Source organism: Onychomys torridus, chromosome 18 (assembly GCF_903995425.1).
Source record: "Onychomys torridus chromosome 18, mOncTor1.1, whole genome shotgun sequence".
Taxonomy (NCBI): Eukaryota; Metazoa; Chordata; class Mammalia; order Rodentia; family Cricetidae; genus Onychomys; species Onychomys torridus.
The window spans coordinates 19,083,328-20,236,760 of NC_050460.1; the positions used below are offsets into that span (position 1 = coordinate 19,083,328).

The 1,153,433-nt window shown below is 39.8% G+C and overlaps 8 protein-coding genes, 1 non-coding gene and 2 pseudogenes across 19 annotated transcripts; 6 read left to right on the forward strand and 5 right to left on the reverse strand.

Annotated features, from left to right (window-relative positions):
- Nucleotides 1-3,349: 3,349 nt before the first annotated feature.
- B3gat2 (beta-1,3-glucuronyltransferase 2) lies at nt 3,350-88,422 on the forward strand. Its single transcript, XM_036168423.1, has 4 exons — nt 3,350-4,749; nt 55,201-55,345; nt 84,034-84,182; nt 84,262-88,422. The coding sequence occupies exons 1-4, from the start codon at nt 4,156-4,158 to the stop codon at nt 84,346-84,348; spliced, it is 975 nt and encodes a 324-aa protein (XP_036024316.1). The 5' UTR covers nt 3,350-4,155; the 3' UTR covers nt 84,349-88,422.
- Smap1 (small ArfGAP 1) lies at nt 83,998-183,574 on the reverse strand. The gene is made up of 11 exons (XM_036168424.1): nt 183,230-183,574; nt 149,582-149,715; nt 135,001-135,086; nt 129,002-129,077; nt 124,186-124,266; nt 118,659-118,739; nt 100,788-100,878; nt 92,314-92,441; nt 88,576-88,741; nt 87,482-87,789; nt 83,998-85,711 (listed from the first exon to the last, which is right to left on the reverse strand). Exons 1-11 carry the CDS (start codon nt 183,345-183,347, stop codon nt 85,577-85,579), a joined length of 1,404 nt encoding a protein of 467 aa, XP_036024317.1. The 5' UTR covers nt 183,348-183,574; the 3' UTR covers nt 83,998-85,576.
- A 39,094-nt stretch (nt 183,575-222,668) lies between these two features.
- On the forward strand, nt 222,669-229,400 carry LOC118569861 (guanine nucleotide-binding protein G(I)/G(S)/G(O) subunit gamma-10-like). The gene is made up of 2 exons (XM_036168115.1): nt 222,669-222,770; nt 229,188-229,400. The coding sequence occupies exons 1-2, from the start codon at nt 222,669-222,671 to the stop codon at nt 229,398-229,400; spliced, it is 315 nt and encodes a 104-aa protein (XP_036024008.1).
- Nucleotides 229,401-255,842: 26,442 nt separating this feature from the next.
- Sdhaf4 (succinate dehydrogenase complex assembly factor 4) lies at nt 255,843-266,526 on the reverse strand. Its single transcript, XM_036167095.1, has 3 exons — nt 266,437-266,526; nt 263,598-263,747; nt 255,843-256,224 (listed from the first exon to the last, which is right to left on the reverse strand). Exons 1-3 carry the CDS (start codon nt 266,489-266,491, stop codon nt 256,115-256,117), a joined length of 315 nt encoding a protein of 104 aa, XP_036022988.1. The 5' UTR covers nt 266,492-266,526; the 3' UTR covers nt 255,843-256,114.
- A 7,099-nt stretch (nt 266,527-273,625) lies between these two features.
- On the reverse strand, nt 273,626-352,155 carry Fam135a (family with sequence similarity 135 member A). Of its 10 annotated transcripts, XM_036167102.1 has the most exons (23): nt 351,873-352,155; nt 350,455-350,543; nt 337,197-337,288; nt 335,922-336,037; nt 326,146-326,225; nt 316,153-316,292; nt 315,991-316,061; nt 314,538-314,711; nt 313,026-313,152; nt 312,160-312,313; nt 307,824-307,901; nt 304,805-304,854; nt 302,556-302,711; nt 296,639-296,712; nt 294,851-295,005; nt 292,291-294,634; nt 290,740-290,900; nt 288,701-288,792; nt 288,166-288,263; nt 285,877-286,028; nt 282,335-282,445; nt 277,197-277,310; nt 273,626-274,448 (listed from the first exon to the last, which is right to left on the reverse strand). In XM_036167102.1, the coding sequence occupies exons 4-23, from the start codon at nt 335,996-335,998 to the stop codon at nt 274,243-274,245; spliced, it is 4,614 nt and encodes a 1,537-aa protein (XP_036022995.1). In that variant the 5' UTR covers nt 335,999-336,037; nt 337,197-337,288; nt 350,455-350,543; nt 351,873-352,155; the 3' UTR covers nt 273,626-274,242. The 10 variants fall into 10 exon arrangements, with proteins under 10 accessions (XP_036022995.1, XP_036022996.1, XP_036022997.1 ...); XM_036167103.1 differs by lacking the exon at nt 350,455-350,543 and having other exon boundaries at nt 351,987-352,155; XM_036167104.1 differs by lacking the exon at nt 350,455-350,543 and having other exon boundaries at nt 302,556-302,708.
- Nucleotides 352,156-358,212: 6,057 nt separating this feature from the next.
- Nucleotides 358,213-518,664, forward strand: Col9a1 (collagen type IX alpha 1 chain). 2 transcript variants are annotated; one of them, XM_036168501.1, is made up of 38 exons: nt 358,213-358,769; nt 433,735-433,808; nt 434,789-434,860; nt 434,972-435,104; nt 442,001-442,397; nt 452,018-452,101; nt 452,913-452,933; nt 454,428-454,502; nt 454,825-454,860; nt 454,989-455,051; nt 461,339-461,392; nt 461,597-461,632; nt 463,535-463,558; nt 463,928-463,981; nt 465,150-465,203; nt 465,972-466,004; nt 466,956-467,012; nt 468,383-468,436; nt 473,333-473,386; nt 475,903-475,956; nt 478,851-478,904; nt 480,706-480,759; nt 480,892-480,945; nt 481,069-481,122; nt 481,538-481,591; nt 482,565-482,609; nt 483,471-483,524; nt 483,617-483,670; nt 492,551-492,604; nt 493,210-493,281; nt 493,752-493,787; nt 494,499-494,543; nt 495,084-495,116; nt 498,630-498,776; nt 498,957-499,011; nt 500,743-500,931; nt 507,649-507,726; nt 517,608-518,664. In XM_036168501.1, exons 1-38 carry the CDS (start codon nt 358,738-358,740, stop codon nt 517,790-517,792), a joined length of 2,778 nt encoding a protein of 925 aa, XP_036024394.1. In that variant the 5' UTR covers nt 358,213-358,737; the 3' UTR covers nt 517,793-518,664. The 2 variants fall into 2 exon arrangements, with proteins under 2 accessions (XP_036024394.1, XP_036024395.1); XM_036168502.1 differs by lacking the exons at nt 358,213-358,769; nt 433,735-433,808; nt 434,789-434,860; ... (2 more) ...; nt 452,018-452,101; nt 452,913-452,933 and adding an exon at nt 452,609-452,850.
- Nucleotides 518,665-527,931: 9,267 nt separating this feature from the next.
- Col19a1 (collagen type XIX alpha 1 chain) lies at nt 527,932-859,883 on the reverse strand. Its single transcript, XM_036167742.1, has 50 exons — nt 859,846-859,883; nt 850,418-850,544; nt 837,038-837,103; nt 835,138-835,237; nt 808,965-809,088; nt 806,192-806,467; nt 801,476-801,556; nt 797,004-797,129; nt 795,504-795,566; nt 782,696-782,740; nt 779,885-779,929; nt 729,465-729,518; nt 727,649-727,684; nt 683,214-683,267; nt 647,686-647,739; nt 615,796-615,849; nt 606,396-606,437; nt 600,911-600,973; nt 596,691-596,726; nt 595,183-595,218; nt 595,028-595,081; nt 594,282-594,335; nt 592,836-592,889; nt 592,087-592,176; nt 590,599-590,643; nt 590,412-590,489; nt 586,041-586,076; nt 585,880-585,933; nt 585,730-585,792; nt 584,336-584,377; nt 580,842-580,946; nt 580,681-580,734; nt 580,373-580,426; nt 575,299-575,352; nt 573,025-573,078; nt 569,819-569,863; nt 567,764-567,814; nt 567,634-567,678; nt 566,963-566,989; nt 562,796-562,849; nt 558,732-558,776; nt 554,587-554,631; nt 554,421-554,483; nt 551,344-551,379; nt 550,973-551,017; nt 549,045-549,215; nt 546,451-546,517; nt 536,702-536,830; nt 531,016-531,093; nt 527,932-530,852 (listed from the first exon to the last, which is right to left on the reverse strand). Exons 2-50 carry the CDS (start codon nt 850,506-850,508, stop codon nt 530,725-530,727), a joined length of 3,366 nt encoding a protein of 1,121 aa, XP_036023635.1. The 5' UTR covers nt 850,509-850,544; nt 859,846-859,883; the 3' UTR covers nt 527,932-530,724.
- On the forward strand, nt 620,497-621,071 carry LOC118569773 (annotated as a pseudogene).
- On the reverse strand, nt 822,940-823,074 carry LOC118570153. Its single transcript, XR_004943146.1, has one exon. It is a non-coding gene; the product is annotated as a small nucleolar RNA SNORA64/SNORA10 family (small nucleolar RNA).
- A 64,667-nt stretch (nt 859,884-924,550) lies between the features above and the next one.
- On the forward strand, nt 924,551-1,014,177 carry Lmbrd1 (LMBR1 domain containing 1). The gene is made up of 16 exons (XM_036167717.1): nt 924,551-924,815; nt 929,922-930,098; nt 938,403-938,463; nt 954,928-955,022; nt 956,230-956,297; nt 962,912-963,000; nt 968,664-968,737; nt 975,916-976,041; nt 978,892-979,044; nt 994,706-994,770; nt 995,091-995,193; nt 995,689-995,793; nt 997,679-997,828; nt 999,659-999,737; nt 1,012,754-1,012,845; nt 1,013,199-1,014,177. The coding sequence occupies exons 1-16, from the start codon at nt 924,756-924,758 to the stop codon at nt 1,013,310-1,013,312; spliced, it is 1,611 nt and encodes a 536-aa protein (XP_036023610.1). The 5' UTR covers nt 924,551-924,755; the 3' UTR covers nt 1,013,313-1,014,177.
- A 69,128-nt stretch (nt 1,014,178-1,083,305) lies between these two features.
- LOC118569862 overlaps nt 1,083,306-1,153,433 on the forward strand; it is a 169,109-nt pseudogene continuing 98,981 nt past the window's right edge.

Below are 1,153,433 nucleotides of genomic sequence, written 5' to 3' on the forward strand. Positions count from 1 at the left end.
TCAAAAGCATGACATTGTCTTTAAGCTCCTATCTATAGTGGTTTCTATTTCAGCACCTGGTAAACTCAACATATTTTAAGTGTGATACATTTTTGCACTGGAGAGTGTTCAAGTCTGGGGTTTTCGGTTCTTCTGATGGACATTCTTAGTAATGTTGTATCTTTTCTTAGATTTAATCATGGATGATTTGGGGTGACATTTTTTGCCACCAAATGTAAAGCAGTATGGCATATTCTGCCATTTGAAATAAATATCACTTGGAATCATATTATCTTTATTGCATATGCTTTATTTGGGGGTAAACTAATTTCACCTTTCCACTTCTCCCTGTACCCATTTATGAAGAGACCACACCACACCACCTGGAATCCCCTCCCCTATGTGTGGGGCCGTGATTGCCATTCTTGCTCAGAAAATACCTTTCATTTTATCCTCATGACAATTATGATTCACAGAGATCTCCAGGGTAGTGCCAATTCTTCTGGAAAATATCTAACTTACCCCCTTTTAATCTTTTCAAGACCCTATGGAGTATATTATACATTACTACCCCATTTTCGAGATAAGGAAACTGAGCCTGAATAGGGTTAACAAGGAGTGGGGAAGGGGTATCATGAGGGAGGGAAATGAATGAGAACAAAGCCTAATAATGTGCATGAAGAAGGCCTGAGAAAACCCATGACTTTGTGTATGTATTGCTGACTCATCTGTTGCTATGATAAAACATGACCAAAGTGGCTTACAGAGCAGTTTATTGGGGCTTATGTTTTCAGAGGTTGTGGATGGGGAGCAAAGGGAGTTTTCAGGAACAGGAAGCTACGACCTCACATCTCAACAAACAAGTAGCCAAGCAGAGAAAGCACACTGGACCCAGGCCAGTCATTTGCCTCTCAGAGCCCACCGCCCAGAACATACCTGCTCCAGCAAGGCCACACCTCCCAAGCCTTCCCAAACAGCACCACCAGCTGAGGACCAAGCAGAGGGTTTAAATCCATGAACCTAGAAGAGGCTTTCTCATTCCAAACACCGAAGTGTGCTAATGCAAGAAATAAAAAATAATTAAAATTAAGCAGACTTTCAGAGGCTCATTGACTCTCTCAATTTATACAAGGAGAAAGTAATGGACAACCAAACCCAGGAACCGAGACGATCCTCAAGAGAGGAGAGAAAACTGAGCCCAGGGTGAGGACTGTGCTGGATAGTTTTATGCCAACTTGACAAGCTAAAGTTATTTGAGAGGAAGGGATCTCAATTAAGAAAATGCCTCCATAAGATCGGACCACAGGCAAACCTGGAGGGCATTTTCTTAATCAGTGATTGGTAGGGGAGGGCACAGTCCATTGTGGATAGTGCTATCTGTGGGGCCTAGAAAGCAAGCTGAACAAGCCATGATGAGCAAGCCAGTAAGCAGCACCTCTCCGTGGCCTCTGTATCAATCAGTTCCTGCCTCCCGGTTCCTGCCCTGTTTCAGTTCTGTCCTGGCTTCCTTTAATGATGGACTATGATGTAGAAGTGTAAGCCACTTTTCTCCAGCTTGCCTTTTGATCACAGCGGTCCATCACAGCAATAGAGAGTAACCCTAAGACAAGGACAGTGGGAAGGGATAGAGCAACAGTCCTTGAATGTGTCTTAGGAACTGCTTGAGATCAGTGAATTCTATGTGCTACCTGCCATCTCAAGTTAAATTTCATGTTTGATTAGTTACCAATGTGCCTTGTCTTTGAGTAGCCCTGTTCTGGAGAAAACACACACACACACACACACACACACACACACACACACACACACACACACTCACACTTCTGAACAGGTTTTATGGTGTAACAGGACTAACAAAGATATCCCTGCTAACAAAGGTTAGGGTTGCTCAGTGTGACTCACTAACCACTGAGTTTCACTCCCAGTATCACAAGGCATCTACCTCTCTTTGACCAAATTTAAAATGCTCAAAAGAATAAAAGAGTAACAACCTTGGTAAAGGGAGAGGAGGGGACAGATTTGTGTGTGACTTTCACGAATTTAAGAAAAGCTTGTATCAACTTCCTCCCTTCTCTCTCCCTCAGGATGCTGGCGTGCACGTCATGTCCTGAGGTAGAATACAGGTAGGGAATATAATGGAATCATTGTTTTCAAATTTTGGACTCACCACTCTGCACAGCTTTGGGCTCTGGGTGACCCAGGGAAGGTGGGACCGAAGGGTCGGGCTTACACAGATTGTGATGAAAGGGGAAATATTTGAAAATTCACTCTTAGTTTTCAGCATCAACCACGCAATGCCAGACCCTGGGCCCAAAGGGAAGGGTAGAGCTATGTGAAGAGGAGAGACTGGGCTGCGGGATCTACTCTAGCGCTCTGCTTGCTCCCCACGAATGTAGTCAGAAGGATTTTCCAAGGATTAAGATTGGGAAGGTAAGATTGTGGAGGAAGGTAGGCCCAGAAATGGGATAGAGTAGGGGGAGCTTCCCTGAGGCCCCCCGGGGGTGTGGCTAGCAGCATGCCCCCCTCCTAAGAACAGCCTGGGGTTCAGCTAATAGATCCTCAACAACTGAGAGTGTCCTTTAGGTTCTGCTATGGCTCTGTCATCCTCTGACCGGCTTGATTTGATGGTACCATCTTACATCGAGGAAGACCAGTCACTTGCAGCCAGGCTGTGCTGATAGGGTGTGCAGTGAGGAAACGGTAGGTTGTACCCAGGACACCCACGTTCTATTTCCACTCTGCCAGTTACCCCTGACCTCGGAAACCCTTTTTAAGTCTCCATCTTCCACTCCCTCATGCAGAAAATAAAGGTGACTCCACTCCCAAGGCCTCTTTGAAAGGATCCCAGGGAGGGTCACGAGGAATAATTCCTAAGACTGCAAACCCAGAGAGCTCCAACATAAAGAAAAATAAGTTAAACCTACTCAGCTGGAGTTTTCAGAAATTTCTCCCTCAGAGATCCAACTGTGGCCGGGCAGCGCCAGTTTGAAATGATTCTTTGGAAAAGGCTGCCACACATGCCAAACACCTATGTGCGGCATCCCCTCCATCTCCGTGGGCTTCTATTGATTTCTCCCTTTCATGAGGAAGCGGTTTTGGTTGTGGAGATTCTGTACACCGACCCCACAAGCCTGGAGCCAGGGAAGGGACCATTTTGCCCCCTCCGCCTCTCTTCTCCCTCTCCCCTCTCCCCTCTCTAGGTCTCTGGAGTTGTCCGCACGTGAATGGCTTTCTTTGGCTGATCTCCAAAGACCCTGCAGCATTTCAGAAAGCTGAGCCCTCTTGGCGTTCTGAGAACAGCATCCCCCACAGGCAGAGGTCGTGCATCCCCACAGGGACCATCCTCCCTCCTGCCGCCTCTGGCCGCGGGGAACACGGGGCTCAGACCCCGCAGGGAGCCGGGGCCCTTCCCGCCTCCGCCCCGCAACCCCTCTCCGCCAGTAGCAGCGCAGCTATCTTCCCACAGGAGCATTGGGAGGACGCTGGAGTCTGCAGCGCCCCCGCCCCCTCGCTTTTTCTTTCTTTCCCTGCTTTGGGATCTTGCTGTCTGGAGCCGGGAGAGGTTCCGAGAAGGAGAGCGAGGGGTGCGAGCGCAGGTTTCTGCCGCGGCGCGCGAACGGAGCTGGGGGCGCAGCATCCTCAGCGTCCACCCGGGATCACAGCTGCACTGGCGGACATGTGACGGAGGAAAGCCCCTCGCATCCTCTGCCGCCGCCTTCAAAGGGTCCCAGAGCGCTCGCCGAGGCCGGCAGCCGGAGCCTCTTTCCTAGCAGCGGTGCGGGACGGGAGCGGCGAGGCACACCGGCTCGCGGGTTCCAGGCTCGCACTCTGGAAAGAGCGCAGCGGGGACCACCGCCTGGCTCGCAGTCGGCACAACTCCGAGGCCAGCAGAGCGCGGCTGGACTGCGTCCAGATTCCCGCCGACTTCAACCAGAGTGATCCGCCGCTCCAGCCAGTCCCTCTGCACCGCCTGGAGTTCCAGATTGCCCGGAATCTGCGCCAACCCACACGCCCAGGTCCCCGCAACGCCCTGGGCCGGATGGAGAGCGCGCCTGCAGCTGATCCCTGACAGCTGACGCCGCCCCCGCCGTCCGAGCTGCACACCGAGGTCTCCCACCCCGCGGCTAGTCCTTGCTGGAGGGTGCGGGGTGCCCGAGACGCTGGGGAGCGCGCACCATGAAGTCGGCGCTGTGCAGCCGCTTCTTCATCCTCCTGCCCTGGATCCTGATCGTCATCATCATGCTGGACGTGGATCCCCGCAGGCCCGCGCCCCAACTCACTTCGCGCCCCTACTTCTCTCCCCACACAGTGGGCTGCGGGGGCTCCCGAGTCCCGCTCCGACGGGGCAGCCTAGGGCGTGACGCTGCCGAGAAGCGCAACGAGTCCCGGCCTCCGTTGCAGCCGGAGCCGCGGTTGCCCACCATCTATGCCATCACGCCCACCTACAGCCGCCCGGTGCAGAAAGCCGAGCTGACCCGCCTGGCTAACACGTTCCGCCAGGTGGCGCAGCTGCACTGGATCCTGGTGGAGGATCGAGCCACACGCAGCGAGCTGGTGAGCAGCTTCCTGGCGCGGGCCGGGCTGCCCAACACGCACCTGCACGTGCCCACACCGCGGCGCTACAAGCGGCCGTGGCTGCCGCGCGCCACCGAGCAGCGCAACGCGGGCCTCGCCTGGCTGCGCCAGAGGCACCAGCACCAGAGCGCGCAACCCGGGGTGCTCTTCTTCGCCGACGATGACAACACCTACAGTCTGGAGCTCTTCCAGGAGGTAGTGGCCCGGCCTCCTCTAGGGGACAGGGGCGGTGGGACTCCAGAGGGCCGCATCCCCTTTGTGCTTCTTGGGCACTTTTGAGTTCTCAGTCCCGGACTCAGTGTGGAGCAGCCACGGATGGACAGTCCCCAGCCTCCTTGGTTGGCTGTCGTGGGTGGAGAAGGGGCGTTGAGGGGACTTGTGTGGTCAAGGTTAGGAAGAGTCGGCCTTGGGATTTCTTGCCCTGTCCGAGATTGGGCTCAGTAAATAGCACAGATGATTTGCTCCAACTGGATGGGGCCCAAACTTGGAGCTGGGCTTGATTTACTAGGAGGCTTTGTCAGTGCCTACAGGTGATTATGATTGGAGAAGCGTGTAGAAAGGGGGATACTAACAACCCAACTTAGGGACCAATCTCTTCTGGTACAGACAGCCCATGATGCTAAATTAGTCCTCGGTCTGACATATATGGGGGCGGGGTGGGCTCCTTTCATCTTTTCCTAACGCTTTGGCAAATGAGTTAGAATTATTCTGCCCCATCCTTAAGGCTTCTACTGCCCCAGGCATCACCCGGATGGACTGCCTGGCCCCTTTTCTAGACCATCCTCTGAGACTTCTCTGGACTGGAGCTTGTCAGGCCGCTCTTGCTTGGAGCGACTGCTGCCTAGTGTTCTCTGAGATAGATCCTGAGCACCACCCTGCCGCCTGCTGCTGAAGTGGCCAGTGTTCCCTGGAAGGCCACCTGCCTGTGCACAGCAGCAGCAGGGGTAGAGCAGGTGGTCTTTCTTGACCTGATCTTCTATGATGATGTTATGGGTCTATAAAGGAGATTGGGTTAGTGGCTTTATCTGTTTCTTTTTCTTCCCAGCACCTAGTTACAGCTAAAGGAAATCTTGATTTCTTTGCCCCGTGGGACTGTAATTCTTCACCTGAAATTCCTCTGCCTCCAGCCTCTGAAAGGCTCCCCCAGCTGCCCTCATTCCCCTAGGAAATTGGACGTTTGGAAAATACTGTCTGCACAGGATACTGAGTTCATAAAACAATCTGTGGGTCCCCAACCTCCATGCTGTCACCCACTGTCAGGTTGCTTTCTTGGCCTCAGGACAGTGGCTGTACCCTTCCTGTTTAATGTTTGTCTAAGCGGTTTTCAAACATCTGTTTTTTTAAAAGTTGGTTGCCACCTTCGTGTCTACCCTCTCCGTGACTAAAAGAAGCAGTAATTGCTCTCTATCCTCTCATTCCATGGGACTTGCTTTTCATGTGTCCCCGGAGAAATAAGCTGGGTGTAGTGTATAGCATGGCTTTTTAGACCCAGATTAGAGTTTACCAAATGAGCGTTTTAAAGTCGGGCTTTTATTTTCAAGTTGTTTGTTCTTTCCTCTCAAGGAGGGCTTGTGTTTTGAAGTATAGAGCGTTAACTCTGAATGCTTGTTTATTTTTTGAGCCAAGTCTTCTTTGTCGCCCGACCTATGATGAGTGGTCTTGTTTAAGGAAAATAGTGCACATTGCTGTGAATTGCCATGTGGGGGGCTAACCGGAAAGGCGAAGGATTGCCTTCATCCCAGTGTTCAGCCTGTGGCCGAGGTGCTGGAGGAGAAGAAAACTTGGCACACACAAGCAGGGAACCAGTTGGGATACAGTCTTCCTTCGAGACTCTCCCGCGGAAAGAGGGCTTGTGTGGAGGGTACGAAAGAGCAGAAGAAAAATCGGTGGGTTTTGTTCCCATCGGTCTGTGGAGGGGAATTGGGGAATGATAAGAGGAAGAGGACCCAGGAGGAAGAAAAAAGTGTATTGGCAAAGAGAAAGTCATTTATTTTTAAGTAAAACTTTTAAGGCAGTAACATTTCATACAATTAGAAATAGTGAAATGCTCAGAATAAATATTTTCAGACCACGTATAACTTTTTATGGATAGGTGTATCTCCTGAACCTGTCTCTCGGAGGGCAGTTTACAGCAAGCACCATTCTCCAGCACCACCCAGTTCTTTTTCTTCACAGACTAGGCTTTTCTTTGTTATGAATGTGAGTTACATATTTCATTTTCCTTCTTACAATCCTTTTTCCTCGCCTGACAGTCCACTTGATTATGCATCCTCTTGTATACTTTCTAGACTTTGATGTTGATGTTCCTTAAGCTCTTGGTTCTGTTGATGGGGTGACTCACTCCGCACCCCCTCTGGAATTAATGATTCTGTGTGGACTACAGTCTAGACAGTTTCCTTGGAGAAAATGGAAAAGTCTATGAACTACTCAACACTGTAGCTCCTCGGGGGAAGAGCAAGAGAAGCTCGGAGTGGAGGCCTGTATCTCAACCCTTTATATTGAGCATGTACAAACTGAAGTAAATCCTAGCGGGTAAGGAAAAAATGTCCCAAGTCAGGCTTCATCTTTTCTGTTCATAGAGCCTCTAATCTCCACGGTTGGTGCTTAAAAAAGATAAGATAAAAGGAGAAAAATGAACCAGGTACAAATTAGCTCACTAAGTATTGGCTGCAAATGAAGGAAACTAAAGGATGAAAGGCCTTCAAATTAAATTAAGGACGCAACAGGCAATCTGCATTCAATTATTCCTCCCTGGTAACTGGAATACCATGTGGGTTTTTTTTTTCCTCCTGTGTGGCTAATTTTCAGCTTTCCTTTTCAACTGATCCATGATGCCAAGGAAGGAATATTTGCTCTGAACGATCTTGTATGAACAGCCAAATCCATCTGCAAATGAAGCTGAGTGTGAGCCATGGCCTCCTCGGAAGCTGTCTAACCAAGGAGGAAGTAGTGGGGTCTTTGCCTGTTTCAAGCACCTCAACTACAACAATTCTTCCCATGGACATGAGTGGGGTTTGTTTTGCATGATGGGTCACTGGTAATCCTGCCTGCCTGTCTACATTGATCAAGCTTTCTGGAAAAGCTTATTTGCAAAGGATTCAGGCTGCTTTAATAAAAGCCCCAAGTACAGATAAATGGGACTTTATATCTGGTCATATTTTCAATAGCACTATCGATCAGATGTCTGTTCTTCAAGGCTTTCCCAAGCTTAAAGGGATGCTTTTCAGCTGATGGCAGTTTCACCTTTGGAGATCAATTGAATTGAAAGGTTTAAAAAAAAAAATAGCACTTTAAAAAAAAAAAAAAACATAGCAAAAAAACCCAAAAACTTTAAAAATTTAACTTCAATGAGCTGAGACAGAAAGACAAAACCCACTAAGAGATTCAAGCGGTACATGGGTCGGTTAATGAGACGGTGTGGAAGGTTTTTGGAAAGGCTGGACAAAGTGGGGAAGAGGGCCCTGGTTGGGATTTCTTTCTGGGAGCTGTTAACTTTTCGTGTGCTAGGCAGACAAAGCAACAGCATTTAATTCCATGGTCTTGCTGCTTTCCTAAAGCATTCCCATGTTCCCCTTCTGCAAGCTGCCCGCTGGAACCAGAACCCGAAAGACATTTGGGTTTACAGTGCTTGACAGCCCCTCCCAATAGGCACTAAGTGCATCCTGGGAGGAAGCCTGATTTTCTCTTTCTTTCTTTTATCCTGACCTATTTGCCTAGCTTGTGGGAACTCTTTGTAAAGAGGCCTAGAAGCTTCTCACAGGTGTAACCTAGAAAGACTACCAGAGCATACACCCCTTGAATGTTATGTCTTCCCCTCTGAGAGTGTAGTAATAGGCCACAGGACTGACAGCACATGATTCTTTTATTGTTTTATTTTCTTTAGCGGCTCTAAAACTGCAGCCAGTTTTCTGAATGTTAGATCTGTAGGTTTTCTTTATGCTCTGTGGATGTATATTACTTGAATTATGGTTCTGCTTTGATAGTTTTCCTCAGAGACCAGCGGCTTCCATTTGGATTTTGAGGTTTTAATGGGCCAGAAATAACAATTTGGGCTTAAAAGACATCGCCGACCTGCCTCTTCCCATTGTGTTTTTCTATCCTTCTTCCTCTCTCAGCCTGCTTTTCACTGATGAGTCCCTCATGAATAGGCATGAAGACATGCCCAGAGTATCATTTGGTGTGACGGATGTGTGTCTTCGAAACATTTAGGTGGAAACCGGAGTAGGTGGCTGCATTTTCCTCTGGCTGTTCCGCTTGCCTCTAAATTACAAGCCGGTACATTTTCTCTTGTGTGAACAGTAATAGAATAGTAATTGCTTTTAAGACATGCTGAAAAAGCAAAAGTCGACTTTCTCATTTAACCACCGCAGGTGGCGTTCGAGGTGTGTGAGCGTGTGTCACAGGATTCAGTACTGCCGAGCTACAGCTATTGAAGCCTTCTGGACTCTAGGATATTTTGCAGGCTGATAAGGAAGCACATTATTGTATGTTTGATTCACAAGGCTATTGAAGCATGAAATTTAGGTTTCGTATGGTTCTCAGATTTTTCTCCTAAAACATAAGTAAAAATGTTACAACAGCCCATAGAATGCTTTTCCAATTTGCAGAAGCAAAACCGTAATTGTTCTTTCAGTCATGCTTGCTATTTTTGATACAGCTTTAAATAAATGTCAAAAATATTCTCTAGACATTATGGAAAACCACAACCAACAAAACGCAGAGCTGTAGAGCCCGGTCTCAATCGATACATCTACAATACAACTCCTGCACCTAAGGCTCAGGGATCGTTGCTGAAGATGGAAGAAGAAAAATTGTGAGAGCCTGAGGAAGTGGAATTAGCTGTGAGATTCTGTCTCCTAGAAATGTCAGCAGCTACACCTGTGATCAGAGTCTGTTCTCGTCTCCCACCAGGGACCAAAGTCAGGTTACCAGCTTTGACCATAGCGCCTTGACTCCCTGAGCCATCTCACTGACCCCATCCTTGGAGTTTTACTTACAGTAACTCAGGCTCACCATGCCCGCTGAGCCAGCACCTCCCCCCCCAACTCCCGCCTCTGTGATTAAATAGCAAAGCAGTCTTTTGATGAGTAAAGGGAATTTAAACTAATGCGATTCACTATGGTTCAATGTTTTCTACCTGTTGTTAGAAACAGTGTTTTCTTTTTTAAAGAAAGCGCCCAAAGTACCCTGAAAGCATCATCTAACTAGTAGATGCAGAGACAAGAATATGAATCCAAGTACCCTGGCATAGCCTGAACCACTGGCTACTCAGAAGCTCCCATTTCATATGCACAGTTGTGTGACGAATGTCAGGGAAGGAAGGAGACCTTTGGATCACCAGAGTCTCCTGAGATGCTGGCTGTCTCCCTACATCAACTCTTTAGTTGTGTCTTTTGACCTGTATGGTGCAGCACTGGGGACTAAATTCAGTTCCTCATTCGTCCCAGGCAGGTATTTTACCCTAAGCCTTAACTCCAGCCCCGATTTGGCCCTCTCTTTCACTCTTTATTTTAAATTGTCAAGAATTATAGACATGTGTACAGCATGGTGTCTTGATATAGCATATACTTTAGAAAGACTGTATGAGGTTAACTAGCAGTCACCTCACATATTTATAGTGACAATGTTTAATATACTCTACAATTTAAAAATATATAACGTCATTATCTGTACTTACCACGTTATTGGTGAAATTATTAAGGCGACTCCACGTAGTTAAAAGGGATGTTTATTTTGTTTATTTTATTACAAATGAAGGGATAGGTTGTAGGGTCTGGCAAAAGTATGGCGCAGTCCAACGGTGTTCTCTGGAGAACTCTGCTCGGTCTACCTCCAGCGTTCAGGATCCCTCTCGATCCTGGGTCTACAGCTTCCTCCCTCAGCCCCGCCTTGTGGGCATGGCCATTACCAAAGCCTCAATGGGGGTTGGAACTACACCATGTTATACTATATATGCTCTAAATTTTCTCAACTAACTGAAATGTTACCTATTTCAGCCAATAAATCCCTAGCTCCCACTACCCTCCCATCTGATCTTAGAATGATTTTAAGTTCGTTCTCACTGTCTCTAATTTGTGGACCATTTGATTTTGGAGATTATTTTTTTCAAGTCAGTTGAAATTTGCTAGGTTAGTATATAAACCATAGTCATAATTTCTAAAATCATGTGTTCTTGTGAATAATTCAAACTCTCCAGAATTGGGGAGATAGTCCAGTCAATAAACTGCTTGTCTTAGAAGCACACAGACCTGAGTGTGGTCCCCACAATCCATGTTTTAAAAAATACTGGGGGTGGTGGGTTTATAATCCCACATCCCCAGCTTCACTGTCCAGGCGGCCTAGCCTTCTTATGAGTTTCAGGTCAATGTGAGATTTATCTCCAAAAACAACAAACAAAAACAAGATAGATGACACCTGAGGTTATCCTATGGCCTAAATATACACACACATGCATGTGCATGCACACACACATACATACATACATACACACACACACACACACACACACACACACACACACACACACCCCTGAAGATAAATAGTAAGGTGTATACACACCAAGAACTTGATCTCCTGGGCTTCTGTCTTTATCAGTATAGACAACATTGGATGCAAGGACCTCTCAGGACACAGGGCTGAATGACAATTGAATTGTTTCAAGTTAGAGATATTGGTTTCCTGGTGGCACAGGAGAGGAAGTGGGACCTTAGCTGGATATGTAGGTGGCAGATACCTGTTCCTGTCCCCTCATTGGGGGCACACAGATGTACTTGTAGAGACTTTCAATGCACAGCAGTATGTGCCTAGGCTGATGGCCAGCTTGGTCAGACTCACCTACTTGCTCACTTGCTGGTAGGTTTATTCATGTTTTTCTGGAATTAGGACTATTCCTGGATTAAAGGCAAAATTAATGAATCACTAGTTGAGTCTTCTTGTATGCTTACAAGAAAAGAAAAGAAAAGCCAGAACCTCCAAGATGGCTCTTCTGAGAGGAGAAATCATTCTCCACCAATGTCAAACTGTTTGGTCCTTCGTCACAAATAACAAACTCAGTAGTTTTCCTCCTTTCTTTTTAAATACCAATCTCCTCCATTAGTGGAAAAAAAGAACTTTAAATATTATGTATAGTCCCTTTGAACTGAAGACTATCATTGTCCTGTCAGCCCTAATTGTAGGGACACATCCAGATAACTGAGTTGGTGTGCAGCTCTGTCATTGTGCAAATATCATGGAACTAACAGGGGCCTATATTTCACAGACCTATGTGACCTCTTGATATAAATCAAGGACACAGTGAGCATGAGCTCATCTAGCACAAGGCAGTATGTTTTCCTGCCTTCTTTTGAGTACACTTCATTCTGGCATAACAATAAAAAATACAGTAAATACAAAAACCAATAATGAAGTCATTTACTACCATTGAGAAGGGTGCAGAATTGCACATGCTGTATAATACCAGCTGCATGGTGGGGTGTTGGTGAGGTGAGGTTAGCTTGTGGCTTTTCCTATCTCCCTAATCTCTCAGGTTTTCACTCCTATATCTGGCTGCATGTTTTTTTTTTATTTAATAAGACCATTTTGCAATTTGTCTAAAATTGGTGCCCAACATGGGGCACGAACCCACAACCCTAAGATTAAGCGTTTCATGCTCTACCGACTTAGCTATTAAGAACATGACACCCACATTCCCAAGAGGTGGGGTGGGTGGTTTTTGGTCTTTCAGTGGGTTTTGGATAATTGTCGTTGTTTAAGATCGTTTGTTACAAGTTGTTTTGTTAACGGTCAGGAGAAAAACTAAACAAAGGAGATTAGATTTAAGGTTCTTGTTTAAAAGAAAAGAAAAAGAAAAAAAGAGAAAGTGATGAAGCTGGTCTGAGAAAGCCAATGAGAGAACAGAACAGAAAGGCATATAGGTGTGGGTAAACAGGAAATAGGTCTCTTTGGGGACTGAGGTGTTGGTGAGGTGAGGTTAGGTTAGTTTGTGGCTTTTCTTATTTCCCTGATCTCTTAGGTTTTCACCCCTATTTCTGGCTCTGGGTTTTTATTTAATAAGACTGTTTAGCAATTCATCCACAGTGGGGTCATTTATGTCTGCAGTACCACAAACACATGAGGAATGGGCTATGGGCCACACTTGGTAGATGTTGATGGGCAACAGGGATTTTCAGCCCTGTTATAATCTCATGGGACCTCCTCACAAATGGTGTCTGTGGTCAACTGAATTGTAGCTCCATCTCTCTAATGAAAACAAAGTGTTAAATGCTGGCCATTCCCCATGTACTAAGACTTGTTACCTAAGCAAATTATGTCTTAGCAGTAACCGCATAGCACTCTACAGATCCTCCTATGTTCCTGACCTTACACATCATCACAGTCAGATGGCATTTGAATATGAGAAGTCAACTTGCCTTCTCTGCAACATGACACACTCGAATACAGTGTGTGCCATCACACTAGCTAGGCACTATCCCCAGAGAAGACTCTCCCTGAGTACGTGTCTAGACGAAACGTGCCACACTCTGCATGTGTGTGTTGGGAGAAATGCAAGTGTCCTTGGTGGAGTTGTTAATAATGAGCAGTCGGGGAGTGGGACTGAAGATGAAGGACCTTGTGGACAATGGCACAGGGAGAAAGAGCTGTCTGGAGATGGAGCCACATTTGGGAACCTGAGGAAATAGATGTGGGATAGTCAGAGAACCTAAAGGTGCTCTGGGGCTGTCCAGGGCTGGCATGATGAGGGGTCAAGTACAAGATTAGGAGCCATGTTTTCATTTCCTGCATGTCCAGGTGTGGTCCTTCTCTTTGGGATGAGATTCAGCATCTATGCCCAAACCTTTCCTGCAAAGAAGTCTTCAGTGAGTCAGTGTTTGCAAGTGGTATTTAGATCATGCCAATTATATTCTTTTTCCTGGGCACTGCCATGGTTTTGTGTAAACCTGGAACTTGAAAATATGCACAGAGGGCAGAGGGCATGCTTGGCTTTCTGTTCAGCTTTTGTTTTGCATCTTGTTTCAGAATGCCCACTAGGAAAATGAACTTTTCCAACAGAGCTTGTTTAAGATAGAGAGTAAATTGATAAATAAATATATATCAGCAGATTTATAAGTATATATTTCTATGTATGACAAATTGTTGTTACTTTTTATATTGGATCTTGATATGTAGCCCAGGCTGGCTCTGAATTCTATCTCCCTACCTGGTATCCCAGTGCTGGTGTTACTGGTGTAAGCCTCTACTCCCAGTTGATAGGCTAGTATTTGTATATCTAATAATATCAAGAAAGCATAATCCACTATTAACACTACCTGAAATAATAAGATAAATGTATTATGGCTGCTTCTTCAGCTAAAATACAAAGGTAAGGGGTTTCTTTTATTTACTTATGTAACTCCCGTGTTCAGAGCAGTGATAGCATATAGCAAATGCTCATTAAATATTTACTGAATGGATTATAGGAGACTTAGAAGCTGAAAGAATTTATTTCTACAGAAATAATTTGATACCAGAAAAAAAAATCCTGCACCTAAAATGGCATTCAGATAATAGTTTGGAAGTCTGTGTTAAGACTGAATCGAATCCCTTAAGTAGTAACTTAACTTTCATGCTACAGAAGGTCTATGAATATTCATGTGTTAGGAAGGCATCCATTATTAATAGTCATGAAAGTGGAAGGTTTATCAATGTAGCTAAGAGCCAGTTGAGTGTTGGGCTTCCACACCTGTGAGGCTGGTGTAAATAAGAGACACAGTTAGGCTTTGGGGAACCCACAGGCCCTGGTTCAAGTCCAGGTTCACCACTTAGTGGTTGCATTATGTCAGTGATGGCTCACTCAAGGTAACCACAGTGAATGATGAACACACTAGGTGTAAAAATCAATCCTTCCCCATCTTTCCCCTGTGGGGGAATCATTGAAGAGGATGCCAGAAGACTCACTGTGTCCATGGGTTAGATGTTTCCAAGCACCAGCTCCTGATGCCTGAACTGTGCTTCTAAATGCCTCGTGAAAGGAGAAGATAGGTTCGTCTAGACCCAGGTGAAACCACATTAGCCAGCCTCCTAATTGCATCCTTTGTGGTACCAAAATAAAGAGAGGGACAAGAGGCTTCTCTACAAAGATCCTGGGAGAAAATGAGATGTGGGATAGCTTCTTACTTGCTATGATAACACAGCATGACCAAAATGAACTGGTGGAGGAAAGGATTTATTCCATCTTACATCCTGTAGTCCATCATCCAAGGAAGTCAGGGCAGGAGCTTGAGGCAGGAACCTGGAGATAAGAATTGATACAGAGACCACGGAGGAACACTGCCTTTTGGCTGGCTCCCCACAGCTTCGTCAGCCTGCTTTGTTATACTCCCCAGAACTCTGAACTGGAGTTGGTACCACCCACAATGGGCAGAACCTCTGGTCTCCCACAGAGCTTACTGAGTAGCAGAGTTGGGTAGTTAGCTTGCTTCCCTTTTCCAACTATTACATTTAACAGCTTCTCTCCTGCAGGAATAAAGACGGTGGCGACAGCAGCTGGTAAAGGGGGCTTGTCCACGGTTCTCCTGGTGGCCTCCAGGCCTGTGAATGCAAAGGACTGCTCCGCTCTTTCAGCCATCCCTGTGTCCCTAAAGTCTCTGTGGCAAGAATATGGCTTCTGATGTAGTCCTCAATGTTTTCTGCTAGCAAGAACTTCCAAAAGGATTCTGTAAAATTATATAACTCCCAACACCTAAGTCTTAGAAACTATTTAAAATAGTTATAAAATATGTGATCTCCAGTGTAATATGCTGACATTCGTGCATGAAACTTGTATTTATAAAATAGTCTTCAACACTGTAACAGTGTGATAATCCAAACATTCATTTCGTAAACATAGCTTTAGTACAATTTGGAGATGTTTTTTTTGTTTGTTGGTTTGTTTGTTTGGGGTTGTTTTTGTTTTTGTTTTTTGGATTTTTTTTTGTTTGGTCAGTTGGGTTTTTTTTTTTTTTTTTTGGTTTTGTTTTTTGTTTTGTTTGTTTGTTTGTTGTTTGGTGCTAAGGCTTGAATCCCGTATAAATTATGTTTCTTTTAGTCGGCCTCCCTGACACAAAGTTACATGGGAGTATTCCTAGAGGTTTTGAATTCTTCAGCTTTACACCAAAAATCGCACATGATGACCCTTGTGCAGTGATGTATTGATGGCTAGATCCCCTTCAATTGAGTTGAATGAATAATTAGAAACTTCTTGTCTCCCTAAAGGATTTATTAGCCATTCATTAGAGACATCGACTTTCTTAATAAAGACAGCAATATTTCTAATTACCTCTGTCTGGTGCCCCAGAGGTTGCTATTACAAGAGACAGTGCGTTTAGTAGAATTCAGGGTAGCTGAGAACAGCTCCCCACAGTGAGGTGAAGGCTGGGAGGAGGGGGCACAACCTGCCCAAATCCAGTGGGTCTGCCTGAGGGAGCACTGAGACTTGCTGAAGGCTGGGAGTTTGTTCACTCCCTTCCTGGAGCCTGTATCATCTGTGGATCATGTCTTTGCACATAGTCAAGGACCACGTCCCAGTCCTTAAAGCCTGAAGGGCTAGTGGAAGGACACTGGGTGAGGAAGCAGATGTGACTTCCAGGTTTGGCTGACGCAGGTACTCCATTCCCACAACCTCAGAGGAATGTACTTGGAGGCATGCTTGTGTGTATGTAAATGGGCATGTTTGCAGCCATGTGCTAGGTTCCACCCTCGACGGTCAGTGTGGGCTGCTATTTAATTTTCATGGTGTCCCTGAGGTTGTGTGGAGGCTGCAAAAACCCTAACATTAGGCTTCCTCACAGGGCTGATAGAGATGTGCAGGGCGCTGTGAGAATTAGTGACGTGAGGCATGCTGGGTAAATGAATTAGTGACGTGAAGCATGCTGGGTAAACAGGATAACTTCCCTACCTCATTGGGCACCTCATCCCCAGAAATCAGGGACTCCAAGAGCTGTGGAGAGGCTCCTGTAGAGAAGCCATCACAGATCCACCTCAGCGCAACAGCTGAAGCAATCTGACTTTCTCAATGACCCTGGGGTGCTGCCCTGTGGGTGCTGGAAATGAGCAGCTCAGTCCACTCCATCTGTAGACCTGTTGTTCTAAATAAACTTGGCGTTGAGAGATGAAAATGCCAGTGTCATTTTTTAAAGGTCAGATGACAGTTTGGGGACATTTCGGTTACTCTACAGAGTTCCCCAGCTGCATCTGCTTACACTGCAGGAGTGTTCAGGATGTTTCTGCTTCCCGGGAGTTACAGTCCTGCCTTACAGGGAGCCCAGTGATACGAGCCCTCAGAGCTAGAGACCTGGTCCAAGCTGCTCATTATTTTCGACTTTCTTTAATGAAAATCTTTTTGTTTCATCAGGGCACTTAACTCTTTTCCCACCGCTGTTTTCTGCTGCTGCACAGAGCTCAGTGCAGGTTTTGTGGTTTTCATCTTTGTGGGTCTCCCCTCTCCTGGTTTTAGGGTTTAAGAAGTAGCAAAACTGTTAAGATGCTGTAGTGATTGTGCTTGTTTCTAACGTGCATGTTCTCTCTTGTGTGGATCCCAGCTTCTAACTTTATACACAGCATTTCCATGAGAGTGTGTATAGACCCCAGAAATGTAGAAAGGGACCCATGAGAGAGGGGAAGATTTTTTAAGAGAGGGGTTGTAGAATACACATGAAAGTAGAAAAGGAGGTGGAAAGCTTAAGTGGGAGGGCACAAGGAGGGGGAGATCAACCAAAACTAATGGCGTGTGGAAGATGCTTGAGGAAATCTGACACTTGATAAGCTGATCAAGATATCTTATTAAACAAAATGTTTGGACAGAGGTACCATGTGGATGGAAAAAGCTTTTCCTAGTCATAGGTTATTAAAAAAAAAAAAAAAAAAAAAAAGTCCTAGGAATAGGATACCACCACCAAATAAGTTGTTGTTGAGGGAGGCCACAGATGTTGCCAAAACAGTGTAGGCAATTGCCACTGCTGTTAGATGGGGGGGGGGGGGGATGAGGTGATAGCCTCTTGTTGAAAACATAACATGGTGAGGCCTTCAGACACAGAGAAATCAAACTGTATCAGGGATAGACACATCCTCCCTGGTGGCTAGCTCACACAGTACCAGAAGGTGCTGTGCAGCCTTTGTGGGGAGGATTATCATCAACAGTCCTATACAGCTATGGACGCTGTGTGCAATAATCCCATCCAGCCAGGCAAGTTGAGACTCCTGGTACAAAAGTAGCATGGCTTTTATAGGGTAAGCACCATTTTCTGATTGGATTTGATGCTCACTCCTGATACTGTAAGTCTGGTCAAAGCTCGTGGTTGGGGAGGCCAAGGGCCCTAGAAGAGAAGTCGTTGCTGCCATTTTGGTAAATGAGCATGATGGACCTGACTACCTGCCTTCTAAATAGCTGTGCTCCTGCCATAGATAGTGACCTTGTCAGCTTTGGTCCAAGAGGCTTTTCTCTTTTTGCAGCGGTCAGCAGTGAGTCCAGAGACTGATAACTGGTCTCAGTACTGAGATAAGTGATTTTTAAATGCCCAGCCATACATAGGACATCTGTATCATCCTACCCCACAAGACTCAGGGAACATTGTGGAAGAAAGAGTGAATGGAAAAGCCAGAAGACGGAAGGAGTGAGGTGTGGAATGCTGTCTTCTGGGTGTGACGCAGATAATGCACTCACACTCACAGCAGTTGTGAGTTCCTGCACAAGATCTGCAAAGGATTGTTGACACCCTGTCATGGAAGGATGGTCTGTCTTGTTTTCTCTCTAAACATGAAGGGTGGCAGGGAGAGAGAAAATTGAGTTTTTCTGTTATTATGGATTTTGCAAATATGTTTTACCTTGGTAACATTCTGGTATGTTAAGATGTGTGTTTATCATTACTTATTTCACCTGGTGTATTTATAACCTGGTATATAACCTCTAATATACTGTCTCTTTGAATTGGACTTCTCTGAGTACTTTCTACAAGTAGAGTCATACAATATTTAGACTTTTGGGTTGGGGATTTAGCTCAGTGGTAAAGCGCTTTCCTAGCAAGCACAAGGCCCTGGGTTCGATCCTCAGCTCAAAAACAAAACAAAAAGAGAGAGAGAGAGAGAGAGAGAGAGAGAGAGAGAGAGAGAGAGAACGTACAATATTTAGACTTTTGTTTCTGCTTAATTTCAATTAGCACATGTCTTCCTAGGGCATCTATTATTTGTCATGATTTCACTCCTTTCCAAAGCAGCATACATTTCCATCTTGTGCCTCTATTACACATTGTGTACCAACTCATTCACTCTTAGACACTGGAGAGCTTTTCACAGTTTTGCTCTTGTGAAATGTGATTTCTGGATTTTGCTATTACTATAGATTATCGGTCTGATTATTGGTGTGCCAATACCTGCTAGAATCCTGTTCTAAATTGTTTGGGGAACAAACACAGAATTAGAAATGTTAACTAAAGTTTGCGATAGATCTATGTATAATTTTTATCTGAAACAAAAACTATTTTACTTTTTGTTTATTTTTGAGATTATAATTTAATTACTATATTTCTTCCTTCCCTTTCTTCCCTCCAGACCTTCTGGTATACCCCTCTCTACTTTCCTTCAAATTCATGGCCTCTTCTTTCACTAATTGTTACTGTATTTGTATATACATATGTATTCCTAAATGTAACCTATGCAGTCCATTTGATGTTGCCTGTGTGCATGTTCTCTGGGGCTGACCATCTGACACTGGACAACCAATGGTGTGCTTTTCCCTGGAGAGGACCACCTCTTCCACTCCCAGCCTTCCTCAGTTGCCTGTACTTCTTTGTGTAGGGTTGAGACCTCGAGAGCTTTGCCCCACCCACTTTGGCATGTCTGTTGGTGTCCTCCTTGTTCGGCTCATGTGTGTGCAGTCACGTTGATGAGACTATAGGTGTAGCTTCTGACCTTACTAGAAGACAGACACAATCTCACAGCAAACTCCCTGGTCCTGTGGCTCTTACCATCTTCCCACCTCCTCCCCCCACCTCAACATTTCCTGAGTCTTAGGCTCTGGAGTGTTTTGTACATGAAGCCACAGGGACTGGGCTCTACAACTCTGCATTTTGATTTGCTAAGGTTTTCTATAGTGGTCTCCAACTGTTGCAAAGAGAAGTTTCCTTGATAAAGGGTGAAGACTCCACTTATCTTTGGGTATACGGAGAAATGTTTATAGACTGTTGTTTGTTTTTTGAGACAGGGTCTCCCTGTGTAGTCCTGGCTGTCCTGGATCTAACTATGTAGACCAGGCTGGCCTTGAATTCACAGAGATCCTCCTGCCTCTGTCTCCCAAATTCTAGAATTAAGTCCCAATGTGTATCATTTCTAACACTGGGGTGCTGTATTCTAGCAACTTCCATTCCCACAGACAAGGAACAAGGTAATGTCTCCACACCCCAGACAACACTGGCTTTTGGAAAAATGTCAGTCAAAAAAATATATATGTAGGCCCAGCGATGGTGGCGCACACCTTTAATCCCAGCACTCAGGAGGCAGAGGCAGGCGGATCTCAGTAAGTTAGAGGCCAGCCTGGTCTACAAAGCAAGTTCCAGGAAAGGCGCAAAGCTATACAGAGAAACCCTGTCTTGAAAAACCAAACACATACATACATACATACATACATACATATATATATATATATATATATATATATATATATATATATATATATATAAATGATAAAATCTCTTTCACCTGAGATGAGATGTATGTAATGCGGTTTCAAAGTGGCTTTGCATTTCCCTGGTGTTTAATGAGTTGGACATCTCTTCATGCATGATTTGGCCATTTGGAAAAATATCTATTCCAGTCTTTTTACCTGGTTTTGAATTGGATTGTTTTTACTGTTAAGGTTTAGGAATTATTCCCACATTCCAGATATCAACCCTATGTCAGAGAGATGTTTGCAAATATTTTCTCCTATAAATGGTTGCCTTTTTATCACGTTAGTGATGCCCTTAGTGGATAGGAGCTTTTAATTTTGAAATTCATTTTTTCTTTTTTATACTTCTATATCATATGTGATGAGTCAGGGCAAGTGTGGTGATATTGTGTCCCCAGTATATTGTGCACCCTAATAAACTTATTAGGGACCAGAGAACAGAACAGCCACTAGATTAGACACAGAAGCTAGAAAATGATGGCACACACAACTTTAATCCTGTCACTTGGGAGGTAGAGATCCATCCAGATCTCTGTGAGTCCAAGGCCACACTGGAAACACCCAGGCATGGTGGCACACTCCTTTAATCCAGGAAATGATGGCAGGAAGAAGAAGGGTATATTAGGTGTAAGGACCAGGAACTGGAGGATTTTAAGCTTCTAGGCTCTTTAGCAGCACTTCAGCTGAGATCCCATCTGGGTGAGGACTCAGAGGCTTTCAATCTGAGGATTCGTTGAAACAGGGTCAGCTGAAAAGTTGTCAAGGTGAGGTTGGCTGTGGCTTGTTCTGCTTCTCTGATCTTTCAGCATTCACCCCAATATCTGGCTTCTGGATTTTTTATTTATTTAATAAGACCTTTTAAGGTTCGTGTTATAGGCAAATCTGTCATGCATCTTCCTTCCTAGAGTTGTGTATTTTTAGGTTGTAGGTATAGGGTAGGATATAAGGGTCCAGCTCTGTCTTTTTGTGGATGAATATCTTTCTTCACAGTACCATCGACCAAAAAAAAAATATTCTTTACTCTTTGCCTTATCGACTGGAAATAATTGAAGGTTTACTTTTGTGCTATTTCTGATTAATGTAGCTTTGTAGTACGTTTGAGTCAGAAAGTGTGGGCCCTACAATTTTGTTTTTTTTTCAACATTGTCCTGCCTGCTCAAGGGGGCTTGCAATTCTTTATAAATTTTTAGTCTATTTCTTAAGGACACATTGGGGGTTTTTTGGTCAAGGATTCCAGTGGATCCACAGGAAATTTTGGGTAGAATTACATTTGTACAATATTAAGTCTTCTTAGCTATGAATGCTGTTCCATTTTCAATGTCTTTCAGCGGTGTTTGGTTTTTCCTCTTTTCATTCCCCCCCCCCCTTCACTTCATTTGGAAATATTTTATTCCAAACATTTATAATCCCCAATGATTTATAATTTGGTTTGGCTCTCAGTCCAGTAGCTGAAAAATATAATCATATTTTGCTAATAGTGCTCCACAGGCTGGAGAGATGAGTCAGTGCTTAGGAGTGATCACTGCTCTTCCAGAGGATGTAAGTTCAATTATCAGCACCCATGATGGGCAGCTTGCATGCCTTTGTAACTACAGCTCCAAGAGAGCCAATGCTCATTTCTGGCCTCTGCAGGTATCTGCTCTGTGGTGCACATAAATAAAAATATACATAAATAAGTGTCTCAAGTTTGTTTTTTAAGAACTAAAATCTCCATGACTGAAGCATGTACAACATAAGCCAATTAAAATGTGGTACAGCCCAGACAAATGGAAAAATGCCTTGCACACTGCCATTTTGTACTAAGACAAGACATAGAGGGTCACACATTTCACAGGGTCACTCATAGTGATTCAGGGCTTCCGAATTCTGTTCTGGAGAACAGTGGCCTCTGGTAAGATGTTTACAAGCATGGTTGTAAATCACTAGATTCGAAGTGATGCTCTCTCCAGGGTTGACCTCACACAGAAATCAAAGATTAACTTCTAAATTCAGAAACAGAGGGAAGTACTCCTTCCTGGATCTAAGTCTATAAAATTTACTTGATGCAACTTTTTTTCTAGAAATGTGAATATTTTTATTGAACATTTTTAAAGGGTTTGGGGCTGGAGAATGGCTCATCAGGTAAAAGCATTTGCTAATCTAAGCCTGATACCTAGAGTTTGATACCTGGAGCTCACAGTGGAAGGGAAAACCCAGCTCCTAATGTATGCCTTTACACATACACACACACACACACACACACACACACACACACACACACACACACTAAAAATAATTATATAATAAAATTATAATATTACTTCTTATACTATACAAAAGTACAATTATATACAATACATTATATATAATATTAATATTATAATCATAGTTATTATTATATAAAAGCTAGGTTTGCATCTGTAATCCCAGAGCTGGGGAGGGACAGAGACAGGGGATCTCTGGCGTTCATTGACCAGCCATCTTAGCCAAAGCAATGAGCTCCAAGTTCAATGAGAGACTTCATGTCAAGCTATAAGGTAGAGAACTTTGGAGGGAGACATCTGTCATCTGCCATTGGCCTTAAGCCTCCACAGGTGAGTGCTCCCTCACTTGCTCCCTCACTCCCTCTACCAGAAAAGGGCTTCATGGTTACCCGGGTTAACAGGTCCCAAGGTCTACATGGGGTGCTCTTGGTGGTGGTGAAAGGTACTAATTACAGGGGCCGCAGCAGACATCCCACAACACTGGTTGGTATAGTGTACCTCCTTTAATCCCAGAGGTGCTGCTGGGATGTAGCACCCAATGGTGCATCGAAGCAGGCTCCAGGGGGCAGAGGGCTTCACTGGCTTGCCTCAGGTCACACTGCTGATGAGTACCCTGAGCTGAGAGGTGATTGCTGGTAGTCACATTGGGTGGGGGTGACTTCTCAATAAGCTTTCTTTAAAAATCCAATTTGTTGGTTTTTTTCTTTGTTTTTAGTTTAATTTGCTTTTCATTTTTTAATGTCTTGAAATGAAAAACCTAGATCTTTAGTTTTAGTATCCTTTTTCTCTTGTTTTTTAAGATTTATTTTTATTATGTATGTGTAGGGGGGTCTATGCACATATGGGTGGGTACCTGAGGAGGCAGGAAGTGTGTATCAGATACCCTGAAGCTAGAGCTGCTGGGAGCCCCTGACTTGGGTTCTGGGAACCAAATTTGGTCCTGCACAAGGGTGGTATCCGCTCCTAACCGCTGGGCCATCTGTCCATCACCCTTTCTAACTTCCCTAATCCTCCTTCCAGCAATGCCTTTTCAGCACCCTCACACACTCTCTAAGTTTTAAAGCTAGTTTTATAACTTAGAGTAGGCTATAATGAGTGTCAATACCATGTCTTCACAGCATGTACATGCTAATATTCTCCCCCACCCTTACCCTGCCTTGCTCTCTCTCTTATTAGTCCTGTACCACCCTAATTTAGTTCCTTCTAATTTCATGTCTTATGTGTACATATTTTAACGTCTCCATTCTACAAATGAGAGAAAACTCACATAGGTATCATTTGGTTTTTTTTTTTTTTTTACTCTGGCTTGTGTCACAAAATATTTCCACCCCCATTCCTTCAGGTGACATAATTTTGACCTGCTTTATGATTGAATAAAATCTATGGCATATATATATATATATATATATATATATATATATATATATATATATATATATATACATATATATGTATGTGTGAGAGAGAGAGAGATGTGTGTAGGCATATGTATATATTATTTATGTATTATATGTTTATTATTATTATATATTTCCTAAAAGAAGTTAGAAGCAGAAAGACTGTACCTTAATATAATAAGGCTTCATTTAACAGACTTCTAACCAACATTATAATGAGTGCAGAAATACATATGTGTCTATACACACTCACACACACGTATGTATGTATGTATGTATGTATGTATGTATATCCATATTCAAATACACTTTCCTTATCCAGTCATCTTTTGGTGGACATCTCGACTGATCACATACCTTGTGAATACTGCTGTAACAAACACGGACCTACAGGTACTGTGGGGTGTTGATTTAGATTCTTCTGGATATATACTTGAGTGATACAACTGGATCATGACCTTCTATTTGTGGAAGGCCAGTTCCCACCTTTTCAAGGGTCCTTATGAGGAGGAGACAGGGATAAGAAAAATCAGATGGAAAGACAGTGAACAGGAGGAAGACAGAAACACAGGATAGCTTCAGAAGGACCTGGGTCAATACCCAATGGTCTTTCCATTTATTCAAAGGGGCTTTTTATAACAATGCCTAGGGGTGGGGCAAAAGACCTCCCCTTGCTAGATCAAAGCACACCACACCACCAAGGGTAGATCCTTTCAAACACCTGGTAAATATGCCCATGGTCAAATCATCCTCTATACAGCCCTGCTGAGTGAAGCAAGCTCAGATTCTCAGACCCTGAGTAAGTTCTCACTAGGAAACTTCTGTGAGTCTCCACATCTATTATTGGGTTTTTTTTTTTTTTTTTTTTTTTTTTTCCGTGTGTGTGTTTACCTTCAATTATGTATATGCACTACATGTATGCAGTGCCTATGGAGGCCAGAAGGGGCATCAGATCCCCTGGAACTGGGGTTGCAGGTGGTTATAAGACTTCATGTGGGTGCTAGGAACTAATCCCAGGTCTTTTGTGAAAAGATCCAGTGCTCTTAAACACTGAGCCATGTCTCGAGCTTTGTTTTTTAAATTTTTGTTGTTGTTGGAGGTTTTGTTTGTTTTTGAGGAAACTTCATTGTGATTGCCATAGTAAACACATAGGTTTCCATTCCTACCAGTATAAGGATTCCTTTTTAAAACTTCTTTGCTGGTCGAGCAGGGGGGCGGCACTGCCTGTGGAGATCTGCAGGGTTCAGCAGGATTAGGATGCATTGGCTGCCATCCCCGCTGCTGTGCACTGGGTGGGGGGAAGGGCAATTCACTGTAATGGTTAAAGCCTGTGCATATTGGTCCTTGAGAACTCAAACTGAGATTAAAAACAACAATGAACACCAGCCATGAAAGATCCAAGTCACAGCAGTACTAGCCCAAGCATCATCAATGAAGATGTGATTATTAATGGTCATTCTCATGAAGATGATAATTCATTTGCAGAGTACATGTGGATGGTAAATGAAGAGGAATTCAACAGACAAATAGAAGAGGAGTTGTGGGAAGAAGAATTTATTGAGCGTTGTTTCCAAGAAATGCTGGAAGAGGAAGAACAACATGAATGGTTTATTCCAGCTCGAGATCTCCCACAAAGTATGGACCAAATCCAAGACCAGTTTAATGACCTTGTTATCAGTGATAGCTCTTCTCTGGAAGATCTTGTGGTAAAAAGTCACTTCTCATCTTTTTAGACCCTACCTCATCTTTACCATAAGTGGAAAATCCAACTACACTCTATTTAAGAAGATTTCCACATCTCTTCCCCTTTGAAAAATTTTCCACTTTTTGTAAGAGTGGAAGTAGAGGCCCCCTTATATAGGATAACTCATTGTTGCTTCCAACATTGATGTTGCATTAAACTTCATGTTGCCTTTGGAATATTTAAATGTCTTGGAGTAGTCCAGAAACTTACAGTATGACTTGATTATATCTTGATAGAAAGTTTTGCTCTTTGTTACCTAAATATTTGGTAAAATTTGGAAATTTTTATCTGATAAAATTTCTAAGATCTCTTGATTGGGTTTCTTTGAGATATTTTTACAAGCTCTTGGCAGATAAAGAATGCAAAGCTAGATTCCTATTCTTACTTATCCTCAGTGTTGTCACTGGTGATGTGCTTGCAATAAAGTTCTCATCGTCACCAAAGTAGAACCTGATAAGTCTTTTACTAAAATTAAGATAAAAGATTTTCTTGCTTTGTGAGGTGGGTGGGTGGTTGAAACAGGGTTTCACTCTAGCACAATCCAACCTGAAACTCAATGCTTAGCCCTGACTAGCCTCAAACTTAAAGCAGTCCTCATGTCCCAGTCTACCAAGACCTGGAATTATGAACATGAGCCACCATGTGCCACAAGATTTGTAAATTACATTTTTTTTTCCTGGTTTTTCTGGCCACGAGAATTGTCTGGAATTCCTGGGCTCTGGAATTCCCCATTGTTGTCTGTTCACTGTGTATTCATTTACTAAACTGTTCATCATAATCACCCAAACTTGAAGAATCAGTTTTTAAGCATTCCAAAGGAGATATTTTAGAGTCATCCTCCCCATCAGGCTTTTGGAAACCATTCTGCAGCTAAAGAACAATACAGAAAGCCTTGAAATTTACACTGTAGTATAATCTTGGTTGCAGTCAATAACAGTAACCCAGCTGAACAGTTGTATAATCTCAATCTGATCTCAGCATATTTACTTATGGCTACATTAGTTATGTCAAATAATACTGATGCTATGATGAATAAAGGCTTTGCTAGGCTTAATGTATTAAAAAAAAAAAAAAAAAAAAAAACACTTCTTTGCCATCACCTGTCACTCACCTTCTTCATGGCAGCCACTCTGGTGGAAGCTCAATATAGTTTTAATATGCATTTCCCCTGTTTGCTAAGGACACTGATCATTGTTTTTTATATATTTTTGCCCACTTGTTTGCTATCTTCTAAGAACTGCTTCTTCAGTTCATTTGTCTATTAGATGATTGAATGTTCTTTTTTCTTTTTTTTTTTTTTTTAAGAAAGCACTGTATAGTGTAAGACTGCATAGGGTAGACTTTTTTGTCTTATTCCTGATTTGGCAGTAAATACTTTCAGTTTTCTACGCTCACTATAATGTTGGCTATAAGTCTACTACATGAAGCCTCTATTATGTTGAGATATAGTCTTTCTGCTTCTAAGTTCCTTTAGGAATTTTATAATGAAGGGATATAAAACTTTGTTCAAGGCGCATCTATTAAGATATGTGTGGTGATATACTGTGTACCCTAATAAAATTTGGCTGAAGATCAGAGAACAGAACAAGCCACTAGATTAAACATAGAGGCAAGACAGTAGTGGCACATGCCTTTAATCCTAGTGCTCAAGAGGCAGAGATCTGTCTGAATTTCTGTGAGTTCAGATCCATCCTGGACTACATGAGATTGACTCACTCTAGGAGCGAAACAACCAGATGGTGGTGGCACACACCTTTAACCCCAGTACTTGGGAATCACATGGCTTTAATCCTAAGCACGTGAGGTCTCATGCCTTTGCTTGGGAAGCACACCCACCACTAATCCCAGGAAGTGATGGCTGGGCAGATGTGAGGAAACAGGAACTAGAGTCTTTTTCAGGCAGAGGAGTCCTAGAGGAAAGTTGTGGCATTGGCTTGTTCCTTTGTCTCTCTGATCTTTCAACATTTACCCCTATATATGGTACTGGGTTTTTTATTAAAAGACCGATTTAACATTCATGTTACAGATATGATTTCTGTCTTGGCCATTGATGTATTCATATTAAATTGACTTGTGCATGTGAACCATCCTTTCATCTCTAGAATGAAATCAACTTGATTGTAGTCTTCTTGTATCTTTATCTGGCTATGGTATCAGGATAAAGTTGGCTTATTCAACAATTTTTTAGCACCCTTTCTCTTTTTGTTTAATTAAACAGTTTGAGGATCATTGTAGCAGACTTACAAATCATGACATGGAGTTTTATTATTAGTTATGAATGTTGGCCCTTAGCTTAGGCTTCTTGCTAGTTCTTATAACTTAATTTAACCCGTTTCTCTTTGTCTATGTTTTGCCTTAGGACTTTATACCTTTCTTTCATCCTGTATGTCCTACTCGGTGTCTAGCTGGCTGGCAGCTCCCTGGCTCTGACTCCCTCTGTTTCTTCCTCATTCTCTTCTCTCATTTTCTCAAGCCTAGATTCCTCCTACTACTTATTCTCTCTGCCCACCAGCCCTGGATATTTTTCAACTGCCTAGCTATTTGGCCATTCAGCTTTTTATTAGACCAATCAGGTGCTTTAGGCAGGCAAGGTAAAACAGAAGTACATCTTTACATAGTTAAACAAATGCAGCATAAACAAATGTAACACATCTTTACATTGTTAAACAAATGCAGCATAGACAAATGTAACACATCTTTACATTGTTAAACAAATGCAGAATAAACAAATGTAACATATCTTCACATTGTTAAACAAATGTAGCATAAACAAATTAGCACATCTTTACATGGTTAAAGTAATATTCTGCAACATAAACAAAGGTAACACATCTTTACATAGCTAAAGTAATATTCCACAACACAGCATTGATGGTATTTCTTCTTTAAAGGCCTGACAGAATTAAGGGAATTGCTCTGGTCCTTTGCTTTTCTTTGCTGAAAGACTCTACTCAATCTAGTGGCTCATTATATACTTAAAAATTGATGGTTCTTAATTTAACTGTGATAGGCTGCATGTGTCTTGGAACTTGGAGGTTTTGTTGTTGTTATATTAGATTGTCCAGTGTCTTCAGTAGGGTTTCGACATATTCTCTGGTGCCTCTCTGTGTCTCACTGTAGCTGTTGTACTTTCATCTGCTTGCTTTTGTCCTCTCTGAAATCATTGATCATTTTCACTCCTCAGGTTTTGCATTCTATTTCTGGCATTTCAAATGTTAATTATCTTTGGTTGTTATTTTTTGGAGGAATCATGTTACATTGCCTTTTCATGTTTCTATATTTCTGTATTGCATTTGGTTCATGCATTGGATTGGATATTTCTCCTAGTTTTATGTGCAGATCTTCTACTAGTGAGCCTCCTTTCCTGAGAGCTCAAACTTTATTAATACTCAATGAGGGGGCAATCATAAAAGCAATACCATCAACCAGATATAGAAATACATAAGAAGCTATTAAAATCATCTTCTCTGCTTTCAATGACCTTAAAAATAGAACAGAAATAATAATGATAATACTATCTATGAAGCTACAAGTTAGTGTAAAAGGGAAATAATTAGTGACTGCAATGAATGGGACAGGGAAAGAAGGAAAATGAAACAAGACAGATACAAAGTTAAATAAAAGAAATCAAGAAAAGTTTGACATTGAGAGAGCAAACAGTGAAAGATAACATAAATCTAATTGCACAATAAATGAAAAACAAAATACATAAAACAAAATGGAGAGAGATTAATAATAAAAGAGAAAGCCGGGCAGTGGTGGTGCACACCTTTAATCCCAGCACTCGGGAGGCAGAGCCAGGCAGATCTCTGTGAGTTCAAGGCCAGCCTGGTCTCCAAAGCGAGTTCCAGGACAGGCACAAAGCTACACAGAGAAACCCTGTCTCAAAAAAAAAAAAAAAAAAAAAAAAGCCTTAAAAACTAAAACAAATGTAAAATAATACTAAACATACAATAAAACAGACAAACCCAAAGAGCAAGAAAGAAAAAAAAAATTAACGGCAAAATAAGGATCAATTCTTTTTTTCTGGGTCATCTACTATTGAAGTTCCCAGGTGGAGGGTGATGGAGTTGGAGTTTCTTGTTTTTCCTACTGTTGAGGCTGGTGCTGCACTTGGACCTATCGGGGACCAGTTGTCTCCTGAGGCTGCATTCTCCATAAGAGCCTCCTTTCTTGTCCACCAGGAGCCTCTGCTGGCTTATGTAAGTCCTCACTTGCTCTGGAGACTTCCCAGTTTGTGAATTTAGCATCCAACTTCATCATCAACATGGTTGGTTTTTGTTGTGATATTTTATTTGTGCTGAAATGTGATGATATTTTACTTGTGCTGAAATGTGGTGATATTTTATTTGTGCTTTAATAAATAAAGCTTGCCTGGAGATCAGAGGAAAAAGGCCAGCCATTATAAGTAAACAAAGAAGTCAGATAGTGGTAGCACATGCTCTTAATCCTATCACTTAGCAGGCAGGATCTCTGTGTGTTCAAGGCCACACTAGGGAACAGAGCCAAGTATGGTGACACACGTCTTTAATCCCAGTACCAGCCATAGAGGTCTTGAGGTCTGTACAGACAGACAGAAAGTGACAGAGCTGTGTAGGAAGAGGAGGTGATGTAGCTGGGCTAAGAGAGCCAATGAGAGGGCAGAACAGAAAAGGCATATAAACGTGAGTAGACAGGAAGAAGCTCTCTTTGGGAGCTGCTGAGTTGGTGAGGTGGGATTGGCTCGTGGTTTGTCCTATTCCTCTGATCTTTCTCTCTCAAATTTCTGGCTCCATGTTTTTATTCATCAAGACCATTTAGAAATTCAGCTACAAGTTTTGGAGTTGCCTAGGAGACACACCTCTGGGCATGTCTTTGAGGGTTCTTCTAGTTATGCTTAACTGAGGGGAGAAGATCTTGAACGTGGGTGGTACCCGACTGTGGCTGCATTGTGACCAGTCTTGAGTTCATACCTCCAATGAACTGCGCTCTCCAACCATGAGTCACAATCAACCCTCCCTTCCTTTAGTTGCTTTTAGTCAGATACTTGGTCAAGGTGATGAGAACCATACTAATAGAACTAACTGGTTGAGGTCTTAGCCAGGGGTGTTTCTCAACAGACGGGGAGAAACCAGGCCCCATCACCATGCTTTCACTTTCTGCCCAACATTGAGCACTCTGTGGTATGGAGAAGACCATGGAGGTGAAGTACTCTGTTTTAACTGAGCTTCAGAATTTTCGGTCCTGCTGAAAACCATGTGTTAGACAGACAGCTCCAGATACTGTAGCCAATTGGAGCAGGCCTCCAGGCCCTCAGGCTCCCCAGGTGATGTAGTTTGTTCCTTGCCACAGAAAGAAGTGCCACTAGTCACCTTGCTGTTCACAGCCAGAGTCTCCTTCAGCATCTCAATGTGTCCATGTACCACCCTTTCCTTCTCCACAGCCAACTTGTGGGGCCATCTCCCACCCAAAGACTATAGCAGAGTACCCCAGGTCCTCTGACATGTGACTTGTCCTTGTTTTGATAGGATTCCAGAGCAACTGAGTTCAGATTAGAGGCTCCCTGTCAAGACAGCCCTTGGATAGAGCAGTCTGAGATGTGAAACATGACAAAAAAGATTCCTTCTCTGATATTGACTTGAATGTAGGTGTCATGGTCACACTATATCCCTCAACTGGGCTCAGGGTTTGTGGAATCTGAGGCCTTTTCATGTGGCCTTGCCTCCCAGTTCTCTTTGTGCTGGGTGCTCCTGGCTTGCTGTAGCATTGGCTTCCTCTCCTCCACCAGGGAGCTGGCAGTTTGAGTGGACTGTAGCCAGTTTTTGCTTTTCAGGGCTCTTCAGATTGTCCAGTCACATCTTTTGTGATTTTGATGCTTTTCCTTCTTCTCTTTGGGGAATAGTCTATCTTAGTTACCCTCACTCTTCTCATTCAAGGTACCACTCAAAGGAAGCTTCTGATGTGCCCTTACCCTGTATCCATACACTAGAGTGCTGTGTCTCCATATTTCTCTCATCAAATAGTTTCTCATTTCTCCTAAGCTACTCATCCAGTTCTTCTTAATTTTACTATGTAATGCAAGGTTTGTTAACTTCCAAACACTGGGGTGTCTTTTGATTTGCAGTTGATCTGTGGCATGTGAGCAGCACCAACTTCTGCTCAGTTGAAGTGTATTTGAATTATATTCCAGCATGCTGGCAATAATGCTATATGTTTTGTGTGCACTCAAAAGAACATACAGTGTGTGTCTTTAGATACAGTGTTCTGTATGTGTCAGGGAGGCTGAATGATGTTCAGATATTGTTATCCCTGCTGTTACGTGGTTTGTTTGCTCTACCAAGACAAAATGAATAGTCAAGTTCTGACTATGGGTATTAATTCTTTCTCCTTTAAGACTCCCGTTTGTGCGTCCATGTTCTTTGAATCTATGTTCTTGGTGCATATACATTCAGACTCAGTACTTTCTGCCTGATGAATTGAGCTTCTTTTTCATTATAAAGTATCCCTGATTTTCTTGTAGTCTTCTGTTTTGGAAGCCCCTTCGTTGATGTATTGTATTAATATAGCCATAATAGTTTTCACAGGCTTGCTTGTCTGTTATTTCATTTCTCATCCTTTGCTAACTCCCCCTCTGTTCTTATACATGGACGTGTCAGCTGTAAGTAGTACATAGTTAGCTCTTGTTTCTTTATCCATTCTGCTTTTCTAACACTCTTCTCCCAATTAAGAAGGTAATCATCTGTAAACAAACACTTATTTCAATAAACCCTGCTGTGAAGCTCAAACCGAGTAAACAGCCCCGTCACTCTCTGGTTGATAATTGCACTTTCTGCCTTACATTTTCTTTCAACATTCATTTATGTTTTTATTTATTTTTGCCTGAGTATAGATGGGTCATTCTAGCACTGCAAAGTAACTTTGGAAAAAAAGATTTTTTTAAAAAAATTTTTTGGTTTTCCGAGACAGGGTTTCTCTGTGTAGTTTTGGTGTCTGTCCTGGATCTCACCCTATAGACCAGGCTGGCCTTGAACTCAGAGATCTGCCTGGCTCTGCCTCCCAAGTGCTGGGATTAAAGGTGTGTGCCACCGCCGTCTGGCCAGATTTGTTTTTTATGTATGTGTGTGTGTGTATTGGGCATGTGTGCATGAGTACAGGTAGCCACAGAGACCAGAAGAGGGTGTCAGATCCTCTGGAGTAGGAGCTGTAGGTGACTGTGAGCCTCCTAGTGCTGAGACCCAAACTCAGACCTTCTGGAAGAGCAGTACACACTCTTAAGCACTGAGCCATCATCTTTCTAGCCCTGGAAATAACTTTTTACTAAAACCTTATGTTTATGAATCTCTCTAGAGAACACCCTACCAACCTAACCTGTGTCTATCACCTTAGCAACTCTACCCATGTTTATTCTGTAATTCACTAGTCACATGATCTGAATACATTTTTTTCTACCAGAAAAACCTGAGAGCATGTTTTTCTTTCCTTTTGATTTCAATTCTAGAGACAGAACATACCACTCTTCCTAGTTCCACCTGCTGCTATTTTATCCTAGGCAAGCATCCTCCCTTGTTCTGTTGACTTCCTTCTGTCCTTATCTTTGGGTATCTGTCCTGCTTTGTACACAGCCTCCTGAAGCATACTGTGCTTTATGCACAGTGTTTTCAAGGCGCATAATGCCATAATGGGCTTTTCCTATGTTTGCACGCCATGCTTTGTCTTAAAAGTCTATTTATGTGGCCCTCTACTGTACTGCTTCTAACAGTGAAACTTTTTTTGTTTTTTCAAATTGGATCTCTCATGGATGCTCTATTTATTTGGGAAATTAGAATTTGCCACAAGGTGCCTCTCTGTATTCAATGCCACAGTACTCTTGTGGTTTATTAATCGGTAAGAAAAAAAAATGAAACTCCAGGCCTGCTGTTCAAAGAGACTGCTTAGTCAATGGCCACTGCAATGGAAAACTGCCTCTTCCTTGTGAATCCAGAAAGCATAAATGACCTTCAGCTTCCAGAATGACCTCCCAGGGGACTGCCTGCCACCCCTGCCCCTTTTCCATGTAGCTAGTCATCTTTTTTTAGATGAGTTAGGCTGATCTTTATAAATTCACACCACATATTCCCTAGTGCAACCATCTAAAGCGTTTATGACCTAGTCTGTAACTAACAGTCCAGAGTAGCTCTGTTCAGGAAGCTATTGACAACAACCCTCCTTTGGGGCTTACTATGAAAGCTACTATATATTGTTGAGACTTCTGATCCTCCAGACCAATAACAGAAATGACAAATAGGAAGTCTTGGGTTTCAAATTATAAAACCCCCAACTTGAATCCCCCTCGAATGATAAGCATGTGCTGCCACTGCATCTGCAGAGTAACTAGTATCTAGTGGCTGCTGTAGACAAACCCAGGAGCTTGGTGCAGTAAAAGCTTGTCACTTGTTCCCACAGCATTTGTTTGGTAGAGCAAAAAGAGGCAGATTCTGCTTCCACTCATCACTACATCATTTGTGACGTGTATTTCATAAAGTTGCCTTAGCCTAGGAAGAGGGCAAATGGATCATACAGGCTGTTGCTAAGGACCAGACTTGGAACTGCCTCATGGGTTCTTGCACCCATGTTCAATTCTTCCAACTTTCCTATTGGATACTAAGACCTGGAGTAGTACTGGGGGGAAGGAAGAGGAGATGGGGTGAGGAGGAAGCCATGTGGCAGGAAGTCTGTCGCGAAGGCTGGCTGGCCTACGACGAGTTCTTGCATCTGGGTCCTGGTTTCCTCCGATCTCTCTTCACTCTCCCATCTTCACGGTGCCAGCTGTATCCTCAGGCTGGTTCACTCTTTGGTTAAGAGATGACTACAGTGGTCCCAACCATCACAGCCAGATGTGGCAATGTGCCGACAGAAAAAGGCCATCCTAAGGCATGAAGGAACCTTTCCCAAAGCCCTTTTCACATGCAATGACCAGAATTGTTAAAACCCAAACTAACCACTGACCAATCCCTAGTGATCTCTAGCTCTGGCATTTGGAGAGAGGCATCCTTTTCTCAGTCATTTGGAGGATGGTCCACTCTGCATATGAATCAAGCTGATAAGGGCATAGGGAAGGAGGAGAGATGTTGAGCAAGCCATCCTGCAGTCTCTACCACAGCTAGAGACTATTTGGGGCCATTTGGTTTCCATAATCCAGCTTGTGATTTTTCTCCATGTGCTTCTCGTGCTGTTCTCGGTGAGTTTGTGTCTAGCACTGCACATTTGCTCTTGCTGTTAAAGCCACTTTCCATTGCTTTTGTGTGCCTATGGGAAAGCTATTGATTTTTCCAGTCACCTCTGTTCAATTTTCTTTTATCTGTGTGTCTGAGTAAACTGCATTAAATCCTTCTTTGAGTGATATTAGATGTTAATTAAATACTGGAAAAGAAACCCAGAGGTGGAATGATCTTAAATGGGAAGAGGTGGGCCTAGAAAATAAGAGGGCTGAAGAATATTGTTTCATTTCTGTGAAGGAAGCAGATCAGCTCATTGCCTGAGGACGAAGTGGGATTCTGTGTCTTCTCAAAATTTGTTTCGAGAGAGTACTTCACATGGGATGGAGATGAGATACATGATTAATACACAAAATTTAAGGATATCTGAGTACCACAGAGAGCTCTTTCCTTCCTTCTCTCTGAGAAGAATAAGAGATGTGTAGTGGACTTCATTTGAAGAAGTTAAATAGAAACACAGTGAGAGTCTCCTCACACAGTTACACTCTATGCAGATGCACAACAGTCCTTGGATCAGTGTTAACTCAAGAGAATAGATGGAGGATGGCTGGGGTATCTGATCTTGTGGTGAACTGTGCCATTTCTTGTTGTTGCTTGTTTGTTTGTTTTGTTTTTGAGACAGGGTTTCTCTTTGTAGCTTTGCACCTTTCCTGGAACTCACTCTGTAGCCCAGTCTGGCCTCGAACTCACAGAGATCTGCCTGCCTCTGCCTCCCAAGTGCTGGGATTAATGGCACACACCACTACCGCCCAGCTGAATTGTGCCATTTCTTATGTAGTGATGAAAGGAACATCCACATCAATGCCTCTGCCCTCTCCATCCTCCTCATGCAGCAAGACAGGGATTATTTTAAAAAGGAAAGGCATTATTATGCTTTCAGATTAGTGCTATTATAATTTTTGAAGTATCAATTGGCTGTTTTGTACATGAGAGCCTAGAGCATGAAATTGCCTGTGAATTAATGAGGGCAGCCATCTGATATTGCAATGAATGACTTTCCCAGGGAGGGAAATGAACACATATCCATTCCCTCTAAATAACCAGTAACAGACCAAAGAAACAATTATAGCAAAATCCAACTTGGAAAACCAGTGTGTTCATTGGGGTTACTTATAGGAACATGGAAGACTCAAAGACAGCTGCATTGCTAAAAAGCAAATCCTAAAGTGGGTGACAACTCACAGAACCTGCAGCCCTGGAGCTCTTTGCATAGCTTGAGGCAGCATGGCAGGTTAGAGAACTTCTTTTCTTCCCAGCAGTCTTTACTGCTTGTATAATTTGGAAGCAGAAGGGCTTTGTGAGTCTTGTAAATTTCAGGGCCTTCCTGAGACTTGTGAGCTATTTACTCCTTGAGTAGTAATGGGCCTGGTCTAAGTTATAATATTTCAAGTTGGACTTTCTCAAGAACTCTGGGGTAGAAATGCTTCAATTTGGAGGATATTGCTTTACCAAAAACAAAAAAAAACCTTATGGCAGTGGAGCACCAGATGCATTTGGACAAACACTGCTGTTGCATGCAGAACACACTGCCAACACCAACAAGCTCTCTGTCATGAGAGAACCCAGAGCGTGTAGCAAAGAATCATAGTTAAATAGAACATCAGTTTGGCATGTTAGAATATGCAACACTTGCTAGTTTATAGACGTTTTATGAAACACTAAATATAATTTAACTATATTTTTCTTTATTGATATCCATTTGAAGAATATAAAAGTAATTATTAATAGTTGTATTAATATTTTCAATAAACACCAAACTTTACTGCAGCATAGAGGCCTTTGCACGGATTCATGGATTAGATACAGTACACTTAACTTGATTTATTTTTTAAAGAAGGAATTATGTTGCCAGCTGTTAGGGCACATGTTAGGAGGCAGGAGGATTGCTTTATACATAGTAAATTCTAGGCCAGCCAGGGCTACAAATTATAGTAAGACCCTATCTCCAAGGAAGGAGGAGGGCTGGGGGAGGAGGAAGGGAGGGGATGACATGGAGGGAGAGAAACAGAAAGGGAGGGGGAGGGAGGGAGGGAGGATCAGAGGGAGAGGGGGGATGGGAATTTTCACACCAGGCAGGAGGGCTCATGTGGTTGGATTCTCCCTCAATACCATCACAATAACTGTTCTACAACACATTAATAAGTAGATACTTGATTCTCTATAGCAGTTGCTACTTTCTTAGAAACTCTGAGGAAAGTAGAAATGCAAATCCTTCACAATGTGGGGCTTGGTAAATGTGAATGTGGTACATGTGTACCCCTGCGCACACACACACACATCCATACACACAAAATAATTAAAAATGTAAAAAAGAAGCCACCTATTTATTTTGCTTTTGTTTTAAATTATATTGAAGTACAATGTACCTAAAATAAAGTATATTCATTTAAAATGTATTGCTTGCTGTATTTTAGCAAATCCATGAACCTCTGAAAGCCATTGTTTGACCTTTTGCAGTCTCCCCATTTAGAACTTTTCATGTGCCTTTTTCTCGAGGCATTTAAGTTTATTTTAGCAGGGCAGTGGTGGTGCATGCCTGTAATCCCAGCACTCGGGAGGCAGAGGCAGGTGGATCTCGAGAACTGCCTGGTCTACAAAGCGAGTTCCAGGAAAGGCTCAAAGCTACAGAGAAACCCTGTCTCAAAAAACAAAACAAAACAAAACAAAAAGTTATTTTAGAGCATCATGTGAGTATGTAAACAGCATCATTTGTCTCACTTTCTTCATACATTATATGTCTGAGACTCATCCATCTGTTGCTGGGGTAGGAGTGTGTGTGTGTGTGTGTGTGTGTGTGTATCACAGTTGGTTTTACCTCTTTGCTAATTGATATGCATTTGGGCTGTTTCCCGGTTGGGGCTGTCAGGAAAAGAGCTGCCGTGACCACTTGGGTACAAGGTTTGTACAGACACATGCTTTCCATGATTTTCTTTCCTGGAGATGTATCAGAGGACGAGTGTTCTTTTTAAGTCTTCTCACTTTGGTCCTCCTGGTGGGTCAATAATGGTTTTACTATGGTTTCAATTTGCACTTCCATAATAACTGATGGCGAGCAGCACGGGATTGGATGGCAGTTGGTCCTTCATACTCCTGTTCAAATTTGTCTCCTGTTTTGAGTTTGTTTCCTTTAAGATGTTGGAACTTGTTCTGGAGTGCAGCTCCCTTTCTCCTTTCTATATTTTCCTGCCTGAGACACATGAGTATCATCATTATAGGTGTGTGCCACTAGGCTTGGCTACTTGCCTTTTAAAAAGAAAAAAAAAAGTTCCAGGGCTGGTGTCAGGGCTCAGTAGTGCCATGCTTGCTCTGTATGATCTGAGTGCTATCCTCAGATCCCACCAAAGGTAGCAGGAGAGGAATGATGCCACAAATTTGCCCTCTGACCCCCACAAACCCATCGTGTTACATGCATACAATTGTGTGTGCATGAACACATTAATGATGGTGATTAAGAAACACATTTTTAAAACCTTGAACTATAGGGTTTTATATGTTCCAAACACTAGGGTTTTGTCAGATATATATGTTGAGATGTGATCTTTGATCTTTGAATTGCTTTTCAGGTTTTGGGTTCTTTTTAACAAAATCTTTTGGAAAATAACAAAATTTTTTTGTTTTGGTGAAATCCAGTTTGTGGAAGTTTTAGGGTTCATATTGTTTTGTACGACCTAAAGAATTTTTGCAAATCCTAAGATCTCATGAATAGTCTCCTATATTGTCTTTCATTAGTTTATAAACTGTGTGAACATTAGCCTTTGTCTTTTTGTCCATGTTCCCCCTTGGAGGTAATTATATGAAGGTGGAAATAAAAGGGCGAAGGTTCTTTTTCTTCCACCTGTTTTAACTGACAGAAAAAAACTTTGCAGGGCTGGAGGGATGGCTCAGCAGTTAGCACTAGCTGTGCTTCTAGAGGACCTAGGTTCAGTGCCCATGCACACATGCAGCCTAAACACTCACAGACATAAAAATAAATCTAAAGCAAGATTTTTAATAGAAAACTTCGGTGTCTTCATGGCATGTAACACATTCTGATATATGTACATGTGTTTTGGGATGGCTAGGACAAGTGAATCCACTCATAGATTAACACATATTTGTTCCTGTGGTGGGAGCACTTCCAGTCTGTGCTCTTAGCAATTTTAAACGTGTGGTTTTTATCAACCGTAGTCACTAGAATGAACAGTAGGTCCCTTGGCCTTGCTCCTGCTATCTAACTAAATTACTTATTCTTTACCCGAAAGCTCCACCATCCCTTTCTGCCCCAGGCACTGGTTACTACCCCTTCACACCCTGCTTCTGTGTGGTTTATCTTTTTAATTCCACGTATCAGTGAGATTGTGTGGTATTTTTCTTTCTGTGTCCACGTTCCTGCACCTAACATGGCTTTCCAGTATCAGCAATGTCACAAACGACTGGGCATGTTTTACTTATTCATCTCTGTGTTTATCGTCTATGGAGTCTTCTTTGCCAGTTACCTATTGCTGGACATTGAGGTTGGTTTCAAGTCTTTACTAATACTACGATAAACATGACAACTTTTTGTATTTTGAAAATATTACGTGTCTGCCATGTGGAGGCTCCAGCCCCGAGCCTTGCCTGTACTAAGCAAGCATTCTCCCCTGGGCTGATCTCCAATCCTGTGAATTTCCCTAAACACACCAATTTCTCATCCTGTGGATGTACACATAGTGGTGTGATTGCTGGGTAATGGTGTTTCTGATTTTACTTTTTTGAGGCGTCTCCACACTGTTTTCCATAATGGCTGCACTGATCTGCATTCCCCTCGACCAGCAGCGAGTCTTCTCGTTTCCTCTGTATCAGTCTTTTTCTAGCACAGATGTCCGTTTGTTCTAGTCTTGGATACTGAAAACACTCTCCTATTCCTTGCTTACCCTGCACACATTTCAAAAGTCAACTGACCACAAGTGGGCAGAACTGTTTCTAGATTCTTCAGTTTCCTCTGTTTATTTGTATATTTCTCTTTACACTGATTCCACACTGTCTTGATTACTGAAGCTTTATAATAAACAGAGCCCCAGCCAGCCCCTCCCAAGTCGTCCATACCAGGGCTCACAGATTCATGCATCTTAAGTAATTAATATAATTAAGAGAAACTGTTCATGTATAAGAAGTTCCCTTCATTTTAAAACTCAAAACTAAAATTGCAACATATATTTTCCTTTATTAAAGTTGTTAATCATGTCCCCTCCCCCACATGTTTCTTGTGGTTCATATTCTGGTTAATGTCTAATTCTATATTTTCTACATATACTCTACATTATTAAATGCATATGAACATCCCTCATTTTCATATCTCCAACAATGTTACCTTCCTGCTTTCTTCAAACATAGCTCATTCAGTCTGTCTTCCCGTTTCCCACTTTAAAGAGGGGTGCGTCCCTTTCAATAGCATAGGTGGATAGTGCATGTGGACTGGCACAAACACTCAGCATCGGGGCTGTGATAGACAATGGTGACAGGGGCTCAGGCCATCAAGAAAGGGACCTCAAACACTCCATGCCACTATTGCCACACGAAAGGCTAGCCCAGTTTGCCAAATTTTCAGAAGCGCAGTATTTTAAATTCTAATACATCTCAAATCTCTTTTTTTTTTTCCATTCCCCTGCACTTGGTCTAGGGTTCTGCTATATAAACCAGGCTGGCATTCAATCCATAGTCCTCCTGCCTCAGTCTCCAGCGTGCTAGGATATAGGCATAGACTATGACTTCAGGCAACAAATCTCAGCTTAAAACAAAACCAATAGGCCAAATCAAACTTCCCTGTAGGGTCCTACTTGGCCATGTGATCCAGCTGGCAACGCCAGGCTGCACAAGCATCAGGAGTGAGTGAAAAATTGACTCTGGAAAACATATTAACTCATAATTGATGAGTAAGCACAATGAGTCCTTACAAAGTGGGTGTCTAAAAACTATTTAGACTTTTAAAGCATATATATATGTATGTATATATATGTATTATATATATATTCTTTAATAGTTTCATACATGTGCATAGTATATTTTGATCATGTTCACCCCATTACCCTTTTTAATTCCTTTCCCACTCATACTGAATTCCTTCTCAAAACATCTTCCTACCTTCATGTCCATTGTGTGTGTGTGTGAGAGACAGAGAATGTGTGTGTGTGTGTGTGTGTGTGTGTGTGTGTGTGTGTGTGTGAGAGAGAGAGAGAGAGAGAGAGAGAGAGTGTGTGTGTGTGTGTGTGCATGCGTGTTTTTATGTGTGTCCCCTCACTGAGTTTAACTGGGGCTTCTTGCATGTGCCCAGGTTGAGGTTAGTTACTAGAGTATGGGCAACTGACCAGTCGCTACAGCCCAAGAAAATGGTTCCCAGGCGGTGGTGGCGCACACCTTTAATCCCAGCACTCGGGAGGCACAGCCAGGCAGATCTCTGTGAGTTCGAGGCCAGCCTGGTCTACAGAGTGAGTTCCAGGACAGGCACCAAAACTACACAGAGAAACCCTGTCTCAAAAAGGGGGGGTGGGGTGTTGAAGAAGTGGCTCAGCAGTTAAGAGCACTGGCTGTGCTTCCAGAGGACCCAGGTTCAATTCCCAGCACCCACATGGCAGCTCACAAATTTCTGTAACTCAAGTTCCACACAAATGCACATAAAATAAAGTTAAATAAATTATTTTTTTAAAAAAAGAAAGAAAAAGAAAATGGCTCCCTTCCCTCCAGCAATCATCAGCTGTTGATAACTCCTCAGGGAGATGGGACCTCATGAGCCCCTCCCCAGTTAATGGTGACATTGGTGGGCCCAATCTTGTGAAGATCTTGGGCAGGCAGTTACAGCTGCTGTGAGTTTATGAGCAAAACAGCCATGTCATGTCACAACACTATTCCATATCCTCTGGCTCTTAGGGTCTTTATAGCCCCTTTCCCAAGATGTTCTCAGAGCCTCAGAGAAGATGATAGGGATACCCCACTTAGGACTGAGCATTCAACAGTCACTTATTCTTCTGCCTCAGCCAGTTATGAGTCTCTGCACTGCCCACTACAAAAAGAAGCTTCTCTGGCCAAGATTGGAAGCAGCAGAAATCAATGGGGATAAACACAGACATTTCAGCCATTTGGCAAATACAGCAGTAATTAGGTTGCCCATGAGGGCCTATGACCTCAACAGCCATGGGCTTTTGACCAGGTTTACAAAGTTCCAGGCATGAATTCCCTCCTGTGGAGCAGACCTGAAATTCAATCAGAAAGTGGCTGGTTACCCCATGTCAGGCTGCCCTCACACCAGTAGGGATGCTTGCCTGGCAGATTAGTACAACAGCTCCAGGAGCTCACAGCTAAGTAAGACTGTAGAGGGCTTTTCTCTCCCAGTGTCTCCCAGGGCACCTTCCAGCACTGAGAAAGCTTCCAGCGGGGGGCGGGGAGGCTTCCAGTCCAGGTGCAGCTTGGTATCTCCATGTCCCTCAGCAAGTGTGTGGTGTCTTTAGCAATAGTCTTACTACCATCTAGCTCTGACTGGTGATGCTAATCACTTACATTGTTTGGGGAACTTGGGAGGCCTCCCTGGCCAACAACCCGTAGGGAGGTATCCCGTACTCAGTGGGCACTGGGTTTTTGTTTAATTGACCCATGACTTTAAGAGAGCCCATTCACCACTCTGAGGCTTTTTGCTCAAACTCTATTTTAATTACATATTTTTAATTAGCTTACAAGGTAGTAGGTTTCCACATGGCTTTTCAAACATCCTTCCTTTTGGCTGACACTCCCCCACCCCCTACTCTTCCCTGTATCCCCATTTACATCCCCATCCCCCATCTTCAGTCTCTTTCCCTTCCGTTTCATCTCTCCTTTCCAGCATTCTGGCCTCTACAGACACGCCAAGTTAAACACACAAATCTTAAAATTCACAGCTAGGATCCACAGATGAATGAAAACATGTGGTGTTACCTTTAAAGCAAGTTTTGAAGTTTTTAAAAATTATATACTATAGAGTTTCCATGTGCTCCAGACTCAGTTTGCTCATTACTCACACACTAGTGGTGTACTGTGGGACATTTAAGAAGCCAGTATTAACTATAGTCTGCTCTCCATTCTGATGCCCCGGGGTACTTTTCTATTCCAAGGTCCTGTCCACGATGCCTCCTTGTGTTTATTACTCTGTCCCCTTTGGCTCCCCTTGGCCACGACGTTAAAGATTTTCTATGTTTTTGGCGATTTTCACAGTTTTGAGCATTGGTCGGCCCTTCTGTTGGAACAATTAGATTGAAATTGAGGTTTCTGGAGAAGCAAATCACGGGGCAGAGTACCACTGCCATGATGTGTAAAGAGCGGGACCCTGGACATTGTGTTGTTCTGTTGTGGCGCCATCAACTGTTAGGTTTCAGTTAACATGGGTTCACTTAAGGTTTTTATTTGGTTGATCACGGAATGTTCGCCTTACCTTCTGGCACTGCAGGCTGCACCAGGTTCATCTAGTGTAGTTTCCACCGCAAGCCTAGAGTCTGCTGAATTCTGGGGATTTGAGGTTCCTTCTACAACAGAAACTACCCACCCGTAAGGGCCAGCCTCGCCATATCCTATAAAGGGCCCAGAAGATCAGTGTGCTTCATCAACGATGATGCTGACCTAGACCATCTAGCCAAGACAGGACTTAGCAGGCTCCCTCACTGTGGAAATACTCCCCTCTCCCCTCTTCCATACTGGACTCTTTGGAAAGACATCCTGAGGCAGTTTCTCTAGTCACATTATTCTGGATTTGCCAGGTGAGATTTTCAGTTGACTCCTGTATGCCTTTTATATGGCTCCACTCACAGCTCGGAGATTTAGGATTTTGTTTTATTTCTGAGCACTTCCCTGCTTTCCGGCCTTACAGGATACCTCAGAAAAATCTTGCATATCTCTTACCTAGGCATAAAACCAGCTATTTATTTAAGTCAGCCTGGTGCCTTTTATTTGAAGATGATAGAAGAACAAGATCTGTGTTCAAGTTGTACCCATGGCCACCAGGATATCATTGCTTCTAAGCCCTCAGCTTATATATACCACAAGGAAGTATGTGTATACTGACTGCCGTGGATACATTTGTCAATCACCATCTTCATAAAACTACATGAAGTTCAAAATGATGACTGCTGCACTCCTCCATTACCATATGGAACATTCGAGCCTCCAACTTGCCAGTCTTTGAATTTTCACTCCAGCTGTGAGAATTGGAGTCCCTAAAGACATCATCTGCAGCCATTCTTTCATGAAAGCATATGGTGAGAACACGGTGAATGTCTCTTGCAGAACTGCTAGAACATTCTTGGTGATTTGTGCTGTTCTCGCTTTGGATTCAGCTCTTGCTGATGTCTTTAAGGAAAGCACAACAGTCCATGGACCAGGTCAGCTTTCTACAGTACTCCCTCATAACAGCATTCCCCTTCTAACCTTACCCAGGAAAAACACACATGACTAATTTTGCAATGAGTTATATCATTGCTTTTTCTCTCTTGGAATTTTGGCTTTGTGAGGTGAAGATCTTGTGTGGTAAATGTTAAGGAGTTATCGACAACGTAGACGTGGTCTTCTACCCAGTGAGACAGGAGGAAGGCTGAGAATGTAGTCTTAAGGACATTTCTACTTTCTGGCATTTTTAGATTCTCAGAATAATTTGCTTATGCACCTCCAAAGTTCACAATGTGGAAATGGCACAGTATTGAAATTAAAAATAGGCAAAAATATCCAAGATTCATAAAGTCTTGCAGAGGACACCATGTGGAATGACTGCACTGAGGTGAACAGCAGCTAGTTGGAGTGTGCCTGTCCTTGAGGGTTCCTGTTCACCATCGCCCCGGAAGGAACCAAAAAAATCAGTCTAAAGCTGCAGAAAGACAGATGACTCTGATATAGGAGGTGGATATTGGTAAGAGCTAACTATCATGCAGCTAGAGGGGATGTTGACACAATAAAAAGTACCACTGGCTAGTTTTGATTTGCATGCCATTTGCCTGGAATTTCTTTTATATTATTATTTTGTTATTATCCCTTAGATGCCTGTTTGTTTTCTAATGAGAAAGAGAAAGGGGATGGATCTGGATGGGAGGGGAGCTGGAGAGGAACTGGGAGAAGAAGAGGGAGGGGGAAATGTAATCAGGATATAGTGTATGAAAAAAAAATCCTTTTCAATGAAAGAAAAAAACAAAAATGTAATGAGTAAAAATATTTTAAGATGCTACCATATCCATGTAACTTTTCTTATAGTAAATTGTTATAATTGCTTGGGGGAAAAACGTGAGGAAATGCTAACTGAATCTTGTGTGTCCTTTGTTACATTGAAGGTGTGGTAATGTGAATCTAGCTGTTTAACATTGCTGTTCAAGCACTGCCCACCCTGTCCATTTACTTGAAGGCTGTGGCAGGAGGATTAGCTGACAGAATATTGCACTGGTGTTGAGTAAATAGGAGGACGGTGCCTTTCGGGTCAGACCTGTTCATGATAGTGAAACTCCTTCTCCTTCATGCTCCTCGCTTTATTCCTGTTTTTAGATTGGGACTCACATCAGTACCTCAAGTTGTGACTGTTATGTAAATGCTATTTTACATTTTTCATAATGTATTTTGCATTAGGAAAGTATCAAAGCTTAAAAACATGGAGAATGTTTCAGTTGTTAGAGAGAGCTCGTACTTACAGTCATAATCAGCGGTAACCTTTTTCTCCTTCTGAGCCCAGCTGCAGCCAAGGACTCCTTAAGGCACGTAGGTTGAGTGAAAGGACACAGAACAAAGGTTAGATCCCAGGGGGAATGAAGAAGCCCTGTAAATAGCTGTGCTATTTTCCTTTGAAATGTCCCTGCTCTTTAGAAGACAGTGGTCCTGTATGGAAGGAATGAGTATCCGATTCTGTGTCAATGCCTTCCCCCATTGAATCCCAATGCTCTGCCAGAATGCAAGGGCTACTGGACCTAGTCAACGTTTTAGCTATTTAAATGGCAATCTTGTAAAAGGAACAAAAATTATCATACTTGCAAACCTCATCCTGTAGCATCGCCTGGCATCCTATGGTCCTGCATCATCTCAGCATCCTGCCCTCTGCAAAAATGAAATACCAGCTGATGTTAGCCTGATCTGCTCACAGGTCCATCTTTATTCTGTGGGCAGAATCCTGTGCAGACGGCCTAGTTTAAATGAAAAGCCTACACAAATCCAGCTTAAATTCTATGGCCATGCTTAATCACCCCATTCTTAGCTGACCTATGCTTGTAGGCTGCTCTCCACCCCCGTGTGTGTGTGTGTGTGTGTGTGTGTGTGTGTGTGTGTGTGTGTGTGTGTATCAGAGGACAACCATGGATGCTAGCCCTTGCCTTCCATATTATTTGACACAGAGTCTTTTATTTGTTAAGAGCCTAACAATCTTCTGAGGAGTCTGTCTCCCTCTTGCATCTTGCAATAAATGCACTGTGTTTACAGACATGAGTCAGCTTTGCATGGATTCTGGGATCCAAACTCAGGTCGGTCGTTACATTTATTCAGCAACTGTGTCATCTCCCTAGCCCTAGCTTATTTTGTTAATGATAGTTTCTCTTTTTATGTTTTAGAAACATTTTTGCTTATCAGTCATATTTATTGTGTGTCTTTGTAGCTATTACAACTGCCTCTGTGTGTGTGTGTGTGTGAGTGTGTGTGTGTGTATGTGTGTGTGTGCACGCGCATGTGCGTGTGTGTGTGTGAGTGTGTGTGTGTGTGTGTGTGTGTGTGTGTGTGTGTGTGTGGTGTAGTGTAGTGTATCTATATGGAAGTCAGAAGACAGCTCTTGGGAGTCTGCCCTCTCCTGCCACCTTGTGGGATCTGAGTATCAAATTCAGGTGGTCAGGCCTGTGCACAGGTACCTCAGACCCACTGAGCCTTCTCACTGGCACCTCAAAATATTTTTGCCTTCTGTTCTGAGCCTTCCTCTTTGATTGTGACTACACCTCCTCTGCATCCCCCGCACAACTTGTGGGGCCCACATTTAAGTGAGGACATGGCATGTACAAGCTTGAAAAGCATCATTTGGGATATTGAATGCAGAGCACAACTTTATGTACTACCAAGAGGACACAGAGGAGCTAAAGAGACGGCGCAGAGATTAAGAGCACATATAGCTCTTGATCCCAAGGACCCAAGTTCAGTCCCCAGCACCCATATTGGCATGCTGTCGGTGGCCTTAAAGTTTAGTTCCAAAGAACCTAACTCCTTCTTTTGGCCTCCACAGACACCTGCACTCATATGCTGCATGTACTGTGTATAACACACACACACACACACACACACACACACACACACACACACACACACACAGAGACAGAGACACAGAGAGAGACAGAGACAGAGAGGGAGACAGAGAGAGAAAGGGAGACAGAGAGAAGAATAAAATTTTAAAAGAAAAAATTGAAAGACAGAAAACTGTGGTTGGTCTGATCACTAATCTGTCACAGATTTAAAACTTTAGCACTCTGGAGGTGGAAGAGAAGGATAAGAGATTAAATATTACACCCTCCCCCACCAAAAAAAAAACCCACAAGGTACTATTTTTAGTGTCTTAAAGATATAGGCCATTCTGTTAATGAAAATAATACATGTATGCCAAATTGAACTGGGTTCTCTGTGTGTTTGAAAGACAAGGACACATTTTTAACTGTCTGAAGTATGTGTAGAAGAACTTGAATGTGTAGTAAATTGGGTTACGATGTGAAAACTTTGGCAAATGGTCTCCATTTTTTCACCAAATTACAGAGAAGACCAGGCATGCACATATATTAAACAGATTGCCTGGGACTTGTTATTACTGATCCAGGACTTAGATCCCTGAAACATTCCTGGGGTCCAATCAAGAGCTGAGTCCAGAAAGAGCCCAATGAAGGGAGAGAGAGTAGCCATGTACCTGGGGAAGGTCATTATGGTGAAGGCACTGTTCTTACCAAATCAATGTGTCAGCTCCATGCTGGAGCAGTCTGTGCTGAAACTGGCAAAGTGTGAACTTCACATGGAAATGCAAAGGACACAGGACTGTGGAAATAACTTCAGAAGTGAAGGAAACTGTCAGTGGACCACACAACCTGGTGATCGATCAGAACCACATGACTTTGCCCCCCCCCCACGTTAATGCATGGACAAACAGTGCATCAGAGCTTCTAGAAGCAAACCCATACAGATGTGCACAACCAACTTTTTTTCTGGCAACAGTTCAAAGATGATTTCACCTGTACCACAGCAATTAGGTACTTCTACAGCAAATAGATGTCCATAGACAACAGGAGAAAGGGGAGAACTTGATAAGTCATATTAAAGCAGCCAATACAGATGCTCAGCCCGACATCCAAGGAAGCTGAGAATGAATGCTAACTGTGCAATGATTCCCAAAAGGATGACCTATACACTTTGCTGCACTTATAGTTAAAACTCAGTGGAACTTTTTTAAAAAATTACCATAAAAGTTGATATGAGCTAGCACAAGGTAATTGTAAATGATTTAGTATAAAAGTAACAGAAACTATAAAAATAGTCATTTCACATTTGAGGGAGAACAATGCAATAAGACTTTCCTTGCCTGGGATGCTTCACACCCTTAAATCTTTTTAGAACAAGGTGGGTTGTTAATAATAAGTAGAATTGGAATGCTGGGCTAATGGGAGATCTAATTACTGCACTCTCATGCCATGACTTGCATTCCAATTGCATTGGAAAAACTCCCCTAGTAAATCATTCTCCTTCTTTTCATAAAAATATTTCTCAACTTATAATCATTTTATCGTCACTTTCTATAATTTTTTTAAATTAGCATACATAATAATGAGTTTCATAATGACATTGTCAATCATGTGTATCTTTGTACTTCCAATTTATTCGTATCTCATTACCCTCCCTTGTTTGTTATACCCTCCCACTGGTGCCCTTATGCCCCGCAAATAGTCCCTGTTCTTTTATGTCCTGTCATGTGTGTGTGTATGTGTGTGTGTGTGTGTGTGATCTGTGTGTATGTTTGTGTGTGTGTGTTTGTATGTGTGTGTGTGTGTGTGTGTGTGTGTGTGTGTGTGTGTCTGTATGTCTGTTTGAGGGGCATTTAGTTATGTATCTATATTAAGTTAGTTTCCTCATTACTTACATAAAGTACATGACAAGATGTCCTTGAGAGAGGAAGCCATGGCTGTGGTCCCTAGTTGCAGGGTACAGTCAGGAAGTCATGGCAGCAGGATCTTGAGGCAGCTGATCACGTGTCATCTGCTGTCTGGGAAGAGAGGGAGATGAACACTTTGGCTCTGCTAATTTTCTCTTTTTTATGTGGTCCTGCCCTACAGCCCAAGGAATGGTACTGTGTACATACATTCAAGTGGGTCTTCCCACTTCAGTAATTCTTGCCAAAGTCATCCTGCAGACATATTTTAAGGACAACATAACCAAGAAAATACCTCCTAGGCTTGTCTCCTTGCTGTTTCTATGTAAGTGGTTCTCAACCTTCTCAAGGCTATGACCCTTTAATGCATGTGGTGGTGACCCCCAACTGTAACATTATTTTGTTGCTATTTCAAAACTGTAATTTTGCTACTGTTATAAATTATAATGTCTGATATGCAGGGTATATGATATCTGACCCCTTGGGGGTGGGGGTTGTGACCCACCAGTTGACAACCCTTGTATAGCCTGTCAAATGGACAATCAGGCCATGTTATTGCAAATATTGTCATTGTAGAGTATCAGAGTTTGTTATGTCTTCTGGTTCTGTATAACATCCCTAGACATACTATGGATCCCTGCTACACCAGCCTCTTCTAACTCCAGCTTTCTCATACTCTATACAGGGACCTTTAGGGTCTTTACAATTGTTCTCCATACATGAATTTTTAATACATTTTTAAATCTAGAGCTCACCTATGAGAAAAACACATGCTATTTGGAGTTTTGAGTCTGGCTTATTGAACTTGACAGGATGATCTCTAGCTTCACCTCTTTTCCTGGGAATGACATAAAAATTATATTTTTGATGGATGACTAGAACTACACTGTGTGTCTATCTCAAAGTTCTTTATCCATTTATCTGTTGATACACATCTGGACTGACTGTATTTCTTGGTACTGTGAGCAGTGCTATAGTCGATGTGGTTGGACAAGTATATGTGTGGTGTGTTGACCCCAATTCCTTCAGGTATATGCCCAGGGGCCGTATAGCTGGACCACAGCGTAGATACATTTTTAATATTTTGAGGAATCTTCATACTGCTTTCTCCAGTTGCTGGATTAATTTAAATCCTCACTAACAGTAAATGAGGCTCTTGTTTCCCCACATACACATTCTTGCTAGCATTTCCCCCCCTTTGTAGTCATCATAACTATTGTGAAATATAATCTCAGTGTAGTTTTAAAAATTTATTCATTTATTTATTTTAAGACATGATCTCACTATTTAGCCTTAGCAACTCTGGAACTCATTCTTTAAACCATGCTGTCCTCAAACTTATCTGCTTCTGCCTCCCAATTACTGGGATTAAAGGCCTATGCCACCATGCCTGGCTCTCAGTTTAGTTCTGATTTTTCATTTCCCTCCTGGTTAAGGATGTTAAACATTTATCTCATGTATTAATTGTTTCTGCTTTTGAGAATTGCCAGTTCCATTTTCCCGTTTATTGATTGGATGATTTGTTTTGATGTTTATTTTTTTTTAGTTCTTTACAGATATTAATCCCTTGCCAGATGTACAGTTGACAAGGATTTCTCTCCTATTCTGGAGGCTGTCTTTTTGTCCTGCAGCATGCATCTTTCACTATGCAGAAGCTTTTTAATTTCATGTGATCCCATTTGTCAATTCTTGCTATTATTTCCTTCCCAGAAATTCTTTGCCTGTGCATGCATTGTGAAGTGTTTTCCAATGTTTTAATCTAACAGTTCCAGCCTGTCTTTCTTTCTTTCTTTCTTTCTTTCTTTCTTTCTTTCTTTCTTTCTTTCTCTCTTCTCTCTCTCTCTCTCTCTCTCTCTCTCTCTCTCTCTCTCTCTCTCTCTCTCTTGTGTTAAGGTCTTTGATCCATTTTGAATTTTGGTGCAGCGTGAACTATATGGAACTAGTGTTATTCTTCTGCATGTGGATATCCAGCATTAATTCTTTCTTTAATTGATTTTTCTTATTTTTTTAGTTATGTGTATGTATGGGGAGGTGGGAATAGTGTGTGCATGTGAGTGCAGTTGCCTGTGGAGGCAGTGTAATCTTCCTGGAGGTGGAATTACAGGCAGATGTGGTTGCACCCTTAACCACTGAGACATCTATCTCTCTAAGCCCATTTCAATGTACTTTACATCTTTGTCAAATATTCATAACTGAGGCTTGGTGAATTTACTTCTGGGTTCTCTTTTCCACTGGTCTACATGTCTTGTTTTGGTGCTCATACTATGCTGTCCCTGTCTCTCTGTAGTATAATTTGAGGTCCAGTATTATGGTACCAGCCACATTTTTCCTTTTGAATTGTATTGCTTTTATTATTCAGAATCTTCTGTGCCTCCATATGAATTTAAGAATTTCCATTCTCTATTTCTAGGGATAATTTCATCATTCTGATAAGAAATGTATTGAGTCTATAAATTGCTTTCCAGTAATATAACTATATAATACAAATTCTCTCAGTCCTTAAGCATTAAAAGTCTTTACCTCCTCTAGAGTTTTCTCCAATTTCTTCCTTCAGTGTCCTAAAGCTTTCCTTACAGAGATTTAACCTCCTAGATTTATTTTTATTCTGGGGGGGGTCTATTGTGAATGTAATTATGTCCTGGTTTCTTTCTTAGCAAGTTCATTGTTATTGTTATATAGAAAAGCTACTAGTTTTTATATGTTGTCTTTGTGCTGGACAGTTTTCTGTCAACTTGACACAAGTTAAAGTCATCTGAGAAAAGGGAATCTCAATTAAGAAAATACCTACATAAGATTGGACTGTAGGCAAGCCTATAGGGCATTTTCTTAATTAGTTGGAGAGGGCCCAGACTATTGTGGATGGTTCTTGGTTCTATAAGAAAGCAGGCTGAGCAAGCCATGAGGAGCAAGCCAGTAAGCAGCACTCTTCCATGGCCTCCGTGTCAGTTCCTGCCTCCAGGTTCCTGCCCTGTTCAAGTGTCTGCCCTGACTTCCTTCAGTGATGAACATCGATGTGGAAGCATAAGCATAAGCATAAGCCTTTCATAAATGCTTTTCTCCCCAACTTGCTTTGGTCATGGTGTTTCATCACAGCAATAGTAAATCTAACCAAGAATTTTGTATCTTGGTACTTAAGTAAAAGTATTAAAACTCTTAAAGAGTTTTCTGGAGAGGCCTTTAGTATCTTTTAAGTATAAGATCATGCCTTCTCCAAATAGGAATAGTGAGTCCTTCCTTTCCTATTTCCCTATTTCACCTTACTGTCCTAAAAGTTAGAGCAATAATCAACATATTGATCAAAGGGGGAGAAGGTAGATACTTTTGTCTCAGTCCTGATTTTAGGGGAAATAATTGAAGGTTTTCCTCACTCATTGTAATGTTGCTGTAAGGTTTTAATTTATTATATTAAAATATTCTCCTCCTATTACTTTTTCTTCTGGAATTTTATCATGAAGAGATGTTGGAATTTGTCAAAGGTCTGGTAGGATGAGTAATGAATTGGCCTGACCATGGCTTTACCTTCTTGAGAAGCTTATGGTTTCAATCTCATTGCTCATTACATAGCTGTGTAAATTGTTAGCATCCTCTTGATTTAGTTTCAATAGATCATATATATCATATATATAGAGAGAGATAATAGGATTAGGAATTCATCTGTTCCTTTTAGTTTTTCCATGTTTTTGAAACATGTTTTTTGAAGTGTTCCCTAATGATCCTCTGGGTTTCATTGCTGTCTATTCTAATGTTCCCTTTCAATATCTGTAATCATTTGGGTCTTCCCTTGGCTGATGTTTGACAATTTCATTCATGTTTTCAGAGAACCAACTCTTTGCTTCATTGATTCCTTATGTTGTCCTTTTAGTCTCCATTTCATTCATTTCTACACTGATGTTTATTATTTCTTTCCATTTACTCACTTGGTGTTTGGTCTATTCTTGTCTTGCTGCAGTGTTAGGTGAATCATCAAGTTATCTGTCTGTATGGTTGCTGATTGTTGTGTAATCATTCGTAGTTACAAAGTTTCTTCTTAGAAATCTCTTTACAGAAAAAAAAAATCTCTTTGCTTGTCCCAAAGGTGGGAATTGTTTTCATTTTAATTTCAGTCTTAAGAAGCTGTAATTGCCTCCCTGATTTCCCAATGATTCACTCACTGATCATACAAGAGCATATTGTTCAATCTCCACATTTTGTTATAGTTTCTCTTGCTATTTATTATTAGTTTTAGTCTAATATTATCTGATAATACAAAAGAAATGAGTTTTATAGTTGACATGTAAAATGTCCCGCATAGGCTCATATATGTGAACACTTGGTCCCTAGATGGTGGCACTGTTTGGGAAGATCTTAAAATCTTTAAGAAGTGGAGCCTTGCCGTGACTTACTGAGAACTACCTTGAGGTCTTATGACCCAGCCTTACTTCCCGATTGCCTCTGCTTCCCAAGCGTGGATGTACTTCCTGCTCCTACCACCCTGCCTTTCCTGTTTGATGCCAGTTATTCTTAGTGCCATGATGGACTATAACTCCCTGGAACTGTAATCCAAAATAAAAGTAAAGCCTTTCTCACTTAAGTCACTTTTGTCGGCTTATTGGATCACAGAAATGATAAAGTAACTAAGACTGTGTTATGGCCTAAACTGTCTTCTGTTTAGAGAAAGTTCCGTGTGATGCTGGGAAAGAACGTACAGTTGGCACTCTGAAGAATGTTCAGTAGATGTCTCTGAAGTCCATTTCATCTATGGTGCAATAACCCCAAAGTTGCTTGTTTTCTGAATGACCTATTTGGAGACAGTTATTGAGTCACTGATTGTTATGAACACCTGGACCCATCTGGCCCTTATGTGCAATGTCCATGTATTGCAAAATGTAATATGTCAATGTTTGGCATGTATATTTGTAATTGTTATATCTTTTATGGATTATTGCTTCCTGTTTGACAAATTTTCCCTTCAAGCTTACTCTGTTAGACGTGAGTATGGTTTGTTGTCAGGTGACACCTTCTGGCTTGCATTCAGTTTCCCTTTGTTTGGAACATAATTTTCCAATCCTTTGCTCTCAGCTCATCATTACCTGTGAGTCAGCTCTTGGCTTTTGTTTGTTTGTTTTTTTAATCAACTAGTTAATCTTCATCTTTTAAGGGGAAAAGTTAAATGTATTTACATTAGGCTGTTATTGAGCAGAACTTGCTGATTCTTGTATTAATATCCTTTTTAATTGGTTCAAATATAATTTGTCCATCTTCTATTATCCATCATAAAGCTTTTCTGGTCTGCCAAAATGATGATTAATCTGCTCCAGGTTTTTATTTGTTTACCTTTTCCTCATGGAATTTATTCTGCTCTTGTTAGTATCTTATTTCCCTTTGTACACAATTCTTCTAAGTTTATGCTGCAGTGTGCTGCCACCTTAGTTTATTTTTTAGTTTGTGCTTGTCTTCAAAGTTCTTTATTTCCTCATCACTTTTAAATGATAATTTTGTCAGGTATAATCTTAGTTGTCAAGGATGTCTACTTTCAAGGCTTGACCCATATCATGGCATGCTTCTGGAGCGGTTAGGTGTTCTGCCAAGAGGTCTAATGTTATCAAGATAAATTTGCCTCTGCAGGTGAGTTGGCATTTTTCTCTCTTTGCTCTGTAATCTTTTTTTTTTTTTTTTTTTTTTTTTTGACATGGTCTCACTATGTTGCCCTGGAACTCTTTACTTAGACCAGGTTTACCTTGAACTTACAGAGATCTGCCTGACTGACTCTACCTTCCAGGCAATGTATGTGTCTATAGAAATAAAAACTTTGGGGAAAGTCTTCTGAGTGACATCACTTACTGAATCATAAAGTTTTCTGGGAATAAAGTGACTCACTTTAGAAGACAGGAAGTTTAATGATTCAATGTTGAGACAAGTTGAAAACACTTAATTATCACAGGTTGACTTCAAATATGTGATATTTGGGCATTGGTACCTCGTTTATAGTTTCTTTCTTTTTTTTTTCTTTTGGGACAGGGTCTATATAGCTCTGGCTGGTCTCAAACTCACAGAGGTCCACCAGTCTCTGCCTCCCAAGTACTGGGATAAAAGGCATGTGCCACCACACCCAGCAAGTTCATTTCTCTGAAGCCTTGGGCCAAATGACAATGAACTGGGGTAGGAGATTCTGTTTAGAAGCCTTAAAGTTTTGAAACCATAGTAGCTTCATTCCTTAAATGGAGGTCATGACACTTTAACAAAGCTTACACAGGTCTCTTTCCCCTTTTGCAGATGAGGACCACCCGCAAGGTCTCCGTCTGGCCTGTGGGCCTAGTTGGTGGGCGACGCTATGAACGTCCATTGGTGAAAAATGGCAAAGTTGTCGGCTGGTACACCGGGTGGAGAGAAGACAGGCCTTTTGCCATCGACATGGCGGGTGAGCAGTATGCATGGGGCATTTGTGCCTGTTGGGTGGGGCTTAGGATGCTCCTAGAAGGAAGCTTTACAAGGACCAAGTTGCATAAAGCCCTGGAATGTACCTCATTCATCATAGGATATATTTGAATATCCAAACCTGGTTCTTTGACAGTTCAAGTTGAAATAGACTTTGGACGTGGTTAGAAAATAGTCGTCCCTTTCTATCATTTTATCTGACGAACGTTCCTGTATTGGGTTGGGCATGAAGCATTTAGAATAATGGAGTCCAGTCTCTCAGCTAAAACCTTTCGGTGCCTCTATCTAGAAGGCTGGTTGATGTGTTAAAATATATCATGTTTATTGATAAATTTAGTAATGAATTAAAGTTGACAGTCATTTTAAAATTTATTGGTAAATTTAGTGGTTTATTAATAAATAGCTAAAACCTAAAATTGGATTCTGGTTTTCTACATGGCATTACTTTTTGAACAGAGCTGTATTTAAAAGTTTTTATATGCTGGCCAACCAACTGAGTCGAATTAGAGCTGTGTAAACCATGCGTTTTCAAATATTGCTTTATCACGAAGGGACTCATACTCTGTGGGTTATAGAAGGTGAAGCTCTTGGTCGCCAGGCTGGGATAGGTTTGGAACATGAGGGTTAGATGGAAGGCAGTCACTGCCATCTACAAGTGACCAGATGAAAGTCAGAAAGATTTCAGAACTGATCGCATGCATTCCCAGCACTGTTGGTCAGCCGGGGCTCTCCCAGTTCATTCGTGTGTATTTCCCACCCACAGTCAGAACCTCTGGGCTCAAAATTCTGTTGGCACAAATACTGCATTCTAAACTGGACTTACCGCCTTTATTCTGCTACTAAAATTTTTTTGAGGAAATAAGATTGTAAAGAATATTAGAAATTGAGGATGATCTCACAGATGGCTGCATGGTATATCTGTCTCAAAGCATCATGGGAAAAGAAAAATGACTTTTGGTCCTTATTTTACATGCTACAAAAGAGCACACATTTGAGGATATTTTCTGTGGTCTCTGATGCCTCACACTAGTCTAGATCCCTTGTTCCTGCCCCGTGGCTCAGATCTACTCTCCATGCCTTGATCTCTCCATAACCTTGGGTTTAGTTCTTAAAGCCCCAGAGCTATGCTCGAACTTCAGCTAAAGCAGTTAAGAAGCAGGAGAGCCATGCTTGGGCAAGCCTGAGGATTCTCCCTTCCTTCCTTCCTTCCTTCCTTCCTTCCTTCCTTCCTTCCTTCCTTCCTTCCTCCCTCCCTCCCTCCCTCCCCCCCTCTCTTTCTCTCTCTCTCTCTCTGTGACATAACATTTTTGAGAACTTCATCTCTGTCATTCCCTCCTTTTCCTTTGCCCCCTCCAGCTCTTCTAGTGGCCCCCAATTTATGACCACTTCTTTAATTTTTGTTACATATATATATATATATACATGACTATACAACCTACCGAGTCCATTTAGCATTGCCTATATGTACATATGCCCTGGATTGAGCACCAGGGTATGGACAATCAATGAGGAGACTTTTCCCTATAGGAAACTAATTCTTTCTCCCTCAGCAGCCATTAACTCCCTGGATCTCTTCCACTTGGGCTGGGGCCACAAGGAATTCTTCCATCCACATTGGCATGTCAGCTGGTGTTATCATTATTGTTGGTCTTGTTCAGGCAACTATACTGTTGAGTGTTCATGGGTACGTTTTCCCCGCCATGTCCAGGGAAAGCTCTCACAGCAGGCAATCTGGGCCTTTGGCTCTGACCATCTTTTCTTTGCCCCTTCTTCTGCAATTTTCTCTTATGTGTCAGGTTGCACTGCAGATATATCATTTGGGGATGGGCATCCCACAGTCAGTTACTTGATCCCGAGGATTCATAGAAGAATCCTCTCCCATCCGGTCCCATCCATGGCTCTGAAACTACAAGGCTAAACATCATGCATGTAGGGAAATTGAGCATCTTTTTTGACTATGATATAAGCTAGAGCAGAACATCTGTCCTTCTGCTTGTCTGGGATGCAGTGTCCTCCTGTGGTGAGAAAGGCCACTGCCTGCCTTCCCCCAGCATAACAGCTTGGTAAACAAAAGGAGAGGAGGAGGCACTGGACACCCAAGTGAGGACCCAGGGCTGCAACAGAAGCCAGCTAACAGACCTTTGGTCCTGAACTTCCCCGGAACCTGTTTCAGGGCCATTACCCCAGAAAGCTTTCAGGACAGGCATCAACTTGCAGGATCAGTGTCAAGGCAAGAGCAGCTTGGATAATTCCTGACATTTGTTTCCAAATTGATATTTCTGAAATTCAAGGAAGGCATATGGGTTTGTGCATGGTGGGCTCCTATTGCAAGACATGAGAGACGTTTTCACTGCTCAATTCTATGGGGATTTTTTTCTCTATCACATGGTCATTATTTGGACTTTTCTGCACATCTCAATTCATTTTCAAGTCACAATGAAACATGCATATCATAACAAAGCATGATCTAGTTGTTTTCTTGGTCGTTTTACTATAAAAATAGGAATGCAGTGTCACTGCTGTAGAATGTTAATTTAAGGTGTGTTACTTTTGTTTATGTTGTATTTATTTAACTCTGTGAAGCTGTGTTACTGTGCCTGTCTAAAACACCTGATTGGTCTAATAAAGAGCTGAACGGCCAACAGCAAGGCAAGAGAAAGGATAGGCAGGGCTGGCAAGCACAGAGGATATATGGAAGGAGAATCTGGGAGTAGAGGAGGAGAAAGAATAAGGAGAGAAAGAAGAAAGGGGCCAGCCACCCAGCTACACAGCCAGCCACAGAGTAAACGAGAAAGTAAGATAACAGAAGAAAAGGCAAAAGCCCAGAGGCAAAAGGTGGATGGGATAAGGGAAGAAAAGACTGGCTAGAAACAAGCCAAGCTAAGGCTGGGCGTTCATAAGTAAGAATAAGCCTCTGTGTGTGATTTATTTGGGAGCTAGGTGGTGGGACCCCAAAAAGAGTAAAAAATAAACAACATGTCACCTTCAAGAAAGCTTCACTCCCCACATGCATTTGCCTTGCATCTTAGTTTTCAGTACATTATTGATATTTTTGGAAACCCAGAACTGTAGGTGATCTGGTTGGTAAGATAATGAGTCTGGATCTGAAGAAGTCCGTCCTCATTCTAAAACTTCAAAATGCTCATCTTGGATTAGAGTTTGCTTCTGTAGTCTCCATGGGAACAGGGAGCAGAGTTCTCAGGCTCTTGGATCCATGTGGTGCGTCCGTCCTTCCTCATTTTTACATTAGCGTGGAGAGAGAGGGTGAAGAGGGGAGAGAAGGGGGGCAGGGGAGGGAGAGACAGAAATGAAGGGAGAGAGAGGAGAGAATGGACACGAGAATGAGTGAATAAATATGTGTGAATGAGAATATCTGGAGTGAGAGAAGGAAGCCAAAGGCCACATCCTGCAGGGCATTGTGTTCAAATGGCTCTGTGATGGTTGAATGTGAGAGTTTGGGTCTCTCTAATACTTATGAAGCCAATTAAGGAAACGTGGAACGTGGAACAGTTGTATATAGCCTTGCTGTGGGGGTTAGAGCATGTTAAACAGCAGTCCTCAGAACACAACCTGCTGGTGTTTCTATGAAGCCAATCACTGAAGTTCATGTGAGTACCAGACACGAAACAGTGGTGCTTCTACCTAACATCATTCATACAGCATTTGGACTTGCTTTTTATTGCTCTATTGGACTTTCCCAATGCTAAAAAGCCGTAGTCAGATAACACGAGACACTGCTTTGAAGTCATCCTGAGTGCACAATGTTAATGAGAGATGTAAAGATTGGACTTGGTCCTCGAGGGCACTTCCTAAATCTTCCTAATCATTACTCCTTAAGTTAACATCCCGAGGAGATGGAGGGAAGGCATTCCAGGAAGCTCTGCCATGGCTTGCTGTTGGTTTCAAGTGTCCACTGCTCTGCCAAGCCCACAGGAAACCCTGGAGTATTTCTACTGGGCTGTGCCTCTGGCTACAATTCCCAGAATAACTCTGGCATCTGACAGCTGACTCAGAGAGAGGCAGTCCAGGCCACGTTTCTAGCCTTGTGGGCGGGGCATCACTTTCAAGTGACAGCCTCATTTTGGCCACGGCAATGTCAGTGACAAACATTGCCTGAAAGAGCTGAGCTGAAGGTAATTTGAAGCCTAGCCAGGGCTCCAGATTTGCTTAAAGTCAGAACTTTATGCTAAGAGCCTTACTTACACTGAATTTTTTTTTACATACACTTGTTTACATGTCTTTTTTATATTAATTTTTTTCATAAATATATTTTTATCATATTTATGCTAAATTCTCAGTGTTTGCATGTACCTTAGCAATAACTATAAGAGGCTGCAAGCAGGGCATTGTGCTCAGTTAATAACAACATGCATAGTTCCTAGGTGAGAGACTGGTATGCAGTGGACATTATTCTGGTAAAAACCCACCAGAGTGTGCTACAATTCTGGCACTAATCAGCTGGAGTTGGTGCATATTTCACAAGTTTGAGGGTTTGAGACAGACACAAGCCACACTTTGGGGTTTCCCAAGCCAAGTATGGCTCCTGAGTCTACTGCATGAACGTGTTCGTACACAAAAGCGGAGGTCCATGAAGTGATATCCTAAGTTCACCACTGATGTTTTAGATGGTTTGTGACCATGGAGTATTTCCTCACACATGACTTACCAGGAATGTCTGCAAGTTCTCTGAATTCCCTGGAGTCCAATGACCATGGGTATGTGGAAACACTTAGAAAGGAGGTGTTCATTAAGGGGGAGTGATGTGATGCAGCCTGGGATCGCATCCTGGGAGATGAAGGGCCTGGGGTGCACCCGTGAATGTGGTGGCTGAGAGAAAGAATGGGGAAATAACTGGTGCATCTGGTAGTTAAACACTTCATGTTGTAGTTGATGATGAGTGTTGAGCTTAAGAGCCAGGAACACAAACAGTATCAAAGACAGAATGAAGGGGCTAAACTTGGTAAGAATAAACTGTCAGCAAAGTAGAGGGAAGCTGGCTTCCAGCAGAGCAGATGGCAATGTTTGGTCTGTGAAAGGAGTGGAGAGGTTTGGGCCGGACAGGGGTATGAGGGGTTGTGGGTGTGTGAAGCCAAGAAGGTCTATATGAGATGTCACTGGGAGACATAAGAATAGGATGACCCTGAGGTCCCTTCAACTCCAGTTGTGTTTCTTAGGGCAAGTTCTGGTTTTAGGAATTGAGGTTGTTCCGCACTGTAGTTTCCATTGACACTTAGCTTTTTCTGGCCATTGGGCTTATCTTCCCAGGTATCAGAGTTCCTAGACTCTGAGGCCCATTCTAGACGTTTGGTGGAAGTGGGTGGGTAATGAGTGTAGGGCTGGAACGGTGGTGGCAGTTTTGAGAGCAGGAAAATATCATCTCCCTCTCTCTTCCTCCCCTACTGCGTGTGCGTGTGTGTGTGTGTGTGTGTGTGTGTGTGTGTGTGTGTGTGTGCGCTCTCTCTCTCTCTCTCTCTCTCTCTCTCTCTCTCTCTCTCTCTCTCCCTCTCTCTCCCTCTCTCTCCCTCTCTCTCTCTCTCTCTCTCCCTCTCTCTCTCTCCCTCTCTCTCTCTCCCTCTCTCTCTCTCTCTCTGTTAGGCATGGTTGAATATGCATGTAATCAATCCCATTACTTGGAAGATGGAGTCAGGAGGCTCAGGAGTTCAAGGCCAACTTTAACTATGTAGCAAGTTTGAGGCTAGCCTGAACTGTAGGAGACACTGTCTCAAACAGTGGGGGGGGGGGGGGGATGAGGGTAGAGGAGAGAGGGAGAGAAGGAGGGAAGGTAAGGTTTTGAAAGTCTAAAGGAAAGGGAATTGGGGTGGAGGTACGAGGATAGTAGATGGACCAGTTCTCCTGGCAGGATCACCTCTTACTTCTGGGTGGGAAATGACATTAATTAAAATAGTAAGTAAATAAGTAAGTAAGTGAATGAATGAATGAATGAAGAATGAATGAATGGACGAATTAATTAATTAATTACAAGGACTGGGAAAAAAGAAAAGAAACAAAGTATGTTTGGAGCTAAGTTTAGACAGAATGACTGTTGGGCCAGACTCAGGACAGGTGTAGAGGAGGAAGAGGGGACACTTGATAGTCACCTTCTTCTGCTAGCCCAGCGCAAGCAGGGACCAATCTCAATGGGGCACATTTTGGGAAAAACAGATGGCACATAAGTCATCCTTAGGGGAAAGGCCGGGGTCAAATTGTGAGAATGGAGTGGTGATGGGTCCCATTCTCTGTGGTTAGTGGAGAGTCTGAAACATTTCAAATAGGTGACTAGTGTGATTAGAAGTCTGTCTGCAGCCACATCAGCAGGTACAACATGAATGGTAGCTCAGACTGGGCCTCTGCAGCCATCTTGAGGAGATAAAGCAGGGTGGGAAGTTGGGAGGTGAGAGGTGGCTTTAAATACCACAGTCGTCAGAGACATAACATTTGAAGGAGCCATTTTATTTTATGGTCATAAGTCAGTAGACATTTCGATTGTAACGCCTTTTCTGTTGTGTGGTATGCTAACCGACGTGTTAAATTTAAGCTTGGTTTAGCTTTAACTGATGTAGTTTGTATTACCCTTCGAGTTGTAATTTTCATTTAGAAAATAGGTTCCCTGTGGGTAGTCAGAGCTGCTTGTTAGCCAGAAGACCAGCTGTGCAAGCTTAGGAGTGTGCACAGTAGAGGGGAGAATGCCATGACCTGACTGACGGGTCTGAGTGGATGCATTGTGTGCACACTGTCCTGGTGGAGGGTGGTGGAGTCTGGAGTAACTGGCAGTGAAGAAGGCAGCCACAGTGCCTGCTCAGGTTTCTTGTAGCATCTCACAACCATTTTGCCCTCAGTGGTCCATGCTCTACCCCAGAGCGGAAGCAGAAGCAATCCTTAGGAATGCAAACTGGGTTCTTGGTGACCCTTTGGTATTCAGAAGCCACTCTTGTCTCCACTGGCAGGGTTCCACCTGCCTTCTACTTCCTGTTTTATCAGCCTTACCCTCTTGCTAGATTTTGGGGTCCTATTTCCTTCAGTCCCACAACCACAGCCTGGCTTCACCTCACAGCCCTACCAGTGCTGCTATCAGGAAGGTTTTCCTGAGATCCCCCTGTTCATCCATCTGATCTCTGCCCGCAGGCCATCTTCACAGAGACACCTTCATTAACCCCCTAGCTTAAGCTAGCCTGGTCTCCAGCACAACCTGATATACTGTTAAGTACCTGCTCTGCACGTCACAGCCACGGGACACATCTCGCTGTGACTGAAACACCCTCCATTGCCTTCCCATGACAGGAATGCAGCCTCTATGTGGACAGAAGCTGTGACACCTGGTCCCTGACACAAGAGTGGCTGAGGGCTATTCTGTCTTAGAGGCCCCTGCCTGCCCGCTGCTGGGTGAGCCTTTCAGGAAGCGATTGCACATGATGGCCATGAACATGGTGAGAGCTGAGACCAAGGGGAGGCCCTGGCCAGTTCACTGGAGCTCTCCTCCTGTGGGTAGGCTCTCTACTTTGTCCTGCTATTTGTCAGTAAGGAATTCCTCTTGGGCTAATTGGTTTGATAAACCCTTTGTTGGTAGGCAGCACTCTAAAAAAAACTGGGAGACATCTTGGATCAAATGGTCACCAAAGCCAATTCATCAGGCAACACCAAGACATTCACTTGCTTCCCAGGTGGAAATGTTACAAGAAAGTGGAATGGCCTCCTTGCTCTTTTGGAGCCATTTGTCATCCATGTGTGCTGTTTTCTGTGCATGCAAGTTCTGCATGATGTAGAAAGTCCTGGAATGCTCTCGGAGTGGATTCATGTGTCTTATGGTGTCTACTAGCCCCAGGTCTAGAAACCAACTTAGAGCTTCAGTCTGGGGTTGACTGAAGTAATCTGACTGTCACTGGAGTTACTCATGTGTCTCCAGGAGAGAACTTCAGCTGCTGTGAGCAGGGTGTTGGCCAAGTGTTCTGTCAAATGGCGGCCTGCTGCTCACTTGTTACCCATTTGCAGAGCGAGGTGCTTTACAGAGATGCACACAGGGCACCTCAGCTCACAAATTACCCCAGCTGTGGCTGTGTGAAGTGGAAATGGGCGAGCAGCTATGTGCTCACAATCAGGGAACGCTCTCTGGTGCAGCTGGTGAGGGGGCCGAGCAAGATGGTGGTAAAATGGGAGGCTCCATGGGACTGGAGGTGGGGGGCAGGTCCTAGGGCACATATCACTTTAATTCCAGTTGCTCTGTTTATATAATAGAATATTCCTTGAGGTATCAATCCAATAAGTCATTTATTCAGAACTAAGAATATGGGAAACCTATATTTTCCTTATGTCTTTGAAATCCAGCCAACTCAATAATTACATGTTATTTGCTGAGCATTTAGCAGGCATTCTCAGGCTCTCTGTGTGCTTTCCCATTTAATTCACTCAACATTTTGCGGGTTTCATCTTCCTCATTTCAACATATAAACCTAATACTAGACTCGATCGGTAACTTGTATGGGGATTAAGTGATTAAGAGCAGGGAATCGGTTATGTCCTTGTGGGTATAAAGGCAGGCTTCCCACTTTGCCTCAAATCCCACATCTCCACCTCTAGCCAATGGACCCTAGTCTTTGATCTCTGAGCCTCTATTTTTTTTTCTTCTGCAGAGAAAATGAAATTCTTCTCAAGATGTAGCAGAAAAGCACCTAGCAGAACACCATAAATACCCAGTCACCGTTATGTGTCTTCACTGAGAAACACAATGAAGGTGACGCAGAGGTCAACTGATTTGTTTAGATGAATTGAGTTAGCACTTTGATTATTTCAGCAGGCAGATCCATGCATGGAGCTGTGGGTAGGCAGGTCACTGACCCCCAGGACCTACTTGGGCATCAGCAGGCTGCACATGGTAGAGATCTAACTCAGAACATGACCTGTCTCCTGATCTATCAATGAGGGTCGCACCTCCTGCTCTCTGGCTAGTGGTGAATCCAGAAGGGAACATACACACAGATGTGCCTGCTGTTGTTGGATTCTATGCCTGCATTTGCCTACTTCAGTTCAGTCCAAAGCTGGTAACTTCAGAGCTCACCAGCTCCACTTTGGACCCATGGACTTCATTTCTCAGCGAGCTCTGTGCTCATTATCATTCTGTGAGATGCTCCAGCATGCAGGCTGGCATGTTGAGATAAATGTTGGCTCTGGCTTTAGATTAAATACCCCCTAGAAGAGAGTGATCAATAGGAGAACAGAACCATAAAAAAGATCATTAAAGAGTTGTTCAGAAGCAGGTATGTGTTCATTTTTATAATCTCCCAGCTGAGAAACCAAACAAACAAAAGGCACGCAAGCTTGCAAAAGCAAAGGCCATTTATAACATTTAAATTTGTTTGTCTGATGCCGGTTGCCCCTGTGAATGCAGGGGTCTGTGAAATGCAGGCATGCATTTGGCTGTTGGTTGTACTCAGGAGGAGTTCAAAGAATTCCCCCTTTTTTCTCCTTGAGTCACAGGAAGACATGTCATTCTTTTTCAGCACCCTCATTATCCAGAGGACATCAGCAGATACAACTTATGTCTCAGATCCGTTAAAGGGGTACAGCATTTATCCATGTAAATGGTTAGAATTGAGATCTTTGTTCTGGCCAGGTGGTGGTGGCACAGACCTTTAATCCCAGCACCCAGGAGGCAGAGGCAGGTGGATCTCTGTGAGTTCAAGGCCAGCCTGGTCTACAGAGTGACTGCCAGGACAGCCAGTGTGGATACACAGAGAAACCCTGTCTCAAAAAAAAAAAAAAAAAAAAAAAAAAATTGCTCTGTCTGGTTAAACCATTGGGCTAGCTGGCTGGCACGGATGTCCGTTTTTCTTTGGCATGTGGATTGGTTGCTGTGGCTACCACACCTCTCTGTCCTGGCTTCAGAAGTTAAACTTAGGTAGTGCTCTCTCTAGGTTCCCTAGCAGCCAGAACCACTCAATCCCAGACACTCTAGTTATTCACTCTGAATGCTGTAACCACCACCAACCACTAGTCAACCATCACTGCCCTCTGGTGCCGGATAGGCGACTCATCCAGAGTGGCATGTGCTACCTTCAGCCTGAGTGTATAGTGTCTCCCTGCCTTCCTGTGTTTGGCAGCCAGTTTCTAGTCCCTGTGCAAGTAATGGCTTTCTCTGGGAGATCTTTCCGGATCCTCCACCCAGGGAAGAAGACCTCCTCTTTACCTGTTCCCTCTGGAATCCTTCACTTATTCATGTGTCCACAAGGTGGCGCCCGTGCCGCTGTTGGCCCGCCCTCAGCCAGTGAATGCCTTTAGGAGAGGGCTCTAGTCCCCACTCCCTCAAAGTGTTTGCTGAATTCGTTCATTTTAACTCGTCTCCCTCTCTTCCACTCTGAGGACTTCATCCAAATGAAAAGCTAACGCCCTGTTATTGGTTCTGAGACGACACTGTCGTTATTTCCTAACAAGGAAATTTGAACAGGACCGATGCTGAGCGGGGACTGCAGAGCGCACAGAAGAAAGTCTGATACACCGGTCCGCGCTGGGCTACACATCAAATTCCAAGATACCCGCACATGACTAGTTAGACCAAATGTCTAGAGGACAGGCCTGTTGCTGGCACAGGGACTGGTGTTTGTATTTTATTGTCTTGTGTAGTTATAGGATGCCACCAGGGATAAGAATGGGCTGTGTAGGTGGCCAGAAGCTATAGCTGTATCTCTCCTCAGTTCACAAATTGTCCAGCTCACAGCCCCACGAGGACCCTGCCCAGGCCCTGCCCTGAGTCAGTTCTGGAGGTCTCATTACCAAGCCTGGGATGCATAATGGGGTTATTTATATAAAATTCTCTTTGTTGGAAAAGAAAAAGAAGAGCAGAGACGTAAGAGAGGAGGGTAATTTTTACCCTAATTACTGAAAAGCGCAGCCAACCACCTCAGTGGAGATTGCCTGCCTCCACTGACGATACAAGTGGGTCTATTTGAAATATATATATATGATTTTTCATTGACACAGAGCTGTGCATATTTGTGGGGGTAAAATGGGATGATTGGTACATGTGTCAAATTTGTCACAGCCTTAGCATGTTCCTTGGATGATGACCTTGTGGTAGGGTTATGATGGTCTGAAGGAGATGACACCCATGGTCTCAGGCATTTGAATGATTGGTTTCCAGCTGGCGGCTCTACTTGGGGAGGAATATGCGTTGCAGCTTTAGTTACAGGAAGTGAGCCACTGGCAGTACACTTGGAGGTTTCAAAGCTGTGTACCATTCCCAGTGTGCCTCTGTGCTTCCTACTTGTAGTTGGAGATATGAGGGCTCTGGTTCTGTTGCCATGCCTACCACCTGCTGCTGTAACTCCCTGCCAGGATGGATACTCACCCTCTGGAACCATGAGCCTATATAAACTCTTTCTTCTGTAGATTGCCTTGGTCACTATGTTTTATCACAGTAATTTTGCCTTGGTCACTATGTTTTATCACAGTAATAAAATAAATAAATAAATAAATAATAAATAAATAAATAAAAACCACCTACTGTGGAGGGATAGTCAGAATTTCCCTGGAAGCTGTTGTAAATGTACATGATAGTATTGTAAGCCAGAGCCACTTCCGGTGCTATACAACAGCAGGACTTACTCATCCTGACAGTAACCTTGTGACCGTTAACCAACCTCTCCCTGTCTCCTCCTCTCCTCCACTTCCAAAAGTCACACTCTGCTCTCCGCTCATGTCTCTTCACTGGGATTCTTGAGACTGTGGAATCAAACAAGAGCTGGCAGCTATGAGGAAATAGTACTGGAGACTAAGCAAGGATGCTCTGCCCCTGGGTGCTGAGTGCCCAACCCAAGACCTCTCCATGTCAGCCAAAGGCAAGGGACCTTGTAAGTCAACAGCACTAAGTCTGAAGGCAGCCATAGCACAGTGGCTCCAGGCCTGGGGCTGCTGGGCAGGAGGGGTGCCACGTAAAGAGGGCATGGAATGGTCCTGCTGGAAATTCTACAGAATGGCGGCCAAAGGACAGAGAAGGCTGTGGGAAGCAGAGAAACCCATTAGAACCAATCCAGTAGGTTCCATAAGAGTTCATGGTCAGAAAATAAAATAGATGTGAGTGAGTGGGAACAAAAATCGAGAGAAATAGAACACCTTTTCCTTTAACACTTGTGCCCCACAAGTGGCTCACCACCAGCTTGAATTTGAGCCCTGCCACCTCGAAGAGAGAAGACATTGGTAAGTGGGCTTGCCTTGCCAGGCCCCCCGAGGAGAGCACCTCCACCGCACATCCACTGCCATGATGTTCAGCCTCCGGCTCAAAGCAGCAGGGCTGAGCAGCCATGGGCAGAGCCCTCTGCCGCCACGAGCCCAGGAAAATCCCTCTTGGAGTAGTTTTTTCTCCGGCATTTCTGTCTGAGCTGCAAAAAGCTAACAGTTAGAATCCAGAGAGAGAGATGGTGTGAAAAAGAAGTTTTAGATAAAATGTGAGCCTGTTTTAGTGAGAGCGCCTGTTGTCCGGGAGCAGAAGGCAGGAAACACGTGTGCATTCCTTCAGAGGGGAGTGAAGACTTGATTATAGATTAGATGATTAAATTTGGGATGAGAAAGAAATGTCAACTCTTTGTGCCTTAAACATTTAAAGATACAGTAAGGATTTTATAATGTAACACAGTCGATGAAAAGACATCTATGTTTTTGTATTCGAGGAAGGAGCAAAGGAAAAGGGAGTCCAAGTCATAAGAAGGGGAAGTTTTATAATGAGATTTGCTTTAAGATAAATCAAAACATACGCAGAGTAAGTGTGAAGAGGCTGAATTGCTCCAAGCTCAAGCACAGCAACAAAATTGTTTTTTCCAAAGATTATTTTAAATTATGAGTATGTCTGCGTGTCCGTGTGTGGGTATGTACATACAAGTGCAGCTGCCTTGAGGAGGCCAGAGGCACTGGATCCCCCAGGAGCTGGATTTACTGGTGATTGTGAGCTGCCTGATGTGGGGGTTAGAAACCAAGTGTGTCCCCTGCACAAGTAGTACCTGCTCTTAAGTACTGAGCCATCTCTTGGGTCCAGAACTGTTGTTCTTCTAAAAGGACACATTTAGAAAAGGGTCCCTGAGGATTGAAGGTCACCAGTCTAGCCCGGGAATAGTGAGAGACCCTGTCTCAAAGGAAGGCAGAGAGCAATGGAGTGGGGTACCCAACAGTCTCCTCTGGCATCCATATGTGCAGAGGTGCATGTACCTCACCTCCATGTGTACGTACCACATAGATACACTTAGAGAAAGCTGGTACAAGTTCAAAATGCATATTAGGAATTAGTAAATAACAAGGTGGGCATTCATCTTGGTGAAGAGGGAGTGAGGAGCCAGTGGTGACAGAGCTGGAGGAACTTCAAGCTGTCATCCTGAACTCTAGCTCAGCTATTCCAGAGAAGACTGTGGGGTACAGAGACCTCAGGTGCTTGTAGAAGTGCAGGATGGAGAATGTTTGCCCACGCTACATCGCAGGTATCCCCTGTGGTTCTGGGAGGGAGTCTCACTACTCAGTTCACATTAATCAGAATATCTCAGTGTATGGGGTTGTCTGAGGCTGAGGCAGAAATAGAGAAATGGAGATATTCTTAGGGAACAAATGCCTTGAGGAGGCTCCTGGCATCCTTGCCAAACCTCCTTTGGCTACAAGTCTTCAGGCTCTTCCAGGTTATGGTAAAGAAGGATTTGAGCTGTGGGGTTTTGCACACAGTAACCCTGAGGCTGTTAGAGACCTTAAATAGAAAGATGAGAAAAGCATTTTCACAGAGCAAAATGCAAGCTGACTTAGATGCCCAAGACTGGGGACAAGTAACAAGAAGGCCTATGGGAAATGTCCAAGGGGAGCCCTAGACCTGGCTATGTAGGGGTCAGTTCTGTCCATCCTGCTTTTTTCTAGTGAGTCTAAAAGGCCTTCCAGGTCTATGGTTTCAGGTGCTCATTGCCTGCAGTGCACAAGCCCCGCAGCATGCACAGTGAACAATCCTCACAGTCATATGTTTATTCTGTCTGTGCCATGCCTATGCTAAGCACCCCAACCAGTGCGCTCCCATCTGCCTCTTTCCTCAGACCACCTGGTGTAGCTGCTGCACACCGAACTCTCCACTGCCCACTGTCTCTATGTTGTGGCCATAGGAATTTCCCTAAAGCTGAGTGATTATCAGCCACCAAGTCACTTGCACCTGCTGTAGAGTGAGGAAGGTCCTAGGAATGGCCGTCTGCCGTAGGTGGACAACCCCTTGTCTTCTATCACAATTGCTAACCTAGTGCATGGCCTCAAGCCTACCTGCTTCTTCTGTGTGAGTGGTGAAGACTGCTCCAATATCCACCTCAGATTTCCCTCTCTGAGACCTCCATCACTGCAGCCAGACCCTTGCATCTCCCTGTTCTGTGCCCACAGGATTTGCAGTGACCTCTTCTGCTGCAGTGAAGACGTGGCCCTATTCATCTCAGTTTTCCTAAGGGGACTAAGAGTTACCAGAGAGCTAAGACTGTGTCTTACTTACACAGTGTCAGCCACCATCAGTCCTGAGACAAGCAAGCAATGTATTCATAAAGGCTCCTTGTTTAGAACACGCTGTGTAGCCAAGGGTAACCTTGAACTCCTGGTCCATCTGTCTCCACCACAAGTGCTGAGATTAGAGGTATGTGCCACCATACCTGGAAAGGTTTTCTGGAATGAATGAATTGACCCAAAGAAATTAAAAATTGAAAGATGTTGTTATTTGATATAATCATGGCAATGAGTAATTCAGAACTGAACTAGGGGATAAAGAAAGGCCTTTTATTCTGGCCATTCCTTGGCTTCAGCAATATATGTGCTACTACTCACTGAAGAGCAAAAATACCATCTCCATTTTACATTGAGAGAGAGTGAAGCACAGCACACTGATAGTACTTCCACAAGTCACTTTAAGCAAGTGGTAGAGGTGATATTTGAACCCAGGAGCATTGCATTAAAAGTCCTCCCACTGGAGAGATGGCTCAGAGGTTAAGAGCACTGACTGTTCTTCCAGAGGTCCTGAGTTCAAGTCCCAGCACCCATATGGTTGCTCACAACCATCTGTAATGAGATCTGGCACCCTCTTCTGGCCTGCAGGGATACATGCAAGCAGAACACTGTATACATAATAAGTAAATAAATTTAAAAAAAATTCCTCCTGCAATGATTATCATTAAAGTAGGTCATTAGGAAATTCCTTACAGTCTAAAATCCAGAGCCATCGAGGCTCCCACTGAGCACTAGAAAACAACACGTGATACTTTGCCACTGAACCCCTCAAGAAACTAGGAATGATTTCACTGCCGTTACCTGGGGTTGGAACTAGACATAAGTTCCTTTGTCTTTTTTCTGCTCTATTTTTCTGCGTTGGCTTAGAGTGGTTTAGTATGAGCCATTTTAATAATGCGATGGAGAATGTAAATCTCTAATTTCTCCCAACTGAAGTGTACAGTTTGTTTTTAACTGCCAGTTAGAAATACCTAACAAAAGTGCCTGAAAGCATGAGATGGTGTCATCAGCATGCACACCTGATGTTTCTGTCCTTCACAGGATGGTGCAAGTTCCATGCCCGCCAATCTCTGACCCAGGGGAGTCCCTTCCTCTCTAAACTTCAAAAGCATTCCTGCTCAGAAAACGTGGATGGACATTTGCAGAATTCAGTTAGTTAAGGCTCTGTAATTCACAGTGGGCACTCAGGACCAAGTTTTCCATCCATGTTCATCCTGACAGTTGCTTTAGAAGATTGCATCTTTTGTTGTCTTCAGACTAGAGTTTAAAATGAACTGTCTACAAAAAATACTTCTTGGAAGTACTTTAGATTTCCCCCACAGAGAACAATGACCGTTAAGTGGTTTTTGAGAAGTTTAAAGAAAGTAGACAGTAATTAAAGACGGGGTCGGGGATGTCCTGAAGCAAGCATAAGGTCCCAGTCGGATTAATGGACCTCCACAACCACACTGTGGTTCATTGTGCCTCTTCATTCCTCTTCAGGAGAAGAAAAGGGTTCTAAAGTGGATGAGAAGTAAATATGGCAGCAGTTCTGTTTGATGCCGGGCAGATCACAGGGGAACCTGTGTCATGGTGTGTCTTTGTCATGCAGTGGTGTGTGGATGGGTAGGTTTAGAACTACGGAAACATAGAAAACATATACAAGTTCTAGCTCTCTCAAAACTGGATTAGCTGCTACCAGAGTGGGTTGTCACAAAGCAAGGCCATCCCTTGTTTGTATCTTCCACATGCCCTGCTTTCTGTTTGCCCTTGCCACCACTGTGCCCTTGGACCCTCCATCCTAAATAAACTTTACTTGTTTATAACTCATTCAGTCCCAGTTATTTTGTTATAGCAACAGAAAGGGAACCAAGCAGGAAGTGAAGTTAAATATCAGCACACATACCACAAGGAGTTTGTGAAATTCATGCCTATAAGAAATTAAACAACTGGTTCCTAAGTAACCAGTTAGTGAAAGATGAATTAATTTGGAAAGCATTTTGAAATGAATGAAAATGGAACTGTAGCATACTAAGACCTATGGGTGCAGCTAATGGAATGATTAAAGGTCTTTAAATGCCTGGGGGGGGGGGACTCAAGTTAATACTATAACCTTATACCATAAGACACTAGGAAAAGGTAAACTAAACACAAGGTGATTTGGAAATGATTGGATACCAAATAAATCAATAGAATAAACCATATGCAGACTAGGAAAGTGAAAACAAAACCTCAAACCATTCTTTTGAAACTTAAACAAAGGGAGTTTGCTTGGTGTGGGAGCCCACAAAAGTTTCCTAGTAAGATTTGAACTTGCTTTACACAACAGGACTGCATAAGGGGATGAATGAACCATATGGGTGGTTACTAGGTGATTAGAAAGGTCTGCACTTGGCTGTGCTAGGGGAGGTCTTTTGCTCCACCCCTTGGCATTTCTATAAATAGCCCTTTAGAAGCGAGAGAAGGGGCCTGTGGATAATGATCCAGGCCCTCCCGAGGCTATCTTGTGTTTCTATCTCTTTCCCCTCTATATTTCTATCTAAGTACTTCTCACTTCTCGTTACTCAAGGGTAGACTGGGTGAAAAAGTGGGGGCGGGTCCCCTGACAGCTTGGGAGGTAAGAGAACTTGCTATGCAGCATGAGGACCTGAGTTCAAATGCCCAGAACTCATGTAAAAGTTGAGCATGTTTGTGAATTCCTGTAACCAGTGTGGGGGTTGGGGACAGACAGATCCCAGGAGCTTGCTGGCCAACCTGGTTAAAATGTCCAGATTCACGTTTAGTGAGAGACCCTGCCTCGAGCGAACTAGGTGGAAAGCAGTAGGAGAAGACACCAACATCTTCTGACATCTGTATGTGTGTGCTCAACACACACATGCACACACATACATGCATATACATGCACATACATACACATACACACACAGACACACACAACTTTTTGATGGACTTTCCAGCAGAAAAAGGAGAAGCCTTATTTCTAAACTCAGGAATGAAATGAGTTACTACCAATCTTAGAGAAACTTTGAAAAAATTCAGAGAATTATGAAAAATTGTATCACAAATTAAGGAAGCTAGGTGAAAATGAATTCATGGTTAAACTATTAAAACTGACTCAAGAAGAAACAAAATCAGAGCCAACCTATAAATACACAGTGAATAAATCAGTAGTCAGCCAAAGTCCAGTGCAGTGCCTTTACTTGTGAATTCAGTTAAATATTTAAAGAAAAATTAATAATCCTTCACAAATACTTCCAAATTATAGAGAGGAAATATTTTTGAGTCATCTTGCAGACCAGTATCACTCTGATACCAAAAAATGTAACTAAGGAAATAATTATAAGCTCATCTCCCTTTTATAAATAGATGCAAAATTCATAGGTAGGTAGGTAGATAGATAGATAGATAGATAGATAGATAGATAGATACTAATATCATCTAAAAACTTTTTGTCATGGCCATTCAAACATGACCATATAGGATTATTCCTGGAATGCAAGCTCAGATACAAAAGTCAATGTTGATATGTCATGTGAATATAAGGGGGGAAAGCCAAATGATTATGTTAATAGATGCAAAATTTAAATAGCAGTTGACAAAATTCAAACATTTTTCATGATAAAAAACACTAGCCAGGGGGCTGGAGAGATAGCTCATCAGCAAAGAACAGCACTTGCTGCTCATTCAGAGGATCCAAATTTGGCTCCCAACACCCATGTTGGGTGACTCACAACCATCTGTAACTCCAGCCTCTGTGGGCACCTGCATACATGCTCATATATCTACACAGAGACACAGACACATAAATTAAAATAAATCTAAAAAAACAGACTAGGAGTGGAAGGAAACTGCCTCTATTTGATGATGTTCATCTATGAAGAACTCAGAGCAAACATTCTTAAGCCGCTGAGGCCACCGAGCTTTTTCCTCAGGGATCAAGAATAAGTCTTACTCGTCTGTTTTCACCATTGCTACAAAGGTTGTTGCCAGATGAGCTCACCAATGCTGTGGGACACAAGAGTACAAACATCAGCTGGGCATTTAGAGCCACCTTTAATCCCAACATTTGGGAGCCAGAGGCAGGCAAATCTCTGAATTTCAGGCTAGCCTGGTCTATGTAGCAAGCTATCAAGGGCCCTATCTCAAAAATTAAAACAAAAAAGCAATCCGTTATATTTAGAAACACTGACAGTGAACAGTCAGAAGATAAAAATCAGAGATTTTCATTGTTATTTTTCATTCACAGTTATGTTAAGGATAATAATAGAGTAAAATGAATTATGAGACCTTGTACGATGGAAACTAAAATCAATGAGACGAAAGAGTTGAATGGAATGACTTTATGTTAATGGATTAGAAGACCTAATACAGGGTGGCGCCTTTAATCCCAGCACTCAGGAGGCAGAGCCAGGCAGACCTCTGTGAGTTTGAGGCCAGCCTGGTCTACAGAGTGAGATCCAGGACAGGCACCAGAACTACACAGGGAAATCCTGTCTCGAAACAAAATAAAACAAAACAAAAAGACCTAATACAGAGAAATTTGTGGTAGTCTTCACACTAATCCATAGCTGCAGAATTGGTCAAAATTGTGGTGTACATTTTGTAGAAATTGAGAGAGCCATCCAGTTCATAAAGAAAAGCAAGAAGTTCAGAATGGCTAAAACAATCTTGGTTGAGGGCAGGGGAGGTTGCAAAGCTAGAGGAGTTACATATCCCAACTTGAAAATGTAATTTATGTCTTTAGTAATAAAGACACACACTGTAGGACAGTGGTTCCCAACCTTCCTAATGCTGTGACCCTTTAATACATACAGTTCCTCATGTTGTGCTAACCCCCAACCACAAAATTATTTTATTGCTATTTCATGGCTGTAATTTTGCTAACGTTATGAATTACAATGTAAATATCTGATATATAGGATATCTGATATATGATGCCTGGGAAAGGGTCATTCAAACTTACCTACAGGTTAAGCTCCACCATTCTAGGGCCTGGAGAGGTGGCTCAGTCCATAACGTACTTGCTTCACAAACATAGGATTGACCCTCAGGATCATGTCACCTGTGTAAGCATGGTGGCATTCATTCAAAACCTCAGGGCTGGGAAAGATGGAGACAGATGGATCTCTGGTACTTGCTGATGACCCAGTCTGGTGTAACCAGCAAGCTCTAGGTTCCCCTAAACCATGAGACCTTCCCTTAGAAAACAAGATGGCAGCTCTGAGGCGCAACACCAGAGACTGACATCTGACTTCCACTGGCACATGCACACATATGCACCCACATAAATACATGTGCACCTAAACACACACACACACACACACACACACACACACACACACACACACACACATTAGCATATGGTAAGTATATAGATTAATCAAATATAATTGGCAACCAAGAAATAAATTCTTATGTTTATAGGTCAAATGATTATGCTACAGAGTCTAGAAGAAGCTAATGGCAAAGAATAGTTCTTTTAAAGTTTGGTGCCCAAAGCCGGGAATGGCTCAGTATACCATTTATGGTGGTTTCAATGATCATGGCCCCCATAGGCTGATATGTTTGAATTCTACTTTTTTAAGATTTATATTATTTATTATGTATACAGAAGAGGGTGCCAGATCTCATTGCAGATTGTTGTGAGCCACCATGTGGGTGCTGGGAATTGAACTCAGGACCTCTGGAAGAGCATTCAGTGCTCTTAACTTCTGAGCCATCTCTCCAGCCCCGATATGTTGGAATTCTTATTCGAGTGGTGTAGCTAGAGTTTTCCTGACTGGCCCAGTCAGGACAAATCTCTCTCACCGGACAGGCCCATAGATGCTCAGAACCAACCAAGTAAACACACAGAAACTTACATTGTTTACAAACTGTATGGCCGTGGCAGGCTTCTTGTTATCTACTTCTTCTATCTTAAATTAACCCATTTCTATTCATCTATACTTTGCCACATGGCTTGTGGCTTACCAGTACCTTACATCCTCCTTGTCATGGTGGTGGCTGGCAGCATCTCTCTCCTCAGCCTTCCACCTCCCAGAATTCTCTTCTCTTTTATCCCGCCTATACTTCCTGCCTGGCCACTGGCCAAGCAGAATTTTATTTACACAGACTGATATCCACAGCAGAGTGGCACTATTTGAAAGGTCTAGAAGGATTAGGAGTCATGGCCTTATTGGAATAAGTATGTCACTGGGAATGAGCTATGAGGTTTCAAAAGGCCAGACCAGGCTCAGGCCCAGGCTCAGACTCTGTCTCTCTGTCTCTCCCCATATGGATCAGGGTGTAGAACTCTGAGCTACTTCTTCAGTGCCATGTCTGCCTTCATGCCACCATGCTTCCTGCCATGATGAAACTGTAAGCAAGCCCAGAGTTATGGTTTCTTTTATAAAAATTGCCTTGGTCATGGTGTGTTTTCACAGCAAGAACAATGACTAAGACACGATTTTAATGGCCATGTATGTGTGTAGGTGTTGGTATATGATTCATACACACATATGTATACATATAGTGTATATATGTATAATATGCATATAATACGTATATTTTTAACCAGGAGCAGTATTGAAATTTACATATGCAATATTTCAAGAGGCAGTGTATGCTTTGATAGGAAAAGCTATGAGAGGCAGAGGTACCACATGTATCTTCCTTTTCCCAACAAGTTCTGTATGTGTGTTACTTTGGACTTGAGAGAGAGAGATTTTTGAAATTAATTACTATCCATAGCATTGAAAGAGCATGTCTAGGGGCTAGAGAGATTGCTTTGTGGTTAAAAGAAGTTAAGTTCTTCGAAAAGACCCAGGTTCGATTACCAATTCCCACAGGATTCAGAATCATCTATAACTACAGTTCCAGGAGATCCAATGTCATCTTCTGGCCTCTGCAAGCACCAGGCATGCATGGGGTGCACAGATATACATGCAGGCAAAAACCTATGCACATAAAATAAATTTTAAAAAGCATGTATGTCAAGAGTCCAGTACCACTGGCCAGCGATTAATATGTTGTGATCAGATTATAAAGGCCTTGCTGTCAGAAACCATGCTGCAGGAAGCAGGAGTGGACTTGATTTGCAGACCTGTTTACACAGAGTGAGAGAAGAAAGTATGCTAGCAGGTAAGGTACATGAAAGTGAGACCAAGTTGGTGGCTGTCCAGCAGGAGACACTGGCAACTGCTGTTGATGCTTCTTGCTGGGTGAGAAAGCAAAGCTTTGCTTCTTTTTATTCTATGTACTTTGTACCCATCTGTGTGAATTTTATGTTAAAAAACAATGGGGGGGGTGCTTATTTCAATGGCGAGGATCTCCACTGCACTGCTGAATAAAAGGGGTACTGTGTCTCGTTCCACCCTGTGAGAATTCGAGTCAGTCTTTGCATCCCGAAGTAAAATGTCTTCCAATTTTCTTCCTTCCTTCCTTCTTTCTTTCTTCTTCCTTTCTTTTTCTTTCTTTCTTCTCTTTCTTTCTTCCTTCCTTCCTTCCTTCCTCCCTCCCTCCCTCCCTCCCTCCCTCTCTCTCTTTCTTTCTTTCCTTCCTTTGGATGCCCTTCATCAAGTTGAGAAAGTTCACCTTCATTATTGGTCAGTGAGAGCCACCACCCTCCCTTTAGTTATGAAGATATTGGATTTTGTCAAATGAGTATTGACCATCTATCAAGACAGCTTTTCCTTTTGTATTTTCTAATAATGAATTATACAGCTCAGAACATGACCTTGTGATCTTGAGATTAACATATGTGGTCATGGCTTATTACCCTTTTAAAGGCTGGAGTGGACATAAAGAAGCTTGAGGAGGTTTTCTGACTTTATTCATGAGCTTTGCGGTTTTCTGCATTCAATGGTTTGCATAGTATTAGGTATCAGGGTAAGGCTGGCCTTCAGGATAATTTGAGAAGCAGTCCTTCTTTCTTATTAATAATAGAAATTAGTATGGAACCTTTATTATTTGTTCTTTAAATGACTGCTGGGATTCACCAGGGAGGCTGTCTGACCCTCTAGAGTAGTATGGCAAGGTGGCTTAACTGTGAACTTTCTTCCTTTCATTCTTAGGCTATTTTAGGTTCGCTGTGGCTTTGGTAGTTTGTCTCTCAATTTGTCTGTTCTAATCTGAGGTGTCCAAATCCCAGTCAGAAAGTTAATGTTTTTGTTATTCGTGTTACTAGAGCTTATTCTCTCAGTATCGGTGGTTTGCGCATTCTACTTCTCAAGAAGCTATGGGAAGATGTCTATCAGTGTATTAGGTACTTTTCTGTTGCTGTGACAAAGAAAAAGCATCATGGCCAGAAGAAACTTAGAAGAGTGTATTCGGTCTTACAGTTCCAGAGGAGCAAGAGTCCACTGTGGTGGGGAGGTGCAGCGGCAAGCAGCAGGCTTGGCGGCAGCAGATACAGGAAGCTGAGAGCTTGAATCTTCAAAGCCAGGAAAACTACATGAGGGTGAGGCTGTGTACTCTAAAAAGCCTGCCCTAGTGACATACTTCCTCCAGCAAGGCCTCGCCTCCCAATCCTTCCCAAGCAGTGCCACTGGGGTCTGAGTTCAAATATCTGAGTCAATGGGACATTTCCCGTTCACACTACCTCAGTCAGTTTTCTTCTTCTTCCAAAGAAGCAGACTTTATTGTATATTCTCTATTCCTTTCCTGTTTCTACTCAGTGATCTCTGCTCTTATGTTTAATAGTACTTTAGTACTTGGGTTTGGTTTTCTAGTTTATAAAAGTGAGACCTCATCTTTCTAGTTTAGCGTTTAAAGATATTTTTGAAAACTGTGTTTTTGCCACATTTGGTGTACTGCTATATATAGTTTCAGCTACTTAGAAGGCTAAGGCAGGAGGTCTCAAATCTGTCTATTGGAGCGTCTGGACAACATAGAGAGGCCTTTCATTTAAAAAGTGATTTTTGGAATTGGGGAGATGGCTCAGTGTGCTTGCTACAAAGGTAGGAGAGCTCAAGTTTGGATCCTTAGCACCCATGCAAACAGGTGGGCATGGTGGTACACACCTGTAACTCAAGCATGGGTGGGGGTTGAAGACAGGAGGAACTGATAGGTTGCAGCCGGCCAGTTTAGCTAGTTGATTGGCTCCAGATTCAGTGAATGACCATCCCCCAAATAGGGTGGAGAGTAAGAGAACACCCAACATTTATCTCTGGACTCTACCTCCATACACAGTTCTAATGCCCACACATATATGCACACACACATGTATACCACCACAATAATTTTCCAAGTACATTAGACTTTTGTCTTATTTTCACTTGTATTCAGCTAACCACTTTCTCACTTCCCTTGATTTGACCTGTAACTTACTGTTCCCAAATATTTGAAACTTACTTAATCTGTTATTGAATCTTTTAAATTCTACCACATTAGAGGCAGCATAGTTTGTAGAATTTGAATTATTTTAACTTTCGGGAGGAATTGGTTTATGACTTCTACTATGGTTTGTCTGATAACATTCCAATCATGTGTGAGGCTTGGATAAGGTGCTATTATGGTTAGAGTGATCTTCATTTAGGTTATGCTGGCTGAATATATGCTCAGGCTTTATATATCGCCACTGAATGAAGGCTGGAAACTGTCATGACTTCTTATTTTTGTCTTCCTCTCATCTTTCATTCCAGTTCTCTAACACTAGTCTTACTTTTATTTCACGTTAGTGGTTTCACTTGTTCATCTTTACTGATCTTTTATTCTTTAATGTCTTGTGTTAATTCTACCCAGGACAATTTACATCTCCTTGTATTTCTATCATTGAGATGACTTTGTCCCTTATCTCATAGCATGCTCACATCTCTTCAGTCTTCTTGAATATGAAACATTTACACTCTAATGTGTATATTCATTCTACTCTATAATTCTGCCATCTACATCATTTCTGGATTTGTTTCTCTTCGTTATGCCATTTTATTTTCCTGTTTCTTTGTATACCAGACAGTTTTGGTTCTGAGACATTTTGAATTTTAAATTGTTGAGTACTGATTAGATATGCATGTATATGTAATATGAACACACAAACATAATATATGTTGCATTATAAATGTATAAATGTTTTTGAGCTTTGTACTGGGACACAACCAAATTATTGGAGGCACTTTTGTCTTTTCAAGGCTTGTTTTTAAATTTAGGCAGGAGCATCTAAGCTTTCAGAGCTGATCTGACCCCATACTAGCCAGCCATATTCCATGTTCCGTGCAGGAGCTGCAGCTACTATTAGGTTGCTGTGTTCCTGCTGATGAGAATGTGAATGCCCCCCAGCTGAGTCATGTAACTAATTCATTCACTTGCTCCTTTTTAGTTCTCTCCTTGGCCCGGGGACTTCTGCAGACATCTGCTGATCACACTGAAGGCTTGCCACCTACCCACCAGCAGAGCTTTTTGCTCTGCAGATTCTTGCTATGGCTTCCTGGGGGGGAGGGAGGGTGTTGCCTGTGGAGTGGCCTGTTCAGAGCAGCTCTGACAGCTTTAGGGCTGACATTTATCTATTCTCAGAGAGCTCTATTGTATGTTTCACTCCCAATGTCTGAACACTTTGTTTTTTTAATTTGTTTTGCTTTTTGTTTTTCAAGACAGGGTTTCTCTGTGTAGTTTTGGTGCCTGTCCTGGATCTTGCTCTGTAGACCAGGCTGGCCTCGAACTCATAGAAATCTGCCTGGCTCTGCCTCCTGAGTTCATGGGCCACCACTGCCTGGCCACTTTTCTTGTTTATATAATCATTTGGCTTGAAAGAAATTTTTTTTCTGCATGTACACACATGCATGCCTAGTGCTCACAGAAATCAGAGGGTGATGGAAGCCTTGGAATAGACTTACAGATGATAGTGATACCACATGAGTGCTAGTAACTGAACTTGGGCCCTCTAAAAGAGCAAACTTAGCCAAAGAACCATTTCTTTTCCAATTCCCCTGGGGTTTTATCTTGTCCAGAAGTTAAATGGATTGTTGGATACTTACGTTCCACCTTGTTTCCAGCCGGCACTCAGTAAGGATGTAGTATACTGAGGCAAGCCCTTCCCTCTGCCTATTAAGCAATATGTTCTCCCTCCCCATTGTTAGATGTTAAGGAAGTCCAGCCTTCACATCAAACAGTCACTTTTCACTGGCATAGCACATTTTCCCTCTAACTTACCCAGACAGAAAACCCTACTCCTCTGTTTTTTGTCAGGATCCTAATACTTCAAAAAACACAGCAGTACCTTTAAAGCTAAATCAGTCACTGAAGATATAATGCTTGAGGCACAAATACTTGCAAAACTGAAGAAACCCCAAGACACCCATAGCAGATAGGAAATCAATGGTCAGGAGCTAAAAATTCTGCCTGTTTCCAAGGGAGACTGTTTTAGCTCTCCCTGGCATCTCATGAGGACAGAAGATTTCCCCCAAAGCAACCAAGTTTGACCTACTTCCTGAGCAGAGAATGGGCAGAGCTAGCTAAGGTAAATGGGGAACATCTGTATTATGTCCTCCCTCCTCCTGGTCCCTTTGTTAGAAAGTAGGTTGGTTGCTTTGCTCCTAGAATAAGCCACTCCCTGAGGTCTTTGAGGGCACTGCTGTTCAGGTGCACATCCTTCTTCAGTAAGAACAAGAGGGGAGAGCACCCAAAAAAAAAAAAAAAGCTTCAGGACTGGCTGTGGCCTGGCCTTCATTTAACCAAGTAGCTCCACATTACTATGAGATATTCCTGAACCAGGGAGATGGAGAAAATATTCATCTAATTTGAATCCTTCAGTGGCTGCAGATGATGAGTTTAACATCTTAGGGGACAATGAAGGAAAATCAGGTCTAAATGGTTTCATATTTTCAGAATTACTTATGCATAATTTGGATCATTGTGTGTGCATATGAAAACAGGGATATAAAAACCAGTGCCTTGAAACCAGTAAAGAATATGCCAGAAGCACCAGTATGACTGAAGACAGACTTCCACTTAAAAAAAGGATGAAGCACATGAAAGCAAGCAAGAAATCATTAACATTAATCTGATTTGCTCTCATGAGAAAAGGTACTTTATTAATATCAAGCTTTGGTTATGCTGCTGAATGAAGTCTTGTGCTGACCTGGATGTGTCTGATTAAGACTTCAGATCTTATCAGTCATGTGACATGCATGTGGCCTGGCTCTGCTCCCAAGAACTTTCACAAGTCCTTTACCTGTCTGCTAGAATTTTTGCAGCTGGGAATGGTGGCTGGTACCACTCAACCCTTGACACTGTTTACACAGTGGCATTTTTTATTTGCATATTGCAGTCTTCTGCACAGTGCTCTGCTTCACAAGAATCTTTCTTTAGATCAGACTACATTAAATACCAGGGTTGAGTTTTCATACATACTTCCATTGCAGATTAAGAAATGGGGACATTATAGAGTTAACAAAGGTGAAATGACTTGGCCAGTGTCCCAAATGCAAGGCCCTAGTCAAAACCAAAAGGCTGGTCATCCATATGTAGTGTTGCTTACTAGAATGCACAGTGGGCTTCCATAAAGCATTGGTGGAGGACACTGGAGTCTGAAGGCCGTTTTATGGGTTCTGTTTTTTAATTTTGCTTCACTCAGCACTTCTAGACCACATCCTGTTTGAACATAGCTAATTGTTAACTTTTTCCAAGAGGCAGCAAGGTTCAGGGCACATGACTGACCAGTCTGGCATCTGGAGGTGATGGGAGTGGTGATGTGGTCTTCTCACAGCTCATCTGTTACTATCTGGTGATGTGGTCTTCTCACAGCTCATCTATTACTGTCTGATGATGTGGTCTTCTCACAGCTCATCTATTACTGTCTGATGATGTGGTCTTCTCACAGATCTTCTATTACTGTCTGATGATGTGGTCTTCTAACAGATCTTCTATTACTGTCTGACGATGTGGTCTTCTCACAGATCTTCTATTACTGTCTGATGATGTGGTCTTCTCACAGATCTTCTATTACTGTCTGATGATGTGGTCTTCTCACAGATCTTCTATTACTGTCTGACGATGTGGTCTTCTCACAGATCTTCTATTACTGTCTGATGATGTGGTCTTCTCACAGATCTTCTATTACTATCTGATGATGTGGTCTTCTCACAGCTCATCTATTACTGTCTGACGATGTGGTCTTCTCACAGATCTTCTATTACTATCTGATGATGTGGTCTTCTCACAGATCTTCTATTACTGTCTGACGATGTGGTCTTCTCACAGATCTTCTATTACTGTCTGACGATGTGGTCTTCTCACAGATCTTCTATTACTGTCTGATGATGTGGTCTTCTCACAGATCTTCTATTACTGTCTGATGTTACATTTTTCCAGAAAGCGGTAGAAATCCACTGCCAATAAGAGGACACAAAGTACCTACAGAGAAGTTCCTGGGGCTTGGCTCTCAATCCATCAGCCCCTGGAGGACCAGAATTTAGTATCATATTATCAGGACCAAAGGCTCAGGCTTCAGACTTCTAAAACAGTAACTTGTGGAGTTGGCTGTAGAATGCATTAGGAATGTATTTCAGCAGGTTAAACAGTGACAGTTCTGTGAAATAAATCACTGGAGGGAGCTCATTCTTCTTTGTCTTTGCAGTGCTGAAGGTTGAACTCGGGGTCTCAACACATGCAAGGCCAGTGCTCTACCACTAAGCAATATCCTTTGTATTTTAAACACTCAAGACAAAAACCAAATTTATCAAATGACTTAATATTGCCTGCACTGACTTCTAAGTTCCCTTCCTTCATGCTTAAAGAGTGAAATTAATGATTATAAATTAGGTAATATTTATTTTTCATATGGTCATAGTACCTCTACTACAATCTTCTCAGTGTCAAGTCATTTGGAACAGTGCTGACCTTGATGATAAAGCACACATTAATGATGCCAAAAGCAGTCAGGAAGGCTAGGTTAGCACTGCAATACCACAAAGATAGTTAAGGCGTCCTGTCTGACGGTCCTCAGCTGCAATAATGCAGAGTATCAAATGTGGTGCTGTGGTGACCTCTCTGAGTTAGTAGCTTTTAAAACTCACCTTCTATTATCAACAGACTTGACTTCATATTGTGTTAGATATCCTCAGAGAGTACAAAATCACAGTGACTAATTTTTCTTTGAGACTGTATGCAGGCAATGCTCCTATTCATGTTTGAACGCCAAAATATAACCACAAAGTAGTTATTTGTACTTTATGTGGCCACAATTACAAAAGGAAAAAGTACACCAATAATTCTTTTTCTTTATTTCATACAAAGGCTTTGCTGTGAGTCTACAAGTCATCTTGTCCAATCCTAAAGCTGTATTTAAGCGCCGTGGATCCCAGCCAGGGATGCAAGAATCTGACTTTCTGAAGCAGATAACAACAGTTGAAGAACTGGAACCAAAAGCTAGTAACTGCACCAAGGTATTTATTCATCTCCCTCACGCTGTTGAACCTTGAGTGTTGACAGTGCAGCTGCTGAAACTATCGCCCTCCTCCATAGGTTCTCGTGTGGCACACTCGAACAGAGAAGGTCAATCTAGCCAATGAGCCCAAGTCCCACCTGGACACAGTGAACATTGAGGTGTAGCCGCCAAGACCAGCAGGTGTAGAAGGGGAAGTCTGGAGTTTAGGCTGCAGCTCATTCAGGTATTGTTCCTTTTTCTTCAGTCTTTCCTGGCAGCCGATGGACATCTGGTTAAACAGCTAACTGGATGCTACAAAATGTGTTGTCTCCATTTGTTCTGCATGTGTTCTCAAAAACTTAACTGGGAAGATTTTTGTACAATGAACTACATGACACTGAAAAAAAAAACTGAGTATCTCATGTATTGCTGCTCCCTCCCTCCAGCCATCTCATAAATGATGGAACAGGCTTTAGAACCTGATGATTTTGTCAACTAGACCATTTTGTCAACTAAACAGTCCCATTTCTAGGCTCCACAACATGAAATATTTGGAAAGGTGGTGGCAGTGTACACTGTAGAAAATAAAACCCACAAATAAAAAAGGTGTGTGGATTCATCTGTTTAATATAGGGAAATAACATTTTGTCAATACTAGGCACCATAAAATGTAAACACAATTACTGTCATAAGCCTGGATATACGTTCAAGGATTAAAAGTGGCTTTGTTTTAGTTACCCTGTGTGCATATAGTGCAGAAAAAAGGTCTTCATGATAGCACTATGTACATGAGAGGAGGTCCAAATTACAAGAGGCAGCAAAAATCTGAATTCTTGAAACCTTCATCAGTTTGACAGTAACATCCAGGTTTATCTTCCTTTCACTAACCACATTCCCTGTTAAGCACATCGTAACAACAGCACAGTGAAGTGAGTGATGGAGAAAAGAATTTGATACACTAGAAAACAGTGCTCAGTGATACATTTACATTCTATTTATATGATTAGACATTTGATCATACAGTACCTTCCTACAGGATTACTGGCTAATTTGGGGTTGGGGTTTATACTGTTAGAAGTATTACTAACATGATAACTACTTCCCTTATATGCAAACATCAGAGCTATAATTTTGAGAATAAAACCGATTATGCAAGTTAACTGAGCAGCTTCTCAATGTGGCTTATGACATCATGGGAAATATGAGCAAAGCTGCCCTCCACAGAAGATGGTTTCTCAACCTGCTTTCACATCTAATTTAATCAGCACAGACCAACACGGTCAATCAGGTAATTCTTAATGTGAACAAATGGGGTTAAAGAAAATACATATGTACATGAATAAACGGGAACTAGATGCCTTTGTAGTGAGGAATGTCGGGTGTTGGTTTTGGATGGAACTCTGTTGCAGCTTTTCACTTCCACAGTTGTGTGCTCAGAGTCTGCCCAGATGAGCTTCCAGACCACCCTGCTGTTGTGCTGGGGGGCTGGCCAAAACCTGTGGGAGGGTTTGCACTACTGAGACTCATGCCAGCCATCTGCTGATTCATCTGTGAAACACATAAAAGGCTTAGTTTACGAGGATTGTTCACTTTTCACTCTTGATTCTTAGCTTCAGACAGACATTTCATCATTAATATGAAAAGGAGTTAAGGAAGAGATGGAAGTAGACCACACCTAAGAATCTCTATTGAATCAAATAGCTTTGTTCCTTGTTTTTCCCTGTGTTTAGCACTACTTAGGAAGTAACCCATACTTAATTCACTTTCTATATTCAAATTTGTATCCCAAAAATTAACCACAATTGAAAAAATACCAAAGTAATCTTTGAATTTGAATGTGAGCATATGAGCCCATCACTTCAATTACATGAGGGTATTTCTTGGACTGAGAAATGTTAAAAATTTAAAACATCTTAAAATTACCCTAACATTTCACAAAATACCTGTAATTCTCTACTAACATCCTAAATGGCTGTAGTATACTTTACAACATTAAAAAGGTCATATAGCATATGTTTTAACAGCTAAAATTAAATTTCATTATGCACTATAAAATAAAAGATTACATGTATTTTTCTTTCAGGCTGCAGTCCAGTATATTTATCAGCCTCTTAGCTAACCCAGTGGTTCTCTTACTACCAAGGCTGATGATGGAACAGGAAAGGCAGGATTTACCATAACATAGTTCCAAGCCTACAATCAGTGTTAAGGGTGTTCTTTTTACAGGGTTTTTATATGATACAATAACCACGTCAGCACTCCAATGTGTCTAAAGGCAGGCAGATCACATCTTCCCTTCTGCTCACAGATACTCTCAAGGCCTTGCTGACAGCACTGTGGTTCTTCACTGGCTCATCTGTAATTTAACCTGAGCTGAGTGAACCTCAGCATCTTTGCCACAGAAAAGCTGTTAATAACATCTGGCTCTTATAATTTCTGAGGTTTCCAGTGCATACACATGTAGTTCATGTATTCCAATAAACCACAATGGTAAGATATTTGGTGACTTTGCTAATGTTAGAAATCACTCTGAAGGTGAAACTTCTGGTCTTACAGAAACCAAGACCATGATGATGCAGGAAAGGGAATGCTAACATGAACATTAATTCAAAAGCCTCTGTCTGTAGAGCTACAGAAGTCAGAACAACATTCAATACAGAAATGTTACTCTTTGGCTTAAAACTAACCCAGAGAGACATGAATTTATCAGTGACTACCTGAGGTAAGCAGTCCCTATGATGACATAGGGACTCTTGAGCTAATGGATTGTTCCTCATAAAATCACAGGCAGTAACCATATGACAGAGACAGCCTTGATCCCTCATTAAACTGTGCTTTGAGAATATGAAGCTGGATTTCTTTCTCATTGGTAAGAGTTAAGCAAAAAGGATCCAAGCTTACTTACTGGTAGAGACAGACTGGTCTAAGTGGACTTTTAAAAGAACCCACCCAGGAGCAGAATAAGCTGGTACTAAGCCTTACAGGTAGCAGAAGAGGATGTGGTGTCTCTCATATGCTGTGAAAGATAACTTCTAGGTAGTACAGGTAGATTAGGCACGTACACCATTACAACATTATTACAGGCTGAAATGGGAAAAGGAAAATCCTAACATTTATTTACAGAATACTCTTAAAGTAAGGACAGTAACAAGTCATTTATCTAGCTGATAAAACCTCATGACATCTATAAACACTTGGATCTAATCAAACTTATCTCTAGTCAATCCTTTTGCTACATATTAGATTTAAAAACAAACTACTCATAATATACATATAGTCTCTTGGATTTTGAGATGATAGACAGTTTATGAGCCCTACCTGTGAGAGGTTCCACTGAGGCTGCTGAGCTTGTGGCATGCCAAACTTACTCTGCGGTGCACCCATTTGTCCTACCATTCCTCCTTGAGGGCCAACAACATTCTGAGGAAGTGGCATCACTCCAGTCTGTGCATTTCCCATAAACCCATTGGGCATGGGCATGCCCACCATCATGCTTGTATTCTGTCCCATCATATTTCCTATGAGACCGGGAGCCGCAGGCACTGGTACGCCCATGGAAGGAAAACCTTGAAATGCAGTTGCTGCTTGTGAGGTAAATGGTATATTTGTGGATCCCATAAACACACCTGTATTGTAAGAACCATGAATTAAAACAAACCAACAAACCAAAATACAAAACAAAACAGATCAAGGAGAGGCTCTTGTATATGCCTGCACTCATCTCCAGATACAGAAATGGGTCATAAAACAACCCACACCTCAACCTTGAGAGCCTGTTAGTTCCATAATGCAGACAGATGTACATCTATTGTGAAAGCCAAATCACAACCTGAGATGCTGCTCCTGCTGACTGGCACCACTGCTCTCTCACAAAACAACCAGGCAGGAAGAGAGGTGGTTATTTGCTTTTAAGAGGAAGTAGGTAAGTGGCTACGCAGTTTCAGTGTATATATGAGATGAGCTTATTTTGGAGAAAAGGGTCTGATGGATTAAAACTGAATGAATTGTATGCTTATATTTCACTATAATGATAAGGCATTTCCAAGTTTTGCATCATTTTATATATATAATTTCTGACTGCTTGTTTTATTTGTTTGCCTGAAGAGGAAATAGAGTGTACACAAAGTCAAACTTCATGTAAATCAAATTCCAATAATTCTTCAAAGATAATTCATGTCCTATAAACTTGTAGAACAATATTAAGTGATTTGTGAGCAACCTGTCAAGTCTCAAATGAATAAAGTTTTGTGACTCCTATACTGTTTAATTCCAATGCTTCATTCATTTCAGTTATATAGACTGCAGAGAAGTATCCACTACTACCATAGGAAAATGCAATTGATATTGCAGTTTCAAAGGCTGTCTTCTATAATCCCACTGTCTTCACTGGAAGCGGGTTCAACATTAATTACCAGGAGTGCTCTGCTGTGTTCCGGTACCATATAGAGATAAGATGGAGTCTTTGGACAGTTGTTTCTTTGCTACTTCTTCTGACTTTGTAGTTTGCTCGGTGAACAGATCCAGATCCCCAGATGTTACGGTAGACAGGCTAGCAGCTGTTGGTACAGAGGCTGTCCCCTAGGTAAAAAGTCAAAACAAACTGTTAATTTCTATACAGCACAGCTTATTTATTACTTAAAAATTCATATAAAACTGGGAGTAAATTATAAGAGGTAAAATAGTAACATCTATAAAGATCATTTTGAGCCCATCCAAGAGCATCCAGGATGAAGGTGCAGTGTTTCACAATGTGACCTGTTAGCATAAACCAAGGAGACTGAAGCTCTTCCCAAGCCATATTCAGCAGCTACAGCAAAGCAGGTTTTGCTCACCACTTCTTGAACACAATGGGTCTGATAATATGCAGGTACAGTCTGAAGACTGCCACTACTTCTCTCAAGAACTAGTGTCACTTGTAATAAAGAATGGTATAACTTGCAGATGCAAAGGGTTCTATAATGGTAGATTAAATGCTTTTAACTTTTCAAATGCTACACAATAAAACATTTATGCACCTATTCTAGGTCTACTTTAACAATACTAGAATGCTTCAAATCCAGAAGTGAAAATATTCAGCCTGCATGCTATTTTGAAGCAAATCAACACAAGTAATTTAGATATTTAATACAAGTTTCCCCTTAATCTACTAACACAAAGATATGATTGCATAATTACAACTGACAGTCTTCCTTACTGATTTGTTATGTATGAAAAAAATTAAAGATTCCCTGAAGACTTGTAAATGCTGGCTCACATTCTTCTGAAACTACAGATTGAGCTGAGTATCAGTAGAAGTTAAATTCATACATTTACTGTCCTGGATAGAACATTATGCAGTAAATTACTGTCAAAGCATTTTATTCAAACTTATTTAAGTAGAACCATATTTTGAATCTATTATGACTAATTTAGCAAGACTTATGAGAGACATTGAAAAGGCTGTCTTATTTTGCAAAAGCTCTAAAATGTGAAAGAATTTAGGCACAATAGAATACCAAACTATAGTGTCTTTTAATCTGACTGTATCTTAGTTACCAACGAAGAAGCATAGGACCACAGAGGCCAGCACAATGGTTCCTAAAGAAGCACAGGACCATAGAGGCTGGCACAGTGGTTCCTGAAGAAGCATAGGACCACAGAGGCTGGCACAGTGGTTCCTGAAGAAGCATAGGACCAGAGGCCAGCACAATGGTTCCCAGCTGTACTGGATCCCTACCCCTAGTCTTGGGATAGGGTGCCCTTACATCTGTATGTCACCTGACTTCTTTCCTATGAAATGAGGACAGGCTTTGTACCCACAAGGCTTTGCACAAGAAAGGGTTAACTGCTCAACATTTATTATTAACACTGATAACAAAATGACATCACTACATGATCCTTTCATCATGTTTCACCTCTATGCAACACAGGAATCTAATCAACCCCTTGGCTTCCATTCTTGATGAATGAGATATCATGAAAAAAAATCCTAAACGGTTGGGGAAACACTAATTCTGGCCTCATAGTAGAGCAGTCTGGTGAACAATCTCATGACTAAATACCAGGTAAGTAAATATGAACATCTGCCACAACACAGACACTGGCTAAGACTGGCATTCTAAGCAGCAGCACTGGTGAGCACCTGAAGGTGCTGATCTCCTGGGGCTGCGCTTGCCATCATTTCATGTTTGCTGTTGTTTGTAATTCAGGCTTTCTGCCTTTTGGAAATCCAGAGCAGGACTGTGCATCCAGTACTTGTGCATGTCTACATAGTCAATCTCTCATATGCATGGTATGTCTTTCCTGTCCCGTCTGTGTGTGTAGACAGCAAAGGGCTGTTGTGTCCATCTCCTCCCACCCTCTATACATGTACACAATTGTCAGCTATTTCCAGGCTGATGGCAAATCCAGGCTATTCCATATTTATGTATAGGCCAATTTTTGATTAGAATTTACACATGCTTAGAAAACACCAAGTCAAGTAGGGTTCAGAGTAACTCATGATCTTGGTACTTAAGCCCACTTACAGCTCAATTTCATATACTAAAAGTCCACCAGAATTAGCAACCTTCATAGTTTCAGCATTCATATGAACACATACATATAAAATACACTTTACTAGCAAAGGCAATATTTTGAAAATGTACTTGGATTTAATCTTATCATGTAGTTTGGATAAAAGGCAATTCTTTTCATCAAATATTTTACAGGGCTCAAAACAACTAGCATAATTTTGGTTCATAAACAGTGTTCAAGAAAAGAATTAAGATGTGATTTTAAAAATGAACTATACAGGGCTGGAGAGGCAAGTCAACAGTTAAGAGCATTTACTGCTCTTATGGAAAAACATGGTGGCTCACAATCCTATCACTCCAGTTCTGGGAGAATCTAATATTCTCTATCAGCCTGCTTCAGTTCGTGGGCGCACACACACACTCTCACACTCACACTCAGAACAGATAATACATCCTAAAAAGAGAAAACCTCTACCATCCATGATGTACTAATCAGAATGCACACAGCATAAAGGTTAGAACTTAGAGCTGACCAGTCAACCAGGTTTCAGGAATCACCCGTCTCCCTAACACCCCTAGTGCTGAGGTTACAGGCACATGCTGCTGTGCCCAACTTCTTATGTGGGTGCTGGGGATCTCAAGTATTGACCTCATGCTTGCATGGCAAGCATTTTACTGAATGAACCATCTTCCCAGTCCCTCAGACTCTGTTTGACATGGGTTGCAGGAGGGACTGAAAGGGCCAAAGCCACCAATAAGCTAGCTACCTTTCCTGAAATATGCACTATTGCTATACTCAAATTTGATAATGACTCATTTTAGCCTAATTAATTTCCAAGAAATTTACTTGTTATATTCAAGGCAAGTACACAATAACTTTCATAACAAAAATATGTATAATAAATCATTATTAGTCTCCATGAGATATAGACTTGTTATTAAAACCTTTACATATTCCTACAGAAAAGGAGTATTGCATCTCAAGTACTTTTCAGAAAACATACTGGCTGTTTATTTGTAGTGTTCCAATGTAGGAGGGAATGATAATGTTGTATGCAGGCTTGCAAGTGGCTTTAGTGTTTCACCTGAAGGAAATTCTATATAATATCACACACACACACACCCCAAAAATTCAGAGTTTCTTCATTAGTACTTTAAAAATCTTATTATAGTTTTTATTTAATCATTCAAAAATAGTAAGATTCATTTTAAGACTAACTTTAAACTAATTTACCTTCAGAGAAATACAAACATTTAATTTGCTAGAACTTAAGCCAAAACGTAAAAATAAAGACAATGTTAGTAACACCCGCTTGTGATTTAGGGTCAGGTTGAGGTTGTCTCAGCCCACCCCACATATGCATTTTAAATACTGTTATAAGGATGGTGAAATCTGCCTGTCTGGGGTATGACAGTCTCTATCTTTACTACTCAGCACCAAAGTAGCTGAAAACCATAAATCAATGGGAGTGACTGTGTTTGAATAAAACTTTATCTGTTTAAACAAAACAAAACTGCAAGATTAGTTTGCTAAGCCCTAGCCTAAAGAATAGGTTTTCAATCAGTGACTGCTCAGGGATAATGATTTCAAAGCTAAGTTTCTGCAGCTTTTTTAAATGAAGTGGTGGTCACATAGAACCACATTTCACTGCCTACCTGAGCTGGAGGCATGACAGTTGCAGGTAAAGGATTAGAGATCATTGGTCCAAAAATGTCCAGATCGTCATTCAGGGGTGGCACTGTGGTTGTGTTCCCATTGGTCACTGGTGCCTCAGCAGGACCATCTGAAAGAAATAGGGTTTGTTTGTTTGTTTGTTTTTTGGTCAATATAGAATCTCTTAAATTACATGAAACAGGGTGCTATTTTTTTAAAAAAAATGTTTTATTAATAAAAACAATTTAAAAGAAAACTCTGTGTTCCTTTCTACCCTAGGATCTACCTTCCACCCCAAAAACTGTGTGTGTTCCTTTCTACTCTAGGATCTACCCTCCACCCCAAACACTGTGTGTTCTTTCTACCCTAGGATCTACCCTCCACCCCAAACACTGTGTGTTCCTTTCTACCCTAGGATCTACCCTCTATCCCAAACACTGTGTGTTCTTTCTACCCTAGGATCTACCCTCCACCCCAAACACTGTGTGTTCTTTCTACCCTAGGATCTACCCTCCACCCCAAACACTGTGTGTTCTTTCTACCCTAGGATCTACCCTCCACCCCAAACACTGTGTGTTCCTTTCTACCCTAAGATCTACCCTCTATCCCAAAGAGAACACTTCAGTTTTGTTTGCTCTCCCAGAAACAGCTTTCCACTGGTTTCCATGCATAACTGCAACCTCTTCTGAACAAATGGTCTCATACTACTCACAATATTCTGGAGACTATGGTGATATTTTATTTGTGCTGAAATGTGATTTTATTTGTATGTTAATAAAGTTGCCTGGGGGTAAGAGCTAAGAGCAAGCCACTAAGCAGAAGTCTGATAGTGGTAGTACATGCCCTTAATCCGATCACATGCAGGCAGAATCTGTGTGTGTGCAAGGACACTGACAGCATGAGACACATGCCTTTAATCTCAGTACCAACCATAAAGACCTGGAGGTCTGTATAGACAGGCAGTGACGAAGAAGTCATGTGGTTGAGTTCACAGCCAATGACAAGGCAAAACAGAAAGGCAATAAAAAGATAGGATACAAAGAAGGTCTCTCTCTCAAGGGAAGCGACAACAGCAAGTGGTAAGATAAGGTGGTCTTAGCTCTTGGCTACTGCTCTGATCTCTGAACTTTTAACTATTTGGCTCTGTGTTTCTTATTTACTAAGACCGTTTAGAATTACATCTACAGGAGATTTTTTTTTTTTTGAAATCACTAATAATTTTCACTTACCTCCAACACACAAACATAAACATACCAGATCCACTTTCTATCCCATACTTCTTATTATATGATATTTAAATGGTAAGCTTTGGATGTTATCCCCATAAATATTCCTTATTACTATAAAAGCTACATATACAATAAACACAAATTCCCAATGGGTTTAAAAATATGCTTTGTTTACTACCTTCAGCATGGTTCGTTGAAACTATTGTTTCAATTCATTTTTAATGGTCTGTACTCACTCACAGGAGGACACTAGATGTAAAACAAAGATGACTGGACTGCTACACAACTCCAGGGAGGCTACCTAGAAAACAGGACCCTAGGAAAGACACAGGGATCACCCAATGACAGAGAAATGGATGAGATCTACATGAACAACCTGGACGACAGTGGGAGTAATGAAGGGCAAGATTTGAGGGAAAGAGAGCTTAGAGGAGCAGGAGATCCCAGCTGGATCAAGAACAGAAAGGGAGAACAAGGAATAACAGACCATGATAAATGAAGACCACATGAGAATAGGAAGAAGCAAAGTGCTAGAGAGGTTCCCAGGAATCCACAGAGATACCTCCACTGTAGACTACTGGCAATGGTCGAGAGAAAGCCCAAACTGACCTAGTCTGGTGATCGGATGGCTGAACACCCTAACTGTCGTGCTAGAACTCTCATTCAATAACTGATGAAAGTGGATGCAGAGATCCATGGCCAGGCCCCAGATGGAGCACCAGGAGTCCAACTGGTGAGAAAGAGGAGGGACTGCATGAGCGAGAACTGTTGAGACCAAGATTGGAAAAAGCACAGGGACAAATAGCCAAACTGATGGAAACACATGAACTATGAAACAAAAGCTGAGGAGCCCCCAACTGGATCAGGCCCTCTGGATAAGTGAGACAGTTGATTAGCTTGAGCTGTTTGGGAGGCACCCAGGCAGTGGGACCCGGACCTGTCCTTAGTGCATGAGCTGGCTGTTTGGAGTCCCCTGGGGCTTATGCAGGGACATTTTGCTCAGCCTGGAAGGAGAGGACTGGACCTGCCTGTACTGAATCCACCAGACTGAGCTGAATCCCCAGGGGAGTCTTTAACCTGGAGGAGATGGGAATGGGGGGTGGGAGGGGGAAGGACAGGGCAATCCATGGCTGATATGTAAAATTAAATTAAACTATTTTGCCAAGACAGGGTAAGATGGTCTTTTAGAATTCCTGCTTCTGAAAATGGTCTGTCAGATACTCTAGGCCTGTAGCCTATTTGAATGCGCCAACGATGCTGAGAAACATTAGGTGACTGTCCAGGCTGCTAGCTGTCTCTGTCTACTCTTGCAAGACTCCCAAAAGTTGCTTGCATCCTTCTCCCATTTCTCAGGTATTATTATATTCCTACTCAGGTCTTTGATGAAATTGAAGACTAGCAGTTATAGTTATAACTTTATATATTTATATATATATATATATATATATATATATATATATATATATATTCTATCTAAGAATATATATCTTAGATAGAATATATTAAGTATTAGACTCAGGTTCTTTAGGATAGGACACCTTTTGGAATGATCTTTGTAACATGCCACCTACCCACGATCTAGACTTCCCTGGATTTTAGTATGTGTTTTTTGCTTGATATTGTTTGCATTGATTGTAGTTACAACTTATCTAGGTCATTACCCCTCATTACTCCTGGACAATACTTGATAACCATTTCTTTGTATATACTCTTGTATTAGGTTAGAACCTTCTTATTTAGACAAAAGGGGGAGATGTAGTAGGTAGCCATTCCAGCCTTAGCCTGGAAGTTCCAACCCCCACTGAGGCTTTGGTAATGGTCACACCTACAAGGCGGGGCTGAGAGAGGAGGCTGAAGACCATGATCAAGAGGAGAGGCGCTCTTTGGTTCCAGGACCCTGGACGATGGAGGTAGACGGAGCAGAGTTCTCCAGAGAACACTGCCAGACTGTGCCATACCTTTCCCAGACCCTGCAACCTATCCCTTCATTTGTAAGCTACCCCACAAAATAAACCTCCCTTTTAACTACATGAGTGGCCATAATAATTTCACCAATACAATGTCTTAGTAGAACTGATTGCTAGTGTCTACATATACTGTACCATTTTAAATACAGCCTCAAAAAACAAGATATCCCTTCAACATGAAGTCAAATCATACAAAACAAATTTATTTCCAAAAGTTCTCCACAGGCCAAAGATAAATAGTTCAATACTAAAGTACTGCATTCATGAAACGGTTTAGTAGAAATTTACCAGATTATGTTAAGATTAAGGCAAAAAAAAAAAAAACCAAACTTTATTAAAGACAGAAATTGTCTACTCTCCTAAGCTAAATAATAATTGATTTCTCATGAAATACTTTCAGGGTACAAAAAGCAAGCAGGACTGCTGGTCAATGTCCCAGTGAAGGGGCCAGGCTGCTCTGCAGCATGCATGCAGTATACACATGGCCATAAAACAAAAACACTGAAGGAACTGTTTATAAAAGGCTGAACTGAAACCAGGAAGGTAATGTTTCACACCAATTAGTTATGCTTCTTCTCAAGCCTTTCACCTAAAGCACATGCTCACCTGGAAGGACACCTTCTAACTTCCCTCCTCATAAAAAGTAGGGGAGCAATCTTACTGGAGAGGAGGACATGCTCCTATGCAGAATATTTGTCTGTTGCTCAAGGCAAACACCACTATGATCCAGACTTAGGATCACTGTTCTCTCTGAGCTAAGTGGGGTCTTTTTAAATTAAAGAATTAAGGATTTATTTTTAACTGTGTGCATGTTTGTGTGTTGTGGCAGGGGAGTAATGTGCCTGAGGCCTGGGGGTTATGGGTGCTTGGGAGCCTCCTGCTATGACTGCTGGGCACCAAACATGGAGCCTAAGCAAGAGCAGTGAGTAGTAGCACATTAACTGCTGAGCCTCATCTCTTCAGCCTATAAAAGACTTCTTGGATTCTGTGTGGTCTATGAGTGTTCATGAACTCATTAAATCCTACACCTCACGGTTTTTTGGGTTTTGTTTTTTTTTTTTGGTTATTTTAGTATTTTTAAATGAATCTAGGAATACCAATAACCCAAAGGTGTGAATGTGATCAGAGTAAGAATCTAATACGTAAGTGGGACTCCCCACTCTAAAGCTCTATCAGCAAGAAACTCTGTTTCTGCCCTTCTCTTTTCCTTCCCATCCTTTGGAACTCTAGAGCATGGTCTAAACCTGCTGCCCAATGTCATCACCATTAAAATCCACTACATATTCCTTTACTCTTCAAACATTTCCTTACCCTTATTACAAACCCCCCCAAAACCTTGGTTCTCCCCTGAAAAGTTTCCTAAAGTCCTAAAGTGTGCCGTTGTAGCCTACATAGTCTCAAGTGTGTAAGAAAGGTTAGCTAGTAGAAGCTATTTGATATCCTATAGTTGTTTGTATGGATGGCAGTAGTTAACTATCGTACAAACTGATACCAGCAGAGCTATCAACCAAATTCTCACCTCCTGCAATAATGCTGCATAGTAACTAACCCCATGACTGCACCAGCTAACAACCACTTACTTCTTTTGTGTTCAGGTCTGTGGATCAACTGTGATAGCTCAGCTACAACCTCATTTGCTCTGTTTTCAGCCTTGTAGTTTCCTGAATGTCTCAGAGGTCAGTTATTTCAGTTTTCTACTAGGTCTCATCTTCCCAGATTATTAGAAGAAACTGTTACAGCAGTTTTTCCTTGTCCTAGAATCAGATCTGGCTACTCTGTATGTCTACTTCTAACAGTAAACATCTTGTAATGTCACTATGAAAGAACCGTTTCCTTCCTGTCCATATCCTCCTATAATTACTGCTCCATTCCCCTGCCCCCAGACCTTTATGGACAATGCCTCTAAAGGACCATATATATGTATTTCTTTTTTGCCTTCCGGTCTCTCAGATTCCACTGATCGTCTTCACATTCCCATCACCTTGAAGTTGCACTTATTACCTGTGTTGGATGTACTGCTTTCTCAGCCTTCATTCTGCTTTATCCGCCAGAAACCCGTGACAACTGTTTACTCTTTCCTCTCTTCCTTACTTTACCTACATATTTGATGGCACTTGAATGGCCATGTTGCCACTGAAATTCAAGTAATAACCCAAAAACATAACCTTCAGGAGACTGCATGTGACCTGCTATGCATTCCTATCTCTTTGCCATAATTCACAGCAATGAATGGGACCCATGGTTTGTAGGCTACATTTGGTCCTCTGCCTTTTCTACAAATAAAGTTTTAGTAGAACATAATCTATTCATTCAGGCATTATTTATGGCTAAGTAGTTATTACAAGAGATTTTTATAGCTAACAAAGTTAAAATATTACATTTTGTTTGTATAGACATTTGGTCAATTCCTGTTTGAGACAGAAGGAGGGAGGCTGCTGTCAACCTGGGTGCCGAAGAGAAAAGAAGACAGAGTAGAGTATCAGCTAGCTTCTGATGGACATAACATGCGTGAGAAATAAACCTTTTTGTTCCTATATACCACCAATACTCTGAGGAAATTTGTCACCAGGGCATAACTCATCACATTCTTGCTTCACTACTTTATAAACAATGTCCTACTTCATGTTCATTACTCCATGGTCACCTTTCTAGGTCTTTGGTTTTACTTCCTGGCTCTAAATAACTGAGTACCACAGGGCACAGAACTTAAACCTCTTTTCTTATTAATCCTCTCTATTCTCACTTTGTTAATGATCTGGTCTAATTTTCTAATTATGAATAACACCTACAAGCAGGGAACATCCAATTTTGTATTCCTCATCTAGACCTCTCTTCAAACTCCTAAGTCATCTAACTACCTAATTAAGAGTTCCTTCTATTAAAATTTGTTTTTTAGTGCAATAAATATTTCCAATTAACTATAGTCAAACAAAACTCCTAATCTTCCATCCAGACTCCTGCAGACTTTGCCACCTCTACGGAAAACTCAATTCTTCTGACTGTCCAGTCCAAAACATAGTTAGGGCCATCTTTAATTCTCCCTTTTCTCATAAACTCACATTTAATTAATTAGTCAACACATTCCACCAAACCTATCTCAAATCTAACTAGCAGCCAGAAAACCAAAGGTCCCATGAGAGAAAGGCTTTAGGTTAGGGTGGGGAGTAGAGCACATATAATATGAAAGTGGAAGAGGAGACAGTGGCAGCAAAAAGGGTTAAGTAGTATGGGGCAAGAGGCCAACCAAAACTAAGTGTGTATGGAAAAAGCCATGAGGAAACTTGGTAACTAAAAACTAAACAACAACAACAAAGAGTAAGACAGACTCTGAACAGAGGAGCCCTGCATAGGGGGATAAAGCTGTTCTCAGAAGCCACACAGTTATTCAATGAAAGATGCCAAGGGTGTTCTAATTCTATATGAGGTGTTGGCCAGGAAGGCCCCAAGCCCCCAAACAATGCATGCCATTTCCTACCAGGACTATAAGACAAGATTGCATTGCTGAACACACTATATACTTTGATTATAAAACATACAGGAAATCAAGCAAGTTTCTTCTCTGCTGGTTAGGAAAGAATTGTGACTCATCGAATCTACCCACTATACTACCAATTAACAGACATGATAGTGATACAAAAGTAACGTGACTATAGGGAGTGACCATGCAGGGTAGAAAGGCCAAGGAAAGAACAGTCTGCCCCTGCCTTACCTGAGACCTGGGCCAAGGAAAAGCACCCTAGCCCTGACTTGACCCCAGCCCCTAAACCCTGTATTAGCTCTGTACTCAGTTCAGTTTGCTGCTGCTTCTCATCCTAAAGGAAGCTACCCTCCTGGATTCTTCCCTCCCAATAAATCTCTTGAATGAGGTTTGTTGTGTGGGAGCAAAGTTGTTACACTTGCATTGGGGAAACATTTCTTGGAGCAGGGCTGTAAGCTGCTAGTCTTACAGTGACTATGTAGTGTTCCTTGGCTCCAACTGTCAGGATACCTTTCCATCTGAACTCCAATGCTCTTACAACAGTTCACAGAAGAGAATTCATATGTGATACTGCAAACTTGTTCAAAAGCTCATGGCTAGGAAAGTCAGAAGCCCTAGTAAGGAAGGTACTGTTGGGATGTTTGTTTATAAAATCAATGTGATGCACCTAAGAAATTGTCTTCTAAATATTTCTGTTTATGCCCATACATTTGTGCTGCTGGTCAGGGAAGCTTCAGTTTGCAGTGAGTAGTGATGAATGTAGAAACTCAATAGGTCAAAGTCTGAGGATAAGTGACTACTGAATGCTCAGTTACAAATGAGGTATCGATATCACCCACTCCAAGGCTCATGGAATATCACAGAAGAGGGGGTGAAAGTATGTAAGAGGCAAAGGAAAGGGATGGGATGTTGCGGAATGCTGTCTTACAGGAATGATACATCCAATGTGCTCTTGAACACTCAGAAGCTGTAATTTAGCTAGACAAAACTGGGCCTCTCAATATTTCACGGTGGAAAATGAGGGGTTCATGAGGCCTTGCCCCCTCTCAAGAGTCATGGGCATTTAATCATTGCTACAGGGGAGAGAGACATTTTCTTCAGTGGTAAAGCCACTGGCGAGTTGCTCACATCTTATAAAGAATCCCTCACCCATACTCCTTTTACTAACTAACCCTAATTAAACTCACTGGGTCATCTAGAACACCCCATGTGATAAGACATGGAAGTAGAAGGGGGACTCACTGAGAAAAAGAAGGGACTGAGAAGCAGTGAGAGAGGAATAAAAGAGGGTAAAGGAGAGGTGAATATGGTAAAAAATACATTGTGTATATGAAAATGCCATAATGAAACCCGTTATTATGCACAATATATGCAAAACAGATTTTTAAATGCATTGCTTAAACTATAATTAAATTTAAATTTGAATTTATATATTTGCTAATAAGGTTTATCCAGAATTATTTTACTAAGGGGGTTAGAATTCCCCTCTCCATTTTTTAATTGAGTGGGGCTAGGAGGACAAGGGACATGACTCATTGTTTACTTAAATGTTGAAATGCCACATCTACCAAGCTTTTGAAGGTTACTTTGGTATCTTTTCCCCTAAGGAATTCATTACTTTTATTTCAGTAAAGAAGAGAGCTGACAGACACTGGCTTTTCTTACTAAAATGTGCCTTTTCTGTGAGAGCTCAGCACACTTATCAGACCATTTCAAACCACATCTTTGAAATACTACTGAAGAACTGGATGGGATGTTCATTTTGAGTAGGTTTTCAGTTGTTTTGCATCTCCATTACTTACCAAGTCCTAACAGATCAACAGTGGGCTCTGCAGCATTTTTTGGGCTGGTGCTTTTCTTAGGCTCGAGCTGTTGATCTTCTTTCTTCTGCACCTTTGGAATAAATCATTAGATTAAGTGGTTATTTTATTAATCAAACAAATCTTCAGTTTTACTTATGCATAATTTTCATGAAGCTAGTATAAGGAATCTGAGAACATTTATTATTTTTTTAAAACAGGTAAACATGGTCTTTGAACTTACGGTGGTAATTCTTACACAGTGAACCCACTGAATAGTGAACACAGATATTTAACTCTAAATGAAATTACACCTTTTCCCCTTAGGACTGGGAATTGAATCTGTCACCTAATCCAGGATAGACAAATGGTATCGCTAACTCCTCCTTCTTTACTCTTTATTTTGAGTCAAAGTCTCACTAAGTTGCCCAGGTAAGCCTCCAACTTGTAGTCCTCAACCTCCAAGTAGCAGAGACCACAGGCACACCAGGCATCACCAGGCAGATTTTTTTTTTTGTATTTTTATTGATTTGTTCATTTTGTGTGGTTGTGTATGGGTGTGTGCATACCATGACACGTGTGGAGTTCAGAGGGAAACTTCTTTGAAGAGTCAGTTCTCTCCTTCTACCCTGAGAATCCAGGGATAACATCCAGTTCAGGCTTGGCAGGAAGTGTCTTCACTGCCTGAGTCATCCCGCCAGCAAGTTACACTTTTGAAGAACTGGGTCACATATTATTTCCTAGCTACTATCAACTCTTGCTAGCTGAGGTTGGAGGAGGAAAAGAAACTGAGCACAGGTAAATATCAAAATATTTTGACAACCTCATCTCCCTTCATTTCACTATTACCCTTCTGGCAGTTTACATTCAGCTCAGAAGTGGAAAGCAGTACTTGTAGAGTCACTATAATTTAACTTACTCAGCTTCTACAGGCATCACACAGAGAATCTGCCTTGTAATAAGGCAGTGGTCTCAATCGGGGGGTCAAACAAGCCTTGCACAGGGGTTGTCCTAAGACCATCGGAAAGCACAGATTTTTCATCACTGTTCTTGATAGTAGTAAAATTACAGTTATGAAGTAGCAACAAAAATAATGTTATAGTTGGGGGTCACCACAACATGAGGAACTGTGTTAAAGGGTCACAGCATTAGGAAGGTTGAGAACCACTTACTAGAAAAACTGAGTCAACTATGTGAGGATAATGTTTGGTAGAACTATAATTTACTAAGCAAAATTTTTCAACAAGCACGTACATTAAGTCTATTTGATTTTATGAACTCTATGGAGATTCCTAATCAGTAGAAGTCCCATTTAAATTATTAGAGTTTTATTACTGGACACTTCACTGCCCAGTCTTTGGGTAATTTACAATGCTCTCCACAGACTAAAACTGAATAAAAACTTACTTTTCAGCTGTTATATTTTCGAAATTTCCTGTTCCTTTAAGTAACAGGTGTAATAGCTGATCCTCAAGAATGAGATAACACTGTTCCTTAGCTGGCTAGTTAATACAGATAGCAGCACATAAGGAATCTGTAAGCTGCTGAATTTAACAAGTAGAAAGGGTAGGGATGAAAACTAGACATCTTTTGGATTCATTAGAGAAATGAGATCATATGGTAAGCTATATAGCTCCCAAAACAGAAGATAGGCAGACACAGAGAAGTACAATGTATGGGAACAAAAACCCACTCAGGGAGGGAATTTTAAACTGTAATTGACACATTGCTGCAAGCCAGAGTGGACATGTATGTGAGATTAAAAACTGAGGACTTCAAGATGGGTGTGTCAGGGCAGGGACTGTTCACTGCTATGTTCCAAGAACCTGTTACAGTCTGTCACACACTGTGTGTATATGTTACATATTAGCTGTCTTCAGTTTTAGGCATAAGGCAGACTACTATAAGAATACTTACAAACTTTACAGGTTTATTTTGTTTGTTTTGTTATAAATTATTTTTGACAGTGTCTCACTATGTAGCCCAAGCTGGCCTCAAATTCCTACTTCCCCATTCTGGGTGCTGGCACTACAGATGTACATTATCACACTCAGTTAAAATTAAGCTTTAATCATAATCAGAGTTCTTCCTGACTCCAAAGTCCATATTCCTTTTATTATATCATGTTGCCAAAATAGGCCCTTCTTAAGTAGCTTTTTTTGTTCACAGCAACAAGAACAGTAACTAAAATATAGTAAGGCAATAATAAGCCCCTTCCCAGCAACCACACTCTAGAAAGATGAGTTCCACCAATTATTATATGTGACCTTGAGCCAACTTTTCCTTATGAATTTTCTTTCTCCTTTGCATTCATTCATATTAAATTTGCATAATAACTGTACTGAAACTTCCCAGGATTACTGCCATCCCTAAGTAGCACACACAAAATGCTTATTAGCACAGTAACAACACTTAGTAGAAACAAGAGCTGATTCCTGGCCTCCTGTTCCCTCTCCTTTCTTTAAAGCTTTTATTTTTGTGTCTTTCACATCATACATTCTGATCCCATCCATCTCCCATCCCCTTGCATCTGCTCTCTGCTCCTGCAACACCTCCCCTCCAATAAAATAAAATTTTATATTAAAAAGAAGGGGGAAATGGAGAGAAAGGGACTATCTCATCATGGAAGCTGCAGTGAGTCATGCAGTAAACCCCTTTATCCATACATCTTTACAAGCAGGTGTTCATTGTGAAGAATCATTGGTTTGGGTTGAGGCCCCTGGTCTCTACCGCACTGGGTCCTCACTGGGACTCTTCCTGGACATCCCATTGCTGGCCTGTTTCGTGGAGATCCTGTAGCCATGGATCTGCAGAACCACCACCACTCCCACCTCCCACCTCCACTCTCCCACACCCCCATCCCTGAGCTCACAGATCACTGATGGGGTGGATTTTGGGGTGGGCCAACACTTAACCCTGGTTCTGACCTGGGTAGTTGCAGGGTTGGTCAGCCTGACAGCTATCCCCCGTCACCAGGGTGAGCTCTCCAGCACTGCCCTTTCTAGTCCACCCCTTGCCAAAATGAGCAAGGGGTGGAGTCAGTTCTCCAGCTTTCACATCCTCAGGGTCGGTTCTCCCACACCTACACCTTCAGGGCCGGCTCTACTGTGTTGTTGCACAGGGGCCACTCTGCTGAGTGCTGCAGCTGATGAGGGGAAGAGCCAGCTCTCCTGCTCTTAGGACCTCAGGGCCAGCTCTCCCACCTGAGGGGTGTAGGGGTAAGAGGATCTCTCCCCTGCCCATGCCGCCACATGCCAGAGGAGTAATGGGGACAGCTCTCCCATCTGCCTCAGGTGTTGATGGGTGGGGATGCAGGGAGGTCTTTTCCCATCCCTTGCCACTACATGCCACATGACAGATGAGTAATGTCCCCCTCCTTTCTTAATCCCCTTTGGATGGTAGAGAATACACTGACAGTGCATACAGTATATTATTGTTCACAATACATGCTGGGAAGATGGGATGCTTAGTGGATGCTCAGCTTAGTCACTCACTACTTAACAGCTGTGTGACCAGGAATAAACTGCCAAGCCTCTATCTTTCAGGTTCATGCAATGAATGAAAAGAACAATCATACCAAACTCAAGGCACCATGACGACTATGAAATAATATATTGAGAGGCTTCAAAATGATGTTTGCACTACATTGGGCATTCAGTAAAGTTCTAGATGGTTTCATTCTTTTCAACAACACATCTAATTTCATTGTTGAGCCTTATACCTTGATGCACTTAACTGGAGGCTTTAACTCAGTAAAACTACTTTCTCTCAAAGCATTTACTGAGAAGGTATTTCCTTATTTTCTATTTAAGAAAATTTCTAATTTACAAAAAAGGATTGTGAGCTTGCATGCTTATTGAGCAAAAGTCTTTCTTTCATTAAGTAGAAAATGAAAGCTTTGCACATAAAGTAATTGGATTTCTTCTTTACTTTATTGCTTCACTTGCAATAAAACTTTAAAAGACTTTAAAAACATTTCAGAAATTCCATGGGAAAAATGTTTCAAATTTACTACAAAGCCTGTAACATACCTAAAATATGACTTTCTACCATGATGTGTGTGTGTGTGTGTGTGTGTGTGTGTGTGTGTGTGTATTCTTTATCGTTTCAGTTATTTTAATAGTAACTAAGTATTAAAAAGCTATAACAACTTCAGCAGGTTCCTCACGCTAGACTTCAGGGTATTTTAATATACAGTTATTTAACTATTACTGTATCTTGTATTGCTTTCTATAAGACTAATTTACTTTAGCTACTCAATGATTCTGGTTTAAACTATGTAAAATAATAAGAACACAGCAGACCATCTTAGCTGTACTTATTAGTACCAGCCAAATGTGTTGATTTCTATACATAGCATGGTTGCTCAGGGTTTGTTTGTTTGTTTTTAATGTATGTATGTGTGTGACAATACTGTTTGATGACCATTCAAAGCAGTTGTTACTGTCTTACAGTATTCAAGAGAATATAAAGTGGTACAATCATTCTGGAAAATTCTAGCAGAAAGGCTCAAGTTGGAGATATGTATATCCTATGGTCCAAAAGACATATAACTAGAAGATATACCTCTCTCTCTCTCTCTCTCTCTCTCTCTCTCTCTCTCTCTCTCTCTCTCTCTCTCTGTGTGTGTGTGTGTGTGTGTTTTCAATAAATACTACAGGAATGTTCATACCAGCTTTTATTCACCAGTGCCCTAAGTCAGACACTACTTAAAGTAGAAGGGAAAAATAAAGTCTGGCGGCTTATATGGGCTCCAGAGTAACACTCAGCAGTGAGGAGTGATGATGGAGCAATAGGAATGAGCCTCCAAGACAATGAATAATAAGCAAAGGAATCATACACAGTAAGAGCAGCATGTCTGATTCCACTTCACATACAATTAGAAAGACAAACCTCACCTGCATTGATAGGATCTGAACAGTGACTAATGACAGAGAGAAGAAGTACTAGCTAGAGTGGAGTGCTGACCCGTACACTACTTGCACAAGTGTGTAAACTGTCAACATTTATTTCACTGGGCTCACACAAGAGCCACATGCCATAAGCCAGTGAAAATGCATTTTTAATTCTATTTTTACTTATAAAATAAAATCTCTAGTTATAAAATGTCACTTTTAGACAGATAAATGTTTTTATCAATTACAAAATTTTTTGCGTGTAGTGTGCATGTATGTTCACATATTTGTGTGTACACGTGGATACCTAAGGTTGGCACTGGGTATGTTCCCTGGCCATTCTCTCCCTTATATACTGAGGCAGAGTCTCTCACTGAGTCCAGAGCTTGCCCATTTTAGTTAGTCTGGCTAGCCTGCTTGGTCCTAGAAATCTGCCTCCTGTGCCCCAGACCTACAGGCAGGCTGCCACACTGACCTGGCTCTGACATGGTCTTCATGCTTGTTCAGCAAGTGCTTTACTGACCACCTTCCCAGTCATACACACATTTACAAAAGGTCTGAAGCTTCTTCCCAGCCATGGAGGAGACACCTGCAATCCAAGCACTTAGGAGGCTACAGGAAGAGGACTGCCAGAGTCCAAGGCCAGCATGGGCTACAGGGTGAAATTAGATGTGTGCACTCTCTCTCTATCTCTGTCTCTGTCTTGGTCTCTGTTTCTGTGTGCGTGTGTGCGTGCGTGTGCGTGTTAGGTAAAGTAGAATACAAAATAGTGAGCATAGATAAATTATAACTGCAAATGACTGACTCTTACAGACAAGCAAAATATACAAGAATATTCACAATGACATTTCATTCATAACAGAAATCATTAAGCCATAATATTCACAGATTCATGAAGACATGGTAAAGGTATTTTTAAGATGCAATGAAGGCTGGGAATGTAACTCAGTGATACAGCCTATGTTTAGCACTTACATGTCCCTAGGTTCAATAACTACCATCACAAGAAAAACAAAAAGATACAACAAAATGGTCACCTTTTGGAGGAGTAGACATTTTTCTCTGGAAAGGGTAGTGGATATATATAGTTCTTGAGTTACTGGCCTTGTTCTATTTCCTACCTTCAGTGATGGTATACAGTTGGTAATTTTGCATATAAATTGAAATTTTCATGCGTACATACATTGTATGTAAAAACCCAGGCATAGTTCTAAGCATAGAGAAGTTTGTCAATAAAATCAACAAATAGTGATGGTGTTATTTTGACTACTCCTGTTACTATTTTTACTACAATTACACTTATTTCTCCTCTGTGGATCTTAACTGTCATATAGAAAACACCAGTTCAGGGAGAATATGATGAAAAAAATGCCTACTTGTGAGGCAAAGCTTCTTCTATTGTGCTAAGTTCTTCCATGCTCCCTCCGGGGTGGGGGTGAGAAGGCACAGCCTCAACAGCACAGACACTGGAGTCCATTGAAAGCAAATAACGAACTCATTTATTTAAAACAGGGAAGGCCTTATACACCCTCCTCCCAGTGCCCAGAAGTGTGGTCTTCCCTCATTGGCTGGGCAAGATCAGGAATTCTGACAGCGATTGTTGCTAGGTCCTCAGGCAGATTTTGCATGATCAGGAACTTTGACAGCAACTGTTGCTAGGCCTACAGGAAGACTGCACGATCAGGAACTCTGACATCAACTAGGAACTCTGATAGCTTCTGTTGCTAGGCCCTCAAGTGGACTCCAGGTTGGCTCTTAAGGAGTACTAATGTGCATGCCTTGGCTACTGGTCTGAGCCAATTTCCTTGACCCTATGGGCCTATCCTACTACACTTCTGGTTTCTCTACTGAGGCTTTTCAATGTATCGCCTTTTCAATTATATCATAGAACTCATAGCTTTGCCTTCTGTGCAGTTTTTCTCTCAGCAATGCCCTCACTATCAGCCTCAGGGGTCCTGAACCTCTGCAGGTTGCATAACAATAATGAGATCTGAAGTGAGTTTAATAAAACATATAGGTTGAAAGGGAGCAATAAATAGAAGCAGTAGATGTTGTGGAATAGAGTATTTGTTTAATAAGTAAAGATGTGTTACATTTGTTTGTGTTTCAGAGTAATTGTTGAACTATAAAGATGTGTTGTGATGGTTTTACCTTGCCTGCCTAAGGTACCTGATTGGTCTAATAAAAAGCTGAATGACCAATAGCTAGGCAGTAGAGGAATAGGCGGGGCTGATGGACAAAGAGAGTAAGGAGGAGGAGGAATCTAAGCTAGGGAGAGAACAAGGGAGAATGGAAGGGGTCAGCTAGCCAGGCAGCTGCCAGACAGACAGACATGGAGGATGCAGGAAAGTAGGAAATGAGGAATGAAAGAAAGGTAAGAAGACCCAAGGCAAAACGTAGATGAAGAGAAATAGGTAAAAAATAAACTATAAGAGATAATAGGACAAGTCTAAACTAAGGCCAAACATTGATAACTAGTAATAATTCTCTGTGTCATGATTTGGGGGCTAGAGGTCCCAGAAAGCCTGCTACAGGTAGATTACTCACTATTCACACTCTCTAATAATAATCAGGGATGTTGAGCAATTCCTTAAATGTCTTTCAGCCATTTGAACTTCCTCTGCTGAGAATTCTGTTTAGTTCTACAGCCCATTTCTTAATTGGACTGTTAGCCATTTTGATGTCTAATTTCTTGAGTTCTTTATATATTCTGGATATCAGCCCTCTGTCAGATGTGGGGTTGGTGAAGACCTTTTCCCATTCTGTAGGCTGTCGCTTTGTCTTGTTGACCGTGTCCTTTGCTCTACAAAAGCTTCTCAGTTTCAACAGGTCCCATTGATTGATTGTTTCTCTCAGTGTCTGTGCTACTGGAGAACAAGAAATAACAGACCATGGTAAATGAAGACCACATGAGAACAGGAAGAAGCAAAGTGCTAGAGAGGCCCCCAGAAATCCACAAGGATACATCTACTGTAGACTACTAGCAATGGTCAAGAGAAAGCCTGATCTGACCTAGTCTGGTGATCAGATGGCTAAACACCCTAACGATCGTGCTGGAACTCTCATCCAATAGCTGATGGAAGTAGATGCAGAAATCCTCGGCCAGGCCCCAGGTGGAGCTCCAGGAGTCCAATTGTTGAGAAAGAGGAGGGACTGTAAGAGTGTGAACTGTTGAGACCAAGATTGGAAAAGCACAGGGACAAATAGCCAAACTAATGGAAACACATGAATTATGAGCCAAAAGCTGTGGAGCCCCCAACTGGATCAGGCTCTGGATAAGTGAGACAGCTGAATAGCTTGAACTGATTGGGAGGCACCCAGGCAGTGGGACCGGGACCTGTCCTTAGTGCATGAGCTGGCTTTTGGAACCTTGGGCTTATGCAGGAACACTTTGCTCAGCCTGGAAAGAGGGGACTGGACCTGCCTGTACTGAATCCACCAGGTTTAAATGAATCCCCAGGGGAGTCTTGGCCCTGGAGGAGATGGGAATGGAGGGGAGGGGCTAAGGGGAATGCAGGGGCAGGGGCGGGAGGGAGGAGGTCAGAGGAACCCTTAGCTGATATGTAAAATTAAAACACAAATATAATTTAAAAAAAAAATGTCTGCCAGATACTCTAGGCCTGTAGGCTGAAGATGGAGGCCTCAATGTTGCAGAGGAACTTTGGGTGACTGTCCAGGCAGCCAAATATCTTGTTTTTAGATAATATTACATCCTTTGATGGGTCTTTGATGGCATTGAAGACTAAATAGTTACAGCTTCAGTTTTCCTTAGTTATGATAGATAGTAAATTAGGTGTAAAATTTTGGATTCACTAAGATAGGACAGATAATGCATTATTTTCTTTAAATATGCTAACTACAAATGGACTGAATATTGTAAATTAATTCTTACTAGGTAACTGTTTGGGTTGTATGTAGTTATATTATGTTAAAGTTAAAACCTTTATTTTTTTATTTAGACAAAAAAAGGAAATGTAGTAGAATATTTTAAGGTGTGTTACTTTTGTTTATGTTACATTTGTTTAACTCTGTGAAGCGGTGTTATTGTGCCTGTATATAACACCTATTGGTCTAATAAAGAACTAGCCAATAGCAAGGCAGGAGAAAGATAGGTGGGGGTGGCAGGCAGAAAGTATAAATACAAGGAGAAATCTGGGATTTCTGGGAAAAGAGAGCTAAGATCTAGGAGCCAGAGAAGAAGGAGGACTCCAGGGGCCAGTCACCCAGCTACACAGCAAGCCATGGAGTAAGAGTAAAATTTACAGAAGTTAGAGAACAGGGAAAACCCAGAGGCAAAAGGTGGGATAATTTAAGATAAGGAAAGTTGGCTAGCAATAAGCCAAGCTAAGGCCAGACATTCATAAGTAATAATAAGCCTCCGTGTATGATTTATTTGGAAGCTGGCTGGCATGTCCCCAAAAAAAGAGTAAAAAACAAACAACACCTAGAGGAATGAGCACCACCTACACCAACGACAAGAAGTGAGTGACTGGTCTCCCAACTAAACTGCCCCAATCTCTAGGTCCTAAGCCCCAGGGTACATCCTATGCAGCTTCCCCTCCCATCTCAGTCCCAGCAGCCTGCCAGGAGGTAAGAGTCCTGCCCCACCACCAATGCCACTCATTGGACAATATAACCTACAAGACCCACTCTGCCACCCAAACCCACCAAACCCTTCATCCTTCCCCTGACCAACCATCCCTCTTAACATCAACCGCCTCTAAAGGCACAAGCTCCACCTACAGCAGTTGGAAGAATAGCAGCCCCTATAGATTCAAGCTCCACCTACAGCAGTTGGAAGAACAGACTCATTCTGATGCCCAATCCCATCTACTCCAGCATCCTCCCCATGAACAGCCCTCTCCAGTAACACCTACAGGCACAAGCACTACCCACACCAATTGGAAGAACAAACACAGACACAACCCACACTGGCTGGAAGAACAGACCCCATAGGCACAAGTAAAGCCCACACCAGCCAGAAGAACTGAACAATATGCTGGATGTAGACACCTAGACCCCCACAAACCTCAGCTGAGACAACCATACTTGACCTGACAACCAGACAGTCACTAAAACCCTTGGCCATTCAGGCCAAAAGACAATAAAGGAAACACACAATAAAGGAATAAAAGACCCACCCAACAAAGCCATCACAAGAATCAACACCTGTACCTATAATTATCCCAAACCTAGATGGGTAAATGGCAGTGTAAGAATACATTCAACAACACAAAGAACAATATAGCACTACCAGAACCTACTGGTTCTACAACAGCAAGACCTGAACATCCCAACACAGACCAAGTGAGAAAAAAATGACCTTAAAAAATAGGGTTGAAGATTTAGCTCAGTGGTAGAGCGCTTGTCTAGCAAGCTCAAGGCCCTGGGTTCAATCCTCAGCTCAATAAATGAATGAATGAATGAATGAATGAATGAATGAATGAATAGATAAATAAGTAAATAAGTAAGGAAGTAAGGAAGTAAGTAAGTAAATAACTTTATGAAGATAATAGAGGCCTTTAAAGAAGAAATGAAAAATTCCCTTAAAGACATCGAGGAAAAGACAAAAATTGAAGAAATCAGTAAATCCCTTAAAGCCAAGAAAGCCAAGCAACAAACAAACAAACAAACAAACAAATAACATGGAATAAAACAGGTGAAGGAAACAGTTAAAGACGTGAAAATTGAAATAGAGGCAATAAAGAAAACACAAGCCAATGGAATTCAGGAAATAGAAAATCTGGATAAATGAACAGGAACTACAGATGCAAGCATAACCAACAGAATACAAGAGATGAAAGTGAGACTCGGGTGTTGAAGATACAATAGAGGAATAGATTCACTGATCAAAGAAAATGTTAAATCCAACAAATTCTTAACACAAAACATCTAGGAAGTCTGGAACACCATGAAAAGATCAGATAGGAGGAGATGAATTCCAGCTCAAAGAAGGAAATGCCTATGAAGATATAAGAAGCTTACAGTACACCAAAGAGATTGGACCAAAGAAAAAGTTCCCTCGCACATAATAATCAAAACACTAAACATACAGAAATAAAGAAAAAATATTAAGGGTTGCAAAGGTAAAAGGCCAAGTAACATATAAAGGCAGACCTTATCAGAATTACATTCGACTCTGAAAGCCAGAAGGTCCTGGACAGATGTTTTGCAGACACTAAGAAACCATGGATGTCAGCCTAGACTACTATACCCAGCAAAACTTTCAATCACCATAGGACAGAGACAACAAGATATTCCAGAACAAAACCAGATTTAATAATACCTATCCATAAATCTATCCCTACGGAAAGTACTAAAAGGAAAACTCCAACCCAAGGAAGCTAGCTAGCTGCAAGCATGAAAACATAGGCAATAGATAATCTCACACCTGCAAATCACAAAGAAGAGAAACACACACACACTACCAACAACAATGAAACCAAAAAATAATAGAAATCAAGAGTCATTGGTCATTAATATCTCTTAATATCAATGGGTTCAATTCACCTATAAAAAGACACAGGCTAACAGAATTGATAGGAAAACAGGATCCATCCTTCTGCTGTATACAAGAAACACAGCTCAACTTCAAAGACAGACATTACCTCAGAGTAAAGGGTTGGGAAAAGATTTTCCAATCAAATGGATCTAAGAAGCAAGCTGGTGTAGCTATCCTCATATCTAGCAAAATAGACTCCAAACTAAAATTAGTTAAAAGAGACAGAGAAGGACATTTAATATTCATCACAGGAAAAATCTAACAAGATGAAGTCTCAATTCTGAACATTTATGCCCCACATTCATAAAAAACATTACTAAAGCTTAATTCACACATCAAACCCCAGACATTAATTGTGGGAGACTTTAATACCCCAATCTCACCACTAGACAGATCTGCAAAATTGAAACTTAACAGAGAAATAAGGGGCTTAACTGATATTATGACTCAAATGGACTTAACAGATCTCTATAGAACATTTCATCCAAACACAAAATAATATACCATCTTCTCAACACCTCAGGAAACCTCTAAAACTGACCACATACTCAGTCACAAAGCACATCTCAACAGATACAAAAAAGTTGGAATAACCGCCTGTATCTTAGCGGATCACCATGGTTTAAGTTAGAATTCAACAACAACACAAATTACAGAAAGCCTACAAACTCATGGAAACTGAACAATGCTCAACTGAATCACCACTGCATCAAGGAAGAAATAAAGAAATTAAAGACTGCCTAGAATTCAATGATAATGAATGCATAGCACAACCAAACTTATGGGACTCTATGAAAGCAGTGCTAAGAGGAAAATTCATAGCACTAAATGCCCACATAGAGAAGTTGAGGAAATCTCACACTAGTGACTTAACAGCACACCTGAAAGCTCTAGAACAAGAAGGAAAGTCTCCCAGGAAGAATAGATGCCAAGAAATTATCAAATTGAGAGCTGAAATCAATAAAATAGAAACAGAGAGAACAATACAAAAAAATCAGTGAAACAAAGAGTTGGTTCTTTGAGAAAAATCAACAAGATAGACAAGCCCTTATCCACACTAACCAAAAAGCAGAGAGAGAGAGAGAGAGAGAGAGAGAATATGCATCCAAATTAGCAAAATCAGAAATAAAAAGGGAGACATAACAACTGACAATGAGGAAATCCAAAGAATCATCAGGTCATACTTCAAAAACCTGTATTCCACAAAATTGGAAAAATCTAAAAGAAATAGACAATTTTCTGGATAGGTACCATATACCAAAGTTAAATCAAGATCAGATAAACAATTTAAATAGACCAATAACCCCTAAAGAAACAGAAACAGTCATCAAAAGTCTCCCAACCAAAAATCCCAGGACCAGATGGTTTCACCACAGAATTCTACTTGAATTTCATAGAACTATTACCAATAGGCCTCAAATTGTTCCACACAATAGAAACAGAAAGAACATTGCCAAATTCTTTTTATGAGGCTACAGTCACCCTGATACCCAAACCACACAAAAATGCAACAACGAAAGAGAATTACAGACCAATCTCCCTCATGAACATTGATACAAAAATAATAAAATACTGGCAAACTAAATCTAAGAATACATTAAAAAAAAAATCATCCACCATGATCAAGCAGGCTTCATCCCAGAAATGCAAGGATGGTTCAACATATGAAAAATACCTAAACATAATAAAAGCAATATACACCAAGCCAACAGCCAACATCACATTAAATAGAGAAACTGAAAGCAATTCCATTAAAATCAGGAACAAGACAAGGCTGTCCACTCTCTCCATATTTATTCAAAATAGTTACCTGAAGTTCTAACTAGAGCAGTAAGACAACAAAAGGAGATCAAGGGGATATAAACTGGAAAAGAAGAAGTCAAACTTTCACTATTTGCAGATGATATGATAGTAGACACAAGTGACCCCAAAAATTCTACCAGGGAACTCCTACAGCTGATAAACTCCTTCAGTAATGTGGCAGAATACAAAATTAACTCAAAAGAATCAGTAGCCCTCCAATATACAAATGATAAATGGGCTGAGAAAGAAATCAGAGAAACAACACCCTTTACAATAGCCATAAATAACATAAAATATCTTGGGGTAAATCTAATCAAACAAGTGAAAGTCCTATATAACAAGAACTTTAACTCACTGAAGAAAGAAAGTAAAAAAGATAGCAGAAAATGGAAAGATCTCTCATGCTTTTGGATAGGTAGAATTAACATAGTAAAAAATGTCCATCTTACCAAAAGCAATGTACAGATTCAGTGCAATCTCCCTATCAAAAGCCCAACACAATTCTTCACAGACCTTGAAAGAATAATACTCAACTTCATATGGGGGGTAAAAAAAAAAGCCCAGGATAGCCAATACAATACTGTACAATAAAGCAACCTCTGGAGACATCACCATCCCTGACTTCAAGCTCTACTAAAGAGCTGTAGTAATAAAAAAAAATAAAAAAAAGCTTGATATTGGCATAAAAACCAACACATGGATCAATGGAATTGAATCAAAGACCCTGACATTAAACCACACACCTGACTTTTGATAAAGAAGCCAAAAATATACAATGGAAAAAGGAAAGCATCTTCAACAAATGGCATTGTCATACTGGATGTCAACATGCAGAAGAATGCAAATAGATCCACATCTATTGCCATGCACAAAACTCAAGTGCAAGTGTATCAAAGACCTCAATATAAATCCAGTTACACTGAACCTGATAGAAGAAAAAGTGGGAAGTAGGCTATAATGCATTGGCACAAGAGACTACTTCCTGTATATGACACCAGTAGCACAGACACTGAGAGCAATTAATAAATGTAACCTCTTGAAACTAAGAAGCTACTGTAAGACAAAGGACACAGTCAATAAGACAAAACAGCAGCCTATAGAATGGGAAAAGATCTTCACCAACCCCACATCTGACAAAGGACTGATCTCCAAAATACATAAAGAACTTAAGAAGCTAGACATTAAAATACCAAATAATCCAATTTAAAAAATGGGGCTCAGATTTAAACAGAATTCTCAACACAAGAATCTCAAACAGCCAAGATACACTTAAAGAAGTGTACTTTACTTCTTTACTGTTCAACATCCTAACTATCAGGAAAATGCAAGTCAAAACAACTATGAGATACCATCACTTTATACCGATCAGAATGGCTAAGATCAAAAATGCTAATGACAGCCTCTGTTGGTGAGGATGTGGAGTAAGGGGAACACTCCTCCACTTGTACAGCCTCTTTAGGAATTGGTATAGCGGTTTCTCAGAAAATTGCGAATCAACCTACTTCAAGACCCAGCAATACCTCTCTTGGGCATATACCCAAAGGATGCTGAATCAGACCAAAAGGACACTTCCTCAGTTATGTTCATAAACAGAACATGGAAACAACCTAGATGCCCCTCAACCAAAGAATGGATAAAGAAAATGTACATATACACAATGGAGTATTACTCAGCAGTAGAAAAACAATGACATCATGAAATTTGCAGGCAAATGGATGGAACTAGAAAAAAACATCCTGAGTAAGGTAACCCAGACCCAGAAAGACAACCACAGTATATGCTCACTCAGAAGTGGATAGCAGATATAAAGCAAAGGATAACCAGGTTACAGTCCACAGCCCCAGAGAAACTAGGTGACAAGGCAGACCCTAAGAGGGATGTATGGATCACCCTGGGGAAATAGATTAGATCTCCTGGGTAAACTGGGGGTGGGGAGGGCATCTAGAAGGGAGAGGATGGAGGATGGGAATATGAGGAATGGGAATGGTTGAGCTGGGAAAGAGATGGAAAGGCAGAGTGTAGTTAGAGTTTTCCTGCCTGGCCCACAGTCACGACAAATCTCTCTCACCCACCAGGCCCATAGACACTCAGAACCAACCAAGTAAACACACAGAAACTTATATTGCTTACAAACTGTATGGCAGTGGCAGGCTTCTTGTTATCTATTTCTTCTATCTTAAATTAACCCATTTCTGTTAGTCTATACTTTGCCACATGGCTTGTAGATTACCGGTGTCTTTACATGTTGCTTCTCCTGGCAGCGGCTGGCAGTGTCTCCCCCCCAGCCTTCCACTTCCCAGAATTCTCTTCTCTCTTGTCCCGCCTATACTTCCTGCCTGGCCACTGGCCAAACAGCATTTTATTTATACAGAGCGATATTCACAGCAGCAGAGCAATGAAAGATAATCTTGATAGAGGTGGCCATTATGGGGTTAGAGAGAAACATGGTGCCAGGGAAAATCCCAGGAATCCACAAGGATGACTCCAGCTAAGACTCCTAAGCAATAGTGGGGAGGGAGTCTGAACTAACCTTCTCCTGTGATCAGACTAATGACTATCCTAATTGTCATCATAGAACCTTCATCCAGTAACTGATGGAAGCAGACGGAGAGATCCACAGCCAAGCACTGGGCCAAGCTCCAGGAGTACAGTTGAAGAGAGGGAGGATAGATTATATGAGCATGGGGAGGTCAAGATCATGATGGGAAACCCACATAGACAGCTGACCTGAGCTCATGGGAGCTCATGGACTCTAGACCAGCAGCTAGGGATCCTACATGGGACCGACCTAGACCCTCTGCAGGTGGGTGACAGTTGTGTAACTTGGTCTATTTGTGGGGCCCCTAGCAGTGGCTCCAGTACCTTTATCTGGCTCATGAGCTGGCCTTTTGGAACCTATCCCCTATGGTGGGATACCCTGCCCAGTCTTGATGCAGGGAGAGGGGCTTAGTCCTGCCTCAACTGGATATGCCATACTCTGTTGACTCCCCAAGGGAGACCTCCTCATTCTTTCTGAATGGAGATGTAAGAGAAGTGGGGTGAGGAGAGAAGGGAGGTGAGGGGGAGCGAATGGGAGGAGTGGGGAGGGGAAACTGTAGTTGGTCTGTAAAATTAAAAGAATTTAATAAAAAAAGAAAATGCTATCTTATTGGAACATGAAGAGGAGCTATAGGGGAAGGGTGAAGGGAAGCTATCTAAGGCAAAAGGTAGCCAAGAGGAAAGACAACCTTGGCAAATAACTCAATGGATACAGAAAGTAGAGGTATGTGGCCATGGACAAAACTAAATGGTGTCAAGAATTAAAGGAGAAAGCTAGGAAGCAGAGGTCAGACGGTAGACAATCTTGATTGCTACTCTGAGAAGCAGGAATATATATATTGGATATAAAGATCAAGACTAGTCTATAACTATTTGAGAGCTCATTCCAATTCATGACAACACAAAGCACCAGTATATACTTCTATTCTGCCCTATAAATAAATAAACACTGACACATGTCATTTATGCCTCAATAATGTTGATTTTTAAATTTTCAAAAGGTAAAATCAAGGATATTGCCTTATTAATCATTGTCTTTCCATGTTTCCACACATATGATAAAACATATTCAAAATCAAGGCACCATAATTTACACCCAAATCCTTTACAAACATGATATTCTCCTTAACTCTAGCTTATCTAACACACCTTTCTTACATACTACTGCCAAAACAATCTTGCAAAAGAATATCTCTAAATTAGGACACCACGTCCTTTAGAAACTCCAGTATTAGCCAGGTGAGGGGCCACCTATGGATCAGCCCAGCACTCAGAGGCTGAGGAGGGAGGAGTTAAGCATGTAGCCTGGGAGCCAATGAGATGGCACAGCAGATGTCTGCTGAAGACATCTGTTTCCAAGTCTGGTTGACCTGAGTTCAATGCCCAGAACCCACAGGGTGGAATCAGGGAACCAACCGCAGCAGTTGTCCGTTGACCTCCACACACCCCGGTGCAAATGCATACACTTGCTAGAGCACACACACACACACAGCACAACAAATGTAATTCAAAACTAAAGAAAGGACCTTGAGTTGACCTGAGCTATAGAAGGGAGGGATAAGGAAAGAGAGAAATCAAGAACAAAGTGTATTCCAGAGCCACTCCTCAACCAGAAGAATATGTAAATACCTACTATGTGAATTCAATCGACCGTTCTGGCCTTACTTCTCACTACTCCTCATATACAGACACAAATGTGTCCAAACTCACAGTTTATTTATGGTTTCCAAGACCATCTTGAGGCTGCCTTTTAGTCTAACATCTTTCCTGCTTCATGCTTCAAGATCTAGCTCATATGTTATAAAGCATGGAATCCTCTCTCAACTGTCACGTGTGATCTCTTCATTTTGTAAACTTAACCCCAGTCTCACTCACACGGCAGCTAAAGTCACCATTCTCGGGGCCATGCAGAGAATACCTGTTTCACGAGGATCTCAAATGATGTAAACCCACATTTATAACTGACTAGAAATCTAGTAGGAGAGTTCAGAAGGTTATACTCAGTAGGGAGGATTAACTGCATAAATTACTTGCTGAAAAGCTAATAATTGGCATTTCATAAATAACCAGAAAGTCTTTAATATAACCATATAATAAGATCGTAATCTTAGATTATTTTTTAAAAAGAAATTTTACCTTTTCAGTTGTTAGTGGTTTGGCAGGCTTTTCTGGCTCCTTTTCTCTCTTTTTCTCTTCCTTTTTTTTTTCCTTTTCTTTCTAAAACATAGCCCAAAGTTTTCATAAGTTTACTTTTTACAACAGAAACTTTTGGTTCATTTTTACTAGTTTAAATCATCATTTGAGAATGACAGAAATATCAAGTGCTTGCATTACCACATGCTACTAAAATCTGAAAGTCAAAAGCAATTTCATTTTTTTCATTGAGGTTACATTACATGCTAATGACAATACAGAGGATTATTCAAAACTTCAAAAGTGGATTTCTTTTTTCTTTTTGAGACAATGTCTTACTATGTAGCCCTGGATATACTAGATCTCAACCTATAGACCAGGCTGCCTTGTTAATCAAGAGATTTGCCTGCCTCTGCCTCTCAAGTGCTCGCCCAACACAACTGACTTTCTTTGTGATTTGGATAAAGTAACACCCTATCAGAAAAACACAAGAGTTAAAATCATCCTAATTTCAAAAGTAACCACAAAATATTTTCAGGCCACTATCATAGTTTAATGTTTTTAAAAACAAATATAAAGATTTTTTTTCATTAAAAATACTAAGGACAGGGTCTGGAGATTTAGCTCAGTGGTAGCAAGTGCAAGACCCTAGGTTCGGTCCTCAGCTCAGAGAAGAAAAAACAACAACAACAACAACAACTAAGGACAGTACATGGGTCGTGAGCCAAATGACTGGTGTAAGTAGTTGGGGTAAATTATAATTCTCCAAGGAGAATTAAAAACAGTAACTACAAATCTTAAAGGTCACAAAAGGGGGGGGGGGGGGGGGGGGAAGGGAGAGAGGAGAGAGACGAGGGGAGGGAAAAGGGGAGGGGGAAGAGAAAGAGAGAGATATAAGACAGATAAAGAGAGAAAGATAAAAGGATGAATACATTAAACTTAGTCAAAATACCTAAAGACCAAATCTGTACCTGCCACAGATAAATCAGTAAAAAGAACAGTGGTAATTCCTAGGCTACAGTGTGAACTAAGAACTACAATGGACTTAACCATTCATATAAAGTTCAAAAGACAAAAAATATAGTTGAAGGTATGAATACAAGTATAAAATTATAAAAATAATAATTTAGAGCACATACATGCACAAAAACACAAAATTGATGATGATAAGTAGAAAATCGGGATGCTAATTACCTTTAAACAGAAAGAATGAAGTGATTAAAAGAGTAAGTTATGAGCTTTGGAAGTGACAATTAACACTCAGTTTGACAGATATATACATAATACATACACAGTGATTGCTTATAAGTATTCACAGTCAACATAAATTTAATGTACATTTATTTTTAAAAAGTATTAAAAACCTCAGAATACTGTAAAGTATAAAGCAGGACACCAATATGAGAAATTTATTTTCAATTTCAGCACTTGCAGCAAAATATAAAAGAAGAAAAAGAAACACTCAGCATTGGCCCCAAATTAAAAAAAAAATCATAGCAAATATCTTTATGGCATAAACAGCAGTGCCTTCAATTATAAGCTTAAGAATAGCAGCAAAATTCTAAAGCACTTCTGTTAACATTTCCTTTTACTGGCAAACAGTGAGAGTAATAGTAAGTTGGTGAGTACATTTGTATACAGACACCAACAAATAGTGTATGTGTAGCAAAATGAGAACAGGCGGCTAAATTTCTAGAATCTGCATATTAGTATTTATTGTCAACTAGAAACAACCTACAGTTAGTTGCAAAGAGGGAACTTCAACTGTCTATGAGAAATAGTCTTGACTGATGTGGGAGGGCTTAGCCCACTGTGGGGTACCATCCCTACAGGTAGGCCAGGTTACAAGAGAAAGCAGAGACAATGAGCAACCTAGAAAGCAAGTAGCATCCTCCAGGGGTTCTGCTTGGAGTTTCTACTTCAGTCCCTGCTCCAATTTCCCTCAATAGTGAACTGTGACCTAGAGGTGCAAACTAAAATCAACCCTTTCCTCCCTAGGTTGTTGCTCTTGGTCATGGTATTTATCATAGCAATGGAAAAGGAAATTACAACAATCTAGATAAAAAACTTATATTTAAGGCTTCTTAGGACAACAATTCTCTCAAACCATTTGTTTCCATCATGCTTTTCAAGAACAAAGTAAATGTAACATAAAGCTGTACTTCTGAATACCTATAATGCAAAAGTACAAAGAGCAGTTGATTTTAATTACCAAATGAGTATATCAAAATGGTCTAGAACAAACAGAAGAGCATCTAGGAAGTAGGTTATTTCTCAGAATACGTTTATATCTGCCCAACTTCTTGGAACTTAAGATTAGAAGTAAAATTTAAGCTCTTTGGGGTCAACTAGAAGCATCATCTATATCTGACTCAACCATAACCCAAACCAAACCTTCACTTCTAAAATACATACTTCTTCCTTAGTGTCTAATTTAATCTTTGCAAAAACTGTCCAAAGCAACTACAATCATGACTATTTTCTTGCAAATGAAGAAACGAAAAACCTAGGAAAGTAATACTCAAAATCCAACAACTACTCGGTATGTATCCCTTTGTGCTGATGGACTGAAGATGCCAAGCATTCAAGTCTCACTGCTCACTGCAGCACAGCAGAGCTTTACCGTCACCTGTTATTTATTAGTCCTTACGTTACAGCTGATATTTACTGAACCTTTACTGCTACGTAGACACTATTCCAAACTCATTTCATCCTCACAACAACTTCATGAAGTGAGTAATTATCCCTACTTTATAAGAAAAATAAAATGAGCAAAAATCCTTTATAAATTATAAAATGTCTCCTAGATATAATTAGTAAGGTTTAGTGAGAAAGGCTGACCCATGTTAATAAGCTAAGTAAGCTGCTCCTTAACTTCTTAGAGCTGTTAGTTATTGCTACAGTTGGAATGTCTGTGGCCACTTCCAAATGCATGTGTTGAAACTAAAACCCCAACACTGAGAGCCAGTATGAAGAGTTGAGGGCCTTTGGGAGGTGATGAGGTCACAAGAGTAGAACCCCTATGACTGGGATTAGTGTTCCTATAAAACAGGACCCAGAGTGAGTCTTACCCATTTCCACCAAGTGAGATAACAGCAAGGTGTCATTCTATGAATAAGCAAGTAGGCCCACACAAGGCACAGGGCCTTGGTCTTGAACTTTACAGCCTCCAGTACTGTGAGAAACAGATTGCTGTTGTTCATAAGCCACATAACACATGGTGTTTTGATACAGCCGCCTACAGAAACAAAGTTACTTTTCAAGGAAAACATCACTAATGAAAAAGGCTCATAATTTAATCACTATGATTGGTGAGCACATATGAAATCACCCAAAATAAATGTATTTAGTTACATTTAATAGGGGGAAAGCAGCATGACTTGACTCCCTTTAATATTAGAATTTCAGCCAATGAAATACAGCTTATTGCAGTCACGGCATAATGACTCAGGATTGGAAGCAACATTAACAGTGTGGGCTCTAAACCAGGGTCAGAGTCTGACCCAGAGATGACTCTTCTTACCCAGAGAATCAAAAGCTGTTAGAAAGGAAGGAAGGAAGGAAGGAAGGAAGGAAGGAAGGAAGGAAGGAAGGAAGGAAGGAAGGAAGGAAGGAAAAGAGTCAAGCATGGGGTCACACACCTGTAATCCCAAAACTCCAGAGGAGGATCAGGAGTTCAAGGTCACTGTGACCTACACTGAAACCCTGTGTCAAAAAAGGGAAAGGAAGGTGGAAAAGGGGAGGGAAAACAGAGAGAAGCGCAGAGGCCCTCCAGAACTTAAGCTGAACACTGAATTACCAGAGCCTGTTCACTTTTAACCCTGCACTGTGTGCTCCACAATTTCAGTCTCAGGAACTCCGCTGGTGCTGAAAACTCTCAGCTGTTCTCATGGAAATGGCTTTCTTGGGTGGTTCAGCACACTATTCAGATCTGAGAGTCCACCTCTCGTACCTCTGTATCTCTGAGCTGTAAATCTCCATGTCCAAATATCTACTAGGCATCGTAGCCTCATACTTAACATGCCCAGCTTTGAACTCATCTCCTTTTCCATGTTTCTCTTCAAATCAGATCCTTATCTACATGGAAATGATGAAGTCGGAAATGGAAGGAGAAGGCTTCCAAAGCACCCCCACAGCTCACCAGTTATTAAACACCAGAGGGTCTACCTTACAATCTCTCAAAACTACACTCTTCTTTTCTCTGTCCAACTTTAGCAGATGTCTCTGTCATTTTATTCCTAGATTAAGCCTGGTTCTTATGCCTTTTTCTCCACTCATTACCACAAAATTCACTTCCCCAGGGAGGAGCCAGGAGAACAGTGTTAAAAAATGATCCTTTGCTCCCTTTCCCTTCAAACTCAAGGCTAAAGTATCAGAGCCTTCAGAAGATCAGTCTCCTTCAGTGGTTCTTCAGACCTCCCCCACACTTCTCTCCCTCTCCTTCCTATTTCCTCCCACCATTTAACCTGTCAGTCCTTAAACACAGTACTCCAGCCATACTTTTGTCACAAACTGCTTTCTCTACCTGGAATACCTCCTGATCCTTAGAGCTAATGCCTAATCAAGAGTATAAAACCATCTATATTAGTAGTACAAAGCTATCTCAGTCACAGCATAAACAGACTGCATTATAAACAGCTGTATAGCTAGCTACCTATTCCCCCACTTTAGACCATAAAGTCCGCAAGGGCACAGATACATTATTTGTCTTTGTGTCCCACAAGTCTAGCATGCCAGTTATCAAGAAGTAGACACAAGAAAAGGTAGAATCAAAGGAAATTAAAACTCTGAAATATGTGCACACAAGACTTGAAGAATACATAATACAAGACATAAGAATACTTATCTTGCCAGGCGGTGGTGGCGCACGCCTTTAATCTCAGCACTGGGGAGGCAGAGGCAGATGGATCTCTGTGAGTTCGAGGCCAGCCTGATCTATAGAGTGAGTTCTAGGACAGGCTCCAAAGCTACAGAGAAACCTTATCTCGGAAAAAAAAAAAAAAAAAAAAACTTATATCTTACTACCTCCACGCAGATTCTACTCTAAAAATCTTCAGACAGTTCTAAATTCGCAATCCCATAAAATACATAATTTTTCTATGACAGTTGATATTACTTCAAAAAGAAATTTGACATCAGTTTTCAAGTGCTTATAATAACAGCATCATAGTCAGAAAAGATTTTTGACCAAAGACCTAGAGTCAGAGAATTCAATAACAATGTATCCTTAAATTTCATCTAGCTTAAAGCTAGTTCCTACGAGGTAGTAATAAATATGACAACAAAAAATTGCTTAATGGCTACATATAATAGCCCCAAAATCAGTCACTCTGAAATTTTGTCAATATGTAACAAAACTCTTTACTCATGCCAATAGCATATGACAAGATTCAGTAAGTTAAAATATTTGACATTTTTCATTCTGCATATCATTCAAAACATGATTTCTACCAGTGTTTCTAAATCCTATCAATGAGAACCCACCTATCAATGAACACTACAAATGCACATGTGGAAAACATTACTATACCTCTAATTTGTTTTTATCGACAGCAGCTTGCAGAGAAGGAGAAGCTACCAAAGGCTGAAGAGGGGCATCAGAGGAGGAAATCTAGATGTGCAGATGCAAAGTTAGGAGGGAAAAACAAGAGAAGGTGGTAATCAAAACCGACAAACACCAGAAAGAAACAAACATTCACATACTTCTGATAAAAGTAGTTTAAAGACTTTTTAACAAAGTAAAATAGTGCCATCAAGAATAAGTATGTTTTAAAAACAATGTCCACGTGAAATATTTTAAAAACACAGTAAAGAGTAATATATATGTATATATAAAAATAGATTTTAATACTGTACAAAATTTAAACTAGATTTAGATAAGATCATAGCAAAACTATCTGAAGTATAATTTTCTCTGATAATTCATTTTCAGTCAAGGTTACTACTGAAACTCAAGTACACTGGAGCAAGAAAAAGTTTCATGTAAAGTAGAAGAGTGAAAAATTTGTTTTTACTGATAATAACTTTAAGATGGAAAATAAAACAGAGGAAACAGTAAAAGTTAAATTTTTAACTTGCTGTTTAAGAAAACAGAAACAAAGACTGAGAAAAAGACTGGGTTAATGGAATAGCTGGGTAGCCGCAGAGTTATTACAAAGTAGTTTATTCATGTCCTCCATGAGGATGGGCATGCAAACACAAGCCCCAGGGCAGCACTCGCTGGGCTACCCCAAAGCACTGACACTGTCACACACACACACACACACACACACACACACACACACACACACGGCGGCCATTTACACACAAAAATGAAATTCACCTGAAGCTTTACACACATCTTCCTATCCAATTCCTACATGCATGGATGATCACTTCAACAGAAGCATTGTCTTACTGCTCTCTTTACCACAAACAACGTAAACTGAATGTTTATAATATACATGCCAGCTCTTTGGAGCCACAAAGCTGGCATCTCTCTGTTTCCCTGTCTTACTGGTGGGGCCTATGGGGATTTAGAGCTGCTATTCTAGATGGGCTGCTGCAGTGTCAAAAGAACTCCTTCAACCTTCTGGTTAACCATGACTGTGCTCTTGTATCTCTTGGGACACTTGTTTCCCCTTGCATGGTGTTTCTGCTGTAACTATGTAAACTAAACATTTAATTAACATTAAAGCAAGCCTCCCATACAAGAAAATGCACAGCACATGGAAAGGTAAATTTTCCATTAAGAAAACGTCAAGCTAGGGGTTGGGGATTTAGCTCAGTGGTAGAGCACTTGCCTAGCAAGTGCAAGGCTCTGGGTTCCATCCTCAGCTCCCCCCCCCCCAAAAAAAAAGAAAGAAAGAAAACTAGCCAGGAGTGGTGGCATACCCAGCACTCAGGACCCAAGGCAGCTGGATTTTTGTGAATTCCAGTCCAGACAGAGCTACCTAAGGAGACGTTGTTTAAAAGAGAGAGAGAGAATCTGGTCAAACTGTACCTTAGAGCCCAACTTAAAGCTGGCTGTTCCTGGAGATATAGAAATTTTCATGAAAAAGGGGATTAAAACACAAAATCAATTAATAAAGTACCTTGTATCATAAAACTTCCTTGTACAAACTTGTAAAAAAGCAGAACACAGAAATACAAAAGGTGAGAGTGGTATTAAGAACATCAAGAAACAAAAAGACAACTTATAAAAGTTCTTCAGGAGGGTAAGAGAGGCCAAAAGAAACAAAGTGGGTACTCTTTAAAGTTCTACATCTCTCAAACCATCTCTTTCTCATAGCTCACTAACTACCCTACAGTAAGAGAGTGCTACCGTCTCCTGGAACAGTCCCGACTCCCCCACCCCAAATCCTTTCTCTACACTGAGTTACTCTCCCATGCAAATCTGGTCTTGGCTAATTTACACAGGGACAAAGTCCAAATTCCCTAACTGGATCCCACCTCTCCTACGGCTTTCCTTCCCTGCTCTGCCTACACTCTGCTGTTTAGTCACCTCAACTCCTGGTCTCAGGTCTCTAGTTTGCCTCTACTGACTTAAAGGCCTTTGTTCTTCTTAGTCACACTAGGTGAAAGGCCCACACTTTTATTAGTTCTTTCCTTTTGATTTGACATGGCTTTTTCTAGGAATCCAAGTATTCATTGATTCCTATTGACTGGGTTTTATACATAGCCCAGGTTGGCCTTGAACTCACTCTGTAACCCAGGCAGGCCTTGACCTTGGGATCCTTCTGCCTCAGCCTCTAGACCAGCTGTTCTCAACATGTGGGTTGCGACCCCTTGGGGGTTGAACAGCCCTTTCACAGAGGTCGTGAGGAACTGTTAAAGGGTCACAGATTTAGGAAGGTTGAGAACCACTGCTTTACACTAAGATTACAGGTCAGTAAGCACCACCATGGCAGCCTATTGAAGGCATTCCTTACAACAGAATATAAAGTATCCCTGCAATGAAGCTGACTCCACACTGGCTTCTCTCAGTCTCTTATGATGATGCGCACAGGTACACTGAGCTGTGGTCTATCCACTGCTTTAGAAAACAACAAAGCTCACTGCTACTGTTTCACTGCACTTCACTGCTTTGTCTGTTGTCACATTTGGAAATATGTTCCAGAAAGTCAAGACTTAGATGGGGAAATAGGATCTCTTAAAATAAGAAACAAATCAAAAGCAGTAGCACACCCTGACAACATTTGAAATAACATCTGAAACAGGAGACAGATAAAATTATAAAAATAAGACATTAAGACAAATTAGAGCTATTTAACACAGGAGTTACTGCCACATAAAACTCAACAGTCATCAAGATAGCTCTTGATCAGAGCACAACTAATGTAACTAGTGTCCAAATTGCCCACTTCCTTCAGGAAATAACTTAGATAGAAGGCACTCATATTTTGTCTCAGATTTTTAAAATCTGGTATAACCTTTACTGAGTATTCTAGCTGACTTTGAGCATGGGTTACATGTAAATAACTTTCATAAATGTTTCTGGATTTTCATTACTAATACAAACTTGGGAGTATATAATCTTTTACTTCAAAATATTTTACTTCCAAATCTACAAAAAAAAAAAAGAAAAAGAAAAATAGAGTGCCTATAATGTTTATATTATACAAACATTAATATTCATCACATGTTAACAACACACCATATTTATTCTTTAGACACACTCATGCACATACACATGCAAACTTCCAGATTTCACTGAACTATTTAAAAATGAGTTACAAATACCATAACATTTAATCCTAAACACTCTATTTTTACTACATTTCCTATGAATGAAAAATTATCACAACAGCCCACATCTATACATAAAAAGGAAAAAAAAAGTTTTCATCCAAAGATAAAGGTCTTACAAAATAACTGGGCAGTGGTAGCACACGTCTTTAATCCCAGCACTCGGGAGGCAGAGGCAGGAGGATCTCTGTGAGTTCGAGGCCAGCCTGGTCTACAGAGCAAGTTCCAGGACAGGCTCCAAAACTACACAGAGAAACCCTGTTTTGAAAAACAACAACAACAACAACAAAAAAAAAAAAAAAAAAAAAAAAAAAAAAACCTCTTACAAATTAACACATAATCCTAATTTCCAACTTGCTGAGAATAAAAAATACAAATTCAAGTAAAAAGTTTAGAATTTCACATGCACAGTTTAATATAAAGCAGTATGTTTTATAAAATATTCTAAATAATTTAATATTTTATATGAAATCCATTATGTATATAGTTAGTTCACTTACAGATTAATGGAGTCTTCATTCAAGCACATTGTAAGTACCATTCCCAACACTAATTTGTATTTAGCCTTCAACAGCTTCTGTCTATTCCACCCACTGACGGTGTAGTTCGAAGGACTACAAGGACTCTCTCAGTTCCCTAACTCCAGGCATTTTGACACCTGGTTCCCTGCTGGTAGCTGCTTGGGGAGGCTTAGGCGGTATGGTCATGAGATCTTAAAGACTGTGTCATTTCCAGTTTGCTCTCTTTGCTTCCTTTTGGAGTGTGAGATGTAAGCCTCAGCTCTCAGCCTCCACTCCAGTTACCCTGCCTGCCTGCTGCCACACTTCTTAGTGTGGTGATGGACTTCAATGCCGCTGGAACTGAGTAGTAAATTAAACCCCAAATAAACTGTTCCTTCTGTAAGTTGCCTCGTCAGGGTGCTTCCCCACAGCAAAAGAAAAGTAACTGAACAGAACCGAAGCAAAAGGCTGGTTTACATGCAAAATGAGATGGAAACTACTATCTCAGAACTGCCTGACAAATGACTTCACAAGATGAACCACTTGAATGCTTGCTTATTCAAATAAGAAATCAAAGGCCAAACATTGATTTCAACTATAAAGGCAACTAGCCTTACATAATTAACTGAGAAGGAAAATTTTAATCTGAAATAAAAACTACATAGAGGCAGGTGATTAATATATTTTATTCCAACAGCGAAGTAACAACTAAATATGCTTGTTAATAATCAAAGGGAGTGCCCAGCATTAATATACTCCTGGGATTCATGTTTCAATAGACCCAACAAAATTCTAGCAGAAAACCAGACTACAAGTTTTCTTTAGCATTCATTTCTAGAATTGCAAAGTAATTTTTATGTCTTCCTCTTTTATTCTTGAACTGGTGGCTTTATCTTCTTTTTAATTATAGAATTAATTGCTTCAATGAAAGGTCAAATAAGCTGAACCCACTCTACTTTACAAGTTTTCATCATTATGTAACTAAAAAAAAAGCCCAATATTTAAATAGCCACGCATATGCAACTAATATGTTTTACAATAAACGAAATGAGCTGTATGTTGAACATTTGAAATCTACCTAACAAATATTAATTGGTAAAAGATGAAGGTTTTACTTACATTTGTAATAGCTATAGCATTTTTATCATAGTATTTCTTCTTTTCATATTTATCTCTGATGAAAAATTCTACTGCTCTGAAAACAGATAACTTAAGGAAAAAAGTGAATTCCATCAAGTGTATATTTCCCTTTATTCATTCCTCTCCAATAGTCCCACACTAATTTTTCTATTCCCCAACCTTCATTTTCTCATCCTACTATGTACATGGTCTATATCATACTTTTCTTTCTTTCTCACTGAAAGTGCATTTATTTCAGGAAAATTCATTCAAAAACAACAAACAAACAAATCATCCCAACTTGGAAAGAAAAACAACAGTATAATTCTTAATTCCAACTCTACCACCACTTCTATCACCCAGCTCTCAATTTAGCTTAGGTTCATCTTGCAATAAACTTGCATCCATGCAGTACTGAGAATATCCCAAACAGTGCATGCTGCATGCTGTACACTGATTCTTTCAATTCCTCCCAAAACCCAGCTAATTGACTTATGTATTTTCACAACATAAATGAACAATCAGCAACCCAGGAAGATTAAGTAGATTAAGTAGCTGATTCCAACATGACTATTTTTCCTACCTTACCAGCTATATCATAAATGGGGGAAACTCAGAATTTCCTATTTATTAAAATAGTGCCCAATTTTTTTCCTTTCAAAGGTGAGGAATGCAGAAGTTTAGTAGCTAAAACTAAGGTTTCCACTTATAACAAGAAAGCTTCTCAGGAATTATTTAAGTAGTAAGGAATATAAAAAAAAAATTACACACAGTCACCAAGTTCATCTGTTTTATACTATTTTATAAAAATAAAGGATTAAGACTGGTGAAATCATTAAGCCTTCTTATTTATCAACAGAAAACTATTTAGAAAAAAATATTTTTCAATTCCAAGGAAATCACTTAAAGAAGGGCTATGCCAGCTTTGGTTGCTCTCAGTGCCTATGAACCCCTTAAAGCAAAAACACTCAGAAAGAGAGAAAAAGTCGGGTGGTGGTGGCACTCGCCTTTGTCCCAGCACTGGGGAGGCAAAGCCAGGAGGATCTCTGAGTTCAAGGCCAGCATGGGCTACAGTGCGAGATCCAGGATAGGCATTAAAACTACACAGAGAAACCCTGTCTCAAAAAAAAGAAAGAAGAAAGGAAGAAAGGAAGGAAGGAAGGAAGGAAGGAGGGGAGGAGGGGAGGAGGGGAGGAGGGGAGGAGGGAAGGAGGGAAGGAAGGAGGGAAGGGGAGGGAAAAGGGGAGGGAAAAGGGAAAGGAAGGGAAAAGGGGAGGAGAGGGGAGGAGAGGGGATGGGGGAGGGGATGGGAGGGAGGGAGGGAGGGAGGGAGGGAGGGAGGGAGGGAGAGAAGGAAGGAAGGAAGGAAGGAAGGAAGGAAGGAAGGAAGGAAGGAAGGAAGGAAAAGAAAGAAAAGAAAGTAAAGAAAATATATGTATGCAAGCCAATTTTTCATGATTAATTCTACCTAAAGTAAATAATGACTAAACTCGAGAGATCTGTACATTTTAAGGAGCAGATAAGTATTTTAGGATTTTCCCAAGAGTAGATCTGTTTTAACTACTCAACTCTACATCTAAAAGCTTCCATGTAGTCACAGAAAATTGTAACTAGTAGGTATGGCTGGATTCTAACTGAAGTTCATATGTAGAAACAGATCTTTGGTTCAAAGTCATTCATGAATTCTATTCTAATGCTCTGAACAAAGTACAACCCAGATGGATATAAAGGGCCAGCAACATGAGTTGGCAGGTAAGAATGCTTGCCACCAACCCAACAACCTGAGTTCAATGCCAGGAACCCAGGTTGTAGAAAGAAAGAACAATCCCAGCAGGCTGTCCTCTGACCTTCACCCGCACCCACTGCACACATGGACACAGATACTCAATAAATAAAGCATTGGAACATATTTAAAGAAGGAACTGTCGAGAAACTGCCATTCTCAGCATTTTCAAAAGAAACTTTCATTAAACGTCTACTGATTGCCAATGGCTAACTCCCAAAAATAGTTTCCAATATAATGCCACATTTGTAGTACTTAACTTTCCTTAACTTTCGAGCTAACTAATTATCAAGTGAAAACTTAAAAAACAAAACAAAACAAAACACATGAGAATGCTGGCATCACAGGTTGTTCAGAGTTTTGAGAATACATATAAATATTTAAACAATCAATAAATGAAGTTAGTTTTTATTTTTATGTAATTCCGTGCCTCAGTTTCATCAGCTTTAAAATGTAAACAACATTTATTGAATTATTTTAAGAATTAAATGTCAGTCTCTGTGAAGTACAAAGTAAGAACAGTGCCATTTTAAATTTTAGTTCAAAACTAATAGAAAAATATTGTGAATGGGAACGCTTTTAAAAGATACAATCTACAGTAGAGGAGGAAATAGCAACTACTGTAAAAGTGTTGGCTAATAATTAAGTTTAAACACATGCGAAATGGCTACAAAGCCAATAAATTTGGAGATCAGGAGACTGTTGATGAGTTCTAGTGTACAACAGAGCTCATGGAACCAAAGTAATTAAAATATTTAAATAAGACAAAATATCCTAATAATGTAAAGCGTTATCTTTTGCCGTACACTAGTACATGCAGCCTATAATTAACCACATCTCACATGAGAAATGACAGTTACGGCATCATTTGTACAACCTTTGTAAATTGTAAAACTTTGAAAAAGCAATAAATCTTGTTAAGAATGTAATGAGGCTCCTATTATATGAATTTAACTCAGTTTGGTTCCATTTGCCTAGGGTTATATATTTATATCTACAAAAGTGCAGAGATATTAGACTTTGTTCAAAGAGCCATGAGCTTTACAAAGATAGATGGAAGGATGGATGGATGGATGGATGGATGGACGGACGAACAGCTGGGAAGAAAGAAAGACTTTTTTTTCTTTTTCTTTTTTGAAGACTGATTTTTTTCTTATTTAATTCTCTTATAAAATTGTATTTAAATCTATAAAGGTAAAGAAATGTAAGGCTTTTTAATAACCAAAGTCAGCCTTGGGTGTTTCAAGCATTATAAGAGCCTTGACACAGTGAGTTGCTGCTGGTCTGGTCTTCTGAGGCTACTTTTCTTAGCTTTCTCTGTTTTAATGTAGGGGTATTCTGCCTGCCTGCATGTCTGTGCACCACTTGCCTACCTTGTATCCATGGAGTCCAGGAGACGGTATCAGATCCCCTGGAGTTAGAGACAGTTATAAACTGCCAGTGGGTGCTGGGAACTGAACCAGGTCCTCTGGGAGAGTAGCCAGTGCTCTTAACTGCTGAGTCATCTCTCTAGCCTGGCTTGCTTTCTTCCTTTTCTTTGCTTTTTTTTTTTTCTTTTTCTTTTTGATTCCCCTGGGACTCCAATCCAGGGCCTTAGGCATGCTACCGGATAAACATTCTCTGAGCTGTAATTCCCGTCCTGATGTTATGTTTTTCAAAGAGATTTAAGCTTTAGACGGAAGGAAGGCAAAACTGATTTTCTTATTAATCTCTCTAAATCAGTGGTTCTCAACCTGAAGGTCGCCACCTCTTTCAGGGGGTGAATGACCCTTTCACCTTAGACCATCAGAAAACACAGATACTGACATTACAATTCTTAACAGTAGCAAAATTACAGTTATACAGTAGCAAAGAAAATGATTTTATGGTTGGGGGTCACCACGACATGAGGAACTGTATTAAAGAGTCGCAGCGTTAGGACGGCTGGGAACCACTGCTCTAAATCAGTGTTTCAGAGCAAAAACCATGATGACAAATGTTTCTGAGATAGACCTCCTTATGGAGTTCAAGCTCAAGTAATCCCACATTACAGCCTCCTGAGTTGCTGCAACTACAGTCCCTGACCTTTCTCTTCAGGCTATAAAGCCAGATGCTGGCTAAGCTCATGGACTGTCATCTTATATCCAAAACCTCAGTAATCGTCTCTCACATATGTTTAGACAATGTCCCTCTCTAAACACTTTTCAACAACTATGAAACTATATTTTTGTAAACAGTAAAAGATCAATACCTCATATTAATATGATCCAGTTTAGTAAATGCTTTGGGAAAAGTGGTATTGACTCGAAATATCACTAATTATCTCTGGCTACAGCTATGTCAGATTCTCATGTGTTTACTTGTCTACATTTCTTCTACTAATATGTGCTATTCTTCAGGGTCTGCATAGGCCTTCCCTTTCCGAGAAGGAAAGAACACTCCAGAGTCTCAACACAAATGATAAGAACAACGAAGAGTATGTACCACTGTCTCTCCATCTACATCTCTTTGTCTTCTTGAGTCCAGACTAGAATTTCCACGTATAAAATGATAATGCCATGTACATGTCTAACAGGCATCTGATTCTGCCCAAATAATGGACTACAGTTCATTTTCTTTCATTTTCAACCTTAAACCTCCATCTGTAAATAAATTTCTTCTTTCCCAAAAAAATTTTAAACTCATCCAAGATAGAAATTTAGGAGTCCTTTCAGTGCCTTCTCCAGACTCAAAGCCAGTCTCCATCAGTCCAACTGTTCAGGCACTCTCAAGTTCCCTCCTGTCCATTCTCAATGCTATTGTACTGGTGTTTTCCATGGCCTCTGTCTCCAGGATCTCCTCCTTTCTTTCTGCTTGTAGTATAAGCTACTGTAGCTCTACTATTTCTCCTGCTTCACAATCCTCCATGGGTTTTTCAAAGCTTCAATCTCTTAGGACAACCAAAGGATGTCAAACATGATACTAATTCCTTTAATATGAATCCATGCCTTTGCAAAGCCTCTGCTGCCATATGCCCCACAAACTGAAATTTTGTCATATTATATATAAGCTTAATGGAGCATGCATTCCTCACACTGGCCACTTTGCTCTCATAGCCTTTACAGGAAAAAGGTGTCACCCAGTTTACCGAGGACCCTTCTGTGACAGAAGTGGCATTGCCTCTCAGACTGCTAGATTTATCAGAAGAGCTTGGGAGAACAGAGACATTAAAGGCTAAATGCCAATTGATGGGTGATGTACTCTGTATGCTGTAAATGTGTTGCTCTGATTGGTTGATAAATAAAATGCTGATTGGCCAATAGCCAGGCAGGATAAGCAGAAAGGAGAATTCTGGGAGAGGAAGGCTGAGTCAGGAGATGCCAGCCTGCCATCCATGGAGCAGCACACAGGTAAAGCCACAGAACACGTGGCAACAAATAGATTAATAGAAATGGGCTGAGTTTAAATGTAAGAGTTAGTCAGTGGTAGGCCTGAGCTAATGGCCAAGCAGTTATAAATAATATTAAGCCTCTGTGTGATTATTTTATAAAAGGCTGCAGGACTGTTGGTAAGAGATTTGTCTTGACTGCAGGCCAGGTGGGACACAGAAAACCTTCAACTACGGGCAATTACTAACTTTTCAACTGTAACTTAAAAGGCTTAGGTCTAAATATGAAAATAAACATATAACTTGTATTCTTGTGTGAACAAAGATAATTTTTCCACAATTAGTCACACAAACTATTTTACCATACAAATTGGTAAAAAACTACATTTTATTTTCAAACCATAAATATTATCTTTGTATATCAAATCACTATGTCCTATACCATACACACACACACACACACACACACACACACACACACTATAATCACTACTAAAAACCAAAGCAGTTAGGGCAAGTCAATTTCATCTTTTTTTTTTCCTTTTAGGAGTTGGAGATCAAACCCAGGACCTTATACATACTAAGCAAACCAATCTACATGGGCTACTTTCCCCACTTCTGGTTTTCATGAATCAGGTTCTCACTATGTAGCAAAACTATAAGTTGGCATATAACTCTTAGGACCTTATAGCTCTACCTCCCAAGCATTGGTGGGATTATAAGTATACACTACCACACACAAGTAACTTCCATCTTTAATTAATGCTACTATGATATACTTCACATCTTCCTAAATACCAATGTAAAACGTTAACAGTAAAAGTGTGCTAACTCTTTTTAAACATACAATATACAAAATTTAAAGGATACTGATCTGTCTGTGGTCTTCGAAAGTTCTCTGGAAGATTGGCTTCATAAAGTAGTCTTGCTTTAGTATTTCCCATATCTTGCATGCACTGTAATAAAAAAAAAAAAAAAAGGTGGCATCATATTCAATCCTTTACCTTATACACATGTGACTCCACAATTTCTCAAATGTCTTTTTCTCTGAAAGCAACCCTACCTTTCTTTGTACTCCCTACTTCCTAAAACTGAAATTCCTGGCATTTTGTGGGTGGTTCTAATATTTACAAAAATGAAACATTTGAACAGTGCTGCCAGTTCCAGGACTAACAACTTAAGATCAAATTTACTACAGAGTTTACCCTAGGATTTTCATAATTTACAGCCAAGAAGACTACGATGGAAGCCTGGTAAAGAGGGAGTGATGACCTAAAATCCCACACAGTGGATTAGCTGCTTTGGAATTAACCCACTGAGAGTCTACTGAAAGCTTTCCTCAAACACAGCAAAACCACCTTTGTGCCTTAATGGCTCCATTTTTCACTCAAGTTCAGCAGTGCACAGATGCTGCTGCAGTTTAAAGGAGCTCTCCCCAAAGTGTTCACGGCCCACTCCCCAAAGTGTTCACGGCCCACTCCCCAAAGTGGCACACTGGGAGACAGTGGGACCTATCAGAGGATCCCAGTGGAAAGTCATGAGGGCCTTTCCCGGCTCATAATATGACAGCTGACTTCACCATGCACACCCACCAGTGGCTTCAATCTTGGACTGGAACCTTCAGAACTTAAAGCTAAATAACGCTTTTCTGCTTACAAGTCCATCAATTCAGGAACAATATACACAAAACTAGTAACAACCCTCTTCCCTAAAATCTAAGAATTCAGAAAATGTAAAATAACTGTATAATCTTAAGATTTTTATAAGTTACAAGTGGTAACTAGCCAAATAGCTATTTCCTTGATATTTTACCACATTACAGACTAAATATAAAATTTACTGACCAAACATCTTAATATTATATAATTTACAGACAACCTGCATTCCTCAACTATTTTAATTAGCAGAAAGATTCAGTTCTTATGATGTAGTTTCTTTGTCCTGATTTCCCACACATAGACCCTACACTCCTGAGGAAAACAATCTAGGTTTAAGAAATATCTTGATATTGATCTTGAAGCCCTAAAGAAAACAGAAGTATTTTCCTTTAAGTAAAAATAGCCATAAAGTCTCCCAACTGAAGGCTTGCCAGTGTCAAAGGTTCAAGCAGACACTCAAGTCTGGATACCTACCCCACCTGGCTCTCAGGTAAACAAGGTTGCTATTTCTCTTGAGATGATGACAAGTGATGGGAAGCAGGTGGGGACAGTGTAAAGAGAATGATAAACGGGTGAAGAAGTGACGATTTTTATCATTTGGTCCTTCAATATAAAGGAAACTAAGTCTAAGTAACTTGAGATACATTCCCAAACTCCCATGGTGAAAGAAGAAAACCAACTCCTGCAAACTGGCCCCCCACCCCCACATACACAGTGTAGGACCTTGTGCCCATTCTACCCCCACATACACATTGTAGGACCTTGTGCCCATTCTACCCCCAACAAACAAATAGAAAATAATCTTTAAAAGAGAAAGTAAGCATTATACTTTTAATTATTTTTAACCAGTAAGAAATGTAAGCTGGAGTTATAAATGAGCTTTCTTCACTTTTACCATCTAGTTTCTGGGAATCAAGCCAGACCGTAAGTACTGGACATCATTCTGAAAAACACATTTTCCCCATGCTCTTGAAAAACACATTTTTAAAACCTATTTTTTCACTTCTTCTAGAGAAATGCTTATACTCAAGCCATCAAAAATTCAAATGTATTAAGAATTTTGAATATTAACTTATTTTAGTGAGGTTATATCATTACCTGTCAATACCTTTTTCTATTTCACCCAGACTTCAAATGTGAAGAACAGAGACGTATAGACTATAAGTCAATATTTCTATTAAGACTCTTAAAAATACTTTTTAAGACATTAACTTAAGAAACAAGTTCATTTCAAAATTAAGACTTTAAAAACACACAAAAATCAAGCATCTGGTAAATAGAATATGTACTCTGATTCTAGAGAATTAACAGAAGACTACAAGATCACAGAGGATACAAAGCATTTATACTTACAATAACATAACAGTATATTGAGGTTCATAAAGGACTATGTATTTCATCATTATGACATGCCAGCTAGAGAGAACACACTTTAAAGTTTACACTATTTACTTTTGCCATTAGATTCAATCTGTTCTTAGGGATATAAACTCAACGAGAAGCACTAGCCAAGCTTGTTGGGCTCTAGGTTCAAATCCCACTACCATCTTAAATTCACACTGTACCCATTTATAGTATAATAAACAACACTTAAGAATCCCATAACCCACTACTAAAAGGATTTTATCCTTTTTAGTCTATAATTTAGTTTTACTTTTGCAACATAACCCATAACTTAGTACATGCAATAATACCAGCAGAAAGCCAGATATTACTTCAGATTCAATTTCAAAAAAATACAACCATAAACTGAATATCAACTTCAAAATATACTGTCTTAGCTAAATAGCCAAAAAGCATCTGTGCTCACATACTGTTGTTACAATGTAATGTAGATGAAGCTCTTCTACTTCTGAAGCTCCCTAAGTACAAAACACTTAATCTTCGTTTAGCATGAAAAACAAAATATTCAATAATTCTGTTTTAGTGTCTGAAAAGAATGGAGGTTGCCAATTTAAAGTCTGGATCTGCATTTGTTATCAAATTTGTTTATCTAATTAGCTAAAACAAAAATAAGCAAAATTAGCAAACTAAGAAAAATAGCGGGCTCAACAAGGACCACATCAATGGCCATGCTAAGGGGAAAGCTCAAGAGGCTTCAACCTTACACACAGACTATGGGCAACTATGGAAAGCTGAGAGTGGAGAAACGTCTTCCCCAGGAAAGTGCACACTTATCCAATCCCAAATAATCAACCCTGAAAACATACAATACTACAAGGAGCATGCAGACCGAGCAGGTAATGCCTATATATTTAACATGTATGCACACACGCACACACATTACAACCAAACCAAAAACAGTCCACAAATTTAAGAGAGAAAGGGGGGATTACATGGGAGGATTTGAAGGGCAGGAAGGGAATGATGAGATGATGAAGTTATAATTTTAAAAAATTTAAGAGTAGGAACAGATAGAAGAAAATAAGCAGGATAAATGGGCAAAGTAAAAGGGAATTTTATTTAACTTACATAGGAGTGCTGTATTTGGTTTTAAAAATCAATTTCAGGTCAATGGAACATTTTTAATGATCTAATAATAATGAAGCAGCACATAAAACATTTCACCTAAAACAAAACTAAATGTGTAAAGATAAAAGCCAACGTGGATGGGAAGATAGCTCAACTATAAGAAGTGCTTTGCTATGTAAGCATGAGGATCCAAGTGCTGTACCCTAGAACCTGTGTACAAAAGCCATGGCTCCATGGTAAGAATACTTACTATCCTTCCAGAGGACGGAGTTCCCATCACCCACAACGGGTGCTCACATCCTCCTAGCACTCCAGCTCCAGGGGAGCCAATTCCCTCTCCTGGCATGCATACACACACACACACACACACACACACACACACACACACACACACATACACACATACACACACACACACACACACACACACACACACACACACAGTAATAAAAATAAAAATAAAAATAAAAGTAATAGAAATAAATAAGCCTAGCATGGTGGCATGTACTTGAGGTGGAAAACTGAAGATTCCTGAGCCTCACTGGCCAACCAGTCTAGCTAATTCCAGGCCACTAAGCCAGTAAGAGACTATCTTGTAAAACAGCACTTGAGAAGCACTATCCAAGTTTGCTCTATAGTCTCTACAAACAAATGCACTTGTATAGATGGGGGGGGGGGGGGGGGTGCCTAAAGCCAGACAGAAACACAGGTGTCCAAATTAAGTCACTGTCAGTCTCAGGAAACAAGCTTAATAAAAAGGCAAGACCGATCAAAACCACAACTGAAACCCCAAGTTAATGATCCTTTTTCCTGAGAATGAAACCTGCTGACTTTTTTCTTTGTGTTAACATTCCAAAATCCTGAACAGCAGAGTTAAGAGCTAAATTTCTATTTGTCCTACCCTAAAAAAGAACCTGCAAATACAGTTCTTCCAGGCTCAGCAGCTCTGTGTAACATGGCTCTGGGAATCCTTGTCCCATCTTCCCTTTTCCTGAGTATGCTCCTCCTGTCTATCCTTAGGATGTTCCTGGCACTTCATCACTGAGATGCTAAGATGAACCTGCTCAACAGACATTAAGAGTAAAACTAGGGGCTGGAGAGATGGCTTAGAGGTTAAGAGCACTGACTACTCTTCTAGAGGTCCTGAGTTCAATTCCCAGCACCTACATGGTGGCTCACAACCATCTGTAATGAGATCTGGCGCCCTCTTCTGTACACATATTAAATAAATAAATCTTTTTAAAAAAGGAAGAAAGAGAGAGCAGAGTTAAGAAAGAGTAAAACTAAGTTCTGTATTAATGTGTTGTAACAGGAAGTTACTTGCCCAGTATTCACTAATTTCTTCTATTTGTCTTCTGAGGTTCACCAGTTGTTTTTATTCAGGGAGGGTATATGGGGAGAGAGGTTTATGTGTGTGTGCAGAGGTACACTCATTTGTACATGCATATGGGAAGGCACAGAGGTCAATACTGGGTGTCCTTCCTCGTTCTGCACCCTCTGAGACAGTCTCTCACTGAACGGGAGCTTGCTGCTTTGGCTGTACTGCTCTACTGGCTGATGAGCACTCAGATCTGCCCACCTCCTCCACTCTGCAATGCCAGGACACCTAAACCCAGCGCACACATGCTGCAACCACTCCTCTGCTGGCCTTTTAAAATAAGACACAAGGGCTGGGGATTTAGCTCAGTGGGAGAGCGCTTGCTAGGCAAGCCCTGGGTTTGATCCTCAGCTCAAAACAACAACAACAACAACAAACAAACAAACAAATGAGATACAATGAGTTGAAAAATAACAGAAATCAGCTGTTGTGAATGATTGGAGTATAATAATGCCCTCTAAGTCCCCAATGGTACAAATGTGAGATAGTAAAATAATCAATAAAATCTTAAGTAGACATTAGGGTTTACAGAAGGATGTTTATAGAAGGATGCTGCATATCTCTGATAAATCTAGAAGAAAAGCAGAACTATTTAAAGTAGGGCTAAAGAAATGTCTCAGTCTGTAAACACTTGCTGAAGGACGACTTGAGCTGGGATCCCCAGTATTCACGTAAAGAGCTAGGTAGGCACCATACAACACATACATACAGATTCCTGAAGCTCACTGACCAACCAGCCAAACCAGTCAGTAAACATAAGGGTCAGTGAAAAAGCATGTCTCAAAAAAAAAAAAAAAAAAAAATCAGAACATGTCACACATTCCTTTAGTCCCAGTATTTGTGAGGCAGAGGCAGATGAGCAGCACATAGCAAGAAGTTCCAGATTGTCTATACAGTGAGACTGCACCTCTCAAAAAAAAAGGGGGGTGGGGTGGGGGAGTGACTAAGGAAAACACCCAGCATCAACCTCTAGCCTCCAAAGAAGCACATACACGAGCATACACACAACTATTTAAAACTTCTACCTAATTTCCTGAGGAACAGACTGCAAGAAAGAAGAATCTGATGGTCAAGTCAAAACATGCTTGTATAATGATATAAAAATATATACCATCTAAATGTTTGTATATTTACGGGTAAAGCACTTCAGGAATGACACACAAGAAGCTCTGAACATGCGGTTTCCATGAAAACTGAATGGCTGATGGGAGAATTAAGAGTATTCATTTCACAATGCTGTAATCTTAGAGGTTTGCTCAATGCCCATATATTTTCTATTTCCCCAAACTGAATAAAATTGAGAAGGGATATTAATGCTACTTTTCCTAAAATACGACTGCTGCTACTACTGCTCTACTGCTCTACTGCTATTACTACTGCTCTACTGCTATTACTACTGCTCTACTGCTATTACTACTGCTCTACTGCTATTACTACTGCTCTACTGCTATTACTACTGCTCTACTGCTATTACTACTGCTCTACTGCTATTACTACTGCTCTACTGCTATTACTACTGCTGTTGCTGCTACTGCTGCTACTACTGCTCTACTGCTCTACTGCTATTACTACTGCTGCTGCTGCTGCTACTAGCAAGGAACTGAATGGGGAGAGGCATAAAAAATGTGGCACGAATAAAAGGTTTCTCAACATGTAAAGATTGAAAATGTATTCAAAGTCAAATGTATAGTAGTCCAATCTGCTTCTGGGATTCTCAGGACTTCACTGCAGCCTAGACTTCGAACACATAACATGTACTTTGAACTGCACATGCTGCTACACCATTTAGTTGTCAATGAATACTGCCTGGAACACCTAGGCTAGGACTCAAGATGACTACAGTATGTCATAAATCAGTGTTTTTACTGCACATACAAAGTGTCCTTTCCTTGGTGGACATAATGGTATAATCACAAAAAACAAAGACTTCTAATATGTTCCTACCATCATTCCTTTACTGTGTTACAGTGTTTGGTTTGAAGAACTGTTATTTAAATTGCTGATATGAGTTCCATATAAAGCATAAAATAAATTCTGGCTTAGGATTAGAACAGATTTTCCAAAAATTTCTGCAATGACCCTAATCATACTTCTGCCATTTTGTGCTATTTATTTATACAAAGTGGCATTCTTAGCATTGATGTTTATAAAATCAAAATATCGAACAACTCTGTTGAAGATACTCTCTAACCTGTAATATCAAATATTCAGCTAAGATTAAACTCTTTATGTCAACAAGCACATCACCTCATTAGTATGCAAATTTCCTTTCATCTTTAACATCATAAACAGTAAGCTCAAATATATGCTAAAGAATTCCTTTAAAATAAATTCTTATTTATTATCAATAAATGGTTTATACGCCATTTTCTTACCTATAAATCCAATTTATGTAAATATTTCACATGCAAACAGGTCACAAGTGGAAAAAAGCTTTAGAAAGGGGCTAGAGAGAGGACTCAGCAGTAAAGAACACTTTCTATTCTTGCAGAGGACCCAAGTTCAGTTCCTAGCACATACATCCAGAGGCTCACAACTACCTGTAACTCCAGCTACAAAGGATCTGATGCCCTTTTCTGACCACCTGAGAATGTGCACACATGGGTGAATGTGTACAGAAACACACATAAAAATAAATCTTAAAAAAAAAAAAAAAAAAAAAGCTTACAGAAAAGCTTAAGAAGCCAGGATCTCGAGGGAACTTAGCTAATGTACAAAAGGCCCTGAACCATAGTGGGGGACTTGATCTTTCAACTAAGAATAAAGTCTTTTAATGGATCAAAAGGTTATGAACTAACTAATGGTATAAATTTCAAAAAAATCTCATCCAAGTAGATCTTACACTCAAAAATGGGTTTAAAGAATATTCATGGCACTTATTTACTACATCTTTCCTCAATAAGATCATCTTAAAAGAAACACTATGGCTGCTGAGGATCTTAAAAGTTTAATGTATTTTACAGGAAAAGGAAGCGACTTGCTCTATTATTCTCTATCATCAAAGATCCTTAAAGATACAGAGGAAGATTTTCAAAGACCTAAACTAATGTATATGATTGTTTTAAGAAGAAATTATTATTGAAAGAGAAATGAATTCTTGTAGTTCCTAGAGAAAGTCTTCATGTCAAGAGACTCATCTCCACTACTACTTGAGATTTTCCACAACAGCTGGTCATTTCTTCTCAATAGCATCAGGACTCCTTACATATGAGCAAGCCTTTCTGGGCTGCTTTCAAGAGCTTTTGCAATCCAGCAACTGGAAAGAAAGGCCCACCATTTTTTGTCTTGGGAACTCTTTGAAATGTTTCATACAGAATCCATTCCTTCAGCTTTATGAAACTGTTTGGGGGAAAGAGGCTGATGTCTTTTAATTAGTGTTAAAAAAATAAAATACACCATCTTTTTTTTAATAGCATATTTTTATTTTATGTGCATTGGTATTTTTCCTGCATGTACGTCTGTCTGTGTGAAGATGCCAGATTCCCTAGAACCAGAAAGCTGCCATAAGGGTGCTAGGAACTGAACCCTGGACCTCTGGAAAAACAGCCAGTGCTCTTAACCACTGAGCCATCTCTCCAGGCCCTAAAATACACAATCTTTTACTGATGGTATAGGATTAGAAGAGACCATTTTACAATTTCACAATATTCTGAAACCCTGATTTATCTGCTGTAGCATATTAATTAATATACACTGATAGTATGCATTCTTTTTTAAAAGAAAGGCAACTAAATTAAATACTGTTATAACAAAACTCTTGTGTCATCTCTACTATGAAATTTACATCATTTCAAATTCAAAAGTAGGCAATTACTTTCATCCTACATGCTTAAGGCCATACTCAGGAGTTATCCTAGACTCTTTCTTCTCTATATTTCTTGAAGGCTTCTCCCATGTATCACACCCATTGCCATTACCATAGCTCAACATCTAGCCACTAAGTTCCTGGGCTTTCACAGGAACATGTCCATCAGACTAATTTTCTTAAACACAACATGTTACTTTTTGACTCGGACTATTTTAAGAGCTCCTTACTGTGTTCCTGTCTCCAACCCCTAACAGTCACGGGATCTACATCAAACCAATCCCAGCTGTAACATTCATCTTCATCACCTGCAGCACATATAAAACACACATTACTTTTTCAAACACAATGTATTTTCCATTGTTCTGCCTCAATCTTCTCTGCCCGTTCCCTGCTTTAAGCATTTCATAAGCAAAGCTTACTATGAAAAGAATAATGAGATTTAATGCTAAAACTTAACAATGACTAATATATGGAGGGGGGGGAAAAGAACCATTGCTCAGCTGGTGGTATGCTGAAGACCACTCATCATGTAGTTAACAGAGCTAGACCAAGACTCCAGGTCTACAGTTCTCCTAGCCTCTGTCATATTATATCCACACATACAGCAGAGACAGAGTGTAAGGCAAATGTGATTGCAATGAAACTAGTAACAACTACTGCAGACTGTCAGCTTACACAGGCGTACATTCGATGAGTCCAACAATCTACTAGCAAATACAGTACTCTCTGTGGGAACATAAGCCCTTATCTTCAGAAAACTTAGTGTGGCTTTGGTTAAGCTATCTCAAGTCTACCTAGGGTTAGGCACTGTGAGTTTAACAGAACTAAGAATTTCCTTTAAGAACCATCTTGCAATTTTTTTCACTACTCTGAGCCAAGAACCACAGCCATCATTAGGCATAGAGAATTCTAAAATATGTACATTAAAAAAACTACTGTTCCAATTAAAATTTTAATTTACAAATATAATTGTATATCTATATATGCAATATATGTTTTATATATATATATATATATATATATATATATATATATATATAAAAATCAAGAGAAAAAAAAATACATGTGTGTTTGTGTGTGTGTGTGTGTGTGTGTGTGTGTGTGTGTGTACAACCAAAAGGAAAATGAAAGTTGAGGGCACGATCCTGCAAATTCAAAATTTATGTGACTTTTCCCCAAATGGATTTGCTTTAAAAGGTCTCTTATAGCTTCATTATAAACAGTATTTTATTTAATGTCTTATGTCTCTTCACATGTACATAATAAACTCAATGCTGTATGCTGTTCCCATTCTCTGCTCATCTTTGGAAACCCACTTAAAGAGCCTGGTAAGAATTCACCATGAATAGACTACCAATCAACTTAAAAAGCATTCACATGAGGCCATGATTCAGACTTTTTTTTTCAGCTTGATGGGGTTATAATGAGCAATGTTTCCATAAAAAACAACTTGTTTTTATCTCAAATTTTCTTGAATAAATGTATAGAATTGTGTGCTGACAGTTTATTATGTTCCTGGTTCTATAAGACACTGTGACTGTTTATCCAAGGAGCAAAAGCTTAAGAAATTAATGTTCTGTAGCAAGAATTGTTACAAGGTCTTATTAATCAAAAGAAACCCAGAGCTAGGTATTGGGTTAAATGATGGAAGATCAGAGAAGCAGAACAAGCCACAGCTCTCTCACCTCACCAGTTCCTCAGCTGATCCTATTTCCTCAGACTAGAAGCTTCAGAGTCCTTATCCAAATGAATCTCAACTGAACTGCTTCTAGAAAGCCTGAATGCTTAACCAAGCCAAAAGCTTCTAGTTTCTGGTCTTCATGCCTTTCTGCTTTCTGCCATCACTCCCTGCCATCCTTTAATCAGGCTCACTTTCTGGGATTAAAGGCATGAGTCACCACGCTTGGCTGTATCCTTGAACACACAGAGATCTAGGTAGATCTCTGCCTCTGGAATGCTAGGATTAAAGGCATATGCTACCACTGCCTATCCTCTATGTTTCATATTGTGGCTGTTCTGTTCTCTGACCCCAGATAAGTTTATTAGCATGTTCAATATTTTGGGGAACATAATATCACCACAATGTTCTAACACACATAGGTAAAATATTGCTTAACTATGGAGCTCTCTAAATTAACTTCAAAAAGCCTATAATTTTGCTCTATTAACTGTCACCGGAATTATGTAACAGCAGAAACGGTTTTTGACGTTTCTAGGATCTTCTCAGGAGAAGTGTGAAGGTGTGAAGAGGAGGTAGAGAGCTGGACTGGGGAGATGGCGATGCATGCATGAGAGCCTGAGAGTTCAATCGCCCAGCAATCATGTAAAACGCCAGGTTTGATGCTGCAAGCTTCTTCCCCTAGCATTGGAGAGGTAGAGACAGATCCCTGAGACTCCCTGGCCAGCCAGCCTAGCCTACTTGACAAACCATATGTTGCAGTGAGAGACTCTGACTCAAGAAACAAGATTAACAGCTTCCTGAAGAACAGTATCTAAGGGTTTGACTATTAGTAATCTTTGAGAATTTTGTACAATGTATTTGATTATATTCAACTCCCTCCCCTAACTCCTGTCAAATCCATACTTCCTACATCCTACATACCCAAACTTCGTGTCTTTTTTTTTTTTTTTTAACCCAACAATTCCAATTTGTGTTGCTCATACACTCTTGTCTGTATGGCCTCTACTAGAGTGTGGCTGCCACACCCTTCAAGAAAGCTGACTTTCCCTTCCCATCAACTATCAATTGCTAATAATTCTTCAGCTAGAGGTGGAACTTCATGTCTATAGCCTACCTACCACCGCACACCCTTCTTTCTGGGACTTGGTATGGCTTGAGCTCATGCAGGTCTCACACAATCTGTCAAAACCACTGTTCACATATACAACTGCCCTGCTGTATCCCAAAAGCAGTTTCACTGTAATCACCCATTACCCCTGGCTCTTACATCCTTTCTTCCCTCTCTTCCACAACCCAAGTCTTTAAAGGCAAGTGTGTGATAGAGTGGTCCCATTTAGGGCAAAGCATTCAGACCAGACATCTCTTATTCTCTGCACACCGACCACTTATTGATCTCTTTACTAATCACTGTCCACTGCAAAAAGAAGCATCTCTGATGAGAGCTAAGAGGTACACTAATCTATGTGTATAACAATGTCATTAAGACTTGTTTTAATACTATATCCATTTAGCAGAATAATAGTAGTAGGTTGTGGAGGCCCACAAAGGTTCGTAGTAAGATCTGAGCTTGCTTCACCCAGCAGGGCTGCATTAGAGGATTGCTTGACCATGTGCATGGTTACTAGTTGATTAGAAGGGTTTGTACTTGGCTGTGCTAGGGGAAGTCTTTTGCTCCACTCCTTGGCATTCCTATAAATAGCCCTTTAGAAGAGACAGTAAGGGACGGTGGATAAGGATCCAGGCCCTCCTGAGGCTATCCTGTGTTTCTATCTGTTTTCCCCCCCTCTCTACACTTCTATCTAAATCTCTTATCCCTCTCTCCTCAAGAGTCCCTGGGGTAAATAAATGTGGGAGCTGGTCTCCCACAGTAGGTTTTCCCTTAAGGCCTAGCTACAGGTTCTTTAACTCATAATGATGGCAGATTTCAGTTTTACTTTGTGAAGGAGGCTTTAAATCCAACCAGAAAGTTGAATTTCTCCCATGGTGGGCATGTCTTGACAGGCTGGTTGTTACTGTAGCTCCCAGGATTCACGGCTGGGTAAAGCTGATGACTATTTTTCTCCTCTAGTAGGATGCACACTACCTTTCAGCACTATGAAAGCTAGACAGTAGGATGAAGTTCCAGGTAAGTACCAGCTTGACTTCTCCAGGTTCTATGTGTTATCTTCAGCATCGAGTTCTAGAGAACATCAACAACAACCTATACTGTTTGGAAGTCTACAGGGTGACCTTTAGTCACTGCTGGTAGGAGTACAAACTGTGTAGCCAGCATGAAAAGCAGCGTTGCTGTTCCTCAAAAAACTAGATACAGATCCAGGACATGTACCACTATATCACACCTGCACGTATACTCAAAGGATTCTATATCCTACCACAGATAACCTCCCCATCCATTTGCATTGCTGCTCTAGTCACAATAGCCAGGAAACAGGAATGGCCTAGATGTCTATCACCTGATAAATGGATAACAAATATATGGTACACACAATGGAATATTATTCAGCTGTTAAGAAAAATGAAATACACAGGTAAATGGATAAAGCTACAAACTTTTCTTAAAGTCAGTACCTTGCCGCATACCTATTATCTATTTCACAAAAACCAGTTAACGACAGTTCTGATGGGAAAATTATACTTTAAACTGTACAGCTACCTGCCTCAAATAATCTGTTATTCAAATTCTCTCAATGGTCTTTTTAAAGTATTTCCAAAGACCTAGAATGTCTAATAAGTCTATGTCTTGTCCTTGGTTTAGAATGAGTCATTAAAAAGTACACATCCTTTTGTCTTCAATATTTTATCCTCTATAAGACTTTACAAATACAACTTAAATATTTTAATCTACTCATCATCCTTTCCTGAGAAAGATGTCATTTAGTTACCACATCTGTTACAGAGATGATAATAGGAACACTATCTCATACGAAGTGTTCAAAAGTTCTCCTTTGCTGATCTAATTAAGCTATATGGTTTCTCCTCCGGAATTTTGAAAACATTCAAAGGATAATATTTCCTTGTATGGCCTTTACCAGCAATAATCTCAGAAGCTAATTTTAAGACAGAACTAAATCAACTACACTTGACTTTATAGTCTGAAGATCTTTACAAATTCTGTTATCTTAGTCTATAACCATGTAGGTGTATTTTTTCTGATTCTGAGGTATGTCTGTGTATCACTGAAGTGCAACCACATACTATTGTCCTATGTATCTCTGAGCTCTGCATCTGTAGCCTCTTACCAACTCCAGACTGAAACAGGATGGAAAACCCACATCTGTACTGAATAAATACATATATATATATATATATATATATATATATATATATATATTATTGTGTGTATGCATGTGTGCTCGTGTGCGTATGTGTATGTACATGCGTGTGTGTGTGTGTGTGTGTGTGTGTGTGTGTGTGTGTAACAGGAGGGAAAACCCACATCTGTACTGAATATATCATTGTGTGCATGCACACGTGCGCATGTGTGTGTGTGTGTGTGTGTGTGTAGAAAGACACACACTCTTTTCTTGTCATTATTCCTTAAACAAAATAGTCTAACAGTTACTTTGCATGGGCATGTAAATGGTATCTAGTACTGTAAGTAACTAGGAATGATATAAAGCATGTGCAAAAATGAGTATGAATAGATACGTGCAAATGTTATTCCATCTGTTAGAAGCACCTGAGCATCAATGGGTTTGGGTATCTAGCAGTCATCCTGGAAGTAATCTTTTGTAACATCAAAGATAGCTGTGTGTTAATATATTTAGAATTTTTAATGGCAATTTCAAAAGGCATAATAAAATCAGTGTGATTTTACTGTGAATTACACAGTAAGACCAATAAACGTAATTGTTTTTACATAGACAGCTAGCCTGAAGGATTAAAAATAAAAAGTAAGATTTTAAAGACTTAAAACTGTCACCCTGGAAAAACAGCAAACTCTTACAATTATAAAGTTATCTGTGACAAAGCTAACTACTCTACACAAACTCAAACTAGACAAAACAACATTTTCTCACTGGACTGTCCTCCACTGCTAGCCGCTCTCCGAACGCCAAGAACACTTCTATATAGAAGAGAAAGACTTCAAGTCAGTTTTCAGGCAAGAGATGATTTTTTTTTTCTTCCTTTATCCTTACCCAGACTCCCTCTACTGGTAGGAATATTAAACTAAGGAACTAATAGTGGCAAATTTCACCAACCAAATAAAACATTTTTAAATACTGTGAAATCAACATTTTTAACGAAAGAAAAATAGATTTAAAACTGACTATCACAGACTCAACAAGAATTTAATATCAGTGATTTAATAAATGAAATAACATTCCAATTTCTGATATGGCATATGCCATTTCAGCATGTATTTTAATATTAATCTTTAGACACAGACAGATTAAGTATTTTAAGGTTATTGAAAATACATTTTTAATAATTTCTTGTTAAGTAATGTTTACCTGTATCTGTTCTGGCGTCCATTGGTCTAGATTGACTGACTTGACCCTGGATATATGAACCCCAAGATTTCTATGAATTCCAGCACATCTGATGCAAATAAACACACCAATATTCCAGGAAGCCCACCGGGGACCTAATGAAGTAAAGAAACAAGGGAAGGCAAGTGTTAGAAACTAGAGCATCCTGACTGTGCATACTAGTTGTATTCTAACTCTTAAACAATTGCTGATAGAAACTTACAGAAATCACACGATCAGGGTTTTCAAGTGGTACTGGCAACATTTTCAGAGAATGCCATGCCATACCTGCACTAAAAGGTTACAAATTAATCTTTAAGAACCTTAGTCAGGACTGGGAAGATAGATCAGTGAGTAAGAGCACTTGCTATCATTCATGAGAATCTGAGTTCAAATCCCCAGCATCCAAGCACACCAGGGCACGCCTATAACCCCAGCACTGGAGGGCAGAGCTGGAAGATCCCTGGACAGCCAGCACCCTAGCCAGAACTGAGAGCTTCAGGTTCAGTGAGAAATCCTGTCAAGACAACCATGACAGCAGGGATCCATAGGGAAAATACCAGATAACATCCTGCTCTGACCTCCACATAAGCACACAAGAGCATATACACCCATGTTTATTGCATACATCACACAGAGAGGGGAAAGAACCTTAGTCATTCTACTGCCCTTGCTTTCCTGGCAATGGTTCCCTAACTTCAAGACTTTAAAACTAATTAATTCCAACAGTTTTCATTATGCATATTTGAACAGCAGCAATATATACCTCAACAAAAAGTTCTTTATTAAGTAAATAAGATAATAATTAAAACGTTAACAATAAACCAAATAAAGATTTTGTTTTATTTTGTTTTGTCTTGTGTTTTTGAGACAGGGTTTCTCTCTGTAGTTTTGGTGCCTGTCCTGGAACTCACTCTGTAGCCCAGGCTGGCCTTGAACTCACAGAGATCTGCCTGGCTCTGCCTCCTGAGTTGCAGGATGAGCCATTGCAGCCCAGCTAAGACTTTTATTTGTGAGACAGGGTCTCATTAAACAGTCCTGGCTGGCCTCAAACTTGTGACTGCCCTGCAGCATCTTGAATAGCTACGATTCCAAGTGCAGAAGGCTCACTAAAAAAAAAAAAATGTGTGAATGGTATGCAGGCCTATAATCGCAAAAATTCGGAGGCTCAGGCAGGAGAGTTACGAGTTCAGGGTCAGTCTATGGTAAATAGCAAGAGTATATCTTTAAAAAAAGGGGGGGGGGGAATATGAATAAGAAAGGGCAAACCAAAAAAATGAGCAGATAAAAACGAGTGGGTACCTGAAAGAAAAAAATGTTTGTCCAAGAAACATGAAAACATGTATACTCTCAAAATGTTCTTTAAACTACAAAGGCCTCAACTGTGCTCTAATACAGGAAAAAGGATATCTACAGTAAGGAAAACAAGACTACCTCAAAAAGCCAATAATACATCTCAAAAGTATCAGATTTTAACAATGTTTTAAAAGGAATAGACCACGCATGAAGTTGAAAACATGAATATAATTACACATATCCACTGAAAGCTTCTACATCTGCCATGGAGCTGAGGCAGGATCTGGTACTGAGAAATGAGAATGTGATCAGAGAAAAATGTCTGGGAATGGCATGCTGGCAGCAGGCCACCCTGCAGGGCACTGGGTACTCTGCTTCTGAAGGCAGGTGGTAAGAAGACAAGTGTTTGTCTTACTAACTTAATACGCATATAAAAACTGACGTGCTCTAAATGGCATGTGTTTCGGTCATGGTCAAGAAATTCCAGAGAACACTGTGGAGACACTAGCATGAATATAAAACCACAAGCCCTGACTCTGTTATTCTTCATACTTTAAATATCTTCTTTCCATTCACTAAGTTTTCTCAGGTTTAGTTTCACATATTGCTTGTAGAATTTTTAAGTGGAAAAACTAAGTTTCTAGAAAGCTGGAAAACGTTTCTGGATTTCTAAAAATTATCTGTCATGAAAAATTAGCTACATAAGAGCCATAAATAGGTATTAAGCTTTTTAAAAACTGCAAGCTCTTTTAAGTGTATACTTTCATCTCTAGGTGAAGGTTATTCTACAAAACCACATTGAAGCCAGCTGTTACAAAATAGTAAAACTTAAACACACACCTACAGATCCCTCCTCCCCAGAGAGAGAACACACACACACACACACACACACACACACACACACACACACTCACACACGCACACGTCCCTCTACGTCTGAATATTCCACTTTAGGTTTGGGAACTAGCATCTATAAACTGAGACACATTTTGGACTTCCACGACTAATCTAGACACAGTTGCTTCCTTCAGCTATCCCTAACCATTTCTCACAGTTTATTACATAACAATACATTATACTTTGAAACTTACACAGAATTCTAAAATAGGTTAAAGTAGATAAATAGTTTAATAAATTTACCAGTTAAGTCTCAAACCATGAAAGGCGAAAAAAATACTGGTATCTCAGTTTACTGTCCATCTCACCTGGGAGACTGTGACAACACCAGGCTAATTCTGCAGTTCCTGGACCGACACCAAGAATTCTGTCTTTCCAGTGAGTTCCTAAAATGCCCATTCTGCCATCCACTGACCACATTTTTGAAAAGCAAAACTCTAGGTTATTCTTGAGTCTCCAATTCATTCATTATACAATAATTGCATACAAAACCTACCAAGCCACAAGAAATGTGTTCTAAGACACAGACACAAAGCCTTATACTGACTACTACATACATATTTCTTACACATATTTACTTATTTAGGTAGATCTGGAGGACCCAACCTTCTAATTGGGTATTGGCAAAGGGTTCAGCATTGTTAGATAAAGCTCACTGAAGAATGTTGAGTTCATGTTAAATCTGTATGGTTAGCAGCTCTTAGTGGTTTTCCTATTGAAATGACTGAAGTTACTAAGGCATGAATTGTTGGGCTGGTTGACTCAAGCCTGCCAAATCCTTTCCCTGTCCCTTCGGAAGCTGTGGGGAACAAAACCAAGTAACTATACCAGACAGGGCAGAGATGGGAACCAGAAATGAGCCACCTCTGTTGTCTCTGTGGATCCTAAGTACAGTGGGACTCTGCATGATACTGCTACCATGCTTGAAGGTGTACCTCGTTGGCAGCAACAACAACTTCAGTCATGTCATTCTGCAAAACTGGGGGAGCTTCCAATCAACCAGCCATGTTCTTGGAGATTTCCAGGGCTGTACAGAGAAATGCTATGGCTGCAAGAATCCTGTCCTCAATCTAGCTACCAACACATGGAAGGCTTCCCACAAGCAGAGCCCCCCAAGAGACTTCCTTCCAAGTACTGACTACACAACTGTGAGGGACATCATTCAAGCCACAACAGAGTCTCTTTTAGTCACAGCCACCACATACCAGTCAAGACATGGAACCAACTTAAGTGTCAGTCCATCAGCAGGAAGAAAAGAGTAATAAACTGATCTGATTTAAGGCCCACTCCATGAGATGGAACCCATACCCAATACTGCTTAGGTTGTCAAAAACCTGAGACCAGTGACCCTTAAGGGAAAACCAAAAATTACTGTTCTCCAAAGGAACACAGCAGTAAAGTGACCCCTACTGACATTCTGCTATACACTTAGGTCAAGGACTTGCTCAGCCATCATCAGAGAAGCTTCCTCATCCAGCAGATGACTCACAGCCAGACAACGTGCAGAGAGACTTCAAAACACTAAAAAGGGGCATCTCCATCAAATCCTTCCCCCTCGGGGTTCAGGGGAATCCTATGGAAGAGCCGTCAGAAAGAGTCTAAGAGCCAGAGGGGATAGAGGATAGCAAAGAAACAAGGCCTCCGAAACAGCATGACCAATACAGTACGAACCCACAGAGACTGAGGCAGCATGCACAGGGCCGGCCGGCCTGCATGGCTCCGCACCAGATGGGGGCCTGGAGCCAAAAGCAGAAGTGGACACTATTGACCTCTATAGCATCCCACTGTATCACTGTTTCTTTTTTCCTTCTCTGAATATTTATTCTCTCACAGGAACATGTAAGGACTAGTCCTGCCACAGACTGGGATGGGATTTGGGGTGGGAGGAAGAAGTGACTGTCAAAGAAGAAAGAACACTTCAGCCAAGAAAAATGGATTTCTGAAAACTTACTGTCATTTTAAGCTATTAGTTTTTGCTTGTCATAAAAATAAAAATACCCATGCTCAAGTTCCACTTAACTTCAACACTAGCAATATGGTGACTGAAACTTTTTTTTCCCCCGAGACAGGGTTTCTCTGTAGCTTTGTGCCTTTCCTGGACTAGCTCTGTAGACCAGGCTGGCCTCGAACATACAGAGATCTGCCTGCCTCTGCCTCCCGAGTGCTGGGATTAAAGGTGTGCGCCACCAACTCCTAGATGAAACTTTTAAAAGAGAGGAGAGTGGACACGGGGGAAGGCCAGAATGTTTACCATTTTCTTGTAACAAGAAAAAGGGGGTGTGTGCCTCTGAGACGGTTATTAGGCGCCTGTTTGTCCAAACTTCAGCGAACTCGACAGCCTTCATTTCTTAGGTACAGCTGCTGTGGGGCAGTCTCTTCTCCATTTTGTTACTACCCACCACTGCTCATCTTCTCACAGCAGGATGAACTCTCAGCCAAATCCACTCTTCTTCCATTTGCCTTAGTAAAGACAGATTCTTTTCTCATATACTATATCCAGATTAGTCTCCCCTCCCTCTACTCCTCCCAATTCCTCTTCACCTCCCCTCTCATCGGATCCACTCCCTTTCAGTCTTTCATTAGAAAAGAACAGGCTTCTAAGAGATAACAACAAAACATAACAAAGTAAAATATAATAAGCTAAAACAAAAACCATCACATCAAAGTTGGACATGGCAAACCAACAGAAGGAAAAGAGCCCCAAGAAAAGTCACAAGAATCAGAGACCTACTCATTCACACACTCAGGAGTTCCATAAGAATACTAAACCGAAAGCTATAACATATACACAGAGGATCTGGTGCAGACCCGTAAAGGCCCTGTCATGAAGAAAATAATTTCGATAATTAATATCTCTCTATAAGTATAAAAACTGATGCTTAAAAGAAGCTTCATATAAGGAAAAGCAGAAACTATTGGATAAAACAACACTCTGAACTAACTGTAGAGTCTACTCTTTTACCAAGTTCACAAATAATAGATGGTTGACTAATACCATTTAATGGCTTTGATATAACATATAATAACACTGGTGAATCAAAACTTTAACAAACACAGCTACAGAGTAAATTGGCTTTGCTTTTATTTTTAGCACAAGAAATACAAAAATGAAGACCAATTTTTACATTAAGAATAGCAAACTATAATTATGTAAACAGATGTTTTCAAAAGTATAAAAGTGAATGAGATGATACACAAAGCAGTTTTAATAACATGGTACAGAATAAAACCAAGTGTTTCCATTTGGCTTGAATAATACGTGCTATCAGTGTTTAGCAAAGTAAAATAAAACTTATAAATGAAGATCATGTCTTAAGAAATTTCCTCTACATGGTGATTTAGTCTTCAGGGAGTAGATTAATGCAAATAACTTGCACCATTTGGTCAGCAATGACAGTCTTTCACTGGAACACAGGAGTAGTAGCAACATCAATAATTCTGTCATTTTCTCCGAGTTTTTAAGAACTGCATGAGGACATATGCTATAAATAAACCTGAATATGACTATTATCTTCAACAAACTTGGGAGACATGCAAATTTCAATTAAAAAAACATTTAAAAGTAATTTTCTTTCCATGTCTGTTACTACTAAAACAACACACTGAACTCCATTTCTAGCCCAATATGTAAATACAATGACTAAAACAACTTAAAAGGCAAACAAAATACATAAATCTGCATTCCTAAAGAAATTAGTTATCAAGAAATGGCAAAATAAAACCAGGTAAGTGCCCTACAATAAACTCAGGTTACTTCTAGGAAAACTATCTAGGCTATGGCACAAAGATAAAGCCAAGCTGCGCTACATAACAAGATCTTGTCTCAAACGCACAAAATAAGAAAGAAAGAAAAAAAAGAAAGAAAGAGAGAGGGGGAGGGAGGGAGGGAGGGAGGGAGGGGAGAGAGAGAGAGAGAGAGAGAGAGAGTGTAGTAGTAGTAGTAGCAGTAGCAGTAGTAGTTGAAAAATGACCCATAATTTATGCTGGTAACAGAAGCAAGCAGGGAGGGTGACATTATCATCATTGAGTTCTATACAGTCAAGAAGTTACTGAGCTGGAGGAAAGACTAAAACACATTAAACAAAAGCATATCTCTGTGTGAGTACATAAAAGGACAAATCAGACTCTAAAAAGACTCAAGTTATATTGTCTAACACAGCAAATACTGGGCAGAATGACACGGGTAGAGATACCCTGGATAGGTGATCACATAATGCAGAAATGAGCACATGAAAAAACATCTGACAATATTAGACTGGAGGAAAATGCAAATCAAAATGAGTCTCACAAGCTAGATGTAGCAGGCACACCTGTAATCTCAGTACTCAAGAGGCTGAGGACATCTTGGTCTACATAACGAGTTTAGGGCCAGCAAAGGCTAGCAAGAAAGACTTCTCAAAAAAAATCAAAAAACATCAAATTAGCACTACACATTTAACAGAACAGCTAAACACAGGAAAATCACATTAGTTACTTTTACATCTGATAACAAAACACCTGCCATAGACAACCTAAGAGCTAAAGGGTTATCTCAGCTCATGCATCCAGAGGGCTCAGTCCTTAGTTGCACGTGATGAGATGGAGCAGGACATCACGGTCAAAAGGGCATGTGCTAGAAGAAACCCTCACATCACAGGAGACCAGAGGAATACTATAACCCCAAGTTCCTACCCGCTGATGCCTACTTCTTCCAGCTAGACCCCACTTCCAGCTTTCCAGAACCTCTCAAAATAGTGCCAGCTGAGAATCAGTCATTCAAATCATGAGCCTGTGGAAGGGCATTTCAGGTTCAAACCATACCAAGTAGACTATAAAATGGTCAAAAAGGAAAAAAAAAAGAAAAAGGAAAGGAAAAAGAAAAGAACTGAAAAGTTAGAACAGCTGGATTTGCTTCGTTTTGTTTTTTATGAATCTAAACACTGAATTACCACACAAGTGCAAAGTGCACTTCAGTTTGCTTTCTTCAGCTGTGATAAACACCATGGCCAAAAGCAACTTGGAGAAGGAAGGATTCCAGCTTACAAGTTGTAGTCCATAGCCAAGAAAAGCCGGGCAAGACCCTAAGGCAGAAGCTTGAAGCAGAAACCATGAATTACATAATTCACTGATTACTGAATTATTATTACTAGTCCGGGGAGGACACCTCCCACAGTGGGCAGGGTTCTCCTAACACTCAAGAAAAGGACCCACAGATACGCCCAGTCTATCTAACGGAAGCAGTTCCTCAACTACGATTCCGTCTTCCTATGTCTGTCTAGGCTTGTGTCAAGTTGACAAAAACTAAGCAGCACAGTGTGTCTGAGTTTGTGTGTGGATATGTACACATGTATAAGTGAACTCAGAGGCCAGATGTATGGAGACTCTGAACCTGGAGTCACAGGTAGTTGTGAACCATCTAACCTGAGTGCTGGGAACTGAAGTCGGGTCCTGTACAAGAGCAGTGCATGCTCTTACCAAGTGAGCAATCTCTCTAGCCCCATACAACACTTTCAAATAAAGAAAGAAAGAGGGGGGAGGGGAAGGAGGGAGTGGGGAGAAGGAAGGAAGGGAGGGAGGGAGGGAGAGAAGAAGGGAGGGAAGTGTAAACAAAACCCAAGGCTCCCAAAATTAGGCGTGTAAAAGCAAAAAAATGGGAGACAGGTGTTTATATTTATGAGAGGGCAACTAAGAGGTCTTTACGGTGATGTAACTCTTCCATATCTTGATTTGAGATGCACATTTTTGAATCTACACATGTGGAAAGATGCACAGCTAAATAAATATATCTATTTATTTACACACACACACACACACACACACACACACACACACACACACAAGTGTAGTAAGTAAAACCAGCCATTGGTGAATTATATCAATGTTCATATCCTGGTTGTGATGGTCCACAGTTTTATAGAATGTTACCATTACCAGAAACTGGATCACCTGTCTGAATCTCGTAACCAACTACACGGACGACACGAATCACTCACACTGTCAAAAAGGCTTAGATTCTCTCTGTACTGACTCACGTTTCTTTCCACTCCAAATCCACCAACAAGGAGAAGTAGCTTTTACCTCAACTGTGATCATTAGTTACTTTCTAACTCAAATACTCATAACAAAGAATGAAAATGCTAGACATACTCAATGCCCTACACTAAGAAAACTAAGCATTTGGCAGTAAATATATGGGAGCTGAAGCAAATTACATAGTACAATAAAATCCTAACCATCTCTATCCTACCAAAAATATCCTTCTGTTAATTATTTATGGAGAAAGTGTTCTATGTAAAAAGGATACATGGCAAAGAAACAAATGTATTACAAATTTATGAACAGTGGTTATTTCATGAAAATTATTTCAACCCTTATTTCAACTGTGAAAGCTGGAAAACACTGGAGGCATAATAAAAGCAGTAAGGAGGTAGAAAAGTGAAGCAGAAGTTCAAGGCCAGACTCAGCGACATGAGTTCATTATGGCCAGCCAGGGCTCCATGAGACCTTGCCTTAGTAAATTATAAACTTTTAAATGTTAACATATTTATTAATTGAGATTTCTGTGATATTAAAAACAGGTTATGCAGTCTGCATTGTCCAATACCACAGCTCTTGGCTAAACATGACAATTAAACCTTGTAATGAAGCTAATGAAACAAACAGAATGTTTAACTTCAGTTAAATAGACACATATAGCTAGGAACTTCCACAGTGAATACAGATCTAGAATTCACAGAAAAATTCAAACACTACAACTACACACACACACACACACACACAAAATGCAGTATCAATCATTAGTGTAATAGGTATTTCTCAACCAGGCCACTACTGACATTTTAAACAGAACAATTTACTATATAGGACTATAGTAATAAGAATATATTCCTAGCCAGGCAGTGGTAGCGCACGCCTGTAATCCCAGCACTCGGGAGGCAGAGGCAGGCGGATCTCTGTGAGTTTGAGGCCAGCCTGGTCTACAGAGCTAGTCCAGAACAGGCATCAAAACTACAAAGAAACCCCATCTCAAAAAAACAAAAATAAATAAATAAATAAATAAATAAATAAATAAATAAATAGTGTGTAAGTGTGTGTGTGTGTGTGTGTGTGTGTGTGTATTCCTTTTAAATAAGGACATTTTTCCAAAACTCTATTTTATAGCACTCTTTTTGTTGTTGTTTTTTGTTTTTTGTTTTTGTGAGACAGGGTTTCTCTGTAGCTTTGGAGGCTGTTCTGGAACTCACTTTGTAGACCAGGCTGGCCGCGAACTCACAGAGATCCACCTGCCTCTGCCTCCGGAGTGCTGGGATTACAGGCGTGCGCCACCACCACCCAGCTTTATAGCACTCTTAAGTTACAAAGTATCATTTCATTCAAAGAAATTACTGAAGTGATTTTAATAGCAATAATATATTTTAACCAGCAGAGGGCAGATATAACACCACAACATACTGAATTTAAATGTTTAAGTTCTAGTGTAGAAAATCAAAGACATCAATATAATCCCTTACACAAAAGGGATTGTACTTTGTGCTGAAAAGGAATGTGTATTTTTTTTAAATGTATTGACAATTGTCAGATCTCCCCAGAAACCTGGTTTTGTTCATTTTATGCATTTATTCTAGTTAACTATCATCCCTTAAACAAAACAACTAACAAATGTCAATTCATATTTTAAGGGCTACTTACATATATATTAACAATATTTCCTCAGCTTAAAAATAAATTACAAATCATTTTCCACATAGAGCATACATTATCTGAATTCCAATTGCAAAATAAACATTTGTTTCAAAAGTAAATTAAACACAGAAAAATAAATGAAATTTTCAAAAGGTGCTAAAAAAAATGGAAAAGTGTATTTAACAATTTGAGAAACAGTGCTAGCATACCATCGGCTTCTGGCTTGGACAAGCACCACCATGCCCAGCTTAGAAAATAATTTTATATCAACTAAAAGCTTCAAAAATAAACCTCATATTATATTTAGTTTTCCTGACAAGATCGCTGTTTTAGATTCCCTTTTTCTTGAGCCTTCTGTTTTAGATTCCTCTCTTCCTGATGCTTCCCTAAGGTCCTTCCATGATTCTATTTCCTCCTTGCTAAATCCTGGTCATTCAGCCTCTAAGTTAGACAAGCATTTATTTAGTTAGATGCTTAATCGAGTCATTATGGCTATGGCAAATTCATCTATGCTAATAATTCTCCAGAAGCAACAAGTCTCTGTCGATCCTCTCCCATGAATTTCTACCAGGGACCCAGGCCTGCCTCTGGAAGAACATGCATCTTTTCCAGAGCTTTCCCTTCCTGGAGTAATTCTGCCCCATTCTCATTCAAGTTTGATTCTTATCTCTTCAAAAGATAAAGTAAAAAGCACCTTTTCAATTAAAAGCCCTCTCCCAACATCTAATCTTGGTGATTTTTACTTTCTCTGTACTTGTGTAACATTTCATGCTTGTACAACACTTTCCACACATGTAGCCAGACTACACTCTATTTATGCCCTGCCTGCCTGATTCTTTAATAAGGTGCTGGAGCAGTAGTTGAAAGCATACATCTTGAGGCAACAACCAGGCAGAGAGATAAAGTGCTAACTGCGAAAGGTGTAGGCTTTTGAAACCTCACAGCTCACCCCGACATCCCTCCTAGTCTTTCCCAAACATTTCCACCAACTGGAGACCAAGTATTCAAACCTATGAGCCTATGGGAGTGGGGTAGGGGAAGATTCTCATTCACATCACCACAAGGCTTCTGCTGTATAATCTCTTACCAACAATACCTACTCTCAAGAACAGAAAGATACTTTTTACTTTGTAAAATGATTACCCTTTTTTGAGACTTCCATAAAGTATTCTTGCACTGGCCTAACCCTGGAATCTGTACCATTGTATTGTTCACCAAACCAAACATAATTCATAAATGCTTCCTATAAAGTAATAAAATGACTCTGTGTGTATGTGTGTGTGTCCATTTTATTACTTTTATATTTGCCAACACTTACTCTTCCATCAAAACTCTTTCCAGACATTACTTCAGAAGCTTCTCCAAACCCTGTAATACAGGACTCATCACAGATAAAATGACACTAAAGCTCATGCCAAAGAAGGGAGGAAAAGGAAAATGAAGGGAGAACAGAAAAGAAAGAGAAGATGAAGACAGAAAAAAAACAATGAGAGCCAAAAGCAGAAGAGCCAAGAATTTGAACCTAGAGTTTCCACCATTAAATAAGCCTGCCTCTCAATGGCAACAGAGCCTGGACCATCAATCCATAGTCAACTGAAGGAAGAATACTGTAGTTAGAAAGATGACTTCAAAACTATTATTTTTATAGCTATTCCTTAAATTTTTGAATAAATGCATAAAAGTTCAAAATATTTTTAAAAATTGGAAAAATTAAGTGAAAGGTACTTTGTGAACTAATGGAATCTACAAATATCAAATCCTCCTACAGCTAATTAAAGGAAAGCTGATAGCTCTGACAGCTTACATTAAAAAAAAAAAAAAGAAGACGACTCAAATAACCAGCCTAATGATGCTCTTCAAGGTCTTAGAAAACTGAGAAAATGCCAGTCAAAAATTGTAGATAACAAGAAATAATATTGATCAAGACAGAAAATAATTTAATGGGGAACTAAAAGATTACACACCAATCAAAATTTGAAAAAAATTAATAAAGTTAACAAGTCCCTTGCCAAAATAACCAAAAGATGCAAACTAATAAAATTAGAATAAAAAAAAGAGATATCAAAAAGATTCCAATTAAATCCATACGACCATCCTGAAATACTTTGAAACTTACATTCTGGTTAGTCCCAGTACTTAGGAAGCTGAGGAAGAACTCAATGAGTTCAAAGCCAGTCTGATCTATATACAAAGTTCCAAGAGAGCCAGGATTCTACTATGAGACCCTGTCTCATAAAAATAAAGAAAAAAGAAGAAAACCTAAATTCCAAAACCCAAAAATACAGAATATACATTTCTAGACATAAGACCTATCAAAATTAAATCAAGGACTGGCAGGATGACTTGGCAGGTAAAGGTGTTTGCTCATGGCTACCTAAGTACAGTTCCTAAATCCATATGGTAGAAGGAGAAGAGACCTGGTCCCTACAGTTATCCTCTGACTTAAACACATAATACATTCATACATGTGAAATAACACACACATATTAGTAAACAAACAGAAATTTTTATTAAATAACAAGCAATACGTTTGAAGGAGTAATTTTTTAAGTATCTCCCTACAAAGACCCCCAAGCTAGATGGATTCACTGCCTAATTCTATAAAACCATTAAGGAAGAGCTAATACCAATATTCCTCAAAGTGTTCTAGAACATAGAGAAAACATCAACTCGCACAGCCACTATTGAAGTCAAAGCTGAAGTACCATCTGACTCAGCTACAGTCCTGTGTATATACTCAAAGACTCTAGGTCAGTATACCTCAGAAATGTGCGTACAATCCACACTTAATGATGCACTATTCACATAGATAAGAACTGCAAAAAGTCTAGATGCTCACCAGCAATGAATGGATAAAGAAAATGTTTTTACAGAGACACAATGTAAAGTTTTTTGCCATAATAAAAATGAAATCATGACTTGTAGGAAAATGGATAGAACCAGAGATCATGTTAAGCAAAGTAATTCAGGCTCAGAAACACAAATACATGTTTTCTACCATATGCCGACTATGTGAGTGTGTGTCTACAAGTGTATGTATGTATATGTGTCTGTCTGTCTACCTGTAGGTCTTGAAAGTCAAAAGGATACCCTCAGTGAGTGAAGGAAGGTTTGGAGGATAATAGAATTCATGTGATCCAGGAAGAGAAAGGGACCTATTAAGAAGAGGGCCGGTGTCATGAAGATATTAGGAAAGAAATTAATGAGGTGGGGAAAAGGTGTAATGACATAAGTGTGTGGAAATATCATAATGAAATCTATTACTTCATATGTTAACTTTAAAAAAATTGAAAAACTTCAAGTGTGTAAGCAAGTACATTGCAGTCTTTTTTTGTTTTTCCTTTACCCCTTCACAGTATTCTACCACTTTTTGTAAAATTTCTCTCTTGACCATACAGGGATTATGAGTATGTTTCCTTTTTTGTTGTTTTGGGGGTTTTGTTTATTTCTGAGGATTGAGCCCAGGCCTTTGTGCATGCTAGGCAAATAGTGCTCTATCACTGAGCTAAATGCCCACTTCTAAATACTTTTATGTTCTACACTATGTACAAGTTTATTTCATGAGCTAACTCACTGCTCTGTTGACAGTGCAGCCATCAGCAAACAGGAATCAAATTTTGAAAGATTTTCCGTTATTGTCAGATTCATATTTTAACAAAATGACTGCCATTTTCAAATGCTGCCATTATTTAAATGTAGTTTGATTGAGATATCAACTTAAAATTTACCCCCTTTCTCACTGTGTACAATAAATACTGAAGAACCTAAATAGAACTAAGGAAAATGAAAAACCTCTTCAAGCTGAGTTAACTTTTCTACAAGGGCTACATGGAGCATATTAATCTGTGACCTAACAAAGGCTCCCCTGATGTTTGAGTTAGCTCCCATGTAGCCTCACTACTCCACAGTTTGGAGCAAGCCAGCAAAAGTAAACCTCTTCATCTATCTAAGATGAAGACACCGGACTAGATACCACCACAGGTTCCTCTAACTCTAAACGTCATATAATTTCATAACTATAATAGAGATGAGTCACCAAACACTTTTCCAATACACCTCTGCTTCCTACTCATAGCCTAAAACAGGTAGAATGCAGGGCTGGATGGTTAGAATCTACCATGCCCAGAGAAACAAATGATGTCTAGTTTTATATTTTCTTGGTTTGACTAAATAACCAAGACAAAATTATGAACAGTTATAAAGCCCTCTCCCTACCAAACTGAAGGACAGATCATAACACAACAGAAATGACCAGTAAGCATACTAAAAGTTTTAATCATAAAACTATGATGACAATATTAGAAAAATAATCATTTCCACAATCAAATCAAAGAATCCTATTAAAAGTATGAGAACCTTGTAACAGACTGAGTGCAGGCCAGCTGACATACTAGTGATGGGAATATTAGCTGGTCCCATCACTCCAGTCAATACAGATCAAACAGTTTTAAAAATGTGTTATACATTAACATACACTTTAATTTTATTCTCTAGAAATACTTAGGTATACACATAAAGCTTTTGATGTCATGGGTGTTTATATGCATAAAAGTTAAAAAGCAAACACCCAGCAGTCAGAGACAGATTACCTAAAAAACCTTTAGAGTATTTGAAAATACTTACCAATAGCAAATATTCAGTTCAGAGAATAACCTTAAACTTCCTACAGTATGCCTTTTTCTCAGCTAATGACATCATCTCCTAATTGTTCCCTCATATTTCAGAACACTCAGATTCCTCACAAACTGATTCATCTTTTTCATCTGATGATGGGGGAGGGTTTCATTTTTAAACAGCTGTCTAAGGAATGTTCTTTCCAGGCCAAGCTGTGAGTATCCCACTCACAACTAGTAAGGTGAATGTCATGAACAATACTGCTGGTTTGCTTGAGTCTCTACTGCATTCTACTTCTGGTGTGCTGTTCTGTATCTGGAAGACAGAAAGAAACCTAAAAACTCTATTTGGTTTCTCCGCAGTTAACAACTCTGTGCTGGTTAGTTTTATGTCAACTTGACAAAAGCTAGAGTCATCTAAGAAGAGGGAACCTCAACTGAGAAAATGCCCCCAAAAGGTCAGGCTGCAGACAAGCTTGTAAGACATTTCCTTAATTAGTGATTGATGTAGGAGTGCTCAGCCCATTGTGGGTGTTGTCACCCCTGGGTGGTGGTGATCCTAGATGCTACAAGAAAGCAGGCTGAGAAAGTCATGGGGAGGAAACCAGTAGGCAGCAACTCAGAGTTTCTGGAGGGGTCTTGTTGCCTACAGATGCATTCCTGGGAGTCACAGGCTAAAGGCAAGCATGACAGCCAAAACCAAGACACTAGATGAGATTGAGATGGGAGTGAATGCATACAGAAAAAAGATGTTCAAATACTGAAATCAAGTGGGCCAAGACTCTCGCCTTCTAATTAAAAAAAGAGAAAAAAGGCATGGTGACACACATGTAATACCACCACTCAAGAGACAGAAGCAGGGATAGTATAAGTGTCAAGCCCCAGCCTGGTCCATGTAAAGAGATTGTCCAAAAAAGAGGAGGAGAGTGAGAGAAGAGGGGGGGAGAGAGAGAGCGGGAGGAGAGAGGAGAGGAGAGAGGAGAGAGGAGAGAGGAGAGAGGAGAGAGGAGAGGGAGAGAGGAGAGAGGAGAGAGGAGAGGGAGAGAGGAGAGAGGAGAGAGGAGGAGAGAGGAGAGAGGAGAGAGGAGAGAGGAGAGAGGAGAGAGGAGGGAGAGAGGAGTTTTCTTTCTGGTGCTATGATAAAACATGCTGACTAAAAACATCTTAGGGAAGATTTATTTAGCTTAACATTTCCAGATCACAGTACACCACTGAGGGAAATCAAGTCAAGAACTCAAGCAGTAACCATGGAGAAATGCTGCATGCTGGCTCAATCACAGCCTCATGTTTAGCTAGATTTCTTAAAAGCCCAGGACCACCTGGTACCACCCATGGTGGGCTGAACCCTTTTATATTAAGGCAATCACGATTATCCCACACAGACACGTCCCCAGACCAATCTGATAAAGATAATTGCTCAATTGAAGATTTATTTCAATTAACTGTAAGCTGTGTCAATGTCTGCGTTAGGGTTTCTATTGCTATGCTAAAACACCATGATCAAGAGCAGCTTGAGGGAAAACAGCATCTATTACATCTTACACTTGCACATCACAGTCTGTCACTGAAAGAAGTCAGAATAGGCATCAAAGCACCAAGTAAGCAGAAGCTTTGGAGGAACCCTTCTTACTGGCTTGTTCCCCGTTCAGCTTTCTTATACAACCTAGGACCATCTGCCCAGGGGTGGCACCACCCCCAGTGAGCTGGACCTTCCCACATCAAACATTAATCAGGAAAATACTCTACAGACTAGCCTACAGGCAATCTGATGGAGGTGTTTTCTCAGTTAAAATACCCTCTTCCTAGATATGTCTAGATTTGTGCCAAGTTGACAAAGACCAACCAACACAGTCAAGTCAACAGTTAAGGCAAACCAAGAGAACACACATAACAAAACTTTCCAGTATAATCTAACACTCAGCACATATTCTATTTCCCATAACTGTGCTTCGTAAAAAAAAAAAAAAAAAAAGAAAAAAAAAAAAAAAAAAAAGAAAAAGAAAGAAAGAAAGAAGAAAAAGAAAACACCTATTCTAAAAAGTGTATCTCATGTACCTGGTGTCTCTCTACATCTTTCTGAATGTTGACAAGTACAACCTCCCAATTTTTTTCATATCATTTGACTTGATAAAGCAATCCTAACCCTAGCCTTAAAAAAGAGTAATTAAAACCTCCCTTAAATATTTTCAGAGGGCATGTACATTTATGTCACTAATCTGCTGAAATAGTCACTCTAAAAGCAGCCTACTGGGCATGATGACATAGGCCTTTGATCCCAGGGTCCGGGAGTAAGGGTAGGTGATGTCTAAGACTTCAAGAACAGCCTGCTCTATGTTCTAGACGAGCTAAGACTGCATAGTGATATATATATATAGATATATAGATATATAGATATATGTATGTTTATGTGTGTGTATATAATTAAATTAGAAAACTATCCTGAATATCAACACTCAAGGGCCACAAAAAATTAATCTTCAATTAAATGGGAGTGACCTTAAAAATTCAGTTCCTGAGCTCGGAGTATAGCTTAGTGCCCCTACTTATCATGAACAAAAATCCTAGGTTCATTCTCCAGCATGTCAAGAATAAAACCAAGACACACTTGGTTATGGTATTAACTGGAACTGATATCCTCTTCTGTAAGACTTTTTTAAATTAAAAGAATTTAGTACATATTGGATAAGTTTATTCAACTTGACCACTATAATTTAGTCCTTTGTGTGTTAAGCTATACATGTTTTCAGCATATTCGCTTGAAATACTGTATAAATATTATATTCACAAACACCTGTAATATTACACTTTCCAAGTACCTCAACTTCTTTTCTCATTTCACTTTTTTTAATGACTGGTAAAGGAATTGCTGAGAATGGGTCTTTGGTAATGTGGTGTGGGAGAAGAGGGGACACACTCCAGTCTTCGGACTGTCTCAGTCCTTCAAGTTGTCTGTCTCTTGACTGTGTACTTCACAAGTACTCTGCGGGGTCTCCACGTCCCATCGGGGTGAGACCCGAATGGCTACAAGGGTAGAGCTGGAATTTTTTTTTTTTTTCCCTCAGTACAACTAATTTAGATTCGGTTAAAAGTTTCTCCTAAAAACAAACATCAAGAACTGAGTGTTCTGGCGTACAGAACTTCAGAATGGTTCCTTTTCCCCTTCTTCTGCTGTAGGCATGAGAAGTTTCTCCTGTATTTCTTTAAGAATCTGGCTGAGCCACACCAGCAGTCTGGGTCTATGTCAATAACCAAGGAATGCTGATGCCTGGGGTCCCACCCTGACCCACACAAGAAAGATGGCCCTGCCCCTAATAAGAGAACTGGCGCCCCCAACACTTAAGAAAGTTCGCCCCACTCCTCATCATGAGCCTGGGAGAGCTGACTCCGTCCCTCACTTGAGAGGCGTGGTCCCAGGCCCAGACCAATTAGCTGCCACTCAGGAACACATCCAGGTCTTGGATATGGCACTCCTCCAACATCTACCCAAACTATGACCTGCTGGAGTGTGTGAAGGGACTGATCCTAAGGAACCATAGGATCTCCATGGCAACAGGGCAATAGCAGGATATCCGAGAGGAATATCAGTGGGGGTCCAGTATTGATGGCATACCAACGCTGGAAGCCTTGAACCTGATCAACAATTAATAACACAATGAACATTTCCAAGGAAAGCTGTATGGACAAAGGGGTCTCCTGCAGGACACACAGCAGCTCCCATGACACTCAGATGAAGAGGCAATGGAGAGGCGGGAAAGACGGGAGAGCAAAGGGTTTTTTTTTTCCTTTTTATTTTTATTTTATTTTATTTTATGTTTATTCTTTTTTAGCTTTAAGAGGGTGACACTAAAAGGGTGAGGGGTGGATACGGAGGGAGAGGTAAACCTCACAAAATTTGAAAGCCACCTTCTATGAACGGGTCCCTTAAGAAGTTTTAATTCTGATTATCTGGGTTTATATAAAGAATAATTACAATCTGCCTTTAAAATACTGTCAGGGGGCACATATTAAAATGCCACTGATCTGCTGTGCATCTCATGATCCTTATTTGTTATGAATTATAAATATAGTCTGAATGTGAATATTCATGACTTACAAAAAAAAAAAAAAACCCGAAAGCTCAGCTAGGTGAGAAGGACACAAAAAAGAAATACACACACACACACACACACACACACACACACACACACACACACACACTTAGTTATTTACTATTTAGTTCTTTTACAGCTAGTTGCTGCTCTGAGATATCTACCCCAGTGAACTATGAGTCTCTGTATCCTCCTCCTCTATCCAAGTCAGGAACAAAACATTTTGCCCCAAGGCCTCATTCTCTGAGGGGTTTAAGAACAGCTGGTTTTTCAAAAACAGCCTTATTACTCAGCCACATTAGAGTTAAGACAGTCACAAATCAAAGGGAAAGCCTTTGATCCAATGCCCAGTTGCCTACTAACAGAGCAATAATTCACTTTGGCAAAATAGCCATGAAAATAAAGGAATCTTTACAAATCTACAACAGAAGGATTCTTTGAATATACAACACATTACAAATTAATTTTGTTTTTCAAACTCCCTAAGACATTGGTATATTAAACAGGCTATAGCAAGTACATGGTTATAAAACACAGGATCTGCTTTCTAGAACAGTGAAGGATAAAAATAAGAATAGTCCTGTCTTCAAGCAGCATACTAATCCAGAAAAGAAGCTCAAAGATGCAGGACTCTACACTAAAGTACCAGGTTGACTTCTCATGTTTCGAATTTCTGGAAAATAGTGATTTCTAAATCCTGGGAAGCCAGCCTTCAACTCACACCAAAAATTCTAGTAACATAGAATCAAAAAGTTGTACAGATCCATGGCTCCTTGGAGTTGACAGTATGTAAATAGTATCTTTTCGTTAATAATGACAATCTTACCTATAGGCTATATTTTTTTGCAGTCATATATGTCATACTGCCTGACAAAACACAACTAGAGCACACAAAAAAAATCATATTACAAAGATGTTATAATCAAATTTAGAGCTGTATGTGGTGAATAACACAACCCTCCAGGAAAAACAAGCCAGACACAGTAATATACACACACCTTGAATCCCAGGACACTTGAGAAGTTGAAGCAGGAGAATAAAGAGCTCAAAGGCATCAACTCTGTGGAGAGCTCAAGGTCAACCTGGGCTATAAGAGACCCTACCTAAAAGCAAAAAAAAAGTTAAACCACTGATTTCCATGGGTTTTTGGTTTGCTTGTTTAATACTCATTAATATTTTAATTGATGTGGGGGGAGTACCACCCAAGGACTTTTCCAGGTTAGGTGCTGAAGAGATGGCTCAGCAGTTAAGAACAATGGTTAGATTCTCAGCACCCATAGGGTGGCTCACAACCACCTGTAACCCCAGTTTCAGGGGATCCAATGCCCTCCTCTGGCTTTTGCAGGTACTGCACACATGTGGTGCACAAACATACATACAGGCAAAACACCCATACACGCAAAATTTTTACAGTAAGAAAGAAGAGGAACAAGAACAATTTGCACAATCTTTAAATTTATTTTCATGGACAAACAAAACCATTTTAGGAGTATAATATAGATTACAAATTCACAAAGTACTTAAGAAATTGCTGTAAAATCTTTAATAATTACTAACATCACCAAATGGAAAAAAATTATATATACATGTATTTTAGTTTTTAAAATGCCTGACTACCACTGATCTACTTTGTATGTGTTTTTAAAATTTTAGAGTGCTAGAGAATTGAAACCATACATTATTTTGAAGTTTTTTGTTTAAGGATTCCTTCACTAAGCATAATGTTTTTAGGACTGGCTGGATAACTGGTCATTCCTTTGTAGTACAAAGTACTATTCCATTTTATGATAGCATTTTCTTTTTTGTTTGTGTTTTTCTCAGGTTTCCTGGTGGTGCTGGTGCTGGTGCTAGTGTTAGTTAATGGTGGCGTGGTGGTAGCTGTGGGTTTTTGTTTTGTTTTGAGACTGAATCTCACTATATTACTAAGCTGACCTCCAACTCACAGAGATCCACCTGTCTCTGCCTCTTGATACTAGAACCAAAGCCATGCCGATGCCTGGCCCCATGGTGTTTTCTTTATTCATTCAACAAATAATGTACATGTGAATTACTTCTAGTGGTTGGCTATTATGATAAAACTTCTATAAGTATCCAAATTCAAATTTTTATTTCATCTTAATAAGTTGCAGTATTTCTTTACAATATTCAGAGTGCAAAAATTCTTATCAGATACTATGTTTTCTCCAGGTCTGACTTGCCTTTTTTCTCTTTTGAAAAAGTTTTTAATTTTTGTTGGTGGTGGTGGTTTGTTGTGGTTTGTTTTGTTTTGTTTTGTTTTGTTTTGTTTTGTTTTTGAGACAGGGTTTCTCTGTAGCTTTATGCCTTTCCTGGAACTCACTCTGTAGACCAGGCTGGCCTTGAACTCACAGAGATCCGCCAGGCTCTGCCTCCCTAGTGCTGGGATTACAGGCGTGCGCCACAACCGCCTGGCAAGTTTTTAATTTTAATGAAATCCATTTTCACACTTTTATCTTTATAAAACATATGTTTGTATCCTATTCAAAATATCTTTGCTTGTCTCAAAGTCCCAAAGATTTTCTCTCATATTCACTTCTAAAGGTTTTATAATTGTGGGTCTCAAATTTTGTTTTATGATCCATTTTAAATTTTATTCTGTTATAAAGGTTAAAGTACATTCTGTTGCTAGTATGTGAAAAGATTATCTTTTTCCCCACTGAGTTACCCTGTCACTTCTGTTAACAGAACACAGTAAGTATACTTCCAGATTATCATTTACCTATGTCTATCCTGACACCAATAGCTCATCTTGATAACACCTAGGAGGTCGGACCTCCAAGAGTTTTTTATTTCCAAAATAGTTTTTGGTATTTGTGAGGTGGGTTATTTGTATTTCATTATTTATTTTTTTTTTTTTAGAATCAATTTATTAAATCCTAAAACAAAGGGGAAAAAGACTATGATTTTTTGAGTAGGATGATCATGTTGGCTCTAGAGATTAGAACTGTCATTCTTAAAACACAAGTTATCTAATCCATGAACATGATATCTGTTTAATCTTCCTCAACAATCCCTAACATTTTCAGAGTACAAGCCTTGAACATACTGTATTAAATTCATCCTGAGATTTTTAGCCTTTATGTCACCATCAACAGAAAATTTTCAACTTCAAAATATGTGTTGCAAGCATATACAGTTAATTTTTTCTCTATTCATTTTTATTCTTACAACTTGAATAAACTCAATTCTTGGTTCTAATGATTCTTTTTTTAATAAATTCTTTGGAGTTTCTACATAAATATGCACACTGCAAAGATAATGTGAAATAACTTTTTCAATGCATATACTTTTTAAGTGATTGTGGCAAGAATGACTGGTTTTAACTTTACTGATCACTGTCCTGTGCCATTTTACATACATTTATAGGAGAAAGAACACTATAAAAATCTAAGTCCAAAAGCCAAGTGCCACAGTATATGCCTGTAATACAATTCTTGGAAGACCTGAAGGAAGAATGACCACAAATTCAAATCCAACCTTGGCAACATAACAAAATCCCCAGATCAAAAACTAAATTTAAAAAATTAAGTTCAGTATACATTTTTTTATCATAAATCCATTTGTTTTGGCCAAAATAATGACCTTCAAAGATGCCCATGTACTAATCTTTATCATCCCTGTTAATGAATTAAGAACACTGTGATGACAGTATTATCCTGGATTATCTACATAAATCCAATATAATCATAAAGGTTCTAAAAGTGTAATGATGTAAGAAAATGAAGGAGGGGGTTGAAGATGGCTTGCTGATGTCTTTGAAGGTGGAAGAGACCATGTGCCAAAAAGCAAGAAAAAGGAAATCAATTTTCATAATTTCTCCTAAATCTTCCAGATAGAACAAAGGCCCACCAACACTTGCTTTTAATTTTGGACTTGACCTTCAGAACTATAACAGCATACACTATACTGTTTTAAGCCCCATAATTTGTAGAAATATTTTCTATGACTGATAGGAAGTGGGTGTATCAGTGATCACTTTATATCAATAAATGTGCTCTGCTTGTCTTCTGATACAACCACAAGTAATTTTCAGGACCACAAATATATGAACTAAACACATCAAAACTAAACTCTAATTCCTATGGATTTTCCTGTATCAGAAGGTAAAATTATCCTGAGTATGATTTCTCACAGAATCCTTCTTGTTTCTTTTTAATCTAGGGTCTGAGCTCATCACTGGTCTTTGAAATATTCACTTTACAGAAGATCAAGATCAGATCTCTGAAGTTCTATCATTAATCACCCCTAAAGCAACCACCTGGATCTCTTGTAAAATGTAGACTAAAAACTGGATGAGTGGGTAGAAAGAAGAGACTATGGAAGTTTGCTAGAAAGTTTGTAATTCAAATAGCTTTTTTAAAGTTTTAATGAAATAATATTTTAAAATGTAAATTAAATTCTAAATAAATTCTCCAATATTGTAGCTAGATGCTATGATAGTTAAACAGAGCTCGAATACTTCAAGTAGAAAATATTGGTATTGATAAATAAATACACATGGGCTGGGCATTAACCTATAGATGCTTTCTTTAAACTGAAGAGTAAAAAGAGGTCTTGCAAGCCAGAAAGATGACTCAGAGAATAAAGGCACTTGCCACCAAAGCCTGACCTGAGTTCAATTCCAAGACACCGACAGTGGAAGGAGAGAACCAACTTGTGCAAGTTGTCCTCTGACCTCCACATTGTATCATAACACACACACACACACACACACACACACACACACACACACACACGAAAAAAATTTTAAGGGAGATGGGGATAGAAAGATGGTTTACTACCACAAACCCCACAAACTTCTGTAAAGGTGGAAAAAGATAACCAACAAGTAAAATATCCTCTGACCTCCACAAAACACACCACCACAGCACATGCGTACACAGGTACATACACACAACACAGTAATCATTTTAAAGGGGGTGTTTTTCAGGAACCTAGGGAGATGGCTCCGTAAGGATTCTTGCTTGGCAAACAAGGGGATCCGAGCTCAAAATCCCAGCACCCACATAAAAAGCTGGGCATAGCTGTATGCTTGAACCTTCAGCACAAACAGGCAGATCCCAGGACCCTGCTGGCCAACTAGCCCAGCCTAAACAGCAAGCCTCCAGTTCAGTGAGAAACCCTGTCTCAAGTGGCTTCTGTATCCACACAGATGCAGATACCTGCACATTTAACATACATACACCACACATACCTACATAAACAAAAATAGTTACCTTTTCATCTAAATGTATACCTTCAGACTAAGTTTGTGCAATAATTAAGAAACTAGAGATGGCTCAAATACACTTGGTACTCCTGCAGAAGACTGGGTTCAGTTCCTAGCACCCATATAGCTCACAATTGTCTATAACTCCAAGTCTAGCAGATCTGACCCCCTCTTCTGACCTCCATAAACACTGTGTGTATGTGGTACACTTACAGGTAGGCAAAGAATTCATATACAAAAAATAAAAATAATCATTTAAAACATTTTTGTTTAGCCAGCCATGGTGGCACATGCCTTTAGTCCTAGCACTTGGGAAGCAGAGGCAGGCAGATCTCTGTGAGTTCAAGGTCAGCCTGGTCTACAACGTGAGTTCCGGGACAGTCAGAGCTGTTTCACAAGAGAATCCCTGTTTCGAAAAACCAAGAAAAAAAATTTCTTTTAATTAAAAATTTTAAAGGAAAGGGGGTTCGATTTATTAGTCAACTGAAAGAAGTGGAGATTTGTTGAACCCTAACCACCCCAAGGAAGCATTATATTGCAAAATGGTTTCAAAAAGGGGGCGGGGGAGAAACTCTTCAATTTACAATTCCTGCAAGTTTTATGATACAGCTTGAAATGATTTAATACAAGGTAAGTATAAGTTTTACATATAGAGCTAGAGAGGTGGCTCAGTCAGAGAAAGTGCTTGTCATGCTCGAGTGATGAGTTCAGATCCCCAACAGTCACATGAAAAGCCAGGGCAGAGCTGCCTGAGATTCCAGTGCTGGGGAGGTAGACTAGTCTCTGTGGCTTCAGCCAGCCAGCTAGTCTAACCAACTGGCAAGCTCCAGATTCAGGGAGATACCCTGCCCCAAAAACTAGATGAAAAGCTATTAAAGAAGACAGAAGACGTCCACTTCTGTCTGGCCTCATCACTCTCCACCCCCCATCCTCCCTGTCTCTCACAAGTGCATGTGCGCGCGCGCGCACACACACACACACTCACACAGTATAAAGACACAGAAGACAGTATACATCTAATCTGGGCTACATGAGATCTTGTCTTTTTTCTAAGTACAAAAGTTTAATTAATGTAAGCCTTCAAGGATGTTTTAATTACACAAGGTGTAGTTTTCAGGGAAGAACAGAGACCACAGAGGAGCAGATTTTCCATGAGGATAAGAGGACAACAGGACAAGTGGTCGTCACTACAAAGTCAAAGGCAAAGTCTGAGCTCAAATCTAGCTTTGCCAACGTAACTTAGACAGGTGCTCTTTCAGCTCTAACGCACTGTAAGGATACAAAGTCCAGGGACATGACAAGTACTTAAGTGAAAAACATAACTGCAAAAACAAGTCACAAGGACAAGAAAAAAGGAGACAGGCATTTGTCTACCAGTTAAAACAATTTATAAAGTAAAGGTAGTGATCAAACAAAAGGCCCAGTTGGCTAAATTTTTATTTTAAAGTTATGGCAGTTCTATTACTAAGTACAAAGATAAACACGAAAATGAAGACATTTTCTACTTTGGCAATAATCGGAGAAATAATTTCTGATGATGACAGTCATTTCAATAATCTCTTACATCTCTTACAAATTTTCAACAACAAAAATGTGGTTTATCCATCATTCCATCACTGACAAAGTTAAGAGCACAGACATTAGGGCTCCTGGGTCCTGACTGTTGTTCACATTTCTACTATCCTGAGCCTTTGGACTGTACTCTTCCTAACAAACCAGTCAGTCTCTAGAGCCAGACACAATACGCCAAGATTTTAAGACGTCTTGTATGATATATACTGGAATACATACATTACCAATTATGTTGAGAGGCCTCTAAGATCACCCTCAGATTCAGCAATTTGCTAGAGTTCAGCACTAAGTTCTATTTGACGCTGCTATGATTTAGTACAGAAAAAAGATGGCTAGCACAATCAGCAAAGGGCAAAGGTTTAAGGAACAACTACACAGGCAATCAGAAACAAGGCGTTTTCTTCCACTGGGATTACCTGGATACAATTATTATTTGTAACTGTGGGTTCTAAAAACATGTGAGAACTACTGCCTATCAGACATACTCACTAGACATCACCAGATCTAGCCAAGGAGACACTGTCTTTACATATGCAAATAAAAAATAGGGGGGGGGGCACTCAGCAAAAGCCATGTTTTTATACAAACATTTTGGGAGCAATGCAAAACTCTACTTCACATAGTCAGACCATCCCCAAATTCAGGTTTTGCAATCAGGCAACTTTTCTGCATACCAGCAGATCAGTAGATCCTTTAGAGCTCCATGCACCTGCTCCCTACTTTGATTCCCAGATCCTAAAAAGGATATGAAATATAGTAGTCACCTAAACCTTTTTTAATAACAACAACAAAAAGTCCCTTCCCTGGCTCTACCACTTCTTGGCTATATAATATTGGTAAAGCTATTTAGAATCTAGACTATTTCCTCATCAGTAAATAGGATGAATGGAGCACCTCAAAAAGCTGATTTGAGAATTAAGTAATATAACTAAAGTATATACAGTATCTCCAGAAGAAACATTATACAATTAATACAATATATATGTAATTTTTTTAAACTTTACCCAAGTTACACTGGTGCTAACTCACCTCTAAACATCTCATGAATCTGCCTGTCTATCATAGTTGACATTAACTGATAAGTTTCATGACTACTAACATCTTTAACTAGCTTATGGACCACAGTTAAAAAAATTTTTGCAGGAACAACAGTATTTAGCATGGTGCTTAATCTTCATAATGGTGTGCTACAGTTTGGATGTAGTAGAGCCATCAAGGATTCATTCTGAAAGCTTAGTCCTCAGTGTGATGATGTGAGAGATGGTTGACCCTTTAAGACATGAACCCTGTGATCTGTGGAGGTAGACATCACCCACACAAACACAATAACCTGAATTTAATCTCTAGCACACATGTAAAAGCTAGTATAGTGGTGTGTTCTTATTTGGCACCAAGGAGGTGCAGACAGGTGAATCCCTACAGCTCACTTTGCCTCTCCAAATCTGCAAGCCCCAAATCTCAGTCTCAAAAAAACAAAGCAGACAGCTCCTGAAGAATGACACCCAAGGTTGACCTCTGGCTGCCACATACTCATGCACACATACGAGAAACGAACCCTTACAGGAGGTGATTAGTTCATTAGAGTGCTCCACTTCAAAGGCAGTTCTCACCAGCTCTTACTAGTTCCTGTAAGCCTGAGTTGTTATAATAAGAGCAAATCTAAATCCTCCCACTCTCTGACTTCCTGTCTAGGTGATCTCGCCCTACATATCTCATACACATTGGATACAGATAAGGGGGCCCTCCTCACAGCCTCTCAAGCTATGTACTCTTTAAAGTATCAAACCTCAAATATTTGGTGACTGCAGCAAAGTAATATAGCTCAGAAAACACTTACCTGACCTATCAGCAAACTTGTATCTGTTAAATAAACTCTCTACAGTGATTACTTTTACTGCTCTGTAGTCAACTTTTCTGATAATTACAACTTAAATAAAACATCCTCTAAATTACTTTGGTCATCACTGGGAAAACTGAGAACTAAGAAAAAAATGGCTGGATTCTATTCAGCAAAAGATCACTAGTAGAGGTAACATTAGCAGTAAGGGAAGCAAGCTTGAGTTTATGACTTACATAATTAGAATGTTTTACAGCCTAGTGACAACTAGGGTTCCAATTATTTGAATTGGATTGAATTATACTGGTGTTTGTGAAGGGCTCAAATCCTTCAGGGGGAGACAGAGAGAATGTGTGTATGTAAGACTGTATGTAAATGAGAGAATTCATGTGAGTGTGTATGTGAGAGAAAGTACTGTTTAAGAATGAGAGAGTGTGTGAGTGTGAGTGTGTGAGAAAATGTGTATGTAAGAATGTTAGAGTGTCTTTGTGAGAGAATGTGTATGTGAGTGAATACTTATGATAGTATGTATGTGTGCATTTTACAGAACTACCAGAATGTAATTCTCCATTGATGAAGTCAAACAATAAAAATTATAAATATTTTTTGCATTTAAATATATTTATTTAATGATTTTTTTTTCATTTTACATATCAACCCCAGTTCCCCCTCCCTCCCCCTCTACCCCCATCCACTCCTCAGAGTGGGTAAGGCCTCCCTTGGCAGTCAACAAAGTCTGGCATACCAAGTTGAAGGAGAGCCTAGCCCCTCATATAAATAATTTTTAAGGGACAAAAAGTTAGAAAAAATACAGTTCAAATTTTAAAATATGTCAGAGAGAGAACAGTGGTTTCCACTCCAGCTCAGGGATGAGGGAGGGGTCTGCACATGCTCATTGGAGAGAGCCTCAGGATCAGCAGAACACTAAGGACAACAGATCCACTAAGACTAAAGCTCAGCATTTGAGGACACTTTCAGGTTGACAACTTTTTTAAGTGAATTATAATCACACACCTCTGTGTATATAAACTAATTCTGTAAGCATAAATATCAGCTCCTCAGGGTAAACTTTACTTTTCAGTCAGATTCCTCTAGAAGAGTTTTCTCCAACAAGTGTAAAATAACAAACACACTAAAACATGTTCTCTAACTGCACCCCCCTCCATTAACTCTTGGGACTGGCTCTTAGAAGCAAACAAGCTCAGCTGTTTCTACTTTCTGAAGAGATTAGAAAGAGAAAAGACTCCCCAAAAGGCAAGGTGTCCGTACAGATTAGATTCTGCCAAGTCCAAGCACATGAAAAGCACAAGTGTAGCACAGCCATACCCTACATCAGAGACAACTGACAAAAAATGTCTAATAGACAGTGTCTCAGTCCTCCGCCCTATCACCAACTGTGAGAACCAGGCAACACTGGCAGATGTGTGGTTTTGCAAGTGACTCCCGAGTTTGACTTCCTGCAGCTTTCCTAATGATTTCTTAAGACCCTGACAAAAAATAGATACAGTGGCTGTTTCCTGCTCTACACCCTGGCTCTTCCACTGGCATTACATGAACTGCCCTTACCCTTGTCCTTTGCCGACCAGGAAACATCACCACTCAGTGACTCCCCGACCGTTTCTACCATCCTGATTCTTCCTGATTTGCCACTATCAAATATGGGTCATATTTAAAGACAGCTCACCAAAATAAAATGGCATACAGGAACACTTCAGTCTTTCATATACGGTAGGTACCCTGTGTATACATATAGATGTGTCCTAATTCCTGCTCTACCTAGTGAAAGCACACTTACGTACCTTACTTAACTCACAAGGTTCCTGTGATTACCAGGGTTACTACAAATGCCAGTCCCTTTTACAGATGTACTCTCATTCAGACTCCCAGCTTCCTGCCACTGACTCCATGTTCATTCTTCCATTCATTCATACAACCAAACGGTACTTGCCGAGTTCCATTTACCTACCAAATGTCATTCACTGTGCTTAGGGCTGAAGAAACTACTCTGCGCAAGACAAACAAGATCTCTTCTCCTTCAAAGTTATAATTCAACAGAAATATGGAGTGCCCAATCACTACTTCAGAAATGTTCTAATTATAATTGTGGTAAGGAAGATTCAGAGCAATGTCTCAAATGTACAAATGAAAGCACAACTCAGTCTGGGAGGATGAAGGGAAACTGTTTCCCTGGAAAGGACATTTAAGCAAAATGTAAAGATGAGTATAAGCTGAGCAAGGAAAAGGAAAAAAAGGCAGAAGGCTCAGAGGTGGACCAGGACCAGGACCAGGACTACTAGTATGTGCAAAGGCATGAAGGCAACACTCTAGGAGTCATGAAGAGCCAATGGGCAAACATCAAGGCCCAGGGAAAGAGCTAGAAAAGAAAACAGGGTTACTTCTTGTAGCTGCTAGTCTTACACTTAGCACACTTTCAGAATTACTCATTTCTGAATATGCAGTCTCCATTAAACACACTCTTTTCGGTCTTACAAATGTTTCTGCTCCCAAAGCTCCAGTGATGAACTGTCCTTAAGACATGTGAAATAAAGAAGTGCTTGATCAAGCAGTTTACCCTCTGGATACTACAAAGTCTGAACAAAACTACAGGATTCAAACGCCTGAGCCTCTTGACTACCCTATAACTTTCTACTGAGCAAGAGATTAACTTTCATTCTAATTTTAATGTATTTTAAAATATCAAAACCAGTATTACTTATGGATGACGTTTTAAATTCTGAAACTAAATTTAAGGTGACAAAGGGAACTTCATATCCTCACTGCCCCATACTGCTGTGGTGATATTTTATTTGTACTGAAATGTGATTTTTTTTGTATATTAGTAAAGCTGCCTTGGGGTCAGAGCAAGCCATAGCAGAAGCTGGGCGGTGGTGGTGCACGCCTTTAATCCCAGCACTTGGGAGGCAGAGCTAGGCAGGATCTCTGTGTGTTTAAGGATACAGTCAGCATGGCGACACACGCCTTTAATCTCAATACCAACCATAGGAGACCTGGAGGTCTGTACAGACAGGCAGTGATGAGAAGGCAGAACAGAAAGTCTATATAAAAGACAGGACACAGGAAGTAGGTCTCTTGAAGAGAGGAAAGACAGAGCAGCAGTGAAGGGTAAGGTTTTCAGCTCTCAGCTATTGCTCTGACCTCTTGGCTATTAACTGTATTTGGCTCTGTGTTTCTTATTTAACAAGACGGTTACATCTACATACTGCCATCAATTACTAACCAGGAGATCAGCTTTTAAACTCCTACAGAGTCACAAAGACAGGCAGAAATGTGCAGCTCCACCTGGCAGTTCTTACTCGCCAATTGCACAATTCATTGAAGGACAGAGTCAAGAGTAGGAACTAGCCAGCACCTGTGCCATCACGTTCTCCTTCCTTACTAATACTGTCAGTACAGGAAATACAAGCTAGTGACTAAGAAAATGTCAAAATCCAACTGGCATTCCTCTACTAATTATCAGGAGACAACAGAACAGGGCAACCATTAACCCTAAGCTTTAGTTTAAGTACATGTTCTCAAAGAATAATGGGGAAAAGTCTTTAAAAGTAAGAAACAGAATTAACTAGGAAATAGTTTTAAGACAGAGTAAAAGTTCAGTGCAATTACTATTCAGTGAAGGGAGCATTGATACAAAATACAGCTATACAGAATGGAATCTAACTGATCTATAAGATCCTCATGTCTTTCACGAGTACATTTAATCAGAACTTAACAACCTACATTTATTCTAGTTATTGGCATATATAACAACAGATTCAAAAATCATACAAAAGCCAAGAACTCTACTATAAGAATATGCCACAATTAGCTCACCCATAACAAAGGCACAAAAACTTTACAAAAATATATTTAAAGTTATACAGTGTGTAGCAATGCATTCTCAGGAGGCAGACAAGAAAATCATGAGACTCAGGTCAACCAGGACTACATATAACCCATTACAAAAAAAGGAAAAAAAAAAAAAAAGCCAGAGATGTAGCAGTGGTAAAATACTTCTCTACCATGTAGAAATCACTGGTGTCTGATCCCACACTGCACCCATCAGCATGTGCCTGCACGTGCACACAAGTGTGCGTGCGCAGACACACAGACACACACAGACACACAGACAGACACACACACACACACACACACACACACACACACACACCTATAATATCGAGCCTAGAAATGGTTGTACCTATGAATATTTCCTGAAGTACCCAGATAAAACAATGAAATAATTTACAAAAAATGTTTTGGCATTATTCTAGATTTAATAGAAAAAATAATAAACTTTCTGAATCATGACAACAGATTTCATGACCTTCAAGTTGCACCCTTGAGCTCTTGATACAAGTCTATCCCACTTTCTCCACTTCTCAAGAAAAAAAGAAATGTGTGTGTGTGTGATAAAATAAGACCAAAATATAAAGCTGTTCATTCAACACATATGGATTGACTTCAGTAGTTACACAACAATGATCAAAACAAATGTTGCCTACTCTTCCGAAGTAAAACTTCTTAACCTAATTAAAGAATATGACTGTTTTCATTCCACCTCTCAAAAACAATAAATGAAAAACTATTAATACATTTAATGAAAATCTGATTTTCTGCAATACTGTTTTGGAGAAAGAAATGAGAAAATTTAAAATTACTCCTATACACAAAAGGAAATTACTGACTTGGTTAATTTTTTAAAATGAGTATGGGTCTTCATGTGTCTGTGTACCTACCACCTGCATGCCTGCTGGCTACAGGGACCAGAAGAGGGCACAGGATCCCTGGTAACTGGAGTTACAGAGTGAGCTGTCGTGTGGGCAATGGGATTCAAACCCAGGTCCTCTGGAACAGCGGCCAGTGCTCTTAACCAACGGCCCTCTCTCCAGCCCTGAATCACTTACTTTTTAAGAACAGCTTTCACATTTACCAGCATCTTAACTATGTTCTGACTCAAGATGATATAAAATGTACACTAACTCTAGCCCCCCCTTTTTTTAAGTTTCTGAAAACCCATTTTTGAGTGTGTTAGGAGTAAAAAGACAAGCAAGTAACTGAGCTTCAATACAGAAGTGTTTCCAAATAACCATATTCAGAACCAAGTATCAAGCAAACAATGTTACCACAAAAATCAGGCATGCCTTTTCTTTTAAATGTCTTGCCTAACGATTACATAGGATAACTATACAGATGACTCAGTCAAGTTACTATAATATTGAAAAGTGCTTCATAAAATTTCTAATTAAAGTATGTATAAGTGATTCTCTTCCAGTAAGCCAGTAGCTTTTATGACAAGAGAAATAATGTTGACACTATGAGACTCAATTTACTCAACCACCACCCAGCCTACAATGGACTCTTTTGCAGTGTTGAGAGAAAACAGTAAAACCTCAAGAAAAGTATGTTAAATAATGCAGAAATCTTAAGCAGCATTCCCAGAGACAATCTCTGCTTCGAGCAAATACCTATTTCACAGAGAAAAATCAAATAAATGTACTTATAATAAATAGTTTCCTAACTACATGTGAGGCTTGGCTTTTTTAATCTGCAACATGCCTCTCCATGATATTACTTACAAGACATTAAAAATAAATCACATCTCCAAACAAAACCTATCAGCTAAAAATAGTGTATCTATTTCAAAGGCTCGAGCAGAAGCCCTCCAACTGAACTAAAATTAGTGGTGGTGGTGGTTTTTGCTTTGTTTTGTTTTTTTTCCTCATTTCTGTATCTTTAAAATGCACCTTCCACGTTTATCAAGCGGACAGACCAGTGTCCACTTATTCTCCAATGGGTCGTCTGGGAGGATCTAACGACTAAACTCTTTATGAACATAGCCCACTTTCCACGCGACACAGGCCATCAAACTCCCCTTCACTGTAACATCCGGAGTAAACAGATGTGTCTATGTTATACATAGTATATACAAATAATAGAGAGCCTTTCCCGATTAGGTTGGGCAGTGAAATCTCCAGACACCGTCCCGTCCCGTCCCCCCCCCACCCCCCGAAACAGAAGCAAACGCCCTGTGCAAAAGCTGTCAGGTGGGCAGGCAGGTAGGGCTCCACCTGGGACGCGGCCCTGGGGAGAGGGAGGCCGTAGTCACGCGGGAGGGTCGCGAAGGGGACAGGGACCTAAGGGCGGCTCCACCCCACGGAGCAGCTGAGGCTGAGGCAGGAGGAGTCCCCGAACCCTCATCAGCACCACCCAGCCGGCGCCCTGAGGCGGTGGCAGCATCGCGACGCCGCCGCCGGCTCGCGGAAGCCGGAGGCTGGCTGAGGCCGCCGCCGCCGCCGCCGGCGCGACCTCCGTCCGAGCCGGAGGCTTGAGGCCGCCCGCCCTCCGCTCAGGGCCGGCGCGGAGGAGGCGCCGCCGCGGAGGGTGGGAAGGTCACGGCCGCGGGAGGCCCCGGGCCGAGCGGCCACCCAGCCGCGCTACCTTTGGCCTCGCAGTCGGCGCAGTACTTGTTGTCCTCCTCCCTCAGCAGTTTGGACAGGATGAGCTGGTGCTGCTCGTTCAGCTTCTGAGCCTTCTCCCGGCAGGAGCGTGTCGCCATGTCGGCGGCGGCGGCGGGGCCGGGACGCGGGCGGAGACGGTGCTGGCGGAGCCCAGGCGGGCGAAGGCACCTGGCGCCGCTGGGGCCGCGGGACGGGCTCGGCCCAGGAAGCGGCAGCGGCGGCGGCGGCGGCGGCGGCTGGAACCGGAGGAGGGGCGGCGGCGGCCGTGGCAGCGCCGACGTGTCCCGCCTCCTCGCCCGGCCCGCCGCACGCTCCGCCCCAGCCGGCAAGGGGCGGGGCGGAAAGAGCCGCGACTTCCGGGAGGACGGAGCGGCGGGCGCTGCGCATGCGCCGAGCTCCTTGCGTGCTGGGCGGGGGTCTGTTCCAAGGTGATTTCCCGAAACCTTCTGGCTTTGGCCAGGTCGAGGTTCCTTCCCACTCTTGAGGCGTGATTGTCGCTTGAGGTCTCTGGAAACCTGGAAATGGAAGCCTTTCTGCCAGGAGGCGACTTTCATTTGTTTCCTGGCCTTTGCTTTTCCCTACACAACACTGGCAATGCTCAAATTATAGTACTCTTGGGTGTATGTATAGATGGATCCCATGTTTGTGCATTGGCAGTTTGGAAACAGTATTCTAGAACCCAGAGATACGCATGGAAGGAAATGGGGGCTAAATGTGTCTTACATTTTAGGGAAAAGTAACCTAGTAGTGACATGCTGGGGCTGGGTGGTTACTCTGGCATTAACTATTCGCTCATTTAACCCGAACACATTCAGTGGTATTGATAGCGTCATATACACATAAATGAGACAAAAGAGTCAAGTCACGTGGCCATGCTACCAGGAGAAGAGTGAAAACCAGGCAATAACCCCTATCTAGGAAGAGGAAAAGTGATCAAGGGGCAAAATATCGAAGGGTTGTCACTTCGGCAAGAAACTGTGCTGCTAGGGTCCTTCCCTGGGAGAAACTTACGTAAAGTCTATTTCTTCTCCTAAGGTCCCAAAGACAAACTTAGGTACAATCCCACCAAAGTTCATCCAGGGGAACCAATGAGCTTGTTAGACTTACAGAGTAATGTAAGGGGTGTGGGCAGGAGCACAGTTGACCTTAGAGTAGCCACACTGGAAGATCTTCACCCAGCAAGGATGATGGATTCTCCACGGCAGCCTAGCATGCAACTGCCTCCTTTCATTTCCCCACACCTATATCCTCTAGGCCCTCCCCAAGACCAGCTGCAAGTAGGGCAGAATTGCATACAAATGATTGAGGGGTGGTTGGATATTCTGATACGGGTCCCTTCTACTATGATAAAGAGTCAACCAGCCTAGCTGTGATGATCCTTTACAAGCAGGCCAAGCAGAACTCCTGAAGACTGTGGCAGCTTGGTTCAGAGGGTCTTCCTACACAATACGATGTAAACAAGAAAACTGCAGCCGGGCGGTGGTGGTGTACACCAGAGGCAGAGATCTCTATGAGTTTGAGGCCAGCCTGATCTACAGAGTGAGTTCCAGGACAGGGTGCAAAGTGACACAGAGAAACCCTGTCACAGAAAAACCAAAAAAAAAAAAAAAAAAAAAAAAAAAAAAGGAAGGAAGGAAGAAAAAGAAAAGACCAGCTGAAAGAGAAGATATTCCAATTACAACCCATCGGGTTCACTGGGTTTGAACTCAGTGAAACAGTTGGAATGATTTGGCTTGCTGTGGATTAATATTAGCAATACTATATTGGGCTTATGTAAGCAGATAAAACATAGCCTGGGCCTGTGGTAGGAGAGATGCTAAAACTGGCAATAAGCAGGATTCTCAGTGTTACACTCTCCCTAACCCTCTTGGTTTTAAGATTCCAAAGGGATAGGAGTCAATTGTGGCAGCAAGCAGCAGACTTGGCATGTGGAGCAGAAGCTGAGGGCTCACATCTTGGGAGTGCAACCAGGAAGCAGAAGAGCACACTGGGAACTTATAGACGCTTTTAAAACTCAAAACCTAGTCCAAGGGACATACTTCCTCGAGCAAGGCCACACCTCCTAATTTACCCAAACAGTGTCACTAACTGGGGACCAATTATTTAAACATCTGAGCCTATGGGAGATATTCACATTCAAGCCGCCACAATATGGCAACAAGATAAGTTAGACAACACAGGGAATGTAGTTTAGCAATCTGGGACTCCACTTGACTCAGGCTATATGTATATCCCTATTCTTTTTTTAAAAAAATTATTAATTTTTTAAGAATTTCATATAGACAATGTATTTGTATCATACTCGCCCTCTACTTCTCTTCTAACTCCTCTCAGATCAACCTCTAACTTACTGTCCTCTGGTTTTGGAGTTTTTTGTCTTTTATTGTTTTGTGTGTGTGTGTGTGTGTGTGTGTGTTTTGTTTTGTTTGTTTTTGTAAAACTCACCAAATCTTTTTTTTTTTCATACTGCCCATATACTCATGGGTGTGGAGCTATCCACTAGAGCATGGTGGACCTACCAGGGACCACATCCTTAATGAAAATAAATTCTCCATCCTTCAGCAGCTATCAACTGCCAATAGCTAATCATATAGTGGTGGGGTCCACAAGCCCTTCCCACCCACCATGCTGGCCACACTGGCTTTTTACAGGCAACCACAGCTGCTCTGAGTTTGCGCCTGTACTGGCCCCATCATGCCCAGTGTTTTGCTCTGGTCCTCTCCTATGTCTGCCTCTTACAGTCCTTTCACAACCTTTCATAATGGTTCTTGAGCCTTTCAGAGAGAGAATGTGATGTGAATGTCCCTCTTCTAAAAGGCAGCCTAGGAGTCTTACCTGAACATAATATGCACTCATCCCTCTCTGAACAGTGAACCCAGTAACCTGTGAGCAACCTAGGGACCCTGCCCCCCTGCATCAAGCTGAGAGCATACCCCACACTGATCAAAGCAGAAGTTGCTCCTCCCCAGACAACCATCAGATTTGGACAGTTTCTGTTCGAGTATATTCCCAGTTATGTCTGGGTATGGGCAGGGGACCAATCAGGCTGAACAAGTTTTGTGTACATGTTCAATAAAGCAAAATGTGTCCCCAAGTGAACTTTTAGGAAGACCCTCTTATTTATCATCTGATGCCTGTGCATAATTGGGCATACATATTATTAAAATTAGATGCATTATGGGAAGGGACACATGCAGTTAGTAAATGGCTACATAAACTACATTCCTACACTCCTCATCTTTTCAAACCCCATAAAAGAAAGTCCCAAATACTAATTAGAGTATCCTCACTCACTCACACAGCCTGCTGCTCCCTTGTTCTGTATTTGGTCTTTTCTGTTGTTTGGCTTTTAAATTTCCTTGCTACTTTTACAACTTTTCTGTAAGCTTTTACTTCATTCTTGAATAAGAGGCCAAGAACCTGGAAAGATCCATCCCAGATCCTAATGACTTGTAACAAAGATGCTTAGTATTTAAGCAAATCAAAGCTTAAGCCACACAGTTCTGAACAAATAACAAGGAGGACCTCAGAGTGTTCCAATAAACAGAATGAAAAGTGACTCCAGTTCCTAGGGTGAGAAGCATTGAAGAAGAGATGCACACACAAAAACTCCAGTAGCTTGGAAAACACAGAGGAGCCAGGGGTACCATGAAGGGTGGAGGAGGAGACAAGGTTGGATAAGTCAAATTCTGTAAGGTTATGGAAGACTTTTGGGTAGCCAGGCAAAACAATGCTATCTTAACTCAGTTGGCAATTGAATCTATAGTTTAGAGAGCAGCAGCATCAAAAAGGCCTTTTGGGAAAGTTAGTCCAGCAATAACCAGTTATGAAACACTGTTTTTGATGTCCCCATCTGCCCTCTAAAAACTCACCTAGCACTGTAAGTATTCAGACAGCAGAAAGCAGACTCACCACCAGTGAACGACCCATAGGATAGACTGAAGGGGCCAATGGATATAAAATTCATACTGCATACACAGTGTTAAATGTTTCTGCAGCTACATCTAAAAACAGAAGGAAAAAAATAACCCTGATATTCAGGTATTCATTTTAACAGCACATTCTAACATCAATGTATCCAAAATATCATTTCAACATGTAAGAACTATAGAAAATTATAGAGATGTTTTAATGTTTGTTTTCATATTGTCATCAATATACAACATGTTTTATATACTTTTTATACTGACAGCTCATTCCTATCTGGTATAACCAAACTTCAAATGTTGAATAGTTATAGGTGAATAATGGCTACCTTATTGAAAAGTATTGCTCTGGCTAATCAATCTAGAAGCCATGGAGGTTAGAGTGGATTGTATTTTAAGGTTGTAGTAGGAAGAAAGGAAGAGAGTGGAAACAAAGCATTTGGGGAGATAAACAACATTGTACTCATTTACCAATATTTCTTGGTTTCTCCCAACAGTAACCAAAAGCTTACTGTCTACTATTCAATACAAACATATCAATAAAACGTAAGTATACTGTAAAAGCTGTAGCAGCTATAAAACATGGAACAAAAGGAATTGAATGCCACATAGCCTGGGAAAGAATACAGCAAGACTTAAGGAGGAGATGGTGCTTAAACTTGGTTTGAGTACATGTGGGAATTCAAGAAAATGAAGATGGAAAAAAGAGAATGGAATGGCTTTTTAAAAATGGATACAGACTCACGAAAGTACAAGATTACATGAAAGACGTATGACCATAGGAGGCTACAGGAATCTGGAATGGATATGGAGAACGTGAAAGTGGAACAGGATCCATGGCACAAAAGGTAGATTAAAGCCAAGGAGTGTAAGCTTTGAAACAAGCTATAGGGTTTGAATGCTGGGGCAAGAGGTCAATAGGTGCTTTTACAGGGGGCAAGGCGGGGGATGACTTCAACGGCTTTGTTCTCGGTGATACGTGACAACGCCGAGAGCCTGGATGGGGGAATCTGTTATCAGAGGAACAGATGATAGGACTGCTATGGTAACAGTCCAAAGAAGATATGATGAAGGCCTATTTTAAGGAAATAGCATAGGATCTGAGAGAGACAGAATCAAGTGACATTTTAAAATTAGAAGCAGCCAGATTTGGAGGCTGACTGTATGTGGGGAGTGAGGGAAAGGAGGTGAGAATAACACCAAGACTTCTAAGTCAGGAGACAGGTAAAGTTGAGATGCCATTAACCCAGAGCAAGCGGAGAAGGGCAGGCCCTCTGGTCTGGCAACACTGGAGCTGAGTGGTGGCACCAGCCCTTCTGGCACGCTGCCCATTCATAGTCCTACTGCCTGTCGCCCTCATTTAGCAATATATCCCCTTCACCAAGGACTTCCTACTCAGCAGCATTGCCACCATTATATCCAGGCCTGACAACAGTAAGCAGAGTGATAAGGGGCAGCACTGTCTGCCTCCTCCAGGTTTAGTGTTCTGTTTTATGCAGGGGATACCTGGACAAAATGTTGTCACTTCTCTACACAGCCTTCAAGTTTGCCTTTGAGGATAAGTACATATGTTGTTGTTTGGGTTTTGTTTTTTTACTTAAAAGATTCATCACCAGGCTGTTGAGAGGTGAGAGGACTTAGCAGGAAAAAGCGTTTGCCATCAAACCTAACAACTTGAGTTTGGTCCCCAAAACCCACATGATGGAAGGAGAGAACCAACTCCCACAAGTTGTCCTCTGACCTCCACATCCATGTTATAACACCATCCATGTGGTAGAATGTGCTCCTACACACACACACACACACACACACACACACACACACACACACAAACCATCCATGTGGTAGAATGTGCTCCTACACATACACACACACACACACACACACACACACACACACACACACACACAAACCATCCATGTGGTAGAATGTGCTCCTACACACACACACACACACACACACACACACACCATCCATATGGTGGAATGTGCTCCTACACACACACACACACACACACACACACACACACACACACACACACCAGTTTTAAAGTCACACAAAGAGGTCTTCTCTCCTTCCCTCTGCTACTATGCCTCTTACTCCTGACTCCATCTCTCATCATGCCATCCCACAAAACTTTCAAAATCAAATAATTTCCATACAAGAAATAAAAACAAAATCACAGCTGGGTGGTGGTGGTGCACACCTTTAGCCCCAGCACTCGGGAGGCAGAGGCAGGCAGATCTCTGTGAGTTCAAGGCCAGCCTGGTCTACAGAGTGAGATCCAGGACAGGCACCAAAACTACACAGAGAAAACCTGTCTTGAAAAACCAAAAAACAAAATCACCCCATTTCCCACACAGATTGAAATCTTCACAAAATCAGTTACAGCTCCAGGACACTGAAGGAGAATCACGCTCAGTCTGGAGGGATTCACACATAATGGAACTGACTGTGTATGCTCACCAATGAGTCATGGTCATCCATCAGTCTCACCAGATGGAGCTGAAAGTCTTTACCCTGGAGAATTGGTCATGTTTAAATTGGGAATCCAACTTGTTTTTCACCTCCTCTAAATTGAGTGAATTGGCTGTTTGGGTAATAGATACATAAAAATTTTTGAAAAAGAAAAAAATTACATCAGAGAAGGCTATTTGTGGTTCCTAAAACTGTATAGAACACTTTTATGATCTATGATCAAGTACCGGTATACTCTTCTTCATAGAAAGAGTGAAATAGTGAAATATTTATATGCATATATGTTACATATGCATACATATAAGTAATTATGTGTGTTTATTTGTGTGTTATGTGTGTTTGTGTGAGTGTACTTGCCATGGTGTACCTGTAGAGGTCAAAGGATGCCCTTTGAGAGTTGGCTCTCTCCTTCTATCATGTGGGTTCCAAGAATCAAGTTCAGGTCATCAGGTTTGGTGACATGACTTTTACCCACTCAGTGATCCAAGAGTAAAGTTTCTGTTGAAGATAACTCACACACCTCTTCCCCACCTTTCTTCAGAAATGAGTTCTTTCCCAATGCTCATTATGAAGCAAGTGCCTATTTGTCCAAGGATTCACAACATTCCACTGCTCACCATAGGAAACAGAATTTCTCAAATTCCTACTTCCTCATCCATTTAGCACAACAGAGACACTGAAATGTATTTTGTGGTCATCCTTACTACAAGTAGCCAGCAGAGCACAGACAATCCTTTAGTGAATGCAATGAAGCTGTGGAGACCAGAAAAGCAATCCTCATCTGTATCTAAAATCAAAGGATTGATCCAACCATGGATGGGGTAGCTTGTCTTCATGTCTGACTGTGGAAACCCTTGACTTCTAGAATTTATTCTCCTAAGCACTTGGCTAAAGCACAATTAAATAACTGTGGGCAGCTTGTCTGAAATTGCCCCTTCCCATCCTGTACATTCACCAACCCACTGTCTTTGGACAGGAGGATTGACCACTCCTCACATTCATTTAGCCAGCCAGCCGGCAATAGATTTGTAAGTTCCTTCTATGTTCCAAGTACTGTGGGGTAAGAAATGGTGAATAAGAGGGGGGTGGTAGTGCACAGCTGCAGTTATATCATTCAAGGAGTAGTGGCTGATGAATGAGGAGTTTGAATATAGCCCAACCAGGGCTACATGTAGGGAGACCTTGTCTCTCTCTTGTAGCATGAACCTTAAAAGATCTTATTAATAAAAACAAACCCAGAGCCAGATATTGGGGTAAATTCTGAAAGATCAGAGAGACAGAACAGGCCACAGCTACCTCACCTCCCCAACTTCTCAGCTGATCCTGTTTCCTCAAACTGGAAGCCTCTGTGGCTTCATCCAAATGGATCTCAACTGAACTGCTGCTAAAAGCCTAAAAGTTTAACAGATTCTAGTTCCTGGTTTTCACGCCTTATATACCTTTCTGCTTCCTGCCATTACTTCCTGGGATTAAAGGCATGTATCACCTTGCCTGGCTGTTTCCAGTGTGGCTTTGAACTCACAGAGATCCAGATGGATCTCTGCCTCCTGAATGCTAGAATTAAAAGCATGGGCTACCACTGCCTAAATCTATGTTTAATATAGTGGCTGTTCTGTTCTCTGACTCCCAGATAAGTTTATTGGGGTGCACAATATATCAACCTCTCTCTCTCTCTCTCTCTCTCTCTCTCTCTCTCTCTCTCTCTCTCTCTCTCACACACACACACACACACACACACACACACACACACACACCCCCAAACAAGCAAACAAACAATCCACAAGAACAGGAAACGAAACAGTCACAACCTCATCACTTCTCTAACAGCTGCCAGACTATTTTGCACAAAGACCAGCTTGCCCAGTACTTTCAATGCAGGGCGAATACCCACAAATGCCCTCATGCGCTCAACAAATATCTGCTGAAAGACTGAAGGAGTAAATGAGATTGAATGTTGTTACCTGTATATGACAATATTCAGCTTCTGGAAGTGAAATGAAGAAACACAACTTATATAGATGTTGCAGGAAGTTTTCCAGAACAAGCCCTACGTCACCAAGGAGAGTGGAAGAGAGGAGACGTCTCGGGTAGACCAAAGCTAGGACAGCTCCTGAAAGTCCAGTTTATATTATCGTTTTATAATCTAAAGATCACAAGGTGGGACAGGCAAGCAAGCAGGATTTGACAGAAGCATACTTGGCAGTCAGCAGGTTGTTAAGGGCCATGACCTATTGTTTCCACTATTCCTCCAGGTCCTTCTGTTCCAGGTAGGAAGTGAAGTCATGCTTGGCAAGTAAGCAGTGCAATTGTTCTTTTAAGTAAATCACTAAATAAATCAGTTTTTAATAATTGGTCTTTCCTACCTTATTCCACTTCACATTTATATTTGAGATACATACAAATATATATATTTATATTTGAGACAGCTCTTACTATGTAGCCTTAGAACTCCCTATATGGACCAGACTGGCCGCAAACACACAGAGATCCTCCTGCCTGAGGCCTCTTGAAGATTGAAGGCATGCTCCATCATGCCCAGCTGAAACATAACTTTTAAAGTAACTTTTTAAAACATGCAATCTAACATACGCAATTTTGTTTTATAAATCCTGCTTGTAGTACTTCTTTTAAATTCTTTGTATGTACGTATGTATGCATGCATGTATGTATGTATGTATTTATATGTGTGTGTAGACACACTTGAGCATTGTGGTGTGGGTGTGGAAGTCAGAGAACAGCTCATGAGAATTTATCCTCTCCTTCCACCCTATGGCTTCTGGGGATTGAACTCAGATCGTCAGGCTTGGCAGGATGCACCTTTACCAGCTGAGCCATCTTGCCGGTCCTATTTATATCACTTCTAATTCACTTCCAATCTTGATCAAACACCATATGTTAGTCGGTACATCTGTCTTTTCCCCCACTTAATAATACATTTCACAGAATCCACACTTCAGTTTAGAAAGGTAAATTCTAAGCAATTGTAAAGGTGCTGTCAACATCAAAATTGAAAATGACACCACCAACAAAACCTAAAGAGGCCTGATTGGGTGCACTCTGCTCTCCCAGATCTGACCTGAGCAGGGATCTAACTTCTACAGGCTCACTGGGGGAAAGACTCCAAGGTAAGTGGACACGTTATTTAATTTTATATAAACAGAGACATAAATCGAAGATACATGGACAATAGATGGGGGGAGGGGGGCCCTCTGCCTTGAATCCGGCCCTGGTTATTATGGTAGTAGCAATGCCTCTGTTCTACTTTGAAGAATGAATGACTCCTCTTCCCTATTGAGTGCATTTTCGAGAAATGACTGACATCCGCAGCCCTTGTCCTATACATGTGACAGCTCCGATACTTTTCTTTTGAGAGCCAAGCTTCAGAGGACCATCAGCAAGCAGAAGCAATGGGGCTGTGGCGAAGGGTGTCACTCATCTGCACGGAAACCTAGTCCTGGCATCCTGCTCTCTCAGCCCCTCAGCCACTCCAGCTTTGGTCCTTTCTACAGATAGACTAGTCAGCTTTCCCTCAGATTCTCTGATGGCTATGTATCTGTCTTCCGATGCTTTCTTCTTCATTATCAGAAAAAAAAAAAAAAATCAAAAAGAGACGGATTTAGGGAGTGAACTGCCATTGCTGATAATGAGCACCAATCTGAGTATGTGTGACCTTACAACATTAATACATGGAAAGCTAAATTCTAGGTTGATTATGTTAAGTGGGGAGGCTATGGGAGATTAGATCATTAGGGCAGAATAATCATGGATGGGATTAGTGCCTAACACTAGCGGTTCAAGCTCCTACCAATGAGAAGGCAGGGAGAGGAGGACATCTGTGAGCTACATACTGTCTAGATGGTCCATCCTTGGACTTCTCATCCTCTAAACAGTGAGCAACAAAATCATTTTGTTTATAGGCAATTTAGCCCAAGGCATTTTGTGATAGTGCACTGACTAAGCTCATGAAAGAACACGGCCTCTTTTTCCTAGTCTTTAAAAGAATTCATTCCTTTAAAGCAGGCCTTTGGCATTTAGCAACCTCATGGTGATGAGTCATTTTTACACACATGTGAAATTTTCTCCTAGGATCAGGAGAATTTACCTTCTTACCAAAATTATCATCTCTGTAACTTTAAACTAAAAGTAACAATGTATTATCAGGAGGGAAGAAACTGGTATAGCTTTCTTAAAATTAAAATTGTTTGTTTAATCCCTTGTCACCTTAGAATAGACAAAGATTTCTTGGGGCAGAAGATGTACTGGCCACAGAAGAAAAAAATTGAAAATAAAACATCTCTAAATTTTAAATTTCCTGCTTTTCAAAACAACATAAAATGCAACACAACTGTGGTGACTCAGACCTTTAACCCCAGCACTTGGAGGCAGAGACAGGAATATCAGAGTTTAAGGCCATTGTCTGCTGCACAGTGAGTTTGAGGTCAGCCTAGCATACATGAGGCCCTTCTAAAAGGAAAAAAAAAAGGCAGACTAGATATAGAGGGTGTGGTAGTTTAAATGAGAATGGCCCCCACAGGCTCATATGTTTGAATATTTGGCTCCCAGTTGGTGGGCTGTTTGGGAAGGATTAGGAGGGTGGCCCTGTTGGAGGAGGTGTGTCAGAGGGTTGGACCTTGAAGTTTTAAATGCCTCCTGGCATTCTCAGTGCTCTCTCAGCTTCCTGCTTCAGATCCAGCTGTGAGTTCTCAGCTGTTCCTGTCGCCATGACTTTGCTCTGCCATCATGGACTCCACCTCTTTGAAGCCATGAACCTAATTAAACCCTTTCTTTAATAAGTTGCCTTGGTCATGGTATTTTGTCACAGTGATACAAAAGTAACCAAGACATATTTGAAAAACATGAAGAAGACAAAAGATGGCTGAGAAAAATGTATAAGTAATTCAAAAGACAATAAGAAAAAGACAAAGGACTCATAAAATACTAAAAAATTCAGAAGAAATACAAAAAGAGATGTGTGAGTGACCAATAAGGCCATCATTAGTCATTAGGAACATAGAAATAAAACTCACAGTGTGGTGCCACTTTCAACTTGCTAGAACGACTGAATATTTTACAAGATTGACAATATTAATATTAAGTAGGTAAACAACTAAAACTCTCATTGCCAACAGGAATATAGAATTGTGTAACCATGTTGGAAAACAAGTTAGATATACCTACTTCTATATTCCAACTATTTTACTCCAAGAGAAATAAAAATAATATGCACAAAAAGATTTATATAAGGCCATTCATAACAGTTTTATTATACTAGCTGTATTAGTCAGGGTTCTCTAGAGGAATAGAACTCATAGAATAGATAGATGATTGATAGATAGATAGATAGATAGATAGATAGATAGATAGATAGATATAGATAGATAGATTAGTCAGGGTTCTCTAGAGGAATAGAACCCATAGAATAGATAGATGATAGATAGATAGATAGATAGATAGATAGATAGATAGATAGGTAGATAGATAGATAGATAGATAGATAGATAGATAGATAGATTAGTCAGGGTTCTCTAGAGGAATAGAACCCATAGAATAGATAGATGATTGATTGATAGATAGATAGATAGATAGATAGATAGATAGATAGATAGACAGACAGATAGATAGATAGATAGATAGATAGATAGATAGATAGATAGATGTTACTTACTAGAATGGCTTATAGGCTGTGGTCCAGCTAGTCCAGCAATGGCTGTCTACCAATAGAAGGTCCAAGAATCTAGTAGCTGTTCAGTCCACGAGGCTGGGTATCTCAGTTGGTCTTTGGTATATGCTAGAATCTGAAAGAAGTAGGCTTTTACGCTAGTGAAGGAATAGATTTGTTAGCAAGAGTGAGAGCAAGAAGGCCAGGAACACACTTCCTTCTTCCATGTCCTTTAATATAGGCTGCCAGCAGAAGTGAGGCTCAGATTGAAGATGGATATTTCTACCTCAAAGATCCAAAGTAGAAGTGGGTCTTCCCACTTCAGGTGACTTAATTAGGAAAAAAAAAATCCTCCACAAGTATCCCCAGCCATTTGGTTTTAGTTTATTCCTGATATAGTCAAGTTGACAATGAAAATAACCATCATGCTAGCCAAAGCCTAGAAATAATCTAAGCATTCATACACAAGAGAACTAGTGAAGAATTAGTGACGTTACACTCTGGAACACTACTTAGCAATTAAAAGGAACAAACTATTGATGCCCAAAACAACACACATGGGTCTCAAAATTATTACATGCAATTAAAATCTAAGCAATGCCACGAGGTGGTGGCACACACCTGTAATCCCAGCACTTGGGAGGCAGAAGCAGGTGGATCTCTGTGAGTTCAAGGCCAGCCTGTCTACAAAGTGAGTTCCAGGACAGGCTCCAAAGCTACAGAGAAACCCTGTCTCAAAAAACCAAAAGAAAAAAAAAAATCTAAGCAAAAGAATATATATTATATATTGGTGAAATTATTAAGGCCACTCCACGTAGTTAAAAGGGAGGTTTATTTTGTGGGGTAACTTACAAATGAAGGGGTAGGTTGCAGGGTCTGGCAAAGGTATAGCGCAGTCCGGCGGTGTTCTCTGGAGAACTCTGCTTGGTCTACCTCCTGCGTCCAGGGTCCCTGAACCAAGAGAGCGACCTCCTCTTGATCCTCGGTCTTCCGCTCCCTCCTCTGCCCCGCCTTGTGGGCGTGATCATTACTGAAGCCTCAATGGGGGTTGGAACTTCCAGGCCAATGCTGGGATGGCTATCCACTACAATTATATAATTCCAGTTACCAGAACTAATACATGGCTATAGAAATCAACCCTATAATTGGCTATGATGACCAGGATGGAGAATGACTAGACACTCTGTTTGTGAAGCTTTCTGAAGTTATGGAAATGCTATGTGTGTGTATTTGTGTGTGTATCTGTGTGTGTGTGTGTGTGTGTGTGTGTGTGTGTGTGTGTGTGTGTGTGTGTGTGTGTGTTTTGCTAAGGATCAAACCCAAGGCTCTGGACAAGATAGATAAGTACTCTACCACTGACCTAGATACTTGGCCCTCGACTATGGAGGAACTTTCTACTGTGTAGCTCGAGCTGACCTTAAACTTGCTATGTAGCCCAGAGTGACCTCAAACACATGACCTCCTGGCTGGAAGTGCAGGCATGTGCCACAGGCCTCGTCTCATTAGGAATCTTACTTGTGTTTTCTTTGGAGTGGTGATTTACCTGGATTTATATTATTACATAACTCCTTTACCTGAATCCACAAGATAAGTACATTTTGTTGTGATAAATTATGCTTCCATAGAAAGAATATTGAAAAAGGTAGTGAAGAAGGTTACTTTACATGGAAGCACCAGGAAACGAATCATAACTTACCTTCATTCTTATACATTATTGTCTTGTTCTATTTTGCTTTTAGATTGATTCTCATTATGTAGCTGTGGCTGACCTGAAACTAACTATGTAGACCAGGCTATCCTCAAACTCAAGTGATCTCTTTGCTTCTAAAAGCATCTCAGTGCTCTATCTATCTATCTATTTATCTATCTATCTATTTGTCTGTCTTTGCCTAGAAACTTCTCTTCTAAATGGAATAAATATCTATGGTGGAATACTATCTAGTCATACAAATGAGTGGGGTCCTATCACTTGTGGGAGCATGAATTAAACCAGAAAACACTATGTCAAATGAAATGAGTGATGCACAAATGCCACATACTCTCATATGTGTGAGCTTTAAAAAAGTGGATCTTATAGAAGCAGAGAGTGGAACTGTAGTCAGGAGAGGCTAGGAAGAGTACACAGAAGGACAGGAGTAGAAAGGTCAGATAAAGCTAACCAAAATAAGCTAGGAAGAGAAAGTCCAAGTTTTCTGCATAGCAGTGACAACAGTTTACAATAATTTATACCACGTTCTGTAAGGAACTAGAAGAAAGACATTTAAAGCTTCCTCAACCAATGAAATGGCTAAATTTAATGAGGTGGTTATAATAATTTCCCCCCATTTGATCATTACAGATGGTAGTATATATGTATTGAAGTACCACACTGTATTCTAGAAATGTGTGTGATTATTATGTGTCCATGAAAACCAGAGATATAACAATAAACATAATCTTCATGTAAAAAATAGCAAAACTTCTCTTTTTATCTGGTTATTTCTCTAACTGGTGCTGAGCCCTCAGCCCAAGGCTTTGTGTCTCCCTCGGTGCGTGTACTTATCCAGGCTCTACTGGCCCAGGTTCCTCTTTTAATTTTTCTCTGAGGCACTAACATAATAATCTTCGCACATGCCCAAAGCCATAGGTCCTGGCAACTTTGATGGGCACTCTCCCCAGGCTCCAAGAACCCTTGCCAGAGGTTTCCCTACCACCACCACCCTGCGAAAGCTTCCCATCACTTCTGGTGCCATATTTTTCCATCTGTCATCTCCCACTCCATCTCTACATTTTTACCTTGGTACTTTACCCTGGCAACTCTGACCATCTGCTCTGCTTAGTAGGTGCCAAATCAGCATCTTCCTTGTCTCCGTGACTGTCTTGCTTTGGTCCCTCTAGAGCAGAGAGGGTGAGTAGTTCTACCTCCTTACTCATCAACTCCTTAAGACATTGCTGCCACCACAGGGCCCTCACAGAAGATGTTCATTGGACTTCAGACCTGTCATGCAAGACACATTCTTATAATTACTAGGAGACCATGGCATTACGTAAGTCAATCTTGGCTAGGCACATGTTTACGAGCCCAGCATTGCAGAAGCTGAGGCAGGAGGATGGCTGCAATCTGGAGGTCGGTCTGATCTACATAGTCAGTTCCAAGTCAGTCAGGGCTACATAGTGAGACCCTGTCTCAACAAACAAATGCAGGGGGGAGGGAAGAGGGGGAGGGGGCAGAGTGGAAGGGAAGCAAGCAGAGAAGCAAACCCAAACTCAACTTCCTCCTAGTTCAGGATCCACTCTCTAATTTGCCTTCTTCTAACAGAAGCAAATTCAAAATCTCAACCTTGGGCTGGAGAGATGGCTCAGCCATTAAAGGCTAGGCTCACAACCAAAATCTCAACCTCTCAATCATCTGCTCTAGAATCTTCTTTCCTTCATTCCAAGTAAACAGAATGCCCATAATGGTCCAACCAGTTTGTGTCTTTCTTTAAACTATCTTATATGATAGATATCTGAGAAGCTACCATTTAAAACAGTTTTAGCTCATCAGCTCCTTCCGGCTAAGTGGGTCATTATTTTCAACAACCCTTGACCCTAACTAGACAAATGACATTTTCTCAGTCTCCACAGATGTCACTTCAAAGGGCAGGGTCATCAACTATGAGCCAGGAAGATAAAGCAGCTAAAAAGGCCAAAAGTACCCAAGGTGCCAGCAGATAAAGGGCTTGAGTCTGCTTTCTTATAGTCATTCATTCAAGAAACTTATTTTGATCATAAACTATTGGCTAGTCAGGGGGATGTATTTGTTATATTGTTTTTCCTGGGCAGAAATGAATCCAGATAGGGCACCAGTAACCAACTAAAGAAACAACTCTATCCAATTCCAACTTGGTTGCCTAGTGGACTTTAAGATACTTCATGGAGAATGGGTAAAGGGATCCTTATAAGATCAGGGAAATTCAAAGGCATCTGCATCATCAAAATGAGCATTAGTGACCCCAAAACAACTCCACTGAAGAAACGTCCCACACCAGCATAGGTGATGTCATTCAACAGCCACTCGGATGGAGCTCTATATGCTCTAGTTTAGCAGCTAAGATGAGACGGGTGGGGAGGGAAGAGCGGCTGTAATATCAGACAAGAGTGAAGATCTTCCCCTCACCCCTGCCAGGAGGGAACGTTAATAGATGCCATATTGTGCTGGTGTCTTAGGTTTCTATTACTGCAACCATGACCAAAAACGCAAGTTGAGAGCAAAGAGTTTGTTAGACTCACACTTCAGCATTGCTGCTCATCACTGAAGGAAGTCAGGACAGGAACTCAAACAGGGCAGGATCCCAGAGGCAGGAGCTGATGCAGAGTCCACGGAGGGGTGCTGCTTACTGGCTTGCTCCCCATGGCTTGCTCAGCCCACCTTCTTATAGAACCCAGGACCAAAAGCCCAGAAATGGCACTACCCACCGTGGGCTGGGCCCTCCCTCATTGATCACTAAATGAGAAAATACCTTACAGCTGGATCTTGAGGAAGCATTTCCTCAGATGAGGCTACTTCCTCTGATGACTCTAGCCAGTACACTGGTCTTGCATAGGTGAATCAATCAAATCTGCTCTGATAGCAAGAGGAAAATGGTCCTGTCATGCACAGAGGACCGTCCACACTGCACAATAGTCGAAAGTGGGAAAGACCCACTTTCTGTTCTAAAGTCCATTACAGTCTTAGTTAGGGTTTTATTGCTATGAAGAGATATCATGGCCATGGCAATTCTTACAAAGGAAAATATTTAACTGGAACTGACTTTCAGAAATTTAGTCCATTATCATGGAAAGAAGCATGGTGGCATGCAGGCAGACATGGTGCTGGAGAAGGAGCTGAGAGTTCTACATCTTGATCTGCAGGCAGCAGAAGTAGAGATCTTGTGCCACAGTGGGTGTAGCTTGAGCATATAAAACCTCAAAACCCACCTCCATAGTGACACACTTCCTCCAACAAGGTCATACCCTCTAATAGTGCCACTCTCTATGGGCCAAGCATTCAAACAGAGTCTATGGGGACCATTCCTATTCAAACCACCACATAGTCTAAAAAGGACAGAGATCAAATGATCGTGGAAGCAATGCTCTAAAGTAAAGGTGCTAATGCTGTGAGGACATCTGAGGAGAAACGTGGCCCTATCCTGGAAACTCTTCTATAGGAAAAGATTCAAGTGGTCTGGCCAAGAAAATGAACTGGTGTTTGTGTTCAGGAGTGGGCTGGAAACGTTTAATGTTCACACTCGAAGAAGTAACTTGTCTAGCTAGAATGAGAAGATCAAAGGCTTCACGGTACACAATGAGGCTAGGGGGAAGTGGACAGGGACCAACCACACAGCCCTTTGTGGTCCTAAAAGCTAACCACTCAGTTCTCCTACCAGGCAAAGCACATGTGACTAGCAGTCTGAGCTGCTGCCCTTCTGGATCTTCTACAGTGCTCACATGGGGGCACACTTCCCCTGGGTCAATAATTCACAATAATTCACTGAAAACTGAATGTTCCCGGGTATTTGGTATGGAGGTGGGTAACTAGTGTCAGACAAAAGGATCCTTTAATAGCAACATTGGCTCAGAGCCACATTGACCTGGCCAGGGTGTTCTCAGAACTTTTGTGGCAATCTGAGCCTCTTCCTCTCTAGCCTGCCTTCCTCTTCTAGAGAGCTGCAAGACAATCTGACATTTCCCTCCCTACATTCTCCAACTCCCACTCAATAGGTGCACCTCCCAAGAAATACCTTTCACAGCTAATCCCATTTTAGCATTTGTTTCTTGAGGAACTCAGTTTGTTCCCCACGATTGGAATTTTTGCCCTCTGTTGTATTGATATCTTGTTTGTGTTCTGACAAATAAAGCTTGCCTGGAGATCAGAGTGCGGAGCTAGCCACTAGTTAACCAAAGAGGCCAGGCAGTGGTGGCACACACCTTTAATCCCAGCAACTGGGAGGAGGGAGCGGGAAGATCAGGAGTTCAGGGCCACCCTCGATATCTGACTCTGGATTTTTATTGTTAGACTAATTAGGATCATGCTTCAGCCTTGGTTTTGTGTGTTTTATTCTTCTCTTATACATTACCCCCTCCCCACCATAGTTTCCCCTCATTTCACTCTTTTCCACCCTCCTCCACACCTCCCCTCTCCCTTTTTTGCCTTTAACTTGAGAGCAACCGGTTGTGTATTTAAAACTCTGGACTGACATCATCAGATTTATGGTCTGAGGAAAAAGAAAACAAGTTACTGGCACCAATGTGGGGAACAGATTGAATGTAGGCAAGAATGGATGCAGGGGGACTGGCTAACTCTCTCTGGCAGAGCCTGGATGAGATGATGGTTAGATTAGGGTAGTGGCGATGGAGACGGTAAGAAGTGGGTGATCTTGAGAAGTAGCCCAGAAGTAAAGTCAACAAGACACAGTAGTAGACTATAGCCACAGGAAAAGAGAAGCTCGTCACCATGAAGACCAGCCCAGATTTGCTCACACAAGAAAGGCAGCAACCCCAAAGGACAAGTTCCAGTGCTTTAAAGTGGTGTGGCCAAGCTCCAAGCCAATACAGTGGTCAATTATACAAAAGCAGTGCCTGGGAGAAATGATGTCTTGAAGTTATAGGGAACAGTTCACACAAAGGCTGGGAATACAGCTCAGTAGTAGAGTGTTTGCCCAGCAAGCATGAGTGAAGTTATAGGTTTAATTCCCAATAGTAATAAATTAATAAGTAAACAAAGAAACAAACAAACAAATGAATGAATAAATAAAGCAAAGTGTATGCTGATACATGCCTGTAATTTCAGCATACAGAATGCAAAAAGAGGAGCATCACCCAAATTCAAGGCCAACCTTGTTTACTTTGTGAGTTCTAGTCAATCCAGGGCTGGGACATTCTATCTGGAATAGATAACATTCTGTCTCAAAAAACAAAACAACAAAAACCCCATACAGTAATTGCTTAGAACCCTATAGTGGTTCCTCATTTCTGTCAGACCAAGATAACATCTGACCACACATGGTGTACTACATAACATTCTCTCTCTGAGCTACATTCTTGTGGTGATCTCTATCTCAGATTCCTCCTCCATGCCCCATTCCTATGTCTGGTCATTGTTATACATTTCAAGGCTCATTGCAGATTCCATAATTTTTCTTAAAGATTTTTACTTATTTATTTGCATGCGCGCACGTGCTGCATGAATGTAAGTGCCTGAGGAGGCCAGGAGAGCATTGGATCCCTCAGAGCTGGAGTTATATGCAGTTGTAAGCTACCTTACATGGTTACTGGAATCCAGACTTGTGTCTGATGCAAGAGTAGCAATTAACTGCGGAGCCATTGCTTCAGGTCACTCACTCCTGTTTCCATATTTTTATTCATTCTCCTTTCCTAGAATATTGCCCTTTGTCCCTTTCCACAACCTATGACAATATCAATATTGGAACAATTAAATCTCAACTTCCCCATGAAGACTCTGTAGATGGTCTCTGCCTTCCTTGGTCACTCTTATCTGTAAATCTTTATCAATCAAACAGTTTTTAACTGCATTATGTGTATTTTGCTTTTTACTTTGGCTTTCCACATACCTTGTTTTCCACAACTAGATGGGAAATTCCTAGAAGAAAGAAATTTTGTCTTGTGTCTATTGCCTTATGGGATATAAATTTGAACAGTGTTTTAAGAGTTATTACCCTCTACAGAGGAGCCCTATCACCCCCCACACACATACAGTTTACAAGTGACTGAATTGAATGTAGGCATTATTTCCAGCTTCATGGTCCTGTGAAACAACAGTGAATAGGCTCCCAATTCATAGATAGTATCTTTTGGGGTTGTTGGTTTGCATTTGTTTTTCAGTGGGTAGGACCTCGAGACTAAAAGTCCAAAGATGGGTAAACTTAGCCAAAGGAGAGGAGAGCGGGGAAGAAAGAGTCTGAGCTGATATTTTACAAAGAATGTGGAGAAAGAGGAAGTAAATATCCTGATTCTTTGGGAAGAGCAAGTATCAAGCTAAATCATGGGCTCACTAGCTAGAGATAGTGAGAGAAGAGCAGTAGTGAGGCTGGAAGCTAGGGTCTTCAATCCTGCAGGGTCTGTGTTGTCCATGAAAATGTCATGATTAATTCAGCAAATCATTCTAGCACCAGTGGATCTCAACCTTCCTCATGCTGTGACCCTTTAATACAGTTCCTCACATTGTGGTGACCCCCAACCACAAAATTATTTCATTGCTACGTCATAACTGTACTTTCGCTACTGTTATGAATTGTGGTGTAAATATTTGATATGCAGGACATCTGATATGTGACACTCAAAGGGGTGGAAACACACAGGTTGAGAACCACTGTTCTAGAAATCTTGGGCTCAGACAATGGCATAGCCAATGAAGCCCTTGCCTTGCAAGCATGAGAACCTGGCTTTGATCTCCAGAACCCATGTGAAAATGCAATCCTGGAGCTGGGGAGGCAAAGATAGGCAGATCCCCAGGGAATTACTAGTTAGTTTTAAGCCAATGAGAGACTCTGTCTCAAAAACAAAAACAAAAACAAAAACAAAAACAAAAACCAACTTTAGATGACTCCTAAGGAATGGCACCCAAGATTGTTCTCTGACCTATATACACGCATCTAAACACACATACTCACACTCACACTCACACTCACACATACATGCATCTAGACACACACATAACCTACACATATATACACACACACATAAGAAATGGAGCCTGTGTATAAGTGGTCAAGACATGAAAGCTGGGCACTTATAGAAGGTTAAGGAACAGAAAGCCCTTCTGCCTGCTGAAGACACATAGAAGCCACCATATGAGGGGATCAGAACAGAGCCTATCTAGACGCCAAATCTGTTGACACTTTCATTTTGAATTTTCTAACTGGTGAGCTATTAGCATTTATCTTGATTATAAATTACCCAGTCTAGAGTGTTTGCATTTTATCAGTCTCTATGACAATTTCCTTTTGTCCTACACATGGTCCTTTTGTTGGAGATGAAGATTAGGCCCAATGTCAGTAGAGACCAATTGCAAGTCAGGAGGGGGGCAGAGAGGTTGGGAGATGTCCGTATCATCAAGGGAAAGGCCTGTGAAGGGACATTAGCCTTAGACTCCACTTAGAAAATTTAGTAGGGACACCTGTAGAAACAAGTCAAGGTTGCCACTGTCTCTTGCCTCTCTACTTGAAAAAAAAAATCACAAAAATCATGTAATTTCATGACCATGATTAGTATGGGCTCATCCTGTTGATAGATAGACAGATAGACGATAGATAATAGAAGACAAGCTGCACCTTTTCCTATTCAATAGCCATGCTCTAAAACTATAGCTAGTGAAAGCAACTTTACAAGCAAGTCACCAAACACATGCTTCTTTTATTGTGACTTTTAAAAATAAAAATAGTCGGACAGTGGTGGCACACGCCTGTAATCCCAGCACTCAGGAGGCAGAGGCAGGTGGATCTCTGTGAGTTCGAGGCCAGCCAGGTCTCCAAAGCTACAGAGAAACTCTGTCTTGAAAAACCAAAAAAAAAAAAAAAAAAAAAAAGAAAGAAAAGAAAAAAGAAAACAACTAAAAATAAAAATAGCAATGCACTCCACAATACTAATTAGTCCTTTCTTAAGTCTCATTAAATGGTTAGTCGACTTCATTTTAGAAAAGGCCAGCTGTTTTGTGGAAAGCTTGTAGGAAGAAAAAAGCAAGGAATAAGTTTAGTCTACCAAGCTGTTTTCTCACAGGCTCCCAGCAAGACAGCGTGCATCCCAGTGATGCAGCAGCTAACGTAGAATTTTCTTTAGACATAGCTGAAGCTCTAATCATCCAGATCCCGCTGTGGGAGCAAATTAGTTCCAAATATAAGGTTGGCATTTTGCAAAGTGCATTAACTCCTTCAAGTAAGCAGACCACAAAATAAATATCCTGGAACAGCCCCGGATGTTGTACCGATTCAATAGAGGGCAGGAGAAAGAGAGTGAGTTGCAGCGGTCACTTGGGAATGACTAAATGGGCTCCCAAATGGCCTGTTTATTTAAAGAGTTTCCGGGTGACTGAAAACAGCTCATTATGTTTCCACCTGGAGTTCCTCCTTTGATGGGCAATGGAGCAGATTGTTCAATGTCCGAGCTTTGGTTTGGCTTTCCTTACTAAGAAAATGCTCAGGCATTTTCCATTGTAAGACTGGATAATAAAATGAAGTTCATAAAGGCAATTTTCCGGGAAGTGAAGTCAGCTTCACTGGGTTCTTTTCACCTCTCTGACCATGAATAATAGTATTTATGTACACTGATCCCAGGAATTGGGATAGGAATAGATCAGTAACACACACCTTTGAGTATTTATTTAAAAAAAGATGAATATAAGCAGACAAACTGAAAATGATGCATTTAGTTTAATTTTGGAAATATTTCCACTGGAAAAGAGTTCAAGTAAGACTATGCAATTTATAGAAAACTGCGAGAGACTTAGAAACAGCCTAAATGTCCAATGATGAGTCAATGGATGAGTCATCTCTGGCAGAGCCACATAATGACCTATCATCTTATTACCGGTATAATATTTATGAAGAATTTTTATAGCATGGAATTATGTGATCACAATTATATTCTGATTAATTTACAGAGAAAAATCTGTATCAAAACACAATGATAAAAGAATTTATTTTGAGAGAAAGATCTGTGACCAGATTTTTTAAATACTTTTTTACTTATTTATGTTATTTTATCCATATGTACATGTGAATGTATGATATTATGTAAGTGCCTATGGAGGCCAGAAGTGGATATTGGATCCCCTATAACTGGAACTACAGATGGTTGTGAGCTGCCATGTGGGTGCTGGAAACTGAGCCCAGGTACTCTGGAAGAACAGTCCACCAGTGCTCTAAATTGCTGAGCCATCTTCCAGCCTCACATGCCACTTCAGATTTGTTCTCTTGTCTATAGTGATTAAGACTTTCACATATTATAAATTCAAGCTAATTGTATTTCACTTTTCACAATACAATACTAAACCTGGAAAATGCTTTGGTGGAAATAGAACAGTCCCCAAATGCAATGTTCTTTGTTTGATATTCTCAGACAGTATCTCATGGAGCCCAGGCTGGTCTCAAACTCACTGTGCAGGAAGGATGAGCTTCAGTTCCTACTGCTTCTGCATTGCTTATAGTTACTCATCATGGTAGAATGAATACAAATGGTCCCATACACTCATATATTTGAATGCTTGGTCATTACAGAGGGGCACTAAATGACAGGGAGTAGGAGGTATGGCCTTGTTTGGAGAGGTGTGGCCTTGTTGGAAGAAGTGTGTTACTGGGTGTAGGCTTTGGAGTTTCAAATGCTCAAGCCAGGCCCAGTGTCTCTCTCTTTCTGCTATCTGCCGATCAGGATGTAGAACTCTCAGCTACCTCTCCAGCACCATGTCTGCCTGCATGCCACCATGCTTCCTACCATGACAATCATGTGGCAAACCTCTGAATCTGTAAGCCATCCCCAACTAAACGTTTTCCTTTATAAGAGTTGCCATGGTCATGGTGTCTCTTCACGGCAATAGAACATTCAGTAAGACTCTCATAAAATGCACATTACAACATATACTAATAAAAAGGTTTATGTAGTTATCATATTGAAAGTACCTTAAACCCCTCAAGCCCTGCACTATTTCTGTGATTCTCCACATAACATTTAACACTTTAAAATGTTCTGTCAAGCCAACACTAAGAATTTCTTCACTGTTTCAGGCTCTTCTCCTTCAGCTCTCACTCACAAACCAGATTTGACAACATAATTTGTACAGCTCAGTGCAAATGGACAACACATGACTATTGTTTTTAAAAGCAAACCAAAATGGTGGTTTTATGATAATACATAAAATGTATATTTTTCTTTTAAAAAACCTCATTACTTATGGTAGGAATATGGTATAGTAGGAATAATAGTGATAGGTGAAATAAAAATATTATTGTGTGATAGACTCTTCCTGGGGAGACACAACACATTCATCTATTCACCCCAAACAAGAGGACTATGACAGGCCAAAGTCTGATACTTAAGTCTAAATACCAGTTTTATTGGGGTCACTTACAGAAATATGGGTGAGGAGTCACTTACAAGAGCAGAAATTACTCAAAAGTAGCTGTATCACCAAAGCCCACACCAGCATGAGGAACAGCTCACCAAATCTGGAAATCTGGAGCACACTACACAGTCTGCAGGCAGCTCAGAAAGTTGAACATGTGTTTCCTAGGTGACTCAGTTGGTCTTCATTGTTTCTGAGCAGTTTAGCTGCTCTAAGCTTCTTCCAGGTGACTGGGCTTGTCTGAGAGTGACGCTCAGCAGTCTTTACTGTTGACTGTTGGGGAGAGAGGGGACCTAGTGAATCTAGACAGTTTCAGGAACTTCCTGAAGTGATTTTGATTTTATTTAATAACAACATTTTAATTTATTTATTAATTGAATCTATCATAATTTTACTTAATAAAATCAGTGAGGACTCCTAGTAATGGAGAAGATGGAGCCAGAACCAGCCATCTTCTGTAACCAGGCTAGGTCCCAAGGATGAGACTGGGACACCAATCCAGTCACAAAGTCCATGACCCTGCCTGCAAGATGTGCTGGGGCAATGGTGACTCAGAGCTTGTGGGAGTACCCAACAATGACTGGTCTAACCTGAGGCCCACATCATGAGAGGGAGTCCATACCCCACACTGCCCAGATGGCTAGGATCTGGAAGCTGGATGGCTCATAGATCTAGGGGAGAACCAAAGACAACTGACCAAAAAAAAAAAAAAAAAAAAAATAGAGGCTTTCTCAGGCAACTGATCAAAGCAGATACAGAGACCCACAACCAAACATTACATAGAGCCAGAGGAACTTCACAGAAGAAGGGGAAGGGTTGTAGACACCAGAGGGGTCAAGGATACCAGGAGAACAAGGCCAACAGCATCAATTAAGCACAGCTCATAGGGGCTCACAAAGACTGAAGCAACAATCACGGAGTCTCTGTGGGTCTGAACTAGATCCTCTGCATATGTGCTGTGACTGTGTAGTTTGGTGTTCTTGTGGGTCTCCTACCAGTGGGAGTAGGGGCTGTCTCTGACTCTTTTGCCTGCTTTTGGGACCTATTTCCTCCTACTGGGTTGCCTCAGTCAGCCTTGGTATGAGAGTTTGTGCCTAGTCTTATTGTGTATTCTTATGCCTAGTTCAGTTGATATCCCTGAGAGGCCTGTTCTTTTCTGAAGGGAAATGGGGGAGCAGTAGATCTAGGGGAGAGAGAAGGAGGTGAGGATTGGGAGGAGGGAAGGGAAGGAGGGGAAGCTGTGGTTGGGATGTATTGTAAGAGAGAAGAATGAATAAATAAATAAATGCTTTTAGTTAAAAAATTAAATAAGTAACTTTTTGTTACTATACTGCATTGATTATATGGCTTTTATAAGCCAGAAGGGGTGGCTCACATCTATAATCCTAGCACTCAGCCAGCCTGAGCTACAGAATGAGACTGTAACTCAAACAAAAACTTCTGATTCACTTTCCTACAAATTCACTTATTACGTTACTGAAATGTTTTACTTTTAGAAGCTTCATTTTTTTCTCTCTCTCTTTTTTTTTTTTTTTTTTTTAAGTTTTTCGAGACAGGGTTTGTCTGTGTAGCTTTGGAGCCTTTCCTGGATCTCACTTGGTAGCCCAGGCTGGCCTCGAACTCACAGAGATCCGCCTGGCTCTGCCTCCAGAGTGCTGGGATTAAAGGCGTGCGCCACCACCGCCCGGCCAGAGGCTTCATTTTATAATGATGACTAGAATAATATCATTTGTTTAAAAATTGCAAACTATTTTTAAACGACTCGGTTCTGAAATGAATCTGCTGATTGAACTTTTATTGAAACTGTCCACTGTTATTGAAAGTATTTCTTTTCCTTTGGCTGTAACAACACTGAAATAAATTACTGATAAATCTGGCTGGTGAGATGGTTCAACAGGTGAAGGCACTTACTGCCATGCTTGATCCTCAGAACCTACAGGGTGAGAGGAGACAACTTTTTCCTGTAAGCTATCTTCAGACCTCCACAACACACACACACACACACACACACACACACACACACACACACACTTCTGTATATCTTACTTTCACTCTTACTCCGTGGCTGACTGGGTGCCTCGTTGGCTAGCCCCTAGCGTCCTCTTCTCCTTCTTCTCTTACTCTTTCTTCTTTTCCTCCCAGGCTTCTCCTTCTGTTTATTCTTTCTGCCTACCAGCCCCACGTATCCTTTCTCTGGCCTCACTATTAGCCATTCAGCTCTTTATTAGACCATCAGGTGTTTTAGACAGGCACAGTAACACGGCTTCACAGAGTTAAACAAATGCAACATAAAAGAATGCAGCACACCTTTGAATCATTAAACAAAAGTTCCACAGCATAAACAAATGTAACACATCTTAAAACAATATTCTACAACAAGGTATTAACTCTAACACAGTAAAACTATATATAATAAGAACAATTATCAGGTAAAAATTACATTCACAATGTCCAGTTCATTAGTATTTATCAAATTCTGGGAAAGTACTCTATTTTCTATTCTATCTTGGTGAGTCCAAAGTTTTATACCTAAACCATTTTCTATCATAACTTATACTACCAACGTAAAAATATCCTTTTAGACCTTAAAACTTTTTTTTAGGTAAACAACTTAAGGTTTTACATCTCTCAATCTTAAAAACTTTACATCTCTTTTGTAAGTTTCTTTTCTGAATTTAGTAACAAAGAAGACAGTATAACTATTTAGTCTTCAATCCCATTTCAGACCCAAGAAGGATAAAATACTTCCTGAGTAAACAGGGAGTGTAGAGCAAACAAAGTCTAAAACTATAGAAATGACAGAGACAGCTGGCTGCCTGGACAGTCACCTAAGTTTCCTCTGCAACATTGGAACATCCATCTTCTGCCTGCAGGCCTAGAATATCTGGCAGAATTTTCTGTGAAGCAGGTATTTTGAAAGACTGTCATACCTCATCTTGGCAATGTTCAGCAATTGCCTTCTTTTGTGTCCTGCTGGTCCAATTTGAACAGCATACTGTCAGTAGTCAAGGCAAGGGCAGTTTCTTGCCCAGTGACTAATTTTGCCACAGTGAAACCAAACTCCATATGGAGGTTCTTTGATGCCCATCATCTTCTCTGAATTGATTGCAGCTGTCAAGAACAGACATCTATTGCTGTCATGAACAGCCTTTTGTTAGTAAAACATCTTAAATGTCATATTCTGTAGAGATCTGAAGTGCTTGAAGACCACCTATCTATTTAAAATATATCTCTGCTTGACCTTGAAAACATACTTAATATGATTACAAGTTTGATTGTTATAGATGACTATTAGCCTGCATTCCTTAATTTTTCTAAACAGTTTGTAATAATAGCTTTCAACAACAAGAACTTTACATTTTTTTAATGATCTGTGTAAGTACAATTCCTTAAACAGGAGGAGAAACATATATACAGTATGTTATAACAAAAATAACCTAAATTTGAATCAATATAAAAAATCCATACCAATGTAAAATATTTGAGACTAGTAGTTGCTTTCTAGCTTAAAATTTAATAATCTACTCTTTTATCCTATCATTCCTGTACCCCCTTTTTTCTTTTCAGAAAGAGAACCATGAATCTAACCTCCTTTTCTTAGTTTCTTCCTTGACCATGACCAATAGCAATTTACAACAATCTCTCTAAACAATGACAAACATCTATAGCCCATCAAACTACCAAAAACCACAAACCCCACCTCTCTGGAATGTAGGTATCATGCTCTTAAAATTACTCCCTGTTTTCTGGGAGTGATGGAATGTTTAGGGGACCCTGAGAAAATTGGGGTAATGGTAAAGTCTTGGGAGAAGTAGCTGTACCGTTTGTTGTTCAGTTTCTGTGTGATGGGAAAGTGCAGGGCTTATCTGAAGTCCTGGCTGGAGTAGTTTATGAGGCTGGACCATCCTAGCTAGCCAGTTTGAAGTTTTTCTGTGCTGTGGAATAATCCTTTTCTACACTATGAATATGTATTACTCTCATTGGATAATTAAAAACTGACGCTGGGCATTGGTGTCACACGCCTTTAATTGTAGCACTTGGGAGGCAGAGCCAGGTAGATCTTTGTGAGTTCGAGGCCAGCCTGGTCTACAGAGCGAGATCTGGGAAAGGCGCAAAGCTACACAGAGAAACCCTGTCTCGAAAAACCAATAAATAAATAAATAAATAAATGAATAAATACTGACAGGCAGGTAGCTGGGCAGGAAGTTAGGCAGGAAAGCCAAACTGAGAATCATGGGAAGAAGAAGAGTCACCAGCCAGATGCAGAGGAAGCAAGATGAGAATGCCAAACTGAGAAAAGGCGCCAAGCCATGCGGCTAAACAGAGATAAGAATTATGGGTTAATTATATAAGAGCTAATTAGTAATAAGCCTGAGATACTGGCCATGCATATATAATTAATATAAGCCTCTGTGTGGTAATTTTGGAAGTGGCTGCTGAGTATTTGGGAGTGGCTTGTGGGACAGAAACTTATGCCTACAGTTCTGGATGCAGATTTTTGAGGAAACTGTAATACAGGCATTCTGAAAGGCTGTATCATCTAAGCTACTTGTCTTATCTGTATTGATGTCTGGCTCTTTTTTTTTTCTGAAAACACAAACTTTTAAAGGTAACATACATATCTGTGTTAACACAAGTATGGAATGTGTAGTGTGCACAAATCAGCTAAAGATGATTCTCTGCTCTATGTTTGAGCAGTTAAAAGGCATCTATTAACTTTATAAGTCCACATAGCCAAACTCTCATGAGGACTCTGTAGCCAACAAGATTTATCATGTCTCATCTAGTCTCAGAACTGTTCCCATAGTAGAGGGATCAGCACATATGTCACCTGTCCTGTAGTTTTTCTTGCTTTCTTCCTTCATATCTGTAGCCAAGATTTTCAGGAGGTCTCCCCTGACCAAATCTGAATTTTGAAGGAATTCATAGCTTTTCATTTTCTGTGGAAACAAAAAGCATAACCTCTCTTCCAATGCAACACATTTTCTGACTTCCATTCTCAAGTTAAGACATTCTTAAAATATATATGTTTATTTAATTTAGCAATATTTTCCATAATCTAATGTCTCTCAGCAGCTGTTTTTTTGTTTGTTTTTTTTTTCTCATTAACTTTTAAAAACTTTAAAGTTTCAAACTGGGGTTGTTCGGGATGTCAGTCGGTACCCGTAACCACTGAGCCAACTCTCTCCTGTAACTAGACTGCTACACAACTCCAGGGAGGCTACCTAGAAAACGGGACCCTAGGAAAGACACAGGGATCGCCCAATGACAGAGAAATGGATGAGATCTACATGAACAACCTGGACAACAGTGGGAGTAATGAAGGGCAAGTTTTGAGGGAAAGAGAGCTTAGGGGAGTGGGAGATCCCAGCTGGATCAAGAACAGAAAGGGAGAACAAGGAATAAGAGACTGTGATAAATGAAGACCACATGAGAACATGAAGAAGCAAAGTGCTAGAGAGGTCCCCAGAAATCCACAAAGATACATCCACTGTAGACTACTTACTGGCAATGGTCGAGAGAAAGCCCGAACTGACCTAGTCTGGTGATCGGATGGCCAAACACCCTAACAGTTGTGCTGGAACTCTCATCCAATAGTTGATGGAAGTGGATGCAGAGATCCTCGGCCAGGCCCCAGGTGGAGCTCCAGGAGTCCAATTGTCAAGAAAGAGGAGGGACTGTAAGAGTGTGAATTGTTGAGACCAAGATTGGAAAAGCACAGGGACAAATAGTCAAACTAATGGAAACACATGAATTATGAGCCAAAAGCTGTGGAGCCCCCAACTGGAGCAGGCCCTCTGGATAAGTGAGACCATTGAATAGCTTGATCTGTTTGGGAGGCATCCAGGCAGTGGGACCCGGACCTGTCCTTAGTGCATGAGTTAGCTGTTTGGAATCTTGGGCTTACACAGGGACACTTTGCTCAGCCTGGAAGGAGGGGACTGGACCTGCCTGTACTGAATCCACCAGGTTGAGCTGAATCCCCAGGGGAGTCTTGTCCCTGGAGGAGATGGGAATGGAGGGGAGGGGCTGGAGGGAAGGTGGGGGTAGGGGCTGGAGTGGGGAGGACAGGGGAACCCATGGCTGATGTGTAAAATTAAAACACAAATATAATAAATAAAAAAGAAAAAAATTAAAAAAAAAAGAAATACTCATACAAAACATGAACCACAGATTGTTAAGACATGCATCTCACTGAGGTGCATTGCTGATATTGGGAATCGTGAGGCATGCTTTCCATCAAATGCTAATGATTTCATCACAGGGAGAAATTATTGCTAGTTACAGGAAGCTTCTTGAAAGCAGTGGCTGGAATAGAGTCTGAAAGTATGTAGAGATGGCAGAGCAAGGGACTGTGGGTTGAAAGCTGTGTTTTCCTCCTGATTTTTTTTTTTTTTTTTTTTTTTTTTTTGAGCTGAGGATTGAACCCAGGGCCTTGTGCTTGCTAGGCAAGTGCTCTACGACTGAGCTAAATCCCCAACATGATTTTTTTTAAATTAATTGATGTTCAATGAACTTGGCTTAGTCAAAATCTCAGCATTCTCATGTATAAATGGATGATTTTCCTGAGATAATCTAATGAATGTGTTTCCAGTCTTTGGCAGTCTTTGACTATGGAGTATAACTTTGTAACATAACATCGTAAAAAATAAAACTTGTAAATCTGAATCCCTCATCTATATTGTATACATTGTGAAGTTAAATTATTATGAGTAGCTAAATAAACAAGTTTAAAGACACCAGGGGAAAAACTTTAAAATTAATAAAGCACTATATAGGATCCAGATGCTCTGTGTATTTCCCATCCTTATGTGGCTTGTTCTTTTTATATCATTTTACTCTTTCTTTAAAGATTTTATTATTAAACTATTTTTTCTATAACTGTCTGTGTCCAATTCTTTTCTTTCTTTAGCATCTAAGCACATTTTCAAGCATATTGTACCTGTTCAGAGGGATTTTTGTTCTGGACCTGTCTTTCTGTGCATCTGCAGCCTTTCCTGACCCTGTAAGCCAAACTTTAAATGGGCAGGCCATCCCATTGTGTGGCTCCACTGAGCATTCGGCACAGATAGCTGGCTCCACCCACCTTGGGTAGGTCCAGCAGGCTACCCTACTGGTTCTGGTCTGCAGCTGCTGTCTGCCTTTCTGTGAGAGCCTACCTAGCCTTATGCTCTGGGAAGTTGGTGGGCCCACTGCAGCAGGCACTTCTTCCTACTACCAAGTAGCAGCTGCTCAAGTGCTCTGCTGCATAGCAGGTCCTGCTAAAGGGGCCATGCCTCTCCACTCCCTGAGCACTGGGACTTCCTGAGAGACTGCGGTTACTAGGAAGCCATGCCCGGCTCCGTGGTCAGAACTGTTTTTTGTTCAGCTCTTCAGGCCCTATGTGGATATACACGCCCCACATTAGATGCCAGTTGTTGTGTTTATCTAAGTTCTTCTATCAGTGAAGACTCAGGAGTCAAATATCAGGGTGAAAATCTATTGCCAATAAAGATTTGGGAGTCCAATATCGGGGTGAAAATCTGATAGGTCAAAAAAGCGGCGGAAGACCAGCCAGATCGAAGGGGTCATGAAGTCTCCAAGTCCATCCTTACTCCTTTCTGTGTCTTCTCTGTCTGGATTCCTGGTTCTCTATGGTTAATTCCCACCAGCTAATCACTGGCTCCACCCCCTGATTCAAGGTTAACTTTATTAACACAGTCTCGGGGTGTCACAGTACGATCAAATATCCCATAACAAAAGACAGAGCAGAGAGAGATACATATTCAAGCAACTCCTGAACTCATCTTCATTCCAGACTCTACAGAGCCAAAGACTGACATCCTTGGATGTCTTCTCTGCTTGTTCCTGTATACCCTGACCTCAGTGTGTCCAACTGAATACATCATCTCTTCTGTATACCCTGACCTCAGTGTGTCCAACTGAATACATCATCTCTTCTCTGCATTTGTTACTCCTATCTGTCTCTTGGAACCACCACCCACATGTAATCAAGTCAGAAGATTTCCACCACAAGTGAATTCCAAGGACCAAACTCAGGTCATAGGGCTTGAAAACTGGAAGAGTAAAGTTGGCTTCAGTCTTGGGTTGAGGAATGTTGACTGCTGTGGGTTTGGAGGGCCAGGTAGGGTTTCAGTTTGGAACACAGAAGATTTGAGGTGACAGTTGAACAAGGCTATTGAGTAGAAAGCTACATATGAGTTCCAGGGACAGATCTGGGGCCATAAACACACACATGACCCTTAACGCCACAAAGCTGAATCAGATCACAAAGGAGTGAAGAAGAACGAGGGAAGTACCCGGCCTGGGCATCCGATGCTCAGAAGAGCAGCCGGAGGGAAGAAGGAAAATAAGAGGACAGCTGCAATGGCAGCCAGGGAACATTAGGGTTAAAAATGAAACCCTAACAGACAGCTTAAATCGGGATGGAAAACAAGCAGATTTTGCAATATAAAATTTCAGTGGGATGGTATCAGAGTAAGTCTGGTAAGAAAGACAGTGTGTAAGGAAAATGGAAAAAGGGAAAGCAATAACAAATATATTAGCAACACATCACTAATCCAGCACTCGGGAAGCAGAGACAAATGGAGCTCTGTGAGTTCAAGGCCAGTCTGGTCTACATAGCAAGTTCCGGGACCACCAGTGCTGCATAGTGAGGCTCTTGTTTATGGAAGATAACAAGCCACATGTTTTCACTTCCCTAAACAAGTTTGATTGACCCATCCACAATGGGATGTGCTTGGTCACATGCGGGTGGGAGGTTCACAGGCAGCAAATACGTGAGGATGTGTGCTTGCCCCTGACTGGACCTGATGGGAAATGTGAATTGTGCTTTGCCCTCTCAAGCCCCTGCAAACTGTGATCATTTCCTGGGAACCCAGGTATGGACCTGGCCAGACCCCATCCATCTGGCCAGTATTTACTTAAAGCTTACTTCAAATCTGAAGGCTTGTGGGAGCTCTCTTCCGATGCTTCCATTCTGCCACCAAATGTACATCATAATAATTAGCCAGGAGCAAACATCAAGAAGTTGAAGATTTTGAGGATATGAAAATATAGTCCCTAGGACAGGTGAGAAAATGACCAGATGAGAAAAAAAAAAAAAAATGTGACTATTACGGGGAACTAGGGCATCCTTGAACTCAGTGAATGTAAACTTAAAACAAAACGAGTTAGATTTTTTTTCCTCTCCAGCTATATTTGAGGAGAAAATGTGTAGAGAATTTTATCTAAATCATGTGGAGCTCTGCCTAGTTAGCATGAAAAAGAGATAAGAGGCTGGAGGTGTATTCCAAAGAGGTGCTTGAGATAGATCAGCTGTTTGAGCCAGATAGGTAAGGATCCACACCGAGGTGAAGTGAGATGAACGGGTTGCAGGGGTAGAGTCAAGGACTGTTGGCACTGGAGGCTAGAACGAGTAAGCTGCAAATGAAATTATGAGGTGGTGTGTGTGTGTGTGTGTGTGTGTGTGTGTGTGTCATGAGCCTTAAGGTCTCATTGGGAGTTAGCAGTGGCAAAGATTGTTGAGCAAGAAGGACTCAAGAACAGCAGCCTAGAACTTGGCATGCATTGGAATCGCCACACTTTATGCAAAGGACAGATTTTGGAAAGATACTGATCCAGATCTAAGGGTGCCGTGATATCATTCTCCCACTTTTCACGGTGACAGTTTCACACATTCCCTCCTCTCTTCTCGCCATCTCCCTTTGCTCTCGGCAGATGTCTTGCTTCTTTAGGAAAACTAGAATTCCCCTAAGAAAATGAAATTGGTCTAAGGAGGACCCCAAATACACTCACAAGCTCAGGCTCACCACTTTCTGGCATTCACCCCACGTTCTCTACCTTCCCATCTGCTTGGAAGACAGACCTTTGCCCTGCCCTGTGCTCCTGGACACACGTCTTCAGATCACTTCTTCCCTCCATGAGCCTTACTCCTGTTGTGAAGAGCTGGAGGCTGCCACACTAACTGCACTCTCTCACCTGGACTACTGAAGATAATAGTTCATGTACATTGAGAAAACGCCTGGGACCTGGTGCACACTAAGCATCTTCTGCCACTGAGCTACACCCTCATCCTCAGTTACATTTTAACTAGTCTCCCAGCTTCTATCATGCCTCTTCCTTACTGCTTTCCCGCAGATAAGCCCTCCTTATCATCCAGAATGATTATTCAAAATACTACAGTAAATCTATATGTCACATGCATAAGATTATTCTCATTTCCTGCTCTAAACTTTCTGATCCATACATTCCATCATCTTTTACAAGGCCTACATAATCTGGCTTTGATTCCCCAACTCCTCCCCTGGACTTTACTTCCTTGTGAAGACCCCCTTAACACAACATTGCCTCACATCAGCTGGCTCGCTGCTCCCCTCACCCCGGGAACTTTTGTCGTCTTTCCCTCAGAACTTCTAAGCTCTGCGTTCTCACTTCATTCTCTTTCAGTCACTCCAGAAGTGACCTTTCCTAAAACCAAAGCCCACACCACTGCAAATGCCCTCTCCTCCCTACTGTTCATCACAGCATTTGGTCTTACCATGTTTCATTTTGTTTTCTGTGCATACTTGCTGGTTTGCTGTGATCTTATAATATGTTGACATATGTATTTTGCTGATATTGTTTTCTTCGATGGTTCCTGGGTCAAAACCTTGATTCCCCACCACACAAGGAACTATCGACCTTCTGTTGCCCAAGATGGGTCATAGAGGGGCGCCAGAGATGGCTCAGTGGTTAAGAGCACTTGTTCTTCAAGAAGACCTGGGTTCAGGTGCCAGCATCTACATGGAGGCTCACAATCATCTAGTCTTCAGTTCCAGGAATCTAATGTCTTCTTCTGACCTCCACAGGCACATGATGCACACATACACATGCAGGCAGAACACCCATACAAACCAAATGAATTAAAATAAAAAAGATGGGTCATAGACAGGAAGCTACTACCTTTCTGTCTTGAAGATGATTATAAAATAATTCCCTGCCAGGCGGTGGTGGCACACACCTTTATTCCCAGCACTCGGAAGGCAGAGCCAGGTAGATCTCTATGAGTTGGAGGCCAGCCTGGGCTACCAAGTGAGTTCCAGGACAGGCACAAAGCTACACAGAGAAACCCTGTCTCAACAACCCCCCCCCCAAAAAAAATTCCCTGAAACTTTGCCAAAATAATTTGGCTATTAGGCTGAAATCTAAACGTTTCTGATTCAGTCATAGAGTTTCACAGAACAGAAATAGGAAGAAAGAAAGAAAGAAAGAAAGAAAGAAAGAAAGAAAGGAGGAGGGAGGGAGGGAGGGAGGGAGGGAGGGAGGGAGGGAGGGAGGGAGGAAGGTCATTGCTGATCTGCCCTTGCCATCCAGATGATGCTGACCAGATCCTGAAGGAAGGAATGTTGCAGAGAGGCCAAGAAGAATGGAGAAGCAGACCTCACTGAGGTTCCCTAGCAGTTAGCAATGCTATCCACCAGTGCTAGCTCACGTCCTCCTTTTCCAATCACATCTCTGTTGTCCATGTATCTTGCCCGTGTACTGAGTCCTCACAAAAGACAGCTGAGCACAGAGGAGTGCCATGTACCTTCCTATGCATGTCACTCTGGGCCCATCATCATACATAGGCATTATAATGAACCAGGACACGTGGGCGTTTCTGTGAGTTTTATGAGAGACTCAGATAATTAATTGTCCTAGTTAGGTTTTCTGTTACTGTGATAAAATACAATGATGGGTGCCCATGGCACATGCCTTTAATCCCAGCACTTGGGAGGCAGAGGCAGGAGGATTTCTGTGAGTTCCAGGCCAGCCTGGTCTACAGAGCGAGTTCCAGGACAGTCAGGACTGTTGCACAGAGAAACTCTGTCTCAAAAAACCAAAAAACCTCTGGGTGGTAGTGGTGCACGCCTTTAATCCCAGCATTTGGGAGGCAGAGGCAGGAGGATCTCTGTGAGTTCGAGGCCAGCCTGGTCTACAGAGTGAGTTCCAGGAAAGGCGCAAAGCTACACAAAGAAACCTGTCTTGAAAAACCAAAACCAAAAACAAACAAAACAAAACAAAACAAAAACAAAAACAAACAAAAAAAAACCCACTATGATCAAAAGCAAGTTGGGGAAGAAGAAAGGGTTTTGTTTTTTTATTTTTGTTTGTTTGTTTACTTTTGTTTTGTTGTTGTTGTTCATTTGGGACTTAAAAGTTGCAGTCCATCATTAAGGGCAACCAAAACAGGAACTCAAGGCTGGAGGCAGGAACTGAAGGGCAGACCATGGAGGAACGATGCATGCTGGCTTTCTCCCTTCCTTTCCTCTACCTTGCACATACAGCTCAGCTACAGCTAAGGGATGGTACTTCCCACAGTGGTCTGAGCCCTTTTCTATCCATTAAGACAAATTCCACAAGGGAGGCTCTCCACCCCAGGTGATTCTAATTTGCGGCAAGTTGGAATTAAAATCAACCATCACATTAATCAGACCAAAAGAGAGGGTGATGGGAATTCCGACTTAAAGGTTGGTAGATCAGAAACACAAGCAAACCAACCTATGGCTTGCAGCTAGCATTTGAGGTATATGTGAAGCAGTCTTGGGACCTGACACTATTTCCAACTACATAGTATCAGAACTGAGTAGCATTAGGGGACTCACAGCCGGTGTCCATGGCAGAATTGCTTGCTTCCTGGTGAAGAAACCCTTTGCTTTTAAGGTCACGGATGTCTTCCTTGTTGGCTGTTGTAAGAACAGAGGAAAAGCATGCATTTGGTTTTCCCCAACATGCTTATTTATCCCACAATAGAATATACTTCCCAGCCAAACACGGAGTATGCTTTCTCTACTCCATTCTGACCCATTTCTCAGTTATAAATAGTTGCTAAATAACCAGTTATTAAAAACTGGGTACAGTGGCACCCTGTAATCCCAGCATGCTGTGGGTGGAGACAGGAGGATCAGAAGCTTAAGGTTTGATTTTTGGGTCTCCAGAACCCACATAAATGCTAGGTAGGTATGTCAACTAGCCTGTAATTCCAGCCTCAGAAGGCAGAGACAGGGGATCCCCAGAGTAAGTTAGTTACAGCAAGATTAACCATAACTCTGATATGATTTAATTGAAAGACCTTTCCTCTAAGAATAAGATAGGAGAGCCATAGAGGATGAATTTTCTGTCAGCCTCAGACTCCACACATGTGCACATACACAAGTACACCCAGGCACATGCAGAACACGCATGCATACCACACACATAAGATGGACAAAGAAAAGGCAGTTATTGAAAAAGTAGATGATTATTGAATATTTATTGAAAGAATACTTAAATGAGGAAGAAACACAAAAAGGCAAGCATACACCCTGGCCTTCAGAGCTGGCATGACACCCAATGCCTGAGCCTCAGACTAGGTTACTCTGAGATAAGGCTAAAATGAAATGCAAAGGATGCTTTCTTCCTTCCTTCCTTCCTTCCTTCCTTTCTTCCTTTCTTTGTTTATTTATATATTTATCTATTTTGGTTTTTTGAGACAGGTTTTCTCTGTAGCTTTGGAGCCTGTCTTGGACTAGCTCTGTAGACCAGGCTGGCCTTGAACTCACAGAGATCTGCCTGCTTCTGCTGAGATTACAGGAGTGCACCACCACCGCCTGCCTTTTTTGTTTTGTTTTTAAGATTTATTAATTTATTATGTATACAGTATTCTGTCTGCATGTGTCCCTGCAGGCCGGAAGAGGACACCAGATCTCATTACAGATGGTTGTGAGCCTCCATGTGGTTACTGGGAATTGAACTCAGGACCTTTGGAAAAGCAGTCAGTACTCTTAGCCTCTGAGCCATCTCTCCAGCCCCCGCAAAGGACACTTTATAATCTTGTCTAAGAACAGACAGGGATAGGCTGTGGTGTGGCTGTCTGGTCGAGGGCTTGGTCAGCTTGCACTGAGTCCCTGGGTTTTATCACTGCCAACACAAAGAAAGAGGGAAGAGGAAGAAGAGAGGAGGAGAACCGAAGACAGGGAGGAGAGGAGGAGGAAGAGCAGGAGGAGGAAGAGCAGGAGGAAGATGAGAAGGATGTGCAGAGAACAGAAGCAGAGTTAATGTACTATGCCAAACACTTCTCTTGAACATGATGACTGATGACGTAATGTTTTTCTTTTCAAGTATTACTTCATCCTTACTCCAGCCTGGCCTTCCTTTGAATAAGATTGACATAGATACCCAATTACAACTGCCCTGCTTTTGGACAGCAGCCAACATGGACCAAAACCCCTTCCATTCATCCTTCATAACTTTGTTTTATGTGTAAGGTGTCAGATCCCCTGGAAATGAAGTTGGAGACATTTGTGAGCTGCCATGTAGGTGCTGGGAATTGAACCAGGATCTTCTGGAAGAGCAGCCAGTGTTCTTAACCACTGAGTTATCTCTCCAGTCCCCATCTACTACACATTCTTACTTAGTCCCTCTTACCTAGAGACCCCATGATTCTCCATGGTACATGATTTCCCTCATATCAATGAGTAACACACCCACCTTGGTCATGGATCTTGGTGGTCCTGTGTAGTTAGAATTTTCCTGTCTGGCTCATAGTCAGGACAAATCTCTCTCACCCGCCAGGCCCATAGATGCTCAGAACCAACCAAGTAAACATACAGAAACTTACATTGTTTAGAAACTGTATGGCCGTGGCAGGCTTTTTTTTATCTACTTCTTTTATCTTAAATTAACCCATTTCTATTAATCTATACTTTGCCTCGTGGCTCGTGGCTTACCAGTACCTTACACCCTTTTAGTCATGGTGGCAGCTGGCAGTATCTTCCCGCCCCAGCCTTTACTTCCTAGAATTCTCTTCTCTCTTGTTCCGCCAATACTTCCTGACTGGCCACTGGCTAAACAGTATTTTATTTATACAGAGCAATATCCACAGCAGTCCTGGGTACAAAGCATCATTAGCATAGTGATGCACCAACTGATCTTTAAATTGGAAATATCGATGATCCTTTCTGTATATGCTCCTGCACTTCTGTCTTTTCCAAGGTTTCTATAAAAAGCAAGAATTAAATTGGAATCTGAATATTAACATATATTTAAGCCAGCTATGGCAGGGCCTACTCATAGTTAAAGCCCTGAGGAGGTAGAGGCAGGGGCATTAGGAGTTCAAGGCCTAACCTTGACTACCTAGTAAATTCTAGACCAGCTTAGGCCACACCAGACCCTGTCTCAAAACAAACAAAAAGAATATTAACATTTATTTAGTTTTAGGTATGGAATGTTATAACTTAAAATGTTGTGTTCAGGTGTCAAGTTGACAAACTATAGAGTTACAATGGTTATCTTAATTGTCAATTTGACTGGGTTTACCATCGCTATGGAAACATACCTCTGGGTGTATCTACAAGGGCAGTTCCAAAAAGGTTTAACCGAGGAGGTAAACCCCGCTCTAATTGTGGGCAGCAATATTTCACAAGCTGGGGTCCTAAAGGAGAAAGCAAGTCTAACATCATCATTCGTCGCTCTATGATTCTTGACTAAGGGCACAATGTGAGAGGCTCCATTATAATCTCTGCCATTATGCCTTCTCTGCCATAAGGGGCTGTACTCTTAAATGGTGAGACAGAACAAACTGTTCTGTCCTTTAAGAAAAAGAAACTAAAATGTAAGCAATTAATATTACTGGAGTGAGTTATGGGAGGGTAAGGAAGCAGGATGAGAGGTGTCACCTGGAGGGAAGGTAAGAAAAACTCTTAGGGGCTGGAGAGGTGGCTCCGTTGTAAAGAGCACTGGCTGCTCTTGTAAAGGACCCAGGTTCAATTCCCAGTAATAGGTATTCTATGCCACGCCCACCCCACCCCCACACCCCATAATAAGTTTCTCTGCCCCTGTAGCAAGCCAGACCATGCTGAATTGAAAAAGTATAACAACAGGTATGCAGAGCAAAGCAACTTCTGGGCAGGCTCTCTAGTCCCAGAGAACTTACACAACCAAGCCAGGGCAGGAAGACTTTTTTGTTTTGTTTTGTTTTCCTTTTTTTCCTTTCCGGAGCTGAGGATCAAACACAGGGCTTTGCGCTTGTGAGGCAAGTGCTCTACCACTGAGCTAAATCTCCAACCCCGGTAGCGGGGGTTTTATAGGCTGTAGGAGAGGGGTGATGAGGAGTCCACCACAAGCTGGGTTTATGCTCAAGTATAGTCAAAAACTGAGCACTTAGGTGGGACTTGGGTGGCTGTTAACTTCAGAGGAGGAGCTGCAGCAGCCGCCAAGAATGTGGAACTGGGCTTTTGGCCTTTCCTTTGTTTGCAGGAGATTCTCTGAGCAGGCAGGGTTTGGAGAGGGGTGGGGGATGGGCATTCTAGACCTGCGGGGGCAAGCTGGAGGCTCCAACCAAATACCCAGAACCTACATGGTGGCTCACAATCATTTGTACCTCCAGTTCCAGGAGCTCCAATGCCTCTTCTGACCTCTGCAGGAACCAGACATGAATTTAATGCACATGCATGCATACAGGAAAAACAGACACACATAAGATAAATAATTTTTAACTTAAAGGAAAACTCTTAGAATAATATATTACAAGTTCTAGATAAATACACAGATTGTGTGTGTGTGTGTGTGTGTGGTTTTACAGTTGAATTTTTGTCTCTATAGTACCCACTGCCTCTAGACTTTTAAATCGACATTATTTAAGGTAACTTAGTTTCACGATCACACTGCTCATATTTCAAACGCTTTTTTCCTATGTGGTTAGTGGCTCCTGTATTAACAGGACAAATCTAGCACATACTCTTCTCCACATAGGGTTCCAGGTATTCTCTGGAGGATCCCTACTAGGTGCCTACAATAGTAGGGAAATTATTTTTCAAGAAACTATATCCTATGATTAGATTATCTTTTATTTTTATTTCTCATTATTTGTATGTGTGGTACATGTGTGTGCACACACTCAAGTGAATACATATGCATATGTGTTTGCATATGTTCGGAGGCCAGAGGTTGAAGTTGGGTGTATTTCTCTCTCTCCGTCTTATTTTCTGAGGCATGGCCTCTGAATCCTCCTTATGTCGCAAGCACCTTACTGACTGAACCACTTGCTCTGCCCATAGCCCATTCTTATTTAGGCCTATTTGCCAGAACATACTTTTAGTTAATTTAATCCACAATGCAACTTTCTCAGACTTCTTTCGTTTTGCTTTGTTCTTGGAGCCTGTCTCTCGGTATAGCCCTGGTTTGCCTAGAACTTGCTTTGTAGAGCAGATTGACCTGGAACTCACAGAGATTCACCTGCCTCTGCCTCTGGGAAGCTGGAATTAAAGACATGAGCCACCACCATGTACTGCTTCCTTCTTTCCTTCTTTTCTATTTCTTTTTTCTTTCTTTTGGTGCTGGGGGTTGAACGGAAGGCCTTCTGCAGTCAAGACAGGTGCTCTACCACCAAGTCACACTATTAGCCCCATCCTGTGATGTGCATACAAGATTCCCAGCTCCACTGATCAACATGAGCCAAGGTCACATGCTCTTTCACTTAAGTGGCTCTTTGGCTATTTTCTGTCTATAGTCCTTTTCCATCTCCTCCTGTATTACGTTTTCCTCAACAGAATCCTTTATCTCAACTGTTCCAATCAGCAGAAAGCAGAACTGCCTGCCCCTTTCCTGTGCTCTGAGCACAGTTTCCTTCCATGGAAACCTGCTTTCTTTGTTTGTTCTCTTAAGTGTTGGTCAGGTTGTGCACATTAAGCTCACTGTCCACCAGTCCACCAATGTCTCACTTTCTTAACACAGGTTGTGTCCTAGTAAAGTCTCCCTGAGCTTGTCTTAGCCAAACAACATTTTTTTTTTAAAGACAGGGTCTCACCATGTGGCCCTGGCTGGCCTGGAACCTACTATGTAGACCAACTTAGCCTCAAAGCCAGATATCTACCTGTCTCTGCCTCTGCCTCTGGAGTGCTGGGATTAAAGATGTGTGCTGTCACATCCAGGCAAGGAACATTTTTTTAGAATCACTGAGTAATGCCTTTATTATTGCTAAAATTCTGTTTTATACTTCAGGAAAAATTAGTGAGGAACAGCTGAAAAGAAAAAAAAAATATATCTCAGCAGAGAGGTAAAAGAAGTAATAAAGAAATAATATTTTGTAATTTATTATTAAATCTGTTTCATGAATATTAAATTGGCTATAAAATATAAAAGAGTGAAATGATAACCTTTGGCATAAAATGGCAGTGAAATTGCTAACTGAAAATAGCCTGAGAATAAAGTGCTCTTTTCAATAAATGACTTTTACAGAGACTAACCTTCCCCGGTTGGTGTCTGGGCTGAATTATTAAGCAGCACCTCCTTATCATATTTGTGTCTTTAATGATACATATTTTCACTCATCTTTGGGGAGCTTTATACTGGATGTACTGTTCGTAAGCTGCACAGCAACACACAGGTAATGTTCTGTTCCTGCACCTGAGCGAGGCTTTACCTTATGGGGGGTAGACATCACCTACCCTCCGGGGCCCCATGTGGAGAGGGTGTTCCCAATCAATAACATGAAGTGTGTTTACCAAGCTTACATTTGAATATATCTATATCATTACTACGTTCAAAGTAAAGGTGTTTTAAATGCTCAAAAATGATACTAAAGATGGAAGAGAGTGAGGCTAGAGGGGGAACACAAATTAACCCATGTGATGGTTAATACTGTCGACTTGAAAGAATCCAGAATCAGCTAGGAGACACAGGAATGCCTGAGCAGTATCTAGATTTGCTCAGCTTGACCCCAAAGCTATGCCTGTGAGGATTATCTATGTTGGATTATTTGAGATAGAAAACCCACTATTCCAGAACAAACTACAAAGAAAAGGTGACCTAATTTAAGCAGGCTTTGAACACCGCACTTTATATCCTTCAATGGAACAGAAAAAATATTAAAAACTATCAATGAATCTTAATTCTATAATCAGTTTGTTTCTTTATTTTTCTTCTTTTCCTGCAGAAGTCTCTAGCCAAGGGAGATAAGAAGGTAGTTGGGTTAAACACAACTCAGTAGCTGGTGTTGGTTCAGACTTGGAGAACCTGATCTTGAGTAGTTTATTTTAGACACATTTAAGCACAGTATCTTTTGTGGAAAGGTTTCCTGGTATAACACAATTCCATATACACAAGGAGGCATAATTACATTAAAACTGAAAAGTACATGTTACTTCTTCTATGAATATGGGTTCTTAATGGCCTTAACGGGTTCTTAAGGGCCTAGGGGTAGAGATCTGATGTGGTCTGGGTCACCAAGACCATTAGCCACCTCTAGACCTGCTTGTGAAAGCTTGGAGAAGGTAGGTATGGCCTGGCCTTACAGATAGCATAGGGGTCACCTAGGCTATTAGGCACCTCCATTCCCAGCCTTCTGGGTGGAAGACAGGTTCTATCTCTTCCACTGAAAAGACAACGCTGCGTGTTTAACATCCCTGGTTTCCCTGGTGCTTATCTATGAGTACAAGGACATTTGTGCCCCCAGTATCCCCTCTCCTCTAATTTTTTAATGAAAAGATAGTGGTTGTAATAGGGGCCAAGGTTGAATGCATTGCCTCTATGGCTAGTCTAATTAATATAGGCCAGCACAAGAGAAATAGCTAACAGAGGGCCAAGGAAAGAAAGCCATCTTAACCACGATGGCCATTCACAGGTCACTTGAGAGATATCTATATCTTATACAAATTAATTTGACTACCAATAGTGTGAGAAAAAGCTGATACATTAAAGCAACACATGCCGGGAAATTGTTGACAACCAAGATTACGTTTGGGTGAAAAATAATCTATAGTAGCTTTATTTTGTAAAACTATGTTCCTCAATCCACTCATCTCTTGACTAGTGGTTTTACTACTCATACAGGTCATCTTAGTACTTCTCTTTGTATTCCAGTAACCGTTCCTGGGGCAGGCATTAAAAAGGCCTAAAAACAATCCTTAGCATGGCAAAACATCACACTGTCTTCTATTACAGGTGTGTCATTTACCGCCCCCCCCCCACCTCCTGACAAAGAAGCATTTAGATTCTGCATTGACAAGCTGAGAATTAACGTGTAATACCGTCAGTGAACATAACAGCATCATTTTTAGGGTCAGTAATATAGTGCCCTTGTTGTTTCCCCAACGTCTCAGCTTGATGAGTTGAAAGTGTTGATGTCTCTCTCCCCAAGTTATCAGCTGACTCTTCCTCTTGGGACGTCTTCTCTTAATGGATTGTTGTCTACCTTCAGATGCTTCATTTGTCTGGTGGTCTCTGGGATACTGTCCTGGTTGGATGCACCTGAGCAGAAGCCATCTGGTATTTTGTTCATTTACTGGAAAGACATAAGCATAACCTCGCCTTGATGTTAGACCACTGGGCTCTTTCCACTGATCAGTTTCTAGATCTTTCCTTTTTAACATACTCTTTAGGTCATGTCTCCTTTAGGGCAAAATGAATTTGGGCAGCAGAAAAATCATTATCCTTTAAAGTGAAAAGAATTTAAAAATTTAAAGTTAGCATAGGTAAATGCAGCAGAGAATATGGGGATTTAGGTGGGTACATATAACCCCCTTTTTAATTTTTAAAATTGGTCATTTAAGTATCTGTGTTGTTTCACAGCAGTTTGATCCTATGGATAGTATTTCGTAAATTTATATAAATCATTTGTTAGTCTACGCAGGATCACTATTGGCTTTTAGTTGTAATAGGAGTCCTTAAAAGGACATGCATCAAGAGCTATTTGACAAAGTTGAGTTCTGATATGACACCTGGTATTTTTCTGGAGTCTCCTGGGCCCCACGCCACGCCTGGGGCTGGGCTCTGACAAGTTAAGGAGAGGCACTCTGCATACCTGCAGTGCATTCCAGCACGGATTTCTACATACCTGACGGTAGAGAAGGCCCCAGACACAGACAGCCCTACTTCCAGATGTCAAGCTGATGTGAGAATCACTCACTAGTAATTTCACACTAGGAGCTTGGAATAAAAATCATCTTTTTACTAGCGGGTAGACACCTCATGAACTTCCTCTAGCTTCCTCCCTTGTCAGAGTCTGATCGTTTATCAGACCAGGGTGAGGACAAAACTAAGACACAAACAGCATCCACCTAATTAACAATGGCCATAAACTTTTATAGATTTAAACTTAAGGCTATAGAATTTGAGATCTTTAAAATTCAGGGCAGTTTTAATTCTGTGCTCAAGAAGACACAATCTTTTTTTGTGAAGCATGTGGAATTTTATATAAAACATATGCTCCTTGTCCCTTTGAAGAGCCATCTGAAAAAGCATTAAAAGCAATCTCTATAGGATTTTTAGATGTAATTTTAGGCACTACTCATGGGGTATCTTCAAAAAAAAAAAAAAAATCTTAAAAGGGGATCTTTAGGATGGTGGCTATTATCCCCAGTAACATGCTAATGCAACCTGCCAATTACTATCAGTGTGGAAGAAATAATCAACCTGCATTTTATTTTGTGGCACAATTATTTCTACAGGCTCTTTACCAGTAAGTGGTTTAAGATGTGCCCTTCCTATCATTATTAGGTCTACAATTTCCTGTAAGTAAGGGGCTGCAGATTATTGTGGAGAATTATGACCTGCATAAATGTCTGTAATATCATTATTTTTGTTGATCTATAATTCCAGTGGGTGATGAGGAGGAAGGAAAAATAATTGATGCCGAAGTGAGGCATTAATTCTATGAGCTACAGATTTAGCAGCGGCATGATTTAATATGCTAATAGCCCACTCTGCTTCAGATGTTATATTTCTTATAGAATTTAACAGAGAGTCTCCAGAGGGCGGAACCAAATCCTTAGCGATAGGCTGATAAAAGTATACCCATGCTTAGCCTCCATGTCTTCCCGGGGCCAGCGTGAACGCCATGCAGCGCCTGGTGGAGCAGCTCAAGCTGGCGGCCGCCATGGAGAGGATCAAGGTCTCTCAGGCGGCCGCAGAGCTTCAGCAGTACTGCATGCAGAACGCCTGCAAGGATGCGCTGCTGCTTTGTGTCCTAGCTGGAAGCAACCCCTTCCGGGAGCCCCAATCCTGCGCTTTACTGTGAAGACTGTTCAGAAGGTCGCTGGGAAAGCACATGGTGATGGATGACCCGCCACCACATCCCAAGAACACAGTTTCAACAGCCAAATCACCTTCTCTGTTGCCTGCTCCTAGAGCCAAATTCTACAGAATCAGGTTTTTGTTTGTTTGTTTGTTTGTTTGTTTTTTTGTTTTTTTAACCTCACCACCAAACTTACTAAGATGCACCCCCTTCCCTCACAGAACCTGTGTTGCTCTGCCTGAGATATAGGATGTTTTACTTACTGGGTGTTTGCATTTTAGGAGGGAAACGTTTTATTTTCAAAAACATTTTGCATTTTGTAATTTTCCTAACATTTTTATACTCTAATAAAATTTGTTCATAAGAATTTACAATTACTAAATGAAGAGAAAATATAAAATTGGGGGACTAATTGATATCCTGATTTTTTTTAAAGGAGAGCGTTTTCATTTTTTTAATGAGATATGGTCTTAGTTTGACAGTAGACTTGGGAGATGCTCCTTAGCCAACTGAAAGGTTGATGTAGCGTTAGGATGCCCATCCTGGGTGAGGTTGGTGAGCTCTTTCTTTAGTTCCTTTAGTTTACAATTTATAATTGTGTTTATAGCTCTTAAAAATGTGCTTATGCCTTTAAAAATGTTTAAAATGTGACCTACATTCAGAACATTGCAATTGGTTAAAAACAAAATGTGGAACTATTACAACCTAAAAGAATTAATGTCACAAGTATTTTATTGGGGTGATGTGCCTTTGATTTAATTGGGGATACTTTTAGAAGGAAAATTTGTGTTTATAATAAACCTTTGAAGAACTTGGAAATAAAATTTTTGCCTAATACATCATTTTCCATGAATAAAAAAAAAGTACACCCAACTGACATGCCCCAAAATTTTTAATTTTGCTCTTTTAGTTCATTTATCATCAAGCAATCATCTAAGTATTGATTAGGTGAACAGGAGAATGTCATCCATATAATGAATAACCAATACCTCAGGATGTTTAAATGACACCGGCTCAGGTGCTTTATGTTCTTATGGTGATATTTTATTTGTACTGAAATGTGATTTTATTTGTTTGTTAATAAATAAAGTTGCCTGGAGGTCAGAGCTAATAGCAAGCCATAGCAGAAGCTGGGCGGTGGTAGTGCACACCTTTAATCCAGATCACATGACAGGGAGATCTCTGTGTGTTCAAGGATACAGCCAGCATGGAGACACATGCCTTTAATCTCAATACCAACCATAGAAGACCTAGAGGTCTGTATAGACAGGCAGTGATGAGGAGGTCATGTGGTTGGGTTTACAACCAATGAGGAGGCAGAACAGAAAGTCAATAAAAAGACAGATACACAGGAAGTAGGTCTCTTTCTGATGGGAAGGATAACAGCGTCAGCGAAGGGTAAGAAAGGTTTTTTAGTATCAGCTCTTAGCTACTGCTCTGACCTCTTGGACTTTTAACTCCGCATTTGGCTCTGAGTTTCTTATTTAATAAGACTGTTATATCTACACATTCTAGTTAGAATTGTTCCTGTATTAGAAGTTGGGCCTGTTTTAATTTTTCCCCAGGAAGGGACCCTTTATCAATCTATGTTGAGTCATTCCTGCTGTGAAAGAAAACCAAACCAAAACAAAAATACAAACAAACAAAAACTCAGCTCTGGGCAGAGTCGTACCTTTTGTCCCGTTTTACTACTCCAAGCCTGGTTTGGGCAGAAAGCCAGAGTATCCACAAAGCCCACTCAGCCTGCCTTGACAAGTCCAGTAGAAAATTCTGTCTGTCTGTCTGTCTCCTTTCTGAGAGGGTCCAAATAATATATTACTGTACTCCAGCTTGTAAAATAATTGACAGGGATTTTATCCCCCTTTCCATGGGCTCTATTTCCATTAGTTCCTATGCATTTCCAACGATTAACATGTATGGTTCCTTGTTCAGGAAAGCAAGAATTACATTTTATAGTCACTTGTATAAAGCCGCAGAGCTGTTGCTCTGAATATCCTGCTCCTTCAGATCTTAACAAATATCTCAATAGTTGTATAAAATTCGTAGTCTCAGAAGACTGATTAGAATCCGTGATTATTTCTACTCTCTCACTTGTGATCACAAACCCTTGAGTAAGGGAACTGAATTCTGGGTCTCTGCAAATGCCCTGACCAGCAGGGTAATGATCCACATGAGGAAGAGGAAGTTTGGTTTAACACGACTCAGTAGCAAGCAGTGTTGGTTCAAATTTCTAGAGTCTGACCCTGGGCAGTTTATGTGAGGCATGTTTAAGTATGGTACAATTTGGAAAAAGGTTTCTTGGTGTAGCACAATCCCATATGTACAAGGGGGCATCATTACATCGAAACTTCTTAAAGTACATGTCACTTCTTACATGAAGATGGGTTCTTTTTTTTTTTTTTTACCTTTTAGACCTTTATTGGGAGAGAAAGGGAAAGAGAGAGACAGAGACAGAGACAGAGAGAGAACAGAGAGACAGAGAGACAGAGAGACCGTGCAGAGGGAAGAGAGAAGGGGGCGAAGATGGGTTCTTAACATAGGCTACATGTGTTATTTTGAGGGCCTGGGAACGGATCTGGTGTGGTTTCCATCATACAGACAGCACAGGGGTCACCTGGGCTATTAGCCACCTCCATTCCCAGCCTTCTGGGTAGAAAATGGATTATACACATCTATCTCTTCCACTCAAGAAAACCCTGCATGTTTAACATCCCTAGTTTTCCTCGTGCTTGTCTGTGGGCATAAAGACCTCTATGCTTCCAACAAGAAGGACAGGTAGAAACAACAACAAAAAATGTGCTCACACCTGAAACCCCACCTAAGTAAGATTTCTTCAGCATCAGCAAATGGATACATCCCTGAAAAACAGCATGTGGCATTCATGGAAATTACTACTTTTCACACTAATAAAAGGAAAATGACCCCCAAGTCAAATGAAACCTGACACATTTGACCAAACACACGCCAATTCTAGTTTCTACATTATTTCATAAAATATCTACCTTTATTTTATAAATATCTTATAAATTATCCACCTACCTAATAGCTCCTAGGAACTATTTCAGGCAAACGTTCTTTCCATTCACCCTGGCAGGATGCGCATGCATCCATTACACTGTTTAAAGAGTTGTTGCTAATAAGCTTTCTTGTTCTTCAATAGAAAACAAAAAAGCTTAGCTTCAGGTCTAACTGAGAACAAGTACTCATCCTCAAGTAACCTGCATGGGTGTGTTGGAGCTGCAGAGAGTGCAAACTTCATACAGAATGATGCTCTCCAAGCATTACAGTCAGGTGCTTATCATCACTTCACAAGTATTGTATTTATTTCTATTCCTAAAGATTTCATTTGTTTTTAATTGTATGTGTGTGGGGGGTGGGGTGTTAAGTTGCCTGAAGCTTGTACTACAGGCAGTTGTGAGTCATCCATCATCGGTGCTGGGAACTGAACTCAGTGTTGCCGAATATTCCTTTACACTTTACACTGTGTGAAGATGTGTCACTGTGATTGGTGTAATAAAGAGCTGAATGGCCAATCGCTAGGCAGGACGAGGTTAGGCGGGACTTTGGGGGGAAAGAGAGGTCTTAGGGAAGAAGAAAGGCGGAGTCACCAGCCAGACAAGCAGGAGAGGTAAAAGCCATAAGCTGTGTGACAGCACATAGATTAATAGAGATGGGTTGACATAAATGATAAGAGCGAGTCAGAAACAAGTCTAAGCTAAGGCCAAGCTTTCATAATTAATAACAAGTCTCTATGTTGTTTTTTGTGAGCTGGTGACCCAAAGAAAAATCCATCTACAACTCCAATTCTCTTCCAGAGACGTATGTGCTCTTAACTCTGAGCCATCCCTCCAGCCCCTGAAAATATTTGTACTTAGACTCTTGAACTCTTATTCATAACAAGTCTGGTTCCACCTCAGTGTAGAAAAGAGCAACCTAGCCCCTCTGGACAGTGCTGGATGCCACTGACCTGGTGTGGCTGCCATTGAGAAAGATATGCACCTCAGTGAGCAGCACTCAGGGGGTCTGACTGGACTCAGTAGAGCACAAAGTGCTGCCAGGTGTGGTTCTCAAGATTCTCAAGATTCTCCAAAGCCAGGGACTGGAGGGATGGCTCTGTGGTTAAGAGCACTGGCTGCTCTTCCAGAGGACCTGGGTTCATTTCCCAGAGCCTGCATGGCAGCTCATGGCTGCCTGTTCCAGAGGATCTGACACCTTCACACCAATGTACATAAAATAATTTAAAAAAAAAAAAAGGTTCTGACATTCCAGCACCTGCAACAGAGCCCAAGCATCTTCCTACATCTTTACAGCATGTTCAAAGCAACATCAGTAAGGACTGCAGGGGCAAAGACTTCACAGACGATCAGCAACCCTCCTCTGTGACTCTGGAGAACACTACTGCTGGAGAGCTGCCCTTCTGGAATGAGGGAAATCTGTCCTCCAGACCAAAGAGTGCTGAAGTGCCTTGACTGCAGCTCATGGATAAGCCTTTGGGGCATCATCAAAGGGTCTGCAGGGTCTCTCTGAAGAGAGGCTATCATGGTGATGTGCCTGCCAAGTGGTATAAAGTGGACAAGAACTGGAAACCCATAAAGCCTATGCAGTTCCTGGGAGATGAAGAGGCTGTACACTATGCCATTGAAGCTGTGGCTTTCCGGGCAAGGCTAAGAATTGAAGAGAGGCAGGAAGGTCGCCACCCCAAGGAACACTTTAGGTGTTTTATCAACTTGATATAAGTTAGGGTCATCCGGAACCAGGGACTCTCACCCGAGGAAATGCCTCCATAACACTGGCTTGTACAGAAGCCTGTGGAGGCATTTTCTTGATTAATGGTTGATGTGGGAGGACCCAGCCCATTATGGACAGTTCCACTCCTGAGTTCCATAAGACAGCAGGCTGAGTGAGCCATGGTGAGCAGGCCAGTAAGCAATATTCCTTGATGTACGCTGCTTCAGTTCCTGCCTATACTTTCCTGCTTTGGCTCCCCTCAATGGGGTGTCCAGTGGTAGTTGTAGTATCTCATATATGTCATCAGAGTAAGCCACTAATCTTACCTGCCCAGGTTAGGCTCCCTGGCTTCCTAGGACCAGATGCGTCTCCTGGTAGGCATCTTTGAGGCAATCCTCTGCCTTGCTTGTGAAAATGAACTATCCTTTGATCATGCACAAGCGTCTTTCACTGTATCTTATTCATGAATCAGGGTCTAGTTGCTTGATGCTGCTCAGTACTGATTTTGAGCAAAACTGTACTGCTGTGGGATGTCTTTCTGTATGCTGTGAATATATGTTGCTCTGATTGGTTGATACATAAAGCTGCACTGGTCTACGGCAAGGCAGCTTAGAAGCAGGTAGGAAATCTAAGTAGAGATACAGAGAGAAGGACAGAGGGAGAGAGACACCAGCCCACAGCCCAAGAAGCAACAAGATGCCAGCCGGCTGGTAATGCCACAGCCACGTGGCAACTTATAGATTAATAGAAATGGGTTAAGTTATAAGAGCTAGCTAGCAAAAAGCCTGCCATAGGGCATACAATTGATAATGAATATAAGCCTCTGAATGTTTATTTTATAAGCAGCTGCTGGACTGCAGGACTGGGCAGGACTGGAGAAAACTTAAGGCTATACAGTATTAAGTCATTTTCCAGCTCAATATAATAAAGGAGTGGTGTACAATTTAAAAAAAAAAAAAAGAAAGTTTCTCTTTGTAAAATACTTGTGTAAACATAAATGTATTTATCCGCCCAAGATGGTTTGAGTATGTGTATTATATATTATAATTATATTACCAGTAGTGCAAAGTTACTAAAATGTTGTGATTCTAAGAACAAAACTTGGTGGTATAAACTGTGTGAAAGCAGTAGTCAGTTTTGTTTTGGTTTTTGTTTTTTGGGTTTTGTTTTGTTTTCTTTCATATTTATTTGAGCACCCTCACAAAATAAGGCTAGAATCTGCCTGGAGCAGATGAAGCCATGAATGTGGGTGTTGACAGATGACTTGTTCATTTTGAGATGGTCGTTAAAACACCAGGGACAGTAGTTTGAAAGTTCTGTGCTAGTCTACACAGCAGCTCACCAAATACATATAGCAAGGCCCAAAAGGTGGCTCAGCAGGTAAAGGCCTTTGCCACCAAGTCTGACAACCTGAATTCAATGCCCCGACACATGTGGTGGAAGGAGAAAACTGATTTCCCAGAGTTCTGCTCTGACCTCCACATGTGCACCATAGCATGAACCTTTCCCCTGTCCCCTACACAAACACAGACACACACACACACACACACACACACACACAGACACACAGACACACACACACACACACACACACACACACACACACACACACATTAATTAAACCATTTACTTAGAAGGGGTTATTTGATGATTATTTATGTAAAGCCAACAGCACCATAGCCATCTAGAATCCAGTCCAGTTTGTGGAAAGTCCCTGGAATACGGACCTTGTATCCTTTGGTGGGTGATCAGCCCCTGTCTCCCAACTTCCTCACTGCTGTGATGAATGCTCCAAAGGTGGAAAGCAAAACCAGCCTTTGGATGGGGTCACACTTGTCCCTCCCTGGATGCTGGGAGGGTTGGGCAGTCTTGTGCTCCCTCACTTTCCTCCCATCTGTGAGGCAGGACTGTGAGGGGACTAGACATGATCATCCTCAGGTTTCCTATACAAGCAGAGCTCTATGATTCTTCTACCACAGGATCATTTATTGTCTCAGGTAAGCTCTTGCACCTCAATCAGAAGGCTTCCTTGCTGAAATGAGTTGATTAACCTGAGTCCCTGATTTGTAAGCACTGACCAGAGAAGTCATGAGTAGCCCATTACTTAGTTACAGTTGATTCTCAAAAACCTGTAAAGCAGTTCATTCCCAAACAGACTTAAAACACTAATTATTTTCCTCTGCTCTGGATATACCTAGACTTTAAACAGCATGAGCAGAGCCCCGTTCTGACTTCAGAACCCATTTTAGGGAGGGTGGGACCTTTCCCTCCTATCTCTTTTCCTCCTTTCCCAGGGAAGCCTTGTGCCTGCTGAGTGAGAATCTGGAGCTGATGGTGATGTCACCATCTGCCAGGAGTTGGTGCCCCTGAGGTCCCAGTGGCTCCAGGGGCTCTGGTTACTGCCCGTGCCCCCGTCAACATGCAAAGCTCCCAAGGCTCCCCAAATATAGCCACTCCTTCTGCTAGCATCTTCACTCCCTACTTCCACCAACCAGAAGTCCCCAAAGTTGTCTTCAACATTGAAACAGATAAACTTCAGTTGCTGTATTTTTTTATATACTGCATTCTTCTTGCTTTGCATATTTACTGTGGCAATCTATATTTTTCATATCCTTTGTAGATACAGTCAATTTTTAAACTATTTAACATGTTAATCATGGTTGTTTATAATCTATCCCTGATTGCTGGACAGTTGAAGAAAGTGTGAGTCAGTTCTGGTTGTTATTTTTACCAGGGCTTATGACCTCGGGTCATGGTCAGCTTTTCTAGTCATTGCTTAAGGAATATTATTTGTGGGAGACCTGGGGATAAGCTTGTCACTTTAGTGGATATTTTTCTTTGATTCTATAAGTATAAGAAGGAATCAGCCATTGGGAAGCCACATCATACAAATTCATGGCCTAAAGTTCATAGCCCATGAGGTATTCCTAATCTCTAATATTTGACCTATGGTCCCTTCCAACTGACATAAAAGAAAAACTCTTTAAATCCTGAAAGGACCTGGTTTGCACAGAAAATTATTTCATTCTCCTTAAAGGTCTTTCACCTGGACGTAGATATCAGGTACTATTTTAGTTAGATACGATTTCTACTGCTGTGAAGAGACACTAGGACCACAGCAACTCTTAGCAAGGAAAACATTTCATCGGGGCTGGCTTACAGGTTCAGAGGTTTAGTCCATATTGTCTTGGTGGGAAGTATGGTGGCACACAGGCAGACATGGTGCTGGAGAGGTAGCTGAGAGTTCTATATCCAGATCACAGGCAGCAGGAAGAGAGAGCGAGCAATTGGGCCTGGCTTAAGCACTGGACACCTCAAAGCCCACCCCCAGTGACACACTTTCTCTAACAAGGCCACACCTTCTAATAGTGCCACTCCCTATGACCACCCCAGGCACTGACAACAGCTTCAGGGGACAGTGGACTCACTGCCCTTTATTCCATTTCTCAGTCCAGTCATTCTCCAGGACACTCAGCACTTTGAAGTTTTGGGGGCGGCGACCTACGGGATTATGTGTGTTACATTTTTACCTGCTTTGAGTGGATAAGTTAGGAGAAAAAAATCAAAACCCCAAAACAAACTTGAGCTGGTTAATACCACTATAGACATGTCTATATAACTCTGAGCTGGAACTGGGAAACAATCTTCTCATAGGAAAAACAATGCTACAAATAGATCCTCAGGCTCTGTCTATAAGTAAAATTCCCTTACATATTAAAAAGTTTAGGTTTTTTTTTCTGGCCACTTACTCTTCATGCTGTCTCAGTGGCAAAATGAGAAATCAACTTAATTATTATTAATTAAATTATCAACTAAAAAAATGATTCTCATCAGAGATAACCTCCATATACAGTTCCATCTTTTAGGCTTGTTCTATCTCATGTTTTCTTAAGGAATTGCCTTTTACAGTTAGTTGATACTTATTTGTTTGTTTATTTTGACCAATTGTGTTTGGTTTTACCCTAGGTCTTGGGCTATCTAGTCTCTGGCTCTTGGTTACCCAAACAGTGTTGGATCTGGATTCCTTCTCATGGAGTGAGCCTTAAGTAAAACCAGACATTGGTTGGCTACTCCCACAAGTTCTGAGCCACCATTGCCCTGGCATATTTTGCAGTCAGGACAGATTGTCAAAGGTTTTGGGCTGGGCTTGTTCCGTGTTTCTCATTTGGGAGCCTGTAGAGGACCTTTCTTCAGCAAGGAGACTAGAATGTAGGGGTGAAGGCTCCATGTAGGCACCAGCTCCACTTCTCCATGTTCAATGAGCTGTGTAGATGTTGTCTTTGGCAATGTCAGTTTGTGATGAGTAACCTTTTGTCTCAGCCTTAGCCTGGGTCGTTAGGGGAGTTCCATGGGACTTCCTTAGCCAACAACTCAATTGAATGCAATACAGACTGGAAGCCTTGCCTAGCTACAAGAGATGGCCAGTTGAGACTCTGTATCCCCCATTACTAGGAGTCCTCACTAAGCTCACCTTCATAGATTCCAGAAAGTTTCCATGGCACTAGGTTTCTACACGACCACCCCTGAAATGCACCCTAATTCCAGCCATCTCTCCTCACACTCTCTTCCTCTATTCCATCTCCCCAACACCTAATCACTCCCACACCACCCCACCACTCCCAGTCCACTAGTAAAATTTCTTCTATTTCCCCTTCCAGGGAAATCCATGGATCCTCTGCTAGACCCCTCTTTACCTATCCTCTCTGCATCTACAGATTGTAGCTTGGTTATCATTTACTTAATGGCTAATATCCACGTATAAATGAATACTATATTTTTCTTTTTGTCTGGTTTACCTCACTGAGGATGATTTTTTTTCTAGTTCCATCCATTTGCCTGCCAATTTCATCATGTCATTTTTTAACAGTTGAGTAATGTAACACATCTTCCTTATCCAGTCTTCTGTTGAGAGACATCTAGGTTTTTTGCAGTCTCCAACTATATGAATAAAGCCATTATGAACATAGTTGAGCAAGAACCTTTATGGTAGGATGGAGCATCCTTTGGGTATATGCCCAAGAGTGGGGTATAACTGGGTCTTGAGGTAGATTGATTCCTAATTTTCTGAGGAACCACTGTGTTGATTTCCACAGTGGCTGTCTTAGTTATTGCTATGAAGAGGTGCAATGATCATAACAACACTTACAAAGGAAAATATTTAATTGGGGTGCAGTTTGAGAGGTTTAGTCCATTATTATCATGGTGGAACATGGTGGTATGTAGACAGACATGGTGCTGGAGAAGGAGCTAAGAGTCCTACATCTTGATCTGCAGGCAACAGGAAGTGAACTGTGTCACTGGGCATAGGGGACCTCAAAGCCCATCCCCATAGTAATATACTTCCTCTAATAAGGCCACACCCACCCCAACATCATCACACCTCCTAATAGTGCCACTCCCTTTGGGGGCCATTTTCTTTCAAACCACCATATTTAAATCCCTGGTCCCCATAGGCTTGCAGCCATATCATAATGCAAAAATGCATTCAGTCCAACTTAAAAGTCCCCATAGTCTGTAACAGTCTCAAACTTATTTAAAAGTCTCTTCTGAGATTCATGCAATTTCTTAGCTGTAATCTCTTGTAAAATCAAAATAAAAAAGCAGGTCACATATTTCCAACATACAATGACACAAGATATACATTACCATTCCAAAATGTAGGGAAGGGAGCATAGTGAAGAAATACTGGACCAAACAAGACTGAAAACCAGCTTGGCAAACTCCAAACTCTGCATCTCCATGTCTGATCTCTTCAGATCTTCCAACTCCTTTCAGCTTTGTTAATGCAACACACTTCTTTCTCTTGCTCCCTGCTAGCAGCTCTCCTAGGCAGGTATCCCCCGATTCTGGCATCTCTAACATCTCGGGTCTCTAAGGCTTCTCCTTCTCAGCTTTACACAATGGCCTCTTTAAGTCTCCATTCAGGAACACCCCTAACACATGCCTGGCCTCAGCAGCTTCCCTTAGTTGTGGAGGAACATCCATACCCTTTCTTCTGCCTTTGACTCTAAAGCCAGAACCGCATAGCCAGAGCTGCCAATTACATCCTCACCAGCTTTCTGTTTTCAATGGTCTCCTTCACTTCCTAGGCTTTTCTTTAATTCCTTCTTACAAGTTGGAAATTTAGCTGGGTGGGATCTTATCCTGAGGTTACTACTCCCTTTATTCTATTTCTTAATCCACTTTTCTCCTTGAACACAGGATTTAGCTCCAATACATTTCATTGAATCAATTATGCAGGAGTCTGGAGGCAGAAGCTGATGCAGAGGCCACAGAGGGATGCTGCTGACTGGCTTGCTCCTCATGGCTTGCTCAGTCTGCTTTCTTGTAGAACCCAGGACCACCAGCCCAGGGACAGAACCACCCAAAATGGGCCAAGCCTTCTTCCATCAATCACTAATTAAGAAAATGCCCTACAGGCCTGCCTGCAGACTGATATTATGAAGGCATTCTCTCAATGGAGGTTCCCTCCTCTCAGATGATTTCAGCTTGTGTCAAGTTGACATAAAACTAGTCAGCACAACTGCTACAACAGTATAATGGATTTCTATTTGATGTGGCTACAAAGATCATTTTCCTACAGCCTTATTTCTTTGTTTTAAAGGGGATTTCTTTGGAAAAAAAATTAAAGTGGTTTGGCAATAATTTGGTAATTAGTTATATTGTGAAATGTGTAACATGTATAGATATATTTGTCTATTCTGTCTTCTTTCTTGGGCTTTTTTATCTGTGCAAGATGGCTTGACGACAGAGCAGTGTACACAGCTTTCCTTTGGGGATCTAGGTGGGAGGATGCTATTTAGGGAACTTAAAAATTATAGACAGATTTTAGCTTCAAGTCTAAGGAAAACCATACTGGTGACAGCAAATGAATTTGAGCAGAAATGGAGCATTTAAAAATGACTTTTGCATAACTGGGAAGAGAAAACATCCATCCTTGCCTAGCCTTAGTCCCTTAGGGAGTTACTCACGAGAGTGTTTTCTAGCCTTACTGCCTGTGGAGACCAGAAAGGAGGTGATTTCTTCCCAAAAATTGTAAATAGGGGGACTGAGAAGATGGATCAGTGGTTAAAGAAAGCATTTGTGGTGCACAGAAAATAAAAGGATGTGACTGTAAGACATTAGCAACTTGGAAAAGTAAGAGTGATGTACTGCAGGGAGAAAGTGCCCCGTGAGTAGTGGCTGGTATATGAAGGAAAATGCCAAGTGTAACTGACTGAAAACACCCTCACGCACTCAGGTATCCACCAATCCCCGCTCACGTTACTGGGGTAGTGGCAGTGGCGTGGGAAGGCCTATTCCCCTCTTTGAGTGAGTTAAGACTCTACAAAATTTTTGGAAAGGACTTCTGCTCTTTAGTTGGTTGCTACTAAGAATAGAAAATAACCAAGCCTACCTACCCAACCTGATCAAAAGACCAATCTAGAGTGATTTTGTGCTTTATCGTGGGTTGAAATAATCACCTCCAATTCTGGAACCTTAGAATGTGACTGTGAAGGTTAGTCTTGGTGGCCAAGTTAATGGAAACAAACCTCTAGGCTTGTCTGTGAGGAATTATCTGGATTAGATTAACCGAGGGGGAATGACCCTGAGTACTCTTCCATGGCCTGTATATCTGGAATGAATATAGAGGAAAAAGTGAGCTGAATACAAGAATTACGTAGGTCCCTGCTTTCTGGCTCTGGGTCTGATGTGACCAGCAGTTTCCTGCTTTGCTGCCATCCTGTGCTGGTTAGGTTTTGTCAATTTGACACAAGTTAGGGTCATCTGGGAAGAGAAAACCACAACTGAGAAAAACTTCCCTCACACTGGCCTGTAGGCAAACCTGTATCGGCACTGTCTTGATTAATGAGACATGTTGAAGGGCCAAGCCCACTGTGGGTGGTATCACCCCAGGCAGGTGATCCTGGGTTGTATGAAATAGTAGTATGGACCAAGCTAGAAGAAGCAAGCCAGCAAGCAGCATTTCATCACAGTGTCTGCTTGAGTTCCTGCCTGGGCTGGCCTCAGTGATGGACTATGACTGAGACTTTATAAGCCACATAGTCCTCTCCTCCCCAAGTTGCTTTTGGTCATGGTGTTTGTCACAGCGACAGAAAAACAAGCTAACACCCATACTTTCCCCACCACAATGGCCTTTGACACTGTGAAGCCAAATGAACCCTCCCTTCCTTATAGTACCAAAAAGATTTATTTTTGTGTATATGTGTGTCTGTGTGGGGGTGCCTGTCAGGCTAGAAGGGAGGTGTCAGATCACCTGAGGCTGTAGTTGTGATCTACTTAATGTGGGTGCTGGGAACTAAACCCAGGTCCTCTGGAAGAGCAGCTCACGCTGACTGCAGCCCCTCCTTAAATGACTTTTGTCAGCCGGGCGGTGGTGGCACACGCCTGTAATCCAGCTCTCAGGAGGCAGAGCCAGGTGGATCTCTGTGAGTTTGAGGCCAGCCTGGGCTACAGAGTGACTTCCAGGTTCCAGGAAAGGCGCAAAGCTACACAGAGAAACCCTGTCTCGAAAATAAATAAATAAATAAATAAATAAAACTTTTGTCAGGTATTTTGACAATACAAGGAGACAAGTAACCAATGCAGTAACTTATATAGAAATAGGGTGGATGCACACAGTCCTAGAGTGTGTTCCTACATTAGTCAGCCTTTTATCACTGTAATAAAATACCCAGAAGCAGTGAGATTACAGCAGGAGGGGGGGTGGGGTAGTGCTTATTTTATCCCTTGCCATCACAGGGCTTGTTTCAAATTTGGCTGGCTCCATTTCTTTGGGCCTGACAGTCCACGGACTATCATGGTGGTAGGAACGTGTAGTGAGGGAAGATGTTTCATGGAAGCGAGGAGGCAGTCAGGAGCCAAGGACAAGATCTACCCCACAAGCCATGGCTCCTCGCTCCAAACCTTCGGATGTACAGAAACAACCTGGGAGTAATCACATAAGTGAGGAAGGTAAAAAGGGGCCATTGAGGCAGGGAGAAGGAGCAGTAGAGAAGGGAACGGCAGGATATAGGAGGAGGAAGAAGTGGGAAAATGAGAGAGGCACTTTAACTGGGAAGGAGGAGGGAAGTCAACAGAAAAGAAGAGGAAGCCAGGGGATGAATACTAAGGGTGCTTGCAAAAAATCATAAGGAATATATATTACATATACATAATATACATATGTGTGTGTGTGTGGAGAGAGAGAAGGAGGAAGAGAGAGAGAAGGGGTGTCTCTGGGTCTCTCTTTGTATCCCTGGCTGTCCTGGAACTCACTATGTAGATAAAAACTGGCCTCCTGAGTGCTGGAATTAAAGACATGCACCACTACACCCAGCTTCATATTATTTTATATTTACCAAAATAATACATATAAATTTATGAATATACACACATATGTACCTTACAATATATACCCTATAAACATATATGTATATACATATATACACCCATATATATATGGGGTATGTATATGTATGGGGTGTGTGTGTGTGTGTGTATACACACACATACATATATATGGTTTAAATGAAATTATGAATTATGCCACTTAGGGTAATCATATTGCCCCCAAGAGCTATAGATTATCTAACAAAATCTATATAGTACCAGGCATGAGAAACAGGATTCTAAGAGATTCCAAAAACAATACAGGCTCTCAGTTGTCACCGAGAAGTTGAAGGTAAGTCCCCGTTGCTGAAGACACCATGCACTTCAGACCCAGGATGCAGAGGAACAGAGCTGGATCTTACCCAAAAGCCTCCCCCCTCGTAACACCGGAAGGGTCCATGCAAGCTGCCTAGGGAGGCAAGCATTCCATAGCCCTACCCACATGTAGTGCCTCTGAAGCGCAACTATGATCTGCAGGGGAGATGTTCCTGAAGGTTCACAGCTGGCTAACATTTAGAGAACTGACTGCGGGCTGCCCAGCCTCGGTTGTTACGTCAGTACACAACTCGTACTGGTCCTTGGGTCATCAGGGTCGATGAGACTGGTAAGAGCCAGAGGAACAGAAGTCTGCTGAAAGACTGAGGAGTCTTCTGGATATGGCAGGGGAGCTATACCCCATTTCTACCTGCCCAAGGGAACTAAACTGATAATAATCTTTCTGATGCAAAAGATGACAAAAATTTGAGTGTATTTCTTTCTTTCTTCCTTTTTATTTTTGGTTTTTGGAGACAGGATTTTTCTGTGTAGTCCTGGCTGTCCTGGAACTCACTCTGTATAGCAGGCTGGTTTTGAACTCACATAGATCTGCCTGTCTCTGCCTCCTGAGTGCTGGGTTGAGTGTATTTCTTAAACTTCATGAAACCCCTTACCGTGGTCTTAGGCACAATGCTCTTCACTTAAGATGACTCAAAACTAGAAGGCAGTAAGAACATTTAGGAAGCTTGCTATCACATTTAATAATGTTTGTAGTAGCATATATTAATTATACATAACAGGTTTCATTATTATGTTTTTACAATGTATTTAGATGATATTCACCAGAGACCCCTTTCTACTTCTGTGTTGCATGTTATATGCACGTGTGTGTGTGTGTGTGTGTGTGTGTGTGTGTGTGTGTGTGTGTGTGTGTGTGTGTGTGTGTGTGTTGTATGCATGTATGTGTGATCTAATGAGTTTCATTAGGGTTTTCTTACAGAAGCACAGACACCTTACCAGTGGTTATACCACAGAAGGAAGTATCAACTAGTGACTGTGTAGTAATACTAAGGGCAGGACCCTGTGAGTCTCTTCCCCTTCAATCAGTTTTTTTTTTAATTGAAATCTAGTTCATTTATTATTTTTTTGTGTACGTACTTACATGTGCACATGCCACAACACGTTGTTTGAAGATCAGAGTTAGTTCTGTCTTTCACCATGTGATCCTGGGGATTGAACTCATGATGTCAGGCTTGGCTGCAGATGTCTTTACCTGCTGAGCTATCTCACTGGCCCCAGTTTGCTTCCTTAGAAAATAATACACTTCCACAATGCAACCCATTACTTTGTATGCTAACTTAAAAAGCTAATAAATAAAATATCACAGGTTGGGGATTTAGCTCATTGGTAGAGCACTTGCCTAGCAAGCGCAAGGCCCTGGGTTTGATCCTCAGCTCGGGGGGAAAAAAAAAAATACATAAAATGTAATTCCTCCATAATAACAATCGCCTCTTTTCACCTTCTACCCCAGACAGCCTGCCCAGCCAGGAACTCATCTTTAGACATGTGTTAACTCTTCTGTATCAAAACATAGAGAAAAAGTATAAGAACATGAATGAACCAAGATTAACAGCTTGATGAATACCCATATCTCTTACACTTGGGTAAATACATACGGGGTGGGGGGGCACATATTATGTTCTTTCCTATTTTGTGTATTTCTAATTTCCATAGTAAAAACTTAATTAACAACACAAAGATGATATTCAGGAACTTGCAGAATGCCAAGTGGTAATGAATCTATTGATGTAATTAACAGTCTATTGAATTACTACACATTGACACGCACCTTGATGTCGCGATGACTCTCGGGTCGGTGTGCAGGAACTCTGGTATGATGGATATTTTGCAGTTAGAGGGGGAAAGAAGGTTTCATGAAAGAGTTGGGATCACGATTTGAACCTTGAACTGGTTCTCAGCACGTCCTAAAAATGTACCTTCACACATTTTGAAGGGAGAGAAAGCCTTGGCTCTTGGTTACTAAAATATTCAATACATTTCACACATCAGCATCTCTGCTGGGGCCTGTCCTTGACGTGGTTCCTCAGCTCCTGCAGTGGGGACAAGTGGAGTGGTGTGGGAGGCCTGGCAGGAACCTGGAGCAGCTCTTTGAGCCATGGTGATTCTCTCAGGCAGGTGAGCCACGCCTGACATCAGAAAAAGCCAATCTATCTTCTAACTATTTTAGCTTTTTACATTTTTGTTATTCTAAACTTTGGGAACTATCTGAACATGGGAAAGAGTTCAGAATCTTTTTTCTTCATTCTGTTACTTTGGCACTTAATGTACTTACAGATCCCTTCCTATTTTTAGTAAATTTGTTTCAGATTTCTCAGCAAAAATGACACAGAAATAATAATTTAGGGTATTCTAAGTAAACTGAATGGTTCTCAGAAGTAAGTTCAGGGGCAGAAAGTTGGCTCAGCAGTTAAGAGTACTTGCTGCTTTTCCAGAGTTTAGTTCCCAGCACCCAACTTACCCAGCTCACAGCTGTCTGTGACTTCAGTCTCAGGAGCTCTGAAGCCTCTTCTGGCTTCTCTAAGTACCAGGTACAAGTATGTCATACATACATATGTGTGGCAAACACTCATACACATAAAATAATTTTTTTAAGTAAGTGGACTCAGCTTCAGAAAGTGTGAAATACTTGATTCACTCAAAGAAAACATGGGTAAAGGTTTTGTGACAATTTACATACTTAGAACAATGCAGAGTCCAGTTAGTCTCAGGCATCCTCACATGTCACCTCCTTGTCCCCTGAAGAGCATTCTACTTCCCTCACACAGGACATTAGCCTGACCTGGCCCAGCCTTATCTTCCTCAACTATCTCCTACACTTATGTATTTGTTGGTTCATTTGAGACAGGGCCTTATGATACCATCTCATTCTCAAACCTCCGTCTCCCAAGCACTGGGGACCACAGGTGCACATCTTGTGACTTGACTGACCATTAGTCATTTACCACCTGTGACCCCAGGTAGAACTTGCTTTTTCATTCTTAGAAGATCCCAAGGCCAATGAGATGGCTCAGCAGTTAAGGGTATTGCAAGTAAGCCAGACGACCTCATTGGTGGAAGGAGAGAAACTGTCTCTGAAAGTTGTCCTCTGACCTCCACATACATCTCATGGTGTGCATGCCTTTCCAACCCCGCCCCACCAAATTAAAGTAATAAAATTTTGAATTTTTGAAAAGCATTTATTGTACCAAAAATAATTTCATTAGTAAATTTGTAAAAGAATTAAGACAACACATATGTAGGGCAATTTTAAAATGGTAAACTACTAATATTTCTAATCAAAGCAAAGAGCAATATGCATGTTGTCAAAATGTTCTGTGAGTGACAGGATTATTTGATATTACTGACAGGTCCAATGGCTCAGCTCTAAGGAACCAAGCTCAGGTCAAGCTGTGGGGAGATAAGGAAGTTCAGCCCAGTAGACTTAATCACTTTGTACAAAACCATAATAGTAAATAAATAGGCATTAGCTCACAGGCATGGGAGGAATCTTCTCTAAAGCAAAGGTAGTGGGACTCTTTTATTATAAATCAAGATAGTAGGAGTCTGGCCATATTTCAGAGGGAATTTTGTATGAGTGCACCCACACACACACACACACACACACACACACTCAGTTTACAAGGAAAATGTGGTGGGTGCTGGGTAGAACACAAGCATTTAAGGCTAGCCCAGACATTGATCTGGAGACTTGAGGTCAAGGTGCCAGTGGTAACAGCTTGGATTCTCTACTAGGTTTCATTGTTACATAAGAACTTAGTAGCGTGCAGTAATAGAAATTATTACTTCCATTTTTCCTTGAGTCAGGAGATGAGACACTAGTCAACTGAGCTGCTTCCCCTGGCCTCAGCAGGCTGAACACAAAGTATTGCATGGGCTGTGACCCCGTCTGAGGCCTAAAGGCCTTCACAACATTATACAGGCTAACAGAGATGATGGGGATGGAGGTCCATCTCCAACCTGTTGCCTGCGCCATCCTGAGGAGGTCCTGTCATCTCTTAGGAGCCTGGACTCAGGTAAAGCCAGATTTCAAGACCAACCAGTATGAAGGAGAATTAAAGTTTATTAAAGACATTTTTAAGCACCAGGGCTAAAATAAAGAAAGGCACTTGGGAAGAAGAGCATGGGTGTGGCTTCTCAGAGAACAGTCACAATGATGGTTGCCATTGTTGAGGTTTTGGTGGCTTCTGAACTTACATCTTGAATGGGGTTTGAAGGAACCTGAATAAGATAACAGGAGGTTCCTATGCACTGGATAGAACCACAGACTCCAGGTAAACACATCCTAGGATACAGGGGATGCTGGGGAAAGTTAAGATTTTTTTTCTATAAACAGAATTTTAGTCCCAGAAAATATCTGTGAAAGAAGAAAGGTCATAATGTGGAGGGACAGAAAGGCAGGGGCCTGCATGAAAACTGGGAGGAAGAGCATGAGAAGGAAGCCCTGAAGACACATGCCAGTCCTGCTGCTGAAGGCACCATTGTCCCTGTGGAGACATCTGGTCAAAGACAATAAGCAAACTGCTCCCTCTGGGGGCCAAATGTGTATAACCTTGAGTTTCCAGCATGCCTCTCCCTCATAACTCCATCTGGAGACAGAAAAGGATTCTTCAACAACTCTTTTTTTTTTTTTTTTTTTGGAAACACAATCTCACTATGTAGCCCTGTCTGTCTTGGAACTCACTCTGTAGACCAGGCTGGCCTCAAACTCAGGGATCCACCTGCCTCTGTCTTCTGAGTGTAGGATTCTTTAATTTTTATTTTTTGTTTTTTTGTTTTTTGAGGCAGGGTTTCTCCACGTAGCTTTGGTGCCTGTCCTGGATCTCACAGAGATCCTCCTGCCTCTGCCTCCCGAGTGCTGGGATTAAAGGCGTGTGCCGCCGCCGCCGCCACCGCCGCCACCACCACCACCACCACCACCACCACCACCACCCAGCAGGAGTCTTTAATCTTTAAGCTGTTTGTAACATGCATTCTGTAAGCTGTGTAAAGGGGGAGAAAATTCTTAGAAACCTGTAGTTTACTTTTCTTCTATTTGATCAGTGAGAATGGTTGAGCTAATAGCTTGTGCCGTTCTTGTCCTGCACTTGGGAAATTCCAGTCTTACTAGAAAACTACCAACCGATGCTAATAAATGGTTAGTAATTGCTACCACAATCTTTTCCTTCCCTGCCAACTAATAATTTAAAAAACTCTTTAGGTATAGTGTTGTATAGTATAGTCTATTATTTAGTTGTGGTATGTGTGAGTGCAGACACATGTATGCTACGATGTGCGCAGAGGTCAGAGGACAACCTTTTTGGAGTCAGTTCTCTCTTTTTACTTTTACGTGAATTCTGAGGTTTGAACTCAAGACATCAGATTTACATGGCATGTGCTTTTACTCCCGAAGCCATCCTACCGGCCCAAAACCAATCTTTTTATCCAATGAACATTTGTTTTTTTACTAAGAGCATGATTTGAGGCTTACTGTCACAAGTTCAATAATAGGTACTATTATATTTGGACCCATGCTAAGTCCAGCAACAGATATCAAAGTAAATAAAAATGCTGGTCATAATTCAGTTCAACCAAAGCAGTAAGTCTGAAAACATGCCCTGGTTTAAGCCTTAACCTAAAACCTCAGCTTATAACTTTCCAGAGATCCTGCAAGTCATCTAGATTTATTTAAATTATGATTATGCTACAAATAGCCACACATTTTGTGCCACATTTTGTGGTGGTATTGTGTTCCCCACAATATTGTGCACCCTAATAAATTTATCTGGGGTCAGAGAACAGACAGCCACTAGAACAGAGCCAGAAATGGTGGCTAGAAAATGGGTCAGAGCAAGTCATAGTTGGGCGGTGGTGGTGCATGCCTAATTTAATCCCAGCACTTGGGAGGCAGAGGCAGGTGGATCTCTGTGAGTTCAAGGCCACATTGGAACCAGCCAGGCATGGTGACACATACCTTTAATCCCAGGGAGTGACGCAGAAAGTAGAAAGATATATAAGGCGTGAAGACCAGGCACCAGAGTTAGTTAAGCATTTGGCTGGTTAAGCATTCAGGCTTTTGGGTAGCAGTTCAGTTGAGAGCCATTTGGATGAGGACTCAGAAGCTTGCAGTCTGAGGAAGCAAGACCAGCTGAGGAACTGGTGAGGTGAGGAAACTGTGGCTTGTTCTGTTTCTCTGACTTTCCAACATTCACCCCAATAACTGGCCTCAGGTTTGATTTTATTAATAAGAACTTCTAACAATCCTGCTACATTCTGGCATCCAACGTTCGAGGTATAAATTCACGACCCAGGGTAAGGTTTTCAGCTCTCAGCTACTGCTCTAACCTCATGGCTTTTAATTCTCTGTGTTTCTTATTTAATGAGACGGTTACATCTACAACATTTTTTGACTATCTATTATCATATTATCAGTTTTGTTTTTTTTTTTTAACCTTACTCATGTTCATTTGGATTTTCTAAGAAACAGATGGCAAGACAGGATCTAATCCGAAAGAGTTTCATTGGGGGAGACATCTGTGAGCTGTCACAGAAGCCAAGTTGTAGGGGTCTGTGCAATCTCCACAGCAGCAGAGTGATGGCCGATCCACCAAAGAGAAGAAGACTGTGTCTGTTCACCATACTCAGTAGTTGGTGTTGATTCAGACTTCCAGAGTCTGACCCAGAATGCCTTGTTTTAGGTGTATTTAAGCATAGCAAAATTTGGTGAAAACTTCTGGTGATAACTAACTTAATCTCATGTGCACAATAAAGCATACATAAGCCGAGAGGTGGCGCACACCTTTAATCCTAGCACTTTGGAGGCAGAGGCAGATGAATCTCTGTGAGTTCAAGGCCAGGACAGGCTCCAAAGCTACAGAGAAACCCTGTCTCAAAAAAAAAAAAAAAAAAAAAAAAGATGGGTTCTCTAGACTGACTGAGAAAAACTAGCTCATGATAAGGGTCTGGGGACGGGTCTGCTGTGGTCTCCCACTACACAGCACAAAGGTCACCAGGCTAGAATATACATTCATCCCCAGCCCTCTGGGCAGATAACAAGCATAGCATTTCTTCCCTTGAAGAAACAAGCCTGAGCACTAACAATTCAGGGTCCCCTAATGCAGTGGTTCTCAACCTGTGGGTTGTAACCCTTTGGGGCCCAACAACCCTTTCACAGGGGTTACCTAAAACCATCAGAAAACATAGATATTTACACTACAATTCATAACAGTAGCAAAATTACAGGTATGAAGTAGCAATGGAAGTAATTTTATGGTTGGGGTCACCACGATATGAGGAACTATATTAAAGGGTCACAGCATCAGGAAGGTTGAGAACCTCTGCCCCAGTGCTTATCCACAAACACCTCCATACCTCCTACAGCAGGCATGGCCTGACACCAGTGAACAGGCCAGTAAGGGCATAGAGGATTGGGTACAAAGGATCTCAGGGAGGAGCACAGTATCAAGAAATCTGGGCAGTCAATGGGGTAGCCTAATAGAGATCTGTAGAAGAGAGAGCTGTATTAACCACCCTATGCATTTGTTACTTTTCCTGTTGAGGTGTTAAAATATCCTCATAAAAGTAACTTCTGGGAGAAAGGGTTTATTTAGACTCATGTTCCTAGTCCACCATGGTGGAAATAATAGTGGCAGCAACAGCTTGGGGCAGCTGGTCAGGAGGCAGGAGAACAAAAAGGATGAATGCCCATTCTCCTAGTTTTATGTCAACTTGACACAAGCCAGCATCATCGGAAAGGAGGGAGCCTCCGTTGAAAAAATGCCTCAGTAATATTGGGCTGTAGGCAAGCCTGTAGGGCATTTTCTTAACTAGGCTAGTGGTCCTGGGTTCTATATGAAAGCAGGCTGAGCAAGCCATGAAGAGTAAGCCAGTAAGCAGCACTCCTCCATGGCCTCTGCATCAGGTCCTGCCTCCAGGTCCCTGCCCTATTTGAGTTCCTGTCCTGACTTCCTCTGATGATGCACCATTACGTGGAAGCATAAGCTGAATAAACCATTTCTTCCTCAAGTTTGATCATGGTGTTTTATCACACAGCAAGACACCCACGCAGTCAGGACCCAAGCCCACGTGATGGAGATGCCCTCTTTCAAAGTGAGTCTTCTACCTCAATCTAAGTGGTCCCTCACAGGTGTGCCTGAGAGTGCGTCTCCTAGGTGATCCAGATCCTGTCAAGTTGACATCACCCTGCATGCTCATTCACTGGCTGGAAAGCAGGATCACAATGGCGGACCCCATGGAGTGAGTGGCAGAGGGGTCTGCATCAACTCTGCTTCTTGTTTGATATTGAGAGCTGTTATTTTCATGGCTGCCGCATCATCTTCAGCAAACATCAACCTGATATGTCTTTAAGTTTTCTCATTAATGTTTGATGGATGTAAATGCAAATATTTTCATGCCATCACAATTACCTGATAGCTAACATAAGCTGTTACTTAAAACAAAAACTTGTATACCCCTTTATTTTGTGTGTGCATGTGGAGGTCAGAGGACAGCTTGAGGTGGGTGGTCCTTTCCTTTTACCATGTGGGTCCAGGGTATTGAACTAAGGTCATTAACTTTGGCAAGTGCCTCTAGCTGCTGAGCCATCTCACTGGCCTGAAATATGCTATCATTAGCAAAGGGGTTTTTTTTTTATTAATATCTTAAGATTTTGTTTACTGTGTGTGTGTGTGTGTGTGTGTGTGTGTGTGTGTGTGTATTTACCCTGAGACAAGGTCTCTCTACATACCCCTGGCTGTCCTGGAACTCACTATATAGACAAGGCCCACCTTGAACTCACAGAGAACCATATGCCTCTGACTCCCCAAATCCTGGGATAAAAGGAATAAGCCTTACTTACTGTATATTTTATACTTATTTTGGAAGTGTATAAACTCTTTATCGTTTACTGTGATAATTAGTATAAAGCAGCATAATTTTCATTTCTTATGGTCTTTTACTAAAAATTCAAAGTAACCTAACATACTTTTTAGAAGGTTAGTTTAGTAAATGTTCACTAATTTAGGAGGCTGACTAAATTATACAGTATTGAAAAACATTTTGACTTAGCAGAAACCGCAAGGCAAAGAACAAATGTTGGTGGTGGTTCACGACCATCTGTAACTCCAGTTCCTGGGGATGGGACACCTGATTCTGACCTCCGAGGGCACTGGGTGCACACGGTGCACAGACCAACACAGGGAAGAGCACATAAAACAAAGTATCTCTTTTCAAAACAAGGAATTCGTGTTGACTCCTAGGCGATACCTGATACAAAAGCAAATCTACTTTAATTAACATGCACATTAGTTTCTTGACATAAGTTAAAAATGTGTACCCACTGGCTGGAGAGGTGGCTCAGCAGTTAAGAGCACTTGTTGACCTAGCAGAGGACCCGGGTTCAATTCTCAGGACCCACACGGCAGCTCACAAGCATCTCTCACTCCAGTTTCAGGGAATCCAATGTCCTCTTCTGACCTCCTCAGACATCAGTCATGCATATAGTGCACATACATACATGCAGCCAAAACATTCATACACACAAAAAAATGCATCTAAAATATTAGAGTTTATCCTCTTCAATGGTTTCCCTACACACCTATCATCTTGCACATACAATTCCCATCACTCAATGGTCCCACTGCACTCTGTTGTCTGTTGGCTCTGCAAACCCTCTCTTCCAAAGCATTTGCACAGCCAGGAGGGCTGAAGGCCCAACCTCTGCAACAGAGGACACAGAGCAAAGCTGCTCCTGCTGAGCCCAGAGGATCAGACCCAGTTATCAGAGAGCTCTGGGGCAGAAGCTTTGAGTTATCAGCTCACCTGAAGAGAATCTTCTATCCCCTGCTTTTCTACATCTTAATTTTATGTCTCACTGACTAATATGCATTTAATTCCACCTACCCATATTATCACTATTTTTAACTAATGCTTCTTTAGTGCATTCACATAAAAGTATTTTAATTCAAATGTTTCAAATTTTGCTTTTCTTAATCATTCCCATGGGAAGCCTAGTGATTTGGAAAAATACATTCATGGTTAAGAATAGTGAACTCGGGCTGAAGAGATGGCTCAGAGGTTAGGAGCACTGACTGCTCTTCCAGAGGTCCTGAGTTCAATTCCCAACAACCACATAGTGGCTCACAACCATCTGTAACGAGATCTGGTGCCCTCTTCTGGCCTGCAGTCATACATGCTGTATACATAATAAATAAATCTTTTTTTTAAAAAAGCGGGGAGAGGGTTGGGGATTTAGCTCAGTGGTAGAGTGCTTGCCTAGCAAGTGTAAGGCCCTGGGTTCGATCCTCAGCTCCAAAAAAAAAATAATAGTGAACACAATGAATGGCGTGTGTTATATTCTGCAGAAAATGGCATACATGCTGAGATAATTGCCCTTGGACAGACATCTGTTAGGTTGCTTGTGAAAGAAATGATCTTTTCTTGCTGTTTTTTTTTTTTCTTCAGTTGTTTTTATTTTTTTCTTTATGGGGGTAGGTAGGTTCTTATTGTACCTCCCAGGCTGTTTTCAAACTCAGTCTTAGGGCTGCCAAGATGGCTGAGTGGCTAAAGGCACTTGTTGCCAAGTGTGACAACCTGAGTTCAATCCCAGGAATCTACATAGTGGAGAGAGGACCTATTCCTGTACTAATTCCTCATAATCTCTTTATGTGCACATGCACACACACGCACACACCTCTCCCCACAGTGGATCTATTTCTTTCAGAAACCCTAATGCACATCTATTTATTTAATCTGTCCTGTCAACTACTATTATCTCCAATCTACACAAAAGGATACAGAAGTACAAGGACATTTTAAATAACAGGTTCAGGGTTATATAGACAGCAAGAAGTGTGCCCAGGACTGAACTCTTACTTCATTTGACTCCAAATGAAATATTCTGTATCATTACTGCGGCCTTCGTTATTATTAGTTAACCTGCATTTTAAAAGCAACCACTGGGCCGGTGAGGTGGCTTTCTGGGGTCAAGGTTTACTGCACAAGTTCCATGGCCTGAGTTTTTGATTCCTGGAACCATGACTAACTCCCAAAGTTGTCTGACCTTCACACATATGCCCACATACACTACACACTCTCTCTTGTATGTGCGCGTGTGCGCACACACACACACACACACACACTTTTTAAAAGCTAGTATTCTAGTGTCTTAATTTGGTTTCTGTTGCTTTAATAAACCACTGACTACACGCAACCTGGAGAGGAAAGAGTTTATTTCAATCTTACAGTTTATAGTCCACCATGAAGGGAAAGCAGGGTAAGCAGATCAGGAACTGAAGCAGAGAAAAGCAGTTTGGCAACTTGCTCTCCATGGCTAGCTCAACTTGCTTTCTCCTACAATCCAGGACCACCTGACCAACGGTAGCACTGTCCAAAGTAGGCTGGCCCCACATCAGTCATTAAACAAAAAACAAAAAACAAACAAAAAAAATGTTTCACAGACTTGCCCACTGGTTAGTCTGATAGAAACATTTTCTTAACTGAGGTTCCCTCTTCCAAAATGACTCCAGCTTATGTAAAATTGACAAAAACTAATCAGTACACACAGTCATAGCAAGAGTCATGGAAAAGTTGTTTTCTTGGGGATGGGAAGATGACTCTGTGGTTAAGAGAAAGTACAGCTTTTGCAGAGAACATGAGTTTGGTTTCCAGCTCCCAGGTCAGGAGGCTCACAACAGCCTGTAACTATAGCTCCAGAAAAATCTGACGCCCTCTTCTGGCTTCTTAGGGCAACTGCACTCACATGCACATATACATAGACATACATATATAAACATAGTTTAAAATAATATACATTAAATGTCAGGGGCTGGAAAGATGGATGGCTCAGAGGTTTAGAGCACTTGCTCTTGCACAGGACATGGGTTCAGTTTCCATCACCCAAAGGGTGACTCACAACAACCCATAACTCCAGTTCCAGGGGATCTGATGCCTTCTTCTGGCCTTCATGGGCACAAAGCACATACTTACATGCATGAAAAACACTCACACATACAAAATAAAATACCAATCTAAAGAAAATCTTTAAAAATTATTTATTTACATATGCATTTTATAAACAACTGATTGAATCGATAAAGATCGTGGCAAAGGCTTGCAGCTCTCTCTACCCCAACACACTTAAAGTTAACATGTGCAAATGGACAAGTGTTTCCACTTCCTAGCTATAGCTTCACAGCTGTCATGTATTTTAAAATACACGATGAACATCACATGGCTTAAAGGATACAGAGAAAGAATAACGTGAAGTAAACCACTCAGAAAATGATTCTGTAGTTAAAGAATGTGACTTAAAAGTCGATACAGCGTCCTTTCCGCTCCCAGTCCCCATAGCGTGTGGGCTCCGGGCCCCTGGGTCCACCTTTTTCTTTAGTAACTGGATTAACATCATCTGGAAACTCTACAGAAGAGGAGATAGGAACAAGTCAGTCAGCAGAGATGGAAGAAAACCATACGGTCAGTTTTGGGGACAGGATTGCACAAGCTGGTTATGAGTGCCTGGCTTATCATACAATCTTTGAAAGAGTCATGCATGTGGTTCTTCCCCTTTCATCCCAGAACTTGAGATATGCATTTTTCATAGTCAATTAGCTTTACCACTGACACTGATGACTTCCAACTTTTGGAGTGCTTTCAGGTCTAGAAACTACTAGAAGGTAGTTTCATATGTGGTGCTGAACCCAACAGGAGGCAAGGAGTGAGAACAGAGTACAGCTTCACTGAACTTGAAGGGTTCAGAGACAAGTTCAGTGTCTCCGTTTTCTTTCCAGTGAGACGTGTGTGGTGTGTGCATACAGGGGGGTGGTGGTGATGGTGGTCATACTTGCCTTTTAGCATTGAACTGAACAAGGCAATGTATGTGAAAGGTCTAGCACAGTGACAGGTATGTACAGGTGCTGACTGGTTTTACTTGTGAGCACTATTCTCCTTAACACAGACTTTGGCTTCAGCAGATGGGTTTCATGAGCATAAGTGCAATCACTGGTCTTAACACTGTGTTCATCGGTCGGGGATACAACTCAGTAATAGAATGCTTGTTTTAGCACGAGTGAAGTTCAGTCTCCAGTGATAAACACATGCACACGCAATGCATGCACGCACACACACACAAACGTGCCATGGAACAATCCTTTTCTACACTATTAATAGGCATTACTCTCATTGGTTAATAAAAAGTTGACAGGTAGCTGGGCAGGAAGTCAGGTAGGAAAGCAGAACTGAGGATGATGGGAAGGAGGGTGGAGTCAGGAGAGACACCAGCAGTTATCTAGGAAGCAAGACATGCTAGAGGACAAGTAAAGCCTTGAGCGGAGTGGCAATACAAAGATTAATAGAAACGGGTTAATTTAAATGTAAGAGTTAGCTAGTAACAAGCCTGAGTTATCAGCCGAGCATTTATAATTCATATATAAGCCTCTGTGTGTTTATTTGGGACTGGGTGACAGGGACAGGAAATGTCTGATTACAAAAATTCGCTACATTTTCCTAATAGGAGTCCTCACTGTGAACCAAGCCACATTCTGAGGATTTTAATTTTTAATCAATCAATTTGACTGATTATTGTTTGATGGTAGGTGTCACTAATACTGCCCAATTGGTGTTAAATGTTGAGGGTCAAATGATCCTTCTATTATAACCTGATACTGGCTTTCAATTCTCAGCACTTTACACATATTAACTCACTCAATCCACATAATAACTCTATGAGTCAGGAAACAATACTGCCCCCATGTTACAGGTGTACAAAGTCGTTCAGTGTCACACAGCGAGTGAATAGTGAGACTGAGCCTGAACTGAAACCCACATGCTGTACAGCTTTGTGTATAGAGAGAACAGATGAGGAACCAGCTGTTAGAAAGAACTGCCGATCTTAAGTGGTGTATTTTTGGAAAATTAAAAGATCACTACCCCAAATTATGCAGCCCCTCTGCAGAATAACCAAAGAAGATACAGAACTTCATCTTGAAACTTTGCAAGTATTTCTTCAATCTTTATCTCTGGTGCCCTGTGCCTAACTCTGCCCACCCTTGTCATCATTCTGTTTTCAGGGAACTTCTGTGATCCCCCTGAAAGCTGGTAATGGACACTCTTACTTGCTCCCCCGTTCCTGGGACTCTGGGTGTGGTAGTTAGCTAGGAATGCTGAGTCAAAACAGACTGTGTGGCTTATGCAATGGAAGTCTCCATGGGGCGTGGTAGTGGGGGGGGCTTGGCTGGTTGGAGTGAGGGCCCTCTCCCTGACAGTGACCTGTCCCTTCTTTCTGAATTGTCACATGGAAAAGAGTGAGGCAGCGAGGTTTCCAGTGTCTCTCTTATAAGGGGACTAGTCCCACCATGAAGTCTTCACCCATATGATCCGAACCTAACTATCTCCAAATACCCTTCATCTGGGGTCAGGAAGTAAACAGACATTTTGGTGAGGTTTTTGTTTGTCTTTCTTGTTTTTTTTTGGGGGGGGGGGGGTGAGGGTGGGGGTGGGGATGAGATCTCACTATGTAGCCCTAGCTAGCTGGCCTGAAATTCCCTATGTAGACCAGACTGGCTCCAATTCACAGAGATCCTGTGACTCTGCCTCCCAAGTGTTTGGATTAAAGGTGTGCGCCACCACGTATGGTCAAATTTTTAAAAATATATTGGGCTGGAGATTGTCTAGCCAGCTCCATTAAAGTGTGATTTAAATATACAGTTCTGTGAGTTTTCACAAATGTTTGCAGCCATGTAAACAACATTAAGTGTAAGTTTTCTTATTCCCTACAGAGTTATCTTTTGCTTATTTTTAATCAACCCTATCCCCACCTCTCCCCACAACCATTGATCCATTCTCAATCCCTGTAGTTTCACTTTTTATAGGATTTTATGTAAATGAGAGACTATATAGTCTTTTGTGGCTGGCATCCTTCACTCAGTCTACTATGGAAGAGGTCGGTTAGAAAGATGCTTCGCTTTTCATGCACATGTGGCTGGAGATGTATGAGGCAGAACACAGAAGGTACAGCAAGTCACCGCAGTGTTAAGAGTGAGCTGCTAAGAGTGTCAGGCTGGTGGTAACAGAAAGGAAGAGTCAGGAGACTTCCGGGGTATAATAAATGCAAAGGAGAGGAGAAAAGGGAAGACAGGATGTGTGGTCAGAGAGGAGAGCTCAAGAGTGAGATTTGAAGAAGAAACATCCCAGGGATAAGAAAGTCCAGTGGGAGTCCACATGAGATGAGCCTCCTTGTAAGAGCCTCTGTGCTCCCTGATATGGATATTGAGATGGTGGAGAATGGGGTGGCGAGGGATGACACTATAATCCGATATTCATCTTTCTGGAGCAAGACAGAAAAGTCTATGAGTTATTACAGACTAGAGGCAAGAATTGGACAGGGGAGTGGGTGGGAGTCAGCAGAGGAAAGTGTATCAAGGTTTGGTCAGCAATGAGAAGGGGCATCTCAGTGTGTGCATACAGTCATGTGTGTATGTGTGCACATGTGCATGTTGTATTCATGTTCGCGCGCGCGCGCGTGTGTGTGTGTGTGTGTGTGTGTGTGTGTGTGTGTGTGTGTGTGTGTGTATAGTAAGGGTCTTGTTTGTGCATGTGTTAAGGGTCTCACTGTAGCCCAGGCTGCCTGCCTTCAACTTCTGACCCTCCAGTCTCACTGGTGCTGGAATTACAGGCATGTACCGCCATGTTGGATTTATGGACTTAGAATGAGGCCAGGGCTCCATGCCTGTTAAGCCAGCGCTCTCCCAATGAGCTACCTTCAGTTCCCTTACTGACCACTCCCAGATTTTTTTTTCCTTCTCTGAGCTGAGGACTGAACCCAGGGCCTTGCACTTGCTAGGAAAGTGCTCTACCACTGAGCTAAATCTCCAACCCCACTCCCAGATTTTTTGTTTGTTTGTTTGTTTGTTTGTTTTTGAGACAGGTTTTCTCTGTGTAGTTTTGGTGCCTGTCCTGGATCTCGCTCTGTAGATCAGGCTGGCCTTGAACTCACAGAGATCCGCCTGGCTCTGCCTCCAGAGTGGCCCACTCCCAGATTTAAAAATTGTTCTAATTACGTTTATTGCTTGTGTTTAAATGTATATGTGTGCTGTTTTGTGTAGGTGCTACGATGTGAGTGTTAAGGTCAGATGAAAATATTCAGGAACTGGTTCTCTCCTACAGTGGAGTCCCTGGGACTGAAGTCAGGCTGTTGGGCTCAGCATAAGCATCTTTATCTGCTGAGCTAGCTTGCTGGCCTTTACGCGAAGATCTGACATGAACAAGCTTGACATTCTATTAATCTACTATTTATACTTTATGCTGAGGCCACTCAGATGTGCCTGACATGTGCCGTGTTCTGTAATCTCTTCTTCTATGGCCGTACCTTGCTCTCTCTTAAACATCTCCCTAGCATAGTTACTTGTTACGGTTATTTTTCCTTTGAGTTTCATTTGTTCCACCTTTTATGCTAATTCCCATCAGATGCTCATAGACAGCTATGTATCTCATCTTCCATTTACCCTGTCTGTCTGTCTATCTACCTATCATCCACCATCCATCCAACCATCCATCATCTATCCATCCATCTACTCATCTATCAATTATCTATCTATCTATCCATCATCCATCCATCAATAATCCATCTATCATCCATCATCTATCTACCTTCCATTATCTATCTATCTATCTACCTATCTATCTATCTACCTATCATCCACCATCCATCCATGCAACCATCCATCATCTATCCATCCATCCACTCATCTATCAATTATCTATCTATCTATCCATCATCCATCCATCAATCATCCATCTATCATCCATCATCTATCTACCTTCCATTATCTATCTATCTATCTATCTATCTATCATCCACCTATCCATCATCTATCCATCCATCCATCCATCTATCTATCTATCCATCTATCCATTTATCTATCGTGGGACAGAGTTTGGTAATGTATCCTATGTTGACCTAGCCATCACTATCCTACTATGGCAGCCTCCTGGAATCCAGGAAGAAATGGCAGAAACAATGGATGAGAAGAAAGCAAAACAGAAGCTGAACTAGAAACTTCCAGAAGCAGTAGCTAACACTGCCTAAGGTTGTTGATTGTTCAGGTAAGGTTGAACGGTGTCTACTGGCACCGGGTGTTTAGCATTTTCTAAGGAACAGTGGGTTTTTGTTGTTTTTTGTTTGTTTGTTTGGTTTGGTTTGGTTTTTCAAGACAGGGTTTCTCTGTTGCTTTGGAGCCTGTCCTGGAACTAGCTTTGGAGACCAGACTGGCCTCGAACTCACAGAGATCCACCTGCCTCTGCCTCCCTAGTGCTGGGATTACAGGCATGCGCCACAGTCGCCGCCGCCGCCGCCGCCACCACCACCACCACCACCACCACCGCCCGGCTATGTTTTTAATGTGATCATAAGGCATTAAAAAATGAAGATGTGTATTTACTGACACACACTGTCCAGGAAGTTCTGTCTTCTGACCTCTATCTAACTGGGAAGATTTGGACACCTTTCTGAACTTTTAGCATTTTGGCCTCTAGAATCGTAGGCCAGAATGAACTCCTTTCCTGCTTTTGATTGGCATGTATTCCTGTAAATAGCCTTGTGTGATTGATCGTTCATCTCAACCATCAACTGGACAAGATGGAAAGTGACTCTGGTTGTTTCTGTGTGAGAGCTTCCAGAGAGAAGGAGAGATCCACCCTGAACATTAACCCCATCCTATGCCTGGGATCCTGAAAACCAGAAAGCAAGCTGAGCACTAACATTTGCCTCTCTCTGCTTCCTGACAACAGACACGATGTGACTGTTGCCTCATACTCCTGCCACCATGCCTTCCTGTCATGATGGGCTGCACCCCTCTTAAACTGTGAGCCAAAACAGACCCCCTCTTCCCTTAGTCGCTTTTGTCAAGAATTTTGTCACTGCAGTAAAATAAGGTAACCAGTACATCCCCTTCCCCATTCTCCTGTTGGGAACCCCATTGATTTACCAATTAGACAGAATCACTCTTTTGGCCTACTGGTGCCCCATCTGGGATGAACTGATTTCTTAAATGTCTCCCCATGAAAAGTCACCCAATACAATGAAAATAAGAACTAGGCTGGAGCCAAGGCTTAGAGAACTACAATTTGGTTCCTAGTGTCAATGCAGGTGACTCCCAAATGTCGTAACTCCGGCTCCAGGAAATCCAATCTGTGCACGCACAGACCCACACACAACGAGACATACACAAACACATATGCATAAAGCCATAAAATAAAAAAAGAAAACAACAATGATAAATTATATTTTGTCTATTACCACCCTTCAAGAAAGGAAAAGTACCAGCTCAGGACCTCCAAGACCAAGTTCTCAGCACAAAGGAGATTTATTTGCCCCAGAGGGACAGAGGTTAGGGAATAAGAGACAAAGTTGGGAGACAGAGGACCAGGGAGAAGGGGAAGGAACCAGGGAAAGAGGGCAGGTTATTTGTCCTAGAGGACCAAGGGCTGCCTCTGGATAGAGGGGAGACAGATATGGCACATAGGAAAATGGCAGTGTATGCAGGTACAAGGGAAACCCATGTTAGGATGAGGTGTTTAATTTTAATTGGGCATGTTAATTAGGGTAGCCAAAGGGGGCTTTTGATGGTTGGACTTCAATACTTTGATAATTGGACTTCAGTAGTCAGCCTCAGGAGGAGGAAGTGGTGAATAAGGGAACGGACCTTGGGGGCTAGCTTCAGGAATGCAATCGAAGGGTTTTTATCAAGGCAGAGGGAATGGGAGAGAAGGGCGAGGCCAGCCTGAGGCACATGCTCCAGTGGGCTAGTGTCCTTTAGATACCACTTTCTGTCCAGTGGACAGATGATAGGGAGCTATGAAGGAAGGTTATTAGTGTTGAGAAAATGAGAGATGTCTTCTCTTCACTATGCAGTGCCATGTTCCACTGTTTTCTAAGAGCCAGCATCTTCACTGTGCCCTGCCTCCTCGGCTCTACCCTGTACATTGAGGACGATCTACTGCATGCTGCAGCTGATCTTTTCACAGCAGACAGTTTCATCAACAAACAAGGGCTTGTTATTTGTATCACAGAGGATACCAACTTCTATGTTTTACCTTTTGAATAATGAAAGTATAGTAAAAACAAACAAAACCCCCCAAATAAATATATAAGTACTAAAACTCAGAAACCCTTCCTTTGAGACAGTCTATGTTGCTCAGGCTGGCCTTACATTCCTGATTCTCTGGCATCAGTTTCTAGAGTGCTGGTATTCCAGACATGGGCCACCATTTCTAGCTTTAGAAACACCTTTTTGTGTGGGGGTTGCATGTGTATGTGTGTACGCTTATGTGAATGCACGTGTGATGGACGTGTTCTTTGGTGTGTGTGCGTCCACGCACTTGTGTGCACGTGCATGCAGAGGTCAGAGAATGACTTCAGGTGTCTCCCTTGATTGCTCTCCATCTTATATATTGAAGCAAGGTCTTTCATTTGAGCCCAGAGACTGTCAATTCAGATAGTCTATGTAGCCAACAGGCCCCTGTATCTTCTGTGGGCTGCCATGGCTGTTAGCACAAGAGTACTACATGTACGGCCGGCAAGTACTTTATGTCCTGAGGCATCTCACCAAGCTGAAACCTTTTTAAAGAAGTTAACAACCACAGATACAGATAGTCCATGCTGTATTTTTACTCACTGAAATATCCTTTATAACTGGTAATAACAATGAAGAGCACATCTCACTTCTTGCATCCATTTTCTAGTAACAAACATTTTATTTGCTATGTTAGGCCCTGACAGCGGTTGAGTCTACTCACTCGTGAGTGGCTCCCTCTCTAAGTGCGAGTCCTCGGGCGCATCAAAACGTCCAACTGGCAACTTAGACTTCTTAAGAGGTTGCTTCCTAAGTTCAGATTTTTCTTCTCTATAACTCACCTTCCTCAAAGAATGATTCAGAAGAGAGGATCCTAATGGAGAAAAAAAAAATTTTGTAAATTTGACTCATTGCCGGGCAGTGGTGGCACACGCCTTTAATTCCAGCACTTGGGAGGCAGAGGTAGGCAGATCTCAGTGAGTTCGAGACCAGCCTGGTCTACAAAGTGAGTTCCAGGACAGCCAGGATTGTTACATAGAGAAACCCTGTCTCGAAAAACAAACAAACAAACAAACAAACAAACAAATTACTCATTTTGTCCACTTGCGTTTTGACCATTACCAAAATTCAAAGGGGGCAAATGGCATCCAGTGAAAATCTTTTCCTGAATGCCTACATTCTGCACAGCTATTTCCCTTCCTTAGAGATTAAACCAGTGCTACAAGTTTGCAAAGAGCTATAAAGTAAAGAGGCAGCAAGTGTAGGGACTAGCTTAGGAACCGAGGACTCCATCTGTTTGGAATATGCACACAGTCCTCTTCTATGACGCACTTGGCAGCCTAATGTCCTCACCTGTACACACTATGCACACACACACCTTTCTCCAAGAGATGCACCTAGCAACATAACCTCCCCCCTCCTCCAGCACCAACAACACCAGGATGCATGCACGTACATCCTTCTCTGAAGCATGGGATTTTCCTCCTTTCTCAACAGGAAACTTATACAGATTCTATTTAGTTGTACTCTCCTCATGTTCTAATACAGGACCAGAAAGGCCCATCGGTCCTACACTGGGTTTGGGTGCTTACCCAGTAATGTAAAACTGTGCCCTAAAAGTGATTTAAAAAAAAAACAAAACCAAAAACGAAAATCTTCTATTTACCATCTTATGTCTAGTTTGGCAAGCATGATTGAAGTAAGATGCATTATAAGAAGGAACATATACAGAAAATGATTGTGCTACCTATCAATATAAATGAGAACCACCCCAAATCCTTAGTAACCAGCCCCCTCTTCCCTGTACACCCCATTAAAGAGACCCTAAACAACATACTCTGGCCCTTCTTCATTGCGCCTGGTGTTGTTGGAGGTTTTTGTTCTTTTTGCTCTTTTGGGGGGCCTGCCACTCAGCTCCCAAATAAATTTACACACAAAGGCTTATTATTAATTATGAAAGCCCGGCCTTAGCTTGGCTTAGTTTCTAGCCACCTTTTCTTAACTTATCCCGACTACCTTTTGCCTCTGGGCTTTTCCTTTCTATTCCTGTATATCTTTTTTTATTTCTTAATCCATGGCTGGCTGTGTAGCTGGGTGGCTGGCCCCTGGAGTCCCCTTCCTTCTCTGGCTGCTAGACCTAGCCCTTCTCCCAGATTTCTCCCTCTATAAATTCTCTCTGCCTGCCAGCTCTGCCTATCCTTTATCCTGACTTGCTATTGGCCAGTTCTTTATTAGACCACCAGGTGTTTTAGACAGCCACAGCAACACATCTTCACAGAGTTAAACAAATGCAATATAAACAAAAGTAACAGACCTTAAAATAATATTCTACTACAGGCCTGCTGCTCTCTTGCAGTGTAAGAATTCAAACAAAGTTTTGTTGCTACTTTGCAATCTGTGTGGGCTTTAATTTCAATTCCTTGGATAAGGAAGCAGTTGGCTTGCCCCAACCCTGACAGGAAAATCAATAAAACAGCATCCTTTAGGAACTTACATCTTGTGCTAGGGCATGGAGAAAACAAACCAGAAGGTGCAGCACTCTATGCTAGTGTTTCTAGTACTGCTCTAGTATCCATAAGGAGATGGAAAATGTATCATACACAGGTAAAAGATACCACCTCACATTTCTGTATGGAATGATCTTGAAATATGAGTAGTTGGGGGAAGAAAAGCAATGATTGTAAACTGCATCCAACCATTTCCCTGGGAAAATGGGTTCATTGATGTTCCTTTGCTCTATACTTTATACATGGGTCATGTGTGTCTATACATAATTTCTGGTATAAACATAACTGTTTGAAAACAGCAGAATGCTGGATAAACACTAAAGTTATCACCTAAGTGTTTGGAGGAAGCCTTTCATCTTCTATACTATTTATTGTATAGATCATTTAAGATTGGAACAACCAACAAATATCAAGTATTTGAAGGGAAAAACTAGAAAGTTTAATAAAAAAACGGGGCCATTTGTTAAGAAAGCAGTAATTCTGTCTTCAGTTTACGTAATATCTCAGGGATGTCGTCAATTAAACTTACATTCTACATCCTCTTTGGGATGCAGATTGAGGAATATATTAAGAAATAATGCAACAGTTTTGAAAAACGTTAGTTTCTACAAAAGCACGCAGGCATCTCTTCTAACAGTTTTTTGCTTCGTGTACTTTTCGTTATGTGTACTCGTCTGACTTTCGCTTGGGGAACATTTAGATCAGGCTGACCTTGAACTCAAAGATCCTCCTGCCTCTGCATGCCTAGTGCTGGACTTTAAGGGCATGCACCCTCTGCTGGGTACAAATTATTCTTGATGTAAGCAAACAAGTAAATTAATGACACTCATCCCCGAAGTGTCTTTCTCCTCCATACGTTCCCAGCGGCATCTAAGTGCGAGCAGCTCCTGGCGAACCTCCCGCAAAGTCCGCGCCCCTCCTCCAAGCACACCAAAGGCTCGGAACCCCGCGGTCCTAGTGCACCGCGCCGGGTCTCCGCACCGGCGTCTTCCCCTGTCAGAAGCCGGCTTTCCCCGCGGGTTTCCGAGTGACTGGACCCCGGGCGGATCGCCTTACTTGTTGCTCTCCAGAGGCAGGCCACCAAAGACGCCGAAAGGATCGTGGAGCTCATACTGCCGCCTCCCGCAGCGTCTGCGCACGCGCAGCCAAGTGGGCGGAGCTACCGCCGACCCCACCGGGAGCCCGCGCCGTCTGCGCAGGCGTCAGCGAAAGCAGAGTTGGGCGGAGCTTTGCTGCGTCCGCCAGGTTGACTGACCCGGTCTGGGTGCCTCCTGCAATTTGGACAGGCATAGTTGCTCCCCCAACTTTATCCCGCGGAGTCCCTGGCGATCGCTCCTAGCTATTCCGATGGACCTAGAGACAAAACTGAAAGCCTGCACGGAAGTAACAAGTTCTAGAAGAGGGAAGTTCCAAGTCCAACAAGGAGATGGAAACATGAATCACCCTATTCTGATCATCACGTTTTTAGACATGTATTAATATTGAATCACTAGATACTAGGTTTTTGTTGTTGGTGGTGGTGGTGGTTGGTTGGTTGGTTAGTTAGTTGATTTTTTGGTTTTTCGAGACAGGGTTTCTCTGTGTAGTTTTGGTGCCTGTCCTGGATCTTGCTCTGTAAACCAGGCTGGCCTCGAACTCATAGAGATCCCCCTGGCTCTGCCTCCCGAGTGCCACCACCGCCCGCCTAATACGAGTGATTTTTAAAAGTTTCATCATTACATGTCACATAGGTGCGCCAAAATATTACTCCATAAATCTGTAGTTAAAAATACCAAACACAAACATTTAATTACATTGAATGTTCCCATATTTTGAAAATAAAATTTTAGTAATTTCAGAATATCCAGTCATGCAAATTGATTATTGAGACTGTTCCATGTTAGGGATCTTTAAAAAAAATAAAATAAAATAAAAATACTGAAGGATTAGAGAGATGGCTTCTTTTTCAGAGGACCTGGGTTCTAGTCCCAGCACCCACACGGCAAGACACAAGTTTGTAACTCCAGTTCCAGAGTGTCTGACATCCTCTTCTGGACTTCGTTGGCAGTAGGCATGCACATGACATGCATAAGTACATACATACATGCCAGCAAATCATTCACATAAAAAAATCTTTTAAAAAATATTGAGGTAAAAACCTTTACACATGACAAATAATGCAAAGTGTCCCCTTCCCCACCCCATTATTAGAAAAACCAAATCCATGGCTGGTTAGATGAGTCACTGCATTAAATCCCTGTCTTGGAGTCAAAAGCATTGCCACCAAGAAGAGCTACCACAGCAACTTTCTCTTCTCCCAGCTGTGTTTGCTCTGTGGATCCACTAATACAGTAGCCATGGTAATAAGAACAAAGACACACATGTACATCAATTTAACTGTCTTGCCCTTCCCAGGACTGATTGGTTAGCACCACTACTTAGTAATTCTAATGACTGATTTGACCTGTGCTATGGTACTAAGCAGCCCAAAAGACAGGTCTGATTACCAAGGAATCAATCCAACTACCATGAAGAAGGCAGTAATTTGCTCTTAATAATTAATGTGTTTGGACTGCTTTCCTGAATTATCTGTCATACACTTCATCTGTGGCCTTACTGAATGCTTTGTATATATACTTAAGCTGTGTCCCACACAACATTGCTTATCAAAAGAACCCTTTCTCTCTGAATGTAAATCTGATAGCTGGAGGATCCACCAATCCTATCAAGTATTCCATCTTCCAGACTCTGGCCTTGTAGGCCTTACAGGTTTGGTTTTGGAACCAGGTAATGAAATAAATACTTTGCTATGCTGTCCCTAAAAATGTCATATGCTCCAAATAAATTAAGAGTCTTGAGATCACTTGTATTGACAGGTGTCCAGAGAGCAGAAGAGGACGGTACCCGTTTACTTCTACACACTGCCTATGTTTTGCTTCCCACTTGAGGAGACATTCTACTATAACCCGTCACTGCCTATTATTTCCTAGTGTACCTGTGTTGCAGAATGTTGTCCACTTACCTTAAGTACAAGACACCCCCACTGTACACAGCTGGGGCTGTTAGCTTTCCCTTTTGAGACTCTCCTAAGATTCTAGTCACTCCCTCCAGTGCCTCTCCCAGATGCCCATAATTCTGCCCCAGCTACACAAGGTCTTAGAAAATGTTAAGAGAATACAGAAATAGAATGCCAACTAGACAGGGAGTCCATTAATGTAGCTATGGGAACATTGTCATCCATGCTAGTGTGGGGCTTTTCAGAGATGTAGCTGTTTGGGGGTTACCCATGCTTCGTTGGGTGCCTATGTTATAGTGTATGCTAGGTGGCAGGTAGAGCCAAGGTGCCCCGAAGCAGGTGAGAGACAGAGATGCCAGGCAGACAGCGCTTAGTGAAGAGTTTTATTTGGTTGAGTGGGGAGGGGAGAGAGGAAGAGGGAAGAGGGCAGGGGGAAGGAGAGAGAGAGAGAGAAGGGGAGAGGGGGGAGAGAGAAGGGCAAGGGTGCACACCTCGTGGGAGGAAGGCAGAAGATAAGGGGTGCAGTTTTTCCTTTCACACACAGGGCAGTGCCAAGGGGCAGGATTTCAAGGGGCAGATCAGAATATTAACACCTGGTTTACCAATCTTGACAAGAATGGAATCATTCCTTCCGTCTCTCATTGATGTGTAAAATGCCTGGCCAGAATTTGTATTTTTAATAGTTTCTCATCAAGGAAGATGGCAAAACACTGTATTTCCTTTTCCACCGGTTCATGCACGTTTACAGATGTTGTTTTTTGCTTTTCCTACCACAGTCATTTGCGGCGTTTGAAAGAGAATGCCCCCATAGGCTCCTCTATGTGAACGTCTAGTGCCAAGTTGGTGGATTGTTTTGGGAAGGGTTAGGAGGTGTGGCCTTGTTGGAGGAGGTTGTCACTGGGGAGTGGGCTTTGAGGTTTCATAAACCCATGCCAGGTTCAGTGCCATTCTCTGCTTGTGGATCAGGATGTGAAGAGAAGCACAAAATGTACAGTTGAGGAGAAAAAGAGAACCAGGAAATGCCAAGTTGCAGCCTAGCCCTGTGCTCAAGGGAATACAAAGTTTAAAGGCCTGGTTCAAAATGGAATGGCGGGAATGCCTTATTGCCTCAGGGCAAGACTCCATCCAGCTAAGCTTCCAACTTATGAAAAGTAACTAAATCCAAGTTTAAGGAACAAAGAAAAGCATCAATAATGGAAAGTTTATGCAAATATAATTCAAGGAGGGGTCAGGTTCCAGCCCCAGAACACAAAATTTGGCAGCTTGGGTCATGTGTATCTGGCACTGGTGTCCACAATACAGAAAAGAGATTATGGAATCTTCCTCCACAGCTGAGAAAAGCCACTGAGGCCACGCTTGTGGCAGGGGAGTCCCTGCCAGGAGGCCTAGAGAGACCAGTCATTTCGTGAAGCTGTGAAGGTGAAGCCTAGATTGCCTTGGAGACCCCAAGATGTGTATCCCAAGGCCTGAGCTGTGGGATACCGGTCAAGGAAAACTGTAGAATCAGCCCGAGAGAGAATATAATGTAGTCAGCAAAGATGGGAGGGAAGAAGAGTCACCTAAGTCCTTTGCCATAGGACACATAGGATTTGGAGTTTGCTCTGCTGATTCATTATGTTCCCATGCCTCCCTTGAAGAATAGTTAATGTATATTCTGGTCCATTGTATATTGGAGTATGTGATTTGCTTATTGCTTTTACGTGGGGTTACAGTTGAGAGACTTCCTTAAGGCTCAAGAACATGGACTTGGCATAGTCTCGATACTATGCCGTTTTCAGTTTAAGATTAAGCCCAGATTGGGCTGAACCCTGATGGAGCACTCTTTTTTGGGCTTGCTCATGCTCGTCTCATACTGGTTGACACAGCTCTGCTTCTTGGTAGAGCTTCTTGTCTACTGAGACACTGTGGCTCTCTTCTCATGGTACCCACCTCATCCTCTTGCATGCTAACATGGGACAGTCCCAGACAATGGCTGAGAAGGTGGGCTGGGGTGCAGGTATACAAGATCTTTGAAGATCAGGTCCACAGAGAGAGATGGCTTAGCAATTAAGGGCACTACTGGCTGCTGTCCCAGAGAACCCAGGTTTGATTCTCAGTACCCCAAAAGCCATTCACTACCATCTGTAACTCCAGTTCCTCTGACTGTACACCCTCTTCTGGCCTCTGCAGGCACCAGGCACACAAGTAGTGCACAGATATACATGCAGGCAAAACACTAATACACATAAAATAATTAAAACAAAAAACTAGGTCCATAACTGGTACAGTGTCATACTCACTGATTTTTCTTTCTTTCTTTCTTTTTCTTTTCTTTCTTTCTTTCTTCTTTCTTTCTCTCTCTCTCTCTCCTCCTTCCTCCCTTCCTCCCTCCCTCCCTCCCTCTCTTCCTCCCTCCCTCCCTTCCTTCCTTTTTAAGTCTAGGTCTCATATATCCCAGGCTGGTTTCAAACTGAATATCTAGAGATGACCATGAACTTCTGTCTCTGGCTTCTGAGAGCTGACATCAAACTGGCATGTGTCACCATGCCTGTTAGGCAAGCACACTCCCAGCTGAGCTACATCCCCAGCCCCCTACTCACTTTTTCTATTCATACTAGACCATAAGGACAACCTAGTCACAGGATTTAGGAAACTGATTCTGTCTCACCCTGAGAGCAGTTTGTGGTGTTATTTTGTTTGAGCTCTAACAAATAAAGCTTGCCTGGAGATCAGAGTGTGGAGCTAGCCACTAGAGGCCAGGCAGTGGTGGCATACTTTTAATCCCATCACTTGGGATCTCATGCCTTTGATCCCAGTACTTAGGAGGCACACGTCTTTAATCCCAGTAGGAAGTAATTAAGGTGAGGTGGAGACAGGAGCATCATCCCTTCCAATCTGAGGATTCCTAGAGGTAAGAAGTCTTTCTAGTGGCTGGCTGCTGTTTCTCTGATCTTTCAGCTTTCATCCTGATATCTGACTCTGGGTTTTTATTAAGACTAATTCAATTAGAATTCACACTACAACAGTTGGCAAGGCTCATTGGCAAGGTCACATTTACAAGGGAAAGATCAAAATTTGGGTTTTAGCCTGGTGGCAGTTGTGCATGGCTTCAATCCCCACACTTGGGAGGCAAAGGTAGGTGAGTTTGAGGCCAGCCTAGTTACAAAGTGAGTTCTAGAACAGCCAAAATATTACACAGAGAAACCCTGTTTCAAACCCCACCCCCCCCACCCCCCACCACAAAATAAATAAATAATAAAAATTGTGTTTTGTGTGCAATTAGTATCATTCTATCTTTTCTTAGAGATGAGGTTTAAATGACTGTTTTAAATCAAAGAATTTGTCCAAGGTCCTCCAGATACAGAGATATTGGTTTATGCTAGGGCTCAGGACCAACTTTTGTTTCAAAAGCTCAAATACCATCAATGGGCCACAATATTCACGCAGTCCCTAATAGGTCTTTACAGAGCTAAAAAGTGACACTTTGCAAGAAAAGCAGGATTCTCTTTAGAATTGCCCATTTCCTACTTTGGAAACTCAGAGGGTCAGGTACACTTGCTGTCTTTCATGACCCTAGCACTGGCACAGAACATAACCCTTGTCAGCGGGACACTCTTTGAACCTGGAGGGAGTATCTGAGAGGCCTTCACAGGCCTCTGGCAGCAAGCACACACCCTCCCTCACTCTTCTCAAGGCCACTCAGACGGGGTTGAACCACCTTTGCCTTGGCTCGTCTTCCAATCCCGTTCTCGAGTCTTTCCACCAATTCTTTGAGGGATCTGCTATTCTTTCAATAAATTATTTTATTCTGTGTTAAGTTAATCATAGCCATTTCCTGTTTGCAGTAAGAACTATTACTGGTATACAATGATAAGATTCACTATAAGAGCCAACTGTACCATGTCAGATAATCACGTCCCTTCCTTTTCATAATGCCACCCGAGGTAAATGACATGACAGTTTTCCTGATAAATCAGAAATTAAACATTAGAGTTTAAACTACAATCACTAAAACCTTTAAAACAGTATTGAAATGGCCAAAACCTAGTGAACTACAATGCTGAGAGCAATTTTCCTTTTAAATATGACTTATATGATTATGAATGAGGCCTTTGGCAAGTCAGAAGGCATTTAAACTTAGAAGATCCATATTTCAAACTGAGAACCAACCTATAAAACATGAAAAATATGTGGCAAAAATATGTGGGTGATAATGGATATATTTATATTTTCAGCTATGATACCTTTGATATATTTTTGTTTAGTTCAACTCATAAAAAACTTGAATAATTTTTAAAAAGTAAATAATTATAAAAAACCTTAAGTGAAATTCTTTTCAGTACTTGATATATATGAAAGATTAGAATTTCTACTAATGGATGAAAGCATGGGCAGCCACTTATCACTTAATGATGGGGACACATTCTAGGAAGATATCTGGGTGCTGCGCAGTTTCAGAGCATTCTTTTTTTTTTTGAGCTGAGGATCGAACCCAGGGCCTTAGCAAGCGCTCTGCCACTGAGCTAAATCCCCAACCCAGGGCATTCTTATATAAACCGAGATGGTATTAGCCCATGACACGCCAAGGCTGAATGGATCTCATCCATTGTTGACAGAATATTATACAGAGCACTGCTGCATAGCCAAACATCCTAAGAGTAAGCAAAGCATTACAAATGTTACTGCTATTCCTCCAGAAAGGCATTTGCTCATTTATTAACATCAGAGGCAATTAAAAATAAACTAAAAATAAACATGCACCAAGTATACATAACACCGACTTAACAAAAACCTTTGTCCACTACAACTGGTGAATGTAAACAGACCTTCTATCCACCCATAGAACATTATTTTCACAAGTAAAACAGGAGAGGAAAATAGTGAATTGAATGCTGTTCAGCACCGTTTGTAAAGTCAAAAGACACAACATCTCCATATATCAAAAAACATCTGCATCGGTATCACCAAACATGTAAAGTTAGTCATCTCTCAATTTTAAGTCTATTTACATGACTCTGTAGCGCGATAAACTTTAATAATATGTAAAAATTATCTAAATTCATAAAAGTATTTCATAAATTTCAACATTTAATTATTACATACAAGGAACTCTATGAAAAGGGTTAAAGACCTGCTGTGATAAAATTCAAGCAACATTACTAAATTTAACAAAATTCCACACAAATCAAGGCAGAGGGCATTAAAAAATCTTTATAAGCTCCCAATGAACAAGAAAAGTTCCAGTAATAAAAGTCAGTATGAGAAATAATGTTGAAATCACCAGTAAAAATATTTTAATAAGCATGACACATGTTAAATAGCAACAATAATGACTTTATAGAAAACTTTTAAAACATTGGCATGGATGAACCACCCGGTTTGAGCAAATGTAAAGTTAGTATTTTAGGATTCAAGAAGTTGATTTCAAAAATACATTTTAGCAGCCATTATTTTACTTCCAGTTAAAACAGAATAAAGTGTTAAAAAGAAAATTTATTGTCCACTAAAAGCCCCAAACTAGAAAATTTTAAGTACTATTCTATTCTAGCAATAACGGCCTTTGATGTGATATAGTCTGAATAAGGATTGTGGAAGCCAATAATAAATGATCAGACACATATATGGGCTCAAGGTTTCACTGAAATACTTAGGTAGCAAAATATATGAAAAATAGAAAAGTAAAAAGATAAATTAAAAAAATATTGCACAGCCACATTACCTAGAAAGTAAAGTTGATGTTTAAAAGGCTCTATACATGGATGATATAAATTATCTTCCATATAAAAAGGTATAAATATGTCTTGGAACTTAACATCTACACACTATAATACATTATTTCAATTGCTGCTGAATGAGGTAATTGGTAAGTCTCTAATGATGCCTCTGCCCTACTGGAAATATTTGAGGGCAGCAACCAGGAAAAACTTCTCTAAAAATATTTCCGAATCCAGAACAGCTATGTGTGCAGCCCTTCCGATGAGTGAATCAGCCGTGTTGGGCAAAGCATTAATGACATTGTATCGAACCAAATTACAGCCTTTGCTTTGCAGAACTGGGCGAAGCAAGTTGTGGATCATTTCTGAATAGATCTGTCCTATAAAGCAGACAAAAAGGAAAATTATTTGCATAACTGAAAAAGCCTGTCAACTTTCCTCTAGTTTATAAAATTTATATTATTTCCACATACGGCAAAAAAAAAATGTCATTAGATTTTCTTTTCTTCGGCTATTATTTTGAGATTGTTTTATAGGAAATATTAGTAATCATAATACCTTACCTGGCCAGTTCAAATTTATTATGTACTATTTTTGTCAATTTTTAACTCAGAACAATGCATATAATGCAGTTTTCTTTAAATGTGGTCACTTATAACTTGCTAAGCAAAGAAAATAAGCTGGTAAAATATTTTGATAAGGTAAAATAAAATATGTTATACTGTAGCAAATACTTTAAAAATAATTTTATGGCAGATAATATTTCTACAATATTTTTTTTTTCAGAGCTGAGGACTGAACCCAGGGCCTTACGCTTGCTAGGCAAGCGCTCTACCACTGAGCTAAATCCCCAACCCCATTTCTACAATATTTTGACAAAGAACAGCAACTTCCTCTTGTCAGAACAATATAAGCTGGCTTGAAGAGTGCTTTTGTGGTCTGAGTGGTTATTTAGCGTTTTTTTTTTTTTTTTCTTTTCCATGCTCTTCACCATATATTTAAATTTAAATTTGTATTCCTCCGCTTTTTTTGCTCTCTATCTTATATTTAAATGGAAGTTTGACCCCTCAAATGAGAGGAAAACATGGTGCTTTTCTTTTTGAACCCAACTTATTTCACTTACATGGATGTCAGTCTTTTTTTTTTTCCCCCCTGGAGCTGAGGATCAAACCCAGGGCCTTGTGCTTGCTAGGCAAGTGCTCTACCACTGAGCTAAATCCCCAGCCCTGTCATTCTTTTTTATAGTTGACTATGCACCACATTTCCTTACTCTCCTTTTCAGAAATGGGACTATGAGAGGTGAGAAGGGGTCAGAAGGAAAGGGAGAGAATGAGAGTAATGGAGAATGTCCTTCACAGAAAGAGAAGAGGGTCCTGTTTGGAGGAGAGGAAGGGGACCATAAAGGGTGGAGAGGGTGTATGGGAGATAGATAAGAACAAAGCATAATGTATATGTAAGAAAATGTCACAACAAAATCCACTTCTTTGTATGCAAAACAGACAAACCCCGAATTTGCTTTGATACAAAGCATTATTCCCATTCTCCCTTCCTTGTTTAGTTAATTCTTACAATGGATTTAGAAGGTCATGTTAAGCAAAAAAGACAAAGATTAGATATAACATGTTTGTACATATATAAGTATACTAGTATAAGGTGCAAAGTATTGCTTATAATGCTTATGTACTCCTTATCGTTAATGGACAGGTAGCTTATGTGTCCGGGAAGCAGTAGACTTCGTGTTTCAGTAGGATGCAGTCCTGAGGACTGACAAGAAGGAAACAGTATACAGAAGAATAAAGACAGAGAGACAGGCACCTGAGGGGACTAATAATACAACCAAAGAAAAAGCACAAACAACAACCAAAACTACAGCCAAACCTTTTCACTTCCTTCTGTCCTCTGAGTTCACTGGGAGCCAAACTGGCTTTCTGAGTCCATGCTATTTCTCAAAGTATGTTTAAAAAGGAAGACTTTTAGCACAGAATCTCAGTTAAAAGACATTTATATCATTTGACTACCCATATGAACATCTTTTGTACATTTCCCTTATGTAGGCTCAAGTTATTCTGATGTCACAGTAAGTGTGAAATGGAGTACCTTTGCTAGACTCCGCCAATACGAAAGCCCCTACCTTCAGGAGCTGTTTGCTGGCACAGTGTGCAACAAGAAAAGGACCAAGTGTTTAAAAAAGGGGCCAAACAATCCTGGGAGGTAGAAGACCCAGATTCTTGCTTTAAGCCTGTATTTGTCAACAGTGACTTTGTAAAAACCACGAAATGTCTTTGAGCTTTAGTAACTACCTGAGCAAACAAGACTGAGGTTGCCTAGCAGCTTCAAGTAGCTTTGGCTTAAATATTAACAAGTGGCAAAGGAACCAAGAGCGCTCGCTGGCATTACAAAGGGGCAGTCCTTGCTGGCATTACAAAGGGGCAGTCCTCGCTGGCATTACAAAGGGGCAGTCCTTGCTGGCATTACAAAGGGGCAGTCCTTGCTGGCATTACAAAGGGGCAGTCCTTGCTGGCATTACAAAGGGGCAGTCCTTGCTGGCATTACAAAGGGGCAGTCCTCGCTGGCATTACAAAGGGGTCCTTGCTGGCATTAAAGGGCAGTCCTTGCTGGCATTACAAAGGGGCAGTCCTTGCTGGCATTACAAAGGGGCAGTCCTCGCTGGCATTACAAAGGGGCAGTCCTCGCTGGCATTACAAAGGGGCAGTCCTCGCTGGCATTACAAAGGGGCAGTCCTTGCTGGCATTACAAAGGGGCAGTCCTCGCTGGCATTACAAAGGGTCAGTCCTTGCTGGCATTACAAAGGGGCAGTCCTCGCTGGCATTACAAAGGGGCAGTCCTTGCTGCCATCTTCACCTACGTGATACACAGACAAGCATGAGGCTCAGGCCCCACCCTAACAACCCAGCAATGCAGAGGGAACCAAAGCTCAGGGTCCATTCCAGAGAGCGGAATGCAGAAGCATTCATCACACAAAAGACAGCTCACACAGCAGGAGAGGGAGAAGACCAGCCTTAGATAACAGGAGGAAAAGGAAGGAAAGGGAAAGACAGGACTGCGTGACATATTTTGGAAATAGTTCACTCAGACACCATTCGCTGAAATATCTGTTTCCTCATTACCTGATTGCTTGTCCTTTAAAGCTGTTTTACACATTTCGATGCGGGCAGAGTGATAAGGAACATAGCGATCCTGCAGAGATCCTACCAGCACGACGTTCTTGAAATAATGCAGCCCTAAAGGTGGAAAATAACAAATTATAATGCAAAACTTAACCAGCTTTAAATTTACTAGTATCATAATAGAAAATAAATTTCCTCCGCAGTAGTAATTTCATGACTTTTAAAATACACCATGAATCTATCCTTCAGATTTCTAGGTACAGTGTATAAAAGCCAGCTTCAGCGTATGCAACCGCTGTGTTATAGGAGAAGTATCTGTTTGCACTTCATGACAGCCAAAGGACTCTGGCATGGTGGCATGAGGAGACTGAGAAATCAGATGTGGGCATTTACGTTCTTTGGGTAGATGTTGGCATTACCTTCCAGAAGGTAATAGTCATGGATAATCCAAAGAAACAAAATAACATTTGTCCACAAAAAACAGCCCGCTCCATTTAAAATCACTTCAAGACTTTTCTTAAGTTTTTCCTTGTAACACTTGTCCATCATCACTCATATATTCTGCTTATCGACTTTGTGAAAGGGACATATGCTTTGGTTTTCTTACTTTAAAACTTTTTTAGACAAGGTTTTTTTGGCCTTGGCTGTCCCTGAACTCAGAGATCTGCCTGCTTCTGCCTCCCAAATGCTGGGATTAAAGATGAGCACCACTGCCAGCTGCTTTGATTTTTAGTGACCATAATAACGGAGACTGTAATCCACTCACAATTTGTCACTCCCATACACTTTTTCTTTATAGAGAAGGTGAGTTCAGGCTAAGTCCATGCGTTACTTCTGTAATTGAACTCTGTAATACTTAACATCATTAATATTCAAATTTGCTATTTGGCTTGATTAATGCATATAAATGTATGTGCTTATTAAGTAAAATAATGGCAATATATTACAACTGGGGTATACAGACATGGTGCTTCCTTCTAGACTACTTCACAGTAAAATTGTTGGTATTCTATGCTGAGTTGGAGTCTTAGGACAAGCTAATTGTGAAGATGACTGTTGACTCTGAATGTAGTTCTTTGGAGACAACTCTTTCTTTTCGAACTCTAAGACCAGGGTTCTGAAGAGGCTGGACTATATAAAGGCCAGCAACACTTAATGGCAGATGTCATGTTTACCAAAAACACAGCCATTCTTCCCCTTTCCTCCTGAAATGCTATCACCTGTTTTGAAGGACAAGTTGAAAAAGAACAGAATACTCAAGCAATAATGTAAACAATCAAATATCTATAAAGGAGTTAATCAACCACACACACACACATATATTTCATAAAAATATTGAGACAAAAATGATTCCCTTCTTCATTGTCACATACGATGAATCAAATTTGTTCCACCTTTGGCATCATATGATGAGAAAATATACCAATGCCCAGGTCTGCAGACCAACTACAGTCACTCCTTGGATAAACCCCAGTTTCTCCATGGGCATGGAGAGCATTACACTCATTTCCAGATCTCAACCTTTTCTAAGGATAATCTGTTCTTTTCTCACTTAAAAAAAAAAAAAAAAAAAAAGAATTTGTTTTTATTTGCTGTGTATAACTATCCTGCCACATGTATATATCTACAACACATTTATGTCTGGTGCCCCTAGAGGTCATAAGGGAGTATCCAATTCCCTGGAACTGGACTTAGAAATGTTTGTAAGCTGCCACGGTGGTGCTAGGAACTGAACCAGGATCTACAAGTACCCTTACCTGGTGAGGCATCTCTCTCTCCAGCCCTGTCATGTTCTTTGCCTACTCTGTAAGGGCAAGATATTTTATCAGTTTTAGATTTTTTCTTTTTCTTTTTCTTTTTCTTTCTTTTTTTTTTTTTTTGGTTTGAGACAAGGTTTTGCTATGTAGCCCTGGTAGTCCAGGAACTATCTCTGTAGGGCAGGCTGGCCTTGAATTCACAGAGATCCACCTGCTTCTGCTTCTCAAGTGTGAGGATTAAAGGTGTGCTCCACCACCGTCTTGCTCAGTTTTAGATCTTAGATATTGTAGACAACTCTAGGGTATAGGTCTCTGGAGATTCCAGTACAATGTTAAATTTTCTTTCAAAATTAAGTTTGACTTGACTTTGACAATGAGAAGGCTTCGCCAATTAATATTTTGGAGGCACATTGTCTATAAACTAAATGAGTACTAAACTTGTTAACTCCAATAGAATAAATGGAAACATTGTATTTTTATTAATACATAGGTAAGGTAACACATACCATCTTAAAGCCAGAAAATATATCATGTACTTTTATTTCTGGAAAAAAAGGTTAGGTGTTTTTCTACAATTATAAATGAGCATATTCACTTTCCAATTCTTTTTAAAAAGAGGCAAACAAAAATATAAAAATTATTATCTTAAATGTCTCACTCATGTGTGCAAGTACTTGTAGAGACCATTCATTGGAATATAAAGATAACATTACTGAGAAGTTATTCCAAGCTACAAAGACACTGTCATGTACCATCAGAACAATTTACTTTGTTAACTTATCTAAAAGTTTTCCACACAGGCTCACAAAACAAGGTACAAGTACTTTTATGTGTAATCCACAGGGACGTAATTCTCAGAGCTGCGCATTACACAGCTTCTGCAGGCTCAGTCAGCAACGTTCACTTTTGTGCTTGTCTCAATGGCTATTACATTAGGAATTACAAACAGGAAAGGAAGAAGTCAAAGTATCTTTCTCTGCAGATGACATGATTATATATATATATATATAAGCCTCTAAAAACACCACCAGAAATTTCTATAGTTGACAAACACTTTCATCAAAGTAGCAGAATATAAAATTAACACACACACACAAAACAAACACACAAACATACCAGTAGCCTTCCAATATACAAAGGACAGACTGAGTAAGAAATCGAGGAAACAGTACCTTCCATAATAGCATAAAAAATAAATTCTTGGGATTATTAACTAAATAAATCAAAAAATTTTATAATAAAAACTTTAAGACACTGAAGACACCAAAAGTAAGAAAGCTCCCTCAAGTTCATGAATCAACAGGATTTATAATAGTAAAGATGGCCAGCCATCTACCAAAGCAATCTACAGATCCAATGCAATCCCCATCAAAGTTCTAACACAATTCTTTAGAGAATTGAAAAGAAAAATTTCAACTTCATATAGAAACACAAAAAACCTAAGATAGCTAAAACAATCCTGAAAAAAGTAAAAGAATTGCTGGAGGTACCATGATTGCTGACTTTAAGTTGTAGTACAGAGCTATAGTAGTAGCAGTAGTAATAATAATAACAAACATGGTATTAGCATAAAAATAGACACATTGATCAACGGGATTAAACTGAGGACCCAGAAGTAAGTCCACACACCTATGGAAGCTTGATTTGTGAGATCAGAAATAAACACTGGGAGCCCAGTGTCTTTATCAAACGGTTCTGACCAAACTGAACAGCTGCATCTAGAAGAAACCAAACAGATCCCTAATTTTCACCTGCACAAAACTCAACTCTGAAAGGATCAAGAGGGCCTCAGCATAAGAGCAGATACCCAGAATCTACTGGAATAGGAAGTGGGGAATAGGCTTGAATTCACTGGCACAGGGGAGGACATTTTGAACAGAACACTGGCAGCACAGGCACTAAGACCAACAGTTAATAAATGGGAGCTCATGAAACTGAAAATCTGCTATGTCGCAAAGAACACCATCATTTGGACAAAGCAACAAGCTATGGAATGGGAAAAGAATTTTACCAATACGCATCCGTAGAGGGCTAATATCTAAAATGTATAAAGAACTAAAAGTGACCATCCAGAAGACAAGTAACCCAATTAAAAATGGGGTTCAAAATTAAATATAGAGTTCTCAAAAGATGAAACACAAATGCTGAGAAAAACACTTAAAGAAATGTTCAGCATCCTTAGTCAACAGGGAAATGTCAAGTCAAAACTACTTTGAGATTTCATCTTACCCCAGTTAGAATGGCCAAGATCAATCAAATACATGACAGCACAGGCTTGGGGGATGTGGACAAAGCAGAACACTCATCCATTGCTGTCGGGACTGCAAACTTGTGCAGCAGTTCCTCTGGAAGCTAGGAACAGATCTCCATCAAGATCTAGCTACACCACTCCTGGGAATACACCCAAAGGGTGCTTTATCCCACTTCACAGACATGTGCTTAACCATGTTCATTGCTGCTCTATTCATAACAGCCAGAAATTTAAACAGTCTAAATGTCCATCAACAGATGAATGGATAAATAAAATGTGGTCCATTTACACGAAGGAGTAGTATTCAGTTCTTAAGAAAAATTAGCAGGTAAATGGATGGAGCTATTAAAAAAAACTCCTAAGTGAAGTAACCGAGTCCCCCAAAGACAAACATTGTATGTTTCTCTTATGTGTGAATGCTAGTGTTTAAGCTTTCAATGTGTGCTGCAATCTACATAAACACATAGAGGTTAGGTGCTTAGTAAGGAAGATCTTGAAAGAAGGAGAAATAGAATAAATATATTGTCATGGAGGGATAAAGGAGAAACTAGAATGGAGAATTAAATAGGAAGGGATTGGAAGAGAAGAGCAAAGAATGGAATATGGGGAAGAATAACTGACCATTAAAAAACCCTATATAGAAGCTTTGTAAAATATATACATATATAAAAAAGAACCCTAATAGAGTGACCAAAGAACACCTGAGGAGAAATCTTTTGCTACCAGGTAAAACCTCCAGTGCCGAGACCAAAGGAGACCCATGGAAGCCCTACACATCATAGACTATTGCCAAGGGTACTGGATGCCCTCCATAATCCAATGGTAAGGCCCTACTGTTGCAGACAACACTCACATATGTCATCAAACCCAGAGAAGTCGAGCTGGCGCCTTCCTAGAGCCTTCACCTCCACTGACCAGTGTTCATCGTACTTTAAGGTACTCTGAACACTACCAGAGGAGACAGGTGATCATCTATAGCTCCTGTTAAGAAACTAAAAACTAACAGCTTAGCATTCGATTCTGCTATTTCTTTCCAAAGTTATAGCTGAATGATATATTTTCATCAACAGAAAGACCTGATAATCTGTTAGTTTACAAGCCTGTCTTCTAAACTGTTGCTACATACTTACCCGCTTTATTACTAAGTTTATATAAAAATGTTTGGCGAGGGTCTGAATGATCTCGGCATGTCAGTTGTAAAAGAGAGCCTGATTTTTTCCATTTCTGCATGAACCAGAGACCTAGAAAGTTGAATATGATACATTAGCATATATAGAAAGATAGTAATACAGGCTAACATTATTAATGCTCATCTATATTCATTTAAAAACAACACTTCATACATTAACCTTTTGTTGGCTAACAAAAATTTACTTGCAAAATACTTTCACTCTCTGATAAACATATTTACAAGTAAGTTTAACCACAGTTTAATGGTGGTTCACAGAGGCGTGGTATTTAAATTCTGTCAGTAACAAAATACAGCATACTATACAAAGAACAAACTTGGGGACACTGTATCATTAGATATCTACTTAAAATGATAATAAAGCAGAGGGAGCAAACCCTCACCCACAGCAGATCCAAGGCCTATGAACTGAGTTTTCAGCCTGTCGGTCATTATAGGGAAGGTACGGGAGACTAATTTAAACAGCACTTGGAATGAACAACTGTCAATATTTTGAATAACAATTCAATTTTATTTAAATCCCATATTTAATTGTACTTTCTATTACAAATGAGACTTTTTTACATATTTTGAAAGATTTATCTTTATTTAATGAGTACGAGTATTTGACTACATATATGTATGTGCATTACATGTGTGCTTGGTACATAAGCCAGAAGGGGCGTTAGACCCTGACACTGGGAGTCAGACCATTGTGAACCACCATGCTGGTGCTGGGAACAGAACCTAGGAGAAGCGCTTGCTCTTTAACTGGTAAGATATCCCTTATGTCCCAATAACCCATATTTAATAAATCTTCACCACAATGCAAATTAAATAAAATCACAATCATTTTAAGATTGTGCTATTCACTTTCAAATTCTTTGTTTCCTGTTTTATACAAAAAAATAGTGAAAAAAATGAAGGAAAAACATTCTTTGATTAAATCTTACAGACATAGGAAGCTGAGAGAAAGTACAGAGAAGAAAGAAATCTAACATATCATATCCTATTCATGTGGAGTTGTCTCTCATGTTATTTAAGAATTTCTTTATCTCCTTTTCTCTTTCCATTACAGGGTCTTACTATGAAGGCCAGACTATCCTCAAACTCTCAAATTCATCATCGTCCTGCTTCAGCTTCCTTTATTTTATTTTTTTTAGTTTTTTGAGACAGAGCTTCTGTGTGTATCCCTGGCTGTCCTGGAACTCACTCTGTAGACCAGGTTGGCCCCAAACTCACGGAGATCCACCTTGCCTCTGCCTCCCGAGTGCTGGGATTAAAGGTGTGCACCACCACTGCCCAGCTCTGCTTCAGCTTCTTAAATGCTGGGATCATAGGCACATAATACCTTGCTTGGCTTCAAAAGTATTTATTTATTTAAAACGTGTGTGTGTGTGTGTGTGTGTGTGTGTGTGTGTGTGTGTGTGTGTCTGTCAGTCTGTGTGTATGTGTGTATACACACAAGTATGTGTATACATGTCAGTACAAGAGCCCATGGAGTTCAGGAAAGGACATTAGATCCCCAGGAGCGAAGTTACAGGTGGTAGTGAGCTGCCAGACACAGGTGCTGGGAACGACCTATGGGTCTTAACCACTGAGCCATCTGCAGCCTACCTCTTTTTGTTTCTGAAACTATAAATAAAGAATTGACTGTGCTTTGAAATCACTGGTTGGAAATGGGACATAAAAGAAACTGGAATAATTAATCAATAAAAGGAGGTAGAGATTAGATTTTTTTTTAAGTTTTAAATTTATTTTTGCAGTGGGGAATCTAACTAAACTATCACTATAAAAAAACAAAACAAACAAAAATAAATAAGGGAAGAATACAACCAACCAGTAGGAAAACGAAGGTCCTGTCATATCTCAATAAAACGTTTATATAGGTTGGGCACTGTGGCACATAGCCTTTAATTCTAATACTAAGAACACACAGGCAGTCAAGGCCAGCCTAGTCTACATAGCAAGTTCTAGGCTAGATACACAATGGCACCATGTTTCAAAGAAAACAAAGAATTAAAAATTAGTGTCTTTATCATTCATTTTAACATCTATAGAAAATTTCTTACAAATAGCTTTCTTTTGTAATTTCTTACAAATAATTTTCTCTTAATCATTACCAAACCAAAAACAAAGAGTTAACAGTCTACAGAAAGTTATTTAATAACTTTATATTAAACATATTTATCTTTTCAACTAAAAGAATGACTAGAAGAGCTATTTATATGATAAAAATGTAAAGAAAACAGAGTTTAATGAAGGAAACTTCCGGGGCCTCTGACAAACATGACCTCAACTATTTTCTGAAATAATTTTTTTTGTTTGAAGCTTGAAGACCGTTTTATTAGAATCTGAGAAAAAAAAAATAACAGGGTAGGTAAGCTATAAATCACAGCAACTTCTGGAAAGAGAAGGGAGAAAGTCATGTCTTTTGAGTTAGGATCTGTGACAGTTTTGATGACAACTTGACATGATATAGAACTGCAGGGAAAAGAATATAAACGAGGGACTGTCTAGAATAGGCTGAACCGGGGTGCTGTCTATTTAATTCTTTATTGCATTTGTTTACTTGCTTGCTTGTTTGTATGTCTGTGCATGCCATGCTGTAGTGTGGGGGTGGAGGGTTTGGGGGGGGGGGTGTCAAAACATAGCCTGAAGGAGTAAGCCTTCTCCTTCCACCATGGAGGTCCCTGCTGAGCCCTCTCCTTGGACTAAGTGGGTCAGCTGAGGTGGAAAGACCCACCCTGAATGTGGGCAGTGCCATCTGATGAGCCAGGCCTGGGACTGAGCGAAAGGGAGGGAGATGAGCAGAGGCATGCTGTGCGAACTGACTGTGGACAGCACCTGCCCACTGGTTTCCAGTTCCTGCTGCCCTGATGGACTGCCAGTACTGGACTGTAACCTGGAACCTGAGCCAAGTGGATCCCTTCTCCCTTAAGCTGCTTTTGTCAGGATATTTTATTGCAGCAATAGGAAAAGACGGAGCCCAAGACAGCAGGCACACTCAGCAATGGAGGGCTGCATGCAGCCGTACAGAGTCAGCGTGGACAATGGGGGAGGCAGGAACACCAGGCGAAACATTTGGGTTTCTGACTGGAATACAAAGATCAAGAATGGGAAAGAGGTGAAGTTATGCTTCTTGAAATTTTTTAAAAATTTAATTTTATGAGCATGAATGTTTGCCTGCATGTAGGTATGTGCAAGGGCAGAGTACCCTTTTTAAATGTTGAACCGTTTCTCCAGTCCCCAAGTTATGCTTCTTGAATTAGAACTCAGAAAAGTGGCCAGGCTAGCTAGCAGGGAAGAGCTGTAAGCAACTGTTGAAATGATTTTTTATAACTTATTTCATATACACCACGAAATAGACTAGCTGTATCTTCTACTTTATGAGACTTCAAGGGTGGGGAAAATTGGCTCAAAAATAAAAACCAGAAAATTCTAAAACTGTATTTAAAGTATCTACCCAGGTCCTATTTTTTGATGCAGAAAAAACCTGTTTACCTGTATTGACAAGAGCACTGCTGTTGTAGAGTGTGCCAAGGTGAGGTCCAGAGAGAGAGAGAAAAGTATGAAGTTTGCTGAGGTAATATTTAAACCTTGGCCTTGTGAGCACTGAACGAATTATTAAATTGCCCAATGAATGTCCAATAAAGCTGCAAGAAAGAAACAGAAACATTTATTTCTCCCACAATATGTTTTAAAAGAAACAAACCAACAACAACAAAAAACTCACAAAACCCTCCAAACCTGACACACCAGAGATTATTCTGAAATACTAAGAATTTGAAATGTTCTGCTTTTTAAATGATAATTTAATACCTGAAATACTAACTTATAAAGAAAAAAAGGAAGAATATGGATCTCAATGATTGTTATTTAAATAGCTTTAAAAACAACTTTTAATAACACCTATCGTAATTAGTAATTGTATAGAAATAAATATATTTAAAAATATTTGTATCGGCTGAATAGATGATATATGGCTGAGCAGTTAAGAGTAATTGCTGCTCTTACAGAGGACCTGGTTCAGATCCCAGCAACTTCACAGCTGCTCACAACTGACTTTAACTCCAGTTCTTAGGGATCTGGTAACCTCTTCCAGCCTCCATGGACATAGGCATATACATGACTCACATATATTCATGAAGAAAAAACATGTGTATACATGATATAAAGTCAAATAATGACTAGGTCATAATTTTGCTTCCTGAAGTACACATCCAAATTATTTACTTGTTAAAGCTCAAATATAACAATGAACTTGTACAAATAAAAGATAAGACAACATTTGAGAAATTATCTATTTGCTGGTCTTATGCTGTTGAGAGTCTAAAAGTAAGGGGGTGGGGGAATAGTGCAGGTGATAAAGTACTTGCCTAGGACTCATGAGGACTTGAGTTAAATTATCAAAGCCCACAGGTTTGTTTGTTTTTTTTTTTTTTTTAAAGCTGGGACCCACCGGGCAATTAACTTTTAAAGGCAAGTTAGTTGATCTGAGTTTAATCCCTAGACCCCAAATGATAGAAGGGGAGAAGTGATTCCAGCTAATTGTCTTCCTACCACATTGGAAGACACACACATATACATTTTTTAAAAAAAAAAAAGGTGGGCATGTGGGTACATGCTTGTAATCTCAGTGCTGGACAGGTAAACAGGTGGATTTCTGGGTGTTTGCCAGCTAACCAGTCTGGTCTACTTGGTAAGGTCACGAGAGCCCATCTCAAAAACAGGGTAGACAGAGCCTGAGGAGGAGGGACACCTGCAGTTCTCCTCTGCTCTCCTGTGTGTGTGATTACACATGCATGTACATCTGCATGCACATATACAGACCAAAAAATTTAAGAAAAATAATTTATACGTGTTAACTGACATTTTATATTTATATGTAGCTGTGGGTTGAAATGTGGTGGTTCAATACATATGTATTATCATCAAATCAGGGTAATTAGCATTTGCATCTTTTCAAACACTTATTTCAATCTTTTGGAAACTTTTGACTCTTCTAGTTATTATATATGAAACTGGACTGTTTCAGAAAGGCACAGGTATAATATCTGCCTTTAATAATATAATTAATCTAGTTTCTGTTTCTAAAGCTTATTCTGAACACTTTACACAATAAGACAATACAATCTTATACGCATGTATAAGTGTTTGTATGCATGCACACAGAGGTAATATGTGTGCATATATGTGTAAAGGTCAGAGACTGACATCACTATCTTCTTTTATTGTCCTCTACTTTACTTCTTGAGACAGGATTTCTCAATGAACCAAGAGCTCACAAACTGGCTAGACAGACTGACCAGCAAGTTCCAGCATCTACACACTTATCTCTGGTCCCCCAGCACTAGATTGTGTAACACCCCTGGCTTTTATATGGTGTTGGGAATCTGGCCTTAGATCCTCATTCTTGCATAGCAAGCACTTGACCTGGAGCCAATCTCCCTAGCTCTAAAATATTCCCTCCTCCCTTTCTTTAGAGTTATAGCTCCCTAGATTTCATTATGTGAAAATGAACTCCTTTGTGTGGATATGTATGTGTGTATATGTGTTTGCACAGTGTGCATGTGGACGTCAGAGACGACACGTGGATGTCAGTTCTCGCCCTCAATCGTGTGGGTCCTACAGAGTGAACACACGGTGTCCCACTTGGTTGAAGGCACTGTTATCAGCTGAGTTGTCTCTCCAGCCCCAGTTCCTATACCTCAGATTAGGTTAACAGTACCACAGACAGGTTAATTCTAGTAAGTCAAAGAAATATAAAAATAGACTGTAATAACATGTTACCTTATTTTTGAGACTGTTAAACTATATATCTGAATATACTGTATGATCTCATCCAAAAGGCGATCAGTCATAGAGTCAAAATCAGCAAAAGTATCATTCTAAACAAAAGGAAAACAGATTATATACGAAAATGCGTACCATAACATGAAAACCCGAATAAAATCATATTATTCTTTACTTAGGTGTAATCAATATAGTTAAGTTCATTTTTTAGGCAAGTTAGTGACTATAGGATTCACTGTATTAAAATGTATAAAAAAGATCCTAGGGAAAGAAGTCTCAGTATCTGTAATAGCACTTCCTTCATTTAGTTATGTTTTAGGACAGCAGTATATAATGGCTTAGTTAATATAATTTTTGTACAGAAATGTGAAATCTGAATGTCTTATATGCAAAAGAGAACTCCTAAGTCAAATCTGTCATTTGTACGTCCTCAGCATATAACCTGGTGGTAAACTTTACAAAAGTCACAACAAGCCAACGTAGGAACTGGCACAAGAGCATTTGCTACCACTGAAAACATTGTCTTATTTACCTGGTTTCTCTCGGACATGAGAAAATCAACTCTTCCCCCAGGCAGTCCAAGTTCAATGTATGTTTTCACTAGTCTGAGATCTGCACTGTTTCCTAGAAAATGAAAAATGATGTTTAAAAACTGAGCTGAAGAAAAAGGTGCCACGTACACTATCATGCACTTTTACAGTTTTTGGAGACAGGAAGCTCATGTCTTAATCCATTTGCTGATAGTAAGCTTTGTAAATGAGTTCCCAGCCAATGACTTGGCAAGTTCACTGAGGTTTCTTTCTTCACAAGTTTTGGTTCACTTATCTACCTGATAGCACACTACTGCAGAGACCAAGTGGACACAGCAGCCATCAATGACTGACTTGCTCTCTGTCACTGCCTGAGGGGACCACCTAACAAATCTTGAATGTAGTTTAGATTTAGATTGAGTCTGGTGACTTTTGTCTGGTGGTTACAATAGTTTAATAACTGTTAACTAACAATACACTGTAAGCATATTTATAAGACAGATATAAAACAACAAATAGATATAAAATATACAATATCTTAAAAACTAGTGTATTTTCTGATTCCTTTGGTTTACTAGCAATATATACACACTATTATCAGGTGTTCAGTTTTATTTTATCCTTTTCTTTTCTTTTCTTTTTTCTTTTTTTTTTTTTTTGCCAGAGCTGAGGACTGAACCCAGGGCCTCAAGCGCTCTACCACTGAGCTAAATCCCCAACCCCTTACTTTACCCTTTTAATATTTATCATTTAGATATTATATAATTGAGATATTGTATTTTTTTATTCCTAATTAAGATGAACACCTCTTAGGTTCACTATTAAGTCTAAGTTTTATATGGCTTAGAAATATATCTGATTAGTCTCATTTATGGGATAGAGTAGATCTACTTACTAGCTAATGTTTGGTGCATACTTATTGACTGGGAATAACTATTTCATCTCATCAATTCTTCTTTTTTGAGACAGGTTTTCTCTGTGTAGTTTTGGTACCTCTCCTGGATCTTGCTCTGTAGACCAGGCTGGCCTTGAACTCACAGAGATCCACCTGGCTCTGCCTCCCGAGAGCTGGGATTAAAGGCATGCACCACCACCGTCCGGCTCATCAATTATTCTTATTAATGTACTTAATGTAGTACACTTTAAAGAAATTTCTTTATATTTACTTTTGTATTCTGGAAATTAAAATTTTGTTATAGTAATTTAGTATATTGATACTACTACTAGCTAGAGTTTTATTCACTATGCCAAACAGTCTGTGTAGGGAAGTGCTGGTATGTTGTTGTCACCAGATTTGGTACCACAGTTGGGGTACCTAAAGAATGGGCCTCATTCTATCTTTTCCTTATTGTTCTGAACCAAGGCATGTAACAGAAGGACAATCTGTATTTTGGAAATTTCAATGAAGGAAGAAAATCTGCCAGGAAATTCTACTGTTAATAAGTCTTATGTAGGAGATAATTCTTTGATATCAGATTATTTGAGGATAGGGCTAAAAGGTTGGTATTGAAGGCATTTTCCTTCTTGAAGGGCCTTTAAAGAATATCTTTGTTTAATTTCTTTTATATCTCATACAACAGTTATTGTGGAATTACAGTAATCTATCATGCGATTTAGAAACTGTTGGCTTTTTCTAATCAACCCAGAAAGACAAATCTGCTGAGGAGCCGTGGCTGTTGTCATGAAGCTAGAGCATGAAGTTAGCAATGCCTTCAATTAGTAAGGGTATCCATCCTTTTTAGTCTGCAAGGTCTTATTAAGAAGCAAGGTAAAAAGAGTCAGTCCTGAGGTTATGGTTGATATAATCAATGAGAATACAGAAAAATTAAAAATTAGAACCTTTACATATGAGTGTCAGATCCATGGCAAATTTACTTAAAAACCAAGAACAAAAAAAGAAAATCTAATATTACATTTGGTAAAGTTAAGCATATTTCTGTTTCAAAATGTAATATACAACTAATTTTAGCAACTCAACATTTTTCAAGTTCAACAGCAAACTCAATGTTCTGTTAGGAAAAGCTACTGAGCTGCCACATACCATCTAAGCCATGGACACAGACTATGAGATGCACGCCGTCCTCAGAGCCATCCTCCTCTTCCATGCTGAAGTAAGGTGCTGAGGGTGCCAGCAGAGGAACGTCACTGTACATGAACCCAGGCAGCTTAAGCTGCTTCAGTTCTTCTTTGGCCTGAAGGAAGCTGAAGTGGAATGTTGGAGAAAATGTTCATTACTAGAGATAGTAGAAAGCAAGAGAGAACATGGCGACTTGAGACAAGATGAACAATATCTGTAAAGTCCATGGAACCACCTGGTCATCTAGATGATTCTATCCAAGGACAACTCTCTGCTGCTCTTAGAACATGTTCTCATTACACACAGGGAACACTTTAAGCCTCAGGCCGCTTATATGTCAGAAGTGATTACACTTTATGTATAATTTAATATTGCATGCATAGAAAACTAAAACCAACACTGCAAAGTGGCAATCTGGCATTTATCATGTCATCACAGTCTTTCTTCTTTGCTCTTCTACAATTTGAAAAAAGCTCTTATAGAAAGCACAGCAGTAAGCATGGTATTCAAGCAGGGTAGGTTACTTGGAATTTTCTCTAAAGTACCAAAAGGAGCAGCACCAAGAGAGGCATATGACTGTAACTGGCAGCAGACAGTACTGGGCATGCTAACAACTCCAACTTGAAGACTGTAAACATCCAAACTGCTATGTAACATGACACCCATTTGGCTTAGAAAGCTGTACATGAAGGAGATGGTGAATAGTGGTCTGTGTAGTATACACTGGGTGAAGACACACGAGACTTTGCTTTCTGGTGCCTCAGAAAAACCTAAAAGGTAGTAGCAGTTTTTGTTGATTTGTTTATGTGTGGTTGTAATACTCCCTAGTCGGGCAAGCTGGCCTTGAACTCACAAAGTTCTGCCTGCCTCTGACTCCTGAGTGTTGTGATTAAAGGCATAGACTACCATTATAGGCTAGTATATAAGTTTTCAAATCAGTAACTGTTACCACATTCTAGCTTTAGGTTTTATAGATAAACTATATATAAACCAGAGTAAACTGTGAACTTTAGAAATCTACTGTACACAATACTCAGACTTCTCACCTCACAGACCATGATTTGGTCTAGGTTGAAGAGGATTTTAAGAATCAGTGCACACAGATCAATCTGCTACTGCAAACAGCTGACTCCAGCAAGGCGATTAGGGTTTGGTAGGTTTAGGGGTTTCTATAAATGTGTCATTCATTTACTTAATATTACCCTCATTTCCCTTATGTACTCATAAAGCCCTGCTCTTTCCCGAAGTTATAGGGAGAAATGATGTCCTAATGAATACAGGGTTCTACCCTTAGCTATTGCATACTTCTAAGATAAACTGCTGAAAGAAAAAGTCTAACCTACACAACAGACCAGTGGAAGCAGTCTGCCCATACGTACCCATTTCACTATTTTAACAATTCATCAAAGGAGCATGTTTTGTTGGAGGAAACAACGAAAAAAGTTCCACATTTTGGCTCTGTATTTGCTGTTCTAGATACCCACTTAGCACACAATATTGAGTTCCATTACTTACGCATGTATTTGAGGTTTTGGTGAATTTTCATACCAGGAAGTTGAAGAGGTGAAGTTGTAAGAAATGCTGCTTGGTTGCTTTGTAATGGCATCAAATTTACTTCTGGAATATTTACCACCACAAGGAGACTCTCGTGGAGCAGATGGGAAAGACAAACAACCAGAAGTACAAACAGCAGGAACGGTTACTCCAGCCCTCAGATAGTCACTGCTTACTTTTGCCAACTGTGTATGTCTCTCTTCTCCTAGAACATCTCCACTTATATAGTGAACACTTACTGCTCCATCTGTTTCTTCATAATACCCATTTTGAATCATTTGTTGATCCTGCTCCTCTTCCTCCTCTTTGCCTTGCTCCTGCTGAAGATCACTCATTCCTTTTTCACAGATTTCCTTCTGAGAGCTAACTGAGCTGTGGTAGCTAATAGCACATCTGTCAGAAATATCTGTATTGTTCTGAGACCCAAAATAATCTTCAACAAGCCCTTGTTTTACCACATCAGTACTACTGGAAATGGAGTCACTTGTACTCAGATCTATCTGAGGGTCATTTTCAGTAACAGGGGCTTCTGAATACCTTGATTTGTGATTTAATGGCTCACTATTTTTTCTTTCCACAGTTCTATCTTCACTAAGCTCTGCATTAGTAGAAACGGAACCTGAAACAACACAAGGAGTACCTAAGCAAATCAGTTTCGAATTTAGTGTTGTTGCTGTTTCTGCAGAGTAGTTATTAGATGCATCACAGCTTGGGGAGCCTTTAAGCACAGTAGCCAAATTAGGTTTGGAGTCACAACTACTTTTCACATCACTGGAAGCATCTTCACCTGTGAAAACAAGTTGTAAAAGGTCTTTACCACTTGGGTTTAAGGAATGCACTGCTAGAGTTTCACTGTCCAGATGCCCTGAAAACACAGCACACTGCTGCTGCAAAGTAAGACTTGACTTTGTGGAATCCCCACACTTCGGCAGGCCCGTCGTCCCCAGACTGAACGGAGCTTTACTGTCACTGAGATGGCCCCCAGGTACCAGAGACTCCCTACAGCTGTCATCAGGCGACAGCTCGTCGTCGGAAGGCAGGGAGTTGATGGACGTCAACGAGGACTGGATCTCACTCACAGCACTTGTGCTCTCGGTACAATGACTTCCTAGTGAGAGCCTGACACTGGGCTCAGGCTTCGCCAAAAGCTGAGGAAACCATCTTTCGTTAGTGTGAGGACTTGGTCCTTGCAGAGTTTCAAAGGATATTTCCGGATTGGGATGTGTTGCAAAAGAACTTGGTTCACTTTCCACACCTGAATCTGAAAATCTAGAGGAGGCATATGTGGCATTAGTGTCTGGTAACTTAATCGTGTCACCACTTACGACAACATGATATTCTTTTGCAGAGGGAGCAGGTAGATTACTTCTTAATTTAGTTGATGATTCTTCAGTGGAATGACACTGTGCTTCCTGTAAAGCATCCTTTCCTGTTGTTTCTACAGACTTGGATTTACCATTAGATTCTGAGGACTCAAAACTGGGTAGTAAATTACCCACAAATAGTTCAGTTTCTCGGAGCTCTGCCCAAGGTCCTATTTTAACAGTTATTTTCTCTCCACTGAAAGGCTCGTTACTGCTGGACTTTACTTCAAGTGTTCTAACTCCCGAAGATGGAGTTCTCTGATAGTCACCGCAATCACCTGATGAGCTTCTAGATGCCAGACTGTGCTCCATATGTGAGATATCACTATCGTCTTGGGAGATAGCAAGTTTACCTGAAATGGACAAATTTGCACAAAGATTTAGGCTGCCAGAGTTCAAGAGATCGAACTGGTCTGGTTGTGTATGTTCAGTGTCTGGAGCCTTGTGTCCAGGTCTGTCTGTATTTGCTGGCAAAGAGCTAGCTTCCTTTTCATTTGTCTGTCTGATGTAGGTCTTTGGGTCAAAATTACATCCACACATTGTGGGGTCCAGACCTTCTTCCTGACTATGTGAAGGATTGCCTTCAGAGCATTTAGTGAGATCACTGGATGCTGTATTTTTCAAACATCTGTAGCTCACTAAAACCACAGAATCTTTAGAGTTCTGTTTTATTAACTTTTTTGTGTTTTCTGGTTTCATTGTTTTCATGAGCTTAGTGACCTTAACCTTGGATTTATTTGCTTCTTCGTTCTTTGCTTTGAGAGATTTTGTTAGCTGCTTTTCACCTTCTGTATGGCAAATACTGGAGGCAACAGCAGGTCTGACCTTCAGCTCTGGGCTAGAAAGTCCTGCTAGAGAGCTTTCTTCAATCTCATGTTTATCCACTCTACTGGCCTCTGATAGCTGAAGACTCTGAAGTCCCATCCAGGGCGCATCTAAGTCTTTTAGCCAAAGAAAGAAAGATTCAAGTTTATCACAAGTGTGAGAACTCAAAGGATGGAGACTACTTTTTCTAACTACAATTTTCTAATTTCCTCAAAGTAAATGGAACTAGAGGGGGCAATGATTTAATACTAAGGAATGGCTTTATGTATAGTTGGAAGACTATGCTGAAATTGACATACATAGCTTATGTATTTTAGTTAGATTATACTTACCTTCAATAACTGAATCTAAATACCTATCTTCAAAGATTATAGGTAATGAATTGAGATCTCCATCTAATTCACTACATTCAATAGGTAGGGGTGGAAGAGAACTGCAGAAGGAAGTATTTTTGATAGCGGTGCACATCTGTAGATGACTCTGAGCACTGAAAAATATTCTTAAGTCAGATTGTAGTGAAAAAATAATTACACCCACCTCCACTTTAAAACCTACCCTGTTCTCTTCCCCACCAGTCCTAGCCCCTTTCCACAAGAACCAACGCCCTTGGGAAAAACTTCTTGGTCAGAGATCACAACTGGCACAAAAAAATTATGGCTTACTGATAATAAATTATTGACATGAAATTATATTTTGTTGACAAGCTAATTCCTATTCTATGGTATGAATGTCAATGCACACTGTTTGAAGTTCCAAATGTGCTATAAATAGCACACAGAAGTAGTATCAAAAGTTCAACGCTTACTAATTATTTAATGAGAACACAAGGAAAGTGTGTTTCACATGGCTGCTTTACTAATACATATTGATGAATACATTGAACAGCTATTTAAAACAAGACATACAAATTTCCAATATAAAATAGTGATCAGAAAGATTTTCTAGGGCCTGGATAGAAGACTTTATGGTTAAGACTCTGGTTAGTGCTCCGGCAAAAGGACCAGTTTGATTTCCAGCACCTCCACGGTGGCTCACAACCATGTAACTAATCTATAACTAATCTACCATAGTTCCAGGAGACTCCTTTCTCTGATCTTCAATAGCGCCAGGCCCACACACGGCAAACATACATGCATTCAGACACACACACACACACACACACACACACACACACACACACACACACAAATCCAAACATTTTTTGAGGAAAAAATTTTCTAATAAGAATTTCAAAAGAATCAAACTAGTATAGTTAACTGCATTTACTTATTACCCAGTCTGAACAGCTAACATCTGGCCCTTTTTCATACTTCAATACTGACTACCCCTTATGCCCACAGTTACTGTTTATAGGTGTTTTTGAGGCAAAATATACGAGCTGAAATATATCTTGTATGATTTGGCAAACGAACACATGACACAAATAAATATTTCCATCTACTCACATTTCCCTAATTTCCCAGCCCTGTCAACCAAGAGGACCACTGTTCAGACTTCCTTCACCTTAGTTTTGCTTCTTCAAAACTTCACATATATAAACTCATACAACATTCATTTCTTTGTGTCTGCTTTATTTTTCTCAGTGAAATGACTTCAAGCAACTATTTAAAGCCAAAGAAAACGAGACCTAACCACATTCAGTAGGAAGGATGGAAGGCAATTGTTCTGGATTTTTTGTTTTAAGAATTGTTCTGAAATTCTCTCTGTAGACCAGCTGGCCTCAAACAGAGAGATTTATCTGCCTCTGCTTCTCGGGTGCTAGAGTTAAAGGTGCACCACCACTGCCCAGCTATTTTGGACATTTTAACTGTGTATCACTCTGTCATGGAAGGCAGTGCTAATCACATCTAGACTGTGAAAATATGCTATGAAAATGATGACTGTGAGCTATTCTGACCCGAGGAAGCAAAGACAGAAGAAGATGATATGTGACGAACAGAGCTGCTCAGTGTTACTAAAGTGGAACAAAGCTTACATCGGGGGACACAAAAGATAGTTCCTAAAATTAAACCCCTTCTTCTGCTTTAAATACTAAGGAGTCTGTCATTAATAACTCCTATGATAGACACCTTATGTCATAGGAAATAGAATTATCTGCATTTTGGATTTGTGCTACTTACTGAAGTTCTTGGTATGCAATGGCAGCTTCTCTTGGATGTTCAAAACAAAAGAATGCCTCCGAAAATCTGCGAACCTAAATAATTTCAAAAAGGAACATTGGCAACATGGTGTGTTTTATTAGTCAATCTGGCACACTAGCAAGCAGAGATGCTATTCCACTAGGCATTCAAAACCCATTCCTGTGAGAAATTAAACTACTTTCCTAAATCACTGTATTTTTATATGGTGTGGAATTAAAAAAAAACAAACAAACAAAAAACTAAGTGAAAAACTCAAGTTTACATTTTGGATCTCATTTTTTTCCCTCCTTAAAGGTAGAGTTGGTACTTGTTCCACTTGCTTCGTCTGCAGTATCCAGAATAGTGCCCAACACATGGAAAATGATGGAGGGCAATCCCAGGTTGCTAACTTCATCTGCGTTATTGGTCAGATATTCAAACATATGACCATGAACGGAGTGATTTATTAGCATTGTGACTTTGGGCATTTGACTATGAGCATCAGGTGATGTACTTTCAAACTGCACCCCACACCTGTGCATATGGAATTGTGAAGAACACAGCAAACATGCAACAGGAGTTTCTAGTCAACACATGCTTTTCTAACTGCTGTCCTAGCAGTCACTGCATTCTGCCTCAGCAGAACCATGCACACGCCTTCCTAGTATATGGTGTTCTTTAGAACAGGAACTAGGTTTTATTTTCCTTCTTGAGACAGGGTCTCACTATTTAGCTCTGGTTGGCCTGGAACTTGCTATATAGACCAGGCTGACCTTTAACTCACCAAGATCCACCTGCCTCTGCCTCCCAAGTGCTAGGATAAAAGGTTATGTGCTATGATGCCAGAGGAGGTATGTTCTGATTGACTTTTATGCTGTCTAATATATTTTGGCAAGTTATAAAAGAATGTACTTGACAAATACATATTGAGTTTGTTGACTACTTCTTCCACTGTGTTTGTATTTTGACAATACTTTTAATTATGAAAAGAAAGGTTTGTTAGGTAATGGAACACCAGTAAACCAATTAAAAGAAGGAAAAGAGATCTTGTTTGGGTATACAGAGGGAAGAGAAATATGTCACATGTTCGAGTCATATTATGGTGAGGATACTTTGTGAGTGTGTGTGTGTGTGTGTGCGCGCACGCGCTTGTGTATGCCACAGCACGTGTGTGGCAGTCAGAGGACAATTCTGTGCTGTCAGTTTCCACTGTCCCTCTTTACATGGATTCCAGGAACTGGACTAACAGTGCCAGGCATGATAGGCAAGCTCTTTTACCCACTGAGCCATTTCTCTGGACTGAGGATACTTATTTATTTATTTTTTAGTTTTTTAGTTTTCTAAGACAGGGTTTCTCTGTGTAGTTTTGTACCTTTCCTGGAACTCACTTGGTAGCCCAGGCTGGCCTCAAACTCACAGAGATCCGCCTGCCTCTGCCTCCCGAGTGCTGGGATTACAGGTGTGTGACACCGCCGCCCGGCCAGGGATACTTTTTTAAGGGAAAATATGATTTAAGATTCTTTGGTTTTTAAATACAGAATTTTAGTGAACCAGACAGAATTTATTGGTGAGTAGAACAGATATCTGATCCAGACCTAAGAGACAGGTGTGAGGTACTGATAAGGATGTACTGTGTTCTTTATTTTCAAATGTGGTTGAATTACCCAATTACCTCCTGTTTCTGTCAGCACTAAAGGAAGGATGAAGAAAAATATCTGCCTGTCTAGAGTTTGTTTTCCCTGGTGACTATAAAGTATAAACATGCATTTTTATTGTAGCAAGTGCATAAATAAAGAGGTTTCATATCATTTCCATACTGCATTTTCATAACATCCACCCTTTTGCTGAACCTCGTTCTCCCTTCTCTGCCTGTTCCCCAAAGATCCCTTTTCATGTCCTGCAACCTTCCTTTCTTTGGCTTCCATTGGATTTCTAGAGTCAGCAAGCTGCTTCCCTTCTCTCCTTAACTGTTCTGATTCCTATAGTGACTGGCATTTCTTGCCAGTCTCCTACCTAGGAAGCTCTGTGCCAAGACTAGGGTTGACTTCAACCTTAAAAGCACTATGGAGGAGATATCTTCAGTAGTCAGTGAGGAACTGGCAAAAGGAGTCAGGGAGACACAGTCAGTAAGTGAAGAACCCAGGGATTCAAGGGCAGATTTGGGAAGCGAAAGCTTATTGCGTTAAAGTTCTTCTCTCGGTCTTTCTACACCAAGACTCTGTAATTAGAAATTTCCTAAGCCTCTAGGTACTTATATGAGGTTCTTTTTTATAATTCTCTTTCAATTATTAGCACACTCAAATGATATGCTAGGAATGAGATTATTCACTGTATTGTGCCACCATAACTAATGTATGACTGCCACCTGACGGCAACACATAATATTAAGATTTGTTAGGTTTACAAATTTAAATTTAGGGGATACAAGAAATATATATTATTACTTTGTTACAGTTGCTTATAAAAGTGATTCACATTTAATATTAGATACAAGGCTAGTTCATTTAAATGAATTGATTTCTTGATATACATCTCTTGTAAAAGAGCAAATTAACAAAGGAAAATTTTTTGCATGTGTGACAGGACATTTTCTTTTTTTTTTTTTTTTTTTGAGACAAGGTTTCTCTGTGTAGCTTTGCGCCTTTCCTGGATCTTGCTTGGTAGACCAGGCTGGCCTCGAACTCACAAAGATCCACCTGCCTCTGCCTCCCGAGTGCTGGGATTACGGGCATGCGCCACCACTGCCCGGCCCCGTTTTCTTTTATTATCTTACTTTATTAAGGTTTTCTAGGCCGCCCTGCTCTTCCTGGTACCTGGAACTGAACCCAGCACACATGTGAGGCAGTGCTTTCCCATTGAGCTATATCCCTAGCTCAGCATTTGTCTAGTTCTCTGGAGGAGTATCTGAGTTACGACATTACACATTTAAAGTGCAATCAGATGAATTTTGACATGAGAGCATCACCATGCTGATGACATGAAGATTTGCAGAGACAATTGCACATAAATAGTCAGAAGACACTGTAAGAACCAGAGCTTGTGTTCTTTGCTTTTACTTTGGAGGCAGGGTCTTACTCTGTAGTGCTGGTACTCACTATGTAGTTCACGTTGATCACAAACTCACAGCAATGCTGACTCTGTCATCCAAGTGCTGGGGTTATAAATATGAACTACCATGCCCAGCTATAACAATTTGATATTGAAAAAATCCACCTCAGGCATGGTGACACACATCTTTAATCTCAGCACTTGGGAGGCAGAAGCAGGTGGATCTCTGTGAGTTCAAGGTCAGCCTAGTCTACATAGTGAGTTTCAGGACAGTAGAGCTATGTAGTAAGACACTGCCTCAAAAATAAATAATTAATTAATTAATTAAAAAAAAAAAAACACACACTGTAAAAAAACAATACCCTTCTAAAAATCCCTGTAAGTAAAGGATGAAAAAGAAATTAAAAATACAACTTGGGTCCTTTCAATATTGAATCTAATATTCCAATAATTTTCACATATTCAAGTTGAGTATATTATCTGCACTTTGTAATAATGAACTATTTGAAAAGGAAGCTCTCAAAAGAAATGTATGCAGTCAATAAGCACTTGAAGCAAATGGTCAACATCCTTAGCCACCAGGAGATACAAATTAAAACTGCTCTGTGATGTCATCACACTCCAGCCAGACTGGCTAAAGACCACAGACTCACTGACCTCCTGAGGAGGCACTCAAGTCCTCCAGGAAGTCCTAATGTCCAAAGAGCACCGAGGAAAGGCTGTAGTTCCACAGTGAGAGCACAGCACCAGAGCTGGCCACACGTGTACTAAAATTCACCCTGTTAAATGTTGAAGAAAACTGTCTGAAAGACACACACCGCACTTACTGACTATTCATTTAAATCACTGTAGGAAGCTAAAGGTCGTTCGTAAGGTGGGCACTGTGACTGTGCTGTTTTATCCACTGCAGAATCTCAGAGAAGCAGCTAATCCTTTATTAAAGGACCTCTGAGGAAGAACCCTAAAAACTTAGTTTTCGGTACGATAACCCTACTTACTGAAATATAATAATAATAAAACAGAAAACACATCAAAGAGAGAAGTAACATGAAAAATAGTCCATTAAAAATACTAATAAAATGAGAGACTTTCTTTAAGATCACTCCAGAAAAAGATAAGGGCACAAAAATATTAGTAATAAATGGTGGAAAACACAACAGATCTGGCAGATATTTTTAAAAATGAAATATTCTGTTATTTGATAATAGTAAATTTAAAAATTCAGACAGAGGGACAACAGGGGAACCCATGGCTGATATGTAAAATTAAAACACAAATATCCATATAAAAAATAAAATAAATACATTTTAAAAAATGCAGACAGAATAGAAAAACTTAGAAAAATGTAATTTAACTGTTGGAAGGAGAAATAAATACAACATCCCTACTTACACTGTGTCATTTTACTCTATGTACTAGGAAGAACAGACCAAACTGAGAGGATTCTATGCAACCACTGGGCAATACTCTGCAAAACACAATCAGCCACAAAAAATAAGGAGACACAAGATTACACCTTTGGTGAATTTAAAGGGCCATTAAAACTGCATGTGATGTGTGAATCTGAGTTTGCTTCTGCGAATGTGGGCTAGGGTGAGTAGGTCTCTTGCGGAGAGGAAAGACAGAGCAGCAGTGAAGGGTAAGGTTTTCAGCTCTCAGCTATTGCTCTGACCTCTGCAATTGGCTCTGTTTCTTATTTAACAAGACGGTTACATCGACAGTGGGGTTGTCAAATAGGACATGATAACTCTTAAAATTTAAATACAGGCACATTGTGGTTTTAATGTCTCCTGTAGCTCATGTGTTTCAACACATGGTCACTAGATGGTTGACACTACTACTGAAGGTTATAGACCTTCTGGGAAGTGAAGCCTTGCTGGAGGAAATATGTCACTGGGGGCAAGCCTTGCAGGCTTATAGTCTGACGCCACTTCCTGGTCTCCCTCTCACTGCTTTCAGACTGCTAATGCAGTGTGACTGGCAGGTCTCATGTTCCCGATGCCAGGCTTTTCCAGTCATGTGGATTGTATCCTCTCTGGAACCCTTAAGCCAAAATAAACCCCTTCTTTCATATGTGCCTCTATCAGAGTGTTTTATCACACAAACAAAACTTTAATTAAGATAGGCCAGATACTACACATCATCATTATATCAGTAAAACGTTTCTCAATTTGGCTCCTACAATGGATTATTATTCCTGACCTTGGGAAATACAAACTGACTGAAACATTAGAGATAAATGGTCCTCTTCAGAGAAACTGTTCTTGGTTTGCAAAATTCACAAACGCAGAAAGAATCCAAATGTTTATCAACAGAATAAATTGTGTATATACTCAAGTGGTGCATAACACAAGAGCAAGTCAACAACTGGCAGGTACTAAAAATGAGCATCTAAGAGGAGATGCACACAGTACACGATCTGATTTACACAGAATTCAGTAACGAGTACATGCTATATAATACAACAGTCTAACTTTCTGAATAAGGGCCTCTGTAGGTCTATATTCACCTTGTAAAATTCCTAATATATACTCTCATGAGAGGTTAGGGAAGGAATGGAAAACCAAAACAAAGACAAATCGGAGATGCTTGTGTGCTCACTGATCCCTAACTCCTGCTCTTGGGCTCCAGGAATGAACTCATGGCACACGTACTCACGGTCTAGTCACCTTCAGGTGGCTGTCCTACTAGAGGTTGTTGCTGAGATGTACTGTTTGCTGGACTGTCTCACTTTACTATTCGCTTTAGAATCTAACACATGCTGTCTTCATCTACGTTTATCTACATTATCCATAAGAACACTTTCAGTTATAACAAATTCCTAAAGATGCATACTACCCAGTAAAAGTACCACCTTTCTTTAACTTACCCTCAAGGTGTGGTGTTCCTGTGCTAACAGCACTCGTAATTCTTCACGCAGCGTCATGGCTTCCAGAAACTGTCCCCATAAAGCCATGAGAAGGGAGCAAAGCTGCGCCAGGTTCATGTTGATCAGTTCTGCCAGTTCGTCAGGGTTCTCTACCTTCTGAAACAAGGACAGAGAGCGTCACTGCTTCCTGAGAGTGACCGCATCATACTCCACTACAACACCACAGAGCATGTCAGCAGGAAGGCACATGTGCACATGTCTGCTGAGGGAGAGAAGAGCAGAATAAGGTTGTTTTTTATTTTACTGATGGATTTTGAGGCCATTTCAGGAAGCTAGCTAGTATTTTAATATCATACACATAAAGAATGTGCACCACGGAAGTGGAGGTTGACTAGCTGGAACAGATAGATGGTGAGTGGGGAGTGAAGGAGACCTACCAGGAGCTGACTCGGATATGGACCACAAACAGTCTATGCTGGAACATGAAATCAAGACTAACCATCCGGAGCCGGCAAGAGAGCCAACTCTACTGACTGAAGAAGAGAAAGGTGTGACAGCACATTAAAAATCTCACATGCCAGAGTCACAAAGAAGTGGGATTTAAAAAGAGGTATGGCAACAAGTCTGATGTTGGGAGGGCGGGGGTGGTAAAGGCAGATGGAAGCTTCCTTGAGTGAAAAGATCATGATACCTTTTATATGGGAGAAAAATGTAAGAGCAGATATCATATGAATAAAAGTCAGTTGAAAGAATGGAATGGGAATAAAGAGATTTAAATACTAAAAGACCAAAACCAAACCAAACAACAACAGAAATCTAAAGAACAAAAAACACTCCTCCTTCAACTTCTAAATGAAAGACTAGATTTTTTTTTCACACTGACTGCACATTTCTTATAATTATTTTTAAAATGAATATTACCCCTTGGGTAACATTTAAGAACTAACTGAATGCAAAACCCTCTATTTATTTATTTATCTATTTTATGTAGACTAGTGTTTTGCTTGCATATACATGTGTTCAGTGCCCGTGGAGGTCAGAAGAGGGTACTGCATCCCATGGAACTGGAATTACAGACCAATGGACACTGCCATGTGAGTGCTGGGAATGGAACTTTCAGTCGTCTGGAAGAGCAGCTAGAGTTCTTACCTGCTCAGCCATCTCTTCAGCTCTACACTGGTGACTTTTTAAAGAAAACGGTCATTTGAATTATAAAGAAACCCTGTGACAGTAGCAAAAATTACATCCTTGCATAGCCTGCATATTTATAATTATTAAAGAGGCCCTCATAAAAAGAATCCAGTTTTCACCAAAACTTACATACAGAAATACACTCCCAACCAAATGTACACTTTCATTTGATTCATGCCTCTGATTTCTCTCATTAACACAGCTGGTGAACAGGGAATAGACAGTGAACTTAAGAGAGTCAGGACACTTAGTTTCCTGACCAAAAAAGAAAAATGTACCTAATTTAACTGTAAGAATGAACTGGGCCAGGCGGTGGTGGTGCATGCCTTTAATCCCAGCACTCGGGAGGCAGAGCCAAGTGGATCTCTGTGAATTCCAGGACAGGCACCAAAACTACATGGAGAAACCATGTCTTGAAAAACAAAAACAAACAAACAAAAACTGGCTTAAGATACAAGTTGGTCTGTTGTAGTAAAAGAGTTACTTTTTTTTTTTTTTTTTTTTGAGCTGAGGATCGAATCCAAGGCCTTGCAAGCAAGTGCTCTACCACTGAGCTAAATCCCCAATCCAAGAGTTATCATTTTAAAGGACTGCTGTGCAGGAGAGCTAGCAAGAGTACAGAGATGAAGAGGGAGAGAGAGGGCAGTGTGGAGGAAGCAGTAAATGAGAACAAGATGTAGTGATACTTGTAAAGGACTGTTACAATGAAACCTATTTCTTTGCATATTGACCAAAAAAGTTATCAGATGAAAAATATTAATACAAGTGTTTTAAAAACCTGCCCAGAAATTCTTTAAATAAAATCACAGAAGAAAGTGTATGTACTTGCTCAATTATTTACTCTTTATGTACAAAATAATGAATTTTTCAAAGGATAAGTTAGCTGTATATTGAGATTAGATGTCTTTGACCATCTAATCTGTGGTTCAGCCATGATTACCCAATTTACCTTTGCAGTTAAAAAAAAAGTTAAGTAATTAAATTTTCTTGGACAAAATATTTAGAATAGAAAATAGAAATCACTTAAACAGTAAGAATTAAAAAAAAATTTCAAGTACCTTAACTTCTTCACATAGTTCAGTAAGACGAACTTCTACATCCATTTCCTCTGAAAGGGGTAAAAACTAGTTAGAGGAAAGATTTCAGTGTTAGATCTGAAAACTATCTTTGATATTCTATGAAGGACAAAATCTTTTGAAATAAAAAGTTAATTCTTGGTTTAACAAGATATTAGGTATTGTTAAAAGTAATGTAATCTTTGGTCATATAATTCTGATTTACTTAGGTATACTCTAAGTATCTAGTAAGAAATTTATAATTAAAATAGCAATAACAGGGAAAGACAGAAACTAACAACATAAAGAGTAGTTATTTGTAAAGGAAGAGAATTACATTAAGGTCTCAAATATAAACTTTAAATATTCTTAACGCTTATTTAGGAAAATATAACTAAAATGAGCTCATTAAAAAAATTCTCACACAAAAGCAAAGATACATCCTGACATGCTGCAACCGACTCTTTAGCTCACTGATTTCACAAATAATTTCACTGTCAGAAACATCAGTGGCTTCTGATGTTAAGTCAAAAACAACCCACAGCAAACCCTGCATAAATTCCTATACCAACCCCTACTTTCACATCAATTATCACCTTCTCCTTTGATGCAAGAAAATCATTCAAATTAGACTGAGGTTATACATCTCATTCAGAAAATAAACTTAAACATTTCTGATATCTTTTTCTAATGTCTATATCTAGGAGTCCAAATGCCTATTACAGTTAGTGAGCTATTTCAATGAAACATTCTTTGTGTGTGTAAGCCAGAGGCCAGAGCTGGATGTACTCCTGATTTGCTTGCCACATTATTCTTTGAGACAGAGGGGTTCAGTGAGGGGTCCTACCTAACTCAAGTTCTCATGCTTGTGCAGCAAGCACTTTAACCACTGACTGGTGTCCTCAGCCAAAACACCTTCAACATGGAGTAAAAGCTAAATTTAATGCTAAACTTAATTACAACAGTTTCAAAACCATGTACAGAATTTTATCTCACTTTAAAAATTTGGCTAGAGAGATGGCTCAGAGGTTAAGAGCAGTGGCTGATCTTCCTGATCTTCCAGAGGATGCAGGTTCAATTCCCAACACCCACATGACAGCTCACAACTGTCTGTTACTCTAGTTCCAGAGGATCTGACACCCTCACACAGACATGCATGTGGGCAAAAACATCAATGTACACAAACTAAATAGTTTTTTAAAATTTTGTTTTAATTATAGTTTTCTTTTCAAATAATACATTATGCTATAACAATTAATAGAGATGGAAAATTATACCCATTACTTTATTCAAATTATCTTGAGGACATTTGTTCCTGCTATTGTCCAAGGTTACAATCTAGAATATAACCTTCTAGGTTTGAAATAGCCGTATGAATATGGTCCACCAGTAGAACTCTATTGTCCAAGGTTACAGTCTAGACTATAACCTTCTAGGTTAGAAATAGCCGTATGAATATGGTCTACCAGTAGAACTCTATTCCACACATTTTCTGACTTTGCACTGCTTTCTCAGCACTTCTCTGCTGAAATCTGCCACCCATCTTAAGCACTTTCAATAAAAGCTACTTTTCATTCTTTGATGTGAGTACACCAAAATTTCTCTTTATTCTACTCTTTGCCTAAATACTGGTCATTATCTTTTCAGTGTTTCACTAACTGAAAGAAATAATGTAATAAGCTTACTTGTCCATGTCTCTTTAAAAACATTATTTTTGAATGCAGTAATCAGAGTGGGCTACAAGGTGAAGAGATATACTCAGGCAACAAGTATTTTCTAGATCTGTCCATCTACACACTCAAATGGTATTTACAACTAACTTTTGTAGGCTTTAGGATTTGTTTCTGCTGTTTTGAGACAGGGTTTCTCTGTGTAGCTCTGGCTGTCCTGGAACCTGCACTGTAGACCAAGCTAGCCTCAAACTCAAGCGATCTGCCTCCATCTGGCTTATGCTTTAGTTTTAAATCAAGTCTTTTCTCCAACAAATCAAAATCTACTCCCCTTTTAAGACAAGCCTTAAATTATTTAAGCAGCATTTTATGAAACTGGAATGCTCACAAGCTAAGCAGACAGGCTGGCAGTACACTAATTAAACTAGAAGTAGATTTTAATCACTATAAAAAATAATGCTAAAGCATGCCACAAATGGCCAAATTTCATACTATGAATTCTTTAATTTTACAGTAACTTCATATGAGAATAAAACACTATGAATAAAATTTCAACCTTAATTTTTCCATAGTGATAAGCAAATGAATTTTAAAAATAGTTTTAATAAAAATTAAGCAACTCAAATCTTTCTCAGCCAGTATTCATCTGAAAAATACTATGAAAGATTATCTTCTTTATTTCATTTTTTATCTGACAAATGAGAATACAATTTATTTCATTTGAAAATTTCTACAGCTATCTATAACTTAAAAAAATTATTCAATACCAAAGTTTTATATATATATGTGTGTATATATATATATATATATATATATACATATATATATATAAAATATGGAAGTGTACAAACAAAACCAGACAATTAGACCTCTTCCTTTAATGTAAGATAGTAGATATTTAGTATCATTTTTAAAAGTCTAGAATGATGAAAAACATGTAAATTGACTAAAACCATGAACCAAGAGGTGTCCCTCTTATTTATCCCTCCAATGCACAAAACAAGCTTCAGTTTTTAAACCACATTTCATTAAGGGCTAGGCCTATCCAAAGATGAAATTACTTAAAGGACATTAATGGTAATTATTATTCAATTGTAAATTTTGGTAATAAAGATGATTTTGAAAAAGTGGTCATTATAAAAACTAGAATGTGTGAAAAGTAAAAGAGATCTTCAACCTATCACTTTCACTTCTAAAAAACTTCAACATTAAAATCAATTAAATTACCCCAATTTATCTGCAAACCAAATTGATTATATACACAAGCTCTTAAACAAATGCGCTGGGAATATACTACATTGTTTACAAGGATTAATTAACGGAATATTTAATGAACCTATTTGTAAACATACCTACATGCGTGTCGTGCTGGGCTCTTGGCTGTGCTCTTCTGAGGAGGCGCTCATAGAGGACCTGCATGCTGGCCTTGGCTAGTCATAAGGGTTGCACACAGCACTAGTTACTACACTCCTTTACAACAAAACTTACTTGAATTTTCCAACTTGTTAATAAGAAGCTTAGTGTTGATAGGGCAATTGGTTAATTAGCTTATTAGAATTACAAATGATGTACATTCAAGTTTACATTATTTTCTTTTTAGTATTTAAAGTATGCTGCTTGGTATTTCTTATTCCATTATTATTTTGAGGTTTTAGTTTCATAGAGAATTTTAGTGTTGGCAGGAGTCTCAGAGACCAGCTAGCCCGGCTCCCTGCTTTCCCGAGGGGAGGTGTCAGGTTTAGATAGGCTGTGCCACTTCCAGAACCTAGACGCCAGAGGTCCTGCCTCTGTTTTATGAGCTTCTTTACAGTGGAGCTCTCTGAATCCCACCAATATTTAATGATACGTCCTCAAAACACAATGTACATCATTTATCTAGGAAAGAAGAAGAGAGCAGAAAGGAATTCAAAGTATTATTTTAAAGAGGGAAGAGTTTACATTAGTTTTCAAAGCATGGTGACTTAAAGAATTTTAACTCTATGCTTATTTGAAATGTTATGAAAATATTAAATGATAGAAAAAATATAATATATTCTCTAATCAGGAGCTACTTTATATCCCCTTATTAAAACTAGTGATCATAATGATGTCTAATAAATAGTACCATGGAAATATATTAGTGTCCTCAATTCAATTTTACTAGAACAAAAATATTGATAATCTCAGAATGTGAAACATTTTTATTTTAAACCATTAATAGTATTTTTAGATATTCCTCCAGAGGATGTACTCAAGAGTAAACTACAATCTACAATAAAAAGAAAGTATAAATAGTACAGTGTAAGGACACACAGTATTACTAATAAATATTTATTGAAAATGAGTCCTAATTTTAAAAACTCCCTAGGAAACCATCATAAGCTGCACTGACTGGCTATACTTTTCAAGTAACACAATACAAAACATATTGTGCTATTTTACCAATTAATTCATTCAATAAATATATTTTTAATTAGAATATGTAATATACTAATAAGTTTTTCCTTTCTTTAATTTTTTTAAATTTTTCAAGGCAGGGCTTCTCTGTGTAGTCCTGGTTGTTCTAAAACTTGCTCTACAGACCAGGCTGGCCTCAAATTCACAGAGATCCACCTGCCTCTGGCTCCCAAGTTCTGGGATTAAAGATGTGTGCCACCACAGCCCAGCAATATCCTAATAATCCTATTCTCTAGTATTTTTATTTCTAAAATTGAAGTGTGGGATTACTTTGAAATTTTGTTTTCTAATATTTTAAAGCAAGGGATTTGGAATAATGCTCAGGCTCATTTAATAACTAACTTAAATTTAAAAATAAGGGCTTTTTTAAATGTGCAATTTTATAAAATTTACCTATTAGCCCAGAGTTATACAACATAAGAAATTTGAGGATATTGTAACTAAATGAACTATTAAGTATTAAGCTAAAGTTAGATTAATAAAATAAAACAGTGCTGGCACTGTCTAAGCTATTTGACAAGAAAACTGTTTCTTTGGTTACCAGTTAGACATTTTGCCAACAAACATGTTTCTTGGTTTTTGAGAAATTCTTTTTCCTTACTTAAAATGTGGCTCATGTGCATTTTCATTTGTAAATATCCTATGTTAAATCTCCTTGAACACTGTATGCTGATGAACATCTTCACACTGATCCTGTAAGGGCCCATGCCATCTATCAAAATCAAAAGACACTGAGTGTTGCTGTGTGAATTTCTCCTGCTCACCCTAGCAACAAGTTGGTTTGTTACCACTGCTGCTGGGAGGAGAGAGAGGAAACAGGAGTGGTGGCACACACCTTTAATCCCAGCACTCGAGATGCAGATCTCAGGCAAATCTCTGTGAGTTCGAGGCCAGCCTGGGCTACAGAGCAGGATCCAGGGCAGGCTCCAAAACTACACAGAGAAACCTTATCTTGAAAAACCAAAAAAAAAAAAAAAAAAAGATGCAGCTCTGCCCTTTGAACCGCACCTAGCACTGTGCCTGGCACTGTGGCTACTTTAGAGTCCAATGAAATCCTTAAGAAGTGCCATGGCTAGCGCTACTGCACGCCTCTGGCTTTCCAGTGGTCTCACCCTCGTTTCTGACCTGCCGTACACAACACTGATTTCCTTCCATCTCCTGACATGGAGAATCTAAACAGCTGGTGTTTAATAGACCCAAAGACATACCTTCAGATGCACACTCTTATAAAATGCCGACTTCACATGGACCCTACAAATCTGTCATGTGAAAATGGCATCATCACACACAGTTTTTAAGTTTTAATTGTATGGTGGTACAGAGGATAAGCCAAGTGCCTCACACATACCAGGCAAGCATTTTAGTGCTCAGCTAGCCTACCGTTTCATTGTAGGTCACTGCTTCCACAAATGCTCCCTTCTGGCATGTAGTGCCCTTCACCAATACTATGGTTTCAGAATTTTGTGGTCTGGTCATTAATCCTACCCAAATTTATAATTTCCTTTCAAAAATACTTTGAGTCCCAAGTTATCATATTTAGTATATAACTTTGCTTTTGTTGGAGGTAAAAGATTGGCTAAATTAGCTCTACTTTAATAAAAGATGCTTTCATTCTCAACAGAGAATATCATTTCTGTCTGTGGCAGCAGCTTCATACAGAATTTTCCTAAGGGAAACAAGTACAATCTAAATACTTGAAATAGCAAGAACAGAAGGGCATTTCAGAGAATAATGATCCAAAGGCTTCCCTTCCTATACTATTTCTATTTGAGGAATAATATATGTTCAGTGTACCGTCCTACCTAACCTAGCAAGGAAGCAAGCATATTTTCCTCCTGTGTGTGGTGTCCCTTGAAGTTACAGAATCAAATCAACAGTTCCCTTAGTGATAGCTGTCTTTTGTCAAGTGAAAAAAGAGTGAACTGAACTGATTGACAGAGTGACACCCTGCACCAAATCCACTGGACGACAGCCTGCTAAGAAGTGGTACCCTGCCTAGCAGCTTCTCATAACTGAACTGAAGTGAGCTTACAATGCCTTACAATTTCTTATAATGTTCTTGAAATTTTCCCTTATTTTCATTGTTTGTGCATGGATATTTTGCCTGCATGCATGTATTCACAGCACATGTGTGCAGTGCCTTAGGAGGCCAGAAGAGGTCAATGCATCCTCTGGGACTAGAATTATAGAAAGTTGTGAACAACATGGTGAGTGCCAGAAATTGAACCTGGATCCTTAGGAGGAATAGCCAGTGTTCTTAATCACTGAACCTTCTCTCCAGTCCCTCTTGCAATGTTTTATAACACACAATTTAAAAACAACACAAAACAAAAACCTTCATCTAGTCTCAAATCCAAAAACATTTAAGATAATAGTTATCATTTTAGAGAACATATTGGTATTGTTAAAATAATTAAACCCCTGAGGTACAAAGAAATATAACAGGAATAATGTCTAAGTAAAATTTCAAAAATTCCTAACTTATTGAAATAATAATAAAAACAACTCATTCTGTCAAAATAGTTAAATGAGCTTTTTAAAAGCTAATAGTTGACAATTGAAGTTTATAAACTGGCCATAAAGCCAGGCAGTGCTAGAGCACACCTTTAATCCCAGTATTTGGGAGACAGAGGCAGGGGAATCTTGGTGGGTTCGTGGCCAGCCTGGTCTACAGAATGAGTTTTGGGACAACCAGGCTACATAGTAGAAGCTCTGTCTTGGAAAACTAATAAACAAACAAACGAATAAATAAATGATAAACTATCCATGGAACATCTGAGAAAAACTGAAGCTTGATTTAAGTAATTTTGAAATGTTAAAATACTGAATAATGTTATTGGTTCTTACAATACTTTGAAAGAAAAAGAGCCCTGGTAGAACTTACAGCCTAATCCGTACAAAAACAGTCCAAGTGTCTGGACCTGCTAAGTTATTGAAGTGTGGGCCTCACTTACCTTCCCTTAGACTCTGCTTTCTAGTATACTCTTAAACTAAACTTTAAGAGAAACAGAATACTGACGTATGACTTATTTTTAAAAAATCTACTTAAATATTCACTTCAATCTTAGCACAATGAAGTTAATTCTCCACATTCTAAGAAGCTTAAAATTTCAAAGTGATTATCAAGGGTAGAGAAAGACAGAATTGAGAGAGAAATGTGAAGCACACAATACAGAAAGCTGTGGCAAAGCTGGTCACTAGCGAAGAGCGGTGAAGAGAGTGACTAGGAGAGTCTGGCCACTTTTAACATACCCAGGTCTAGTTTCTGACAAGAGGGAATCTCTTCTGTTACCGTAAGGAAGTAGCTGTGCAATCCCTTGAAGGCTAGCAGCAAAGCGGTACAGAGTGTGTAATGAAAATGGTAGGCATGGTGGAGGAAGGAGTCTGCAATGAGGAAGCTACAACCCTAAAGAGAACACATTTGGAACACAGTGTTGGTAAGCAAAGTCTAAATGGACCACAATGTATTACACTCGAAACCTTAAAAGGAAAACACACACACACACACACACACACACACACACACACACACACACACCACCAACCAACCAACCTATTGCCATAAAACATCTAAGAAATTCATCAGTATCTTGCTCATCTAAGTGACTTAACTCTAAAATGCGACCATAGCAATCTCAGTCATTAGGGACTGGCACAAGCACACTGGTGAAGCTGTGGCTTTCTGTTGCGATGAGGTCTTACTACAAATGTTTGGACACACTGCTTTCGCAATCGTTAGAAGCAGCACTTCTCTCCTGAGAATGGCCACCACAACCCCGCTGCTCTGCGCCTACTCTCAAGTCTGCCCCTTGCCAGAGGAATGTTCCTAGGAGTTCTGCCAAAGGACAAATGGCTGACAGGAACAGGCTTACAAAGGGTGCTGGCTATCAAAGTCTCTAGGCACTAAACCTGGTCACATTCTCCAGTAAGGGCTGATATTCACAGTACATAACTAACTAACCATGTGGTTATGATTCTACTGAACCAGATCTTTAAGTAACTGAACTCACTTCATCAAGGAAATTACATTCACTGACAGATAAAATACTCAAAACATTTCTTTTAAAATAGGGGAAAAATAAAATATGAAAAATGTTACACATATATTCAATGCTTACATCTGGTGATAACTGTTTTGTGTAGTTAATACCAAAGACTACACTTTCCAAAGTAGGAATCGCTGAATCTTTGCTTTGTGCTGGTGCATTTCTATTTAACCAAGTAGTCTTCACAGGGCGAGGAAAGCTGGAGGAACAGGTGGCACATTGTTACTGCCTTAACAGTCTACTTTCATGTAGGATACTTACAAATAAATACTACAAAAATGAAAAGCAAGGGTTGTACAGCATTCTAAATTCTATAGTATTCTTAAATTTTTTAATAATTAGAATTTATGAAAAATACAATGAATATTAAGGACTCTAAGGCTAGCTACTTGAAATTGCCTCTCTCTCTTTTTGAGAAACAAGGGACTGAACCAAGGACCTTACAAATGGCAGGCAAGCGTTTAGTATGCCAGGCATCAGCAAATTCTGAGGGCAATTCTATAACCCACCTACTTAGCTGGTGAGATTGTGTGTGTGTGTGTGTGTGTGTGTGTGTGTGTGTGTGTATGACATAATACATATGCTTAAGTATCAGCCATAACAGTTGTTACAATCATATTTGTGTCAGAAATTGGAGACAGTTCAGAATTCAATTCTATGGGGTTATTTTTAGGTAAAGTTATTGATTTGAGAGTTCTATCTCCTGCCTACATTATCAAAGATTTTTATTTTATGAACCATAAAGCATGATTCTATCTTACACTGATGAAAACAAATTTTTCTCCCCATGGAAGTAGTTAGAAAAAATAATTACATAGTGAATCTGTCACCTAAAATATTACATAGTATTTAAAGGTTTATTTTCATTATTTTGAAGATTTACTTTAATTATATGTATGTGTAGGAGCAGGTATGTGCACATGAATGCAGGTATTCCCAGAGTATCAGATCCCCATAGAGCTGGAGTTTACAAGTGGCTAAGAGTCATTTGATAAAAGTTGGGTATAAAACTTGAGTTCTCTGGAAGGGTTTATGTGCTCTTGACTCGAGCTATCTCTAAATCCCAATATTACACAATTTCAAATTGAAATATTGTTATGTTATAATATAAAAATGTTAGTACAAATTCATAAAATTCTTTAAAAGCTTAAAAAGCAATGACTTTTGTATGACAGAAAAGTAGAAACAGAGGATTCTAGGAAAGAGATAAAGAACACTAAGAATACATCCATATTTTCTCACACCATACAAGTTAACAGGACAACATAGCCACAAACTAAAATAAATTAAAAATTAAACCAGCTAGAGACTAAACAATATTACATGATTATTTCTGTATTGTATTTTACTTAGTTAATTAGCTGAATTATAGAAATCACTCCATACTTCTGTAATAAAAATGTCATTGATACTAATGGCCCCGTGCTTTTGAGTTATTTTATTATATTAGTTTATAATGAAAATGTATCAATAATTACATGCTTAAAAATCCTTACTACTTCAGTTACCTTTGTCAGAGTATGTTTTAAGTATAAAATAGAAAGGTATTACACTAGGAAGTAGTAAAATCTTAGTCAGATGTACCTTATTAGTGGCTGGTGTAGTGCAACCAAAGATGCATGGACTGTAACGGACACAACAGAGAGGTGGAAATAATCAAACATAACATTCACATGGTGGTGAAGTCCTCTAGAGAGGGTATAGTGCAGCTTCAGCGTCCGACTGCTTATTAGTTGTAAGGCGTTCAGATCGTCTGCCCTATAAGAAAGCAATACACTTACAAGTAATTAGGGAATATTTAGTAAAAGCTAGTATTTTCTGAATCATTTAAAACTATTTTTTAAAGTCTTGATTATTTAAGCTTACAATGAGAGTAATTTGCAAGCATCAAATTGATGAGGCAGCCATATAAAAAAGATTCACAGCTTTTTAATAGTATAATCTGATTGGGCTATTTTCACTAACATACCTGTAAAAACAAGTTCTTTTTGAAAGTCCAATAATTAATAGTCATCTTAACTTTTACTTCGGGGAGAATTCTATTTCTTACAAGGTCAAATCCTACTATAATAAGTCTCCCAGAGTATGTCAAATTATTTTTACTGCACAAAATTTTAAGTGTTGCTTAGTGACCCTTAACATTTATTAAGTGTTTAGGGAGACTCTGTCTCAAAAACATACCACTTCTTAGTCCGTGAAGATACTTTTATTATATAGTCTGTCACATTTACACACACAAAAACCCTAAAAAAAGTCATGAAAATTATATCCAGATAACTTTTAAAAATCCATACATACATTATTAACTACCTATAGCTACTGAATTAACTACTAACTTCAGTTTATTCTACTTAAGGAATTACTATGACTTGGTTTAAAAAGTATAAAGAGGAGCAGTAGTTACTATATAAAAGTATTATCCTGCCATGATAATAAAGAGGACCTTTCAGTAATATGACTGCTTGGTATTACACAGTCAAGAAGTATTTTGAATACTTGCTTAAAATGAAAAAAAAAAGCTCTCAAAAATACCATCCTTGTCTTAAACAAATAAAAGCACAATGTGTGACTATGTCTAGATGTGTGGGCAGGTTCTGGGTAACTGGTATCTCAGAAACTTTGAGGGTTAGAATTGAACTAGAAAGGCCCATTATATGTGTCACCAGTCTTGACTATTCTGAGTATCAATGCAGTCCCACCTAGAGAAACTGCAACTCATGCCAAGAAAACTTCACTAAAGACCAATGGAAGAGAACTCAGTTTAAGTGCCTAGTGGTAGTGTTACTATAGCAACTGTACAATTATTAGAGTCTAGGGAAGAAGTTCATAATTTTTCACCTTGTCTGAATTCACTTCCTGGAGCATGGGTATGGAAGAGTAGCCCCAGATTTTTCAACAGACTTTCTCAGAAAAAATACAATCACTTTAAAATAGGCAAGAATGGAGTAGAGGTTCCAAAAAAGAAAATGGGAGGACATAACACATAAAGCCATAAGATCTAAAGATGTTTAACTCTCCGAACAGCCAGCCTACTTACGAATAGTCTCCATCTGTGAAATGTAGATCCAAGGATAACAGAAAATTTATTTCTTCAAGAGTTTCCTCAATCTAAAGAGAAATTTATAAGATGCCTAGTATTTATAAATGTTACAAATATGCACTGAAGTCTCATAGTAAGTAGAAATGAAGAGACGTTTACCTTTCTTTCATCCAACAACATCTTAACTTTGAAGATCATGACATCATTTAAAACAACTTCTTCATTTTTATATAGGATCTGAAATGTTTTGCTGCAAACCAGAGCATCATGAACTGAAGCTGGAAAGGCTAATGTCATTCCTAAAAGAGATGAGATATACAAGTGAGGTAAAAGACAAAGAGAACAAGTAATTAATACTATGTTAAAATACTATAATTGGATGTCACCCCACTGTCATTACCATTTCATATAGAAGTGTTAACACATTTCTTAACACTTAACTAATTGCTGATAAAAACTGAATAAAAACTACACCATAATCATCATGAAAATTCTTGTACAGACTTTTCTCTACTTGAAAGGCAAATGAGAAAAATCTTAAGATATTTTAGAGTGAACACTGATCTGTTAAACACAGAAAAGGGGCAACTAAGATTTTCACAACTGAAGTAAAAAGTATTTTTGCTTTTGTTACTGGGACAGAAGACTCCAGACCTTCTGTGATCTCAGATTTCTTTTGCTAAGGTGACTCATGATGGGTCTACCACACCACCATGAAGACAGACCATGTGATCAGAGAACTGGCTTTCAGCCACAGGAAGGAAGGTTACTATCTAGGCAGGGAAAAGGCTGGAGATTTGAAATTATGCTGGGGGATAATTCAATCAATTGTGCACACCTAATAACACATGGATAGAAACTCTGGACAGAGAACTTTGGGTGCACTTCCCTGGCTTGTAATATTGCAAATTCTTATCTACACAGGTTGGGCATGTGAGTGGTGGTAATGTATCTTGGTTTTACAGGAAGAAAACAATGGAGGCTTACATATGGGACTTTACATATTCAGTCCTACACATTACTCTAAACATTTTTTAAGTTATTTATTTATTTGTTTACTTACTTACTTAGTGTGTCTGTATGTTACCTTTGTGTGTGTGCACGTGCCACAGTGCACATATGGTTGTCAGAGGACAACTTGAGGGAGTTGTTTCTCTCTTCCCATGATGTGGGTCCAGGGATTCAACCAAGTGACTAAATTTGGTGGCAAGATCCTTTAACCACTGAGCCATCTTGTTGGCCCATATTTCTTTTTTTTACTGGCTGTGATGGGACACTTTTCTTAGAATAATAAAGCTATACTAAGTATGCACTTGCTTGAAATGAGTGAATTCTTCTAGTGAATTATCAAAATTAACAAACAGCTGGAGCTCCAAATTTGAACCCAACTGGTTGGAAGTGAAGGCTGCTGCTGGCCACTGAACTTGTGACTGGTATCTGAAGGAGGGCTGTCTTCTTAACCTATGCAATCTGGTTTGCCTCCAGAAATAGTAATAGATGAGAAATTGTGTCCAGATGGCTCAAGAAAGACTTCCATATGTGTAAGGTGATGGAGAGAACGCAGGTGGCAGCAGCTTAGCACTCAACTCTGATTAAAGGAGGGTGAGGACATTCTGAAATGATCTCCTGGCATAAATTCTTCAAGGTGAGAAGGACTGAAATGTTCACATTAGGGGAGTGAGTGACATAAAGGGAAACCCAGCAGCACAAAGAATGCATTCAGGGGGAAGAAGGAGAGTGGCAGACTGGGACACGTGAAGGGGTGACCAAAGAGAAAAGAAGCAATGGATCACTAGAACAAGATTTCTGTAAGGGAAGTTATACGCATACTCTGACAAGTTCCTCACACTCATAGGTTGGCAAAGCACTAATGCTTCGTAAGAAATGATCTTAGGCTGCTCAACTGAGTCACTTGGAAAGGACACTCTCCAACTTGTTGAGCTGCCTGCAGGCTGTGCAGTGTGCTCCAGGTTCCCAGCTTTTGTGACCTGTCCCTGGTGCTGGGGTGCGCTTTGGTGATGCAGCTCTCTGTAAGTCATTTTCGTTCCTGTAAGTAACCCCAATTAAACTCCTTGGTTCAGCAAAATAAATAAATAGATAGACAGACAGACAGGTAGGTGGTGGATGGATGGATGGATGGATGGATGGATGGATGGATGGATGGATTGATGAAAGATAGATAGATAGATAGATAGATAGAGGCGTGCACCACACCAAAAAAAAAAAGAAGAAAAGAAAAGAAAAGAAATGGTTTTAGGCTGGCAAGATGGCTCACTGGGTCAAAGCTCTTCTCTGGAACCCAATGTGGAAGGAGACAATCGACTCCTGCAAGTTGTCCTTCTGACCACCACACATGGGCTATGGTATGTAAGTGATTACATGTGCACACATACTTGCAAATAAAGTATTTTTAAAGTAGGTTTTACAATGTATTTACAACTTTTCTGTAAGTTTGAGATATTTCAGAATATACATTTAAAGGAAAACAAATAGCTCAAAAACTCCACTCTGAATGTTTTAGAGAAGAACTGAGAAGAGGGAAGAATTTTCAATACAATGTAGATTGTATGTAAAGCCCTCAGATAATGCTAAATAGAATTTGTTGCCTCCAGAAGCAAAGGCTTTTCCTATTGTTCTTCCTGTGAATTCTGTTTTCAAATGGGCTATTTCCTCTACTATATGTTCTTCTGTATGTGTGTATTTGTTGTGAACATGGGGGGGGGTAAGGATTAGGAGTATGTATGAAGGCTAGAAGTTGCTCTTAGGTGTCTTTCTCAATCACTTTTCACCATATTTTTTGGGATGGGGTCTCTCACTGAACTTAGGGCTCACCAATTCAGCTAGACTGGCTTGCCAGTGAGCTCCTAAATTCTTTCTCCCTTGTGCTAGGATTACAGGCAAGTGCTGCCATGCCCACCTTTGGATGGGGATGCTGAAATTCAAACTCAAGTCTTCATGCTCACATGGCATGTACTTTGCAAACTGAGCCATCATCTCTCCAGGCCCTTTCTACACTCTGCCTCCAGGACTGGGGCGTCCCTGTTCCTTACCAATGCTTTCAGATACTGTCTCCCTTTAAGAATCACCACTATTAACAACGTTGAGTTTCCTGTCATTAGACCACTATATGCCACTGACCACCCCACTCATTCTTGTAGTCACCAAGAACCTAATTTCTTAAAGATTTTATTTAAGTCAGAATTATTCCCTCCAAAACTACCTTATTATATTACCCTTATGAATAGCAATACAAGTAATCCTGCACCACCAACTTCCTAGGTGCTTTTCCTCTTTGTGTGTTCCTGCCCCACAGCCTTCTGCTATGGGATAATGCTTTTGTATACTGGTTTAATAAAACGCTGACTGGTCAGTAGCCAGGCAGGAAGTATAGGCGGGATAAGCAGACAAGGAGAATTCTGGGAAGAGGAAGGCTGAATCAGGAGATGCCAGCCCACCATCTAGGGAGCAGCATGTTAATGACACACAGGTACGGCCACAGAATACATGGGGACATATAGACTAACAGAAATGGGCTGAGTTTAAATGTAAAAGCTAGTCAGTAGTTAGCCTGAGCTAATGGCCTAGCAGTTTTAATTAATATAGGCCTCTGTGTGTTTACTTGGGTCTGAGTGGCTGAGGACCATGCGGGACACAGGAAAACTTCAGCTACAGCCTTCCTTAGCTCCTCTTTCCTATGGTCATTTTTCCATTACTTCTGACTGCAATTCCTCTGCAATGCAGACTTGAATCAACTTCTTGTTATAACTACACCTATCCTCCCAGTGTACTTCCTTAGATAACAAGGTCTAACAATCCTTGGGGTCATTTAGGAGTAATTCTATGACTTCTGGGCCTCTTCCGGTCTCTCCATTTTCCTCCAAGTGCCCACTTTCCTTCTTACCACATTTTAATTTCTGATTCATCATTATCATACCCTTTATATACGTACAGCCTATTAAGAGAGTCCAGGAACAGCAACATGTGCCACGAACCCCATGACTCTCAAAGCTGAAGTAAAAGGACTGACAATTCTAGTCTAGCCTGGGCAACTCAATGCGACTGCTTCAAAACACAAAAACCAACCAACCAACTAACTAACCAACCATCAAACATCCTAATGTGTGTGTATGTATGAATATATGAACACATATATATGAATGATATGTATGTAGGGGAGCTATATACTACCTTGCTTTAATGTACTGGCTTATATATCTCAATTTTGCTAAATCCTGTTCTTTTCCCAATCCATACTTATATCTACAAGCCACATGTGCCTGGGAACAGAATACAATTATCTGGACTGGCTATGCTTTACATTCATGACTACTTATCTCAAGTGGAACCTGTAGTGTTACCTAGCACGCATGTGACTTCTGAACCTGTTTGTTACTCACTTTGCTAGGTGACCACTTTACTATTTTCTCTCCCTAATTCTAGCCTTCAATTTCTGATAATTTTTGGTTCTTATTCCATGAAATAACAATAACTACAACAACAATAATAATAATCTACCAGAGAATTTCTATAAGCTCCACTACCATATCTACCTGTACATGATCCTAAACAAACTTATTATTTCTCTGTTTCCTTTTTTGGCAAACAGCTCAAGTTCTTGGCATTTAGTATACTTATTTAATTCATACCCCCCCTTCTTCCCTATTCAGCCTGTTATAGCCAGAATTTTAGATGGCCCATTGATTCTCACTTCCTGGTGTCCATACTCTTATATAAACTCTTCCCTCAAAGTTATCAGGATTAATGTTTGTGAATAGAGCAAAAGTAATGGTATAATTTGTGTAAACACAGCACAAGTAATTGACTTTAACTCATGGGAGACTCTGAACCAGAGGTACGGGGCTAAATTCCTAAAACACAGAAACTGTGATAATGTGGTATTTAAAACTAAGTTGGGTGGCAAATTTTTACACAGCAAGAATTGATTCACATTCCAGCCAGTCTTTGACCCATGCAACTGTGCATCAAGACTAATGCATTCTGCACCATTAAATCCAATGGAAATATTCTCAATCTCATTTACTTGTCAACATCTGCCACAGTTATAATTTGTCTCAGTCCTGAACACTTCTTAATTTGCCTTTCTGGATAACAGACTCTTGTGGTGTTCTGAGAAATCATTCCACTCCTAAGCTACCAGCTAATCTGCTACCGTTTCACAGACACTGGAAGAAGACGCAAGACAAAAGATTTTGTAATTCCCAGCACAGACAGTAGCTGTGTATCTGCTACCTTACTTCCTCAAGTCCCATGAAGGGGATGAGGAGACTAGCTGAGTGCCATCACAGGTGCCATGAGTTTTTGGTTGCTTCAGTCTTTACCAGAAGAGATATGTACACCTGTCAAACCTTTGCATCAGCAGGAGGCATTCTCATTATCAGACTAGACAGTAAAAAAGTTTACCCCATGCTGCAAACTAAGACTTTATAGCTTCCAAAGCTGTCCAAGATAATTTTTTTAAGTCTGTAATAGGCTTTCTAGCTATCTCTGCTCACAAGATGTACAGAAACAAGCAGCAGCACAAAAAACACAAACAAAAACAAATTTTAATGCACGGGTCAAATATTAAGATTCTTCACAATTCTTGACATTAGGACTCTAATTAAGCCAATAAAACAGATCTCCAGGAAACTGGGAAGCCAGCTCATGGGCAAAATACATGCTATGCAAGCACGAGGACTTGATTTTGGATTTCCTACCACCTACATAAAAACCAGGCAGGGTGGTAGTCACCTATAAGCACAGCTCTGGTGGGGGACAGATACAGGAGGATACCCAGAACTTGCTGGTTAGTGAGCTTTTGATTCAGTGATGTTTCAAAAAAAAAAAAAAAATGGTGAGGGACAGAATGAGGAAGACCTGATGTCAACCTCTCCACCACAACATGCACACTACAGCTACAAATACTATCAAGAGTTTCTTAGCAATCTAAAATGAATCTCAAAGAGATATGTTCCAAGCTCTTACAATATCAAATTACTTCCTTCCTTCTTTCAGTCATGGTTAAATCTAAATGAAACTTAGAAAGAGCAGCATAAGCAAGCACCATGTCTGTCCTCCGAGTTTACAGCACAGTTTGGACACAAATATTCAGGCAAGTAATTTCAATCTTTCCTTGACAGAATGAAGCTGCTCAAATGGGAGCAAGCAGAACAGAAGCTTGAACTGCCAAATGAACTTAAAAGTTTCACAATCCACAATATCTGATGAATTTTCTACTCATGGCTATTGAGATTAATCAGTTATCAGTTACAGTAAATAATTAGAGACACAATATGAATTGCCTCCAGTTACTTATTTCCTTAAATTATTTTTAAAGTGCTGTTCTTTAATGTGTTTGATATTGGGTTGTTAGAATTTTATTTCTGAGAAAAAAATGAGTTTTCCCAGGGTGCATAAAAGGAAGCTAGTCTCTGCTTTGGTCTACCTACATTGTTTACTATTTGAGAGTGGCATGTCTAAATCAACAGTTAAACCATAGCTATGTGTACCTGTCTATCTATCTACCTACTTGACTAGGTCAATTCTCAAATAACTAGACCTCCCTGAATTGTCTTCCAGAAACTCAGGCTGTTTTTTCACGCCTGACACTCATTTCATTTGAATAAATCCCTGTCCTCTTATACTGTTAACAAAGCCCACAAACGCTGCGGACAAGTTTTCAGCCTATAAATCCAACCAGAAGTACATTTATTACCGTCATATGAACCAGGAAAAAGTAGCAGAAAGAGAAAAGTTGAAAAAGAGGTAGGAATGTAAGTATTTTCAAACTAACTGACCTTTTAGCTAGTTGCCTGTAATGTGGACAAAAACGTCTATCAGTGGGTCTGGAGAAACTGCTCAGCACTTAAGAGCTCACTTTCTTTCTTTCTGTTTTTTTTTTTTTTTAATATATTTATTTTTATTTTATGAGCATTGGTGTCTTGTTTTTGTTTTTAAGAATTATTTATTATGTATACAGTGTTCTGTCCCACCAGAAGAGGGGACCAGATCTCAATTTAGATGGTTGAGAGCCACCATGTGGTTGCCGGGAACTGAACTCAGGACCTCTGGAAGAACAGCCAGTAAGAGCTCACTTTCTTACTGACACGACAAGTAGCTTTTCCTCCAATGTTCAGGACATAGATCACTCTTAAAGGTCCAGAAGGGTTGACTGGCACCCCAGTTCTGTCACTCCAACTACTGGATGGGAAGACCCCTAACAAGACTTATAATTTTGATTTTCTGTCAGTCAAGATGATGGATGCCATTACTATTTTTGATTAGGGACAGAAAAGGGCACTCTTGGCAGGAATATATATAATGGAATATAATATAAATAGTAGTCAGCGAGGCATTTAAGGCCTAATAGAATAGGAAAAGTAATAATGAGCTATTGCTAAATTTTTTGGCAATTTATGTCTCATGCTTTTCTTAGTCCTTAACTTACCAGTCAGGAAGCAGAAGCAGAGAAATGTTCTAAAAGTTTACGTCAAGATGACATATAGGAAAAGAAGTTATAGCAATCATAATGCAATTTTCAACACATCAGCCAGATGTAATACTTTGACATCTAATTCTATCATCTAGATCAATCTAAATACATAAAGTTTTGCTTCAAATACTAGATGTCCCTATAACATTGACTCTACTGCCTACTGATTCTGGCATCCATAATCTTTCTTATCTTAGAATTACACTAACCATAACTAGAATTTCTAGTCCCCCCAGGGAGTTGTTTATAACTCAAGAAAAATTAAGTAGAAGTAGTTCCTTGAATTACTAAACAGGTTTTAATTGTAACAAATTTTAATCTCTTAAATACGAAATCCGCTTCTTCCCCCAAACAAATTATACCTAACATGAACAAAGAGCCATTTTCGCTTGATACAGTAACACTATATAATAAACATACTGGGTTTGCTCTTTTTACTACATTCCATTCTGGCCTTTCACACAGTAATTTGCTAGGAATCTACAACTTACCTAGTTTTGTATATGTTCTACCATTTCCTCATCTTTTGAGAATTCTTATCTTTCCCTTACCCCCAATTAGAATTTTTTTTATTAACTAAATGATCTTATACCCAAACATTTGAAAGAGCAATGTTTTTTAATTAATTCCAAATTAGAATGACTAAAATACAAAAATGTTAGCTCAGCATAAAATAATTCAATCTCAAAGGAAAAAAAAAATCTCATGTCCTTGTGAGGAAAATATCAACTGTAAAGAATATTTACAACTGTCACATTTATTATATGTAAACAGTACTATATTATACTAATATATAATATATACTGATAAAATACACATAATACAATATAATAAATGTTATAGTTTTTACATATACTTATAATATATTATATATCAATATTTACATATATTTATATATCATACTATATATCTACAAATTATTATTTGTATATTACATATTAATATATAGTACATTACTATTTACATCTATTAACATTACATTTATATTTTTACATTATATTAGTTTTTGAGATTATGAGTACTGCATTTATTATTTCTATCCTCAATTCATCCTGTGTGCCCCAATTCCCTCTCAATTTCATAATCTCTTCAATTATTATTTCATACACCATCCCCCACACATAAATAAAAATACAAAATTTTGCCTTAGTTCTGTGCAAATTTCATTCTAATACAGTAACTGATTCTATTTAAGAAATTCAATCTTTAAAAGCAGTTAACTTTAGTTCACCTTCTTGAATTTACATAAACATTATTGCCAGCTGGAAAAGTATTTCACAAACTCAAGTCTAAGGTTTTTGCAATGCAACCTCAAGAGATAAGAGAGCAAGACATACCACCTGTTAGACTTATAGAAGCTCACAGAGGCGCACCAAGTGTGTTTGGAAATCCTTGTTTCTTTACTACCTGTTTCATGACATTTGGTTGTGAACCAAGTCTTTAATGGCCAAACCATCTCTCCAGCCCCGTTTCTTTTTTTTCCTTTCTTTCTTTCTTTCTTTCTTCTTTTTTTTTTTTTAGATTTATTTATTATTATGTATATAGTATTCTGTCTGCATGTATGCCTGCTGGCCAGTAGAGGGTGCCAGATCTCATTACAGATGGCTGTGAGCTACCATGTGGTTGCTAGGAATTGAACTCAGGACCTTTGTATATATATAAAATACATGCTAAAATCAAGAGGAAAACAGTCTTTTTCTTTTTTTAGAAAACAAAGCTATTTTTCTTTTGTGATCATAATAGGCTCCCTGACTATCTCGATAGTGCTTTGAAAGACAAACTCCTATTAAATACAATAACACAATTCATTAAATTTAACACAAACTAACATGTTAATATCTACAGTATGATAAAAAAAGATGACTCTAACAATTCTAATTTCCAGTAAATTGCTTTAAATGTCAAAAGGACTGTATTATGATCAGCATAACTATAGGTTTGGTGTGTTAATATTTTTATAATGCTTTGAAAATTACAATATCAAGTTTACATGACAACTCTTTAGAATTTTTTTACTAACTGTTTCACTTCCTAACTACATGGAATAAAAACACATACAAGTTGAGTATTTCTTATCCAGAATGCTTGGAATTAGATGTGCTTAAGGTTTTGAATTTTTTTCAGGTTGTGGAATATATGGATATAAATAATGTGCTGGGGATGAGACTCAAGCCTAAAGGCAAAATTCATATGTAGCTTACATATGAAGGATGGAGATAATTTCATACAGCATTTTTAGTGTCCCCCTATAGCTGGGCATGGTGATATGCAGCTGAAATACTAGTATTCAAGAAGCTGAGTCATAAGCATGTAGAATTCAAAAGCATACTACAAAATTTCATTATATATAATAGTCCAGGAGTTTCAAATCAAGTTTATATATATTTTTATTGTGTACCCTTTTAAACCTCAACTTTCACAACTAATACTACACATATCTATGTTTATTTTCATGGAATTTTATAAACATCTTATGAATCCATCTGTAAGAAACCAAGTAAAGCCTGTTTTACTGATTTCTTGAGAGGGAAATCATAATAATCCTATTTGGTAACTCATGTTTACAAATGGAAAAAGTAAATGTATTTATAAAATAGTATCACTGACCAATATGTTACTTCAAATTCTTATTTTTAACTTGAAAATATTCCTTTACTTACCTGTTGCATGTAACAAACTGGCTTCTACTCTGTGGGGAATTCTCGGGGGAATTTTCATTGATGCACGTATTTGGTAAAAACTAAAAGCGAAATAAATAAGGAAGTCATTTTAAAATATGTGTCCCTGTCTCTACAGTTTGTTTGTATTAAAATAAAAATTTGGCCTAATTCTACTAGCTTCCCTATAACATTTCATACATCTAATTATGAAATATTAGCATAGCACAAAACCAAGAGAAACTTAGTGTATATAAAGATGAACAATAGAAACGGAAGCAAATATACACGGTAGCTTTTACTTTACAGCAGTGAATGTGACAGGAACCTACAGGACTAGACAGAATGTCATCATTTATTTATTTTTCTTTAAGAAGATAATAAAACTGGGCTGGCAAGAAGCCCAGTGTCTAAAGAAACTCGCTGCCACCCCTGGTCTGATGACTTAGTTCAACCCTTACAACCTTCATGCAGGAAGGAGAGAACTGACTCCCAAAGGTTGTCCTTTGACTTCCTTATGCAAATGTGCACTTATGCATAGTAAATGTTAAAAAATAAAGAAAATAAAATGTTCTTAATTGTGAGTTTAAGAGAGACATTAGCTTAATTTTAAATAGCTTTACAAAACTGTCTTGACACATGCCTGCAATGCCAATGTGTAGAAATCAGGGAGCTGGGGCAGCAAGATTGTATGTAAGTTTGAAGCCAGCCTGGGCTTTGGAAGGCCCTTTTCTCAGAAAAACAAACAACAGGAATCCTTATATTATAAACTAGAAGGTATTATGCATACTACCACGGGAGAAAAGAAATGAACAGTCTGACCCAGCTGTGAGTCCTGTAAGCTCCAGTGATGACTTGCACAGGATCAGCTAGCTAGAACCCAGCATCAATAGGGAGGCACTCTTCAAGTCAGTCCCACCTACAGCCAGAGTTACTGACAACTGATGCTTGTCGGGAGAGGGACAGCATCAGTGTTCACTAGGGATGAAACCTTCGAAAACAGTGTCTGTTTTCTAATGAAACAGAAGCAAAATACAGTATGGCCTTAGGAACACACTGGCTGTACTGATCTGACTTGGTGTGCTAAAAAAAAAAAAGCACATGATGTTGGGAGAAAAAGCGGCAGTGGGGGGAGTAGAAGAGGAGATGGATCCAAGGCACACTGTATACATGCATGAAATAAATTTATTATATAAAGAAATAAAACTTTCTATTCATACAGTATTTCCCAAAGTGAAGCAAACATTAAAACTCAAGGATGAGCTGGGTAGCTGGGTAGCTGGGTATGGTAGCACACACCTCTAATCCCAGCACTCAGGAGGCAGAAGCAAGCAGATTTCTATGAGTTCAGAGCCAGGCTAGACTATATAGCGTATTTCATGACAGCCAAGGATACACAGCGGTACCCTATCTTGGGGGTGGAGGTAGGGGGAGTCAGTGGCACTGAAGGTGATAACACCGTGGACGTGCTCTCTGTAACCACAGAAAACACAATCTCCCTAAGCAGTAGAAGTGATTAGTTTTTAAATAGTTATTTAGATGTATTTATTTTATGTGTATGAGTGTTTTGCCTGCATACGTGTATGGGCACCACTGTGTGCAGTGAAGAAGCCAGCCTAGAACTGGAGTTATAGAGAGTTATGAATTGTCGTCATTAGTGCTAGGAATTGAACTGTGATCCCCTGCAAGGGCAGTAAGTGTTCTTAACCCCTAGCCCAATGGTTCTCAACTTTCCTAATGCTTCCACCCTTTAATACAGTCCCTCATGTTCTGGTGACGCCCCCCCCCCCCCAGTCGTAAGATTATTTTTGTTGCTACTTTATAACTGTAATTTTGCTACTGTTATGAATCATAATGTAAACATCTGCTTTCCAATGGTCTTAGATGACTCCTGTGAAAAGGTTGTTTGACCCCAAAAGGGTCACAACCTACAGGTTAAGAACCACTGCCCTAACATATCTCTTCAGCCCCTATTTTATTTTATTTTTTTGAGATAAGGTGTCACTATTTAGTTCTGGATGGCCTGAGTTCCATCTATAAGCCAGGCTGGCCTTGAAGTCACAGAAACCCACCTGCTTTTGCCTTGCTAGTACTAGGATTAAAAGTGTGTTCCACAACACTCAGCTTTATTTTATTCTCAATCATGTGTTTATGTGTTTGTGCACATGAGTGTAGGTGTCCATGGAGGCCTAACGGGGAGTGGATCCCCTAGAGCTGAAGTCACAGGCAACTGTGAGCAGCCCAACATGGGTGCTCTGAAGAGCAGTGTGTGCTCTTGACCACTGGGCCCCAGCAACAGACATTAGTAATTAACTTTCAGCCTATGACTACATTTAATGTTTAGTGATAAGGCAGTTCACATAATGTATTCCTGCTGCTCAGTCAAGTGTGATGTGACTCCTATAAAAAGCACTGCACAACTGTCTGAGTGGGGAGCTGAATTGGCCCTTTCCCATGGACAATCATTCCTACTTGAAAGAAAGATGGACAGACAGGCTGTGCAGTACTTGGCAGACATTCCTGCCACCGCAAGAACAAATGGCAGTGCTGGCTGCCAAAGACACAGGTGAGCCTTCCAATGAGGACTGTCGATAAACAGGTTCTAGACTGTCAGGGTGATGTAGTGAGGTCCCTTCCTGGTTGGGGTGGGGGACAAGACAAATTGAGATGGACATCGGGAGCTGACTATTTGATGTTTGTTTTTCTTTAATAATTTATTAGAGTAGTTTAATTTATTAAACTTGTAAAGAACATGAAGATGGGAGAGGACATGTGGTCAAGTCACAGAGGCAGAATTAATCATCGTGAACAAAAGTGTAAAGTGCCTTAAATGCACACAGCAAACTCCATGGAGATAGAGGAGTAGACTAGTACGAGGAAGATAAGGTCTGCTTGCACACAAGATAGTTCAGAAGTCAAACCAGATCAGAAGAAACTTCAAGTCAGACTGCAGGTTTCTAGGAGCTCTTCAGCCTCCCACGTGAAGAGCTTGGTTCGATATGAAGTGCAACATTGTAACTTTAAATATAAGCATGTGACACAGCTTATTAAGACTAAACAAACACTAGGTGCTGTTTCATTTTAAGCTTCTGAAGCAGTACTATTTGTTAAGCATCTAACCATAATCCTATATTTAACAATTTACACAAAGCTAAGCATCCAATATATGCTAGCTGGAAAAAAAAAACCAAAACAACCCCAAAAGTCTAAATAAAATTCATAATTATTTGCCACTGAATGACAAATATCTAAAGGAACAAGGATTGGTAAGGCTATGGAGCAAAAGGAAGCTCTCCATACATTGCTGGTGGGAATACAAATCATCATAGTATCAAGGAGAACAATACAGCAGTTATCCAAAAAGCTAAAAATAGCATGATCATTTATATGATCCAGCAAGTGAAATTCCTATGTACACTCCGATACTGTAGCATTACTCACAACAGTCATGTAAACAACCCGTCTATCCATGGATATTGAATATAAGGAAAATGGAATGCATACCATGAAGTGAGCTTTTAAAAAGGAAATTGTCATTTGAAGTAACATGAATGAATCTGGAAGGCATTTGCTATGTTAAATAATCCAGGCACCACAATATCTACAGCAGCTTAGTTATGTGTGAAATCTAAGAGAGCTGAACCTATGGAAGAGGCATGGAGGGTGCTAGTTGCAGGCGGAGAGGCAGGAGGATGGGGGTAGGAGGGCTGGGGGAGAGTGCCTTGATCAAAGGATACAAAGTTTCAGTTGCAAAGGAAAATTAAGTCTCTGGTGAGATTGCATAGTATGGTGACCACACTTAATAACAATGTATTGCATACTTCAAAATTTCAAAAGAATTTTAAATATTCTTACCACACTAAAAGATAAGTAGGTGAGGCAATGGCCAAGCTCACTAACTTAGCTCCAAAATCTTCTATATCAAAACATTACATTGTATTTTATATATAATGACTATAATTTTTGTCTAAGTATGAAAATGTCCCAGTTAGAATACATTAGGGAAAACCTACTGGATAGTTGTAAAGGATGGGACACTATCTAAATATTCTGCATCAAAGACCAATGAACTTAGGGCTCGTTAATACACATCCTCTTTAATTGTGGGCCATACAACCTGTTGTGACTACTTTTCCCTGTGCTGGGTAAAAGCAGCCAAGGATGCAGTGAACAAACAGATAGGTCTGGATTTGGCCCAGGACTAGTTTCCCACCCTATTAATGTATTCCCACAATTAACACTATCATATACTATCATACTATTTTACCTAGTATTATATAAAATTAGCAAATATAGATATTCATTTGTTTCATACTTATATATTTTTTGGTAACAACTATAATTATCACCAGAAAAGTAGAGATTAATATGGAAGAAAAACACCAAAAGTAAGTAAATAAATAAAATACTGTTAGAAAAGCCAATTCCAAGTGTATCCTATGATCACTGGTTCAAAACAATGATTAGATATCATGTGAAGCAAATATGAAATAAGAGGTGTCCTATGAACAAAAACGGAGAGAAATGAGACGATATTATTAAACATGCTAAGAAATCAACCTATGAGTTAATTCTGCCACTGAATAAAAACTGTAGCTGAAAGAGACTAGGGCACAAGATAAAATCCTGAAAATAACTAAACAAGAGAACAAAACCTTATGTCCTTTCTATAAGGCAATACTTCACAGTAACCAAATAGTTAATAAAGTACCATTTCTCTTCCTAAAATCCCAGTTAATAATGCCAAAAGGAGGAAGAGGATTAAAATGGCACTGTTTTGAAACTCCTAGTAAAATAATCACTCTGGGCAAACACCTTCAAAGGACACTATTAATTAGATTACATAAAACTTTATAAGGGTCCACCAGGTTGATAACACTTGAATCAATCTTGTTACAAAAAGCAACAGTCACAGACACTGTGTGTTCTGTAATATCCAAAGGACAAAGCATCATTTGGGTTTTCTTCTTAAAAACTACTGGAATTTTAGCCTTTAGATTAGGCCAATATTTACAGCCTTAAAAAAAATCTAAGATATATAATCAAATGCAACCTGTGAATGCAATTTTTTAATAGACTAAGAATGTATTTTTACGGTACATTTTTCCTGGAACTCTTATAAACAGAATTATATGAGGGGAGAGGTTAAAACAGGGCAGTAGGTGGTAATGATGGCTCAGTGTGTTAAGGTTGCTTGCCACTGAGCCAGATGGCTAGAGATTGGTATCTGGAGACCACAGGAAGAAAGAACTGACTCCTGCAGGCTGTCCTCTATTTCCACGTGTGCTGTGCCACGAGTCCCCACATGCAGGCAGACGTGAACACGTACACGTATATACAGAATTAAAATTTTTATTTTGTGTACTCATCTATTTGTATGTATGTATGTATGCGTCTCCATGCTACAGTGTGCCTCTGGCCAATTCTAAGTGTTAAGAAGTCTCTTTGAATGGTTTCTTTTTCTCTTTGGATCCTTGCCCACCCCATGACAAGATCTAAGATGAAAATCTAAAAGAAAACTGTGTCTGCCAAGCTGAGGCCATTCTGTGTCAGCTAGTAGTCACCCAACCTGTCAGCTGACTGGATTGATGAGTGAATCCAGCAAAGATTAGCCGAGCCAAAACAGCTTAGCAGAACTATTGAGCTAATACAGCTTTAGGAGCAGAACCATGTTTGATGCAATGCTACTGTAAGCTCTGTGCTTGTTATTAGCTGTTTAGCGCTGCAGTGCCACAGCAATAAAAAAAAAAAAAAAACCCACAGAAACCAATAACTAGGATTGGTACTTACTATAACACAAATTTAAAACATAATGACTCTATGGACAATCTAACTTAATTATAGGAGGCAGAAAAAATAAAGTAACTACAGATTAGAAAAATGCTAAGTAACTCTTATTATGGAATTACAAAATATGCTATTTATAATAACTTGGGATGAAATTAGACAATGTCCTAAGAAACTTTTGGATATGAGAAAGCAATCCTACATGGTTGCTACCAGCTAAGCAGTGTAAGATGGACCAGGAGAGAAAAAGTCCAAGAAAGGACCAGTCACTTTACAGCTGGCTTCAGGACTGGAGAGGGACTAGGCCTTGGGAGCTGGAAAATGAAAAATGTCCCTATTTGTGGTCTCCTAAAAGATATGCAATATAAGATGAATCAAAGATTATACCAAGAGTGTAGATGTACATTTTTCTTCAAAATTCACTAAAAGAATTAAGGTAGGTTGTAGGCAGGCGTTCTTAGATTGACAAAATGCTTTTTAAGAAGTTTATGGGCACAATCCCACAGAACTCTCATCCCCAAGTGGTAGTAGTGATTCTATCTAGTGAACAAACATATTTCAGAAACATTTATAGATATGGACTTTTAAGGTATGGACTAGGCCATGGCCTTATCAGGCATACAGAATGAATGCCCACAAAATATAAATGAGCTGGGTCCCAAAAGCCAGTATACTGGACTCCTGGCTATGTCCTGTGACTTCCTAAACTAACTGACTACAGTGGCAGAAACAATGTGACAATTCATGGGACCCTGTATCTTCTGTATTTTTTGTTTTTTACTTCTGTTGTGAGAAGTAGCTAACAATTTTTCAGGCTAGCCTATGGATGAATGAGAGGCTACAGGAAACAGATTGGAGCAGAGAAAAGCATAGCAGCTTATTTCCTGTTTTTGTTTTTTTTAATAAGACGGTAAAATCAAGCTAAATCCTCTCAAAAACCAACTCTTTAAAGCTAGGAAATTTCTTCCTGTACTTATGAAGTTATCAACCACCTACCACCGTGAGGACAGGCTAGCCCAAGACCTGGTGGCAGAGGAGACGATCTAAATTCTACAAAAAGACACTTAGTCATGACAGGTTCACCACAACTCCACCACCTGATTCTACCCCTCCCTTTGCCTTTGCCCAAGGTGTGATCAGGAAGCAGGCTGAACTCAGCAAGCAGGCTGAACTTGAAGCAAATCTCTGAGGAAAAGATACAAAAGACTCCCTCCCTGCCCTATCTGTCAAAGGAAGGGACATAAGGACAAAGAACTCTATGTCCCTGAAAAGGTGGGGATCTTAAACCTATATTCCATAAAACCCAAAAGCTTTTCTTCAAAAAATGGACTTTTAATATTTAACTCCTTTTCCCTAGGCCTGGACTCCTAATAGAAAGAGAAGAAACCAGAAGCCTGTGGCCCACTGGCCTTCTCCCTAGGAAAGGGTCTGTTAGTCAACTGTCTTACAACTAATCTACATAACTTCTGGACTGTTGCGTGCTTTTCTATAAATTGTCAGACTGCTATAGGAACAGAAGAGAGGAATAAATTTTTTCTCTTCTTGTTCGGATAGACTAGAATTAGATGTAGTTCCTTTTACCAGGTTTTGTTTCCTCATTTCTTCTGGGATACAGGGAACTGAGTCAGCAGGCTATGGACCCAAGCACTGGACAGACCAGCATGCTGAACAGCCCTTCAGAGTTACAGATAGAGTTACTGCAGATGCCTCGCTGTGCTAATTTCTTTCTGTCTGTGAAGGTGTTTCTTGTGTGCTGCAGCTAGCCTGAAACATTTATATAACCCAGGCTAGCCTTACACAAATGATCCTTTGTGCCTCTTTCCCAAGTGCTGGGAATTATACAGATGAACCACCACTCTAGACTGTGGAGTGGGGTTTCAATGAGGATGGCCTTCATAGGCTTCTTCGCCTGAAATCTTAGTCCCAGTTGGTGGAACTGTTTAGAAAGGGTTAGACATGGCCTTGTTGGAGGAGGCATGTCACTGGAGAGGGCTTGGAGGTTTCAAAAGATTGAGACCAATTCAGAGTGTATTTCTCACTCACTTTACCTCCAACCTGTGGCTCAAGATATGAAATGTTCAGCTGCTGCCATGCCTTTACTCCATCACCATAGACCCCAATTCTCTGAAACTGTAAGGCCCAAATTAAATGCTTGCTTTTTTTTTTTTTTTTTTTTTTTTTTAGCTGAGGATCGAACCCAGGGCCTTGTGCTTGCTAGGCAAGTGCTCTACCACCGAGCTAAATCCCCAACCCTAAAAGCTTTCTTTTATAGGTAGCCTTATCAATGGTGCTTTATCACAGCAATAGAAAAATAACTAAGATACCATGTTAACAAGTACTTGTAGTAGTAGTAATAATTCTATTCTCACTTGGAAATGACTGTAACCTAAATCTGTAGTTTTCCTGCCTGGCCCAGTCAGGACAAATCTCTCTTACCTGCCAGTCCCACAGTCACTCAGACCCAACCAAGAAAGCACACAGAAACTTACATTGTTTAGAAACTGTATGGCCGTGGCAGGCTTCTTGTTATCTACTTCTTCTAGCTTAAATTAACCCATTTCTGTTAATCTATACTTTGCCACATGGCATGTGGCTTACCAGTGTCTTTACATGTTTCTTCTCATGGCAGCGGCCGGCGGTGTCTCCCTCCACCCAGCCTTCCACCTCCCAGAATTTTCTTCTCTCTTGTCCCGCCTATACTTCCTGCCTGGCCACTGCCCAATCAGAACTTTATTTACACAGAGCGATATCCACAGCATAAATCCATACTATCAACTCATCTCCAGACACTAAAGGCTACCAGGAACATAGCTTTGCCTTTCTTATGACCGTTTTTTCACTGGAATTCTAGAAAATATCCAATTTCCTAAATACCCTTGAAAAAAATAACATATTCCTTGGTGGTATATACCTATAATAATCCCAGCACTTGGGAAACTGGGGAACAAGAACTGTCATGAGTTTAAGGTCCTTATCTAAAATAAATAAACAAATAAACTAAATAAATAATATGTTCATATTTCCAAGACTTGGCTCAAGCTGCTTTCCTATTAAAAGAATCTTCCACTTCATCCTTTGCCTGTTTAAGTCTTACCTGGATTTTAGTCCTATCTCTCTGAGGTAGGTTAAACAGACATAAAAAAAGGAAAACAGGGAGGAAGAAGGCCCTCACCCTAGGATCTAGTTTGCTTTTCCTGCTGAAAGCCAAAAAACTTCAATATAAAGCCAAAGTGGCCTATAGAGATAACGCCTGTTTTCCTAAAGACCTTTCAAACAAGGATCCTAAAAACAAACAGGCTGGAGACATGGTTCAGTGGTTAAGAGTGGCTAGTGCTCCTGCAGAAGACCCAAGTGTTCAGTTCCCAGCTCTCTTATCAGATGACCCACAACCACTTGTAACTTAAGCTACAGGGGATCTGATGCCCTCTTCTGGTCTCTGTAGGTGCGCGCGCGCGCGCGCACGCGCGCGCGCGCACACACACACACACACACACACACACACAGGCACCTGAATGCATGCACAGACACGCAAATGAGAATAAATCTTAATAAACTAGGATTATTTAGGGTCAGGGTGTTTATAATCTTGAAGTTCACTATATTACTACTTCTTTCACACTACTGAACCAAAACAACCTCAAAAACCACCTTAAATTTTGATTTACAAAAGGAAATTCTTTAAGATAACAAAAAGGAAACAAGCTCATATAATTTTCCTTCATTTTTAACTTAAATTTTTCTCTATTACAACAATCTGCTTTTAAACAGTAAAAATAAAATAGTACATTTTCATTAAAGTACCCTCTCAATGATCAATATAAATTCACAAATATATACTCAATCGATTCAGCATTTATCACTAAATCCATGTGCACAATCCCAAATATCTAGTTAAATGAAACTACTTAGACTATAAGCACTTGAATACAACTCATTTTTTTATATATGCTGAAACAAAATCTGTAATTACATTCTTACTATACAATACATACCCTCTTTGGAATAAATCCACGTTGTAGAACTTGTTTAGCTCCACGGAGAATTCTACCATTGCTTGAACTTCAGTCATTTTTAATTTATACCCAGAGGACAAATCTGGTAACAGCACCTTAGTTAAAAGGGGGAAGGGGTTATGAGAAAGACAACAGAAATGCCAATTTATATGCCTAACTTAGCTTACTCCAGCTAAACAGTAGCAGAATCCAAAGACTGCCTACCAAACAGCAGTACTATTTCCACCACTGAAGATTGGTTGGTTACTACGCTTTTCTAACATTTGTTCCCCCAGATGACATCCATGTGATAATCCGTGAATAGATTTTTAAAGAAAATACTGCTTAAAGAACAAAGCACTTTTGAATAAAAAAAAATTCCCCTTCATTATAAAAGCCTTAAGGCATTCATTTTCCCAGAAGTTAAAACAAGAGGTGCACAGGCAAGTGAAAATTAAAATATTCACATATTCATTGACATTTATAGATTCATATGAGTGCATTAGTACAATTTCTATAAAACTGGTATCAATGGCAAGCACAGTTCCTAATCTGCTCATTTTAAATAATTCTCTGAAGAACATTTAAACCAATAAATGTACAAATAACATGATTTTAAGTGTAACTACTATTCTGTGAGCATGTTACATTTTAAACAGTCACCTAATACTGGTGTTTCGGTGGTTTCTATCTTTACTGCTTCAGAAAAATAACAAACATCTTTACCAAGAGCACATATTTTAAAAAGCAATTTAGAGAAAAGAAATGTTATGAGACAGTCCCCACTGACTCCTGGTGTCTCTGCACCTCTTCCAACCAGAGAAACCGATGATAGCCTTTATTCCAGGCTCTCTCTCCAGGGACATTTGCTACAGTTTTAAACTTCCGACACAGTGTCTCACTTTAGAACAAAGAGCAGATCTGCAGACTATTCTACCCAGTAAAGCCATCCAAAGCAGAAAACAGATGGTCCACTGTCCATTATCAAAGTTTCAGGATCCTTTAGCTCAGGACTGCTCTTCTATAATACAATTTACTCCTATGTAGATGTCACCTGGCACTCAAGTTCAAATGCTGGGTGTACAAACAATTTTTATCTTTGACTGGAGAGTCCAGTGTCTTCTGCCAACCTTATGGCACCATGGTAAGCAACTCATTAGCATGCAAGCACAGTAAAATTCCTAGTTTCATAGCTCTTGAAAAGTATTTCCTTGAAATTCAGCAAATATTCTAACCTATGACAAATTATGTGCAAAAGAAATGCCATATGCTTACCTCTGCTGATCAAATCTTCATTTTACATTATTAAATAACCAATCTTGTATTTCCAGTTACTGATTCCTGTTGTTAAAAATATATTGTTCTCCCTAGGAGAAAGGAACAGTAAAATCTCAAATAAAATTAAGACATACAAAATCTACCTTAAAGATACCTACATTTCATTACTTTAACAATCACAATTAAAACATAGGACCTACATCCTCCTCAAGACTTGGAAATGCATTATAACTTCATCACTATTATGCATTTCTATTAAGGATGCACTCATGTAGACTGCACAGTACAATATAGGGTACTTTCTTAGTTCAATGGTTCAGAAATGCTTCTCAATCAACACCTAAAACACTGGAAGCTTATCGTTAATTTTTAAGTGTAGAATTCCTCACAATAATGAAGTAGTGATTTTTCAAATGTCTTGAATATGCACACATGTATTTCATGAACACATGTGCATAAAACATAGTATTTAAAATAATGACAAAAGGCTGACTACACTGTAGTTGTCCTTACATTTCAAATATTCACACAAAAAACTTCTGCCTTTAACATAACTGTATTCCTAAAACAGTAAAATGAGGAACATGTTCATTTTTCACTTTTTTCTTCTGTCATGATGATGTAGATTCTGCCAAGTCCTTTAGTAATCTCATCAACAAATAATAAAGATTAATATAGATCAAATCAATGTATCTTTAGATAAAAGACTCCCCACTTCACAGAAATGAGTGTATGTCAGTTCTGGATCGCAATGGGCTCAGTAATTCCAAGAAAAGCAGGAAGCACATACAGTACAGTAGAAAGGTAACAATAAGGCTTTAAGATTTCAGTCCCCAGATGTTGCGTCCCTTACATATTCATTCCCTTTAAATTATACAGCACCCATCTCCCATAAACCAGTAGGAGCCTATTACATGGGCGAGAGATAAACTTAGTTCTCTCTTAAACTCCTTTCATTTTGGGATGTTACACTAATTGGCTTTTCTGATGCACAAAATTTTAATAAGTAGGGTACAGCTAGAATAGAATCCTAAAACATATGAATCAATAATTACCAGAAGTAGGGTACAGTTGCAACAAAATCCTAAGATACATGGCATTAGCTCAGTAATTACATACCAGGCAACAAGGAAACATACTAAAAATACTGATAAACTCTTTTTTTATTTATTTATTTTTTTTTGTGGAGCTGAGGATCGAACCCAGGGCCTTGCGTTTGCTAGGCAAACGCTCTACTACTGAGCTATCCCCAAACCCTAATAAACTCTCTTACATAGAGCATAACAACTGATAAAACTATCTGCAATACCCTGCAGAACTAGGTGTCTATATGGCTATGGCCAGAGCCCCAGAAAAGTAGTTGAAAAGAATCACAGCACCAGTTGTGTGGGTGGTTCTTTGCTGTGTTTACTTTGGTTGGTTTGTTTTTGTTTTTGTTTTTTTGTTTTTGGTGGTGGGGGAGTTGAGACAGGGTTTCTCTGTGTAGCTTTGCGCCTTTCCTGGAACTCACTTGGTAGCCCAGGCTGGCCTGGAACTCACAGAGATCTGCCTGGCTCTGCCTCCAGAGTGCTGGGATTAAAGGTGTGTGCCACCACCGCCCGGCCTACTACGTTGCTTGGTTTGTAAGTAAAGATGAAAGGAAGTAAAGGGGCAGACACTGGGGTCTTGCAGCCAAGTACTCCAATATCCCAAAGCAGGATAAGTTCCTTTCTCAAAAGAATTCTAAAAATTGTTGACAAAAATCTTGCATGCTGCAAGAATATTTCATAAAGATTCAGCTGTGTATCAAAGCTGAACTTTGACAGGTGAGCCATTTATTATGACTATTTGGTGTTACCTAGCCTTTAATATTCCAGCTGTCTTCTGCTATGAAATCCTTGCGTGCCCAGACCTATTGGTAAACAGTTCAGCTCCCCAGACCTGCTGAACAGTAGCTACTACTGTCCTGCTGAGCTTAGGAGACAAGCTGGCAGAGACTCCCAGCTTTGTTTCCTGTGCTAAAGAAGCTCAGACCATCCCCTGGCCTTGAGGAAGCCTAGTGGTTCTCCAGAGCATTTTGACTGAGAACAAAAGAGGTTTTTAACATATCAAGGTGAGAGATAAAACAACATTCCCGAGGAGGCAGGGAACCAAGTGCCCAGGGAAAGAAAAGGCAGGCATTTTCTGTAAACAGAGAGAGAACAGCAGGAAGAAAGGAAAAGAGAATGGAAGAACTAGATGGGTAAGAACTTGACAGGAACAAACTGAAATGGGGAAGAACTAGATTGGAGGGCGAGAAGAGAGTACTAGAGGAACAAGATGGAAGATGAGGAAGAGCCAGATGGGGAAGAACAAGATGAAGAAGAACAAGATGACAGAGAAGGATATGGGAGAGGAGCTAAGATGGGAAAGAACTAGATGGATGAGAACCTAGAAAAGGCAGAACTAGACAAAGGAATTAAGATAGAACCTGGAAAGGACAACACATAAATGTAAGGAGAAATCGGGCAAGAAAGGAGCTAGACATGAGAGCGGAATAGAAGCTGTGTAGAGAGAACACTATCACAGAATAATAAAGTGTATGGACTAAGGAATTTCATGTACATAGATTCATTTCCTTTCTTCCCAGACCCTGGGAGGGAACTATAGAGGGGCTGGACCCCCCTAGTCCCCAATAACTAAACAAGATTAGGTCAAAGGTGCTGCTGACAAGTGCCTGTTATTCCACATAGTTTAAAGACAATGGCCACTATACAAGATAAAAATGAATCTCACTAAAATAAGGCCATTAAAATGAAGCAAGAGAGGAAGGGCAATCATATGAACCACGTCCACAAAAGAAGTTTAGTGAGTCACTGTCGCAGAAAATAGAATGGAGAAAAAAGTCATAAAAATCCTATTTTTTTTAACAGAACATTATTTATCAAAGAAATAACCTACAAAAGCCTGTGACTATGTTAACTTGCAAGTTATAGAATCTGCAATAGCAGGAAGGTGTGGAAGGCTATGAAAACTGAAAGTAGACAGACTTTCAACATGAACTTTAATGTGGCTATATGGAGGTTAACAAAGGGAAGAAATATCTAGATAGCAATCAGAGGGCTCCCAATGCAATCAACACAGGTATTCCTCCACTGCCAGGACACAGTATCTTCATCACTCCAGTCCAACATTGCTCTCAGCTAGAAAGTGTTTCCCACTGTTTTCCCAAATGATTTTACCATATAATACTGGCACATGTAGGAGGGGTGGGGTAACGGGACTTGCAGATCTCTCTGTGACCTAGGGTGAATGGAACACACAGAAGGCTCCGGTTTGGTTTGGATTTAGGAAGGGAGGTAACATGTTCCGACAGGTTCCACATGGGCTATCTGGATGGCCAGAGCAGCAGACTGGTTGGTACACTGCATGTCATTTCTTTTCTCCTTTCCAAGTGAATGGTCACCCAGCCCAAGACTGAAACAATCTCCTGATGCCAAGTTATCCTATCCATGGAATGTGGCCAACTGACCGTACTCATGGGATAGAAGAGGAAGTGGTGCATGTAGCATCTGCCTTACTTGTTTAAAAGGAAATTCTTTGCCCTGAACGTCATCTTCCTTTGATGGGGGGGGGAATGTCTTTCTGTATGCTGTGAAAATATGTTGCTCTGACTGGTTGATAAATAAAGATGTTTTGTCAATGGTGAGGCAGAATAAGGTTAGGCGGGACATTCTAACTGGAGACATGGGAAGAAGAAAAGAGAGCTGAGGAGACCTGCCAGCTGCCACCATGAGAAGCAAGATGTAAAGTACCAGTAAGCCACAAGTCATGTGGCAAAGTATAGATTTACAGAAATGGGTTAATTTAAGATATAAGAACTAGATAACAAGAAGCCTGCCATGGCCATAGTTTAAAAATAATATAAGCCTGTGTGTGTATATCTGGGTCCGAGCAGCTGCGGGACTGGCAGGTGAGAGATTTGTCCTGACTTTGCCAGGCGGGACACGGGAAAACTTTCAGCTACATCCCTTCATTTTTTTTCTAGGCTGGAACACTTTCTTGACAGTGATCTAGTTTTGATCCCACAGATTAGGACCAAACTCTTAGACTGGCAAAGAAGGGAAGGGTTGTAGATTCCAGAGTGTCTTAGCTGTTTAGACACTGCTCAGTTCTTCAGTCTTATGATTCTTTGATACAGAAAATGCACTTCATCTATACCCTAGTGTATGTGGATCTCTCATAACTTCTCTGACCTCATCTCCTAGCAGTCTGCCCTCTCCAGTCATGCTTTACTCCTTTCTATTCCTCAAGCACGCTCAATGGCCCCAAAGTCTTTGCATTCATTTCTCTCTGGGGTGCTCGTCCCTCCAGGGGCGCATGACTCACTCCTTCACCTTCTCTTGGGCTAGACTCAAATACCAGCTTCTCAATTAGGCCTGCCCTGGCCACATTTTCCTGCTACAGCCTATCTGTTTCCTCTGCACTTATATCTCTTTAAAATATTAAAGACTCTACTGTAATAAGCTTTTTCATCGGCCATCAGCTCACAAATAATGACAGAGACTTATTATTAATTATGAAAGTTTGACGTTTAGCTTAGTCCTGTTCCACTAGCTCTTATAACTTAAATTAACCCATTTATATTAGTCTATGTTTTGCCTAATGGTTTTTTACCTTTCTTTCATTCTGTATGTCTGATTCCCTCCATGTCTCATTGGCATCTCTTGGAGTAATTCACGCATCTAGATTCCTTCTTTTCCTCCTTCTCCCTGGAAATCCTGCCTATGTCTGTCTCCTGTCCAGCTACTGGCCATTCAGCTCTTTATTCAACCAATTACAGCAACATATCTTAGTATACAAATAACTCACAACACTTTACCTACTACCTTTTAAAAACAGGTATTGCTATCAGGCTGGTTCTGAATTCCCAATCTTTCTACTTCTTCCTCTAAATAATTCAACTGTAAGCAAGTACTACAAATCCAGCTTTTTACTCTTTTACATCTAAAATATAAACTTTTGTAACGTGGGAAATTCTGGTTACTGTTTACTGAGTCATATCTATGGCCAGACACATGGAAGGTACACAAATTTAATTATTAGTAAAATAAATTTAACTAATATTAAAGATTCCATAAATAGAACTGATCATTTTTCTTCTCTCTGAAATAAACCAACTTGGAAAAAGGAATTATGGTACAGATATGTTAAAACAGATGAATAAGCTCCTTTATTAGTATATATTCAGAAGTTCCCTTTACTCCAATTTCTATATCCTGCTGTGCTTTTTGTTATATTATTACTATCTCCTTTATTTAAATCCTTCCCTTTTTACTAAGTAACTTTAAAAAGAAATATGTATGTATACAAATACGTAAACGATGCTTATATATCACTGTGACTTTCACTGTGACCCTCTAAAGCACAGGCAGTTTTATTTTTATGAATTGCTTAGAGGGGAAAAAATAACAAAAGAACTTAGGGAAAAGGTAAAGGGATGAAAGAGGAAAGAAAACTTTAGGACTCTCAGGGTCATTGAACATGTTTGTGACTCCCCTGTCACAAACTAGTCTTTCTCCATCTATGAAATGCTAAGCAAATGCTGCTTTGGCTCCGTCAATCTTGCTACCTCTCTGCAAGAGGAACCAAACATTTTCTGTGATCTCCAGTCCAGCCTTGGTGGTCCAAAATTCTCAAGAGCAAGCTGGAAGCCATTTTGTTCCCCAAAGGTGAATTTTTTTTTTCCTCCTGCATCTGCTGCCTCCTACTGATGTGTGCCATCACAACCAGCAAAATCTTACTTTTAAAAGTTGTCAACTAATTAAAAAACAAGGACAAAAACTGTGCACTGCAAACCAAATTCAAAAAGTGCAAATTCATTCTACAGATTAACAAATTGATTTCTAATTTACATAGATTTTTTTTTATGCCACTCACAAGAGAAGTCCTGATCCGTCCTTTCTCAAGAACTGAATAAATAGCTAGGAAGGATTTCTTTCCTTTTACCTCCATTATGCATAGGGCATTCTTCAGTGCCTTACCTTTCTGCCATCTCTACAGCCATGAACTTCCCAGCCTTTTGGACAGCCTACGGCTGGCTCAGAGCCTGTCAATTTAACCCTGGCCTCTGATGCTACCAGAATCAGCTGACTTACATGAGACTAAATGGTTTATTCTTCTAGCCCTGGCAAAGCAGAATATAGAACTCAATAATCTGGAGGCCAATCAAACAGGAATCCATTCTGCACAATTTCCTAAGTCACCAACAGATAGTTCAGTTGAGCAATCTACAAACCCCAATCCAGACAATTTCAGTGAGAAATTTGTTCTGAAAAGCCCTTATGGAGATAAGAAAGGATTTCCCCACCTCTGCCAAGCAAATCTGATATGCAGGGAGGAAAAAACCTTGTAATACTTCAGGAAGTTAGTTTTCTCTCCAAGAAAAAAAATTCAGTGATAATCTGAAAGTCATTCTTATTCTTTCTGAAATACTCTGTCCAACATGGAGACCACAACGAAGAGGTGTCTAGTGTGACTGAACAACTGATTTCTTAATTTAATTTCAATTAAACATAAAAGCCATGTTAGATTTCCCTATTGAGGTGGTTTGAACAGGTATGGCCCCCACAGACTCATATTTGAATGCTTGGCCTCTAGAGAGTGGCACTGTTAGGAGGTGTGGCTTTGTTGGAGGAGGTGTGTATTGTGTGTGTGGGAAGGGGAGTTGACGTCTTATATGCTCAAACTACACCCAGTGTGAGTCATGGTTCACTTCCTGTTGCCTGCAGATTAAGATGCATTCTCAGCTCCTTCTCCAGCACCACGTCTACCTGCCTAGATGCATGCTGCCATGCTTCTCACTGTGATGATAATGGACCAGATGTCTGAAACTGTAAGCCAGTCCCAATTAAATATTTTCTTTTAAAAGAGTTGCCATGGTCATGGTGTCTCTTCACTGCAATAGAAATCTTAAGTAAGAGCCCTATTAAGCATAGCTTTACTGTGCTGATACTACATTAAGTATTATACATAGAGTGTTAAAAATATTAGGGCCAGACATGGCATTATACACTTTTAATCCCAGCACTCAGGAGGCAGAGGCAGGTGGATCTCTGTGAGTTCAAGGACGGTCTGGTGTACAGAGTGAGTTCCAGGTCTCAAAAAACCAAAAAACCAAGATAAATACATAAAAAAACCAAAAACTATGCAGCACAACTTGTCTTTTAAAAATATTTAAAACTTCTGATTTATGTGTATAAATGGGTGCCCACAGGGGCCAGACTCCCTAGTGGCTGTGAGCTGCCTGATGTAGACCCTGGCAACCAAACTCTGGTCCTCTGCAAGAGTAGCAAGTATTCTTAACCACCAAGCCGACTCTTCAGAACTTATACTGACATATCTCAAGGTAGTATTTTAGCTATAATACCCAAAATTATTATTAAAATTAATTTTACCTGTTTTCCCCATTTTTTTTTTTTGTATTTAACATGCAGGGGCACACAATAATGGCATGCATGAGGAAGTAAGAGTACAATTTGCAGGAGTAAACTCTTTCCTTCTACTGTGTGAGTCATTACACTAGGAGCTCATCTGCTGAGACATCTCACCAGCCCCTCAAAACTAATTTTACTTGTGTCTAAAATATGTGGTTACTAGAAAATTTTAAATTGCAAGCACTCACAAATTTCTACTGTCTATCAGTCTATTCATACTAAGCTGTCTCATTAACTGGCTAATGTATACACTAACTGCTCCAGAAGTAGTACTAAATACGTAGTACTGCCATGCATAGCTTTTAAGAATACCAAGATACCAACCTCCCATCAGAGCCGTTGAGACATCAGTACCAAATAATTGCCAAGGGATGAACTTTAAGAAAGTGCAAAAGATGCTTCTACATCTTCCACACCGATCCTAAAACACTTCCTCAACGCACAAGTCATTAGTGTTTTAGAACACTGTGGATGTGGAAGCACCTGAAAGTGAGGCAAAGTTCAGAAGTCCCCTCAGACAGACTGGAGACCACAAAAACTAACTGCTCTCACAGAAATCAAGGAGCAGCCCTAACTCTTCAACTTTGGGATCACAGACACCCTTGGGACATTCCGTTTACTAAGGCAGATGGAAAAGGAGCTGAACAAATTGGAGATGCCATACTTTTTGTCAGCCCAAGGAATACAGGGGCCACCTTTCAGCAATGCTGGAGGCAACAGCTAGTTTCTGAATTCTACTTGTAATTTAGGGACTGTAAGATAAATGGAATCAGAACCTGTAATAGTGACAGTACAAACAATGACACACCTACAGAAGAGGAGAAAAAAAAAGCTCCTCGAAAGGCTCCTTGTTAGCATTTAATATAGCATTGTCTCATAAAACATGAAATACTTTTTCCTTCAGTACTGTGAAAAAGTTCATTTTTTCCCCAGCTAAATATTATCTAACATAGTTAGATTTAAGGAGCCATACTGTTATTAATGTTCATAATCACTATAGTGAGAGGCTCACATTATGACAGACATGAAAACTGATCTCAAATGAAAGAACAGCAGATTCCTTCACATTCTGATAAGTGAGAACTGAGACTGATATTTGGGATTTGCAACCAACAATAGGAAGAATATCTAAAATGCATAGTTAAAAGTATGTTAATTAGAAATATGGTACAGAAATTTTCTAATGAGGTTAGAATGGAATTACCTCAAGGCATCTACTAGCAATGAATATAAAGTTGGTGTCAATTTCCTGGGTTTCTCTAAAGAAAGTAAGAGACGTAAATAGGAGGAACCCTAGAAGTCTTCAGAATGCTGTTTTCTTGTGAGTAACACAAAGTTCTTTCAATAATCCCGGTTTGTAGTCCACCAAGCAGTAAGAAGACGGGCCTCCTGATGGAAGGAATGCTTAGCTTTCCTGAGTTTCAGTCTGAAGTTAGAACTCTAAATCACATAACTACTTTGAGCTAATCTTGACCAAGTCATAAACCACAGCATATATACTGAAAACAATCAGCCAGTGACATCTGGATTTGCAGTCTTTGTATCAAGCCTGCTGCTATCCTGTGTATTTTCTGGTCATGTGATTAAGTATGCACTGGCTGGCTGATTCTGAATATCTGAGCAAATCTTATTTCTTAGGTTTATATTCCTTTTTTGGTTGGCTGAGGCCATGACATCCTATCCATCTTTTTTGCTTCTTACAGGAGCTAACCATGCTCAGTACTGGATCATACCCTGCTCTAAATGGCTCAGCCAACCTGGCATGCACCAACCTGCAAATATCACCACCACATAGATAGCTTTTAACCTTTTCTTATTTTACTCAGAATCATTTGCATGTACATAACCTCAGCAGGAAAGTCACTCAGTTAAAAGGGTGAATCAGCAAATCTGAGCTCATGAGAGTTGTTACAATAAAGAGGACACATTAAGTAAAGAAAATCATATATCTAGAAAGTTTTGCTGGCATTCACTTATCAAAAGTAAACTCTCAAATTAGCATTTTACCAGCCATTTGCACATTGTGTGAATTACACAATATTTAAAACTAATGGAATTTGATTCTCTTCTTTGGGGAGGGGAGAGAGGACAGACCTTCCAAAGGAAAGGGAAGAGGAGCTTGACAGACATGTTTTGGAAAGCTTTGTTCTCCGCCGGTGATATCAAATATAGACCAAACAACAAAGTAAAATAAAAACAAATAGACTCACTTAAAACTTGGCACAGCAACTCCCACTCTGGTAGCTTTAATTATGCTATTTGACTTATTTCTCCTATAAGTCTAGAAATTCAGGGTCAAAATGTTTGTTTCAATGTCACATAGAAAGGAGACTATTTAAAAGTCACATAGAAAGGAAATAATGAAAGAAGACAAAGAATTAAAATGTGTTCAACCCCATTACCTTTACAATACTCTAAAATTCATACCAGCACTGCTGTAAAAACAATTAATCATTATGAAGCCATAGATGAATGTGCCCACTAGAGGAAAAATCAGAACACAACACTAATGGTAAAAAAATTACACTTACTAAATTAATTATATTCAGTTTCCCATGCACTCAACAGTATTTCCAATGAAACCCTAAAGTTCCCACACCCACAGTTGCACAAACGAAAGTATACATTGAAGAGACTCTCTTTTCTGGTTTCTTTAAAGCTTGTGTTTAAACAGCTGAATATTAGAAAGGAAATGCATTATTACTAATATTAGAACTGACATATTATGTAGGCTCTCTTAAAAACAACAAAAGAACACTGTTGATACTAGAAAACTGTGTCAATGGCATAAAAAAGGCAGCAAATTTTAAGAAATACAATACAATAGGAAGCATTAGTTATCCTGAGAGTTACTCTGTGTTTCCTTCTGTACATGAGAATAGAGTGAACAAAGAACTTTTCATGTGACAATGGACAAACCCTACCTCCACTATTATTTGTACAATAGGAATATTCTATTTATTTATTTGTTTGTTTGTTTGTTTGTTTGTTTGTTTGTTTTTGGAGAATATTCAATTTATTAAAAGCAGTTCATACAAACTTTTTAAGGATACATTAATGTAAAAACAATTCTGCCAACACCATAGGCTAGAATGCCTTTGAATAAGACACGCTATCATAAACCTTTAAGATTTCAGAAGAGCCACAGTTACAAAAGTGATCATCTAATGTCTAGTTCAAGGGTGTGTTCAACAGTGCTTGAAATATTTGTTTAGTTATCTTAAGAGAAATCAAGACTCAGAGTAAAACGAATCACGACTTTCTAAAAATATTGTAAGAAACAATGTTTTCTTGACATCCTATGCCTCCTTGTAGTTATTATTCTACTAGCAACTTTGATTCCAGATCTGGACTCTAATTCAGATGTAAACCTATTTTCACAAATGGAAATAATTTTATAATCCCTAGCTAGAAAAGTAATGCTTAAAAGATAATATACACAAAGCACTACACTGGTTTTGGTCCATGATGATCAATGAACAGCTGACCTTTGATTTTTATCACAATTTTAAATATCATTCTATTCAAGGAAATATCTATTCAAAATAATACATATCAAGTAAAACTAGTAACAACTATATTTCAAGTATATGGCTTGAAAATAGCTTCCTTTATAGGACAGGGGACTTTAAATAGAGAATTATTAGCTCCAATTAAAATCCAATGAAGATCTTTGTAAAATCTGGGGAAATCTACTGAAGATTTCAATTAGACATTCAAAGAATCTTTTTTCCTGATTTCACACCTAACATTTCCCTGGCTCACCTGGATGAGGATTATTTCAAAACTACTCTACAAGCATTCCATTACTTTCTAACCTTGTCTACCCGAATAGGGAGCTACTTTTAAGTCTTAAAGCTGAGTAAGGATGAGAGCAGTCTGGAGCTCTCAATTCCCAAAGACAACAGTGATAGCTGGGGGTACTCAGGCTTCCACGGAAGTGTTAGTTGGGAGTACACAGGCTTCTATGGTCCTACAAGTAAGATGATAATCCCTGATGGTACTACTTACACACGAGGGGAGAGCAGCATTTCCAAGTCTAACTTACTGGCAACTGGAACATATCAATGACCATGTGTGACAGTCACCACTGTTCTAAAAACAATTAAGAATGCTGCACTTGCATTCTATAGGGCAACCTCACGGGATTCAATAAAGGAATACCAATTCTAAGTCAGACTAAATTGTTGCTAAAGGCAGCAACAGAATGTTCTAGATGTCTATAGAGAACACACTGTGTTTGGTCAAACCCAGATTTCTATATTCACAGGATACTTTAGAAATAATTTCTGTATTATTTCTTGGTCTGACACAACTCCAAAATAAAATACACACTATAATGTTCTCAGAATGGTTTCTTAGTTGAGAGATAATTCACAAAGTTGGTTTCATAAAAACAAGAACTACGTAAGAGGTTATCTAAGTAGGAGATATCCTTTAATGACACAGTACACCTGGCATCTTTATATATCTACTAAAGAGGTCAATTTTTATATTTAGCATGCCCTTGATAACTAAACATGTGGTACATGTTAAAAACTCCCAGTCTCTAAAATCCGCAGCCACTGTGGAGATGCCTCACTGACTCCTGAAAACATGCATGCCAAACAACATGTGCATTTGAACTTTTTTGAAAGCCTCTGGATCCAGTAAGAACGCCCTCTATATCACCACTCTGCATCTGCTTCCTATTCATTCCTCACCCTTCTTCCTGACACTCAACACAAGCTGACCCTTCTCACTTTAAAAATCTATTCCCTATCTCCATTCACTTACTTAAATAAACACATGAGCAGATCACAAGTTCACTGAGTAGTTTTTTCCTCAATATCTCAATTCAAAGCAAAGGAAATCCTTGCCCTTTATATCTCCTAAACAATCTTTCCTGACCCGGAAGTCTCCAGGGACTATAGTTTACAGAAATTAAAGTGACCATACAAGACAAAAAAACTAGAGAGGATCTAAAGATGAAGTCCTTAGTTCCTTTGAGTGTCGGCTCTTGGCAAATAAAGTATTTATCTGTATTATATACTCAGTGATCTAAGGTCTGCTCATTGTGTCTGAACATGAATCTACGCTGGTCCATAGTTCACTAGTATTCTACTAGATATTACAGAGAAATCTGGGGGGAAAATCAAACTGTTTAGCTTGATCTTAAGGGATTTAAGTAGTCAACTTTATTGTTACTAGTACAAAATTAAACAAACAAAAAAGTTATGTATTTACCTGGTAATTTCTGTCTGTGTGGCCCTGAGCATGTTTAAATGACAAGGGCTGACTATAGATAGATTACTGGGTTGCTAGCATTACTACACTCTACAGGTAGAGACACTGAGATAGAGGTTAAGTGGCTTCTACAAATTACCACTGAGTTATACTATGGGTTCAACTCTGTTGACATTTAGTCCCTTACATGCTGTATTAATATAGATCCCTTATTTAATTTCAAAAAAAATAAAAGTAGCTCACTATAATACTAAGAATGCGTAGATGGTGACTTTTTAATGGATAATTCCCTACAAATGAAAAGACCTGCTTTTAGGGGAGAGCAAGCATCTTTGAGAAACAGCAATGATTTATTTGCATTTGAAAAAGCATTTTAAATGTTAGAGGCAGGAAGGATTCTTCACTTCACCACACATGGGAATGCTAGCTCTTCTAAGAGAGACGTGGTTTACTAACAACAGGTCCTTCTGCAGTCTACCTGTGAGCTACCCTGAATAAGGGGCTAAACTTTTTTTTTTTTTTTTTGCCTTGGTATTTCCCTTCTTAAAATAGAAATAGAAAAATTTAATTCCTACCTGGCATAGATAACACAAGGAAGAATTTATTGTTTGTGGGCTGCTTTGAGATTCCAGAATGAAATACATAATCTGGTTGGTCTTCAACCCTAGAATAAAGGCACACTTTACTGAAAACAATTGCCTCAGCAGATGCCTCCAGAATATGATACTACACCATTATCAACAGAAACAAGTTTTAACTAAATTAGATCTGGCTCGAAATGAAGGGAAGAAAGGCTCCCAATTTTTTTATTAAGTTCTTTTGCCTAATTCAAAAGATTAATCTTTCTATTCTCCATTGTTCCTCCTCAGTGAGCAGTTATCTTATTCTTGTTAGCAGAAACAAACATTTATTAAGAGAACTCAAAATGATGTAACCAACAGTAACAGTGAGTATAAAGACCAAATCAATACATTTTATATAGTAATTTTTGTCAAACTTCATTTCAGATTTGTTCCTGGACAACTGTATTTACTGGAGCATTAACCTTTGCCAAATCTTAACTCTTTATAAACTCATAAAATGAACTGGTATACGTTGCTTAAAGATTCCATAAAGTGTACTGCCATTCTGATGAAACTGATTTCTCTGGAAGCTGCACTCGGGATACTGAGAGTATACAGAAAGCAGAAGAGTCAACAGCGTGTTACAACTCTTTAGGGATGTAATAAAAAGTAAAACAAATGGACTGAATGAAAAGACTCCATCCATACAAATAAGAAAAAGGGATTTTAATGGATGAAAAAAAAAAAAAAACCCACCCAGGATTAGAGAATAGAAATCGGTTCAGCATGGAGGTTTAGGGGCCACTGGACAGAGAGCAATGAATCAGGGTACCAAACAGGTAAGAGAGTGGGGGACTCTGAAAGCAAGGTGGAATACAGAATACTAGGGCAAAGGGATGCTTAAGCACAGCAACCAAACAAGCAAAAAGCCCAAAAAAAGAAAGAAATCCACCCTCCCACAAGTCAATAACTAACAAAAGAGCTAGGATGAAATACCAAAGGAAGAAAACAGTGTTAACTGAGAGGAAAACTGGTCAGCGATGGCCAAGAGGTCTCGACCGGGGGTGGGGTGGGGTGAGGGAACAGGCGAGGGAAGCAAATCGCGCAGAGCACGACCGACAACGAGGGACCACCGGGACCAAAGGGTCCACAGGCCAGGCGGCGAAGGGCGGGCTGGACCCCGGCCGCGACGTACGGGAAGGGCCGGCAGGGAGCACCGGGCTGCGCGCCGCGCCCCTCGCGTCCCCGCCGACCTTCAGCGGGCCCAGGACCCGGCTCCGACCGCCGGCAACCGGCTGAGGCCAGGGCGTGAGAGCCGGACCAGACGACGAGGCCGCTTCCCGTCCGGCCCCCGGGGGGTAAGAGGGACCCGGACCGGGTGGTCACCGGGTGGCGGGTCCGGCGTCGCGCGGGCGGTGAGGGGCTCTCACCTCTCAACCCGCGCGGCCTCGGCTGGCGCCTGGGCGATGGAGGCGTTCTGCGTCCAGCTGGAAGGCGGCCTTACCCAGGCCAGCACCATCCCGTCCCGGGTCCCCTCCACTCACATCGCCATCGCAGCCGCCGCGACCACCGACCGCACCAGCCAGGAGTCGGCTCGTCACCGGCGCCCGGCTCCCGGCCCAGCGCCGCCGGCGAGCATGCGCAGTGGCCTGGGTCCCGAAGGAGCGCAGCCAGCCAGCGATACCTGCGTTCAACAGGTCCCGGCCCGCGGCCCCGCCCCTGCCTGGCGCTCTCCCCTCCCCCTCCGGCTACGCCCCGCCCTCTCCGGCGCGAGGCCCCGCCCTCTTCGGGCTCCGTGCCCCGCCCCCCTCGGAGCCACCGCTGCCGGTGCCCGCGCCGGCGCCAACCGAGATTTCAAGATTTGGTCTCCTTTCCCGGCTCGCGCTCCCGAGTTCCCGCGAGAACGGGAGGCTTGCGTCAATTAGAAGCGCGAGCCGGGTCGGGGTGGGAGTTTGAGGGAGAGTGTGGAGCGCTGGTCAAGAGTTAAAGGGAGACGAGGCCGGAAAGGAGAGTTTGAGACTGTAGAGATTGCTCTTGGAGTCATTCTTTCCTTCACTTCTCCTGTCCTTGCAGCCCTCGCTGGAGCCGGCCCCTGCGCCTCTGTTAGGGCAATAGGCACGGAAGCTGCTGAGGGTCCCTGCTGCCCTTTCCGGCCTCATTTGTGGTTGTGGCGATGCTGACCCATTAGCTTCTTGACTGATGACATCTAAATAGAAGCCTCCGGATATGAAAACAGCCCTTCATTGATTAACTTCATCCCCTGTGTCCCACTGTCCCAGCAGAACATTTTATAGCCCGCTAAGGCTTCTGTGTGACGAAAGCAGGGTTGCAGAAAATTTCCTAAATGGATTGGAGGGACGGATAGTGGCGATGATTATATATAAAGTGAGTGGACGTGATGCCTCTGATCTAAAAATAGTTTAAAATGGCAAGTTTTGTGTACATTTTGCTACAGTAAAGATGAACGAAGCCTTTCTGCTCACTTGGCAGTACTGATGTTGCTCTACACATTAGGCCCTTTTTGAAATCGAGTGTTAAAATATGATTTACCCATTGGCTTTCCTTCATTTTTGAACAAATTTTAAACAGGATTGGAATGCCACAGTTGCCCTATGATAACCAGTCTGTTGACATTTGCATAAATGACTCTTGTCTTATAGAGACAAGAGTCATAGATATTAAATGGGTGCCCACAGTACACAGTATGAGTTTTGGAAGTTATATTTCTTTAACAACAAATATGAAACTGAAACGGAGGAAAGCAAAGTTTGAGTATAACACTTCCTTTCCAGGTACAACAGCTATAAGTCCAAAGGGGAAATAATATGCTTCCTAACCATGCTGTTATCTCATGACTTGGTGGCTGGCCATGGTCTTTTTGGAAAAAGCATGAAACAAGAGTAACCATGCTAATTCTCCATTTAGAAAGAAAGTGTCCGACTGTGTTTCGTGGTTCTCACCTGTAATCATTGCACGTGACAGGTGGAGGCCAGCCTAAGCTAGAGAGAGATATCCTGTCTCAATAAGTGAATGAACGAATTCCCTTCTTTTTTTTTTTTTTTTTTTAAGCTGATAATGTTATTTGCATCTGGTTGTTGTTTGGAGATAGAAGTGATAAGACTTTACTGCTTGATCTAAGTGGATGTATTAAAGGAGAAGATTGGAATCCCTGGAAAAGAAATGCAGGTTTACCGGGCAGTGGTTTCGCACACCTTTAATCCCAGCACTTGGGAGGCAGAGGCAGGCAGATCTCTGTGAATTCGAGGCCAGCCTGGTCTACAGCACAAGATCCAGAACAGGCACCAAAACAACGCAGAGAAACTCTGTCTCAAGGAAAAAAAGAAAAGAAAGAAAAAAAGAAATGCAGGTTTATAATGCATGTGCCATAGTCTCTTTAACAATACATTACCAAGGAAACCATGATACTGCATAACTGATTAAACTGCAAAGTAGTTTTTACTATACAGTGTGAAAAGGAGCAAACATTTACTTCTGGATTGCAACTCAGATTATTTGGGTTTTTCAAGTGACAAAGAATTTGCTTGGATCTGATCTGTCAGACAGGAGACATTCCTCCCACCACCCTACCTCTGAATCACTCCTGTAAAGTATAATTATCTAGTATCAAGTGACAGCCATGACGTGACTTCATGAATTATGCTCTTCTTTATATGCCCAAAGCTTACCATGGTTTCTTGTAATGCAATATTTATGCTAATTAACACTAGCTGTGTGATAGCAAACACTTCTGGGCAACTAGCTCATTCTTCTAATGACTCATGCCTTATCTCAAGGCCTCATCTTTTAGCCAATTCCAGCCACAAATGAATCTTCGGTTCCCATCAGACTGCTTTTCTTAGGTAGCCTGATGAATCTTCGTAGCTCAAACAGAATTCTGACCACTTCCCTTTCCCTTTGTGCAGAGACCTGTCTCTCACAATCTTGTAGGTTCTAGCAGTTTGCAGACTCACCAAGCCTAAAACCTCCCAGTCCTATTGGATACTGTCCTGGGTCTCCCATCTATTTCGTGTCCATATCCTGTTTCAGTTTCCAAGTACTTCTCTATTTCAAAACGGTTTTTAACTCCAAGGAAAAGTCTGACTTGGAAAAAAAGGAAGTCACTTCTAGTGAGACCAGAGAAAGTGATTTAAAGCAGAGTGTTAATGGAAATGAAGAAAATTTGTCAACTTTAAATTATTTGTTGCATGACAAGATTATTTGATAATATTGTCTAAAATAATCAGTCGTGCAACAAATAATTTAAGGTTATTATTTAAACATTCATTTACTATTAATTAAAATCTGCATAAAAGAAAAATATTACCTTTATCAAATAAAGCCATTGTTTTTATGTGTATCACTTTTCATATTTGCTTAACATCAAAATTGATGTTCTTGCCTTTTTCAATTATAGAATCTCTTAAAGTTGTTTTTACTCTTTTTCAGTTCATTAATTCATTACTTAATTTAAAATTTTAAATGTCTTCTGAACATCTGTGGCTTTGTAAATTTTTTAGAACTTACTGATTTGTAAGCTGAACGCAATAATTGGCTACTTCATGGTTATGTTGTAAAACTTATTCTTTTTCTTTTTTTATTTAATCTTATTTTTATGTGCATTTGTGTGAATGTGTCAGATCTCCTGGAACAGGAGTTACAGACAGTTGTGAGCTGCCATGTGGGTGCTGGGAATTGAACCTGGGTCCTCTGGAACAGCAGCCAGTGTTCTTGACCCCTGAGCCATCTCTCCAGCCCCAAGGAAAACTTACTCTTACAAAGACCTTTATACAAAAGAAAAGTTCCAAGCATCTAAATATTTCTGTCCCAAAATAGATTAATGGACTTCCTAGGCAATATCTATAATTAATGCTGGACATCCCTTAAAAATGTATACAGCTCTAAACAATGTCAATACAAAATACAAAATTAAACATTTAAAGATTCTTTTCAATAGGAAGGTTCTTTACAGTTCTAGTTTGTTTGTTTGTTTGTTTGTTTGTTTGTTTGTTGTGAAGCTGAGGATCGAACCCAGGGCCTTACGCTTGTTAGGCAAGCACTCTACCACAGAACTAAATCCCCAACCCCTTAATTTTTTTAAAGATTTATTTATTTATTATGTATACAGAAGAGGGTACCAGATCCCATTGCAGATGGTTGTGAGCCACCATGTGGGTGCTGGGAATTGAACTCAGGACCTCTGGAAGAGCATTCAGTGCTCTTAACCTCTGAGCCATCTCTCCAGTCCACAGTTCTAGATTTTTACATTGGAACCATCATTATAAACACAGTAGCCAGACAAGCCATAACAATAAAACTACATTTTTATACTCCAGCTATCATTGGGCTTGATTTCCTTTATTGTTAATTACAAATTTGCTTATGTTTCCTGTTTTTTGAAATGTCTTATGAGTTGCTGGATTTACCTTGGGTGCAGAGAAAGAAAACCATACAGTATCATGAAAAATGGGAATCTAATTTTTAATTTTTTTCCAGGCAGATACTAAGGAAACCCTGACCCTGCTTAGCTTCCAAGATCAAAGGAGGTTGATCAAGTTCAGTATGGCATGGCTGTTGACTAAAAATTCAGTTATATCTTGAAAGGCTGTTTAAATCACTTTTCTAATTAAAAGAAAAGCAATTTAAACTAATCTAGGTCAGCAGAAATTGTCAGCTTTTGGGTGACTGTATTTGTTGAAACATCTTGAACAAGAAGTTTGCCATATACTTGCTTCTGCAAACTTCTTGTTCAAGATGTTTCAACAAATACAGTCACCCAAAAGCCAACAATTTCTACTGACCTAGATTAGTTTAAATTGCTTTTTTTAAACATTATTTTTCCTCTTTATGGTTTTCAGCAACATCACCCACTACTTTGCCACTGAATCTTAATATTGCTTAGATTATGAGTTTTAGCTATGCTTTGATGGAATTCTTTATTTCTCATTGTTTTGAAACATTTGCTTTGAAAATTTTGTATCATTTTGTTTCAAAATTTGTAAATAACCAGTTTTGACATTTGTATGTTGTTTTATGTATGTACAAACCACACCAGTCATAAGTTTCCTGTGCAGGGTATTTGCTAGCAGTACTAATTTTCTTTTAAAAACAATACCATAGTGGGCTGGAGAGATGACTTGAGGTTTAAGAGCATTTGTTGCTCTTGGAGAGGACTGGGGTTCAGTTCCCGGCACCCACATGGGATCCCAGCAACACAACCATCCATCATTCCAGTTGCAGGGGATCCTGATACCCTCTTCTGACCTCTAAAGGAACCAGGCGTGTACTTGATTCCCATACACACATGTAGGCAAATACCCATACCCACAAAGTTAATAAATCTTAAAAGAATTACTGTATATGCAATATACTTGTCAGTAGTTTTGTCTCTTCCAGACAAACACAACGTAATTTAATAGTTCTTCAGAACAAATGACTCCATCTAAGTTTGCTTCAGCTGTGCAGCTCTGGAAGAATCACAACCTAAAAGCACAGCTGTAAAATGATAAAATATTGGCAACATATTGTGCTGTTGTGAGCATCATCATGCACCACAAAAAGCACACAAGTTGTCTTTGGCTTAGCACTTATCACATGGAAAGAATTCAATAGAAAATTAACTATCATGGGAGAGCAATTGAAGAAATACCATGATAGAGGGAGACATCATGGGGTAGGGAGAAATCAGGTGCTAGGGAAGTTCTCAGGAATCTGCAAGGATGACCCCAGCTTTGACTACTAGCAATAGTGGAGACAGTGCCTGAACTGGCCTACCCCAGTAATCAGATCAGTGAATACCCTAAATGTCATCATAGTGCCTTTAACCAGTAACTGATGGAAACAGATGCAGAGATCCATAGCCAAACACCAGGCCGAGCTCCAGGAGTCCAGTTAAAGAGAGAGAAGAGGGATTCGATGACCAAGGGCATCAAGATCATGATGGGGAAACCTACAGAGACAACCAAACCAAGCTAGTGGGAACTCATGAAATTTAGATCAACAGCTGTGGAGCCTGCAGGGGACTAGTCTAGGCCCTCTGCATAGTGAGATAGTTGTGTAGCTTGATCTGCTTAAGGGGCCCCTGGCAATAGGATCAGAATCCATCCCTGGTGCATGAGCGGGCTTTTTGGAGCCCACTACCTATGATGGGACATATTGCACAGCCTTGAGGCAGGGGAGGGGCTTGGACCTGCCTCAACTGAAAGTACCAGGTTCTGCTGACTCCTCATGGGAGGCCTTACCTTCTTGTAGGAGGGAATGGGGGGTGGGTTAGGAGGGGGAGGCTGGAGGGGCAGGAGGAGGGAAGAGGGAGATCTTTGAATGGTATGTAAAATGAATAAAATATTTTCTTAATTAGAAAAAAAGAAAATTAACTATCATTTGATTTCAGGAGGACTTTTTCCCTAAAATAAATTTCCTTATGTCTTACCTTTAGGATATTTATCTGTGTTTGTGTTTTTATAAGGTTAGCAGAGTTCTTACCTCTAAAGACTCTTATGGTTACTCCTGTGAAAAGTCGGAGCAGTGTGGGGTTGGAGGGAGGGGCTACGTAAGCTGCTGTCTCTCTCTCCCCAGCCCTTGATTCTTCTCTATATGCATGTTTGTTGGGAGAAGGGTGATGGAAATTCTGTCACTTGGCATGCTTGCAACACCAGCTGCTAGAAAGAAAACAAGCTGGTGAATCACGCGGTGTAGACAGGCGGCACATGGTCACGACTCCAATACCAGGAGAGGCGGAGCAGCTCACTTTGCAGTCCTGTTTCATTACAAACTGTCACTGTGGCTTTCTCTCTTCATACTCTCCAAGTCAGAAGGCGGCTTTGTGAATGATGGCCAGCCTTCCCAAGCTTCATCAAGATCGAGGCAGGCGAAGGTGACCTTTTGTAACAAGCAGGGCAGTGCCATACAAACGAGAAACACAAAAACAATTGTGTTGAAACAAACAATGCATCTTTCTGCGGGTTGGACCCTCGGAGGCCTTTGAAGTATGGAAACCTGAAGACAGATTTTTTTTTTTTTTTCCAGGATGTTCAGCCTTCAGTTGCAGCACCCAGGGCAGATTACTGGTTGCTAAAATATGAATATAAAAACACCTGACTCACCAAATTATTTCCTAGAATAGTGAGCTGGGTGGAGGTTCAGCAAGTTAATAACTAAACCCAACCCTCAAGTCTGTTGGCAAAGGGCATATTTAAGCTTAATGATGCTGTATCCACCCAGAAAGATAAACGAGGCTTTGATATCCTGTTCTGTCGACTGGGGAGAGGAAAATGACTCATTAGCCACCTGGGACACAGAATGAGTGGCCTGCCTTGGAGATACTTTGAAAGGTGAGTAGATGTGCTAAACCAATCTTCCAGAGATGGCTCTAAGTAAAGCCTGAGGCACATGATGATTCAGGAGATGAGACTGTCAAAAATTGTGCAAGAGAATCATAAAGTTGAGCAAGTTAACCTTTCCATTATGAATATGCAAACTAAGTGTTATGCTGGCTTGGAAAAAGAAAAACTAGTTGAGCAAGTCCACAGCCCTCGAAGGTTTTCTATTTGAATGTTATTATGCTAAGTCACCTCGGTATGTGAAGAGTCTGCCTCAATGTCTGGCCGGCACGTACCGGACACGTTTCTCCCTTTATCGCTTAACTTTGCCTGTTGTCTTACTCAGTTTTGAGTACTCTAAGGTGGCATTTGGATAGAATTTCATGCAAGCGCATAGTTCTGAGGGGTCACTGTGTCACATCTAACTCTCTGTGTTGGTTTTTACTATTAATAATTAACAAGTATGACAGCAAGTTTAGCCATCTGTATCAAATTTCTGCCATATGGTTCAGAATTATTTGGGGCATGGAGCTCTTTAGAGTAAATAGTCTTAGCTCACCTGGATATACATAGTCAGTGTAATTTTGCTAAGCAAAAGGCTATTTGTATGTAGACAGAATTCAAGTTTTTAAGATATTACTGGTAATCATATGTAGCTATAATACATACTTTTTAATATTAAACTGGCAGTGAGTCAAGTATCAAAAGCATCAAAACTGACATTTTTAAATGTGGAGCAGAAGTGGGATGTGCTGGCAGATGCCTGTCATCTCATCTAGCACTTTCAGCAAGAGGGTCAAGAAATCAAAGTCATCCTTGGTTAGATCGCTAGTTTGAGGCTAGTTTGGGATACATGACATCTATCTCAAAAGAAAATAAAGTGGACCGAATCTTTCTAGTCCTACTATTGAGAAAAATGATACGCTGATATTAATAAACTGGAATAAGCTCCCACCCCTTTTATAATAAATTTTCCCCAGTACAGAAGAAATAAGCCCATAAGTACTCTGAAAAGTAATTCTTTCTGAATCAGGGTAGCACCTACTCATACATAACATATGGATAACAAATGAACCATCTAGTATATGTAGGTGTCTCTTTTCCTGCTCCATCTACTCACATATTTCATGTTTACTCAAGCTAGGCATGAAATCCTTCAGAACTTCATTGAACTTAAGTGCATGAGATAACCGAATGCATTTGCTCCTGAATCCCCTCACTTCATGTTCTACTGAAGTAAGGGTCTTCATTTCTAGAATAGGCTAGAATCTTATAAAACTATGGTTGAGGCCTCTGAGGTTTTATTCAACTGAGTGTGCATGCCATTTTGATAGGTTCCATACTTAAACTTTTGAGCATCTAGTTTTCTATTTCACACACCACTGTGCGTCCCTCTCATCTAACAAACACCCTTTGGGGAAAGTTTAATCACAACAGATGTAACCCAGTAGTTGGGCCAGTCTAGTTACAGACAAGATGTAACTCGTACAGAGAAGTTCTGTTGTGCTGGACAGACTGTTTGCCAGCTGGGGGGAGGGGGTGGTGGGCACGTCTGTCTCTTTCTTCGGTTCCCCTACAGTAGGTTTCCTATGCATGCCTGTAGTCGGCCCCATAATGCAGGACCTCCAGAAGCTGTGGTTGGCACCAGGTTCTTTGTAAGAAAGAGATGCAGGGCATCTGGCAAGGTACAGGGTATAGGATAACTTACGGTGAAGGGATGCTTCCTACAGAGAGGAAAAGGATAATCTGAAAATTCAAGGGCGTAGGAACCTTATTTTCTTATGCAGTGGCCGTGTGCTTGTGTGTGGGTGCGTGTGTGAATGTCTACACAGGAAGGAACTGCATTGTGAAATAACCCCACGTGCTGCCTGTCATTCTGTGAAAGACAACAATGACAAAAAAGACTATGTTAAATAATGTCATAACAGGAAACAACACAATGGAAGCTAGAGAATTATGATGTGGAAAAAACATCTAAGAACTTAGAACAAAAGAGGCTAAAATGGACTAAAATCATATGTAATTGAAACTGGGAATATGAAGAGAGTTTTAGGCATTAAGGTAATAAAAGATTCAAGCACTTGCCAGATTTTCAAAAACATCTATAGATTTTTAGTATTTTCATCTATATATTATAGTTATATTGCAACTCTTTTTTGTTTTCTTTTGTTTGTTTGTTTTGAGACATGGTCTTTCTGTGTAACCTTGGCTGCTTGGAATTCACTATGTAGACCAGGCATGCCTCAAATTCTGAGAAACTCATCTGCCTCTGCCTCTTGAGTGCTGGGATTAAAAGCATGTACCACCCCATGCTCAGCTGTATTGAAACTTTCTTCAAGTCAAATAATAGCAGCAAGGAACTGAAAAATTTGGTGGCACAGGTTTCAGAGATTTCAGAGTGTTACTAGCTTAAAACAGTTGAAAGAGTGCAGAGGAATGGTACCACAGGGTGAAGGGTATGTGTGTCATGTTTTACTTTAGTCACATCAGGAAAGGACTTTACTGCTATTAAGACCTAGAGATGCCATACACATGGTGAGGTATCAGAGAGGTGTTGATTTATTTTGGAATAATATTTAGTAGGAACACTTCAGAAAATCATCTGTACCTACATCTAACCTAGGTGTATACAGGAAGAGGCTACTGGAGCCACGACTTGTCACACAAGGTGAGCCATGGCAGAAAGTGTAAAGGAAGAAGGTTCTTTGCCACAGTATCTAATTTCTTATAACCGTTTCCCATGACCTGCATGGGCTATATTTCCCTTTTTTGCTTTAGGCACAAAACACCTCTGTTGTCTTATCATGAGCTTCTTCCTTCTTTCCTTTTTTCCTTCTTTCCTTCTTTCCTTCTTTCCTTCCTTCCTTCCTTCCTTCCTTCCTTCCTTCCTTCTGTTTTTCTTTTTAGTAGTTGCAGAAAGGTTCTTACTGGGATGGGGAAACACATGCTGCAGACACACAGAGAAAAAGGTGCTCTGCAAAGCAGAGGGGGGGCTCTGGAAGCTGAGAACTCCAGTCTCCTCTTGAAAACGGTGGGGAGGGGGGTGTTAGGCCTCTGAGGAGCTTCCCTTCCCTACTGTTAGAAGACAGATAGGATGGTTGACTAGCCCACAGCTGTTGAGTGACACATCCTGATCAGGCCTTCAATTTGTTGAGTCAGTCCATTAGCAGGGTGTCATCCAGTGGGTGACAATATCCCATAAGGCCTTTGGTTTCAAGCTGCCATGCTTTGTCTCAAATCAGGAGGTTGAGGAAGTAGCCAACCATCTTGGAAATTTGTCATCTTTATTACCTGGCCATGGCCCCTCCCCCTATCTTTCTGCCTACCAGGGAGTGTTAGATTAATAAAGAGGCAAGTATAGAGAGACAGAAAGCAGGCTGAAAGAGAGGCTTCCTCTGACCTTAGTAGGGACAATGTCTCTTTGTGATGATAGGCATCTTGTCACCTACCTGTGTTGAAGGCCAAAATGCCTACAGGGGAAGATGGAACACTGCCTCTTGTGGGGATGGAAATGGGTGAGAAATGACTTCATCCACAAGGGAAGCTGGGGAGTGCAGTCCTTCAGCAGGAAATCATTAGGGAGTCTAACTCCTGGTCTCTCTCAGAGGTCACCCTAACTGCTGGAAGGGGACTTGGGGGTGACAACAGCTCTTAGCTGCTTTGAGCTGACAGAAGGTGGATGATAAAGGTGCAGCAGCCTCAAATGATCGTCTACCTAGGGGCCAAGATAAAACTCAACCAATGGTGATCCAGAGCATAAGACAGCCATCTGGGGATGGTGTGCATCTTTGGAGCTTGTCATACTAGTGGAGTGGCTTCACATAAAAAGTGAGATGGTTAGTAGTCCTATAACTGAGAGCATAGTTAGAAAAATAGTTGGGAAAGTTTTGTACTTACTAGAGGAAGAGAATGGGCAAGAAAACCAAAGAATCCTTTGCAGGTTTTGTCATAGACATCAACGAGATTAATGATTTTACCATTGACAACCATAAGATGTACACCACGGAGTGTGCGCTTGTTTGGTTCAAGAGTGTTCATTCAAAAAGCCTTTCATCCATCAGTTTAAGTTGAGAAGTTGGACATTGAGTTTGTTTTTTGTTTTTTGTTTTTTTAACTGTAACCTCATGGGAACATTACAAGACAAGATTAATGAGGAAAATTCCTCACCATCATGGTTAAGATTTGTTTAATAAAGTGAGGCATAATTTTATACCTGGCTGGACCATGTACCAGAAACTTTCTTATCAGAATCCTGTTGAAGGCCTATTGGCAGGGCCTTACCAGCAAGAGATGCCTCTGTCTATGCGCCAGCTGTAATGTCCAGTAGAGGACAATATCCAAACCTGAATGAAACCCAGGTTCCATTTGTTGATGTCACTACTAGACATCAGCATCTGTAAGTCTGACAACTTGGTTTCTTGCAGCCTCATTTAAGCAGGAAACATGATGGTTAGGACAGAGACTAGAGAATCATTAGTGGGAAACAGTTGTCCAAATAGTATCTCATATGGTGATATGTATAACATGTGAGGATTTTAAAGAGACACACATATTGGTTATTTTAACCCTGGTTATACTTTCCTTCTGGGTGTTTAAGACCATGAAGGTGGCTAAAATAAATTACTTTTCTTTTTTTGTCAAGGCCAGTTGACGATCTGGTCCTTAGGGCTTATTTGGGTTTAGGAAGAACTCCTGACTCTGCTAGTTTCTCTTTGTCAGTTAATCCGACTGTGTGAGGCTAAGTCAAAGGCCGTGTTTGACCATTGCTTGATTTGGAAGTGTGGAGGTATTTTCTTCTTGCTGACCCTCTTCTTTGCAGGCTGGAAACTAATTAGAGTCACAGCTCCATGGTGTCCCTGAATAAGAGAACAAGTGACTTTCCATAGTTACAGGACATTTAGAGATACCCCACGATTCCCTGGGACTTACTTGACCTTGGATGAGAAAGAAGAAAGCATTTTCCCTATTAATTCCTCTGTCTATATCAGTTTAGTCCTCCAAATATAGTTACTGAATACTCAGAGGGTCAATTGCACCAGTTTGTTATTTTTAATTAATCTGTAATGTTTAGGTGAAGCTTGAGCAAAAATTAAGCACTTTTAAAATATAAATCTTGATTAGACACACAAAGCCTGCTAGAATCCATTAGCTAGAGTCTGTTGGTTCATCCTGTAGTATGGATTTTAGGGGACTGTCTGTCTCATTTACAGAACACCTCTTAAGTGTAGGATGGCATTATAGTTAAAGGGTTCTCCCTGGGGGCCATTTTTAATTATTTCTTAGAGGATATTTAGACAATGCATGAATTGTTAGATAGGCTAAGACTGAGGGTCTAATTTGTTCCAATTGTCCAGGAGGCAAGCTGGTAAGGAACTTGAAGGAATGTTGGAGGGGTTTTCCCCATCTGTAAAGTGAAAACAAGATTAGGAGAGACCAATAGAGGTTCTGTTAATCCCAAAGATGGGAGGAGAAAGACCACCGACCCAAATCATTGTGGCCAAATTAATTAAAGCAAGCATTTTTATTCATGTACATGGGTTGCCTTCTTCTGTGGGATGGTCTGTATGTCAAATGTGTTGCTCTGATTGGTTAATAAATAAAACACTGATTGGCCAGTAGCCAGGCAAGAAGTATAGGCAGGACAAGCAGAGAAGAGAATTGGGGGAAGTGGAAGGCTGAGGCAAGGAGACACTGCCAGCCATCGCCATGACAAGGAAGATGTAAGGTACCAGTAAGCAATGAGCCATGTGGCAACTTATAGATTAATAGAAATGCGTTAATTTTTTTTTTTTTTTTTTGAGCTGAGGATCAAACCCAGGGCCTTGCGCTTGCTAGGCAAGTGCTTTATCACTGAGCTAAATCCCCAACCCCCAGAAATGGGTTAATTTAAGATATAAGAACACTTAGCAAGAAGCCTGCCATGGCCTTACAGTTTATAAGTAATATATCTCTGTGTGATTATTTTATAAGTGGGCTGTCAGACTGCCGGGGCTTGGCGGGAGCAGGAGAGAAAACTCTAGCTACAGCCTTCCCCTAAGGCAGGGTTCCAGAGGTCATCACTGAATGTGAGGAAGACAAAGCTTTTGTAGCTCAGGGATTGGAAGTCTCCAAAGGGGGATTTGGCAGGCAAAATAGTCGGGGTTACAGGAGCATAACAAATCAATCCTGTGTGGGCTCCTGAAATATAGACATGGTTGCCAGGTGGGCATAACAAGGTAGTCATCGGTGCTCGTATAACCTTTTGAAATAAAGGGAGGGTTTCAGATGGTTATAAACAACTTTTTGAAACAAAAACCATGACTGCCATTCCTGGAGTGGACAGTACAGAACCATCTATAGTTAAGGTGGGGCACAGCCCAATCCTTGAGAAACAGAATTTTAATTATAACAGGAATGAGCCTGATTTGTCTTTACTGTAAGGTAGCTTTCACTCCTGAGATGGAGACAGGCCGGTTCTTCAGTTCTTCTAACCCTTTTTGAGTCTCTGACTCCAACATCAGGAGAGGGTGACTCCTAGCCAATCAAAAGGGTGGTTCAAGTAACTAGCCTGGTTTCCAGGGTGGGACTGATTCTAGCTTACCACACCTGCAGCCTTTGTCCCCAGCAGTTTTCACTTCTACCCCATGCATCATTATTACAAGAGAGAGGCGAGCTCCTTCCAAACCTTCGCCACAGGAGGCACTGAGGAGGAGAGCATGCTAGTTGAATCCTAACCTTCCCCTTTAGGACTGATCAAAGTCAGGGATGACATGGACTCTGAGAGAGAAAGCCTTTTTTCCATTTCCAGAATCTACACAATGGCCCAGTTCTTTGTAATACAGACTTAAGCAACCTCTAGCTTCTGCCCAACGGACTTGGAACCTTTTTGCACCTCAAATAGCAGCCTAAACAAAAGGATCAGTTTTGGCCTTAGAGTCCCCCTGATCTCATGTCTGTCCTTTGTCTTAATTGGTTTTTTTTTTGAATACTACTTAAATTAGGAGAGTACATATGTAAATTGGGTTTAAATCTCTGTAATCTAGGATAGTAACCAGAAAGCAAAGCAGAACAAAACATTTAAAAGAACTTACGTGGCAAGCAAATTAGGTTTGGCTGTTGTTGATTAAATCCTTGTTACTGTAACCTAAAGTCTCAAAACGAAAGCTTGAATGAGAAAAATAAATAAAAAGGAAACTGCTCCTAGGTATGGTAGAGGAGAAAGTTTATTATAAATAAGTGGGAGAATATAGCCAGAGCCAGAGACATCTGGGAAAGGCCAGAGTGGACATGTGTTTGTAGAATATTATTTTAAGATGTGTTACATTTATTGATACTGTAGAACATTTGTTTAATGATGCAAAGATGTGTTGCATTCTTTTATGTTACATTTGTGTAACTCTGTGAAGCTGTGTTACTGTGCCTGTCTAAAACACTTGATGGTCTAATAAAGAGCTGAACAGCCAATAATGAGGCAGGAGAATGGATTGGAGGGGCTTGCTGGCAGAGAGAATAAGTAGAAGAAGCAAGAGGGATCAAGGAGCAAAAAAAGAAGGGGCCAGCCACCTAGCTACACTGCAAATATTTAAAGTAAGAAAAGCTGGCTAGAAACAAGCCAAGCTAAGGCCAGGCATTCATTAAATTGCAATAAGCCTCTGTGTATGATTTATTTGGGAGCTGGGTAGTAGGCCCCGCAAAGAGTGAAGAGTAAAAAACATCCAACAACAGCCATGGACATGACCCTGACTGAGCTGGGCTGTGTGGGGAGAGGTGGAGAGGGAAGGAGAGGGGAGAGAATGGGACCAGGGGCAGCAGCCAAGAGAACAACGGAACAAAAAAGGGCGGGTAACAGGAATATCTGGATTATATAGGGAGAAGCCTCTTGGGGAAGGGCAGCCCAGCCCCTGGGCTGGAGAGGTCAGGGTAGAGGGAAGGGTATGCCATTCATTTCCTGTGTCAGGTAAGGATGCTAGGAGAACCTTGAGACCAGGTCTGCTTTGATATGTTAAATAGGCCCCTCAGCTGCCATGTGTCCTGGGTTTGAAACTTAACAAAAAAAAAAAAAAAAGCAGAACATTAAGCGAAATAAAACAAACCATCTGGGAGGCATAGTGGCTGTCTTGTTAGTCTAATAAAGAGATGCAGTGTTAACCAGAAGGCTCAGGAGGACCAGGAAGTCCTATGGGTGTTGCCATACTTGGTTTATGTTATATGGTTACATTAACCAAAATGGTGGTGAAGTCACATGGCTGCTTCCACGTTGATGAGGTCACCAGCCAAGATGACCACCAGCCACAGGAACCTAGCGTCCTGCTAAGGGGAGCCCATCTTCCATCAGGTTTAAGCCACTGTGGTAGCCACATATCTCACAGATTAAACGTGTACCTTTACAAAAAAACAGATCCTTTAGCTGTTAAGAAGAAAGAGGAAGCCGTTTTCTACAGCCCCAGCAGGTAGGCCTCAATTAGCAAAATAAACAGAGGAAGGAATTTCACAGTCTCAGCTCAGAGTAGCTATCATCAGTTTGAGGTCTCTCTCAGATAGCTTCTAGAGAGGGAGAGAGAAGAAATTTAACCATTGTCTAATTTTCATTTAAAACAGTCGTTGGCCCTCTAAGTGTTGCTGAAGGGACAGGCTATGAGATCCAGGAACTTTGAAAAGTCCCACAGTCGTTGGCCTGTAGCACTGTGGCTGAAGAGACAGAATAGGAGATCCAGGAACTTTGAAAAGTCCCAAAGATACAGGCACCATTTACCACGAGGTTGAGGCTAATGTTCTAAATTTCCCTAAAAATGTTGCCCTTTTAGGTACCCTCACCAGGGTTCACCCTAACCACTGAGCTAGCATCATCAGGCCTTAGGTTAACGGTACAGTTTGAGTACCTGTTTACAGAGCTCTAGTCACCAAGCATTTTCACTGGCCTTTTAGGGGGTACAGATATTAGAATTAGGAAGTCTGAGTGGTTCTTTGTTTGATAGAAGAAAATAAAATATTCAGCCCCATGCCAGGATGAGGGAAAGGTGCCAGCAGTTTAGAGGACACACTTTCTGGCCTGATTTCTTACTTTGAGGAGTTGGTGGTCCTCAAAAAGAAATCCCAAGATGAGGTCCGAAAAAATTACCATCTTCTGCAGAAATCTGGAGACAAACCTCTAAAATGATATACTCTAGGTGTCTGGAGTGGGTTCATTCTCTCTGCCAGTTAACGGATTAAAAGACAGGAAAACTCTGAAGCCCAACAGGTAGCAGCAGAGAAATCTCAAACACTACAGACAGAATCAGCAACGAAGAAGGTATTTGGTGCAGGGTGAGGAAACACATTCATGTGCAGACGCAGAGAGAAAGACTCAGAAGGGAAAAATCCCCATGAACTCTTTCTTAAGTGGCCTTTGACTTTTTAAAAATTGACTTTTTTTTTTTTTTTAAAGAAGATTATCAAAGGAAGAGGCAGGTAGAAAAGATTTTAAGAATGCACTGCTCAAAACAAACTTTTCCTATTTTGTAGCTTTTGTGGGCGGTCCCCAAAACAGCTTGACCACACAGCTGCCATGACAGGCTTAGAGGCCCAGACACAGCTTCTGACAGGCAACACCAGGACTTGGGGCCTGCATCTAAGAGGAAATACCTGATATTTCAAACATCCCCTATACCCCTAGACAAATGTCAACCAATCAGGGTCCTGAACTCTGGAAATCCCTTCACCCCAACTTCTGTTAGGATACAAACAAACAAACAAACAAAAACCATACGCTACTCTGCTGCATCAGACAGAATCTCCAAGCTCTTGAACTTGAAAAGAAAAACTCTTTCTTTTACATAGAGATTCAGTCTCTATGGTGGTCTTTTGGGGGTCCCCACAATTTGGGCATTACACTTTGTCTGGCAGCAGACCTGGTGATCACTGCTTGTTCCTATTACCCTTCCATGATCAATGAGAGAGAGAGAGCCCCATGGCAGCATTTTGTAGACTTCTTATTTAGGATTTGTTTATTGTGAAGAATTTGTCCTCACAATTTCATTTATAAATTTCACTATTTTAACGTTAATTCTTGTCGTTTTCTTTTTCTCCATCCCCCCTTGCTTTGTTACTCCAGTTTCATGGTCTTGTGCCCCCACTCCCCACCCCACCCCCCATTCATTAAGCAATTCTTGAAAATTTATAAAACTATCATTGTGCTGGACATTGAACCCAGGGCCTTATGATGCTAGGCAAGCCCTCCACAACTGAGCAACAAACCCCTCCATGTTCAAGGAAGTTTTACTCTTAAACCTGCAGTGTTTTATGAATAACCATCCAAATATCTAATAAACTGTGTTTTCTAAATGATCCCTGAAGAGATTACTTATCTATATTATACAGCCAAGTGTTTATTGTCAAGGTTGAAAAAAAACTGTATTTCTTTGTATAAAGTACTCCAGGAAGCCTGAGAATGTCCTTTATGTTAGTAGTGACGCATACAATCGCTTTAGGCCACAGTCCTGAGCATGATAAAGTCTTGCAGGCTTTTGTACTATGCGTGAAAGCTCAGGTGTTAGACAGATGTTTCTTGGATTCAGCCTGGTACTTTATATAGCCTGTTATGTAATTGGTTATCTAATCTTTTAGAGTAGCCAAAAGAAAGGTTGTTAAAACAATGATCTTTTGACCTTGCTTTCTTTTTCCAATAACAAACTTACAGGTTAATCGGCATATCCAAGGCTTCCTTCTCATTAACTGTTTTTAAATTCTAGGAAATGTCACTCAGTGGGTGCTGGGTGAGACTTTATTTCAGGATTAAACTCCTTCTTTTCCTCCTTCTGAGACTCTTCTTTTTAAGGATATTTTCTGAGAGTGTCTCACATGAGAGCTGTATTCACATCTTTTCACACTTTGCTCTCCTCTCTCCAATTCGCCCCTCCCCAACTCTCAAATTCATGCCCTCTTCTTTAACCATCATTACATACACACACACACACACACACACACACACACACACACACACACGTATGCAACTAACTAACTACCTACCTACCTACCTAACTGACTAACTGCAGTGTCCAGTTGGTTGCCACTATGTGTGTGTTTAGAGTTGTTTGGGATTGGATAATTTGTAGGGAGCTCATCCCTATAGGAGACTGTCCTTCTCTCAGCACCTATTAATTGCCTGGAGCTCTTTATCTATGGGTGGGCCTTGTAAGGTTTCTGTCTTCAACAGTGGCATGTCTACTGGCGCTGTGATTGTGTAGGCCTCACTTAAGCAACTATATTATTGAGATTTCATGGGTTCAGCTTCCATGTCATAGAAGACACTATCTTGCTGGAGATGTCCTGGTCTTCTGGCTCTTGCAATATTTCTGCTCTCTTTTGCTCAATAGGCTTTGAGCTGTAGAGGTAGGAGCTGTGCTGTAAAGGTATCAGAGTTGTACAGACCATAGTTAGCTGTTCCCTGCAATTGGACCAGTTGTGGATTTCGTCATGGTCTCTGTTACAAAAAAGGTTTTTTTTTTTTTTTTTTTTTTTTTTTTTTTTTTTTTAGTGAGGATTGAAAGGCACACTTACCTGTGGATATAGGGATTAGTTATTTAGAAGGCGAAGGCAGCTAGAAATTATACTGGTTTAGGAAAACAGGAACCGTATGTAGGTTATCATGTAGGTCTATAATATTACCAGCCAAAGGGAGTTAGCTAGGTTTACTCAATTCCCTTCTATTGAGTGCCCTTAAGTCCAATTGGACAGCTAATGGTTACTTCTAAGATATGAATGCCACTGTTGTATCCTTGGGGATATTTTGCCATGCTAGTCTTTGTTGTGGTCGGTAAGCTTTACAGCTGGGTAGGACTGTTGATTGCTCTTCTTCCTTGGCATCTGGTATAGCATCTTTGGATATTATGAGAACTATTCTTCAGGGAGAATGAGGTAAGATTCAGCTCTATTCCTCCAAGTCCTGTGTTTGAAGAGTGGTGTCTTTAGCAATAGGTCCATACCTTCAAATTCTGGGAAGCAACCAAGGGAAATGGAAATAGTATGTATTATTGGGTTGGAGGGGGGGTTTTCCTTCTTTATTCTCTTAAACCAATAACTTGAAAGGAGATTTCCTATGTCTGGCATTGGGGTTTTGTTAGCTAATCTATGGCTCTTGTGGGGATCGTTATCACCTCAAATGACATAATTTTATTCTCTCCCTCTCTCTATATATATCTAGCTATATAACTTTATTCTTTCTCTATATATATAAAATAGTGGTAGTTTGAATGTAATTGGCCCCCATAATCTTATAGGGAGTGGCACTATTAGGAGTTCTGGCTTTGTTGAAGTAGATATGGCCTTGTTGGAGGAAGTGTGTCACTGTGGGGGTGGGCTTTGAGGTTTCCTATGCTCAAGATAACCCAGTGTTTCAGTCAATTCCTGTTGCCTGCAAGATACAGGACTCTTAGCTACTACTCCAGCACCACATCTGCTGGCATGCCACTGTGCCCCCCTGCCATGATAATAATGGACTAAACCTCTGAAACTATAAGCAAGGCACCCCAATTAAATATTCTCTTTATAAGACTTGCTGTGGTCATGGTGTCTCTTCACAGCAATAGAAACCCTAAGATGGTACATGTATTACACATATTTTATATATTAAATATATATACTACAGATTTTAAGTAAACAGGTAAATATCTTTCCCTATGAATTTTTGAAATTCTTTATGTGATTTATCCCTCCTTCCTCCCCTTCCCAGTTATTTCCCCCAGCCCATTTCCCCATCATAGCTTTTCTGTCCTAGCATCCCTTTCTGGAGCTCCACCCACTCCCACCCTGGTTACTTTTTACTCTCCTGGCTTTTGCAGAGACTCCTGCTCACCTAAAGTTCACATCTAGGATCTACAAATAAGAAAGACCATGCAGCATTTGTCTTTCTGGGACCTGGGATCGTCAAAGCAGTTCTATGGAGAAATAACAACGGTTTAGACATTGCCATAACAAAATTTAAACTATAGTACAGGGCTATCATAATAAAAAATAGCAGGAGGCTGACACTTATACCAGACCTCTACATCAGTGGAACAAGAGTTTGTCTGACTACAGCCACCTGACATGTGATAAAGATGGCAAAAAGACCCATGGGAGAAAAGACAGATCTTCAGTGGACGGCGCAGGGACAGCTGGGTATCCATATATAAAAGAATGACATTAGACCTCTGTCTGTCCCTCTGCAGCAAATCAACTATGAATAGATCGAAACCTCAATGTCTGTCCCTCTGCAGAAAAGTCAATTGTGAATAGATTGAAAACCTCAATAATGTGAAACCTGAAATAATGCTAAAACAGTCAGAATGAACATAGGCATCACCCTACAAGATGTTTGCATTTCATTTGATTGGATTGTTTGGTTTTTTGTTGCTTAGGTTTTTTTTTTTTTTTTTTAGTTCTTTGTATATTCTACATATTTATCCTCTGTCAGATCCCATTTTGTAGACTTCCTCTTCACTCCATTGTTTCCTTTGCTGTTCAGAATCTTTAATTTTTAAATATTTAATATCTCTCTCTGTGTGCTCACATGTGCGTGCGTGCGTGCGTGCGTGCGTGTGTGTGTGCGTGTGTGTGTGTGTGTGTGTGTGTGCGTGCGTGCGTGCGTGCGTGCGTGCGTGTGTGTGTGTGTGTGTGTGTGTGTGTGTGTAGGACAGAGGACAGTTTACAGAGCTGCTTCTCTTCCACTGTTTGGATTCTGGAGCTCAAGCAGAGGTCTTCGTGGGTGGCAAGCACCTTTACCCTCTGAACTATTTCCTCAGCCCTGCAGAAGCTTTTCTATTTCTTGTGGTACCATTTCTTTTCTTTTTTTCTCTTTTGTCTGAAAAATATTGGTTTACTTAAGTTGGGCCCGTGGAATATGAAATTAATACACAAGAAAAAGAGTTTTAAACTAGTATATTGTGTGTATCCTCTATAAGTACATTATAGCAAGTTGAAATTGTTATGAAATCTCCCCAGTCCACTCTCTTTCAATGAATACATTTTTTTTTTTTCTGAGACAGGGTTTTTCTGTATGGCCTTGGCTGTCTTAGAACTCACTCTGAAGACCAGGCTGGCCTCCAACTCAGAGATCTGCCTGCCTCTGCCTCCAGAGTGCTGGGACTAAAGGCATGCACTACCACCACCTGGCTAATGCATTATATATTTTGTATCTACGTATTATTGCATAGTTCAACTTCACTAAAATGTGGTTACATTACAAACTAATGTACAATATTAAATCAATTTCATTTTTTTTTACCTAATATATAACTAAACTATATTTTTCTTTTTTCTTTCTTTCTTTTTTTTTTTTTTTTTTTTTTTTTTTTAATCTAGAGCTGAGGACCGAACCCAGGGCCTTGTGCTTGCTAGGCAAGTGCTCTACCACTGAGCTAAATACCCAACCCCTAAACTATATTTTTCTACAATTTCCATTTAGACACTTTTTCCATACTCTGTCACTGTTATCTTTAAGTATCTCCCATTTAAAGGTGGCCATACTGTCACAGTGCAAGGCATATAATAGACTCACTGGAGACAGTTAAAACAATCCTTTTTTTCTCTCTCTCTTATGCTTTTGACAGTACTAAGGTATAGTGGGTAGCCGTTCCAGCTTTGACCTGGAAATACCATCCCATCTGAGGCTTCGATTACTGTCACACCTACAAGGTGGAGCCGAGAGAGGACCCCTGAAGACCCGAGATCCGGATAGGGGAGCTCTCTTGGTTCCTGGACCCTGGACGTTGGCAGTAGACTGAGCAGAGTTCTCCAGAGAACACCGCCACACTGCGCCATACCTTTCCTAGACCATGTTACCAATCCCTTCACTTGTAAGTTACCCTACAAAATAAACCTCCCTTTTAACTACATGGAGTGGCCTTAATTTCCCTAATACTAAGGTTCAGACAGGGCTTTGTGGGCATTCTAGGCAAGCACTCTAGCATCTTACCTCCTTCTGTTTATAATAATACAGGATATGTTGGCTCATGGTTTACATGTTCCAAAGCATGATTTCCACGGCAGTTTCCCACAGTAGGAGGACACTGAACAAATGACACCGTTCTGTATGTAACACACAGCACTAACTGCACCATCCTGGTCCACTGAGTCTCGGGAGTTTATGTTAATAATGGAAGGAACACTGTCAAGAGTTTGTACTCCCAACAGCCATCATCACAGCATCTTTCCTCCTTATCTTGGAAACCACACCAGGGAGCAAACGCGGCAGATGAAGCCAAATGACCCCCTTCCCCAAAGAGATGAGATGAAAAAAGTGAGAATATCTGTAACACGGGGGAGCTTCTTTTGTATTATGCCAATATGAATAGCATTCAGTTTGTATTTGTGGGGATGAGGATTGAACCAAGGACTCCCACATGCTGATCACATGCTTCATCACTAAGCCACAATCCCCAGGGAGTTTGTTTGGAGGGCTCAAATGCTTTATCCTGGTCATGGAAAATGCTAAGAAGTTCTCACTGAGTTTTTGTATACTTTAAATGAAGTAAAAAAAAAATTGAAGAAAAATTACAAAGAACAAAAATTGTTTTCATTCTTTATAGAGAGCAAACTGGAGGCATTTAGTAGAAATGTGAGTAAATGAATAGTACACATCTATAAGCATATAAAGATGCTTTCATGTCCTACAGTACTCCTCTGGGAGCTTGCTGCTCTGTCGCTGTAGACACAGCCGAGGGAGCATGACTTCTAAGGGGCTCTTTCCAGGAGTTCTTGTCATGGGAGGTGATGGAAACTGATCCTGAACTTCCTTACACTGCTCAGAACAGACGGAGCAGAACTAGAACTCGGAGCCTCCTAGCATCTTCTCCAGAAAGGGGGAGGGGGGAGTGAGCACTCCAGCTTTGCTGTACTGGCAGCCTGGAATTCTTTACAAAGGTCTTCGTGCCTGGTCTGTTTCTGTACTCTATGTTTTGCCATGCTGCAAAAGGGGAGTCACCACAGATCCATCTTCCTTGTTTAGGGTATTTCTATCCGAAAATGAACAATTTCAACTGTGCAAGTAAAGAAATTCTTTGTAGTTTTAACAAAATAAACATATGCTTTTAAAATTCTTCCTAGCACCATTGGTCAAAATGCCACCACCACCCACCATAACAAGAAAACCTTGTGCTGACACTGTCGGTTTATGATACCAGTAGGTACCACTTTCTGCCAACCTGAGAGTACTCCCTTGAGATCAGAGTCATTGTCACAGATAGGACAGTTTCAGATCTTACAGTAAGGTCTTTGTGACACTTGGAGCTGATTTCTGCGCAGGGTGAGAAGTAGGGATCTAGCTTCATTTTCTTGTGTGTGTTGTATGCATGTCTCTGCATATGTATATGCATATGTGTGGAGGTGTGCAAGCATATGTGTGCCTGTGGAGGCCAGAGGTCAGCATCAGTTGTGTTCCTTTGTTGTTCTCCCACTGATTGATTGATTGATTGATGAGACAGGATCTATCTCTGAACTTAGAGCTCAGCAACTGTAGTGTGGCTGAATGACCAGCGAACTCCAGAGATCTCCCTCCACCTCCTCACTTTGCCAGTGCTACATCACTGGCGAATGCCACCATGCTGAACCTTGGGGCTGGGGAATCTAAACTTAGGCCCTCATGCTGGTGGAGCCAGCTGGGCTGCCTTTCCAGCTCTGCCTTCATTTTTCTCCACATGGATATAAAGATATCCCAGCACCACTGGTTGAAAAGTCTGGTATTTATTTTAGTGTATATTTATTCATATTATTGTTAAAACAAAATAAAATAGGTTTATACGTAGGTCCTTATACTGGCTGGTTTTGCATTAACTGGACACAAGCTAGAGTCATCAGAGAGGAAGGAGCCTCAGCTGAGGAAATGGCTCCATGAGATACTGCTGTAAGGCATTTTCTCAATTAGTGATCAATGGAGGTGGGCCAGCCCACTGCGGGGGGTGCCATCCCTGGGCTGCTAGCCCTGGGTCCTATAAGAAGCAGACTGAACAAGCCATGGGAAGCAAGCCAATAAGTAGCTCTCCTCCATGGCCTCTGCATCAGCTGTTGCATACAGGATCCTGCTGGGTTTGAGTTCCTGTCCTAACTTCCTTCAGTGATGAACAATGCTGTGGAAATGTAAGCTGAATGAATGCTTTCCTCCCAAAGGTGCTTCTTGGTTATGGTGTTTCATCTCAGCTATAGAAACCCTAACTAAGACAGTCCTCATTTTGTTCCACAGTTCTACAAATCTATTTGTGTGGCAGTATCATGCTGTTTATATGAATATAACTTGAAATTAGGTATGGTGGTATGTCCAGTATTATTCTTTTTGCTTAGGATTGCTATGGCTATACATTTTTTTCTGCTTCTACATGAATTTTAAGACTGTGTTTTGTGAAGAATGGCATTAGAATTTTTGATGAGAATTGCATTGAATCTGCATTTTGCTCTTGGTAGTTCCATTAGTCAGGGTTCTGTAGAGGCACAGAATCAATTGAATATATGCATTCACAGACACACACACAATAAATAAAGAAAAGGATTTGTTAAATTAACTATGCAATATAGTTAAAATAGTTCAACAACATCTGTCTCATACCTGAGAAGAAAAGAGCATCTAAGTGTTGCTCAGTCCAGAAGGCTGGAGAGATGGCTCTGAAGTTAAGAGCACTGGCTAGTCTTTCAGAGGACCCAAGGTCAATTCCCAGCACCCCCACACATGAAGTTCACAATAGTCTATAACAAAACAGAAATCAGGAATTAAGAGAGAGAGAGAGAGAGAGAGAGAGAGAGAGAGAGAGAGAGAGAGATTGAGAGAGAGAGCCTTTGTTCCAGGGGATCTGACACCCTCATGCAGACATACATGTAGGCAAAATATCATCAATGCTCATAAAATAAAGATAAATAAATTATATTATTAAAAAAGCTGGGCGATGGTGGTGAAAGCCTTTAATCCCAGCACTTAGGAGGCAGAGGCAGGCAGATATCTATGACTTTGATGCCAGCCTGGTGTACAAAGTGAGTTCCTGGACAGTCAGGGTTGTTACACAGAGAAACCCTGTCTCAAAAAACCAAAATAAAAAAAAAAAACAAAATCAAACCCTTTAGGTTCATGATTGTTCTATAACTTTAGTGTTGTTAAACACACATACCCATCATTCAAGTCAGTTTCCCTTGGTGTCAAAATAGCACTAGTCAGTTTCAATAATGAATGATAAACCATAATTGTTTTCATTTTTAATATCTTGGTTAGCATTTTAATTTGGTTTCCAAGGTAAACACAAATAATCAAAGCTTGAGAAATATTCCCCCAGTGGCAAAAATGACAGTCTTTACCCCTGTGAAAATCAGAAAATCACTTCTCTTTCCCTTTAGGAAGTATATTATTTCTCTATTTGTGGTTAGGAAACCATAGAAACTATATCTGAAAACATTGCTAAAACAAGAAATGTAACTATTTTAAGCCTGGTGATTTGACAACCAGTGCTGAATCTGTCAGTCATCTGGAACTAGGTTGATGATATATTTAGTGTTGAATGGATCTTGGCAACTTCTGATCAAATGACTCCCAATTAGACTTCACAACAGCCTTGGGGTGTGAGTCCTCTGGGCCAGGACATGGGTAAATATTTACAAAGAGCTGATGTACAGCTGCACTCTATTAGTTTACTAGGCCATGTAGAGAGACATATTCATGTCTAAAATAGGAATTCCTAATAATAATAATATCTTTGGATTTAATCTGCTAAATATATCTTGTAAAGACATTTTAAAGATTTATGTTTTTTTTTAAATTGTGTGTTTGTGTATGTATCTCTGCACATTATTCTTGTGCCCACAGAGGTCCAAAGAATCAGATTCCTTAGAAATGGAATTATAAGACAGTTGTGAGCTTCCTGATGTGGGCTCAACCCACATTAGGTCTTCTGAAAGAGCCATCTCTAGAGCCCTTGATACGTGTAAATCTTCCAAACATAACCTTCACCCAGATCCAGAGGCATAATGTGGCCAGCGCACTAGTGGGAGCCGCTTGCCCCTGTCATGGCAGCCCCTTCACAACCCCAGCACTCTGTCTGTTATTTCTTAGTTTTGCCTCCTGACTATGCATTCCTAAGGGAGGCACGTTACTATTTTTGATCCTCCCCCATCTCAGTCTTCTTCTTGCTCCTCCTCCTCTGACTTCTTTTCACCCTTCCTTTCTTCTTCTGTAATCCAGTACTGGGGATTGTACCTAGGGCTTTGCAGATGCTGGACAGATGTACAGCCACTGAACTGATCCTCAGTCCTGCTCTGATTTCTTCCCTCTGCATCAGAGGCTGAGAGTATAAGCACAGAATGGAGAGACTGCATCAATTCTAGCCTGACTGTCATCATTAGCTGTGTGTGGATTTGGGTAAGTCATTTATCTTCTTTGAGGCTAAATTCTGCTACAGGTACATAAGGATAGTGACTGATAATCTCCAACCTGAAGTTCAAGGATTATCCTAAATTCTTATTTTAAACACAGATTGCTGAGGATATCACTGTGTGCAAATCAAATGCTGATTAGCCAGTAGCCAGGCAGGAAGTATAGGCGGGACAAGCAGAGAAGAGAATTCTGGGAACAGAAAGGAGAGACAGAGAGAAGCTGCCAGCTGCTGCCGTGACAAGTGAGATGTAAGGTACCGGTAAGCCACGAGCCGTGTGGCAACTTATAGACTAACAGAAATGGGTTAATTTAAGATATAAGGACTAGATAGCAGGAAACCTGCCATGGCCATACAGTTTGTAAGCAATATAAGTTTCTGTGTGTTTACTTGGTTGGTTCTGAGCGTCTATGGGCCTGGCGGGTGAGAGAGATTTGTCCTGACTGTGGGCCAGGCAGGAAAACTAGCTACAGCCGATCCCTGAGCTTCATTGGACCCACCAAGCCTTGGAACTTGCGTGTTTATTAAGCTCCCATGCATGAAAATCTTGAGGCAAATGATGGCTTAAGTCCTCTTTGAGGGTGAAGGTAGGAGATAAAATTGGAAGTTTTAGAACTTTTTTCCCTACACCTAAATGCTATCTTATTTCAGAGTTCTATGATTTTATGAATAAAAGTAAATGTATGGGCATTCTGATTCAAGATACTAAATATACATTGGTTACCACTGTTAGGAGTAAGCTGTAACACAGATCTGGGGTGCCAGTTATCAACACAGCTTGAGAGTGTTTGGTGTGCAGGAACAGAATTAAAAATATTGTCCTGGTGAAACTGTAACCACATCAGTAAAAACTGTTGACACAGGATAATAGCAAAAAGCAGCCAAGCTTTTTCTCCAGGATCAGGCATTGTTAGTGTGGTAACAGCCGGCAGATAATATGTGTTGCGATATGCAGTCTTATTAGAAAAACTAAGTAGTTGTTTATACTCTCAAAACAACTTTAACACACAGCTCATTTAATTATAATATATACTAAATATAGCACCCAACAGATTGGAGACAGCCTGCTGCCTGGTTCGTTTTTGCTTTGATAGTGCATTCCTTCTATGTTTTCAAACTCTTTTGTGACCACTGAGAGGGCGGGTGGCTGTGGAACTCCTTACAATGTTCAACACCTTCCTAGGGAAATTATTTTTCACTTTTTAAGGTTTTTTTTTTTCTCTTTTAAGCTAGTAAAGAAAGTAAGGGGAAACATGACATTTTCATACGTAGGTGACACAATACTTTGTTTTTATGTACCCATACCGTAGTTCTTTCGCTCCTCTTTCCACCCAAATAGCTACCTCTGCTAATGTCATGCCACATCTGTCCCATTCTCCCTGGCTTCAGTATGTAATACAAACATCTCATTATGGTAATCAGAGAATGAGCTAACTCCAACTGACCCCTCTAACCATCTCTCACAACATTGTGCAAGTGATTGGCTTCTCCTCTGTTCATATGAGATGATCATATGACGCTCATGCTTGCCTTTGTGACTTTGGTTATGTGTTTTTGTGGTGGTTTGAATGAGAATAGCTCCCATGGGCTCATGTGCATGAATACTTGGCTCTCAGATGGTGGAACTGCTTGGGAAGGATTAGGAGGCATGGCCTTGTTGGAACACCTGTGTCAGTCATTGTGGGTGGGCTTTGAGGTTTCCAAAGACTCCTGTCATCCCCAGTGTACCTCTCTCTTCCTCTTACTTGTAGGTCAAGATGTGAGCTCCCAGCTGTCCCTGCCACTATGCCTTTGCTCCAGTATCATGGACTCTAACCCTCTGAAACAATAATCTGCCTCGGTGCCAGGTGGTGGTGGCACACACATTTAATCCCTGCACTCAGGAATCAGAAACAGGTAAATTTCTGAGTGTGAGTCCAGCCTGGTCCACAGATCAAGTTCCATGAAAGCCAGGGCTGCACAGAGAAACCCTGTCTCAAAAAACAAACAAACAAACAAACAAAAGGTTGCCTTGATCATTAAGTTTTGTCACAGAAATAGAGGGGTAACTAAGACAACAGATCATTCCTTCCACTGTCCTCTGCATTCCTTAGGTAATGAACTTACCATTTTTTCCTTAAGACAAAGACATTTTCTGAGCCGGGCGGTGGTGGCACAAGCCTTTAATCCCAGCACTTGGGACAGAAGGCAGAGGCAGGTGGATCTCTGTGAGTTCGAGGCCAGCCTGGTCTACAAAGTGAGTTCCAGAATAGGGTCCAAAGCTACACAGAGAAACCCTGTCTCAAGAAAAAAAAAAAAAGAAAAGAAAGAAAGAAAACAAAAACAAACAACATTTTCTGAGGATTCAGGTTGAAGAGGATTGATTTACATCAATCAGACTCATGACATCACTGTCAATGTAACTGACCCAGTGTATGAATACACAGTGAAAACTTAACCATCAAGTGAATTTTAAAGTTTGTGATTATCAGCATGGTGACTAATTTTTAACAGTAAAGTCTCCAAAGGAAGCTAATTATATGCAAATTATTAATTGAACAAGGGGGGCTAAATTGGTTTGCCTCAATGGTGATTGCCACCAACATAAAAGCCCGATGCATGCTTCTGCGCTGACGAGTAATAAATCCACTTTTCCTTTACCTTTCCATGAAGATGGATATGTTTAAAAGTAATAGGACATAGATTTATCTTTTTATTAGGAGGAAATCTGCTTTGTAGACCATTTTTGTACCTATACTAGTTAGTGTATTCCAGATAAAAGAACTAATAGGACATAAGGCTCCTGTGTGTTTGTGTTTGTCGGCTGCCACAGTCACATGAGCTGGCCAATGATCACTGAAAAGCTTAGCAGGCTGAGACGCAGAGAAGGGACTCAATTCTAGATTGATTACAGACTAGAAACAAAATTTCTTCTTCCTCTGGTGGACTGTTCAGTCTGTTCTCAGAAGATCTTCAACTAATAAGTTGAGACTTAGCGTCCCTGTAGAAGATAACCTGCTGGATTCCAAGCCTAAGCCTTCAGTCATTATAACTTAAAAATACCCTCCAAGAAACCCATAGATTGATGTTTGATTGAGTACTGGGTATTGTGTTATAGTGCTTTACTAATAAGTTAGCCATCAAAGTTCCTCCCTCGTGATTAGTCTGGCTCTTCCATTCTCCTGAGACCTACTGAAAAATATTCATCATTCATGCAGCTGAATGTTGCTGGAAATTTGTGTTGAGCACTGTTGGTTGCTTTTATTTTATTTTCAGAATCAGCACATACAGGAGCTACTAACTAAACCTCCTTATCACTTATGAACTTTTTCCTTTTCATAACTTAATCCTTTATCACCAATAGGTTATTATAGTTTCCATAGCAATTAATTTTTAACTTGCAGGATCTTATGTGCTGATTTTGCTATAGATTAACTTTCCAAAAACTTTTAAATACCCCTACAAGAATTCTTTTATTTAGAAGAATTTTCACAAGTATCCCACCAATAACTATTGGAAATTTAAAACAATACAATTACTTTGAACATGATTTAAGAATTGGCATTTATTCTATTCCATTATTTTCTGTCTAAGTTTCCAATAATATACAGTTAATTTTCAACTCATTGCTATTCTTCAACACTACTTTTATTTGAGCACATACCAGTTGATTCTTAAACACTGTTGTTGTTGCTTAGCAGAAGCCAAGGTCATGTGTTCAGCTCACATATAGTTCAATTAACTCCACTTGCCTAGGGGCCTACAGCACCACTTCTAACTGTCTCTAGCCATTGTGCAAATGGATGTTATTGGACCCACGAGGCAGAGTCCAAAAGGATGTATGTATGTGTGCACATCTGTAGTTATTAATGGAAAATCAATCAGAAGTCCATCCACTCTATTAGCCATCTCTAGGAATGTATACAAAAGCACACTGAAGAAACAGAGTGCTTGCTTTTTAAATTGATATCTTTAATTATTTATTTGTGTTCTACCTTTAAAGACAGAAGAAATGAGAATTCCATGGGAAATTTTCTTTATATCTTTCCTCATAGGTAATCTGAAGATTTTTCTAACAATTCATGTGTTTTTTTCAGAATGAGTGACCTTTTATTTTGTCACTACAGGGGGGTCACAAATTTTGCCTCTGGTTTCTCTGCTTGACAAAGAACCACATCCTCTCATTTGGTGCTGACTGTGTCTCAGACATGAGGACAAAGGCCAGGTTTGACTGTATTGGGCACCTGGTCTCCAAGGGTACTTTCAGCTCTGGCAAAGCTGATTTGTCAAAAATCAATGGCACTTTTTTTTTTTTTTTTTTTAAAATCTCAGCTACATTATCTACATGTTCCCATGTGATTCAATTTAAGGACATTTCAATGACACTGTGAAAGCTGAGAATGGGAATTTTGTCATGAAAGGAAAGTCCAACTCCATCTTCCAGGAGCAAGGTCCCGTCAATATCAAGTAGGGTGATGCTGGTGCTGTATACACTGAGGAGTCCACTGGGGTTTTCCTCACCATGGGGAAATCTAGAGATCACTTGAAGATATGACAGCCATCTTTGCTCCTTCTGCTGATGTCTCCATGTTTTTGAAGTGTGGAAGCAATACAATATCTTCTTCCAGATCATCTGTAATGTCTTCAGTACGACTAGCCACATAGCTCTTCTGGCCAAGTCTGCTCGTGGTAACAAATTAGGCACTATGGAGGGATTCATGACTACTATCTATCATACCATTGTCACCCCAAAGACTGTAGATAGGCCCTTCTTGGAAACGTAGCACAGTAGCTAACAGGTTACCAAAAAAAAAATTATCCAGGTACTCACTGGTGTTGCTAAGGCTGTGGGCCAGGCCATTTTTTGAGTTGAATGGAAAGTTTTGTGGCTTGGCCTTTTGTGATGCACTTGGCTAGTGCACCAATGGGTGCTCTGTCTTGCTATCAGGGATAAAGGTGATAAACATCACGACATCAAGGAGTATTGAGGTAGGCTTTAGGGGGGTACTGAAGAACATTTTGGAAGTCACTGATGAGCACTCCTGTGACTTTCAGAGTACCATCCACTCTTTCACATTTAATGCTGGAGCTTGAATTGCCCCCAGTGACCACTTTGTCAACTTTTGTTTCCTGATATGACAATTTGTTTGGCTACCTCATAGACCACATGGCCTCCCAAGAATAAGACCACTTTGGGCTGGTGGTCCCAGCAAGAACACTAGAAGAGAGACCCTCATGCTGGAGAGTCTCTTGTTCCAGCCCAATCTCCCAGAATATGGAGACTTTCCTCTTCAGTTTCTATCACAGACTCTGTGGAGGGGAGGAAGGACTTGAGTCCTAATAGTCACGTACCGTCAGTCAATTCTGTTGCCCTCAGCATATACCCCATTTCTCCCACTAGAATACCTTTCACTAGGTTTCTGTAGGGCACATGGAAACAAATATAATCTTATCTTGTACTTTTAGAACATTTTAGATGAGGTCATGATTTGGAAAGCTTTTTGAGAGACTTGGCACATAAACAAATGACTTTCTCATTATTCTTTTTCCCCCTTATCTTACCTTTAAAATGTTTGAAAGTGTGATTAGTGTTCATAAAAATTGTTGGGAAAATTTTTGGTGTGGCATTAGAAATTTCAATTAGTGAGGAATAACTTTAGGGTTAGGGTTAGACAGAATTGGGGTTAAGGTTAGGACTTGAGTTGGAGTGGAGTAATTAAGAAATGACAAGATGGAAAATATTTGAAAGATTTATTTTTTTGAATTAAAATTATGTGTCTATCTTTGTGTGTGCATACGTGCCTATATGACGTGTGTGTGTGTGTGTGTGTGTGTGTGTGTGTGTACCCATGAATGCAATGCCTGTGGAGATCAGAAGAAGGCAAGTCCCTGGAGCTGGAATTACAGGGGGTGTGAGCCCTCTGATGAGGGTCCTGGGCTCCAGGAGCTAGGAACTGAACTTGAGTCTTCTGGAAGAGCAGCACTCACTTTTAACCATGTAGCCATCTCTTTAGCCCTGAAACAGTTTTTGATATTTCAATTTTAGGCTGTGGTTCAGCAGGACACCTGTCATTTGTTGTTTTATGCTTGTTCACAGATAGTTTATTTCATTTGAGGCACCCCTGACCTCACATCTTCAAACAAGAATCCTATATTATTATGTTCATCAGCTTACTCTCTCTGCAACTTTCTGACAAAGACAACCTTTCAGGTTTTTATCAAAATTGGAGGGCAAATTTAGAGTAGTTTTTTCTTTTTTATTCTGAGAAATTGAGCTACAAAGAAATCTGCCACTGTCTAATTATTATAATTTTCCCACATGACATCACGTAGGTAACTCTTCTGCCTCCTCATCTTAATGAACGGCTGATATCAGGACCTTGCAAAAGCATTGTGTCAGAACTTAGCAGTATGAATTTGCAAAGCCTTAAGCCATTCTTTCCACACTTCATAAGCTGGCTAACTGTGTACATCATATCCTTGTTTTTTCCACGTTATTGTACTTTTAAGTTTTATTAATAGTGTTCTAAATAATTAAGCATGTTTAGTTATGTCTTAGTCTACTTCTGTTTCTATAACTAAATATAATAGACTGGGTAATTTATCTCATAATTCTAGAGGCTGGGAAGTCCCAGAGCACGGCACTGGGTGAGGGTCTTTTTCTTGCATCATATCATGGAGGAGGGTATTTCATGATGGCACAGAGGAAGGAAAACAGAAAAAACTGCATCTTATAACAAAGCCACTCCCAGGATAACTCATTAAGCCATGACTGGCTTAGTCCATTCCTGAGGGATTTGCCCTAATGATGAAATCACTTCCCAAAGGTCTGAGCTCTCAAATGTCATTGCCTTTGATAATTAAGTTTTTGGATGCATGAATTGGAGAATACTTTCAAACCATAGCAATTGTGTAACTTATTCATGAATATATTCTTGATGCTTAAAAAAGCAGCCACTTTAAATGAAGCCCAAGCTCTCTTTTGACCACTTATATCCTCTAGTAGCTTTTTGAGAAGCAAGCAGCTTCTAGTGATGTGTATTTTTACAACCCTTTCTTTGTGCATTCATATGGACATATATATATTTGGCATATACATATTGCTATAGAATGTGTGAATATGCAGTTTAACATGCACTGGAGTACCTTATTTATATGTTAGATGTTTCCTCACTTAGAATATCTATTAACTGAATTTTGCTTTGTTTGGTTAAATTTCTCTGTGGACTTGGTCATGCTCCAGATCCCCTCTTATTTAGCAGGGTCTGACTCATTAGGCCCCTCATGTCTCCCTTTTATTTTGGACTCACAGTATAACACAGTGTGTTAACACACTTAGAAACCCCCATTAACTTCTTGTCAATGAACATATTCTAATCTCAGCTAGGAAATTAGTCATGAGTCAAATAAAATTGGCCAGGGAAACTTTCTTTTCTTAAAATTTTCATTCTCAGCTTGGTGACAATCCTTAGAGTTCCCAGTGTCAAAGGACACTATCTAGCTAGTTTTGGGAAACATAAGTTATAATATTTTTACTTTCTTTCCTTTTATTGGTTCATTATTTTAAAAAGAGGTATTGATTATTTTTATTTATATGTGTTCCTGGTCCTCTGAAAGAACAGTGAGCCCTCTTAGCTGCTGAGAACTCTCCCCAGGCCCTTTCTTCCCTTTCTGAAAGTTGCAGAGGCCTGACAGGAAAATAGAGGAAAACGCTGAATGGGCTCAATGCTAGTTTCTTGTATATGACATGCAAAGAAAAAGTTATAAAACAAAGAGTGGCAAATAAAGCTGTATTTAAAAATATTTATTTTAATTACACACACACACACACACACACACACACACACACACACAAACATTGAGACAGGGCCTCACTCTATAGCCTTAGCTTGTTTGGAACTTGCTACATAGACCTTGCTGGCCTTGACCTCATAGAGATTTACTTGCTCTGCCTCCCAAGTGCTGGATTGATGGCATGTACCACCACACCTAGCTAATTAATATATTTTTGTGTGTGAGTGTGAGTGTGTGTGTGTGTGTGTGTGTGTGTGTGTGTGTACTTGGCATTAATGTATGTGCACATGTGTGCCAGGGTCTATGTACTTGTGCACTTGTGGAGGCCAGAAAAGGGTATCAGATTCCTCAGAGCTGGAGTCACAGGTACTTGCAGTAAACCTGGCTTGTTACATGGGTGCTGGGGTCTGAACTCTGGTCCTCATGATTGCACAGTAAACGCTCTTAACTACAGACCGAGTCACCTTCCCTGCCCCCAGAAACGAAACAAAACACTCTTTTGGTGTGTGGCTACAAAGTATGCCACTAAGAAATGAAAAGATAGCCAGGCATGGTGGCACCCGCCTTTTCCCTTGGAAGGCAGAGGCAGATCGGACTCTGAGTTCATGGCCAGCTTGGTCTGAAAGCAAGTTCCAGGACAAAGGGGCTACCCAGAGAAACCTTGTCTTGAAATAACAAAAACAATCAACAAACAAAAAGACATGAAAAGATATGCCACAGAACAAGAACGACATTTGCAAATTATGTAGTCATCAGAAGCATATAAAACTATATAGAGGATTTCATAACAAAAAGACAATTCAATAGTAAGTGAGCAAAGGCTTCAAATAGGCATTTATTCATAGAATACAGACAAATAATCTATATGAAAAGATGATTAGCCTCATTAGAAGTTAGGGTATGCAGATTAAATGTTTAGTGTCATATTGGCACGCACCAGTCATCAACAGGTATGTATTAAGAGAAACTTGTTATTAGCTAATTTTACTGTGCAAACATCACAGTGTGTTTATATAAGGACAGCCAGTAAAGGCCAGCCATCCCACATGGCTTCTGGATGCAATCGAGGGACTCAGGAAGTAAGATGGGCTGCTGTTGTTATTAAACAACACATAGTTTGTTTTTCAATAACTTAAATAGAAGGAATATACTCTGCACTAATATCGATAGTAGAGCATACTGAACACATCAACCAGTGACATCATTGTTTGTTGTCATTATCAGGTATCATGTACTGTGTGCATGGTTGTTTATGCTCTAGTTTCACAGGCCGGATAGTGCAGTGGGTTCCCTCACATGAATAATCCTGCAAGCATGCGTGCAATGCATTGCCCCAAGCTGTTAAAATGGTTAAAGCACCACTAGAGGATAGAGAGTTTTCATCTTCATTATAATTGTATGGCACCACCAATGCATGTGGTGTCTATTGTTAGCCTAAATGCTGCTCTGTGGTGTGTGGCTACATTTTATACCATCTAGGTTGGCTACATGAAACAAACACACATTGAATGCAGTGGAACACTTAATCTTAGCACTCAGGGGTTAGATGCTGGTTGACCTTTGAGTTCAAGGCCATCTTGGTCTATATAGTGAGTTCCAGGCCAGCTAGCACTACACAGTAAGATCCTTTCTTAAATCAACCAACCAACCAATCAAGCACCCCCACCCCAACACCAGAAACAAACAAACCACACTCCACCCCAGAAAACTGCTGGTAGAAGCAGAAAGTAGAAGGTTTGTACCTCACGCTGGTGGGATTATGGCATGGTAGAGTGCCTATCAAGACTGGTTTGGTAGTTCCTTAAAACTTAAGTATAGAGTTATCAAGAATCCATGTATTCTACTTGTAGGCATATATTCCAATATTGGAAACAGAGGCCTAAATAGATAACTGAATGCTAATGTTCATGCCAGCATTATTCACAATAGCAAAAAGATGGAAACAACCTAAATGTCCAGTAACTGTTGAATGCATTAGAAAAGGCATAATGGAATGTTTTCAGCTGTGAAAAGGCATGAGGTTGTCACATGCAACACAGGCAAACCTTGAAAACAGGCTAAGTGAATGAAGCCAGTCAAAAAAGACCATGCATTGTACAATTTCACTTATGTGAGATTTCCATAATAGAAAAACCCATAGATATACAAAGTAGGTGAATGGTTGTTGTGAAGGGTGTGTGTGCAGGGATGGGTATTGAAAGCAAAGGAATATAGACTTCTTTTAAGGGGTTAGAAATACTCTAAAATTAAATGTGGTCATGGTCTTATAACCTGCTCTATGTATGAAATCTTTGAATTGTGCAGTTTCAATGGTTGAATAGTACATGTGAGTTTTTTCCTCAATAAAACTGTTACTAAAATGGGAGTGAAAATTAGTATGGTGATTTATAATTAATTAACTAAATTTAGAGACATTTTCATTGTTTAATAGTTGCAACTCATAGAGATGTGCCTGGCTCTGCCTCTCTAGTGCTGGGATTAAAGGCGTGCACCGCCACTGCCCTCATATATGTTCTTTCTATCTTTTTTCTTTTTTCTGGAGAGAAGACTACTCCTTTAATATCAAATAATGACACTGCTCAACAGACCAGGGAAGAGGCAGTGAGTGGTGAGGGAAGATGGTTGAGCTTTCTTTTCCTAACCAGCCAGGCCTGAACAGCAGATCCCCAACAGCTTCAGAGTCTTTCCGTGAAGAGGAAGGGGAGGGGCCGGAAACCAAGGCTTGGAATTTTAAAGAGAGGATGGCAAACTGGGAGAGGCCTCATATGGAGAGGGGTGTTGAGGGCAGAGGAGCCATAGCTGAGTTCTTTGGCAGTGCACATGTCCTTGGTACTGTGCAGAATGAAGTCTTTTTCTGAGTCATAGGATTGCTCTTTGGAGGGGATCTACAGATCGGCTGGAACAGAGTGCTGGTGGGTACCAAGGGCATGCATAAACCCTCTCTGAGATGTGGTGAGAATGATGCCAATGTCACCCCGGTTTAGAAACTGCCTGAATATGTTTTCAATCTCATTGATGGTGGTATCTTTCTCCACCAACAGGAAATTAGGGTGGTGGTTCTTAGGTTCTTGTTAAACTCCCTTATGATGCCTAGCAGGAAGCCAGTCACTGGGTCCCTGCCATTGTCTCCAATCATTGAGATTAGCTTATCCCTGCCTGCCTGCCATTCTGTAGGCCACGCAGAGTGCCCCCCCAAGCACCTCCTCCACATGTTTTCAATTTATATCTAACTAACTCGTAACTGTGTGCTCCCAATAGTTGCCTGCGTATGTAATTTATACATAAGTATGTAGAATTCAAAAGGGTGCCACGGGTTAGTTTTTATAGTTCTTCCCATTCCTATTCTGTTGTAATATTTATTACAGTAAAAATAGATAAATTTAACAGAAAATATTGTATTTTTACCACTACTTTACTTCCTTATCCCCATACATGCTAATTAATAAAATCCTACTATACTAAATTTTCATGTGGGAAAGCTAAATCTGATATAAGGAAAATGCCTCATTAATTCTTCTTTTTTTCTTTGACTCAAGGTATTATGAATTTTTTGATGTCCACTACACCCACAGAATTTTGTGTCTTATTTAACATTACTTTAAAAATTTTTCTTTTATGTTTTAATTATAATAGAATTGCATTTTATTTCTCCCTCTCTTTCCTCCCTCCAAGCCCTCCTATATACCTCTCCTTGCTCATTTTCAAATTCATGGTCTCTTTGTTCATTAATTGTTGTTACATACATACATGGATATTTATATTCGTATATATTCCTACATACATAAACACAATCTGTATAATGTTACTTGCACATATGTTTTCAGGGCTGACTATTTCATATCGGGTAACCAGTCAGTGTGCCCTTCCCTGGGGATGGGCACTCTCAGCCTTCTTTAGTTGCCTGTAATTCTTTGTGTGTGATGGAGGAGACCTCCTGAGCTTTAAAATTTAACATACTTTTAGGAGGATGAGTATCCAAGTCTATGCCATCTAGTGGTAACACTGGAGAATTCCTAGTTCCCTAAGGAGAGAGTGCACAGATGTCAAAGAAATGTTAATCATCAATAAATTAATGATTAAACTTTATGTTTATTCTTGAATTCAAAGTACAGAACTATGTGCTTAAATAAAATTTTTATGAATTTCTCAGTCAATTTTTTTAATGTTGGCTGCCTGAAATACAAAATGGGGGAATGCAAGACAAATTGATTTATTACTATTTCCAAACAGTTTATAATTGTGACAGTTGATTTTTAAAATTATCCATGTTTCTAATATGGACAGAAGGCAAGTCGAGAATCTGGTAATTTTTTTCAGTAATAATAACAATATTACATTTTAAGTTGGTACATACATATATAAAATGGTGGTTATAGTCACTGTTTTTTTTTTTTTTCATTTTTCTTTATTAAGAAATTTTCTACTCACTCCACATACTATCCACAGATCCCCTCTCCTCCCTCCTCCCACTCCCAGCCCTCTTTCCCAAGCCACCCCACATCCCCACATCCACCAAATCGAAGTCTCCCATGGAGAGTCAGCAGAGCCCAACACACTGAGCCTAGACAGGTCCAAGCCCCTTCCCACTGCACCAAGGCTGTAGTCACTGTTCCCCCCCCCCCCCGCGCCCCCCAGTAGCTTTGGAGCCTGTCCTGGAACTCACTCTGTAGACCAGGCTGGCCTCAAACTTACAGAGATCCGACTGACTCTGCCTCCCAAGTGCTGGATTTAAAGGTGTGCGCCACCACCACCACCCAGCTATAGTTACTGTTTTAAATTAAACTTTAACGAATTGAAGACACTTTTGAACAGTGATGGGTCTCTGTACCATGTTCTTGTTTAGATGATTGATGAAATTCTGTCTGTCACATTCAAAGTCAAGCATAGCCCGTCTCCTTTCTTAGGATATGTAAAGCACAATGTTATCAATATCTTCATCTACTGGCAACATTCTAGTGACGCTATTTTGACATTGTGTTTTAAGTAAGAATGTTATATTTCATAACAAGCTATGTGTAGTTCAGACTAATCTACTTTAATAAGATTGGCAACATGAAATTTAATCCAATCAGCTGGTTTAATTCAGTGACAGAAAGAATGCTTTATTAAAATTAGAAAACTAATATAATTAGCAGTTTCTCCTTTTCCTCCTTCAGGTAACACTGACATAGATGCTAATGGAAGGAACAGAACAGATCACTGTGTGGTGTGAAAGCTTGTGTTCCTCAGACGCACCAGCTCCTGGGACATCCGGGTTCTTGTCTTTGGGCTTCCCCCTAAGTTTTGTACGGCAAGCATGATGGGAAATTCCCTGATCCTTTTGACCTCAGCTTCAGACCTTCACTTACATCCTCCCATGTAGTTTCTGTTGGCATATTAATAGACTAAAAGGATATTAAGAGAAGTCATAAAAGTCCATTTTTATTCTAACATTAAAGCCAAACTAAAGGCTAACGGATCTATAAAAAAGTGATGAGCACCATTTAATATTGAGGAACGATGAACTTTAAAATAAAAGTGAAATATCGCTTCCAAAAGAAGTGGAAAATGTCCAAGGTCAATTTAAAGTGTAAAATAAGATACAGTTGTTTAAAAGAGAGAGATGAGGGTTTTTTTTTTTTTTAAATTGTGGACTGACTCATTTTAGCTCACTTCTCAGTAAAAGTAAATTTATGTTTAGAAAAGACATGTTAGAGATGTAGGTAGCCTCTTCAGTAAAAACTCAGGTAAGGATTTTAATAAACCAACACACAGATACACTCAGTTGCCGAAGAACCAAAATGTTATTACTATGGATGAGTTTAGAATGCGTAAGCTTAAGAATTAACCCTGAATGGATCATGTGGTTGGTAAGTGACTGTGAAGGTTTCCATCCCTGTAGCAAATAGACTAACGGCTGTGTGTGTGTTTATAAGCTGTTTGGTTGTTTATTGTTAAGTAGGGCTGTATGGTGGTGATGACAGAGGGTGAACACAGGATCAAATTCTACCATGTTTACCAAAGAAAGTCAACAAGTTTGTTGTTGGGGCAATGGCATTCTGAAGGAAAAGATCTGGGTTTTTTGTTGATGTTGTTTTGTTTTCTTAGCAAATTTCAACTCACCATCATATAATCTAGGGTGGTGGCTGCTATAGAAAAGCCCTTGCCTAGCCCTTACCTAGACTATATGTCTACTTTCACTATGATCTCAGTTTGTGTGCATAGTTTCCTGTTCTTCAGATGAGATGAAATAGAATTTTTCCAGTTTTGGTGAATCTCCATCGATATATTTCTGGACATCTACATGGAAAATAATAGTTTGCCTTTCTTAGGACTGCATACATGATTTACCCCATAGAAGTCTGAGTTGCATGATCTAGTCTGTTGAATACCAGGGTCAGATAAGCAAGGCAGGAGGTTAACTTTGGCAAGAAAAACAACCAATTAGGACTGCAGTGAGAGTGAACTGCTACAACTTGCAATGGGAATAGACAGCTTCCATCGAGACTTGAGAGTTTGTAAGGGCATGGCTTTCCTGTAAGAATTCATCGGAACAGAAAAGGATGCTGATTTCTTGAGTTGTCTCTTTGAATCTGTTCATTGTTCGTGAGATAAAGAAGAGGAGATTCATAACAATTCTCAAGTGTTGAGTCAGAAGTTATGAAGAAAATTTAGGGGAGCACGTTATTTCTGGAGCCAAACCAAAGTGCTCAGCAGGAAGAGGTATCCATATTTCGAAGAAACTCTCAGGCTGGAAGAGAAAGACCCAAGTCATGGGTTTTGAGCAAGATTTACGACCAGGCTGCTATGGTAGTTACAGACTGATAACAGAAGGGGGCAGCAGAGAGCTGCCAATGTGGATGGTTGAGAAAGGTCAAATTAGAAGCTAAAAATGCAGAGGAGAGGCTGGCAGGAGAGTCCGAAAGTCTCCCTGTGAGGGTTATGAAGGCTCAGAGAGGCTAATTAAGTGGCCATGACCTTCAGGAGGCATGACTAGAGTTTCTAGTCCTAGGATGCTTGTCCTAAAAGATCATCCAAACAACTACTAGTGGGGCTGGGCAGTGAATGGCAGCGAATGGCTCAGGTCCCAAGAGAGACACCAGGCTTTCCTTTTTCTTTTTCCTTTTTAAATATTTATTTGCTTAGTATATAGAAGAGGGTGCCAGATCTCATTACAGGTGGTTGTGAGCCACCATGTGGTTGCTGGGAATTGAACTCAGGACCTCTGGAAGAACAGTCAGTGCTTTTAACCTCTGAGCCATCTCTCCAGCCCCAGGCTTTCCTTTTTCTCCCCCTAGACTTTTATACATATTCAACTAAATGAAGGGTGCAATAGTCTTAGCTACACGTGTATTGATGAGCAAGACTTTGTCTTTCCACTGGAGGCGTGTGAGCAGGGTTTCTACATAGTCTTTCAGCATTGTCGATCTATAAGAGTCACACCTGCCATTGATTTCTGTGTGACTACTTGTGGACTTCCATTTGATATTATATAGATTCAGAAGAACTGGATGATTTAAATACTCTGGATGAAAGCTTCCTGTTGCTTCTGGCCAATGCTTTTGTCACACTTGTTCCTAGAAGTGTGGTGGGCAATAGTATAGGCAGGTCCACGCTAGTTGGCCAGTCTGTGAGTACCTGGGATCTGCCTGCCTGCTGAGGTCACAGGTGAGCATCAATATTTGCACAGGTTCTGGATGTCCAAACCCAGGTCGTCCTGTTTGCACAGCAAACATTTGACTTTATCCATTGAGATTTCTCTCTGGTTCCAGCCTTTTGACTCCATCTCACATATTGTTTTGTTTTCTTCCTCTTTTTTTTTTTTTTTTTTTTTTTTTGAGACAGCTCACCGTGTTGGGCCTGGAACTCACTAGGATAGCCTTGAGTTCACAGAGATCTACCTGGCTCTGCCTTCTAAGTCTTGGGATTAAAAGTATACACCACCATGCCTGGCTTTGACTTCATCTCTTGAATGCTGGTTATTGAATTTTGATTTTATCTGATAGATATAGGTTTATAATCCTTTTTAGGGCTTCGAGGAGGATTTGGAAAACTGGATCTTGTCACCAACAAAAAATGTGCATCATTTGAAGATTGCACAGAATTTTAGTGCCTTTTAAAATGGTCTTGCAGCCTCTTATGAATATATGTACATAACCTATGTACATGATGGGGAGGCAAAGAAGGTTTTTAAGACTTTAAACTTGGAGCTAACTTTATAAACCATCACAACACATGTTACATATAATGTTATACAACAGTTGTAATGAAGATAATATCTGCAAACATTATAATGAAGCCAATACCTGAAAGGGCTTTACCATAACCTGTGATGGGAAGTCTGGAGAGCTATCAGATCTAACAGTAGGGTAATGAGAAATTTAAACAGAGTGTGATACGGTATGAATAAAGAAGTAGGCAGATATAAACAAACTTTAAAGGAAGGACAGAGGGGCTTAATTAGTTATCAAATGCATGGGGGACCAACTGATTGTTATTCAGTGTTCTTAAAACAACACTTGAAGATGCTAAAGTCTAGCCAATTGATGGGTCCACTGACACCAGAGCACCACCTCTTTCTAAAGACCGATACTGTTGTATATAAAGTAAATTGGTATTTAGAAGTCTCTATATTGATTAAAATTTCAAGAACAGTAAACTTGCGTGTCTACACATCTTCTAATTTGGTAATTACAGTTTAAAAATTTAGTGAGAGAGGGAAAAGAGACAGGAGGGAAGAAATATTACAACTTATCAAAATTTAGGAGTTGGTACATTTCTGTGTATTCTCTCTATCCATTTTCTATTTTCTATTTCTTTAATGCAAAGCAGAGAGAGAACATAGTTTTCTGTAAGTTATATTTTGCCAACGATTTCTCAGATTCTTTAGATTTTTTTCCCTTCCATTTGATGGCTCGGCTCAAACAAATCACCTTTCTGTAAAACCTGAGACTAATGCTGTTGGATTTCTGTTCAGTTCAGGTTGGGAAACTCTCGCAAACTTCTGCAGCTCCCAATCTGAGTATTGCTAGTGTGCACGGAGCATGAATAACTGTGCCCAGAGTTGCATTAAAAGCATGTAAGATTTAGAAGATATCCAGTTTACCATAAATTAAGAATAGGTATTATGTGTGGTCTGTGGAGGATAAAGCTGAATAAATTTAAGCGTGCAAGAAGATTAATAGAAACTCAGTCACTTGGAAATTCCTTTGATTGCACCTCTGTCAGGAAATAGGCAAAATGGTCCATGTTTCTTAATTAAATAGGTTTTCTGCAACCTTTTTCATAATTTCTCTAACTAGTCTCCCAGGTCATTTCATTTGCTCTTATCTGAGCAAGGATTCCTTCAAAAACATGTCTTTTCATTTCTATAATTAATCGCAACCTTTCATCTCCACATGAAACAGATCCACTTTCTCCCATTCTTCCCGTCGCCATTCCTCTTTCCTGGCTCCTTCTCACCTGTGTGTATAAAGATCATATGAGTTCATTACACTTTCACACAATCGGTCCGTCCTCCTGTCCTCTGGCCAGAGGTTTCCAGTGTAGCTTGATTTCTGTCTGCTCTGCGTCGTCTCCCAGGCTTGTTGTGTAAACCAAGTTGGAATAGATCAAACTGTCCTAGCAAATAAATACCGGTCTCTTAGTGGCTTAGCACAGGCCGCCACACTTTCATGTCATTCATTTTATGCCAAGCAGTTGGCTGGGCAGCTCTCTGGCACTGTTCCTTTTTAATGGCAACCCAGGGGGCCAGTCTCCAGGACTGAATGTTCAGTGCTCCCATGCAGAAGGCAAGCATTCTATCTTTGGTCTGATAGCCATAGAGTGTGTAACATGGAAGGTTCAATTGATTTCAGCTGCCCAGAACAGATCAGACAGAATAGACCAGACTAGACCTGTATTCTGCTCACACTCATTTGCTGAGGACCAATGGTCTCTCCTCTCGATGGATACCTGAGGCCTTGAGAATGCATTCAAGGACATGGCTATTTGATGAGTACTTATTGTCTTGGTTTCCATGTTAGCTACTACCTCATATTTTCAATATAATACATTCACATAGCCTTGAAGGAGTGAAGGAGCAGCCACTTTGTCATGGGCACACTTCATGTCCTTCAGGTTATGGCTAGCTAGTGCTTTGCAAGATGAGGATGTGCATACAAAGTGGAAGACAGGATCCGAAGTAGTAAACTGGCCTAGACTGGCCTGGAGTGTTTCAATATTCAAAATGACCAGAAAGCTATGAGAACTGCCTGGGATAGTTGGAAAGGGAAATTTAACAGTGTTTGAAAGGTATTGGGGAAAAAAATAAAGCGATTTCTGTTTTCTCCTTTATTGTGTCCAGAAGTATTCAAATGAAATTCATTACTTTTGTATCTTTGGATATAAATAAAAGTATGTAACATTTTACAGTTTTTGAAATTTAAGCTACACAGAGGAAGAAGGATGGTCATTTTTGGATAAGCTTAAAATGTCTTTATTTCAGTTTTTAAAATAGGAAAGGGAAACAAATGGACAAATGAGAAAATCAATAAGACAAAAAAATTCCAAAAGAAAACAAAGTGGGAGACATTGGGGAGGATAATACAATCAAAATGCACTGTATAAAAATTTTTAATACAAATTAAAAAGTGGGAAAGGGAAATTCATCACACTTTAAATTCAATTTGAAAGCAGAACTTCTGAAAAGAATTGAGATTTGCTGAGTGTCTGCTAGGAGTTTTGTGAACATTACAATTAGATTAATATGTTTAGTCCCTTTGGAGCATTGCAGTGAGCAAGAATCAACCTTCATAATAAAGTACATCACATCTAAAGAAAGCAGCCTTTCATACACCCTCAACTACCTCCCAAGCAGAGTGTTCAAATTCTTGTAAGTTCTCCTCTGTACTTCCAACTCCTAGGGACTTGAGCATGAATTATGGTTCAAGGATAGAGTCTGCTGAATAATACATGCCCATGGATAATTAAAAAGTGTTCTTCCTTATGGAAGAGATGCTTTAGATATGAAGAAAATGCTTCAGATACAGTTCGGAGGCTGGAGTGTGTCTGAGATTTTCACCTCCACCCTCACCTCCCTTGATTCATCCTCTGCTCATGAGAATCTGTTTTAATACAGCCGCTGGAGAAAACTCCCACATTTCACAGTTCAACCATCCTTCTGACCACAATTAAGTCTGCATAGCATTAATCATGCTGCACATTCTCATTTTATATTTCTCTATTTTCTTGCCCCCCCTCTCTTCTCATATATGGCGGACATTATTTTGGTACCATGTAATGCTTTAACCCATGTAGACATAGCAGAATGTTTAAAATGGCTTAAACCTATTTATTGCTCTTAATTTCTTTATGATACAAACACTCAATACCCTTTCCAACTGTGTCTGTTTTCATGCTAGGACCATGCTATACTGATTATTACATGTTATGGTTTGATGGCTTCATGTGTTTGCACACTTTGTCCCCAAATGTTGACACTGTTTTGGGAGGTTGTGGAACCTTGTGGACATGGGGCCTAGCTGGTGGACAGGGCTATTGGTGTGGGTCTTGAGAGTTTCAGTTGGCTTGTCTCTGGCCTAGCTCTTTGCTTCCTGGTCAGCACCGTGTAACAAAGAGCTGGCTCCCAATTCCGCCGTCACTGGCCAAACGTCTCTAGCAGTCGATCCTTCACCACCACTCAGAACTGTGAAGCAGAAAATGAGCTCTAATTTGTTGCTGTCAAGTATTTTGTCACAGTGAAGAGGCAGATGATTAATATAGAGAATTGGTGTCAAGAAATTGGGTCATTTTTGTGAAGAAATCTGACTGTGTGGAAGAGTTTGGACTGCAAAGTGGATGCTGTTAGAAGAGCTTCACTAGCCCCTCTGGTGGGAACGAAGACATTCAGAGTCCCAGAGAACAAAAGCCAGCCTCAGCAAATTTCATAGAGAAAGAATCAACACTTTCAGGAGTTTGGCTAGGGCCTGTTCATGTTACTATTCCTGTTCTGGGAAAGAATGTGTCTATGTCCTACCATATCCTGAAAATTTAAGTGAGGCTGAATTTTAAAATAATAGTGTAAGAAATTTCAAGACAATATAGCATTTAGACTGTGGCATGGTTATTGTTCAATGATTACAACCAAGCTTATAGTGAGAATTCTGATCAAAAGATAGAGCATAAAAATGTGAAAAATGTGCAGTCGGTGAGAAAAAAAAAACATGGATGAGTTTAATGTTGTGGACAAGGTATGTGTAGGCAAAGTTGCTAAAATTGTCAAATAGATTAGTACCATTAAAGAGAAACTGGGGATTTTGTGTTAGATAATACAGAAGGTACCCTGAGGACAATACAATGCAAGCTTATTTCAAGAATTTTTCATTGAAAAGGAGAATGCCTGGCAAAAAGAGTCCCTAAATAAAGAATGGCCATGTAGGGTACCCTGCCCCAGAAAGCTGCCTAAAGAAGGATTTACCATGGTTCAGCCAGGCAGGCTCTTGGGTGTTGCTACAATTGTGATCATAGGGGGCAGGCTACATCTTGAGCTGACAGATGTGTTGATCCTTGTCCATGTGGTGATAGATGTACAGATAGGCAGAGTGCTTGCACCTGGGTTCTGAAGAAAAGCTTAAAGTCCAGGAAATGTGTAGCAGGTAAAATTCTACTGAGAGGCTGTGAGACTCTTGTGTGGGAAACTGAGAAGATGGAACCTAAGTCACAAAGGTGATAGCAGGATATTGATGAGGGCGGGGTCTCTGTTAGGGTTCCTATTGCTGTGAAGAGGTCCCATGATGGGGGAATGTCTTTCTGTACACTGTGAATATGTGTTGCCCTGATTGGCTGATAAATGAAATGCTGATTGGCCAGTAGCCAGGCAGGAAGTATGGGGGGGAGGGGCAAGCAGAGAGGAGAATTCTCTGAAGAGGAAGGCTGAGTCAGAAGATGCCAGCTCACCGTCCAGGGAGCAGCATGTAACAGCACACAGGTAAAGCCATGAAACACATGGCAACATATAGATGAACCAAAGTGGGCTAGTCAGTGGTAGGCCTGTGCTAATGGCTGAGCAGTTTTAATTAATATGAGCCTCTGTGTGTTTACTTGGGAGATGCAAGTGGGAGAGATTTGTCCCGACTGCAGGTAGGCCAGGACACAGGAGAGCTCCAACTACCATCCCATGGCCATGGCAACTACCTTTTTTGTTGTTGTTGTTTTGTTTTTTTTGTTTTCCAAGACAGGGTTTCTCTGTGTAGCTTTGCACCCTTCCTGGAATTTGCTTTGGAGACCAGGCTGGCCTCAAACTCACAGAGATCCGCCTGCCTCTGCCTCCTGAGTGCTGGGATTAAAGGTGTGAGTCATCACCGTCTGGCCCATGGCAACTCTTATAAAGGAATACCTTTAATTGTGGTGGCTCACTTACAGTTCAGAGGTTTAGTCCATTATTGTCATGGCAGGAAGCAAATTAGCATGCAGGCAGACATGGTGCTGGAGAAGCTGAGAGTTCTTATATCTTGATTCACAGGCAACAGGAAGTAGTCTAAGACACTGGGCATGGCTTGAGCATATGTGAGACCTCAGAGCCTGCCTCCACAGTGGCACACTTCCTCCAACAAGGCCACACCTCCTAATAGTGCCACTTCCTTTGGGGGCCATTTTCTTTCAAATCGCCATAACCGGGGTGGGGAAAGTCTGCTGTGAAAAGTGCCAGGCAATGAGAGGAGCCCGCCTAGCAGAGCCTACATGTGTTTCAGCTGGTAGAGGTGCAGGGCAAGGGCTACCCAAGCCCAATGGAGCCTAGATAATACCATCATGAGTTCCAGATGTTGGACACGGAGCTGCTAGGTTCAGTGCTTGTCCTGACAAGTTTTGATCTATTTTCAGTTCAGTCTTCCCTTGCTGTTCTCTAATCCCTCACTTTTACAACAGGAATGTTTAATCTTCCATTTTACATTACAACTTGTGTCTTGATTTTACTGAGGTTCACAGCTAAGAGTTTGAGAGTTAGAAGAGACTTTGCATTTTTGAACAATACAAACTCTGGGGATTTTAACAATTGGACTGAACGGATTTTACATTACAAGATTGCCATGAACTCTTGGTGGCTGGTGGTAGCCTATTATGATTTGAATATGACATGCCTCCATGGAGTCATTTGATTGAACACTGTGTCCCCAGCTAGTGTTACCATTTTGGGTGGTTACGGACCATTTTGGACGTAGAATCCAGATGTCGGATATAGAGCATTAAGGGTGGACCTTGAAGGTTCTAGACTGGCCTACTTCTGGTATAGTGTCAAGCTCCCTGCTTCCTGGTTGGTACTATGTAAGAAGGAGCTGTAAGATATTATTGTCTTCTTGTATTTATCAAGCTGGTATATTAGTCACACCTTTCTTGCCATGATGGACTACTTCCTGTGAACCATGAGCCAAAGCAAATCCTTCCTCCTTTACATTGCTTCAGTCATGCGTTTTTTGTCCCAATGTGTTGGTTAGTATCTGTCAACTTGATGCAAATTAGAGTTACCTAGGAAGAGGGAGTCTCAATTGGGGAATTGCCTCCATCAGATCGGCCGGTGTGTCTTTGGGGTCATTTTCTAGATTGTTAATTGGTTTAAAAGGACTTAGTCAATGGTGAGTGGTACTGTTCTTAGGCAAGTGGGCCTGGGCTGTTTAAAAAAGGAAGTTGAGCAAGCTAAAAGAAGGAAGTCAGTAAGCTGCCCTCTCCTGGGTCTCTGCTTTGCTCCTTGCCACTAAGCTTCTGCCTGAGCTCTTTCTCTGGCTTCCCTTGAAGGTGGATTGTAATCTGTAAGCCAAATGCACCCTTCAACCAGGTGTGGTGTCACATGCCTTTAATCCCATAACCCTAGAGGCAGAAGCAGGCAGATCTCTGTTAGTTCAAGGCCAACCTGGTCTACAAAGTGAGTTCCAGGCCATATAGAGTCATAAGAGAGAGGCCCTACCTCCAAAGAAACTTTTTTCCTTAAGTTGGTTTTGGTCTGCATTGAGTCTGGAGACAGAAAACTAGCTGGAACACAGTGGTGACAAATGTAGTTCCTACCCCACTGCTTTTTAGTACAGTTTGAATGAAGCCAAGCCTTCTGCTTTGTTATTTTGCTCTAGACCTTGATGATCTGGAATTGTTTTCATGGTTCTATATATACATTTTAAATATTTTTCTAGCTCAATACAAGTGATCTTTTTGAAATATGTATTCTGTGAAATTTCTAAACCACTGTGGGTTGTATGGATATTTTAATAAGATTTGTTCTTCTAATTCATGAATTTGTGATGGCTGTCCACTTTTTGAATCCTCCTTGATTTTCCATCAGTATTTTATAATTGCCATTATAGAAAATTTTCATCTTTGATTAAATTTATTTCTGAATATTACTATTTTTCTATTTTTGAAATTATTACAACCATGGTTACACTCTTGTTTTTTTATTTCAGATAATTTGCTCTTAAAATATAGCTATGATACAGAAGTTTTAAGATTGATTTTGTGTCTCGAAAGTTTGTTGAATTAACTCATCAGTTCAAGTAATTTTGAGGTAGAGTTTTTTTCAGGTTTTCAATCTATGTAAATTCATGACCTCTATAAATGATGACCATTTGACATCTTCTTTTCCAACTTGGAAGCCCTTCTTTCTCTTTTCTGCTCACCTTCACTAGGACTTAACTATGTTGAGTATAATTGAGCATGATTCTCATCATGAACCTCCTATTTCTGTGTCCTTATTTAAATGTCCTACCTCCTAAAGGCATCTGCAAATTTCTTCCAAGCTACCCTGTACTGGTGATTTTGTTAGGGTAACTTGACTAGACTAACACACAGGCTGGCAAAACTATATGTACTGCCTAGTTTTATGCCAACTTGACATAAACTAGAGTCATCAGAGAGGAGGGGACCTCAACTGAGAAAATGTCTCCATAAGATTGGGCTGTAGGCAAGCCCACAGGGCACTTTCTTAATTAGCAATTGATGGAGGAGGGCCCAGTCCACTGTGGATGAGGCCATCCCTGGGCTGGTGGTCCTGGGTGCTATAAGAAAGCAGGTTGAGCAAGCCATGGGAAGCAAGCCAGTAATCAGTACTCTTCTGTGGCCTCGGCATCAGCTCCTGCCTCCATGTTGCAGGCCTGCCTGAGTTCCTGTCCTGACTTCCTTCATTGATGGACTGTTATCTGGAAGTGTAAACCTGATAAACCCTTTCCTTCCCAGCTTGCTTTTGATCATTATGTTCCATCATAGCAATAGTAAACCTGACTAAGACATTGTAGAACTACAAGGACCTGCTGCCTTTCACAAATGAAGAATTATGACTTACATGAGCCATCCAAGAGCACAGTGGAAAAGGCCATCATAGATTTTTTTTTTTTTTAACCTGGACTTTGTCTGGCTGACTTTTAAGTTTTCTTGGGATCAACAGTTCTTTGTATAGTTCCATTGTTTGGAACTATGAAATCTGGAAGTATTATCCCATACCTATCATTCCACTGTGTGCTTGGAGCAGATTACATGTGCTTATTAGTTTCGCAAATCTGACAGTGGAGAGAATTTGTGCTCAGAAAGGATTGTACTCAGAGCCCCATCTATACTCAATACAGATCTTTAAAACAATTAGCTTCAGGACTTTGGAGTTTATAAAATAGAGGTGATATTTTTTAGTTTTAGTTAAGGCTGAAATGGGATAAGACTTTGGGGGATTTTAGATGCTATATATGCATTTTGTATAGTCTGACCATCATTTGACTTAATTTTTTTTTTTTTTTTTGATGTTACAGTGGTCTGTAAGTTGATACATGCTGAGTAGAAGCTGCACTTTGAATTTGATCTCCCCTAGTGATGTGCAGTGTGGTACCCTGCTGGGATGCAGACATTGAACTGCAGCTCCCAGTTAGGCATTCAACCATGACTTTAGAGACTAAGCAACTGACACTCTAACATACCATAGTACTGAGTTGCCATATGTGGTTAGAAGTATTAAATAAACGCCAATTACTGTACATTATTTTCAACTTAAGACTTTTATTTATTATTTATTTATTTGGCTTTTGCTGTACTAAGGATTGGATCTAGGCCTTGTGTATGCTGTGCAAGTACCCTGATATGGATATCTCCAGTCCTCATTTAACTTTTGTATTTTGAGACCGCATCTCACTATATTGCCCAGGCTGCCCCCAAACTTGACTAGTAGTCCTGGCAGTCCATAAACTTGTGACACCCCTGTCTCAGTCTCCCAGCTGACCTGAACTACTTGGCTTGGCTCAACATCCAATTCCATGAAGCTGTTTACTTAAAGAATTTCTTTGAGAGGATTAGACAAACTTTACCTGATTAGAGTAGAGCCATAAAGGCTACTGTCACTTATCACAGAAATATATAGTAATTTGAATAGAAATTTTCTCATAATAGAACCTTAGATCTGGATTAGATGAGTCACCCTCACTAAGCAGGAAACTTGATTGCAGTAGCAGATGCAGAAATGTAAATCATATTAAAATTAGTTATGATACTTAAATAAGAGCATTCTGGAACCCCCAAGGGGTATGTTGGAATCTTTATGAAGATACTATCATTTCTATCTGTCGTAATTTTAATCATACTGCCAGTGTGATATTTAAACTGCATGTACTAGAAAATTAATCAAAGAACCCTGTTCATTTCAGTTTGCTTTTCTGTGGTGTTGGCTCCTGAGCAGAGAAATGAGATGAGACACCATATTTAGCTTTGCACTTAATTCGAGGTTACAAGGCTCTTTTAAGTGTATATACTGACTGCCCTGTCTTAATGCTTTTTTCTTTGCCCTCGTGGCTTACTTCCTAAATGGGATCATTGCTAATTCTCCTCCACGAGGGGAACTGGAAGTATTTTGAGAATTCAAAACAAACCAGTGTTTAGAATTTAATAAGGAGGCTGCATTACATTTAAAAGTTGTATTTCAATTATCAAGAGATTGGCCTTAGGCCACAGTCAGGTTTCTTTTCTTTTCCCTCCCTCTCTCCACTTTTTTCCCTCTCCTTCCTCCCATCCATTTTTTTGGGGAGTTGAAATATAGGTTGTGTTCAGCAGATTTTCTGATTAATTGTTCCATAGGCTTTTCTCTAAAGACACGTGTGTGTATCTGTGTTGGCCGCCATTTTCTTACTTAGTCTTCTCTACTCTCAGAATAGTTGAGTGTGTATTCTGGTGCTTCTTGGAACATTGTATTTGACTCTTCCCCAGAACATCATTCTATCTTTCCTGGAGCTGACTTTCCTTCATCACGCCGTGACGATATGTGGAACATGGCAGAGGAATAGAAGAGTTACTTCTAGTTTTACCTAAATTTGTGGCCATTTAATTTTATCGGTTATCATTTCTAATGGCTGGTTGGTTTGCTTATATTACTATTTTTATTTTTTTATATTAAAAATTTAAATTTGTATGTATACATGTGTGCCTGCTTGTCTGTATGTACACCACATGCATGCAGTGGGAGGCCGAAGAGTAGATTCTCTGCAGTCAGAGTTACAGGCTGTTGTGAATGCCTGATCTGGGTAGTGGAGACCAAACTCTGGTCCTCTGCAAGAGCAGCAAGTGTTCTTAACTGCCAAGTCATCTCTCTAGGCTCCCATTTCAATCATTTATTTTATTTTATTTTTAACATTCCTGTTTTATGCCACAACAGTCTGGGCCTATTCCAAGATGAAGAGTTTAGGGTACAATGTCACAGGCTGAAGATTCATGACTACTGTTTAGAACTCAGTGGGTGTCAAATGCTCTCACATGGGTACACTCATTATCTGCCTCTTAGTCCATGGCAGGGGTCTTCCCTGTTGGTGTCCCCTAGTTACCTCAACCCTATAGGACCACCTCACCTTGTAGCAGGAACCAAAGACATTTATTTAGTTCATGATAGATTTTTGAAGATGTGGAGTGATGTGACCTTTTCTCTAGTGATTCATTACCAATGAAACCTGTCAGTTCTACTTATTTCCTGTGAGTAGGCATTGTGTTTACACAGTGGAATAATGATATGTTCCTAGATGCAGGGCACAAAAGCAGCAAGGGTATTGAGATGATTAACTGAAAATCAACATAGCCCTAGGGTGGGTTTTGAACTTTCACAATCAGGACAATTTTATCTAGCACTCAAGGAGTGGGGTCCTTCCAACTGCCATCTGGGTATAGACATGGTGAAAACATTTACTATCAGACACGGGCATTAGGTGAAAGTTCAGATTAACAGCAGTATCATCTCTTGTAAAAGGACCAAGCACAAATGCAGTTGGTCACTTTTGACAGATAGTGCTCCATGTATCCCTAGCTGTGGTAGTTTGTGAAAATCTTCTTCCAGGTCCTCTTCCTGTTGTCTCTATATCCATTCCTTGATTTCCTTCTTTTCCAAATGCTAAACTCTTCATATATGTACTTGAAAAACACAAAGCCAAATCACATTCTCTGCCAGAGGTTGATTATTAAGTACAACTATCTGGCTATTAAAGGAAGCTTTTGAAACACACTGGGAGTTTAATATGAAATATTTCAAAGTTTCACTGGACTTGATGGGGAAAGAAAAACCAAAAGAAGAAGTTGGATGGGAAGATATGTACAGGTTGAGGGTGGAGAGGGAGGCTATGGGAGGAGTGAGTATATTCAAAACGAATTGTATGAAATTCTCAAGGAATTAATACAAATATTACTTACTTTTTTAAAGAAGGAATTTGCTCTGCAGACACTGGAGGTTTGCTATTCCTTGGGATCTGTAAGCATTGAGCCCAGAGCAAGGTGCTTGCTGGCTTGTTTGCTTTTAGGCAACTAACTGTACAGTGGAACTATTTTGAAGTATAAAGGAGGTTCTGACTTTAAAATGTTCATTGAAAGGAAGAGCTTTTGCTGACCTATTTACCAAGCAGACTCCACTGGAAAAATATGTCCTTGTCTGCTGTTAGGATGCCAGAAAAATGATGAGAAGAACACACTGGGTCCATTTATAAAATACAGATGTTTTAAGCCGGTACTGACAGCATTCCACTTAAGACGCTTCAGGTTTTATGGATTTCTGTAAATTTATGGAAATATTTTCTTCCCTGTTCAGAAGTTCCTTCTGACTCTTTTTTTTTTTCTGTTTCTGTTTCTGTTTTGTTTGTTTGTTTGTTTGTTTGTTTTTTGAAGACAGGGTTTCTCTGTGTAGTTTTGTGCCTTTCCTGGAACTCACTCTATAGCCCAGACTGGCCTGGAACTCACAGAGATCTGCCTGCCTCTGCCTCCAGAGTGTTGGGATTAAAGGCAAGGGCCACCGCCACCTGGCTCTTCTGACTCTTGGAGTATAAAGTTTTACTGTTTGATATTGAATTTAAGAATTAATAGGTATGTGGGACTACTAGTTTATTTGAATATCATGTTAATCTTTTGAGGTATATAAAATTATGGCTGTAAATTCATTGATTTTAGAGCTATGTATGTCACTGATGAACTGCACATCTTGAATTAATTGGAAATAGGATTTCCTGCACAGACATATTTGTTCTACCTAACTTTCTTGTGCTACTATGTTTCCAAGACAAGGTCAATGCATATTCATGAAGATTACTTTTTGCTAATGAGATTGAAATTGAGAAAAAGTTGACAGATTATGTTAGGGTGAATTCCATGTGTCTTATGAATGTTGGTGAAATCACTCAGAGTTTAAAATCTTAAACTTGTTTGTATGTGTATGTGTGTATCTCTCTCTCTCTGTCTCTCTGTCTCTGTTTCTCTCTCTTTCTCTCTCTGTGTGTGTTTGCATGTGGAGGCCAGAGGAGGATATTGAGTGTCTTCCTCTGTTGCCTTCTACCTTATTGCCGTAAGATAAGGCCTCTCACTGCTGAAAGGTCACTGTTTTGGCTAGGCTGTCTGTCTAGCCAAGTCTGGGAACCACCTGTCTTTGCCCTCTGGTGCTGGGGCTACAGGCATGTACAGCTACAGCTTTTTACATGAGTATGGGGATTGGAAATCAGCTTTTTATGCTTGCAAATGAAGTGGTCTTGCCAGTGAACCTTCTCCTCCACTCCTTAACTCTTAAATTATGCTGGTGAACAATTTGGATTTGACTTGGTATCACTGGCTCATTAAGTGTAAATTGTTACAAGTTGGCTATATTTTCTACAAGCAACAATACTTTTTATTAAAATATTTTTGTAACAATAAGTAGCATTAACACCAGCATTCACTGAGTACTTCCCTATGACAGGCACATGCTGAGCAATCAACACATTATATGTATCATTTGCTACCACCATCCAACACAGTGGTGTTACTAGTAGATTAAATTCATCCTGTGAGGTTAGGTGACTTATCACATAGCTGATGATTTGTGTAGCTGGGCTATACCAACAACTCTAAGATTTATATAGCAAATAATGTAACACACAGAGTCTTCCCATCAACCCAACAACATGTAAGGATAATAGAATAAATAGGGAAATGCCCTAGAACTTCTCAGTGGGACTCCAACTGCAGAATTATTAACCTGTGAAATTTGTGGTCAAATATGGAAACCACTAGCTACATGTCACAAGCTAATTAACATTTTAAAAAGTACAACTGTTCATCCATGAGCTACAGTCAAGAATTCAACGGTCCTTTGTGGCTGGCGGGTACTATATTGGACAGCACAGATTATAGGACACTTCTGTCACCACAGAACACTAAGTGAGCAAGGCTTCTCTCTGTCTCATTCTTACCTTTTCCTGACAACATTTCTATGAAACATATGGGCTCCAGGGAGAGATCTGGGACACACGTTTTATTGGCAAAACCTTAACAAATGATCGTTTGAGATGGATCTACTTTGCTGATGACTCACTTCATTAATTTTTAAAATTCTGAGAAGAAAAGCATTTCCAATATTGTCCTCAAATGATAGGATCTTCATATCTTGGGATCTGTGACTGACTTTGCATAGATTCCATAGCTGTTAATATCTTTATATTTGGGAATGTTAGGTGCTTAAATACTTCCCAAGACAAGAGGTATGAGAGTATTTAAAGGTTCTCCAAAATTTGGAATTCTTCCAATAAATAGATTTTCAGGTTTTTCCACTAAGAAGAATAGTGCTGTTTAAATGATCTGTTTCCTTCACACTGGATTCCTTGTCTAGTCATTTGAAAATGGCCTTGTCCTTTGGAGATGGTGCATATTGTTCTATTTTAATGTTATTTCATGAATAAAACGAACAAGGGGGAGTGGCCTTTCCTTGAATATCTTATTCTTACAGATTTGTAAGTAGGAGTCATCATTTTTCACTTCTTGACTTTAAAATGATTGAATAAAAGGAGAAAGCACAGCTTATCATCTGTATGCTGACATTATGGGGTACCTGCTGGATGTATTCTAATTTGTGAAGGTGTGTGGAATGATAATTTCAGAATTGATGGGATGCATTCCAGATGGAAACCTGTTTCTATGGTAACCTTGGGTGCAGCGTTAACTAAAATCGCATATGAACAAGATGATTCCCCTTCTCCAGAAAACTCAAGAAAAAAGAAATAAAGTGAAGAGGGACCAAACCCAATTCCACTTCCCCATAGTGTTTGTCTGTGTGGGTTGTGTTAAGTATCCCTAGAAACAATTGGTTTTGTGACCGATACGTGCTCTCCAAGGATCACCTTACCCGGTCAGTGCCAAAGGACCTTGATTAATTAGGTGTCTTAGCATTTCTACTGCTGTGATATGACACCAGGACCAAAAGCAACTTGAAAGGGTTTATGTCAGCTTACAGCTTGTATTCTATCACAGAGGGAAGTCAGAACAGGGATTCAGGGTAGGATCCTGGAGGCAGGAACTTTAGCAGAAGCCACGGAGGAACTCTGCTTACTGGCCTGCTCCTTATGGCTTTTTGCCAGCACCCCGGCCACCTGGCTAGGGGTGGCACTGCTAACAGTGAGCTAGGCCCTCCCACATCTGTAATCAACCAAGTAAATGCCCATAAGCTTGCCTACAGGCCAGTCTGGTCGGGGCATTTTCTCAGTTGAGGTTCCCTCTCCTCCAATGATGCTAGCTGGTGCCAAGTTGACATCAAACTAGCCAACACAGTAGGAAAGGAGGCTCTCAGTGATAGGTTATGTGTGGGAGGATTTCTCTAGTGGGATTAAGACATAAGATTGAAGTGGGGGCCTGGGCATCAGCATTTCTGTCACAGGAGCAAAAATAAGAGGAAGAGACTACAGTGGAGCAGGAGGAGAAAGTGGGGCAGCTGGAGATGAATGGAGAATGTAAAAATTCAAAGAGAGTGGTGCTATCTTAAGCTTCTTGGAAATTTTTAAAGAAACAGTCATGAGCTCTAGAGTGTATCACAGGGGGAAGTTTCATCACCTGGCCAGGACTGGGAGATAATTCCTGTTGGGTATTTTAAGTTGATGCTCTGAGCAGAGGTACAGACTGTCTGTGTTACAGATTCTATTTTCAGAGATGTCTCTGTACTGAGCTCAGCTTTGGAAATACAGATAGGTCTTTAAATGGAGGAAAGTCAAATTTGATTACTCTACAATATGATAAATATAACTTCTTCCAGAGGAATGTCTGACAGGTTTCCTGCCTCCTGATAAACACTTGGGTTTCCAAAGCTGTTCAGCCTGCCCCCACTACCTGTACAGGTACCATTTGACGCTGTGGTATTGGAGGCTCAGAATAGTGATGCTTTACTTGGGCTGTAGCTAACACTGTGAATTAGAAACTGTCCTTTATATTTGACCCATGAATCTTGGGTCATCTGCCAGCATCTGTGAATATGTGGAGCCTTCTATGAAACTGGTTCCTTCCCAGTTCTCAACCGTTACTCTGGCTTGGAAATGATTCCCCCTCCGTCTACTCAAGCCCCGTAGCCTTTAAAAACGATTCAACAATCGGGTCTCTGTTTCTCTGAGCTCCTGGCAGGGTTGGAGGGCTGCTATTCATAGATACAGTGGTTGATTCTTTTCATTAGATTTCTGGCAGTTCCTTGTACATGTTTCCCAGTATCTGTAACTTAAAGGGCATAGAGACTTATAATTTTCCACATTCATTGGCTTATACCAGTTTTTTTTTTTTTTAATTTAGTAATACTACCTAGTTTTAATCTTCTGTGATGGAATTGTGTAAAATTATTACATGGGAAATTTATTTAGTTGGCTTAATATTTTATCATCAGTAGATTACAGTTCCCCAAATGAACATTGATACCTGCTTAGTGGGGTTGAAATTTCCTATTCCTCCTTAGGTTTTCTTTCTTTTTTCTTTTTTCTTTTTTTTTTTTTTTTGCTTAAAAGATTTTTTTTTTAAATGTTTTTGAGCAAGGTTACTCTGTGTAGCTTTGGAGCCTTTCATGGAACTCACTCTGTAGCCCAGGCTGGCTTCGAATTCACAGAGATCCACTTGCCTCTGCCTCCCGAGTGCTGGGATTAAAGGTGAGTGCCACCACCGCCAGGCTTCTCCTTAGTTTTGGTTGCTGTAAACTGTTACTCAGTATTCATTCTGTGACTTGCCTGAATGTGACAATGTCTTAATAAGACCATTCTAGGAGAATTTGATGATATGCTAATATTCAAGACACAGAGAAGACATTTATTTAAGTATCAATCAAGTAAGACTAAAAATTTAACTATAAAGGCAAAACTGCCTTCAGATATAAGAGAAAAGAAACATTATTAGATTCTAATATTATTCCTGTTTTGTTCCATTGCAGAGAAACAAAACACTCCTGATTTGCTAACAGCATAAAATTTCAACTTGTTCTCCATTGGTGAGAATGATATAGCATTTGCTCTAAGATTCTTCCAGCTTACCCTCCCCATTCCAGGCCATGACAACATCTAAATTCCTAAAAACAAAATCAGCAGCAGCAGCAGCAGCAGCAGCAACAAGAAAAACGAAAGGCTTATAAAAATTTCTACAAACTGCAAACTGTAGAAGCAACTTCTCCACTAAGCAATTTGGGAGTTACTTCTTCCATTCTCTTCACTTTCAAGTTCCTGTGGGACAATGTGACCTTTGGAAAAACACACAAATTAGAATTTTAATTTGCAATTTTACTCACACTCTAGAAATATGGGAATTCTAATGTGTGGGCAATTAACTTGTCAATTTGTGCCCAATCTTGTCTTACTAATGTGCAATGATTGGTGTGAAAAAGAAAAGAGCCTGGGTAAATGGGAAATACGACCTATAATTTATAATTATACACGTGCATTGACTTGCATTGAAATTATATTTTAGTACTGTGTAGCTTTTAACCCTTTGAACTAGGTTTTTGGGTAAACACTGTATTTTATTTTGTTATTTCATTTTGGAGCTTTTTTCCAGTTTATATGGCTTAATTTGTATCACTAGTCAGAATGCCCATCTGTTCTTTATGGGTTCTGGGAATAAAGTGCAGATTGTACATCTTTTTTTTTCATAGAGAATGAAGCAGAACACAGTTAAAGGAGGAACACATCTGCATATTTATGAGGCAAATAAAAACAACACAACCATTAAAAAATTTCAGTTTACAGGTATTGCAATTACAAAAATTGGTTTGCTTTTCTTTCAGGTTATTTCTCTTTCAATTTTTTTCTCTGATAATGCAGATAAAGCAGTTACAGGAGGATTAAAAAATATTTGAAGACACTCGGACTATGTTAATTCCAAAAATATCTAGTTTAAAATAAAAGGAACTAAATCTTGTCTCTCTTTATCTTTGATTATTTTATGTTTGTCACCAGCTGGCTGAGTGAAGAGTTCTCAGCTTTGATGGTTCATGCCTACAAATGTGTTATGGGAGTTCATTTAACTTACATACAAAGCTCATAGGAACTCATCTTTGCCACAAGGAAAGACTACACACTTTTTTTTTTTTCCGAGACAGGGTTTCTCCAAGTAGTTTTGGTGCCTGTCCTGGAGTTAGCTCTGTAGACCAGGCTGGCCTTAGACTCACCAAGATCTCCTGAGTGCTGGGATTAAAGGCATGCACCACCATGCAAGACTACACACTTTTTGAGACTTCAACCCAAGGTGGTCAAATTCTATTCATCATATCTAACATGTCTGGGGGGGGGGTAAATCTGCTGAGAAATATACACCTGGTCCATTTCTAGAAGTATAATACTACATTGGTTCCTTGTCATTGTACTCAGGTAAAGGGTATATAGAATTTCCTTAGAAAAAGACCTTTACCCAAATCTCTGAAATGGGCTGTGTCCAGATCTTCTCTCAGAGAATGATATTTTGCAGATAAAAATGATTTCTTAGGGACATTTTTTTTTCCACAGAAAATTTCCAGAGTTTAATAGTGTTTGATAGAACCACCATATTAAGCTTTGGGCATAATGAAGAACTAGCTAGCCATGTTAGAACTGATTGTTCACTCCATATCTTATAAGTCTGATAGACAACCATTTCTGAGAATATTTAACATTTATAAAACACTGTTGAACAGCCTTAAGATGGAGTGAAGACCATATGTTTAAAAAAATGTAATCCAAGGTCTGCCACAGCATCTACTGATCCACTGCACTGCTGAGACATGCCTGGAGAGCCTGCTCTTAGCTGCCATTTGCTCCCCATTCACACTCACGGAGTCCATTCCCTTTCACAGTGTGCTGGAGGGTAATGGGCTCTGGCTCATACCTTTTCCAATGATTCATAAAAAGTAGCACTGGGGGGTGGGGATTTAGCTCAGTGGTAGAGTGCTTGCCTAGCAAGCACAAGGCCCTGGGTTCGGTTTTCAGCTCTGAATAAACAAACAAAACAAAACAACAAAAAAGAAGTAGCACTGACCAGGCCTAGTGTGTAGTAAGACATTGGTAGTATATAAGAACATCTTTGAGATCATGTTACTCCAGAAATATAAGCTGATTTAAACGTATAGGACAGCAAATCTGCATAGTTGGGATTTAAATCATAAGCCAATAGTTTAATCACACTTTTCAGTAAGTTCTTACATAGTAACGATGTGATCCGATGTTATTTTTAATGCATGTTAGGTAAGTAAAAAACAAGATATTTATATTAGGCATTATTTCTCATTCTAACTAGAAATACACATATGAATAGAAAATCTTTTTTTAACTTACAGTGATATTCAACTTGAATACTTGAAAGCTATCATAAAGAAGCCTATGAATTTTTTTTGACATTGAGCAGTTTTCAATCCATCGATTAACTGCTTCTTATCTTATTTCTGCCCTGTATTTGACTGAATTTATATAGATACTGTATTTCTATTCTTCCTCCTTTCTTCTTTAGCGCATATAATCTTCATGTAGGTTGATTGTGGTTGACAGACTTCAGAGTACAAGATGGAGACTATAAAGCAGACTGAGCATATTCTTTGGAGTTTGGTAGGACTGAACCTGAACTTCAGCTTGACTCTTTACCACCAGTTTGGTCTTAAGGAAATCAGCCTCTGAGAGACCCAAGTTCCTTACTAACACTGGATCAGGAGCAGTTACTTTGCCCCATTGTTGGGCAGATTCTACAGAACACATTTGAAGCACGGAGGGGGACCACTCACATAATGTCTGGTGGTACCAATCTGGTCCTCTTTGGCATATATTATTTATAAATATCAGGGAAGAAAATTGGCCTCTAGACAGTGATTCATACTTTACATCAGACTGGATGCTGTCTCATTGTTTCCAGGGTGACCAACCATCCTGTCAGCCTGGAATGAAGGTGAGGGGGGGTTCCCAGGATGTGGACTTTTGATACTAAAGTTGAGGAAGTACTGGGAAATCTAGGAAGAGTTGATCACCTGAGATGTTTTACTATACAATATTGAAGATGAGGGTCGATGTTTTTGAACAGACACTATGCTTGTGAATCAAAGTCAAAGGTTTGCAATGATAAAGGGCCACTCACAATAAGAATTAGGTTAATTAGGTTTTACTGTGTTTTGTGCATTGCAGAAACAAAGTGCCTGCCTCTTGAGGGGAGGGTCTTTTTTTTTTTAATTGTTCTTCTCTCATACAGTACATCCCAGCTGCAGATTGCCTTCCCCTCCCCCCAGATCCACTGCTCCTCTGTTTCTCTTCAGAAAAGAGCAGGTCTCCCAGGGATATCAACTGAACATGGCATAACAAAATACAACAAAGCCAGGCACAAATCCTCATACCAAGGCTGGGTGCAGCAACTCAGTACGGGGGAAAAGGGTCCCAAGAGCAGGTCAAAGAGTCAGAGATACCCCACTTTCAACTCCCACTATTAGGAGTGCCACAAAACACCAAGTTAAACAACTATAACACATATGCAGAGGACTAGCACAGATGGATGCTGGCTCTGTGATTGCCTCTTCAGTCAGTCTCTGTGAGCCCCTATGAGCCCTTAGTTGATTCTGTGGCCCGTATTATACTGATGTCCTCAACCTCTCTGGCTCCTATAGTTCTTCTTCCCCTTGCTCTGGGTTCCCCCAGCTTCAAGGGGAGAGACCCAGTGGAGACCTCCAACCTGGGCAGGCTCTTCCGCTAACGTTTGTCTCTGGGTCGCTGCATCTGCTCTCATCAGCTGCTGGAGGGAGACTCTCTGATGATGATTGGGCTAGGCACTGATCTACAAGCAGAATATCATTAGGAATCATCTCATTGATTTTTTTTTCTACCCTAGGTCTCAGGGCTATCCAGTGTTGGGCATGGGCTCCAGAAAGGGTTTTTCATAATAGAGCTGGGTAGCTTGAAAACTGGAACTGACTGGGAATGAAAGGTAGCAAAGGTAACCAAGTGATCTAACTGAGACCATGGCTTCAACAAGCTAATAATTAACACAGTGTGAACTGTCCTGCTTCATGACCTCTGATTTGGGGTTTTATTCTTTAGGCTTCAGTGATGATTGAAGGGAGGATGACTTTGGATCTCTTAGAGCTGAAGTTACAGATAGCTGTGAGCCACCCAACAGGGGTCAATGAAAGATCAGCTAGTGTTCTTAATTGCTGGACCATCTCTCCAGCCCCAAGTTTTATTATTTTAGATATGAACATTCTTTCCTTTAAGCTGAACATTAATCTATATATATTTGGAAGCTGGAAATTAAGTAAAAAGTGACATTTGCATCCCAGTGACTCCCTATATATACAACCGTTCAAAGCCAAGGCTATATGATATATGAGCTCTTTGATGGCGTGACTGTTTGAAAAGTCCTAAGTTCTTTTCTGATTACTTTTAGCAGCAATGCCCTTCTGTTGCTTCCTTGGCTGAGTCTTATTAACATATAGTTTTCTCAAATTACTTTGCTTCATTGCTGATGTCACACACATCTGGTGTAAATGAGGTCAGGTTGCCAGGTTTGTCCTGAGAATAGCCTTGAGTGTGCTGTTTTAGTCTAATGTTTGTGTGCTCATTTGTAGAAAATAGAGAGATAATTTGGCAAATAGCTTTGACCCTAGTTTAACCTCACATAAAATCATTATCTTAATTAAAAAGAAACTAGATTTAGAATGGACTCCCCTATCCATTGTGTGTCTGTTACTGTGTTCAACCACATATAAAATTCTTACGTTTTTGTGTTGTCTCTGATTCAGTGGACTTTGACTGGACTATTTCTTAGAAGGACTAGGACAGAGTTAAGGATAGAGTGGAGTATTTAAGAAGTGCTTGTGCCTATGGTCCACCTCAGGCCAAATAAATCTGTATTTCTGGGGGTGGATCCATGTATTTGAATTCTTTTAAAAGATATCTTGTATTTTTTTGTTTGTTTGTTTTTTGAGACAGAGTTTTTCTGTGTAGCCCTGGATGCTCCAGAACTCACTCTGTAGACCTGGCTGGCCTTGAACTCAGAGATTTGCCTGCCTCTGCCTTCCAAGTGCGGGTATTACAGGTATGCGCCGCCACTGCCTGGCTAATACCTCGTAATTTTAATGTGATCTTCTCTTCAATGTTGGCAATGGGTCAAAAAATGAGGATGGCAAATAGTGTCCCCAGATAGCAGACATGTGCAGCAGATCCACTATAATTGGAGTGAGAGAAGAATATACATTCTGTTCTGAAGGTGTTCTCCCTTTCATTCTCTGGGGAGTCTCCAGTTCTCATGTCTCAAGGGAGAAGTGTAAAGCTGTGCAGAGTAATTGATGTCCTCCTTTCTGATGGGTGTGCTGAGTGCAGGTCAATGCAGGGGCCAGTATCTGGCAAGAGGGAGATGCTGTAGCTGCCTGCTCTCTTAGGCATCCCCACTAGATCTGTGTTGGAATTAGGAATGAAGTGGCTCTTTATACCATTCCTTCACAGGGATGGAACCCGTGAAGCAGATTGTCTTTTCTTGAGCTCTGAATGTTCACTATGGATGAACCTCAGGTGAATGAATTTCAGGGATGAGTTCACTAAGCAGGAAGGAGGGGAAGGGGGATGTGTCCATTTGCAGACATTAATAATAAAGGGGCCATTTTGCCTTATCCTCCCCTAAATAACCACCAGCAACCAACAACCGAGCAACTAGTTGCAATAGTCATTAGATCAGAAGAAATCTAAACTCTTTTGAGATTGAGTGCAAAAGACTGAAATTTAGTTCATAACTTACACTAGCCTAGGAACACGACAAAGAACCCAAGTGGCACTATCCCTGAATGACCACTTGGCTACCTATCTCATCCCTTGGATCTCCTCCACCTTGAGGAAACAAGAAGAAATCATCAGCTGGCCCTGTTTCCTAAGGTCCAGGAACAGAGCCGGCAGGAAAAGCAGTAACAGAGGGAGGGGTGGATGGGGAAACTGAGAGCAGATTCTAAAAATGCTCAAGGACAGTAATACAGGGTCATTTCCAAAACTGAAAGCTAAGGTTGGGGCAATATTACCAAGAGGCTGGGTTTTGTTGGAGCTAATGTTTTTTTTTTTTCCTTTAAATTTATAAACACACACACACACACACACACACACACACACACACACACACACACACACCTACCCCAGCACATACCATTGGCTGGATGATGAGGATAAGGAAAATTAAGACTCTGTGCTCAAAGTTCTTTTTTGCTGTAACACGACTTGCTAAACCATCTTATTAATAATTTAAAACCTGGAGCCAGATATTGGGGGTAAAAGCTGAAAGGTCAGAGAAACAGAGCAAACCAACCATGTTCTTACCTCTACAAAATCCTCAGTCTAAAGACGGTGAATTCCTGTTTCCTCATGACTTTTATACCTTTCTGTGTCCTGCCATATTACTTCCTGGGATTAAAGGCCTGTGTCACCACTGCCTGGTTCTGTTTCTCTCATGTAGTCCAGGGTGGCCTTGAACTCACAGCGATCCAGACTGATCTCTGCCTCCTGAGTGATAGGATTAAAGGTGAGTGCCATGACTGCCTGACCTCTATGTCTAATTTAGTGGCTGGCTCTGTCCTCTGATCCCCAGGTAAGCTTTATTGGGGTACACATTATATCATCACATTTTGCTTCTTTATTCATGTATTATTTTCACTTGATAAATTTCAGAATTACTTGATTTTTGAGGATTTCAGATGTGAAACAAGGAGCTATATTACCAGTAAGTGTTTTTGCTGGTTGTGTGTGTGTGTGTGTGTGTGTGTGTGTGTGTACATATATATGTGGGTGTGCATATACATAAAGGCCAGAGGTTGATGTTAAATGTCTTCCTCAATCTCTCTCCACCTTATGTTCAGTTTTTTTTTTTTTTTTTTGACATGGCCTCCCACTGAGCCTGGCCCTAAACAAATTGACTACACTGACAGAGAAACAAGCTCTAGGGACCCATCTATCTCCCTAGTGTTGAGATTAGAGGAATGTGTCACCACAGCAAAAGGAAAGGGTTTTGCACAGAAGAAGTGTGACATAATTTGAAGGTGTCCACGTTTTTGAGACAGGGTCTCATGTATCGTAGGCAGGCCTGGAAGCTGCTAAGTAGCCGAGGAGGATCTTGCAACACTGCTCCTTCGGCCTCTGCCTCTGACGTGCTGTGATTCCAGGCCTGTGCCACCACGGTGAGCTTATTCTCTCATTTCTACACTGTTTAGTGTTCTGATTATAAAGTGTCTATTCTAGAGAAGTTAGGAGTCTCATAGAACTATCGAGAGACATATTACGGCAATCCTATATTCCTTACTTCTGTTTTGAGTTTTAGCAGCATCCTTACTCTTGTTGTCTTTCTGTCTGTCTTTCTCTCTGCACTGGATTCTTTTCCTCAGATGACAAATCCAGTCAGTTTTCTCTCTGTTCTCAGCTTCATCATCAGTACAGTGTGGGAATCACCACACCCCTGACTCTTTGGAGTTATTATGCAAAAATAAGTTAATATAGATAGAATGCTTGGAAAAGTCCAGCATGTGGTTATTTTATTATCATTAAAACAAATGAACAAGCAACAACTACCAGAAAATCCTTTTCTAGATACTATTCTCTAAACTTATTTTTTCCCACACATTAGCTCCCTGGCTTCTGCTGACATAATTCTTTTCTCTGTTTTCTAGTTTAGATGTGAAGTGTCCCCACAGTCTCTGAACTCCTGGGCTCCAGCTGGTGGCACTGCTTTGGGTTGTTGTGAAACTTTTGGTGTAAAAGATTTAGCTGGGACATAGGCCACTGGGCGTGTGTCTTAATAAGGGCGATGGACAATCCCCTTCCTACCTGAGCTCTTTCTGTTTCTTGATGTGCCAAGAAGTGACCGAGTCACACTGTGAGCTCCCATTTCTGCACAGGGCCCCCACCACGACACCTTCCCCAGCATGACAGACTTCCTCTGAACTGTCTGCTCATATCAACTCTCTTCTGTCAGGTGTGTGGACACGGAGATAAGAAAAGGGCACCAATATGGCACTGTGATTAGGGGTCAGCTGTGGCCTGGGGTAAGTTGCTAACTTTACTGTTACCCCTAGTAAGCTGTTTTCCCAGCTCAGCTGACTTCTACCATCTTTTCCATGTTGTCTATTTATTTGCTTATAGGGCTCATCCATCCAGTGTCAGACCTGGGTCTTTCCACCTCATCTGCAAGTGAAAATCCAGGCTTTGGAAACAAATTCCAAATTCTAACTCCTCCTTATGGTTCTTGATCATCTAGACCAAGCTTTCCTGTGTATTTTTCTGTCATAGTAGGGTAATTGCAGTATGCACTTTCTCTCTAGAGTTTATATTTACCTGTACATGTTGTCATCGCTGTGTGTCTGTCCTCCCTGGACAGATGACAGTGACCACCATGTTTTCCTTTATATACTTCAAAAGCCAGTTTCATGAAGATTAGTCAAACAGACCCAATGTCCCAGGGGATATTTTTAAGGTGGTTACTATTTGCTGTCTTGCATTTCAATTACTAACACATACATCTTTATTCTTCTCCAATATTGTAAGGGTCTTGACATTTGGGGAATTGCCTTCTTTGGGTTTGATTGTTTTGGAGTGTTCAAATCTGTATCCTGCATATAAAAGTAATAGGTCTTTACTAAACATTGCTGAAATAATATTTGCAGAGCAGAATGCTTTGCACCTTAGAAAGCTCCCCTACAAGGAGTAACTCACTGAGTCTCATAATGACTTTATGGGAAGTACCCACTTGGCAAAGGTGTTATCACATCAATAAGGGGAGCACACCAGTGGAATAAGAGCTCAGATCCGAGTTCTCTCTTTTATACTTGGCTGTCTCTGAGAGGAAATGCAGCATCATTTCATCCAGGTAAGCACACAGAACGGTGAACACGTGACTGGAGGTACCAGGTCACCATTATGTACTGTGATTCTCTTGGAATTCTTGTAAGCTTTTTTATGGGGCAAAGTGGTGTTGGGGAATATCATTTTGAGGCATATTATTTTGTTTATGTGCTTTTGTTTAACTCTGTGAAGCTGTGTTACTTTACCTGTCTAAAACACCTGATGGTCTAATAAAGAGCTGCCAAGAGCGAGGCAGGAGAAAGGATAGGCGGGGCCGGCAGGCAGAGAGATGATATAGAAGGAGAAATCTGGGAGGGAAAAAGGAAATAGCCAGAGAAGGAGGAGGGCCTCAGGGGCCAGCCGCCCAGCTACACAACCAGCCATGGAGTGAGAAAGAAAGGTATCCAGAAATAGAGTGGTAAAAGCCCACAGGCAAATGACAGACACATCAATTTAAGTTAAGGGAAGCTGGCAAGCATCAAGCTGAGCTAAGCTGAACATTTATAATAAAATAAACTTCCATGTGTGATTGATTTGGGAGCTGGGTAGTGGGTCCCTCAAAGAGCCAAAAGAGTAAACAACAACAACAACAAGGTGGGTCTTGTTAAGAAGGGTGGGAGGTGCTGGGCTTGTGGTCTGATAAGAAGGGGTGGGGGGTGCTGGGCTTGCGGTCTGATAAGAAAGCGTGGGAGGTAGCCAGGCTTTTGGTCTGATAGGAAGAGACATTTTGGAAAACAGCACGTAAGGAGACAGATCGTGTACTAAATTTAGTTTTAATGTTTCTCATTTGAGAAAACAGCAGTGCTCTGATTTTAAGGCAAAACCAAGAATTGCTACTGCACTGTTTCCAGTTGATTCTGCAGTTAGGGTAACTCTGGACACTGTAATAGAAATGAATACAGCTGGTGCTGTAGGCAACATTACCAAACCCTGAGGCTTTTAAAAAGTGTTTCAATTTTCTTTTAAAACACTGCTTCTTTATGATGATTTACAATGTAGCCAGAGCCAACTCATTTTTCCTTTCAAAATAGCCACTCACAATAACATACCTAAGAGGGCCTATCATTTAGCTCCTGAACATAATATGAAAGCTATTTTCTTCTCATCTTATTGGAAATATTTATGGGCAAATTTATTATGGTGCAAATCTATAGCCAAATGCCATTCCCTAATGCTGCACCAAGAGACAGATGTTTCCTGGTTCCTCCTGTAATTCTTGCATGTAATTTTACACGTTTAAACAATGTTCTGTCAGATAAAGAAGCTAAAGGGAACAGCCACTGTGATGAAAACCTTGTGTGGCTGCGATTTTTCTCCACCTGCTTCTGAGCCAATTCTATGTAGCAGGTTATGCTCAGCAAGGCCAATAATCCTGCCTCATTTTTTTCTTTTATTGCTTCATTGCTACTTTGTTCTACTCTACTGCAGAAGTTTTGGGGAGTACACCGTGGGCATGCTGATTGCCTGTTGAGGGCCTCCATCTCCGCTCTGCTTTTCTCCTTGTCTCCCTTTTGAGCTCTGCCAGAGAGCCCATTTCGCCAGGCAGGGAAACTTCTATTTCAGATCTTTTCCCTTCATGTCTCCTACTCTTGACACCATGCCTTCATCCTTGCAGCCTGAAGCCATCACTGAGACTGTATACACAATTCTATTGGATGTCTGTTTTCTTAGTCTGTATCTCTATTTACCCTCGAGTTTTCTCCTCAGGACACAAAAGCTTTCCCATCTGTCTGTGCCATTGGCACCTCCTACTACCCAACTTTAGGGAGATTTAGAAGCCCATGAATGGGAAAAAATGATAATTTAAGCAATGACAAATAATTTATCTTATTACCAGGGAGACATCTTCTTCTATCTTTCCCCTTGGCATTGTTATGAGAGCACTTGGTGTTCTTTATGTCCTGTCCTGATGGAATTTCCAAACTAAAAATACTTTGTAGACAACAATAATGTCCTCTCCAAACTATGTGGTCAGTAACTAAAGACTTTTTTATTCAGGTTTTTTTCATTGTAGCAAATGGTTTGGTTTTTCAATAACAAGATTTTATTTATTTATTTATTTATTTTTTATTTATTTATTTAGTTATTGGTTTTTTGAGACAGGGTTTCTTTGTGTAGTTTTGGCGCCTTTCCTGGAACTCACTCTGTAGCCCAGACTGGTCTTGAACTCACAGAGATCCGCCTGGCTCTGCCTCCTGAGTGCTGCGATTAAAGGTGTGCGCCACCACTGCCTGGCCCAATGACAAGATTTTAAAGGTAGCCTAATATAAAAAAAAAATCATAAATGTTGGCATATTTGTTATTTATTTACCAAAGACAGTCTAATAATCCTTGCCCCTAAATGAAGAATGGCACACAACTAATGTTTTTGTGTGTTTGTTTTTTGGTTTTTTTGAGACAGGGTTTCTCTGTAGTTCTTGTTCCTTTCCTGGAATCTCACTCTGTAGTCCAGGCTGGCCTCGAACTCACAGAGATTCACCTGGCTCTGCCTCCTGAGTGCTGGGATTAAAGGCGTGCACCGCCACCCACCTCCTGGCTCCAACTAATATTTTTAAAAGCTAAGTCACACCTTACCCCAAATTAAATGCTGTTCATTATTGTTCAAATTATTACAACTCTCTGCCCACTCCCCACACTCATAGTATATGATTCATTTCTCAGCATTAAGCTAAAGTGTCATGTTTTGAATCTCTCTAGATGGTACCGGCCACCTCTACCTTTCTGTAGCTGGGATACTTTGCTAGTGGCTTGGTTCTACTTGTTTCTTTGAGTACTTTCAGGTGAGTCAAGATGTGTTTCACCTTTTATATATATATATATATATATATATATATATATATATATATAAATTCATCCTTGAGGACAGAGAAGGCATTGTGTGTGCTTAATATGGTCTTGGTCGAAGTTTTGATGGCTTAGGCAAACATAATGATTGACTGCAGCCTGTAACAAATGTTGTATGCATGATATTATAAACAATCAAGGTCCCTAAATTGTGAGACTTTAAAATCCAACACAAAATGTGATGTGGATAGAACTACAGAGCAAGATAGAAAAATAATTACATTCTAGGAAAAAATTTCCAGAATTTTCTATAGTGTGTTTGTGCACCTTCAGTCCAAACTTTTCCCAGATCTGTTCTCACTTCCCTACTCACCCAATTTTGCATTCTAAAAACAAACGAACAAACAAACAAACAAACAAACAAAAACCAAGTCTGATTTGTACTGCTCAAATACTCTGGAACGTGTTGTCTCCTCCCACTGAAGCATGCTGGACTTACCAGGAGTCAAACTCTTAGAGGAAACTGACAAGAAAATTTAACAAATGCTACTGATAAACCAAATCAATAATAAAGAGTTCAGATAGGAACCCGGAAACAGCAATGGTCACAATCCACCTGACATTTTGCATGCAGCGTGTTTATGACTCCTGTTGGTATTTTTGCCAAAGCACTGCTGTGGTAAACCCTTGAACATGCCTCCATCAGATCACTCATTTGGTCACCAGTAAAAGGTACAAATTTTTACCAAAATTTGAAATCCTTTCATGTAGGAATTAATGGGGTAAGGAAAGTAAACTTGCATGGGCATGTGTTCACAAGTGTAGTCATAAGTAGGCCAAGACTCTTGTCAGAGAAACCTGAGGCTAGTATGGCTTGCTATGTGACATTTCCCTTAGCAACTGATTTAATGCTTTGAGCCTCATTTTGTCATTTGTAAAATGGCAATGCTGATGAGTTATGCACATGAAAAGAGAAAACTTTGAAAAGTTTGGGCATAGTTTCTGGCAGCGAGTATGGGTACCTCCTTCTACCATTCTAGAAGGAATCCCAGGGGAAGCCCTTAGCCAGCATAGACTGAGATAACACCAGTCTGCTCCTTCCCCTCCACTGTCACCAGCCTCATAAGTCCTGTATGCTCTGATGTCCCCACAGGTACTCTCTGAGCTGGCCACCTCCTGGAATCACTGTGCTAATGTTGGTATCCAGGCATTTCCTCACGCCTATAAGCTTGGTCGTTAAGAACAAAGGCTCTTTATCACCTGTCCTGGTGCCAGTGGCCATGACTATTCCTGGCATCAGTCATGGTTTCAGAGAGATTTGAAGTAAAAGACATAGAAGAAAGGACTCCTGTGGGTGCCCTCAGGAACCACTGGAATGTCTGTGTCTGCCTTTGCTGCTTTCTGGTTAGCTGCTTGCCTGTGAGCCTATAATCCACATGGCTCTGGGTGTGAAAAAGGAACTTTTAAAAACCACGGGCTGTTGGTAGTCTCCCCCAGTTACTCAAATATCTCTTTCTGTATAGTGGTTTTCTCTCTCAAGGTTGTAGCCATTTAAATTAAAAGCTGCAGTTTTGACCTGAAGTCAGAGTTTTGACTCTTGGAATTTGCTATTTTGTGAGGTATGTGCTCTGTGACTGAGTGACATCTCCATCAAGAATTCCATATGTTGTATGTGACATAGGGTTACATTTAGGCTTTGTGAAAGCAGATGCATAAGTAAATTCTTTAAGCGATGTGCATGTAAAGAGGTAGTGGAGTTTGGTGTGGTGTCCACTCTGTCCACAGCTGTGTACAAAGGGAACTCAAGAAAACTTGCTAAAGTGTTGTAAGAGTGAGTCATCCCGAGGTAGAAAAACTACCAGCGATTGTTCAATTTCCTATTGCTGTATTTTCTAAAATATTTGTATATTTCAGTTCCAAAGCAAAGAAGCTGTGTGTGTATGTATAAGAATGCATATGCACATATATACATATATAGGCATACATCTACATATAAAACAAAGTTACTTAATTAAAGGTACTCAGGGCATTGGTCATCACGAATGAAAGTGTCTCTTAGGCACCTGTTACTGGATCTGCCGCGATTGTTAGTGGCCTTTCTGGTATCTATTCACAATTCAGTCAGTAGACTGAAGTGTTTTCTTCATCACTGACTTCAGATATCTTCAACTTAATTTCTTTGCCAAGAAAGTGGGCTGGCTGCATCTATTTTGTTGGATTTGTTTTGAACATAAAAACAGGTTATAATTAAAAACGGTACAATATTTTCTCTGTAGAAAATAGTAAAAATGATAACATTTCCCAATAAACCCTTTAAAGCCAAATAATAGCTGATTTATACATATAAATATTGATTAGATTCTAGGATACTAAAGAAACCTATCTTCTTCTGTGCAGGGGGGACCCTAGGATGACTGTGACTTATAATAAGTTTTGGTTTTACCCAATCACTGGGCAAGCTTTAGTGAAACATTTCACTATTAGGATAAGAATTTGTACCGTATCAAGCTGATGAAAGAAAATGCTGGCCATACTTTCAGGAGCGGAGGCTAAAATTTTTTACCCAGGGCCTTGTGCTTGCTAGACAAGTGCTCTACTACTGAGCTAAATCCCCAAACCCTTTCTAAAGACAGGGTTTCTCTGTGTTGTTTTGGTGCCTGTCTGTATCTTGCTTTGTAGACCAGGCTGGCCTCGAACTCATCCAACCTCTGCCGCCTGGCCTGAAGGACAAGTTTAGTGCAGTTATGTGGGAAGAGAAATAGAAGTGTAGAGAAAGCTGAAACCACTCAACGGAAGGAAGGAGGCTATCGGCCGGTTTATCTTGATGGCTCTAGGTTGATTTATACATATATTTTTACTGATTCTTTGGGAATTTCACATCATATACCCCATCACTTTCATTTCCTAGTCCTTCCATGTCAGCCCCTCACCCTTGTAACCTCTCCTCCCTCAAAAAATTAAAATAAGGAAAAGAAAAGAAACGGGTCCAATTTGTGTTATGTATATACTCACTGGAGCCTGGTCAAGCTCTCAGTCTTGTGCTCCTTGAACAGAACTGAGTCGTTCCTCTCCCGCATCCCCACCAGAAGCCATCAATTGTGGAGAGTTAACTTCAGCATCCTTATCACACTTGTAAAAAGTTCCCTTCAATGGCTTCCTGTTTAAGCTGTTACTTTTTTTTTGGTGGGGGGGGGTGGGGGTGTCGGTAGGGGTTATTACAGAAGCCTTTGATGTCCCTCTGTTTCAACTGTGTGTTCGCAATCATTAATATCAATGCAAAAGTAGTTTGCTTGCTCTTTCATGGGCTTCCACATGTGTTCTGGTGATAGCATAGACCACGAACCCCCCCCCCCCCCCCCCCCCTGGTGCATTAGGGCCACAGACCTGGAGACAAGGCCCTTGGAGGCAGCCTGAACCATGGACATCAGATGGCAGCACAGACCACCCTCATCAATATGGCCCCCATAGGTAGCAGGGCCTGCAGACATCAACAAAGCTCCAGGCTGCAGCTCAGTCCATAGACATCCTCATGGCCTTTGGTGGTATAACTGGCCACAGACATCAACCCAGACCCTGGCTGCAGTAGGACCACAGACCCAGATATGGCCCCTGGTGCCAGCTCAGACCGGGACATCATCATGGGCTCAGATGGCAGTGCAGGCCACTCAAATCAGTCTGGTCCTTCCCGCCTTGGTGTGTCCAGTTCTACCTCTCTCCATGGCGCCCCCACTGCTCTGCATCTCTCTCTCTCTCCACCACACACTTGCTCATCGTAGTGGCGCCCCCTCGAGGCAGGGTGAGGCAAGGCAGGGCAGCCTCTCTAGGTGGATGTTTTGAGAAGCTGTGTATATTGTCAAGATATATTTTTAGCGTGTAGCCACCCTTTCTCTGGAGGTCTAAATGAACCACCACGTACTGAAGCAGAGTGAAAGTTGAGTGAGGAATAAAAGCAGGGGAGATTGAGTTACAAAGCAGAATAAATCAAGCTAATTTGTGTGTGTGTGTGTGTGTGTGTGTGTGTGTGTGTGTGTGTGTGTGCCGGGTTCTGTATTAAGTTTTAATTTAATTCTTAAAGTATGTCCACAAAGAGAGTGCTTTTATTATTTGGTCTTTATAAATAAGTAAACTGAGTCAGAGAGATTAAGTTTTCTTGTAGATAAAAAGTAAAATTTCTAGAAAGCTAAAGTTTAGACCTCAGCTGCGAGGCTTCTGAGCTCACTCCTCAGGGTTGGCTTTGTTAGCTAGAAGGCTCAACTTGCTGGCGGTTACTGAAGAAAATGTCCATGGCTAACCTAAGGCAGAGCTGATTTTAGTGGTTCATTTTGTCTTTCTGTAACAGGCTTTGGTGAACAATCAGAGTGCCTTGTATTCCTGTATTTATCTTGAGAGCAGTCCTAAAATGGAATCAGTTATAACACTTCACCTTATACACGTGGAAAATAACAAAGAATCGAGTATTTGCATAAAATTAGTTTCTTTTTCTTTTCTTTTTGTTCAATAATGGGAAATCAAATTCTTTGATTCCGCAGCTCAGGTTTTAAATTTCAGGATTACACTGCCACCTAGTGTAGAGAGACCATTTTCCCACCAAGCAGAAAGTTGTGAATGGGTATAAGATGCTATGGAATGCAACATAAAGAATATATGTTTAAGCTTTCTCCTGAAAAAAGAAAAGAATTTCAGGATTAATGATCTTTTTATGTTTTATTAATGCAAGTTAGCATGTAATTCAGGAGCTCAATTTGATGATTAATATTATTGAGTTAATTAATGATGATAGTACAGAACAGGAGACATTGGTGTCTATACTTATCCTGCCAGGCATATTTTTAAAATGGATGTCTAATAAGGAATGTATTGCATGTGTTTTTTCATGAGCTCTAGAGGTCTCAGGGAGTTGTATGGAGAATTCTAATTGATCTTAAAAATAAAATCCCAGAGTCAAATATAGGGGTAAATGCTGAAAGATCAGACAGACAAAGGAGAAAACCACAGCTACAGCCACTTCTTTCTTACCTTGCCAATTCCTCTGCCTGAAAGGGGCCTAGCTTCTATCTCTGCCCAGCATATCACTTCCTGTCTCCACCTCCCAAGTACTGGGATCAAAGGCATGAGATCCCAAGTGCTGGGATTAAAGATGTGTGCCAGCACTGCCTGGCTTCCATGGTTAACTAGTGGCTAGCTTCACACTCTGATCTCCAGGCATGCTTTATTTGTTAGAGCACAAACAAAAATATCACACCAGGAAGTCTTATGGGTTAAACTGATAATTATTCAAAAATCTTATTTAGCAAAAGATTATCATACATTTACAGCCTACATACCTGTGACAACATAGGGGAGAGGCTTAAAGGAGTTGAAAACATGGCTTGAACAGGCAGAAGTTCTCAGTGGACCATTAGCAGCAGCAGCACCACCACCACCAGCAGCAGCATTTTGGAGCCTGTTAGAATGCAAATTCTTGGACCTGCCTTACATCTTGTGAATCAGAAGCTCTGGGGCTGGAACTCAGTAATCTGCTTTAAGCACCCTGGTGATTGATTCTAATGTAGCTTTTGGCTCAACTGTGAGAAAGGAAAGCTTGCCAGTACACAGAGAAACATGCTGACCGGCCAGCACGCATAGTTTGGAGGAAGCTAACGAGGCTTAGGACACGAACCAGCTGCTGTAAACGTGGAGACCCACGGACAGCAAATACAGCAACAGCTCCCTGAAGCACGGGCGCTATGGGAGCGGGAGGGTGGGGAATTGATTTTTCTCTTTCTTTGGGGAACTGGAAATGATTATATTTTAGAGGAAGCAAAAATAATACCCTGAAAAGCTGTGGGGTAGGTAAGGTTAACGCTGCCATGTTTTTTTTTTCTTCTTGTATTATTCTCCCATAGTGAGAGCACATTTATTTGTGAGTGATTGCACAAAGAAATAACTGTACCACGGGGGCTCTGTTTGCTTGCTCTGAGTCTAGATGATTAGGCTACAATTACAGGCATAGAACCAAAATAAGCAGATTTAAAACAGAGCTTTGATCATGGTGGAATTTCTTTACAGTAAAACATAGCCCAGTGTAGGACAGTGGGAGTCTTAGTTTTAGCAACTCTCTGGTTGTTAATCAGGCTCTCAGCCAGAGATTTCTGTGGTGAATTTCAGGCTCTAGCTGTGCCTAATTTGCAGCACCCTGATATAACTTATACGTGCTACCAGGCACTTTGTATCTTTTAAAACAAAGAGAGATTAATAAAGCTTAAAACTAGATTCCATTAGAAAGCTAGTTAAAACACTCCTCTTCGTTTGAACCTATAAAGTAATTGAATACAGCAATCACAACATCTTTAATTATTGCCATCAGCTTATCATTACTTCATGCAAAAATCACATTTAAAAGAAAAACAGAAAGTCGTGTGGAAATCAAGGAACTTGCCCTACTATTCTGTGCGTATCAGGAAGTATGAGGCATTTTAAGATGTATTCCAATCCAGTGTAACCATGAGTTGCAACCCATTACTGGTTCTGAAATCAAAACATTGAGTTGATCATCTTTCCTAAAAAATGAAATAGAAAACAAATCAGAAAATAGAGAATGGTATATTTGTTAATATTCTGATCCCACCTCTTGGCGCCACTCTCTGTCCCGACATAAAAGTCTTTTTTTAAGGAAGAAGTCTGCCTCCCCCCACTCCCTCTCCCTTTCTCCCCCCTCTCTCCCTCTCTCTTCTGCTTCACTTCCACAAGATGTGCACCCTCGACCCCCTTCTCTCCCTTCCTCTCTCTCTCTCTATCTTCCTCTTTCTGTCTCTCTGCCTCTTTATCTCTCTATTATAATAAACTCTCCGTGTGGATGCAACGTCTGGACTGTGTATCACTGGCCGCCGCCGCCGCCATGTACTGCATAGTGTGCATCTGCCCAGCCCGTTTCCCTGCATGCGCAGGATACCCCCACATAATAATAAATCATAACAATATTCACATGCATAAGTGTTGTTTCTGAAACTTTTGTTTGGTTTTGTGTATAAGCTGTTCAAATTGGTTTAACCTATCCTTCAAGCAACATCAGATTCTCTTTTAAAGACACACCTAAAAGTGTCATTCTCAAAGACGTATTGTAGTTTCCATAACAACCAGAACAAAGTCTCAACTCCTCAGTGTCATTCAAGATCTCTTACCCAGTTCCTCCTATTCAATATTTCACAAAATTTCCTGTCTATTGAGTTTTCAAGCTCAAAACCAGAAATATATATATATATATATATATATATATATATATATATATATATATATATATATATATATATATATATATTGTGTTCCAGTCCTTCCCTTTCCAATCTATTTCATCAATCTTACCTCATCATTCCCACTCAGTCTTTTTTAACATTGATCACCCTAGAGCAGCCTTCCCTGGCTCCTCCATCTACATCACTCCCTACACTTCTCTCAGGCACATGGTTTCCTGATAGTTTCATTTGAATGTCAACTGAAATTGTCTTATAAAGGTGTTTAGTGTCTTTCTCCCCACCCACATGTAAGCTGTATGGGGGCAGAGCTCTGGCCACTCTGTGCTGTCACTGTAGGGCCGAGTTCAAGGTTTGATGTAGGAGGGGCACATCGGGCTAATTATGAAAGTCTCTCTGGGCTGAGTTTGTTACTCACCCTGTGTTTTCACCCTCCCCACTTTTCTCCTATGATATATTCTGTTTTCTCGCCTAAGATGTATTGGTCTTCCTTATTCTGTTGGTAGGCTTCTTTCTATTCGTTCTTTCAGATTTCATCTCCTGGATGAAAGATTTCCCTATGCCCTTGGACTGAGTTCATACTTGACAGTCATTTTTATTATCACTAGTGTAGTCATTTTTCATTTCCTCTACGTTGTGAGCTTCCTCGGGGCAAGCATGTGCTTATTTGTGGGTTTTTTTCCCTTTGGCTCCTCAATTCCTAGTATGTATTTGGCAATACAGTTATTCAATAAATATTTATTGAATGGTTGGACAAGGAAATGAAATGAACTAGATAATCAAGAAAGGTGATTGTCTGTGACAGAGCTCCCTAATTTAAGTTACAAGTAATGAGTCATTTTGATTTATGGAAAAGGAAAGAGAGTGTGTAGAGAGATACACTATAGGGTATTTGTGTATAGGGTGGAGAGTTAAGGAAGGTACACCATTAATTATTCAATGTAAAATCGATCACTTAAAATGTCATATTTTCTTACTGAATTTATGATTTGTGGCAAATGACTGGTTTTCCTTTCCATGTGGCTCTTCAGGGAAGAATCATTAGGTAAAATAAGGGGAGCAGTGTTCATGATGAAAAACACTGTGGTTAAGAGTATTTAATACTCTTGTAGAGGACCTGAGTTCAGTTCCTAGCACCTGCGGTTGTTGGATCACAGCCGCCTGAAACTCCAGCTCCAGGGGATCCAATGCTCTCTTCTGGCCTCTACAGGCAACTTCAGTCGTGTGCAAAATCCTACACACATACAAATACACAGAATTTTAAAAAAGGAAAGTATGGAAAAGCTTAAGGGCCTTAGACTTCAGGGTACAGCTTGATCCTGACCAGGATTGATCCTGCTTTCTGTGAAACCTTAATGTCACAATAGAAAATATAATTAATGGCAGATAAAATAGATGGACAGACAAAAGTATCTTTAAAGGTTATATATAGCTTTGTTTCCTCAGGTTTACATTTTTGTCTTAATAAAGCTGTTACCTTGTTCTTCCCTATTTAAAATAAACAGCCAGCCTGGAAAGAAGCCTTGTCCCTCATGAGCTGGCTTAGTTTTCTCTTGAGTCTTTTATCTTTTATTTAAAGCCTTGTTCACTTGCTTCCTTATTTCAGTTGTAGGGATTTCTTCAAAGTGGGGGGGTGGAGGGGCAAACATAAAGGTGAGTCTCTAAAACCCTTTGAAGGATTTCTGAAACACTTACATGTATAGGAAAATCTGCCTCTCTCTCTTTTTTTTTTTTTCTTACAGATCACAAATACAGAGCTTGGATAGAAATTCCTTTTGGGAAATGCCATTCTCTCTGCAGATCTAAGGCTGCTTGTTTCCCATAATTTCAGGCCATTAAGGAGCTCCCCAGAGGCACACTCCTCTTTTTTTTTTTTTACCTTAACTTCAACTAGCTTAAACAAATGAGCAAGGCTCAGACCATTCATAGCTCTGTTCTGTGCCAGGGTAGGTAGGTGCTTTAGGGATTGGGGATTTTGATAGAGAGCAGGGCCTTGTGGATAGAACCACACAACAAGAAGAATTGGATGTCCCTCTCTAGGAGGGAGAGGAACTACCAATGAGTGACCAGGGAAAAAGCTATAGAAGGAGAGTGTGGACACTAGTGGCATTTTCTTGGTTCAGGTCCAACAGCTCTCCAGCAAGCAGGGAGGGGCTGAAGTAGAAAAGACCTTATGGAAACCACGAGCATGTGAGGGCTGGGGATCTGGCTCAGTGGGTGATGTTTGTGTGGCACAAGTCTGTGGAACAGAGGTTGGTTCCTGGAACTGCTATAATGGAGAGGCAGACCTGGGAGCTACTTATAATCTCAACACTAGGGGAAGAACCCAGCACAAGCAGTCTGGCAAGATTATCTGGAATTGGTGAGCTCCCAGTTCATTGAGAAACCATGCCTTCTTAAATAAAGTGGAGAGTTATAGAAGAAAACACTCAATGCCAGTTTTGAGCCTCTGCAGGGTCATATATGTGCACTCTATCCCCCACCACATGTAAACATATAAATATCACCAAAATAAAATAAAAACAGCATTATTACTTGTTCTATAAATTAAATAAAAATTTAGTGAGTTAAAAATATGAAAGTAATTCAAAGAAGCAAAACCACCTCAAAACTATTAGACACCACAATTTATGGAAATGACTGGTCCACCTGTCTCTGAGTGCCTGTGTTCATCTGACACATCCTCAGCGATAGAGCCAGAAGCAGGTTGTCCTGTGCTTGGGGAACAGGGCCATGGGGCTTGCTGCACTTTCTCCAGAGGTGCTCAGGTTCAGGAGGAGAGCAGTGCATGTGTGACACTGGTGTGGGTACATCATCTCTCTAGATCTGTGATCCTAGTAATTCGCTGTCCGGTTGTTTATGAAAAATAATGTGTTGTATACTCCCTGGCATATTCAATTCAATGTGATTAATGTCAGAGATTGAGAGCAAACAAGTAAAATGCTTGAGGTCACATCTTATGGAAATTTCCAGTGGTGTGTTAAGAGAGTTGACTTGCGATGAACAGCCGCAGTGATGCTTGGGAGAGGCACCTGGGTCTGAATCCTAGACCTCCCATCTAGTGAATAATGATGTGTTTAGTCTAACTTCATGTGTGGTTGTGAGAGCCATGTGCTACTAGGCTACATGCATGGTCAAGACAGGGAACACACACAAAGAATTGTTATCAGGATTGTAAGGATGCCGAGGAATAAGTTTGGTGTGAGGTCCTTTATCTTTGCCGATTTCATTTGATTCCCCCAGTAACTGTTATGGAACTGTTTTCATCCTGTTTATAGACAAGATAGTTAGCTATAGGGAGGCTAACTACCTTGCTCAGGTTCATATTAACTGGTAAATCAGGAAAACTGGGCCTAAATCTAGGTTGACAAGGCAGCAAGGTTCCAGTGCATTCCCACATCTCTGCCTCCTAACAGGAGCACTAAAAGCCTCCTCTGTGCCCTTGTAACAGTTCTAAAAGCCTCCACTGTGCCCCTATATCTGTTCTAAAAGCTACCACTGTATTCCTATAGCAGCTTGCTGCATTTTTCTGCTGAAACTCCCCACATCCTGATTTTTTTTCTTTTCAGCAAGGCTTCTCCCATTCAACCCTCCTTTGGTGTAACCTTGCTAGCTCTAAGGGCACGCCCCTGACTGGGCCTGGGCTTACGGCTGCCTCTCCCCACCCCTTTTCTTTCCCTCAGTTTAAAGAGTTATTAGACATCCCTGATCCACTCTCTTTGCTTTTAGCCCTGTGAGGGGCAAGAAAGGACCAAGATTAGGGCCAAGACTCAGAGTCTCAGAAAGACAGAGAAGGGGTGTTGGGGGAGCAGTGACTCCCCTTCAACCCCTCTTCTTAGGGATTGTTATAAACCAAAGAGAACCTACTGGAAAGATGAAGAACTGCTGGTAAGCCCGAAACTCTGGAGGGAGCTGGGTGAGGGGTTTGCAGCGGTAGCAGCCTAAGGGGGAGGTGAGAGACAGCGAGAACCGAGAGAGTGTCAGAGGTGGAGACAGATGAGGAAGGAAGTGAGCGAGTCAACATTTGAGAAAGAAAAAGAGAGGCAGCTACAGAAAGGAAGAGACAGGAAACAAAGATAAAAGTAAGCAGAGACAAGAGCAGTGTAGAAAGTGAGATAGTGAGACACTGAGAATGTGTGACCCGGATGGCAGGAACCAGAAATGCATTTATTCACAAAATTTCTCTGTGAGCTTTCAAAATGGAGTTGAAGGCAGTAGTGTGCCTTGGGATTTGGTTGCCTTCATCAGTCAGGTTTGGCAAGTTTAAAGTATGAAATCAGGTCCCATTGGAAGCGATTCCTGTGTGGGTCATTTGTTGTTGTTGTTGTCTCCTCTTCAGGAAAATTCCAGTTTTCTTCTTTGCATGCAGTTTTCTGGGACCCTGGGTATCTGCAACTCCTAAGCGTCATCCAAGTAAGAGCCACTGTTTATGGAGTTTGAAGTAGCTCTTGCTACTGTAAGAGGGCGGCACGGTGAGGAGGCAGGGCTGTAGTTGAGTGAAGGCTGGCTATGCTTGCAAGGGTCCTTCACTCCCCCTCCTCGTCCTGCATTGAGGAGATGGTTGGTTGATTCTGTGCTCAGTATTGAGCCTGGAGAGGGAGCCCCCACTGTGAGAGAGCACAGTAGGCAGGAAGGGCAGCTGTGCCTTTTCTAGCGTCTAACATGACGCCACTTTCAGATGGTGAACGGTAAATATTGAGTGAATGCATGGATGTATGGATGGGTAGGTAGATGGATTTTCCCAAAACACTGGGGTCAGGAGGATAAGAAGAAAATATTTGATGTCCTTTGCTGGGTAGGCCAAACTTTCATTGTTGTTGTTGTTGTTGTGTGTTTGTGTGTGAAGTCTAAGAAATCTATTACTAGGTGAGTCTTATCAATGCAGGAGGGGGCATGGCAGTTATAAAAACTCATGTTTGGTGGTGATGATTCCCCAAGAACTGTACTTGTCTGGAGCCCCATTGAGCTGTCTCAGGGCTGACTCGGTAATGTCATTGTATGTTTAGAATTGGTGGTGTTTAAGGAATATTTCTAGCCCACCAGAAGTTTTCCAAACAGGCTTCTGACCCATGCTGTCCAGGACACTGTGCAGCTCTGGCTCTAAATGGAACAAACCCTCAACTTTGCCAGGCAGGAACATTTTCCCATCATAAATTATTACTATAATTCCATGCCTTGTGTCCCTTCAGGAGGAGAAGCTGAAGGTGAATGAATTCTGATCATTGAGGTATCCAGTTAAAGCTATAACTGGCCTATATACTATATACATGGCCTATAAGCTAAGTTGTATAACACTGTATTTTAAGCAGCTGCTTGGTTATTAATATATTAAACGTTAAATTAATTAACATCTTGTAGTGGGTGGCTTGGATGACGTGGTACTGCTTTTGCAGGGTTTCCTGCCAGTCCCAATGGTGGAAGTGAACTGTGTCCCAAGATCAGGATTGGTCAAGATGACTTGCCAGGCAAGTAGCATGTATTGTACAGGCAATGCAAGCTTTCCAAGTGTAATTTATTTGAGGAGGGGATAGAACCCGTCTTACTTCCAACTTTCTTTTTATATTCCCTTTTTGTAGGGTTTGACCTGATTTCTCAGTTCCAGATTGAAAGAGCTGCATCTCGGAGAACGGTCCAGAGGGTGGTGGGCTCCACTACATTGCAAGTGGCTTATAAGTTGGGGAGTGATGTAGACTTCAGGATTCCGACAAGGTAACCTATCAAAAAGATCCTAATAATCTTCCTTTAAATGCATTTATAAATGTTTATAGCAATTCAATGTTACAGGTTTTTTTTTTTCTTTTTCTTTTTATTGTTTGGTATTTCTTGGATTATTTTATTTTAAGATGAAGGGCTTGGGGTACAGCTCACTGGTAGAGCACTTACCTAGTACCCATTAGCCAATGGGTTAAATTGACAGAACTTCAAAAAAGAAAAAGAAAAGAAATGAAAGAAAGCCAAAGGAATGTGTTCCCCTATCAATCATTAGCACCTGAATACCGCTCTTCATGTTAGGTTTATAATTTACTTTCCATTCCAGGAATGAAAACATCACTGAGACTATTATACATCAATTCAGGACATGTTCTTAAGTTTGCTTTCTGTTTTTCTGTAATTTGTCTGGTTTTGACTGAAAGGACCCTCTGTGAAAAGCACCAGGAGTGAGGCATAAATTTAACTAGCAGCCGCAATGTGGTTTGAAGGCTCACAGTGGAGCTGTTCAAGTGTCCTGGTGCTGAAATAAAACCACACATAGTCTTAGGTCCTAGACAACACCAAACAGAAACAAAATGGAAACAATTATAACAGAAACACTAGCAGGGATGTACATACAACTTTTATGTGATTGCTCTCCGTTCCTGGAATTAATCTGTAAATTCTTTATCACTGAGGTTCTTTGGTGTATGTAGGTTGAATGAGTCGTGTCATTCTCTGATCTAGGTTTTGTATCATCAGCATACCTTGTGATCAATATGATTACTATAGGTTTTTGGAGTTTTTATTATTTGTATATGTTCATAGTACAAACTAATGGCTTCACCACAAAATTTTCATACATGTGTATCATGTACTCCTCTGAGGCCCAGCTCCCATTCCCTCTTATTCCTCCTCTTGAGATAGTCCTCATATGCTTTCATGTCATATATGTTTGTTTATTACTATTACATATGAAGTGTTTGAATGCATTGTAAAAATAGAACTAAAGATTCCTTTGGTAGATAAAAAAAATTAGGATTTTGATGGACATTAAGTTGTATAGGAAAATAGTGACTTAACTACAATAATGACAGGATATCCTAGACAATTTGTGCATTAAGTTCAAATGTCTTTCAAGTTAGAAGAATCTGATACAAAACGAAAGAAGGTAGAAATTCACATTTTAAGCAGTATGTGTAATACCAGAATGGTCCATGGTATTTACTGATATTACTCTCAACTACTTTAGAGCATGGTGGCAAAAGGACACTATCCCTGTTGTTTAATGTAGGGGGAAACTGAGTCCTCAAAGTTTAGTTTACTCACACAAGAAGTTAAAGGCTTGGTGCTCGTTGGGTGTGGGGAGGGGGGCTGAAATCCAGGCAGCATGGTTTTGGAGCTGGTGCTCCTAACAACTACTTCACACTGAACCTGGACACTCATTCACACATGGAAAGATCAAAGGTACTGTTCTAGTTTTGTTTCTGCTGTTGTGATAAAGCACTGTGACCAGAAGCCACTGACGGGAGGAAAGCATTTATTTGGCTTCCACTTCTGGACCACAGTCCATCACTGAGGAAAATTAGGACAGGAACTCAAGCAAGAACTCCAAGCAGAAACCATGGAGGAATGCTGCTCCCTGGCTCACAGGTTCACGTGTAGTGAGTTTTCTTATATAGCTCAGGACCACCTGCCCAAGGAATGATGCTGCCTGAGGTGGGCAGGCTTTCCTGTATCAATTAACAAGACAATTCCCCATAGATATTGCCCACAGAATAATCTGATCTGAGTTGAAATTCCCTTCTCAAAGACTCTAGGCTGTATCAAGTCAATAGTTAAAGCTAACTAGGGTAGGTATGACAGTGGTAACTCTGTCTTTATTTATTTGTTCATTTATTTCATTGCCTATATGGCATTTTCTTCTAACAAAATACTAACTGGGTTCCAAAATAAACTTCAAAGTTGTTGTTTCTTTTATAATAAAATAATGACATGACACAAATCCCTGACCTACTTTTCCCTTCCATGACTTGAAGCACAATGTGGGCTGAAATTAACCTCAGTTTAGAGACTGACTGACTTGGGATTGTACAGTTCTCTACATCCTGCTCATCTTTTCTATTGTTTTTCTCTAAGTGCTGAGAGCCTTCGATAAGTAATGTTTGCAGGCTATGGTCATAACTGAAGTCTCACAATCACTAGATTTACTAGGAGATGATGGAGAAAAGAAGGGAACAGCAGGGGTGAGATAAAAAGGGAGGTGGGGCAGAGTGCTGGGTGACGTGCGGTTCTCTTTTTTCTGTTTTCTCTGAGGAAGATTTATTTCTATCCTGTAATTATTTATAGTTTAGCTCACATTTTATTATGAGATTCATACATGTTTCCATACACTATTCTCAATTATTCCCCTCTTCCCCTGCCTTCCCCATGCCTCTTGTTCCCAACCCTAGTTGGTTTGGAGGAAGCGATTTAAGCCTCAGTTTTATCAGTTAAAAATTAGAGCTAGAAAGGAAAACGACACCATAGGGTTTCTATATAGAGGAAATATTAATTACTATAGAGTGCTTGGACACTCTTAGCAGAGAGCTGGAGTGTACCAGAAGAGGAAATTGCATGTAGGAAAAGCCTTCTCCTTAATAAATTCTTTCTTTTTAATTATTTTAAAATTTTTATTGATTTTTGAAGAGAACTTTATATGAATATTGGATTTACATAATTTTCCTCTCCTCCTCTCAGCAACTCATCCTGTGTGTCCTCTGCTCTCTCTCAAATTCCTGACCTCTTATTCTTTCATTGCTATGTAGACAGACAGACAGACAGACAGACACACACACACATACACACACACACACACACACACACACCCTAAATGTATAAATACAACCAGCTGAGTTCATTTAATGTTGCTTGTATATATTTTTAAGGGCTTGCCAATTGATATTAGATAGCCAGTTAGGAGACTCATCCTCGGGAAATATTGGTTCTTCCTCTCTCATAGTCATTAATTGTCTGTACCTTGTTATCTAGCATGAGGCCTTGTGAAATTTACCCTATTCATGTTGGTATGTCAGTTGGTGTTGTCACTATTCTGGTCTTGTTTAGGAAACCATATTGCTGAGATTTCATGGGTGCAACTGTCTTGGTTATGTATAGAAGACACAATCTCTCAGCAGTTATCGTGGTCCTCTGGCTCTTAAAATCTTCACAGCCCCTCTTCTGTGATGTGTGCTGAATCTTCCATGTAGGAGCTGTGTTGTCGATGTATCACTTTGTGTACTCACAGTTAGTTCTTTGCATTTTGACTAATTGTGAATTTCTGTAACGGTCTCTGCTTCAAAAAGAAGCTTCTTGGGTGAGGAAAGAGAGCTACACTTATGTGGATAGAAGGATATGTATTTTGAATGTAGTTAGAAACTACTGGTTTAGGAAAGTGTCAACAGTAAGTTCTCCTATAGGGTCCATGACCTCACCAGCTGCAGATGGTTGGCTAGGTTTACAGTACCAGGCATGAATTCCCTCATATCAAGTAGGCCATAAAGCCAATTAAATGATAGTTGGTTGCCCCCAAGACATAGTGCCATGGTTGTGCTTCTGAAATATTTGCCATGCTGGTCACTGTTGTGGTCTGTAGGCATGACAGCTACAAAGGACTATTGATTGCTTTTCTCCCTTGGCAGCTTGCATAGGACCTTGGAATATGGCAAGAGCTATTCCTCAGTGAAAATGCTTTCAGGTTAGACCCAGTTCAAATGCTCCAGATTCTGTGTCTAAAGTGTGTGTTATCTTCAGCAATAAAGAATTGCTTTCAGATTCTTGGAGGAAACCAAGAGCAGTGGCTACACTTACGTTATTTAGAAAGTCTCTTCATTCCACTGGTCAATGACTTAAAAGGAGGCTTCTCATGCCTAGGACATGACTTTTTGTTAAATAGTCTGTGACTCTTACGGGGATCATTATCACCTACATGGCATAACTTTATTCAGAATATATATATATATATATGTGTGTGTGTGTGTGTGTGTGTGTGTGTGTGTGTGTGTGTTATGTATGTATATTATATGTATTTTTAAACAAAAAGAATACAATGTGATTCTCTATGGCCTTTTCAAGCATCATTAGTTTTATTTAGCCCTTCCCACTGTATTCTCTTTTCATTCTTCTTCCAAGCAATCCCTTCTGTTTCTTGCAGTTCCCCCTTCATATTACCTGTATTATGTTATTTTTCTCTCTCAAGAGATCCTTCCTTCTTACTTTTCTGGTTCCTGTTGTTACTGGAGGTTATATACTCACATGTAGAGATCCAGAGCTGGGAACAACAAAGACGAGAGCATGAGGCATTAGTTTTTTTCTGGGTCTGGGTCCCCTCACAATATTTTCTACTTTCACAACTTACCTGAAAATTTCACTTTTTCTCAAAAAGCTAACAAAAGATCTATCCTATGCCCCAGAGCTGCCACTCCTCAGTATGTGTCTGAAGGACAGGTACTTGCTCATCAGTGCCCATTGTCACTTCACTCACAACAGAAGCTATCATTTGTTTGGGAATTTCCTTCAACTGATGAATGGAAAATGTTGTACAGACACACTATGGAATTTCATTCCTTCTTTTCAAATTACTCATGCAAAAGCTAGATAACAAAGAAGGAAGGGATTGGAATTATTCTCAGGGAACAGAAATGCTTGTTTTTTAATGATACTTTTTGTACTGGAGAATACAGATTCTGAGACAGTGAACAAACATTCATAGGATGTTTCTTCATGGGAGAGAAATATGCCACACAAAGCAATGCTTGACAGTCACAATTTTACTTGTTTATTGTTATAATTACTGAAGAATTAAGAGACACGATTCTGCTTCTTTTTATTATTTATATTTTAGGCATAATAGCTTTCCATTCTTAACTACCATTTACAAACATGTTATGCATGTTTTCTTTTACAACACAGACCTAGGCTGTCTTAGTATTAAGGTAATAAACAAATAATTCAGAGACATTTGAATCTTTTATTTGAACCCATATGGTTCTCCATTTAAGGTAGTTCATGAAGACTGGAATACAATAAATCATTTATAGACATAACTTCTTTTAAATTATGTATGCTGTCAGGTTTGCATATTGATAGGCATAGCATATTTTCAAGAATGGAATCTTGGGTGTTTAAAAATACATTAGATCATCAGTTCTATATATTAGGTTACAGAGACATTTAACAATCTTTGGTATACACAAATATGTATATATTACTCATGAATAATGAGGTAAATTTCATTTTTTTACCCTCTTAACATACTAGTATGCTCTAAAAGTTTATTAACACATTAGTCATAGTTACATTTGTATACATACTCATATGACCTTCATATGTGTGGAGAGAGATACACACACAGTGTATCAGTGCATCTAAGAATGAGGTATTCTATGAGTATTCCAGATGAGTATATCTATAAATGAAGACTTTTGGTTTCTTTTTAAGAGATAATTTTGGAATTAGTATAGTTCCAAAAAATATAAAATTGAAGGAAGTGTGACAAACCAATTGAGAAAAATTATATTTAAAACAAGTATTGGTAGTGATGTGGTGGTTAGTTCTATTTTGGAAAAAAGAGGACTTTACATAGTTCTTTTTGAATTTCTCTTCTGCATTCTAAAGTGTATTTTTAAGTACATGCTAAAAACTTCTGTATACTTTTACAAAAGTGTGTGTGTGTGTGTGTGTGTGTGTATGAGCGTGCAATGTATGTGCATGTGTGCATGCTATTTTTCAATTCACTAAATGTCATACATATGAAATCAACACCCATTGTGATATTTCTTCTTGCCTTCCCTTCCTTCATTCTTCATCAGAAGAGAGCTAAATACAAAACTTTGACCTAAAGGAAGGTTGTTTGGAACTCTGGGTCTTATGCCTAATTATTTTCAATTTTCTTATCAGCAAACACATTTCACTAACACTTAGTTTTCCTACCATTTCTTGTTGAGGAGTTTTCTTATACTTAGAAGAAGTATAATGAAATAACATTGAAATCTTTGAAAGCTGACATTAGCATTTAAAACCCCCAAAGAACTCACTTGAACAGAAGATCTATAGAGAAGAGTAGATAGATAATGTGGATAAGGATTGTCTCAGGGGCACTTCTGGTTTTTAGCTTCCATTTGAAGCACCAAAGAAAGTAGTATTGTAAACCTTAGTTGGTAGACTGAAGAATGATGGGGATGGAGTGGAGAAGGAAGTGTTGGTCATCAATCACTCATTCATTACACATCCCATAACAAACAACCAGCTACTACTTCACTATCATATTTTGAAATCCCTGAAAAGCCTTAGTGTGAAGTAGCCTTTAATGCTACTGTAGAGTAGCATTAAATATACTGTATATATGGTTACTAATTCTCAAAGTGTTTATGTGAGTCTAGAGTACAATTTTTGAGACTAGCCCAGCAATTATAAAAATACCAAATAATTTTAATGTATGTAAAAATTTAAACTGACACCAATTAAATGATTTTTATAAGCTAGTGCAGTCAATTGAGACTTTACCCTCCTTCTCACTTTTGAAGGAACTGTTGCCCCAAACATGAACATTGCAAGAATGTGTTTTTGAGTGGGATGGCATGGCTGAATGGGGCTCTTTGGGTAGAATAAATAATAATATTGTTGAGAACTTTCACTAGCTGAGAGGGAAGGGTTTTTAAAAATGTGTATTTTAAGGTGGAATGTTGATGTGCATGAATGATTGGACTGTGAAGGTCTGTATAAGATGCCATCAAAGAACAAATACTACATAGTTTCACCACACTGTGGCCTTTCTGCAGGACTAGAATTTAAAAATAACATAAACACCAGGAACAGTAAATATGTATAAGCACAGAAAACAAGGTTTATATTTATTATTTTCAAATTTCATGCAGGCGTTTGTATCCCAGTGGACTGCCTGAAGAATATTCCTTTTTAACCACTGTTCGGATGACTGGAGGCACACTCGAAAAGAACTGGAACATTTGGCAGATCCAGGATTCCTCAGGGAAGGAGCAAGTTGGCGTCAGGATAAACGGCCAAACAAAGTCTGTTGCATTTTCTTACAAAGGACTGGACGGAAGTCTCCAGTCAGCAGGCTTTTCAAATGTGCCATCCCTGTTCGACTCCCGATGGCATAAGGTCATGATTGGTGTGGAAAAAACCAGCGCCACTCTTTTCATTGACTGCGTCAGGATGGAATCCCTACCTATAAAGCCAAGAGGCTGGATTGATACTGATGGCTTTACTGTGCTGGGAAAACTTGCAGACAATCCTCGCGTTTCTGTTCCTGTAAGTATAAAATCACAAAGCACCACCACAATTGTAGTTGAAGACAAACCCAGATGGGTAAAGCTCAGCACCCCAGACATCTTGGATCATTGACTATAGTGCATACAATGAATAGTTATTCACTCTGTAAAGTTTATTAAATATGTGACACCACTCATTCAAAAAGCCTTCACTGCCAGTTTTGATGCCATATGGAACACAGACTTTTAGTTAAGCAGATAATCTTAAAGGAGGTTAAGGTCTACTTGGAGTTAAGGTGTTATACACTCACCTGGAGCATCCATGGGGTTTTGGGACAACTTATAGGGAGGCCCACACTAGTGTAGCATATATCACATATATATGTAACCTGATGTGGGTGCTGGGAGTCGAATTCTGGTCCTCAGCCAAAGCAAAATTATATACATATAATGAATCAGAATTTTTCAAATAAGGTTAGAGACAAATCATGGATCCATTTAATCTAGGAGGCCACCATTTTTGGAAGCAATAAATGTTGAAAGGGAAGGCCTTGAATTGGTAAAAGAAGGGAAGACAACATAAAAGACAATTGAGGGAAAATAATTCAAGAATAACTAGGATGCATTCAAAAGTCTAGAGTCTAGTTGATTTGAGTAATATGTACGCAAGTAAATCGCATGTTTGTGGGATGTGGGTGAAGGCTAGTAAATGCAGATGGTAAGATGTAAAGTTGGGAAGTCATATGGTGTTTGAGAAACAAGAATGAAAATTTTATAGGTGGTGTTATATGTATTCATTTAGAGCTAGGCTTTGTGTGGTAGTATAGAAGAAAATAATTTTAAAAATGATTTTTTATTTTTAGTATGTGTCTGTGCACATGAGTACAGTGTCCTTGGATATCAGAGAGGGCATTGGATTCCCTGTTGCTAGACATGATTACATATGATTGTGAGTAACCTGATGTGGGTGCTGGGAGTCAAATTCTGGCCTCAGCCAAAGCAGTACAGGTTTTTAACCACGGAACCATTGCTATTATTGGAAGTAAAGAATTCTAAAGCTCTGTTCATCATTTTACTGTATAAATCCATTGTTATAAAAGTAAAAAAGGGACATTACGGTTTTATCAACTAGTACCTTCTAGCTCTATCATTTGAACACCGAGTAGCAATTCTTTAGGAATATTTTGTAGCATTTTGACAGTAATTTAAAAATACAACCTTAGAGGACAAGGGTCCTTTGGGGAAGCAGAAGAGGAGAAAATTCAACATAGATTAAACTGTTGATGTGAACCTGTCTCTTCTACTGTACAGAACTACTATATTCCAGTCACAAAGTCCGTGTCCCAAAGGGTGGCAAGGGTGACAGCAGTTTTGAATTGTTTCTGTGCACTTCTCTGGGAAAAAGAGGTTATCGGGGATCTCTGTAATGGAACTGTTCAAGCAACTTGTTTTTATAGGAAGAGTTGTGATTAGTGTGAAAGTTGGTGTGAAATTTCTATATTCTGTGATAGACAGGAAGCAATTTGTAGCTGCCACATTACTGCTCTGGCTTGAAGACTCTTGAAAAAGTATTGCTTTGTCTAATGAGTCATCACACTTCAAGAGGCTGGGTTAGAAAGCTGATGTGGCCACTGTTGTGAAATGCTCAAATTCTGTGCAGCAGGAATTTTGAAAGGACCCTAGAGTGTTTTCCAGATCACAGAGCCTCTGTCAGTGCCATTTCTGGACACAGGCAAGGGAGTGAAGGTCTTAACACCTCAAGGTGCTGAGTGTCAATTGTTTAAAAATGGATTTGTTGACCTTAAAAACACTCCAAGATCTTATAATTCTGCTTTCTTCTATTAAAGATTCACTGGCAAAGTCTCTATATTATTTTATTATACTATATATGCCTTAGTCAGTTGTAGATTTTCCGATAAATCTAGTCTCACACCACATTGCAGAGAAGTGTATGTTGTTATTTTCTGTTTTCTTCTCCACATGTAGGAATGTTACTAATAATCTAGTATCTGGTTCTGCACAGTGCTTCTGGTATAGTAAGGAGCTTTTCTAAGATTATGCTGTCATCAGTGCTAAAGGGATTTGGTATAGACACACACAAGTTTTTCCTTTCAGAATGAATTGTACACCTTTGACCTCTTCTGAAAACAAAAGAGAGGTGATCCTAAATCCCCACTAAAGATCAATATTGGGTGGTGGTGGTGATGGTGATGGTAGTGGTGATGGTGATGGTGGTATGGTAACATTGATAATTAGATGAAAACTATAGGCCAAAAACTCCTACCTCCATTAAGGACATCAAAAGGATCCAACTCTTAACTCTTCCCTAAAGTGGTCTTCTTTGTCTTCCTCCAGTTCCTCATCTGCTTCTTTCTCAGCTGACTGTTCCTCATCATTTTCTCCTCCTCCTTAGGAGAAAAGCATAAAAGAGAAGTCCATTCATCCTTCAAAATATCATCTTAGTGTCTTTAAAATAACAATTAGCGTTTCTTCAAACTCTTCAAAATCCTGGTTTTCTAATTTCCTGATCTTTAGAACAATTGTAAGATAACCTATACAGATAGGGCCATTTCTACTTACTCAGTTAAATGAACCATCTCAAGTACGTTTACTGGCTTGTAAGAAACAGAATTAGTTATTAAATTTTTAATTTACTTTATTTTCTTTAATTTCAACCAACTTTCTTTGGGGGGGGGAGTACATTTTATGGGTGTTGTGGGTTACTTGGAAGGCAGAGGCAAGTGGATCGCTATGGGTTTGAGATCAGCCTTATCTGCATAGCGAGTTCCAGGCCATCCACCCTGTAAGACTCTGTCTCCCCCCCCCCACACACAAAAAAAAAAAAAGGAAAGGAAAGGAAGGAAGACACAAAAATGTGTCCTTAAACATTAATCCTGTCTTTTTATTCATCTAGTAAAGTTTCATTGAGTGCTTATGTGTTAGGTGTACAGAGTCAAGGAAGTCAAAGATGTTGCCTCTGCCAGGCTATGGAGTATGAGGTAGCTGTGTAAGCAAGCAATGACATGAAACATGAACAGCACTATGGTATTGAAATGTGCCATGCAAGTAATTGGTCAAGCACCTCTGTCAGCATAGAAGGGTTAGGAAGGAAGTTCAGTGGGCCTTCCTAAAGGAGACAGTGTCTGAGAGGAATCGTGGCGACGAGAAGCACCGGCATTTGAGAGAGATGGATTCTCATGAGGAAATTCATATATAGAAACTCACACCTTTCCAAACTGCTAAAGACTCTTTGTACTATCGCTCATGGTTTAAAACTAAAGCATTTAAGCATAAGTCTACCAAGTCCAATTGCCCATGTATTGCCCTAGACCCCTGTTTTCACCTCGTAGTCTGCCATCTTAGGCTTTTCATCAATTTGTATAAAATCTGAAGTTACTGGGAATTACTGAAGACCACCGCCAACTAGATGTTTCCTTTAAGGTGTTGAAGGGTGATGGCTAGCGATATGCATATGTCTTGAGAGGCAGAAAACCCATACTAATGGGTCATCTGTCTCTCAGTTTGGAGATTGCAAACATTCAGTGTCACTTTGTAAGAATTTTAAAGTTAAAAAATAACACGAAATAGTTTGAAACCAGAAAGGCATGCACATGTTTTGGTATTTTCTGAATATGATTGGGTTGTTTCTAATCTTCAACACTTTCTGTTGGTTGAATATTTGTTTCAGGGTCAATACTTGCATTTCTTTAGTAAATAAAAAAAAGCAAAATATCCTTTCCACAGGCATTATCAGCTGTCAAAGGTAGGTGTAAGAACTGCATAATAAAAATGAAATCTTGGCATTTGATGGATCACTAATGCTAAAAGACTTACTTATATTGTAGCTGTTTGTGACTTTCCCCATCCGTCCTATCTCGTGTCCCTTCTTTCTTTCTAAATTGGAAAAAGAAAACAATTCCAGGAAGCTTTCATGAACACTCATGCAGACTACAATTCAAACACCATCTCATCATTTATAGTTATTTAGTGGGCTCAGAGCACTTTATATTTTTCCCTATGCATATCTGTAAGTTTGTTATTTTTGATTTGAAAGCAATAAATTCCTCATCTCCTATTCTCCCCTGTGCCTGTATTTTAGGATGGTGCCATTTATCCCACTGCAAAGCTTGGTTTCCTGGCAGCTTACCAAGAAAACATGTTATTTTATGACAGGTTCTTTATTGTTTGTTGCCAACAGGATTGCCTAGGGGAGTTATGTGGTACAGCTCTATTAGAAAACAACGTTAGCCCTTCTCCCTTTTCAGGGGTGTATTCATTGGGAGTTTGCTCTTGTTTGAAGCAGAATAAAAGTTTATGTGGATTTCCCCATATATAACTCAAATCATTCTTCTCTTTACCTGTGCATATCCCAATAAATCAACGTAGAACATGACAGATTTGATGCTATGTGGAGTGTGTCTCTGATGCCTTGCTATAATTTTTTTCCCTTCAGATTCAGAGAAAAATGCCAGAGTTGGCAAAATGGTTGAGGGCAGAGCTATCTCTCTTCTGCTTCTTTACTCTGTAACATTGGATCACACTACCTACAAATGTGAAAACAATGCAAGTCTCATGAACAATAACCTGGGAAAATACGTTTTGATGTCATGATCAGCATTTCTGGCATTTGAGAAATGCTGTAGGAAGTTATGGCTTTTGTGATTTAAGCAATGTACAATCTTTGTGTTCTGTTATTGATATTCAACAACTATTTTTAAAGTACTAAGCTGCAGGCATACTTTAGGTGACTAAGAAACACAAAAGTTAATGCCTAAATGGAGCTTACATTCTGGGGAGAGTCACAAGAAGGAACTGAGTAGTTCATAGTATACCAGGATATCATAAATGTTGTTGGGGAAAAGAAAATGGCAAGTTGAAGTGGGACCCATTCAGAAGCAAACATTTTGAGATAGCTTGAAGGATCTGAGGTAATATCCTGCAGATATCTTAGAGAGGAAGATTCAGGGAAGAGAGAACATGAGTGACAAGGGACAAGTACTGGTGTTACCTGATATTTGAGCATCACTTGCAAAGCAGGGTGACTAGAAGAGGAAATGAGAAATAGCCAATGGGGTCGCAGAGGCCACAACATAAACAACATCTGAGATAGGATTCTGAGCAGGCAGTTAACTGTGAGCTTTTGGAGTTTAAGAGGCGGGATCAGATGGGAACTGAACTCAGGGAGTTGGGAACATTTATGTATCATGAAAGCCATAAAGTCAAGCCATAAGTGTAATGCTGAAGACTTACTTCTGGGGTAGCCAGGATTATTGCCACAATGAGGAAGGTTTAATGAAAGAAAAGCAGCTGCCATAAGGAGTGAAATGGATTGTTGTGCCCCGAAAATTGAGGAAAAAGACTGATTCAAAGCAAACGACACAAGAATTGTTTCAAGTACTGGGTAGGTCACGCGTGATGAAGACTGAGAGTGGGCTGTTGGTTTTAGAGGCAAGTGAGAGTGATTGGATGAGAGATCCACTGGCCTGGTGGGAATGGAAATTAAGTTGGAAAGGACTCAAGAGAAAAGGAGGAGACGCGTTGGAGACTGAGTGTAGACGGTTTTAAGTTTTGTAGAAGGTGGTGTAGGAGACAGAACAGCAGCTGGACAGGTTGTGGAAGGGGTGAGGGAATCATTTTCACTTTGCAGATATCTTAGGATGTCATAGCTCAGTATATGGGACTTCTTGGAGCCTACTATAATAGCTTCCTGCCTAAAGCATCAGACACACATGATCAACCTATTCTTCATGAAATGCCCTTCTAAATCCACCCACTTCTTACTATATTTATCCATTGAAGAAAAATCTTTGACTATAACACCCCAAATATTGAAATCCCTTAGCTTAGAATTCACAGTATGGAAAGTCCTACTGTGTGCTCTGCCCCAGCCAATGAGGGTGCTCCTCTGTAGACTTTGTCCTACCCTGGGGCTTCGTTCTCTCTTGGAAACCCTAGCTTTATCCTCTCATTTCTACGTGTGAGAATCTCAATTGTTGTTCAGAACCATTCACATATTACATGATGGCTTTAGGTAGAAAAACATCTTACCATTTCAAATGCTTTAGTGGTTATTGCAAAAAATATTTTAAACACATATATGGCTTTAAATAATATTTTTTGTGTCCTCCATGATATTTACATCCAAGCACACAATTTAATAAATAAAGATATTCTCAGTGTGCTAACTCCATGTTGGCTGGTGACCGAGTTCTCTTTTTACCATTCTGATTCAGCCTTTGGTATAATCTGCCCATATTTAATTATATTTCCAGCACTCTGTGTGAACCACATGACTCATTTTACACAGAGTTGGGGAAACTCTTGATTCTGAAGTAGTTCAGAGCTTCCTGCTCAGTTCCTAGGAAGTGTCAGCAGGAGAGATTTCTTGGTGATGGAAGAAGGCCACAAATCAGCAAAAAGCAGCAAATCAGGATAAGATCTGAACCCTCAGCATTTAAAAAATATGTTTTGTTCTTGACTGGACAGCTTAATGAAGGTTCTATCTTGTTAGCAAAAATTAGCTTAGCTAACTGTAAAACTAATTCTGTTTATAAAAGTCAAAATTTGTATCATTCTCAGTAATCTGGAGTTGAGTTCAAATATTTAATCTTTCTCAACATCCTAGCAAATAAGTGGTGGTGGTTGTAACCCCATAGTAAAGACTAGAGTGTTGGCATCTCAGCCCCAACACCAGTGTTATTAGCTGAGCAATGCGCTAGTTTCAGAAATGAAATTATCTCAAGGTTTTTATAGAGATGGAATATTTGGATAATGCCAAATCTGGACAGGTGTAAGAACTTCCCAGTCACATCATCCCATTTTCTTTGAGAGAAGGAGAAACATTTCCTGTTGAAAACGATGATGTTTCCTAAGGTACATTATGTTCTTCTTAATAGATTTTTAGAAGGTTTTGTTCCTCTAGTCACATTTTTTTTTCTCATCTTCTAGACTAGGAACTGTTTGTGGAGAGGAGACTATCTGGTTTTCATAGACCATTCCCTCAGTGCTTGGTTTATCCTGGGATTTAAGAAATGTTGACTGAAAGCCTAAATTAAAATATTTGTCACATATATTTTTGTCAGTGAGGATTCAAAGAGCAAAAGGATCCAGGTATGAAAATGAGAAATCAGCACTTTAGCTGTATAATGAAAGCGGCTTTCACAAAAGCGCTCTGCCAATCTTCCTTCAAAATAATTAGCATGCAAATCCAAGTTCATATTGCATGCCAAAAAATGGTTGTTGTAAAGCTGATTATTAGTGTGTAGGAGGTGTTTATGTGAATACACAGATGTGTTCAGAAACCCTTGATCACTTCGAACAGCCCAGCTTGTATTCATAGATGAAATACATTCCATTTCCCCATTTTTTTTGTGCCACAATTGCATTTTCTGCATATTTAAGCAGGTGCACCAATTTATTCAGAGAGTATTACAATTTTGGGATGACAGCTTAAAGAATTACTTCACATTTGTAATAAGTAACTTTGACAAACTATCTAAACAAAGGATTTAGTTTCCCTGGATAGCCATACAATTAATGTTTATCAGGGTGATCACTTTTCAAAACTAAAATTTCATGTACCTACAATGCCTACCTAGTTTATATTTACATAAGACTTAGTGAATAAAATTGGGTGGAGTAGTCTTTTATTTTGAGGATTGGGGATGAGAAATATATCTTTTCATATTCTGGTTAAATGTTTGTGTAGTCTGTTGGGGGAAAAGAATGATAGTTCTCTTTTCCATGTGTTATTTTGGCATGCATATGAATATACAATTGCATATAGATACAGCTGTTGATTTTTAGAGTATGTTTCTGGGAGGGTTTCTATAATAAGCACACAAAATGGAGAAAGTTTGGAATCTATATGAAAGTTTCTTAGTTCAGCTCTGGAGGTTCTAGGAGATGGTAGAAATGAGCGTATATAGTTCTAAGTTTTAGTTCTTGCTTCTATCCCTAATACAGATGCTCAGTTGACACATACATTGGCTACCTGTTTCAAAAATATGATACATTATGGAGATAGTATGCATTATTCAGAAATATCGGGAGGTGTAGTAGAAAAATTATTAATTTAATGTTCAGAAAATTTAGAAATCCTATGCCTCTCCTAGCCCCAAGAACAGCTACAAATGAGTTGACTTCTTTGTCCTACTTTGTGCCCAGCCTTAAGTGACATGCATTCCACTGTCACTAAAGAAAAATTGACTCCAGCTCTACTTTTAATCTCCTTTTTAAAACTTCTACTGCAATTTAAAGTAAAACGCAAATGCTTTTTTCCCCAGTCAACAAGGCTAGTCTGATAAAGGTAGTGTTGGGCTGAAGCGGTTTCTTTAACTCTAACAGGCTGTGCAGCTTGGCAAATCTTTTTTGAGGAATGTCTTCATTCTACTGTTCAGTCAGCACAACATGGTGCTCATGCAATTTGTAGATAATTTTCTATCTTAAAGTGTGTCCTGCTGGCTGCTCAGGGTTTTTATTTCACTGGACTCTTATTTTTCTCCACCTCTTTAGAAGAGGGATGCTTACCCTCAGCTTGTCTCTCTCCCTACCTTTCTTGGAAAGGAAGGACTTCCCTTTGCTTTGTCTCAGGTTCCTGTTTGACCCACTTTCTACATCCAGATCCAGCTCTGGGTGTGTCTGCAGCAGTTGGGAAAATGTATCCTGTATCTTTCTAGAGCTGGGGTTCTAAAAGCCATTTGGCAGGTTGGAAAGAATGGGAATCATGACGGGCTGAAAAGGAAGCATGATGTTTAGATTGGAGCCTGATTACTTAACCTAGGGCCAGTAGAGTTTACTGACCAGGAAGGAAAGAAAGAACTGACTTCAACTGCACAGCAAGGAACCTGCCTTCCCACAAGATGAGCCAGCTCACCCTTCAGCTTCTGGTGGGATTTGCAGGTTTTCTTGCCTTGTCATTTAAGGCCTTCTTCAGATTCAGACCTGGCAACTCTTGGCTTCCTCTATGTCTTCCTTGTTTTAATCTTCCTCCCCTAACAGCCTACTGAGAGTAAAAGAAGTTGTTGGGACTAGATTTCGAGTCTTTAGAAGTTTATCTCTCTTCAAACAATGAATAATAGTATACAGAGTTAAAATATTTTGAACACTCCTCCACCATCACCAAGTTCTAGATTTCTCCATGACTCCATGGAGGATGTTTTCTTCAGGACTCAATTTTCCTTCTTCTCTCTGTCCTCACTGTAGTCACCTTCTGCTGTCTCTGTCTCTCATCTCCCAGGTGAAGTTTTAGAGTGTGTTTCCTGTGGAGGTGGTAGTCCTGGTTTTTAGGGCATGCTTTGGGTACTTCCTTGTTCTCTGTGAACCCCATTTTAGTAGCATCGACTTCTGGAGGTTGTGCCGAGAACAGAAATGGGAAGTCAGTGCCAACGGTCTGCTTCCAGTTTAGGGCCACGCTGGAGTGAGTCAAAGCTAAGGACGTCTCTTGCCCGTGAGCAGAGGAATTTGGAAAGGCTTCCAGATGTCTCCACAAGAAACTGTGCCCAAGGAAAAGCAAGAGCTGTGTATGCTTCACTGAGCTTAGAAGTTCAGATGGCCGCTGTTCTGCTGAGGATTATAGATCATGTTAACAACAACAACAACAACAACAACAACAACAACAAAACACTCCTCTTTGACCTGCTCTCTGCTGTCTCCCACCAGTTTGAACTCCAGTGGATGCTGATCCATTGTGACCCACTGAGACCTAGGAGAGAAACCTGCCATGAGCTGCCCATCAGAAGCACAGTGAGTCCTTGAATCACCTGCAAAAGCCACTTCCTCCCATCTCCCTCTCTCCTCATCAGCACCAGTCTCTCTTTGTCCCTCCTCCTCCCCCTCCTCCTCCTCCTCCTCCTCCTCCTCCTCCTCCTCCTCCTCCTCCTCCTCCTCCACCTCTCTCTTTCCCTAGAGTCTGCCTGGCTGAACTGACTAGCTTGGAATTAAAGAAACACGGGTCCTTCTTGCAACCTGGCTATATAAACGATCACCGGGCAGGCTGGTGTCGGTGTCTGATCCATTTGGCAGCTCAGAATCTCCAGAGGCACTGGAGGTCTCCTCCTCTGTAGGGCACAGACCCTTAGCAGGCTCCTGGCCCAGCCAGAGACTTTGCTGAGGAGGTTGGGGTTGGGGAAGGCTGTGCAGTCAGGTCTTGGTGCAGCAGTTGCCAGGAAAGGGTTAAAGGGGACTGCTGTCATTCTATCCCTCCTCCCAGGCCTGTTAGCTCTCCTCCAATCCCCAGGACCCTCTCCAGGGCCATTCATAAACAGAAGGAACCTAGGTCCCCCTGGCCAGGCACCTTTGCAACTACTGCTCTGGGTGCATTTGGAGGTCTGAATGCCATTTTATGCACTCAGCTGGGTCTAGACTTCCAGAGGGCAACAGGCTGCAGAGCCTAGCCAGAGGATTGGTAGAGAGCAACAGGGATGGCCTGGACTGTCTGGGGCCCTGGGGCCCTTGGACTGCTGCTGTCAGGACTCTGCTTATGTACTGCTCAAGTAAGTGGTGTATGAGTTTGCTGGGGCACCTTGTCACTCTCTCTCCATCTTTTTATCGACAGCCCCGCCAGACCACCGATGAGGTAAGCTGGGGACCAAAAAAATGTAATTTACTGCATTTTCCAAGTGGATAACAGGAAAGGTAGCTGGTAGTGAAGTGGTCCTGGTGAGAAGGCACAGAGAACCCTCAGGGCTCTCAGGCTAGCTGCCCTGCAGCCTGGAGCACCTCCAGCTCGTAGCATCTGAGTCTGAGATTACCCATGGATATGGGAAAAGGGTTCATTCCTCCCACTCGGACACCAACGCCAAAGGCACAGTGCTGGAGGTGATGGATGATTCCACAGGGCTTCTGTGTGAGCCTGCGTCTGTTTTGTCCGTTCTGTTGTTTTTGCTCACTCACCCTGCCCCTCAACCCAGGTCCTACCCAAGGGCTGGTCTTGATGGTTAACAATGGCAGAAATTCAGGCAAACTTTCTCCAGCCGCTGTAGGGGAACCACTAAACTGGGAGACCCTGCTAGCAGTGCAGGATTGAAGCCTGGAAGTTGTGGATCCCCTCAGAATTCTAGCAGCTTCTCTGCAGTCTTTCCCCCATGCCGCCCCTGGCAAGGGAGAGTGCTCGTCAGGCTGGGAGGCCAGGGGAGGTTTGAGGTTTCACTTACAGAGACCCCATTGTAACCTGTCTGGTCTTGGAGTTTAGGAAAACAAAGTCTTCCTTCATGAAAGCAGCCTTCTCTCTTCCCCTCCCCACTTCCCCTCTCACCATCCCTCACTCTAGAAGCGGAGGGAGGGAGGGAGGAAGGGAGAGAGAGAGGGAGAGAGAGAGAGAGAGAGAGAGAGAGAGAGAGAGAGAGAGAGAGATCCCTAAAGCAACAAGTTCACACTGTTTCAGGCACCCCTGTTGTTCCCTGTAGACCCATCGGAAACAGTTCTCTCCAAGTGACACACAGGGCTCACACACCAAGGATCTGTCTGAAATTTGTGTAGCTTTTGAAGCAAGGTGCAGAGACTTTCTGTCAGAGAGTGTCATGTAAATTGAGGTCAGGCTCCGGAATTCAGGGCTCTTCTGCCCCATCCCTCCCAAACCTAAAAAATGCCCCCCACTCCCCCCTTACCCACTACCCCCACATGCAGCCTTCTCCCAGTCTATTGGACAAAGAAAGGTTTGCAGTGGTAAAGTAACGATTTGTCCTGGGGCTGCTCCAGTCTCTCCTGCTCCATCTGAGACAAAAGACTGGTCTGCATGGAGGTATCAGTGTCCCCCATAGTCATCTCTTAATTGCTTTTTGGGGAAAGTAGACACTAGATACCCCTTTCTTTGCAATTCCCTTCTTTTCAACCTATTCTGAGAAGGTGGGGCCAAGTGAACTCCTCTCCATTAGCCTGCACCAATTCTACTGAACCCTGGACAGTTTACCTCACGGGAGGTGGAAATACACCATATTTTGGTTCAAAAACTTACCCTCCATAGAGAGGCATTCTTGTCTTGCGGGGGGGGGGTAGGGTTCGGGGAGATCTTGCATAGTTGCTCTCGGTTCACATTATTCTCCATTAACTCCTGCGCATTGTTTTTTGGCAGAGAGGTCCTCCGGGTGAGCAGGGGCCTCCTGGGCCTCCTGGGCCTCCTGGAGTTCCGGGCATAGATGGCATTGATGTAAGTTGGCACCTCCTTCATTCTGCAAGGCGGAATTTTCCCACACTTCTTTGTCTTTGGATGAGGTTTAGGAAGCACTGGTCGGTCCCTTCCCATCACTCCCAAGCATAGATTCAAGTGAAAGTTCTGGGTTGGATACTACAGCTTGGGAATTCGTAGAGAGGAGACCTAGTCCTGTTGCCTCATGGGGCATGAACTTCCATCTTTAGGCCCTCACCCTGGCTTCGGTCCATATCTTTGTGGTGTGCATGCCGGAGACTGTCCCTTGGGACCCCAGCTACTCTTGTTTATGTGTTGCCTCTACCTTTTTTTCTGTCTCCAGGGTGACCGAGGACCAAAGGGTCCCACAGGCCCTCCGGTAAGTTGATTGGTGCTGTGGCGCCTCACTTCCTTCCTTAAGACGTGTTTTGTAGCCATGTGTGTTTGAAGAGTCTCAAATTTAATTTGCATCGTTTTCTCTTCCTGCTTCCTCTTCCTCCTGCTTAGGGTCCTCCCGGAGAACCAGGCAAGCCAGGAGCACCGGGCAAGCCAGGCACACCAGGCGCTGATGTGAGTAGGGAGTGTGTGTGTGTGTGTGTGTGTGTGTGTGTGTGTGTGTGTGTGTGAGAGAGAGAGAGAGAGAGAGAGAGAGAGAGAGAGAGAGAGAGAGAGAGAGAGAGAGAGGGAGGAGAACTCGCTGCTGTGGCACCCTGCAAAATGTCATGGCAAGGTTTCACAGCACAGAGCTCTGACATCTCAGCAAAGTCGTGACTATGGGTTTCCATCTCTAACAGTCACCTCTCACTGCCACTGCCTGTGTAGGAGGAAGGTGGTAGGTAGCATGTGGATGCTGGTGGGTGGATGGGTAGGTCCCACAGTCGATGAGTTTTGCTTTCCTCTGGCACTCCCTGGATTAACTGGAAAAGATGGAGTTGGAGTGATGGTGTTAAGAGCACTGAGTGCTCATCCAGAGGACCTGGGTTCAATTCCCAGCACCCACATGGCAGCTCATAACCATCCCAGGGACTCTGAGGCTCTCCTCTGGTCTGGGAACACAGCAACAACATGGTACAGAGGTACACATACAGGCAAAACACCTAAAATACACAAAATAATGAAACAATTTAAAAAATTATGAAAAAAGAGCTGAAATCAGGGCAGGTATAGGAAAGAATAGGAAGTATTTCAGTCCCCAGTAATTTAAAAAAAGAAAATTTGTTCAAAGTGAGTGGAGGAGTATGTATGGGTATAATAGGGACAGGAAATGGTCAGCACAGATAAACAAGAACTTAAAAATCAGCTTGGGAAACAGGAAGCTAAGAATCGGTTTGAGAAGACATTCAGATGCCCAGCTACATGGTACATACTACTTCTCCAGAGTGCAGCTGCTTCCACGTTCTCAGCATCCTCTTTCCTGTGCATTCTACTCATGGCTGATTTGGTCCTTCATCAGGACTTGAGTTTTTGTCTCTGGCTTACAAAGAGACAGCATTTGTTTCTAGGGCTCTCAAGTTTAACCTCCAAATCAACTATCACTTACTTGTTTGGCAAAACCTAAAGTCTTTTCTGAAGAAAGCAAGCACCTCAAACCTATACCCACTATTTCCAAGAATTTTTGCTAGTTCTGAAGAAAGATCCATTGTTCTGAGAGAACAAACCTGCTGAATTTTAGCTCTTACTCAGACATGTGTCTTTTGTTGTGATTAACTTGGTGCGGGTGTATATTTCTGCATTATTTAGTGTTTCAGGAGACACCCTTTGTTTTACAATTCAAAGTTTCTAGTCTGATTTCTTTTTTCTTTTTTTTTGTGTATTTCAAATGGCATTGCATGAGCTCCTGTGGATCACTGTGTGGATAATATCAACTCATGTTTGGTTACTACACATGAGATCACATAACTTGTTGGCTGTCAAGACCTTTGAAGTTGAATTACTTGAAATTGTCAGATCCCAGTAAGAATGTTTCTTAAATGCCAGGACACTGAGTAAGCTACTAGCATATAGTATAAGTTGACTTATAAGTTGACTTATAAGTATAGTAGAAGTTGACTTCCTCTCTACAGTTTTTTGAAACTTCAACCAGCCTTTCATTTTGGAGGAAGAGAAAATTTCAGATTACATTAAAAAAATATGGTTGAAGCATAAATAATTCATCTAAAATCTTGTCTTCCTGTTGAACTTTAACTTAAATTCAGTCAGAATGCTGGACTTCAGTCTGTCTGTTTGTTTATGTATATAAGATCTTGCAGTAGCTCAGCCTGGCCTGGAGCTCACAATCCTTCCTCAAAAGTGCTAGAATTATAGGTATGTACCACTGTGCCTACAGGACCCAGATAGTTCCTCAGTTTAGTGGTACTTTTGAAACTGGCTTAACAATTTTGTTTTGCTTTTCTATCTCAAATTGTAAGCAATCTTTTCTTTTTCTTTTTAGAAGTTGTGTTCCTATTTGGACAAACGAAAAGTACTCTGTATTTTGTAGTAGTAGATCAGGAAAACAATTACAGGATTTTTATAAAATTTACTGTCTATATTTATAGACAAAAGTGTGAAGAAGATACCCAGAGTGTGAAACATAGAACATTTTCACTTTCAGAAGCAGTAAGAGCTTCTTAGTTGATCGATCACCTCTGCCCCTGAAGTGGTCCATAAGAAGAAACTCGGGGCAGAAGAAGAAAGCAAAGACAGAGGGAAAGGGACGTGGGAAAGGGAGGAGATCCATGCACATGCTGCTGTTTTAGGCATTCCTTATATAGGAGGGAAGTAAATTAGCTGTGGCATTTTCATATGCTTGGAGTGTTTTCCTCAAGCACAGTCACAAATATCACTCCCTTCAGCTTTACCATAGCCTAGGAAGTAGATTATTCTAATGTTATTTTCCCATAAAAAGAAAAATGAAAAAAAGTATATATAAGGACAAATAATTTCCTTAGAGACTCAGAGTTATGCAGCTGCTAAGACAATGAAGACTTTTATATATTTAATGAATTCATTTTAGGCAACTCAAGCTGATCCCAATGAGGTTCTTAGTACATGGGCAGTCATACCACACCGAATGTTCTGGATATTATCTTAATAGATGAGTGGATGGAAAGAGTAGAGGAAAAGAGTGATAGTGGATTTTTGGTACCTAAGTTACCAGCTAAGAAGAATGCTATGTAACACTGTAAGTGTTGAAAATTGTTTGCAATTGACATCCAGTGATTGCTTCTGAGTAATTTAATGGTTCATATCCTTCCACCTTTGAATCAGAGCCACTCAGGACTTCTAGGATGGGGAAGTTTTCTTACTGCACTCTCATGGAATTGACATTAAAGCCCTTTACTGAAATTGAGAAAGGACATTTTGAGAACAGTGAGCAGTCACTCCCTCAGGGTGTTCCAGCACCTCTGCCTAGCCACTGGGGAATAAAACACACAGGACAGTTCTGGAAGAACTGTTTTGACAGTGATCTCGGGGACCTTGACGTCCAATCTCGCTGTCTTCTACTCTTCTTTATTTGAAAGTGAAACTCACTTTTTTGGGTGATGATTTTAAAAATGATTATTGTATGATGTTTGTCCGAATCTCAGAGATTTCTCATGTGCAATGGCCTTTTGATAGATTTGCCATTACAGTGATGCTTCTGGTAGTAGTACACTTTGTTGTCACCAGCGGAGCTGCTGGGATGCTGGAAGTCAGCAAGAAGTAGGATGCTGAGGACAGGTATTCCCGGACAAATGGCATGGGAAGGCTCAGAGCAGAGCTCCAATATTGTTCTGTATGGAGCTCTGTCTGCATAAACATCCATATGAAGGCAATTCTCCCTGCCATTGGAGAGATGTTCCTCTGTAATTTCTTTGGAATTAGATTTAGAGAGTTTTATTGCAAATTGGATTTTGAAAATTGTGCATGCTGTGTGTGTGTTCATGTCTCTCTTCCCACCCATGGAAGTTGACTCTTCTTTTGTCATTATATAGAATAGAGATGCCAAAGCCTGCTTATAACCTTTCACCCAAAGGACAACTATGCTATTCTTACAGATAATAATCAATAGAGAGATTATTGCAGGTGTTGTTTGTTACAGAGTACCCAGAGAGCTCTGTAAACAGACCTCTTATTAATTATTATTCTTACAAGCGCCACACGAGACAGGGAGGAGTGCAATGATATATAAAAATTGTAGTTAAATTGTGTGACGTTGTACAGGCATGATGTTAAATGCTCTTTTCTCTTTGAATGGGCATGACCTACACCCCTGAGAAATGTTTCACAACAGGAGTGGTTGGTTAAGACACTATTCTGAAAGGTTGGTGCTCATGAAAATGGTTAGGCATTGAAGAAACCTGAGGAGGCAAAGAAGTGTCATGCTGTGGTTAACATCCGGGTTTGGTTTGTTTGTAGGGACTGTTCTGAATGAGGAATAGCATTAGAGCACTGTGTAGTTAAGCAGCATGCACAAACATGCAGTAATAGTTAGGGTCAGGGTCTGGTCCAAATAATCCAAGAGGATCCGGAAGGACCCTTCTACACAAAAGGTGCAATTAAGGTGAACGTGTTCAGTCATCACTGATTGAGTGTGGTAGATGTCAGGGGCAATGTGCCAGGACTATTGAGTTTGGGGTCCTTTCTCCTCCTTCTCCTTTTGTCTCCCCTCCTCTTTTCTTCTCTTCTCCCTCCCTTCCCCTCCCCCTTCCTGTTTCACATCTTTTCCCACCTCTTTTTTTTTTTTTTTGCCAAGACATGGTCTTGCTTTATAGCAGTCAGGCAACTTGAATATAGCCCAAAGCAGCTTAGAACTGGTTCTCTCTCACCTCAGGCTCTTGGGTGCTGACATTACAGTTATAAACCACGGCACCTGGCAGGCTGCACCTTTTGTACATAGTGGTTTCATAATAGACTTCACTGTAGCAGCCAACACCAAATCCTCTTTCAACTTAATTCAAAGAACTTTCCAACAATAGACATAATTGCTAAGATCCTATGAAAGGTATTATAAATGTGAGTGCCTTAGAACAGCCCCAAGGTTATCTAACACTTACTTGATTATGCTTTGTGTATGAAAATTGACTAGGATTTGTCTTTGAAAATGTAGACATGATGTGGGACTTAGAGGATCCACTAAGCATGCCCCAAGGGTTTAAAAGTGCATGTATAAAACATACATCAAGAGAGTACTCCTGAATGTGTGGTTTCTTTGCTAAATATGGGAAAGCAAACAGTTTATTACTATTAGCTTTTCACAATTAATAATATCATAGCTCTTGCTTATACCTCATAGTCTTCTAATTTGACTAGGGAAAATGAAAACTGACATCTTAAAAATTGTGAATGTTTAACATTTTTGTTGTTGGTAAATTTCCAGTAATTAACATTTTCTATTTTTTTTCCTCTAATTTCTTTGGTTCATATTATGGAATTGCTAGAGGACTTGCTAAGAAAAAAAAAAAAGTACTATCAGGGCTGGGGAGATGGCTCCACAGTCAAAACTGGCGGATTCTGCAGAGGGTCAGAGTTGAGTTCCTAGCATTCATGTTGGACAGCTCACAACCACCTGTGCTTCTAGCTCCATAGGATCTGTGGTCTTCCTTCATTCTCCTCAAGGATCTGCTGCACTCATGTGTACACACACACACACACACACACACACACACACACACACAATTAAAAATAAAGTAAAATGTAAAAAATGATAGATCACAAATTTTATATAAATGGCCTAAAAGCATCCATTTGATATTTATGACATGAATTTCAGCAATCTGGTTTAGATAGAGTTTCTATAGTTTCAAGAGGCCTCTCTTTCAATGAACATTTTTCAAATATTGATAATATAGATTTTATGTGATATTTGTATGCATGTATACACAAATACATATACATATATGCACACATATATCTTTAGGGAAATAGGATTTCAAGATTACATTACAAAGTCAATGTCTGAAAATGTCTAATTACAAAAATGTGAAAAACTGAAATTCATCTGTCGAATGTAGAAAATCTGGCCTCCATGGAGTCTTATCATGGTTCCATATCTACTTTTTAATTGAAAATGATGATTACATAAATATTAATAGAAACAATAAAAATAGAAAATACATTTAATACATCTTGGAATGGATATAATGACTAGACATATATAGTAAGCTTAAGCTATACATAGCAGGTAACATACATTGTTACATGTTTTTACTAAGGAAAATGCATGCTTTCAAAATTTTTTTAACTTAGAAGTTAATATTGTTCACTAAGCTATAGCTAGAAGATGGCTAGAGGGTTTAATGTGGCTCTAAGTGATAATAAAATAATATAATAAATAATATAATATACAATAAATATTATATTATTTATTATAACATAATTGTAATAGTATAATACCATATTTATATATGATATTTATTATAATAATATAATACATTAAAATAATATAATAAAATCATAATAAATTGTCTTTAATTTATATTAAGAAAACATTGCATTACCATTCAAGACGTTATTGACCCACATCTAGGAAGAAATCTGGTATTTTTATTTTGTAGGTGAAGCAAAGGGGCAGAGTGAAAGCCCATCAGATTAGAGAAAACTGTAATAGTTACATTGTATTTTCTCAAAGCAGGGATTTAAACATCCCACTAAATTATTGCTGTTGTGGACAGTGCAATTAACCAAACTGTAAAATTTTCAACAAATGAGTGGTCAAAAGCAGATCCCATGTTAAATGTTTTAAATAAGAATACATTGGAAAGTGTTATTTAGTAAATACTTGCGTTATCCATGTGTTAACCAACCTACAGATAAATAGTGAAATATAAACTTTCTGCCAGTGTTTTTTCTAAGGCTGTTACAGTAGTGCTGACATCATCTTCTTGTTTCATTAGGGATTAACAGGACCTGACGGATCCCCTGGCTCCGTTGGACCAAGGGGGCAAAAAGTAAGTTAGCCACTTGGTATATAAATATATATATATATATATTGTCCTCAAATGCCAAGAAATCACCTCAAGAGAAAGTTTGCAAATCAACTGGAACACTGAACATCAGGTCAATGATTTTGGTATCTATTCAATTTGTACGTATCCATATTCAAGCTACAGTGAAGTGGTTTTATTTTTTTTAATTTAAATTTTTTTTTTTAGGGAGAACCTGGTGTGCCTGGATCTCGTGGATTTCCAGTAAGTATTAGTAGCAATAAAGCAAAAAAGCTGAAAATATATCTTTTGGTGAAATTCCTCCATTGTGAAGAAAACCATAGTGCAGTTTTCTATATAATGCACATGACCTAGGGCATATGACCCGTATGGTATGTTAGGTGTTCCTATTGTGAGTAGAAAAGTTTAAAGGGTATGGGACAAAGTACATGTTCGTATCAGGTGGGATTTCTTAATGTAATTATATTTTTGAGACAGAAAGAGTCTTACTCTGTAGCCCAGGCTGGCCTGGAGCTTATTATGTAGCCCGGGCTGGCTTTAATCTCACATGATCCTTCTGAGGTGTGAGCCACAATTCCTAGCTGCAGGGAGTGACTCTGTCTTATGCTAGGGAACACTGAGCAGTCGTTGGAAGGATCCAAGTGTGGTCTAATTAAAGTCTGAGCCATGCAGCATGCTCCTCACAGCTGTGCATCTTATCGGATCTCAGCCAATGAGCTATCACTGCCTTGGTCCTGTGCTGCTCACCAGAGGAGCACAGTGTTCGTGTGCATAGAAGGATCAGGCTCTGCTCTCCTGTCTTGCTTGTTCTTTGCTCTCTTTGCTGTTGCAAAGTCTGTGTCCTCTCTCTGTTTGACCCGCTTTCTTTGCTTCCTTTGATCGCCCCTTCTCTTTTTATTGGCTGCCTTGGTTCCCTGTGGCAGTTTTACATCATATATAGAGACATTATTTCACATAGTTATTACATTGTCATATATATTATTATATTATAAAATTATTCTAATATATGTTATTTATATAAGTCTCTATACAATCTAGGATTCACAACTTAAAAAAAAGTGATGCTTGTCTTTCCCAGACAGACTTAATTTGCTCACGGTGATCATCTCCATTTGCACCTGTTTTCTGGCTTGCTGGAGTTTGTTGTCTACCAGGCTCCGTACTGGGAATCGGGATGGGGAGGATAAGTAAGATGTGGCTTCAGCCTGGGATTGTGTATAGTCTGGTGTGCATAAAGGGACATGAAGGACAGAGGAAAGGGAGGCAAAATGGTGATCTTTACAACCAAGTAGCATATTCCACAAAGATCCCATGATAAGTTATTTCAGGAGTGATATCAATTTAAATGTCTGTTAGAGTTAGTGTGTGGAAATATAGCCATACCTGTTAAAAGGGGGATACATTTATTTAAAAAATTTGTTTTTTATTTATGCATGTGTGTGAGCCTGCATGAGTTTATATGTGCCATGCACATGCGTGTCCCTTGGAAGCCAGAAGGCTCTGGATTCCCTGGAGTTGCAATTGCAGGTGATGTGAGCTGCCTAATGTCAGTGCTGGGAGCAGAGCTCAGGTCCTCTGTAAGAGTACTCTTAACCACTGAGCCATCTCTCCAGTCCCAAAGGAAACACATTTCCGAAAAAAAGTTTTACTCCTTTGCCTCTCTGTGCCTACAGTGTGTTTGTGGGAATGTGTGAATATCATTTATTACAACCCACACATCTGTGCTGCCTTTAGTACAGATTTCTTATATAGATGAAGAAAGTCTTCAAACTATCTGATGTGGCTCTGTGAGTGAGGCCAAGCATAAACGGCTTCTTTACTAATGTGAGTGAGAATGAGCATAAACAGCTTCTTCTGTGAGTGAGGGCAAGTGGAAAATGGCTTCTCTACTGATTTTCTTTTAAAAATCCTTAGCAAAACCGTTCTGGTCAGCATAGAATCAAAGGAAGCCTTGAGGGACAGAAACAAACTTCTGGCTTCATCTGAGGCAGAGTGACATTGCTTCCACTATCCAGGGCTTTCTTCCAGTGAGCATCGCTTGTCTATTTAGTCAGTGTTAGAGTTTCAGCTTCTTGTGAACTGAGCATGACTATGACTATGACATTTAAACCACAAGGCATAAATATTTTTATTTTGATCTTTTAGGGCCGTGGTATTCCAGGACCTCCTGTACGTATCATTTCATTATTTATTTTTAAAAATATTCTAGAAAATATTCTATTTCTAAAAGCCTGACCTGACCCTGTACCTAATACTGTAACCGGTGGGACTTATTAGACTTTTCTGTATGATGTTATATAGCTCCTAATGACAGCATCACTATTCCGCAAAACAAAAATACCAATTAAGAGAATGACCACTTTATGGAATTTCTGCTCCCTGTTAGATAATTAAAGTTTTGTTAAATGAATTATTTTCTCACTGCACGCCAACAGAAGCAAAGATTCTAAGTCTGTTCTTTATCATATTTGATAACATTTATGGTAGCTTGTAAATATTATTATAAATCAACTTGTCTCTTTGATTTGTTGACTTCAGGGTCCTCCTGGGACCACAGGACTTCCTGGAGAACTTGGGCGTGTAGGACCTATTGTAAGTACTATGATGCATTTTGATTGACATTTGATAAGTTGAAAGAAGAAGCTACTGATGAAGGCAGATCACTGCACAGGGCACCTCCCCTGAAATTCCAGAAACTATAGATGAATTTTATTCCAGTTGAGCATCTCTTCCTTATTTGCAGATTGAATTTCAAATTAGGGAGTGTCATCCCATTGTCATACTCTCATCTAGAATTGGGATCCAGTGGCTTTTGTGTTAACTATCCATATGAAATTGAACAATAGCACTCAGTTATCACCATGTATATTCATAGTAGAAGCATTAAATTATAACCAGAATTCTATTCTAATTGAACAGAAAGAAACTGAGCTTAAGAAAGTTGTTGATAAAAAAGTGCTTCATGTGATATTCTAAAAACATTAAAAAATGTTGAAGCATTGATATTACAAAAAGGTAGGAAATTATAATCTCATTGAGGGAAGGAGTCAGGTGGCTCGAATCTTTCTTGCTCTGTACATGTGTTTCCTGTTTGCAAAGTTACTTACATATATGTTACAAATAAATGAATGATACAAATGATTGTGTATTTAAAATAATTATAATGCTTCTGACTTTTTATGTGGAATATTAAGAGGGAAAATGTGCCAATCGTAAAAATGGGACGTTCAGAGTAATCTGCACCCTGTCATCTGAATGGCTTAGTTTAATTTAGCAATCCTTGCTTCACTGTCCCTTGCAAGAGTTCAGTGACAGATCAGGCCAGGGGACAGCAGAAGTAAGACATGGGTTTGCAGAGATGGATCGTCTACTCTCAGATTTGGGCTGGTTATACACTTTCTTCTGCCTCAATTATCTGACAGTAGTAATACTGGCTACTCTGGTTTGTAAACCAACTGGAACGATACGTGGGATTTCTGGGTTGTGTTTCAAGTGGGGAGAGTGATCATCCTACAGATAACTGGCTTTATACATGGCTGGTCCCCCCTCCCCCACCATGTCTTCCTTTGCTGTATTTTCTACCTTGGTAAGACCAGTATTTCTTTATTTGCCTAATCTAATTGGGTTTTGGTGGTAGGGCTATGCCTGCCTGAGTTCTGCTAGACTTTGTAGTAATACCATTCTCTCATGATGCCTCAGGTTTATGTACTGTGTTCTGAATCTTGTGTAACTACTGTGTCTCTATTTTGAAACAATCTAGGGTGACCCTGGGAAAAGAGGACCGCCTGGCCCCCCTGGCCCCCCAGGACCCAGTGTAAGTAATTTCCAGCTTAAATCTGAGAGTGGTAACTGAATGAAGAAATATCAGAAACAAACGTGGAAATGTCTATAATTAAATCATTGTTCTGCACTTCCAAAATGGCTACTGTGTTTTTTTCCTTCCTTCCTTCCTTCCTTCCTCCCTCTCCCTTCCTCTCTCCTCCCTCTCTCCCTCCCTCCCTTCTCTCTCTCTCTCTCTCTCTCTCTCTCTCTCTCTCTCTCTCTCTCTCTCTCCACTCAGAGCCTGGTTTATTTTAGAACCAGAAAAGTAGAGGAACCATAATAATCTAAAAGATGGTTTCCCAGAGTTCTCTTGTTTGCTGCCTTTTGATAGTTGTGATTTTTTTAAGAGCCTAAAACTTTGACAAGCAGAAGAAGCATTTTTAAACAAATTAGTTCTTGCTAAGTTTTTCATAGTAGAAATAAAAAATAGTTAAGTATGTGATACTCTGTTTTCATTCATGTGCCAGAGTTCCCAACTCATATTGGGAACTTGTCTATATTGTGAGTCATTTAATCTCCCCAGTGAGGTAACCAATTACAGTTTAGGGATCTTTGAAGGTATCATCCATCAATAAGTCTTCAAATATTAACACACGTTTCTATTTTCCCTTGTATTTCATACAATCAATACCCTTATTATATTTCTGCACCTTTATTATATATTGCAAAATACATATTTATATTTTGAAATTTCTATTATTCATAAATTAGAATACATCGTCTAGTTTTATTCTTAACTTTTGTGTTTTACTTACTTTAGGGAACAATTGGATTTCATGATGGAGACCCATTGGTAAGATTTTTCCTTTGAATAAAATATGGTTTGTAATTCTTTATATTAGCATATATTAATATAAAGCAATGAGTTTAGCCATGGTGTTTTATACTTGTGTACAACATAATAGTTTTAATGTAAAGACCATGTGGTCTTCAGGTGAGCTGTCTTTAAGATGATCTGACTGGAACATGCTCGACTTCCATGTTTTACTTTAACCCAGACCACAGAGCTGTGTGGGCTGATGGCTCATGTGTTCTCAGGCTATACAAGTTTTTTTCATGGGAGAGGGATGTTTCTTTTTAAGTCTTTGGTTTTATGGCCTAGGTGTGATTTCTCATGGGAGTACTCCAATTTTGGGAGAGCGTTATGTTCAGATGAGCAGTCAAATGACAGTGCTGAACAGCGCTGGTGTAATTTTGGCCCTAGTGAAAAGCCGTGACCTCAGGATAGCGCTGTTTCAATGGAGAAGGGAGAGCCCAGACAAGGCCCTGCTGCAATCCACTTCCTTAAGAATTTCATTTCACTGGGCGGTGGTGGCACATGCCTATAACTCCAGCACTCGGGAGGCAGAGGCAGGTGGATCTCTGTGAATTTGAGGCCAGCCCGGTCTACAGAGCTAGTCCAAGACATGCTCCAAAGCTACAGAGAAACCCTGTCTCAAAACAAAACAAAACAAAAAACAAAACAAAACAACAGCAACAAAAAAGAATTTCATTTCTTTTATTAGACCTGAAACAAATATGATTAAATACTAACATGTAACACATGGAAGATGAGTACATGGCAGGATATCTGTTGAATTCTCTGCATTTTTCTATATTTAAAAGAAAAACACAGGAAAAGGATATTCAGAGTTATTTAATGATTATAATTGCTTTGGGATTCTATAGCTGGACTCTGAAAAAAAACCTCCACATGGTCACAAAATGGGTTCTCTAGTTCACTTCTCCCCTCTCTCTTTGCCAGTGCCCCAATTCCTGCCCTCCAGGTCGCTCTGGATACCCAGGCCTCCCAGGCATGAGGGTAAGAAGAATTCCATTATTTTATCTTCAAGAGTATATACTCTTTGGAGAAAGAGGGGTCATTTAACCACTGGCCTTGGATGGTTTATTTCAGTCTGCCTCTGCTCTTTCTGTCTGTGGTACTAATTCAGCCTGGAGATTTTAACCAGTGTCCCTGATGGGCCCCTACTGAGGTGCATGTGTTCAGGTATAGAATGTCTGGAGTTCAGGGAGGAAATGCCCATCACATGCTCTGGGCCAGGAAACTAGAATATGAAATCCAGGGTCCGATGTTTGCCTTCTATGGAGAAGACAGTGGTAGGGATGTGGAGGGAGACTGTGTAATGCAAATTTGAGAATGTTCTCGTAAAAAAAAAATTAACAATAATAATCAGAAAACTGTGCAAAATAGATTTTCCTGAAGGTGTTTTTCTCCACTTTCCCATCATGATGCTTCAAAATAGTCTATTTCAGGAAAAAAAAAAAAGGATGCTGGGGGTGAATTGCTTTGCCCTCTAGTCTCTGAGTCTAAAGTGATTCTGAGAAAGTCCAGACCCTGCTCTGCTATGATCTGGAAGGCTCTGAGGGTCAGAGCCACGGTTTTCCCAAAGGTTTTCTCTAATTGCGGCTGGGTGGGTTCTCCGGCTGGGGAAGGCTTAGGCCAGTATTAGGGGTCTTATTTTTCTAAAAGCCTAGAGAGAGGCGAAAGTTCAGCGGACCTAATTTGGGAACTTGGTCTCACAGTTTGCTGGGCGTGACAGCTCACAGCCCACCTGTGATTGGCACAGAAGGGACCTCCCCATCCCCCACTGGGGTACAGCTTTGATTTTGGCCCCTGCCTCCTTCCTTTTTGCGCTTCCCACTGTGGAAGGAAGAGACTGTGCATCTGAGAAGTCGGCTCTCGTACCAGCCCTTCCCCTACCTCCAGAAAGGAGTTGGCCACAGAGGACGAAGAGGAGACTTTCACTTGAAAGTTGTCACCAGAGAGCAAGGGGTGGCTGGGTCAGCTTCTGGAAGGGTTAAGTTTCTAGTGCTGGAGTTGACTGAAGGCTTTCAGCCTAATCTTAGAGGGGAAGCTGGGGAAACAGGCCGGAGAAGGCGGTACCAGCACATTGTGTAGCTGAACTGGGTAGCAGGGCAGTTGTTAGTCTAGAGGAGTGTGTTTTCCTGTGAATTAAAGCTGGTGCTCATGACATAAACGTCGCACATAGTGTACACGGTGCCATGAAAGCCTCCAAGGCAGTGTTGTGCTTGGTGACATCATCGTTTTTCGTCATATTTTCACGCAGATTTAGGGAGGCAGATCAATTTCATGAGACTTCTGGCCACTTTTGGCCTCAAGCCCAATGCAGCTTCATTTATCTGCATTTATCTACTTTTTATGTTCGCTAGGGTCATAAAGGGGCGAAGGGAGAAATTGGTGAACCAGGAAGACAAGGACACAAGGTAAGGGAAATGGCCATTTAGTGGGTCAATTGTGATTAGGCAGTAGTGATCATTTTCACTACAAGGAATTATAAGGAATAGTAAAGTGTGATATTTTATTTCTTTGGCAAGTAAATGCTTGGTGTATTCTAAGCTGTCCAGCTATTGAAGCGACAAAGAAAACCCCAGAATTTCCTCCCTGCCCTGCCCCACCCGTTTGCAACCACATTGCCTGCATTTTCTTTCTGTTTCAAACATATCATATTTAGATTTTTTTACTCAAAGCTGATGGCGGTCAAACATTATGTCACCAATTGTTTTACCTCTCCAATGAGTATGATGGCTGTAAAGTTGCACAAGTGTTTTGCAAGGAGGAAGCACTGAACTGAATCCGCAGTTGGCTTAGAAGTCCTTTTCTCAAAATCTGAACTAATTTATCTGTTGTGTGTTTCTCATTCACTTCACCATAACTTGGGTTTGGAGTTGCGGGAAGTTAGTGATAGCATGTTATTAACACGTTATCTGGATAGAAATATGGAATCTGTATTGCATTGGGGTTGACATACCCTTCCAAACAAGGCTGAACAGTACTTTAAAGCAAGGCGACTTGGTTGCCATTTCTTCATCTTACAAGTATCCAACAACTTTACTTCCTGCATAGTAGACTCTTCCTCCTAGTAAATTTTATGTTTTACAAAGTCATACCGCTCTTATTAGTGCAGGACTGCTGGACTTTGTTGATTGTGTCTGTGCTTAGCATTACTAGGTTATAGTAAAATATTAGCCTTTTCCTTCGGCAGTAATGAACAGGAGAGGCAACTTATCTTTTGAGTAAAATATCTTTGAGTACTAACATCCTTGAACTCCTTGGCCCAAATCAGTCTGTTAATTAACCTCACTTGTATAATTAGGAGAAACAGGCCAATTCCCTGTGCCCTGTTACAGTTTGCAAATTATTTTCAGTCATTAATTATGAAGGCTGTGAATAGTTAGGGTATTTTATTTATCTGGAATGAAATAGCTGGGTTTCTGATGTCAAACTTGAATAAAATAGAAAAGGTGAATGCCCTGTTCCTTTGCATGCCTGGTCCTCCCCTGAATTTTAAGTTTTATGATTTTGAAAATTCAACCAATATTTATCACCTACTCCACTATGTGCCATGGTTTATTCAAAGTTCTGAAAGTTCAGAAGTGAACGAAAATGATGCTCAGTCACAGGGGATTGACTAAATTGAACATGACATATTAATATGTGAGAACATTAGCTAACCACTACACCAGGAGAACAAGAACATTCAGCTATTTGTGAGGCATGTGCGGTGAAGCAGACAATAGACTTCAGTTGTTCCAGTGCTTTGATCCATCCCCCATTCCTCCTTGTGCTGTTGACCTCCTTCCTTTGGAGAGCCATCTCTCCCTCATCCCACAATACTTAGAGCTGTTAATCAGGGTGGTTTTCCTTTATGCCCATCAAACTACTAGTTTTGGTGCCCACAGATTAGCTACATGGAACCTAAAATTTGTTTTTGGTCTTCAAGTAGGAAACTTGCTTTTTTTTAAAATGTTAGACAATTGGATCAATGTCCACTTGGATGTTGAAGATTCCTTTAGTTCATTTGATATTTTTGTGAAACCCTAAACTTTAAGTAGTGACTTTCAAAATTGGTAGAGAAAGGTGGGATGGCAGTAGGCCATTGAAGATGGAGTCCTGGAAGGACTGAGCCTGAACTGATAGCAGAGGGGGCCTGGAGGTCTCTTGTTCACATGCAGGTCACAGTCTGGCTTCAAATGGATCCTGCAAGTCAACTAATGAAGATTTAATTACTTTGTAGATACAGGAATGACAAGTGAAATCCTAAGAATAAAACTATGGTCCTGGAATCATCAAACTGCAGTTCAGTCTGCATCCACTCAGAATTCCTCCAGCAAAATGATGATCAATAATGCCTCCTAAACTTGCCATTTAAAATTTGTGATTATTGATTAGGTGTGTGCTTTTTATCTGCAGGAGAAATGTTTAATTCAAACATATTACTACAGGTATTGTGGGAAATCTATGAAAAATATGCCATACCCTGAGAAGAAAATTTTCAGGGGACTATCAATCACTATTGTCTGTGCAGCAATTTGACAGCTCTGCAGGAGAAATGAGTAGCATTTAATTGTATTCAAGAGGTGCTGGAGAGATGGCTCAGCAGTTAAGAACACTTGGTGCTCTTGCAGAGAAGATGCTGGTTCAGTTCCCAGCATCCACAGGGCAGTTTAATCCAGTTCCTGGGGATTTGATGCTCCTTCTTCTGGCCTCTGCAGGCACTGCAGTCACATATGTACATTCATACAGGCAAAACATCATACACTATCTCTGATAGTACTCACATAATGATTATCCACTTCATTAACTAGCACATTTCAGTAGCTTTTAACTTGGGACTGCCTCTTTCCACTGTCAATCATAAGTTCTAGTGCAATACAATCTGAATTTAATTACAATACTAAAACCAGTAAGATATTCATAATCCACTTAAAAATTAAGTTTCAGGGCTCGTGAGATGGCCCAGTGGGTAAATGTTCTTACTGTCAAGCCTACCTTAGTTTGAGCCCCAGAATAAGGTGTTGGTAAGAGATAACCAAGTCCTATAAGTTGTTCTCTGACCTCTACAGACTCATGTTGTACATGCATGACCCCTCCAAATAAATAAATGCAAAAAATGATGTGTAACTCATTGAAACATAATCTAGTGTTTTGTATTAAATGCTTAAATTTTATTTATAATATTAATATCCCTATTAAATATTAGCATTAAATTTTCTGGGTGTACTTGGTTTTTAGTGTGTGTGAAAAAAATCTGTAAATACAAGGCATAACCTGTGGAAATTATAATGTATTATAATTATACTATATTTTTATAAATATTATCCATTAACCTATTATATATAAATATAATATAACATTATATGCCAGAAAATGAGTCAATAAAATATGTATATTAATAATTGAATGACAGAATTGATTTTAATATGTGACATAAGGGGGCTGGAGAGATGGTTCAGAGGTTAAGAGCACCAACTGCTCTTCCAAAGGTCCTGAGTTCAATTCCCAGCAACCACATGGTGGCTCACAACCATCTGGTGCCCTTTTCTGGCCAGCAGTCATACATGCTATATACATAATAAGTGACATAAATAATGAGTTTCCTCATGAATAACCTCACAATTAAAGACACTTATTTACCACTGAAATGTAAAGTGATATGTTTAGTATTTTCTCAATCTATAGAGTTGCCTTTCCGTAAGAGAGAAATCAATCTCTCCTTCTCTCTCTCTCTCTCTCTCCTATGACGATGGACTCAGGGCTTTAGCATGCCAACCAGTGCTCTGCCATTGGGTTATATTCACAGCCCAGGAAACAGACTTCTTTATAGAATAGTCTGACATTTTAAAGTATAACAAAATTTATAAAATAGCAAAAAGTTCAAATAGCAATTAGATACTATGAAATTAGCAATTAGATACCAATGATAATAAAAATCCAAAGGCAGATTACTTTGAACAAACTGCAGCAGTTATTAATAGAAGCTTAATATAAAGAAAATGGCATAGCTTTAGTCATTAAAAAAAAGATTTTACTAAGTAGACAGACTTCTAGGATGAAGCAGAGTAATGTAGTTTAATACAAAGCAAATCATGTTTTTTGTGAAGATACTCCCAAGGATTCTGTTTCTAAATTTTGTGTACCTGTGTGTGTGTGTGTGTGTGTGTGTGTGTGTGTGTGTGTTGTTCATGTGTGTGTTGTGTGCATATGCATAGGTTTACACACCTGTGTAAACACGTGGAGGTCAGTCCAGCACATGGGGTGTTCTGTTTCTTCAGTCTCCGCTTATTCCCCTGAGACAAGTCTTGCAGTGAACCTGGGGCTAAACTAGCAGCCAGCAAGCACCAAAGACTCTTCTGTCCCTGTTCCACTCCCATACCACTTGGGTGATAGGAGTGTGTGTAAGCCATAAGCAGCGTTTTTATGTAGGTTCTGGAGGCCCAAGCTCAGGTTCTCATGTTGGCACAGCCAGCATTCCTACCCACTGCGCCATTGTCTGCTTCTGACCAATGATTCAAGTTCATCTGGAAGAGTAAAAATTTAGGCAAATATGAAAAAGGAGAGTCCTTATAAGTAAAACATATAGAGAAATTCTTCCTACTGGAGATGAAAATATATTGTAAAAATTCAGTAAGTAAAAGTTTGTAACAGTGACATCACATAGCAGATCAAGAGAATAAGGTCAGAGGCCCCCAGCTAACATTTCCCATAGCACATAGAAAATATCTGATGGTCAATACATGATATTGAAATAAGTGTCTGATCACCGCAACAGAGATCTATTTTAACCAAAAATTAAATATTAATAAATATTTTTGCATATTTTGGAATGACTCAAATGAAATATAAATGAGTAGTCATGTTCCTAGTGGTGAAAATGGCTTGTTAGTGATATCATAGGTATAGTGAATGAAATAATTGACTTGAATGCATTAACATTGTGCATGGTATAAAATTATGATAAGAAAAGCCAAGATGTAGATTATAACAAAATATCTTACAGCAAAAGATTTCATAATGTGGTTATATTTTCCTAGTATCACTTACAACCTAAGCATACACCCTTCTCTCTCCCTTCTTCTCTTTCTTCCTCTCTTTAGAAAACCTTGAAAGAACAGCTTCTAAGTGGGATCTCCTTGGGAAACTCTATATACTTATCTACATTGCCTGAATACCATGCACTTAACACAGACTACCTATGCAACTTAACAAGATCCAGTAGAACCATCCAGAGGATGTCAAATGCACTTAACATATATTGAGCAAGACCTGCCTATTCATTTGCTAGTTAATATTTACTGTGATTTTTCTCTGCTGATTTTTAGGGTGAAGAAGGTGACCAGGGAGTACTTGGAGAAGTCGGAGCTCAAGGACCACCAGTAAAGTATTTTTTAATGTTTGCCTAGGATAAGCAATTTTTTTTAATGACTTAGTGTTATCTTCTCTTTAGTGTGCAGATTAATAGTTTATGGCGTATGAACTCGATATTCTCTATGCTTCCAGCCAGCCAGCACCAGGCGACCACTACTTCTTCAAAATAAGAAAGAGTCAACATTGCACCTTCAGGAAATTTTTAAGAGAAAAGTTCTATTTAAAATTATATGTAGCCTCCAAGACTTCATAACCTGAATGCAAATGTCTGAGCACAAGAGGACGATGCACTTCAATTTCTGCAGTGCTCTGGCATGCCAGAGGAGAACATTTGTATACCTTGAACACGAAAGGGGTTTATAACCCATGGGAGGGATTCCTGTAGTTCATTCCAAAAGTGATCACAAATTACAGTGTTCTTAGTGGCTCATAACCACATTTCTTTCTGCAGTCCCATAACTGCTGCGATGTTATATAAGACAGTTGGACATAAACATACTTCAAATTTAAGATGTTTGTTAGATAGGAATTCACATCAATTTTGTACTATATGGAAGCGCAGTTGTTACTCTTTGTCCTAGTCTCAATTGTAGAAAAAATAACTGTTGAGGATTCCTTGAACATTTGAAGGTTGCTGAAGGATAGGCGATGTAAGAGACTAGCACCAAAGAGCCAGAGAAGACAAACTAAATTCCCTTTCTTGAATTGCTCTTCTCCTCAGCTCTGGACTCTAGTTAAACAGATTTTCTTTATTTTACATGTATGAGTGTTCTGCTTGCATGTATGTATTGCACCATGTGCATACAATGCCGGTGAATGCTAGAGGATTCTTTAGAACTCGAGTTATAGACATTGCGATCTGCCATCTGTGGATGCTGAAAACTGGCCCCAGGTCCCAGTGCTCTTAACTGCTGAGCCATCGCTCCAGTCTCTAAAAGTGGTTAGAGGGACTGTTAAGATCAGTGTTTACTTAGAGGTTAAGGCTGAAAAATGGTTATGAGCATCTAAGAAGTGGTTTCTTTTCTGGGCCACACGAGACCTTCAAGAGGATGTTGTGGAAGAGTTCAGACATTTTCTTCAGAAGTTTGCCTTCCCTAAGCCTTTACTAGGAGGCGTTAAGGAACTTGACTCTTATTTCCTGGAGGATAGTGCCAGGTAGTATAGTTTGTTTGCTTTTGCTTTTTGGATCTAATGAAAATTAGGTGTGGGTTTATATAGTTTCAAAAAAATCCATTCTCAAAGAGTATAGAACTATGTTATGTAGCTCAAGGGATCCACTGGGAATTACTATCGGTATCTGCTGACCTCCTGGTGTTTGAGAGGAGGTATGTTCAAATGTTTCTGGAGAATTCACAGATTTTTTTTTACCTCATAATATACAAGCACATCATAAAGCATATATTTATAAAAAGAACATTTCTATGGTGTATTTGTATAAGAAGTAGTCATTTTGAGTGCTTATTTTTTGGGTTCCTGTGTCACAACTACTTTTTAATTTTTTTTTATGTACAGGAATTATCTGCAGAGTCAGTAAATGACTAACATAAGTTAGAGTGCTTACCTGGTATGGCCACATTTCAGTTGAAAATATAAACTGTTAGTCCAGCCTGGCTCATGTTGTACTTGGGAATTTCAGACAATTTCTGACTGACATACCGAGAATTTGTGACTGGACTAGATGAAGGAAGGCTGGACCTGGGACTGTCCATCTTTCCCCAGATGAAGAGGAAGACAATAGCACCCTAAAGAACCTTTTTCTTAAGCCAATGTGGAAAGTTGGCAGATGTCAAAAGTAGCTAACTTCCAATGGAGCATGCACTCCCAGCTGTGCCCCAGGGAGCACCCAGGCTCACCCTCTCTTTACCACGGGTTAATGGAAGAATCCTTTGCTATGGGACTAGCAACATTTCAGTGCTGAAAGACAGCCTGAAAACCTTTCCACTCCCTCGTGTTTAGGCTTATTCACTGCTGTGCCTGTGATTTCTTACCATGCCGCATGGGATTTCAGAACACCCTTTACTGTAGGGGCAGCATAATAAACACTGGTAACAAGTGGTTGGTGGGCAGTCCAGCTCTATTTCTGGTAGTACACTTTTATGGGTCAGCTGGAACTGCCTCACTTTGATTTGGATTTGTAGGTAGCTATTATTTTAAGAGTTAAAATAGTGTTACCCCAATAGACAGCAAAAGAGGTGGGAATGGGAGTGTGGGTTCTGCCCCCTGAGTTGAAAGATGTCAACAACACCATCACAGTTGCTTGTATTTACATTTTAAGGCCATCAATCATTGTGCCAACTCAATTTGCATAGAGTTATATAAGCCTTTAGAATTTTACCAAAGTATTTTAAGCATTGGAATTTCACTTGGACTTTTCTTTCTAAATTAGAAATGTTTGCCTAGGTATGTTGTCACATACTTAGTATCTTCTGTCATTATGCTAACATGCTTTTTCTGGATCAGCATCTGCAAAAAGTATGTGCTTTGACTGAAATCATTCACCACCCTCCTCCCTTTGCTTTTCCAGGGAGCTCAAGGCCTGAGAGGCATCACTGGAGTAGTTGGAGATAAAGGAGAAAAAGTAAGATATCTATTGTAAAGGCATAATACAAGAGTGACTTTATCTCCAGTAGCATCACTTTTTAGTTTATCTTTTATGCATTTATATGTTTTTATAATACCTAATTCAATGCATATTTTGTAAGCATCTACAATGACAAGAAAACCATGTGCACTTGTTAAGTATAGAGGCATTTCCCCCCCAAATATTTTTTGTGGGATTCATGGCATAGAACCCATGGGCATAGGGGAATACTATCTTAGGTAAATTAGAGTAAGTGGGGTGTAATATTCTAGCTTTGGCATTATTTGTAGCTCATGCTCACAGTACTGACACAATGCTGGGAGTGTTTCTGGTCCTGCAAGGCAAAGACAAGGGAGGATAGAGAGGGAGAGAGGTAGGATCCCAAGACCATGTTAGCGGCTCTGCCTTAAACAGGGGTCATACAGTTGTGGCCACAAGTCACCAGCCTGTCCTTTACCGGTTTCAGAAGTCAGGTTTTCCTGGCTCTTCCCATGCAAGGCACTTGCAAGCTACTAGGACAGTTTGAAGGACAGGCTTACATTAAGTGTATTACTTTTTTGGAGAGGCAGAGAAGTAGATAAGCAATTATGGTGCAGTTTGGGGAAGACGCAACCAGGCAGTGCAAGGAAGGGGTAGCAAAGCAGTGACTTGATCTTGGTATGACATCTGGGAGGGTGGCCTGTGACAAAGCTAACTTCAGACGGCAGGAGGGTGAGGTGCGGTTGATGGTGGAGTGAGGAAAGACAACGGGAATGATTCATAGTATCCTCAGCAATATTGCTTTGGGGGCATGAGTGTGTGTGTGTGTGTGTGTGTGTGTGTGTGTCTAGTGGTTGGGGCAGAAACAGTTGCCGTTTCTCAGAAAGTTTATTCTGAAAGCCAGTTTGTAGACTATAGAATGTTTAAAAAGTTTTGCCCATCAACATTTTGGACCCCGGTTTGGCTCTCTTTAGAGCCATTTTTGCTAGTTTGTATCAGTTCCACACAGCACAGGGAGTTTTATTTATGATTAAGTAACAGTAGGATTTCATCACTGATACACAATAGACCAAATTAAACCATTTTTAGAAGAGCCACAGCCCCTGAATTACAGTCCTGGCTCGTCTTCCACATTTTCCTTAATCTTTCTTTTCACACTAGAGCTTTTCTATATATTTCTCTGCCTGTTTTCTTTTCTCCATCTCCTCTAAGGTATTTCTTTAAAAAAGAAAACCACACAATACTGAAGTCTTGTACATACACACTACTTTAAGTAACATTCTATGTGCATCTCTTGGTTATTAAGTAATAAAATCCATCTATTTCAATGCAGCCAACACCCAGGCTATCATCCTCCTCCCCCCCCCAACCCCGATTTAACTCACTCCATAAAATAGGTGACCTCTCTTTGAAACCAATTACTGTTCTTTATATGTTCTTTATTTGAGGTATTTCTCTATTGGATATTTTTAAAAATTTTTCATTTCTCTTCATTTCTGTCAAATTGCTTTAAAAAAAAAAAGACAGCTCCCCTTGTGAACACAGATGTGGAATGGTTACCTAGTAACAGCACTTTGGGTCTGAGCTCATGCTGAACTGCAATAAGGTAGAGAGAGAGAGAGAGAGAGAGAGAGAGAGAGAGAGAGAGAGAGAGCACATCAAAGCCATTTCTATAATGCAAAAGCTGGGGTGTGCTCTCATAATGCAAGGTGAATGATGAATTCAAGGTCTTTTTCAGGTGTTGCTAATCCTTTCTTTTCTGCTGAGTGGAGAATGGCTCTGTTCTATTGTAGTTTTTAGTGATCAAAGAATTTCAGGGCTCTGTGGTACCTCTGCTTCCATAGTATTTTTTTTTTTCCTCTTTGAGTCCACCTGTGTGTGAACTTCCTATCAAATGCTTTCTAGTTTTTCATTCTTACCAGGTCCACCTGATTTTGCTGGTCTGACATCTATCCAATGCTCTTTGACTGCTTTCCACTTCTTTTTATGCCCTCCTCATTTAATCTACTTCATTAGGAGACTGTCCATCTGTCCGTCCACTTTTCCTCATTCACTTTGTAGATGAGAGAAACATCTCCAGATGGAGATGTATTTTGCCAAGGAGAATATATTGTGAGCACAAAACCCACTGTAGTTTTGTTTTTAAAAGAAAACCACCTTCTGATTCCAATGAAGAAAACAAAGATGGTATCTAGTCTGTAGCCAAGTCCAAGGTCCTTTCCAGCGGACTAGACTTGAAAAATGGAGACACTTGGTCTGTCATCATGTTGTAGGGTGGACCTATCTGGAGAAAACAGGTTGATAACTACATATAAAGTGAATATCAACCCAGGAGTAGGGATGTCTCACATTCCTCTAAGAGTCGAATAGTCCCTCTTCTGAATCACATAGGCATGTGATTTACTTTTATTCTAGATCAAGGATGGGGTGGTGGTTTCTAGAGTCATTGAAGTCTTTCTTGTCTGTGGTGCTCTAGCCCACTGTAGCTATCTCCAAATTCACACTCACCTTGAGGCTCTAAGACCTCCAGCATTAGTGAATTCCCATAGATACTCAGAGCCTATTGAGGCTGACTGTTAAATATTGTTTAGTAGGTCTGCTAAGTTCTCTGAATGACAACCAGTTTTCAGCTCATGTCAGCAGTTAAGTATAGAGCCACCGTTAACTTAAAATGTCCAGAGTGGTATCCAAGATTGTCCCAAGTTCTGTTGGCATGATGAGCAGTCCACACATGTCTAATGAGTCACTCCTCAGAGTTCATTCACAAATATAGTACACACTAAAAACATAAAGCCTCCTGTTACTCTGGCTGGCATACTTCTTTAGAAAGATGATGATTATGATGATGATGATGGTGATGCCCTTTAACATGTGTGACTGATCTGAATTTTATCTCTTTGTCTTGTTTCCAGGGTGCCCGAGGATTTGATGGAGAGCCTGGGCCTCAGGGCATTCCAGGTCCAGCTGTAAGTAGTTTTTCTTTTACAAAAAATCAGCGACAGACTTTTTAATGCAATGATACTCTCCCTTCTTTTCCCCTCTCCTACCGCCCCCTCTTCTCTCATTCCCTCCCTTTCCCTTTTCCTTTTTCTTATCCATAGGGATATATATATAAGTAGCTTATACATGTAAATAATTAAAATGGAAAAATAGAAGCCAGGTTTGGTCGTGCAGGCCTGTAATTGTAGTTACTCAGGAGGCACAGAGGTAGAGGAACCCCAAATTCAAGATATGGTTGGACTACAGAGTAAGTTTAAGGCTAGTCTGACCAACTTAGTGAGACCCTGCAATAAAACAGAAAGAGGGCTAGAGATGTAGTTCAGTGGCAGAGTGCTTTCCCAACATGCAAAAGCTCTAGGCTCAACCCCTAGTGCCAATAAATAAATAGAAAATGAGCAAAGGTTTTCATATTTATTTAAAAATGACTGTATTTCTTCTGGGTACAGAGAACTAGTTCCCTGGTTTTCTTAGGGGGTATGCCCTGTGGTCACCTGTTTCTATGACTGTATCTTCCTTTTGCTTTGGTGGTTAGGGTACTTTGATTGACAGCAGTGACCATGTTCCTGGGTCCTAGGCAGCTGTATCTTTTCCTCTTTGACGGTTTCAGATCTCACTGTTCCACACTTTGATGACCATGCAAGCATGTATCATTGTTTAGACTTCCTCACACCTTTCTGAAGATGTCACAGATTTAAAAAAAATCATTATTACTCATCTATGCCACAAAAAAGGTAGATATTATACAAGTCAAACAAAATTTCTCACTATTAAGGCAGTGGGGAAGACAGGATGTGGCTCACTGATGAGCTAAAAGATCCAATACTTGAACTGGGACTGAGGCAATTCATGAGAGGAAGAAGGCTCTGGAAAGCCCTTCTGGGAAAGGAAGCAAAGTGCAGAGAGTGCTGTGGTGATGTGAGCATTGTTATCACCAGGCTCCTGCTGCCTAGATGAAAGGTGTGTGTTGAGAAGATGAGCCTGAACTGATCAAGTAGAAATGCATTGTAGGTGATGTCTAAGCAAATAGAAATGTACTGTAGGTATGCCTAATACCAAGATCAGCAGTCTGAGCTGAGAAATCGCAACAGAGAGCCAGGTTAAGCTTGGAGTCATTAAACATTAAAAAAAAAAAAAACAACCCTGTATTTTGAGAAAGACATCTCATCTATTGCTCCATATAGCATGTATCATTAGATGGATGCTCTTTGCATAAACTTTTATCATTGAAGTGGGAACTAAATGGCAAAGAAACTACAGGTGTCTAATCCATCCCTCAGCCTACTATAACAGGCAATGAGATAAGCTTCTATGTAGAGATAGTGAACAATGTTGTTGCTTTTAAGGTGCAACTCAATCTATTTCACATGGTCATCCAGAGCACAGAGTAATTATGCACACGAAATGAAAATAAAAGGCTTTTTGAACTGAGCATTTGCGATAGATCAGAGTCATTTTGGACAAAGAGCAACCGTTACTCAATAGCAGCTGGAGAGATGGCTTAGTGGTTTAGAACACTGGTTCATTTCCCAGCACCCACATGGCAGCCCAAAACCATCTATAACTCCATTTCCAGGGGATCTGATACCAGCTTCTGGCCTCTTCAGACATCAGGCATACAAGTGGTGCACAGATATACACACAGGCAAAACATCCATATACTTAAAAAAAGTTACCCAGTAGTCCTCAGTATGGATGATGTTTCCTAACCTTCAAGCACCCCCAAGTAAGTAACCTTTGTTCACATTGGGAACTTCTGCGTTTATACAGGGTGATCAAGGACAGCGAGGCCCTCCAGGAGAAGCAGGTCCTAAGGGAGACAGAGTGAGTACAGATGAGTCCTCATCACCGAAATAGAGCCTGAGTTTCTGAATGATCTGTCAATTTGGGGTATTTGCATGACCTTGTTGCACTCATTGAAGATGCCTTCTTTCCTTTTTCTCTTCTGCCTGACAGGGTGCTCAAGGTTCCCGAGGAATTCCTGGATCCCCTGGGCCAAAAGGAGACACGGTACGTCCCGAGTTGTAGGTGTCAAATACAGTTTCCAAGGTTACTGACTTGCAGTGGAACTGCAGGAAATAAGAAGAATGTGACTGTTTCTAAGACACAGTGTGCTCTTTGTGTGTCCCTTAGGGCTTGCCAGGTGTAGATGGTCGAGACGGAATACCTGGAATTCCGGGATCAAAGGTAGCTGTGTGGTTGAGTCCTGTGTGAATGGGGAGGCTCTGGACAGCTAAGCTCAACATTTCCATGATACCATTACCAGGAAGTTTGCTTAAACAGCTCTGCCATTTTTTCTCCTCCCCTCTTTCAATTTAGAAATTGCCAACTGCAAACTTCTTATTAAAGTAGTACACTTATTTTCTTGCTGTAGGAACTCAGTAAAATAGACCCATTAATGGAAGTAGACTGCAGGAAACTCTATGTTTGAATGTGTGTCCTGTGTCCTACCCACCACCTCTCCCGAGCTAAGTAATTTAAAAGTGTGCCTAAGGTTAGCTGTTGGAAAAATATTTTTACCTAAAACGTCTGCACTCCTCTTTCTTAGAAGAACACATCAGTTCATAAAGATATAATTGTGTGATTAAGAACTTGCTTTCAGGGTGAAGCAGGGAAGCCTGGACCTCCTGGTGATGTGGGATTGCAGGGGCTGCCGGTATGTGCTCATTTTTGGTTGCTTACATGTTCATGTTTTATGAATTTGGAGGAATGGATACATTATGCAATTTGTTGAGTTCTGAAGGAAAAAGGATGCTCTATTTTTAGTTTTCTTGTGTTTACATTTTTTATGGTTCCCCCCTGCGATTAGCTGGTCATTTGCTCAAGAAGTATAAAAGAATAGTACATTTTGCTTATCCACTATTTAGTTTTCTGGTTTTGGTCTGCCTTTTCTATTATCTTCCTTAAATAGTCTAGGGCAGTGGGTACTGTTCTGTCTCTTGCCTTGCTTTTAGCCAGTCTTGGAGTTCTTGTTAGGAGGCTGAGACATGTGGAGATTGAAAGAATTCTCAGGGACAGTCTGAGAAAGGTTACAACTCTTGGGTTAGGTGATACCTTGAAACATTGAAATTGGTATTTTCCTACATTAGTTTGGCTGAAAATTCATATGAAATACATTGTTTGTATTTTTGAGTCTTTGAGAGCAAATCTTTCAAGTTAACAAAGGATATTTGGTAGTATCAAGAACTGGCTCCCAATCTGTTACGGCATCTGGCACTTTGTATGCTGCCAGGGAATATAAGGACTCCCAATACGAAAGTGAGCAAAATGAGGATTTTATTATTCTGTTCAAGAAGCAATGTTATGTCCCTAGAGCATCTGTCCTGCCCAAAGATTGTCTGTTGATGTGAGGACAGGGCTGAATTCTAGCTTGAAAGGTCATTCTGAAAAATAACTTTAGCTTGGAGGTTTTCTTTAAGGTTCAGCCTTAGCAAGCTGGGCATGGCAAAGCAGAGCACTGCCTGCCACGTGTCGCCCCGTTACTGACTGGTGTGGGAATGAAGCAGCATGCCTAACGCTGCCTTTGAGGTTGCCATGGTCCCTTCTGACTCTTCTCAGATGGTGGGTTTGGGGTCTGATGGACCCTCAGATGAGATGGTTAAACCCAGAGTCTGTGTGTATTCTTTCAGGGTGTACCTGGAATTCCCGGTGCCAAAGGTGTCGCCGGAGAAAAGGTAAAAACAAACAAACAAAAACCTTCAGCTAATATTTTCTTTATTCCTTTAGGAGTTTATTTTGTTATAATTTTAACACACCCAGCCTGCATTGCACTTTAGATTTAACTCCAGGGAGAAATCAGAAAGCAAACCCTTTGGTGGGTCACGTGCTAAATCTCTTTACCAGCTGCAGAAATCTGCTGATAAGACTTTCTTTGTGGGAAAGTCATCCTTTGCTAGTTTTTAAAATAAGGACCATATTATGAAGCTATAGAATGTGTGTTAGATTATGTTCTACAGGGAATTAAAGAACAAGTGGTTAGTTGAAAGCATTGGACGAAAGCAACAAAACGAAGTGGTAAAACCGCTTTTCTTTAGAATCAAGTGAGTAAAACATGACCAAGTAGAGCTTGCGGCTGGCGAGGTGGCGCAGTTTGTGAAGAGCTTACCTAAGTCTGATTCCCTAGAACCCCTGTAAAAGGCCACGTATGTGACCATAGTCCAAGAACGATGCCTGCACCTTGGTGAACAGTCAGCTTAGCCTACATGATGAGTTCCAGGCCAATGTGAGACTCAGTCTCAACAAAAACAGGTGGACGGTACCTAAGGACTGACACAAAGAAGTACTCGGGCCTTTACATGCACACAGCTGCACTCACGTCCACAAGCATTCATACACGTCCACACACATGTGACCATGAGTTCGTATGTGCATAGAAACACACACATGAGAAAGAGGTTCTGTATCCTCCCAGACTCTCCTTGTGAAACCTGGAGATCAATGCTATTTAAATATAAACAATGCCTAGTGCTGGCAAGGTTGGCTGATGACTATATTTGCAGTCTGAATTACCCTAAATGTTGCATTTTTGTCTCTAGGGTAACACAGGTGCTCCAGGGAAGCCTGGTCAGTTGGGAAGTTCAGGAAAACCAGTAAGACTGCAGCTAAACTTTCTGTTAATTGTGATCGATAGTTACCAGGAGACAGTCCTTAACTGCTTCTCTATCTGCTTTCCTTCTCACAGGGCCGCCAAGGGCCGCCAGGAGAGGTGGGACCTCGAGGACCCAGGGGGCTTCCTGTGAGTACTCTTCTTCCATGCCTTCCCTCTGACGACTTTGCTGAGTGTCCCTTACTTATGACTGCGTGAATGTTGGAGCAGGTGCGTGTCTCTCTGATCCAGATAGTCAACAAAATGGGAATGCTAATCTACATATACAGTGTATCTCCTTTTAAAAAAATGATACCAAAGGTGAGTTTAAAAGAAGCATAAAGCCCTGCCCCACCCCAAGACAGAGTTTCTTTATGTAACAGCCCTGTAGACCAGGCTGGCCTCGAACTCACAGAAATCTGCCTGCTTCTGGCCCCCTGAGAGCTAGGATTAAGGGCATGCACAATCCCCGGCTAGAGCTTTTAATTTTCATCTCATGTTGGAAGTGTTTTTAGTGTGGTTAAAAACCTTTATTAATATGTAGTTCACATGCTATATAAATTACTCACTTAATAAACATGACATTAATTTTTAGTATATCTGCAAAATTATACAGCCATCAGCAAATCAATTTCAGAACATTTTTGTCACCTACTAAAGAAACTGTTCTCATTTTTAGGCACTGAGTTCTAATCCCTTCAGCTCTACGCCACCCCAGTTCCACTTTCCCTGTGGCTTTGCTGATTCTGAGAGTTTTCTATGAATGGATCCCTACAATATGCCTGTGTCACTTGGCAGAATTCATGCATTCTGTAGTGTGTTCCAGCACTTCATTCCTCTTTGTTGCTACATAACAGTTAACTGTATGGACTAATTACACAGATACATCACGTCCTTTTCACCCATTCATCAGCTACAGGCATCTGAGTCTCCACTTTTGACTGTTAAGAATATGCCACCATGAGCATTTGTGGTCACACTTTTCTGTGGATGCTTTTAATTCTCTTGAGTATGTACCTAGGAGTGACCCTCCATTTCAGCTTTGAGAAGCTTCCCTATTTCTTAAGTGTAAATATGTCAACTTGTATATAAGGACGAACTTGTCTACTTGTTTTACAGACAACACAACAATGTATATTTTCCTACTAGAAGATATATTTTAATCCTTAGAGAGAAACTGATCAAAATTTTCATGTTGGGGCTAAAGAGATGGCTCCTTGGTTAAGAACACTGGCTGTTCCTCTAGAAGACCTGGGTTCTATTCCCAGCACCAAGGTGAAAGCTCACCACTGTCTGTAACTTCTGTCCAATGGCATCTGTTGCTCTTTTCTGACTTTCTTGGTACTGCACGATATAGTAAAAAATCCATACACATAAAAATAAAAAGAATTTTAAAAAATCACATTATATGCTAAAATCTGACTCCACAAAACTCTCTGGCCTTCATTTTCAGTTCTTAGTTTCAGCTTCCTGTAGCTGGAGTTTTCCTATATCTACCCAGCTCCTGCAGCCACTCAGGCCCAAGTAAACACACAGAGACTTATATTTCTTTCCAACTGCATGGCTGTGGCAGGCTTCTTGCTAGCTAGATCTTACATCTTAAATTAACCCATTTCTATAAATCTATACCTTGCCACATGGCTCGTGGCTTACCGGTATCTTTATATCTTACTCCTCATGGCAGCAGCAGCAGCAGCAGCAGCAGACAGTGTCTCCTGACTCTGCCTTCCTTCCACTTCCCATAATTCTCCTCTCTCCTTAACCCACCTACACTGTACTTCTTGCCTGGATACTGGCCAATCAACATTTTATTTATCAACCAAATCAGAGCAACACTTTCACAGCATACAGAAAGACATTCCCAGAAGCCCCCTGGATAATAAAAACAAGGCAGTAAACAAATATTCCAAGTGAGAACATGTGAACAGATCCAAATATACTTCTCTTAAAGCCTCTCTTGAGTGTGTGCATAGAGGGTTTTCATGCTTGGGAAAGTGAAAGTTGCCAGTTGTGCGGCAGGAGAGTGACACTTTGTGCTTCTAACAGGTGCCTATAACTCACCTGTATCAGGTGGTTTCCTAGGGTTTCTCAGCAGCCAAGGAAACCAGTGCCTGTTTCTAGCCTTGCTCTTTGCTCACTCACTATTTTCTTCCTTTGGGTTTGAAGCCTGTGAATTGCTAACTAAAATACTTGCCACAAGGCACTGAGGTTAAAGCCAGATCACATTTCTTAAGCAGTAAAAATGATGTATGCCTGACTCCGGGAGATGTAGAAGTGTTGAGGAATTAGTATTTTGAGATTGTTTACTGTTAAATGCACTTTTTTTTTTTTTTAGCAGAAAGCTGTGTATGGTTGAATAAACATTGACTATGTACCTATTTTATACCAGGAAAAATGCACTGACACACACACACACACACACACACACACACACACACACACACACACACACCACATAGGGGATGCTCATTATTACCAGTTAAATAAAAGGTATATAAAGTAATAACTATTTAGAGATGGAGCATCAGAAGGACATAGGAACAGTTGATTCTCTTAGGTGTGGTGAGCTGGATTAGAAGAAGTTAACTGGTGGAGGCTTTGGGATTTTTTTTTTTTTTTCACATTTCTCTGAGTCTTTGTTCCTGCCACTGAGGCTCACAGTATTGCCTTTCTGCTGTCACATTTCCTGTCTCTAACAGGGTAATCTATTCTGTCTTCTCTCAGCTCCTCTGTATTGACTGTCTTCTTGGCTTCTGTTTCCTCCATCCTGGCTTGACTCAGCAACCATCTGGGTTACTGCAGTATCTTCTGACCTGCTCCCTCAGCTCCACTCTTTACTTCCTCCAGCAAGTTGTCTCTGTAGGACACCACAGATATCCCGTGCTTTCTAGTACTCTTGCATGTCACATGATATTGGCCACCACCTGAGAATACTATGGGAACATCTGTAATCACTGGGACAAATGAAATTGTCAAAGACAGTTCCAAAGGCCCCAAGACATGGTAGTACCTCCAGTCTGTGCACACCAGAGTATTGGTATTTCTAAAGTATAGTTTCCTTGCTAACTTCTCCTCCCACTGAAAAATCTTTCATGGCTAAGCATGGTGGCTTTTAATCCTGGTACTCAGGAGCCAGAGTTTGGTGGATCTCTGTGAGTTCAGGCCCAGTCAGCTCAACACAGCAAGTTTCGGGCAAACCAAGGCTGCAGAATGAGACCTTATCTTAAACAACAGCAAAACCATAGAAGCAAAACAAAAATAATTACAGATTTACACTGGCAAGAGAAAGTCTAAACTCTGAAACTATTTGATAACTTCCTAGTTACATATCTCCCTCCCTCCCTCCCTCCCTTCCTTCCTTCCTTCCTTCCTCCCTCCCTTTCTTCTTCTTCTTCTTCTTCTTCTTCTTCTTCTTCTTCTTCTTCTTCTTCTTCTTCTTCTTCTTCTCCTCTCTCTGTGTCTCTCTCTGTCTCTCCCCCTCCTCTCTCATGTGCATGTGTGTATATATATGGTGTTCCCATGTGTGTGGACACATGTGCCATGTGTGTGGAAACCCAAGATGGATGACAGAAATCCTTCCCAACTGTGCTTCACCTTATCCATGGAGTAGGAGTCCCTCAGTTAAATCTAGAGCTTGCTGATAGTCTAGTCTGGTGAGCCGGCTTGTTCCAGAGGTCCTCTGTCTTCATCTGTCTAGTGCTGGAATTACATGCTGCCATTTATGTGGGCTTTGGGGCTCTGGAGTCCGTTCTTCACACCTGTGACATTGCTTTAGCCACTGAGAATCACCCCAGATGTTTGCTTCTCACTTTCATCCATGCTGAGGTCACACTTTGTTCTGTACAGCTCACTGAGTGCTCTGGCACTTCTTACCCACCTTGGTTCCCCCGTGTCTCACTCTGCATTTATTTAGCTGGATCTCATCTCTGTTTCTATGAGTCATCATCTGAAGTTCATAACCCTTGGCCTCTCCGTCTCCCCTGCTGTGACTAGAAAGGAGGCAGAGGGATGCCCTATTCATCTCCATGCTTCCTACATCTTTTTGCTTAGGGTCTGCCATAAGGCAGTACTCACTATTTTTTGGAATAACTTGACTTGGAAGCATAATAAATCCTGCCATGCCACTTTCATTGGTAATAACTGACTTCTCATCTGCAATATTGTTTTTTCAGACAAGAAAATGCCATTATGTTCTGAACAAAGTAGCTATGGTGTGAAGTTGTAACACCAAATCGCCCTCCTGGAGGGTGCATTTGCTCTTTCATTTACACCAATGAATTCCATTTTATAGACAGATTCACACATTTCCATGTACAGTTGGCAAATTTGATCAGATTTTCCTGTAAATCTCAAACCAAACTCAGTAGAAGGGATTAGAACATATGTGTAATGTATCCTAGATGCACATTTTTGCATTTAATTTTTGTTGATTTGATTGCAAGAAGGATTAGTTTTTAAATTTTTATAATTTTGACCCTCCAGTCCAGGGGTTCTCAACCTTCTTGTTGCTGTGGCCCTTTAAGACAGTTCCTCATGTTGTGGTGACCCCCAGCCACAACGTTATTGTCACTGCTACTTCATAACTGTGATTTTGCTGCTGTTATGAGTCATGATGTAAATATCTGTGTTTTCTCATGGTCTTAGGCTACCCCAGTGAAAGGGTCCTTCAACCCCTGAGGGCGTCATGGCTAGGTTGAGAACCACTGCTCTAGTTATTCCATGGAAACCAAAGCCACACACATGTGTAGGCTTTCTCTGTTACGCTTTCTCTGCTCAGTTTATAATTGGACTGAATGGCTCTTGATTCAGAGAAGGCCAACAGACTGGCCTTTGATGTGGTGCTACATTTTAGTGGCTGCTAGCCAACCGCTCTCCAGGCTTCTTTGAACTTGCCAGGTTTTTGGATGAGTGGGTTATGTTTGCGCTGCTCTCTTGGTTCTACTGGGGATAGCACCCTGCTGACTTACCTCCTTCTGAACATCATGTGTTCCTATTGTACTTTTCCTGGAGACCCCCACTGCCACAACAGCCTCAAGCAGAGAGGTCTCCATATGGGGACCAGATGGTGTGTTGTTGAGTATTCTAAGCTGCACCCCATTCTGCCTTGCCCTGGGCAGTGGTGTGTGAAGCTGATATGTTTGATGGTAAGCATTCAGACAGATTTTTCTCTGCCTATGTATAAAGGAATATTTAAATCCACGCAAGATAAATACAACCATATCATATCATAAAATTGAATCCTTTAAAACATCCTTGCAACAGACTGAAAGTTATTCCCTGAGGTAGAGCTCATGTGACTTTCCAATTTAATAGGAAAACAAATTGATAAAGGAACAGTCTAGAGAAATCAGGACTGATCTTTTGGGTTAAATCAACATCCTCCATTTTTGTTACCAGAGAGAGACACTTAGTATACACAACAGGCTGAATATGATGATGTATAATTTCTCACTTCTAAAATTTAGCTAGCATACACCAAAGATAGTATTTATTCTTCAGCTAGTTAGCATTCGGGGTGATTTTGGAAACATAGGAAATATGAGAGCCATGACAAATTAAAGTCATGGAGTAGAGACAATTCTTACGGAAAACAATTCTGGTAACATTAAGTCACACTAAATTTTCAGATTCATTTGTAATCTTTTATAAATGTCTAATCATTCCTTTATAAGGGAAGAGGTATCAACTTGAATTAGTTGGTGTCTGTGTCTCTCTCTGTGGTCTCATGCCATCACTAGCATAGCATGGTTTTCAGTCGGTATTTGTTTGCCAAATTCTGCTGGTATACGATGTTTAGCTACTTTTAAATTTAGGAATTATGAGACTTTCAGTCTTAACCTTTTATCAGAAGTTTAAGTAAAGTTGATAAAGACAAATACATAAACCCATACTGATTGCTGGGTGTTTGCTATGCTAGATATGCAGAATTAGAATCAGAGGTGAAGAAGGCTGAGTGAAAACAGGGACTATGGAGCGAAGTGCTGGAAAACTCCAGTGCAGCCCAGAGCTAAAGGGCTTGGAGGAGTTGTTCCCAGGCACAGCGGGGACAGAGGCTCCACATCTCCTCTAAAGCCTCGGGTGGCTCTTAGGGATGCATTGGCAGGTGGGTCTGAAGTTTTCAGAGATGCCTGTGGAAGCATGGGAACCCTGAGAGAGACAGAGCCTTTTAATACAATCTCACATATTAACCGACAGAAGAACTCTGTCTTGATTTTGACTCCTGCTGATTCTCTTGTTATAAATGGAAACTTATTGTCATGAGGTGTGTAAATATCAGCCACTGGGAAGAGCATTTCTCTACTAGCCTCCACTGCCCACCCATTAGAGTGTGGTGACCACATGCTGTTGGAGCATAAGGCTTTATCATTTATGTGCCTTGCCTAGTTACTGTTAGAATGTATTCAATCTACATTTCTAGAGTGGCTATTTATATCTTGACTACTCATTGTTTTCTTCTCACATAAAAAAATCCAGAATTTACACAAGTATATGCAGAGAGAGAGAGAGAGAGAGAGAGAGAGAGAGAGAGAGAGAGAGAGAATGTGTGTGTGGTGCACAGAAACCACAAAAATGACCATCATAGAACTTGTCCTTTAAGTAACTTGGCTGTAAGTAACTGTTTGGATACTGCTATGAAAATGAACATTTCCAACTTTCCCAGTGAGATGATGTCTATAGAAACAGCTTCACTTAGAATAGCCTGGTGTGTGTGACAGGGAGTGAAGAGGAACAAAAGACCCACCTGTTTGTGCAGAAGCAGAGGAGCACACATCCACATGTCCTGGGCCTTTCCCCTGGTCCTACATATACAGCAACATCTCCTGGGTACATCCATCCAGCCGTGCAGGCTGTCTGTAGTGGCATCTGAGCCATCCATGGGTACTTACCGCAGGCTTGACAGTGGCTGGGAGGGACCTGGAAAACAAACAGTAAGAAGTTGTGAAAGATGGGAGAAAGTAAGAGTTCAGTGGAGAGAATCCTTGTTTTTGACTCATAAGGTAGTTAATCCTCCCAAGAGTATACCAAAGGTTATATAGTCCTAATACTTGGTTTTTGAGAAAGAACTAATCATCCTTAATTTTGATATAGTAGTATATGACTCTTAGAAGTGAATACTTGAGACTGATGGAGACTAAGCTTTGGGCTTTATTCTGTTTTTCCTCACCAGTGACTATTAGTTTTTAAGATTAAAGTCATGTTAGACCATATTGAAGCTCTGCATCCCAATGTGGTGGCGACCTATTTGAAAATGCCAGTGGTATATACATACAGAAGAAAAGCCATCTTGAACTTGGAAGGTCTAGGTCAAATTAATTGGAGCAGAAGCCAATCTTCTTTTGTTGTATTTTTTTTTTAAATTAAACTTATTCTTTGGCAATGTCATACATATATTCCATGTATTATGACTATTCGTACCAACAAATGTCCTACCCTCTTCCATACAATTTCCCTCACTTTCACTGTCTTCTGGTTTTGTCTTTATTTAGCAATTCAATGAGTTTAACTAGGGTTATCTATGAGAGCATAGGTATAACGCAGTCCCCTGGAGCATGGGCCCCTTGCCAAAGCCTATGCTACAGATGACAATGATTCTCCTTTCTCCAGAATTCATCCAATGAACCTTTCCTGTGCTGGATCTCCAGAGGGAGGATAGGAGATAATCTTTATAGATAGATAGGAAAAAAAAACCTGTTCCAGCGGTTTCTTTTCATTTAGATTTACATCTTTCCAGCTTCCATCCCCAGGGCCACTGCCTCAGGCTTCCAAGATACGAATGGGATTAAGGCCCAACGTATTGTTCCAATGCTTACACCTGACAGGTCAATATAAAATTATTGAAAAGTACTTAAGAGCATTGAGTTTCAATCACTTATAAATTGTATGAAATGACTACAGTGAACTTATAGCCCACAGCCAGAGGCTGTTGTAAAATCAAAAATTCAGAAGGTTTACGGATCTTGACACCTTATTCAACCTAAAAATGAATGAATAACATGTAGGCCAGAATAAAATAATCTTACCAAAGTATTTCAAAGTATTAATTATTAAAATGGAGGGGATACATCATTTTAAAGGAAAACTAACTCAAACTATTCCTTCCAGTTTTATGATAAATTTCAAAGGAAATGTGGTTGATTGTCCACTAGTGTCCCACTCAGCCGGTATACTAGGTATACAGCAGGCTTTAGGTAGATGATATGAAACTGTGTTGAGTTCTTAAGAATAGAAAAGTCTCACACTTCCTTTTCTCAATGTTTCCTTTTCTTTAAAGTTTAGGGTTTCAAGTAGAATAGAAATTTGAGGTCTTTGATTTCAAATAAGAAAACTTGAAATTGGCCCACAGAATAAAATTAGCATTGCTGTTCACAGATCTTCATAGTGAGTCACAATTTACAAAGTCTGTAATCCTAGAAGACATATTTAGACCTAGCATCAGTGAAACAAGAAATTTTCTCTCAGAAAGTTTATAAATGTCTACCATCTGTGTCTTTTTGAGGCTGTGGTAGTGATTTACAGGCGAGCATCTCTGTCTTGTGTTTTTCTTTTTATGCCTTCATTGAGGTAAGCAATCACTTGCTAGCTGCTCCTTTCAGACATCTGTAGACACAAGAGCTTACTCTGCATCACAGACATGGCACTGTGCCAAATAAGTGGGTATGGAATACCCCAAGAACATGTCTAAGTGAGGGCGTAAAATGTGTGTATATGAATATCCATAATGAAAAGTAGAATGTGACTTACATGCTGAACATTAATTATTGTCATTGCATGTACAGGCAGTGGATATGTCCAATGGACCAATACCCTAGCATCCATTGAACAGCATGAGCAGGTTCCTTGAGCAGGGTGCACCAAGGACAATTAGATCCTGATAGGATGCCCTGATCTTTAGTTGACATGAAGGGAGAAGATCTATGAACTCCTATATTGTAACAAAAACCTGTTTGGACTGTTTTAATTTTTCATGTAATAATTCAATATTTGACTCTGGTCTGAACGTCCAGCTGATGACAATATGTGTTTTCACAGGGCAGTAGAGGAGAAGTTGGACCAGAAGGGTCCCTGGGCATACCAGGAAAACTGGTAAGTGATGTTGCCCATATCTATGTGTTTGCTTCCTACAAAGCAGATACCGTTTTTTGTTTTTTGTTTTTGTTTTAAACAGGAAAGGAAAACCAATTTGCATAAGGTCATCTAATCAACCATCCATTTTCTGTTGTTATATGAATATGTGAAACTGTAAATGTGGAATTTGAAATTGTATCTACAGTATCCTCCAAGAGTATTTTAATCAGTGTGGTTTGAATGCATTCAAAAACCCAGGAAGGCATGAAGTGCTACATTTGGCATCTGCCTTTTCTTGGAATGGAGGAGAATGGTGGATGAATGCTGGCTTTTGCTTCTCGTGTAGCTCCTGTTTACACAGCAGGAGAAGTGACAGCGTGCCGCCAGACCTTGACTGAAAAAAGTCCACTGTTGCTGAGCTGTGCAGAGGGTATTCAGAGGCGGGGTGGAAGGTGGGGGCCCACTGGCCCCTCTTCTGGCTTACAAGAGGGAGCCAAACGGAAGAGGCAGCGCTAAACCAACCACATGTTGATTTTCATCATGAATTGATACCCCAGGGCCCTGACTGGCTCGTCAAGTCAACATTGAGCATTTGTGGGCGCGATTTTCTGTTTGTTTTTCAGGGACCTCTTGGTAGCCCTGGCCTTCCTGGCCTGCCTGGGCCCCCTGGACTCCCTGGAATGAAAGGCGACAGGGTAAGATAGCCAGAACTCCACAGGCTTTTTTTAAAATCTGGAATGATGAATCCTTCTTTGTTGAGAAGTCAAGCTTACTTTGCCCAGTGAAGACTTTCTCTGGTGATTATGGTGAAATTATTCAGAGTTGACACTGAAAAGAAAGAAACAAACCAAAACCGTTACTTCCTGGAAAGAAGAGAAATAAAGGCGGAGAGGCGTGAAGTATCAGTGTAGTTGCAGTTTTTATTTAGTTTATATTCCTGTCAGTGAGAGTTCATTCACATGCATATGATCAGAGAATGGTGCTCTGTTACCAGAGATTTGGGGAACAATTGTCTGTAATAACAGATCTCTTCTGGACCTCATTAAGTGGTGAGAAATGGGGAATTCTCATCCATCACACCATCCATCATCTTGTTCAGGGATGTTGGCTCATCTGAAATGATACACACAACTCAACATACTGAAAAGTGTTTTATTCATTTCAGGGTGTATTTGGCGAACCGGGTCCCAAGGGTGAACAGGTAAGCTGCGTGTGTGTGTGTGTGTGTGTGTGTGTGTGTGTGTGTGTGTGTGTTTCATGGTATAGGATATATGCTACTTCTCGAGGGCAGGGCTGGCTGGGTTGTGGGCGTGATGATGATGGTGGCTTAGCCTTTCTCAGTGCACTGTACAGTGAGTGAAACTATGAAGGAGTTTGGTATGCAACCAAACAGTTTTTATATGCTGAAGCTAATGGATGTTTCCTGTACTGTAGAGTACTTTTCCTTTGAAGGGTATGGTCCTGTCTCTCTGGCACGCTGAACTTTATTCAGATGACACAGACTTTTGAAGTCACCAAATAACACTTTAAGTATTGTTTGAACAAGACCTCAGCAAATACAACGTGTAAATAAAGTAGAGTCAGCCCTGAGTCTGTATTCCTATTCCTACTGTAGAAAGCTGCTTTCAAGGGTTATTGAGTTTAAAATTGCTAGATATCATTGTTAGTTTAATTAAATGAATTAAACTTGATCAGTAGTTGAAACCTGGTCTCACCTCTGTCATGTCTCAACTACTCTTTTTTGGGGGCGGGCAGGGGTTAGGATTAGCCTGCTGTCATGGAATTGAGAGTGCCTACATGATCCTTGGGGCATTTGGGCATTTATAAATGCTTGTCAATGTTGACTAGTTAAAGTTGACCCATGAATGGAGGATGTTTTATCCTAATGTGACATTTTATTTTAATTTTTTAGGGTGCTTCTGGTGAAGAAGGTGAAGCAGGGACAAGGGGTGATCTTGTAAGATTCTTTTTTTATTGGTTGATATAAAAACTTTTAAAAAAATCGGAAAAAAGTAAGATTTTTTTTTCTGACACTCATTATCTTAAAGGCTAAGTGGGTTTTTTCTCTCCTTTAATGATTCCCAATACTGAAGGGTAGGCCTACTAATGCAGATTGGTAAAAAAACATAGAAAAATAAAAATAAAATCTCAATGGGTAGTTTTAAATGTCTATCCTGTTTGGTAAGAAAAGCTATTGCAATTCATTTTATTACCTGCACATTTTTATTCTTGCTGCTGAGCACTGTAGATATGGATGAACCTGACAGAGCTCTGACTGCAGCCTGTCGGTTGACAGCCAAGGTGGGGGACAGCCTCACTCACACAGAGTTGGGGAGCTGAGCTCACGTTTTGAGTCAAACAGGTTTTCTACAGTTGGGAGCTCCATCTGCACGTGGTTTTTCTATATGTTAGCAGCACAATAACATTGGAAAAATGTTTTAGGAAACTATGTGAAATGAATAAATTGTACTGATATAATTTTCTTCTGCTGATTTAGGGAGATATGGGATTACCTGGCCCAAAGGGATCAGTAAGTATGATGAACAATAATGATACAAAATTAAAAACATCAATAAAGCTGTAGAAAATGTAATACTCTGCTTCATGGAATGATTGTATAAAATTAAATTCCTTGAAGTCCTTCAAGGAAATACATGTCAAAATTTGCTCTGTGAATAATGGATTCAACTAGTAGGGAGAAATTCTCAACTGTGTAAATGGATCTAGCTTTTGAAGTGACCGCTCTAAAGAAGGTTTTTGTTTTGGTATTAGAAATGGCTCAATGAACATTACATTATAATGCTCTGATGTCCTCCCCACATGGGCCGTTTCCCAGAGCGGGCACATGCTCTGCAGTGAGAACAACTGAGTCTCAGTGGTGGTTATACTTCTGCAAAATATTTCAGTAACTTTCTTGATCTCCCGTGTGTCCTAGTTGAGGGACCTGAGAGAGAAGCAGAGCACACAACAAAATATAACAGAATCATCAGAACCATAAAACGATTAGCTTCTTCAATTTTGTTATTTTATAGCAACTAAACTTATATCCTTGGAGTAGATGAATTCAAAATTATAGATCTAATTCATAGTAAACCTGAGGCACCTTGCTAATGTGCACACCAACACCATTAGGAACTAGAATTTAGAGAGAAAAGGGGAAGCTCAGATAGTAATCTCAAAGGCCACTACTGCTAGCTTCCAGTGAATTCTTAAATTCTCTCTACTTTTGGAATATTCCCTATCTTTATCCAACAAATTATCTCCTCAGCAGCCAATTTAGCCTTACTAAAAAGGATATATATCACCTTTTTCCACTGAATCATAAAGAATAACTTTAAAAAATAACTGTTGAGGAATAAAATCATACTCCCAGCAAAGTAGACCAAACTTGTCTGAAGAGTTCTTGGTTTATCCATTTTGTCTCCTGGGTATCTGGAACTTTGTCCATTTCCAGTGCTTTACACACTGTGTTGTTTAACCCTTTCTAGTGTGAACTGGCTTTCTTCTCCCTGAGAATGACTACTTCCTGTTTATACATCCTGATCCATCCTCTACCTTACATTCTCCAGGGGCACCCACCCAAACCTGGTTTCAGTGCCCCGATGCAGGCTGTCTGTGGGCTGGATGCTCACCAGCATAGGGATGACATCACATTGTATTAACTTCCCAGCCTTTAAACATCAAGTTTCAAGCAGTGTTCGTGCATAAGAACATTTAACCAGGCGGTGGTGGTGCTCTCCTTTCATCTCAGCACTCGGGAGGCAGAGGCAGGTGGATCTCTGTGAGTTCAAGGCCAGCTTGGTCTACAGAGTGAGTTCTAGAACAGGCAGAGCTGTTGCACAGAGAAACCCTGTCTCGAAAAACAAACAACAGAATACTTGAAAGGAATGGTTTAAAATTGTACCGAATATAAAGAGTAAACCCTTATGTCATTATCTAGAATAATTCAGCGATGTTGTTCAAGGGAAAAATTCAAACCGTAAAAGAACAATTGGTCCTAATGCAGTGACGAACACTTCCTGCATTCTAAGTTGGATATATTAGGAATGAGCTGTTAACTCATCATTTCTCCTCTCTCTACCTCTTATGTGACACTGCCCAAGTAATGCTGAAGGAACTGAATTGCACTGTCCCAGAGGCAAAAAAAATTATTTACTTCCATAGGCGCTTTCATTGTCCACTCCGGTGTTCTCACAGTTGAATGGAAGAACTCTTTCTGAGAGATCCAGGGTCCTTATGGCACCCTGATCTTTACATCCCAGAGTCCCTGTGATTGATTCAATAGCCGGTTTATTCATTGCCATTAAGACAGTATAATTCAGTGTGGCCAGTTCTTGAGTGTGTTTCTCAGTTCACTTTGGCATCTCTTTGTTTTGCTTTAGAAGTTGTTAATTTTGCAGCCTTGTGTACTGTATCTTTAGCTCTCTCTGTTGATGTTGCTTTCCAGGAAGTCTTTCAAGTTGTCATTTCCTTATAGAAGCAATCTTGTCAAGCTGACTTAGATGAATATCTTTTTTTTTTTCTTTTTTTTTTTTTTACATCATAAAGCAAGATTGAAAAAGCTTGCAGAACCTTGTTTGGATGTGTGTGGTGAAGTGTTGTTTTCCCTCTTCCCTGGGGCTGAAAACATTTGAATATTGGAAACAGTTAGATGCTGCACAGGAGAAAGAGACAGGGTGAGATTGCCCTATGGACATTCCTACCTTCAAGGTCAACACCGCCTGACTTCCTCTTGTCCTTGTACCTTTTCATCTGCACCACAGTTTGCCGTACTGCTTTGTGACAAATTGTCACAAATTTTAGTCTCATAAAAGAGTGAATTAATGTAGTCTCCTTTTAAAAGCAGTTATTATACATGAAGACTTTAAAAATGCTCTTAATGGTCTGCTTTCTGGCAAAGAAAACAATTTACCTTTTATGTATGCCTTCACGCTGAGGAGGCAAGCGGTTGTTGGTTAACTTCAACAATATTTAGGTTTTAATTTCCTTATTACTTAAAACTGTAAAGTTGCCTCCCTTTTTAAATGCTTTACTTTCAAGGTCATATTTTAATATTTTGAGGATATTGGCTTAGTCTATGTTAGGATTTTGTAATTCTTGCTTATTACTAGTGTTTTTAAGTTCACCAAAAACACCTTATAAAAGCCAAATAATATTCTTGGATTGTTGAATTATTATACCCAAATAGCATATCTTGGAGGAAACGTTTTACTTGGAGGGAGTCTTTTTATTCCCAGAAAGTGTTGCCAATCCTTATTTAAAAACTAAATGACATGCTGGGGAGACAACTTGGTGGGCAAAAGGACTTGGTATGCAAACTTCACGATTTCAGTTTAGAACTCCAAAAGTCATTTCAAAGCTGGTCATGGTAGCGCAAGGGTCTGTAACCCCAGCATGCCAGTGGTAAACAGGAGGCAGAAAATGGAGACTCTCCAGAAACTCACAGGCCAGAAACTCACAGGCTTAGGAGGCAGCAGAAAGATCCTGTCTCAAACCAGGTGAAAATGTGAGAACTAATTCCTAAAGGTCATCCTTTGACCTTTGTGTTGTCCCTCATCCCCTGCCCCCTCCACCCATCAACACACACACACACACACACACACACACACACACACACACACACACACACACCAAACCACCAGCTTGCTTGGACTAGATAGTATCCTGGTGGTAGACCACGTGCTCAGCATGTGCAAGGTGCTGGATTCTGTCTCCAGCACCAAAACCAGAAAGAGAAAATCTAAAACCACTGTTCTTAGGAAGAGGCGTAAGGTATGACTAATGAGTCTTTAAATATAATCTTATCTCTGTGGAGATTTTGGAATAATAAAAAAAAAGTGTAAGTTTACTTAAATTGGAATTCTAAGTGACTAGTGAGTGGTTGAATAGTATTATGTGTCTACATTGAGGGAACTTCTAAACAGACACCACTGAGGGACATAAATAGTAGAAAACCCCAAATTCCACCTAAATATTTATATTGAGGCTAAGCAGAACGTTGGTGATGTCCAGTGCCAGTTTCATAGTGTACTGTTTGTTCTAGGTGGGTAACCCTGGGGAACCTGGCCTGAGGGGCCCTGAGGGAGTCAGAGGGCTTCCTGGAGTGGAAGGACCAAGAGGACCACCTGGACCCCGGGGCGTGCAGGGAGAACAGGGTGCCACTGGGCTGCCTGGTATCCAGGGCCCTCCGGTGAGTGGGGGATACATCCCATGGTTTCCTATTTCCATCCATCTCAACCAAGCTCTTCAGCAGCAAGTCCTTCCTTTCATCAGTTCAGCTACCCGGATCCTTGTCATGTCTGTCCTTAGAGATTAACATTGTTCTCTTTAACGGTGCAAGTGTTACCTGTGTTTTCCTTTCTTGTTCCAGGGCAGAGCACCAACAGATCAGCACATCAAGCAAGTTTGCATGAGAGTTATGCAAGGTAAACAAAGGCAGGGCCTTACACGTTTCCACTTTGTGCTCTTGCTTTTGAAGTTTTCATGTTTGTAGGTGTGCAAGGGTAAGTAACTAGCTGTAAAGGTGGGAAATGTGGAGTAATGTTAGTGTCAGTTCTGTTTTACCCAAGAGTTGATGCTTACCCCTTATAATAAAATATTGCTTTCTGTCTCAGCCTTCTCTCCACTCCCCATCCAGGCTCCATCTCTATGTGTCTCCCCGACCCTTTTCCAGAAGAGAGGGAGGTAACATACAGGAACAAATGTATATATTCACGTCATTTTTTTCCATTTGCAACACAAATTCTTAGGCATCCCCCCTCCTTAAGATGCTGCCATTTAGTGTGTGTCTGGTATGGCCTTTGGATCTCCCTAGATTATGTGAGAACTAAGTATGAGGCCCAATGCCCACGGGGAGCATAAGGACATTATTTATACCACGTAGTACATATGTTTTTAAAAGTAACAACTAGTAGTTTTCCAAAAAAGATGAGGTCTTTCCTCATTTGTTAATCTTTATCTAAATCTGTCTACATCTATGGAAATCATTATTCATTTTAGAGTCTGACTAGTTATAAAACCACACAGAAAATGAATAAGTACAAAAATACCTCCAAACTGAGGAGACACTGGAGCATTGGTGCTCTTGACAGAAAACCCTCTTACTGTGGTAGAACTGTGTCTTCAGGAAATGCTTGTCTTTCATGTGCCGATTGACAGTCCACTTTGTCTAGTAGACGTGTAGAATTTTTTAGCACCAAATGACAATGAAATGAATGCTTCTATATTTGGAAACCAATATGAATCTTTTCACTGCACACATTTTATTTTGGCTCCCCATTTGAGCTGTCAGCATTACTAACATATCTGGGAAATCATAATTTTATGTTTATTAAATTAAGAAATTCAAAATAGTCATATTTAAATAATTTTGAACTGTTGGATAGAAATTTGTTTCCAATTCCTGTTCTTTTTATACCCTATGGCTTTAAAAACAATATTGCACTAGAATACTTGCCTCAAAGCATTTTAATGGGGTGGATTTTCTTTTCTTTCATGGCTTTAGCGGCTGATTCTGAATGTATGTGAGAATCCCATAGAGTTATTAATTTTTAAGACGAACTGTGACCATTCCCAGGGAAGGTTATTTTTAATGATTGTTATCTATTCCAAGCATGAAAATAAGCTGGAGGGAAAGGATTTATTAGAAGCCATGAATTCTCATGATATTTCAGGTTATAGAATTGCTTTGAACTAAAAAGGCTTTTAGTTTTGATGCCTGGTCTCAAAGAGTGTCTGGATCCTAATTTTGAGTGATGCTTTGGATTTTTAAAAGTTCCAAGACAACATTTCCACCCATGTTAAGAAGCTCATTTTCTTTGCATCCTGGGGTTTCGTGTAGTACCAGATAGGATTCAGGTGGCACTCTCAAGGTTCTGGACCACCACCCATCTCAAAGTCCTGACGTTTAACCCTCACTCCACATTATCTCAAAACAGCTGGGCCAAATAGATCCTGGGCAAGCTCAGGAACAGGGCACCAGTGGTGCTTCCTGACGGGAAGCCTGTGGGAAAACACACAACCTTGTTTCTTTCTTGGTGCCACATTTAGATAAAGGTCACTGGGGATGTCATTCTCTTCCTCTTAGCCACTGTTCTGTTTATGACTTGCGGTGTGTGTGTGTGTGTGTGTGTGTGTGTGTGTTTACTGTCTTTCAGAGCATTTTGCTGAAATGGCTGCTAGCCTCAAGAGACCAGATGCAGGAGCGTCAGGTCTTCCTGGGAGGCCTGGTCCCCCTGGGCCTCCGGGTCCCCCTGGAGAGAATGGTTTCCCCGGTCAGATGGGAATTCGTGGCCTCCCAGGCATTAAGGGTCCCCCTGGGGCTCTTGGCTTAAGAGGACCTAAAGGTAATGTTTTTTTTTTTTTTAAGTTTTATCTTATTTTTAATTATGTGTATGTGTCTGTGCATATGGGGCTTTCCATGGAAGCCAGAGAGGGCATCAGGACCCCCTGGAGCTGGAGTTGCAGGTTAAGTTTGTGAGGTGCCCTATGTGGGCGATGGAAATGAAATTCTAGTCTTTTCCAAGAGCAGTATACTCTTTAACCGTGTAAGCATCTCCACAGCCCCAAGGTAAGCTATTGTGCTCATGTGCAAGGCACACTTGTTGATTAACAGATGTGTGATCTGCACCCAAGCCCACAGACTCACAGACAATTTCCAGACTCTGAAGTCATTGTAGGGCTTTTCTTAACATGGCATCTAGTCTATGGATGTTGGTGTCTGTTAAACTAATGAAAAGGTGCAGGACATGTGAATGCTCTTTGTGTCTGGGCTCTGTGCTGCCCTCTTCCTCTTTCCAAAGTCAGCCTCATACCTTTACTTTTGGTGGACTTTTATTTTCAGCCCCAGGGTGCGATCTAATTTGATTCCTTCCTTAGTTTAAAGCAAGCCAAGTGCGTGTATCCAGGAAGTGTTGCAAAAAAACAAAACAGAACAAAACAAAACACACAGGTTTGTGAGTGGGTAAGACATTCTGCAGAGCCGCCACTCTGCCTCAGATGGTGTTTGCCAGTTGAGGTGAGCATGTCAGCCGAGGTGTGTGCACCCTAGATAATTTATGGAGAATTAAGTAAAGTGAGGAGTTTCTGCACTGTGACGAGTTACTGACAGCTCTTCAGGGAACTTCAGAAGGATGTTCTATTAAAACAAACAAACAAACAGGAGGAAGCCCCACCTCCATTATTTTAAACGGTGCTCCAATTAGGGACAAATATTGCGGTGTGAATGGTCAGAGGGCTAGCCAGCTGCCTCTTCGGATCTATAAATGAGTTGCTGATGTGGTTAGCTAACTACACCCTCAGTTGGAACAATTTGCTTAATTACTTTTTTTTCTTTTGGCATGTGCAGAGATGCATGTTGAAAATGGGCTCTAATTGGGACTCTTGTATGTCTGAAAAGACGAAAGGGAGAGGGAAGGGGAATCCATCTCACAGAGCACTGGGTTTTTCTCAGGAAGTGTCATGTGCTTATTCATCCTTGTCCCTTTTAGCTTCTAGTTCAGGACTCTGTGGGAGATGATCGTAGGAGTAGTCCCATCTACCCTGAAGACCACACCAGAAAATCCATCAGCTTGGGTGGGTTGTTGAGTTGGTTGGATCTGTTGTGCCCCTACCACAGGCACAACCTTCTCCAAGTGGCTCCTGAACCCATCTGAAGGTCTCCAGTTCCCTGCCCCACCCTACACACGCTGAATCAGAGACTCAGGGTGGAGGCTAGTACTTGGGTTCAAGAGATTCTCAGGGGACCTGGATGTGGTCAGACATTGGTGTGCCATTCAAGGTCCTTGGGGGTTTATTGAAATTAAACACATGTATTAATCACACAAACACATAAGTTGTGGAGGCCCACTGAGCTTATTGGTGAAATTATTAAGGCCACTCCACATAGTTAAAAGGGAGGTTTATTTTGTGGGGTAATTTACAATTGAAGGGATAGGTAGGTTGTAAGGTCTGGCAAAGGTATGGCGCAGTCCGGCGGTGTTCTCTGGAGAACTCTGCTCAGTCTACCTCTCGAATCCAGGGTCCAGGCATCAAGAGAGCCCTCGCATCTGGATCCTGGGTTTTCAGCATCCTCTCTCAGCCCCTAAGGCAAGACCATTACTGAAGCCTCAATGGGGGTTGGAACTTCCAGGCCAAGGCTTGTGTGGCTTGTTTTTCATCTTGACTCAAGGTCATAGAGTCTGAGCTTGATTTGCCCCCTGCAAGGCTGCATAATGGGATGTTTTGGCCAAAGGAGTGGTTACCAGGTGTCTTGTACTACCAGGCCTATTTACAGGATGTTTTGCTATAAGGTGTGGTCACCAGATGTCTTGAGTACTAAGGAGGTCTTTACACTTGACTGTAATTTGTATCTTGAACCATGATGTCCTTGAAAGGAGGAAGTCTTTTGCCCCCACTTGCTTTGGGTATTTAAAGGCTGTGAGTAATAAACTCAGGTGACTGTGGTATGGACCCAGACAGAGTCCTCCTGAAGCTATCCTGTGTCTCTGTCTTTTTCTTCATCTACATCTGTATTTTGTAGCCCTCATTTCCCAATTCCATATGCCCCCCCACCCCACAACTGCGTGGGACTCAACAATAAGTCACATCCCTGTTCTCTTTGGCAAATCAGTGATTGGGTTCTGGCCTTGACTTTGTGCTAGTAACTGAACTCCCCTCCAAGCAGCCTGTGGGGCCACCTCCTCCAGCCTTGGCTGCACCCGGAATGACCTGGGGAGTTTGATGATCAGTCCAGGTCTGAGCCCCATTCTCAGGGTTTCAGAACAGTTGGTCTGGGCTTTGGGGGCTTAGAGAGTCCCCGAGGTGGTTTTATCTGTAGCCGAGGTTGTTGGAGTGCTTTCTGGAGGAACTTTGGGCCACACGGGACTGTGGCATGTTGAACAGATTTGGGTCTAGCAGGAGAGCCTCATCTGAAAGGAAGGGAAGTGCATTTCTGTGTCTGGAACCCAAGAGAGACCTTGAGCATGAGCATGAGGCTCATTTACCAGTCCCCACTGGATGGCCGATAGCCTTCCTTCTCCAGTATCCACAGCCGTCAGTCATCCATCCAGACACAGCCCTTCACCCCCAGCCCTCCAGCCCTTCTTAATTTGATTTCTTAAATTAGCACTTTCTAAGGTTTTGCTTCTGGAATCTGGGGTGGAGGCAGGCAGGGTAATTGGATTTTTTTCTCAATTAACACTACAACCAATTCAGAAATACACAGTTCTAGGTAACTGACCCTGGCTTTATCCTACCAAATACAGGATAGTAATATTTAATAAAAAACCATATATTATTCTACTATTCAGAAGTTTGCAGCTTAAAATTTCTCCAAGGGAATGAATTCTACTACACTGAAATTTAAATTTTGAGTCACGAGGGATGCAGTTCCATATGGCTGTGCCTTCCTCCACTGTTGCCTAACACAAGTAGACACCATGAGGCTCACTCTGTCACTTAGTCCCTTTGGGTCTTTTTACAGAGGAATAAGAAGCTGCAGTTGTTACTAAGGCTTCTGATAGCCCAGGCTACGTCTTATTTATTGTTTTCCTTTTCACATTGCTCTGAGAAACAGCGGAACATTAGGGTAAGAGTGTGCTGCCCTCTCCAAGTGCCCCCTCCCCCACCAATGTAGAGTGACATCTTAGTCCACGTGGTTAGTTCTCCCTGACACCATATGTGTAATTGCACGTGCAGGACCAGTGTCTACACATTATGTACCTCCTGTATGCATGGCAGGGCAGAACTCACAAGGGCGACAATGGAGTCACCATAGGCTCAGTTTACTTGGTGTTTTATTCGTTTTTCAGGCTATAGATCTTATTTTTAAATGTTCATGGTTAGGATTAATTTTAAGTTCCTTTGAATAAGGCTGTGCATTTTTAGACATTTTAGTGTGAGTCAAACAGATGTGATGGTATGGAAATGAAGGTGTGAGAAAATACATGTTATAACTGTGACTCACACTTTTTTTCTGTGTTGGAGGGGGCAGGGGTGCAGAACATGAGTTATAGCTTGTGAATAATAAAAGTGAAATAAACAACATCCAGAGAGCCATGAGAACACCCAGCCTTCTGATTTTCTTCTCAACCTGGCTCTCACCTCATACCTGACCTAAGGCTATTTCCATTTGTATATCTATATCTATATATCTCTATATAGAGAGATATATTTAGATATTTTATTTACATGTGAGAACATTTTGTGACTTTGTTCTGCAGTTGCTGAGGCCCCATATTCAACCAAATGTCTCATGAATGCCTTGTACACATTTGGTTGCTATCCACAGAATATTCCCAATCAACTCTGAGTCAGAAGTGAGAGACACTTGTGATAGCACACTTTAATTTCTAAAATGAGTTTGTTTCTGATAATACTACATTTACACTAACTCAAAAAGTTAAATGTGAGAAAGGTGCTTAGTAAAGAATTTCTCCCTAAAGTTTCCTATATGCTTAGTTTCCTTTGTCATTCTTATGATAAACAAACCCACTGGCTTCCTACAGATCCCTACAAGCAATGCTATAGAAATCTGGGGACACATGCTTTCTCTGCCTCCTTATGTGTAGTTGGAAGGTTTCTCCAGTCTTGCCCAGCCCTGTGGTCTGGCAGCAGCTTATAAAATAATCACTCAGAAGCTTATATTATAAGTGCTTGGCCATTAGCTCAGGCTTATTACTGACTTGTTCTTACACTTAAATTAACCCATAATTCTTATCTATGTTTAGCCACATGGCTTGTTACCTTTTCTCAGTTCTGCCTTGTTATCTTGCTTCCTCTGTGTCTGGCTGCTTGCCCTGCCTATACTTCCTGCTTGGCTACTGGCCAATCAGCATTTTATTTATCAACCAGTCAGAGCAACACATATTCACAGCATACAGAATAACATCTCACAGCACCTTGTGAACAGAGCCACACTATCCTTTAGTAAGCAAGCTGGACCTCATTTGTCTTTTGATTAACACTATGTCCAGGAGACCATTCCAAAGAGCTTCCTATGAGTTCCCCCAGCTGGGTCTAGTCTGTGGCAGTGGCTCTGTGTTTACCTTTGATGATCTGTTTGTTTCTAGTCCTCTGTTGCTATAGCACACAGAAGTGTACATATTTCATCTTGGTACAAAATATCAACACAGACTTCATTCCTGCTTCTCATTCCATCTCCATGCCAAAATATTTTACTTCTCTGAGAGTACATTTCTGGAAGTAGAATTCCTGGGCAACATGGAGTTTCTCCTTATAATTTGATTGTTATTGTCATATCCCCTCCAATGAGGTTATACCAATTGTACTTTCCTCAGCAATATATGGTTCTGTGTTTTTCTATATCCTTGATATGTTTAATATAACTATGGAGCTTTTGCTAATTTTATAGGCCAAACATCTTTGTCACTTTTTAATTTTGTGTTTATTTGTGAAAGCAAATCCAGGGGTGTGCTAACAGCCATTTTTGTTTTCTTTTCTTGACTGCCTAATCACATAGTTTGCTCATTTTTTGGAATTTATTTTTATTGTTTGTGTATGTGTGTGTACCTAATTGTGTGTCTGTGCACCATGCATATGAAGGTGCCTATGGGGGCCACAGAAGGTTCTGGATCTGCTGGAAATGGAGGTTACAGGTGAGGTGCTTGATGTGGTTCTGGGAACTGAACCTGAGTCCCCTGCAAGAACACAGAGTGCTCTTAACCACTGAGCCATGTCCCCAGCTCTATGTTTTCTCATGGTTCTTATATATTTGATTCATTTGTAATCATGTGATAGAGGTTTTTTGTTTTGTTTTGTTTTGTTTTTGTTTTTGTTTTCCTAGTGGGCTACTCATTTTTTCTAAGCATTTGATGACTTTCAAAATGTTTTCCACTTAAGATGCCACCTTTGTGGCTGGAGAGATGGCTCAGAAGTTAAGAGCACTTGCATGCTGTTCTTAAAGAGAACCAAAGCTCAGTTCCAAGCACCCACATAAGGACACTCACATGAATCTTTAACTACAGTTCTAGGGGACTCTATGCCTTCTTCTGGTGTTTGCAAGCAACCCACACATATGTGCACGAGCACACACAGAGAAACAGACATAAAACATGATAAAAAGAAATTTTAAAATAAAAGATGCCATCTTTGTTATAAATCAATTTCTTGTCATATTTGGATTTACTAGGGCATTGTGCATCAAGGGTTGGTACTACACCATTATAATTGGTTTAATAACTGGTAGAATTATTTCCTTCAAGCTGCTTTCCTTGGAGGAGGTTTCTGGCTAATCCAGCTCCTGTGGTTTTTAAAATGTAAACCAGAATTATCTTCTCTGGTTGAAGTGTACTTTCAAAAGTGGGATTGTCACCAATATTCAGTTTATGGACTACAAGAGAAATGACCACATTGATTGGTCTGTCATTCCACTGCACAACAGTGTTTCAAACTTTCCGTGTCCACGAGATGCTCAATTTCTTTCTTGTTTTACTTGAACATTTCCATTAAGCCCATGCCTAGTTGTTTAGTATTTTAATTGCTACTATAAATAGCACTTCTTTGCCATGTCTCATAACTGGGGGCTCTTTGTATATGTGAAAACGATTGATTTCTGTATATTAATTTTGCATCCTGTTATATGACTGAATTTACTTATTGTTGGCAACAGTTTTTGAATTGATCCTCATCTTTAAAATATGTGTTCCTCTTACCTAAACATAGAAATGGTTTTAATTCCTCAAACCCAATGATGTACAATCGCAGCAAGAGAACACTCTTGCTCTTCCAGGGTCAGGACCATTGTCAAGGGTCATGCTTCCAGGTGGAAACAGGTTTGGTCATATCAAGGAAGGATCCATTGATTCTTACCTTATCATGTGTTTTACTGAAAATGCACGTCCAGTTTTGAGAAATCATTTCAGTGGCGACAAATCAATCATTTGAATTTTTTTCTTCTTCATCTTGGGTCTATTGATAGGATTTTGGCCTTGCTGCATGCCTATCACAACATGCCTTCTGGGCACATCATGATTTTTGCTATATGAGTTTGTGTTTGCTTAAAGTTTGAAATTAAGAAATGTACTGACACACAGAAACATTAACATCTCTTTAATGAAATGCAGGTGACTTGGGAGAAAAAGGAGAACGTGGCCCTCCAGGACGAGGTCCTAAGGGTTTGCCTGGAGCTACAGGTCTCCCAGGTAAGTGAGTTCTGCAGTGGACTGAAGGGGAGGAAGTCCGGAAGTCCGGAAGTCCGGGTCAATGTAGAACAAGGGCTGAGCAGCATTTTAAAGAAAGCACTGCTCAGCCACTTAAGCTTATCAGGCGAGCATGATGGAGGGCACAAGGGCATGGAGTTTCACAGTTGGCTTTAATGAAGAATTCAATGATGTGCAAATCAACTCTTCATTCCTTGTGAGCAGACAGATGTCAAGGCTTGAAGTATTTCTTAAAGATATGCTTTAAGAGAAATAGTATCAAGGTCCATTCATGCTCCACTTGCTATAAAAATTGCGATATGTAAAACTGTATCCATGTCTAGCCCAGATGAGCATTTCTTGTGATTTTATTACAATTATTAACCATTATTATTAGTTTGTGGTGCTGGGGATCAAGCTCAGGGCCTGCCACACACTAGGCAGTGTTCCACCATCAAGCTATAACCTTGGCCCTGACATTTTACAAAATCCAGAGCATTTGTAAAAGGAATCCAGGTCCTCAGCCACCCATGTGGTACAAGGAGTATCTGAAATTTCATTTTAAAAGCTCTCCTTTTGAATACCTAGACCCTCTAAAAATCCACTCTGCCCAAAACAAACACTGAGGGAATTCATCTCAGAGCTGCAAAGGGCTCCCTCCCTCCATACACGCTGATGCAGATCACAGCCGTGTGGCCCAAGGTGACAGAGAGGCTTCTGTAAGGAGCAGGATCCTCTCACTGGGCATTCAGTGTTCTCTTTATACACAGACTGTTCTGTTGCTGGGGTCTGGCCTGAAATGAACTCGTTGCCTGGGGAAATGACTTGTAAACCCAACACTGTGGACCTGAAGGCTGGCTCAGCTCAGTAGTGGGTAGCATGTGCAAGCTGCTCCCGCATGGTGGCTGAGGCATTGCTGGGGGAGGTTTGGGGAATCTAGTTCATTGTAACAGAGGAAAGTTAAGGACAGAGAGGCAGTAGGGAGGGAAAAGAAAGTAACGTGTTGCCTGTTTCAATCATGGATTTGGAAAGTGTAGTTTAGGGAAATTTAGGAGAAGGAATTACCATTTTGTAATTCTGCCAGAGGTTACATATTTAATCATGGCTATAATTATATAATTATAGCAAAAAAAATCCTTGCTTTCCAATTATCTATTTCATTGCTCTCAGGGATTGCTTTCTTATTAAAATATAGGAGGCAGATGGCATTTGGAGAGAGCTCAAATGCCAGTCTAAAACTGTGATTCATGGGCCTGTCCAGATGTTTTTATAAGTTAATTTTTTTTATAGCTGGAAAAAGGATAATCTAATTGGACGTCAAAGGGTCTCGAGAAGACTTTAGCATACAGTAAAGTTTGGGTTTGTTGACTGATGTTTAGAAGAGAGGAAAACAGTACTCACCATGAGTACTCCCCCTGTAACAGTGAGCATCAGAGGGGCTTAAAGCTAGACTCACTCTCAAGATCTGCTCTCTCTCCGCCCTTTAATCGGCACGCTCCCCTTACCAGGGCTACCTTGCTGTCTGTCTACTCCTTCTTTTACATGGGGCATCTCCCCTTTTCTTCTGCCTTTCTCACACTTATTCTCTCCCTTCTCTATTCCGCCTACCTGCATCTCAGCTTTCCTTGGGGGAGGGCTTTGTTACTTTGATGGGACAATGACAACATCTGGTGAATTTTGAGCTTCAGATTATTTTTTCAAAAATATAGGCTAAACTTCCAAATTACAGTCACTGGCATTCTGCTGCTGGATGGTTCTCTGTGTGTTTCAGTAGACTACAGGGTCTGTATTGATCACTACCCCAGGTGCCCGTTTGGGCCTGTGTTGTTCAGCCAGGCTCACATTCTCTTCCCTGCACTGTGACTATATTTGGCTAATGGAATCAGACAAGTCTTTGACAAGGGATTTCCTGCCTGCAAGCATAGGCCCCACAAACTGGAAACCCTGGGTTCAAATCAGGCCACTGTCATTTCTTAACCTTACGGCATTGGGCCAATTAGTTTCTCTCTGTGCCTCACTTGCATTATTTACAAAATACGAGGGACATCATTCTGATAGTGTAATTTTGAGAATTACAAACAAGCAGTCATGTGAAGTGCTCCAGACGGCTTCTGACCATAACAGTGGCCGAAGAATGTCGTTTGTTAGTTCAGTTTTGCTTCTGACATTGACGAGGGGAGCTAAGGGCAAAGCGGAAACTTAGTGAAGCCCTTGCGGCCTCTTCTCCTGCTGTCCTTAATGGGCAGTGGCAGGGGACCTTGCTCTCAATTAGCCCTACTCCCGAGAAGCCGGCCCTCCTTTTATGATGCTCTGCTTCAATTCTGGGCCATTCCTGTGGTGAGCCGGTCACTATGGCCATTTCACTGGTTAACTGTCCACCAAGAGGGTAAAATTTTAAAAACAAATTTTCTAGTAGAACTTAGAATGCAGTTTTCTGGTACTTTCCAAATATAATGCCAGTTAAACTTTGTGACCTGGAGGAAACCTCAACAGAATTCTGCACAGGAACCTGTCTGGAATCTTCTAGGTAAATACACATTTTACCTGAAAGAAACATTGCTATTCTCCCCTTTAAAGCTTTACTTTTTTATTTTTTTAAATCTTGATTAAAATAGTTAATATCACTTTCTCCTTTCCATTTAAACCTTAATTTTTAAATTTCATTTTTAAAGTATGTTTTCAACTGAATTAGAATTACATCGTTTTTTCCCCCTTCCTTTCCTCCCTCCCCAGGTTCTCTCCATCTAATCCCTCTCATATCCACTAATAGCCTCTTTTTTAAAAAATTATAATTGTTATGCACACTCACATATACATGGATACGTATGCACGTGTTAATATAATCTGCTGAGTCTGTTGGTGCTATATATATATATGTACACACACACACACACACACACACACACACACACACATGGTTTGAGGGCTAACTACTCTGCATTGGACAATCTATAAGGGTCTCATGCAAAGGAGAGAGTAATTCCCAGCAGTCATTAGTCTTTGTCTAGGGGTGGGACCCGGAGAAAATTCCCCCTTCTACACCACCATGTCCATTGATATTGTCATTGTTATGGTCTTGTTTATGGAACCATCTTCAGGAGACAGTTTCACAGATGGCTTCCTGGTATTCTGGCCCTTACTGTCTTTCCACATTTTCTCCCTCCATGTTCCCTGAGCCATAGATCCAGGAGCTGTAATGTAGACATATCCATTGTGGCTGGGGCCCCTATGATCAGTTATCTGTGCACTGTGTCCAGTTGTGGGTTTCTGTGATGGTCTCCACTAAAGAACCCTTCTTGGGTGTCACTATTGGAGAGTCTGAGATTTAAAGCCTACCGAGTGGAAAAAGATCATTTCATCATTATTTGTGCAAACATACCTAGTATTTAAAAACTGTACTAAGTACCTTCGATATCTATGGGTTGTTAGAATCCCTGTCTTCTCTCTGTGCAGCTTTTGCTCTCTGTCTCCCTTCACAGGAGCATCTCTCAGTTCAGTGTTAAGCATTACATGTTCTGGGATTGTTGTGTGACATTGCATAGTAGAGGCCATATGTCATTATCGTCATGTTGATGATCATTTTGGCTATAGTGCCTTGTTATTTAAAGGCAAACATATGCTGTATAGTTTTAGTTGAACTGGAAGGGACACATATTTAAGGGCTATAGTCCTGGGTGCAGGCTCCTAGGACTTGTGGGGCCTTCTCTTATTTCCAGTGACCTCTGCTCTCGATTCCTTCTTATGGAACAGGAGTCAGAACCATCCTCTCTTATGGGCTCATCTAGGAGAAAATCTGCACATGCAGATACATGTAAAGCACACAGAGCAGGGCCTTGCTAACCCCCCCTCCCCCACTACAGACTGGCCCAGGTCACACACCCTGACAAAGGTATCTCCAGTTGTAAGTGGTAGAGGGGAATATTCCTGAGTCTAGGTTCATGTAAAAGACAAAATGACAGGTTTTCCAATGCCATTAATTTGTCTTTGTCACCATAGTTACCTGATGCGAGCATATCCCCAACCTCTTATTTTTCTGCCTTTCTCCCAGAACTGTGCAGATCTCATAAACAAGCTCTGGGCCTTTAATCCTCGTCTTCTTCATTCTCTCAGCAGAGCCAGCTAGAGCAGTTGCTGAGTTAGGTCATCTCATTAAGGGACATCCCTGCACGCCTGCTGCCACTGAACTGCCCATGTGTGACCAGTAGCTCAGCACTCAGAGCATTTCAAGGAAACATATTTAATAATAAATCCTGACTTCTCTGTGCATTCAAACTCACTAGGGAAAGAAATAAATTAAATGAAGAATCTTGTGAAATACCACAGAAAAAGCTCAGCATAAAACAAAACAAAACAAATAAACAAACAAAAAGTAACTTCGGGTAAACCCCCGAGGATTACATAGCCATTCCATTCATCATCAGATTGTCTGTTTAACTGACAATTACCTGCATGTCTTCTTCCTTCATGTGTGTGTGCTTCATTCTTGTAAAGGGAAAAGGCTGCCCCATCCGTGTAACATGCCTGCCCTCTAGTGTCTGCAAGAGAATGCTCTTCACACTCTTTTTTTTTTTTTTTTTTAAATATTTTTATATTTGTGTTTTAATTTTACACATCAGCCATGGGTTCCCTGTCCTCCCCCCTCCCGCCCCCACTCCCACCTTTCCCCCCATCCCCTCCCCTCCATTCCCATGTCCTCCAGGGCCAAGACTCTCCTGAGGATTTATTTAAACCTGGTGGATTCAGTACAGGCAGGTCTAGTTCCCTCCTTCCAGGCTGAGCAAAGTGTCCCTGTGTAAGGCCAAGGTTCCAAACAGCCAGCTCATGCACTAAGGACAGGTCCTGGTCCCACTGCCTGGGTGCCTCCCAAACAGTTCAAGCTATTCAGTTGTCTCACTTATCCAGAGGGCCTGCTCCAGCTGGGGGCTCCACAGCCTTTGGTTCATAATTCATGTGTTTCCATTCGTTTGGCTATTTGTCCCTGTGCTTTTTCCAATCTTGGGCTCAACAATTAGCGCTCTTACAGTACCTCCTCTTTCTCGACAATTGGACACCTGGAGCTCCACCTGGGGCCTGGCTGAGGATCTCTGCATCCACTTCCATCAGTTATTGGATGAGAGTTCCAGCACGACTGTTAGGGTGTTTAGTCATCTGATCACCAGACTAGGTCAGATCAACCATTGCCAGCAGTCTACAGAGGATGTATCATTGTGGATTTCAGGGGACCTCTCGAGCACTCTGCCTATTCCTGTTCTCATGTGGTCATCATTTATCATGGTCTGTTACTCCTTGTTCTCCCTTTTTGTTCTTGATCCAGCTGGGATCTCCTGCTCCCCTTTTTAATAGATTTCTTTTTAAAATCATGAAAACTTTTGTCAGTGTGGCCATTGATATTTCAGAGAGCTGTGTAGTCATTAGGTAGTTGGTAAAGTCAACAGACCCACAGGCTGGACAAGGCGGGGGAGAGTCTTCAGACCCTGGTTGTCTCTTCTTAGCCCACATAGAGCTTCAGATGGACACTCTACCATAGCTGCTGAACCAAGCATTTGTGTCCACTTTGTGAGCAATTGCAGTGAATCATCTCCAACTGTAATATAATGTCACCCCAAACTGAGGCTCCCTCTCAACAAGTCTAGAGCATCCTTGAGAGCATAACTGTGGAGTTAAGGATCCCAAGAAACTGATAAGCTTAGTTAAAGGAAGGCCATTACCCGACTCAAGGCATTAACACAGGACAAAACCCATAAAATATTTTAGTTTCTCATAGTAGAGACCTAAACACAAAAATCAATTTTAAATTTTTGTTATTGTATCTCTTTTCTTTTAAATTTCCTAGTCAATTCAGACCCAACAAATTTACCACCAATGTCACCACCACCACCACATACATAACCTCAGGAGAGTTAATCAGTCATTATTGATGGGAGGTTAGTTCAGCTAGAGTGGTGGTGAAGAGTCCTTAGCGCTAACTACAGTGTTTTCTAGCTCTGTGGCTCGGAGACTAGCCTTCTTAACTCTGTTTCCATAGAAGGGAAATGAGTTCAACAATGAGCATAGCATATGGCATGTAAGGGAAGGTCTCTGTAGAGTGCTGGCGATGCTGATGATGATATCATCCAGAGCTAGAAAGGGTGTACATTGTCGGTGCACTTGATGAAGGTTGACTAGGGTTAACTCTGCGTCTTTGAAGCTGAATCAAGGATGGAAAGGACACCAACTCTACCCTCAAAGGTCAAGAAGAAATTTGAATAAACTCGGCAAGTCAAACAAACCAAAATAAAATGCCCATGTCCCGTAAGATGTGTTGGATCAGAGCCAGGGCATGGCAGCTCCTGCCTGTAATCCTAGTGCTTGGGAGGCAGAGGTGGGGGATTGAGGCCAGTCTAATACACAGAGTAAGATCCTCACACCACTCCCAGTGTGTTAGCTGGGAAACTATGTGTGAGAATGTAAGTAAGAATCTCTCTGTTTGTGTTATTGTTTGTTTGTTTGAGGCAGGGTCTTACTCTGTATTCCTGACTGGCCTCTATGGTAAGTATGCTGCTCATATTCATAGAGATCCAACTGCCTCTGCCTCCCATGTGCTTGGATTAAAGGTGTGAGCCATCACATCTGGCCAAACAAATTCCCTTTAAGGTTTCAGGGAGGGGACTATTTTACTAATGTGAAGTAAAAATTTGAAACAGTTGCTTACACCAAAAATGGGTCTGATTTGAATCCCTGGCTGGTGTTCCCTGTGGTAGCTACCAGCAGGAGTGGTGCTGGGGGCATCCATCCTCCAGTGACCACCCAGTCACTCCCCTCTGGTGCTTCCCCAAATGGGCACAGAACACTAGTCCTTTTCATTATGCCCATTTTATTTATTTTCTTTTAGTAAAGACAGCAGGACATTTCCTAATCTAGGCCTGTTGGTTGATGACATTTGTTGCCAAGAATCCTTCTCTCTACAGGGTTACAATTATTGGCTTTGAATGTGAAGGTCTCTGTGACAACCCCTCAGCCATGGCTTTGCCTTCCAAAAACAGCTACAGATGATATGTAAACAAATGAGCATGCCTATGTTCTAATACAGCCATTTTTACAAATAAGATTTGGCCTGTGGGTTGAGGTGACCTAATCTACCCTACCTGACTAGAGGTTGGCCAAATCTACCCTACTTGCCTAGAGATTGGCCTAATCTACCCTACCTACCTAGAGGTTGGCCTAATCTACCCTACCTGCCTAGAGGTTGGCCTAATCTACCCTACCTGCCTAGAGGTTGGCCTAATCTACCCTACCTGGCTAGTCTTTGGACTTTGACTTCTTCTATGAGCATGTTCATTTTCTCCTGGTTTTGATGGATAGATTTGACATATTTCAGTGTGCCATTGCTATTGATAAGGTCCACGAAAATCACCTCTTATATGTAGTCAGATTTGGCCTCTTTTTTAAACTAAAGAGAGAAATCAACTTAACCTTTAACTGTCTCTAATGTCAGGGGATGGAGAGGTGTCTGCTGCAGGAGCGGTTGTGACAGACAACCTTATCTATAGATGCTATGGATGAGGAAAAGCCTTTCTCTCATTAGAGGAAATGCATAATCACCTGCTTCATCTCAACTTGTAGTTGGATAAAAGCCTATGAGATAATTTATCAGAAATAACACATCTCTGCTTAACTACAGCCTCGAGATGCATAATTCGAAGATAATTATTCTCCCTTAAATCTTGCTAATGGTTTGCCCTCTAACACTGCTTTGTGCAGGGCTTGATGTAAAACACACAGAAGAATGAGATGTGTATAAAATAGGGTCTCCCATCCACCTTGATTTCAAACTATGTGAGATATTTCATAACAGTACCATTAAACATGACCAGGTCATTCCAGTGAGATGTATGTCATTAGACCACTAAAATAGGAGAAAAACTGAAGACCCTGGTAAAAAGCAGGAGAGTACCTCTACCTACGAAAATGTGTAATTGGATGTGAAGATCTGGCTTTCAACTTCTCCACAGAGTGCCTAAGATAAGGAAGCTGAGACAGACAAGGATCCCTGTAACAAGATGGTCCTAGTGGATGCAGCTGCTTCTACACTGCTCTCTTAGGATTACTTTCATGGGAATAGGATGAAAGCATTACTGAGGCAAAGAGGGACACGTTCAATAGAAAGTCCTCTTGGATGCGGGCGCTGTGTCTCAGGATATGTGCCCTACTGGGCAAACACGACAAAAGAAATGTCCACAAGGAACTCTGTAGTTGGAGAGCCTTCTCTCCAGGTGCCACCAAGCCCTGGTGGTCCCACAACTCACGTATAAAATAATCACTCAGACACTTATATTATTACTTATAAACTGTATGGCCATGGCAGGCTTCTTGTTATCTACTTCTTCTATCTTAAATTAACCCATTTCTATTAATCTATACTTTGCCATGTGACTTTACCAGTACCTTACATCTTTCTTGTCATGGCGGCGGCTGGCTGTGTCTCCCCCTCCATCTTCCTGTTCCTGGAATTCTCTTCTCTGTTTGTCCCGCCTATACTTCCTGCCTGGGTACTGGCCAATCAGAATTTTATTTACACAGAGTGATATCCACAGCAGAACTCTCTGTGGTGAAACTCATGTCAGGGTAAGATTATGGAATTTTGTAGGCAGCATGGTGTGATCTTCTAATGGACATTAATAACTAATATTTAATAATTGAGGCAGTCCCCATTTCACTGGAGCTGTCACTCACAGAATTTAATGATAACAAACACATCATCCCATTTTGTGGATGATGAAATCAGAGATTTTTTTTTCTGATTCTAATTGTTCATAAATAGCAGAGTTATGCTGGGCGGTGGTGGTGTATGCCTTTAATCCCAGCACTCAGGAGGCAGAGGCAGGCAGATTTCTGTGAGTTCGAGGCCATCCTGGGCTACACAGTGAATTCCAGGACAGGTTCCAAAGCTATGCAAAGAAACCCTGTCTTGAAAAATGAACAAACCAAAAAAAAAAAAAAAATGGCAGAGTTAAAACTTAAAACCATTTGTCCTGAAAGTCCGTGTATTTAATTTCTACTTTATGCTTATCTTTGGGTATAGATCACTATTAGAAATTAATACTGCTCATGAGAAAGACAATGTGAGCTGTAAGTCAGCACAGCACGTGTGATTTTGAATCTTCCAGTAGTCAGGTGAAATTAACTTTAATAACACAGCTAGTCCCTGACATAAGATGATTAGCCTCAGATTTTTCCACTTTGTGATGACATGAAGTGAGACAAATTTCACAGAAACTTCACTTAAAATTTCTGAATTTTGATCTTTTTATGGAATTAGTGGTACATGATATGATTTTCTCTCCTGATGCCAGGCAGCACAAAGTTGGCTATGCATTCACTAATGAAAAGACCTGATACTCTGCAGTGTACTGGGTGGCTAAGTCATGATGTTTAGAAGGTTGGCTGCATTTTTTACTTATGTTCTCAACATAACCACAGTATAAATTGAGAGAACCCTATACCATTTATTTAACTCACTAGGTTAAAAAAATTATTGCATCAAGTAGTAAGTCTAAAATTTGTTAATAAAATATTTTATGCCTTTCTACCCTAAGCCTTCAAATTTCAGCTTTATTTTATGCCTACAGTTCACCTAAGTTTGGGCCAGCTACATTTCAGTTCTTGATAGATATATATGTCTAGAGGCTGCCATTTTGGAAATGTGGGAGACATACATGGAAATCACTTTCTGCCTTTGATTTCTATGAACCCCATATCCACCAGTGGGGTTCCCCATCTCGTCATCATGCGTGATCTCCAAGGGCATTTGCTAAGCAACTTGTCACATACTGCTAGGCTGTTCGGTCTAGTATCTTCTGCTAATCAACAGCTTGTTCACATGTGTGGGTTTTTATCTGTTTCAGGTGATCCAGGCCCTGCCAGCTATGGGAAGAATGGCCGAGATGGAGAGCAAGGGCCCCCAGGAGTGGCAGGAATTCCTGGTGTGCCTGGACCCCCAGGCCCTCCAGGCCCTCCTGGTTTCTGTGAGCCAGCCTCTTGCACCCTGCAGGCTGGTCAACGGGCATTTAGCAAAGGGCCTGAGAAGTGAAAGCCTTAGCGTTGTAGGCCCTCTGCTCTAACTGTACCTGATAGAGGAGCATGGGGGAGAAATAGCATCCCAAGCCAGGGCTACAACTAAAAGGTTTCACCTTCAACATGATTCCACAAGTCCTACTTGACAATTGGGTTTAGAACAATGGTGCTATTCAGTGTGTCTTGTTCCTTATCCATGGGAGGAAGACAGGGGAGTCATCAGACAAAAGTCAAATTCCCTCTAGCCAAATTTATGATCTTCTTCCCAGGATCTTGAAGTTTAGTGTGTTATAAATAAGTATGTGATTTATTGCGGGCCACTGTGCCAACAAATGAAAACAACTGTCCAGTTTACCTCGGTTGCTGTATTATCTTCATTTCAATCTAGATACTGTTCTTGGATTATTAATTCAGTTATATAAAGTATTACTAGAATAGAAAGGAAGAAACCCCACTACATTTAATAAAATTGGTGCTTAAAATCTCCATCAGGGATTTGTCACAGAAGTGATCTCTTTATATCATACAGTGGTTTCCATCTTTATTCTGAATTTGTGACTTGTATGTACTGTATCCCAAACCCATTCATATTTTAAGATCTCCTATGTGAAAGCAAAGAAGTAATTTTAATACCCTGACATGCATCCATTTTATTGCTGACGTTATTTATTTTTAAAGTTTGAGGTAACATCTCTGATTGTACCAAAGAACAAATAAACATGGTTTCACAATCTTTTGTGTGTTTCTAAAGAAATAGTCATGTTAAATGTGGTTAAATGTTAACTGAACTTGTTTATATACATTAAAATTTTGACATATTGTTACTTCTAAAAATGTATTTGTATTACTGGTTTATTCCTTCCAGAGAAGTCTGAAAAGTTCTTACTGGTCCATCGGGTTACCCCGTGACAGATTGTTTGTTTGTTTGTGTGTGTGTGTGTGTGTGTGTGTGTGTGTGTGTGTGTGTGTATGCGCTGAGAGTCTTAATGGATTTCTTTGAAATTCTAATGAAAACTATAAACTCACTTCCTTCAGAAGAATATATGTAAACTTTGTACAGTATTTCAGAGAGTTCCTGGAGTCCTATAAAACTAGTTTTGCTTGGTTTCTAGGTTAGGACCACACCTTCATTTCAGAAGTTGTTAGCTCCCCTTTGGAGCCTCACTGATGCAAAAATGACTTACCATTTTTTTTTTTGTTTTGTTTTGTTTTTCGAGACAGGGTTTCTCCTTGTAGCTCTGCGCCTTTCCTGGAACTCACTTGGTAGGCCATGCTGGCCTTGAACTCACAGAGATCCGCCTGGCTCTGCCTCCTGAGTGCTGGGATTAAAGGCGTGCACCACCACTGCCTGGCTTCTTACCACTTTTTATTAGTTTTACAAAGCAAGTTACCTAAGGCACTGTATTCTTTTAAAAATTTAGATAGTTTAGCATTACATTATGATAATTAAATACATGTGTACAGTGTATACTAATTAAATCAGGGTAATACTTGTTTCCATTTCTTCCATTAGTATAGTCTATGTGTTGGGAATTGTGTGCTTTAGTCATTTTGAAATTCACCATAGATGACTTCACCTGGTAGTTACCCTGATAGGTTTAAAATGAACTCTAATTCCTCTAGTCTGGGTTTCGATGCCCTGTATGAAACTTCTTCCCATTCTATGTCCTGTTCCCCACACCCCAGTCTCCAGGGACCACAATTCCAACCTAGTTTCCACAGAACAGCAAGAACGTGTGGCATTTGTCTTTCCATGTCACATGACGGTCTCTACTTCCATCCATGGTCCTGTCAACAAAACACCATTGTTTTTGTGTCCGAACGTACAGAGATACATTTCTTTGTTAATTCATCCACTGAAGGGCGTGGATGTTGGTTCCATAGTTTGGCTATTGCATAGTGCTGCTGTAACAGACACGGAGTGTTTGTTACTAATGGACAGGAGTTCATTGTTAAAATGATTTAATCTTCTTTGGATATATATATACATACACATATACATACATACATATACATACATAGACACACAGTGGTTGAATTCTACGTTATTTGTACTTGTAGTTTGTTGTTTTTATATTTTTGAATTCCCACACTGTTTTTCATAATGACCTCAGGAAAGAAATCTATCACTATAGTGAGAATAAGATAGAAATAGTCCTAACCAAGTGTGTGACAGCCCTCTGCAAGGAAAGTATCGATACACTAGAGAAAGAATAACACTAGAATGTGGGAAACCTTTTCATGCTTACAGTTTGGTAAAAATAATATAGTGAAAATGGCTATATTACCAAAAGTGAGTTCTAGAGCCAGTGTGATCCCTCAAAAATTTCAGTAACAGTCTTCATACAACCTGGAAAAAGTCCTAAAATTTATATGGATTCATGAAGGACTACAGACAGGCAAAGTAATTGCAAGCAAGAAGATTATTGTGGAGGGCACCACATTAGCTGATTGTGACTTACACTACAGAACAACAGTAACCAAGCCAGCAAGGGTCTGCCACACAGCAGCACATACATTAGTGGAATACAACAAGGGCACATAATTAAACCCAGACACTCAGGTTTTTTTTTTTTTTTTTAATTTTTATGACAAAGATGCCAAAAAATACAGTGGATAAAGGATGGCCTTTTTAGTAAATAGTAGTGGGAAAAGTGTCTAGTATGTGTAGGAGAATGAAATGAGGTCCTTCTCTTCATAAATGTGCAAAAATCAATCTAGAATATATAAAATACTTTAAGGCCTGAAAATCTGAAACTATTTAAATCAAATATAGTGAAGAGACTCCAACAGACAGGGGTACACAAGGGCTTTCTGAAGAGAAGGGCAATAGCTCAAGAAATAAAGTCAAGAATTGACAAAATGAATTACATGAAATTAAAAAAGCTTTTGCGGGCTGGAGAGATGGCTCAGAGGTTAAGAGCACTGGATGCTCTTGCAGAGGTCCTGAGTTCAATTCCCAGCAACCACATGGCAGCTCACAACCATCTATAATGAGATCTGGTGCCCTCTTCTGGCTTGCAGGGACATGTGCAGGTAGAACACTGTATACATAATAAATAAATAAATCTTTAAAAAAAAAAGCGCTTTTGAACAGCAAAGGCAACAGTCATTAGGGTAATGAGATAGCCCAAAGCACAGGGGAAATCTGCTAGCTACTTAACTGACAGAGGATTAGTTTCTAGAATCTATAAAGAACTCAAAGAGCTAAATGCCAAAACCCCCAATCATTCAATCAGCCAATCAATGTCCTGATGAAATGAATTGACGGTTTTCAAAAGGTATTTTTAGATAGTGATAAAAATAGAAAAACAACATGTTTATGTAAACCATGCTGACGTACTCAAGGGGCCAGGAACTATCCAATCCCAAAAGATGGCCATAAACACTAGGGGGCCATTCCAGGGGAGAGGGAGAAGTATTTTAAGAGCCTGAAGCAGCGGCTAACTCGAATGAAATACTTGTCTGCACAGAACGGAGCAGGCACACGTATGAACTCAACAGTTGTGATGGGATACATAAGACCTGTGCAAATTCAGTCTAGAGAAGGGGTGTGGCACGGAATCCCACCTCTAGCTGAGGAGCTGTGAGAGAGGGGGAGTCAGTTTTCTTTCAGGGAGTGGTTCTTGGAGGTAGGTAGACCACGTTCCAGTGGCTGGCTACACATTCAAGAGTATACAGTTGGCACAAACTGGATTTGACATGTTTTTTTAAAAATGAGGACACAAAGTTGGGTAGGTAGGTAGGGTTTGGGGGAGGAGAGTCACGAATATGTTGAAAATGCTTGGTACACTATTCCCCTCCAAATTTTAAGAGATATGAAAAACATTCAACAACTTTTGCAATCAAGGAAATGAAAATTAACTACATGAAGATCCCATCTCCTCCCAGTCATTATTTTCAAAAAGAAAAGAAAATCAAAATGAAGCAACCCAGCAGCAAATGCTAGTGAGGGTGTGGGAAAGGGTAAATTCTTTTTTTTTTTTTTCCAGAGCTGAGGACCGAACCCAGGGCCTTGTGCTTGCTAGGCAAGCGCTCTACCACTGAGCTAAATCCCCAACCCGGGAAAGGGTAAATTCTTATACACTGCTGATCCAAATGTAAACTAGCTTAGCCACTGTAGAATTCCTTATAGTAGTGTCTCTAAAACCTAAGCATGGAGCAGCCATATGACCCAGCTATCATACTTCTGGGTGTATACCAGTCAACATACCACAGAGATGGTATGTAACAAACAGCTACACATCCCTGTTTGTTAAGCAGCAATTTTCACAATAACCAAATTGGGGAATCTGTCTAGGTGTCCACCAACGGAGGAACAGATAAAGAAAATGTGAAATGTGAAGTATATATAGAGTGTTAGTTTTATTGAGCCATAAAGAAAAACTTAATGATGTCATTTCCTGGAAAATGGACAGAGCTGGAGATCATATTAAGTAATGTAAATAAGATGCAGAAATAAAAATATTGTGTTTTCTCTATTGTGGGTCCTAGGACTCTTTATAGGTCCATAAAATCATCTTTACACATATATATTCATAGGTATGTATACATATGATGTGAAAGGAAGAGGGAGATGAGGAGGGCAGTCCATGAGCAGCTGGGGAATCAAAGGAACCAAAGAGAAGGACTAAAGGCAGAAATGGTAAGGGGTGGATATGTCATCCTACATTGGACAAGATTGTCTACATAAAACCAAACACAAAGCACAGTGAATACACTCTAAACATAAAAGCTAAACAATGTCTTTTCTACTACTATTGGTTGGAATGTTCTGTAAATGTCTGTTGAGTCTAGTATGATTTGGTTCATATGGTTTTCTTTTGCAAACTGTCTGAATGAGTTGTCCATTGTGAAAAATGAGGTTAAAACCCCCCAATATTAGTGTATTAGAGTCCATCTCTCCCCTTTAAAAAGATTATATTCTTAACAATGGATATTTCCTGACCACTCAAGTACTTTACCACTGTTTACATAAAGACACTGGTTTGCTATTCCATCAACATGTATTGGAACTACCAACCAGAGCTAATGTATTTACTGTGTCACAATGCATCTTTGAGACTTGTCCCACACAGAGACAATAGGTCAAAAGTCAGTTTCCTGTTAGTTTATGAAACTCAGATCAAAGAAGAGTAGGTTCCTATATTTATGTCAAATGTGTATTGGTGAAATTATTAAGGCAGCCTCAATGGGGGTTGGAACTTCCCGGCCAATGCTGGGATGGCTATCCACTACAAATGTGTCTCATGAATTTTTTATATATGAGTTGTTTGTTTAAAGCAAACATGAAATCTGTATTATGCGATTTCTATAAATTGTTTCTAGCCTATAGTTCTGTGCATCTATCATGAATCCTTTAAAAATTTTTTATGTGCACTGGTGTTTGGCCTGTATGTATGTCTGTGTGAAGGCATTGGGTCTCCTGGAACTGGAGTTACAGACAGGTGTGAGCTACCATATGGGTACTGGGAATTGAACCCGGGTCCTTTGGAAGAATAGCCAGTGCTCTTAACTGCTAAGCCATCTCTCCAGCTCCATGAATCCTTCTTAAAAAGAAAGGTTACAACTTGGCTACAAAGATTATCACCACTTATCTAGATTGTCTATCCTCCTGTTTGGAAGATAGTTTTGAAAAACGGAGGCATCTGTTCAGCTCTCTATGGCATATTATGTAAAAATGGTAAATATTTTCTAGAGCAATAACACAAACAGGCAAAGAAATGATCTTTTCATCAAAGTGCTTTATTTTAATTGGAGTGACATAATCAAATACAGGGAAAGAAAATGAAGTAATTAAACACATTCTTCAGTCCTGTAACATCATATTCATAAGAAATAAAAAAATTCAAATATCAGTTCACCCAACTGTTACACAAACCTGATACATATCCAGGCTGTACAACAATATCCCCAAGATACAATAAGTAATGTTGGGGACAGCCACTTACAGATAGCTTATGCAAAACTAGCACATCCCAAATGGCAGGAACACCGACCCACTGCCTATTTCAGTTAAATAAAACGTTTACAGAAGCACTAATATTTGACGAAAAACTTGCAAAGAAAAGTGCCTAGAGAATGCTCTCCGTGAAAGACAGCTGCTAAACCCAGGCAGACCTGGGATGCATCCCTAGCAGAACAGAGATCTCCAGATGTTCTTCGATGAGGTTTTAAAAATTGGGTAGTGTCCATCAGAGAACGTGTCAAGAGGGGAATGTGTAGGTAACTGAAGTTGTTCAGGAACGGGCATATTAGTCAAGAGCAAATGATTTCTGCTTTCTTTCCACTCAGCGCTCCCGTGGCGGTGTGATTGGATGCTTACTCCAGATAGCCAACAGGTTAGTTAAGAAGTGTGAAAACCATTTTCCAGTCTGAGCACATAAATTTGCTGATGGATTTTGGGTAATTACCTTCTGTCTGTCAGAAAAGTATGAATGGGTAGTCATATCGTTTGGTGACTGACTTGAAATACTTCATATTTCAAGCTGGTTGAACCAATATTGCTATCCTTACACATTATTAGATATGACTCTAAATGTGCTCAATTTTAATCCCTGCTTTGGAGATCACTTGCGATTGGACTATTTAATTTTGGAGATATCATAGTGTTTCTGAGGTATAAAATCTCCAGGTTTAAAGTGAACCAATATTGGTGGAAAATCTCTCATGATAGAAATAATCCCAAACATCAAGAGAATCACTTTTAAACATGTTGGTAACCCTGGGGAAGGGAGTATAAAAACAGCACTAAACACGAAATGTTAGTGAGTTTCTTACTTCGGTACAAAGGGAAAATGGCCATAAACAATCTTGAAACTGTAAGATACTATTTGTGCTTAAGACTTACAGGTTATCATTTAAGTACATACTTCCCTATTATGTACTTCAGTTGTTTTTAGTGAACTTGTGATGCCGAACATTAAGTACCAATGGCTCTCAGCAAATATTAAGTAAAAATTGGCTGGTTATAACACTGTATATTAATACACATGCTCAAATGGTACTTAGAAAGTTATCCAAAGAACTGTAACATGCTTGGCAGATCTGGTTTTTGGAAAGAGGATGCTGTCTGATAGATATTTGTAGTCTTAACAAATGGCAATTCATGTTAACTCTGCTTCCTGTGCTTCTGTTGCTGCCTTTCATGCTACCTGAATAACTGAAGAGAACAAATGGGGAAACTGGCTCTAAGAAACTTTTTGGGATTTGTGTCTTCTTTTCAAGTCTGTTTTGGCATGTTTTTATTTGGTCTCCAAGTTCACAGTTGCATATGAGAAGGCAACAATATCATTTAGAGAGCACCCACTTAATTCATCATGAAGGAATAAGAAGGTAAGATTACTTAAGAACTGTTGAAGTCACTAGCCAGTCCAAATAGACACATAAAGCCACTGGCATATTTTGATGTAATTAATTTCTGTTAGAAAACACACTGTGTATGTAAATAGTTATTGCCACGCTAAGGAACTTGTTATATGAGGAACGTTAATCATGACGCTTCTTAGCTTTCTAAGCGTTCTCTCTAGCAAAGAGTCTAACTTGATTTTAATCTCTGTTAGAAGAGAGTATCATTGTGGGCTCACTCTGACTTTTGTTTCTATTTGTAATTCTAATCTGAGATCAATGTACCAGGCTTTTCATGGGCTCCCTGGGAGGCAGATTATAAACTCAAACTGTGAGCACCAGTGTGGTAGCAATGTTAGCCTCATAGTATACCAGTCTCAGGCTCCCTGGAGGCTGGGGGGCTTGCTCTTGGTTTGAGAGTGATCATGAAGTCCCAGAGTGACTAAGACCCAACAGAATCGAATTGGAGTGGACCTTTGGCTACCGAGATGGACTGAAGTGTAGACACAGTGTTAAGAATTGCACCTTATAGTTCCCTGATTTAGAGTCAATTCCTTTATTGCTGAAAGAGGCAAGACGTTCATGACGCATACTAAAGCTAGAGGAACCAAGGTCTGCAAGCGTATATTCACTGGAATTTATAATAAAGTGAGTAGCATTCCACTTAACAGGAGTGGAATAAAATAAACCCTACATAGCTGATGAGGTAAGGTAGTGAACAAACGAAATGGAGAGAAATACATCCCAAATGTTATTTTTAAAATAAATAGTTATAAAACATTCCATAACACAATCTGAATGCAAATTCACCACAAGGATTTATCCTCTAAATACACCTTAAGCACCACAGCAAAACAAAAAGTTGTAAAATTGCATCTTTATGCTCGTAAGCTTATTATGGTCAAGCAACACCCAGCCTCATGTTAGATTATCAGTAGTTAGTTAGCCCTAAGTTTAGTGATGCCTACATTGCTCGAGTTCACTTTGAGCAAATAAATGAAACAAGTAGCTGACTTCTTGAGTCACACCATATATCACGACCGGAACAGCACTTGAAACTTTTTCCATGGAGCTGCCTCTTGCTAGACTAAGTTTCACCTTGTCTTTGGGAGAATTATTTTCTTGCTGTTCTGCTTGTCTGAATTGCTATTCTCTGTGTCTATCTGGAGCTTCATTCACTCTGACCAAACTGATGTCATTTTCTACATGGTTTTGTTCAGTGAAATGTCGACATGATAGCTCGCTCCAGCTACATCAGTAAATAAAAACAGAAACAACCTCTTTTCCCGTTTCCTGTAACTCCCACTCATTGAACAAATTGAATGCAACCAATGCTACTTTACACACTGACTGATGAAGAAATACAAGTCAATGGGCTACACCATTACATCGATGCTCACAACTTAAAGGGTACTATTTAACCTCTCCTGAATCTCCTCCTGGGGTCTGTTTAATCTCCGAGAGGAGTGGAGTAAAAAGGAGGTGTATACTGTACTCCGAAGCCAGGAGAGAAACCTGTCAGTCTTCATACAGTAGATACATCCAGAGGAGTGCAGAAAATAATTTAAGAATAAAGGCAAATGTCAAGTTCAACTCCTCCTTGGGTCATTCAAATAACATCAATATCACTGCGCCAACATTAGAAAAAAGATGGCATTTAAAAAAAAGATGGCATTTTGAAAATCAGTTTTCTTATTTTTGTAAATAGTGACATATTTCTAGAAAAATAGATGTACAAATTTAATTGCAAAATTTATCTTGAGCAATAAGGAGTTTAGACATTGTGTAATGTATAACTTGTCTACTTCCTTCTTGTGTTAAACTAAATGTGTTTCATTGTCAAAAGAATATCCGCCCTGTCTGCAGGGGAGGATGCATACTTAGGTGTGTGTACATTAGTCATTAAAACACAAGAGTAGCATAAGACATCCTTATAGCAAATTTGCATGTCGCATATGTGTATATACATAATAAATAAATAAAAATGAAACAACCCACAAGCCAAATGCTACAGTGCCTGCCTCACAAAGATACTGAAAATTCTGAAAACCACAAATTAATTAAATGAAATATAATTTACAAAGACTATTTACAAAACAAAAAAAGTGCCAAGGCCAACGTCCAATTTAATCGTCCACCAAACTTTTCTTGGTTTTTGGACTTCCGTGAGTCTGTTCCGTTCTGAACAAATTGCCTCAAACCCCATCTTGTGGACAAAAGGAGGTATATAGTAAGTTTCTCAGAAATGAGAGAGGCAGCAGAAGAGCTAAACCATATTTAAAGTCTAAGACACAGCCATAGAAATTACTTCATAAATTCAACATCAGATGGTAACTTGTATAGGCAGTATAACGTGAAATAATTCTTTAAGCTCTATAAATAGGCAAAATTTCAATTTTCAACTACATTATGAAAGACAGAAAAAAGCACATGAGGTTAAAGTCATTAAATAGCTCTCGGATCAAGGGAAGAAGACGGAAAACTCAAGACTGACTGTGCTTCTGTGGTGGTAAGAAGTACTGGTCAATGCTTCAGTTGGCAAGAACAGTGGATGCATGCCCAGGTCACTCTCTTCTTTCTTTTGACTCCAAAAGCCAGAAAAATGAACTGAGAATAGATCTTCTCTACACAGGAAGTTTTCTACCTAAAATTGCTAACTGAACTGGCAGAAAATTTAGGACTTGAGTTCTAAAATCCTTGTTCATGAAAAAAAAAGTTTTAACATTGTCATCATGGCCTGTAATTATTTTGTGTTTAAAACATATCTGTAGTACAAATGAGAGAAAATTAATAATTTTTCTCCTTTGCTAAAGACAACACCTGAAGTAAACAGCTTTTTAAAAAAAATGAAACACATGGTTATTTAGAGGAACACTTCCTATCCTTCTTTGGGGACAAAATTATCCTGTTTATTTTTATTGAAGGATTGAGCACCTGCCAATCTCCTTGTTATATTAGCTAGACCTTGGAGCCCTTTGTTATGAACATAACTGAGGCAGAAAAAAACCCAACCACTTTCAAGATAAATAACAGTGGGTTGAAGGTTTGTGTTATCAAAGCACTGTCCCAGCTCTCTAGTCATGTCAGACTTAGTCACATGTCCCAGTTTTTTAAAAAATAAGCTTGAATCACTGTGACAGGCAACTACTCAATATGCATCATGTAACATATTTTATCCCCTGCACTCCTCAAATCATGTGATCAAATCTAAATCCTTGAAACAGTCATATATTCACAGAAATTGGAAAAAGGAATAAGAAGAAAGGAAGAATTCTATACAATTTGTAAGAAAGCTTTCTGTTCTGTGGACCTGAAATGAATGTATATGATTGTAATTTACCAAACAAGAGAATGAACTGCATCTCTTTATACATATGAATTGATCAACTAAAAAAAAAAAAAAACCCAAATGCATTGACCACCAGCCAAATGTTCATGAAAATATTAAAACTATAAAATAAATATTTTTTGAGTAAGCCAAAAGGATAAATAACCTGTCAATTAATATGAAAAATAATCTTTGAAAACATATAAAAGTCTTAGCTCTACAGCAAATTCAAGTAAATTAATATGTGGCAGGTAAGTTGCAAGTTTTCAGAAAACTTAACAAATTGAAAGCTCAAAATATACATATAGCACCATCTTTTCACCTTATGTACATTTTGGGGGGTAGATTATCATTTGATTATGAAGATATATATGCAAATGTTTGCATATTCCAATTTTGTGAGTTTAAAACACAGCACCATTGCAAGTATTGCATAAGAAAGAAAATAAAGAAATAAGCAATATAATGTTTAAAACATGAAGAATAAATAAAGTACACTTGGAAAATAAATAAACTTGGATGGAAATATTCAGCAAATCTCAATATTAAATACCTAAAAAGTTATATTACGCACAGCCATGTTGACAGTACCTGGCCAGCAGCTCATCTATTTGTCAATGAAAACCAGTTCAAATCATGGGTGCATTTAAACAAACTCTGCCTTACATCAAGCAGGCTTCCCAGGAAATCCATTCACAGCTCTCCTCACTCTCTGTGGGCTTGCTTTTCTAAACCCATTGTCTGTTTCGATTAATAGACAGAAGGCATCATCCTGTCCTGTGGAATATGTGCTGCTTCTTGAGGTGTGACCTTGTCTCTGTGACTGGAGGGCTTTGGTGGCATGTGTTCAGCTTCTGTGGGATGCAACCAGCTAGATCCCCGTAACATCCTTGTGCTAAACAGTCTAGAAAATCAGTTGTTTTCCACAAAAAGTTTCTCTAAACAATGAATAGGTAGGGAGTAAAAAATAATTGTTGGGAAATTCAGTTAAGTCCACTGAAATTTTGCTTCCTTTCAGAGCATTTTTATGGTTTGTTTTATTTTATTTTTCCCCCAGAGCTGAGGACGAAACCCAAGGCTTTGAGCTTGCCAGAAAAGCCCTCTACCACTAAGCTAAATCTCCCAAACCAGAACATAGGGTTTTGAAGAGCATAGTGATTTTCATGTGGTGGGTCTGGCTTTCCTCTATTGAACTCGACCTCTTTCTGGAGCTCCTGAGCAAACGGTATTCTCCTTAGGACCACATGTGCTTCACATACTTGTCTGTATTTGTTGGCATGTCACTCTCACCTTGCAGGGTGAGGACTCTTCTGGTCCAGTCATTACAAATCCCATGCTTTGCTCCAATGGTGATGGCGGGACTGAGGATCACAGAGTCGGAAGAAGGATGCATCCAAAAGCTCAAAGGTCGCTGAGTACCGAAGACTGGTGCTTTGCCTTCACCACCAAATGCCTGTTAGGGAAAACCACTTTCTGTTTACCGTTGGAGACTCACTGATATGAGCACAGGGTCAGTTTGGGTCTTTTGTTTTCATGTAGCACATGTTCATGAGGAGTTCGTGAGGACTGCTTCAAACTGAGCTCACAGCTAGGAAGCCACAAAACCATTTCAGCAGTTGGCAATGATGAGTTTGGGGGCTCCCTGATAAAGAGCTCCCACAGTTTCGTTTTGTTTTTTTGAAAAATAAATAAAAAATGAAATTCTTATTGCCTGTTTTTCTGTATAAATAAAATGAATGTTGGATGGTATAAGACTTCTTGTAAAAATCAGTCACAGAACAGTCAACAGTAGTAATGCACTGTCTCAGTCTCAAAAGAGCAGAATGAAAATGTTAAGTAACAATAGTAAGTTTAAAGATGAAGAAAATATCAAGATAAACTTGAAAAATTAAAGTTCAGAAATCCAAGTCTAATCATGCAGGTGAGTTTACAAAGTGTATGTCGTCTGGGTACCAAATCATCTTATGTGACTCCTGACAAGTTTGCTTGCATTTCTCACATGAAACTGAGTGGAACTCAGAGCCACAGTAAAGCAAAATATACGGAACCAAGTTGGGAAACATCCGAAAATACTGATTTGCTATTACTGTCAGAATAGGATTCAGATGGCAGCTTTGGATGTCTGTCCAACATCAGAATTAAAAAAAAAATCAGCAAAGGAAAGCAGTCCAGAAATCATAAGCCTCGAGAGCACATGGTTGGGAAGCTCATATCAACAGCTCTAAGGTCATGGTGATATCACCAGGAATGAAGCCTTCTCCCTTCTGTACTTTTCATGTTCTACCTGCCTGCTGATGGGCAGGGGTCCTAGGATGGAGGCAATCTTCTGGATTACATCTTCCACTGGGTCCTGGGGGTCCTTGAGGCCCGGGAGCACCAGGTGAGCCTGGCAAACCCACTGCTAAAGAAATAAAAATACACCATGAGAATGCAGGTCACATGTGGTCCTACCTGCCTCCCTCTCTCCAACCTCCACGGGTTATTCAACCGAACAGGTAAGGTCCACAGAGGAGAAGAGGGCTATTTTGAGAGGCCTGTGTTTGTCAAGATAATATGCCTATTACCTGAAGATCCAGGAAGACCTGGACTCCCTGGCAGCCCGATTCCAGGTTCACCTCTTTCTCCCTTCTGTCCTCGGTAGCCTGAGGGAGAGAAATAAAGAGAGAGACAAGAAGAGTATGCAACACTAACATGCACATGATAGTACTGTTTTTTGAGTCCCTCAGAGCTGAGGACCAAACCCAAGGCCTTGAGCTTGCCAGAAAAGTGCTCTACCACTGAGCTAAAACAGCTGTGTGTGCTGTTTCCTCACTCTTCAGACATTAATATTCATTTCATATTTGTCATGCATTAAGCATAAATGTTAGGTTGAGTACAATAAAGTATGGAGGATCTGATAACTATGCAGCTAATATGTAAAGTTAAAACAAACCAAGCTTTTGATAGTGAGATTTATTTAAAAAAAAAAAAAAAGAAAGAAAGGCCTGGTGTTGGTGGTGAATGCCTTTAATCCCAGCACTTGGGAAGGAGAAGTAAGTGGATCTCTGTGAGTTCAAGGTCAGCCTGGTCTACAAAGCTAGTTCCAGGATAATAATAATAATAATAATAATAATAATAATAATAATAATATCTCTAATAACACATTGACAGTACTTTGGGGACTTTTCAATCTCTTATATTCCAGCATTGTTAAAATTTCTGGTCCTTTCCATTTTATAAACTGTCATAATAAAGCATTTTGTGTTGTTATCTTAACTGATTTGACTCAAATTTGTATTCTACAAATCTCCTTTTATTTCATTTAATTATTATCGATTATTTATTTCATTTAATAAAGTCTGTATTCTTATGCTATCTTGTTCTCACACAAAATAGAATTCTTTCTGTATATTTCTTTCCTATTTCCTGTACCCACCATAATTTCTGTTGAAAAGGGCTCACACACCTATCATAAACATAGAAGATATGAACAAAGAATTTAAGTATTACCTATAGTGCCAAAAATCAAAAGCTTGGTTTGTTGGAACTTTATGTATCAGCTGTGTATTTGCAAGATCCTCCATGCTTTATTGTACCAACTTGGTACTTATGTTTAATATATGATAATGTGAAATGGAAATTAATACATGATTGAAGAAGTGGCATACACAGCATGAATTCAGAAAATAGTTCTGTCTTCTGAGTGTGTTGCATCACATAGACACACACACACACACACACACACACACACACACACACACACACACACAGTTTCCCTGGTTTTGGTTCACTAACTGACTGCTAAGCCCTTCAGCCATTTCAACTTACAATCTTGTCCTCTTATTTCCAAAGGTCTCCATTGCTAATGGTTTTGATAGGTCAGAACTATCCTAGGGTTATCAACTATCCTATATGGGCCACTGCATTAAAAACAGGGGAGAAAAAAAAAGGTTTTCCTTGATTTAGAAGCTGATGATATCCAAACTTTAAAAGCTCAATAAGAAGAGCAAAGATTCCTAGTGTTGCCCTCTTAAAATGGGTGGGGGTGGGTATGCAGACTAGATTCCCCACTTCTCCTCCTCTTCCTCCTCCCAGTCCGCCTCCTTGTTATCTTCCAGTAACTCTACATGTAGGGTTCTTTCCGAAATGAGAGAGGCATTTAAGTGTGCCAACCTATTTCTCAAGGCTTTAATCAACTTTTCTTCTTGAAAATATCAACATTTTGGAAAATTCTTCCAAAAGTTCAGCCAAGAAGGGGTTTGTTAGGGCAGTTTGTCATCATTTCTCTGGAAGAATGTAGCTGGATTAGGTTTTTCAGGCCTGTTGCTCTTGAGCTGTGGCAATCGGGCCCTGTATCAGAGACCCCTTCCAGGAGCGACAGAACACTGAGCAATGTTTTCTCCATGCACGGTGGAAGGTGACATCCACAGCTCTGCAGAAGGGCTAAAAATTTCTATAGAAGTGCTTTTGACTTTATCAAGACATCAGTCACCTCCCCCCCCCCCCCAGAGTCTCAGAGGACACAAACAAAATGGTTGCCTTCAGAATCTTCACTAATAAGCATCCACTGTCCTTTAAGAAGTCTGGGTGACTGGAAGAACATCCACGGGTTTTCATTAGTAAGTCTTCAGAAGAGAATGGCCTCCCCTGGGCACATTTCTCATGGCCTCATATCAATTTCATTCTTGCTTTTACAGCATCCTGCTTTGCATAAAAAGCACCGGACACTTTACAAGGTCTTTGATTTTTTTAAACCCTTCACTAAACATATGAAGATAATGATGGTGATAAAAGGACCCCTTTTGTGGTGCATATTTCAAATTAATTTGAGTTAAAAATGGCTTTCTTTGCTGACAAGTACTGTTAAGAACTCATATGTCCTTTAGGCATTTCTTAAGAGCGAGCTACCCTTCGACAGAATTCCAAGTGGCCAATGTATCCTGAGACAACACTCAGCAGACACATTTCCTGTCCCTTTCTGTACTTCGACCTTTTGTCAACCTCAATCGTCACAATGAAGAGGGCTAATTCAGCCACCAGCATTAAAGGCCAGCCTGGCTGCTTTTGTCCTGCCTTTTAAGTTGACTAGAGAAGAGCATTGAAGGCTTATATGTGGCTTCAGCCTCTGAGAACCTCGTATTTCCTGGTTACCAGATTTCTAATGCCCACTCAGAGAAGCAGCAGACATCAGAGAGTGGTTGCTACCTTCTCATCTGTTTCTTCTCCTCCCTCTCCTTCTTTCTCTTCTTCCATGAGATTTCTTTGTGGCTTTTAGGGTCATCAGTACAGTCTGGCTATCAGAAAAATTCTTTTAAAACAAATCTTATTTTCTTTTGCAAAATTTGTTTTTCTGCTGTATTTCGGGCAAACTTAACATTCCAGAGTTGAAGTGTCAATCAACAGCTCACAGTCAAGCGCTATTCACTGTTGGAAGCCCCATGAGGGAAACCAAAGCAGATGCATCAGCTTCTATTGTGTTTGTTGTCACAAACTCTGGTGGGACAGAAGTTTTGTCCATTTTAGTAGAACTTATCTTAAAGAAAACCGGAAATCATGTGGGGAAATCCTTCAAACTCAAGAACCGCACTTCAGATCTCTATTAGAAGTTGTAATCTAATGTACACACAGCAGCAGGCTAAACCCACAGAAATCTCTTGCATAAGGGAAGATTCCCATCTTTTGATCAGTTGGTTATGTAGTGAATATGAGTCTTGTTTTCAGAATCCTCACTAACATTGTTGACTTAGAATTGCCTCTGAGTGAGAACCTTCTAGACTGGCTTCCCATCACCTGGGAAGGTATCTAGAGCTATGAGCATGTGTTGGAAAGGTGACAGCAGTTGGAACTCTGTTTTATTAGGTCACTGTACTGTATTTTCCATCTTGTGTGTTCTTTTGGACTACAAAGGTTTGAAGGATCTATCCAAAATTTTCTACTGGTATCCACCGGGCTTATTCTTGATATGGTTTGAGAATCACCTGCTCAGTTGGCATTTAAAGGTCTTTCCAGCTCTCATACACTCTGACTTTAGAAGAGACTCAATGAATAAAAGATAATAACTACCCTATAAAAGTGTATGTGACCAGAAGGCTGTCTCTGAATCTATATATTTCCCTTTTCTTCAACTATGAGTCAAACCTCCTGACCTAAGATAAATGGAAGATGGATATTTAAGAAAACTGCAGTGATTTTGAAACTGAGTGGAGAGGCCAAATCTTATGCTAATTTCCCATTTAACTTCACATGACTCATGTCTTTCACAACAAGTCAGGCGTAGTAGGCTTTCTTTTACCATGAGTTTGGAGGTTAGCAAGAGGGCTTCATGGCAGCTACTCCTTCTGGGCTGTCTGTTGTAGACTGGAAGTATACCCGGGCAGCCTCATCAGTGACAAGAACAACCAGAGGAAATATTGATCTTTGTAGAAGAGTGAAGTATCTCTGCTTAGGTGGCTAGAACTGGATACTAAACCCTGACCACAAATCTATATCTGTGCAAACATTCTGATCAGTCTTCAATAATCAGTCTGTGAGAATATCCCCACAGTTAGGCTCCTTACAGCATGGCCCATTGGTATAGCATGGCTCTCACCTTCTGATCAGCTAGCTCAGCATACTGGGTCTTTATCTACTGCCCTGCCTTTGGTCTAACTGTCCTTTCTCTTGAGACTCCAACCATGGGAGGCTCACCACTCAGACTAGCAATGTCCTTCCTTGCTAAGTCTTCAGTAGCTGACAGTGCCTCATGCCTTGGAAGCAGTTTCTACTGCTACCCCACCTCCGTGCTGACTGCATCCAAATGCCCAGAGGCAACTGCCCCTACTAAGCCAGGGGACTCAAGCTGAAGTGTCTATGGGTATGCTACCAAGCCCCACATTTCCTCTATAGGCTAGCAGAGCATTGTGGCTGAGTGGGAACCATTATAGACTTCAGCCAGAATCTGGCCACCAGCTCCCTGGTGTCTGCGGGTCCATCTTCTTCATGAAGTGGGGCCTTGTGGCTAGTTCTAAGAATGGTTTTTCTAGTGTGCTGTTCTGTCCATGCTGTGTATAGGAAATGGGAACATGGGAATGTGGGCTGTACTGTCTGTCCTCAAGTGGAGCCCACCATAGATGATAATTAAAAATGGATTCTGGAGTAGAATTTGATTCAACTCCAGCAAGGTAAACTTCCCAGGATGCTTAGGAATAACTCTGGTGGTAGCTGAGATGCCCAGGGCTACAGTTTCTCTAATCTTGCTTCTCATGGTTTATATTTATTAAATCTGGCATTTCTCTGTCAGAATTCATTAATCACATGAATGCAGACCTATGTAGTCAGTTTGCAGACTGCTAACCATATTTTTTTTTTACAGAATAGTTGTGTCAGAATAACTTAAGCAAAATTGAAGAGCATTTGTCCTCTCAAGTTGTCATCAGTGGGATACTTTTTTTTCCAATGTAAGTTTGTCTTTAAAGACTTTAGAAGCCATACAAAGTATCCTTTAAAGTTCAAAGTTATCATAATTACCCAAGATCAAACTATCCAAAGATTCTGGCACAGATGGAGTAGATGACCTTTATTGGGAACTATTGGCAGTGGCTAGCTCTGGGGGTGGAGCACTTCCTCTTAATGGAGGGTGTGGTCACTGATAGTCTTACATGTGCCAGAGGAAGGCCACCTCTGGGTAATGCTAACTAGACATAACGAGGTATTTAAAAAAAAGATAGTAATTTGGGGGTCTTGGGGATACTTGGATGGGGAAATGGGGTGTCGATATCATTATATTTCACTGTATACATTTATGAAATTCTCAGAAATGAATACAAATGAAAAGAAGATGATGTCTATGCTTTCAAAGTTATCATCTACAATCAAATCTATAGTCACTCTAAGCTCCCCCCAGTTAGGTGTTAGCTCCAAATGACTATTTGTAGCAGATCTCCTGACTCTGTCTTCAGTCTCTTTAAGATTCTCTGAAGAGGACACTTGCCTGACCGTGAGATGGAGACAGAAACAATCCCAGGATTCCTATATAACAATGATAGAGCAGCGGACAGCATCACATTTATTTTAAGACTGGATATTATTAAAATGAACTCGAAGTACCAGACATATCAGTTTTAAATTTGAAGTAGTAATAATATTTATCACTAGAAAATAAAGTATTAACAAGATAGTTCATAACAAGCCATTTTATACACATCACACATATACATTTTAATTGCAATTAGCATGTTATAAATACTGAGGCTAAAAAATCTGGCAAGCACAATATTACACTTGCAGTCCTACCTTGGGGTCCTGGGTCTCCTGGGGGTCCGGGTAACCCATCTTTCCCTGGTGGGCCAGGCCTCCCATGAGCTTGAGCAGATAACATTGCTGCTGGCAGCTTAAGCTGGGATAGAAACACAGCCATCCTCTCTTCATTTAGGAAAGAAGAAGATACATCATGAGACGGAAGGGTCTTTATGTCCAAGTATTTCCAAATATTCTTATAAGAAGTTGAAAGAAATTCAATTACTGATTTAAGCACATATAATATACCAAGTTCTGATTGCTGTGTTTTTGATAGAGCATAGAATCCATTGCATGAATTTGTTTGGAGAAAGAAGGAGGGCAGCTGGATTGCTCAGAGTGTCTAGAAATTACTAGTGTTCCTGGAACCCAGCAGTGGAGTGGCCAGAACTCTTGACTAATTAACTTGGTTTTGCCTTGTGGAGAAAACTTTGGTTCACTGTTTTCAGAATAAACGTAAGACATTTTCTTGCCATGTGTTGAATGTGCAGTCATTTGACATCTAGTCATTTGTCTGAAGATTCTGGCATAGATGGAATTATGGTTAGAACCCAATCCCTGTGTTTTGAGTCATGACTGGATTGACTTTTCTTATGAAAAGCAAAAGCAAAAGCAGAATGGACGATCAGTAACTGGAAAGACTTGTTTATAGAAGAGCTTTGCAGTTGCTGCTCAGTGGCTCACCCTGGAGGAAGTCTGTGGACACGGAATGCGCACTGAGATCACTCATGTGATGTTGCCCTGTGACAGCACTGTTAGTGAATTTGGAGATGCCCACCTTCCCTGGCAAGTATTAAAATGATAGGACCCACTGCTGACCAGAGTCCTATCTGTGACCTTACTCCAGATTTAGTGGGAGAGCCATATGACTACACAACCCTTCGAGTTGTGGACCCACAGGTCATGTGAACTAATGGGTATATACTCTTCCAATTCACTAACATTTACAGGAATTATGTTTTCTTACATGACGACAGGTGACTCATGTTGCAGGTGACTTAAATAACACTGCATTTTTAGCAGGGACATTTAGTTACTGAAAGACTGTCATAGGCTTCATTTCACCATTTAAGCTCTAGAGTAGGAAAAAATGTCACAAGTAACTTTTACTTTTTAAGGAAGGAAGCCTATGTTACCCTCATTTTTGTGCATTTTCTGGTTGTATCTGCAGTGAGTGAGTCATTTGTTCAATCAGGTTGGTAGGAGGAAGGATATCTAATTTTGTAGAAGGAAAACATATTCAGCATTGCTGCAGATGAGAAGCGTCTCTCTGAATTTTAGTGGCAGCAGTAAAAACATAAAACATGTTTCTGCGTGTCGCTGTGAGCCTAAGAAACACTGGAACAGAGAACGCAAATTACAGGCAATGGGTACATTATCTATGTCATTCAGAAAAACAGGTAAATACATTCCATATTTTTGTTAAGCACTGAGGGATACATCTTTACGAATTAAGTACTTCCTAATGGAAGATGCTTTCCCAAGGGGCACATCATAGGCATGGTCATTTATTCATTTTACAGACTGCTTGGAGCACAACACTGTGTCTACGGGTCCTGAAGAAAGTGCCCAGTGATGACAGAGAACATTAACTGAACAGACCCTCTCAGGGGCTCATCATCAGCTCATGAAAGCACCTTTGGAGTTGGTCCAGTGGATGTAACTACTAAGTCTTAGACAGTTACTTATGTCATGATTCCTTGAGATGAAAGCAAGTATGCAATGCTGAGAGTTAGCATGCTGGGACCAGGAAGATGACTCAGTGGGTAAGGGTGACTGTGGCGCCAGCATATGAACCCAAGTTCAGATCCTTGGCACTCCTGTAAAAGCTGTGAAGGTTAGAGGACAAGACAGAAAGAACACTTGGTCTTCTAGAGATCAGCCTAGTCGAGAAAGCAAAATCTAGGTTCAGTGACAGAGCATGTCATAGGGAATAAGATGGAGGGTGGTAGAAGAGGACATTTGACATCCTCTATGGCTTTTGCACATGTATTTTGTCACATGGGGCATACTCCAGCCAACCAGTTCCTGCTCTGCACACAGGTGTAGGACACCCACACATACAAGAAGAAACAAGAAAATTGATGTATAATGAAACTTAAAAGAACCATAAAAAATTTCAAAGACTATAATATGAAAAGATGCATAAGAATTTTCTATTTAAAATTAACTTCTGAACAAATATATTATTAACTAAGTTAAATGAGCATTCTTTATTTTAAGTAAAAATATAGTTCTTTGATTCAGGGTCTCATGCTATCCAGGCTAGTCTTGAACTCCTAGGCTTCCAGCTGTGACTTGACCACACCTGGCTAAACATTCTCTGTAGCAGGACTTTGCATTAGGAAGTGTGGACTTTGTCACCAATTACTCTTGTCCTGGAATTATGAAATTCAGTCATTTAAACTGACCATTTTAGACATAAGAACTATTATCATGTTTTTAAATGGACACATATATTATAAAGGACATTTCTAATCTGGTGTCTCAAACTATTCCAAAACCGCTGATCATCTTCAGCTCAGTTTGAGACACCAGTCAAGAAATCTGTCAACATTTCTTGTCACTATTGAGTCGTTTGTTATTAATTTCATATGGAGCATCGTTCAGTTAAATTTTATCTCAAGAGCATACTCAGTATTTTAGTCTGGAATTCATTTTGAGAAAATCATGAATTCACTTATAAATAAAATCTGCCACTGGACTCTTTAAACTTGTTTTGCTTATATGTTATACATTGACATTATAAAAAATCTAATATATGGGTGATTAATTTTTGAAATAAAAAACTAGAAGAGGGTATAGTCTTGTCATGATAAGAAGAAATGTTCATGTTTCTCCTCATCATGCAATTTATTTTAAAAAACAAACAAACCAAAATTATCTTAGTGATTCAAATGATTTCATTTGTGAGGCTTACTTTCGGCTAAGTTAGCTCAGCTTGGAAAGGTGCTAGGCACTAACCCTGGCTGCTTGAGTCCAATTTTTGGGACCCCCATGATAGGAGGAGAGCCCTGACTCCTACAAATTTCCCTCTGGCCTCCACACATGCTGTGGCACATGTGCCAACACACATAGGTATGTGTGTGAACACACACCAATAAATAAATGTTATGAAACATGTTTACTACTGTTAATGCCTAAACAAATATTTGCCACCCTAATTTTTTCTCTTTAACGCATGAAGTAAATTTACAAGTACTTCGTTTGGGGAGTTTTTATTTTTTTTTTAAATATAATTTTACCAGAACACAATTATTTTAAACAATTACTTCCAGCTGTAAATGAACTGGCTTTCAGCTACACTAAGAAACAGTAATTTAGCATAAGCTAATTGCCTCTTCTGCACCCTACCCTAATAATGCTCTATAATTGAAACTAATAGTTTCTTAGCATCTGAATGAATTGAGAAGGCCTGTATTTTTAATTGCCTTCCCTCTGTTTTCAGGGCTCCTTAGTCATGTAAACTGGTTTTTTGGCTCTGCCTTCTAATGAGGCAGAAAATGAAAGACTTTAGAAGAGGTGTACATAAAACATTCATATTCCTGCTGCCTGGGCAGAACAAGAGCTGGCGGTCACAAGGGCCACGGGCCTAATAGACTGAGGGCTCAGCTTCCCTGGAGAAAGAAGTCCCAGTGACGATGCAGACATTAACATTAATGGAAGAAGTAAGGGACATTCAGGTGTCTCCCAGTCCTCGCCTGTCTTTTGTTCCACAAATAGAATTTGTAGCTTATTTTTTCAGAGAAAAACAAGTCTTTTCTCCTAATGCCCATTCACATGTTGACTTGCCCTCAATTCATCCTATTTTCTTTAATACTCCATTACAGAAGCATTAGTTACCTGCTGGATTAAGGGCAGTCCCCATTACTTGATAGCATTGTTATCTTTTAGCCTTAAGGTTAAAGAATTTTCATTCACAGGATTACTAATCTGTTCTGGAAATCACTTTTTGGATCATTTTCCATGGCTTTCCCACATGTCTTTTAATCACAGAAACTAAAATTACATGCAGTTTTTTTTTCCCCCTATGGGACAATGCAACAAAAATTTCTTGTGATATCTGAATTATTTCCCAGCTTCATTTTATTTGTTATTACATATTATGGATTCATTTATTTTGTAGTTTGTATTGCTATATTTGTTTACAGTCTTTATAAAGAATGTTGCTTTGAAATGCTGTCATAGGTAAAGACAGTGGACTGAACACACGCATCTGCTTTAAGTCTCCTGTGAATGCTCGAAAAATAACGAAGATTTTTTTAATGTCATAAAACTCAAGAATGAAGAGAGTCTAAAGGAAAAATGTAGCAACACGATTTTGGAAGCTGAGGTCAGATAGCTGAGGGATATTTGTCTTGGTTAAAAATCAGGAAAACTGAGACTTTCTACTGAAAACAGAAACCCAACAAATTAAAAATGCAAACTCTAGAGACTCAGATGGGGTACAAGTTATCTTTGGAAGGGAGGCAAAGGTATGGATTAAAACAGCAAATAGATCAAAAACTAAAGTAAAAGTAGGTAGATGGTCCCTTCCCGAGCCCCAGCGACTAATGGGTCCCTTCCCGAGCCCCAGTGACTAAGGGGTCCCTTTCTAAAAGGAGGAGGGTCTGGGGGAGGAAAAGGAAGGGAAAAAGTGAGTTAGCTATATTTTCTTTTTCTTTTTTCTTTTTTTCTTTTTTTGAGACAGAGTTTCTCTGTGTAGTTTTGGTTCCTGTCCTGGATCTCGCTCTATAGACCAGGCTGGCCTCGAACTCACAAAGATCCACCTGGCTCTGCCTCCCGAGTGCTGGGATTAAAGGTGTGTACCACCACTGCCAGGCGAGGTAGATGTATTTTCATTAAAATGTAAAATAAATACATAACTATATACACAGTTACAGAGAGAAAAGAGATGTTACCTTGAAATAGGAGAATGGTATAATATATTATACTCATTCATGTATATGTATGTGAAATATATGTGAAAATGGAGAAAACACAGGTTTCCTGAACACTGGAATCCAAAGGCAGAAATAACCCTAATCTTCCTGTTTTCCCTCAGTTGCAGAATTGGGCTTTGAAGGTTTAAAGAATGGAAAGAGTCTGCTAGTTAGTATACACTACTTCATAGGTTTTTGTTTTTTCATATAGATGCAAAGGCTCAAGTATTATAAAGTGAGGCATATAAGCAAAATCTATGCTCTCTGATATGCTAAGACTTTGATTCATGTGGATAGCATGATTGGCAGCTGCTAAGTCCTCACAAGGACAAAAGATGCTAAGCCAAATCCCGTGGATGACATCTGTCTCTGCCCTGTGTGGTTACCCTGCTGGCAAAAATTCCTTGACATATTGGCCAATCAAAGTGGGAATTTAATCTAACTATAGAGTGAATGCATACTTGTGTACCATGATTCAATTGGAACCCAGCTTTGAGATCATGGAGAATTGCCTCCCTCCAATTTTTGGGTTTGGGAAGAAACATTTAGCATGCTGAAGGACAGGGCATCCTGGAGGATAGCCCAAGGTGAAAAGCCTGTGAGGCTCACCTAAGAAGTTTGAGGGGGATTGATAAATCCCTGGAGGAGAGCTCAAAACCTAGGTTCTGGTGTAGGCTTTCACAGGAGGAGCCACCCGGACATGAATAAAGCAGGACTTCCTAAGGACCACCGTGGGCTCCTGCTGAAGAGGGAGGACCCTTCCTGAGGCTGTGGACAGGCAGAAGTTTGTGGGGAGACTGCAGAAGCCCACACCGACACCTCTAATGAAACTGCTAAGAAAACAGGCTGTGGATATGTGTGACTGAACCCCAGTACTTACTGTACTGTGCTAGTTCTCTGAGACTGCTTTAAAATGTGACAATTAATCTCTTCATTTAGAGAGAAGGCTTTGTGGAAAAGGAAACTGACCTTACAGCACCGTGATTTGTGGAAATGGAGTTTTGCATTTTTTCTACCTGGAAAATGGTGTTCAGGCATGGAAGAGGTGGCTTCTGGGTGGAAAAAATCAAATGGACTGAATAGAAGTGGTTTGAGGGCAAATTAATGTAAGTGCTAAATGGCTGCACTGTAAGTTCGGGTGCATTCTGTCTGGGAGAAGACCGATTTGCCCGGCTGCTGTCTGCAGAGCTCCCAGGAGAGGGGAGAGCACATGTGGAACTGGTATGCAGAAATTTCAAGAGAAAGATTTCCTTTGGGCCTTTTTAGAAAACCATCTTGAGGCCAAGGTACTTTTAAGGTGGCTTTGGAGGTAAACAAGCTGTCTCGAGGTTAGAATGTCCTGCCATTCACTGGGACCCTAAGTGAGAGGCAGTGGGAGAGACATGGGGGAAGACTCCATACCTGTCAACTTTCTGATGGGGACAACTCAGGGGTGAGGCAGAAACCCAAAGAACACAGTACAAGTCAGGTGATTTTGCCTCAAACCAATCCCCTGAGTTTCTTGAGGAGACCCATAGCTGTTTGTGGGAGTAGCCACACAGTGGTTGAGTGTGGGCAGCCTCGAGCCCTCTTCAAGGGGTCGCAATTGGGTATTTCCCTGGCTGACACCCAGGCATGGGTCACATCTTTACAGTGTGCACTGGACTTACAAAATCGATGCCTGCTATATCTTGACGTTTTTCTTTTTCTGATAATACTGGGTTGTAGTTTCTGACATCCACTTTTAAAAGAAGATTTATTCTTATTTTGAAATTATGTGTATATACGAGAGCAGGTGCCCTTGGAGGCAGGAAAGGAGAATACTATCCTCTGGAACTAGAATTAACGGTGCTTGTGAGGATGTGGGGGCTGGGGACCAAACTTGGGTTCTCTGCAAGAGCAGAATATACCCTTAACACTGGGTCATCTCTCCAGCCCAGCTTCTGTGACTATTAATTAATGTCCAGTTGGCTTAACTACTGAACTATTAAATATGTTGAGAAGAAGAATCTTTAAGAAATTGCATTTCAGAATCTCATTCCTGAGATAAAGGGTTTTCAATGACAGCAGTGTCTGTAGAAATTAGAAGTAAGAAGAGAGCTTTGGATTGCAATGAAAAAAAAAATGTATTTCTCGGTGTTTCCCTTTGCATAGTTCCAGCCAACTGCAGATGAACATGTTGTGGGTTCAGTGCTTGCTTCATGGACATGGCACCTATATAGTAACAAAGGCTTCCACCATCAGAAGGGCCCCACACTTAGCTGAATGGTTTTCTGGTATTTTCTTAAATTTTAAAGTATATTTTGGACATTTTCATTTACACTGAGACCTGAAAAATTTGCTGCTGTCCATATTCTTTGTCCCCTGAGGCGTATGACAAGGCTCCCCTCCAGAGAGATGAATGTTAAAGAGTGCTTGTTAAGAGAAATAAATTTTTTGGTGAGAAAAATTAGCATCTATTCCATGGTGCTTGATTCAAGGGCCATAAGACCAAAAAGAAAAGAAAATTTGCAAATTTAAGTACAATGTTAAAGTTAAAAAGAACACTGTTAGCTCATAAGTAAGTAAGAAATTATTCTAATAAATTATCACTTCGGGCAAGGTAAAGACAGGTAGTGGAGAAAAAGAAAAAACGTAAAGGAACAACATGAATTTATAATCTCATTAAAATATTCTTGTCTGTGTGACACTGCTCTCTCTCTCTCCACTGCTCAAGTGAAACAGGATAATTCACATCCAAGCAGTGAGATTTCAGTCTCTAATGGAAATTAGTACTGAAAATAATTATAACAAAACGCTGAATTAGGATATTTTGTGTTCTCGTGCCTTACAAAACCTTCTACCCTGCTTCTAGCTTATGGTGCTTACTAGTGAAGGAGGTAGGAGCCATGAGATCCAATGTAGTTTTCTTTGCTTGAAAACAGGTAATTTCCACTTTGTGAATCTTACAGTTGAGGGGAATGATTGTGACTTTAGCGATTCATTGGGCAAAACCATGTGACATCCTTGCAAACAGATCTAGAGCAGATTTTAGAATAAATAAATAAAGTCAAAGTTCAATGAATGATAGATTAATAGATGACTTATAAGTGTGCAGAAGGAATCTGATAACATTTAGAAAGGCCCAAGCCTTGATTCACCTTAACATTTTAAACAATTACATTGTATTACCACTATTACTATGATTTTATTATTTATTATTATTCTCATAGTGTGTGTATATGCACGGCAGGTGTGCCAAGGTTAGGGGACAATTTGCAGGAATAAGTTCTCTCCTTCCACCATGTGGGTCCCAGAGCTGGAAGTCAGGTTGTCAGGCTTGGCAGCAAACACCTCTACCCACTGAGCCATTCTGTCAGTCTAGCTCTTGACTTTTAAATTCAACATTTCCATCAACAACTAGAATGAAAACGTGCTTGGACATTAGGGATGACTCAAAGCTGTAAGTGTCAGCCATCTTACCTTCCACAAATATTCTAAACAATATTTTCAGTTTAGACCAATGTCAGAACATAAGTTACTTGAATGAATTCTATTTGATTTTGTTTTTATTGATTTGTTTATCTATCTATCTATCTATCTATCTATCTATCTATTTATTTATTTGTGCTGGAAGACAAACCCAGGGCCTTAGACATTTCAGGCAAGTGCTCTACCACTAAAGCCACTTGAAGTTTAATAATAGCAAACAAAATTTCACCTGTGTAATGTTTTTCAAATAATACTCAATGAGGAACTCTTTTGAAAGGTTTTCAGAGGGAAGAACCATGCTGTTCACTGATGACTCACCATGAATGACCAGCAAGGTTTAACTGCCCCACAGAAGCAGTGATGGCCTGGGGATGTGGCTCAGCTGGTAGAGTGTTCACCAACATGCATCAAGTCCAGGGTTTCAGCCCCAGAAAAGCATGAGTAACCTAGGTATGCTGGTATATGCCTGTAATCTCAGCACTTGCAACGTGGAGGCAGGAACATCAGGAGTTCTAGGCCAACCTCAAAATACATAGAGAAAATTCAAGGCCAGCATGGGATGTATGAGACACTGTTTTGTTTTGTTTTAAAAACAAAGCTAACTTGGGCTTAAACATCTAGAGCCAGGGTAGGCAAACTTACTCTAAAAAGAGTCAGAAAGTGGATATTTATTTTTTTGTTAGCTACGTGATATCTGTCACATCTGTTCAACTCTTTACCTATAGCCTGAAAGCACTGGAGAAATACGAAAAGAAGTATGACTGTACCCCAAACCACTTTATTAGAAGTCAGATCCAAATCTAGGTCATTTTAATGTGTCACTTTGATCTTAGAAAAAATGAGGATGGGAGACCTCTAACAAATATGTAAGAACCATTCTCAGCTTGTAGGCCACATAAAAGTCCATTGGTAGCAGATGGGTGTGGCTGGGAGTCTTTAGTTTGCTGACCCTGGTATAGATCAAAAGACACAGTAACCCACTTTGGTTAAAACACACACAGGTAAATTAAGCACCCCCCGCCCCCACCCCAGGGTGACAGGGATTGGGGAGCTGGACATACTTACTCCACGGAGGAGAAAAATGAAGATGGATGGGATGGGTATTGAAATATTTGGAAGACAGTCACACCAACAGAAGGCACTTTACCTGTGTTGTTTTATAGACAAGTGGCGAGGAAAGGAAGTTTAAAGAGGAAATTTAACTCAGCATAAGGAAGACACTTCTGTCCAAAGGAGCTGCCTTTCCACCTAATGGGCCTCCTAAGATGCTGCCATGGAGTCATCTTTCAAGAATGTCACTGGGGGGATTCCCCATGAGGGGACGGGAAGTGGAGACTAGGGAAAAATTTGGAAGTATTACAAAGCAAACCTAACCTTCAAAAATCCTTAGGACCTCTTGGTTAATGTATTTTTTTATTTCTTCAAATGAAACAGCATCCGCCTAAGGGAGGAAAAAGAATGTCCATTAAAAGAAAGCAGAGCGCCCATGGATAAGGAACAGAAATGCTGGGTTTGGCATACTTTTGTCAATACACATTTGTCAAGCAAAATGCTGCTGGCTGTGCACTAGTTTGGGCAATAAATACTGTTCGATCAAATGCTAGGATAAGCTGAAATTCATAGTTGCTTTATAAGCTGTGGTCTGGGATTACAACCAGTGATGCTAATATTGCTCCCGTGAATGGAGAAATGTGGCTATAGACAATTAGGACATACAGTTTCTGTCACTTTATTACATAAATTTAAAAGGCCCAAACAACATGATGGTGTTAATAACCAACCACAACTGAACATGTAGCCCACCCCTGGATGTTAGTAAAGTCTACAGCAACTGACATCATGTTGTTGCAGGATTATTCTATAAAATATTTTTTCTCATGATTTGCCATAATATAACATGTAACTTACATATTAATATAAATATATTAGCCAAATGTTTTTTGTTGTAAACCTAGCCTTCAGTGGCTGAGCCATCTCTCCAGCCCATAGCCAAATTTTTAATAGAAAATGCCTGAGATGCCTGGTAATTGCAAGTATGTAAATGGTGTCAGCTGAATGCTTAATCCTTTGACAATAACCCACATTCATAACAGCCATGTTTTATTGAAATACTTTGATATTTTCGGAAGGGATCTATCACTTTAAGATGGCCAGGATTTGAAAGTATTTCAGTACTGTTCTTTGTAGGCATAGTTATCTTCTGAGGCTTCTCGTACGGCAATGAAGACAACATGACACACATTAGAAGCTGTGATGTAGGGACTCCCTCCATTGGCAAGCACACACTCTGAGAAACACATGACAAAGCCCAATGGGATGTGACCAGGTGAGGGACTTGAAAGATCTGTGGGAAATTTCCATGCAATGTGATTTTCAGACCTAGCCCCAGTTATTCCCACAAATCAGGCAGTTGTCCATCTGGAAAAGTCCCTGTTTGGTGAGCCCTCCATCATTCCTTCATCATGTTTGCATATTACGCCTGTATATGCAGTGGTAATGCTGTGAGCTCATCCACTCATGACAATCCACTCATTTCGAATGCAAGAGGAAAGAAGACAATGTGATGTCCTTATTTATAAGGGGCTGATTTCTATCGTCAGCGCTGTTACCTGGTCTTCAGCGTGCATGGGAAAAATGGACTTGAATGGAAGCACTGAGAAAAGGAAGTGCACATTGGTCCCACCCCTAACCAGGAAGCTATCTGCAGTTAATACCTGCTGGCAAAGAGAAATAGCAGTTTTCTTTAATGGGGTGTCAATGGGCAACTACACTCCAGGGTCCTGGGCAGGCTGCATGCCCAGAAGTAGTTGTCCAATGCAAAACAAACTCAAAGGTATTTGTGTGGATTTCTTCTTATTAATTTATTTTTTGCTTTGTTTGAGCATTTTTGTCTTTTTTTCCCCTATTTGCTTTGATTTTTGTTTTTGTGGCACTTTTTTGTGTCTTGATTTTTTTTTTTGTCTCTTAATCTCTTTTTTTTGAGAGAGAGACAGAGAGAAAGAGAGAGAGAAAGCGAGAGACAGAGACAGAGACAGAGACAGAGAGAGACACAGAAAGAAGAACATAAAATTGGGTGAGTTGGGTGGGTAGGGAGGTGGGGAGACTCTGGGAAGAGTGGAGGAGGGAAAAATGAACTTGAATGAACAGTCTCATAATAGAAAGTGACACTGGTGTCAAGTTTTGCAGGTTTCCCAGTTTAGGAAGGAGGTAAAAATAAAGAAGTAGGAAGACTGAGGGAATGCCCTGCTTTGGGCTGGTTTGAGGAAAGTAGGTCTTTAACCTCCTACTTCATCCCCAGGTCCTCCTTTGTTCCTGCCACAGAAATTTTCAGAACTCCTCAGCTGAATGGCCACCGACCACTCTTCTGAACTATTAATAAGATAAGGGCTGCTTTAAGTGTCTTGGCTTACATCATTCCTATTCCAAAGCACTGTTCAGGGCACACTTGTTCCAGTGGCCAACTGAACAGACTCTCAGGGTAAAATAGATGTGTATGGTTGTGTAAGAGCAACTATAGATACTATTGTAAAACCATGGTTTGGGTATGTGTGTTGGTATACACCTACAATCCCAGCACTTGGGAGGCTGAGGCCAGAGGATCTTGAGTTCCAGCCCAGTCTGGGCTATACCACAAGATCCTGTCTCAAATCCCCACCCCCCAATCACACTAAACACAGCCAAACCCATACAACAAGCCAAACCAAACAATGATTTGGAGTCAGCCAGACCTGGGTTTGGCCCTCTTAATAATGCTTTCATGTCAGTCAAGGCAACTCTGCTCCTATATTTCTAAACAGATGAGTTTATAGCTGTGAAGATCTAGGATGTAATGGAGGTGTCAACAGCAGACCTGGCACATAACTTTAAATCATGGTGCAGACAAGCTTGTTTTATACATGTAAAAAGGACTGGCGTTTCTTTCATTATAAACAGATATATGGACAGCATGAGCCAGGGGCTCCACTTACCGGAGTGCCAGGGATGCCTGGAGAGCCTGGAGGGCCTTGGTGGCCAGGTGACCCTATAGAGCCCTTGCTTCCTGGTGGCCCCACAGGACCTATAGCTCCTTTCATGCCCATAAGGCCTGGTTTTCCACGTTCACCTTGTGGACCTCTGTCTCCTGGAATCCCTTGATCACCCTGTTTGGGGAGAAAAATGAGTCACTTTTTCTGGTAATGCTGTGGTTAATAGTAAAATCCTGGGTCCAAACTAGCATTCATTTACTGTGAATCCTTGTGTTATATACTGCTACCCCATACCCCAGTTGTACCCTTAGCATGTGGGAATGTTAATACTATCCTCCTAGCTAGGGCAATGTTGAGAAATGAATGTACCCAAGTAATATGCTTAAAACAATGTCTGCCCCCTGGAAGCGCTAAGCAAGCAGATCTTAGTGACAAGGATAGCTGTCTTCATTCAGTCTAGAATGATGTCACTGTCACTCCAGGCCTGGGTCTCTTTTGTAGTTACAAAAAGAAATTGCCAACAGGAGCACATCTCTGAGACTCTTCACCTGGAAAAACTCAAAACCTGCTCTAAATCATACAGTTCTCCCCCCTCCGCATTTTGGTTTGGTCCTTATTAGATTCTTTGGAGTTTATTTTAGACTTGCATTTTACATAGGTTTGCATATGCATTCGGGGATCAACACCCATCACCCATTGTCATTTCAACCCTCAAAATGGCATATGGCACCCATCCCCATACTCGAAGTCCTGGATTTAATCCACACAGGCTACAAGGTGGAGGCAGAGAACTGACTCATATAGGTTGTTCTCTGCCATCACATAATTTTTTTAAAAATTAGTTTTTTTTTCTAAAAAAAGATGCTTGTAGTATTTGTTATTAAGAAAACTGGAGAGAAAATAACTTTTTAGAAAAAGAGAACTAGGGAAGTCATATGTCGTCACTGTGTATTGCCAGTAGAAAAATGTTTACAATACATTGTCAATCTGACTTCAAAAGAAGATATATTTTGTATTGATTATATGTGTCCACTAGACATAAGAGTGAAAGATTGCAGGATGTTCAAAATAGCAATGCTTATCCCATCCCTGTGTGAGTTTTCCTGGAAGATTTTCTCTTCTTAAGTTTATGTTATCTTGTTTTTCATACTTCCTTCCATTGTTATGAATTACTGTGTAACAATTAAAAAAAAAACCTCAATAAATTAGACATCAGTACACAAACACATACATGGCCACAAACGTAAGATCAGCCCTAGATAGGATTATGTGAAGTAACAAGGCTTGAGTAGCTTGCATCAGGGACAGGGGTCCTACTAGGAGATTCCGTACAGAAAATGCTAGTCAGTTTCAGTAGTGGCACCGGCAGCCCACAGAGTTCTAGCAGAAGTGCAGCTCACGACTGTGTGTCACTCCACATTTAGTTCCCTCCTCCCAGTTTCCGTCCTCCACTTAGTGTTCCCGTGGGCCAGTGGTTCTCAGCCTGGGCGATTTTGCTCCCCGGTAGGCATTTAGTGATGTCTGGGTAGTGAGAGTTGAGTATATTCTGCAATATACTAGATAGCCAAACCCCACAAGAACTTATCTGTCTCCAAGTGTCAGTAAAACTGTGGGTGAGACATCCCTTAGTTGGCAAGAAGAATTTGGGTGGTGGTTATAGTTGGCATATGTGTCTCAGACAGTAGGGTGGTATAACACTTTCCAAACTGGAAGAGGAAAGCAGACTCAAGTGTACAAAGACCAGTTCACAGGCACAGCCTCCTTGTGACCTGCCTAAGTGTCACATTCTATTCCTGATATTGTTTCACGTACGTCCGGACCATTTCATGTTGGGGAACCAAGGTTGTCTACATGCTTTGTTGTGTGGCTAAAGAGATGGAAAGTTGTATCAGACAGACGTGAACGGAGACCACAGTAGTGATATTACATACGCGTTCTCCTTTGGGTCCTCTGTCTCCAGGTTTACCCATGATGCCCTGAAAAACAGATGAAAATGCTAAAAATCCACCGTTTGCCAAGATTTTCCATCTGTCCGACTGACCTAAATGGTTCTGAGATGCATACACTTATGAAATAGAAATTTTAAGAATTCAGCTGGGTGGTGGCGGCGCACGCCTTTAATCCCAGTACTTGAGAGGCAGAGGCAGGTGGATCTCTGTGAGTTTGAAGCCAGCCTGGTCTACAGAGTGAGTTCCAGGAAAGGCACAAAGCTACACAGAGAAACCCTGTCTCAAACAAACAAACAAAAAACAAACAAACAAAAGAATTCATACTATTTAAAATAGAATTTTTTTCCCCATACCTGAGCACCTGGTAATCCGTCTTTTCCATTTATGCCCTAAAAAGATAAAAACAGTATTTCTATCCCATATCTGCATACAGTCACAGTTAAACACACACAAAAAAATACGTTACATATTTCTTCAGACACCTTGGTGAGTCTTCATGGCAAAACAGAATATAAAATCAGTGCAGTCATGCAGCCCTGAGTTTGAATTCTGGATTGCCACTTCCTGGTTCCATTGACTAGGCTCGGGAACTTACTCCATCTGATTAGCACCAGCATCTTCGTATACACAGTGAAGAAGGTAAGGATGAGTTTACAACCAAGAAGTGAGCACAACAACATGGAGAGTGTGGAGTCCTCTCAAGTCGTTGCCCAAGATGGCTTTCTCCACCGCCTATGAAGAATGAAGGTGCCCCAAAGCAGTGGATGAGATATGGAGATATTTTATACCTTTCATGTGCTGCAACTTTCTCTGGGATAAAAACCTTCCTTCCGTCTTGGAGGGAAGTTCCTTAAGACTCAGAATATTTTAAAGGAAGGTGGAAACACTCCATCCTTCAGGGAAGCTAGTTAAAACTCAGGATAAAGAACTCAAAATCTTCAGGAAGTTCCTGAAACTGTCCAGATTCACTCTTCCTTCCCCAAGGTCAGATAAGCAGTGAGGACTTCTGAGAGACACCCTGAGACCAGCCAAGCTGCCTTGAAGAGGCCCAGAAACAATGGAAGTGTCTGGAAAAGACACTCTCCATCCTGTTGAGCTACCTGTAAGTTGTGCAGTGAGCTCCAGGGATCCAGCTTTTGTGAGCATTACCCATGGTGATGCAGCTTTCTGAGTATCATCTGTACGCCTGCTGGTAGCTCATCACCTATACTCCCATAAGTAATGCCAGTTAAACTCACTGGCTTACCAAGTTGTACTTTGCCGGTATCTCTGGTCTGCTGTTGATTCTCTATCTGTGTGAGGAGACACTCATTGACATCTTCCCAGGAATAGTATCACCAAACAGTTTTAAGCACAGTTTCCCTCTCAGCAAACGCTGTGACTTGTTTCTGAGGGAATTTCATAACATGGCTGGAATGTGATCCTACTATAAAATAAGCTGTCAGCTGAAGAAAAATTACTCTTTCTCAGTTTGAATGAGAACTGGGAATCTGTAATTGTAGTTTTTGAGACTATTAAGCAGTGACATTTTTTATTAGAAAATTGGAACTTCTGGGACCATTAAAGGTATTTTGGAAGTGGTCATAAAGCCAGCCCTGCCTGGAGATTTATAAAATGGACAGATTGCCTGTCAGATACAGAAGGAGGAAAAGGGCCTGGGGTCAAATCAAACACCCAGAGCCTAAGCGCAGATGCAGCTTTGAGATGTGATTTGAAGAGAGAGATCAAGGTGAGGGGCGGCATTTCCTAGCCAGCAGGTGTTGCAGAGACATGCTCTGTGAAAGCCTGAGAGACTTTTAATCTGCAGGAACAGGCTCCACAAGGACACAGCTGCAGAGAGCCACCTGTTTTCACTGCGGTAAATCACACTGACATGTGTCACAGTTGGTAACCCAACCATAGGCTCAGGGACTTCTCTGAAGCACCCTGGGAGTTACTGAGAGTACTTTAACTAAGACTTCGTTACCTGAAGTGTATAGTTCAAAGAATTTATTACCCGCAAGGACACTAGCAACAGAGATAAAGATGATTAAGGAGAGAATGAGAAACGGCTGTGACTCCTGAGTAAAAGATAAATCAAACATAAAACTGGAAGTTATGCTTTGAACCTTTAAAATGTACACAGTTTTCTTTTTAAAAAAATTCATGCACAGAATGAAACATGATCATATCCATGCCCCATTTCCCCACCAACTCTTCCTGCATCCCTCTTAACAAGACCCCTTCCCTGCATCATGTTCTCTTCCTTTGATGACTGACTAAATGCAAGTAGCATTGCCCATCTCTTCATAGGTGTAGGATGGCAAGCGACCAGTGAGAGCACCCCCAGACATGAATGATTCTCCCTCTCGCGGCAGTTTTCAGCACCAACCATTGTTAGCATGCAACAGTTGCTCAAAAATGTTCCTTTAATGAAAAAACTTTGCCTATTATTATATCCCGGGATCTCAATTGCAAGCCTTTTAGGAGATGCCTCGCAGGGTTAGGGAGGAGAAATTTGTTAAGGGGAGGTGACAGGAAGCTCAGGACTTTGTTTTCACCTGGTCCTTCCTCACCACCTCGGAGGAGATGATGGATGGCCAGAGAATCCATCAGCTCTGAGTGTCAGAGAAATCCCGAACAAAGCTCTGAGCTATTTATCTTCAGTCCTTCCCTTCCATACACGACATAGCAAATGACCAAGACCTCTGTGAAAAATAAATTTGATAGGCTGGACAGATGGTTGAGAGGTGAAGAGCACTTGCTGCTCTCCCCAGGACTGGGTTTGGTTCTTAGCGCCCATCTGGTGGCTCACAGTCCTCTATAACTCCAGTTCCTGGGGATCTGATGCCCTTTTCTAGCCCCGACAGGCACCCATATGGTGTACATATATACGTAATACAGTCACTCACACACATAAAATAAAATAAATCTTAAAAGATGAAACAAATCCTTAAGACACAACAACAACAACAAGAGAACTTCACCTGCCTCTCTCCAGGCACATCCTCAGCTCATAGCAGGGCCTAGATGTATAAATGCTGGGTTGGGATGACTGTCATAATGCCAGTCTAGAAATAACTTTCTGCTTCAGCTTATCACACAGACGCTATGCCAGTGAGCTGTTGGCTTCTTCAGGTTTTAGGATGTGACAGGACATTTAATTTGAGCTCTACTTAAGTTACTAGACCTAAGAAATAATGTGTCTACTTAACGAGGACTTAGAAAATTTCACCTCCCCCTCATTGTTTAAGTTATAAAAACACCACACAGAGATCTAGGAAACTCCTAGAGGAACCCCCTGATAATACCCCCAAATTCAATTTTTAGAACCTGTTTGTATTTCCTTCTGAAATTGCTTGCTCAAATCTTACATTTCTGAGGAGGAAGGTGAATGGAAAATGTTTAGAACATTTCTTAGAATAGCAGTTTCTAGCTAATAAGTACTTACTGGCATCCCTGAGGGTCCCTCTGGTCCAGGAAAACCTCTATCTCCAACAGGTCCTCTCTCACCCTATAAACATGTGCCAAAAGAAAAGTTTATTGGTAAAAATTTCTTAAAAATAGCACCTAGATACTACAGCAGTGTGTCTTCTGCTAAATTGGTGGTAGCTCACCGGCTCCCCTGGAACTCCTGGAGGGCCTGGGGCACCGGGTTTCCCCTGGAAGAAAACCAAATAAAAACGTTAGGAACTGTGCTACTGATGCCATGCACTTCTATCTCCACAAGAGTTTAAAGGTTACTGTAGTATTTGGACAGGTACACATTCCAGGGCTCACTAGACTCCAGAGGCTGTAAGGCACACACTACAGAGTCCCGAGGGCAAGAGGGACGATATTTTTGAAAACGTTAAGCCAGTGTACCCTCGTTATTAGATATCCTTATGACTTTTTTCCTGGTAGTTCTTTCTTACTTTATGGTACTGGTTCTCAGCCTTCCTAATGCTGCAACCCTTTAACACAGCTCCTCCTGTAGCGATGACCCCCAACCATAAAATTATTTTTGTTGCTACTTCATAATGGTAATTTTGTTACCGTTATGAATTGTAATGTAAATATATCTGATATGCAGGATGTATTTTCATTGTTTCAAATTGACCCAAAGGGGTCATGACCCATAGATTGAGAACCGCTGCTCTAGGGGGTGGGAGATGGAGGTGGGAGTTGTGGGAGGGTGTGCTGGTTGAGTTTTGTCAAGTTGACACAAACTGGAGTCACTCAGGAAGAGGAAACCTTAATGGAGAAGATTCTGCCATCAGACATTTTCTTGATTAATGATTGAAGGCCAGCACACTGTGCGCAGTGCTACAGCTGGGCTGGTGGTCCGGGTTGTATAAGAAAGCAGATTGAGCAAGCCATAAGTGCAAGCCAGGAAGCAACAGCCCTCCACAGTCCCTATTTCAGTTCCTTCCTCCAGGTTCCTGTCCTGTTGGAGTTCCTGCCCTCGTTTCCCTGAGGGATGGGCTGTGTTCTGGACACATAAACCCAAAATAAACTCCTTCCTTCCCAAGTTGCTTTTGGTTATTTATTTATATTTTTAAGTCACAACAATAGAAAGCAAAGTAAGACAAAAGGCGGGGGTGAGAGAAATTCATGTCAGGTTTTGAATTTCACAAAGGCGCTTCTGTCCTGGTAGTAAGATAATACGAAAAAGAAACCCCACCTTTTATTTGAAAATCTGTATTTGGGTAAAGGGTTGAGGAAAATACTCCCCTCCCCCCCTTAATGTGCCATGGCCTAAAGAACAAGAACCAGGAAACCCTGGAGCAGAAAGACCACAGGAGGAAGTAGGGACACGGCGTTTACACAGGTCGAATGTGAAATGTGCCGACAGGCTCAGGTATCTGAACACTCGGTCCTCAGCTGGTGGCGGTTTTGGGAGGTTGTCAACCTTTGCGACTGTGGTTTTTCTAGCAGAAACAAGCAGGCGGCTTGGAGGCAGGCCTTGAGGGCCATATCCACTTTTGATCCTTGCTGGAGCTCTCTACTACTGTTTGTTCTGCTGGACATGCGAACAAACTTCTCAAGCTCTTTCTGCGCCTGTGAGGCCTACCCCAGCTACCATGCTCTCTCTGCTTTGTCTATGGACTTTGAGCCTGAAGTTGCTTCTGACAAGGATTTTTGTTTTTTGTTTTTGTTTTTTTAAATCATGGTGATGGAGACAGTTACTAATACCGTGGTCTAGCTGAGACCTGAAGTAACGTGCAGAGCATTAGACTGAGCTTACAGGACTGCCTCTGGAAGCAGACCTTCTTACTCCGTGGGCCTAATCACCTCTGGGAAAGATATTGTAGGGATTTCAGTGAGCAGCTGAGACTTTAAAAGGGAAGGGCCCCTTTTCCAACCCGTTTTAGAATTCTGGGAGGTAACCCTCTCAGAGAAAGGAGAAAGAAAGACATTCTAGAAAAAGCCCTGGGTAGCCCTGGAAATACTGGAAATAAAGACTACTCTCTTCTAGGAAGGGCAGGATTAGGTCCATGGACCTCCACTGAGTAGTCATGACATGCCCAACTGGCTTTATCTTTGCTTCAACTACAGCAACCACCTTGAAAGTTTCAGACAATACTGGAACACATGTAGCATGAATTGTTAAAAGGTATTACTAATAAAATAAAACCTGAAGCCAGGTATTGGGGTGAATGCTGGAAGATCAGAGAAGCAGAGCAAGCCACAGCCGCCTCACCTTGCCAATTCCTCAGCTGATCCTGTTTCCTCAGACTGGAAACCTCTGAGTCCTTATCCAGAATGAATCTGAACTGCTGCTCGAAAGCCTGAAAGCTTAACCAACCTAGTTCCTAGTTTTCACGCAGTATATACCTTTTTGCTTTCTGCCCTCACTTCCTGGCATTAAAGGCTCACTTCTGGGTATTAAAGGCGTGTGTCACCAAGCCTGGCTGTTTCCAATGTGGCCTTGAACTCACAGAGATCCAGAGGGATTTCTGCCTCTGGAATGCTAGGATTAAAGGCGTGAGTGCCACCATTTTCTAGCCTCCGTATCTAGTGGCTGTTCTGTTCTCTGACCTCAGATAAGTTTATTAGGGTGCACAATATTTTGGGGAACACAATACCACCACAAACACACCTCTACCATCTACAGTAAAATTGAGCATGTACTCATTTGAAAGTGTATGCCACAGTGCACTGGGTGCATTCACAATGTCTTGTATCTGTTACCACTTCTGATAGGCCCTCTTAACAGTTAAAAAAAAAAAAAAAGACTTATTTTGAATCACACAATTGCACACAGTTTTTACCCTTTCCTAATTCTGAAGCTGCCAAGTGCTCCTAAGTGTTGGAAATGTTACTTTTAAAGTGAATTTATCAGATGTTAGGTATTCAAATATATGCCTGATATTTCAATCAAACTACAGCCTTCAAAAAGACTTCTGGAATTGCTCATTTAAACTATCTTTTGAAACTACTACACAAGCTTTAATTACTTTACTGGCATCTAGTAACATTTCTTTGAAGACAGACCTAATTTATGGTAACAGCAGAAAGTATTTTGAAGTCACATGTAGAGGGCTGTAATGGGAAAATGAGTCTCTTTGTGAGTATAAGATGTGAGTGTAAGGGAACAGGTTGAAATGGTATTCTGAGCACAGTTTCAGAAAGAGAGCCCATAATGCTAGTGAGGAGGAGAGTCAGAGGTGTGTGTGTGTGTGTGGGGGGGGAATAAGATTAAGTGTAAAGTGCACTTCCATAAAGAATCTTCATTTTATACAAATTCCAGAGTGCTTGCTAGAGAACGTAGTTTTCATTTTCTGACTTTACAATTATGCACATTGTTAGTCTCAGTCTGGACAAATGTAATAAGGAGTGCCATTCTCTGTAAAGCATGTACATGATGGGGAGCGTTTTATGATTTATTTGAGTTAGTAAAATGTAATCATGTAGAGGGGTCTGTGGACCTTTTTCGGACTGTGGTAGATGGCAATGGATGATGGTTGGGGATCGTAGGCTGTCTAGGATGATGCTAAGTGGAGTCAGTGAGGCTACAGTGTGTGTGTGGGGCTGAGAGTAGGGCTCCTTCTCATCCTCACAGTGCTCCTACTGCCCAAGCACATGGTTTCCACTGACTTTCTTGTAATGTGATACTGGACTTTCCCTGCAGGTCACCTGGCAAGAGGATAAATGGCCTCTTATTCATAAACCGTGACCACAAAATTTTAATGAGGGCATCATGAATGGAGATCAGAATTATCCCAAGGGCTCAGAGAAATGATTTCAACCTTTCTGGGAGCACTTCCTATTCATTTGCAAAGCCCTTGATGAGACTGAAGTATTTGACACCAGAGAGCAACAGAAATGACTGAGAGGCTTGAAGCCTGGCTTATGCGGAAACACCAGCGGCAGGAGAAGCTCCGCTAATAACCCTGGCTGAAGTGGGCACCCAGGCAGACTACAGCCTCAGTACAGCCTGATGTACGTGCCCCGAGGTGAGAACTCAGCCTTTGGGAGATGCAGAATTGCTGAAATACGACACAGAGGTACAGAAAGTGAGTTTTCAGAGCTGTGCACACACAGAGCCATGGGTAACCGCATTTCCTCTCTTTCCATGAAAGAGACTTGGGAAGGGAAAAACCAAAAAGTAGGGGAAAATACAAATAAAGAACAGATAGGCTAGAATCAAGAATGGGACAGGCTCTGGCAACTGTTGTCATCAGAATATACTCCAGGCACCCTTGATCACTAGCTGTAGATTGATTATTGCGATAGAAATGCACAGCTGAAAAGCTAACATGAGATAAGCCAGACTCACCAACATGCCGGCTATTCCTGGGGGACCTGCTGGGCCTTGATCTCCCTGTTTAGATTAAAATAGGAATGGTTACTTATAATGATAGCTATAGACACTTCACTTTTAAAATCATTGCTCAAATAGTAATTTGACATGCCACTGTAAAAAAATTCAGTGTTCTCCAAGGATGAGACTCCCAGTGGCCAGATCTAAACGCACACACACACACACACACACACACACACACACACACACACACACTCAAGCAAAACTAATTGGCCTCAACAGGACGTATTTATACACAAATTATTTATATATATGTGAGTAATAATGAAGAGGCGGTCGTGAATTTGGATGGGGCAAAGGAATGGGTCAGAGAAGAAGGGGTAAAACATTGTAAATATAACACTTATGTAGATAATTAAAAGAGATTGAATTGATAAAGCCTTTGTTTGAATATAGTAAGTGCCATTGTTATTAACTTGTATGAAGAACACTAGGAAAGCAGGAAAAATGAATACACAATTTAACCTATTATATTTTCTTCCTCTAAAGAACAAAGTAATTCATAGTCCTAATGAAAATCATTGTTCATGATATTACTTCGGTTTATTTCAAGAGGGAACCATACATTCTTACAGCTAAAGTTAGTCAATATTTAAAATTCTATACAGAATAAACATTATTACAATGACTTGAAAGACTAATCATAATGAATGTCTCCTGAAATCTCTTCTTAGCCTGCTCCCATTGAATGCAGGGTTAGAACAAGCCAGATTGAGAACTAAAGATCTGTAGTTCTCCAGTGACCAATCAGAATATCCATTTAATTGCTCTGAAAAACAGAACAACTCAGGTGTTTTTCAAAAGGCAGTGTGGTATTTCAGATACGGTTGACAGTGCTGCATGTGCTAGTGATTACATGTAAATTTACGTGCTAGTAAAATGGTAATTTTGTTGGGCAGAACCCATATTAAAAAAACACATAATTTTGCTTAGGGACATAAAAGAAGACTTCATAAAGAGATAATGAGCATAAGACAATATCATAATTTATAAACTTAAGGTGATTGTTACATGACTGCTATTCGATCAAAAATATTAAAGTTCACTTGAGATAATAAATGAGAGGATGGAACAAAAATACTACAAGAATAATAGATACTAGCAATATGGATATTTAAGTACATAATAAAGCTATAATTAAAATAATGGAATGCTGGTATAAAGTTCAGCAGTATGTCAATGCAGTAGAATATAAATTTCATAAATAACAGTACATTCATATTAGGAATTTTAGGAAAGAGAGAGCAATGTCATAAGTAAAGTTAATGGTTGAATAATTCTTTATATTGTATTTCATATAAGTTCCACATAGAGATATGTAAAAATAAAATAACATTAACTTTAGAAAGGAACCAGGAGAATCTATTAGTGGCTATCTGATCTTGATTAATAAATGAAAGTAAACAGTTTCTATTAAAAACTCCAAAGAAGAAATAAAAAATAGTTTAGATTTGACTATAATAAAGTTTTTATAGAAAGATTAAAATTAGAAACAAAAAGCAAAGACCAATTAGGATATGAACTGTAACAGATAGAAGTAATATCTTCAGAGTATAAAGGCCCTGTTAAAAGAAAAATAAATAATGCATGATCTAACTCATGTAGGGAAGTAGACTCCATGGATTTAGACAATTCAAGAGTGGTTGGCAGAGGTAAGAGGGTGTAGAGGTGAGGAGGGATGTGGAGAGATTGGTCAGGCAAGGCTAGGTTACGATGAGACAGAGTAATATCTGGTGGTATGTTGCACAGCAGGATGACAGTGGGAGATAACATGCTCCTTATTTCAAAGTAGTTAGAGGAGTAGATTTTCAATATCCTTGTCACAAGGAAGTAACCAGTGTTGGAAGTGCTGACATGACATATACTGATTTGAGCATTATCTACTTATACACATGTAGAAACTTCATACTGCACCTCTAAATTATTATGTGTCAACTGAAATTTTAAAAGATCAGGAAAAGGATATAAATGTGTAATTCCCATTTGTTTTCATCTTGAATATATCATAACTTTTTATTCAGTGGAAATATTCACATATCTGGAAAATGCTAATGTGCAGAGGGTCTCCTGTTTTCAGGATTCTCACTGCCCCGACTCTCCTCTAGTCATCTTGCCTCATATTCCCAGTCACATCTGAGAGAGTCAATATTTACATGCCCTCCAGCACCCCATTCTCATACATCCCAGCTTTTGGCCACTAGAACCCCATGACCCTTGATTCACTCACGGTTCAAACTTTTCATTACCCTTCACTCCCTGCCTGGTCTGATTCTCTCGTGCCTAGTTAAAATTCCACGGTTACTTGCTTTTGTCTCTCCCTACTGTATACCATCAATCTCCTTTTGATATATTTGTGTTTGAGTCCTCACTTGTCAAAGCCAGGGTGTTATTTAAACCCATTCCTCTACTATTCTGTGTCTTTGCTTGGAAGTATGAACTTGGCTGGGGAAACTCCATAATTTTAAGGACTGATCTGACTATATTCAGCTCCCCATAGATACTGGAATGGTCTGTGCTACCGTTTCTCAAAGGCCCACATGTTAAAGATTTGCTTGCTGGCCTCTGGTGCCCTTGGGAGATGGCAGAACCTTTAGTAGATGGGGCTTCATAGAACAAAGTCAGGTCATTGAAGATGTGACCTTGAAGGGAATATTGGGATCCTTGCCTTTCTTGCTTCTCTTTATTTGAATTCTGGCTACCATATGCTTTTGCATATTGCACACCCTCTCCAGACCCCAAAAAGCAAAGGCGCTGTTCTGTGAGGCCAAAATGGGAACAATCTACTTTGCAAGTTAATGGGAGACCAAAACAGGAAAACTATATCTTGCAGGTTAAGGTTCTGTTTGCAGTTAAGACAGTTCCTGTTTGTACTGTGCAAGTTAAGAATTCTGTTTGTTATTAAAAAGTTCCGTTTTCTTCTGTGCAGGTTAAGGTTTCCATTTGTAGTTCAAGAATAAGCTCCTGTTTGTCCTTTGTTAAGTCCTTGCAAGATTTCTATTTGTAATTAAGAATGAGTTCTAGTTTCTTAGATCTGATGTAAACTGCTTGCAACCCCATTCATATGATGTATACCCATGCCCTTTTTCCTTCCCTTTCATTATATATGTTTAACAATGTATGATGTCCAGCTCTCTCACCTCTGTGAAAACCTTATCTCTCCTATAAAAGGGACTTTGAGGGGTCAGCAGGAGCTGCTCTCTCAAATCCTGACTTAACAGACAGCCGGCTGGCCAGTCCTGGGTGCACCCCCAAATACAGCTTGCTTTAACTGGATACTCATGGATTTGGTCTTTTCTCCTTGTGATTCCCAGGCTTAAGAATTCCTCCATAACTTCTTCAGTCTCTACCTCCAGGTTGCTGCCCTGATTGCTTGACAATGTTGTGTGATGTGGAAATGTAAGCCAAATAAGCCCCTTCATTCCTCCAAGTTGCTTTTGCTGACAATATTTTATCCCTGGTAGCTAAGAGCACAGACAGTACCATCCCTCAAGTGGCCACACTGAACAGCACTGTTTGGTGTCTGGGGTCACTTTTTTCTACCCTGTCTCCACTTCTCAGACCTCATCTCTAAGAATTTTGCATTCACACATTCACCTTCCTTCGAGGTGGTGGCGTGTCTCAGGGTCTTTATACCTTTTTTTCTGCATCATGAATTGTTCTTTCTTAAAACTTATTAGGACATGGCTAACTCACTTCCCTTAAGACATTGTTCAGTTCTTGCTTTCTTGGATATCATATGATTGATGCTGTCCCCCTTTCCTCTCCACCAAGCATGTGTGGTACTGTTTAACCTGTTCTACTTTCAATTTTTTTCTGTAGTGTTTTCAGATAACTCTGTTTTTATCATGCATTCCCCATTGTTCCTGTATCCCTCCCTAGAAAACAAGTCCCATAATTACAAAAGCTTCACTTGCTTTGCCCCTTATACTTCATAAACACTTATTATTATGCACTTACAGGCATAATAGCAGGTAAATATACAGTTTTGAATATTGAGCAAGTACAACCTTGGTGCTTACCTTTACACCAGGAAATCCTTCTAGTCCTGGCAAGCCCATTGCACCAGGCTCTCCCTGTAAAATAGGGAAACATGCAGAAGCAATGACCAAAGGTTTATAAGCAATGATTTAAAGTCAAGGTCTTTATTTCCCATGTCCCTCAACATTGATTTCAAACTTGGCTAATGAATAGTGTCCTTTGTTTCCAAGCATTAGGTGTGTGAAAATAGCTTGGGAAGTAAAGCTATTCTCCAGGCATGAGTCCATTTTCTGATTAATTATTTTTATTCTGGTTAGGAATCTAATCAGGATAAACCCCTGTAGTATGTTAATAACTCCAATTTCAGTAAGAATTAGAATGAAAAGCAGATTTTCATAAAGTTTACCAATTTGTGAGACACCTGGGGCTGCTAGCTTACATTATAATAAGATTGAACTCTTTAAGAGTGACTAAAGCTGGGGCTCTCAAAGCAGAATAGCATCCTTCACACGGATTGCAAATGCCTGGGAAGAGGGCAGCATCCTTCACACGGATTGCAAATGCCTGGGAAGAGGGCAGCATCCTTCACACGGATTGCAAATGCCTGGGAAGAGGGCAGCATCCTTCACACGGATTGCAAATGCCTGGGAAGAGGGCAGCATCCTTCACACGGATTGTAAATGCTTGGGAAGAGGGCAGCATCCTTCACATGGATTGTAAATGCTTGGGAAGAGGGCAGCATCCTTCACACGGATTTGCAAATGCCTGGGAAGAGGGCAGCATCCTTCACACGGATTTGCAAATGCTTGGGAAGAGGGCAGCATCCTTCACATGGATTGTAAATGCTTGGGAAGAGGGCAGCATCCTTCACATGGATTTGTAAATGCCTGGGAAGAGGGCAGCATCCTTCACATGGATTGTAAATGCTTGGGAAGATAACCACAGGAGTGGCACCTTCAATAATTTAAGTCATTTCTTAAGGTGACAGGTACTGAAAGGGGACAGAGCAGCATTAAAAAACAAAATAAAACAATAACAAAATTTCTATATATTGTATTGCATGGTCCCAGACTGTAGGTCTTTAAGTAACATTTGGGAAACAAAAAAAAATCTATGTTGAAAAATACTGATGATTTGAACAAATAAACATTTTGATCAAGAAAGGTATAGAGTGGGTACATAGAGAGGCTCAGCAGTTGGTTGCTCTTTCAGAAGATGGGGGTTCAGTTCTCAGCACCTATAAGGTAGCTCACTCCAGTTCCAGGGGATCCGATGCCCTCTTCTGGCCTCTTGTGGGTACAGCATGCATATGACGTACATACATATCCAGGCTTACAAAGTACAGAAACATAAACAAATAGAGATAATTTCTTGTAAATTAATTACTGTTAACTGAATATGTTTTCTTAGGACACTGGATGCTTTAACTACCACAATGCTGGCTGATGTGGTGGTGCTTGCCTTTAATCCTAGGACCTAAGAGGCACATGTAGGTGGATGTCAAATCACTGGGTTCCAGGCTAGCCTGGTCCACAAGTGAGACCTTGTCTACAAATAAACAGCAAACAAACAACACAAAAAAGCAAGCTTTCAAACTGTATTCTCTGTAGATGTATTTTTGCATACAAAATACAATTCTGCTTGAAAATATTTCCAAAGCTTTAACAACCATCATTGTTGTTATTGCACACACCTCACAAGTGAGCATACAACTAGATATGTTTTATGTTTCAGAAATCTTTTTCAATCCTCACTAGTATATAACCTGTCAATCACAAGAATAAGAGAAAAAGTGTTCAGATTCTATTCTGTGTAAGTCTGTGTGAAGGTGGCCCCGAGTTATCGATGCATGGAATATATCCTGGTATCAAGCTGTCTCTTTGTTTACACTTTCAGTGGCCTTTCCTTACAATAGAAGGCGTAATTGATTAATTAATCAGTATTTGTTTGAAAATAGATAATAATTAAATATTTAATTGAAATCACTTAGGTGTTGAAGAGCTAAAGAAAAATTGTTCTGCATCAGGAACAATTCAACTAGTATATCCAACTGAAGGTACATTTTTTCTCTGTAGAGGTTTATTCAGAAGAATATTATTGCCATGTGTTGTATCTTGAATCTTAAATATACTCCCAAAGTGCATGAGTTTACGGGCTGATCTGCAGTGTAGCTGCACACAGAAGCAGGGATCACAGGGGCTCTGACCTAATCAATAAACCCATTAGAGATTTATAGCTTACTAGGCCTTAGGGACAGGGCTCGGTTGTAAAAGACAGCTGTCCTTTGCTTCCTACCACCGTGAGACTAGCATCTTAGCCCCACTAAGTGTTCCTGGTACTTACTCTGACTCACCGCAGGCCCAACAGAGCAGCTGGCAATGGACTGAAACCTTGTTAATCAAAACTAGCATTTCCTCCTTCTGAGTTTGTTTATCTCAAGTATTTGGTCACAGTGACACAACGCTGACTTGACATGGGACTTGAAGGGTACCCAGAGAGTACATTTCCTCCGCCCACCCCATGTTGGCTTTTCAAATATGTGCTCTGGAAGGTACAGTCCTTCCAGTCCTGGTTTATTCCTGTGCTGTGGGGGCGTGGTTTCTCTCTATCCAGCAAATGTTGGGAGACAATGAGAACACCATGGGGGTGTGTCCATATAGCACACAAGGGAGTAATTCCGGGAATTTTTTGTATGAAAGTATGAATGGTCACACAATATTTAATTTAATGACTCCACATTTTTCAGTTCATATTCCAAACACAGGGACTATCCTTCAATTCATTTTTATTCTTTGCCCTGTTGCAGCTAAAAAATGGGGGGGGGGGCTAACTTCTTCAGATTTTACTCAAATGGTCTCTTTTATTTTTGACCAGCTACTTTCCAGTGCTAATAAACTACAATTTACTCTTTAATATGTTTAAAAAATGTTGTTACCTTAACCTGAAATTATTAACATGAGAACTTGAAAGAATGTTCCAGAAAAGTCAGTGAGAAGTCTAAATCTGTCTACATGATCCAGAGGGGTGCTGTTCTATATATCTGTAAGAAGGTAAGACTTAGAGGAATTTTTATCAATATGATGGAAGAAAATAGAAATAAAAATGAACAATGTATTTCTAGATGAACACATATAACAGTATTTTTAAAGATGCAAAAAAGAAAGAGTAACCAATTACAAAAGAAAAGAAACTTCTATATAACATATTTGGGGTTCAGAATACAGTACTAAGGACTTGAAATAATTATTTCAAAGTAAATCAAATAGCCATCTAATATGTATATGGCTCAGTAACAAAAATAGCATCTTTGATAAATCTCCCTTTGAAAATATATTTATATATAAAATTACTTTCTATCGTTTGTCTCTTTTCTGGTTTAACATTTATTCAGGCAAATTTACCAACTTCAACTATAATAAAAAGACTTAATAAAAAGCCACAGAAAGTGGTTTGAAAGCTTACTTCAGTGTTAGGTACATTTAATTTTCAATTCTCCCCTCAGAGGTAAAAGGATATACAAATGGAACATGAAGGATGGAATATTTGCTTGAAAAGGACGTGGCAGGAAAAAATACAAAAGGTTAAAGGGAATCTAATTGAAACAGGCAGAACTTTTGTCGTGAGGCTCCACGGTCGAGAAAGATGCTGGGAAAAATTATCAGCCTTTGGGCAGCTGGAGGACATGATCTCGTCTTTGCTGAGTGCTAGCCCCCGGATATATTCTACTCAATAAGCAGGTTTGTGACGGTCTGTACTCCCTGCAGAATAATTGCCCAAGACATGCAAAGTAAATAAACAGTCCTTTCCTTCCTTTTTTTTTTTTTTTTTTTGGTTGGTGAGATGTCAGACATATTAAGGAATTTCTTTCCCTTAAGTATTTCTCTTCCATGAGCTACTTAAAACTGAATCAATCATCAAAAGAAGGCCATTAGAGGGAAGTGTTCCATTTGTCAAGAGCATTATATGTGCCTCCCTACATCAGAGGATGATTTTTAAAACCTGCTGATGGAAAGAGGTGAACCTCAAGGGCAGGGACATCATCAGGACTAATGCATCTGGAAATAAAGAACACATTTGCTGGCATATCTCTATTTGCTTGCTTGTCTCTGACACCTTAAGTGAGACACACTAAGAAGGCAGGCCATCTTTGCTTGGTACCCTTTATAGTGTTAACAAACAATACTACACAGAGATAAGAACATACATACCACTGGGCCAGGATCACCTTTTGGGCCCTAGAAGAAAAGAAATATGTTTTAATTGTTGTGAAAGCTCAGTTACAGAATCTGAAGCATTTTTCTTCAGATGCCCATTTACAAACGTAAGGATGGTACATATTTACTTTGGCTGAAGTTTGGATTTGAAGAATAAAATTAAGAAAAATAACTTGGGCTCTAAAGGGATGATTCAGTGGTTGAGAGCAGATAGTGCTCTTCCAAAGGACCTAAGTTCAGGTCTCAGCACCCATGATGAGTGGCTCCCAACCACCTGTAACTCTAGCTCTAGGGGATCTAGCATCGTTTTCTGGCATCGACAGGCATTGCATGTATATTCCATGTATAGCTTCACACACAGACAGACACAGACACACACACCAATAAAAATAAAATAACTCTAAAGAAACAATACGGTGCTATTTCTATGACCATGATTTATAATTTAGATCGACAATGAAAAAAGTGAGACTGCTATGCTAAATATTTTCCATATTGAGGTTTTGTGCATTTTTTCTTTTATTCAAATTGGTTTCCCTTATTTACTCCTTCTGTAAAATTCAGTTACATTTGTGACATTCAGGTTTCAGTGAGCTTGAGAGATTCCCCCACCCCCATCATTATTGTCCAGCTAAAGCAAGTTGAAGATAATCATCTATACTTACAGGGGGTCCTGGGGGTCCTGGGTAACTGGGAACACTCACTCCACCCTTCAAAAGATGAGAAAGCAGATGGGCAGAACTTATAGAAGCCTGTGACTGGAAAGTGAGCATAGGTAATTAGTCATGTAGATACCTGGATTTTATATAAACTGCTCATGCCATTTCCTTCATTGACTGGGACACCCTTAGGGAGGAAATGAGAGGCAGAAGTTAGCATTCTGAACGTCATTCACTTTACCGAATGATATTCTTCTTATATTAATTTTTAGTTATGTTTTTCTATTCTATACTTCAAGTGAATTTAATACAATAAACAGACTATGACAATGCTTCAGTCTTTCAAAACGGGGAAACAGGGAAAAGGAACCTGTGCTATGCCTGGAGCACAGGGATGTTTCCAGTTGGGGTTTGAATAGTGTTTAAGCCTGCAGATGAGGCACTAATGCTTTCAGGAAAAAAAATATTATTTGCTCATTAAAATTCAGTTTCTGAATTGCCAATTTCCTGTGTTTCCAGCCTGCTGACCTGCAGGCAGCCGTGCAGCAGGGCTGATGAAGATGTGAACAGGGAACAATTTGGCCACTGCAAAGTGATGTTTTCCTACAGTCTCTTCAAACCAAACAGAAAATTAAGGTGAATCGGAGGACAACTTCATTCACAATCCTGTGTGGATATTTCTACAAAGACACCCTTAATAACTAGGGAATGAGAGCTTGCTCACTCCCCCCGCCCCAAAAAAAAACCCTATATGTGCATGAAAAGAAGACTCATTATTCAGTTTGAAAATTTCCATCAATGTTAGCCTTTGGGGGAAATGCACAAGAGACTTTTAGTTTGGAATCACTTAGAAAGGATAACAGATCCTTAGATTAAATATCCAAGAGTGTGTTTTCATTTTTTTTAATATCTCAGATACCAAAATGAAGAAGCCATCATTTCATTACTGCTTGGGGATAATGGAGCTGTGTCCAGTGAGCACAGTTCATGTGCATCTTCTAAACAGCAGTGATGGAAAAAAAAACGTTCTGTCTGTCTATCCTTTTATTGTTTCTTCATTCAATTGGCAATAATTGAACATGGGCTGCATTATAGTATGCTATGCCCTAAAGAGATGTAAGAGACTTGAGAAACTTCTAAGAAAGTTTCCTAGAGAAGATATATAATCTGTCTCAAAAAATGAATTATTTTGGAAGAATCTAGAGACAAGAGGAAGATTTCTTAAGCCTGATAGAAAAACACAGTTCTCTTGATACATTTTTCTTTTTTACCATTGAAGTGAGGAGCATATTTTATAATTAGAACTCCATGAATTTTTTGTCTTGCTCTTTTGTGAAGGAAGACTCAGATAAAGAATGTGTTTTAAAAAAAAGAGACAGCCAAGCAGTTAGCTTGTGTGCAACTATAAACACTCATAACATACACTTTAGTTTTCAGAAAGCTGCCATGCTTCTCTCTCCTAAATTTGGCTTCTTAAATTCCTAAGAAGCAACGCAGGAAATGATGGATGTGGGCCTCAGCTTTGCTGCAATTCATTCATGGCCCCACACGAGGGCAGACTTGCCACAGAGAGAGGCCTCTCTTCTCTCCACAGCTTCCCTGAAAGAGTGCAAGTCTGTGTAGACCATTCGGGCAAACATCCAGGGCTCTTGTGCATTTTTCTAGCTGCGTGCCATGGAAGTAGAATTTCCTCACGTCTTAGACATCACTCATAGGGTGAACACACAGCATCTTTGAAAGTCCAAATTGCATGGCTAAAAAAGCATGTCCTTTTAAAGGCCTTTTATTTTCTGAGAAGGTGTATGGTAGTCAAATGATTCTCCATCCTTGTAGGAAGTCTAGAGTCAGGCCAGTGTAGAGCCATGCATACTGATTTTATGGAAGGGAAGTTTATAATATACAAACAAATCTGAGCACTATACATTGTAGCTGAGCTGTAACAGGAACAAATTAGGTTTACCTAATGCTGCATTGTCTGCCATTTATATAGACACACACAGACACAGACAGACAGACAGACAGACAGACGGACACCCACCCACACCCACACCCACCCACCCACCCACACACACACATGTGCTCATGCACACACACAGGAAACTCAGAAGACAATTTTGCAAGCGTCTTATGACACTTGTGCCTTATGAGTCAAAAGTACACAGAATTAAAGTTGAAACCTCAAACAACTCACAGGGGGTCCAGGAGGTCCAGGTTTCCCAGGGGGTCCCTCGCTGCCCTGCACAAGATATATAAGCCCAGATGAATGGCTTGGGCACTTCCACTCCAGATTTGTGAACCAGGTTGTTCAAAGAGTTATCTCTTAAAATTACCATGGGCTATCATGTTACCTCAGCCTTGCATTCTTTTTCTACCTACCTTACTCCTTGACCTGGTAAAATATATTTCCCCACTCCAGGAAAGTGAATACCTCTCTTCAAGCTGGATTCTCGCTGTGTGAGCTCCAGGGAAGGGCTCTTAATTTCATTGGGGATAGACAAGCTAGGTGACCTGTTCTGGGCTTTGAGCACAGTGGGGTTATTTTGTCCTCCTATGTGCACATGGGGAATAGGGTAGAGCTCATGTGCAGATTGCAGGCACTGAATGTGGCTCTCTGGACCAGCCTTCACTCTTGGCTTCACCTCCACCATCTTCTGCCTTTTAGAACCAGAGAGAGCATTCTAGAAAATCTAACCAAAGTATCAAATTAGTTAATATCAAACTCGACACCCCGGTGAGACGTGTCTTACTGAGTGGAAGCCACTTTGGTATGATGCTGTTTTAGGGAAGTGTTCTCTTAATTTAATTTATTGATACAATTTCAATAACATTAGGTTTCTGCTTATAGGAGACATAAATTGAAAACAAAAGGGGCTACAATAATTGCTTACTATGGAACAATAACTCTTATGTGATTTTGAACTGAAACTTGAAAACTGATTTTTACAAAGCAAAGAATCGTTACCAGTTCATAGCAAACGATTGTTGCAGCCCCTCTGGCATCTCACCAGCTGTTCCCATAACTGTGCATTGTTTGTAGAATGGTGTCTTTCATAACATATTCTATGCTGTGTTTATCAGGGACAGTGACAACACATGGTTAACTGGCAGAGCATCCAGAGGGACTAACATGTAATGTCCAGGAATTTTGAGGTTTGTTAGTCCTCTTCCAGAATTTGGCTGAAGAATTTATTTCAACACTCTGTTTTCTAATAACAAAGGGAAACATCACAAAGCATATATTTATCAATACAAATAAACTGTAAAATTTCTCACTCAATGTACTGCCTGAGAATGCATACACTGAGTAAGCATGCTGTATCTTCCCCAAACCGCTCTGATGGCCGCTGTCTCCCTAAGACACCCCTGTGCTCTGCTGACTGCTGGCAATGTCCTTTAGAGCATTACATCACAGTTCTCATGAGTCAACAGTGTGTGCCTATTGAGAATAGTTCTTTTCTTTCTTCCTGGCACAATTAGAAGTCATATTCTCATTTATGCCCTCAAGCTCATTTCAGTGTGGAATTCCCATTAACTTCAAAGGCCAATCTAGGAAGTAATAATTTTCATAGAAAATAGAGAAGAAAAAAAAAAAAAGGCTGGTGGAGCGGAGAAAGATTCTTGAGATATTAACAGGATACAAATGTGCTGTGGCTCTTTAGAACAAGCACATTGTTTCATTTCAGTGTCCTGGGGATGTTTTGCTCCTTGACACCACCATGCTCCATTTTGTTCAGGGAGCTGGTATCCTGGCAAATGTGCAGGAAGATGTTAAGTAGCTTATGTGGCCCCTTGGCTTTATTTCCTTAATCTGAATAGCTGTACCTATTCCCCATTTGTTAAGGCTGTGCCTGGAATGTCACTGCCAAGCCACTTTAGGTCTTACCCCAAGGCAGCTTGAGATACTCCTGTGCTGTTGGTCTTCCCTCCCAAATATAGCACATCTGTCCAGCTGGGAGCTGTGGTAGTTAATCTTCACGGCCGAGTGGCTGAGATTTAGAAATCACCATGGAAACACACCTCTGGGTGTGTCCATGAAGACATTTCCAGAGATGTACAGCAGAGCTGGGGAAGACCCACCCTGAATGTGGACATCGTTGTCACACTGGCTGGAGTCCCGACTGAATAAGAGAGTAGAGCACCAGCATTCACCTCTTTCTGTTTCTGCCTGCAGAATCAGTGTGACCTCAAGATCTCCTCCTCCCATGATCCTGCCACTATAATGAAATGTAGCCTCCAACAGTAAGCCAGAATAAACCCTTCCTACTTTTGGCTATTTTCTCGGATGTTTTGAAATAGAAATTAAAGTAACCAACACACTCTTCCTCCCAAGGAGCATGTCTTTAGTGAATTGCTACTGTGGCCTTCTAGGGATAGCATTTACAGATTGTCTCACAAGACCTTTGGTTATTGTTCATGGTCTTTATAGCCAGTAAGGCATCTGGAGCCAGAGAGCTTGTTCAGAATGTTTGGGAACTTCTCCCGCAAACCTATAGCATGAATCCAATTCATAGGGTGATGGATTAGATGGGCCCTTTGGGAGACAGGTCACAGGGTGGAACTTCCATGAATGGGATCAGTGCCCTTATGAAGAAGCCTAAGGGAGCTGAGTTACAGTTGAACTTCAAAAGGACTCATTTAGAACATGCCCTTTGTGAACAAGAAAATGGGCCCCACCAGCTGCCAAAACCCTCAGTGCTTAGGCTGGGAACTTTGAGACTATGAGAGATGCTGTTTAGAGTCAGTTTATAATATTTTGGTATAAAACTCCAAAGAGATGAAGGCTCAGCTGTAGCTGTAGCTCTCTGGTGCATTACAATCCAGCTTACCTATATCTCTTTAGGAGCCTTGGACCAGTCACCTTCCCACATGGACGGATGCTCCAGCCTCTGCATCCAGTTTGGATTTTCTATATCCCACCCCTGTGTTCTCTCATCTTACTTTCCTCTAGGAACACACCTCCTGTGTTCAAATTCACTCTTAGACCAGCATCTTTACCAGTGCACCTCATGAATAACCACTTCCCAACACCATTTGCTCTTGTAGGGTGCTCTTTTTTTTTTTTTTTTTATCTCTCTCCATTTTTCTTTATTAAGAATTTTCTACTCATTCTACATACCACCCACAGATGCCATCTCCTCCCTCCTCCCATCTTCCAGTCCTCCCTTCCAAGCCACTCCACATCCCCACATGCCCCAAATCAAGGTCTCCCAAGGGGAGTCACTAGAGCCCGGCACACTGAGCCTAGGCCAGCCCAAGCTCCTTCCCACTGTACCAAGGCTGCGCAAGGTGCCACACCACAGGTACTGGATCCCCAAAAGTGTATGCTGATCTTGGATGCATGGATTTCTCAGTGAATGGTCTTACCTTACCCCACCCAGGCCCCATTTTCCTCTGTACCTTGTCACCTTTTGCTCCAGTAGGACCAGGGTGTCCAGTTCTTCCTGTTAAGCCCTGTGAAATGGACAGCTGAGTTTGTTATAGAACCAACAAGTCAATGGTCAAAAGGTATTGGAAGCTCGTTTCTAAAACTTACCCATTTCGAAGGTCATTTGATCCTAATTAAATCAGTTCTACAAGCTTATATTTCTTCGGGCTGATACAGCAGCTGTATTCTCCTGATAAGCCTTTGGAAGGGTAAAATTTCTGTCTGTGGGTTTTTTTTCACCTTGGCCAACCACATTTAATGACCTTAATTGGAACCTTTTGACACACTTAAGAATTTAGTCTTGCTGTTTAAATGGCAATTTACATAACATTATGTCTTTCTAAATGAGGTATAATTTTGGTAGCGATCAACATTTTAAATACTCTAAGACTGGGCAGAATTAACAATGTGCATATTGAGTTATGTGATCTGTGTTGTTAAAAGGAAAACAAAAATAATTTTAATTCTTCTTGGAGAATAGAAGTAGCAGTAATTCTTGTGGTTTCTTTTCCAGTTCTCTTTCAAACTTTTAAGTTTTACTATATAGGTTTGTTTGACATACTGAGGGGCAGGCATAAATGATAAACTTTTAATTATGGCAAATCCATGACTCAAAACATCCAGGAATGATCACACTCTTATTTAAGAGATAAAAATATTCAATTGTCTCACTTATCCAGAGGGCCTGATCCAGCTGGGGGCTCCACAGCCTTTGATTCATAATTCATGTGCTTCCTTTCGTTTGGCCTTTTGTCCTGTGCTTTTTCCAATCTTGGGCTCAACAATTCACGCTCTTACAAGTCCCTCCTCTTTCTCAACAATTGGACACCTGAAGCTCCACCTGGGGCCTGGCTGAGGATCTCTGCATCCACTTCCATCAGTTATTGGATGAGAGTTCCAGCTTGACTGTTAGGGTGTTTGGCCATCTGATCACCAGATAAGTGAGACAATTGAATAGCTTGAACTGTTTGGGAGGCATCCAGGCTGTGGGACCAGGATCTGTCCTTAGTGCATGAGCTGGCTGTTTGAAACCTTGGGCTTACACAGGGACACCTTGCTCAGCCTGGAAGGAGGGGACTGGACCTGCCTATACTGAATCCGCCAGGTTTAAATGAATCCCCAGGGAAGTCTTGGCCCTGGAGGAGATGGGAATGGAGGGGAGGGGATGGTGGGAAGGTTGGGGTGGGGGCAGGAGGGGGGAGGACAGGGGAACCCATGGCTGATGTGTAAAATTAAAACTCAAATATAATAATAATAATAATAATAATAATAATAATAATAATAATCCAAATTAAAAAAAGAGAGAGATAAAAATAGCCAGGCGGTGGTGGTGCATGCCTGTAATCCCAGCACTTGGGAGATGGAGGCAGGTGAATCTCTGTGAGTTTGAGGCCAGCCTGGTCTACAGAGATAGTCCAGGACCAGCTCCAAAGCCACAGAGAAACCTTGTCTTGAAAAACCGAGAGAGAGAGAGAGAGAGAGAGAGAGAGAGAGAGAGAGAGAGAGAGAGAGAAAGAATTTACTGGCATAGAACCTTTAAGAGGAGGAAGAGACAGAGAATTAAAGACGTCAACTGGGAGAATTAATTTAGCAAGGAAAACACATTGTTTGGGACCAACTTCTACAAACATTGTTTGTTGGTCTGAAACTCAAGTGTGATTGTGTGTTCTGTGTTTTATCTGGCAATTGAACTTTAGGATTGCTTAGTATTAAACACTAAATAAGAGATTGGGTTTGGCCGGTAGGAACTGATAACAGATTCTGTTCCAGGAAAACAAGATAACCCAAAGGCCATATTGCTGTGTTCAAAGGGCAGTGAAACAGTTTTTTTTTTTTTTAAATTCAGATATAGGAATAAAACAAATTAAAGCTGATAATCTTTGGCCTGTTATTTTTCTTTAGAAAATTCTCAGTTTATGTTGCATCTGAATGTCTCTTCCAAGGTTAGTACCAAAATTTATAACTAAGGGGAGAATGTACTTGAGTATACACCCAGTTTCTGTTTCCAATAGAGTGGGAGGATGCTCTTTGGCTTGGCAAAAATTCTGACAAGAAGTCTCTAGGACAGTAAGCAGGCTTAACTAATCTTAGATGAAAGTTGGAGGTGCTGAAGAAGGCTGTTTCTAGGCAATGGCTGATCTACAGAGAGATATGGAGCATGAAAGGCAACAGGAATATTATTAATACATCTTGTATCATTCCTCCAGGTATGACCTGTGAGGAGAATAGTCTTATCAAATACTTACAGGGGGTCCAGTTGGGCCAGGAGCTCCTGAGAGGCCAGGAATTCCTTGAAGACCCTGGAAGAAATAGTTCCTATCATAAAGGTTATTGCCAGGAACAAATCATTTTTGCAATTCAAATATTTTTATTACTGAAAATTAATCATAGAATTTAACTAATCAAGAAACTTAATATGCACAACTTATAAATATCTACATAATTAAAAAAATTATCTGTATGGGTGTTTGCCTAGATGTATGTTTGAGTACCATGTGTGTGCCTGGTCTGCAGAGGCCAGAAGAGCACATTGAAATTGGAGTTACAGATAGTTGTGAGCCACCATTTGGGGGGCTGGGAATCAAACCTGGGTTTTCTGGAGAGCATAAAGTGTTCTGAGACATCTGAAAGACCAGAGACATCTCTCCATTTCCTAAATATCAACTTCAGAGAGTAAGGGTGATAAGCTAAAATGCCATGACATGGAATCTGTAACAAAGGTAATTTAATATGTTTGGTGACTCATAGACCATTTCTGATGTTCTACATCCACAAACCAGCAGTAGTTGTCATTGAGAACTTTATACTACTAAAGCTGGAAGTGCAGGCTTTGGGTTGGTGTAGTGCCAGTAGAGAAACACTTGCTTAAACCAAAGTTTCATCCAGCTACCAGTAAAGTAGAAAATGTTTTATGATATGTTTAGGTTATCTGTTCAGTTCATTACAAGAACAAAAATTCTCTGTGAATTTAACTGTAAAATTATGGCTTAAGCATCAAAGAGAAGGTCTTTGCCCCTCTTCCTTGGATTAGTAGGACAATTATTAAATGGGAAAGACAAAAAATCTGGCACATTTATTTGTACTTGGGAAGAAATGCGTAAGGTAATTTTATTTCTTTACCAGGTGTTCTACTACAGGGTATTAGTTGAATAAATCTCATGAAACCCACATTATGGAAAGCTTTACAATTACTAAATCGCTGTTTAGAAAACCAGTGGATGATACAGAAAAATAGAAGTCATAAATGTTACATAGTGTAGAAGCTAAATTATTAAATGGTTAGCTATGTGTTTTTTAAATGTGAGAATGAATTTTCATTTTATCAGCCCAAATAGATCGTTTTTTTGTTTTTTGTTTTTTTAATTTTTGAGGTTTGAGAACAGGTTTGTTTCAGAATTCTGGATTTTCTGGTATTTTTTTCCTTTTGCATGGGTAGCTGCATCCATTGTGAGTGGTGTGACACAATGCCCCTGGTATCTGCAGTAGCATTTTTTAGTGACACATAAATACTTCCACAGCTGAGTGTGATGTTCTGGTAGGACAGAGAACACAGACCAGACCTGTGTCAGTTTGTGTCAGGTGCATTTACTCCCAGCCCGAGTGAGTTTTCCAGGATTTTCAGAGGGTTTCTAGGGTTTGGATTATGGGTCATGCACAATACTCTCATAACCACCTCAGTGTGTTGTGGAAACAGACAGGAGTTTTAGGATTTTTATGCTTTTTGTGTCTTTGCCAATTTTTCTATAAGCAGTTTAGATCATTTTTTAAATCAGAGAAAATAAATTAATCACCCTTTTGTGGTTTCAGATTAACGTGAAGTGTGTCAAGTTCTAGACTGAAGGGCTGTGCTTGTAGCTCAGTGGTACAGCACTTGCCTAGTGGTCACAAAGCTCAGGCTTTGTTCTCCAGCAGTGCAAATGCCAACCAACCAAACAACAAGACCCAACTTCTGGATGAATGATCCCATTCTTTCAAGATTTAATCTCCTTTATTGGATAGAGTATTCTTTTTACACTGCCTTGATATTATTTATTATAATGGAACTCCCCCTACTGTTTTTAAATGATGAATTTTTTTACTTATACAAAGGGACAGTGAAATGACTGTGGTAAAGTGGCTGCATCTTTCATGAGACGTCAACAGGACCAATCTGGATCGTGGTTCTTTTTACCAATGGGCTTAAGAATAAGCTCTGTGTATACAATACCAAATGAGACCACATATCATTTCAGGTTTATTCATGAGGTGCTGTAGTGGTTGAATGAGAATGGTTTCTATGGGCTCATATATTGGAATACTTGGTCCGTAGCTGATAGGTAGTGGAACTGTTTTGGAAGGATTAGAAGGATTGGCCTTGTTGGAGAAGGTGTGTCACTGGGGGTGGGGCTTGAGGTATCAAAAGTCCATTCAGGCCAAGTCTCCCTCTCTCTGTCTTGTGCTTGTAGATAATGGGCAAGCTCTCAGCTACTGCTCCAGCACCATGCTCTTCTGCCTTCTGCCATGCTGCCCACCATGATGATTATGGACTTACTCTTTGAAGCAGTAAGCACGCCCCCAATTACGTTAATTTTTTAAGTAGCTTTGGCCATGGTGTCTCTTCACAGCCATAGTAACTAAGACAGGGATGATGTGAAGAAATACTGAAAGAATCTCCTAGAGTGTGCTGGAATAATACATCTTGGGAAAAATCTTCTGTGTATTTGTTTTAAAGAACATAGTCACTCTTTCTTCAAGATCTTATCAATACCATTGGCTTACTGTATGTTTGCATTTACACATACATGTGCATGTGTGGCCCATTCACGTTACTATGATGGACTGGCTCTCTTCATTTTCCTAGTTTTACTTTTACGAGTTTATAAACAAATTCATAATTTTGTAAGCGGAAAGGAAAATTTTCCATTGGGAATGGTACTTTTCAACGACTGAAGCTTATGCACATGTATCATAAATTTCTTTATCTTAAAACATCTACATTTCCCATATTTTTCTGCATGTACCTGTTTCATATATGCATGTGCACATGTCTTCCTCTTTTTGCTACTTTAAGTCTCTACTTTGAATGAACCAAGAGATGCTGAGTGAGGTTTTAGATTGTCTAATTTGTAAGCATGGAACTCATTAACCTTTGATAGCCGCATTAAACTTTAAAATAGACTCTGCTGCATAAGTGAAAAGCATGATTCTCATCAGTCTCTCTCTCAGCTCCCTGAAATTGTGTAATAAGAGTGAAAGCTGCTATGGAGGCCTAAAGGACGATAAGACGATTTTGTAAGACAAAGATGGCCATTCACGAAGACAGATACTCAAGACCAAAACAGTCAAGTTAAGCACACAGTGCCAAATTCAAACACAAATTAAAATCCATTGTATAGGTATTCAACCACCATTTGTATTCTTTATGATGAATGGTATTTCATGTCTTGTTTGTCATTTATTATTGTAAAATATTATATGGAGACATAAAGGAAGGGCAGGATCTGTGCTCTGTTAGCACCTTGGCAAGTTGATGCCGAGTCATCCAACATATGTATATGAAGAACCTGGAGGAGGCCACTTTTCAAAGAACCACAAATGAGTGATTCCTCTAACTTAATAAATTTAATTGAAGATTATAAAACTAGAGCTCTCAAAGATTTGCTCTTCCCTCTGTACCTCTTCCACTGAATGAGCAACAGCTGTCTGTGGTTTTGTAACAGTAGAGACAACGCATGTTCGTTAAGAGAGTACGATCTGCTGGCCAGTTGGTTAACATTTGATTCACTTAAACAAATCAACAAGGTATGTAACTAAGGTAGTCTCTGAGTCCAACTAGATAATGCAATTATGTTTGCTGTTATTGATCTGTGTGGAAACCAAAAGGTATACTGTCTTGTTCCTTTCAAAAGGCTGGACTGAGTCAGTATGTTGGGCCAGGTTTATTCATATTATGCTTATGATGTGGAGGACAAGGGAAAAGAGCCTCCTGAACTCTACTGAGTCCTCTGCAGAATTTTGTTTGGTCCATGTCAAAGAGTACACAAGAGTACCTAGGAAAGAACACACTAAAATATTAATGAATATTAACCATGGGCTCAGCTCACCAAAACAGCAAAATACCCCCAGAATCAATAACATTTAACGACTAGTGAATGTAACAGAGTAACTTACAAAAAGATCAAATCGTGATTATTTCTCAATCTTTTTTTTTTTTTTATTACCTTTCTCATTTGCCTCTAAAGCCCACATCTTGAATCTGCCTGCCTGTTAAAGCCCATTACTGCACTTATACTTTACTGAAACCTTCTGTGGAACTCCAGGAAACAAAAGCTCATTAATTCTTACTTGTTTTCAAAAACAAAAATGCCTTTAATGTTTTATTTATAAATGAAAATAAATGTTGTATTTCTTATTCTTTAATTTTTTAACTTGGAAAACAATCCCAAGGAAATCTTGAAGGTTTCTAGAACACAATGAATATCAATAAAAACAATAATAAATGCTGATAACTTGTAATGTGAAATACAGTTCTAACCAGGAAAATAGATCTATCTTATAGTGTCATAATTTCCCACACAACCATCAAGGTTAATATATGCCAGATGGCTTTCTTACTTTCATTAAGAACTATTAGCACCCAAAACAGTTTAAACTAACAGCAATTCATCATTCTAATTGGTTTTTCTAAGAGTTAATGTGAATTATGCAGGGCAAGAATGATATCCTGAGCATCACTATGGCTTATAGTCAGAAAATCACATATTATCTTAAAAACATGTTCGGTTGGGTGCTTGGTCCTGGGGTGGGTGAGCTGTTGACCTGAACTAGTCTGCATAGATCCTTAGCACAGTTTATTTCTCCCAAGTGTTTGAAAGCTGAGCAGAGACACAGAGAAACCAAGATTGTTAACATTCAGTCATGGTACAGAGTTATCTCCTGGCTCTTGGCTGGACTCTGGAGCTGCCCTTAACTCTATGCTTGCACAGCATGCGTATGCTTGCATGGTATATGCTTTCTACCTCTTTGCTACCCTGAGATTTCTGTTAGTGAATTCACTCTTCTTTCTTTTCTTGTGAGAACTAGGATAATTACCTGCTACCTGAAAATGGAAACCCCGTAACTTTCATATTAATTATTAACCTTAATTTTGTGTCTCCACATCCAGACCACTAGAGATAAATGTGCATCTATACCAAAATGTGTTATTTTAAAACATCTAACTATACTTGGTTTCCAATGGTCTTGGTATCAAACATGCATTAGTGAAAACTCAGTGTCTTTCCTTCATTGAATCAATCAGAGAGAAGCAGAAGCTGACTGTTTTATCAGAGAATCTCTTACCTCATCACCTTTCTCCCCATGAACTCCAGGGTATCCCCGCTCTCCTTTGCTTCCCTAAAAAGACAGTAACTTCAGCTGACACTGGACCATTTCAGTATTATTTGAAACAAAAGAAAGAAATCTCCCATCATAACACTTAGGGTATGTCATTTGGACAGGGTCAGGGAACAAACCAATAGCATGTGCAAATGGCCTTTGCCCCACATTGCCAAAGTAAGTTTCATATGGAGTAGTGCATTTTAAAAATGGGATTATCTAGTTTTCATGTAGCTGAGAATCTCACAGAGGGACAGAAGGTAATTCCTTACCTTTGGTCCCTCTCTGCCTGGAACTCCTGGAGGACCCCGTGGCCCTACATCGCCCTAGAAGACAGAGTAGAAACAGCTGCAAGAGGTGTGTGCACATTCAGTGGGTGTGCACACTCAGTGGGTGTGCTGTAGGACCCTCAGGCATGCCACAAACTTCTCACCTTCCTGACTGCAGAATCGTATTTCCCAGGTTCCCCGGTGCCTCCTGCACCCCCTTTGCTGCTTTTCAGCCCGGGGACATTGGCTTGACAGTTGCCACAGAAGTTCTAGAGTGCATAAAGACAACTTAACTGAGAGGCTCACAAGACCTGTTTATGAAGCTGAGGTTTGATCTACTTGAACCCTTGTCAAATGAGCAACTGTGAGGCTACTCTACTTGAAGAGACTTGTCTGTCCAACTTGAAAGATGGCTTTTTGAGGTAAACACTTGACAAGCCTAATTGGTAATCTTCATTTATGATACTGGTGAACTTTTGCTTAAAAACAAAACACCACACACACATCTCTGATGCCATTTCAAAGGAAAATCCCAAATAAATAGTGAGTTTGTCACTGGAGGCATTCTTGGGAAGAATGGGAACTTGAGAACCTTGGACCTGACCCAGATCCAAGAGGAGATGGGAGCCCTCAGTTGTAACACCATTCTGCTGACTTCACAGTCTTCAGGAGATCTGCAAAGGCTCAGATCTAAGTGTCTACACTCCTAAGACAAACCAAAGTCTTATCACGTAGCTGGGGAAAATGTCTGTGAAAATTAAAAAAAACAAAATAAAACATCGGAATAAAAATATGACCAGGAAAGACTAAGGACCACTGAGGAAGGGCACAGGTGACAGAGTAGGAAAACAAAACAAAACAAAAACACAAACAAAACAAAACAAAACAAAAAAGCCAAACCAAACCAAAATACCAAAACAAAACAAAACAAAACAAAACAAAAAACCACCAAAACAAAACAAAACAAAACCAAAAAAACCCTCCTGTTTTCCATTGTTTTCAGTAGTGGGAAGAATCATTGAGCAGAAAAGGAATGGAGATTTGCCATTGATGAAAAGTCAGTGATAGAGTAAAGTAATTCATAACCAATATTTTTGACCCAATAAATATCTGGTTCCCAGAAATTTATTTCTTAGCACATAACTTGGTGTGTTGTTGAGAAGATTCTAAGCCAATTTGCCTCAGATATGCTGGATTAAACTCTGCAATGGTTCTTTCTAGGGTCCAAATGTGTTAAAAGATACCAGAATCATGTATATAGTTTATCAAACAATTATATAACCTACGTCATTTCATGGGACTGCCACACTGATAGAAGAATTTAAAAATACACATAAAATTCATAGAACCACCATGAGGTGGGGCTCAAGAGAATCAAGAGAGCCTCCATATTTCAAAATGTATGAAAAAGATGAATTATATATATATGTATACATACACACACACGTATATATATACATATATGTATATTTCAGAAACATTTTCAGACAGATGATTCCACTAATGATTTTAGTGAAATAGTAAAATAGGAAAAAAAATTAAAAATGATAAAGAACGACAATTGTTTTAACTCAACAGAAACTTCTTAGATTCATTTGATCTTGGTCTCATTTTCTTCAGTTAGATAAAGCAAGGGAAACTGATTTCAATACAGGTTCTTGAAAAAAATGACTCAGTATTATTTTATAGAAATGATTAAGATGCATTAATCATTAGCTGATGCACAGTCTCACTCTAAGAGAACCTGGCACACAGATTAACCTAGAAGGCCTGGGAGGGATGGTTTGCTTTTCGCATTATGGCAGCTTGCAAACGGCTCAAGACAGGGAGCTTCAGTTAGTGGACTGGCTTACACGGTCCAGATTCAGCATTATGTTACTAAATTGCATTCACAGGTCAATCTCTAAACCAATTCTTGAATTTGGGGTTTGGTTGGGGCTACTTGTTTCCCCTTCTCCTGTTGAATAAAGCTCTTTGGGATCACGCTTCCCTGTCTGCTTCCCACCAGCCCGCTCTTTTGTGAGTCAGGCCCTGACTGAGCTGATTCTGGGATTGGAAGAGTAGTGTGGTGTGTTAGAGGAGGCTTCCCTGGTAAGACTGCCATTTCCTCACATCCCTGAGACCCCCCCCCCCCCAGGGCCTGGTTCTCCTCTTAGCAGGGTCTACTCAGCATGTTGTCTGTTCTCTGAGTCACCCTATATTCTGTCAGAACATTCAGTTCTGGTTAAGTCTACAAATTTCTCATTCTTCAAGAATTCAAATATCTAATTTCTACAATCTTCTCAGTTATAACATTATTGCTGTTACAAAGAATCCAGAGCTTAATAACCAAGGACATGTATTTCTATGTCAACCTCACACTTTTTAGTTATATGCCTGGGCAAATTACTTAGCCACTTGGGACTTCAAGTATCTTCAATGAGTGAGAATTACACTCCAGACTGAGCTTATAACATTTTGGTAAAGACTAAATGTGAAAGAAATATGGAAGGTTGCACTGACTGGCATATAATTATAATTCAATATGAGAGCTCTCTGAAATCCTTACAAATAATCTGTATTATAAGAAAATGCTACTTTTTTTGAGTTCCTAATAACCCCTTTAAAAAGTCTTGATATTAATACTTATATTTACATATTTTTTCTTGAAAGTAGACCTTGTCTTTTGATGGATTCAATGCTACAACTCTTCACGTTTACATATAAGTCATTAGGCAAATCATTAGAATAAACACCAGTTGTATAAGTGAAATTACCTGTGAAGTGTGAGTGGTGTGTGAATGCAAACATGTTCTGTTCATCCAAATATAGGAAATATAAGAGTAAAATGAAGGGCTACATTTTCATTTGAGTTCACAAGCTCTTACTAGACTGCACAGAGACAATATATACATAGCCTTATCCATTACCAGATCCCTCACTCTTACTGAGAAAACATAGCAAAGTATTTAAGAAAAAAATGGTAGCCATAGTGTGTGTGTGTGTGTGTGTGTGTGTGTGTGTGTGTGTGTGTGTGTGTGTTTCTGCACAGTTAAGGCTGGACTGTAACTTGCTGTCCTCCTGTTTCAGCCTCTGGAAGACTAGAATTACAGGTGTGTGATACCAGGTTTAGCCCAAGCTACTTCATGGAGTAGATAATCATTAGTGATGATTTTGTTTAACAGGGTAACAGATATTAGGGAGTTTGTTGGCTTTGGAATTTTATAGCTCATTTTGTAAACTTCCATGTTATAAAAACTCAATCTGTAAGCTAGTGGCACTGATTTTTATCTTGATACTGACCAGAGATGACAGTGTGGCAGACAGGCTTCGGGGCAGTGAGCCAGAGTGGGTAAGAGACAGGAAGAGAAAGCAATTGCTGCAGAGGTGGCAGGGTCTACTTAAAGGTATCAATGATGTCACCCTTCCTGCATTTCATCTCAATCCTGCCTTCCCCCATCTCCGTCTCCACAATGTGAGAGCCAGAAGGAAGGGAGAGGTAAGATTGGTGTAAATGCTGCAAGTTATAACAAGACATGTGCATTTTTCTCTCTTAAATATTTGCTAACATTAGAATTTAAATTGCTTTATTGGGCCGAACAGTTCATTAATTCTATCTTTGGTAGAAAGTTCCTTTTCTACACACCAATCTGTAATTTCTTTTATAGCAAAAGAATACCTTCAGCAAGGCGCCAATGTCTCCCAAGAGAGGAAGTGCGATCTGTAGTTGAGAGAGAGAAACCCAAATCTATGGATAGTCACATAAACATGAACACAATAAACATGAACAGAGAAGTGGATGAGTGTACTTTTCTCTTAAAGTGCCATGCTAATTGAAATTTGGGGATGGTGAGTCTCACCATCAGACTCATTCGCTTAGCATTGTGTTCCATGGTGTGAAACTACACCCAGTACAGACAGAGCCAGACTAGTAGGGTGTTCACTGTTCCTTCACCAAGATCATGCAGGTTCCTATGTATCATTGTTTTGATCACACACCTGGATTTTGGAGTTTCATGACCTGGTAACCATTATGATTTCCCTGTGTTGTTGCTCTTAAGTAATATGATGTTTTATTTAATCATTTGTTAAAAGGAAATCCTTCCTTTACCAAGCGCATTATCAGGCTGCTGAAAAATAGGAAGATGATATGGTGAGTCTGCCTTAAAATTAGCTCTTATAAAAAGTTTTAAAGATACTTCCACAAGGGACAAGACAGACACCTGGGGAACGCGGGCTGTGTTTGGGCCACAGGTCCTAAAATGTCCTTTCAAAGAAACACTGTGTAAGCCCAAGTGACAGTGGACAGGATTTGAGATGAGGGCTCAATGGAAAGTGATGGACTTAAAGGAAGGCTGGATCATGCTACGGCATGAAGCTTCTAAAGGCTCAAAGACACAAGCCGTGTGGGAGGTGAGAGGGATGTGAAGACCCAGCAAGGGGCCAGATTTGGATTTCATTATACAAAACTCTTAATACAATGCCATGTGCCATATGGCCTCTCAAAAATATAAGTGTTGGAGATGAGGCTATTTAAAGGGATTGACTGTCACTCATAGCAAGGTTTGAACTGAAATAACACTATGTAACACACGGTGAACATCTAAATGCATTTTCTGAGATTTTTCAGCCCGATTTTCATAATTTAATCATCTCATCTGTTCAGAGGCACACAATCAATGGATATTGCACCACATTGGAGGTAACTTACCTGCAAACTTTCATTTGGAAAAATGAAATTCATTTACTCACTAGCATTAGAAAGATGAGAAATTGTGGCTATCTGTTTTATCTCAATTTTCCATGGAACAAAGACATTAAACGCTAAGGTTCAGCCTGGGGCAAAATTGTACCACTGAATTATACCCTTAGGAAATAAGTATTCATCACACATACACAATAATGCTGACCCAGCCTGAATTTTCCCCCCTCTACAAAATAATGGGGATAAACAAAATCACCAAGCAGTCACCGAGCATTGTAATTAGTTTGGACAGCAAAATTTGCTTGGTCGGCTGTTTGGCTTCTGGGTGCATTAAAGATACATAAATCAGGCAAAGCCTGTCTACATACCGGGTCACCTGGGGGGCCTGGGGGGCCTGGGGGGCCTGGCTTTCCATCTCTCCCTGGAGCTCCCTAAAAACAGAAGCCACTTATTCAAACTTCTGCAAGTTACAACAGATTAAAAGGGACATGGAATGGGAGTCGTGGAAAGATCCTTACGTCATTCCCTGGGGTCCCTGGAGTTCCTGGCAATCCAGGTAGACCTCGAGGACCCTAGAAAAATGAAGAAAAAAAATGTTGTTTAGGATATTCTTTTGAGTAAATTCCGGCAATCAAGAAAACTAAACTTATTTTGTGAGTGATTTAGTGATGTCACTTACCTGAATACCTGGCTCTCCAGTTGGTCCTTGGGAGCCCTGGGTAAAAAGAGAGAGAATTTCCCAGATTCTGCCAGAGCTGTGTATAAGTGCCCTGTTGTTCACCTAGCAGAAAAACAGGGCTGGACACTTGCACATTTTGAAAGCTCTATAAGCCCTGCCCATGGTTTCTGGAAAGCTCACCACGACCTCAAGCAGTAGTTAAAGAACCAGATATTCAAGGCTAGAAGTACAAGACTTCGCTCACACACTTGGGTGTTTCTTCCACTCCACTCTGCTGCTGCACATTCAGAAGTGTGCAAGCAATGTGTCCAAATCCTGTCAGACCAGAAACCAACTGCCCATGGAGCTCAGAGGCCTGGGCCTCCTTCCATTTCTTCCTTGAATAATTTTCCTCTTATTCATTTGTTTATTAATTATTTTTATTGAAAGTAGATTCTCCTCTCATACAATACATTCTGACCACAGTCTCCTCTCTCTCCACTCCTCCCAGCTCCCCTCATCTCTTCTCTCCCTCAGATCCACTCCCCCTGGCTTCTTCTTCAGAAAAGAGCAGGCCTCTAAGACACAACAACCAAACAAGATACAATAAGACAACGTAAAATCCCTCATATCAAGGCTAGACAAGGTGACCCAGCAGGAGGAAAAGAGTCCCAGAGAACAAGCAAAAGAGTCAGAGATAAGGCTCCCACAGTAGGAGTTCCACAGAAACACCAAGCTAATAGCTGGTTCAGACACCTGTAGGCCCTCCTTTTCCTCTTAAGAAACAGCAGGCTTCCACTAGTGTGGTCGGTGCCTGTGGTGTGATGGCTTGTGCAGCCTTGGTGCAGTGGGAAGGGGCTTGGACCTGCCTAGGTTCAGTGTGCCGGGCTCTGCTGACTCCCCATGGGAGACCTCGATTTGGGGGATGTGGGGATGTGGGGATGTGGGGTGGCTTGGGAGGGAGGGCTGGGGGTTGGGAGGAGGGAGGAGGGAGGATCTGTGGGTGGTATGTAGAATGAGTAGAGATTTTCTTAATAAAGAAAAATGAAAAAAAAAAAAAAAAGAAAGAAAGGAGCATCAGGCTCCAGTGTTCAGTGGCAGGAGTAGATGGCTAACTAGCAGTACAGGGGTTATGTTCTACTTCTGGAATGCTGTGGTTTGGAATAACTCAGGTTAGGTTGAAGTTAACCAAGAACCCAGTGACATTCACTTGGATTATGTATATCTTTGGGGCACTGGATTTGTGGTGGTGCATGCCTTTAATTTTAGCACTTGGGAATTGGAGGCAGGCAGATCTCTGCGAGTCCTAGAGCAGTCTGTTGTACATAGTGAGTTTTAGGCCAGCTAGGGCTACAGAGCAAGACCCCATCTTTAAAATTTTTTGTTTTTTTTTTTTCTTTTAGGCAGTTGGCACCAACATTTGCTGGGTTCTCTTTCTTATTTAAAAATATGCACAACATTACTATTATCAAAGCCTTTTGTTGCCTTTTTATTGTGCCCTTAAGTGGTATTTTTTCCCTATAAACTTGTTATCTCTTTAGTGAGTTATTGATATAATGTTTTTATTATCTTTTAAAAGCAGTGAGTAAAGTAATGGATTCCATTATGGCATTTTAAAAACACATGTTGCTCTTATGGGGCTCTCTTCCCCCAATGCACTCTCCTGGCCTGTCTTCTTCCTGGTGGTCTCCATCCTCACCACAAAACATGCCTTGTGTTTTTCTGTTAGATGTATTTCATTACTCTTTTTCTTCTCCTCCCATGGTTGCATTTCTACCTACGTGACGTACACACACACACACACACACACACACACACACACACACACACAGCTCCACATGGACTATTTGTCTTTCTGAGTCTGGATTATTTCACTTAGTAGCATGATGATTTTCCAGTTGAATCCATTTTTCTGCAAATGTCACACTGCAAATGTTTCCTTGATGGGATGAATAAAATTCCTTGTGTATACACACCACACTTTCTTCATCTGCTGAGAAACCCTCCTGGCTGGTTCTATCTCTTAGTTATTGTGAACAGCTAAATATGAATGTGCAAGTCTCTTTGTGGTATGCTGAGCTAGAATGCTTCTGGTATATATCCAACAGTAGTATAACTGGGCCATGTGATAGTTCTATTTTTAGCTTTTGAGAGCCCTCCTAGTGATTTCTGTAGACACTGTAGGAGTTTACATCTGCACCAGTAGTAGGTAAGAGTTACCACTTTCCTCATAGCAGTATCTGATATGAATTCACACCATGCCCCATGGTTGGGCATGCCTGGCGGACCTAGACACTTGTGCCTCGCCATTTCCGGGTCAAAATAGCCATTTCTGGGTCAAAATGTCTTGCGTGACCAGGACCCTGTTGCTTGGTGTGTTTGTGTAAAGCGCGCAGTGCAACCATGTGATCTACGTGCATGTGTGGAGTAGACACATGAACATGTGTACACAGGCACGGCCCAGCCTTTATAAGCCAGCGCCATATTCCCCAGTTCCATTTTCTCTTGATCATGTGTGTTTTCCGCAGGCCTGTTCATGTCTGTCTCTCTCTTTCCTATCTTAATAAAACTCTTGTTAGAAGATTCTGTTGTGTTTCGTGACATTTCCTCGCAGGGTAAGAGTGCAGCCAAATAACTAACAGTATCAATATTTAGATTTTGTCATGATGATAGCTTTTTTGTCTGGCATAATATGGAATCTAAAAGGTTTTTAAAAAATATTTATTTTATTATTTGGGGGAGAGAGAGAGAGAGAGAGAGAGAGAGAGAGAGAGAGAGAGAGAGAGAGAGAAGAGAGAGATGCATGTGTACATGTAGGGGAATCTCAGTGTTGGATCCCCTGGAGCTGGAGTTACAGGATGATGTGGGTTGCCTGATGTGGGTGCTGAGAACTGAACTCACTTCCTTGGGAAGCTCACACAGTTCATCTCCTCATGAGTCATGAGTTCATGAGTCATCTTCTCAGTCCCAAATGCAGCTTTCACTTGTATTTCTTTGATGGATAGGGATGTTATCCACTTTAAAAGCTGTTTATTGCTATTGTATTTCTTCTTTTAAGAACTATTTAGTTCATTAGCCCATTATTGATGAAAGAGTTAAAGGATTTTATTTATTTACTTATATTTATTTTGGCCTTTAATTTTTGTATGAAATTTTTTTTTTGAGCTGAGGATCAAACCCAGGGCCTTGTACTTGCTAGGCAAGTGCTCTACCACTGCTAAATCCCCAACCCTTGTATGAAATATTTAGCACAAGGATGCCATCTTTGCCATCCTCTACAGTCTGGCAGTTACTTCCTTTGTGGTACAGAAGCATCTTAGCTTCACATTCTCCCATTTATCAATTTTTAACTTTCTATATACTACTAGATTTCTTTTCAGAAAGTTTTACAGAGATCTATATCTTGATGAGTTTTTTTTTCATATTTCCTCTAGTAGTTTCTGGTTTTATATTAAAATTTTTGATTTATTTTGATGATTTTTCTTCAGGGTATGTGATACAAACCTACTTTCTTCTATATGTGATGATCTGTTTTTCCCAGTGCCATCTGTTGAAGAGGATATTTTCTAGTCCAATGAATACTTTTGATACTTTTATGAAAAATTATGTGACTGTAGCAGTGTGGATTTATTTCTGCATTTGCTATTCTATTCCCTTGGTCTACACATCTTTTCTGCCAGAACCATGCAGCTTTGACACTATGGCTCTGCAGTATAAGTTGAGATCAGGTATTATATTTCTAGAACTGCTCTTTCTGGTTAGATTGTTTTTGTTGGTTGGGTCTTTTGTGCCTCCATATACTTTTTAGTATTGCCTTTTCCAGATCTGTGAAGAACATCATTGGAATTTTGACGGCGGTTACATTGAGTTCATGGGTGGCTTTTGGTAACATAGACATTATCATGGCATTAATTCTGTCAGTTTGTGAGCATAAGTGATGTGTCCAACCCCTGGTGTCTTCTTAAGTACCTCAGGTTTTCATTGAACATGTTTCTGACCTCTTTAGTCAGGTGAACTTTAGATATATTCCCTCTACTTCCATGCCTGGGTTAATTGAGTGAGATTTTTTTCCCCATGATATTTCTTATTAGCTTTCTTAATACTGTATAGAGAATCTAGTACTTTTTAATGCTTATTTTGTATTCTGTTACATTGTTGAAAATGTTTTACCACTCTGAGAATTTTCCAGCAGTGTCTTCAGGGTCTTTTAAGCACAGGGTTAAGTAGTGTCTGAACAGGGATGGTTTGATTCTTTCCTTTCCTATTTGTATCTTTCTTATTTCTTTCTCTTGTCTTATTGCTTTATGTAAGACTTTGAGCACTGCACTTACTAAGAGTGGAGACAAAAATGTAACCAACTGGGTTTCAATAACTTGACTGAGTATCACTTACTGTCCTGCCGGGGATTCCGACCCCAGGTGGGCCTGTGTCCCCTGGGGAGCCATGGAGACCTGGCAGTCCTCTTTCACCCTGTAAAAGCAGGTGCTCCTGTTAGTGTGAGGTTCAAGACAGGTGCACTTTTCAGTTACATTTTCTTAATTATTAATTATTGTAAAAATTAGCTATGAAATCTGTATACCTTTGGTCCACGTGGACCAGGTGCTCCAGGATTTCCATCTAATCCCTAAAAGGAAAAAAAAATAAGATGATTACATTTATTTTTCTAAATAATTTAAAAAAATTAGAAATCATGCTGCAAGCCACAGAATAATGTAATGGAATCCAGCTACTATGACAAAAGCTACTATCTGGAAGGTCAAGGACTTTTCTAGAGGTCAAGCCATGGCTTAAGGAGTCTTGGTGATATTTTAGCTGTTATATATATGTTAGCCAGCTCCTGCAATGATTTTCTTGTATGCTATGTATGCTTTCAAGAACTCCTAACAGTGTATTTATATGAAATACTTCTCAAGCATCCTAGGCCATAACAGCAAATGGTCTCCCTTCTGGAGACACCGCCTGATGCTGTGTCATTCCAGACCATTTGACTCAGAACAAAAGGGTTTTTTGCATAGCAGGTGCAATGAAGCATTTGAGGAAGATTCAGAGCAGAGTTGCTCAGCCTTAGGAGAAAGCAGCAAGGCATAGTTTTTGGAGATTGCAGCTGGATGGAATTGGGTGAGGAGGGTAGGAGAGGAAGGAATGAAATGGACGGAGGATCAGAGGCTGAAGATGAGGTTGAGAGCAAAAGAGGGCAGGAAGAGAAGGGACAGAGAGGGGCTGAGTGTGAGAACAGAACTGAAGCGGTGTGGCAAGAGAACTGACTCAGAAAAATAAAGTGTATGAACTATAGATTTTCATGTATATAGATTCATTTAATATCATCAAAGATTGGATTATCAGCTGGTCATAGATTCTTCCTGGACCATGGGAAAAGGCTATTGAGGGGCTGGACCCTCCATAGACCCTGTTAAAGTCATAATTCAAAAACATGATTTGTTATCCTTCATTTTACTGAAGTAAACCTCATATTAAGAACAGAGAGAAAATTTTAGATGGTTATAGATTTTGTATAATGAGCTCAAAATATAAAAGGTTTTATCTGTGAAATTAAAGATCTAATAATTCTCAGAATTATCACCATTAATAATTTTTATAAAGGGCAGGGGAATGGGCAAATCCAATGAGCATATTGGCTTTTGGGTTTCCTGGTGATACAGTTTCCCTTGTCTTGAGTGCAGCATGGATCACACACACTTTCTATGAGTGATGGTCTGTGGTTATAACCTCAAATTCTGGAAGGGAACTGTTGAGCATGTGTTTTAAGGCAGTATCCTAGTAAGGTCTGTGGCTTGCAGCTAGTGTTTAAAGATTCTTTCATCCCTAAGGAATCACTGCATAAGGTGCTGGGGCCTTTCAAACATTTCGGGTTATCTGTAAAATGTTGCCTGCTGTGCATCTTCTGCAGCAGAGACCTCTTGGCTTGCATCAAACATTCAAATTGTTTTACCTTTATGAGCTAGGGTATAAGATGACTATTTCGGTTTTTGGTGTCTTGAAACTGGGGGCCCAGAATTAGCAGTAAATGAGCACTCAGGAACAATCCTAGTAAAAGTGCAATACTTACTGGTTTTCCTGGCAGGCTTTTCCCTGGAGGCCCAGCATCACCCTTTGGACCCGGAAGTCCAGGAGGGCCTAGCCTTCCACCAGGATCTCCCTGTGGGAAACAAGATGAGATTATTTCCTTCTGGGCTGAAATTGCGGGAAGTTGGAGACAGCTGTCTCCATTGCTTTATGTTTCCACAGTCAGTCAAACTTCATTCTTATGCCCACTTCTGTACTGAGACCCTCAAAAGCATTTACCAAGTGCCTAGCTCACTCTAGGACCTGCCCTTGTTATTTTAAATACATTCAGGCTCTGAAATGAGTTCTGTTACATAAATTTTAAGAGTACTAGGAAACACAAACTTGTGCATAAATATGGACACAAAACATGTGTCTATTCCTGAAGCTCTTTAGATGATCTAAATGCCTTTTTTTCCCCAAGGATGATTCAATATTGACATGTTACATTCACACACATCCAAACAGGTCATAAAAGGCAGAGAGACTTCTGAGAATTCATAGCTTGAACTCAGCCCTAACAAGTCAGCTCTTTTTGCCATCTGGAGTTTTGGTGCCATACCCATGGCTGCAATGATGCGTGACACCAGGGGCACCTTATCACAGTTTATATGCATGTCAGTCCCCTGCACTGACAGATCCTGGGAGGCTCAAGCCCTGTGCTAATGTTTTGCTTTTCCAATGACTTTAGGATACTTGGTTTCTTCTTTCTATTTAATTACATCTTATACAAAAATAAAGTCTAAACTGTACCTTCTCTCCTTTAATGCCTTGTTTCCCTGGGATACCATGTTCTCCTGGCAATCCCTAGAAAATACAGAATTAAAGGAAAAGAGCAGTTAGGATATCTCTTAATGGAATAGCAGTCTACCTTGTAAGAGGACTGAATTTTAACATCTATCTAAAAGGTAATGTCGGTTTCGGCCTAAGGAGAAATGTTATCTGAAGATGTGTGGCTTGTTGTCTTCAAATGTTATCTGAAGATATGTGGCTATTTGGGAAACAGAAAAGAACTGGAATGTTCCACCCATACAGTTGGTAAGAGGAGGAGGGAGGGTGGTGGTTGGTGGCACCACAGTCCAACTTAAGTAGTCAAGATATTTTATGTTTAGTCACAGTGGCTCTTTTTTTTTTGTTTGTTTTTTTGTTCTAGGACTGACAGTTCAGTCTAACTAGAGGAATTTGTGGTTAACTTTGTGTTATCAGCATTTTCTTTTTTATGGTGTCTTTCCATGAAATATCACTGAAGTGGTACAATAATTGGCCTGAAGGATGAATAAAAAAAAAAAAAAACAACTGTTTCTAGGCTGCTGGTGGTGCACACCTTTAATCCCAGCACTTGGGAGGCAGAAGCAGGTGGATTTCTGAATTCAAGACCTGCCTGGTCTACAGAGAGAGTTCCAGGACAGCCAGGGCTGCACAGAGGAGCCCTGTCTCCAACAAACAAACAAAAACCTTTTCCTATGGATTGAATGTTCAAATTAGCAAGGACACTATGATGCTAAGACGTAGCCTCCAGGAGGTTCATGAACTCAGCATGAGAGCAGGGAAAGAGGTCATGGGCCCAAGATGGTGAAAAGAGGAGCGATCTCAAGTCTGCCAGCTAAAGTCGTAGTCATGGGCAGAGAGTCCCTGAGAGTGATAGCCAGGAATTGTCTCCATTTTGATCTAATAAGCTCTTAGTTGATGGTAAGCTCTCAGTTCACATGGGGAGGCTAGGAGATTATCCAAGGGGTGGAAATCTGCTTCCAAAGAGTATGAGGATGTGTGTATGTGCCTGTGTGCATGCGTGCATGAGAGAGAGAGAGAGAGAGAGAGAGAGAGAGAGAGAGAGAGAGAGAGAGAGAGAGAGAGAGAACCGACTTCAGTTACTATCTTATAGCATATTGGAAATGCTTGCTGTCTTCCTTGATTTTTTTTTCTTATTTCTTTGGATATTTCTGGTTTCCTCTATTTTGCAGTAGTATTGACTACTGACAATTGAATTAACTTGAGTTTCAAAGATTGGCTTTTTTTTTGGCTCCACTCCAAAGGACTTCCTAGTAGCACCCTCCCCCCCCATCAGAAGTGATCGATTTGGGTGGTGGCAGTGACCCATGTTTTTGGGAAGTGTAGCATAATTCAGATCGTTAGCTGATGTTCTTTAAGACATGCCCTAATTTCAATTCCATTTCAAAATATTGAAGATACTATACATACAACATCTCCTGGTGGTCCTCTGGGCCCCATAGAACCTGCAGGTCCTTGCTGACCCTAAAATAGAAGATGACATATACTTTAATTTTGCATAAAAGTAGATTGCGTCTGAATGTTGGTGAAATGCTATGTGCCCTTTCGAGGGAAGAGACGGACTTCTCAGCATCCCACCTTTTGCATAGTCCTGACATGTGCTCTGAGCTTAGCAAGACAGTTTTGAGATGTTTCATTTAATGGGTCTGCTTGTATTAGCAGGTGATAACTGGGTAATGGACCTGATGCACTGCCAGGGAGCCTTCTCCAAGACTCTCTCTCACACCTCCCTCAACTGCTTTTTCTTGAAACACTCTTGGAGAATTCCCTCTGAGAAACTCAAGTATCTCAGGGATGCATAATTTTCGTGTAGAAACAGATCCTGAATCCTTGTCTTGCTAAGAATGTGGCACAGGGTCATAGATTTAACTGACATTGTTTACTCTTAAAGCTTTTATGGATGCTGTTGTGAATTTGCTCTGGAAAAGAATTATATACCAAAAAGCCTAGCTCCTATGTTTGTAATAAATGAAGCCAGTGGTGATGGTAGTGGTGGTGGTGGTGGGGTCACCATGGAAACAAGATAAAAATCTCATAGAACATCTGTGAAGAAAATGAGTGGCACACTAAAGCCTTTTTGAATATAGGATGGCTGTAATTCCCACATTATTTCCCAACAGTGACTTCTTATACACCTTAATATATGAAGTGCATACCTTGAGCCCCGGGCTTCCCATTAAACCAGGGGGACCGGCATCTCCAGGTTCTCCCTAAATGCATGAGTGGGAAGGAAAGTTAAACGTTTCTATCATTCTCACTATCTCATTAAGGTTGCAACTGTGACGGAAAAAGTGTCAGGGGGCTTGATTACCTTTATGCCTTGTGGTCCTAATACGCCAGCTTCTCCCTGTCAATAAAATAGTTGCCATATGGTTCATTCCTGAATCCAGATGGGGTCAGACATCTTGATAGTTTAATTGACTTTCTACTAGTTAGCACACAACAAAGGTGGGCATTATGGGAGCTGTGCAATCGAGCAATTGCTAATAAGTAATAGAATTCCTCATTTAATTTCACTTGTGACATCATGTGTAGTAGTTCTAATGTATTTGGCCCCCATAAGCTCATAGAGAATGGCACTATTAGGAAATGTGGTCTTGTTGGAGGAGGCTGGATGACAGAGGCCTTTAATCTAGAACTTGTGGCTGGAGGGCTCATCTTTAATGTGGGCCACATCTTCTGTTGGAAATGTGTCACTGTGGGGTCGGCTTTGCAGTCTTTTTTCTCAAGTGTCACTCAGTGTGACAGTCAGTCGACTTCCTGTTGCCTCTGAGTCAAGATGTAGGATTCTCAGCCAGCACATCTGCCTGTATGACACCATGTTCCCCACAATGATGGCTTAAACATCTGAACTGTAGGTGAGCCCCCTCGATTAAATGTTCTCTTTGTAGGAGTTACATTGGCCGTGGTGTCTCCTCACAGCAATAGTAAACCCTAACTAGGATGTCATGGCACGTTAGCAATGAATCATTCACCACCAAATGATGGCCAGATGAGAGGCGGGATAGAAGAGGCTAAGTTCAAAGAGGTGTGTGTTGGTGACTCTGCTCCCAGGTGCTTAATAAAAACAGAAAAATGATTACATAAAATAGCACAATATCTTCTTATTTTCCATGACTTACTTGAAAGTACAATTTGTGTCTTTAACAAAATTTTTGAAAATCCGTATTGCCTGTTTTAGTTTTGTTGTTTAGATCTTCTTCTCTTCCTCCTCCTCCTCTTCCTCCTCCTCCTCCTTTTGTGTTACAAGGTTTTCTTTGTGTAGCCCTGGCTGGCTGGCCTTGAATTCAGAAATCACCTGCTTCTGCCTCCTAAGTGCTGGGATTAAAGGTATGCACCACGACCACCACCTGACAGTTTAGATATTCTTACTTGATGACTTTTTATGACACTGGGGCCTAACCACTAATAGCAGGAGGCTAAATACATCCAGAATGGGGCTGGTGAGATGATTCAGAGAGTGAAGCCAGTTGTTGCTGACCCTGAAGACACGAGTTCAGTCCTCAGCACCCACACGGTGGAAGGAGAGAATGGGTCCCCACAAGCTGTCTTCTGACCACCATATATGTACCAATGCATGCATACAAAATATGGCTCATACATACCACTCCCCCAAATAAATGTAAAATAAAAATACACATGTTATAGTAGCACCATAAGATAGCATTTACCAAGGATTAAAGATGATAGTAAAAACATCAGAGGAAAAATACAAGTTTCAGGAAACTTACTCTATCAAATCTATTAGGTATCAAACAATAAACTGGAGAGAGAATCAATAAAATAGAAAACCCAAGATAGCGTTAAACATCTACTTACTCTATCTCCCTTTTCACCTTTTGTTAAAGGCTCCCCCTAGGAAAAGGGGTAGAAACCAGAATCAATTATAAACCCTTAGAAATCAGCTCTGACCGGGGAAAGTGAGAACAAATGCACAGATTCCTTTGTATTCCCAAATGAGCACCGAGTTAATCATCTTAATACTATTTAGAGGCTCCCAACAGCAGTCAAAACTGAAGTGCAGCCCAAGGCTAAAGCTTCCTATTATGAAATGAAGATGAACACACACGCATTCACCTGCAGTTGGAGGGCGATGGGATAGGTAAGTGTTAAATGGCAGGTATTCACTTGATTTTCCCACGCAGGTTAACTGTGTATTTCAACACACGGAAGCATTACTTCAAGGAAGCTCTTTAAAGAGTCAGTTATGCTGTAATGAAGTGGGTGGAACTGATGGTGGTTGTTATTGGGGTTAGGATGAAGGTCCCTTGGAGAGAGAGATTTGAAGCATCACCCCCACTTCTGATACTCTCCTTGCTGTCACTGTGTTACCAACCCTCTGATTACACACACACACACACACACACACACACACACACACACACACACCATGGTTAATCCTCAGGTATCAATGAGAACTTGCTATTATTATAGCTATATACAGTTGAAGAAACTGAGGCATGGAAAAGTAAAATAATTTCTCCAAGATTATGAAACACAGGCAGCCTGATTTTAAGGGCAGTCTTTCCTTTTTCTTTCAGCCTGCTTTGGTTTTAAAAATCAGATGTATTTATTATTTGAATTGAGTGAATGGCCAATAAGACAGAAACTATAAACTTTGAAAAGCTCTTTCACAAAAGAAAATGATGAAGAACGTAGGAACCATCATGGTGGGACCTTATTTTGGGACTGCTAGTGTCTTGAATATCTCACTCCTGGAGGACGAGTGATTATTGAATGCCTGTCTTTGATTTTTTCACATGCCCCACATGCTGTGCTAGGCACAATGGGCTCTGGGTTGCCTTTTCTATGCTTTCTAGCTCCTTTGAAATTTTATTGGAAAGTGTATCTAATTCTGGTAATGACTTCTAATCCGAGATGACATGAGCTACCTTCAATTGTGAGAAACCCCCTCACAATTCTTCAGACTCACCTCCTCTTTAGAGGTGACTGAGAAGTCTGCATGTGCTCAAAGATGAAGGCATAGGATTTGAATCAGCTTGGTGACTAAGTGTGGTCGCCAGCAAACGACAGCCTCTTCCAAATGAAGCAAGCTTCTAGTGTGAGCTGGGGCTAACTTTTCTCAGGCTGAAGCCACATAAGTGTTACTTGGTGTAACCACACAAACTGCTATCTACCTAACACGATGCCATCTTTTATTATGGGTTAAGTTTTCCATGTTAGATCAGGGCCTTGTTTGTAGTCTTGCTTTTCATATTTTCATTCTGAAATTATGTATTTAACTACTCAGGTTTCAGGCATGCGCAGTGGGCTGCATGGCTTCCACCTCTGCTCCTACTTAGGTCATAGCACTCTTGCCAGAGTCACTGCAAGCTTGAACTCTGCACTGAACCCCCCACTCCCTGGGGATTAATGTAGGCCAGTGCTTTAACGTGGAGCTATGCCCTCAGGCTTCTCATGTGACTTTTTAGTTTTGAGATTAGTTTCCATTAAATTGCCCAGTTTGGACTTGAACTCACTCTGTATCCTAGGATAGCTTTGAACTTGTGATCCTCCTGCCTTATCCCTCCTGAATAGCTGGGATAACAGCCTGTGCTGCGAAGCCTGGTTCAAAGCCTACATTGACTGATGTAGTTTGTAGGAATCTGGTTGACCTTAGGTTGTAATTTAGTCTTCTCTCTCCTGAATACTACCTGGGGGTAGTCATTGGAAGTTTTTGAGTCCCCCCTTTCCTTATAAAATTGTGGACTCTAACTTGATCCTTTTGTACACATGTTTTATAATTCTGACATGTTGCACATGTCATCACATTCTAAATACCCAATAGTGGGGGGCATGTGGCCATTTTGATGTTGCTGTTCACAACATTAGTTCAAAATTCTACTTTAGATGGTGACTACTCTTCTTTATGAGCTGCCTGGTTATTATGCAGAGTCTAGTCTAGATCTTGCTCTTGAACAAAAAGGTTGAAACAACAAAGAGCTAAATGTTCTGCCTAATAATGTAAAACTTGTGGGAAGACAGGAAGACAAGCAAAAATGCTCATAGAGGAAGCAGAGTAATCAAGATTTTAAGAGGGGATTGGCCAGGACAGAAGTTAGGGGAAAAAGAAGTTTACTTACTTTTTAAAAATATTTATTTTTATTTTTTATGTATGGTTGTTTTGCCTGCATGGGTGTCTGTGCACCATGTGTGTGCCTGGTGCCCACAGTGGTCACCATACAATACCAGATTCCCTGGATTGTGAGCCACTATGTGGGTGCTGAGAATTGAACCTTGGTCCTTTGAAGGAGCAGCCAGTGCTTAGAACCACTGAGCCATTTCTCCAGTCCAAGGAGTTCATTTCTACTGAATAAAAAGGACAGGGCTAACACTGGCCCACATGGGCAGCCAGGCTTCCCATGAACATTGAAAGCAGGAGAGAAAGCCAGAGGGAATCCTTAAGAAGATAAAGGCCTCTCACCCCTAGGAACCATGCATTACTCCACCCCTCTGTGATGCTGGATCAACAGCACTGGTGTCACTTGTGGGAAATGTAGGCTTCCGGTCCATCCACAACTCTTGATCTAGAACTCTCAGTCTTTGAGTCTACACAAACGTTTTCAGAGCACAGCTATTGCTCACAGAAAACTCTTTTCTGCTTTGTGTCTTACTCGTCAGATCCTCCATGGTCTATCCAGGAACTTACAATTGAAGTGGGCAATTACTGGGTGGGGAGACAGTAGAGAGCCCAAGGAGAGGTTAGGAGATGCTCTGAGTGGTGCACAGGAGCAGTGAGCTGGGGGAAGAGTCACATAATAGTTCCCAGACCCTTTGGAATCCTCAGCTGGAGAACACTGCTAGAGGCTGTTAGGGAGGCCTGGACAGGACATCAAAGATAAGCAATGGGAAGGTCAATAATCAGGGTCCATAGGCGCAGTGGTGATTTCAAAGCTGCCAGAAACAATTACCAGGACTACTGAAGATGTCTAAGTGAAGCTGTGCAGAGGTGAAGCTCGGCTTGGTAGCATGGAGTGCTTTTCCTCTTGTTTCTCTTTGTCATGCTAGTATTTTAGTGACTTCTCCATTCCTTACCTCCAATCAACCCACATCCCTAACTCTCTCTGGAACATGGGTGAAGCAATTTAAGAAGATGTGCTACACATAACAAAAAAGGCGAGACATATGCTAATCCTGGTTTTTGCCTAAGACTGAAGACTTGTGTGTGTTTTACAAAACTTACGTCAAAGCAGGGCGATGGCAGTGCACTCTTGCCATCCCAGGACTAAGGAGGCACAGGGACAGGATTCCAGAACATTGTTGGCTAGCCAGGCTTGCCAAAGTGTTGAGTTCCAGGTTCAAGAACACACATACACCATATACACATCCTCTCTCTCTCTCTCTCTCTCTCTCTCTCTCTCTCTCTCACTCACACACACACACACACACACACACACACACACACACACACACACAATGTTCAAACTTTCTTTTTCTTGTAACTAGGCTTTTTTAATCTCTTCAGTGGCCCTATTTGAATATAAATGATGTGATAGGGTTTTTCTTTTCTTTCTTCCTTTTTTTTTCCTCTACCCAAAGAAAAGTTTTTTAAAGAAACCAGCCACAGCAATATTGGAAGGTGGCTTGTGAAGTCACTTTGATCACATAAAAAAACCAGAAAGAAAAATAATTTCAGAGGTGTACTGAGAGCAATTGTTTGAGCAGAGAGAGAAGCATTTTCAATTTTTAAGATAAATTTGTACCAGTCTTGATATATTGATTGGGTTTCTTATTTTAGATATGGTGTTCAGTCCTGTCCAGGCAACTTAAATGGTTTGAAAGCCTGGGTTCTGGAACCAGCCTAACCGATGTATAGAATGGGCTACTTCTTAAGGGACCTTTTATATGAGTTATGTGAGTTAATATATAGAAGCTTTGGTGCCTGGCATGGTGTGGTCTTGCTTCAGAATCTGATTTACAATGCTGTTCAGAGTGTTAGAATTAAAGGGCCATGGATTTGGGGCTGGTTTGGGAAAATACTTTTAATTCTACATCTATTTTTTTCTTTCTCCCCCTGCCCTCAAAGATAAAATACTTACAGGCTCTCCTTTTTGCCCTTTAGGGCCGTCAGACCCTGGAAATCCTGGCATCCCAGAGTCACCCTGTCAAGAAAAAACAGAAGAGAGCAGCCGCATGAGTGAGTGAAGGAAGAGAAACATTTCCTTCACCCATACACAGAATCCTGCCTGGGTCCAATGAAGCTCTGAACTTAGTCAGGCTGTCTGCCCAGTAAGGTGTCTTTGCACTCTTCCATGCCTGAGGTCTTTTAGAAATCCATAACATTTCATTAGGACATTTAAAATTAATGTGGAACAATGTTAATTATTTTTCAAGGACAGGACATGTAGAGGAGAAAAGAATTACACTTTTGTTCTGGCACACTAAAAACATTATTTATTTTGTGCATTTAAATGACACAACAGTCTGCTCTTGTTTTCTTTTAAGGACTTATTTCTTATTTTAGGTGGGGAGAATCAGTGATCACATAGAGGAAAATGAGTCTTCCAGCTGTCCCCAGCATTTCCCGTGCCGTGAAGATGACTGGCTGTGGACAGAAGTCGTTCTTGATATGATGACAGCAGCCGCTTAGAAATGTCTAAGATGTCCTGGTCAAAAATGTTGAAGAAGGATTTGTATGTGACATAGAAAGAGTGTTTTCAGAGACTAGAGTTGGAGAGAGCATCCTTGTCAGCAGGAGTTATATCAGTGAGCAGTCAACAGAACTGCAGCATCCTCCTTCTGCTCATCATTTACCAGGATCCCTGAATTGTGATTCTTATGTTAGACACAACCCTAGACGACATACCATTCTGAAAAATTTTCCTCCAACCTCAAGTGAATTTTTGTAAAGCAATGTTTATTGTTGTATTTGTAGGTATATAGCTTTCTTATTTTTTTTTCAACTTTCAAAGATACAGAAAACAAGGGAGACTCTGGCAAACCTTTTACTATTAAATACTCAAAATGAAGCAATTTAAGAAAATCATGGACAAGAAATTCTCCACATTTCCCTTTGTCTTCTTATCCTAGAGCAAACAACTCTCTTGAATTCAGTATTTACGTTTCAGTTGACATTTTCTACTTTTACTCTCTCTATAGAGTTATAAATAATATATTCTTTTGAACATGTAGGATGAATTCCATAGAGATTTATCTTGAATACAACTTTCTTCCCTCAGCATTGTTTTTAAGACCTGTCATTTGATCCACGTGACTTCGTCCATTCATTGTAACTGCTGGTTAGCACTCTAATGTACTGAGTGAGGCACTGAGGGTGATCCCAGCCCCCCTGACCAGCGATGGAGCTGTCTCTTGCTTTTATCTGTTACACACAAGTCTTTGGTGAGTGATTTCACTGTGATAATGTGACTATGTCTATGAAAATCTTCAAACAATAGCCCATTGAATTATTATAGTCCTAAAATCTTTGGCTTGTTTATACATTTCTACCAAAATCAATGTTTTGGTATTTTATGTAATGGATGGACATGATCATTTTTGTATTAGCTATCATTCTTGATTTGTAAGTATAATCTTGATTTTATTAAAAAAATTTAAGCCCTAGTACTAAGTTTTCGTGCTTCAAAGCTTTAGCCGGTCATGTGAAAGTCCTGTTGAGAAAGCCAAAACCACAGCTAGTTCAGTTGCACTAGGGACTTCTAGACAGTCAGTTCACAGGCCAATGGGTATGTATATTTTATACACGTATGTTCTACAAGTTGCTCATTTTCAGACTGACTGCATCATTTTTGTAATGTCTGTATATGATCAACATATTCCTCGCCTTTTCTCTAGGATATTTTTATAATGTCCATATATGACCTATACATAACTAGCCTTTTCTCTAGGTTTCTTTTAGTTTTAATCCTAAAAATTAATAAGTTCTTTGAAGTAATGGTTATAAAATTTAGAGTATGCTAGATATTTATTTATTTATTTATTTATTTATTTATTTAGTGTGTGTGTGTGTGTGTGTGTGTGTGTGTGTGTGTGTGTGTGTATGTGCTTGTCTTTATTTATACCATATGTGTACAGATACCTAAGGCCAGAAGAGGATGTCAGATGCCTTGGAGCTAGAGTTTAGAGGCAGCTGTGAGCTGCCCATTGTGGGTGATGGAAACTGACCCTGAATCCTTAGTAGGGGCAGTACATGCTCTTAACTGTTGAACCACCTTTCCAGCCCTGATATGTGACTTACCCTAGTAAAATACGTTTTGTATATCCCCAGCAGTACTTTACCACATTGCAGGTGGGATGTGATTTCTAAAGATAGTAAGTTATGTTCAATGTAGGATGGTAGAGAAGGCAGTGAACACTTTACATAATTGGTTTGTAAAACTCTAAACTGATCTTCATGTCACTCATCAGGTTTGTGCTAACATCCCCAGTATATAGTCATAAAGGAAGAACACATCTGGCAATTAGACTCATCTAATTTAACAGAAGTAAGCAAATGAAGGGGCTAGGAATTACTTGTATACATACATCTGTCCAAAATAATAGAGGAAGAATGAAGGCCGGGGGGAGGGGCTGTGGTCTGTGATGGTAAAGTGGTTTGAACTGAGTCAGGTAGGCCGAGTGCCAATGAAGAACAGCAGAGGGACTGAACAAAGACTGTGGCTTGCATTCCCTGGGTGAGCTTGGCCTTGGTTAAAATCATAGGACCCCATCATGCACGTAAAATTATGCAAATGTTTATGTCTAATGTTAGACACATATGGTTTTTTTCATGTTTGAAATGCATTGCAGTGATTCATCATGGTAGATAGGAGCTGAAAGACGGAGATGAATTTGCAGAGCATCAGAAGACTATCTTTCAGCCTGATAGTTTTGTTGCTGTTTAGAAGGCCATGTACTATTTAGCTTCCATCTGGTTCTCATAACATTTTGCTCCAGGAGAAACTTGATGTTTTCCAAGGAGTCCTTGCCCTACCACTTCGTCCCACAGTCTCTACAGCAGGAGTTCTCACTGACCAATGTGCACATACATGACTCTCCACCAAATCCACAAGCATAGGACAGAGAAGAGCAGAAGACAGACTTCCGTGCTGGAAGTCTGTTCATGTGCTTACAATGACTACCATTGTCATCTACATCAACACTGAGTTGGATTCCCTCACTGGTTCTAAGTCTTAGTATTCTCAACATAAGATGCGCCTATTACGCTAGAAGTGATCTCTGTTCACATCCTAGGGCAACTTGCTCTTACACTGTTGCTTCCAGGTGATGGGCTGTTTTTCATAATTCTAAATTGCTGGTGAGTGTATTAAGAAGTGGCATATTATACAGCAGTGATACATCATTTGCGTGTTGAAAGTATACTTTTAGTTAAATCTTATTTTACAACCTGACTCGAGTCTCCTTCCTTCAAAACTATGATGAGGTCTGCAAAGAGGAACAAGACAAGGCACTAAGGATGATAATAGCTCATAGCAAAAATGAGCTAAATGAGACCTCATGACCAGAAGGTACGAAGTGAAGAAGAAAGATGAATGTTCATTGAGAGCCCAATTTGCACTGAGAATTGTGCTTCCAGGTAAGTTCATCTCATTAGATCTTAATCCTCCCATCAATTTTCCTGTAGATGATTATGCCCACTATACACATGAAAAAACTGATGCTTAGGACAATGAGGAGGCTTCCCAGGGTGATACAACAGTTGACATCATAGTCAACTCTTAGTCCCAAAGCTGATGCTCATCCCACCCCTCATCGGTTCCCAGCCCTGACTGCATGTCAGAACATCTCACACATGGTTAAGTAACAGGGATACTGGCCTCCCTCTACCCCAATACCCTGTGCATGGGGCTTCAGACAGGCCTTGTTCTTGTCCTCTCCTGGTGGTTCTATGGGCAGTCAGGGTTTGGGACCCCTGACTACATCACAAGCATCAGCAGAGACCCACTAAGGAGTTTACATTTTCACTGTGAGAAACATTATTCTATAAAGCCAAGAGGTGGATACAGACTAGACAGGAAGTGGATGTGTGTGGAGTTGACTTCCTTCTTCCAGCAGCTGTTGCACTGGCCTTGACATGGTCTATGGCAGAACTGTTCCTCCATTAATGGTAATTAAAGAAACCCTTTCATAGGCACATTGTGTCAGGCACAGTGTCAAGTTCCCTGTAGACTCTTCTAGATCCTTTATTTGGGTAGGAAGTTATAACAGATATGCCACTGGCTTTTTCTAACTCCACTTAAGATTCTAAAGCAATTAGAAAAGATTCCAAGCAGAAGGAATAGTCCCTGGAGTTTGAGATACACCTGTTTTCCAGAATCAAATTTCTCATCAGCAAGGTCTTAAGAATTTCTAAGTGACATATGTTTGCTAACGAAGAGGGCAACACAGAAGCCAGCTGTTTTGTTTCAAGAATTGAATCACCATTTAAATGCTTTAAGGGTATTGTACCTCCCTTCTCCACTCAGCTGTCCCATGTGACAAGCTTTGTGCCCTGCTGTCCCTGCAGACTACATATGTCCAATAGCAATTGCTTAAAATGCAATGCATTTGTCAGGATGGGATGGCTCCACAAGCTGTTGCTTCACAGGAAATAGTGTTGTGCAAAAATCCAAGACACAGGAGTGACTTGGGTTGTTACAGAATCATTTTAAAACCACTTTTCAGAGTGTCCATGTTTTATTTATGTATTCTGCAGAATTTTCCTTTTGAATGGCCAGCCTATAAGGAACTCACTGTTCCTGCTGAGAGGATCTTTTAGGGATATTTTATGGTGAGAGATACACAATCTTTTGAATAGATTGGCTGTGCTGATTTATAAAGCACAGAAGTCATATTTCTTGGACTCACGTCACAGTATCGTGCCCTCAATCAAGAGAACTTTTATTGGGTGAATGAATGAAGGTAGTTCTCACAGCCCGTCTGCCTGCAGATCATTTCCAAACCTTCATATTCCTGCCTACAGATTTAATGTGCTTTTTAAATTTTTTTATAAGTATTTTCTCTGGCCATGCCACACGCACTGTGTTCACATTCATAGTCCAAGGTCATCACTGTTTTACAGTCACACTGTGCAGCGGAGTGATATTTTCTGTAGAAAAGTTAATCTACCATCTTCACAAATGATAAAACTGGACTTGCAAAGGGAGGGTGATGAAAACGCAATGGAAGCACATTGGTATTTTAACTTGAAAACTGTTTTTGAAATAATTGTTTGGCTAGACTCCTACTGGGCACAATAAAACCTCACCAAAACAAAACAAAATAATTCCAAGACAGCTTCTGCTGTAAGAACAGAAAACCAGCGAGCTTGAGCCGCAGGCATTCTGCCAGTTGGATCTTCCTTCAGATGGTTTTGGCTGTCTGCAAAGATTCTAGACCATTTTTAAGGGTGTTTCTCTTGACGCATCTTCTTCCTTATAGAACATCCCTGCTCAGTAGCGCCCTCAAGGGGCAGCCCAGCTGCTGGTCAGCGCGCAGGTGAGGCACCTGCTCACAGTGACTGCTGCCCCCTGTAGGTGAAAGTGCTCAATCATTTTGAAAACAAAAACAAAAAACTGGTATTACCTTTTCTCCTTTAGGGCCACCAGCTCCGTGCTCACCAGTTCCCTGGGAAGAAACAACCAAAAAGTCCAGTTCTTTTTAATGCACATCAGTCTTTAAAACAGCTAGTCAAATGGTAGTTTTTAGGTTTTTTTAGGTTTTATGGATTCTGTGGCATTTTTTTCTTTCTCACTTTATTCCTGTTAAGATAATTAATATTTAATCTATTTAAATTAAATACCAGCTAAATATCTCCAACGTTGGAGACCCCATTTGTTCTTTTCTGGTGATCTCTCCAAGGGAAACGTCACAACTCCAAGGGCGGTGACTTCTCTTCTCCATGTGTGTACCTGCAAGACTCAGTTGCACTCCGACTCTCTGCTCTTCCTACTCTCAAATGTTTACTGCCTTAATTAGACTCTGCCCACCCTGGGAGCATAAGTGTGCTTGTCATCATACAGAAAAGTAAATACAAATTGCTAGGAAGCACTTCAGCCTCTGAATCCTCTGTGTGTTGAGAGAGAGAGAGAGAGAGAGAGAGAGAGAGAGAGAGAGAGAGAGAGAGAGAGAGAATTACTAAAGATTGGAAGAGGACAGGCAGACTCTCATTAGTGAATTTCCACAGCAACTTTGGTCCAGAAATCCTCCACAGAAAATCCTTACTCCCCTAAGCTATGTGGAACCTGTAGCTGGACACCTCAGAACTGCAGCCAGCTGACCCCAGCCTCTGCCTAGTACCAAACATTGATCAGTCACCACTCCCCCATCTGCATTGCGGAGATAGCAGAACCAAAAATAACATGTGCATGTGGCTCACGCTAACCTCCCAGGTCCCAGCACTCACCAGTTCCAATTCTTCCCATTCCCACAGAAGGAACTTCAGGCTGGAAAGCTACATGCATAGTAGGTCACCCTACTAGGATCAGGACTTTCCCGAAGTGGAGCCCTGGCAGCTACTGGCTCTTGTGTTACATGTCATTCTGGCTGCTCTTATTATAATTTAACAAGTAAATGTGTTTTTCTTCTTGTCTAGTTTAGAGTGAATTTGTCTATTGATCACAAATAAGCCCTGTGAGTGCCATGCCTCGGCCTTTTTATGGAATTTTATCATTGCTGTTAGATGAAACTGGCCAATGATGTAAGCTGTAGCTGAAGTTGACCAATTTCTTTAAATATGTCTTCTTGCCTTGGTCAGTCTATCTGTTCTATCTTTTGCAAATACAACAGAAAACACAGTTACCCCAGGGACTTGCTTCCCATTCTTGGTCAATTTTTTCAAAATCAAAATGGCCGTAATGTTCCCACCATCCCAGATAATTGACATGATAAAAACTCCAGACAAACTTCCTCTGATTCCAGCTTCCCTGTTCTTAGAGCCTATAATGTAGAAAGCATGTGCTCTCGTGGTTTGAAGAATTCCTGTGGTACTGGGTTTACTGGACTTGATGAGTGGAACCTGAGCTGCCTTTGCCTCTCTCCGTGCTCCCTCTGCTATGTCTTCATCTCTGTCTCAGGCTTCTCTTCTCTCCCCATCTAACTGTAGAGGGTTGGTCTTCCTTAGGACTTGGTCAGGCTCTTGCCTCAGATAACTCAGCACCCACACTGCCCACTCTGTACCTTTCCTTGTCTAGCTCCATGGTTAGAGTATTGTTTAGACAAACACAAGTTTATTTGCCTATCATATCTCTTCCTTTCTCAGTTTTAGACTTTCATATCTAATTCTAGAAGCAATGCACACCCAACAAATTAAAAGATGAAATGAAAACACACATGGATGCATAAATGGGAGAGGAAAAGACAGGCTGACATTGATTAATTCAGAAGTAGGATTATGGCAATGGTTATCTTCATAATGTATTTCTGAAGGGTTTTAATTCTATTTTACAACTGAAGAATAATTAGGAGAGGAAATCTGCCCTTGTCCCTCTTGTCTAAAGAAGCTAGCCTTTCAATCTGGTGTTGTCTTAACTCCTCCATCTCTCTCTCTCTCTCTCTCTCTCTCTCTCTCTCTCTCTCTCTCTCTCTCCCTCTCTCTCTCTTGACTGGGTCTCATGTGGCTTAGGCTGGCCTTAAACTTACCATGTAGCCATGCCTGGCCCCAAACTCCTGATTCTTCTGTCTTTACCTCCCTAGTGTTGAGATTACAGGCACTGCCCACCCTGTGTGCTTTACCATTTCCCCGACATTCAGTCAACTATCTAGTCTAGCCTCCTTCATGTACCCAGGAACAAACTTTAAAGATTTCTTGGAAAACACTAGTCACTGTGGTATGGTACCATTTACTGTGCCTAAAACATCAGTATGTCCCCCAGCTGTACCTTTGCTTGGGTATTTTTAGGGATGCTGGAATGTGCTTTTGTCTAAGACATCACTTCTTTACTCATGGGCTTTGGAGTTTAAAGCTCTAGGTGCTTGGACCACAGGGAAGAGCATGGAGTATTTCTGGTGAGGGTATATGCCAGCAAACTCCATGGCACCAGAGCTGAGGTGGTTTGGATCTAACAATTTCTCTGTAGCCCCAAGACATATTGTTCTAACAGTATTCCCAAATTTTGATTTTCTGATGGTTTTTGTCTAGAAAACCAACAAGGCAGTATATAGAACACAGTATATTTGTTTTACTCAGTAACTAGGTCAGGAAATCCAGTTAATCTCTGGTCCTAGGAGCTCCTGGTACTATTCTCCAATCTTGGATAAATAATACAGCTGTCTCAAACTTGTCCTTCAGTAGCACTTACTCATTGACATGTAATATTCTCTTCCCTCCTTTATCTAAGGTAATGGCACCAGACGATTACCCAGTTTTCCAGGAATAATAAGAGACAAGTCTTCTAGCTTCTAGACCTGTGGTTCTGCTTTGCAATCTCACAATTTTGACCCTATTTATTAAAACTTCCTGAGATACAGTGTTAACAGTCATGGTGTGTGGCTTGTTAATTTGTCTGCTCAGCAGAAGAATTCTGAGTGTGAGTAGTATCCCTTGTTCCCATCTAGGAAATGGTGCGCAGAACTTTGGAACCATGGTCAGGCAGTAAGAAGACTCAAGGCTACTCTGATTCTTTTGAAGAGAGAATTTCTGGTGACAATGCTCTGTGGTACACATGTATGGATTAAATGAAGGGAGGTAGCCATTTTTTTGTAGCTCCCAAAGAGTAAACAGTCAGCAATATCCAGTGGCTAAACTAAAGAAAGAAACCAAGGTCATGAATTCCCTGCTAAAACATGGAGTCATTGCCACCCACTCAAGTCCTCTTTTAGGAATACACTGCCAACATCCTAGGCATGAGGGAAACAGAAGTTATTCATTGAGGACCGAGTCTATGAACCTGCTTCACTCAGTCATATGTAGAAGCCTGACTCCCAGGACTTCAGAATGTGAATTTAATTTGACAACATGGTGGCAGATGTAACTAGTTAAGTGATAACGATACTTTAGTATGAGCATGTCTTTATAAAAAGAGAACACAGAGGCATACATGAAGGAAGGTGTCATGTGGGCATGGGTGGGGAACCACTGGAACCGAGGAGAGGAGTTTGTAATGCATTTGTCCCTAGAGCTGTCAGTGGGGGCATAGCCCTGCCATCAACTTTATCTTAGACTGCCACTCTAAGAACGGAGAGATGCTAAATGTCTGTTACCTGGGCTGCTCCATTTGTGAGGCTACAGAGGTCAACCCCTAGGGAGTCCAAATACAGTAGATGACCAACAGCGCAGTACTCTCAGGGTTGAACGAATACCTCACGTTGGTTCAAAGTCCAACTTCTCAGTTACTTTCAAAAAACCATTTTGCTGGCCACAAAAGGGATGGGAGGACACAGGTAATACTGCAGTCCTCTCTATAATCAAACCACATTACAAAAGTTCATATGTCAGTGCCTAAGTCCTCAGTGTTCTGTAAAGCCAGTGCATCTCTGCCATGAAGAGGGAACGTTGGAGGAAACTGTGCATTTAATCTTGACTGTCAATTTGATGAGATTTAGAATCACCATGGAAATGAATCTCTGGGAATGTCTGGGTCGGGGTAATCTAGACTAGGCAAATGGAGGTGGGAAGACCCAAATGAACAGAAATGAGAAAGTGGGCTGAACACCAGCAGTCATCTCTCGCTGCTTCTTGAAGACTGCTGCAAGGTGACCTGCTGCCTCAGGTTGTTGTTGCTATGATGTCCCTGTCATCTAACTGTGGCTCACAGTTAGATGACAGGCTTAACTGCTTCTCTCAGGTATTTTTTTCACAGCGACAAGTGACTAATTCTGGAGATTAGAACTTAAAGTTTAGTTTTTAAATCTTCAGGGGCCAGAAGGGGAGCCACCAAGGAAGCCTTTGCTTTATGTATTTAATTCTGTGTTTGAAAAGACCTTGAATGTCTGTTTTTGGACAAGAGTTTTCTGTCCTTTCTAGTCTGTGGACATCAGTGTGAAGTTATACTTTGATACACGGAAGGGAAATAGATTATTTGGATGTCATTTGTTTTGGATCAACTGTTTGGGGAAGTGAACAATTCCCCAAATTGGTTGCTGGGAGGCATTGCATCCATCTCCACAGCTTGAATGGAGCCTTATGATGGGACAAGATGATATGACCGTTCATTTGCAATGTCCATCTTTAAAAACATGTCGGATGTACACCACACCAGCACTCAGTACTTGGTCTGCATAGACCACCCTTCATTTTCATCTATGTAGCTCATGCCTTGAAAAGCCAATGAAACCTATCTAATGTGTACTAAAATCCCCAGAGCTAAAGGCAATGAAGAACACTGTGGCTGGGCACTGAGCAGACTTTCCCTGGGGGAGAAGTGTGCTTGGAGTTGATGTTGCTCTGCACAAAACCCAGCAGGATGAGAGCAGCTGTCTGAAAATCATTTCTGTGATAGCGAGGGAAATGTATTCTCTTTTTAATCATTGCATATGAGAACACACATGTAATCTTACTGACTTCCCTCTCAAGTGAATTGCTCTCATTTTCCTCTCTTCTTTTTTCTTCTATTTTTGATTTGTGCTACAAAGGGAGAGGTTTCTTATGCCCGTGTTTCTCCTCTGGGTGATCCCGGGGGTGTGCACAGGAATAGATCAATTCTGTTTAAGAACCAAAATGCAAGCACAGACTGCTGGGATGAGGGAGGAACCATCAGTCTTTTAGTTTGGAGCAGGGAGGGGACATGTGTGAGGAGCGTGCTTGCTACTCATCGTCCCATGGGTAGCTGCCTCAGCAGAATCTGGGATGTGCAAGGGCTGCGACTGCTGCCAGAGGAAGAGCTGAGGTCCAGCTCTGCACAGGCATCACATAAATCAATGCCAATTTAAAAGGGAAGATTGTTTTAACCTTGGAGTGTCACTTTATATGTCTCAATACATGCTCCATTATTTAATCTCGGCTCCTCCCCCACTGTGCTCATTTGTTATAGCCAGACCATCAGGCATGCAACAAACTGCAAAATGCAACAACCTTTTCTACCCCAAACCAGATGAGGGTGTCAGGGGGCACTTCCACTGAAAAATGCACCTTGCTCATCACAGCACACTCGGCCCTTTGCTTTGTGAAGAAATGCCCACAATACAAAAATATCATTCAGTGGGTGCTGGGGGTAGGCTTCCTTATTGATTCTCATGGGACCTCAGTGTAGGAGCCCATCCACTCTCCTAAGGAAACAGAATACATTGTTTGGCAAGCTATCTTCCATCAGTCACTATAGACATAAACACTTCTGACTCCAAATGGTCCCATTGCATTATTTAGGGGAGAAATAAGCTTTGGTTCCTTTATTTACCTGATTATCTTCCAGCCCCAAAGCCACATCCTGTGCACATGTGAACTAATGTGGAGCTTGTTTCTGTACTAGCAATGATAGCAACTGAGGTTCTTTTAGGAGAGACAATAGCTAAGTTTCAGGTACCCATGTGCAAGTCTCAAAACTCCCCATTCAGCTGCTCTGCTCAGTGCCCATTAAAGCAAGTATAACCTTCAAGTCTACAAATTAACATCTCCAACTTCAGACTCTAAAATACAAAGGTTCCATATATTTTCATTTAAGGGAAAACTGACTCATCGGTAAGAAAAAGTATATATAGAAGTAGTGTTGGGAGACCTGTAAAGACATAAGCCTTGAAATTTTTGCAAGGGTTAGCAAATACGTAAGTAGCTGAGCAGCAATTGGGTGTATTTTGTCCTGATGGTGAGAGGAATATAGTATAGTTCTTCAACTTTTCTAGCTGACTTGTGACATCAGACCCAACTTATTCTCATTATTTTGAAGCTTTTATTGTAAGCCCTATTTTATAACAATAGATGTCATTACAAATGTCCTTATACTGATTCAATTTAGATACCTTTCAAGCTTACATTTTTAAAACTTGCCAAGTTCTAATGTTTAAAAAAAGTTAGTATCAATTTATTTAAGATATTTAATAAAGAATCAGGAAACATTATAATCATCCTAACACAGCACTCTCTGGAAAATCTACACAAATGAAAAGATTCAAGACAGGATCATGATCTTAAATTTATCCAGAGCAACGAAGTGTCTACATGTTTGATTTAAATTTACCAATTATGGATTTTCTAGGTCTTTACACTAAATTTAACCTGACAAACAAAAAACTGAGATTTTAAATTAATCAACTTGTCCTTGAAAAGCACTAAAAATGTGTTTTTGAGAACCAGCTATCTTCAAGACTTGGGTTGGGAGCTTGAGAGATGGCTCAGTGGTTAAGAGCACTGGCTGTTCTTTTGGAAGACCGGAGTTCCATCCCCAGAACCCACATGGTGTGACTCATAACCATTTGAAACTGTGGTTACAAAGTATCTGACACCTTCTGCTGGCCTCTGTGGGCACCAGACATGCATGTTATGTACACACACACACACACACACACACACACACACACACACACACGTATTCATAAAAGAAACATAAGTGAATTCTGAAAAAGACGGTTTGGAACACAGATTCTTGGAACATGTGAACAAAGATGCAATATTGGTTACAGAGATTTACAGGAAACAAACTCCAGAAAACAAAACAGAAGCACGGCTGTCGGTGTCTGACTTCTTCTGTGGCGCCAGGCATCAATGGCATCAAGGAAAAGCTGGTAGCTACTAAAAGGACCCCAATTGCTGTCTTTTGGGGCAACGAAAGACAACATGGCACTGTATAGGTTTCCCTGTGTGATCAGACCCTATATGTCGTTCTTGAAGGATGAACCCACCAATGAGTTCATTCCTATCTCTGAGTCCTGTGTGGTTATCACACCATTCTTGGGTATGATCAGGAGCTAGTCTCGCCATGCTGATACTTCCATGGGAATATCTTTTATTCCAGCTGTGGTGAAAAAGATACCAAGGAAGTTACAAGCTCTTCCTATCCATCCCTAGGGAGGCTCTCACTCTTGATCTATGGGATGTGGACATGTACCTGATACCTTGGTTTTGAGAAATGCAGTTGTAGTGTGACCCAGAGCTCCAGATAACAAATAATTTGTTTAGGCTCTTCATTATCAAACTTTGAACTATCACTTTAAAGTTCATAAAAACAAACTCTTGGTGTATAATGTATTAAGGAACTTTAAAAAAAATTAAATTTGGAAACAAGGTATTCAGTATAGGAAGATGTTTTGAGCATATGTCTGTCTCAAGGTCTGAGATGTTAGGTGCTGAGGGCTGTGGGAGTGAGTACACAGCAGCTGACAACTAGTGTTGACAAGTTGGCCCGCCAGATGTGTAACTCCCTGATGGGGAGCCCACCTGGCAATGCTGTGGGGTCACTGTGGAAACTGGCTGTTTTCTGTCTGCAACTTTCTTGGGTGCTACTGCTATGCCTCTTAATAGGAACAGCTGTGGGGTGCTTTCCACAGCCCTTTGGTAGTGTGTTTTACATCTTTGGGCATACTAAAAGATGTACATAGTCAGGTTATGATTTCTGTTTAAGCTGTATAATTCTGGTGTATAGAAATAATACCAGAATATTCTTTACTGACACAGGAAAGTAACAGTATTCTCAGTCATAAAGACAGCCTTTTGCACATTTTGCAAAGACCTTAGAACTAGTCCAAAAACAGACTAAGCTGCCCCTACAGAATATACACAAAGACTAATTCTCAGGTATTGTTTATTGCTAACTCAAGGCCAGGCTGTTTACACCAGATTGGCTCCTTGCAGTAGTTCTCTTTCTGCATGTACCCTGACTGCTCAAGGTTCAGCCAATTGTTTAATGTCTGGGACCACTCACTAACTTAGAGCCACATACATGGGTCAATGTGGCTTTATATCTTGTGTTTTGAGAATGGGTAAGGCCCTGAAAATGTGACTTACAATTGTCCAGAATTTAGCTGTGAGGGAGCAGCAGTGGTGGTGTGGAGAGAGATGGCTGTGTAGAGCTATGTGAGAGTTGCTTTAGAATGTGAGTGAAGTGTGTGTGTGTGTGTGTGTGTGTGTGTGTGTGTGTGTGTGTGTGTGCTGAGAGATGAAGAAGAAGCAGCATGAAAGGAAGTGAGTGGGTGAAAGAATGAGTGAGTAAAGGGTGAGTGAATAACGCAGAAATATGCAGAAATATGTGTGTGTGTAAGTATGAGAGAGAGAGAGAGAGAGAGAGAGAGAGAGAGAGAGAGAGAGAGAGAGAGAGAGTGCTGTGTGAAAAGCTGCTGCTATGTAGAGGAGCTGTGCCTAGGAACTGTGCAAAGCACTGTATGGTGATAGAGCTATATAAATGAGAAGTCTAGTTGTGGCTGTGTGGAAGCAAGGAAGATGAAGCTGTATAGAAAAGAGATGTAGAATAGAAACATATGTAAAAGAAAGACGTGTAGCCATGTGAAAAATGTATGTATGTAAAGATATGGCCGGGCGGTGGTGGTGCACGCCTTTAATCCCAGCACTCAGGAGGCAGAGCCAGGTGGATCTCTGTGAGTTCAAGGCCAGCCTGGGCTACCAAATGAGTTCCAGGAAAGATGCAAAGCTACATAGGTAAACCCTGTCTCGAAAAACCAAGAGAGAGAGAGAGAGAGAGAGAGAGAGAGAGAGAGAGAGAGGAGAGAGAAGAGAGAGATAGATGTAGCCATATGTATAGAATGTAGCAGTTTGGAGATATGCAGCAGTTTGGAGACAGAAAGAGTTAGAGACCATCTTTAAGATGAAGTAAAAGAGAAAGTTATCATCAGAAAGCATGTGTGTTTCCTTATTTCACCAGTCATAGATAGATTAAAACTTATTCTTAATTACCTTCAGATAAAAAAGTCTAGCTCTCAGATAGATATGAATTTTTCCTAAGCCCTCACCACCTTCATGGATTTTCTTACATTACCCTAGAGATGGCCTTGGAACAGGCTCCCCATAAGCCCACCAATAGTTAGAAATAATACTTTTCCCCCTAAAATTATAACCACATAAAAATCTCTATGCACACAAGTTACGGGAACAAAGAAGCTGTACCTTGTTGAAATGTCCACCAAAAGTCTGTTGTAGTTCTTGTAACCCAGGAGATCCCTGCATGAGAAAACAAAGACAAATAGGGTTTCAAAACCATGTGTGCTTTGAATAATATATCCACAGTCTATTTTGTCAAATATTCTAATGACAAAGAATTTCATGGATATCAACATATAATCAGATTCCTAAAGTTCTTTTCTTTTTCTAGGTTAAGTCTTAAAGGAACTAGAAGTACAGATGTACTGTTCATTTATGCTTATGAATTAATTGTTTGAAATAGGATACATATGGATCCTAAAATGGGATACACATTTTAGACCAGTAACACACATGTAAAACCTCACTTCTGAGGCATTTTAATACTGGCAGTTATTATTGTTTTGGTACTATGTGCTTAGCATTATCTTCAGCTTGGGCTTGATGGAAAATAAGAAGAAAGACACATGTCCATCTTTAGAGCTACCAGGAAGTGGGAGAGAGATGAGTTCCCTAAGATGTTTAAGGGTTACATTTTTGGGAGAGAATATAAGAAACACCCAATTTAACATTATTTTATGTAGGAGCTGCAGCCAATTTAGACTTAGCTATCTCAGACAGGAGATTGCATATACTTCATCTAGACCTTAAAATCTAGGAGGAGAGAAAATACTATAGAGACGAAATTCCCACTATTTTACCTAAGAAGATAAATTAGATAATCAAACAAGTTAAAGATGCACAAAGATTATTTTTAAAATGAGAATTTAAGTTTCAAAATGTAAAGAAAAATATTTTAAGGAACAATAGCTAGTCTATGTTCTGATTCAGGTTAACATCTTAGGAGTGTGGACATATTTAACACTGGCTAACATTTACACCAGATGTTCCCTATGAATGGCTTGTAGTTGAAGATTATTTTAAAATGAAATCTTGGCATTGTGCCAGGAAACATAAAGGACTTGTGGTTGGGGTGATGAATGCCTGGGAGCACGTTTCTGTGATACTTGAGACAATAATGGGACCTGTAAGTGATGGGACGTGCTGTGATCAGAAAGACAGACAATGCTGTTACCTTGCCGAAAAAAAAAAAAAAAGAGCTAATGTCAAAAAAGAATTCTTATATATCATATACTTTTCCATCATCCAGCCTTGTGTAAAATATTCTAGGTCCATTAGATGAAATAATGAGGAATGCAACCATTGAATTGAGGGTGGTTTTGGACTTTTTTTTAGCCAAAACCATGCAAGTAAATAACTCATTCTTCAAACACAAGATATTCCATACATATTGATCTTTGTGAAAGTATATATAAGGCAAGTAAGAATTTTGGAAACCATGGGTAGTAGCATTAACACTCAGTTAAAGCACTAAGGAGTCTAGTTGTCAAGTACTCAGTTCATGGTAAGATCCTTTATATGCAATAACTGTGATAAAGTGAATTAATTTAGTTTCATATGCCTTCTTCCTAGTATGACCATTAGTTATGATGGCTTCTAAGTAAAGTAGAACAATTAAAAATATTGTCTCTTGAATAGAGTCTAAGGATCAATCAAATAATAGCATCCCAAATTTATATGGTGCTAATTGTGTGCCATTTATTATAGCAGAGTTCTGTATGGATTAACTCATTAAATCCTTGCAATGGCACCACAATGAATGTGCCTTCACTACTTATGATTCGAAGATAAAGAAACAGAAAGTATTGTTAACTGGCTCAAACTCAAATCACTGTCATCTGGGAGAGCTAAAATTAAAGTCATCTTTGACCTATTATCTTTTTTTTTCTGTGTCAATTGGTTCTTTGCACATAGTGGCATGTTTCAGAAGAATAGCTTCTTTCAAGTATATCATGCACTTGATCATATTTATTATCCAGTATCCCACCCCTTCCACCTTATTCTCTCTTTCCCTGTTGGTCTTCTATCCTTGTACCTTCTGTTTTCATTGAGAGAGAGAAAGAGAGAGAGAGAGAGAGAGAGAGAGAGAGAGAGAGAGAGAGAGAGTATTTAAGCGTCTATATAAAATCTAGGATTAAAAAATGAGAGAAATCATGTGATATTTGTTTTTCTGATTCTGAGTTATTTTGCTTAAAATGATTATTTCAATTTGCATTCACTTTCCACTAAGTAACCTAATTTAATTCTTTATGGTGGAATAAAACTCCATTGTATACATATTAACATGTTCTTTCCTTTTTCTAATCTACTAATAATTATCAAGGAAGATTTCACAACTTGCCTGTTAAATAGAGCTTTAATAAAAATGATATGCAAAAGTCTCTCTGTGGTATATTAACCCAACATTTCTTTGGGTATACTCCCATAAGTGGTATAGCTGGGTTATAAGGCAGATAGATTTTTATGTTTTGAGGAACCTCTATACTAAGTTTCATAGTGGCTGGACTCACTTACATCTCAACAAGTACTGTACAGAAATTCCTTTCTTCGTGTCTAGAATTTGCTGTCATTTCCTTTCTTAATTAATTGTAGCCTTCCTAATTGGGATAAAGTAGAATCTCAATGTAATTTTAGTTTTCGTTTCCTCAATGACCAAGAATATTGAACATATATTTCTCATCAATTTGTGCTTCATTTTTTAGGAGCTGGCTGCTCATTTCATTAGCTTGTTTATTGACTTGGTTAGGTTGTTTAATTTTTTTGGTGTTGAGTTTGTTGAGTTCTTTTTCTCCCATTCAGTAGGCTGCCTCTTCACTCTATTCACTGCTTCCTTTGATATACAAGAGCTTTTAGATTTTTGAATATGGCTGTTGCTGGCACTACTTCCTGAGAAGCCTGCATCTCAATGTGTTTTCTTTTTGACTATTTCAGAGTTTGGGGTCTTACATTCATGTCTTTGAATAAGATATATTTGGATTTTTGTACAGGTTGTGAATGGGGCAGAAATGTCTCCAGTTTCAATCTTTATATATGGATATCCAGTTTCTCCAACGCCATTAGTTAAAGAGAATGTCATTCCTTCAATGCATGTTTTTGTCATGTGTGTCCAAAATTAGGAGCCACTGTCTAGTCCATGAATCTATGTATACTACTTTTTGTTTTCTTTTGCTAATACTGTGTTGATTTGCTTTTTATTTAAAATAATAAATTTTATTTTCATACTATGTATTTTAATCGCTGTTCCCCTCCCTTATCTCATCCCAGATCCTCCCCACCTCTCCACCATTCTAAATCCATGCCTTCTTTTTCTGTTTAGAAAGCAAATGGGCAAAACAAAACAAAAATAAAAACAAAACAGAACCCAGAATAAAATCAACCAACTAGACAGACAATACCAACACCAAAACAAAGAAAAGGCAGGAGAAACATATACATACATACTAATAAAATGCCCAATCAGAAATCATAGTATCCAAGCAAAAGATCAGTAAGGTAAAAAAATTCTCCAACAAAGCAATATGAAACAAAAAAGTTTCCAAAACTATGAGTGAGCTTGTTTTGTGTTGTTCATCTACTGCTGGCCATGGGGTCTTCCCTTAAGTTGGTTTGCACACCCAATGAAACTCCATTGGAGAACTCAGGCTATTTGTCCAGGCTGTCAGTTGGCTCTCTACAAGCTGATGCTAAGGCTGTATTGCTGATGACCACATCTACATAATTCACTGAATGTGGAGAAGTTGATCTGGTGTCTTTGCCTCTACCGACTAGTATTCATGGTACTGGAAGGTACTTTGCACAATCTGAGTAGAAAGGTAAACACCAAATCATGTTGATTTTCTTGATATGGCTCTCTATATCTATGTAACTGACATGAAGCCAGATATTATGATACTTCTGGTTCTGCTCTTTCTTTTTCAGATTCCTTTGACTATCTGGAATATTTTATGGCTCTATATGAATTTTAGAAATTTTTTTCTGTTTTTGTTTCTGTGTAAAATGTTACTGGAATTTCATTCAGTGTGCAGATTACTTTTGGTAATATAGCCATCTTCATAATATTATTTCTGTTGAGTTGTGAGTGTGGGAGCTTGTGATGGCTAATTGTTGGTTGTCAATCTAACACATCTGGGAAGAGAGACTCTCAACTGAGGAACTGACTTTATCAGATTGGCATGTGGACATGTCTATAGGGATTGTCTTAACTGTAAACTGATGTAAGGGTAATTGGACCCCTGTGAGCAGTATTATTCTTAGACAGGTGGGCCTGCGCTATGAGAGAAAGTTAGCTGAGCAAGACAGGGGAAATAAGTCAATAAGCAGTTTTCCCCCACTGTCTGTCTTAGTTCCTGCCTCTAGCTTCCTGTGTTTTGGCTTCCCTTGATGATGGACTGTAACCTGTAGAACAAATACATGTCTCCACAAGTTGCTTTTGGGCATGGTGTTTACCACAGCAACAGAAATCGAATCAAACTAGAACAGAAATTGCTATCAGGAGTGTGAAATGTTTGTGTGAGAAACCTAACCACGTACATTGTTCTTTCTTTTCCTTTTGCCTTTGGATGGTGGTGACATTTGAAACTTTGGGCTAGAAAAGACAGTGAGTGACCAGAGCTTAATAGGCTGTTCTCATGGGAGCTTAGGAGATAATGTTGAGAGCACACAGGCAGTAGAAACCTGGCTTTGTACATTTTAGAAGGAACTTTGAGAATCCCTTAAAGAGTTGGATTAAGAATCTGTGGAAGTTACCCCTGATAATAGGGAAGGGAGGAGGAGGGAGCAGAAAAGGAGGAGGAGGGGAAGGCAGATGAGGAGGGACTGGGTTTAAGGATGGGCTTGCTCTCTATTTTGCACAAATTGAAAAGTATACCAGTCCAGGAGGTGCGAACCCTTCTCCTGGGCTTGGATAATTCTGGCAAGACGACTCTGCTGAAGCAGCTTGCTTCTGAAGACACCAGCCACATCACACTTACACAGGGTTCTAACATCAAAAGAGTAGTCATAAGGTTTTAAATTGAATGCATGGGACATTGGCCGACAGTGGAATACCAGAGCATGCTGGTGGAGTTCTTTTGAAAATACCGATATTCTTGTATATGTAATTGACAGTGCAGACAGACAAAGATTCGAAGAGACAGACCTAGAACTAACGGAATCACCCTGTAGTTGTGTGCCAGTGCCCATCTTTGCTAACAAGCAGGATCTGCTCACAGCAGTCCTGGCCTGCCTCTGAGACTTCGAAGGGCCGAACCTACACACCCTCCTGGACCAAGTCTGGATATTCAGTCCTGCTCAGCTTTCACAGGCAAGGGCATCCAGGATGCATGAACTGGGTCTGCAAAAACATCAATGCAAAGAAGAAACAAAATCTAGATGAACGGAGACATTGGAGCTGCGGAAGCTGAATTCAGGCCTGAAAAACACTAATTTGCTGCCTTTGGACCAAATGCTTTTCCATCTCTCAGCTGTGCGTAGAGAGGGGATGGCAGTTTATAAAGAGTCCCCATTCTAGCAGTCGATTTTAACTGATCTCTGAGGTTCAATAGTTTTTCAAATAAAGGAATTTTATTATTCCTCCTGGAAGGCAGGAGCAGAACCTGTGGAAGTGAAAACTTTGCTTCTCTGGGATAATCAATGCTGGCATCTGGAGCTTAAAAACCCACTGTGAGTGGTAGGAGACCATCATCAGTAAGGCAGAATCTTCTGGGAAGATTGTATGTTTCCTTTCTCAGGGGCAACATACAAGCAGTGGTCCACCAGAGGCTAACACAGCATTTCCTCACTGGCAAGCCTAACTTGGCACTATGAACCAGTCACATGGTTTTTGATGATGTGAAAGCTGCAGAATCAGAGGGATAAGGAAGAGAAGCTGAGACATGGTACCATGAGACAGGGTCACAGTGCCTGAGGAGAGGCCAGGAGGCTATTGGTGAAGGCATAATTTCAGTTGCAGTGGAGAGCCCAAGGCTGAGGATGCCGGGAAACTAGAACAAGGGTCCTTCCACCTTCCACTGTCTTCTCCAGTTTCTGTCTTCAGCATTTCAAAACTTTAATTGTAGAGGGCCTTTACTTCCTTGACTAAATTTATTCCCGGGTATTTTATTTTATTTTGAGGCTGTTATGATTGTGCCTGTTTTTCTGAGTTCTTTCTCAACATGCTTGTTCTTGGTAAACAAGTGACTGGTTTTGTATGTTGACTTTGTATCCTACTACTTCGACGAAATGTGTACCAGTTTCAAGAGTTTCCCCAAGTCTTTGGGGCCTTTTACTATATAGATCACACCATCACACCATGCACACATAGACGTTTATGACTTCCTCCTTTATTTTTCATATTCTTTATTTCTCTTGTCTTACTGCCCTAAAACTTCAATAGCTATAGTGAATACAGAGGCCTGCTCTCTACCTCAAGTCACACTTGTAGTAACTACCATCGTATATATATATTTTTTTATTAAGTGTTGCCCTACAGAAGACAAGATGATGACTCTCCATGGTTTACTTCCCAAACAACAAAACTGGTAGTTATCCCTTCTCATCAGCCAGCTCTGCTGCCAGGGTAGGAGGATGGAAGTGCTTTGCTTTCAGATATAATCCTATTGCTCACTTAAGGGAAAGTCCTATTTGTTTATTTTTTTAATCATTAGATCTTTGAGAATTATTTGTTTCTTGCCTCTCACATCCACCTTCATGCATTCTTTCCATCCTTGATATGAAAGCGTATACCTGAATGTTTCAGAATACAACTGTAGTCAAAAATGCATCCTATTGCATGTTGGGAGAAAAGGTGTCTGAACAATACAAGCTATGTGTGTGTATATGAGGGGAGGGGCTTCCGAAGGCAGGAAAAATCAAGCAGTAGGGCAAACAGGGTGGTGCCAACAGAATAGCAAACAACAGGGTGCTGACAGGAAAGTTTAGGGGAGACCTGGGTATGCTTCATTGTAGATGGTTATCTGCCTAATGAATACAGCTGTATTCTGTAGACACAGAGTATATTCTGGATCTAGAATCCTGATCTTGTTGAACTTACTTTTGGGAGTAGAGTGGGAAAGTATATGTGGTTCAGTGTGGCTGTTTCCTCTAAAATAGTAGCAAGAATATAGCCCACCTTAAAGAGCCACAAACCGACAGAAAAGTGAAAATAATTATTCAGATACCCAGACGATCAACACTTCTACAAAAGTGACATCCATATTTTCACATCTTCTTGTCATAAAATGTCATGTTACAAAATAGTGTTCCAAGTGGGTTTGATCTGGAGTGTTAAGCTCTACTACTTAATCAGATGACGGGCATTTATGGTGACATTTTCCTTCGAACTTCTTAGTCAGTGTCGTACCCTGGGTACCATAAATTCAAGGACTAATATAATAGAGATTTATTGTTGACAGTCCACTGCTGCAGCAGTACTTTAAATAAGTTCTCCCAGGCAGCTGAGGAACCAGGCTGAGTCTGAATGCAAACACTGGCACAGATAGGGGAGAGTACATGGACACCGACTTCAGCCAGTGTAAAGAAGACTCACTTGATTATTTTGAAACATTCAGAAAAGAACAACTTCAAATGAAGCAGAAGATGATGACCATGGATAAACTCCAACTATATATGTGCCAAGAGTAGCTCAGTGCATGGTTAGAAAAAACAATATAGACCTTATGGTCTTAGAACTAAAAGGCATTCCTATAACCATATCACCAAGTAATGTGCTATTTTTTTTTCCTAGCTTCTCTTCTAGTTTGCAGTATAGCTCAAGAAGACTCAAGGAATCAATTGTTTCAAGTTTAGCAACTGCCCCCAGTCCTATAGCACATCAATCAATTCCGACGAAGGAGAAGTTAAAAACCTATGCTGACAAGTCTCCAGGCAACATGAGCTCCAGGGCATTTGAAAGGTCATTTTCTCTTTAAGGCTTGCATTTAAGAACCAATTGAGAAGACATTGAGACAAGTCACACTCAGTGAAGAGGAGGGGATGGTCACAGAGGGCATACCACCATTGGTTAATCTACTTACAAGTTCTAGCTAAACTGAATATAGCTTTGTATAGAAAGAATATCAGAGTACCCTGCTTACAACAGAGACTGACATCATGACTGAAGTAGAATCAGGGCTGTAAAAAGTCTTTTTGTTTTGTGGAGCTCTGATTTGTTCCTTGGATAGCACCAGAAGATACAAGATATTAGAGTTAATGTGAGCAGTACACAGTTATGCAGCAGCTTTTAACGGCTAATGAACTCCAGGGAAGCACACCTGCCTGGCACTCAACTGTACTGATGTACACTGATTTGAGAGGTCTATAAACTTAGCATGAGTAAGAGATGCTGAGGCTGCAAAGAGCCATGCCTGGTTGATACAGGGAGTACAAGCTATATTCAATTTGGGAAGTTCATACTCTCGGTAATAGTTTTAGTGGCATTTAGGGAGTCTTTGGCTAAATTCTTGCTGGATATGAAAAGTAGAAATACCATGATGTCTATCACCAGTTATCTCAGATAGCATATCACACTATCATAGTGTGAAGTGAAGAACTGTTGTTCTCAGCTTTTCCAGAGATTTCATTTTGGGCTGCACATTCTTGAGGTTTGAAAGGTAGGGTGAATCTACAGTTAAGTTTCAGACTTTCTTAGTGGTTTAGCTACACTCTCACTTTTCAGGAAGTTCACCTAGTATGTACAGCTCAAAGGAGTATAGTTTTGTGCCCCCCCCACTATTTTTTTTTTTTTAATCATGAACTCTGTCTGCACATCTGAATGATGCAGATTTAGCCCATCCTAAACACTGAGTCAAGATCTCGGTGGCTCCTCAACCTTTGCTCACTCACTGATCCTTGCTTGTGAAGCATTCCCATCTCTGTTAAAAAACAAAACAAAACACTGTTTCCTGCCTCATAGCTTTGCTGAGAGCATCCTTGAACTATCTCAATGCCACTTATCTCAATATACCATAGCCCTTCAATGTCCTAGTATAAGGAGCTCTTCCCAGGATTCACAAATATGTATTCTGAGTAATACACAACTATCTCTGGCCTTGTGGATTTCTAAGCAACTTCAATAATGACCTTTGCAATATCAGAAACTTCTGTGAAGAAATTTGTGCTAAAAATACTCTGCAAAATTAACTTTAAGATCAAATGGGAAGCTTAGTATTGGTCAGTTTTTTTTTTTTTTGTTCCTATTCCAAGGATCATTTCCACTGTTCAAATGGTTAGTGAGAAAGGCAGAACAGTAATTACTTTTCCCCAGATAATTACAAATTTCATGAGGAAGTCACAAGAACTCAGACATAGGAATAGCGACAATGATTGGAAATGCTAATGTTAAAATGGACTTTTCTCTCATATGTTTCCACTTATGACACATTGTACAGGACTCTGTGTGTGTGTGTGTGTGTGTGTGTGTGTGTGTGTGTGTGTGTGTGTGTTTGTACAGGACTTAATACAGTCCATTTACACTGAGTGCAGTGGCTCATGTATTCTTCTATAGTCTGCTAAGATGAAAACTCCTCGAGGATAGAATTCCAACTACTATTGAAATTCAGCATATAACACCAGTTGTGACATAGGGAAGCTTTCCAACATATGTTTCCCCTCCCCCATTCCTAGTACTAGATTCAATGAATCATTGCTTTTACAAGAAAATGTTCATGGGAAAAGCCAACTTTCCCCTTGTTCCTTTGGATTAATTTATAGATGGCCACACAAAGAGCAGAGAGCTTGCTGCTTCTGGATTCACAGAAGACAGGCCCCACAGATTGAGATTAATTTGAGAACATGGCATGTCAATTGGAAGCAAAGCTGTAGGGAGCACTGGCCAAGTAGGGAAGAGTTCATGGGTGGGAATTTGACTAGAATTTATATATATATAAAATGAGATTGTACTGGAACTCTGAGGAAAAAAATCAATAAGGCTCCTTAGAGAGAAATAATTTGAGAAAGCATTGTATTGTTTTTAGGAAACAGATCCTTAGGGCTAAAGAGATGGTTCAGGGGTTAAGAGCACTTGCTGCTCTTACAGAGAGGACCTGGGTTTGGTTTCTAGTACCCACATTGTGTTTTCACATCCACCTATAACGCCAGTTCCCAGGGATCCAATGCCCTCTTCTGACCTCTGTAGGTACCAGGTACACACATGGTACACATACATACGTGTAGGCACTCAAAAATACACACAAAATTAAATAAATATAAAAATGAAACATAGACCCTTTCATTTGTCTTAATATTAGCTCTCAATGGGTTTTTCAGCATCCTCTGGCACCATAGTGAATGGGTGGTGGTAGCGTGGGCGCTACCGCAACAAATGGAGGTTCTACTGGGATCTGAGAAAGAAGGGAAGAGCTGATGGACACCCGGGTAAGGATGGTGCCAGCAATTTAAAGAAAAAAGAAAAGAAAAGGGTGAATTGAAATGGGTGCAGCTAGCTCACAGTCAGTTAATTGGACTGCTGAAGCAGGAAGGCACCAAAGTTAAGAAAGGGCAAGACAGCTAAAGATTTAAAATAAAAAAGGAAATCTTCCCAGTAGAGAAGAGGGAAGGAAAGGAAATTTCCCGTTAGAAAAGGGAGAAAATTTTAATCAAGTAAAAAGGATTTTCCCAGTAAAAAAGGGGAAAAATTTTGGAAACTAGGCCTAAAGATTTTGGGGCCTTGTAGAGGAAGGATGAAGGAAAGAGAAAAGCCTCTTCCCAGTGGAATGGAGGAAGAAAGGGCTCTTTCCGATGTAGAAGTTTCAGGATAGCTAGAGCTCTGAGCGCTTTCTGCCTGCCAGCGCAGAGCGGCAGCATCTGAATTGCAGGGAGTCGGCAGGTGGACCTCACTACTGCTGGCTGAACAAGCAAGCAAGCCCAGAGGTTCAAGTTTTGTTTTCTGTTTTTCCCTCAGAGTGGGAATAATTCAATATTTAGGAACCCTTTGTGGGAAATGTTTTTCTGTTTTTCCCTTATGGTAGGAACAACTGATTATTAGGTAGTCCCTTCATGGGAATAAGAAGTTTATACAGGGAGTGTGTGTGTGCTTGTGGGGCCTCGCCCAGCACAGTGGCAGACAAAGGCACGTGCTGCTGCGGGGAGCCTGAGATGGCCCAGAGCAGTGGGTGGGCACACACACACACACACACACACACACACACACACACACACACACACAGGAGGCATAGCCGTGAGGCTGATGAGGGGAATGGACTCGCCAGCCTGCGCCAAGTGAGCAGAGGCCTGGAGAGGGGCAGGCGCTAAAAGTTTAAACAGACCCAACAACTTCTGGTGAAAAAGGTTTCGGTCAGGACATGGAATGCTAAGTGAATGCAGTTTGAATTTCCAGGAATATTAGTCATTCATTGCATAAAGGATGTTATGTTCTTTTGATTGTCTTAATAAATGTTTGGATGAATGGTTGATTCTCATGGTAGATAAACTAAAGGAACATAATTCATAATTTTGAACTATATATTAGATATGCTCTTATCTGTTGATCATTACTGAAAATTTGGCTCTGCTCTTTAAGTTGCTTTCTAGAAATTCTTGGCTTAATGCTATAGAAATATAACACCTGAAATGGATTGGGTTGTTAGCTTATTAAATAATGTTGCTAAGATAAACCCATAAAAAATAATCTTGTACTAATAAAGAGGTTACAAAATTATTTCTCCAGTAAATAAAATATAGGTAAATTGGTCCATATTGTTAATAATTGGCTTTTTGCATTAATGTGTTACTTGGGATCTATAAAGAAGGATCCTCTTAAGATTTTATAAACATACTCAAGAGTATTACCTAAAGTTACTTCTTCAAATCCTATAGAGATTGTATTTAATGCTTTTAAAATTGGCATATGTAAAAAGGACCATAGAAATAGAAGCTGGTGATAGAATTGCTCAATTATGCTTTCATATTTTAAATGCAAAATGGCGCCTATATGTAGAACTGGAGGCTTTGGAAGTGCAGGAGAAAAGGTGTTTTGACAAACAGTTATCAATGATAAACAGCCTAAATTAAAAATAAAATTACATGGGATTGAGATGGAAAGATTATTGGATTCTGGTGCTGGATATATCTAAAATTTCACAAGAATCCTGAGATCCCAACTGGACTCTACAAGAAGTCAGGAAAATGGAGGGTATTACAGGATCTTAGAGCTGTAAATAAAACCATGCTTCTCATAGGAGCAACACAGCCTGGTTTGCCTTCCCCTGTGCCTAAACATTGGCATTTAATTATGATTGACTTATATGGATAATTTATTGGCTGCTAAAGATAAAACTTGTTTTTGATGTCTTTTCTAAATTATAAGAAGTTCTTAGCCTGGCTAATTTACAAATAGCCCCAGAAAAGGTACAGGTATCTTTTCCCTATCATTACTTAGGTCATGAATTGTTACACACAGGCATATGTCCACAAAAGATTACTCTGTGTACAGATCAGCTATGCACACTTAATGATTTCCAAACATTTCTGGGAGATATTCAATGGCTTTGGTCCACTTTGAAGATTCCAACAGGTCAGCTTCACCCCTTGTATGATATCTTGAAGGGCGACCCTGACCCTTTATCTCCCCGTGAATTAACAGCTGAAGGGCATACAGCCCTACAATGTGTGCAAGAGTCCCTGGAACAGGCTCACGTGCATTATATAGATCTTTCTTCTCCTTTGTTGTATTTGAGATTTTGTTTTACTCATTCACCTACTGTAGTGTTTTGGCAAACAGGTCCTATTCTATGGGTACATTCCCCAGCTTCTCCAGTGAAAACCATTACTCCTTATCCTCAGGCTGTTGCTCAGATTATATTTAAGGGAATAAAAGTCAGTGTTCAAACTTTTGGTAAGAAGCCAGATATTGTGGTAACCCCATACACCAAGTCTCAAATAGCATGGTTTCAAGCTAATGATAATGATTGGACCATACTGACATGCTCCATGCAGGGTCAGTTTGATACTCACTACCCCTCCAATGATGTGTCAATTTTTAAAATTGTATCCTGATATTTTCCAAGATAGTACATATGACTCCTATTCCTCAGGCCCATGTAGTATTTACTGATGGCACATCACATGGTTTTACTGTGGTAGTTTCTGGTAACATAGTAAAAAGAATGAAAGACCAAGGCACTTCCACTCAGATGGTGGAGGTACAGGCATTGTTGCTTGCTTTACAGATGTTTTCTGGGGCTGGAGAAATGGCTCAGCCATTAAAGGCTAGGCTCACAACCAAAAATATAACAGATGTTTTCTGATGAGTATGTAAATCATGTCCTCTTCATGTTAAATTTTTACCTGTTCTTCATTTGGGAGTTAATCTGAGGACTTTTATCTAATTATGTATGGCAGATGGACGTCTCACATGTACCTTCCTTTGGAAAATTACAATATGTCCATATGTCTATTGATACATATTCCTCTCTAATTTTTGTCTCTGCCCATTCATGGAAAAGGTTAAGGATGTAAAGAATCATTGTCTTCATGCTTTTGCTTATATGGGAGTGCCTAAATGCATAAAAACTGATAATGGTCCTGCCTACAGCAGTACGGGATTTTCAAAATTCTGCTAAGATTTTTCTATTGCTAATAAGACTGGTATTCCTTATAATCCTCAAGGACAAGCTATAGTAGAATGCTGCCATCGTACCTTAAAAACATACATTGCTAAAGTAAAAAGGGGGGAGCTAGGGGCTCATCTCTCCTCTCCACATTCTATTATTTCCCTTGTTTTATACATTTTAAACTTTTTATCGGTGGATTCTGCTGGAGTATCCACTGCAGATAAGCACTGAAGGGCTCTTGTTGCAAATCACCCTCTGGTGCGATGGAAGGATCTTTCTACTTGCACTTGGGAGGGACCCAATCTGGGGTTGGTGTGGGCCCGGGGTTCTGTTTGTGTCTTTCCTCAGGACAATGAGGTTCCTCTTTGGGTTCCTGAGTGCTGTGTGTGCCCTGTGGCTGCTGCTGAATCCCAGCATGGCAGAGACCTATTGGGCCTTCATGAAAAAGTCTCCCCTTCTGATGCCAATGGGGATTGAGAGCCCAATACAGCCAACCTTGGCAAGCATTAACATAAGCCTAGGAACTGTAGCCATGCGGTTGGATTCTTCAGAAGGTAATGTATGGTAACTGCTCTTTCAAGTATGTTTGAGAACATGTCACCCATACACCTTGGAGATTAAGGATAACTCTGAAGGTCACTGACTTCCATTTGTTAACAGTAGCATTCCAGTTAAGCCTTTCATTTTTTGTAACCCTCTTCAAGCTGGTATAGTACCTACTCTTCAGGAGTGGCTCTGTGCAACATTTACTGGCCTCCTGAAATTCATCTAGCCTCTTTTGAAGATACCTTAAAATCTGTGAGGCTGAATGTAGCAATTAGGAGACCATTAGTTCTGCTCCTTGTCTTCTGTCTTCTTTTTTCTTTATGGTTCTTAGTTGTTCTTTTACAGAGCTGCCACCTTAAGTCATGCTGTGATCAAGAATAATGGGTCTTGGTGGTTCATGTTCCTGGAGCTGTGTCCATGCCTGTGGACTGTGGCAGTTAGACACAGATGATGCTCACACGCTCCAGAAGAGAATTTGACACCGCTGTTGCCGTTGTTGCTGTGGCAGCCATTGCTGCTACTGTTTCTGGGATTGCCATTTCACTACAGCTAGCACAATGGAGACCCTGGCAGCAAAAGTAGCTACCATAGTTAATTACTCCTTCATTCTATTGGGCTTGATAAATTTAATTCAGTAGTTATATACATTTCGATTGGCTTTGAATGTTATAAATTTATAGACTCAAGTTCCATTTGCTTTTGGGATACCATCTTACAAGGACTCCAATTTGCAGTAAGGCTTGTTAAGGAAGGGAATGGCTCAATTGCCTTTAACCTACTGGCTATGAGTGGGTTAGGAGTTCTGTTGGTCTTTTCTGTGTCACACAGATTGCAAGCCCAGTGCCACTTTGAGATCTTTGGCAGCAGTTAACTCTACAGCTCACGTGGTTGAGCCTGTATGATAACGAGTATTCATTCAGAGACATGTAATGCTCGGGGGTGGTTGCCAACCTAAGACAGAGTGCTTGTGTGGCCTGGACAGGTGTCTCCATGATGGGTAAGGCAACCTGCTGACGTCCCACGCAACCTAAGTCAGAAGCTCATTTTTTAGTAAAAAGGGGGGGACCTGTAGTGCCCTGGAACTCCCAAGTTGGGTAACTGCACCCTGCTTGCCGACTTTGACCTAGATGTCTTCCCTATGCTGATTCCCTGCTAGTCTCCACCCTCCAGAATGCTCACTGGAGGTTCTTTGTCTGTGTATCCTGCATTTGGTGTAAACATCTTAGATGTAAGAACGTAGAACATTCAATAGCAAACTTCTGTCCTCCCCCCCCCCCCCGTTCCTCCATTGTGCTGTAAGCCTGTATTTAAGGTTTCCTCCCTTTTTCAATAAACAGCATTCAGCATCCTCTGGCACTGGCAGAATGACTCACTGTCTTTTGTCTCTGTTTCTCAATCCACAGCCCTTTGCTTGGACATGGTGAATGGGTGGTGGTAGCGTGGACACTACCGCAACAGCATCTTAGATGCAAATATTCTTGGACGATGCAATTCTTAAGATTCATATTTCATAGTTCATGGTAATCCTATACGTATCTGCTCCCTTATATTTTCTAAGATTACAGAATGGTGTGATTGCAAGAACAATAATCTAATCTGAGCTTGTGAGAGCTTAGTGAAGTGGGTACTTTTTTAGCCCTCACTTGGCAGATGGGAAAACCAAGTGCTCCCCCCCCCCCAAATTACACAATTAAACAATGAACAGAGGGTTGGGGATTTAGCTCAGTGGTAGAGCGCTTGCCTAGCAAGCACAAGGCCCTGGGTTCGGTCCTCAGCTCCGGTAACAAAAATAAATAAATAAATAAATAAATAAATAAATAAATAAATAAATAAATAAAAAAATAAAATAAACAATGAACAGAATCAAGTATGTAGTATATTCCATTCTAATATGCTCATATGAATTGTTCTTTATGTAGTTATCCACACCAAGGGAATGGAGAACACTAACTAGGAAGAGAAACAGGAGAAACCAGTACCAAGAGAGGGAAGTGGTTCAGTAAAAAGCACAGGAACTCTAAAAAGCATGTGTTTGCACCACCCTCAGGTAGAGCATCTCCCTTTCTGATGCTGGGCTCCATGGAAAGGAGTCGTTTCTTTGGAGCCAAGTCTTAAGGTAACCTTCAATTATCAGAGGTGGGAACTCAGACAAGAATACATCCAGAAGTTGGGTTCTGAGAGAAGAACCACATGGAGACAAAGAAAGACAACAGAAGGGCTTAGACAGGAAATCTGAGGTGTTTTCCTTAAGTGCTTTTGTTCTCATTGAAGATCTGATTTACCAAGGTTTCCAGGTACGTATTTATACCAACAATCTTGGACCAAGTTTCTTTATAATGATTTGAATAGAGGAAGGTACAAAGGAGCAAAGCAAAGCAAATAGAAAAAGCTGTAAGCAGATGCTCCTGATTAGATGTCAAAAAGCAAGCATCAGCCAGCTCCTTTGTCCAGAATATGTTAGTAGATCCACGGGTAAATCCCAGGACAGACAAAAATAATTACAAGGCAGGGGATGATAAAGTGGGGGCAATTGTAACAACAATATTAGTAAGTCCTAAGTCTCACTTGTGAGAATGATAACTGTGATAGCTCATTTCAGCTGTTTGTGTTGCTGTAGCAGAATATCCAAGACAGGGTAGCTTATAAACAACAGATTTACTTTCCCATAATTCTTGAGGCTGTGGTGGGGGTTGGGGAGCAGGGGGTGTGTGGCTCTAACATTAAGGTTCTGGCCTCTGATCTGATGAAAACCTTCTTATTGTATCCTCACTTGGCAGAAGGCCATGATAGTGAGCTAGCCACATGCCAGGAAGGCTTCATTTACAAATTGCCTCAATCCTGTTAATGAGGTCAAAGGCTAACAGATTTAGGTTTGACTAAGACTTTGAAAGCAAAGCTATGGTACAGCTTTGGTTTAATTATCCCTCCAAGTCACCACTTTCTAATGCTGAAAATGTCAGTTGTGGAGAGGACATATTAAAACCACAAAACTGATATAGATATAATAGGATGAAAGGGTAGATTAAGGAACTTACTTCTAAAGAGCAACAACTTGTTTAAAATTTTTACATTGGTATAGATTTTAGTCTATTGATACAAGCTTAAAGTTAATTTTGTTATACTGTGTGTATATTTCTACTAGTGTTTAAGGTATTATGTTTGTATAGCTTATTTTAAATTGTAATGGATAATTAAAAATAGATTAATAATTAGTCATCTATGATAATTATACTCGTAGCCATGTTAGTTAAGTCTTCTAGGTATACATAGAGACATTTCAGATAGATAGGTAATCTTCAAATACTTCAAAGACCTACAGAATATGGCATATAAAATATTTTTAAAATTTAGACTTTCTGGACAGTGAGACATGTCTGCTCCTGGCAACTCTGATTTACTTCAGAGAGGAGGATGTGTATTGAAGACACTTCATATCTTATCTTCACCTTGGCAAAAAAAGCCATTTGGGCAAGAAACTGTTCTTGCCTGGACTGCTTGATCGACTGGACCTGCAGGACCCATAGAAAGGTGACCACTAAACTTTGCTTGACAAAATGGTCTTTCAGGTTCCTGCTTTGCAGAGGAAACTGCCAGACATTCTACAGCACACTGAGAGAAGTGACCAAGAGACTCTAGTCCTATGGGCTGAAGACAAATGCCCCAACTTTACAAAGGAACATTAGGTGACTGTCCAGGCTGCCAGCTGTCTCTGTCTACCCTTTAAGACTCCTGAAAGTTGCTTGCATCCTTCTCCCAGTTCTCAGGTAATATTATATCCTTCTGAGGTCTTTGATGTGGTTGAAGACTAGATAGTTAGAATTTCCTCAATTATGATAGAAGATAAGTTCAATATAAAACCTTAGACTCACAAATATAAGATAGATAAGATATCTTCTTTAATATTGTAACTAATTCTTGCTTGATAATTGTTTTGTTATATTTAATTTTACCATGTAAAAGTTAAAACCTTCCTTTAAAAAAAGAAAAAAGAAAAGGGGAAGTGCTGTGGATATCACTCTGTATAAATAAAATGCTGTTTGGCCAGTGGCCAGGCAGGAAGTATAGGCAGGACAAGAGAGAAGAGAATTCTGGGAGGTGGAAGGCTGGGGCAGAGAGACGCTGCCAGCTGCTGCCATGACAAGAAAGATGTAAGGTACTGGTAAGCCATGAGCCATATGGCAAAGTATAGATTTATAGAAATGGGCTAAATATAAGAGTAAGAGCTAGACAATGGCAGGCCTGAGCTAATGGCCAAACAGCATTTTATTTATACAGAGTGATATCCACAGTACAACACAGGTGTACTTATGGCAATAACTATTTCAACAACCTAGCAATGGATACTCTCCTGCTGGGGGAAGTCTTTCTGTATACTGTGAATTTATGTTGTTCCCATTGGTTAGTAAATAAACTGCTTTGGCCTATGGTAAGGCAGCTTAGAGGCAGGCAGGAAAGGGGAGACAGGAAAGGGAAAGGCGGGGTCTGGACAGAGATGACATCCCACCGTGCAGAGAACAGCATGTAATGGCACACAGGCAAAGCCATGGAACATGAGGCAAAATATAGATTAATAGAAATGGGTTCATTTAAAATGCAAGAGCTAGCTAGCAAGAGACATGCTATAGGCCATACAATCTGTAAGAAATATAAGCCTCTGTGTGTTTAACTGGGTCCAAGAGGCTGCTGGACCGGGCGGGACACAGGAAAACTTCCAGTTACACTCTCCTTCTTTTACATGTAGCATAGTATGAAATAACTTACTCAGGGGCAGCCAGTGAAGGAGAATCTAGTTTCAACCCAGGGCCTGTCTGAGCCCACAGCTTTAACCTTTTAACTCTTTCTCCTAAACTGACAGGAGAATAAAATCTCAAATCTCAACCATCTTCCAAAGGCAGTTAAAAAATATCCAGATGGGGTCATTCTGCTGTAAAAGATGACAGGACCCCTCCATATGATAGAGGATCAAGGAGGGCCACACAGGGACAGCTCTGAAATCTGGTGTAGCATCTCAAAGACTTCCATGAGAAGAAGAGATGGAGGGAAAATCACCAGAGAAGATTTAGAGAGTGAGGAGAAAGGAAAGAACACGGAGACAAAGAGGTCACGGAGAACTTAGAAAGACAAGACAAGGCAGCAAGAAAGGGTAGATGCTGAGGACAAGGTAAGAAGACCTTAACCCTGGTCAGCAGCTAATTGAGCTTCTGAGGCTAACACCAGCGAGGGGCAGGAAGCCTCAGCGTTTACACCATGGTAAGAGAAGAGGAGAAATATCAGTTTGCAAATGAGGCAGAAGAGAGACTCCATAACCAAATGAGCAAAATCACCTGTGGAGGATTTTGATGATCTCAAACTCCCATGAGCATGAAACCACAGAGAAGATTAGTTGTGAAGCTGTCACACAGAGAAAAAGAAATATCTTTCTAATAAGACAGAGCTGCTGTGGCCTGTCCTGGAGGAGAGATGGGTACATCAGCACCGAGGGAAACCGAAGGCTTCAAGTGATGCGCCTGAATACTGTGGTTTCAATATCAGGGAGAGATTTCCCCTATAATAGTTAAACAAAATTTTGCAGCAGCCACATGCTCATTCCAGGTGAATTTCTGGAACTTCTGAGTAGTACTGTGACACACGATATTCAGTGCTGTGATGCATGAAGTTCAGTACTATGATTCATGATGTTAAGTACTTCAACCCACCATCTTCATTACTGTGATCCATGATGTTCAGTACTTTGGCCCTCAGTACTGTGATCCATGATGTTCAGTACAATGCCCCACTATCTATGAGTACTGTGACTTATAATGTTCACACTGTTACCCATGATGCTCAGTACTGTGACCCTCATATTCTCTTGTCTCAGTTGCTTTGCCCCACCGTGGCATATATTTATACCCTACCTTTAAAGATCCATAGCTCTTAAGGGTCTTGGTCTGAGATATCGCCAGTGCCCCGGTTCTGAGATTGAGAAGCTGTGTGGTTAACAGGTGAGGGATTGTGGAAGAGGCAGTTTCTGGATCTTGAATGAGAATTTTTCCTGTCTGCCACTTTGGACATTTTTCAAACTTGTTCCTCTGTGTATTCTAGGAAAGTGCTCACTTGCGCTGGGCTTGTCTGCTTCTGGCCTGCATACTGAGCTGTGTAATTGAGGGAACTCAAGCATAGGCAGTTCATGGTTGTGTGAATAAGCAGACTACTCAATATGTGACCTGATTGTTTTCCAAAATTGCACGGTCCCTGGTTTCACTTGTCATTTTGGAGCAGGAGTGGGAGGGCGAGGCTGTGACAGTGAATGCTTTTCAATGAGTATAATTAATCCATTTCATGAAAACAGATTTTCTAAATTATGCTGTGAATTGCAAACAGTTTTAACCCTTTACACTCCAAGTCAGAGGAGCATCATTTTGGAAGGTGGATGTTTCCCCAGAGATCAAGCTAATTCATCTACGTCTCATTATATTATTGACAGAACAGTTCTTTTTGACTGATAGTCAGGGCATGAATGTTAGGAAATAGAAATGATTCCTCCCCTAATACTGCCATTCTGCTAACCCATCCACAAAATGTCCCATACTCATCTCTCTGCAGTATGTTCCAAAAGAAAAAAAAAGAAAAATGCTATCTGTCAGCTTCCTGCAATAGAAGGAGCAGCAGGAATCTTTCAAGTCCTTGCCACCCACTCAAGCAGCATCAATGATCCAGTGTAAGGTGGTAAAAACCAGGGCACACGGAAGCCAGCAAGCATGGGGATGTGTGAAAATAACTGTTTGTATCCAGTGGTGTCCCCAAAAGGTCCCCACCAACAAAAGCCACACCTTGGGAACAGCTGTGCCCCCAACCTTCTTGTCTGGCCTCTGGAAACCTCTCCATATACCCCCAAATCAGGACTAAAGTTGGCTTCCAAAGGCCACTGAGGCAGCCTCCATCTATCAGCCCTCTGCACTACCATTTACTGTAATTAAGTGATAACATTCACTCCCTTTAAAAGCATTGAGAGAATGTCAAGGCTTCCTGTGCAGAGAAAATGCAATTTTTAAGGGACACTGCTGAGACTCAAGATAACCAGGCTGGTGTTGGCGGCTCTTACACAACCAAGTAACACAGAGGCTAAGAGCATGTGGGAAATTAAAATAGCCGTGGACTGCAATAGGCAATGGAAAAGCACAGGTTTTATTTTATAGAAAGATTGATTCTTTCCTTCCAACTCCAATGTCTGATACTGTGTTTCCTCTCATTTCAGTATGGACTAATGATAAATCTGCAGATGACAGCTGTGGTTCAACTGAACCCCTTCAGTACACAGAACATACCCAGGGCTGTTACAGGGCTGAAAGAACCTAATGGCTGCAGTTTAAAAGTGTTTACTTCCACTGCACATGGGATTTCCAGAAGAGAGAATGTTGATGATCTTGGGAGCAAAGACATGGTTAGTGACAGTGAGTGGCTTTTACTAATTCTGTAGGGTGGGATTCCTGGTTTTAAAAATGAATTTGAAATATTGTATTTCAAAAGAAAATAACATGATAAAGTGTTATGAATTTGGAGGTGGAGGCTCATAGGCCCCACCCCAAATTTAGTGTCAGTGGACAGTTGATGGATGCTAGGGGAGAGAGAGAGAGAGAGAGAGAGAGAGAGAGAGAGAGAGAGAGAGAGAGAGAGAGAGAGAGTTTTATTTAAGGGTATAACTTCTGGTAGGTTCATGTGGCAGTGGATGATCCAATACCCCATAAGTATAGGGCTAGTACAAATTGTACTTGTGTTATTAAAAAAGAGGGATACACTTATTTGGGAGGTGGTTGGGGATAGGAAGGAGTTAGGAGCAGGAGTCAGGGGTTGAATATGATCAAAATGCACACATTCTCAAAGAACTAATAAATATATTAAAATGTCTCATGAATCCACAATCTAATATTATAATTGAATATTAATCATCTACCATATTTGCTAAGCTCTTTGTCCCATTTAACAAAATTAGTAGACACATCAGAAGTTGCTCCACATCTTATTTTCATCAGATTTCCTTCCATGTTTCAGACTCCCCAAGACAATACTGAAAACTTGTTGCTTCTCTGCTCACATATTGCCTATTGGTCCTTTCTCCTGCTAAGCTGCACTGTAGTTGTAGGCAAAGCTTATGTCATAGGCAGAGCTGAGTTCATGTTTGCTGGACTTGGAATTTTGCTAACACAGAGCTGGTATTTTTTTGATGACCCCACAAAGCTGGATAGCAGTGAAACTAAGTACCCAGTTGGCATCTTTTTGGAGCTATGGCGCCAAATGTGAACTATAAAATTATTTCAGAAACAAGTCCTCTTTTCTGAACATAAAAGGTTCTAATAAATCTGATTGCATGTTGCTTTCCTAATTGCTTAATATTTGCCCAACACAAAGGAAACATGAAAAATTCATGCACTGGCCCAACTAATTACAAGTTTAGTCCCAATAGACCAAGAATTTCAAACATCTGCCTCACTGTTGATAAAAAGAACATAGATGGGTCCAAATAGTCAATATGAGCCAAGATGGAGATGTAGTCCGTGGCAGATGAAGATGATACCTCTTCTGCCATTGTTTAGCCGTAACCACAAAGGCTTAACAGTGAGAAAAGGACTAATAATGTCCCACTACCGATGCTCATAGGGAGAAGGGGGGAGGTAGGAAAGCAGATGTGAGTGCCGGTGTTTGGAATCTCAACCTGACACCCAGCCACCTCACACACATGCCTACTTATTCTGTGGTCACAGGGTGACGCTGGAATTTCAGTAATGTTGACAACAGCTGTTTTGTCTGGAACCATGACTCCAATAAGGGACAAGTGGTAGTAAAAATAATTAATGGGTCAGGTCTCCATTGTCTGTATTTTTAAATCTACGGCTGTCATCTGATTTTTCAGTAAGTAATGAAATTACTATCCCAACGACTCAAATAAATGGTTAGGTTTATTTTCTCAGAAGATATTGTCATTAAAGTGCATGGCCTTGGTCAGTTGATAGACAGAAGAGGCCAGGTTCACTGCTGAAATGAACACTGAGAAAAGCCTTGATGAATTCAAGGCTTGCAAATGAACTGGATTCCCATTAAAACATCATGTGCCTCAAAATGCACACAGTCCTGCACAGGGTCTTTTTAATAAAAAATAATGTTGCAGTCAAATATTTTGTCATTTGCTTTACTCAATAGTCCAAGTGTGTTTTAGGGTGCTACCTTGTTTTAGGGAGTTGGTCATTATATTGGATATGATGACATTTTCCTTTTGCACCCTGAGTGCACTGTGACAGGTGGAGAGGGACATGCAGGGAAGGACAGTGTGGTCAAGAGGTTACAAACGCAGCAGTTTTATGGTTCTGTGATGTTTTGAGGGTGGTCACTGCCTTGCTGTGACTGTTCATCTGAGGCAACATGGAGCCCATTAGAAAGAAAACAGCAGGGTTAGGAGCAGAGAAAAAAAAAGACTGATTTATTTGTGACAGGATTCCCATCTTCGATAAAAAAATTGAATCCAATGTTGACCTCAAGGTTGAAATTAAAGGGGCTACAATCAAAGTTTCATTATTTTTCTCTTGGCAAACAAGTCTATTGTCTGTCTACTCAAAGGCTAAAGCTGACAGGCTGAAATTTAAGTCATCTTCATAATAATATTTGGATCAGAAAAATGATTATTTTGTCACATTAAAACAGAAAAAAAGCAAAAAACAACATCCAGAAAACTAACTTATGCAGAAAAAAAACACACATGTGAGATTTAACGAAAGGGAGCAATGACCACCCAACTCTTTCCATTTCCGTTTGTACCACCCCGACTCCCACTCTTAGAATAAGGCCTTAAAGTGATGAAGGTTCCCACCCCTAATCCTTCTCTCAAACTAAATTTTCAGTTTCATTCTATTACTGAACACATCCATCTTTCTGGTTGGAACATGCTTGTTCATTTTCCTTGTGTGGCCAGTCCCTTCTAGAATCATGTCATTGACCAGAGATACCTCCTTGGGCCAGCCTGGCCAGAAGAACACCTCTTTTATTTCTTATCACATTAATCACTTTATTTCCATAGAGCTCCTCAAGTAATGTGTAATACTGAAATTGTCTTGTCTCATTTAATTGTTTATTAACCACTGCTATAGACTCCCCTCCCCACGAGAGAGTGTAATCATTAAGCAGCTACCTCTGTGCTTTGCTGCTTTGCTTTTTAAAGCACTGTATATACACTGTTGATAGTAGTGATTAAAAGATGACTGTGTTAGACCACCCTCATCTGCAGAGAGTAAATGTACACCCCTCAGCCAATGCCAGGCGACCACTAAGACCAGTGAAGTTATAGCCTAACACCTTGCCACAGTTAAACTAAATGCTCATGATGCATACATGATTTGGAAGTTGGTGGTATAAGCAGAACAAGCAGTGTTTGTTTCATTTTTATGATTTGACAAATAGTAGACTTTTTACTATAGATCCTAGAAACCTCAGCATATGATTCCTTTAAACTGAGGACTTCTGCCCTTCTCACTTAAAGACAGCACGTTACTGCTTCTCTTTGGCATTTCGACAACAGCTCCACTACCACTGAAGCTAAGTAAAGTAACTGTCACTTGAATACGGCTATGGTGGTCAGTCTCACAACACAATGACTCCTGAGTAGGTGCTACATAGACATTGGACACAGCGGGCAAGGGAGGTGATGTGTAACCCGAGGAAAGCGGGATGAAATGGCATGAGATTTCACCCAAAATGGGGGTATAATGGAAAAGTTATGAATTATTTATTTCTAGAATACATTTACATTTTTGGACATGTTTGAACACAGTTAACTGAAATCCCAGAAAATGAAACCCCAGATAAGGGAGTACTATTGAAAATGGATTAGATTTTGCACCCCAAATTTACTTTCTTAATGGCATAACCTGATGTTTAATTAATCACCCCCTTTAGGGTACTGTGTTGATTCTTGCTGTAAAGGTAAAAGCAATTATTTTACAGTGACATTAAAATCAAAGCATAAATAAGATGGCCATAAATATTTAAAACCACATTGTTGGCCTAAAAAATAGGCATTTCTTTGGAGTGAGCTCTACATCAGCATTTTACCATACATGGGCATTCCAGAGAACCTAGGGTTAGGGCTGAATTTTCAACATCATGAAGTATCAAACTGATGTTAAAAGCTACTGTTGATAGGGTGATAAACATATTTAAAGTACAAGCGAATAGAAAGCGCCACAAATCATGAAAATAAAATTCCAAAATTATATTTATTCACAATAAAACCCAAAACATATATATATATATATATAAAAAGAGAAGTCTGTATCTGTCTTCACTTCTCCAAGAAGTCTTTGCCTAGAAAATTTCCAGTGGAAACAGTAGAGGGCGCTGCTGACCTATGTTACAGATTTCTGGAATTTTTGTTTTTCATACCTAACTGCTCTGCTCTCAAATGTGACATATTTGAGTCCACTGCAGGACTCTCATGCCGCAATAATGAAACAATGCACAGAAACAATGGCAGAAACAAAATAAAGACGGTTTAGAGCTATTCCTGTGATAGAAAGAATAATAACACATCTCAGAGTTGACGCGGCTGTTAGTCAACGCTCCTTACAGGGTTGATAAATGAGAAGGGAAGTTAACGTCAGGGGGGCGGGCTGTTACATGCTTCACTTAATGGATCATTAACTTCTCCGGCTTTCTCTCCTACTCTAACTTACTTCCACAGCTTTCCAGTCTTCTCTAAGGGAACTGAAAATGAAAATACTTACAGATAAACTCCGGCATCCTGAATGTCCAGGCTTCCCACGTTCTGTGCTAGTAACACAAGATTCCTATTTTCTATTGCATAGCCTACTGAGCTCACCAGAAAGCTGTCTTAGAAAGATGTTTTTATTATAGTGTGAGGGACATGTGGTTGAGAGTTGGGGAAGGTCACAAGTAATAAAATACAACGTCTCAGATGTGGGTAAACCAGCTCCATAAGCCATAAAGACACCGTGAAGCTGCGGGAGGAAAAGTACCATTATATCCCTTGTCTCAGCTGTAGTCGTGACTTGGAAATCATTTCTCTGTCTCTTCAAGAGTGGATTTACATATGTAGAGTAAGTATTCCACATGTAGAGTGATCGTTTAAGCAATTCAAGGATAGATAGTCAATTTTTGGTAACTGGATCTTAGGAAACTAGAAAAGAGACAAACCACATGGTTCCATTATAGTTTTAGACAAGCTCTTCTATGTATAATGCAAATGGATGGTGCTCAGAGCAACAGTCATAGGTTTATTTACATACAGCAGAAAGTTCCGGTACACACATGGCAGCTGCTCCTCCTAGCCACCATGGGTAGTGGGTGAGTCAATCACCACGATTTCTTATTTACAGAGAAATTAGTGTCAGGTACACTGGCCAGGAAGGGTTGCATGAGGACACCGGGATGGCACCCCCACATCCCATGCTACCTTAGTTTCCTGTGAGGTGCATGCCATGACTTGTCATAGAAAAGTCAAACAATGCTTGTGTGTGTAAGGCTGATTCATACCAAATCATAAGTGCTCAAGCACAATAAAGGTGGGGGGCTTTGGGGCTCACATCCCGAGTCTGAATTCTGGCCCACCCTCACACACTCTTGTGTTTCTGGGAAACTTACTGGATGTTTGTGAGCACCGCTTATCCTTTTGCAAAATGAGGAAGATTTCGACTTCTTGGGGTAGATGGGAGGATTCCATAAGACACTGGAAATGTCATCTAACACAGAGCTGGTGTTGTAATCAGACTTCCTGGTTTTACTGAAACTCTTTTGTTTTCTGTTGGACTTACAACTTTTACGAGGGACTTTAGTGTTCATAGTAGACTGTGCCTCTCTGAAAAATTGTTCCCAGTTATCATCTTAGTGAGTCTGAAGGTATTATTCATTTAAGATACCTCTACATAATGCTTTCCTTCTGCTATTGTTTAATGAGCCCTCCAAATTTTATGTATTGGAAATTTAATCATGGGATTCATATTTAACAGTATTTGGAGGTGGGTGGGATTTTTGAGGGTGTAATTAGTATCAGATGGGAGCATGAGTGTGAGGTCCTCATGATACAATTAATGGCTTTATAAGAGGAAAAAAGGAGTCATGGTGCCTCCACCATGCCATTGTTCAAGAATGCCCTTACCAGATGGCTGTACCATGTTCTTGGATTTTGCAGGCTCGACATCTATGGCATGGTAAAAACAAACAAACAAACACTAAACTACATCCAACCTCTCCACCCAGCCAGATACCACACATCCATTTCCAGTAACTAGTCTGATTAAGTGTAGTCAAGGAAACTTCTCTTTGCAACAGATGGAGAACATTACAGAAATGCAGAGCTATGGAATCCTGTCCCATCTACAATCCAACTCCTGTAACTAAGGCTCAGGGATCATCGCTGAAGAGGGCCTTGAAAGACTGTACAGGCCAGAGAAACAGGGAGTTTGTTGTGAGACTGTTTCTCTGCAGAATGTCAGAAACTACACCCATAAATTCTCACTGATATGACTTCTGAAATAGGAGCTGAACAAGGACAACAACAATAAACATGTCAAATTGGACAGGAAAGACCACAAGAAATTGGACAGGAAAGACCACAATACCTCCATTCTACACAAAGAACTACAGGCTCCCAAGGACTGCTGACAAAAAATAGCTTTTTCTTTTTTAATCTATATATTCATTTTTATTTTTTATATGTTTTTTTTTATTAAAAATTTCTTTCCTTTAACATACCAAACCAAGTTCGCCCTCTCTCCTCTTTTCCCACTCCCCCATACCTCTATACCAGCCCCATCCCTTCCTCAGAGGATAAGGCCTCCCTTGGGTAGTCAACACATGTTGGGGATGGACCTAGACCCCTCCCCTGCATCAAGGCTGAGTAAGGCACTGCACTATAGGGAATTATATTAAAAAAAAATAGCCTTTTCCAGGGAAGATAACACTAATTGGCTATCCAATTCCAAATGATCATTGCTGGAAATATACATAGGAATAATGCTCTATAGACTGAGCAAGTTATATTTAGGAATCTCTATGTATATACATGTACATGTGTATGCAACAGCAATAAGTGGAAAGAAAGGCCAGGAATTTGAAAGAGGGCAGGGAGGGGTTATACAAGCCCTTGAAGGAAGGAAAGGGAAGGGGAAAATACGTTATAATCTTAAAAATAAAAGGATGTTAGCAAAAGTCATTTAGGAAATTTGGAAGCATTTACTTCTGTATAGATAAGTCGCTATTTGACAGGAAACTATGGGGAATCATTTTAAGAAATATATTCAACATAAGTGAGCCCTGGCAACCAATTGCAGATTGCATGTATGAACTACAAATAAGTCTTCCCTGAAAAGACAACTTTTCCCTGATGATAAAATTGAAATGCGATGAGCGAATTTGTAGTACTGATACAGTGACTCATAACTTAGTAACATTCTTCAATAAATTCATTAAATGTCCTGGTTAGTGATTATTGTCAACTAGACACAACCTAGAGTCACCTGGGGATGGGGAACTTCAACTGAAGAATTGCTTCCCTTAGATTGGCCATGATCATATCCATGAGAGGTTGTCGTGATTGATGATTGCTATGGAAGGATCCAAGCCCATGGGGGTGGGGGGGTGGGGGGGTGGTACCATCCTTAGGCAGGTGGGTCTGGGCTGTATAAGAAAGCTGTCTGAGCAAGCCAGGGTGTGAGTCAGTAAGTAGCATGCCTCTATTGTTTCTGCTTGAGTTCCTGCCCTGACTTCCTCGACTGTGGCCTGGATGTGTAAGCCACATAAATTCTTCCTTCCCAAGTGGCCTTTAGTCAGAGTGGTTTATCACAGTAACAGAAAAGTGAATAAGGATAGTCAAAAATCTCCTTCTGGAATTCTGTCTTTTCCCTAGGAGATTTAATCCTCTTAAAGCATGTGTCATTATGACTTTGTGGCTATAGTCCTTTCTAGGTATGTGTGCATGTAGATGCCCGCCTACACACATACATATACACACAGCTCATCAGCTAACACTAAAGTTAGAGAAAATTATTCTTTGTAAATGATGTGTCTTTTGCTATAAAAATTTCTTAGGGAGGTGAGAGAATCCCAATTTGGCCTCAGAACAAAGAAGCCTGGGGTAAAGGAGGGTCTAAATCAGTTTAATTATTTTGCGTTGCCTCAGGCCATCAGAGACTTTCCCCAATTTCTTTCATCTTCACTGACACTCCCCTAAATAACACCACTGCTTTGATTCAGCAAATTCCTCTAAAACCCCAAAGGGAAGAATGTTCTCTTGAGGACATTGAGTCAAGTACTCTATTACTGAAGCCTTGCCTAACGCCTCCTCAAGACTCCCATTCCTTAGTTCCTTTCGAATATTCTGATTGACTGAAGTTTTTTAAAAAAACAAAACACTCAAACATGATGTTATAAATATTTCAGCTATTCATTCATTTGAGAGATATATTGCTTAATTACTATTTGATAAGAGGTAAAGTTGAAGTTTTCTTTGTTCCCTTTCTGTAGTTGAACTTGTCTTAAGGCATTCTCACACTTGCTTTAGGAACGTCTCAGTCTGGGCTACTGGGGCGAGTCACACAACATCTCAAATCTCAACTGGAAGAACTTTAGCCCTTTCCACCCTTTCTCTTAGCTGCCTTATTCCCTGTGAAAAGGATGAATGCACTCGTTACTGGTGGAAAAGTCACGAGCCACGGCCATGACTACCACAGTTACAGAGAGCTTTATGAAGGAGGGAGGGGATAGGAGAGAGGAAAGCCAGGCCTGGAGAGACAGAGATAGGGGGGGCAGAGCAGGGAACAGAGAGAGCAGAGAGAGTAGAGAGAGTGCATGGTTCTACATCTGGCTTTTTAAGGCGCAAGACCCCAAGGAGTGAGGGCAGGATTCTAACACCCTGTCCTGAAGTAAGGTGCCTGAAGCGCAGGATACAGTGCTAGAAAAGATGAGAAACTGTTTAAGAATCGACTAGATTGCTCTTAGTCACCTCTTACTCTATATGGAAATAAAACCCAAATAGGCAGGCAGGCAGGCAGGCAGGCAGGCAGAGGTAACAAATGTCCTGCAGGGACTTCAGGAGCAATAAATAGCTTCAGTGAGTCTCCCTTGCCTTCAGCAATCTACTCTCAATATGTTGCTAGAGTGACCATCAGTGAAATCTGGCCTTGGTCCTCTCCAGTGTAGGCCTTTGTTTACTTTCAGAGCTTTCCACGAGGTTTGCCAGGACCCTGCAAAGGTTTGACTTTATCTCTGTTGGCCCCTGGCTGTGCCTCAGCTGTCTGTGGCAGGGAGCCCACCTCTACCCACCAGAGGTTTTACATTCTGGGGGTTGGCTCACATTGTCTTTCTTCCTCAGGGGGCACCCAGCTGGCTCCTTCTCCTCTTCTATTTGTTTGACTTTTCAAGCCTCAATCTTTAGTTTTTGCTGTAAATACCTCCAGGAAACCAACACTGTTATCTCCATTGAATTCTCTTCCTCACCTGAACTTGAACCTCATAAAAAGCAAGGATGACCAGGTGGTGGTGGCACACACCTTTAATCCCAGCACTCAGGAGGCAGAGCCAGGCAGATCTCTGTGAGTTCCAGGCCAGCCTGGTCTACAGAGTGAGATCCAGGACAGGCACCAAAACTACACAGAGAGAAACCCTGTCTAAAAAAAAAAAAAAAAAAAAAAAAAAAAAAAAGGAAGGATGGTGTTTTAGGTGTCTTATCTTATTCAGTTTTTTCAAGTCCAGCTCCAACTAAGCCCTCAGTAGGACCCTAAATAAATGTTTGTGAAACACTTGAACAACATGAATTAAGTGCAACTAGGTTTTGTTGATGAGCTATTTATTGACAACTTTAGTTATTATGACCTTGAAAAGATTCATTCTGAAGAACTCTTTTCATTTCTAATCATTTGGAAAACAGTAGCTCTCTTTTGGGAGGATTTTACATTTAGAAAAAGTAAGTGTTCAGTGACAGAAAGCGTGGGGAATTAATTACTCTACCTTTTCAATGCTGTCCTCAACTACACTGTGTGTAGGGTAGATACAGGTCATCAGTTTATCCTATGATGGCAACAACCTCAAAGTGATAAAGGCTGACTGTACCGTAAGATGAAGTTTGGATGCTGTTTGTATGAAGTGAAAGGTTTCAGTCATTTAGGGGAATCAGTTTCCTTAGATCACAATTACCAAGCAGAAATGAACCAATGACTTAGTCCAACGTTTTGTTCTTAAGTAAATGCTGACCTATGTATAAAACCCATTTATAGTCTATATAACTGTTTTCTTTTCTTCTTAGTCTAACAAATTGGCTATTTTACTATATTAAAAAGTTCATAAACCATTTTTATTTCAAATACAAGATTTAACAAGCGCTCTGAATCAGAACCATAGCTGAGTTGAAATGCTAATACTTAAAACACCTCCCCCTAACACCATAGTAATAAACTAAACCTGTGGAGCAGAGAACTGTAAATCCTTTCACGTGGTCACGTATTTCTTAATCTTCCCAACTCTGCAGTAAACATGTCTATCAGCAGTTGAGAACCCACTCCAGAGTCCAGCATGTTCATCTCCTTCCCAGGCATTCAGCCCACTTAGTGCACATGCCTTCATCATCTAAATTCCTTCTCAGAGACACTTGTCTTGAAGCCTTGTCAAATGTTTAGAAATGACAGAAATGCTTCCCCTTGCATTTATACCTTCACTTTCTTCTTCAAAACGCAAAGTAGTTACTGAAATTTTTATAAAGCATTCTCTGTTTTGCCAAAAAAGTACAATAAAAACCAACATACTACCCAATTCAATTCTCTCTCTCTCTCTCTCTCTCTCTCTCTCTCTCTCTCTCTCTCTTGCTTTTCTGATAGCCTAACCCCTTGAATGGATAAAGGGAAAGAAAATCAATGAGGTGGCAGCAGGTATGTTTATTTTGCTTCATGAACATAGCCTATTTACTCACTGGTGGTCCTGGAGGTCCTGGGTTTCCTGGGGGTCCTGTTTTCCCTCGTCTTCCCTTGAAATGAAAAGAAAATAGAGAAAGTCTTGTGATTTAATTTCATTTTAACATAACCATATTAGGCAGCAATATGGAAGACAGTAAAATTGTTTTTAAAGACAATTTAAAAAACAATTGCTAGTCCACACGGCTCTTGAACAATACTGAACTCTAAAGTAGTGAGTAGGGGGATTGGTTGGGGAAAATGAGTTCAGAGGGAGGTGAGGAGAAAGCATAATGACGGGAAACATGATTAAAATACATTACATACATCTATGAACAAAACCCACCCTTCCATCAATACGTCTAAATTCACACCCACAGAACAGAAAAAAAATGATAAATTACAAAAGCCATAGTGATGCTTTCATATGCTGCCTATTTAAGCGATGGAAGCTTTGGCTTACTTTGGGGGATTGTAAGATTGGAATGAATATGTAATTGTATATCCTGTGTATTCAGTACAGATTGTACATACATACATCTTCTAGTCTCTAAGTACATATTTTCTGAAAAATCAATATATTTGATTTTTAGTAAGTGCAAGTCCATTGCCTTTGAGAAGGAAGTGAGAATAAAGACTTTACTCAGATGTAGAAGCAGTGTAATTTACTCATTTGCAAGAGTACTAGAAATGAAATCAAAGACCTCTAAGCAGGTGATCCATTCCTTCTGCAAGCATGCACTGGGTTGAATTAAATTCAAACTGGCGGGTTCAAGTTTGTTTACAGTCCCCTTTCTTCAAAAGAGAAATGAGTATCTGCTTGGACTGGAAGTAGGGAAAAGGAGGCCGTTGATCACTTTTTATCACAGAGTTTATGTTACAATAAACCAAGTGTCAGATACTATGACACAACATTGATGTGCTACTCTAAGGAACAAAAAGCTTTCTTGGTTCTGATGGTGAGGGCAAACATCCAGACTCTCTCGTTTCTCCACTGATTTACATGACGTGTTACATTAGCCTTGTCAGAGCCCCGCTGAGCCCACTGAGTGCAGGGAGGGCCAATTCGCTCATACATCCTCCTAAGAGTGGACAAGCAAGTAAGATATTTGCAAGGGTTGTAAACATAAAGGAACATATTTGTGAGCGTAACTTGAGCCAACACATATTTTTAGCTTAAGGCCTGAGTGTCTAGTAACTGCCAGAAGCATATTTGAGTTTAAGTGTGTGTTTTACAGCAACCTCCAGCCCCCTTATTCTAGCTTTATTACGCATAGCCCAGCATAGGGAATAGGCAAGGCAAGACCTTGGATTTTCAGGTCTGGGCCTCATTGCCCTGCAGAGGGCACTCTGGTACAAGGTGGATAGAACTGTGAGGGGAGCTTCAGAGTATGAGAGAGATATTGGGGCCAGAATTTCTGTGGAAGTAATAGTTCACGTTCACGTTCAGACATTGTCTTTCTTCCCTCTCAGAAGCTCTGGGGTTCTCTCTCTTATTCCCCTCTGTAAGGCCCCATCAGCACCAACATGAGTGGCACCACCTCCTGTACTTCCACAAAGTATCTGTGCAGTTGAGGAAGAGTCTACCTCAGAGCTAAGAGATTTTCTTCTGTCTCTGTCTGTCTGTCTGTCTCTCCTTTTTATTGCAAATTTTATTGTTTGGAGGACAATACAAGGATCACCTTATTGCTAATAATTTAGCCAGCACAACAGGCACAAACCTCTATGGCTCATAGTAAGACTAAAATCAGATATCTCCATTTTAGGAAAGTGTCAGGATTTTCCTCACAAGGCTTTGCAGCCTTGACTAGGGACACATAGGTGTTGGGAGTGGGGGCTGTAGATGGGAGTGTTGGGGAGAAGTTTGCCATGCTAGTGGGGGAATGTTTATTACATGTCTGCCTCCATGCTTGTCTCCCCTTGTTTCTGTCCTTTTATCTCAGGGCTTGTTATAGACCCCCTGCAAAGGAAGGCAGAAGGTGGGAGCTTGGGTATTTGTAAGGAGGGAAATCCTGCAGATATCACAGACAACTGCAGACCTAGGAAAGACCGCCCTCCTCGTTAGGGTGGCTGCTGTCAGGGGTTGTTTGTTCAGAGGCAACTTTGAGAAATCTCTTTTCACAAACCTCCCAACACAGAGATCTAGCGTTCCTGCCTTATTATGATCACGCTAATCTAATACATTCCTGAAAACCGAGGTGGAAGCATAAAATCATCGTAGATTTACTCCCACTGGTCCTCTGGAAACCTCAGAGAGGTTTTCTGTTTGGCAACAGTAGAAAGAGTTTGAATTACAATTTAGATTTTTGCCTAATGATCTAAGCCCAGTGTTTGCTCAAACCGGGAACACCAGTTAACATGGATGGTCTCCGCCCTATGCTGGAGTTTCCAAAGTGGAGGGTCTCGGCATCTCCAGTAAGTTCTGTAGAGCCACACAAGTCTCATAAATGCAGCCTAAACAAAGTAATGCAATTGGTCGACTGATGGTACAAAACTGAAAATGATCCTTATCAAATACAGAAGCAGCTAGGCTGTGTTAACTGTGCCTTTTCTCATAGAAACATTTTGTGTGTGTGTGAAAGTTTCATTTCTATACAATGGTGTTTATATGTGGCCACAAGTTTGCTGAAGATTCCAAAAGAGATTACTTAAAAACAAGACAAAACAAAACAAAACAAAACAACAACGACAAAATAAAACAAAACAGGCAATAACAAGTGTTGGCAAGCATGCGGGGAAATGAACATTCATAGATTGCTGGCAGGTCTGCCAGAAGGGGCCATCACTGTATAAAATATTATGGAGCTCCTTAAAAAGCTGAAAATAGAACTGCACGCGATCTTCTGGGAATAGACCCCAACATATCCTTCTTGGAAATGAAAGTGTCCCCGGGACTCACAGGCTGGAAGCACTGACTCTTCACTTGAGCCCACAGATGTCCCCAGGTAACTCAAAACAGGACCAGACTTGATATCTCTGCCTCTACACTTGACCTGTTGCCTTTGCTAATTCTCATTTGTCTTCCTGTCCAACTATTCATGCAGACAAGTTCATCATTTAAGGAGTGTCTGAATCTCCTAATGCACACACTCCAAATTGTCCTCTCACTTTGAGGTTAAAGGCACTAAAGAGTATGATATTTCCTTGACTCAGAGGAATATCATGTCTAAGGGACCGTTGACCACTCGATTTTACAATATCCCGCATTAGACCACAGAAGCAGCACCAAAAGTCTCTAGTCCTTGTCCTAAGCCTGGGGGAAGAACCTGTAGTCACAGTCCCAGCCACTCTGCTACATATTCTTTTTCAGCTATCTCTCCTTTGCAGCTTACATCAAGTTCCAGGAACAATGAGCCTTGCAGGCAGACAATCATCTCCCCCGTGCCAGGAAACCCAGCTCAGCCAAAACTGAGATGACAATCAGTCAATCCATGGTTTGCAAGGCTGCTTGATTGTGCATGCCCCTTGGTCTCAGCTTTTTTTCTTCTGTTGTCAGGACCATGAAGACAGTGTGAGGAAGTCACCAGACTTGCTTTCTTCCCAGTGTGACCACACTGAAAAATGATTTCCTGTTTCTACCATCACTTATTTCTTTGGTTAGAACTTCATGGTGCCAGGTAACTGACCTTGGTCTCCTGGGTCCCCCAGAGTCAGGCCTCTGTCCTAGGACTCTGGTAACACAAAGTTCATTGCAATAATATTCTCAACAGCTATGAGATGGCACCAATCATTTCCCTCCATGGAGAGATGGCTAAACCAAATGTGGTGCACACATTTAGGAGGTTAAAAAAGTTCTGTAGATCTGTTTTGCAATAATGTGAATATAGTATATACTTAAAAATGGGAAGGATGGTAGATTTTATGTTACATGCTATAATCTCTGCAACGTGGTAGCAACAATAATTGCCAGTTCCTTCCCTTCCCCTTCCTTTTATAGCTTTATCCAACTTTCTAGTTTGTCATATGATACTGTTTGTAATATCAAAAGGTAGGTTACTAAAGAATGCAAGAGAAATCCTTTACAAAAGTACAATCATGAGCTGGCAAGATGGCTCCATGGGTAAAGCATTTAGACACAAGCTTGATGATAGCAATCCACATAAAGATGGAAGGGAAGAGCTGACTTCACACAGTTGTCCTCTGATATTTACGTGTGCTGTAGCATGTACATGTTAGCCTCACACCTACATCATACAAATACACAACAGTAAATAATATATCTTTAAAAATGCACAGTCAACTCTGAGTTATACATACAGATTTATAAAAACTAATCTAACAGTCAAATGCCCATAAGAAGTCATAATAAAATGAATAAGTTATGGAATAGTATATAACATTTTAAAATGAATGAAATTGAATGATATAGAACAATATACATCCTTAGAGCATAATGTTGGGGCTGGAGAAATGGCTTACTGGTTAGGGATGGGGACTATTCTTACAGAGGACCGGAGTTTGGTTCCGAGAACCCATGTCAGGAGACTCACAACCATCCATAACTTCAGGGAATCCAATGCCCCTTTCTGGCATCCATGGGCATCTATACTCATGTGTACCCCCCTCCCCCTCATGCCCTAGTTAAAAAGTAAAATAAATCTAAAAATTTACAAGCATAGTGTTGATACTAATTCATTTGTTTATATGAATGACCAAGCAGAGAGAACTAGTCTATACAGTTAGAAATTACAATGAGTTACCCATGTGAATGAGGGTGATTTATGGGAGGAAGCACAAGGGAGACTTCCACTTCTTGAACTGGATGCTGGTTACACTGAGTGTGTTCATTTGGTGAAAAAAGTAGCAAGCTGCACCATAGTGAGACCTATCTTTTTAATGCACATTTCTATAAACCTTCAAAATGAAGCCAAGAGCCGGGCAGTGGTGGCACATGCCTTTAATCCCAGCACTCGGGAGGCAGAGCCAGGCAGATCTCTGTGAGTTCGAGGCCAGCCTGATCTACAGAGGCACCAGGACAGGCACCAAAACTACACAGAGAAACCCTGTCTTGAAAAACAACAACAACAACAACAATAAAGAAACCAAGATATTCTCACACTGGAATAAACTTATTTATAGAATCTAATAACAATCCATTTGTATTTGCTATGTTCAAGGCAAAAAATATTAGTGGCAGAAGGTGACAATTGTGAGCAAGCTGTCAAGCAGGCTGGGCTATTTAAATGAACGGCATTTGCAAACAGGCAACAGTGAAGTATAACCTGATCCTTTCAGGATAACTTGCAGTAAGAATGCACGTGCTTCTTAAATTAGACACTTGATTTATAAACACTTCGCCCTCCAGCAGCATTACAAAGAGAAAAATGCAAACGATGGGCTCTTGGTCCTTATATAACAGGTGGTTTTTGTTGGTGGTGATAAGGGTTATGAGGATAAAGAAGGAGTTACAGCATAATTAGACTCAAATCAAGGGTGATATAGGGGCCCCCAAAGCCACAAGTGGAAATATGTGTCTAATGTGTCTGCCTCCAAATTACTGGCCACAAATGCAGGTGGCTCCTTTCAAACCTTTCTCTCTTCTCCTGTCCGTATTTCTCACACTCTTAAGCACTGGCTCAGCCTGAACAGGTATCAGGGAAATGTCAAGGAAGAGCAGACAGCACTTTGACTGGCACACACAACTGTGAAGGAGGTGTTAATTACACAGGAAAACATTAGTGTCTATCTGGGAAGTTTGAATTTCTTTTTTTACATTGTGAACGGAAATAAGATTTATGACTGATGTCGTAAAGAGTTACCACATTTCAAAATCAACGATAGGTGCAAAAATGAGACACGCACATTCTCATGTGAGGAATGTGTAATATCCCAAGTGCATTTTCTATCTCAGCAGATATTTAAAAATACATCTGTGACAGCAGTGACTCTGGTCATAAAGGTCTTGTTACCTCAGGGATCGGACAAGTGGCCCCTGTAAGGACGGCAGAGAGGATGTAATTCAGTATGAACAAGCGATCTGAAATAAGTCTAGAACTGTCGGAAGGTGAATCCATATACTGCCTCCTCCACTTGGAACCCATCATAAATTCTTTACATCATTCCATAATTTCCCAACCTGCCTTTCCCCTCCCTTCTCTCTCTCTCTCTTACCATTCTTCTGGTGTGTGTGTGTGTGTGTGTGTGTGTGTGTGTGTGTGTGTGTGTGTGTGTGTTCCTGCTCACCAGCCATGGCACATATATGGAAATCAGAGGACAACTTCCCCAGGCACTGAATTTGGATCCTTGGGCTTGATGGCAAATGGTTTTATCTGCTGAGTCATCGCTGACTCACTCTTTGTGTTAAATGGACTTCACTAGTAACTAATGATGTTTTCAAAACAAACTACAGGTTTTCGTGACATTATTGTCTAAACCCCCGGGCTACACTGAATAAATAATGACCCAAATCAATAATAATGCTTTCCTAAAACAGGATTAATGTTCCCTCAGAGTGGAGATTCTGATCACTTGCAATTCAGCTATTCTGCTTCTATAAGTCTTCCTTTGTTACTATGACTTATTTTTATTTTACACATGATATTTGTAGAGTGTGGCTGGATGATATCTTGAGCACGCTGTGATGTGTGTTAATATCCTGGTGCCTCAGGGGGTGAGTGGAAGCCACAAGTGCCAGGACATGGTTAAATGAGCCTGCCTTCCTGTTTCTCATGTTCCTAGTCTGAGGAGGAGGGGGTTTCGGCTTTACACACTGTCTCAGGGACTGAGAACGGGACCACCAGCTTCTCTCATCTCCAAAACCTTATCATGCCTCATGATGGTGAGGTTTTTATCTTTCATGGGTAGCAAGCATATAACTTCAGATTTAGAGCAGATAAAATCGGCATGTAGAGGGACACATGATGCAGAAAAATGATAGTGTCTTGCTTGCTAGAAATGCTAACGTGAAAACAATATGGTGACATTTCCCTCATAAAAATGCCAGACAGGTCGCAGTCTAAGTCAAGAGGCACAAGAACAAGCCCTGAATTACTGGACAGCATCAGCACCAAGAAACTGCCAATAACACTTACACTGTGATTTCATCAGGGTACGGATAAGACACGTTTTCAGAGTTTCCGAGTTACACACTTCAGAAGACATATCCTTACAAACTGGAATTTTAGGGCCTGTGAAATGGTATGGAGCATAAGGGTGCCTGGCACTAGCCCTGATGACCTGACTTTAAACCTGGGGACACACATGGTAGAAGGAGAAGACTGATTCCAGCAAGTTGTCCTCTGACTGCAGTGCATGTATACACACACACACACACACACACACACACACACACACACACACACGTGATCAAATAAAAATGAGGGGAAAGAAAAAAGCCGTGATTTTAGAACTACATGTTCATTCTTTTTTTCTTTTTTGTATTTAAACATATTTATTCATTAAAAATTTTTTCATTTTACATATCAACCCCAGTTCCCCCTCCCTCCCACTCTACCCCCATCCACTCCTCAGAGTGGATAAGGCCTCCCATGGCCGTCAACAAAGTCTGGCTTTGAAGGAGAGCCTAGCCCCTCTCCATTGTACGAAGGCTGAGCAAGGTATCCCACCACAGGGAATGGGTTCCAAAACGTCAGTTCATGCACCTGGGATAAGTCCTGGCCCTGCTGCCAAGGACCCCACAAACAGATCAAGCCACACAACTGTCACCCACATTCAGCAGCCTAGTTCAGTCCCATGCAGGTTCCCAAGCTGTTAGTCCAGAGTCAGTGAGCTCCAACTAGCACCAGTCAGCTGTCTCTGTGGGTTTCCCCATCATGATCTTGATCCCTTCTCCCTCCTCCTCCTCCTCCTCCTTCTCCTCCTCTTCCTCCTCCTCTTCCTCCTCCTTCTCTTTCTCCTTTTTCTTATTCTTCTTTTTATTGAATGCAGAATGCCATTTATTGAAGGAGGAAGGAGGTCTTAAATACAGGCATGCAGCACAATGGGAGAACCCCGGAGGGCAGAAGTTCGCTTTTGATTTTTTTTTTTTTTTTTTTTTTTTGTAGCTGAGGATCGAACCTGGGCCTTGCACTTGCTAGGCAAGCGCTCTACCATTGAGCTAAATCCCCATTCCCCGCTCCTGATGTTCTACAATCTTGCATCCAAGCTGTTAATGCTTAATATGCTGGATACACAGACAAGGCGCTTCCCATAAGCATTCAGGAGGGTGGAATCTCGAAGGGAATCAGCATAGGAAGGATATCAAGGTCAAGGTTGGCAAGCAAGGCAACAGTTACTCAAAACAGGGGGCCAGGAACCTGCAGGTCCCCCTCTTTTACTAAAAAAATGAGTTTTACATGTTCATTCTTAAAGACAAAATTGACTAGCATCAAATACATCCGCAGGAATACATTTCAGTTATTAACACATTTCTGACAAAAAAAGTGAACGCCCTAATTGACCTCAAGACAAAACTGAAGGTCACACTCTTAAGAAACAAAGCTTTTCATCGTGCAGTTCTTGACAAACTGAATTGAACTTAATGGCTTGAAGAGCTTTTGGATATTTAAATGCTGCCTTCAGAAACCAATCCCATCAAGATGACATGAATATCTTTTATTTAGGAAAAATTGACCATCAATGTTATACTCAGTGGTGCTAGAGATGCCAAGATCTCTGAGACCTGGATCCTGGCCCCTAGGAAGAAGGGGTGGCAGCCACTCAGTGATACTTGGAGAGCTTTGGTAATTTGGTTACAGGGCAGCTCAGGTACTCCAATGTGGGCAAATAACAAGGAAGTTCCTCCCCAAATGTGCTACCTTGTGGCAATCTCTCCGGCTGTCACTTTGAGGCAGAGGAGTCACGAGGATGATGATAGGAAAGGATAAGCAAGAAAAGCTGATTATATACCTCTACTGACAACATGAGATGTGCAGTCTCACAGGGGGTGATTTTTGACTAGATGTCTCTGCGCCAGCACACTTGGGATACATGTGTCATCTGCGGTTTTCTCTTCTGACTCTTACCACCAAGCTGTGGATCAAGTATGTTCTGTAGGCATCTCTCAGCCTACCCTCTTTTTTCTTGCATAATTGATTAAATATCAGGGAAATGTATCAACGGTGTTCAAAACCTGAACACTTGGGTCATACTGTTTTGCAGGTACTAGGGGATGCTTTTTTTTTTTTTTTTTTGAATGTTATTCTTCATTCTCTTAAACTTAACATGTAGTGTCAGTTGAAACTACAAGTTGGTAAAAGTAATTTAGACTCTGTCCTTATCAATCTACCTCCTCTAGGCTCTCATCAGTTCTAGTTTCCAGAATAAAACTGAGATTTCCTGGAAAGGCTGTTGCTGCTGTAAATCCCCTGGACCACTTCCCAGTTCCTTTGTGTTCTCTGTTCTTGTTCTGTTTTCTTGTGACTCTTGCTCTGTTCCCCTCCGGGGAAGTCTCTTGTTCCCAACATTTAGTAAAACTGCATCTAGTAATACATATCCTAAAACTAATGTACCAAATTCAGCTTCCTCAATTACATGAAATGTCCATTTTCACTTATAAGCATCTCATTTGCTTGCCTGCTGCTTCTTCACTGTTTTGTAGACATTTTCCTCATGTTGGGCTCATACATACCCAGTCTTTTATTAACCACTCAAGAAACACTGAAGCTTTGGAAGAACCTTGACGCTGGCTCTTCTGAAGCTTTTGTTCCACTGCGGACCATGGTAGTAAAAGATCACATAGGACCTTAGCCTTGGTGACTCCAGTAAAAGCAATTTATACACATTCATTTAATAATTCACTTGGATGTGATCCCATTTTATAAATGAGATGAATGTGCGACAAAGCAATTTATCCAAGGTTGTTTGACTAATGAGTAACAGATTTGAGACTGGAATCCAGGCAATCTGGCTGTACCATCACTAATCTTTAATGCTATGTTATATTTATTGCATGTATAATAAATAAACACATATAGGGATGTTGGATAGGGACAAAAATTACAAAAAAAGTAACAAGACAAGGAGGCAACACTTACACAGGAAGGTGAATTGTCTTAGAGTAATCGGGAAAAGCGTCAGAAGAGCTCTGAAACAAGCATGTCTAGGAGCCATGCAAGGTCTGAAGAGGGGACAGATGCAGAGGGGACAGGCGCAGGGCTTGCTCACAGAACAGTGAGAAACAGCTGACTGGTGAGGAGTGAGCAGTGGAGTGGCCGGATTATGCTGGGCTTTGCAAATTACAGCAAAGGCTCCTGGTTAGGACCGGAGCTGCACTCCTTGATTGTCCTGGGAAGCCAGAGTTTTGCCTTTCAAAGGCCATCTAGTCAGAGTGCTCTAAGCACCTGTGTAGGTGGACAGTTGCTTACATAGTAAACCTGCCATACTCTCACCACTGAACTCACAGGAGTTCAGCAGAACTGATTTTAGATGATCCAAGTTAGACTGTTTAACAAGACCTCCTTACATTTGTGCAGCCACCAAGGGCTTAATTATATATAAAACACTTTTACTTTGTATGAACATTGTGTGCTAATAATTGTGATAGCTACTATTTGCTATTTACTCAGAAAAGGTATATGAGGGAGAGAGATCAATTTCTCTCTTCACTATGGTGTTTAAATGGAGAAAGTTTTATTATGTAAGTAATCCTACAAGACTTATACAAGGATATTAATAATTTAACGAACTTGAACTCCAGGGGGAAGAATGTTCTTGAAACATGTCAGGATGAATCTCCAAGGGAAAGGCCTAATTAGCAAGGTCTGAGGCATGTGTCATCACATTGAGAAAACAAGATCTAGTCCCTGTGGACAGAGTGGGAATTTGGATTTCAAAACGTTAACTACTCCAGTTAATATGCATGATTAATGAGCAATACGTCAGTTGGCTGGCCTAACTAAAGCAGAAGGCTTCGTGGAGGGAAAAGACCACTAAACCCAGACACAGAGAATATGTAAGTGTAGTTCATAATCCCCTGTGCATTATGACTAGCCTATAATTTAGGGAACTTGAGGGAAGCAACGTCATGTACTTCAGAACATAGATCTTCTATGACGACCAAAGATCCCAATGATGTTGCAAATGAGAACGTGAGAAGTTAGTGATAGAAAAAGCCCTCCGTATTGGGTCATGTCTGGGAAACCAATTGCTGGGAAAAAGAGAATTAAGAAAGCTATGCCGCCATCTTTCCCTTATAAATTATTATACTGATATTTTGAAAGAGTCACTTTAGTGAAACATGATTTATCTTCTTTGTCTTTTATTTTCTTCATGATCCAGTGAGTCTAATTAGAAATGTCCATATGTGCACATCCATTGGAATGTAGGGCAATCCACTGGAACATGGGAAACCTACTTGAGGCCACACTCCTGCAGAAAACTGACTTGCAGCCCCCCGCTCCCCCTGCCAATAGCTTCATAGCTCTAAGTCAGAGTGCAGTCTCGTGACCCTTCACTCATCCATGCTGGAATGTTGGCTGACATGATCTTATGCAGATCTGATGCAGGCAGCCAATAGAGAAGTTTTGCGGGGAAGGGGCCAATATGATCAAAATGCATTGTCTGCATGTATGAATTTCACAAATATTAGATAAAAAACACTCAACATTTTTTAAAAAAATTAAAAAATATTCAAAGCAGATTTGTGCACAGCAACACCAAACTAGAAATAGTACAGATGTTCTCCAGTGACTGTCTGGATAAACAGACCATGATTTCATCCAGAACATGAACTACCACTCACAAATAAAAACAACTGGTTTTAATATTGAAAAAAGAAACCTGGTTTAAATCCATTCAAAACACACGCAAGTGAAATCTCTTTGATGTCAAAATCTCAAAGACAAGAAGGAAAATTCACTGTATGGTTGTCTGTGAAAGTCTCCAAAATTACATGGTTATATTCACATATTCATGTGGACTTTGGGGGCTTTTGAAGCAGAATTCTAATTCTTTTGGGATAATCAGTACAGAAAACTGTAAAAGCTGATGTGAGAAACAGCAAAATTACATATTTATTTACTGCTTCAGTGAAAAATAATCTGGTAATGAGGAACACAAACAAGTAGGGAAATAAAGAAAGACCATCTTGCATGAATGATAAATATTTGTGCATTCACTAAATCAAGAGTATGAGTCAGTTATTGGAGCTTAAAGAGAAATTCACACACAGATCCGGTCCTTGACACATTCATAACCTGGCAGTATAATCTGGAAGTACAATATTTTTCTTTTTGCTGTATGCTTTTCCCCTCCATACATAAGTTCAGGCTGTTTAAAGACCCCCCCACCAAAAAACCAAATGTCCACTATTCTATGCTGCATCATGAATGGCTAAAGTAGCAATGCCCCTCTTCAGCATACTTTAGATATGTGGTCTGCTTATTGGCTGTGGTTATATTTTATATTTTAGTAAAGAATGTCACCAATTTAACAGAAACCAAATGGAAAACAATATGCATCATACTGAGAAGTCGGAGCTCTGGCCATGGCCATTCCCTCTTACTCATTAAGTAAGCAACTCTGACCAAGCTGCAGGATCTCTGTCTCTGATGTTTCTAGTGCAGGAATTAAAATACCCACATAGAGACAGTTGAATATATGGATACACTAGAGATATCTTCTTTAACAGAAATGTACAACTTTGTGAAGGCATCTCCATAGGCCTTTCACCATTATTAGCCTGTAAATTTCTTTATGACAGGGGTGGTGTCAGTCGAGTGGTACGCTACATAAATGTCTACCAATTTCCAGAGGATTAAATCTGCAAGGGGCTACAGAAGTTAACCATTTCCTTTACTTGTAGGCACAATGAGTCAGCCACTTCCCTAGAATACACTTTAGAGAAATGAATCCTGAATACTCCATTTGTAACTTAGATTATTGTTGTTACTGTATGTTTTGGTGCTGGGGATTAAACTCAGGATCTATACGTACTAAGTACCTACTCTTCCATTGAGTTATACTCCTACCCCATAAAACATGTTACTTAGGCAAGCCTATTAGCCTAAGAGAAAACAAAGCCTATCGAATGCACTGTCTGACACTGATATGAACAACTTATGGAAAAGACAAATGACAGAAATGTCTTTAAATTGACAAGGCATGTGGTCAACAGCTCTTGGTTCTCTTTCTCTCTGTGTGTGGATAAGAGGGACGGCTGCCGGATTAGGAGTGTATAGTGTCTTACAGACAGAGGTGGCATCTTTAGTTTTAGCCTTGTTCTTTAAATAAAATGGGCATTCTAGAATCATAAAGTGACAAACAGCGGTCTTTAATCAGTAGCAGTTGGATTCTTCAGTGACCTGCAGGGCTGGGTTCAGCATGGATGCATGGACTCTCCAACCTCTGCTTTCTTTTCATCCCATTCTGGCCACTGTGACCTTGTGAAACTCCTTAGAATTCATGCCTCAAAACTTTACATCTGCTCCTTCTGCCTGCATAGATTTCCCCAGATCTTAGAGGCTGCTCCCTCACCTCTGCAAGATCTTTGGCCAAAAGTCATCTCTTCAGGGACACTTTCTCTGATGCCTCCTTCCCAATACTCACTGTCTTATTTTCCTGCTTTATTACACATTGTCATACATACAAAACTTACTTTGTGACTATCTATAACAGAACGGGTTCTATGAAGGATAGAGTCTTTTGCAGAAGTTGGAAACATTTATTGCAGTGGAAAAGACAGAGTAATTTAGGCTTAGGGAATCACCCATTTTTACATAATTATTCATTTCTACTCTTGAGCAACCAAATAAGCTACAAGAACAAAATAGCATAATGTTTTCTAATAAAACTTTATTTTTAAAGGCCAATAGCAACAGAGCTAAAGACCCTCATTCTGTTTGTTGCTCTAGCTGAAATGCATGAGAACATAATTGGTGTTCATTATATGTTTGTTTTTGCTTTTGGACTGAGATAATAAGGAAAATGGAATTACATATAACTTTCTGTAATGATGAGCTTATACTAATGAGGAAAACTGTGATTGCATCCATTACTATTCTTTAGACAAGCATCAATATCAAAGTGGTGAGATTAATTACACCTTGAATGTTCTTTAGGATATAATGATGTTTATGCTATTTTGGTTAATGCTATAGTAAATACAAGCCTTTGTAGATTTTTTTGAAATTATTTTTCAAAGAAAAAATTTGAAAGCATATCTTATCCAAAATGAGTAAGTAGTATAATAAATGATAAATTTTAGAATTAATAACTAGTGATAATTTCAGAGTATTTTCTTCAAATCTCCTTTAAAAATAAACAAAACACCACAGATTAATGGGAAATCCCTTTTGCTATGACGGTTTCAAAATGAAGCTGATGCTGGCCTCGAACTCACAATCACCCTGTCCCAGCTGAGATTGCAATCATGTCCACCATGCATGGTTGGAACTCCTTATTAAATCACCGATAGTTATTTCCCTCACCTCTGCCTATGGGTAACTACTCTCACAAGTTTTATGTTATTCTTCTGGTGCATGGTACTCTTCTGGATTATGTAAATATGTCATATTAATACATACTATGTATTAAATTGTAACATTCATCCTTGTGTTCATGTTTCAATATTTTAAAGTATCACCAATGCTCAGTTCCATTGTTAGTAGGTGAAATTTCCAAACGGAATTGTCCCTAAGTAAAGGAATACAGCAGTGATGAAGCCCTTATCATATAATGAGCTAAAGTTTAAAGTAGCTTTTGACTTCGTCCATATTGGGATACACTGAGAAGTTCAAACCTTTCATCCAATAAAAGAACTAACAAGCTAAGAAATAAGAGATGTTAGCAACATTCTATTATTATCTGCTAGAAAACCTTATCCTGTAATGTCAATTTTGTGTTAAGTGGTCCAACAGAATACCTTGCTTTCAATATTTTAATTTATCCAGCTGCTTTTGAAAACACAAAACTGAGTATCATATGGTATTTCTCTCCAACAGCCAAAATAATGGCAAACATTTAAAAATTACATCTAAATATAAACTGGGCAAGCTGAAATTAAATGTAGGCTGACTGCTGAAAAGTCTCCCTGTCTAGGAGCTTTGAGACAGAGTATGCAGTTCTAAGAGGTCTGAGATATGGTGACCTTACTAACGCCTCCTGACCTATCTCCTGACATCAAGGCATGGGAAGAAGAATGAGGAGTCTGTATGGAGCATTAGTCGTCCATAGAACATTCCCCAAGGTCCCATGTCGTCCTGTGTTATAAACAGCTTAGTCCTCGTGTGCTGCTGGTCTCCCGAGTGTCTGTCTATTGACAAAAGGAACACTCAGAACTACTCTGTAACAGCTTTAAAAGTACAGATCCTTTTCTGGGGGAACTGGTGATGGTGAATGTTTATTTAGCATCTCAGTAAGTGGACACTCTACCCCAGAGCACCTGTGAGTTTCCATATGGTGGTGCTAATTGGCTTTAATGAGCCAGGGGCACCAGGTACCACAGATAGAGCGACTGGGCTTAAGGGGAAATGTCTTCTTCATTTAGCTGTGGCCCTACCCTGAGGGCCACAGTCTGCTGGGTTTCATCTCCCAACTATCTGGAGTTTAGTCTCACTTCTTCAGAGAGTAACCTGGGCAAGTGTGCTAGGCAACAGATCCAGAAATAACTCTGAGATTCTATATGAGCCACTAAACTTTACTGGGATTTAGTGCTAGATGATTTCACTGTGCAAATCAGTAGTTAATATAGTAATTCTGATATAATAGCTAGAAATTATAAGCACCAATATTAGCTACTATATGTGTGTGTATGTATGTGTGTGTGTTTTCCCAATCACAGCTCTAGGCTTAATATTATTAGTGTGGTTCTGGTTTTGTAATAACTGTAAAACTGAGACCCAGACAGGATAGGAAATGTTACCTCTGCCTGGAGGCTGCACCTTACCCCAGGTCTGCATGCCTCGAGAATTCATGCCTTTGAGATTTACATTGGGGAAATTGTACATAAGTTAATGCTTTATTAATAAAAAAAATTCAAGGAACCAAATTTCTATAGAAAGCACTAATTAATGAAGTAATGAAGTGAATGGTTTCTGCTGTCAAGGTTTGGGGGCTGGGGAGGGGGGGCAAAAAAGCCTCTTTGCCTATAGTAAGGAAAACTTCTTCCCCACCAAACACTATTCAGTGCCTGAGCTCTAGGTAAAGGGTGATGAAAGTGTCAAAGGTTGCATGTGTATACATGCACACGCACACAGCACACACGTGTTTCAGTGGTACAGTGTACATAGATTTAGCATGCATGAGGTCATATGTTTATTCCACAGTACTAAAATTAAGGAAGGAAGAAAGGAAGGATGGATGGCTAGAGGAAGGAAGGGAAGGAAGGGGGTGAAGGGGGTGGTTCTGAAGGGTCCACAGGAGAATGATCAAGGCACTCTCCAAAGTGGGCTAGTCACAGGTAAGTAAGTAAAGAATTTTGTATAAATACCATGTGTGGCTTTTTACAACTCTTCTCTGGTTGTTACACTTAAAAATATCCTGCTATTTTCTACATCTTTAATGGTGTCCATACTATGAGCTAATTTGTGATTTATTCATATATTAAAACACACTCTTTGGAAAACCTAGCTATTGTGAGAACAGACTTGGTCAGGAGCTGTTGGTTGGAAGCCAACTCTATTCTTGCTCTGTGGCCCCAAATACAATATTGTAACCTCTGTAAATTTCAGTGTTTTCATCTGAAAAATGGAAATAATAACCCCCGACACACAGGAGTGTTTTGCTAAGGGATAACATCCCTTGTGGGGATAATCTAGGAAAATGCAGAATGACATGTTATGAATGCTATTTTTATTGCTGTAATGTTGCATGTGTTATCAGTACCAATGAAGTGCTCTGAAAATGTTCAATTTTATGATTTAGTTAGATCTATGTATCCAAAACTCAAGTTTGTCCATCCTCCTTTAAAAACAATCTGTTAGCATAAATCTAAGCTCTGTTAAATGAGTTAACTACAACCCCCCAGACCTTCCCAGGATGCCCCACACTGTAAGTTCCTGCCTGCCTGTAGTTAGCCATCACATACCCAGCCTTTCTACTGAGCTTTAAGGTGTTTTAATTCTGTGAGGTCACATGGTGGGTCATCTCTTGAAGCTCTTTGTGTAAGATGGATCTTCAGAGCTTACAAAAAGAAGTCAGACTGTCCACATTTCACCTCTTCCGGGTCATTCTGTGTTCTACCTCTCAGGGGAAAGCACCTCAAACAGTATAAGAGCTCCTAGTTTTCTTCTTAAAATATCTTTTCAGAGACTCCATTTAAGAGGCACTTTTTGACCAATATACTGGTTGTTTTGTCCTGCATATATACTCCAGGGGAATTATTCCAAATCACCCAGAATAATTGAGGTAACAAAATAGGCTAGCCTCATCTTAAAGATGGGATGGCTGTTGGCATCCCAAGTCCAGTTAGCACACAGGACACAGTTGAGAGTTCACTGTACATCTTACTCATTAATTCTGAGATGACATGGCTATGTCAACATTTCTCCTAATTATTACAAAATTAAATTATTTAAAAAAGGCTAGTAGTATTTAAACAGAATATATATATATATATATATATATATATATATATACCTAGTTTCTGATAAAGACATTAAGGATAAAGACAGAATCTTTTCTCAAATGGTGTTAGGAAATCAACATAACCACATGTAGAAGAGTGAAGCTAGGGCCTATTTTTCACATGTATAAAAAAATTAGAGTTCTTTGTGTAAGACCTGAAACTCTGGAACTGTTAGAGGATAAAAATAAGCAAAATTCTTGAAGACACAGGTAAAGTTAAGATTTTTCTGGAATGGACTTTAGTAGGTTAGGAAATAAAACTAAGAGTTGACAAATGAATTTTCATGAAATTAAAAACTGCACCTCTGAACATTGGAGGAGATTTAATGGAATGAAAAGACAGCTAACTGAACAGGAGAAATCCTTGTTAACTACATGTCTGACAGAGGACAATTATCTAGAGTACATAAAGAACTAGAAAACTAATTACAAAAAAACTCAACAACTCAATCTAATGGAATGACTAGTTTTCAAAAGATGATGTACACACAGCCAAGAAACAGGAAAGAATGTCCAACATCCTTAGTCATTAGGAAAATGCAAATAAAATCTGCATTGAGATGCCATCTCCTCTCAGACAGAATAGTTTCATAAAACATAAACAAATAACAACAAATGCTGGCTCTATGGAAAAGGAACCCTATACATGGCTGGTGAGTCTGTGAATTGGTGCAGCTCCTATGGAAATCAGTTTGGAATTCCTCTAAAAGCTAAAAAAAAAATGGACCTATCATACAGCCAATTTCTGGGAACATAGTTTCCACAGAGATATTGTAAACCCATGTTTATTATATCACTATTCACAATAGCAATGATGAAGTCAGCCTAGGTGTCTTTAAAGAGAAGAGTGAATACAGAGCATGTTGTATATACACACTGAAATTTTATGTAGCTACAAAGAACAAAAAAACTAAATTATTCATAGACGTATATACACAGCAGAGATCATCCTAATAGAAGACATATTAGAATCAGAAAGGCAAATGTGTTGTTTCCTCTCATTTGTGGATCTTAAATTTAATATAAATTCATAAAATCACACACACATGGGAATGTGCACGCACACACATCCTGGAAGGAGAAGGGGGTTCTTGAGAGGATGAATGGGATAGCCGGAGAAGAGATGGAGAAGGGTGATATAAGAAGGTGTATATGCTCAAAGATCATGATATACTTGAAGAAAAATGTCTACACAAAGCCTATCAATATGTACACTCTTTGAACAAACAAAAACAGTTATATCTGTACATAACATTTTTTACATTAAAAATGAGCTGGCTTTATGATTTCTATCATTTCCAGTTGATGGTACTTCTTATCCAATGAACTTCATAGCTGTGTTTTCACACCATGAAGAGGTGTATAAATGAGCTGAGTATTGTTAATTGAAGGGATGCGAAAAGAAAAATTTAAACTAAGTTTCACAAGCTCAAAGTATTCTTTATAACTCAATCATTTGTAAAATTAGAAAAGTGAAGATGTATTTTTAAAATTCATCTTCAGGTTTTCATTAGTAGCAGCTTTAGGAATCTACCTATTGTGATAGAATACTTCATTAGATTTTATCCCAATGAAGTAAATGAGTTTGGCTACCTGGAATGTTTGATACATAAATCTTCCTTTGGTGAAAAATGTAAAATTCAGGCAATGATCAGATTTTAAGTATATTTGGCAAAAAAACTTTTCAGTGATGTAAAACACCAAGACTAACATACTTCTTTCATAATTGTTTTCCTGTACCGAGAGTCACATTACATTATTTCTTTTCTTTTTCCTTTTTTCTTTTCTTTTCTTTTTTTTGTTTTTTGAGACAGGATTTTTCTGTGTAGCTTTGATACCTATCCTGGATCTCACTCTGTAGACCAGGCTGGCCTCAAACTCACAGAGATCCACCTGGCTCTGCCTCCTGAATGCTGGGATTAAAGATGTGTGCCTGGCTCGCATTATGTTATTTCTTTACATGGAAATATTGATATTAAGATAAAAATATGAATCAAGAAGGCGAATTTGTGTTTCTAGATGTTTGTATTTAATTTTGAAAAGGTGAGAGTAAACTTTTAAGGTTTTATTATTTATGTGTATCTCTCTCTCTCTCTCTCTCTCTCTGTGTGTGTGTGTGTGTGTGTGTGTGTAGGAGAGAGAGTGTGTGGGGTCACCTGAAGCTGGAGTTACATGTAGTTGCTAGGACCTGAACTTGGGGACAACTTCAGAAGTTTGCCCGTCCCCATAGCTGCACCATCAGACCAGAGTCCTGTACAAGAACAATACTTTTTGACAGGTCATCTGTTATAGTTCTTTGCAGTGGGCAAAGACGCTGAAGAGGACAATTCTTTAACACGCCATCCCCTGCAATCACCACGAATTGCCACCTGGATGTTAGCTGCATGTTAGTCAAGATGCAGGGAACAGGACTCAGGAGTTCTCTTTGTTTCCCAAGTTGATGTTTGGTAGTTTTTGTGTATGTCAAGCCACAGAATTTTTCTACATATTCATGTCCTGGTTCCAAGCAAACATCTTTGATGCCTTCATTCACAATTCCCGCAGCAGTTGCATATTTCTTTTGTAGTTGCAGCAATTTAAGAAATTACTGAGAAAATACTAATGTTTGTAGTTGAAATAGTGTACATTCGCTTTAATTGGCTTTTTAAAATCAGTATTTGTTCTTCCAGAAATCTTTTTTTTGCTTTGAGTTTATATTTAAATTTTATGCATACATGTTGCTAATATTTTTATGATTCCACTGCCTCATTACCCAGCACACAACTGCAGACAGCATGCTGTGATTTAATGTTTCTACACAAATTAACAGACTCAGTATATGTTTAATCACACTGCCTAGTAAAACCATGCTTAACTATTTTGGTCTGCATTTCCTCAGACTGTTTTGCAAGGCTCTCATTTAGCTTATTTCTATTATAATGGGATATAAAGAAATTTAGTGAAAATTGTTTTGCCCTAAGGTAGAATTAAAGTACATTTTCCTTCTTTAACATGAATACAAAATCTGTATTGAAATATAGATTAATAATTCAAATATGTAAATAAATTAAGATATAAATCATAAAAAACCTGAAAAAACAAATGATCACATGTTTCTCATGCTGTCTTAATGTCTCACTTTAATAAACGTCATAAGTGTGTGGACCTGCTGTTTACAACTTAGAGGAAGCCAACAGAAGCTGTAACTCTCCATGTAACTCTTCAGTGCTACCTGATGAGCGCCTTGATGGATTGTTCTACTGGGAGTTTCCAGTGATCATAGACTGAGATTAAACAGTTGTAGTTAATCATTGTAAAGTTTCCAAACAAGCACGTGAAATTTCTGCACACATCTCAGCTTGATTATGGTTTCCTGAGCACCACAAACCAACCACTTCTTTTACACTACAAGGATGGTTTACCAGCTCCTGTCACTGGAGAGAGGATCAGCCTCTCAACTCTTCTGGTTCTCTTTAACTAGGCAGACAACAGCCCGGGCTTTAAGAGAAAGCAAATATACAGCTAACTTGAAGGAAACGCAGATAACTAGAGTGTGTTTCCCTCTGTTCTCATCCTCTTTACTCTTTGGTTGCCTGTTGTGGTTGCATATGAAGTGTCCTCCAAGGATGGATACATTGCTTGCTTCCTGTCTGGATGTTGGTCCTATTTTAGGAAGCTAGAGGACACAAGTTTCAGAGGGTGTACCTGTGAAGGTCACACCTAGTACCACTTCTTTCCTCGTCCTTTCTTTCTTTCTTTCTTTCTTTCTTTCTTTCTTTCTTTCTTTCTTTCTTTCTTTCTTTCTTTCTTTCTTCCTTTCCTTCCTTCCTTCCTTCCTTCCTTCCTTCCTTCCTTCCTTCCTTCCTTCCTTCCTTCCTTCTCTCTCTCTCTCTCTCTCTCTCTCTCTCTCTCTCTCTTTCTTTCTTTCTTTCTGCTTCCTGTCTGTGATGCATGGGACAGGTGGTCCTTCAACAGGTTCTCACTGCTAGGAGATTCTGCCACCCTGTCATGTAGCAGTTTTTCCCAAGATTAAAACCTTCTGTATTGGGGGGGGCAATTTCTTAAGATATAAAAGGAAAGGAGAACAGGGTATCTTAGGACTGTTTGCTCACAAGGAAGTAAAACAAGGCACTCTAAGGGGAGGTAAAACATTCTGTCCTGCAGAGCTCATTAAGACAGGGTATAAACAACTCAAAATAACTCCAGGAAGTTCTTGAAACTGACCAGATTCTCTAGATCTTTCCTCTCCTCAAGAATATATAAGCAGTAAAACCTTCTAAGAGTTACTCTTAGCCAGGCCTAGGCTCTAGGAAGAAGCAGAGGCCAGCTGAGCTGCCTGAAAAAGGCTAAGACCAACTGAGCCACCTAGAAGGGAAAGTCTCCACCTTACTGAGCTGCCTACAGGTTGTGCCGTATACCCCAGGTTTCAGCAGTTGTGAATGCATGAGTAGGCATTGATGATGTACCTGTCCATGAGTCACCTTGGACTTACACCTGTTCCTGTAAGTAACCCCAATAAAACTTGACTGGTTCACCAAGTCAGACTTCGGTGCTGTCTATACTGTGGTCTGTCCTCATTTTCCTATCCTGGGGTGAGCACACATTGGTTCATGCCTTCCCAGGAAGAGTGTCACACATCACTCCTCACGGACCTAAAATGAATGGAGTCAAAGGCTATTAATCAAACCATCTGGAACAACAAGACAAAGCAAGCCCTTCCTGCCTTTAAATTGTTTATGTCAGGTATTCTACTACAGCAACGAGAAAGCCGTCTGAAGGGTTTTCCCATTGTTCACAGGGATTTTGTTGTCATGGCCTCTATGACTAACTTTCACTATTGGCTTTTTCTTTCCTATTTAATTAACCATCAGTCTTAGTGGTGATGTAGCTCATCCCAGTGTCTCTAGAAAGTGATGGTGCAGACACTTTCTAAGAGAATAACACTGAGGATCCTAAGCAAAATGCTTCTGAGCCATTTATTTTCCATGTCTGTTATGATTTGAATTCTCACAGGAAGTCTACAAACCTCTCTAAATCTGGTCATGAATAACAAGAGTTGAGGAAGTTTCATAGATTTGTTCATTTTTTTCCTAATCATGCTCATACCAGAAAATCTACTTAACTTTTGAAAATGATGTGGCAGAAAAATTGTTTTTAAGAAAATTCATTATAGGTAATTATATTTGAAATTGAATAGCAAAATATAAAGGAGTATGCATGGTGTGTGTTCCAGGGGAATAATTAGGAATGTTGTAAGTCTTAAGAATAAAAGATTAAAAATGAAAGCTTCTTGCTACTAGACACCACAGGGCAGTGGTTCTCAACTTTCCTAATGCTGTGACCCTTTTCCTCATGTTATGGTGACCCCCAACCATAACATTATTTTGTTGTTCTTTTATAACTGTAATTTTGCTACTGTTGTGAATCATAATGCAAAAATCTGATAAACTGGATATCTGGTGTGTGACCCCTGTGGAAGGGTCATGTGGCCCACAGGTTGAGAACCACTGCCACAGAGTTTCCCTATCTCGTTTTCATCGTTCCCACTCTCCTTATATGAGAAATTATTTAATCAAAGCAAATTAGACACACTCAAGTCACACAACTTTGACAAAATAAGAAATGGAAGTGAACAGCGCACCTTTAAAATCTTACATTAGAAACATAATTTTTCACTTAGGAAGTTTTATTTCATCCCTGTTTTACTCTGAAAAGATTTTTATCTCTATGGCAACAACTGCAAAGGAGTACACAATATTCATCCCAATCAGCGCCCATGGAAAGGAATTCTAGCTTAGAGTAAATGAACTCAATGGCATACAGATCTAAGACTCCAGAAAAACTCGAGCAGTAAACTGGTCTCTTGACTTGGTAAAGGCACTTAGTCTGCACACTTCAGACATGTTATAGGATTCAAGAAAATGAGAGTTTAAAGAACACACCCAGAGATACAAGATGTGAAAATCTTCAGAAGCAGTAAATATAAGAATAATTTAATTTTAACAGTGTTTTACCCTGACACTTAAACTTTGTCAACAGAATTTTGTAAAAAATCTATAATTATCTTCCAGCAAAACAGATTTATAAAACAAAATTAAGGTTTTGTTTTAAAATAGCCGACAAAAGGGATTTTTAGGAAAGGCAGCCCTGGTAATTTCCATAGGCAAGAATACATGGATGGTTAAGGTGAAGTGCTTGGACTTCACTGGAAGCTTGGGGAATGCAGCAGCACTCTGAATGGTGGCCACAGACCTTGCTTCTACCCAGTAAGCAGCCTTTCTCTGCTCTCTTACCTCAGCCCTCTTAACAACCATAGTTCCCTCTGTTTTGTCTTCGCTGACATGGCCTTGCTCATGAATGAAACAGACAGGAGCGCTGTCATTAACAGTCATGATAGAAATGCTGCTTATAAATAGCAGAGAATTGTGTAAGTCTGTGTCCTCTGATGTTTTTCTGTATGAGATAAACATATGCATGCAATAGGAAAATGAAATTTGCTTTGGTTCCCTCTTGTCCCCAAAGTGAATGTTCATATCCCTCTACACCAGTGGTTCTCAACTTGTGGGTTGTGACCCTGTTGGGGATCATATGTCCCTTTCACAGGGGTTGCATATCCTATACCTTGCATATCAGATATTTACATTACAATTCATAACCCTGGCAAAATTACAGTTATGACGTAGCAGCAAAAAATAATGTTATGGTTGGGGGTGACCACAACATGAGGAGCTGTATGAAAGGGTTGCAGCATTAGGAAGGTTGAGAACCACTGCCCTCTATCTTCCTGTGGGTTCTCCCAATGGAGTTTCTGAAAAGTGATTATGTAATCCTTCCTTTCCCAACTTCCTTTGGACATCTACAGGATTTTCTGCTGTTTTCAGATGTTTGCATCTTCCATTTCTCCATTTGTTAGTGTTCTTCCTTTAGCTTATGAATGTCATTCAAGTACAAAAAGAAAATCTCCTCACCTTCCAAATGTGGCCTTAAGCTATCTCCCTCTAAATTCCATCTTATGGACAGGGGAGAGGATACAGTGGTTAATGCACATGCTTGCAAGCACCAGGACTAGAATTTTAATTCTCAAATGCAGATAAGTTCTTTGTGGGTCAGTACCCCCAGCCTCTGAAGGCAGCCTGCTGGCTAGTGAAACCAGCCATGTCTTGGAGTTCTGGTCTGATGAGAGACCTTGCCTCATTAAACAAGCGTGGTTCCTGACTTCAACCTCCAGATTCCATACAACCTCCAGTGTACACATGTGCACACATCCATACACGTGTGTGTCCACTCATGAAAACATGCATACACATATACCACACACACATGCAAATTGAAAAAGAGAAATCTTAGCTTCTGAAAATGGTAGTCCACAATCCTCCAACTTTCTCAAGATTGGTAGCATTTCCTCAGACCACATCCTCCTTATTTACTTCTAGATGGAAGGGTTACCCCAAGTTCAAGGCCCTGTCCAGTACGTTTCTTTCTGAATTCAGTCCTTTCATTGCAGTCCACCTTCAGTATCCTGCCTTCTCTGGAGACTGCCTCATAGTCAGTTCTGTCCTTCCTTCTTGAGGGATCAAATGAATTAATCTTTATTTTTAAAATACCTTTTCTATTGGATTTATTTGTTTTTTAATTTATGTGCATGAGTGTTTGGCCTGAAAGTATGTATGTTCCACACTGGTATACCTGGCACCTGAAGAGGACAAAGGCAGCCATTGCATCTTCTGAACTGGAGTTATGGATGCCTTTTAACCACAGTGTGGGTGCTGCAAATTGAACCTGGGTCCTCAGGAAGAGTAGCCAGTACTCTTAGCCATGGAGCCAGCCCTTTAGCCCTGCTCAACCTATGTTCTGTCATCTACCTTACATGAAAGATGCATAGGTTCCCTCTGTCTTCCTTGTCATATTAGAATGATCAAATGTATCATAGTGTCTTTCTGCTCAGAAGCCATCACATTCCACACAGCTGACACTGACCTCTGTGTCTTGTTCCATCCATAGTACAGAGTCAGCCTTATTGTCCATATTCCCACCCAGAGAGAGGCGGCATAACTGTTTACCCCAATGTGGGATAGGTCTATGTGCCTTAGAGAGCCTTGTGGAACCAAACTGTTCTAGACTCTTCTTGAAGTCACATGTGTGTCCCCTATTTCTTGCTGTCCTGTCTGCTTCAGCTGCTCACAGGTTTCTGTAATCAGTCACTTGAATAAGGACAGTGCCTACCTCTGCTTTTAATGAGCCCCAGGGTAGCTAACTTCCACAGCGTGTCACAGAAAATAGGAATTCAAGTGTTTCGTCCCCATTTTTTTTTTCAGTGAACTAGTATTTTCCCCTTAGTGTACAGAGTTCAGTTTGATTTCTTTTATAAGAATACTCTCAAATACTCAAAGGATAAAACTTAATAACATGGTTAAATAAATGTATAAAAGTATGCAAACATTTTATATGGAACACTTCGCAAGATAAATCATCAATAGAAAGTGTGAAGACATGATCACAAGGATATAGTCATTTTCTTCAAAGGTTTCTTACTCTGTTGCACTTTTTTAGTTTGTCTTGATGTTTTGGTTGTGAGCATAACCTTTAATGGCTGAGACATCTCTCCACTCCAAGGGTTGCTTTTCTTAAAGTGTCATTATGACTAAGAATATACAATATTTGCTTATTATTTATGGGGAATATATATATATGTATATATATATATATATATATATATATATATATATATATATATGTAGTGAATTTTGTGTGCATTCAAGTATTAGGTATTTCTTTAGATATTCATTAGCCATGCTTTCATAATCCTATAGACTTATTGTTAGCATCACTGACATAATCAATGCAAATAACAATGTTTGCTAGTGCTCAGTGAGGTGAATGTATTCTAGCACATGGTTTCTATTCTGGAACCACAAATGGTAGCTATGCAGTGTATCCTTTATACTGTAACGACTATTATAAAGACCACCATGGTGAACATGGTCACATGAATACAAATATTTATGAACATGTTTGTATTGAACTAATTAAAAATATCAAGTAGGGATCCCTAATTTCTTTTTCTTTTTTCTTCCTTCTTCCCTTCCTTCCTTCCTTCCTTCCTTCCTTCCTTCCTTCCTTCTTTCTTTCTTCTTTTTTTTTCAAGTCAGGGTTTCTCTATGTAGCTTTGGAACCTGTCCTGGAACTCACTCTGTAGCTCAGGCTGTCCTCAAACTCATAGAGATCTGCCTGTCTCTGCCTCTCGAGTGCTGGGATGAAAGGTGTGCACCACCACTGCCTGGCATGGGATCCCTAATTTTTAATGAGAACAATTCAAAGAACTTTTTTAAAAAGGAAAAATAAGAAAAAGAAGGCTATTAATTAGCTTTGTCTATAGATTTTAATAATGACTCTGAGTAGTAATGTGTATCCTATGTAAAAGAAATGTCCATTTTTTGAACTGTTGCATCTTTACATGTATTTTGCAACTGACACTATCTCTAGAGAATTTTAGTATGACACGTTGAAAAAACAAAAGCATTAAACTTGCTTTCAGAATTCCCTTGTTACTGACGGTTATCAAAGATACTGGAACCTGGTAAAACTGAGGTTCGAAATGTAACTTTCTGGCTTTTAAATCATTAGACCATGAAACACGTTCCATTGTCCCTCATGTTTTGCCTTTAAAATATTCTGTTTATAGTTCCCATACTCGTTCATGGCATTGGCAGCCATCCTCACAGATGTTCATTGTCTCTCAAATGGGTAAAAATGTTCTACTCGACATTTTCCCTGGCAAAGTTAACAAATAGTCAGGAAGGTGTTCAGTGTGATGTCGATGCAGTAAAGTCAGCGAAGCAGGAGGGTGAGTTAGCACTGCCCACTTTGAAGAAATTGCTTCTTCTCTTTCCCGCCCCCCATAAGTGCTTCTGTGGCTAAGTAGGTAGTATTTATAGGATGCTTCAGTACACACCTGTCACCAGAGAGCATTCAAAGTGCCTCTGGTTTAATTCTGTAATATACCTGAGAGCTAAGTTGTGATAAAACAGATAAATTTACATTAGAATGTGAAGCAGTTTGCCTGGAGTTATGAATTAAACTAATCCCACAGCTGGAACAGGATGACTCTGATAGCCACCCCTCCAGCTTCCTTCCCACTAACCAGGCAATTCTGGTTATTAACTGCTGACCAGATAAGCAGGGCACGCAGAGAGGATGTGCGCTCTTCTCTGCATGGAGACCAGAAAGGATCAGCTACACCATTGTCTCTTCTAATGTGTGCTCTTAAAATGAAAGTTAAAGTAGATCTTAGGTCAGTGTTTCAGTTAAATTCTTGGTATTCTCCAGTCTAAGAATAGGCAAATCTGCTTTTTTTTTTTTTTTTAATGTGGAGCCACAAAATAGATAATATTTCTTCTTGGAAAAAAATGTAACTTGTCTTCTGACCTCCTTTAATGTATTGCTGGATTTTTATGGCTCAAGTTTTATTTGATGGGCAGGAATGATCCTAGCATTTCTTTCTTTTCTTTTGTTGTTTGTTTGTTTTGCTCTAAGTTATGGTAATTTGATGTTCTGGAAATGTGGAAATGAAACTCTCTCCCAGGCCAGTCCTTCTGAAGCCTTCAGCATCTCTGGATATTGGCCACAGTGGGTGAGGCTCCATCATGGGCTTCTTCCATGACACAGAATGGCTCTGACATGGATCTATATAAACAAACCATTCACAGTCAGCCTCCCATTTGGAAACTATCAAATGGTTCTCCTTTTCTAATCGCCAAATGGAGATAATTTACAAAGTCACTTTATTCTACTACAAAGCATGCCACTTGGCCCTTTGTTGAAATGAATGTGAGGGCCTTAGCTCACTGCACCTTGGCTATCTACATATGTATTGGGTTGTAACCATAGACTACAATAATTTTCCTCCTCACTGACAGTCCTTCCAGAGCATTTTGTCTTTTCTGCTTTAAGTTCATGGCAGGTTCCACTAATTGGAGTGAGTTTTACCACAGGACCACAGACACATTGTCATTAACTGGACGTGACATTTAACTGGATCTAAAAGGATGGCGTTTTCTCACAAAGTCTGGTCCGTGCCTGGTGCTGTTTCCTCTCACCTGACTTCAATTAGTCTGAGCTAGAAGTTGTCTCCCTACATCCTGTTTCTTGGATTTATAGTTCCCACCAGGCAAAGAGCGAGAAGCAAAGCACAAAGATATTTACTGCTGATACCCAACTACACCCTTGCAGATATTTATTTGATATTAACAGACATGGGCATCTTCTCTGCCTTCTTGTCTTAAATCATTGCTTTAGCAGATATACATACATACAAGCATGCATGCATGCATACATACATACATACACACATCTATACAATTTTTATTTGGTTTGGATTTGGGAGACACTAAATATCCAAAGACTGCTATGGAATCTGCAGAACAGAATATGAGATAAGTGGCGATTTGGTTATTCTTATACATTGAGTCTGATATTGAGTTTTGTAAGCTCAAGCAAAATGTTGCCGAAATCACATACCACTTGCCTGAATCCTGCATGGGCTGCTTAACTTCTCATTTATTCATCTAGAAATACTAGACTGGATTAAAGATGGTATTTCTCATGGAATCTCAAGGTAATCCTCATGAGGAAAATACCTTCAGAAAATAGTATAAAAAATATACCATCTGTGTGCTTGCAAGTATATGATATTTGCAGTGAGCATGAACCATGGGTTGTAGAGTCCAGAATCTTAAAGATGTTGTTTACAGCATATTTACATACAGACTCAAAAGAGACTTCCTTTTCTGTATTTATGTTCTAAGTAGGAATAAAGTCAAAATATTTTTTTAAATAATTTTTGGTAGTACACACTGTTAATATAGAACTATGGATATATCCAGGGTGCATTTTCAAGGTCAATCTCAGTTTTAATAGATAAAGATGACAAGTTTATCTCTTTCTTCTGTTTTTTAGACGAAGTCTCACTATATATCCTTAGTTGGCCCTGGAACTTGCTTTGCAGGCCATGCTGACCTCAGATTCACAGAAATCCACCTGTTCCAGCTTTCTGAAATGTTGGTATTATAGGCATGTGCCACAATGCCTGGCAGCTCCCTTCTTATCATATGGGAAATTAATCAAATGACTTCCTGAAATTGTAAATTCATTACAATTTATATTTAAGCCCATGTAAGTATATGAAACTATAGGTTAACTTAACTAGTGGTTTCTTTAACTGGCCTAGCTCTATGAGGTGATTTGCATAGGTGTGAAGTTACTGCCTCTAAGTAAACTATCCTGAAGAATGAGACAGGGTAATGCTGCCAAAACAAAGCCAAAGAGTTTGTCAGGTTTGACCTACCTTGCCAGAATGCTGTGTCTTGGAAAGAAGAACAAGGGTAGGATAAAGGGCAGTGGTTCTTAGCTTCTTAATGTTGTGTCCCCTTAATATAGTTCTTCATGTTGTGATGATTCCCCCAACCAGAAAATTTTTCTTTGCTACTTCATAACTATAAATTTGCTACTGTTGTGGGTTGTAATGTGAATATTGGATATTCAGGATATCTGATAGGTGACCCGTGTGATAGGGTCATTCGGCCCTCCCCCTCACAGTGGTTGAGACCCACAGGTGGACGCAGAGGCACAACTGCACGTGAAAATTGTGCTAAGCCCCATAGAGGCAAACAAGCTCGAGGAAAAACTTGCTTTAACGAGTGTTGAACTATTTGTTAGTTTCCTAGGAGCAGTGATTTTGATGGCCTTTGTCCTAGTGGGATCTGTAAACTCAGTAATTATCAGAGCGTCATCTGTGTTACTTATGCTATCTTTGGTACAGCATATAAACCAGATCAGAAACAAGCAAGAAGCAAAGTGAGGTGCTTGTCATTTACTCATAAAACAAAGACCGAGGCCTTGGCTTCCCTACAATGAGGACATCAATCTTCATATATTCCCCTTCAAGAGGAAGGAAGTCATCTATTCCATATTGGTAAAGGTTTCTGAAATACCCAGTTTTATTATCAAGCTACATAAATACTGGTCTTTATCATGGGGCTGTAAAACATGGGCACAGATATCAGATAAAGCAAGACTTCAAGTGCAAGTGAAGTAATATGGGTCTGGTGAAGTAGTAGAGCAAAGTCATTTTCTTAAATGACTTCTCTTGATCAATTACACAATATCGCTAATCAAGTTCTGATAGGTGCTGTGCCCTGCCTCCCCTTTCCCCAACATCCCTGACTCTTCAGGCTGGAGATGAGAATGATGGTGATTCCTGTCACATACACCTTGTACTCCTTATAAGCAGACCTTCGTGGGTAGTATTATACTCTACATTTTCTAAATGAGGTAACAGGTGCAGATAGACAGAGGAACTCACTTGTGATCACACAGCCCGTTTGAGGCAAAGCCAGGATTTAAATTCCATCAGTCTGGACTCAGAGCCCATGTGACTCTACACTAAACACTGTCTTGCCTCTGACAGGAGAAACAGGCAGACATGCTACTCTCCCTGACTTCCCACAATTATTTTGCTGGCTCTAGCATCATGAAGGAAATATGATCTCATTCCTTTGCCACCAAATCTAGGCAAGTGCAGTGGGGTGGAGTGTGGGCAGCTCCAGTTCTTTGTGCTCTGTTGAATGCAAGGAATTCTGATGCCAGATAGGACTGGGGCCTAGCTCTGTGAGGGCAAACAAAATCACCACCAATATCAAAGGAAGCCATTAAGCCAAAGGTTTCCAAGCCTGAAGACAGGCACAGGTACACAAGATAGCCTGAGAATGACTAAGAGGGGGGGGTAAGAGGGAAAGTCATAAGAAAACTGAAAGAGAATTTCTGTTTAGTATTAAAATTAGATTCTGGTAACAGAGAATAAGAATGAGATGCCATCTTTGTCTAATTGTGCAAAGTGCTTTCAACATGGTAACTAGCGGACTCACAACAATGGTTCACTTTCAGACTTGGAATGATTTCTTTTATAAAAATCCATGTTAGTTTCACATTTAAATGGATATTGCTCTGACATGTATTCAATGTGTGTATAAGAAAAGTAGAAGGTTACATTAAGTAATTATTGTTCTCTTTATATTTTGAGAGATTCCATTATAAAGAATTCCTCAGGGAATCTGCCTCCTCAGGGGGATCTTTATCAAAGTCAGTTCTCTTGAGGCATTTCATGTTAGCATCTGTGAACACGTGAACTGCCATCTGAACTAGGTCACTTTCCAGGAAGCTTCTCTGGGTTTCCATTCAGTTTCAGTCCTCATTGCTGCTTCTGCTTCCTCACAATGACCCCTCTCATTTCCTTACCCCACCTCTTCCATTTTCTCTTCTAATGCCTTGTCCATTAATCAATTAAAGTTACTTTCTCAACTGGCACTGCTTCCGCCTGTTTCTTTTAACAAACATCTCTTTGCTGACTTTGCTACACTATGTGTATGTGCATGTGTGTGTGTGCACGCATGCACATGCGTTCATATAACTTTTATATGTACCATGTGCGTTTAGGAGCCTGTAGAGACCAGTAGAGGGCTTCGAACTCCTGGATCTGGAGTTGTGCTATAGTGAGTCACCATGTAGGTACCGAGAACTGAACAAGGAACCTCAGTAAGAGCAGGAAGAACTATTAACCACTGAGACATCTTTCTAGCCCCTGATGTGAGTTTTAATCCTACTGAATTCTCTATAAAATTTTAAATAATTTATTTTAAATTTATTTTATGTGCATTGGTGGGAAGGTGTCAGGTCCCCTGGAAGTGGAGTTACAGACAATTGTGAGCTGCCATGTGGGCACTGGGAATTGAACCTGGGTCCTGTGGAAAAGCAGCCATCACTCCAGCCCCTCTCCATAAATATTAAAGCACTCTCCTTTTGACTTCTTGGTCCTGCTGTGTCCTGGGTATCTTCCTACTTTGTCCTCTGTTCTCATCATGGGCTGAATACTCTCCAGGCCTCCACATAGGCTGTCCTCCCTCACTCCTCTCAAACACACTGTACTCATAGCATAAGATCAATATTTATTAGCTAAATTCTAAAACTTGCATTGATTAATAAAGTATATAAGAGTAAAACTGTGAATCAAATATTTTACTTATAAGATTTCAAAAAAAGTTAAGGTAAAATTGATAGCATAAAACAAAGATGAAAATCAGTTAGGGTAAATATTCCCATACATCTAAAATATACATTGCTATAAAATATTGTCGAAGTTAAAATTAGTCTTTAGTATAAGAACATTAATTTTATAGTTTATTAAATGAATAGTTGATAAGCTAATGTTTAACAGCTTAAAAGATAAATAAAATCAACTAATTAAAATTCAAACAAAGTTCTATTTAAATACCCATAAAAGTAGTGTTGTCACTGAATAAATAGATATCTTTATATCACACACACAATGTCTTAATAAAAACAACTGTAGCAATACATACATGCTTCTGCAATATTTGGCATGTTTTCAAAGTATGGCTCTATGTGAGACTTGTGTTTTATACTCATCTTAATTGTGAGATATTGTTATATGTTTAAATACAGAGGAAATCTAAGAAGTTAATGATTCATATATCATTAAATGTTTCTCTTTAAAGACATTGATTGTGTCTAGAAGTTAAGTCCTGGGGTCTTGCCACATGTTTTATATTCCATTTTAACAATCTTAACAAGAGTCAAACACCTGCAATCAAATTTACCCATTTGTTGACAATGGATCAATATGTTTTTTATAGTCATGGATTTTTCTATAGTATTCTATGTCAAAATTCAATAATTCAATAATCAGTCTTAATTTCAGAAGCTGGACGTGCATGTTTGTAAATATGTTTATGCATTTGTGTATGTGTGTGATGTGTGTGTATATGTGTGTGTGTGTGTGTGTGTGTGTGTGTGTGTGTGTGCACATGTATTTAGAAATGTCTACATCTCACCCATTCATATAGTTAATGCGTTTTGGGGATGAGTGATACCTGGCTCTCATGAAGAGGAGGAATGTTGACACTTAGGGACATAAACATAAATCTACAAGAGTGCATGCCTTATATTAGTTCACTTTCTGTTTAAGTAGGTCATATGGTAGAGGAAACATTATTGGTCACATTCAGAAATTATTTTTTTACTATGGATAATGCCACTTACTTTCTTTGAAATACATGGCACTTTGGAGAGAGCAGTGGCAACAGGGACAAGCTATACAGAACAGTGACTGTAAAATCCTGTTCATTATCTACTGCCTGATGCTGTTGTTTTTCATAGAAAATAAAAAGGAAGTAATAGGAAATGTTCTGGAATACACACATTGATAAGTGGGGTATATTTGCATTAAAATAGTGATTGAGCTATATGGTTCAAATAATTGCCTCTGCAATTATGAAAAATACATCAGCTTCATTTTTCCTTTGACCTATGTTTTTCTGAAACGAAAGCTTTGATAAGGCATGATTTCAATTTGAAGTATATTTTAAAAAACAAAACAAACCCTTCATTTAAATAGTTTCTCATTTCAGCTAGAACCTGACAAGTCTCTCATAATCATCTTACAAGACAAATTAAGAAATGTAGGTGCGAAGGAAGTAGAATTCACATGCATTTGCATGTACTTTGATTAGCATGTCACAAGCTCATGACAAAATGGCAGGCTATGCTGCTGTTACTTGGGTTGGCAGGTCCTTTTCTGTTTAGAATATATTAACGATTTCAATAATATAAAGATGGGGGTTGCTTGACTGGAAATTATATCCTTTGGAATATTCCTGGAAATTTATATCCTTTAAAACAACAACAAAATCCCTGGAAAAAATGACCAAATCCAGAAGATGAAATATAACAAGGATTGTTCTAACACTGCAATATAAGAAGACAACTATTCAATGGGGACATGACTGGGCAGATGTTTTCATTCAAACAAAAGAGGGCAGTGTTTGCCTGAGCACAAGGCAGTGCAAACCCAAAGCGTCATCCAGCCTAGAAGCATCTTAGACTGTCCACAGTATGGGGCTTACCTGACACATTGCACTGCACCCTAATACGAGTGTACGTTTCTAGTCCCGTTCTTGATACCTGCAGGAGGTCAATTAGTGTTTCCTGGGACAAACTACTAGCCTGCAGTGGGCTCAGGAATACAGAACATAAAACAGAGGGAAAAAATATCAAGAGAGTAGCTTCTTTATCAACCCACAAAAGGCAAACCTTAGTAAATTGGTCTTCAGACAATTGAAGTACATTGATATATTTGAAAGATTTGATTATTTCACAGAGGGTAGAAATGAGATTCATATGAACAAATGAGAATGATTTAAAATGTACCCGGACAATGAGAGAAAACATGACCTCTACTTCAGGAGTCAAAGTCAAGGCATTTAAAACCATGTCACAGAACCCTTATCCACACTGCTGTAGCACTGATAATACCTTCTTCATGTAGTACAAAGACTTGATAAGCACACATGTGAGAAAGCATGTAAAAACATGTGAGCCTCCAGAATCAACAGAAAACTGTAATATGACCCATGGATGGTGTGTCAAGAGTCCCAGCAAAGTGGACCAGTTGCCAGAATCCTTCAGGGATTCACTTTGCTGGAGACACAGAGACGCCACTCTAGCCAGGGATAGAGTTATTGTGGTATTTCCAATGACAACTAATATTCATTTATTGCCTATTTCATCTTGGTTAGAATCAATAAATAGTAATTAAATGACAGTTACAAAGAGTCATTAATGTCAATTAGTTAATTTAGGTCAAGAGCATAGCTAATATCCACAGTTTTTAGAGAATGTGTGACTAGGATAGACTTCTACCAAAATACTCATTAACTTAACTCAAGGATGAAAACTATGGCTAAGTACTCTAGACCAATTTAGGGCTAATTGATTTTGTACAAATAATCATCTGTACATTTTTGCTGCCAATTTTGAAATATGTAGAATTTTCTGATGTTAACCTTCTGTCAAAATAGCTCATATGACAGTCTGTCTTTGGTAGCTGATACCCTACATGCACCTGTTTGCTTTATTTTTATTTTATTTCATTAGTGCTCAAAAATAATTATCGTCTTAGTTAGCAAAATCTCCCAGCTGTTCCTCATTTACTTACCCTCTGACCTTCTTTTCCAGGTGGGCCTTGGGGGCCTTGTATCCCTATGGAGCCCTGTGAGGGAAACGGAACACATGTTAACACTCTAGTTCCAGTGTGTCTGCTATGAAAGAATGTAGTGATAACTGATACTCATTTCAGGGATGAGACCAAACAAATTTAAGTCATTTGAGCACCTCCAAAGTTAGTCTATCAGTCTAACAATATATTAATAACAATAAACGGCTCTTCATTGTTTGGTTTATTTTTGGACCTGATTCCAGAAAAGAGTAAATGGAAGTTCTGAATCAAGCAAGAGGTTAAAAAAGTCTTCTTATTACTGAAACCCCATATTGCCAAACTATCACACATGGATACTAACAATATTTGCAAGCAGAAAAAGTACCTTTCACATATTTAAACTGTATAAGCAAAACTACAATTTTGATAGAGTACCTTTGTATCTTTTCAGAAAATACATGATTATGTCACTGTTTTCAGATGTCTATTTATAACATGTACCTTTTAGTATCTTACATATTATTAAATGATTTTTCTCATTTTCATCAAATGTTGTGTATGGTGATATTTTATTTGTGCTGAAATGTGATTTTATTTGTATGTTAATAAATAAAAGTGCCTGGGGGTCAGAGCTAATAGCAAGCAGTTTAGCAGAAGTCTGGCAGTCTAAGCACACACCCTTAATCTCAATCACATGACAGGCAAATCTTTTGTGTTCAAGGATACAGCCAGCATGGAGACACACACCTTTAATCTCAATACCAACCATAGAGACCTGGAGGTCTGTACAGACAGGTAGTGACAAGGAGGTCATGTGGTTAGATTTACAACCAATGAGAAGGCAGAACAGAAAGTCAATAAAAAGACAGACACACAGGAAGTAGGTCTTTTCAGGGGAAGGACGACAGTGGCAGTGAGGGGTAAGAAGGTGGTCTTGGTCTCAGCTCTTAGCTACAGCTCTCTGACCTCTGGGTCTTTTAACTCTGCATTTGGCTCTCTGTTTCTTACTTAATAAAACCATTCAGAATTACATCTACAGATGAAGGAAAGTCATTATTTTTCAGATTATAAAAAAAAATGTTGAGGAAATCCCAGATGCTGTTAATTTGAAAGTGGAGTCTCTTGAATTTTACAGTCTTTGTTATTAAAAGATTTCCTGCTGAACCTGAAACTCAGACTATATTGCTCTTCTTCATCTTCAGCAAGTATTGTTGGTTATTCCTGGTCTTTCCTAATGCTTTTTCCTTCCTCTTTGAACCTTCAAATGGGCTTAATGTGGAATTTTACATTCATCTTCAGAGTTTGCCTTCTCTTCATGATCTCCTCTATTTATGGGCTTCAGATGCTTTATAGTGATGATTCCTAGACCCATAGCCTTAGTTTATCTATATGCGGATCTAACAGCCAAATGCCTGTGTGACACACCCATTTGGATATCCCACAGACATGGAATTTGGCATATTGAACACCGCATGTGCAACCCTCCCTAACTCCTCTTTGGCTTTCCCCACGTCAGGGCCCAAACAGTCTTATTGCTCAATCTTGAAATCAAGCTCACACACCACCCTCTCCTCTCTCACACTCATTCCTCACATATAATTACCAAGCCTGCTCAGTTTTTATATTTGAATCCATTTCTCTCCGTTCCTATTGCTGTCAGATGATCTGCCTGTCTGCAAAGCCTCCTGATGATCCTGTCACCACCAAGGCGGACCTCAGAAAACCTAGCTTTGCCTCCCTATGTCTCTCCTGACTTGCCTGTTGCTTATTATTATTTAAAGTTTTGTTTTTTTAAAATACTCTACAATTCATTTAAATGATGTTCATGTAATGATTTGACCCTCTGGCCAGGCTCTGAGCTATGACAGGTGGAGTCTATCTTATTCAACATGGTATGGGAGTATTACTGGCTATATAGAAAAATAAATGTCATTGGAGAATCAATACCCAATGCTTAAAAAAAAATGGATAAAGACACAGGTTTTCAAATATCTCTGATTAAATTCTTATATATTAAGTACCACAAAATGATTTGAGGTAAACAAGCAATATCATTAAATCTGAAAGCACTCTATCTAGAAGAACAGAAGTTTAGAATTCTTTGTTGCTGTTTCTGAATTGAACTAAGAGTCTCTTGCATGCCCAGCGTACATTCTTCCACTGAGCTACACTGCTGGTGTTTGTAGCTGGTCCAGCTTTGACCTAGAAGTACCACCCACTTTGAGGCTTCGGTAACTGCCATGCCTACAAGGCAGAGCCGAGAGAGCTCTTCGTTCCTGGACCCTGGACACTGGAAGTAGACCCACCAGAGTTCTCCAGAGAACACCACCGGACTGCGCCACACCTTTCTCAGACCCTGTTACCTATCCCTTCACTTGTAAGTTACCTCATAAAATAAACCTCCCTTTTAACTATGTGTAGTGGCCTTAATAATTTCACCAATAGGAATTCATTTTTATAACATGATCTTTTTTTTTTTTTTAAGTCATGACTACCTTTAAGTAAACACTGGGCATTTTTGTGATGACCCATAACTACTTATTATGAATGTAGTCATTTCTATTTTCTATAGAAACTATTTTTTTTTTTTTAAGAAAAAGGATGTAAGACAAGCAAGCACAGGTAATAGCTCAGCAAGTAGGGGCTCCACTTGGTTTGGGATGTGTATAGACACCTCTTGTAATAACGCACCTAGAAGCCTGAGGCCCTTACCCACAGGCACTACCTACACCCAACCCTTTCCAACAAGGCACATAGCGACCCCCCCACAATGGAAGATCTTCACCTGAACTGAGCTACAGGCACACCCTGCACCCTGTTCTAAACAATAGAATATATTTTCTTCCCCTTAATAACCACTAAACACAGAGAGTTGAATAGATAAAGGAAATGTGGTACCTGTATTCATTCATATTCTAGTTATGTCTGAGTACAGGGTGGGATATAGCCTCAAGTACACTGGTGCACTAGCCTTAAAGCAAAGGGTGTCCTTTGAGTGCACTTATAATGAGCATCTTCTATTTACCATCTATGTCTATAGATAACTGGCGATGCATACGTTTACAGAATCTAAGCCTGCCAATCAAAATAGAGAACCGCCTGTGCTATTTCCATTGTTAATCCCTACCCAACAAATCATCAAGGGCTTTAAGTATCTTTACTCATGTGGCTTGCCACCACGCTTGACAGCATATTTCTTTATGATCCATATTATAACTTTGCTTTGAATAATGTCCCCTTGCTACCCTATAATTGTATGAGCTATTATTTAAGCTCTTTGAATAAGAGGTCTATTGGTTCATATCTGAAAACACCTGGCCCAAATTCCAACCACAGTGGTGACATATGCCTACATACATGACTTTACCATCTGAACATTTATTTTTAATAAAAATTTTATCAATGTATCTTAAATTTTTATTCATATAGCTGTAATTTGATTAAAAATAACAAAATTCAGTATAAATTATTGTAAAAGATTTTTGAACATTAGTATAAAATTTCTGCTTGTTGTGAATTCACAAATCCTTGGCATCTTCACCATAGCTGATGAATAAAAGCTATACATTTATCACTGTCATTATTTTATCTGATTTTGAGGATAAATAATCGTACAAAGTATGGCGAGCCTGCATTTTACTAACTTAGGTAGGAATAAAACTTGGAGACTAAGAAACTGATCAATTTTATTTGTAATTATAAAACCACTTAGCAAATGATATATAAGCAAGGAGAGTTGGCTCATTAGGCTAACTCCAAGATGAAAACAAATTCCTAATGTCTGTGAATAAACCAAATGTTGAAATTTAAATATACCAATATTAATTACAGCATAATCACAGAGATGCGCCATTTTATACAAGGCTGACACAATCTTGGATCTAGATTAAACTCTTCTCTTTTGCCCTCAGGAAAACTATTATATTTCATGAATAGTCCAACTAATACACAACATTTTTGGTACTCATCCAAATGCTGACAACTCTGTCAATTTTTTTTTTTTTAAAAAAAACATGAGTTTCTAAAACACACATGCACATCAACTTTCATCAAATGAGTATGCTTAATTCTTGGAAATATAATTAAAATTCTATTCCCTTTACAAGTCCTGAAAGTTACATTGCGAAGTCTGTATAATGCAAAATATTACATTTTGTTTGGAAAGAGTTCAACATGCTAAGAAATACGAGACTCTTTTGTGCTTCACAGCAACAACTTTGCTCCCACTTCAGTTTTGCTGAGTGAAGGAGCCAAACAGCAGACTGATGGATGAGAGCTTAGAAAATTCTATTCCATCTTTAACAAGTAACTTGCTATTAAAATCATCCATGGCATCTTATATTTAATCTTAGCCTTGCTGACCCAATGTTCAGAAATTTTGCTCCTGGTGTGCTGGCTGGCTCTCAAACTCAGGACTCAGGTCGTTATGTGTAAATGCCCTGCCATTGAGACAGCTCCAGAACACTTTGTACTGCAGTACGGAACGTTAGCTGACATTTACAAAGAAAACTATTTTTGATATTGACAGAAGTAAAACAGATCCATCAATTATATATACATAACATTTTTTTCCAGACTGAGAAATTATAATTTGGGGATATTTTATTAGTAACAATTATGCAAGCCTATATTCTTTCCACTTAGTAAGTTCAAGTAATAAGTTTATTCATCACTTACTTTGAAAATTGGAGATCTGCTTAAGCAGTGGGTTGCCTGAATTAAATGTGAGAACTTGGCACTTGACTCAGAACCACTCTGTTATTCTGTCTTACTTGGGTTTGTAAATGACATTCTGTATTTACTGTACTTAACCTTCCTTTGATTATGAGTTTTGGAGGATAGAAGCTATTATATATTCTATTTCCACCTCCCTTACAGAATCTACTCAATAAATGCACAGTAGGTCAAATCGCAAAGAAGAAAATATTGATATAAAGCAATGCTTGGTGATGTTATTGGGAATACAACTCACTATACATATAATTATTATTTTCATGACTTAGATTTCAATATTACATTAGAGAACTAACTTTTCCCCTTTCATTCCCCCCTTTGATATTCCTAAATATCATCCTTTTACTTTCAAGTCTTTCTTTATTCCTGAATTCTACAAGTGAGAGAAATCATGTGATACTTTAATTTAGGTTATCCTCCAGAATTTGATGATAGGACCCTATTGCTGAAGAATCTATATGCTTGAGTCTTAGAACATGGAGGAATCAAACTGGTCCTGACCTGGAAGCTTCATGCCCACTGGCTAGCTTTCACAATGCTGGAAGTATTATATGCCCTACTATGCCCTACTATGTGAGAAATAACCATCAATTGTACCCAGAAATAAACTCTGTGAGCTACAATAATGGCCAGCCAGGCAAGATAGGCTCTCTGATGTAAAAGTGGCATGGATATTATTTTGGGAATAACTAACCTCTTTTATTTTTACCTGAATTTAAGCCCTGCCCCATAAAAGGGACTCTGAAAATGAGTCACAGTATTGAACCATCTCCTAAAGGCTTCTCATTATGCACATAGATTAGTGCATCTCTGAACTCTCATCAGAGAAGCTTCTTTTTGTAATTACAGTGATTAACACAGAGACTCAATATGGGTCAATGCAGAAAATCACAAATGTTGGATGCCCCACCCTGAAGGGGACATCAGTATCACACCCTTTCCTGCCCTTCTCAAGGCTCAATGATTGATCATCACAACAAAGGAGCTGGAAAGATTTTAAGAGCCTGAGGAGGTGAATGATTGCCGTGAAATGGGGTTTGGGGTACAACAGGACTGTTGCACATGACTCAGCAGTTGTTACTGCATGCACAAGACATGTACAAGATTGAACCATACAAAATCCCAGCATGGAGAGGGAAGGTAACCAGGAAGTTCATCCCTAGCTGAGGAGCTATCGACAGTCTGGCTGCTGGGAGAGGGAAAGTCAGGTTTTGATTTTTTGATTTTTGTCCAAGAATGCAGCCCCCAAGAGACTATCTATGCTCCAATAAATGGCCCTTCACTGTACTATGCACATATTGGCAGCATTAAGTGGACTTAGTGGGTTTGTCAAAAGGAACACATGGATTGAGAGATGGAGTAAGTAGAGTGGAAATTGGGTGGAAGGGAATGGAGGGTTGACTTGATCAAGATACATTGTATGCATATATAAAATAAAATTACAGACAATAATCATTATTACTGGATGTGAATGAAGTGTGTGGCCTGGCACATGTGTGGAGGTCAGAGTACAACTTTGTGGAGTAATTTTTTTTTCCTTCCAGATTCATGTGGGCTATCAGGTTTGTGCAGCACGTGCCTTTACCAGCTGCATCTTCTCATGAACCCAATGATATTTGTCTTTTTGAAATTGGCTTAGTTCAGTTAACATGATGATATGATGTGCCATCCATGTAATTTCTCTCTTCCTTGTGGCTTCTAAAATTCCACTGGGTACCACAGTTCCTTTATCTATGTACTTCTTGTTGAACATTGGACTGATTTTGTAACTCAGCTGCTGTCAATATACATCAACAAACATGGGTATGCAGGTTTCTGTGTTGTATACTGACAAAGAAGCCTTTGAATACATACCTATATGTGGATATCATATTGGAATTTTATTTTCTCTTGTAGAAGTCTCAATTATTATTTCCATAGTGACTCTACTCATTTACATTACAGCTAACAGTATAATAAGTATTTATCACTTTTCCATGTCTCCATTAGTTTTTTTGAGACAGACTCTATTTATCTAGCCCTGGCTGTCCTGAAATTTGCTACGCAGACCAGGCTGACCTCCAATTCACAGAACTCCACCTGTCTCTGCCTCCTGTGTACTTGGATTAAATTGTAATTGGGGTGAGATGCAATATCAATGTTTTTGTTTTCATTTCTGTTGTGACTAAAGACTTTCTATGTTTTTATTAATCATCTGTTGTTCTTTTAGAAATGTGTCCAGTTTATTTGGTAATTCATTGACTGGACTATCTGCTTTTTTAGTATTGGTTCTTTACTCTGGTTGTTAACCCTCTGTCAGATGACTAGATGCAAGATTTCTTAGCTTTTCTTTTGCTTATTTCTTCAGTCTGCTGGTATTCTTTGCCGTGCTGATACTTTGCACTTTGATACAATTTCATTTGTTAGTTGGAGGAGTCAGTCCTATTCAGAAAGTTCTTGCCTATGTCAACATCTGGGCGTGTTTCTCTCCAGGTGTTTCCTAGGTTCAGGTCTTCGATACTTGAGTAGATTTTGTATAAGGTAAGAAATAGAGATCTAGTTTCAACCTCTATGTGCATATCTAATTTTGTCACCAACATTTGTAGAAGACATTGATTTTTATCTAGTACATGTTTTTGGTACTTTTGTTAAGAGTCATATGGCGAGAGCTATGTGGATTTATTTCTGTGTCCTCTGCTATAATCTGTTGAATGAGATATCTGTTTCTGAGCTAGTCGGTACCATATTGCCATTGTTACTGTGGCTCTTAGTATATTAATAATTGGAGATCAGGTAATGTGATACCTCCAGAATTTCTCTTTTTGTGCAGGATGACTTTGGCTCTTTTATATTTTCATATTCATCTTAGGATTAACTTCTATTTTTGTGAATAATGTCATTGGAATTTTGATGGTGATTGTATTGAATTTGTAAACAGCTTTCAAAAATACAGCCACATTCACAATATTGTTTCTGCTGGTTTATGGGCCTGGGAAATCTTTACATCTTTTGATATCTTCTTCAGTTTCTATCTGTAGCTCATTTCTTTCTGAACTTGTTTGCTACAGTTCATAGAAAAGCTATTGATTTTTGCAAGCTGAATTTGCATTCTGTTTGGTAAAAGTGTTTATGTAGTTTCAGAGTTTTCTAATGAATTCTTTTGAGTATCCAAAAATAGGATCACAATGTCTGTAAATAGAAGCAATTTTACTTATTTTTATATTTACATCTTTTATTTTTTCTTGACATACTGCAATAGTTCAGAAATTAAACACTATATCTAATAATAGTGTAAAGAGTAGATGCTCATGCCTCATTTCTGATTTTAGAGAAAATGTTTTCAGGTTTTTTAACTTCTCATTCAATAAAACATCAATAACATTGATTATAGATATGTCATGTACATCCTGTATTATTTTGGAGTATGCTGCTTCCAACCTTTCTGCTTATTCAGGGATTTTATCATTATTTGGAATGTTGGACTGTTTTACAAGTCTATTGAAATCATGATTTTTCCTTCATCTATTTATGTTATGTTACATTTATTTGCATGTTATGAATAATCCTTCACATCTATGTTCATGAAGAAAATTGGCCTATAAGATTTTATTTTTGTATCCTGATCTTGGAGCTGTTTTAGGATTATTACCAATTTTATAAAATAAGCTTGGTGATGTTTCTTCCCTTTCAGTTTCATTAAATAATTTGAGTTATTAGCAGTGTTATTAGTTCTTCTTTAAAGACCTAGTAGAGTTCTGTTCTATCCAATCTTATTCTTTTTCTTTATTTAGAGACTTTTAAATAATACTACAATCACATTTCTTGTTATTTGTTTATATTCTCTCAACTGAATTCTGGTAGGCCAGTCAGCGCAGGAATTTATCCATTTCTTCTGGCTTTCCCATTTTACTTCAGTGGTATTTGTTCCTAACATCTTTGAAAAAACATTCATTTTATGCCAATTATGTACATATCTCCATGTGGGTATTTGCACATGTGCTCAGGTGCCCATGAAGGCCAGAGGGATCAACTTGGACCCACAGATAAAGGTGGTTGTGAACCACCCTGTAGAGAGCTGCGCACAGCTCTCTACAGTTCCCCCTTTTTTATTATTAACAAGCAGGCAGTCGTGACACCACCCATCAAGGGAAACAAATTCAGGCTCTCCATGAGAGCAGGAAGCCCTTGAAAACTCTGAGTCATCATTCTAGCCCCAGTGATTCCCTTTTGGACTCCATTTTAATTTGTGTCTTTTCCTTTCTTTGGTTAATTTAGTTAAAGATTTTCTGATTTTGCTTGTCTTTTCAAAGAAATAACTCTGCTTCATTATTTCTTTGCAGTATTCTGAGGCTTTTCATTAGGTGGCAACCTGATCTCTAACCTTTCTTGTCATGGGTTTGGCTTGTTTTTGCTTTCCTGAAACATCACAGTGTAACATTTTAAATTGATTTATGTGAAATCTCTACGAATTTTTTAATGGCAGCAACCACGGCTATGCGTTTTTAGAACTGTCTTTGTTGTTTTCTAAATATTCTGTAAATAATTTTCCCGTCAACTTTTTCATTTATTCTAGAAATTAAAAAGTTACCCCAAATGTCTCACCAATCCTTTAAAAGTACCTGCTTAATCTCCACGTGTTTGTACAGTTTCTAAATTTTTCTCTTTCTATTGATTTCTCATTTTATTCCATCACAGTCTGATAAAGAAGAATTATTTTGCCATACTTTCATATTTGTTAAGGCTTGCTTTATGCTCTAAAATGTGGTCCATTTTGGAGAAAATTCCACAGGCTGTTTAGGTGAATGTGTATTCTGTAGCTGTTGGACAGACATTCCATTAATGTGTATGAAGTTCATTTGATCTGTTGCTGACATTTGTTTTGATAACTATTGATGAAAGTTGGGTATTGAAATAACTCAGTATTATTGTGTATGGAACTGTTTGCCCCTTTGTGTCCAACAGCATTTGTTTTTGGTAGCCTGGATACATTGGTGTTTAGTGCATATGAATTTACAGTCGTATTTTCTTAATAGATTGAGAAATTTAACTCTCATTTATCTTTCTCATTCTGAAATTATCGTTGTGTTGATGTTGAAGTCTGTCTTATGGTACATTTACTAATCACACATTGACTGAATTTCATCTCACTTATTAAACTTAGTAAAATCTTTGGTCATTTCCTCATGCTATTGTGCATATTTTCTAGAGTCTTCTATTATTAAATGTTTGGACACATGGGGCATTTATATGCTTTCAATATATTCTTATTTATTTAACTAGGTAATGAGTGCCTATCTCTTTAATCCACTCTTTCCATTTATTTAGTCTGCTATCAAAATACCAGAAATAAGGTTATTTCTAAAATGTTACATATGTACAGATTTACTTTTGTGAAAGGAAACCTGAGATTGTATTCATTCTTTTAATGATAGAAGCATCTATATAGGCATTCATTGTTAGTCAGTGGAGTTCCGGATGTTAAAAATATTGACAAAGAATGGAATTCATAAGACTGATACATCTTTTGGCTAGAATCAGAAATATGTAAAACGTGAGCTTAGCCAGCTAACACATTTTAAGTTCCAGAGAGTAGCTATTACAATGTGTTACATTTCACACAGTTCTCTCTGGACAATTGGCTGATTATTTAAGATACACTAGGGCTTATCATTATGGAAGCTGGTGTAAATATTTAGCTGAGAAATTACTTAGTATTAAGTGGTTCAGAACAGCATTTTGAAATGTTTGGCAAATATAGCAGATGTTTAGTAAAATTAATAGGATAGATTAATTGCATTTGAACATATTTCCACTTGTGAAAAGAGGCAAGATATGTTTATAACTTCTCAATCAAAGAAAGGAGTTGAATAAAATCAAATCATTTTCTTTGTAAGTGTTACCTGTACCCCCTTGTCAGAAGTGCTGAAGTACATGCAACACCTAATAGCCATTTTGACTAAAATGTTACGTGGATAAGCATATTTTAAGTGTTATGTTTATTGCTTTATAACATGCTTCATAGGCTTGAAACATAAGATTAAACAGTATCTGCATAAGTTTAAAATGCTTCTAGGATTTTTTTCCAAGTAGAATATACAGTATTAAAGCTGAGAACAGTTTATCTGTCAATGTAAAAAATTCTTATCATTAGTATGAAAACAAGAACAAATTTTCCTTAATTATGTATATCAGAATAAATTATTTCTTGTAAGTATAGTTGGTTCTTTTGAAAATTAGTGGGATTTTTTTATAGTAAATCTCTTTTATTCAGAACAAAGTGACTACATAAAAATATAACTGATACATGGTCCAATCACAGAAAATGTTTTCATAGTAGTTATGAAAAGTAAACTAAAAATGTACATGAATGATTTAAAGGAATCATTAGTTTATATTGTATTTAAGAATAGAATGACATACACAATTTTCTTAGGATATGTGTTAAGAAAATTAACTATGTTTCTATCAAAAGTCTATGGTTTTATTATATGAAGTTTTCAGTGCATACTAGAAAATGGATGTCTTTAAATGAAGAACAGTATGACCCATTTTACAAATTAAAAAAGTCTTTATAAACCTTTCCAGTAACATAAACATGAGATAGCTGTGCAGTAATGATTTGATCATCGGCTTCTGTAACTAAGTTTCCTAATTGGATGGACAACTGATTCCTACCAGCAGTCAAGTACAGTGCTTTCAAATCCTAGCATTTCAATCTAAAAGCCCTAGAAGTTTCAGATACCACACACATGAATGATAACCATTACCATGGTTTCTCGGGGTGCAATTTGGAAATAACCTCAGTCTATTTTGGGTAAATTCAGAACACACATTCTCTTATGTTATAGATTCTGAAATGGCTAGTCTTAGATGCCATATATGCATTTGCTAAAACTAGGAATAGTATATGTCAAAAGATCAAGCATGTCTTTGAATTTGAAAAGGGAGACATTATATTCCCCACAAACATCCCTCCAACACTGATGTTTTGCTCTTATTGCAGCGCTTTCTACTTGGATGCCGCATAGACACCTTCAACTTCCTTCCTGTGGCCACATTATCTTGCCCTGCACCCTGGGTCTAGTAGGTGTGAGTGGACGGATGACTATTAAGGTTCTAATTCCTTGCATGACACAGTATTTCTGTAGTAGGTAGCAGTGAGAACATCGATTGCCTCAGATACAGAAAATCCAACTTAGATAATTATGCTATTCATCCACAAATGTCACTTAATGCCAAACAATCCAAGCTAGTTTTTACTTCTTATGGGGTCGAGGGTGAAAGCAGACACAAGACTCTCACTTGAAGAAGCTTGTCCTTCAGTACAGGGAGAAGTATAACCTGTATTCTTTAACTTGTCTCATGGCAATGAGGATTTATTTTTGAAAGTATTTACTCTTGAAAAATAGAATAACACAAATAATTGAAGTATCTATGCAAATTCTTAATTAGTAAAAAACAGAATCTATAAAGTTATTTAAAGTGTCTGTGTGTATAGCTGGGGCAATGGATCAGTTAGTGTAACACTTGCTTTGGAATCACGGGGACAGAAGTTTTATTTCATAAAGACCAGGCATTGATGCTGTAGTTAGAACTATCCCAATTAGATTAATTAAAATAGAATCTGTCACCAGGCGTGGTGGCACACACCCATAATGATGCCACACAGGAGTTGTAGGCAGAAAGACTGTGAGTCCAAAGCCAGATTTGAACACAGCAAGACCCTGTCTCAAGCAAATAATTATCCTTTATTTTTTTTTATCCTATTTAGAATATTAGACTCTCAGCACTGGGAAGATAGAGATAATAGCATCCCTGGAGCTCCCAGGCCAGTCAACATAGCCCCGTGAGAGACCCTGATCCAAAACACTAGTTGGATGGATCCTGATGAATGACACCTAAGGTTGATCCCTGGGCTCCATATACACTTATACATTCATGTCCCTGCATGCACACACATACTCATGCTGCAGGCCAACACATCTACATACACACAAATAAATAAATGAAAGAATGCTCATATAATTTTAAATACCAAATGGTTTTTGCATTGATAATGACTTTTAAATTCACCCTCATTTATTTATTACAAACATGTTGATATGGTGTTAATTTCATTTTTGAGGTATTCTTGACTGTACAAACTTTTAAAAATGATTTATTTCATTATTTATTTGTGTACGTGTGTGTGTGTGTGTGTGTGTGTGTGTGTGTGTGCGCGCGCACGCGCGCGCGCGCACAGGTGTCTGGAAGGCCAAAAGGGTATCAGTTCTACCTAGATTTACAGGTGGTGTGAGTCAACAGACATGGGTGGTGTAGGTGCCAGAAACTGAACTTGGGTCTTGTGGAAGAGCCTTAAGTGCACTTGAACACTGAACATCCTCTCTGACCCTGGCTTACATATATTTTATTTAGATTTATGCATTTTGACTCTAATCTAATGAATGAAATGGTTTGGATGCAGTTAACTCAGTGCTTGATTGACAAAACTAGTAATCCATAGTCTGTCCAACCCACTTGTATCATCGGCTTTGATGACGTACATGAGGACATATGGCAGCTTCAATGTTTTCTGTGTGTTTGTTTCCTTGAGACACGGTTTTGCTATGTACAAAGCTGGCCTTGAACTCAAAACCCTTCTGCCTCCAACTCCTGTGTGCCAGAGTTGTGAGTGTGTGCCACCATGCTTAGTGACATGTTCCATTTTTAATTACTCTAATTAGGATAATTATCTAGAGTTTGGGGCTAGCTTTCACATACATCATTGGCTACATGAAGATTGTCATAAATATTAATTTAGACATATGCTGCTTTAAAATATCTTCTAAAGAATTGGCTCTGTGGCAGAAAATTAATTTAACATCATTAGCAACTTTTATTAATTAGAGCTTTGCAGAATAAGTGATTGGGCTGCCCAAAACTCTCTGAAATTTCAGAATTAAAATGAAATTGGGTGACATTCAGCCCACGTGAAACACCTCTATACTTACTGCAGATGACAATGCTACCAGGATGAGTGAGTTGCAGCTGATTATGGTTATGAAAACCATGAACCACAGAAAAGTGTTTTGTGCTGTATGAGAGGCATTAAAAAGTGTTAACAACAAATTTGAAGTACAATTCCCTTTCATATTCTTTCTGCTGTCCCTCCTCCTTCATGCCAGAGGAATCTATTTCCCAGAGCGGACCAAGGTGGTAGTAAAGACGAGGAGTGATTAAATAAAGATAATGAGAGAATCAGTGTTTGACTTTCTATAGCAAAAAAAGGGCTGTTTAACCAACCCAGGGTAGTAGTCTGGAAAGTGGTCCTCCTATGATAAGAGTGTCACTAAAGATCATGTGCTTCCATCCTACATCCCAGAATATGCTTTCATGTGCCCTCTTGTAAGCCATGAACTACCCTGTGCAGAGGAAGGAGATGCAGAGGTAGTTATACCCTATCAGAAAGCGGGTATAGAAAAGTACTTTCCTTCTGTTTTCCCTTGTTTGAAGTTCCAGAAGGATGGGTTGTTCTTACTTTCCCTTTCTAAGGAAACTTAAGAGGATCAGGAATCCAAACAGAAGTTAAACTTCTTGGCAGGGAAAACTTGAATTCTAAGGGAAATATTTTTCTGTCTGCAATTCAATACTGGCATAAACTGTCACTCAAGCGTCTGAGTAAAAAACAAAATTCAAGATATGCTAAGTCTCAGGAAAATATCTTTCATTTCACATGTTTTGCATAATTTGCCTGAAGACATGTCTACACAAATGAAGACATAGAAGCAAAGCAGAAAATGACAAGGAAAAGAAACAGCAGTGAATCGATGCCAACCAGCAAACAATAAGAAATCAACCAACCAACAACTGATCAACCAACCAACCAACCAGCAAACAATAAGAAAATGACCAACTAACAACTAACCAACCAACCAAAAAACAATAAGAAAAACCACCAACCAACCAACCAATCAACCAACCAACCAACCAACCAACCAACCAACCAACCAACCAACCAAACTACAGATAATATCCAGACAAACAATAAAACAAATGAAAACAAGGGACATGACAGCTGTGTTTCCTTCCCATATAACCTGGAAAGCTAACCACTTGTAGAGAAAAGGGCCTGAGTTGAGTTCCAGAAAACAAGATATGGTGACCAGTGTGAAAAAGATGAAAGGCTATGCCAGCAAAACAAGACAGTCACAAAATCTTGGAAAAAGAGCAGATAGTAAAAACAAAAATACCTGTTAAAGAAGGGAGATTTGTACTGCTTGATTCTGTAAATGATGCTTACAGTCACCAAAATGCAAGTATCTTAACAACAAAAGTTGTGTTACCACTTTTTACTCTTCCCTGTAGCTAGACATGTATGTTATTTCTAGTGACATGATGTCATAGATAAGAGAGAGTACATACACGTTGCTATATTTTCTCGTTCAAAGTAAATGTGAAAATTTGATGATAATGTGAAGTTGTCACCCCTGCCCCCAAGAGACTGTATTCACACATACTTGCCCTAGAAAGTATGAGGGTGTAACTTTACATCTTTATCAACATAATGGATTACCAGTCTTTTAAAACATCTTTGATGGGTTTCAGTTTCTTACTCTTATGAATGAACACAGGTACTTTTGGTATGTCTAAGAGGCACCTTCTATTTAAAGAACCAATTTAGTCTTTATCTAGGAACCGAGTTCACATCATTAACTATTTTATTTAACCGAGTTTTAATTTTTTTGTTGGCTTACAAAAGCCTTTCTGCATATTAGGAAATTTAGTCCCTTATTATAAATGATAACTATTTCCTATTTGGTAATTTCATGGTATATCTTTTTAAAAAACAGATAGTTGTTTATTCATATGATTAAATATGCATTTTTTCCATTTATACTTCTGTTCTTTAATATCAAAAATACACTCCTTGGGCCAACAAGATCACTCAGTGTTTAAAGGCACTTGGCAAGCTTAACAACCTGCATTCTGACTCTGGAATGCACATGGTAAGAAGGAAGCACCAACACCATGCAGGTTGTCTCTAACATCCACAAGGGTGCCCTGCCCCACACACTTACACAGCCCCCTGCTGACATGTAAGTAAATAAATACAAAAAAAATCTATTTGTACCCACCAGTCTGTGGGACCAGGACCTGTCCTTAGTGCATGAGCTGGCTGTTTGGAACCTTGGGCTTACACAGGGACACTTTGCTCAGCCTGGAAGGAGTTGACAGGACCTGCCTGTACTGAATCCACCAGGTTTAAATGAATCCCCAGGGGAGTCTTGATCCTGGAGGACATGGGAATGGAGGGGAGGGGCTGAGGGGAAGGTGGGGGTGGGTGCGGGAGGGGGGACGACAGGGGAACCCATGGTTGATGTATAAAATTTAAAACACATAATAATAAAGAAAAAGAAAAAAGAAAAAAATCTATTTGTTACTCTTTAAAATTCAGTATTTCTGTAAATCATTCCAGTTCAGTTGTCCATTTTTAAAGTCTGGATCTATTTAGTACTTTCATTGACATACTAATCAGAAGGGATCCAACTTTGCTTTTCAAATGCTTCATAATTAGTCCCAACCCCATTTATTAAAATTGGATTTTCATGATAAGTCAACCAAAGTGCTACTTGACTTTTGACTCTGTAAATGTATTGATTTGAGGATAATTAAATTTTTCTTTAAAACACTGAATGCAGTAAAATTAATAAAGCTTATTCTCAAAGATATTATGTACAGAACTGAACGTGGCCCTCGGAATAGTAAAGAAGTGCCTTGATTTTCATATCTGGCAACTTACCCTAAGGCACGCTGAAGACAAGGTTTCCCTCACTGGGAAAAGTGATATCTACACTGCAATAATTTACTAATTTGGATAATAGGAAATGTCTATTGTTATAATGTAAAATATGTGTTTAATTATCACCTTGTCATTAGACTCAATTTGTACTTAATGGTGCCAGAATCAGAAACACACTTTACAGAATGAATCAACCCACATGTCAAGGTGGCTTCTGAAGACTTACTTCTTCTTTCACAAGCTCACCAAGTACTCTGTGAATTTGCACCATAAGGTGGATTTTGATAATTTGTGCACTAGTAAAAACAAAAGTGGTTGCATTGCTTGTATTTTGGCTTTTGGGGATGCTAAGTAGGGAAGTATATACAATAGTAGATTTTATCCTGAGAAAAATGTCTGGCCCTTCATAATGTTACTCTAACAAATGAGTCCAAGGGCAAACCATTTTCAGTAGAAACTATATTTCATAACAACAGGCAAATATCTATGTACATATATTTCTTAGAACTTTGCCTTTTGGAAACAAGAGCCATACTATCAAGCTGTATAACTGCATTTATTTTGCAGGCTAATGGGTGAAGGCAATGCCATTCTTAATTCCAGGGTCAGTAGCATCAACAAGATTGATCATGGCATGTCACACAGACCCCTAGGATATCTGGAGTCACTTTTCAGTTTATTAGGTTAGTTAAATGGGTTGGGTGTGCTCTCCAAATAAATAGACTGTGAGGCTACCAAAGCCACCTAATTTTCAATTTGCAAAACCCTAGGAAGTTGGCATGAAAGCAAATTATAATTAGTGTTTTCATAGTATCTCAAAGAAGCAAAGCAATCAGAAAATTATTTTCATGCTTCTGAAGAGTAAGCGGTGTATCTCGTGTATAAATCAAGAGAATCTGATGCTCTGAAGTCAGGAGCATCTCCAGAAAATATACAATGCCAAGGAAGAGGAAAATAAGCATGGATTGTAAAGACCCTTCTTGCACCATGCAGACCTTCTCTAAACTTCCTTTCCCCAACTTATCCCATTATCCCAGCTCTCTACACCAGGAGGCACTCCCTGGGAACCCATCAGCCACTAGCCGGGGAAGCAGAAGGCTAAGGACAAATCATCACCTCTTGTTTCTCTCCTCCAAATCTCTCCCAGTCTCATCTCCAGCTCTGTAGTGGACCACCAGATACAGACTCCCATACCCTTACCACCATCTCCAGGGGATCACATGGGTCTTACCCTCTAAATTTTCTTCTTCCAACTCATTGCTTTATCCTGACCCCAACTCCAGTGGGCATTCCCTGGCAAACAGCCTGGCAAGCCTGCCAGAGAAACAGGAAGGGCTACAAAACAGGTAGACAAACTTTAGATGTTCACACTTCTTCTCTTACACATCCAACCTCCCAGTCTCGTGGCCAGCTATGTAGCAGACTACTTGTTATGGTCTCAATTCCTTCTTTGCTCTCATTCCCAGGGGAATAAGCAGATCTTGGTAGAACATCCTGCTTTCCTCCCTCCCATTGGCCCCCTTAGTGCCCCACCCAGGCCATCCCTATTTCTAAGTGTCAGTTCCCAATAACTAGAAACACATTTTACCAGGAACCTCCAGTGGCTACACCTATCAAGATCATAGAAGAATTTATTACTAGGCAGCCCACAGCCACCACATTCTAAGTACCAGAGGGGGCAACGGAAACAAACAGACAAAACAGACGCACAATAATGACAGGACATATATCAGTACCTAGCATTACAACCTTTCAAAACCCAGAAGCCAAGATGCCAGTGTAAAAATACAATCAATAACAGCAAGGACAATGTGTGTCCCTTCTGTAGCCCCCAAAATTTACCATAGAAGGCCCCAAGAAAATTGCAGCATAGCTGAAGTCCAAGACAAAGACCTAAAAAGAGCCTTTCTGAATATGATAGAGGTCCTTAAAGAATAAATCAATAAACCCCTTGAAGAAAATTTGAAGACACAAACAGTGGAAAGAAACAAATAAAAAAGTTCAAGACCTGAAAGGCAGAAGAGTCAAAGAAAACCCAAACTGAGGGAAATCTGGAAATTAACTCAAATAGGAACCTCAGAGTTAAGCCTCATCAACAAAATACAAGAGATGAAAGAGATAATCTCAGACACTAAATCATGATAGAAGAAATGAATACATAAGTCAAAGAAAATATTGAATATGAAAATTTCCTGCTACAAAACAGTCAGGAAATCTGGGACACTATGAAAAGACAAAAATGTAAGAATAATAGAAATAAAGGAAAGAGAAGAAACCCAGGTCAAAGGCATAGAACTTATTTTCAACAAAATCATAGGAGAAAATTTCCCTATCCTAAAGAAGGAGATACCTATTAAGAACACAAAGCATATAGAACACCAAATAGATGAGATGAAAGAAAGTCCCCTCATACACAATAATCAAAACATTCAATGCATGGAACACTACATGTACAGAACAAGGGAAAAATAAAAGCTGCTAGAAGAAAAAGGAAAACTAACCTAGAAAGGCAGATCTATTAGAATCACACCTGAATTCTCAATGGAGACGCTGAAAGCCAGACAGGTCTGAACATATTTTCTATAGATTCTAAGAAACCACAGATGCCAACACAGACTACTAAACTCAGCAAAACCTTCAATTACAGTAGATAGGAAAATAAGGAATTCCATGATAAAACCAAACTTAAGCAAAATCAGTTTACAAACCATGCCCTACAGATGTTAATTACACCCAAGAAAACACAAGGATAAGTAATCCTAGATCAGCAGATCCAAAGAGGGAAACACCCCCCCCCACAACAACAACAACATAAACAACAACAAAATAAAGGAATCAACAAACACTGATCACTGATCAATATGGATGGTCTGAATTCCAAATAAAAAGATGCAGATCAAGAATATGGATGAGTTAACAGGATCTATCCTTTTCCTGCATCTAAGGAAAAAACAAAAAACAAAAAACAAACAAACAAAAAAACTAGGCATCAAGAATAAACCTCACCCCAGGGTAAAAAATTTGAAAAAGATATTCCAAGCATTATGGCTTTAAGAAGCAAGCTGGTATGGCCACTTTAATATCGGACAAAATAGACATCCAGCCAAAACCAATCAAAAGAGAAGGAGAAAGACATTACACACTCACCAAAGGAAAAATTCACCAAGTGGACATTGCAATTCTTTTTTTTTTTAAAAAAAATCATCTATTTATTTTACAATCTCAGCTACAGTCTCTCCTCATCTTCCTCTCCCATCCCTCTCTCCCATGCCTCCCACCCCATGACATTGCAATTCTTAACATCTGTGCAACAAACACAAAGGTACCCAAGTTCATAAAAGAATCATGAGTATAGCTTAAATCACATAATGACCCTCACACACTGATAGTGGGAGACTTCAACACCCTACTCTCACCAACAGACAGTTCATCTAGACAAAAACTAAATAAAGAAATGCTGGAAGTAACTGGCATCACAAAGCACATGGACCTAGCAGGTATCTATACAACATTTCACCTAAATACAAAAGAATATGTGTCTTCTCAGCACATTATGGAACTCTCTCCAAAACTGACCACATACTTGGTTACAAAGCAAGTCTCAACAGACATAAAAAAATTAAAATAACACCTTGCATCCTGTCTTACCACTATGGATTTAAGCTGGATGTGAACAACAATAGAAACAACAGAATTGTATAAACTTATGGAAACCGAAAAACTCAAAAAATGGGAAGACAGAAATTACTAAAGAAAGACTTTCTAGAATTGAATAAAAATGAATACACACCAAACTCAAACTTATGGGACACAATGAAGGCAGTTATAAGAGGCAAGTTTATAGAACTAATTGCCTACATTTAAAAAATGGAGAGATCGCATACTAATCACTTAACAGCATGTCAGAAAGCTCTAGAGCCAAAAGAAATCATACCCCAAAGGCATAGATGGTAAAGACAATAATTGTACTCAGCTGAAATCAATAAAATAAAAAACAATAAAAAATACAAAGAATCCATGAGACAATCAATTGATTATTTGAGAAAAATCAGTAAGACTGAGAAATCTTTATCCAAATTAACTAAAAGGTGGAGAAAGAATATCCAAATTAACAAAATTAGAGATAAAAGGAGGAGATAACAACAGATACAGAGGAAATCCAGAGAATCATAAGGATACACTTTAAATACCTGCACCTGTGTAAAATTAAAGCACAAATATAATAAATAAAAAAGGAAAGAAAAAAGAAATAAAATAATCCTTTATAGTAAAAAACAAACAAACAAACAAACAAACAAAAACTACCTGTACCCTACCAAATTGGAAAATCTAAAAGAAAGGAATAATTTTCTCAGTGCACACCACATACCAAAGTTAATCAAGACCAGATAAGCAATTTAAAGTGAACTTTAACCCCTTGTAAAATAGAAGCATGCATTAAAAATCTCTGAACTAATAAGAGTCCAGTGTCAGACAGTTTTAGTGCAGAATCTAGCAGACTTTCAAAGAAGAGTTAATGCCAGTACTCCTCCAAAATAGGAAGAGAAGGAACATTGCCCAACTCATATTTCAAAGCCTAGTTACCTTGATATACAAACCACTTAACAACTCAGTGAAGAAAGATTTTCAGACCAACTTCCCTTATTAACATAGTTGCCAAAATTGTCAATAAAATACTTGGCAACAGAATCCAAGAACACATAATAAAGATCATCCACCATGATCAAGTAGGCCTCATCCCAGAGATGCAGTAATGGTTCAACATTTATACACTCATAAATATGGATAAATATCGACCATATGGATAAGCAAACTGAAAGACAAAACCGCATGATCATCTCATTAGAAGCAGAGAATGCCTGTGATAAAATCCAATACCTCTTCATGATAAAAGTCTTGGAGAGAGTAGAGGTACAAGGAAGACATCTCAACATAATAAAGGCACTTTATAGCATGCCCATAGCAAACATCAACTTAAATGAAGAAATGCTTAAGGCAATTCCACTAAAATCAGAGACAAGACAAGGTTGTCCACTCTCTGCATACCTACTCATTATAGTACTTGAAGTCTTAGCTAGAGCAATAATGCTACTGAAGGAGACCAAAGGAATGCACACTGGAAATGAAGGAGTCAATTATCTTTATCTACAAATGATAAAATAGTATAAATGAGTGACCCTAAAAATTCCACCAAGGAATTCCTATGGCTGGTAAACACTTTCAAAAAAGTATCTGTATACAAAATTAACTCACAAAAATCAGTAGCCATCCTAGATACAACTGAAAAATGGACTGAGAAAGAATCAGGGAACAACACCTTTCACAATATTCTCAAATCATATAAAATACCTTTGGGTAAATCCAACCAACCAAGTGACAGACTTATATGATAAAACTTCAAGTCACTGAAGAAAGAAATTTAAGAAATCACACAATAGAAAGATCTCCTATTATCATGGATCAATAGGATAAATACAGTAAAAATGGGCATCCTACAAAAAACAATCTTCAGATTCAATGCAATCCCCATCAAAATCATAACACAATTATTCACAGAGCTTAAAAGGACAAATTTCTGCTTCATATGGAAACACAAAAAACTCGGGATAGCTAAAACATTCTTGAATAATAAAAGAATTGTTGGAGGTATCACCATCCCTGTCCTCAAACTGTGGTATAAAGCTGTAGTAATAAAAACAGCATGGTATTGCTAGAAAAGCAGACATATTGATTAATAGAATTGAATAGAAGACCAAGACATATAGCTATGGACATCTCATTTTTGAGAAATGAAATACACGCTAAAAAACTATATCTTCAACAAATGGTGCTGGTCAAACTGGATGGTTGCTTATAGAAGAATCCAAATAGACCCATACTTACTACCCTGCACAAAACTCAACACCAAGTGGATGAAAGACCTCAACATAAAACCAGATATACTGAATTTGACCAAAGAAGAAGTGGGAAATAACCTTGAACTCACTGGCACAGGAGAAGACTTTCTGAAATTGAAAAGCTTCTGCACAGTAAAGGATACCATCATTGGACAAAGTGGCAACATACAGAATGGAAAATTTTTTACTAATTACACATCTGATAAAGGGCTAATATCCAAAATATATAGGGAACTCAAAAACTAGATATCAAGATAACAAAAGACTCAGCTAAAAATGGGGTACAGATATAAACAGAATTCTCAAAAAAGGTAAACTCAAATGGCTAAGAAACAAAGAAATAGTCAACATCCTCAGCTTTCAGGGAAATACAAATCAAAAATACTTTGGCCCTTCATCTTACACCTATCAGAATGATCAAGATCATTAAAACAAGTGACAGCTCATTATGTCAAGGATGTGGAGTGAGGGGAACACTCATCCAATGTTGGTGGGAGTGCCAACTAATGAAGCCAATATGGATATTGGTGTGACAGTTCCTCAGGAAGCTGGGAATTGATCTACTTCAAGGTCCAGCTGTACTGCTCTTGGACATATACCCAAAGGATGCTTCATCACACACTTGCTCAACCATGTTCGTTGTGCTCTATTCATAATAGCCAGAAACTGGAAGCAACCTAGGCTTCTCTAAGCAGATGAGTAAAGAAAATGTGGTACACTTGCACAATGAAATATTACTCAGCTGCTAAAAAAATAAAGAAAAGAAATCATGAAATGGATGGAACTAGGAAAAAATCATCCTGAGTGAGGGAACCCAGAAAGACAAATATGATATGTACTTGTTTGTATGTGGATATTTGCTGTGTGTAAATCATGACAAAGCTATAATCTATAGAACTACAGAGGGTAGGCATAGAGTGAAAGACTGGAGTGGCAGATAAATGTGTTAGGGAAGGGAACAAGGATGGATAGGCACAGATGGATGGATGGATGGGGATGGATGGATGGGGATGATGGATGGGGATGATGGATGGGGATGGATGGATAGGCATGGATGGATGGGGATGGCTACAACAGGAGGATCAGGAGGGAATCTGATAAGAGACTTAAGTGCCATTTGGGGAGTGGTGTGGAAACATGAAACTGCAGAAATTTCCTAAAATATCTACACATATAAAGGCAATATAAATGAAATTACCAAATAATTGGGGAAACATAGCCCGACTGTCCATGTCTTGTCACAAATGAGTACTGGAATTGGGTTATATTTAATTGATTTATTGGCCAAAAGATTTCCATGGGAATTCCAAACAACCCAGGCTGTTGCCAGGAGCGTATGTTTCTCTCCATGAACCGATGGAAAGGCCCTATTGCTGAAGACCTACAGCACCTACACAAGCTCACTAACATGGAGAAGTCCAGCTGGTGCCTACATATAGCCTTACCCCTACATGCTTGAAACTTTGGTACAGGAAGGTACTCTGTATACAACCAAAAGAGAAATGTACAACACCAACCCAACTGCAAATCTTTTCATCTACAATAGTCCTGCCTGCAAGATATGCTGGTGCAATAGTGGCACAAAATTTGTGGAAGTAACCAACCAATATCTGATTTGACTTAAGGCACACTCCATGAGATGGAGCCTGTATCTGACACTGAGAACCTGAGACTAGATATCCCAAGGACCTGGCGTAAAACCAATGCTGCACCTGCAAAACAAACAAAACATAGCAATAAAATCACTCCCAATGATGTTCTGCTATTCTATTAGAGAAACTTCCTTCTGCAGCAGATGGGAACAAACACAGAGCCCCACAACTAGACATTATGCAGGGAATGAGAGACCTTGGAGTGCTTAGCCTGAAACAGAATGTCTCCATTCAATCTCACCCCTTAAGGCTCAGGGTGAGAGCCTGAAGAAGAGGATGAAGAATGATTGTCCTTTGTGTTTATACTATGGCTGCTTCCAGTTCAGCATTTTTATGGCACTCCTGAGTATGGTATGAGTGAATTTCTACATCTATATCTGGTTCTTGTACCTTTTCTTGGGCCCCTTTCCTTCTGTTTTTTCTCTATTTTGATGTATTGGTTTTTGTTTTGTCTTATTATATTATATTATATTATATTATATTATATTATATTATATTATATTATATTCCTTTTATTTTATTATTATCCCTTAGAAGCCAATTTGTTTTCTAATGAGAGACAGAAAATGGGGTAGATTTAGATGGGAGTGACAGTGGGGGGAACTGGGAGGAGTAAAGGGGGGAACTCATAATTAGGATATATTATGTAAGAAAAAAAATCTATTTTCAATATCATCCTGAGTGAGGTAACCCAGACTCAGAAAGACAAACATGGTATGTACTCACTCATAAGTGGATACTACATGTAAAGCAAAGGATAAACAGACTATAAGCCACAGCTCCAGAGAAGCTAAGTAACAAGGAGGATCCCAATACAGATGCACGGATCGCCCTGGGAAGGGGAAATAGATGAGATTTCCATGAGTAAATTGGGGGAGAGGGGGACAATAGAGGGGAGGAGATGGGGAATGAGAACATGAGGAAACAGGATGGCTGAGCTGGGGAAGGGACAGAGTATGAGAACAATGAAAGAGATATCTTGATAGAGGGAAATGTTATGGAGTTAGGGAGAAACCTGGTGCTAGGGAAATTCCAGGAATCTACAAGGATGAACCCAACTTAGACTACTACCAATAGTGGAGAGGGTGCCTGAACTGTCCTACCCCAATAATCAGATTGGTGAATAACTTAACTGTCATTATACAGCCTTCATCTAGTAATTGATGGAATCAGATACAGAGATCCACAGCCAACCACCAGGCTAGTTCCAGGACTCCAGTCAAAGAGAGGAAAGAGAGATTATATGAACAAGGGGTATCAAGATCATGATTGGGAAATCTACTGAGACAACTGAACCAAGCTTGTAGGAACTCATGAATCTTAGACCAATAGCGTTAGAACCTGCATGGGAATGGACTAGGCCCTCTGCATATGGGAGACAGTTGTGTAGCTTGGTCTGTTTGAGGGACCCCTGGCAGTGGGATCAGGATACATCCCTGGTGCATGAGCTGACTTTTCGGAGCCTATTACCTATGGAAAGATGCCTTGCGCAGCCTTGATGCAGGGAGAGGGGTTTGGTCTTGCCTCAGCTGAATGTACTAGGCTTCACTGACTCCCCATGGGAGGCCTTACCCTTTCGGAGGAGAGTATGGAGGGTGGGCTGGGGGCAGAAGCTAAGAGGAAGCAGGAGGAGGGAAGGGAGGGGGATCTGTGGTTGACATGAAGAATAAGTGGGAAAAAGTCTTAATTTAAAAAAAAAATCTATTTTCAGTAAAAGGAAACAAACATATAAGTAAGTATATAAATACATAAATAAATAAAATACTCTTCCTTGAAGAATATAGAACCAAAGTGACATGTCTTTGCATGGCCTTCACCCATTCACAATAATAAACTGGAAAGGGGACAGAGAAATGATATTTAATTGAATACTGGCTTATGTAATAATGGTTCTTAGTCACTTTATATGCATGATCTTATTTAACTTTAACCATGCTTAGAAACAAAATTATTTCCTTTTATTTATATGTGAAGGCAAACTTTCTAAAGATAACCCTATGAATCAGTGGTGAATATTAGCTTGTAACTCAAATATGTTTGACATCAAAACTACTGTACTTCTAAAATATTCAACTTGTACTTTCAAAGAAACCCTTGGAAATCTAAGCGATATTTGAATATGCTTCATTTTAACCTGCTAATGAGGATTCAGGTCAGTATTACCCAACTTAATAATGAGACAACTCTTGACATTTTTGACTCCTGCATGTGTTAAGCCTTCTAGAATATTTTATATTTGGAAGGTCACTGGAAGATTGTGCTGTAAAACTGGATGACATTCTGCAACAAAAGGATGAAGAATCAACAGTGTGTCAAAGAGAAATAAGGATAGCCAAGCATGAGAAGAAAAGCACTCAAGGATCAGAGCTGTTTTGAAGTCGAATGATTCCCCAGTACAATTAGCAGTCACAGAGGAAAGGAAACAACAACCCTAGGTCTTGGTTAAAAAGAAATGCGATACAAAGACCTGGTTATTGCTGTCATTCTCTATGAGCTCCTGAATTTCCATTTGGCCTCTTAGTGAGTTAGTTTATGTTGCTATGATGAAATGCAAGCAACTTGGGGAAGAACAGGTTCATTTTACCTTACTGGTTAGAATCAATCATTAAGGGAAGCCAGTGCAGGATCTCAAGGTAAGAATGGAGGCAGAGACAATGGAGGAACACTGCTTACTAGCTTGCTTTCGGGGGTTTGTTCATCTACTTTTCTTATACAGACAGTTCTAAATCCTACTGCCTAGCGTTGGTATTGCCCACAGTGCTCTTGGAATTTTTTTTTTTATATCAACTAGCTATTAAGAAAATGCCCCCAAAGACATGCCCACAGATCCATCTGATGGAGCAGTACATCACATGAGGTTCCTCCTTCCCAGGTCACTGTAGTTTGTTTCAAGTTGACAAAACCTAATGAGTAGAGTGGCTAACTCCTCTATTATTTTACTCTTCAAATAGAGGCCTAGATAAAAGAAGGCCTTTAAAGAATTAAAACAGTTCTGGATTGGTTACCCGAATATTCTTGATCATGATATGCCCTTAATAAAAACAACAAAAATAAATACCCAATAAAGCACACTATTAATTCCCTTTGGTAGTCCACCTAGGCCAAAGTGGACAGAATGAATCTCTAAATTTTATGAAGAGTTGTGTATGCCATTGATGTTCCTGGATTAATGTATTCAGTCAAGAAGAAAGTTCAATACAGAAACATAAAGAGAATGTCATGGGGGTTTTTACGATAGGACTCAATCACTTTTGGGGTTGGCTCTGATAGTTGAATGTGGGCTCCCAAGAAGCACCAACTGGAGTCTTCTACTTGCTTAGAGTCCTGCTACTATTACCTTTTATTAAATGGCATGTGAGATAAGCTGCACAGATTTAGTGCCAGCTTCTTTTGGTGAGATCAGATGCAAGTGGTTGATGGTGTGACTTACTCAGGAAAACTGGCCAGAAGCCAAGACAGCATAGGAAAGGAGAGCAGAAATGGTAGAAGACAGAGGGTCTTTCTGTGTGCCATCTCTGTGTCTGCCTGTCTTGTGAGATGGATATTAACTGTCTTTTGGCCTTTTGTTCTGTAATTTTTCCCATGGTGCTGAGGACTGGTTGGTCTCAAACTCTGATACTCCTGCTACAACATCTCAAGTTCTGGGAATGAAGGCATTCACCACCATGCCGGGGTGGACTCTCCCTTAAAATATATTTTTTCTAGCAATGCAAAAGGCACTTATTATTTGGAATATCAGAGATTAAGCCTCTCTCTGGACACTCTCTTGGCTAAGGGCAAACTCTCTTGCAGTCCATTATAAAAATATTTGGTTTTCATAATTTTGGAATTGCTTAGCCTTGACAAATCCATAGCAGGTGCAGTACCCACTTGGGTGCTTAGTGTATGAGATGAGAGCAGCAGAGAAACCCCCAAGCTCACAGTACTTATTCTCAGTAAGAGTACTCCAGCACTCATATGTCTTCTCCTCTGACTCAGGAATCTCATGTCTGCTTTGAGGTTTCATGACACTGTTAACAGGATAAATTGTCTTTAAATAGAAGAGTGCCATACCTTTCATAGTTTTTGACACTGGTGATCTGTTATGTTAGGAATCTATAGTGAAGCCATTCCTTATACATAGAAAGTGTGATGAAAAGGATATTTAAAAAATAAATTATTAAAGGGGTAGATATTAGGGGTATGTAGCTAAAGAATGCTTGAACTCTTCTTTGTTGTTGTGCTTGATTTTTTTTTATGGCATTGGGACTTGAACTTTGTGGTATTAGGAATTGGGCCTTTGTAGTAATAGGAATTGGGCCTTGCTGTAATGAGAATTGGGCCTTGTGTATGCTAGGCAAGCATTGACCACTGAGCTATAGCCCCAGCCCTGTAGCTAAAGAATGAAAATTTCTAAGGAAAATGGTAATGGAGGCTATAATAAAAATTTTGAGTTGGCAATGAGATTTATAATCTTTGGTCTAACCCCTAAATGTTAATAAGTGACATGCTGGAGGTCAAAATGAATAAAATAAGTTGTATATTTCATGATAGAGTCTGATTCTTGACCTTATGGACAGTGTTTCTTTAACTTTTTCCTGAAAGGATGACTTTATTGATAGCTGAAACATACAAGGCCCTGATTAAACATGCAGAATATTTAACAGATGGTAGGGTTTTCCAATCAAGGAGATAATGCTATTTACTCCAAACGTGGCTGTGAAATCAACCAGACACAATTTTGGTGATAGCTGACATCAGCATTGTTACTGCTGAGAAGTTTCAGTACAGGAGAAGTTGATCACCTGTCCAAATTTAATTAGTCTTAAAGGCTAAAAAGAAGGGACCTGTACTCCATGTGATGCTCAAGGCAGTATTTTACATATTCCAGATGGGTTTTTGTTTCCAGTGCAGGAATGGATGATGTTCTAACAATATGTTTGTCAGTGCAGTGAAATGTATTTGTTTTCTATACCTATGAAGAAATAATATTGAGTACCTAGCCTTCACTAAGTACTGTTAATCTAGGAGATGCAGCTATACATTAGATAGACAAGGACCATGACCTCTTAGAGGTCACACTGCTGATGTGAAAAGAAGAAACACCTGGGATGCATCTTACATTCAATAGTCTTCTTAAAACAAAACAAAATTTACTGCAGACATTGTGATTTTATGAAAATTCTTTTTAAACATTTTAGCAGTTATCTAAGCAAAGTCTTCTATCTTCACAAATACTTATATTTATTTGTGATTCATATCAGCAAAATAACAATAACAACCATGAATAAGTGTCAAAGAGTGACTTTTAGGAGCAAGTTATCACTCTAAAACATTTAATATACTACCTCATTTAACTACAATATTAAAGTACAGGAATTATCACACTTTGTAGATAATGAAACTAAGGCACAGATGATTAGGACACATGGCTGGCTTCAAACTTGTGTCAGTATATTGCCTAAAATACACTGGATGGGTTCTTGCTGTGTTGTCAAAGGGTGGGATGGGTAATCAGTGTGAACATGATTCTAGGCCTTGTGAGAGAGCGAGCATTGATAAAGTTCCACTTTGTCAATCAATATGAAGCTTGACTACACATAATTTTTAAAATGCTTTAATAGAATGGGATGAAATTAGACTAATTTTGATGTATATTTATGGCTTGAATTGTATACACTGGTGCACATAAATTTTTTAGTCCTCTTTAGAATTCTCTAATGCACTTGAGGAATATTTTCCTTCATTTCCCTAGATTGCTTAGTATTTCTTTAATGCAAAATGATATAGTCTATCATAAAAGTCCCGAATTGCCAACTTATTTCACTTTTAATAAAGTTAATTATTGAGGTTTAAAATGTGTAATTTAGATGTTTGATGAAAACAATTCAAAATATGTTCTGAAAAAGAAGCAAAGAAAAAATTGAAGGGCAGAATAAGCTATTCCCAAGTCACTTATCTAGTGAAAGACACATAAATCATGGCCATGTCAAGCAAACTGACTGTAGTTTTTTCAAAAACATAAATCTTCTCTGGGGCTAAAGCATAAGCCTTTCAAAACCTTTAAGCATTGACTTGCCTGTATTTCTGAAAAAAATGTAAGTTTTACATTATATGGGCAGTTTCTATTTTTTACTTACATTCTTGAGAATTTTTGTACATGAATATATATATAATACATGTACATGCATCATTTCCACACCTCTTTCTCGCCCATTCATGCAGCTTCTATTTTGATCAATTAATTCACTTACAGAAGTCTTTGACTCATAAATTTAAAAACACTGTTTTTTTAAAGTAAGACTTTAAAATTCACTTTTATTCATATTTTGTATTTGTTGATATTTTACCTGCATGTGGTTCTGAGCAGCACATGTGCATACAGCCTGTGGAGGCTAGAAGAGGGTATCAGATCCCCTGGGATTGGAGATGAAATGATTGTGAGCTGTCATGTGGGTGCTGGGAACTGACCCTGGGTCCTCTGGAAGATTGGCAAGTGATATGACCCACTGAGTCATCTCTACAGCTCCCTAAAGCACTGATTAAAAAAATGTATTAAAGCATTTCTCCTGATTTCCCCCAAAAGCTCACAGGTGCTCTAAAACTTCCAATATTGAATTTGATCACTGGTTTCAGAGAGTTAAAAATGATTTTAAGATAATTGTTATTTATGTAAATTTAGTCAAGTCATTGAAAAAACATGCAAATAATTCAGTTCAGTATATCGAAGATTCAAAGTAATCTTAAGTAGAATCGCCCTATACCTATTATGCTATGATATAAAGATTTATGTGGGGTTGGGGATTTAGCTCAGTGATAGAGCACTTGCCTAGCAAGCGCAAAGCCATGGGTTTGATCCTCAGGTCAAAAAAAGATTTATGTGTACATGTAATATTTAAGTCACATATATTCTACAGAGCAGATGTTGAGTCTAGTCAGAACAAAAAAATGTAACATGACTGAAATGTATATAATAAAACCCTTACCTAAAAAGTGCTGCCCATAGCTTCTTTGGAGATTTAATTAGAAAGCATTATTTAGTAGGAGATTTTGTGATTCTACTGCAAATAATTTCTTATATTACAACATAAAAAAATTATAAATAACAAATTTTCTTGGAAATAGCTAAATGTCTGTGTATAGTACCAACTCACTATAGTTGAACAAATCAGTGTAGACTACTTGTATATTAGTTGCAAACTATAATTAACTGGTTGATTAAACTAGTCAAAGGCAAGGCTGGAGCTGTTTACTTCTGTGTTCGCTGTGCTTACAGCAATGTCTACACATGCAAAGCATCCAAGTGAGGGGGAAGGCGGGGAGATGTCACATCCCTTGCTGAAGACTTGTCATTTTTACATACCAACTTAGAGAAAGAATTATTTCAAGACTTCCCCAGTGTGTGTGCTTTTGGATCTGTGCATTTGTTAAGTAAGTGCATTTGATTTATAAATGGCCAGCTGAAATTTTTCTCTCCATTGCATACAGTATTGAGGACAGTTTTCTTAGAGAGAAAGGCATGCTTTCACTCTCGCAGTGCCTCATTTTCCCTTAAGCAGGGTGTATTGGGGCCCCAGGGAGCTGGTATTTAAGTATCATTTAGTGAACATGGAGAAGGCACCTCTGCTCCTGACAGACTTAACCTTTGGCCTCTGTCTAAACAAGTGGTGCCATGTGGATGGGTATTTAACAACTTCCCGAAGAGACAGGGCCAGAGCAACACAGTAATATTTCTGGGAACTAAAATTAGTATATATATATCACATGAAATGGCACACTTATGCCTTCCTCACCTGTCTCTCGTCTGACATGACACACAAAAGCCAGAAGTGATGGGATCGGGGGAGGATAGGTCCACGCAACTGTCTCATTTCAATCACAGCCCCCATCTTGCTTCTGAAGCCACTGTTGGGTATTTTAGTAAACCCCTAGTTCAAAACAGCAGTGACTTTTTTTTCACTTAAAGGGAATCTGATTAACCATGAAGAATAGGAAGAACACTGAATGCCCACAGTTTAAGAGTCTACACACAAAGACTCCATATTTACATAAAATAAATAATGGCATGGGATAACTATTTAAAAATAAAGATTTACATATAATATTCAAACATAAGAAAAAACTAATGTCACTTGCCATAATTCAAACAACATGGAAAAACAAGAAAATCACTAACCTTAATAAAGAATTTCGAAGGTAAAATCTTTAAAATCTTCATGGTTTCCTAATAACTTATCAAAATCTTCCTTTGTACTATAATCTTAGATAACACATCACAATCAAGGAACTCTCAATATTTATAATAAAAATGTTCTCATTTAGAATTGATGTTACCTTCTTTGTATATTATAAATATCAACTGAAGAATTACTTTGAACTCAATAGTAATTTGGTCTTTAAAACATCTTGATATTAAGTCAATAGTTTGCCTATAATCAGGATATGATATTTTAGAAACAAACTGATTCTGAAAATGTTTTTCTCAACATACTATTTTAAGTAATTTATAAAATAAATTATCATTACTTATTAGGCTATTCAGAACTGTTTTCCCTGAATAATATCTATTGTGCCTCAGTGTTTGGCAATGATATCAGAAATAATACCATTTTTGTTCTAGTGGTGACCAGACAACTCTGAGAAAAACTATGATTTTAGACATAATTCTTAAACTAATAATTTAAAGATGTTTATATCAATATGAAAAAATACATTCATGTGGAGTAATCTACTCAATTAGAGAATTTCAGCCAGAATCATGGCACTATTTGACTTTATTTGGGCTAATAAAAGCGAAAGCAGCCAGCTGATAGCAGTTTGTCTGAGATTTTGATAGACTAAGTAATACATTTAACTTCCTAAGAGTTCAATGAAGTGCTAAGGAATGAATGAATGAGTAGGGTTAAGATTTACTATAAACCGTAGGCAAAGTTTCCATAAACTGTAGGTGAAAGACTTACCCAGTGTATACTTTAATAATTAATAGACATATCACAGGGATTAGAAGTCAGCATTGACCCCCTCTCCCTTCACCGTAAACCTGAGAACATTATGCAGAGCCGATGTGCAGAGGCACAGTAATACATTGCATTTGGTCATTATTCTGCTTTTAAAAAATCTGATCAGTGGACTTTTTGAGAATGTGACCTAAGAAGCAACAGCAAGCTTCAATAAGCAACGACCTTGAGAAGTTAAAAACAGTCAGTGGCAGAAAAGTCCTTAAAAATATGCCACTTGATCAGTTTCGCCAATTTTTTTGTAACAGCTAGTATTTATACAAACTCCGTTAGAGTAGAAAGAATCTGGTAAGCTAAATTTCAAATGCTGATACAACATTAAAAAATTAACAAAGATAATGTTTACTAAACACCTGTTATTTCTTGATGGCAAACAATATGTCAAGTACTGCTATATATGCTTGGAGTTCTGAATAAATAACTTTTCTAAGTGGGTCAATGTAACACCTACATTCAGTGTCTTGCCATGTCTAACTCATAATAGTCAATGAGCAGAACTCTCAAGGACTCTTGCCTTTGTGGAATTAATATTCAAATGGAGAAGAAAAGTGAAAACAAAATAAACATAATAAACAGAAATGCTAAGTACATTAGAACATTAGAAGAAATGTCAAGTAAGAAACCTGGACCACATGATGAGTATTAGAAACTCTTGTGTCCTTTGAACAGAAGGGTAGCCATTGAGAGGGTGGTCATTGAGAGGATGACGAGTAAGCAGAAATTGCCTAGGGGTAAGGGAGTTAACTATGTATTCATTGGGCAGAGCAAAGAGGAAGAGAGAAACTCCTATGGTGGGAGTGTGCCTGGAGGTGGGAGGGATGGCAGGTAGAGAGGGATGTTATGACACCAGAAAGAAAATAATAACACAACTTCAGAAACTCAGTAAGATTTTAAGTCTGTAAGACTTTGTAGGCCGTTGTATTCGGTGGATGTTAGTTTAAGTCAAAGCAGGGGAAGACATTGGAGATGTCAAACAGAAGAGTGACCAGGAGTGTTCTGGTTTCTCTATGTAGAAAAGGTTCAAGGACAAGGGCTCAATAGCAGAGCTTTTTTTTTTTTTTTTTTTTTTTTTGTATGTGGTATGTGCAAAGCCATAGGAGAAAAGACCTAGTAGAAAAAAGAAATCTCAAGGCAGACAAAAGGAGGAATAGGGAGATGACAGATTGGTTACTGAAGTAACTACAAGACACATAGTATATAATAACTCTGAGTCAATGGGGGTAGAAGAGAAAGTGAGATTAGTCAGCTCCAGCATAGTGTTCAAAGGTAAGGCTCATGGAAGAAGTAAGTTTATAATGCTTATGTTTACATAGTCAACACAACCAAGAAGATTATATACAATTCAGTATTACATGAGAATGCATTGTAAGTATCCATAATGATCTATCAGTTCCTATTGGAGCAATGCACAGATAATTATCAACTATGGACCAAATATAAAGACATAGATGATGTAGAAGGATGGGGTGTAGGCAAAAGGACACATGAATTAGTAAAAATGATACAAAGCTATTTTTTCTAGTTTCAACTTCATTATAATTTTTTTAATTGTTTCCTGGTGGCTATGTGAATTCGGCTTTCTATTTTGGAATTCCAAAAGCATCAATCATGCATATTCCTTTGAAAACACTTGTGAAAGCTGGATTTCCTGTTTTAATTCCTTTGATCATTAGTGCAATAGGAGTTAGACATAGCGAGTCAATGAATGCAGCTATTGTACTGACTCTCTTAGAATAATTTATTTAAAGATTTTTCCCCCCTAGGGTGAGGGGTTTCTATAATCTGAAAATTTCACCAGTTTTTTTTTCCTGTTTAAAACAATATCAAATCATTCTATTGGAGCTTTATCTATTATGTAGATTGTTATTTCTAAACATAAAGTATGATGTGTGTGTGTGTGTGCGCGCGCACACATGCTAACAATTACCTGAAGAAACTGGAAATGTAACATTAGTTGGTAGATACAGGACTGGAGTCAGTATTTGGAAAAGTAAAGCAGCGTGAGGACCCTTTTCTTGTTTTTAAGATGTTTAGTCTGAGCATAAGAGCACAAGGTCATATCTAAGTCATACTGCTGCTAACAGAAACATCTGCAGGCAACTGATTTGAATGATCCAAGTTTAGAGTTTCAGGCAAAAGCCAGCTCTGGAAAGTAAAGGTCAGGGATGGCAGGGATTTACAAAGCCCTGGAGAAAAGTTTGTCACAAACTCTGAACCTAAACATTGTTTAAATCTTTGACTGATCTTCTCCAATTTAGGGGAAAATTTTTAAAAAGTGGGGCTAGAACTGGTGCCAACTAGAAAGGAAACAGTTTGTAATATAAGTTCAGCTAATGCAACACTTAAAATTATTATTGATCTCCAGAGAAATAAAAAGAATACAAGATTTGTGCTGGTCAGTTTGTGTCAGCTTGATACATATTCAGTCCTATCTGAGAAAAAGGAATCTCAGTTGAGGATTGCCTCCATCAGACTGTCCAGTAGCTGTATCTGCAGAGAAGTTTCTTGATTCGTTACTGCTGTGTGAGGGTCCAGCACACTGTGGGAGGTGCCACCCATTAGCAGTAAGAAACACTCCTCCATGTCCTCTGCTTCACATCCTGCCTCCAGGTTCCTGCCTTGAGTTCCCACCCTGACTTCCATTGTAAGATGTAATAATGCTTTCCTCTCTGAGCTGCTTCTGGTTATGATGTGGTGTTACCCACAGGTAAATGCCAAAGAAAGTTACATGGCACACAAGTAAGTGGATAAACATAACCCATTCTACAAATAGTACAATCAGGAAAACCAGCTTGACATTCCTCATGATAGACTTATCAAAGAAGTATTTTAAGGCATCTATTAACATTCCAGAACAAAAACTAAGCTGTCAAGAACTAAAGGAAAATATACATATAATAAATAATAATGTAGAAAAATATTAATGAAAAATAGCCACTAAAAAAGAGATTTAAAAATATTGTCTATATAAAAAAATTCATTCAATGATTTAACAGTAGACCAAAGATAACCAAAGCATTAGTGAGCCTGACAATAATGCACTAGACGTTATCCCTTCTAAATAAAGATAAAAGAAAACAATGAACAGAGGTTAATAGATAAGTAGAACACTATTTAAAAACTCAACAATATGAAACTGATATCTCAAAAGAGAAAAAGAATGAGACAGAAGACATACTGGAAGTGATCAAATTTTCCCAAATTATGTGAAAGATATAAATTGAAAATTTCATGAAACTATTTAGGACAGAGTTAAACACACATAGACCTAACTGCATCAAAGATCTAAAAAGTGATTAAAAATGATGAAAGCTGCCTACGAAAAATGGGGCATTCTGATTGGTGAGATCTTATCACAAGTAACAGAACCCAGAAGAGAGTGGAAAGCCTTTAAATGAGTGGTCAGACCAAAGCCCATACCCTTCATTAATGTGATAAAAACATTCAACATGGCAAAGTAAGGCTTATCCGAGGGCAGTGAGATGGCACACACTCATGTATAAGGTAGTTTACCATATTGGGGTGTTGAGGAAAAAGGAATACATGTGTATTTTAACATATGCAGAAAAGACCATAAATTCAATGTGTAGGCTACCTAAAAATTCTGCCAAATTAAAGCAAAAAGAAATTTCTTCAGCCAAATCTAAAAACAGAATAAAACAATCATAAAAGTTCTAGGTTTATTATAAAACTCCGGCACACTTAGATGCAAAAATGCCAATTCTGCTATCTTCTTTATCCAATATTCTTTAAGTTACTCTAAAAAAAATCAAATAGAAAACAAGAAACAGAAGGATTATATTTAATATAAAACTTATGAGTTTCCATGCCTGTGTCATACGAGGACACTTTGGAAAGATGAGAAAATCACCCTAAAATGAGTACAGTATGGTTAGCTATAAGTAAATATGTAAGACTATACAAACAAATTCAATATCTTACTAAGGTTGTAAATATATGCCAGCATGAAAAAAAGAAATATTATGAGAGAGTAACATATTTTTCTGCTTCTTGGAAAAAAACGGTGCCTCAGTATAATGTTTGGGGTGGTCTGTTCTTTCTCTCATTGATTTTAATACCTCCCTTATTATAACCCAAAGCCCCACAAGTATTTAAATGTGTTGCAGAACTTTGAGAGTCCTAGAACTAAAACATATAACAGTGTTAAATATTGTTGAGATGTAGTTGCTTTTAGAAGTCTTATAAACTGACAAGCCAATAATTTGTAGAGCTACTTTGGAGAGGGAAATTAGTATCTTGTTAAATTGGACAAAGGGCATTCTTGATCACACAATGACTTTACCTGTAGATATATAACCAAGAAAACACTCATGTTCATAAGAGATAAGCACAAAATGATTCATTGTACATTGTTAGTAAATGAAATTATCAGTGACAGAAAAATTCTCACATCTTTATTGGTATAAAAGCTTTTTGCCTGTGGAAGATTATATGTCAGTTAAAAAGAATAAATATAACCTATAACATTCACATGGATACAGCTCAAAACCTGATAAGAAATAGCATAAAGGAAATACTTCTTCCTCAAAGAACAGCATGTATGAAAAAGACATAGCCCAACATGATTTTAAGTACATGCCTATAACACAAACATGTAGTAACCACACATTATTATTAATATAATGACTTCTTTAGAGTAAAAAGAGAAAAGTAGACATCTAATAATATTTTCTTTGTTTAAAAATTCCTAAAGCAATATTATAGGTTATTAGCATTTGTTTACTTTAAATAATAGATACAGTATCCATTATGCTCCATATTCTTCATTAAACAGGAGAAAATTCATGCTTACTATTGTAACCTGGACAAAAGCCTATGGCTGTAGAGATCAGGCCATAGATAAGAACCTATTATTGTGTTCTAAACGGTCATGTTGTCAAATTGCTTATTAAATATTGATCTGTATCTATAGAGTTGTGCTACTCTAAAACTTGGCTGTAGTAGCTTTTTCATTCAGTGAGTAGCAGTTACTTCCCTCCAAATTATTGGCTGGAGAGGGCTCAGAGATACTGAAAGCAACAGAAACTATTGCCATTGCTCTTGGTTACCTACTTTAGCTAGATGGTAAGACTCTATTGCTAAAGACACCACACATTGTGGTTGCAGGATACAGAGGAATTAGTCTTGAACTTAACAAGAAACTCTCCTTGCTGGCTGTCTTTCACAGTGCTGTAAGGTACTGTGTAGGATACTGGGGGAGAACAGACACCAGTAGTCTTGCCTAGTACTGGATACTGCATCTGCCAGCCGAGATGTGTCCACTGGTACAGTAGTGGAGAAAATGTTTATGGCAGTGACCAGTTTCCGACCTGACTGTATTTGAAACCTATTCAATAGTCAGAACTCATGACTGGTATTTTAAACATAGTCAAGGCCCAAGAATAGGGAATTCATAGGCCTATTGATATTGATTTCAAAGTGGCCATGTTGTCAAACTACCTTCTAAATACTTGTGTTGATATTTTAGAGTTTTTTCTTTTTTTCTGTTCCCAACCTTGGTCAGAGACATTTGTTATTGCAGTGGTCAGTGGATAACACAGAGGAGGATTATTGTTCAAACTGTTGAGTGCAAGAGACTGAATGTTTGGGTGTAGATAGGGCAACTCTATCATCTCCCCTCTCTACAGGCCCAGGGAATGTCTAAAAAGAGTGTTAAGAAAGTATCTCAGAACTGGAGGATAGGGATAGGTGCTATGAAATGTGGTCATCTGGACATGGCATGACATGAAATCACAGTGGTCATGTTTACTTTTGGAAGACCTGCACAGGATTGAGGCAGTTGAAAACTCAAGCATGTTTTCAAGGTTGACCATTTAGTATTGGACAACCAATTGGTGTGCTCTGTTCTGGTGAAGACTGTTTCTTCCATTCTCAGCATTCCTTAGTTGCCTGTAGTTCTTTGTGTAGGACTGAGGCCTCTTGAGTTTTCTCCTATTCATGTTTGCATGTCTATTGTTTTCCTTGATCAGGTTATATTTATATACTTAGTATATATAAATATACATATATGTGACACGTATACGTATGTAACAACAATTAAAGAAAAAAGAGGCCATGGATAAGAAAGGGTATGGGAGGGTTTGGAGGGAAGAAAGGGAATGACCAAATGATGTAAGTATAATCTCAAAAAATGTTTTCCTAGTATGGAGGGAGAGGGACTGTGGAGACCTATCTGAGGAGCTACTTCTGGTTGGTGGGTGCTGAAGGAAGGAAGGTCACTTTCCTTTGGGTATTTAGAGAGAATTCTTGGCAAGGTTTTATAGACTGTGTTCCACTCTCAGACGCACCACATTCTTGAGGTTATTACTTGATGTTTTGTTATTAGAATAATCTTGAAACACTTTAAAGAAAGCATCTGGGAAGATTTGAAACTTTACTCACATAATGTCAAAAATCATTCAGATTTCTCAAGCCATGGATACTGATAGAATAATTAAAGGTCAAAGATAGAAGAGACATAGCAGAGATTCATCTATGTTTTCAGTCCCTAGATTATCCTTTTTTTCTTTCCTCTCTCATTCTCTCCTTTATCCAGTCCTTTCTTCCTTCTCTTTCCTTTTCTTTCTTCCTTGCTGCCTCTTCTTTCTCCCCTACCTCCTTCTTTATTGTTTGTCTGTTTGGTTTTGGGTAAATACTCTGCCCCTTATGTGGTCACTTTGGAGTTCTGTCTATATGACCTGTGAAGAAGAATCTACTGAAGGGTCCAAATGTTATCAAAGGGACTCAGCTCTGGAATTGGAACATGAACTATGTCCACCAAGTCAACAATGAATTCAGTATGGACTACATCTGGAAAGTGCAGCGCCATTTTGATCAATCTTCTTGGTAGCCCTGTTCTCTGTATTTTCTAAGGTGTCAAAAATATGTACTGTACAAGGAGAAACAGTCAATGGTTGTGAGGTGGCAGAAAGCATAAGAATTGCTGTAACTGAACTTTTCTAGTGAAACTGCTCCAGGGTTCAGTCCTTCATACCATTTCATTAACTCGACTTTTCTCTATTCCTTGCAAATTTGGCTTCTGTCATTCCTTTATCCACTTTTTCACTGAGACCCAGTTATATATGAGAAGTTAGAAAGTCCAAATGAGAAACAAAACAACACTTAATGAAAATTGATGGTGTTGTATACTGTCTTGGATTATTTACAATGCGGTTTTACTTGAGTTTTAAATCTGAAACCAAATCACAGGGATAGAGAAATAGCTGCAATAAACTCAGCTCACCACAAACTTCCTGCATGCAAAGACATTATACTCAATTACTATTTCTCTCCATTCATGGTTAAACAAAGCTTTATAGTAAATCAAAATGAGTTAAGTACTATGGGTTAGATGAGGAAAGTAATCCAGCCTGTTCACTTTCCTCACTCAGCTGAGCTGTATAAACTTGAATAGTCTTTTGTACTCTATGTCTTGGAATTGTCAATGATTGTGAACTTGCTTAGGAAAAGGAAAAATCACCTTTGGACTTGCTGGTGGGTTACAAATATGTAGGTTGAAGTGCATCCTGCACAATGAAACAATCAGGATCCAAATATTAGGTATTACTGAAGAATCTAGTCTTTCTCAGAAGTCCCAAAAGTAATCATGTTGGGTATTTCTTATACAAATACTGAAGAATTAGTGACTCCAAAATGTTCACTCAAGAATTTCAAGAGGAAGCTGCAGAAATCATTAGGTGTGCTTTCAAGACTGTGGGTCTCACCATGTAGATATTGCCTTTGGAAAATTTAAACCATGACTACATGGATTTTTCCAAGAGGTTCGACATCACTGACATAGACTACAGCCTTAAAGTTAAATAAGTTTTAAAAGTGCCTGTGGTGATTTGTGATTTGAATATGAAACAAAGATGAGGAACTACTGACCTATGAAATAAGGCGGTGAGCTAGAAAGAGTATTAAGCCTTATTTGAGCCATGAACCAGGAGTACCATCAGCTTTCAAGTAGGTACCTACTGAGAATGTATAATTTCTATTCTCAACCTCACACTTACAGAATGAAACTATGCACTTGAAGAAGATTCCCTGGGTGGCTCCTATGCACTTTAAATTTTGAGAAGCATTAAGGCATCTAGCCCAGCAGGAATACTTGAACAGTTGGGTTAAAGCTGTAGTTGAAAGGAATTCCTAGCCCTGACCCCTCTACTTAACCAAGCCATTTTCCAGCTTGATTTTTACCAGTAGACCTCTCCAAGATAGAGGTATTTCTTTATTGCTGTGCATTAAGTCAGATTTCAAAGCCAGAGTACTTCAACATTCTGAAAATTTTCTAGGCAGGAAAGAAGGTTATTTTACTACAGTTTTCATAAACAATGGTTTTTCACTCCAACTTCATATTTAGCTCTACTTATGGGACTTTAAAAATGTACTGGTCCCACATTAGACCAATTAAATTAGAATTTGGGGTGATGGAGGCCCAATACTGGTATTTTCTAAAACCTTCCCATGGATTTCAGTGGGCAACTGGTTTTAAAAACTACTATGGATGAACTGATATATCATTGTCTTGTTTAATATATTATAGAGCAGCTAGTCATTTTGGCTTCCTGGAAGACTGATATCAGTTACTTCAATTAATAAAATATTAACCTGCATTATAAGATAAATTAAATATTTAGAGTATTCAGGTTGATAATAACCTCAATTCACTCCTATTTATAGATGATGGCTGATTGTCTACATAAGGAAACAAATTAACGGCAAACACATCAAATAGCAATACACACATAATGTTATTTCATTTTATAAGATTTAAAGATATGGATTTGCCATATCTTTAGACACCACAAAGCAAAAATATCTTAACTGTGTCTCTCTAAATTGCATCTTAGATGAATGGAAGAGACCACCATAGGGTGTTCCTTAGCTGAAAGGAATCAGCTGCTATGAAACATGCAACTTGTAGATAGAATCGTATACATTTTCCTGGCTGAGGGTCTGACATTCCATCTCAAGTGAATGATAAACAAATTCAGCCCTCAAACAAAAGTTGAAAATGGCAAGGGAATCAAATGACTAGGTGAAGTAGTTGGACATAGCTGAAGAAAAAGTCATGTGCCTTGCACAAGATAAGCAAGCCTAACTCTAAATGATGCCAAATAATATTTTAATTCCAAACTGTATAAAATGGAAGGTATAAGTTAAAAGTTTCTTTCAAAATCATTTTATTCAACTCAGAAAAGAAGAACCTCAAAGAATTTGGCTCTCCTTAAGTAAGACCCTTTTTGGCTTCTTGAGTTTCCTGTACACTGAGAAATAGTTTTTCTTTAAATGCCAGTTGGAAAATGTGAGCAAGACATTACTATCATTCCATTTGGGGTATTCAACTTCTAAGAAAAATACACATGTATAAAGTCAAAACCCTTCAAATTCCAGATAGCAATGCTCCATTCAGAGCACTGGGAGACATTGTTAACCCTGACCTTCTAGCATCATCATGGGAGTTTGAATATTAGTGACTTTATGCTTAATTTATGTAATTCATAATATCAACAGGAAATCTGACAGAAATCAGGCTATATTTGATCTTTTAAAAAACTTCCTTCTACCACATGAGAACAGGAAGGAGCAAAATGTTAGAGAGGCCCCCAGAAATGATACCTCCACTGTAGACTACTGGCAATGGTCGAGAGAAAGCTCGAACTGACCTAGTCTGGTGATCAGATGGCCAAACACCCTAACGGTCGTGCTGGAACTTTCATCCAATAACTGATGGAAGTGGATGCAGAGATCCTCACCCAGGCCCCAGATGGAGCTCCAGGAGTCCAATTGGCAAGGAAGAGGAGGCATTGTATGAGCAAGAATTGTTGAGACCAAGATTGGAAAAAGCACAGGGACAAATAGCCAAACGAATGGAAACACATGAATTATGAACCAAAAGCTGTGGAGGCCCCAAATGGATCAGGCCCTCTGGATAAGTGAGACAACTGAATAGCTTGAACTGTTTGGGAGGCACCCAGGCAGTGGGACCAGGACCTGTCCTTAGTGCATGAGCTGGCTGTTTGGAACCTGGGGCTTATGTGGGGACACTTTGCTCAGCCTGGAGGGCATTGGACTTGCCTGTACTGAATCCACCAGGTTGAACTGAATCCCCCTTGCCCTGGAGGAGATGGGAATGGGGGGGAAGGCAGGGGCAAGAGTGGGAGGGGGGAGGACAGGGGAACCCATGGCTGATATGAAAAATTGAAACACAACTATCCATATAAAATAAAATAAAATTTGAAATAAAAACTTCCTTCTTTTCCATTAAACTTATAGGCTTTAAGTAAAATAAGAATCTTTTTTTATGCTCTGTGCAGAAAATCTGCAGTAATACATTGCATCTTAATGGGAATATACCATATATAGATATGATTACGTGCTTAAGAAATGATGAAACATTTATCTGGAAACTATCTTATCATGTGCACATTAATACATTTTCTCTGGAATATGTTGCCATTTTATTATTTGCAAATTTTACAAGTAAATAATGGGAATTAACAATAGCCTCTGGCAGGCTTTGGGGTAAAGTAACTATCAGTGTGCAAGTGTAGCTCTTGGCCTGACTTGATGGGACACACCTTTAAGCATAGCACTCAGCAGGCAGAGGCAGGTGGGTCTCTGTGAGTTAAAAGCCAACCTGGTCAACATAGTGAGTTCTAAGTTCTGGGTGATCTAGTGGTGCTCAGTAGGGAGACAATGTTAAAAAAGAAAGAAAGAAAGGAAGGGAAGGAGGGAAGGAGGGATGGAGGGAAGGAGGGATGGAGGGATGGAGGAAAGGAGGGATGGAGGGATGGAGGGAGAGAGATTAAGAAAGGAGGAGGGGTTGGGGATTTAGCTCAGTGATAGAGCACTTGTCTAGCAAGCGCAAGGCCCTAGGGTCAGTCCTCAGCACTGGAAAAAAAAAGAAAAAGAAAACAGCTCAAAGAAAGGAGGAAAGTAGGAAGGAAGAAAGAAGGAAGAAAAAAGAAAGAGGATAAAAGAAAGGGAGGCAAGGAGCTAGCTGTTTTCCCTACTGAATGGTTATAGCGAGTGTCACTTTGATAATTTTTAGGCTAAGTAGGACTTTCTACTTCCATTTACTCATAATATATATTTTATTACAAAATAATCTGTAATCAAACATAGGGGCATGGTTACTAACCATGGTAAGGATGTAGAAAATTGTTTGAGGTAGACACTGATTACAGACTGCTGTGGGAAATTACCTTAAGACCTTGGGTCAAGTATTGACTGCTCAGGGCAGGAATCCATCTTTAAAATGAGAAGGTTTGCCAGGCATATTCAGATTTCACTATCAATTCCATAATACTACATGGCTTAAATTGTATTGCTAGTATGAATAGAAAATAGAACACTTTAATTTTTTTTCTTTTTTTTCTTTAAGAATACTTACAGTTGAGGCTGGTGGCCCAGGAGGTCCCATATCACCCTACAATAGGTAAAAGAAAGGATGCAATTACCAACATCACCTTTCTGCACATTATTTAAAGGTTTCTGGAAAGAAGCAATATATACAGATAAATCTTTTTTATGGTTTTATTTATTCTTTGAGAATTCATATGCTATATTTTGATCATATTCTTTCCCCACACCCCAACTCCTCCCGGACTCACCCTTATTTCCCTACCACCAAATTCATAATCCAAATGGACATAAAATAGAATTTTCCTTGAAAAAATTTTCTACACAATGATAGCTTCATTATGTTCCTTTTAGTGCTTCTGCTATAAAAATCGCCTCGTGTGCCCTTGTGCTTTCTGTGGTAGCAAAACGTGTTTTGAAAAACTAAAATAATCTAATTTTCTATTCTTTTGACTATGAATCCAGAATTAGAAAAAAAATTATCTTTCCAAATATGGTTACTTGCCAACGGAGCAGCTGGAAAGCGTCATAGAGACAGATAATTTATCTGACAAAGTTAGTATGAGCATCAGCAGAAAAAATAAGTGGGTCCCCCACATACACACTCCGTGCCTTCCAGCTGCAAAGAACGGTTCCCATCACCTCTCCTAGGCTCTGCTGAATGGGTCTCCCTTCTGCCTTCAGCATTCAAAGACTTTTCCTCTGTCTGTATTATTTCCAGCACTAGAGCTGCTTTGTTGACCTGTGTGAATGCAGGTTTACAGGCGTGTGTACTGACTATGAAAATGCCTTTGACAATGTTGGGTGTGGCAGTCGTGGTGTACACTTTAAATCCCAGCACTGGGAAGGCAGAGGCAGGAGGTTATCAATGATTTTAAGGCCAGTCTAATTGACATAGCAAGTTCGGGCCAACCAGGGTTCCACAGTGAGACCCTGTTTAAAAACAAAAAGTCATTGAAAAAGTATCCAAAAGTTCATGGTATGTCACTTCTGTGTTCTACTGTCTCAGGTGCTCTACTCATTTAGTGAGAACTCTGTCATTAGGACTGAGTGTCCTTGCTGTGGTTTTTGTTGCCTTGAACATTATGGAGTCCATGTTCCTGTGTGCCGCGGGACTGTCATGTCAAGTATATCTAGGATTTTCTCCTTTTCTCGTTAAACTTAGTTATCTCAAGTTTTAAGACATAGCATTGTGTTTTCATTATTTTTGGGACAGCTGCACTAAAATAACAGTTGTTAAGGAACTAAAATCAGTCACTAAGGATTGCTTTGTGAGATCATCTCTAACTCAGAGATAAATATTTTAAGATGGACAAGGAATTTTTACATCTGCTGACCATGGAGAATACAATGTAGACATGTACAACTCCCATGAAATCAGGATTACTTAATTACCTTACTCAACACAATCCTTACCTTTAATATTTGTTAGCTCTCACTGAGAGGCCACTGCCAAAATGCTGCTATAAAATGGTACATAAGAAATGGAGCATTTAATCTAAAGCTGAAGCATGAAGTTCGCTTCCTTCCCTCTGAAGCCACCTGCTTGATCATTAAAGTGACAGCTTGCTGTTGTTGGCTGAGTTTCCTGACATAGGACACCTTTGCTAATGTGGTGTTGGAACACCTCATGCTGTCCAGTAAAGGTGAGAAACTGGAGGTTTTACACGTGTGTTAATGTCAACTAGTGATCGCATACCCAGTCTCTCACACTAAAGCAACCAAAAGGTTTTCCTCATAACAGCCTTCCACTAATCTCAGGAAGTTTGTACAACTGGATTGGATCTACAAGAAGTCACTCAGTTTTGGGGGATCTTAAAATAAGGTTGGGACACTACATACAGTACCTTCTCTCCTTTGGGGCCAGGTGGACCTCTAGGACCCAAGTCACCTTTCAAACCCTGAAAAGAGTCAACAAAAAGCTTCAATTACTGACAAATTATTAGTAAAAAAAAAAAAATCACGTTTTCCTGAACTCCCAAATCCCATTCTTCCCTTTGTAGTGTGGAGAGAGATGGGCAACTGGCACCAATGTGATAAGCAACATCTGTGCTGCAGTGGCTTCAGATACTTTAAACCAGTGCGAGGCCTCAATATTGCATATTTGTGCAACTTTGCTTCCTGCTAAAATTACATTAATTCACCATCTGGGGGAACATCATTTAGATCTATATGAGCTTTTAAGTATCCTCTTTGGATTAAATTTGTGGATGTTGTAAATACCTCTGATTTAGCATTGATTTAGTCTTTATAAAGCTTGCCAAAGAATTCATGAGTTACATCAAAAACATGTTCATGTCTCTATCAAGAAGCTGAGTTCTTTTCCTGTCACTCACCAGGCTGGAACAAAACTGTAGCATACTGCCTATTTGAAAGTATGTTTCAGTTTCTAATTCCTTTCCTTTTTTGAACTTGGATCTACAAAGCCATCAAATGGAGCTACATGAGACAGAGAGATTGTCAGATAAATATTTTCACAAATCCTTTGGACCCTTGAGTGTTTTAGAGGTTAGTTGGTGAAGGCCACATCAATTTTATAGTTGAATGTGTTCACAGTGGAAACAGAAGGCAAGTCGGAATGATACATCCTAACTGGGTAGCAAATAGGAAAGATATCTGCCTTTATTTTTAACACATCAGTTGAGGGAGAAAGGATAATGGAAAAATAGAAGCATTCTGGAGTGATATTACACACAGTGTAAGTCAAAACATCTTATTGTTCCTAGCTGAGGAATCTAGCTATCACTACCCTGGTCTTTTGTAGGAATTAAATAATGCACTGGTAGGTATTCAATATAGAATCCAAGGAAAAAACTGAAGTAACGAAAAATAATTAGATAAAACAATTTTGTTGCACAGGGAGTGTGAAAACCATTTTAGACATTAACAACAAAAGAACGATAAAGAACAGAGCTTTCATTTTGCAAATAATTCAATATTGCAATTAAATAAATAAAATAAAAATTAAAAGCCCAAACCCAAAACAAAACAAAAACAACCAACTTTGAAATGAATAGGTACCTTAACATAGTTTAATCATTATTTTAGTGTTTAATAAATATATTTGAAGTGTACTATCTACTATTTGGAATATTCATCTATCCCTTCCCCAAACAGTAGACACTTGAGAGTAAAACCTGGCAAAAGAATATCTTAACCACTTAGGGGGAGACAACTACCATTTCTGTGAATGGATTTCTACCATTCATTTATCCATTTATCCAATAAGCCTTTCCCAGGTACCTTGTGGTCACTCACTGTCCTAGACTTTGGACCCACACCGTCTGATGTAGTAGCTGTACATTGGCTGATGCCCCCCCCACACTCTTCTCAGTGATGAGGATTGAGCCCAGAGCCTTGCTCATGCCACCAAGTTCTTTACTACTGAGCAGTTCAGTTTATTATAGGTTCTATAAGAAAATAATGTTAGATATTTCATTGATATTTCCTTATACTCTTCATAGAAGTGATGAAATTGCCAAGAGTGGATCAAGTATAGTATATTTTGCCTGTTTCTTTTTCCTTTCTCCGTGTGCCTAATAGAAAATGTAACATATTTACTTTTGTCATGGGTTTGTAGCTTTCCCTGTCTTTCTACACCACTTTGGAAATCAGACCCAAGAGAACAAGAAGGTTACAAAGGTAATCTCCATGACCTGACTTTACTCAGGATCCTCTGAGCACTCTTTCTGACTAAGTCTGGACCATGCCCCTTTCCTGTCCTTGTCTTGCTCACCCTCGTTATTCTTTAAAAAACTTGCTAAGTTAGATTATACCCCCCCCCATTCTTCTCATCTGTTCTTCATCTCCCCACGTTGACATCTTGTTCTTGGCTGGCTTTAGTAAGAATTCGTTTAGATCAGAACTGTGCCATACTTGATGTTTCCTTTTAGTAGTTTCCCCCACACAGTGCCCCTTTTATGCTGCTGTCTACAACTCAAACCATGTCCTTGTGTCTGGAGATGAGCCTGACTCCCTTCCCTTATTGCAATGCCTGTTACAGCTGTCTTGAATAAAAAGTCTTCCTGGTGACTTAAAAACTGTTCTTTCCATGTTTATTGCATAATCCTAAGCAGTCAGTGCAACTACATAAAGTAGGTATAAGCAATAGTAATTTTGAAGAGATGCTCAGAATCATAGTGGTAAAAGAACAGTTAATGGAGGGCTGGCACTTAGCAAAGATTATTTGTGATTTTCAGGACAAGTAAGGGATAATAAGTAGTGGTTTTTGTTCTGTTTCACACTCAGGTTGACAGATACGTAACAACTGTGCTTTAAGTCATAGACAATGAGATGCAGTTGAGTAGTACTGTATTCATCAAGTTTCTACAGCTATGGCTGTGGAAGTAGACCCATGAAATTCATGTCCCTTGTGACAAAGTACTGTGTTGTTAAAGCTATGGCTTTGTGATAGGCTCTGAAAAGCAGCCCAGTAATGCTTTTTGCAACTACGATTTTTCTCCTCCTGTCATGCTGATGCTGCTATCAACGTTGCTGAGTGCCAGAGGGGGGAAAGAAAGACACAGTACAAAAGTATAAAACATGTTTAGAAATGTGAGCATTAACCTTTAACAGCTGAGCTGTGCCTTCTAGATAGGAGAGATGCTGCAACCAGGAAACCTTGATGATATGGTCGCCTAAAGAAGACCTGCATAATGACAACATCTGGCGACATGAAGATGCAGATAAGGGGAATTTCACAAGGCCTCATCTCTAGATGAAGAGCTACAGGCAATCAATGACTGCAAGAGAGGAATAATCCATCTTCTTCCCCTAGGGGAAAGCCCACTGATAATTTATCCAGTCCTTAAAATGTGGTCAGCTCTACCACATTTACATAAGAACATCATAAAATGGGCTCAGTAGGTCCTCTGTGTGTGGGGTGTGTGTAAAATGAAGAGAATTGTAGATGAGTTCATCAACATAGGAGGGAGTAGTCGGGGAGATATAAAGGTGAAGTAGAAATGATGTAAGCACAGTATTCACCTAGGGAAGTTTCTTTTAATCTATAAAAACTTTAAATTAAAAAGCATAAAACACCAAAGGAAAGAGATTCTTAGCTTAAGACATTCATGGCTATCTTTTATTAAGGATTTCAGTAATACTATTGTACATAGGGATTCCTTGAATCATGGTAGTTGTATCTGCATGTGATGTGAAGATAGGGAGTTTTCTCTACAGGAAAAATGAAAGCTGAGGGAGAATATTATATAAAGCAAGTGGACTGCAGGATTTTTATTGGAAAATATACTGCTTTTGTGATATAGCATCTTTAAATATCAGATTGTATAAAATAATATTATTTACAAATTTAAACTAGAAATTAATTCCTTGTCCCAGCTACTGATCAAATCTTACTTTCTAGCAATGGCAGCATCTACCAGCAGGTGATACCTCTAGTTTTATGATTTCAGGGTTTTTATAATTAGTAGTGAAGTGTGCACTGGCATAAGGAAGGAGATTTTGCTGATTAATTTAAAAATGTCAGATATGGTAGTTTTGATCCAGGATGTTTCAAAGATCAAAACGAGCATGTAGAGAAGACTAAATCAATGACTGAAACCTACTTTTCTGAGATTGTATAGCCGCATGAAAATAAATTAGCAAAAAAGGTATCTATTCAAGCTAAATAGGTCATATTTCAAAGTTTTTAATAGAAGACGATTATATAGTTCTTGCTGTATGCTGAGCACTATTCTAACACTTGCACATGGTAATGTCTTTGATCCTCTCAGGACACCTGTAAGTACTAATAATCTTATCATCCCACGAGTAAATAAAGAAACTGAGAGGATAAATGGGATAAATAAAATAAATGTAGTATGACATGTAGTTACTGGAAGAGCTGGGATCTGAAGGAGACAGCCTGGCTTTAATGCTCAAAATAATACATTTATAGCACTCCCTCTCAAGTGTGTTCTAAGACACTACTATTGAACACATTCCATACTAGGTCACAGTCAGAATCATTTAACTATATGTTACAACAAGATATTAAGTTTTGAAGGGTAAATTGTAGAAATTTAAAAATCTCATAATTTCTATATTGCTTAGTGTATATCACTTAAACTGCAATGGAAATTGCATGTTTATTAGTACTTTGGCATTTAACTCAAAGTGCACACACATACACACACACATACACACACACACACACACTTGCACATGTGTACACAAATATGCAGAATTTTTTTCATCTCAATGAACAGAGGCTATTTAACATCTCTTGAGAATCCTCAAAGACACAACATATTCTGCTTTTCTTTCTTTTTTGAGATTATGATATAATTACATTTTGCTGTGCCTTTTCCTCCCTCCAAACCCTCCCACATACCTTTCCCTGCTTTGAATTCATGGCTTTTTTAAGTTACTGCATGTATATATGCAAAAGCATATAAAGACAATCTCACTTGGCAGAGTATTGCCTTGTCCTAAATCCCACAGAACCCAACTGAGAAAGAATGGACTACACTGTACTTCCTTCTAAACTAAGTAGGCTAACTATTTTGTGAGAAAGTTGGCACAGAAAAATATATTTTAGGATACATCACATCAATCTAAATTCTAATATACAACAGCAAAAACCATCAAAACCATGCTGTTTGAATCAATTTGTGGAACTATTAAATCATTACAATTGACTGAAATATAGAAAGTAGTTTAGAAGGTGGTAAATTGGTATAATGAATTTTCTCACTTGCATTCTAACTGAATATTCTAGAAATTATAATCCCTATAGGGGCTTAACTTTAGTGAGTTAAAATCACCATTAAAATACTGCACAGGCCGGATGGTGGTGGCACACACCTTTAATCCCAGCACTTGGGAGGCAGAACCAGGCGGATCTCTGTGAGTTCAAGGCCAGCCTGATTTACAGAGTGAGATCCAGGACAGGCACCAAAACTACACAGAGAAACCCTGCCTCAAAATAAAATAAAATAAAATAATGTAAATCCCTAAAAATGTGCCTGTAATTACAAGGTCAGCATGAATTGTCACAAGTGCTGAAACACTTTGGTTTGGAGTCAGAAGTTCAGAATAAAAGAACAGTGAATGGTGTATGGTGTGATTTAGTGGGAAAATGAGACCTTTTAGTTGAGCAATCAGAATTCAAGGATGATTTTACTGTTTTATAGAATGAAATTAATTTTCTCAAGCTACTTTTTTTCTTTGGAAAATAACTTGCTATAATGCCCTGATCTAGCCAGCCCATAAATCTGACAGAAGATTAAATTTTAAATTTCTAATAAAAATAGTTTGTGAAAACAATGTTACCACAGGCACAGCTGGCAATGTCCTGACAACCTTGACTCTTCAGAACTAAGGAGACTAAAGAAGAACGCAGACTCATTACTTGCTCCTATTTCTTGCTCATGACTCCTGGATATCTTTGGGAAAATCAAGGGAGGAAAACACCATCTACATATCAACTAAGTAACCAAGAAAACAAATTAATGTGCTCTTTCAGGCTCGGTGGCATGCTTAATAGTCAAGGAATTAAGGCATGAAAAAAATAGAATTGTTCTTGTTGGTGCGGGAGCCTGACTCCTGCAGGATCATCCCATGTAGAAGGCAAGGTGACCTCCCCACAAGTGCGCTCTCCACAGGTCTGGCCTTATTCAAGTTTGGGACACTTGGCTACCAGAACATTTATACAGATATTCAAATGTCTGGGTATATCAATCAAATCTAAAAACTTAATCATTTTACCTCCCAACAACATGAGGGGCATTCTGAATCTTTAAATTCCAGTTTTATTAAAATGTGTGAAAAAAATGCTGTATCTATTTCAGCTTCAACCACTGTCTTTGGGAACTTCTAGAGAGCAGTGGTTCACTCTGTTACCTCAGAAATATTGTACAGAGGGAGTTTGGCTATCCTTTCCAATACTTGAGTGTTTTTTTTCTTTTGAGATTCTTGTATTTCTCACAAGTAATTGTTTTTTCATTACTAATGATAAAGGGGATATGTTTGAGTTTTCCCTCAATTCAAGGACCAAACTCCAGATGTGTGAGACATCTGCAGTGGTCCCTCCAGCACCTTCTCTTTATCATTGTCCTTAGTCAGGCTTTAATTACTTACACATTAGGCTGCATAACACAGTGACTTAGTTTCTAAAATGTAAGACTCTGCAAACAGCAGCTGAAAACTTACCCCAAGCACCCAGCAAGTAATTGGTAATATAACATCTGCTTTCTTGATAGTACTATAGAATAGACAGAAATCTAGGCAAAGACCCAAGTTGTATCTATCTTAGAACCTCTTATAAATGAAACTTCTTAAAACGTATGGTGGGACATATAGGAAGGACAGGTTTAGACACTTTGACAGGTTCTAGATTCACCCAGGAGTCTTATCTTTGGGAATGTCTATGAGGATGTTTCTAGCTTGGGTTAACTGAGATGGGAAGACCCTAAGCATGGGTGGGCCATCCATAGTCCAGATTCCTGGAGTGATTAGGATGGAGAGACAGAACTGAACACTCTCTTCCTTTTTTCTCTATTTCCCGACTCTGGATTCAGTGTGACTAGCCATCTATCTCCTGTTTCTCCCACGGTGACTCCCCTTTAACTATTTAACTGGACCCTCAAACTGAGCTGAAACAAAAGCTTCTTTCCTTCAGTTGCTTGTTGCCAGGTGTTGGTCATGGCAATCAAAAAGGAAACTAACACTGATAATGCAGTGTTTTTTTAAAAATTGTTTATTATTATTTTTTTAAAAAAATTTTTCTTTATTATTATGTGTTTTAAATTTTATACATCAGCCATGGGTTCCCCTGTCCTCCCCCCTCCCGCCCCCACCTCCACCTTTCCCCAGCCCCTCCCCTCCATTCCCATGTCCTCCAGGATCAAGGCACCCCTGGGGATTCATTTAAACCTGGTGGATTCAGTACAGGAAGGTCCAGTCCCCTCTTTCCGGAATGCAGTGTTTTCTATGCTCTGGTTCTCAGCATGTTCTGGATCTGCCTCCTCCGAGTTGCTTTTTATGAGATTGGGGGGGGGGGGCAGTGTTCCAAAACAAAAATGAGTGCTTTAAATCTCAAGATGTTTTCCATGCCTGTGATCTTAATCATCATTGTATAAAACCAGAGGGTACTTTAGGAGAGGGGACTTGGGTACCTATGCTAAGTGTGTTACTTAGCAGACTGAGAAGTGACTTGTGAAGGGTATAGCTAGAATAGAAACTGGGCCTTGGCTTGTTCTCTAGAACTCTTACCACTGCACTAGGCACCATACTACAGTAATACCAAGGTGGGTCAGATGCTGCATATAAGCACTCTGGTCAATGTCCTGATATAGCAAGGGAAGGCCGTGGGGGTGCTACAGACTTCCCAGCTGGAAGACACTGGTGTTAGCACCTAACACAGTAGAGGAAGATGACTTCAGAGGTGAGGACCAACAAGGATGAGTGTCACAGTGGATATGTGAATGGAGGTTCTTAGAAAGGAAGCAAGGAACTAAATCAGAAACTTGTGCCCAGGGGAACTCCTGGGGTGTTACTCCTTTGGAAGCATGTCTCTCAGGAATTCTATTATTTTCTCCACAGTCTCAAAAGATTGGTCTCTAGCCTTCCTTGCTGCTGTGAAGGTCTACCGAATACAAGATGGATTTCATAATATCTCTGTGCATGACAGAGGTTTCAAAGGCTTCCAAGAATTATGGAACTGAACAGAGCCTTGGGTAGTGTTTCCTTATTCTTAACTCATAAAGGCAGGTAATGTGGCCCTTTAAACCATTTAAACAGTGTATATGTGAATGAAAACAGACACTGAGGGAAAGGGTTGTCACTTTCTAAGCTCCCAGTACAATCTGCATTTCAACAGACATTTCAAAAAACAAAATAAAAATAAGCTATTGTTCAAATTTAATTCTAAGATCCATGTTAACATTCTGGAAGGAGAGGCATCTACTCTCCGGGAAAAGGGAAGGATATGAATTGGATTCAAAGATATCAAAGGCACTAGTATACTTTAGCTTGAAGAACTCTTGCATGGGGTGGTAACAAGTCATTGTTTTCTGGAAGAGTGTATACTCCTAGTACACAGCCTCCCTTCTCTTTTTCTCCCATTTACATAAATACCCCACCACCACCACAAACACAACCTTTCCCTAGAGGGAGACATTGGTGATGTGGACTGTGAACCCTGGCTGAGAACAAAGATCACTTATGAACATATGCAGGAAGAGAATGACAGTGAAAACAAGACTTTTTTAAAAAAATCAAGCAAGAAGTAAAGATGAAGAAAGTATTGGTGTGGGTAAGGACGAGCATGGGACAGGGAAGCCTGAGGGAGCCCTGCCATGAAGCTAAAAACACTGCTGCAAATTATGCTGTGTAAAACCTACCTTCATCCTTCATTTTGTTTGACTGTGGCTGGTTCTGCCAACGAGAGCCAACTCTAATTGCGTTAGATAGAATATTTCAGTGTTAAAATATAAACAGAACATTATTAAAAAGAGAATTAGGCTTATATCTTATCCATTAAGGCCAGCCAGATGAGTGTCACCTTTGGCCCTGGTTCACTCTAGAAAGAAATAATGTATACAAGAAAAAAATGTTGTTTTTGAAACCCTTTACTAAGGAAAAACAAGAGCTTTATACTGCTTGGATATATATGAAACAAAGTGATTAATTTGTTAATCTGCTGAAAGAAATGTGCATTTGAAAAGTAAACAGTTCTGAGCCTTGAAACCAAAGAAGTTCAAAGGTTCAAATGAGTGCTGCATAAAAATGATTAGAGTAGAATTTGAACAGGGATTATTTCTTTCCTTCTATATGCAAGAAATAACTTTCCAGAGGGCAATTTGGCAATATGTATCAAGGATCTTAAATCAGTTCCTTCCACCTGGCCCTGTGATTTTTCTTTAAGATGTATCCTAAGGAAATAGTCAGATGAGAAGCTTAGGGGACTTTATAATAAATGTAGTGGTATTTATGAGACATTCCATGTGCTCAAGAACAAGGAACTGATGCAATAAATTACAGCACATGGATGAAGGTGCAGCCACTAAAGTCATGTTATGATTTTATGTCATGATCATGATCAATGAACAAATTTTAAAAAATTCAACGAGTACATATTAACTATGCCTTTTTTTTTATAAGAGAGTGTTCACCCCACTTGGGACATCTTTATTACAACCTCATTCCCACTCAAACCCTAAGGAAGTTCATGGGAAAGAAGCAGAAAGATGGGCAGGAGTACTGTGGAAAGTGTGCTGGACAAGACAGATATCACACTCATGAACACAGAGGAGCTGCAGTAACCTGCTGAAGACCTGACCTGCACTAGACCAAGCCAATCAGGTATCTGGAATAGGTGGCATAGATGCTTTGCTGGCCCCGCCCTTAATAATGTATGCTACTGGCAGTCAACATATAACCTTATGAAGTCACAGTTGTTCAAAATGGCCATGAATAGCACGAGGGATAGCATATAACAATAGTGACACCTATCTTTGTTCAGTTTTTGTCTGAAAGATGTTATTTACTGGCATACTATGTAAACCTACAGTACAATTCAATTTCTTAAAAATGTTATCTAACTATCCATCTACCTAATTATCTGCACATCAGCTTTCTACAGGTCTTGGGAATAATAGTTTAAAAAAAAAAAACATACCAAAGCAATTAAAGTGGATGCTTGATGCATTCTAGTGATTATGAGAGTTCAATTTCAGGTCACACTTTAGTGTTTTGGCTTCTTTTTCCTAGTAATAAATATGTATTAGCTATATTAGTAATGACTTCAAAATAAATACATATAAAAAGAATTCACTCCCCCTCATGGGTCTGTGTTGTGTGATACAGTGTAAGTGGTTAGTACCTTTAATAGCATGTGTGTAGTATGTGTGTGCATGTGTATAGTGTTTGTTGTGTGTATAGTGCATGCGTGTTTATAAGGTTTGTTGTATGTAGAGTATGTATGTTTCATGTGTTCATGTGTATAGTATGTGTGGGTATGTATTGTATAATGTGTTGTGTTTATAGTGTATGTTATATGTGTATAGTGTATGTGTGTGTATGTAAGACACAAACATAGTAGTACTATATCTACTGTGATTTTTAAAATTTCTATTCCCTCTAAATTGTTTTCAATGACCATTACTATTTTTACTTGCAAAAATATTAAATTAAGCACCCAATTTTAAGAAATAGTACTCTAAAGAGTGAATGAAATACTCTACAAATAAAAATACAAATGTGTAGTCCCTTTACTCTAAGATTATTAGTATCTAATGACATGAAGTATAAATAATCATTGGTATATAATAACATACACACAGGAACAATAAAATGCACAAATCTAATTTTCACAGTGAGTGGAAACTAGAACGCAGTGAGGATTTTAAGGCTAAGACATCAGGCAAGGAGTTACTCCAGAGTTGCAATGCCTACTGGCCACATGTGGGTTAATTCCTTAAAAAGTTAAAAATTGACTATCTAGTGAGACAGCTCAAAGGGTAAGGGCACTTGCCACTAAGCTTGACTCCCTGAGACCAATCTCTTGAACCTATATGATGGAGGGAGAGAGAGAATTGATTCCTTGTGCTGTCCTCTGAGGCCCACTTGTATGTGATGGCTTGTATACCTTCTGTACCTCATACCTATCATGCAAAAGACATGAACAAACATTATTTTAAGGATCATTCCTCAAGATGGGCAGTGGTGGCTCATGCCTTTAATCCTAACACTCAGGAAGCAGAGGCAGGCAGATCTCTGTGAGTTCAAGGCCAGCCAGGTCTATAAAGAGAGTTCCAGGACAGCCAGGGCTGTTACACAGACAAACTCTGTCTCAAAAAACCAAACAAACAAAAAGTCATTCCTCTATTGTCCTAGGTGCATTTGAAGTGATCTCATTTTATTGAGTTCTATCATGACAGAACATTTCATTGAAAATGATGATGTAGATGGGGAATATTATGTATGACAGAAAGCTTGGAAGATGTGAGTATACCACTATGGGATGGTACTTAGGGAGTGAGCAAAAGATCTAAAAAGCCACAGATGAAAAATGACAAGAGGACTATTAACAGGGCTGGAGAGATGACTAGGCTGTTGAGAGCACTGGCTGTGCTTCCAGAGGACCCAGGTTCAATTCTTAGCACCCACAGGGCAGATCAAAACTGTCTGTACTTCTAGTCTCAGGGTAGCTGAGATTCTTTTCTGGCCTCCAAAGGTACCAGACACACACATGTTGCATAAGCATAGATGTAGACAAAACACCAGATACATACAAATATATTTAAAAAATATTATCACTGGCAGAGAAAGAAAATATTTATTACTTAAGAAATAATATGTGCCTTTAAGGCACATAACAGTTGTTAATAAGATGCAGTGAAATTTGTGGCATAGGAAGCCAAACAGAATCCCATAGGTACCATCAGCAACATTTAACATTTAATTGACAACAAACACAATCTTGTGTTTGAAATAATTCTGGGGCTAGTGATTCAGTTCTGTGGTATGTTATATGTCTATCTTAAATTATGTGAAATCTTGGGTTCAGCTTCCATCACCCCAAAATAGAATAAAAGAAAATGATGGTTCTTACAGATGAAAAAAATTAAGCCGTGTACCTATTGAAAGTATATATGTTTACAAGGACATTTGAAAACTTGGTACTAGCTGAAAAAAGTACAAAGTGAGATGATAGTGTTTGTGATGATGGTAATGATGGTGATGGTGAGGATGGTGGCTGTGATGGTGTTAGTGAGGATGGTTGAGGTGATGGTGAGGGTGGTTGAGATGATGGTGAGGGTGGTGATGGCAGTGATGGTGATGGTGAGGATGGTGATGCTGATGGTGAGGATGGTTGAGGTGATGGTGAGGGTGGTGATGGCAGTGATGGTGATGGTGAGGGTGGTTGAGGTGATGGTGAGGGTGGTGATGGCAGTGATGGTGATGGTGAGGATGGTGGCTGTGATGGTGATGGTGAGGGTGGTGGCTGTGATGGAGTTAGTGAGGATGGTGATGGTGAAGGTGAGGGTGGTTGAGGTGATGGTGAGGGTGGTGATGGCAGTGATGGTGATGGTGAGGGTGGAGGTAGTAATGCTGGTGATGATGACAAGATGGATGTGTTTCATTTTGCAGAGTTTGGAAGATTATAGTATGCATACCATACCATTGACATCTATTCAGAATTTCAGTAGGCAACTCCTGTGAGTTCGGAAAAGGCTGATTCTGTGATTATACACATATTACAAGTTATGGCTATCATGGGAATACCTGTACAAATTGAGACAGACAATGCCCCAGCATATGTCTTCAATAAAATGAGACAGTTTTTGCCTATTACAATATGAAGCATGTTACTGGTATACCACACAATCCCAGAGGCCAAGCAGTCATAGAAAGACCCAATCAAACTTTACAGCATATGCTAAATAAACAACAACAGGTAACAATGACTCCTAGAAATAGATTGCATGGTGCTTTATTTATTTTCTCAATGCTGATGAGAAAGGAACAACAGCTGTGGAGAGACATTGGACGATAGACAAAACTCCTGAGCTAAACCAACTGGTTTATTTAAAAGACGTGTTGACCTCAAAATGGAAATCTGGATATGTCCTACATTGGGGAAGGGGTTTTGCTTTTGTTTCTGCAGGAGAAGAAAAGCTATGGATACCAAAAAATTAATAAAAATTCAATTCGAACAGGATAAAACCCTTGGTGAGGAGAAGTAAAACATCATCCACCAATGTGACATCTCTACAAGTTGTAAAAAAAAAAATTAACAATCAAAGGTTGGGGTAGGGTTCTGTTTTTGTCTTTCCAGGATAATGTAAATACCCATCTTCCAGAAATCATAAGGCCTTGGATATCCGGATATCTACATCAGAAAGAAAGAATCTATTGGTATCAATCTACACAGGGTAAAATCTCACTGTCTAACATCTATATCTCTTTCAATCTATAAAAGTTGTGATTCTAATTCAATTATAAACCAAGCTGGCTTTGGAGATGGAATTGGCTCACCCCTCCTCTAAACCCAAGCATATTACTAAAATAAAAGGTGGAAAGATGCTTCAGTCCCATATCAGAAGAGCCCTCTGGTGTGGGACAAAAGGAAACCAATAAAAGGGACCATTGTCTTCAAGATTCTAATTCTCTCCATGCTTACTCTTGATTTCTTGGAATCCTTTCTTACATGTCATGTCATCTTTAAATCCAAACTTTCCGTTTTGATACATTAATAATGTTTAAGTTTTTCATGGTAAAAAAATAAGTTTATCCAATAGCAATCCCTGAAGTCTCCAGAAGGAAGATGGGGCCCCAACAACAACAACAACAACAACAACAACTCTACCCAGTCCAGAATGATGCCATGGTATTCATCATACTACACTTCTAGTCAGAATTTCAGACAGTCTTACTCATTACTCTGAGACTTGCTACAGAATCTACAGTTAGTCTAACTGCGACTTAACTATATGAGCTTTCTTACAGTACCGAACAGAGATACCATCTAATAAAATGATGCCCTTTCTCCCAAAGGTTTCATGTTTCTCAGGGTTATAGATGATAGTTATAGGGTTGGGTGTAGAAGAAAATGTTAGAGTCAGTATTCTCCTTAAGAAAATAAAACGTGTATCAAAAACAAAACAAAAGAAAAGAAAAAGTGTAATGGATGGGTATAAAGATATTATGGTAGATTATTGTATATACTAGTAAACACATTTAGTAAAAAGCAGCCTCAGATAATTTGCACTGTTATGGATTTTTATATGTTGATACAAATGTAAACTATTTTTTTATTCTTGTTTAAGATAATTTGTATATTTATACAAATACAGAACTATATTTTTTGTAATATACATATATTTCTACTCTTATTTAAAATATTTGTATATTGATACAAATATAAATTTATATCTGTCATATTGTATGTATGTTCTACCTCTGTTAAGGATATTATATATATTGATATATATTTAGGATTATTGTTATATTGCATATTGTATCATACATTCCTACCTCTGTTAAAGATATTTTGTGTATTGTCACAATTTCAAAGTCATCGTCCTTTTATGGTGCATTTGCTTACAGACTGTTTACCTTGTTTACATGAAGCCTTAGTCCTTAGGTTGTTTAGGGTAGATAAGACTTAGAGATTTATAGACACCTATGCTTGTCATCTCTATAGTTATGTTAGTTAGGTTATCCAGATTTACAGATACACAGGTTAGATGGACAGGTAATCTTCAAATACTTCATAGACCTAGAGAATATGTCATTTAAATAACTTAGAGTTCTGTTAAACGTGAGACACAATTGCTCCTGGCAGCACCAATTTGATCCCGAAAGGATGTTGGGCTTCTAAGACATTTCTATTTGGAAGTTTTTCTTCTTAGCACAAAATGGCCTACTGGGCAAAGAACTGCTCTTGCCTTGACTGCCGATGGTATGAATGCTATCCTTTCTGGACAAGCGGGACATAAGAAAAGGAGACTACTGAACTCTGCCAAGACAGAGTAAGATGGTCTTTCAGAATTCCTGCTTCTAAAAATGGTCTTTCAGATACTCTAGGCCTGTAGCCAATTTGAATGCATCAACAATGCTGAGAAACATTAGGTGACTGTCCAGGCTGCCAGCTGTCTCTGTCTACTCTTGCAAGACTCCCAAAAGTTGCCTGCATCCATCTTCATTTCTCAGGTACCATTATATTCCTTCTCAGGTATTTGATGAGATTGAAGACTAGCAGTTATAGTTACAACTTTATATATACATACATACATATACATACATATATATATATATATATATATATATATATATATATATATATATATATATATAAAATCTTAGATAGAACATATTAAGTATTAGATTTAGGTTCTTTAGGATAGGACACCTTTTGGAATGATCCTTGTAACATGCCATTTACCTATGCTCCAGACTTCTCTGGATTTTTGTATGCATCTCTTGTTTGATATTGTACACGTTGGTTATAATTCCATCTTATCTAGGTCATTATCCTTTATTACTTCTGGACAATATTTGATAATCATTCCTATTGTATATAGTCTTGTATTAGGTTAGAACCTTCTTATTTAGACAAAGTGGGGAGATGTAGTGAATAGCAGTTCCAGCTTTGACCTAGAAGTACTACCCCCATTGAGGCTTGGGTAACTGTCATGCCTACAAGGCAGAGCCGAGACAGGACCCCTGAAGACTTAAGATCCAGAGAGGCCAGCTCTCTTGGTTGCTGAAGCCTGGATGCTGGAGGTAGACCGAGCAGGGTTCTCCAGAGAACATCGCTGGACTGTGCTTCACCTTTCCCAGACCCTGTTACCTATCCCTTCAATTGTAAGTTACCCCACAAAATAAACCTCCCTTTTAACTACATGGAGTTGCCTTAATAATTCTACCAATAGAATATTGTGATGATGATGCATTGAACATAGCTAATAGTCTGATGAAATTTATTCTGTAGATTAAGAGGATTTGGTATGACAGAGATCTAAAGCAGCAGCATACTGCTTCAAACTGATCTCTAGTTAAAAAAAAAATTATGATAAGCACCAACCTTCTACATATGAGGAAGCTAAAGATAAGACATTTTAAGTAATATGCCAAGGTCCCTAATTCAACTCAGGCACCCTGCTTTACAGTCAGCATTCTAAACCTATTAAATTCATTTTTAAAAATGCTTCAATTGTGAAGCTGAAATACAGCACATCTGGCTGGATCTCTTCAAAGAATGAGGCAACATTGCTCAAAATGTTCTTAGTGTGGGTCCTAGAAATAGAGACACAGGGGTTGAAGAAATACCTCAGGGGTCTAGAGAGCTTGCTGCTCTTCCAGAGTACCAAGTTTGGTGGCCAGCACTGACCTCAGGTGGCTCATAGTTGCCTATAACTCCAGCTCTTAGGGGATATGCTTCATTTTGTCTCCATGGACACCTGTGCTCACAAGTACACACACACACACACACACACAGGGGGGGGGGAGATAAATAAAGATATAAATATTTTTTAAAAATAAAAATGGGCTGGGCAGTGTATTTATTGAAGAGTGTGTAACTAGCAGAGGGATGGTATAGAGCATAGTAGAAGTCTGTTCACTGTCTACCCCCACACCTGTCTGTCTCTTCTAATTTCAGAACTCTTGGCAAATCTGTTGTAGAATATCTTCTACACAGTAGGGTATTTAGTGTTATCCAAGGTCTCTACTCACTACAATCCAGAAACCAGCCTATCCTCTACTCTGTGTATCTTTAATAACAGCAAATAAGAATGTCCATAAACATTGACAAATATGCCCTAGAAAATAATTCTACTTCCAATGAAGAACAATCACTTCTTGTTTTTCATTTCCAGTGGAAGTGAAGAATAATCACTAATATAATTCACAATATATATGTAACATGAATATATTGCACATATACATTTAATGTATACATATATGTGTATAATATATATATATAACCTATTTGTGATATAAAACATTATAATGACCAAAACAGTATGTTGTCATAAAACATTTTAAAATAATAAATGTGTAGTATTGCACTTAAGTTAATTCTGGATCCATCAAGCAACCACACTCTAAGTGTTAATAGATGAAAAGAGGCCGGGCGGTGGTGACGCATGCCTTTAATCCCAGCACTTAGGAGGCAGAGGCAGGCAGATATCTGTGAGTTCGAGGCCAGCCTGGGCTACAGAGTGAGCTCCAGGAAAGGCTCCAAAGCTACAAAGAGAAGCCCTGTCTTGAAAAACAAAACAAAACAAAACAAAACAAACAAGCAAACAAAAGATGAAAAGAAAGTATCATTGAATGTAGCAAGGGCTCATAGGAGACAATGCATCTCCAGCATGGAACAAAATATTCATAATAAGAAAAAGTAATATTTGATAAATTATTAACAAACTAGTAAGATTACTATAATCTAAATCAGCAATAAATTAGGAAAATATTACTTGGTAGCAGATTAACTAACATAATTAATAGGCAAATAATTTTCAGCATTCATCAGAAAAAGAAGGCTATTTCAACTGGTAGTCAAGTGAAGGGTGTGTAGGCAAAACACCATAGAAGTACAAAAGAAAATGCTAGATGATAAGATTGCAAGTTCTATACTGAGACCAGATGATCTCTATGCCATCTCTGTTTTAAATTCTACTATTGTTTGCAAAAAAAAGTTGTGAGCTTTAAACCCAGACAAGAAAAACATACATTCATGTGTTGCATATTTAATAAATATCAGACAAAAGAAGGTTGAAAATAGTAACCAGCTGCTTCTTTCTTTCTTTCCACGGGAGGAAAATGGCTAAGAACAAAACTGAAGCATTAAAAATTTAATCTAAAATTAAAAAAAAAACTTACTTTGACATTAGAGGAAATTAGAAAGTAGGATGAGTGTAGATTGTTTCTTGGTATTTGACTCAGTTTTAAAAGATGAAATATTAAAAAACATGGAATATCTGAAGATTTCTTTAAAAATATAATAAACCATGAAAAGTTTGACTTATGGGAACCTGAAAACAATTCTAACTTGAGGACTCATGGGAATTAAATCCCATTGATGATTTTTCCATTGCTCATTCTTGCATGAAACTAATGTTAAAATCATATCAAAACTTAATGACCTTCCAAACAAAACTTCAATGCTGCTGAAAAATATGCTCTGTTGGAAGGAGAATGACCCCACAGGCTCATACATTTGAAAACTTGAACCCTAGTTGGTGGAACTGTTTGGGAAAGATTAGTAGGTATGGCCCTGTTGGAAGAGGTGTGTTAATGCAGGAGCCGTCTTTGAGATCTCAAAAGACAGTTCCCAGTGTGCCTCTCCCTGTCTCCTCCCTGTGTGGTCAGTTCTTCCTGCCACTGTGCCTTTATGGTACCATCATAGACTCTAACTCTCTGAAATTATAAGCCCAGAGACATGCTTTCTTTTGTAACATTGACTTGGTCATGGAGTTTTGTCACAATAGACAAATGATGGATGGCCTTAAGCACTGATCTCTCTCTCCAGCTCCCTAAGTGCTACATTCATTTCTATAAGAAACCACACACGGTTAGTATTTTCATCCCTTTTCACTGGTACAGCTCAGAGACTGTAAGTCACTTCCATGGCCAAAGAACTTCCATTATTCCAAGTTACTTGTTCAATAAAAGTACAGACTCATAAAAGTGTTCATCCATTTGGATTACTTCACTTTGTCCACAGGCCTATGGCCTGCTTTGATGTGCTGCTGCAGCTGGTGGACAGCTCCTGAAAGTTCTGTTCACTTGTCAGAATTCTTGTTAAACTCAGTCCTTCTCATTTACTTTGCTTTTCTGTTTCTGGGATTGTTCTGAAGTTGATCAGTTTGACCCTGGCAAGATAGCATAGAAGGGTGAGAGCAACTGATGCTCCTGGAGTATCAAAAGGTGGCAGAGTTAGTCCATTAACATGTCAGCTTCTAGAGAGGGACAATTCCAAGCCACCCCTCTGGTTTCCTGGGGGGATCTCAGCAGCATTCAGCCCCAGGTGTCCTCAACAGCTCACAAACACAACCTTTACTCCCTGCCTCTCTTGACTTCTAGCACATTCTCTGGATCCCTCCAATCCTGTTTCTTGAGATCTGTTTCCTAGTCTATATTTGAAGAATAAATCTTTCAAGAGAGACTTTCAATGGGGTACTATAAAATATTTCTAAGGACTATTTGTAAAAGTCCATTACTTCAAAAAATTGAAACACAAAACACTCGTATAGCTAAAATTTTTCTCTGGTCATTGGTATTCAAAACACCGGGTGTGGTGGCGCAAACCTTTCATCCCAACACTTTGAAGGTAGAGGCAGGTAGATGTCTGTGAACTCAAGCCTGATCTACAAACTGAGTCCCAGGCCAGCCAGTCAGGACTGTACAAAGACAAACAAGCAGCGAAAACAACAAATCCAGAAAGATATGGTCTTTGTGATGATTTGCTGACTTAAACATGAAACAGTTCTGATCTTAATCTGCTTCTTAAAACAGTTTAACCTAAAGCCTACTGTTGTTTCCATAGTCTTGGCTAGCAGTTAGCCCAGCTAATTGCTGCAGAAGAAAAATTGTCCACTTGACATTTACATGGGCAGTGCAGAATTCAAGGCCCTTAAAGTCAGCCTTTGAGAAACATACAGGCAGGCTGTGGTCTCCCATGTTCACTAATGCACTTTCAGAGCATCTGGATTCCCTAAACCTGAATTTTTGGAATAGAGACAAAAGAGGCATTTTCAGAATTGTTGCCATAACTTCTGATGATGACAAGCCACAGTTAACCATTGCACCATGGGAATCACAACAGTGTAGGGCATTAGGAAACTGTACCTTATAGCCTACACTTTCCCAATCACTTACAATTGCAGTTTCTATATTACGAATAGCACACCATAAGAAGCAAGTCCTTTGCAATTAGTTGAGAAAGGAGGGAGAGAGAGAGTGAGAATGGAGAAAGAGAGAGGCAGAAGGGCAGTGGAGGAGGGGCATCTGTTTTATGTAGGAGGAGGAAGCACAGCAATAAATCCTGGTTAATGGAACGAACAAGAGAGTGGTGCTTTGGGGAAAAGCCAGGTCCAAAGGGATGGCTAAAGGCAGAGATAGATGATGGGCAAAAGCAAGATATCAAATGAGACCCATTTGAGGAAGACCCATTCCTCAAAGTTACGAATCTGGGCTGACTCAGCTCCGATGTGCACACAGTAGGTCTCCCACAAACACCCCTTAGACGAAGGTCACAGGCAATCCTGTGTCAAGCAGTGGAAGTTGAAATAACAGTGTCAGGCTTACTCAGGCCTGGTAGCACATGCAGAGTAAGTCCCCCACACTGCCAAATCTCCTGTGTAATAGTCGGACCATTTCCAAATGATAGCAATGTCAGCAATAATATTTCAGGCCATTTCCAAAATTCCCCATTTCATTTTCTTTTGCTGATGCGGAAAGGAAATGAAACGTGGTCCACATTTGGGAGAAGCAGTTCAGTCTCTTGCAGCTGCTGCCTGGTATCGAGACAGAATGACAGATCCAGGGAGTTCTCCACGCTCTTCGGGGCCGGCCGCTGCGGCTGGTTCCGGGAGCCGTAACTCTCTCTGCCGTCTCTAACTCATTTCTTGTCTAACTAGGACGCGAGGGTTTTTCCTTTGCTGCTTTAAGAATGAAAGTTTTTCTTAAAATTTTCTTAAAAAATGAATTGCCTCACACTTATAATTAACAAGAGGCTGAGCATAAAGAATGTTTTGATAGGAAAATCATGACTTTTTTTCTGAGTTGTGCTTTCTTTATCCCTAAACTTGAGCTGAGAGAATCACTGACCTGCTGGCTTATTTTGCACTCACCTGTGAAAGGTGTTCATGAACTGCCCATAAATTGTTCTTGTGAAGCATCCATTACTGTAAATTTCAGGATGCTGAAAACTGTATTATGAACCACACAATTCTTTCCTCTGCATGGAAACATTCCATTCTCGAAGGAGAAAGGAAGCTCACCCAGACTCAAAATCTAGCAAAATTTATGAGGCCCAGGAAGCCTGGAAAGTTACAGGATTCCCAAGGCTGCTCCCCAAGTTTATAAAGCATTGGATGACTGTGGGGATGGAAGACTCTTCACTGCTTTATCAAGTCTTCTCCCATGCTGGGGTGGGATGTCGGCCTTTGAGTCACCCATGCTCCTGTAAGAAACCCACTAACAAATCCACTGGTTCCCCAAGTTAGACTGGATGGAGTCATTTCCTTGTTCTATGGTCAGGTCTACCCAAAGGGCTACACCACGTATGGTAAAATGAGATCGTATCCCTAATCTTAACAATAAGCTCTGGTGTGTTAAGAGTAAGGTGGTACTTTAAGTAGCTTATTATTAAGTCATGTACAAAAAAAATGTGAATACTTTTTCTGTATTGCTTATGACTATTTCATCTGTACTATTTTTACCTTTAGAGCATTTTAGACATTTTAATTAGTTTTAAATATAAATTTTTAAAAAGTTTATTCTTTTGGCATTATTATAAATTGCATGGCTTAATTCTATTCACTGGACCTTGACTGAAGAAACACACACAAGACTGCATTCAAGACTGGAAAACACTTTCAACTAAATTAGATCTAATTTGCTATAGAAAGCAAGCAGGAGTATCTCTATTGAATGTTGGATACATTTATATGATTATAAGCCCACTTAAATTGTGAAGTGCTAAATAATCAACTTGACAGCATCACGATTTTATGTAAAGCCTCATGCTAGTACTGTGGATATAAGAATGCAGCATTGCTGTTCAGGGAAGAGCAATCTATGGTAATTTTCAAGGGGATACCACAACATTGAACGCCACATGAGTTCAAGAGTAAAGAAAGCACTAAACACTGTCGTGCTCAGGGAACTTTGATGATACAAACAAAAGCTAAGTTGGCCCTTACAGTACATTAAAACTTAAATGATCTGCCATCCTATCAGTGGGAGCTTACAAAGATGTCTGGCTCATGATGAAATGACTCAGGGTCTAGGTGAAAGTTCTTTCTGACCAAATGGGACAATTATAGTGTCGACAAGGACAAGGTCAATGAGCTAAAGCAGATCCATAATATTAAAAACAAAATAGTAAAATATAATCAGTAACCATTTGCAGATGCAAGAAAATTAACTCGCCATTTTGAAAATTGTATGTAAGTGAAAATAATATTTAACAAAGCTTTCTTACTGATGTATAATATGGGGTACTTAGGGAATTGATTCAAGAAAGTCTCTTTTGATAGAAATATCACAGTTAATAATAGAGGGAATAATAAAGTTAAGATATCTATTTTTGCTGCCCTAAAAGAATGAATGGATCTAGATATTGATGATAAGTGAATGTTAAACACAGAAAAAAGTATTAAGGTGGCTTGGGAGGTGTCTCAGCTATACAATCATAAGGACACAAGGTTCATAGCACCCACATTACAAATATAATAACATGGGGTGGTGGTGGCACATGCCTTTAATCCCAGCACTCAGGAGGCAGAGGCAGGTTGATCTCTGTGAGATCGAGGCCAGGCTAGTTTACAGAATGAGTTCTAGGATAGGCTCCAAAGCTACACAGAGAAACCCTGCTCAAAAACACAAATATAATATCAAAGCCATGTGTGAGATGCATGCTCATGGTCTAAGGGTTGGTGAGGCATAAATTGGCAGATTTCAGAGCACACTGGTCAGCCAGATAGGCCACACCAGTGAACCCAAGCTTTGGTGAGTGACCTGTCTCAAAATATAAGGTGGGGAGTACTTGGAGAAGACACCAAAATGTGTCCTCTGGGCTCCATGTACACACACACACACACACACACACACACACACACACACACACTCACACATGAATTGAAGATGGAATGGGAAAGTCCAATAACTCCACTAGAAAACTCACAGGAAAGTCTAACAAGTATAGTGAATTAAGCAAAAGACAGAACAGAAGAACTCTAACCTGAAGTAGAGGATTAGACCTAATAAACAAGAAATATGAAAAATAAAAAATATACCCATGGTAAAGGAAATATGGAACACCACGAAAACACCAAACCTTTGAATTGTAGGCATAGAAGGAGGAGAAGAAGCCCAAGTCAGTGGCATAGACCAGTTCTTCAACTAGATCATAGAAAAAAAAACTTCCCCAAAGTAAAGAAACACCTATACATACAAGAAACACACAGAACATCATATAGACAAGACCAGAAAAAAAAAAAACCCATAGCATATCATAACTAAAACATGAAGTATGTTTAACAAAGAAAGTGTCATGAAAGCCACATGGAAAGGAAAACCGATAGAAAAACACAGATTTTTTTTTCCAAAAGGAAACTTTGAAAGCTAAAAGAGCCTGGAGCAATGCATTCCAAGTCCCAAAAGACCGTGACCACCAACCTAGACTAATATACCAAGCAAAACTATATGCTAAATTGAAGGAGAAAGAGAAAGTTTCATGGTATAAACAGCCTTACAAAGTTTATATCCACCAAACCAAACCTTAAAAAAAAATGGGAAGCAGTAGATCAGGATAAGGGGAAGGAGAGCATAGCAGGGAAATCGTGGGAAGAAATACAAAGCTGCTATAATTATTAAAGCACAGACCAGCACTGGAAATGCACCCCATGCAAGTTCAACATGATGACTGTAACTAGCACACACATTTTGGTGATTACTGTCAATACCAGTGGCCTCTGTTCTCCAACCCAAAGACACAGGATGGGTGACTGGATTAAGAAACACAATCCATTTATCTGTTTTCTTTAAGAAACACACCTCAACTTTAAAGATAAGCACAGCCTTGTAGTAAAAGGCTGGTTGAAAGTACTCCAGTCAAGGTTGGCTCTTTTCTGAAGGGAAACAGAGGAGCAGTAGATCTGGGGGACAGGGGATGGGATGTAGGATGGGACTGAGGGGAGGCTTCAGTCAGGATGTATTGTATGAAAGAAGAATGAAGAGAGACAGAGAGAGAGAAAGAGAGAGAAAGAAAGAAAGAGAGAGAGAGAGGGAGGGAGGGAGGGAGGGAGGAAGGAAGGAAGGAAGGAAGGAAGGAAGGAAGGAAGAAAGAAAGAAAGAAAGAAAGAAAGAAAGAAAGAAAGAATATTTCAATCAGATGGAACCAGGAAGCAAGCAGGTATTGTTATCTTGATAACTAACAAAACAGACTTCAAACCTAAACTAGTCAGAAGAGTTCGAGAGGGACACTTCATTCTAATCAAGGGAACACATTAGAGACCAGCATGACATAATAATCCTTGAGGATACAGTAGTGGCATGCACACCTTGGCAGTAACCAACATCTCTCTAATTGGACTTGAGACCTACTAAAGAGAGGAACCATGCTTAGTATTGTAAATCTAGCCCAACCACTCAGGGCTAGTGAAGTCATAGATCTTGGAGGAGAAATTAAAACCACTAACTACTTTACTAAACAAATACCAACTTTCCTACATTCCAAATATTTGTCCTTATGCCCAGAGATAAGTCTAGTCCTCATTCCTTACCAAGAAGACCTCTCTTCATGATAGATGGAGACCACTGCAGAAAACCACAACAATCAGAATGCAGAGTTTTGGAGCCGGTCCTCATGGATTCATCTACAACACAATTCTTGCACCTAAGGCTCAGGAAACATTGCAGAAAAATTGTAAGGGCCAGAGTTTCACAGCGTTTTCACTGAGACTCTGTCTCCTAGTGATGTGAGAATCTACATCCATAGTGTGTCAGTAGCATAACTGACTAAACATAAGCTGAACAAGGACTATAGGCTACTAAGGAATTCTGAGAATGGGGGAAATATTCTTTCCCCAGGGAGATGCACACAAATTGGTTATCAAATGCCAAATTGGCAATCTTGAAAACACACTCATGTGTAACCTTGTATAGACTAAACAGGTCTATATGTGTGTGTATATATTCATATGAATTTGAAAGAGAGCAGGGATGAATAAATGAGTTTGGAGGCATGAAGGGGAGGAGGAAAGGATGTGATAACAGTAAAGTCTCAAAAATAAATCATTAAAAAACAAGAGAGATATTTTAGACGCGGTTGTCTTTCTCAAATCATTATACTGAGTATCACCTAAACCCCTTTTAAGGAAATAGAGAGGAGAAGGGACTTAGTGTGGAAAATTTCCAGGACAAACAGTTACTGATTCTATAACAAATAAGGTGTTTGAAAGCAAATAAATGAGAGATGGAGCGGAGGCGACAGGATAATAGACACTTGAAAGAACAGCAGAAGGGCTGCCAGGTAGAATGTACAGAACTGATCTGAGCACCCACTAAAGCAAATTGTTAAAATTTACATTTAGCATTTTCTAGTGGTATTAGAACTCTGAACGCCAAAAGACTAGATAGACTGAAAATCATTATTTTTCAAATGCATTTAAGGTTTGATAAAGTTATATTGGGTGTGTAAAAGGAAGCACTTATCATTTAAAATTCATGCACAGTAAACTGCTTATGATGAAACACACACACACACACACACACACACACACACACACACACACACACACACAATGTAAGGATTACCTCAGAATAATACTAAATGCTGTCTAGCTGAAACCTGGTTGACTTGGACTTATGTCAGCCATCATGTACAAGGAAGATCATTATCCTAGTCTTTAATTTTTTTAATTTGTTTGAAATTGTCCAAACAATTTCACTCCCATTCCTAAATACATTAAAAAAAATTATATAATGTTAAATGCAGTATATTTCACATGTCCACAAATAGAGATGTGCTAGTTACACACATTCATAGTTAATCTTTCTGATATCTGTCTAAGAATTTCTTTACTCCATCAGAGAACTGGAAACAAAGGCAAAGATTGCTCTTTCACAAATGGCATACAGTATAAGATCTTGTGTGTATGCCCCTCATCCAAGAGATTCAACTCACTTGCTACATCCCAACACTATGGTTAAATGCTACTATTTTAACCATTCTATGTATGATCAAACAAGGAAAAGGTAAAATAGTATCTCATAGTTAATAAAAGGCAGAGGCATAATCTTAACCTGACTCTCGATCTTTGGTCGACATGTAGTTTTATAGATGATGTTTGACAATTTCTCATCATTAGGCATGATCTAGCATGTTTAAAAAGAAGCTAAGAAGGCTAGAGCAGGGGAAAAATGAAAGACACACATAAGGACAACAGGTTATTGGGTCTGGGTTAGAGCATGGGAGTTTGAACATGAGACATTCTGTGAAATTAAGTTGGAAAGGGCAGGCAGGATTTGGTTGTAACTTCAAAGTTAGGGCTATGAGGACATCTTGTAGTCATTAGTGTGCTATTGACTCCCAATGAGAAGATTCCTGGCATCATACTTTATGGATATTAATTGAGGTAGAACTGTTAGAAAAATTCAGAAAGATGGAATCTGGGGAAATTACACAAAAATGAAAATTAAGGCAGTTATGAGACACGAGTGTAATAGAGAGTGCAGGGAAAGCGTCATTAACAAAAATGACAAGTTTCAGGTCTGGACAAAATCTGTGAGGATGGTAATGTTATCAACACAAGTAGAAGACAGCCAAGTAGAAGGAGAGGCCGTCGTGAGCAGGAAGAGGAGGTTGCTTTGAACATACCGTTCTACACAGAACAGGACATCCATGAAGATATGTCTTGTAGGTAACTGAGAACACAGACCCCATCCCAGGAAAGTACTCAGGTACAGATTGGGAAACTTTTCTCCAGAGAGGTAGACCTATGGAATAGTTAAATGGTTCAAGACATGTGTGAGAGAAAAATGCTTTCCCTCTGAGCAATGGTGTGTACTTTTTCCCAGATGTATGTTGTTCTGTATTTCTATTTCTATTTTATTTCCTTAGATTGTATAGCAGAAAACTCAGTAATCTTTCTCGTGGGATTTGTGAAGATGTCTAAGAGATACCAGGAGTTTTTGCAAAAGAAACACACTCTCAAATGGTCCAGATTGGCTCTCATTTTCTTTGTAAGGATAGTTTATTCTACTATTTTCTCATCTGGGATCTATTAGGGAAAGGTCAGTCTCCCGCAACAATTTGACAGTAGAGACAGATCTTATCCTGGTAATTCATACATAAAATTCTACTTTATGTTCTAGTCTATATTTCCCAAATAGTGGTGGTCCCATGACTCATGGCTGCATTTTTAGTCCAGTGTAGCCCTCATGAGAAATAGTTAACCTCTGAGTTTTCCATTCCTTCAGTGCAGTAAGCTAGCCAACACTGCATTAGTAAATCCATATAATGGAGAGGGAATGTGGAAATAATGCTGCATTTCCACATTTAAATCATTTCTTATTTGACTTTTAAAACTCCCTTAAAATGTAAAGATTTGTTTCTTGGGGGGGGGCAATGACAAGTCATTTGTGAGGCTTATTGAGAATCTCCAGGCTAGATTATTGAGTTGAAAACTTCATTTTTACCTACTCAGTTTCAAACTTGGCACATTTAAGAAGCTACTCCCTGAGTAGGTTTTACAGGGCACTTTTGTGGTATCAACAATTCGATTCCAGTCAGGACCTTCTATAGCAGATCAAGAATGCCACAGAGTAAGCACAACTAGGACTCCTGCACACCCATCAGCCACTGTGTGAGGTGGTTATGCACAGCAAGGCAGCACAGCAAGAGCGAAGTTTCAAAGTCAGCCAGTAGAAGTGCCGAGGTACAAGTGTGCTGCTGCTGTCTTTAATGCATGGAAAACAGTTGCAAGCGCATAAGGATTTCTGAGTCAGTCCATGTTATAACCATTGTGCCATGTGTGAAAGCAATGGCCAGTTCTTTCAAGGATTTCATTTAAAGTTGATTTCAAGTATCAGAGTTTAAGGTTTTCAGGAACAAATGGGGAAGAACTCCAATTTTACTGAATTTGGGTACAGTATTGTGTGCATTTCTACTATGAGAAAGAATAAAACATTATAGTTTTATATTTTATAATTCAACTTTTGGGAATACTGTAGAATGAAAGAACATGACAGGGTTTGGACTTCTTGTGTTTTTTTTTGTCTGTTTGTACGTGTATGTTGGCATAGCTTGATGAGTCAGTTACAATCACTGTAAGTTCGTAGGACTTGAGAAGATAGAGGTGGTAGGTTTTGATCTGATCCATCAAAACGGATTTTGCAAAGGACCCTGAATCTTAGAAGTAAATAGAATCTATAGTACATAATTGCATTCAAATTTGTACTTGGAGCTCTATGGTTCTTTATGAGAGTCACAAAGCTGGATGACTTCCCAAATGTGCCAAACTGACCATGGCTCCTTGGCTTAGAAGAGGATATTGTGCCTGGTGTGATAGTTTTCCCAAGGAAATGTTTACAGAGTTGCTACATACACTGTGTAGTAGAAACATACAGCTAGGGGGTAGCATTCATTCTAGAGGGGACTCAAGGTATTTCCTGCACTAGGCGTGCGTGCACACACACACACACACACACACACACACACACACCGATAAAAGTGACCACTGCTCTTTTATCTTTTCTTGTTGTACAAGGATCTCTGAGGGCACTTCTTGCAATGCAAACTTCTAAGGCCTATGGCTGCTTCTGATCTAGTGGACCAGGAGGTTTTAATGTAGGCAGTCTACAAGCCATGTTATGAAAGACACTGAGTATAATTTGTATCTGGTGCTTCTCATTAAAGTATAGCCATTGGTAATTAACAATAACCTCAGCTTAAAGAGAAACACACACTCACTCACATTCTGACTTGCAAAAAAGCTAGTTTTTCAATGCACAGCAATATGTCATAAAAATGCTTTTCACAGCAACTACTAATTTTTAATAGACGTTTTTCTGTGTGTGTGTTATTAAAAACTAAAAACAGTAAGATTTACTGTAAAATGTCCTTTTGTCTTTTTTTCCTTTAGTAGACTAACATACTTGAAAACTTCTGCATTTTTATCTTCACTTTATTTGTGTTTTGTATTTATATAATCAAACAGGTTCAAGCTTGAGTAGGTAAAGCAAGATCTCTAACTAAAATATGACATGAAAAGAATGTTTGTTTTGACAAGGCCCTAAACCACATTTTCAAAAGACCCCACTGGGCCCACAGGAGCTGCTACAATCTATTAAAATCAATTTATATAGGTGGAAAGTCCTTATTATGCATTTTATGATAATATGCATTTTAAGATGTCCCATGATAAATATTATCCTCAATACAAGACCATAATGGTTATTAACTCAGTAAAATTAATAATATGCCTTTTAAATGATCCAAACTTTCAAAGATTCTTAGGGGAGCTTTATTTTTTTAGTAAAGTGTTGAAATAAAGGAATTCCTACAATTTTGTGAACAAAGGAATATAAGCTTAAGGTATTTTTGAAAATGTTCAGAAATGATAAATGAAGCTTCGTTCCAGGATCCAGGTTATCAGAACTTCTACTCAACTATTCTTTAACAACTGTCTTTATATCTTATCATTGTGACCATCATTTCCACATTTATCATTCACTTGTAAGTGGTCTTAATTGTTCTGACTAGGTTACTCACAAATGGGTCAAAATAAGATGGTGGTGTCTCACTTCATCCTTCTTTATTACTCTAACAGGAGTCACCACATAACTCTGGACCCCAGGAATGATTGCATTGTTTCATGCTTGGTTGGCATCAGTCCTTCCTCTGAGGTGAGCTCCTCTGCAAGTCAGAACTTGCTGCTTCAGAGAATGGGATGATGCAGGCCAAGATCAGAACACTCCTCCACTGCAGAGCTTAGGCTGTTGGTACCATTGACCCTTCTACCATTGGGATTTCAACATGGAGGAGTTCAAATTTTGCAATGCTGGTGAAAGCACTACTCCTTAAGAGACCTGTGTTGGGGTGCACTTTATATATGAACCCTGTGAATGAAGAATATTAAATATCAAGTTCTTCCTTCTCGACTGTAGAACACTGTAGTGCGTACACTGTTTTGCGTACTGGCAGGAAGGAAAGCTAGGAAATAAGAACTTGAAAGGAATATGGAAGTGTTTGTTCCTATAGCATGGTACTCTAGTTTGCCTTCCTGTGGCTCTGATAAAGCATTCTGAGCAAGTGCACCCTGGGGGCATAAAGCATTTATTTGGCTTTCAAGTTCCAGTCCATCATGAAGGAAAGCCAAGGTAGGAACCCAAGCCAAGAACTTGGTGGCAGGAATTGAAGCTGAGACCATAGAAGAATTCTGCTTACTGGCTTGCTATCCTTGGTTCACGTTCAATTAGCCTTCTTATATAACCCAGGCTCACCTGCCCAGGGGTGCTACTACTCACATTGGGCTGGTCACTCCTACATCAATTAATAGTTTTAAAAACTGCCTCACAGACCTGCTCACAGGGTCAGAGACCAGCCTGCAGTTGAGGTTCTGTCTTCCCAGGTTCAGGGAAGATAATGACAAGTAATTGACACATGGTGACCTAGAAAGTCTTAGATGTTGTCTCAGAAATAAAGCAGAGAGAGAAAGCTAGGAAGACGCCCTTTATCCCATCATTAACCTTTGGCCACCATATATGCACTCAGACATACATGCCTATAACAAACACACACACACACACACACACACACACACACACACACACACACACACACACACACACACACACACACAACATCTAGTAATAGTTCTAACAAAGGTCACCTCTAAATTGAAAACTACATGGCATTACTAGGAGTAAAGAAGACCTGGGCTGGAAGGATAGTTAAGAGGCTTCGAGCACAGCAAGCAATGCTCTTGGAGAGAACCAGAATTTGATTGCAGCACCTACCATGGGCTTCTGACTATAACTTCAGCTCAGGGAACCCAATGCCTCTGGCCTCCATTGACACCAACATTCATGCACTCACATGTTGTTGGCTATTTTTCACTCTTTGGATCTTTGGGGATCCATCACTTAGCTCCCAAATAATCACATGGATTCTTATTCTTACTTATGAATGCCTGGCCTTAGCTTGGCTTGTTTCTTGCTAGCTTTTCTTAAATTATCCTGCCTATCTCATGCCTCTGGGCTTTTATATTTCTCTATTCTATATACCTTTCTTTACTTCATACTCCGTGGCTTGCTATGAAGCTGGGTGGCTGGTCCCTGGTGTCCTCTCTCTTTCTCCCTCTCTTGCTCCTTGATCTTCTCTTCCCAAATCTCTTCTTTTATTCTCCCTGGCTGTCAGCCCCACCCATCCTTTCTCCTGCCTAGCTATTGGTCATTCAACTCTTTATTAAACCATCAGTGTTTTAGACAGGCAAAGTAACACAGCTTCACAGAGTTAAACAAATGCAATACATCTTTGCATCAGCAAACAAATGTTCCATAGCATAAACAAATGCAACACATCATCAATTAATATTCCACAACACTCACACTCATAGACACCCATATATACACATAATGAAAAAAATAAAATAAACCCTTAAAAAAGAATAAGAAAAATATTGTAGATATATTATGATTGGATGATTCTATAAAAGTTCCAATCAACTCACACACTACAAAACAACTCAAAATCTCAGCAAGTTGTATGTGAGGGCTGAAACTGACTGGTTAATTTTGAAATTGATATACAAATTCTAAGATATTAGTTTTCCCTAGACAACCTGGGGAAATTTTGCAATGCTGGTGAAAGTAATTCCTCCCTAAATGACCTGTGTTGAGGTGCACTTTATATATGAACCTTGTGAATGAAGAATATTAAATATCAAATTCTTCTGCCTTGACTGTAGAAAACTGGCAAAGATCTGCGCTTGACGCCTTTCCTCAACTCTGTAATATGCACACTACTTTGCATACTTTACTTTTGATGTATGTTTGTTGCTGACTGCTCACTCCAGATGAGTTACCTATGCTGTGCTGTATTGGTACAAGAATGAAAAATAAGTAGGCCAGGGGATCAGGGTAGATACATCTTCCCCCATTTCTTTCTTTCTATTTTCATTTCCATTCATTGCTTTAGGATCTGCCACTCCCCTGTCCTATTGTTACTGTGATATTGCCATTACTATTCTCACAATTCTGCTTCAATTTCATGATTGATTCAATTGTAGCAGTTACCTAAGCTGCTTTTCTGTTTATCAATGCAGTTCTCTCACGTGCTACATTTTTAATTGAAAACTTTCCTGGAACTTGAGATTTAGCTCAGAAATAGACTGGTTAGCTACTGTGTGCAAGGCCTTATGTTTAGTCCCCTGTACCATTAAAAAACAAGACAAAAAATTATCTAAAATACTTATGTATTGATGTTATATACATAAAATATATATGTTAGTATGGATGTTGAAGTGTTATGCAATATTTATATATGAATGACAAACCTAGAGTCTATGAATCTATATAATACAAGTATATTTAGAAACTGTTACAAATTTAACATGTGTTAATATAAATTATAAAACACATTTGCAGTATTTCAAAATATAAAAAATATAAGCCGGGCGGTGGTGGTGCACGCCTTTAATCCCAGCACTTGGGAGGCAGAGGCAGGCGGATCTTTGTGAGTTTGAGGCCAGCCTGGTCTACCAAGTGAGATCCAGGAAAGGCACAAAGCTACACAGAGAAACCCTCTCTCGAAAAACCAAAATATATATAGTATGCATATTTTTAAGTTAAACAGGCAGCCATTTCTTGTTGTTGTTTATTTTTGCTCTTTTGGAGGCCCAACACCTGGCTCCCAAATAAATCACACTGAGCCTTATTATTACCTATAAATTCCTGGCTTTAGCTTGGCTTGTTGCTTCCCAGCTTTTCTTAACTTTAAATTATCCTGTCTACCTTTTGCCTCTGGGCTTTTTCCTCTTATTACTTCTGTTTATCTTACTTTCATTCCATGGCTGGCTGTTTGGCTTGGTGACTGACCCCTGATGTCCTTCTCTGCTGCTACCTCTTCCTCCAGATTTCTCTTTCTACTGACTCTTTCTGCCTGCCCACCCTGCCTATCTTGCATTGTTAATTGCTATTCACCTCTTTATTAGGCCATCAGTTGTTTTAGACAGGCAAAGTAACACAGCTTCACAGAGTTAAACAAATGCAACATAAACAAAAGTAACACACTTTAAAATAATATTCTACAATTTCTTATGCCTTTACATTTTTGTTTTTTGCCAGGCTATATATCAGGGTCCATGTCCCTGATCACTCTACTTACTGAGCTATAACTCCAGCATTTTCACTTTTAAAATGGGTATTTAGTCATCTGGACATCAAATATTTTTCATTGTGGTATATGTCCTTTATTTATCCAACTCACATAATCATAACTGAGTTTGGATAATACACACACACACACACACACACACACACACACACACACATAGTTTTATGACTTTAAATTCTTCAACATTACCTTTTGTAGATTAATTGGGATTACTCATAAATTCCTCTTTTCTTAAATATTTCCACAATACTCTATGATAGAGCTATACCATAATTTATTCAATTATTTCCTATTAAGAATATTAACTGTTTACAGTTTTGCTGTCATTATGAGTAAAACTGCAATAAACACCATTGTATTCCCCACAAGTAAGCACTCTACATGGTTTGTACTGTATAACTAATAAGTGATACTTATATTATGACATTTGTGGGCCAATTGTGTAGATCTTAGTAAATGGCTGAATTCTGCTCACTCCATTAGGACTTGTATTAAAGCTTTATATGCCTTAAAGCCATAAACACCATAATTTGCCCGTGACATACTCCACAGTAGTAGCATTCTCAAGACGGTGATTACTAGGTAAAAAGATTATGCATTTTTTATTTCTGAACAGATGTTGCCAAATTGCTTTCCCAAAGAGAATATAGCTCTACGCATACCACCAGCAATGCATGGGCATGCCTTTGCCCTTGAATTTTGTCCAGCAACAGGTGCCAAATGGGTGTTAAGTCACGTCTCATAATTGCTTTAAATTACACATCACAGACTGCCATTAAGTTCTAGCTTTACTGTGTTAACATTGTGAGTTTGCTATTTAGTGACTGCTTCTTCATATATCTTATTACATACTTAAAAACTGAGTTAATTGTTTTTTTCTTGTCAAAAATTTAATATCCTCTGGAATTAGTAAATGTTAATTATTGCAGTGTTAATATAACTATCATTTTTAGTTGATTTTACTTAAGATGATTCTGTATCATTGCAATGTTTAATGTTTATATAGGTAACAACAATCTTTCTTTTCAATCCTATCTTTCTGTATTTTGGTATACATACCATTTCTTAGTTTTCACAAATACGATATATTTACTTTGCTTTGATTTTTGGCTTAAGTCTTTCATCCATCTGAAATTTATTGTTGTTAGTTGTAAGGTATCTTTCACATTGATAAGTTCAATACTTTCAGAGTCTGGATAGAAAAAAATCCACCTTTCCCTACTTGATTGAAATGTAAGTGTTATTCCAATGATAGAATAGACAGGTCAGGTTCTGGGCTTGGAGTCTTACTTCTGTATGTGATTTACTATTGACAGCAATGCAGAAATGTCATGGAATATTAGTATGATGTACTTCTAGGCCTTTGTCTAAGACATGAAGAATGCTGTGATATCTTGGGCTGGCAGATTATCCTAGTGGGCCCTTGTGTATAAGCCTGGCTGAATCTGAATTCATGGACATGGTGGCAGGAGAGAACTAAACCTGAAAGTTTCTTCTGACCTCCATAGGGTGCCATCCTCCCTTTGTAATAATAAACTCACAGGGTGACACCTGTCCCCTGTAATAATAATAAGCAATGCCTTTAAACTTTAAAAAGAAAAATAATGCCATAATGATGATGATGGCCCCCTGCCACCCCAATGGCTGTGTTCATTTACTAAATATCCATATTCATTTCAAGGGATAGACTCCAACTTTAAAAAATAATTGAAAACATTTTAGAATTGCTATTTTATCATTATGGTTATGTATCAACTTTGATCATTGAACTATTTTATTGTTATATCAGAGAGTAGAATCAACATGTATTCCTTTAGACTTTAGTCTATGTTCATTATGTATATTTTTCGGTTTTGTTTTGCTTTGTTTTTCAAGACAGGGTTTCTCTGTGTAGTTTTGGTGCCTGTTCTGGATCTTGCTCTGTAGACCAGGCTGAACTCGAACTCACAGAGATCTGCCTGGCTCTGCCTCCTGGGTGCTGGGATTAAAGGCATGCGCCACCATTGCCTGGCTCGTTATGTTTGTTAACAGATATTCTGTCTTTTCTTATGATTTTTCCAAATTATTATTGATTTTAATATTTAATAACTTATTTATCATTTTTCCTTTAGTTAATCCTGGATAAAATATAAATTTTCAATGTATACACTATTAATAAAGTAACTACTTTTATAAATAATTATAATAATTTTTCTAGCAAGTTCTCCTAAGTTTCTTAAAACTCATTCTACAGTGAGGAGATTATTATCTTTTTTTCTGATTCTTGTGAAATAATGGTGGTGGAAATTTTACTTTTAGGAATTAATGTTGTTTATTCAATTTCTAATATGTTTTTTCTTTTTACAGTCAATATTTACTGTTGGATTTCAATAAAGAGAATTTATCCCTTCCTATTATCTGGAGGTTTTATTAAGAGTAACTACAACATGCTATCCAAAGCTTCAATCTCTGCCAATAGGACAACTCAATTAGACCCTTTAATAGGATAAGACAGTGCACTTGGCAATCGCTTAACCTGAATTGCCATGGATATCCTACTCTAGCCCCGCTTAACATTTTGCTGAATCGCTCAATTCTATCTGTTAATGTCTTATTGGATACATTTGTATATGTGCTTGTAAATGAAATCCAGCAGCAGTTTACATTTCATTAACTGTGTGCTGAATTATGCCAACTTCTTGGAAACTATCTTTTATTTATCTTAGAGCATTTTAGTTTTTAAATATTTAAACAATTTAAATCCTGGGTCCATAAAGTCCAACTCAGAAAACCAGTTGCTCCTTTTTTTATTGGTGTGCTTTTAGCTACTTCTCTGGTTTCTTCCATAGTAATTGACATAGCCATATTTTCAGTTGTTATTAAGTTTTGTACATCCTTCAGGTATCTAGTTTGCTCTTTTGGGGTGTGTGTTAGAGACCCCACATTCTTTTCGGCCACCTACTGTCTGTCCTTCTGTTCCTGGTTGTTATGAGCCACAGGAATATGTACTAAGAATTCAGCTGAATATGATAAATCTACACCTGGAAAAAAAAGGAATTCTTCCAGAGGAACCCAAATCTCAAGGAGTATTTGGTGTTATTTGGCTTTAATATATCAGCTGTTTCCTGCTATGAATTTCTTATGCCCTCATAGCTTCCCAAGAACTTTTGGCAGTGTTTTTTATCATATATATTTCTATAGCATCCAAAGCCAAAAGGCAAACAGTACAAAGCATTTCAGACCAACCACTGAGTCTCCAGAATTAAGGTGAACACCCTTGCAGAGACATCACTTATCTCTTAGGCCTAGGAGACAGGTGCATAGCTTTGTTTCTTGTGAAAATGAAGCTCAGACCCTCCTTTCCCTCACAGCCTGAGTGGAATTCCAGAGCAACTGATTCAGAACAAAAGGGATTTTGTATATCAGATGCAGTGTAGCTAAGAGGCAGGTTTCCTAGCTCTGAGCAGAGTTACCTTGCCCTGCCAGTATACAATGACATAGAAATAGAGGCAGTTACATTTTAGTGACTTACAGATTTTCCTACCTAACCACCTGTAAGATTGTAGTTTGAGCACATTTGTGATAAACTTGTAACCTTTCACCTATCACTTACAAGAATATATTTTGAGCGCATAAATTCTCTTTCTGACTTATTCAAGGCCTTCTGATCCCACCACTTCTATTCACTCCCCTCTTGGGTTGCAAATGAAGCTGGCTATCACTGCTGGTGCAGGGACCTTGGGAGCCTTGCATTGTATTGTAAGGGTCAGGTTGCTGGTAAGGGAGAGGAACAGGAAGGAGCCAAGATAGAGAAGAACAAAGATGAAGATGAGGATGGAGATGGAAAAGAACTTGGTTATGAGAACAGGAGGAAAAGGGACAGAGAGGAGCTAAGTATAAGAACAGAATTGAAGCTATGCAGATAGAATTTATCTCAGGGGAATAAAATGGACGGACAAAAGAACTCAGTGTACTTAGATTCATTCCCTCAGATTACTGCCACCATCTGTAGCTCTGTAGCATCTTCCCCAGGACTCTGGGCGGAATCTCCTCAGGGTAGGTCCCCAAGGAAATTTCAATACCTAGTTTGTCTTATTTCTTTTTCCTGCTTTATTTACTTAAATTTTATTTATTTGTTTTATTGATCACACATTAGACCAACTTTTAAAGTTATTTTCCCTTCCTACAACTTTGTTGTGTTTCATAAATTTTACTGACCATGTTTTTTAATTCCCTGTTACTATTTCACTTTGGAGGTGCTTTTTTATTTCTGAGGTAAAATCTGTTTTTCTCTATTTTGTGTTTGTTTCTTTGAAATAAACAATATTTGTGCTGCACTGTTTCCCCCTCATTGCAGCCCTGGATCTGCCCTGTGGGTTGGGTATGTTTCCTGTGTGTCGATGTCTATGAACTTTACTTCATGTGCTCTGATTTTAGTTAGTGTGTTCTCTGTTTCCCCACTTTATTATTATGTACAAGAATGTGTTTTACAAAATGTCTACATTCTATTTTAAACTTCTGCCATCAAAACATAAAATTTTATATATGTACACATGCATACGCACATGTACTCAAAGGAAGATTAAATGATTGGATTAAAATGCCTCAAGATTTTGGCCAGCAGAATAAACTTATGCTAGAACTCAAAATTATCCTCCCCACTAGAATAAGCTCTTCAGTTTTTATAAATGGTGAAAAGAAACGAAGACCTTAATGAAAGTCCTACTCATGCTGCCCTGAGGCTTTCAAAAGGATTTTGGCCTCCAATCTTCTGTTTGGAAGCTTCAGGTGGGTGTTCTTCCAGAAACAGCCAGCTTCCTTGGTGGTTGGTTGCTTGGGGGTCTGGTGGTACCTCTACTGAGGAAAGTAAGCTAAATACGTCAGCAACTGAATGCTCTGATGTTATTTCCTTGATGTCCCCCTCTTGCCATCTTTGGACATTCTGACCAAAGCTGTGCTTCAGTCATTTTCTAAAGAGCTTTTATATCTCCTCTAGTGCTCACTGCTTTCCCTTTTGAAAATTAATACACTCCATCATGTTCCCTATACTTCCCATAATGTATTGCACTGAACTTTTGAGCTTTCATCTGCCTCTTCCTGTTCTGAGAACTCTGTCATACCCTTCAGGACTCACTAATGAATAGAATTTGACATAAATTTACCTCTACCTCCAAGGCAGTATGTGTCCTTTTCTCTTCCTTCACACTGCATCCTACACAAGCCCCCACAAAAACTTCATACATTCTTTGAGAGGAGGTTTTGTCTCTTTCATGTTACCTTAGTGCTGAACACAGTAGTAGTCTGCAGTAGGTCCTAAATGATCAAATCAAATAAACAAATCTGTTCCAAAACCCAGTGTGTGTTTGAAGGGATTCTCTGTCTTGCTGTGTTTCACTGACATCAAACAGGATGTTGAAAAAGAAATTGAAGGCCTTATAATAAACTGATTGCAGCTAGAGCCCCTTAAATGAAGATGGATACTAAGATAGGGAGGAAAGATGAAGGACAGATAACTAAGAGTTCATACCAATAACCCACTGACATGTGTCTCTGAAAATGTTAAGGAAAGGCTAGTCTGCTAGATAATAATATATCTTCACTTTAAAAATATACATACACTAAAGGTACTTTAATAATGATTCTTGGTAGATATCTGGATTTAATTACTTTTAAAGTATTCTTAAGGAATTCATAAGGAATAAGATGGTCTCTAAAAAACTCTTGTATGATGATTTCTGTTTATTTAATTGACTAAAACATTTAACAAAGGATGGGTTAACAGATGTCAGTGAGGTAAGAAAGTGGTTAAGTAACAATACTTTCTTATCTTCAGATATGTTTAGCTCTTACCCAGAAAGAGGATTTGGTGACAGTGGCTTGCCTTTTCATATATACTACTTATTTTAATGATTCAAGTAACCATAATTCCTATGTATAAAACCATAAGTATTACAAGGCTAAAAGGGTGATAATTGTATTAAAACAGAGTTAAAGGTATACAGTGAGGACTAGAAGGCCACACTTCCAAAAGAGAAGTGACCACATATAAATGTAAATGCTTATATTCCAATTCAAGATGGTTACCTTCTGGTTGTATAGCCCCTCCACATTTTCACAGACTCTATCTCAGCACACCTGTCACTCTAGATTAGGCAACATTCTTTATTTTTTCCAGGTGAAGACTCTGAAACAACCATCCAATTCACTGGAGTTGGAACCAGATTTGGACTCTGTTCCTTGTTCGTTACATTGCCTAGGTGATTCAGTGATCACACAGAAAAGAATAATTCTAGCAATTTCTGGACTGCATCAGTAGCCTTATGAGGTGTAGTGGCTAAAAAGGCAGTGATGAGAAATATTAGGTGTCTGTAAACTTATCAATGAAGCACAATGCAATACTGACTCTCACCTGAGATGTTAACAATATACCTGAGAGTACATAAACTGCCTTGAACTCTCCAAAAGGTTATCAGAACTCAAGTGGATTAATAAAAATAAGAGATTTTGACTTGAAGCAAATAATTTATAATTGTCTTCTATCAGCATTAATGAGAAAATCCTTGAAGACTGTCTAACAAAATATGAATAAGTGCTGAGAGCCAATGTAGGCAACCATCTAATTTCCTGTTAAGTAAGAAAGAACCTTTGATTCAACCTGTGCTTACAGGAGACTATTGTATGTCCTCACCACAATTGCTACTAAGATATTATCTTCATGAATCATCACTACACATAAGTAAACCTTAAGTGGGAACCAATGTCCCTATCATTGAGCTCCTAGAATGTAGGCATCTAACGCCATCTACTTTGCTACACTCCCCAGGCTGGATAGTTGTAGTTATATAAAATAACATTCCATGAAATCCTTGCTCCAAGCCTCAGTGTTGTATAATTTCGTCCTTGTGTCTAATCATGCAGTATGATCAACAGACAGTGAGAGGCAATGAGGAAAGGTATAGAAAATGGAAGTGAATGTTAGTGGTTTTCTGTGTCTTTCTTTCAATAATCCTCCTCTGCTATTACAGAAGATCATTGGTAGGGAGGTATATGGCTTAAACGGGACTGTGAGGATTATCAAGGAAAAGTAGAGTCTGAAGATGGTTTCTTGAAGATGTTAGACTAAGAATGGAAGGCTGTTTGTAAGCTTGGTGGTCACCTCACACGATTGTCAGATCACACAGCCAGCCACTGCACACACTTCTTGTGGAACGGCAGCTGTGCCAATGCCTCTGCTTGCTCTACAGGAATTCTACTATTTTGGTGAGACACAATCATTCATCAGTTGCTATACAATGAATTGTTCACACGATGATTATGAAAGAAGTTTCCACAGCAGTGGCTTTTAAATAAAAACGGTGCACCTGTCAACTAATACTTTGTAACATGGTTTATTTTTCTAGCATCTGGAATGCCAAATAAATTCTATCAATAATGTATACTTTTGAACTGAGGAAATTACAAGGCTATGTAATTATTAACCCATTCCACTTAAAACATTTAAAATCACATATTTTCATTTTATACACTAAATGCCATCATCAAATGTGAAGACAGCATTGACCTTTTAAATCACATATTTTTATTTTATACACTAAACTCTGCCATCAAGCATGAAGACAGCCTCGACCTTACTCTTAATTTAGAACACAGTCTCATTCAGAAATGTTCAAGAATAGAGACTTGGAAAACAATTTAGCAATAGAGTATTTTCCCAGCATGTCAGAGCATTGAGTTCAATCTTCAGAAATGCAAAAAAGCTCAGGGGTGGTATCAGTGCCAAGAGTGTATAGTAGACCTTTTTCCTTGAATGAGAAATCACTCTCAGGTCAGCTGCTAAGGAACTCATACATTTATATTAAAAATGATCTGTTCTCAGAGTTGCTAGAAATAAAAATATTTAAGGAGAAATGCCAGGGAAGTAAAATGAGTATAGTGAATGGGTGGAGGTCAAGAAATGAATGAGAAGCCAGAACGGGAGGCAGTAGAGTGCAGAGGAAGGGGTTGTAGCACAGGATGACCAGTGCAAGGAGAAGCAGAGGACAGAGCAGAAACGGGGAAACCTGGGTAGCCCAGAGCCTGAGTGAGGAACGGGGTGGTGTGTGTGTGTGTGTGTGTGTGTGTGTGTGTGTGTGTGTGTGTGTGTCTGGAGTGAAAATCAAATTATGAGCAAAACCACTAAGCACTGATTAATAATAACCCTTCAAACCTACAAATGAGGACCAGGTCCTTCTGCTTGCCCTTTGTTAAATGCACCAGACTTTCATATCGCTTTGTTCTTAAATTATGTAAGATGAATGAATAAGTTTCTTTAACAAAAGTAACTTAAGGTCACTACAGTCAATAGCTCACAATTCCATCATAATTATAACTAAAAAATTATAGCACAGGAGTCAGTAGAAAACTTTTAATATTACCATTAAATTTAAAAGATAGTGTATATCTGGTATTAAATGCATTATATATTTTTGACAGATATAATATAGAGCTAGATAGCACCTGCCAAAAATGTAATTGGTAGATAATAAAAGTTGAAATATTTAATCAATTTATTCTATGCATATTTTAGAATATGTTAAATATATTAATGGTTTATTTCTTCATTGAGATGTAATTATAATAGTTATACATATAGAATTAGTGTAAGTGCATATGCACATACATTAAATGTTATGTACATGTAACTCTGCCTCACAAGTTAAGTAGAAGGAATTTGAAAAAACATGATGAATGCATCAAAATATTTATCAAATAATTTGAGAGGATGAAAAACAAACACTAAACCTTGTCCACACTCTTCCAAGGTGGTAATGAATTAATTAATTAAATTCTTTTATGTGCTAAGAATTATGTTAGGTGTTGGAGATAAAAAACAGAACTGTAGGCTGACATCTTCTGTCATGGAATTTCTATGCCATGAAACTTATAATTGTAAACTGTGATAAGTAGTTAAAAGTGGATTATAGTGTTACAGGTTTAATGAGAAATTATGACAGCAGGAATAGCAACTTCCAAAGTGTAATTACTGAAGAGAAGTAAGGTAATTGTGATGGTTAGTTTTAATTGTTATTTTGATATAATCTAGAATAACCTGGAAAAGAAATATTAGTGAGAGAGTGTCTAGATCAAGTTGGCTTGTGGGCCTGTCTATGGAGGGTTTTTTCAATTACATTAATTGAGATGGGAAGACTTGTCTATCATGAGTGACTCATTCCCTATGCAGGAGACCCTGAACTTAATGAGAAGGGGAGAGTGGTATGAGCATACACATGTTGCATTAATTCACTGCTCTATCATCTTTACTGTGGATGCAATGACTGGCTTCTTTAGTTCTTATTGTCTAGACTTCCCATACAATGAAGGACTGCAGGAAACAGAAGAGAAGCAGTTAAGTGAAGGGGACAGTATTTCAAAAATCCATGGAGACAACAGAGGACAGAAGAGTTTGGTGAAGTCAGAACTGAAAGAAGGAAAGGCAACAAAGTGGGCTGTGAGGATAAAGTCTCCAGGGGTACAGAACATCTCAGACCCTACAAGGCTTTACACACTGTATTAGGGGCTGTACTACAACCTAACAGGAAACCCTAAGAACATTTTAAAAAATAGGAGCCACATGCTTAGTGTTTAAAGATCCATCTGGCCACAGTTTTGGAGAGTGGATGAGAGAACAAGATGTAGCTCATGAGTGGTTCCTGTGTGGTGGTGTTTAGGCAGATGATAACAAACAGGTAGATTTTAGTTGTACATAGTTTAGAAGTAAAATTAACATTACTCAAAAAAAAAACCTCAGCTAATGTTAAATAATAATATGTTAGTCATGTTAAATACACAGTGTTGTCATGTCATAGTTTAGTGGAAATTCCTGACAAGTGAGATTACTGGCTTTTAGACTAACAGTCCTTAGGACCTATCAGACATTTGTAATTCCCTATAAGTGCATCCATCTTTTTTTTTAGGGGGGGCGTCTACATATTGCTCAAGAACATTTCCTTTCAAGTATGATGCTTTGGATTTTGATGCAAACATATTTTCCTCTGCAGACAGACACTGCCCTACAGCACTATTACTGTTGTCCTTCACACCAAGTCTTGAGAGGGTTCTGTATGATGTGTTTACTTGGTCGCTTATACAGCTAGTTAGTCTTCAACAAAACATCACCACAGGCAATTGACTTAGCCAAAGTCACCAAGAACACACATGAAAGACATGTTTCCAATCAAGAAATCATTAAATAAAATAATATATAGTTATTGGAAATAATACTTGAAAAGTCTAACATTTGTGACAATTATTCTCTTATTTGTATGTATGCCTCTCTCTTTAATATTCCATTTTCTGTAATCACTAATGAGTCAAAGAGAGTTAACTATACTTCATTTTCATATTTATTCAACAGCTCTGTAAGGCCTGTGGAAATAACATGCAATCTGTACTGACTAATGTTAAGCCTCTGACTTGGCACTGCCATTCCCGAGTCCCTGTTGCCTGCCACCATGGATAATTGAAAGTTGGCATGGTTACCCCATGCCAATTTTCAATGGCCACACATAAATTGCTCTGATTTTTGAAATGATAGTTATTCTACTCCATCTGTTCTCTTCATTATTCAAGTCAGTTGTCAAATGAAACACGTGTGTCCGCAACTAAAAGTTTGAGAAGTTTTGCATGTGTTATCAAGATAAATGAAATAATTCTATATCAGGCTAATGTTCAGGAAAGTTCCATAAGGTGAGCCACAGGAAAATTCACAGGAAGTACGGTGACAGGTTGACAGTCACTTTGTAATGATGATGGCAAAGTGCCTCATTGTAACAATAGGATTTAGCAGCCTTGTCTTAGTTTTGAATAAGAAATATTAAGCATAATTGCCAAGAAAACTTTAATAGTAAAATTCTGAAAACACATTTCAGTTCTGACCTGCTTTTCCTATTTATTCTAGCAGCTTTATTGTAACTAAAATTAAAAAGCACATGATATTAAATAGAAGTAGAACATAATCCATTGATGTGGCTAATAAATACTTCTTTTCTGTCACCACTACGATGAGTTTTATCTTTATATAATGGTTTTATATATAAGGTGGTGCTGCCAACAATGTACTTCAGGTTATGGGAGGATGAAAACAATAAAATTGCTAAATCAATCAACTTCTATTCAAAATTATTGATTTAAAGGTGAAGCAGTTTTCTGCCTTCGTGTTACTTTTGTTATGAAATCCAGCTATTTTGCATTCCTTCATATATCTATACTTTCTGCAGTCAAGAGGTGGGTGGGATCTGGAATCACACCTCTTGAACCTGGGCTGGGTTTAGAACCTGCTTTCTAATAGAACACTGTGGAGATGTGTCCTGCTAGTTCAGAGGCAAGCACTCCAAAAGCCCTTATAAGTTTCTGCATATTGTCTTTGGACCCTTGTCTTGAGAACAGTCTGTGATCACTCTTTGAAAGAGAGAAGCTACCTAGACAAAAGACACAGCGTCTTTTAAAATCCAGCATAGATTAGTTACCTTCAGCCAACATCCTGGCTTAGAAGTGATATCTTAGCAAACCAGGCAGGATCAATGTGAAAAAAGAATCCCTGAGCTAAGCCACAGAAAAACATGTTAAAAATGTCAATGTTGGTTTGGGGTTATCTGTTTTGTACAAGTAACTAATAACCCTGAATATTTTATTTACTTGTTTTGAATGAAAGTAAAGAGTTAACTTTATGCAAACAAAAATTAAGCATAGTAATGATGTCAAAATACCAATATTTTGTATTTTTCATAGTTTGCCTATTGATGAACTAGTTTTTTATAGAACATCTTTTATTCATTAGGCATTTTTTTAAATCTCTATAGCTATCCTGTTAAGTAGGAATTGAGTGTCTTATAAAGGGAAAGCCCATGGTAAAGAACACATACAGATCACACAGCTGGCATGGCAAGATGAGGTACAATACAGCGTATAAGAATGTGTGATTCATTTACCCTAATTACAGCATACCATGGGCACCAGAAGAAGTTGTCAGTCTAGTCTGTCTTTGGAGTGCTACTACTGGACAGGCCAGAAGCGTATGTTCCTGTTCTGTAACATAAAATGTGGTTGATGTTGGTCCATTAAGGAGTTCACTTTACTGTGGGTATACATCTACAAACTCGGCAAGGATATAAAATATCTCAATTTTAAGTGGCCAAAGATCATGGCTTCTTTTCATTTACGCAAGTTTTTTGTACCATTACCATAACAACAGTTAAATAAACATCTGACTAAAGTGACCACATTTTTCTGTGTACTAGATCCTGGAATATGTGGAGTCATAATCATTGTTTCTTGGGGCAAATAATTACTACTGATTGTCTGATTGGGTATAATCATGATATATACTGCTAGAAGTCTGTGTTTCAGTTATTTATTCATGGGTGACATTTGTGGTATTAGCATAAAATAATGTTTCATCCTTTAGGTTTGGTTATAAGTTAAATACATGTTGTAATCTGTCAGAAATAAATGAACAAAATTCTACCAAGTACATTACCAACCCCACTTTTTTCTTTTCCTTTTGAGATGGGGTTTTACTGTGTAATAGCCTTGTCTGTCCTGGAACTCACTTTGTAGACCAGGGTGACCTTGAACTCCCAGTGATTCATCTGCCTCTGCCTTCCAAGTGCTGGTTGTAAAGGCTTGTGCTACCACTGCCCATCGCCCACCCCTACTTATTAACTTAGTCATCATTACATATGAGACATATTATTAGCTGATGCTGCTATGCTACATTCTAATTCTAACAAATCAATAGAATAGTAAGAATAGGTTCAATACTGCTTTTTCACTTGACTAAAACCCAACATGAAGAACTAAGCCAAATACATGGGCAGAGACATTTTCTAATTCGCATTGGCCATCTCTCTCATTGAAACAACAAAAGCAACCACCAGAGAAAAACCCTGCTGCATGTAACTAATGCAAGTGAACTGAACATTAATAAAATCAGTAGGAGGACTACACACACACACACACACACACACACACACACACACACACACATGTTACATTTTAAGCTGGCAGCTGAAAATTTTAATTATATCTGCTGAAAACTGCCTGATGTGGATTTCTGATTAAAGATTCAAATGTTTGGATACATGGCTTAATTACAAATGACATCATATAGTTTTCTAGTACTAAAGTAAATATGTACATATGCATGTAGGTATATAATTTGAGGTCATAAACACATTTTTGTAATTTTACTTATTGAATTGTATACATTTTATAAAATGTATAGAATTAAATGGTATGTATATAAAGGAACCAAGCAGAAACAGGGCTCAGTGGAATATTTTTTTCCAGCAGATACTTTTCAGTAAAAGATATGTACAACATTTATATAACCAGAGGAATACTTGGCTAAACATAATTTTCTGACTTACAAACATATATCATGTGGAATTTCAGCATGTAAAGGGGACTCTGGTAACAGCAGGACAATAAAAATCACATCACTGACAATTTACAAGGTCTAGCTTTCCAGCAGTGGTTTTAAGAGCATGTGAGCCATATGCATTCATTAGTTTTGTAGCCTCTTTATTGTTATTAGCTTAACCTAGTGTGGGAGAAAACATCAATAAACAGCATAGTGAAAGCATTTCTGAAGCCTAAACAAGAGTCACCACATCGTGGACACTCAAGGCTAGAGGATGTTTCAAGTGCTACAAGCTGTCAGCACCTCCCTGGCTCAGTTCACAAAGAAATAACCCACTTTTCCCTTTTTTGTTTGTTTGTTGTTTTCTCTAAAATTAAAAGATTTGAAAATCTTGTTCATTTCAGTTTCCCAAACAAGAATGTGGAAAGTAGCTGGAAACTTTAGGTCATTACTATATGTGTCCATGGTCAATATCACTCTAATAAATCAAAACCAAGTGCATTTTAGGTAATCAATCAGGAAGATATGGCTGCAGTAATGGTTGCAACTGTCATTATTTGTCTGAAATGGTGTTTCACAACAGTTTTATCAGGGCTAACTTTTCGATGACATTTGCTTTATGTGTATGAATGCTTTGTCTACATATATGTATGTACAACACACATGTGCTTGGTGCCTGCAGATGCCAGAGAACATTAGCTGAAATACAACTGAAGTTACAGTAATGAGCCACCATGGAAAACTTTAAAAAGCTGTCTTCTTAGACAATTCTATCTTATAAATAACTATTTTTGAGAGTTTGAGAGGACTAACTACCCTTATGATGAGTTACACTTTGGAAATGACTTGGCTCAATAATATACAAGGCTCTTTTATAGAATTAGAAGTAGCCATTCACAGGAATATAGTCAGACCTATGTATATAAAATTCACATCCTTGGATTCAACCAAGAATCAAATATATCCAGAAAAAAATTATCTGGATGACATGGGTTTTGGGTAGGGAATTCTTATACACTATTGATATGATCATAATCTCATGCAGCTATTTTGGACATTAGTCTGAAGGTTTCTCAAAAAATTAGAACTAGAACTACCATAGGACCCAACTTTAGAACTCCTGAATATATAAGCCAAAGGACTTTAAAGTCTACTATGGAGATACTTGCACACCCATGTTCATTGCTACTCTCTTTGTAATACATAGGAATAGAATAAACTTAGATGTCCATCCACCAATGAATGCATAAGGAAAATGTGGGATACAAGTACACAACAGAATTGTATTCAGATGTTAAGAAAAATGAAATCATGAAATTTGCAGGCAAATGGATCAAACTGAAAAAAATTTACTGAATGAAATAAGATAATTAAAAATATAATTAAGGGAAAAAAGGAGTTCAAATAGAGGCACCCTATAAGGGTTGACAATGCTTCTCCCAGAAGACAAGGGCTATTAAAAGAAAATTATTATTACGGGGCATGTGATACCTCCCTGAGTTATTGGTTATGGTGCCTTCAGAGACTCACAAAATAATTTAGGTTCTTGCCCCTGCTCTGGTTGTCCACCACTGTATGGTAAGATGCTATTGCTGAAGACACCATGCACTTTGGCTGGAAGACATAGAAAAACCAATCTTGAACTTACTGGGAAATGTCATTTCTGCTGGCTAGCTTTCATAGAGCCTGAAGGTGCTAAGTAGGATCTAGTGAGAGATGTCAATGGTTTTACCCAGCACTGGACCTTGTGTATTACAATATGGACCTCTCAGGCAAGACATTAATACTGATGCAATGGTGACACATGGAGGTCACCAACATCTTTTTGAGTGTTGATTTTTGACACGTTCAGAGGAGTCTTCAAACCAATCCCCCACAGATGTCAAGGGACAAACAGACTTACACTTCATAAGTCAGAAATTCTTTGGACTAAAAACAGTGCATCTGTAAACTGGACTTTTATGGAACTTCTTGGGCATTCTAGTGAGTAAATTAGGCTGAAGTCTTATTTTTTAGCTATAACAAAATAGCAGATTTCTGAACTTGGTTTCCATTGCCTATAGAAACAAGACCTGGAAACCTATACACAGCATGCTATCCATCAGAGTCAGTATTATCTTTTACCATGTGTCCTTAGTAGATATGAAATTCCTCACAGCTTCCTGAATTATTTAGTCCACAATCAGCATATTGTGTCACTCAAAATTACCAAATTTTAAAAGAAGAAACTATAATAGTTTAAGAAGAAGGTGTTTTTAAAGTAATTATATACTCATTCTTCCATAAGACACTAATATTCAAGTATAGATGGTTGATTTTGTTCAGAAAAAAAAATGCATTGCAAGCAAACCAAGAACCACATCAAATTGAGAGTTGCCACAGACTTTTTTTTATATCTCATAACCAAAGTCAACCACATGACATTAATTATTCATCCTATGGAAAAATATGTTTTATGGATCAGACATAGACATAATTCAAGTGTTTTTTCAGTTTTTAATACTGAAAAGGGTCAAACATTGCATGTATAGTAAATGGTAATCAAAGCATAACTTTCTAAGTATTAAGGTGATTACATGAATAATAAATCTGACTATAAACTGTCAGGATTATGATTCTCATTAAACCCACTGCCTTTTCTCTTTGATGATTATTTCTTTCTACTGTATTTAAAGTAGTCTCCATAAAATTCCCACCTCATGGTAGAAGGGACTGCTTGAATGCATCACTCAACAAACATGAAGAAACAGTAGGAAAATCTTAGGAGCAAAATACACTGAATGTGTGTTCTTTTTAAATGTTTGACTAGCATATATTTATTATACACAATAATGGATTTCATTATGGCATTGTGATGGACATACATTGTATTTTGTTCATATTCAGTCTGTGAGAACCTGTTTATTACCACAAAATACCAGCTATGTTAGAGAAAAAAATAACCAAGTTTTAATGGTACTGGTGACTAAATTATAGAAAGCATATAATGCCTTGCTTAGTTTCATTTATTTCTACAGATAAAATTCTTAGTTTCATTTATTTCTACAGATAATGTAGAAATAAGACCTAAAGACATGGCCTGATAATAACCTCTTTTCTAAAGCAAAAAATATTCAAGGGATTTCTAAAATATCCACTTAAAATGGTTATAATTTTAATGGATTTTTCCCCTCAAGTGCATGGTTATTCTCTCTCTCTCTCTCTCTCTCTCTCTCTCTCTCTCCTCTCACTTCAGTGAGGGAAAGTAATTATCATGTAGCTTACAACACATGTAATTTGTCCTGTAATTATAGAAGATACTCATTGTCTCTATAAATACTTATAGGAGAGGCAGATAACTGATCGCTGCCAAGCAAGCTACACATAAGCAATGCTGGCTGGTTTGGCACCTCCTTTCCACCTGCTGAAGCTGTGGATTTGTAAAGGATAGATTGTTTAAATGCTTTTGAAGAACTACAAGATAACTTAGTAATTATTTCTTAGAATAAAACACTGCTTAAAGGTATGAAATGCCGAGTTCAATTTTGTGAGAGTGTGATATGATGACACTTGGGTTACAAGGATGATGTCTGTCCTTGGTCTCTCAAGGCCCACAGTCTACCAGTATCCATCTTCCTTTGAGGCCCAGGGTACCCATGTCCATGGACCACAACCACCTGACTGGCTCTGCTTCCTTTGCTAGCAGGAGCTCAGGGCTGAATGGGGGTCCTCTTGCCAAGGTTCTCACATGGAACTGACTGCCTTGGAAAAAACACGTCCTTGTCTGAAGCCTTCCCCACACTTTTCTCTCTCTCTGCATCTGTAACCTTGTGGCATTGATAAAAGTGTCTGCTGAAGGGTGACACAAGGCATTTAAAAGTATTGTGAATGAGTTTCTTTTACATCATCCACACTTTTTAATCACCCCTTTAATTAAACCCTTCACAACTCTGATTTTTAGTATGTGTTGTCTTTTCTGTAATAGTTAGCTCTTTTTAAAATTTTTTTTCTTAATTTCCCCTTAGGAAAACTTTCACTAATAAACCAGTGTCCACAAAACTTTTAGCCAAAGACATACTCATAGTCCAATAAATATTTGCATCTTTTACTATAAATTTAATAAATTTAATTAAAAATTCCTGACTATTAAGTAAATTTTGAACAATTTCTGTCAGTCACCAATATATGAAGACTACTCTAATTGATGCAAATGTTTTTAGTTTCACTATAAAGTTATAACATATGTTGTACAGAACATACAAAAGCTAAATGTCCCATTAAACGTTTTGGGAACATAACTCATCTTTACAAACACATACAAAAAGGATTACCTTTTCACCAATTTCTCCTTTGATGCCTTCAAGTCCTTGTTCTCCCTGTAAAAGAAGAGTTTGGTGTAAATTAATAAGAATAGTACTTGCAGTTCATGGAATTTTCATAAAATAGCAATATTTCTAAGAATAAAATCAGTGATTTAAATAATTCCTTGTGATATGAAGTTCTAAGTCAATATTAAACAACACAAAGTCTAAATAATACAAACTACTCAAGGAACAACTTTTTGGATACTTCCCTACCTTCTAGAAAAATCTCATCTCTCTAAAGCCCAGCACCCTGCATGTTAAGCACCTGAGAATGGTACCATCTAGATTTGCTTTGAGAATTGAATTAAGCCGCGCAGACCAACTTTGACATTCTTGCTGTCACTAGCATCTCATTAAATGCAGAAGATACAGACTTCTTTGAACCCTACCTTTCACGTAAAAGTCTAATGAGAGGTTCATGATGAGTAGGTTTAGAATTGAACCTTAGCGCCCAACCCCCGTCCCCCATCCTGCAGCCCCAGGCTCCTCTCTGTTCTGCTCATGTGACTCAGTCTCAAAAAGAGCTGTTCTCTATGCCATCCTTTAAATCTAAAAAGTACAAGATCCCCCACTTGGCCGAATCCTTTCTAATTTAATGTTTATTTCATGGTTTAATTTGTCATAGATAGATTGATGACATTACCGACAAACCTTTAGCAAACACTCACTGAGAGCCTCCTACATGTCGGGGCCTATGGTTGCACAGCTGGGAGTTGAGTGCTAGAGATGGATTTTATCTGCAGTTCCCTCACTGGGGACCATGGCATACAGCACCCAGACAGTATCTTCTGAATACCAATACTGAAGCCGGGCGATAGTGGTGCACGCCTGTAATCCCAGCATTCGGAAGGCAGAGGCAGGTGGATCTCTCTAAGTTTGAGGCTAGCCTGGTCTACAGAGCTAGTTCCAGGACAGGTTCCAAAGCTACACAGAGAAACCCTGTCTCCAAAAAAATAAAAATTAAAATAAAAAAAAAATTAAAAAAAGATAGAGACCAATATTTGTGCTTGTTTGTTTTTCTATTTAAGTTATTTAAGAAAAGATATTGTGCAGACCAGTCTTCCCTTGAGTTCACTAGCTCACAATGGCCTTCAGAGAAGCACTGGGATAACAAATAAACACATGCCACCATACCTAGCTAGAGATGAAAAGTTTCTGATCTCAGCTTTACTGCCTCCATAAAGTGGTGCATGATATAATTAAAATCCACATGTATTATATAGATTAACTCTTATTATCTGTATATAGAAAATGTATCAGTACATCAGCATTTGCATATAGTTCAGCAAATTATATAATGTATGTAGAAACATGATTAAATAATTATTTCCTGCTTCCTTTGTTCTCAAAATGTTATCAGCAAACAATAGATTAGTTCATAGGTATTTTTGTCACTGATGCATGGGCCTACCTTTCTTTTAATAGTGTTTCCCCTAAAATTTAACTCCATCTGGTAATTCAAGATGACACTGAAGCTGCTAAATGCCCCTAGCACACTGGCCACAATGTCAGCATGATGCAGCCACCACAAACAGCTGCTGGAAAGTCCAAAACAATTTCCCAGCAGATAAATCTGCACATCCCTTGGCTTGTAACTCAGCTCACAGATGCAGCACATGCTGTACCAGTGGGGGTTGTCTAGAACTGCTGTGAAGAGACTCGGGAGCGTGTGGTTTCACAACTCCCAGTCCAATCTTGTTATCTCTATGGGACTGTGTAAAGAAACCTTTTCTTAAGCTGTAACTATAAATGAAAGTATATCTTTTCAAATGACATTTCCAGCTACAGAAAAAAAACAAAATATAGATACATAGCAACTTCAGACATTTCGTTATTAAAACCTGTAATGCTTCGCCACAACATGTTTGGCTTTGGGGCAAAAAAATTGCATCAATAATGCTCTCCCCCGTGGTGGGATTGTCTGGGCTGTATCGTGGCAGCTGGCCCCACCTGAAGTGATTCCTCTTCCCTCCAGGAATCTGAGTATATTAGTTTCTGTGCATCCAGTAGTGCTTGGCACATGCAGTTGAGCTTGTTCCCAGAGAGAGAAAGCAGTCCTTGGACAGATAGTAAAGGATGCAGAGGAAGTTCATTTTGGTGAAGAGAACATGTCAGGCACAGGAAGACTTAGCCTGGAAGGTGAAAAACTTCTCCTTCATCATGAATATGAATGTACCATTCTTAAGGTTTTTTTTTTTTTTCTTTATAGGGGATTGAATCTATAGCTCATACAGGCTAAGCAAACACTGTGCACTGAACTATCCCTCCAGCCCTCTTTTGCATTTTCATTTTGCGGCATGATCTCACTAAGTTGTCTGAGCTAGCCTTGGACTCCCTGTATAGGCTGGCAGGCTGTGAACATGCAATATTCCTGCTTCAGCCTCCTGAGTAGCTAGGATTATCAGTCTGCACTGCCAGGCAAAAGCAAAACGGTGTGTTTGAAGAGCTTAGTTGTGTGTGATCCTTGTACTGTTAGATATTTGGTGTCATTATAAGCATTTTGCTTAACCTAACCTGAGGAGCATAATACTTGGAATAACAGCAGAAGACAATGTTCCATTGTTCACTCTGATAAGTCAAAATGTTCCTGACGCAGCTGTAACACCTCTGTGGCCCTTAGAAGGTATCACTACTGATTCTTCAGGTAGGCATGCTGTTAATACCCCGGAACAAATGTTTTCTTGAGAGGTCTCCCAGAAAGAAGTGCTTCTATGAGACTTCTTGGAAAGAGTGGTTTATTAGCTTAGTTTGTGGGAAACATTTATAAAAACCCATTACCTTTTGACCAAGTAAGCCTGGAATACCATGTAAGCCATTTTCACCCTAAAAAGAGTAACAAAAGTAAATCTCATTAGTCACAAATGATACCAAAAAAGAACCCCCTCCACACACACTCACACCTTTTTTGTTTGATTGTTGGTTGGTTGGTTTTTTTCAAGACAGGGTTTCTCTATAGCCCTGGCTGTTCTGGAACTCTCTTTGTAGACTAGGCTGATTTTGAACTCACAGAGATCTGTCTGCCTCTCCCTCCCAGGTATTGAGAAAGCTATAGTGTTAGGAGGTCAGGTAACTTTTTTCTGGATATCTGTCACATGTAGAGTCTCCCAATTTTCTGTCATGTTACAACTCCAGGACAATCATCTCAAATTTTAAGGTAAAGGAATGGGGGTGCTGAGATGTTAAAGTGCCAGTTTCAGGGTTATCCAACTTATAATATCACCTGAGATGTCTAATGTGTGCTTAATGATTCCACAGCCTGTGTATGCCATGTGCTATTTAGTAATATGTGTCTTCTTTCTTTCTTTCTTTCTTCCTTTCTTTCTTTCTTTCTTTCTTTCTTTCTTTCTTTCTTTCTTTCTTTCTTTCTTTCTTCTTTCTTCTTCTTCCCTTCTTCTTCTTCTTCTTCTTCTTCTTCTTCTTCTTCTTCTTCTTCTTCTTCTTCTTCTTCTTCTTCTTCTTCTCCTCCTCCTCCTCCTCCTCCTCCTCCTCCTCCTTCTTCTTCTTCTCTCTCCTTTTTCTTCCTTCCTTCCTTCCTTTCCTCCTTTCTTCCCATCCCCTTCCTTCCTTCCTTTTTCTTGGTTTCTCTGGGCATATTAATAAATGCTTTTTATGGAGTAGGCATTGTTTCCTGAACAAACATCAGAAAGCTACTCTCATAATCATCTTATGGAGACAGACTGGACTGCCAACTCTTGCCCTTCAGCTGTGGCCAGTGTCTTGCTTCTCTACATGGTCTCTGGCAACCGGTTTAATTGTGGTTTATGTGTCCTCTTACCTAATATGAGATATCATATATGCTCATATGCAGATTCTTATCATATAAATGGACATGCTTACTTCCTTGTCTGTATCTGTTGATTTCTGTGAGGTCAATTCTGAAGTCATACCAAAGGCAATTCTACATGAGACAGTTCCCTTTCCACTTGTCGGGCTCCTGTCATGGGCATGAACATTTTCAGCAGACGCCGATCATGTTCCATTACTGGAATTCTTGGTCACTGCACTGACAAGTCTGCTCTGAACAGCACAGCAGCTAGAAGGAGATACTCAACGGGGGTGGTGGTAGTGGGGGTGGTAAGCATTCTCAGTAAATCCTTGGGCATATACTTCAGTCTAGGAATTCACCATAACTCCCACCTGTCCAGATTCAGGCAGCTCAAAATAAGCTAACAATGCTACTATCTGCTCTATTGCTGTGAAATATTTATAAAAATTTACTTAACAGCAGTTTTTAAGCATTACTGAAAATGTAGTATCATTTCTAAGAATTATGTGAAGGAAGTTTAAGTATATTAAAAAGAACATTGTATCTTTGAATTTTAAAATAACAGTGAGATACTCAGCCTAAATGTTGAGATCTTAATTTTATTACTAATACATTTTTAGAAAGTTTGACTGTTTCTTTTTTTTAAGCCAGAGTGTACTGCCATATACATGCACACACATTATTTTAAGACCTAATGTTTTTCTTTGTTTAGATTAAATTATCAAAGTATTCTATAATGTTGCTGCTGTTGGTATAGTAAGCAGAAAATTTGGTTGTGATATGTAATTACATGTGGAAGCATCTAAACAGCATAATTATCAGTGTACTAGGTATTTTTACCACTTAAAAGTTATTACAGTTCTGGACACTAGGCACCAGGCAAGAATAGTAGAAAGCTGCAGTAACATCTGATAAAGAGATAACGAAATCACATTAAGTATCTGATGCCAAGAACATTCTATGGAAATGAGCTTCTATTACTCATCACTCAAGTATGTCCACTTGTCCCTAAGAAGCAGATTATTTTCCTCAGTTGATCCGATATAATATTTTATATCATATTGCAAGTTACTCAAGATAACAAGATACAGCATAAAATCCACTAAAGCACAATAATATGGCATTTACCCTGAACCCGAACAGCCCTTTTCAGAGAAAAGAAAGTGGTGATAGTTCTTCCTCTCTTCTTGCTAGCAGCCAATTTTTACATATCATGTTCCCAGAGTGCTGGCATGGGTGTGTCTTTAGTTGATGTTTTGTGATTATTGTAGTTAAAATATGGTGTTCCCCTATGGCAAATGTTAACTGATGTCTCCTCTTTCCCTACTTAGAGATTTAAAATCACTTCTAATTGTCTTTAATCCAACAGAACAGTGTGAGCATAATTGTTCCCATCACTATCTCAAATAAAGGGGGAAAAACCATATGAATCAACATAAAAACTTAAAAGGACATAGTTCAAGCATGCTAATGACAAGTGTTGATTCTGTAAAATTTTATTTAAAACATCTATGCCAATAGAAGAAATCCTCTCATTCTGAAACACGGGAGAAAAGCCCACAGATGTGCAGGCCGTCAGGGTAAACCCAATTTTACTTACAAAGTCAGTACTTGCCTAATACTACTGGAAAAGCACATATTTTACGTATGTGTGTGTGTTTCTGAGTTCCTGCTTCCTTTTTCGGCCAGTATCATCCTAAAGAAGGCATAAATGCTCTCTTTTATCTTTCAATTAAGATTTTAGTTCATTATTGGAAAAAATACAAAGAATAGTTTCAAAGAAATCATACCTTTCAAAACTGATTTCTGAGGATATTCTTTTTAATACAGTCCTTTTAATTCCTGGAACACACATGGTGTGAGAAGCGAATTGACTCCCCAAAATTGCCCTATGACCTTCCTGTGTGCACCACTCACAACTGAACACATACTCTTCCCAAATTAAATAATACATAAACTGTATTTATACATCAAACATCATTATAAGCTTCAAATTAACTTTTTCTGTCTGATTCACACTATAGAGCCAAAAAAAGATACATATATGCTTATCAAATTAAAGCTTTCTGAACCTAAAATCCTGCCCACTATTTTTATTTCTGTTATCTTAAATTATGGGAGAAAAAAAAATCTTCCATGATATCCATTTGGGTCACTATCTAGGCAAACCATTATCACTAGTTTGGAGTCTTCATATTATGATCCTGTTCTCTGGGTGTACATTAGCCAGTCAATACAATACATCTCTTAAAATGTGGCTTTCAAAACTCAGCATATTGTGTCAGAAATGGTCTCACACAGAGAACACAAAGCAAAGCTATAAGCTACACATGCACACACACACACACACACACACACACACACACACACACACACACACACACCATGCTGTTTTGGATGCTAAAGTGTACTTCTATTAGTACAGTTTGCTTCTAAAAATGTGTTTGCATAGACTGAGTTTGTCACCAAGTATAATAAGCACTACTACTTCCTTTCAAAGGAAAAAAACTGTATTTCCAATCCCTTTTCAAATTAGACAAATGTAAGTTATGTTGAGCTTTAAAAAGAACTGAATAATTTAGAAATTATTTGTGGAAGTGGTAAAAGTTTCCTCCCAAACCTACTGAAATTAGGGAGGCAAGGACTTTTGTAGGATCTTATAAAAATCTTGGATTCCATGAAATTGATGTGATCTATTTAAAGTGGGTCTGTCAGAAACAACGATTTGGGCTTATTATATTGTCCAATGTAGGTTAAAGACTGTCTCCATAAGTTTGAAACTGCAAAACCCTGGTAAGGAAATCAAGACATTTAATTTGACTTATCTACTGAAAGACCTGATGTGTGGTCACTGACACCAGCATCGAGCAGTCCACCAAGTGGAAGATGATTTAAGATATAGAGCACAGTGCCATCAGGCAACTCCTAATTGAGGACAGTGAGACACCAGTCACTGCAAGCCATTTCCTGTCCAGAGTATTCCTCGTGATGAGTAATTTATAGTGTGACTCCGTATCAGTTACCTCTACTAGAGCTTCGTCATGCTAAAGCCACTGCTTAACTCAGTTTTAGCCTTGCAGTAAATGATCATGGAGCCTTGGAGGATGAAAATTTCCTAGCAATGATATAAGGAACTAAGGGGATTTTTCAGTCTGAGACTGGGTGAAAAGAAAGCTGGATAATGAAGACAGGCTCTGCTTAAGTAAGCAGGAGGGCAGGTGATGAGGAAATGGGAAGCAAATTCTGAAGCTGTACACACTGTCGCTGTTACATTTTGTTCTAGGAAGCAGCACTTCTAAGCTTTGCTAGGTAGAATAGACAGTCTCCTTCCCCACTACTTCCCTGAAGTTTGCTTCTGTATAAAGCCTTGGGAGTTCTTACTAATGCACCTTTCTCATTCAGCCTTCAACATAGTTGTCTACCGGTTCTCTTTTATTTCCCTTCGGTACTTTGGGGCTAAGTTTCCTTGAGTTGTTCATAATTCAGCTAGCACTTATGAAGATTCTATCAGCATGATTGTCCTCTGTTGGTCCAAGCATAGGCATCACAGAGATGAGAGAGACATTGATTCCTCCTATTCTGGGAGCTCCCAGGGATATAGATGCACAAATATTGGTTGACGTAAACAAAGTACTATGTGAGGAGAATGGAGGAGCTTCAAGTTTGCTTACTGGACCAAAAGGTTTCATAAAAAGCTGTGTGAACTTTGAATGTAGTAATCTGTGATGATGATGATAAAGGATCCAAATATCCATCATCTGAATTCATCTTCAGTCTTTCAAATTTACCTGACAGCTTTATCTAATTGGACACTGGTACAATTCACCCTGGCTTGGCTGGCTGAAAGATGCTTCTGATGCAGTCACTTCAAGAAAACTGTACTATCTAAAGTCATAGATGTCTTAGACAACAGCAGTTTTTTCTTTAAATCCACTCTTCAGTATATCAGTAATCTACACCAAGAATAAGATAATTAGCCACTAAGCTATGTAATACTTATGTACTAGATACCAGTTGCATGTTAAACCAAAAAAGGGACATTAGCAGCCTGGGTTGCTGAAATCTGGCTGTTTGGTAAATAAAAGTCAAGTGCTTGGGTGCCAGATACGCTGCATGTGTTGAGCTCGTCATCCATCTGTCGCGGTCTCTGCCAACTGCTCTACTTGGGATGTGAGTGGAAGGCATTAGAGGGAATAAGAAACCATTAAGAGATGAAGTCAGCTGCAGAGGGAGCAGGTTTCTTTTTCCTATCCCTCTATTACCTCTGCCCTTCTTACATTTCTGCTCCTTTCAGTGATGTATCAACATACATGTCCTAAGAAGACAATGACAAGACATTCCACATCCAAGCCAGAGTTTTTCACCAACAAAGTTTTAGCCTTGGAACTTTAGCCAGTAAAACTAGAAAGTAGAGTAATGAAACTATAATTTTTGTGGTTATTTTCTATAAATATTGGTTATTATAAGAATTCCAATACTATGTCTGGATTTGATAAGATCTTCATTATTAAACATATTTTAATACACAAGTATACAGATGATTATTTTTGGTAAAATACAAGTTGGTTATATAACTAAATGATAACCCTAAAAAGCTATTATCAGTTTTTATGGAAAAGTAAAACATGATCACATTGGGATTTCATTGTTTTTCTTACAAACAGCACATTAATGCTTGATAAAAATGTAAAAATGGTATTTTTGTTACCATAAAGCTCACATTTATTTTATCAGCCTCAACAAAATATTCTATTGTCCAAGATGAGCTGAACAAGAATGATACCAATAGATATGCCAAACTGGACGGGGGAAAGCCCGTGAGGCTCCAACCCTACACAAATAATTGCAATCAACTAAGGAATGTTGGGAGCAGGAGAAAGTCTTCCTTCAGTTTATCCAATTCCAAATGCCCAGCTCTGAAAACATGAATGCAAGTCACATTACAGAGACTGAGCAGGTTATATTTAGGAATATATCAGTATATACATAGATACATGTGCATGGCATAACAATTTAAAAAGAGGCCTCGAATTTAAGGAAAGCAAGGAGGGCTATAGGGCAGCATTTGGAGGGAGGATGGGAAGGGAGAAATGTAATTATACTATAATCTAAAACAGTTTTATTTTCTCTCATTGGATGAAGTTGTTTGTTCTTATTTAGTGATTTCAGTTTCTAGAATAAATTGTTATGTGCAAATACATATTAAGATTTTTTTCTTAAATTAGGGAGAAACTGTGGAAATAGGCTTAATTCTGATTGTCCATGGAAAAATTAGGTGAAAGTAGAAATGCAGAGAGGAAGCCAAATGACTTAAACAAAAATTATTTTCACTAAACGCCTATAAGTTTCTTAGTCTCTGAGGTATTAACGCCACATCTGGACCAGGCTAGAGCGGAACTCATTAGGATTCACAACAGCTATAGGACTTGTCTGCACGCACATAAGCAGAAGCAGCATCTGCCTTTATTTCCTGGAGCTGCAGTATTCTCACAGATGCCTTTTTAGGGAAAATCGAGATTCAAACATCACCATCATTTCGTTTCCCAGCAGAAAAGAAATGCAAAGACAGTGAAGAGTGGATCATCTTTGTTTGTACTCATGCAAGTGCTATGACTAGGGGCCCAGAGTTTATGGAGAAGAAAAGATCCATCATCCAAAGTCCCGTGTAATGAGGGTAGTTTAGCTGCTTATCATGACAGGTGAACTAGCAACTGGCCCATTGTGTTATTAGATGTAATTCTTCAGCATCTTAATGTATATGGTGTTTTACCATTACATGTTGTTTTTAATAAAGTCATGGTACTAGTTTAATGTCTTTGATAGTAAGTACTCTGTATATATATATATATATATATATATATATATATATATATATATATACACACACACACACACACACACACACACACACACGTGCATGAGTGTGCACGCACATACATAAAAATCATATTTGATAAAGAGTGTAAAGGTAGATTTTCCTATGTTTGGTGTTCAAGTCAACCCAGAGAGCACCCATGAGTGGGCTACTGCCCATGGAGGACAGACTACAGATCTTCAGAGTCACCTTTGGTCACTGAAAATATTTCAAATCCAATTTTGAATTTGGAAAATAAGCAAAATTAAACCATCATAATTTCATAATTTTATTTCTGGAGGTAAAACTATAAAGTCCTCTCATTTAGTGAATAAACTGGTTTCCAGTAATTCTCAGGAGATGGACACAATCTTCTGCGGGTGTTGGAGCTAGAAGATCTAATGTTAACGTCATCCATAGATGTAAAGATGAGGGACACAACACTCCCTGGAGCAGAATTTTGAGACCAAACTTCACAATCCACTCCCTAAGCTGCAAAGCGAATGGATTTGCGATCTAATTCAAACTGAGTGCAAAAGGAAATCTGGGTCTTTGGGAACATCCAGATGATGCCAGAGCAGGGGGGTACATGTGGGCAGAACTTCACCCCCTAATTCTGCTTCTTGAAAATTATGAAACTTAGGGAAGTTCTAATTCTCTTTTTATATTAGATTCTAAATCCAGAAAGTAATAGTAAATCTGAACTTAAAGGTCTAGAAGTATTGAATGAGTTTATGTAAAGGAGGCTCTTGCTTAGTACATAATATTTATTGCATAAGTGGCTGTTTTTATCAACATGATACAAGTTTGTAACTCTATGTGCAATTATTTCAAATGAGTTCACTGCTTTGGAAACATCATGGTTTTTGTTTGTTTGTTTGTAAAAGAAGCCAAAGACACAGAAGATATTTGAGTTTTATTTTAACACTACTGCTAAATAAATTTTGAATAAAATAAATTTCCGGGCTGGAAAGATGGCTCAGAGGTTAAGAGCACTGGCTGTTCTTCCAGAGGTCCTGAGTTCAATTCCCAGCAACCATCTATAATGAGATCTGGTGCCCTCTTCTGATATGCAAGCATACACACAGAACACTATACATAATAAATAAAATCTTAAAAAAAATTTCCTCTAGTGAGTTTTAATTTGGTCTCATTTTAAGCCAGAGCTTGGAGCAGGAATATCATCAAGCTGTATGTTTAAAATGTCTCTTCCAGTTATCAAACATTTATGCCAGTCACTAAGCTGTCTCTTTCATGAATTTCTAATTTCGTCACTAAGGTAAATCAAGAGTGGGTCCAAGTAAAATTTCCGTTTGGTAAAGGAGAAAGATTTTTATTCTAGAGTGTAACTCTGCTTGCTTAATGTCAAGTACATAACTGACAACTAGTATTCACTCTCTACATGCTCTAGAAGGAACAAAATTAATTTATAACTGTTTCCTCCTGCTTGGCATGGGGATACACACCTTTTTACCCAGCACTCAGCAGACAGAGGCATGAGGACCTCTGAGTTTGAGGCCAGACTGTTCTAAGCCAGTCAGGGCTAGAAGGTGATACGCTGTCTCAAAAAAAAGAAAAAAAAAAGGTTTTGTCCATGTGGTATTGTGTTCCCAAAAATATTGTGCAGGCTAATAAACTTATCTGGAGTCAGAGAACAGGACGGCCACAAAATTAAACAAGAGGATAGGCAGTGGTAGCACACGCCTTTAATCCTAACATTCCAGAGACAGAAATACCTCTGGATCTCTGAGTTCAAGGCCACATTAGAAACAGCCAGGCATGGTGACACAAGCCTTTAATCCCAGAAATCCAGCCTTTAATTCCAGGGAGTAGATGGTAGAAAGTAGGAAGATTATATAAGGTGTGAAGACCAGAAACTAGCAGCATTTGGCTGGTTCAGCATTTGGCTGGTTAAGCATTTGGCTGGTTAAGCATTTAGGCTGGTTAAGCATTTGGCTGCTTAAGCATTTGGCTGGTTAAGCATTTTGGCTAGTTAAGCTTTTAGGCTTTGGAGCAGCACAGTTCAGCTGAGAGCCATTCTGGATGAGGACTCAGAGTCAACCAGTCTGAGGAAACAAGACCAGCTGAGGAACTGGTGGGGTGATGTAGCTGTGGCTTGTTCTGCTTCTCTGATCTTCCAGCGTTCACCCCAATAACTAGCCTCAGGTTTGATTTTATTAATAAGAACCTTTAATTGTCCTTTTGATACCATCTTGTTTTCTTTTGTAGGTATAAATAAAAACAATTGACAATAAAAAAAAAATAAGAACCTTTAAGATTCATACTACACCTTCTTAGGAAAAAGTTAATCGTTTAGCAAGCAAGTATTTCTTTTGCATCATTTAGGTGCTATTTTGGTTACATTTTTAACTATCACCTAAGTAAAATGGACACTATTGGAAACTAATCTTACTTTTTAAAAGTTTCTACATCACCACCAAACAATGAGCACTATACTGGCACATTAGTGAAGTAGGAAGTAAAGGAAATTTTTGTATAAAATATGCAGGCAGTAAAAGCAAGTGTGGCTCCATAGCTGGATTTGAAGAACACTCACCTAGTTAGCGTTCACCTCACACCATTTTACCACTTTAAACAAGAAGGACAAAGTTGTGCCTGTATGTGTGCGTGTGGTGGTAGGGGGCATGTGCATGTGTGTGGGTATGTGTATTCATGTGATCCTATGCATTCAAGCATTAATTTCTGCTGGAAATGAATCCATTCCTTTTATCCACTTTTCTTGGCAGTAGCTCCTACCTATCCATCTAAGTTTACCAAAAGTAACCAGGTATTTGCTTATAGAACGGAACTTTTCCCCTGAACCAACAGCAATTGGTTTCCCAAACTTAAGCAGAACCGTAGGTGCACTGGATCACTGTAATGCAGACAGTTACTGTTTCATGATATTTGACAGAAAGGCTGTGTGTAGAAGGTGCGGAACTCCTAGTCGATGTCTGCACTGGCTGATACGGGTAATTTGTAAAAGAATATAATTAAATGCAATAACTCCCCATCCTTAAAGTCCAAATGACTCCATTCTCCAAAACTACATTTCACAAAACAGTGCTACACAGTGTATTAATTTGCTTCTGTCTCCAAAGGGAAAAAAATGCAACGGTGATGAAGTACTGCTTTGTTCAGGGTCTTTGCTTAAAATAATCACTGCTGTCATTTCACCAAACTTCAAAGTGCAGGTCCAGTTTGCAACAATAGAATTTGCACGTGAACAATTGAATTTGTTACAATATCATACTGGATGGAAATATAAATGAAGCTATATGTAAATTCTACTTAATACTGTTCAGACTATGCCTCATTCCCTCATCCTAAACCAGGTTCTGGCTTAGATATAAAAAATGTTCCCTTTAAAAATAACGTGCCAGAGGTGTATGAATTGTGGCATGTTGCCTACATACTTGCTCCACAATGTTTCAACAAATCATATTTTTTTTTTCTGTTTTTGACAGTACTTGTAAGAACTCCTAATTTTAAAGAAAAAATTCAAATAATACTGAGAGGCAGTAACTAAGTAAAGCTTAGTGATACTCTTTAGGTGACATGGAAGATACCATATGTTCAAATGATGAAAATGTGGAAAATGTAGCTGTGAAGATATGTGAACTAATCATTTAATCACATAAGATATGTGAACTAATCATTTTCTTCAGAAATTTATTTATAAAAATCAAGACTGAAGAGATGGCTCGGCCACTAAAGGTTAAACTCACAGCCAAAAGCACCAAAAATCAAATAGGTTATTTCCATTACAATGCAATAGGAGTATTCTATCTGAAATATTTAACTCTAGTATGATTTAAAACTTTTGAAATTTAAGACACTGACATTTCTCCATTAGAGTCAAGTATTTGTAATATATATCAACTATACCATCAAATATAATAACAGTGATTTCCTTGTTATTTTTATTTTGCACATGCTCATTAGAATTATTTAAAATACATTATAAACCTTGGATTATAGAAGTGAGAAAACACCCTGCAGGTGGTAATTCTTTTCCACACATAAGTGTTAAATCTCTTTCATAGCCAAATAAAATGAAGTTAAAATCAGAGCTGGCACCACCATTGACCCAGACCCTGGTGAAAGAATGTGGTCAAAGACTGAGTGTTTCTATAAATACCAGGGCGAGGCTAGCCACGAAGAAGGGTCTCTAAGCTGCATGAAACTGGCTACAGAGAAAGCAACCTAAGCTGATATTGTATTTAGCTCCACAGGAAGCAGAATGAATCTGTAGCCTATGAGACGCTTAGAAGCAACTGAAGTAACCTGGATGCAAAAGAAAACTGCTTGAGGTACCTGGGGGAGTATTTGACGGACTGTTTTTCAATTTACAGTTAAGAAAATGAACCACAAAGAGCCTGGGAGGCATCGCCATTCACACTGTTGAGCAAAGAAAAGTTATGACAAGGTCCCTGGATCTTTCTACATGGAGTCCTTTTCATTGTATTACCGCTGTGCACCATTTACCTACGCATGGTGCCCCCAGTTGTAAGACGAAGGTATCAATACTAGGCTGACACTCTCTACAAGTTTATACAGGTAAAATAGTACAAAGTAGAGATGATCTCAATGACAGAACACACATAATCCTGAGGTAAATTTTAGAAAAGGGAGCTGCTTTCAAAATGGATACTAGTCAAGAGAAGGATAATGGACTCTGCAGACCTAGGCTCCATTCTCAGCCTCAACCTATGCTATTTGGGAAATAATTTAGCCTCACTAATCCTCAGTTTCTCCATCTGTAAAATGGCAATACTAATTCCCAACATGAAAATTTGTTTGAGGATCAAATACGATTGCATCAGAAGCGTTGGTCTCAGTGTTTGCACGTGGGGAACAGTAAATATGTGTATTTACTGTCTGTAATGATTTGAATGCTTAATTTGATTTAAGTAGCTTTTACATTATGTGTTTAATTATTTTGAACTTTCATATAATGATACCAAAAGCAAAGGAGCCCAAGATTTATAAACGGAAATAATCAAAAATACCCATTTCTCTTCAAAAACCCCTTCTCCAGCACTTGCCAGACTTTCCTCTGGAAGGGATGATGGACCTACATTCCTCTGAGACACAAATGACTTACTTTGTGGAAGTTTTGAGGACCTCTCAGGCATTAATCTCCTTCAAAAAAGCCCAACTAGATTATGTAAATGATTTAGGGTCATGAATTTCCAAGTGAGGAATTGAAGTCCTTTTTCCTTTGACTGAAAAGCACAGTCACCCGACCATAGTACAAATTAATTTATGTGATTTGCTAAAAGACACATTCAAAAGACCAGAAAGCATTACAGCTAAGTTTGAGCTTGTCAAAGGGAAGACAAATCTTGATGCATAGGTTATTGCCTATGATTGATTGCATACTGAGAGGTCAAGAACATGCCACATCTCCCCCATTCAGTTCTTTCCAGTCTCTCTGGGTAGTTTTCTTAGGACTCTTGAAATTCTCATTTAGCATCTAAGATGGATATTCTCTATCTCCTTCTAAAAGTGACATCCCAGGAAGCAATTTACCCTATTCTTTATTTCCCCTAGAACATGTAGCAGTAGGCTTCCCACAGATGCTAAATGAAGGTTAGCCATTGGAACCTGCTCAGTGGGAACCTGTCAGTGGACAAGGGGGATACTTTCTTAGGTACTGGGAGAAAATAGTAGTAAGGAAAGCTAGTGTGCAGCTAGGGCATATGCCTGCTTCACCATGTTGTTAAGAACATAGAGGTACAAGGACTTGCTGTTCTAGATGTCTCAGAATTTCCTAATATCATGATCTCAGAAGTAGACTGAAATTCTGACAGGACTCTAGTTTACAAAGATATTGATCTCAGTTGAGTTTTTGGAAGCCTTTTTGAAATATATTTATGGGGAATATAGGATGGAAAAAATCTTTTTAAGTCACTTTTGAACAAACCCCTTTATCCCAAGAGTATTGGTTGTGTGCACAGTACCGGTTCTCCTTTGTCCCCCTTATGTCCAATGGAACCCAGAATTCCTGGTGATCCTGCTTCCTCCTGAGGGAAAAAATGAATGCCCATGTCAAAATCATTCTGTTTCATTGCCCTAAAGCCAAATCTGCCTGCCTGTCTGTCTCTCTATCTCTTTATCACCTGTCTGTCTGTCTGTCTGTCTATCTATCTATCTATCTATCTATCTATCTATCTATCTATCTACCTACCTATCTATCTATCATCTATATATATTGTCTACCTTCACACCTACCAACCTACCTATCACTTATCTTATTTACCTGCCATCATTTATTTCTCTAATTGTCTGTTTTTAAGAACAGACCTAATGACTTCTATGAACATAAAAAAGATATTTATGGAGGTTCGTGGACCCAGCATCACAAACCAAAAAACCCATATAGTTTTACATGAAGCTAGTAAATTAAACATGTCCCACAGAGACAATCAATTAATAGAAAAGAGGCAGCTGGTTGGATATTTGCAGATCCTGCACAAATATAGTCATCAGTCAGAAAAGGGGAAGTACTATGCAGTGTGTTTTTCTACATGTTTGTTGAAGATCAGGCACTTTTCCTCCAGCACCAAATTCCCAAACTGCAGCCTGTTCCTAGCATGTGCTGTGTTCTCAGGACTTCCTGAATGGCAGCCTGTTCCTAGCATTTCTGATATACTTCCACTTCTCTGTCATACAGTGGTTTTTCTCCCCAATTTTTCTATTAATTGTAACTTTCATACATTGAAAGGAAAGCAAAAGAGACCCACAGCCGAATATTAGGCAGAGCTAGAGGAACCTTGTGGAAGACGGGGAGGAAGAATTCTATGAGCCAGAGGGGTCAAGGACACCACAAGAAAATCCACAGAATCAACTTACCTGGGCTCATAGGGGCTCACAGAGCCTGAACCAACAACCAGAGAGCTTGCATGGGTCTGACCTAGGCCCTTTACATATGTGTAACAGTTGTGTGGCTTGAACTTCTTGTGGGACTCCTAGTGGTAAGAGCAAGGGCCGTCTCTGACTCTTTGCCTGCTCTTGGGACCCTTTCCCTCACTCTGGGTTGCCTTGTCCAGCCTTAAAATGAGGTGGGGAGGTGCCTAGTCTCACTGCATCTTCATATGCCATGTTTACTTGATTTCTATGGGAGGCCTGCCCTTTTCTGAAGAGAAACTGAGGAGAGGATGGGAGAGAGCAGAAGGGATATGGGGCTGAGGGAAGGAGGAGAGGAGGGAAGGGAAACTGTGGTCTGATGTAAAGATAATAATAAATAATAATAATAGTATCTCAAAAGGGAAAGCAAAAATCCAAGAAATGAATCTTTAATTTTCTTTTTCTGACCCACTTTGGTGGTGGTATTGTTTTTGAGATTGGATTTTACCAGCACTGAGGAAAAGGCACCTTTTGTGGACCACAGGCTTCAGCCCAGGAGTCCAGACCACTGTGAGGAGTGACCTTTCATTATATACATACCAAGGCTAGCATACCTTGTTTGGAATACACAGGCATGGGTCTTTAAGTTCCTGCTTTCCTGGCAGATATGAAGATATTTTACCAGTGTGAGTGGTCACCCATGATGAAGTGGTACTTCCAAAGCTGTCTTGCTCAGGACACTAAAAATCCCCAAAGAGAAGTTAGAGAATGATGTCAGTTCTTGATGCTAGCTCCCATCAAGCCAGAGATAGCTGGTTGCCATACTTCCTTCTTATTAACCAAGCATTGTCACCCATGTACGAAAAATTGCCACACTTTTGCTCTATCACTAAATCTCTAGTATATAACTACATTGACAACACACAAAGAGTACACGAAAACTGGTTATTTTCATGAAAATTAGGTGACCTTATGATAAGTATGGTAATATTGTACACTTAACAGTGATTACATAAAAGATTTTACACAAGCAAAATGTGAATAGTATATGGCAAACAAAAGTTTAAAAGCATATACATTTAATTGGTAAAATAGGTACTACAACAAGCTGGTTATAACTATAAGTAAAACTGGGAATGATTTCTTTTTAAACTCTAAGTGTAAACAGATGGTTCTCTCCCACCTTCCAATTGCCGAATAACCACTCAGAGGATTAATATTACTTATAGATGCTCAGGATTATTACTAACTAGCTCTTACACTTACATTAACCCATAATTCTTGTCTATATTTAGCCATGTGGCTTGGTACCTTTTCCCAGTACAACGTTCTCATCTTGCTTCCTCTGAATCTGGCTGGTGACTCCTGACTTGGACCTTCTCTTTCCCAACATTCTCAGTTTGGCTTTCCTGACTGACTTCCTGCCCAGCTACCAGTCTGTTAGCTTCTTATTAACCAATGAGAGTAATACATGTTCATAGTGTAGAAAGGGATTATTCCACAGCATCTAAGATAATAATAATAACAATAATGATAATAATAATAACAATTATTATTATTATTATCATTTAATCAATGTATACCCTATTCTACTCCAGTGTCCTTTAATGATGTAAAAGTGGAGGAAGCTGAATCTGGCAAGTTTAGAACATGCTGAACAGCATGAAGTAAAGTTTAGTTATAAAGAGAAAGAATGTCCACCACCCTCCCTCACCCCAATTTAGTTCAGGAGGCAGGAGAGACAGCAATTAAGAGCCAAGACTACTTTTGCAGAGAACCCAAGTTCAGGTCTAAGCACCTACATCTGGGGACTTACCCCCAGCTGCTACTCTAGCCTCTGATGCTCTCTTCTGCTCTTCTGTGCCTGCACCCATAGCAGGTATCAACACACCCTGACATACACATGCATGCATATCAATACACATACCTAAATAAAATAAATACTTCCTAATGTATCACGAGGTGATTCTAAAGAGAATGACTCCCCTTGACATCTGATACCACAGGAGTCCTGGTATTAACTCTTTACTTGCCACTTCAGTGAAGGTTAAACAACAGGTGGAAGAACTCACCAGTTGCTTTATATACTACAAATTATACATACATGGAAAAACATTTTCAAATTATGAATATAAAAGATTCTCTCGGTGGTTTTCTTCTGTGTTGTGAGACCATGGGGAATATCTATTTTCACTCTTGTATCTGATTATTTATTTACTTCTTGCATTTTACTTACTAAAATAAGAATTCACAAGTTGTTTTTTAATAGATGGCCCTCTAATACTTTTGATAACAATGAAACTTGTAATAAACAGCACTGGGACCAGATTCTTGTATTTAGTACTAGTGATTTCATGCTCTTTGCCTCTAGATTTGGTGATCATTGGGTATCCTAACAAATTTTCAGATCCAAAATCCTAAAAATTATATGCATATGAAACAAGAATGCTGCTCAGACAGTTTATTCGTCCAAGATAATTTATTATTTTCTAAGTAGTTTTTCCCTTACATTGTCAGTCATGTGACATTTGCTCCAGTGGTGTGTTCTGAACTCAGGTCACAAGGCTGTACAGCAAGCAGTCTTAACCACTGAGCCGTTTCTCTAGCCCCCTTTAAAACATTTTTCAAAAATAAAAAGCAAAGAAGGCTGTTGATAGCAAAAGTTCACCAACTGTGTTTGAATGGTTTTTGTATGATTATCTCATTTAAGTGTTCATGAAATGTGTCAGATTTCTATTTACTTTAGTTACAGCGTAGATGGTGAAGTCATCACCACAAATAATTTCATGAAATTTCAACATGAAAAATACTGTATTTGGTTATTTTTACTTACCTGGTTTGGATTCCTAACTTCTTTTTAACTATAAAACTAATTTCCAAATAATCCTTATAAACAAATTTGTTTATTAAATTTTAAGGTTAGCAGTGGGATATAATAAATTATCTGGGATGAATATACTGTCTGAGCAGCATTCTTGTTTCATCTGAATATAACTTTAGGATTTTGGTTCAAAAAATTTGTTAGGATACCAATTTTAAGGTTAACCAAAAATGTTAACAATTGTGAAGTAATATCTGACTTTAATTACTAAGTCATTTTACCTAATTCTCCACCTATATGCATATAATCCATTTTATAGTAATATATTAACATAAGGCAATGAATATTGGTCAAGAATATAACATTTACAGATATCAAGACATCACTACATTACTTTTAAATGGAAGAAAATGGTTATTTTAAGAATCGTAATATAATATAATCATAACCATTAAAAGCAAACTTTGGAATAAGAAAACCTTCACGATTAAAGGTATAGGTTCAGGCAGCCTTGGTATTTCAAGTCTGTAGATTGGCATTCAAGCTATCTTTTTAGGTATTTATAGAAAGATATTTGGCAGACTTTCACTTCGCTTGGAATGAGATCCATAAACTGGGTTTGAGATGTGCTTTGTACAGCCAACTTATATAAGCAAGACATAATATTTGAAAGACTTGGAGTTATTTGGCTAGTTTTTCATTCTACTACTTATACTGCATGAGAGAAATTACAAGAGTTTTTGAATTAAAAATTACTGATTAAAACTTCATAGGGACTTCCTAATAGGTGTGAAAATTTGAGGAAATTTAAGAACCAAAGAAACAGAACTTTGAATCTTGGACTTTTGTTTTTCATATGGTCTCTCAGTGAGATTTTAGAATTATTCCCTTCTCACAGCCTTTTGCTTTGTAGTTGACAAATCAGCAAATGAAGAGGTTCTGCTGTGCGGTGATTTGAAGAAAAAATGTTCCCCAAGGGCTCAGATAGTTCAACACTTGGTGCCCAGGATGTGATACTGTTTAAGGAGGTGGTGCTGCTGCCTTGCTGGAGGAAATATGTCACTGTCAAGGGCCTTGAGAGTTCACAGCCTTGCCTTACTTCCTGTTCATACTCTCTGCTTTGTGTTGGAGGCTGAAGATGTGATCTCTCAGTTTCCAGCTCTAGCTGCCTGCTGACAAGCCTACCCTTCCCCACCATCATGATGGACTCCTCCTTTGGAACCATAAGCTAATAAACAGTCTTTCTTCCATAAGTTACCTTTGGTCATGGTATGTTATTAGAGCAGAAGAAAACAAACTAATACATACTCTGAAAATCTTTTGCTAACAATGTGCTAGATGTAAAAGAATTTGAAAGAACATCCACCATTGCTGTCTAATTTGTACTTCAATCAATTAAAAACAAATATCATTATATCTATAATATGCGATGGTATAGGTGACTATTACAGTGAGACATAGAAAGCACTGCATTGTTTTTCTTGGAATGAAGTACATGGATATGGGAGTGATGGCTATACAGAAAGGTCAAGAATAATTAACATGGGAGACTAATCCACTGGGTTGATATTCTGTTGCCAATAAAGGAATCACTTAGGTCTTTGAGAAAAAGATGACTAGACAAGGACACTCTTCATATCAGTCAGTGCTTTCCCTTAGTGCAATGTCTACTAGATCAATGGTTAATAACAAATATTTACTGTAAGAAAACAAGTAAACATATAATTCAGTGATTTAGAGACTTATTCTGGTGATACTGTCAAGGAAAAGAATGTGTGTTAGAAAAGCAGCTCAGCTCGCGTGATGCTGTGAAAGCTAGGTATAAGGTAAAAGTGGACTTGGCAAGGGCAGGGAAAAGAAGAAAGGGATGAAATGTGTCACAAAGCAAGACTAGACAAAGCAGACAGGTTGACTGGTCTTAAGGTGTAGGGAGAATTAAGGGGGAAAGACCTGACTTTAATGTGGGCAGCACCTCCAATCAGAGGGACCTCAGATGAAACAAGGGTGAAAGGTATACAGAGAAGATATAAGTCCTCTTCAAGTTATGTTGAGTCCAAAATGTGAATAAGTCATTGTCAAACTTCAGTGTACAACCCAGTGGTTGAAGTTTGGGCATGTACTTAGAAGGGCTCCCTACTGGGGATAAATTATTCATCCAGATTCATTTGAGAACTTCATTGTGCCCTACACATAGAATCTACAGAACATGAATTAAATGGCAACCAGCATTCATTTGTGTTTCACATGGTAAGAAAATTAGCCTACCTTAGTAGCTGATATGTCACAACACGATTCTTCAACTAAGAAGTTTGCATTGCAGGAGATTATGAGTTGGTGAAGTTCAATCTGTGAAAAGTCAGTAGTAAAGCACATCATTGGTTCTGAGAATTGAACTTAGGCATTATGAACTATAGCGATTTAAATAGAAAGAAAAGGGAAGCTAATATAAATGACAGATATATATTTATAGTGTTTAATTTTAATTTATGATTCATTACAAAGGGTTATTTGAGAACCAGTCAGCTACCACAGGAAGATCTTCAGACAGAAACTGAGTTAACAAAACAATTGCAAAGCTTAGCTAATTGTCTCAAGCAATAAAAAAGAAATGTTGAATTAAGAAGGCAATAAAGACAAATGTTTAATTAGAGATGTATTGCTATGTGCTACAATATGCTACTGTACAAAATGACATTTAAAGGTAAAACTTTGCAGGAACGTGCTCAAAGGTGAGAATAGGAGGTGGAAAAGACTTTCTCTTTAGGTACTAATGTCCTAGTTGAACTATGGAGTAAATGTGCCATAACCAATGAAGTAAAAAGAAGATATTTAGTTTTTACCTATGTTTAATGAAGTCTGCATAAAGCCTATTGATTGCATATTAGTGCAATCCTGAGCAAGACTCAAAAGCTGAACCCAGTAGCACGTGCCTGCAATACTAACATTGGTGCAAAAGGAGTGTTTCCTTGAGGCTAATTTGAGTTACATGTGGTGTTCCAGACCATTCTGGACTACCCAGAGTGTAATAATGCTGTGTAAATAATGCTAAACGAAAGATTCACGGTCTTTCTACGAAAGTTTCTTCTACTTGCAGAAGATTCACTTTTTTTTTTTTTTTTGCATTTAGACAAGAGATGAAAAGTGGTCATAGAAAACAGACATCTGACTATCTGTGAATCTCTAACTTGCCCCCATCCTACATACACAACCAAAACCAGGAGGGCTGTTAGAATGTTCACTATACTGAGATGAACAAAATTGATTGGCTCATGGAAAGTATTGGGCATTCCCGAAAACTTGTGGATTCATGAGTAGCCTCAGGTCTGTGGTTGACTCAAAAATATGCAAGTTGATGAGATTTGGCAATTAATATTTAAGCAGCATTTTACAAGGTTATTGAGATGAATTTTCATTTGAAAAGTTTAAGTACAAAATTTAGTCTAATGATAGCATACAAATTATGCAAAGTAAAGAATGAAAATTATATTGAGCTAATGCTGCTTATAACTGGAGTTTATTTTAATCATTGTTATCAAAATAACAGGTAAGTGGGGGCTGGTAGGAGGGCTCTGTGGTAAGAGCACCTGCTGAGTTTGCATTCCCAGCTCCCATGTGAAAAATCTGATATGGTTGTGCTTGTCTTTATATAGTCCTACTATCAGAGGTTGAGATAAATGGTCTTGAGTGCTCACTGCCCAGGAAGCCTACCTGAAAAATGAAGCTTCTGGTTCACCAAGATATCTTGTCTCAGGGCAGAGAATGATAGGGAAAGAATCCCATACATTTAATATCCTGCTCTGCCCTCACATATTCCTGTACAGTAAACCCCTCTGTACACTCATGTGCATTCACCACATATGAATACACCACACACTAACACATCACCCATACACAACAGGGATTAAAATCCTATCATGTGCCACACCGTGCCCTGCACTGTGTATGTGTTATTTTACTTAACTAAAGATAGATCATCAATTTTAAAGGGTTAAAACTTAATTCCAAATACTTATACTTGTACTCATAGGTGAGTGCAGTTCTCAACCCTCATCAAAGCAGCTACCTTTTGCAGCAGATTCATAAGTTCATAAGAGGATCATAACAGGACAAAATGCAGAAAATAAGTAACTGTAGAGAGTTCCCTGAAGGTGACATCTAAATAGAACTTCTCCAAGGCTCAAGAATGGTCATGAAAGATGTGGCAGAAAGGTTATAAGAACCAGAGGTGGGGAGGAGTCCTGTGACGTGTTTCCCAGTCATGGTGGGGCCTCTACATACACTAACTCATGGGGACTCTATCTCCCTGGTGAAGTACCACCACTGCATGAGGAACTATTGGCCATTGATAGTACAAGAGGACGGGGAGCTAGTTTTCTTCAGGAATCTGGCTCCTGAGAGGCCACCCATGCTTCAGTAGATGGCTGTACACCCATGTATGCACTGGCAGCACCAGAAGGATACAGTGGGTTAAAAAAAAAGTCTTGAAATTAGAAGAGGATGTGATGGAGTGGGAAAATGGATATGGAGGTATTTGGTCAATATGATCAAAATACATTGTATGAAACCCTCAAAGGCTAATTAAAAAACAGATGCTAAAGCTTTAGTGTGGCTGTTATTAGGAATACAATAGGTGCCTGACCAAATGACAATAAATATCAAATTCACCCATCAGAAAGAGAAAAATTAGACTATACTTTGGGGATAGAGTGAGATATCTCAACAGTTAAGAGCACTTGCTGACCTTTTAGAAGACACAGGTTGTTTCCAACACTTATAACCATCTTTACCTGCAGTTCCAGGGCATTCGATGCCTCCTGCAGGCTGTCCACGCTACCATGCACCAAATATGGTGCATATATGTATGTGCAAGCAAAACACTCCCACACATAATATAGCTAAATCTAATGAGCACTACATTGGAAATAAACATGTTTTCAAGTGATTGGATGGGCAGTAACATGCATATTTGTAAATTATTAATATCTTTTAACAACATAATTTTTAAACTATAAAAGGAAAGTATTTGTATCCAGCTAAAATATGTATGCTGTATCTTAAAATAAATACATGCAGATGCTGATGTCATTCTCCAGTACTATTGCAAAAACCCCCAATCTGTAGATTCTAAGGATGAGTCACAGTGCTAATGAACTGACTGCCTGATGGTCTCTGCTTCCTCCTTCATGGAAACTTTCGCAAAGACCCAGCTAGTACCACTGTACAGTGATTAATGATATATTAGTAGTAGCAGCCACCATCTATTGACAGATGTTAGTCCTACTGCTAGCTTGGAGGTATGGAGAGCAAAGAACAGTAGGGGTTTTGGGTTTGGTTGGTTTTGTTTTGTTGTTGTTGTTGGTGGTTGTGTGTGTGTGTGTGTGTGTGTGTGTGTGTGTGTGTGTGTGTTTTCTTCCATGTCCTAATCTATAGAGAACAGATCATAAATAAGGAACCATGGTACAAATCCTACACTATTACAACAAACAACTCCACTAAATCTATTTTGCACATGAAGATCCTGACAAATTAACTGATCCACGCTGGGATTCTGACTCAAGCCAACAAGGTCTCTCTGTGGCCCTGACATGTCCCCAGGACAGGCTGCTCTATCTCTGCCCATTTCCTGATCATCCCTGACCACAAGCCCTGACAGTCTTGTCTTTCTGGTCTGCTTACAGATAGTCTCTAAGAGAAAAATGCTTTAAAAATCACCTTTCCTTGAATATGTGTCTGTATCTACACATTTTTTTTTCCAAAGAGATCTTTAGAAATGACACACTCCCAAAAGCATGTTTGCTCAAAACTTTACTTCTGAAATGCAATTTCACTGTCAGTACTTTGTGTTTACACCTTTGACATTTATTACTGGTAATCTGCATTCAGATTTTTGGAGACTTTCTTATCATTTTACCCATAGTAAAATATTTAGATATTAAATTTAGACAGATCTTACTCCTTAAAGATTACAGGACTTGCCGGGCAGTGGTGGTGCACGCCTTTAATCCCAGCACTCAGGAGGCAGAGCCAGACAGATCTCTGTGGGTTTGAGGCCAACCTGGGCTACCAAATGAGTTCCAGGAAAGGCACAAAGCTACACAAAGAAACCCTGTCTTGAAAAACAAAAACAAAAAACAAACAAACAAAAAAAGATTACAGGACTTATTTTGCAGGAACTTCAACAGTAAATCTATATCATTTTAGCTTCAAAATGTAATTTTTAAAGGACCTATCATCTGACTTTACTAGCTGTCTCCTCACCCAAATCACCCACTAATAGATTTAATGACTGTATTTCTATCCAAAGGAACTCTAAAAAACAGTACGAGTTGTGGAAAACACAGTAGAATTGCTTGAATAAATTGCCTATTGTTCTTGAGTGAAAACATCATGTAGTCTGGAACCACTTAAAGTTTGTCTTTTTCTAATCTTTTCACTTAAAACACAAAGGTTTATACTTTCTTTGTGTCCTGTTTTCATTGTTTTACTAAAAGTTACTCTTAATATTCTTAGTTTTTAAAGACACAACCCAATTATTTTAAATTTGCTGACTGGAAAATGCAGTTGAAAATATAATTATGTGTGAAAATAGAATTGGAAATAAATAGTCTTCATATATCTAATGACATTATAAACATTGATGAGAGAGAGGTCTTTTGTGTGTGTAATCATTAAAGGAAGACATGAGTTCCTTCGTTATTAGGTCTTATGTAGCCCAGCTGACATTATACTCACAACGTGGCTAAGAATGATCCTGAACTGAACTGCTAATCCTCTTACCTATACCTTTCTAGTTCTAGGGTTGGCTGCACACAGCATGAACTCCCATGCCTGATTTATGTAGTACTGGAGATCAAACCCCATGTGCCATGCAGTCTATGCAAGCTCTCTACCTATGGAGCCACATGCTTGGCCCCAGGAAGCCACTCTTAATAAGAGATTTTGCTGTAACTTCAGGATGTTGAAGTTACTGTTACAACTTACATCCACGGGTTTGCCATCTAAAGCTCTCGCAGTAATAACGGTCTTTCCCTGAAAATCCACAGAGTCCTTTTCTTCTGTGTGCCGGCTTGCGATTAAATTACAGTCCACGTAGAGAGAAAGGACTCGGGATTGCACACCAATGCCAAGTTTATGCCACTGACGATCGAAGAGAGGACGGAGTTCTCGATTCTTAAAAACATAGTTCAACAGATCTCCCTCGGCACCTCGGAACATAAATTCTACTACCTTCTTTGTGCCGTCAATCACTATAGAGATCTGAAAAGAAATAAGAAAGTTAAGCAGAGTATGTTTAGATGGCTTGAAACTAAACGTTCAAAATTAGTAAAGCACTCAAATAAAATCTCCACGTGTACAACTGTCTGACAGAGGAGCTGGCTGAATGTGAGGCAGTACCTGTGCCTGCTGCACTGGTGGATACAGAAGATCAAGTACCTTGTTCAAGTGTGTTAGTGTGATGCATCCTGTGTAATCTGCTCCTTCACAAAAGAACATATAAGGAGTGTATGTGTATACAAATATAAATGTATTTTACATTTATAAATGCAATCATAACTATACAATTGTGTAATGTATTCATAAAGGTGTAATTTTTATGAAGTATAAAAGTTATGGTTTTAAATTATACTTGTGGATAGTATTAATCACATACCTAAAAATACTTATATATGTTAGCATTCTATATGAGTATATAGACAATGGAGTTTCTAACTTAAGAAGAAAAACAATATATGCATTTCTTTTTATGTGGAAACTGACATGGACCCTTTAAACCCTTAATAATTTTCATAGCACAAAGAAGATATTGTATATCTTTCAGTTCAAATGATCACCCCATGATAAAATCGTGACCTTTATTAACAGTGAGAAGACCAACCAAAGCTAAAGGCATTCAATGGTGATGTGTAGATGTGAACCAAAGCTAAAGGCAATCAATGGTGATGTATAGATGTGAACCAAAGCTAAAGGCAATCAATGGTGATTTTAGATGTGAACCAAAGCTAAAGGCAATCAATGGTGATGTGTAAATGTGAACCAAAGCTAAAGGCAATCAATGGTGATGAGTAGACGTGACCAAAGCTAAAGGCAGTCAATGGTGATGAGTAGACGTGAACCAAAGCTAAAGGCAGTCAATGGTGATGTGTAGACGTGAACCAAAGGTGTGATGCTAACAAGTAATTCTGAGGTCTCTGGGGTGCTTGCATCACCACTCCAGCTCTACTGCCATTTCCACAAGGTCTCCCCGCTTCTCCACTCTCCTTCCTACGCTCAAACAGCTCCCATCACACTTCCCTTAGTATTAGAACTGCTATAGAAGTTCTCCTAAATGTTCTCCTATTATAGACTTTCTGCTCTGTAAGAACATGAATTCTGCTTTTTAAAATCTCTCATTTTCTTTTGGCATGGATGTGTGTGTGTGTGTGGTATGCTTGGATATATGTGTTCCTATATGTGGTGTGTGTGTGTGTGTGTGTGTGTGTGTGTGTGTGTGTGTAAGTACGATGCACATATGTACACATGAATGTGGAAGACAGAAGTTGACATTAGGTGTCTTTTTCAAGTGCTCTCCATTTTCTATATTGAGGCCAAGCCTCTCCCTTGAACCCAAAACTCACTGACTTGACTAGTCTTGCTGGCTAACTTGCTCTGGGGATCCCATCTCCCATCTGCTGAATGCTGGACTTACAGGTGGACCCCCTCCTCCACCTGCCATTTATGTAGGTGCTGGGGATTTGAACTCTAGTCCTCATTTTTGCATGACAACCACTTTCCCCAACAAGCTCTCTCCCCAGCCCCCAATGTCTTCTTATAACTTCTTGGCATAAAGCCCGAGGCCTATGTTTGTTTTTATTGATGAAACAAATATTTAAGTATCAGCATAATATATGGTATCAGTGATGAGAGGAAGTGGAGTTAATAATGGGGCGAAGCCAGTCAATAAGCACCCATCCAAGGAAAGTGGTTCCATGGTCTTCAGATAAAATATGAACCTCCAAGTTTAAAATAAACAGGCTTGGAAGTGTGCCTCAGTAGTTCAGAGCACTGACTGTTCTTACAGAGATTCTGGATTCAATTATCAGCACCCACTTGGTGGCACAGAATTGTTTATAATTCCAGTTCCTGGGGAACATGAGCTCTCTTATGACTCCTCTGCTCATCAGGTAGGCACAGGATATATATTTTCAGGTTCCTCATGGCTTTACTCAGCAGGTCCTCATAGAGAGGATGATTAGGACCACGGGCCTGAGTGCAGGTGTCTGAGATGGTCTGCACTTGGCTGTGCTGGGGGAGGAGGTCTTATGCTCCACCCCTTGGCATCTCTATAAATACCCTGGGGCAGAGACAGTCAGGGCCCATTGGGATAGGTTCCAGGCCCTCTCTAGGCTATCCTTTATTTTCTATCTGATTATCTCCAAAATATAAATCCTTCTATCTAATATTTCCTGCTGCTTGCACTCAAGAAATCTCTGGGAAACTGTGGAGTTGGTGGGTAAACACCTTGCAATATACAGGAAAACATTTATGTACATAAAAATAAAAAAAAATCTTTAAGACAAAACAAAATACAAACCTCTCATCCACTAGATTCTCGCATCACTGATATGATCAAGGATATCCTATTTATAATGCTTGCATTTCTCTATGGATGATTCTTCTAAACAACACAGTATTTGAGTATTAACTTCATCTATTCCCAGATTTGGGTACACAGCCCAAGAGCCACCTGACCTAATCAAACGAATTGGCATCTTACCTGAGGCTTATTCTCCTGGTTTAAAATCTGCCATAAAAACCAACGCTCCTTCTTGGTGCTTCTTCGTACTCGAAACGTGACCGCTACAGAGTACTCCTCAGGAAGGCCTTTGGGAAATACCTTACTATGGGAAGAAAACAGATAACTATTGTGGAGAGATTGAAGGTGGCCAGGGAAGAAATCCAAACATAAACTCTGTGAAATATGATTGCTCAGTCATAGCTACTCTCATTGAGTTTATAATTCATTATTCATTTTTTCAGCTGTTAGAAGTATGGAAGCAGTCATGTTGGCATTCCTATGTAGTTTTTATTTTCATTCTCTCCCTTTTTGTAATCATCTGATATGGTGTTATTACAGGTTGGAATATGTAAACGAGTGGGTAGGCTACGGCAATATGTTGTTCTCTTATCTAAAGGGATGTCTAACAAACAAGCTCAGAATTCACTGCATCTGGATGAACAGCAGTGATTTATCAAAATGAAAGTGGGCTTTCTTGGTGTTTTTTGGTGAAGAAGAGTAGAGATAATTAAAAAACATTGATCATAAATCAATGAATATTTGCTAAAAAATTTTACCATATTCAACTCTTGAAGATGAGTTTCTAATATTGATTTCCTGGTAAGTTATAATGACACTAAATTAAATGAGATTTAGCTTTATTTTCATTCCCTTAGAAAAATTAATGTTTCTAGATGGTAGAAGCCAAAACATGTCCTCAATATCCTTCTACCTCAATCTCAAGTTCAAAATATTGGTTTTGATAAAAAACACAAGGAAACAAAAAAATTCACAATATACATATCCATATATTCTGAGTTTAATTTTGATTAGACAATGAATAAATTGTTAATTTCTTTTTATTGGTTGTGAGAATTCTGCAATATGGTAATACTGCTTTTCTTTTCTTTCTTTTTTCAAGTAAGAAAGTATGTCCCTTAAAGACAAACAGACTTGAAGTTGTCATACATAAATAAAGCACCATGCACTTAATTTGTAACTACTAACTTTGAATATTATACTCAGCTCTGCCAGAAGTGATTATCGAGACACTGACCAACAGACTGTTATGCAGAACACTGAAGTTTTCTTTTTTCTCTTTGTATTAGACCCATAGTCACATATGGTAGAGAATTTACCAAGAAAATATGAAAAAGATGTGCTTGCTTAAGGTTTTAATTTACTTACTTGGTTAAATAGAATGTTCACATATTACCTATAGACCTATTTATATGTACACACACACACACACACACACACACACACACACACACACACACATGTGCATCTAGAGACAGACATACTAAACTGCCAGCCTAACAGAGTTTTAACTTTATGATAGTGATAAGGTGATATACATTATGGGAAAATAGTACTATAGGTTTATAAGAAACTAGTTGAAGCTTTTATATTGCTGAAATGTTATCTATTATGTGAATATATTTTAAATAAATACAATATGTTCTACATCATTTAATGTGCATTTCCTACTTTACTTTTTTTTTGATAATGATCCTTTTCCCTGTCTATTTTATAGTTTGGAAATAATATTAGACAAAAAGAAAATGAAGGTGATTTTTTTCATATTCAAAATGAGTCATAAGGCCATGAAAACAACTTACATTTGCAATGTAAGCAATGTATTTGGCACAGGAACTGCTAGCACAGTGGTACGAGAAGTTTTGCAAGAAGAGAGGAGCCTTGAGGATGAGGAGCTTAGGGACCAGCCATCAGGAGTTGGTGATAACCAATTGACAGCAAGCATCTAAGCTGGTCTTACAAGTACATGAGACGTTAACAAAGAATGCAAAGTGGATCTAATTCAACGTTCCCTCAACATTTGATCAAATTGGAAAGTCAGAAGGGCTCAATAAATAGACATGTAGTAATTTAAATGTTCCCTTGAACTGTCATCTTGCGATATTCTACACAACAAAAAAAGACCATTTCTCAATCAGACTGTGATGTGGGACCAAAAGAGGATTGTATACAACACCAGCAATGATGCTTTGTGAAGAGCACCAAAGCACTTTCCAAAGCCAAATGGCACCAAAAAAATGTTATAGTCAGTGGTAGTCTTCTCCAGTTTCATCCACTAAAACTTTCTGAATTCTAGAGAAATTGTTACCTATGGGAAGTATGCTTAACAAACTGATGACGGGCACCAAAATCAGCAATGTTTGCAGCCACCATATCTCATCAGAAAGGGCACAATTCAAAACCATGCTTGACTGCACATTGCACAGTCAACATTTCCAAAGTTCAACAAATTGCACTATCAAGTTCTGCCTCCTTCGTGATATTCACCTGACCTCTTGCCAACCAACTGCTATTTCTTCAAGCACTTCAGCAACTTTTGCAAGAAAAACACTTCTACAATCAACAGGATGAAAAAATGCTTTCCAAGAGTCCATCAAATCCTGAAGCATGGATTTCCATGCCAAGAAACAAGAAAATTCATTTCTCATTGGCAAAGATGTGCTGACTACAATGGTTCTTCTTTTACTTAAAGAAGATATGTTTGAGCCTAGTCATAATGATTTAAAATTCATGGTTTAAAACTGTAGTTCTTTGGCACAAACTAGTTTGTTTTCTAATATTCATTGTTAACTTGTTATATCTGGGAAAATGGAACATCAGCTGAGGAACTGCTTCCATCCCATTTGTCTGTGGGCATGTCTATGGGACATTTTCTTAATTACTAATTTACATAAGAAGGTCCAGGCAACCATGGATGGTGCCACCCTTCAGCAGGTTGGCTTGAACTGAAATAGAAAAGGTAGCTGAATATGAGCCGAAGAGCAAGCCAGTATGCATCATTTCTCCATGGTTACTGTTGTAATCTCTTGCCTTGAGTCCCTGCCTTGGCTTCCCTGATTTTAGACTGACTAGCACCTGAAAATTCAAAGAAACCTTCTCTTCCCCTACATTGCTTTTGGTTATGATGCTTATCACAGCAGTAGAAAGCAGTTGAACACAGTTGAATTTTCCACTTTGACCTTTTCTGGGTCCAGATATGTGATGCACTATATTCATTTGTGATGCTGGAGAGCAGCAGGAGGCCATAGGGCTCCCTCAGTCACATGATCATGAGAGAAAGCCAGATCTGGGGTGCACCATGCAGCTGAGCTATGACATGAGGTAGACAGGTGAATGAAAAACATCCTTCACTTCAAATATATTCAAATTACTAAAAGCATCTGTATTTGTATAAATGCATCTATCTGGGACTGGAGAGATGGCTCAGCACTGAGAAGCATTTTTTGCTCTTGCAGAGAACTCAGGTTTGATCCTCAGCATAAACATGGAAGTTCACAATTGTCTCTAACTCTAGTTCCAGGAGATTGAATATCTTCTTCTGGCCTCTATGGGCACTGTATACACATAGTGCACATACTACATACATCCTATCAAACACTCAGAGACATAAAATTTAAAAATAATAAAAAAATCTTAAAAATAGATAAATTCACTTACATATAATCTAGTTTTACTTTCTTTGTTGAGGGTTTAGTAAAAGAGACAACAGACATTATCACAACTACGTTATTATATCCCTTTAATTAAGTGATAAGAAAACAATTTTTTTAAGCAATTCCCTCAAAATAAAACCCAATAATGGGATATTGTATCTTCTGGAATTTTTCCACTATCAAATAAAATTTTACTAAATTACTATTGCCAATTACTGTATTGTTTTAAGAGTGTTGCTGGCTTAAACATAACAACAACAACAACAACAACAAAGCAGGCATAGATACCTGCCATTTCTCTTTGGGACTATTGAAACCTGAAAGGTGGGCACATGCAGGGTTGAAGAGACAATACCAAATCGTTTTACTCTCTTGTTGAGGTCAGTCTGAAAGATTTCTAGCTCAAAATCTTCAGCTAATAAGACCCCTACCTCCTTGTGGTTGGGTAAAGAAGGTGGTAACTTGGTAACTTGAGGCTTTAGACTCACATGCCCATTACACACACACATATATATACACACACAGAAGTATTTGCACACCAGTATACAAACCCATACATATACACCTACACATACATCCCTCACTGTTTCCTGCAGAGGCTGATTCCTCTTAACCATGCATGGTTCAGGAATCTGGTGAAGTAGATCCACTCCTCACCAACACTCCCCAACTTACAACACTAAAGGTCCAGTTCCTTGATATTGTTCAGGTATATATTCCCCAATTGCTTTCTCTCTTCTAGAATGTACTGTAATGTTTTCTGGTGTTTAATATCCCATCCTACAGACATATTTGAATATTCAAGAGTAAACCTCCTTTTAAATCTTTAGTGTGTCATTTTCAAATGATTTTACAATCTTACATTGCAAATTATTTCTTCTCTTGCTGTAAATCAGACTTCCTCTGACCTGGCTGTACAACTGGTAGCTTCTCATTCACTCACCAAACAAAATGCACACTCCATATGTTGATATCTTTGCCATCCATTCACTTCTTACCAACTCCCTCCCAAACTCTAACATTATTACAATCAGTTAGCCCACTACCCTCTTCTCAATCACCTTTCTCACTCTGTGTAGGTTTTAAGACTACTGGTATACTTTGTTGTTGTTTTTGTTCATATAAAGCAAGACTTATACCACAATGGCTACAGATCCTTGCCATGAAACCTGGAATGTCAACTCTCTGGGTGCTTGTGTCTAGCCCACTCACTTGTTTGGCCTTAGCAATTACAGCAGTGCCTGCATGAAGTCGATAATACATGTAAGCAAATCAATATGTGAACTGAACTTGGAAGTTTTTCATGACTGACCCTCAATACACCTCCTCCATTTTTATATAATTGTGAATACATAATGTATTTACTTTCCCAAATTTCTCTTCTCCCTCTATATGAAAAACAATGAGTTAATAATAGTGACACTGGTCCTTCCTTATGTAAAGGACACATGTGAGGACTGTAGGCAACAGCCCAGTCCATCTACAGGGACAGCTGTTAAGTAGTACCAGCCAGCTGGTACCATATGGGAACATAGAGTCAATGTTGCCAGATCATCCAGTTTTTCCAAAGAAGCCAAAAGTCTAGAGTTATACCTAAAAAGTTTAGTGTTTTAAATGTTGGCAATTAATCACACTTTTCATAAATTCTGTCCAGATCAATAATGGACAAGCCAAACAAAGCCAGTAAACAACAGTTAGTAAACTTGGAATTACACAATCATCAGCTGAATTCTCATCTGGTACAGAACACTGTAAAACTTGGAAAATGACAGACAGAAGGAAGGGCCCTAGCCTGCCCTTGTTGCTTCTTCAAATGGTTTGAGACTGGAGAAGTGTTCTGGGATATATATGTATGTATACATATATATATATATAAATTGGTTCAGAAGTAATATAAATTGGTTCAGAATAGGGAAATGTTAAAGTGGTCAAAATCAGAACTACATGGTATGAATAGAAAATTATATATGTATATATATAATGTTTAAAGTAAAATTAGTTAAAAATCCTTACTAATAGCAAAGCATGATGGCAGCTGTTGGAGATTCTTACACTGGTCCGTTGAAAGGAATATAGCCATGAGGGTGTAGTGAAAGATGTCTTAAAATACCTCATCTCAGAGTTGCAGATCCTGGCTCACTGCCAACTGTATCTCTAGGCCTTGGTGATACTTTATGCTTCTGGGACTCCTACTTCCCATTTTCACCAAAATACAAGGGCTAACTAAGATCACCTCTGAAGCCACTTCTCCAACACTCCTCATCTGCAGCCTTCGTGAGTGTTATCCCATCTTTATTTCCATTCCAGAGACATTTATTAAAGCCACATTTAAAACGCTGTGGACTCTATGAGCTGCACGCAGTCTCTCCTCCTGTGGAGTTCATAGGTATGCTCAAGGAGAACGGTGCTGAGGTCTCATAGACTTTCACTGGCTTTGCTTCCAGAGAAATACCAAGTGTACAAGGTGAGTGGGAAGAGCTTGTCTTCACGGCTTCCTTATTTTGTGTGTCTCTCTGTCTCTTTTTCCTGACTCAGACAGTTTTTTTTTTTTTTTCTAGATTGTTATTCCCATTTCCCTCAAGGTCTCAATGTCTGGCTATATTTTCTGTTCTTTTAAAAAAAAAATATTTCTAAGAGAGATAATCTCTCAACTTAAGCTTTCACTCTAGAGACCCCAGGCAATAGGAATGAGGCTGTGGTATATAATTCATAGAATACACCAAAGATGGTCTTATAAGCATTGAGTTATCTGTAGTGCGTAAGTTTTGGAAAATTGTATTTTCTACTCATGTATCTTAGTATATTTGACCCATGGGTTATTCACATGCAAGGTATTTAATATGCACATGTTTTTACATTTGAATTATCTTCTGCTGCTTCCTAATCTGAGTCTATTATATTGGAAACATATTTAATATGAATATGAAATATTTGAATTTGTAAATATATTTATGGTGTGTTCTGGACAATGGCCCATACTCACTTGAGAAGCATGTGTATTCTTCTCTTTCAGGAACAAATGTCCTCCAGAAAACTGTCAAAACAAGTTATCTCACAGGCTTTAAGTTTTCTATTTCCTTGGGAATTTTCTACCTAATGGTGGTGATCCAATAATCTTTACATTTGGTATTGAAGTTTTCCACAATTTTTATTGAATTACCTATTTCTGTCTTCAAATCTGTTAGAGTTTGTGTATTTTAGGTCTGTGTTGTTGGGTGCATGTATAATGATCATTGCTATCACCTTTTGATGGATTAAGATTATAAAAATAATAAATTATAAAAATAGCCTTTCCTTAAAGTCTATTTTGTCTGACATTTGGATAGCCACTATAACAATCTTTATAGCCACTATAGCAATCTTTTTTTTTTTCTTTTTCGAGATAGGGTTTCTCTGTGTAGCTTTGTGCCTTTCCTGGAACTCACTTGGTAGCCCAGGCTGGCCTTGAACTTACAGAGATCTGCCTGGCTCTGCCTCCCAAGTGCTGGGATTAAAGGCATGTGCCATCACTGCCTGGCAACTATAGCAATCTTTATAGCCACTGTAGCAATCTTTTAATTCAGATTGTGTGGCATACTTCTCTTACTTTTAATGATTTCATTTTACTAAAATTTGAAAAATGAAGTCTATCTATTTTAAATAGTATATAGATCTATATAATACTCTTAATCCATTTGATAAATATTTGCCTTTGTAAATATTGGCAATTAATATAATTATCACTAAGATTGATTTATTCTTATCATTTGCTGTTTAGTTTCCACTTACTTTGTGGTTTTTTGTTCCATTAATTATTTGTGCTCAATGTTTATTCTATGGTGCCATTTTACTCCTTTAAAAAATATATTGTTTATGCTACTTTCTTACTGACTTTTCTCAGTATTATACCTAAAAGAGATTTACAACACTGTGGTTTAGATTAATGATAACTTAGTTTCAATTTTATATATAAACTTTGCTTGTATACAACCATTTCTTTTCCCTTGCATTGTGTTATTTATTCTTCTTTATACTTATAGACCTATCAACACAGATCTATAATTATTGATATGTGTACATACATATGTATTTGTACCTATGTATTTTAAACATAATAAGAAGATAGAAGAGTTAAAAATTAAAAAAAAAAGATTGGACAGATAGCTTAGTAAATTATTAGCTTAGCACGTAAACAAGATGGCATGAGCTCAGTCCCAACACACACATTAAAAGCAAGGCATGATGTCTTGAACTTGTATTCTGCACACTGGGGAGGTAGAGAAGGGAGGGTCCCTGAGACTCCGCTTGAAGCATCCCAGATCTGCTCTAGGGTTACACTCAGAGGGTACTGGATAACTAATCAGGAAAGTAGTCTACAACTCTTCTTAGTCTTCTGGTTCTGTTTATCCAGAGCTTTGAAACTGTCCAAAGTTAGAGTCTTTCCACACAACCTTATGAACAACAATGGCTGTCTGGATTCCTACGAATGATGTTGTAATTCAAAACAACAGTCATCGATTGTTTCCCACAGTTTCCCAAAGGAAGAAGCAATTCTGACCAGGTAAAACAATGATCAACTGTATCAGTCGGGTGAAGCAATGGGAATTCTCTAGGAAGGAGTCTGTGAAGAACCCTGAGTCCCTTGTTGCCACCCTCCAGTGGCTTCTACTCTGCTGTCAATGCCTACTAGGCTTAAACAGTCATTAGATTATTGTAAGCCCTTGATTTATTGACAGTTCTGAAAACACTGACTCAGATGATTTTAGTCCATGCTCTCTTTGCTATTAGTGTAGTAGTTTTTTTTAAATCTTTCAGAGGGTTAAAAAAAACAGCAACACAATTATTCTAAGTCATTTTGTAGCAAAACAAAAAATAATAAAACAACTTTTTGTCTACTTGCATTATCCCTGTGCTCATCTCTGATCGACACTGCAATCATGAAAATGATTATGGTAACCACAAAGTTGATCAGCATTTCGATGGGACACCTGATGACTTTGTGTTAAAGAAATAAGTGACCAAGCAATGAAATAGGTAAAGGCATACTTAAGCTTAGGGTGAAACTTGAATACTTCATACATAAAGGTTCCACATGCTTCTTTTCAGTAATTTGTCATCTAATTTTAAACTTTAAAATGTTTTCTGCTGTAAAGCTTCTCTTGTGACAAAAATGACTAAGGAGCTTAGTTAACATATAATAATTACACTCTCAAAACATACAGTAGTGGAATGCCCCTGGTGTGCATTCATAGTGCATGAAGATCATTATAATTATCATACTTCTCTTTCAGAAATTTATTCAGTATTTGAGAACAACAACAACAAAAAAAACTGGTGTTTTTTTTTTTTTTTTTTTTGCTTGCCAAGAATGTAAGTTTTAAAGAAAAAAAAATGTGTTTTAAAAATAAGATGTTAAAAACTATATCTTCTCTTACCAACTTGGTTTCATGTTTACAGGACACACACTCACAAGCTCTCGGTGTTACACAGAATAGTTTCTCTGGGCCTTGCCCAAGTTTCTATTATAAAAGAGGCCATATTGGATTACTTGTGTGCTACTAGAGAGATATAATGACAGATTGCTGTGTCCAAGATATCTAGCCTGAATGTTTTTGAATGGAGTGTAATTTCCTATAAGAAACCCTATCCGTTGCTTATTTGGTGATATTCCCATTAAGAAAAGTATTGTTAAGCTTTACTCAAATGAATATATATAGCTATACTATAAATTATCAATGGAATATTTTCTGCCTTCACCCTATTTTATATTCATTGCTTTTAGTTCAGTATCATCCATATAAAATTTACCTACAGGCATTAATATTAACCTACTCTTGAGGGCTCAATGGACTTTTGAATTTAATCCATCATATGTTTCCTATGTCTATTTGCTACACATTACTTTGTGTTACATAAATATTTATGGACAGGTGAGGATGCAAGCATACCAAATTAAGAATGATCTATATAAAATCAGTATTTCAAATGGCTAATGGTCATAGAGAGTGAACTGAAAGCTATCATGAATCATCCAGAGGTGCCAGGGAACATTGCTTCCATGATGTCCCCTTTGTGTAGGCTGCTGAGAGCAGGTAGAATAGGTAGAATCCTGAGTGCCTCTGAGGTCTCATGATTCACATGACTTCAATGACTCTGAACTTGTTTCAGGGTTGCAGAGATCTTTTAGCTTTCATCTGTTCTCTGACATTCTCTGTACAGCAGCCCCCAATTCAATCACATGGAGAAAGGAGATAGTGTGAAGCTGATGGGAAGGAGTTAGCGAGAATCAAGTACCAGCATCGTTTAAATGACCAGGGAGGCTTTTTGGAGCCTACTACCTATGGTGGGACACCTCACACAGCCTTGAGGCAGGGGGAGGCGCTTGGACCTGCCTCTGATGAATGTACCAGGCTCTGCTGAATCCCCATGGGAGGCCTTACCTTTTTGTGGAGGGAAAAAGGGTTGGGTTTGGGGTGGGGAAAGGCTAGAGGGGCAAGAGAAGGGAAGAAGAAGATCTGTAATAGTTATGTAAAATGAATAAAAATTTTCTTAATAAGTAAATGACCAGTGAGGTCAGAAAATGGTGTCAAATCTGAGAATTTGCATCAGTGGGATTTTGACAGTAACAAACAGATACATTTCTAATTATCTGAATATTACTGTGTTTCCTTTTGGGTATCAAAATTGACAGAGCTCATTTTTTCTTTGTATTTTCTATATATACTCAATTTTTCCAAAGAGTATGAATCCTATTAGTGATCATTTAAAAACCACAAATGAGCCAGGCATGGTGGCACATGCCTTTAATCCCAGCTCTTGGGAGACAAAGGTAGGCAGATCTCTGAGTTTGAGGCCAACCTGGTCTACAGAGCGAGTTCCAATCTGGGCTACAGAGCAAGTTCCAGGACAATCAGGGTTACACAGAGAAACCCTGTCTCAAAAACAAAACAAAACAAAAAACCCTAAAATAAACAAACAAACAAAAACACAACTGTTTCCGTTTGGAAAAAAATTCTAGTCCTTAAAATTACCTGTAAGTTTTCTTCAGAGACCTAGACAATAGAGTAGTATAGACTACACCACCACCTCTTCCTAACCCTCCAAACGCCATATCTAATAATATGAAAGCAGTGAGGCAAGTAATTTGAATAATGATAAGTAGACTAATAAATCCATCTTTTTCTACTATAATAGGCAAAGCTAGGCCACTAAAGTGTGTAATTACCACTTTACACTGAAGAAAACCCCAAAGCATTAGAAAAGGTAGAAAAAATTATTCAACTGAAAATGTGCCTGAGTGGAGATTTTTCTATATACTTAAAATTCAACAATTAATGACAAAACACTAAGACACATGAACCTGCATTTTAAAAAAAAATAGCATTTAAAGTATCCATGAAAGATGCCATTGTTCAAAACTTTAGAGTAGACTATATTTATCCAAATTTTACATTAACTATACTCTCTAATGATTTTTCCTTGCTGATTAATGAGATTTCTTGCTAGGCAAAATTTATTTAACACCATTAGGAAGAACAAATAAGGTAATAAAGTTTAGATAGTTTGTGTATTGTAGAAAATCTCTTGGCAAGAAATAAATAATGGCTTTGATCACTCTGTGTACATTTAATTATTGTGAAATGGAATTGTACTTCCAAAGTCATTTAAATGTATGGTAGGAGGTTAAGAAGTGTTGAAAGGTGCCAGCATTCTCTCTAATTTTGCAATTCTTTCCCTTAAAGCCCAAGCTTGTGATAGCTGCTGGTAGGTTGCTCTTCCTCCCTGGACAGGGCTTCTGTTTCTAAAACATAAGCTCTGTCAACCCTAGACCTTAGTCAACATTAATCTATCAAAATCAGCCACATGCTGCTACTAGGTTATCTAAGAATCAGTTCTCACTTTGGAAAGCACAGAGCTGACGTCTGCAGGAAATATAGAGGAAAGAAATTTTAGTAGAGAACACAGAGGGAAGACCAAGTTTGGAGTTCCAAACGACACACCACTGTTATGAGTTCTGAGCACTCAAAATGTCCCCATGAGGTATGGAGGGGAGGGGGAGACAGTGGTATGGAGGAAGGGAAGTAGAAAAAAAAAGGAGAGATGTGCTAGAAGGGAGATAAAACCCTGGTCAACATCCCTCTCATATACTCTGAATTCACATGCCTGTGTTCCTCCTGGGAGGCCAAAATCATCCCTTTGTTCAACTTCTTGCTTTTTTAGCCAAACACATCTCAATATCAACATTCAACAACTCAAAAGAGACATTGCCATTCGCCCAGGTGTTTGGGTCAAATCCCCGAAAGTCAGTTTAATTTTTGCCTTTCCTTCATTATCAACCCAATCCATTAGCAAATCTTACTCCTTCCACCACCAAAACAGACCCCAGTTCTATCCACTCTTCTCCATCTACTCTATCATTTGCCTGAGACCAAGCAGACAGTATCTCTCCATAGAACTCTTATTAAATTATCGTGATTATACACATTCCTTTTGCTGTTGTTTACAGTCGGGCCTGCACATGGTAGAGAGAATAAACTTTTAAAATAAAAAATGGCTTAAAACTTTTAGAACATGTCATCAAGTTTGCAGAGTAAAGGACACATTCCTGATGCTGGTCCAGAAGTCAATGAGGTCCTGCCTCTCACACATTGCCCCTACACCAGATTCTGTATGGCAGCCATGACTTGCCACAGTGACCTGGATTTTGATTCTTTGAATACGCTGTGGTCAAGGAGGCATTTATCCTTTGTATCTTTGGTGTCCCCTCCTAGGAAATCTTTCCAGAGTTTTCATTTACACAAATTCTCAATCACTCTTGTCTCAGGTCAAATGTCATTTTCTCTAAGAAGCGAAAAGTCCTCCTGGCTCCAGCCACTACCTGACATATCGCCTTGCTCTACTTTCTTCAGTCTTTTGAGTCTCAAAATTTACCATATTACATACATTGCCTATTTCCAACCACATGAAATGATTTCCATGGAAACAGGGCTATGGCCAACTTGTTTCTGTTAAACAGCCACTCACACTGTGACCTGTACTGTTTGCAGAAACACACAATGCCTGTGATCTTGTCCCAGCTACTGAATGAGCATAAAATCTGTGTTCACTTGCCTAACCTTTGGAAACTCTACCATATTCTATTCAGGAGAAAAATGGCAGAAGGAACAAGTAAGTACCATGTGATGCTAAAGTTTCATCAAAAAATTAGGAACAAAAACTGTCCAAGAATAAGCCCATCAGATGGTCATTCCCAAGGAGAAATGTAAAATCCCCACAGTGATTTAAGACCACTGACAGAAAAACCTTAACAGCTGAAGATTAAAAGAAAATGTTATTCAGCATTATTCTTGCATTCTTACAAATGTTTCAGCCATGAGAAACCATACACTATACTCTTAAACTTAAAGGAATCCCGACAGTAACTTTTATCAAGCACCTTAGTTCGTAAGTGAGCAATCAAAGCTACAGAACTTAAAGGACTACTCTTCCACCCCTCTGCCAGGCAGAGAGAATGATGGGACTTGAACTCTTGGCTTTTTATTCCAAGGTCAGTATTTTCCAGGCTATCACGTTGCTGGCATCCTCTTGGTTACAAATAAGATTCTCCTCATCACTAGTGACCTGACTTAAAAGTCATCTTTTCAGAGTCTGATGAAGAAAAGAAGTTTCCATTTCTTTTCCTGAGCATTGGAGAGTGAATATATAAATATAAAATATTAATGTTATAAAATTTAAGAAGAGAAGAATCATTTCAATGTTTACCATCACACAATGATACTAGCAACAGCAACAAATCCTATCTGGTCTCTAAGGAAAATGTTCACTGTGACATTTGTACTTCCTAGGTGCCTGGTATCCCTGAGGTTGATAATTACAGTTCCTTCCCCTCACGTTATTTGAGCACACCAGGAAGTATCACAAGACACACAGTAATATCTTCAAAATGGACTAATTGTAGTCCATTGAATTTTAGGACAGATACTTGCTAGAGAAGGGGAAATCAGAACTATTTTACCTTATAAAGCTTAGAGAGTACTTATATATTTTGGACAACTAGTTCTTTAATCATACTCAACTTTCAGGGAGGAGTGAAACATCTCAAGGGCAATATATACATCAATAGTTACACAGTGGAACAAAAAAGTATTGAAGAATTTTGATGAGGAGCATCTTTGTGTCTTATGGAAGAAAAAACACTAGATTGGAGTTGTAATACCCTGGGAAGAAAACTAATAGAATGGTAACTTAATTAAAAAGATGAATAATTCTTTACTTTAAAAAAAAAGAGTTAATTAACTTTTTTTTTCTTGTGTAAAAATACATCCTTATGTGTTAGCAATAGCTGGAGCCTGGGTCATTTAATGGAGAATTGGTTTCGATTTTCACAAGATACTGAATTCCTGAGGTCAGGGTTCAAGTAACTGTAAGTCTTGGAGATGGCATCCAAGGTGGCTCTGGCTCAATGGCAATCAAAAAGGATTGGTGGCTTAATTTTTTAAAGATAGAAGAACTTCCCACTCAGGAGCTTATGTACTCCTAGGAACGGAGAAGCCACTTTGGGGCAGGTTTACTATGCATTAGGAAGGGTATCCTCTTCTCTTGCTTGAGAATCCACCAAGCACACACTAGACGTGTGCTATTGACAGAGCTGAGGGAGGCAATGAATAACATGGAAGGTTTAAACTGAACAGATTTGAAGGCATCCCTGGCTGACTACCTAATGAGAAACCAGTAGGGACGATCTTGAGGGAACAAGACTCCACTTTCCACCTCCTCTCCAGGTAGCTAGCACTGGAAGTTTGGCAACTTTAGAAAGAAGAACATTGAAAATAGCTCACTTCTAAAATATGCTCAAATATGTGTTGGCGTAGTTGTTTTATGGAGAGAATGAAGTATAAGACAGATCGATTTATTCTCCATCACAAGCTTAGATGTTTTTCTGATGAGAAAAGTAAAGAGTATGTCATCAATTCATGTTTCTTGGTATATTAAGTCATGTCCTTGTGTGGAAAGGTCAATCTGATCGAGTTTTCTATATTCCTAAAAGAATCACAGTCTGCAAGGGGGCAAACCGCATCTCTGTCTCACACACAAAGCAAAAGATAAAACCAAACTGCAGAGTCAGAGATCAGGAAGGAAAGAGCCTCCTAACTGCTATTTCCTTCTGCCTACTTCTTTGCTATGTAATAGAGAATAATGTGAGGCAAGGAGGAATCCATGAAAGAGAACAGAGATGTGCGTGTTTTCAAACTTTCAGTGCTTGTAAGCTACAAGATGGAGGCCGTAACTGGTTGAGAAAAACTTCACTTTGTAAATTATGTGCCCCAAACCAAGTGCAATTTGTTTCCAAATAATGACTTGTTCAAATGGCTTCATTGTCGATTACAGGGGTCCCAGTTCATAGCCCGGAGCCTTAAGTAAAGCTGCCTTTTAGGAAGTGCTATTCCAGTAGAGCTAAGGCGAGTTTTCCAGATCGTAGTTAACGAGACTGACATTTGTTTATTTATTTTTCCTTTTAAAATGAATGCCCACATGGAAAAAAATTCTATTTTTAAACCTTAAGAGCAGACTTCCAAATTAATTCTTCCATCCCGAATAAGTGTGAGGCAGGGTTTATAAAGAACTTCCGTATTTACCAGTATCACTGAGGACTCTGCCTTGCTGAACATCTTCCAGGAAGAGAAATATGATACAAGTTACATTTCCTGAGAGTGAAGTGAGAGATGCCTGGAGTTTATAGTAAGTCATTTCTTTCCCAGCTGACATCCACATCACCTGTCCACTTACAGGCAATTTGGCTCGCTGGGCTGGAGAGTCTGTTGAAATGCCTTCCCTTGGGCTTGGGGATGATTTTTTTTTCAGAGCCACAGAGAGTCTGAAATCTTAGCCTTTTTGTGTTTGCTAAGAGGATTCAGATAGATTGGTTGTTAATGGGAAAACAAAGCTTGGGCCATGCTCTAATAATTTCTCGCCTATTCTGGTAAGCACTTGTTCATTGTGATGTTACAAATAACTTCCTGTTGAACACAAGCCCTCCTACAAATGCCATCCAGCCTCCAAGCAAAAAAAAAAAAAACAAAACAAAAAAAACAAAAACAAAAAAAAAAAAAAAAAAAAAAACAAAAAAACAACACACAACCAAAACCACGAGAGCGAATTAAGCAAGTTGATGTTCAGAAATAGAGACCCATTGCAGTGAGTCCTGTCCACTGTTTCTCACCCAAGGAAGATCAAAACATCCTGATTTAAACCTAGTCTTCACAAGAGTTCCTGGAAATCAGAAATATCCTTCTGGGATCTGAGTGCTCAGCTCTTGCTTCAGGATCCACTTAGGAAGTCTCACACCTGACTGAAAGCTGTGATTTCTCAATGGCGTTCACACAGTTCCTATTTTTCTTTTCCTAGTGTGTACGCTGCTGCTCCTACACCTTTGGCTTTTTAGATGAATGAAGTTCAAACTTCAGCACATATGGACTTTTAGAATAGTCTTGCCTATCTAGACGCTCTCACACCCATGTTTACTAACCACACAGGATTCTCTGTGTCCCTCCAGGTGCCTTGGCCTTTAAAAACCACTGTAAGACTCCCTTTGACAGCCATAGCTCATGCTGTGCCCCAGCTCACCTGGCACATTCATACTTTAAGCCTCAACCTTTCAAATCCTCTGTGAAACTCTTCCTCATCTGGTCTCCCAGAGTGCATGTCACATATATATGACATTACATTCCATAATAGCTAATTGTTGGCCTCTCTGTCTTTTGAGACAGAAATAACTTGAAAGCATGGAGTATGCCTTTATTCATCTTTCAGTCCACAGTGAGTATTCATGATCATTTAGGAATCGAGTGAAATACTTTGCAGAACTTTTTCTGTGCTAGCATCAAAGCTGAACTCAACAGTGACATACTATCATAAAGTGCTTTTCTGTATGGCCCTCCTAAGCATAGATAATTTTATATGCTTATTTGTGTGTGTCAAAAGAGCAAGGCAACATGAGGGCAATTGAAAGAATTGCTTGCATTCATAGCTCTAACTTTTGAGCCCCATGGAGGGACAACCAGGAGTCAGTAGAACTATATTTACTGATAACTCTGTGAGACTATGAGCAGACACAATGCCGCCTCAGTGCTTCAGAGTCAGAGGCATTGGATCCTTACTATACCCCTCCAAAGTGTGTGTGAGTGCTCATGCACATAGACACAGCACTCTGGTCATAAGATACAGGGCAACTCTGGTACCTCAAGCCTGAAGATTAGCAGGTCTGAGCAGAATTTGACTAGATCTCGGGAAGCAACGTTTTCATGGATAGGAATTCCATCCAGCAAGGGCAGGATTCATTGCAAGCAATTTAGAAAACAATGATGGAAGTGGACGTACTTGCCTTTTCTGTTCTTGTTTTGATTCCTATTTTCCTTGTAGAGCTAGGAATTAAACTGACACACCAGGGCATTGCATATGCTATATCCCCAGCTCAATCATACCTTTCTTGTTTTAAACATGAACACGTGATGAACAACCCTGTAGTTCCCAGAAAATGAACCTAAATAGCCTTTTAGGGGGAACTGAGGACCCCTAGATAATCAGGTAAGGAGTAGGTATCGCAACAACAGAAGCTGTCATGTGTTCATTATGTCATTTGAACCCTCCAAATGATTGAGTCTTCTGGGGCTTATGACTCAGGTCATAACGAGGTCAGGATTGTATATAAAATTACATCAAAAGTGAAGTGTATTGGAGCACAAAATTGAATCAGATTTGACTGAGGACATTAGCAAGGGCTGAATGCTGAAGATAGGGCATGAAGTAGGTTTTCTAGGCTACATAGCAGCCCAGTTGGCAGGAAAGATAAACACAGGTATGAGAAAGCCATTGTAATACTGATGCTATTGGCACTGGAAATAGAACAATAATTGTCAGTATCTCAGAAAAAGAAATTTTAGAGGGCTGAAGAAACCTTGGTCAGATGTGAATGGGTGAAGGGATGAACAAGACAATATGTCAGTAACATTGAGAGGCTTGTGAGTGAAGGGGGCTGTTAAGGAAAATGTTTCTAGACGAGGGTGGGATTGAGTATGTATTTGAAGAATAAGAGGCTAAGATACCATGGAGAGATGAGCTGAAAACATGAGAGCAAAGAATGAACAGTGTATAAAGGTCTCAGAGAGGGCTGACTGGGGGGAGACTAAGGTCACAATGAGAAAGGCAGAAAGGTCACCTCTGGGGAATTGCTGAGACAAGGATCCCAAGACGTAAAGAGGAAGATGAGAAGGTTCAAGTAAGATTGCCTAATTCAAACTTTTATTCAAGCATCCAGATGTTAATCCTTCATGGTACCGTCTTGTGCATCAGTGCTGATTAAAATTCTCACTGACAAATCTATGACAGATTCACTTAAAATATCTAGTCACAGCAAATCAAATTTTTCTTGTCAATTATTTGAATATTTTATTTTTGTTTAAAGTTATAAAATATTCACCATTTTAGAGTGAATGTATTTTAAGAAATGCAGGGTGTCATTAAAATGAGGTAATTTCATATTTCCATACATTATTTAAAACTTCTACAAGGGTTATCTTTAAATTCTTTCAGATCTAACACTAGTAATTTTGCTAAAGAGCTTGACTTAAACAATTCTGTAGTCTTGAGCCCAGCACTCTGGTCTTCCCTTCCATTTTAGAATGCATGAGCAGTGACTCACCTCACATTCTTGGCGTGCCAGATGATAATTAAGGAAGTACCGTGATGACATAAAGAATCATGTGTAACAGTCAGTCAGTCTCATAAAACAGCTGGGCAGGGTTTTAGCTAAGTCGCATGGCCCTTATATAGGAAGCTTCCTATCTCAAAACAAAAGAATGCCCAAAGGAAAGCCCAGGAGATGCATAGTCACTCTCCATAGCTTAATGGAACTGCAAAGTGATCCTTCAAAATCGCTCAGGAATTAGAAGATTGTGTCAGAGTTCTGAGCATGGTTTCATGCCTCAGAACTTAGCTCTTTCTAAGCACTTGGAAAGGACCCAACTAAGAGAGAAAAAAAGTGAAACATGGGTTAGAAAACAGGCCCATATGAGGGAAGGAATGAAAATACCGAAAATTGGCCCTTATAGGCGTGATGCTTAAAGTTTAGCCTCAATGACAGAGGGGTGGGCTTTGAGTCATGTAGCTTCACCATGCTGAACTGTGAAAGACAACAGGGTTCGGAGTCTTTTTAGGTCAGCACAAAGAAAAAGCAAAACTTTTTATTATTATTGTTGTTGTTGTTGCTAATTATTATTATTTGCTGGTTTTTTAAAAAGCTTTCTTTAGTTTTTATTATTTCTATGTGTGAGTGGGTGTATGCATGTGAGGGCCAATGCCCTAAGAGGCCAGAAGTTTTGGGTCTTCCTGGAGCTGGAGTTACAGGGTGCTGTGAGACACCAGATGTGGGTGCTGGGAACCCAACGAAGTTTGTGGGAACAGCATGTGTTCCTAACAGCTGAGCTGTCCTCTCTGCAGTCTGTGGTTGCTGTTTCTTTCTAATATGTAAAGTGATGGGGTCCGTTATGGCATTTCATACACACTTGGTTCCTGCTGATCCTCATCCTTCTCTTCCCTCCCCCATCCTCCTGGCCCCCTCCTGCATGTCCCTTCTCCATCCGATGATCCTCTTTTTCATGTCACATGTATGTCATTACTGTCTCTTTTATTTTCTTCTCCCTACTTTTCCCCACTCATGGTCCCCTTTTTGATTTGACAATTATATAGAGAGAGATTAATTATTATATATATGATATTTACATATTCTACTATGAGAGCAAATATGTGGTGTTTGCCTCTCAGTCTCAGATACTTCACTTCATGTGATATTCCATGTTTATTGCTGTTCTGTTGACAATAACTAAGAAGCAGAATCGACCAGCTTCATCTCTGGGAAGTGGAACAGATAAAGAAAATGTGGCGTGATGGAATCTGTGTCAGTTGTGAAGATAAATGAAATCATGACATTCAGGTTGGAGACATGGCTCAGCGGTTAAGAACAGTGACTGTTCTTCTAGAGGGTACAGGTTCAATTCCCAGCATCCACATGATGGCTCACAACTGTCTGTAACTACAGTTCCAGGGACTGGATATCCTTACGCAGACAAACAACAACAACAACAACAATAACAACAACAAGCAAACAACAAACAAAGAATGCACATGAAAATAAATAAATAAATGCTTTAAAAAAGAAATCATGGCATTTGTAGGGAAATGGACAAATCCGTAAAGTTTTTAGGGAAGTGTAACTTTCCTTGTATTCTGTGTCTCTTGAACAGGTCCCAGGAGGAAAAACAGATCAAATCCCTTCCAGTGGAAGCCTGGAGCATCCTTCAGTGCTGAGTCATGGGATGTTCAATGTTTGTTAACTGAAATAAGCTTTGATTGCCTGAATTTAAGGGACTTACTAATGATGCTTCTTCTTCATCCTTTTGCTGAACAAAACCATTTAGGAACACCTGTGGTAGTTAGAAGACACACTCTAGCTCCTATTTGTAATTGCGTAAAAATTTAAGTTTAAAAAACAACACATGAACTTAGAATCACAGGCCCTAATGCTACAGAAGACTTCAGAGAATACGAATGGATATGAATATAATGGGACAGATTAGTGCTCTATCAGGATCCCTGAAGATGGCTTTCATTTCTAAACATCAGTCTTTTGGAAATAATCCTGCATATAGAGTAAAAATCCCTTTCCCCTATTTTGTAGTGTTATTTATAATACTAAAATCCCGAGTTTGACTAATGACAGATTGTGATAGAGGAGAGGAGCAGGGAGAGGAAACTGCAATTAGGATATAAGATAAATGAAAAATTTAATTAATAAAAAAAAACCCTGAGTTTGTATAAAAGTCCACATGAAAAGCCATACTCATAGGATCCATCACTCAAAACTAGCAAAGACAAGAGATAAATTTTGATATAAACTATCCAGTGCACCAGTCAGGTTCAGGGTGATTTCCAAGAGAGATGCTAAACTCCAGAGGCTCCTAAAAAGTCTAAAACACAAAAACACAAATTAGACTAACATCTACTTACTTCTTCCCTTTCTTTGAGACATGTTCAGGCTTTATTTGCACAACATTTTCTTAGCTTTTTGTGATTACCCATTGCTACTTCCATCTTCTTAATAGACTGCAAGCATAGTCCCTATAAAACTCTACTTGTCCTTTGATCTTTCAAGTTGACTTTAACTGATATGTAAAAATCATACCTAGATGGTGTAGTCACATAATTTTTGATACATGTATGAATTATATGATATTAAAATGAAATTAAATTTATCTGTCACCTCAAGTGGGTCATCAATTCCTTATGGAGAAACTTTCAAAATCTTTTTCTCAAGCCTTTTGAAATGTACAATGTACATTTATCCAACACCAGGAGCTACTCCTATCTCACTGTGACTTAGTATCCTCTCCATCCCTCCTGCTGCCCAACTGTGCTAGTTTAAATGAGAAGAATCCTCCCATAGGAACAAGTATTTAAACAATTGGTACCCAGATAGCAATGCTGTTTATGGAGATGGTTGAACTTTGCTGGAGGAAGTAAATCACTAAGGAACTGTACTGTTGGTTCATTGCCTTGCCCACTTCCAGTTTATTCTGTTTGCTGTTGAATATGTAATCTCCTGGCTCCCTGTTCTAGTCACCTGCTACCATGCTTCCCCTCTCACCCTCCAGCCATTATGGACTCTCTCTCTGGAACTGTAAGTCCAAATAAACTTTCTTCCATGAGCCTTGTTGGTCATGGTGTTTTTTCATAGCAATGAAAAGTGTCTAATATACCTCGTCTAGTCTCTCAAAACCACCATTCTACTCTCATTGACTATCCCTGACTTCCATGTAAAAGTATGGAACTATATAACCCTGCTTTCATAAAGCAACCACCAAGTTAATTAAGGAGACAGAGAAAGATAACTCCTTTTCACTAGAGATTTATTTTGGTAACAAAAATCAGAATATATTTATTTTATTCTAAGTAGAGTATGTTTAGCATTGTAAAAGATTAAGTTATTTTTTAACACACCCAGTGACATATGTGTTTAATGCATAAAAAGTAAAGTATGTTATTCTAGTTCTCAAAGTCTTAGTATCTGGATATTTTTCATGATTAACATTAGTTTACCCCTCTTCATAGGTGTCACTTCAAATGCAAAACTCACCAGCTTCCAGAGTTTTTAATCACAAATCAGAACAGTTGCAGATCTGAAACTCATTGGAGCTCTCCACACTTTTCTTTCCTCTAATGGGTCATAGTGCTAAAAATCCACAGAACTCAATGCGGCCTCAAAATCCACCCTAGTATAGTATGGCAGACAGCACTACATACATAACCCAAGAGTTGGGGTGATTTGCCATATCAGAGTCAATAATGAATCAGAAAATTCATTCCTTGAAATCTATTCCCGATTTCCCAATCCAGTTCTGAGTGTGATGACTTGAGGATCAACAATGCATAGAAATTCAAAATTTATGAACTATTATCTTTGTATTGTTAGAACATTAAAAAAAGGTTCATTAAGAAAAATGCTCCTGGTGCATGTTTGTGGATCTCTGCATCTGCTTCCATCAGTTACTTGATGAAGGCTCTATGATGACAGTTAGTGTAGTCACCAATCTGATTACCAGGGTTGGCCAATTCAAGACCCCTCACCACTGTTGCTAGTAGTCTAATCTGGGGTCGATCTTATGGATTCCAGGGAATTTCTCTAGCACCAAGTTTCTCCCTTACCCCATAATGTCTCCCTCCACCATAGACTATTAGCAATGGTTGAGAGGGTGCCTGAACTGACCTACTCTGGTGACTGGATGGCTGAATAACCTAACTGACATCATAGAACCCTCATCCAGTGACTGATGGAAGCAGATGCAGAAATCCATGGCCAGGTCCTAGGTAGAGCTCCAGGAGTCCAATGAGAAAGAGGAAGGATTCTATGAGCAAGAGATATGGAGACCATGATGGGAAAAAATACAGAGACAACTAGCCAAATTAGTGGAACACATGAACTGTGGATAAAGAGCTCCCATGGTACTGGACTGGGCCCTCTGGATAAGTGAGACAGTTGTTTAGGACCTGTCCCTAGTGCATGAGCTGGCTTTTTGGAACCTGGTAACTATGGTGAGACATTTGCTCAGCCTTGGTGCATGGAGGATGGGCTTGTACTTGCCTCAACTAAATGTGCCAGGCTCTGCTGACTCCCCATGGGAGATCTTGCCTTGGAGGAGGTAGGAATAGGGGGTGGGGAGGGAAGGATTGGGGGGGGGATGAGGGAGGACAGGGGATACTGGGTTGATATGTGAAATGAATGGAAATATCTCTTAGTAAAAAAAAAAAAAAAGAGATCTCTCTCACTGCTCTTCCATTCCATCCCTCCCCCAGCTTGACCATCCTGTTCCCTCATGTTCTCATCCCCCATCCCCTACTCTCTACTGCTTCTTATCCCCAGTTTACTCATGGAGATCTCCTCTGTTTCCCCTTCCCAAGGTGATCTGTACATCCCTCTTAGGGTCCTTCTTGTTTCCTAGCTTCTCTGGAGGTGTGGGTTGTAGTCTGATTATCATTTGCTTTATATCTAGTATCTACTTGTGAGTGAGCTCTAGCCTCTGGAAGTCCAGTCAAAGAGAAGGAAGAGCGATTATATGAGCAAGGAGGGTCAAGATCATGATGGGGGAAATCTACAGAGACAACTGAACCAAGCTCAAAGGAACTCATGAGCTTTAGACTGACAGCTGTGGGACCTGCATGGGACTGGACTAGGCCCTCTGCACATGGGAGACAGTTGTGGAGCTGGGTCTGTTTGAGGGGCCCCTGGCAGTGTGATCATGATCTATCCCTGGTGCATGATTGATCTGGCTTTCTATCGCATTACCTGTTGTAGGATACCTTGCTCACTCCTGATAAAGCAGGCAGGAGCTTGGTCCCACCTCAACTGAATGTACCAGGCTTAGCTGTCCTCCCATGGGAGAACTTACTCTGTTGGAAGAGGGGATGATGCAGGGGTGGGAAGTGGAGAGCTGGAGGAGGGATGAGAGGGGGATTTCTGGTTGGCATATAAAATGAATAAAAAATAAAAATATGAAGTATTACATTAAAAAAAAAAGAAAAGGAAAATACTCCTTTTGGTCAAGAGAACAGCGTCTCTGGCCTGGTGGTGACATGGCACTCCAGTTGGGCCAGGTCGGTCACCTGTCCAAGGTCTAACTCCTAGGAAGGTAGGCTCCTCTCAAGCCAATCTAAAGAGATAGGTGGAGCATGTTTTCCTTTAATGAGATGCTGTATTTTTCCTTCCCCTGGATCCCTCCCCACAGCACAGTATCCTACGGAGTGCATCCGTGTCCTATGTCCTCCCTCCTTCCTGAATTACACAGAAAAGTACAACTTTTCCTGCTCTTTGTATCTGTGCCCTCAGCACACTTCCCAACACTCTCGGCTTCCTTCCTCCTTGCCGTGTGTCCACTTGTTTGCCCTGTGTCTAACCTCCATGCTGCTTCATGAAACATGGTTTTCTTTTCTCTCTCCTTCACATTCTGCTTCTCTGGTAAGACTTATTGCTTGGCCACCCTGAGAGTTTTCCTTTCACGGTCTAATTAAATTGTCTTCAATATTCCACTTGACTCCACTCTTCAATTCTTTTACCATAAGACTTATAACCCTAAGAGGAGGAAAAACTTCCCCTGAAATGATAATTCAGATGACTAGATAGTGTGCCACCCAGAATCTTTTAAAGCACCGATACTCACCCTTTATTAGCTCAAGAAATACTGAAGACATGGATAGGAGTTTCAAATAAAAAAAAAAAAAAAAAAAAAAAAACACCAAGTTATCAAGACACCCTTGAGTCAATAGACCTCTAAAAGTACAATAACAGAGACCTAGATAGGTAGATATAAGTATAGAAATCTTGAAGGCTCTTGTTTGAGCAAATTTTAGGTGTCCGACAGGAAGTCAGGCTGAAGATATTGAATGTATTCAAATAGTTTATAATCCTCACATTTACGAGGCTTCTTCCCTCATGAGTGTCAAATAGAATATGCCAGAACAATAAAAACAAGTTCAGGCAAAGAAAGCATTTTCATTTTCCATATAAAACGGCATCTGCCTTTTCCCATGCTGACTCTGCAAGGCAGCTTATTTACAAATGTATAAATAGCTGCAACTTTACTCCAGGCCCACTAAAAAATCAAAATGGCATCATGCAAGAGAAGCATCCTAGCATACTTGGCTCAGTGAATGAAATGTAAGTGGAGAGGAGCCAAGTGACTTGACACTCGGTAGTCAGCTTAACCAGACACCCTCCAGTTTCCTGCCATGGAGGAACCTGGGCTTATGCTCTGCAGAGCCATAAAATTCACTTTCATTGATTGTCCAGAGACTGGGGAGTGATTTAGAGCCAAAGGTTGGAAAGCAAACTTCAATTCATTAATAATCCTGTGGACTCAAAGAGGGAACAGCATCGCCTAACAGTGGCAGTTTTAAAATCAGCTTATTCTGCTTTTGTACAAGTCCAGTGAATTTAAAATAACCCACTCCAGTCAATTCTTTTCTCACATTACCAGACTTACAGTCATTTAAATCAACAGAAAAAAAAATAGGCAAGAAAAAAATGCATCTTAATGCTTGAACAGAATGTATCGCCTTTCTTAAAATTATTAAGAAATATTATCTACCAGTAGTTAACCTTCCTCCCTTCCTCCTTCCCTTCTCTCTCTCTCTCTCTCTCTCTCTCTCTCTCTCTCTCTCTCTCTCTCTCTCTCTCTCTCTCTCCCTTACAGCATATGCATAACAAAGCAAGGAACTACTGGTTGCCCTTCAGTGTCTGCTCATGAGGTCACCAGAACAGCCATACCTTATGGTACCTAATGAAAGTACCCCACGTGACAATCACTCTTGATATACTTCCAATATCAATTTATGCTCTTCCATAACATCTGTATTTCTCATCAATAAATGAACAGAAGAATGCTATGAAATTAAAGTCTTCTAAAACATCACAAAACAGGAAGTTTAAAAGAAACATTTCTAGAGGGGAAAATGAGTTATGAGCTTAGTCTATGTGGAGAATATGAGGATAGGTAACAAGACGTGTGTCAAAAGTGAGAACGTTCATGCATGCTGTATTCATCTTCATACAAATACATCTGTGCTGAGTGTTAAACCCAAGGGGGACTATGGTGCTTTTCCATAACAGGGCATTTACACACATGAATGTTCAAGTTTGACCCAAGATATAAATACCAAAATAATAATAATAATAGTAATAACTAAACTTCAAAACAATTTCTTGTCACTTCAAGCTCTATTTGGTATATAGAAGAAGCGCCTGAGGTCAAACTGTTATTTTAATTCACCACAAAACAAGTATTTATGGAAATAAATATAGCAGTAGTTTTTTGTCTCTGAATCTACATTGAACGTTATATTTCAAAGTTCACTTTTAAAATCAGATACCAGTTATGTCTACTTTAAATGCCAATAAGATTACTCCAAAAATGTATTTAATTTTCTAAAGACTATTTCTTTATGCAATAAAAAGTTTCAATTGCAGAGTTTTATCAATAACAAATATAAAAGTCGTATATTTGTTACAGCATTGGGGGGCAATACTGACCTTTTATATTTTTGAGCAAGAATTTGGAATAGCCGTAGAAAGTAATTTTTGTAGTTTTGTTAAAATGAAAATGAATTAGTTTACTCACCTAGTGTCTCTGAGAAGAAGTGCACTTCCCAATTTGAAACAGGTTTTATCACCTTCGCAAAATGCATGCCTCAGAGCAAAGCTTTCTCCCAGATCAAAGCCTATATGTAAAATGTGACGTGTTATTAAACCCAGCATTAAACTCACAGACATATTGATTTTTAAACAGGAATTTGTTATCCATATCCACAGGTTGATCGATTTAAAATAAAATCCCCCTGTTTGAAATCAACAAAGGTGCTCAATATCTTTTTTGCTTACTTTCCTTCTGGGGTACAGGAGAATAAAATTCTCTCTGCCTGCAGAAGGCACAGCTATATTTCTGAAAAATGGTTCATAAATATAGTTCTTTTTGGCTCTGCCTAGTCTGATTACACAGCCGTACCCTGCCCCTTCAGACTCCCCAGGGCTTAAGACTGTGAATGTACACTAACCACCATCCTTGCTTCTCACAGGTGTTGCAAAAGAACACACTATCACATTGCTTTAATTTAGGAACTGACCTAAGCAAATTATCATGGTAGTTCATTGTACCATCTCTAAAGTATAAACAGAGCATTAGCCAGAATAAAAATCGTAGCCATTCTTTTCAAATCTAAACAGCCTCTTACAAAAACATACTTCAGGAGAATTATTTGAATGTGGGGAAATGCTTAGAATTCAAGTGAAATATGTGTGTTCTCATCATGTTTATATGAGAGAGTTGGAGAAAAACAGAAGAGAATGTGGAAAGGGAGGGGAGGAAGGAAAGGAAAATAGGAATGTTGACCGGTTTTGGTAGCACCACATGCCTATGATACATTTTGGAGGCTGAAGCAGGAGGAGCCTGAGTCTGAGGCCAACCTGGGCTACAGAGGGAGATCCTGTCAAAAAACAAACAGAAAACAAAACAGCAATGACAACAAAACCAGCAAAGGCAACATTAACAACAAAAGAAAATATAAAGAAAAATAAAAATATAAAAATGTTATACCAAAATAGTCTAGAAATTATGACTACATCTGGATGTTAAAACATCTCAAAAATTTTCTTTTCTCTTTTCAAAATTACAACAAAATGCACAACTTTCGTGATTTTTTTCACAGAGTTTGTTCTCAACCAAGGTGAGGTATTGTTACCCTGAGATTAAACAATAGAGAACTCTGTATTTCACCTGGCCTGCAGTATTTACTTTCTATTTCTATATGGATCTTATGATCTTAACTTGTAATGTTGAAAAGGAGCACTCAGGCCCACCTAGGGAGCACTCAGGCCCACCTAGAGAGCACTCAGGCCCACCTAGGGAGCACTCAGGCCCACCTAGGGAGCACTCAGGCCCACCTAGAGAGCACTCAGGCCCACCTAGGGAGCACTCAAGGCCCACCTAGAGAGCACTCAGGCCCACCTAGAGAGCACTCAGGCCCACCTAGAGAACACTCAGGCCCAACTAGGGAGCACTCAGGCCCACCTAGAGAGCACTCAGGACCACCTAGAGAGCACTCAGGCCCACCTAGAGAGCACTCAGGCCCACCTAGAGAGCACTCAGGACCACCTAGAGAGCACTCAGGCCCACCTAGAGAGCACTCAGGCCCGCCTAGGGAGCACTCAGGACCACCTAGGGCAAACTCCTTCCAGCTAGGAGGATAAAGTCTCTGACTTGGTGGACACCTAACATTCCATCTGAGCAGTCAATGAGCTGGCTGTGGAGCCACACCTACCTGGGAAGTGGGGAAAACAGAGGGTTCACCATAAGCCATACTAAAGAGATAGGGAAATCATTATTCCTTTAATGAAATATTGTACTTTATTCTCCTTGAATCCCCACTCCCCAGAGAAGTCTTTTACAGGGCTGCCATGGCATAGTGTTTCGTCACTATGAATGGACACTTTGCACAAAGTGCTACTTAGCCAAGAATGCTTACCTGGAACTTCAAGTCTGTTTCTGTTGTCTTGATATCCCTCTATTCTCAGTATAGGGCAAGTTGTTTCTGTATAAAAGACAAACACAAATGATTTGAACTAACATTCTCATCCTACTTTTTTCCAAATAAAGTTGAATGCTACAATCATAAACAAGATAAAAAATGAAAAAAAAAAATAAACTGAACTATTTTATTAAATTTCTATAAAGTGGGGATGATGATCCCCATCTCACAGTATTGTCTATGAAGATTTAATGTTTGTTCATATAAAAAAATTAGACTATTGCCTGGCCCATGGTGAGAACACAGTGATGCTGGCTATTATTATCACTATTGCTTTAAATAATAGTGATTATTATCACTATTACTCAGGCATCCATAATCTCTACTTGGTGAGTTTACATGTCCAATAAAGCCACATCATAGAAATGTAGTAATGTATGTGCACACATTAGTTTTGAACTAGTATATTTAAATCTAATTCAGACTATAAGTTACATATGAGGTAGTGCTGACGAGGCTGCCACCCATTTTCCCAGTCACACCACTGTACAACAAGGCAGCTACACTTAAGTACATCAAACCTTTTACATTGTACAGTCACAAGTTCCATTATCCAACCTTGAAATTTATGTTTGCATTTCGTGTCTTACATTTTATAGTATAGACAGAAAGTAAACTGCTTATGGCCAAACTGACCATCTGCTTGGCTGAAAGTGAAAACCTCGAACTTTCCAGTTAACTACTGAATGCCCCAGTCCTTCATTTGACAAATATACCTCAGACCTAGAATTGTGACAAGCAATCATATTTAACTAGAAGGGTCTCAAGGTTTAAGCAATGCTATCATGTAATTTGCAAGTAAAAAGCAAGTAACATATTATTTCTGAACAGCAATTAAAATCCCAATTCCAATAGATTAATCAGGGGGTGTGTGTGTGTGTGTGTGTGTGTGTGTGTGTGTGTGTGTGTGTTTGAAAACTGACAAGCTCATTCTCTAGTTTAAGTGGAAAAACAAAGAAACAAAATTAGCTAAAGGTAAAGTTGAACAACTTGGAGGAAAACCATGAGATATAAGGAATCCTTTTAACATGGCATTGGTGTACATATAGGAAGACAAATCAAACAGAATAGAAGGTCCAAATGCAGACTACAGCAATTCAGTGGGAAATGGAGGGTCTTTTCAATCAGTGGGGTCTGGTATTAGATATTGACACAGGAAAACACTGAATCTTGAATTTTTTTTATACTGCATGGAATTAGAGAAAATTATAAATGTGAAAAAATGACATACAGCAGGTTTGATAAAGCATAAAGCTGTGTGAACTTGGAGAAGCCAAGGGTTTCTTGAATGAGACAAAGAATTACTGCCAAAAGAAAATATTGATAAATGGGGCTTCATTAAATTAAAACACTTGTTAATCAAAAGTCTTGTGTTAATCAAAAGATCAGAAGTGTGTAAAGACAAGCCAGAGAATAGGAGATGGTATTTCCAACACATGCATCTTAAAGAGAGAAGGCAACTCACACATAAGAAGAAAGTATTCAAGGACGTACTGAATCTAGAACCAACACTGAGCTCCCACAAATAAGCAAAACACAAAAGAGTTTATTTCCAATACATTCAAAACATTTTAAGCACTTCACGTAACAAAATCTCCAAATTAACAACTCACCTATTCAAAGGTGTACCACCTCACCAGTGATCAGAGATGCAGAGGAAACTACTGAGATTCCATTAAATGACCTATATTAGAGAACTACCACTCCAAGCGTTGATGAGGATGGGACAGGATGGGACAAACGGTTAACATTTTCAGCTCTTCTATATTGCATGAGGTGGTGGAGAGTGGTGCATTCACTTAAGAAAAACTGTTTGATAGTATTTACTGAAGCTAATGATGCATGAACTCTAAGTAACAGAAACTCAATGACCCAAGAAACATGAAAGCAGAACATGAATGTAAATGACCTTGTGAGGCAAGAAGAATGCCTGTGCTATCATTACTCATAAAGTTACATCCTAAAAGTTCATCAACAAGAGGACATGCTGCCCAATAAACAATGAAAAAACTAGATAACAGTAAAAATGATTTGGCTTGACCTATCAAAATGTTTGGATCTTAGAGGTAAAATAAGTGGGGGGAGTATCATTTCCTCTAAATATACACTACCAATTCCATTTTTTTTGTGATAATTGTACAACCAATCTCGGTTAGAGGAACAATTACCATGGAGGGGGTACCACCTCAGAGCAAGTGTACAGGAATCTTCTAGAATTCGGGATATATTTTATGGTTTTATTTGAGTGAGAACTGCATGAGTGTACACATAAACATGTAAAAATTCAATGTGTTGTTCTTTTAACATTTACTGACTTTAGACTATATAAGCAAAGTCTCAATACAAGAAGAAAAACAGCAGCTCTCTTGAGAAAATATTTCAATCTAAAAACAGCTCTAAAATTTAAATAAAAAAACCAAAATCTCAATAAAAAATGTATACTGGCTGTGAATGTCTATATTGGCAATAAACTGTAAGAGGAACCTTGCATTCTTTATATATTCTGGATATCAGCCCTCTGTCAAATGTGGGGTTGGTGAAGATCTTTTCCCACTCTGTAGGCTGTCATTTGGTCTTATTGACTGTGTCCTTTGCTCTACAAAAGTTTCTTAGTTTCAAGAGGTCCCATTGATTGATTGTTTCTCTCAGTGTCTGTGCTACTGGTGTTATATTTAGGAAGTGATCTCCGGTGCCAATGCATTCAAGACTACTTTTTAATTTCTCTTCTATCAGGTTCACAGTAACTGGATTTATGTTGACATCTTTGATCCACTTGAACTTAAGTTTTGTGCACAGTGACAGATATGGATCTATTTGCAGCCTTCTACATGTTGACATCCAGTTATGCCAGCACCATTTGTTGAAGATGCTTTCTTTTTTCCATTGTATAGTTTTGGCTTCTTTGTTGAAAATCATATATTCATAGGTGTGCGGATTAATGCCAGGGTCTTCAATTTTATTCCATTGGTCCACATCGGTTTTTATGCCAGTACCAAGCTGTTTTTTTTTATTACTGTAGCTCTATAGTAGAGCTTGAAGTCAGGAATTGTGATGCCTTCAGAGGTTGTTTTATTGTACAGGATTCTTTTGGCTATCCTGGGTTTTTTGTTTTTCCATATGAAGTTGAGTATTATTCTTTCCAGTTCTGTGAAGAATTGTGTTGTTATTTTGATGGAAGTTGCATTGAATCTGTAGATTGCTTTTGGTAAGATTGCCATTTTACTATGTTAATCTGGCCTATCCATGAGCATGGGAGATCTTTCCATTTTCTGACATCTTCAATTTCTTCTTTCAGGGACTTAAAGTTCTTGTCTTACAGGTCCTTTACTTGCTTAGTTAGAGTTACCCCAAGGTATTTTATATCATTTATAGCTATTGTAAAGGGTGATGTATCTCTGATTTCCTTCTCAGCTTGTTTGTCAATTGTATATAGGAGGACTACTGATTTTTTTTTTTAGTTAATCTTGTATCCTGCTACATTGCTGAAGGTGTTTATAAGCTGTATGAGTTTCTTGGTCAAAGTTTTGGGGTCACTCATATATACTATCATGTCATCTGCAAACAGAAAAAGCTTGATTTCTTCCTTTCCAATTTGTATCCCCTTGATATCCTTATGTTGTCTTACTGCTCTGGCTAGAACTTCAAGTATGATATTGAATAAGTATGGTAAGAGCAGATAGCCTTGCCTTGTTCCTGGTTTTAGTGAAATTGCTTTGGGTTTCTCTCCATTTACTTTGCCCAACAGTCCAATTAAGAAATGGGCTATAGAGCTTAATAGAGAATTCTCAACAGAGGGAGCTCAAATGGCTAAAAGACATTTAAGGAATTGCTCAACATTCCTAATTATCCGGGAAATGCAAATCAAAATGACTCTGAGATACCACCTTACACCTGTCAGAGTGGCTAAGATCAAAAACAGTGAAGACAACTTATGCTGGACAGGATGTGGAGCAAATGGAAACTCTCCTCCACTGTTGGTGGGAATGCAAGTTTATATGGCCACTTTGGAAATCAATATGGCACGTTCTTAGAAAATTGGGAATCAATCTACCCCAAGACCCAGCTATACCACTCTTGGGCATATACCCAAGGAATGATCAATCATACCACAAGGGCACATGCTCAGCTATATTCATAGCAGCATTGTTTGTAATAGCCAAAACCTGGAAACAACCTAGATACCCTTCAACTGAAGAATGGATAAATAAAATGTGGTACATATACACAATGGAGTACTACTCAGCAGAGAAAAACAATGACATCATGAGGTTTGCAGGCAAATGGATGGATCTAGAAAAAAATCATCCTGAGTGAGGTAAACCAGACTCAGAAAGACAAACATGGTATGTACTCACTCACAGGTGGATACTAGATGTAAAACAAAGGATGACTAGACTGCTACTCACAACTCCAGGGAGACTACCTAGTAAAGAGGACCCTAGGAGGGACACAGGGATTGCCCAATTACAGAGAAATGGATGAGATCTACATGAACAAACTGGACATGAGAGGTGGGTAATGAAGGGTAAGGGTTGGGGGAAAGAGAGCTTAGGGGAGTGGGAGATCCCAGCTGCATCAAGAATAGAGAGAGAGAACAAGGAAAGAGATACCATCATAAATGAAGACACTATGGGAATAGGAAGAAGCAAAGTGCTAGAGAGGTCTCCACAAATCCAAAAAGATACCTCCACTGGCAATGGTCAAGAGAAAGGCCGAGCTGACCTTCTCTGATGATCAGATGGCAGAACACCCTAACTGTCATGATAGACCTCTCATCCAATGACTGAGGGAAGCAGATGCAGAGATCCATGGCCAGGGCCCAGGTGGAGCTCCAGGAGTCCAATCGGGGAGAGAGAGGAGGGATTACATGAGCGAGATACATTGAGACAATGATTGGAAAAAGCACAGGAACAAATAGCCAAACTAGTGGAAACACATGAACTATGAACCCCAATGGAACTGGATCAGGCCCTCTGGATAAGTGAGACAGTCGATTAGCTTGAACTGTTTGGGAGGCCCCCAGGCAATGGAACTGGGACCTGTCCTTGGTGCATGAGCTGGCTTTTTGTAGTCTGGGGCCTATGCTGGGACACTTTGCTCAGCCTGGGTGAAGGGAGGAGGGGACTGGACCTGTCTCAAAGGAACCTACTAGGCTGAGCTGAATCCCCAGGGGAGTTCTTGGCTTGGAGCAGGTGGGAATGGGGGTGGGTTGCAGGGAGTGGGGGGGGGTGCAGGAGGAGGGAGGACAGGGGAATTTTTGGTGATATGTAAAATTAAATTGATTATAAAATAAAAAAAAGAGGAACCTTGCATTCTTCATAAAATGGGCACTTAGAGGAAAGAAAGACACAGTGGGTGATTGACACATCAAATCTCTGGACAGCAGAAGAGCTTCCCTGCTGTGAGACTTCGGGAGAGAGCAGGAGGTATGTGGCCTGTTTCCACTAGGAAACTGTAAATCTCATTTAAATTCTTCCTTGTGAATATATGTTGATGTCAACGGAATAAACACACCGCTTTGAAATAAATGGGATTCAGCATTTCCAGCAATATTTATGTATTCCTCCACTGAAAGTATTTAGTTTATAAAACATTAATGCCATTTCCTACCTTTAGAACACATGTTTTGTCATGAACAGCTGAACAAAACAAAGTGTTTTAAGATTTAAGGTGCAATAAGATAAATTCGTGAAGATTTATTAATTCATTGCACAAAAATGAAGAAAGAAGCAGTGGGGATGCCTGCCATAAGCTAGATATGCTAATCAATTTAGATATTGATGTAAACATTTTAATATAAAACAGCGGAAGTAACTATCACAGGTTGGGCATGTTCATTTATTCAAATATAAACATATAAACATACATGTGCATTTTAATATTAATGTACCTTTAAACTTATGCATAAGATTCGAAGATTATTGCTGGTAGACAGGACCAAGCACAGCAACTCTGTCCCTCAGGGGCTCTCTGAAGTATTTCAGAGTCATGAATGCTGTCTTTCTAAGGAAGGTGCATTGCTTTGCAGACCTCAACAGTTTTTTAAAAAAGCAAGTAAAAGTAGCTTTAGCAAATTCATGCTAAAGTGTTAATGTTAATGATTGTCAGACTTAATTTTCTCTTTATATGCCTTGAAAGACCTGGGCAGTCTACAGGATTGGTGGGATATTGGAAGGAGCCACAGGAAACAAAAGGAAAGTTATCCATCTCAGCTTTGCATATATAATGACTTTATCTCAATGGTAGGTTTTAACTCTCTGATTCCTGGTCATCTGAAAATGAGTCATCCTAGAGAAATAGGCCATGCAGCTACTCAACACAAGACTATGGGGAAAGCACATTACTTGCAAATCAACTTTCTCTTTTTCTATATTGAACATCTCTCAAAAACATATTTTAAACAAAACAATAACATACCTAAGTAACTCTTCTCATTTTTTAATGAAACGTGTTTGTTCCCATCAGTTGTTTTAACTATGTGCTTAAAAAATGAATCCCCTTTCACATTCACATGATCTAGAAGGCACAGCCTACTAGATCTTGGAACTAGTTCACTTCTTCTTTTAAGACATTTTAAAAGACATGTGTGTGTTTGAAGGTTTTACCTGCATGTATGTATGTGTACCACATGACTGCAGTAACCTCAGAAGTCAGAAGAGGGCATTGGATGCCATGGCACTGGAGTCATAGGTTGTGAGCCTGTCGTGTTGCTAGGAATTGAACCCAGGACCTCTGCAAGATCAGCCAGTGGTCTCCTAACCACTGAGCCATCTCTCCAGCCCCATAAAATATGTTTTTAATGATGCACAGAAACATTAAAAGATGTATATCAATAGGGTTATAGGCAAGGATTTTTAGACAAGATCCCTAAAACACTTAAAATGAAAACAGAAACAAACAAACAGCATTTTTTTAAATCAAAAAATGTTTGCATATCTTTAAATACATGCTCTTTTTTATCATGTAGAATTTTCTATTCCAAATTATGTAAGTTTTCATTTTATTATAGCATTCACTAAAATACTTGGCAGCATGTTGAAATCTCTTCTTTCGCTTTATTTTATTTTATTTTATTTTCAGTTTCCTCTTTCTTCTTGTATCTAAGACCAGCTAAAAATCTATTGTTACAGTTTTGTCTTTTCAATTGATTTAATATCTAAGCAGTTTGTGTTTGTTTACTGATGGTCATACCAAATACAAGCTAGTAACCTTTGCGAATCTACCTTAGGAAAAGCAGAAGGCAAATACATTCTTGCATATACAAAGGCAAAGGGAAACACTGAGTTTTCAGAGTCTTGAAGAATGTTCTTCAAGAATGCCAGTGTGTTCTATTAGACTTTTTATAGTTTACTAACGGGTCTTACTTACAGAATGACAGGAAGAGAAAATGTGCCATTTGCCTGGTAAGGATATCATTTCTATCTTAACTTTGGTAAAATGTACATATCTGAGGCTGGAGAGACGGCTCATCCATTAAGAGCACTTGTTCTCTCCAAGGACCAGGGTTGGGTTCCTAGAACCCATGTGGCAGCTTACAACCTTCTGAAACTCCAGCTCCAGGAGATCTAACACGGTCCTCTGAAATCTGCAGGCACCAGACAGACACTCATGTGGTGCACATGCATACATGCAGACATGACACTAAACACATAAAATTTAAAAACTTTATCAAAAAATTAAAACATAGATAAAAATAAAGAGTACAACATCTCTACACTTGCATTTTAACAGTAGTCCTCCTGGTGTGAGTTTTGAATAATAAATCTTAGTAACTCAAGATCAACTGAAATATGCAAATATTAGATGAAAAATATTCCAGAAATAATTTTCTTAATTTAAATTTAATTACAGAATATTGAGTTTTTTAACTTTTATTTTAGTGCCACCTATTGCTGTCAATCTCTTACTGTGACTAATTTATAGATTGATATTCATTATAGGTAAGTAATATATGTATAGGAAAAACCGTTTATGTAGGGTTTACTGCTACCCATAACTTCAGACACCCACTGGAAGACTTGCAATATATCTGTTGTGGATAAGAAGGGATGAATCTATTGTAGCTCTCAGATTGTGATTTAAGTCTTTCTGAGAGAGACTGTACACTATTAACGCAGAAGCCTGATATTTGTATGTTATCTGGGAATAAACAAATGAAGTACCATTTCCCAGGAGAACTAACAGGACAATGTGCCAGAGTCCATCATCTAGCTTTTGACATTGCAGACTTAGAAATCAGATTATTTACAATCACAAAATGCAGTAGCATGTGCCTTTAGCCCCACCCCCTATGCCCCTGCCCTTCATTCCCGTGACACTGTCATCCAGGACTTTGTACCATTTCTTCCTTATATTGAGCAGTCATCTGCCTCAGAATCTTTGTGCTGGCTGCTTTCCAGGTGCCCATGGGCCTTATTCTCACAGCCTTGGTGCCTTTACTTAAATGCCCCTATATGAGCCCAGCCTTCCCTGGCCATCTGTATCTTCTTATTACATCATATAAGATTGTCCAACATACCAAATAGAAGATTCGTAATCAAATACCAGATACATAATGATAATATTTTAGCATAAGTATGTTTGATACAATATCTAGAACATCCAGACATACTTGAAAACATTATCCCTTATTTATCTAAACTTCAAATTTAGCTTGGTTCTTGAGATTTTATCTGGCCACTTTCCTACACTCTATGAACCCAGAGATGATGTTAGCCCAGACTACAAAGGTAACAGTGAGGATGGGAAAAGGCAGAAGGAATGAGACACAAGAACCAACAAGCCATGGCAGTTAAATGAATAAAGGGTAGGAGACTTAGTTTGTGTAACTAGATAAAAGTGTGACAGACTGAAATCTCCCCATAGAAATAAGAGTTCCTTAGACAGCATGTGTATTAATCAATGGCAGTTAGGAAGACCTAGAAGTATTAAGATTGAGGAGCCATTAAATAATTCAAATGGCTGAATGGAAGTTTGTTAATTAGGGGCATAGGATTGTATAAAACTGGGAAGCTGTGAACAACAACAAAAGCAATCAATACAGTAAGGAACAACACACAGAATGCAAGAACACATTTGTAAACTATTCAAATGACTAGAGGTTATTGGTTAACTAGAACATGCCAGAGCTCTAAAATCTAGACAGCAGAAAAGACACTGAATCTGATTAAAACCATGTGTAAATGGTCTGAATTTCTTGAAAGATGACGTACAAAAGGTGAACAAATATATATTTTAAAAAAAAACCTCAGCATCCCTAATCATCAAGGAAATGAACATTCAAACCCAGTGAGAACATCTCACTTTAATTTGAATTATCAAAAAGATAAGAAATAGATGGAGATGATGAAGATAAAGGGGATCTCTTGCTCACTGTTGATACAAATATGTTAATACAATTTTTGTGGAAAATAGTGTGGAACTCCTTGGGAAACATGAAAAGGAGCTAAATACAATCGAACTACCCCACCACAAGATATTCTCAAATGTAATGAAATTCTTATACCAAAAAAGATGTCTATTTCTGTATCTATCACAATAATATTCCTAACAGCCAAGCTATAGGAACAAATAAATGTCTATTGACAAATAACTGGACAAAGAAAATGCAGCACATGCATGCACAATGGATTTCAGCCATAAAGATAAATGGAGTCTTGTCATTGGTACATGAGCAGAACCCGAGGGCCTTATATTAAGTGAAATAAGAAGCCAGCCATAAAAAGAAAAAACTGTGTTCTTGTTCAGATGTTGGCACTCAAAAAGAAAGTCAAATTCACTGAAGTGGAGGGTATAGCAGTAGTCACAAGGAACTAAGAAGGTGTGATAGTAAACGTCAGCCTGAAAGATCTAGGATCACTAGAAGACAAACTGCTAGGTGTATCTATCAGAAACTTCAGGCAGGTCAATGAAGGTGAGAAGACCCAGCCTAACTATGGGCAGCATCATTCCCTGACTGTGCTTCAGACCCCTGTGCACTTATTTTACTTGTTGCCAAAGCATCTGAGAACAGAATAACCGCTACTCTATGTTGAGAGAAAATCAGCGGCTAACGAAAGTAGACCAAGCATGCTGGACTATGACACAACAAAAATACTGTGAACAAAGAAAGGCTGCCAAATGAGAAAAAAATGGGACACAGCTATTTTAGGGAAAGGTCACAAAAGGTCACACAAGTACCTTCACTACTTAGCTTTAATCCAAAACTGTTCCTCCAAAGAAAGCACCTGGCTAGGAGGCACGTCCTCCAGTCATTGGGACAGTTTCTTGCTCTTTCCACATTTAGGAGTTCTACATGTGTCACTCCGAAGAGTTTGAGATGCAAATTTCTACACGAGGTTCAAAGGACATTTTCCTCTCAACAATTATAAGCTATATATTAAGAATAATAACTTTCCCCTTTAAGTTCATAGAGAATTGACTTAATGAGGTTTCTGTATTTGGCTTTGGTCCTGTGAATAGCCTCAATACCAGCTAGACGGTTTGCATGAAGCTCGAAACTTGTTTAAAAAGTGTTCTCTTAGATGGCATCCTGTTTTACCTGTGCTTTTCAGTCTGGTTTTCTGGTTTTTTTTTTAAAGATTCCTTATAATAACTTAGAACTTATGCTTAAGGCCATGTTAAGAGAAGAAACTAGCCACATGATATGGAAGTTTCTATCATAGAGGATCCAGTTTTAAGCAACCAATGAAAGCAAAATCGAAGTTTGTTGAGCATTGTATATATGTTAATACATTTCTCTTCTCTACCCTGGCAGCTGAGCTGAAGCTACCATAGTCAAGTTGAAATTTATTGTCACTGTAAAAACACACAAATGTATCTTAGCCCATAATGTGAATATAATGTAAATCGATCAAAGAATTGGAAATGCCTGAATCCAAGATTTTTCAATTTGCTTTATTTTTGACTCTTCCAGATTATTCTTGAGTTCTGTCCCACTTCCCACGATATTCCAGGTAACCGTTAAGGCTGCCCTAGAGTGAAGGACAGCCGTGAAGACGCGAGGTATCCTTTATTACATTTAGTTTTAACTGTAAACTGTTGACAACCTCACCAAGTCCAGAACTGAAACCCTAGCCTCTCCCTCAGATTTGCTTGATTTTATTTTTAGATGTAATCACTTCCCTCCGGTAAATGGTTAGTGACCACACACACAGGTCTGCACATGAGAAAACTAAAAAGGGAACCTTGCCCCATGAATCAGACACACAAGACAAGACACAAGAAGAGTAGCCTGCCAGGCCAGGTCTAGTGTGTCACATTCTCCAACTGTCCCTGTGGTGGTACTGTGCTGACATTTTCAATTAATGTAAATGATATTTGAGGTGAAGCAATTGCCATGACATGCTCCAAATACACTTCTCGCTCTACAGTCACCCTTTACCAAGTGGCATAAACTCTGTGCTTTCTTTCTTTCTTTCTTTCTTTCTTTCTTTCTTTCTTTCCTTTAGTGCTGCATGTTTGGTCAATCTTATTACAATTAAGGTTCTTAGAAAAATCAAGAAAGTAATTCAGTAAAATATTTGGGGCGAGAATACAAATGGTAGTTGTATATATAGTATAACTTGATCAAATAACTGTGATATTCAATGTAGAAAAGTAAAATATTTAGAGGAATTCTAAAATATGGAGGTTTGGTTATGTAAAATGACTGAGTTCTGGGGGTATTCAATAGACAGTTTTGTTATGGTTAATGACTCTTTCTGTACTTTTATAGCAAAGTATATTTTAGTATTTTTTTTAACAAAGTAGAGACCATAAGTGGTCTTCTTACAATAAAAGCTTATTAAAGCTAGAGATTAAAATAAAATGACAGACGATAACCAGCTAAGGAGTAGATCAGAAAGAAAATAAAATGGCATTTAATTATCCCCAAAGTGAGTATTTCCCCAAGTGCATACCCCAGTCATCCTGCATTAGACTCAACTGGTTGACTTGTCAAAGATGTAAAGAACTGAATGTTCCATGGCTGCAACAGCAACAGGAATCTCTGCTAGGCAGTCAGGAATCAGTACCTGCTGGGATTCTTGCTCTTGCTAAAACCAGAGTCATTTGTGTAAATCCTTCACACCTTGGTTCCACTCAAAACCATTTCCTACATACTAGCATGGCCAAAAGTACTGCACCACTCAGCTAAAGATTTAGCCTCCATTCTAGGTAAAGGAAGCCCACCCACCCATGTGAAGTTACAAAACAGAGCACTTTCTCTTGCTAAAGAAACACAACTTTAAGAGAGTAGGTTAGCATATAGTTGCTCTCCCTAAGTAACTTTTTACTGTAACATGGCTTCAGTTGTTAGGTGTCACTGTTTATTTATTTCTCATTGCAGAAAAGGTGCTTTTCCCTTAGACTATGTGACAAGCTCATACATTAATAGAATATTTGAATTTTCATGTGGACTGTTTTAGGAAATGGGCTTCCTCTGAAATCAGTGACAAAATGAACAAAGATTGTTTATACGTGACAGTTTTTATTCTGTGTGTATATAAACTCATAAACCTCTACGAAAGGAAAGTTGTACCTAGTCATCAAAATTATTAAGAACTATTCAAGAGAACATACACAGAAAGATTCAGTCTTCAGATCTCAAGATACATCACCATTATGTGATGGTTGTTAGAATACATCCCATCAGTTCCTTAGCAACTGATCTTACATATTCATTTCAACTTTGCAACATGAAATATACATAGGTTAACAATCTATACAGGCACAATTAATTTTAAAAGTCAGTTATGAAAATAAATGCTCTTAATTTCTGGAAAGACCTTTAGAAATATTTAAGAGAAAATTCATAAATGTAACAATTGAGAATAAATATTATTTATATATTGGATACTGTAAAGATGTGTTCACCCTGTTTCTCTTATCTGAGATACCACAGAGCTGACATATAATTAAACTCTATTTCTTTTTACATTTCAAAATCCATTTTTCACTTTTTCTTAAGGGTAGACATGTCCTTGTTAATCCTAATTAGTGGTGAGTTTTTAGAACTATAACTTGAACAAATAATTCTTAGAGACTAAAATGTAAGATAATATCATATATATGCACAGAGACATACATGCATATAATCACATTTACAAGTTCCAATTACAGAAAAAGTTAGATAACAAGAGTATAAAACATTTTGAAGTTCATCCTGGGCACTGTGTGAAGGTCGGTGGTAGAAAACAATGATTTCTCTTTTCTATATCAGTCCATCTAATCTGCAGCCTCTCCAACCTTAACAAGATGTGCTTTGATGGATTTTTTTTAATGGTATAAGGACGATAGATAACCCTTATCAATCAGGTAGAGAGGTGACCCACATACCTGGCTTGTCCCTGACAGTCACACAAGTGGAAACAGGAAGCAGGACCATTGCCACACAAGCCCACAGTTTCCAAGAGCCAGTGTGCTTCATTGTGCCTCGAGACCATGGGAACAAAGGGCCACAGATCTGTAAAAGCAGAAGCATTAAAGTTGAAATTTTGTACTCTGCTCCATCACAGCCAAAGAACCAGCAAAGAGAAAGCAATCCATTTCTACATACCATATGATTACACATTAGGGTATATGATGCGCTAACATGTAACTGAGTGTTTTAACACATGTTTTAATCTTTATGAGTGCTCAGGAAATATTTCTAGATTCCTTCTTAGTTAATTATTCAATTTATTACTCATGATGATGGGTTCTTATCACTTACATTTTCCTACTTTTTCAATAGTTTTAAAGCCAATTTCTTTTTTATTTTCAAAATTGTGGTAAAATATATTGTCATGTGAAATTCATACCTTGAGCATTTCCAGGTGTGCACGTCGGTGTAATCGAGTGCATTAATTGCATTGCAGCCCTACCTTCATTCATCTCAGCAGTTCTTGTCAGTTTGCAGAACTGGGTGTCTGTGACTAAGCAAACATTTCCATCTCGATGTCTGCACATCCCCAATTATCATTCTATTTCCCCTGCTATAAATTTACTATTGTGAATACCTTAATATACAGAATAATTCTGCTTTTGTCTTCTGGTGACTTTATTTTACTTAATATAATGTTGTTGTTGGTGTGTGTATATCCAAAGATGCCTACAGTTGTGTGTTTATAGGTCTACATGTGCATGTGTATGTGTGGAAGATGGAGGTCAGACCCAGGTGTCACACTCCTCAGGAGCACCTGCTTTGCGTTTTGGGACAAGGTCTCTCATTCACCACCTCACTTTCTTTAGTTAGAGTAGGCTGGCTGGCCAGCAAACTCTCTTCCCCAGAACTGGATTTACACGCACACACCACCACACTCAGTTTTTTATGTGAATTCTGGGCATTGATCTCTGGTCTTCATGTTGGTGCATTAAATAACTAAGCTTTCTCCTGGCCAACAGTGCAAGGTCCTCAAAGTTCATTCGTGTTGAGACGTGTCTCAGAATTTTCTCTTGTTTGGGGGCTAGATGACAATTCACTGTTTGTGAATGCCCATTTTGTTCATCTTCCATCCATAGACTTTTGTTTTCCTCATCTTTTGGCTGTTGTGAACACTTGCTATGAGCACAGATGCACAGCCATCAATCTGGGTCACTACTTACAATTCTCTTGGGTGTATGCTCAAAGAAGCAAATGTTGTGTGAATCATATGGTTCTCCTATTTTTAATTTCCTGAGGCCCCACCATGCTGTTTTCCATATCACCCACACCACTCACATTTCTATTAGTAAGGTGTGCTAATTTCGCCATATCCTGCGTTACATTTGTTGTCTTCTTTCTTTTTGGTGGATATCATACTAATGGGTATTAGAGGGTGGATCATTGTGGTTTTGATCTATATTTTCCTGAGGATTAGTGACATTAAACAGAATTCATGTACCTAATGGCACTCAGACCCTTTCTCTGTTTTTAAATAGTTAGCTTTTATTATCTTTTCATATATTCTAAATTTTGACCCTTTATCAGCTTAAAATTAACAAATGCTTTCTCTTATTTCATGGGGTTCCATTTCAGTCTACTGACTGTATCCTTTCATACACAGACTTTTAAACATAGTTTATTGTAGTTTTACATTTATTGCCTATATATTTGGTATAAAATACCATGATTCAGAATTTTTGAAGACAATTTTATCCTCCATGATTCTGTTTAAGAATATTATATTTGTATATTATGGCTTAATTGACATCATCATATTTTACATAATCTATTTTGTTACTGGACTGAGTACCACTCCTAAAATTACAACTGCACATATACAACCTTCATTCTCTTTAAAAGGAAACTGATACATGCAATGTCTATTATAAATTTTATAATATTCTGTTAACATCACCATTGCCTTTAAGAATTTATATTCCTCCTCTACAGGTATTACTGTGAAAGATTCAGCAAATAAAATCTGTAGAGGGCCTACAGAGTTTGCTCAGTGCTTAAGAGCACTAGTTATTCTTCCAGAGGACTTGAGTTTGATTTTCAACACCTACAAGGCAGTTCACATTGACCTGTAACTCCAATACCAGCCGATCTGATGCCCTATTCTTGCCTCTGTGGGCATCAGGCACCTGTGTGCTGCATAGACATAAATGCAGACAAAATATCCATACACAAACACAAAATAATATAAAATAAAATAAAATTTTCTAGATCACTATAACAAAAAAATTTAACATTGTTTAAATTAATTTTACTATAGTGAATTAGCTCAAATGGAAATAATTTGAAAGAAAAACTGTACTGATCTCTCAATTTTATTTGACGATTACACTTTCATTAGAAATAGCTATTCAAAAATCATAAATCACTTATTTGTCATTACCTGTCATTTAATAAAGAGCCAATCCCAAAAGAATTCATCAAGCAAATGTCTAACTTCTGCCAATAGACTCTCTTTAGAGAATAATAATCCCACCATCTTTGATATTCTATGTATACATGCAAAATATTCAGCTCAGCATTTTAAAATTAATTCAAGATTTTAGATATTTCTGGATGAATAGCTAGAGGCAGCAAACGCAATGTTGAAATTGTATGTGTGGTTCTAAATATTGAACATCTGGTCTTATGTCTTCTTTATTTTGAATCCTAGATACAGACATAGTCCTGATCCTCACATGACCTTGCAAATTGATCACAGTTATTATTCCATGCCTGTGAGTAACTGTTAAATAAATGAATTCTAGTTCAAATAAATTCTATATCAAATACTGATTCATTGTCAGGGAGATCTGTGATTGTGTTTTAACTGAGGTAATTTCTCTCAGTTGATCAATTAGCACTGAAACATAATAGTTAAAACCTTGGCTTCCTATGTGAGTTCTGCTACTTGTGTGTAAGTTATGGAACACTTTAAAGTCTTGATTCATTCACCTGCAAGCTAGGAGCACTGACATTGAGCTATGTACTCTAAAGATGTCTGCTGTTATATCTGCTAAAGAATAATTAGTCTAATTTGCGGTTACACTTATCTCTTCTGCTCAGGTTGATTTGATATCTGAAAATTAGAAGTGCTAAATGGTTTTAAAAATTCATTTTCATCAAGACTTTACTTCCTGTTACAACAACAAAGAACTAGGGAGCTATAAAGTCACAAGCACATGAATTTGGTCTTGACATTCCCCCAACAATTTCCTTGAGACACTCAGAGCATGACAGAACTTAGCATTAACCATATTTATCCAGAGTGTTTGAAGTAGAAGATTGTAGGATTAGTTGATCAAATGTTTGAGTACTCAAACCTCCTACCACTATTTCTAAGTGAGATTTGCAGAAACATACACAAGAATCCATTCACTCCCCATCCTAACTCAATACCTTCTGAATTTCCAACAGCCAAGCCTTCATCCTTCTGTAAATACTCAATGGGTTCCCCAACTTCACATTACCTAGAATCCCTTCTAATCTCCCTACAGATCCATTGCTTCCTACTTGACTTTTTTATCTGTCAGTCTACCTGCCTGCCTACCTACTGTCTATCTATCTGTCTTTCATTTATCTATCTATCTATCTATCTATCTATCTATCTATCTATCTACCTACCTACCTACCTACCTATATATACATACCTATCTCTTCCATCCATTAGAATACCTCATTTCCTTATTTCACTAACATGTATTTGTTATATTTTTTTAAAGTTATGTTGGAGGTATTTTCTGGGTTGACCCCAATAAAACTGCCATGGGAAAAACGTCGCCATATCTTTCTGAACCTGTCATTTCCTTCTTCCCTATCACTGTCCCCAGACATAGACTGAGCTCAGGCTGCTGGTTGCTGCCCTGACTTTACCACTGTTTCCCTCCTTGGATTTCTTCATCCGTGGCTTTAACCAACCCCCCTATCAGAATGTGGCAGTTTTCTATCTGTTCTCTCAGGTCTCCATAAGATGATTATCAAGATAGTTTTATAAATTAATTCAAGCCAATGTTATCAAATGCTTAGTGTTTTGCTCTTCACAGCTGAAGTTAAGCTTTAAGACAGTGCCTTCCCAGTTCAGTGACTAACATAGAGCCACAGGATAATGTGTGCAGAGGCTTGTAGTGGGTAACCATTCCAGCTTTGATCTGGGAGTTCCAACCCCCATTGAGGCTTTGGTAACTGTCATGCCTATAAGGCGGGGCCAAGAGAGGACGACGCTGAAGACCAGATGTGCTGGCTCTCTTGGTTCCTGGACCCTGGATGCTGGAGGTAGACCGAGCAGAGTTCTCCAGAGAACACTGCTGGAGTGCATCACACCTTTCCCAGATGCTGTTACCTATCCTTTCACTTGTAAGTTACCTCACAAAATAAACCTCCCTTTTAACTTCGTGAAGTGGCCTTAACAATTTCACCAATAGAGGCTGAAGTTTCTGAACACCTTGGAATTGCTTTCTGGAGAACCTGTGCAAAGCTGTCTATAGTACATTTTTAATTAAAGTATAGAAAACATTGGTCCTATATGGTCTCATTTTCCAAAATAGGACATAGTTTGTGTGTAGTACTTATTTTAATATTCATAGCTCAGAAATAAACTATGCCTGCCTCTAATATTTACAGAGTACAGAGTAAGAAGGCTATGTAACATATACCTAAATATTTGGAAAAAATTCAAAGAGACTAGGAATATCAATTTTAAAAACACACATTTTTCTTTTTTATCCAAGCAAATATCTTGGGCTGGCAAGATGGTTCAGTCAGTAAAAGCATTGGCTGTCAAGCCTCAGGAACTGAGTTTTCTTCTAGAACCCACATGGTTGAAGGAGGAAGATTAGACCCTCTTGCCTAGGTCCTAAGTCTTGTAATGATGATAGATATCATTCCACAGACATGAATGCTCATAGAACGATCTATCCAGAAGCCTTGGGTTCAAGTCCAGGTTTGCTTGATCAAAAAGCTTTTGTTATTATAATGTGACATTTACTGGCAGGGTACAGGGCATGACTCTCAGATCCTTATATCTCACATCACTTCCTCATAAGTATTCATTTATCCCCATTCAAGATCCCAATCAGAACCTTCATAGTTCCTATCCAGTACCACACAATGTAGTCTTACTTGTGTGTGTGCTCAGCACTGACGGATACCAGTAGACCTTCTAAAACAAACCCTCTTGAAATCCTTCAGATAGCCCTGCCTGAAACCTATTTCTCAATGCTATGACAGCAACAATGTAGTGGATGTCTGAATGCCTGGCCCTGATCACTACTTGCAATCCACTATTCTCCTCACCTTTTGCAGACCAGATTAGTTTTGGATAGTATTTCTTAAAACATTCTTAGTCCACTTCTCAAAATCTTTAAAGCTATTATAAAAATCTAATGGATTTCTAAGGAAGACAGGTTTTAAAGAATTCCTTGCTATGTTTTATAGCATAAGGTCTATAGTTGTACATAGAAAACATGAACAGCAAAGGAAGGATCAATTGAAAACTTTACTCCTTCGTTTCATTGATAGGATGAGAGCCCTACTATGTATCATTAATTGGGTGGGGATATAGCAGTGAGTTAAATAAAGTTTCCTGGTGTCAGGGCTAAGAGATGACTAGGTAGTTAAGAGCACTTGCTATTCTTGGAGAGAATTCAGATTTGGTCCCTAGCACCCACATTAGGCAGCTCCCTGCTGGCTGTAAATCCAGTTCCAGGGAATTTGATACTATCTGGTCTCTATGGGCACCTGTTTGCATGTTATATAGGAAAACTTACGTAATGTGTATATACATACTAACAGTAAATAAGTAAATAAGTGCCTGATGTCACTGTGGTCCAGGAGAACAAAATAAACACACGCTTAGTTTTTAAGAAAACAAACAAACAAACAAAAGGACAGGAAATCTGAAAAGACAGAACAATGGACCTGTAGATGGAATGATGGGTAAGTGGATGGACCAGTGGATGGAATGATGTTGGTTTTACTAGATGAAATTGTTCAGAAACCTGTCACCAAAAGTCCGAGTCAATCAAAATAAACATGAATGTTTTTACTGTTATGCCATTTTACATTTTGTGTGATCATGGTGCATCTTTGAAGTTATGTATTACATGAGGGATGGGTCAATAGAGGTGTCACCAAAACAAAAGCAAAGCAAAACAAATAAACAAATAAACAAAAATTATGAAAAGAACACACATTAAAAGAGAAAGGAGACAGTGGGAAAGGATGCTGATTCATTTTTGTGGGCTGTTACATTAAGAGTAACACATTTCAACTTTCAAATAAGTAAGTTGGAAAGATGAGGACATGAATTAGCAAAGCTAATGTGTGTATCTAATTTGTTCTTTTAAAAAAAATCATTTTTGTTAGAGATTTCATTTGTTCCAATAAAGGATTTGTTGTCGGAAAGAAAAAGAATATGTTTGACCCGTCATATGTCTTCAAGAAGCCACATTTCCAGAGCATTCTTTACAAAGGGAACGCTAAATGATAGGGTAGATGATTGATTTTCAAATCAAACTTTCTTGACTGTTCTCCAGTATGTCCATACATAACTCCAGCAGGAAAGCCTCGGTATGCTGTTATGAAATGAGGCATTGTGTAAATAAGCAAAACAGCAGGTGCCACACATCTGTTCTTTTGTCAGTCTTGAGAATCTAACTTTCATGGAGAGAAAAAAAAAGCAGCAGAAAGACGTCATACAGAGCTAAAATCCTAAGCTAATCAGATACAATTGTTTTTGGTATAGATGTGTAGTTATTTTATAATTTCATCATTTATTTTACTCACGAAATTGAAGTAAGTGCACAGAAATCTCCCACAACTTGAGCAAGGTTTCTACCCTCTTAAAAACTGCACAGAAAACTCTTCACCTTTATGTTTTGTTACAAATACCGCCAGAGTAGGAACGCATTAAGTTCCAAAGCCATCTTCAATCTGTTCTTCATGCCCTAGGCACTTCAGACCTGGAGAGAAGCCTGTCAGGTCCTTGGAAAGTGTGTCTTTTGAGACCATGCACACGCTCTCCACAGACACTGTCCATTCCCTCTGGTGCCATTTCTAGTCTTGAAAGTTACAACAGAGTCAACTAAACTCTTTTCCAGTTCCTACAACAGCCACAGCTAGACTCTTTCCCTCCACTCTTGTTTTTCTCATTTCTATTTCCCAACTGCTGAAAATTAATCCCTTCTCCCTCTCTCTCCAGACAAGGCTTTGCTGGGTATTCTGGGATAGCTTCAAACTAGTGACCATCCATACCAGGGGAGTACCGTATTACAGCAAAGTGTGGGAAGTCCTAAGAATTCAATTTCTGAAACCAGCTCAATCACGTTAGGGCTCTCCTTTCCATCTGCGGCGGCATTTCATTGTGTACTGCAAAGCAAGGGACTTAAGATTCTGGTATGGTGGAGGAGTCTCATCTCCCCTACTCTACTGCTTTCCCAAGTGCTCCATCGAACTATAAGCAATACCCCCAAATACACACTTTTGCCCATGTTTTTAGGGTGTGTGCTGGGGGTCTAAATAAGGGCCTTGTACATAGTAAGTATACTACCTCTGAATTGTAACTGAAGGCCTTGGTTGTGCTTTAATAATCATATATTTTTTATGTATTGATTTACTTGCTTATTGGCTTATTTTTTCAGAAGCATCCTTCCACCTTTCACTCCTCACCATCTGGGTGCTCTTAGTCTACCTTCCATTTGCAGTTTGAAAGCCATCTTCTGTGCAGTCTGTGAGTCCCACCCTAGTCAAAGTTCGCCATCCCCCTGCCTTCTGAGCTCACTGAGCTCCCCCTCCTCTCCATCAACAGTCTGGACTACACAGTAATGACTCACTTGCATTGTATCCACTCTACGTATCCTCTTAAAGAAAAATAAATGGTTGCATCATTTTATTCATTCATCTCCTGTAAACGTAGCATCAGTAGGTAGCTATGCAACCAGCTTGAAAAAGGAACACAGTCTACGGCAAATTGTTCAATGAAAGCAAAACAGATATTGGAAATTATAAGCTAATGTAGTGACTACTTAATATTTGTAGAAGGATACATGGGAAATAAGGAATTGTAGGGAAGTATAAAAAATACTAAAAGAAGGCCTGGTGAATGTAATTTAGTGAGATTCAAAAATAATAACAATTTTGAAGTTGGTCTGTGGTGCCAGAAAGCACATACCTTGACTGCTAACATTTGTACCACTGACCAATTCATTTAAATGCTCCAAAGTTCAATAGGATTCCTCATTTCGTTTCAAAAACAATGTTCACTTCCCTGAAGATTCTATTTGAACACACCAAAGCCGCTCTCTCCCTTCCCGACAGTGAGTTTGCCTCGTTGACATGCCTCTCTCAATGACAGCTGTCTGCAATAACTCTGCAGATACCCTCCATCTCAACAACTGTGGCTGACCCACACTGCCTTGTGATTACAAGCTCTGGTTCTGTTTTCTGTAGACACATCCCTGCCTCTGACAGAACGTCATATTGATAGATTTGTATATTATCTCAACTCATCCACGTTTTCTGGTTTCTCTTTCATTGAAATGGCTCTGTTGGCTTGCTGATATGAAATTCTTAAAATTTCATGGTTGCCTTTGATTTCTTATGGAAGGGGCTTTTCCAATTCACAGTCTACATATGCATAAGATAGGCCCGCTGGTCTACAATCACCATCTTTCTGTTAACTTCAGTATGCAACTTCCTCACCTGGTTGTCTTGTTGTTGGTCTAGACAACAGGAGCATCCAGCGCCCCCTGCTTCTCAGCCTTCCCTCTCCAGTCTTCCTGACAGGTGTGATCGGCTCTCCTCATCCCAGACTTCACCTTACCTTGTGTTCAGCCCTTGACACCTGAAGCCTTCCTACAGGCTGTTCCTTCTGTCTTCCCTGCTTGCTCTCCTCTGTTAAGCCTGTCTAAGCAGAGGCCTCTTTGAGATACAAGTTCTCAGCAAAGCCTGCCTGGAGTAATTGAACTCAGCGCATTCATTCCATTTCCCACCCGGAAGTATCCCTTCGAAGCTATGTTAGTTTATCTATTGCCCCCCCTTCTTTTCACCCCTGCTTTCTTTTCATTCTTCATTTGGATTTCCACGTACAATGCTAAGCGTCGCATTCCTATAGTTCCTGTCCATGCCTCTAGAATCACGCGCTTAGAACCCACTGTCCACTTCTGCTGCCTCAGGGGGAAAAAAAAATAACCGAACTGAGATTTCAGCAAAAGAGACCAAACTGCAGGACCAGAAAAATAGATGGAAACTTTCCATTTTTGAAGAATACCGTGGACTCCCATCTGTTGGGGAAGGACTTGGGGATAACATGATTCAGATACAAACATGACTGCACACGGCTTTCTTCCCTTCCGTTTGGCGCTTCTCTTACCTGTCCATATGGAGCCGCTCTCCCTGCTCTACTCTCAAGAATTTCTTTTTTCAGGACACGGGCAGAAATCATTCTGGTCAAAACCACATGAAAGCACCTGGCAGTCACTTCCAACATTTTCTCCTGGAGGGGAGAATGAGTTTTCTAACCCTGGCGGCTACCTTCTCTTTTGTGCCCTGAACAATTATCCCTCTCAGTGAATCCTGTCCGTTTGTGGGAAATTACAATTTGCGCCATGAAAACACGTAGACATCCCAGCTGCTTCTTTGCAGGCGCCCGGCGAAGAGCTCCCTACTTAGAAAGGGCCCTGCAGCTTTGCTCGCCTTCTGGCCTTCTCGGGAGAACCCGAAGGCCACCCTTATTGAGCTAGCCTCCTTTCCCTTCTCTCAGAGAACAACCGTAGGCCTTGGTTTGTGCAGGAGTGTTTTCGCTTTCTTGGGAGTGAGGAGCGGGCAGATGTAAATTCCTCTAAAGTGCCTCTACCACCCTCACATCTTTTTGCTCCTCTCCAAAGAGAGGATGGAAGTTAAGTAGTCTCTGAAGTGGTGATGGGGTGGGAGGAGGCAGCACAATTTATTTCTGTTACCCTTCCATTTCCCAGCCTCGAGCTAGGTCTCACATCACCCACTGTCGCAGTTCCTGGATGGTTCTATTAAAAGTACACATTTTCAGCATCTGGGTCCGAGTCTTTCTACTGCCGAGCCCACTGTCCCCCGAGACCCACTACGATACGTTCACCCCTCTGCCTCCCACGCAGTGGAGTCCCTGTGGGTAACCTGCGCACCCACTCGACTGGCTCCAGAGCCCTCCAAGACCTCGCTGGGGTCAGGTTAAGCTTCATCGCCGCCCGCTTCAAAGGAGCTGGCTTGCGCGGTGGCGCGCTTGGTTCCGGGCCAACAAACTTCTCCCAGGCCGGTGCGCGCCGCCTCCCTCCTCCCGGCCGCGGTGGCTGCGGCGCCGGCCGGATTCCCGCAGAGCCGAGGGCCGCGGGCAGAGGCGGGGCGGCGTCCCCTTGCGCCGGGACCCTGACGTCCCCGCGGCGGCCGTGGCAGCGAGGACGGCGGGGACGGCGGCTGCGCTCCAGCCGGACGCGCTGCGCACTGTGCGGGCTGAAGGAGGCACAGGGCCGGCCACTTGGGAACGAATCCCAGATCCGTGCGCCCCCGCCAGCCCAAGCCGGGCTCGGGGACCCCCGCGGGGGTCGAAGTGGGTAACTCCGTGGAGGGGGACTCGGGCGTCTGAGCTTGCGCGTCCTGGCTTTCGCCTCTCCCCGGCACAGCATCCCAGCCCCAGCCCGCAGCCCCGCAGAATTCGTAGCTTGCTCTGTGCGTTTACCACTGTGGAACCTTCTTCGGGGTCCGTCCCACCCGCATCAGCATCGCTCACACTTCTGCTTCCCAAACCCACCCAGAAAACCCACCGAGAACCTAAGTGGAACGCGCGAGCCCGCGTGACCTGGACGCGCAAACACGAGCCACATTATAGGTAGCGTATCAAAGTGGCCTGGTCTGGCCAAATGCACTAGGTCCCCCTGGGCTCTGCGTGGGAATGCGTAACCGCAGGTGGGCAGATGTACCCCCGAAATACACACGCACACGTGCAGGACCGTTTTGACATTTTCTTAAAAAGCAGATGCAGGCAAATGACCAGAAACACAGCAGATGACAGAGACCGGGCTTGTGTGGGCGACATCAAGGGAAACGGCCGGTGGTAGAGCCGCACAGCTTACCTTGGGTTGCTGTCGGAGCCCCTGGGAGGCGCGGTGGAGTCCGGACAGGGCTGCCGCACCACCGCGGAGTGGCCCGCGCCAGCTCCCAGCGAGTGGAAGCGGGACGCATCTCTGCCCTTATTCGTCCCTCCAGTGTGACCCTCCCACTCGGTGAGCACGGAGGACTCCGCAAGACAGTCCTCAGCCAACTCGTGCCCAGATTTTCCTTGATCACACAGAGCCGGGAATTCTGTCTTTCAGGTTTCTGCTTTAATAGCAATATCACAGAGGCAGTGACAGTTGGAGGCAGACCCTTTCTCACTTCTGACTATGAAGAAGTGTCCTCAAAGTACAATGTGTGCCATACATTCACAGGTAAATAATTGGCTTTTTAACAGTTGAGCTAAAAATAAAAAGGGTATCATGTATATTTTATTTTTCATTTCCATGTCTGGAGTTGATTTAAAGTTAATTGAGTCAGCTTGAGTTCTAGTCATCATTCTGCATGCAGGTTTGTGTCTGCATAAAGGTGTGCTGTGACTGTTAAATGTATTGTCCTTCAATGGAGTGATGTTACAAATACTAGTCTTTTAATTCTTTGAGATTTCTTTCAGTATGTGGAGGGATAGCAGCAAATATACAGTAAGTGTGTATTTTCAGATCTGTATCCATTCATAGTAGATACATACAAATATTTATATACATAAAGTGTGTGTGACTTTTTAAAGTCTAGAATTTGGAAGATTAAACCAAGGAATAGAGGTTGGAGATAAAAGATGTATTGTTGATCCATAATGACGGAAATCAGGAAAGTGTTACCTAAGAGCCATAGACATTAAGCTTCACACACTGAGGTTCACCAACCAAGGAATACATAAAAATCAAGGTAGCAAAGATTTTATTTAAAAAAAAATGCTCAGAAAAAAAGTATTAAGATAGCTTATTTTCACCTTATCAGAAGGAATCAGCATCAACTGGTGGGTGTTAAACCTACCTGTCATCCCAAAGAAAACACTTGGAGTTTGAGAGTTCTCAGAGTGCCATGAACCACTTTTCCCGTCGGGACTTCAAGCCATCTGATGCGTTTGCTCCTCATGTGATTTCCGTCACCAATTTTTGGTTGACTGTGGACAGAGTCCAGAGGAGGCTATCACATGAGTGGAGCGGCTCTGGTGCCCATTTAAAGACATGATTCATACGCCTTTCCTGGGCGCCTGGTGAACCTTTCCATTTGCTCAAGTATCCTTATTTCACTTGGTTTTCTCATTTGTCAATTTTAATTCATATTCTTTTTCTGCCCAGGCTTTACAGACTACTAAATTCAGGTATGTGCATCCTACTGATACCCTTTAAGAGAAAACTTTTAAGCTGTATGGCAAGAAGTCCATGATTTTTGACTCCATTGTTTCAATAATTTCATAACCTTTAAAGTGTTTATGAAATAGCTAAACACAATTTTGTTTCTGTTATAATTCTCCTTTTGTTACATATAACATTGAATCAACAAAAGTTTGAACACCTTCAGAAACCAATAAAGAACTTTAAAATTGCCCCAGCTGACACACCTGTGAGAGTGCTCTCTCTCTCTCTCTCTCTCTCTCTCTCTCTCTCTCCCCCCCCTTAGGAAATATTTGAATCTAGACTGAATCTAGACTGCTTTTATGCCCATAAGTTTTGAGATTTTATCAAATTCTTTTTGTTGAATGTTAAAGCGATGTCAGGTAGAAAGACCATTAAACCGAATACCTTCTATTTATCTAAGTCAAATGCACCTGTAAATGGTCCCCCTGATTCTGAAGCTACTGCTGGGGGAAAGTATCCCAAAATAACTGAGGGATTTTTAAATGGCTAAATTCCCACAGCAACTCAACATCTAGCTTGATCTCTCTCTCTCTCCCTCCCTCCCTCTCAGCCCCCTCTTTAAATTTTTGTTTAAGATTTAAAAGCAAAACTACTTTCAACATGTATACCTCATAGAAGACACAGCTCACTATCTGTGACACAGGAGAGACAGTTCCTTTGGAAGCATTTTAAAGGATTCATATCTGTATATATGCTCCACTTACATGAGCTGAACACTTTACAATGGACATTGCAACCTGTCTTGATAATCTGGGTATATTAAATTTATCCAATGTGTTTCTTTTAAGCCTCCCTTCTGAATTCCTTCCGTTTCTCCCATTCCCTGCATCTGTATGCCCAGCTATGCCACATCTTTTCTCTCTTGTTATTTCTTTACTTTTCTCCTTCATAGTTTCCAGTTCTTCCAAGAAGAATTCCAGCATTGCCCCCAGCTAAATTTTTAGTTACCAAAACATAAAAGTGTTCATTCTTTATTGACGTTTCGGGGCACAGCCATACACGACTTTTTCCCTACATGTCCCATGGAAATACTTCAGTGCGTCCACAGTGGATGAACAGAACTTACTGTTGTTAACTGTAATTGCTGAATCTGACTTGCCCTTACTGCATGCAATGCACCTCCCATTGGACTCTGTTCTAGGCCAGTATTACAGTGTGCTGTTTTTATTCACATTAGTTCTAAATTCTCACAGATTATCCAAAGCAGACTAGGCATCTAGTCATTTTAAAGCCTGGTTTTGCCACTGTTTCTGAAAACTTCTTGTCCCAGAGAAATTAATATCCCATGGTTCGCCTTTCCATTTGCTTCCTTTCCAGGAAGATACTATATAGCACATGACGTGTACTCGGTTTACAAGTGACTGGAGGAGGGGATCACAGCTGCATCTTTTTCTTGGTTTCTTCGTCCCTCGTCCTAGGATCAGTGACACTGAAAGGAAATATGATAAAAGACAAATGACTGGCCTAGTCATTGGGACAGTTTAGTGACATGAGTTAAGTTCTCAAAAGCAATTTAAGAGTGACAAGCCCAGGTAGAAAAAATAGCCACCAGGAAAAACAAAGAAAACAAAAAAACAAAAACCTAAGAGACAAACTACTCTGAAATATAAATATTCAATAAATTTATGATGAAATATTTAACTTACTTAGCACTGGAAGAAATATGCATTCATTTAAACTTTTTTCTTTCACCTATTTTGCCAGGATTAAATATTGGTGATTGTATGTGATGTTGGCAGAAGCGAAGGTCATTCTCAACAACTCTAGAAGTATAAAATTGTTCAGGCTTGCTAAAGGGCAACTTAGCCATGTGCATTTAAATAAAAAAAAAAAAAGCAGGCTGGGGTGGGTGTCGATTGCATTGTAGATTCCTATAAAACAGTAACTCTGTCTATTTTGGGGGAGAGGATTATAGGGATTTTCTTTATTTTGCTTATCTGTAACATATAAAGTTTCTCAGTGCACATGCAACCCTACTATAATAAAAATGTAATAAACATAATCATGTGTGTTGTTCTGTCTTGGGCATATTGATAAAGCCTTAAGGGAGTCAAGACATTGGCTTTGTCAGTACTTTTTTTTAAAAAAATCAAATAAGAGTATTTCAGATATAAATTAATATGTAGCATGATTCATTTAAACTGGGCCTAATGAATTCACTATGAAGCAGGTATTAATCAAGCCATCAAATCATTTAACATATATTTCAAAAGGTTTTTAAATCCAGAGGTAGGTTTATTGTAGCCCTACTTCTTGGTGTTTGACATTTGTTCAGAATACACATTCACATGTTTAATTTAACACTAAGAGAATATGCAAAGCGTCATAAGCAAAGGAGATATGAGACAAAGACACATCAGAGAAGACCGTCTTCTCTTGTGAACTATCAAGATCTTAAAATTTTAGTAGATGAAATACAACCATTTGTTTGTCGATCTAAGCAATTACACTTCCAAGTGATTGCATGATCTTAGTTCTGGGAAGGGCATTGCACTTCATAATCTGTGAAGTTATAAACTTACCACTTCATTAATACGTGTTTGCTGAAAGCATCAACAGAGGGCAAGGGTATTTGTCTCTCGTGATGAGAACATGAAGTTTCTCGTTCCCTGCTGATTTAAATCCTTTCCCTGGAATTCAAGGGACTAAACTCTATCATCCCAATTGACTCTGATCTGTCCTCTTGATGTACATTTTCATCACAAGCAGATTCAGTGACTTGTAACCACAAGCAGAGCATATCTGTTGCTCACTCCTGCTGCTACCTCGAGCTGGGAAAGAGCCATTGAAATTCTGCCAATCAGTCAAGGATTATTTAGGTGTCATGGTTAGCATGACTCCCTTCTTGCCGTCCTCTGTGTACATGTACCCTCCCCTCCCTCTCTACAGCACTGTGTACAGCACATGCTACTTCAATGACATTCTGCATTCCTGTTACATTTTTTACTCTTTTGGGGGGCCCACCACCCAGCTCCCAAATAAATCACACATGGAAGTTGATTCTTAATTATGAATTATAGGCCTTAGCTTGGCTTGTTTTTTGTCTGCTTTCCTTCAATTATCCTGTCCACCTTTTGCCTCTGGGCTTTTCCTGATCACTTACTTCTGTAAATCTTACTCTTACTCCGTGGCTTGTTGGTTGTATAGCTGGGTGGCTGGCCCCTGGAGTCCTCCTCCTTCTCTGGCTGCTGGCTCAATCCTCTTCTTCCAGGTTTCTCCTTCCATATATTCTCACTGCCTGCCAGCCCTGCCTATCCTTTCTCCTGCCTTGCTACTGGCCATTCAGTTCTTTATTAGACCATCAGGTGTTTTAGACAGGCACAGTAACACAGCTTCACAGAGTTAAACAAATGCAACATAAACAAAAGTAACACGCCTTAAAATAATATTCCTCAACATGCTCCTCTGCCTGGCTTTTCCCACATTTCTGTACCTGTCTGTCTGGTTGAGGTCAAATAACCAAGGACACAATTTTTAATGACAAGTATGGATTGAGTATATGAAAAAATGATAGGCTCATTTTTTTCCTTCTAGCTGAGGAAATTATATTACTCCACTGATAAATATCACTGGACAAAGTATTCTTACCAAAAAAAAAAAAAAAAAGGCCTCCATAGTACAGGGATTGTGAGGACAGCAATATATCAAGACAGCACTGTCACTAGTTTAAAATGTCATTGTGTATGTATACTCTTCACTTTTTCCTAATTCAAAATTAATTTCCAGTTAGAAAATGAGAATATACCATTTAATTTCTTACTACTCTTAAAGGATAAAATAATCTCTATTTGCACTTTGTCATGATTCCTGAACATTCTTAAGCAACTCATCCCACCAACAAAATAATTTCAATAATAATTCAATGTTGGCCTATCGTCAGCAATTAGTCTGTTTATATGTTATTCTAGGTTTATGTCCACAAAGTTGTGATTATTCCCACTGAAAGTCCATTAGAGGGGCACTGGTTTTTCATTCAGAACTTACTTAGCTTGATCAAGAAACATCATAAAATCAAAATTGTGTTTCTAGAGAGCTCATCGAGTTCTGTACGCGATGCTAAGTGCTTTAAATACTTTGCCCTTTAGAAGGTGAAGTGGCCCCATTGCCCTGCTCTGAGGGTGCAGACCTTGGGCCGTGAACGAATCAGAGGCAGAGGGAGGATTTTTGAGCACGCCTGTCTCATTCCACAGTCCCGTGCGTCTCCACTAGGATGTAGGACCTTGTCTTCAGCAGCTTCCATCAGACCTTGTTGGAGTGCCTTTCTACTTCTCAGTGCTACAAATGTCAGGGGCCCGGACTGACAGGCACTCAAGAGAAAAGGAGACCGACAGCCCTGACACACGTACACCCGGTTCCTCCCTAAATATTACAAAAAACAAAACACATGAAGTAAATAATGCAGGCCTGCCTAAAATGCACTGATTTTATTTCACAGGTAGCTCAGGCTATGTAATATGTAGGTGATGATGGCCTTGGATTTCTGGTGCTAATGTCGCCGCTTTAGAGCCAGAATCACCGTCAGGCACCACCAAAATCCCTTTGCTGTGGTGCTAGGCACTGGAGCCTCCTTACATGCTAGGTGAGAAGAGGCTGCAAAACGGAGCTCAACCCTGAGCCAGCAAGTCATCTCAAGGAGTGGAAAACTGTGAAATGTGTTAATGGGAGCTAAAGGTATTTTATTTATTCGGATGCTCTGCTGAAATATGCTTTAACAACTTCCACTAAAGAATGAGAATTAGGAGACAGCAAGCCGGGCAAAGAGCCTCTCCCAGCTGAGTACTCAGCTAAGGCATGAAGACAAAATAGGAAAATTTGACTAGACTCTGCTTTCTGTCACTGATGACAGAATTACCTGTCTTTCTAATATTCGAGAACATTCTTGCTGTCAAATAATGTTACCACAAGCCCTCTTTTTACCTAGCTGAAATATAAACTTTTATGTTTGTAGAGCCCCTATCAAGTAATCATGAGAGGTCACGAAACAAATGAAAGATAATGAGAGTTTATAAATCTATATGTGAGTATAATGATGAGATTTTATAAGTCTATACATACTACTTCAAGTGTTCACCAAAAACCACACGATTTTTTTTCTTTTTCTACATAGATGTGTTTTATCCACACGCCCCACCTCCACCTTTGTTGTTGTTGATGCTGCTGTTGTCTGAGACAAGGTCATTTCACTGTGTACCTGAAACTCCTCATAGAAACCCACCTACCAGTGCTGGAATTAAAGGCAGGCATCACTACACCAGGCCTCGATCTGTTTTATTCTAAACTAAAGCCTCATCATAGGCTTTAGTACTTCAGATGGCCACAGTGAAGTTTCCTAAGCCCATTCCTTTTCAAAGGCTTTGTTTCACTAACTGCCTGGCAGATCCCCTCATAGCCATCGTATCTCCAGTGTGGTCACTGTTAAACTGCCATCACTCCAGCCCTGGAGATGTGGATGACTTCAGGAGCCTACTCCCAGCCAAAGCAGAACATTACAGTCTAAATGCATATGATCTCCCACTTCATGCCAAAATTCTGACCCTTACAGAGATGGTACAAGAAGTCAGGACCTGGGAGCAATTATCAGATCATGATAGTGGAGTCCTTGTGAACATTAGCACTCTTATAAAAAAAATTTTAAAAAAAGCTTGAAGAGACCCTTGGCCCTTCCATCATCTGAGTACACATCAAGAAAACAGCTATCTCAAAGAAAGCAGAACTTTTACATCGAATCTACTTTTGCCTTAATCTTGGGCGTCCCCACCTCCAGAATCATGAGAAGTACATTTCTGCTGTTTGTCCAGTGTGTTCATCATCTCTGTGGCTGTAATGAATTCCTAAGAAAATGAACTTAATGAGAGAGAAAGGTTTATTTTTGCTCACGGTTTTGGAGTTTTCAGTCCCTGGACAGTTGGCTGTGTTGGTGATAAGACAGTACTTCATGGCTGGAAAGCATAAGCCCTGTTGAAAGCATCCCTCTAATCATGACTTATGATCTCTTTACCTCTGGAATTTTCTACCACCTCCTGGTAGTACAGTGACTGGTAAAGTTCTGATGAGAGAGGCTGAAAGAAAGATTGTTCTTTGGGTATAAAGGCCCTCTCTTCTAACAAGGTAACCTGGCCCAAGAGATCACAGAGATTCAAGACATAGTAGAAGACTATGAAGCTGACATTTAAACTTAAGAACATAAGAAAAAGATCCAAAGGGGGGAAAATCACAAGAAACACATGTAGATGCAGAGAAACACATGTTCCTCCACATAAAAATCCCATAAGAACACAAAACAGGAAAACAGTAGTACATACACAAAAGACCCGTAAGGTATTTTCTAAATGCCCTAACACAGCATTATGAGACAAAGAACTTCCAAAAATTCAACTGAATCTGTGTTGGCCGTCTACTGCTGGGCCTGGATCCTGGCCTTAAGAGTGGTTTCACTACCCATTGAGACTCCATGGAGAAAACTAATTTTCTTTTGTGAGAAATTATCAGTTGGAGATAGCCTCTAAATTAGGGATGAAGACTTGTGTCTACTTCCCTATCTAGGAGGCCTCCTTTCCTTGGTGTCTTCTATCCCCATTGACTCTTAAAGTCTTTCTATCTCCTCTTCTGCAAAGTTCCCAGAGACCTGAGGGAAGGGATTTGACGGAGACACCCCTTTAGGACTGGGTGTTTTAAAGTCTCTACCCTTTGCACATTGTTCAGCTGCAGGTCTCTGTGTTTGTTTCCATCTGCTGCAGGAGAAAGCTTCTCTGATGGTTGCTGAGAACGACACTGATATATGAGTGTTGCAGAACACTGTTAGGAATCAATTTATTGCTATCTGCCTTTAGCAGAACAGCAATGCTAGGTTTTCCCCTAGGCTCCTAGACTACCTAGTCTCAGGTTTTCCACCCAGGATGAATGGATCTCATGAAATGGAACTTAAATCTAACCAGATAGTGGTTGGTTACTTCTACAAGCTTTGTGTGATTATTGCATTGATGCATCTGGCCAGCAGGTGATTGTAGACCACAGGGTTTGTAGCTGGGATGGTGATTGCCTTTCTCCTCTGGTAGCATACAGAGTGCTTTCCAGTATCATGAACACTAGCCAGTAGTGATGAAAGCTCTAGGTGGTCACCAGGTCAACTTCTTCATGTTCAATTAGCTGTGTAGGTATTGTTTTCATCAAAGTACCTTGCCCTCAATTTGTGGAGAGCAACCAATAGCCTTGGCAATAGCTTGGGTTGTTTGAGAGTTCCCTTAGGCCAACAACTCAATTAGAGGTAACCTATCACTCAAACTGGAGACTTCATTTGGTGATGAGGGATGACTGATTGAGGTTCTGTCTCTGCTGTATTTCATTTAGATTTCCTTCATATGTTCATATAATTTAGAAAGCTTCTAATGTATTAGGTTCCTATATGACCCCTCAAATGGCCCCTAGTTTTAGCTGTCCCTTTCTGTATTCCTTTCTCACCCCTCTTCCCTGCCTCTCCATGTTTGATCCTCCCATCCCACCCACCCCAATCCATTCATAACTATCTATTTTATTTCTCCTTCCTAGGAAGATCCATGCTTCCTTCATAGTCCCTTACCCTATACCCGTCCTCTGTGGATGTACAGATTCCTTATTAAAGATTTAATTGCTAGCATCCACATAGAAATGAATACATACTATATTTGTCTTTCTAGGTCTGGGTTACTTTATTGAGCACTTTTCTGGTTTGACCTGAAATTTTCATAATTTCAGTTTTTAACAGCTGAATAATGTTCCATTGTGAAAACATACCAGATCTTCTTTATCCATTCATCCAAGAGCATTTCAATCAACAACAACAAAAAATAAATAGAAAGCTATTTTTTAAATGCCCCACCTTTAGTAAAACGAGTAAAGGATAAAACATGCAAGTACAAATGATAGATAGCCCAGATGTTTCCATCTGCATTAGAGTACCAAAGGGAGTACAGAGCCCTCCCGCGAGGCTCACTGTCTCACTGGGAGTGGGTGGATTCAGGGGAGGAAGGATGAGCAGGAATCACAGGAACCTCTCCAATGTTAACCACAATGAATGAGTGAGGTCTGCAAAGGAACCAGATTTTTTTTCCCACAGAAGGAAGGCTATTAATAGCTCGTCTTGGTCCCTGAACTTCAACTGGAGCTGCAATAGCCCAAAACGATTCTTTTTTCTAATCACACTGGACAAATGAAAGTAGGAGAAGGAGACTGTGGGAGAAGTGGAAGAGGATTCCAGAAAAAGGTCTTAAGCAATGAGCCCTTTTGCTGTTCGTGAATCATAATTATCAACACAGAGACTCTTGCAGTTATACAGAAATGAAAGAGAAAATTAAGCTTTGTGTTTTATTGTGTTTTAGAGAAATAAATCAACTTTAAAATAACATACTAATCTAGTATTTAGGGATTTTTTAAAAATAAAGTTGATTTCATAAGACTTGGCAAAATACTATTGAGGTATGTTTTAGTACTTGGTCGGGTCCTGAAGAGCTCAGCTTCCAGACAGCCCGGCACCTCTGTTACTGTTCTTGTTCTGCCCTGCACAAAACCCAGACCTCCTAAACAGTTAGTGCAACCATTGGGAGACAATAGGTCATTTTCCTGACATGTCTTCATTTATTTAATAATCCCAGAATGGATGAGAGGCTGGGTTTATTTAAGAAAAGATGAAAATAAGCCCGTTATGAAAAATTAGTATTTGGCATGTTTTTTGGTTTTTTTTAACAGCGAGATCCCAACAGGGTTCATATAAACAAGGTAAAGTAAAAATTGTTTTTGCTTTTAAAATAGTTTATATGTAGACTTGGAAATATGATTTTGGGATTATTTACAAACAAAATAAGAAGGACTTTTTTTCAAATAATCAAAAGTTTGTCAAGTGTACAGATTTCTGTGTCTCCCTTCTCATTGTGTCATTCCAAGGGTGTGATCTTCAGTAAAAAAAAAAAAAAAAAAAAATCTGAGATGATCCTGCTTCTGTGACAAAGATGGTTTTCACTTGATTACACACAGAAGGGTTTAAAGAGAGTGGCCAGAGAATTATTTTTTCCAAACAGTGACTCTTTGAAGAATGAAAGGAAACTTTATGAACGTTATAATAGGACAATAGACATGGCTGCCCACATAAGAGCCCGATATTTAAAGCACACAACTCACTAACAAAATGTCAAAAGGCAGAAGAGCCTACTTTACTTACCTTTTGATTTAGGACTTGTTTTCAAGAACCAGATTTGGGATATAAGTAGCTATGGATCAGCCGGAGCCCTGGTGGTTGTTCTGGGACTTCAAATGTCTGCAAATATTGTCAGTGTGCCCCCTTTATCTCCAGGTATTATCACTCCTTCATGTTCATGCTACTGGGCTGCGTGTCTTACAGTTCTAAAATAACTCCCGGATGCTTGCAAGCATGACTGTCCTCTAAGCCAAGCTGAGTCTCCTGTTCTAGCATCTGCTTGATGCATATCTAAGGTAATGCCATAGTCTTTAACACTGTTGTCCAGTTTCTTCATGGTATTACATTGGCCCCCATCTAAATGACTTAATCATCATTGTAGATACTTTTAAAAATGAAACCAATACCCTCAACTCTAGATTGTGTTACCACATTCAGCATAAAAAGAATGGCCTTTTAGAATGCAATTTTTTCTTCCTCCCTTCCTTCCTTCCTTTCTTTCTTTTTTTGAGTAGAAGAATGCAATTTAGTGTGTACTTTCCTCAGAGAATGTTGAATGTACTGTTTGGCTTAAGGAATCCCTATAAAGGAAGATTGTGTATTATAAAAAAAATTGGAGGGCATGAACAAAAGAGATCAAATGCTATGCAATACCAAGGAGGACACATGCCCAAACTGGCCTCTTATTAAAAGAGGGGCATTTACAATTGCAGCTGGCATTGGTTAATACCTTGGTCATTTACAAGGTTGAAGCATTTGGCTTACTATTTTAACTGGAGGCACAAGAGAAAATAGAATCTCTTTTCATCAAATAATAACTGAAAAGGTTCAAATGTTACAGAACCTTCCCTATTCGATGATACATAACACACACACACACACACACACACACACACACACACACACACTCCCTACCCCAATTCAAAAATATTTTTAACTTTACAGTTTTTATTTTGAAACAGCTATTAACAGAATAGACAGGATTACATGATCCCTACATAAACAGTGATGAAAAAGTTCTTTTAGAGAGAGATAATTCCAAGTCTTTTATCAATACTTTAGACTAACCAATTACAAAGTGGCAGAATGATTTTCTAGATTAAATAAACACATGGCGGTGTCCCCATGGGCCAATGCTCTGTAAGACTAAATTTAAGTTTTGTGAGCAGTTACCTGGAAATGGCTCAGACGATCTGAAATCCTCCACAAATGCTTTCTTAATGTGCATTCAACATGGACTTCTGCAACACATATTTATGGATTGCTACCATGTGCCAAGCTCTGTTGTAGCCTTGGAGATACAGAGCTGAACAAAATGAACTTCCTGCCTTTGTGAAGTTTATCTAGCAAGGGACAAGGTGGAGAGTAGTGCAGAAATAAAGGAATGATATGTATTATGTCAGAAAGTGACATGTGCAACAGAGAAAAGATGAGCAGGAATGGGACAAAGCTAGGTTCTCTTTTATGAAGGATTTCCAGGAGACCTCCCAGGAAGAGCAACATTTGAGAGGAACCTAAGAGAGGAAGGGAACCAAAGTATAGAGATAGCTGGAGTAGGAGAGGAGGGTGTAGTAGGCAACAGGGTAAGTAGATTGAAAGTCCTCGGTTGGGAAGTGCCTGGTGGATACAAGAAGCACCAGCGATGACGGCAGTAGCTGCTGAAACAAGCAACGGCCTGAGAGAAGGTATGAGAACCGGAGGACTGTGTGGTGGCCAGCCGCCAAAGAGTAGTCTGCAGAAACCCAGCTGGTGATAAAAAAGAAATGCTCACTTTAGTCTGTTTATCCTGGCAAATTCTTTCCAGCCCTTTTCACTCTAATCCTTGGGATTTTAGGGTTGTATATATAAAATAAGATTTCCTTGATTTTTTTTAGAATTCTGTTTTTGGCAAAGGGTATTATAATATTCACTCACTGAGGTGTCATTCAAAGGAGAAACAGGAACACTTTTTCCAGTTCTGGAAATCTTGATGTATTTAGGTGCTAGACACATAAAAGGGTGCCTGACTTATCTGCTATGGGAAGGAAAAACACTCTTTCTCAAGTGTGTACTATATAACTATGCACATGTAATATGGATAGTTACATTTTAAAATGTATTCCTAGCAAATGAAGAAACTAGCCTTAGCACAAATTATATACAACCTTTTATATTGTGTACTCCTTGGCAGTTAGGATTTGTGTAAAAGAGTAGATGTTTTCTTCCAGCAGAGAGACAGCACCAAGGAATGACAATTAAATCTCTAGTAACAAATATTATTTATGCCATATGTATGTGACATAAAAATATAGGCAGTGTTATAGCATCTAATGATCAACCAAGACACATTTTTTCCTAGTGTTATATCCAGAATGTTAGGCATCATAGATGCATGGCTATAAGCTGTAGCACCAGAGAGAGCTGGGTTTGAGGTCAACTTTTGATACTTTCAAGTAAGTGACTTAATCTTACTCCAAATGCCTACATACAGATGATCTGTAAAGATTTCTTCCAATAATTAATATGGAATAATCCAGAAAACTATAAAATGCATATTAATTGCTCCACAGAGCATAGTAATTATCTTTTCCTTATCTCTTTCATGCTTCTTAATCTCTAAATTCAGCCAATTGCCATTTCCTATTAGCCCCTCAACAGAAGGGATATGAGTTCGGTTACTTTGTCTGAATTTCCAAACCAATTAACCAAAGAACTCATTTATTCATTCAAGCAGTGCTTATTGAACACAAAGAGAGCCACAAAGGGGACACAGAGGTACCATTAAGCTTTATTCTAAATTGTACTGCCTTGAATACTAAATTTAGATAAAGTGTCCCCACAGCATCCAGCATAAAGCCTAATATGAGGGATATTACAAAACAGCCTCAAAACTGGGATTATAAAATTAGGAAAGAACATACAGATAAATTTGTATAAACTATTTACTTCCAATTAAATTTTAAGGATAGATCAGCATTTTATGATGATGTTTCAAGTGGCAAAATCAGAACAGTGTTGCTTGTGAAATAAGACAACTATCTGATAGACAATAAACAACTAAGTAGGAAGTTTGTATTGTTCAGTACTAGAAAGAGTGGTCAGAGGTATGGTATTGGAAGGGCCTAGAGTGGAAAATCACGAAGTTAAAGTAACAAGGGACATAAAACCCTGAAATAGATGAAGTACTTTTTACCAGAAAATAAATTACATAAAGTATGCTCAAGTGAAAACTTTACAAGTACACACACACACACACACACACACACACACAGAGAGAGAGAGAGAGAGAGAGAGAGAGAGAGAGAGAGAGAGAGAGTAAAAGAATAAGTGGAAATCAATAGAAAGTTACATGCAGTAGAAGGAAATATTGGTAAAACTGGTGAGAACTGATTAAGATAAAATAGAGATATCTGAGAAAAAAATGAAATGTACCACTTGTGAGTAATTAGATTTTCCAAAGCAGAGGAAGTGAAAAATAGATCAATAACATGGGTGAAGGCAATGCGGCTCATGTTTTTCCAAGTCTGATGAAAGCTATAATGCTCCACGGTGATTGCGCACTACTTTAATCCCAGTGTTTGAGAGGCAGAGGCAAGCAGATCTCTGTGAGGTCAAGGCCAGCCCATTCCAATGAAAGATATAAAAGTAGAAACTCAAGAATACAAGCCAAAGGAGCAATCACAAGTAAAACCATAAGATTAAAAGCATATAGAGGGTGGGGAAAGTCATAATTTCAAATGGGCAACTAGTTTTGGTTGTGTGTTTCTTAATACAAATGATGTGAGCCAGACAGAAATGTAATAGAAAAAATGTATTTGAAATAAATAACTTCCCTAGAACTTCAGATCACCACCTCATGCCAAAATGGTCTGAAAGCCAAAGACAGAACAATAATATCTCAGGGGCTGGAGAGATGGCTAAGCTGTTAAAAGAGCTTGTTGTTCTTTTGCAGCAGACCACAAGAATATATTATAAAGATTTAGCTGTATATAATAAGCCATACCTTGACCGACCAAGGAGTCCTTCAAGAGGAAGCCATTTATCAAGTAATATTTGTGTTATTATGCTTATAAATATATATCAGCTGTCTTCTGCTATGAAATTCTTGTGTGTCCATATACTACTAGGTCATATGGCAAACAGTTTAGCTTCTCAGACCTTCTGCTGATGCACTAGGTAACACCCCTGCAGGGCCTAGGAGACAAGTGGGCTGTAGATGTATAGCTTTGTTTCTTGGGCAAAGGAAGCTCAGACCATCCCTTACCTTCAGGCCTAGTAGCATCTCAGAGCTATTGACTCAAGACAATAGGGCTTCTTGCAGAACCATGTGCAGTGAAGACTGGAGCAGATTTCCTGGTCCAGGCAGAGCCTGTGGTCAGGAAGAAGAGAAGGAGCAGAGTTTCTCACAGCAGGAGTGAGGAGCGAGGAAGGAAAGATGGAGGATGAAGGAACAGAGAATGAAGATGAGATCAAAAGCATAGTAGCTTAGTTAGGACTATGACAGGCCAAGTAGGTACAGGGAGAAGATGAATGTGAGGACAGAGCTGAAGCTATATAGATAGAATTTTGTCTTAAAGACATAAAGTAAATGGATGAAAGAGCATGGTGTATATAGATTCCTTTCCACAAATGAAAGAGTATGGTGTTCATAGATTCTTTTCCCTCAGATAACCCCATGCCAGATGTAGCATCTTCCCTAGGGCTCTGGGAAGGATTTTCTCAGGACAAGCCCTTGGGAAAATTCTGTACTCTTCCAGAGGACCGAGTGTGTCCACCCCCCATAATCACCTGCATAAAGCTCAAGCTCCAAGAGATCTAATACCCCCTCCTAGCCTTCACAGCCACCTGCACACACATACACAGCAGACATACAAACATACAAATAAAACTAAATAATCTTAAACACAAAAACCAACCAAGCAAACAATAACAAAAACATCTCTAAACAAAAATAAGGTATTTCTAAGCTCAGTGCACACTAACAGAATCTACTTAAGGTGTATTTTGCAGACACAGTGACAATGATCCTAGTTGACAAAACAAAAATTCAGAAACAGAGGAAGGACAATAACAAAAGGATAATAAGTAAATAAAATTGCATAGGCTTTGACTGACTAAATCAAAATGCAATGGATTATTTTAGTTTGAGATACATGTATTTGGGGCTGCCAAAATGACTCAGCTAGGAAAGCCACTTGCTGCCAAGCCTGAGAGCCTGAATTCTATCTCAAGGACTTACCTGGTTGAAGGGGGAAAGTGACTCCTTCATGTTGTTGTCTTCTGACCTCCACATACGTGCTGTGCTACAGTGTACCCACACCCTCAGCACACACAGAAACAAATAAATGTCATTAGATATTTTAAAGATTGATTTTTTATTAGTTTTAACTGTGTGTTGAGATAGGTCTGCATGTGGGTGTGTGCACACGAGTGCAGGTGCAGAGGCCAAGGTATCAGAGCTGGAGTTACAGGTGCTTGTGAAGCCACCTGTGGGTCCTCTGGAAAAGCAACAAGGGCTTATAACCACAGAGCCATTTCTCTAGCTCCAAGTGTAACTTAAAAAATTTTTAAAAGTATCTGTGTCATTATATGTACATAAATTATACATATGTAAAGAAAAGGATAGAATAATAGCACAAAAGACGGTAAGTAAGATATTCAAACTTTGCTGAGTTGTTGTGCAAAAGTACAATGGCTGAATTTCACCAGGTCTCTAATAAGCTACCTATTTATATTTTATGTTCTGTGCACATGTTCAATCCTTCAACATTATCACGACATACTTGTCTTTAATATTTATGCTCAAGAATGACATAATCAAATTGCAAAACTTCATTTAAGAACATCTCATATTTTAAGCAATACTTTTGTGTCGGGCCACATTCATCTCTCATAGGTGGGCTTCAGAAGGCAGAAAGTTTGACACACTTATTAGGTTATCTACTTCCACAGATTAGTGGAACAATGCATAGCTGATGGAATGGGGAAAAATAAAATTCAGGGATGCTCGAAATATTTAAAGGACAATAATGAATAGAGCACATATGAATTAGAGAATAAGTAAATGAGGACCTCTATGGGTAATATAACTGAATGTTAGACTATGCATACTATTTTAGATGCAGCAATTTTCTTGTACTCATATAGAAAGGGTGTATTCCAAGACCCCAGAGCGAACTTGAAATTGCAATTACTACTGAATCCTGTACATATAGTGTTTTACTTATATATAGATACCTATGATAAATTTCAATCATAAACTAGGCAAAAATAAATAAATAATCCTATGTAACATTGAGTATTTAAAATTTTTTCTTTAAACTCAACCCTTCATATAAATTTTGAAGCACATATTGTCTTAGTTTGGGTTACTATTGCGGTGTGATGAAACACCACAACAAAAGCAACTTGGGGAGAAAAGGGTTTATGTGGTTTACACTTCCAGATCATAATCTATCATTGGAGGAAGTCAACACAAGAACTCAGGCAGGAACCTGGAGGCAGGAGCTGATGCAAAGGTCATGGTGGGGAGCTGCTTACTGGCTTGCTTCCCCCAGGCTTTCTCAGCCTGCTTTCTTGTATAACACAGGACCACCAGCCCAGAGGTGTCCCCACCCACAACAAGCTGGGCCTTCTTCCATCAATCACTTATTTAAAAAATACACTACAGCCAGATCTTATGGAGGCATTTTCTCAATGGAGATTTCCTCCTTTCAGAAACTCCAGCTTGTGTCAAGTTGACATAAAACTACAAGGACATACATACAGATTACAAACTTTTAAAATGTGCTACTCATATGTTAACTTATCTTTTTGTTTATAAATACTCTCACCTCATGGTAAAGCTTTTTCCACAGGACCTTAGAAATACAAAACTGAGAATTTGTGGCATGTTAGAACATAGAATTGTTGAGTCAAAAGAATTGACTGGAGAGATTGCATTGACTGAAGCCAATGGGATTCAAGGATGTTCAGTTGTCTCCCCACAATCTTTGAGATGGGTAATGTCAAAACCAGCAAAGAATCCCAGTTCTTCATGGCCAGATGGTGTCTTTCCTTTCTTTACGCACTTTAGTCATTTATGAACATGTGCTGACTATACTGTATTTGGAAAACAGAAAAATGGTGCCTGACACCCCTTCCATTCTGATACAAATACCGAGTTAAAGATATATGCATATGTATACATATGTTACTATTATTAGGTATAGTACTAGCATTACTATATTGATATTATCAAATATAAAATATTTATTATATTTTATATTATATTCTAAAACATTAAATATAAAATATTACATTTGTTTTTCTTCCTTTCAAGCACAAATAAAATTCTGTTTTGATCCTAAAAGCTCTATTTATAATGCCGGCATAGAAGCTCAACAGTTACATGGGACCTGTCTCATCTGGAAAGTTTGGGGTTGTGTCTGTTTTTTAAGTACGTAAAACCATGTTGAACATACTTGTGAATCTACACTTTCTCATGTTTGAGACCATTTCTCTTAGTCCCCTTACTCAAACTGTCTACCTTCTCATGACTTCTAATATATATACATACATACTATATATATCACTACATATATATTGTAATATATATACATACATAATAATTACTTTTTTTAAATTACAAAAATTAAAATTTTTGAAATCAGCAACATAAAACACCTTACATGGGGCTGAAGAGATGGCTTAGTGGTTAAGAGCACTTGCTGCTTTTCCAGAAGACATGAAAATATATATGGGCAAATAATTAGCTAATAATATGAATTAACACTTAAAGCTGATTCATGTATGTTGGGTCTGCAAATTTAAGTATACCATAATTGAGATCATCAAGCAATGTGACTTTCTTATTTTTCTATAACTGATCAAATCTCCATTACCCTAATTAACCTTTGCATTGGAAAATGAAATGGGAAGATTAAGTTCAGTCTTCAAATGGCAATCTAAGTATCTAAGCAGGCTCGTCAGGGCAATCTTAAAATCCCATGAAAATGCCTCATCATCTTTCCTCTATGTCTCTTTTATTATGTGTTATTTAGATCTTCAGGGAGATGTTCAAATTATGTTATCACTCTGGGAAAAGGGGACATGCTAGCTTCATGCTAGTCCTTGAGTATGCATTGACAAACCAGCCAATGGAATTTTGTCCATTATTGGTGACAATAGAAATAGTTAAAGCCCACCACAGCATGGGTGCCTAAGAATACAAACATGGGTTGCTGATACCAGTGTACTCATTCTGTGTGTACTGTCTAGTGTGTATTTGTTGCTCATGTCTGATGCTAATAAGCCCTTTGGTCTATTTCATCCCTTTCAGGAGCCATTATTTTTACAGCATGCTGTGACTCCTTAGACTGTTGCTGCAGGTACCCCTCCTGCCTGGGTCTCCCCAATTCTCTCTATAAATCTCTGAACAAGGAAACAGATTTCTGCTACATCCTAGCCCCTTCTTCCAGAAAAGACACCTGCCATCACCTATCTCTTTTCCTGGACCTTTGAAGATGTTTTCGTATTTTTAATTATTTGTGTATATATCTGTGTGGGGAAACACACACATGTGAGAGCATGTGCCTGGAGATTCCAGAGGAGATTCCATATGCTAGGTCCCCTGTAGCTGGAAATATAGTAGTTGGGAGCTGCAGACCTTGACGCCAGGAACCAAACTTGTATCCCATTCAACAGTGAGACTCACTCTTCTCAGTCCCATTTCCTGGAACATTTTGGATTTGTTTAAATAAGTTTCTTATGAATTTTTTTGAGAACTTCATACAGTGTAATTTGACCATATTCACCACCCACTCCTCCCAAATCCTCCAATCTGTATACCTACCCAAATTCATGTTTTTGCTCTTTTTTAAAAAACCTATCAGATCTAAGTTCCATTTAAAATGCATGCCAGTAGGTCAATAAATGAATTAAAAGCTTCTAGTAAGATTTACTTACAGATTGTTTAATTTTTTGTTCTAGAACATTTTTACAATATTCCTAGAAGACTATGGACCAGTTTGTTAACTTTTGCTTTTGAGGTTATAATTACATTTCTTCCTTCCCTTCCCCATCTCCAAGTCCTCCCAAATTACTCCTTCCAGCTCTCCTTCAAATTCTTTGCCCTTTGTTACTAATTGATATCGTGTGTGTGTGTGTGTGTGTGTGTGTGTGTGTGTGTGTGTGTGTGTGTATTTCTAAATATCACATGGTCAGATTGTATAATGTAACCTATCTGTATATTTTCAGGGCTGACTGTCTGGCACTGGACAACAACAATTTGTCCTTATATCCACAGATAAGTGTACTCTTCACCCCTCATCAAGAAAACTTTTCTTTGCAATAGACGCCATCTCAGAAAACCTCAACCAATCCAAGTGCAGAGTTCAGAGCTCAGTCTCAATGGACACATCTACAAAATACTCCCTCACCTAAGACTCAGGGAACATTGCAGAAGAGGAGCCTGAAAGACAGTAAGACCAGATGATCAGGGAGTTTGCTATGAGATTGTGTCTCTGAGTAATATCAGAAATTTCTCCCATAAAGTCTCACCAACATGACTGAATGGGAGCTGAATAATGTGAGCTTCACCAATGTGAGGTGAACAAGGATGACACCAAGGGACATGCCAACCTAGACAGGAAAAGCCCACAAGGCCTCAGCTCTACACAGTGAACTACAGTCAACTAAGAAAAGCTGGGATCAGGAGAGATGATCCCCCCCTGGGGAAGAGCACACCAATTGGTTGTATAGTACCAAACTGTCAGCTGTGAAAACATACATACTGTTAGCATTGTGTGGAATGAACAGGTTGTATATATATGCACATATGTATATTAAATCACAATTAGTTAAAAAAAAAGTTAGAGGCCACGAATGAAAATTAGAGGAGAGGCTAAGTGGGAGGGTTTGGAAGGAGGGAAGGGAAGGAAAAAATGTAATCAAGTTATAATCTGGAAAAAAATACGATGTATTGGGATACAGTTTAGTGGAAGAGCATTCACCTAAAATACATGGGAAACACAGATATAGCCACTAACAAAAGAGCGGGATGTTATAATATCTCAGAAATAAATTTCACCTTCTCAAAAATATTAGCCTGAGAGAGGAGCATTCAAAAGCATCCACGCAGAGATGAAAGCCTGTGGAGTCACTTCTCACCTTTCACCTTTCCATGAGTTCCAGGGATGGGTGTCTGTTGCCAGGCTTGTGCAGCAAGAGCCGTTACCCACTGAGCCCTCTCTCCAGCCCCCAACATTGTTTATCTTAAAAGATATGCCATGTGTTTTAATATTGGAGTGCTGAGGGAAGGGGGTGTAGTCTAATTATGTCTCATTGCCAGATTTCTGTGACAGGCTAAACACATTCACCAAGTTATTGTAGCATGCACATTAAATATCAGACCATGGATATTGTTTTAAAAATTAGATATGCTAGACCTGTTTCTAAGTCTGTCTCATGCAATGCATAACAATTCTCTTTAGTCTCATTAGGAACAAAAATAGAAAGTTCATATGGTCCCCTATTGCTATTTATAGTTTTAATGACAAAAGAAATCTAAGTTTTAATAAAACAGAGACTGAGTATGCTGTCACCAAAATTTCAATATGAGAAAGTGAACATTATAAAAATAAACAAGCTTGAAACTGGGCCTTCTGTTATTTTGAGGCATTTTCTTTTCTAGGCTAATTTTAAAAAGACTCAAACTCAACCCCAAGCATTTGAACTCATTAGCACAGCTGTCCATTGTCTTTTCTACTCCATGTAATTCCAATGCTAATATAGGATAGCAATAAACTCACGTCTTACTTCACTAAATCAACTATCAGTTGGGATTTTATGAATAATTGACCTTCTAAACCTTCACAAAGTGGCTCACACATGAAACAGGGACATTGATGCTACCTCAAAGTTTGACTTTCTCTAAAAAAAAAAAAAAAAAAAAAAAAAAAAAAAAATAGATGACACAGCAAAATGCAGAATTTTGTTAATTTATTTATGAAACACTGTTCTGAAATATTACCGAAAATCAAACTACTGGACTACATTCTACACAAGCTAAAATATTGGTCAGTTTTATTATAATAGCATAAAATGAAAATATTTTACCTGCTTGTCTAAAATGTGGTTGATAGTTTTTGATGTTTTTGTTTGGTTTGTTTTTCAGTGTGCTGTGTTTTGATGTGACTCAAGCATTCTTTTGCATGTAGAAGTCTTCATCCAATAGTGCATAAAGAGGACTGATCAGACACAACTATCCTTTCTTCTGTGTCCTCATTGGCATTGAGTTTAATCTCTTGATTATGTTAAACTATCAACCTTTCATTTAAAATTATACATCAACTACTTTAGAGTAAATGAAAAGTTATTTCTACCCACACTGTTTTGTACTCTCATGTCCATTCAGATGTATTTTTAAAGGGTTGTTTAGGCACATGCAAAGATGACAGAGTTAGAAATCTGGGTTTGCATGCACAGCCCTGCCAACTACACCACCAACGCTGGAGACACCATCGCCTATCCACTGGGGCTTTCAGTTTTTAAACACATAAAATGATGGCATTGAACTATATAACATGAGAACATTCTGGAATCACTAAGAGAACTGAATCAACCATCTACCCTTTGGGAACACCCCTAAAACATATGCTTGAGTCTAATGCTTTGTAACTTAGTGACAATAGACCCCATGAACTTGACCTCTCTTTGCTGTCCTATGCATCCTCTAATAACCTTCATTATGTTTCTCCCACACCCTGTGGTGCCAGAAGCAGACAGATTAAATATAACTGTGAGGTACAGGAAGGCAGATGCTTCATTTATCTGTAACATCTTCTTTAGTGATCTCAGTGATGTGACTGCACCTTCTGCTTATCAGGGAAATAAAGTATTCTTTAAGCATTTCTTTGTACTTATGTGTATGTAGATATTTCTATGTGAGAATATGTGTACAAGATGGCCAGAACAACAAACTGGAAATACAGGTTGTTGTGTCTATGTTGGTCCTGGTACTTAAACTCAGGTCCTCTACAAAAGCAATATGTGCTCTTAACCAGTGAGCTGCCATTCTAATCCTTTAAGCATTTTAAAATCTATTTTTTATAAAATTTTAACTTCTTTTACATTCTCCTCTGTGAAATTGACACTGATAGTCCTAATGTAAGAGGGTTGGGCTGAGTAGTTCTATGTCATATGAGAGGAGGTAACAACAATTGAGAAAATGCCTCTGAAAAAAAATGGGCTACAGTCAGGCCTGTAGGGTATTTTCTTAATTAGTGATTGATGGGGGAGGACCCAATCCATTTTGGGTGGGGATAACCTTGAGCAGGTGGCCCTGAATTCTATAAGAAAGCAGGCTGAGCAAGCCATGAGGAGCAAGCCGGTAAGCAGACTGTTGCCTCTGCTTCAGCTCCTGCTTCCAGATTCCTTCCCTTATTGAGTTCCTGCCACCCCCACTTTCAGTGATGAGTTATAATATGGATGTCTGGGTGAAATAAACCCTTTCCTCTCCAAGTTGCTTTTGGTCATGGTGTTTTATCATAACAAAAGCAACTCTAACTGAGACATGATGAATCTATATATTAAAATGTTAAAAGCAGATGGTTTCACTCATGAGCCTTGGAAATAGTCATCTATGTATTTTTTCTACAGCAACCTCACCAGTATATTATTTTTCCTGAAGCTGTGCCCAATACCTAAGTAAAAGCAGTTTAAGGGAAGAAGGGTTTCTTCAGGCTCAGTGTTCAAAGGAATATGTTCTGTCACAGCCTGGAGGGATGGTGATGTGAAAAGGTTGGTCTATAGTGCCAAGAAGGAAGCAGAGAAAGGGGAAAGGCAGTGCCACCCACATTCCCTCTTATTCCCTCCTCAGTTAATCTTATTAGGTCTTCTCTCTCTCTCTCTCTCTCTCTCTCTCTCTCTCTCTCTCTCTCACACACACACACACACACACACACATACACACACATGCGTGAATGGCTCATTAATTCCCTAAGTATTTAATTTAGTTAATTAACTAATTATTAATTAAGTTAATAATGGAAATTAAATATTAAAAACAGAAAAGGGTGGCTCCTACTCCACCAGAGGCCAGGCCAGCATCCTGAACCCCAGGTAAGACTGCCCCCCCACACCTGTGCCTAGCCAGCATAACCCTAAGAACCCTTCCTCTCCTTGCCATCATATTCCAGCCCACACCTCTAGTGGAAACCTCCTCCATAAGCCAGGCCAGCATCTTGAACCACAGAGGGCCTCCAGCCAGATCAGAGACCACATGTACAGGCAGAACTCCAGACTTAATCTTGGGCGGCAAGCCCCTGCTGGATTAAAGGTCATCTAGGCCATCAGAAGTTCAGCCCTCAACTCAGGCAGAGACTCTCTATTCAACCACAGAAGCCAGAAGACCAGAAAGGAAACAGAAACCAAGGAAGAAAACACCCATCCAACAAAGACAAAGACAGAAATCAGCACCTAGACCTATAATCACTCCAAATCCAGATGCTTACATGACAGGGTAAGAACACAAACAACAGCCAGGTGAATATGTCACCACCAGGGCCTAGCCATCCCACTACATCAAGCACTGACTGTTCCAACACAGGAAGCACAAGAAAATGATCTTAAAACAAACTTTATGAAGATGATAGAGGCCCTTGAGAGGAAATTAATAAATCCCTTAAGGAAATTGAGGAAAAGATAATAAAAAATTAGAAGAAATCAATAAATTCCTTAAAGAATGTAAAGAAAGCCAAGAAAAAACAAACAAACAATTGAAGGAAACAAAACCTGCAAATAGAAATAGAAGCAATAAGGAACCACAAACTGAGGGAAATCTAGAAATGGAAAATCTAGGTAAGTAAACAGGAACTACAGATGCAAGTATCACCAACAGAATAAAAGTGGTAGAAGTGAGAACCTCAGGCATTGAAGACATGATAAAAGAAATAGATACATAGGTCAAAGAAAAAAATGTTAAATCTGAAAAAATCCCTGACACAAAACATCCAGGAAATCTGGGACACCATAAAAAGAACAAACCTAAGAATAATAGCAGTAGAAGGAGGAGGAGGAGGAGGAGGAGGAGGAGGAGGAGGAGGAGGAGGAGGAGGAGGAGGAGGAGAATAAGAATCCCAGCTCAAAGGCCCCGAAAATATTTTGACAAAATCATAGAAAAAAATTTACCTAACCTAAAGAAGGATATGCCAAGAGTACATGAAGGTTATAGAACAACAAACAGATTGGACCAAAAAAGAAAGACTCCCACAACATAATAAAAAACACTAAACACATGGAACAAGGAAATAATATTAAAAGCTGCAAGCGAAAAATGCCAAATAACATTTCAAGGAAGACCTAGTAGAATTATGTAGATGTATCCTGCTTGTTAAATAAGAAACACAGAGCCAGTTGCAGAGTTAAAAACCACCCACGAGGTCAGAGCCAAAGCAGAAAACCTTACCCTTCACTGCTTCTGCGGTTCCTCCTCTCCGCAAGAGACCTACTTCTGTGCGTCCTGTCTATTTAAAGACTTTCTGTTCTCCTCCCTCATTGGTTGTAACCCAGCCACATGACCTCCTCGTCACTGCCTGTTTGTACAGACCTCCAGGTCTTCTATGGTTGGTATTGAAATTAAAGGCGTGTGTCTGCTATGCTGGCTGTGTCCTTGAACACACAGAGATCCGCCTAGCTCTGCCTCCCAATTGCTGGGATTAAGGGCGTGCCCCACTACTGCTCGGCTTCTGCTCTGGCTTGCTCTGACCTCAAGGCAACTTTATTGACATACAAATAAAATCACATTTCAATACAAATAAAATATCACTATATTTCCCCTTTTCTATTTTAATAAAAAGAAAAAAAGGAAAAAGTTATAACTAATATAAGAAAAACTATATACAAAAGTACAATAACTATATATACCATATATACAAACAATAAATACCTAAACAATGTCTAGTCCATTTGTAATTGACAAATTCAGAGAAAATAATTCCATTATCTATCCTATTTTGGTAAGTCCAGAATGTACCTGATTCACTTTTTATCCTAACTTATATAGCTAACGGAACTGTCTTTCAAATTTATACACTTACAGCTCTTAGTGAGTTTTTCTGAAATCCTTAACAAAGATAATTATAACTATAACTAACTGATCTTCAACTCCCTCAGAGACCCAAGAAGGAAATAATACTACCTAATAAAAAATAAAAACAAGAAGTACATGCAAGCAGCTTCAAAAAAAAATGTGAGTTGACAGAAACAGCCAGCTACCTGGACAGTCACCTGAGGTTTCTCCACAGTGTTGGGGCATCATCTTCAGCCTACAGGCTTAGCGTTTCTGACAGACTCTTTTGTGAACTAAGATGTATACAAGGTCAACAGTTTTTCTGCCCTGTTCTTGTATAATATGGATGGCTGGTGACCACTCATTAGAATAATACCTTCTAATATTTCTCTCAGAAACATGTGCTAGTTTATTATTTATTTCTGAGGTTGGAGGGATGTTAATCTGAGTATTCCATTGTTGTAACAGGTCTCGACCCCACAGGTTCATGGCTATGTTAGCCACATATGGTTTTAATCTGCCTCTCTGTCCTTCTGGGCCTATACATTCGAGCCATCTTGTACTCTGTTTAACTTGAGATAATGTTCCAATTCCTAACAGTTGAACATTTACCTCCTGAAGAGGCCAAGATGGATGCCAAAATTCTGGTGCAATTATGGTAACATCAGCACCTGTGTCTACCAGACCAGACAACAAAACACCATTTATTTTTATTGTTAATTGTGGTCTTTGTTCATTTATAGAAGTTTGCCAAAAAATTTTCTTTATGGTCTCTCCTGAATTTTCTGTTCTCTCTGTCTCAGTTGTTCCATTACTCTGAGTAGCCTGGTTTATTCCAATAGGCATTTGGTCATTTAACTGCTCTGAGTAGGGGCCTCCTCTACGATTGCAGGAAAAGTCTGAACTGGATTCACTGTAGGGGCCTGCCTGAGGCCCCTCTGGGAGTTTCCCAAAGACTGAGGCAAAGTATTATCTTGTCTGTCCCTTGTTGATCTACATTCATTGGTCCAATGTCTTCCCTTACCACACCTTCTACATACTCCTGAGGGAAGGGGCATTCTGTTGCCATTGTTCCTTGAAGAAACATTGTTTCTAGAAGTGCCCTGTTTACAGTCCCTTTTCAAATGTCCTTGCTTTCCACATCCAAAACATCTAACATTCCTCAAACCTCTTGAAATTGCTTCTCCTACCCACATATTATCATGATCATGAGCCTCAACATTAACCGTGTCTCTAATCCAATCTTCCAGGGGTGCAGATCTCGCCTTTAACGGCCTGATTATTCTCTTGCATGCTTCATTTGCATTCTCAAAAGCCAAAGATTCAATTATTATCTGGCTAGCTTCTGAATTTGGGACCATTCTCTTTACTGCTGAAGTCAATCTTTGTAAGAAATCTGTGAAAGATTCTTTTGGGCCCTGTATAACCTTTGTAAATGACTCAGTTTTCTTCCCTGGTTCCTCAACTCTGTCCCATGCATTCATGGCTGCCATTCGACATAGAATTAGAGTTTGCATATCATATAAACATTGTGTTTGTACTGCAGCATATTGGCCTTCTCCAACAAGCTGATCCTGGAAGATTTGTATACCTCTATCAGTACATTGTTTTGCTATGGTTTTAGCTTCCTGTTTGAACCACATTTGTCACTGGAGCTGCTGTCCGGGTTCTAGAACCGCCTGTGCCAGCTCCCGCCAGTCCTGTGGTATAATTCTATTATAAGTCGACCAGGAGTTTAACATTTGTTTTACATATGGAGAATGCATGCCATAAGATATTATTGCCTCCTTAAACCTTCGTAAGTCTAACATTTCAACTGGAGTCCAAATATTTTGTGTAGTCATTTGACCAGGCTGCTGTTGTATGGTTACCGGATAAATTAAGGGTGATTGTGTGAAAACAGGCTTTGTTTCTGTAACCTTATAATCCAATCCTGAAACAACTTCACTGTTAATTTCTTCTGTCTGAATCTGAATTTCTCTATAATTCATTTTAACAGGTTTAACAAGTTTTTCTAAAATTTTTATCCTGGCACTTAAATTGACTGTCTTTTTAAATTGTAAAATAAGGATAAGAAGAATAATAATGTACATAATTCGATCAACATTAATCTTCTCATATAGTTGTTCCATTACCATACTGCCTAAAATTTCAAACAAAGCCCAATTTTCTTCCAATGTACACATAAAACCCATTTTTTTTTAATGTGGAAAAAAATCTCTTTTAAATAGTTTCCTTTAAAATATCTGATATAAATGACTTACCAATTCTGCGCAGAACAGTAGAAATCCGAGGGAATTTCCAAACAGCTACCTAGCGTCCGAGGTGGGAATCCAGAGAGAGAGAGAGAAAGCAAGAAAGCGTAGCCAAGTTCTGGCTAAAATCTTGAATCCAGCCGCTTCAATGTTCTGGTCTGAGTGGAGTCGAGCCTGGGCTCTGGCTTCCTTAAGCTCCGACCGACCACGTGCGCTGGCGTTTCAGCCAAAAGCAGCCTATCTGCAGTTGCGTGTAGCTACTGCAATTAGCGGTAGCTCCCGCAGGCCTGAGTTGTTTGTAGCACTGGCTTTTTAAGCAAGTAACTCCAGCTGCAGCGCCTGAGTCCTAAGCTGAGCTAGGCCTGGGTTAGACCAGGGCTAAGCCGGAGCTAGGGAGGCAGGCCCGCCCAGGCGGGAAGCCGGACCCACTGCCAAGGCAAGCGGTTTTTTAATGAATTCTTGCCACGTTGGGCGCCAATTGTAGATGTATCCTGCTTGTTAAATAAGAAACACAGAGCCAGTTGCAGAGTTAAAAACCACGAGGTCAGAGCCAAAGCAGAAAACCTTACCCTTCACTGCTTCTGCGGTTCCTCCTCTTGCGGAGAGGAGGAACCGCAGAAGCAGTGAAGGGTAAGGTTTTCTGCTTTGGCTCTGACCTCGTGGTTTTTAACTCTGCAACTGGCTCTGTGTTTCTTATTTAACAAGCAGGATACATCTACAGAATTACATCCAACTTCTCAATGGAGACTTTAAAAGCCAGAAGGGCCTGGACGGATGTGCTGAAGATTCTAAGAGACCACTGGTGGCAGCCTAGACTACTATACCCAGAAAAACTTTCAACCACTACAGATGGAAAAAAGATATTCCATGATAAGGTCAAATATAAAAAATACCTATCCACAAATCCAGCCCCACAGAAGGAATTAGAAAGAAAACGTCAACCCAGGGTGGTTAACAACATCCATGGAAAAAGAAACAGGCAATAAATTATCTCTCACAAGCATAACCCAATCCATAGAAGGAAAACACACATGTATACACACACACACACACACACACACACACACACACACTGTCACAAACAACAACTACAACAAAATAACAGGGCTTGGCAATCACTGGTCATTGATCTCTCTCATTATCAATAGGCTCCATTCCCCAATAAAAAATATACAAGCTAACAGAATAGATGCAAAAATTAGATCCATCCTTCTGCTGCATACAAGAAACACACCTTACCATCAAAGATAGGTATTACCTCCCATTAAAGGGATGGTAAAAAGCTTTCCAAGCTTATAACCCTAAGTAGCAAGCTGGTGTAGCTATTCTAATATCTAACAAAATAGACTTTAAACCAAAATTAATCACAAGAGATGGGGAAGGACACTTCATACTCATCAATGAAAAATACACCAAGATGATGTCTCAATTCTCAGCATCTATGCCCCAAACACAAGGGCATCCATGTTTATAATGGAAATACTAATAAAGCTTAAATCACACATTTACCCTCACATATTGATACTGGGAAACTTCAGTACCCCACTCTCACCAATGAACATATCATCCAGACAAAAACTAAACAGATAACAGACGTTATGATCCAAATAGAGCTATTAGATATGTACAGAACATTTCATCCCAACACAAAAGAATACACTTTCTTCTCAGCACCTCATAGAACATTCTTCAAAATTGCTCATATACTCAGTCACAAAGCAAGTCTCAACAGATATAAGAAAATTGAAATACCCCCCTGCACCAAGGATTAAAGCTGAATTTCAAAAAAGAAAAAAAAAAAGCAGAAACAAGAGAAAGCCTACAACTCTCTGCTGAATGACTACTGTGTTAGGGAATAAAGAAAGAAATTAAAGACTTCCTAGAATTCAAAGAAAATGAATGCACAACACACCCAAACTTATGGGACACAACAGAAGCAGAGCTAAGAGGAAAGTTCACAGCACTAAGTGCCTCCATAAGGAATTTGTAGTGATCTCACACTAACCACTTAATAGCATACCTTAAAGCTCTAGAACAAAAAGAAGCAAATGCACCCAAGAGGAATAGCTGCCAGAAAATAATCAAACTGAGGACTGAAATCAATAAAATACAAATGAAGATAAAATATACAGAATTAATGAAACAGAGCTGATTTTTTTGAGAAAAGCAATGAGACAGATAAATCTTTGTCGAAAATAACTAAAAGGCAGAGAAAAAACATCCAAATTAGCAAAATCAGAAACAAAAAGGATGCATAACAACAGACACTCAGAGAATCCAGAGAATTATTAGGTCATACTTTAAAAACTGTACTTCACAAAATTGAAAAATCTAAAAGAAATGAACAAAATTTTTGATAGATACCACTTACCAAGTTAAATCAAGATCAGATAAACAACTTAAATACACCTATAACCCCTAAGAAAATCAAAGCAGTCATTAAAAATCTCTCAACCAGAGCAATGAAAGACATACCTTGATAGAGGGAAACATCATGGGAATAGGGAAAAACCTCATTCTAGGGAAGTTCCCAGAAATCCACAAGGATGACCCCAGCTTAGACTACTAGCAATAGTGGAGAGGGTGCCTGAACTGGCTTACCCCAGTAATCAGATCAGTGAATACCCTAAGTGTCATCATAGAGCCTTTCTCCAGTAATTGATGGAAGCAGATGCAGAGATCCACAGCCAAGCACCAGGCGAGCTCCAGGAGAAAAGAAGGAAGAGGGATTCTATGAACAAGGGGCATGAAGATTATGATGGGGAAACCTACAGAGACAACCAAACCAAGCTAGTGGGAACTTTAGACCAACAACTGTGGAGCCTCCATGGGACTGGACTAGGCCCTCTATATAAGCAAGACAGTTGTGTAGCTTGATCTGTTTAAGGGGCCCCCTGGCAGTAAGATCAAGATCCATCCCTGGTACATAAGCTGGCTTTTTGGAGCCCATTACCTATGGTGGGACACCTTCACAGCCTTGATGCAGGGGGAGGGGCTTGGACCTGCCTCAGCTGAATGTACCAGGCTATGCTGACTCCACATGGGAGGGACGCCTTACCTTTTCAGAGGAGAGAATGGGGGGTAGGTTGGGGGAGGGAAGGCTGGGGGACGTGGATAGGAGGAGAGAAAAGAATGGGGATGTATGATTAGTATGTAAAATGTCTGCTAATTACAGATTGAAATAAGAAAAATGATTAAAATAGTACTAAAGAAATATCTGAAAAGATAGTCAAGCAGGAGAATAAAGACAATAGAATTTTAAGACTGAAAAGTATGCTATAAAAAGCTTTGTGTATGTTAAAAAGAGACACTTACTATACGGAAAATTTACCCTGAGAAAAAATATGAAAACAGAATTTCTCAGGCACAATTTATAAATCTAGGCAGTTGTTTTTATTGGACATGGGTGTCTCAGTATGAAGAAATTTTTTCTATATTTATTTTAATATATCAAAAGCAAACAGTAAAAGGATGCGAGGTTTGGGAATTACTATCAGAAAACTTTTTTTAATGCCAACACTACAGAATACTTGGAATGGAAGAAGATATCAGGATGTTCCTTTACAGAAACACTAAGTAATGAAAAGGAATCCGGAAGGCAGAGAAATTTGAACTTTCATGGTATGTGGAGAAGTGGAAGCACAGACTCTTGTCAAAGTCAAGGGTACGTATGAGAGAATAAGAATGCTTCAGGCAAGATTGAAAGCTGAGCTGGTAGAGGAGGTAATGCTATGAATAGCATGTTGAAATGTAAACAGTTCAGCCTGCTGACCGGGATGGAGAAGTTGGGATAAGAGAGAAATGAGATAAGTGATAGGTGATAGATAGATGATGGATGGATAGATGGGTGGATGGATGAAACTCCACATATTAACAATGGATTCCATGTGGCTGCTTTTGCTATGTAAATATATTAGTACAAAGAAAAAAATAGAAAGAAATATCGTAGTAAGTATGGATCACAAGTAAGGTATAATGTCCAAATGTGTAACCAAAATGATAATGGAAAAACTTTAGATCTGAGATGAATTAGAAGGTCTCATTTGGGAAGTTTCATCCCCAAACCAAATATCTGTGACCACAGGTGGCCATGTTGCTTACGGTCTAGGACCATTCGACAATGATGCCGTATATCTCAGGTGGTAAGCAAGTCAACACCACCAGGCTTGAGCGGGAGAAAGGGGTCAGAGAGGAGTGAGGAGGGGCTTTGTCTTTAGAGAACCTCGATTTGGGGGGAATAGAGAGATGTGATGGAAGCTTTCTGGTTAGGACAGAAAAATAAGAGTTACAAACAGCATGCTGAGTCTAGAAGAGAAAAACCATTCTCTCTCTAGGGAGAAGTTATAGGTTAAAATACAGCATACACAAACGTGCAGAAGCAACAAATATGCACAACCTTTCCAGGGGCTTACAATAGACTGATGTTAACTGAAGTGTGGGGAGGATGCTGGAAAATTATTAAGGGCCTTTCAATAAGTATATTATCTTTGGAAGACACACAGCACTACAAAATGTTTTCCTAGAGCTGTCTTATGATCTAAGCATTAATCTCATTAATTGACTTTCCAACGGGTAAAAAGCACATCTCTGGCTATTTAAGTAAGCCTTATGCCATTTGAAAACTGAAAAATAATAAAGCACATTGTTTAAGGGCAACCCACGCTGGGTTCCAATTTCATATCTGCCGCTTATAGCTATATGATTGCTGTTGCATGCTATTTAATCTCATTGTGCCTTGGTGTCTATACATGTACAGAATAGAAGACTGACTCACTGGAGTAGGCTCTATGAAATGAAAGGACCAAGTAATGACTACAAAAAAAATTTTTTAATGATGTATGAAATTCAGTGTAAGCAAAAGTCATTCATTGCCCTTCTTCCCTCCCTCCCTCCCTCCCTTCTTTCCTTCCTTCCTTCTTTCTTTCTTTCCTTCCTTCCTTCCTTCCTTCCTTCCTTCCTTCCTTCCTTCCTTCCTTCCTTCCTTCCTATCTTTTAATTTTTGATCCCAAATCTTGCTCTGTAACTGAGGCTAGCCCCAAACTATTCCTGCCTGGGCATTCTGAGTGCTGGGGGGGGGGGTGGGGGGATTACAAATACCCATTACTATGGCTGACTACTTTACATTGCTTTTAACAACTTGATTTTTTTTTTCAAATCCACCTACTCATCAAGAGGGAAAAACAGGCACATAAATTTATATTACATATATGAATGTGCACATACATTTTAACCAAGAACTGGTAAATAAGTAAATAAGCCCATTGCTTGGACAGGAGCCACGTTCCTCAAAATGGAGTTCCTCAGCTACAGCAACAGCATCATGAGCCTTCACAGAAATGAACACTGTCTTGATCCACCTCAGACTTAGAGTCCTGGGGTTTGGTCAGGTACTAGCTTACTCAGTAAGTTCTCCTGGTAATTCTGATGCTAATGTCTGAAAAATGACATGTTAGTGTCAGGGCCTCACCTCAACTTGTGGGGAATGGATCTTGAGAACTCAGAAACACTTCCTCTTATTTCAAAGACTTATTCAACTTCATAGCTATGAGGACTGTAATTTTTAAAATATAAGAGCCACTGAGACCCCTCCTTGTGTTACCCAGAGGAGATACAGTACCACTCAATGCCACTCAAATGTATTTACTTATCACCTTTACAGAAAGAAAGAAATGTTTTTAATGTGAATATGTATGTACATTTAAAAAAGATTCTTGGATAGGTGCATTTTAGTGCCATGGGGAATGTGACATCTGTACTCAGTGTAAGATAACAATCTCAGTCTTTATTCGAGCGTCAATTGATAAGTTGTGGTATAGAGCTCCAGTGGAGCATTGCTCAACCTTTGCAGTGGAGACGGTGCCACTTATAATAACATGAGTCAACATGGAATACATTAATTACAGACACCATTGCTGTTATGAAACACTATGATCAGAAGCAACTTCGGGAGGAAAGGCTTACATATCCAGAGCCACAGACCATTGAAAGAGGCCAAGGCAGGAACTAAAACAGGGCAGGAACCTGGAAGCAGGAGCTGATGCAGAGGCCATGGAGGGGTGCTGCTTACTGGCTTGCTTCTCATGGCTTGCTCAGCCTGCTCTCTTATAGAACCCAGGACCACCAGGCCAAGGGTGGCACCATCCAAAATGGTCTGGGCCCTCCCCCATCAATGGCTAGTTAAGAAAATGCCCTACATGTTTGCCTACAACTTTTTTTTACTTTCACTGGCTTTTATCTTTTTTTAAAAATTATTGTATTGTAATGTTGGCTTTTGTTTAGTGTTTCTTATTTACACTTTACTATAGACATTTGAGGCATGGGCATGCTTTCAGTAAACTAAACTCTCTTCACATCCATTTTCAGTATACAATATGCCAGCAATAGTCTTTACACTGTACAATGCATCCTTAGATTTATTCATCCTATTGGAAACCTGTGCTACTCAAAACAAAAGTCAATCTTAAAATACAATAATTTTAAAAAGATAGAACTCAGCAAAAGTAATGAACTTTGAAAACATCTCTGTCTCTTGAATCATTAAAAAAGAGAAGAAAAGAAAAAAAGTCTCTCTTAGGGTCCTCTTTGTTACCTAGCTTCTCTAGGGTTAAGGATTGTAGCCTGGTTATCCTTTGCTTTATATCTAATATCCACATATGAGTGAGTACATACCATGTTTGTCTTTCTGGGTCTGGGTTACCTCACTCAGGATAGTTTTTTCTAGTTCCATCCAATTGCCTGTAAATTTCATGATGTCATTGTTTTTTATCTCTGAGTAGTACTCCATTGCTTATGTGGGGAAGGGCTTGGTCCTGCTTCAACTTGATATGCCAGACTTTGCTGATTCCCCATGAGATGCCCCCTTACCCTCTCTGAGGAGTGGATGGGGGGTAGGGGGGGAAGGTGGAGGAAGGTGGAGGAAGGTGGAGGAAGGTGGAGGAGGAGTGGGAGAAAGGGAGGGAGGGAGAACTGTGGTTGGTATGTAAAATGGAAAAAAAAAACTTTTAAATTAAAAACAAAAATTGGATTTCACTGATACAAGACACCAAAGCAAGAGTTTTACAAGAGAGAAAAATAGTAACATATCTGTCTGTGGCCAATAAAATAACAGGCCCTCACACTAAGCAAAATTACAAGGAATAATAACATGTCTATCTGTGGCCAAGGAAACAACGGACCCTCACACCTAAGCAAAATTATCACAAATCTTTATTTTTTTCATGTATTGGTGGGATTATGAAATAAACCTGCTTGTGATTCTTGCTCTTATAGTTTTGAGACCTCCAAAGGCTTTTACTTCTTATTTAGTCCTTACTTCAAATTACACCAACCTTACCAAAGCATTTGGAGATTCTAGTCTACACTAAAATACAGTCTGTGAGAATGATCAATGTTCAGTGTCTCAGTAATAAGTATTCCTTATTAAATATAGTTTTTATTAGATATACTCTATGGTGGTTTGAAGGAAAATACCCCCAAAGGGAGTGGCACTATCAGGAGGTGTGGCCTTATTGGAATAGGTGTGGTTTTGTTGAAGGAAGTGTGTCACTGTGGGAAGTGGGCTTTCAGGTCTCCTATATTCAAGCTACACCCTGTGAGACAGACCACTTCCTGTTGCCTGCTAGTCAAAATGTATTAACTCTTAGCTCCTGCTCCAGCACCATGTCTGCCTGCATGCTGCCATGCCCCCACTATGATGATAATGGACTAAACCTCTGAAAATATAAGCCACCCAATTAAATGTTTTCTCTTAGAAGAGTTGCCATGGTCATGGTGTCTTTTCACAGCAATAGGAACTCTAAGTTCCTTTTTGTAAACAAATTGAAATTTTTATTATAATATAAAAGAAACATTAAAAACATGTATTTGACTTTGCTTTTATAAGACACACCAGAGATGTTTTTATAATTGTGTGAAAATTTTTCTGAAAAAAAAAAGTATGTACCAAGGTGGTGACTGATTTTCATTTCAAGATAGTATGAGCAAGGATTCTCTTTCTCTCTCTCTCTCTTTCTCTCAAATTTCACATGAGTATTGTCTTTTGTATTTTGTATTTACATCATTTACCTCCTCCCTCTTCTCCCTTCAATGTCTCTCATGTCCCTTTCAGATTCACAGCCTCTTATTCTTTAATTATCATTGTTGTACACACACACACACACACACACACACACACACACACTTATAAATATAACCTACTAAGTCCACTTAATGTTACTCCTATGTGTGTGTTTAGGGTTTGACCACATGGGAGTGGATAACCCTATCAGGGGACTTATCCCTGGAGAAGGTCTTCTCTTGGCGACCATTGTCTGTAGCTCTTCATTTACGAGTGTGGCTTTGTGAGATTTCCTTCCTCCACATTGTCACGTCAATTGATGTGGTCATTTTTCAGGTCATGGTAAGGCAGCCATATGGTTGAGATTTCATGGGTGGAGCTTCCCTGTCATAAATAACAGATACTGTCTCACTTAAATGTCCTGATCCGCTGGCTTTTACTGTCATTTGACCCCTTCTTCCACTGGTCTTCCCTGAGCCTTAGGTGTAGGAACTGTATTTTAGATTATTGATTGGAGTGGGCACCCCATGGTAAGTCCTTCTCTGCATTTTGACACGTTGTGACTTTCTGTAATAGTCTCTGTCTACTGCAAAAGGAAATTTCTTTGATGAAGCATGAGGGCTACAATTATTGGTGGTTATAAGGCTTAGTATTTAAAGTGCATTTAGAAATCATTCTGGCTTAGTACTGAGTGTGGTGATACACACCTTTAATCCTAGTACTTGGGAGGTAGGGGCAGGCATACTCTGTGAGTTCTAGGCCAGCCAAGACTACACAGGAAGACCCTATCTCAAACTGAAAAATAAATAAATAAACAAACAGGTTTAAAATGTGGCAGTAGTAGGTTCTCCTCTAGGGTCCATGGCCTCATCTGCCATAGGTGATGGGCTATGTTTTCAGTACCAGTTATAAATCCTCTACTATTCATTATTCACATGGCCTTAAGTCAATTAGACAATTGTTGGTTACCCCCAGCACTTAAGTGCCACTATTGCGCCTACAACATATCTTTCAATTTTGTCATCACTGTGGTTTGTAAGTGTTACTGCTGAGTAAAACTATTGTTTTTTTCCCTCGGTGGCTTGTGGACTACTTTCCAGTGCTATAAGAGCTAGTCTTCAGGAAGAAGGCTTCCAGCCCAGATCAAGGCAAACTCCTCTAATTCCTGGGTCCAAAGATCATGGTACTACAAGTAGGGTCTTACCCTCAATTTCTAGGAGAAAACCAAGGGCAATAGCATTAATCTGGACTCCCTTGACCAACAACTCAACAGGAAGTTTCCTATTCCTGGCACTGGGATTTTTATTAGATCATTTATGGCTTTTAGATCATTTATGGCATTATCATCTCAAGTGGCATAACTTCATTAAAAATTGCCAGGCTGTGTCAGCACATGCCTTTAATCCCAGCACTCAGGAGGGAGGCAGAGACAGACAGATCTCTATGAGTTCGAGGCCAGCCTGGTCTACAGAGCAAGTTCCAGAACAGCCAAGGCTACACAGAAAAGTCCTGTCTCAAAAAAAATTAATATATACAGAATAAATTTGTATATTATAGGAAATGTTAAGTAAAAAAGTAAAATAATATGATTCTCTACTGCTTCTTCATAAACATACTTACTTTTACTTATGCCTCTTTTCTTTTCTACCTCTATATCACCCTCTCTCCCCTGTTTCCAGGAGAGTCTCCCTTCCCCTGTTTTTCACACTCCCATGCTTCATAGCACCTATATTCCACTGGTCCCTTTCTGGAACTCAGCCCCCAACCTTCCCCACAAGGTCCCTTTGTTACTTCCTTTGTTTCTGTGGTTACTCCAGGTTACATAGTCACATCGAAATATTTGTAGTACGATCCACAAATAAGAGAGAACATGCAGAATTCTTTGTTGTGCTGTTTCTAAACAGTTTAAGAATGAAAGCATAAAGAAATGCCGTGTGGAAAAAAAATCACATACAAATGAAGAGAAACCGAAGTTGGGGAGGGATTTTTAAGAGTGAGCTTTTAGTGTAGAGCCAGAGTGTTTCCAAGTAAGTAGCAGCAGGAATAGAAAGAGATGCCATTAGTTGTGAATGTGGATTGAAGTGTTTCCTAAATATGACAGGAATATCATGGTTTGATTTGATCAAGTATATCACAATTGTAATCTATGAAGATTAAATTTTGACCATGGAAGCTAAGAACTTTTGGTACCAGACATCAAATAAGCATATTTTGTGCCAACTGATCTTGATATCAGTATTCACATGCCTTCTGGCTCTAGAGATATGTTTCAGATTATCCTGACAATAATAGAAAGAAAAATTGATCTTTAAGCCCAGGCTAATCTGCACCTACCATGGGAAATGACAATATTAAAAATTATACCTGTGACAAAGTTACGCAGTGTCATTAGCTTTCCATTTCAGTATGAGTACTATCCCTAGCTATGTGATAATACTCTAATCAAATGCTGAGAAGAGCTAGTGGATTACTACCAATTGTCAACTGTAATATTTTAGTGGAAAAAGAACTCATGAAGTAGAAAAAAAAATACTGGTGAGAAGGAAAGTCATCCTGACGATTAGCCTTCAGAAAACGTCTCAGTGAGTGGAGCCATGGTCACAAAGAGGTGCTAAGGTTCTAAATTACTGAACCAGAATTCAGAAACCAGTGAAGAAGCTGAAGACTTTTACCCAGGAAATATGATAAAAAATGTATTGCACACTAAAAATAAACACTTTCTTCAAGCCACCAAAATAAAAGCTAGACAGAAGTAGGGGAAAGACTGGGGAGGGAGTAGTTTCCATCTGGCAAAGGGACAGTTTGAGAAATCCATCTGCAGAAGTGGGTTTTTCATATGCTGGATAGGAAATGAGGTCTTGCCGAGATGGCAGTGGCATTTCCCCAAGTGAGAAGTGATTTTTCCCATGTCCATTGTCTTAGTCACTGTTCTATTGCTGTGAAGAGACACCATAACCAAGGCAATGCTTACAAAGGAGAGAATTTCTTTTGAGGGCTTGCTTACAGTTCCAGGGCTTTAGTCTGTTATCATCATGGCAGGAAGCTTGGCAGCAGGGATCATGGAGGAAGGCAGGCATGGTGCTGGAGAATAGCTAAGAGCTATATCCTGACCCATAGACCAAAAGAGAGAGACTGAGCCCAGCATGGGGTTTTAAAACCCCAAAACCCAGGCACCCCCACCCCCAGTGACATACCTCATCCAACATGCCATACCTACTCCAACATGCCATACCTCCTAGTCTCTCCAATCCTTTCAAATAGCACCACTCCGCGGTGACCAAGCATTCAAATACTTGAGCCTATGAGAACCATTCTTATTCAAACCACCACACCAGTGTCTAGAGAAAGGCATCTGTTAATGGCTTTGGCAGTACCTGGGTGGCGCTTCTTCCTCTGTCCTTCCAGTTAGGGCCTGATGGAGTCATACTTCTAACTCCTGGAGTTCCTGAGCTAGTCTTGTAAACAGTCTTAAGTAAAAGCTCAATGAATAAACCTTTATACACATTTTATGCAATACACTATCAAGATCTCGAAGGAAGGAGTTGAGCCTTCTCTTTGTTTATATTCTTTACAGTATAAAAAGTTTAATAATTTTAAATATAGATGGTTGTTACAATGTGTTCTAGCTATCCCACTCCTGAGTATCTATGCAAAGAAACCCAAGTTACCATAAGCAGAGCTCCAGGCATGCTCAGTATTACAGAGCTTTTCACAATAGCTAAGGGACAAGCCTAGATGCCCATCAACATACGAAAGGAAAATGTAGAAACACACCATGGAGTTGTAGGTACCCATAAAGAAGAATAAGATCCTCTCATTTGTAAGAAACTGCACAGAACTAGAGATCATCTAACCTAGCCAAACAAACCAACTTCACAACAAATAGTGCATGTTTCTCTATATGCAGAATTTAGCTCTCTCTCTCTCTCTCTCTCTCTCTCTCTCTCTCTCTCTGTATGTGTGTGTGCGCGCGCGTGCGTGCAGAAGGGTAGAGAGTAAAAGGTCATGGGGCAAAGTGCATAACATATATTCACGAAATTGTTGTAATGAATGTATGCTAATTTTAAAAGCTAATTAGATGCTGTTTGCTTGCATTTTAGATACATTACTTTATGGTCACAACATATGCTTGTGGTCACTTGATGACTAGGAAAGTTACAAACCAAAATAGATTATATCCATGACAACAAATTAAAAAAACAAAACAAAACAACAAAAACCCACAGATTTGGGAATGTACCATTTTCGTGTCATTAAAACAGAAATTTATTTTTAAGGAACACAGGCTTTGGGCACTTGTACTGTCAGTTTGAAGTGGGAAATTTCATTCTCCATGCCTGGAGTTGCTTTTAGACCAAGTGAGGTAATCAATAGGACAGTGCATTGCATAGTGTAAGCCTAGCACTAAGGTGTACACATTGCTCACAACACCAACTGTAAATAGTTTTATGGAGTGTGTCAAACTTAATTGTAGAAATCCTCATTGATTCTGTAATTAGGGGAAGTGTGACCACATCTACCAGTTACAGATGGACTTTGAGGAGGTCCTCCTTCAAGCGCCATGTTCTTCACAGATAAAACCTGCCACTCATTCACACTACGAACCATCGCTTCAGAATGTAATAAGAAACATATGATGTTCTCAGTCCAGTGCCTGGCACATGCGATGTGCTTACTGGAAGCCATTGTCCCTCTTTCTCTGTGGTTCTTCCTTGTTGCAGTCACTGGCCCCTCGGAGATGTAGACAGGGAATCACAAGACTCTTCAGGGGAGGAATCAACTGCTACAATGTCAACAGGAACCAAACCAAGTCTGTATGGGAGATTCCCTTTATTTATTTCCCAAGTTTATGAAAAGCCTTGCACCATGCCCTCCCAGTGGGCTGCAGCTTCTGTGTACTGACCTTGAGGAGATACTTGCCAGAACATTTTGCCTCAATGATCTCCATGATTCTGATAAATCACAGCTGATTTTCAACCCCAACTAATCAGCATCAACTGTCCCAGTAAAGCAAAGTTTTCATTTCAGTGGTGCTGATCTCTTATTAATGACTGGATTCTTTAGCAATAAACTTACCAGAAAGTACAGATTCTTACTCATGCTACCACAGAAACAGCCCTGATAAGAGTACTGGAGGAACTCTCACACTTCCCTCTAAAATTTCACAAGCCATTGTTTTCTTCCAAGTTGCCACAGAACAGCATATTAACTATAATCTTCCCAGCCCTAAGCTCCAAATGCTTCAATAATTCATCTTCAGACATTGTGGTCAAGTCTGTAACAATAATACTCTATGAATTGTTGCACCAATATCCATTCCAGTTTGTTTTTCGGTTTCAGTGACAAACACCATGAACACAACCTCTCCACTGAAGGAAGAAAAGGGTTTGTTTCAGTTATAGGTCACAGTCCATCATCAAGGAAGCCAGGTCAGGAGCTCAAGGCAGAAACTGGGATATAGGAACTAAAGCAAAGAACATGGAGGAATGCTGTTTACTGGCTTGATTTATGACTTGTGGTAAGCAACTTCTCTCTCTCTCTCTCTCTCTCTCTCTCTCTCTCTCTCTCTCTCTCTCAATAAGGCCTAGACCCAGTTGCCTAAGGATGGAATTGAGCACAGTGGCTTGGGTCTCTTACATCAGTTCTTCTTCCCAGGTGACTCTAGGTTTGTGCTAAATTGGCAGTTGACACTAACTACAGCACATGCTTGTTACATGCATGTCTTGACACTATAGACAACTAACCCTTGAATATTAGGAGAAAGATAGAAAAATGTAATTATAGAACAACATTGTTCAATAAGCAAGGCTCAGGCTAATAATATCAGAGTGCTTCAGACAGAAACAAGAATGAGAGTAGACAAGAACAGTAAAGCAAAAATACTGATGTTAGATAAACATAACACACAAATGATGAACCGAAATTTAATGGAAAACTCCTCTAAAGAAAACGTTAGCTGAATCCAAGATTTCATAAGATAATATTTAAAATGCTTCCAGATGACTCGGGGTTAAGAGCTCTTCCTGCTCTTGCAGAGAACCAGAGTGTGGGTCCCCAGAAATCACACAAGTCAGGTCACAACCACCTGTCCACCAGTTGTAGGGCATCCCACACCTTCTGAACCCCATGGGCACCTGCACACATCTGGCACAAGTTACATGATGATGAGGATGCATCCTGAGGAATGTGTCCTTAAGTCATCTTGTTATCCTGTGAACATCCTAGAGTGTAATTATGGAAACCAGGGTGATACAACTTGACTAGGAAACATAGTTTTATGAGAACACGATCATTCACGTAGTTCCTTATTGACTGAGAAGTTGTTATGCAGTGCATAATACTATATAAGTACATATGAGGTTATGTTATACATTATCCATGTTGAGTATAAAGTATAACCATCTGACACCTAGAATTTGATGTATGTTATTCTTCACGTTGCAGTTTATACTTATCTTTCATATTTATATGTCAGTACTAAAAGGTGTGTAAGTAGCATTTTTAAATCTAATCATTAAATAGCTGTCTTTTTAAATATTCATTTTTTTATATCTCTTATTTGTGTTTGTGTATCAGGGTGAATGTACACCGTGCACATGCAGGTGTCCATGAGGTAAGAAAAGAGTTTCAGATCCCCGGACTTGGAGTTGTTGGCATTACAGGCAGTTGTGACCCTCAGATGTGGGTGTTGGAAACTGAACTCAGGTCCTTTGGAAGAGCATCAAGCACTCTTGACCACTGAGCCATCTCTCCAGCCCCTAACATTTGTCTTTTATAGAAACATTTGGCCACTGTATACAGAATGCAATTACTGGTATAATTCCATTTTATCTTATTTTCTACTTTTTATTTATAATTCTGTTCCAAGTTTCTTTTTTCTTACCCATCTAGATTATTTTTAGCAGTCTATTCTTTTCTACTAGTAGTTTGGAAAGTATATAGAGTGTTTTTAATACTTGAGATTATTTTAGATATTTCAATAAACATTGCTTCTCAAAATCTAACAATAAATGTTTTTATTATTTGGAAATAATGCCAAGGTCTTCCTCTAGCATTCTTTTAATACTATTTGTACATTTTATGTTTATAATACTGACACTGCTTTGATACAGTCTACATACTTATAAACAATTTTATAGGGAGGGTAGGCAGGTTTGCTCATTGGTAAAGTCAGTTACTGTGCAAGCCTGAGGATGTGAGTTTGGTCCCTGGAATGAACTCCACAAAGTTGTCTTCCGACCTCCGCATGCACCTGCGGCATGCCTGACTCCATCAAACAATTTTATAATTGTGTAATATTTCAAACACAGGTAAGAATACATAACACATAGGCACATTTTAAGGAACAGGAAGTAAATGAATAACAGCTCACTGTACCTACAAAATAAAGAGGTAAAAGTGTATTTACTTTCTGAAATCTCTGCATAGATGTGCGCGATAGTTTAACACTACATGTACTATTTTACTGTATGGGTGTGCTGCAAATTCTCCACTCAAAGAGAGAAATATTGTACTGATATTCATTACTATCTTTTGTTTTTTGGAGCTGAGGATCGAACCCTGGGCCTTGTGCTTGCTAGGTAAGCACTCTACCACTGAGCTAAATCCCCAAACCCTCATTACTATCTTTAAGTTAGGCTAAGTCATTAATGCACATGCCTGTGTGCAGATGAAAATCTGAGGTTAAAATCATTTTTTAAACTTCATATGGTATTTGCCCATGTTCAGTTTCACACAATAACATAATAACCATGTTTATTTCTGTATGTTCACATTTTCCACAATGCCTTTCCAACAGTTTAATGGCTCTCTATTTTTTTCAACACTAAAAATATTACTTCAGTTGTGTTTTTATTAGGTAGATACAAATCATTTCTCATTTGTTTGCTTTGTGAATTTTTCTGATTAATAGAGTTTGGATGTCATTTCACGTTACTTGCCATATATGTTATATGGATCCATATGGCAGTATTAAATTAAAAAAAAAAACAGACAACATTAATCTATGGTGATACAGGTCATAGCAATAATGCAGTGGGAGGATAGGTAGTTTTTTATTATTAGAGGCCTTAAATTCTTGAAGATTTATGCATTCTGTAGCTGAATCTATGTGATGGCTAACAGGTATATTTAGGCATATTTATTGAAACATAAATTTCCAAGTTTTAAACTGTATTGTAGCTGCTATATAGTAACAAACAGGAGGAGAGGAACCTTCATCTAAATGTAGGAAAACAAGGCCTATAGACGTATGAGTTATGTAATCTAATATGTGTGTGTTCATGATTACACGCTACATGTAATAAACAAATGAGTTCTGAGGTTGGAAAAGACTAGGTGCTAGCTGCTTCCCTAACAAAAGAGAAACTGGGTGCTCTTTCTTCCTTGTCATTGGAGTAGCTATCGAGGAATTCCAATGAAGCTGAGTAGGATGGCACCCAGGAAGTGTTTCCACAGAGAAGCCATTTATAGGGCTACAGGCTCTGTAGTGTTTGGCTAAATAGATTCCTCAAGAAAACAACAACACATTTTTTCCTATGGCTTTGCTTTGCTGTGGTGTATTGTTTGTAACACAAGTGGACAGAAAACATACCACTAAAACATGCAATCAGGAACAACATCAAGAGAATGCAACCAGCTTACTCAGGAGGCCTCTCATTCAAAAGGGGCCCACAGCTTAGCCAAAGCTTCAGCTATCACAATCTTGAAATTCATAATAATTATATTTTGAATTTTTTGTTTGAATTTTAATTCCTGTAAGTGAAATCTGACTAAAAATGGAACTTATGCTGCAACAGAGGAGATACGCAGAAGACAGGTGAAAAAATCTGCATTTCAGACTTCTTAATCCTTTTCTGTATTTCAACAAATTATTATTCAGCCAGTTGAATACAGTGGCAATGTATAAAGTGGATACACTTTGTATTTAGAATATATGTTAAATCTACATCAGTTGTAGAATTAATCACTGTTGTGACTTAATGAGTGCTTTAAAATTTAATTATTTACTTTTTATTTGTGTATTGATTTTGCATGTGACGAGGTGTGCTGTGCCTGTGCTACAGTGTGTGTGGAGGTCACAGGACGACTGACAGGAGTCAAATTTCTCCTCCCACCATATGGTGTCTGCAGGTTGAAGTATCACCCTGCCCAGTGGCACCCTTACTCACTGAGCCTCTGTATTATCCCTCTAGGTGCTTTTAATTTATTGAAAATGTGATAATCTATGTTACTTAAACTAGAAAGTGATAATATATCATGGTTTAATATATATATGGAAGACTAACCCTTGTTATTTGTATTCAAGGTATATCTTTTACACCAGACTCAGGGAAAACCATGGAATGAATTTTAAAAAGAAACTCTATATACAAATAATGATTGAGAGATGCCTTTGGAAACTGTAATTTTGAATTTAGGGATTTCCAATCTGTCCTCTATGGCCACTGGGGGAAGCCAGGAAGACAACATGGCTCAGAGAGTTTGGATGGTGATTGGATACCATCAGAAAGGCATACAGAGCAGATGGGCAAAGCAAGAGTAGGAGGGTGCATTGGGAAGTGGCCACCAAAGCTACTGGCTGGCTCAGGCCCAGGCCATGTGGGAGTAACAAGCTGGATAGCATATCACAGCAAAGAGCTTAAATTCCCTTTTATAAGTAAGTCCTGAAATAAAAGAATAAAGCAAAAGAGACTGTAGGGGAACAGTGAAACAAAATATATTAATAAAAAAAGCAAAAAGTATGGAAAGAAATATGTCTAAATAGTAGATTTCTAAAGTCAGGATAAATTATAAGAATGACTCGAAGTAAATGTTAAAGACCTCATGTGACATATATCAGGAAGATTAGTGCCACCATCCTGAGATGTTTCTCATCCATTTCACCCACAAATCCTCTAATAACCTCAAGGGCATACTGTGATGATGAGCCTCTCAGTGTGCCTGTAGGAGATTATCTTGAATGCTTTAACTGAGGTGGGAAGATTGGCCCATTATGGGAAGTGCCGTTCCCTGGTTTGGAACATACACCATATAAATGAATAAGGGTAACTGAGCAGCAATATGCATCTGTCCCTTGGTCTCTGTTTCTTTACTGTGGATGCAATGTGAGCAGCTGCTTCCAGCTCCTTCTGCTTTGGCATCTCTGTCATGATGAACTGCACCTTGAACTCTAAGCTGAAATAAATCTCTTCCTCCTTTAAAGGTATGTTTCAGAGAACATTTTATTATGACTTGACACTACTCTGAAATAATTCAACTTTGTTTATATCCATAAACAGCAGAGACAGGGAGCAGATACAGGGTACAACCCCATCTCTTTTCCCTGGTACTCTGGTTTTAGATGCTGGTGTCGTGGATCTCCAGAGTCTTGTCTACTGCCACAGAGATGTTCTTGTTTGTTCAAGATCATTTAAAAGGTCATACTGGTGCTGCACATTGAGGGATGTGGTGGTGTCTACTAATTTCCTTGTTTGGTCCATATATCCCAAGACCAACAGCTATGCAAGTGTCAGGGATCACCTTCCAGTGTAAATTGGGGTAAATCCACACTGAGAGGTTGAAACCGAACTGCAGCACGTTATTTCAGGGGCCAAATTTTCCAAAACAGATTTTGTTTCAGAAGGTTCTTGTTCCTCTTAGATCTCTAAGGCATATTTAACTCCGAAAGATCTGGCTTCTCCTCTCCAGAACCAACCTCTTGGGTCTCATGTCCTTTACATTGGGAGATCACTACTTAAAGACAAAAGGCCCTCTGCACATTGTCCCATCTCCAGTGAAGTTCATTTTCTCTGTTATGATAAAAGTAGGGGAGACCTTTTAAAAACTGTCATAAAAATAATAGTTGCTTGGGATTGTCTTTCTGTTTTGCTTCTCTAAAACTACCTAAACAGCAGTAACCACTTATTAAAGTATGGATGTGTAGGACTGATGTTAACTACTATGCCAGGAAACCCCATTTTATAGAAGTCAGTATATATAAATTTGTAATTATTATGTATTTTGTAATTTTAAATTTTTTGTATGTGTTTGTTTAAATGTGCATGCTTGTGTGTATGTGCATGTTTTAGTGGACACACATGAAGATGTGTGTTGTGAGTGTGGAGGCAAGAACTCAATGTTGAGTGTCTTCCTCAATTACTCTCTTTATTTTTGAGATAGAGTCTCTCACAGAACCTAGAGCTTCCTGATTGGCTACCCTGGCTGACCAGCAAGACCCATGGATACTTCTGTCTCTGCGTCCCAGTGCTGGGATTTTAGGTATGTCCCTCAGGCCTAGATTTACAGTTTTTCTTAGAGTGGTTATTTGACTCATTCATTTGACAAAAATTTATGGGTAAATTCTTATATGACAACCTTGAGGATACAGACAGAGCCTCAGGACTAGAGGTACGAATAAAGGGAGCTGATAGGTAAATAGATCATTTTAATATGTCACATACAGTGAATATGCTGGCTAATGAGTGCAGTTCTGGGCAATTACAAAAAGGCTGTTTTAATTAGATCTTTTTTCTTAGTTATAAAGACAGAGGTTCCCTGAGAATGCCTTAAGTCATGTGGAGTTTATTAAAAGGCTCCACATGGGAGTAAGTAAAACAGACACTGTGTTCTTTCATTCTAGCTTCCTGCCAATCTAAGGAATGCATCAAACCAGGCCCCACAAGAAGAACAAGACTCTTCTTTGGTAGGACTCAGTTTCATCGACTTCAGGAGTATAAAAAGATATCCTCTCTAACATCAATGATCCACTTATAATATTTTCATCCTTTATGCTGTCTGTTCTTGCTGACTAAGTTCTTGTTTGCCTTCTTCCTTTCGACTTATAGCTTGTATTTCTTGCTTCTTTCTGTGGTGTCTGATTACTGAGTGATTCTGCTCTTCAACTTCTACTGCCAGATGTTGGCAACTGCCTTCTTTCTGCATATCATTCTTCCACTCTGATTGCTGATTACTCCTCACTTGGGACAACACTCTGGGGTTTTCCTTATGTTCTACTATTCCATAGACAAACTGGCTGCTCTCTTCTTACCAGGCCCCCTATCTTTCCAAATAATAGCCAGAATCACAGAGAATACACCATGCCTACCAGTATGTTTGACTGTCCATTCAAAAGAGTTGTGCTCAGGCTCAAAGAGGCCTGTTGCAGTAGGATGTTGGAGACTTGTGGTGATATATTGTGCAGCCCAATAAAACTTATCTGAGGATCAGAAGACAGGGACAACCACTACATTAGACATAGAGGCCAGGCAGTGATGGCACACACACTTAATCCTATCACTCAGGAGACAGAGATCCATTCAGATCTCTGTGAGTTCAAGGCTACACTGGGAACAGAACCAGGCATGGTGGCACACAACTTTAATCACACTATGATCTCATGCCTTTGCTTGGGAAGCACACCCACCTTAATCCCAGGTAGTAAGATGGCAGGGCAGAAAAAGGCATATAAGACATGAAGATACAGGAACTCATGCTCTTGATGCTGAGGATTTCGTAGAAGTAAGAATGTGGCTGACTTGTTCTGTTTCTCTGGATCTTTCAGCTTTCACTGCAGTATCTGGCTCTGGGGTTTTTGGGGTTTTTAAAAATATTATTATTAAGACCTTTTAAGATTTGTGTTACAGAGACTAGGTCTGACCAAGACAAGTGTTTACAAAATTTATACCATACATAAGCAATCCCTAAACTCTACTGCAAGACTATTTTGGAAACACAGTAGTTTAAAGAGAGTTTCCAGATGTTCTATAAGGTAAGACTAGAAGAATGAGGCATCTACCTTATAGACTCTACATTCTTGACTTAAAGCTAACAATGTAGCCCTTCATGTAATTTCTCTATGAGCACCATAGTGTTAAAATTTTTGCTTTTTTCAAGTAGACTCTGATTTTATGTGCATAATACATATAAAGTAATATTTAAATAGTATCTTTTGGAGCTTATAAGACATTTGAGCATAACTGCTACTATGTGCTAACATGGAAGCCATCATTTTAGCAGTAAATTTGGCAGAAGTCTTTGCATAATTGACTTATTTGGTAAATCAAAGTAATTAAAAATTGTAAGTAAGTAAGGCCAGGCATTGTGGCATTTACTTCTAATCCCATCATTTGGGAGGCAGAGGCAGGTGAATATCTACATCAAGGCAAGCCTGGTCTATGTAAGTCCTATGCCAACTCTCAAAGAAAACTGTAAATCAATTTTTTATTCTGTATTTTATATTTCATTTAAAAGTTTACAAAATTACAAGCACATGTTAAAATCATTTGAAGCACCAGTTTAATACCCTCCTATGGTTTATAATTCCTGTTTGCACTGGATAAAATCAGATGATAATAAAATTAAATGTATTAAAATGATTCCTTGGTTGGAAAGAAAAATACAACAGAATGGATAGATCCCACGATTAGTCATGACTCACCAACCTTGCAAGAATCTTATTGGGTAGTCAGTGTTACAGTCACATTATGAACAAATGGTTTTAATATTTTTATCTTACAACCCATGTTCTAATGCTTTATTATCAAAATATTGTAATTGAACATTTCCTGTCCTGATTGTTTGTTCCCAATTACCACACAGAGGCTTATATTAATTATAAATGTTTGGCTGGTAGCTCAAGCTTGTTGCTAGCTATCTCTTATACTTAAATTAACCCATAATTCTTATCTATGTTTGGTCATGTGGCTCATGACTCATTTTCTACATGTCCTGCTTACTTGGCAGCTGGCTGGCCTCTCCTAACTTTGCCCTCCTTCTTCCCATCATCCTTAGTTTGGTTGCCCCACCTATACTTCCTCCCTGGCTACTGGCCAATCAACATTTTATTAAACCAATTTGAGTAACAAATCTTTACAGTACACAAGAGGAGTATTCCACAGCAAAATATACCATAATAAATAGTTCTATTTTAAATTGCAGTAGTAATTGGACCAATTTAATGCAAGCTTCCCTGGTACCAATATCACGCTATCTCCAAATAAGGAAGAGAGTTCACACAATTATCAAGACTCCACTGTAAAACTGGCTCTCAAGGATTACTCCCCAGATTTACTTAAGCATAAAATTTGATTATACTTAATTAGCAAACAAAGACTAGAAATTACCATTTGTACCACATACTTAGGGGAATCAACATTTTCTACAGTTGTGTTATTGAAATCAAGGTCCCCAAGCAGATTAATTCTAAAGTCAGACATGAGCATTAAGCCCAGGACTAGATGGCTCTGTTTCAGCAATCTGTTTCACCATCATGTATCACATTAAAATAATGTCATTAACACGAATCTTCTCTGTAAGTTTTGTTGGAACGTTTTAGGTTTTTGAGAGTTGTGTGAAGTTGAAGAGCTCCGGAATTTGCACACATAGTTATAGATGTTTAAATGCCGTCATAAAATAACTTGAGATTGGATTCCTGGAAAGATGTTTTTCTCTTTTAAAGGGATGCATCTGTGTATTTTAAAAGATTGAAATCATATAAAAGGTGGAGGATTTTATTCTCATTTAAATTGAAACTGGAGAGCCAGTGCTCAAGACAAATGCAGTCAAGAGGAGAAAAGGAAAGCCCAGCTATTTAGCAGGTTTATAAGCAGCATATAAGAAAGTTCAACGGGGAGGTGGAGGAGGTGAAGGGAATGATGCACAGGAGGTGGTGTGTGGAGTGGAAAGCCTGCTCACTCTAAGTTTCTAGGAAGCAGTCGGGGGGGGGGGGGATGTTGTTGTTAATTTTTTTAGCTGTATAGAGACCAAAACTTAACTTTGTATGTGTTCAATTTTTTTAATACAACAAATTAGTATTATGAATACAAAATTAGGCTCAAGGGAGTAAGAGATGGCTCACTGGTTAAGAGTGCTCACTGTTCTCAGAGAGGACCCAAGTTCATTTCTCAGCACCCACGTCAGGTGGCTCACAATAACCTGTAAATAATTCCAGCTCCAGGGGATACAATGACCTCATTTGGCCTCTCCAGGCACACACCTCTTCCTCTCCCCCTCTTCCCCCCCCACCCCCCCCCTCTCTCTCTCTCTCTCACACACACACACACACACACACACACACACACACACAAATAGATAAAAAGTAAATGTTCCTTTGAAACGAGAGGAGTTAGACGATTTTAACAGCTGATAAATACTGCATGCATCGTAAAGTTCAGAAAAAAAAAAAAAAAAAAGCATGATCTGAATTCTGGTTTCACAATTTCAAAACTTGGATCTTCCCACTACCCACAAACTTCTAGTATAGGACACTGGACACATATTCCCAACACAATACAACTCAGGTTTTGCCTTTTGTCATAGTCCCAATTAATTTGGAATAGAGAGCAGAGTATTCCTGGAAGCCAATCAAATACCTGAATATCCATCAATAATTTAACTATAACAGAGGACATATGAGCCATGTGAATATATCCCACTAGTGCTAACTAAACAGCATTCTCAATGCTCAAAAACACTATCTGATGTTTAGTGTCTGTGACCACTCAGACGAAACTCCTATATGAAGGGTGATGGAAGGGTAGTTCCATGGGAAGAGTTGGGAAACAAATACATATCAATTGCAAAACCTTTATGAAATCTTGGGAGGCTCTGGTAGGGACTCTTTCAAGACCATGAGAAATGTCTATGTCAGTGGGCTTAATAGAAGCTTCATTAGTGTTGTGGTGAATTAACTCCTGCAGGCATTGAGAGTAAATGACAGGGATATCTAAAGAGGACCTTAAGGAAACTTAATTACCCAATTACCTTTCAACAACTTCTCAAGAGTCTGGCGTTTCCATTTTCTAATTATATTTTTATGACCAATTGGTGTTTCTTTAAATGTCAGCCCACAAGACTAGAGTTAAGTGAGGAGTCCCAGAAACACACAGGTTACGAGGCAATTAGAGCTTAGTAAATAGATGCCTGATCTGGGTGGATGGGAAAGCCTGAGTGGTGTTCCAAAATCCATTGAAAATGTGCATTTGCATACAATTGTCATAAAATAAATGTGGCCCAAAGGGAAAATGAAATGTGAGCATAAGTTGAATAATTCCCTAGCTTGTGTAAAATTCCATCTTTTCTTCAATACTTGGAACACGCCAGTACTGGGAAAATATTAATTAGTGTGATGACTTAATAAAACAAAAGGAAAATAATAAACTTAAAGTAATAAAAGGGAATTTCTTGAGGATATTCTATCACATCTAACTATCAAAGTGACTTTGCACTTCAACATGGGGAAAACCTTCTCTAAAATGATGCTCATTAGATACACACATGTTTGTATACTAAGGAAATAATTTTAAAACCAATATTTGATAGCCAATTTGTTATGGGCCTTTCCCTAGTAAGGTCTCATTCATATAAATAATATTAACTTCTTATTTGGCACAGTCCTTAAGTTGTCTCTAGCTAAAGGTTAATAACATTGAGGTTAAAATGAAATGAGTATGGGATAATATTTGCTGAAGTCACTTGATCTATTGAGACTTGATTACTTATATCAAATATTAAAAAGTGTAATAATTTAAATAAATAAAACTTTAATATCAAAATTAAGTTGAGGGGGCTGATCAATGGGTACTGCTCTTATTGCGTGCCAGAGTTCAGTTCCCAGCATCTGCTTGATGCTTCCAGCCTCCTATAACTCCAGCTCCAGGGTATCCAACATCCTCTTCTGAGCTCCTTGAACACCTGCACCTGTATGTGCACAGACCCAGGCAAAGATACACACACACACACACACACACATACATACACACACACACACACACACACACACACACACACACACACATATATATATATATATATATATTTAAATTAATATAATATACATATTTTAAAATGAAACTAAATATGAAAAAATTAAGTAGAAATACTGACAATCTACAAAAATAAAGTTTTAACTTTTTTTAATTTTATTTTCGGGGCCAAACTTAACCATTAGTATTTTGGTTTTTATTGAAAAATCTCAATAACATTTATGTGTTTACATTTTTTAAAACAAGGAGCATTGTTAATAATAAATCTGGTTTTTAATATGAAAAATGAAACATTCTACAAGTAATTGATTATGCTGCAGAAAGCTAGAGCCTTTTATAAACCATAGGCATCATTGCCTGTTTTCATTATACACAATAAAAAATGAACAATGGTGTTTTTATTAAAGACAGCTATTGAACCTTCTCTTATTAAGAAATATCAGTTTCTCATTAACTATGCCAAAAATACAGTAAGGTTTGTTTTCCAGGGCTGCGTATCATAGAATCTGTGAAAAATAAAATCGTCTCTTGTCTTCACCAGGATTCTGCATGCCCTCTGGGAAAGTCTTGACTCTTTGGCTGAGTGTCTTCTGCTTGTTCCCCCAGGTACACTTTCCACCCTTTACTCTGTTGGGAACCCCAGGAGGCTGGACATGAGGCTCTGCACCAAATGCATCCCCTTACCCTCTGCTTTCCTGCCAAGTTCATTTAAAAGGAGGCCCTGGCTTAGGATAAGAAAGTGGAGAATAGTGGGGATTTATTGATATGCTCTGTGGCTGTTAGGTAGCTCTTTCCAAGGTTTATGTATTTTGTTCATTAAAGCTATTCTCATTTAGGAAGAGGGAATACCCTCTTAGGAACGGTAGTATATTCTTGCTAACCCCACTAACCATAGTTTCCCTCTATCCAGCTCACACCTTTGTGAATATTCTTTAAATTCTTAAATAGTAACTGGTGGACTTGTCTCTTTTCACTTGGCTACCTCAATCCTTCACAGAGTCCAAGTGGTCAAGGTGATCTGATAACCAAGTTTAGGTAGCTATACCCAGGAAGCCACCTTTCTATTCATCTTAGAAAGTTCACACCCCATTCACTTCTCCAAAACCACTTGACCTTCCTTCTAAAAAAAATTAGGGTTTTCCCCCCATTTTCATTATCCATACTTCCCTGTAATTCACTTTCATGAATTCTATTGCACCAATTCTCCATTTCCCAAGTAAGCATTGTCTTCATGGCCAAAAAGCATTCCGGAAACACCATTAATAACTCTATCGGTCCTTATTGCACTTGACACTGTCAACTCACTGGTTCGCAAGCTATTTATACTTTGCTTCTGAGACATGTTCTGCTTATTTCCTCTAGCCACCCCTTTTTCTTTGGTTTCTACCAAAAATTTTATGTTAATTTTCAGGGTCATCTGTCTAAAGATTAGTCTCATTTATACTTGTTTCCCCTAGGAATTCATCCCTGGCTATTGCTTCAAGTTTCAGTTGAGTGCAAACAAGTCCAAAGTTTTATCTCTGTGGCAGGTCTCTTGTCCTAAGTTTCCTTTCTCAAAGTTCTATGTCTAAGGGCCACCCATGCCTTCAGGTAAGTCAAATCCAAGATACCAAATCAAATCTACTGTTTTGTTTCCTTAAATCTAAGATGCCATTAATTATAAAGTGTACTACCATTTTATAAATTATTAAGAAAAAATTGAGGGCAATTATAGTAGTGAATTTTAAGATAAATGCATCAGAGATGTTAACATGTAAAGGGAAAAGGTACACTTTTAGCCTCAATGAAATATGGCATGTTTTAACTTGCCTTTCCTCATTGTGTTCACTTTCTTAATCACAGGCATCCTTCTCTGCCACCTTCCTCAAATGAGAAACAGAAAGGCGTCTCTAATGGCTGGTTTTGTGCATCAAACTGGCTGAGTATTTAACTGTTCAACTCTTTGGATGCTGACTAGGTGTTGCTGTGAAGGTATTTTTTAGACAAAACAGTTCCAAGAGAATCGGTTGACTCTAAAATTGTCCTTGAGCTTTTAGATGTGATTATTCAATGAATTGAAATACCTTAAAAGCTAGACTCATTTCCCTCAGTTCTTTTTTTTTTCCCCTCTTTGGATGAATTGCAAGGACTGTCCAATGCCATCACTTCTTCTAGAATTTTAAATAGAGTTGACAGTGCACCACTAGATATTCTTAAAGTAGGATGTAGCCACATTGACAGGCAATGGAGGAAGTAATTAAAGGAGGCTCCTGTAATAGTTGAGGTTGATGGCATTGCTTTTACTTTCTATTCTGCCTGAACAGGAAAAATCTTTTTTGCCTCTTTTACCAATTTTAAGGTTGGATCATTCAGTTTATATTCATTCAAGGAATGGTTCATCTCTTCCTTATGATTTTTATCCTCTTTATCTTCCTTAAGTTTCTTTATAACATCCAAATGAAGTGACACAAAACTGAACGGGGATCTTTCCCCCTTGCTGACCTTTTCAATCTTCTTTTGGATTCTGCTCCATGATTTTTCATCTAAAATGCCTTCTTCTAGAAACCAGAGATTATAATCATAAACAACTTGAAAGTAATCTAATAGTTCTGATTTTGATACCTGTGCTCCTCCTTTCTTAAGAAAAGAAAATGCACAAGCTCAACCTAAGGCAAAGCCTTCCCTGGTTCCTGCCCCATTGTTCTCACTCACCTCCTTCTGTGACGGGTCCTACTCTCTCATCTCATAGCACACTTCAGGTTGCTTATTCAGGTGCCACTGTGAACTGCTCTGGAGGCAGCAGGACCTGGAAGGATGCATCCAATGATGGAGGCGCACTGAAGTCTCATGCCACAGACTTTATTCAACACCTCAGACAAATTATACTCTGAGGGTTAAAGAGAGTCACCTGGTAAAGTGTACAATCACATTTTTTTCTAAAAAGGCATATAAAGGCTAGTTCAAACATTTAATTGAATAACATCAGCAAACAATAATGAGTAATCTGAAGTCAACTCTCTTCTAACTGATAAACCTAGGAGAAGCACAAAAACACATTCCAAGAACAATTCTGTTTTGAAGAAACTGAGGTCACAGACCCTGGTCTGTTTTTTTTGGTTGTTTGGGTTTTTTGGTTTTTGTTTTTTGTGAGTTTTCTCACAAGCACTTAGAACCCTCCTCATGTGACTCCATTTTGGACTCTGTTCAGACAGCCTGCTTCATAGATTTTGGATTTACATAGCCAGCTAGTCTCCCAAAAATCCATAAGCTCAGCCAATTCTGCTTGTTCCCACTCTCTCTCATCTACCCTATCTGTCACCTATCTATGTTATCTACCATCGAGTTACCTATCTTCTTCGTGTTCTTCCTCATTCTTTTCACTTATCTCTGTACCTTTATCTACCAGTTCCATTTCTTTGTTGTTCCTAGTACAGCATCCTTCACTCTTCTTCACCCTTCACGCCTGGAGACCAGATCTTGAAAGTTCACCTTTATTATTATCTCACAAATTTAGCCTCTCCTTTTACAATGACAAACATGATGTAGCTTCATCATCTCTTGCATTGACTGTAGCAACAGCAGCTTGGCTGAACTTAATCCATGATTCAAGTTTCCCTATGTGCAACCAAGAATTCATATTACTCTAAAGGGAATTTTCTAAAATGCAAGGCCTGCTTAAAACATATGTTTCTCAGTATCTACAATGTGGAGGTTGAGTTTCTTAGTTGTATACATAAATCCATTTACAATCTAGTCTTGACCTGGCAAATTCTATTGACTAAAGTCATACTGATTTTGTCCAGTACCAAATGTGGTATTTCAGGAGTTTATGTTGTTGTGCATGCTATTGCCTCGATGGGATGTTTATTCACTCTCTGATATGTCTGCTAAACTGTTTTTTGCAACCTTTAAAACATTTCTCCATGTTACCTACACCTAACCCCAATAGATATGTTTCATATTTTTAATTTAAACATTTTAAGCAAAGACTCAGATATAGAAGTTGAAATCCATTTTCTATCATAGAAAGATTAATTATAGAAAGATCTAATTATAGAAAAACTAGAAATTAGAAAATTTTACAAAATTTAATAGTCACATACTATAAGAATGACAATGTCAATCTTTGTCTATCAATTTTTAAACTACTCCACATGCTACATGTATGATGAGATACTGTAGCTCAGTGGTTTTCAACCTTCCTAATGCTTTGACCCCTAATACAGTTCTTCGTGTTGTGGTGACTTCCAACCATAAAATAATTTTGTTGCTACTTCATAACTTTAAATTTGCTACTGTTATTTATCATAACTTAAATATTTATGTTTTCTGATGGTCTTAGGAGACCCCTGTGAAAGGGGTCGAGACCTACAGGCTGAGAACCACAGCTTTACCTTCATAAATTCTAATAAGGTTTTAGAAAACTGTGTGATCTATACATCATTAGCATTCAGGAATTGAATACAGAAGGTTACAACTTGAATTCAAATTTAAGGTAACAAATTCCACAAAAATGAAGCAAACAAAAGCACATTATGAAAAGAACAGATGTTTGCATCAGGAGAGGAACCCTATTGTTAGGAAAAAGAGCAACATATGCTACCAAATATATAAATAAATCAAAAGCATCTTTTGTTAAAATCATCCAGTGTACTATAGATAATTTTACATATCATGAGTTTAAATCAGTTTTTAAAAAATCACTTCTACTTATAAACTGACATTATGAGGTATACATACCATTTTTTCATCTTAATGCACACAAGTACCAATTTTGAGATTTGATAATTAAAAATATTTGGAGGCATTAAATTATTTTAACATGTATGAAATATAAATCAATCATTTTGTTTTTAGCCAGAAGAAAAATCTTAAGGAGACTACCATGCATTGCCTGTCCACACAGAAATGCTTGCTCCGTTAGAAGTTTATGAACAGCATCCACTAAGAGCTCATCACTGTTGAAACATGGAAATGTGAATGTCACAATTCACATCACCATACTGTGTGCAATCTAATTTTAGGATGGTAAGTTGGGAAGTTGCCTGTACATTTTTTTTTAAATAAAAAAACACCCAGGTATTAACATTTTAGTGGCATTTTCTTCTTGGCATGTATTTTTTTCTGTCTCTCCTGTGAAATAGATGTGCTATGTTTGAAATGTATCTTTTATATTGATGTGAAAAAATTCTTGAGTTTGAAAGGAATTGTAGACATAAGTATAATTTTTCATGAATTGGCTCTTGTGCAAAATTCTCTGGCTCCCCATTGAGTTATATATAAATGAGCAAACGGGCTCCTAGAACCAAATGGGCCTCACAATCATATGTGCCAAGGACCTTTTGAACACAATCAAGCCCCTTTCTCAAGGAAAAGAAGAAGCTTTATAGGGCTGTGATGAGCAGTTTAGGGGGATAGCTGAGAGATAAAAGAGCTAATATAATATTGGAAAGAAAAGGCTGGCACGCTTACAGTCCCTCAGTCTCACATCAGTCTTCATCCTGGATCACTCTAAATCCTTCTGTCAGAAGATTAAGTATAAGGGAAACCAGGAGCATGGAGAGCTAAATACCATATAAACACATTATGAATCAAGACAGACATGTGCAAAGTCACCAGACAAGAAAGCTTCAGTGTAACCTGCCTGAAGGAATTAAAATAGCTAAAGAAAGAATTTATCATTCAAAAGGAGGATTATCTTTGAGACAAGATGACAGAAACACAAATTTTAATGCTTATTTCGACTTAGTCTAGTGTTTAGTTGCCACAAAAGTAATGCCTTTCAAAAATTTTGACTTTAATGCTCCACTTCCTAAAAATATGAAAATGTCAACATCCAAATATACTAACAACAGTTAATTTGGACATAAAACGCTATACAGTTAATTTGGAGACAGAGCTGAACTTCACTGTGACCTAAATGTAATTTCAGGTGCAAACCATATACATGCATGTTTCAGTTTTCTTGGTGCAGTTATCAGGGCTCAATGCAGAACTAAGATCTTGCTCAATTCTACGAGACCTTTCTAGTTTGCAGACCCCTCCCCCAGGGGCTTTAGTCATCCTCCTTCTACTCTGCAGGTGCAGGCCCAGAGGACCTTTCTGTCCCGTTTCTTGATTTTGAAGAGACCAGATCCTTTCTTCTGTTTCCTACTTTATATCCGAATGACATAACTTTTCCTTCTAGCTTGTTCATCTTTCCTCTTCATTAACACATTCAATGTCTTTCTACTAATTCTTGTATCAGTATTCTTTCGAATTTTGTCTTCTAGTTGATGTTGGTTAATCAGAACCTTACCTTGGTTTTCCAAAAGTACTTCATAAAAGGATGGTGACCACATACTTATACCCGCTGGGCCCCAAACACACTCAACTGCTCAGCTCAAGAAGGGAGCAAACTTTGAGTACATTGGGGTGCTAAAATAATTGTCTTTACTCTAGTCTTCCAATTTAGGCCCCGAGAATTCTCAGTAAGATCTACTTCAGCAGGAGTTGCATTCTCCTGGCACCTTGTGTTAGGAAATCTCAGTTGTCAATCTGATGAAGTATACAATCACTTGGGAGTCAGGCACACATATCCCCATCTACCTATCTCCATTTTAATTTAAACAGAATTACATCAATTTTCCACCCCAACTCCCTTCCTGCTTGTCTTGAGCTGTAAAGAATCTCCCACTTTGGCTAGCCATAGTGATACATTTTTATGAAAATATCTCTTGCATTCAAAGAAATTGTACTTTGTGGGGGGAATGACCTCACAGCCAAACTAGTAAAATACACCTTGAGATCACTTAAGATTTAACCTGCTGACCTACTATGTAATCAGTCTGTTTAAATTTAACCTGCCTGCTATGGATATTGCTCTGTATAAATAAAATGCTGATAGGGCAGTAGCCAGGCAGGAAGTATAGGCAAGACAAACAAAAAAGAGAATTCTGGGAAGTGGAAGGCTAAGGGGAGAGACACTGCCAGTTGCCACCATGACAAGTGAGATGTAAGGTACAGGTAAGCCATGAACCACGTGGCAAAATATAGATTAATAGAAATGGGTTGATTTAAGATAAAAGAAGTAGATAACAAGAAGCCTGCCACGGCCATACAGTTTGTAAGCAATACAAGTCTCTTTGTGTTTACTTGGTTGGGTCTAGTGGCTGTGGGACTGGTGGGTGAGAGAGATTTGTCCTGACCCTGGGCCAGGCAGGAAAATTCTAGCTACACCTGCCTTTAAAGAGAACAATTTACAAACCAGCCTTATTTGTCTTGACTTTCCCATACAACCAGAGGCTAATGCACAGCATTAATCTTAAACGATGTATTCTTTCATGCTGCTGACTCAGAATAATGTATGTGTATTTGTGTCTTATAGTAATTGTTGTTGGATAATCTTTGTGTACACTTTTTGTACAGATGTGTCTTAGCCAATGTGCCTTCTGACTGGTTTAATAAAAGAGCTGACTGGCCAGTAGCTAGGTAGGAAGTATAGGCAGGACAGCCAGAGGACACTGGGAGGAAGAAGGATGGAGTCTCAGGAGTTTTGAGATATGCAGAGAGAAAGAAGATGAACATGCTGTGTTGAAAAAAGGTACAGCCAGCATGGCAGTGGTGGCACACGCCTTTAATCCCAGCACTCAGGAGGCAGAGGTAAGCAGATCTCTGTGAGTTCGAGGCCAGCCTGGGCTACAGAGTAAGTTCCAGGAAAGGTGCAAAGCTACACAGAGAAACCCTGTCTCAAAAGAAAAAAAAAGAAAAGAAAAAGAAAAAAAGAAAAAGAAAAGAAAAAAGGTATAGCCATGTAGCAAAGAGATAAGAAATGTGGGTTAATTTAAAATGTAAGAGTTAGCCAGCAACCAGCCTGAGCTATCAACTGAGCATTTATAAATATAAGTTTTTGGATGGTTATTTGGGATCAGCTGATGAGAAATGGAGAAACTCTACCTACACATCATCATTTGCTGAAAATAACCAATAGATTGGAAGCAACCTCATACAAGAAATATTCATAAAAATTGGATTTAGAACATTAGACAAATGCCTGGGTGCTGAAGGAGATTACATTCCCTAGCCTATGGTGCTTTTTGGAAAGTAGGAGAACATATAGAAGGTAAAAATTAGGCCACTGAGGGCATGTCTTTTGAGGGGACTCAGTTCTCTTCCTCTTTCTTTGCTTCTCAGTCACCATAAGGTAAAGTTCTCTACTATGCTGTCTTATAAAATATACTGTGACAGGAGACAAAGCAACAGGATCAGGTAACTATAGGCTGAAACCTCTGAAACTATGAACTTTCCCTTTATAAACTGATTACCTCAGTAATAGGTAATAGTCTTAGTAATAGAAAACTGATTGATGCAAGAAGACTCAAGGAACCTATTTAGAGAATTTGAAAATGAACACAAGACTGAGATATATAGAAAGCTGTTGTCTGATTTAGGCCTGAACAAATACACCCACTATGGAATGGGAACTGAATCCAATAGAAGTGTGCAAAAAAAAGGAGTGGGGGTAGTTTATTCGATGTTAGAACTAGGTAAATGCAGCTTCAATGGGCATTGTTAGAGTCCTGGAGAAGTCCCACAAAAGACCACCATCCACATATGCAATCAGCAAGAGCATTCTTTATTCCAGCATGCTGGGGTCGACCATTGCACACAAAAGCAAACTGCTGAGGACCCTGAGAGGAGCTTGCAGTCTCCTTTTAAACACAGCCAAGGGGAGGTCCTCAGGCAGTTAGGTCATTTTATCTACAATTGGTTTAAGTAAGCGGTGATCATATTAGTATGTTCTAATTGGCTAGGGCTGACAGGAGCTGGTTAAGGCTACAGCTTTTCCACTTTGAAGCAGGCCTGGAAAGTCCAAGGCTTTGTCCTTATTTGGTTATCTGCTGACTGTGTCTTAGGCCTGGCCTGGCCTGGTACTGCATCTTGTCAGGGGTGTTGGAGACTGATTGTTCTTTGTTTGTGGCTCTCTCAGAAACAGCTTGTTCAATCTCAGGAAACTGAAATTGAGGCCTGATCTCTGTCAGAAAACTGAGCAGCCTATTCTGGCATCTGCTCAGTCCTTTCAAGGCATCAGCTTGTGCTCACAAAATTATTGATCATTTGATTATTTCCAGAAGAGGATTTGGGCTATGTGAAGAGAATGGGCATGACTGGTCCTGAATTGTTTTAGATATCTCTTTTAACCAGGAGGCCTACTAGGGAAGAATTAAAGAAAACAAGGCTCAAATATGACCTACAGCCGATGGAGAAATTCTAAGTGCCTCTGCTTGCTTTAATGAAAATACAAGAGATCTTCAGACATGTGCACATATTTCCACCAGATAACCAAGCTCTACACTGAAGCCAGTTTGCAAAGATACCAGTTTACATAAAACTCATTCTTTCCTAATTTCTTCTGATTTCTCTTCTGACAGATAGCACTACCCACCCCTTAACTTCTAAAGACCTCCAGCCGGAAGTAAGTCTGAGGTGAGTAATAGTATCACCATGTAATAAACTATAAAGATGGTGACCTTCATTCATAAACTTTGTTTTGACTGCATCCTAGGTGTCTTAGTTTCCTTTGCTAGTGTAGTGATAAAATACCTTGACAAATGCAACTTAAGTGTGGAAGGGTTATTGGGCTCACAATTCAAGGTTGCAGTCCATCATTGTGGGGAAAGATAGCAGAAAATCGAAGGGGCTAATCACAGTCAAGAACAGACGGCAATAAATTCATGGATGTATGCTAAGTGCTCAGCTAAGCTCAACTCTTGTCCAAGAACATGAAAAAGTACCATCCACACCTCAGTTCACCCGATAAGAAAATCATATGCCCACTGGCCAACCTTAGTCCAGATAATTCTTCATTGATACTCTCTTCCCATTGGTTCTGCATTGTATCAAGTCTACAGTCAAAACTAAACATCACACCGGGACTTACTTATTTTCTTTAAATATGCACTAAGACACCACAGGACCCAGGCAATCCATCCCAGGATTTCCCTCCGCTTCACTGAAAGTTTATGACAATGTCTGTTTTGTTCGCTTAAGAACACTAAAAGCACCTACAGTTATCACTATCAGTATGTTTACAGACGCGGATATCTCGTGTGAAACCATCATGGGAATTCACAGGTATGCTCGATGAAAACATCACGTGGTAACGCAGTGCCCAGGCAAGCAATGACGTGGCCTGGTCACCAGCAAATTAATCAAGTCACTTGGGCAGCTAGCATTCTTTTATTCTGAATCATTCCTGCACCGTGATGAGTTCCGCTTGGATACTGGGAACAGAACCTCACTTTGGGAAGTCACGGAAGTCCCTACACCTCACTTGGACCTTCTGAGGCAGAGTCCAACATCCGGCCGATAGTAGATTTTCCGACCAATCCGATCCAGCCGAACGCACGCAGCCTGCGCGTGGGCGGGCAGCGTGGTGACGTCAGCGCCCGTCGGGTGCGCCCCGCCCCGGGTTCGGATGGTCGCCAGGGGACGCTCGCGGGTCGGGTCTCCTTGGCAACCCGCCGCTCCGCCCCTCCACCCCTTTAACCTTTAGGCTGCGCGGTTCCGGGTCCCTCTCCATCCCTGTCCCTTCCCCTCCCCTCCCCTTTGGGCCTGTCGGGACCGGAAGCGAAGATGGCGGCGGCTGCGGCCGAGCTGGTGATCGGCTGGTGCATCTTCGGCCTCTTGCTCCTGGTAGGGGAGGCGCTCCGAGTTCTCCCAGGGTGCGGAGGTGGGAGGTGGAGGAGGGCGGGCCAGCGCCGGCCTTGCGAGCCCTTCCTCGCCTGTCCTGCTGCTCCCTGCTGGGTCCGCGAGGATCTCCCCCACTCCCCCAGAGGAAGGTGGGGGAGGCGCTGACGCCCGAGGTCTTCCTCCCAACTTCAGCTGCTAGCTCTTGTCTGAGGACGTGGCTGGAGGGTCGGTTTGGGGACGAGCGACCCTAGGGGTGGAGAAAGGCGTGATGGCTTTGATTGCAGTCCGCGCCGCCTCTGTGCCAGTCCCCTGGGCGCTGGCTTGGCCACTTGCTTGTTTTTCTAAATGCCCCATTTCCCCCATGCACTCCAGCTCTTGGGGTAGTAAGTCCCCAGACTTCCCCGTGCTCATTGTGCGATTCTGCCTTGATGACGTGAGTGTCACGTTCTAGGTGTCACATTCCACCTAGAACAGCGTTGAGCAGGTGTGTGGCCAGGCGGCAGCCCTCCTGTCAGCCAGTGTTAGGGTGTGCTGCTACCTGTCTGACCTCAGGTGCCTTCTTTCCAACTATCTCACCTCTGATTATCCAGTGCACAAAACCCAACTGTCATGGCCCAGAGTACTCTGGTTATTGCTCTGCTACCCAAAGGCAACAGGCGCAGCTTGTTTAGTTTGCTTTGGACTTTTCACGTTGCCCACCCTTCCCCTACTCTTCAAGGACTTCTGTCCTGTGGTTACTCAGTGTTTGGATTTTGAAACTTGTATGATGTAGTTTGTCATATTCCCTGGTCTGACACTTCTGTGGTATGTTCCGCTAGTAAAGTGTTTCACCAAGAACCACACACACAACATCACTTGTGCAGCATGTTCAGAGATCCTAAATTGAATCTTCAGTACAAATCCCATTGCTCTGGGCCATTCTCAGAGGGGTGGGGGGGTTGGAAACCCCAGAGGTTAATGGTGTGTTCTCCAGAGCCAGCCAGTCCTGTACTTGGAGAATTCACTGGCTTTTCCAGTCCATTTATTTAGAAGAAAGTAAACATGTAACCAGTATGAAAGTATAGTGCGAGTATTCTAATTAATAAAAAAGTGTTTAAATCATGGTAGTTTTATAGACCATAGAAAGATACAAAGGGAGTAAGAACATGGCTTTTATAAAAGGTAATTGGGAACATGGATTTTAAGTATTGGAAGACAAAGCATGGCTTTGTGAGTGGACTGGAACTTGGGAGAGGACATTGTGGAGAAAGTGCAGGTGTATGTAGACTTTGGAAAGTCAATGAAGTTGCATCAGGAACAACACGAGAATGATAGAAGAATGCATGTGTGAGGTGCGGAAATGGTGATCTATTGAACATTAAATTAATGTCAGTCTGTTTAGTGCTTGGCTTATTAGAATGGCTCTGTATCCGTGTCTGCTTTTCATGCAGTCGTGAAGTAAGTTAGTTTGGTTGGAATGTATGCACAATATCTAGTCTGAGCAGTGTGTAGGCAGAAGTAGAGGACTATTTTTGATAGCTGGAGATGTTCTTTGTGACTGCAGCAAGTGCCAGCTTCTTCAGGTTCTGTGGCAACATGCAACCTAAAACAGTGATGGTTTTCTTCGCTTACATTCAAGGCCATTAGTCCAACTAGTACTTAGTGAATCTTTTACCCATTGCTGTGTGGGGTTGTTTTTTTTGTTTGTTTTTTTTGTTTTGTTTTTTAGTGTAATCTATATTTGCTACTCAGGAGGTACTGGTGACCAAGTGAGGTGCATCTTCAAAACATGGATACATTGCATTATGTAATGTCAGATGTCACATTTATTAAACCACCACAGATCTTGTCAGAAATGCCCTGAGAAGTAAGAAGTGAGAAGTATTGAAAAGTTGTCAAACTCACAAATACTATATACAAGTTTTGCAAAATTCTAATTGTCACTTGAAAGCTTGAAGTTTTAAAATTTTACTTACTCATTTGTGTGGTGTGTATGTGCTGGTCTGAGAGGACATCGCAGGGGTGTGTGTGTGTGTGTGTGTGTGTGTGTGTGTGTGTTGTGTGTATATGCATTTGAGAGTGCACCAGGGTGTGTGGGTGGAGGCCAGAGGACACTGTGGGTCTCAGGAGCAAACTCAGCTTTGGCCACAACACCTTTGCTGGCTAAACCCTCCCTCTGGCCCCAAAGCGTGTATTTTGTCACTAGCAACAAATACTGTAGATTTTATTAAAGGGCTATTTTATTGTTGTTCATTTGATAAAGTCCCGTTAAAAACCAAAGTCTATGCCGTTGCTTGAGGAAGATGGGTGCCTTGGCTTTGAGCTCCTTTTAAGTGTTCAGAAGCTGTGCTGCTAGCCCCACCACACTTTGGTGTATAGCAGGACTTTATGTGTGCTTTTTATCTTACTGAACAGAGTTTGAGTCCCATGGTTGAAATTTAATAGTCAATTGTGGCTGTTTCACCAAACACAGTAGTAACGCACAGGGAAGAATTCAGACCCCAGGGCAGTTTGGTTCCATTGTCTTGTTTCATGGTAATACACCAGCAGTTTAACCTGCAGTGGTTTATAAATCATGCATCCAATGTCAGAACTGGTTTTTAAAATGGCAAATGATATATTATTATGAGAGTAGTTTTCGGTTTTTGAATCTCCAGAAAAACAGGGTCTGGGGACTTCATACTTGAGAATGAATGCCATTTGTATAAGAAAGGATCAAATAATGAGTGTTCCCTGTTTCTGATCTTCGACAAACAGAATGGACTTCAGTTTCTTGTGCCACATGCAGAGGAATTACGTTTGGTCCCTTGTGCTCTTAATCTGTTCACGCTGCTGAATGTAAGCACTTCTACTGAGCTCCCCATATCCTCAGTAATTTGGCCTACCCCGCCATTCAATTGCTCTTCCCGTTAGCACAGAGGCAAACTCCATATCTGCAAGGCAAACTTACCTGTGTTCCTTAAGGTGTGGGCCTCACTCTACGGATTTGTCACCACTACGCAATCCGTGGGTCCACCCCATTGAAGGTGTTTGCTATTGAATACGCTCCCTGGAAACATCTCTGCTTCTCAGTGTGACTAAACTCTTAAGTGTTCTCATTCCTTCCCGTACCCTGTTGGTTCCCAGCATTGGCCACTCATTAAAACCATCTAGGGAGTTTTTAAAATCCCAATGCCCAGAACAATTAAATCCAAATTGGGAAGAATTGGAGAACTATTTAAAAATCTTTCCTCGGTTTTAATAATAGCTTTTTAAAAGAAAATAAAACGCTCTGAGGTGTTACTGTGTGTGCCGTTAACTTCAGCGCTGTTGTTAAGCAGTTACTATAGCTGTGTAGTGTGCTACACAATAGCTCATTTGATCTTGAAAACCCATTAGAAGTTCTTATTCTCGCCTTATAGCTCAGGACAGTTGCTTCACTTGATGATCCAGTTACTACTGTCATAACCTAAAGGAAAAAATGGGGGTTCTCTTAAAATAGTGAAAGTCAAAACCCCCTGCTCGGCGATTCTGCCTGGCAGCTCTGCTGTGACTTGTCTCTGTGAGGTTAGTGTATGTTTCCTGTGTGCTTCTAGTCAGTTTCAGCTTGGCAAAAACGCCAGGGTCTCTCTCCTGAAGTCTGTGTAGTACTGAGTCAGTACTGAGCACTGAGTTCAGTGTTGTTAAGTATAAAGAGATAGGACCCAGCTTCCAGTGAGTTCAAAACAAACTTGAGGAATGTTTACAAGAATTCTGAATTCACTTTAAAACACTCATTACCTGTTAATATAGCGTTTTATGCAAAGTAACTTTCTGAAAGCAAAACAACAAAATTTAACCAGAATTTGAGCTTAGGTCATTTTGTTGTGGTTGTATTTGTTTGTTTACTTACTTATTATGTTTTTTTCCTAACATCTAGCTTCTTTTCACTTAATTTCTTCCTTCTCTCTGTAAATGACAGTGTTGAAATGATAGCAATATGAATGCCATGCAGCTTGGATGATTTCAAATGCACTGGGCCAAGTGAGAGAAACTAGGCCCTAAAGATGAGCTATTACATGAACACACAATGGCATTTGAGGACTAATGGAGACTGTAGGGGCAGATCACAGGTCGTGGTGGGTAGGGGCGGAGGATGCAGAGTGGGGTTATCTACGACAAATCAAAACATTCAATTGTAGTGGAACCATTCTTGGTATCTTAATTGTGGTAGAACTTGGATACCATAGAACTAGTTAGATGGTACAAAGTAAGTTTTTGTCCCAGTACTCCAACAGGTCTTGTTTAGAACAATGGTTCTTACTGCTGACTTCCAAATTGGTTGACTTGATATGGCTTAGGAGATGCATACAGGTATTTAAAAACTATGTAAATAATGCTACCTCCCAGTCAGGGCTGAGGACACTGACTTAGTATGTGTCAACAACCTTCTGTTACAGAGTAGAACATAGGAGCTCCAAGTGCAGTACCTGACCACGACTGCCATGATCGTGTCTATTAACACGGAGGTGTTCAGCGCCCACCTCTAATTATGAACCTCTGAGAGGTGGGCCAGCACCCCACCCCGACAGGCCTCTGTAGGATCCCAATGCTGGCTAATGATGTAGAATCCCTGAACCGATGTGTGCTCTTTGTTAGCCCCTAGAGAGGCCCTATGAGTGCCACTCAGCTAGAGACGTCAGCCTCGTTACCTCTGGGCACAGTCTTCACAGGAAAACTTGTTAGGCACACGAATCCATTCACATTATTGACTTTTCTTAAATGCCCTTTAAAATTTGAATTACATCTTTTGTGTGGTGATTAGCAGTTAACCCACAAGTGGATGGCATCTGTGGCTGTAATTTCTGGTACATTTCCTTTAGATTGAAGAGATATATTGGGGCATGACATTCTATGTAACTATTAATGGTGTTTGGTGAGGATGTATGCAGTTGTGCACTGTTGTTCATAAGGTGTGTGGACTTAAGTAAAATTGTACTGCATTTTCATTCATAAATAGGCCTTAACATCCTCCTATTTTGTGCAGGTTAATAAAAGTTTTCCTTACACATGTAAAGAAACCTTTGGCCAAATAAGCTTCAAATATGTGCTGACGTTAGTGTTGAAGGATGTATAAGGTAACAGTAGGTATTTCTTTTTGCTGTGTTTCAGGCAATTTTGGCATTTTGCTGGATATATGTCCGCAAATACCAGAGTCGGCGGGAAAGTGAAGTTGTCTCCACTGTGACGGCCATTTTTTCACTGGCAGTTGCTCTCATCACGTCCGCTCTTCTGCCAGTGGATATATTTTTGGTTTCTTACATGAAAAATCAAAATGGTACATTTAAGGTAAGTATTGTGCTCTCTGATTATTTTTTTTCCTTGTGGGTACTTCATTGTTTCATTTAGCAAACCAGTGTCTTTTTTTCCCTTTCTCTCTCTTTCTCTCTGTCTCCCTACCCCGTGTGCCTAGGCATGTAGAATCCAGAGTGTGTATGTGGGGTGTGTGTGTGTGTGTGTGTGTGTGTGTGTGTGTGTGTGTGCGTGCGCCTTTGCATAGACATGTAGAGTCCAGAGTGGACATCAGACATCTTCCTGTCCCTGAACCTGAAGCGCAGTGGTTAGGCTAGGCTGGTCTCACAGACCTTCCAGCATCCCATCTCTGCCCCCACCTGCCCAGTGCTGAGGATGTAGGCGTGGGTGGCCATGTGTGGCTTGCATGTGGGTGCTGAGGATCTAAACTTAGTTTCTGCTGCTTTCACAGCTAGCTAGCATTCGTTACCACTGAACGATCCCTCCAGTCCTGTTTTTTTGTGTGGGAATAGATAAGTATAGAAATTAATTGTCGAGAACAAGAACGCAAGTTGTAGACTAGACGTGGACAACTACCTTCTATGAGAATCATCAGTTCAACAACCCACTCAGTATCGGAAATCAGTTTTTTTTATGTGAAAATATTTCATTATAATTGGTTTTATTTTAGTGCTTCTTGTAATTCCTTTGCAGCATATTTGATTTTATTGACATGAATGCCATGAAGAAATGATTTAGGAGGTCTTTCAGTAGTGGTAGAACAGCATTTGCTTCCTAGAATCTTCCAGGACAGAGAATAGTTTGCTGTGCTAGCTGCTAGACTTAGCTGAGGAAATTTGGCCAAGTTACTTAACTAACTTTTCTCTACTTTCGGTTCCTCATTTTAAAAAGGAAGTGCATAAACTAGAGGAAGTTCTTTTTCAGTTATGCAAATTTCTTTTGTTTCTTACTAGCTTAATGAAGCCTCTGTGAAGTGGGTACTGTATGTCAGTTTCTGGCACATGGTTCTTGAATAAAATAGTAATTTTGAATTTCAGTAATTCATAATGCTTTAATAACTCTGATTTTGGTCTAAATGACTTCAGTAATTGATAACATTTTTGTGGCTTTGTTTGGATGTATTCTGACTGTTGCAGAGACTAAAATTCCCTTTTCTCTGTAAGGCAGACTCCCAGGTAGTATTAATGAAGTCTTAGTGTGCCCCAACAGTAGTTTTGTGAAGAGGATGGTTGGCATCTGCTGCAGTGTGTCTATATATTAAGTGTTTACATACATTGCCTCCCTTTGACCTCCCAAGCAACCCTGTGAGGTAGTAGATTATCTATGGCTTTATGAGTAAAAAAGCAAGACAAGACAGAGGTTCAGCCTGAAAAATATAAAAGAATTTGAAGCCCCCAAAGGTCTTCTTCATTTATTTTGTTTTTATGAGGGAAAGTGCCCTTTTAAGAAATTTATTTCTCAGTAGTTTAGAAAATTGTTCTCACTGTCTTCATTTATTTTCATTTAATTTACATTTTGTGTTTTGCACTGAGACATTTTAGGAGGAAATTATTATTTTCAATGGTTTTATTAGATTTTCTAGGTTTTCTTTTTTCATTGTTTGTCAAGAAGTAAATGCCCTTAATAATTTTGGATACAGGTAATTAATTTATCTGAGCATTATGAAGTCATTTTCTTTGATGTCATTTTATTATTAAATTACATGAAAGTGTCTAATTTCTTATGATTGGCGTTGGGTACACAGCTGTGTATCTTAGATAAATGATTCTGACATTGTAAGAATGTGGGGGTGTTTTTATTCTTAAGCAGTAGTGAAATCCAGAAAGTAGATAATTATAAACTTCTGAGATGTTTTTCTCCTTACAATCTGGGAAATTAATGCATATGTGTATGTATATGCACAACTATTCTGATACAGTATAAGCAATGTAATTATCCCTTGTATAATTACTGTTTGAACTGGGATTGGTTTTAGTTTTTAATTTAGAAGATTTATTTATACATTATAGGGAACTGTTTTCATCTTGGAATTTCTAAAGTAAATATTTCTATGAGCATATAAACTTTGTTTTATTTTGTTGATTTTTGGTACCCATGCCTAAATGAGTAGTCTTTTTCTGGATCGTAGTTATTTTTGTTTTTAAAAATTTAGTCTGGATTCATTAATTTTTTTTCTTTTTTCAGTGCAGTGGTGATATTTTATCTGTGTGCCCCCAATAAACTTTATCTGAGGATCAGAGGAAAAAGCCAGTCACTATATTAAACATTGAAGTCAGGCAATGGTAGCACACACCTTTGATCCTATCACTTGGGAGGCAGGGATCCGTCTGCATCTCTGTAAGTTCAAGGCCACACTGGGAACAGAGCCAGGCGTGGTGGCACACGCCTTAAATTCTAATACTAGTTAACCATAGAGGTCTGGATGACATAGAGGTCACAGGAAGTGACACAGCTGGGCAGGAAGAGGAAGTGATGTAGCTGGACAGGAGACCAAATGAGATGGCAGAACAGAAAGGCATGTAGGTGTGTATATACAGGAAATAGGTTGCTTTAGAGACTGAGGTGATGGTGAAGTGAGGTTAGCTTGTGGCTTTTCCTGTTTCCCTGATCTCTCAGGTTTTCACCCCTATATCTGGCTCCAGGTTTTTATTAATAAGACTGTTTAGCACTTCCTCCTACATGGTGCTAGGGATCGGACTCAGGGTTTAGTACAAGCAGACGGTGCTTCTCCAGCGAGTTGCTTTTCTAGCCTTTGTGTTAGTTTAGTTGGGGAGATTTTATTATACCTAGAGCAAGAGTTTAAGTGTTTTCCTTCTGGTTGGGGCTGTGGTTCAGTGGTAGAACACTTGCCAAGCATGTCTGCGACCTTGGACTCTGGTTTCCTTATCTTATTGTCTCTAATTTGTTTATATTTATATAACAATATATATTAATAAAATACAAAATATAATTTATATTTATATAGCTCCTATAATGTAAATAATTTGGTAGTATTTTTTCTTGGTATACTTTTATTTGATTTTAATTTTTATTATTATTGTTATCATCATCTCAGTGTGTAACCCTGGCTGGCCAGCAGATCTCCATCCTCCCATTTGGGTCTCTTGAGCACAGGGATTACAGATAGACATCATCATCCTTATCGCCCCCCAGCCCCACACTTGTTCTCGAGTGAATGCCTGCACTTTGTCTTTTATTCCTGAAATTTTATTTTCATTTGAAGCCTCATATTTGCTACTCACAAAAGTAAAAGCTGAAAAGATGGACAAAAGTTGTTCCTAACTCAGTCTTCTCTCCAAGTTCTTAGTGAGTTCTGTTCAATGCTTAGTGAAAGTCAAGTCCAAGTATGGAACTGTTATTTCTATAGACTTTATGCTGCAATTGTAAGTTGTCTATTGAGTAAAGGTGAGCTGCTGGCTTCGAATTTCCTAGTTGTTTTCCACACTGGATGATACAGTATGCTAGTGTGCATTTTTGTTCCTTCACGAATATGTCCTGCATACACTAGCTTTCGCCATTCCCACCTCGTGTATTCTGAATCTTCCAAACTCACGGGTTTGCTTTTCAGAGTTTAATTATTTGTGGTGATTGCTAGCTCTGCTTAAGTACAGATGCTGCTTCTCCCTGGGTGGGAGGGAGTCCACACTGTTTTCCATGGTTCTGGGGTTCTCATCATGCTAAGCCGGGTGTGTGCAGTAATGCCAGAGTTGTTTCTGGTGACATGTTTTTTTCAAATGTGATAATATGAATGAATTTAGCATAATAATTTGTTTCTAGCTTTAATGAAACAACTTTGCAGGTAAAAGTTTTGTGGTATAGGTGTAACAGTCCTATTAAACATTCATTTAGTTAGCCTTTATCCTTGGATAAAGAGATACATAAAGTATACAGATAAAAGTTATTATTCGACACTAATGTGAACAATGTTTTTACAGCACATGTGGATTTTATTAAAAAGTATCTAAGCTGCAGCCTCAGAATGTCTGGTGTTTTGGCGCTTGCCATGTTTTCCCTCCTCTCCTGTTCAGTCACCTCACAGCTTATTGTTTTCATGTGTCTGGTTTAACTCTACTCTTGTTCCTATTTTAATATTATTTTATAATGACATCCTGGAGCTTGTTTTCTCCCTGGAACCTTAAGAGTCAGTTCGATGTGGGTGGTGAGGTGAGGAAGTTGGGCTAGAGAAGCTGATAGATAGTGTTTCAGGAACTTTGGTTTACAGCAGTGGTTCTCAACCTGTGGGTTGCAACCCCATTGGCAAACCTCTATCTCCAGAAATACTTACATTACGATTCATAACAGTAGCAAAATTACAGTTATGAAGTAGCAACAAAAATAATGTTAAGGTTGGGGGTCACCACCACATGAGGAACTGTGTTAACGGGTCACAGCGTTTGGAAGGTTGAGAACCACTGTTTTATAGGGAAGTGGACTTGCAGCTTTCAGTGTCGTGGTTATGTTCTCATCTCTGTGTGGTTTTTAGTGAAAGGTATTGGAGTTATGTATGTTATGAATCAGAGAGGCAAGGTTTTTTGAGACAAGAAAGGGTAGCTTTGCATGTGTAATTTCCTGAAGAAGGGAAGGGGCAAGAACTCTCAATCCTAATGTGATGGAGGAAATCGGGATCCCCTCTAAGGGTTCTTGGTCTCACTAATAAGAGAATTTAAGAATAGACTCAAACGGAAACTCAGGGACAAATGTTGGGGGAACTCAAAGTGATAGCGAAAGCATGTGTGGAGACAAGAAGGAAATGAGTCATTCTAACTTAGAGAAACAGGCTGACTTACAGAATGTACGGCTGTGGACTTGTAAGCTCCACTAGGAAAATACAGTATTTCAACAAGAACTCAAGATTCTGCCTATATCTTTAGTATGGCTTACAGTGAGCCCACTGTCTTTGGGGGATGGTCCCCTGCCTAACTAGAATGTTAGGTCTCCATCTAGGCCAAAGACCCTATTCTCTTGACCAGAAGGAGTTTCTCCTTAGTGGGCTTTTGTTGCTACTCTAACAGAAGGGTTGATGATAACGTAGTGTGGACCCTTTGAAGGAAGATCGGCCTCAAATTTGAGTAAAAATAGAGGTCAGTTGTAGATCTGTTAATAAGTTGAGTCAGTGTCTATATTTTAGATTCAAATCTGAGACCCACCTCTAAGTGACTGTTTCCCCACGCTTGGTGTTATACCCAGTTCTCAAAGTGTGCTAGAAGGAAGGCTGTTAAAGTCAGTTCTCCTGATGGCATGTCAGCTACTCGGGAGGTTGGGAAGCATATAAAGCAAATACACTAATAGCCCTTGAGCTCTGTTGTATATTTTATGCACTATATTTGTAGCTTTAAAATAATAGCAATTAGACTGGTTTATTGTCTTAAAAATTGGTTAGACAGAAAAGCCCTCTAAATTAAAAGATGTTAAATTTCAATGAATATTGGCCTTTGAATTACTTTTACACTTTCTATTCTTAATTTATCTTTTGAAATTGGAATTTCAGGATATTTTGTGGAATTTCCAGGTTTTAACTTGAAGTGGTTTTCATTGAGGACAACACTTCTCCCTCGGGTTGTCTGGGAAATGTGTTGGGGCTTTGTATAATGTGTAACAAATAAAAAGAGAGAAATACAACTGTCCTCTAGTTCACTGATTTGATCATCTTAATTGAAAATTCTTTTTAGTCTTCTTTGATGTATAAGGAGTCACCAGGGAGGCCTGACTCTGAGGAGCTGACACTTCCGATTGTGTCCATTCTCATCTGGGTACTTAGGACAGTGGGACAAACACGTTCTCCTTGTCATAGATGTCTCTGTGGTAGGCAATGGGCCTGTTGTTTACAGTTCCAGCCTCTCTGTGTTTGGATGTCTTCCTTTTTTAAAGGTAGAAGTTAAGTGCATTTAAGCTGTTGCTTCTAGCTTGTTCTGTTTCTTTACTCTAAAGTACTCTATGCCATTTTTTTTTCTTAAATAGCCTTCCTTTTTAGTATCTACATGATATTTTAAGGTAAGAACTTATGATAATACATTTTCTTATCTTTCCCCTGGACAATGATGTCTCCAGCTTTTTTTTTTTTTTTTTTTTAACACGCTACACTGAATATTTTTTGGTGAAGAGCCCTTAATCAAAATCAACGGTGCAGGCTGGAGTTTACTGGGATATAGGTTCATCTGTATCTCAGCTTGCTTTCTTCTGTCTTGCCTCTAGGACAAGCAGAAGAGTTGTCAGTAGATAAACTAGGTATCAATTATGTGTAAGCAGTTCACGAGGGCTAGACTATTCTGACTGCTGAACACCCTAAGACTGGGTTCCTGGTCCCATGAGAAACTGAAACTTCTTGCCCAGCTCCTGGCTGGGAAAATGAGGCCCGATTTGGGCTTCTTGGTTGCCAAAGAACTCAGTAGATTCCTGAAGTCATCCAGTCATTTGTTGGACAGTACTCTTGGAATACTTTAAGTGCTGTTTCGTGTCTTGATTTGTCAGATTATTTTTTATGTTAAATTTAACTCAGAATGTGTAGGTCATAGCTCATCTTGTATTTAAGAGATGTTTTTTCCACCACAGTTTTGAACTACTTGCTATTATCAGAGTGCTAAGTTGTGGAAAGTGTTGAAAGGCTCCTATTGTAATAACATTGTGATGTTTTATCTGTGTAGTAATTCAGAAATTTCCTCCCCGCCCCCCCCCCACAGGGTTTCCCTGTGTAGCTTTGCACCTTTCCTGAACTCACTTGGCAGCCCAGGTTGGCCTTGAACTCACAGAGATCTGCCTGCCTCTGCCTCCCAAGTGCTGGGGTTAAAAGCATGCACCACCACCGCCTGGCAATTCAGAAATTACTGTTGATCTCCTTCAATTTTTTTTCTTGCCATTCGTCTGTTGTCAAATGACTTAGAATGTGTACTTTCCATTATACTTGAGTTCTGTCTCAACGGGGTACCGATTTTATTCTATGCAAATGATGAATTTGAATTGTATTTTCTAAGCTTAGCAATTTAAATAACAGCTGTGAAGGATGACTGCAAAGGAGTTTCAATTAGCTTTTAGGTATTTTTTAAAAAGGTATGGTACATCTGTGTCAGTTACTGTGCTGGTTAGTTTTTGTCAACTTGACAAACTAGGGTCACCTGGGAAGAGGGGCCCTCAGTTGAGAAGTTGCCTCCATCAGATTGCCCTGCAGGCAAGTCCAGAGATCATTTTCTTAATGGTTGAGGTGTATGTGTTTGGGGGAGGAGGGGCAGCCCTCGTGGGCAGTGCTACCCCTGAGTAGGTAGTCCCAGGGTATATAAGGAAGCAAGCTGAGTGAGCCATGAGAGGGAGCCGGTGTTCCTCCATGGTCTCAGTTTCAGTTCCTGCCTGGAGTTCTTGGCCTGACTCCCTTTATGATGGACTATAACTCGTGAAGAGAAATAACCCTTTTGCTCTTTTGGTGTCTGACAAGTGTTTCAGCTCAGCAACCAAAACCGAAACAACAATTAGCTTGTGTCAGAAACAGTTGAAGGGAGAAAGGACTGATTTTAGCTCATGTTTCGGTGGGTTAGTCACGTACTTGGACAGACATCCTGGTGTGGGCGAATGCAGCAGAGGGAATGCAAGCACTCCTTCCTTTCTTAATCTGGGGCAGGGCTCCCAGCCCATGGGGTGGTGCTGTCCTCTTTCAAGGTGTGTCTAATGCCCTCCTTAATTCTCTCTGCAAACACCTTTACAACATACCTCAGCAATCTGTAAGTTCTAAGAGCCAATTCTAAATATAGCCAAGTTGGCAAGGAAGACTGCCATGATACCCAGATCTTCATACAGCACAAACCGGAGCTGTTATTCTGTACGAGTTCCTCACTATTCTCTGTTGCTCTTAAGACAAAATGCAAAATACTTCCACTGACTCACTGGGCCCTCCAAGGTTAGCCCTTCCTTTCCCTGCATCATTTATTTGTGGTACCTTTCCACAGCTGTGGTGAGTCTGCCTTGAGCTGCTTGTCGGTTGTTTTTTGTTTGTTTGTTTTTTTGTTTGTTTGTTTTAACCCCAAGCCTGCTCTATATATTCTGTTCTCTTTTCCCTCCCTGAATCTTCTTTCCATTTTTCCAAGACTGTCCCTTCTTCCTTGAGTCACCTTTTAGGACAGTTTTGGGAAATCACTCCTGATTGTCTGGTTTTCCCCACAACTCTGTTGCCATCTCAGATTTATGTATTGATGCGTATTTGTTCATTTGTCTGTTCTCATTTCTTGTAGAGACCGTACTTTATTTGAGCCAATGACAGACCCCAGAGATGATATTTAGGCGTTCCAAATCTAACTGTGCATGTTAGACAAAATTGTTGTCAAAGGCAATACACTTACTGTTTCCCTTGTACCCTAGGAGTGGGCTAATGCCAACGTCAGTGTGCAGATCGAGGACACCGTTCTGTACGGCTACTATAGTAAGTACCGTTCAGTGTCTTTTTCTCTTCCGCCTGCCAATCAAATTTAGAGTCAAACTACGTGAAGACTAAACTAATATCAGTTATGAGACTATAGTGTTGAACACGAGGAATAAATAATGTGTATTTGTTCTTAATATTCTAAGACATTTTAGATCTACTCTGCATTTATTAATTTCACTTGTGACTCTTCTTCAGCATCATTTCATCAAGTTACTTCAGATCTCCTGTGCTGTGTTAAATGAGCCATATTTCACTTGCCCTCTGCGTTTGATGCTTGTGTTTTCTAGCGTTCCTTCTCAAGCCTTGAGAGTAGTAGAGTGCACTCTGGGAGTCTCTGCTGCTCCGTGGAGCTGCTCTAATCCAGGGCCATGGCTGCTTGCCTCTTTCTGTCTCTTCCTCTTCCCGTCTTGGTGTTAGACTGGAGAAGGTGTGAAGAGCCGTCTAAATGCTTTTTATTTGAATAGTCCCAGAGTCAGGCTTTCATAAAAAGGTTTAAATATATATTCCAGAAAGGGATGCCGTTTTTTTAAAATCAGTAAACCAAGATGTCGAATAAGATTTTAATAGGACATTATATTGGAAACTGAAGGGCTAGTTAAGAAAATTATACTGCATTGACTTATTTGCATGTGTGTATGTATGCTTAGGCACATGAGTGCTACTGTGTGCATGTCAGGTCGGAAAAGAACTTATGGAATTTGGTTCGCTCCTCCCATCATAGGAATCCTGGGTATTGAACTATTGAACGTAGGTCGATGGAGTTGGGGCCACACCCCTTTACTCACTGGTCTTGCTGGTCCTAAGCCAATGATTTTTTTTTTCAAGAGACTTACTTGATTTTAATTTAGCAGTTTTGGTTCTAACCTATATCTTTTCTCCTGCTCCATAAGACCCATGAAATCCCTTTGGTTTAGGTTTTTAAAGTATTTATATAGAATGTATTTATTTATTTATATTTTTATTTATTTGTTTATTTTTAGTTTTAGAGCTTTTTGAACATTTTACAAGCGTTTAAGAGGAAAATATAGTTCAGGTTAGGGGAAAATCCCAGCAGCTGCCAGGCGAGAGGAAGAAATAGCAGTGCCTTTTAAGAAATGATAAAGCCCTCCCAGGAATAGAGAGGTGTGCTGCTAGTCAGCTGAGGAAGGAGCCCGCAGCCCCAGTGCATGCTTTAATACTTCTGGTTAATACATTAAGTGTATACTATGAAATATAAATAGTTCTGTGTGAAGTTTTGAAATGAGACGAAGGACCTCTTTAAACATTCTTCTAAGGGACTGGGTCTGCCTCCTGTTACAGTAGTCACCATCCTGTAGATCATGTGACAAGATAACCAAAGTTGCTAGTCAAGTCTGACTCTAGGAACCATATCTTATCATTGAACTTGGAGGCCACTGCAATGACCTTTTGCTGCCAAGGTTACAAGACACTTGTAAACCAGGTTATTGCTTTAGGCAGACTTTTAACTTTGATTCCATCAACCTGCAGAGAAGGATTTTAGTATGTTTCTGAATCTTTCCAAAGATATTATCTGTCTTCTGTAGCATAAAGTATCCTTGTCTCATTTTAAATGCAGAGGAAATAAGCTAATTGTTACTGTAATGATATGGCATTTGGGAAGCCTTGGCGGGCTGGACCGAGGTGCCCAGTGGCGGTCATACAGACACAATGGTGGGTGGCATAGCACTTTGGAAAGTCACTCACACCCTAGACACAGCATCCATGTGGAAAGGGTTTAGTATATATAGAGAGATAGAGATGAAATATGAGGGGGTGGGGAAGAGGGAGAAGAAGAAACAGAAAGGGAGAGAAAGAGGGGAAGCGAAGATGTGCACACCTCATGGCAGGGAAGGGAAGAAGGATGGGGGAGAGGAAGAAGGGAGGGCTTTTTCCTTAAAAGAGGATTTACATCAGGGCACAGAGGAGGTCCCCAAGGGAAAGGCCAGAATGCCAACTGTTATTAAGAGTGGGATGCCTTGGGTGTTGAGGGCTGAATTCCCAGCAGAAGATGGGGTGTGCTGAAAAATCAGTTGTCTTGGTGACTGAAGTTTTGCATCAGATTGCTTGTTGGGTTGCCAGATCCTGAGTTCAATCCCTAGTGTACACACACACACACACACACACACACACACACACACATACACTGTTAGGACAGTTGAGTCAGTCATTTATAAAAACAATTTTGACAGTGTGGGTAATAATAATGATTGTTGTCTTCTCTATTGTGACTGTGGCTCTAACTCTGAGCATGACAGGATTGTGCCGCATCTAATACAGTTACTGTCCCCAAGCCCAGCTGTTTCTTCTGAAATGTTAGGTCCAGTAGAATTGCCTATTAGATATGCTTCTGGATCTTAAGATTGGAAACATCCAAGGCATGGTTTAATCATAGCCCCTGTTAGAGTCTGCTATTCAGAATCTCATCTGTGTTGGTGTGTCAACACATTTTATTGTTAACCTTGCTAGGCATTGAAGACTCTCACACTTAAGATCTCAGTGAATTTTCCTGACCTCCTCTTTTCCACATTACTTTTGTACTGAGTTACAAATGAAGAAATTGGTGTCAGTGATCATTATGTTAATGAGTGGCAATGCCCAAAGTGGATGTTACAGTCTTACCTGGGGCTGTTTGCTCTTAGGGAGCTCGGTGCTTCCTAGTCAATAGTTCTGGGAGTATGACCTATGGAAATAATTAGTAGTATTAAAACCCCAGCACAACTTCAAAGTCATCTGGGACCTTTTAAATAATTTAGAATTGTTTCAGAGAAGTTCTGATTTAACGTGAATGTCTTAATTAGAGTTTCTTTTGTGAGGAGACACCATGACTATGGCAACTCTTTTAAAGGAAAATATTTAATTGGGGCTGGCTTACAGTTCAGAGGTTTAGTCCCTTATGGTCATGGTGGGAAGTATGGTAGCATGTGGGAAGACATGGTGCTGGAGAAAGAGCTGAAAGTTCTACATCTGGAACCACTGGCAATAGAAGATACTGCCACACTGGCCAGGATTGACCATCTGAGACCTTAAAGCTCTACCTCAGTGACACACTTCCTCCAACAATAACATACCTACTCTAAGAAGGCCATACTTTCTAATAGTACCACTCCCTGTAAGCAAGCATTTAAACACATGAATCTGTGGGGGCCATTCCTATTCAAACCACCACAGGGTGTGGTAGACAGCATGATAATCTATTAGTAAAAAGCAATGATTCTCACTTAGCACTCAGGTTGAGAAACCATGGTATAAGTGTGTGGCTCTTCATGTGGCATCTCATGTGCTTGTGTGGAGAGAGATTTGGAGGCTGCATGCACTAACACTGAATTACGAAGATCTAGTTTACCTTCACTTGTCTTGGAGTTTTCAACACACACACACACACACACACACACACACACACACACATCTACTTGCAAATTATTTGACAGTCATTTTTCCTAGACTACTGAGGGAGATATATGCTCTCTAAGCTGAGCCCAGCATTTAGGCTTGAACCAGTTCTGCCTTAGCCTGTGGAAGAGCTGGACCACAGCTACACACCACTGTGCCTAATGTCCATGCCCATGTTTGATAATCTGCCTAATATACTCGAGCCTGGTTAACCATTGTTTATCTCTCAGTTGTTTCCTCAAATTTAAAAGGGGTGGGGAGAGTGGGATTAAAATTTTGGATAGTGAAGCTCACCTCACAATTACGGTAGCACACATACTGCTGAGCTGTTGTGAGATGTGAGTGTCCTTTACCGTCCTTTACAGAGCATTGAAGGATCCATCCTCTGAAGGATACAGTGATTACAATACAGTTTTAGATCCACTGTGGTCTTCCCTTCTAAAAGCTAGGGTTATCCACTGTTGTTCTGCACCATGCCTCAGTTCCAGTACAAGCATGGCAGAAAGGCAAATACAACCCAATGTTGGGATATTCAGTGCCCATGCCGAAGGAGAAACGGTCCCCATGGGGACATTGGCAAACCTTCATGTTTAGAAATCACCTTCTTACAGATCTTCTCTTAAGTTAATGGAATTGTGTTTTGCTTTTTCATAGAAAGTTTCTACAAGTAAGGCTGACTACTGCTGGATAGTCAATAATAGGATAGCTCCCAGCACTGACTGGCTCCTACCACTCACTTCCTCTGGTGACTGAGGCTGTCCACAGAGATGTCTCCTGGAACTTGATGGAGACTGAAGGGTACCCTGCTGGTCCCTGCCCTTTGCTCTCTAGTCCCAGGGTCTTTAATCCAGAAGCTCCACCTAGGAGTGTTTTCTTACCCAAGAAACTTGAAGGATTCTTTTACCCTCTTCTTAATACATATTTTCTTCATTGTTTCAATGCTGTTATGGGGCATTTCCATCTTTAGTTCTGCTTGATTGTTCTGTTAAGTCTGGTATGGAGTCCTCCTTGTCCCTGTCCTAGCCCCTGTTCTATTGCTATGGAAAGACACCATGACATGGCAACTCTTAGAAAAGACAGCATTTGACTGGGGACTTGCTTACAGTTTCAGAGGGTTAATCCATGATCATCATGGTGGGTAGCATGGCTGCATGCAGGCAGGCGCTAGAGCAGTAGCTGAGGACTTTATTATATCCTTATCCACAGTCAGAAAGAAAGAAAGAGAGACAGACAGACAGACAGACTGACCCACCGACCCTGGAGCCTGGCTTAGGGTTTTGAAACCTCGAAGCCCACCCCTAGTGACACATCTCTTCCAACAAGGCCACATCTCCTAATCTTTTTTTTCAACTGGTGACCAAGTATTCAGATATATAAACCTGTGTGGGCCATTCTTATTTAAACTACTGCAGTCCCTCAGGTCTCAGTCTTACTCTCACTAAATTGTTCCAGTGTTTCAAATTGACTTGTTAGCTTTATCTTTCTACCTTTTCTTCATTGTAATTTTTTGTACTGTTCCCTTTATTCTCATGGTTACTTTAACCATACTGGAAAACCTACTATGACAAAGCCAATCGCTTTACTACCTATCTCCGTATAGAATTTCATTTACATGAGTTTCCCTTGCTGTGTGTGTGTGTGTGTGTGTGTGTGTGTGTGTGTGTGTGTGTGTTTTATTTATTTTTTTTCCAAGCCCTTTGTTTCAGGTTTTGGACACCCGTAGAGGTTGTACAAGTAAGGAATGCCCAAATCCTAAATGTGTTCTGTTGATTTATACTGTCATATTAATATGCTATAGTTTATTAACCATGTTAATGGTGACCACAGGGTTGTTCTTAGTTTCAGGTGACTGAAACACATCTTCCAAAAAGATCTATGTAGTCATTAAATAATTTGGTCGAATTGTTTTACATTCTATGGATTCTCCTATAGTGTAAACAATTCCAGATTGTTAGCAAGTCTGTAGTGGAAATAGGAGTATGAAAATGTCCACATGGGTAGGTGAGTCATGGAACTAAGGGAAGATAAAGTAGGTCAGGAAGCTTTCAACTTCTGTTTCATTGTGTGTAAATAATGAATTTAGCATAACAATTTGTTTCTAGCTTTAATGAAACAACTTTGCAGGTAAAAGTTTTGTGGTATAGGTGTAACAGTCCTATTAAACACTCATTTAGTTTGCCTTTATCCTTGGATAAAGATATACATAAAGTATGCCAATAAAAGTTATAATTCGACACTAATGTGAACAATGTTGTTTTTACAGCACGTGTGGATTTTTAAATGATCTAAGCTGCTCATATTCATGGCCCATAGAATCGATGACAATACATGTTCTTCATTTACTTTCTGTGTTTTTTTGGTTGATGCTGTTTTTCCTTGATCTCATTGTGTAGTCCAGGCTTGCTTTAAAGTCAGAATCCTACATGTTGGGATTACAGGTGTGTACCATTGTGCTGGGTTCTTCATGCCCTTTTCAGCCACGGAGTTTATACATTGCCATCAGTATCTAGCATTTTCATTAGTACTTGTTGCTGTGATGAAATATTTGTATATATAAATATTTATATTATATATATATATATAAAACTTGCAGCATGACTTAAGCTCAGGCCTGAATGGCCTCTGTCCAGGGTTGAATTGATTGCTGTGGGCTTGAAGTCAGGCAGAACATCTGATGGTGGAGTGCAGTGCAGAGCCACTCACCTCACACTGGCTCGGATGCAGGTGAATAACAGGAATGGTCCAGGACTCAATATATCCTCTTTAAGACATGCGTCCTCCATTGGGTCTCACCTCCTCCTGACAGTCCCCTCAGAATTAAAATAACCATTGGGTTACACTATTAATTAGGTCAGAGCCTCCATGATCTGCTTCGGGGAAATTCCTCATGGACATACCCAGAAGTGTGCAGATATTTGTGAATACATAATTTTTTTTTTCATTGTGTAACTTAGGGCAGCTCATTGAGTTTTCCACTTGTAAATGGAAGAAGAGACTATTTGTATTATCACATAAGTGAATCCAGAATAGGGTTTTGGCCATGGTCAGGTAAGAAGATTAGCAGATCACCCCCCCCAAAAAAAAATAGAAAATTGGACTAAAATTGAATAAAACCCCACTATTGAAGTACTTTGGATATAAGTGTAATGTCAATAACAGTTGGGAGAATTTAAGAATTGCTGCAGACAGTATTGGAGTTGTAGTTTGTCCTTGGCTATTACCCACCCCCTGCCGGCCCTTGAGCCCCTGGTTGATTACTGGTGATCTTCCAGGCAGGCCAGGCCACAAAGACAGGCACCCTAGAAGGTGCCCCGTTCAGCTGCGGGGCTCTCACTTTGAGTAGTACTTTCCGGTCTTTGGCTGATCATTGAATTGCTCAGACATGCAGATAGACACCGGAAAGATGGGCTTAGACAGAAACAAAACAAAACAGGAATTCAAACAAGAATGAAACAGTTGAATGAAGACACTGGATTTGACAGATTTAACACAGACAGTGATTGATCAAAGAAACAGAACAGAAACAGCCTCCTTTAAGGCAAAGCAGCACCCCAGAGTGAGTGCTACCCAAAACACACCTCAAATGATAGTGTGTCAAATGCCGGTTTAGATGCCGTTGTAAAGAGTTCAGGGAACCTTCCATAGTAAGAAGTACACAGTTCATCAAACAGTATTTCTAAATGTTAAATTTAGGTGGCAGATTTCAAAGCAGCCACGGGGAACTGGTTCAGAGCATAAGAAATTTAAAGCATTAGAGGGAAGTGAGACAAATGGAAATTTTTCTGTAAGGAGCTAGAAACGATTTTTAAAAGAACCGAATAGAAATTCTGAGGTTGAGGAGTTACAACAGAGAAAGGAAACCTCTGCTGGAAGGTCGCACTGGTAGCTTTGACATGGCAGTAGAAAACCTCAGTGAACTTGAAGACGGATGACCTAATCTGAAGATCCAAGGGAAGGGAGGTTGGAGAGAAATGAATAGAGCTTCAAAGTACTGTGTTATGATCAGACTGTTCCAGAAGGAAAGGAGAAAGGAGAAGAAGGGAGAAGCTGTTAGAAGAAATTATAACCATAACCCGGCCCACTCATTTAAGAGCCTCAGTAGAGCTCAAGTAGAAAGAATAGAAAACCATTGAAATGTCATTCGAAAATGTAGCACAAAGGTGAGAGAAGTCTCGAAAGTTGGGAAATTCCTGGGAGCATTTGTGTGATTCATAGCTCGTTCCCAATGTGAAAGTGAGCAGCAGAAGGCACTAGATTTCAGTAGTCCAGGTCCTGGGAGAAAATATACCGGCTAATTAAGAATCCTGTAAGCACTAACATTGCCCTTCAAAAAGTGAAGACGAAATAGACATTCTAAGGCAAACCTTGAGAGAATTCATTGCTAGCAAGCCTTCCTCCCGAAAGATAGTGAAGGAGGCCCTTCAGGTGAAAAGGATTAACACTAGACTGTAAGCCAGATTCACACACACACACACACACACACACACACACACACACACACACACACACACACATCCACACACACATCCACATCCACACACACATCCACACACATCCACACATATACACACACATACACATACACACATATACACACACATACACATACACACACATACACACACACATACACACATACACATACACACACACACACACACACACACACACACACACGTCACCAGAAAGCATTGGTAAAGTAAATGTCTGGTAGTTCATATGAAGATAAGTTTTCTCTTTTCATCTTTATAAAACAGCCATTATAACACTGCAGTATTGGGTGTCCTTCATAGATAGATAAATAGGTAGGCAGGCAGACCAACTACTTAATGGTAATAGTGAAAAGGAAAGAGGAAAAATTAGAACTATACAAGAAAATAGCTGTTTTTAAACAAATATATTGCCCTGGGACTATTCATTGGAATTGAATTGTGATAAATTGAGGGGTGTTTGTAATTCCTATAGCAACCACCAAGAGCATCATTCTAAAAATATACAGTGAGATAAATCAGAAACCAAGATGCTCCACTAGAAAACAATTCTTTAGTATAAACTAAGAGAGTAAAGGAGGGAAGCTGGGGCTGGGAGGCAGGGAGAGAAAGGCTAGAGTAATGGTGAGATGCAAATGGAAAATGTAAACACATCTTTATCAAATTATTTGAAATGTAAATGAGGAAACTACTCCATCCACATTAGCCACTGATTGGCATGGAGGATTCAAAAATCACTTCTAAACAGTTTACTCTCAGAGAGCTTCTACTCAGGGCCACAAATAATAGGAAAATAAAAGATTGGGAAAAGATGCCATGCAAACAGTAATTATAGCACTTGGAATAAGTCTATTCATATCAGACAAGATGAACTTTAAGGTGAGTATTACCTGAAATGAAGAAGGGATTTTCATAGTGGTTAAATGGCTAATACACTAAAAGATACAGTAAGAAAATAATTATTATTAATATATTATTAATGTTAGGACTGTAATTATATAATATGCCCTAACCTATAAAAGTATCAAATGTTTAAAATAAATGAAAGAATAGAATCCGGCAAGCTTTGGTTAGACATAGTATACTTGGGTCTGATTCATTGGGGGGAAAATCTTTAATATGTTGGACTTTATGTGTAATAATTGACCTCAGAACACAAGATACAAACAAATAATGATTGGCTGGTTGTGGTGGTGTATACCTTTAGTCCTATCGATTGGGAACCCCTGAGTTTTAAACACTAATTTGGATACTTAGAGAAATCCCATTAAAGGAAAAAAGATAATTGCCAGACAGGAAGAATATAGTTATAAATCTTATGACAGGGGGTGTATATTGATATTAATCATTAGTAACACAAACTAATCAGAAATGAGCAAAATATTTGAATAGGCATTGTTACCAATGGAGATAAATGAATTGCTAATGAATACATACAACTACCAGCATTGTTAATCACTAGAGAAATATAAATTATATGCCTCAGCTGAGAGGGCTGCTTAGCTGAGGCTGTTTACTAAAATGCAGCTGACCTGGTGGTTTAAACAAGCAACTTCCTCATGAGGGCCTGAATGATCCGTTCCTGTAGGAGATAAGTCTGTCAGTCTACCTTAATGTCATCCTGTCTTCATCCCCATTACTTCACATTGGAGGTATTTGTGCTGGGGTGGCTTATTAGGTTCATGGTTTCTAACTAGTCTTCAAATACTATTTTGAATTTGGGGGGCACTAGCGGGTTATAATCCATATAGTGTTGAGTATAGAGAAAGTCTTCAAATGCTGCCCGTGGGAATGTAAAATGGTACATTGCTTTGGAAAACAGCCTGTCATTTTCTCAAAAGGTTAATAATCTGTTATGTGACCCCATAGTTCCACTTGTTGAATCTACCTAACAGAAGCAAACAGTGCCCACAAGCCACATGTGTTCCCAGTAGCCTCAAGCCGTGAATCTGAAAGCCCAAGAGCTGGTGACTGCTTAAATAAAATGCATGTCCATAGAGTGGACTGACTGTATATTCAGAAATCTAAGTTAGAGATCAGTAAGACCCCAGGACTGATCTGAGCCTGGCAGGTGTTCACTTGCCTGCGGTGGCCACTATCCATGCTACAAGTGCACAGTGGAAGACTTGCAACAGAGATAGATGTAAAGCCTCTGAGGCATGCTACTTTTTATGTCAGCATTTGCAAAACAAACAATTCCTGAGCTCAGTGAAGAAATCAGATGAAAAAGATTATTTTGAGTAATTCCATGTGTGTGAAATATTTCCAAAAGCCAAATTTCTAGATCCGTGGTTGCCTCAGATTGCAGACTGGCACAGAAATGCTCTAAGTGTGGACAGCGGTAATAGTCACACAACCCTTTATATTTACCAGCTCTTTCTCTTCGACATGTAAAATGTGTGAGTTTTGTCATAGTAAATCCCTTGTTAACATTAGATACAAGTATAGTGAACGGTCTATATAATGGCTAAGTGGCTGGAAATTTGAGGGCACTCATCCAGGTGGCATTAGTTGGAGGCACCATGGCTTTAGGAGAAAGGTCACTGGGGTGTACCCTCCTAGGGTACCTGGCATCCTGCCCCCCCCCACACACACACAGTTCCTTTGCCTTTTGCCCATGAAGTGAGCACCGTGCTTTACCATGCTTTCTGTCACTACCATCTGGCAAGCCTCCAATTGACTCACATGCTTGCTCCACCTTCTTTGACTGACTTCTTCAAACTGTGACCCAAATTAGCCTTTCAGGTATTCACGGTCACATGAAGCTTAACAACTTAACTTTTTTTTTTTTTTTTTTTATCATTTTATGTGATTTTTCTATAGTTGGAATCCTATCCTTAATTTGCAGATGAAAAAAAGAGAATGAGACTAAGTTATGAAGACAAAGGCTTATGAACTGGAATGTGGTTCTTTGACTTGTATGAAACATGGCCCCTAGAGTAAGCAGTTTGTAATGTTAATTGCCTTGTTTCTGCCTACTGCTATTTCATGTCTGTAGCTTTGAAGCAAACATTCTAGTCCTCAGCTGGTAGACAATTGGGAATAACATCAGAAATTGCCTAATCTTTTTTTTTTTTCTGGTTATTTTATTATCAATTATTCCTATTAAAAATGGCCTTGTAGTGTGATCTGTGGAATAAACACTATAAAGAGGAAAACAACAAAACCATGAACAAAATGACTGTTGTTCACGATACTAATTCTAAGCTAATGCTCACCAGCCATTTTAGTTCCCGGTCTGTATTCTCAGTGCATATACAAGAGAATGCCTGAGTAGCTGTCTCAGTTATCTCTTACCATTTAGCAAAGTCTCTGAAAAATTAGCAGTGTGAAAAATAGACTTTATGTTGCAGTTTCTGTGCATCAGGGATCCAGGTGCATCTCCGCTGGGCCTCCCTGCAAAGCTAGCTGCCCAGGAGGTGTCTGTTGGTGCTGTAGTCCTCCCGAGGCTCTGCTAGGGAAGCATTAGCTCCTCCAGTTCTCACTTGCCTGTTGACCAGCACCCCCTTTCTGTAGGCCTTAGTTCAGCATGGCAGCTGGGATCTCTAGGATAAAGAGGGACCGTGATAAAAGCCAGAGTCTTTCTGTAGTGTAATCTCAGAGGGACTAATTACTTCCTGTGTTCAACTAATAAAAATGACTAGTATGTCCCAAGAGTTGGCAGACTCAGATTGTAGACTGGCACAGGCAGCCTCTTTTCTTTATTACAGTTTGATCTTGTGAGATAGGACTCTGCAGTTTGACTTAGGTAGATGCCTACCTCTGGAATGAAAGCTGAAGTGTATTCAAGGTGCTTATCAACTGAATACATGTTATCTGGGGCCCTTTTCTCTACATGAAGAGGATCATTCCATTTAGGGACTTCATAAGTCTTTTAAAAATAATACATACTGCATAGGTTAACTATTATTAGACCACCTTTGCATGTCTTAGGAAATCAGAATGGGTGAAGATAGTGGCATTTTAGAAAGTCCTTTGACTTGTTTGACTTGTTCTCATTTAGAATTCTTCAGTCAACTGCATTGATACAGGCCTGTGATTTTTCTTTATTTCATTCTTGTCAGGTTTAAGTATGAAGACTCGGGTAGCTTTATAAAGTGAATTGAGAAATCTTTCTTTTGGAGAATGCCATAGACCACAGAGCACAGCATGGCTTCTCCCATCCATAGCCTGTGGGTCAGTAATTACCAAGGGAACAAGACAGTTTACACCGCCATTCCTGGTCCCTTAGCAAGTAGTCCATTATGAGCAGTTAAGTTTCCAAGAAGTTCATTATGAAACTTTCTTAACTGAACTGTGTGATGGTTGTTAAAGCTTCGAAGCTTTGGGAATGCTTCCAGCAAAGAGGGAAGCAGCGTTTTCACTAACTCACTTTCTCAGGGAGGAAAGAATGATTCCTCCCTGGTCATTTGGGTCTCATTCTGCAGAACCACCAGGAAATAGCCGCTATCTCGCCAGCTGGAGTGGTAGGCTGGCCAGGGCTGGTATGGCCTGTCATAAGGATCCGAAGTTCATTCCTTCTCTGGTCTTCATGCTCAGCACATAGTCTCTTAAGAACATAACAAGTCCAAATGGCATTGGAGTTATTTTAAGCCATCATGTATCAATTTCAAACAGGAAGCGGGAGAAAGGAGGAAGGCCAAAAGGGAACAGAGGCTGAAAGAAGATGGCTGTTGGGTGTGCAGCTCTCAGTCTTGACCCCAGGTTTCTTCACCGGCATAAATGTTAAAGAAATTTGAAAACGTTCTTATTCCCAGACTATAGCATCCTTATACTTTGACCCTCCAAAATTAAAAGTTTCCTAATGACTAATTATTCTTAGTGTTGGAGACTGGAGCTTGGCAGGCCAGGCAAGCATCATACCACTGAATTAAAACTGCCCCAGCCAGTGGGGTTTCAATGGGGGCGACCCACCTGTGGGAGCAAATGAAAGGAACAGAGGACACAAGGGATGACAGCAAGACAGGATTCTGATCAAGCTGCAAATTTTATTTTCCTCCACAAGGCTTATATAGCATAGGAGGGGAAGGGGCAGGAAGGAGAGAAGGGGAAGGGACGTGGAAGGGGTGCAGAACGTGGGAGACGTGCAGGTCGTGTAACTGCAAGATGTTGGCTAAGGTCACTGGTCAGGGGCCATTTGTTCTGTTGCTAGGCTACCTCACCATGAAGTGCTCTTTACATTCGGTTGTCATGGCACCTGACTGTGGAATGTTCTTATCTTTGGGAGCCTCCAGTTAGTAAACAGGTGTTACTGCTCTGGGGAAGGGCAGTGGTCTTATAACTTGTTCCCTGGCTTAGCTAGTACTTTTCCATGGTTCATGTTTGGTTCCTGACATCTTGGTCCCTAACAAAAACCTTATCCTTTTTTACTTCAATTTTGAGACAGGCTTTCAGTAAGTTGTCTAAGGTGGCCTTGAACTTGCTTTACAGCCCCCGGGGCACAGGGAGGGAAGGAGGGAGGGGGCTTGAATTTATATAACCTTGGTACTTCAGCCTCCCAAATTAGCTGGGATTACAGGTCTATGCCACAAAGACTGTCTGTTTTCTTTTATCATAGTGTGTTAAAGATTAACCGTTTTTTTTTTACTGGTGATCAGGAGACAAATGCTCCTGAATTTTAATCCTTCAGAAGCCTAGTCTGTTTAAGTTCATTTTACATGTATTATCCTTTAGTGACACAAAGCATTCACAAGGTGGTTTCTCATTTTTTGTATTTCTAAAGAAAAACAGTGTTTGTGGGGGGCGGATTTGCACGTGGTCTTTGCCAGTTGCTCTCGGTTCACTTGTTTTGCTGGTTTATATATATAACATTTAAATTTTCTAAAGAAACCATGAGTTGAGTTTGTGTCCATTTCTGTACATATGAGATCTTTTGTTACCTCACCTGCTTACTGTAATTTGCGAATGGCAGTCTTTAATCAAAACACATGTATAGGTGCTCGTTATTAAGGTGTCAGGATTGATAGTGTCTGACTGGTGGAGTTAAGGAGGACTTCCTGTGAAGGTAGGTCTGAGGCACATCTTTAAAGGAATGATGTAGAGAGCCGCGTGTAGCCGCACCCTAAAGATGGCTCTGGCTTCTACCCTCTGCCTTCCCGATGGCAAACACTCTTTAGGGTAAACAGTTCCTTATTTGGCTGTGGCTGGATTCGTGTGTTGCTGGCATATGCGTGAACCTGTGGACAGTGCCCACGTGGCTGCTTGGGGTTGGCAGCCCAGCCCTACTTAGGTGCTGGGAGAGGCTTGCCCCAGCGAGAGAGACACAATGTAACTAATCAAAGGTCTGAATAAACTGTAATGAGAAGGATCCTGGTGTCGCGTCTTCCTTGCTGGTCGAGGCGGGCCCGACAGAATGACAGGAGAGAAACTTCTTTGCTTCTCTCTGCAGATGTAGAAGGATGACTGGGTGATAGGAATAACTCGGTAATAGCCGAGTTCTCCCGTACAGTTTAGCATTTACGGACTAAAGGCAGAAACTTGACGAAGGGCACAGAGGAAAATAACAAGGCGGGGAAGACAGTTTAGCCTGGGCTAGACTGTTGTGTTTGGTGGCTTCTACCTGTCGACTGTCGAGTCTCTGCGATTTCTTCGGTTTCTCACTGCCTTGAAGAAGTGTTCACTGTCGGAAAATCTTCTTTTCTGAGTTTTCCTACCAGTCAGTCACTGCCCTAGCCAGTGTTTTGGCTTCCCATGAGACTAGTTTGGCTAGTTTGTAGAATTTCTTTCTCAGTCATAGAACCTCTGTGTCCGGGCCTTGTTTGATTGAGCATAAGGTCTGTGAGCTGCTTTTGCATCACACCAGCTTACTGCTGTGCTCTTCTGTATGAATGTACACTCAGTCTGCTTGTTCACCTCTCAGCAGACAGTTGACCTTTTCCATTATTTTCGATCATTACAGATGATTTAGCTTGATTGGTTTGAGTTCATCGTTGGTTTCCTTTCCATTTTCCTGATGGCCAGAACAATGAGCATCTTTAAATGTGCTTTTGGTCTCTGTGTGTATGTTCTGCTGCGGAATATCTGTTTAAGCTTTTCCTCTCCTTTTAACTATTGAAAACGAAGTCTTGTTTTTGGATGAAGATGTGTATTCCCTGATCTGCTGGTTCTTCATAGTCTAGCATGAAGCTGGGAAACAGATTCCCAGGCAGTAGCCACAGTGGGTAGCATGCCTATAGGATGAGCTGTAGGATTTGCCTTATACCTTGTTAAGCTAACAAGCCTGACAGCAGCTTACAGCAGTTTACAGATAGGATCACATGTGGCCAGGATTAGGACCCTGGTTAAATGTTGTCGCTGTGTGCGGTCACTTCTTTCTCATAAGTTATTGAGGTTTGGGCAACCCCTTCTACTTTTTGTCTTTATGGGTTTTACTTCAGTGTTTTACAGGAGTGTAAGTTTAGTCATATAGTCTTCTTTCTTTGTGAATGGTGTGTTTCAGTGAATGCAGTGATTTTAGAATTCATTTTATAGTGTATGCCTGGATTTGTTTGTAAGTTTGAGCCATAGTCATTTCACATATATGCTATTTGTTTGTCAGTGGACCCTGGGTTGCATCTACGTTTTTGCTATTACAAATAATGAAGCTTTGAACATGGGATGTGGGTATGGAAATAAATCACACACCATTTTTCGTTCTTTTGGATGGATTACACAGAAGTATAATCGTTCACTCATGGGAGTTGTAACTTCCAGTGTTTGAGCAAGCATCATACTGTTTCCCATGGCTGTACCATTTCACTTCCTACAGGAGTATACAGGGCTCTCTGTCCTTGCCAAATTTCTCATGTACAGTCGTCATTCTGAGTGTGTGAGCAGGTAGCTTTGCTTCCTTGTATGGAGGAATGTGATAGCTGCTGCATGGTAACTGGTTTATGAGGCTGTACTGCTATTATTTTTCATGAATTTATGTATATGAAAGAAAATGCCAATATTCAGATTTTAAAAAAAAGGTTTTGTGGGTTTTAAAGTCTCTCAAAGTTTCTTACATTGTTTCTTTAGTTCATAAATATACTGGCTCTTTGCTCATGGTTTAAGCTTTGTATTGCATTAAAAATATTTTACTATCTGAAAATATCTCAAATCTAATTATTTTAAAGCAGAGAGATAATTCCTGCCAAATAACTCTGAATCTAGTTTTACTGATTTATTGCTATTCTTATCTTTTTTTTTACCTTGTTTTATATAAGACCAATGTGCTAATTCTGTGTGTTTATATTTAGCATAGGGCAGTTATTTCTATAAAAATTACAGTATCATTTTAGCTTGTTCTTTACCTTGCGAGAGTGGCTGGTACATGTTGGGCTGGAATGAGTGTAAAGTGATTTGAAATGAGACAGTGTGCAGGTTTGTGTACTGGAAACGTAGTAAGAACCTGGACGTTGGCTTCCACAGTCATGGCATTAGTTTTGTTCTGCACTGTCTGAAAGCTGACTTGTGTTGTTATGTATTATTCTAATCTATTGTTGATTTCTTGGCATGGGAAGAGGAAAGGCTGTTTGAATACTGTATGTACTAACAGAGTCGGGATTACAGGCTGTCAGTCTGGTCGTCTGATCGTGCCATTTGTTATCCGTTCCCACAGCTTTGTACTCCGTCATACTCTTCTGTGTGTTCTTCTGGATCCCCTTTGTCTACTTCTACTATGAGGAGAAGGACGACGACACCAGTAAATGCTCTGTGAGTTGTCGAAGTCGGGGGTGCGCGGCTCAGTTCAGAAGGCCGCTTCTGCAGGGTGAAAACAGTGACGCAACTCCACTTGACTTTGTTCTAGCCCTGGTTGAGAGCCTGGTGACTAGGAAAAACTGTTCACTCTCTCTGGGACTTGGCTCCCTGCCTCTAAAAGAGAGGATAGAGTACCTACCTTACACTTGGTGTGAGAATTAGGTAAATTAACTTGAATAAAATGCTTAGAATAGTGCCTGGCATGATAAATGTGGTACATAGATTTAAATCACACACACAAGCTAGGAGCGGCGGTGCACACCTGTAATCCCAGCACTTGTGAGAAGGAGGCAGGAGGATTGCTGAGGTGAGCGCCAGTCTGGCTACATAGTGATTTATATCTGTGTATCTATACTTTTGTTGACAAATGTCACAGCAAAACATACAGGTGTTTATATAGTTGTTATGTATTTGTATTTTATGGATATAAACATGTACAATCATAAGGCTATTACTTATTCTTAGCCAGGCATGGTGGCACACACCTTTCATTCTGGTATTGGAGAGACAGGAAGATGGAGGCAAACAGATCTCTGAGTTCGAGGCCAGCCTGATCTACAGAATGATTTCCAGGATAGCCAAGGCTACCCAGAGAAACCCTGTCTCAAAAAAATAAAAACAAGCAACAAATATTGCTTATAACTGCTTTCGGTGATCGCATTAAGGGTATTATAGGTGCTGAATGTTGTTCATTTGGGGGAATATTTTTCTATTTTGACAATTTCATCTGATTATGCTTTCAGTATGGTGCTTTTCTAAAGGGTCTAACCATTCCAGATTTTAGAATCTTGCAAAGACACTTAAGATGAAGAATACTGATTATAGTTTTCTTTAAATTTGTTTGTTTGTTGTTATTGTTGTTTGAGACAGGGTTTCTCTGGGTAGCTTTGGTGCCTGTCCTGGATCTTGCTCTGTAGACCAGGCTGGTCTTGAACTCATAGTGATCCCCCTGACTCTACCTCCCGAGTGCTGGGATTAAAGGTGTGCACCACCACCGACCAGCCATTTTCTTTAAATTTGAAGGCTTTTCTGTCCAACAGTAGAAACTTTGCACTCTTGACTTGAAATTTGTATTTGATTTCAAAGAGAGCGTTACTATGTTGTCACAGTACCTTTTTATGTGAAGCCTTGCTAACTGATATGTTCTCCCCTTGGTCTCTAGCAAATTAAAACAGCGCTCAAGTACACTTTGGGATTCGTTGTGATTTGTGCACTTCTCCTTCTCGTTGGGTAAGTCGTGATTTTTCATTGTGCCAATGGGAAAAAAAATATTTGAGTAATAATAACTGAAGGTTCATTCAGAAAAATTTAGACAAGGAAAACAAAAAAAAGTGAAGAAGAAAAAAAAAACCAAACAAATGGCCCTTTATGACACCATTGTGTGGAGCCACAGTGAACACCAGTTTTTGCTGCTAGCCATTTTGCAAATCTCCATGGTGTGTACCCTCTGTTATTACTGGTTTTACACAAATACATTTGGTTTTGTTTGTTTGTTTGTTTGTTTTGGTTTTTCAAGACAGAGTTTCTCCGTGTAGTTTTGATGCCTGTCCTACCTGGATTTCGTTCTGTAGCCCAGACTGGCCTTGAACTCACAGAGATCCACCTGGCTCTGCCTCCCGAGTGCTGGGATTAAAGGCATGTGCCACCGCCGCCCGGCCTACATTTGTATTTCATATGTTGTATTTTGTCCAGTTCTTGGTGATGTTCCAGTATTGACACTATTGCCATAGTGTTCTGGGCGATTATAAGTGTGAATTCATCAGTTGATGGTGGTAGGGACTTCTTAGGGGACAGCAGTTCATGTGAGTGGGCTTCCAGGGCTCCTGCCATGATAGTCACATGTTAAAAACGGAAGTCCATGTCTGTAGAGCTCCTGTGTTTGCCTCCTGTCAGATCTTCCTCAGTGAGCTCCACCAGTGAAGTTTTACACGTTGACTTATGCATCTGATTTCTCTCCTTGTTAGTTGGAGATTTTTGGCTTTGTTAAAATAGATCTGATCCTTTCACATTTTTTTTATAGCAGAAAGGTAAACAAAATGATCCTTTGCAATGTCGTGGTTTTTAAAATGTTTAATTAAAATTCTTTTGATATTCTAATACAATTATATCATTTCCTTTTCCCCTTCATCCCTTCAGACCCATGTGCTCACATCCCCTTGGAAACATGCATTAGGTGGCAATATGCTTTTAGTAATTTTTGTTTATAATTTGGTAGGTTTTTAAAGAAATAAATTTTATTCTATGTATAGGATTTGCCTGCATGTATAGCTATGCATCACCTGTGTGCCTGGTGCCTGGTACCTGGTGCCTGAGGAGGTCAGAGAGGGCATTGGACCCCCTGGAATTGTAGTTACAGACAATTGTGAGCTTTCATATGGGTGCTGGAAATTGAACCCAGATCCTCTGGAAGTGCTCTTAACCATTAGCCAGCCTTCCTGCCCATAATTTGGTGTTTTAAGTTTCAGTAAATAACCTAGAATACTGTAAACATTCATTAGATGTAATTGTGAGGAGAATGACATCTGCCAGTGGCCTCTGGCTCCAGAGGACCATGGAGCAATATGCTTGCCATTCAGTTACGTTCCTGTTTCTTTTGTCTGTCTTGCTGGGTCATAAAAGGGGTGCATTGAAAGCCCATACATTTAGGGTTTTGTTATTTGTTGAGCTATAGAATATACTTTTAAAAACCCTTTGCTACTAAAGAAACTCTGAGATTTATGCTAATTTCTCTGATGACTTGGAAATCTTATTAGCCTGTTACTTAGAACAGAGGTCAGCAAGCTGAAGGGATGGATATGCAGCAAATACTTTAGGTTTGCAGTGCATTTAGTTTGTGTGGTTTGTGGGTCCTTTTGTAGCTCTGGGGTAATCATAGGCTGATAAACAAAAGCGACAGTAAAACTCACATTTGCATAAATACAATCACTTAACATGGAGCAGAGCTCTGATTTAGAATGTGACTGAGAACTGCCAATAAAACCACTTATCTCTACAGAGGCCAGAGTAAAAGAATCATGATATCTGGGACAGTGCTCTTCTCGTTACCATATATAAAGATTTGAATGAGGCATACCTTTCAGTTAAGTGATTTATTGAATTTCTTGAGAATTTTTTTAAATTTATTTTTTGTTTCCAGTATATCTCCGCTGCAATTTTCCCTCCTCCACTCCTTGCAGTCCCTACCCCCACCTCTCCTCTTCCCTGCATTCGCTCCCCCTTCTCCTCCTCCTCTCCCTCTTCTGTTTCCCTTCAGAAAAGAGTGGGCCTCCCAGGGATAACAGCTGAACACAGTGTAACAAGATACAATAAGACTCGGCACAACACCTCATAGCAAAGCTGGGTGAGACACCTCAGTAGGAGGTAAAGGTTCCCAAGAGCAGACAAGAGAGTCCTAGACAACCCCACTACCACTGATAGGAGGTGTGTATGCAGAGGACCTAGCTCAGACCCATGCAGGTTCTGATTGCCAGCTCAGTCTTGGTGAGCACTTGTTAGCACTGCTTAGTTAGTTGATGTCTGTGGGCCATGTGCTCCTGGTGTCCTCAACCCCTCTGGCTCCTACAATAATACCCCAGTTTCTTTGAAAGGTTTTCTTGCTGATAAATCTGTAGATAATTTGTATGGCCAGTGTGTGGTCTAGATTTTTTTGTAGCACTTGAGGTTTGTATTCGTGCTAGATCTTAGGACCAGAAATGGAAGCTGATGGTCTTTGTTCTCAAGGTTCACATCCAGGATTCATGTAAATAGATTAATTAGTGTATAAGCCTCCAATGAGAGATGTACACGAGGAGCTGTAGGTGCTGAGGAGCAAAAGTTTTCTCTTCCTTGCAGAATCAGAAGACTAGGAACGAGTAGCAGTGGAGCTGAAATGTGAATCGATGGGTCAGTTAGTTATGTAAAGAGAAAAGGTGAACGGCGTGTGAACGGCATGTGAACGGTGTGTAGACGGCAGTAGTTTGCTTGTGCTACCATAACAGAGTGCCACAGACCAGAAGTCTTAAACAGTAGACATTTAATTTTCACAGTTCTTGAAGTAAGAAGTCTGTGATCAAGATGTTGGCAGGTTTGGCCTCTGGAAAGAGTTCTGCCTGGCTCACAGATGGCGCATTCTACTGACATTTTTTTCTGTGCTATGTGGAGGGAACTGTTGGGTCTCTCCACTTCTTTTAAGGATACCAATCTTGTGGGACAGGGGCTCCACTCAGCTGAAGAATGACATGAACAATATGTGACTTTAAACCACGTTTCCCCTCAAACTAACAAGCAAACAACCAACAGACTACAATGTGGTGTTTCAAATGATCACATAGACTGTGGACACATGATATAGACAGGTACATAGGCTCTGAGTCTGGTGTGCAAAGTTTAAGAAATAGTGAGTTCCATCCTACTAAGCAATGAGAAGAGATGTGATTAGCACGTAGAGATGTGTGATTGTGATTCCAGGGAAATTAATATATATGACTCTGATTAAAAGTCACAGCCCTATAAAGGATGCCTGGACAGGGCTCTTAGGAATTGTGTTTGTGAAGTGATGTGTTAAAAAGGTAGCAAGATCAGCTAGGTAAGCCACTAGTGAGAGGTGAGAGGAGGGTCTGATAGACCAAAGAGAGCAGGAAGGAGCAGATGGGCCATTAGGAAGAAAGATAGGACGTGATGTGGTGATTGAGGGTAGGAGGTGAAAAATCTTGTGTTTGATTGCACTAAATTCATCTTTTCAATTTCATGTCCCCAAAAGTCATTAATTAGCTTCTTCTTTGCCTCTTCCCAGTGATACACTGAATTAAGCTAGTTGTTTTTCCTAAGCAGCTTTTCAGGTTTATTATTTTCAATAATGAGAGGGGGAATTCTAATCTTACCATGTTCCCATTCTGTTTGCTACGGTGGCTGTGGAAACTGGGGTGCTCTGTTTTTGAGAAAGACAAATTAAGAAGGTATTGATTTGATTTGGCTGTATCTATCCCATTAAACTACAACTCTTGATTGCCATAAATCATTTTACTAAATGCCTGATAGTCTTTACTGTTTTTGCCTCCTCAAGACTGATGTATCACATCATTATTTTATTTCAGTTGTCTCTTTAAATAAATATTGTTAGTAATTTTTGAGAATTTCACTCAATATATATGATCAAATTCACCCCACAATCTTCCCCTTAACTTCCCAGATCTATCCCCACTGCCCTCCCTCTCCTGACTTCCTATTTCCCCCTATGAGCTGGCTGTTTGGAACTTTGGGCTTACACAGGGACACTTTGCTCAGCCTGGAAGGAGGGGACTGGACCTTCCTGTACTGAATCCACCAGGTTGAATTGAATCCCCAGGGGAGTCTTGGCCCTGGAGGAGATGAGAATGGAGGGGAGGGGCTGGGGGGAAGGTGGGGGAAGGAGGGAGGACAGGGGAACCCATGGCTGATATGTAAAATTAAAACACAAATATAATAAATTAAAAAAGGAGAAAACAACAACAACAACAACAAATGTAATAACTTATGGACTCCAGTTTGTGCCTTTCATATACTTCTGCATGTGGGGCCATCCACAGGAGCATGGTCAGCCTACCAGGAGCTCAGCTTGAAGGCGCACGGACTCGCCCTCACCCGGAAGCCATCAGCTGTCCATAGAGCCCCAGTTCCGTGTGTGTGCTCATGAACCCTTTCCTGTGCCGTGTTTGGACTCTGGCTGGCTTTATCATGTGCAGAGTATGTGCAGCCACCCCAGCTGCTGTGCGTTCATGAGTGCTGTGTTCCTGTCATTTCCAGAAGGCAGTGGATGGTTGCATCTGTCTTCTCCAGTCTTCCTACCTTAGCCTAGCACCATTTAAGAGTTAAACTTACACCAGTGCACATTGATCATTACTACCTTTACTGTATTGGTTGTTAAATATTTGAGTACTGTTGTTTAGGATTTAATTATAGAATTATTTTTTATTCTGCCTGTTGATATTTCTCTTTACATAAATTTATTTTGGTTCTGTTTCTTAATGATTAAATCCCAGCGGTGATGTGACTGGGGAAGGGCTTTGAGTCTCTGCTCTAGTTTCTGCCTAACGAGTGCTAAGTCTCTGGTGGATTCATCCAAATAATTAACTTTTCCAAGTCACCCTGACTTCTGGTTTATATCATTCTTTTAAAGTTTAGTTTAAAAATTCGAGTCATTGGGCATTTCCTCTGGGGTTACTCTGTTACTTTTGTCTTGTTGAGCAGTCAAGCTCAGAAGCTGGAATATGAGGTTCCTTGAAGCTAGGGCTAGTGGTCTGTTCTGTCAGTGGACAGTATTTTTTAATCATCAAATGAAGTTTTTGAGAATGAGTGCTACTTTTAGGTATTTATAATAATATGTCCATATGTCTTTATTATAGTTAATTGAATTTTATTTATTTATTTATTTGGTTTTTTGAGACAGGGTTTCTCTGTGTAGTTTTGCACCTTTCCTGGAACTTGCTTTGTAGACCAGGCTGGCCTTGAACACACAAAGATCCACCTGGCTCTGCCTCCCAAGTGCTGGGATTAAAGGTATGCTCCACCACCGCCCGGCTTATGAATTTTTTATAAAATATATATTTTTCTATGCTTACAGAGTGATTATTCCCAACTAAAATTTTCAAAATACACTTTGTGGGCTGTCAAGAAAAAGTTGTGCTTAATTAGGTTATTACATAAGTAGTCTTTTCTTGCTTATTCTTTTAAATCTTAGTAGTTAATGATTAACACTATTGGCATATAGTGTATAGAAGTTTTTTTTTTTACAGGTTATTCTTTTACATAGAAGTGAGGAAGCTACCTATACAATATATGCTTCTGTTTGGCTTTCTTGCCGAACAATAAATGAACATTTTGCATTTATGCTTGTATTTTTGAGTCGCTACTTTTCTTTCTAAACGTGGTAAGAACTAAAGTCTCCAAGATTAAGAAGACTGAAAGCAATGTGAATCCTTAGGGTTGCCTTCCACGAGGTGGGGATTGAGCTCGGGGCCTTGGTGTGCTAGACAAACCTGAGAAACACTGTACCACTGACCTCATCTGCAGCTGACCTCTTCAGAATTAAATAACCCGACCTATGCATCCCACTCATCTTTTTATACAAGCTGGAGTAAAGGTTTTTAAAACTAAAGTTTCAAAATGATTGCTGTTTTTGGAAAATATTTTCAATACAGATACCTTAACATACCAACATATATTCACTTATATATATTCAATTCAACATATTCATTATTTCTTCTGTAGAAAAAAAATGGATACATTCTACTGCTTTTCTTATAATTAAATTAGTTTAGGAAGGAAGTATGAATGTTATTTTTAGCCTTTAGAGTGATTTCTCAAGGACATACCTTAATGTCTTGATGTCTTGGTTTATTGTTCTGGCCTAGAAAATAAATTGGCTATTCTGTTTTCCATTTCTTCTTAGTGTAAGCTCTTGTAGCTGTGCTTCTGTTTCAGGGCTCCTCTCACTTGTAGATTATGAAATAAAAGAGAAACATGTATAGTATTTGTATTGGGTAGGATCTTGATATTGAAAAGATATTGAAAAACAAAAAGCCATCTCTAGTTTCACTGTATGATATTTACTGTTTATTATGATGCATTTTATTTCAGTTTGACAAATAAATATATTGAAATAATTATATGTATTTATTTTCTGCTAATTCAACATAGAATTTTCATATAACATGGGTCAGAATGAATATGGGAAATAGTTAGTATGTAGATGAGAAACTCCTCATACCTCTGTGTCTGGTATAGATTTAGTATTTGGAAGAAGAATTAATTTTTCTTTTAAAAACCTCTTGAAACTTGAATTTCAGACCATTTTCTTTTATTTAACTTATTTATTTTCACCTTTGTAGTGCTTTTGTGCCACTGAATCTTCCAAGCAACAAAAATTCTACAGAGTGGGAAAAGGTGAAGTTCCTGTTTGAAGAACTTGGAAGTAGTCGTAAGTATTGAAAACATTTTTTCAAGTAACTCATATTTTGTGTTGCTTGGGATCTTATGAAAATTAGCAAGTTTTTCTTTGCCTAAGAACTTAACTCCACCATTCTTTCCTTCAATGAGGAGGTTTACATCATTCTAGCTGGCTTCCAGCTATTGTATAGATAGCTTCCTCGCTTCTGCATAAAGCTACCATGTTATAAAGAAACTAATGTACAAAGTATTTCAGTGGAATCATTATTTTAATGTGATCTTTAATTCTTTTATATAACAAAATAATATGTTAAAGAAATATTCTGGGCATATTGATTTTTTTATTTTAAATTTTTGATAGAATGTTCTATGATGCTACTAAAAATGGGATAATATTTCATTGAGAATGTAAATTTTGTGTTTCATGTGAATTAAATAATGTTTTACTGTAGATTTAATGTCACCAAAACATGTCAGGATTGCTTTTCTTGAAATTCTAACAAAACAAAGCCTAGGTCATACTGATTAGGTTAATAATTAAAGATTTCTTTAAAATTCTTTTAGTTGTGTGCAAATGGAGGGAGGGCATGGACATGTGCACATGGATATGGGGGGAGGGCAGAAGTGTTGGACCCCCGGATCTGCTGTTATAGGTGGTTGTGTGCCCATACCCCCAACCCCATGTGGGTGCTGGGAACTGAACATCGGTCCTCAGCAAGAGTTGTAAGAGCTAAGAACTGCTGAGACATCTCACCAGCCTATGAACTAGGATTCTTAAAGGGAAGGAATGGGCAAGTTCAGTTGATTGCATTTGCAAAAAAGTTCCTTAGTCTTTGAAAAATAGCTTTCTCATTAGAAAGAGAGATCAGGTAAAAGAGTTAAAATATTACTCAAAACTTTATGTGTTTGAACATAGCACTGAATTCCAAACACATGTAGAACCCTAGCTTCCATAAACACTGTACCAAAGTGTTCTTCCTTTGTATTTGCTCTCTCACAGCCCTGTACATCCTTTGATCAGCCTTCCTGTTTTTACCCAGAGGGTGCATTAAGTAATGATTGCCTTGTGCCATGGAATCTGCCATGCCACTCTTAATTTTCTCGTCTTTCTTTGGATACTTCATCTTATCCACCACAGTCCTTAGTGTCCCCCGGCAGCAGCAAGAGTCAGGACTGCAGAGCGGATACAGCTGCAGTCACTGTGGGGCTGTGGCCTTGACCCACAGCTGCAGTCACTGTGGGGCTGTGACCTTGACCCACAGCTGCAGTCACTGTGGGGCTGTGGCCTTGACCCACTGCTGCAGTCACTGTGGGGCTGTGACCTTGACCCACAGCTGCAGTCACTGTGGGGCTGTGGCCTTGACCCACTGCTGCAGTCACTGCAGGGCTGTGGCCTTGACTCACTGATGCACTAACCAATGCTTTTCTTACTGCTCACTCCTTTACAGCTTTGGATTGCTTTCCTGCCTCAAATATCAGTGCTTAGATGGCAGCATTATTGATTTTTGTCATTTTCTCGAAATTCTGTCTCTCTTAAGTCTCGGTTTTATTTTGTATTAAATCTAAAATGACACATTTTACATAATCTAGATATAGTATCTTTTAAAGCCTAGTTTAGTTCTCTAGCTGTATTTGTGTGTGTTTGTGGGGGGGGTGTATTTAGAATGTCTGTGTGTCTGTGCATCACATACATGTCTGGTAGCGTGGAGGCCAGAGAGGAAATCTTTCCCCCTGGAACTGGCATTATATATGCTTGTGAGCTGCTGTGTGGGTGCTGGGGATTGAACCCGGGTTCTCAGGAAGAGCAAAAGGTGCTCTTCACCACTGAGTCATTTCTTCAGTTTCTACTCAAAAGTTCCTAATTTCCAGTCTCATCTCCCCCATCCCACTTCCTGTATGTGTTAAACTGTTTCAAAATACGCACTTAGTGTGTTCTGAAACAAACATGTTATGCACATGCATATTCATATTATGTAAATATTTGGAATACTTCATCTTATCAATTCTAAGTTGTGTTTTTTCATGTTGTTTGTGTGTGTGGTAAATGCACGTGTGTAGGGGACTGGGGCATTTGCTCATGTGTGTGCATGTGGAGGCCAGCAATTGACAGCAGATGTTTCCCTCACTTGTTCTCTTCATTGTTTGAGTTACAGTCTCTCCTTAAACCTGGAGCACACTAGTTCAGCTAGACTGCCTGGCCATCAAGCCCCTGTGATCTGCCGGTCTCCACTGACTTACCTAGGGTTTAGGGTGCATACCACCACATCCACTTTAACTGAGTGGAGGAGTTCCAAGTGTAGATGGAGTTTTCTCCAGTCCTGCCTGGCCCACGGTCAGGACAAATCTCTCTCACCGGCCAGTCCTGCAGCTGCTTAGACCCAACCAAGTAAACACACAGAGACTGATATTGATTACAAACTGTATGGCCATGGCAGGCTTCTAGCTAACTGTCCTTATATCTTAAATTAACCCATTTCTGTTAATCTATAAATTGCCAGGTAGCTCGTGGCTTACCGGTATCTTAACATCTGCTTCTCATCATGGCAGTGGTGGCAGGATCTCTCTGCCTCAGCCTTCCACTTCCCAGAATTCTCCTCTCTCCTTGTCCCACCTATACTTCCTGCCTGGCTACTGGCATCCACAGCATCCAAGTTCAGGTCCTTATGTTTACACACTGGATACTTTACCCCCTCAGCCATAACCTCAGACCTACCTTGGTATTATAAACATTTTCTGTTGTTTCTTCTGTGACAGTCAAAAAAGTTGACATATCTTTGATTTGATAAAATATAGTTTCTAAAAGATTTATTTGTGTATGTGTGCATGTATGTGCGTGTGTGTGTGCATGCGCATATGTGTGTGTGTGTGTGTGTGTGTGTGTGAGAGAGAGAGAGAGAGAGAGAGAGAGAGAGAGAGAGAGAGAATTTATGTATGCTGGCCATATCTGTACCAGTACCATGTGTGAGTAGGTACCGGGGCAGCCAGGAAAGAAGTGGAGTTTCAGGCAGATGTAAGCCACTTGATGTGGGCGGTGGGAACCAAACTAGGTCCTCTGGAGGCTCTTATCTTGACCCTGAAATGCAGTTTAAAAAAACTAAAGCTTAAGGATTTGCCCTGACTCATGAATTTGTTAAATGTTTTTTATGTGTTAAATAAAACTAAGATGAGTTAAAAGATACATTTTAGTTCATTAACCTTCATGATCATGTTACTGTTTAAAATCATATTAATAAAAACATTGCAGTTGTTTTCACAAGACCTGCTTTTAATCCAGACAAATCTAAACTAAATAGGACCTATATTAATAGTGTGGAAAAGATATTAGTCTCAGTTAACAATAGCTATGTTTTCATAGTATTTCTTTATGTGACTTGATACAGTTTTGTTCTACTGACCTTTCTAGCTTGTTAACATAGCATTCCTAATTTCGTTTGGTCTGTAGGGTTTTTGTTGCTGTTGTTGTTTGGAGTATTTGATTATTGTCACTTGCTGATTTTTTTGATATAGACTCTGTTCTGGTTTGATTTTTATTGCTGTGATAAAATCCATGGCCAAAAGCAACTGTGGTGGAAAGGGTTTATTTCATTTTCCAGCTTGTAGTGCATCATCCAGGGAAATCGAGGGAGGAAGTCAAGGCAGGAAGTAGAACAGAAACCATGGAGGATCGCTGCTTACTGGCTTGTTCACCATGGCTTGCTCAATCTGCTTCATCCAGGATCACCTGCCCAGGGTGCCCAGGATCACCACCCACAGTAGCCAGGGTCCTCCAACATCAATCCTTAATGAAGAAAATGCAAAATGCCCTACAGACTTGCCTACAGGGCAGGCTGGTAGAGGCATTTCCTCAGTTGAGGTTCATTCTTCCCAGGTAGCTCTAGCTTGAGTGAAGCTGACAAAAGAACCAATCAGCACATGCTCTCCCCTCCCCATGTATCCCAGAATGGCCTCCACTCTTCATTCCATGCTTCTCCTCAGCATTGAGGATATAGGTGTGCACCACCACCTCCAGATAGTACAGATACTATTCCCAGTTTTCATGTCAAATTTTAATATAGTTTTGACTCGTGTTTGCTTTGCTTTTCCTACCAGTGGGCAAGCTGATCCTCTCAAGTTAAAAAATGAAATATTGCTTCATGTTATTTCTCTTCCTTCCTCTCCCTCTGTTAGAGGGCCACCCCTGCACCTAAATCTCAGAGAACATCACTGAAGAAGGATGGGGTATTTGTTAGACCCAGAGGACCAGACAACTTGCTGTAGATATGACGGGGATGCCACATACATGAACTCTCAACAATATGGTTGCCAAAGCAAAACCTACACAGTGATGATAGAAGTTGATGTGACATTTAGGGGAGTCTCACAAGGCCATCCCTAGAAGAAGAGCTAGGTGATGAGTGGCTGCTGAGAGAAGAAGAATCCTTCTCCAGGAATGAGCCCCCCCTACTAGGTAATCTAGTTCCAAGAGGTCATCCCTAAATCCATGTACATAAGGGCAGCAGTAAATGAACTTAGTAGCCTATATATGTGTAAGGATAGAAGAGATCAGAACTTGAGCGGGCTTTGAGACTGGAGCCATGCCCAGAATTGGAGGGACAGATGGAAATGATGTAAGTACACTACTCATATGAAACTCTCAAAACAATAAATTTAAATAAAATTTAAAAATCTTGAAAAAAGTGAAATAAACTCTAAAGATTTTAGCCTACATATAAACCAATATTTTGAAATTAAGGAAAAATTAACCCAAATTATCAAGACTAAGGGAAGGCAGGAACAAAGAGAAGGGCAGGGTGTTCCTGTGTAGTTTTACGAAGAAGTCCAGTCATGGACTAGGGAGATGGTACCTCGGTGGGCAAAGTGCTTGTTGTACCAGCGTGAGGACCTGCGTGTGGACACAACCACCAGCGTGAAAGGTCTGTGACGTCACCACAAATAGCTGGGGACAGGTGGGGGAGCCCCCAAGCTCGCTGGCCAGTAGGTCTAGATGATCAGTGAGCTTCAGATTCAATGAAAGACCAAAGTGGAGAGCAGCAAAGGAAGAAGACACACAGTGCTGATGTTACAACTCCAACCTCACACACACATGTTCACACATGCACACATACTCCACATACCCCAGCACATACATGTGGGCACAAACGAAAAGGTCCAGGCAGTCTTTTCGTCATCTTTTTGTGCATCTAATAATTTGCTGATTTTTCTTCCTAATTTTAAAAGGTGAAGGAAAGGCAGTCTTAGCTGATCTAAAGGATTGTGTAAAGATTAATTTATAAAGAACTCTTTAGAAATTCCTCTTTCTCTCTCTCTCTCTCTCTCTCTCTCTCTCTCTCTCTCTCTCTCTCTCTCTCTTTTTTTTGTGGGGAGGGGTTTTTTCGAGACAGGGTTTCTCTGGATAGTGAAATTGGTGCCTGTCCTGAATCTCACTCTGTAGACCAGGTTGGCCTTGAACTCACAGAGATCCGCCTGGCTCTGCCTCCCAAGTGCTGGGATTAAAGGAGTGCGCCACCACTGCCTGGCTGAAATTGTTCACTTGAATAGATTAGCACTGGAAGGACACAATAATATAGATATATATTTGTTCTTTTCCTTCCTAATGCCTAAAGGAGCCTGAGTTCTATGTTTTATATTGCTATAATAATATAAACATCGCAGTAGTAAAAATGTCCGTTAATGGTGTTTTTTCCTCTTTCACAGATGGCTTAGCTGCGCTGTCATTTTCCATTAGCTCCCTGACCTTGATTGGAATGCTGGCGGCCATCACGTACACAGTAAGTGCAATGGGACTGTCTGAGCGTCACCTGTGTAGCCATTTTGTTCTTCAATCATCTCTTCCCATCCTGTCCTCTTGAACTTCTTGGTGCTCTCTTGATTTCCACACTTGAGAGGATGATCAGTTTTCAGTGGTCACAGTCATCTGTTTGCAAAATTAATATTGAGAAAGGAATCAAGTTTTTCCGGAAATGGCAAGGGATGGTAAATGACTGCTTCATATACAGACTGTTCTTTGGTTTAGTCAATTTAAAAAGCAAGGGGCCATAGTCAATGTTCTTTCTTACCCCTTCCCCACTGAGCTATATAAGCAGCATTTAAATTATCTGCAAGCTTTTGAGATTAAAGAAGTTATGCATAGAGCATTCTTGATTCTTGTAAAGATGGGAAATACTGTTCTTTTGTAAACATTTTTTGGATGTCTTTCTTTAGGCATAAAAGAAATGGGCTGTTGCTCTAGTGGCAGAATTAAGTTATGCTACATGATCATTCATGTTTGACATAATTAAAAGACCTTGGGCTGGCAAGATTGCTTAGTAGGTGAGGGTATCTGCCACCAAGACTAACATTCTGAGTTTGATTTCTGGAACACATGATGGAGAGAATCAACTCTCACTAGTTATCCACACACATGTCCAAATACACAAACACAAATAAATAAATCTATAAAGATAATTTTAAAAAGTAGCCTAACAAACATACATTTAAATATCTTGAGGTGCTTATATATGTACTTAGTTTTATTACTCATTTTCAATTTTCTGTTTTAATTTATTGTAAATAAGGAATTTGCAATCTGCTAGTAGTAGTGACTCACAGAGTATGTTTGTAACATGTTAGTTATTGTCTTTTATAAAGGAGTCGCATATTGTAAACCAATCAGGAGTCAGACCTGGGGCTGTAGTCACTGTTCCACCTGGTCTTTCATACTGATGTTGAGTTTGTTTCTTAAGTTTCTTGAGTCTGTGTCTTCTACATTAGATGGGAATAGAAAAGATTTCACAGGTGTTTGTGAAGTTCAAGAGGTATTGCTTATGGAAGTGCTTTGGTGATTACAAGGAAATGAGATAAGCAGTGGATGAAAGATGAGTCCAGAGAGAAAGTAGAAAACATGTAATGCCATTGTCCAGAACTATAAAATACCCTGCTCAGAGTCTGCTACAGTTCTATGGATTCTTAAGAGATACAAGATTTCTGAGTCTGAGACAAAAGACTTTGGTAATCCATCAGTGGCACTCTATGACTTGATGCTGTCTTGTTCAGGTTTCCTGGGTTTCTGTTTCCACCAGCAAGTGTGAGTAGACTTAAAGGAAGCATGAGGTGAGGTGCATTCCAGAAAAGGAGTTCTGGCTCAGGAAGCTGAGTCATTTATGTGGACAGTAAACATGGCTGCCCCTTGCTCCAAAGGAACATGCTGGCTGTGCTGCCAAGGCTGTTTGCTCCACAGATGTCCTTAAAATGAGACCACTGGGGCGTGAGTGGGAGGAGGAGTCAGGTGGCACCTGACTTTCATTTTGTGAGTGAGGAGGAAAATGAGTGAAGTCACTAAGACCATTTGAAAGACACTGCCTGCAACAACGGCGTTAGCATGTAGAGGAATATGTTTGTAATGCTTTTAGTTAATTAATTGACTTTACTTTGTTCATGGGTGTTTTGTCTACATGTATGTGCACCGCTTACATGCTGGTGCCTGCAGATGCCAGAAGAAGGAACCAGATCTGGAACTGGAGTTGTAGATAATTGTGAGCTGTCGTGGGGATGGTGGGATTGGACATAGGGCCTCTGCAAGAGCAGCCAGTGTTCTTTACTACCGAGCCATCTCTGCAGCCCACAGAAAAATATGTTTAGTGTTTCATGTTGTTCAATTGAAACTTTGAAAATTTTCATTTAATCATTTAAACCAAATGATCATGTTGAATTGAGATATTCTTTTTTTTTTTTTTTTTTTTTGAGCTGAGGATCGAATCCAGGGCCTTGCGCTTGTGCTCTACCACTGAGCTAAATCCCCAACCTGAATTGAGATATTCTTAGAGCACTTTTTCTCAAATAAAGAAGAGTGACCTTAAAGGTAGTGATAAAATAAATGGAGGAACTTATCTAGGATTGGAACCAAAGGCACAGAGGCGTCTCTGAATAGGAAGGAAGGGCTGCTGAGTCCCAAGGCCAAGGCAGAGGATTCTGCGAGTAGTGTGGATTCAGACTACCTCGGAGTTACAGCTTTTTTTAAAGCTGAACATACAATATAATGGAGGTTCTTACTATGGATCTCACGTTCAAGAATCTCCTAACCTACTTTTTCATCTGTTTCTTCATGATCGAGGTGGAGTAATATTTCAGAAATCTGATGTGATGGTTTAACTAAACAACATAGTCTTAGAATATGCTGACCACCTGGGAAATAGTTGTTAACTTTGCTAAATATTTAGTTTTATATAAACCAAAGTGCAATCTCTACTTCTTTCTTCTCTGTGTGACAGTAAAAACATGCACAAGGCAATTATATCATGAAGAGTGAGGAAATGAATTATTCAAAGATGTGCAAGTCAGAGATGTATTCATAATTGATGGTTAGTTGGAATTGGGAGGATGTGGAAAGGGAATAAATAGCATTTAAATAGCACCGAAACTGTGCTTGAAGCACAGGGAGAGACTATTTCATACCTAACCCAGCGCTTGGCTCATTTTATTACTGATGTTGAGAGTGGAAGGAAGGAGAGCGTGTATAGCTGGGTTAGTGTGTATGGGGTTTATTTGTCACCTGCTGTCTGGTCACGTGCTGCCCTGGGAGAAATGGGCCAGTAATCTTAACTTTATTAACATCTAATCAGAAAGCATCACCAATTCCTTTGAAAATTAATTTAAAAAAACAACTATTTGTAGATGGGTGCCTTTAGTGTAAATACATAATTAATATCCTAGTTATTGTGTTTGTTTACAATTGAGCTACAGAGTTTTCCAACCTCATTATGGAAAGGCTTGATTGGTCTTTTGTGAAGTGTAGTGTGAAAGAAGGCAGGGTAGGTGTCCATAGAGGTGGAAGGGATTTAATTTTAACTTAAGTATCAAAGTGGGAAATTAAGATGTAGAGTACTTTGACCCTGAATATAAAGTCAACTAAATGGAAAATTATGTCTGTTCCAGAATTTATAGCTAATTGTTAATATTGAATTTACAGTCATTTTATACCAACTAAGTGTGGATTTCATATATATATGAATTTCATGTATATTATGCATTTAATTTAGTTTAGAGACTAGTTGATTATTTAAATTTCACTTAGCTTCTGACATTGTACTGTATCCTAAGGATTATGTAATCGCACACTCAGTTTTAGGAAAATGATGTACTATTTTAGTCTGCTTATTATTTTAAGCTTAAGTTGAAAGGGGATCTGATGCCACTCAGACCTAACAAATGAAACCTCTGGGGATAAATATCTATGTAGATATTATAAATTTTCTTGGTGTCACCAAGTGGGGAAATGTTGAATGAAGATATTTCCATACAAATTATGGCCAGTAGTGTATGTAGAGACAAGATTGCTAACTGCATACTCATCAGGGAGATTTTAAGATGTCCCCTAAGGTGCTCATAACTAATAAGCATATATTCTCCTACTCTGTGTACATTTACTAGAGATTGGTTATTCGTGGCATGTGCAGTAGCAAGTGTAATACAGTATTTTCCTTATGCTGTGGAGAACTGATAATGTGTCTGTGTTTGGAATCTGCATTGAAGCCGCTAAGGTGCCATTCTGTGAATTCGCATTGTTTTGGTGCTTTTTTGTCTCACCATTTGAAAGGAGAAGAATATACATACCTGTATATACCTCAGTAGGAGAACGCGGAACGGCATCTAACTGAGGCTCTCCCTCTAAGAACACAGAGCCCCTTCCCGGCCTCTGCCGAAAGCTGTGCGGTTGATTGTTCAGTGAAGGAATGTTCGTTTGCTCTGTGCTACTTTCTTCTCCTCCGGTCTGTGTGGACTCTGTGTCACCCCTGAGACTATCGTAGACCTGCAGGTGGGAGTTAAAGTCAGTATTGTACATCAGCGATGCTGGTAACTCAGGGAGGTGACCGTCCCTAACTAGGGCTGAGTTTGCAGTGTGCTGGGGAGTGCAGTGACCAGGCTTGTGTCTCAGCAGCAGGTGTAAGGTGGGCAGTGTCAGGACACTCGGACTTGACTGCGGCACATGTGAGACCCGTGTGTCCTGCCTTATGAGGAAGGCCCGAGGTACAGCACTGTGGCCTTGAGTTATGGGTCGACAGTGCATGAAGAGTGTTTGTTTGTTCTTCGTGTGCTTGTTGATGTTGAACCTTAGCAAAAGGCCGGGAATCCTGAGTTGGCAACATCATCCTAAACAGGGGAGGAACATATAAAGGTTTCCATTCTAAGCTGAGCAGTGCAATAAGATGGAAGAAACGTTTGAACTGTATGTATCATGTTTTTGAACAACTGTAGTTGTTGATTTATTCTTGGAAGCAAAACAAAACAAAACAAAACAACAAAAATTGGAGGCAATTAGGGCTAACCTAGGAGGTGTTTTAAACTCCAATCCTGTTAGACTTGTCAATTTCCTAGAAATCCACTCGAGGGCAGTAGTAAGCAATAAAAATGCTTTTATACATTTCCCCTCTGAAGTATGAAGATAAATTCAAAAGATTATTTGGAAACCTTAATAGTTTAAAATGTTTATTTCCAGTTTACTAAAATCTAAACAACCTAGTTAAATTTTTGATAATCATTGAAACTTAAGCATGCAATTCAGAAGCAGGCCAAAGCTGGGTAGCCACGCCAGTGGTTACTATCTTGTATTTGCTCCCTTCAGTGAGACTTCAAAGAGAAGTGGAGTGTCCTGGTGTCCTTTAAAACAGGTTGTCACCAGTATTTTTTTTTCTGAAGTACTTTACATGACACTGCTGAGCCGTTCACATGAGCTCTTCTAGTAAGTACATCAGTGTGTGTAGGAAAATAACTGTTAAGAGGTCTCTTCTTACAGCTTTTTAATCAAGTACGATCCTCATAGGCAAATTATTTTATCTGCTTAGTAAATGTTTTAGAATAAAGACAGGAGGGTAAAGATTTGCCAGCTCATCTGAACATGTCAAATAGTCTCTGCTTCTGTTACTCAACTCTAGCTTAGAAACCTGATTAGCCAAGTTTGGCAGACCAATAACGTTAACTGCACATTGTTATTTATTATAAGCAAGGCACATGTGCAAATCAGAGGAAGTGCCTCAGATGTGGTGCGATTCCGCTGACTTGAAATGCACTGAAACTTCCTAATGAGGTGGGGTAGTAAGTGACATTCTAGGGAGGGCACTGCATGTACTCAAGAATGGTAAAGCATAGTAGAACTTGAAGTGGGTCACCAGAGTGGTTAACAGTGGTGAACGATTGGGGAGAGACCAGGTTAACAAGATGATAGAAATTTGAGATTACGACAAGAACTCTAGTTCATGTTAGGAAAGGAATAAAACTCCTTTTTAAGGCAGCCTTAAGTGAGATTTGGAGAAAATGTATAGTGTGTGTGTGTGTGTGTGTGTGTGTGTGTGTGTGTTAAAACTGGATGGATGAGAAGCGCTCTGGCTACAGCGGTTGAGGAGGATGCTGCTCTTTCTCCCCTTACCTTCTGCATTGACCCTAGAAGCACTTTCCCAGAATCCTCTCCTGTGAGAAGATTTTGAATGATCCTTGTGAGTCCTGGAGACTCTTGAAGGTTATTAATTAGAACATAGTCTGGTGTGGGTGGAGCGTGATCACTTTGGAGCAGTATAGAAGATGGATTTGAACTAGGTCAGACCAGAACAGTCAGGCAAAGGTACGTAGCCTGGGCTTTGCCGGCAGACTGTGAATTGGGAGCATGTTGTAAATAATGACTAAAACAATAGACTCCTAGAGAAACAGTACTGGAGTTAACATGTTAAAGAATTCACAGCTGTTCAGCACAGGATGAGCAACTCAGTCCATGCCCCTTCCTGTCTACAGGGAGAATGGGTAAGGTACTGTGGTTGTGTGCTTCGAAGGAATAGGAAAAGGGTTTTAGGTGACAAGCTTGCCTCTGGTTCAGAGTCTGTTGATGCAATCACGAGGCAATGGTTGTCAGTGTTTCTGAAGTACTTAATGTATCTGCATGATGACCACATAGTGAATGAAACAAAAAGAAAAAAAAGAAAAAAGGACTGCTCCCAGGTATGGTGGAGGGGGCAGGTTCATTGTAGACATGTGAGAGAGCGTAGCAGCAGCAGGGACCTCTGGGAGAGTACGGAGTGGACATGACCCTGGGCCGGGCCATGTGAGGAGAGGGGAGAGGGGAGAGGGGAAGAAGAGGGGCATGGGGAACCAGGGGCCACAGCCAGGAGGCCCAAAGGTACAAGGAGCGTGGGGAACCCAAATGGTTGAATTATATAGGGAAGAGCAGCCCAGCCTCCCGAGCTGGAGAGTTTTAGGGGTCTGGGGATGCCAGCGAGGAGGGACCTGTAACAGGCCGGGACGAAGGATGCAGGGGGAACCTGGTGGCCAGGTTTGCTTTGATGTGTTATGTAGGCACCTCAGCCATTAGTTTGAAACCTAGCTAACACAGAGCAAATGCCATTGAGTTTCATGTTGATGGGTATAATAAAAATATCATTTGGGAATGGAATATGGAACTGAGTGGTTATGTTTATTTTTAATGTTGGAAATTAATTGTTGAAATGTATTTGAAGATTAATGAAAAGTTTGGTTATTTGTACATAGAATATTAAGTTGTATATAAATAATTAGTCTTTTCATCAATTATTAGGGATATATTCTAAGGATTTACTCTATGTAATTGGAGTAAATTATTTTTATACTAATGAAAATTTATACTAGTAAAAATAATTTTGTCGGCTTTTACATTAACTCTTACTATGTTAACATGATTAGTCTGAAGTTGTAACTTACCACTCTGATAAAGTCTGACTAAGTCGTTTTAGAAACAGAACTGCATGCGTGTAGCTGGAGGAAATAAAAGACCTCTGAGATGAGGAGTCTGATGGGCAGTACGGACATGTCGCTTTGTGACCGACTTTGCTTGTTCACTGCTGCTCACTTTCAAGTTATTACTCTGAAGGACACCATTTTTGAACCTGAAAATTGCATATCAAATGTTTTGAGTAGCTTTATTAAAACATGGTCATGTTGTTCCTTTCAGGCGTATGGCATGTCAGCACTACCTTTAAACCTGATAAAAGGCACTAGAAATGCTGCTTATGAACGCCTGGAAAACACTGAAGACATTGAAGAGGTGGAGCAGCACATTCAAGCCATTCGATCAAAAGTGAGTTCCTGGCTTGGCATTGGAAGCAGAGTTACCTTGTCTTTGCCATGACCCTTCATGAGGAGTTTGCCACTGACAAGCCCAGCGCTCTCTGAATTCTGTGCAACAAATGCTTCCAGGATTCTGTCCCTGTTGCTGTCTTTTTATCTTCTGTGTAATATATAGGATGCTAGCAATTTGACAATTTCTGTTGGTGGTTTAACAACTAAAAAGAGCCTGCTGTTGCTTATGATCAAGACTTCTCCAGTTCTCAGTCACCCTGATTTTATGTTTAATAATTTATGTTTCCTTGCCTCTCTGAGGTTCAAATTTGGGGTATTTGTTGAGCAGTTAAGGTTACTTTTAATTTTATGTGATATAAATATATTTCTAAGAATATGATAATGGTTGTTCTTCTTCTGTCATCTTCAAATACCACATACACACTTTTTAACAACAAGAAGGGCTTATTTAACTACTCATCTTAAAGGTAGAGTGCATCAGGTTAGCATGTTGTGTTAGCCAAGCAACTCTTTTGTTTTTATCTGTTTATCTGGGCATGGTTGGGGGTGATGGGCACATGCCATAGCACATGTGTAGAAGTCAAATAACAGCTGTGGGAATCAGTTATCTTCTTTGACCGTGTGAGTTTTGGGGACTGAAGTCAGGTCGTCAGACTCGGCAGCAAGCATCTTTCCTCACTGAACTGTCCAGCAGGTCCTGGAGCTGTTGTTGATTCAGGGATGTGAGTCTGCATCTCTTACCTGGGTGGGTCACGACACAGAGAAATGAGCATGCTGATACTTAGCTGGCTTTCTCTTTTTTCCCTGTTCATCAAGTCTGAGGACCCCAGCCCATGGGGGTGGTGCTACCTGTATGTACGGGTAACCTTTATTTCCTCAGTCCATCCTCTCTAGGGTAGTCCTCAAAGACATCCAAAAGTGTATCTCATCAAGGCTGTACACGTTTGCCTAAGTCAATAAATTCACAATGAAATTAAACCATCAGAAGTCCAGCCTCTATAAACATGATGCCCCAAAAGATGACTTTAACCCATAACAGTCTACCTCTATCTCACTATGAAATGCAACTAGTCTGTCTTTAAGTGTCCCTGACATCTTAACAGTCATAACGCTGCTACAATGTCTCAGTCCTGAGGAAGGAGGATGCAATCTCTTCACTATGAGACCTTGTAAAATAAGTCAGGTCAGTACCAACATACAATGGCATACGGCAAACATTTCCATTGCAACAAGGAAGAACAGAAAGATAGCAAGGAAGGTGGGCAGACACCAACCCGAAGTTCCAGGCTTGGCATCTAGGGCTCACAGTGGCATCATCTCCTAGAATGAGTTTGGGTGGCTCTGCTCTTCCTACTCTGTTACTGGTAGCACATGTCACGTGTGGGCTCTTTGGCTTTGCTTCTACTCAGTGTCTTCAGCTTTCCCCAGCAGATGTCTCACGTTTCTGGCAGCTCCAGGATCGTGGAGTTTCCATTCCAATTTAAGCTTTCCCTTCACACTTCCATGAGCAGTCTGCTCAGGAGCTCTCTTGCAGAAATACCAACCCTGCTACATATTGCCAGGCCTCTGTGACTTTCTGAACCTTGCTGTAAGCCTAATAATCTGCTCTTGCATCCTTTGTGCTTGCAGAAACATCAGTGTGAGTGCAATGCTACCTTCTGATGCCAGCTCAAGATAGAGCCTGGTCCCCTGAACCACATATGCAGTGGCCTCTGTGTATCTTTGACAACCTAGGAAAGCACTTCCTTTGATGGTCATTTCCCGGCAGAGTGCTCTGAAGGAACTATATTTTCAGGCATCATCTCTCAGATGGATTTGAAGTATTACTTCTTGGGATTCTCAATGGGCAGAGAGTTGCCTTCCAGCCCCTTTCCCACCAGCCAATGCGAGCCTGTGATTACTCTACAGTGGTACTCTTCACAAACACTTATGGATGTTTGTCTGTGTCTATCTTGGTCACAACTTTGAGCTCCTCATGTTCCCTTCCTCCCTAAACTCTTCATTTTTCATGTCTTTCTGCTCCGTCTGCTCAGCATAAATCTGAGAAGAATGAGCAGTAGTCCTATCACAGCCTGAAGGATATGCTGTCTTCAGACTGTCTTTACGACACACTGCACTCCTTTACTTCAGAACTTAACCTTCCTGAAGTTTTCAGCACCTGGGCAGATTGCAGCCGGTTTCTTTGCCAAAATGGAACCTAAATGGGCTCCTGCTGGAGTCCTGTTGGAGGCACTGTTGCCCTCTGGAAACTCTTGAGCCCTGCTTTTACTGTCCAGCATTCTGGCCTTCAGAACTCCGGCTGGAATGGCCCAGTAAGATAAGCTATGAAGGAGGTTGGTTGGTCAGGAGGGCTGGCACAACCGTGGAGAGGTGTTTATAACTGCAGGAGGCTCATCTGAAAGGTAGTCCAGGCACCATCTTCACTTTGATCTTTCAGATCGAGGCTGCAGTAGCATGTGCTGGTGAGCGGACACTTTGGACCGTGATAGGAACAGTACGGCTGCCCTCCCATTCTTAGTGGCTTTGCATGTTTAAAGTAGAACCCCCAGTAAATGCCCTTCTAATAAAAGCAGGTGTGGTCTGCATCCTTTCTGGGTTTTTTTATGGAGTGCTTTTATGAATTATTGTGCTCACATATCTTCAGCACGTAGTAGGAATACTGCAGCACACATCAGGCAGCTCCTTTTCAGCACAGGCCTTGGGCTGGGCCCGTGACATGGTTGTGTGCATTGTTTGAGTTGTGCATTTGCCCGGGGAGTGTGCAGCCTTAGAAAAGCTGCTTGATTATTTTGTTAAGACTTTAATGATTTGAAAGAAAAACCCTTTGATTTTGTTCTATTCTTTGTAGAGCAAAGATGGCCGGCCTTTGCCTGCGAGGGATAGACGTACCTTAAAGCAGTGTGAAGAGAGATTACGGACGCTCAGGAAAAGAGACCAGCACTTAGAGTTCATTGAAAACAGCTGGTGGACGAAGTTTTGTGGTGCCCTGCGCCCCCTGAAGGTAAAAGGGATTTTAAAAAATGTATTATCCCCTCAGTATTTTGCAAGCTTCTGTAGTGCCTCTTAGAGAGGTTGGGTCCTCCCTTGGTGGTATTCCACCACCGAAACTTAGGAGCCTGGACTCTGGAGTTGAAATAATCCAGTTTGAGTCACGGCTGTGTGATTTGGTGGTTTGAATGAGGCACGTGACCGTCAGAGACCCGCTGGCCCCCTGTAGCGTGTCGGGGAATTCAAATCAAAGTGAAGTAGTATGATGCTCGGGCGTGTTTTGAGGGTCAGTACTGTGCTGCACATGGGAGAGTGGGGCGCATACTAGGGCTCAGCAACCCTGCCTTCAAGTGACAGCTTGCCTGATAGATGAGCGCTGAGAAGTATGTAAAGCGCTGCTAAAGAACTGGAAACCATTACTCTCTCCCTTCCGGGATCCGTTGTTTGCCAGCTTCCATTCTTGCCACTGTGGTGCCTGAATTTAATACCGGAGGCAGTGATGGTGACTCAGACTGAGAAGTCACTGACACTGTTAGCTGCAGATCCAGGCATACCTTTTCTACCTGTGGGGGCCTTCAGACGTCTGAGTTTCATACACAGTAATGTGCAAGCTGGAATTTATGGTGCACAGCATAGATCGACTTGAAGGTAGGTGTCAAGGTAGAAAACAGGTTGGCCCAGATTTTAAGATAAATATTTCAGACAGGTGTAGGTGATATCATATGCCTCCAATCCCTATATTTGGTAGGCTGGAACTGTAGGATTGTGAGTTCAAGGCCAGCCTAAGCTACTTGGTGAGACTGTCTCAAAAACACAAAGTAAAATAATGTTTCAGAGAATGCCATAAAAGATGGGTCAATCAGGTTGAATTTTGTTACTATTTTATTTACAACCTTAAAAGCTCCTCTTTTGACTTCTTAAAAATAAGAATATATTGTCCGTGAAACCAGCTCATTCTTGCTGACCGTCTTTTGGTATGCTTGCTTGTGTGGTGATATTTTGTTTGTGCTCTAACAAATAAAGCTTGCCTGGAGATCAGAGTGCAGACCAGCCAGCCACTAGAAAGCCTTCTTACCTCTGCTGAATCCTCAGACCGAAAGGGGGCCCTGAGCTCCAGTCTCCTCCTGCCTTATATTCTTGTCTCTGCCCAGCCATATCACTTTTTGTCTCCACCTCCCTAGTGCTGGGATTAAAGGTGTGTGCCTCCACTGCCCAGTTCTGTTTCTCTTATAGACTGGTTCAATCTTGTATAGCCCAGGGTAACCTTGAACTCCTGATCTTCCTGCTTCCTCTTCCCAGTTGCTGGGATCAAGGGTGTGTACTACCACTGCCTGGCCCCTATGGTTAACTAGTATCTAGCTCCGCCCTCTGATCTCCAGGCAAGCTTTTTTTTTTTTTTTTAAGAGCACAAACAAAGTATCACCACGTACTTGCCTGTTTGTATGATTTTGTGGTACTGTGGCTGAGATCCAGAGCCTCGTGCCTGGTAAGCAAGTACTCTGCCACTGAACCATGCACTTAGTCCAGAATGAAAACAGTAAAGGACCCTACCCTGGTCCTTCTTCCCAAGGTGATTTATCGTATTATACCAAAAATCTTAACTTTAATACTAAATTCTTTGTAGCATCCAATGAACATTTATAATAAAATGTATCTCTGTCATCATCTGCCTTCATGTAAGCATATTTTTTTCACTGAACATATGTTTAGAAGAATTTTTTTTCCCAAATAAAATTATGTCGATGCATAGAACACTCACATATCTTTTTAAATCTACTTTGTCTCCTGTTCCCTGCAGCTCCGACCAGGGTAGTGGTCTTTCACAGTTTAGTTTAAGCTTTCAAGAGAAGTGAAACACAAAAATGCCTGCTTCTCCACAGCACAATGTTATACGTTTTTTAAGATTTATTTTTATTTATGTTATCTCTTTTCGTGTGAGCGTATGCCCTGGGTGTACAAGCACCCCTGGAAACCAGAGGAGACCTTTGTGTTCTCTGGGCAGGAGTTACAGGTGCTGTGAGCCACCCAGTATGGGTGTTGGGAGTTGTCCTCTGAAAGTCCAGAAGCCATCTGTCTCTCTAGCCCCCAGCTCAGTGTTTCTGTGTTCCGCCATGTTGTTTCATCTTCTGTGCTTTACTCTGCTGAGTGGTAATCTGGTGTATCCATATCATAGTTGCCTTCTCTTGCTTATTTCCTTTCTTGAGACTAAATCTTTGTGCAAGCATGGGCTTTCATTGATTTTTTTGTGGATAAATAACTTGCTGCAGAGATTTTTCTATCTAAAGTTTAATGTCTAACTTTGTGAGAAACTGCCCGAGTTTGGCACCCCCCCCAAAATGATTACACTGTTTTTTTTCATTTAATAGTGAGATCTTAGTTGTTCCATATCCATGTTTCTCTTATGTAGTATTTTTGAGGGTTGCTCTCCTAAGGAATGCAACAGTTCATGATTTTTTTTTTCCATTTATCAACTGAGTAATATTATTTTATGTGGTTGTTTATAGATCTTTAAAATGTGCATATAAATCTTTTGACCATTGTCTAAATCAGAGTTTTCTTCTTAATTAATGTTTTAATTAATATATTAAACTTACTTCTGGTGACATCTCATATGTCAATACATATTACAGTGTGTAATTATCATACTGGATTTTTCTACTATGATGTTTTATAAATGTATTAAGCATTCTATGTCATGAATTTTACCAAATAAATTCACCGCTAATATCTTTTCCCAATTTATGGCATTTTTTTAAATCTTAACACAATTTCCCATTGGTGCTGTGTTCCCAGAAATCTTTGTCTCTCTCAAGGTAGTTTTCTCCTGCATTCTCTTGTAAAAATTCTTTTCTTTTCTTTTTTTTTTTTTTGAGCTGAGGACAGAACCCAGGGCCTTGTGCTTGCTAGGCGAGCACTCTACCACTGAGCTAAATCCCCACCCCTCATTCATGGACCTTTATAGGTTATTGTCCTGAAGTCAGGCAGAAGTTCTTCCAGTTTCATGTTCCTCTTTCAGAGTTCTTTTGACAGTGGTAGATCATTTCCAGCCCCATCTAGATTGTAGAATAAATTCATAATTCTGTAAAACACCCATTGAAATGTCTATTAGGGGTATTTTGAATTTATAAGATCTGAAAGTAATTTGTGGAGAAGTGATGTTTTAGTATTAAAAATTGTTCTAGCTTGTGAACTATTTTATGTCTCTCTGTGACTGCTTATTATATTCACTATACTATCTTAAAAATAACTTGAAAAAATAACTTTTTTTATATCCTGTTGAAAATTATATTATTGATTTTCAACTTGCAATATTTTTTACTCATTTGTAAAATTTAAGAACTTACCTTTTATCTTGCATCCTGACTGGACTGTCAGTTCTAGTAACTTTATTGTGGATTCCTTAGAACATTTTTGTTCTTAGTTGTGTTAACTACTAAGACAGGCTTTACCTGTTCCCTCCTAATGTAAGGACTGTGGTTTGGATAAATATCCCCGGGAGATAGTTATTAAAGGCTTAGTGTCCAACTCCGGGACTTCTGGGAGACTATGAAACCTTTCAAAGCTAGAGGGAATCTTGCCACCAGAAGTGTGCCTTGTTGGGGAGATTAGGACTCGGCACTGTCCACTTTCCGACAGCCGTGAGGTGAGCAGCTTGCTTCACTGCATGCCTATGATACATTGCCTTGTCATAGTCCAAAAAGCATGAGGCCAGCTGACCATGAACCAAAACTCTTATTAAAACTGTGAGCCAAAATAAACCATTTTATTCCTTCCTTAGAAATTGATTATGTCAAGGATTTTGTCATGGTGATAAATGATGGACTAAAAGATTTCCAGCTGCTAGTTTTTACCCTTTTCCAATTTTCCTGAGACCTCTAACACAGTTGACTTGACATTTATTCCTATTTATTACATAACTGTTCTGGAATAGCGATCTGAATTCTTACCAATATTTTGCTCTTTAGCTAGAAATAAGGCAGAAATGTCTGAAGGAAATACCTGGGAGATAGACTGATTTTTCAGATAATTTAACACATATGCAAGGAGAGAAACACTTCACTTTTTCTTTAAATGAGATATGAAAATCATTCATTTTTACTTCAGTATTTGCCTATAGTTGCTATAATTCAGAAATAGAAAACTACCTTTTGTTCACTGTTTTTTAAACATTAAGCATTCAGGTCAGCCTTGTTGATGAAGGTCTAGATAGGTTGGTTCACATATATGTACTGCTCACTGTGTGCTGAAATTGACTTTAAAAGTTTCTGATGTTTTACTTATTTGGTTAATTCTTTATTTTGGGATAGGTACTCACTATGTAGGCCTGGCTGGCATTGAACTCACTATGTAGACCAGTCTTTCTTTGAACTCTTAGGAATCTGCCTGCCTCTGCCTCCTGAATTATGAAATTACATGCATAAGCCATCATGATCAAATTATGTTCTATCTCAAAATTTGGTACTAACTAGTATTGCCTTTTTGCTCTATTCTATAATCTGTTTGTTTTAATCATAAAATATATATTCAAAAATTCAGAGATAGTTTTCTGTCCCGTCCCCCCCATCACAAACACTGCTTTTTCTCCCATGAAGATGCCCGTTGATCTTGTGATTTCACATATCCATCCTCTCCCCAGGATATGAAAACCTCCACTCAAAGTATGATGACTCTGAGCTTGGGCTTTGCAATCAGCGCTGGGTTCCATCCTTCCTGTGCACCTCATGAGCTATGCAACTGCTTGTTCCTTTGTTTTTACATTATAAATATAAACACTTAATTCAAATAAGTTAGAAGTTCCTATAGTCAGAATCTATATATAGTAACAAAACATTTTCTAGGCATACAATCTACTGTTCGTCAATACTTAGATAAACTCTTTCTGGAAAAAAAAAAACAAAAAACAAAGCAAAACAAAAAAGCACACTTCAGGCTCTAACAGACTCCCTGGCCTGAGTACTCTAGGTCTGTTTGTTTAAATATAATTTGAGGTTCTTGCTATTTCCATACATAGTTAAAATATTGCCAGTGATATCACATATTTTTAACCTTTAGTTGCAATTGCTTTCTCTACTTTAAAGTTTTTTAAGCCTATATCGAATGACTTTAGCACATTCATCATGCTGTACGACCATCACCGCTGCTCTTTCCCCCATCTTATTTCCCCCACAAACACCCTGCCCAGCAAAAGTAATTCCATTTCTTCATGACTGCTATTCTCATTTTTCTCTTAGAGTTTACCTATTCTACATACATAAAGCAAAGAGAATAAGAAATGCATACAGCTGCCTATAATGTATTGATAATACCAACAAATGTGAATAGGTCTGACCCACCATTAGAGCAATTTTTACATTTTTACCACAAAGCAAGATCCAACTATATGCTGTTTAAAAGAAAGACACTTAAAACAGCAGCTCAAGAAGTCTAAACAAAAGGAGGTATTTAAAAACAGACAGACAAGCATAAGCCATGGAAAACAGAAAGTGATCCTGATGTTTGGCAGTGAGACTCAATAAAAAATATTAAATGGAAGAAAACAATACACTTTTTTCAGTAAGCAGGATGATGTGTTGATGACCTCTTCGCTGGGACTGTGAATATCTTACCTTAAGTAGCAAAAGGGACTTTACAAATGTGATTTCGATTATAGCCTCAAAAGGCAGAGATTATCTGGGACTTTGGTGGTGGTCTCAGTGTAACAACTTAAAACTGAAAAGCAGAATGTTTTTGACAAGAGACAGAAAGAAATCATCCAAATAACATTGATCATCAACATGTAAGAATGACTTGCTGTGATATCATTAGTTAGAGAAATGATATGGTAAAGAAACGAAGGCGTTAGTCTTACTACTCCAGGGAGGGAGTGTGAAGTGTTTCCCTCCATGGTCTTCAGAAGGAGCCATGGCCTTGTTGACAGCTTGGTTTTGGCCTTGTGAGATCCTAAGGTATGAAACAGATGAGAGCCACATCCTGTCTGGATGTACCACCCACAGCTGCTAACAGGGGATAAAGAATAACCTGGGTATTGGTTTTGCCAACAGAGTTCAGAAAAATTTACTGTAGCTGAAATTGGAAAGGAACAAATTTTTAATGCGAAAAGTTCCAATATATAATAAAAATGTAGCAGTTATGAATATTTGTTGTGGAAATCAAACAACTATGTTTTATGAAGCAAAAGTCATCAGAAAATCCAAGAAAAAGACTGAAACATGGTACTAGGCAGTTAAGAAACATCTACCCTGTCCACATTAAGGTATCATGTAAACAGCATTGAGAAGGAATATGGAGGAGGGCTGGAGAGTTGGTTCAAGGTTAAAAGCACTGGCTGCTCCTTTAGAAGCTCCTAATTTGTTTCCCAGTACCCACAGGATGGCTCACAATCAGGACTGGAGAATCCAGGAAATCTGAAATGGCCTTCTGACCCCCATGGGTACTGCATGAACATGGCGCACAATCATACATCAGGCAAAACGCCCATCCATAAAAGTATATGTAGAGAGGGAAGACCCAAATATAATCAGTATAAATCTTAGAACTTTACATCTGGATAATAGGGAATATGCCTTTTCTCCAAGTACACATGGAAAACAATTTATCATGTTAATTGGAACATAAAGAAGAATACCAGTAAATTCAATAAAGTAGATATATTATATACATTACTCTAAATACAATTTATAGAAACTAGAACTTTAAACAAAATCAATCAACTAAGGCCCCTTTCACTTGAAAATTAACCTTTTAGTGAGTGGACAGCAGAAATAAAACCAACTACAGAATTTCTAAAACTTGATGGTGCAGGCTGAGCATCCCCAATCCAGATGTTGCAGATCTTCTATTTAGCACTCTGTGGTACTCAAAACGTTTCAGATTTTGTAGGATTTCCATTTTCTATTTTTCAGTTAAGGATGCTCAGTGGTAAACTTTATATAATTATGCCAAAGCCTGGAAAACATAAAATTTGAAACATTTCCAGCCCCATGCAATTGATAAGGAATACTCAAGTCTAAAGTAGAAATGTCCCAACAGGACTGGGCCCTTTCTGGAGACTGTGGGAGGAAACACTTCCCGTTCATTCCAATTGTTGAACTAATGCTGTTTCTTGAGGTTGTGGGGCTGATGCTTCTAGACTTTGTCTGTACTAGAAGATAAACTTAAAACGGTGATCAGAGAAATACAGAGTCCCAAACACAGTTATCAGTAAAAATGGAAGTGAAAAAGTTTTTCACTCCAACACAACATTTCAAGCTACCAAAAAGCTAACGGAAGATAAAAGACACAAGAAAATAAAGATGAGACCAAAGGAGAAGAGACAGGTCAATTAGGAGCTCCTGTCTAGAGTATTTGTTTTCTGATAGACAGTCGCTGACTGATTCCATGAAAAGGAATGAGTACCAGAGGACTGTGCCTAGGAGAGCCAATGATGTTCTATACAGCAAGGAGAGATGCTCAGAGGACAGTGAAGGCATGCTGAGCAGAGCCAGCTTTTTGGGGTCTGCCACTGCATAACTATAGGACCATTTAGAATACAGAATAGTGGTATTAACAGTATCCCAGTAACAGTAATAAAATGCAAATCTGTGAGTCTGAAATGATGGAAGTAAATAAGTCAAATAGAATAAAGTTCACTAAAGTGAAAAAGTGCTGAGAATAAAATTTTGCCTATTCTCAAGTATGACACCACAAAACTTGTTAGTTTTAGAAGGAAAAGTGGTACTTTTACAATGTCCCTCATTAGTTGTGGGACAAATAGACTTGATTGTCCCTTCTGATATGATATTCAAAGGACTCAGTAACATTTCTCTGCCATTTCCAAGAGAGAGAGAGAGAGAGAGAGAGAGAGAGAGAGAGAGAGAGACTGACTGACTGACTGACTTACGAGAAATAGACCATTTAACTTGAAGGACATTCTATAAAATAATTGCCCTGGTCTCAAAATGTCAAGGTTATGGAGAAAAAAGTAATTAGGACTTGATCCAAACTGAAGGTGACTAAAATGACATGAGCAGCATGAGATGCTGGGTTGCATTTTGGACTAGAAAAGACTGCTTTTCCCTAAATGACATGAATGCTTCGTTTCAAATTTGGCTAAGGTCATATCAATATTCATTTCCGGATTTTTATGGTTGAATTGTGATTATATTAAAAACATTGCTGCTTTTTAGACACAGGTACTACAAAGCATTTTATCTATCACTAATCCTCAAACTGTTCCATATGTATATACAGCAAAAATAATAAAGCAAGGTAAGCTGCGACCCTTGGAGAATCAGGTTGAAGGATATACTAGGATTCTTTATACTGTCTTTGAGCATGGGCTGAGATGAAAATAAAAAAATGTGTATGTCTCTTGCTGGATACTTCTTCCTCCCCAGGGTTACCTTTATCTTTACCTCTTTCTTTCAACTATACAAAATTCTCTTTTTTAGAGTCATAGGGTACTAAATAAATTGCTTCTTGTAGATAACAAGGAAAAATAGCTACCTTCAAGAGCTGAGTGATGCTGCATTGACATATCACCATGAAAATCTTTGCAACTTTGAAATAATACACATGGTAGAGCTGAGAGCTTTTTATCTATTAACATTTAAAATAATAGTGGAGCCACTCATAACACGTACAGAACATCATTCTGTTCACATAATCATTGTTCCTGTTTGTAGATGTATCCTGCTTGTTAAATAAGAAACACAGAACCGATTGCAGAGTTAAAAACCACGAGGTCAGAGCAAAAGTGGAAAACCTTACCCTTCACTGCTTCTGCGGTTCCTCCTCTCCGCAAGAGACCTACTTCTGTGCGTCCTATTTAAAGACTTTCTGTTCTGTTTTCTCATTGGTTGTAAACCCGGCCACATGACCTCCTTGTTACTGCCTGTTTGTACAGACCTCCAGGTCTTCTATGGTTGGTATTGAGATTAAAGGTGTGTGTCTGCCATGCTGGCTGTGTCCTTGAACACACAGAGATCCACCTAGCTCTGCCTCCCAAGTGCTGGGATTAAAGGCGTGCCCCACTACTGCTCGGCTTCTGCTCTGGCTTGCTCTGACCTCAAGGCAACTTTATTGACATACAAATAAAATCACATTTCAATACAAATAAAATATCACTATACCTGTTGATATGTCCTGTCATGACTGGACAGTGGAAACCATGCAATTTCCTTTGATCTGTGAGGAAAGTCTTAATGACTGATAAGTATAGTAAATATGGTATCAATTAGAGAACTGTGGCCATTGGCCATCCAGAATGCCTACTGTGTACTATACACGGAAAGCCAGATGGTTGCTAGAGAGAACAAAGTTTAGTTACCATTCTTTTCAAACTCTCCGATTGAATTGACTTGGCATTATGTGGGTTAATAAGCACCTTTAAACACACCTAATGTTAAGAGAATGATAAAGAGCTTATATTTGAAGTAATGGTAGCATACTCATTCAGTTGTCCTGCACTACACAGTCTTATTCATAGCAGAGTTCCTGTCTCCACACACTTGATACCTGAGGTCTAGTCAATTGCTTAGGAAGAGCCAGTGTGTGTGCATTAGGGCAGTCAGCAGTGCCCCATCTTTCTACCAGCATGATGCCTGTGTGCACCACACCTTTCCCCAAAGTTGTGACCATGTGCGTGCAGCGCCTGCAGAGGCCAGTAGAGGGCGTTTCATCCCCTGAGGCTGAGTTACAGGCTCTTTTGTAAGCCAGTTTTAGAGTGCGTGGAATTGAACCTGGGTCTTCTGGAAGAACAGCCAGTGCTCTTAAAGAGTGAGCTATCTTTCGTTCATAGTGTCTGTGAGCCTCCTGCACAGGCACACTAGCAGACTGTATTTCATAAAGAAGACTGAGAGGAAACTGGCACTGAGGAGAGAAATGGAGTCTCAGGCAGATGTGGAACTTCTTGGCTATATGTTTTTGTTTTAGCCAAGCTTTGTTCTTAAATTTACATGTTCCTTTTTTAAATGGTGTCTTCTTCCTCTGCTCCTCAACATTATACTTGTACTATATTGAGGTCTGCACTTCAGTTTCTCATATGTTCCATTTCTATTACCTCCCTTTTCAGAAAATGTCAGTTTAATATCTCTCTCTCTCTCTCTCTCTCTCTCTCACACTCACACACACACACACACACACACACACACACACACACACACAAACAACAACAACAACTACTACTACTGCTACTGCTACTACTACTTTAATGCTTTTTCTAACCAGATCATTATGTTCCATCTAAACTGTTTTTTTTTTTTTTCCTTTCTGGTTTTGTGCGCATGTCCAGTGTATTTGTCTAAGCTTGAGCAAATATTAAAAACAGTCTGCAGTGCTTAAGCAAAAGTCATTTCTTAGAGTTCTGGAAGCTGGTGGATCCAGTCCCCCTGAGTGGTCTCTTCCTGAATGAACATGACTGCCTTTTTCCTTTGTCCCTCCCCAGTACAGAGCAAATCTTTGGTCTCTCACTCTTACATGGAAACAGTCCATCAAGAGGACTCCATCCATATAAACCCATCTGTGCTCGTACCTCCTAAAGGCTTCACCTCCCAAAGTGTGGAGTTTGGAGTGAAGGCTTCAGCATTCGAATCCGTAAGGTGCACATGCATTTATAACCTAACAGCAGTATGAATCGAAATAGCCCAAATCCTTAGGTCAAATACACTATAAAGTCAGAAGTTGCCATTCTTTACAAAATAGGCACATACAGACACCCATGCACACACATACCTCTTATGAGCCCTTTACCTGTTTGAGATCCCGTTGATTTGTTTTCTTCAAGTCAGTTTTATAGTGGGTACCTTTCTATGATTCTATATATATATATATATTAGTTTTAATTTAAGTATATGTATGTTTTTCCTGCACCATTAGCATGTTTGGTCCATTAAGACCATAAGAGAGCATCAAATCCCCTGGAACTGGAGATGCACATGGTTATTAGCCACCATATGGGTGCTGGACTCAAACCCTGGTCTTCTAGAAGAACATCTCGTGCTCTTAACTGCTGAGCCATCTCTCTAGTCCCAGAACATGTAAATTTTAAGCAGTTATTTGTTTATTTTGGTTTTGGGTGTAGAACAAGGGTCTTGTGCATGGCTATCACATTCCTCACCACTGAACTGAGCTCTGTCCTCACTTCACTTAGCTTTGTCTAGTTTCTCTTCAGTCTTCAATCCACGGAACCTGAAGGGGTTAACTCCCCATGAGTCTCTCTCTCCATTCTCAGGAGCTCCCTTTGGGGTGTCTCCCCCCCCCTGCTTCCCCTCCCCCACTTATTTTCAACGTGGGGGTTATGGTAATGTGATTCACGCTACTCAAAGTTTCTTGAGTATATAGGTTAGTAGTTTTCATGTTTGGGAACTTTTTGCCTAGTATTTCTTCAAATGTTTTCCCTCTTTTCTTTAAATCCCATGGTTTTTATCAGTCCACTTAATGATTTCCATGTCAGTTTTAAAACTTCACCCCTCCTCACTGTTTCTCCTTTGTGTGCCTCAGTTTCCTCACCTCAGTTGACGTACTTTCTCTTTAACTCCTCTGCTGCTCACGACTGCCAGTGAGTCCTCCTAATGAACTTTATTTCAGTTTTTCTATTTGTCACCTTTAAAATGTAGTTCACTTTTTAATAGCACTTGTATCTTCGTTGATATTATTTGCTGAAACATCATTTTAAGGTATTGATTTTAATTTTTTAAATTTTTAATCGAATATAAAGTCTTTTGTCTATTAATTTCAAAGTCTGGGTTTCCCAAAATGCTTATTAATTCTTTTATCTTCTTTGTATTTACCATATTTCTTGGCTTGGTTTTATTCATGATTCTATTTATTTATTTGTTTGTTTATTTGTCAGATTCTTGAGTGTTTGAATTATCTTTGTTGGCATTTTTTTTTAGTAATTCTTATGAATTAATTCCACAAGGTCTTTATTCTTTGTTGTGTGTTCACCTAACAATTCGTGTGTTGATTAATAGAGAGATTTTTTCAGATTTCTGCCACCCGTAAGTCTCAGGATGTGCCTGAGCATCTCTGTGGGTGGTGCAATGCAGCACAAGCAGGTGCTTCTCTGCCTAGCTTCAGCTTTGACTTCCTTCCTGTGCAGTCTCAGGCTGGGGTTTGGGCCTTCTTGGATGGTTCTGAACATGTGTGTAACCTTGAGTAGACACAGTTCCTTCTAGATTGCTAGGAAAGTACGAGAACTTCAGACTCCCAGTGGATGTCTCATTGCCCAGACCTTTTTTTTTTAAGCTTTTTGATTGGTGTATTTTTGTTCACTGTCCACTGGCCCTCGAGGCCATGCAGTTCATGGATTTCTTGTCACTGTTTGCAGCCATCACTCCACTCAAAGGCTTTTAGCACCGTGTGAACACCAATCCAGGTCAAGTACAGGCCACTTTATAAGTAGTTTTCTTGAGAGCCACAAGGCAGGTTAAGTGATGACATTTTTTTTCTGGAAATGATGCTTTAAAACAGCTTCATCCCACTTCTGTGTGCTGTGTGACCTCCAGACTGCTATCCTGTGTGCTGTGTTAGCTCCAGACTGCTGCCCTGTGTGACCTCCAGACTGCTGTCCTGTGTGCTGTGTTAGCTCCAGACTGCTGCCCTGTGTGACCTCCAGACTGCTGCGCTGTGTGACCTCCAGACTGCTGCCCTGTGTGACCTCCAGACTGCTGCCCTGTGTGCTGTGTGACCTCCAGACTGCTGCCCTGTGTGCTGTGTGGTCTCCAGACTGCTGCCATGTGTGCTATGTGGTCTCCAGACTGCTGCCATGTGTGCTGTGTTAGCTCCAGACTGCTGCCCTGTGTGACCTCCAGACTGCTGTCCTGTGTGCTGTGTTAGCTCCAGACTGCTGCCCTGTGTGACCTCCAGACTGTTGCGCTGTGTGACCTCCAGACTGCTGTCCTGTGTGACCTCCAGACTGCTGTCCTGTGTGACCTCCAGACTGCTATCCTGTGTGCTGTGTTAGCTCCAGACTGCTGCCCTGTGTGACCTCCAGACTGTTGCGCTGTGTGACCTCCAGACTGCTGTCCTGTGTGACCTCCAGACTGCTGTCCTGTGTGCTGTGTTAGCTCCAGACTGCTGCCCTGTGTGACCTCCAGACTGTTGCGCTGTGTGACCTCCAGACTGCTGTCCTGTGTGACCTCCAGACTGCTGCCCTGTGTGCTGTGTGGTCTCCAGACTGCTGCCCTGTGTGCTGTGTGACCTCCAGACTGCTGTCCTGTGTGCTGTGTGACCTCCAGACTGCTGCCCTGTGTGACCTCCAGACTGCTGTCCTGTGTGCTGTGTGACCTCCAGACTGCTGTCCTGTGTGCTGTGTGAGCTCCAGACTGCTGCCCTGTGTGCTGTGTGACCTCCAGACTGCTGCCCTGTGTGCTGTGTGACATCCAGACTGCTGGCCCCTCTGGCTGTTTTCAGGATGACCATAGCATTAGAGTGGGAGGTTTCCAGCCATGACAAGTGTAAGTTTGCTGTGCCCTACCCAGGTTCAGCCACATTATCATGAATTCACAGCCACAGATTGCTATCTGCTTTCGGTTAATGTCCGTAGTATGGAAAGGGTTGATTCTGACCATTTGTGCTAGCTCCTTTTCTGCTTTTATGGAGAATAAATGCTTCACGAGTTCTTGGTCCATGACTTAGTTGGCGCCACCTCTACAGCTTCATTTTCATTTAGAAATTGGCATCTTGGCTAAAACATAATCTATGGCTTCTAGGACAACTCAATATTCTCATCACCGGCGAGGTGTTTAATTGCTAATTTAACTTCTTGTATACATGCAGGTTAGAGGATCATAAAGTATTTAGATTCTTTATGTTTATTCTGTGGTCTTAAATAGCTAATTAAATAGTCTAACTCATATTTAGATTGGTAAGACAGCTAAGGATTTTTGTATTTAACGTTTTTGCTAAAATGTAACAAAAGAGAATCTTTGTATCTTCAAGGTCTGCAATTTCTGTGTCATGTTCCAGTACCTCTAATTGGAAGCTGGCAGCTATAAAAACCATTTCTTATTAACAGTTAGGAAAAGCTATTCTTACCAGTTGATGCTCTGGCCCTCCCCTTACATAGGCAGCAAGTACTGGTGTCTGAATCAAGTACTAAGGAAGATCTAACTTTTTTATCCCCTTTATAGTCAACAGTTGGTAGCACAAAGGAACTATTTCAGGGTTCCTTGTCAATAAAACCCTTTTTCAATAATGAGTTCCCAGCGAAGTCCTGTCATCTGAGAGATTGACACTACATGTGTTACTGTCCTTCCTACTCATTAAGACCCAAGGACAATGTTCAAACTGGAGAATTCACAACAGGCAAGCCTGAACCTCTTTCTCAACTTACTCTCTCATAAGCTAGTCTTGATATGGCGGATAAAATATTATGTGTTTACTTCTATGATCCCCTCAGCATTCTGAAACACACTTCAGTGTCGTGTGAACTGAAACTTCACATTTATCGCTTCCTATCAGTTCCAAGGGAAAAGCCTAGGAGATTGGGCCTGTACTTTGAAGGGAGCCTTCTTTCTTGGGGTCTCCCAGGTCTTTACTGTGGCTCAGCTGGGCCTTGACCTTGAACAAAACTAGCAAAAAAAAAAATAGAGAATCTCTCTCTTTTCCATTCTGAAACAGTTATTTAGAAACTCACTTCCAATATTTTGTTTCCCTTTTTTATGTCCATTCCTAACACAGAATCATATTGTAGGGGATGAGAGTTAAAATACGTGATGTATTTGCCAGAGAAACCTAAGACAGCTCCTCCAGCTGGTGCTATTCCTGAAGAATTTCACTTACGTAGACCTCTCTGGCTTGCGATCTGTTTAACACTGTGTAGACGAATTTCTAAATGGTCTTATTAAATAAAAAACATAGAGCCAAATATAGGAGTGAAAGCCTTAGAGATCAGGGAAACAGTGAGAGCCACCAACCAGCCTTACCTCACCAGCTCTGTGGTTTCCAAGTACAATGACTTCCTGCCTACCAAGGCTTTTATTGGCTTGCTGTTCTGCCCTCTCATTGGCCCAACTACCTCACTTCCTCTTCCTACACAGCTCTGTCACTTTCTGTCTGTCTGCACAGACCTCCAGATCTCTATGGTTGGTACTGGGATTAAAGGCGTGTGTCACCATACTTGACTCTGTTCCCTAGTATGACCTTGAACACAGAGACCCTGCCTGCTAAGTGATAGGATCAAGGGCATGTGCTACCACTGCCTGACTTTTATGTTTCCTTAAAGTGGCTTGCTATTTCCTCCAGGCAAACTTTATTTATTAACATACAAATAAAATATCACCATATTTCAGGACAAATAAAATATCACCCTCTGTGTGTGTGTGTGTGTGTGTGTGTGTGTGTGTGTGTGTGTGTGTGTGTTGGTGCATGCATGTATGTGTGAGTGAAGTTACCTTTCTCTTTAATGTACTTTTCAGTAATAGAACAAAATGTTCTTGATCAAACCAAAGTTTTCTTTGTTTACTTGTTAGTCAAGACTTTTTAAATGTTTAGCCTCTTTGCATACGCATTATTATTGACAAAATAGTCTTATGATGAGAATTTTGGTACAGATGCTGGAATTATGTACTAAATTAAATTGTACCTTGCATTAGATCATTGCTGTGTGGTAGCCACTTATGTCAGCTTAATGATTTTATGCTTTCAATATCAAAGTTTAGAATGTGCTGTAATAAATGTATTTTTCATTTTAGATCATTTGGGGAATATTTTTCATCTTAGTTGCATTGCTGTTTGTGATTTCTCTCTTCCTGTCAAAGTAAGTACAATAGACATATTTTCTAAAGCACTTATACAAATTCTTTGATGGCATCCATTTTGGTGCTGAATTCCATTAGTGGCGCCTGTTCTACCTGAAGTGTTGTTGAGCATTAACCCAGAGAGTCTCTAAGAGGTCTTGTAATAGACAGTATCTCCTTTTACTTACTGACAGTTTCTCCGGGACATTTAAGCAAGGTTTAGTTTGTTTTCTGTGGCCCAGCAGAGGTGGCATGCTTACGTGATGATGCTGTTCTTTCTGGCTGGGCTGGAAATGTGATGCTATATTGTAAACTCCTTCTTTACTACGTTTTGTTTTAGTTTAGATAAAGCTCTTCATTCAGCTGGAATAGATTCTGGTTTCATCATCTTTGGAACTAACCTGAGTAATCCATTGAACATGCTTTTGCCTGTGTTACAAACAGTAAGTAACACGTCAGTCATTTTTCACTCCAGCAAAACACGGTGTCATTCTGTCCCATTAAAGTCATTACTGTGCAGACTTACAAAAGTCAGACATGTGCTGCACTCGAATTTTTTATTTGCAGATGCTTCCTAAATTAACATTGGTTTATAGAAAATTGTATCTGTGTATTGGCCAACTTTTGATATGGGAATGCTTAATATTACCAAAGATGAACCAAATGGTATTTGGTTTTTAATTTTTAATTAAGTACTTTATTTCACATATAAAAATACAACCTAATTGATTTTAGGACTTTTTCCCCCTTAGGATGTTGTTACTAATAACATAATGGTAGTTGGAATTTTATGAAAATATTTTACTTTTTATGGTATTCTCAGATTAGCCTAATCTGAAAGGGGATTAATACTATAATTATCTAGTATATATAATTGTTGCTTGGCTATTAAACTTGATTTTCTTTCTTTCTTTCTTTCTTTTTTTTTTTTGTTCCAGGTGTTCCCTCTTGATTATATTCTTATAACAATTATTATTATGTATTTTATTTTTACTTCGATGGCAGGAATTCGAAATATTGGTATATGGTTCTTTTGGATTAGAGTAAGTATGTGATATCTTCTGGCTTTTATATTTATTACTTTGTATATTATTTCCATTGTGGCAATGTATCCTCTTTGTTAGTTTGTGTATTATTTGAGAAAAAGTCTTTGTAGCCCAGATTGTCCTCAAGTCTGTGATTTTCCTGCCTCTACCATCTTTGTGCTAGGATGATAGTACATACAGCCACAGCCCACTCTCATAGTTAGACTATATTATGGTCTTAAAAGTGATAGAAATACACACATTATGTTTCATGTTAACAGAAAAGTGCTTTCTCTAGAGCAGGAGGTTGTTTTGTGCACACACACACATACACACACACACTCTCAGATATTTAGCAATGTTTGGAAACATTTTTTAGTTTCGGTTACTAGGGACAGGGATTGGTGATGCTGCTAATTAAACATTATCTGCTGAGGTTGAGAAATCTTGATTTAGAAGGCATGTTTTTTGTCTTAGCATTTGATTGCATGGACATACAATGAATACAGTGGATACACTGACGTTCAATGCTTTCCTTTCTTGTTAGATGTCAGGGATTGCTACTGTCTGCCCTCTTTATTCATGGCTTCCCCAACCAAATAGACTAAATAGGACTGACTTTTTCCCTTTTATTATTCCTTGAACAACATAACTATTGACACCACACTTAGGTTAGTTATAAGTAACTTAGGCATGATTTAGAGGATATAGGAGAGTATGTATACAGGAGAGTCTGCACAGGCTCTATGTAAATTCTACACCCTTTCTCACAATGGAGATGGAGTTGAGTATACGCAGATTTTAGTGTCATACCAAAGACAACTGTGAATATTTCTTATTTTTTTATATTCATTCTGAGATCATTACTATGAATTGTAAATTGATGCTGAATCAGATAGACATTACTTCTAGATATGAATCAAAGAAAACCTAGTAAATATGCATTTGAACTGAAGAGAAATTTCTTTCTATGGGGGAAAGGTGTTGTTAGTGGTTTTTGAGATCCAGTAGTGCTGTGGTCCTTTCTTACTCGGAATATTCTCTTATGTGACCACTCCTGGGCACAAGGGGATCTGGGAAATGTACATTTCTAAGTGACTGTGTTGTCATCTCATCCAGAACAGAAGTCCTGTCCACCTGTAACATGCTGTTATCCAGTCAAATAACAGCAGGATGATACTTCAATTACTAGAGTCAAGTGGGGCTTACCTTTAAAATGGAACAAGTCGCAAATTCCTTAAATTACAGTTAACACTTTAATTCCCCTTTAGCACAGATCAAAGTGTCACATCTATAATCAGATTATCATAAATTGTCATAAACTGAGTTTTAAAACAGACTATAGTTTGAGGGTATCATGACTATTTTATAGAAATTAGTACTTATAAGCACGTAACATCTGTTCCTTTTTTGTCACATCTGTTCTTATGTGCTAATATTATGTAACACCAGAACTATAAAACCATAAACATATTTCTAATACTTATGGTTCAAATTCATGCTCTGAACCTGTAGATAGAAATGAGGTAGTTCAAGTTCTTACTTCTAAAAACAAGCTGGAAGGGACTGTGGAAGAAGCTCAGAAACCCTGCCTGGAAGCCAGTGATGTATAAATAAGCTCGTGATCACTAATAAACCATGTTTATTTTATTATTTTCTGAAATATTTTAATAAGATCCTTGGGACGTAAGTTCTCTGACATTGTTGTCAAGTACACATAAGGTTAACACTAAAAGTTTTCTAGGGAAAAAATGGTCTTTTTTGGTCTTTTGTTCTTAAGTTACTAGTGTTTACTTCAAAACAATGGAACTGTATCAGTATGTCGGCATAATATAATAGCCTGATTTGAAGCTTCAAAATAACCTGGGGAAACTTGTCGCTGTTTGTTCTTTATTTTCTCCAGTTATATAAGATCAGAAGAGGACGAACCAGGCCTCAGGCGCTCTTGTTTCTGTGCATGATACTTCTGCTAATTGTCCTTCATACTAGCTACATGATCTATAGTCTTGCTCCTCAGTACGTTATGTATGGAAGCCAAAATTACTTAATAGAGGTAAGTGCGATATTTAAAATTCTATTATTTCTATATTTTAGGAACACTGATGAAAACTAAAAGAAATCAAAATAAACTTAAGAAAACAAATTTAGAGACATTCAAAAGCAAATTCTATTAATTAATTAATTATTAAATTTATTATTGACAAAACTGTTTTTTCAATATTTGTGAACATGTTTGTTTTATACTTTTTAAAATAATATAATTTCATTAAAAATATACATTAAATGGATTCTGTGACACAAAGCTATTGTGCTTTTCCTCAGCACTTCATTAACTAATACTCCTAATGCTTGTACAAAAATAGTGCTTTTAAGTGATTCTAATAACATGTTTCCAAAAGTTCTGGAGAGTACATCATGTTTGTGCATTGCTACTATAACTCAATGAGAGAGGTTTCCTGAATATTTTATCTGTGAATAATTGGGCTTCTTTTAAACACCATGGGTTCCTTGGTACTATTTTTCTGTTTTCTTGGTACGGTTGACTAATAAAAACCAACAATGTTTTTAGGTTTAATTGAATGTAGCAAGTTTGGGTTTTTGACAATTTAAAATATTTTGCCATATTGGATTCAACATTTATCTAGTATATTATTTACTTTTCTGTTGCTGTGATAAAAAACCATGACCAAGGCAGTGTATAAAAGGGAGTTGTTTATTGTAGCTTATGGTTCCAAAGGGTCAGTGTATAATGGCAAGGAGTGGGCAGCAGCAGCCATTGGGGCTGGAGCAGGATGCTGAGAGCTCACGGTTTCTCTACAGCACAAAGCAGAGAGGGGAGCTGGAAGCTTTTTCACTCTCAAATCCCTCCCCCCCCAACCCTCCCCTCCCCCACCCCCTCAGTGATGTACTTCCTCAGGCAAGGCCACACCTCTTAAACACCCCCATAGTGGAGCGCCAGCCAAGGACCTAATGTTCCAATACTCAGGACTGGGGGAATGAGACTTTCTCATTCAGAGCATCAGGTTTAGTTTATTTCCTTTTCCTAAAGGCTCTTGCAGTGCTTTCTAACAGTGTACATTGTATCCATGTGTCACCCTTTGCTTCAATGGGGTCTTCATTATCCATCTGTCCTCTGGATCTCTTTTCTCTTGTACTGCCTCCATTTTATTGTTTATTTTTACACGAAATAAATAAATAAATAGATGCACATCAGTTCTTGCATCAACAACATTTCTAGTTTTGCAGAGTATTAAAAAGAAGATACTTCAAAGAGAATATGAGTTGATTAATAAAGTAGATGGAGCACTTCAGTCTGATCTTGTGGTACAGGAGTCTGGGAACACCAGGCTAGATCACAAGATCACATGGGCTGACTCTGCTGTTCTCCTCATCACTTACCTGCTTTACCTGCTGATACTGAGTATGTTCTTGTGGAAATGAAGATTATTCTTTTGTATTGAGAAAAGATATTCCTTTTTCTTTCCTTCCTTTCCACTTTTCTCCTCCCCCCCCCCCACACTTCTCTGCATCTTTTTGTGTGGTAGGAAAGGATGCTTTTTGAATAAGGCTCTTTTTTCACAATCGCTCTGCCTTGGACTCCCAACTGCTGCAATTTCAAATGGAATCCATGGTCCAGGCTTTTGCCTTTCTCTTTTTTGATATCTTGCTACTTCTGAAAAAGAGTCCTCTTGTTTAATATAAGACCTAAATTAGTATTGTAGAAGTACTTTAATACTGAATTTATCATAACTTCTTATAATTAATATTAAAATAATATTTTAGAATATTAGATGCCATTAGTAAAAAGAATATGAAAGTTTGTAATATGATTAATTCAAATACATTTATGATTACAATATTTTTATTTTAATCGTATTTTCAGAGCAATATAACTTCTGATGTCCATAAAGGCAATTCAACCCTTTCTGTGCCAAAAAGATGTGATGCAGATGCCCCTGAAGGTAAAGCAGCTGTCGTCAAAGTGTCTTAGGATTTTTAATTTGTGAGAACTTCATTAGGTAGCCTACCGGAAAGTGTGGTTAACTCTACCTAGTGGAGACTGGGAGAATGATAGCCAGAGAGATGTTTTGGACTAGAGTTACTAAAGCAGCATTTCAAGGTCAAGCTGTCCCCTGCCAAAGAACAAAGCATGCAGACAATGATTGGGAAGTTGTGAGCTCAAGAGTTTAAAGCATTGTTACTCTAACATTTCATTTTTTGTTTATGGGAATAAGTGTTAGATTGATGATGAAGGAAATTACGGAATTAGGAATGAGATTCTAAAAGGTCTGTGAAAGTGCCAGAAAGTTTTACGTAAGGACATAGAAGTTATTTCATAATTTATTTTTCTAAAAGTTGAATCTGATAGTTACATGGAAAAGGAATGTGAGATCAGAGCATGGAAGTAAATTAGGGAAGGAAGAATTCTAGAGAGTGACCCAAGACAGATGGGAAAACTTAAGTAAACTGTAAAGTGTAAGATGAAAGACATAAGTAAGATTAGAGAGAGGGTAAGGGGTGTTGAGGTACCTAGAGTTATCTTAAGGAACATCCAGAGCGCTCATGACATTTGGATATGTGTGCCAAGAACTGAAGGGAGGGGCTGACAGTGGAATGAAGACTGGAACTCAGAACATCACTTTCCAGAGAAAGTGAACACAGAGAGGAATGAAAAGCAGAAAATTTTAACGATGTTCAGAAAACTAGCTGAGTAAAGTAAGGAAGATGTTTACCTAAGTCATTTCTGAAATTCATGGAAGAGACGTAGATAAAAACTAGAAAAGGCATGCATGCAGAAAGAAGGGTTTGTTGTCTAGATTACAAGAGGCTTTAAGAGTTAATGGGACAGAATTTTTAAAAAAGAGGTTGAAGAAAAATGTTAGGATTAATGATAGTCCTGTGTCACCCAGTTCTGGAGCATATGACACTAAAGACATTCAAGACAGAAGACTTGAAACAGAATGCCACTACCACTTTTTCTAGATTACAGAACTAGATAAGTAACTACTGTGATCTGAGGGTTAGCAGGAAGTACCATTAATATCTCATTATCTCAGTTTTCCATAAAGTGTAAGTTCAAACTGTCCACCAGGATTTATTGGACCATGAAGTAAACAGTAGAGAACGTGGCAATAGTTTCTGATAGTTCATGACAGAGACCAGAAGAATTTGTCTGAAAATAAGCTAATGATGGCGATAAGTATGTATAGGGAAAGAGAAGAAATTATCAAGATGTGCTTTTCCTGAATTAGTCAACAGAACTGATATGTTGACTTCAAACAGTAATTGGGTTGATTGAGAGCATGTGACCTACAGGCTCGAATTTAAGATGGAAAATAAGGTACAAGTTTAGGTTTGGAGAATACCATGTTCTCAAACGTTAACATTAGGAATCCCTAAACACAAAATCTTATTCTGCTGTCACATTCAATTATTTGGAGCTTTCTTGAAGTAAATTCATTGTCTTATTTGGATGTTAGAGTAGCTGAACATGTAATCATCTCTGTAAAGCAGACCTCATTTTTGTGTGTTCATTTTGTTTAGTGTATTTGCTCACATAACAGAACAGCGCCTTAAGAGAAATCAAATAATCTGTAGGGTTATACACTCAAATACTAAAGTAGAAATTGATATGCCATCCCAACTAGATGAATTATTAAATAGCCAAGTAGACAGAATTTTAAAACATGATAATATTATAGGAAATATAAAAAGAAAAATGGGAAATATTTGCATGACTAACACTAATGTTAGAAGAAGTTAGTAGAGTAGTTGTGCATTGATATCTTACTGTAGAAAGATTGATCACTATTTCATAGTAAATAAGCCTATCATCCAGGGGTGGTTCAAAAACCCAGGCTGCACAGATAAAACCTGTTTGCCAAGCTATTTTCTCTGCTGGCAGATACAAGGTGACCTGTGGCCCTGAAACCATTTATCTAAGCTACTACATAGGTTAGTATTAGAGAATTTATCTGCACTCATACATTTTTTGCATAGAAATCATAAAAATGGGAAGAAAGCTAAAAAGAGCCTCACAAATTATAAACAGTTCTAAAAGTATAAGCTATAATATTATGAAAAAAACATCTAGAAATGCCACCTGAACCATCGCTTCCTCCTTGTTACAGATGCAGGCTGGATTCTGAGAGAGAAGGCCTGAAGAGCTGGGCAGGCAGGGTGAGCTTTAAGCTTTAATCTGAGGAGCCAGATTCCAAGTCTTGGTTTTGCCTCTACATTTAATATGTTTTTCTGTTTTGTTTAAGAGAAGGGAAATCTAACAGTATTACATCATTTGTCCTTTAAATTTTAAAAATAAAGTTTTGTTACTTCTTTCTAAATAAAATGGAATACTTATTCCAACAAATGATGTAATGGAAGTCACAGACAATAATATAAAGAGATTAACAGAAACAGACAGGTAACCGTAGGTCATTAGAGAGACATGGGTTAGAAATTAAGAGAGGAAACAGAAGACTAGCATTTTAGTACCCAAGAAAATGCCCTGTTCAGTGGTTAGTGGTTGAAGCACTTGTTCTTAGTGCTTGAAGCAAAGTTCTTAGTGATGAGAAAGCCTTGAGCCTTTGGAATGCAGTTTTCATAGACTATACTAAGCTATGGTACTAGAGAATAAAGGAAAGAAATTGTAAAATGAAGGAAATTCCCTATCATAATGTAGCTTTGAAGTACTCTTAATAATTGTATGGAAATCTAATTTTTAATGCAGATGTATACTAAAAGACATTCCGAAGCCTACCATTTAACCATTTCTTATCGAGGTATTTTGTTTTTTTTTTTTGTTTTCAAAAACGAATGTGTTCTTAATTCTCTATGTAATTAGTTAGTGTTCACTGTCAACTTGACGTGGTCTGGAAACACCAGGAAAAACAGTGCTAAGGAGAGGTTCCAGAAAAGTGAGTATAGAGAGACTTGCACAGACTTCATGTTGGAATCGTTGACACAGAGGCTAACTGGAGGGAAGGAATAAAACAAGCTCAAAATTCCAGCAGGCAACAAGCTAAAAATAAATAAATAAATCCCTAGCAGACTTATAAATGACCCTAATCAAATATTTAGAAATAAGTATAACAGGAGTGACTGAAATTAAACCCAGTGTAGAAATCTTAAGATGAAAGCAACATTGAGTGAGTTGTAAAGAAGAAAATAATAGCTGTACCTCAGAGGAACTGGACAAAATCTCCATCAGGCAATCACAATCAGCATCGCTGAGGAGCAAATGTGCTGTGTGCACCTCATGAAATGACAGCCTCACAACACTGGATAACGTGACTCACTGGGTTAATATCAGACAAAGCCAGACTGAAGAGCAAACTACAGTAATTAGACTGGTGTTTCAGAATGCCAGTGTCATAAAAGGTAATGGGAGAAATTGTCACAAAAGAAAGAACATAAAAGAGATATGCTCAAATGTGGTCCATGGTCCTGAATTGGACCCTGCAGTGGAGACGAAAGTCCTGAAGGGGATTACTGAGATAAGGGACAGGTGGAAAATACACAGAATACAACATGTCCTATCAACGGTAAATTTCTAGGTTTTTGTACCTGTAGTATAGTTACATAGAAAATGTCCTGCTTTTAAAATGCTGACATGTAGCTGTGTGTAGTAGTGCATGCCTTTAATCCCAGAACATTAGTGGAAGAGGTAGGCAGATCTCTGTGGGTTTGAGACTAGTCTGATCTACACAGTGAGTTCCAGGACAGCCAGAGCTACATAGTAAGACCCTGTCTCAGAAAAACAAACAAAATAATCAACAGCAGCAAAATGCTGCAATATTGGGCAGGCATGCCTAATATTTCCTGTTGAGGAAACAAGAAGAGTCGGTCTATATCTTCAAGGGCTGCTGTTTTTAAAAATGTACCAAGGCTAGACCAAGATTGGAAACTGTGAAAGTGGACATTTCTGAGTATCATTTGGGGTTTACTATTTATTCATATTTTATCTCTTTTCCAATAATGAGTTTCCATGTCCCACCAACGTTAGCTAAGAAACATCACAACAATAAAACAAACTCATCATTGAGAAATTAAAACAGCAGTACATGAAATGCAATACTGTGGCTTTTCATGCCTTCACCTAAAAAGCAAGCACCATATAATGGTAGGTGGAAGAGTCCAGACATCCTTAAATACTCTGACTTGTCATTACTTGTCTGACTTGTCAATACATGTAAGCAAAGTATGACATTCTAGTTTTACCTCCTGCAAGAGTTGAATATTTACTTTGTGCCTCTTAAGCTAAGTACCTCTTATTACTTACAATTAAAGGAAAAAGAAACACCAGTGAACGTTTTTAAGGGTAAAATCAGTGAAACATCTTCCTGGTAGGAAGTTATATTAAAGAAGATTGCTCCTTTGCTTTTATTGAAAAATGGACAGCTGAGAAAGATGTTCTGAAGGTTGTGTTATTAATTCCTTTCACTGTCTTTTCCCCAAACAGTGAGTGCTTAGGCGTTATTGAATATAAATATAAATCAAATTTATAAATATAATATTTATAAATATAAATATAAATCAGGGAATTTTATTTTGAAATCTCAGCACCTAAACAATGCTGTTTAAACAGACCCATTGTTTTATGAATTTGTATGATTTAAAAATTTAAAAAAAACTTCTCAGACAGTAAATGTAGTTGCATATTTAATTCTTTTAGAAGCAAATGTAATTAGAAGTGTAGCTGTAAGTTTTCCTGTGTCCCTCCCAGTCTGCAGCTTCTCAGACTCAAATAAACACACAGAGGCTTATATTATTTTTAAACTGTATGGCCTAATGGCTCAGGCTTCTTGGTAGCTAGCTCTTACATCTTAAATTAACCCATTTCTATAAATCTTTACTTTGCCACGTAGCTTGTGGGTTACTGGTACTTCACATCTTGCTTCTCCTGGCAGTGGCTAGCAGCATCTACCCAGCTCTGTTTTTCTCCTTCCTCTTTCTCTTGTTAGAATGTCCTGCCTAACCTTATTCTGCCTCACCATTGGCCAAACAGTTGTATTTATCCACCAATCAGAGCAACATACATTCACAGCATACAGAATGGCATTCACCCATTATAGAAGAGTTGCTACACTACTTAATATTTGACATTTGATGTTAAGGATTATTTTAAGCAATGTTAATTTTACAGGGCTTGGTATGGTCAGTAGGTTTCTTTAGAATCTAAAAGCTAAAAACTAATGTCCTGATTTGAAGGTCAGGTTTCAATGTGAACTATCAGTTTAACCCCTCTTGCCCCATATTAAGTGGAGATAACACATTTTAGTTTCTTGAACTCTTATAACAAGATGATCCTCTTCAGGAAATTAGAAGTCACCCAGTCCACTGGACTCCAGGATATGAGACATTGTTTTTTTTTGTTGTTGTTGTTATTATTTTTAAAAGGGTATATGGTCCTTTTGTCCAATAATCTATATATTTAGAGGTGATGATTAGAATATTTTTTAAAAAGTCAGATTTAGTCTGTAAGGTGAAAATAAGTCAACCACAGTTATTATTTACTGTGATAATTTACTTGAAGGATAAACATTAAATAGCACAGGTGTTGCAACTTAAGTGTGTTGGAAGATAACATCATTTCATCTTCAGTAGTGCTGAGAACCACACTCCTAAGTGTTTTATTTTTGCATATCCCACATCATCTCTCTTAGTTGTGGTTATTTAGCATTCCTGTGCATTTTCATTTAACAGATAGGTGATGTTACGTGTCAGTGTTGTTAATGCTGGGGTCTTGTAGTGAACAGTCAGTATTCTTGTCCTTGCCCAACTTCCTTTAAGTAGGAGGGCACAAGTATTTAAGTAAATAGGGTGTGAGAACCATGAAGACCAGTGCTGGTTCTCAGGAGGGACGGATCAAATGTTGGGTATGATAGGAAGGAAGGAGTTGTTACTGATAAGATGGCCTTTGAAATAAGGAATCCTTTGAGATAAGGAATAAGCAAAGATAGCTGAGGAAGAGAATTCCAGGAATAGGAACAGCAAATGGATAATTTTAAGATCTTCAGCTTTTATATTCAGAAGAAAATATTTAGAAGATTGTGAGCAGAATGCTATACCGTGACTTAAGTTCTTAAGGGATCACTCTAACAGCTGTGTTTCAGATAGCCCGGAACCTGGCAGACTTTCTGCAAAGAGCCAGGTCCTGGTAATCTTTTAGGTTTTGTGGAACATACTCTGCTCTCACCATTCAGTTTTGCCTTCGTATCATCAGAGCAACCCAGGCATAGCGATGTCTGGCTGTGTTCCCTAAACACAGAAACAAGTAGAGACCCTGACTGCCCTCTGTGCTCTAGTCTGAACCATATCCTGACCCCTGTATAGACCGATGAGCCAAGGGCAAAGGCAAGTTGCCAGACTGTTTACAGTAATCCAGGAAGCACTTATGGTCCTAGTGACAATGGCAACAAGTGGTCAGAATCTAGATCATTTTAAATGTAGAGACGATGGGGTTTGCTGAGGGGGTCTAGATGATAACAGACACAAATGTACCAGAGATGATACACATATTTAAATTTGGTTGTGTTGTTGCTGATTTGGTGGTGGGGGCAGAGGGTGGCTTTAAATTTTTGTTTTGTTTTGAGACAGGGTTTTGCTATATAGCCCAGGCTGGCCTTAGATTCTCTATGTGTCCCAGGCTAGCCTCAAACTGACAGTCATCCTGCTTCAGCCTCTAGAATAGTGAGGCTGTAAAAGTAACCACAGTTAGCTTGAGTCTTAATTAGAACATATTTGCTGAAAGTTTTGCATTGTTTTTGATAGTATGTAAAATATTCTTATTAACAACCTGTTTACACTTACTAAAGTTATTACTGAGTCTGGTCGACTTGTGGTTTGGGGGGAGGGGGTCTTCCTTTATAGATAATTAATAGTGTGACTTATTATTATACTCAATAATGTAATGTAACTTACTATTACATCTAAATGTATAACTTAATAATTTTTAAAAGCCATAGTTGGGTACTGTGTGTATTCATTAGGTTTTCATCATGACCAGAAGTATTTGTGTAGTTTTAATATGTATATATGTTAGAATATTGTCTTATAGATATGGAAGAAAACTATTAGCCTGTTTTCTACATGTGATCAGCTCTAATAAGACCCTATGTTTATGTGAATGTAATATGCCGTTTTATATGGTCAACTGGTGATATAAATGAAATTGGTAACATTCTTTCTTAAAGGAGCAGTACATATATTTTGGCACCTTGTAAATGTTTTAAACAACCTCTCTGTCCTCCACTCCATTTTTTGAGGTGGTTCCAAGTAGCATAGGCTGTCCTCACACTGTCTATGTAACAAACTCTCCTGCCTCCACTCCTCAGTGCTAGGATTACAGGTATGACCACCATGCTTAGCTTAAACATTCTTAAATATGTGGTGATATTTTATCTGTGTATCCCAATAAATTTTTTCTGAGGATCAGAGGAAAAAGCAAGCCACCAGCAAACATAGAGGTCAGGCAATGGTAGCACACACCTTTAATCCTATCACTCAGAAGGCAGAGATCCATCTGGATCTCTGTGAGTTCAAGGCCATACTGTGAAGAGAGCCAAGCATGGTGATACATACCTATAATCCCAGCACTGGCCATAAAGGTCTGGAGGTCTGTACAGACAGACAGGAAGTGACAGAGCTTTGCAGGAAGAAGAAGTGATGTAGCTGGGCGAAGACAGGAAATGAAATGGCAGAACAGAAAGGCATATAGGTGTGGGTATACGGGAAGTAGGTCTCTTTAGCTGAGGATCTCCAAGTGGTGAGAATGTGCCTGTTTTTTTTTCTGCTTTTCTGATCTCTTGGTTTTAACCCCAATATCTAGCTCTGGGATTTTTATTAATAAGACAGTTTAGCACTTCATGTTACATAAATATAACCTTTCAACATATATATTCTAAAAATTATATTCTTGAAAATGGTCACTATAAAACAACTCTTCAGTATAGAATATCTGACAAATTCTATCTTCTATTAGCCTGGTCTAATTCATATAGTCCTGAAATGCAATAAAACTATTTCCTTCAGACTTTCCATCATCTTCAATGTTTAGCATTTTTCTTTCCTTTTACCCAACTCTTCCAGTGAGATTGAACGAACTGTTGATTCAGCTGTGGGGCATTTGTTCAACTTTAAGTTAATTAGTACAACTTTGCTCTATAAAGAGCTTCTTTTCTTTTTTCTTTTTTTTTTTCCTGCCTTCTTGCTTATCTGGTTTTATATTGTTTCTCAAGTCATTTTAGATGTATGTATTTCACATGTGCTATTAAAATACCTGAAGATAGAGCGGTGGTTTAAGCGGGATTTCCTAACACCCTCCACTGGACCCTGCTCAGCATCCCCATAGATACTTCCCGTGTGTGCTCATCCCCTTCCTTAGTGGCCATCTCTCCTCTCCCCTGTACCAGGCCATACTTCACATATGATATTTTCTTGTGTCAACCATTTAATAAGTAATTATATTTTTGATAGTAAAATCATTTGATAAATAATTACAGATTCTAAATATCTATCAGTTAATTTTGGGTGATGGTTTAACATGATGGCTCAATTATGATTACACTTGCTCTTACCCAGAAACCCTGGAAATGCTCTTGGCTGTGCAGTACGTTGACACTGCTTATTAAAGATGCATTTAAATAAAAAGTGTTGTTATTACAGTTATTAATCAGAGCTATTTTAGTGGCAGTCAGCATACATTAGAAATGACTTAGCTAATGGTCTAAAAATAAATGAATGTATAATATTTAAATTATTAGGTAAAATAAAGCCTGGTCTGTGTGACACACAATGGTCTAGATCTGTTTGCTGTTAGTTTTTCTCTGATGACATATAAGAAGCAATGGGAGTTGGTAGCAAACATGGGACTTAAAATCTCCCCATTTCACTCATATGCCCATGGTGCCCTTCTCAACTCTTAATTTACGTACTCTTATCAGAAAAACAAAACAAAACAAAACAAAACACGTTTTAAGTTTTCATGATAAACATTTGGTCTTTGGTGTAATTGGAACTTTATGTGCCATATTCCATGATACTGTCACAGTCTCCTGAATGCTTCTGATTCTAAAATACAACCCCTCAGTGGTCATCCAGCAGCTCAGTCTCCCTCTTTCTCCCTCTCCTCCTCTCGTGTGTGTGTGTGTGTGTGTGTGTGTGTGTGTGTGTGTGTGTGTACAACCTCAGTGTTACCCTTCACCTTCCACCTGGTTTGAGGTTTGAGACAGGGTCACTTATTCATAGCTGTGTGACTCAGGCTAGCTGGTCCTAGTGTCACAGGATTCTCATATCGATGCTCTCATCTGCCCCTAAGAGTGCTGAAGTCACAGTTGCACCCTACTTTACACAGAGTATGGGACTCCACACTCAGCTCCTCACACCTGAACAGCATGCACTTACCCACTGAGCCATCTCTCCATCCTTAAATTGATTTGAAGGTCAAAGAAAGTTAAATTGTTTTACTGTCTTTTCCATCTTTTCCTCTGAAAACTTAGAGAGCTAGAGATGTGCAGGATGTCTGATTCAGGTGAGCAGCTGGTCATTGGCAGATGGTAAACAAGGATCTCCCTCCCTTTGTTCAACAGGGAATCGTCCCTTGGGATGAAATATGAGCAAGGAGCTAATTTACAAGCATTATTCTCTGAGTACATGCCACTCTGTGTACTAAACTAAACATAGCAGGCGTGTAAAGATAGCAAATGCTATTGCATGCTTGCGTATGGACTTTTAGGAAATTTCATTTTCTTTTTAGCAACCAAGCCAAGCACTGACAATGTTTTTACCTTAATTTTAGAAAGCTTGCATCAAAGGCACACCTTTAAAAATGGAGAGCACGTAAACAATGTGGTTAGGAAAATATTGAAGTTCCAGCTTTGGTGGTAGGCCAAGTAATCCGGTCTAAGCTAGTTTCAAATGTCACTGAGTGGATTATTAGGCCTCTGGGGAAGAATGATTTGATTTCACTTGCACTGGCTTCTGCCGGCTCAGCTGCTGTCCTGTAATCCCTCTCCTGACCCTGAGATTTCTAATTCAGTCAAGTTTCAACTCCCTAAGTGTCCTGTAGTGTGGAAATGAATAGAACTTCTTCTTTGTTAGTCTGCCATTCATGTTGAGACTTTTGAGTGACATTTTCCAGATAGTTTTATACTGTCCATAAGGCTCATGTAATACTTAGCCAGAGAAGATCCTGTCCTTGCTTTTCAATAATGTTATGTTAGTGATAAAGGCTATGTAGGGGAAGGATCTACTTGGGCTTAGATCTAAGAAGAGTTGCCTTCCATCGTGGTGGTGAAGTGTGCTGGCTGGTCACATTTTGTCCAGTCAGGAAACAGATAAATGTGGGGCTCGTCTTGCTCGCTCCTGTTTTCCTTCTTCAGTCTGGGTCCAGCCCATGGGAAGGTGATGCCCACCTTCAGAAAGCCCTCTCCTTCCTTCTCTCTGGAAACAAACTCACAGATACATTCAGAGATTGTCTCCTGGAAGATTCCAGATCCAGTCTAGTTGACCATGAAGAACAATCATTTCAGTTTTAAACAAATTTTCCTAAGTTCCAACCCATAGCTCGCTTCATTTATACACATTTCTACTTGACTGATTTAAAGGGATTTTCACTTTTAAGTGGTATTTCTTGTTGCTGAAGTGTTCACCTTTGAATGTAGCTTAGCCCATTCTGTTTCAACTCTACGTAGAGCAAAAGTAATGAACATGTGCAAACTAGAGATGCTACTGAAGCCAGAGGAACTATTCTTCACAAAGGGTGGAAGAATAGTTGGTTACCTCACAGCCGTTTTGCAACTCCTGAGAATTGTCATCATGTTATTTCATGATACATTTCATGTTATATCATTGACTTCATTATATTTAACAAAAAAAGGGAAGAATATTAGCTGTCACTTAGTGCAGGATTTTTGATATACCTTGTTTAGTCTGTGTAGTGATCCTGGGAAGAAAGGATGGTAGCCATTTTTTTACAATTCCTGGGCTCCATGGTTCACATAGCAAAGAGGGTAAGTAATAGTTGCATGTGTACTTCTCAAGCTGTGGTGCCTAACCTCTCATTCACCACAGTAGCATTTATTTACACTTCATTTTTGAAGACCACTCAAGGGTCTTATTTTAACACCCTTAGACTCCTACCAGATCTTAAGAAAGTTAGAAAATGTTCTGTTTAGCAATCTGAATTTTTAGTCAGACCAACCCCATCCTAAATTTTATTTCACTTCATCATATTGAATATGATGGCAGATGAATACTCTGTGAGTACTTCAGAATAGTCAAGCTTACTTAATGAAAGCAGCAAACTGATTGATTATATTACTGTGAATTACTATGGAATAACTGTATAATTGAAGAGAGAGTAAAATGTTGTAGGAACAGAGTAAATGATGAAGTAATTTAATATTTAGTGTCTCCTCTGGTGCACTGACCCCCAGCACCTAGTTTAAAACCATAATCTTGAGGTGCTGCAGGTAGGAGGCCAAGAAGTATTTAGAGCCAGCTGTGGTGCACATCTGTAATGCCAGCGTCCAGGAGCCTGAAGTGGGAGAATCCTGAGATCAGCCGAACCTGTCTAAAACTAAACAAACGTAGTTCTCACAAAAGTCGAAGGGATATGACAGGATCCTGGGAGTCAGCAGATCAGAAGTTCACTGGTAACCCTCACGGGCAGATGCAAGAGGTTCGGTCCTGCTGACTGCGTGCTTCCCTGTGAGAAGATTGGTATTGGGCAATTCAGAAATGCATGTTGAGATGCAGTGGAAAAGGTCAGAGTAAATGAGATTTGGGTTATTTAAATATTTGCATAACGTGTCTCTAGGACAGGTCTTGTGTTCTTGTAAAATATAACCTAATTTCTACTTTTCCAGAAAACTGTGTGTCAGCCGTAAAATTTAGAAAAGTATTTTAAATCCTGTAAATAATATTTAATGGACAGCAAAACTCCTGCTTAATTTTGTTTCAAGAAAAGAGTGGCCCTTAGCGTTATTAAAGCTGAGAAGACAGTTCATAAAATACAAATTAAAGGTTTATTTTCTTAATCAGCGTGATTATATGATAATAAGTCCCAATTGCATATAGGTGTTTGGCCCTTGCCCATTGCGGATGTAAGTATGTAGAAGTCATACTGTCTTTCTTGATAGATGGGGAAGAAGTTGCATTGTAAGTTCTGGAGAATAAAGGCCCCCTGAAGTGAGGGAGGCTGTTCACCCTGTGAGCAGCAGCAGACACAGTTGGTCTCACATGGTTGTGTCCTGCTGAGCTGCCATGCCTTTCTGGGTAGCTTGAAATACTTCCTCAGCCTTTCGTTATGGCGATGTGTCTGTGTCTTGTAACTTCATGGCAATAATGAACAGAATGTAGTGGGTAATGTGAATGTAACATCCACCACAATAACCAGTCTGCTTTCACATTTTATTTGAAGGAGACATATAAATGAATTGTTTTTTATCGAGGCCATAATTCTAAATTCCAACAGGAGCCATCTCTGTAAACAGTGATAATGGTGTTTCTGTAGGAGAAGAGACTGTTTTTTCAGGAGAGTGCTCTGAGGGGGTGGAGAATGCAGGAAATCCTCTCCAGTGTGAGCTGTCATGAGAATGGGGTCCTTTAAAAAGTGCAGTGTCCGCTAAGTATCTGCTTACTCTCAGACTTTTTCCTGGTGAGAGAACCTTTTTTTGTTTTAAATGTCTGGCACTCCAAGTTGTACTTATTTCTCTGTTTCAAATAAATTGAACTGGCCAACAAAATTTCTATGTTTAGGATCAAACTTATAATGTTGATATTCATTTTTTGTATATCACAGTAGTAGGCAGTTTAACACTGGCTGTGATTGAGAGTAGGTGTGGGAGAAGACCCCAACCTCTCTGGAACGTTCACTGTCTGTCCTTGTTTTAGCCGATAGTTTTGGTTAACAGTACTTTAGTTTCAAGGTGAGTCATTAGTTTACAACTTTAACATAGTCGTTTCTTTGCTTTTGTAGACCAATGCACTGTTACCCGCACTTACTTATTCCTCCACAAGTTCTGGTTCTTCAGCGCTGCATACTATTTTGGTAACTGGGCCTTTCTTGGGGTAAGTATTGGTAGCCCAAGCATGAGTCGGCCTTTCTTTACACAGTTACATGTATAAGCTTGTGTGTATCTAGTAGCCTGTTTGAATCTCAATACTGCCATTAAGAGGTTTTGCAAGGCATAATTTGTTTGCATGTGTGCGGGTAGCTGTGGAGCCCAGAAGAGGGTCCGGTCTCCAGGAGCTGGCATTATGGGAGGTTGTGAGTTGTTGTATGTGGGTGCTGCAAACTGAACTCAGTCCCCTGGAAGAACAACCCTTAGCCTCTGAGCCATCCCTTTGATTCCAGCTACTGAGTTTTCAGTGCGTTGCTTAGGTGGTCAGATTCTCGTAACACCACATATTTGAATTTCCAGGTATTCTTGATTGGATTAATTGTCTCCTGCTGTAAAGGGAAGAAGTCAGTCATTGAAGGAGTGGATGATGATTCGGACATAAGTGATGACGAGCCATCTGCCTACTCCGTGTAAACAGCCTTCTGTCCTAAGGGCTTCATGAAGCTGGCTTGAATATGGGTTATGTTTTCAAGTAACATTAGGATGAACTGTCTCGCTTTCATCAAAAATGAGAGCATGGCCATTAAAAAGAACTATATTTTTTATGTTTTCTGAAGTAACATTATTGTATCATAGATTGACACAAAATTGCTATAATAATACTATGTAAATACTGTATTTCCAGGTTTGTGAGGGAATGTTTGTGGAAATTTTCTTTATTGTATAATGGTGTTAAATTTATTAAAATCTTGCAGAATGTACATCCCCTTTGTTGCTTTTTAAGAACATAAGAAGTCACTTGTCCTGTGCCTTAGGGTCTCTGGAATAATGTGAAACTTGAAGTGTCTTCCTCCGACAGGCTGAACAGAGTGTCATAGTATTGCTTGCGGATAACACACAGCTCTCGTGGGTAGCTTGTTTTCAATTTTTTCCATAAAATTGTTAGTCTAACTCAAGTAGAGCTCATGAAAAATTGTTAAACTGCTTACAACCATGGTATTCTAAGATGTGTTAGAGGTTTAATTGTTCAAATCTTAATGCATTGAGAGAGTTGCTACCTCCACAGCAGTATTTAGGGCACTTTTATCAATGTAGATAGTACTTGTTTTATAGAAGAGTTTGAAACTTGTATTATCGTAAATAGAAATATCAAGAATAATGAATGCAGAAAATTGAGTTTCCCAAGAGTTGTAAGATACATGATGTCATTGTCACCTCTTTTTACATTTGCTGTTTGGAAACTTATAAAAGAAAATGAAAGATGCGTGACCTAGTGGAATATTCTGAATGTGTTCTAGATGGTGAAAAATAAAATCTAACTTGCTAATGTCAATTAGAACTCATTGAACCGTATTTACTGTTCTGCTTGAAATAAAATACCTTTATCTTCTGGAGAAGACGTAAGAGTTAGCCGGTCAGCAGCTGAATTTTCTGTGCCTGAGTTTCGATAGCACTTTGTCCTGACTGATTCTCTGCTTCACCTGATGAGTTTCTAGAACCTTCAGGTTGACCTTGGCTTCTGTGCCCATCCTCACCTTGCTCACTAGATGCAGTCTCAGGTAGACGGTCTCTTGTCCTCCATCTTATTACTTTTCCCCAAACTCTGGACTTCTACTTAGGGTAGCTACATTACTTTTGTAACTGAGGTGGGTTGAACCCCATTACTGGCACACCAAGCCTCCCTTTGTTGGTTTGGTTACAGCAAATGGCCTGATCGGTCGTCAGTCGGGCCCCATGATTACCTCACCCATCCAACAGCCTTGTATACCAAGCTCACCATAAAGTCCTGCCGCTTTTTACTGCCTGGCTTTCCTTTATCTGTTCTCATTCCACTTATCATGTTGTGCATTGAATAGTGTCCTTCCAAATCCACATGCATCCTCACCCCGGTGCCTTACACTGTGGCTGTTTAGAGGTCATTAAGGAAAGCAATTTAGGTAAAATTAGGCAGTTGAGTGGATCCCTCCTAGAGACATCTGGAATGTGCAGGAAGCAGTTTGGGGGGACACATATAAGAGCCATATAAGGACCAGAAGGAGGCAATAAGCTATAAGCTAAGGTAAGAGATCTCAGAAGAACCTTGTTCTTCGACTTCTGGCTACCATATCTGTCAGAAAACATATTTTCATTTTACAAGCCTCTGAGTATGTGGTGTTTGTCCTCCAGCTGAGGCACACTAACATACCCTGGTTCCTGAACTTCCTCCTTGGATGCTCTGCCAAGTCCTGACTCCCCTCAGTCTTTCCTTGACATTTAAAGAAAAAAAGGGAATTGGTCCATTGCTTTGCTGTGAAAAGCTTTTACTTATTTTTAAAGAAAACCTATAAGCCCTCGTGTGATATTTAAGGCCTTTCTGGTGTTTTTATTTGCGTCCGGACTTCTTTGCCATTGCCACAGCATTTCTATGAGTGATTCCTCACAGCCATGCTCCGTTGAACTGTTCCTTCCGCTTGTAATGCCCAGTCAGCCTTTCCTTGGTCTCTGAAGAAAATTCTTATTTTTTGGTCCTTGGGTTTTGTGTTACATTCCTCCTCTAAGGAACCCTCGAGGAGGTGAGATGCTCACTCATTGCTGTTCTGTGGACCTTGTACGGGGCAGCATATCATGGCTACCCGCCTCTATGTCCACCTTCTCCACACTTAAATCAATGTACAGAGCATCTGGTTTTCTGATTTTGTTCTGAGGACCCAGAATAACTAACTCCTTACATGTGGAGAGTACATATTTGATAGGTGAAATTTGCTAGTTTGAAGCTGTAAACATGTCTACATTGGTTAAGCATACATAAACTGTATTTTTATCTAAGTGTCAGGAGGCATATATGCCTTTTTTGAGATTTTTTTGCTATTTAATAAGTTTAGAAATATTTATCCTAATTATTCTATATACTTTTAGGATTTTTTTGTTCAATCAACATCTTAGCTTACCATTTTACTTGTTTTATTATTTAAACAACAAAATTTAAATATATCTCCCTCCTCTCATCTCCTATGTATTTAGAAGTCTACTTTATGCTAAAACTACTTTGTCCCTCTCCTGATATAATGGAATGCATTGGACTTATGTTTTCATAAAGCTGATTTCTAAGTGTTATGACTTCCACTAATGAACAATGTATTTCCTTTTAAGTCCTCCTCACAGAAATGCCTAAATTAGAGATTATCTAGAGCATTGAGTTTCCAAAAGACCAAGGGCCCTCATGTTCCATGCAAACTTCAAAGCGATTCATTTATTTAGCCACGTAGCAGGGAAATGAGAAACCTGGAACAGACTTCTAGCCAGCTCAGTGCTGCTGTACCAAAGAAGTGAACAATCTTGCTGCATAAGAAAAGAGAACCGGTTAGGAGCTCCAGGGAGAAAAAAGCACTATCAGAATGTTTTCACGAGCCTGCATGGTGGCTCAGCAAGTAGATTACACGCAGTCCTTACTACCTGAGTTCCATCCCAGGATCCCAAGGTGGCTTGGAGAGAACGGGCTCCTGAGACTTGTCCTCTGACCTTTGTATGCCTGAACTCTCAAACACACATAGATTAAACTAATAGTGTTTTCTAGGATACTGCAAAGGTCCTCTCTGAATGTTAGATGTTTAGAGTAACGTACTGCTTTAGAAATAGCCCACAGACACAGAACAGTAGGTGTTGCCTACAACACTGAATGGATGTACTGGGCTTGATCACTTTGTCATCTTTGGGTCACTGTGACAACCTGGAACAGAATCACACTTAAAGGAAGAGCAATGTGCTTTGATTCCTAATTCTGAAGGTTTCAGTCTGTGTTCCGTTTGCACCACAAGCCTTTGGAAAGACCAGACGGCATAATGGGGAGCACAGAGTGGATCAGATACCTTGTGGTGGTCAGGTAGCAGCGAGAGTGGGGCTGGACTTCCAATGGTCCATTCCAGAGTGGACTGAATTCCTTCCACGGGGTCTGTCTCCTGAAGCTTTCACCGTACTTAATAGTGCTCAGGCTAGCAGCCGAAACTGTTGGAGGACTCTTAAAAGCTGAGCTGTAACAACCAGGTAAAATGACAATTGGTAAAAAATAAAAGTTAAATATATATATTTAAAGAGTTAAATATATATTCAAATATATATAATATAATAAAAAATTTTAAAAAGAGAAAGGAAAGACCTTAGAGGAAAAGATGCTAAAATCTTCCTATCAAGGGGTATGCTGGTTAAATTTTGTCAACTTGACACAAACTAGGATCATCTAGGAAGATGGAACCTCAGTTGAGAAAATGCCGCCATCAGACTGGCCTGTAAGCCAAGCTGTAGGACATTTTCTGGATGAATGATCAATGTGGGAGAGTCCAGCCCACTGAGTGGTGCTACCCCGGGGTGAGTGTCCTGGGTTGTGTAAGAAAACAGGCTTAGCCCGTGAAAGCCATGAAGCAAGCCAGTAAGCAGCACTCCTTCATGGCTCTGATTTAGTTCCTGCCTCCAGGTCCCTGTTTAATTTCCTGCCCCTACTTCCTTCAGTGATGGAGTGTTACCAGAAAATGTAAGTGAAATAAATCATTTTACCCAGGCTGCTTTTGGTCATGGTGTTTATCCAACTATGGGAATCAGAAGAGAAAATGACCCAAGGAGCAAAATATTGCTATCACTGACCTATGTTGTTTTTCTAAAAATTATGCAAGTGTTTCGAACCTTGGCTGGAAGAGCCATTGAGTGCTCTTATGGAAGTGTCAGCAGGTAAGCCCTTGTCTTGGTTTGGGTCAGTGTTTTATCATTGCACCATAGAAGCCAACTAGAAAAGGAAGAGAAATCAAAAGATTCTATTTCTAGTCGAGGGAGGAACGTAAGTACTAATATGTGACGAATTGTACCCCACCCTAAAATATATTGGTACAAGGATTGTTTTGAGCTACAGGTATTTAGAAAATAGCAAATGCAAGGACTGGGAACTTGTCTTTGTAAGAGAAGGAGATTTCCTTTCCATACTGAAAGGAAAGTGACATCCCTGTCAGCAGCACCCTCTGAAAATTGTGTTCTATACAAATTGTTCACTAACCCTTAGCTTCCTAGCTGCTTGTGCACCATCAGTTGCCCAAGGCCAGCTTCTAGAGTCTAATATTCTCGTGTCTGGTTCCATTTTCATGATTCACTGGTCTTTGTCCAGCATGGAAGCATTCAAGTGTACTTATTCTTGGAGTCTTCATGTCCATATCACAGGTTCAGTGTTGCACAAAACTTAAGTGGACATGTCTGATTTTCTCCCATTAATCTTACCCTCTGTTACTGAGCCCCGGCTGGAATCCTAAGATGGATAGAGAAAAGATTACGTTCTCTCACTGCAGTTTATTAGAATTGTGAAGGTAAATGTAATCAGTCAAGCTTCTGACTGATGATGCAGTGATGTTAGGGCATGGGAGGGGAGGAGGAGGGAGAGAGAGAAAAATAGCTTAAGGAGGAGGTGGAGGTGGGAGGAGCTGTCTCAAGCAAGCAAAATGCTTTTATTATAGCAACTTAGTAAGTGACACTTAAAATACATAAACAGGAATAATAATGCTTTAAAGTCCATAACAAACATATTAAAGATAAAAATCATACTATTTATGGAGAAACTTCATTAGAAGATAAAATATCCATTGCGATTATATATAAATCAGTCTTTGAATTTCCTGGCAGCCAAGACTAAAAGGTACTAGATGAAGTCTTTCCACCTGGTAAGTAGCAGTGCTCAGTTTACTGCAGGCACCTTCTTGTTTCTTCCCATTTTTCCCAGTGGCATTGAACCTTAAAAGGAAGTTATAATAGGAATTCTTACATTAAAAAATGAATAGTGAGCTAATGACTGCTAAAGCTTGAACAGAAAAACATGAAGACACAGAATGTTGGATCTTGAGGAAAATCCCATGCCTATCAAGAATTCTCAACATACATTGTGTTTATGATACTTTCCTTATTTTACTCAGCAAACCTAGGTCCCTACATATTCCATATGACAGTGGCTCCTGAGAAGTTTCTATGAATCAAGATGATGGTCCCATCTTTTCAGAACATGGTCCAGGAACACATAGCATTTGGCAGTAAATGGGCTTCTCAATATATTCTAAGATTATATGTGTCCCATATCTTGAATTAATATATGAAAGTTATTTCATCAAAGTTGAATTAGAATAAATAGGTTACAGTTTCAAAAGGTTATGTCTCCAAAGCCTAGCACATCTTCTGATACCATAATCACGTGTTTGATGAGTGTGGGATTAAAGATATGTGAGATATGCAGTTGGGAGGGCCATTGTAGTCTTGCCTAAATACTTCCTACATTATTTAGTGTTTTCTAGAGGAAAAGACTGCATTTCTATATTTATATAGATTGGTTTATGTAATCAGAAGATACATCATCCAACATGGAACATGCAAAATGGAGAGGTAGAACCTGGTATCAGCTGCTCAGTATGACAAGTTTCAAGCTTCAGCATAAGGGAGACCAGTGATGGTCTGTTATGATGTCTGCAAGCCATGACACCAACAATAGGCATATGCAGTCAGGGAGAATGGAACTTGTCCATGCTTCCTGGCTTTTCTTTCCTTCCACTTTTATTCCAGCCTCAGCCTCAGCCTCTTGTATGTTGCTGTCAACATTCAGTGTGGGGCTTTCCCCTTTGGCTCTTGTCTTTAATATGTTAGTTCTCTCTGGAAATGCCATCACAGACACATAGAAGTATGTCTTAGTTATTTCCCCATATATCTCTTGATCTAGTTGACAGTCACAGTAGCCTTCACATTCGCTCTTCTTCAGTAGCATCTACTTCCAAGGTGAACAAATTTATCAACTTTACTAAACTGAGTTGTGTTGCCCTGAAGAAATGAGCAATGATTAATTAAGTAAATCCTAGATGATGCATTTTTAAAATTGTATTTATAGAGATTAAGCTATACCATTTGTAGGAATATTTCTCTCCTCACCCTCCTCACATAAATTTTTATTGAGAGCCACCTTATTCCACTCATTGGCAAGGTCTCATGAGGTACCTCTACAACTACTCATAATTTTCAATGATGATTTGACAAGGAATGTGAAACTTACAACAAAGCCAATAAATGAATATTTAGCCATAATTTTGGAGTAGCATTTTAACTGAGGCCTAAGATGACTTACTTTAAGTTTTCCACAGGGTTCATTATGCATTTATTTCTATTTCAGGTCAAAATTTGCCCCGGCCAGCGGGGTTCAACAGGGGTGACCCACCTGTGGGAGCGAATGAAAGAACAGGGGACACAAGGGACTGACAGCAAGACAGTATTCTGATCAAGCTACCAAACTTTATTTTCTTCCGCATGGCTTATATGCATAAGAGGGGAAGGGGCAGGAAGGAAGGGAAGGGGAAGGGACATGGAAGGTGTGAAGAACGTGGGAGACCAGACGAGCAGGTCGTGCAACTGCAAGAAGTCTCCTAAGGGGCCATTTGTTCTGTTGCTAGGCTACCTGACCATGGAATGCTCTTTATATTCGGTTGCCACGGCACCTGACTGTGGAATGTTCTTATCTTTGGGAGCCTATGGTTAGCAAACAGGTGTTACTGCTCTGGGGGAGGGCAGTGGGTTTATTACTTGTTCTCTGGCTTAGCTAGTACTTTCCATGGTTCACGTTTGGTTCCCGAAATCTTGGTCCCTAACAAATATTAAAACCACTGAACAGAAATGAGGTCAAGGTTGAGTACTACAACACATGTGTATGAAGCAACAACATCTGTTGTCCACAAAAGACAGATATTTTTTGGTCATAGATAAGCAGATGACCAGGTTACCACTTGGAGAGATTACATGGCACAGAGAGCAGATTTCTTCCCACATTCAGCACAAGGGTATTGGATGACAGTGGAGTGACAAGCACAGTGCTTGCCTACCATTCACAAAGCCACAGGGCGACCCATGGAATAAGACTAATGTTATACCTAAAAACTTTTATCTTTTCATTGGAACCAAAGTTCACTTGATGAAGCAGTTTAATACATTTGATATTTTGGATTCTGCTTTGTGGTTTATTCTAATATTTAGTGGCAAAAACAATGTGATGGTTAATTTTCATTGTCAACTTAATAATATTTAGGATCATCATGAAACACTTCTGAGCATGTCTGTAAGCATGCTTTCAGAAAGATCTAGAGCAGGGAAGGCCCATCCTGAATGTGAGTGGCTCTGTTGGGTCTTCCGGAAGTGGGCTTGTGATAGTTAATCTTTGCTGTGAATTTCATTTTAATCACCATGGAAACAAACCTCTGGTGTCTCTGTGTGGTTACAATTAGAAAGGTTTGACAGAGCAGAAAAGACCTACTTTGAATGTGAGTGGCACCATGCCATACACAGGTATCCCAAGCTTAATTAAAGGAGAAAGAGCTGATCATCAGCATTCACTTTTCACTGCTACCCAACTCCAGATGCAATGTGGCTAGCTCCCTCAAAACGCTGCCAACTTGCCTTCTCTGCCATGGGGGCTGTGTCCTCAAACTGGGAACGCAAATGAACCCTTACTTCTTTACATTGTATTGCTTTTCTCAAGGATGTCACAGATATGAGAAAAGTAGCCAATACAATTAATCTTGATAACAGTTTCATTATGTTTACCTGAAGCTTTTTTAAAATCTCAGATGGCTATGTAAGTAAATGTTTATGTACTAAGATTTCAGTCTATGTAAGGAAAGAACAGTCTTCCTAATAAGAGTAATTTATGGGAAAAAGAAGTTGGTTCTTCATGTGTACAAGAGCTCAAATGCTAGCATCAATCAATATAATCAAGCCTGAAAGCCTTTGGTAATGGATTTACTGATGCATTTGCTCAAACTGATATTTGAGTGCCTAGCATGTATTAGAAACAGCTATATACTAGAGACAGAAATAAAATAGTGCCTTTATTCCAGGTGTCAGAAATCATGAGACATTAAAAACTAGACAGTTTGATGTCATAAATGCCATCAAAAACATCATGTGACAAAGCTGAGACTGGTGACTTCTTGAGCTCAAGGAGAGGCTGAGACTCTTAAGGTGACACATGCCAGCCCACTTCTAGGCAATCATTTGTCCAAGTGGAAGGGAAGTAGCTTCTTTTGAGTGAGTCTGTAGTTAGAGTTTTCCTGCCTGGCCCAGTCAGGACAAATCTCTCTTACCCTCCAGTCCCACAGTCGCTCAGACCCAACCAAGAAAGCACACAGAAACTTACATTGTTTACAAACTGTATGGCCGTGGCAGGCTGCTTGTTATCTACCTTTTCTATCTTAAATTAACCCATTTTTGTTAGTCTATACTTTGCCACATGGCTTGTGGCTTACCAGTACCTTTACATGTTGCTTGTCATGGCGGCGGCTGGCAGTGTCTCCCCAGCCTTCTACTTCCCAGAATTCTCTTCTCTCTTGTCCCGCCTATACTTCCTGCCTGGCCACTGGCCAATCAGAACTTTATTTACACAGAGCGATATCCACAGCATGAGTCTGTAAGAGAGACAGACACATAATAGTGGGGAAGTCCTGAGGAGGCTGTGTGCATGAGAAGTAAGTGTGCTACTTAAGAGTAAGACTCATGGGTAACTCCAGAAGAAGAGGGACTATCTAAGCAGTATTAACACATGATCCTCATTAACCATATTTCAACCTCAAAATCAGTCAGGCCTGAGGAAAAGGGGGACTAGAAGTTGATGAGCATTAATCATCAGCTCAAGTGTGATAAGAACTGAATCACTATGGATTCCTTTCTGATGCCAACTTGGGGAGATAATGTTGGTATGTGCCACAACTGTGCCAATAAACATGTGTGCACTGTTAATTACTCCACTAGTGAAGCAAAGACAAGAATTTCACATTTACAACATGAAAGTGAACTTCCCTGTGCCTGATATTTGGGGATGTCCATTAATTCTAAGCATTTGCACCCTTCCTGTAAAAAGGCAGAGTAGTTAGTAGTTTTGCACTGAGCAGGTAGACTCCACAAAGCTATTTTTTGCCACATATTCTGTTTTCATTTCTGTTATTTTACAACCACTTCAAAAATAAAAAAAATCTTCTAATTCAATTTGTTCTACTTATTATATAACATGACAAACTCTAAACTTTCCCATTAATTGCTTTGCTTAAAGTAGGTTTATTTCCAGTAGTACAGTCTAGATGACCTAGCTAGATTTCTTCCCAGCCCTAGTCCTGTCCACATTTGAGGACAAGATGTTTCTAGACCAGGTTAATTCACTAATCATATCTAGGATGATTTCAGTTGTCCAAGCATGAAAGGAGGTAAGGGGAGGTTTAAATCAAGTTATGCTATAATGGGGCAACAATGCCCCACTAGACATCACAGAATAACAAAAATCCCAATGCCAAGAATGGGTTTCCTCTTTTGGGTTTGTTGATCATTGAGTTAGCTGATCAACAGTGAGTTAACAGTGAGTTAGTTAGCATAGACCCCACACAGCACAGGCTGTTGCCAATGTTCTTGGTTACATTCCAGAACTTTATGGTGAGAACCTCTTTCTGAGGAAACCATATACTTAAGTCATAGGAGTCAGAGAAATCAAGCTGGTACTGACCTGGAAGCTTCATCACTACCAACCAGCTTGCACAGTTTGAAAGGTCCATGAACACTATCAGAGGAAAAAAGTAATCATCAGTCTTACCCAGTTGTGTAACCCTGAAAGCTACAATAATGGTCAGCTTGCTAAGACATACCCACTAGTGCAATAGTGTTATAAATGTAATGGCAGTAAACTATTAGTTTTTTAAAAAATAGGATTCAAGTCTATTCCACACAATGAAACCCATACTTGGCAGTGTTATTGGGGATAAGAAGCTGGGTTTAAAGAGGTTCTAGGTCCTGGGGTGGGGGAACATCCTCTTCTCTTTCTGCTAAATGGACCTGGTATTAAACCAACTCCTAATAACCTTAGTCATTGTTAAAAATAAAAGCAAAACAAAAACCCACGAAACTTGAGTCTTCACTATTAATATCTCCATTTTTTTATTGTTTAGTTATTTGATTTTATTCAACTGGTTTTCAAAACTCTATATAATGAAATTCAAGAATAAAGCATCATCATAACTCAAGCACAGAGGCAGTCAGAACACTTGTTAGGGAACAGAAGGCACAGGACCCCACCTTCTGCACATTGCTCTCGGGTTGGTTAGCAAGGACAACAGTGCAGTCTTTGTCTCCCAGGCTCTGTTCTGCTTACTTTATGGACTGAAAGATTTCTCTTCAGTTCTTCACAGAACATTGCGAGTTCAGAAACTAACATTCGTAAAGCACCCTCCCCACCCCCCCCCCCCCCCCCCCCCGCCGCCCCCTTTCAGGAATGAAGAGAAGTTTATACATCTCCCATCGCTACAGAGTATTAAAACAAAGTAAATTTAAATGAAACATTTGGTGTCACTTTGCAAGCTACAATTTGTGTTTAGTACATAGACTTTGTTTTTTTGTTACCTCACAAGCTTGCTACCCACTAACATTATAGCATAAGTAGAAAGAAAAGACCTTAGGTCAACACCCAACTTGAGTTGCTTAGTAACTGGGCCATTCATTCAGAGGCAACAATTTTTATTTCTACAACCTTTCTGCAGACATTTCCTACTTTGTTAATTATCAAAAGGATTCACAGCATTCAGAAGATATTAGGATCTCAACTGACATTACCAATAACCACTGTGTATGTACAGCCTTGGGAAAACATGATTTTAACCAAAAATGGATATATGTGCCATGGGATACGATAGATACAATCCTGTACTTCCCGCTTAGTAAAAGCACACACTGGCTGATACATGCTCCAAGGCAGCTATTTATTTGGTCCCTGCACCTTTGGCTCTATCACTGGAGTTCAAATGTCTACATGAAACGAGGAAACTATTAGACCCAAAGCACATGCTGACATCTCATCAGGCAAAACCAAGCACATATATGTCTTCACCCTGGTCAGTTACTATTTCCTGTGGACTAACTGACCAGAAGAGAGGGTTAGAAAGTTATCTAAAGCAAAGCATGGCCTTGACCAAAAAATGCTTATCATTCAGTGATTTTTTTTTCTAAAACTTGAAATTAAATCTATAAAGTTTATAAAAATAAAGTAGATAGATGGTTACCAGGTACCAGGTGGTGGAGGAGCAACTGATGAAGTATAGAAAGATTCAGTTATAATCTGAACAATTTCCATGGACCAGTGATTATAATTAATAATAATTTATACTGAAATTTGTAAAGAGTAGAATATAACTATTTTCGTGACATACTAGTTGAAGTGAGAAATATGCTAATTATTTTGACTTTGGTAATCATTCCTCAATGTTTATGTAGATCAAAACATTACATTGTACACTTGAAAAAATAAAAATCTTTGCTAATTATGCCTCAATAAAGCTGTAAACAAGTTAATTTTTAAAATGACATTTTATGTCCGGAATAGATATACAAGAAATTTGAAAGGCATAAGAATATCATTACATGATTAATTGAATTTTGTCTTGGGATTTGTGTTTTCATCTTCTCAGTAGTTTTGCTTGGGGCATAGGTCTTGCTATGTTTCCCAAATAGGCCCCAAATTCCTGAGCTGGAGCAATCCTACAGCCTCAACCTCCTGCTTCCAGTGACCCCCGAAGCCCATCCTGCCCAGCTTTATTTCTGGCTTTAACTGTTGTGGGCCACAATCTTTTTACTCTTCCTCCTGATGCTTTGAAAGCTGAACCTCAGATGTTTCATCTCTGCTACTTTGAGTATCAGTTTTCTGTGAAAAAGATCCGGTTTCATGCATATCAAAGTTGGATGGCCTCCAGTAGCTTTCCCAACATGGTAGCTGTCTATTATCTCAATCTTTCCCTATTTAGTTGAAGTAATTTCTCCAGGGGAATTTCATTCCTTTCAAAACAATCATTTCCCTTTGGTTGAGCAGAAAAAGGAAAATTTCCAACCAGGAAGTCCCACAATTCTCAGCGTGATTCTTTTTCAGTTTCTCGCGTTGACTAAGCCCCAGTCAGCTCATTTACTCTCACGGATTCCTTTATGACTGTTGCAGAATTTTTGCTTGATCCAGTTCGCTTGATATAAAAGGGTCTACGTCCCCTCTGATATACATCAAAATGATGTTGAAAACTGGATCTGACTCAGCGTATTTATACAGATATTTGAATTTGCTCTCTACCATAATTGTCAAGTAAAGCAACCAAAATCCAAAGACCAGTTTGCTTTCACTACATAAAAATTATAGCGACTTCATAGCTGCACCTTCTGTACAGACTATCTTTTTGGAAGTGATAAATATTATGTACCATATTTAAACATTGGGCACTATTTTTTAAAGAGTTATTTATTTATCATGTATACAGAAGCGGGTGCCAGATCTCATTACTGATGGTTGTGAGCCACTATGTGGGTGCTGGGAATTGAACTCAGGGCCTCTGGAAGAGCAGTCAGTGCTCTTAACCTCTGAGCCACCTCTCCAGTCCACATTGGGCACTTTTACAACCACCAGAGGGGAAAAACAAAAAACAAAAAACCCAGAAACTTACTAGATTTTAATACCGGGGATAAGCAAACTTACCGCTGTCACGCTAAACTAAGTTCTCAACCTCAGTGTCTAATTTTCTACACACTGTCCACACTTAATACCCAACCCCTTTGTGTTTGCTGCAGCTCAGCCACCTTGGTCCACACTTTCACCCTGGAGAAGTCCATCAGCCTGAATGGCTGCAGAAACTGGCAGAATCTGATGCTGTATTTGGCTCAGTTGCATGCCTGGATTGGACACACTCACTCTGAGAAGGAGCCACAAAAGCCCCTAGTGTGATGCCTTGGGTTTAGTAGTACTGCTATCTGTGGTGATAGTGTGTTCCCCAATACACTGTGAACACTAATAAACTTATCTGGGGTCAGAGAACAGAACAGCCACTAGATATAGAGGCCAGAAAATGGTAGCACACATACCTTTAATCCTAACATTCCAAAGGCAGAGATTGGTCTAGATCTCAGTGAGTTCAAAGCCGCACTGGTAACATTCAGGCGTGGTGAGACACACCTTTAATCCCAGGAAGTGATGGCTGGAAATAGAAAGGTATATAAGGCATGAGGACCAGGAACTAGAACTTTTTTAAACTTTTTAGCTTTTAGCAGCAGTTCAGCTGAGATCCATTTAGGTGAGGACTCAGAGGCTTCTAGTCTGAGGAAACAGGATCAGCTGAGAAACTGGCAAGGTGAGGTAGCTGTGGCTTGTTCTGCTTCTCTGATCTTCCAGCGTTCACCCCAATACCTGGGTCCAGGTTTGATTTTATTAATAGGACCTTTTCAGATTCGTGCTACAGCTATCATTTTACATGCTGGTGTTCCTGCTCACAAAACAAACCTTATTCACCCATCCCACGGTCTTCACAATGAAATAATGGCTCATTCTTTGATTTCACTGTTGTTTTTTTTTTATTATATTTATTAGCTGACCCTTAAGCAACTACTGTCCTAATGGGCAGTTGTAACTCTGCAGCTACCAACAGCAGGTTCAGCTGCATTGGCCATAGCTAGGTGGGCTGTTCCCTCAGGCACAGGCTCTATCACAGCTAAAGGGAACTTTATCTAGATCCCTATTCCTCTATAGAACTCAGGATTCGAAGGCTGAGGTGAAATTCTGCTCTCTCAAAGAGGCTGAATAGCAAGTAGTTAACTTTCTCTCCTAGCTCCTGTCTCCCCAAAGTCCAGCATTCTTCTGCTCCACCCCCACTTAAGAACCCTAGCTACACATGGTTCCTTCCCTCCATCTCCTGTCAGCAAGTTGCTGACTGAGCCTTCTGACCCCAGGATAATTTTATTTAATCAAACTAATGTAACACATCTCTGCACCATTAAAAAAAATTACATAGCATAAATGAATGTAACACATCTTAAATTAATATTCCACAACATTTCACCCTGTTTCCCCAACACAGACACCACTATACTTATAGCTGCATAGAAATAACCTTTATTGGGAAAATTTAGGCATTGAAGGTTAAGCAGATACTTTCTGTGAAAAAGAAAAGAAACTTAACAATTGTTATAAGAGTCTTATTTTTCATCTGTTTGTTTTTATTTTGTTTGTTTGTATTGAGATAAGGCTTGTTTCTGTATCCTAGGCTGGCCCCTAACTCTAGGAGTCTACTGATTCCACTCACAAGTGGCTGGCCCCTAACTCTAGGAGTCTACTGATTCCACTCACAAGTGGCTGGCCCCTAACTCTAGGCGTCTACTGATTCCACTCACAAGTGGCTGGCCCCTAACTCTAGGCGTCTACTGATTCCACTCACAAGTGGCTGGCCCCTAACTCTAGGCGTCTACTGATTCCACTCACAAGTGCTGGAGATATTTGGTGTGCTATGCCTGCAAGTTATGCAGTTTTTGAGAGATCTTGCCTAGAAGATATCTTAGCCCATCTTCATGAGCAGATATTGGCAATGGTAAATCTAGATAAATCTTTAATTACAGGAGAATTCTTATGATACTTACTTGAGAACAGCAGTCACTATAAGAGGTGACAGTAACATCCTCAATGTTGTAGCTGAAGTTGTCCTGTGTCCAGCCTGGCCCACAGTCAGGACAAATCTCTCACCCACAGTCCCACAGCCTTTTATAAAATAATTACACAGAGGCTTAGTATTATTTATAACTGCTTGACCATTAGCTCAGGCTTATTACTGACTAGCTCTTACACTTAATTTAATCCCCAATTCTTACCTATATTTGGCCCCATGGCTTGGTACATTTTCTCAGTTCTGCCTTGTCATCTTGCTTCCTCTGTGTCTGGCTGGCGACTCCTGACTCAGCCTTCCTTGTCCCAGAATTCTCTTTGTCTGCTTACTTCACCTACACTTCCTGCCTGGCTACTGGCCAATCAGAATTTTATTTATCAACCAATCAGAGCAACATGTTCACAACAAACAGAATGACACCCCACAGCACAATGTTATGCATAGATCATAGGGATCCCTAAAATATCACCACATGTATATGTAAAAGCAAAGAACCTTTATTCAAGCCCAAACTTGGTCTCTGTCTGTCTAACACAGTACTGAGAGCAGAGAACCCTGAGCCTAGGTTGGGTAGAGTATTTATCATAGCATAGGTTGGGGGGAGGAGATTTCCAGGGTTCAGGACCTTGATTGGCTGACATTTGTCTAGGGGTATTTGTAAAAAGGGAATAGGTATGTGCTAGGCTCAAGGATATCTGACAGTTGGAATGTTTGGGATGTCAGGTACTTCCTCATCCCTGGCCCATCCCTAGTTGGATTCCTGGGTGGTGTCAATTTATGGCTTGTCCTAGATCCAGATGTTACCTGTCAGTAAGCCTGTCACAGGAGCTGTGTCTGAGCCCATAAACCTTTCGTAGCAGCTGTGTGGTCAAGCTGCTTTGGGGCCCCCACACTCAATACAAAGTTCTTCAAACTGAAGTGTGGCATAAACATTTTTGTGTGACAAAATCTAGGTAATACTGCCATTTCAACGCAAAAAGAGCTGAAAGGTAAAAATCACAGTGTGGAGGAACTCACATTCATACACAGATTCACTCATGAGATCTTGGAAAACCAGAGACTTGATAACATAGTCATTCAGCATCATCAATACCATAGCCCTCATTGCCAAGCCTCCTCCGCATCTATAGCTGGTAGTTGTAGTTGGGCATTATCTCCAAAATCCCTTATCATCTGGTTGCAGATGATATAATTTACAACCTTTTTTCCAAAGCAATTCTGAATCTGATTGGCAGTCACTCAATTGAAACATAATGGTGCCTTCCAGTTGCCTGCAGATATTATAGAACAGGCTTCTTAATATTTTCATTCTCTACCCACACCCCTATCCTGAGACATTTTCATGGGACTCCAGGTAAATGTGTATACAAAACAGGTGTACAAGCCAAGCATTTTTCTAATAGTAAATCATAAAATTAAAATGATATATATATTATTCATGGTTGAATATTTGATAATATTGTCTAGTTGTGAGCTGGACAGAACGGCTCACAACTGACCAGGCAGGTAGGTTTATAAAGGATGCCTTGGGGACAGAGTCAACCGGTGATGGGTTAGGTTTTTTTTTTTTTCTGCCCAGGACTAGGGACAGAGATGGCCTTATTTCAGGACCAAACTGTGTTTCTTTAATTGGCCTTTCTTGGCTTTTTGACACTGCCTCTAAGGTCAGGGCACATTTCTTTCACTGACTCTGATTCTAGGGACCAGGAGTGCTTCTTTGTCACTAGTTTCAGAGTCAGGGCATATTTCCTGGGTTCTGGGTTTGGGGATAAAGTATTTATTTCTCTGTCTCAGGTTCCAAACCCAGGCTGTGTTTCTTTCCCTGGTCCTGGGCCCTAGGGCCGGGATTCTACTGTCCTGCTCTGTAATTGGTTGGTTTCACAGGTCAGTTGGCCAGGGACGGAGATGGTTCTGATTTGAGCCAAGCTGTGTTTCTTTCACTGGCCTTACTTAGCTTTTTGACCCATATTTTAAGACCAGGGAACATTTCTTTCACTGACTCTGATTTTAGGGGCCAAGAGTGTTTCTTTGGTATTGGTTTCAGACTCAAGGTAGGTTTCCTTGGTTCATTTCTCTGGCTCAGGTCCCAAAACTAGGCTGTGTTTCTTTCCCTGGTCCTGGGCCACAGGGCCAGGATTCTACTGTCCTGCTCTGTGACTGGTCAGTTTCACAAGTCAGTTGGTCAGGAGCAGAAATGGCTCGGATTTGAGCCAAACTATGTTTCTTTCTTTGGCCTTATCTGAGCCATCTTTCCCTAGTTCTTGGCTCCAAGGTCAGGGTGGGTTTCTTTAGCCAGCCCCTTTTCCATACACAGCCCCCTTTGGAACAATGCTTTGTCATCCTAGAGTGACACTACTTGGAAAGATTAAGAAGTGTGGTGAGATGTAACAGGCTTGTTAAATAAGAAACACAGAACCGAGTGCAGAGTTAAAAACCACAAGGTCAGAGCAAGAGCGGAAAACCTTACCCTTCACTGCTTCTGCTGTTCTTCCTCTCCGCCAGAGAGCTACCTCTGTGTGTCCTATAGATTTTCTGTTCTCCTCTCTCATTGGTTGTAAACCCAGCCACATGACCTCCTCGTCACTGCCTGTTTGTACAGACCTCCAGGTCTTCTATGGTTGGTATTGAGATTAAAGGAGTGTGTCTGCCATGCTGGCTGTGTCCTTGAACACACAGAGATCTACCTAGCTCTGCCTCTCAAGTGCTGGGATTAAAGGCGTACACCACTACCACCCAGTTTCTGCTCTGGCTTGCTCTGACCTCAAGGCAACTTTATTAACATATAAATAAAATCACATTTCAATACAAATAAAATATCACTATAGTGTGGCCTTGTTGGAAGAAATATGCCACTGGGGAGTGGGCTCTGAGGTTTCAGAAGCCCAAGGCAGGCCCAGTGTCTCTCTTCTTTCTGCTGCCTCAGGGTCTGGATGTAGAACTCTCAGCTACTTCTCCAGCACCATGTCTGCCTGCATGATGCCATGATGGACGAAACCTCTGAAACCTTATCAAGCCCCGACTCTTTATAAGTGTGGCCGTGGTCATGGTGTCTCTTCACAGCAATAAAACCCCGACTAAGTCACATAAAAATACATATAAATTACATACTCTACTTTATTTGTTTATTTATTTTTGGTTTTTCAAGACAGGGTTTCTCTGTGTATACTCTATGTATATGTGTGTATGATATGTATTTGTGTTAAGTGTGTGTGCATGTAAGCATTTGGGCAAGTCTGAGTATGAATGTGCCATGGAGCATGTTGCTAGAGGTCAGAGGATAACCTCAGTCAGTGGCCACATTGTTTGAGAAATTATTTCTTTGTTGTTCACCACACATGTCTCGCAGGTTAGACTATGGTTCCTAGGAGTCTCCTGTCTCCACCTCTAACAGCACTCTAGGAGCCCTAGGATTACAGAAACATGTTGCTGTGCCCAGCTTTGTTTAAGCTCTAAGGAGGCAAGCATCAGTCTTCACACTCAGCAAGCTGAGCTCACTCAGTCATCTCTCCATCCCTATATAACCTACTTTACTATAATGGTTGAAGGGGGGGCAATCAAGAAGTAAATTTCTGTGTTTTACATTTTTTGTTCTTTGAGACAGTCTCACTGTGTAGGACAAGCTGGCCTTAAACTTACTTTGTATCCCATGCTAGCCTCAAGCAATATTCCTACCTCAGATGCCTTAGAGCAAGGATTACAGACATGTATCCCTGTGCCTGGCTTTGAAGCAGTAAATTAAATTTTTTTTTCTTGAAATATATCAAAGTGGAGATGACATACCAAATCCTATAAGACACAATATATGCAATACTTAGAGGTAAGTGTATAGCACTCAGTGTCCACATCAAAAAAGACATGATGATCTTGAATAATGACTTGTCTCTGCAGCTTAAAAAACTAGAATGGGGAAAAAAAAAACATAAAAGAAGAAACAAATGACTGCACATCACAATCCACAAACATCAGTGAAACCAAGAGCTGCTTCTATAAAAATAAAAATAGACAAATAGACTAAGAAAATGAGACAAGACTCAAAGAAAATATGTATGCAAAGGGAAAGATCCCATTGGCATATCACAGAAATATGAAGGCTCTCTGGAATCTCTTAATCACAGTTCTATGCCAGAAAATTTGATCATCTAGAATAAAAGACAGATTTCTGGACACATAGATTTTACCATCATTAAATTATGAACAAAAAGAAATCCTGGACTGAGTAAGGATGTGTAACTAAACTTAATCATGGAGTCTCCAGTCAAAGAAAAGTCCACAACCAGATGGTTTCACTGTTGAATTCTACTAAAGATTTAAAGAATTGCCACAATTCTTGTTAAAATAGTTAAGAAAATAAGGACATTTTTCTAAGCAGCATTACCTTAATGTGTTGGTTGGTTTGTGTCAACTTGACACAAACCTAGACATATCTGGGAAGAAACAATTTAGAAAATACCTCCATAAGATTGGCCTAAAGCAGGGAACAGCAATGGAGACACAGGGGCCACAGCTGAGCTTCTGAACCTTCAGTTCCCTTCTCTGAGGGAGGTAGTCATATCCCATGAGTGAAAACTTAAGTGTGTCAATGTAAAGAAGGTTGTCAGACTACATATACATATATGCATATATTTATATTTGTCTTCCAGTTTAGGTCATTTGTTTACATTTTCAAATAATTCATTTCAAGATCCATTGCCCTATCTTTTTCATTGTTGATAAACAAAATTTCATACTATATATTTTATTCTAGTTTTCTGTCTTCCAGCTCCTCCACACTTCCTCACCCAGCTAACACCAAGCCCTTTCCTTCCCTCTCTCTCTCTCTCTCTCTCTCTCTCTCTCTCTCTCTCTCTCTCTCTCTCTTTGAAAAACAAACAGGTAAATGAAAGAAGCAAGCAAACCATAATGAAAATAGAAACAAGGAGGAAACACACACACACACACACACACACACACAAATCCACAAAATCTGAAAACATAATATCCAAGCAAGAAGCCATTAAGACAAAAATTGTCCCAAAAAGCAATGTGAGTTGGAAGTCTACAAAAATAAGTTTGTTTTGTGATAACTGTCTACTACTGGGGATAGGACCTATTTTGTGTTTGATAATGTTCTGACAATAAAGCTTGTTTTGAATCAGAGGATGGTGCTGACCAAATTTAACCATAGAGGTTTTGGAGGACTGATGACAGATAGGTGACAGGAAGTAGTAAGGTGGGGCTAAGAGAAAATCTCAGGTTTTTTGGATTTTTTTTTTATTGATAAAGAATAATTAGATAAGTGCTTTACCTGGAGCCCCACATTGGGCTCCATTTGTAGGAAGACTTTCCCATCTGCCAGTTCCCAAAACTGACACTGAGTCTTATATTAATTATATATGTCTTGGGGGCTGCTAAAATTTGTCATAGCAATTCAGCTGTGTATCAAAGCTGAACTTTGACAGGTGAGCCATTTATTATGAATGTTTGGTGTTACCTAGCCTTTAATATTCCGGCTGTCTTCTGCTATGAAATCCTTGTGTGCCCAGACCTAGTGGTAAACAGTTCAGCTCCCCAGACCTGCTGAACCTACTAAGTTACTAACTGTCCTGGGGAGCTTAGGAGACAAGCTGGCAGAGACTCCTAGCTTTGTTTCCTGTGCTAATGAAGCTCAGACCATCCCCTGGCCTTGAGGAAGCCTAATGGTTCTCCAGAGCATTTTGACTGAGAACAAAAGAGGTTTTTACATATCAAGGTGAGAGATAAAACAACATTCCTGAGGAGGCAGGGAACCAAGTGCCCAGGGAAAGAAAAGGCAGGCATTTTCTGTAGACGGAGAGAGAACAGCATGGCAAGAGAGAAGAGAGGATGACAGAGCTTCCATAGAGTAAGCAGATCTCAAGTAGAGTTTTCTGAGTGCCAGGAGTAGAGAGTAGCAGAGATGGGGAAAGAATACAGAGGACGAACATGAGGCTAGAAGCACAGGAGTTTAGTCGTTAGCAGGACTATGAGCTAGGGAGCTGGTCAGAACTGCAGTTATGGAGACAGGATTTCATCCCAGAAAAATAAAGTAGACAGATAAAGCGCTTGGTATGTCTAGAGTTATTCCTGACTTGAATGCCTGGTAGAACTATAGGTGAATTGATGTAATTTTGTCTTAAAGGAATAAAGTTAACAGATATAAGAACATAGTGTACGTAGATTTTTTTTTTCCCTGATATCCCACACCGGACATAGCAAAGCCCCCCCTGGGCCCTAGGGAATCAATATATATGTTTGGCTGATAGCTCAGGCTCATAACTAACTAGCTCTTAGAACTTAAATTAACCAATTTCTATTCATCTACATTATGCCACATGGTGTTCTCTCTTTCACCTTGCACCTCCTGTTTCCTCTTCATGTCTCTCTGGCAACCCCTCTGACTCTGCCCTTCTTCTTCCCAGTGTCCTTAGTCTGGTTTTCCCACCTAACCTTATCCTGTCCAACTATTGGCCAGTCAGCTTCTTTATTAAACCAAATCACAAGGTGCCTTGGCAAAAACATATCTTCACAGTGAACAAAAAAGATTATTCCATACCAGACTTACCCTTGGGTGTAGACAGAAGTTTCTGTCCTGCCCAGTCCCAGAGCCATTCAGTCCCAAATAAACACACAGAGGCTTATATTAATTATAAGCTATTTGGCCTGTTGCTGAGGCTTATAACTAACTAGCTCCTACACTTAAATTAACCCATAATTCTTGTCTATGTTTAGCCACATGGCTTGGTAGCTTTTCTCAATCTGGCATTCTCATCTTACTTCCTCTGTGTCTGGCTGTCAACTCCATCTCTGCCTGTCCTCTTCCCAGCCTGCTCCTAGTCTGGTCACCCTACCCACACTTCCTGCCTAGCTACTGACCAGTCAACACTTTATTAAACCAATAGGAGTGACAATTTTTTTTTACAGTATATAAGAGCACGCCTTTAATCCCAGCACTCAGGAGGCAGAGACAGGTGGATCTCTGTGAGTTCGAGGCCAGCCTGGTCTCCAAAGTGAGTTCCAGGAAAAGCACAAAGCTACACAGAGAAACCCTGTCTCGAAAAACCAAAAAAAAAAAAAAAAAAAAAAGAGAGAGAGAGAGAGAGCATTATTCTACAGCACAGGTATGATTAATACACCCAATGAGTGTGGTGGTATTGTGTTCCCCAAAATATTGTGCACCCTAATAAATTTATCTGGGGTCAGAGAACAGACAGCCACTAGATACAGAGCCAAAAATAGTGGCTAGAAAATGGGTCAGAGCAAGCTATAGCAGAAGCTGGGTGGTGGTGGTTGCACGCCTTTAATCCCAGCACTTGGGAGGCAGAGCTAGGCAGGATCTCTGTGTGTTCAAGGATACAGCCAGCATGGCAACACATGCCTTTAATCTCAATACCAACCATAGAAGACCAGGAGGTCTGTACAGACAGACAGTGACAAGGAAGTCACATGGCTGGGTTTGCAACCAATGAGAAGGCAGAACAGAAAGTCTATATAAAAGACAGGACACAGGAAGTAGGCCTCTTGCAGAGAGGAAAGACAGCAGCAGCAATGAAGGGTAAGGTTTTTCAGCTCTCAGCTATTGCTCTGACCTCTTGGCTTTTAACTCTGCAATTGGCTCTGTGTTTCTTATTTAATAAGATGGTTACATCTATAAGTGAGACTCCATTGGAGAGAATTTTTCCTTTGCAAGAGGTTATCAGTTGGAGATAGCTTCTTGGATAGGGATGGGAGCCCATAGGGTCCACTTCTTCCTCTCAGTAACAGAAACCTGTGTGACTTGAACCTGTGCATGCTGACACAGTCTCTGTCAGTTCCTGTGTGCATCAACCCCATTGTATCTTGAAGACACTGTTTCCTTGGAGTCATCCACCATTTCAGGCTCTTACAGTCTTTCTGCCTCCTCTTCTGCACAACTCTATGATCCCTGGGAGAAGAGGCTTGATAAAGACATCCCATTTCTGACTGGCTGTCCCAGGGTCTCTCTTTGCATGTTGTGCTGTTGTAGGTCTCTGTGTTGTTTCCTCTCTATTGCGAGAGGAGGTTTCTCTGATGATGCTTGAATGAGGCGCTGATTTATGGGTGAAGCAGTGTCTTTAGGAATCATTTTGTTGCAGTGTTCCTTCAGCAGAACAATTGTGTTTGGTTTTCCCTTAGGCCCATGATCTGCTGAGTCTCAGGTTCTTAGCCACTAAGCGGTGTGAAGCATGGGTCCCATCTTGTGGAGTCAACCTTACGTCCAGCTAAAATGTGTTGGTTATTCCCAGCATGTTTGTGGCAATGTTGCACTAGCGTATCATTCAGGCAGGTCCTGTGGCAGACTGCAGGATTTGTCACTTTTCTCCTCTCCTCTGGTAGTATACAGAGCACCTTCTAGTAGCATGAACATAAGCAGCAGGGATTAAGTAAGGCTTTATGTAGTCACCAGCCTAACTTATCTATGTTCGATGAGATAGGTATATGTTGTATTCACCGTTGCACTGTCTTAATGTATAGTGTGAGGGGTTTCGATAAAAAGAACTTATGTGTACTCTTATTCTTCAATAGTTTAAAAAAATATACCCATCAAGAACAAATATCCCACAAAAACCTTGAATTAGTTGGCACTGGAAAAGAAAATGGAAACCACACATTGGCCAAGAATTTTGCTTTTCTGTTACTCAAGTTGTGTTAGACCCTGTCTAAAGAAGGAGTGTTTAATGGCTTTAAGTCTTGAACCAAAGAAATTGTCTATTCTGAAAATGTAGAAAAAGTTAACGGCATTTTGAAGAAATTTCTTGATTTTTAAAAATTCATGTTATTAAAGGCAATGTTTAAATAATTTTAAATAAAAATTCTGATTTACAATTGAATAAATTATTTTCTCAGAAAAAAAGTCCGGTCAGTAAGCAAATCTATGGAATATTTTCATAATTAATTATTGATGTGGGAAAGTCTAGATCACTAGTGGTCAGTGGCACCCCCATGGAGGTGGTCCTGTGGTATTTAAGAAAGCAAACTGAGCAAGCTGGTGAGCATCACTCTTCTGCTTCAGCTCCTGCCACCAGGTTCCTGAACTGGTTTCCCACAATGGGCAGTGATCTGGGATATGTAAGCCAAATGAAGCACCCTTTTCTCCCCAAGTTTCTTTTGGTCATGGTCTCTTATCACAGCAATAGAAACCCTAAGACACTTTGGTACCAAAACCAGAATAAAAGGGGAGAAGACCAATATCCTTTATTAACATATATGGCAAAACTCCTCAAATAATGGAATCCTAGAGCATATTAAAAAGACTAAGCACCTTGATTAAAGTTGGGTTAATTCCAGAAATGCAAGGAGTGTCTCAAACATATAAATACAATACACAAAGTCAAAGTTATAAATGATAAAATTATATGATCATATTTGACAAAATTCAACATCTACCTCCATGATAATATTGCTGAATAAATTAAAAATGGAATCAATGTATCTCAATGTCACAAAGGCCAACATCCAATATTTTTGTTGTTGTTGAAAAAGAAAAAACCTAAAAGCTTTCACACTAAGATCTGGAACAAAGCAACAATTTCAGCAGTTGAATGAACACAGTACTGAGACTCTTAAAGCAACTGGGCAAGAGAAAGAAATAGAGAACATCAAAATTCTAAATAAGTCAAATTGTCACTGTTGGCAGATGACATAATATTACATATTGAAATCCCTCAATATTCCACCAAAACATAAGAAATGAATTATAATAAACTAACAATTGAATATCTCAGAATACAACAACAGCATTCAAAGTCTAATAACATTTCCATATATATATAGTGAATTACACAAAATAGAAGTCAAGAAAAGATTCTCATTTCTGGCTGTTAAAAATAATAAAATATCTAGCAATAAATTTAACCAAAGAGGGAAAAGTCTCTATAAAGGAAATTATAAAACATTTATGACAGATATTGAAAATGATACAGCATAACAAAACTGGAATAACAGCATGTATTCATAGGTCAGAAGAATAAATATTGTTAAAATATCTTCAATATCCAAAACACTCCACAGATTCAACAGAATCCCAATCATAATACCAATGACATTCTATAGATAATTTTATTGAACCACAAAAGAGCTGAACCATTGAAAGCCATGTTGACTAAAAACAGCAAAGGAAGAAGGATTGCAATACCTACCTTCAAACATACTGCAAACTGTAGTACACTGTTACAATACAGGCATGAGAACAAACAGAAATTACTGGACCGTGAAAAAGAGCCTAGATGTAAACTTGCACCTCTGTAGCCAGTTGGCCTTTGACAAAATGCTAAGCACATGCATGGGAGAGAGTACGGCATTTTTGATGAATTTGTATGTGGGCAAATTGGATATTCACATGCAATATAATGGAACAGAGCAGACCTCTCCCAAGTTACAAGACAGAGACGAAAGTCTTAAAATGCAATAGCTGAAAATACTGGCAGAAAACTCTAGAGAGTTGTTTCATTACACTGGAATAGCCAAGTCTTCTTTTTATAGAACACAAAACACAAGGAAAAGAAACAAAAATAGACAAATGCATCAAATAAAAACCTTCTGAACAGCAAAGGAAATATCAAAGTGAAGAGGCAACTTACAGAAATGAAGAAAATATTTATGACTACAAAATCTGACACAACCAGAATATATATCCAAAGCCTCAATAGCAAAAGAAAATCATAACTAGGTAAAAATGGACAATATACCTAAACATTTCTCAAAAGAACACATACAAATAGCCAACAAATATTAAAAAGTGTCAATATAACTAACCATGAAGGAAATGAAAATCAAAACTCCATCGGTATAACACCTGTTGTGCTAGCTATTTTCAGAAAGAATTAAGGTAAGAAGGAATACAGCTGGTGAGGAAGTGGGAAACTGTGTCCACTGTTGGAGAATGACTATCAGCACACCCCTGTGAAAAACAGTGTGCAGCTTCCTCAAAATAAAAATACAACTGTCCTATGACCTAGCACTCCCAGTCCTGAGTATTCACCTAAAAGATAATGAAACACTACTTCAAAGGAACATCCACCACAGGCTCATACTTATTTGAAGCACTATGCATAATAACCAAGTCCTGGAAACAATTAAGTGGCCATCAACCCATAAATGGATGTAACAACCATCACAATACACAGACTAGGATATAATTCCATTATTAAAAGAGAAAAACAACAATGGAAGCCTATTATTTGCATAACATTAATGGCACAGAAAGCCAGCCACCATATGACCTCATCCTTATGTGGGATCTAGAAATGTTGATCTTGTAGAAACTAAGAGTCAAAAATAGTAGTTTCTGGAGCCGGTAGGAGTAGGGGGTGGGTAGGAGTGTAGAAATGCTGGCAAAAGGAGAATTGGTTACACTGGTAAAAGAGAGAAATGTTCTTGTGTTGTACTGGAATAGTGGTTGACAATAGACCATGATAACATAAAAGTCAGAAGGAAGTAAAAGAAGGAAGGCTTTTGAATGCTTTCAGAAAAAAGTTACGTTAGAAAGATATTAATGCTGAACTGAACATTGTACAATATAGACACAAATAAAACTATAACATGGTATTCTAAATATGTATTTTGTCAATTAAAAAAGCTCATGTTATTTTCAGTTACCTCCCTCCACCCCTCCCCACACACTCCGCATCATGTTTGAGGATCATATGTAAGTCTCAGCTACTTCTCCATGCCTGCCTATGTGTCTGCTACCATACTTCCTCCAGACCATGATGTTTATGGACTCAGTCTCTGAAAGTGTAAGCAAGCCTCCAAATTAAATTCTTTCTTTCATAAAAAGAAAAAAGTAACCTATCATTGATATGTATCAAGATTGTTCAAAATATTAAACATTTGTATTTGTTTTTATATCATAGGGAGACCAGAAGAAAATTAAAAATTGGTCAGGTTTCAGAAGTTAATCATATACATCTTAGTGTATAGTAATTAACAATAGAATTTTATATTCTGACTCAATGAGCATAGGGTGATTTAGTTAATAAATGATTACTATTCTAACAGAATATTCATTTTGAATAAGATTAAAATTTTCTCCTATACCATGATTCTAATCTAATTTCATATATATCAAAGATTTCAATGTGTAGAAAATTAAATAATATAGAAAAATCCAAGAGAAGGTAAACATAAACTATTGTTTAAGGAATCTATTTTAAAGCTTATCTCTGTTTAGTCAGTGTTCTGTTGCTGTGAAGAAAAACCATAACCACAACAACTCTTGTAAAAGAAAACATTTAATTGGTGTTTGCTCACAGTTTCAGAGGCTTAGTCTGTTATCATCATGGAGAATGCATGGCAGGCATGCAGGCATGGTACTGGAGAGGTAGTGAGAGTTTTACAACCAGATCTGCAGACAGAAAGAACCATAGGCCTGGCTTGGATTTCTGAAACCTTACAGCCCACTCCCAGGGACACACTTCCTCCAACAAGGCCACACCCCTTTATCCTTCTGAGTAGTGCCACTCCCTGATGACTAAGGATTCAAACAGATGGTCATTCTCACTCAACCACAACACTCTAGGTGGTTAGATAATTGTGTAGAAGGGTGTGAAAGCAAGACATATAGTTGTCATCTCAACAGAGAACATTTAATGTAGAAAGTGGGGCACACAGTGTTGGAGGGTCTAGGGGAACAGCGACACTGAAGACACAGAGACTGAATTGTGTAAGGCACCATTGCCCTTATCACTACCACCCCATCACCATATCTGGGAGAGCAGAGAGCAGACTGGAGTTCTCAGAAGGTCGGAGTCTGGAGGACCCGCAGGACTCCAACTCACATCTAACAAGAAAGTGAGAGTACAGGGTGGCTTACTAAAGTATCATCTGCGGCACACAGAGATACTTCAGTTCTCAGGGCTAAAATAGTCACCTTTAAACCTGCACGACTATATTTAATTGACTACCCAAGCGTTAAAATATTCCATGGTGGAAAGATAATAAAAAACAACAGTCAAGACACAGACAACAGAATTACAACATAAAAAAAGAATAACCATGTTCCTGCCAATCCAAGCTACTAAAAAACACACATGCCAAAATGGGATGGAATGGAATTTTGACAAAGAATATGTGTGTGTGTGTGTGTGTGTGTGTGTGTGTGTGTGTGTGTGTGTGTGTGTTAAATGTGTTAACAAATCATCACATCATGGAATATTATATATTCAGTACAAAAAAAAATAAAACTGGCTCAGACTTTGGTCTAACAGAGTAAAGGCACAAGGACTAGCTCATTGTCAAGACTGTGGAAGGTCTTAGCTTTACTGGACTTTCAAGATAACAAGTTAGCCTGCCATAGTCCCATACATACCACCAAAATAGAGACTCAGGCCAAAATGAAAGACCTTATTGTTCACGATGCATTGGAGCAGGAAGCAGTATATTTCAGCACTCTTTTCAAATACCCTTGTGAAGACTTTTTGAGACAAAATGTCATTAAATGTTGAATAACATCATGGAGAATGCCTCCCCACTCCCTCCTGAGTATAACAATGATGAATTCTAAATAAAGTTTAAAAGTTAAAAAAGAACATAGATGGTATTGGAGAGTGATCAAAAGCTAGCAAAATCTGAAGGAATTTTAACTTTGAAAGTAAAGAAGTACATTGGGTAAAACCCACTTTTAGACAACTATTTCTCAAAGCCCTCTCCCTCCCCAGGCTTCAGCCCACAGGGAACTGGACCATTACATCTCAAACAAGGAATCGCTTACTATACCGAGGTATCAAAAGACAGAATTTAGAGCTGTCAGAGTGCCTAGAAACAGAGAGGGAAATTTTTCACTAAAGGGGGCACTTACTAAGGAAAGCACCCACACTTGTAGGAGAAAATTCCTCCCTTTCAAACATTTGTGATCTTGAAAACATACTTCAAAGGGAAGGCTTCAAAAGCAATCAGAAGAAATTAAAGGCATGCATATTGAAATAAAAAAGAAAAAATGACTTTGAAGCAAGATCCATGAGGATAATCCTTGGAAAAGTGGATTAAACTGGGCGGTGGTGGCACACGCCTGTAATCCCAGCACTCAGGAGGAAGAGGCAGGTGGATCTATGTGAGTTCGAGGCCAGCCTGGACTACCAAGTGAGTTCTAGGACAGCCTGGTCTACAGAGCTAGTCCAGAACAGGCTCCAAAGCTACAGAGAAATCCTGTCTTGACAAACAAAAAAAAAAAAAAAAAAAAAAAAAAAAAAAAAGGATTAAATAAAGTTGAAAAGTTTAAGGGCGATATAAAACACCAATTGTATTTTTATATAAGCATCCTGTCAGAATTTAAACAATGTAATTTCCGTTAGTCTTAAAGCATAAAATACTGAAGATTTGAGGTGACAAATGTATACAAGACTGAGAAAACTGTAAACCAATGCTGAGAATGCTCCCGAGTAAATGAAAAGGCACCCATTGGCTCAAGGCTCTGTATTATAAGATGTAAATTATCCCCCAAATTAATGTGCAGATTCAGGAAAACATCACTGAAACCTCAGGACATTTGTTTTGACAGAGTGTCACTATTCAGCTCTAGTTAGCCTGAAACTTGCCTTGTAGATCAGACTGGTCTCAAACTCAGAGATCTGCCTGCCTCAGCCTCCCAAGTGCTGGGATTAAAGCATGCCAACTTCTAAAATACTTTTAAGTGGTCATGGAAATGGGCACAACAATGCTCAACTGTAATCCCAGCACTCAGAAGGCTGACATGGGAGGATCACTTGAGCCAGGTTCAAGAGCAGTTGCATCAACAGTGCTAAATCCCTGGCTTTCCTCTCCTCTGCAACAAAGCAAGTAATAAAAGATGAAAGCTTTACAACTTACTGTCCTTTCTTCAAGACCCTATACAACACTCCAAAGCACATAATACTGGCATCAGGACAAATTATATTTCCAGAGAAAGTACATTGGGTGAAACCCACTTTTAGACAACTATTTCTCAAAGCCCTCTCCCTCCCCCTGCACACTAAGCATCAATGTGCTGACAAACGCAAATTGCTGGCTAAAGGATAGTCTTTTTCATACAGTGCTGGAGCAATCCCCTACACAGCATTTGATATGAGATGGGTCATAGACGAACTTAAACAACTTTGAGCGGGTTGTGGTGCCGAGAGGTCTAAATTTCCCCATTTTACAGCTGGATCTAGGTTTCAACTTTTTAAGAACAAACAAGTGTTTTTCCAATGAAGGGCCATTACTCAACACTGCCCTTGAAAGCAGAGATGAGGAGGGATGCACATACAGGCCAGAGCTAGCCCCCAAAGTATCACCAGACAGTGACCAAGAAAGGACAGTTCCCGTAACTCCCTGAAACAAGCTGGGACTTGCCCCAGTATGCCCAAAGAGAAAAAAAAACCCTAAAACCTCAGCCAATCAAAACTATTAATGTAACTGCTGCTTGTGTAACCAATCATGTTTTAGATGACCTAATGGTTCCTGAAATTCCCCTAGCTATGCTTAAAAGGGCCTGCATGCCTTTGTCCCTGATTGTTGCCATTTTGTACAGGTGAATGACCCACATATGCTGGTAAATAAATGCTCTTTGCCCTTGTATACTATTTTAATCTGGCCTCTTCCTTCGGTGTTTCTTGGACCCCTACAGTGCATGCCTGCAATACCAGCACCTCTACCAGTACTTTGGAAGATAAAGGATTGGGAGTTCAAAATAGGCTTTGGCTACATAAGGAGTTTGAGGCCAACCTGGCCTACAAGAGAGACTATCTCAATCAACAAGCAAGAAAAAAAAGAAAAAGAAAAAGAAAAGAAAAAGGAAGGAAGGAAGGAAGGAAGGAAGGAAGGAAGGAAGGAAGGAAGGAAGGAAGGAGGGAGAGGGAGAGGGAGAGGGAAAGAGAGAGAGAGAGAGAGAGAGAGAGAGAGAGAGAGAGAGAGAAACAAAGTAAAACAACAACAAAAACCCAAATGTCTAATACATTTAGATAGGGCAAACTTTTTGGGCAACTTTTTTATAGGTATAACACAAAACATAAAGGAATAGAATGATATAAATCATGTTTCATCAAATTTGGGAAATTCTACTATTTAAAAGTTGTAGATAAAATGCAAAGTCCAGACTACTGAATGTAGATATTTGAAAGCCATGGAAAGACATGTATTTAGAACATACAAAAAAAAACATCAAAAGTCAAACTTGAAAAGTTTTCTCTGTGGTTAGTCTATGAATCTCCCTTCCACAGAGGTGCCAACCAACTCATCCACCCGTGGCACACAAAAACTGATGGTCTGCAGACGATGACAGAGAGACTCCAAGACACTGTGAACACCAGAAGAACAGTGTTGTTCTTTGAGTAGGTACAGATAAACTGAGGAGATACAGGGAAGTTAGAAGACAGCTTGAGGAACCTTTGAAAAAACAAAAATTGTTTTAGTCTTCTCCATGCTAATTTCTACAGTGACTGCACTTGATTTCAATCTCCCCAGCAGTGGAGGGTTCCCCGTTCCAAAAGCCTCACCAGCACTGGTGCTCAGACCAGGGCAAGATGAATCCCAAAGTAGAGTTAATTTGCATTTCCCTAATTGCTAAGGCTGTTGAAAACATGCTGAAACATTTCTTAGCCATTTTTATTTCTTCTTTTGAGAACTCTCTGTTCATAGCCCACTTTTTAAATTGGGTCTCCTGTTTTCTTGACTCTGCTTTTTTGGAGTTCTTGAAATATTTTGGCTAGTACTCCTGTATCAAATGTAGATTTGGCAAAGATCCTCTCCCACTCTCTGAGCTTCAAAAATCTCAGTCCAAAAGTGTAAGGTTGGCCAAATTGGTCATGTAGAATAACGGGTCTCTTTGATAAAGAAATGGGAACACAAACACTTTAAAATAAACCTCGGAGACAAATTAGGGTACAAAATAGACTTTCTAAAGAAAATGTGTATACCTTTAAGTGATTGCAATATATTTATCATATAATTGCTTAATTAAACTAACTTCTACTATTGTAATCATTCAATTAGATGCATAATTATATATGTATGATAAGCAATTTAAAATTTAGATAGGAACTGGGGTTGTAGCTCAGTAGGTAGAGTGCTTGTGTAATACACACAAGGCCCTGGGACCCATTTCCAACACCATAAAAACCAGATGTGGTGGTGTATGTCTGTAACCCCAGCACTCAGAAGAGGAACCAAAAGTCATCCTCAGAATCACCAATTTAAGGGTAGCCTGGGCTAGATGTCTCAAAATTTCTTTCTAATCTAATAGACAGTTGGGCAATGGTGCATATCTTTAATGCCAGCACTCAGAAGGCAGAGGCAGGCAGGTCTTCTGAGTTCAAGGCCAGCCTGCTCTACATAGTAAGTTCCAGGACAGCCAGGGCTATGCAGAGAGACCCTGTCTCAAAAAACAAAAAAATAAAAATCAATGGACAAATTAAAAAAGAAGACAGTCACAAAAGAGAATAATTTTGCTGGTCTGGAAAACAAAAACAGGTCAAAAAGGACAGAGCAAAACTCAGGAGAGCTAAAGAGGGAGGGCTGGTCTGAAAGTTGGGAAGTGTGGCACCTTTCAGAGAGCTTATTGAGTCTTATATAGCATGTCTGGGACCTAAACTCAGGAAACCACAAGGCTACAGAAGGCATAGTATATAAAACCTCCTCTTTTGCTTTAGCTTTTAATAACAAAACCTTCCCCCAGATCTCCATGTATGAAAGTTTAATAAGGTTGAAGACATTTAAAGTGAGAAATGTCATGGAAATATCAGACTTCATCATATCAACCAAACTGAGTACAGTTGTAAGACGTTTGACATGAAAGTACCATGCACGTGGTCGGTCAGGTCCATGGCTCAGTAAGGGCGATGCTGTAAGTTTGATGTTAATGTATATCTCAGATCTATCTTAAAATAAAATTTTAAGAAGATTTTTTTCCATAGCAACTTTCTGGAAAGGAGGGCATATTTTCTCCACTGCCTCTTTTAACTTTTTAACCAGAGATACTTTGCTTTTAAAAATGTAGACTCCAGATCTTGCTAAAATGTGAATACAGGATTGAACATTTAGATAAAAGGGGTGATTTTGAAAAGTAGATTTGATTATGTTTTTAACATTATTTATAAACTAGAAACTGCATGTATTCAGATTGCCTTGGGGACTTAAGAAATATGAGGAAGTGGGACACAGCCACTGAGAAAGAGTGGATAACTTCTTCAAGTGTGCTTGTTATTGCTATGAATCAATCTACTTATGGCCTGACAATATTTGTTTTCTAAATCCTAACATTGTAAGTCAAAGCCAAATGTTAATGTTTTCTAATCCTTTGACAGTGTTTACATAAATCATGTATACTTTAAAGAATCATTGCTTTTAACTTATTTGTAAAAACCCTGGCTTCTTTCATGCTTGAGTGGAGCCGAATCAACAGTCCCTTGGTTGCCGTTCTAGCTACAAAGAATGACCAGGAATCTTTATACCCAGCCTGTTGGCTGCAGCGATCAGATTAAATGGAAGTACCGCACTTGTGACTTACAAAGTGTGTTCCAGAATCCTGAGCTGCATAACTGAATGTGTGTGTGTGTGTGTGTGTGTGTGTGTGTGTGTGTGTTGGAGGGGGCGCTCATTAAAAATCCCGCACAACACAAAGGATTCCTTAAACACTTAGTGACCAATGATTAATTCATGATCAAAGGCTTAAGGATCTGAGACACTTGCTGGCCATTGTCACTGGTTCTGAGCGGACTTCACTGCAGCCGTGGTTCTGAGCACAGCACACACAACTCTACTTTGTACTGTGGCTGCTGTGGTGTCACACATTGGCAACACAGCCTGGAATGCCTCAGATCACATTCAGGGCTAACGAATGATGATAATGACTGTTAGTGTTTTTACTGTCCACACGAAGTTTTCTGCTCTTCTGGAAATACAACGGTAACCCTGACCTTAACCCACACCATCACTCCTCAATATGTAAATATCAAGTTAGATTATTTGAGATGGTTTTATTTTAGAACTTTTCACTTTAAAACTTTCTGACAAGAAGTTACTTTCATGGTCTTACTGTCCCGGAACCCCAGGGTCTATGAATATTTAATTTTCTTATTTTTTACCTTTCTTAGTATACACACACACACACACACACACACACACACACACACACACACACACCATATATGTATGAGTATTCATGAGTGTCTTTGTAGATGGCATGTTCATCTGAAAAGTTAATCCATACAAATGTTCTGAAATACTGTGCAGATACATTGTTCTGAATACATCTCTTGATCTCAAAGAGACAGACCTTCTGCTGGATCCTGCAGCCAAGTTAATAAGCCCTGAGGTCTCTTATGACTATGCACTTAGCCTGAGGTCCTTCTGGGTACTCAGCTTACTTGAGTTTAACTTGCCTCTAAGAAAACAATGCAACCAACTTTATGATACATTGCATATCCCATGCAATCAGCTTTTACAACAGAAATTAGATGTTAGCTTTATTCTTAAGTTATGTATTCTTCCAATCCCAACCCAAAATAATGTATGTGGATGCAAGCATTTGCTGTTTAAAGCACCCTTAAGACACACATCCCATCAATACTGTAATCAACCTGTGGACAGGTTGATTAACATCTGTTGTGATTTTAATGGCCATTCTGGGGTCAATTGGAGTCAGAAAGTAGTAACTTCTTCCCTTATAAAACTCTATTAAAAATCTCTGTAATGAATTTCTCATCTATTACCCATACCATATTTCCAGTGCTGTCCAATGAATACAGAGAAAACCACTTTATTGGGTCAGGTAGAAGACACAGAAAGAGAAGTGAAGAAGTCAAATTTGGGCTCACTCTTGGTCAAACTAATGCACAATAATTCCTAATCCTAGTTGTTACGTTTGGGTCCTATGACTTGTCTCATTCCCATGGGAAAATGCCAGACAAAAACAGCTTCAGGGAGGAAGAGTTCCCTTTGACTCGGAGTTCCAGGGAGCAGAGCACTGTGGTGGGGAGGGGGCAGCCACAGCATGAGGCAGCTGGCCACAGTCCAGTCATGGGTCTCAGCTCATGGGTGGTTCCACTCACATTTGGGGTTTATCTTCCCTCCTCCTCAGTTAATCAGATCTGAAAAATCCCTTGAAGGAACACACTGGGGTTCGTTTCCATGGTGACTGTCAAGTTGACAACCAAGATCAGCTACCATGGTGATGCTAATACCTGTTTCGTCCATGTGCTTCCAGGAAGGTTGTCATTTATAAATTTCTGGACTTCCTCTTCTCGATCATCATGTTTCTAAGAAGTTTTAAGTATTTATATTTATTCTTCAGTAGCCAGAGTATGGTGGCTACTTTCCTCTTCTTTTTGGATTTACCATGTTGCCAGGATGTCTGCATTTTTATGGTTTGGGCTATTATTAACATGTGTGGAAGTGTTTACTATGAGCTAAGAAGAGGTTCCACAGCAGATTCCTTTTTTAAAGCAGGAGTCCACCTGATCACCTTACCAGACTCTGACACCCTGTTCTTCAACCCCTCAAGACAGTGCAGGGGCATGCTTCTTACCAATTCCTTTCACATATGAGAAATCAAGCTGCTGTGGGATTCTTCTCACGATGACACAATAAATAAGTAGCTGAACCAATTTCAATCCAGGCAGCTCAGCTCTCAGCTCTCACATTCTTTCCATGGCACTCTCGGGCATCTTATCAATATAACCAGTTCATAGCCGCTTCCAACAGTGACTTCACTTGGTCTACTATGGATTTCATTTTGCTTTTATTTTGCCCTGGACTTGTTTTATTTATCTTATTTAATGGATATCCTGTCCACTTTTTATCTCCTTGAGAATAGATTTTATCTTCTTCCTAAAATCGTTTTGCAGCAAACATACTTTGGGGTAATGTTTATCTCTGAGCTCCTGTGGTTTTGTTCCATTTTAGTATAGACAAAATGCTGGTGGGAGAAAGGTGTTTAAATGACCCAGATTACTGTTTTCTGTTTATTCGTCTTCCCTTGAATTTAACCTAGGGATTTCTGTGGTTCTGTTGAACATGGTATTTGTGTCAACTACTCAAAGTCACATACGTTCATTTAAGACTAGAACTGAAATGTAACTCTGTAGTTTTTATTTCTTGCTCACTAATATGCTTCTGAGAAGTCTGTTGCTGCTACAGCTGATAGGAAACTCATATTAATATTCGTGTTTTTGAAGAGGAGATCGATCCTGGCAGGAGCAGTCCCTTTGTTCGTTATTCTCCAGATCAGCAAACTCCAGGGACTTAGAGATACTCTCCAGTGGAACAACTGCCCTGTGAATTCCAAGGAGTATTCTGTTGTTGTTCTTCTGAGCTCTCCACTCTAACTGATGTTCTTCATATGATGGAGGTTGACTTGTTTTGGAACTCTGATCCTTCTCAGATGTTCTCAGGTTTCCAGGAGTAAAACACTGCTCGCCCTGCAAAATACCCACTGGTTGACCTCTCTTCAAAATGGATTTGGGTTTATTTTATTGAATGTATCTGGAAACACCAGAAAAATATCCATTTGCTCATTGAAACCACTTTGCTTGTGAAGTGTTTACCTTAGTGGAGGGAACAAAACAAGTAAGTTAACCCGGGTTGTATGCTCTTACCCACTGACCTTCATTAATTTCATGAAATGATATTGATGTCCTTGCTGATGTTGCACATCGAAATCAATACTACTTACAAACATATAGTTTAGCCAAATAAACAAGGTAAGAAAAACACCCCTCCCCTTCTTCTGAAACTCAGTTTGGTTTTGATGTTTTCTTTGGTCTCCGTTTATTCTGCTGACAAACTGTCTTGACTAAAAATAATTTAAACTAATTCAAACTGGGTGTGTGTGTGTGTGTGTGTGTGTGTTAACGCATGCCATGGTGTGAGTGTGTTGATTTAAGGAGGGCCACTCATGTTTCTCCCACTGAGCTCGGCACTCCAGGCTGGTCAGCTGGTTCTCCTCTCTTTGTCTCCCATCTTGGCTCTGGGAATGCTGGGATTACAGATACATGCTACCGTGTCTGACTTTTTACATGGGTTTCAGGGATCTGAACTCAAGTCTCATAGTTGCTTAGGGAAACTTTTTACCCACTGAGCCATCTCTCTGGCCCTCTGACTCATCATCATCATCATCATCATCATCATCATCATTATTATTATTATTATTGGGATAGGGTCTATCACTGACCCTGAAATTTCCTATTTTGACTAGACTGGCTGGACAATGAACTCACAGGACTCTATAAGCCCAGAGCTAGGCTTCCAGGGACTTGCCTCCACACCTAACTTTTACATGGGTGCTGGGGAGACAAACTCAGGTCCTCATGCTTCCATAGCAATCATTTTGCCCACTGACCCATCCCCCCAGCTTCCTTAAATGGGCATCTTCATTGCTCATATTTATGTTAGGTTTACCTCATTGATGAAGAAAGAAAGTAATTTTAAAGCAAAATAATTCTTACTTTATCAAGACCTTTATACCTTCAAACACTTTAATTATTAAAACCTAAGATCCAGTTTACATTCCTCACTCCTTCATCTGGAGATACATTTCCACAGTGAAATACAGACTCATTGAATCTATTGAGCGTATAGTGCTAAGTGTATGAAGCAGGTCACCTAGAAATGTCAACAATGTGAGGAGCATGAAAGGAATCTTGAGTAGATCAATTAAAGATGTGATGAGCAAATGCAAGGGAAATGAGAAATGGTGCTATGGAGAGCTGAGAGATAAAGAGAGACACGTCCCCGAGCGGCAGTGAAGCCAGTGATGGATTGCTCATTACTAATGGCGTCTGTCAGAGGCGGCTCCTATCTCAACCTCAGTTGAGCTCAGCATGTGAATCACTGCATAGGCTCAAGCACATGCGTCTCAGAGAAGCTGATGGGCTTCACAGCAAAGATGAGCATCGGGAGGTACAGAAAAGCTCCTGTATTTAAGCACATTGGTGAGAACACCAGGATTGGGATAGGACTACTATATGGAACATTATTCACTGGAGAGATTTGTCCCAGGGGATTTGAATGCAACCTTGATGTGAAGCTAAAACATACTTTGCTGTGCAAGTGAAGTTTCCTTATATAAACTTCCAGTATTGGCAACCGAGTAAACTTGTGCTTAGGTTTTATTATATATATATATATATTCATACACACACATATATATACACACATTTATACATACATATATATTAGCACTAGTGGATGTTGTTCATCTTTGGAAGTAAATAAAAATAGAAAAATTAAAATTTGCAAATAAGAAATGGAAGTAAAGCAAATGGCACAGAACATAAAAAAAAAAAAAAAAAAAAAAAGTTCCTATCAGAAAGTCCTGGCAAGTTGAAGGATGCAGAATTAACATAGAACTGAATTAGCATGTATCAGCACTGTTAAGGTGTTGGCAGAGGTGGGTGAATGACATCTCTATGTGATTTGGAGAGGACCCTTGAGAAATGAAACCTCCCAATCCTTTAAATGTACTCTAGTCATCTTTAGATTTGCTCACTGCCCAGAGGTGTTGACATTGACCATGGGGTCAAGTCCTCCCAAACCCTAAAAATGTCAGCAAATGAACAAAAATCAGTTCAAGTGGCAGAATGTCCATAGGCCCTTCAACCCTTGAGGACTTCACCTTTGCTTTCTCTCAGATTTCACGACCTAGCTCATCAGGCTTTGATCCTAATATTCACATTCTGTGGTAATATATTGTGCACCCCAATAAAACTTATCTGGGGATCAGAGGACAGAGCCAGCCACTAGATTAGACAGAGGCCAAAGAGTGATGTCACATGCCCTTAATCCTATCACTTGGGTGACTGAGATCCATCTGGATCCATCTGGATCTCTGTGAGTTCAAGTCTACACAGGTAACAGAGCCAGGCGTGGTGGTACACGCCTTTAATCCCAGCCCTTGAGATCTCTTGTCTTTGTTTGGGAAGCACACATGCCTTTTATCCCAGGAAGTAACACGGCTGCATGGAGAATGGTATATAAATCGTGAGGAGGCAGGAACTAAGCAGCAGTTCAACTGAGACCCTCAGGGGTGAGGACTCAGAGGCTTTCAGTCTGAGGATTTGTGGAAACATGATCTACTGAGGAGTTGGCGAGGTGAGGTTGGCTGTGGCTTATTCTGTTTCTCTGATCTTTCAGCTTTCACCCCAATTATCTGGCTCCAGGTTTTCTATGAATAAAAACATTTAGCGATTCATGTCACAATATTCAAAAATATCTTTTTTTCCTACACTGGAGTTTCAGCGAGAAATGCATCCTCTTTCAGTCTGTAGTATATAGCATGGTCAGTATGTAGATTAATCTCCATTTCTGTGTTCTTTGTTAAATTTGAGTAAGAAGTGGGTTCACAGTTGAAGTATCAAATCAGAACAGGATTGCAAATTTGTATTCAGGAACAGACACAAAAAAATAGTGTCAGAATGGATTTCTGTGTAACATGTATATGCAAGAAGGCATATAGGAGTGCATGTAAGCATGGAGGCCAGGGGCAATGTCAGGTAACTGCCTATATTGATCTCTATCTTAGATTTTTGAGGAAGGTCTCACCACAATGAACTGGTGGTCATTGATTCAACTGGACTTGCTGGCTGGAGAACCCCAGGGGTCCTCACATTTCGGCCTCCAAAGCCCTGGGATCACAAACATGGCCTGCTTCACCTACCTTTATTTTATTCATTTTTTATTTTTTTTAAATAATACGGGGCATGGGGCTTGAATCCTCATGCTTACATGGCAAACACTTTATAAACTGATTTATTTCCCTAGCCCCTAGAACTAGATTCTATCTGAAGTTTGGAGTCCCAGCCATACTAGATTCAAAATGTAAAGAGATGAATGTGTGGGAAACATGAGTTAAAGGGCTATTTTGTCTCCCAGATGACCAACCCCCATACGAAATGCCAAGGACCATTCTATGCCAAATGCTATTCTTAGAAAAAAAAGAAGCATTGCTCTTAATCTCATAAATGCTTATTATTGGCTCTGGAGTACAACACACCAGAAATAAGCCCTTAGAAAAACCAATGATTCTTCCTGCTTGGAGCCCTCCTGGTTTCTTTAGGATCGCTCCCCTTAGCTCGACTCTTTTCAAGCCAATTTCTTCATATTCATCCTAACCAAAGTTAGTACTGTACAGAATCACAAATTTTTCCTGGAGCCAAAGAATGAACAGTTTCTAAGGAATTAGAAGGCCCTATGTGTTTGTTTGTTTTGTTTTTCCTATCTATCTCTTTCCCCTCACCCCTGGTCATGCTTAGACCACATTCACCTTCTTTCCTTTCAGCAAAAGTGCTGCTGTTCTTTGTGGTCATGGTACTCATCACTTTGGCATGGAACGATACACATTTCCAGCTCTCTACATCACCAGTTGCTTTCCATCATGTTAGATTCAAAGGATAGCACTTCAAAGAAACCTCTGCTGACCATCACGCTGAAACAGCATTCCCTCGGCCTCCAGCTGCTTTCTGTATCACTATTATAATTATTTTCTTCATAGTAGTTATCAAATTACAAGGCTGTTGACTACTTGTTGCTCCGCCCACTGAAATGTAAGCTGCATGCTAGTAAGGCTTTATTCCATCATGGTTATGGGGGCTGTTCCCCCAGCACATGACACAGTGCCTGGTTTGTCGTAAGTGCTCAGAAAATATTTTTGAATAAGCAAGTGAAAATAATGGAGACAGTTCAAACCTTCCTGTCATGCCTCATACTACACTTTATATATTGACATATCTTAATGACCCTTGACATCCTGGAGATACTGGAGAGGGTTGAGGAGGAGGGGAAGGCGGGTAGCAGTCCACTTAACAAAAACTGCCCAAATCTGGCTGTGTAACTGATGGGGGCAATTAATCACAAAGCTTGTATTGGCTACTTTCTTTATTGCTGAAATTAAATATCCAACCAGAAGCAATTTAAGAAGGGGTGGGGCTATTTGAGCTTAAGGTTTAGAGGATACAATCCATCACAGCAGGGAAGACATGGCAGCAGGAGTGTGAGGTGGCTAGGTACATTGTATCTGCAGTAAGGAAGCAGAGAGAGATGAATGCTGGGGCTCCGATCACTGTCTTCTTTCTATCTACTCCAGAACACCAGCTCATTAAATAGATATACCCAAATTTAGGGTGGGCCTTTCTACCTCAGTTGACTCAGTCCAGAAACCAGCTCTCAGATGGGGCTAGGGTTTGTTTCCTATACTATTCTACATCTCATCAAGTTGGTGATCTTGTCAGCTATCACAAAGGACTTCACAAAGGTGGGATCAGCATGTAAGAGAAGCAACAAGGGTGATGGTGGCCTGGAGATCAACAAACACTTGAGGAATTACAGTGAGGCAGGGACTCCCAAAGGAGACATGTTCACTGGAACCTGACTGTCCCTGAGACTTTGAGCAAGATGAAGCAGGTGGGAAAATTACTGACTGGGTTCTTCTTCCTGCCTCCTTTCTCAGGATAGTAGAGCAGGCTGATGAGACAGGAAGACAGATAAAGTCCATCTGGACGAGCTAATGGAAGATCTTGCACAGCATCCCTCACTCATCATCATTGGAAAGTAGGGACTCTGCTGTATCAACAGGGTACCTGGCTTCAGGTACTTGTGTGTGTGTGTGTGTGTGTGTGTGTGTGTGTGTGTGTGTGTGTGTGTGTGTGTGTCTCTCTCTGTATGTTTATGTGTCTGTCTGTCTGTGTTTGTGTGTCTGTCTGCCTGTGTGTTTGTATGTGTGTGTATTTGTGTGGGTATCTGTATGTGTGTTTGTGTACCTGTCTGTATTTGTGTGTATCTGTCTGTATGTGTTTGTGTGTCTGTCTGCCTGTGTGTTTGTATGTGTATGTGTTTGTGTGGATATCTATATGTGTGTTTGTGTGCCTGTCTGTATGTGTGTGTGTGTGTGTGTGTGTGTGTGTGTGTGTGTGTGCATGTATGTATGTGTTTCTGGGACAATCTAGAGAAGCACAGTGTGCTGGCTAAGAGCCTGGGTATTCAAGCTGTCCCAGGTCAGTTCCTTTATGGAACTAGTTGTGTAACTGACTGTATTAATTGCTTCACAAGTGAAATGTGATCAGAAAGCTTTGTTCTGGGAATTTAAAACTCTTTAAAGTATTAAGAAGAATACTTGGCAGATCCTAAGTACTCAGCAAGTATTAGTTCTCATGATGGGCCTCTTCTCAACTTGGATGACTTTCTAATCTGATATCAAAAGCTATGAGAATTGACATATGTGTGAGAGTCGGGGGGTGGGGGGAAGGGGGATGGAGTCAGAAGCATATCCACACTAACCTAAGTGGAACAATGATATCATTTCTATTAATGGGTAGTCCCATGAAATTCATTTTCAAAATCTCTTTTTATACCAGCAATTAGAAAGTATCAGGAGCCTCAGCAATCCATTTGAATATTCTCTCACATGCCCCCTGGGCAGATGGAAGTGGCTTTGCATTTTCCTTCTACCTCTGGTTAGCAGATGCCTACCAGTCAGGTCTAGCACTAAACTCATTAGCTTTCTCTTAGTCTAGAAACACTGTAGAATGCTGTTCCAGAGATCAATAATGTAATTATAAAATAAAATCTCCTGTGAATATAAATTCAAGAGAACTACAGAGAATTGTTTCTGATAGAATATAAATATGTGTGAGTCCAGCTTGAAGCAGCAACTGATGAAATCAAAGAATAGAAGACCAAAATCCAGCAGTGGATGGTACACTGGATCCCAGTTATATGGAACTATTGTTAATTTGTGTAAAGGATCGCTTTTGCTTTTTCAGGCAATAAAAATATTTATACTTGAATTATAATGACTCTTCTATCTTCTAATCCATGCATTCAGGGGTTAGGGCTACCATATTTTCACTGGCCAAACTTAAGAAGCCCCCTTTCAGAACATACAAGGCAGGATGAAAAAATGGGGATTACTGGGAACATGAGAATTTAGAGGAGCTTCTCACTCAGGAATCCAGCTGAAACCTCTCATCAGTAAAGAAGCAAGAATCCCAGAAGAACTAACAACTTCTTAAGGCCTTACTCCCTTTCCAGCTATAAACATGAAAATTTCTAGGAATCTCACCAGAAATTCCATTTACAGAGAAAGGACATGTACTATCCCCTCTCTTCCATGAAAGCCTATGTGGCTCCTGGTTTTGTTTTATCATATTATAATTTTATTCAAGGCAACTGCAGAACCATCCTATAATTCCATCAAAAGAGAGAAAAAATGTTAAGAAAATAAGTTTTATTAGCAACTGTATTAGTCAAGATTCTCTAGAATAATAGGATTTATAGAATGAATTTATCTGTCTATCTATCTAAAGGGATTTATAGAATGACTGTGGTCCAGGTAATCCAACAATGGTTGACTGTGAAAAGTTAGTTCAAGGATCCAGAGGCTGCATGTCTCAGCTGGTCTTCAGTAGACACTGGAATTCTAAAGAAGTAGACTCTACTGCCAGTGAAGGAATGGACTTGCTAGCAAGGCAAGAGCAAGCCTACCTCAAAATATCTGGATTAAAGGTGTGTCTTCCTACTTCAAAGATCCAGATTCGAAAGCAAACTTTCTACTTCAAATTAAGCAAAAATCCCACAGAGGTGTGCCCTCTATTTTCATACTTTTATTAATTGCAGATGTAGGCAAGTTGACAACCAAGAGTAGCCATCACAGCTACCTTTTGAACTATAACTCATAAGCTACCAAGATGGTATACATGGCTAATGCTAAGATGATGGATAGTATCCCCCTTTGAGGAGCCCACACTCACACTTAGCACTCTTACCTTCCCCCTGCTTTCCCTTGGGAAGCTCACTTGCCTATGTTTCAGCTCCTTTATGCACATCTCTCCATCTCCAAATCCTCACTTCAAGTTTACATGAAATTATCTTTGATAAAATCTCTAACTCTGTATCCAACTGGCTATGCCTGAAATCTTTTTCTTCATCAATGCCATGAATCCTGTATGGGGTTGAGTTGAGGTCCTTCAAAGACTTTCTCAGCCTGTTGAAGAGGACAGTAGAAATCTGGGTCTCTGTCTCTCACTACTGAAAAACAAAAAAACAAAACAAAACAGGAGAATAATAGCATGTCTTAATTATTGTTCTATTGCTGTGAAAAGGACAAGATGACCCAGGCAACCCTTATAAAAGAAAACATTTAATTGGGGGCTTGCTTATAGTTTCAAAGGGTGAGTCCATGATCATTATGGTGGGAAGCAGACATGTACAGCTCTGGAGCAGTAGCTAAGAGCTTTACATCCTGATCTGCAGGGAGTGAACAGAGAGAGAGACAGAGATAGACAGACAGACACAGAGACACTGGTCCTGGCATGGGTGTTTGAAATCTCAGAGCCCACTCCCAGTAATACACCTCCTCCCCCAAAGACATACCTCCTCCCCCAAAGGACACACCTCCTCCCCCAAAGGACACACCTCCTCCCCCAAAGGACACACCTCCTCCCCCAAGGACACACCTCCCACGAAGACACACCTTCCATTCCTTTCCCAGCTGTTCATCAATTGGGGACTAAACATGCAAACATGATCCTATCCTGGGCCATTTTCACTCAAAACACGACACAGCAGAAGCCAACAATCACGTGCGCATTAATCTGAGGGGCCACATAAAATGAAAACAGAGGAACCAAAATAGTCTGGGAGTCAAGAGTTAGAACAAAACCAAAGGTAATTAGTGAACCCTGAGTGCAATTATCAAAAATCAAAATGCCTTGTTTCTGAAAGAGTAGAATTGGATGTTAATCTACCCAAGGAATTAAACACATCTTAAAATGAATAGAATAGAAAATCTTAACAAAAATTAGAAATAGAAAGGAAATGTTAGTATAAATATACATCATACTTATCATAGTAAAGAACCGACAATTTGCTTGGGATTTTCTTTAATGACATAGGAATACATTTCCAACCTCCAATACAAAAGATCACAGCTCAGTAAATATAAAAGTGCATGTTAATCTACTTGCAATTTGTACATAATGCATATTTTTAAATGTCAGCCTGCAATTTGATTCTTGCTTCTTTTTAAAAATTTACAATTATGCAAACAGTAAGTACATGTAATTCTGTATAATTACAGTGTGTAATATACTATCAGAGAAAAATTTTTATAAAGAACACATAAAACACACATGTATTTATTGCTTTATATTTAAAAATATAGGACCCTGGTTTTGTAATAAAAATATCAGGCTCCAATTTTAAGTTATTCTGTTGTCTGGAAGCAAGTAAAACTGTCCAGTTTAATGAGATGTTTGACACTCAAGTTTTAATATTCTTCAAGCCTCAAAGAACCACATTTCTACAATACTAAAGTATTATGATCAATTCTGAACAAGAAAGAACATGGGGATTAAAAGCTGAATAGTCTCCAGCTCCAGGTTTTCCTGACTGATGAACAGCGGCACTTAGAGACTAGCAATTTTAAGAAAACATTTTTCTATCTCTTTTCATCATAGGGATGCTGTGCACTTTTCTCAGTTGTTAGACATTCTTTTGATAAGGGATTTATTTTCTATCATGTCATTAGCATATATACAAACTTCCACTGTCTTGAAATAATTGCAGGCTCATTCTCCTCTCTGGTTGTTTGTTGGGTTTTATACAAGGGACTTAGGATGCATTTCACTGCTGTTTAATTACTTGGCTGCAAATTAAAGAGTGAATTTCGGTCGCCTCGCTTGGACTTTCTATCCTTTGCCTATCAAGAAAGAATTCATTAATTTTCCACTTTGCACATAGAATCTGGCCGTTTCCAGCAGGGGTGATTATTTTTATGTGTTCTGTTTTCTAGGAAAATGCAAGCATGGGCCCATTTAATGCATTGGGTTATTCTGATTGCTAAAGTTGGGGTGTATCCAAGTGACACACCTTGATAAAATTAGTAGGAAGCAGCCAAATCTACAGCGTGATACCAGAGGAGAACATTTCGGGTGACATCCCTGTGACCTTTGTAAGTAGAGGTTTAAAGGGCAGTTGTCTTTGCACTATGAGATCTGACTAATGTTGCAGTCTCCTGCTTGGGATGATGAGTCGGCACAGAAACAGAGTTGAGTGGATTTGGGTGGAGCAGGAATCTTCACAGGTCTTATTAATAAGAACAAACCTGAGGCCAGGTATTGGGGTGAATGCTGGAAGATCAGAGAAGCAGAACAAGCCACAGCTACCTCACTTCGCAGTTCCTCAGCTGGTCTTATTTCCTCAGACTGGAAGCTTCTGAGTCCTCATCCACATGAATCTCAACTGAACTGTGTTGCTCCAAAGCCTGAATGCTTAACCAGCCAAATGCTGCTAGTTTCTGGTCTTCACGCCTTATATATCTTTCTACTTTCTGCCGTCACTCCCTGGGATTAAAGGCTGGATTTCTGGGATTAAAGGCGAGTGTTACCTCACCTGGTTGTTTCTAATGTGGCCTTGAACTCAGAGATCCAGAGGTATTTCTGTCTCTGGAATGCTAGGATTAAAGGCGTGTGCTACCACTGCCTATCCTCATGTTTAATATTGTGGCCATCCTTTTCTCTGACCCCAGATAAGTTTATTAGCCTGCACAATATATTGGGGAACACAATACCACCACATTTGGGTTCAAAAAGCTGTGCTTCCTTAGGCAGTGTTTTCAAAATCTGTTTGCTACTTGCTTTAACTGGTGTATTAGGGTTACCTAAAGGAATAGACGTGATAATTATATATGTCTTTATGCATATATATATATATGCTTACATTACATATTTACATGTTTGTGTGTGTATGCACATGTACGGGATGTGCTGTGCTCCTGGTAGTTCAGTAATTGTTATCTCATACCGAAGGGCTGAGAATCTGGTAGTTGTTCAGTCCACACTGCTGGATGTCTGAGCAGTTTCTGTCAGGCACTGAAGTCCTAGAGGACTCCTGGAGAGCTGCTAGTGTTCAGTCTATGTTGGAATCCTAAAGAAGTCTGTTGCAATGATGACCTTGTTAGGGAGAGTGGGGGCAGGGAGGCACAAAGTAAAACTTCTTCTTCAGGTCCTTTATCTGGAAGGTGTGGCTCAGGTTTAGGGTGGTTCTTCCTGCTTTAAATAATCTGATTAAAGGAATCCTTAGGAGTGCCCAGCATCCAGAGTTTTAGTTGATTCCAGATGTAATCAAGCCGACAACAATATTAGCCATGACAATGTGTGTTCATAAGTAAAAAGAGCAATTTCACATTGATTTAATGACCATGGCTCCTAAGCCATTTGCTTGATCTTCCTACTTCTTATTTTCCTGATCCACACAATGGAGATTATCCTGTCACTGTATTATTCTCAGGAATCGGGTAAAACAATTAAAGGCATTTAGCAGGGGCCTCCTAGTGTAAGCTTCATAAATGAAGTTATCTGCAGGATCTATTGTTTTTCAATGGTAACTGTGAACTTTCAATAAGACACTGGATCATCTGTACTATTTCTCAGTGGGATGGCAACCATCCTGGCAGAAGATTCTATATTTTAAAGCAGGACACTTTTGTCCCTAGACTGTTGAAACTGTGGACTCTAAAGAATTAAGTTTCCCCAGGAATCTGATGTTGGGAGAAAGGAAAGGCTAATGTCTAGATGCAGCCGCAGGAGTGACTTGACTTCTAGGAGAGACTTGCCACAGTTGTGATAACTGGTGTAACAGATGCTGTCAGTGATGGATGGCACCACTCCATCACCAGGAAAGCAGGCTTCATGCCTCTCTCCCTGCTCAACAAAGATGGACTTGGGGGCCATTGGGCCTAAACACAGCCACATCAAATGAACCCCCCTTTTCTTCTTCTCATTGTTATTTATCTCTTTAACTGGCATATTGAGGAAGGGTAGCTAAACTTACCTTGTTAAGGCTGCCAGGGCTCAATATTTGCCCCTAAATGCTTGATAACATTTTTTAACCTTTTATCTTACATCTATGGATTGTGTTTTATGGAAAGACCATAATAATTCTTCAAAAACTATTTTATATACAGTGTCAGGAGTATAGATCACAATAAAAATCATTTCACAGAAGCAAATAAAATTTAAAACACAAGTTTAAAAATTATCAAGAATGACAATTTCTTGGGGGTCATAAGTTGGCTCAGCAATTAATCATGGTTTTTGCTTTTCTAGAAGACTCCAGTTCAGTTCTTAGCACCCACATCAGGTGCCTTATAGTGTCCTGTGACTCCAGCTGCATGACATCCCACATCTTCTGGATCTCATGGGCACCTGCACACACATGACATACGTTCACACAAACACAGGTATGTGCACATAATAAAAATAAAACCTTGGGAAAAATAGAAGCTCAGAGTGAAACTATCTCATCTCAAAAACAACAAACAAAAACCGTTAACAAAAACCCAAAAATGTAACATGGCTTTTCTGATGCTGACAGTACAGAGAAAATGAAAATGCTGGTCCCCGTGACATTTTTTTCAGGGGAGCGGGTGTAGTTAGAGTTTTTCTGCCTGGCCCAGTCATGACAAATCTCTCTTACCCGCCAGTCCCACAGTCGCTCAGACCCAACCAAGAAAGCACACAGAAACTTACATTGTTTAGAAACTGTATGGCCATGGCAGGCTTCTTGCTATCTGTTTCTTCTATCTGAAATTAACCCATTTCTGTTAGTCTATACTTTGCCACATGGCTTGTGGCTTACCAGTGTCTTTACATGTTTCTTCTCATGGCGGCGGCTGGTGGTGTCTCCCTCCAGCTTTCTACTTCCCAGAATTCTCTTCTCTCTTGTCCCGCCTATACTTCCTGCCTGGTCACTGGCCAATCAGAACTTTATTTACACAGAGCTATATCCACAGCACTTCCCCTTTTCTTTTTTTTTAAGGAAGGTTTTAACTTTTACATAGTACAATTACATATAACAAAACAATTATCAAGCAAGAATTACAGTTACAATATTAAAGAAGATATCCTATCTATCTTATATTTGTGAGTCTAAGGCTTTATATCTAACTTATCTTTTATCATAACTGAGGAAATTATAACTATCTAGACTTCAACCACATCAAAGACCTCAGAAGGATATAATATTATCTGAGAACCAGGAGAAGGATGCGAGCATTTTTTGGGAGTCTTGTAGGGTAGACAGAGACAGCTGGCAGCCTGGACAGTCACCTAATGTTCCTTTGTAAAGTTGGGGCATCTGTCTTCAGCCCACAGGGCTAGAGTCTCTCGGTCACTTCTCTCAGTGTCCTGTAGAATGTCTGTCAGTTTCTTCTGTGAAGCAGGAGCCTGAAGGACCATTTTGTCAAGCAAAGTTCAGTGGTCACCTTTCTATGGGTCCTGCATGTCCAGTTGATAGAGCAGTCCAGGCAAGAACAGTTTCTTGCCCAAATGGCTATTTTTGTCAAGGTGAAGATAAACTCCATATGAAGTGTCTTCAATGCCCATCCTCCTCTCTGAAGTAAATCCAGTGCTGCCAGGAGCAGACATGTCTCATTGTCCAGAAAGTCTAAATTTTAAAAGTATTTTAAATGCCATATTCTGTAGGTCTTTGAAGTATTTGAAGATTACTTATCTATCTGAAATATGTCTATGTATATCTAGAAAACTTAACTAACATGGCTATGAGTATGATTATCATAGATAACTATTAATCTATTTTTAATTATCCATTTCAATTTAAAATGAGCTATACAAACATAATACCTTAAACACGATTAGAAGTATACACACAGTATAACAAAATTAACTTTAAGTTTGTATCAATAGACTAAAATCTATACCAATGTAAAACATTTTAAACAAGTTGTTGCTCTTTAGAAGTAAGTTCCTTAATCTACCCTTTCATCCTATTATATCTGTATCAAGCGGGGTTGTTTTTTGTTGTATTTTGTTTTGTCTTTCCATCACACATCTCCCCTTTAGCCATCTGCTTTGGATTGACCCAGGCCTGTCTTTGTTCTCAGTGCCGCTAGGAACGACGGTCTCGGCTGCCATGTGATACTGGCGTGGACTCAAAGGAACTTTGTGCTGTATATCTCATACCGTCTCATTACCCGTGGGAAAGTCCTACTCCTTTTTCTTCTGTAATTGAAGTTATTTTATATTCTAAGAAGTGCTGGTCATAAAACAAGAAGCCATTCCAAGGGGCTGGAAGATGGCTCAGCGGTCTGCAGATATTGAGAGTTTGGCTCCCAGTTCCCATGTCAGGCAGGAGACTCACAGCTGCCATAGCTCTAACTCCAGGGAGTGCACCATCCTCTTCAGGTGTGCACATGTGTGCATACATGCATGCACACATGCACACATACATGAAACTAATAAGATAAACTTTTTTTAAAAAAGTAACAAGACAAAAGAATAAAAGAAATCACAGGAGTCAAAGACAGCACCAAAGAGAAGTTGGAGGAACAGGGCCAAGGACTTTTATTTTAGCTGCACAGGGTCAGAAAGATTATTCTGTCTACAAAGTAACTGGCCAGAGCGCTTTAATTATGAATTTTGAATCACCTTCTAGATCAGTTCAACTTCTGATTTATGAGCTAAATTGTACTAAAATAAGTTTGGCTGTATCCAATATGGCTTAATGAGATTTCTTTATATAAAAAGATATTATTGGCTCTTATTAGTTTCATTCTTCTCAGAGCTTAAAGACCATTTTCAAATGCGATCAGTACATCTTCCTTTTCTTTGTTTATAAAAAATAGTGCCCTAATTTCTTTTTTTACCGCTTTTCATTTACAACTCATTGATCACCTAACACGTATTACCAGTCCTTTTTTAATCAAACGTACAAAATCTCTCATCTAAGAATCTGTAACGGAGAAGTTACGGTCATGGCGGCTTCTGTCATTTATAGACAAGCGCCGCCAGCAGCCATCCCCCGCACTCACAGCTGCCTTTCCCACTGCCGCCACAGGTTTGCCGTGTTTTCCTTCCGTGGTCTCAGCATCTCTTCACGCTCTGCTGTGTTTCGCCTGTGTCCCTTGCTGCTTTTTGTTCCAGACCCTTCTTTCTTAAGATAAAGCTCCCGAATTGCTCCTATCAGCAGGGAGGCAGGCCGCATGCAGAACAGTCCGAGGCAGACAGTTGCACGGCAGGCGCTTTAATTTAAAGGTTGACTAGGTTACCCTGCAGCACGGAGGTGAGTGTTTTGTTTGTTTGTTTCTTTTCATTGGTTTATTAAAAAAAAAAAAAAAAGTTAGGCCTGGGAGTTTCTGGGGAAAAAATGAGCAAGGAAATCCACAGCACTCACAAACCTTTCTGTAGAGGAGAACAGAACCCCACTTTGAGCAGACTCACCTGAGCCCTGGGCGTTGGTCCTTTCTGGAGCGATCTGGTGAATTCTCTTTGCTGTGCTCTCACGCTTGTGAGAATATATGCAGACAGCCCGTTGCCCTCAGTGAGGGTGTGAGAACCTGAGAGTCGCCTCTTCTCTATCCCTGTCTCTCTACTTCTGCAAAGATTCAGTTGTCCATAGTGAAGGGAAAGAGACAGTTCTTAATGGTCACCCAGCAGCCTTAAGGGTTTCTCCAAACTTTTAGGGACTCAATTCGGGCCAAACCAGGATTCCTGACTTTGGTCCGACATGACTGTGCTGAATTGGAGATCTTATTAAAGATGATGAAGGCCTGAGCTGGCCTACCCCGGTAATCAGATTGGTAAATATCCTGTTATCATAGAGCCTTCATCCAGTAACTGATGGAAACAGATACAGAGATTCACAGTCAAGCACCAGTCGAAGAGAGAGAAGAGGGATTCTGTGAGCAAGGAGCATCAAGATCATGATGGGGAAACACACAGAGACAACTGAACCAAGCTAGTGGGAACTCATGAATTTTAGACCAACAACTGTGGAGCCTACTTGGGACTGGATTAGGCCCTCTGCATAAGCCAGACAGCCTTGATGCAGGGGGAGGGGCTTGGACCTCTTGCACCAGACACTGTTGCCTCCCCATGGGAGTCTTACCTTTTTGGAGGGAAGAATGGGGGGTGGGCTGGGGTTAGGAGGAAGGTGGGTGTGGGGGGAGCAGGAGGGGAACCTGTGGTTGGTATGTAAAATGAATAAAAAACTTAATAAAGAAAAAAAGATAATGCAGGCTTAAGCATGAATGTCAAGGGAAAGAGTCATTGGTAAAAGGAAGTAAGATACAGCAGTGAGCATGGGTGTGGGCTTCTCCAACAGACAGTCACAGAAAGTCACATACACATGTGGGTGCAGGCTTCTCAAGGGAGAATGATGAATTAGCATTAGGTAGATATACTATTATGATGGCTCTCGGGTTACTTCTCTAAAGATGGCTAAGATTATTATCATCTTTTGGGGGGTCTCTTTTTAGTTGTGGGAGTGAATTTTCATCTCCTCTTTCCTTCTTTTTCAGTTTTCCACTCTTGACTTGAGTATTTATCTCTCTGGTAGCCATAGTTGCGCTCTCTACAAAGTTAGAGGAGTTGGGGGAAGGAAACCAAACAATTTTTTTTAATCATATCATAAAAACCACATTCAAACCAGCAAATGGTAACAAGAGTTTTTTATTTTTAAAACCAACTTTAGAATTTAGACATTCCTTGAATTGACTTACAGTCAATTGATCTAGAACTGTGTTGGATTAGGTCACACAATGAAATAAACTATGTGTGGGCTTTAAGAAACTCCTAACAGCTAATTTCATGAAACTCTTTCTTGTTAATCCTCATTGAAACCTGACAATTTAACTCTAATTTAACTCAGCAAAAGCAATTTTGAAAAATACATGGTGATACCCACATAATAATGACTTTCATCAATCACATAATGTGCTCAGTTTCTGAAGTGTGTTACTTTCCATGGCCTACTACAATCCACTGACAGCTGTGGTTCAGGCCTTTGTCTGGACCACTGATTCCTTCAAGAGTTGGATGAAGGTTAAAGTAGCTTTGGAAAAGGTAGACTCTGATGTGCAGCTGGGACACACCCAATGGCAAATAGGCCAGAAGCTCTCTGGCCCGGCCAGACACACTTTCCAGTTGGAATTGTACCTGAGCCATATGCTTATTAGATATTTTAATTAGTAGTGATGCATCATTAGCATCCAATTTTGGATGATGTCAAGACGTCCCTGTGCTGTCCCTAAATCTATCCCAGGGCCCAGTTAAGTATATAGATCTTAAGGAGACAGCCCTAGCTTAGAGCTGGAGAATCTTACGGATTCGTTTGCTTTAAGCCATTTTTTGAAAACACTAATTTTCTGACCCAAGTGATGATTGCTTATTTGTGTTACTTATCTGTCTCAGGCAACAGATATGTACAGTTAGTGCTGGCTCCCATACATTCTCAATCATTCGTTAATGAAATTCTGCCTATATTCCTGGTTTTGAGCACAGATCACTTACCCTGATTCTGAATGTTCTTGTGACTCAAGTTATTATCATGGAGCAGCTTGCCTTGGTGTCACAGTTTGGCCAGTGTCAACATAGGTTGCTTTAGTCTAGCCCAGTGGTTCTCAACCCTCCAAATGCTGCAACCCTATAATACAGTTCCCCATGTTGTGGTGACCCCTCCTCCCATGAAGATATTTTCGTTGCTTCTTCAAACTGTAATTTTGCTACTGTTATGAATCATAGTATAAATATCTGAGTTTTCAGATGGTCTTAAGGCAACCCCTGTGAAAGGGATGCTCAATCCCCCAAGGGGTTGCAACTCACAGGTTGAAAACCACAGACCAGCAATATTGGAATTACCTGAAACCTTGTTTGAAGTGCACACTTCATCCCGCTAAGCAGAATCTGCATTTTAACAAGGTCCCAAGGTAATTTGCATGCGTTTAAAGTTTGAGAAGCAATTCTTTAGTAAAGATTACTTTGATTTCTTCCACAAGGTTGCCCCCGAGTCACAGAGGAAAGTTACTGACATGCTTTGTGCAGAATGTCAAGTTCTCTAACCAGGAGGACAACTCTCTCTCCAAGTGAATCTATTGTCAAATTGACCGAGGCACTTCTGATGATGATTTTGCTCCTCTGGTAAAGATCTGCCCTTGAAATTCGTTTTGAAACAGTCTGTACTGGCTGTTAACCTGGTACCTTTGCGACAATATCTCTGAAAGACCAGAAATAACTAAAATGATGTCAAATGTCTCATCTTCTTGTGAGTGCGAGAAATTAAGTTTCTAATGTTGATGTAGGGAAGGGTTAAGATTGTCAAACAAAATACAGGATACAGTATTAAATTTGAATATTGTGTAAACAACAAATGCTTTAACATTTATAGATGAATGTTGTTTAAGAACTTTATATGCATAAAATATATTAAATATCCACAGGACATACTTATACCAAAAATATTATTATTGTTTACCTGAAGTTCAAATTTATTTGGTGTTATACATTTATTTGATATTTGCATAAATGATGCAAATCAATGAGAAGTCAGAAGCCAGTACTTGAGTATCAGTGGTAGTTATATTGCTAAGGCAGGCCCTCACCCATGCCAAGCCCTGCTCTACCACTGAATTGTGTTCTCAGCCTTTCTATTTATATTTTGACATAACACACAAATACAACTTCTGAGACCTCTAACATTCCTTTCTCAATGTTAGGACAGCCAAATTAATTCCTATCAAATTGGTGAAGAAAGCAAAAGGAAGAGACATTGATTTTTGCATTAAAAGAGCCTCCCTCTTAAAATGGATATGCCCTTGATACAACACATCAGACGCCAGCCCAAAGCTCAAATCAATTGCTGTGATGTAAGAAAGCCAGGTATGCTACTAGGCAATTAGCTGTTGACAGCTGTTATTCTCAATAGCGGTTTCAACAGGGGTGCCCTTTGAGATGCTAAATTCGAGGGGCTTTGACTGCACAGCTGTCTAGAGAAGGGTTACTCTAGCACATTGCAGTCAACTGTTGCAGACATACCTGTGACTCTTCAGCCACAAGAAATAGAAAAACGCTTGTTAATTCTGCCTTAGAACTCAACCAAATTAAATTTGACAAGTATTCCAAAAAAATACATGATTTTTCAGGTAGCTAGTTGCTTCAGCAGCTTAGGTGATATGAAAAGCAATAAATTGGATGGTAATTAACTCCTGGGGTGAATTATTCCTGGGAATCTAGACTAGCAGGGCTATGCTCCTGGATAATTGTAAAGTGAATTATATTGCACTAGTATCTTGCATTGGCAGGCTTTTAAAAAATATATATGTAAAATTAAATGCTGTAAACCAATTGTTAGAGAGGATGATTTATTTCACTGTTTCAAATTTTGCAGCCTCTAAAAATGGGGAAGTTTTGTCTGTAGAAGATGGTAGAGATTACTGTTAGACAGAGGAGTGTATACTTCTGTCTGTAATTCCCCAAGAGTGCTTTCCTGTTTTCTATTTCATCCTCACACTTTTCACTGAAAAAAAAAATTACTCCTATTTTAAAATTCCCATTGGTTTAATAAATATCAAGAAGTCACAAAAGTGGAGAATCATGTAACAAATTCATGTGTAGCCAAAGCCCATGTTTGCTTCGTCTTCACATCCTATTCCTACGTGCGAACAGGACTTTGTGAAGAACCTAGACATGATATTTTGCCTCTGTCTCAGGATGTATCTTAAAAGACAAAGGCTGTCTTTGAAAAGTAATGTAAAACTGGCTGTATTACCAAAAGCAAACTACAGATTCAATGCAATTCCCATCTAAATTCCAATTACATTCTTCACAGAAGTAACCAATCTCAACACACATATAGAAGTGTGAAATACTCTGAGCAGCAAAAGTACTCCCAAGCTCGCTCTCTCTCTCTCTCTCTCTCTCTCTCTCTCTCTGTACACACACACACACACACACACACACACACACACACACACACACACACATATATATTTAACCCAGGCAGTGGTGGCGCACGCCTTTTAATCCCAGCACTTGAGATGCAGAGCCAGGAGGATCTCTGTGAGTTCGAGGCCAGCCTGGTCTACACAGCAAGATCCAGGATAGGCACCAAAACTACACAGAGAAACCGTGTCTCGACAAACAAACAAACAAAGCAAAAAACAAACAAACAAAAAGGAAAAAAAAAGGAAAATAAAAAATATATATGAGAAAAAAGCCTCAACAAAAGGTGCTGGGGAAACTGAATATTCACACATAAAAGAAGCTAGATCAATATCTTTTACCCTGTGCAAACGTCAACTCCAAGTGTACTGAAGACCTTAATGTAAGACAACAAACTTTGAAATTCCTAGAGGAAAACATAGGGAAAATACTTAAAGATATATACACAGACAGGAGTTTGCTGAAAAATATTCAGATAGAGCAGGGAATTAACCCAAGAACTGACAAGTGGATTAGAATTTGCAAGGCAAAATACACAACCACCAAAATGAAGAGGTAGCTTACAGAGTAGGAAAAAATATTTACCAGAGATACAATGAACAGACTGTTAATATCTGCAATATAGGAAAAAAAAAAAAACCATCAAATACTCAGGACTGCAGACATGACTCAGAGTTTAAGAGAGCACTGGCTGTTCTCACAGAGGAGCCAGGTTCAATTCCCAGGACTCATATGGCAGCTCACAATCACCTGTGACTCCAGATCTGGGCGATACAATGCTGACCTTTGGCTTTTTAGGGAATCAGGCACATACATGTTACATAGACAAACAGGCAGATAAAACAGCCAGATGCAGAATAAATATAATAATAAAATTGAGTACACAAACTAAAATATACTTTCCAATCATACAATCAATAAATGAGATTTTTCAAAAGAACTTCCAATGGCCGCTGCATATTTGAAACAATGTTTAACATTCTTAGCCCTCAGAGAAATGTACATTAGAACTTCTTTGTATCCACTTTGCCTAGTCAGAATGCCTGTCATTAAGAAAATAAGTATCAGGGAGGTGGTGGTACACACCTTTAATATTAGTACTTGGGAGGCAGAGGTAGTCATATCTCTGTGAGTTCAAGCCAACCTGGTCTACAGAGTGAGTTGTAGGACATTCAAGGATACACAGAGAAACCCTGTCTCAGAAAACAAAACAAAACAAAACAAAAAAACAAAAGGAAAAAAAGAAAGAAAAGAAGTAGCAATAATTGTGGTAGAGAGGGGAAACAGGAACACTTATCCATCAGTAGTTGGCATGTAAGATGGTACAGCCAATAAAGAGATCAGTGTGCAAAGCCTGCAAAACCCTGGAAGCAGAACTAGCATATGATTTAGAGATTCCATCTCTCGATAGACTCAGGGTACTTTAAGTTGACTTGCCACAGAGGTACTGGCTTATGTTTTTTTTGTTGTTGTTGTTTTGTTTTGTTTTTTTTTCTCGAGACAGGGTTTCTCTGTGTAGCTTTGTGCCTTTCCTGGATCTCACTCTGTTACACCAGGCTGACCTCGAACTCATAAAGATCCGCCTGCCTCTGCCTCCTGAGTGCTGGGATTACAGGCGTGCGCCACCACTGCCCAGCTCTGTTTTTTATTGTTATATTGCTCATGATAACCAAGAAGTGGAGCCATCTTAGATGATATAACAGAAGAGTGAGTAAAGAAAATATGACATAGAATTTTTTTTATCTGTAAAGAAATATGAATTCATTACATTTTTCTCAAAGGTGATCACTCTAGAGATTTTAAATAAGCCGGACTCAGAATAATAAATACTTTATATTGCCTGTAACATGCATAATCTAGGTGTGTGTGTGTGTGTGTGTGTGTGTGTGTGTGTGTGTTGTGTGTGTGTGTGTGTGTTGTGTGTGTGTGTGTTGTGTGTGTGTGTGTGTGTGATAGAGACAGAGACACAGAGAGAGAGACAGAGAGTCAGAGAAAGACAGAGACAGAGAGAGACACAGAGACAGAGAGAGAGTGAGACAGAGGGAGAGCTGCAAAGTGAACCATAAGACCACGAGGAAGGCAAACATTCTTAAGAAGGGCTAGAAGTGGAGAAAAGAAAGTGTAATAAAGTGGGTGTTGAAATTGGGGCTGTGCTCCTTGAGCATGATGGAGGCTTTCTTGCTTCAGGTGTGCGTAACTCAGGGAGCTAGAGTCTTGAACAATAAATGGCCACCAATGTCATCCTGGACAGTATCTTCCGGTACTTTTTCTCATGAACTCCAACAATGACTTTCACTGACAGCGGAGGAGTGAGTTCCAGGAAGGGATTTCATTACAGGTGAGAGCCTCGGAGGAAAGTAACAGAAAGAACGCCTGTGTAGCTGGAGGGGTCACTATCTAGGAGTCACTAAGACTTCACTGGGCTGAGGCACAGCTTGGGAGTGAGCTGCTCAGTTCAGGTGTCACACCCTCAGGGTGGTCATGGGCCTTTCCACCCACGTGTCAGGACTAGAGTTTGAGGGACACTTCGACTGCCAATGATGTATCCGGTCTCTCAGAGCTTCTGTGCAGCTGTGCTCCTTAAATTGGCATAGGAAAGGAGAATGCTCTAGTTTTGTAGTTCAATCCAATGGAGGCAATCCCTCAATTGAGGTTCCTTCTTCCCAGGGGTGCTGGATAGTTTTAACTTGACACAAGCCAGAGTCGTCAGAGAGGAGGGAGCCTCAGTTGAGAAATGTCTTTGTAAGATCCCGCCATAAGGCATTGTCTTAATGGGTTATCAAGGCCCAGCCCATTGTGGGTGGTACCATCCTTGGGCTGGAGGTTCTGGGTTCTAGAAGAAAGCTTGGCTGAGCAAGCCAGTTAGCAGCACCCTCCATGACCTCTGCATCAGTTCCTGCCTCCACGCTCCTGCCCTTACTGCTTTTGACAATGAACTGTTGTATGGAGCTGTGAACAAAAAACCCTTTTGCTTTTGTTCATAATGTGTTTTGTCAAAATAGAAACCCTAACTAGGGTAGCTCTAGTTTGTGACAAGTTGAAAGTAAAAGGTGAAAAGTAACCATCACAGAGAGGAAAAATAAAAGCAAGAAATCAAGGCCTTTGATTATTTCTATTATTTATGGTCAACATCTGGGACAGAACTGCTGAGAGAAGGAAGGGTATTTTTTGGTTAATGCCAAGACAGAACTAATTGTCAAGGACAAGAAGCAGGATGGCTTGTGAGTGGTCCCAGGTTTGACTGCCTCAAGGTTCTTTCTCTTGTCCTCATCAACAAAAGCGGCCAGTGGATCTACTTGGAAATTAAGGGGAATAGTAAAAGAAGTTCCAGAGAATGAAGGAGGAGTGTGGTGGTGATGCTGGTGGGGGAGAATGATTAATGGAACATCCTGCAAAGGCTGTAATAACACCCACTACTTGGTATATTAACCTGAAAAAGCAAAGACATAAAATAGATCTATTATCATCCTGACTATTTACTTTTATGTGTAACTTTAAAATTAAACAATAAAACTTTATATTAAAGAAAACACAAGGGCTGCCCATGTAGAATGTACCCACTAAGATTAGCATTACAAATAAACAGTAACTCTTTAATATCAGATGTCTAAGACTTGTATTTTCTCTGTGGCTTTATAAAGATTGTGTTTTGACAGTCTGGTGATTGGAATGAGTATCGTTTTTTATAAATATTTTTGAGGCAAAGGGCACATTCATAAGGGAAAGTAACCCTTTTTCCCCTCCCAAGTTGTAGCTGTCAGGGTCTCCCTTTTAAAGCAGTTTTTCCCATGATCCTCTAGAAAAGCCCAGAGAGCGAGAGGAGGGGAGGCCAAAACCACAATGAAAATGATATTATAATAAAGCTGAGTTCTTTGGAGGATATAGACCATTTATTAGTACACACATGGAAGAACATCCCTTGGTCCTTAGTTAAAACTATAATGAGAACAGACTAAAATCTAGAGCCTGAAGGGTGTTTAACAGCAAAGAGGCAGTTTTGCCCAGCTGGAGACACAGATACCAAGACACAGCTATTTGTTTCATGGTTGCCTCACATCTAACAAATATTTCATTCCTTTTAAAGACTGCTGAAAGTCTGTGGTTATCATTTAAGAAATACTGTCTTAGAGTTAAGACATGTTGTTACTTTTAAAATGGAAGTTTTTATAATGAAGGCTGGAGCTAGGGTTCGTTCTATAATAGATTGGCAGTCTGCAAAAACAAGAAACACCCTGTGGATTCTCATCTCTCAGTTCCATAGTTCAGGTTTGTCTTCTGCTCGAGAGTAGGTAGGACCCTTGCATGCCTGGTTCCTTTGTTCATTTCTGTGAGATTCACCTATACTGTTTATATGTGGTCACTATATGTCTCTTTGTTATTGTTTAATATCCCATTATGTGCATGCACAAATTATTACCCATTTTCTTTGTTGGTGGGATTTAGGTTGTGGTTATTTAGATTTGGGGTTATTGTAATTCATGTGGTGGCATTCAGGATGTAAGCAATTTATTTGAATAGACACTAGCTTTGCAGGGTAGTTTTACCAATACCCCTTCCCAGCATCAATGTCATGATTCCCCTCTTGACACCAGGATTTAGTGCTGTTACATTTTTAAAACTGTGATCGTCTGGGTGGAAGTAGTACAGTTCCTTACAGTATTAGTTTGTTCTCTCTTGATAAGTGGGTGGTTGCTAATCACTGTCTTCTCTATCTTGCCATTGGCATATTCACTTTTGTAAATGTTTTAGTTCCTCCTCGGCATATTGTTTTAAAATATATATTCTGACACAAATATGTTTTTTAAAATAAAGATTTATTATTTTTAAAATTTATGTGTATTTGTATGTGCATGCATGTAATGTGCATGGGAGTGCAGTGTCTGAAGAGACCAGAGAGAGGTGTTGTTGGATACCATGGTGCCAGAGTCACAGATGGCTGTGAGCCACTTGACATGTGTACTAGATTGTCACTTCAGCAAGTACTCTTAAGTGCTGAGCCACCTCTCCACCCTGTCTTTCTCTACATATTCTATGTCTGAGTTCTTTCCTGGATATAGGTATTGGCACTTGTTCTTTGGAGCAAATTATTTTAAACTGAGCTTTTATTTGAGAACTTTTAGGGGTTTGGAAAAAAAAGAATTGTGAGGACAGTGCAAACATTTCCTATATCCCACACCCACTTCTCTTTATTAATAATATTCTACACTTGCATGGTACATTGTTATAATTAATGAACCAATATTGACACATTAATACTAATGAAGCCATGCATTACTGATGTTCTATATTTTTCACCTAGTATTCTTTTTTTTCTGTTCCAGGTTTTTAATCTAAGTGGCTAACCATAATTGTCCTGTCTCCTTAGCTACCTTGAGGTAGACAGTCCTTGTTTTGACTGATCTTGAGAACTATAAAGAATACTAGTCAAATGTATTATATAATGTATTATATAATGCCTCTCTCCTGGTGTTTGATTGCTAGATTAAAGTTATATGATTTTGGAGGATGACCACAGAGGTGACATGTTGTCTTTGCTATATCATTTCAAGAATATGTGCTAGTCTATGGCAATACACCCTAAACACACATGAAGAATACATACTGCAGGGCTGAGGATATGGATTGGGGGTCATGCATTTGCTGCAGCAATTTTGAAGGGAAAGCTTAATTCTATCACTTGAACAACTCAATAGAGAATGTCATCCCCCCCCCCCCCATTTGTGGTTTCATTACTCCATTCACCTGTGGTTGTCTAAAAATGCTAAGTGGAAAATTCTAGAAATAACTGAAAAGTTTTAGGCTGTATACTGTTTTGAGTTGCATGGTGAACTCTCCATGGGTCTCACCCGGGCCACAGCTCATCCCAATGTAGCCAGACTGCCATACTGCACTACATACATGTTGGTTCACAACTTTTCCTGGTGCTTTCAGATATCCACCAAGACTTTTGAAAATGATCCCTTCATAAAAGGGATTAGTATTGTATGCTTCTTTGACTTGAACCCCAGATCATATCTTCTGAGTTTAACATTGCTTAAATGAGATAATGTGCTCAAGTGTTACTCCATTTAAATACTAAGTGCTTTAGTGTGCATGAAATCAAGAAATATGTTGATAATGATGCCTTTGTAGGCAATCTGCCTATAATTTCTTAGGAATACTATTATACATACTTAACTACAGTACAAGATATGCTTTTACATATGCTTAATAATGGTATGGTGCTTAGCATGTAATTGGTGTTAAAAGAAATTGTGTAATATGTTGGAGAAAATTAAATTAGACACAGTTCTATGATATCTCAGAGCAGTAAATCTGAAGGGAAAACTCTTTCTTAGGTATAGCTGTCTATGTAATTTAGCTAGAGGATATTATTCTAAAAAATTGTGTAGAACCTCATTTTTGTGTGTAAAATGAATGTTGACAGAGAGCCAGCTCCCTGATGTTTCTGTTAAAATTAACTTTTTTTTTTTGAGCTGAGGATCAAACCCAGGGCCTTGTGCTTGCTAGGCGAGCACTCTACCACTGAGCTAAATCCCCAACCCAAAAATTAACTTTTGACCATACTTATCTACCAAACCTATGTGTTTCCAGAATGGCTTGGGTTAGAGATCTGAAAGATGCTTCTTAGTGCATTTAACCATTTTTTTCTCTCCCTTTGAACACAACCATATATACAAATTTATATTTTTGCTTTAGACATTTGGTCTTTACAAAAATAAATTGGCTATAGGGGACTTGAATCATTTTTTAGAGTTTATAAAAATTAACATTTAAAAGTCAGAACAAAATGTGGTTGGTAACAAAGAAAAAGGAGAAAGAGAAAAGAATGGTTTTGCTTTCAGAGTGTTAATCCCCTAGCCAGAGCCCCTCTGTGTGATGGACAAGCACTTGGAACTTGCTAGTTTCCCTCTTTGCCTGTGCTCTGGGAAAGATCTAGCCCCATACCTTCAGAAGAGCAATAGATAGTCCAAGGAACAAGAGTCACTCAATACACCATCCCAGGGCCATTGGAGGGTTAATTAGAGAATATTTATAAAGCACTCCAGAAATGAAATAAAGTTCTTCAAATGCCAAAGTTATTAAGATATTTGGCAGCATACATGGAAAGTGGAAATTGGTATGCTGGCTTAGGTTTTGCTTAATCTTTAAAAATTGAGGTGTTGAAAACTCAACTTCTAATTTCATTCAATAAATGTTTACTAAGCACATATGGTCTTTGTTTTAGGGTTTTCTAGAGGAACAGGACTGATAGAATGAATATATATGATTATAGATTATATATACATATTCATATATATACATACATATATATGTATATATATATGAATGATAGAATATATGTAATAGAATGGCTTACAATCTGTGGTCCAGCTAGTCCAACAATGGCTATTTACCAATGGACAGTCCAAGAACCCACTAGTGGTTCAGTCCATAAGACTGGATGTCTCTGCTGGTCTTCAGTTTATTCCAGAATCCCAAAGAAGTAGGCTCTAATAACAGAGAAAGAATGGACTTGCCAGTGAGAAGAAAAGCAGGCAGGCAAAGAGCAAAAGCTTCCTTCTTCCATGTCCTTTATATAGGATGCCAGGAGCAGGAGTGGCCCAGGTTAAATGTGGATCTTCTCACATCAAAAGATCTAGATTAAAGGTGGATCTTCCCATCTCAAAAGATTTGGATCAAACGTTGATTTTTCTACTTCAAATGATTTAATTAAGAAAAGAAAATCTTTACAGGTGTAGCTGGCCACTTGAGTTTTAGTAATTCCAGGAATAGTCATGTTGACTACCAAGAATAGCCATCATAGTTTTCAAAGCCAAGGCAAAGGCAAATGAAACTTTCTCTTTCTTAAGGGGTTTACTAGTAAGTGTCTAGGTGGACTTATGAACAGGTCATTAAAATTCAGAGAAAACCCCTAAGAGGTCCAAAGGGCATTGATGAAGTCCCTGTGAGTGGTTATTAACTGGAGCTAGAGACTGAGCTTTAGAGTAGGAAATATTATATCTGGGCCTTGAGAGATGGTAAATCCTTGACAGAGGAGATGCTGGGAAGAGGGCTGTCTTATTTCTATTGCTGTCATGAAACTCTGTGACCAAAAGCAAGTCCGGGAAGAAAGGGTTTATTTGGCTTACACCTCCACATTGTAGTCCATCACTCAAGGAAAGCAGGACAGGAACTCAAACATGGCAGGAACCTGGAGGCAGGAGCGGAGGCAGAGGCCATGGAGGGGAGATGCTTACTGCCTTGCTTCCCATGGCTTGCTCAGCCTGCTCTCTTATAGAACTAAGGACCAACAGCCCAAGGATATCACCACCTACAATGGGCTAGGCCCCCACATCAGTCACTAATTAAGAAAATATCCTACAAGCTTCCTTATAGCCTGATCTTATGGAGGCTCCCTCCTCTCTGGTGATTTCAGTTGGGTCAAGTTGACATAAAACTAGCCATCACAGGGGCATTTAGAGAAAACTAAGATTGAAAGGTAGGAAAGACATTTCAAGAAAATACCATTAGCAAAATACTGTACATCAAACAGGAAAGCTGGGCCTAGATGGTAGAGTGGGGTCAAGTTGAAAAGACCCTTATTCGTCAAGGCAAAGGAGTCCGAAGACAGCTACTGGAGGCTTTTGGGAAAGGTATACTTAGGACATCACTTGACACAAAAGTGGGTTATTTGTGGAGTAATGAATGCATTACATTTTCTTACATTTTAATGATGACAACAGTTTCCATAGATGTTTTCCTAATTTCATGCAAGGCTATGGGTGAAGTTTCTACTAAAATGTGAGTTGTTTTTTAAATGTATCCATTGTCTTCCTTACAGAAACACTCCTTTTCTCTCTTCCCTATGATGCCATCCTACTGTTAAACCCCTTCTAGTGCCCTCTTCTGCCAGTCTTACTGGACCCTGTCCCTCCAAGCCCTATCAATAGAGGGCTACCTGTCTCACCCCTGGTGCTATTCACCTTGTTCACATCGTCTTTCTTTTCTTCCAGGTTTTAGGTTCTATTGGTTCTCCTGATGGAGAGCTAGATGGGTTTCTGAACATCTGTGACCCTTCTTAAGCATCCAGGGCTCAGTGGGAATCAGTCAGGAATGCCAGTGGAAGAAAAGTAAAGCCCTGGGGGAATAGGCATGTGTGTGTGTGTGTGTGTGTGTGTGTGTGTGTGTGTGTGTGTGTGTGTGTAAGAGAGCTTTGAAACCTAGACATTATGCAATTCTGCCTCAACATCTTTATGTGTCAGCAGAAGATAATGGAATAAATTACATGTTGTTGTTACACAAAGTAAGTGAATTTTAATGTTTTCGTAAGGTATTTAGTGAAAAGATGGGTATATGACTGCTACTCAGAAAGGTTAATATAAGAAATAAAGAATAAGCGGGGTGTGATCTTTCATGCCTTTAACCCCAGCACTCAGGAGACAGAGGTAGAGGCAGAAGCATGTGGATCTCTAAGTTTGAAGCCAGCCTGGTCAACATTGTGAGTTCCAGGATAGCCAGTGTTACATAGTGAGACCCCCCCATCTCCAAAAAAAAAAAAAAAAAAAAAAAAGGAAGAGAAAAGAAAGAATATCTAATAGATAACATAAAATGAGACATGAAAAATACCTGATTTTATTCATTGTAAGACGAATTGCTAAATGGTCTTATTAATAAAAAACCTAAAGCCAGATATTGGGGTGAAAACTGAGAGATCAGAACAGGACAAGCAACAGCCAACCTTACATTACCAACTCCTCAGCCTCCAGAGAGAGCTACTTCATGTTTAGCCATGCCTATATGCCTTTCTGTCCCTGCCTTCTTACTTCCTCTTTCTGCCCAGCTCTATTACTCCCTGTCTGTCTGCACAGACCTCCAGACCTCTATGGTTAACTAGTGCTGGGAATTAAAGGCATGTGCCACCACGCCTGGCTCTGTTCCCAGTGTGGCCTTGAACTCATAGAGATCTGGATGAATCTCTGCCTCCTGAATGCTAGGATTAATGGCATGTGCTACCACTGCCTGACCTCTATGTTTAATACAATGACTGGCTTTTTCTTCTGATCCTCAGATAAGCTTTATTGGGGTGCACACATAAAAGGTCACCACAAATCATAATAGCTTAGACCAGTGGGTCATATCTGAAGCAATTTTGCCATACATATACTCCCCCCAGATTATTTGGCAATAATGAGACATTTTTATTTACTGAGAGGAGTTGCTAGCATCTCACAAGTATAGGGCAGGCATGTTGCTAAGTATGTTGCAGTGGGCAAGATGGCGCTTCATAGCAGAGTCACCCAGTACCAAATGTAGGCAGCACCAGAGCAGAGAACATTTTCCTTCCACTGACTGGTCAGTCCTGCTAGTGTAGGTGAAAATGAGGTGGTGAAAACAGAGATGGGAAATCAAGCTACCTACTGAGCACCCCCGGGTGGGGCATTATGGACCAGAGGCTATGAAAAGGTATCCAATAATCCAGGGAGATGTGTTAGTCATTTGAGTCTGAAACAAACTTTGGTATATTTGTTAATGTGATTCAGGAAGGGAGAGAGAATTTAGTGAATTATGGCTGGAGATCAGGACATGGTGACATAGAAAAGCTAGTCAGTGTCCGTCCTTGATTAGCTCGGCATTTCTTGGTGTGTTATAATGGAGTCCAGGTAACAATAAGATGACATAGGTCAGACTTTTCCCCCATCTTAAAATGAGATGTTGTAAATAAATAGAATGGTCCTGACAGTTAAAATTAAATTTGATTGATAGTTTGCCAGTGAAGTCAGAAATCTCTCTAATTTATCTAGATTAAATATCATAGATGTTTTTAAAACATGTTCAAAATGCTTTGGATCTGTCTTAAGAGGTTAGAGCCCACTTGTTTTCTTGAGATTGGGTTCTATTAGCAGCTCATGTGAATTGACTTGATTAAAACAGATGTTATGGTGCTTAAACTCTAAGAATTGGCAGAATTCGAAAGAAAGAAAGAAAGAAAGAAAGAAAGAAAGAAAGAAAGGAAGGAAGGAAGGAAGGAAGGAAGGAAGGAAGGAAGGAAGAAACAAACAAAGAAAGAAAGAAAGAAAGAAAGGAAGGAAGGAAGGAAGAAAGAAAGAGAGAGAAAGAAAGAAAAAAAATCAAATACACACACACACACACACACACACACACACACACACACACATCACATGGCTCTTGGCTTGCTATATCTTAGATTACTGCCTTGCCACTTAAGAAGCTCCAGGAGAAGGAATTACAGCAAAGACCCAACAATCTCTCCTGAGGACACATTCCTTGGTCTCCATCAAGATTTTAGGTTACTGCAGTATGTGAGTATGCAGTATGGCAGTATGGGAGTCATGAGGCACAACCAACCAGCTAAGCTGCCTGAGATTCTTAACCCTTTGAGACTGAGTAATACTAATAATTATCTTTTTTGAGCTAGTGAGTTTTGAGATAATTTATGAAGCACTGTGGCATAATTAACATAAATATTCAGTATAAGTTGTTTATTAAGGACTAGTACAGATAACTTATGAGATATTTGGAGATATATTTTCCAAAAATGTCCTATGTAAGAGATATTTCAGTTAAGAATTATTGATTATAGTATCAGATGTTGGATTAGATTTCCAAGGACCCTGGTTCTGCCTAACTCTATGACCAGTTTGCTTAACTTCCCAAGCTTCAGTTTCCTCAGTTAAAAAAGTAAGGACAAGAAGCTCGATTTTTATCTTGTTATTATAATAATATAAGCAAGCCCTCTCCTAATACTAAGATCCAAGGCAACTTTGATTATAACTTGACTAGTAGATTCCTTTATGACTTCTGGCATGTAGACTAGGTCATGTGGTGACCAGTACTTTTTACAAACTTCTAAGAGCCAGAAACTCCCCTTGCCCAGTGGAAGAAAAGGCTCTCCCTCCTTTTATGGCTCCATCATGGCTGTCTGTGGCTTAACACTATAAACTCTCCCAATAAAATTCTCATCTGGATGATAAAAATAGACTAACAACCAATAGTTATAAAGTAATTGAGTATCTGCAATGTAAACATGAAACAAACATTGGCTGTTATTGCTGTTTCTGTGTTTAGAACACCTTTCACTCAAATGGTGACTTAAGTAGCCTGCTTTGCAATGGGCCTGGTGAGTGAGTTTCCAAATCAAGTGTTAAGGGAAGCCTTCATTAGGCCCTGAGCACACAGGAGTCTGGGGCTGGTCTAGAGACTGTATTACTTAGGGACAATTGTCTTAGGACCATAGTGGAGTATGCTGTTAACTATTATGAAAACATTAGTGTAAGAGGCAAACTAGTAAACTATTCATGCTTTGGAGACTTTAACTCTCAATGAACATTATTCCCCTTGACTTCACAAATACAGTTTATCTACCAATGTGGTGATTTGAATGAGAATGGCCACCACAGGCCTATATGTTTGAGTAGCTAGACCCAGTTGGTGGAACTGTTTGGGAAGGATTAGGAGGTGCAGCCTTGTTGGGGGAGGTGTACCATTGGGGATGGACTAATGCCATTCTCAGTTAGCTCTCTCTGTTTCTTCCTGTTTGTGGATCTGGTTATGAACCCTCAGCTGATGCCCAGTGCCATGGTTGTGCCTGTTGCCATTATGTTCCCTGCCATGATGGTCATGGCCTCAAACCCTCTGTTCATCTAATTAAACTCTTCATTTTGTAAGTTGCCCTCACCATGCAGTATCATCACAGAAACAGAAACCCAAACTAAGACAAACAGCTTCTCAAAATATTCTGGTCTAGGGATAGATGGACAGTTCAGCAGTTAGGTTTCTTGCAGAGGACTGGCATTTGGTTCTCAACACTGGTGTGAGGTAGCTAGCAGTGCCTATAACTCCAGCTCCAGGGGATCTGATGACCTCTTCTGACCTTTGCAGGCATCATTGTTCATCTGCACATACATACAACCCTAATTAAAAATAAAACTAATCTTTTTAGAGAAGTAGTCCAGTCTAAGCCAGGCACAATGGTGCACACCTTTAATCCCAGTACTTGAAAGGATGAAGCAGACAGATCTTTATGAGTTCAAGGCCAGCCTGATCTACACAGTGAGTTCTAGGACAGCCTGAGCTACATAGTAAAACCTGTCTCAAAATTAAAATAAAATAAAGAGTATTCTGGTCTCAAATATCATATGTTCCCTCCTACAGTAATATTTTAAAGCTACTGTTTATGTTAATGATATCTTTATATGAATTTTAGATATCAGGTATAAACTTGAAACTTGAAAGATAAAAACACAAAATGAAATTTAGGTTTACAGAAACTTTTGAGTGAAATGTCTTTCTACACAAGTTGGTACATTCAGTCTAGTCTCTGACCTTTGCTGTCTATCACCAGCACCCAGGAGCTTTCAGAACAGATGAGGCATAGTCTATTAGTCAGAATCACACATAGGGCTAATTGAATACCTGATTGTATAGACAAGGGCAGAGCAATCTACCATTTTGGTGTATTTTCCTAAAATTTCTAACCTGACCTTGAAGTAGCAAAAATGGAGATAAATTTGATAATTTTTTTCTAAAATAATAAAATGTGAGAAAATAAGTCAAGAACATGCTTTTCCTGCTAAGAGTACAAGAAAGACAGATTTTAATCATGTTTATTAAGTGAAAGTAAGAATAAATTAAAAGATCTCAAACAGAATGATCTTTTAAAATACAGAAAAGATGAGTGCTGTTCAAGAGACATGTGAGTAAAAAGGAGACTACTTGGTGCCTTCTGTTTTGTGGAGAAAGAATTTTCCTTCATTAAAACTGACACTATTTGGAAAATCTCAATGTCACCTCTAATCAGGATACATTTTATGTGAGGGTAATCTGTGCGCACTTCAAAGATGTCTGTAAAGTGAGGCTGACTATGTTTTGTCATTTGCATGACGATAAAGCCATGAGCAACTGTGTTTCAAATCCTTTCTTGATGTAAATTATAGAAGCCATGAACAGAGAAAACCACTTGGAAAAAAATACTCCTTTTTAAAAGGAGACAAAGATTTTGATGATGTTAATATTATATCCAGAAACTTCTGTTCCAAATAAAGTTACAGTTTAAAAAGAAAAAGATTCAGAAAACAAATTAGTTACATTTTTCTATAAATAGAGATAATGGCAGTTCCAACTTTATAGGGGTTATGAAGATGGATGATCACTTTAAGTTAATATAAAGAATATAGAACAGTGCTTTGCACATAATTCATGTTATGTAAGTACATAAATGTAATAATTTTTAGGATGCAGAATATTAGAGCGGGGATGAATGTGTACAGTGATGTGCTGAGAAAAGGGCTCGTGACTAGAGGGACATGGAAGGCACCTGGCCACATCTGTATGATCAGAGTTGCGCCAATGTCATGCAGTGTGACAACAGGTAACTTTGCTGAGGGCTGAAGGTGCTCCTCTGTCTTTTCCTTTGTTGCATTACCTCCCCTTGCTTGGTTTGAAGTGATTATTTCAGACTTTTCTCTGTGTTTAAATCTCTTTTGCCAGAGTTTATTGTGACTTAAACATTTTTTTATTTGGGGGCTGGAGAGGTGGCTCGGTGGTTAAAAGCACCGATTGCTTTTCCAGAGGACCTGGGTTCAGTTCCCACCACCCATATGGCAGCTCACAACTATTTCTAAATCCAGTTGTAGGGGGCCCAACACCTTCACATAGACATGAATGCAAGCAAAACACCAACATACATAAATTTTTTAAAAAAATCTTATTTTATTTTAGACTCTGATTTTATTGTGATACCCATTTAACTACCATGGTACAGTTGTAACATGCACATTCCTATTACAATCTATACTCATGAACACACACACACACACACACACACACACACACACACACACACTCAAGCATTCACATGAATGCCCCTTTCATGAATGATGGACAAGCTTCTACCAATTTGTACTTCTTAGTGCACAAAATTCATTTTTCCTCCATGTTTACTATTTTACTGAATGAAATAATGATGATTGAGAACACGTATCATTTCTGAATCAGGTTTAGATGTTCTATAATAATTGTAATGAGTCACATTTGCATTAGGGTATATAATTTACAAAGTAGTTGTTAGAAATTATCAGATTTGATTCTTATAACATTGTTACATTAGCATTAGCATTTTTTACCTTTTATCTGATGATGCTACAAGCTAAGGAGGTGTCTTGTTAGCTTTCTATTGCAGTGATAAACATCATGACTGAGAAGAGCATGGAGAGGAAAGGATTTATTTGGCTTACACTTCTTGGAAGGAATCCACGGCAGGAATTCAGACAGAGACCATGAAAGAAAGGTGCTTACTGACTTGCTCAATTTGGTTTTTTATGCACCTCAGGACCAGATGTGCAGGGTTAGTACTGCCCACAATGGGCTGGGCCCTCCCATGTCAGTCATTAATTTTTTAAAAAAAATGTATTATAAGCTTGCTTAAAGACCAATCATATGGAGACATTTTCTCATCTGAGTTTCCCTCTTCGCAAGTAACTCTAGTTTGTGTCAAGTTAACCAAATCTCACCAACACAGGAGGGAATTTAGCCTTAGAGACTGTTTTTGCGACCCTCAAGTCCACAGGAATTGTAGAGTTGTGAGACTCCAGATTTAAATTATTTTCTAATTTATTTTATTCTGTCACTCAAGATTTTGCTAGTAAGCATAGATCAAGTCAAAGAATATTAAAAATGATTATCTGTAGTTTACTTCTCCTTGTTAATATTTTATTCTTTCTATTGCTTAAATACTAGCTTTGAATATTATTTAATTATTATGAATATCCTGAGTCTTCCAGTCATGGGATTGAAAGAATGTTCCGATCATGGGATTGGCAGAAGAGATCTTCCCAAATTCCCACCTGCTGTTTATTCAACTTTACTAGTCTGGTTGTTGATGTGAAGATATTTAATTAAGATCACTGATCAGCCAACATTAAAATGGAGCAAATAGCCTGTATTTTCTGCTTTGGCCCACTGTAATCTCATTAGTCTTTAAATACTAAAGAGGAAGTAGAAAGAAAAAAAAAACCAGAGGAGTTAAAAATGTGATGAGTCAATGAGTTACTTATTTTTAGCTGGAAGGTTAAGACAGCTGTGTGGATGCCTGAGAAGCAATTCTGTTACTAACCAATGGAAATAAGCCCCACCTACTAGTTGTACCCTATATGAAACCCCAGTTTAAGAGTTATGAGATACCTTAGTTTTTGTGTGGTGAGACCTTGTAAGAGAATAGCTTGTAAAGCTTTTCCACAGTTTTAGCCAGTAGGCCTGTGGGGAAAAGATTCTTGAAGTCTTGAAGTTAATAACAACAGGCTATATAGCAACCAAAAGTGAACACAGAGCTGTCCATTTAAAATCTAAAGTTCAAAGGAGGAATATGAGATCTCTCTTCCCAATGCTCTTCTCCTCACTCATTTATCCCTTTTTCTGAACACTGAGATAAGAAAGTCGTAGTCAACTCCATTCATCATTTTCAAAAAGCATGTGGCTCCAGGGAATTCTAAATGGCTTCCTTTACATTATATCAGGAGACTCTACTACTCCCTGACCAACATTGCATTGTTGTATCTGTAAGGAAAGAATCAGCCATTCTAGAAGGTATTGCTTTGGTACCATCAATAGTAATGATAGAACCTACAAAAATGTATACCTGCCATTTCATTTCCTTGCACCTTAACCAGGGTCATAAATGTCTTTCACTGGGCCCTCTGTGATGTCAGAGTATAGGATACTTTTTTCCTTTATGTGGCTCTAGCTGATCCTCAAATAGTTGACCAAAGGTTCCTGTTTCTTCCATGAAATTGGGGGAAAATATAGTCACGTCATAAGCACTGTGTGTTGGGCACTTTTCCAGAGTGGTAGCTTAAAGACTAGATGTTCTAAGTTGAAGCAAGCTGCCCAGAAACTGTAAATAGTGATTCTATTTCTAATGTGGTCATATTCTGCACAACTGGGAGTAAGACATGACTATATCATGAATGCTGTCATTACAGATACAATTAGTTAAAATCAGCTAGTCCTGGAGTAGAGTGGACCCCGTACTCCAATTTGACTGGTGTTCTTATAGAAGGGGTTTGTGGGGCATCTCCACACAGGAAGGACATTATCTAGTGATGAAGGCAAAGACCAGGTCAATGCAGAAAGTAAAGAACACTGAAGACTGCCATCAGACCACAGTAGCTGAGAAGAGGGCCTTCAAACAGATATTTTCCTCATTGTTCTCAGAGGAACCAACCCTGCTCAACCTTTATCTTCAACACACAGGCTCCAGAAATGTGAGAGAGTGAATGTATGCTGTTTTAGCCACCCTGTGTGAAGTGCTCCGGAATGGTGGTTATACCGTATATGAGGTCAGAAATGTTCCCAACTCTCCCTCATTGTAGCTAAGAACAGTGGATAAACTGCAGTACAATCTTCTGTCAGTTCTGGGATATTAACCTCTGCAGCAAAACTTTTTTACATTACCAAGCTGTTCTATAATCTATGTCATCTTTGGACCTTTTCCAGATCAAGTCTACCTAGAGAGTTACACAGTCATCATATGCGCAGAAGGGACATAATGGAGGGACATCAAATGGCCTGTCCTAACATAAGAATATGACTCACTAATGTGAGATGGGCCAAATGTCTCAGGAACACTTTATTGCTGTCATAAAAACAATTAAGTAAGACCTCATGAAATATTTTCAAAGAATCACCATAATTTTGTGAGCAAGCACAGAAATGGGTCTTTTGAAGTTAACAAAACCTCACTCTTCCTTTGCTTCAGAACAACAATTTAGAATTGGAAAAATACTCAAGATTATACTTGTTCCTAGTTCTAATAGCATCCATGAGTTCAGCGACAAAGGACAAGAGCATGTTTAACAATATGTGACTGTCAAATAGAGCACTGTTTCAGTGAACAAAATCTGATTCCCCTCAACCATACTTTAACCAATCTTAAGAGTCAATACTCTGCCACCACTGAGCTCATCAAAACATTTTTCAAGCAAAGTACACAAACTAATGGCAGCATGTAAAACATTCTGACATTTCAGTTTTTCCTTAAAACTGGAATCCTGTCAGTGACACTGTCTTCAAATGGTCAATGTACTACTTATTTATAATAAAATATATGCCAAAAAACAAACAAACCAAACCAAACCAAAACAAAATAAGAGTCAGTGCTTAACCACAGAGAAGAAATAAAAAAATCCAAAGTGTGGGAACATGAGTTCTACGACCAATTTCTTGACTTTCTGCATAATTTCTCCATCTGGCTTCATTATCCATGAAAGAGGATGGATCCCACTATATTCTTCCTTACAAGGTTGGTGCATACTCTGAAAAATGTATTCAGTAGTTTCCCATGGCAATATGAAGCCATTTCTGTGAGTGTGTGAGGATGCTGAAACTCACCTGTTTCTGTGGCTTCTGATACATGGGCTTTTTGAGACCATTTGCTATCAGGATTTGGTTGAGGAGAGGAGAAAGGAAAGATGTGAAGTCAGGAGAGGGTTGGAACAGCAAGTGGCTGGGCCAGATGGAGGTACTGATGCCATAGAGAAGGGAAGGGTAACTTGACAATTCTGTGATCCAATATTTAGTTCTCCTTACTTATATTAATGTATGATTGTTGCAAATTTCTAAAGTTAGAGGGGTCATATATGTGCATATATATATAATTGTGTTAATTTATATTGTGTAAATGTATACATAGGTATAGATATGTAAATGCAGATACTTAAAGCTTAAAGAAAGACACCATGTATAACAAATAATTTTGATAAAGATTGGCACAATACGGGAAATATGTAGGTATGATTTTCCAGCTTTGAAAGATTTATCTGACAGTATTCACCTTCACATTACCTGAATGGTATTAATAGAATCAGAGCCTTAAGAAAAGCCTAGAATTTAGAGTTCTAACAAGAAATCTAAACAGGCTACAAGGGGGCAGATTGCTCTAAAAGACTCATTATAAAATCTTACTCATTCTTTAAGGCTCCATTATTTCTCCCTTGAAGGGAATCTGACCTTCCAATTTCCCCTATGCAGTGCCCTCTGTACAAAACTTATTCATCACAATGAAAACTTACATTGTTGTTTCTCCCCTACTTGCATGAATCTTTTGAGGTATGGTCTTGACACCATGGCAGAGAGTGACTCAGGCAAGCCCTGGCAAGTGGTTATCTCTCTTCACCTTAAGCAGACAGCCTGGAGCTCCGAAGAACTCAGTGAACACCATTGAGTCCACTGAATTCTGTGTGTGTTTGTGGAAGGCCAGATTGTCTTTAACTTCTATCCAAATCTCACATCTGCCTCTAGTCACCTGCCATGACTTCCTATCCCAAACTTCATGTGCTTTTATGAACTGAATGACTCTCAGGATCCTCAACATGAGTCCTGACCAGAGCCAGTGTCAAGCAGAGTGAATACCTACAGATTATGATACCTACAGACTGTGCTATTGTGTCAGCAGGGTCTGTAGTCAGATGTTGAATTTTAATGGCATTCTGAACAATGTTCAGCTTTCTAGCTGCTGTTAAGTCTCTAGATCTCTTTAAGCATAAGTTTAATGTAGAAATATGGACGCTGTTATACCCTTTAGGTTGGCTGAAGACAAAATGAGATAATAATGTACAGTTATACTTATGATTTTCCTATTATCTGATGTTTATGACTACAATTAGAGCAAGCACTATTTGTGTTTATGTCTTCAGAGTTGAGCACAATGCACTCCAATTTGACAATGGATAATTTCGTGTTGAGTAAGGGGCAGTTTCATGGCTGAAATTTTATAATGGCCTTTCTTGCCCACTTGTATTCATTCTGCTGCACTGTGTCCTTAGCCCATGAAAATGTCCAAACCTCATCTAAATAGTTTTTAAGAAATGCATACAAAGCCTCACAGTAGACACTATAGGATCTTAGTTATGGGCTGAGGAGCATTTCCTCTAACCATTTTCAGTGAGAAAGGTTTGAAGTGCTATATCGTCAGAAGGACTGGGAAAAAAAAAAAACACTACAGGCTGATGCATCAGGAACACTTTCTGGGCATTACTGTGGAGCTGACCTAAGCAAGACTGGTTGTTACTGTTGTGCTAGTGACTGTGGTGAACTGCCACTGTGGACATTACACTCACTGTGTACTGTTCACAAGTACTGCCAGAAGCCAGAAGAAAGGGACCTGTCCTATGGATCTGGAGTTATGGTTGATTATGAGTCAGCTGGTATGGGTGCTAGGAACTCAACTCCTGTCCTTTGAAAACATATACCCTGTAGGAGAGCAGTAAATGCTGTTAACCACAGAATCCACCAACCTCTCCACCACTGCAGCATATTTAATGTTTTGGGTTACTTATTGATGGGGAACCATGATTGTTCATAAAGTGGAAGGTAAGTCAGTGTGCCGGAGTAGAGGAAGTGAGAGAGGCGGCATTCATGGAGTGTGACAATTTTAGTTTACTAACAGGTCGTAGCTGTGCAGAACCTATCTAGGTGGACATTAAGTTTCCAAAATAACTTCCCAGATTCATATGTGAAAACTTAATTCTGGAGATGTTGACACTGGGAGATGTTCCTTTAGGAAGTTGTCAGGCCAGGATGGTAGATCCCTCCTGATTGTGATAGTGTTATTACAAAGAGACACAAGAGAGGGTTCCTGTACCTTCTGACATATGAGGATACAATTAGGAGGTGTCCTCGTTGAAACAGAATAGCAGACTCTATCCAGCTACTGCATCCTCTGGTCCCTTGAACTTGGTCTTTTCTGCTATCAGAACTGTCAAAATAAAATTAGACTGTTCATGAACTGACCTCCAGATTTTGTTATTGAAGCCTGAACAGAGAAAGAGAAGGAGAAGAGAGAGAAAGGAAGGAAAGAAGGAAGAAAGGAAGGAAGGAATGAAGGGAGGGAGGGAGGGAGGAAGGAAGGAAGGAAGGAAGGAAGGAAGGAAGGAAGGAAAGAAGGAAGGAAGGAAGGGGGTTTGGGAATTATATACTGGAATTATTTGATGAATACCATTATAATAAACACAATAGTTTTCTAGAAGCAGATTGCTTAGTCAAATGGTGAACATATTTTGAAGGCTTTTGGTGTATAGTAGAAAGTTGCTGCAAAGTTCTTAACATTCCTAATGCTACAACCCTTTAATACAGTTCCTCATGCTATGGTGACCCCACTATAAAATTATTCCATTACTACTTCATAACCATAACTTTTCTACTGCTCTGAATCGTAATGTAAATACCTGATATGCAGGATATTTGATGTATGATCCACAAAGGGGTTGTGACCCACAAGTTGAGAACCACTACTCTAAGGCTTGTTGGTTTTTATCATCCACAATGAGATGATATTATGAGTCAAATATATCCTGTATTTTCCCATAAACTTTTATTGAAACATAGCCATGTTTATTTGTGTATGCATTTTTTTCTACAATAGCAGAATTTACTGGCTGCAATAGGGACTATAATGCCTCCTGGAATACTGGAAATGTTTACTGCTTGGTCATTTACACAATGGAATTACAATTTTCATTCTTAACTCTGTATTGTAAAAACATAAATTTCTCTTCTTCCTGCCAGTCATGGAAATGAACAGATAAATGGTTAGATTAATGAATAGATGGATAAGTAGATGCATAGATACTCACAAATCTGGCAGACTAAATTAGTATTTTGATATTGGAAATATTTGTGTTTCCTCGTCATTTCTTTGACATCCCAATTTTTAAGTATGTTGCTTAAAATTAAACATTTTAAGTATGTTTTTAAGTATATTAGGTAATTCCTTCCTTAATATTTTGCTTTCTGAGTTAATGGTTTGAATATATTTATGCATAACTGTTATCCATTTTCCTTTTTAATGTCTTTTATATTATTTATAATGCCTTTGATATATAAGCTTTAATTATTTTGTGACGAAATCTGTAAATTTTTTTAAATGATTTATTTATTTTTATTTAATGTGCACTGATATTTGACCCCCATGTATGTCTACATGAGGATGTCAGATCCTCTGGAACTTGAGTTACAGACAGTTGTGAGCTGCCATGTAGGTGTTGGAAATTGAATCCAGGTCCTCTAGAAGAGCAGCTAGTGCTCTTAACCACTGAACTATCCAACTCCAAAGTCTGTAAATTTACTTATTTTTTAAATTGATGAGACAACTGGACGGTGGTGGCGCAAGCCTGTAATCCCAGCACTTGGGAGGCAGAGGCAGGTGGATCTCTATGAGTTCGAGGCCAGCCTGGTCTACAAAGTGAGTTCCAGGACAGCCTTCAAAGCTACAGTGAAACCCTGTCTCAGAAAAAAAAAAAAAAATTGATGAGACATGATCTTGTGTAGAACAGACTAACCTCCAACTTTATCTCCTTGCCTTTGTCTTCAGAGTGGTAGGATTACAAGTTGGCACCCTTACATCTGATTAGAGTCCATTCTTGATTATCTGTTTATTGTTGTTAATGCCTTAATCCACCTCTCTTATATTTTAAAGGAGAGCAGGTAGATGAGTGTAAAGGAAGAAAGCATTATTGGTGAGCTAATCTTCTTTTGCTACAGATTCACAATTCTTCTGCTGTGTGCTACATTCTGGTTTGCGTTAGTGTTTTCCTGTGAGAGTTTACTTAGTATTGTTCTCATGCTGCTCTCTAAATTTCCTCAGTTTTAATTGGTGAAAATTACATTATTTTATTGAAAAATGTTTACCTTTTCTATCCTATTTAATTGTTAAACTGAATAAACATGCAAATCACTCCGTCACTCTATAAAATTTAATGACGATTTCAATTGATAATCCTCACAAAGCATTAGTGTGTGGAAACAAATGTTCTTGCTGCCACATGAAGAAATACATGAGCAATGAGGAAGTAACTGCAAAGTGATTTCTTTTTGCTAAAAGAGTGCCCGCTTCTCTAAGCAGGGTTAGCAAGCTCACCAGGGCAGGAAGGTCACTTAGTCTTTATTTTAACACAGGTGGTAACTGCATCATTTCCCCATTGCCTGGAGCCTGGCCTTACTGTGTTTAGGAATTGGCTAGTTTTAAAAGAGTAAGCCCAAAGGAAATCAAGGAAAGAGACAAGAGGTCTGCCACTCCAGGGCATCAAGGTCTGGGAACACAGCAGGGACATTTGAGTAACAAACGTTTTACTAGGTGGGGGAGATGAAAATGTTTGTGTAAAGCCTTTACAAGGTAGAGGAGATTTATGGAATACTGGCCCTTGGTAGGTCAGCTGCTTTTGATTTAAATATTTTTCTCTCACAAGAACAATTGGAGTAATTGAAATATTTGCATGTAAAATATTCTCAGATAATAATAAAATCCTTTTTAGTGTGTGTGTGTATGTATGTGTGTGTGTGTGTGTGTGTGTGTGTGTGTGTGTGTGTGTATGAATGGATATAATGGGCATGTACATGTATATGTCTGTGGAAGGTATGGGACAGCCTCAGGCACCAGCCTCAGGTGCCATACACCTTGTTTTTTGAGACATTATTTCTCATTGACCTGAAGCTTACCGCCTAGGCTAGGCTGGCTGGCAAGCACTCTCCAGGGACTACTAAATCCTTGCTGTCTGTTGCTGACATTAAACATGAGATTAAATCAGATGACAGGGAAAAATCTGATGCTGGTGATGAGGGACAGTAAAGAACAAATCATCAGAAAGCAATCAGATGGTTAACCTCTTCAGAGAGTACTGGTCAGCGACAAGAGCGGCCTTGTCAGAACTAAAATGAAGTCTCTCTGGGCTTGGCAGCACTTGCCAGGATCCCAGTTTAGAAACCTGGAACAAAAGGCCAATCTAAACCTCGTGGCAAAGACTCTGTCTCAAGGCAGCAAGGTGGCATGGCTTGGGCCAGCCTGTCCAGTAGCTAGAGCCCAGAGGTTGTGCAGAAAAGTTCTTATGCTCTGTGTAAAAAAATAAAATAAAAATAAAAATAAAATAAAATAAAATAAAAATAAAAAAATGAGTCTTTTCTATCAAATACTATAAAACTGTGTTTAGGACAAGGAATTAAAATCTTTTTATCGCCCACCTAGTAGGACTTTTATGCAAATGTTATAACCAAACTTCGTTTGCTAACACAAAGACTCCCTGCTGCATCCCCAGAATTTGATGGCCTGCAGTTATGACCCCTTTCCTTCCTCTCCCTCCTATTCCTAGGTGCCAATTCTTTTAAGACTAGCCAGCCCAAGAAGAGGTCAAACCCCAGCCAATGGGGAAAAGACAGTCAGCACCTGAGTTAGAATAAAAACCAAGTGCACCTCCTGACTCACATTCATTTCTAAAAGCTCACTCTCTTGATCAAGAAAAAAAGGTGTGTTTCCACTAGTTTGGCTATTTGTCCCTGTGCTTTTTCCAATCATGGTCTTGATATCTCTTGCTCATACAATCCCTCCTCTCTCTCCCCAATAGGACTCCTGGAGCTCCACCTGGGGTCTGGCTGTGGATCTCTGCATCTGCTTCCATGAGACACTGGATGAGAGTTATATTATGACAGTTAGGGTGTTTGGCCATCTGATTACCAGAGTAGGTCAGCTCAGGCATCCTCTCGACCATTGCCAGTAGTCTGGAGTGGAGGTGTTTTTGTGGATTTCTGGGCACCTCTCTAGCACTCTGCTTCTTCCTATTCCCATGGGGTCCTCACCTATCATGGTATCTCCTTCCTTGTTCTCCCATTCTGTTCCCAAACCAGCTGGGACCTCCCGCTCCCCTAAGCTCTCTTTCCCCTGACCCTTGTCCTCCATTACTCCCCTCAAGTCCAGTTTGCTCATGTAGATATCATCCATTTCTCTGTCATTGGGCAATCCCTGTGTCTTTCTTAGCGTCCTCTTTACTAGGTAGCCTCCCTGGAGTTATGAGTTGCAGTCTGGTTATCCTTTGCTTTACATCCTTTGAGTACATACTATGTTTGTCTTTCGGAGTCTGGGTTAACTCACTCAGGATGATTTTTTTTTCTAGATCCATCCATTTGCCTGCAAAGCTCACAATGTCATTGTTTTTTTCAGCTGAGTAGTACTCCATTGTGTATATGTACCACATTTTCTTTATCCATTCTTCAGTTGAAGGGCATCTAGGTTGTGAACCAATAGCTGGGGAGCCCCCATGGAACTGGACCAGGCCCTCTGGATAAGTGAGACAGTTGATTAGCTTGAACTGTTTAGGAGGCTCCCATGCAGTGGGACCAGACCTGTCCTTGGTGCATGAGCTGGCCTTTTGGAACCTAGGGCCTATGATGAGACATTGTGCTCATCCTTGGTGTAGGGAGGAGGGGACTGGACCTGTCTCAGCTGAATCTACCAGGCTGGGCTGACTCCCCAGGGGAGACCTTGCCCTGGAGGAGGTGGGAATGAGAGGTGGATTGGTGGGTAGGGCTGGGGGGTGGGTGGAGGGAGGACAGGGGAATCCATGGCTGATATGTCAAAGAGGGAAGAGTTGTGGTGAAGCAGTTGCTAGATAATTTACAGTCTTAGGATTAGTACCACAAATATGGACTTGAGGGGGCGTCTCTTTGTCTCTCTTCCCAAGGTGGCCATACTGAATAAATCTGCTGTAGCCATAAGTTTTTCCGGTTCTGCGCAGCCCTGCTGTCCTGCAGCCACAATAATCACTCAGAGGCTTAATATTAATTGCAAATTATATGGCCGATGGGTCAAGCTTCTTTCTAGCTGGCTCTTATAATTTGACTCAACCCATTTCTATTAATCTGTATTTTGCCATGTGGCCGTGGTGTTACTGGTCTGCTGACATCTGTTGCTCCTTGGCGGCAGGCTGGCATCTGACTGACTCTATCCTTCCTCCCATCATGTACCGCCCTGCCATAGGCCAATGCAGCTTCATTTATTAACCAATCAGAAACACGCATATTCACAATGTACAGAAAGATATCCTACAGCAGTATCCTTTTTCTTCTCTTTACTATTAAAAGAACTACATTTCATTAATAGGCATCTGGTGTGTGATAAAGCGCATCAGAACTTATTCTTAACTGTAACTTAGTGTCCTGTAGCAGGAATCCTAATTGGGCTTAATAATAAAAACCTGGAGCCAGATATTGGGGTAAATGCCTAAAAATCAGAGGGCAAAGCCAGTCACTAGTTAGCCATTAAGGCCAGGCAGTGGCGGCACACACCTTTAATCCCAGCGCTAGGGAGGTTGAAACAAGAAGTGATAAGGCTGGGCAGAGAAAGGAATGTAAGGCAGGAGGAGACTGGAGCTCAGTCCTTTTGGCTGAGGAGTTGGTGAGGTGAGGGGTGGTTGTGCCTTGTTCCTTTGTGTCTCTGATCTTTCAGCAAGCTTTATTTGTTAGCTCATACATAAAATATCACCAGAGTGTCCACTGATCAGTGCTTCTCAGCCCTCTCCCCTTTCCCTCCCCTGCTCTTCTCCCCATCTGGTACCTAACTACATTTCTACTTTCAACTTCTATGAGATTAACCTTCTATTATTCAACATATAAGATCATGAGGCATTTGTTTTTATGGGCCTGGTTTATTTCATTTCATAAAACCAGCTCCATTTTCATGTCTGTTTTTGCAAATGACAGGGTTTTATTTTCTGTGGTTATTATTCCATTTTGCATATGTACTGAGTGTTTTTTATTTGTTCAGGATGATGGAGAGTGAATGAATGTTTCCATTTCTTGGCTGTTGTGGACAGTGTTGCAGTCTTCATGGGAGTGCAGATATCTCTTTGATAATACTGATGTCTTTTCTTTGGATACATCCCCAGTAGTGGGATTGTTGGATGCTGTGCTAGTTATGGTTTTTAGTTTTTGAGGAAACTGCTTACTTTTTTCCAGACTATCTTAGTTGAGTTTTCATTGCTGTGAAGAGACTCCACGACCATGGCAACTGTTATAAAGAAAACATTTAATTGAGGAAGTTCTCTTACAGTTTCAGAGATTCAGTCAATTATCATCATGGCGGGGAGCATGGCGACATGCAGACAGACATGGTGCTAGAGCTGAGATTGTTACATCTTGCAGGTAACAAGAAATCAACTGATACACTGGGTGCTATCCTGAGTGTCTATAACATCAAAGCCTGCCCCCACAGTGACACACTTCCTCCAACAAGGCCATTCCACTTGAACAAAGCCACACCTCCTAATATTGCCACTCCCTATGAGATGATTTTTCAATTGGGGGGAGCAATTATATTCAAACTACCACACAGACCAAGGGCACTAATATCCATCCTCACTAATAATGTTCAAAAGTTCCCTTTTCGAACCTTCTTCCTGACATTTGTTTACCCCTTACCTTTTCTATAGCAGCTCCTCCTGATGAATTGACGCAGTTTCCCATTTTGTTTTATTTTGTTTTTACTTAGATTTCCATGGCGATAAGTGACATTGAATTTTTTAAAAATCTGTTGGCCACTTATATTTCTTCCTAAAAATAAAACAAAACAAGAACCATGGGGCTGGAGAAATGGCTCAGCAAAGGCCTGAGTGTGGTTACTGGCTCACAACTGCTGTAAACACAGCTCCATGTGGCTCCAAGGACTGATCTCTGAAGGCCTCAAAACACTCCCATGCATATACCTACACCTAGACATAAATACACACAGAATAAAACACAATAAAAATAAACTAAAAACATCAAATTAGGTCTTGTCTGTTTTTGTTTTGGGACAAGGTCTCTCCCATGTAGCCCTAGCTGCCCTGGAATGTGCTCTAAACTCACAGGAACCTGCCTGCCTCTCAATCTCAATCTCTGTCTTAGCTGTGTCTTTTAAGTTTTAATTACTATGCCTAAGAGATCCATGAACCAAAAATTCCTCTGATCTGTGAGCCCTTTACCCAAGGATAGATAGTTCCTGAAATGCTGGAGGCTATTGTTTATGGGAGATAACAAGTCACATCTTTTCACTCCCCTAAACAAGTTTTTTTGACCCATCTGCACCAGATGTGCTTGATCACATGTGGGCAGGAGGTTCACAGGCAAGAAATACATCAGGATGTATGCTTGACCTGGACTGGGCACGATGGGAAATACTTTAAGCCCCTGCAAGCCATGACTTGGGGCCATTTTCTGGGACCTTGGGTATAAATCTGTTATATTTAATTATTTAATTTATTTAATTAAAGCTTGATTTAATTTGACTTTAAATTGTGGTATTATTCTTGACTGGTGAGATTAACATGGGTACTGAAGGTTTACACCACCTTGCCTAGCCTATTGTCTATTTTAAATTGGGTTTTGTTTACTTATTTACTTATTTAAATTATTATTTCTTCATTTATTTTACTATTAAGTTTGTGGATATTCTTAAAAATCCTTGATTATTTATTAACTTCCTTTTCTGGATACACACACACACAGAAATAAGTATTACTCTTGATGAGCATAGTGGCACACACCACTAATCTCAGTGCTCAGGAGGCAGGGGAAAGTAGATCTTTGTGGGTTCAAAGCCAGCCTGGTCTACATAGTAAATTCTAGGTCAACCAGGGTTACACAGTGAGACATTTGTCTCAAACAGGCAACAACAACAACAAAACAATACAATATATAACAATAAAATAAAATAAAATAAAGTAAATACTCTCTTACAACAAATAATAAGAAATAAGAAGTAATATTTGGAAGCAATCTGTTTTTAATCCCCTTTCTTTTAAAGCATAAAACATAGTCCCCATGCATCTTATGTTTTTCTTTTGACCTCAGACACAGTTAAGTTTTGTGTTTGCTAATGTATGGCTGACTCTCTATCTTCACCATGATGTCATTGAAGCCTTTCATCTAATTTAGGTTCCAGCTCTTTGCTGTTAATCCATTCTGCTATAATTAGGCTTCCAAGAATCTGATTGTCACCTGTGAATGCCAAACATGCTTGCACACCACGTTTCAAATTTTCTCTGCAGATACAGTGCATCCAGGGAAAGGATCGCTTTCAGGATGTGCAAATTCTCACCACCAACCTGCTGAGAAATTCTTTAGCTCGAACCTAGAAAGTGTCTGAGTTATATTTGCTCCCTCTAACTGACATGTAACAGAGGTTCAGGGAGTCACTGATTTTTCATGCAATTGTTATAAATGTTGTTGTGAGATATCCACCAGAGAAGGCTACTCAGGCATAGGTTCAAGCTGATAGAATGTCTTTATTAGCTGGCTGGTGACAAGACTGGGTATTCTGAACCAGAGTGCAACCCTGAGCTTTTCTCAAGATGAACTTTTAAGCACAAAAGCCCCACCAAGGTTAAAACACCTCAGTTAGCAAAAACAGGCATAAGCAGAACCAGAGAAGCCAAAAAGCCAGGTTAGTACATTTAGGGACTTTTCCACTGCTATGGACTTTGATGGATCGGCTGTTTGTTTTTGTTTTGGCAGGTATTGCTGCCTATGTACTGGGTTCCAAGGCCTGAATGGTACTTCCATCATGGCGTATGTTGTATTATGGTCTAAAATAGACATAGGGTGCGGGGCTTTCACTCTCTCTCTCTCTGGTGACGAAAGTGAGGTTACACCAGCTACCCAGGACATGGCTACTGAGTATGGAAACTCCATCTGGCCTTTCCTGGACAGTGTTGGGTACTCAGACAGCAAAGAGGGTTACATGACTCCCTGAGGACCGGAGCCAGCAAGGAAATGTGTTCTTTGAACACTGAGCAGCCACCGTGACTGTCCTGGGTAATTTCATTAAGATGGGCCACTTTTTCTGCACCATTTTAATTCAGTCACAGTCTCTAAAGATATTTCTTCTGGCTTTGACATTTCCTGAGAGTAATTTGAAAGTGGAGGCATAATCAAGGAAATGAAATATTTCAACTTCTCTACTAACTATACAACTGTGGAGGGATAAATGCCAAGGCTGAAACCTTGCAGGAAGCCTTCCTGCTCCCAGAAAAGAGAAAGAGCCACCATGTGATGGGAGCAAGAGCAAGGCTGAAGGGAACTTCACCTAATCACAGACAGACCACGAAACTGAGCACAAGGTTAGGGACATGGTGAGCACCGCCGACGCAGATCTTCAAGGTTGAGTTTAGATTTATTCCTTGTCATGTACTGCAGCAAGAATTTCACCTGGGATCTAGGCGAGTGTCTGGAGGTAGCTGGATCCTGTACAATAACTCTTTTTAATTCTATGATTCTTTGTATGTTGACAGCTTGTGTCAGATAACCAGTCTAGAGCATAAGAAATGGTGGAGGAAGGAGGTCATTTAGCAAAGCTGAAAAGGGCCAGAGAAAGGCAGGATTGCCTCTGAGATCAGGGGGATGTCTCAAAGCCTTTGTGTTGGATGCCAGTTGCTAGACTGTATTTGAAACGTTGCCCTGTCACTCTGCTTCTGGCTTGCCTCCCTACATCCCTCCCTTACTCCCTCCATGCTTTTCTTTCTTTCTTCCTCCTTTCTTTTGGCTTTCCTTCCTCCCGTCGATCATAAGAGCCATTATTTATGCGCATCAGTGCTCAGTGGTGACCTGTACAGACTGATCTTGGGTGCAGTTTTACTTGGGGTCATACTGTCTTCATCCCGCTGGTGAAAGATGCATGCGTTTGTTTCCAATCCCACTCTTTCTAGTCTCCCTGCTTCCAAATGCAGAATTCTCTTCCATGTCCTTTCCTTTACACAGGACTCTTCCTCTAAGAGTGAGTTTCACCTTACTGTTAGTAATGGCACTGTGGTCCAAATCAATCCCCTCATGAGCAGTGTTTCCAAACTGTATGTACAACCTGACCTATTTTAGGCCTGGAAATCAACTTGATGGGTTTCAATCGGTATTTAAGAATGGAGTAGAAGAGAATAATATATAATATTAGAGTACACTGCACAGTTATTACTTGCCTAACTAGCTGTTTTAGTTAAATGCATGTATGCAACAGTTGCATCCTGGAGAGTATCTTGGGTAAGGATGATTGAAAACTTCTGTAGAGGGGTTGCGGGATTCATCACGGTGTGGTATAAAAATCTTTGGGCTTGTGACCACAGGCCACTCTGTCAAATGAGCTCAAGTGGGATTTCCTTCAGACATTCTGCTCTTTATTTTCATTTAGATTTGTAGTTAGAGTTTTCCTGCCTGGCCCAGTCAGGACAAATCTCTCTTACCCGCCAGTCCCACAGTCACTCAGACCCAAACAAATAAACACAGAAACTTACATTGCTTACAAACTGTATGGCCATGGCAGGCTTCTTGTTATCTACTTCTTTTATCTTAAATTAACCCATTTCTGTTAGTCTATACTTTGCCACTTGGCTTGTGGCTTACCAGTGTCTTTACATGATGCTTCTCATGGTGGTGGCTGGCAGTGTCTGTCCCCAGCCTTCCTGTTCCCAGCCTCCTCTTCTTCCTTGTCCCACCTACACTATCCTTCCTGCCTGGCTACTGGCCAATCAGCACTTTATTTATACAGAGTGATATCCACAGCATAGATTAATTTCTGTTTACAATTTTTAGGCACTTTTGTAAGTTCCTGACATGCTTCCAGTAAATTCTTTTACTGCCTATGTATTCCACAGTTGAAACTTTTTGATTTTCGAAGGTCTCTAAACTATGCTGAGACATAAGAGTTGGGTTTAGCCCTGAATACTGATGCTGGGAGAGTTCTGAAATGGGGAAGGGCAGTCACAATTGATGTCACAAAACCAAATTTAATATGGTTTACACCATTGGCCCCTCCCTCAAAAATATAAAGAAATGCAGAGCAAGTTCCCTAATGAAAGATCTCCTTAAATGAAGCAATATTTTGATTACCGGCACATCATTGTCTTTTTAATGAAACTCAATATGTCACATCACCCTTAATTAACATGCAGCAAGAGCCTACTGTTAGACTTGGTGATTAGGGAAGGGACGGACTGTAGGGAGGAAAATGATCAGAAAAGATGGTTTCAAGCCTGAAAATGTGACGCTTTGCTGTTTCCACCAATTTATCAAATGGCAGTATGGTTTAGGATCCAATCAGAGCTCTGTACAGTGCTTTGTTTCTTTATAATCACACAGGTGTGGAAGAGGCAAACATTTCTCAGACGGGTATTGACAACTAAGTACATCTACACAAGTGAGTGCTCTGCAGTGAGTTCTTCCTGATGCGCTGATGTGCAACAATCTCTAAGGTAAGTCAGGGTTGAGAAAACAAGACCCTATTAGGTTCATTTAGTAACACCCACATGGTTAGTAGAGAGATCGTGTGTTTGCTTACTTACATTTTTATTTTATTTAGTTTATTATTATTATTATTATTATTATTATTATTTGGTGGGGTTTTTTTTTTTTTTTTTTGAGACAAGGTTTCTCTGTATAGTTTTTGGTGTCTGTCCTGGATCTCGCTTTGTAGACCAGGCTGGGCCCGAACTCACAGAGATCCTACTGACTCTGCCTCCTGAGTGCTGGGATTAAAGGCATGCGCCACCACTGTCTGACCTTGCTTACTTACATTTAGAAATATCTGGTGTGAAACAATGAAATTGATGCTTTTGGCAAAAGGAGGGTAGCTGGGGGCAACAGGATACTTTTTACCTACTACCTTCAGACAATGTGATTGTCTTCAGAAGTCTGTACGTAAATATGAAAATTGCTTTTTTATCCTAAGAAAAAATACATTTGCTTTATTCAGTCTATACAATAAGAAAGTTCCCTTTTAAATGGCAATCTTTATCTTTTCTTTCTTTTCTCCTTCCTTCCTTCTTTCCTGTCCTCCCTTCCTTTCCTTCTTCTTTCTTGCTCTCTCTTTATATGTATATGTAATGTATATGTAAGTGTATATATATACATACATATATATATTTATATATATACAGATACATGGATACACATATATAGAGTGCACACACACACACACACACACACACACACACACATACACACCCCCTTTTTTTTTTTTTGCTTTCTTTGCTCTTTTATCCCAAACTTTAACACTTTAAGAATCAAAGTCTCTTAAACACTCTCCCAAGGGAGAGTGTAGCATTGGGGTGAAGATCTCTAAATACAAGAGACCTAGGAGTTGGTAATTTCCCAGGGTGAGCTTTGGTCCTTGTCATTTAGATCAAGTATGTTTTGGCACATTGCCACTGATTGGCCATATCCACTTTATTATGTTGCATACAATATGATCACTTTTGTCTCTATGAATGTTCAGTATTTCAAATAACAAACACATCCTGTACCAGGAAAAAAATCCCTGGTGACTCAGTAGCTCTGTCCTACTCAGTGGCGCTTCTGAAAGGGACTGTTCTGGGCTGCCCAGAGGATCACTAGGATTAATCTTTGCTACTGCCCACCTCTCATCAAAGCCGTTGCTAGGAATACACATGGTGCACTTTATGTTTATGAAAGGAGTGAAAAGGCCTGGGACAGTGTACTGACTTTTAAAAGCACTGGAACCCACTACACTATGAAGAACACTTGGGCTGTCATCTGTGAAAGAACTCAGTGGAAAAAGAAAACAGATTCATGGCTTTTAACTAATGTGTATATGTGTACCTACTTAATAACTAAAATATGCACATATCTCCAATAATTTATATTTTTTCAACATCTTTTAAGTTTTCAATACCCAGAATAAAAGTAAGTTTGACATGGATTTCTATTTTGATTTTGAAAGCATTATTTAGAGTGTGTTGTGTCCGTGTATTTGTTCTAGAGACATAAACATTAACATATTTGTTCATAGTGTTTCCAGAGTGCGTGCTTAAATGGACTACATGAGTGCACTATTAATAGTTTATATGTGCAAAGTTGTGTTACTACATGTGCAATTGTGGCATACAATCAGTATCACCTTTCTGGTTAACTCTAGGATATCGAATTCATTGTATGAATGTTAAAGAATTGTCAATTCTCTGCCGATCAACTTGCAAGCCATCTGCTTGGTGAGGTGATATTTGAAGTCATGCCACTTAGCAGTAGTGGTAATTGTGGTGATTGAATTCTGGTACCTGACACCCCCTTGTTCTTCTCTGCTCCTACCTGGGGCTTTATCCACAATAAATGCACCCGAGTGACAGTGGACATGCATAAGCAATTCAACCACCAGAATTCCTTCCTTCCCATCTGCTCATTGCTAATCTCTCTCTCTTACGGATAACAATCTTAGTGTGTGCTCCACTGGTATCTGTGAATTTTGGAATACAAAATATGTCATCATGGTGTGAAGATCCAAGAAAGAACAAAAGTAAGTATAAGGTCCTGCTATTGGGAATGCTGAAAACTCCAGGCTGAAGGAGCAGGTGGCTAGGAAGCCAAGGAGGGAGGAAGGAGGTGGGAGAGGCCATTTTCAGAGGAACAGCTGTCTTCACACTGAAATAGATCCTAGATTTGGCAAGAGTTTATAAAACGCCTCAGGGGTAACCTCTCCGACCCAAGTTAACAATATCTTCTCATGTCTAGCAGTCGGTTAATTCGGTCAGTTTCAGGAATAATATAGCATTTCCAGCCAAGGATTTGGCCAGGAAGCTGATTTAACTCAAAATATAGATATTAACTTTTTAGTAGAAATATCCTTAGGCTTTAATTTAGCTACAAAACTATTTTACTTAAAAATTATATTTTAATAAATAAACATTTATTTAGGGCCTGTTACGTGGAAAGCACATACAAAATGAAGAAGGAGAAAATCCCTTGGAGCAGCTGAACAAATGCCTGAAGCATATCCAGAGCAATTGAGTAATTGCTCTATTACATTTGTAGTTAAGATGGGAGAGATAATCTGGGAAAAGAAAATGATGTGCAGTCATGAGTCTTGAGTCTTGCAGGTACAATATTCCTTTAAGAAGGTAGTTGGATCAAGAATCCATCCCTGTGCATGAGCTGGCTTTTTAGAGCCCACTACCTGTGATGGGACACCTCGAACAGCCTTGAGGCAGGGGGAGGGTCTTGGACCTGCCTCTTCTAAATGTACCTCCCCATGGGAGGCCTTACCTTCTTGTAGGAGGAAAAGGGTGGTGGTTTGGGAGGGGGAGGCTGGAGGGGCAGGAGGAGGGAAGAGGGGGATCTTTGATTGGTGTGTAAAATGAAAAATTAATAAATAAAATAAAAGAGAAGGTACTTGGAATAAAAGACCCCTGTACTTTGAAGGTGCCAGATCCAATGCTCTACTCAATCAATAAATTGATAGCTTAGATTTTACTGTATGTAAATAAATAAATAAACACACCCCAATCACCCTTACTTCCCAGGCCTCCCAGGTCCAGGTCTACACCTTCATCCTTGTGGCCTCTACCTGAAAAAAAGATTTTAAAAAAGATCCAATTTGTGTTGTCCATATAGTCACTGAATCATAGTCAAACTACAGGTGACTAGACCCTTAAAGAAAAGTGACTCCTTCCTCATCTCCACAAGTAGCCATCTACTGTGGAGAGCTACATTTCAACATCCTTATCTTTGATAGCTTCCTGTCTAGGTTGTTACTTTTGGGGGGGAGAGTGGGGGTGGTGGTTGTCACAGAAGCCCTCTATGTCTCTCTTTCTGAACTGAGTGTACAGTCATTGATATCATTGACAAAGCTTTCTTGCCCTTTTTGTTTGTTTGTTTGTTTGTTCTTGGTTTTTCGAGACAGGGTTTCTCTGTGTAGCTTTTGCACCTTTCCTGGAGCTCACTCTGTAGACCAGGCTGGCCTCGAACTCACAGAGATCCTCCTGCCTCTGCCTCCCGAGGGCTGGGATTAAAGGCGTGTGCTACCACCCGCTCAGCATTTTCTTTTCCTTTACATTCAGCAGGAGCCTGCATCAAGGACTTACACATGTTATCGGTAACAGCATGTACCATGGACATCCACTTGGCCTCCTGCATCAGGATGAGCCTTGGATCTTGGCATGGTCCCCAGCGGCAGCCTGGTCCATGGACATCAGCATGACTTCAGGCAGCAGCACAGATCACATGGCTTTTGGTGGTGACCCAGGCCACAGTCATCAACTTGGCCAATGGACCATGAACATCAACATGGCTTTGGTTTATAAAACTGTTCTATATAACTCCAGCAAATGAAAATTTCAAGTTAGAAATTGCTGTTTTTTTTTTTTAAATAATTTCTATTTTTTGGAAATAATACATGCTTAATTGTACTTGTGTAGGCTCAGAATTCTTTAGCGGGTTATGACTAGTTGGCCTCTGGCTTTCTGGTAAGTTGCTACATGGATAGAATATAGAAATAATTCAACTAGAAATTCATTTATAGAGATTTGTTTGTCCAGTTCCTCTCCCTGAGCAAACTGGCTATTATATTATCTCACTAGCAAAAGTTCTAGGGATGCTCCCTGAATCAGTTAGGTAGAGTTACTTCAGGGATCCCCACAAGAATCCATCACTTTCTTTCATGAAATAGAAGTTTCTTCCATTTTGTCTTTGCCAGTGACATATGAGCATGTGTAGTGACCGAGCTACAGTGGCTTACATGGTAATGTTTGGTCTTTAAGATGGTGTGCAAGTGAAAAGGATGCAGCTCCAAACATGCTTTCCTTTCTACACTTTAATGTTTTTCTGGCTTGTGGGATGTAGGGCAGTGTATGTGCAGTACTGGCCAGCAGCAGGACAAGGCGCTGGATCTCCTGGACCAGGGGGAGTGGTGACATTCTAGTGCTTTCTTTTACCATGGGGTCCTTAGCAGGTCAAGTTTGATAAAGGCATTTTTGGATTTCTTTTTTTTTTTTTTCAGTTTATAATGGGCTCATACGGATGTATCCCCAACTGAATGGAGGAGGAGCAGTGTAGAGATACATAGCAATGCCTAGAGAGTGGGATGCCTGTTGTGTTTTGTTGTTCTTTGTGCTTTTAAAGCAGAACCATTGGAGTGAAATGAGGTGTATTGTTGTTGTTTGTATCTCATTGGACAAACTGCTTAATCTTTCTGGTTGTCAGTTTCCACCTGTACATAGGGAAAATAATGAAATCTATATCAAAGATAGAATTAAGTGAATTGCATATAATCTGTGCTTTTTTCTTTGATCAATTCATCTCCTTTTAACACCATAGTGTTCTATTTTCTATTTTTAATTGTGTTGTCTATATAATGCTAGTAACTCCTTACTATGTTTGTTAGGAAAAATGATCCCCAGTTCACGGTTTGGTATTTGTATTTATTATGTCTTTTTTATTTTTTTCTGAATGTGTGTGTTTATGTGTGCATGTGTGTTCACATGTGTGTTATTGTGTAAACATCTATGCATCTATGATTGTGGAGGCTGGAAGTTGGCATTGGGTGTTTTTCTTGATTGCATTCCACATCATATGTTGAGGCAAGGATTTTGTCTAAACCTTGACTTCACTGTTTCGTTAGTCAGACTAGCCAGCTTGCTACATGGATGGATACCCAGTTTCTGCTTCCTGTGTATTGGATTGTAGTCAGGCCATGTTCCGATAGACTGCTTTCTGTCCTGAGAATTTCATACTCAAGTGCTGTATTTAGGTACTTCCAAGCCCCTTCTCTCCTCCCTCCTACTCCTCTCAATTTTCTCCTCAGTCGCTCTCAAACTGCCCACCTTTTCTACTGGACTTTTGAAACGTAGGCTCTGTGGGTCTGTGCTCTGACAAACACTTTAGTCCCTGAGCCATTCCCTAGCCCCTGCTTATTATATTTTAAAGATGACCTTTCAGAAATTGAAGTTGACAAAATGATTCTGGCCTCCCAGATTATCTCTTTAAGTGTGCTTGGTAGGAAGGTAGCCGGTCCTGCGAAGTGTTTCTTGATTTCCCTGCGTTACCTTGACATGTTGTTATTTCGCTGGCAGTACACTTTGTATATGATATTAGGTGACATCTCAAATGAGTGCTCTTCCAAATATTTAGTCAGTTTTATCCAGTCACATTAATTGGGGAGTCCTCCCATTTTGTCGAGATTTCAATGTCCCATGTTACGGTATTAGTTTTCTAAAATTAATTTTTTAATCTTTTTTTAACCACTTTGATCTCTGCTAGTTCTACCATCTCTCTCTCTCTCTCTCTCTCTCTCTGTGTGTGTGTGTGGTGTGTGTGGGTATGTGTGTGGGTGGGCGGGGTGTGTGCGCGCGCGCACGCGTGTGTACGCGCCTCTCCTATCAGGTACACTTAGTCCTTCATTAGACAGATTCAAACTTTGGAGAGATATTTTCCCTCTTTTTAAATAGCTGTGTTCTAATACTTGTGTGATATTTTGAATAAATTTACCCCTGAGTTTTGAAAAATTAGTCCATGACAGAAGTATAAAACACAGAGTGGGAAACGATTACCCCACCTAACTCTGATTTCTGGATTCCTGCTTCAAAGGCAAAGGACTTCATGATCAAAAACACCAGCTCTGGAGACAGCTTCATTGTGTCTGAATTATTCTTTATAATTATGAACTATGTTAATGTTGGTAAATAGTTTAACCTCTTCATGCCTCACATTCCTTATTCTTTACCTAGATATAATAACTGTACCAAACACTTCACTGTTTAGGTCAGTGGTTCTCAACCTGTGGGTTGTTACCCCTCTAGGGGTTGGAGGACCCTTTCACAGGGGTCACATAAGACCATCAGAAAACACAGACATTGACATTTCAGTTCATAACCATAGCAGAATTGCAGTTATGAAGCAACAATGAAAATAATTTTATGATTGGGCTCACCACAACGTGAGGAACTGTTTTAAAAGGTCACACCATTAGAAGGTTGAGAACCATTAGAAGGTTGAGAACCACTGGTTTAGGTGATAAAAATATTATAAATAAACCAATTAGGATAATGTCCAGGCTATTGTAAGCACTATGTAAATTTTAGCTATTGCTACCACCAGTAGATTGTCTTGTGAAGCCATTTATGGATAGTACATGCTGACAGAATCATATGCACTTTCCACAAACAGCTGTAAGTCAAGTAAGTGCACCATAGCTCTGTAACTGTCTTAAAGGTTAATGATCATTATACAGAGATTATCTTTGTCCGTGTATAACTGCCTTAGTCTTTCCATGTATTTCATGATAGAGCCACAATTGTATATATCATTTATTCAACTGTCTGTTGGTATTGAGTATGCAGTTTATCTCCAGTCTTTTGCTACTCCGGACAGTATCAAGTGAGATGATTACTTCTGTCAGCATGTAGCTGTGTTACTCCCAGAAGTGTCAACGCTAGATCAAGTTGGCTTTCATCTGGCTTCCTTAGCTTTTTCATCAACTCATGCAATCAACAGTGATGAGCACCACACTGCTCCTAGCACAAAATATTATCACATGTTTTTATTGTAAACCTAGGTGGTAAAATATGGAATCTGAATTTACTTGACTATAAGTAAATTTCTTTTCCTCCAATAGGCTTCAACATTGCATTTAGTTTTATTTGAAGAGTCTGCAGATATATTTTGGCCATTTTAAATCGGGATTTGCTTTTTTTTTTCATTTTGGTACATAAGAGCTTTGGGGGTACTTTTACAGGTCTGTGGCAAGAATTTTTTTCCAGTTCTTCCACTTGCCACTTACAGTTTATAATTTTTCATGTGTGATATAGACATTTTGAGCTGCTCTATGGAGGCATTTCTTTTGGATTTTGTTTTTATACTCAAAATTTTCTGTCGAATGATGGGTTGGGGCCACAGCTCTTGCCTATTCTCCAAATCTACTGTGTGTTATTGAGGACTGAGCATAAGAGAACCAAGACTTAGAAACGAGTTGTTTGAGTTCTGATGATGACCCAGCCTGAAGGCAGGTCACCTGGAGATGAAAGCAATGGAGTCAGAAGAAGGCCATCATTGTCCTATCTGTCACAGTGGTGAACTTGGTCCCTTTTGTTCTAGTTGAAGGTGTCTGGCTGGCAGACTTTGCAGCCAAAGGCCATGAGATGTAACCTCTTTCCTTAGTCTTGGTCATTAGAAATGTTTTCTGGGTTTAGTATTTGATGTCACAGACTTTAACAAAAAGTAAAAATTCCCCTTTTCAGGTGTTTGTGTGTGTATCACACAGTGCCTCTCGCTGCTTATCCAAGAAATAATCTTTTTGGTGCATAGTCCTATGGTGTTCTTGACAATATTTGTGATGTTTATTGCTTACCACACCAAAGAGAATATTTGAAAATTTGAATGGTTTTTCTGCATTATTGAGCAAGTATATCAAGGAAGATAGATGTATACTGTTTATTCAGAAAGCAGACCTTGTTTCTTGTTTCTACTCTGCTATTCCTGCTGTGAGCTCAAAGCATATTTTTTAAATCCGTGAAATCTCTCCTGTTGGAACTGCTTCGCTGAACTTATTCATGTTCAAATTTCTGCATTTTTTTGCTGTGATATTTTATAAAAATAACATTTAAGTTAATGAAAGTTAAACTCATTAAAAAATAATTTTAGGAAATTTGAAAATCAAGAGCTCTGAGAATAAAATGAATACATTATTAGCTCGTTTTCCCTGGTAGTATCTTAAAGACTGTGGAATGGTCTTTCATACGTTCTTTTATTAGATAATTAATGAGTCTCTAATTTGAATATTTTCACTGCTTCCAGGATTTTGCTTTTAGAATAAGTATTGGGAATAACATGATTATACATGCAAATTCTCCACACTCAATGGCTAATTTGGGGGGGGGGGCAAAAGATAAAGAGTGGAATTTTGGATTGAGGACTGGGCATATTTTATGGTCTTTGATAGCAGCTCATATGGTGTTGGTTGTCAACAATGGACATGCATCTCTCTTTTTTTTTTTTTTTTTTTTGGTTTTTTGAGACAGGGTTTTTCTGTAGCTTTGGAACCTGTCATGGACTAGCTCTGTAGACCAGGTTGGTCTAGAACTCACAGAAACCCACCTGCCTCTGCATCCCAAGTGCTGGGATTATAGGTGAGTGCCACCACCACCTGGAGCATCTCCTTTCTTATACCCCTCATTAACACTGACAATTAAATTTTAATGTCTCTACTAACTTCTGGATGAAATTCAAAATCCCATTGGGGGGTTCAATTTACATTTATTGTTTGCTAGTATGGATAAAATATTCTTAGTCGATATATTTTTTATTTTAAAAAGATGACTAAGTTTAATTTTGTGATATTGGACTCAATTGAGTCCAAAATTTATGAATGTTCATTATATAATGAGGACTTTGATCTTTTAGTTATCATGCAGTGTACTGAATATTCATTAAGACAAAAGTGCCCTGAGTCTTGAGTATGTGAGTGTATTTATTCATACATCATATATGTGAATACATATATAAGCACATAAAAATATATATCATACTTACACTTGATATTTATACACATATGTTTGCAGGCATATATATTTGTAGACTATACTTATACTTGACATTTACATATATATGTTGATAGGCATGTTCATCTCACAGAAACATGATTATCTATGTATTATTTTATTTTAGGCTTTTAGATAAGAATGCAATCAAAAAGGACATTAACTTACTATGGATTTTTAAAACTGTGTTTAGAATAATACCGTTGTGAATGTGTTTGTTAAAATATTAACATGTATTTACTTAGTGCATATGCATGAGTGTCTGCATTCATGTAGATATGCTGTGTGCATGCTCAGTGTCCACAGGGGCCAGAAGAGAGTGTTGAGTTCCCTGGAACTGGATATACAGCTGGTTGTGAGTCACCTACTGTGGGTGCAGGAGCATCTCTCTAGCTCTGTTGATGAGATTTTGTATAAGCTTTGGGATTCTCTCTTTGTGACTTTGCATGAGTCCTAATGACATGATGTGTCCCAGTGTTGCTTCACATTCTTTTTTTTTTAAATGAATAAAAACTGTCTTAAATAAGACTGTTTCAGCGGGTGGTGGTGGTGGTGCACATCTTTAATCCCAGCACTTGGGAGGCAGAGGCAGGCAGATCTTAGTGAGTTCAAGGCCAGCCTGGTTTACAAAGAGAGTTCCAGGACAGCCAGTACTGTTAGAGAAATCCTATCTCAGGAAGCAAGCAAACAAACAAACAAAGACTGTTTCACCCTTTTTAATATAAAATTTTTATTCTTGAGAATTTCATACATGTATGTGGTGGTATTGTGTGCCCCCAAGATATTGTGCACTCTAATAAACTTATCTGGGGTCAGAGACAGAACAGCCACAATATTAAACATAGAGGATAGGCAGTGGTAGCACATGCCTTTAATCCTAGCATTCCAGAGGCAGAGCATTCCAAATTCCCTTTGGATCTCTGTGAGTTCAAGGCCACATTGGAAGCAGCCAGGCATGGTGACACAAGCCTTTAATCCCAAGAAGTGAGCCTTTAATCCCAGGGAGTAGAAAGGAAAGATATATAAGGTGTGAAGACCAGAAACTAGAAGTATTTGTCTGGTTAAGCTTTTAGGCTTTGGAGCAGCAGTTCAGCTGAGAGCCATTCGGATGAGGACACAGAGGCTTCCAGTCTGAGGAAACAGGATCAGCTGAGGAAATAGCAAGGTGAGGTGGCTGTGGCTTGTTCTGCTTCTCTGATCTTCCAGTGTTCACCCCAATAACTGGCCTCAGGTTTGATTTTATTATTAATAAAGACTCTAATATTATAAATTATAATATTATAAATAAGACTCTAAGATTCATGCTACACATGTATAAAATGAAGCACGACCTATCTATCCCCATTTTCCCCTCCAACTTTCACCAACTCTTTCAACATGTCTCCCTCCTAACCTCATGTTTTCTTCTTCTTCTTCTTCTTCTTCTTCTTCTTCTTCTTCTTCTTCTTCTTCTTCTTCTTCTTCTTCTTCTTCTTCCTTCTCTTCTTCTTCTCCTATTCTTCCTCCTCTTTTTCTTCTTTGTTCCTAGATTAGATTTTTGCATAATCTACTAAGTCCAATCAGTGCTGCCTCTATGTGTACAGGTATAAAGCCATTGCCACCCTTTGAACATGGGCAATCTACCTGCGGAACACATTCAAACACGATTCTCTCTCTCCCAGCAACCAGCAACAGCTAAAACCTTCTCAGTAAGGGATGGGACCTGGAAGTCTTCTCTCCCATCTATGCTTGAATTTTGACTGGATGGGTCTCCTCTAGGTTTTCCGTAGGTAACTGCAGCAGGTATGAGTTCTGCTCTTACATTTTCTACCTCTTCTCCTGAAATGTTCTGTGAGTCTTGGTGAATGATAATGGTGTTGAGAAAGACGTACCATTTAGAGCTGAGCACTCATACTGGATAAAAATTCTGCTGCTTTGTGCACAATTATTTGCATTTATGTACAACTTTGAGACTGAAAGATTTGTCAAAAGACTGTTCTTCGGACTGTCTTGCATGTGCAATGCCCTTTTAAAAAGAACACTGGTAGAAGCTTATTCATCTCATTACTTGCTATGGTTGTTTTTTATGTCAGTTTGCCACAAATTAGTCACCTGAGTAGGTGTCCTGATTGCCTTGGTTGAAGTGAGGAGACCTTCCACGATTGGGGATGATGCTTTCAGGCCACCCACAGGCCATATTTTAAAAAGGGCATGACATGTCTTCAGCAATAGGTTCTTATCTTCAGATTCTAGGAGGCAACTCAGGGCAAAGGCAAGAGCATATATTGTTCTTAGAGTCTCTTGAATTCCCCTGGCTAGCCACTTGAGAGGAGGTTTCTCATGTCTGGTGCTGGGGTTTCTGTAGCCCATGTCTTTAAGGGGGAGCATTATCACCAAGTGATATTATATATATATTCCCTATGACTTATTAAGCATCCTTAGTGTTTGTCCTTCATCCTTCCGCCTCCATCTGTGTTAACTTGTCTCCTCCCTCCACAGTTCAAGTTCCTTCCTTTCCCCCTTTTCTCCATTTATAGCATCTATGTCCTACCATTCCCCACTCTAGATTCCCTCCACACCAAGTTATTCTATTCTTTCTTGTTTCAATGGTTAATTTCGCTTATATATTCACATCTAAACACTAGGCGCTAAGGAACACAAACAGGTAACATGTGGCATTTTGTCTCTCTGGGTCTGCATTACCTCACCCAGTACAATATGTTCTAGTTCTATCCATTTACCTGGAAATTTCATGATTTTGTTTTTCCTTAAAGTGAATAGAATTCCACTGTGCATATGTGTCACATTACCAATATCTATTCATCAACTGCAGGATATTTGGTTATTTTCACTTCCTGGCTATTGTAAACAGAAAGGCAACGAACATTGCTGAGCAAGTATCTATGGAGTAGAATGTTGAGTCCTTTGGGCATATGCTAGTAGAGTGGTAAATCTGGGCCATACAGTAGATTATTTTATTATTTTTAGCTTTGTGAGAATCTTCCACATTGACTTCTGAATAGTTCAGACCATTTTGCATTCCCACCAATAATGAATGGTGGCTGCCCTTCCCCACATCCTCATCAGCATCTGTTGTCAGTTTTCTCCTTGATCTTAGCCATTCTGAGTGGGGTACGATGAAATCTCAAAGTAGTTTTTATTTACATTTCTCTAATTGCAAAGGACGTTGGAACCTTTTTGAGATCTTTCTTAGCCACTTTTATTTCTTCTTTTGAGGACTCTCTATTTAGATTCATATCTGATCTATTTTAGGGTTCTATAACATCAAGGCCAAAAGCAACTCAGGAAGTGAGTCTTACCTTATAGTTTTAGCCCATGTTTAGAGAAATCAGGGCAAGAGCTCAAAGGTAAGAACTGAAGCTGAGGCCACGGAAGAATGCTGCTCACTGGCTTGCTCCCTATAGTTTGTCTGGCCTGCTTTATCATACAACCCAGGCCCATCTGTCCAGGGATGGTGCTGCCAGCAGCGGGCCAGGTCTCCCCACATTTGTTATCAATCAAGAAAATGTTTTTGCACTCTTGCCTACCCACAGTCTGGTGAGACATACTCTCGACTGAGGTTCCCTCTTCCTAGATGACTCTAACTTGTATCATGTTGACAGAAAGTTAACCACTGCACTGACTAATTTGTAAAATTGGCTCATTTGGTTTTCTTGACTTAGTATTTTGAGTTCATTATATATTCTGGAGAATAATCGTCTGTCAAATGTATGGTTAGCAAAGAGTCTCTCCCACTCTGTGGACTTCCTTTTCACTTGACTACTTGTTTCCCTTGCTACACAGAAGCTTTTTAGTTATTTGAGGCCCCACTTATCAAATTTTAGCCTTAATTCCTAGGCAAATGGAGTCCAATTCAGAACGTTGTTCTCTACACCCATATCCTGCTGGCCACTGACTACGTTTTCTTATAGCACATGGGCATTTAAGGTTTCACATTAAGTTTTTTTTGTGTGTGTGTTTGTTTGTTTTATCTACTTGGCACTGATCTTTGTGCAAGAATGATAACCTAATTTCATTCTTGTACACATAGATATCCTGCTATCCTAGCACTATTTGTTGAAGATTTCTGTCTTTTCTCTAATGTGTGTTTTTGGCATGTTTGCCAAATGTCATATGGCTGTAGTTAGGAAGACATGATGCACTTGGGACACAGGACTTGGAAGAACTAAACTGACATTGACCTGGAAGCCTCCTGACTGAGTAGTGACTCTCAGTGTCAGAAGGTGTTATGGAAGTTTCTACAGGAGAGGAGCAACTGATAATCCTACCCAATTGTAAAGCCCCACTTATCATCATGACTGGACTGACAAGATACCCACAATACTGAAACTGTGATACTTTTATCTCAGGAGATACCAATGACTGTTTGATTGGACTTAAGATCTCCTGATACTTTAAAGTTAGCCAGCTACTCATGGCTAGAGAGGTCATAGACTTGAAAAGAGAACCAACTACTACCATATATATCTCACCTTTCATCATAGAAGCTTAATTTTACGATATATGGAGATTATTACAAAAATCTACAATTTAACAAAATGCAGAGAACAAGTGACCATGGATTACATGACCCTAACTGATGCATCTGCAATGCCACCACTAAACTTAAGGCCCACGGAAAAATGAGGGAAGAGTGAACAGGAAGCTTATAAGACCCATACGCCCAGGATACCTGTAGGTAGATGGCATCCTCTAGACACAACAGAGAGTGCACCTTTGAACAACACCACTTGACATTTCAATGGTATTACTCTTAGATGAAGAGCTACAGGAGGTCAGTGATGGCTGAGAATCAGTCTCCTCCAGGCATGATTCCCACTGATTCCATTTAGGTTTGCTTATTGATAATGCCCAGGACTGGCCACTTGGGATTGGATGACTTATGCGGGCGTTCATCCCTGGAGAAGACTGAAATGTCCATATATGCACACTACATGTGTGTACATGTAACAACATTAATTTTTAAAAAGAAATTATATGAATTTGTGAGGGGAGGGATGAAGGAACTGGAAGGAGAGATATGAGGGATGCAGATGCTGTGTTCGTGTATGAGATTCTCAAAAAAAAAAAAAAAAAGAAAAAGAAAAAAAAAAAAAACAATATTAAAAGACCAAACACCCTTTGGTATGGCAGAAGGAAGATCTCTCTTCTTTTCTACCTTGGCCTTCCCTCTGGCTATGAAGTTGATTTACTCTGCTGTTGCTGCTGCTGCTGATTCCTTCACTAACATCAGGACCAGTGTTTACAGACTTCCATTATGAACTAAGGACCAGCGGCTCTCCAGGAACCTTTCAGGATTTTAGAGCCATTTGGGGGATTGCTGAGCCACCCATCCTCAAGGACTGAGGTGCTCAGCTTCTCAAGTGTGATTCAGCTGCTCTTGCTATTTTAGTAGAAACTAACAAATTCGTTCTATCTATACCTCTATCTACATATTCTGTGCCTCTAGAGAACTGTGACTAGTACGATCATTTGTCCAAAGTAAGAGGACATTATTTGTGTTGATAACTGATACGCGTTGTGTAGTGATACAGTGCCCAGCACTGTCACACGCTCTTTCAGCATACTGTCATGCTGTCATTCGAGCCTCAGAAAATTCTATAAAGTAGGTTATTTGTTTGATGTTCATTTTAAAAGTGATGTAGCTTTGTCGACAGATAAGACAAGCTTAGACAGGTAGCAGAGCTGCAGTGCCCCAATCAAATGAGAAAATTGTGTTTTTTAAGTTAAATCTTCACGTTTGTTAACTTTGGTAACTAGTTCAAATTTTAAATAACGTGTGAGACAACAAAATGCCAAGTCACAAATAAAATAGCCTGTACCCAAAGCTGCCCAGGGCTACTGTTTGTGACTTTGGGTTCCTAAGATGTCCTATTCATTAACATCATCCCAGTGCAGGGGCTTTGGTCACTAATGCTTTTTCTCTGGATCTTTCTGTGGGCTGCTTGTCATATGCAGTGTCTACATGATGAAATTAAACTTGTTCACCAATTTCTTCTTACGTTATGGGAATAATTAGGAAGGAAAAAAAAAAACAGACATTTGTTGTAACGAAAGCCTCACGTATCTGTCTCTATATCAATGTATTAAGGGATTCTATGGGGAAAACAGACTCACTGATGCAGGATAAGGTAAATCCAGTTGCAGAGTCCCTAGAAAGCTGGGGACTGCTTCACACTGCCAGATCCGGTCTTCATCACCCAAGAGAGCAAGGCCCCCTGTCTCCGCCCTTTTAAGCGGGTTGGTAGGTTGGTCATAGGCAGATAAGAAGCACCACCTCTATCAGGCCGGATAGCCCAAGGTCATGGTGGAGTGATTCCCACTACAGTTTAGGAAGGAGGAGAAGAGAAGCATTATGTACCCATAGACTCACTATGGGTGCAGTTGAAGTGTAACAACTCAGACAGGCTATTGAAGATGAATATTGGAAAATGGAAATATTGTTTAGATAAGAACCAGGCCACCTTATAAAGAAGTCTCCCCTTACTTCCTGTCTAAATACACCAGTGTATTTCATTAGCGGAGTGCTTTATGTGCAGTTCAAGGATTTGTGATTCCTTATTTTATCCTGTCGTCTACCATCTCCTTAGTGTCCAGAAGCCCCCTTTGAACTTCTTTGCCCATGTCCTTTCTTCTGTGGCATGGGACACACCGATGCTCTTTCCTTTCCACATGCAAACATAGTTAGTGTTCCTGGTCTTTGCATTTCAACTGCACTTTAATTGGGATATTTCCACTCAAATCTTCAAGCTTGTCAGGTTTACACTGTCTTGCTCACAACATCCAAGTGCAGAGAAACTGGTCCCCTCAGCTCCCTCCTGGCAGACTTGACATGGTTGAAGTGCTCTCCAGGCAAGAGGAGCTTTTATCCCAGAAATAGAGAGAGGCTTCATGAACTGAAGGGCTGGTGTGTGACCTGCAAAAACAGAAAACGGGATTGACTAAACTGGGACATGGCTGCCTCCTCCTGATGCACCAAAATAGAATATGTTCAGCCGACCCCATTTGTAGTCTGCTGTTCGAGTGCCCCTGTGATAACAGCCACAAGATGGCATGGAGCAAAATCTGGACTATCTCAAGGATATGTAGGGATTTCATGTGTGTGAAATTCCTTCAAAGAGATAGTTTTGTAATGTTATAATCACCTAAAAGAGATCCTTATTGATGATTATTATATTATTAAAGTATTATATTTTAAAAGCCCTTCTGCCTCAATTTTCATGAAAGATTTCTTTTGACTCATAGAGTGCTAAGCAACCTAACGTAATAAATGTATTTTTGTGTTTTTAAACTTTCCATTGTCCTCCCTCTCTCCCTCCCTCCCTCCCTCCCTCCCTCCCTCCCTCCCTTCTTTCTTTCCTTCTTTCTTTCTTTCCTTCCTTCCTTGCTTCCTTCCCTCCCTCCCTCCCTCCTTTCTTCTTTCATTCCTTCCTTCCCTCCCCTCCCTTCCTCCCTTCCTTTCTTGCCTATGTGGTCACACGTGGGGGCCAAAGGTTGATGTTGGTTGTCTTTTTCAGTTGCTTCTCCATCTTACTTTTTTGAACTCTCAGGAACTTACTGGTCTGGCTAGGCTGACTGGCCAGCAAGCTCCAGGGATTTGCCTATCTCTACTCTAATGTGGGTGCTCCAGAGCCAAACTCAAGTCTTTGTGTTTACACAGAAGCAAGGTCCCCAATGAGCCACTCCTCAGCCACTGATGTTTGTATTGTAAAAAAGGACATTGATGCAAAGAAAGGGAGCTGAAGGTAAAGTAGAAACTTGTTGGTGCATCAGCTATAGCAGGGAATCCAGACAACCCAACAATGAACTGGGTAGAGAATGGGACATTTTTAACCTATCTCTCTTTGTACGTGTGTGCACGTGCGCGTGTGTGCGTGCGTGGGTGCGTGTGTGTGTGTGTGTGTGTGTGTGTGTGTGTGTGTGTGTGTATGTGAAGAACATAGCAAGTGTCTTCTATTACTCTCTACTACAGTTCCTGAGACAGGCTTTCTCTCTAAACCTGAAGCTTTGCCAGTAAGGCTGGTTGGCATGTGAGCTCTTGGTATCTTCCACCATCCTTGCACAACCATGCCTGGCTTTTCGTGGTTTCTGGAGATTTACTTCATGCTAATCTATACTCTATAGTACAAGAAAGCCCATATGTCACAGACTGGAATGGGTATAACAGCCTTTGACATCCCCTACTTTGAAATGAAATCCCCTACTTTGAAATAATATTGGTTCTTATAAGAGTGAACAGTGTATAGTATCATAGGAATCCTAGTTTGAAATTTCCTTTGATATTTCACATAACAATCTGTCAAATTTTAATCATGTTTTATGCACAGCTTTTATTACACTCCCTAAACCCTGCTAGATAGAACTCATTACTTACATTTTCTCTTCCATAACATTTTGTTCAGGCATAGCACATATCATATTGTAATGTATACTACTGTGTCTTTTAAGAGAATATGGGTGTATTGAAGAACACACGCCACATATCTGTAGAGAAAAGTATCCTGGCCAGATGTGGTAGTACACACCTGTAATCCTAGCTACTTGAAAGCTAAAGGCCTACTTGGACTATGGCTTAAGTTCAAGGCCAGCTTGGGTCACTTAAAGAAAACTTATCCTTAGAACCTCTCCCTCAAAACAAACAAAACAAAACACTGCAGACCACAGCGGCAACATCATCAACAACAAAATACAGTTAAGAGGAGTTGGGGGTATACTGGTCACCGGGGAATGCTTTCTTCATATGAATAAATCTCGCATTCCACCCCCAGTACCTCCTCACCCCTCCACATGCACACATGAAAGAAAAAGGAAAGGGTCGGGTTCAACACTGACAACTGTTGTGTTTGGATAGCAGAGCCATTTGTGAGCCTTTAAAAGGAATTCTTTTGGTTTCTGTCCTTTCAAGTTTGCTGTTCTTACATGTGTTGTTTTTTGTTTTTGTTTTTGTTTTTTGTCTTGTTTTGTTTTCCATTGTTTCCATGATGAGTGTAATAGCAATGACAGGTCTAGGCATCAGATATTAGGGAATGAATAGAGCAAAGTAAAGTCTCTCTACCCAGGTAGCTACAGTCTTCTAAAACTATGATATTTTCTTTAACTCTTTGAGAACTTCATGCATGCCACTTGCTGGATCATGATCGATCCATCAGAAGCCACAAGGGTATTACATTCTTATGGGAAGACAATGAAAATTAAAGAAAGGAAGAACGAGAGGAAGAGGCATAAACAGGGGGAAAGGGGAAGAAAAGAGAAAGGCACTTAAACAATCTGGCTTGTAGACACTACAATCTAGCTTTCACTATGATGTGCAGGTGCTTTTTTGAAGCTGTATTTCTTCCTTATAAACTAACAATAATTGGCCATCTTTGTAACTCCCCTCTAAGTGTTAGCTTTGCATACCTAATATATACATATCCACTCACCTATAATATTATCAGAATTATAGGATTGAACCACTTAGATGAATACTAGACATCTTATTAAGGAAAATTTCACACATAGAATTAGGATAATGCAAGCAATTTAAGGCACTGAAAAGAGTCCAGAGTTGGACTGGACAAAGAATCTAATGTTCTAGATAGATTATTGCTTTTAGCAATGATTTTGCTGGGACCCAGATGACAATAAACTATCACCTGTCCTTCCAAGGAAGGGAATTGTTAAATCTAATGATGACTTTGGAGAAGAGAGTAGCAATTCTTTGGTAAAATGGATGCTTCTATTCTGACACAGGTCTGGGACTAGGAATTCAGTGTGTGTGACAGCTCCTTTGCTGACAGCACTTTTTATTAGCCTCAGGATCAGGAGGTAGCTGAACACTTGAATTTCATTTATTTATTTGTTTGTTTGCTTACTTATTTATTTATTTTGGGGGCGTGGATCAAGGTTGGGAGAGAGCCCATGCAATTGCTTCTGTTTGGCTAAAGATAATATGATTTGGTTACCCATGGAGGAAATAAATTTAAAAAATGGTCAAGCTTGAGGTAAGAGGTAATTTATATAAAAGACATGGGTCCTGCTAAAAATGTCATCATACTCAGGATAAATCACCAGCTTTCCCACCTCCTGGTTATCCTCCTTACTGCTGGTGACATTGCACCCTCCCTCCCCCCGGTCCTAGAATCTCTCTTCTAAATTAACATGTTGAAGTCTTCATGGCTAGCACTTCAGAATATGACCTTATTTGGTGTTAAGGTCTTTCCAGGAAATTAAACGATGATGAAGTTGACAGAGTTGACCCTAATCCAATATGACTGTCTCCTTATAAATAGGAGAAATTTTGAAATAGGGACAAAGACACAGGAAAATGCTGTGTGGTGTGAGGGCTGAGATCAGGATGATTTTTCACATCAAGGAATGGTGAAGATGGCCAGGAAAGATGCATGGAATTGTTCTCTTCCCAGTCTCTAGAAGGAACAAACCCTGACAAATCTTGACCTCAGACTTCTGGGTTTCTGAAGTCTATGACAATATATTTCTGTTGTTTAAGGCACTTAGAGTGTGTGACTGTTTTTATGACAGCCACAGCAAATTCACACAGTCAGGAAAAACAGTGTTTTTCCCAAGTAACTGACATGTGAGAAAGACATTACTAATTCTTCTCTGATTAATCAACAGGACTTGTCAATGGGTGGAACCATACACATTTGACGATGGGGGTTAAAGCTGGGTAGGAGACAAGAAGCTTATTTGAAACTCTGTATACAGAAATCTTAGCCTTCCCTGGCACCCTGTTCTCGATCATACCTATGAAACTTTCTCAACTAAACAAGGTTTGTTGGCTGGGCAGTTGACCCAACCATGTTCTAGACGGAGGGGCAGAAAGAACAGCTGAGGGTAGGATTGAGAGTCTGCATCAAGTCTGAAGACGAGTTCATGACAGTTTGTGTGCTCAGTTTCCAGTCATCTCCAGCCCCTCCAAATCCTTCCCTTCCTCCAATCCCAGAATGCCAGGCTGTGTGTTCCTATTATCTTCCCCGTAAGAGGTTGTAGGACTCTCTAAGCTGGTTCGTCCCAATAGAAATTATTGGTGGCTCTGACAACTTGGGTTTCCCTAACGAAACAGCCAGGTTTCCATCTGATTATGCTTACCAGTGGATACTGATGAGCTACCCTAAACAGCTCTGTAGTGCTTCACATCTGATGACAATCATGCCTGATGTTCCTTCTTTCTTCTCTTATTCAACTTGACTTTAAAGTAACACTGACATTTTATTTTCTCATTGAAAATATATGTACATTTTTACACAGTGTATTTTGATCATGTTTTCTAAAGAGACAGAGAAAGAAGACATGGGGTTGAATGGGTATGAGAAGGAAGGAAGGGGAAATTATGATCAGAAACCATAATAGATTTGCAAAAGACAAGTACGTTTAAAAAATAAAGCCAAACAAAACATTGTGAGACAAAACATTCCCAGAAAAAATATTGGGTTCATATTGTGTTGACCATCTACTGCTGGGCATGGGGCCTCCCTTAAGTGTGGCTTGTGTACCCATGAGACTGTTGGAGAAAACGAACTTTTCCTTTGTAAGCAGTTGTCAATTGGAGATAGCTTCTAGGTTAGGGATAGGAGCTGTGTCCATTTCCCCTCTTAGTGCTGGGACCCCACCTGCCTTGGACCTGTGCAGGCCCTTTGTGTGCTCCCCAGTCTCAGTGACCTGAGCCCTGAGGGGAGGGGTTTGATGAAGTCATCCCATTTAGGACTGAGTCATTCAAGGTCTCTCACTCTCTGCACATTGGCCAGTTGTGGGTGTTTGTATGAGTCCCTATCTACAGAAGGAAGAGCATTAGGACCTCAATTCAAATTCCTAGTATCCATGTTAAAAGCCAGTTACAACAGCAAGCAGCTGTAATCTCAGTGCTGGGGAAGAGGAGACAGGGGTCCCAGGGGCTGGCTGGAAGGCTCTGGGTTCAGTGAGAGGCCCCATTTCAAGAAAATGGAGTGAAAAGCAGGTGAGAAAGACATTTGACATCAATCTCGGCTGTACACATGTAGGTGACACACATACAGAGGTGTGTATTTACACACACACACACACAAAATCCATTTCCACCTATTTTGCTTATTCTGTTATAATTGTAGGGTACATAAATCAGTAAAATATTTGGTAAGTTGGTACAGTTTTACATGTTTATCACAGATAGCTTTTATGAGAGCTTCTTATAGTTCTCTAAGGACTATATGTGCTATAGTGCCCCAAGGCTCATATAGTATAGTTGAGGATTGGTTGCCAGCAGGTGGTGCTACTGGGAGGTAATTAAACCATTAGAGGAGGGTCGTTGGAGAAAGTTAGGTGACTGGCTGTAGACTTCCCACTTGGGTTTCTCAGACATTTTGTCACAGTCATGGAAAACTGACTGCTACAATGCCTTCACCTCCTACATGCTCTTGTGACTGAGAGGCTTATCAGTTCCTAAGTGTAATATTTTTTTCAGAGTACTCATAATCTTCCTCCTGTGATACCTAAGGCCAAGCTCTGACTCTTCCTGTGGCTCTGACAGATACTATTTGGAGCTCCCAATGCAGGAAAAGGTAAATGTCAGAATGAAGCCGAGCCAGTAAGCACTTAATATAAAAGGGAAAAGTCAGAGTCAGAGTACAGTGACATTTGTACCCATGACCCTATCTGTCACTTTTGAGAGGGACGAAGGCTGGTAATAGGGACTCCTGTGTCTAATGAGCACCATTTCTCAACATACAATATTTGTGGCATATCTAATTCATGATGTTCTTCATGTTTAAATTTTTCCAGAGCTTAAATGTAGTGGTAGCTGCTCCTAACTCCCAACTTGGGAATTCTGTGTCAGATTGTGTCAGGGGTGACCTTCAGATCTATGAAAACAATGGTGTTGAAAAAGAGATGTGACGGCCTTTGAATTATCCACCATTGCAAAAAAGGCTACTACCTTTATCTTGGCCTTGACTTCACACCCTTTTCTTTACATCATCTTTCCAATCATAATTATTCATTTCTGAAAATAGCAACCCAGGCCCTATTAAAATACAAAATTACTATTAAGAAAAAAAATTAAAGAATCATTGAAAATCTAATCAGGTATGAGGACAGGAGATGGGAAATGAAGGAGGAGGACACAGGGAAGGAGAAGTTACCAAGTGAGTTAACTCAAACTAAGCTTGTATGACAAAGCCTTACAAAGCCCACTAGTTTGTGATATAACTTCAAATACAATGAAAAAGCAAAAAGAAGTTCGAACAGAGGTACCCCACATGGATAATATGCTCCCCACAGGAGGCATGGGCTATTAAATGAAGATCTCAATGTCAGACATGGGTTACCTTCTTACAAGTTATTGGTCAGGAAGGCATCAGAGGCAACCAAAACAATGCAATTCTTTTGCTCTTGGTTGCTTACCAAACCAATAGGTTAAGACCCTATTGCTAAAGAGGCCATGTACTTTGATCACAGAGAAAGAAACCCTGAACTGACCAGGAAACTCCCCCTGTTGACTAGTTTTCATAGTGCTAGAAGATGTTATGCAGTCTGCTGTGGGAAAAGTCATCAATGGTCTTATCCATTCTGGTCCATGTGCTACAATCTGGAGTGACAAAACGTGCCCATTATTGCAGTTATGGTAAGACTGTTGGGGTAACCAATTTCTCTTTTGATTGAATTTGGGGTCTGATCCATAGGAGGGAATTCATGGCTGGTATGGTAAGCAGAGTCAAAACCTATGTCTAGGAGGCCTAGGGAGAAGAACTAATGTTGCTTTGCTAAAAAGTCATATTATCAAATTGCTTTCTAAACATTTGTTTATGACCACAGATTTAGGCTTTTCTCAACTTTGGTTGGAGAAGCTTATTGCTGTGGGTAATAGTTAATGCAGACATTGGGCTGTTAGCCATAGTTTGGAAACCTACATCACCCCTCCCTCAGGACTCTGGGAACATTGTGGAAGATGTGACAGAGTGAATGTAAGAGAAGGAGGATGGGGGATGGAAGAAAGCTGTCAAATGCCATCTTCTAGATATGACATGGTGACTACGTATGTAAACTCACAGTAGCTGTGCTTGCTTGCACGAGATCAAGTCAGTGAAAATTCCAACACAGATAGGGGAGGAGCTACTTAGGCCACACCTTTACCTGGGGAGCTACAGGCAATTGATGGCTATGGAGGAATGAAGTTACTTCCCTTTGGGACGAATGGCCACTTGTAAGCTGCCCATGCTTCAGTGGGTGACCACCACATCTACAGGCAATGGGCAAGGCTAATTAGACTGAGTAGGTTAAAAATAATAACAATTTAAAATCTTTAGATTCAAATAATTGGGCTAGAGAGATGGTTCAGTGGTTAAGAGCACTTACTGCTCTTCCAGAGGCCCTGAGTTCAATTCCCAGCAATTACATGATGGCTTCCAATCATCTATAAGGAGATTTGATGCCTTCTTCAGGCCTGTAAGACATACATGCAGACAGAACACTGTATGCATAATAATAATTTTAAAAAACCTCAAAGAATAAGAAATACCTAGTAAAATTGTTCCATTTTCTCCTGGTTTACAATGAATGCTATGATCCTACCTTGTTGAAGAATTCTAATTTGTTGTTATACTTAAGTGAAGATATGCTCATTAGGTATCTGAAATCTTTACTTAGAAGACAGATATTTTTGGCTCCCTTGGTCTTACTTTAAAGAGACAGCTTTTGTATAAGTTGGAGTTATCTAGTTGGCATATATAAGAAAAGTTTCTAGCTTAACACCATTTTCAAATTGTATGTTATCTGCTCATTTTATGTAAGTGTGTTAGTGCATTTAGGATATTAACATATGTATAGTACATATGTGAGTGTGGAGTGTGTTGGGCATTGCATGGAAAGGAACAGAGCCTTCTGGATTCCCATCACGTTGTCACAACGGAGCATGTACTAAATAGAATGAGTGGATACATCTGTTAAATTTGGTTACACGTATTTCAGATATGTAAAAATTATGATTTTTCCACTTAAGCTTTTCCCCATTTTTCTTATTAAGTGAACCCAGGAGGCCATGCAGAACACCATCAGACACATGAATCCAAATGTGTGGCATCTCATTTCTTTCCAAACTCACACTTTTTCTAAAACAAGCTTAAATTTAAGAATGATTTTTAATGAAGGAGGAATGATGGTTTAACAGATGGCAGGCGGTCACTTGTTCTGGGCTTTTGAAATAGCATACACTGTCCTGTAAAGCATCCCTAGAAGGAGAGAGACAGAAGGGAAGATGAAAAGTATTTCTTATTAGCGTGTTAGAAGCAGGTGGGAAATGGATGGAGATGATACAGCTAGACCAGCCAGGGAGAGTGACACCCAAGCTGATTGGCAGTGTACCACTAAACATTCAAAGAGGAAAACAAATTATTTTTGCAGCAAGGCATCATAACTAATTATTTGTGCAGCAAGAAAATACAGAAAAGAGAGAAAAAGGAGGGGGCTTAGCATATGGCGAGCATTCACCACAACAGAAAGCCTGCCATGGACCTCCTCACTTCTCATTAATTTCTCCATCTAGGAGCAGCTTTCTGAATCAAGTGCAACAAGAAGAATGTCCACTGTGTATACAAAGGTGAACAAAGTCATGACGGATCTGATCCTGTCAGTTTCTGTTTAGTTGCGGAAGGATTAACCAACTACAAAGAAATAAATATGTGTCCTGCAGGTTATGCAAGATGCTGTGGTGGCAGGAGGATGTAGAGGGCAGTATGGCTGCAACAGAAATGTAGGAAGCAGCGAGAACTCCTTTAGACAGAAGGATGGCACCATCAGCTTTTTCAGGGAGATAATATTTGAAATCAGTCATGGAGTCTGAGAAGTTGTTACTTGGAGAGTATTCCAGTCAGAAGGAAGAATCCAGGATTTGAAGGACAAAAAGACCTTAGTGCTTTGTGAAGTTAAGGAGAGCCAGGTAGGCCATAAATGGGCTCAAGTGAAGGGTTGTGATTACATAAGAACCTTATAGACTGTATTTGATTTTTTAAATTTCATTCCGTGCAAAAATGGAACATAATTGGAGTACTTTTAGTTGAAGTAGGGTCAGGGAGATTTATGTTTTTACAAGACTATTTTAGTTATTGTTATTGAAAATGGCTGGGGCAAAGGAAGCAGATTTTTAAGTAGATACAATTATTTAGAAAAGGATGGAAATGGGTTCTATTATGGCAATGGCAGCTATGAAGTTATGGAATCAAGATATATTTTAGGAGAATTGACAAAATGAGGGATGGATTTGATGAATGTTGAAGTAGAAGAAAGAATAAAAAACAGTTCTGGTTCGAGCAACTTGGTGATGTCATCCATGGAAATGAAGAAGATATATAGGATAAAGTTTGTCCAGATGGTCTTAGGAAAGTAGACACTGACCTCAGCAAGAGGGCCCGAGAACCCATTATGGATGATATTCAACTGTGGTCACAAGTACACAGAATCTACACCAGAACCGGATCCCGGGCTGGTTCTTGAATAGACAGAAGGTTGTAAAAGATGGAAAACACAGCTAGGTTCTGAAGACCTGGGGTGACTGAAGAAGAAACAGGGTCAATCCTGCTGCATCAAAGAAACACATGCTAACATCAAGGATTGACATCAGCTCAAGGTAAAAAGATAGGAAAAGATATTTCAAGCAGATAGACTTAAGAAGAAAGCTAGTATAGCTATCTTAATATCTGACCAAATCAGACTTTAAACCAACAATAATCAGAAGAAATGGGGAAGGACACTATATACTCATCAAAAGAAAAATTCACCAGGAGTACATTCTTAACACCTATACACCAAACACAAGGGCACCCAAGTTCACCAAAGGAATACTACTACAGCTTAAGTCATATACTGACCCTCTTACACTGATGGTGGGAGACTTCAATATCTGACTTTCATCAAAATTCAGATCTTCCAGACAAAACTAAACAGAGAAATGCTGGAGCTAATTGATGTTATAAACCACCATGATTAAGTAGGATTCATCCCAGAGATGCAGGCATGGTTCAATATACAAAAATAAGTATAAATAATATAAAACAACTGAAAAAAATATCACCTGATCATCTCATTAGACGCAGAAAATGCCTTTGACAAAATTCAATATCCTTCATGATAAAAGTCTTGGAGAGATTAAGGATACAAGTGGCACATCTAAACACAAAGGCAGTTTGCAGCAAGATCATAGCTAACATCAAATTATACGTAGAGAAACTCAAGGAAATTCAACTAATTAGGAGCAAGATAAGGTTGCCAAGTATTTCCATACCTATTCAATATAGTACTTGAAATCTTAGCTAGAGCAATAAGACAACTGAAGGAGATCAAAAGGATACAAATTGGAAAGGAATATGTCAAAAGTATCTTTATTTGCAGATGGTATGATAGTATATGTAAGTGATCTTAAAACTTCCACTGGGAAATTCTTGAAACTGATAAACACTTTCAGCAAACTAGCTGGAAGCAAAAATTAACTCACAAAATTAGTAATTCTCCTACATACAACTGAAAAACAGACTGAGAAAGAAATCAGGGAACAACACCTTTCCCAATAATCTCAAATAACATAAAATATTTTGAGATATTTCTAACCAAATAAGTGAAAGACTTGCATGATAAAAACATTAAGACAACTGAAGAAATAAACTGAAGAGGGTATCAGAAGATGGAAAGTTCTCCCATGCTCATGGATAGATAGGATTAACACAGTGAAAATGGCCATCCTATCAAAAGCAATCTACAGATTCAATGTAAGCCTCATCAAAGTTTCAACACAATTCTTCACAGATCTTGAAAGGACATTTCTCCTCTTCATTTAGAAACACACACACACACACACACACACACACACACACACAGAGCTAAAACAATCCCCCAAAATAAAAGAACTGCAAGAGGTCTTACCATTTCCCATTTCAAATTGAACTGCAAAGATAAAAGATACAAAGCTAAAGTCATAAAACAGCATGGCATTAACACAGAAATAGACACATTGATCAATGAAATCAAGTTGAATACCCAGACATAAATCTACACACCTATGAACACCTAATTTTTTTTTTTTTTATAAAGAAGTCAAAATACATACTGGAAAAGAAGAAAGCATCTTTAAGAAATAGTGCTGGCTAAATTGAATGGCTGCATATAAAATAATATAAGTAGAGCCATACTTATCAACCTGCATAAAACTCAAGCTCTAAGACATCAACATAAAACCAGGTACACTGAACCTGATAGATGAGAAAGTGGGGAATAGCCTGGAACTCATTGGCACAGAGAAAGACTTTCTGAACATAATACCTATAGCACAGGCACAAAAATCAACCATTAATAATTGGGATCTCATTAAATGGAAAAGCTTTTTGCAGCAAAGGACACTGTCATTCAGACAAAGAAGAAGCCTACAGAATAGGAATTTTTTTTTTTTTTTGAGCTGAGGATTGAACCCAGGGCCTTGCGCTTGCTAGGCAAGCACTCTACCGCTGAGCTAAATCCCCAACCCCAGGAAATTTTTTTTATTGACTCCACATATGATAGAAGATTAGTATCCAAAATGTACAAAGAACTAAAAAAAAACCCTAGATATCAAGAAAACAAATACTCAACTAATAAATGTGATACAGTTCTAAACAGAATTCCCAAAAGACAAGTCTCAAATGTCTGAGAATGTCTGAATGTTCAAAATCTCTGGTCATCAGGGAAATGCAAATCTAAACTACTTTGAGATTTCACCTTATATCTATGAGAATGTAAGACCAATAAAATAAGTGACAGCTCATGCTGGTGAGTATGTGGAGTAAGGGAACACTCCTCCATTGCTGATGGGGGTGCAAACTTATACAGTCTCTATGGAAATCAGTGTGGTGACTCTTCAGGAAGTTGGAAATCTACCTCAAGATCTAATTATATCGTTCTTGGGCATATACTCAAAAGACATTTTATTCTACCACAAAGATACTTGTTCAGCCTTGTTCACTGCTATTTTTATTCATAACAGCCAGAAATTGGAAGCAACATAGATGTATCTTAACAAGCAACATAGATGTATCTTAACAAGCAACATAGATGTATCTTAACAGAAGAATGGATCACAAAAGTGTAGTAAATTTCCAAAATAGAGTAGTACTCAGCTGTTAAAAAAATGACACTATGAAATTTGCAGAGAAACGGATGGAACTAGAAAAAAATCATCCTGAGTGAGTTACCCCAGATCCAAAAAGATAAATATGGTATATATTCACTTATTTGTGAGTATTGGTTATAAAGTCAATGATAACTATGCTACAATCTGTAGAACCACAGAGGTTAGGTATAGAGTAAGGGATTTTAGGGGACAGAGAAATCTTGCTAGGGAAGAGAAAAATAGCAGATAGTTATAGATGGATGGGGATAGTTGTAACCAGGAATCAAGAGAGGAAGGTAGAGAAATTTGATGGAGGAAATTCAGGGACAGAAAGCTAAAATTAAGGACCATTTGAGGGGTAGTATAGAAACCTAGTACAGTAGGAGCTTCCTAAAATATATACATATAGAGAGACAATCTAAATGAAATTACCAAATAGTAGAGGATACAGAGGCCCTACTGGGACATCTCTTGCCACCAAATGAAACTTTCAGTCCCAAGATTGGGTTACATCTAATTGAGTTGTTGGCCAAAACGTTCCATGAGAATCCCCAAATAACTCAGACTGTTGTCAAGAATATAGGTTGTTCTTCACAAACAGACAGCAAAGTCCCACTGCTGAGGATAACACATGAACAATTTGTTGAACATGGAGAAGTAGAGCTGGTACCTACATTCTAACAAAGTACATATAATAAAATAGCTATCAAGCAAGAATTACAGTTATAATAACTGGTATATTTATATTTGGTAAAATTAAAGAAAATACTCTATCATCTATCCTACATTTGTGAGTCTAAAGTTTCATATCTAATTTACCTGCACCCTACCAAAAGAGAAACAAACACCAATCCAACCACAAACTACAATGGTGTCCTGTCTGAAAGATATGCTAGGGCAATGGTGGCATAACACTTGTGGGAGTAACTGACCAATATCTGATTTGACTTAAGATCTATTCCATAAGATGGAATACATACTTGACATTGCTTCGTTGACTAAGAACTTGAAACTAGTTAGCTCAGGGAGTTTGAATAAAACCAAATACTATTTTTTTAAAAGTATTAATAAAATGTAGCCATAAGTTTTCCTGTGTCCTGCAGCTGCTCAGTCCCAAATAAATACACAGAGGCTCGTGTTAATTACAAACTGTTTTGTCTATGGTTCAGGCGTATTGTTAACTAGCTATTTTATTTTAAATTAACCCATTTCTATTAATCTATGTATCACCATATGTCTTGTGGCTTTACCTGTGTTCCATTACATCTTGCTCCCCCAGCAACCCACAGCATCTTTTTTGACTCTGCCTTTCTTTTACCAGTATCTTTGTTTGGATTTCCCACCTGGCTCTAACTTGTTTTGCCATTGGCCAAAGCAACTTCTTCGTTAACTAATGGTAGCAACACATATTCACAGCATACAGGGAGACCATCCCACAGCACTTCCCTTTTTCTGTCTAATCAAAAAAGAAAGTTTTTATTTTAACATAGTAAAATTACATATAACAAAATAGCTATCAAGCAAGAATTTTAGTTACAATATCTAGTATATTTGTATTTGGTAAAATTAAAGAAAATATTCTATCATCTATCCTATATTTGTGAATCTAAAGTTTCATATCTAATTTACCTTTTATTTTAACCAAGAAAAACTATAATTATAACTATCTTGTCTTCAACTCTATCAAAGACCCTAGAAGCATATAATATTACCTGAGTAAACAGGAAGTGCATCACAAGCAACTTCAAAATTCTTGAAATGACAGAGACATCTGGTTGCCTGGACAGTCATCCAAAATTCTTCTGCAACTTTGGGGCATCCATCTTCATCCTACAGGCCTAGAGTCTCTGGCAGACTTTTTAGTGGAGCAGGAAATTTGAAGAATTGTTTCATCTATTGGCACAGTTTATCAGTCATTTTTCTCTGTGTCCTGCATGTCTGTCAGATTATTCTGTGAAGCAGGAACCTGAAGGACCATCTTGCCTTGTTTTGGCAAAGTTCAATGGTCACCTTCCTGCATTTCTAGTTTACACAACATATTGCCAAGCAGTCTAGGCAAGAATTTTCTTACCCAAATGGCTAGCCTTTTCATATTGCAAGCAAACTCCATAATGAGTTTCTTCAATGCCTATCATCCTTTTTGAAGTAATTGATGCTGCCAGGAGCAGTTGTGTGTCACTGTCCAGAAAAGTCTAAGTTCTTAAAACATTTTAAATGCCATGTTCTCTAGGTCTTTGAAGTGTTTGAAGATTATATATCTAACTGAAATATATCTCTATATACCTAAAAAGTTTAACTAACATGACTATAAGTTTGACTATTATAGATGACTATTAATTTATATTTCTTAACTTAACTATATTACTTTTTTATTTTTTTTATTTTTTATTATTTATTTATTTATTTATTTTTTTGTTTTGTTTTTGAGACAGGGTTTCTCTGTGTAGTTTTGGTGCCTGTCCTGGATCTCTCTCTGCAGACTAGGCTGACCTCAAACTCACAGAGATCTGCCTGGCTCTGCCTCCTGAGTGCTGGGATTAAAGGCATGCACCACCACCCCCTGGCCCTATATTACATTTTTAAATGAGCTACATAAACATAATGCCCTAAACAAGAGTAGAAATATATATACAGTATAACAAAAATAATTTTAAATTTGTATCTAAACTAAAATCCATACTGATATAAACTATGTAAGATTGACAACTGTTTTTTGGATTAAAGTAGATTTAATAGTCTACACCATTTCCCCCATCATTTCTATATTATATCCCCCCTTTCTTAGAAAGAGATTGACTATCATTAACCATTTATAATCAGTCACCTTTAAATAAAAACAAACATTCATAAACAATATTTTAGGAGTTAGGATATAGCTTTTTATACTACTTCCTGCTGATTGGGGACACTGGCAATTTTAGGGAATCCTGAGAAATTTTAGAATTATGGTTAAATCTTGGCTGTAGTAGTCTGTAAGGATGCATCATCTCAGCCAGTTGCCTTGAAACTGTTCTGGATATTGGACCATCTGGGCCATAGCTCCCATTAGAGACCTCTCAGGGGGTCTTCCTTGATGGAACCATATTAACTTGGAAGGAATCCACAGTTTCTCATCTTCTGTGGAAACAAAAACAGAACCTCTTTTCCAGTGTAACATATTTTCTGACTTAAACTTTAGAATCAAAATATTTCTAAAATATGTGGGTTGGTTTAATCTAGTGGCCTTTGCAATTAAATGTCTCATAGCAGTTTAAAAAAATCCTAAGAACAACACAATAATATATGGTATCCAGAATCTCTGTGTATTTTCCATCTTTATGTGGCATATTTTATTTTTATTACTTTATTTATTTTTAAGGACTTTACCCTTTTTTTCTTTTCTTTCTCAAGCCTATGTATATTTTTAAACATACTGTAACATGTTTAGAGATTTTGTCCATCTGAATCTGTTTTTTTTTTTTTTTTTTTTTTTTTTTGAGACAGGGTTTCTCTGTGTAGCTTTGCACCTTTCCTGGAACTCGCTTTGGAGACCAGGCTGGCCTCAAACTTACAAAGATCCACCTGGCTCTGCCTCCCAAGTGCTGGGATTAAAGGTGTGCACCACCACTGCCCAGCCTGAATCTGTTTTATTGTATATCTTTAATCCTTTTCTGACCACGAGAGTCTTTAAACCGCTAAGCTAGGATGGAAGTGGTGGTCCTGGATGCTGGCTCTGCCCCGCTCTGTTTTTCAACTTGGCACAGGTATCAACTAGTCATGTGTACCTCCCCAATTCTGCAAAGCAGTATTAAGTAGCATGCCTATATTTTTAAGCCCATGGCTGTGCTCCCAACTCCACAGGCAGTGATTGGGAGAAGCCTCTTTATATCATGGCCTGTAATAAGTCCTGAACTAGAAAGCTGTTCTTAGCTCCATTTTAGAACCTCTTCTCTCTCTCTCTCTCTCTCTCTCTCTCTCTCTCTCTCTCTCTCTCTCAGGTTTTATGTGGAAATTCTTGCCCTTCATTGGATGCCAATTGTAGATTGAATTCTCTCAGTCCTGCCTGGTCCTACCTGGGTAATAGCTGTTTTTATAAAATAATCACTCAGAGGCTTAATATTAATTGCAAACTGTTTGGTCTTTGGCTCAGGCTTATTGCTAGCTAGCTATTTTATCTTAAATTAACCCATTTCTATTAATCTATGTATTGCCACATGTCTCATGGCTTTACATGTGCTCCATTACATCTTGCTTCCCCAGTAGCCTGCAGCATCTTTTCTGATTCTGTGTTTCTTCTCCCTGAATCTTTGAATTTCCTGCCTGGCTCTAAACAGTCTTGCCATAGGCAAAAGCATCTTCTTTACTAACCAATGGTAGCAACACATATTCACAGCATACAGAAAGACCATCCCACGGTAATAAAATCTCTCTTAATGGCATTCTGCCAGCCTCATTGATCAGTTCTTTGCTCAGCTCTAATTAGAGAAGCTTCTCCCTGTAGCAGATGGGAACAAATACAGAGACTCACAGCCAGACATGTAGAGAATGAGAGATCTTGGAACATGTAGGGATGTCTCCATCAAAAACTTCCCTGTAGGGCTCATAGAAAAAGAACCCTGAAGAAGAGGAGGTCTGAGTCTAGGTTAGTTGATTCTGTGGGTTTTCTTGTGGTGTCCTTGACCCCTCTAGCTGCTAAAATCCTTCCTCCCCCTTTTCTGCAGGATTCTCTGAGCTCAGTCTAATGTTTGTCCCTGGGTCCCTACATCTGTTTCTATCAGTTGTGGGATAAAAATCTCTCTGATGACAATTGGGCTAGGCACCAATCTATGAGTATAGCAGAATGTCATTAGGAATCAAATTATATCTTTTTTTATTATCCCTTATAAGCTGTTTGTTTTCTTTTTTTTCCTTTTAAAAATTTATTTATTATGTATACAGTGAGTGTTCAGCCTGCAGGCCAGAAGAGGGCACCAGATCTCTCATTGTAGATGGTTGTGAGCCACCATGTGGTTGCTGGGAATTGAACCCAGGACCTCCAGAAGAACTCATCCTCTAACTCAGAGGTGCTCTTAACCTCTGAGCCATCTCTCCAGCCCACTTGTTTGTTTTCTAATGAGAGACAGAAAGAGAGTTGTTCTGGATGGAAGGGGAGGTGGGAAGGAACTGGGAGGAGTAGAGGAAGGGAAAACCGTAATCAGGATATATTATGTGAAAAAAAAATCCATTTTAAACAGAAGCAAAGCAAAGAAAAAAATATCATTAACTGTAATTTATAGAGAGTGTAAGTGAGAGACAAATGTTGTAATTTGAAAATGTTGAGTTCACTTGTTTCAGTTACTTTCCTGTCCTGAAGACTGTTGGTCAAGGTATCCTTAGCCCCATCAGATAGTGTTTTAACTCCAGGAGAGCTGGCACCCACATTCTTGTGGGTCTTTAACATTAATGGCAATAGCTCTGAAGGATGACTATGATTCATGAGTGGAGAGATGGCCAACATTAACCCATGGGGAGAGGGGTGGTGAGAACTGCCTAGACTTATGATATATTTCTAAGTGGCTTTATCCAGAAATTTCATAAGATGAATAGAGGGTAGAGGATTGAAAACTAAAGTCTCCCATACTGACAGCTGACATTGCCATACCCACTTGTCTCCTCCTGAAGAATGAGAACTGACTTTATCTTTTACACATCTTGGAGAAAGGAAAAGCAGGGTTGGGTAACTTCTACAGGCCCGTTTTCATGTTTTCAGAAAGAGAAGCTGTATTTTGATCAAGGTTGATCAAAGTTTCAAATCAAGAACATTTTAATCATTAGAGTAATTCACTGCCACTCTTCCTAGATTTTAATTATCCCTTAAACTATATATATTTCCTTGTAGTAGTAATAATAAATAAATTAGTATTAATAGAATTTATTGAGTACTGACTTACAAAACTTGCTTCAATCTAGCTGGTCAGATGCAATTAGCCAACTCCAATATTTACTTCAATTTCATGGTGTTCTCTTTTTATTTTTCTGCATGTAAGTATAAACTTTTAAAACTTTTATGCTTATAATTAATTTCTAACTGCATATAAAACATACTGCTTTAAGTATATAATCTAACATTCTCATAATGTTATATATAATTTCAAAATATTTTGTATGTTAAAACTTCATATTTTAAAGCAATCATACCATGGCTGTGCTACACTGGTACACGATATAGATCATTTTGTCCCTTGTGCTCTTATGTGGGCTTTTCTACATTATTTATCATCAATTTTGTAATCTCTGGCCCATCATTTTACTTCTGAGTTTCAGTTTCTTCATTTGCAAGATGAAGATAATAATTGTGCCCACTTCATCAGGTTATCATGACACAGTCAGTATGATTTGTGATGAGGAATAACACACAATAATAGGTAGCTGTGAAAAATCTTTTTCTTCTTAAAAATTTAGAAAGGTCTTATTTTCACAAAGAAAGCTTCCAGAGGTCAAGGACCACATTTATATGGGCGTTCCAGTAAAATTTTCTACATTATACAATGTACCAAAAGCTCTGATAAATGCTATTCAAGTGTGTCGTTCTAAAAGATCAAATAGAAAGGACTTGGAAAACAGGAACTCTCTGTTCCCACTGGCAAGTTGAGTAGAACACATAGTAACAATAAATTCAAAGACTCCATAGAATAGTTTAGTAGCTTTTCAATGGGCTGATAACTGGTTTCTGAAAATGGTTGTCTTGCTGTAATCCAATTTACTACTGGCATTCAGTGGGAAAACTGAATTATCAGCATGCTATTGATTAGCATCCAAAGGACCACTCTGTTTGGGAGGAGGGACTTTCTGATGATAGACAGGAAAGGGCCCTCAACTGTAAGTGGGCAGCATGGAGACTCTATTGAACATGGAAGGTGAACAGCAACTATTTAGGTGCTTTTATACCTATCTCCCCTTTGTAAAACAGCTCTTCTGCACATATATGCACACTTCGTTGATTCTCACATACATAAGAAACCATTGGAATGGGCATGAGTAAAGTGGCACAATGCTTTGCGTTTTCTTAGTCCTAAGATGTTCTACTTTCTCCTATGGACCAGGTTTTCTAAAATTGTATACCTGATACAGAATTCAAATTCCAGGTTGGGGATTTAGCTCAGTGTTAGAGTGCTTGCCTAGCAAGTGCAAGGCCCTGGGTTTGATCCTCAGCTCAAAAAAAAAAAAAAATTCAAATTTCACAATACAATATAGCTTTTAAAATAATTTCATAGACCATTGAAATGATTGTGACCAGTTCCTTATAGTTATAGTTTGAGTACATATCTGCATCTATAATCTTAAAAGTTACATGTAAGTGTGTGTGTTTTATCTATGTGTCAAATTCACACAAAAGCAATTTACAATGGTGCTGAAGTATTCTATCTGCACATTACCTATCAATTCTGGCCACCTCTGTTTCACACATGGAGGATCAAAGATTAGATCCTAATTGTCATCTGCTTTGTTTCTAAGATTCTCATTAACTCCTGGGAACCCCAGAAAGAGATGTAGCTAGCATGGCATGCTGAGATTCATAGACCTCTGCGTGGTTCTCTTCACAAACGACTGGTCTTTGAAACTGGTTTTTGGACACTAGAATGGGCTCTTCGCTGTCTTTGCATTGTTTGCAGTTAAACCCACTGGCTGAGGTTTTCTTCTTTCTCTTATGGGTCAGAACACTCTTTAATTCCCATGATTTTTTTTCCTTATCTGCATCTCTTATTTTCTCCTCCATTTTCCTCCTCTGCTGCTTTTGCTGTTGCTATAATGGGACTTGTGACAGTCTGATAAAACTTCAAAAATTTAGAAGTTAGTTATACATTATATTATATTTTATAAGTATTGTATGATCTTTGGGTTTCCTATTTGTCTTAGTTTTCCTATGACCTAAAGCAACTTTGGGAGGAAAGGTCTTTTTTCAGTTTACAAGTCACAATCCATCACTGAAGAAAAGTCAGGGCAGGAACTCAGGACCGAAACCTGGAGGCAGGAACTGAAGCAGAGGCCATAGGGGAGTGCTACTTACTAGTATGCTCCTAGAGGCTTTCTCAGCTTACTTTTTTGCATACAAGCCAGGACCACCAGGGATGGCACTGCCCACAGTGAGCTGGGTCCTCCCACATCCATCATTGATCAAGACAATAACCCCACAGACTTGCTTATACACCCTTCTTATGGAGACATTTTCTCAATTAATATTTTCTCTCCCCAGATACATCTATGTTTGTGTCAGGTTGGCAAAAACCCACCAGCCATCCTTTCTTATCCCCTTAACAAAAACTCTGGAATTTCCTAAGTGGTAACTTATCTTGGAGTGAAAACTTGAATTCCCAGCTTGCTGCTGAGAGGTGTAGAGTGAGGTCTGGAGGCATTCCTCCAGGAAGCCTGCTTACAGCTGTGCACTGCCTACTGCTCTCATTCTTCCTGCAGAGAGGACTGGTCGGATGGGCTGTGAGATGACCCTGAGGAAGAAGTCTCTGCCTCTAGTGCAGCTGGGTCACTGATAGCCGTGGAATTACTGAACCTCCTTCAGACCATTTTTAAGTGTGAAATAATAAACTTTGTCTTGCTGAGGTCATATGTTTTAATTGTCTATGGAGTGCAGCCAAATAAAACCAAAATAGTACCTTATAGTTAAAATATTTATAGTAACTAAAATGCTCTCTTATGCATTAACAATAAATATTTAACAATGGAGAGGCACTAAAAAACTAACTGGAAACCAATTATGACTCTATTACCTAGGGGTATGCATTGTTAAAAACACATGCTCTATTATTAATTTCCAGCATTTTATTTAGTTTTTATAACACTATGACCATCTTTTATGTGCCTCTTCATATTGGTGCTTTTAAAACTTAGAATTATAGTATAAACATACATACTGTCAAATATTCTCATTTTTATTATTTTGCTATTGTTTTGTTGCCTTTTTTTGAAACAAAGTTTCATATACTACAGGCTGGACATTAACTTACTATTTGGCCAAGGGTGACTTTGGGAACTCCTCATCTCTGGCCTCTACTTTCCCTATACTGAGACTACAGGTGTGAACCTCCAGGCATGGCTCCAGATATAGTCTGTAATACACTCATGGTTGTCTATCTTTTGAATTCACAGGAATTTATTTACTTCATCATGTGTGGTGATATTTTATCTGTATCCCCCAATTAAGTTTATCTGAGGATCAGAGGGAAAAGCCAGCCACTGTAGTAAACACAGAAGTCACCCAACGGTAGCACATGCCTTTAATCCTATCACTCGGGAGGCAGGGATCTGTCTGGATCTCTGTGAGTTCAAGGCCACATTGGGAACAGAGCTAGGCATGGTGGCACATGCCTTAAATTCCAACACTAGTTAACCATAAAGGTCTGGAGGTCAGGACAGAGCTGGGCTGGAAGAGGAAGTGATGTAGCTGGGCAGAGAGGAAATGAGATGGCAGAACAGAAAGGCATATACGCATGGGTGTACAGGAAATAGATCTTTTTGGTGGAGGATCTCCAAATGGGTAAGAATGTAGCTGGCTTCTTTCTGCTTTTCTGAACTTTCAGCTTTTCAACCCAATATCTGACTTTGGGTTTTTTATTTAATAAGACCTTTTAAGATTCCTGTTACAATCATGTATTATTAGGTATTTAAATTATTAGTGAGTACTTACTACACTAATTTTTGTCACTCCTAATGTGTGTTTATGATTATTTCTTTCTAGAAGTGACATTATTAATCAACATTTTAAAATATCATAAGCATTTCTAAATTCTTGCTCTATTTTTCTAAAATTGCCAAATACAAAAAAAGACAGTATCTCTCTCACAGGATATTGACATTTTAAAATTTTTAAAAATATTTGATACTAGTGAAATCATATCTTTTGCATATGTTTGTAATAAATCATCCCTTTTTTTTAGCTTACAAAAGCTGATTTAAAATGCTGGTATTTTGAATTTGTTCCTTTCCTTATTTTAGACCCCAAATCATTGTCCCCTAGCAACTGTTTTGTCATTGTTTCTTCATGGTTGGCATTTTTCTTTTCAGTATTTGAAGATAGGAAGAAGAATGGCTGAATTTGGGTTTTAGCAGGAAAGAAGTGGGAGCATTCTGTGTTGGGTGAGTTTTTGGAGTCCCTGTTGGGCAGGTGCGTGAAGCTGGGTGTTGGAGTGCTCTCTAAAGAAGGGTGTGGGCGTTCACTTACTACGAAGTGAAAGTCTCATAACTTAATTAACTTTTGCTAAGTGTCACCTGTGTATGGGTGGTGGATCCTTCTTGTAGCTACTATGTTGTATGCCATTGTATTACGTTCAGCAGTGAGTTTTCCTGTACCACGGTTTATTCTAAACCCATCACAGACTGACAGTGGTCTCTCATCAGGGTCTGCCACACAGTTATAGGTAACATGAATCTTAAATTCTTATAATTAAAAAAAAAACCACAGAGCCAGATATTGGGGTGAAAGCTGAAAGATCAGAGAAGCAGAGCAAGCAAGGTACTTTCTTACTCAATGAAATCCTTAGCCTCAAGGGAGAGACTTCCTGTTTGCTCATGCCTTACATACCTTTCTGTGCCCTGCCATCTTCCTTCCTTCCTAGTGCTGGGATTAAGCGTGTGCTTCCCAAGTACTTGGTAACAAAGGTATGAGATCTCAAGTGCTGGGATTAAAGGCATGTGCCACCATGCCTGGCTCTATTCCCAGTGTGGCCTTGAACTCACAGAAATCTGGATGGATCTCTGCCTCCTGAGTGCTAGGAATAAAGGTGTGTGCCATTACTGCCTGACCTCTATGTCTAATTCAGTAGCTGGCTTTGTCCTCTGATCCCCAGGCAAGCTTTATTGGGTTACACAATATATCACCACAGTGATGTTACTAAATAGGGAGACTTCAAGAGTTTACAATTGAGTTTTTATTTATTTATTTTGTTTTTGTTTTTGTTTTTGTTTTTGTTTTTCGAGACAGGGTTTCTCTGTGTAGTTTTGTGCCTTTCCTGGAACTCACTTTGTAGACCAGGCTGTTACTATTGAGTTTAAACTACATTTACCTAAGAAAGTGAACAGAAGCTCTAGTGAGTATCAGCGTGGAGTCATTTCATGATGGTAGCCCAGACTGACTAGAGTGAAGACTGGCCTTTGGGGAGTGTTTCCCTGTTTTAGCAGGAAGTCTTCTATTGGCAGTCATATACAAAATTTAAGAAAATTGAGAGCAGGAAATCTTAAACTGTTTAAAATATTTTACCTTATAAGGGATATTTAAACCCACTCATCAAAATATAAGAGTACCAGTATTTAGTAAGCTCAATAAACTAACAGCTGATTCAAAGAAGGAGAAATCTATATTTACTGACTGAAGACTTGATCTAATAACTGTCATAGGTAAATAGAAAAATCATCACTTAAGCCAGACATGTGGCTTATGTCTGTAACCCTGCCACCCAGGGAGGATGAGGCAGGAGCCATGAATGGGAGGCACCAGGCTGTGGGACCCGGACCTGTCCTTAGTGCATGAGCTGGCTCTTTGGAACCTGGGGCTTACACAGGGACACTTTGCTCAGCCTGGAAGGAGGGGACTGGACCTGCCTGTACTGAATCCACCAGGTTTAAATGAGTCCCCAGGGGTGTCTTGGCCCTAGAGGAGATGGGAATAGAGGGGAGGGGCTGGGGGAAAGTGGGAGCAGGGGTGGTAGGGGGGAGGACAGGGGAACCCATGGCTGATGTGTAAAATTATAACACAAATATAATAAATTTAAAATAAGGAGAGAAAAAAAAAAAGAATGGGCTGGATTATAAAGGAGACTCTGATTTAGAAAATTAAAATCAGACCTGGAGAGGGGGCTGAGAAGTTAAGAGAACCCACTGCTCTTGCAAAGTTCCAGAGTTCAGTTCCCAGAACCCATGAAGGACAGCTCACAACTGTCTGTAACTCCACTTCCAGGAAATTAGGGGTCCCTTTCTGGCTTCCATAGGTGCCTACACTCACATACACAGATGCATACACAGACAGATAATTTAAAAAGTAAACCTTAAGAATCCCATGAATTAAAAGAAACATCTCACAGATATATTAACATAAACTGAACCTAGAAACACATTTATTGCAAAGTAAAATGTAAGATAACAGTAAGTAAATAAAGTCACACGTTTGACCATGCTGCATTCAGGGTATCTAAAAGCATTAGAATAACTATACTGAAAGTAGTTTTAATTTAATCTCATTCTATTTTACCTATAAAACTATAATATATTTTATATGTTCACATATTCACATATAATTAAAGTAATATGTCTATATTGGTATGATATAAACAAAGGACATTATGGAAAAGGTTTGGCATCTTGCCTCAGGGAAAAACTAGGATTCAGAATGAGAGAATACCTTCTGTGGATAGATACCTGGGGGCCAAGGTCCTACTGGGATGGCATGTTTAGATGAGAAAGACTTCAGAGTGCTTGTCTGTCTTGTGGCCATTGGAACCTATGCCAGAATGGTGCCCGTGGGAACCCAGTCCTTAGAATCTAGACTGGAGACCAAGGGGAAGACAAAAAGGCCCCATTTCTCAGAGTCCTTAATTTCCGTTCCAACTTTGCCATTTCTTAGCTGTATGATTTATGCAACTCATTTTTCAGAAACTCAAGTTACATATAAATAATGCCCAATTTTGCCATTATTTGGGGAGACTTCTGGGGTTATTTGCATGAAGTACCTACCTTTTTTACCTGACACACAGTAGGCACTAACCAATAATGGTTTTATCGTGGCCTTTTTGTTGTTGTTTTCCAGAAAGAATTCTCTGTGTAGCTTTTTGCCTTTCCTGGATCTCACTCTGTAGACCAGGCTGGCCTCGAACTCACAAAGCTCTGCCTCCTGAGTGCAGGGATTAAAGGTGTGTGCCACCACCGCTCGGCCTTATCATGGCATTTCTTTCTTTTTTTTTTGTTTTAAGCTGAGGATTGAACCCAGGGCCTTGCACTTGCTAGGCAAGCACTCTACCACTGAGCTAAATCATGGCATTTCTTAATGTTGTCAGGTCCAAAAGAAATATATGGGGACAAATAACTAACTGTGGTGCCTATTAGCATACAAAGTGCATGCTGGCCTCCTGGTTCACTCAGTACTTGTGGCTTCTCTCAGCTTTTCTCACCTAGCCCCTACCCCAAACTTCTCCAGTCCATGGGCCTTCCTTCCCCCAGCTTCTCACTCCAATATAACTCCGACATTTCAGTCACGAACTCTCCTGGTTCCCTCTCTATTAGTCTCTCTGTCTCTGTTTCTGTCTCTGTCTGTCTCTGTCTCTGTCTGTCTTTGTCTGTCTCTGTCTCTGTCTCTCTCTCTCTCTCTCTCTGTCTCGGCCTGGTTCAGTGTACTGGCCATTCTACCACTTTCTCTCTCTGCTCTGGACTCTTCCAGATGCCTCTGGCTGTGCTCTCCTTCATATCTACAATAAAAACCTTCTCCTTAATCATACCTTGTAGGGTCATGTCCTCAGTGTATACAATTGTGAGACAATATTTCCTAATAATTACTATATGAAATTTAATTTCATTGTATATAGGAATTACTCCCAGCCCTTTGTTTCATTTTCATTTCAAGGTGATGTAAGCTGATATTTATTCCGATTTTGTGGAATAAATGGTGGATATATTTCTTTGTGGTAGAGAGCATTATCAAGGATTTATACCTGTGAAGGGCTAGAAATCTTTTATGATTAATTTTATCCATGATTTCTGTTCATCTCGCATCTTAAATCCTTTCACTGGACACCATATCCCTTTATTCTCCCTTTGCTATTTATTAACTTATATTGATTTATCAAAATATTCCCACATACTTTCATCTCATCTTCATATCTCTGTACCCAATCCTATTGTGTGCACGGCACTACTTTTAGATCACCTGCTCTATGGACAGAGCCCTGCTGGCAATCAGCGCTGCCCACCCACCAAGAGATCTTGAAAACATCTTTTGTGGGCTTTCCAGTTTACCTGCAGATTCTAAGAAATTCATATTTTTCTCAGGGATCCAAATGCTATTCAGGAAGCCAAGCCTTTGACCAAGCTTCCTGCTTAATTACCACCATCAGTCACCTGTTAGCAGACGAGACACTCTGCCCTTGGCTCTCTGTGCTCTAGCTTGAGTCTAAATGGAGACTGTGTGGAGGATGAAGGCAAGGGTAATGGCAGGCTCATCAGCATAGCCTATTTGGAAACTCTTGGATGTTCCATTCCCACTCAAGCCTCATCCATTTCCTGGAAGTATTCTCTCCTGGAGACGTTGAAACATCCTGTGAAGTCTGTCTGCTTTTCTGGCAGCCCAGGGGCCTTTCTAACCTGAAGATCTTTATTTCTTTTCCTGGAAAAAGCAAAGTTCTTATTTAAAAAAATTTTTTTCCTGCAGAATCAGGGATTGAACCCATTTAAGAACTAATTTAAAGACCAATACTGTGGTTGGAATCTCAACCTCGTGATCTGGTGAGCAGCAACACATCTGCTTGCTGTGCTGGGAGAATTCCAATTTTATTTTCTAGACATATTCCAGTGGAATGGGCTTTGCAAATTGGTTTGCTTATAAGTTACTAGTATTGCACATTTCTGTCTCATTTACACTAGTATATTAGGGTGAATTCTCTAGGAGCAGCTTAGGCATAAGCGAGGAAACTAGGGAACAGCTTGAGTTGTTAGATCTTAAGTCAGAGCTCCTAAACCTGGCTGTACTGCAGAAACATTTGGCAGAGGTTTTTAAGATCCAGAGGAACAGGGAGATCATGTCTTCTAGAAATGTCAGAAGCTAAACCTATAAAGTCTCACCACCATGGCTGCCTAACTGTGATGTGAACAAGGATGACAGTAATAGACAGACATGCCAGAGTGGAGGGGAATGCTCAGGAGGCCTTAACCTCACACAGAGAACTACAGGCAATTAAGGAATGCTGACAGCAAGAAATAGTCTTCCCCATGGAGGAGCGCATCAATTATTGTCCAATACCAAATGGTCAGCCATGAAACATCCATCCATCCACAGACTGGCAGGTTGTATTTAGATATCTCGGAATACACACACACACACACAAACACACACACACACACACACAGAGAGAGAGAGAGAGAGAGAGAGAGAGAGAGAGAGAGAGAGAGAGAGAGAGAAACACATACACCAATCATTAAATACAAAGAGGTCATGAATTTGAAAGAGAGCAAAGGAATACATAGGAGGGTTTGGAGGAAGGAAAGGGAATGGGGAATAATATAATATAATTAAAAAAAACTTTTAAAAAGTAATTTTCATTTATCATGGCTGTTATTCCTTGTTCTCCCTTTCTGTTCTTGATCCAGCTGGGATCTCCTGCTCCCCTAAGCTTTCTTTCCCTCAAACCTTGCCCTTCATTACTCCCACTGACGTCCAGGTTGTTCATGTAGATCTCATCTGTCATTGGGTGGTCCCTGTGTCTTTCCTAGGGTCCCATTTTCTAGGTAGCCTCCCTGGAGTTGTATAACAGTCTAGTCATCTTTGTTTTACATCTAGTATCCTCCTATGAGTGAGTACATACCATGTTTGTCCTTCTGAGTCTGGGTTACCTCACTCAGGATGATTTTTTTTAGATCCATCCATTTGCCTGCAAACCTCATGATGTCATTGTTTTTCTCTGCAGAGTAGTACTCCATTGTGTATATGTACCATATTTTCTGTATCAGTTCTTCAGTTGAAGGGCATCTATGTTGTTTCCAGGTTCTGGCTATTACAAACAATGCTGATATGAACATAGCTGAGCAAATGCCCTTGTGATATGATTGAGCATTCCTTGCGTATATGCCCAAGAGGGCTATAGCTGGGTCTTGGGGGAGATGGATTCCCAATTTTCTAAGGAAGTGCCATATTGATTTCCAAAGTGGCTGTACAACCTTGCATTCCCACCAGCAGTGGAGGAGAGTTCCCCTTGCTCCACATCCTCTCCAGCATAAGCTGTCTTCTGTGTTTTTGGTCTTAGCCACTCTGACAGGTGTAAGGTGGTATCTCAGAGTCGTTTTGATTTGCATTTCCTGGATAATTAGGGATGATGAGCAATTCCTTAAATGTCTTTCTGCCATTTGAACTTCCTCTGTGGAGAATGCTCTGTTTAGTTCTATAACCCATTTCTTAATTGGACTGTTGGGCATTTAATTGGAATGTCTAACTTCTTGAGTTCTTTATATATTCTGGATATCAGCCCTCTGTCAGATGTGGGGCTGGTGAAGACCTTTTCCCATTCTGTAGGCTGTCGCTTTGTCTTGTTGACCATGTCCTTTGCTCTACAAAAGCTTCTCAGTTTCAACAGGTCCCATTGATAGATTGTTTCTCTCAGTGTCTGTGCTACTGGTGTTATATTTAGAAAGTGATCTCCAGTGCCAATGCGTTCAAGAGTACTTCCTATTTTTCTTCTATCAGGTTCAGAGTAACTAGATTTATGTTGAGGTCTTTGATCCACTTGGCCTTAAGTTTTGTGCATGGTGCCAGATATGGATCTATTTGCAGCCTTCTACACATTGACATCCAGTTATGCCAGCACCATTTGTTGAAGATGCTTTCTTTTTTCCATTGTACATTTTTGGCTTCTTTGTCAAAAATTATATGTTCATAGGTGTGAGGGTTAATATCAGGGTCTTCAATTTGATTCCACCAAGCTGTTTTTATTACTGTAGCTCTATAGTAGAGCTTGAGGTCAGGGATTGTGATGCCTCCAGAGGTTGTTTCATTGTACAGGATTCTTTTGGCTATCCTGGGTTTTTTGTTTTTCCATATGAAGTTGAGTATGATTCTTTCCAGATCTGTGAAGAATTATGTTGGTAATTTGATGGGAATTGTGTTGAATCTGTAGATTGCTTTGGGTAAGATCACCATTTTTACTATGTTAATCCTGTTTATCCATGAGCATGGGAGGTCTTTTCATTTTCTGACATCTTCTTCAATTTCTTTTTTCAGGGACTTAAAGTTCTTGTCATATAGGTCCTTCACATGTTTTGTTAGAGTAACCCCAAGGTATTTTATATCATTTGTGGCTATTGTAAAGGGTGATGTATCTCTGATTTCCTTCTCAGCCTGTTTGTCTATTGTATATAGGAGGGCTACTGATTTCTTTGAGTTGATCTTGTATCCTGCTATGTTGCTGAAGGATTTTATTAGCTGTATCAGTTCCTTGGTTGAATTTTTGGGGTCACTCATGTATACTATCATGTCATCTGCAAATAGGGAAAGCTTCACTTCTTCCTTTCCAATTTGTATCCCCTTAATCTCCTTATGTTGTCTTATAGCTCTGGCTAGAACTTCAAGTACTATATTGAATAAGTATGGGGAGAGGGGACAGCCTTGCCTTGTTACTGGTTTTAGTGATCATATCAGCATTGTTTGTAATAGCCAGAACCTGGAAACAACATAGATGCCCTTCAACTGAAGAATTGATACAGAAAATATGGTACATATACACAATGGAGTACTACTCTGCAGAGAAAAACAATGACATCATGAGGTTTGCAGGCAAATGGATGGATCTAAAAAAAATCATCCTGAGTGAGGTAACCCAGACTCAGAAGGACAAACATGGTATGTACTCACTCATAGGAGGATACTAGGTGTAAAACAAAGATGACTAGATTGCTATACAACTCCAGGGAGGCTACCTAGAAAATGGGACCCTAGGAAAGACACAGGGATCACCCAATGACAGAGAAATGGATGAGGTCTACATGAACAACCTGGACGTCAGTGGGAGTAATGAAGGGTAAGGTTTGAGGGAAAGAGAACTTAGGGGAGCAGGAGATCCCAGCTGGATCAAGAACAGAAAGGGAGAACAAGGAATAACAGACCATGATAAATGAAGACCACATGAGAACAGGAATAGGCACAGTGCTGGAGAGGTCCCCAGAAATCCACAATGATACATCCTCTGTAGACTGCTGGCAATGGTTGAGAGAAAGCCTGGTCTGACCTAGTCTGGTGATCAGATGGCCAAACACCCTAAGGTCGAGCTGGAACTCTCATCCAATAACTGATGGAAGTGGATGCAGAGATCCTCAGCCAGGCCCCAGGTGGAGCTACAGGTGTCCAATTGTCGAGAAAGAGGAGGGACTGTAAGAGCGTGAATTGTTGAGCCCAAGATTGGAAAAAGCACAGGGACAAACAGCCAAACGAATGGAAGCCCATGAATTATGAACTAAAGGCTGTGGAGCCCCCAGCTGGATCAGGCCCTCTGGATAAGTGAGACAATTGAATAGCTTAAACTGTTTGGGAGGCATCCAGGCTGTGGGACCAGGACCTGTTCTTAGTGCATGAGCTGGCTGTTTGGAACCTTGGACTTACATAGGGACACATGCTCATCCTGGAAGGAGGGGACTGGACCTGTCTGCACTGAATCCACCAGGTTTAGATGAATCCCCAGGGGAGTCTTGGCCCTGGAGAGGTGGGAATGGAGGGGAGGAGCTGGCGGGGAAGGTGGGGGGGGGGGCGAGAGTGTGGAGGACAGGGGAACCCATGGCTGATGTGTAAAATTAAAACACAAATATAATAATAATAATAATAATAATAATAATAATAATAATAAAGTAATTTTCTAGAGACTGCGACATAACTTCACGAAATTGAGTGAGGATGTGTAAGGCTTGACAGTTATGCCCAAATATTTCCCTGGATGGTCACATGCAGCAAGTGTTCCTGAACTCAGGAGGTTTTCTCCAAGTCCAGAGTGGGTCTGTGCCTGTTTTTCCTCCTCCCCGACTTGTGCAGCTTTCTCCTATTTGACCTTTCTCCTCTTCTCCCCCTGTTTCTCATACATTGACATAATAGATAGAAGGCACGCGATGCTGCAGATAAATTATAAGAACAAACACAAATAGGAGTGTGCCTCCTAGCAGACACTCAGGCAGGCTTCTCTATGGCTGCTTCTCTTAAGGCCTTTGCTGCAGGAAACTTGAAATTACAAGTTGGTTTCTCCTCATAAAGTGTATCTAGATCTCTTTTGAGACTTCCTCAGTGCTATGACCCCTCACCTTTCTCAGGAATCTCAGAGTCATTACTGGGAAAGAAAGAGTACCTCATGCTGAGGACAACTCCTGAAGGTTTCTAAGATGTGTGCATTGGGCACCGCCCTACTGCCGGGCACACAGATACTAAATTACTGACTCCTTATTAGAGCTGTTACACCCTGTTTCTTTGCTCCAGGTTGCAAAATCGCATGTGTTCGAGAAGATATGAGTTTATTTCTTTTCCTTTGAAGAAAGCCAGTTCCTAACACAGATGGTTACCCAGTTACTTGATCATGAGGATGACCTATGTGGACCAACCATGCTGTCAAAGTGGTGTTCCTTTTTTGAAAAGGCCGAGTCCTATGTATTCAGATTGGACTTAAATTTCCAATGTAGCTGATGATGTTCTTGAACTCCTGATAGTCTTGTCTCTACCTCCCAAGTGCTGGAATAATGGTTGTGAACCAGTACATAGTCTTCTTAAACACTCTTGTGTTGTTGTTTACCTTGAAATGGTGCATAGTAGAAACTGCATCTGCTTGACTCTGTAAAAGGAAGTGATTAGTTCCTTTTTTGCAATCTTTACTAGGCTTTGGATGCTTATTCAGTATTAACTTTGTGCAGAGTATTTGTGGACTAAGAGAAGATTTGGTTTGTAATTATATTTCCTCAACATAATCAATTAAGAGACAGTTTGTGACTGAGGGAATAGCATTTGCTGTGTTCTTATAAGAACAATTCAACAGAGCAGAGAGGTCCTGCAGAAGACAGGGAGAGAAACTGAGGCAGAATAGTTGTTCTAAAATCCCCAGTTGTTGATAGGCAAAAATTTAGAGAACCTGTGACACCTAGGAACTATTTTAGAATAAGAGGCAGGTGCTTGATTTTGCTTCTATCCCCATGGATACTTTGGTCTTAAAGGAATAGAAAAAAAAGGAGGCTTCTGCAGGCCATGGCTTTCATCATGGTAGGCAGGGCTGGCCGAAGGCATGAGGTAAACAAAGGAGAAAGATGATTCTAGAATCTACAGACAGACATCACTATGTGACATGTTCTTTTTTTGAGAAACATTTCTTTTGATAAGGACTTCACAAAACTAACAGTAACTGACAAAAAAAAAAAAAATCAGGACAAGGAACCAAATGTTCAGAAACAGTGGAGGAATAAGGCTTGGGGGAATATGGGCAGGAACTACTCCACTAAATCAAACAGAAAGTCTTGAGAGCCACGCTGTTCCTGAGCCATCTGACGAATTTCTCTTGTTCCGTGATCTCACGTCTCTCTGCAGATAGACAACTGTCTGCCTCCCCTGGGGGCTGGGTGGGGGTGGGGTGGGTGGGAAGGACTGTCCTCACATCCACCTCAGATTATTAAGTACAAAGAATTGGGGGCAAGCAACCCTCACATGCTCGAAGGAGCAAACATCAGTTTTCATATGCCTCTAACTTTATTTTCTCTTTGGCCATGCCTGGCACTTGTCTCTAGGTAGGCTTTTGGCTGACACTGAAATCAATTCATTTGTACCGCAGCTCTAGGAGCTCTGCCGTGAGCTAATGGAAGCAGACAGACTACACATCACTATTTAAAAGCTGCAGGCTGGGCTTAGACAAATAGACTTAGACCTTGTAGATAAATAAGTTGTGCGGCTCTACAGGGGCCTTTGCTGCCTAGATCCTGGAGCATGAAGTGTTCGGACTCTGACATTCACGTTCTTGACAAGCCGGTATATTTATTCATGTTTGCTTCATAGGACAAATAGAAACAGGAGCTCATTAGCATTTTCTTTGTTGCTTTAAATATATTTGTCTAATACTCTGTTAGGAGATGACGTGGACCTGCAGTTTCTAGACCCATGAAGGATGTCATAAGTAATAAAGGAAGAAATTGAATGTGGAGTTACACATAGTTTGTGTTCTCTCTAGAATTTATACAGGGACCCTAATACCCAGTGGGGATAGTATTTAGAGATATTCAAGGCCAGAGTATATAGCTTAGTTGGTAGAGGGCTTGCTTAGCTTGCAGCCCTGGGTGAATCTTCACAGTTCTTCATAAACCAGGGGGTCAGAAAAGCAAGATTATCCTTGCATACATAGCAAATTTAAGGCCACCCTGAGTACATGAGACCCAAGAAGGTGGGGTAATTTAGTTTTAAGAGCTTCACCCATAAGAATAGTTTTATAGACGGGCAGTGGTGGCACAGGCCTTTAATCCCAGCACTCGGGAGGCAGAGCCAGGTGGAACTCTGTGAGTTAGTTGGGAGCCAGCCTGGTCTATAGAGCAAGATCCAGGACAGGCACCAAAACTACACAGAGAAACCCTGTCTTAAAAAGAACAACAACAACAACAACAACAACAACAAAAAAGGTTTATAAACTAGAATAGACTGAATACTATTTTATTAAAAAAAAAAAAAAAAAAAAGCCTGAAGAGAATGGTGTATTCTTGTGTCTTTTCTCTTTTCACTGTTTGAGGATACAGCCTGCTTCCTCTCTGGAAGGCATCACAGGATGGTGCTGTAACAGGAATCTTAACAGGTCTTATTAATAAAATTAAACCTGAGGCCAGTTATTGGGGTGAATGCTGGAAGATCAGAGACGCAGAACAAGCCACAGCCACCTCACCTTGCCAGTTCCTCAGCTGATCCTGTTTCCTCAGACTGGAATCTTCTGTGTCCTCATCCAAATGGATCTCAGCTGAACTGTGCTGCTCAAAGCATAATAGCTTAACCAGCTTTAGTTCCTGGTTTTCAGGCCTTATATACCTTTCTGCTTTCTGCCCTCACTTCTTGGGATTAACGGCGTGAGTCACCATGCCTGGCTGTTTCCAGCATGGCTTTAAACTCAGAGATCCAGATGGATCTCTGTCTCCCAAGTGATAGGATTAAAGACATGTGTGCCTCCGGGCAGTGGTGGTGCATGCCTTTAATCCCAGCACTTGGGAGACAGAGCCAGTCGCATCTCTATGAGTTCGAGGCCAGCCTGGTCTACAGAGTGAGATCCAGAACAGGCACCAAAACTACACAGAGAAACCCTGTCTTGAAAAAACAAACAAACAAAAAGACGTGTGTGCCAGCATTTTCTGGCCTCTATATCTAGTGGCTGTTCTGTTCTCTGACCCCAGATAAGTTTATTAGGGCGTACAATATTTGGGGGAACACAATATCACCACATGGTGCCGTCTTGGAAGCAGAGAGAAACCCTCACAAGAAATCAGCTATTGTGTCACCTTGACTATAGACATAGGGGTTCTCCAGTGGGAAACCAATTGCTATTGCTTGTCTACTCTGTAGGTGCTTCATCATAGATTGAAGATTTGCGCATTACAATTCCAGTGTTGGAAGATGTCTCTGGGTGTAAGGCACACAAACCTGTGAGCTCATATGTGTGTTTAGCTAGCTCATTCAAATAAGTTTCTCAACTATTTTGTGGTTGCCTATAGTGTGGGTACATTGGAAGTAAAGTAAAAATGCTAGCAATTCCTCACTCTTAAAGTACATTGTTATTGGTTGTAAAGGACTACATCACATCACTCAAAGAATGTCATGCAATAAGTATTCCAACATCAATTAACCATGTATGTACCAATTGATTCTAATTATACAAAGACAAGCAAAAATGTGCCAGGCTGGAGGAAAATTTGAACTGCTTTGAAGAGTTAGTAAAGTGTGGCCAAACAGAAGAGGCAAGAGTGCATAGTTCAGCATAAGCTAGCTGCATGGGTGAAGCAATGGAGGAGGTGAGTGAGCATAGCCCATGCTACAAGCTATAAGGATACTGGCTTGTCTAGAAGAAAAAGTATTGGGAAGTGTGTCACTTAAGATTAAAGGCAAGTAACAGAACAATGCTAATTAACAAAGACTGGTTAACTGTGGAATTGCGTTTCTCATGGAGAAACCCAGAGCTATGGTGGTGCAAGGATGGTAGAGAATGAACTCTTTCCAACATTTTGGGGGTGTGTGTATGTGGGAGGGGTTGATTTATGTGCACAGTAATTAGTTCATCTTTGTTTTAGGTATATTAATTTTGTTGGATCAATAAATAGGCATTGGGAGGAGTGTGTGAGGGCTAAACACTGACAATGTAAACGCACAGCTCTCACCTCAAGAGGGGAAAAGAGATCATTTATTCTGGAGGCAAATATGAGTGACCACATGGGGCATCACAAATCTAGACCACCCAGACTCCATGTTTCAATGTGGTAATGGTTTCATGAAGTTTTTATTGTAACAAAACAAAGGACGTCACCGGTCAACACATTTCCCCAAACACACTGATGGAAACACCAGGTGCATAGGCTACATCAAAGTAAGAGACTCTCTGCTGTAGGCTTCGGATGCAGTCTTCCAACATTCTTAAGGGTGTGGGGTGCTCGGAACTGGAAGCCAGTGGTCTGTTACTATGATTGTTAGGCACAGAGATGGGCAAGGAACAGTTATTAAGGGCGCTAAAGATAGCCTGGAATAATTTGGCTCTGTATCTGCCACATTGCAACTTCTCTGTAATCACCGATGTTCTAATCAGTCATTCAGCCTTTGTAGAAAGTTCAGTGGAGGATATGGCTTCTTTGGGGGGAATTTTAGCTCAACAGTATCAGATATGTATAGTGGGGAGAGAGAAAAGGGGAGATGGGAAACAAGGGGAAAGAGAGAGAAACAGAGAGACAGAGACAGAGATACACACAGTGTGAGAGAGAGACACACACACACACATATACAAGCCACCTTGCCAGGTGAAAACCAATGAAAAGATGGGTAAAAACAACACTGCAGTTACTCAATCTTGTTCCACCAACACAAATCTACATGCTATTAGGTCAAAATATGACCGGGCAGGAGACCTGATTACTAATGAAAGTGATTCAGGTGTACCACATAAAAGAAGACTCATTTTTTGAGCACATCTGATGGTGGTACACATCAAATATGTTTATAAAGGCACTTAGAAATGTGATGAAGCCCTATGTCTCACCCTGAGAAGGATGGCCACAGACATCGGCTTTGACTTTAGGACATGGCTTGTTCTCCTACAAGTTTATTCTAGTTTCACAATGTGGAGGGTTTGGATTTCTGACCTGACTTATCTAACTTTTGCTGTGCCTTACAGGGTACCACTATGTATGAGGCTGTCTACATGCGAGATGCCCTTGCTAGTTTCTTACCATCATTCTGGCCAGCAGTAGACAATAGGTGGTGGGAGGAGGGAACACACTTTCTTCCTTTAAAGATGCCTGTGGAAGGTGGGTACCCAAATCTA

What these genes read in the sequence shown, in the direction of transcription:
- Smap1 (XM_036168424.1), bottom strand. Translation starts at nt 183,347, where the DNA reads ATGGCGACACGCTCCTGCCGGGAGAAGGCTCAGAAGCTGAACGAGCAG. An exon ending in AACCACTAACAACTGAAAAG is followed by an intron (nt 100,879 to 118,658) that starts GTAAAATTTCTT and finishes TTTATTCCAAAG; the next exon opens with GTGCAGAAGAAAGAAGATCA. An exon ending in AACACAGCAGAGCACTCCTG is followed by an intron (nt 87,790 to 88,575) that starts GTAATTAATGTT and finishes CTTACAATACAG; the next exon opens with GTGTGTTTATGGGATCCACA.
- Fam135a (XM_036167103.1), bottom strand. Translation starts at nt 335,998, where the DNA reads ATGACTGAAGTTCAAGCAATGGTAGAATTCTCCGTGGAGCTAAACAAG. An exon ending in CAGTTTGTTACATGCAACAG is followed by an intron (nt 316,293 to 326,145) that starts GTAAGTAAAGGA and finishes CATCTCTTTTAG; the next exon opens with GAATGACATTAGCCTTTCCA. An exon ending in TTTAAAGGACAAGCAATCAG is followed by an intron (nt 274,449 to 277,196) that starts GTAATGAGGAAA and finishes TCTGCTTTATAG; the next exon opens with GACAGATCTATTCAGAAATG.
- Col19a1 (XM_036167742.1), bottom strand. Translation starts at nt 850,508, where the DNA reads ATGAAGCACACTGGCTCTTGGAAACTGTGGGCTTGTGTGGCAATGGTC. An exon ending in TCGGAATCCCCGGCAGGACA is followed by an intron (nt 586,077 to 590,411) that starts GTAAGTGATACT and finishes CTTTTTACCCAG; the next exon opens with GGCTCCCAAGGACCAACTGG. An exon ending in CAGGACCCCCAGGACCCCCT is followed by an intron (nt 566,990 to 567,633) that starts GTAAGTATAGAT and finishes CTTTTCTTCTAG; the next exon opens with GGCCCAAAAGGTGATCCTGG.
- LOC118569861 (XM_036168115.1), top strand. Translation starts at nt 222,669, where the DNA reads ATGGTTATCTTAATTGTCAATTTGACTGGGTTTACCATCGCTATGGAA. An exon ending in AAAAAGGTTTAACCGAGGAG is followed by an intron (nt 222,771 to 229,187) that starts GTAAACCCCGCT and finishes ACCCATGCTTAG; the next exon opens with CCTCCATGTCTTCCCGGGGC.
- B3gat2 (XM_036168423.1), top strand. Translation starts at nt 4,156, where the DNA reads ATGAAGTCGGCGCTGTGCAGCCGCTTCTTCATCCTCCTGCCCTGGATC. An exon ending in GTCTGGAGCTCTTCCAGGAG is followed by an intron (nt 4,750 to 55,200) that starts GTAGTGGCCCGG and finishes CCCCTTTTGCAG; the next exon opens with ATGAGGACCACCCGCAAGGT. An exon ending in TTTTGCCATCGACATGGCGG is followed by an intron (nt 55,346 to 84,033) that starts GTGAGCAGTATG and finishes TTTCATACAAAG; the next exon opens with GCTTTGCTGTGAGTCTACAA.
- Col9a1 (XM_036168501.1), top strand. Translation starts at nt 358,738, where the DNA reads ATGAGTGGCCTGCCTTGGAGATACTTTGAAAG. An exon ending in CTGGCCCCCCAGGACCCAGT is followed by an intron (nt 465,204 to 465,971) that starts GTAAGTAATTTC and finishes TACTTACTTTAG; the next exon opens with GGAACAATTGGATTTCATGA. An exon ending in CTGGAATTCCGGGATCAAAG is followed by an intron (nt 481,123 to 481,537) that starts GTAGCTGTGTGG and finishes ACTTGCTTTCAG; the next exon opens with GGTGAAGCAGGGAAGCCTGG.
- Lmbrd1 (XM_036167717.1), top strand. Translation starts at nt 924,756, where the DNA reads ATGGCGGCGGCTGCGGCCGAGCTGGTGATCGGCTGGTGCATCTTCGGC. An exon ending in ATCAAAATGGTACATTTAAG is followed by an intron (nt 930,099 to 938,402) that starts GTAAGTATTGTG and finishes CTTGTACCCTAG; the next exon opens with GAGTGGGCTAATGCCAACGT. An exon ending in GTGCCCTGCGCCCCCTGAAG is followed by an intron (nt 979,045 to 994,705) that starts GTAAAAGGGATT and finishes TTTTCATTTTAG; the next exon opens with ATCATTTGGGGAATATTTTT.
- Sdhaf4 (XM_036167095.1), bottom strand. Translation starts at nt 266,491, where the DNA reads ATGAGCTCCACGATCCTTTCGGCGTCTTTGGTGGCCTGCCTCTGGAGA. An exon ending in CTGCCTCTGGAGAGCAACAA is followed by an intron (nt 263,748 to 266,436) that starts GTAAGGCGATCC and finishes TTTCTCCATTAG; the next exon opens with GATCCTCTCTTCTGAATCAT. An exon ending in AGAGAGGGAGCCACTCACGA is followed by an intron (nt 256,225 to 263,597) that starts GTGAGTAGACTC and finishes CCTCTTCTGTAG; the next exon opens with AGTTTCCAGATGATGTTAAT.